At 36.4% G+C, this 990,036-nt stretch overlaps 2 protein-coding genes, 1 long non-coding RNA gene and 1 pseudogene across 5 annotated transcripts; 3 read left to right on the top strand and 1 right to left on the bottom strand.

Annotated features, from left to right (window-relative positions):
- The first annotated feature begins 67,605 nt into the window (after window positions 1-67,605).
- Window positions 67,606-71,812, top strand: LOC143676785 (pre-mRNA-splicing factor CWC22 homolog pseudogene; annotated as a pseudogene).
- Window positions 71,813-128,552: 56,740 nt separating this feature from the next.
- On the top strand, window positions 128,553-283,409 carry KYNU (kynureninase). Of its 2 annotated transcripts, XM_077153693.1 has the most exons (14): window positions 128,553-128,631; window positions 143,276-143,457; window positions 165,351-165,471; window positions 185,508-185,590; window positions 194,279-194,340; window positions 195,847-195,918; window positions 198,181-198,255; window positions 203,599-203,745; window positions 228,867-228,965; window positions 230,216-230,289; window positions 266,755-266,807; window positions 268,789-268,874; window positions 281,909-282,139; window positions 283,190-283,409. In XM_077153693.1, exons 1-14 carry the CDS (start codon window positions 128,600-128,602, stop codon window positions 283,325-283,327), a joined length of 1,455 nt encoding a protein of 484 aa, XP_077009808.1. In that variant the 5' UTR covers window positions 128,553-128,599; the 3' UTR covers window positions 283,328-283,409. The 2 variants fall into 2 exon arrangements, with proteins under 2 accessions (XP_077009808.1, XP_077009809.1); XM_077153694.1 differs by lacking the exons at window positions 128,553-128,631; window positions 143,276-143,457 and adding an exon at window positions 172,355-172,458 and having other exon boundaries at window positions 165,354-165,471.
- A 76,048-nt stretch (window positions 283,410-359,457) lies between these two features.
- ARHGAP15 (Rho GTPase activating protein 15) lies at window positions 359,458-971,904 on the top strand. Of its 2 annotated transcripts, XM_077153695.1 has the most exons (15): window positions 359,458-359,587; window positions 391,338-391,515; window positions 436,597-436,665; window positions 451,647-451,708; window positions 462,976-463,063; window positions 497,824-497,913; window positions 524,413-524,448; window positions 671,538-671,636; window positions 672,810-672,939; window positions 719,056-719,178; window positions 748,453-748,551; window positions 775,379-775,456; window positions 836,279-836,413; window positions 916,204-916,309; window positions 971,541-971,904. In XM_077153695.1, exons 2-15 carry the CDS (start codon window positions 391,351-391,353, stop codon window positions 971,722-971,724), a joined length of 1,464 nt encoding a protein of 487 aa, XP_077009810.1. In that variant the 5' UTR covers window positions 359,458-359,587; window positions 391,338-391,350; the 3' UTR covers window positions 971,725-971,904. The 2 variants fall into 2 exon arrangements, with proteins under 2 accessions (XP_077009810.1, XP_077009811.1); XM_077153696.1 differs by lacking the exon at window positions 524,413-524,448.
- Window positions 880,523-913,046, bottom strand: LOC143677597 (uncharacterized). Its single transcript, XR_013172712.1, has 3 exons — window positions 912,882-913,046; window positions 884,275-884,442; window positions 880,523-881,465 (listed from the first exon to the last, which is right to left on the bottom strand). It is a non-coding gene; the product is annotated as an uncharacterized LOC143677597 (long non-coding RNA).
- Window positions 971,905-990,036: the final 18,132 nt, after the last annotated feature.

The raw sequence follows: 990,036 nt of genomic DNA on the forward strand, positions 1-990,036 counted from the left end.
TGGCATTGGTAAAGACTGGGGGCCATAGATGCCAAGGAGATGCCAAAATGTATAGAAGGGCAAAAAAAATTGGGTTTTTTGAGAAGTATAAAAAACCTTCTCAAAAAGGTTTGGCAGCTGAGTAACATTTAAAACTAAGGGATTAACATGTAATTTTTTAGAAAAAAAAACAAATTTTACATGACCTTCCTGAATATCTCCACTATTTTTTTTTTAACTACCATTAGCACAGAATGTAAAACTATGTGATAGGGCAAGGTAGAAATAAAATCCCATTAAATCTTCTTGTAATCATCAGCATATTATACTTTACAAATAAGCAAGTTCTTTACAAATTATTTAGTAAGATTCCTCCTAATAAATACAACCTGTTTAATTTATATGACCTTTCTTTTATTACTTCACATTTACTACTCATCAAAATATGATCAATAGTAATATATTCTGGCTTGCTTTTTTCCAAATTTGTATAGAAAATTACATTTTTTTCTAACTGTGAACTTTGAGTGTCCTTTTTAATCTTTTATAAATAATGATGCAGAGGTTTCATTAATTCATTTAGAGCAAAATGCTTTTCCTAGCCATCTGTTTAATTGAATTAATAGGCAATTAGTAGTCTCAAACATAGAACTGGTTCTAAATTGATAAACTAAAGAAAATATAAGTTAGAGAGGTCAGAAAGGTAGTTAAATGTTTTGAGATCTCAAATACCTCTTTGAATATGTCTTTGACAAAATACATTTTATTAATGAATATAGCTTGTCATAATTTATCACAATATGTATTATTTTTTCTTTAAAATTTTTATAAACTTTTTTGAGATTTAATTCATATATTAAAAAATGTACCAATTGAAAGTATATATGAAAGTAGTTTTTAGTTTATTCAAAGAGCTTTGGAAGCATTATCACAATTGAACTATAAAGTATTTCCATCACCCCCAAAAGTAATCTGGTAACCATTAGTAGTAACTTCCCATTCATCTCTCCCCACCAGTCCTAGGCAAACACCAATTTACTTCTTTCTTATCTATAGATTTGTCTATTCTGAACATTTCATATAAATGGAAGAATACAATTCCATTGAATGGAACCATGTAAATAAAAGCCAATGTTTTCAAAGTTCATCCATATTGTAGCCCGTATCAGTACTTCATTCCTTTTCATTGTTGAATATATCATTCTATGGATACACCACATTTCTTGATCCCGTTCATCAGTTGATGGACATTTGGACAGCTTAGTGGCTTTTATGAATAATGCACTTATGAATGTTGGTGGATAAGTCACTAGGTGGAAGTGTGCTTTTATATCTCTTGGGTATATACCTAGGTGTATAATTGCTGGGTCACAAAATAGTTTAGTTTCCCAACTTCCAAGACCAACACCATACAATGGGTTGAATTACAAAACAGGAATTTGTTGACTCACAATTTTGAGGCTAAGGGAATTCTAAAACCAAGGCTTCAACAAGGAACACTTTTTTCCTGAACACTCTTGTGTTCTGGGACTGGCTGCTGCTGATCTTTGGCTCACTGGCTTTTATGTCACATGGAAATGTCCATAGAAACAGCTTTTTCTTTCTCTTCCACGTTCCATTGACTTCCCTTTCTACTCCTTCCTGGTGACATCCCCCCATGGCCTTCTCTATACGGCCTCCAGTAATAGGATTAAGACCATTCTTAATATAGTTGCCGACACTTTAACTAAAAACAACATCTTCAAAAGGTCCTATTTACAATGGGCATATACTCACAAGAATAGAGTAAGATTAAGAACATGTTTTTCTGGGGTATATAATTTAACCTACCCCATTCAGTAAGTCTGTGTACAACGTTTAGAAGAACTGCTAGACTGTTTTCCAAATTGGTTGTACCATTTTACTATTCAACCAGCAATGTATGAATGTTCCAATTTCTTCATGTACTTGCCAATATTATTATCTATATTTTTTATTTTAGCTATCTTATTGGTCAGGGAAAGGTTTCTCATGGTTTTCATTTGTAGTACCCTAATGACTATACTGTTAAGCATCTTTTTATGTGCTTAATGGACAATTTTGTGTCTTTGGAGAAATATCTATTTAAATTACTAAATAATTTTTGTTCAATTTTTAAACATGATGTTGTACAATATTGTAAAGAGTGGATGTCCAATAAATATATGATAAATAAATGAGAATGACTGCATTTTCTAATTATTATTTTTCTAATTATTGGGCCATAGATTTACATAAAGTTCCAAAATTGCAAACTGGATATTAAAATCACATGTATTATTCCTTTAAAATTTCAGTTAAATATTAGAATAATATTGTGGAATGATAAGTGGGTTATTTATTTTGAAGCTCATATTTTAAATAACTACAATTTAATAAATAATGTCTGACTTAATAGCAAATATGATGAGATAAAAACCCACAGACACTTAGCAAACCCTAGCAATATACCTGGGGAGAAATTCACATTTAGGCCTATCATCATTACATAATATCCAAACTGCTTACCTTACCAAAGGTAAGGATGAAAGCTTAAATCAGTTAGCATAACTAATTCAAATGAAAGGACAAAAAAAAAAAAGTTCAAAAGCAAAAGCAAATAGAAAACACAGAGTAAGCTTAAGTGTTAAACCCAAATTTATCAGTAATTGCATTGAACATGTGTTCAAATGCTCCAATTAACCACAAGTGATATTAATCTGAATAAAAATAGGCACACAAACTTAACTCCATTCTGCTTACAGGAGATAAATATAAGGACACAGAGATTAAATAAAAAAGGATGAAAAAATATATACCATATGTTTTGATTTCCCAGCTGTTATCAGAAATACCATTCAGTGGATTGGGATAAAAATCAGGAAATTATTGGCTTGCAGTTTTTAAGTCTATCTAGGAGAAATGCAAAATAAAGACACCAGCAAGGTGTTGCTTTCTCCTCAAGGAGAGGTATTCCAGTCTGGCTGCCTACTGTCCTTGGTTCTTGACTGTTCTGTCACATGGTAATGCATTTGGCAGCATTTTCTGCTCTCTCTTCTGGGTTCTGTTGATTTCCGGCTTCTTCTGCTCTTGATGGATTCTTGTTTCTCCCATGGCTTTTCTTTCTGTGACCAATTTCTCTGGCTTATAAGGACTTCAACCATTTTGCATTAATGCATTAATTTTGCATTAAATCCCACCCTCATCCAGTTTGGGTACATCTTAACTAATAACACCTTCAGAGGTCCTATTTACAAATGGATTCACAGCCATAGGAACTAAGGGTTGGGACCTACACATGCCTTTTGTGGATATCATGTGTCAATACTCAATTGTCTGCCCTTTGGACCCCCAAAAGATGTGGCCTTCCCATATGCAAAATATATTCACTTCATCACAACATCCAAAAATACTTAACCCATTTTAGGACAATGCTAAATACAAAGTCTCATAAAATCAATTACGTGTGTTACATCCTGGGACAAAATCCCTCGTCAACTGATAAACATATGAAGCACAAAGAGAAAGTTATTTGCATTCAATATGCAATGGTAGGGTAGGCATAGGATAAACATTCCCATTACAGAAGGGAGAAATTGGAATGAAATCAGGCATTGCTAGTCCCCCAAAAGTTAAAAACTCAGTAGGGCAAACTCTACTATATTTCAAGGTTTGAGAGTCATCTGTGGATCAAATTTTTGTCCTCTAGACCTGATGAAGCAGCAGCTGAAATGCTTGTGCAATGACCATGCTCTTCATGAATACCTGAGCACAGGCCCCACCCACTCCGAACGCGTTGGTGATGGCACTCTTCCTGAAGTGGTAATGAATGCACAAATTATATGATGATACTGTGAACCACTGATTGTGCACTTTGGATGGATCAAATGGCATGTGAATGTATCTCAATAAAATTGCATTAAATGATAGATTGCTTACTTATGATATTTACTAGACTATATATTGATGGCTTGTGCTATTCTCTGTATGTGCATCATACTGAAATATGAAGCTCACTAAAATATTTTTAATGATACATCATATACTTGAGTATTGGCTCCCTGTAGAAATAGTTTTGCTAAAATGGTTTCACCTGAAGTAACTCCTCAAAATCAAGCAGAACTAATTTATAACCAGCATTGCGAAACTCCTTCACTATGTGATTTATAGGAAACTGACAAAACTTCGTTAGTGGAATTTATTTGGAAGCATCTTTTGCAGCAATAACTGCCAACAGAAATATTTCTATTCTCCATTTCATTATATGTATATATACAAACATATGTATATGTACACAAAATGCATGGCCTATTATGTACATAACAGTATGTGCTGGGTTGAAAGGTTTATGTACCTTAAAAAGCCATGTTTTAATCCTAACCCGTCACATGGCGCGCGTTTTCTTTTAATCCCTATTCAGCACTTTAGGTTGGAGGTTTGATTAAATTATCTCCACAGAGATGTGACTCACTCAATTTGGGTATTAATTAGAGGGAGGTGTGATTCCACCCATTCCAGGTAGGTCTTGATTAGTTTACTGGAACCCTTTAAAATGGAAAACATTTTGGAGTCCTTTTTTCAGAATGATGAGAGAGCCACGAGAACTACAGAATCCACCAATCAGCGACCATTGAAGGTGAAGAAAGAAAACACCTTCCAGGGAGCTTCATGAAATAAGAAGCGTGGAGAGAAAGATAGCAGATGTCATCATGTTTGCCATGTGCCTTTCCAGTTGAGAGAGAAACCCTGAACTTCATTGGCCTTTCTTGAGTGAAGGTAATCTCTTGTTCTTGCCTTAATTTGGACACATTTATAGACTTGCTTCTATTTGGACATTCTCACAGCCTTAGAACTATAAATTTGCAACTTAATAAATTCCCCCTTTTAAAAACCATTACACTTCTGGTATATTGCATTCATGCAGTTAGCAAATTAGAGCACAGCAGATATACGACATTATAGACTTATGTGCATTATAGATATACATGACCTTATATAAGTTTTATATAACAACCTATATAGTAATGCTAGTTATATGGTATTAGATATAGAATATATTATATATTATATACACATATTTACACATACATAGTACTATATATGATTTTGAGACCATCCAAAAATTGCTGAAAGCCATGGTATGATTTTTAAAAATCAATTGTTTAATAAGCATAAAGTCCATTTTATAAACAGTAAGTCTCCATCCTACTTTTTCTTCCTAGATACTTCCTGGGATGTAATCATGAAGAATGGTTTCTTATTTATCCTTCCACTCTTTATGTATTTCTCCCCAACACATTATTGTATACCTTGCTTGGTAATAAATAAACAAGTAAATAAATCTTAACCCTCAGTGAATTTTTGTAAATACAGAACAGTTTCAATCATTTTAAGGCATAAATTCCATTGTGAAGGTACCACAAATTGATTTTCCTAGTCCTCTACTGAAAGGTATTCAGCTTCACCCAAATCTTTCCTATCTGTACTGCACTGAAATGAATATCCAAGATAAATTCTTAAAAGTGGAACTTCTGGGTTAAATAATGTTTTGATAGATAAAAATAATTTTGATAGATATTGCCATATGCTTGTCTGTTAAGGTGTAAACAAATTACCTTCTCATCAGCCACATATGACTTTAAGCATTTGTACTTTAGAAAGACAATTCTGTCTGTAATTTGGAAGATGGATGGTGGGAAGGAATAATGACATGTGGGATGCTAATTAGGAAGCTAATAGAATAATAGTCTATGCAAGTTGTCAGGACAAAAGCAATAAGAAGGGAAAGAAGTAACAGTTTCAGGAAGTACTGAAGTAGTAGAGTTGAGAGAATTGAGATAATGATACCTCTGAACACTCTATCCATTATGGCCTTAAGTATATCTTTTACTAAATCACCCAAACTGAGATTCCAATTATTGAACAGACACCCGTCCATTACCAGCTCAACCTTTGACTTGTCAGCCTCTCAGCTCCTCTTGCCAAATCCTCACTTCATTAAAGTGCTACTAAAATGAATTCCTCTGTCAAATGTCTCCACTCCACTCCATTAGGCTATTAACATGGACATTTCTCTCTCAAGAACTTTGTCCTAAAAGGTTAGCAAACTTCAAGTTCAAGTATTTGGCCTCTATCATTAAAAGCCTAAGAAAAAGCTGTTCTTAAATAGTCTCCATGTTTAAGCTCCAAGTTATATCAGCTCTAGCATTGACGTTCTCTAATCCCTAGAGGAAAGCTTTCCTCATGATTTAAAATGGAGAAATTTGAATTTCCTCTGGAGAAACTGAAGTTTATCAGGAAATTCAAGCAATAACTCTTTATTTTTGGCATAAATTCTTCACCATAGGCCAACAGGTTCCAAAATCCTTTTGATATACATGAAATGCAATCTCTTTCTGCTCTGCGAAGACCAGAATCACTCTGTCCTTCTTTCATACATATTGTGGTTACAATTTTGGAAGAAGGTAACTAGAGACAAAATTGTGATGCAATGCAATTTCTTCCGTGAGAAAATAATGAGGCAAATTCTTGACTCTTTGTTAAAATTGTTATTTAACACTTTTGCTTGGAAGAGTCTTCCACTTGAGAATCTTACTTTGGCATGATAATTCCCTCCTGGTCTTCCCACATCCCCTTCCCAGGTGGTATAACTAGTTACTTACAATTTAAGAACAGATTGGGCCATAGAAAAGACAGTGGTGGCTTCAAGAGCACAAGAAAGGCATAATTAGATTATCTACTCACAGAGACTTTTGTCAGAATGGGAAGTACTTAATTAGGACTTTGATTCAAACCTCATATTAATATCTTGAAATTTGAAGCTGCCACAGGCAGGTTGGAGAAGGTGGGGGAGCAAATAAATAAAAAACTGAGCCAAACTAACAAAATTTTCCTTTAAAGCAGTCAGGAAATCTTCTGACTTCCAATTATTGGAGACAGATATCTAACTTGGAGGGAGTCTAGTTTATTGTTCCAGGAAAAACACACACTGAAAATGTGCTTTTTAAAATTTTGAAGATGCAAAACAGAGATGTGACTTCAAGAATGAAATATTTTTCATTCTATAAAATATTTTAAAGAGGTTGGCTATGTTGCAAGTAGAGTTGCATGTCTGCAGATCATGTTTTCCTTAGAGAATTTTTTTCAAGAATGAATTCAGGGCGGCCGCGGTGGCTCAGCGGGCAAAGTGCTTGCCTGCTATGCCGAGGACCTCGGTTCGATTCCCGGCCCCAGCCCATGTAACAAAAACGGAGAAACAAAATACAATAAAAACAAGAAAAATGTTAAAAAGATGTTTCCCTTTCTTCCTCCCTTCCTTCCTTCTATCCTTCCTTCCTTCTCTCTGTCTTTCCTTTAAAAAAAAAAAAAAAAAAAAGAATGAATTCAGAATATGCTGTCTCTGAAAATTATAGCATGCCCTTGGGGGATATTCTTGTTAAGTATTGGGCATAAGACATCAGCCATAGAGACCTCCAAGGACTTAAGGAAAGATGTGAGAACCCAATTAAATTGAACTTGAAGAGTAACTCTACAATGGAAGCACATTGGGTCTGATAAACAATGGGCTAATGAATTGAATTGTTGGTGTCTTACATAACTATTATTTAACACAAATGATTAGGCTGGAAAGAGACTGAATGAGACTATTTTGTTCCAATAACATTGCTCTTTCAAAGGCACCAGGCCAGATCACATCTCTGATTGGAAGTAAAATTTCCCTTAATGGAAATAGAAATGTTCAGTGACAATCATCCTGAGAAGAGGTAGAACTAGGGACAGAAAATGAACTTGGTGGGCCTCAGACTGAAGGAAAGGAGAAGAATTGTCTGTTCTATCTTTAGTTGTAGAGTTGTCATCCTCAAGAACAATCTTTTAGGTGTATGGAGAGCAGAGGGATCAGGTAGGAGGTAAATTGGTCACTACCATGCAGATGCAGACTGAGGACTAGACAGGGAATCACATTATCAGAGACCCCTTAGAAGTAACTCTGTTGTAGGTGGTAGCTTTGGGCTCTGGAACTGATATAATTCATCCTAGTTATAAACTGCACACAAGATGTATTAGTTTGCTAAGCTGCCAGAATGTAATATACCAGAAATGACTTTTAAAAAAGGAATGTAGGGTGATGGTGGCTCAGTGGCAGAATTCTTACCTGCCATGCCAGAGACCTGGGTTCAATTCCCAGCTCCTGCCTATGCCAAAAAAAAAAAAAGGAATTTAATAAGTTACAAGTTTACAGTTCTAATGAGGAGAAAGCGTTCAAACTAAGATCCCAACAAGAGGTTACCTTCACTCAAGAAAAACTGATGTTGTCTGCACACCTCTGTCACCTAGGAAGGCACATGGCTGGTGTCTGCTCGTCCTTGATCCTGGTTCATTGCAGGTCTCTGCCTGTGTCTAAGCACCTTATGTCTCTGTGGGCACTCCAAGTACCTCCAAACATCCGTGTCTCTGAAATAACTGTTCTCCAAGCATCTGCATCTCCAACCATCTCTGTCAGCTCTGGGCTCTCTCCAAAATGTTTCCTCTTTTAAAGGGCTCCAGCAAACTAATCAAGACTGACCTGGAATGAGTGGAGTCAACATCTCCATCTAATCAAAAGTTCCCACAATTAGGCATGGCACATCTCTATGGTGATGCTGTAATCAAACATTTCCACCTACAATATTGAATCAGGATTAAAAGAAATGGCTTCCCCACAAAATTGGATCAGGATTAAAGCATGGCTCTTCTGGAATACATAATAGATTCAAACTACACACAAGGCTTTACTTCTATTTTAAATTCAGCTTCCTCTTTGGGATACTAAGGGAAAGTTCATATCCATGCTCTCGATGAAAGACAAGAAAGAAAAGCAATACTCTCACAAATCACACTCAGGGATAGCAAATTCATTCATTCATATACTCGTTCAGCAAATGATCACCATATCTGCTCTATGACAGGCACCATCCCAGACACAGAGAAGAGACTAGTGAGCAAATCAGTCTTTATGAATGAAAATAAAGGCAACAGTCCAAGGTGAAGAGAGTGACAAAATAAATAATCATCAATTCAAAACAAACAAATAAGAAATGTAACATAATGTCACAGGCTAACTAATACTATGAGAATAATAAAATAAGTTATAGGTTTATGATGCGGCATCATTTCCATAGGGGGCTTAAATACGGCCTCTGTTACAATTGACTTCTAAACAGAGACCTGAAATGATGAGGAGCTAGCCATTTGAGAACCTGAGGGACAAAACGTTTTGGGCAATGGACCACCAATTGTCATGACCATGAAGTACAGCAGAGCGTAACTGTCCAATGGTAGGTGGTATAGCAGGGACCAAAGGATTAGAAGCAGACATCTGGGTCATGTGAAAATGATTGCATTCTGGAATATGTAAATTTCTTCTGGAAATTTCCAGAAATTCTTTGGAAGATGAACCCAGTGAAAAAAACAATAGCTTTAGGAATCAAGTCAGAAGGAAGATTCAAATTATGGAAATGCAATGTTGAGAGAAAATATGGCTCATTTGATACTCATTGCAGGCAAGCTCTGGCCATACTATTCTCTATACTTATATATTTTAATGTCACATAACTGACTTGTTCTGAATAAGCATTAACTTTTGAAGCTATTATAGAATCCCCTTATCCACCTCAAAACTGGAACTCAGTCTTCCTGATGTTCCCTGATTTCCATTTGGGAATCTATGCTGTCCCAAACAAGTTCACTATACTTACAGTGACATGGAAGAATAAACTAAGCCTATCAATATATTTTATTCCTCACAGGGATTGGCCTGGGGACAGGTATGTACCCCAAGATGGTCCATTCAAATGGAATCACTGGAGTTTTCAAATGATTTCTGAAGTTAAGATACAAGAAGGAAGCATGCCATCTTGTGAGCTGCTGAAAGCCATCTTTGGATCATGAAGGAAGAATGTCTTAGCATGAAGTCAAGAGCATTTAAGATGAACTGGAAAGAGAAGAAATTCTCATTTCTGAGAATATCATTGAGTCTCTAACGCAAGCATTATCTGAAGACAATGTTGCATCGAGTTCTCCAGTTACTAAGACAGAAAATCTCTCTCTTTTTTTTTTTTTTCTGCTTGGGCAGGCACCAGGAATCGAACCCAGGTCTCTGGCATGGCAGATGAGAACTCTGCCTGCTGAGACACTCTGGCCCGACCTCTCTTATCTTTTAAGCTTATTTTAGCCGCGTTTATAGTTACTGACAATGTTAACACAGAAACATTGCCTATAAAATGTTAACTGGCACTTAGTTCATCAGAGTGCAGCCACTGGAAATGTTTGAAAAATGATATGGAATTCCTATAGGAAAAAGGAATACAATCTTTAAATCAGATCAAAAGTATCTTGAGTTTAATATTATAATTCTGTGGCCACCCCAAATCTTTTACACTATAATTGATGTTCAACTATTTTTATACCCAAAGTCCATATATGTGAAGCTTTTGTTCCATGAAGCTTGGAGCACTTTGCAAGTGACTCATCAATCCTTTCATAATATCTTCGTAAAATAGCTGGGTTATAAGTATTATTATTCACATTTTACATAAGGCAGAAAAAATTTAAAATCTGTCTAATCCCATTTACCTAAAAAAAATGAAACTATTCACCCAAAATAGACCAACTATAATTTAACAGTGAGACATGTTGGTCCTGAAAAGTTCATTTCATAAGGCAGCTAAATGCTTTTCAGTCTTTAGGCTTTCTTTTTTAAATTTTGGAATGTCAAAACCTGGTAAGAAAGAAATTATCCAACCCTCAGTTTAAGAAAATTTTTCTTATTGCTAATGTGTTTTTGCATCTCAGTAACGTTATTCTAAGCAATAGTGACATTCTGTTGAGGCCTAATTAATATATCATTTTGCATACAGAAAAATGACAGCTTAAATGATGTTAACAAATAGACCAAAGTTTGGAATTTTATTTTAATAGTGATATTAATAATAATAATAAATTTAATACTGTTTCATTTGTTTGTCTACCTCCTCACCCCCTGTATTTCTTTTAGCTAATAAAACATATTTTACTAGACCAATTGTCAGTGTGTGTGACCAGACATCATCCATATTAGCTGATGGAGACAATTTATTCATTAACAGGTTAACAGTTATTATTTTACTAAATATGGGTAGATAATATGTCTGACTTCCACAGTAATGTTCCATGAATCTTAGTCACAGTTTATAATATTAAATATTGAGCATAATGTGGTGTTACAGTTAGTAAAATTCATGTTAGACATGTTACCATTATTGAAGGAGGAGATCCTGCCCTCGCAGAAAGCCACAAACTCTGGTACTTTAAGATAAGTGAGCTCAATTTTCAGCTATTCCACAATTGCCATCCAAAGAGTCAAGTAGTCTTTAAATGTCTTCTTTAATACAAAAGAGAAATGGTGCATCTTCCCTGGACTATTTAAGAGAACAAAATATAGTTTTAATTTATTTTTTAATAAAATTCCATTAAAATGAAGTAATGACTTATTTTTGTAAAGGTGGAATCTTATACAATGTTACTGGAAAATGAATTGACTTTAACCCTTAAATGTTTTAATATATATTAATATATTAATATATATTACTAGGAAACTCATTTTGGTGTGCACATTTTACACTTCAAGCTACTAATTGAAATATCCTGGCCACAAAAAGTCACCTTAGATGCTGCAGGTCGTGACTCAAAAAAGTTAAATACTACTTCCAGTAAATTTTTCTACTGAAATTTATAAAGTCAAGGAAAAAGTCCATTTAAGTTGAGAGCATCTCAATAATTAGAGGTTTCTGTGATTCGAGTAAAAAGCATATTCAATTAAATATGGTTTCAATAGAAACAAAATTGGTATCCCTGTATAAACAATTACCAGATGACTTTTAAACTAAAATTTTCAAATATACACCTATTGCTTTCTAAAATTGCTGAAAATGATAAGGCCATGATTTATATAGCAACTTATAAATTATAAGAAGCTTTTATATATAGGGGATACTTAAAGGACATAAAATCAGAAGTTGGACAATGTAGAAAAAAATTACCACATCTTGGAAAGAACCCTAAATTATTCTAATCTAGTTGACACTTAATTAGAGAATTACCTATCAAAAAAATGTCTAAATTTCAAATTGTTTTAGAAAATTGTCATTTTCTCATGAAATAGCATTCATTCTCAAGACTTAGGGTTTTTAACTGAAATTCCAGCATTGAATAAACTAAATGACTAGACCCACAAATTTTCATCATATGGTTGAAATAAAAATATTCCTAAATTTCATATTATAAAGGAAGCTATCATTTTATAATTACTGCCCCACAGGATATCTGCAGCAACATAATCTGAATCAAAGAACTCCTTATCTCATCTTTGATGAAGATGCCCAAGTGCTAAAACGCTATTAGGGGTCGTTGGGTGATGGGGGGCAGTTGGGAAGTAGTTATCAGGTAAGGCTCAGTGCCATATAGCTTTCAAGGATGAGATGAATGGGGGATGAGGAAATTGCTATAAGATGGTCACAATAAATTGCAGTATTTTAGGAAAGTAAGAATTCATCAGCACTTTAAACTACAAATAAATTACATATTCTAACCTAGTCATCTCATTTCTGAGAATTAATTCTTAAGGTAAATATATAAAAAACAATAAAGGATGCAAAATCTACAAAATAAATTATTATATTCTTTGTGATGACAGTATTTATACTGGCAGAAGTTAGAAACAATCTAGCATTCCAACAATATGCAATGAGCAAAACACCTTTATAGGTACACACACACACAATGAAATTTTTGCATTAATATTTTCACTCAACAAGCTTTTATCAGATACTTTTCAGGAAATGAGATAAATGTTGAGATAGAGTCCTGAAATATTATACATGGCCCTACCTTGATGGAACTATCAGTCATCATCAAGGCTATACAAGCACATGGAGCAATCATTATGAATAATGTTATGTGAAAATGTATCATTCAATTATTGATTTTCAAAATATATATATTTATATAGAAGTGACATATTAGTACAGAGTATTCCAGTATAGGCTTCTCTGAGATTCCTAAATGATGACATCTTTTTTTTTAAACATTTTTTATTATGAAATATAACATACATACAAAAAAGCAACAAATTTTATGGGACATTGTAATAAATAATTATAGAACAGATTTCAGAGTTTGTTATGGGTTACTGTTCCACAAATTTAGATTTTTCCTTTAAGCTGCTCCAAGACACTGGAGACTAAAAGAAATAGAAAATAATGATTCAGCAGTCATACTAATTTGTTAAATACTGTCTTCTCTGTTATAATTCCTTCTTCTCCCAATCTTTAAGGGTATTTGGACTCTGTCCTTTCTAAATTTTTCATGTTGGAAAGGGGTATTGATAATATGTGATAGAGGGATGGAACTTATTGATGTTCTTGGAGAGGCTGGCCTCTCTGGGTTTCAGGACTTATCTGGTTTCTGGAAAATAATCTTAGTATGTGAAACTTTTGTAGAATCTTAGATAGAGCCCTAGGTGTTGTTTAAAGTTGGCAAGAATGGTTTTGGTTGGGGTTTGACAAACTGTGGTAATTAGAACTCTCTAGCTAAAGCTAGCATAAAAGTGGCCTCCAGAATAACCTCTCAACTCTATTTGAAATCTCTTAGCCAAAGAGCCCTTATTTGTTACATTTCTTTCCCCTTTTTGGTCAGGAAGTCATTGTCGATCCCACATAGTCATGGCTAGGCTTGTCCCTGGGAGTCATGTTCCACATTGCCAGGGAAAATTTCACCCCTGGATGCCATGTCCTATGCAGGGGGAGAGAGTAGTAATTTTACTTGCAGAGTTGGGCTTAAAGAGAGAGAGAGGTCACATATGAGCAACAAAAGAGGTTTTCAGGAAGGAATTCTTAAGCATAACTATAGGTAGGCTTTAGTTCCCCACTACGAAATAAGCGTCACAAAAGCAAGCCTCAAGATCAAGGGATTGCCAGAGTGATTTGATCAGTGAAAAAAAAGGATTTGCAAAGTCCCCTTTGGGGGATGGTGAGAATGGGAGAAAATTCAACTTCCCCAAGTTGAATTCTTGATATTCTCACAAGCAGTGTTGACAACCAAAGCTATAGGCTGAGCCCCCAGTCTTGGGGTTTGTTCATATGAAACTTAACCCCACAAAGGATAGGTCAAGCCTACTTAAAATCCAGTCTAACAGTTACCCCCAAGAGAACCTCTTTTGTTGCTCAGATGTGGCCTCTCTCTCCAGTCAACACAACAAGCAAACTTACCACCCTCCCCCGTCTATGTGTGACATGACTCCCAGGGGTGTGGGCCTTCCTGGCAACATGGGACGGAAGTCATAGAATGAGCTGAAACTCAGCATCAAGGGATTGAGAAAACCTTGACCAAAAGGGGGAAGAGTGATATGAGGCAAAGTGTCAGTGGCTGAGAGATTCCAAACAGATTTGAGAGATTATACTGGAGGTTATTCTCATGCATTAAATAGATATCACCTTTTTAGTTAAGATGTAATGGAGAGGCTGGAGGGAACTGCCTGAAAATGTAGAGCTGTGTTCCAGTAGCCATGTTTCTTGAAGATGATTGTATAATGATATAGCTTTCACGATGTGACTGTGATTGTGAAAACCTTGTGTCTGATGCTCCTTTTATCTACCTTGTCAACAGATGAGTAGAACATATGGCATAAAAAAAATAATAGGGGGAACAAATGTTAAAATAAATTCAGTTTGAAATGTTAGTGATCAATGAAAGGGAGGGGTAAGGGGTATGGTATGTATAATTTTTTTTCTGTTTTTGTTCTTTTTCTTTTTCTGAATAGATGCAAATGTTCCAAGAAATGATCATGATGATGAATATGCAACTATGTGATGATACTGTGAATTACTGATTATATATGTAGAATGGAATGATCAAAATAGGAATGTTTGCATTTGTTTGGCATGGTTTTTTTTTTTGGTACTTAAAAAAATAAAATAAAAAAATTATAAAAAAAAAGATCAAGAGATTGGCCTACTGACATGGGAGTCCCTAATACTTGAAACAGTACAAATAATGCCATCTTATATAAAGAAAGTACAATTATTGAAACTAGGAAACTGACATCAGCATAATATATTAACACAACTATAGCCCTTATTTAGATTTCACTAGGTCTTACAGTCATTTTGCGTGTGTGTGTGTGTGTGTGTGTGTGTGTATAGTTCCTTTAATTTTTCACATATGTGATTAATTGACCACCATAATAAGGATATGGTACCAATCCCTTTCCCCAGAGAAACTCCCTCTTTCTACCTATTTCAGTTTCCTGGCTGCTAAACACAAATCCCTTGCAATGGGTTGGCATAAATATTGGAAATTTATTGGCTCAAGGTTTTGAGGCTAGGAGAAGTTCAAAATCAAGATGTCATTAGATGATGCTTTCTTCCAGAAGACGGTAGTATTCTGGGGCTGGGTGCTGGTCATTCTTGATCCTTGGCTTTTCTGTCCCATGGCAACACACATGGCTTCTTGGTTTCATTGATATTCAGCTACTGGCTGCTTCCTGTGGCTTTTACTCTCTCTGTGGCCTTCTCAAAAGGACTTTCAGTAATAGGATTAAGACTCATCCTGATTCAGTCGGGCTGTACTTTTAACTAACGTAACATCATCCAACAGCTCTATTTATAAAGGTTCACACCCACTAGCATGGATTCAGTTTAAGAACATTGTTTCCAGTGCACATGGCTCCAAGCCACTAATGCTACCCCTCACAGAGAACACACTCCCTCATAACCCTAACCCTTAACTACCATTAATCTGGTCCCCATCACTATAATTTTGTCGGTTCCAGAATGTTATGCACATGGAATCATATAGACTGTAACTTTTTGAAATTAGCTTTTTTCTCAGCACAATGCCCTTGAGAGCCAACCAAGTTATCCAAGTTGTTGTATTTACCAATAGTTTGTTCATTTTTAATGTTGAATAGTATTACATTGCGTAGCTGTATCACAATTTGTCGAGCCATTCACCTATAGAAGAACACTGAATGATTGACTTTTGATATTACTGGAGTGATATATATTATGCACAGATATGTTAAAAGTACTGGGTGCATTTGCACCCTTAAAGCCTCAGCTCCTAGTGAGGTACCCAGACATAGTAAGTGAATTATGATATTTATTGATTGGCACAGTTTTCCTGAGCTGCTATCACAGTTATCACACAATGGGAAGGCTTAAACAACGGGAATTTTTTGGCTCGTGGATTTGAGGCTAGAAGTCCAAAATCAAGGTGTCAACAAGGTATCCCCACAGGCTGTAACATTCTGCTGCTGGGTCCCGTGATCCTTGGGGTGGCCTGGTTGTATCCCTGCCTCAGGTCACATGGTGATGGCCTCTCCTTTCTCTTCTCAGTGCTCACTGACTTCCAGCTTCTGATAGCTGTCTATGGCATTATCTCCGTCTGAATTTCTTCTACTTATAGAGGACTCCAGTAATCTATAATAAGGCCTGTCCTCATTCAGTTGGGCCACACTTTAACTAAAAATAACATCTTCGAGAGATTCTATTTACAATGGGTTCACACTCACAGAAATGTAGATTATGATTGAGGACATGTATAAATGAGGTATATGTAATTCAATCTACAACATTGCATAAATTAATCTCCAGGAAAGAAACATGGAAAAAGTTAAATTCACCCATTCAAGCTAGATTGCTTACTGGAGTCCTTTAAGAGGGAACTTTTTGGAAGAAGCTGACAGAGCAAGCCAATGTGAGACCCAAGCATTTGTAGATGCAGAGGAAAAATGCCCCTGGGAAAGCTATTTGAAACCAGAAGCCAAAGACCTCAGCAGATGCCAGCCACATGTCTTCCCAGCTGACACAGTTGCTCTGTACCCATCAGCCTTTCTTGAGTTAAGGTATATTTATCTGGATGCCTTAGTTTGGATATTTTTATAGCCTTGGAACTGTAAAGTTGCTGTAAAGTTGCAACTTAATTCCCTTTTAAAAAGCTGTTCCATTTCTAGTATATTGCATTCTAGTATCTTTGGTAAACCAAACAGAGGGTAATGATTTTACTTACAGAGTTGGGCTTAGAGAGAGAGAGGCCACATTTGAGCAACAAAAGAAGTTCTCTGAAAGTAACTCTTAGGCATTATTATAAGTGGGCTTAGCTTCTCTGTTACAGATATGTTTCATAACAGCAAGCCTCAAGATCATAACCTTGGCATATTAACTTGGGAGTTGCTAACGTTTTAGAGTGTATCAGGGATTTCTCAGGTGGGAAAGTTTAATAGCTCCATATTTTTACTTACCTCCATCCATTGGGCCTCATGAATGATGTCGCCATAAACATCAGTGTGTAAATGTCTGTTCATCCTTGATTTCAGTTCTTTTGAGTATATTCCCAGTAACAGGATTGCCTTATCATACAATGACCCTATATTTAGCCTCCTGTAGATCCACTACATTATCCTCTGGAAGGGCTGTCTGGTTTTGCTACCCTACCAACATTGAATAGGTAGACCTCACTCTCCACATTTTCCCTAGCACTTGACTCTTTCTGTTTATTTATTTGCTTTGAATCTGCAAATTTTGTGGAGATAAATTCATACAGCATATATTCTTTCCCAAATAAACAATCAGTGTTTCACAGTATTCTCACTCAGTTGTACAACCATCATCATTCTCAATTTTAAACAATTTTCATTGCCCCAAAGAGAAAAGTGACATAGACACACCCATACTAAAGAGAAAACCCAAACCACCCCTTAAATCTTGGCTCCTCTGCCAGCTATTTACCCCTAATATTATTGTGGTACTAGTGACGTATTCCTATTAAATATAGAACATAGCAAGCAGTAAGTAAGTAATTTTTCTTCTATTATTAATTCTTTATACCTTTTAGTCATACCTTTGAAGTAGCTCATGTAAGAACTTATTTATATGTTAAAATAAATTTAGATTGAAATGCTGGTGATCAATGAGGAGGAAGGGTGGGGGGTATGGTATGTATGAACTTTTTTCTACTTTCTTTTTATTTCTTTTTCTGAATAGATGCAAATGTTCCAAGACATGATCATGATGATGAATATGCAACTATGTGATAATATTGTGAATTACTGATTATATATGCAGAATGGAATGATCAAAAGTTAGGAATGTTTGCATTTGTTTGGTGTTTTTTGGTATTTATAAAAAAATTTTTAAAAATTACTTGTTTATATTTGCAGCACTAATTGCTGAGGTACATGGCTTTAAACAACCCTTTTCAGTCATATTCACCTTTAATATGGCACTATTACTCATAAACCTATTAGCGAACTACCATCACCTTTTTCCATTCTCATACTTTTAAGTTTAATCTCATTAACTAGTCTGTACATATTAGGTAACTATTCTACCTTCTCAGGCTCCTGTCTGTCTCTAGTTTCCTACATTCAACATTTTAAGATTGTGAGTTTTTATTTTTGAGAGGGTTTATACTGGTGAAATCATACAGTATTTATCCTTTTGTGTCTAGTTTATTTCTCTCAGCATTATGTCTTCAAGGTTCATGCATGCTGTCATATACTGCAGGACCTCATTTCTTCTTAATACTGCATATTATTCCATCAAATGTATATACCACATTTTGTTTATCAACTCGTCTGTTGTGGACACTTGTGTTGTTTCCATCTTTTCATAAATGTGAACAATGTCACTATGAACATTGTTGTACAAATGTTTGTGTCACTGCTTTCAGCTCTTCTGGGTATATACTGAGTAGTGGTCAAACTGATATTTAATTTTCTGAAGAATGGCCAAACTGTCTTACACAGTGGCTGTACCATTATACATTCCCACCAACAGTACATAACTGCTCCCATTTCCCCACATCCTCTCCAACATTTGCAGTTTCCTGTTTTGTTTAATGGCAGCCATTCTTATAGGTGTGAGATGAGATCTCATTGTGGTTTTGATTTGCATTTCTCTTATAGCTAATGAAGGTGAACATCTTTTTCATGTATTTTTTAGCCATCTGTATTTCGTCTTGTGAAAAATGTCTATTCACATCTTTTGCCGACTTTATATTTGGGTGGTTTGTTCTCTAGTTGTGTTGTATGATTTCTTCATATATACTAGATATCAAACCCTTATCAGATACATGGTTTCTAAATATTTTCTCCTATTGAATTGGCTGCCTCCTCACCTTTTTGACAAAGTTCTTTGATGCTCAGAAGCATTTAATTTGAGGAGTTCCCATTTATCAAATTTTTGTTGTTGTTGCTTGTGCTTTTTATGTGAAACTGAAGAAGTTACTTCTTACTACTAGATCTTGAAGATGTTTCCCTATATTTTCTTCTAGAAGTTTTATGGTACTGGCTCTTCTACTGAGGTCTTTGATCTACTTTGAGTTAATTTTTGTGTAGCGTGTGAGGTAGGGGTCCTCTAATATTCCTTTGGCTATGGATTACCTGTTGTCCCATCCCCATCATTGAAAAGACTAGGACTATGTCCCAGTTCATTGAATTTGAGGACTTTGTCAAACACCAATTGACCATAGATTTCGGGATCTATTTCTGAACTCTCATTTCGATTCCATTGGTTAATTTGTGCCAATACCATGCTGTTTTGACTACTGTGGCTTTATAATAAGTCTTAAAATCAGAAAGTGTAAATCTTCCCATTTCATTCTTCCTTTTTTTATGTTTTTGGCTATTCAGGGCTCCTTTTCCTTATAAATAAATTTGAAAAGTTTTCCAAGTCTTAAAAGTAGGTTGTTGGAATTTTGACTGCTATTGCATTGAATCTGTAAATCAATTTGAGTTGAATTGGCATTTTAATGACATTCAGCCTTCCTATCCATGAACATAGAATGTCTTTCCAACTATTTAGATCTCCTTTGGTTTCTTTTAACAATGTTTTGTAGTTTTCTGTGTACAGACCCTTTATATCCCTGGTTAAGTTTATATCTAAATACTTGGTTCTTTTAGTTGCTATTTTGAATGGAATTTTTTCCTTAATTGTCTCCTCAGTTAGGTCATTATTTGCATATAGAAACATTATTGACTTTTGCACGTCAATCTTGTATCCCACTACTTTGCTGAATTTATTAGCATAAGTAGCTTTGTCATAGATATCTCAGGATTTTTCAAGTATTGGATCATGGCATCTGCAAATAGTGAAAGTTTTACTTCTTCCTTCAATTTGGATGCTTTTTAAATTTCTTTTTCTTGCCTAGCTGCTATAGCACAATGTTGAACAGTAGTGAAAGTAGGAAAGGCTTTCAGTCTCTCACTGTTGAGTATGATGTTGGCTGTGGGTTTTTTGTATTTGCCCTTTATCATACTGAAGAAGTTTCCTTTGCTTCCTATCTTTTGAAGTGTTTTAATCAGAATGCTTTGTCAAATGCTTTTTTCAGTATCTATTGAAATATTCATGTGTTTTTTCCCTTTCAACGTCTTAATATGCTGTATTACCTTGAATGATTTTCTTAACCACCCTTGCATCTTTGGAATAAACCCCACTTGGCCATGGGGTATAATTATTTTAATGTACCATTGATTCCATTTGTAAATAACTCATGAGAAATTTTTATATCTCTATTCATTAGACAGATTGGCCTGTAGTTTTCTTTTCTTTAGTATCTTTACCCAATTTTGGTATTAAAGTGACATTAGTTTCATAAAATGAGTTAGGTAGTGTTCCTTTTTCCTCAATTTTTGGGAAGAATTTGGGCAGGAATGGTGTTAGTTCTTTTTGGAATGTTTGGTAAAATTCCTCTGTGAAGCCATCTGGCCCTGGGTTATTCTGTGTAGGAAGAGTTTTGATGATTTATTGAGTTGCTTTACTTGTAATTGGTTTCTTGAGATTTTCTATTTCTTCACGAGTCAGTGTAGGTTGTTCATGTATTTCTAACAACTTGTCCATTTCGTCTAAGATGTCTAGTTTGTTGGTGCACAGTTCTTCACAGCATTCTCTTATGATTATTTTTATTTCTTCAGGTCCATGGAAGTGATCTCCTGGTCATTTCTGATGTTATGCATATTCTCTCTCTGTTTTTCCTTTGTCAGTCTTGCTAAGGGTCCATCAATTTTACTGATTTTCTCAAAGAACCAGCTTTTGGTTTTATTGATTCTTTTCTCTTGTTTTTTGTTGTTGTTCTCCAATTCATTTATCTCTGTTTTAATGTTTGTTATTTATCTTCTTCTTTTTTGGCGGGGTGGGGAGAGCGGTAGTTTGCTGTTCTTTCTCTAGTTCCTCCGGGTAAGCAGCTGAGTCCTTGATTTTGCTCTGTTTCATTTTTTTAATATAGGTATTTAGAGCAATACATTTCCCTCTCAGCACAGCTTTTGCCACATCTCATTAGTTCTGATATTTTGTATTCTCATTTTCAATTGTCTCCAGATAGTTACCAATTTCTCCTGCAATTTCTTCTTTGGTTCACTGATTGTTTAAGACTGTATTATTTAGTCTCCATATAGTTGTAAAAGCTCTGGTTCTTTGAGAGTTATTGATTTCCAGCTTCTTTCCATTATGGTCAGAGAAAGTGGTTTAAATAATTTCGGTATTTTTAAATTTGTTAAGACCTATTTTGTGCACCCACATATGATCTATCCTGGAGAATGTTCCATAAGCACTAAAGAAGAACATATGTCTTGGTGTTTTGGGGTGCAATGATCTATATATGTCTGTTAGATATAATTCATTTATCACATTGTTTAGGCTCTTTATTTACTTATTGATCCTCTGCTTGGTTGTTCTACTGTAGAATAGAGTGGTGTATTGAAGTCTCCCACTATTATTGATGAAACATTTTTCCTCCTTTCAGTTCTGCCAATGTTTGCCTCATGTACTTTGGAGCTCCTTGATCGTGTGCATAAACATTTACAATCGTTATTTCTTCTTGGTGAATTGTCCCTTTTTGGTGAATTGTCCCTTTTATTAATATGTAGTGTCCTTCCTTATCTCATGACATCTTTGCATTTAAAGTCTGTTTTTATACTCTGATATTACTATAGCTACTCCTGCTTTATTTTGGTTATATCTTGTGTAGCATATCACTTTCAATCTATTTGTATCCTTGGGTCTAAGTGAATCTCTTGTAAATAAGATATAGATTGGATCATACTTTTAATCCATTCTGTTCATCTTTTAATCAGTGAGTTTATTTCATTAACATTCAAAATTATTACTGTAAAGGCAGTTCTTGAACCTACCAAATTATCCTTTGGTTTTTACTTGTCAGATCTGTATTTTTTTCCTCTCTTTCTTTTTGTGCTGTAAGTTACCCTTATTAATATGCTTCAATTCTCTGCCCTCATCCATACATCCCTATCCTTTATTTTCAGCCAACAGAACTCCCTCTAGTATTTATTACAGGACTGGTCTTTTGTTAACAAATTCTCTTAGCATTTGCCTTTGAAAATTTTACTCTCCCTTAGTCTTGAAGGGCAATTTAGCTGGGTACAGAATTCTTGGTTGGAAATGTTTCTCTTTCAGCATCTTAAATATATCATACCACTGCCTTCTCATCTCCATGGTCCCAATTAGTAGTTCAAACAATCTTATGTGCTGAATCTCTTTGCTCCTACTTCTTTCAGGACTTTCTGCTTCTCTTCAGCATTTGAGAGTCTGATTAGTATACGTCTTGGAGTGGGTCAATTTGTATTTATTGTATTTGAAGTTCATTGGTCTTCTCTGATTTGCATATTTATATCTTTTATAAGGATTGGGATGTTTTCCTCAATTATGCTCTTAAATAATGTTCTTAGCCCTTTATCCTTCTCCTTCTGGGACACCAATGATTCTCACATTTGCACGCTTTGTTTTAGCCATCATTTCCCTGAGATCCAATTCATATTTTTGCATCTGTTTTGCCATTTGGTTTTTTGTACACTCAAATTCAGTTGTCCTGTCCTCTAGTTCACTTATTCTTTCTTCTGCCTCTTCAAATCTACTGTTGTGTGTCTCTAGTATATTTTTAAATTCAATCTACAGTATCTTTCATTTCCATAAGATCTGTTATTTTTTAATTTATTCATTCAAAATTTTCTTTATGCTCTTCTAGTGTTTTTTTTTGTTTTGTTTTGTTTTTGTTTTTTTTTTGATATCCTTTATATCTTTAGCCAACCCACTGAATTTATTTAGGAAATTTGTATGGGCATTTTTGATTAGTTGTTCCAAATTCTGCATTTCCTTTGGTGTTTTAATTTGGTCATTTGGCTGGGTCATATTTTCTTACATTTTCATGTGCTCTGTTATTTTCTGCTACATTTGATTATCTTGATAAAATTATTTTGAAAGTTGATTTCCCTCAATCATCTAAGATATTTAGTTACTTGGGTTTGCATTAAAGGTCTCTTTTTGCACTTTGCTTGTCAGCATTTCTGACCAAACCAAGGCTGGTAGCTCATGCAGGAGATGCAGCTCTAGTCAGAGACCTGTTAAAAGCTAGGCAGAAAGGCAGTTTGCCAGACTGCACTTTCGATGTCTTCCCAGCAGACAGCATTCTTGGGCCACATCTTCCCATCAGGCCTGCCTCTCTGTGGCTAAGTCAGCCAACTGGGCCAGAACCCAGCCAGGTGCAAATCAGTCATGGCTACAGGTCTGTGTGGGCACTGGAAGCCAGCCATCCCAGGATTGGGGGTTGGCAGTGTGTACCTCAGTGGAGAATCCCCTATGGGCACAATGGATCTGGTGGACCTGTATGGAATGTTCTTGGGCTGTGGGAGTGAGTATTTCAACTTCCTCTGCCCATGGCCAGCCTGAGAGTGCCTGTGGTGCAATGCGGCTTGTTCCCGCATCCCTGCTTCTCTGCCTGTGTGCTCACCATGAGTACTCTAGGCTTCCATGGTGAAAGAATAGAAGCAGCAGGACTCAGGGAGTCTCTTTCAATGGCCAATTTTCAGATCAGTTCTGTTCTGTGTCTCCCCCCACCCCAAGGGGAGGGCACCCCCATTCTCAGCCAAAACCAGGCACCCACAGCAGCTTGCCTCAAGTGCAGGGGGCAGGCAATAGACACCAGCAACGAGATCTCTGTGCACAGGTATACCAAAGCTGCTGGCTTCTACTTTCCCCACAAGAGCTTCCAGCTACAGAGTAAAAGGGAAGAGCTCTCAAACTGATTGATTTGTTTGAGAGAGGGCACGAGTGCAGCACTCCTTTGGCTCCCACTATGGCCAGCATGTCGCTGCCCACCCTAGGTGTGGTCACAACTGGGTAAACTCACTCTGTCTTCTGACCGTAATTTCTCCACTTTTTCCATCCAAGTCCTCCCTATATAATGTAGAACCCCTCTTTAGTCATTCATAACTTGAAATCACTGTCTCAGTCATTTTTCTGTCATGTCTCTAGTTGTTCCATGGAGTGGGGTGAAGTCAACCTATCCTATTCTTCCCTCCTCCTGGAAGTCTGTATCAAAGACTTGTAAGTGATAAATACCTAGCATTTGTGATGATTGTGGTAGGATCAAAAATTCACATAAAATTATGTAGGGCAATTGACTGTAAATATTTCCACTTGTCATTTTGCCTCAATAATTCCACTTGAGTATTTTTCCTAGAGAAATACATATGTATGTACATAAGAATATGTTTTTGTATATGCAAACACACATATACTCACTGACAAAATCGTTTATTCCCCTAACAAATAGGAACAATAGTTCAGAGGTAATTTAAATGTCTAACAAGAGAAAAATGATTACACTAAAAGTGGAATAACAATATATATAGAGAATTTTTAAAATATATTTAAAATATATATGATCATACATAGATTATATGATACTAATAATTTTATAATACCAATAATTTATAATGATTATACATAGTTTATAATCAGAATACATTTATATATGTAAAAAGTCACATACTTCCTATTGTTAAGCCATTTTCTATGTTTAAGTGTACTTTTCTCTTACATTTCATTTGACTTTCACAATAGCCTTTTAAGACTACATTATTTTTCCCATTTGGTGACAAGATACTAAGACTCAAATTGATTAAATGATTTTCCAATATCTCACAGATAGTTAATGATAGATTTAGTTCTTAAAATCATGTTTTCCTTCTCAGCATGCAGAATTCTTTCTACCACATCATGCTGACAGCATTAGATGTATTCCAGGTCATGGAAAAGAAATATATTTCACCGTATTCATGTTCTTTAAAACTTACACTTGCATAATAGCAATTTTAAGTATATAGATTTAAACAGATTATAGCAATTTTAAAAATTATTCAGTACTTGACAAATATAAACTGTGACAAATGCATTCCTTATCAAAAGAAAAGTTGTCCTATAGCTAAACACTGAATGGAATGCTGCCATTGAAATTTCCAATATTCAGTTGCTTTGAGGGACATTGAATTTCCTTGCAATAAAAGTATCACCCAGGGGTGCTATATTTAAAACTACATCAGCATTTCTATTAGAATCCACGATTTTCAAGGGTATATGCCAAAGCCATAAAAATTCTATTTGATGGAAAGGCAGAAGTGAAAGTCTCTGTGGAGATCGTTTCCTTCCCTTTCACATAAAATCAGCCTGCCTCTTTGTTTTCTTCATGGAATTCAAACACTTTAAGAGAACACGAATCTTGGATGACTATTAAGCTGTTAGGGTAGACCAGCACTCTACAATTCTGAGAAAACTGTGAGCTGGCCATACAAATTGAAGGCTTGCCTATTCCAAATTCTCTGTTCTTATAAATCTAAAATCCTGTCGATAATAGTAAAGGAATCCAAACTCAGAACTGTTTGGGTCGCTGTGCCAATAGTTTATATTGGCTGATGAAATAAAATGCTAGGTTTCTAAATTATAGGAAAAAAAGTATCATATATATCTATTTTTAGAAAGGTGGCACAAGCCTGTTGGTTATCAAAAGCATACAGACTTAAAATATGTACTTTGTAATTAGTTTGTCATATTTCAATTAAATATCCCATTTTGAACCCTAGCATTCTCCACTCAGAACTATGTTATTACTTTAGAGTATTAAGGGACATATTAGACATGGATTCTGTCCTCAAAGAGTCTACAATCTTGCTGGGGATATAACATAAACCCATGAATCAGTCTGCTACAGATATGCAATTATAATCATACTGAAACATGTTCTAGGAACAAAGATGAAAAATATAGCAGTATTGAATATTTATCTAGGTATCGACTCATTTTTTAAAGGCTTTATGACTGGAAACAATATGGCATCACTGTAAGCTTAAGGAACATTAGAAATTTGTAGAGATTTAATGATAAACCTGAATGTCTGTTTTCTTAGCTACAAGATGAAAATGAAACATGTTTTCAGACTGAAAGGGAAATGTCTACCTCCTTTAGTGGTCATAAAATCAATTTAATGGATCACAGCCAGCATTCTTCCACAAAATGAAACAATAAAGAATAGATTAAAAAAAATTGTAAAGTAATCATGTTAAAACACTGAATGAAGCTGCATCTGAGCTATAGGTTTTTTTTTTTTACTATTATTATTACTTTTATTTCTTTTCTCTATATTAACATTCTATATCTTTTTCTGTTGTGTTGCTAGTTCTTCTAAACCGATGCAAATGTACTAAGAAACGATGATCATGCATCTATGTGATGATGTTAAGAATTACTGATTGCATATGTAGAATGGTATGATTTCTAAAAAAAAAAAAAAAATGCCCGAATGTCTCACTCATGGTGAAGGTAAGTGTTGTTTCATAAAACTGTTTTTTAAGAAGTTGCATGTGTTTTTATGTGTGTGTATATAATTGCAATATAAAATAGTCCTTTGTGTGGGTCATAATAAAGTTTAGAGTAGATGGAGTAGTATCCTTCCACTTCTTAAGGTCCATAATTTTGTAAACTGTCCCAGCTTTCGTTAGACTATGACAATTCTTTTACATAAAACGTTAATCCCCATTGGCTCTGAAAATATTCGTCAGTTCAAGCAAGAAATTCAAACCTTCTAAAATTCCCACTCTCCCAATTTGTTATTGTAGAGAATATGAAGGTTGATGGTATCTCAAATGTGTCATGACTAGTCTAATATAAAGTTTTCCTCCCTGGACTGCTTTTCTAGGCATTGAGTCATGTCTGCCATAAGAATCATTACCAGTTCTTGAGGTTTCTGCAAGTACTTTATTTCATGCACGGTATCTATGCTGGCCTTGAAGTACCAGGCTTCATTCCTGGGTTCTCAAAGTTTCCTTCATGACATGAATTATTTTGGCTTCTAGTTTCAGCTTCTAACATGAGCCTTCTCTTTCTTTCTTCACCAGAGATCAAACCCATCTGACTAGTAGTCAACTGTGATACCTCCCGTTATGTTCCTTATCACTTCCCTCTCCTCTCCTTAAGTCCTCCAACAGAATCCCTCCCTCTTCCTCCAGTTAAAAGATAACAGTCCTCTGTGTAGGTCATTTGCCTGTTTTCTCTTGGCCCATAAACTCTACTCTTTGAGGTTCTGCTATGTATTTTAGGAGGCTTGGGGTCTGTACATTAAATCTCCTGGACCTCGACAGCTGGTTTCCTAATGGTTCTATCATTATGACGCCTGACAGGAGATCATGAAGCTTCTCCCTTTGGGCTCCTTCAGTTGGCAAGTTGTTGAAAATTGCTGTAGAGGGAGAATGGTGGTATGACTTTCAACTTCAACAGACAGTCACCTTTTCAGCATCAGTACTGGGTAAGGGTAGCACTTCCTTGGTGGATTAAACACCACCTTCAACAGGGCTTCTTACAGCATCACAGGAGATATAAAGGGTGGATCCTGGCTCAGGGACTTATGCAGCTTCATAGTTTTTGAATATCATATATTTTCCCTTTTAATTTCCCTAGATGACACCACCCTTTCTCCCATTTGTTCTTCATATCCTTTCAATATTTGCATTATAAATTCCCTGTGTTATATTTCCTCTGAATTACCAGAGTTGATCTGTTTCCCTAACTGGACCCTGATTAATACAATTCTATGCATATTAAATCCTTCAATTTTTTTTGGAAATGGGAGACATATGAACAAAAAGCATTATCCAGAGGAATTTGAGTTCCAGCTTTGCTTATTCTATGAAGTAAGAGAGGAGAATTCCTGCCTTAGGTTTATTCATAGTTTTTGCAATTCATTTGTTCCCCACTGATGCTTGAAGTAGTTTAGAATATTGTTCAATGAAAATTAATTCCTCCTTGATCTCCATCCAGGTAGCATATTTCTCTGCCTCAAAGAGGTTGGGCAAGGCAGTGTGATTTCTTTTGACCCATGTGATGTGAGGTAACTGAGGGCATTAAAGTAGTTAGCCTAGGCCTTCAGGGACATTGCATGTTTCTGCCAGCTGCTCAGGGAAGTCCTGACTGCCACCATAAGAAAAACAGCCACGTTTGGCTGTGGTTCCTCTAGCCTTGGCCTCGGAGTGAATACACAAAGAGCAGAACCACCTCGGCACAAAGCAGAGTTGCCTCAGCCAACACACAGGCATATGAGCATGAAAATAAAAGTTGACATTTGTTATTTGAGATTTTGCAATAGTCTGATATGCAGACAAAGCTGCCAACGCCATCGTTTTCTGCCATATTCTAGCTCTTCCCACACTCCTGACTACTTCCTACCTAATTGCGGATATAAATTATTCCTGTAGTTAATAACTCTTAATTCTTTGAAACTGACTGTTCAGATATGCTCTGACCTCATATATAACCAATCTGACTATTTCATTTAGAGCTCTAAGAAAATAAAAATGCGATTATACTTTTATGACCTGCAGAACCCAAAAAGCAACTAGGAGACTTAGTCAATGCTTTCAATAAATAATACTTCTCAAAAAATTACATCCCCATATGTCATCTCAGGTACTGAACAAAGAAAACTACAAGATGTACCCTTTTTCCTTCAAGATACTGCAACCTTTATTTTGTCTTATAGAAATTGATTTTAGGTGACCCAGGCAGACCAGAAGTCAAACATACAGTTTCCAGGCGGTTAATACATGAATGAAACAGAAATGGGAGAAACAGGACTCATTTTGTATAGATGGAAATGCAAACTTTCTAAGAGAAGGAAAACCTGACCTTCTCATCTGTGTTAAATACTCATGAGGCATGAAATAACCTACTTGATTCCTGCTCTAAATCTTTTCATTGCAGTTCACTATCTGTTTCTCTTTTTTCTCTTTCCACTTTCAATTGTAAAGAGAAGTCATAGGAGGTGAGACAAAAATATATTGTCTAGAAATAATAGAGGCAAATATAATACATTATTGAGACTACATACATGCAGAATGCAACATAGAGAGAAAATATTTCTCATAGTTGAAACAGGGAAAAAAAGTAAAAATAAGACTGTGGAAATTACCTTAATCATGGCATTATGATACATAAAGAAGATGATGAGAATAGGAGGTGCTTGAAAACTGAAATTGAAAGCAGAAATTCTAGGTAGAAAGTTTTAAAAACATTAAGTAATATTTAATTAAAAAATGCATACATGAAAAAACTAATCCTGAACCAATCAGTGATATAAGAATGGGAACAATTCATATTTGTGCTTCTACTTGATTTTATCACTGTCCTGATTTTGTCATTATTCCCTTTCATTGTAAAATGGTTTGTACCACATACATACATGCCAAAAGAAAATATTGATAAAGTTTGCATCAAAATTTATATATTTTGATTAAAAGGAAAAATAATCCCAAAAGATATTCTATTCTGTCATTGATACAACATATTTGCAATATGTATAACCGAGAAAATACGAGAAGGAAGATGAAACATAAAATGAAAAATCATCAAAGAAAACAAACAAGCAGTTTATAGAAAGGGGCATACAAATGGCCTATAAACAAATGAAAATGCACTAATTCTCACCAGTCCTCACAGAAATTTAAATTTATAATACAAATGATGTTACTTTATCACCCATGATATTGGAAAACATTGAAAAGACTAATATTATTATGCCAACAATGCATTGACAAATTATGAGGAAACGGTGTTTTCTTTCATTGCTGACGGGAGAGCAAAGCAGCAGAGCAGTGTCAGGGACTAATTTGGCAATATTAATACTGAAAATGCACATACACTGTGAACCAGCAGTTCTAATTTTAAGAATCTGAGATAGAAAAACCAAGTGCACATATGCATGTGAAGAAATATTAAGGTGTTTACCAAAGCCTTGGTTGCTAAATAAAAAAAATAAAATAAATGCAATTCCCAAAATAAGAAAATAGCTCAATCTAGTTTACTTATTTGATGGAATAATACATATATAGCAATTGTAAGGAATAAGCTACATTTGTATGAGTTAGCATGATCAGATAAAAACATTCAAGAGAAAAAGAAGATCGCAAAATGATATACACACAATGGTATTGTTTATGTAAGAGTAAAAATCTTCTCCAAAAGTGGTATATATTTTCTGCGTGTATTTTGATATATAAGCTGTCTTTTTAGTGTCTGCTAGAAGAATACACACTGTATCCAGGCAGATAAGGAGAGGAGAGGTTGGTAGTCAAAAAGGATTCAAGCTTCTAATATATCAGTCTCATTATTTTAAAATAAGAATGCAGTATACTATATATATTATATCTTCATGGATAGGAATGCATGGGATTATAATAACATGAAACACACAAAATATTTCTCTTCTTTTGAGACTATGCTCACCTAGTATTTTATAATTTTGATATCCATCTAGAAGCAAATAATATGCTTAGCTTGACAGAATCAATTGATTCATTCACCACATGTTGTGGGTTGAATGGTGTTCCCCAAAAGATATGTTCAAGTCCTAACCCCTGGCTCCTGTGAAGTGACTTTATTTGAAAATAGGATCTTTACAAATGTAATTAGTTAAGATGATGAGGTCATACTGGATTATGGTGGCCTTTATTCAAAATGATTCAAGTCCTTATAAGAAGAGGGAAATTTGGACATGGAGACACAAACACAGAGGGAAGACGGCTATGAGAAGGCAGAGGCAGAGACTGGAGTATTGCTGCCCCAAACCAAGGAATGACTGGGTCTAACAAAAGTTGGAAGAAGCAAGGAAGCATCCTCCCCTAAAGGTTTAGAGGAAGAAGTCTCAGCCAACACTTTGATTCCCAACTTCTACCCTCAAGAACTATAAGAGAATAAATTTCTGTTTTTAAACCAACCATTTTGTTATACTAGCCCCAGGAAACTAATAATAGGCCAAATATTGAGTCTCTATGGTACACCAGGCACTGTTTTGCACTATAGGGGTGCAATGGTAAACATAACAGACTATGATCCTTGTCCCGAGGCACTTATGTAGCAGCATAAAATATAAATATGTTAGATGTTAGTAAGTGATATGGAAAAAACGTAAATTAAAAAAGAGAGAGAGAGATGAAATTGGGTAAAAGAGCTGTTGGGAATGGGAGGTGGGCACAAGGATCATCATAATCTTCAGGTCATCTCATGGATTTTAACACTTATTCTGAATTAAATGAGAAGTTATTGGTGAGTTATAAGGAAAGGAGATTTTATTAGGATATTTCTGGGTGCTATGTTGAGAAAAGCATAAAACAGAGTAAGGAGGAAATGGTGAAAACTCTTAAGAGGCTACCACAAAATGCAAGGCAAGAGAAGATGGTGAACCAATCAGGGAAGATGATGGAGTAGGAAGCTCCAAAACTCAGCCCTTCTTCCAAAATAGCTAGTTGTAAGAAACAACTGTTCGGGGGCTCCAGAGGCCAGTGGGACACTTCGAAGGAGGAGCAAGAGGAAGAAGCTGATAAACTGCTATAAGGAACTGTGAATGGTTTTCTCCATTCAGCAGCTGCCAGCACCCATCTCAATTCTCATGGTGGGCTGCCTTGGGATCTAGTTCTTGGCTAGCTGCTGCTAAGAGTAAGGGACATAAAAATCCTCTTCTTCAAGAACAGGGATTAGGATATGGCCAGTACTGATCACAGCTTTTGATTTAGGATTCAGACTGCTGGGTCCCAGCTCTGAGCTACTGTTTCAATGCAACATAAACAAAAGAAGTAGCATTGTTGAAACCCATTGTTTCAACCCTGCCTTGACAGGGATAGAGGTAGTGGGGATTTAAAGACACAATGCTTCCTCCGAGCTGCAGGGAACAGTTTGCTGAAGGATGCCATCTGCTGAACAGGCTAGGAAAGCACAGCTTCAGAGAACTGTCAATGAGGCTTTTAGGAGTCTGTCTGGATCCCCTCCTCAGAGCAATTTAGAGCTGGTCTATGCCATCTTGTGATTCCCTGGCCCTATTCTGGCTGGGTAATACTAACATGGAAAAGTCCTCTCCTGGGTCACCCTCCTCCCAGAATTTGCCCTCCAGGCAAAAGCAACTATAGATAATAAAAGGAGTATAAAAATCTATAGAAGGTACTTGCCTGACATGCCAAAGACCTGGGTTCAATTCTCAGACCATGCACCTAAATATATATAGAGAGAGGCAAAACAAAAATGAACAGAACAGATCAAGATCCCTAGAGAAGAAACAGAGGAAAGGAAGCCTTATCTTGGGACTGAAACAGTTGCAAAAAAAAAAAAAAAAAAAAGTGCAATCTTAAAAATTGTACCACATACCCAGGGTGAGAATGCAATGAAAAAATCTGATCGGTTAAACAAAACTATAATAAAGGTCTAGAATAAGTTAAACCAACTGTCAAAGAAGAGCTTTAAAACAAAGCCACTCAATAATAAAACTCTAGGTGAGAAAGTGTAACTGACATTCAGAATAAATACATCAAGATAGTCAGATGCCTCGACATCATCAAAAATTAAAGGCATGCTAACAAATAGGAAGATATGGCCCAGGTAAGGGAACAAATGAAGACTTCAGAGGAGACACAGAATTTGGAAAAATTAAGCAAAGATGTTCAAAGAAACATCTCCTAACTCAATTCAAGGAGATGAACAAAAATATGGCTAAAGAGATAAAGAATATTAAGAAGACACAGTGTGTACACACAAAGAAGAAATTGAAAATGTAAAAGAAACACAACAGAAATTATGAGGATGAAAATTACAATAGAAGAGATTAAAAATACATGAGGGGGCAGCGCAACAGTGGCTCAGTGGCAGAATTCTCACCTGCCATGCCAGAAACCAGGTTCAATTCCCAATGCCTGCCCATGTACAAGCAAACAAACAAACAAAAAACATGAGAAGCATAAAACACCAGATTTGAATAGGCAGAAGAAAAAGAACGGACAGAGCAATCAAAATCTTCCAGACAGGGGATGTGCAAGGGTAGTACGGTGGAAGAATTCCCACCTGCCATGAAGAAGACTCAGGTTTGATTCTCAGCCCATGCATTTCCCAAACAAACAAACAAAAATCTAAACAAAGAAACAAAAATTCAGCAAATGGTGCTGCAATAAGGGGATACTCACATGGGAAAAGAATGAAATGTGACCCCTGCCATACAGCATACAAAAAACAAAACAAAACAAAAAATCTTCCAGACCAAGAAAAGAATGCAAAAATTTGAGCATGGTGTCAGAGATTGAATGACAGCATGAAGCGCACAAACATATACGTCATGGGTGTCCCACAAGAAAAAGAGAAGGGAAAAGAGGCAGAAAAAAATGGCCAAAAATTTCTCAACTCTTATGAAAGACATAAATATATGTCCAAGAAGAGCAGAATAAACCCTAATAGACCTACTCTGAGATATACATTAATCAGAATGTTAAACTTTAAAGTCAAAGAGAAAATCCTGAACACAGCAAGAGAAAAGTGACTCTTCACATACAAAAGAAACATAATAAGTCTACATGCTGATTTCTCATAAGAAACCATGGAGGCAAGAAGATACAGAAAGAGAAAACTATTAGTCAAAAATTCTTTATCTGGCAAAACTATCCTTCAAAAATTAGGGAAAGTTCAAATTATTCACAGATGAACAGAAACTAAGAGAGTTCAACAAGAGACCTGCCCTACAAGAAACACTTCAGTTGTGCAGAGTTAAATGAAAAGACAAGAGAGAGAGGCTTGGAGTAGAGTGATGAAATGAAAATTATCCATAAGGGTAACTAAAAGGGTAAAAAGAGAGAGAGGAAAAAAAGATCTGGCCTAAAAAACCAAAGGATAATGTGGTTGAAGTAAATATTGTCTTTATAATAATAACATTAAATGGTACTCAAAAGACACAAATTGGCAGAACGGATAAAAAAAAGTATGATCCAACTATATTCTGTTTACCAGACTCACCTTAGACACTGTGGTAGTATGAAGGCTTTATGGACTCCATAAATTTATGTGCTTAAAATTAATCCATTCCAATGGGTGCAAACCTATTGTAGGTAGGACTTTTTGATTAGTTTACTCCAGTTGGGCCATGGCACAGGGTGGGTCTTATTCGTCTTACTGGAATACTTTATAAACTGGATGAATACAGAGAAAAAGACATGGAGAGGAAGCAACAGAAGCAGAGAGAAAGCCAAGGAAGCCAGAAGCTAAAAGCAATGATAACTGGAAGAGAAGGGGGAAACCAAAAGATCCACCCTGTGTTTGCCATATGATGGAGGAATCCAAGATCGCCAGAAATTTGTCTTCAAGAAGAGAGTATCACCTGATGACGCCTTGATTTGGACATTTTCATGGCTTCAGAGGCTTAAGCTTGTATGCTTATAAATCCCGATGGCAAAAGCCAACCCATTTCTGGTACACAGTTTTAAGCAGCATAGCAGACTAAACAGACTCAAAAACACTAACAGGTTGAAAGTGAAATGTTGGAGAAAAGTATTCCACACAAACTGTCAACAAAAAAGAGCTACGTAGCTATACTAATGGTGGACAAAATACATTTTAAATGCAAAATCGTTATAAGAGACAAAGAAGGAAACTATATATTAATAAAATGGGCTACCAACCAAGAAGAAATGACAATCACAAATATTTATGCATGTAACCATGGTGCCCAAAATACATGAGGCAAACACTGGCAAAACTGAAGGGAGAGAGAGACACAGCAACAAGTACAGTTTTAAACTTCAGTAGACCACTCTCATCATCAGACAAAACATTTAAAAATAAGATCAATAAGGAAACAGACAACTTGAATAATTGATTAATAAACTAGAATAACAGACATTTACATAACACTGCACCCCAGAGCAGGAGGCCATACATTCATCTCAAGTGTGCATGATTCATTCTCCTGGGTAGACCACAGGTTAGTTCACAAAAGAAGTCTCAATAAATTTTAAAAGATTGAAATTTTACAAAGCACTTTCTCTAATCATGCTAGAATGAAACTGGAAATCAATAATAGGTGGAGAACTGGAAAATTCATGAATATATGGAAGTTAAACAACACATTCTTAAGCAGTTAATAGGTCAAAGAAAAAATTGCAAGAAAAATCAGTATGTATTTGAGATGAATGAAAATGAGACCACAACATCTCAAAACTTATAGGAAGTAGTGAAGTCACTGCTACTAGGGATATTTATATCTCTAAACACCTACATTAAAAAAGAAGAAAGAGTTAAAATCAAGACCTAACTTCACACCTGGAGAAATTAAAAAAAAGAATAGCAAACTAATCCCAAAGCAAGCAGAAGGAAATAAATGACAAACATTTATAAATGACAAATAGAAATAAATGAAATTCCAAACAAAGCAATAGAGAGAATTATCAAAACCAAAATTTGTTCTTTGAGAAGATCAATAAAATTGACAAGCCCTCACCTAGACTGATAAAGAAGAAAAGAACAAAGATGCAAACAAAAATATCAGAAATAAGAGAGGGGACATTATTACTGACCCACAGAAATAAAAAGACTCAAAATAGGATACTCTGAAGAACTGTAAGGCAACAAATTAGGAAACATAGATGAAATGGACAAATTCTTAGTAACATATGAACAACCTACATTAACTCTAGAGTAAACAGAAGACATCAACAGACCAAGTAAGTGATAGAATCAGTCAACCAACACCTCCCAACAAACAAAAGCCCAGGACCAGATGACTTCATAGGTGAATTCTACCAGTCATTCAAAGAATTAATATCAACCCTGCTTAAACTCTTCCAAAAAAGCTGAAGAGAGGAAATGCTACCTAATTCATTCCATGAAATCAATATCATCCTAATACCAAAGCCAGCTAAAGATCCTACAAGAAAAGAAAACTACAGACTGATCACTCTTATGACAATAGATGCAAATATAATCAACAAAATACTTGCAAAAGAAATACAACAGTACATTGAAAGAACTAAATACCATGATCAAATGGGTTTTATCCCAGGTATGCAAAGGTGGTTCAACACAAGAAATTCAATTAATGCAATATAACACATTAGCAAACCACAGAAGAAGAACCACACGATCATCTTAAGTGATGTGGTAAAGACATTTAACAAAATCCAGCATTATTTTTTATAAAAACACTTTGAAAGATAGGAATAGAAGGATGCATCCTCAAAATGTTAAAGGGCATAGATGAAAAAACCACAGCTAGCACCATTCTCAAAGATGAAAGACTAAAAGCTTTCCCTCTAAGATTGGGAACATGTTTACCATTGTTATTCAGCATTTTGGCTGAATAGTTCTAGCTAGAGCAATTAGGCAAGAAAAAGAAATAAAAGGCATCCAAATTGGAAAGGAAGAAGTAAAACATTCACTGCTTTCAGATGACATGATCCTATATTTAGAAAGTCCTGAAACACTATAACAAATCTACTCAAGCTAATAAATGAGTTCATTAAAGTGGCAGGATACAAGATAACACAAAAATCAGTAGGGTTTCTATACACTAGTAATGAGCATGTGAGTAGGAAATCAAGAAAAAAAAGCCATTTGCAATAGCAACTAAAAGAATCAAATATTTAGGAATAAACTGAATGAAGAATGTAAAGGACTTGTACATTGAAAACTACAAAACATTGCTAAAATGAATCTAAGAAGATCTAAATGCATAGAAGGACATTCAGTATTCCAATCTATTGGAAGACTGTTAAGTCTTAACTTCTAAGTCGTTAAGATGTCGATTCTCACCAGAATCCCAATAAAAATTCCAGCAGCTTACTTTTCAGAAATGGAAAAATCAGTCATCAAATTTATTTGGAAGGGTAAGGGGCCCCAAATAGCCAAAAACATATTGAAAATGAAGAACGAACTTGGAGGACTCACACTTTCTGATGTTAGAGCATATTTCAAAGCTACAGTGGTCAAAACAGCATGGTACTGACATACAGATAGATATATTAATAACTGGACAGTTCAGAATAAACCTTCACATCTATAGCCAATTGATATATGACAAGGCTGCCTGGTCCATTCAATTGGAAAAAAAATGCACTTTAACAAATGGTGCTGGTAGAACTGGATATCCATATTCAAAAGAATGAAGGGGGACCTCTGTCTCACACCATAACTGATGAGCTTAAGTTTTTGTTCATTTGTGCCTTTATTTATGTGGTAGTTAGATTCACTTGTCAACTTGGCCAGGTGAAGGCACCTAGTTTCGCTGCTCTGGACATAAGCCAATGGTATGTGAACCTCATCTGTTGCTGATTACATCTACAGTTGGCTAGGAAGCGTGCCTGCTGCAATGAATGATGTTTGATTTAATTGGCTGGTGCTTAGATGAGAGAGCACAATGTAGCACAGCCCAAGGAGCTCAGCATACCTCATCTCAGCGCTCCCAGCTCAGCCCAGGCCTTTGGAGATGTAGAAAGGAATCACCCCAGGGAAAGTTGTTGGAATCCAGAGGCGTGGAGAGAAGGACAGCAGAGATTACCCTGAGCCTTTGCAAATAAGAAAGAACCTCAGATGGAAGTTGGCTGCCTTTCCTCTGAAGAACTAACAAAATAAAACCCTTTTATTAAAAGTCAATCCATCTCTCGTGTGTTGCATTCCAGCAGCTAGCAAACTAGAACAGTTTACGAAGCAGATGTTTCGTGGTTGGGGTTACTCACTTAAATGCAATCAAATGTATCAGCGTGTTAAAAAAGAGAGAGAGAAAATGGCAGTTTGGACCAGTATGATCACAGGAAGATGCTGAGAAGTGTTCAAATTCTAGACTTATCTTGAATTTAGAATCCACAGAATTTGCTGAAGGATGGGTGTGCAGGTTAAAAAAAAAAAGGGAAAACAGAGATGAATCCAAGATTTTTGGTCTACAGTGTAAGAATACAGTAACCATCAATCAAGATGGGTAAAATGTAGAAGGGGCCGGCTTGGGTGGATGATAAGGATGAGTTAGATATTTCTTAATATATTTCTGCACTGTTCTACATCGTAAATTAATACTAGAAATTCTGGTTAATATACCATTGCTTTTGAGTGTGGTTAGTGTCTCTTTCTCTTGAGCTAGCACCACTATCGATGTTCAGGCAGGATCATGAAGGTAGACTATGAAGAAGAGCAGAGAGCTGGTTTTTGGCCCTTGGCAACCAGCAGGACAGTCCACCCAGTGAAATTTTCTAGAGACATCTCTGCTTCACCATCTGCTGTCTTTCACACATCAACACTGTGGTGGATGAAATGTGAAAGTGGGACATGCAGTCACTTATTCCACCATCTAACTTAGATGAGAAAGGGGAAGAAGGACATGGCTGTGTCTTCCAAGGGTACTTATTTAGTAAATATCTATAAAAGCACAAATGTAACATGGATTCTTAAATCAGTGAAGCTGTCTTCAGGAATCAGAAATATTGTCATCCTCTTGGAAAATCTAGAAAAAATATAGAAGACACTTGTTTCTTTGATAATCGAAAAATAAAAGTAATTAATATTAGTAGAAACTGTGAGTCAAATGTCCTTTCTCTGACCATCCCATTTAAAACAGACACTTTGTCACCTGATTCTGTCTTCATGTGTTCACAGCATGCACTATATCAGCAGCTCATAATATTTCTTCATTTTTTTATGGCCCTTCTCTCCCCACAACAATGTAATCTAGAAGAGAGAAAAAAAACTTCAGGCTTCTTCATTCTTTCTTCACTTTGGATCCTAGAGAAGTACATGAGATACAAAAAGTATTTAATCAATAAATGTGTGCAGAATAAATAAATTAGATATTTGGAAAGATTGGAGCCAAAGTATCAAGTGCTATATAAATTCAACGTGTTGTTTAAAAGGGGGCAAAGGATAACATGTACCTCATCATACATTTTCAAAGGCACTCATTCATGCCATATGTTTACATATTTGGGAATAAGTACATTTACCTGTGATGTCTGGGGAGAGTGGTGTGTTCAATCTGAAGGATAAAGCTAGGGTTAAGAAAATCAAATTTGACCTTTGTTTTATTCTCTGGTTTCCCTTGCTTTCCATCATATCCTGACAGAGTTTAAAAGAAATTTTAGTGTCATATGTTCTATGACATGGAACAATTTGCTGATGGCTTCAAGAAGAATTTTGAGAGTAATTTTTATATCATTCTTACTGAAACTTAAATTACACTGTTGTCTTTTGAATTGCTGTGGAACATTCCTATTATAAACTCTCAAAAGGAAGGTTTATTACTGCTTTGCAGTTCTTCCTTCTGTTTAAATTTGAAATATATGTTCAGTTACAGGTAAAAATTACTGAAGTATTTACTAAATAATTTATTTTTAACAAGTTAATGGTTAACATTTTTTAGTTTTATATATTTTTAACTATCCACATATGAAATAATTATTAATAATTTTATATGTGTTTTTGCTTGTAGTACACATTTGCCCTTAAGCTAAACAATTTTGCAAAAAATAATTTCTGAATAAATAATGTATAAGTACTGACATTTAGAGAAACTTATCAATCATTGAAATTATTTTTGTGCAATAAATACTGGGTAAGAATATTTGACTTCTGGATATGTATCTAAGCCTAGTTACACAACTGATCAAAAATTTCAATTTTTTTTTTTTTCACATGGGCAGGCACCGGGAATCGAACCCGGGTCCTCTGGCATGGCAGGCAAGCGTTCTTGCCAACTGAGCCACTGTGGCCTGCCCCAAAATTTAAATTTTTAAAAATCATTTTCCATATATTGCAATCTAAAGCAGATAAGGTATTAAAGAATGTCTGTCATTATATCTATAGAATTTTCAAAATTTAGCCTAAGCTCAAGGCTCACAGATTATGATGAATGAGATGGAGATAAATATAAAACACTTCTTTCACAACGATTTAACAGAAGTTGGATGCTTTTTTTCATGTTTCTCTCAAAAAGTGTAAGTTAGATAAGTCATGATAATATTACTAACCACAATATAATATTTTTATGCCCCAATGTTGTATCTTGTCAAGTACAAGGCACTATGTACTTTATAATTGTTATTTCATTTAATTCTCACAACAACCCTAAGAGGTAGGTCACATTTTAGAGCCCAGGGAAAGCACTACAGAAAGGTAAAGAAACTTGTTCCAAAATAAGTAGCTTTAAACACAGGACTTTCCAACTCAAGATTCAAAATCTTAACCATGGATGATTCTAAAAGAAATTCATGCAATAGTTAATTATTTCACATATGAGACAACCTTGCAATTATACAGAAAATTTTTAACTAAAAGTGAAAACATCAAACTCCTAATATTCTTGCCTCTAAAACATCTGACTTTAAGGTTTGAGCTGATCTTTATTTAAAGCATGCTGAGATATTACAGCTACTATGCTAAGCAAATCTGTAAGTGAATAAAGAGATCTCCAATATATCTTCCTTTGTTATTCTGAGTAAAATACATTATATTTTTAGCATATTGTATTATTGCTTAAAACTTTTAGCATAGATATTCCTTTGACCCATATAAACTTACATAAATTATTATAAAATAATTTTAATAACTATATTAGTTATTCACATAATTTTCTCATTTTCTGAACATTTGAATAAAAGTTCATTCAAAATAGGCAGCATAATATATTCATATTTTACCTATAGATCGTAACAATGCATTAAATAAATATTTTAATAAATAAACAGCAGTAATAACAAATATCAGAAAACTATCCAAAATAAAAGCGATAAGGCGAATGTAGCTATAATATACCTACTTGTTTGCTCTGCAATTGTTTTAAAATGCATTGTAACGTGTGTAGGTTGAATAATGGCCTCAAAATAATGTCCACATCCCAATCCTTGGAATGTGTGGCTATGCTACCTGACATTGTAAAAAGGATTTTACAGGTGTGATTAATTTGAGGACCTTGAAATGGGAAAATTTCCCTGAATTATCTGGAATGGCCCAATGTAATCACAAGGGACCTTGTAAGAGGGAGGCAGGAGGACCAAAGTCATGAGATGGCTATATGGTGATTAAATCAGAGATTGGAGTGATATGCTTCAAAGAGGGAGGAAGAGGCCATGAGACAAGGAATGCAGATAGTCTCTACCTGCTGGAAAAGGCATGGAAATGGATTGTCCTCCGAAGTCTCCTGAAGAAGCATAGCGTCCAGAAACTGTGGGAGAATGAATGCATTGTTTTATTCACTAAGTTTGTGAGAATTTGTTACAGCAGCAATGGGAACCTAATGCATAGTGGTTGTTAAATGGGACTTCTCAGACTTCCACCTCTGGCCAAGATGACTATCAAGAACCAGATTTATCTTCATATGTGAAGCAGTGAAAAGAAAAAATGAAAGCAAAGAGATATATGAATAACAATCTTCAAGACCAGGACATGAGGCAATGAAGGCTCCTCATCCCTGAGAGGCAGGGAGCAAACAGAATTCGTCCTCTGACTGTCCCAGGTGGCATCTGAGTTTCCAGATCACGGCACACAGAGGAAGACACTAGGTGTAATGTGGAGAACAACACACTGAGCTGAAAGTACGGAGAGGACATGACAGCTAGTTTCACAGAACAGAGGACCATGTGGCTTCACAGGTACACGACTCTGGAGATCTGCAAATAAGGAAACTACATGAGTCTAGGGAAAATACCAGGCATAAGGCATATACTGAACAGGGCTTGGAAAACAAAGGGATGTAAATAGTATCTGACTCCTCTAGTTAGATAAGAAAAACCCAGGACTCATATGGCAGCATACCCAGAAAGGTTTTCTTTTAGTAGAAATAAGTATCCAAAAACTGAGCACTAAAAAAGATACACCTAACAAATAAAAATAAATAAATAAATAAACATGACCTGAAAGCATTCACACATTTCCAATGAATTTATCTGAGTCCTAAAAGTTCAAGAATATTTACAGAAATAAAAAAATATGTACACAACATGGTTAAAATGAATGGCATCCGACACAGACATAGATGCTTGAACAGACATTTTGAAACGCTAAGCTAAAAGACGAAACCAAGAGTTTGCCCCAGAGAAGCTAAGGGAGGACCCGCAGATGCTTAGTGGAAGGTCACTGGAATCAGAAAGGGAAAGCAAAGCAACCTGGAAACAAAGGACCAGCAGGAGCCAGCCACGTGCCTTCCCTGCTAACAGAGGTGTTCTAGATGCTATCGGCCTTTTCTGAGTGAAGATATCCTCTTATTGACGCCTTAGTTTGGACATTTGCACTGCCTTGGAACTATAAATCTGCAACCTATTAAATCTTCTTTAAAAAAGTCAAAAAAAAAAAAAAAAAAGAATGGCATTCAATCAAATATCATTAGGTATGAAAAGAAGCAGGAAAACAAAACCTACAGTGACAGAATAATCAATTAATCCAAACCAATTAGAAATTTATACAGATATTAGAACTATCAGAGAAGGACATTAAAACCATTATCATAACCCTATTCTACCTATTTAAAATGTTAAGGAGAGACATCAAAGACATTTTTAAAAGCCCCAATTGAAATATAAATGAATTAAAATAACAACGTATGTGAAGAAAAATGCCCACCACTGAGCAGTAGTGACAAGGAACCCCAGCCCACTTGGTTATCAAAAGAAGCTAAGCGGGGAAACTGGACTTCTATTCCATCTGACAATAACCAGGCTGCACAGGAACCAGCCCAGCTGAAGCAGACAGAGAAAGTCAACTAAAATTAAAGCCTGAAATACGATCCAGAGATTCAATATAGCATAAAAATGTGAAGGTTTCAATAAAATGCATTCTTAATCCAAGAATCAAGGAAGATCTGAAACACAGATAAAAGACCATCAATGGCTTTCTTTCACCACTTGAATTTTCCGCATTATGTTTGATAGTAAAAACCCAAAGTTTAACATGTGGTGTTGTGGTATTAAGTGTATACGAAGGAAACACTTAAGATGATTTCATTTTAAACAGGAGTATGTGGAGGTATAAAGGAATGTGAGCTTTTGATGCTGCATTTGAATTTAAAATGAAAACACCAGCAGACTGTGATAAGTTATGTATATATAATGTAATACCCACAGCAACCTCTGAAAATGTTATACTAAGAGAGGCACCCAAAAACACCAGAGATAAATCAAAGTGGGATCATGGATTTAAACATCAAACTATAAAAGTCTGAGAAGAAAAAAAACAACAGAAGAAAACCTTTGGGATCTAGGGCCAGGGAAAAAGTTCTAGAATTGATGTCAAAAGCAAAAAGTTCCCAGACGCAATGAAAAACTTTGCCTCTATAAAAGACCCTGTCAAGAGGATGAAAATGCCTGCTATTGAATGGGAGAAAATATTTTCAAACCATATATCTGACAAAGGACCTTTACTTAGAATAAATAAAGAACTCTTAAAACTCAACTGTGAATAAAAATACATTTGAAATAAGTAAAAGACACGAAGCGACATTTCACTGAAGAGGATATAAACATGTCAAAAAAGGACTTAAGATGATAAATATCTTTAGTCATTAGAGGTACACAAATTAGACTACAATGACATATCACTACACATATCTCAGAATCTCTAAAAAAAATAGTGACAAAACAAAATTCTGGCAAAGATGCAAACTGGTCCCTTATGCATAGCTGGTGAAAATGTGAAATGGTACAGTCAGTCCGGAAAACTTTGGTAGTTTGGAAGTTAAAAAAATAAATAAATAAACCTTTAACTATTATACAACCCAGGAACTTCACTCCTACCTACATACCCCAGAGAAATTAAGGCATATGTTCTCACAAACATCTTTAAATGAAAATTCATATCATCTTTATTAATAATAAGCAAAAACTGGAAGCAATCCAGATATCCTTCAATTGGTGAATGTTTAAACAAATTCCGGTGTATCTATACCATGGAATGTCACTCAGCAATAAAAACACACTATTGATAGAATACAACAGCCTGGTTGAATTTTCAAAGAATTATGCTAAATGAAAAAAAAAAGAGCACTCCCTAAAAATTACACACTGTATGATTCCAATTACATAACATTCTTGAAATGACAAAAAAAAAATTTTTAATTGTTTCCAGGGCTTAAGGAGGAGATGAAGGGGAAGTAGGTGCTGCTATAAAAGGGCAACAATAAGTATCTTTGTAGTGATAGAAGTATTCTATATTCTTGACTCTATCTATGTATATATATCTCTCTATCTGTGCATACAATATCCTGATTGTAATATTTTATTACAGTTTTGTATGATGCTACCATTGAAAGTTTCCCAGGTAAAGAACATATGGATATCTCTACATTAATTCCTAAATTGCAAGTTAATTAGCCATTATTTCAAAATCAAAACTGTAATTAAAAATACATATATGGTCATTTAAGCAAAAATAATGAGCATTAATTTGTTATTTATATATAAATAAAGTACATCATGGAGGAAAATAGAAATACACTATTTTAAGTTTTTATGCCATAAGTGAAGTTGATAACATTGCTTAAAGTTAAACTGTGATAAGTTACAGATATATAGTATAAATCTTAAAGCAACCCTAAAATAACACAGTGAAAACATATACATAGCTAATTAGCCAAAAAAGAGCAAACGGAGTATTAAAAATATTCATTTGATCAAAAAATGTGAGAAGATGAGGAATAAATGAACAAAGAACATAAATGACAAATACAAAGCAAATAGCAAGATAACAGACTTAAAAATCACTACATTAAAAAATCACATTTATAATATAAATGGTCTAAACTCTCCACTTAAATGGCATTGATTATTAAGTTGGATACTAATAGAAAACACAATTTATATGCTAACTACAAGAAATGCACTTTAAATATTAAAACACAAATATGATGCAAATAAAAGATTAAAAAAATCATTCTAATAGCAATCAAAAGAATGCTGGGGTGACTATAGTAGTATCATATAAACTAGATTTCAGAACAAAGTTTTTAGAGCAAAAGCATACCAGGTCATTTCATAATAATAAAGGATTCAGTTCATCAAGAGGACATAATCCTAAGCATTTAATGCTCAAAATAATGACCTTCTAAATTTGAAACAAAAACTAGTAGAACTTTAAGGAGAAATAGAAAAAAATCTTTACAATTATAGATCAAGATTCAAGATGCTTCAATCAATAATTGATAGAATATCAGTAAGAATATGGAAGACTTGACAAAATGGTCACCAAATTAAAGAGGCCTTAAAGAGGATAATCCCCAACTAATTTTATGACTCCAGCATCATCTTATTGCCCAACCAGACATAACAAAAACAGAAAAATACAGACCAATATTCTTCAAGAACTTAGATGCAACATTTCTAAACAAAATTTTTGTCAATGAAATCCAATGATTTTTAAATACATTATGAGCAAAGTTTTTTTCCAAGAAGGCAAGGTTGATTTAATATTCAAAATTAATCAATGTATACATCATATTAACAAATTAAAGCATATATGATCATTTCAATAGATGTAGAAAAACATTTGACAAACCATAACATTCATTCTTGAATTTTTTTTAATCTCAGAAAACTAAGAATGGAAGGTAATTTCCTCAACTTCATAAAAGATATCTGAAGAATTTATAACTAACATCATACTTAATGATAAAGAACTGAATACTTTCATCTGGTTATCAGGAAGAAACAAAAAATGGCCACTCTTCCAATCCAGTCAATATTGTGCTATTTGGTTAAGACCCTGCAATCAGACAAGAAAATACATAAAGAATTAAAGGTGATAAGACATAAAAGCCTTAACTCATAGATAATAGGAATGTCTGAGAAATCTTACAGAAACTACAAAAAAAAAAAACCCAAAACAAAACAGGTGAACTAATAAATGAGCTGTTTAGCAAAGTCGAAGGATACATATCAATATGAAAACACAAATTTCATTTCTATACACTAGGAACAAATAATAAGAAATTGAAATTTTAAAAAATTTCACTTATAAAAACACCAAAAAATTAAATACAAAAGATAAATCTGACAAAAGATGTGAAAGAATTGTATACTTTAATACTACAAAATGGCTGAGAAAAAATTGTAAAATATCTACCTAATTGGAGATACATACCCTGTGCGTAAATCAGAAGTCTCAATATGGTTAAACTCTTGATTCATCTCAAAGTCATCTATATATTCAATGTAATTCCCATTAAATTTCCAGCAGAAGGGTTTGTGTTTTTTTTAATTGACATGCATATTCTACAATTTATATAAAAATTCAAGTGACTCAGGTTAGACAATTGAACTCTGAAGAACAGAATTCATTACTTCCATTCAAGACAGATTATAAAGCTATGGTAATCAAGGAAATATATTATTTTAGCTAGGGTAATCAAGGAATTATGTTATTGCCATAAAAACAGACAAGAAGACGAATGCATATATAGAGAGAGTCCAGAAATAGATTCATACATTTATGAACAACCAGTGTTTATAACGCATGGGTGCAGAAACAATTAAGTATTCATATGCAAAAGAATAACTTTGATCCATATCTCCCACCTTATACAAAATTTAACTGAAAATTGTTTATAGATGTAAATGTAAATTTGAAAAAATACAAAACTTCTAGAAGGACATTCAGGATATGAATTAGGCAAATATTTCTCAAGACATGCTAGCAGAAAAATAATTCTTAATCAGAACAAATTGATCAGTCAGGCTTCATCATGAAATACATTGTTAAGAAAATGAAAAAGCAAGGCAGACTGAAATATTTGCACAGCATATTCACATACAGCATGTATATTGAATTCTATGAAATAAAAAACTAAGTTTAAAAAATGTGTAAAGATTTTAATAGACACTCCTTATGAATGTTTACTGATGGCATATATGCATACAGAAAGGTGATCAACATCATTAGTCATTAAGAAATTGCAAATTAAAACCACAATGAGATACCACTATGTACCAATTAAAATGGCTACAATTAAAAACACTAGCCATAACAAGTGCCTGAGAGAATGTGGAAAAACTGGAACTTTCATACTGGAGAATGTAGAATGGTGCAACCATTTCGTAGAACAGTTTGATAGTTTCTAAAAAAGTTAAATATTACCATAACAGAGCTTCTGGAGAAGATGGCGGCTTAGTAAGACGCGCAGATCTTAGTTTCTTCTCCAGGACAGCTACTAGGGGAGTAGAAACGATACAGAACAGCGCCCAAAGCCACAACAGAGATAAAAAAAGACAGCGTACCCCATCCTGGAACGGCTGGCTGGCTGAGAGAAGCCGCTCGGGTGAGATCGCCGAGGTGCGCGGGCTTCACCGGGTAGGGTGGCAAGCGGCCGGAATCACTCCCTTCCCCCTTCCCAGGCCGGCTGGGAGAATTGGAGAGGCAGTCCCCTGAAACCGCGGCGGTTGGCGCCCACACCACACGCGGCCCCCCGGACCAACTGAGAGAATTGGATCGGAAATCCCCAGGCCACGGAGAACGGTGACGGGTGGGGGAGGCCCCTTCCAAACCCGTGACTCCCGGGGAACGTGCACTCTCCCGGGCGGGCCGCTGCCGCTGGTGCCCTCCCGCCACGCTTGTCGCCTGGGTGACTAGGAAATTCGGACGGGCGCTTTCCCGGGCTGCAGCGGCCAGCAACCCTCCCCGCATTCGGATCCCGGGCCGGCTCGAACCCTTCCAAGCCGCTTCGGCTAGCGAACCTCCCGGACGGCGAGAGTTTTCCAAAGTTAAAGGTCCCACAGCACCTTTTACTGGTGGGACCCACAGACAAACGTGTACCACGAGCGCCACCTACTGGGCAGGATAAGAAAAACAGAACCCAGAGATTTCACAGAAAAATCTTCCAAACTTTTGGATCCAATACCCAGGGAAATCTGTCTAAATGCGCAGACGCCAACAGAAGATAACGGATCATGCTCAAATAATTGAAAATATGGCCCAGTCAAAGGAAAAAACCAATAGTTCAAATGAGATACAGGAGATGAGACAACTAATGCTGAATATACGAACAGAAATGGAAAACCTCTTCAAAAACGAAATCGATAAATTGAGGGAGGACATGAAGAAGACATGGGCTGAACATAAAGAAGAAATAGAAAAACTGAAAAAACAAATCACAGAACTTATGGAAGTGAAGGACAAAGTAGAAAAGATAGAAAAAACAATGGATACCTACAATGATAGATTCAAAGAGACAGAAGATAGAATTAGTGATTTGGAGGATGGAACATCTGAATTCCAAAAAGAAACAGAAACTATCGGGAAAAGAATGGAAAAATTTGAGCAGGGTATCAGGGAACTCAAGGACAATATGAACCGCACAAATATACGTGTTGTGGGTGTCCCAGAAGGCGAAGAGAAGGGAAAAGGAGGAGAAAAACTAATGGAAGAAATTTTCACTGAAAATTTCCCAACTCTTACGAAAGACCTAAAATTACAGATCCAAGAAGTGCAGCGCACCCCAAAGAGATTAGACCCAAATAGGTGTTCTCCAAGACACTTACTAGTTAGAATGTCAGAGGTCAAAGAGAAAGAGAGGATCTTGAAAGCAGCAAGAGAAAAACAATCCATCACATACAAGGGAAATCCAATAAGACTATGTGTAGATTTCTCAGCAGAAACCATGGAGGCTAGAAGACAGTGGGATGATATATTTAAATTACTAAAAGAGAAAAACTGCCAACCAAGACTCCTATATCCAGCAAAATTGTCCTTCAAAAATGAGGGAGAAATTAAAACATTATCAGACAAAAAGTCACTGAGAGAATTTGTGACCAAGAGACCAGCTGTGCAAGAAATACTAAAGGGAGCACTAGAGTCAGAACCGAAAAGACAGAAGAGAGAGGTATGGAGAAGAGTGTAGAAAGAAGGAAAGTCAGATATGATATATATAATACAAAAGGCAAAATGGTAGAGGAAAATATTATCCAAACAATAATAACACTAAATGTTAATGGACTGAATTCCCCAATCAAAAGACATAGAATGGCAGAATGGATCAAAAAACAGGATCCTTCTATATGCTGTCTACAGGAAACACATCTTAGACCCAAAGATAAACATAGGTTGAAAGTGAAAGGTTGGGAAAAGATATTTCATGCAAATAACAACCAGAAAAGAGCAGGAGTGGCTATACTAATATCCAACAAGTTAGACTTCAAATGTAAAACAGTTAAAAGAGACAAAGAAGGACACTATATACTAATAAAAGGAACAATTAAACAAGAAGACATAACAATCATAAATATTTACACACCAAACCAGAATGCCCCAAAATACGTGAGGAATACACTGCAAACACTGAAAAGGAAAATAGACACAAATACCATAATAGTTGGAGACTTCAATTCCCCACTCTCATCAATGGACAGAACATCTAGACAGAGGATCAATAAAGAAATAGAGAATCTGAATATTACTGTAAAGGAGCTAGACTTAACAGACATTTATAGGACATTAAATCCCACAACAGCAGGATACACCTTTTTCTCAAGTGCTCATGGATCATTCTCAAAGATAGACCATATGCTGGGTCACAAAGCAAGTCTTAACAAATTTAAAAAGATTGAAATCATACACAACACTTTCTCGGATCATAAAGGAATGAAGTTGGAAATCAATAATAGGCGGAATGCCAGAAAATTCACAAATACGTGGAGGCTCAACAACACACTCTTAAACAATGAGTGGGTCAAAGAAGAAATTGCAAGAGAAATTAGTAAATACCTCGAGGCAAATGAAAATGAAAGCACAACATATCAAAACTTATGGGATGCAGCAAAGGCAGTGCTAAGAGGGAAATTTATTGCCCTAAATGCCTATATCAGAAAAGAAGAAAAGGCAAAAATGCAGGAATTAACTGTTCACTTGGAAGAACTGGAGAAAGAACAGCAAACTAATCCCAAAGCAAGCAAAAGGAAAGAAATAACAAAGATCAGAGCAGAAATAAATGAAATTGAAAACATGAAAACAATAGAGAAAATCAATAAGACCAGAAGTTGGTTCTATGAGAAAATCAATAAGATTGATGGGCCCTTATCAAGATTGACAAAAAGAAGAAGAGAGAGGATGCAAATAAATAAGATCAGAAATGGAAGAGGAGACATAACTACTGACCTCACAGAAATAAAGGAGGTAATAACAGGATACTATGAACAACTTTACGCTAATAAACACAACAATTTAGATGAAATGGACGGGTTCCTGGAAAGACAAGAACAACCAACTTTGAATCAAGAAGACATAGATGACCTCAACAAACCAATCACAAGTAAAGAAATTGAATTAGTCATTCAAAAACTTCCTAAAAAGAAAAGTCCAGGACCAGATGGCTTCACATGTGAAATCTACCAAACGTTCCAGAAAGAATTAGTACCAATTCTCCTCAAACTCTTCAAAAAAATCGAAGTGGAGGGAAAACTACCTAATTCATTCTATGAAGCCAACATCACCCTCATACCAAAACCAGGCAAAGATATTACAAAAAAAAGAAAACTACAGACCAATCTCTCTAATGAATATAGATGCAAAAATCCTCAATAAAATTCTAGGAATACGTATTCAACAACACATTAAAAGAATTATACATCATGACCAAGTAGGATTCATCCCAAGTATGCAAGGATGGTTCAACATAAGAAAATCAATTAATGTAATACACCATATCAACAAATCAAAGCAGAAAAATGACATGATCATCTCAATTGATGCAGAGAAGGCATTTGACAAGATTCAACATCCTTTCCTGTTGAAAACACTTCAAAAGATAGGAATACAAGGGAACTTCCTTAAAATGATACAGGGAATATATGAAAAATCCACAGCTAATATCACCCTCAATGGGGAAAAATTGAAAACTTTCCCCCTAAGATCAGGAACAAGACAAGGATGTCCACTATCACCACTATTATTCAACATTGTGTTGGAGGTTCTAGCCAGAGCAATTAGACAAGAAAAAGAAATGCAAGGCATCAAAATTGGAAAGGAAGAAGTAAAACTATAACTGTTTGCAGACGATATGATGCTATACGTCGAAAACCTGGAAAAATCCACAACAAAACTACTAGAGCTAATAAATGAGTACAGCAAAGTAGCAAGTTACAAGATCAACATTCAAAAATCTGTAGCATTTCTATACACTAGTAATGAACAAGCTGAGGTGGAAATCAAGAAACGAATCCCATTTACAATCGCAACTAAAAGAATAAAATACCTAGGAATAAATTTAACTAAAGAGACAAAAAACCTATATAAAGAAAACTACAAAAAACTGTTAAAAGAAATCACAGAAGACCTAAATAGATGGAAGGGCATACCGTGTTCATGGATTGGAAGACTAAATATAGTTAAGATGTCAATCCTACCTAAATTGATTTACAGATTCAATGCAATACCAATCAAAATCCCTACAACTTATTTTTAGAAATAGAAAAACCAATAAGCAAATTTATCTGGAAGGGCAGGGTGCCCCGAATTGCTAAAAACATCTTGAGGAAAAGAAACGAAGCTGGAGGTCTAGCGATGCCGGACTTTAAGGCATATTATGAAGCCACAGTGGTCAAAACAGCATGGTATAGGCATAAAGATAGATATATCGACCAATGGAATCGAATAGAGTGCTGAAATATAGACCCTCTCATCTATGGACATTTGATCTTTGATAAGGCAGTCAAGCCAACTCACCTGGGACAGAACAGTCTCTTCAATAAATGGTGCCTAGAGAACTGGATATCCATATGCAAAAGAAGGAAAGAAGACCCATCTCTCACACCCTATACAAAAGTTAACTCAAAATGGATCAAAGATCTAAACATTAGGTCTAAGACCATAAAACAGTTAGAGGAAAATGTTGGGAGATATCTTATGGATCTTACAACTGGAGGCGGTTTTATGGACCTTAAACCTAAAGCAAGAACACTGAAGAAGGAAATAAATAAATGGGAGCTCCTCAAAATTAAACACTTTTGTGCATCAAAGAACTTCATCAAGAAAGTAGAAAGACAGCCTACACAATGGGAGACAATATTTGAAAATGACATATCAGATAAAGGTCTAGTATCCAGAATTTATAAAGAGATTGTTCATCTAAACAACAAAAAGACAGCCAACCCACTTACAAAATGGGAGAAAGACTTGAACAGACACCTCTCAGAAGAGGAAATACAAATGGCCAAAAGGCACACGAAGAGATGCTCAATGTCCCTGGCCATTAGAGAAATGCAAATCAAAACCACAATGAGATATCATCTCACACCCACCAGAATGGCCATTATCAACAAAACAGAAAATGACAAGTGCTGGAGAGGATGTGGTGAAAGAGGCACACTTATCCACTGTTGGTGGGAATGTCAAATGGTGCAACCACTGTGGAAGGCAGTTTGGTGGTTCCTCAAAAAGCTGAATATAGAATTGCCATACGACCCAGCAATACCATTGCTGGGAATATACTCAAAGGACTTAAGGGCAAAGACACAAACGGACATTTGCACACCAATGTTTATAGCAGCGTTATTTACAATTGCAAAGAGATGGAAACAGCCGAAATCTCCATCAACAGAAGAGTGGCTAAACAAACTGTGGTATATACATACGATGGAATACTATGTAGCTTTAAGACAGGATAAACTTATGAAGCATGTAATAACATGGATGGACCTAGAGAACATTATGCTGAGTGAGTCTAGCCAAAAACTAAAGGACAAATACTGTATGGTCCCACTGATGTGAACAGACATTCGAGAATAAATTTGGAATATGTCATTGGTAACAGAGTCCAGCAGGAGGTAGAAACAGGGTAAGATAATGGGCAATTGGAGTTAAAGGGATACAGACTGCAACAGGACTAGATACAAAAACTCAAAAATGGACAACACAATAATACCTAATTGTAAAGTAATCTTGTTAAAACACTGAATGAAGCTGCATCTGAGCTATAGGTTTTTGTTTTGTTTTGTTTTGTTTTGTTTTGACTTTACTATTATTACTTTTATTTTTGTCTCTATATTAACATTCTATATCTTTTTCGGATATGTTGCTAGTTTTTCTGAACCGATGCAAATGTACTAAGAAATGATGATCATGCATCTATGTGATGATGTTAAGAATTACTGATTGCATATGTAGAATGGTATGATTTCTAAATGTTGGGTTAATTTCTTTTTTTCCGATAATTAAAAAAAAAAAAAAGAGAAGGGGTAATTGGAGCTGAAGGGATACAGACTGTACAACGGGACTGGATATAAAAACTCAGAAATGGACAGCACAATACTACCCAATTGTAATGCAATTATGTTAAAACACTGAATGAAGCTGCATGTGAGGTATAGGTTTTTTTGTTTTTTTTTTCTTTCTATTAATGTTTTAATTCTTATTCTGTTGTCTTTTTATTTCTTTTTCTAAATCGATGCAAATGTACTAAGAAATGATGAATATGCAACTATGTGATGTTATTAAGAATTAGTGATTGTACATGTAGAATGGAATGATTTCTAATTGTTTTGTTAATTCTTTTTTTAATTAATAAAAAAAAAATATTACCATAACATATGAACCCATCATTCCACTCCTTGATATTTACCCAAGAGAAATGAGAACATACCTCTGTAAAGATTTGTACATGAATGCTCACAGCAGCTATATTTGTAATGACCAAAACCTGGAAACAATCCAAATGTTCATCAAAAGTGAATGGATCAGGTATTTATGTGACACCTAAGACTCAAGATTTGGAGCTCTGAAGCTATGAAAGTTAGCAGTACCCCATCTAGGAAGTGTTTAAAAAGTTGAAAAAGTGATCAGACTATGAGTAGAGATATAAATGAAGCTGGATAGGACTAAGTTAAATTGAAATAAAGGGTAAAGTATGATATGATCCATATTTTAAAACTTCAACTTCTATGTGAGACCAAAGGGAGAGATGCCTGCATTTCCTAATTTAACTTGTCGAACACCATAAGTTTATGGAATCTTGACTAAAGCATGAGATTTTGTTGATCTGACCAGGTTAAGGTGATGCCCCGATATATCCCAGAGTAATTTAGACAGAAAATAAAGAAATATTTGCAGAATCCCCTTGGTGAACTGAGGAGAAAGGAGGAAATATTTAACTTCCTCATTTGGAGAATTTCTGACATTCTCATAAGCAGTGGAGAAAACCAAATCAATAGGCTGAGCCCATGATCTTAGTGCTTGCCCCTATGAATCTTATTCCTGCAAAGGATAGGCTAATACTACTTAAAATTATGCCTAAGAGTCACCCCCAGAGAACCTGTTTGGTTGCTTATATGTGGCCTCTTTCTTTAAGCCAACTCGACAGATGAACTGGGATTTCTGTCCCAGGATGAGCTGGGACCCAGCATCAAGGGATTGAGAAAGTCTTCTTGACCAAAAGTGGGAAATGAGACAAAATAAGTTTCACTGGCTGAGAGATTTCAAACCTACTCGAGAGATTATCCTGGAGGTTATTCTTATGCAATATATAGATATCTCTTCTTAGTTTGTGGTGTATTGGGGTGGCTGGAGGGAAGTTCCTGAAACTGTTGAGTTGTGTCCCAGTAGCCTTGATTCTTGAAGATGACTGTATAATGATATAGCTTTTACAATGTGATTGTGGGATTGTGAAACCTTGTGTCTGTTGCTCCTTTTATCCAGGATATATACAGATGAGTAAAAAAAAAAATGGGAAAAAATTGAATAAGTAATAGTAGGGACAAAGAGCAAAATAAATGGTGTAGATGGAAATACTAGTGGTCATTGAGAGGGAGGGTTAAAGGGTATGATATGTATGAGTTTTTTTTTTCTTTTATTTCCTTTTTGATGTGATGCAAATGTTCTAAAAAGTTATCATGATGATCAATACACAACTATGTGATGACCTTGTGAGCCACTGATTATACATCATGTATGGAATGTGTGTATGTGAAGATCTATCTATAATTTTTTTTTAAATAAAGGGATATTCTTTAAAAAAAAAAAAGCCCACAAAACCTGAATGGATAAACACATTGTGTTACATCCATACAATGGAATAGCACTCAGCGATGAACTATTGAGACATTCAACAACATGGATGAATGTAAAATAATATATACATGCTTTATGAAAGAAGCCAGATACCAAAAATAGTCATACTATATGATTCTATTTATACAATGCAAACTAATCTATAGTGACAGAAAGCAGACTTTGAGGAGGGATGAGAGGGAGGAATTAGTTATGTGCACAAAGAAATTTCTAAGGGTTATGGTAGGTTGAATTGTGTCTCCAAAAAAAAAAAACATCCAATTGCTAATCCCAGTACCTGTGAATGAGACCTTATTTGGAGATAGGGTCTTTGCAGATCTAATTAATATATCAAGTTAAAATGAGGTCATAATGGATTAGATGGGCCCTGTATCCAATCAATATCATCTTTATAAGAAGTAGAAACGAAAAGATACACAAGAAAGTAAGTCATTGAAGACTGAGGTAACTAATTGAAGAGATGCAGCTACAAGCCAAGGAATGCCAAGGATTGTGGGGAGCTACCAGGTACTAGGAAGGAGCAAGAAAAGATTTTTCTTCACAGGGAGCATGACCCTATGTATGTCTTTATTTCAGACACCTAGCTTGAAACCTGTAAGCAAAAACCTGTCTCAATCAATCAGTTTTGTGGTAACTTGCTATGGCAGCCCTAGGAAACTAATCTAGGAGTGATGAATATATTAATTATCTTAACTATGTTGATGACATCACATGTGATTAAAAAATCATAAACTTTTCTCGCATAAGGAGGATATAAAAGGGTCTATAGAAGTTTAAGAGATTATGAAAATGATTTTTAGAGTAAATTGTGACTTTGTTAGAGTTTCCATCCTTCCCTCTTGATTCTTTTCCCTGTATTTAAAGTCAATAGAGGAACTATAATGAGATCCTTAGGAAGCTTAATGCGTGTCCCTGCAATGTGAACACTAGAGTGGACTGGTATCTTTTGTTGTTAGAGCATCTACAGTGAGAAAGAGCTACTTACTTTGACTTATACTGAAGGAGAGATGACTGCATTAGCATCAGTGGTGTATCTAATCAGAACTTTTGCACAATGATGCATGAATATTTTCTGCAAGACAATTATACACCATACACCTAAGAGAAAGCTATTGTGAGATTGGCTTATCAAAGAGAGCTGCCTGGAAATTAATGGACTGCAGCAGAGGGAAGTTGAAGAACAACAAGTGCTTAAGCTCCTCATATTAATCTGTATGGAGATGCAATTACCTATGTTAAGGGAGATGCTCAATGGTTAAGGGAGATGCTCAATGATTAAGGGAACACAAGTTTCAATAACACTTACTGTAAAGGTTCCTGGATTGTAAGCTCTTAGAGCAGTCACATCTATTCCAGAGTTGTAACTATTATTTCTAAATTCTGGGATGCTGAGCTCTCTGTGTATCACTCCAAAGTTCCCTGGAACTTTGGGTATCTGCATGAGTCTTGAGACTCAGAGTTAGAGTTCTTCATCTCTGAAAGTCAGTATTACTCCATACAACTATTAAAGGAATGTAAAAAGAGATCAGATTTCAATTAGAGATATGAATGACATGGACTTGGTTAGGACTAAGGTAAATCAGAATACAGTGTAAAGGATGATACTGATTGTATTTTAAAACTTCAACTTCTGTGTGAAATGAAAGAAAGACATGGTTTTTTAGTGCAAAAATTATATTTTCTGTAGCACACCATCTAACTTAACCTAAATGGTTAGTTTATTTAAATGAAATAATTACAAAGAACTTAGGATAGGGGGTGAGATCTTGTTATTCTGTACAAGTTAATGCAATACCTTGATACATCCCACAATATTTGGGGCAGAAAGCAAAAATGTATTTGCAAAGTTCCCTTGAGGGACTGGGGAAAAAATTGGAAATATTAAACTTCCCCATCTGGGGAATTCCTGTTATTCTTGCAAGCATTAGGGACTCCCAATTTAACAAGCCAAGCCCTCAAACTCAGGGTTTCCCCTCATGAAACTTATTCCTGTAAAGGGGAAACTAAATCTATTTATAAGTATTTCTAGAGTCACCCCTAGAGAGTTTCTTGGTGCTCAGATACGACCTCTCTCTCTAAGCCAACTCTGCAAATGAGCTCACTTCCCTCCCCCCTACATAGAATGTGACTCCCAGGAGTGTAAGTCTCCCTGGTAACGTGGGACATGACCCTTAGGGGTGAGCCTGGCCCTGGCATCAAGGGATTGAAAAAAACTTCTTGAACAAAAGGGGGAAAGGAGAGGAAACAAAACAAAGCTTTAGTGGCTAAGAGACTTCAAATAAGAGTCACTAGGTCATTCTGGAGATTATTCTTATGCATCACATAAGTATTCTTTTTTAGTTTCTGGTGTACTAGAAGAGTTAGAAGGAAATACCTGAAACTGTTGAACTGTAATCCAGCAGCCTTGATTCTTGATGATGATTGTATAACTATATAGCTTTTATGGTGTGACCCTGTGATTGTGAAAACTTTGTGACTGACATTCCCTCTATCCACTGTATGGGCAGATGATTAATAAAATAAAGACAAAAATAAATAAACAATAGGGGGCTAAGGGGCATGAGGTTTTGAGGTTTTTAATTTTTTTTTTTTTGGAGTAACAAAAATGTTCTTAAATTGATTGTAGTGATGAATGTACAACTGAGATGATACTGTGAGTCACTGATTGTATATTTTGGATGGATTGTATGGTATGTGAATATATCTCAATGAAATTGTATTTTTTAAAAAAAGAGATGCTAATGATTCCCCAGGACACTCAGAAGAAGTGGCACTCAGAGAAAAAAAAAGCTAGCATTGAGCATCTGCAAGTCTCAGACATTGAGACACCAGGTTACAATATTATCAAGTAGATAAGAACTTTCCTATTTCTCTTTTCTCTTCTTTATTCTGCCCACATACATCTTAGCCGCCTTCTGGGTCCCACTCCCCACTCCTGGCATCAGAAACCGCTTTTTGTCAATTCAGGGAAGAGAAGTGAAGGGGCCATGAGAGAAAGCTAACCACTTCCCCTTTCCTATTGCTGTCCTCTTAACTGAAGCTGCTCTAGGCTGGGGATGGTGGGGAAAGGTCTTACAGTAAATTAAACTACACTTTTTTATTATTACATAGGACTGGATGGTTTTTGAAATTGATAGTGTTTTTGTTTTTTTGTTTTTTTTTTTTTAGTTTGAAGAGGGCAGCAAACTATATTATCCAGAAATATCTTAATACTAGCCAGAAGCAGAGAGTGGAAGATTTAGACCCTACTGAATTCATATAGGGACCATGGGAGGCAAAGTTCCTTCATGATTACACATCATAGTCACCACTTTGAAAGTATTGTGATTCATTTAATAAACATGAGTGCTGCCAGATCAGTCAAAATAGTTTTAAATTACTTTTTGGCAAAGGATTTCAGAAATAGAGACGTGAATAAGGTCAAGTAGGACCCTGTTAATCAAACCAGATATTTTACAATCCCTTTAAAAGAGTTATCAAAATGTTTCTTTGAACACAATGCCATTGATGATAGCATTCCCGGTGATAATAGGCCTGTGAATGCAAGCAAGAACCTTGTTTCAGGATGACCTTTAAACATTATAAATATTTATAATAGGAACCATTATACTCCTATGTAGGTATAATTGAAAGGACTTCGGTCTTTTTTACCTGAAAATAAACACCACATCTAGGTTAGCAATGCTTAAAGCTATGTTTTCATTACTGCCTCCCAAGAGAATCGAGACTAAGAGTCAGCAACTCCAGGTTTTATGTTTTTGTTTTTGTTCCTAATGCTTGCTTAGTACGTGACTCTGAGAAAGCTACCTGACCTATTCAGCCTCATTCCGCATTTGTTAAACACAAGACTATAACTACTCCAAATTGGTCATTTGTGCCATAAGTTGAACATGTCAGGCCGGTATGTGGTGTGGTTTGCCAGTATCTGGAACTATGCCTTACCTTGTGCTTAAAGGAGGCATGTTTGGAGATCTTAAACAAGAAATTAGCAAACTACTAAAAGATTTTCATGATGTCTGCACAGAAAACTACAAAGATTTGCAGAAAGAAATTATAGAAGACCTAAATAAATAAAGAGATTAACCTTGTTCAGGGACTGAAATGCTCAATACCATTAAACTGAGTTCTCCTAAATTGATCAATCGATTCAACGCCATCCCAGTACAAACCCCAACACAACTTTGAGGAAGTTGACAGGTTGAGTCTAAGATATGTAGAAGAATGCAAAGGAATCAGAATAGTCAAAACTATATATAAAGGGCAGACAACGGTGGCTCAGTGGCAGAGTTCTCACCTGTCATGACAGACACCTGGATTTACTTCCTGGTGCCTGTCCATGTGAAAAAAACAAAATCAAAAAACAAAAACCATATATATACATACAAAATTGGAAGATCAGTTGATTTCAATGATTACAGAAAATTATAGTAATCATGAAATTACTGGATTAAGTACAGACAAACTGATCAATAGAATAGAATGGAGTCCCCCAATTAACATACATGGTCAAGCAATTTTTATAAAGTTGCCAAAATTCAATGAAGAAAGAAAAATTATTACAATGGAAGATGCTAAAATAACTGAGTATTCGTATTGAAAAAATATATTTTCTCCTCTATCTCACAGTGTACGTAAAATGTACAAGACGGATGATAAACAAAACTATAAAAGTTAAAAATATAAAATGTCTAAAATCAAAGAGAAGACTATCTTTGTGATGTTGGGATAGATAAAGATTTCTTAGAACACATAGAACACTAACAATAAAAGAAAAAATGATAAGTTCTACTTCAACAACATAATACTGACTGATCAAAAAAGTCACCATTAAAAATTTAAAAAGCAAATCACAGTCTTAGACATTTTTGTAAGGCATGTACAACTGAAAAAGGAGTACTGCCTAGAATATATTTTCAAGTCCCTACAACTCAATAACAACAAGACAAACACAATAAAATGAGTGAAAGATGTGACAGACACTTCCCCAAAAAAGACACATAACTGACCAATAAAAACATGAAAAGATGATCAATAATAATAATCAATCATCAAGGAAGTACAAATTAAAACCACACAAAAAATCACTTCATTAGAATGATTAAAATTAAAAGAATGGCAATGTCAAGTATTGATGAGCATGTACAATGGCAGAAATCTTCATATATTGTTGGTGAAAGAGAAACTGGTAGCACTGCTTGAAAAACTTTGGCAGTTCATATAAAATTGAAATATAACTACCTAGTGATTCAGCAAATTCATGCCTGCATATTTTCCCAACAAATGAAAACATATGTTTCCAAAAGACTTGTACATAATACTTATTACAGTCTCCTTTGTAATGCCAAAAGTGGAAACAACTAAATTATCCATTAGGAGTGAATGAACAAATTGTGGATATTTTATACAAGGGAATACTACTCAGCAGTAAAAATGAAAGTATGATTGATGCATATAACAGAGTGGGTGACACTCACAGAAATAATGTTGAACAGAAGAAGCCAAGTATATAAAATTCCATTTATATGAAGTAATAGAATGGGAAAAACTGATAATAGAAAGCAGATAATTAATTGCCTAGAATAGGTAGAGAATGACTGTAAAGTTGCAATAGTAAAAAGACAGACAACCTAATTTAAAAAAGGAGAAAAAACTTGGATAGACATTTTTCCAAATAAGATATATAATGGTTAATAAGTACATGGGAAGATGCTCAATATCATTGGCCATTTGGGGAATGAAAATCAAAACTACAATGAGATACTAGTTCACATCTATTGGTATGACTAGTATTTAAAAATAAAATAGGAAATCACAAGAGCTAGGGATGGTGCTGACAAATAGGAACCTCAGTATATTGATAGTGACAATGTAAAATGATTCAGCCACTGTGGAAAACAGTTTAGCCGCTCCTCAAAAAGCTAAATATATAAATACATTAATCCCACTTTTATGTATACACCTAAAACAACTGAAAGCAGGAACTCAGGCAGGTATTCGTACAGCAGTAGGAATAGCTGCATTATTCACAATAGCTAAAAGACAGAAGCAACCAAAGTTTCCATCAACAAAATTGATAAACAAAATGTGGGACATTCTACACAATGGGATGTTATTCCACCATAAAAAGGAAGGTAGTTCTGATATGTGCTACAAATGAATGAGCCTTGAAGACATCATGAGTGAAATAAGCCAGACGCAAAAGGGCAAATATTATATGATTTCATTTACATGAAATACCTACTGTAAGCAAATTCATACAAACAGAAGGTAGATTACAGGTTACTATGGGCTGGGGGTGGGTGGGGAGTTACTGCCTAATGAATAGAGAGTTTCTATGGAGAGAGGAAAAGTTTTGGTAATGGAGGGTGGTGATGGTAGCACCATATTGTGAATGATATTTATATCACTGAATTGTGCACATGAAAGTGGAAAATTCTGCGTTGCATACGTTACTAAAAAAAATTTTTTAAAAAGAAAATATTATAAGACAAATAGTCTGAAACAAAATGCCAGTTCTTCAAGGAAATCTTCCCAAGTCAGAATATTTCATTCTTACTAAAGTTCAGAGTACACACTACAGACATTACAAAAAATATTGCTGATTTCTCTTTATGAAACGTGAATATGCCTGCTTTAAGGAAATAAAATTCCGGGGCTCTTTCTGCTGAATTACATCAATTGACCCAATCCAACCTCCTCCTTTCCTGAAGGCTCTAAGTCGTTATTCTCCAGGAAATCTATTTCTAAGTTGCCATTTCATTTTCTCCATATCCCTAAACCATCATCCTCACTGCTATGTTCCTATAAGTGAGCCTTATGGCTAGACCAAGACCCTCCTGGGGTATCAGCCAAAATCTCTTGACATTAACAAGGCCCCTCCATCATGGCAGGGCACAAATCCTGGCGTCTAACCCCCCAGCTGTATGTACTGAAATCTCTGCCTACTCATTTGGCATTTTAGCTACTGTTTTCTGTTGGATTTCTTGAACTATTGCTCTACATAAGCATAGCTCAAAAATCAGCCAATTACTTGAAGATATTGTCATGCATCTCTTTGTACTCACTTTTTTGATGTTCCCTCTCTTCAGGATTTTTCTACCTCAGCCCCATCTGTTTTCAGAGTTCCAAACTTATCCCTGTAAAATTGGCCATTTTCTGCTTGGGCTCTATCCCCATGAACCGATAACTGTAAAACACCTTCAGAGAAAAAAATCCAGAGTACAACAGTAAGCTCACCAATTTTGAGTCCCATCTCTTAAGGTTTTAGCTGCTCTCCCATGCCCTCTGTTCTAGTTTGCTACCTGCCATAACGTGATATACCAGAAACAGAACAGCTTTTAGAAAGGAGAACTTTTCTAAGATGCAAGTTTACAGATCTAATACCATGAAAATGTTTAAATTAAGGCAAGAATATAGAAAATGTCCAAATTAAGGCATTTAGGCAGATACCTTGGTTCAAGAAGGCCAGTGAAGTTCAAGGTTTCTCTCTCAACTGGAAGGACACATGACGATTTCTGCTAGCTTTCTCACCCAGCTTCTTGTTTCATGAAGTTCCCCCAGCGGTGTTTTCCTTCTTCATCTCCAAAGGTCTCTGGTTGCATGGGCTCTCGTGGCTCTTCCCAAAATGTTTCCTTTTTTAAAGGATTCCAGTAAACTAATTAAGACCCACCTGGAATGGATGGGGTCACATCTCCCTCTAATCAAAAGTTAATACCCACAGTTGGGTGTGTCACAACTCTGCGGGCATAATCTAATTGAGTTTCCAACCTATAGTGCTGAATTGTGCCTCCACAAGATAGATCAGAACTAAAACATGGCTTTTCCAGAGTATGTAATCTTTCAAACCAGCACAACCTCTAACTATGAATTTGTATAGTTTGTCCAGCTTGAATCACCGTTTCAATTGCATCATGATTAGAACCCGGGGTACCAGAGCAATCTTTAAAAGCAGTAATCACTTTGTGTCACCCCCAGGCTTAAAACTTTAATGGCTTACCATTCTACTTGAACAAACCTTGACCTAACAGTACTGCGTAATCTGGCTCCCTCCAATCTCTCTTACCTGACATAGAGCCATTCTATTTCCATGTCTAGACACATTCTGTCCTGGAAGCTCTTCAAAACTGATACCCCTTCTTGCCTTGAGGTCTGTCTGTTTGCTCTCTTCTTATATAAATGCACACACACACACACGTATATGTGTAAACACACACATGTGCAGTTACACCTGGATCTGCTTCTAGGCATTTTGCCCTTCTTAATTGATATATTCCTTAATGTTTATATCTGTACTTCTTAAAGGCTACTGGTTAAATAAGAGGAATTCAATTACATATTATACTACTCATTAAAATTTTACTTAATCTTTACTGAGGTCAAATGAAATAATTAAATATAGTATATAGCATCTCAGCTATATATATATTATATATATATATAAAAAATATCTATTTAATTTATTCTTGGAGAAAGTATCCCTCATTATCCTTTTAAAAAGTTATTCAGGCGAGTCACGGAGGCTCAGCAGTCAGAGTTCTCACCTGCCATACTGGAGATCTGGGTTCATTTTCCAGTGCCTGCCCATGCAAAAAAAACAAACAAACAAACAAAAAAAAACACAAGTTATTCATATTCCCACTGGTTTAAAATCAGCTTTGTTTTAAAATATAAGCCTTTTATTCATCTGTCACCTTGAAACTTTCAAGGCTACAAATAGAGTGTTTGCACAATTTCTATGTATTTCAAAATCAACTAAAGATTAATCTTTAAATTATGATTCTGAAAAAAGACTAAAAGAGGTCATTTCTTACTAGTCAAATATGTAATTGTTTTCTAACATCAAAATGGTTAGTAAAGAATAATATTACAAATAATGAGAGATACCTCTGTTATCTAATAATTTTGAAGGAGGAAAGCAAGGCACAAATGAAATAAGTAGCACTGAATATAAGCTTTCTGGTATTATACCAGAGGTATTACATGTCTCTAATATTTAAAATATTATATGTGCATATTCACATGGATAACATTTCATTCATGTTTTCATTACATTAAGCAAAAATGAAGTGATTGGCCCCTGTAAGGCTTGAGTATTCTAGATAATTATGAAGTGTACATTTCATTTTGTGCTGTACAGACTTTGGCCTCACAGTTAATGCACATATGCATGGCCTCAGCCATCTAATGGTGGAAAGATCTAGAAACCTGGAACCAGCACACTTGGCTTTGAGCACTGACCTTCCTAAGCCTCCATCTCCATGTTTGTAAAAAAGGATAATAATTCCTATTTCACCTGACAATTCGGGAAGATTAAGTGAAATCTAAATAAAAAATGTAATTAAAAAGTTATTGTATGGGCTGGCCATGGTGGCTCAGCAGGCAAAATTCTCATTCACCATGCCAGAGACCTGGGTTCGATTCGTGATGCTGGCCATGCAAAAAAAAAGTTCTTTTTCTTTTTCTGCCACTGAGCCACCATCACATCACCACTTATTCTTTAAAATGTTACTATATGAAATGATTAAGTCTAAATTACATACTGGGAAGAATTCACATTTGTTGGAAAAATGGGAATTGTCTGGAGATTGAAATAAATATAGAAAGAGGAAGGTTCTCTACAGAACTGATATAAAGCTACGTTTCAAGGATTTGCTCAACCTTATTATGATTCAGGCAGTGCACTATTGAGTACACAGAAACCTTTCAGTAAATACATATGGATTCATTGAAAAACACATTTGAAGACTTTTAAAATGTGAGCTATTTGCTCAAGCGGTTCAAACAAAATTACACAGATAAGAAAATTATCCTTTATACTGTTTATGAGACACAAGTGTTTGGTCAGTTTGAATCAACAATTAAGGCTTGTTTATTGGTACCTGTAGTGATTCCAATTGCTTTTACGGCATACACAAAGAAGTAGAAGATAGAATGAACATCTCCTCTCAAGGGGTTTTTTATCAAGTTCAAGAAACATGTAATTTGCTTTCAGCTATTAGGAGAAAATTAAGATTTCCAAGAAAAGTTAGTAAGGTCTGGAGTCTACAATTTTTCCGCTTTTGCTAACTAGTGATTGCTCTCTTCTCATGGACATAAAATAGGCAAGGAAAATGCCAACACATCATGATTTTCACCTCCAATCTTTGTGAATCCTAATGAGAAAATTCTGACAAACTATTCCCACTGAAGCAAGTAGGTTTCTTCGGTTCTATGACAAGTATTTTAAGTGGGTTTTTCAAAATATTATACTGGAAAAAATAGAACATGACATTTTGAATTCTTTTATACACAGTATAGTTTTCTTTCCTTTTCATTTATTATTTCTTTTTTTTTTTAATTCCTTTTTGAGGCAAGAGGCATGGGTTTCTGGGAGGGAAAATCCAGTGTACATTATTCAGGAACTAGGGTGTCTAAAGATCTTAATACAATCTAGATATTTAGATTATCTTCTTTTTTGTTGTTTATTTTCTTAGAGTTGAGGCGGACTTGTGCGAGGAATAGAGAGTTCTCATTTAAATCCTCCTTCCACTCCATACAGTTTCCACTATTACTAACATCTTGCATGAGTGTGGTATATTTGTTAAAATTGTTGAACCAGTATTGATACATTGTTTTTAACTAAAGTCCACAGTTTATATTAGGGCTCCCTCTTTGTGTTGTACAGCTCTATGGCTTTTGACATGGGTAATGTCTTGTATCCATCATTAAAGTATCATATAAAATAGTTTCACTGCCTTATAAATACACTGTGATTCATCGATCCCCCCTCCCCCAACCCACCCATGGCAACCACTGGTCTTTTTACTGTCTTCTATAGTTATGCCTTCTCCAGAACATCATACAGTTGTAATCAAACTGCACATAGCTTTTACAGGCTTCCTTCTATCTCTTAGCAATATGTACTTATGGTTTCTCCATGTCTTTTTTGTTGCTTGATAGCTCAGTTTTTTTTTATTGCTGAATAATACTGTTGGAATAAACCACAGTTTCTGTATCCATTCATCTATAGAAGGGCAACTTGGTTGCTTCCAACGTTGGGCAGTTATGAATAAAGCTGCTATAAACATTTATGTGCAGGTTTTTGGGTGGACATCAGTTTTCAATTCATTTGGATAAGCACCTAGAAGTGCAGTTGCTGGATCATTCAGTAAGACTACATTTAACTTTATGAGAAAGCGTATCTATTTCTAAACATCTATTTTCCTTAAATAAGTAGTGACGTTATAAGTACAGCACTTACTTACACAAGGAAAAGGAATAATATTAAAAGGAATAAATAATAATATTAATTATTTAACCCCACTGCTTGTTGTTCCCACAGACATGACATTTGGACAACCTCATGGAATCTTCAGAGTAGGGCCTTGATTAGGTCTAATTTTGGGTGCACTGGGCCACAAAACATTTAAGAACTAAAATTAGCAGTTAAAAAGAGTCATTGACTCTTCACCATATATAGAATGTTTGTGTTAAGATTTATTAATAAAAATATTTTTAAAAAGATGAAGCTAAGCTTTTTTGGTATTTTATTTTGATAAGTATTCTCTACTAAAGAAGCAGGAATTACTAATTTTGGTAAGTGGATGATGAGAAATAAATTCCTCGGAATTGATCAGTAGATATTAGGAGGGATAAAGGGTAAACTAAATTGTGTAGATAGAAATACTAGTTGTCAATGAGAGGGAGGGGTAAAGAGTATGGGATGCATAAATTTTTTCTGTTTTCTTTTTATTTCTTTTTCTGGAGTGATGCAAATGTTCTAGAAAATGATCATGGTGATGAATACACAATTATATGATGATATGGTGAGCCGTTGATTGTACACCATGTATAGACCGCATGTATATGAAGATTTGTCAATAAAATGTTTTAAAAAAAAGATCATGAAAAATTTTTATTGAAGTTTAAACCCAAGTAATTAGAAGACAATATTGGGCGATGTTGTTTTTTATGTATGTATGTCATATACCCTTAAAATCTCTGTACCATTTTGTTTGTTCAGAGAATCAAGTTAAAAATATAAAGCTTCACAACACACATGTCAACTTGAGCATCGTGTTTCACATTTTATACTCGTATGTTCATGAATACTCTGCTCCATTAAATTTTCAACTTATAACCTTAGAAGGACCTAGAGATTATCCATTTTAATACCTGTTGATTGGTATTTATATCTTTCTGCAACAAGTCCTCTTATTTTTAAATTACTTTTAGAGGAGTTAAATTAGCTCACCATGAGCAGAAAATAAAAGCATAATTTCCTTCTGATAAAATACACAGATAATGAAAATAATTATGTGAATTTATAGATGTATGCCAGGACCACACTAATTGCTCTAAAGCTTAGCTGATTCTGCTTACAAAGCCACCTTAATAATCAGTAGAGATCACTGCTAAATCCATTTGACAATAGTAAATGATATCAATAACAGACACTATCAGAGTCACCCAACCAAGTATGTTGCCCAGTCAGGTTAGATCTCTGTACACTGAATTAATTCTCTCTCTCTCTCTCCCCACCCTCACCTTCATTCTCTCATCTCCATACATTTTGTAAAAGTAGATTTCTGTAGCCTACTTTTAACATTTCAGTCTCCGTATAAAACTGAAACAGCATCTCCTAGATTCAGGTCAAGGTGTGTGGGTGGGGGCTGAGGCACAGGTGTCCTCTGTAATGTCTTCCTGGCTTTGAGACATGGTAAAGACTGAAAATGGAGAAACCAGGACATCTGGCCCCCAACTATGCTTCCTTTTACCCAGGTGAATTGACCCGTTTGACAAGGCAGGGTTCAAGCTCCCCAGAAAGGTCCTCTGAACTACTATATAACAATTTATGCTGGTATGAATAATGTTATAAGTGATTTTCTTCCAAGCAGTTCACAAAGAAACTCCTGGGAGACTAGGAGATGCAGAGTATCCAAAAACTAAGACTAAGTATTTTGATCTTGTTAACCCTTTGGAAAAACTAGTATTCTAATCTGAGTTTCTAATTCATCACTCTCAGTGACTTGATAGATCTTCATGTTACAGAAGTTGTAATTTTGTATTCTAGTCTACCCTAGCCAGTAAACTCTCTCAAAGGAACCCTCAACAACAAAGGACAGCTACAGAAAACTTGATGGTCTGCATTAACTGATGAACTCATCTGAGATGTATTTCTATTAATATCAAAATTACAGTGACACTGAGCCATGGTAGCAGCCCCTTTTTTCTTTTTTTTATCTTAACAGCCTGACTTTTGATGTCTCTCCCCCTCTGTTACTTTACTGTATTCATGACTCATGTTAGTGACAGAAACACTTCATAGTGGTGGGAGAACTAAAATGAATTGACACACACAGTGCTTAGAATAGAGTAAGTATCCAATAAACATTAGTAATTGTTAATGAATGCCAGTCTGCACAACAGCCTTGTTCTCCTCCTTCCACTCTAAGTCCACTGACTCCTTAGAAGCATAGCAGGCAGGAGCCTGAGGTAGGCAGGTTTGGGATCACGGGGCCTGGGGAAGGCACGCCCCTCCCCCACTTTGCCATTTTGACACAAGAGTTAAACACGTCCATTCCTAAATGCCCCAGTGCAGGCTGGTGACTGTGCTGTCACTTTTAAGAAGACTCAATTGAACATTCGTGGACAACAAAAAAGTGTACAATTTCAGAGCCCACCAGGCTTGGTTTAACCTCATGGATTCCCTAACAGTCCAGTATTCTAGATGACAACTTGCCTACAAGTAGTAAGGGTCAGCTTAGTTCTCTTGAGGTTCAATTGCTGTGATGCTCAGAGGGAAAAAGAACTCTCTTATATCCGCAATTCAGGCTTACTTCCTGAGTTTTCATTTCTTCTTCCATGATCTGCCTTTTCCTCTGAGTCATTTTAAAAGAAGGAACTATAGATCCAGTGTAATGGTGATGCGGTGGAGTTCTGGGCAACATTTGCAGACAGAATAAGTAAACTGTCAAGAAATTTCAGACCATTAGACAGCTTAAGAAGTATCTGATTCATTAGGTCAACTGGCAACATAATGAAAAATAGGGTGGCACAAAAAACATTCTTCTGGTCCTAACAGAAGAGAAATCAGAGCACCTCCTCTCTAGAAGACAGATATGCAGAACAAGAAAGATTCCCCAGGATAGAGATGACTTTGATTACAGCAGGTCAGACTATGAACATTTAAGAAGAGGACCTTCTTACAGTATTGATGTGGAATCTTGAAGCAGAGATGGACAAAATCACAGAGAAAGAGATGTGGACCGGAAAAGGTCCCCCAAGTATCCATCTCCTGGGAGAGGAAGCCCAGAACCATCAGTATCCCAGAGGTCCTCTGCTCAGGATGAACCTATTGCAAAGGAGAAGAAAGATGAGCTCGATCCTCTCCTCACTTGCATGGATGAAACATATATTCTTCCTGCAAAGCTCAGAATGATGAAAAAACATATAAGGGGTAAAAACAATTTAGCCTACGAAAGGATGAGCTGGGAGGCACTAAAAAGTCAATCAATGGTCTTATCAACAAAGTCAACATTTCTAATATAGACATATATTATTCAAGAGCTTCTTCAAGAAAGTATAGTTAGAGAAAGAGGACTACAGGCCATATCTGTTCCGCAAGCACAGAGTGCTTCTCCAATCTTCACCCATGTTTATGCAACACAAGTGGCAAATATCAACTCAAAATTTCCACCAATCAGATAATTAATCCTCAAGATGTTAATACTTAATTTTTGTAAAGGGTATCAAAGAAATGATAAGCAACTTTGTTTGACTGCTTCAAAATTTGTAGCACATCTTATTAACCAAAATGTCGCACATCAAGTTTTATGCTTGGAGGTTCTCACTGTTCCTGGAAAGACTAATAAGATGAGCATTGAAGTACCAATAGGTTTTCTCAAGGAATGAAGTCTCAAATGAAAAGTGTCACCAAGAGGAATTAATGTTATATTTGAACACCTTTGAAACATTCTCCATGCATCTGAAATTGACAAAAGAGCTCAGTATATGATTTAAGTGATGTTTGCAGTATATAACGATGGATTCAAGGACCACCCTGTTATCCTAGAGGGACTTGACCTAGTAGAAGAAGAAGATCAGTTCACCCATATTTTCCCTCTAGAGGATGATTATAATCCAGAAGACATTCTTATGTTTTCAAGATGGATCCTGATTTTGTGGATAATGAAGAGAAGTACAAAGCCATTAAGAAAGAAATTCTTGGTGGAGACAGTGACTCAAACACAGATCAAGATGCTGGAAGTAGTGAAGAGGAGGAGGGAAAGGGAGAAGAAAATGAAGAAGGATATAAAGTAACTATTCATGACAAAACAGAAATTAATCCAGTCTCTTTTCGTCGCATGATTTATTCTGTCAATCAGTCAAGTTTAGATTTTGAAGAATGTGCTCACAAACTGCTGAAAATGGAATTTCCTGAGAGTCAAACAAAAGAACTTTGCAACATGACACTTGATTGCTGTACCCAACAAAGGACATAAGAGAATTTTTTTTTGGCTTATAAAAGGGAGTTTTTGCATGCTGATAAAAGAATACATAGAATATTTTGAGAGCATATTCAAACAACAGTATGACATCATCTACTGCTTGGAAATAAACAAATGGAGAAATGTTCCTAAGACTCTTGCTCACCTTTTATACACTGATTCACTTTCATGAAGAGTCCTTGAATGTATAAAAGTAAGTGAAGAAACCACTACTCCATCTAGCAGAATTTTTGTCAAAAGATTTTTTCAGGAACTATGAATACATGGGTCTTCCTAAACTTAATGCAAGTTTAAAGGATGAAACCTTATAATCATTCTTTGAAGGGTATCTAAGAAATACTTGGTTTGCCATCAACTTCTTTACTTCTATAGGTCTTGGAGGTTTAACAGATGAATTACATGAGCATCTCAAACATATGCCAAAGGTCATCGTGAACCAGAAACCAGATGTTCGGCAAAATAAATCCTCTCTGCCTCTTCTTTTTTGAGTATTCCTCTTCAGAGTCTGACTCGTCTGATTCTAAATTTGACAGCAGTGATAGCAGTTCATAGTCTTCCAGTGGAGAGAGCGATTCAACTACCTGTAGTCATAGTTCTGCTTCAACTGAAGTTATAAGACAGAAAGCACAAGGGAAAGCCAGAAATAGAGAAGTGGATAAATTGCTCAGGAAACAATCCACAAATGCTGGGAATCAAGAAGGAAGCAGGCCAGAACAAAGGCACCAGGAAACAAGGACCAAGAGAGAAAGATCAGAAAACCACGGAGATCAAAATTCAAGAGATCCAAATTGAAGAGATCCCACAACAAAATACTTTTCAGACAGAAGTGTGCCATCTGAATGAAATGGCTACAGTATGATTATTTATGACAGAGATGAAGAGATGTACATAGATTTAGAAGATAAGCATAGTGATCCAAAAAATAAGAGAAGTAATTTTTTTTCTGGAAATGAGAGCACAGATACCAAAGTAAGGATAGTGAAAATTTTAGAAGAAAAGATAGATCAAAATCAAGGGGAAAAAATGGAAAACATCAGGCTCTAGAAGCAATGATGATAGGTATCAGAATGGTGCTGAGAACTGATGGGAAAATCTAGCAGATGCTCTGAGCATTCTAGAGAATCGAAGAAAAATCAGGACAGATGAAGTGAAAAGTCTCCAACAAAGCAGAAATAATCCCACTAAATAACATAAACTGAGCATGCCTTACATTCGGCTGAAACAAAATATTTTTACATTGACAAACTTCATAGAGAATTCTTGTATAAAGTTCAGGTTTATATTTTGTAATTTTAAAAATGTCTTCATTTCAGCATGTTTGATAATTGGTACATCTCAAGGCCCTCTACATAAAATTATTTGAAGAGAAAAATTTCACCAGAGTGTAAGTCTTGCTTATTTTTGTAATGATCAAATGCTAAAAATAAAAGCTATAGATTAATGTACTTTAATCCAATTTAAGTCCTCTAAGTAAAAGAAACAATTATACTATCTCTTCCCTCTTGCCTGATTACTCAGGCAAAAAATTGAGTAATGTTATCTGACCTAGAACTCTGACTTAACTAAATGTACTGAATTTAACATTGCAAAGCTCAACATTTAGCTTCTCCATCTAACCATTTGCATTTAGTTTAATGGGCCACTTCAGTTCTTCCCGTGGAACAATAACTGAGTACATTATGGAACATCATAAACTTTTATTGACGCACTAGTTAATTTAAGCCCAAAATTGTTTTAATTGCCTACAATTGCTTGGCACTGGTAAATGAAAACAAACTGTATATATACGTACCTGCCTTTCAACAAGCTAAAATATAGGATTAGAGAGATAATATGTTAGCAAAACAAATTATTGTTATGAATTGCTATAAGTGTTATGAAAGAAATAGACAGGTAGCAATGCAGAATAACAGCATATAGAATTTGCAATTGTGTGAGGTGCTTATGATCACTGCATGGTTTGTCAATCAATGATATGCTTTCTGGGACTGAGCATGTTCTTCAAATATTTTGCCACTACATCTAAAAAATGCAGATGGTGAGTAAGTATTGAAAATAATAATAAAAATAAATGTTTCACTATAACATAATAAAATGGTGATAATAAAAAATAGATCTATAAAACGGCAAATTTTTCATGTGTATCTGAGAGGAATAATTTGAAAACAGTATTGATTTTGAGAAATAAATAGAAAGTAATACATCATATGAACAATACTGTGCCTATCCAATGTCAGGAAACCACAAGAATAACCCCTTACCTGCTTTACTTTTTCCAGTTTTAATGACTACTAACAATCCTCATTACTATTTACTAGGCTTATTATTTACTTATAATTTCTTATTTACTATGCTTATTATTTCTTTATTCCACTAAAATATAAGTGCCATAGGGTTAGTGTTTTAGTTTGTTAAAGCTACCAGACTGCAAAATCCCAGAAACAGAATGGCTTTTAAAAAGAGAATTTGTAAGTTGCAAATGTATAGTTCTAAGGCAATAAAAATGTCCAAACTAAGGCTTCCACAGAAGGATATCTTGACTTAACAAAAGGCCAATGACATTCAGGGTTTCTCTGTCACCTGGAAAGCACATGGTAGTGTCTGCTAGCTCTCACTCCTGGCTCCTCATTTCAAACCAGCACAGCTACTGTTTTCTTGCCTGAATCCCAAGCACTTCAACTCAATTCTTACACAAAGCAGGGGCTCAATAAATACTTGTTAAATAAAAGAATATGCAAGTAAAGGAGTGAATGACTGAGTGAACAGAGAAAGAATCTGATAATTTCAAAATGAATAATAATGGATTAATTGAGCAGGTTCTCAGGTATTTGAATGCCGGCATGAATTGCACAAATGTCTCTGCCATGGATTTCCTAGAAGGGAAAAGGGAGAGAAGGAATATTTGCAAAATAATAGCCAAAAATGTCCCAACTCCTATGAGAGACATAATTATACATGTCTAAGATGCAAAATGTACTCCAAAGAAAAAAATCCCACTAGACCTACTCAGACACAGAATTAGAATGTCAAATATCCAAGATAAAGAGAGAATTCGGAGAAAGCAAAAGAAAAGTGATTTGTCACATATGAGTGAACCATAATAAGACGAAATCCCAATTTCTCCTCAGAAACCATGGAGGTGAGAAAACAATGGTATATTTAATACATAAGATACTGGAATAGAAAACCACCAGCCAAGAATTCTTTATCAGCCAAAACTGTCCTTTAAAAAATGAAGGAGAGTTTTAAATATTCACAGATAGATAGAAACTGAGTTTGTCAACTACACTACAAGTAATACTAAAGGGAGTTCAGCAGACTGAAAGGAAAAGACAGGAGAGAGGCTTAGAGTAGAGGGTAGAAATGATCATCAGTATGGGTAACTAAAAGGGTAAAAAGAGAGGCAAAAGAAGGAAAGACTTAAAAATCCAAAGGATAAAATGATTGAAGTACTGCATTTACAGTAATAATACTGAATGTTAGTGGATTAAACTCTCAAGTCAGAAGATACACATTGGCAGAAGGGTAAAAAACATGATCTGCAATCTAAAAAAGACTCGTTGTCAACTCCAAGACAGAAATAGGTTGAAAGTATAAGCACAGAAAAAGGTATCCCATACAAACAATAACCAAAACAGCTGAGGGAGCTATATTAATATGATAAAAAAAATAGACTTTAAATGCAAAACTATTACAAGAGACATAGAAAGACACTATAGATTAATAAGATGCAATCCACAAGAAGAAACAACAATCATAAATATTTATGTACATAACCATGGTGCCCCCAAATTAATGGGTAAACACCGACAAAACTGAAAGCAGAAATAGACACTTCTACAGTAATATTTGAAGAGTTCAGTATACTAGTCTCATCAATAGATTGTTCTAGACAGAGGATCAAAAAGGAAACAGACAACTTGAATAATACAACAAATGGACTAGATCTAACAGAAATACAAAACCTTGCATTCCAAAACAGACGATACACATTCTTCCCAAGTGCTCGTGGGTATATTCCCAAGGACAAATCATATGTTGGGTTACAAAACAAGTCTCAATAAATTTAAAAAGATTGATATTATGCAGTCTCTCCTCTGATTATAATGGAATGGAGCTGAAAATCAACAATAGGTGGAGAACTGGAACATTCACAGATATACGAAAACTAAATAGCACACTCTTAAGCAACTGGTGGGTCAAAGAAGAAATTGCAAAAGAAATCAGTAAATATCTTTAAACAAATGAAAACAAAGCACAACATAGCAAAACTTATGGGATACAGCAAATCACTGCTGATGGAAATTTATAATTCTAAACACATCTCAGAAGAAGAATTAAAATCAAAATCTAACTGTACATGTGGAAGAACTAGATTTAAAAAACACCAAACTAATCCCTAAGTAAACAAAGGGAAGACATAACAAAGATTAGAGCAGAAAAAAATGAAATTGAGAAAAGCACTATAGAGATTAACAATACCAAAAATTGGTTCTTTGAGAAGATTAATAAAATTGACAAAGCCTTAACTAGACTGACAACAAAGAGAGGAGATGCAGATAAATAAAATCAGGGATGACGGGGGGGACATTATTACTGACCCCACAGAAATAGAAAGGTATCATAAGAAGATACTATGAACAATTGTATGCCAACAAATTAGATAACATAGATGAAATGGACAAATTCCTAAAAACACACAAACAACCTATGCTGACCCTAGAAGAAATAGAAGACCTCAACAGTCTTCTGTTGAGGTTACAAGTAAAACGATTGAATCGGACATTAAAAACCTCCCAACAGGGATGAGCCTGGCCTTAGCAACATGGGATTGAGACAGCCTTCTTGACCAAACAAGGAAGAGAAATAAAACAAAATAAAATGTCAGTGGCTAAGAGATTTCAAAGAGAGCTGAGAGGTTATTCTGAAGGTTATTCTTATGCAATATATAGATATCCCTTTTCAGTTGTTGGCATATGGGGATAGCTAGGGGGAAATACCTGAAACTGTTAATTGAAATCCAATATCCTTGATTCATGAAGACAACTGAATAACTGCAGAGCTTTTAAGACCTGTCAGTGTGACTGTGAAAACCTGTGATTGACCATCTCTTAATTCTGTAAGGACAGATAACTAAGAAAAAAAGACAAAAAGATAAATAAACAGTAGGGAAGACGGGATTTTTTTTTAAAATGCTTACAGAGGTTCTATAATTTCCTGTTCAAACTTCCTGTTTGAAACAATGGAAGTTTTTTGGTAATGGATGGTGGTGAAGGTATGCAATATTGTGAACCTAATTAATAGCACTGAAATATATATATGAAGGTGATTAAAGGGGAAATCTTATATTGTATATATGTTAATAGGATAAAAAAATAAAAAATCCATGAAACTGCACTATATAGACAATGAACCCTAAGTTAAACTATGGTCTATGTTAACAGTATAATATAAAAATGGACTTTCACTAGTTGTAACAAATGTACCACACCAATGCAAGGTGTTAATAATAGAGTGGTAAATGGGAATCCTGCATTTTATGCATACTTTTTCTGTAAACTTGCAATTTCTCTAATAAATTTTTCTTAATCTCTCAACAACAAAAAAAAACTCCCTGGACCAAAAGGATTCACAGGTGAATTCTACCAATCATTCCAAGGAGAATTAATATCAATTCTGTTCAAACTCTCCCAAAAAATTGAAGAGGAAAAGCATTACCTAACTCATTCTATGAGGCCAACATCACCCTAATAACAAAGCCAGAGAAAGATACTACAAGAAAAGAAAATTAGAGACAAATTTTTCTGATATAGATACAAAATCCTCAACAAAATTCTTCCAAAATGAATCCAACAGCACATTAAAAGAATTATACTCTATGATCAATTGTGTTTTATCTCAGGTATGCAAGGATGGTTCAACACAAGAAAATAGATTAATGTAATGTACCGCATTAACAATACCAAAAGGAAAAGCCACGTGGTCAACTGAGTAGATGCAGAAAAGACATTTGACATGATGCAACATCCTTTTCATGACACAAACACTTCAAAAGATAAGAATAGCAGGAAATTTCCTCAGTGTGATAAAGGGTGAAATGAAAAACCCACAACTAACATTGTACTCAATGGAAAGACTAGAGACTTTCCATATAATATCTGGAACAAAGCAAGGATGCCTACTGTCACTAGTTATGCAACATCATGCCTAGAAGTTCCAGCTAGAATATTTTGGCAAGAAAAAGAAATAAAAGTCATCCAAATACTTTCACTATTTGTAAATGGCATAATCCTATATTGAGAAGGTCCTAAAAAATCTACAACAAAGCCACTAGAGTTAGTAAACAAGTTCAACAAATTGTCAGGATACAAAGATCAACATGCAAAATCAGTGACTTTTCTGTGTACTAGAAATGAGCATATGGGTAGGAAATTAAGAAAAAAATTACATTTACAATGGCAATGAAAATAATCAAATTATCTAGGAATAAACTTAACCAAGGATGTAAAAGACTTGAACACAAAAAACTACAAAACATTACTAAAAGAAGTTTAAAAAGACCTTAATGAATGGAAGGACATTCTGTGTTTATGGATGAAAGACTGAATGCCATTATGGTGTCAATTCTACCCAAATTGATTTATGGATTCAATACAATCCCAATCAAAATTCTAGCAGTCAACTTTGCAGAAGAGGCAAAGTCAGTAATCAGATTTATTTGGAAGGATAAGGGGTCAGGATTACCAGAAACATCTTGAAAAGGAAGAACAAGGTTGTAGGAATTACACTTCTTGAGTTTAAAGCATATTAAAAAGCTACAGTTATAGAGAGGGCTGTGGTGGCTCAGCAGGCAGAGTTCTTGCTTGCCATGGCTGAGACCCAGGTTTGATTCACAGTGCCTGCCCATGCAAAAAAACTAAAAAAACAAAAACAAAAGCAAAAAGATATAGCATAGTACTGGCATAAAGATAGATATATTGACCAGAGGAATCTATTGAGATTTAAGAAATAGACTCTCACATCCATAGCCTATTGATATTTGACAAGACTGCTGAGACTACTCAACTAGGAAAGAATAGTCTCTTCAACAAATGGTGCTGGGAGAATTGGATATTCACATGCAAGAGAATAAAAGAGGGTCCCCATCTCACACCACATACAAAAACTTACTCAAAATGGATCAAAGACCTAAATATAGGAAACAAGACTATTAACTTCTAGAACAAAATGTAGGAAAGCACCTTCATGATCTTGTGGTAGATACTGGTTTCTTAAATTTTGTACTCAAAGCACAGGAAATAAAAGAAAGAAAATAGATATACTGAACCTCTTTAAAAGTAAAAACTTTGGTGGATCATAGGTCTTTGCCAAGAAAATGAAAAGACAACCTATTCGATGAGAGAAAAATATTTGGAAACCACATATCTGTTCAAGGGTTTCATATCCAGAATATACAAAGAAATCATAAAACAGCAATAAAAAGACAACCCTATTTTTAAAAAATGGACAAAAGACTTGAATAGAGATTTCTCCAAAGAGGAAATACAGATGGCTAAAAAAGTACATGTACAGATTCTCCATCATTAGCTATTATGGAAGTCCAAGTCAAACCCACAAAGAGGTATTATTATATGCCAACTAAAATGGCCACTATTGAAAAAAAAAAGAAAACTACAAGTTATGGGTAGGATTTGGAGAATTAGGAACATTAATTGCTGGTGGGAATGTAAAATGGTGAAGTCATTGTGGAAGACAGTTTGGCAGCCCTTCAGGAAGCCAAGTATAGTATTACTGTGGCAATCCTGCTACTAGGTAAATACCCAGAAGAACTGAAAGCAGGCACTTAAATATTTTTACTCTGATGTTCATAGTGGCATTATTCATAAACATGGAAGCAACCCAAGTGTCCATTAACTTATGAATCGATGAGCAAAATGTGATATATACAAACAATGGAACATTATATAGCTATAAAAAGGAACATAGTCCTGATGCATGCAACAACATGAATGAACCCTGAGGACATTATGTGGCATTAAATAAGCCAGACACAAAGGAGAAATATTGTATGGTCGCACTGTTATTAGCAAATTATAATAAGCAAACTCATAGAGTTGGAATCTAGAATATAGGTTACCAGGTGATAGATTGGATTAGAAAATGAGGATTTGATGCTTAACTTGTACAGAATTTCTATTTAAAGTGATGGCAAAGGTTTAAAAATGGATGGTGGGGATGGTAAAATATGAAATCAATATCACTGAACTATATAGGTAAATATGGTTAAAAGAGGAAACTTAAGGATATATATGTATATAACTAAAATAAAAAATTAAAAGCTAAAACATAGTGCTGTTTGCACAACGAACCCTACTGTAGATGATCGACTATGGATAACAGTACCAGCATAAGAATATTTTTTCAGGGCTTATGCATTAGTTTGCTAAATGCTGCCAGAATGCAATATACCAGAAATGGAATGGCTTTTATAAAAGGAATTTATTAAGTTACAAGCTTATAGTTCTAAGGCCATAAAAATGTCCAAACTAAGGCATCAAGAGAAAGAGGCCTTGACTCAAGGAAGGCCGATGTCTGTCACTTGGGAAGGCACATGACTGGCATCTGTTGGTCCTTGTCCCTGGTCTGTTCCTTCCTGCTTCTGATGTCAGTGGCTTCCTGTTTAACTGTCTTTGGGCTTTCACTTAACTCCTTGGGACACAACTGGGGTCTGGCTTGTTTAGCATCTCATGGGAAGTCACATCGTAATTGTATATTTGAAAATAGTTAAAACGAAAAAAAAAATTGTGGATATGTGTTACCACAATAAAAAAAAAATTAAAGTAGTATGTTGAAGTACTGTTACAACTCTATACATGTCTTGTCTTCCCTACCTTATAAGTCAACATTTTTGCAATTTTATTCATGGGCATTGCAAAAACAAAACTTTTGACTTTATTATTAATTGTTGTCTAACAGAGTGTCCACTCTTTAGAACTACCCTAAGTTCTCCTGTGTGTGGGAAAAAAATAATGATGACAATCACTCTGCTACAAAGGTATTCTAAAATATTCACTGCATATCTTGGTTCACTTCAGTCTTTTTCCAGTGAAAATACACATTAACTCTGGCTGATTGCAATGAGCAAAAATCATCAATACTTGACTTCTTACTGCTACTAAAAAACTGAAACCTGATGGGCTAAGGTAAATTTAAAATCTAAACCACAATGTTGTATGAAATTTCAGTTTGTCAGTTAGTAGATACTTTTTATCCTACAACAACAGATGTGACTAAAAGAATTGATCTTGTTGACATCATTACCCTTGTATGGACAGAAATCAATATTAACAATATCATTTACCATCGCACATTCTGGCAAGGAAAATTTTACCATTCTTAAAGTTGGGTTGAGCATGCTCTCTATCATAGCATCACAGCCTACTTCTGATGGAAAACGTTTTTATTTGCAATCAGTTAAGTCATTTATCTTAGTGAGACATCACAGGCAATAGTCGGCATTAGCAAGTAGGTATAGGAAAACTGTCATCATTAATTACACTGAGGGCTGGAATTGGGGTCACTGAGCTTCCAGTGGCAGACTCACAAAGAGAGATACAATTTGTGATTTAAACAGAAATTTTTAATGTTTTTTTATTTGCTTCTTCAAATGTAGCACAAAATTCTATGTCTACATGATGCTGACTAGTGACTGTCCAACCAATTCTTTGCTTGTATAATCTGGATTTACCATTGGAATTGCATTTGCGCTTCCTGACAAGTTTCATGACTATCACCAGTGTGTTATATGTAACTTTCTCTAATTGTTTTTTCTCCTACATCTTGATGATTTAAACTTCAATGGAAAGTTTGGAGAAATACACAGTTTCTTTTTTTTTTTTGTAAAAGTCATTTAAACTACAGCTATCAACAAGCATCCTTGTTTTAACAAGTAGGACATAATTTCAGAGTAATTTTAACTGAATAAATAAGATTGTACTAAAAATTGATGCACATATTGTTCCCAGCATAAGATGGCAATTCTACCTATCTCAGTGTGCCAGGGCTGCTACAATGAATACCACAGGAACAGCAGGCTTTAAAAAACAGGAATTTATTGGCTCACAGTTTTGGAAATTAGAAGTCCAAAATTAAGGTATCGGCAGGCCATGCCTTCTCTGAAGACTATAGTGAACTGGAGGTGGCCTGCTAGAGTCGATCTCTGTGTCCATCACATGTCATCTGTCTCCTGCTGCCTCCACCTGTGGCTTTGTGGCTTCTGCTGCTCCCATGTCCAATTTCCTTTGCTTATAAAAACTCTGTTCATATTGGATTAAGGCCCACCTTGATTCAGTTTGGCCTTAATATCTTCAGAGATCCTATTAGCAGATGAGTTCACACCATGGGCCCAGCAGTTAGGACTTGCACATGTCTTTGTGTGGGACCTGATTCAATCTACCTTACTAGTTGACCCTGATGGCTGTGAATCAATATGTATTTAGCTGTTTATGCATTTACGTCCTGCCCCTAATATTTTCTGTAGCAGAACTTATAGTTTAAAAATGTATATTCTGCTATACTCTTCTATTTTGATTATACTTTGTTTCTAAGTAGCCTCTGATTCCTTTATTTGCTGAGTTCTATACCATATCCCTTTGCTATTTCTTTCACGTCTACTCATTCATCTCTTTAATGTGTTCAGCCTGCTTAGCATTGAACTTTAATTTTGGCCTGATAGACTATTTTTCTTCTCTGAGATTGCACCAGCATCTCTACTAAAGTTTATCAGAACTTTTACATGTTGGCTCATTCAATTTTCCTTTTTTAAGTTAAAAAAAAAATCCTTATGTAAATAAAGTATGCCAGACCCATATGTAGAGAATTTTCTAAATAAATCAATGATCGAAAATGCATGTATCTATTATAAACGCTTTCTATACTGTACTAAATTCAAAAATATTTTATAATTTTTAATGTTGTTTTTGGTAGAAATCTTAGGTTTAGTTTCAGAAAGAAAAAACTTACATTCAGAGATTCATGCTGTTCTTCAAAACACTCATTATTTACCTGTCACTTATCAGTACTCACATTTATGAATTAATGCATGTGTGTATATGTGTGTGCCCAAAGTAATTTGTACACATATTCCAATTTATTCTTCTTGGTTGTGCATGTGCACTTGCACATGTGTGAGTGTATGTGTGGTAGAGCAAGGGGCTGGTGAGTGGCCTGGGAATATGCTGGGAAGCACCAAAAGTATTTAACCTGATTATAGCAACCCTTTTTATATAAACTTGTTCTCTTCCAGCTATTTTGTTATCATTGGCTGAACCAAAAAGATTTCACACTGGGCCAAACATTAGTCACTTTGACTACCATTCTGCTCAGGCAAGTACATTCTAACAGGCCATTGTTTTAATGCATTTTATTTTGTTCAGCCCAATCTTCCCCATGCCCTCCCTTTCCTTTCCAGGAAAAGTGTTTTGTGAAACATATACTCATCTTGTGACCATTCATTCATCTAGTGAGCATACCGTGGGAATACTTATATGCAGATATTATCTCATGTAATTCTCTAAGAGTCCTGTGAGGGACGGACATGCAGCACTCTTAAGGATGAGGAAATGGAAATTCAAGTTTTCTTTTGCTAATGTCTACATAGCTATAAAGAAACAATTTCTCATTAGGAATTCTGTTTATTCTGACTCTAAAGTTCATGTACTGTGCTCCACATTGCATAGCTCCGAAAACAGATCTCAACACAGCCTGAAAATGTCAGCAGGGCACAAATTCAGATCTGGGTAGATCTGCATCATTTTTTAGCAGAGAAACTCTAAACAGAGCCAAATTAAGACATCAATTCAGAAAAAAAGAATGATAAAACTTATACTTTTGGAGAGTTTTATATATTGCTATAAACTATCATACTTACTATTGTCTTTGATTCTCCTAACAATGCTAGCATATTGTCTCCATTTCCCCGACAGCAGAATTTGCATTTAGAGATCAGAAACCTTAATGTTTCCCACAAAAAAATAGTAAAGTTGGAACTTAAACATGACTCTTTATTACTCATGCAACACACTCCATTTTGGGAACTATTGATGAATTATATTATTCTGCTGTCTCAGACATTTTTTACTTCAATATACAGTTTCAGTCCCTTCAACATAAGGTTTAGTCCCTTCATGTGATAATCAGGAAATGACAAATTTTGCTAAAAGAGAGGTAAAAACCAATAAGGGTCATTCTTGTGTCCCCCTGCATTAAACATTAATACAAATAATTTTTTTAAAAATTCAAGAGTTCCTATGTATTCTCCAGTGGCTTGACCCTGGATAATGTCATATTCTACCAATCATTCATTCATTTTAGACATTTTTTTCTCATGCTTGTAAGATGCAAATAATTCTGGAACCAGTGGAGCACTGGAACTAGTGTTAGCTATTTAGTTTTCTTTCTTTTGGAAAGAAAAGCAGTATGGGAGCACCAGGTAGATTAAAGTGAGAGACAGAGGAAAAGGAATGAGGATGTACATAAAGAGAAAGAGAAGCACCTTCTCCATTCCATGATTGTGCCTCTGTTTGACTTTGTTCATAAATCAAATGATTATGCAAATTAGAAACATAAATAGCATCATAAATGTCTTAAAGAAATGCACTGATGACAGTTCCTTATGCGATTTCCAAGGAAAGAATGGTATTTTTTGGAGATCTTTTTTTGACATTTGAGGTCAGCATACAGTACAACCCCATCTCCCTATTGCAATCCTTTGGTGCCCTATTTCTTGACAGGATTCTGATAAGGGCAGAGCCCAATTTTCATAGTGTAACAAATATCATGACTTTGACTCATATGCATACCCTCTGTGTGCATATCAGAGAGAAATGTCAACTGCAGAGAAATAAATCATCATAAAGTTGACTGAGTGTGTCCTATGTTCATCTGCTTGACTGTGTTTGATATAATTGACAAAATAAAAGGGAATTAGAGAAAAGAGGCATCAGTATTATCAAGTGGGTATCACCTGACCTACAACTTCTGAAGGATGATCAGGATATAGGGGGACTGATAGGAAAGAAGAAGACATCCCAGGAGAGCGGGGGCAGATAGTACTAAAGGAAAATAATAACATGCCATCAAGCTCTCTTTTGGGAGGGGATTACACTGGTAGAAAAAGAAGGAGAAGGGATGTTTTTCCAGTTAGAAAGTAAGTTTGAGTGAAATAGATAGTTCATATTATTAGCTAATAGGAGATAATTTTAAAACTGTAAACTTCACTCAAGTTGTTGAAAATGGTGTTACGGAGTGAACTGTGTCCCCAAAAGAAATATGTTCAAGTCCCATTAGTGTGATTCTGTTTGGAAATAGGGTCTGTGAAGATGCTATTAATTAGAATGAGGACAAATTGGATTAGGGGGTTCCTAATCCAAAATGACTAGTCCTTCTATGACCAGAGGAAATTTGGACACAGAGACAGTGAGAAAAGGCAGCCACGTGACAGAGGCAGAAATTTAACTGTGTCACAAATCAAAGAATTCCATAGATTGTCAGTAAGCCACCTCCACAACCCTACATACTTCAAAGGGGAAGCATGGCCCTGCCACCACCTTGATTCATACTTCTAGCCTCCAGGACTGTGAGAGGATACATTTTTGTTGTTTGAAGTCACCTTGTTTGTGGTACTTTGTTACAGCAGACCTAAGAAACTAAGACCTATAGTAATATTGATTTATTTTTATATCATGTTTGACATCTCAGCATCGTAGCATATGTAGCATACTGAGGAAACATTAATGATCTTTAAAGAGGAAAATCCATGTAGGGTGTGGCTTTTGTGTTTTTTTTCTGCTCTGTATACCAGAATTTTAACCTAATAGAAAATCAATGGCAGGCCAGAACTGTATTCTCGATACCCCAAAATCTTGAAGAGGTTTTGAGACAATTATATGAAGAGAAACAAAGGATATGTATAAAGTAGTTGAATCCATATCTTTAATGACAGTCGGGTACAGCTAACTCTAAATATTTATACACAATGAACTATAATACCTGGGCAGCAGACTGTTACTATACTCTTTAATTCTTCACATTAAACAACCAAAGGAAACCATTGGCCAGAGTTTTTCTGGTAGTCTGGTTTGGATTTGTTGCCTGTGCCTCTCCTTCTTGCTTCATGATTCTTATTTCTCATCAAATAACTATAAATGTTTTCCTGTTAATTCCTTCAATCTTTTTGAAGCTTTAATTTCACCTTTTTAACTTAAGCCCCCTGAGTATGCAGTCTCAACCTCTGAGCAGCAGACATCTGAGGTGATAGAGAATTTTAAGCTTCCACTTGTAAATCGAGCCAACTTAAAAGAAAAAGGGTGCGGGCCACAGTGGCTTAGCAGACAGAGTTCTCGTCTGCCTTCCCAGAGACCTGAGTTTGATTCCAGGTGCTTGCCCATGCAAAAAAAAAAAAAAAAAAAACAAGGAAAAGGGTCCCCGCCACTGATTCACCTTTATTTCCCATCTTTGAGTTCTCCAAACAGAAACGTGGACAGTTTTACACCAGTAAACATCTCTTGTAAATAGATGCTCAGGGCATTGAATTTAATCACTTAAGACCAAATCCTGGGTCTTTCTCAGCAAATCTATATATGTGCTGGTTTGAAATGATATATGTCCCCTAGAAAAGCCATGTTTTAATCAAAATCCCAATTCATAAAGGCAGAATAATCTCTAATCAATACTGTATGTTTGAAACTGTAATCAGATCATTTCCCTGGAGATGTGATTTAATCAAGAGTGGTTGTTAAGTTGGATTAGGTGACGACATGCCCATTTGGGTGGGTCTTGAAAAGTTTCCTATAAAAGAGGAAACATTTTGGAGAATCAGTGATTCAGAGAGAGCAGAATCCACCAGCCAGCAACCTTTGGAAATGAAGGAAAACGCCTCCAGGAAACAGTTCAGCAATTGAAACAACTTTAAAATCATGTATTTTAACTTATGATCTGCTGCTATGCTGCACAAAATAGGTGTCCAAATAATGCCACAGAATTATTGTCTGAGCAGAATAAAACATAGCTTTTAAAATTCAAATTGAGATTTTTCCCCTTGAATTTGCTTTGATTTAGGAGATTTGGAATGATCAATTTCTGTCCGTGATAGAGAGTCATACTCTGAATATTGAATTTAAAATCTATCATTTGCTTGAGCTACATTATTATAGTTTAATTTTAAAACAACATTGCAGAAAGGGTTTTTGTACAGGAGCTACATAATAGATTGTAATACAGATTAGAGCTTTGTGAAAGGAAGCTAGGAGAGAAAGTTAGCAGATAACACCGTGTTCACCATTTGCCTCTTCACTTGAGAGAGAAACCCTGAACTTCATTGACCTTCTTGAACCAAGGTATCTTTCCCTGGATGAATACCTTTGATTGGACATTTTCTATAGATTTGTTTTAACTGGGACATTTTCTCAGCCTTAGAACTATAAACGAGCAGCTTATTAAATCCCCTTTTTAAAAGCCATTCTGTTTCTGGTGTATTGCATTCTGGCAGCTAGCAAACCAGAACATTATGGTTATACAATCCATGCCTAAGCATAATGTTCAAATATGAGAACTTTGAGTACTGCACTGAAATCTTCCCCAGCCCTACCGTATGGTGGCAGCAACAAACCTAGTGAGCTCCAGAAAAAAATCATTAGTCACCATTTACTCATGGTTCTCCTACTAGGTTCATGCCACGCAATAAAGAAAGAGATGATACAGATCAGACCTTACTTTAGAAGATCTGATTGGGAAGTCAGAATACACATTTATTAAATAATTAAATAAAAAATGTAAGGAGTCTATGGTGACCTCAAAAAGAGTTAAACATTAATCTTATTAGGACTGAAAAGTTTGGGAAATATTTTTCCTAATGTACTAGGATTTAGGAGAGGGCAGTTGCAGAAACAAATAAGTAAGGGATTTTAAGAAGTGGGAACAGATGTAGCAAATAATGTAGAGAGAGAATGGTTATGGCATATTCTGGAAATAGTGAGATTTCACTTAAGAGAATCCTCCATTAGCACAGAACCTGAACTAACCGCAGATCATCTGTTCAGCATTTAGAAATAGTGATTCACTTAGCACTCGCACAGGGACCACAAATCAAGGGACAAAGGACTAAAGGTGTTGGAAAACAGTTCAGCAATTGAAACAACTTTAAAATCATGTATTTTAACTTATGATCTGCTGCTATGCTGCACAAAATAGGTGTCCAAATAATGCCAGAGAATTATTGTCTGAGCAGAATAAAACATAGCTTTTAAAATTCAAATTGAGATTTGAATTTGCTTGAATTTGCTTTGACTTAAGAGATTCGGAATGATCAATTTTTGTCCATGATAGAGAGTCATACTCTGAATATTGAGTTTAAAATCTATCATTTGCTTGAGCTACATTATTATAGTTTAATTTTTAAAACAACATTGCAGAAAGGGTTTTTGTACAGGAGCTATATAATAAATTGTAATACAGATTAGAAGGAATTGCAGTACATTTCTTCAGTGTACAAAGCAGGTGTTTTTGTGTCTCTGTGTATGTATCTTATGCTTATGTATTCTAAATGTAAATTGTTTTCCTTTAAAAGTAAATATTACATGGAATTCTGATAAAAAGGGATTATATGTCTATGTTTTATTTTTTCTGAGTTGCAAAACATTTTCTATCTCTAATGAAATATCCTACAGTATTTATAACAAATCTGGCTTTTAAGAAAGCAGACTTACATAAGCTATAGCTTGGATTTTTCTGTATCTATGTACGATTTCTCTCTCCATGACATTTAATGCAGGCTTATTATAGCTTTATCTATAGATGCATTTAAGTATGTTTTGAATAGTGGGGGGGAATCAAATTCAAAATTGAACAAAGAATTAAAAGTGAGTTACTGTGCTGGTTTGAAAGGATACATGCCCCCTAAGAAAAGCCATGTTTTAATATAAATCCCATTTCATAAAGGTAGAATAATCTCTATTCAATACTGTATATTTGAAACGGTAATGAGATCATCTCCCTGGTTGATGTGATTTAGTCAAGAATGGTTGTTAAACTGGATTAGGGGATGACATGTCTCCACCCATTTGAGTGGGTCTTGATTGGTTTACTGGAGTCCTATAAAAGAAGAAACATTTTGGAGAAAGAGACTCAGAGAGAGCAGAACGATGTAGCCATGAGATGCAGAGAGTCCACGAGCCAGCAACCTTTGGAGATGAAGAAGGAAAATGCCTCCCGGGGAGCTTCATGAAACAGGAAGCCAGGAGAAGATGCTAGCACATGATGCCATATTCGCCATGTGCCCTTCCAAATGAGAGAGGAACCCTGACTGTGTTCACCATGTGCCTTCTCACTTGAGAGAGAACCCTGAACTTCATCGGCCTTCTTGAACCAAGGTATCTTTCCCTGGATGCCTTTGATTGGTCATTTCTATAGACTTGTTTTTAACTGGGATATTTTCTCGGCCTTAGAACTGTAAACTAGCAACTCATTAAATTCCCCTTGTTAAAAGCTGTTCCATTTCTGGTATATTGCATTCCGGCAATATAGACAAAGGGTTTATAAATAATGAATTTTAGAAGTAGGACAAAATTCTCCCAAAAAATCTTCATTATGTAGAGCAAATATCTGAGCAATTTCAGGTGTGATCTAGTAATCAAACTTTTCTATGGTTCTGTCTACAATTATTCAGAGAGGTATGAATATTTTATATATACAAATACATGTATATATATCATTGAAGAGGTCTCCTTTGAAATAGATCATCAGTATAACTAAGACTCAGAGTCATTTACATGAGCAGTTATATGAGCACTACTTGGTATAAGAACAGAGCCAGTGGTATAAGAACAAGTTGACTTGAATCTCTAGTTGAAGTTAAAGCACGAATTGGGACCACAAAGAGTGTCTGTTAATTACAGAAATATGCCACAGAATTATAGATATGTTTTTTTCTGAAGAAGATAAATGAAGCAAGGTGGTGGTACTTTTTCACTTATTATATTTTCAGTCAATCCTTTGTAATGAACATAAAGTGACTTGGGAGAAAAAAGACTGATAGATATGAAAATGTGGGTACCAGAAGGACCTCTCTATGTGATGATGACAAAAGGAAGTAGTTGAATACTGTGGTAATTTGAAGCTACATGTACCTCAGAAAAGGTCATGTTTTTTAATCCATTCCTGGGGGGTATAGACCTATGGTGGGTGGGACCTTTTATTCAAATAAGATGTGACCTCCTTATTCAAGATGGGTCTTAATCCTCCTACTGGAACACTTTAGAAGAGGGCTTCTTTCTGAATTTAGAGATGAAATTAAGAGAAGCTCACAGAGAAGCTGGGAGGAAGCCGGTGAAGCCAGAAGTTGAAAGCAAAGAAACTTAGTAGAGAAATACTAGCAGATGTTGCTATGTGCCTTGCTATCTGACAGAGGAACTCAAGCTCACAGGTAGCCTGCTGTTCTAGTTTGCTAGCTGCCAGAATGCAACACACAAGAAATGGAATGGCCTTTTAAAAAGGGAATTTAATAAGTTGCTAGATAACAGATTTTAGGCCATGGAAATGTCCCAATTAAAACAAGTCTATAGAAATGTTTAATCTAAGGCATCCAGGGAAAGATACCTTGGTTCAAGAAGTTGAATGAAGTTCAGGGTTGTTCTCTCAAGTGAGAAGGCATAAGGCAAATACAGTCAGGGTTCTCTCTCATCTGAAAAGGCACATGGCAAACATGGTGTCATCTGCTAGTTTTCTCTCCTGGCTTCCTATTTCATGAAGCTCCCCAGGAGGCATTTTCCTTCTTCATCTCCAAAGGTCGCTGGTTGATGGACTCTGCCTCTCGTGGCTATGTCACTCATTCTCTGCTCTCTCAGAATCTCTCTGAATCTCCAGCTTTCTCCAAAATGTTTCCTGTTTTATAGTATTCCAGTAAACTTATCAAGACTCAACCAAATGGGTGGAGACATGTCTCCACCTAATCCAGTTTAACAACCAGTCTAGATTGAGTCACATCTCCAAAGAGATGATCTAATTACAGATTCAAACATACAGTATTGAATAAGGGTTAGAAGGAATGACTGCCTTTACAAAATGGGACTAGGATTAAAACATGGCTTTTCTAGGGTACATATATCCTTTCAAATCAGCACAACTCTCTTCAGAGAAAGTACCACTTCTTGATGTCTTAAGTTGGATATTTTCATGGCATAAGAACTATAAATTTTAAGGTAATAAATCCCCATTGTAAAAACCAACCCATTTATAGTATATTACACCCTGGCATCTTTAGCAAACCCAAACAAATTTCATCTGTATAATACATCCCTGAAAAGTGGACAGGTTGCATATCATTTTTGGAAAAAGAGTTAGAACTCTTCAAAGATTAAGAAGAAAGTAATTACTCTTCAGGTATTCTGGAAAAATGATGTCTGAATGCATGTTCTTACCATCCTGTCCCCCCAATTATAGTTATTTCCTCAATTTTTGCTCCTGAATGAAGCTCTGCTGGATAGACTGAATGTTAAGGTCCCAAGTTATGCTGAGCACTGAATCAGTGGGGGAATAATTAAACAGACTACCATCTTAACTTCAAGTTCAGAATAGCTTCATTATTGGTCAAAGTTGGATTGAAGTTTGGTGGCAGTGGGCTTTTTACACTCTGTCATGGTCAGGTTCATGTGTCAACTTGGCCAGGTGGTGGTACCTGTCTGTCTGGTTGGGCAAGTGCTGGCTTGTCTTTTGCTATGAGGAATTTTCATAGCATTAAATCATGATCACGTTGGCTACATCCACAGCTGATTCCATTTGTAATCAGCCAAGGGGAGTGTCTTCTGCAATGAGTGATGCTTAATCTAATCACTGGAAGCCTTTTAAGGAGGATTCAGAAGAGACAGGTTCTCTTCCTGCTTTGGTTGGTGGGCCTCTCCTGTGGAGTTCGTCTAGACCCTCCATCGGAATTGTCAGCTTCACAGCCTGCCCTACAGTTTTTGGACTCTACATTCCCATGGACACGTGAGACACTTTTATAAATTTTATATTTATGAATATTTCCTGTTGATTCTGTTTCTCTAGAGAACCCTAGTTAATACAAGTTGGTACTAGGAGTGGTTCTTAAGAAACAGAATCTTAAAAATGGGTTTTTATGAATGGTTTTCTACTCTGACTGGACTCAAAGGCACTAGGATTCTGATTCCCATAATCAGAATGACATTGCCAATCCATGGAGTGAGTTGGAAAAAGAGATAGTCAAAATATCACTATTCTATTCTTTTAATCCTTTGCTTGTATGAAGCTAGGCTCTGGGGGGATAATGTTTTTGACACCTTTATGGAGTTTTCTGGAAATAGGAAGTACAGAGATGTTGGCTGGTTGTTGTTAGATACACTGGATGCATTAATGAGTGAAAGCGATGGGCTTAAGGCTTCAAACAAGAAGCTTACATGCCATCTGACAGATGTAGATGTTTCTGTGAGTGTCCTGAAGGAAAATCTCACTTCCGTAGCCATAGACCTGAGATTTCCGAAAATCAGACTCAGAATCTTGTTAGAGTAGCAACTTTGCAACATAAACTGAAATCTCAATCTTTCATGGTGTCTGCCATCAAAGTGATCTCATTGATTGGAAATGAGTGGGAGGCTGAAAAATGGGATGATGACACATGGATTGACAAGGATGTCAGTACAGAGGTTGAAACCCTAGGTCATGCTCAGTATTCCCTAGATAACCCCATTATAGTCTGCCCTGAGAACATACCTGCCCCACCTCCAGCCTGCCTTGAGGATTTGGCCACCCAATCACCACCTGAAAGAGTGATTAATCCTGTTTCACCAGATGAAACTGCAAATGAATGCCCTGAAGTAAATGGCTTGGAAGATATTTCTAATTCTTTTCACGACCCACCCCCACCACCCCTCATTTCTTCCAGACCTATAACTAGACTAAAGTCCCAACAGACTCCTAAAAGGTGAGATACAAAGTGTCACACATGGGGAGGTACACTATACTCCAAAAGAACTGTGTGAGTTTTCCAGTTTGTGTAGACAGAAATCTGAATATGTATGGCAATTGGTTTTAAGGGGATAATGGTGGGAGGAATATGAGGCTGGATCAGGCTGAATTTATTGATATGGGCCCACTAAGCAGAGATTCTGTATTCAATGTTAGGGTTAGAAAAGGCATTCAATGTTATAGCTCAAGGGTTTGTTTGGATAGTTGACTGAAACATGGAACAAAAGGTGGTTGACATTACCCGAGGTTGAAAATGCCAGAACCGCCCTGATATAATGTAGACAAGGGGATCCAGAGGCTTACAGAGATTGGAATTTAGAGAGGATTTATCATGCAAAACCTACTCTTACACCCCAGGAATGTCCGCAGAATGCACCTTTTACCAGAAGAGTGAGAAATAAAATTGTGAGACTGGCACTTTCATCCTTCAAGAGCTCTGCAGTTGTGCTTCTCTGTAAGTCAGATATTATGTGGGAATTGCTGTCACTGAGCTAGAATCCTTATATACAATGGGGATGACCAGATCTGGAGTTGGCATAAGCCAGGTGGCAGCACTTAATTGCAAAAGACAAGGTGGACTTGGCTATTACAATGGACAGCAAACTCAAAGCAGGAGTCAAAATAATCTGACTCATAGAGATTTGTAGTGTTGGCTAGTAAATCATGGGATATCTAGAAATACAGTAGATGGGCAGTCTACTAAATTCTTGTTTGAGCTGTATAAACAAAAGAGTTCTAGGTCAAGTGAACAGAAGTCTAACATGAATTACAAGAACACAGAGTCACAGCCCCTTTATCAATTTCCAGACTTGAGACAGTTTACAGACCCAGAGCTCCTTGAATGAAGGGGAGGCCAGGTCCCTTCTGAGAGAGAACCCTGTTACACCGCCACAAATTTATACTGTTAATCTTCCTCCAAGCCTTCCTCAAGGAGACCGACGGCCTTTTACCAGGGTAACTGTGCATTGGGGAAAAGGAAATGATCAGATATTTCGGGGATTATTAGACACTGGTTCAGAAGTGACATTAATTCCAGGGGACCCAAAACATCACTGTGGTCCACCAGGCAGAGTGGGGGCTTATGGAGGTTAGGTGATCAATGGTGTTTTAGCTCAGGTCCATCTCACAGTAGGTCCAGGGGGCTCCGGACCCATTCTGTAGTTATTCCTCCAGTTCCAGAATGCTTAATTAGAATAGACATACCGAGCAACTGGCAGAATCCCCACCTTGGCTCTCTAACTTGAGCAGTGAAGGCTATTATGGTGGGAAAAGCCAAGTGGAAGCCACTAGAACCTAGCAAAACAGTTAATCAGAAGCAATACTGGATTCCTGGAGGGATTGCAGAGATTACTGCCACTCTTAAGGACTTGAAGGATGTAGGGGTGGTGATTCCCACCACATCCCCATTCAACTCTCCTATTCGGTCTGTGCAAAAAACAGATGGGTCTTGGAGGATGACAGTGGATTATCATAAACTCAACCATGTGGTAACTTCAATTGTGGCTGCTGTTCCGGATGTGATATCATTGCTTGAGCAAATCAATACATCCTGTGGTACCTGATATGCAGCCTTTGAACTGGCAAATGCTTTTTTTCTCAATAGCTGCTAGTAAAGACCACCAAAAACAGTTTGCTTTCAGTTGGCAAGGACAGCAATATACTTTCACTATCCTACCTCAGGGGTATATCAACTCTCCAGCTCTGTGTCATAATCTTGTCTGCAGGGACCTTGATCATTGCTTCCTCCCACAAGACATCATGTTGATTGGACCTAGTTAGCAAGAAGTAGCAACTACTCTAGACTTACTGGTAAGGCATTTGTGTGTCAGAGGATGGGAGATAAATCCAACAAAAATACAGGAGCCTTCCACCTCAGTGAAATTTCTAGGTGTCTAGTAGTGTAGGGCATATCAAGATATCCCTTCTAAGGTGAAGTATAAGTTGCTGCATCTGGCCCCTCCTACAATCGAAAAAGAGACACAACTCCTAGTTGGTCTGTTTGGATTTTGGCAACAACATATTCCTCATTTGGGTGTACTATTCTGGCCCATTTATCAAGTGACAAGAAAAGCTGCTAATTCTGAATGGGGACCTGAACAAGAGGAGGCTCTGTAATAGGTCCTAAGGGTACAAGCTGCTCTACCACTTGGACCAAATGAACCAGCAGATCCAAAAGTGTTGGAAATGTCAGTGGCAAATAGAGATGGTGTTTGGAGCTTTTGGCAGGCCACTATAGGAGAATCACAACACAGACCCATCTAATTTGGAACACAGACTCACCATCTGCTGCAGATAGCTACTCTCCTTTTGAGAAACAGCTTTTGGCCTGCTACTGAGCCCTAGTAGAGACTGAACACTTAACGTTGGGCCACCAAGGTACCATGAGACCTGAGTTGCCTATCATGAGCTGGGTGTTGTCTGACAGACCAAGCCATAAAGTTGGGTGTGTGCAGCAGTACTCTATCTTAAAATGGAAATGGTATATATGAGATAGGGTCAAAGCAGGTTCTGAAGGCACAAGTAAGTTACATGAAGAATTGACCCAAATGTCCAAGGTCTCCACTCCTTCTACATTACCTTCTCTTTCCCAGACCAGAGCTATGGCCTGTTGGGGAATTCCTTACAGTGAGTTGACTGAGGAAGAGAAAGCTTGGGCCTGGTTTGCAGATGGTTCAGCACAATATGCAGGTACCACCCAAAAGTGGACAGCTACAGCACTACAACCCCCTCCTGTGATGTCCTTGAAGGACAGTGGAAAGGGGAAATCCTCCCAGTGGGCAGAACTTTAAGCAGCACACCTGGTTGTTCATTTTACTTGGAAAGAGAATGTTCATTTTACTTGGAAAGAGAATGTTCATTTTACTTGGAAAGAGAGGTGCATTTGTATACTGATGCATGGGCTGTTGCTAATGGGTTGGCTGGATGGTCAGGAACTTGGAAAGAACATAATTGGAAAATTAGTGACAAAGAGGTCTGGGGAAGAGATATGTGGATAGATCTTTCTGAGTGGGCTAAGAGCATGAAGATATTTGCATCCCATGTGAATGCACACCAGAGGGTAACTTCAGCAGAGGAAGGTTTTAATAATCAAGTGGATAAGATGACCTTTTTTGTGGATACCAGTCAACTTCTTTCCCCAGCAACTCCTGTCATTGCTCAATGGGCTCATGAACTAAGTGGCCATGGTGGTAGGGATGGAGGTTATGCATGGGCTCAGCAACATAGACTTCCAGTCACCAAGGCTGACTTGGCTACAGCCATTGCTGAATGCCAGCAGAAAAGAACCATACTCAGCCCCAAATATGGTACCATTCCCCAGGATGACTGGCCAACTACATGGTGCCAGGTTGATTACATTGGAACACTCCCTTCATGGAAGGGGCAGCAATTTGTTCTAACTGAAATAGACACATACTCTGGATATGGATTTGCTTTCCCTATACACAATGCTTCTGCCAAAACTACCTTCCATGGGCTTACAGAATGCCTTATCCATCATTATGGTACTCCATTGCTCCAGATAAGGGAACACACTTCACAGCAAATGAAGTGTGAGAATGGGCACAGGCTTATGAAATTCTCTGGTCTTACCATGTTCTCCATCATCCAGAGCAGCTGGATTGATAGAACAATGGAATGGCTTTTTGAAAACTCAATTATGGTGCCAATAGCTGATAATACCTTGAAGGGCTGGAGTAATGTTCTCCAGGAAGCTGTGTATGCTCTGAATCAGCATCTGCTGTTTGGTGTTGTTTCTCCCATAGCCAGAATCCATGGGTCCAGGAATCAAGGAGTGGAAATGGGAATGGCACCATTCACTATTTACCTTAGTGGTCCACTGGGAACATTTTTGCATCTTGTCCCTGCAACCCTGAGCTCTGCTGGTCCACAGGTTTTAGTTCTAAAAGGGGGAGTGAGTTCCCCCAGGAGAAACAACAATGATTCCATTGAACTGGAATCTAAAACTGCCACCTGGTCACTTCGGGCTACTTATGCCCCTGGACCAACAAGCCAAGAAAGGGATTACACTACTGGCTGGGATGATTGGCCTTGACTATCAGGGTAAATAGGACTGCAACTACACAATGGAGGTATAGAAGAGTTTTCTGGAATATAGGAGATCCCCTAGGGCGTCTTTTAATACTACCATGCCCTGTGATTAAAATCAATGAAAAACTGCAACAATCCAATCCAGGCAGGGTTATCAATTGCTCTGAAACATCAGGAATGAAGGTTTCGGTCACCTCACCAGGCAAAGAATCATGGCCAGCTGAAGTGCTTGCTTGAAGTGGACTGTCATGGTCGGGTTCATGTGTCAACTTGACCCAGTGGTGGTACCTGTTTGTTTGGTCAGGTGCTGGCCTGTCTTTTGCTATAAGAACTTCTCATAGCATTAAATCACGATCACATTGGCTACATCCACAGCTGATTCTATTTAAAGGGAGTGTCTTCTTTAATGAGTGATGCTTAATCTAATCATTGGAAGCCCTTTAAGGAGGATTCAGAAGAGACAGATTCTCTTCCTGCTTTGGCCAGTGAGACTCTCCTGTGGAGTTCATCCAGACCCTCCATTGGAATCGTCAGCTTCACCACTTGCCCTACAGATTTGGACTCTATGTTCCCATGGTTACATGAAATACTTTTATAAATTTTATATTTATGAATATTTCCTGTTGATTCTGTTTCTCTAGAGAACCTGACTAATACACCCTCTGCTTGATCAAACTTACCCCTCCAAAAATACAGGTTCCCACCCATTTGAAGGCAAAGCCTTCCCTGATCAACTTAATGCATGGGTGAGCCAAACAAAATGCAAGCTTTCTACAAGGAGCAGTTCTGAGATATGGAAAACTCAGAGGTGGTTGGAGCAAAAGAATGACCTGAGATGAAATGTCTACACATGGAAGTTTTAGGCCAAAAAATTGAAACCCTCAACCAAACCTCAAAGTGGTATCTGGAAAAAAAGAGAATATGTATGTAGAATTTTTATCTTATCTTAGCCAGATGGGGGCCTGGAGACTTAGCGTCTGGAATGAGATTTAAAATTCTGAGGTTCTTGGAGAAAGCTTGTTCTGTAGAAATCCATGAACTGCTGAGAAGCAGGGTGGCATGCTTGAACAAGTGTACAGTCCTAGGGGTACCTGCAGTCATAGCATTGTATCAGTGGACACACTTAGATCTAACTCCTGGTGAATATTGAATTTTTCTATGAAGGAAGCTATTAAATACAAAGTATTCTTTGTGGATCCTCAACAGAGGGCAGACAGATTGCCAACCATTACATCGACAGTGCCCTGCTGTGAAGCTGCGGAGTTGCTCACTACTTATATTCCTCAGGTTATTCAATAGCTTGACATGAGTCTTAAAAGCATATAGAGGTCCAGCGCGCATGGGCAAGGAGCGGAGATAAAAGGAGCATCACGCTTTCAACCAGCCGGGTCCCACACCCAGGGAAATCTGATCAAATGCCCAGACACCAGCAGAAAATAATGGATGACGCTCGGAAAATTGAAGATATGGCCCAGTCAAAGGAACAAACCAATAGTTCAAATGAGATACAGGAGCTGAGACAACTAATGCTGAATATATGAACAGAAATGGAAAAACTCTTCAAAAACCAAATCAATAAATTGAGGGAGGACATGAAGAAGACATGGGCTGAACAAAAAGAAGAAATAGAAAATCTGAAAAAACAAATCACAGAACTTATGGGAGTGAAGGACAAAGAAGAAAAATGGAAAAAACAATGGATACCTACAATGGTAGATCTAAAGAGACAGAAGCTACAATTAGTGAACTGGAGGATGGAACATCTGAATTCCAAAAAGAAACAGAAACTATAGGGAAAAGAATGGAAAAACTTGAGCAGGGGATCAGGGAACTGAATGACAATATGAAGCGCACAAATATACGTGTTGTGGGTGTCCCAGAAGGAGAAGAGAAGGGAAAAGGAGGAGAAAAACTAATGGAAGAAATTATCACTGAAAATTTCCCAACTCTTATGAAAGACCTAAATTTACAGATCCAAGAAGTGCAGCGCACCCCAAAGAGAATAGACCCAAATAGGCGTTCTCCAAGACATTTACTAGTTAGAATGTCAGAGGTCAAAGAGAAAGAGAGGATCTTGAAAGCAGCAAGAGACAAACAATCTGTCACATACAAGGGAAACCCAATAAGACTATGTGTAGATTTCTCAGCAGAAACCATGGAAGCTAGAAGACAGTGGGATGATATATTTAAATTACTAAAAGAGAAAAACTGCCAACCAAGACTTCTATATCCAGCAAAATTGTCCTTCAAAAATGAAGGAGAAATTAAAACATTTATAGACAAAAAGTCACTGAGAGAATTTGTGACCAAGAGACCAGCTCTGCAAGAAATACTAAAGGGAGCACTAGAGTCAGATACGAAAAGACAGAAGAGAGAGGTATGGAGTAAAGTGTAGAAAGAAGGAAAATCAGATATGATATATATAATACAAAAGCCAAAATGGTAGAGGAAAATATTATCCAAACAGTAATAACACTAAAAGTTAATGGACTGAATTTTCCCAATCAAAAGACATAGAATGGCAGAATGGATTACGACCCAGCAATACCACTGCTAGGTATCTACTCAAAGAACTTAAGGGCAAAGACACAGACGGACATTTGCACACCAATGTTTATAGCAGCATTATCTACAATTGCAAAGAGATGGAAACAGCCAAAATGTCCATCAACAGACGAGTGGCTAAACAAACTGTGGCGTATACCTACGATGGAATATTATGCAGCTTTAAGACAGACTAAACTTATGAAGCATGTAATAACATAGATGGACCTAGAGAACATTATGCTGAGTGAGACTAGCCCAAAACTAAAGGACAAATACTGTATGGTCCCACTGATGTGAACCGACATTCGAGAATCAGCTTGGAATATATCATTGGTAACAGAGACCAGCAGGAGTTAGAAACAGGGTAAGATAATGGGTAATTGGAGCTGAAGGGATACAGACTGTGCAACAGGACTAGATACAAAAACTCAAAAATGGACAGCACAATAATACCTAAGTGTAATGTAACTAGGTTGGAACACTGAATGAAGCTGCACCTGAAATATGGTTTTTTGTTTGTGTGTTTGTATCTTTTGTTTTTGTTTTTTTCTTTTTCCTTTTTATATATAGATATATATTTTTATTAGTATTATTATTTTAATTCTCTTCTCTGTATTAACATTCTATATCTTTTTCTGCTGTTTTGCTAGTTCTTTTCCTAAATCGATGCAAATGTACTAAGAAATGATGATCATACATCTATGTGATAATACTAAGAATTACTGAGTGCATGTGTAGAATGGAATGATTTCTAAATGTTGTGTTAATTTCTTTTCTTTTTTTTGATTAATAAAAAAAATTAAAAAAAAAAAAGCATATAGAGCAATGAATAGCTATATGCTTAAGGGAATGCAGCAAGTAGAGACCAGAATACCTAAAAAAGAACCCAAATAGGTAACTAAGTCTTTCAATTTCTAAAGGACATATTGTTTTATGTTTAAAAATTATTAGATGAATTGCAAAAAATAGATGGTGATTATTAAGAATGAAAGTAGTGCACTGAAATCTTGAAGTAGTAAAATAAAATTGGATGAGGGACTTATCAAGGAAGTCAAATGTGAAATATTTGAGTTCAAGGAAAATAAAATCAAACAGGTTGGAGAGAGACAATAATTAGTGAAATCATAGAGCAGAATATCTCTTGGAAAAAGGAGATCCATTGATGAGCAAATTGAAAGAGCTCACCGAGTTCCAAAGAGGATTGATGAAATACACCACACACATACACACACACACACACACACACACACACACACACACCCAGGTATATGTTAACATATTATCTGAATTTAAAAAGAGAAAGTTCAAGTAAGTTTCTAGGGAGGAAACGGATATATATTTACAATATAAAGCCAATTAAATTGGTATTGAGGTTTTCATATGTAACACTAGAGAAAAGAAGTGAATGAAAAGCATCTACACCTACTGAGAGAAAAGAGCTTTAATCCAAAAATCTACACACTGCACAGAACTTTTGCCAGTCAGAGCAATGGAAGATGTTTGTTGACATGACTTACAGCCAAATACTGAGCAGAACAATATCATTATGGAGGACAATTGACAAGGGAGTGTCTCCTAGCAAGATAAATGAGAAACTCATGTGTGTATTAGTATTCTCTCTCTCTCTCTCTGTTTCTTCCTCTTACTGTTTCTTCTCACCTTTCCAAACTCTGTTTCTCTCTATTCTCATCCTTTCCTGTCCAACAGTTTTGCAGTTGCCTCTCCAGGCACATTTTTCTCTCCAGAAAACTGATCTGTATCAGTGGCTTGGATGTTTTAACCTGTAAAGACATTAGAGGTATCAGAATCCAGGCATTAAGCTATAGCACTTATTTTGGTTGATTTCCTAGTCATAAAGCTGAATCTTTGTTTTTCTACCTCACCCGGATTTAGTACCCTATAGGCTCCTAGCTTCAGTCTTATTTCTTATCCACAGAAATATTTGTCTTCTTTTTGATTCCCAGATACACTTATTTTGTTTTTCTCTTTATTATTTATCATGGTGTTTTGTAGAGATACATTTTATGGAAGTTTTCTTTCCTTTCTCCCTTCTTTCTCTCCCCTCCTCTCTCTTATACACACACACACACACACACACTTTTTATTTTATTTTCTTTGACCAATCTGTAATCCCAATTCCCTCCAATCATAAGTACTCACTCTTGTGTTTATAATGTTTGTCTTTCCTAACCCCTGTCCATGCTTTTATTTACATTCATGTGGATTTTTGAATATGATACAGTGTATGTCTGTGGATTTTATGATCATAAATTGCACTATATAATATAGCGCAATATTCTTTTTCCTGTTTTCTACAGAAAAATACTTTTCTATGTTGATATAGGTAGACCTTGTTCTGTCTACTGTTTTATATATGTTACATACATATGCCATATATTTTATGAATACTTTCCATTGTAGGTATATCAGCCTTTTATCAATTTTCTTATTTTTGACAGCATTTCAAAACCAGTGTTATGCAAACAATGCTAAGAAACTCATCATCATACATTTCTCTTTCTAAGTTTCGGAATGTTTCCCTAGAATACTGAGGCAATAGAACTGATTTACATGTAGACAGGAAATGCTCAATCATTATCTCTGGGAATGTGTGGATGTCTGGTTTTAGACTCTTGGTCAAGATAATAGCAGTGGAATAAATTCCCCTGGTGACACTTATGTTTAGCTTCTTTGGCAATGGTTTGCAATTAGCCTAGTCAGTTGGATAAGCCTGAGTTGACTAATGAAAGAGCCACTGAGAACTTTCGGGGGAAGTTTTTCCAAAGGTAGCTTTCTTATATAGACCTTGGTGGTTCAACCAAGAGACTCAGAATGGTCCTATTGTGCAAAGATTGGGTGCCTAGGGAGCTGTTGCTGCATATGATGCTGGGCTCTAGCACTTACCTGCATTTTCTATACAAAAGCCTCATGTGAATGTATTCTAAGGATCCTGGTGAGCATGTTCAAGTATCAAAACTGGGGAAAACAATATATCCTGAAATGGAATTGCTGGATCATAAGGTATGCCCTTAACTCATTTAACTAAATTGTAAAAATTGTCTCCTTAATGGCTCCAGTGTCCCAAAGTACACAAGACTTCCCATTTTTCCACATTCTCTCGAGCTCTCGATGTCATCTGAGTTTTAAGTTTTCGGTTAATATGATTAATGTACAAGAGGATCTCAGCATGTCTTTAGCTGCACCTTTCTGATTCCTAAAATCATTTGTGTACCTCTTTGAAAATCTATTGGCTACACGGGTTTTCTCTCCATGAATTGTTCTAATGTCTTTCACATTTATTTAATTGTAGTTTTGACTTTTTTTTCCTGAGCAACTCCTTAAATATTCTAGATTTTAATCTTTTCTAAATTTGTCATTTTTATGTTAACTAGATCTCTTATATTCTCTGTTTCAGTTTCCTTCTTTATAAAGTGGAAACAGTAAGAGGTCTTATATAATTTTTCAACTAAGGGATAAATATATATAAATACATATAAAGTACCAGTATAAAATCTTACACATAGGGAGGGTTCAATGCATATTACTTATTTATGAAGATTTTCGTGAATTGAATGATCCATTTGTCGGATCAAGGTGTATGCATAAATTTAGATTTAAGATTAGCCCAGTATTATGTTTACTTCTGGACCAAAAATGTTTAGGATATAGAATGTAGTGATAGATGGTGAGGGATGCAGTTGGGAAATCCAGAGCCATTATTCTGCTACTGACCTTCACTCTGTCTTTGTGAGAAGTAGACCCTGCCTATAAAACTGACCTGCATTTCTCCAGCAAGCATCCAGACTGTCAGGGACAGAACGACATACAGTCTCTTCATTTGGGCACAATTGTATCCACTGAATTCATATTTTCATATTTTTAAAACTACAACACTTTCATCATCATTACTCTTGTATTTAGTGCATGATTTATCACCTGTTTTGGTTCACTAAAGTCACCGGAATGCAATATAACAGAAATGTGTTGGCTTTTATAAAGGGGGTTTATTAACAAGCTTACAGTTTCTACTGTCTTAAAAATGTCCAAACTAAGGCATCCATAAAAAATATCTTGACTCCAAAGAAAGGCCTATGTCTGTCATGTGGGATGATACGTGGCTGGGTCTGAGGTCCTTGCTTCCAGTTCACTTCTTCCAGCTTTTGATTCCAGTGACTATTTCTCTAAGCATCTGTGGGCCCTCACTTAGGTTTTCTGGGAAAAAAAAAACTCTGTGTTTTATCTCTTAACTTAGCATCTAGGTCCAGGGATTTCTTCTCTTCAAAATCTGTGTCCTAATCTGCACAATTTCTCTAAGCTTCTCTGTTGTCACTTCAGACGTCTCCAAATGTCTGCATCTGAGCTTTCTCCAAAATGTGTCCCCTTTTAAAAGATTCTAGTAAACTAATCAAGACCTATCTTGAATGGGCAGGGGTCATACTTACATGGAAATAATCTAAGCAAAGGGTCACATGCATGTTTAGATTTGTCATACCTCCATGAAAACAACTAATCAAAAGTTTTCACCTGGAACAATAGGTCTGCCCTCATAAAATTGGATTAGGATTGAAAGAGCATGGCTTTTCTGGGATACATAATAGTTTCAACCCAGCACATTCACCCCTCTGCATCCTCAAAAGACATGTTCTTCCCATAAAAAAATACATTCATTCTATCACAAAATCACAAAAGCCTTAAATCTTTTTAGTAATAATACAAAAGCAACACCAAGTAAGAGACAGTACAAAATTTCATTAAAGACAGTTCCAAGCATGATCTGTCTTCAGACAAAAGTTCTCCTCTGATTGGGGATCTGTGAGTTATCTGCCTCCAAAGTAAAAGGAGTGGCAGTCAGAGAATAAATATTTCCATTTCTTCAGGAGAAACTGAAATGAAAACAGGGGTCACTGGACCCAAAAAGTTCTGAAAACCAGCAGGACAATCTCCGTTAGATTTTTTTGTGGGGGTGGGGCAGGCATCAGAGATTGAACCCGGCATGGCAGGTGAGAATTCTGCCTGTTGAGCCACCTTGGCCAGCCTGTCATTAGATTTTAAGGTCTAAGAATCACTTATCCTCAGCGATTGGGAGCCTAGCAGTCCCATGTTTCCAAGGGCCTTGTTCTCTCCACATGCTGGAGTGAGGGTGCAACCTTGGGGAACTTTAGAAAGACCACCCTTTTCTCAGCTCCACCCTCTCCAAGCATTGGGGGAGCACCCAGACTCTCTTCCATCTCAAAACCACAAATTCAACCCCCTCAGAGCAGACAGGTGGCAGCAAGGCTCCCTTCAGTCCCCAGTGAATGTGCTCCATCCTCTCTGAGGCCTGGGGCACCAAAATTCTTCCTGAAAATGGAGAAAGAAGGCCCGCCTTCTGCTTTTGGGGCAAACTCACCCTTTCCATGTGGCTGGCTGGGTCTGGCCTCCTGGCCTGATATTTCTCAGCTTCAGACCTTAGCTTCCATGGTCCTACCTTTGACATACTTTTTCCTTCAATCTGTACCTTTTTCTATCTCTTTTAGTCCATACTGGCCTTTATAAAGATCTGGCAAAAAAAAAAAAAAATTGTTGGTTTAGCATGGTTTAGCATGATTCAGTGATCAAAGCCATCAGACAATAGGACCATCAGAAATTCTTTCTGGATAACTCCATCTCCAATCCTGTCTTCTGAAATAGCTGACTGGTTCCATGTTTAGTTAAATTCACATGTGGGGTCCTAGCTTTCTGTTGGTACTCCAGGCATCACCAAATGAATACCTCTCTGTTGGCTCTGAGCTCATTCTCTTTCCATGAGCTCTCTTAAAGACTCCAGTAAACTAATTAAGATGCACCTTGAATGGGCAGAGTCACATCGCCATCTGATCAAAAGGTCCAACCCACAATTGGGTGTTTCACAGCTCCATGGAAGTAATCTAATGAAAAATCATGCCCAACTGTGAATGTGGAATTTTGATTAGATGGAGATGTGACTTCACCCCTTCACAGTGAGTTTTATTTATTTTTTTGCATGGGCAGGCACCAGCTATCGAACCCAGGTCTCCAGCATGGCAGGTGGGAGCTCTGCCTGCTGAACCACTGTTACCCACCCTCATGGTGGGTTTTGATTAGTTTATTGGAGCCCTTTAAAATGGGAAAATTTCAGTTGGAGCTTGGACGCTAGGAGAACAGTTGTTTCAAAGGCACCAGAGACACACACATTTGGAGATGCTTGGAGTGCCAACAGAGAGAAGAAGCCTAGATACTGACATTTGGAAATGCAGAGCCCAGCAGACAACTCCATGTGCCTTTCCATGAGATGCTAAACAATCCAAAACAGAGAGTTGTGCTACAGAGGAGCTGGCTGAAGACCCACAGATGCTTAGAGAAGAAACCACTTGCATCAGAAGCTGGAAGCAATGGAACTGGGAACACAGGCTGGCAGACATCAGCCATATGCTTTCCCATGTGACAGACATTGGCCTTCCTTGAGTCAAGATATCTTTCCCTGGAAACATTAACTGGACATTTTTATGTCCTTAGAACTATAAATTTGTTATTTAATAAATTCTCTTTTTAAAAGCCAACCCGATGGAATTTTGGTTAAAATTGCAGAATAGGATAAATTGAGTTCACCCCTGCTCCAAGGAACAGTTACAGAAGTGATGGGAAGACAACTGGGAAGGCTATTCCAGGGTGTAAGTGATGTGGGAGGGTCTTCTACACCACATAGGGAGGCCCTGGTTGCAAAAGCTGAAGAATTGAGATTCAGAGAACCAGAGTCTATCCAGCTAGTGCAAACAGCCTAATGCTACCCCTTTCCAAACTGAAGCCTGGAGTCCCCAGAGAGTACAGAAAGGGAGATGGAAACAAGGAATTGTCCTGCAAATATAAAGCTTTAGACTATAAGGGAAATCAAATTCCAAAGCAACCCTATCAAGATATTTACATGCCTCAAAGGCAAAAGAAGATCACTAAGCATATGAAGATGCAGACAGATATAACCCAACTTAATGACTGAATTAAACACCAGAGGAGACACGGACTTTAGAACAACTAATCAAAGATGTTCATATACCTCTAAGAAATAAAATCAATGGGATGGCTAATGACATAAAGGAGATAAAAAAGACACTAGAGGAGCATAAAGAGGAATTTGAAAGAATAAATAGAAAAATAGCAGATATCACAGATATTAAAGATGCTGTAGACCAAATAAAAAATATGCTAGAGATACACAACAGCAGACTTGAAGAGGCAGAAGAAAGAATAAGTGAATTACAGGACAGAAAAACTGATTTCAAACACTCAAAACAGCAAATGGCAAAAAAGATAGAAAATTTTCAATTGTATCTCAGGGAAATGATGTACAAAACAAACTGCATAAACATAAGAATCATTGGTGTCCCAGAAGGAGAAGAGAAGAGCAAAAGTCTAGGAAGATTAGTTGAGGATATAATGGGGCAAAACTTTCCCACCCTCATAAAAGACATAAATACGTAAATCAAAGAAGCCCACCAGACCACAAATAGAATAAATCCAAATAGGCCATACTAATCAGTCTGTCAAATTTTGAAAAGAAGCATAAAATCCTGAAAGTGACAAAAAACAATCTACTACATACAAGGTATTCTAGTTTGCTAGCTGCTAGAATGCAATATACCAGAAACAGAATGGCTTTTAAAAAGAGGAATTTAATAAGTTGCTAGTGTGCAGTTCTAAGGCCAAGAAAATGTCCCAATTAAAACATGTCTGTAGAAATGTCCAATCTAAGGCATCCAGGGAAAGATACCTTGGTTCAAGAAGGCCAATGAATTTCAGGGTTTCTCTCTCAAGTGGAAGGGCACATTGTGAACATGATCAGAGTTCTCTCATCTAGAAGGTGGTGAATACAGCATTATCTGCTAGCTTTCTCTTCTTGCTTCCTTGTGAAGCTCCCCGGGAGGCATTTTCCTTCTTCATTTCTAAAGGTTGCTGGCTGATGGACTTTGCTTCTTGTGACTATGTCATTATGCTCTGCTCTCTCTCTGAATTGCCTTCATTCTCCAAAATGTTTCCTCTTTTATAGAACTCCAGAAACTTATCAAGACCCACCCAAATGGGTGGAGACATGTCATCACCTAATCCAGTTTAACAACCACTCTTGATTAAATCACATCTCCAGGCAGATGATCTGATTACAGTTTGAAACATACAGTATTGAATAGGGATTATTCTGCCATTACGAAATGGGATTTTGATTAAAACATGGCTTTTCTAGGGTCCATACATCCTTTCAAACCAGCACCCAAGGGAAACCACATAAGACTAAGTTCAGACTACTCAACTGACAGCAAGGAGGTGAGAAAGCAGTGGTATTATATATTTAAGACCTTAAAAGAGAAAGAATTCCAGTCAAGAATTCTGAATCCAGCCAAACTCTCCTTCAAATCTGAAAGATAGATTAAAATTTTCACAGACAAGCAAATGCTGAGACAATTTGTCAACAAGAGGCTGGCCCAACAAGAAATAATAAAGGGAGTTCTGCTTGATGTAAAAAAGACAGGAGAGGGAGGTCTGGAAGAGGGCACAGAATTGAAAAGTACCAATAAGAGTAACTTAAAGGATAAAAAGAAAAAAATGGAAAAGAATATATAGATCTGACTAATAAAATCCAAAGGATAAGATGGTAGATTCAAGAAATGCACTTACAGTAATAATTTTTTGTGTTAACAGACTAAACTTGTGAATTAAAAGATGTAGTTTGGCAGAATGGATTAAGAAATATAATCCAACTATATGCTACTTATAAGAGACTCATCTTAGACACAAGAATACAAATAGATGGAAAGTGAAAGGATGGAAAAAGATGTTCAATGCAAGTTGTAACCAAAAGAAAGCAGGTATAACTATACTAATATCAGACAAAATAGCCTTTAAATATAAAGACATCATAAGTAGCAAAGAAGGACACTATTTTTTATAATAGTCATAGTATAGTCATGTTATAGTCATATAATGGTCATAAATGTTTACACTCCCAATCAAGAAGCTCCAAAGTACATGAGACAAACATTGGCAAAACTAAAGGAAGCAATAGACGTTTCAACAATAATAGTAAGAGACTTCAATGCACCACTTTCCTCTATAGATAGAACAACCAGGCAGAGGATCAACAAGGAAATAGAAAATTTAAACAATCTAATAAATGAATTAGACCTAACAGACATATTATAGGTCATTACACCTCAAAATACCCAGATATACATTCTTCTCTAGTGCTTGGAACATTTTCCAGGATAGATCATAAATGGGGGCACAATTTAAAAACATTGAAATTATTAAAGGAACTTTCTCTGATCACAGTGGAATGAAGCTGGAAATCAATAACCACCAAAGAATGAGAACTTTCACAAATATGTGGAGATTAAATGACACACTCTTAAACAACCAATGCTAGAGACTTTGGTAGCTATCTGGAGACAAAAGAAAATGAGAACACAAAATATCAGAACCTATGGGATGCAACAAGGAGCATGTTGAGAGGGAAATTTATTGCCCTAAATGCCTGTATTAATAAAGAAGAAAGAGCAAAAAATCGAGGGCTTAACTGCTCACCTGGAGACAAATTGGAAGAAGGACAATCCACGTTTTAAGGAGGCAGAGAATTTGGCAAAATTGAGTGCTGCTGTTGGATTGAAGTTAGAATTTAAAGGTGATTACCTGGGATACCTAGCTGAAGAAATTTCCAAACTAAATGTAGAAATGCAGACTGGCTGCTTCTTGCAGCTTATGGTAAAATGTGATAGGAAGGAGATAAGCTGAGAACTGAAAAAAAAAAAAAAACAGAAATTGATGGTCCTGAAAATTCCTGGCTTCCAGAAAATGAGCCCTCAGTGAATAGGGCCCAATGTGAGGATTTAACCAAAATGAAAGTGGTCAGCCATTACAGGACAAGAAAGAATTACAGATGGAGTTACCCAGAAAGGATGTGTCTGATCATATACTGCATAGAAAACTGAAAAGAGTGTTGTGGGATCTATATAAATGGAATCACTGCTAGTTAAGTCTAAAACGGACAGAAAATTGAAAGAAAAAAATGGCTTCAGAGCAGACCCATGGAAGTTAAGGTCTGGAGCCAGGAAATCTTAGACTAGGAGAGCAGACCCACTCATGCACACAGAAATGGTGAGTTTGCCCTTGAAACAAGGGACAGACCTCCCACCTCGATGTTCAGGAAGAGTTCCTGTGCCCCAGGCCTCAGAGAGGATGGAGCACATAGACCAGGGATGGGGGCAGAGCCTGGTGATGATCACCCCATTATCCTGAGGGTCGTATGTGCACCTGGAGATGGCAGAGAGTCCAGGTGCTGCCCCAATGCTTGGAGAAGATGGAGCCCAGAAATAGGTGGCCCCCTCAACAATCCCCAGAGTTGCAAACCTTACCCCGCATTTGCAGAGAGCAGGCCAGTGTAGGCCCTTGGAAAGGGTCAGATTGCCACTTTCTAAAGACCCAAGGATAAATGACTCTCAGACTTTGAACTCTGATGGAGCTTGACTTCCAGGTTTTGGGAATTTGTTCGGATGTGGTGAATTCTGTTTTCCTTTCAATTTCTCCCTATGCCAATAGGAAGATGTATCCTATTTTTGCTCCTCCATTATATGTATTGGCAGAAGATAACTTGTTCTGAGTTTCACAGGCTCAGAACCAGGGAATTTTTTGCCTTAGAACAGGCCATGCCCTTAATCAACTTTGATGAAATTTTGTACTGTTTCTGACTTGTATTTGTATTGTTATTGAAATGGTTTAAGTCTTTTGTGATATTGTGAAGGAATGAATGCATTCTGTAGATGGAAAGAACTAGTCTTTAGGGGGTTTAGAGGTTGGAATGTGTGAGTTTGAAACTGTTATGTACCCAGAAAAGCCATGTTCTAATCCTGATCCAATCTTGTGAGGCTAGACCTACTGTTTAGGGTGAGCAACTTTGATTAGATTGTTTACATGGAGACTGACCCACTCAATTGTGCATGTGACATTTTGGTTGGATTGCTTCCATGGAAATGTGACACACCCAGTTGTGGGTGTGGCCTTTTGATTAAATGGTGGGTCTTGATTAGATTACTACAGTCCTTTAAAAGGGGAAACACTTTGAAGAAACCTCAGATTCAGACACTTGGAGAACAGTTGCTTGAGAGTCAAGAGAGACACAGATATTTGGATGTACTTGGACTGCTGACAGAGAGAGCAGATGCCTAGACATGGACATTTGGAGGTGCAGAGCTCAGCAGACATTGCCATATACCTTCCCATGAGATGCTAAGCAGGACAGAACCCAAAGTTGTATCCCAGATGAGCTAAGGGAAGGCCCACAGTCACTTAGAGAGGAAACTACTGGGAACAAGGACCAGCAGACACCAACTACATACTTTCCCATGTGCCAGACATCGGCCTTTCTTGAGTCAATGCATCTTTCTCTGGATGCCTTAGTTTGGACATTTTTCTGGTCTTAGAACTGTAAACTTATAAACTCATAAGTTCCCCTTTTAAAAGCTGCTCCTTTCTGGTATATTGCATTCTGGCAGCTTAAGTGGAGTAAAAGTCACCCAATGTGTCATCATATTTTGAAAAAAAATCATGAAATAACAAATTTCAGCTATGTTTAATTTCTTTACCAAGGAAGAACAAAGCTATAAGGGAAAGAAAAAATGTGCTACTATTGTCATGATAGGAAACAGAAACATTCATAAATTCATGAAGCAAATTATACTTTCTGAAAGTTGTATTATAGGTATTAAAAAATAGACATAGATTTAGAAAAAAATGGCCAGTTGGACTCTTTTTATAAGTGTATGGAATTTTCTCTTAGGAAATTAGAAAGTAGAAACTTTTTCTTTTTGTTGGATAAGAGTCTCCAAATATTGATAGCCAAAGTAAATTATTAATGTTTGGTAAATTGGTAAATTCCCATTCGAGTCCATTCCATATCCATACTTCTGTCTTAGCCAGATTGCATTCTAGTAAGTAGTTTAGGGAAACATTTTATATTCACTTACGTCAGTCAAATTAGTTTAAGATGCACAATGTCATGAGGTTGTATATGTTCAGACTAGGTTGGTAAAAACATTTCATCCCTTAGAAAAGGTACCTGGATACTCTGATGAGGAGAAATGAAAGGCCAAATCAAGGCTCAGAGGTAAAACGTATTATGTGAACCCCATTAGCAGTGGTAGATATAGGCAAGGGAGAACAGTAGAGACTCATCTTTGCAATCCTCTTTTATTCCTCCAAGCAGAATAGTCATGACCCCTTGCCAATTCTATGGTATACTTTGGATAATTCAATTCTTATCATGTTCTCTAGATTCTAATAAAACAAGTGCAAGTATGAAATAAGTTTTTATTTGGAGTTTTCAGATTACTAATGGACCTTTGTTACATTATTAACAAATCAGTTAATTAATCAAGTAGATTGTGGGGGTTATGCTTGTGCTATGGGTTTCCGAACTGACCTAACCCATTTTTGTAATTCAATGAACAATGTAGGTATGCCAGTTTCATTCCAACTTTGGTGTTTGGATTATTAAAAAGGATTTTTTATTATTATTGCTAAGAAATAATGTCTTTCTTCACAAATATAATTTTTTTCTATAGAGCAAGGAACTCTTCTCTTATATAAATAGAAGGTAAAATTTCAAGTCTTGCTAGCTCTTATTCTTCTCTATAATTCTGTACTTTTCTTATCTAAAGAAAAGGCCCATTAGAAGCATTTCCTTTTGGCTCCTACAGATTTAATAAATTCTTTTTTTTCTAGCCTAGTGAAGTATTTTCCCACAATCTCTAACATAGGATTAAGAAAAAATTTAAAACTTGCCATATTTTGGTAAATGGGCACTATAAGGTATGGGAAGTCACAAATGAATTTGAAATGATAAAAACTGGTGCCCAGATACTAGGAACATTTATATACAATAGGAACATATTCAGCATTTATTATGAGGCTGGAAACCACTTTGCCAGACCACCACAGAAAGAAAAGTCAAATGTCAAAGGAGGAAGCCAGAAAAAATAAAAGGGGAGCCTGAAGGGACACCTCCAGATCTCCATTCTACACTGCTTCTTTTGATAGTTATTTATTTTTAAAATTTTATTTTGTTATGAGGTGTCAGTTGTTAGTGAAAGTGTGTCTTTGACTTGGGAGAGACTGCAGTGTACTTTGGACTGTGGGAGAAAGTCTTAGTGTTGAAAAGCTCTGCCCTCAAATGGAGACTTTTGTGTTGCCTGTTTTCCATTTGCGGTCCTTCCAATGTCTGTAACAATGGTGCCATGATATCAGCGATGTCAGTCTTGTTCATCACTGTGTTTTCTGTATTTTACAGGGAACTCAGGGGATCTCCAGCTATTAAGAGAGATTCTTTGAGAAGAGTTTTCTTTCTTTGAGAAAAACTGTGTCATTGTAGAAGGGACACTTCCCAAACCTGTCTTCCTGGTTTGGCCAATAAATGTCACATGGAATGGGAATGAAAATGGAAAAGATATTTATTTAAGCCTGCAGGAAAACTGGGGAGATTTCCCAAATAGGCCTCCAGGAGGTGATCTTTCAATTGGCTTTTATACCCATCAGAGACAAAGAGAGATAATCATCTTAGTTCTGAAAGGCAAAAAAGAGTTTCATACATTTTTTTTTTCAATTTTCTAAACTAATTTTTTAATTTTTTTAAACATAACAACAAACAAACACAAACATTCTTACTGTATGATCATTCCATTATACATATATAATCAATAATCCACAATATCATCACATAGTTGTGTATTCATCATCATGATCATTTCTTAGACCATTTGTATCAATTCAGAAAAAGAAATAAAAAGAAAACAGAAAAAATTCATACATACCATATTCCTTATCCCTCCCTTTTACTGATCACTAGCATTTCAATCTACTAAATTTGTTTTATCATTTGTTCTCCCTATTATTTATTTTTAATCAGAATGTTTTATTCATCTGTCAAAAAGGTAGATAAAAGGAGCATTAGGCACAAGGTTTTCACAATCACACAGTCACATTGTGAAAGCTGTATCATTATTCAATCATCTTCAAGAAACATGGCTACTGGAACACAGCTCTACGTTTTCAGGCAGTTCCCTCCAGCCTCTCCATTACACCTTAACTAAAAAGGTGATATCCATTTAATGCGTAAGAATAACCTCCAGGATAACCTCTCGACTCTGTTTGGAATCTCTCAGCCATTGCCACTTTGTCTCATTTCACTCTTTCTCCTTTTGGTGGAGAAGATTTTCTCTATCCCTTGATGGTGAGTCCCAGCTCATTCTAGGACTTCTGTCCCATGTTCCCAGGGAGATTTACTCCCCCTGGGAGTCATGTCCCACTTGGGGGGGGGGGGGGCGCAGTGAGTTTGCTTGTCGGCATACATGTTTGAGTTATAGTTTCAGTACATAGAGGCAAAAGACATTTAAATAGAACAAGAATAGATATAACAATCAGGAAGATTACAAGCAGGATTTGAAGAAGAGTCTGTTACAATAACCCTATTCCTGAAGGTAGCCAACTCAATAGAAATTTAAAATATTAACAGGAATAATCATAACCTGAATTTGATCATTTAGGTGATATATAAGGAGACTGAGATGTCCCTAGGTTCATCAGGTATACATTTTTTTTTCATGGGCAGGCACCAGGAATCGAACCTGGGTCTCCAGCACAGCAGGTGAAAATTCTGCCACTGAGCCACAGTGGCACCACCCTCATCAGGAATACATTTTATTTTGACCATGGTACAAATTTCCCCTTAGAAAGTGTGAGGATATTTAAGGTCATTTACTTTGTAATACTGCTTTGTATATGAAAGACATTTTGGTATTTACTAGAGTTATACTGTGATAGCTGGTATTTAATGTATTTACTTTGGCAATTACATTTTTAACTCTCATAGACAGATATTGCAGCTACATGATTACAAGATTTATTGGGTGCCATATATTTCAGGTCTCAAATTTCAGTCAGTTCTACCCCAATTACTAGCTGATAAAGTGATGGTTTATTTACAGTTTTCAGGGGGTAATTGTTTTATTTAAAAACAGCTATCAAGGAAGGGATGTGTGACAGAGAATGATTTTTTATTGCCGATAAAGTGGAGACTTCTGGCTCAGTCTCCTGTATCCTGCAGTAAGCTAAAAGAGTTTATCTTAGAGTTAAACATGTCCAATTTTATTCTTTCAGTAAAGTTTTTCCTTTTTTATTTAACTGAGAAGAATTACACAGCACCATTTCACCAGTAATGTTGGCAGAGAAAACAAGACAGTGTTCTGGCTGAGTTAAGTTTGCTAGCCAGTGACAAAATTGTCTCTGGTGACATTACTGGTGCTTAACACACTGCATTTCTCTTGCAACTCAATTATTAATGACTTGAGATCTATCCAGTCTGTCTGTCCCTTATAAGGGGGATATCTACCATGGCAAGCTAGAGACTCTAGAGATGGGTAGCTGGCCACAAATCCAGGAGTTAGACTGGTTCATAGAATCAGTATATGGATGGATGAACCCATTTTAAGAGATCAGTTTTTCAGGTTGTTATTAAAGGGCACATTAAAATCATGTAAAAAAAGAAATCAAGGAACATTGCAACCAATCTGACTAGGAAGAATTCCTCCTAAACAAATACTTTAGGACATCCAGAGGTTTACAAGGGTACTTATGTTCTGGATTATGAGCAGGATTTACTGTCACTGCAGGTTTTCACCTTTTCTCCATTCTGGAAGAGTTGTAGCTTTGACTCTGGCATGGTGAATTCCAGGGCTTTATTCCCTGCAATTTAAGAAAAGAATGTGTAACAAGTCACACTAAACAAGGCCTAACTCATTTAGGATTTAGTTGAACCTGGATGCTGGTCCTTTTAGGTGCACAGTCAGACTTAATCTCTAGGCTGTTAATGATGTAAGGACCACACTTGCAGCTATTTTAAAATGATTAGAAGCATTATTATTAATGTCAGTGAAAGTACCACTCAACTGGCTGCAAGAAGGAATGATGAAGTGAGCATGCAACAGGTAAATGAATCTTGAGGACAGTATGTGAAACAAGCCAGAAATGAAAAGACAAATAACCCCCCCCCATTCATATAGACTAACTACAATGTGCAAACTCTGAGAATTGAATTTGAGAGCACAGGTTATCAGGAGAGGGCCTACTGTGTAGGTTCCTAGACTGTAAACTCTTACAGCAGCCACATCTATTCCACAGTGGTAACTTATTTCTAAATTCTGAAATGCTGAGCTCTTTGTGTATAGTCTGGTCTTTCCCTGGAATTTCAGTTATCTATTCCACAGTGGTAACTTATTTCTAAATTCTGAAATGCTGAGCTCTTTGTGTATAGTCTGGTCTTTCCCTGGAATTTCAGTTATCTCTGTGATGCCTGAGACTCAGAGCTAGCCTTCTGCAGCTATGAAAATCAGCATTACCCCATACAGCAACTGATAAAAACACTGGAAAATGATCAGACTTCAATTAGCAATATGGATAAAGCTGATGTGCATAGAACTAAGGTAAATCAGACCACAGAGTAAAGGATGATATAGTCTGTATTTTAAGGTTCCTAACTATGCCAGTTTGAAGGATTTATGTATCCTAGAAAAGCCAGGCTTTAATCCTAATCCCATTTTGTAATGGCAGCTGTTTCTTCTAATCCCTATTCAGTTCTACAGGTTGGAAACTTGACTAGGTTATCTCCATAGAGATGTGACTCACCCAATTGTGGGTATTCATATTTGAATAAAGGGATATGTGATTCCACCCATTCCAGGTAGCTCTTGATCACTTTACTGGAATCTTTTAAAAGAGGAAGCATTTTGGAGAAAGCTTGAAAATGATAAGAGCAGCAGAGACAGAACTACAGAGTCTGCCAGCCAATGACCTTTGGAGATGAAGGAGAATGCCCCTAGGGGGGCTTCATGAAACAAGAGGCCTGCAGAGGAAGCTAGAAGATGTCACCATGTTCACCATGTGCCTTTCCAGTTGAGAGAGAAACCCTGAACTTCACTGACCTTTTTTGAGTGACGGTAACCTCTTGTTGGTGCCTTAATTTGGACATTTTTATAGACTTGCTTTAATTGGCACATTTTCTTGGCCCTGGAACTGTAAACTAGCAACTTAATAAATTCTCCCTTTTAAAAGCAGTTCTATTTCTGGTATATTGCATTCTGGCATCTAGCAAACTAGAATGCACACTATCTAATTTAACTTGTATAGTCAGCTTATTTGAATACCATAATTACATGGAACCTTGAATAGGGAGTAAGATCTTGTTGGTTTGTACAGGATGCTGTGGTTCTCTGATATATCCCACAGTAATCTGGGCAGAAGATTGAAAAGTATTTACAAAGTCCCCTTGAGGGACTGGGGAAAAAAATAGAAATATTAAATTTCCCCATCTGGGGAAGATTTGATATTCTCATAAACACTGGGGACTGCAAATCTGATAGACAGGCCCTCAATCTTGGGGCTCACCCCTATGAAACATTCCTGCAGAGGAGAAACTAAGCCTATTTATGATTATGCCTAAAAATCACCCCCAGACAGCCTCTTTTGTTGCTTAGATATGGTCTTTCTCCCTAAGCCAACTCCATAGGTGAACCTACCGCCCTCCCCTCTATGTGGGACATGACTCCCGGGAGTGTAAGTATTCCTGGTAATGTGGGACAGAACTTCTGGGATGAACTGGGACCCAGCATAATGGGATTGAGAAAGCTTTCTTGACCAAAAATGGTTAAAGAAATGAAACAAAAGAAAGTTTCAGTCACTGAGAGATTTCAAATAAAATTGAGAAGTCATTCTGGAGGTTATTCCTATGCAGTATGTAAATATCCCTATTCAGTCTTTGGTGTATTGGAGGAGCTAGAGGGAAATACCTGAAACTGTTGACCTGTAATCCAATAGCCTTGATTCTTGAAGATGACTGAATAATCTTAGAGCTTTTAAGGTCTGTCAGTGTGCTTGTGAAAACTTCATGTCTGACACTGTCTTTATCCAGTGTAAAGACAGATAAGTAAGAAAAAAAAGACACAAAATAATAACAATGGGGGAGGTGGTGGGAATGGGATTTGGGGGTGTTCTTTTTATTTTTATGTTTATTTTCTTTTAAAAAAATGTACAAATCTATTTCCAATCATGGAAATGTTTTGGTAATAGGTGGTAGTAAAGGTAGCACAACACTGTGAACATAATTAACAGCACTGAAATACATATCTGAATGTGATTAAAAGGGGGAAATGTTATATTATATATATAGTAATAGGACAAAGATTTTTTAAAACTCTGTGAAACTGTCCTATTCAGATAGTGAAACTCTAAGTTAAACTAGGGACTATAGTTAAGAGTATAATTATTAAAAATGTGCTTTCACCAGTTATAACAAATGTAGCACACCAATGCATGGTGTTAATAATAGGGTCGTATATAGGGATCCTGTATTTTATGCATGCTTTTTCTGTACACCCACATTTTCTCTAGTAAAAATTTAAAGAAAGAAAATAATACCCAAAACTTTTACGTATTGAATTGTAACTATTTCTGAATTGGGAATACTTTAGGAATGACCTAAGTGTTATTGTTTTATGGGCTCAAACTTAACCGGCTTGGGGGAGCTATTCTTGCCCGCAGGAGAATAATAGGTAGAGCTTTATTCTATTTTAAATGAGTTCTCAAGCAGGTTTTGGTAAAGCTGTCTTCAGAAGTTCAGTTCATGCATTCTGTTTCTCCTGTAGATGGTTTATAAGCAGTTGATGCTGAAGAGTCTTGAATCACTTTTAACAATCTTTCTATGAAAGCTGATCTATTGTTACTTTGAATAAAAAAAAACAGAAATTCAAATTTAGGAATAATTTATCATAGTAAGCATTTCATAACTTGTGCCTTTTTAGTCTAACAAGGAATGAAAGCTTTTAGGCATCTAGTAAAAGTGTCCACAAATACTAGCAAATACTTGAAGTTTCCAGGGGCTTTTGGCATTACTATAAAGTATATTCGCCAGTTTTCTTCACTAAGTCCCATTATAATCTATGGATAGATGTCTTTTGCAATGAACAGCTAATTCTGAGGGATTCATTACTGCATCTTAACAATGTTAAAATTAGATCTATATGTTTTATGTCTTTGTTGCTTGTGGTTAACTGACTATGTTCCTTTTAAAAGTTGTTCTGTGAGCACCCAAAATGGAAAACGCATACCTTAAGTCTGTGTAGGCAGGTGACTCTGCCTTGTGCTCAGCTGGAATTCTCTTGAAAGCACAATTAGACCCACCCTTTGGGCTGATGGACTGATGTTCCAAGAGGCAGGTGAGTGGGGGGAGGGTATATTTGATACTGAGTATCCTGCTTCCTGTTTACCTTGATCCATGTAAATTAGTAAATATTTACTCTATTCAGAAACATTTCTAGGTCTGGGTCTGCTGTCAATACAAGTCTGCTTGAATTCAAGCCCTGCTTTGCTTGAATACACTTCGTCTAACATCTGAGCACAATCATGGTTTGGGCAAGTCCATTCAAACTCTTTTTGTAGTTTCTGGGAGAAAGGTGGCAGGACTGGTTTATCTAGAGTTTTTAAGATAACACTTAAAATTGTCTGGCAGCACTGCCTGGTTGCAATTTAGTCTCTCCATTGTGAGCTCCTGTCTCCCTTTTGTTTTAATACAGTAAGGACATAATGGGGAGCTGAAAGTAAATTTTTCTGCTACTTGCAAGGGTACATAAGTGACAAGGGTTCACAAACCCTGTCCTCAGAGAAGCAGGCCATTGTTGGGCCACAGTGTTAAAATGTTTTCACAAATAAGTCACTGGTCATATACTTCTTCCAAAAGGCTGGACAAACACCCTGAAGGTCATGTCCTACTTTTCATGGACAAACCAGTCAAATTCTTTAATGCGGTCAGAGAAACCAAAACTAAAGTTGATATTAATTTGCCTTTAAACTTTGAAAGGCAAATGTGTGTTCCTGTGTCAATTCTAAGAGATCTTTTTCATTTTCCTTTGGAGCCACCAGATTTGGCTATTAAGTCAATATCTGGTGTTGACAATGGCCAATACCAGCTGTATCTAAGAATCTTCTGAGTTCCTTTTTGTTGATCTGTGTGACTGCTTGCCAAACAGTCTAGCCTGTAGAAAGTCTCTTGTGGAGCTTTTCTCCCTGAAGATTTCTGGACAAGCTTTGTCCAAAAAGAGTTGTGAGGCTTTTAAAACTTTATGACAATACAATTCAACTGTGCTCCTGTTTTATTCCTGTGTCAGGTTATTCTCATTCAAATATGAGGAGTTTTAGTGAGTCTTTACTTATTGGGATGCAATAAAAGCCATCCTTTAAAATAAGTATATGCATCAGAAATATTGATGAGAGCATACGGGGGATGTATTATTTTCCACTATTTGATCTATAGCTCTTAAAACCCTGATGAACCTGTAACTGAGAAATCAGAAATTAAGGGCTTATTTAGATTACTGAATCATATAGATATTCCTTTTTGCTTTCTGGTATATTGGAGTAGATAGAGGGAAATACCTGAAATCTCTAAATTGTAATCCAGCTGCCTTGATCTCTGATAATGATTGTATAGCCTTTATCTTCTGCCCTTGTGATTGTAAAAACTTTATGACTAATGTTCATTTGTTTTTATCCAGTTTTTCAACTTTAGAATCTTGTAATCACTAAAGACAGCCCCTACTGTTTGTTAATGAAGGGTCTTGGGTCAATCCAGACAAGTTCTAACCAAAATCACTTATTTGACATGTTCAGTAGCTTAGATTTTATTCTACAAATCCCCTATACCTCATTCTGCCATTTTCTTAAATATGTTTTCTGACCACTCGTGTAATCAATCTGCGCATGCTCAACAATCAGATTACCTCCAATTACATCATCTGGGACCACTGTGTTCATTATCTTAAACCCTGCACATCTTTTCTCTAATACAACTATCATAATTACTGCAGTTCAGGGAGACAGATTTTCAGTCCACAGGCCATCTGCTCTCCTACTATGCGCCAAGTAATAAATTCTTTCTTTCTTTGAAACCCCAGTGTCTTAGAAATTGTTAACAATCCACAACCTTTGCCTGGTTACAAACCTGTAATCTTGAGTTCCTGGTGTTATTAGTCCTTATTCTAAAAATCTTTTAATTGGTGGCAAAATGCTCTCTCTTCTCCTTGCCTAAGTGGACGTTGTTTTAAACATCTTGGAATCATGTCTGGCCACAATCTTAGCATAACTTCCTGCACGTCTTTGGCTCACCTTGAAGATTTTTCATGGCCCTTCTTCCTTAGAAAGTTGTTGGTTGCCTGGATCTTTCAGTGTCAGTTAGTAGGCCTGCTTGTAGAGCTGAAACTTGTAAATACATTTCACCATCAGGTGAGAGCAAGAGAGAGGCAGAGAGGCTTGCAAAGAAATTTGTAAATTGACCTTTTCCGATTCGACATTGCTGAAGCTGGGAGAAGAATCGGCCATTAGCAACTTCAGACATGGCCATAGCTAGGACTGGTTCTTTTGAAGTGCAATTAAGTCTCATATCTACTAGGATATTTACAATTTTACCCAATTTCTTACTTAAAATGAGTCCTGAGGTTCAGTGTGGGGTTGAAAACAGTCTCTACAGTGTGAGCCTCTGACCCTTTCACTCCAGGTCACTGTTTTCTTCCCTTGCTAGCTGTGGGATTTGGGCTGCTGGGTCCACATGGTCCTTCCCCTTACAGTAAGCGCATTGTTGTGAACTTAAAGGTTTCCCTGGGGCCTGTTAGGGTCTTACCGTCCATGACGTGTTTTCAGTGTGCTGTCTCCATCTTGGGTCTTGAGAGTAGCCAAAATTCTTGCCTAGCGCTTCTCCTAGATTAGCTTGGATAGGTAAGGGACATGCTGGTTTTGCTGTTTTTTATGGCAGATTTTCAATCATATAAAACTTTAAAGGCAATGTCTACAAACTCCAATAATGGTTTACTTAATCACCCTACCTCTTGCGGTTCCTCATGAATGTCAGAAGCACTCTTATAAATAAAGGACTGATTTTTCCCATGCCAATTTATTGGGTCTTCTGGACTTATGTTAGGAAACTTATGGTAAGCCTTGAATAATACTTTAAAAACTCTCATAGATTCTTATCTGGCTTTCTGGACAAGTTCTTTGACTTTATTTTGTTCAGGCATTCTATTTCTTAGTCTCACAATTATTCTTGCTTTATAGTGATCTAATTTTGACCTGTCAGCTTGTTAATTTGGGTTCCAATAGGTATTTTCTTAAGGAATGACCACATTTCCAGGGGCTTGTACTGGATTCTCTGGTTTATCACTGCTTAAAGAATCAGCAAAATATGAGCTTTTACAATTACAATTCTCTTTTTTCTGAGGTTAATAGCATGTATAATAAAGTTTATATATATCAGTTCAGTTAGGATTTTGCATTGCAAAAATTATGTTTTCCATTTTCCTGGGATCCTCTTGAAAACTGGAGACCCAGCTTTTCTAATTATATAGATCCCAGGTAGAGAAAGGAGTCTGAGTATACATATTATCAATTCCAGCTGACCCTTGTTGGAGAGGACACTTGTTGCTCCCACAGACCGGAGCTCGAAGGATAGTAAGGAATGATGAGAGAGACAGATGGGATCAGAGGGTCCGAAGATTAGTAACAACAGACAACTTAATTCTTAACTAGTTCCTGATTATATACTGCAGGGTTCGGTGACAGAAAGCATGCATGCATTTCGTGAAGGAACAGAGTGCTTGTTTTTCAGTGTTTACTCCCTACGTACTTAAGATCACCATAAAGAACTTGGGGTTAAGATAAAACAAACATTCTCTCCCTCCCAGACTGTTCTCCATTAAGCAGATAACAATCTCCACAGTATACTGCCACTGCCACTCTGAAGCCAGTTGCTCCCAATAAATTCCACAGGTCTTGTTTTAACCCATGCTCCTACAGACACTGTCCCTGTCTTTGCCTTCTAGAGGTAGAGACACCCTGTCTGAAGTTTGTGTCACTCCAGATATGAGGTGTGAAGGCCAATTCAGGGAAATTTATGGGCATGAGGAGCTTGTCCTCAGTTTCCAGCACAGTGCCAAGGGAAAAATAGAGGAATTGGTGAAGTCTGTGGTGGAGAGGAAAAGGAGAGTGCAAAAACAGCAGACCCAATCTATTTGGATAGATCATTAAGCAATCCAAACACAGGGAGCCCAGAATAAGAATGAGAGCCTTTAATCCTGTACAGCTTAATGTAATGCCTAGATATATCCCAGAGTATATTAAGCAGAAATCAAAAAGTATTGGCCAAGTCCCTTGAGGGATGGGACAAAAAATATGGAACTATTAAACTTTGGCATGGGGGAGATCCCTGATATTGTGGCAAACATTAGAGACACCCAAATTAATAAACCAAGCTCTTGATCTTTAGGCTTGCTTTTGTGAAGTTTATGTGTGTAGTGAAGAAGCTTAGCCTACCTATAGGCATGCTTAAGAATTACTTCCAGAAGACCTCTTTTGTTGTTCAGATGTGGCCTGGCTCTCTCTCTCTAAGCCCAATTCTGCAAGTAAGACCATTGCCCACCCCCTACGTGGGACATGACATCCAAAGATGAAAGTCTCCCTGGTTGCATGGGAGGTGACTCCCAGGGATGAACCTGCTCCTGGCACCACGGGATCAACAGTGCTATCTTGGCCAAAAGGGGAAAAATAAGTGTAATAAATAAGGTATCAGTGGCCGAGAGAGTTCAAATAGAGGTAAAAAGCTGCTCTAGGTATCAGTGGCTGAAAGAGTTCAAATAGAGTCGAGAGGTTACTCTGGAGATCAATCTTATGCAAGCTTCAGTTAGACATTGCTACCCATCATCACTTGCCAAACCCCAACTAAAACCATTCTTGCAAATCCTAAAGAACACCTAGGGCATTATATAAGATTCCACAAATGTTCCACACACCAGAGTAACTTTCCAGAAATGTACAACCTCCAGATGGGTCCTGAAATGCAGAGGGCCCAGCCTTTCCAGAGCATCAATTAATTCTGTCCCCCACCCCATATTATCAATAGCCCCTTCCAATAAGAGAAAGTTAGAATGGGCATAGCCCAAATGCCCCTAAAGAGTGGGAGAAAGATCAAAGGTGATGGTGAAGTTATACAGAGAAGGTAGGGTTTAATAAATGGATATGGTTGCTAAATCATTATTCTAATATTTCTTTTAGTCTCCCATACCTTAGAGCAGTTAAAAATACAAATCTAAAACTGTGGAGTGGTAACCCATACCAAACTCTGAAATCGGTTCTACAACTAATTGTTGTAATTTATTGCTTTTTTGTATATATATATGATTTTTCACAAGAGAGAAGGAGTATAACAGAAAATATAGGACTTAACAAATGAGTATGACTGCTGAATCACTGTATCGCTATTTCTTTCAGTTTCCAGTGTTTTGGAGCAGCTACAGGAAAAAACAAAAACCATGAACTTTGGTTTGGTAAGCCATACCAAAAACCATGAAGTTTGGTAAGCCATACCAAACTTTAAAATCTGTTCTATAACTACTTGTTAAAATGGACTTGGAAATGTATTGCTTTTCTGTATATATGTTATATTTCATAATTAAAAAAAAAAACTTTAAAAAGACTCAGCAGATTTTAGCAGGATGAGGGTGTGGAGCACAGGAGCCACAAGTCTGGGCCTAGATAGCTCAGCCACTAATTCCTCTGCCTGGAGTTCAAAAGCTTCAACATAGGGTCTGGGGATCTTAACAGTTTTGTACACTGGGGGCGAGGGCTCTACTTCATTTCCTCTGGAGCAGAACACTCCAGAGCTTTTAAGGAGAGGGTAGCGGGCTTAGCTGGTATGTAAAATACCATGCCCAAAACATTTTCTTTGCAGATTTTCATTCTGAGCTAGAGCCATGAAATACCGCACATATGGAATTTCACCAATTTGTTCATTCTCTTACAAAATAAAACTAGTTGCTAAATAACATATTGTATTGATCCCTGGCTTGGCCACTTGTGGCCATCCTGGAATGTGTACTGAAGCCAAATTTCTTCACATAAATGTTTCATACTTTTCTTTTCTTGGGTTTATACCTGAACTGCTTCCAATGTTAAGCAGTTCTTAAAAATAAGAAGTTTTTTTTCCTAAGACTTCTCAATCGTGTTGTTTCCCATTCTTTTTTTTTTCTCCCTTAAGTACTCTTTGGACAACTTTTGGGATAAATGAGGACAACAAAAAATGCAAACAAAGAATTCAAGTAAACCACAAACAAGACCAAAAACAAAGCAAAGACCTAGGTAAAAAATTCTCAATGGCTTTATGTGCCACTGGGGCACCTAAATAGCAAAATCCAAAACCTAGGTACCAAATGCAGTGACCTCCCTTAATGCCAGGGACTGTGCGTCCAAACCAAGTCTCAATGACTATTCCTCTAAGCCTGGGGCCACACCCTCCAAAAACGGCTTTGGCATAGATTTATGTGCCATCAAGCACCCAAACCAAGTGCCATTTCCACTTATAGCTTTGGCAGGAGTGTGTGTGTCACTGAAGACTGAAACCAAATTGGGCCTGTAGAAACATGTAAGACATCCACATTCACTCTCCAAACCTGTTTTGCTCCTCAGTCATTTGGAGTTAGGGTCCTGGATGCTGGGGCAAGAAACTGTCTTGTCCAGCCCTCTGAAAGAAGTCTCTCCATCAGCCATAGAGCTGAGAATTGCAAATGTTCTACCTCAGGGGTCCAGGAACCTACCAGAGCCATACTTGGTTCAGACGTTGTGCCCCATATTGGGCTCCAAAACTGTAGAAGGGGTACTTCCCAAGTCTGGGATCATCACTCAGTGAGGCCAATAAAAGTCAAACCACATGGAGCTGAGAAGGAAAAAAGAGGTTCATTTAAGTCTGCAGGAGAACTGGGGAGATTTCCCAAATCAGCCTCCCTGAAGTGATTTTTCATTTGGCTTTTATGCGCATCAGAAACAGAGATAATCCTCTTGGTTAACAGGTAACAGAGGTCTGGAGCATTTCAGTAGTTTATCCTACTTCATCAAGATTATATCCTGTGGCACCTGGAAAGTTGCCTACCATGGTAGGGAGATAGTTGCAAGGCTTCTTCAGGTATGCATACACTTTCGTACAGTTGCAGACTTTATATATACATTTTGCTCCTTTGTAAGACCAAAAGCTCTCATTAACAGAGAGCTTCCTGATTAAAATTGCATCTAAAGACTACTATTACAATTTCCAGATTGCTTACAGTTTTAAGATTACATTTAAAAGTTACTGTTAAATCATCAAACAAACAGAACCACTACAAAATGGTTTATTTGGAAGCAAAGCCTGGGTTCGCAGCAGGAGTTTGATAATCCTTAAAGGTCATTTACTAACAAAAGTTCATGTATTCAGTTGAAAGGGTACAGCAATGTTAAAAGGAAATGCACATTTAAAAGCTCCAAATCTTTTATTAGATTACTATTTGAATAAAGTGAATAAAATAGATTGCTTTATTAACTCTAATCCCTCATGTAAGCAACCAGACATTTAGGCAAATTGACACACAAACACATGAATAAAGAAATGACATTCCCCTCTGAGCGCACAATGTATAGACTCCCTTAAATGCTTCTGCGAATTTTATAGTAAAGGAGAAATTCTGATCTAGGAAAAGGTGAATAGGATACAGGAATTTTAATTTCTAAATGAATTTTAATTACCAACTGGCAGAATGTACTTTCCTTATAATAATCCCTTACATTTTCCTCTGAAAAACTGAGAATACACCAATATCTGGAGACATCCCACCACCCTTTTGGAAGAAGAAGGAAGGGGAGCCCATACAATGACTCACATTAAATTCTTCTCTAGAGACGTGAGAAGTGAACCCCTAAAAAGTTTTTGTGTAACAATAACAAAACAAGTTATGCAAAATTTCCGATGTACCTAAGTTTGGGACTGCAGCTTTCTCTCAGTTCTTCCCCAAATTGCTCAAGGTTGAGATTTTCTTTTGCTTCTAGAGATCACTCTAAGTAGTCTGACCTGAACTGATCACCAAGCAGCATCACTGCCTTCCATCTCATCACCTGTTACTAGTGGTTAAACAACCAGTATTAGAGCATTCTAGTGGGCTTTGCAGACTAGTCTTGGATTCTTACAGAAGCAGCTTGCTGCACTCAATTTAATTGGGATAAGCTTAACACTGAAGTCTACTATATGCCAGGCACTGGGCTAGCCGTGATATGTGTTCCTAACCTGGGTGATGAAGGAGGGATCCCCCATCCTAAACAGCAGGGGATGGCTGAACACAGATCACAGACAATGGACAGACATGAGCCACAGCAGTTCATTAGATCTATATGCCAACAGTCCAGGGAGGAGCACGCTGTGTACCAGGCAGGCCCCCAGGAGATTTGCAGGCAGAACAAATGTGAACCTTCAGGGACTGGGAAGCAGGCTTTGTAAATACAAAGGGGTAAGGGCCCTTGGTCACCACAGGAGGATGCAACTGGCTTGTTTGAATAATTGCACAAGCTGGTAGGTGGAGCAAACCCATTAAGTTGAGGACCTGGTAGGGTGCAGCTAGAGCCCTTGATGGGGAAACAAGACAAGAAGGGCGCTTGCTTTGCTAGATAGGGTGGGACGCCTATCTAACTAAAGCAGGCGCACTTAGAGTTAGCCCTTTGGGGCCCTGTGAGGCTCAAGACATTAAGGCGGCACTTTAATATTGCAACTTAATTTCTGGTCTTAAAATACCTGTAAGTGTGTACCCAGAAGAATAAGGATATAGATTACGATTCAGGAATTACTGTTGAGAACACAAATTTTTCATACCCCAATTGACGAACTTAATCTAAGAAATAATAATAATTCAGTTGATATTTATTTGGCTACATTCATATGTAAAAGGCTCTGAAGAGGTTAAAATTGAAGTCTTTCCCTCTCAGAGGTATGTCTTACTGTAGTGGAGATGACGTACATGGAAATTATTACACAACCCTGAATTGGTATTGCCAATCTATCCTGGCAATGCTTTTTTTTTTTCTGTTTCCATAAATGAGGGAATCAAAGCTCATGCTGTGCTTTTCTTTGACCTCCACATCTGGCTCTGAAGTGGAACTTGGTTTTGCCACTTCCTCCCAAACTGACAAAACAGATTCTTTTTAATTTTTAGAAGTTTATATTAATACTAAAAAGGGTTTGCTCATCACTCTATCCTTGGCATTTAACTCTGTGCCTCGTGCAAAGTATATGCTTAATACTTTATTTCTAAACAAATAAGGATATAAATGAAGGTAAATAAAAATGAAACATTAAATGTACAAAACGTTAGTGTTTGGACACAGGCCAAGTTCATGAAGAACATGAGCTGGTGCTGCCACAAGACCGAAAAACACACCAGCACAGAAGCAGACATAGATTTATTACGACTTAGGAGCAGGGGCGCATTCCCCGTGGCAGCTGTCCTGGAGAGGTAGCGCCCCCAGAAGGCAGGAGTACAAGTGGCAACATGTATTTGATTTTAGAATGAAGGCATCCATATGGTGCCAGGACATCAGACCTCTAGTTAATCATGAAAGGGGTTTAAGACCTGATGTTTTATCAAGATTAATGTTTAAGGCTAGGTTGCCATCAGTGCTGTTTTACATCCATGATTACGTTCTTTTCCCTCCAGGGAGATTGTTTTTTTCCTTGACTTTTGTCCTAGTCAAACAGACTGTTATGTGACTGGGGTTTCATTCTGATTTAGGTGGGGCCCCATAATTAGAAATAGAGGTGCAGCTTAGATCACCTGCACGTGCACGCTTTCTAAAAGTGGCTATTACAGCAATAGCTTTGAAGATAATATTTTGAGGCAATGGTTTTTAATACTAATATTAAAAGGTTTTAGAAGCAATGGGAAAGGAAGAATTTGAGATACATGTGTGTGAATAAAATATCTCCGTCTCTTCTTCTATTTCTATATATCTATAGACATTAGCTAAAGGGTAATGACTCTCCTACCAAAAATAACACAGACCCTCCCCTCAAACTAACTCCCAAGATAGCAAATCTTCCGAAATTCTTACAGCATAGGACATAAACAAAACAGGAAAAAAAAAAAACACAAATTTTGAGATCCTCTTGAATGGATTTAAATCTTGACTTTTCCAAATTTACAAAATGATGATATTCTATTTACTTTTATAGAATTATAGGATTATTGTTAGGATAGGATTGATGTGCAGAAATGTATTTATATTATTTGTATTTCAGTAATTCCAAAGGCTTTTTTTCCCTTTCTTGGATATTGGACAGTAGTACATTTTATCTGGTTTATAAAAAAAAATGAAATATTTTTTTCATTAACACAGTTGTTGATTTACATGCCATGCTCAGTTATGCTTTCTACATACCATGTCTTATTATCTAAGTGATCATGTGAGGAAGTTACTTTTATCCTCATTTACTAGAGAGAGATTGAAACTCAGGAAGGGGAAGTGACTGGTCCAGGGTCATACGGCAACTACATGGCAGAGCCGATTAAATCAAACAACCAGAGCTGGTTGCTTGTTGGTGCTTAACAAAGTGTATGTATATAAGTAAATCAGTTTTTTCAGACCCAGACTCTAGTCTTTAGTTCCAATTCTGACAATCCCAATTCATAACATGATCTTGTCCTGTTGACTGGCAGGTAGAGAGCATCTTAACTGCACAAGTTTAGGACTGAGTCCAAGGAGATAGTCAAAGCAGAACAGTAGATAACCATAGGTAAAGGAACGATTTGCATTTACCCAGATGCATTTCACTTGGATCCCTAACTCTTCCTTCCCTTGATTGCCATGTTAACTGCCTAGATTTATAACCCAGGAGTATTTAAAGCCCACAAATCAAGCAGCAGAATATATTTTGGAATTAAAAGGCTATTTTAAAGTTTTGATCAAAATGTTCATCTGTTAATAAGCCACACTCCACTGTCACATTGAAAACTCATTACTGGACACTGAGTTTCTGCCCCAACCTCTGCGGGAACTTTGGAACTTTATGCCATTGCACAGCTTCTCCCAGATCCAAAAACAGAGGAAGAAATGCAAGTTTTGGAATTTAGCTCCAACTCTAACTTAACCTGGTGGCTTGTTCAAGTCTGTAATGAATTAAAAGGCTAGGCCAGGAATCTAAAGGACAGAGACGTTTAGAAGAAGAGCCACAAGCTTTTGAAACAAAAAGGAAGAGCAACATTTTGCTAAAATTTTCATCAGCAGCTGGAGTGTACAATCACATTAGCTAGAGTGGGAGGGACTAAAGCAAACCTCCAACTCCCCAACAGGGTGGAGTCTGAGCAGAAGTGCTTTGGCTTTCTCACCCTGAGGTCTGGGTTATCAATTAGCAAGAAGCCTATGAGCTGTGGACATCATCAGGATCCTGGAAGGTAAGTACCACGACCCTGCGAGACGCTCAGATACACGAATAGACATGCAGTGATTTTCCAAATGAAAATCCTCTGCGGTAGAATACTTGTCAAGACAACTTACAGGTTTCTTTTGCAAGTTTCTTCTTTTCTTTCTATATTATCTTCACAATCAACACTGGCACAAACCTCCTCATAGGCCTCATCTATAAAACTTAGATTTGAAAAAGGGGATCTTTACCAATGTAGTGGATAGAAAATTGATGTTAGTTATACACTGCAATTCATTTACTAAATGATATCACAATTGACTAATTAGATTTAATCCTGTTGTTACTTGAGTTTCAATGGCAAGATTAGATCAAAGTCTACAGTAACAAATGAAAGAAAGTTACCTTTAAATAAGCTTTAAGTTGTCTGGGTAATTAAATATTAAATGTTTATTTAGAGAAGTGAAGTTTCTATTCTTGAACAGGGTTTCTTCCTCTTTCATTTTATGAAACATTTGCCTAAGAATGGAAAGTTGATAGGCTTTTTTTCTACATGGCAAAGGGAGCTTGCTTTCTCTTTCTTTTTTTCTTTCTTTCCGCCTATCCTTCTGCCTGTCTAGAACTATTAGACATCAATTAAGTAGTAACATTGATCTTATGAGTGTGAAACTAGATATGAAATATGAAGTTGTAACAGAATGATGTCACACTGATCCTACAATAATATGCTTAAAAAAGGTTGCTCTGACCACATATATTGAATAAGATTGTAATATGAGCTGTCCTTCTTTATCAATACCACTTTCTTTGCAATTTGTTTTACCGGTTCTAAACTTTGGACTCTTCTATGAAAATTTTGCTCTTTTCAGGCTTGAAAACTGAAACTGTGTAAAGATTAACCATCATGTCATCAGTCATTTATATAACTGGACTGACCTTAGAACTCTAGGTAAATAGGAATCAGAGATTCTGAACGCCAATGTTTCATAAAAATAATCAGCAAATGGCAATTCCCATCAAAAGGCCTTCATATTAAAGGATAGTCAAATGTTATAAAAATATCCTTTACTGTTATAGATGACTTTACTTCATTAATCTCTTTTGGTCCTTTTAAAAATTAGAGTCTATCTTAATTTTATAAAACAATGAAGCACAGAGAAGTTAGGTGATTTTTGTAAGTTCATGGGGCATATGTGCCCACCTTCCTAAAAAAAAAAAAAAAAAAAAAAAAAAAGTAACACGAGAAATGTGAAATAGAAAATTTGAAGTTTTGTTTTTTTTTTTAAAGAAACTTGGATTGAATTCCTTCATTTCTAAATAAAACATGACAACTTACTGGCACTGGTAAACCTAAATAAGGTATGGAGTCATGGCTTGTGAAGCATTAATTGTCTTGGTAGGTGAGAAGAATGCAGAATTAAACAGCAGTTATTATGAGTTATTAATGTGGATTCCACTTGGAATGAAGGCACTTGTCCAAGTTAGAGTGGAAAGTAATACTGTGATGGATGTATATACATCTGTTACAGGGGTGGAGGGTGGCTGAGGCAGCCTCTTTCTTGAAAGACTCCTCACCATCACCCTGGAAAGATTGAGTCACCATCACCAGAGCTGTGACAGGCCCAGGATAGGAACCAACCACATTAGTCTTTGCGGGGCTGGGGCAAGACTGGGCAGAATCAGGAAGCAAGGTGCAAGGAAAAAATAAAGCGAGAGGTCCAAGTTTCTGACCAGGAGTTCTGTTGTGCTCCTTCCACCCACAGTTCCAACCAAAGACATGACAGTTGACTCAGCAACTCAGGCAGAGTTCAGTACCAGATAGTGAGTGCAATGATCGCTTCATCCAATTTTTGTTTCTACCCTGCCCATTCCACAGTTTGGTCTAGAAATGGGAGAAAATGATTGGAAAATGTTAGAAGGATAAAATGAGATGCAAATATAAAGAGGCCAGCAAAGTCTAGTTTGAAATATTTTTAAAAAGGCCTAGCCTATGCAATGTAAAAGTAACAGGAGAGGCAGCATCTGCTGATCAAGAGTCAGCTAGGGAGTTTCCTGAAACCCTGAAAAAAAATATTTTTTATGGGGATTTTCTAGACTGTGAAAGTACCACGCCTAACCACCATGACGTGGAAGGGACAACTGTAAATGTATGTATGTAGGTATATATAAAGTTAAGTTTTAGTGGGAACATGATGATACTTCTGCATATTTATTTTTATAACCTAGTCAGAGGAAGTAATGAGTCTTCAAAAGTGCTGATTTTCCAAAGAAATTCCCAAATATAAGGCAAGCTCTCTTAATTCTAAGTGTCACTGGAATATTCTTCTAATTATTTCCCATATATTTGAAATAAGAGAGGGCATCCTTCTATTAATATGTCATTACTCATGCCAGGTAATCCACTGAACTATTTTGTTTATTCTCTTATTCAACTGTCATTTTTAAAAACACTATCTAAAAGTTTTTTCCAGAAATTAGTGGCTACAAAGATAAAATAATACATTTCAGTAGAGTATATCAACAACTCAATCAAGCTACCAAGAGTAATGGGTTAAGAGTGAGAATAACTTGATAATGGAACAGAAAAACAGCTCAGGGGTTTTAGGTACAGCCAAGCAGATGGGCTTCCCAGAATTTTGCATGTAATTTTTGCCCGGAAAGATTCAGTGATTCTTATAAAGACAGGACTGTCCTGTCAACTTTTCAAGAGCTCATATTCAATCCCCTGCCATTGTGTAACTAGACAATTCTTTTTGCTGTTAGAATCACTTTCTGCATTAATGATCAGGTGATCTGTTTTATTCTGAAAAATGAGTCACTCATGACAAAACCTCTCTTACACTTTGTTATTTCATAGTTACTCTCTATGATTCTTTTAAATTTCTGTTACTGTTTCTAATTGAATGAATAAATATATCTAACAGATAACATTCCTGAGAGAATCTGATTTCATGCTCAGCTAAACTCCATCATCACTGTTTGGTTAGGGTTTTCACAACAACTCACTCAAAGACTATTGACAAAATAGTGCATTGCAATTAGTGGGCCAAATATCCGGTGGAAGTTTAATAAATTATGCTAACATAAGTGACAATGTCCAATGGTAGAGACACAGTCAGCACTACTCAAAAAGCAGGTTGCTTTTTCAGAAGGCTATGGGTAAAACCCATTTAGAGGAAAGTTTTAGACATGTCCGAACTATATGATCATTGACATCTACATATTTACCTAAATAAATATAGACCCTGACAAAATGTGTGCCATATAATAAGAGATGTGATTCTAAGTGCTACAGGTATTCAGAGGAGAAAAGATTACTTTTAGCTGAGACACCATGACAGGCCTCCTGAAAAAAAAGTGGCATTTGAGCTAGGGCTTTAAAGGGTAGTTAGGATCTGAAAATGTAAAAATGAACAGCCAAAGAAAAATCAGAGATAGAAAAGTTCATGAGAAGGACAGATAATTTAGTATGTTAAATATTGAAAGTGCTGTCAACTATGTTGTTGAAGATATTTTCTTTCCCACAAAAGCATATAGAATTCAAGCAATTGCAAACCACTACTGCCATCAAAACAAAAACAAAAACGAAAGAAACAAAAAAGAACAAAAATTTATGCTCAGGTGAAGCTCAGCTCAACATCCTCATCTAGGAATAGAATGGATGGCTCTCAGAAGAGATCATTGTCAACAGAGAAAGGAAGTGGACAAGTAAACAGAGGAATTGAAAAAATGCCAATCTTACTGCTCTTTGTGTTGGTTTTAGTTAGTCCCCTGGTTCTCTAGGTTTTAAGTACAATCTATAAGTTGAAAATATCAAAATTATGTTTTGCTTCCAATTTTACCCTGAGTTGAAGATTCAAATATCCAACTCCCAGCTTGACACATCAATCTTTATCTTAAACTTAACTCTGATTTCCTTCTTCAAAATTTTTCTTCTGCAAGTATTAATTCCACACTTACACATATTTGTTCTGTTTCCAAAACTAGAAGTCATCCCCTTTTCTTCCCTCACCATAGATAATCTTTGGCCAGCCTAGCCTATCTACTTTTTCTCCTTAATACGTTATAAATCTGCACACCTCTACCTACCCTTTCACCTTTCACCACCACATTTTATCCACATCATTTCTCCCCTGAACTACTGCACTAGCCCCTGATTTGTCCCACTGTTTCAAGTTTTATAGCTCACCATACAGCAAAGTGTTTTTTTAAGTGTAAAATTGTTACATCATTTTCTGCTCAAAACTCTTCAAAGGTTTCCTATTAGATAGAAAAATACCTAATGGGAATAGAAAAATATCCAAGCTCATTTCTGACCTTCAGAGGTCTTCATGATCAGCTTCTGTGTCTGCCTCTCTCAAATCTATCACTTCCCTTCACAGACACATCCCTTAATGCATTAGCTTAACAGGCCAAGTCATTCTCTGCCTTAGGACCTTTGCACTTGCTGTCATATTCTCCAGGTCCAGGTCTTCACGTATTTGACTCCATAACATGATTAAAAAATGCACAGATGTACTTTCCTCAGAAAGATGTCCCAGAACACCCTAAAATAGCTATTCAGCCCCTAGTTTCTCTATCCTATATGGCAGGATAGAGTAGAACATCTGGGCTATGGTCACTAGTCCTCCACCTGGTCGTGAAAGTGTTGTAAGTTTCACCACAAGTACCTCAGGATGAACTGAGACATGACCTTACCACTAGTTTCATTGCAAAGCTCACAAAACTAGTTTCCTATGGGGTCAACAGGAAGAACTCTTTGGAAGCAATGTAATAAGGGCATAACAGAAAAGCCTCAACTGTAGGTGGTAAACAACTCTTTCAAAATAATACAACCACCTGACAATCACAAGGAAAAATAGAAAACTGTGAGTTGAAGCCCCTATAAAACCAACCAACCCTTCTCTCCCAGGAGTGTGTTTCTCTTGAGCATGCCCACACTAATTTCTTTAGTGTGCACTTTCTCTTTAATAAACTTTACTATTTGCCTTTACCTGCTTTCTTGTGCTTAAATTCTTTCTCATGGCAAGATGCTGAGCCTGGAGCAGAACTTAGCATTGGTATCAGCAGAGTTCTGGTTACATCTTTTGGTGAGCCAGCCAGGAGCATCGCTTTCCACAGAAGGCACTGGTTCACAGAAACTGAGCTTCATAAGTATGCTCCTTGACACTGATTCCTGCTGCTCCACTTTGCCCTTTCTCATCATCTTTCTTTTCCTCACTGCTGTTGTCCTTGTTGTTCTCATTCTCATTGGCCTCTGTCTTCCTCCCATCTGGGTTGGCTACTGTTCGAGTTCGCTAGCTGCCAGAATCCAATATACCAGAAATAGAGCAGCTTTAAAAAGGAGAATTTATTAAGTCACAAGTTTACAGTTCTAAAACTGTGAAAATGTCCAAATTAAAGTAAGTCTGTTAAAATGTACAAATTAAGGCACCACTAAAAAGTCACCTTCACTCAAGAAAGGCTGATGATGTGAGGGGTTTCTCTCTAGCTGAAGGGCACATAGTGAAGTCTGCTAGCTTTCTTTCCAGGCTTCTTGTTTCATGAAGCTCCCCTGAGGGCATTTTCCTCCTTCATCTCCAAAAGTCTCTGGCTGAATGGGCTCTGTGGCTCTGAAGCTCTTTCCAAAATGTTTCCTTTTTTAAAGGATTCCAGTAAACTAGTCAAGGCCCACCTGGAATGGATGGGGTCACATCTCCCTCTAATCAAATGTTAATACCCACTATTGGGCATGTCACTTCTTTGTGGATATAAGTTAATCAAGTTTCCAACCTACAGTGCTGAATAGGGATTAAAAGAAATGGCTGCCTCCAAAAGATAGATCCGGATTTAAACACGGCTCTTCTAGAGTCCCTAATCCTTTCAAACCAGTACAACTGTTCATCATGAATTCCTCCCTTAGATCCTTCTTCTTCCTTCCCCACTTTGGATGTATTCTCTCTTCTTTCTGCCTTTCTCTCCTCTTTGTGCTTCTGATGCTAAGTCCAGATATTTACTTCTTCAGGGATATAATCAGAGAGACTAAAGTAAGGCAAGACTCTGTTGTTCTTCATCCTTCATGCAGGCTCTGCATTGGGTTTGCATTTAACTTTGTCATGGGAAGACTTCCTGCAGTGTAGTAGTTGTTAAATTCCTAGGGGACCATCCTTATAGTCCCTTGAGAGATATTCATTCATTTCCCTACCCACTCCTATTCTGTTCTCTTTCCCAAGAAGAGATTCTCCAGGATAGTCTCACCCATCTCTTTCTTTGCATATGGCCTATGTATAAATCCTGTAAAAAAAAAAAAAAAAGATCTTACTCTCTTTATGACATCGAGTGACTCCTCCTTAAGGAAAATGCAAGCCTTAATCTTAGCCTAAGGGACCCTCCATCATTTCAACTCTCTGTTTATTTTGGTTTTTAAATCAGGTCATGAGTGATGGCTATCTGAAAACATTCTGTCCCCATGCTTGGAAGAAGAGCAGAGGTTTGGCTCAGAGTTTTCTGAGTGAGAAGTCTGTCTCACCAACCCTCTGAGACCAGCTTTTGGGAATTATATGGTGCCTGAAACCACCCATTTCCAGAGTTTCATGTCTTTCCCTCAAGGGATGCCTAGGGACAAAAAGGTATTACAAAGGATCCCCCTCAGCTAATGGACACATGGGATGCTGGCCCTCAGTGAGTGAGTATCCCTATATCTCTCTTCTTTCAGAGTATGTACAGTGCATCCTAGATTCTGATTGCCAGTCCTCTGGGATGCATCTTGAAAAATTGAATTAATCTACTGACCACTAAGTTGAAAACTAAAAAGGTTATCTTTTAGTATAATGTTGCTTGGCCTTAGTATAAGTTACAATGCAGAGAGCAGTGGCTTCAAAATGACTCTCTTGGCTTTAACACCATTAAAGATGTTAACACCATTAATAGATCCAATTAGATCTATTTTTTTTTTTTGCAAAAGGATAGGGAAGTAGTCTAAAATTCCATATATCCAGCCTTTTCATGGCTCTATATCACAACAAAGTCATGGGAGGTGGCTGTAAGCTTTGTTATCTTCAGGGGAAGTTAAAAGATGAGTCCTTACTGAGTCAAGGAGGGAAGGTGATGGATATACTAGATGATCCATTATTAACTAAGCCTTCAAGATGGAATCCACTACCAGAACCGAATCCTGAGCTGTTGGGATCAAAAACCCCCTCAGACCCCATTCTTCTAAAGGAAAGTGGGAAATCTCCCATGCCCACTGTTCCCCTTCCTTGTTCAAGTCTAGCAGGGCAAACTCGCAGTTCTCCCTACCACTACCCAGAGAAGAATGAGAAATGTTCAGGGAGAAATAGACTGTACCCTCTCAGAGAAATGGCCAATAGGGATATGGGAACTATAAGGGTCCACATCCCATTTTCAATGACCAACATGACACATATAAGAAACAATCAGGAAAGTTTCTTGAGGATTTCTCCAAGTTTCTGGAGGAGTTCAACAAGTCTGGTCCAGACTTTTGAATTTACCTGGAGATCTGTACAAGTCATTCTCTCCTCTTGCTGTACCCCCAAGAAGAAACGAAGGCTCTCGGAAGAAGCCCAAGGACACACAGACCTGCTGCATGGGCAACAGCCGTATGGTATAGGGCAGGGGCTGAAGTTGTTCCAAACACAGACCCCTACTGGAACTATCAGAAGGAACAGCAGGATCTTAATGAAAGGTTACTTGCCTGCTTGATTACTTACTTGGTAGACGGTATGAAAAAAAGTATTGTCAAACCTGTGAGGTACAATATGCTGCACGGCATAACACAGGAAGACAGAGAAAATCCTTCTCTGTTTCAGGGGAGACTAGTGGAAGCTATGAAAAGTATGCCAATGTAGACTCAGCCTCTGAGGAGGGACAAATCCTGTTAAAAACATACTTTATAGGCCAGTCAGCCTCACACATAAGAAGAAAACTACAAAAGATGTCCTCAGGGCCCCAAATGCCTATGAATGATCTTATGAGTACTGCTTTTTCTGTCTTTAATAACCGGGACAGGACTGCCGAGGAGGAGAAGGCAAAGAGAGACTAAAGTAAGGCAAGACTCATAGATCTAGATGTAAATGATAAGCAGCCACTTCAGGGCTACCCTGGGCAGCTGCCTGGAACCTACCATTGGTGTGGAGAGTTGGGATACTGGAGTTGAGAATGTCCCTGAAATCAAGGAGCCCTGAGAATGAAGACAACCTCCAGGGCACTGCCCTAGATGTGGGAAAGCCGGACACTGGGCCCAGGAAAGCATCAAGCCTCAAAGGCGGAAGGCCTCTCTGAGAGCCCTGATGACCACCCCTCCTCAGGGCTGAGGGGCCCAGGGCCAGTGGCTCCCTGCACCCCACAGAAGAACATCAATCTAGAAGAGCCTTGACTTGGTGGGTACGACTGTTCATTTTTAAATTGATACAGGAGCCACGTATCCTGTCTTATCCTTTCATGCCAGCGCTCTCTCCTCAAAGATATGTCCTGCAACAGGAGGAGATGGGAAATCTCGGACTCAAGCCTTCACCTCCACCTCTCCCCTGCCAAATTGGTAGTATTCTTCTGAGTCATCAATTGTTGTTGTTGTTTTTTACATACTTTTACTGAAAAATCTTCACACACATATAGTCTATACCCTGAGTCATCAGTTTTTAATTATACCAGAACATTCCACCCTGCTTCTAAGAATGGATATACTGAAGGCATCAGGTACCCAAATCCAAATAATAGGCTGTCTGCCAAGGCAAGAACCAAGAGCCCCATTGAAAATATTGTGGTGTTAACAGGGAACGAAAGCACTCTAGAGTCCCTGCCCCTCAGAGTTAAAAAGTCAAGTGGAAAAGAAATACAAGGCATCAAAATTGGAAAGGAAGAAGTAAAACTATCACTGTTTGCAGATGATATGATACTATACATCGAAAACCCGGAAAAATCCACAACAAAACTACTAGAGCTAATAAATGAGTACAGCAAAGTAGCAGGTTACAAGATCAACATTCAAAAATCTGTAGCATTTCTATACACTAGTAACGAACAAGCTGAGGGGGAAATCAAGAAACGAATCCCATTTACAATTGCAACTAAAAGAATGAAATACCTAGGAATAAATTTAACTAAAGAGACAAAAAACCTATATAAAGAAAACTACAAAAAACTGTTAAAAGAAATCACAGAAGACCTAAATAGATGGAAGGGCATACCGTGTTCATGGATTGGAAGACTAAATATAGTTAAGATGTCAAGCCTACCTAAATTGATTTACAGATTCAATGCAATACCAATCAAAATCCCAACAACTTATTTTTCAGAAATAGAAAAACCAATAAGCAAATTTATCTGGAAGGGCAGGGTGCCCCGAATTGCTAAAAATATCTTGAGGAAAAAAAACGAAGCTGGAGGTCTTGCACTGCCTGACTTTAAGGCATATTATGAAGCCACAGTGGTCAAAACAGCATGGTATTGGCATGAAGATAGATATATCGACCAATGGAATCGAATAGAGTGCTCAGATATAGACCCTCTCATCTATGGACATTTGATCTTTGATAAGGCAGTCAAGCCAACTCACCTGGGACAGAACAGTCTCTTCAATAAATGGTGCCTAGAGAACTGGATATCCATATGCAAAAGAATGAAAGAAGACCCATATCTCACACCCTATACAAAAGTTAACTCAAAATGGATCAAAGATCTAAACATTAGGTCTAAGACCATAAAACAGTTAGAGGAAAATGTAGGGAGATATCTTATGAATCTTACAATTGGAGGTGGTTTTATGGACCTTAAACCTAAAGCAAGAGCACTGAAGAAGGAAATAAATAAACGGGAGCTCCTCAAAATTAAACACTTTTGTGCATCAAAGAACTTCATCAAGAAAGTAGAAAGACAGCCTACACAATGGGAGACAATATTTGGAAACGACATATCAGATAAAGGTCTAGTATCCAGAATTTATAAAGAGATTGTTCAACTCAACAACAAAAAGACAGCCAACCCAATTACAAAATGGGAAAAAGACTTGAACAGACACCTCTCAGAAGAGGAAATACAAATGGCCAAAAGGCACATGAAGAGATGCTCAATGTCCCTGGCCATTAGAGAAATGCAAATCAAAACCACAATGAGATATCATCTCACACCCACCAGAATGGCCATTATCAACAAAACAGAAAATGACAAGTGCTGGAGAGGATGCAGAGAAAGAGGCACACTTATCCACTGTTGGTGGGAATGTCAAATGGTGCAACCACTGTGGAAGGCAATTTGGCAATTCCTCAAAAAGCTGAATATAGAATTGCCATACGACCCAGCAATACCATTGCTGGGAATCTACTCAAAGGAATTAAGGGCAAAAACTCAAACGGACATTTGCACACCAATGTTTATAGCAGCGTTATTTACAATTGCAAAGAGATGGAAACAGTCAAAATCTCCATCAACAGACGAGTGGCTAAACAAACTGTGGTATATACATACGATGGAATATTATGCAGCTTTTAGACAGGATAAACTTATGAAGCATGTAATAACATGGATGGACCTAGAGAACATTATGCTGAGTGAGTCTAGCCAAAAACTAAAAGACAAATACTGTATGGTCCCAATGATGTGAATCGACATTCGAGAATAAACTTGGAATATGTCATTGGTAACAGAGACCAGCAGGTGTTAGAAACAGGGTAAGATAATGGGTAATTGGAGCCGAAGGGATACAGACTGTGCAACAGGACTAGATACAAAAACTCAAAAATGGACAGCACGATAATACCTAATTGTAAAGTAATCATGTTAAAACACTGAATGAAGCTGCATCCGAGCTATAGGTTTTTGTTTTGTTTTGTTTTGTTTTGTTTTTACTATTATTCCTTTTATTTTTTTCTCTATATTAACATTCTATATCTTTTTCGGTTGTGTTGCTAGTTCTTCTAAACCGATGCAAATGTACTAAGAAACGATGATCATGCATCTATGTGATGATGTTAAGAATTACTGATTGCATATGTAGAATGGTATGATTTCTAAATGCTGGGTTAATTTTTTTTTTCCGTTAATTAATAAAAAAAAAAAAAAAAAGTCAAGTGGACCCCAAAGTCTGGGAAGCAGAACTGCCTGGGAAAGCAATTCATGTCTCTCCTATTGTAACCCAGTACAGAAGGGACATACCATTCCCAGAAGAAATTAGCACTCCTCAAGCAAGAGGACATTAAGGGTATCCAACCTCTCATCCTAAAATTCTTAAAGGCAAGGCCTGCCATCCCTTTTCCGTCCCCTTGTCATGCCTCCGTTCTTCCCACCTGAAAGCCAGGTGGGACCTACCTGTGGGTGCAGGACCTTAAGGCCATGAACCAAGTTGTCATTCCCTTCCACTCTGCAATGCCAAACCCTGATACCCTCCTAAATAAGACCCCAAGCTCTACCATGCAGTACTCAGTTCTTGATTTAAGGGACACTTTCTTTTATATCCCCTTACACCCAGATACCCAGTGTTTATTTGCCTTTGAGTGGCAGGGGTTGGGATATACGACCCCAACACAGCTCACCCGGACAGTCCTACTGCAACAGTTTAGGGACAGCCCTCGCCTCTTAGGAAGTGCTCCAGCACAGGACCTAGCCCTTCCTTATGTAGAATCTAACTCTCTTCTGCAGTATGCAGGTGATTTGTTCATCTCCAGTTCTCCGAGGGAAGCCTACCTCACAAAAATCGTTACCCTTGATTTCTTAGCCTAACAGGTAGCAAGTTTCATCTTCAACAGTTCAAACTGCCTTACAAAAAGGTCTTTACCTTGGATTTGTCCTCACACCAGGAGAGGACTGTCTGTAATCTGAAAGAGTCCAGGCTGTACCCTTCAGTGCCACTCCCTGAGACCGAGAACCAATGAAGAGCCTTCCTGGGGATGGCAGGATACACCAGGATTTGGATACCCCACTTTAAGGAATTGCATGGCCTCTGTATGAAGCCTTCAGGGGACCAGATAGTGCCCTCTTGGAATGGGGAGTGGAGCAGGCTACTGCCTTCACCACCCTCAAGATGCTCTTACCACCTGCCTGCTCCTGGCCTGCCAAACTTAAATAAGCCTCTTTATCTGTATGTGACAGAGTAAAAAGGAGTAGCATTAGTAGTCTTAGTGCAAAGGTTTGGAGACAGCCCCCAACCTGTGGTATACTTTTCAAAGCCAAGATGCCACAGTCCAAGAATGGTCACCCTACTTTGAGCTTATAAAACAAGCCACCAAGCTGATATGGGGACAAATTCTAACAGTGTGTGCACCCCAACAAATCTGAGACATTCTGGAGGTAAGAGTGCATCAGTGGCTCTCAAACAATAAGCTCCTGAAATATCAAGCCCAGCTGTGAGATATGCCAGAGATTCAAATCCAAGTCTGTATCACCCTGAACCCAGCTACTCTACTGCCTGCAAGCACAGACCAGGGGAGTGCGCTCCTCAAGCATCCACGTACAGAGACACTTGCTCAGAATTATTCTAGCAGTCCAGACCTACAGGACCGGCCCCTAAATAACTCTGAGTTGAAATGGTTTATGGATGGGAGTATCTTTGTGAAAGAAGGAGTTAGAAAGGCAGCATAGGCTACTGTCTCACTAAAAGGAATTATAGAAGCAAAGCTCCAAAAAGCCAAACATGATCATACCCCTCACTCAGGGTTTCACACAGGCAGCTGGGAAAAAGATTAATCTCTATGCTGACTTTAAGCATGCTTTTCTAGTATTGTAAGCTCGCTCAGCTATTTGGAGTGAAGAGGGCTGCTCAATGATGATAAATCTCCTATCAAGCACAGATAGGAAATTATCAGTCTGCTGAAAATTGTATCGTTCCCCCAGGAGGTTGTAGTAATCCACTGTTAGAGGTACCCAAAAGTCCAGCTATCTGGTGGCTGTGGAAGAGCTAAAAGTTTCACTGCTAGCACCCCAGGATGAATTGAGACAAGACATTACCATTAGTTCCAGTGAAGCTTGCAAAACTAGTTTCCTATGTGGCCAACAGGAAGAACTCCTTTTAGACAATAGAATAAGTACATAACAGAAAAGTCACCAAAACAACTCTATTGAAACAACATGAACACTTGACAATGACAGGGCAAAAATAGAAAATTACTGTGGACTGAAGCCCCTATAAAACCAACTGACCTTTCCTCCTAGGCTTGCTTCTCTCTCGAGCATGCTTGCACTAATTTCTTTAGTGTGTCCTTTCTCTTTAATAAACCTTGATGTTTGCCTTCACTTGTTTTCTAGTCCTTGAGTTCTTTCCTGTGGCAAGACTGTGAGCCTAGAGTGAAGCTCAATGTCAGTTTCAGCAGAACTCCAGTTACATTGTTACTCTGCTCTTTAAAAGCGTTGGTCTTTGAGACAATCTGAAATTACATTATTTAATAATTGCCTACTTGCAGGTGCAAGTGGTAGAATTTTCGCCTGCCACGCAGGAGACCAAAGGTCAATCCCCAGCCCATGCACTTCCCAAACAAATGGACAAACAAGCAAACAAATGAAAAATCAAACAAACAAAAATATTCAACAAATGGTGCAGCTATACAGGGATACTCACATGGAAAGGGAATGAAATATGACCCTCACCATACAGCATACAAAAAAAAAAAATTACTTGCTTGCTATTTTCTCTCTTCTTCAACCAAAGACAAACTCCACGGGAATAACCACTTTATCTCTGGTATACAGGAGTGATTCACCGGTGTGGGCAACAGTGGTTACCAAGTGGTAGATACTCAAAAAACATTTGTTGAAAAAGTAAATAAATGGAGGAATGTATAAATGGAGTCAGCAAAAGTGTAAACATGCAAGCCAAGCTACCCTGAGAACAAATTTTTGTCTCTAACACTGTTTTGATTAAATTAAAAAATATTTAGAGGAGCTTAAAATAAATAAATAAATAAAAAGAAAACATGTGAAGCTTAAAAATATGTGATTAAATCTCCATTATCATTTATGTACTTGGTAGAGATCATTTTTTTTTAATCCCCCCAAAGTGAAGAAAGTTGAATGATGACCAGACAGAACAGAATGTGCCTTCAAGGGACAGTATGGGATCCTGCTTTGTTCTGAGTAACAGCAGCAGGTAGATCTCTTTGGTCTTCATATGGCAAAAATATTAAAATTATTTAACGTAAAGTGGTCTTTTTAATTAATATAATTTTCCTTCACAATAAAGAATTTGTTCGGGTCCGATGTTATATTCGTCAGTAGCTATGATCAAGAATCACCGTGCGGCAGGATTATGGGTAAGGAATAGGAAAAATGAAAAACTGGGCTGTGCACTAATTTTCTGTGCTTCCAAATCATCTCTATTTTTAGTCTTAGAAGGATATTTGTAGGAAAAGATAAAGGCGTTAAATACGTTTGAAAGTCACTAATGTGGTCCACTTTTCCAGGGTAAGATAAATGAGAAGCAATAACATTTAGTAAGGGCTTACTCTGTCCTGAGCACCATTTAAGAACTGTACACATATTATCTGATTTAGTTTTTCAATAACTCTGAGTGACTATTATTTTCATCATTTTGTAAATGAGAAAAACTCAGGCCATGAAATACAATGTTGTGTGGTTAATTGTATCATTTCTGAGGTTGAGAAGATGGCCATTGTAGTTAAAAGGTATTTACTTAAATGGCTTATTTCTGGCAGGAAAATAATAACTGTTTGTTTTTATTTTTTCATTTTTAGAGGACAACTTGCAATGGAGCCCTCACCTCTTGAGTTACCGGCTGACACAGTGCAACGCATTGCATCTCAACTCAGATGTCACCCAACAGATGAGAGAGTCGCACTCCAACTTGACAAGGAAGATACACTGAGGCACTTTAGAGAATATTTTTATATCCCCAAAATGCAGGACCTGCCTCCAAGTAAGAATATTGGGAGAGATTTTTTTAATCAATTAATTTAGTTAATTAGTTTTGCTATTTTATGTGCTTATCATAAATCTTGGCAAAATCATTGTTCCATTGCATGATAGAGACACAGCGGTTGTGTCTGAAAAACAGCAGGTTTCTTCTGCTACTAAATCAACCTGTCAGTCTACCTTCACCTAAGATTATGTTCCTTCTTCTTCTCTGAGTAAAATACTTACAAGCTGCTTATGCTGTCATTTATTTCTCTGAACAATAGAGTGACTGATTGAAAATTATAGACAGATCCATTTACTTGTTCTTTAAGCACTTAGAGCTCAAAGCAATTGCTTTTCAATACAATATTACAGTATCTCCTATTTAGTGACACCCAGTTTACGAGAGCATGATATTTATGTTACACGGGATATTATTTTGGGACTTGTTATATTAAGAGGACTGTTGTATGTATAGCCATCTTTGCATGCTGTGAGTAAAGAAGGAATATATGGAATTTTAAAAAAAATAAAAAGAAAGAAGAAGCCATGCTTAAGAAATGCATGCTGCTTTTTCTTTAAGAATACAATAACTTAGCTTTTTTCTCTGTTTTAGAGAAGACCCTTTAAAAAAAAAAAAATACGTAGCCCAGGAATGAAAACCTAAAAAATTTTCGTATTTGGACTTATTCCAATTTTTGTTAACGATGAAGTTAATCTGGTTGAATGGAATAATCCACCCAAATGGATTTCTTATACATGCTTCATGACATGTTATTATTTCCACTTTTCTTTAGATTAAGTGAGGCATAGGTTGTTTTGGGCACTCAAAATCTAAAAACATTAGCTAACATGATTTGGGGATGTTTATATTTGGCTTCTACGTCATTATAGGATATGAGGACATGCCCCGCTTTGATGTTCACCTAAAACACGTATTGACCTCTACTCTGAACTCAGGACCCGGTATAATTCTGCAAGGATGAAAGAACAGAGAGCCATGCACTCAGTTTAAAACTGTTTGATAACATTTGAGGGAGACAGTGATAAAAGAATAGCTACATGATGCCAACTGAAATAAGGCTGTATGTGAAGGTTCTGATATCATAGAAATCTTCTAGTCTTTCTAGAATCTACAATAAAAGGACATTTTGCTTTCAATCTTAAGGGATTAAAAAAAAAACTTAATGTGTGAAATATGAGGAAATTACTATACCCTGGACCCACTTGGGACAAATCAGCTCAGGGTGATTGCCCCTACCCTAGAATGTTCTAAGGTTCATAGGCTGTGGGCTATGGGGGGTGGCTCGGTGAGCTTCTAGTTCCAGGGTCTCAGCATGGCAAGAAGTTCTCTAAATCCAGGGTCAGGCTTTGAAACTTTATGACATTAATTGAAAGTTGTAATTTCTTTGGGATTTTTTTTTTTTAGGTTTTATTTACTTTATTCCTTTTAGTGTGTAATAAGGAAAACAGACAAGAAACACACAAAAACATAAACCAAAAAATACCACTCATATTATGACTATCATGTCATTGGAAGTAGAGAGATACATTGGACAGGGCAAGAATAGATTTAGAGAAATTATTTGAATATTTTACAAAAATCCAGGAGGAATTATGAAAATCCAAGCACATGCAGTGGAGGTGGAGAAAAAGAAAGAGGTTCAAGATATATTTAAAATATTCATTAAGAAACCCTGATGTGCAATAACAGGAGAAATATGAATACAAACTTCTGGTTTAGGTAAATATGAGCTTTTGCATTCATGGTGTTGATCTCACAGACCAAGAAGGTGGAAGCTGTGTTTCATGGAGTAGAAAGCAGGCAGGGACAAAATAGAAAAGTGGATGAATACATCTGTGCTGTCCCTTGAGGAGGGTTCACAGAAGTTGCCCCATAACATGTCCACTCGCATCCCATAGGCCAGAATTGGTCATGGCCTCCCCATCTGCATGGAAGACCTGGTACAAAGTGTAATTTTGGTTCTTGGTGGCCACATGCAAAGCTAAAACTTCTATTACTTTAGAGGAAGAATTGACTGGGACTTAGGTGATAGCTGGCAGGTGGGTTTTTTGTGAAGATATAGATTTGAGAGTCATTAGCATTCAGGTGATGCCATGGATGTGGATATTATCCAGGCATCCTGGGTAGAGTTAGAAGAGGTTGGTAGAGACAAAATTAAAACAACGGCAAAGTATGAAGACTTATAGAAAATCAGAGGCAAAGAAAAACCAGGAAATAAAGTGCTGTAAAACCAAATGAGGAGAGAATTATTTGAGAAAGTGGAGGCATTTACCAGCCTATCAAAGAGACTGTGAGATGATCTTTTCATTTTAGAAGTTAGGGGAGTATTACTAAATAGCCCTAACTTTAACATCTGCTTTGAAATGAACTATATTTTTCTAGGGAAAAGCATTGAAAACTGAATATGTATAGTGCTTTTACAAGAATCCTGGCTGTGAAAGGAAGAAACCAGTGATTACAAAGGGAAAAGGAAATGAATTAATAGTTTTTACTTTAAGAAAGGCAGGGGCTTGATAATGCTTAAGCATTGTAGAGAAGAAGTTGACAGAGAGGAGAACATGATTTTAACCCTCCATCCTTTTCATATCTTAGAAACCAAGGCCCTAACATGATACAAATTGCTTAAGACGGTCTCTGTCTACTCTCAGAAGATTTATTGGCCCCAATGTCCAAAGTCAACATTATTTTGATTGAGGGTTCATGAAATTACAATAAGCACCACATTTTTGCAAGTCTGTGCCCAAGCATTCCACCTTTCTGGCTACTTGTTACTATAGCCACCATAGATATATGACAAAGGACTGAGAATAGAGAGACTTTGATCAGGAGAGTTTTGGCTTTCACCATTGCCTGGGAAATCTCTGTTCTGATCTTAGGATTTCAAACTCCATTTCCTAAGAGAAATCTGTCTGCAAGGGTGTGGAATATTCTTTACTAAATCCTCAAAATACTGAGAATTCTTCCACCATACACTATTCCACTCATCATCGCAGAAAAACCAAATGGGTTCAAAATTAGAAAGTAATACACAAGTAAGGATTTGCAAATGGGCTGAGGTGATCATACATTTTGAGATCTTCTGTAGGTACTTTCAGTGAGCTCCTAGGGAGCATAGTTATATATTCCCATAAAGAAAAAGGGCATCCACATTCTCTCAGGACAACACCAGGAAATTTAATCATACAAGGCACACAGCAACACAAATGTCATTACTTATTGCATTCTGAATAATAATAATGGGGAAATGTAGACTTTTTATTTAGTAAGATGCACAAATCACATAACTCTATGCATTTTACAGCATGAGCACACTTTTGTAACTAGACCTTACACCAAGAAACAGAACACTACCAGTCACGAGAAAGATTGTCGTGTCCCCCTTACAGGCATTGCCCCTTAGAAGATAACCACCATCCTGGTTACGATGGCTTGTATTTGAATATCAGCTTCTCAAGTTTTATCTAAAATCCACCCCAAACTCTTCTTATTCAAGGACCCAAACTATGGATCTGGGCTAATCTATCTGAATGTCACAACCTATACACATTTTCTATGCTATCTATGACACAGATAGAGAACAATTCCATCTCTCCCCAAACGTGTCCCTCTTGCTGGCCTTTTGTAAGCAACTCTTCCATGGCACTCCTGAATTATATGGATAGTCAGGTGCAGCAAGGAAAAGTGGCACCAGAGATCTATAAAAGAAAAGTGAATTTGTACTCAAAAGCCCTAGAACAGAGAGGAATGGCACCCCTCGCAGGATCATACAAGGAAACACTCCAGCAGCATAGGCTCAACCAAGCAGGTGGAGAGCAAAAGTTACAATGGGCCTGGGGACTATGCCTTTATAGTGCTATAGGTAGGGGTAAAGCTGTAGGTCTCAAGAGTAGGGATTGGAATGGGGGTTGTATTTGATTTTTGCAGGGACATAAACCTGGGAAGGTCAAGGGGAGGAGAAGGAGAAACTTTTAATCTTGGAGTCAGGGGTAGTCACAGAGGGACATAATGATATGGTCTAAGATGCTGAAAGAGAGCAGAAGCCTCTATATTGCTAACTACAAGATCAGGAATTCTAAGACATTATGACAGTATGAAACTTCATTGTTTTATTTTAATTCACTGCAAACCCTCACCCCTGGCAACCACCAATCTATTTTCCATTCTTATAGTTTTGCCTTTTCAGGAATATATAAACAGAGTCATATACTATATGCAACCTTTTGAGGCTGGTTTCCTTTACTTAGAGTAATGCCTTGGTATTCATCCAAGTTGTGTATGTCAATAGTTTGTTCCTTTTTATTGCTGAAAAATATTTTACTATATGAATTATTACTACAATTGTATAGCTATTCACCCACGTGCTGGTTTGAAAGAATGTATGTCCCCTAGAAAAGCCATGTTTTAATCTAAATCCCATTTTGTAAAGGCAGAATAATCGCTATTCAATACTGTACATTTGAAACTGTAATTATATCATCTCCCTGGAGATGTGATTTGATCAAGAGTGGTTGTTAAGGTGGATTAGGTGACGACATGTCTCCACCCTTTTGGGCGGATCTTGATACATTTCTGGAGTTCTATAAAAGAGAAAACATTTTGGAGAATCAAAGAGGTTCAGAGAGAGCAGAGCAAAATGATGTAGCTACAAGAAGCAGAGTTGACCAGCCAGCAACCTTTGGAAATGAAGAAGGAAAATGCCTCCTGGAGAGCTTCATGAAGGGAAGCCAGGAGAGAAACCTAGCAGATGATGCCTTGTTCACCATATGCCTTTCCAGATGAGAGAGAAATCTGACCCTGTTCACCATGTGCCTTCTCACTTGAGAGAGAAACCCTGAACTTCATTGCCCTTCTTGAACCAAGGTATCTTTCCCTGGATGCCTTTGATTGGACATTTCAATAGACTTGTTTTAATTGGGACATTTTCTCGACCTTAGAACTGTAAACTAACAACTAATTAAATTTCCCTTTTTAAAAACCATTCTGTTTCTGGTATATTGCATTCCTGCAGCTAGCAAACTAGAATAACCCATTAAAAGATATTTGAGTTGTGTCCAGTTTTGCTGATTATGAATGACTGCTAGAAACATTCATTTAGCTATTTTTGTTTGAACAGAAATTGTTATATCTCTAGGTGAATGGTTGTCAAAAATTTTCTTTAAATTTCAGATAGTAAATATCTTGGTGAAGGCTACATACCTTCTCTTTCTCTCTACTCTTCCTCTACTCCTTCCACGTTCTTCTTCTACCTTTTAAGTATAAAAATAAAAATGTAAGGCCTGTAGTGGGCTAAATTTGTCACATAAACTATAGTTTGCAACCCCCTGCTATAGAAGAAGTTTCTATAAATTGGATTGCTGAATCATAACTCAAGTGAATTTTTAACTATACAAAAACTTATTAGGTGGTGTGATGATGGCTCAGTGGCAGAATTCTCGCCTGCTATGCTGGAGACCTGGGTTTGGTTCCCAGTGCCTGTCCATGCAAAAATAAAATAAAAAAACCCAGCCTATTAAGCTGTTTTCCAGAGTGGCTGTACCATTTTATATCTTACATTCCTACCAGGAATGTATGGGAATTGTTCCACATTGTCACCAGAATTTGGTATTGTCAGGTGTATTTGTTGCTTTATTTTTTTTATTTTTATTTTTATTTTTTTACATGGCCAGGCACCGGGAAGTGAACCCAGGTCCTCTGGCATGGCAGGCAAGCACTCTGCCTGCTGAGCCACCATGGCCCGCCCTGTTGCTTTATTATTTTTTTTTAGCCATTCTACTACTATATGTGTGTAGTAACTTATTTTGTAGTATTAACTTGCAGTTGTCTAGTGCTCGGTAAGTCCATGGGTGGTAGTTTTCCCAGAAGCATTGTGTGCCGGGAAGGTAAACCCATATCCAGAGGGCAAGAGGTATGGGATATATACATTATTTTTTTCCTTTCTTCTTATTTCATTTTCTGGACTAGTGCAAATGTTCTAAAAATGATCATGGTGATGGATACACAACAATGTGATGATATTGTATAATATGGTTGGATTTTACATGTATGGATATTTCTCAATAAAAATATATTTTTTTAAAATATGAGTCTTTGCCTGGTGAACAGAGTCAATGAGTAGACACCAGGATTTTGAGAAGAGAAAAAGTTTAGTTAGCAAAGGCTAGCCTCATGAAAACAGGAGGGAAGTCCTCAAATCTGTCTCCCCAAAGAGAAGAAACTTTCAGTGTTTATACCATTCAAACAAAAGCAAGCAGGCTTAGGGTAATGAGCAAGGTGGTCTGAGATGAGAGAGTCAGAGATCGTCTAATTACTGAGTATGCACAGGGTAATAGCTCAGACTATTGCGTATGTCACATGCACTAACCTTTATTAGAACTGGCTTGGTTCAGTAAAATACTTTAGGAATGTGGGGTGTTTAGTTCTGGTCTGACTCACATTAATCAATTAGGTGCTACATGCAGGTCTATGTGCAAGATTTCTTGACTTCAGGAGGCTGCTTGTGAGTGTATTCAACTTGAGGGACCTACAGACAGGGCCAGTCATGAGCTTGTTTTGTTATTGTCCATTTACAGGGTGCAGGTTCAAAACATAGCATCAGCAAAACAAGGAATCTGGGTCACAGTTCAGTGAGTGTGATTTTTGCTGTTATAATTAAGCAAAGTTTTCTCTTGGGTTAACCTTCTTTCTAATTGTGTATATTTTAGTGGTTAAAGTCAATTGAGGCTGGTCTATCTAGAGCTGTTAAAAACAAGAACTTATCCACGAGGTGTGTAGATGGGTATTCTGGAGATCAGAGAAAAGAGAAATGGAAACTTACAACCTAGTCAGGGAGGGAAGTGCTTCAGAAGGTGGTTAGCAGTGGTAGCAGGGGGATGGGGGGAGAAAAAACAGGTCAGGGCCCACTATAAGATCTTTATGAGAATTGTCTCATATAACTATAGGGATGGGCAAATCGAAATTCCAGAGGGCAGGCAGCAAGATGGGAACTCCAATGAAGTTTTTCAATAAATTTCCCAGAAGCTGGCTAGCTGAAGTAGAGGATGGAAATACTCTCTTCTGCTGCTGAAATCATCACTTCTCTTTTTAAAACCCTTAATTAATTGGATGAGACATCTCTTATTGTTGAAAGCAATCTCCTTTATTGGTTGTAGATAAAATCAGCCATAGATGCAATCAACATGCTGATGACTGGACAACAGAAACTGTCCAGTCTTGCTTGACCAATCAACTGGGTGCCATCACCTGGCCAGGTTGACAAATGAAATTAACTATCTTAGCTATAAACTTAAGCATCTCTTTACTAACTTATGTGCCACTCTTATTTCTACTTTCTAGAAGTGCTGGTCAGATATTTTGACCTTTTTTGAAAATTTGGTTGTTTTTCTATTGTTGAGTTTTAAGAATTCTAAAGAATTTATTTAGTATCCAAGGACTTTGTAAAATAAAATCTTTCTTTCTAGCCTGTAACTTATATATTTTTTCTCTTAGCACATGTTTCACAAAGAAGAACTTTTTTTAATTTCAGGGATTTATAATATATTATTTTTTCCCTTTACGGATTATACTTTTGATGTCATGTCTGATAATTCTTTGTCCAGCTCTGAGTTCCAAAGTTTTCTTTCACCCCTGGTTATTTAGGAGGGTGTTTTTGAATTTTCAAATATTTGAAAATTGTTCAGTTTTCCTTCGGTTATTAATTGAATTCTATTATGGTCAGATTATTCATAGTGTGGTATCAGTTCTTTTAAATTTAGTAAGTTTTTCTCATTTTTTTTTCCTTTTTTTTTGACCCAGAATATAGTCTGTCTGGGAAAAATCTCCATGTGCAATTAAAAACAATATATATACTGCTGTCGTTGAAAGACATTTTCTATAAATGTCAAATACATTACTTTGCTTGATGGTGATTCTCAGTTCTGTTGTATCCTTACTTGCTGTTTTCTATTGACTTGCTATATCAATTACTAAGAGGAAAGTGTTGAAATATCCAATAATAATTATGGGCTAATCCATGTCTCCTTGCAGTTCCATCAATCTTTGCTTTGTATATGTTGGGACTTTATTGTTAGGTGTATTTACATTTAACATTATTAAGTCTTCTTGTTGAACTGATCCATTTATCTTTATGTAAAGTGCCTCCTTATTCCTGGTGGTATGCTTGTTCTGTAGTCTATTTTGTCTGATATTAATACAACTGGATGCCATTCCAGTTTTGTTTTGATCAGTGTTTCCATGGTATATCTTTTTCATATTTTTATTTTTAACCTATATATGTTATTACACTTAAATTACCTATATCATATATTTTATTTTGTAGACAGCATATAGCTGGGTATCACTCTTTCTTTTTTTTAACCACTCTGTCAATCTTTGCCTTTTAATCTATATAGTTAGACCATTTATAGTTATTGTAATTATTATTATACTTAGATTTAGATCTATCATTTTTAGTGGTTGTTCTAGGAATTTTAATATATATTAAATTATTATATTCTATGTTATATTATTACATATATGTGTGTATATATATATATATATTTGCAGAATTTTCACAGTCCTTTCAGAGGTAGTATTTTTCCAATTCAAGTGGGATGCACAAACCTTACCACCATGTATTTCTCTTTACATGCTCCCACTGTTGTAGTGTTGTATGCATTATGTCTACATACACTGAAAATCCCGTCAGATAATGCTATAATTTTTGCTTTCAACATTTAAAATATTCTTTCATATATATTTCTAAATACTTAAGAAGGAAAAAGTAATCTTGTATATTTACTCAGACATGCACTATTTCTATTCCTCCTCTTCATTCCTGAAGTCAAAATTTCTCTTGCGTATCACTTCTCTCCAGCCTAAATAATTTCCTTTGGTATTTCTTTTCAAATACTGCCAATGAAACTTCTTATTTGCCTTCATCTGAAAATGTCCTTATTATGCCTTCATTCCTGTTGTACATTTTCTTTGGATATGGAATTCTGCACTGACAATTATTTTATTTCAACACTTAAAAGTTTTTATCCCAACTGCTTTCTGGTCTCCGTGGCTTCTGGTGAGATATGTGTAATCACTAGAATCATTATGGGAAATTTGTCCTCTTCTGTGATTACTTTAAAGATATTTCTTTGTCTTTGATTTTATGCAGTTTGATTACAATGTGTCTGGGCATACATTTATTTCAATTTATCCAGTTTGAGTTTGCTAAGATTTTTGGCCATGTAGGTTTAAATCTTTCAACAAATTTGGTAAGTTTTCAGCCATCATTTTCTCAAATATTTTTTGTACCCCACTCTTTCTCCTTGCCTTCTATAACTCCAATGTTACAAATATTAGATCTTTTGGTATTAGTCCAAAGACCATGAGGCCGTGTTCAGGTTTTTACCATTTCTTCTTCATTCTTATGTTCAGATAGGATAATTGCTATTGAACTATGAGTTCAGCAAGCCTTTCCTATGTCATCTCCATTCTGCTATTGTGTTCAACAGGATTTTTTAATCCAGTCATCTTACTTTTCTATTCTAATGTTTCAATTTGTTTCTTTTTGAAATCTTTTATTTCTCTGTTGAGATTTTCTATTTTTCCATTCATTTCAAGAGTATCTGACTGTGCTGGTTTGAAACTGTTATGTACCCCAGAAAAATCATGTTCTTCTAAACCAATCTTGTGGGGGCAGACTTGTTGTTGAGTGGAACCTTCTGACTAGGTTGTTTCCCTGGACATGTGACCCTACCATTCAAGGTGAGTCTTAGTCTACTTACAAGTCCTTTAAGAGGGAGACATTTTGGAGAAAGCACAGCTGCTAGGAGAGTTGACACAGAGAGTAGAGAGATGAAATCAAGTAACAGACACTTAGAATATAGAAGGAAAATGCCCCAGGAGATATCAGAGGCTAAGAGAACCAATTTGAAACCAACCTAGGAGAGGAGCAACAGATGTTGCCATGTGCTTTCCCACATCACAGAGAAACCCCGGATGCAATCGACCTTTCCTGAGTGAAGAAATCCTCTTATTGATGGCTTAATTTGGACACTTTTATTGCCTTAGAACAGTATATTTGTAACCTAGTAAATCCCCTTTGTAAAAGCCAATCCATTTCTACTCTATTGCACTCTGTCAGCAATGGCAAACTGAAACACTAAACTTACTTCTTAGATTATGGTTATAATAGCTGCTTTAATGTCTTTGATAATTCCAGTCTTTCTGAGACCTGAGATGATGTCTATTAACTGTTTTTTTTTTCCATTGAGAGATATTGACATTGTTCTGGTTCTTCCTATGTTGAATAAATTTGGTTTGTATCTTAGACATTTTACACTTTATCTTATGAAACTCTGGGTATTATATTACATCCCATAGAGAATCTTAATATTTTTGTTTTGTTTCGCTTTGCTTTAACAAATTATCAAACCAGTTATGCTAAGGCTACAATTCCTACTCACATTTTGGGGGTGGTAGTTTCACTATCAATTTATTTTCAAAGACTGTGCATTGCCATTCGGATCTGTCCAGTGTCTATCATATTCAGTGGTCAAGTTATAACCTACATTCAATTCTCAAAGTTGTTTGAGAACTTTGAGAATTCAAAGTTCAGGGTCAGATTCATGCAGGAATAGTACTGGAGTGATCCAGGAATTCACATAAAAATTATAAGATCATTTTCTTGAGCTCCCTCTTCTCTGCTATCTCCCTAACACTTTCCTGCCCACAAGGATCCACCTTCTTTTTCCTATGATGAGAAACCTAAGACTTTAACTTGCCCAGTCTGCATGCACTTCCTGTGACTTTGTCTGCCTCTGAAGCTGAAGCACTAGAGGATGGAAAACAGAAGTAAACAGGGTGATCCCACATTTTTGGAAATTCCACTCCTTTGGTTGAAAAGTAGGGTTCCTTCCTTCAAGTGCCTGTGTAGCTGCTGCTGCTGCAGCCACTGCCACTGGCATTTAAACAACAACCACAAAAAAAAGGTGGAAAAAAATAATAAAACAGGATTCTTTTTCCACCCATTCCCTGCCCTGGCCTTAGGTGTCCTCTCTTACACTTCTATGATCAGAAATAGGAGATTGGACTTCTTTTGGAGCTGTTTCAATCCCGCCCCCACCCCCATCCTCTTAATGTGCATTTTGGGATTTCTAGCTGTCTTTGAATAAGGCCAGGAGATAATATAGGTGGAAAAACAGATTGGAAAATCAATGCAGATTCAGCACTGCTTGACGATTTTCTTCCCTAATAATCTGTAAACATTTATTTTTCAGAATCCTCAGATAGCTGCACATTATTTTTTCCAAGGAATTTAGTTGCATTTAGGGGGATTGACAGGATGGAGTGTGCTTATGCCATATTGGTCAGAATCAGAACTTGGAGATTTTGAGATGCAAAGCCATGTGCATGATGTAAGAAAGGAAATAAGTCCTTGCCCCATTAGTTTGTTTCTAGAGATAATTTGTCTATTGGTAATATTTTGGCCTAATTCCTTGGACAATTCTGGTCAGAGATTTATAGACATAAACACAAATCCCAGTTAAGCACTTTTCCAAATTGCCAAAAACTACTTCCATAAAGCCAACAACAAACAAACAAACAAACAAAACAGCAAAACTCCAACTGCATAATCATCCTAAGTATTAAGATTTGGACAATTTTACAATTAGACAATTCTTACCCAACAAATTCATATTAAATGCTTGTAATTGTCTTGATATTACCAGGGCTCCAAATAATCTAAACTCAAATGAAATGAACACAGCTGGAAACTCTATCATTTCAATAAGTAATTATAGCACAATCAGCAACAATTCAATGTTCACCAATGCTCAAAAACATTGCATACATTTGGGAAACTTATTTACTTTTCTTCCTTTTTTAATTATACAGCATAATTCTCGGTTTTACAAAAAAGGAAAAATTAGCTCAAATTTCTCAAATGAACAGTCATACTATATTGAAATTTAAACCTGGGATTTCTTATAGAATAACACCCCATTAATGTCCTCTATATCCCCTTAATCAGGGTCTTTTAGAGAGGGTCCATCCTTTCACACATATGAAGGAAAATAACCATTAAATATTCTTTAAAAACAAATAAATCAATACATTTCTTGTAAAAGTTGACTTCCATAGAAGTGTAATTTTCCTTCTTCATTTCCCACACTGCCAGCAGTTTCAAACACCAATCCTAGAACGTGGCTTACTAAAACAGCTTTTGAGCGTTCAAAATTTCCCTTAAATCATAAACTTTGCTTCTCCATCAAGTTGTGTCTTAGGTTTCTCTTGAAGTATAAAAAGCAAGAAATGGCTTTCCATAATATTCGAACACTTATCTTTGATAAGAAGGAAAGAATCTTAAAAATATGCTTTCAATGCTGAAAGGAAATATTTAGACTTATTTCTTATGCTGAGTATGCATCAAAGGTATGCTCTGGCACCTGATAAATCAAATTACTAAATCTGAGTTTCTTTTTATTAATAACAACTTTGCTTTAGAAGATATTCTTTGTAAACACATGCCATTAAAAAAGCTTTCGAAATTACTTATGTCTTCAGTCAAAGCTTTTTTTTTTAAATAGATTTTTGTCTTTAATTTATAAAAAGGAAAAGAGAGTTACTTTATAGTTCCTGTTTTTACACTAAACTTGATTTTTATTCAGTTTTTTGAGTATGTTTGTTTTATGTGTGTGTGTACGTGTATGTGTGTGAGTTAGAAGTGTGCTGAGATTTTTATTCCTTTAACATTTGGGGCAAAGAATTGTGTGTTTTACCTTTATCCTAAAGCAGCCTTTTTGATTTATTACAGAAAGCTGAATAATTTAATTTTCTATGTGTCCCTTAATGTGAAAAAGGTTGGAAAGCTTTGCTAGAATGATTTCACATGTATTTAATCGTGAATCTTAAAACGTTTACATTGGACTTCTTAAGTTATAAATTATAATAACCATATGTAAATATAAAGGTCAAGTTGGCTACTGTTTGTGTTCTTGGCCAATGCAATTAAACTAGAGCCATCACAGAATTTTATTTGTTTGCTTATTTGTTTTGTATTATTAATGAGGAGCTGAAGTACTAGACGTTCTGACATATAGCTTAGAAGAAATCAGTTGAGGACTTTTTTTTTTCTTTTTGCATGGATAGATTCTGGGAATCGAACCCGAGTCTCAGGCATGACAGGTGAGAACTCTGCCTGCTGAGTCACTGTGGCCTGCCCAGGGCTTTTTTTTTTTTTAATGCGTTTGCCCAGGCCCCCACCAGGTCAATTAAATTAGAAACTTTGAGGCAGACTCAGGGACTGGTATTATTTTCAAGTTCTTGTTGTGATAAGGCAGTAGGTTAAATCCAAATGAGATATATAAAAGTTTGCTTGTATTACAGTATTTTTTTAATTGCCAAGTTATTAATAGGTAATCATAACATATATTGAGAACTCACTTTGTGTAGGACATCAGAATAGGGAATCCATATATGGAGGAGACATAAAGCTCTACTCAGGACTTTAAAATAGTTACAACTTAAAGCTAAAAAGTAGCTCCATCAATATGACAACAATGACTATATTAAGGAGGTGTATTTCCTTTGGGTTCAGGGAATCAAATTAAGAGTAGCAGAGCTTAAATCACTCCAGAAAGACTTTGTCTGAGGAGTCTGTGGGTAAGGTGATGATAACTACATGAGCTATCATCTGCAAGAGTTGGGAGACATCATTCAGGTAGATGAATGCTGTTTTAGTTGCCTTGGGTGCTTAAGCAAATACCATGAAATGGATTGGATTAAGCAATGAGTATTTAATGGCTCATAATGTTACCGTATCCCTCTCAAAAGTATTTCTGTGTTTCTGTTTCTAGCTGTAACTGAGAAGTTAGGATTTAAGGGGTGATTATGATTACTGAATTATTATATAGATATTACTTTTTACTTCCTAGTATATTAGAGTAGACAGAGGGAAATACCTGAAATCTTTGAATGGTAATACAGCTGCCTTGATCTCTGATAATGCTTGAATAACCATTGTCGTTGCCCTTGTAATTGTAAAAAACCTTGTGACTAACCTTCATGTGTATACATTTATACAGGTTTTTTTTTACTTTAGAGTCTTGTGATCACTAAAGACAGCCCTTAATGTTTATTAACAAAGGGTTTTGAATCAGCCCAGAACTAACCAACCCCAAGTTCAAAGTTGTCTTGATAATAGACAATTGTCTTGAACTAAATCTAACCAAAATAGGCCCGCCTAACATGTGCTTAGACTTAAATCTGTAAATCACCTATACCTCAGTATAATACTAAAAATCACACCCATCATCATATTAGCACCACCGATTTCTTGTATACATTCTGTGACTAAGCATGCAATCAATCTGTGCTTGCTCAATAATTAAGTCACCCTTACTACATCATCTGGGGCCACTGTGCTAAAGCCTGCCCATCGTTTAATGCCATAAAATGATCATATTTACTGTAGTTTGGGGAGACAGATGTTTGGGCCAATAGGCCATCTGATCTCCTGCTTTGTTCTTAGACTCTTTGAACCACTAGTGTCTCAGGAATTGGTCATTTGAGCACATTGGGCGAAAGAATTAACTGCCTTTGTCCCATAACAACAGTGTTGAGATTAGGATAAAAGAGTCCAATGCAAGGTAGCATGAAGGCAATGCTTTATTCTTGAAGAGTCTGGTGTCCTGGAGCTGGCTGCTGCTGATCCTTGGTCCTTCATCCGTCACATGGCAAAGCACGAGGCAGTGTGTCCTGGTCTCTCCATCTCTTCTGAGTTGTGTTGATGCTCAGCTTCTGGTCGCTTCCTGTGGCTTTCTCTCCATCTGTCTGAAATTCATTCCACTTATAAAGGACTCCAGTAAGAGGATTATGACCCATCCTGATTGAGGTGGTTCTATATACTTTAACTAAAGTGACCACATCAAAAGGTCCTACTTAGCATGAGTTCACACCCATAGGAATGGATTAAGCTTAAGAAAATGTTTTTCTGGTACACATACAGCTTCAAACCACAGCACATGGGTTTAAGAGCAGTGGTGTGAGAAAAAATATAGCTCATTCATGATTTATTCTATAGAGTCCAATTAAAATAAACTAGTAAACTAGCCCCAAGTGTTTTTTAAGAATTCAAAGGAGTGAGAAGTCACTATGGGGAAGATAATCTTTTATTTCGTGCAATTAAAAAACCATTCTCATTAATATCTTCATAATGGTTATGCTAATGGTAATGAGTATAATTTGCTGTCTCAGCTGGGAGACGTAAAAAATATTATAATTCTTTATTTTTTAAAAATGAAATCAAACTGAACACCTACCAGATTTGTTGGGAAAACGTGGCTCATTCATTTTAGAGTTTCTTTCCCTCTTCCTAGTATTCCACAAGCTGTTGGAAGCCACTTGGGGTCCAGGGAGGAGTCTGTGAGGTCCTGATAAACTCTCCTGTTTCCCATTCCCACAGTCTATGTGGACATTTGAGAGCAGGTAACATCCCTGGCAGCAACCTCCTCCTTCCATCTATCCCCCCTCACCATTCTCCTACCCCAAACCCAAACATACACATTGGAAGCCCCTTCTGTCATGCCTGGGTTACTAAATGGAGCATGACTCAGTGCCAAGCCACTTGTGGAAGATATACCCTCCATTCGCTCAGTCTTATGGAAGACACCTTTCCATCAAGTTGATTTGCATGCTTTTCCTTCATCCCTTGGAGCCCTCTTCCCTGTTTTTTAGAGCTGTATGCTGCCAAGAGCATCAGATTCCTCTTTTTTTTTGACTTTTTATTTTGAAATAATTTCAAACTCAACAATTGCAGAAATATAAAAAAATACATGCAGAAAACTCCAGTGTACCACCCCAACCCCAGATGTCCAGATCCACTAACTTTTAACGTTTTGCCACTATCATTTGATCTCTATCAATCTGCCCATCTTCTGTCTATCTGTCTATCTATCTATCTATCTTCTAAAAATTTGAGAGTAGGTTATGTACATCATGCTCTTTAAACACTTAAAACTTCCATGAACACTTCTTAAGAGCAAGGATATTCATTTATGTAACCATCTAACCTGAAGGTATTAAGTTCAAGAAATTTACATTGATATCAAGCTTACAGTCCATGTTCCAGTATTTTCATATGTTCCAATAATGTTCGTTTGACCTTTTGTCCACTAAATTCAGTCCATATCATGTATTGCATTTAGTTGTCATTGTCACAGTAGTCACTCTATTTTTGTCTAATCATGAAAACAAATATACAGCATAAACTTTCCCATCTCAGTGACTCCCAAGAATACAGTTCAGTGAGATTAATCACATGCACAATGTTGTGCTGTTACCAGAACCTTCCCATCATTCTAAACAGAAACCATATGCCCATTACATATCAACTCTCCATTTTCCCAACCCCAAACCTCACTCCCTGTGTATTAGCTAGGGTTCTCTAGAGAAACAGAATCAGCAGGAAATATCCGTAGACATAAAATTTATAAAAGTGTCTTACATAACCATGGGAACGTAGAGTCCAAAATCCGCAGGGTAGGCTGTGAAGCTGACGATTCCGATGGAGGGTCTGGATGAACTCCACAGGCGAGGCTTGCCAGCCAAAGCAGGAAGGGAGCCTGTCTCTTCTGAATTCTCTTTAAAAGGCTTCCAGTGATTAGACTAAACATCACTCATTACAGAAGACACTCTGCTTGGCTAGTTACAAATGGAATCAGCTGTGGATGCAGCCAACATGAACATAATTTAATTCTATGAAATGTCCTCATAACAACGGACAGCCCAGCACTTGCCCAACCAGACAAACGGGTACCACCACCTGGCCAAGTTGACACGTGAACCTGACCATGACACCCTGGTAAACTGTATTCTACTTTCTATCTCTAAGAATTTGCATATTCTAGCTATTTTATATAAATGAAATCATGTAATGCTGTACTTTGTGTCTGACTTATTTCACTTTCCATACCTTCAAGATAAATCCACATAATAGTGTGCATCAGAACTTCATTCCTTTTAAGGCCAAATGATATGCCACATTTTGTTTATCCATTCATATGTTGATGGATACTTGGATACTTGGCTTACTTCCACCTATTGGCTATTGTAAATAATGCTATATGCAATGATGTGCAAATATCTGTCTATTCCCTGCTTTCAATATTTTGGGGTATATTTCTAGAAATGGGATTGCCAGGTTATAAGATAGCTCTGTTTAACTTTTTGAGAAGCTGCCAAACTCTTTTCCATTGGAAGTTTACATTCCTACCAATAATGTAAAAAGGTTCCTATTTATAAGCATCATCCCCATCATTTGTGATTTCCTGTTTTATTGTTGTTGTTGTTTAATAATAGTCATTCCAGTGGATGTGAAGTGGTATCTCATTGTGGTTTTCTTTTGCAATACCTGATTGGCTAATGATGTTGAGCATCTTTTCATGTGCTTATTGGTCATCTGTAAATCTTCTTTGGAAGATATGTCTATTGAAGTCCTTTGCCTATTTTTAATTGAGGTGTTTGTCTTTTTGTTGTTGAGTTGTAGTAGTTCCTTATATATTCTGTATATTAAATTATTAAACATATGATTTTCAAATATTTTCATCCATTCTGTAGGTTGTCTTTTCACTTTCCTGATAATGTCCTCTGATGCAAAAATGTCTTTAATTTTGATGAAATCCAATTTAGCTGCTGTTTCTTTTGTTGCCCATACTTTGGATGTAAAGTTTGAGAATGTATTGCTTAATACAAGTTCTGGAAGATACATATATATATATGGATATATCTCTGTCCTTGTGCCGAGATGACAATCTCTTGTGTCCTTATGCCAAGATGACAATTTCTTGATTACTTAGTACCTTTGTAATAAATTTTGAAATCAGGAAGTGCTAGTCTTCCAACAATACAAATGCTGAACAGCAGTGTGAAAGTGGGAACTTGTTCCTGATCTTAGGGTATTTCAGTTTGCTAAAGCTGGCAGAGTGCAACAGATCAGAAATGGGTTGCGTATAAGTCAAGGTTCTCGAGAGAACAGAACCAACAGGAAATATCTGCAAATAAGAGATTTATAAAGGTGTCTTATGCAACTGTGGAAATGAAAGAGTCAAAAACCCACAAGGCAGGCTGTGAAGCTGGCAGCTCCAATGAAGGGTCTGGACAAACTCCACAGGAGACACTTGCTGGCTGAAGAAGCAGTGAAAAATCTCTCTTCTTTTAAAGTTTTTGAATGATTGGATTAGCTCATTGATGGAAGGCATACCTAGTTAATCAGCAGCAGATGCAGTCAACTGACTAATGATTTAGTATACCAGCCTTCCGGTTTATCAACCAGCCACAAAAAATTCCTTGCAGCAATGGTCAGGCCAGTGCTTGCCTGACCAGACAACTGGGCACCATCACTTGGCCAAGTTGACACCAGAACCTAACCACCACACGTTGGCTTTTACAAAGGAGAATTTACTAAGTTACAAATTTATAATTCTAAGGCCATGAAAATATCCACATTAGGAAATCAAGTGGAAGATACCTTATTGGAGGAAAACCTGCAGGCATCTGCGGGTTACTCTGTCACATGGGAAGGCACATGACAACATTTGCTGCTCCTTCTCCCAAAAATATCTTGCTTCTCCTCTGTTGGGCATCTCTGTCTTGCTTCTCTGACTCTCTTCAAAATGGCTTTTCCTTTCATCCTCACATAAAGGACTCCAGCAAGAGGATTAAGAGCCACCTTGAACAGGCTGGACCACATCTCTATGGAAACAACCTAATCAAAAGATCCCAGCCAACAACAGGTCTGTTCCCACAAGAATGGATTAAAAGAACACGTCTTTTTAGGAGGACATGACAGATTCAAACCAGCACATAAGGGAGTATTTAAGTCCCCATTCACTCTTGGGATGCTAGGTAAAATTAACTGCCTTTTCTGCATCAAGTGAAATAACCATGTTTTTCTGTTTTGTTTTGTTTTGTTTCCTTTAGTCTATTATCTGTTTTAATAGACTAAAGGAACCACAAATACAACAACTTGATTTTGGGAGCAATGAAAATGTTCATTTCTATGATAAATCCCACTTGGCCATCATGTATAATCCTTTTAATGTGGTGTTGGATTCAGTTTGCTAGTATTTTGTTAGTAGTTTTGCATCTGTATTGATAAGAGATATTCATAATTTATTTTTCTTCTAATATCTTTAACTCATTTTGGCATTAGGCTGAGGTTGGCCTCAGAGAATGAGTTAGGAAGTGTTCCCTCCTCAATTTTTTTAGAAAATTTACAGAGTGTTAATTATTTTTGGAATGTTTTGTAAAATTTACCCATGAAGCCATTTGGTCCTGGACTTTTCTTTCTTGGAAAATTTTTGATTACTGATTCAATCTGTTGCTTGTTAACAGGTCTTTTGAGATCTTCTATTTCTTCTTAAGTCAATTTAGGTAATTTTAGTATTTCTAAGAATTTGTCCATTTCATTTAGATATTGAATTTGTTGGCATACAATTGTTTGTAGTACTCTCTTACAATCCTTTTTATTTCTGCAGGGTCAGTAGATATGTCCCCATCAGTTTGTAATGGCAATATCTGTTTATCATTCTGCTGAAACAAGAGAAACGTAGGCCTCCAAGGCTTAAAGTTCTGCTTGTTTTTCATGTTATGAATATCAGAGGGAAATGAGGTAGGGTGTGATAGATTATCTTTTCATTTGGGGAGACTTGGACAAAATACACTTTCTTGGTACTTTATCCTGTCACATTATATAGCACTGATTAAATGCCAGATGGTGTGGTCTGAGACTTATTAAACAAACAACTCAATCATGAAAAAAATGTTAAAAGGAAATGGGGAGCAATAGTTTTGGCTGGCATGGGACAAGATAATTATGTTTACAGTCCTGATTTTCTTCCACATTCAACAGCAATATAAAAATTACTTCCAAAGACTTCTTGCCCATAAAGGGGAAGAGAAATGAAAAAACAAGTTTCAGTGGCTGAGAGATTTTAAATACAGTCAAGAGGTCATTCTGGAGGTTACTCCTATGCAATATATAGATAATATCCATTTTTAGTTTTGGATGCATTAGAATAGATAGAGGAAATTACTTGAAACTATTGAACTGTAATCCAATAGGTTTGATTCTTAGATATTGAATAACTATAGAGGTTTTAATGTGTGACCATGTGATTGTGAAAACCTTGAGGCTGACCTTTAGAGACTACCTTTATCCAGTGCATAAACAGATGAGTAAGAAAAAGTAAATAAAGAACAATAGTGGGAATGGGGATGGGATGTTTTGGGTGTTCTTTTCTACTTTTCTTTTTCTTTTCTTTAAACTTTATTGGAGTAATGAAAATGTTCAAGAATAGATTGTGATGGGGGTTGCAAGAGTAATTCAGTGGTAGAATCCTCACCTGCCATGTGGGAAACCCGGGTTTGAGTCCCCATCCATGCACTTTCCACCTCCACACACCCCCCAAAACAAGCAAAACAAACAAACAAAAAGCAAACAAACAAAATGCAACAAATGGTGCTGCTATAGTGGATACTCACATGGAAAAAAAATGAAATGTGAACCAGCCACACAGCATATAAAAAAAAAATGGATTGTGATGAGGAATGCACAGCTATGTGATGATGCTGTGAACCACTGATTGTACACTTCAGATGATAATAAGGTATGTGAATATATAATATATCTCAATAAAAAGAAAAAGAATGAATTTCTAAAACTAACTTATTTATTAGTTAAAAGCTCAGCAATGAAAGAACAGGACTGGATGATGGGAGAGTGGTCAGGGCAGTTGCCTCCTCATCATGTGTCACTTATGAGACATATTTAACCTTCTACATGTATTCATTTGAATGCTTAGTGGAACTTTGAACCACAATACAAAGATTAAAAGCTCTAAATTTTAAATAAATCCTTCAGTGAGCCTCTTGGTGTTCTCTAAGTCCATGAAACACTGTTAAATGAATCCAATGTAAATGTTTGAACAATAATTGCACTTTTATTGGGTTAGGCTTAAAAGATGCTGATGAAAAGAAGGCCGAGTATCTATAAAAGTGATTGGGATGAAAGAGATGGTGTACTTTTAAAAAGTCTTTTAAGGTTTAATTAAAGAAGTCTGAGGTAAAGATAAAACTACTAACAAATGATTCCAATGAAATCTTTCCTCCACAGAACTAAAAGAAAATTCAATAGAGCAAAATTATAAACCTGTGTTTTTCTTGACTATATTTTAGGCACGTGTATTGGTTTGCTAATGAAGTTGCCTTTGTTTGCAATCCAGGCAGAGTTGTAAAATAGGTAAATCAATAAAACTCTAATTCATTTGAATAATATGTAGGTATAGAGAAAAATCTCTATATTGATATCAAACATATGTTTATAGATAGGCAAAATGAAAAACAAATTTACAAATTTTTAGATTTTGAAATGTTTATTGTGGTAATATAAATACAACATAACACTTCCTATTTTAGCTACTTTCAATTAGATTTTTAAAACATTTGCTGTATCTCCAGTAACACGGATTAATGCAGATGATTAGTATTGGCCTAAATTCTGATTTTAACCATTTACTATGATTAAATAAGCAGGTACTCCCTGTTAAATTTCTGTTTTTAAATCTTTTTTTTCCACTACCTTTGACTATGACTGAAAGTGGTTGCTAATACGTTTTTTTTTTGGTAGAGTTCAATAAATATAGCATATCTCAACAATAGCCTCTATAGATTTAATTTTTAAACTGTAAATGTAAAAGGTCAATTATTTTTCAGAGAAAATGATGTTACCTTTGGGAGAAATTTCAAGTCATTTATTATCCTTCTTGGAGTTAATTAGATTAATTGTTTGGATTGGCAATGCCAAATGGAAGAATGTTAATTAATTGGATAAGCATTTTTTACATTTTCTTCTGTTTCAGTTGATTTATCTTTAGTGAATAAGGATGAAGATGCCATCTATTTCTTGGGAAATTCTCTTGGACTTCAACCAAAAATGGTTAAAACATATCTGGAAGAAGAGCTAGAAAAATGGGCCAAAATGTAAGTATTGTATTAAAAGCTTTTATCCGACCTCTCATGCAAGTATTTAAAAACTCATACTAGGTTGTCTAATATTTGGAAATATGTATGACAGAATCTTAGTATTTTATAACATAGAGGAAACTTAGGAATCACATCATTCAATATTTTCAATTAATGAAAAACCTGAGGATCAGAAATGGTAATATGAGGTCACAAGGCAAGTCAGTGTTAGAGTCAAGAATAAAACTTACAAAATATTTTAAATGCAAATCCTCACCCTGTGTTGGCAGATCTAAATCATTTGTGATCATTTTCTTTTACCTCTTTAATAACTAATAAAGGTATTGACATTTAAGATTTTATTTATTTTTCAAAATTGAAACTTGGCTAAGCTATATCAATAATTATTATAAGACAACAAAAAATGCTGAAGATGACAAATATTGTGTGCAGCGGAAGTTATCTCTGTCTCCAAACTGAAAATGTTTTGTTAAGAAAGATGCTCCCTTTGGTCTTGGCTAGGAGATTAGTTTGAACCATCATCATTAAATCAGGACCCATTTTTTTTCCACCATCTCTTCTATTCTGCTCTTCTGCCTGTAAAACTATTTCTACTTCTGCCTGCTGAACACGTAACAACTTCAAGCACAATATTTTCAGGCATATTGATTATGTCTCCATGAATGTATGCTGAATTATTAGTCACTATTCCAGGGTAGGGGGTTTAGAGTTGTTTATTTCTATAAGTTATATATTCTTAGGTATGTTATAAACCCCTTAAGGAAACACCCTAATCTTACACATTTTTATATCCTTTCCCAATAATTCCTGATAAAGTTGAAACTAAAAATAATTTTTTGAAATTTTCTGATCAGTATAAAAAAAATAAATATGAGAGAAGAGTCAATCCTGATTCTTTTCTCCACAACTTAAAACCAAATCAGATTAGAATTTTGAATGGACAACACTTGTTTTCTCCATCTATTTTCATTCTTCCTGCTATTGGTCTTTCTTATTGGAAACAGCACCTCTCATTTACAGTTTTGCTTTCAGTGACTATATTGACCTTCATTAGCATGACTCTTAGATAACATGGAAAGTTCTTAGTTTTAGTGGCTAAGAATGCAGGTTCAAAACTTAATGCAAGAATATTAGAGGTTTATATAATTTATTAAGCCTGTAATAACTTTGTTGCATAACTTTTATCCACAGATTGCAAAGTAAATATCACCACATTTGGAAGCATTTGCACTAGTAGGTCTAATATTTTTTAAATGAGGGTCATAATTAATAAAAATTATCAATATTCATTGTTGGCCTTATTATAAGAGAGAGCAGAGAATGAATTTGAACTTTAGACGGTGTACTTGCCTCTTGGATACTCATTCAGCAATGCTTCCCGTGTACAGTATTCATCTCCTGAAGGTCATCCTACTTTACTAGGGTATTTTCAGGACTTAAGAGTTCCGGGAAAATGCTTCTCTGCCATACCACTTACCCTTACATTGATGTTTACTTTCATTTTTTGATACTGCTGTGTAACAAAAAATTTTATAATCTTAAACTCTCTTACCTATTCTCCATCAGTCACATAATGATTAAGAAAGGAGATGCATATTAAAGTTTCAAGAAGCATAAACAATAAAAACACAATTCTGAGAAAAATAAGTAAGCAATGTTCATATCTTTCTTGCTTTGCTTTGTGTAGTTTTGCACTTTTCAACACCTCCACGCCCCTACCTGCCCATAGAAGCCAGGGCTCTTTGAGGCACCCAATCACATTCTTGATCCCTCGTAACCCTTCCATTTTTAATCTGAAAAGTGTTGGCTCATTATTATCATTGTTTGTTCCAAAATATTTAGCTTCAACTTGCACTCAGGCCTTTTCCAATCTTCTCTCTCTGACCATTGTTTAGTTTCTAGAGTTTATCTCTTCTTCAGACCTTTATTTCCCCCTTCTAGATCAGGGCACCTATTTGTGTCATGTATTTTATCTGACCACCTGTTCTTTTCCACCTCTTCCAATCCATGTCTGCCCAATCCATGTCTGTCCTACTTCTTAGCTGGTGACCTAAGCCATTGTCTCCCTCCTTCCCTCTCTCTCTCTCTCTCTCTCTCTAAGTTTTTAAATATACTTTTTACTGTGAATATAATATATAATCAAAAAAGCAATACATTTAGAAGTAGATCTTAATGAGGTGTCATAGAAAAGATATCGACGTTTGGTATGGGTTACAGTTCCACAATTTCAGGTTTTTCTTCCACCTGCTCCAAGATGTTGGAGACTAAAACGAAATATCAATATAATGATTCAGCAGTCATAATCATTTGTTAAATTCTAACTTCCGTTTTAACTCCTCTTTCTCCTTTGATCCTTCTACCAATCTTTGGGGATATTTGAGCTATGCCTATTCTAACTTTTTTTTTTTTTTTTGAAAAGAAGTATTGATAGTATGGGATAGGGGGATGAAGTTGGTTGATGTTCTTGGATAGACTTGTACCTCTGGGTTTCAGGACCTATCTGGCCTAGGAACCATCTGGAGGTTTCAGGTTCTGGAGAGTAATCTTAGTGCGTGAAACTTCTGTAGAATCTCGGATAGAGCACTAGGTGTTGTTGAGGGTTAACAGAAATGCTGTTGGTTGGGGGTTGGCAAACTGTGGCAATTAGCAATACATAGCAGTAGACTGTATAAGAGCTGCCTCCAGAATAGCCTCTGAATTCCATTTGAACTCTCTTAGCCACTGATAACCTTATTTTGCTGCATTTCTTTTCCCCTTTTGGTCAGGTAGGCATTGTAGATTCCACAGTGCCAGGGCCAGGCTGATTTTGAGAGTCATGTCCCACATTGCCAGGGAGAATTAAGTCCCTGGACGTCATGTCCCATGTAATAAGGAGAGTAATGATTTTGCTTACAGAGTTGGGCTTAGAGAAAGAGGCCGCATCTGAGCAACAAAAGAGGTTCTCTGGAAGTAACTCTTAAGACATAATTATAGGTAGGCTTAGCTTCCCTGTTACAGAAATAAGTCTCAAAAGAGCAATCCTCAAGATCAAGATCCTTGGCCTATTAACTTGGGGGTTCCTAATGTTTGAAAGTGTATCAGGGATTTCCCAGATGGGAAAGTTTAATAGTTCCATATTTTTTCTCCAGTCACTCAAGAGACATTGCCAATACTTTTTAATTCTTTATCCACACTATTCTGGGATTATCTGGATATTGCATTAAACTATACAGCATTATAAGCTCTCATTCCCATTCTGGGCTCCATGTATTTGGGTTGTTAAAATGAGCTATCTACGCAGGTCGGGTAAGATTGTGTGCTAAAGAAAGTTTAGGTTTTGGACAAAATAAAACTCTCTTCCTTTGGTCTCATACAGTAAGTGAAGCTCTAAAATACAGAAAATATCTTCCTTTGCCATGTATTCTGATTTATCTTAGTGCCAACCAGATTGACTTCGTTTTTATTACTAATGATGCCTCATCTCTTTTTTTGGTGTCTTTAACAGTTGTGTGTAGCAATGCTAACTTCCATAGACTCTGAGTCTTAGGTATCACCCATGTACCTAAAGTTCCAGGGAAACACCAGATTATACACATATATCACAGCATCTCAGAATTTAGAAATAAGACTTACAACTCTGGATAAAATGTGACTGCTCTATGAGCTTTACTATCTAGACATCAATTTTCTTGTAAGTATTTTCCAAAAGCTACCATACAATATTTGTTATTTTGTTTCTGGTTTATTTTGTACAATATAATGTCCCCAAGGTCCCTTTACTTTGTTTAATGCCTTATAATTTCATTCCTTTCTGTAACCAGACAATATTCCATCACATATATATACCACAGTTTGCCTTTCTGCTTCACTATGTATTCTTCTGCCACCTCCATTCATTTGTCGTCATGGATAATGTCCAAAATAAACAATCCATGTCTTACAACATCCTCACTTAGTTGGACAATTATCAACATTCTGAATTTTATACAATTTTCATTGCTCCAGAAACGAATAATAACAGATAAACAACCATCCCCAAATAGCAAATCCTAAACATCCCCTTAACTTGTACTTGCCCCCCAATTATTTACCCCTGATATTGCTGTGGTACTGTTGATATCTTCTTGTTAACTATAGGCCATAGTATGCAGTAGTAGTTTTCTTCCTATACCCCTTTATTATTGATTCTTTGTTCAAGATTCATAGCTTTGAAGTAGTTCATGTCATGTTAATCAGTAGGACAAGGCTCTATACAACCAATCTGAATCATATTCATCATCAATATGGCAATATCATTTATGACCCCACCAAAGAATTACTATCACTTCTTTACATTCCCTCGCATTCAGTTTAACCTCATTAGCTAACCATTTACCCATCTCTAGCTTGTGTGTATCTCTAGGTTCCCTATATTCTATGTCATAAGCCTCTGAGTATACCTTTACCAGGGTCATAAAAGCAAAATCATACAACATCTATTCTTTTGCATTTGGTTTATTTCATTCAGCATTATGTTCTCAAGTTCCATACATGTTTTCATATGTTTCATGACCTCATTTCATCTTACTGCTGCATAATGTTCCATCATATGTATATACCACATCTTGTTTATCCACTTATCTTTTTTTTTAGAGGAGTGGGTTCATGGTCCGGGAATCAAACTCGGGTCTCCCGCATGAAAGGCAAGAATTCTACCACTGAACCACCTGTATCCACTTATCTTTTGATGGGCATTTGGGTTGTTTCCACCTTTTGGCAGTTGTGAATAATGTCACTGTGAACATCAGTGTACAAACATATGTTCATGTTACTGCTTTCAGCTATTCTGGATGTATACCAAGTCTTTTGCTCATTTTATAATTGGGTTGTTTGTTCTTTTGTTGTTGAGTTGTATCATCTGTTTATGTATACAGGGTATCAAACACTTTTCTGATATGTGGTTGCCAAATAGTTTCTCCTATTGCATTGGCTGCCTCTTCATCTTTTTGACAAAGTTATTTGATACCCAGAAGCATTTGATGTTGAGAAGTTCCCATTTATCAATTTTTTCTTTCATTGTTTGTGATTTGGGTGTAAAGTTGAAGAAGTTACCTCATCTCACTAAGTCTTGGAGATGTTTCCCTATATTTTCTTCCAGAAGTTTTATGGAACTTGTTCTTATATTGGATACACTTTAATTTTTGTAAAAAAAATATTTTTATTGTACAAAACAAGCAAACATACAAACATTCTATGCATGGTATAGAATCAATGGTTCACAATATCATCACAGAGTTGTGTATTCATCACCATGATCATTTTTTTGAACATTTACATATCTCCAGCAAAAAAAGAAAAAAGAAAAAACTCATATTTGCCATATCCCTTATTCCTTCCTCTCATTGACCACTAGTATTTCAATCTACTCAATTTATATTACTTTTTTCCCCTTATTATTTGTTTATTGTTTATCCATATATCTTACACATCTGCCCTTACTGTAGAAAAGAGAAGCATCAGACACAAGGTTTTCACAATCACACAGTCACATTGCAAAAGCTATATCATTATAAAATCATCTTCAAGAAACATGGCTACTGGAACACAGCTCTATAGTTTTGGGCATTTCCCTCTAGACACTCTAATACACCATAAACTGAAAAAGGGATATCTATATAATGCGTAAGAATAATCTCCAGGATAACCTCTTGATTCTGCTTGAAGTCTCTCAGTCACTGACACTTTATTTTGCTCATTTCTCTCTCCCCCTTCTTGTGCTACAATCACATAGTATTTTGCTACAATCAGGTAGTTTTGTGCTACAATCAGATAGTATTGTGCTACACATTTCTGAATTTTTACAATCAGTCTTGTTGCACAATCTGATTTCCTTCAGCACGAATTACCCAATCTCTACCTTATTTCTATCTCTTGATAACCTGTATTCTTAACTGAAATTCTCCGCATTTACTCATTAATTTTAGTTCATATCAGTGAGACCATACATTATTTGTCCTTTTATTTCTGGCTAATTTCACTCAGGATAATGTCTTCAAGACCCATCCATGTTGTTACATACTTCATGACTTTATTGTGTCTTACAGTTGCATAATATTCCATCATATGTATATACCACAACTCGTTTAGCCACTCGTCTATTGATGGATATTTGGGCTGTTTCCATCTCTTGGCAATTGTAAATGATGCTGCTATAAGCATAGGTGTGTAAATATCCATTTATGTCCTTGTCCACATGTCCTCTGAATAGATACCTAGCAATGGGATTACTGGATCATATAGCAATTCTATTCTTAGCTTCTTGAGGAACTGCCAAATTGCTTTCCACAATGGTTTTACCATTTTACATTTCCACGAACAGTGTATAAGTATGCCTCTTTCTCCAAATCCTCTCCAGCACTTATCATTTTCTGTTTTTTTTTGATAATGGCCATCTGGTGGGTGTAGATGATATCTCATTGTAGTTTTGAATTGCATTTCCCTAATAGCCAGTGAAGTTGAACATCATTTCATGTGCCTTTTAGCCATTTGTATTTCCTCTACTGAGAAGTGTCTGTTTGTGTTTTTTGCCCATTTTTAAATTGGATTGTTTGTCTTTTTTATTGTTGAGTTGAAGGATCTCTTTGTATATTCTGGGTATTAAACCCCCTGATTTGTGGTTTCCAAATATTGTCTCACATTGCATAGGCTGCCTTTTTACTTTCTTGACAAAGTTCTTTGATGCACAAAAGTATTAATTTTGAGGGGTTCCCATTTATCTGTTTCTTTCTTCTATGCTTGTGCTTTGGATGTAAGATCTAGGGAAACACCTCCTATTACAAGTTTTATAAAATATTTCCCTACATTTTCTTCTAAATTTTTATGGTCTTAGATCTAATGTTTAGGTCTTTGATTCTTTTTTTAGTTAATTTTTATATCCAGTGTGAGATATGGATCCTCTTTCATTCTTTTGCGTATGGATATCCAGTTCTCTAAGCACCATTTATTGAAGAGACTGCTCTGTCTCAGGTGAGTTGGCTTGACTGCCTTATCAAAGATCAATTGTCTATAGATGAGAGGGTCTATATCTGAACACTCTGTTTGATTCCATTGGTCAGTATATCTATCTTTATGCCAGTACCATGCTGTTTTGACCACTGTACTTTAGTAAGATACCTTAAAGTCAGGTAGTGTGAGACCTCTGATTTCATTTTTCTTTCTCAAGATATTTTTAGCTATTTGGGGCACCCTGCCCTTCCAAACAAATTGGTTATTGGTTTTTCTATTTCAGCAAAGTAAGTTTTTTGCATTTGAATTGGTATTGCATTGAATCTAAAATCAATTTAGGGAGAATTGACATCTTAACTATATTTAGTCTTCCAAACATGAACATGATATGCCCTTCCAATTATTTAGGTCTTCTGTGATTTCTTTTAGCAATTTCATGTAATTTTCTGTGTATAAGTCTTTTGTATCCTTAGTTAAATTTATTCCTAAATATTTTATTCTTTTTGTTGCAATTGTAAATGGAATTTTTTTCTTATTTCTTCCTCAGATTGCTCATTACTAGTGTGTAGAAACACTACTGATTTTTGAGTGTTGATCTTGTACCCTATCACTTTGCTGTACTCATTTATTAGCTTTAGTAGTTTGCTGTGGATTTTCTTTACTTCTGATTTTTTTTTTGAGGTCATCTATTTCTTCTTGAGTCAGTGTGGGTTGTTTCTGCCTTTCTAGGAAGTTGTTCATTTTATCTATTTTGTCTAGTTCATTAGCATAAAGTTGTTCATAGTATCCTTTCATTAGTTCCTTTATTTCTGTGGGGTCAGTGGTTATGTCTCCTCTTCCATTTCTGATTTTATTTATTTGCATCCTCGCTTCTTTTTCTTTTTTTGCCAACCTTGCTAAAAGTCCATCAATTTTGTTGATTTTTCTCTAAGAACCAACTTCTAATTTTGTTGATTTTCTCAATTGTTTTCATGTTCTCAATTTCATTTATTTCTGCTCTAATCTTTGTTATTTCTTTCCTTTGTCTTTCTTTGGGGGTTAGTTTGCTGTTCTTCCTCTAGTTCTTCCAAGTGAACAGTTAATTCCTCAAATTTTGCTCTTTCTTCTTCTTTTTTTTTTTGATATAGGCATTTAGGCAATAATTTCCCTCTTAGCACTGCCTTTGTTGCAACCCATAAATTTGGATGTGTTTTGTTTTCATTTTCATTTGCCTCAAGATATTTACTGATTTCTCTTGTAATTTCTTCTTGACCTACTGGTTGTTTAACAATGTGTTACTTAGCCTCTATATATTTGTAAATTTCCTGGCTTTCTGCCTGTTATTGATTTCTAACTTCATTTCTTTATGATCTGAAATGTGTTCATATGATTTCAATGTTTTGTATGATTTCAATCTTTTTAAATTTATTGAGACTTGCTTTGTGACCTAGCATATGGTCTATCCTTGAGAATGATCCATAAGCACTTGAGAAAAAGGTGTGTCCTGCTGTTGTGAGGTGTAATGTTTTATAAATGTCTGTTAAGTCTAGCTCATTTATTTTATTTTTCAATTTTTTTGTTTCTTTATTGAACCTTTGCCTGGATGTTCCATCTATTGATGAGAGTGGGGAATTTATGTCTCCAACTATTATAGTAGATGTGTCTATTTCTCTTTTCAGTGTTTGCCTCATGTATTTTGGAGCATTCTGGCTCAGTGCATAAATATTTATGATTGTTATGTCTTCTTGTTGAATCGTTCCTTTTATTAATACATACTGTCCTTCTTTGTCTCTTTTAATTGTTTTACATTTGAAGTCTAATTTGTCAGATATTGTTATAGCTACTCTTGATCTTTTCTAATTGTTGTTTACATGAAATATATTTTCCCAACCTTTCACTTTGTTTGTCCTTGGGTCTAAAATGACTCTCCTGTAGAGAGCATATAGATGGATCCTGTTTTTCAATCTGTTCTACCAGTCTGTGTCTTTTGATTGGGGAGTTTAAGCCATTAACATTTAGCATTATTACTGTAAAGGCAATAATTTCTACCATTTTGCCTTTTGGGTTTTATAGCTCATATCTAATATTTTTCCTCTTTTTACCTGTACTAATAATCTGCATTTCTACACTATTCTCCACATCTCTCTCTCCTGTCTTTTCCTGTCTACCTCTAGTGCTCCCTTTAGTATTTCTTGCAGAGCTGGTCTCTTGGTCACAAATTCTCTCAGTGATTGTTTGCCTGAAAATGTTTTAATTTACCCCTCATTTTTGAAGGACAATTTTACTGGATATAGAATTCTTGGCTGGAAGTTTTTCTTCCATGGTTTCTGCTCAGAAATCCACACTGGTCTTATTGGACTTCCCTTGTATGTAATGGATTGCTTTTCTCTTGCTGCTTTCAAAATTCTCTCTTTCTCTTTAACATCTGAGTCAGATTAGTAGGTGTCTTGGAGTATGTCTATTTGGGTCTATTCTGTTTGGGGTACACTGCACTTACTGGATCCTTTATAAGAGATGGGAAATTTTCAGTTTTAATTCCTTCCATTAGTCTTTCTCCTTCTTTTCCCTTCTCTTCTCCTTCTGAGACACCCACAATATGTATATTTATGTGCTTCATGTTGTCATTCAGTTCCCTAAGATTCTGCTCATATTTTTCCATTCTTTTCCCTATATATTTTTTGCATGTCAGATTTCAGATATCCAGTCCTCCAGTTCACTAATCCTTTCTTCTGCTTCTTCAAATCTATTGTTGTGGGTTTCCATTGTTTGTTTGTTTGTTTGTTTGTTTTTCATCTGTTCTTACTGTGACTTTCATTCCCATAAATTCTGTGATTGGTTTTTTCTGACTTTTGATTTCTTCTTTTTCTTCACCCATCACCTAATTTATATCCTCCCTCAACTGATTGATTTGATTTTTAATGAGATTTTCCATGTCTGTTCAAACGTCCTGAATTAGTTGTTTCAAGTTCTGCATGTCATTTGAATTGTTGGTTTGTTCCTTTGACTGGGCCATATCTTCAATTTTCCTAGTATGACTTATTATTTTTACCTGACACCTAAGCATTTGATTTCCTTAATTAGTTTATTCTGGAGATTGTTTTCACTCTTTTCCCTAAGATTTTCTTGCTGGATGGCTTTGTTCTCTATCTGTTCTTTAACATTTGATTCAGCTTATTCTAGACCTCTAACATAAGTTTTGTTTAACAGATCAGAATTCTTCAGTTCTTCTTTTTCTATTTTTTGCCCTGCATATATGGATACTTTTTTTTAAGAGGGTCAGATTTTCCCAGACGGACTAGCCTTCTCTCAGGAGGAAAGAGTCACTTGCATTGATTTTCCCTGAAGGTGAGAACCAGCAGGTTGACAGACTTTCCTATAAAACCTCTAGACTCTGTTTTTCTTATCCTGGCCATTATGTAGTACTTGTCTACCTGCAGTTTCTCACCAGCATGAAGTGATACAGTGCCTTTAATTTCAGCAGACTGTCCCTACTTGGGGCATGGTTGAGACAGTGGAAAAGTTGTAGGCTGGCTTTAATTGCTTCAGTTTTCCTGTCCCAGGAGGGGTCAAAATTCCTTGAGGAAGGGATTCCACTTAACCTGGGTCCCACCCTGCTCCTGGGGAAGGCACAGCCTCCAGGGAATTAACTCCTTTCACCTGACCAGCCACTTTGTCTCTCAGATAAGCTTAATTGAGTCTTACCTGGGGCAGTTGGAGCCTGAGAAACATTGCAGTTATATCTAATGAGCTGTTAAGAAACAAAGCAAAAAAAAAAATCATTTTCAGAACAGGACCCCCATTCCTCAATCCTTGGGTTTGTTAATCAAGAGCTTAAGTTGATATGTTGCTCCGTTATCTCCAGGCTTTATGTGCCCCCCCTTTTTTTAGGGTCCAGCCCTTTTCATGTATTTTGTACTGCCTGATACAAAAAGCCTCTGTTTTGTTTTGTTTTTTTCCCATCAGCTATGCCCCCTTTCTGCCAAGGCAAAAACTCCTAGTTCTGTTAGCTCTTATTCAAGGGTTATCTGAGCTGGGGGCCTATTTTCAGTAGTCAGAATTTGTCAACTAATTCTGCAATTGGAGCTTGATTGAGCTAAGCCCCTTCTGTTAGTAAAGTCTCTTTCCTTTCCCCTTGAGGACCGAAATTGCCATGCCTGTGGGAGAGGGTCACTGGCCTCTGCAGCTTGGGGGACTTACAGTTCTGTGTGGGATTGAAGTTGGTCCAGCTTGTCCAGACGGGTATACACTGTGTGACCGGTCACTATTGTGGCCCCAGCAGTTGTTTTTTTACTGTTCCTGGATATTTACTAGCTGCTCTGGAGGGGAACAAAATTCCACACCTCACTAAATCACCATCTTGGAACCTATCTAAGTTAAGATAGGTTTTTTGTGTAAGTGTAAGTAGGGGTCCTCTTTCATTCTTTTGGCTATTGATATCCAGTACTCCCAGACCCATTTATTGAAAACACTATTCTGTCCCAGTTCAGTAGATTTGGGGGCCTTATCAAAGATCAGTTGGCCATAGCCTAGAAAGAGAAGTCTATTTCTGCACTCTCAATTCAATTCCATTGATCAATATATTTATCTTTGTGTTAATATCATGCTGTTTTGATCACTGTGGCTTTATAATAAGCTTTAAAATCAGGAAATGTTAGTCTTCTAACTTTGTTTCTTTTTTTTTTAAGAATATTTTGGCTATTCAAGATCTCTTTCCCTTCCAAATAAATTTTATAACTAGCTTTTCAACTCTTCAAAGTAGGTTGTAGGAATATTGATTGGTATTGTGTTAAATCTGTGGATCAATTCAGGTAGAATTGACATCTTAATGACATTTGACATTCCTATCCATGACCACAGAAAGTATTTCCACCTATTTGGATCTTTGATTTAATTTTGCAATATTTTGTAGTTTTCTGTGTATATTTCCTTCACATCCCTGGCTAAGTTCATTCTTAGGTATTTGATTCTTTTGTCGCTATTTTGAATGGAATTTTTTCCTTAATTGTCTCCTCAGGTAGGGCATTGGTTGTGTATAGAAACATTACTAATTTTTGTATGTTAATCTTGTATCCTGTCATTTTGCTAAATTTGTTTTATTATTAGTTAGGGTTCTCTAGAGAAATAGAATCAACAGGAAGTATTCGTAAATACAAAATTTATTAAAGTGTCTCATGAAACCATGGGAATGTAGAGTCCAAAATCTGTAGGGCAGGCTGTGAAGCTGATGATTCTGATGGAAGGTCTGGATGAACTCCACAGGTGAGGCTTGCTGGCCGAAGCAGGAAGAGAGCCTGTTTCTTCTGAATCTTCCTTAAAAGGCTTCCATTGATTAGATTAAGCATCACTCATTGCAGAAGACACCCCTCTTGGCTTATTACAAATGGAATCAACTGTGGATGCCACTGATGTGGTCATGATCACAGGCCAGCACTTGCTGTACTAGACAAACAGGTACCAACACTTGGCCAAGTTGATACATGAACCTGACCATGACATTAGCTCAAATAGCTTTGTGGTAGATTTCTCAGGATTTTCCAATATAGAATCATGTCATCAGCAAATAATGAAAGTTTTACTTCTTCCTTTCTAATTTGGATACCTTTTATTTCATTTTCCTTCCTGACTGCTCTAGCTAAAACTTCTAATACAATGTTGAATAATAGTGGTGACAATGAACATCCTTGACTTGTTTTCAGTCTTAGGGGAAATGCTTGCAATTTCTCACAGTTAAGTATGATGCAGGCTGTGGGCTTTTCATATATGCCCTTTATGATATTGAGGGCATTTCTTTTGATTCCTACCTTTTGAAGTATTTTTATCAGAGATAGATGCTGAGTTTTGTTGAATGCTTTTTTAGTGTCAATCCTGATGCATATGTGATTTTACCCTGAGATTTGTTAATGTGTTGTATTACATTGGTTGATATTATTGTGTTGAACTACCCTTGCATTCCTGGTATGAGCCCCACTGGGTTGAGATGTATAATTCTTTTAATGTTTCATTGCAGTCCATTTGCTAGTATTTTGTTGAGAATTTTTGTCTCTATGTTCATTAGAGAAATTGTTTTGTAGTTTTCCTGTTTTATAGCATCTTTATCTGGTTTGGTATTACAGTTGTGTTCTAGTTTGCTAGCTGACAGAATGCAATATACCAGAAATGAAATGGCTTTTAAAAAGGATGAATTTAATAAGTTGCTAGTTTACAGACCTAAGGCTGAGAAAATGTCCCAATTAAAACAAGTTTATAGAAATGTCCAATCTAAGGCATCCAGGGAAAGATACCTTGGTTCAAGAAGGCTAATTAAGTTCAGGGTTTCTCTTCCAAGTGAAAAAGCACATGGCAAATATGGTCAGGGTTTCTCTCTTGGCTGGAAGGACACATGGCTAATATGGCTTTGTCTGCTAGCTTTCTCTCTGGGCATCCTGTTTCATGAAGCTCCCCGGGAGGCATTTTCTTTCTTCTTCTCCAGAAGTCACTGGCTGGTGGCTTCTCTGTTTCACACGGCTATGTAATTCTTCTCTGCTCTCTCTGAATCTCTCTTCTCTAAAATGTTTCCTCTTTCATAGGATTTAAGACCCACCTGGAATGGATGGAGACATGTCTCCACCTAATGCAGCTTAACCACCACTCTTGATTGAGTCACATCTCCAGGGAGATGATCTAATTAAAGTTTCAAACATACAGTACTGAGCAGGGATTAGAAGAAACAGCTGCCTTTACAAATGGGATGAGGATTCAAACATGGCACTTCTAGGATACATATATGCTTTCAAACCAGCGCAAGATGTTAGTTTCACAAAATGAGTTAGGTAGTGTTCCTTTTCCCTCAATTTTTGGAAGACTTTTAGCAAGATTTGGTGTTAGTTCTTTTTGGAATGTTTGATAAAATTCCCCTATGAAGCCATTGAGCCCTGGGCTTTTCTTTGTAGGAAGATTTTTGATTATTGATTGAATCTCTTCACTTGAGATCTTCTATTCCCTCTTGAGTCAGTGTAGGTAGTTCTTGTATTTCTAGGAATTTTTCCATTTCATCTAAGTTGTTTAGTTTCTTGGCATATAGTTGCTCATAGTATCCTTTTATGATTTAAAAATTTTTTTAGGATCCTTCGTAACGACCACCTCTCATTTCTGATTTTATTCATTGACATCCTCTTTCTTTTTTTCTTTGTCAGTCTAGCTATGAGTCTATTGATTTTGTCAAAGAACCAACTTTTGGTTTTATTGATTCTTTCCATGTTTTTTTTTTCTTTTTTTGGTCTCCAATTCATTTGTTTCTCCTTTAAACTTTGTTATTTCTCTTCATCTATTTGCTTTGGGGTTAGTTTGCTGTTCTTTCTCTAGTTGCTCCAGTTGAGCAGCTAATTCCCCATTTTTGCTCTTTCTTCATTTTTAATATAGGTATTTAGAGCAATGTATTTCCCTCTCAGCACTACCCTTGCTGCTTCCCATAAGAGCTGATATGCTGATTTCTCATTTTCATTCATCTCCAGATATTTTCTAATTTCTCCAGCAGTTTCTTCTTTGACCCACTGATTGTTTTAAGAGTATGTTATTTAATCTCCATATTTTTGTGAACGTTCTTGTTCTTTGATGGTTATTGATTTCCATCTTCATTCCATTGTGGTCAGGAAAAATGCTTTGAATAATTTCAATCTTTTAAAATGTATAAAGGCAAATTTTGTGCCCCAACATATGATCTATCGTGGAGAATATTCCATGAGCACTAGAGTGGAATGCATGTCTTAGTGTTTTGGGGTGTGTTCTAGTTTGTTAGCTGCCAGAATGTGATATACCAGAACTGGAATGGCTTTTTAAAAGGGGTATTTAATAAGTTACAAGTTTATAGCTCTAAGGCCATGAGAATGTCCAAATTAAAGCAAGTCTATAAAAATGTCCAAATTAAGGCACTACTCAAGAAAGGCCAATGAAGTTCATGGTTTCTCTCTCAACTGGAAAGGCACATAGCAAACATGTCAATGTCTGCTAACTTTCTCTCCAGGCTTCTTCTTTCATGAACTCCCCTGCCCCCACATCTCTTCCCCAGGGACACTTTCCTTCTTCATCTCCAGAGGTCTCTGGCTGCTTGGGCTCTGTAGTTCTCATGGTTATCTTGTCATTCTCTAAAATATTTCCTCTTTTAAAGGATTTCATTAAACTGAAACACCTGGAATGGATGGAGTCACATCTCCTTCTAAAAAAAAATTAATCCCCACAAATGGATGTGTCATGTCTCTGTGGAGATTATCTAATCAAGTTTCCAGCCTACAGTGCTGAATAGGGATTAAAAGAAAAAGCCGCCTCCACAAGATGGATCAGGATTAAAACATGGCTTTTCTAGGGTACAGAATCCTTTCAGACCAGTACAGGGTGTAACGATCTATATATATTTATTAGGTCTAATTCATCTATCACATTAAGTTCTCTATTTCCTTATTGATCCTCTTCCTGGATGCTATCTATAGAGGAGAGTGGTGAATTGAAGTCTTCCACGATTATTGTTTAAACCTCTATGGCTTCCTTCACTTTTGCCAATGTTTGCCTCGGGTACTTTGGAGCTCCTTCATTAGGAGCATAACATTTATGATTGTTATTTAATCTTGATGAATTGTTCCTTTTATTAATATGTAGTGTCCTTCCTTTTCTATTATTACATCTTCACATTTTAAGTCTATTTTGTCTCATATCAGTATACCTACTTATGCTTTCTTTTGATTACAGCTTGTATAGAACATCTTTTTCCATTCTTTTACCTTCAATCTATTTGTATCCTTGGGTCTAAGGTGAGTCTCTTATAAGCAGCATATGATTGATGATATTTTTAAAATCCATTCTGCCAGTCTGTACCTGTTAATTGATAAGTTTAGTCCATTAACATTCAAAGTTATTACTGTAAAGGCAATTCTTTAATCTATCATCTTATTCTTTGGCTTTTATTTGTCACATCTATATAGTTTTCCCTCTCTCTCTTTTTATCCTTCAAGTTACTCTTACTTGTACTCTTCAATTATGTGCTGCTTGTAGGCCTGATGGGTCTGGTGGCCCCCAGGCTCCTCCTTGGAATGACACTGGGCTATGGGACTGGATATTGCTTGATGCGAGATGCCTAGCAACTCGCAACTATGTGCAGCTGGTGGCTCTGACTGCAGGTCACGCGTGGTTCAGTGCAAGGCTCATGACTGGGCACATGGCTCATGACTCTGGACTCGGCATGCTTCCTTATCCCCACCTCTCCATCCATGCATACCTGAGACTCTGGACCTCTGTGGAGAAAGGGGAGCCATATTGGGGACCCAATGTGCCTCTTTCATCAACCAATTACCAGGCTGGGTCTAGTTTATATCTCCCCCTCCTCCCAGTCTCTGCCAAAAAATCAGGAACACACAGCTGCCTGTGTCAGGGATCAGGAGCAGACATTGTGCACTGGTTAAATGGTCTCTGTGCACAAGGAAAGCAAGTCTACTGGCTTCCAGGTTCCCCGTGGGAGCTCCCAGCTATGGAGCTGAGAGAGAAGATCTCCCAAGTTAGCTGTAGGGGTAGGTTGGAGTATAAGGGCGCTGGGCTCCTTCAGCAACTGCACTTTCCTGCATGCCACTGCTTATCCCTGCATGCCACTGCTTACCACCAGGCTCACTCACCCCATTCTCTCCATCCCAACCTCTGTGCTTTTTCATCCAGGACACCCTATGTAGTATAGAAGATCCTCCCTCTCTTTTTGACCAGTAGAAGATTTGGGGAATGACATAAACAAAGAAAGTTGCACATTCACTAAATACTCTAAAACAGATTGAAATTAGTGGTTTAGTTTTAAAAAATAATAATAAAATAACAATAATCTTAACAGTAAAATAAAAATTAGGGTTGACCACATTGGCTCAGCAGACAGTTCTCGCCTGCCAAGCTGGAGACCTGGGTTCAATTCCTGGTGCCTGCCCATGCAAAAAAAAAAAAATATATATATATATATATACATATGTATATGTATACATATATGTATACATATACATATGTATACATATATATGTATATATATATGAGTGCCTTGACAAAGTGAGTTATTGCTCAGGGATATGGTTATCAAGTCTCTGAGTGACCAGTCATGGTCTGTAAAGTCAGAAGTGCCATTTGGCAGATAGTTGCCATCTTTCTTGTTTTTATGAACTATTGCAAACTACCCACCATGCTCATCTTCAGAATAATTTATTTCTGGTCATGATGTAAAGTAATTTTGTATTTCAATTGGCTACCATCTTTGATTACTTATACTAAAGGGAATTCTAGAATAGAGATAACGCTTGGAAATATTTTAGTACCCAATTGATTCTCTCCAAAACTTTCAGTTACTCAAGCAAAACTATGAAAATAGTTTCCTTAGGAATGTTTCCATCCATCTTTATTTTGAAATGTTTATTGCTGTTTTTCTGCCATTTCATTTTCAACTGCCTGTTATTTCCAACGTAGGTTAATAATACTTTGCTTCAAAAAATCTATTTTTTTCTGAAATAAATGACAATATTTAGATACTTTCAATAATTTGAGACAGTAAACTTTTTAGAGTGATTTGACCAATTTAATATATAATAATTAGTTGCCCGGGTAATGTTGCAACAGTAAGAAACAACAATGCTTAAATCTTGTAGGTATGCTGGAATGGTTAAGCAATAAGCCTAAATAATTTGGAGAGAAACGTTGTATGTTAAATATTTACTAAAGATCTAAATTATTTAAAGGAGAACAACATGCTAAAATAACCAATAGTGTGTAAAATCCAACTAGAAAAGAAACATATGTCAGTCCTAAGGAGCAAAATGTAAGTTGCAAAATGGATAATATGTCTCTAGAATAGAACGACAATGTTTTCTCATCCACATCACCAAACCTGCCAGAGAAATGATGTTCTTTTTCATAAAAGCATAAGGCTGCTACGGTAGTGTCTTTTTCGGGATTCCTCTAAAAGCTGTGATATTTTAAGTAGGATTATTTAAAGAAGAAAATAGTTCCCTGAATTACATATTAGGAACAGACTGCATGCCTCTTGGTGTCAGAGTGTGCAGGAGGGAGATGTAATCTTGCAGAGCTTTGCAGCGCTCAACTGGACATTTCTTTCTTTAAAAGAAGTACATAAATAACAAAGTACATGATATGGCATGTTATGATGATTTTTCTGGCATATGTTGGCTACTTGCCCATTAAGTCACTGAAAAGAGTTGTGATATCATTCAGGGAGGCTGGGAGATTTTTTTTTTCATTTATTTTGGGAAGGAGACTTTTTTAAAACAGGGTCAACTTTCATTTGTAGGGCGGTTGAAGCATGGGTCTAATTCAAGAAAGATCTAAGCTTCTGTGAATTTCTCAGTTAGATTTTATATCCTGAAATCTGATTCTACGAACAAATACTGCTCCTTAGTCAACTGAAAACACACCCACTGATGACAATGCTTTATGCCACCGTGATGAGTCAACCATCTCCCATGCTCTCTTTTCTTTCCCAGCATTTTTACAGAACGATTGTAGATACGCTGCAACTGTTTAAGCAGTTCTGAATGAAAGCAATATAGTCATTTTCTAAACTCTAATACACATGTTTCTAACTGCACTTTAGCCTGTATCAACTCTTTCCAATGACAGGCCGATTTACTTGGGTTTATTTGGATAACACTTTCTAACTACATTTGACTACCCCAGGCTAGTAAGCTGACAAAATGAGGAAGCAGACTGTGTGTGATATTTTAAGAGGAAGGAGATGCCAAAAGCATTATAAGAAGAAACCTCTCCTTAACGATTATTACCGGTTTCTACCACAGTGAGAAGTAGGTGGCATAATATACCAAGATATAAATTCTCTGAGACAGATCATAGACTTTTACTACATAAATGTAATAAGATATATTGTGCTATCTGCAAAGGCCATGCAACTCTATGTGATTTAAAAAAACAAAGGCTCCAAGTATCTGCCTTTAACTACCATTTAATGATAATGATTTTTGTCTTTAGCATTTATATTGGAAGTCAAGAAGGAAGCAAACTCCCCACTATCTAATAGCAATATGAATAATAACTAACAATTGCCTTTCTCTTCCTCCTTAGCTCTTAAGGGTCTATGTTTACTGCAAAAAAAAAAAACAGTCCTCTTCTTCCTTTATTTCAGGTTATATGGCAATTGAAATATTAGTTTTTAAATTGTGTTATATGCCATATGCTGGTGAAATGAGCTTTATAGATATACATTAGGAAAGAAGGCTCAGAAAAAGGGGGAAGATTTATATTTCTTGAATCTTTGCGATATATTAATCTCTTTTACATGTGTTGTCTCGTTTATTTCTCAAACCAGTCCTTAAAGCTACATATTATTGTCACCACTTACTTCTATAAATGTGGGAAATGAGACCCAGTAAGCCTTAAATAAATGTGATAATCATACCAGGTTGGGTTTCATTAGTGTCAAGTTCCATTATCTACTTAAAATAGCATTGAGTTTAGCTATATTTTATATACTTTATTTAATTTACAGATTTTATGTATTATTTAAAATTTAATTTATGATCATTTCAGCTTCTAAACTCAAAAAATGTCATATTTTAGTATTGATTATTGCTATATGCCTTTTATATACAAGTGAAGTGTTCAAATGGTCTAGAACTATTCAAAATAAAAGAGAAAATTAACATGTTAGATTCTAAATTATTAAAAAAAAATAAGGAAACAATATATAGGCAATGACTTTCACGTTTCTTTCAACAAAAAGAAAATCAAAGATAAAAAGAAAAGGCAAGTTAAGGGCAGGTCACAGTGGCTCAGTGGCAGAGTTCTCACATGCCAGGCCGGAGACCCAGGTTCAATTTCTGGTGCCTGCCCACACAAAAAATAAAAAATAAAAATAAAGAAAAGGCAAGTTAAAAGCAAAGAGACCCCAAGTGTGACATTTTGGTTTTAAAATAGCATGCTCCTACGTAATTATTAAAACGTTACAAAAATCCCCTTAGAAATGTGCCAATTGTTAATGCTGATACATGAAAACTGACCAAAAAATAATAATAATAAACATTAAAAAAAAAAGGCAACTAAGGAATGTTTATGTCCCTTTTCAATTTCAGGGGCGCCTATGGTCATGAAGTAGGGAAACGCCCTTGGATTACGGGAGATGAGAGTATTTTAGGCCTGATGAGTGACATTGTAGGTAAGTACAAAACACTATGAATCTTTTCCAACAGAAATATAAAGATATTGTTTAGCTTACAGGAGTTAAAAATTAAATCCACCTGCTTTACACTTCAGAAATTAATTCCCAATTACTCACAGTTAGCATTTCTAGACAGTGGAAAGTTAACAGGGCAGATGTAAGTCTGTTTAAAACACGGTTAGATGTTGAGCCTTGATTCTGGAAGATGACTGTATAATGATATAGCTTTTACAATGTCATCGTGTGATTGTGAAAAATTTGTATCTTATGTTCCTTTTATCCAGCTTATGGACAGATGAGTAAAAAAAATAAGGATAAAAAGTAAATAAAGAATAAGGGGGGCGGCAGGCCATGGGGACTCAGCAGGTAGAGTTCTTGCCTGCCGTGCCAGATACCCAGGTTCAATTCCCAGTGCCTGCCCATGCAGGAAAAAAAAAAAAAAAAAGAATAAGAGGCCGATAAAGGCTAAAAAGTTGGGTTAGATTGAAATACTAATGATCAATGAGAAGGAGGGGTATGAGTTTCTTTTTTCCTTTTTCTTTTTATTTCGTTTTCTGGAGTGATGCAAATGTTCTAAAAACGATCATGGTGATGAATATACAACTATGTGATGATATTGTGAACCTTTGATTGTATACCATGTATGGACTCTATGTATGTGAAGATTTCTCAATAAAAATATATATATTTTTAAAAAGTACAGTTAGAATATGAGACCCCTTTGCCCACTCCATGCTGCCAGGCAAATCTTCCCACACCCTGTACTTCAGGAGACTGGAGGTTTCATCTCTGCAGAAGATAGAAGAGAAGGTGCCAGGTGGGAGCCTGTGGCACAGTGAGAACAAAAGGGTTAAGTGAATTTTGATTCATTTGACATTAAGATGCCTAACTTTCTCTTTCCACTTAGCTTCCAGAAAACTGGCACCCATTCAGGAGACTGGAAAAGTCTTGTCTGAGATAGCTCAGCAAACTAAGAGAGAGAACCTAAAGATTCTTGCATGGAGGGGCTTGGAGGTAGGGGTTCCCAGCACAATGATTCAGAAGGTTCACCCTACAACAAAATTTCCCACATTCTCAAGGAGAACCCATTCATATTCACTGCAGCCGAATCATCAGACTTTTGAGGAAAGGATTTCTAGTTTATGAACCAGTACTACTTATTCAAAAAAAAGTTTTTTTAAAATTTAATGCAAGGGTTACAAGCAAAATGAAACCATATTTCCTACTAGGTATTAACGAATAATCATCACCTTATATCAATTTCTATTTACTCATATGGTCAGAAACTCAGATAAGAGATCGGTCACACACTGAAAATGTTTCCTTCTAGTCCAAAGAGAGCAATGCTAGGGAAAAAATTCAATTAAAATAAACTTCTTGTGCAACACTGTTTTATTGTTTAGTGAAGAAAAGGAACAATCGGGAGCCTGGAAGCAGAGTGGCTTTGGACAGCACATGGGGCCAGGTTCGGTATTTAGAGTTTGAACCAGGACTTTCCCAAAAAGCTTAAGGACGAGTTTGGGAAGCCCTGGATGCCTGAAGCCTTGAACCTAGCTATGCACACACCAAATCCAGAATCTTTACTGGCCGGTTCTGATAAAACCCCAAGCATCGTCTGCCATAGCAATCAGGTTCTAGGGGACATAGGTTGATCAGGCTGTCAGAGTTATCTAGAGAAGTGTCTGATTTTCACAACAGGAACTTAACTGTCTCATGGATTTGGAAGATAGAAGTTCAACATCAATGTCAGCAAAGACATACTTTCTGCAAAGTCTGTAGTGGGGATGGCAATCCCCCATTACATGGCCATCTCTCTCTAGTTTCTTCTGACTTCTGCCATCTTCCGACTGGACTGCATCATTTCTTTTGTTTATAAGGAATCTGGTCATATGGATTAAGGTCCACTCTTACTCAATTTGGCTTCATCAAAATAGGGTCTTCAAAGGTCCTATTCAAAAGCAGTCCACACCTTAACTAGTAACAACTTCCAAGGTCCAATTTGCAAATGGACTTACATGCACCTTGACTCACCTGAACATATGCAAAGATGCTGTTTAAAATGGATCCACACCCACAGGACCAGGATAGTGGGATTTGGATTTGTCTTTTTATGGGAAATATGATCCAAGTCACAAAAAGAGTGGAGAAATTTACTATCTGATCAATCCTGGACTACACTTAAAGGTGTGTTAAATAGCTGTTTAATACCTTCATCAATATTCATTTTTATGCAATCAAGTGTCAACAAGAAACCTGCAACAAATTCCTTAATTAATGTTAGCTGAGAATATATATTTTCTTTAGCTGTGGATACTTTTTCTTTTTAGTTTTGCTTTCATGACATAAGCTGCATTCTAATTCTGTTATTTCGCGATTCATTTTATCATTCTCTAAAGGGGAGTTAGAATGTTTATGTACAGACCAGAAAAGTGGTAAGGTGATATGTTTTAGTGAGATTTATTTATGAAGCAATAAACCCTGGAAAAATATTTCCTTTCACCATTTAAATGTTTATAGCTCTATTGCAACTTTGTTAAATGTTCAAGTATTTTGTTGTTCAGTAAATATACACATGTGATATAAAAAATCATGGAAATTTCAAACTAGCTACTTTTCATTATCATTACTAAGAAAACTTGAAAAAAAAAGACTATATATACTCAGGCTTATTTAGAAAAGTGAAAGAATTGAACCTCATTAAAAATTCTTCTTTTTTAAAAAAGAAAATATTATCAACTTAAGCTTTAGTTTTGGTCTGTGAAATATGAGATGAAGTTACAACACAGATGGGGCAAACTTCCTTCCGTTTTCTCCATTTTTGTAATTAAATTTATATTAATTAAATCAGAGATGCTTGTTCATAAGATACAATATGAAATATGAAACAATTAGGGTTTTTTTTGTATCCTGTATGGCAGGGGTCACATTTCATTCTTTTTCCATGTGAGTATCCCCTTATTGCAGCACCATTTGTTGAATTTTTGTTTGTTTGGTTTTTCATTTGTTTGTTTGCTTGTTTTTTGTTTGTTTTGGAATCGAGCCTGGGTCTCACGCATGTCAGGCAAGAATTCTACCACTGAACTACACTTGCACCCCCACAATTAGTTTTTGAAATGGGCAAATTCAGCTTTGGAGACATGGCTGAATTTGCCCATATCAGAAACTCAAAACACAAAGTACAGCATCCAAAGTCTCAAGCTTTATATGGCAAATGCCGTGTCATATTTCATTTGAAATATTGTCAGAAAATGAAGATCATCCCTTAGCTTAATGGATATTTTTTAGATATATGTTTCATTCTGCTTGATTCATGCTTTATTAGAGAAAGTATTTCTACCATTCTTTTGATGAGTGACAGTATATGAACTACCAGTGCTTGCGAAAGTGAATTATGAGTAATATTTTTTAAAATCCATATGATCATTAAAATTTAAAAAAATTTTAAAATTCTTCTGTTACAGTTATCCCCCCAATTTTTTTACTTCTAAAATACTACATATTGAAAAGCCCTTAAGTTAAGTTGAGAAATGAATGAGTTCATTTTGGCTGGCTTTATTGGGAACAGATTCTATTTAAAGGTATTTTCTTGAGTGTGCACATTCAACTTTTCATTTTGGTTTGTTTTAAACTTGTGCAAGTTCCCTTTTTGCTTGGGTTGCTAAGACGTTCAGAGGAATACTTGGAGTTTGAAGTTCAAAAAAATATTAGTGGCTTCTAATTTGTTTCTCATCTGCATACGTTGTACATTACTGCTATTTTTATCGTTCTACCACACATTGTATTATAAGAAACCTCAAGTGCTTTTTGGAAGTAAATGTGATATGCGTCATAAAAAAATTGAAATAATTATGTGATCTCTATAGTAAAGAGCCCCAAAAGTCAAATTTATTTCTGCTACTAGCTAGGCTATCTAAATGTTTCATGAGCAAACAAAAAAAACTAGTTTTGTAGTTTGGGCTATGATGAAATCTTCCAGGATCTTAAAACTTCAGCCTTTATTTCACCATAAAATTTCTCAAAAAGAAGTCACAAAAGAATAATAAAAATTATTATGTGTACAAATTGATCAAGTAGGTACAAAAAGAAAGAGACAGTGAACAGCCATATTCATTCATACACATAGAAAAGAATTTCAATTTCAGATAAGTAGAAAGATTATTAATAAAACATTTTATATACAGCCAACAACCCTAAAAAACATGGAATAACTTTCCCTTATAATTAATGTCATATTATCAAAATGCTAGAATTAGAATTGCTGAAGAGGATTATAATTAGCATTATTATTAGGCTTCCTTTTCCCTAGGTACAGAAAATCACAAAGGGCTAGATACACGCATTTGAGTTTATAAAAATGTTGCAATGTGAGCATAAATTTGCTTTATAAAACTTGATGGCCCTCACAGAAGCAGTAATCCCTGGAAGCTCTCTCCAGTTACCAACCCTCAGCCATGCACTAGCTACCACTAAAGGCCACAGAAATTTGCTACATGAAAACTACAGTGTAACACTCTTGGGCTTAGACCACACACAGACCTGATAACCAAAACCACAATAATATTTGCATCGGCTTGATCAAACATACAGAATTTGATAGGGTACTTATGAAGCCTATCATTACCCTTCTGTCACCGCTGACCAGCCGGGGGTCCTGTCATCCTCACTTGGCAGGGTCAGGGAGACGCCAAGGAAAGTTGATAATGACCCTGGACCTCCTTTATATGACATAAATAATGTGGATCATATGAAAGATGCTTCTAAATGCAACTCTGAGCAAAGATTTTCCTCTTTTCTAAAAGAGGGTAAGATTTTGCTTCTACTCTCCTATCTACTAGACTTTGGGCAAGTTAGTTGATATCTTTAGGCTTTGGATCCCTCATTGATAAAAGAGGAAAATTGGAATAGATGGCTCATTGGATTGCTGTGAACATTATGTGAAGTAATATATCACACACTTAGTCCCATAGTAAAGAAATGCAATAAGGTCTCAATAAATGCTGGTGTGCCAAGCATTGAGACAACAGGGCAATGCTTGCATTTAACTAAGCTTCAACTTCTGGTAAAGCAAAATATACTGCCCAATAATTAAATAAATAAAGTACATATGTAATAAACAAGCAAGAAAGTAGTCTTCAAATGAGAACCCTAATGTTCAACTTTGCAAGCTGTCAGAATAGAATATACCAGGAAAAGAACAGCTTTTAAAAGGGGGAAATTATTACACTGCAGGTTTACAATTCTAAGCCCATAAAAAAATGTCTAAATTAAAGCAAGGTTATAGAAATGTTCAATCTAAGGCATCCAGGGAAAGATACCTTGGTTCAAGGCCGATGACCTTCAGGGTTTCTTTTGCAGCTGAAAAGGCACATGGCAAACATGGGGACATCTGCTAGCTTTCTCTCTAGGCTTCTTGTTTCTTGAAGCTCCCCCAGGGGCATATCCTTCTTCATTTCCAAAGGTCTTTGGCTGCATGGGCTCTTGTGGTTCTCGTAACTCTATCATGGCTGTCCTGCTCTCTCCAAAATGCTTCCTCTTTTAAAGAATTCCAGTAAAATAATCAAGACACAACTGAAATGGGTGGAGTCACATCTCCCTCTAATCAAGGATTAATACCCACAATTGGACGAGTCACATCTCCTGGAGATAATCTAATCAACTTTCCAAACTGCAGTCCTGAATAGTGATTAAAAGAAACTACTGCCTCCACCAGACAGATCAGGATTAAAACACGGCTTTTCTAGCGTACATAATCCTTTCAAAGCAGGACACCTGGCTTATGCACATTTCAGATGAAATGATTCAAATCTTGCCATTTATTTCACTGAGTTGTAGATGATCTTCTAAAGTAAAGAGTTTCAAATCTGGCAAGCGCTCAGGTCTAAAGTAAAGAGTCTTTCAAATCTGGCAAGCTCTCAGGAAGCCTTTAAAATATTTTCTCCCCCAATACTTGAGGATTTTGATGTTCTTACATTAATTTAAAGAAAACTTTTAAGAAAAAGAAAAGAAACAAAGAAATGCAAATTTGAAATAATTTCAATTTGCTTTTAAAAAAAGGTATTGTGAAATGCTGATGATATTGAAATATGTTAGAAAATAGTGTTGCTTTCAGAAATATAATTTGAGCCAAAGAAGATGGGTCAATTAGGGAAAATTTATTTTGAAATACACTAAAAATCAGTCTGATCTGTAATTCTTCAACAAGTTAAGAATGCTTAATTCCTTAGTGCCTTAGAGGTTCTATATAGAATAAACATTTCTGTTAAGGGTTTGAAACTTGAATATTAGCACCATCCCAGATGTACTTGTGTGCAGGAATACATGTTAAATACAATGACTTTGTTTTCAGACAAAATGCAACAGCACGTGAGGGTGCATTTTGTAAAGTGCTTTGTTGAACTTAATTAAAAATGGTCCGAATTGAGGTAATTAGTGGGGGTGGTGCAGGGAAATTATTCAAGTCAGTGAGGGATTATTTACTAAGAATTGCTCTACGTTTGAAGATGCCATTGAAATGAAGGTGAGGAAAGCACATTGTCAAGTGTGTGACTGTATTAACTCAACCCAGCAGATCTGGGCAGGGAGCACAGCCTATGCTGTCATAGGTTCATAACTCATTTAAATCCAAATGTAATGTTTAAGCAAAACTTGAATGTCTAAATTTGTATAAATGTCTCACCCATCTATGTTACTTTTCTTTTCTTTCTTCCCTCCATTCCATCTGCTTTTATTTTTTTGGAAATAATGTTCAGTTCCAGAGAAGTTGTATGTGAACAGCAAACATTGAGTCGAGGATAATATCGTGTTAGATATCTTAGATAAAATTTTACTTTTGAAATAACAGTAAAAAAAATTCTCACAATATAATGAGGCTCATAGAATGTTTTGTTTACCATATTTCAGAAATATTTTCATACTGAAAGAAGAGGTGTGTGCCACTATATGCAACACAAATTTATTGCATTCATTAACTCTCTAGAATGTCTAGAAGAAATTTTATTTAGTGCCAGAAATGTAGAATGAGATTGTTCTTACTGCTCCTTGACTTCAGGAATTCACATTACAATGACTGCGGAAACATCTCTTAATATGCACCACTTGTTCACCAACTTGTGTTCATTTACCAGACTGCTATAGCAAATAACACAGACAGGTTGGCTTAAACAACAAGAATTTATTGTCTCACAATTTCGGAGGCCAGAAGTCTAAAATCTAGGTGTCACTGAGATTATACTTTGTTTGTAGCTGATAGCGTCCCAGTGGTTTGTTGACAGCCCATAACTCAGTCTCTGCCTTCATTACATGACCATCTGTTTCCTTCCATCTCCCACTCGCTCCCATTCCATGTCTAAATTCCCCCTACTTTTAAAGACTCCTGTCATATTAGAAAAAGGCCCAACCTGACTCAGTTTGGCATCATCTTAATAGGATTTTTGAAAAACTTATTTACAAATGGGTTCAAGCCCACAGTACTGGAAGCTAAGACCTGAACACATTTGTGGGGGGCATGATTCAATTGGTAATCCCAACCTTGCCTATAAAATGGAGAAGGGAAATGCAGGTGTTCTTTGACTACATGAAGTTATAGGCCTTTCTTTAAATGGCTATGTTGAGAAATAAGTTCCTAAATTATAAATTCCTAAATTATACACTTATTTCCAATACCCTTCCCTCGAGTGAAGTGACTTTGGAATCTATTCATTTTATTATTCTACTTACAGTCTATTCTTTTAAAATGGTTATTTCAGAAAAATCTCTTTGGATACAACATGTAGGACTTGTACAGCTTTTCTCCAAGACCAGGCACAGCCTTAGAAGCATTAAGGCACATAGTGCATTTTTTTCCTACTGATGGTAAAGAGACAGCATTCAATTACACAGGGCTAATAACCCTTAAGAGTCATCATAAGAACTCAAAACAGAGAAGCATCATTATTGTCATTATGCTCTGAGTTCTTAAGTATACAATACACTCTTGGTCTCTGAGTTTTGTTTCTAGTATCCAAACCATCATTAATAGGAATGCGATCTGATTGAGATTATGTGGTAGATATTTTAATTTTGTATATTTTCTGTGTCTGACAATGCATATCTGCAGTAACTATTTTATATCTCAGTTGGTAGGCATAAACCCCAGAGCTATTTAATATCTCATATTTGGTTTTCTAGATCTTTTTCTTTTAAACTGTTCTCTCACTGTAATAATAGTGAAGTATGCTTGGAAAAGTAACCCTCTTTTATTAAATGTGCATTTTAATTTGACATTATAAACAACTGACTTTAAAAATGTGATTGACCTTAATATCATTTTAGATTTCTTGTGGAGATATGCTTGCCACAAATATGTACTGTTTGGGAATTTGGTAAACTAGCTAATAATAAGATAAATCATTTTTAGGTTACAGGAAAAAGCAAATGCTTCATTATTTTTGTTGTTGTTGTTACTCCATCAAAAAGGAAATATGACTTTTACCTCGGTATGTGCATGTGGATCCAGGTACTGTTTGATAAAATGAGTCAAGTGGGAAAACTTCCATTTCTTTGTGATGATGCGTCAGATATTTTTTATCTCTAAACACATGACAAATGATTGAGTAAAGTCTCTCTAACTTGTTTTTCCAAGTATCTTTTATAGCACTATTTTAGAACTAATAGAAAAATCCAAATTATCATATGTTCACTTCACAGGAGCCAGTGAGAAAGAAATAGCCCTAATGAATGGTTTGACTGTTAATTTACATCTTCTACTGGTAAGCTTCTTTTCCTACAAATGTTCAGTATACACTCATTTACGGAATCTGATGTTTTTCTATCTTTAATTCATGAGCATGTTATGGTTTACTTGTTTGAAAATAAGTTGTGACATTATTTTCATTCTTACCAGGAAATGCTGGACCATGATATAATGGCGTCTTTATAATCGTGGGAGAATTGACTCTCACAAAGGGAGTTAGAATAATTATCTTAAAATATAAGGAATAAGAGTCACAATTAGTGAAAAGGAATTGCTTGTGCACATAGAAAAAAAATGATGTACAAATGTTAGCAAAACATTAAGCTTTTCAGAAAGACATCTAGAAAACTAGACCTTACTAGAGTTGGGGTCATGGGCCAGTATGATTTTGTGAATTAGTTTTTTGGAGATGGGTTTTAAAAAATGGAAAATAAAACTAATATAGAGAAAAGGGATAGTAGTCCCTAAAAATATTACTGTTCTTAAAGTGTGTGTCATATTCTAAATACTCAGTAAAATTGATATCTCAAAATGTCAAACACACTCTTCATTTGGAATACGGTGTCTATGGTAATAGTTGATGCTTTGAAAAATTTGAATTCATCTCAAATATGTTTTGAAAACATGTCTACATGAGGGATGCACTGAAGATATTGACATTTTATTTTAATGAAATGGAGAAATGTTATTAAAAATCCTGAAGAAACATGCTTGCAGAGTATTTTAAGTATGGTGGTAAACAATATAGTTTTTAAATTCATCCACACCTGGGTTTGACTCCCAGCTAAGTTCCTTAATGCCATTTGGATGTTGGACACGGTTTTTTGCTTCTCAAAGCCTAAATTTTCTCCTCTGTAGAAAATGAGGACAATAATGCTTATATCTTTCTGCATAAGGATTAAATGTGATGATGTGTGAAAATTCCCTTGGTACCCTGGCTCATCATCAAATGCCAATTAACAGTAACCTATAATTTTGATTGATAATATTGTTCTTGGCATTCTCCAGGAACTGGAGAAATGAATGGGCTCTACCAAACAATATGGCGATCGTTTCATGCTAGGGATAAGATACTTTCAATTGAACCTAAAAAGAAATCACATAACATTTTTTTTTAAATAATGGAAACATTATGTAATGGAAACCAAATGGGCAGTGCAAGAGACATCACTGCCAAAATTTTTTGTGTGTGTACATGGCATTTCAGACTGAAATTACTGTTATATGCTTTGGGAAGATAAAACTGCAATTAAAATGTAAGTAAGATTTGAGAATTTGTGTTTATGTGATTCATGTTCTCCCTCAGGTTTGCTTTTTCATTAATGAGTCAATAGTTTCTTCCTCTTTATGATTCACTGGAAACATGATTGATCAGAAAAGGCACTCTTGATGGACATCTTAGATATTTAAGTAATTAATATCCATAAAATGTTGGAGATTACAGAATGAAAGTTCAGTATACAACGAACAAATGTATAACTCGTGCATTAATGCTTTTCTCAATAAACCCATTTCGTTGCAGTTATCATTTTTTAAACCTACACCAAAACGGTATAAAATTCTTCTAGAAGCTAAAGCCTTCCCTTCAGATCATGTAAGGATTTCTTCGAATTATACTTACATTCTTTCTACTCTTCCTGGAGGAGCATAGTATTTGCCTAGCTTGCATGTTTATTCAAGACTTATCCAAGTAAACTTACTGTAAAAAAACTGTCAAATACTTTTGATTCAGGCATTTTTAATGGATTGTGGCTTATTTCTTTTGTTCAAGTAAAACATGTACTGAGGAAGGAAAAGATTGAATTGGAACATTGATTTATTAGTCTTCGTAAAGACTTTGAGCAAACCACCGGTCTAAACAAAGTGCAGTTTTATATTTTTAATTCTTGTTGCTGGTTGATTTTATGAAATCAAATCAATACAAATCCAGTGCTCAACTCTTTATCTACATACAGTAGGAGAAAAAACTTTGCCTGTCCTTTTGTTTTCATAGCATTCTAGTATAACAGTTATTAATCCTTAAAAATGTTTGTTACTAAAATAATCACGTTACTTTATCAGCAATTCAGCTGATAAAAGATTTTTCTTCAGACAGGCACAGATAAAATTTTGTTGCTGATTTCACTTTTAGGGCTAGAAACTTGATTTTTGCATTTATATTATACCTGCTAACTAGGCTAACCCACATACTGAGTAATTTTAGGGTACCTCAATTGTGTCCAAATCAATAGATAAAACTTTGCTAAAAAGAAGCAAAACCCAATTATCTAGAAAATATTCGGGTTCCTATAATTGCTTGTTCCCCATGTACATCTTGTACTCTCACTGAAATAAAACATTTTTTGTGAGTTTTCCTTATTCTTCCTAGGGTAAGCCACTTCTATATTCTATCTTTGTGCGAACATGGCAAATTCATACTACATGCTTTGGTTAGCTTATAGACTCTGATTTTAACTAAAGAAGTTTTTTTCTTTTGTAATTTTTTTTCTTTTTTTAAACATAACAACATATGTCAACATTCTTACCATATGATCATTCCATTCTTGGTATATAATCAAAAACTCACAATATCATCCCATGATCATTTCTTAGAACATCTGTATCAATTCAGAAAATAAAGAAAAAGAAAAAGAAAAAAACTCATGCATGACATACCGTTTACCCCTCCCTCTCATTGACTGCTAGTATTTCTATCTACTCAATATATTTTAGTCTTTGTTGCCCCTATTTTTTTCTATACCCCTTACCACTTCTTTTCACTGATCACTAGCATTTCAATCTACTACATTTTTTTAACATTTGTTCCCCTTATTATTTATTTATTTTTAATCCAAATGCTTTACTCATCTGTTCATACCATAGATAAAAGGAGCATCCGACATAAGGTTTTCATAATCACACAGTCATATTGTGAAAGCTATATCATTATACAATCATCTTCAAGAAACATAGCTACTGGAACACAGTGCTACATTTTCAGGCACTTCCCTCCAGCCTCTCCAACATACCTTAACTGAAAAGGTAATATACATATAATACATAAGAATAACCTCCAGGATAACCTCTCTACTCTGTTTGAAATCTCTCAGCCATTGACACTTTATTTTGTCTCATTTGCTCTTCCCCCTTTTGGTGGAGAAGGTTTTCTCAATCCCTTGATGCTGAGTCCCGGCTCATTCTAGTATTTCTATCCCATGTTGCCAGGGAGGTCCACACCCCTGGGGGTCATGTTCCATGTAGAGATGGGGAGAGCAGTGAGTTTGCTTGTTGTGTTGGCTGAGAGAGAAAGAGACCACATCTGAACAACAAAAGAGGTTCTCTGGGGGTGACTCTTAGGCTTAATTTTAAGTAGGCTTAGCCTGTCCTTTGTAGGGATAAGTTTCATATGAACAAACCTCAAGATTGAGGGCTCGGCCTTTTGTTTTAGTTGTCCCCTCTGCTTGTGAGAATTTCAGCAATTCTCCACATGGGAAAGTTGAATTTTCCCCTTTTCTTGCCATTCCCCAAAGGAAAATTTGCAAATACTTTTTTATTCACTGTTCAAATCACTCTGGGATTTATTGGGGCATCACTCTAGGTATTTTAATGCCTTATTTTAGTCTCTTCTAACTCTTAAAGTCTACATGACCCCTAAGTTCCTATCTACTTCTAACATTTAGTGTTTCAAAAAATGTCCAGATTTCCACGTTAATGATATTAAGTGACTCTTCTCTGATATATTTAGTCACTTTTAAACTTGACTTTGGATTTAATATAATATGCATTTATTGTTATGTTATTATTTGTTTTCAGAGTTGTTATATCAATGTGCTTTTATGCATTGGACTTGATATAATGAATTATGCTTCCTTTCCAGTATGCTATTGAGTCACAGCTTCAACTTCATGGACTTAATGTTGAGAAAAGTATGCGGATTATAAAGCCAAGAGAGGTATATAAGGAAGAGAAATATTCATCATTCTTCTATTGAGTATTGATTTTTTTCTTCATTTTTCTTCAAAAGTGTATTCCCTTGATTACTTTAATGGAATTTCAAGAAAGGACAAAAGACTTATACTTCTGTAACTAGTAAATCATTGTGCTTAAAATAAAATAAAAAATTAACTCAGAAATACTTTTATATTTGTTTCCCAAAGAGTAACCATATAATAGGTATTTTTCCTAATAATACCACTGGAGTTTTTAATATTTTTTCAGTGGGATAGTTGGGAGTGGCAAATTCAGTATAGCATTTTCAATTTCAAATGTCATTGCCTGTGGGTGTCAATGAAATCATGCTAAATATCAGTGACTTTTATTGAACATTCCAGTCACTATGAATGATGACTGTATTTTATTTTCCTTCTTAACCTGTGCGTCAGTCTTTTTTTTTTTTTAGCCTGCTCAGACTGGGGCAAGTCTTTTCTTTAGCTAAGGAAAGGAGAGGGTCAGGGTGTAGTAGAAAGAGCTTGATCTTTGCAGCCTGGCAGATATACTCCAGGGTCATCTGAGACCCACCACTTTCTGGGTATGTGACTTTGGGAAAGTTACTTTATCTCTCTGAGACTCTTCTATATTTAAACAGGTAACAAAGGACATATCTAATCAGGCTTGACAATATATACGAGATCTAAAATACTGTGCACTTCACATTAATAGAGCTATAAGGCCAGGTTGAACAGACTTTGACATATAAACCCTGCAGCTTGTATAATTTGTCACCAAGAGAATCAGACAGAATAAATTTTAGATTTCAAATACAATGCTCCCAGGCTATTAAGCCAGTGTTTGAACAATTATTGCTTTCAACCTAGAATTACTTTGAAGAAATTAAAGACCTTCACTACTCACTTCTATTAGCCAACATGCAATAAATTAATGGAAGAAAAAGTTCTCCCACCTGTGAGAGAATATCTGTTTCATATATTGTACAAAAATTACTACTTCTAGCATAAATGAATATAGCTGCTAATATATCACAAGTCTTAACGTTACCAGTGACCAGTTGTTGTAGAGCTTCATGAATTAATCATAACCTTGGGTCTACTTTTTAGTATTACTATTTAGAGCAAGTTAGCATGAGAGAGGGTCATATCCTACCATTGAGAAATAGATTTATTATTTTTTAAATGTTGATTCTTCTGAGAAATAAGTTATTCATATATGCTTTAGTTTCCTGGCCACTAAAATAAAATACCATGAAACAAGCTGATCTAGACAATGGGAATTTGTTGGCTGACAGTTTTGAGGCTAAGAGAAGTCTACAGTCAAGGCATCATCAAGGTGATGCTTTCCCCCAGAGGACTCTGACATTCGGGGTCTGGCTGCTGATTATCCTTGGTCCTTGGCTTTTCTGTCACATGGCAGTGCATGTGATGGTACCTCCAGGCTCTTGGGTTCTGTTGACTTCCAGCTTCTAGCTGTCCTTCAGTCTTCTCTCTCTGTGACCTTCCCTTTAATGTTTTCAGTAACAGAATTAAAACCCATCCAGATCCACATCTACAGGAGGTAATCTCATGTAAAGATCTTATTTACAATAGTTTCACACCAAAAGGAAAGGAATAAGATGAAGAACATGGTCTTCTGCTGTACATAGTTCCAAGCCACCATGGTACATGTGATATTTTCCTTATCTTTTGCTTATAATTATGGCGGACAAAACTTAGCATATTCTTCTAAGAATAACAAGTTTCAGATTGCCATGAAATTAATTTTACTTTTTTCCTTAGAATTATTGGTAATATGCATAAATAATAAATGTACAGACACAGAGAAAGAGGGAGAGCAATTACCAGTCCTTCATTTTATATATAAAGTACACTTAATTCAGAGATCTCAGTATCAAATACTGTTTAAACGTATCCCCAAATGAAAAAGAACACACAGGCCATTTTTTAAACAGTAGAAACTAGGGTGTATAATATTTGTTTTGTGTTGTTTTAATACCAAACGTAGAGTAGAGTACTTAGCAAATAGCAGGAATCTAAGACTAATTTTAAAAGAATGAAGGGAATTTACGAATATCTTAATGATGTTTTCCCCAAATATTAATGCAATTAATGATGATTTGACTTCAGAATCTGGTTAATTTTAGATCTGAAGAAAATTCATGAAAACTTCATGAATAAATTGCAATTATTGAACTTAATACAGATACTTTAAAAATAATATTTATATTAAGACATCTTCAAGCACCATATAGTCCTTCCAAAGTATATAGTCAGTGGCTCACAATATCATCACCTTGCTGTGTACTCATCACCACAATCATTTTTAGAACATTTGCATCACTCCAGAAAAAGAAATAAAAAGAAAAACCCTATACATCCCATACCCCTTACCCTTTCCCTCTCACTGACCACTAGTATTGTAATCTACCCATTTTTTTTTACCCCTTATCCCCTCATTATTTATTTACTTATTTGTCCTTATATTTTTACTTATCTATCCATACCCTGGATAAAGGAATGTCAGCCACCACATTTTCACAATCACACACATTGTAAAAGCCATATAGTTATACAACCGTCTTCAAGAATCAAGGATACTGGAATACAGTTCAATAGTTTCAGATATTTCTTTCTAGCTATTCTAATACACTAAAAACTAAAAAGAGAGGTCTATAAAATGCATAAGAATAAGAATAATCTCCTGAGTAAACTCTCAACTCTATCTGAAATCTCTCAGCCACTGAAATTTTATTTTGTCTCATTTCTCTCTTTCCCTTTTGGTCAAGAAGGTTTTCTCAATCCCATGATACTGGGTCCCAGTTTATCCCTGGGAGTCATGTCCCCCATTGCCATATTTATACCCCTGGGAGTCATGTCCCATGTAGAGGGGAAGGACAGGGAGTTCACCTTCTGAGTTTTCTGAGAGAAAGAGGTCACATCTGAGCAACAAAAGAGGTTCTCTGGGGGTGACTCCTAGGCATAATTATAAGTAGGCTTAGTTTCTCCTTTGCAGGAATAAGTTTCATAGGGGTGAGCCCCAAGATCAAGAGCGTGGCCTATAAAATTTGTAGTCCCTAAAACTTGCAAGAATATTAGAAATTCCCCAGATAAGGAAGTTTAATATTTCCACATTTTCCCCCAGTCCTTAAGGGTGCCTTGTGAATATTTTTGTATTCTGTGACCAAATTACTCTGGAATGTATCAGGGCATCATACTAACCTGTACAAACCAACAAGATTTCATTCCCTATTCAAGATTTCATGTAATGATGGTGTTCAAATAAACTATTTTTACCAAACAAGTCAAATTAGATAGTTCACTACCAAAATATAAATTTTGCACCAAATAAACATCTCTTCTTCCTTTGGTCTCACACAGAAGCTGAATTTTTAAAATATAAATCATATCATTTGTTACCCCATATTCTGATTTATCTTAGTCATGCCCAAATCAGCTTCATTCATATCTCTAGTTCAAATCTGATCACTTTTTCAACTTTTTAAGCAGTTGCTGTATGGGGTACTGCTGACTTTCATAGCTTCAGAGCTCTAACTCTGAAGTCTCAGGTGTCATACAAATATCAAAGTTCCAGGAAATGACTGGGTTTTGCACAAATAGTTCAGAATCTCAGAATTTAGAAATAACAGTTACAACTCCAGAACAGGTGTAACTTCTATAAGAACTTACAATCTAGGACTCTTTACAATAGGCCCCAACCTGATAATTAATGCCCTTGACTTCATTTCTACAAGTTTGCATAGTATAGTTATTCCATAATGAATGCAGCATGATAATATTTGTCTTTTTCTGACATTTCATTCAACATACTGTCTTCAAGGTACATTCATCTAGTTGCATGCCTCACAACTTCATTTCTTCCTGCAACTGCTCAGTAGTCTGCTCTATGTATATACCACAGTTCCCCCTTCCTTCCACAGTCAATGTATCCTTAAGCCACTTCCATCCAATACAAATTGTGAACACCTCCGCCATAAACACCAGTGTGCAAATGTCCATTTGTGTTCCCACTCTCAGTTCCTCCAAGTAGATACTCCAGCAACAGATTGTAGGGTCATATGGCAGCCCCACCTCTAGTCTCTTGTGGATTCTGCCTTCTAGAGAGACTGCACCGCTGCACCTACAGTGAATAGGTACATCTCTCTCTCTCCACAGTTTCTCCAGTATTTGTCTCTCTGTTCATTTTTTTTCTCTGTTCATTTCTAAACAATTTTATTCACACATCATACAATCCAGCCTCAGTAAAAAATCAATAGTTTCCGATATACTCACACAGCCATGCTTTTGCCACCACAATGCTTTTGCCACCTCAGTCTATATCACATTTCAATTTCTTTTGCAAAGAATCCATACCTCTCCCCCATATACCCCACTTATTGGCGTTTAGTTTTGGCATATTGCCTTTGTTACATTCAATGGAAGCATATTACAACATTACTGTTAACTAGTGACCCTAGTTTGCATTGTTTGTGTTTTTTCCTGTATACCATCCCATTTTCAATACTTTGCAATGTTGACTGTCATTTGTTCTCCCTCATGCAAAAATATTCTTGTATTTGTACACATAATCACCATCATTGTCCGCTCTAGGATTCGTTAATAAGTTATTCCATCTCAGTCTTTATCTTCTATCTTTCCTTCTGGTGCCATATATTAAAAGCAGATACTTTTGATTCAAACAGTTTAATTCAGCTCAAGTTATTTTCAAGTTGTTGCAAATCTAAATTTATTCATAGATTTCACTTAGACGGGAGAAGTGGGGAAAGAAAATCTTGATTATAGAATTTTGTTAACACTTCACTTTATGTTTGAGAGGAGATTTCACCCTTAATTTAACAGGAGTTGTTGTTTGGGTAATATTCATATGAAAGGTGGATGAACTATTTTAACCATAATAAATAAAGTAACATTGAACTGATAAAAAATCCTAATTTGGAAAAATATTTCTTTTGTAATATATTATTTCATTAACTCCAAATACTTTCTGTTATTTTACTGGATGGGAACAAGGAGAAAAGAATTTATAGGTGTGCAGATAGTAAGGATTCATTGAAAATTTGGAAACTAAATCAAACAAGTATCTTATGATGACTTGTACTTTGAAAACCCCTTTTTATAATTTTAAAATCATTTTTTAATAATAACCAAAATCAACAGTCTTAAATGCTACTTTTTTGCCAAATTTTTGAAGACAGTTAATCTGAAAAAAATATATTTACTTTTGATTTTTTTTCTCCTGGTAGGAAAGTTTCCATTTAGATTGGGAAATATGAAGTGACAGCTTCATATTATGGCTATGATATAACCTGTGCCTAACTCTACTTCAGGGTGAAGAAACTTGGAGATTGGAGGATATCCTCGAAATAATTGATAAAGAAGGAGACTCAATTGCAGTGATCCTGTTCAGTGGGGTGCATTTTTATACTGGGCAGCTCTTTAATATACCTGCCATTACAAAAGCTGGACAAGCAAAGGTATGTATGCCATTTCCTCCCCTCCATCTAACCCCATTCCCTGTCCTGAGGATGTTCTAACCTCAGTTCTATTTAAATATCTTTCTTTGTATCTATGTGAAATTATTTTAAGAGTTAAAGGGTAAGTCTTCACATTAAATAATGTGCTCTTTTTTATTTAGACATCTCTAGTTAAACTACTTTTTGCTATTTGTATTCCCATCTCCTTATGAGCAGCTGCTATCCTAGTGTTTTGCCTCTGGTCAGCAAGACAAGGCAAACTTCTTTGCAGGTGAAATCATTGATACTCAGCTTCTCAGTAAGCAGGAAGCCAGCAGAATACTAAGATATTAACTACATTTGGACTGTCAGAGGCTCAGCCCGGGCACTTTGTCATACTATAACTCACTTTAAATATAATTCACTTAACCCTAGGTACCTGAAAAGGAGATACTCTGAATTAAAGTTTATCATTAAATCTTATCTTCAGGTTACTTTCAGGAAACCATTTGTTCTTTGGGGCTATTCTGAATATCTTGAGAAATTATTTCCCCTACACACAACTAAATCATACTTAAATTATTTACCATTTTGAAATTGTATTTTCTTGTATATGTGTTTGTAAAAAGTGGTGTTTTTTTCTTTTTCATTTTATTGTGGTAACATATATATCAGATAAAATTTTCCATTTTAACCTTTTTTAAGTGCACAATTCAGTGGCATAATTACATTTACAATGCTGGTCTACATTCACCATCATCCATTTCCAAAACGTTTTCATTACTCAAAACATAAATGTTACACCACTGTTCCTCTCCCCAACTTTTACCAAAGGTAACCTGTAATCTGCTTTCTGTCTCTGTGACTTTGCTTATGATAGATGTGCTGGTTTGAAAGGAAGTATGCCCCCTAGAAAATCCATGTTTTAATCAAAATCCCATTTCATAAAGATAGAATAATCCCTATTCAATACAGTATGTTTGAAATTGTAATCAGATCATCTCCCTGGATGATGTGATTTAGTCAAGTGTGGTTTTTAAACTGGATTAGGTGACAACATGTCTGCACCCATTTGGGTGGGTCTTGATTGGTTTATTGGAGTCCTATAAAAGAGGAAACGTTTTGGAGAATGGAAGATTCAGAGAGAGCAGAGAATGCTGCAACACCACGAAGCAGAGAGTCCACCAGCCAGAGACCTTTGGAGATGAAGAAGGGAAAGGCCTCCCAGGGAGCTTCATGAAACCAGAAGCCAGAAGAGAAAGCTAGCAGATGATGCCATGTCTGCCATGTGCCCTTCCAGCCAAGAGAGAAGCCCTGACTGTATTGGCCACGTGCCTTCTCACTTGAGAGAGAAACCCTGAACTTCATCGGCCTTCTTGAACCAACATATTTTTCCCTTAATGAATGCCTTAGATTGGACATTTCTATAACCTTATTTTAATTGGGACATTTTCTTGGCCTTAGAACTGTAAACTAGCAACTCATTAAAATCCCCCTTTTAAAAGCCATTCTGTTTCTGGTATATTGCATTCCAGCAGCTAGCAAACCAGAACGATACATACGTCATATAAGTGGACCCATATAATATTTGCCTTTTTGTATCTGCCTTATTTCACAAACATAATGTTTTCAAGGTTCATCCATGCTGTAGCATGACCAGAACTTCATTCATTTTTATGACTAAATAATATTCCATTGTGTATATAAATATATATGCATATATATTACATGTTGTATATCATTCATCCATTGTTTGACATGGGTTGTTTCACCTTTTGACTCTTGTGAATAATGCTGCTCTGACAATGGTATACAAGCATTTGTTTGGTTGCTGCTTTCAATTCTTTGGGGTTTATACCTAAAAGTGGCATTTGTTTTAAACAGTTTTATTCACACATCATACAATCCATCCTAAATGTACAGTCAATGGTTCTTGGTATAATCACATAGTTTTGCATTCACTACCATAGTCAATATGAGAACATTCTCATTTCTTCAATTCAGTAACCCATTATATTCCCATTATTGCCTTTTAACTTTGACATAGTGCCTTTGTTTCAATTATGAATATTATAATGTCACTATTGATTATATACCTTTATTTACATTAATGTATTTTTCCCATATAACACCCTATTATTAACACCTTGTAATAGTGACGTATGTTTGTTCTAGTTCTTGTAAGAATTATCTTATATTTATACAGTTAACTAACATCGTTGTCCACACTTTTGTTAAGTTATACAACCCCAGTTTTTATCCTCTAATTTTCCTTCTGGTGACATGCACAACTCTAGTCTTCCTCTTTCAAACACATTCACACTTCATTTTGTTAATTACACTTAAAGTGTTATGCCACCATCACACAGTATTGTGCTATTCATTTCCGAACCTTTACAGTAAAGCTTGTTGAACATTCTGTACTATCTAGTCAATTGCTCAATTTCTGTCCACTTTCTGTCTCCTGGTAAACTATGCTCTCGAATGTAATTCTCAGAGTTTGCTTATTATAGTTAGTTCATATTAGTGAGACCATACAGTATTTTTTTCTGGTTTATTTCACTCAACATAATGTCCTCAAGTTTCATTCACCTTGTTGCATGCCTCAGGTCTTCATTCCTGCTTTGGTTTGCTAAAGCTGCTGATGCAATATATCAGAAATGATTGGCTTTTTCAAAGGGGATTTATTAAGTTACAAATTTACAGTCCTGAGGCCAAGAAAATCCTAATTAAGGCATCCAGAGAAAGATACCTTGACTCTGAAGAAAGGCTAAAGGCATCTGAGTTTCCTGTGTCACGTGAGAAGGCACATGGTGATATCTGCTATACTTTTCTCCTACCTTCTGGCTTCAAATGGCTCTCTCAGCTACTATTTCCAGTGGCTTTTTCTCTAAGCATATGTGATTCCTCACTTAGCTTTTCTGTGGCACACTCTGGGTTATCTCTTAGCTTGACATCTCCAAAGATTGTGTCTTGGTTTCATCTCTCTGCTCTCTGTGTCAGTTCTGAGCTCTCTCTCTCCATGAGCTCTTTTAAGTAAACTAATCAAGACCCACCTTGAATGAGTAAAGTCACAGCTACATGGAAACAACCTAATCAAAAGAATCCACCAACAAAAGTCTGCACCCACAGGATTGGAGAGCATGGCTTTTCTGGGGTACATAACAGTTTCAAACCAGCACAATTCATCTCTGTAGCCACACGATATTCCATCATATGTATATACCAGTTTGCCCTTCTGCTCATCAATCAATGGACCCTTGGGGCTGCCTCCATCCATTGACAGTCTTGAAGAATGCTGCCATAAACATTGATATACAAATGACTGCTTTCAGTTCTTCCAAGTAAAAACCAAGAAACAGGATTTTCTTGGTTGATACCCTATATTTAGCTTCCTATGGAACTGCCATACTACTCACCAGGGGGCTGCACAATTCTCCTTCCTTACCAACTAGTGAATAGGTATACCTCTTTCTCCACATCTTCTCCATCACTTGTAGTTTCCTGTTCATTTTTTTAAAACATCTTTATTCACACACTATGCAATCCACACAATTGATGGATCCTGGTATAATCACATAGTTGTGTATTCACTACCACAATATATATTTTCTATATGAGAACATTTCCTTTTCTTCTGAAAATGAAAGAAAAAAAAATCTCATACCTTCACTTATATCCCCTTATTGACATTTAGCTTCAGTGTATTGCCTTTAATGCAATGAAAGAATATTATACTGTTATTATTAACTAATGACTCTAGTTTGCATTAATTATATTTTCTCCATATAACATTCCATTTTTAACACGTTGTATTAGTGACGATGTATGTTCTAGTTCATGTAAGAATTCCATTATATTTATAAGATTAACTACCATGACTGTCTACTCCAGGTTTCACTTAGTTAAACAGTCCCAGTTTTTCCTTCTGGTGTCATACATGCCCCTGGTCTTCCTCTTTCAATCATATTCATACTCAATTTTGTTCATTTGATATTAAACTACCAGTACACAGTACTGTGCTATCCATTTCTGAGCTTTTAAAATCAATTTTGCAAAACCTTCTGTACTCCTTAAGCATTAAATGTCCAATCTCTACCCTCTTTCTATCTCCTGAAAACCTGTGTTCTAAAATTTAATGCTCAGAGTTTGCTCATTTTATCTAGTTCATATTAGTGATAACGTACAGTGTTTGTCCTCTCGTTTCTAGCTTATGCCACTCAACATAATGTCCTCAAGGTTCATCCACATTATTGCTGCATCATATCTTTATTCCATCTTACAGCTGCATAATTCTGTCATATGTATATACCACAGTTTGTTTATCCACTTGTCCATTGATGGACCTTTAGGCTGTTTCCTTCAATTGTCATTCTTGAATAATGGTATTGAAAATATCAGTGTGTAAATAGATGTCTGTTCACATCCCTGTTTTTAGTTCTTCTAAACATACCTAGTAATGGGATAGTTGGATCGTATGTCAATTCTATACTTAGCTTCCTGAAGAACCACCAAATTGTTTTCCACAGAGGCTGCACCATTCTACATTCCCATCAAAAGTGAATAAGTATACCTATTTATCCCCATCTTCTCCAGCACTTGTAGTTTCTGTTTTATTGATAATGGCCATTCTAGTAGGCGTGAGGTGGTATCTAATTGTGGTTTTGGTTTGCATTTCCCTTATAGCTAGTGAAGTTGAGCACCTTTTCATATGCTTTTGTGCCATTTGTATTTCCTCTTTGGAGAAGTGTTTATCCACATCTTTTGTCCATTTTTTAATTGGGTCGTTGGTCTTTTTGTTGTTGAGTTGCAGGATTTCTTTATATATTCTGGATACTAAACCCTTACCAGATATGTGGTTACCAAATATTGTCTCCTGCTGAATAGACTGCCTTTTTACCTTCCTGACCAAGTCTTTTGACACACAAAATTGTTCAGTCTTGAGGAGATCCCATTTGTCTGTTTCTTGTTCATTGCTTGCACTTTGGTTGTAAGGTTTAGAAAGCCCCTTCCTACCACAAGATCTTTAAGATATTTCTCTACATTTCCCTATATACAACTAAATCACACAAATTATTTACCATTGTATTTGTAAAAAGTGATTTTTAAATATTTGTTTGCCTAAAAAAAATTAGAGGAACAACATTGAACAGTTGCAAATTGTTTTTTTAAATCCTTATATAACAATTCCATCTGATTTGACAATCAAGTATTGTGTTTAAAAAGGTGACAATCAAATATTACTGTGAACATTAATAATTTATGGCATTAATATATGTGTGAGGTCTACTTAATATATTCAGTTATTAAAGCTAATGAATGGAACTAATGAAAAGAAATTTAGCACTCCCATTCTCTAAGAATTTCCAACAATGACTTCAGATTGGTTTGATGGATAACTGTGAAAGTGGTACATTAGAAAAGATATAAAGGTAATGTCTTCTTAATTTAGATATTAAATTTAAGCTCTAAAATAAAAGATACCAATAAAAATCATATTTTAAAATGTTATGCAAGTAATCACACTAGTCCTTACTATACATGCGTGTCTCATTAACCTTTATAGAAATGAGGCAGGGAGATAGAGAAGAAATGCTATGGGTTTTGGAATCACACAGGCTGAAGTTCAAATCTTGTCTAGGTTATTTAATTGTTGTATGATCTTGGACAAGTCACTTGACCTTTCTGAGTCTCAATTTTCTCATCTGTTAAATTTGGGTTTATAGTACCCACTTCATACATCCAAAGTAAGAATAAAGAATGTAAAACCCCTATTAGATTGGCACACATTTTGTCCTTAAGCAGTGGTTCCCTCCCCATTTACTGTCCTCAAAGAATATAAAATTATGGCACGTGGTTCATCCTCAATCTTAACTACCTTGATTGCTAAAGCCATTGTGTCTCTGCATTTACCAAGCTTTTTTCCACTTGAAGAAATACATTCTACCAGGTGCAATTCTCCTGGCATGCTCAGTCAAGTAAAGTAGAAATGAGCAGTTCCAATCTAAATGAAGTGATAGATAGGATGGGTGAAAAATTGGGAAAAGTTACTAGTTGCTCTGGCATGGGAACACAGCTCAAGGCACAAGAGGACTTTTAAGAAAATGACCGATTTATTATTTACACAGCACAAAGGGTCTAGCAGAACAGAAGAAGAAATTCCAGGAGGCTGGTTTCCTGGAGTGGCCAAAATTATTTGGGTCAGGCTTGGTAGATGACAGCTCTTCATATCTCACTTCATGTAAAACAGCGACAAATCTATGCTGTTTTCGTGAGGTATTTATTCACTCTGGAGGGGAAGGGACCCTGCCACTGAGAATTCCTGCCTTGATTAACAACTTGGGCTATTTGCTCCCAGAGTTTAAGATCTGGTTCGGCATTTTCATTAGACTTAACATCACCCCAGTTGGGGAATGCAAACAGACTGAAACATCATTGCACAATAGAAGGGGGAGGGATGGAGGTGAAGGCTGGGAGATGGCTGTGAAGCATGCATCCAGTGACTTCTCTAGCAAAAATGGTATGTAACAGACAGATTTACTCATTAGCAAAATTATTCTCACAAATGGTTGCACTTATGTTAGACACGTCTTCCCATTCTCAACTTAGTTGAGGAAAGCTTTTTTAAGAAATAATGCTGAAGAGAGAGGCTGAGAGAAAATTAAAGATGTGACTCAAGAAAATGTTAGGAAATTCTAGGAAAGTAAAAAGGTATAGAAGAGTCACTAAGGATTGGTCAAGTGAGACAAGAGAAAGTTTTCAGAAAGGAAATATGGTAGGAACCAAAAATAATTTGGGTATGGTGCAATGAAAGGCAACAAGAATGAATGGCTCAGTCTAGAAATGTTAAAATCATGTGATAGGGAAATCAAGGTGGGAATTTTCAAATATTTTGTTTATTTAAAGATGTGCACGCATACCAAAAGTGGACACACCATAAGTAAATGACATGAAGAGTTATTTTGAATTCTTATAACCATCACTCATTTCAAGAAATAGAACATTTCCAACTTTTCAGAATTCACAACTGTGGTATCTCTAAATATGATATGTTCCCTCCCTCTTAAAGTACCACTATCCTGACTTCTAACAACATATATTAGCTTTATATCTTTGAACTTTATATGAGGAGAGGGCATGAGATGGTGCCATGCGAGCAAAGCTCAGGAAAACTAACTCGAAGGTTCTGGTCAGTAAGACAGAGAACCATTTTACAAGGGAAGGCCAGCGTGTGGCAAGAGACATCATTTAAAGATAGAATTTTTTCCTAACTTTTTATTTTGAAATAAATTCGAACTTACAGGACAGTTGCAAAAATAATACAAAGCCCATTCAGAGAACTCCCAGTTATCCCCCATCCAGTTACTTAGATCCCTCAACTTGCCAACTTTTAACATTTTGCCTAATATTTGCCATTTTTCCTTCCTCCCTCCCTTCTTCTCTTCCTTTCTTCCTTCCTTCCATCCTTCCTTCCTTTCCTCCTTTCTTCCTTTTATCCATCTATCTACTTCTCTATCCATCCATGCATCATCCATTGAAGATAGATGTTTGTGTTTTTTGTCTTGTTGTTGTTTGAAGCAATTTACTCAGTTTTGCATGTTGGCCACTCCACTTTTTGGTGCTCTGCCTTGTTTTTCATATTTCTATATTTTTCATTGTCTATTCTAAGAATTTCTGCCCTTCCACACCCACTAAATGTAAATGCTTCCCATTGTCCTTTGCAATCCTTTCCGTAGTTATTGTAGCCACTGTCATGTAACAGTTCCAGCCTATGCCTACAAGAGAAAATCATTTTAAGCTTGTCTACTACACCTGGGAGTCCTATACATACCTTGAGATCCTTATGTTCCAAGCAGATTTGTCACCCCCTCTAAAGATGACTCTCCTGTTTTATGCCACCATCCTGGTTCTTTTGACCCAATTCTGGCCCTTCCTGTTCTTTTTGTTTTTTAACAATCACTTGTTAATTACACGCTCTCAGGGACTGTCTTCCTTTTAACATTCGTGGATCAATTACTAAAGTTTCAAGCTGCAAGAAAAAAAGAATCCGAGTTAAAAGTAGCCTATAGGTATGTCTTCTTATCACCAAAGGAGACTTGAAGCTGGGATGCAAGCAGCAGCTCAGTGATGTCCCGGGGGCATCTCCAGTGTTCCTTTCATTATTCTTCAGCTTCTCATGCCATTTTCATAGAACAGTTGTCCCAAATCCATTTTTATTTCAGTAAGAAAGAAGGGGGAAATAGCAGCACAGCTTCGTATGTAGCTTTCATCCAAAGTACAAAATCTTTCCCAGAAAAACCCAACAGATTCCTGTTTATGAATCATTGCCTTCAAAGTGGCAGCCACAAAAGAGCATGAGTAAGGAAATAGTTAGCATTTATTATTCTGCAGCAGAAAGAGGCTAAAAAGAAGGGGTTGGGAATTGGGGTTTAGGTTAGCTAATCCACACTTACTCTTTAGAGTTCCAGTTATACCTGCATAAGTTCTCATTATTTCCAATCTGCTCCCTTCTTTCCTTTTCCATGTCCCCTTATATTTTTCCTTTCTTTTTTCACTCCTTCTCTTTGTGTTTTTTTATTGTTTATTAGTTTGTCACCTCATATCACAAAGCATCTGGAAGCAATTCATAAAACAATGATTCTGTAACAGTGAAATATAAAGAGAGAGAAAAAAAAAGCACTATCCCTGGATCATCTTGAAGAATTATTAGACCTCCCACAATTATTACCTTTCATCTTGAATTATGACAGGAGTCAGGTAACAAATCGTTATAAATTATATCCAATTGAAAACTCTTGCTCCTTTAGTTAGGTAGCCTGGTCTCAGTAAAAAGTCAATAGGGCTATAAATGCCTTTGCTATGCTAGACATTTATTTCTTGTCTCATTTAGCAGCCAGGAATCAGCTCTCTTCCATGTAGTGATTCAGGTTGCCAGTGACTCGGGGTTTATCTTGTTTATGGCCTCACCTGAGAAATGAAGTATACTGATGAACTCGGGAAAAGCAGTTACAGGTCTCAACCATACCTAGAGCTCAGATATTTTGTGTTGCTGGTGGAGGAGGATACTTTATTCCAAGATGTGGTGTAGCATTGACATTCATGAAACGTATAAATCACAGAGACAGAGTTAGGCCTGCGTTTAAATCCAAGTCTCTCTTTTACTTTCCTGCATAATTTGACTGTTCTTTATCATTTATTTCTCTGTGTCTTCGTTTCTTCACGTGTTCAATGGGGATGAAAATAATGCGTATTTTATCGGTTGGGTCTAAGGAGAATTAAGTGAGATACCATTTCTAAAACATTTAGTACTTAGTTCATGGTAATTATTCAATAAATGTTAGCAATTGTCAACATATAAAAAAAGATACTTATTATAGTTAGCATCTGCTAGTAAAATCAGAGGTACCTAAACAAAACTCACATATCAATGAAAAGCCATGTTACCAACCCATTTTCCTAAAAGTAATTTTGAGACTCCTATTATTCAAATAAATGATGGATCAAATTGTTACAAAACACTTGGCTGAGATGCTTCTGGTCCTGAAAAGTGGAAGTCTACTCTTATTAACAACTATAATAGAAAAATATGAATAATACCTGCATGGTATACTGGGTTTTGAGCAATGAAATCAGCTAAGAAGAATTAGTACCAAATATATATATATTTTTTACTTTGCACATTTTTAAGTAACTTTTTTATTGTTAAATATGACATATATACAAAAAAGCAATAAATTTCCAAGTACATTTTTTAACAAGTAGTTAGTTATAGAACAGATTTTAAAGTTTGCTGTGGGTTACAGTTTCATGGTTTTTCATTTCATCGTCTAGCTGCTCCAAGACAGTGGAGACAAAGAAATAACAATATAATAATTCATCAGTCATACTCTTTTAAATCCTATCTTCTCTGTTATACTCCTCCTTCTCTTTAAATAACATATATACATAAAAACAATAAATTTCAAAATACATCACAATAATTAGTTGTAGAACAGGTTCCAGAGTTTGGTATGGGTTACAATTCTACAATTTTAGGCTTCTATTTCTAGCTTCTCTAAGGTACTGGAGGCTAAAAGAAATATCAATGTAATGATTCAGCACTCATATTCATTTGTCAAACCTGACCTTTGTTATATAACTCCACTATCACCTTTGATCTTTCTCCCACCCTTTAGGGGTATTTGGCCTATGCTCATTCTGACTTTTTCATGTCAATAATATGTGATAGGGGGATGGAACTAGTTGATGTTCTGGAAGGGCTGGCACCTCTGCATTTCAGGACATACCTGGTCCACGGACCCATATGGAGGTTATAGATTTTGGAAAGTTACCGTAGTACATGGAACTTTTGTAGAATCTTATATAATGCCCTAGGTATTCATTAAGATTAGCAGGAATGGTTTTGGTTGGGATTCAGCAAATTACGATAGGTAGCAATGTCTAACCTAAGCAAGCATAAGAGTGACCTCCAGTGTAGCCTCTTGACTCTATTTGAACTGCTCAACCAATGATACCTTATTTGTTACACTTTTCCCTCTTTTGGTTAGAATGGCATTGTTGCTCCCATGGTGCCAGTCCACACTTGTCACTGGAGGTTATCTCTCACACCACCAGGAGGATTTTCATCCCTAGATATCAAGTCCCACATAGGGGGGGAGGGCAATGGTTTCACTTGCAAACTTGAGCTTAAAGAGAGAAAGCCACATCTGAGCAACAAAAGAGGTCCTTAAAAGGTGACTCTTAGGCAAACCTATAGGTAGGCTAAGCTTCTCTGCTATATACATAAGCTTCACATGAGCAATTCTCAAGATCAAGGGCTTGGCCTATGATTTGGGTGTCCCTAATGTTAGTACCAAACATTTTTGATGTAACTATAATAAATTAATATTAATATGATATATGGAATTTTTATACCTAGATAATTAATCTCTGTCAAAAAAAGAGATTTGGATTGGTCAACATTAAGCCATCTTTACTAGAAACTGTAGAGAGAATGACCATTTTTCTAGTAAAGTTACTGCCAGTTCAACCAATAAGACCTTATTGTGTGTACATATATGAGTTTGTAAGCTGCCAGAATGTGATGTACCGGAAATGGAATGACTTTTAAAAAGGGGAATTTAATAAGTTACAAGTTTACAGTTCTAAGCCTATAAAAATGTATAAACTAAGACATCCAGGGAAAGAAACCTTAATTCAAGAAAGGCTGATAGGTCTGGAACACCTCTGTCAGCTGGGAAGTCATGTGACTGGCATCTGCTGTCCCTTGCTCCTGGGCTCCATTGCTTTCAGCCTTTGTTCTTTTGGGGGCTCCTAAATTTGCTTCTGTAGGGCTGGCTTTCATCTCTTGGCTTCCCTTGGCTCTCTCCAGCTTCTGGCTTACTTAACATCTCATGGCAACAACTGCTGGGTTCCAAGCATCTCCAGACATCCATGTCTCTGTTCTCCAGGCATCTGTGTCAACTCTGTTCTGAAGGTTAAGATTAGCAGGAATGGTTTCTGACAGCTCTGTCATTTCTGGCTCTCTCCAATGTTTCCTCTTTTAAAGGATTCCAGTAGACTCATCAAAGCCCACTTGGAATGGGTGGAGTCACATCTCCATCTAATCAAAAGTCACACCCACAGTTGGGAACATCACATCTCTGTGGAGATAATCTAATCAGAAGATTCCAACCTAACATGCTAAATCAGGATTGAAAGAAACGGTTGTTCCCTCAAGATTGGATCAAGATTAAAACATGGATGTTCTGGGGTACATAACATATTCAAACCAGCATAGTGCATAAGAAGAATCTTGTTTCTATCATCTCTGTAATAGAGCAGCATAAATTTTAATCTTTCATTCATTCTTTTAATCAGAAAATATTTGAGTAGTACAATTTGAATAATGGAGCTCCAAATATGGACGTGTAATTTAGCCTGGAGTGTCAGGGTGGCCTTCTTAAAGGAGACAAAGCCTAAGCTCCTTCTAGAAATGTGAGTTGGAGTTGTTCAAATAAAGTTTCCTCTGGGGGTGGGGATGGGAATGGAGGTGGTGATAGGAACCTGGAAACTGTTCTAGAAAGTTAATAGTACTGATGGGATTGCAAGGAAGAAAATATTGCAGTATAATCAGATTACAGAATTTTAGAAAAATGGTGATATGAAATGAATCTAGAAGGCCAGTAAAGTCCTGGTTAAGAAAGACCCACCAATCTCTGTGGGGGATCTTGAGCTTTCTTTTGGAGACCATGGAAAACCACTGTAAGCTTTTAAATGGTAATGGAACAAGATTTTATCTTAATTTTAGAAAGAAATATCCTAAAAACAGTCAAAAGAATGGGTGGTAACGGAACAAGAGTGGGAGAAAGTAAGGAGGCATTTGTGGAATCTACATTAGAACGTATATTTTCTAATGTTATGATACAGTTTAAAAGATGTTGATACTAGAGAACAGATCTATTTTTTATTACATAGGTACTTTTCTCATCTCTCAAGAGTTTATTCTTACTTGTCCTCGTTCCCTCAGTGATATTAAGAACAGATTTTGTACAGGCATCTGAAATTAGGAGTCTGTATTGAACACCAGTAGTCTAACCCAGATTTGGTACTGCCCAGAGAATCCACAGAGAGGACAAGTTAAAAATAGATGTGTGTGTGTGTGTGCTTGTGTATGTGTGTGTGTGTATGTATGTGTATATTAAATGCCTGACACAGATATCCTCAATGATAAAAGATGTACTGCATATACTCATCAAAAATATTGTTGAGAGACTTGGACCTATGCTTTGATAAAGGTAAAAATATCAAAGTTTAAATGGAATGTCCGATGAAGTAAATGGTCTTTATTTGATATAAAATATGCAGTAAACCATCTATAACTTTGGATCCAATTTAATTGGTGCAGAACAAAGGAGTCAATAAGCCAAAATATGTTAGTGAGGATCAGTAGCCAAGAATCTAAAAATCTTTGAGCTATTTCTAAGAAGTCTTCACCACCTGTTTTATTTCATTTAAGCTTTTGATCAAATGGACCATATGAGGAAAAAAGATTAGGTCTTCAATGTAAGAGGATTATAGATGTTCTAGGATTATGGATCTGGGAAAAGCAAACCTCCCATTCTCAATCAGAGACCGCCTCTCTTATCAAAGCCATGATGGATAACTATTTCCCTTTGATCTAACATCATTAATCACTCTAATAGCCAAACCCAAGGACTGTCAAAGGAAGTATCACATTCTGTTTGGGTATTTTTTTTTTGTAGGTGAGACGCATTTTATAGAATATGCACGTTGTCTGAGATCCAGGATTTTTTTCTCCAATATTCCATTTTTCACATTACTTGAGTAACCATGGAAGGCTGATTTGTCATTGTTAAGCTGAAAAATGAAAATCTTCCAACCTGCAATGCACACACCAATTTTAGTCTACTCATTAACTACCCTAAGAATGGAAAAGGAAGGCTATGTCTTATGGGCATGGTGGAATTACAAAAGGTAGAAAATGAAATCTCCAAAGAAATTTTGAGAAATTTAAGCTCATGTCATTCTTCATTATCCCCTTATTTCAACAGTTAAGTTATTTATACAAACTGGATAAGGGAAGCTGATATTCAAGTTTGGTTGATTTGAAGAGAAAAATGCTCATTTTCTCTGTAAATAATTCATCCTAGGTATGATGGTGAGCAAAGAAGATAACTATCATGTCATCTATAGTAACTTCAAGAGAAGACATTTCAGTCAAATGTCTTCAAGAATTATCCCATAGACTTCTATGCATTATTATCAAGTCCTTTAGGTTAGTTAATAAAAAATAGTAAATTTGAGAACTCCCCCATTTAAATTTGCACAGTAATCACTAGAAAAAATATATATCTTGAGTATTCTTCTGTCACACAACTAAGTGGGTCTCTTTGCAGATATGGGATGCATGAGTTAAATAACTGCTTTAAAACTGCTTTAAATCCATTTGTAACAAGGCAGCCATAAATAGATAAGTACAGTTAAAAGTAGCCAAGCATCTGAATACACAACCACACTTTGTTGGGAAGGTTATAAACTTCCTACCTGAATCCCTGCCTCATGTTTCTCTCAAATGATAACCACGATACTCTTCTATCATTTGTAGAAAAGCACTCTAATCATTTTAGGTCCTTCATCATTGTACCTGAACCTAAATTATCAGTCATATTTCCCACTGCTCTCCTTACCATAACCTGTATTTCAGCAAAACCAACCTTTTTGCATGTTCCCTCTCTAGACATCAGACTTCCCACCTTTGTTCTCAGCTTCCCCTCCATACAGAGTTCTTACTTCTGAAGATGCCCTGTTCCTCCACCCCAGCTCAACCATTACCTGCTTCACAGGTTACAGCCTGTTTTACAGCTGTCCTTTGTTCAGCCCTCATTGTATTATCAAACTTATTACACTTCAAATTGTTTAATCAGTTGCCAACAATTAGAAATCAAGAGATTTCATATTAAAAACTCCTACTTTCAAATATCTTCTGAAAAATGAAGTTTAAAAACATCATCATTCTTGCAGTTGAATGAGTGGTAAGGCTGAGTAATAGCTCTACCTCCTGGATGGGCCATAAGCTCTTCACCACCTCTCCCTGTTATCTTCAGCACTGAGGCAGAAGGACACAGTATAATTCATTCTTACATTGTGGTGGTATTAAAATAAAGGGCAAAGTGAAGTGAATCTTATGTATCCAACTTGTGTATTATTTGCACAAGAATGGGCAATCCTTGACCATCGTCATCAAAATTTTCATGTTCCTCTGTGTCACAATCAATCTTTCCTCCTGTTCTGTTTCCATAGCATGATGGGAAATGTGTCATTGGCCAGTTTTTCACTATTATAATTATTCCTGTGCTCATGTTAATTCTCAAATTTGGGAAGCTGATGACAGCAAAGTGTTGAACGACTGATTGAATGTGAACCCTGCAAACCTCACAGACCTTAACTAATGCTTTGCACATAGTCAGTTATCTTTAAAAACATACCTGTTTGGAGGGTGAACAAAGAAGTGTGTGTACTTGAACAATAGAGTGGATCAGGCTTATCCGATGGATGACAGTATTACATAAAAAGTGCAACTGGTTTCCTTTAAATAGAATATGAAAATTCCAAACCCCTTACCTATAATGAATAACTGTTCTAAAAACCCAGATTTTGTTTGGGAAATTTTGAGTTCCTTTTTGAACTCCATTTGTATCTTTTGACAAACTCAGGGCATGCTGACTGCTCCATTAAGTCATTAAATACTAAGTGAACTAAATTAAGCATGAATTTTTTTCCATCTTGGGTCTCTGAAATAAGTCTAACAAACTATATTTCATGTGAGGTCCTTGCCAGCCAGAGGAAGAGTGTGAAAGAGAAAAATACTACTGAATTTATTTTCTTTTTCATTTCTGGTTTTGTACTTCTAAAAATAAATAGAGAAAGGTGATCACTGCTCTTCAGGTAAAAGAAATAGTGGAAACTTGCCCTTCCAAGTAGTCTTTGTTGGATAGTAGGATGTTTTCCCCTGAAAATTAAACATGATTTAGGGTCTAAAGATCATTTTGCTTTTGCTTTTTCTCAAAACCTTTTCTCTTTTTTCCTCATGTAGCTGTTGGCTCTGTTTCATATCTTCTCAAATGATGCATTTCCCATAAATTTCATTAGCAAAATGTTCTCATGTATCCTGACCTATCATTTTTCATCTCTATATTTGCAGTATGGTCAATGTCTGCTTTAAGAAAACAGGGTAAACCATTGACCTTGGTTCCTGAAATTGTGCTTTGAAGAAATATATATAATAATAGCTACTGTTATTGGCCTATTGTGTTTCAGGAACTTGAAATGTACTGCCTCCAGACCTCCCAGCAACCCTACCAAGAAACTTTCACCACAAATCAGTCAAGGAAACCGGGTTTGAGAGAGGTTAAGCTCTTGTCCAAGGTGGCATAGCCAATCAGTAAAGGTTAGAATTGGATCTAACTACTGCTGAAACCAATGTTATCTTTTCACTCTGCTATATTCTTTCTCTCTATATATAAAACTTATCCTGTGATTGTAAGAAGTCCCCAAATTTAGAAAAGTTAAAGAAAAAATATATAAGCCTCCTTCCTTAGTCATTTATTTTCTGGGGTATCTGATATTCCTGACTCTATAGCTGGTGTAATTGTCCCGTCAGTTCAGGGAATATTGAAAACCCATTGTTTTGGTTTGCTAAAGCTGCCACAAAGCAATATGTCAGTAATGGTTGGCTTCTACAAAGTGGATTTATTAGGTTGCAAAAGTACAGTTCTGTGGCTATGAAAATGGCAAATTAAAGCATCCAGAAAAAGATACCTAGACCCTGAAGAAAGGCTGCTAGCATTTGGAACACCTCTGTCAGCTGGGAAGGTATGAGGCTAGTGTCTACTGGTCTTTGCTCCCAGTTCATTGCTTTCGGCTTCTGATTTGGTGACTTTCTCTCTAAGCATCTGTGGGTCCTCATTTAGCTTCTCCAGTGCAAACTCTGGATTTCATCTCTTAGCTTAGCATCTCCAAAGTCTGTCACTTGGTTTTATCTCTCTATTCTCTGTATTGGCTCTGAGCTTTCTCTGCTTTTTAGTTTTATTCTCTTCACCCAGGGCTCCAGTAAAGGGATTAAGACCCACCTTAAACAGTCGAGGTCACGTCCCCATGTAACAACCCAATCAAAAGGTCCTACCCACAATTGAGTAGGTCACCTCTCCACAGAAACAGTCTAATCAGGAGGTCCGACCCATAATGTCTGCCCACACAGGATTGGATTAAAAGAACGTGGCTTTTCTGGGGTACATGAAAGCTTCAAGTCAGCACACTCACAATGTTTCCTTTGTCCCTAGATGTCAGGGTTGGGAAGCATAAGTTCTTTCTGTGTAAGAGTCTTCTCAGTGTGAGTTTTTAGCAGTGCCATCTCAGAAGTTCTTACCCACCCCTCCCACCTGTTTTCAGGCACTTCAGGACAGTAACCCTCCATTCTTCTCAATGGGCCTCCTAGACAGTCCTCCATCCATAAAATCTCCCAGCCATGATGACTCCCTTGTTACTCGGTCAGTTGCAATCCAGGGTTTTTCTAGTTATTTCTAGAGGAACAATGAAGTTTCTTGAGAGCACTGTACAACTCAGCTACCATTGGAAGCTTCAAGGGATTCCCTGCTGGAATTCCCTACAGTGGAATGCAGATCAGTTTGCACAGTACTTTCAAGAAATTTCAATGCTTCATATACTTACTGACTTCTTACTTTACGTCAGGCTCTGGGATTACTTTAAAAATATAATATCTAGAGAACAGGTATTATGTTTAAAAAGATATATCCTCTCTGTCTTTCAAAAGCTCAGGGCTCAGAGTCAGATGGGACATAGAGGCATATGAATAGACAGTTGTTCTAGTTTGAGTTAAGTGCTTGACAGAAATAAATGCAAATCCACTATAGTATGTTAGAAATACCCTCTCTGGTCTAATATGACAAAAAGGCATCTTGATGCACCACTCATTTCCTTTTATCTTATGGTTTGGCCAAAACTATTCAGATAGTTTAGGAATTATGAAGACATCAGCTCTACCTGGCATCTAATCATGTGACTTGGGTACATAAATATGGTCCCAACTTCTTCTTCACTGGTACTTGATCAGCTGTGTAAACCAAACTTAAGAGCAACTGGGGTTACATGTTAATTTTTTTAAGTGCTCTCTTGCTTGTGATGTCAATGAGTTCCAGAAAGACTTCCAAAGTACAATGACTTGCCTCACTTCAACACCTGGGTAAAGTTTCCCCATCATTATTTAGGGATCCAGGGTTTTAATCTAAAGACAAGTTGCTGGGCTTGCGCGTGTCTATTTTTCCTTCTCTCCAACCTCCCATCCTCTGTTGCTTTAATTTCACAGCTACACTTTTCTGACCATAGCTATAAGCTACTCAAATTTCCAAAGATATCAGAGTATGACTCAACTTTAAACAGGTAATACCATCCAAATTATTATTGCTCCAATTTGCACAAACTGACAAAAAAAAATGAAACTTTCAGAGTAATTTTTGTATTGACTTTTTAACTTGCCCTTAAATCCAAATCAGAGTTTTTGAATCACCAAGGAAAAATGTTCATTCTGATTTCCAGATTATAGGTACTCATTTTTAATGCAATGAGTATGATTTCCAAACATATATTTTCTCATGACATGGTCTTTCTTCATTCAAAACACTCCCTTATTGGCTGTCTTATCTTTAAAACAAAATAATAAAAAAGCTCTCAGGGAGCTCCCACATATATGTACGGCTCCTAGCTTTTTAGCATCAGTCCACATGAGTGACACAGAGCAATATGCACATCAGGCTATATTGTCTCCTCCGAATATGCATCTCAGCATAAACACCATCAGTCAATCACTCTGACAATGGGGGCATATCTTGATCAACTTACCTTGTTGAGTAAGGGTTATTTGCAATTATCACCCTTCTTTAACCACTTGGATTTTAAAATAATATTTTGAAAAGAGATGCATTTGAAGTTTTTAGACTTTAATCTTGGGTAATTCAGCACATAGTTGAAGATGGAATCTTGTCTATCCTCTTAGTTTTCCTTGTTTCTTTTCCTATCCACAGTTAAATTTCAAATGTGCATTTAGAATTGACACTCAGGTGGCTAACTTCCAGATTGGAATGTGCTGTGAATTATTTTTTTGTGTGTAGTACTTATGCGAATTATTTATTTTTTAGTCTCATGTATTATCTGTAAGAACCTTAAGCTATGATGCCTTTAAGTAGCAAACAGGCTCTGCCCGGAGAAAAATTTAAGCTTTGATTCTGGTTGCTGTGCTTCTTTGTTTCTAACAAGTTCCTTCACAGCTTCACTTGGAAGACTATGTTGTGTCCCTTTTATTTGTTTGTCTGTTTTCATTTTGTTTTGTTTTGTAACTTAGTGGTGAAGAGCTGCTATTCTCATCAAATTACTCGTATCAATAAATGAAAGCTTAACATACTACATAAAAAAATTTGAAGATAGCTGTATTAAGTAACTTTTGGAAAGGAAATAGTGACGCATACAATTTATTGATTATATGTACAGAGTAAATAAAATACAAGAAGTAATATTTAGTTCTCACACATAACCATAGATAAAGGGAGAGGAAAAAAAAAAGAAAAGTGAGAAGGATTTGTGAAGATCAGGGTTAACTTCGGTTGGATGAAAGGAAGGACTTTCAGAGTAAAACTTAACACTAAACTTAGCCATTTGCTGTGGTGGTGGAGCTAGTTTTATGGAGATTTTAAGAAACTCAAAAAGCTGAACATCTGTGAATGCTTTAGAATCACAGCATTTGGATGAATTTTGGAAAGTCATATGATTCAAGACTGTAATAAAAAACATTATCAGCTTTCATTCTCCTCTCCTTCACTCCTACCCTTGTCAGAACTAGGCAGCCACTCCCTAATATGAGTTTCTTTGAGGAATCCCAAGTTTAAGAGTTAACTAACCAATGTGTTACTGTTAATCCATCAGCTGTCTATGGAGGGTTGACAAATACAAACACACACACACACACATATACACCAGTGATTCTTTCTTTTTATGTTCACTTTCTTAAATTCCCATCATACTTTTGCTTTTTTAAGGTAATATTGCCCAGATGACTCCTGTGGAATTTACGAAGCACAGTAGTTCTTGCATTGTCTCTTAACCAAGCCAGACATGATAGAGACCTGACTTAATATGTTATAGAATCTGCCACTCCCACACACAACCACAGAAAGGCCTTTCCATGGACGTGCCAGCTAATACACATCCCTGTGAGCCTTGCAGGGACAGATGGGCACCTGGAATTAACACAGATGATGCTAGTGACACTGCCAAGGGCCTCACCCATCCATTGCAGTCTGGGCCAAGGAGCATGCAGAGGCTGGTACGTACCAAGAGTCACAGGCTACTTAACTAGATGGCCACAGAGACGTTTTTTTTGAGAATTAGTTTTTTCTTTATTTTTAAGGCGCTGCCATCTAGTGACACTTTTTAAAAATCACTTTGTGGCAATTCCATTTAAGATCTTGTTTTCTGGTTCTCTCCTCGAAACAGTCATATTTTAATAATTTTATGTTTCTGTCTACCCATGGGTAAAGACTTGTACATGCATTAAAACATATTGTAGAGCCTGCAAGTACTTTTTTGATATGGTGCCACATATCCAGCCACAGGGCTTTTAATAAAAGTATGTGAAACTTAGTGGTTTTTTCAATGTGCCATTCTTTATGCATCACTTATAACAAAATAAAAGTACTGCCTATTCTATTCATTGAGTTTTCCATGAAAAGTAGAGTTATAAGAAAAACTGAAAAGTTGAATTGTAAAGTCATTTCATAAACATTATTGCTTCCATTAGAAATGTTAGTGAGAGGCAAGAGTTTAAAATACAGAAGAATTAACTTTAATTTTCCAAACTGTAATGTCTGTATTAAAAGCGTTAGCTTAAAAAACAGACGTGTGTTTGTATGTGCGTGTATCTATTAAACCTAAACGTTAGTCTGCAAATGCAGTTTTTGATAATCTCTAAAACCTGACAGATCACTTGTAAAACATATATATCCATGGAGCAGCTGTCTTAGTCTTATGACATTTATTGCTCATTATTTAGTGAGACACAAAACACAAATCCACCTCCTTCACTTTCCTCCCCAAAAATCAGTTGTATCGTACTGGTAAGAACTTTATTTTTGTGAGATGCTAGCTAGGGTGACATCATAATGAATAAGGTTTTTAATTAATTGACTCTTCTACATACTGAGTTGTCTTTATGTGAAGTAACGCTCTAGAGTAGAGGTCGATAAAGCCAATCTGTTTCAAGCCAGATAGAAAATATTTTAGGTTTCATGGGCCATCTTACTCTGTAGCTACACCTAAATTGTGTCACTATAGAATGACAGCAGCAATGGACAATGTTTTTTAAAATGAGGCTGGTTGCGTTCCATCAAAACTGCATTTATAAAAACAAGCCATACTTTGCATCTCTATGCTCTAAAGAAAGTACCTGTAGGAGCTTTGGGGTTCTGAGCTGTAAAGATTATCATAAGAGATGTTAGAACTGTTCAAAAATCAATCCCACTGCAAGTTTTCACTTCTAAATTGTTCTTCAAACAATAGATATGTCCCTTCCATGTTGCAGAAAATAGAGTTTCCAGAATGTAATTATTATATGTGCATTTAGTGCGCTAAAAATAGACGGTCTCAAATGTGAAACTTTTTTGTAAAGTGAGCTGTCACTCCCATTTGATGATCAGGTATTTGTTTTTAAATTTAGGTTCATGTACTATTGTCTTAGAGTGGAACAAATCACTTAGAGTGGAATAAATCATTCACTGTTTCCTAAATAAAATTTTTAGCATTCTGATATGCATAACTGTTTTGATGTTAATCCATTATGTTTGAAAGTTCTATTTGGATATAATTGGGATAGTATGCATTCATTGTTCTTCTAGGAACTTAGTGAAAACAAGAGTTTTGGTTTCTACTCTAAAACAGTGTGAATTCTACTAGACAGACATACGAAACACTTGAAACTTTATAACAAGTAAATAACCAGTCGTTATTTAGTAAGTGTAGAATAGAGTCACATCTTAAGAGGCTATTGGAATCTAAAGTCAATGTGTATGGGAACACTGTGTAAAGCCAAAATTGCCTTTGAAAATCTCTTTCAAGCAACATTTTACTTTTTCTGTATCATTAGATCCAAAAACTTTTTTTTTAATTGAGCTCTGTTGTATGGAAAGTATGCATCTTAAAATACAGAATTGCACTGAGCATGGAGAGATGGTTTTATTCTGAGGACATGGGAACAAAGGGCCTGAACTAATAATTGATCCTCACCTCCCATCCTGTACACTTTCTGGAGCTTGAACTCTGTGAGTGGAATGGCAGCTATAATTCCTTGGACTGTGGAAATGATGCCTTTCTATTTTGGGAGACTGAGGCTTTGTATCAGCTATCTCTGGCCATAAAAATGCCACATAACAAAACATCTCAAAATTTGGTAGTTTCAAACAATAATAATTTATTGGTCATCTTGATGTCAGCAGAGCTAAGTGGGACTTGGTTGGTGAGGCGCTACTGATCTCAATTGAACTCCTTCACGTACCTATGGCCAGCTTGGGGAGAGGGGCTGGTGGAGGAGGTAGTAGCAACATATCCAGGCTGAATGGGGTTGAGGATGCCTCCACTCCACACTTCTCTTATCTTCCAGCTGGGCCAGCAGGTTAACCCATGCAGATCCTTCTCACAGAGATGGTGGAGGGTAAGAGAGAGGAAACCTAATCACTCAGAGACTCTGCTCATATCGTATCTGTGGGCATGTTTTCTTATTGATCCTCTGTCTTCATGTCCTATCTATTGATGAGAGTGTTGTATTGAAGTCTCCACCTAATTATTATAGAGGTGTTTCCCTTCAGTTTTGTCAGGGTATGTTTCATGTATTCTGGGGCACCATGGTTTGGTGCATAAATATTCATAATTGTTATTTCTTCTTGGTGGATGACCCCTTTTATTAATATATGGTGTCTGTTTTTATCTCTTATAATAGTTCTACATTTTAAGTATTTTGTCTGATATTAGTATAGCTACCACAGGTCTATTTTGGTTACTGTTTGCATGGAATATCTTTTCCAACCTTTCAATTTCAATTTATTTGTGTCATTGGGTATCACATGAGTCTCTATAGATAGCATTTGGTTGTATCATACTTTTTTACCCATTCTGCTTATTTTTGTCTTTTGATTGGGGAATTTAATCCACTAACATTCAATGTTATTACTGAAATGGCAGTACTTACCGCAACTATTTTATCCTTCTGTTTTTATATGTCACATCTATTTTTGTGTGTGTCTCTTTCACCCTTTTAGTTACCCTTATTGATATTAACTTCTACACTTTACTCCAAACTCTCTCACCTGTCTTTTCCTTTCAGTTTGCAGAAGTCCCTTTACTATTTCTTGGAGGGCTGGTCTCTTATTGATGAACTCTCTCATTTTCCCTTTATCTGTGAATATTTTAAGCTCTCATTTTTGAAAGACAGTCTTTTTGGATAAAGAATTCTTGGTTGGCAGTTTTCTCTTTCAGTACCTTAAATATATTATACAATTACTTTCTTGCTTCACTGGTTTCTGATGAGAAATCAGCATGTAGTCTTATTGCAGTTTCCTTGTATATGGTGAATCACTTTTCTCTTGCTCCTTCCAGAATTCTCTCTTTATCTCTGGCTTTTGATGTTCTTATTAGTTTTTAGTATGTGTCTTAGAGTAAATCTACTGGAATTTATTCTGCTTTGGACCACGCTGTGCTTCTTGGTCATGTTCAATTTTTTTGCATAAGAATTGAGAATTTTTCAGCCATTATTTCCTCAAATATACTTTCTGTCCCTTTTTTCTTCTTCTTCTGGAACACCCATGACACATGTGTTTGCATACTTCATTCTGCTATTCATATCCCTGAGACTGTGTTCAATTTTTGCATTCTTTTCTCTGTCTGTCCTTCCAACTGGAATATTTCCATTGTCCTGTCTTCTAGTTCACTGATTCATTATTCTGCCTCTTCAACTCTGTTGTTGTATACCTCTAATGTATTTTGATATCTTTATTGTCTTCCATTTCCATATTTGTAGTTATGAATCTTTTTATACTTTCAAATTCTTCTTTATGCATGTACAGTATCTTTTTAATATCCTTCATCTTTTTGGTCACATTTTTCTTCAGCTCCTTGAATTGATTTAGGATATTTGTATGAACATTTTTTATTACTTGTTCCAAATTCCATGTCTCTTCCAAACTTGTAATCTGTTCCTTTGACTAGGTCATATCTTCCTCTTTCTTAATATTGCTTGTAATGTTTTACTTATGTCTAGGCATCTGATTATCTTGATGAGTCTACTCTGAAGGTCAGTTTCTCTCTCTTGGCCAAGTTTTATTATTGATTGTCTTTATGTTAATGCTTATCTTTGGTGTTTGATTCAACTTATTCTAGACTTTTAGAATAGCTCATGTTTGATGAATCAGATATTTTCAGCTCTTTTTCATCTGATTCTTGCCCTGGATATGTGGTTCAATTTTTAAGATTGCATTATTTGTGCAAGTGATTCGCCCTCAGGCGAAAGCTTCTTTTTTTCTGTTCCTTCTCTAGGAAACCTGATCTGTTCTGTTTTTGTTTTGCTTCTGTAGCATTTTTTAATATTCCTTTCATTGTCTCTGGGTGCTTTTGCCTGGAAGGCAAATTCTAAGAGGAAGGTCATTCTGGAGAGGACTTTTCCAAGGCAATATTTCCCGGCTTAAACAAGGACACCCAAGAAGGGGGCACAGACTGACTCCAAAATGTCTTTCCAGGAGAGGGTCTGGAAAGACATTAAAATCTTGTTGATAGTTCCCTGAAGCTGCACTTTCCTAGCCTTCCCAGCAGATGGCACCCTTCAGCAAACTTTTCCTCCCAGCCCCAATAAGGCACTGTGCCTTTAAACCTCCACCACTTCTGCACCTGCCTGGGGCAGCCCTCCAAGTAAAACAATGACTGCCACACCTTTGTCCAAAGTGGATTGAATTAATAACTCAGAGTCAGGATCCAGCAATCCTCTAATCAAAAGCCATAAACAGTGTTCTGCCATAACACACTCCCTCACCCCATCCCCACCCCTGTTCTTGGGGGGAAGCTGCCATGCCGGGAGAGCTACTCACACTACTTCACCACAGTTTATCACCCCTTCCTCCTACTTTTTGCTGGATGATGTGCAGTGTTTTCTGGCCTCTGAGTCCTAGAACAGTTATTTCAGAAAGTTCTTGCCTGTTTACTAGCTGTTCTGGAGGTAGGAGTGAGTTTTGGAGCTCCCCACATTGCCATCTTTTCAAGATATCTCTTTCTAACCACGCTTGATTTTTCACTATCAGTGCAAATGTCAATATAGTGAAAAAGCCAAAGAATGTCTCAGTACTATGGAAATTGTTTTGACCCTGAAGTCATCCTGAAAAAAGCTTGGGAATGACTATCATTATGCAGTCCACACTGCACTAAAGGGTGCATCTTATTTATGGTACAGCGGACTATCAAAGACTTCATAAAGATATTTGTCCTTAAAGTTCTAATTATTAAGCAAATTCAAAATGTGCCATTGTATTCTTCCCCAGGGTTGTTTTGTTGGCTTTGATCTAGCACATGCAGTTGGAAATGTTGAGCTCCACTTACATGACTGGGGAGTTGACTTTGCCTGTTGGTGTTCCTACAAGGTACAAAGTAGTTAATATATTCACATCTTTTAATTTCACATTGACACAAATTTGAATGAAAAATCTGTAACAGTGAACCAATTTTAAAAATTTGAGTCATTTTCCCCTACTTTTTTTTACTATATTTTCCAATTTTAGTTAATAACAGAGTCATATGATAGAAAAGAATAGTATGATAAATTATTTAATTTTGGTATTTCCATCCACCTATAGAGAACTCATTCCTTTGGTTCCTAGATTGTTGTGAAAAAGTCAGGAGTTTCTGGGAAAAAAGCCCCCCACACACGTAGAACTTAATTCAAATTGATTAGGTTCCAATTTTTAAAAATAAGTTATGAAAAATCTACTTAACTTGAGATCAGTCTTAAAGAATCAATTTGGTGTTAACATTTGAAGACAGCTTAATTGAGAGGAAGCATGAAAATAAAAGCAATTTTATTTTAATTTCAGTCTTTTAAAAATACTGTACTTTCATCATGTTTTAAATATTTTTTCAACAACAAAATTTAAATAAATGAGCTTTGAAATAAGACTGACCTCAGTGGCACTTTAATTTACTAAGTGGGACAAATTAGTCTTTTCTGAACCACAGTTTCTTGATTTCTATGATGAGAATTGTGCATCCTGTCACGATATTGTAAGAACTTATTGAGAAAGAGCTTTGGGGTAATGCCATTTATTTGTGAACATTTTCTTAGCTCAAAAGACACCACTAATTTTGTAATGATTCACATTTCATGACAATTTATCTACTCTTTGTATACTAATATTCCTGTAAAAGAATCCCAAAGCCTCTAAATGTTCCTGTATACTTAAAATGAATATTCATTTCATTGATTCGTAACATACATTGCATAAAATTAGACTGCTAAGGTCAAAATCAATGAGATCGATTAGTGTTTTCACTCTTACATGTTTCAGTATATTGTCAAATTGAGAAATTAAATTAGCATGAAAGAATTACTTTTCTCAGAGCATCACATATTTGTTTTCCAGTACCTGATTTCTTTTGATTATCTAATTTTTGGTCAAAAAAGTACAGGCTATTCATTTTCAAACTAATACTGATATTTTTCATTTGTTTTTCTTTTAACAAAGTGACTCAAGATTCTGTTTTATTACAAAACTCAATCATATATTTTCAACTGGCCTAAATTTAGTTTCATTTATAAAAAGACAAATGATTATATTGTTTATTTTTTCATAATACATTCAATAAACCAATACAATTTAATTTATTTTGAATTCAGTATTTAAATTCAGGAGCAGGAGGTCTGGCTGGTGCCTTTGTCCATGAAAAGCATGCCTATACAATAAAACCTGTGTAAGTACCAATTTCTGATTCTTTGGTGATGAATAAATTAATTTACATGAATAATATATTAAATTTGCATGAGTTCCTTAAGATGCTATCCAATAAGAATCTGTATTGATTATGATTATATGACTACTGTATTAACAATGACGTGCTTTATCAGAAACAAAATGCCTTCCAAAGAGTTCAATTGGTTGAAGAAGAAATTTGATCAGAACAGAGTAGCTTCAATGCTAAAAATGAGTCACTGCAATTATGTAGAGCCAGATGGTTTAATGCAAAGAGATTATTTCCATTCTTTTTGCCAAAACTTAGACTTTAGAAAATTTTAGATGCCTCACATTGGTGAATAAATCAAAGGCAACCAGAGCTGTGCCTAATAAAGTCTTAAATGTTGCATGTTACTATTAAAATTACATCTACCTAGAAATGTTGCATGATGGACTTGCAGGGAACATCTTCTGTCCTAAAAGACTTTATAATCCATGAAAACTGAAGAAGCTGAACACTGAACAACAGACTGACTACATAAAAAGCAATACTTTTCTATTTTGTACAACTTTCTTCATTTTTTGGAGCAACTATAAATGCAAATGTAATACACCACCACATCTACACATTTTTATTTGACTGGAAATCTCATAAATGTTACTTTCATTTTTATCTGGTATTGAGATAAAGAAATAATATTCTAGAAAAAAGAAAAACTTATCATAGTTATATTGGAGTATGTGTAATGAGAAGACCGTCTAAACTCAAAATAGATAATATAATAATGTTTGACTAGTTTTCTGAATCCTTCCAACCACTGTCTAAATGGTATAATCTTTACAAGTGTTGGAGCTGCATTAGAAATAGAGACTGGAGCACCTCTCCTTTCTCAGATTCTATTCATGTAAATCATCAGAATTTAAGATAGTTTTCTGTAATTAATTCAATCATGGCTAAAAATCCTTCAAGATTTCAAATTTAAAATTAAATAGAGGGCAATGCAATGGTGGCTCAGTGGCAGAACTCTTGCCTGCCATGCCGGAGACCCGGATTCAATTCCCAGTGCCTGCCCATGCAAAAAAAAAAAAGAAATAGAACATTTTATTTAAACAGACATGTTTTCATACAGGCACCTTTCTGGAATGTATTGTCAGTACATTAGATTTCCCGCCATGTCCCAACTCTCTGAGAAGATTATAAAACATGCATAATATTATAAGAATACCACGCATATTTTAAAAGGACTCTTTCATGTTTAGCAAGCCCCACTGATAACATATTACTTAGCATAATTTATGTCCACATAGACAGTATATGAGATGTTCCATGCTTTCACATGATGACTCACCACCCCGGCCATTTCCTATTCTCCATTTATTTACATTGTAGTACAGGATCTGATGGATTATATGAAACCGAAGGGCAGGCTGATGGGTGGGTGAGAACGAAACATATGCAAATTCTAGAGACTGCAAAAGTTAGGAGTTAAAAATCTGATCTTCTAGCAAGTGTCTCTTGCCCTTGCGAATTCTCTCACCATTTTTTTCATTGCATGGATGAGAAGCAAGAGGAGAGAAGGGGTTGTAGTGTGCTTATACTTATCTCATTTTGTGGAATCCCCAAACCCTGTAGACACTGCTTAAATAATTGTTGAATCATTTAAATAATGACAGCATAAATAATTGCTCTCAGGAGAGAGACCATCTAAAACAGATTAGGTTCATATTGCAGTTGGATCACTTGTCCTATCTGTAAACTGAAGCATGTTCCGTGACTTCTCAGTGTTCTTTCTTAAATGGAAATAAAATCAGCATCTACCTTACAGGTAATTACTGTGAAAATAAGACAGCATGATTCATATAAAGCACTGAGCACAGCCACTTAAGCATTACATGTGACCAATGCATGTGGGCTATGTGGAGAAAAAGATCCAAAATTTGGGAATAAGGCAAAAAAGTCAGTGCCATATCCTTGTAGTGTCATGTGGGCATTCTTTAAACAGGTTTATCCAAGAATATTAGGGGGAATGTAATTCATTGACTCATTGTGAATTTGCATATTAACTTGTAGACTTTTGCCCGGTAGAGATACTTTCTCTCAGGTGGGAAAGATAAACTCAAAGTTATAGTTTGTGACCGTGTAAGACATTAACTAGTTTTGCATTTATTACTGAGGTCATTTCAGCAGGCCTTGCACAGACTGACTTTATAAATGCTTATTCCTCAGATCCTCTCTTGAACAGGCTTTACCATCTCACTGGTTGCCTCATTAATTAGGGAGTTGAATATGATATTTTATGTGTATTCATTTTATATTTGAATGACTCATGCATTTAGCTTTTTTGAAAATTTTATGCTGTTATCGGTTGCTGCATTATGACTATCTAGCTTTGGAGAGTGATAGGACTCATTTGAGACTTGACTCACAAGACTTCATTACAGGGAACACTAGTTCTTGGTTTTTGTTTTCTCCACACAGTTAAAGCTTCTTTTTGTGTGATGTGAGACTGACTCATTCCAGTGATGCCAACTTCTTCCCTAACCACCCCTTCTGTACCAGGTCTTATGTGCTATATATATTTCATTTGCATTAGGGAAGTGGAACTCCTTAGATAGGAATGGGTGCAGCAGATTCCTACAAGCTAAGGACAAACTGTTTCAGATAATCTGTTCATTGTCCCTGATAGGAAAAGAATTGCATTACTAAAACTTAACTTTTTGTCCCCTATTCCTCCACACATCTGCAAGTCGATCACCATTTGCAGGAAGAGTCATAGAGTGAAAAAAAAAGAAGAGAAGATATAAAAAGCTAAAGACCACACTGTCTGAAAAAGCCTAATTGCGTAGATATTAAACTGATGTTCAATAAATAAAAATATTTTAAAGATGGGGGACATAGGAAGTTTCTTTGTAAATCAAATTTACAATATAGAGGTAAAAAAGCAACCTGACTCTCAAAAGTTCTAGTGAGTCCTGATTCTACTGCCAATTAACAATCGTATTTCTGTCATTTATAGGTTTCCAAGATGAACTTGGAAACGGTATCATAAACTTCCTCTCACTCATCTTTTTATGTTCTCTTAGGTCTGCAGAAATACACAAGATAACTTTTTTGCTATTAAAGTGTTCGATATTGTAGCTGATTTAAATGGAGAACATCAGAGTGGAATGTAACTGCTCTCGAAGTTGGGAACTTTGGGGCGAAGTCTTTGTTGCTTAAAAAAGGGTGACATCTAGTGGCCAAATATGTTATTTGAAATAATTAATATCCGAATATCATTTCTTTTCCTGGTCAAGTCATTCGCCTTTTAACAAGTACTTTTAAAGTATATGTATATGTTTAAATATTTTTCCTTTTAAATCAGCTGAATATATATTAATAGGCAATAATACATAATCAAAAGCTTTAATAAAGAGGTGGAACAGGATGAGGTTGGGTGCAGTGGTAGAATGCTTACATGGTCATCAGGTCTGGGCTGAGAAAGGCCATGGGAGCTGCTGCCCCACCTGACCTAGAGAATGAGTCCCAGAAGATGTAACACTGTGTTCTAATACTCAGTGTATAGTTTTGAAATGGTCTCTGATACAATGCTTCCATTAGCTACTGGTAGATTATATCTGTTCCAAGAATTTCACTTCCTATATATTTTTTTTAATCTAAATAGACATTTTGGCCATTGCTCAAAACTGATGACCTAGGACACTTTCCAAGAGCCCTTTGTCTATAAAGAGAATGAGGAAATTGGGAACTGGAGTCAACAGCTCCATTAAGCAACATAACTCAGACTGTTATTCTCAACTACAGTTTGACCTTTGGCGAGTTCATCATCACATTTTCCCATTCCAGTGTTAAATTCTAAACCTTGTCTGTAGTTGAGAGTGATAGTAAATTAGGACCGGTTGTGATTAAATGTCTTCTTGTGCTTTTGTTTTTGTTTTTCTATTGGAACAGACATCTAATCCGTCTCCAAAGTTAATAATTATTGCTATGAAATGTGAACGGAAATACACTTAATTTTGAGAATTTGACCATCAAAAATGTATTACTGTAAACAAGTGTTTAAATAGCCTTGGCTTTTTCTTTTTAACTTTATAAATGTTGACCTTTCTGCCGCACTTGAGAACCATACTTAACCTTTTGACTTTAAGGTATTAAAAGATATCCAAAACCCATACATTGCTTCTTCTGTAAAAAAGCCCATTGACTGCAGTTCAAGATCCTTTTGTTCGCAGGCTTCCAGAATGAAAGCAGTAGTGCATCAAATGAACTAGTAAGATTTCTACTATAACTTACTTTTATACCCTGTCCTGTGAAATCATACACATTGTAAAATTGCTATTCCTCACTTTGCACTCTAACCCAGCACATGTCCAAATGCTCCCCATGTATCAGATCACTTAAACTGCTTATTTCCCTTGGAGTATTTTTTTAGCTTTTCTGAGTGGCCAAGAGCAGGACCTAGTGATAATGTGGATGAAAAAGTTAGAATTTTAAATCATGCCAACACATTTCCATAATAAGAGGTATTTGATTCAAGACTTTAGATAGAGATGACTTTTTTTATTTTATTTTATTAAGGGCTTGAGTCATCTCCATTATTTTAACAAGTAATTTGCAGGTTTGAAAGAACCTGCAGATAAGGCCTGCTGATTTCAATGTCTGGTTAAGGCAAATTTTGCAATTCAGAAATGTGGATTATCATTAGTATTATTTGGCAACTGAAAAAAAAGATGCATCAAACAATTTTCAGGAAAGTCCAAGAAAAGATAAATATAAGCCCCAAGAAATGTCCGCAAAAAGGTTTTAAACTTTTTGTTGGTGAAATCTTGCAAGAGATTCAGGATTTTATGATATAAGTGGTGCTGACAAACTGCTAAATCACAGAATCATGAACAGTGAGAATGTGTCAGAGTTAGAGCAATTAACTTTTGAAGTAGAGGAAAAATTGACAAGGTATTTAAAAAAAAAAGCAACCAATTTGAATATCAATGAATAAGGAGAAATGATGTATGGCTCAAAACATTTTTTAAGTGATAATCTTTATGGTCATACTGAGAAAGTTAAATATAATATTGGAAGAGCGTATGTATCGCTATCAAAATATTTTTGTAAAAAATTAGATTAAATAACTTGTGTTGATTTTAAGAGTGTATTCTATGAAATAACATAAAGTAATTTTACTTTGCTTTCTCAAATTTTAATTAATTTTCTTGTATAATTTTCAACTTTATATTTCAATATAGTAACTCATTCAAACCATACTTTTCTCCACTATATGCTATTGTAGTACGAAAACCGGGAACAAGACACAGGCCTCCTGGAACATTCCACAAAATTAGAACAGGCTGAGACTAAGGGTCTGTAGCTTCTTAGTTTCGGGAAGCAGGTTTTATTTTCTATGGCCATAGGGCTCAGCTGAGTAGCCTCTGAAAGTCTGAGCCCCAAACAAAAGACAACCTTAGCTCTTATAGACTGTATTACATGCTAGAGATAAGGTAAGCTTAATATGGCGACTGGCAATGTTAAAGGACAGACAATTGGTCAGTTTAAGGAGCAAAGCAGGTTACAGAAGCAGATGAGCTGTTAGGGGAGGGTCCCCATCCCAGGTGTCTTATCTCACTTGCCTGCAGTTTTACCCAGTCCTGAAGGTCAGGAGAAGGGGTTTGGGGATTTTCCACAGAGAAGACAGCTGAACCAGGTGGACAGATGCCTACCTGCTACACTATAAGATTACAACTATTCAATTAAAATATATTTATTTTAAGTGGTCTTTTCCCATATATCCCTCATTTCTTTAGCCAATGGAACTCCAATATAGCCATATATCTTTCTAATCTCAGGATTTAAATTTGGTGGAACTTGAATTTTACCCAAACAAGCATTCTTTCCCAAGGTGCTCTTATTTTCTCATGTAAAGAGAGTGATCCTGAATCTATTAAGGCGACATGGAGAAATGCAGCTAACACATATATATTTTTGCACACACACAAAAAAACCCTTCACAATTGCAAATAAATATGGGATTTTCCCCATGGTTTTAAAATTTTGCAGTCTATTTGGGGAGATATCATCCAAATAGTCAAATAAGTAATTTAAATGTCAGACAACACAAGGCTAGAAAATGTGTACCAAGATAGCCTCTGATTAGCTGTTGCATGAATTTCAGATGAATTAGACTTGAACCCAGAGCTGCTTGGGGAAAGCTGGAGTGAGGAGATGGGAAAGCTTACAGAAAAAAATCCTCTGTGAAATGGAATGCTGTGTTAACTAAGTGAATCAATTTATTTTCTGTTACTTTGAAAGCTGATAGTATTGCTATCAGAGAGATTTCATTTGATGAGTTTCATAAGTTTTAAGAGGTATAAAGAAGAATTACTTAAATGACATTTCTTAAAGAGATATGTCAAGTGTTACCTTTGTATACTCTTCACTATAATTTTTATGGAATCTGAGTTAATATTTTAAAGATTATCCTTGTTATCATAGAATTACTCTTGTTCCTATTCTACAATATTTTAGGAATTATAAGCAATGGTAAAAATAGATTGTTTCCAGCTCTCACTTAGTTCCAAAACTACTTCCCATTTGGGTGGTTATACTTATTGAAAGTCATGGTCTTCAGAGTGTCACTATAAGAGAACCAAAAAACACTAAAGCTTTTTAAGAAAACCTATCTATAGGCTCACAACCTAAATCTCTCTTCACTTGGAAAGCATTTTAGATCAATGACTTCAAAAGGGTCCCTCATTTCCTAGGCTTCACAATTTTACTATGCAAAATCCACCAGATAATTTCCTTGCCTGGTGAATTAAAGCCTTCATCACAAAAATAACTTTAATGCATTGAGGTATGATCAAGGGTAAAAACAAATGCAGTAAATAATCTGCTGTTGTTTTTTTTTTTTTTTTTCATCTCGGAAGTCGAGATGAAGTAATACCGGCTCTTAAAAGAAAGTCATAATAATAATTATCAGTATAAAAAAGATACAAAAGCCATTGTTGCCCATAAATCGCTACTGTTAGATAATGATGGCATTATCATTAATTTGGAAGAACCGAAGTCCTTTAAAAGTTCAAAATTTATTTTCTATTCTAAAAATTGCAGCCCAGTGTCTAAAAAGATATAAGGGGGTCAATAAACCTTCAGACAAAAAAAAAGAAAAGTTAAAACCTGTCAAAAAGCTTTAGCTCTTGCTTTAATTACTTCATGTTCGATCCTAAAATGACCTTTAAAATCTACAGGGTCTTCTATTTGAACTCTGAGCAGCTATTGCTATTTTTTTTTAATTCTTGCTTAGAAAATAAATGTATCAATCTGGTTCTTTATGATGTCAAAATGGTCCTGGTGGGAGATTATTGAAATGAGGCACAGAAGCAGGGAGCAGCATGGGGCATTGCCTTATCACACACAGCCTCCAGGAGACCTGGTGGTTCCAAGACCAAGGAAGAGCTGACTTCCTTTCCTACAAGAGTACTTGGAATACATCTCTCAGAACAAAGATCTAAATGGGTGGTCCATCTTCTCTTTGTTCACTTGGTTTTTACCCTTCAGAGGAGGTGATTTGATTGGGTGGAAATTAACCATTTGAGTTAGGATCTGTCTCCCTCACGCCCAACTCATATGTAGAGAGCTTGGCTTGGTTCCTATGTTAAACTATTTCCTAGCAGCTTTGGTTGGGGTAACAGATTTCGTATGAGCCATGACAGCCTAGGCAGGAAATTACCATGAGGCTCTCTTTCTTGCTTTTTTTTTTCCTTAACAGAGCTGTGATCCTTATGAGACTGCATCTTAGGATGTCCAGTGTAATCACTTGAAGAATTGTTTATAAATCAAAATGCTCTCAATTGTAAATTCTCTGAGTACAGAGACATTGGCCTGTTAATCGTCATTTTCTTTAAAAATCTATCATGCGTAGTAAAATATTAATTTTTGTTGTTGCATTTATGGTTCTTGCTTTACTATTAACCTAACAGACAAACCAACTTATAGCATATGGAAACGTTTCTACTTTGCAAATTATTCTGAAAGGGGTATGATTTGCAAAATACTGTCAAATTAAATATGCGTTTCCATATGCTTCAATGAAGACCAAATATGTATCCATGAAAACTGGCTGCAGACAACTTAAAAAATCCTCCATGAGTATTTTAATGAACAAAATGATGACTTCCTAAACTCCTAGGTCCAGGTACCTTCTCTCTGTTCTTACGTTTTTGACAATATTATCTCAGGGGATGAAAAAAACCAATATTTCAAAATTAAATATGCTTCAGGAAAACCTGTGGAAATATTTATCAAAGCCTTTATTTGTTAATAATGCTTTCAAAGAAAACATCCGCTGAACTCTGGTGAGAAAACATATGCAGGAATATCAGGAAGCAATTGTCATTAATTAAAATTCATGCTTTCAGGAGGTGGGGATTTTATGACCGTGGTTCTCACACTAGATATAACACACTAGACACACTTGAACAAGCCCTCTGTAAAGGAAGATTTTGAAGATATAATTGAATATATAACAAAATTCAATGAAGCATCTATCTTTAGGTACTTACAGATGGATGGACAAATAGGAGGAGAAAAAAGAAGTAAAACTTTTTGGATACCTCTTTGAACTACATTCTAAAGCAGGATTAAATCAGGAGTCTTAGACCAGAACAGAACAATTATGAATACGTGGATTTCCTTGCTAAGAAAGAATTAGGAGTATTCTTCCTGTTTAACATCACAGGCCTACCAAACCTTCTAACAGCCGTGCTCAGGCGCTGGTTCTTAGCTTCATGAGCTAAAGCAACCTTTTGTTCGAAAGGATTTTTCTTTGTCTTTAGTACGTTTGAATCTATTTCCATCATTTAGCCATGACTTTGCTTTTCCCATCAATATGTTGGTTGCCAACTGCCCGAACTTATACTTTCCTTGCTTTCTCATTTTTAATTGATTTTTGTTTTATTTTATTTTTTTGGTCCCTTTTACAGCTTATGTTCGCTCATTTTTATGATTCTTTTTTTTCTTTGTCTATTTTATTTATTTATTTATTTTGACATGGGCAGGCTCCAGGAATTGAACCTGGGTCTCCGGCATGGCAGGTGAGAAATTCTGCCACTGAGCTACCATTGCATTGCCCGCTGATTCTTACTCTTAGAGACTAACTCCATCTTTCCTATGTGTACCTGAACTGCTGTCATTTCTGAACTCCAATATCTACTCAAACTGTAGCAAGTATGTCTCTGTTTCCCAAGCTTTTCTTCTCACCCCATTTGGCAGTTTACCAACTTCACTGCCGTGCTGTGAAGGCACAGCCTAAGAATTTGGCTGGAGACTTAAATATTCCCGCCATCTTACCCAAATCTTCTAAACTGAATAGTCCTTCTAGCTGGCAGAGTTTTAGGATGCTCAAACCCTGCTTGTTTGCACTTGTTCATTCAGATTGGATTGATTGGCTAGAAAAGACTGTCAATAGAGCTAGAAGAAACATTTTGAATGGTGGTAGATGAATAGAGCTTGGAGTAACCAAAAGGGAAGAGCAGAAATGTCTATAATTTGCTCAGGAAAAGAAGCTGTTTTTCACTGACATTTACCTAAGAAGTTTGACTTATAAATTTTGAAGCCATAGCTTCATAATACTCTTGTGCGGCATTTGTCGTTCATTAAAGAAATATCTATTAAGGATCTACCGTATTCCAGACAATTTTTAGGATGTTTGAAACACTTTGAGAAACAAAGCAAAGATTCCTCTCCTTTTAGAGCTTATAATTTGGTGAAGGTAAACAGACTAGACAAATTAAAGAGCAAACTATATCATGTGTTAGAAATTGGTAAGTCCCATGAAAAATTGAAAAAGTAGGACAAGAGAAGAGGGTATAAGAACAACTTAGCAGGATCCTTGGCAGCTTTCAATATTAAAAAGGTGTTCAAAGAGGCTCACATAGAGAAAATGAGATCTGGGTGAAGACTTGAGGAGGTAGACCATGGGACAAGTAGTTAACCTGGTTCCAGGCAGAGGGAGTATCTAATCAAAGGCTCTGAGGCAAGAGTGTATCTAGGGTATTTGAGGAAAGCAAGGAGGCCAGTGTGGCTGAGTAGACTGAACAAACAAGATTAGTCAGGGATGAAGTTAGGGAGCTCTAAGGGTCCAGTTAAGTCGGCCCTTGCCCATTTTAGGTGACATAGTTTTAAAATGATCAATCTGTCCGTTTTGGTGATACTAAGCTATAAGAGGATACGAGTGGATGTCAGAAGACCTGCTGGAGAATCATTACAGTAAACAAGCAAGAGGTGATAATGATTCAAAGCAGAGGGATAGCAGAGGAGGTGGTGAGAAGCATTAGGGTTCTGAACGATAGGAAGCAGTACTGTAAAACAGGGGAAGAAGAGACGTGCTTCTGACCCAAAGACTGATGGGGACTGGTGGTGTCCCGGGTAGGAGGCTTTTGTGCATGTACTAGTCAGGAGCCAAAGCAGTGAGGCTCTTGAGTTCTGGGTAGGAATTTTGGTTTTATCTTAAAGACAAAGGGAAGCCACTGACTGTCCATGTGGAACAAGATTGCCTCGTCTGATCTCTTCACCACTTCACATCTTGGTTTGTTCCTGGCGGGACTTATCCTCAGGCATGGGGGGACTTTAAGGTTCCCTTCTAGCTTTTAAACACTGTGATTCTCAGATGATAGAAATGAAGCATCAGAACAAGTTGACTGCTGGTGGTGGTAACTCAGAAACTACAACTGACCTGAGGGAGAACTGCGTGTCCTCGTTGGCTGTACCAATGACTTTGTGGCTCTTTTCATATTCACTAGTTACGTGGTGGCAGTTGACTGTGATAAAGCACAGTAAATTCAGACAAATTTGTAACAAACTTTACTATAAATTTTTCATCCTTTTTTTTCCTTCTTTTCTGGTTCAAGAGAGTTTAACTCTGGGCCCATTTCTTAAAGTTCAGCTGGCGATATTTTTATTAAGAAAGTTAGGGACATACACAAATAATTTGAATGAAAAAATTTCTGATGAGTTTCCTAATAAAATCATTTTCATGTTACTTTTGATTCCATGAAATATGATTATTTTATGAAGAAAATAAGTAGTACATGTTTATGTGGGTTTAGGTTTTAAAGGGCCTTAGGACGCAAGATGACAGAATTGGAGCATCTCAATCGCTGTTACAGATCACGTCTATGTTAAGAATAACCAGTCGTGCTGCACCCCAACATTTTTTTCCTATGCTTTAACAATTTGTCTGATTAAGCATTTTTTACAAGCCATAAAAGCAGTAGAATAATTGTAATTACTTCTGAGCTGTGGTAAGAGAGAGAGCGAGAAGAAAGAGAGAATAAAAAAGAAGAGCAAAGAAAAAGAAACTTACTCTCAGTCATCTCCCAGTGGTGTTTGCATTCTTAGACACAGTCTTAAATTATTAAATGTATGATCATGCATTGTTAAACAAAGTGCATTGTGAAAGCAGTCTTTTATGCAAGCGCACTGTCTTTAAAATAGTTTTGATCTGATTTCACTATATGGCATATTTTTGCTCAGAAGATAAACTGCCTATTTAACATAGACTAAGAAATTGGGACAGTTGTTTTGTTCACTTTGGAGGAGGATTGGAGTGAGGGGACGTAAGTGGTTTGAAGAATAAGTTGTTAATTTGGTACATGAAATATTTAGAAATTCATTCTGAAGATTCTGCCATTAAAGGCCTTATGAAAGAGACCAAGGACAGTTTGCATATTTCATTTCATAAGTACAAGCATCCAAAAGCCTAGTCAGTGGATCCCTGGTGTTTTCTCTCACTAAATCTGAATATCATGCCTCAAAGATACCTTTATATAAGTGATGCTTTCCATTTGATGTCATTTATTTGCAAATCTTTTTAGGAAATTTATCATGTTCAAAGAACTCAAAGCAAATTAAAGTCTTCATTTTTTATTATTTATTGGATCTCTTCCAACACCTTACTTTTCTTACATTTCTGTTAACATCTCTATTCTAGATAAATTAATTCCCTGCTTGATTTTTAATTTTGATGACAAGAAATTCAAATTTATAGCCTGAGAACAATGAGATTGCATCTTAATTGTTATTGTTCTTTTTCAGTGTGTAGGAATGATTTATGAGCTTGTTGTAATAACAGCTACTTATAACCCAATTTAATGGTTTTTAATTTTTACATCATTAGCTTTAGAATATTTGGTTTTCAGAAGTCATGCCAAGATTTCATTTAGATTGCATTTCTTTTGTGTTTTGATTGTATCTTTCCTAAATTCTACAAATTCAGTGATGGACTCTTAAAATGAATCTTAACTTTCCCTAAATTTTGTATGAATTATTTTCAGTTTGATTATATATATTTTTTGTAATAATAATGTCTTTATTTCCTTTGTAAAAAACTTTAAACAGCCGCATTTCCATTTGTAAAGACTTAGAGGTATAATATTTGACATATGCTCATACAAATTTGCTAGATTTGATAACTAGGTCCACCTGTTCTGAAGAAAGGTGACTGATACAGAAATTCTAGAAGAACAGAAAAGGTCAAAAGAACAGTTTTCGAAAATAGAAGAAAAAACCATATCCAAGGAAAGTATGCATACTGAAAAGAATGTGGCAGGTTTGCCTTTCTATTTTGCTATCTAGCCAACCATTCTACCAGCTCCGAAACCGAAATAGGGTATTTATGTAAGCTTGGGGATATTGCTTGTATAGCATTGTTGATTTATTTAAAAACCTCTGCCCCAGGTGATTTTGTATATGCTTGCGAAGATCCGTGGCCTTAATGGTATATTGCACTTTTGGGGTTTCAACAATTAATAATTGTATTATCTTAGACTATTTATTGAACATCTGGGAGCTTCAACTATCTGAGTTGTTTTGAAGATTAAATGATAGATCAGAATAGTATCTGGCTCATAATGAAAGCTCAGTTAGCACTTATTTTTGTTGGTCTCAAAATTATTAAAATAACTGAGAATCAAACCAGGAAAACCACAAAGCTCTAAGACAGACTTATTGGCTATTTTTACCAGGCTTTAGCTAAATCTGAGGAGTCATGAATGACCTAAGTTCAGTTTTCTGGTTTCTTTCAGTTGGTAGATAGTATGGGGGTAGGGGTAGAGACATTTATCTAAAATGTTGCTTTATTTTGTTAAATTGAATTCGTTTTTCTTATTTCAAGTAATAATGCTTTTCAAAGCTTTGATCTAAACACTACATTAGTATGGGCTCTTATATTAAAATTTTGTTATCCTTGATGTTGTTCTTCATGAAAACATCCAGAACAATCTGAAAAGTATTAAACTTATCTTAGAACAGAACCCAATACTTCCTTACTTCACAAAGGATTAGGTGTTGAAATAAATATTTCAGTAATATAAAAATGTCATTTTCTTGTTATATCTCATTTAAAAGATTCCAATTCATTTTATCAAGTAAAAATGCAGGCCAATTAATTTAGAAAGTTGCATTTTTCCCCAGAAAAATAGCAGTTATAATTTCATTAAGACTGAAGATAGATTACAGCAATGATGAAAAGAAAAGGTAATTATTTGTAATTTACATCGGAACACCGATGCAAAGGAAGAGAACCATGAAAAATAGCAACATTCTGAAACAACTACCCATGGCCCCAGAACTTCTTAGCACTTACAATGTGCAATTCTATTTTTTTGAATGGCTATGTAGCAGAATACTAGGCAGTACAGTTGGTATTTATGCTTGATTAAGTTTTGATGAATATTTTCTTTAAGAAATTGCTTTGCTTACATAATTTAATGACATCATTAGGTGTTAGTCTTCAGTTCCATGTTATATAGAAAATCATATTATCTTCCCACTCTGGAGTACTCTGACCACATTTTCTACTAATTGTTAGGGAATGAGGCATAAGGAGCCTCTATAAAAAAAATGTTAAAGGGTTGTCATTTTCTTTTGTTTCACTTACACCACTCTCCTTCCTTTAATAACTTCAATATTCATGTGGGTGAAACTGAGACATTTCCTCTTTTCTTTATTAGATAAGTTTGGGTTTATAGAAAAATCAGGCATAAAATGCAGGGTTCCCATATATCATCCTATTATCAATATCTTACATTGGTGTAGTATATTCGTTACAAATGAAAGCACATTTTAATAATTGTGTTATTAATCATTGCCCATGGTTTAACTTAGGTCCACTGCTTATGTTGTGCAATTCTATGGATTTTTTACTTTAATTTTTATTCGAGTAACATATGTACAACCAAAAATTCTCCCTTTTAACCACATTGAAATATGTAATTCAATGCTGTTAATTACATTCACAGTGTTGTGCTTCCATCACTGTAATCCATTATCAAAATATTTCCATCATCCCAAATGGAAACTCTGTACATTTTAGGCCTCAACTACCTATTTGCTACTTTCACCCCATCCCCTAGTAACCTATATTTTAGATTCTTACTCTATGCTTATTCTAATTATTTCATATCAGTGAGATCATACAGTATTTATCCTTTTGTGTCTGGCTTATTTCACTCAATATGATGTCTTCCAGGTTCATCCATGTTGTTGCATGAATCTGTACACGTTCCTTTTCACAGCTAAACAATGTTGCATTTGCATTTATATCACATTTTATTTATCCATTCGTCGGTTGATGGAAAATTGGGCTGCTCCCATCTTTTTGCAGTTGTGAATAATGCTACTATAGGTATTGGTGTGCAAATTCCTGTTTGAGTGCTTGCTTTCGATTTTATTGGGACATACCTAGAAGTGGGATTGCCAGGTAATTCTATACTTAACTTTCTGAGGACCCACCAAACTGTTTTCTAAAGCAGCTGCACCACTTTACATTCCTACTAACAGTGAATGAGTGTTCCTGTTTCTCCACATCCCCTCCAACACTTGCAATATTCCTTTTTTTTTACAAATAGTAGCCATTCTAGTAGGTATGAAATGCTATCTCATTATGATTTTAATAGCATTTCCCTAATGGCTAATGATGTTGAGCATCTTTCCATGTGCTTTTAAGCCCTTTGCATATCCTCTTTGGAGAAATGTCTATTTAAGTCCTTTGCCCATTATTGAATTAGGTTGTCTTTTTGTTGTTGAGTTGAAGAATTTCTTGATATATCACAGATATTAAATGCTTATTAGATACGTTATTTCCAGATAATTTCTCCCATTGGGTAGGTTGTCATTTTACTTTCATTATAAACTCCTTTGATGCTCAAAAGTTTGTCATTTTGATGAGTTCCTATTTATCTGTTTTTCTTTTGTTATTTGGCCTTTGGGTGTAGAGTAGTAATGTACCACTTTTTTTTTTTTACATGGGCAGGCACCAGGAATCGAACCCGGGTCCTCAGGTACGGCAGGCAAGCGTTCTTGCCTGCTGAGCCACCATGGCTCGCCTGTAATGTACCACTTTTCATTCCCAGTTTAAGTTATTTGTGTCCTCTCTCTTTTTCTTCATCAGTCAAGTAAAGGGTCATCAATTTTATTGATCTTTTCAAGCCTCAACTTTGGTTTTGTTGATTCTATTGTTTATTTCTCTATTTCATTTACCTACACTAAAATCTTTATTTTCTTCCTTCTGTTCACTTTGAGTTTAGTTTGTTCTTATTTTGCTAGATCCTCTATTTTTGAGATTGGATCTCTGATTTTAAACATTTCTGCTTTTTTATTGCAAGCATTTAGAGTTATAAATTTTCCATCCAGCACTGCTCCTGCTGCATCCCGTAAGTTTTGGAATGTTGTGGCTTCATTTTCATTCACCTCAAGTTATCTCCTAGTTTCCTTTTGTTTCTTCTTTGGCCCATTGAGTGTTTAGAAGTACACTGCTTAAGTTCCACATATATGTGCATTTTCCATTTCCCCCTCTGTTATTGATTTTTTGCTTCATTTCATTGTGATCAGAGAATATACACAGGATGATTTCAATATTTTTGATGATTTCAATATTTTTAAATTTATTTAGACTTGTTTTGTAACCTAAGATATGGTTTATTCTGAATGATCCATATGTAACCAAAAACAATGTGAGTTTTGTGTTCCATGAAGTGTTGTATTTATGTCTGTCAAGTCTAGTTGAATTAGAGTATTATTCAAATCATATATTTCTTTGTTGAACTTCTAACTAAGTGTTCTAGTCATTATTGAAAGTGGTATATTAAAGTCACTTATATTAATGCAGAACCATCTATTTCTACTTTCAAATCTCAGTATTCGTTTCATATATCTTGAGTCTCTACTGTTAAATGCATGTATATTTATAATTGTTACATCGTCTTGTTGAAATGACCCCTCTATCAATATATAATGACCATTTTTGTCTCTCATGACAGTTTTTGACTTTAAGTCTACTTTATCTGATATTAGCATGGCTACCCCAGATCTCTTTTACAATTTGCATGGTATATTTTTTTCTATCCTTTCTCTTTTAACCTGTTTATGTCTTTAGCTTTAAGGTGAGTCTCTTATAAAGAGCATATAGTTGGGTCATGCTTTTTTATCCATTCTGCCAATCTCTCCCTTTGGTTTGATAGTTTAATTAATTTACATTTAAAGTCACTACTTATAATGTAGACTTTCGTCTGCCATTTTGATATCATTCTTTGTTGTTTTAAACCTTTTTAATGCAATTTTATTGAGATGTGTTATATATTCACGTGCCATATAATCATCCAAAGATGCAATCAGTGGGTCACAGTATCATCAGATAGCTGTGCATTCATTATCAAATCAATTTTGGGGTAACACAGGTGTTTCAGTGGTAGAATGCTTGCCTTCCATGCAGGATATTGGGTTCAAGTCCCAGACCATGCACCCACCCCCTCAAAAAAATCGAGTTTTGGACATTTTCATTATTCCAAAAAAAAAAAAAAAAAAGAACAAAGATAAAAAGCAGCACCCAAAACATCCCATTAACTCCCTCCCCCCATTATTTATTTATTTATTGTCTTTTTTTTTCTTACTCATCTGTCCATACACTGGATAAAAGGAATGTCGGTCATAAGGTTTTCATAGTTACACGATCACACCTTAAAACTCTAAAAGTTATTTAATCATCTTTAAGAATCAAGGCTATTGGATTACAGTTCAATAGTTTCAGGTATTCCCCTCTAGCTATTTCAGAACCCCAAAATCTGAATGTATTATACCTCTTTTGTCCCTCAATTATTTCATTAATGCCTACTTTCAGAGTTATTTGATTTTTTTTTTTTTTGTATTGTACCATATTGAGTCCCTTCTCATTTCTTTCTGGATATATTTTTCAATATATTCTTCATGGTTACCATGGAGTTATAATTTAACATCTTAAATATATAAAAATCATATTTGGTTTGATACCAATCTAATTTCAATAGCCCACACATATACTATTTTTATTCCTTTCTGTCCCTCTACCTTGTTTTTGTACTTGTTACAGCTTATATCTTTGTATGTTGTATGTCCCAAACCACAGATTTATCATTTTTTAAAGAATTTAAAAATTTTTTTATTATGAAAAATTTTAGACTTGCAAAATTTGTGAAATTACTACAGGGCTCATGTATACCTTTTTGTTCCACTGATAGTACTGACCTTTATAATCATAGTGTAATATTATGTTTTATGTATTTGCATTTTAGCTCCTGTAGGGAGAAAGAAGTGGAGTTACATACCAATAAATTCAGTACAATAGTACTAGCATTTATAATTCCCAAATGTCACTTGAACCACTTTCCTTTCAAACTGAAGAACTCCCTTGAGCATTGCTTGTAGAGGAAGTCTAGTGGTGCAAAACTCCCTTGACTTTTGCTTATCTTGGGGATGTCTTAATCTCTCCCTCATTTTTTTAAGAATGTCTTGCAGGATATAAAATTCTTGGTTTGCAGTTGTTTTCTTTCAGTACATTAAATATTTTAATCCACTGCCTTCTTATCTCCATTGTTACCCATGAGAAATTGAAAGTTAATATAATTGGGATCCTTTGTATGTAACACTTTTCTCTTGCAGCTTTCAGAACTCTTTGCTTATACTTCACACTTGACAGTTTGATTAGTATGTGACTGTCCAGATTTTTCTAGTTTATCCTATTTAGGGTTTTCTGGGCCTCTTGTATATATACAGTCACATCTTTTGCTAAGTTTGACAAGCATCTGTTATTTCTTTGATTACTCCTTTTCCCCTTTCTCTTTCTTCTTCTTCTGGGACTCCTGTAATGCATATATTTATATACTTCATGGTGCCTCAGCAGCCACTTAGGCCATGTTTGCTTCTCCTAATTCTTTTTTCTTTCCACTCTTCAACCTGACTCATTTCAATTGTCTTGTCTTTAATTTTACTAAATTTTTTTTTCTCCCAGCCCCTGTCTGCTGTTGAAACCGTTCCACACATTTTTCATTTCAGTTACTGTCATCTTGAACTCCAGTAGTTCCATTTGGTTGCTGAGATGCCTGTTTATTGAGTTTGCAGCCAACTTGTGATATGACGGAGATTATCTTGAGTGCCAGGAACTAACAAAACCAAGCAAATCTGAGCAGAAAATATCTCTCACCATCTTTGTGAAATTGGCCTTTGCTGGCCCTTACTCTTCCTCCGAGTTGAGCCCACCTATCGGGATGATCAGCCCAAGGCGGATGTGAAGGCCTGTGTCCTCTCCATCTTTTCTAGGTCTGTGACTTTTCCTGGACTTGTCCTCGCGAGGGGTTTTGGGGTTACCCTGTTTAGGAGGTACCCTGTCTGCCTCTCCTGGGTGTTCCACTGTGGGACTTAAACCAAGTAAGCCCTTGCCTCAGGCCATCAGCTTCATTTTTTCTCTTTTTTCCCCTTTTTAATATTGAATTCTTAAAAGTGAGCAAGTTCCATTTATAATACCCATTTGTAAATGAAGCCATAAAAAAAAAAAAACACTCAAAGAATCAGTAGATATGCTTTTAATCAAATTATTGAGATAAAGTCATATTTGACAGAAGAAAGTACTGGGATATTTATGTAATTACCATGCTGCCTGTGTACTTTTTATTTATAAAATTCAGAGGGAAATTACTTCAATATCTAAAACTTGAGTTTTCTCTGTTCAATGGGAAACTAATCCTCAAGACTAAGGTGGAAGTGAAGAAAGATTAATTTTTAAATGAAGATTTTTTAACCAATTTAAAAAGAAAAGTTTAGAAACAATCTGCCATTTTAAAACATTAGGATGCTTTGAGCTCTTTCCTATGATTATGACGAACTAAGCATAATTGTATTGCAGAATTGTTACGTAGAAAAACAACGCTCTAGTTTTCTTGTTAAAATTCAAAGGCTTGATTGTGAAAGAGATATATAGTAAAGCAGATTTAACCTGGAAATTCCAAATTGGAAAAATACTAATATTTGTTTGCACTACAAATGCTATATAAGCACTTACACTATTAGTATTATACATACATAAGTAACATGTATTTATTATATAAATTATATAAGTTAATTATATAATTACACTGTCATGCAAAGAAGCTAAATAAGAGTGATTTTAACAAACCAGGCGAAAATACCATATAAACCTGTATATGGTATAAAGCCAAAAGCATTCAGTTAAGACAATTACTTTATTTTGAACAAGGAAGTGGTGTAAGCCACAAAGAGTGTAGCCATAAAAGGAGAGGCTCTTCCCGATTCCACTGTCTGATCCAAGTATAAATTTGGGGAGAAAAAAGTATCTGATTATCTATTATTATGCCTTCTTATAAAGAAGGCACGGCACTGACTGATATCTGGCATAAAATCTCAGAATCACCTCTAGATAGAATATGCTAAATAGTTACATTTTGAGCGATTAACTTTGATTTGGGTTAAAGTTGAATGCATGGACAAATACAGGGCTAGAGAGCCACTATTTTTTTTTATTTAGCTAGAGAAAATGAATGCAAAAATAAATGCTATTGCCACTTTCATTAAAAAATATTCTGACCAGGCTGCAGGAAGGAACAAAACCATGAGGCATGTGACCAGGTGAAGGAACCCCCAAAATAGCATGTTGAATGAATGTCAGAAACAAAAAGACAAGTTCATCATGCCTTACTCATACGGACCAGCCACAACACACAGACTTAGAGAAGTGAAGTTTAGAGAAGGGGCCATCAGGCTGGGGCCCACTGCAAAGGTTCCCAGATTGTAAGCTCCCATAGCAGTCACATCCACTCCAGAGCTACAACAGCTATCTCTAAACACCAAGACACTGAGCTGTATATGCACAGCCTGGTCACTCCCTGGAGCCTCAAGCATCCAGGTGACACCCAAAACCCAGAGCTCTGAAGTTATGAAAGTCAGCACCATCCCACTCTGCAACTGTCAAAAAAGGTGAAAACATGACCAGACCTCGACTAGAGACACAAATGAAGCCAACCTAGGCAGGACCAAGGCAAATCAGAATACAAGGCAAAGGATGACACAGTTTATACTTTAAAACTTCAGTTTCTGTTTAAGCCAAAAGAAAATATCTCCACTTGGTGCAGCATCTATATTCTTGGCAGCACATCATCCAGTCCAACCTGTATGGTCAATCTGCTTGAACACCACAACCCCATGGAATCGCGAATAGGGGAAGTGAGACCCTGCCGGTCTAGAAAGGGCATTGTGATGTCCCGACATACTTCAGAACAACCTGGGCAGTGAACACAAAGCACCTGCAAAGTCCCCTGGGGAACTGAAGAAAAAAGAGGAAACATTAAATCTCCCCATCAGCGGAACTGCCAACACCCTCACAAGCAGTGGGGACAACAAACTCAGCAGTCTGAACCCTCAATCCTGGGGCTCACCCCTATGAAACCCACACCCGTGAAGGAGAAATCAAACCCACCTAGAGTCATGCCTAGGAGTCATCCCCTGAGAACCTACGCTGTTGCCCACACAACTCAACAGATGAACCTGCTGCCCTCACCCCACCAAGTGGGCCACAAACCCCAGGGGTGCAAACCAACCTGGCAACTTGGGACAGAATTCCCAGGATCAGTCAGGACCTGGCATCACGGGACCAAGAAAACCTCTTGACCAACAGGGGGATGAGAGAACCGAGACAAAACTAAGCATCAGTGGCTGAGAAATTTCAAACAGAGTCAAGAGGTTATCCTGTAGATTATTCTTATGCACCGCATAGATATCCCTCTTTAGCCTATGGTGGATTGGAGCAGCCAGAGGGAAGCACCCAAAACTGCCAGACTGCACTCCAACAGCCCAATTCCCGAAGACTATTACACAGCCATAAAACTTTTACAGTGTGATTGTGTAAACTCCATGGCCGACATCCCCTCCACCCAGGGCATGGACAGATGAGCAAAAAAAACAAGGACCAAAAATACATAAGTAATAGGGGGGATAAGGTGTAAAACAATTGGGTAGATTGCAATCCTAGTGGTCAATGAGAAGGAGGGGCAAGGGCATGGAATGCACAAGCTTCCTCCATTTTCTTTATACTTCTTTTTCTGGAGTGATGCAAATGTTCCAAAACTGATTATGGTGATGAATGCAACAACTAGGTGATGATATTTTGAACCATTGACAATATACCTCGATTGGATTGCATGATGTGCAAAGACATCCCAGCAGCAAAAATAATAATAATAATAATCATATATATATAAATGTATATATATATATATATATATCTTGACCAAATAATCTTCCATAAAAAACACAACCCTAACCTCAAGTTTACAATATAAAGGCAAAAAAAAAGGTTGATTTTTCTGCTAAATTATCATGCTTAGAACAGTTACAAGTACTGTATTAGTTTCCAGGGAGCATCACTATGCTGTCTGGGTAAAAAATTTCATGTACTGTCCTCTAGCATCAAAATGGTCATTTGGCCTACTTTTAATTTCTGCTCTTCTACTCAGCTTCCACAGACTAAGCATCTCAGCTTACCCTTGCTTTCTGGTCTTTTATGGTATTCATTCTGACCCCCTTGTTTCAACCTCTTTCTGATGATGTCATCTGCCCTTACTTAGCAGAACATGGGCTCCACATTCATCTCCACGGCTTAACTAGGTAAGTCATTTTGGATGAATCACTCAGCCTTTTTAAGTCTTACTTTTCTGACATGTAAAACGGTGGAAATCATATCTACCTCAAAGCGGTGTTGCAAAAATTAAGAGAGATGGCATGAGACTATCATACCCATTTCCCAGCAAACCTGTCTTCATTTCTAACTTTCCACCGTGGCAGTTAGCAATGGAAAAGGTTTGCTCAACCAAGCCCTTTGAACTTAATTTCTTTTTTGAGATGAGAGCCAATCATCTGATTAGTTGGACCACTCCCACCTTTTGTGAGGGTAGAGGAAGGCTTCTGATAACAAGCAACTGGAATCTTCCAAGGTGCTTATTCAGGTCTAGGTGGCTTCCTTGTGTCCTTTGGATTAATTCATTGGATGTTGGAACAGAGAGGGGTGGTGGGTTCTGGGTAGAAATACTAGCGAGCCAGGAAGTACTTGGGGATAGGAATATTAATATTTTAATATTTTGTAAGAATATCAATATTTTACCAACCAGCATGGCTGTGCAGGTGTGTTCCTACCAATTATCAGTGCTCCTTCTACCTCATCTAAACTGTTTTCCTCATAAAGTAATAGAGGAACAAACCTCAAACTTTCTTTCTCTTTGCTCTTAAGGCTTTCTGTTAACAAACTGTAATTTGTTTCTGTTAGCAAGCTGTAACTTGTTTGGTGAATAATTGTAAAAGAACCATGCCATTCTCAAATAATGAGGTTGATAGTTTGGAAGTTCTTCCTTTTTAAGACATTACATTTCTTTCAGAAACAAAGGACTTTTATATCTTCAGTAAATAAAGCATTAAAAATGATGCTGTCACCTCAGTTATGGAATCAGTTCCAATTTTTCTTCTAAGGGAAGTACACATTTTTTCCTCCTCTTGTTCTGTAGTCTCTTGTTTCTTTCATAATTTGGTTGGGAGCATGACATCAGGACTTTCAAGCACAAGTTATTATTTTCTCCTGTGATACCATGTTCTCACATTAGGTCTTTGATGTTTCTATCGGATATGTCTGGCAATCATCATAACTCATACTCTTAAATCTTTAATATCATTCCACAAACAGAAATGACAAATACTCAGTCATTTAGTGAATACACAAATAGGAAATCAAAGTTTGCTATCTAAGAAAAAAGGATTGAAATAGTGTTGCCAATTTTTGTTTTGATCTCATTAAAAAGAAATAGGAAAAATAGGTTGCTATTTTTTTCTTCACTTCTCTCTCTCACAGAGAGAATGTGAAGAGGTAAATTTTGGATTTTCCCACAGAAAGCCTTATGAGCATAAAAGATCATATTTTTTATATACATAACTATGAAGAAATAATTCTTGTTAGCAAATTGTAGTATTTTCTTCTTTTTCAAAAGATAACAGTGTAAAATAAAGCCAATGTCTCTGTTTTTGATGATAGTGAATGTATCTAATTCATTTAGGCTAGATCCCCTAGTTTAAAAAATCTATTTTTATTGACACATCTTTGCACATATTCAAAGTGATTGTACACTGATGGTGTACAATCAGTGGCTCACAATGTCATCACATACTTATGTACTCAGCACCATGATCATTTGTATCACTCCAGAAAAAGACTAAAAAAAAAAACCTCACACTTCCCATACCCCTTACCCCTCCCTCTCAATGACCACTATTATTTCCACCTACCCCATTTATTTTATCCCTTATCCCCCTTATTATTTATTTTTTATTCATTTTTTTTACTCATCTGCCCAAACCCTGGATAAAAGGAATATCAGACACAAGTTTTTCACAATCACACAGGTCCATTGTAAATATTGTATCTTTATACAATCATCTTCAAGAATCAGGACTACTGGATTACAGCATAACAGTTTCAGGTACTTCCCTTCAGCCACCGCAAAACACCATAAACTGAAAAGGGATATCCATACAATACATAAGAATACCCTCCAGGGTAATGTCTAGACTCTGTTTGGAATCTTTCAACCATTGAAACTTTGTCTCATTTCTCTCTTCCCTCTTTTGGTGGAGAAGGTTTTCTCAATCCCTTGATGCCAGGTACAGGCTCATCCCAGGATTTCTGTCCCACATTGCCAGGGAGGTTTGCACCCCTGGGAGTCATGCCCCAAGTAGAGAGAAGGGCAGTGAGTTCACCTGTCGAATTGGCTTACAGAGAGAGGCCACTAGCTCCTCTATTTTAAATCTTTTTGTGTAAACATAATTTTTAAACTCTAGGAGCGTATTCGCCCCAATGGACGGGATCATACTGAGTTTCCCTGTGTATCCAGTGTGGTGGGCATGTAAATGTTCGCTGAAAGAATGGTTTTTAATAATATCATTAATTACTGTGTTTTTTTAAAATAAATTTTCAATATACCTGTAAGTAAATAAATACACATCACTGTAAACCTCAGCACCTCAACTGTTTAACTACTTCATAAGATATTTTCGTTTTTCCACTCAGTTCAACTCATTGATACAGTTTTAATTATGTGTTCAGATTACATTTAAGACATGGTCTGATTATAATTCTGATATTTAATACAAAATATTTCAGAACTTCGAATAATAATCCTTTAAAATTATATCATATATTCCATTTTCTTCAGACATTTGATGTTTAAATAAAGTTATACATGTAAAGATCAAGACATTAATCCAGGTGAGCAAGTAATGCAATTATCTTTTATTTTTATCTATCTGAAGTTAATTCCTAACCTGAGTCCACATTTCTTTAATGTAAGAAACTCAGTCTTATAACTTCTAAGTAAGCTTAGTGACTTTTGTGATTTTTCTTGGTAAATTCGGACTTGAAGCTCTGTCAGTTCAGAATTCCATCCTTATGCTTTTCTTCTTAGGATACAATCCTTAAGGTTACAGAGGTTTCTGGTATATAGAGCACCCGGGCATTGGTAACGGAAAGTGTCTGGTTCACGGACAAACCCTGGACTTCATTGAAATGTGCCTCTGCCCTCTTGGTGCTCTGCTCCTATTAACTCTGCATCCTTCGAGATGTCTTTGGAATTATCATGGCCCATGATGGTCATTCCACTGCTCCATTGGAATCCACTGGACCTCTCTCAGTTCCTTCCACGGCCTTTGCTGAGAACCCAGGAGTACCGATATTCTCCAGGCCTAGGTGTTACCTGCGGTTCATTCTGCTAAGATTTTAACACTAAGATTTCCATCAAGCTGGCATGGAGGTATTCTCCAAAAACCCTTTGGTCTGCCTGACCCCCTCACCGCCCCCCCCCCCCCACCACCAGGTTAGGGAACATGGTTCAGGGCACGTCTATCATCGTGTCCTCTCTAACATTATCTAGAGTTCCCACTGACCTCTCAATAGTCCCATCCTTTAACCCCTAGCATTTAAATGGGAGTGGGGATGGAACAGAAGTCTGGCTTGATATTAGGAACTCTAATTCAATCTTTCTCTTCTTGTTTTGAAGCTTCTTCTTCTCCAACTTGGGCAAACGTTATTTAATTCATGGGTTAAGGTCTTTGTTTCTTCTATTCTCCTTTTTAAATGATGTTTATGGCATAAACCTTATGCTGGGTTGCATATGGAGTATAGTCATTTAAGTTTCAAAATATCCAACAATCCAAATCAAAAGCCTTGACTTTTAAAGATTATTACCTCTGTCATAAGCTTCAAAACTGATCTTGGAACTCAAAGCTAAAAATTAGATTTTTGATTATGAGTGCATTCTTTGGTGTTCTCCCCAACTTAATAAATGACTTGAAGCAATAAAAATTTATTGATTCACTGTAGAGATGCAAGTCGTAGGAAACTATTTGTAATTATGAGAAAACCCTTAATAACTTCAAACATTTCTGCAAACAATATTGCAGTAGCAATTTTCTGTGGATCCATAGATTTGTTCAAATCTGGGGAAATTGGCAATTAAGGTGTGATTAAAAATAGCATAGGTTGCAGGAACCCAGTGAAACTGGATCATGAAGTTTTCTATCAGATTTTGTGCTATGTTCTGGAAAAATAATTGGATGAAAATTATGAAGTTGAGGATTAAGTAGATGCCTAGATATTTAATAAATATGAACAGAAACTATCAACAGAACTCATTTAAGGTCATTTAATAAAACATTAACAGTTTTGATTTTTTTTTTTAAAGAGTGGAAAAATGTAGGGAAAATTTCAGCCCTCTTGGCCTGAGGGTATGTTGGTGGTGGAGTGGACAGATTAGGGATATTTTACAAAAAGATCAGTGAGCCAAACAGAATGAATTGGTATCGATGTATACAACTGAAAAGTGGATCCATTTTCAAATGCTAGATATTTCATGACTGAATAAAAAAATAAGCAGTAACCTCTTAATACCTTTGGTTCTCTCAAAGCACAAAGATATGCTAGGTGTCGGTTTGGGTTTTTTATTTACATATCTGAAAGACATTCCTTCTTACCCCCCAAGTAGTTTTATTCTCCTTTATTTTGTTATTTATTTTTTGTTCATAGTGATACTTAGGATTACTGAAATAGAATCATGGATTTTTTTTAAATAAATAGTGTCAGGTTTTAGATGGTAGCCAACTGAGAAATCAGAGAAACTGAATCCGAGTTTAAAATTTTATTGTCCCAGAGCGAGGTTCCCGGGTCTGGGTGCTCAGGGTGCGAGCTAGGGAAGTCATGCCCACATAGGGGTGGCGGGGTTAGATATAGGCTAGCTAGTGGGGGTGCTGACGATGCCTACGGGGCCTCCTGTGGTAGGTTAGGAGTTTCCCAGTGCTTTAGGACCAGGGGCATAGCTATGGGCTGTGTGCAGTGGGCGGGGGTGGGGGGGGTGGGGGGGGGAGTGGTGTCCTTTGTTTGTCAGGGCAGGTCCTGATTGGCTGAGTTTGAACAGCTGTATGCCCGGACGTTCACGGGTTTTAGTTTGGGTGGGGGCCTTCCAGCCAGAGACTACCGGGCCAGGCCTTACAGATAGGAGACCATTTTCCCTCCAATCAATACTTATACTTATGAATGGACAGAAATAAGTCATAATAAGTCATGTTGAACTGAAAATTCAGATTTCACTAGAAATGAATAATATAGCTTAGATAGAATTAAGCCTCAAATAATGAGAAATTCATAGATGGGCTCTTTGAATTAAACTCAAGTGGCTTGAGTTGAGTTTAGAGTGATGCCAAACAGATTTTTTGCCTGACTGGAGGAATCGCCCTTTCTGTTTCCTCTGATGTAGAATGCATCCTATCTCCTTTACTTTTACCTACAGGCCATTCAAAACTCATAATTTTCTATTAGTCCAGAGAACACCAATTCTAAAATACATTTTGCGCTCAAAGTTTACTCTGTTGAAATATTTTGATGAGCTAAAGTTTACAGAAAGCCACCCCTGAGGCTTTAAAAGGTAAAAGTGGAATTATGTTGAAAACATAATTTAAAAAATGATTTGGTTATTTCTGAGAAGCTTATCAAATTTATCCTTTCATTTCCTTAATTTAAGTTGAAAATATTATGAGTGGACAGGATTTTATAAATCATTATGAGAAAAATCTCATTTTTTATGTCTGTCTTTTAAGTTAACTCTTAATATTCCTCAAATTAAGCAATCATGATTAACTTCACTATCTCATAAAAATGAAATGTTTTTTTCCTTCACTGACCCCATTGGTGTAGTTCAGTTATATAGTTTCTATTTACTTTAGACTTGCAGTTCATTCTGACTCGGATTCTAACCATTAATGAAAAACAACTTTTAGAACTTTGTTAATTTTCTTTTTACAGTTTGCACCCAGTTTAAATGAGAAATTTTTAAAATTTGAATAAATTTCAGAGAACATCTCTTCAATATATACTGAAAACATCTGAAGTGGTTGACATAATTATTATTATACAACATGGGCTAATTCACCTTGAGAAAGTCACTAATCTTCCAGAGAGCCCTGCCCACCTCTGGGCCTTTGCACATGCTCCTCCCAGGACTGTGAACATTCCTCCCCTACTATTTGGCTAAAATACACTCACTCTTCTGCTCAGCTTTCTCAAGGAAGCATCCAATGACCACTTCTAGCCTTGCTTAGCTGTTCTCATATTTCACCTGTCAACCATTTACCACACAACACCCACATTACAAATACACTTTAGTTATGAGAGAAATAGAAAAATAGACAAGTAATTATTATGCACAAAAAATAGCTGACAAAACCTAACAAACCAATGCCAAAACCACCTCCACAATCTTTGCAAATTGTCTTTGTGTTGGCAGTTGTGCTCTCCTTTGGAGTTCAACCCTCCTATCAAGGTCAGCCCAAAGCAAGTGCAAAATGTGGGATCCTCCCTCTCTTTTCTGCGCCTGTCTTGTCCTGGGCTTATGCTTCCTAGTGGCCTGTTTACTGGAATTTGAATGTCCCCTCTACTCCCAGGAAAACATATCGACTCCCTGTGCTATATCCTCCACCACAGGATTTTAAGCAAGTATGCCTTAGCCCCAGACTGCCCGACTCCATTGTTTCTTATACTAGTTTAGCTGTCCCCAGCTGATTTTGCCTGGAGGGCAAGTTCTGGGGGGAGGGGAGGAATTTCTTTTCCAGCTGAAGGAGGTGAAGTGACCCACAAAGAGGACTCTGGCTGGCTCCATGCTGCCCTAGGAAGGGGTAGAGTAGAGGCCGGCAAGGAATCCAGGGGCTTCTCCTATGATTCTTTGAAGTTGTGTTTTCTTAATTGGGAACTTGCCAAGTTAACGCAGTTCTTTTTTCCATAGTTTGAAGGGAAGGTTCTGTCTTTAAGACTTCTCTGCCACTTTTAACCAGGATGGGTTAGAACAACGGCTGCCTTCAAAGCTGGACCCCCAGCCATGTGGGGTAGCTAATGAACAGCAATGATCAGCTCTGTATGCCCCCAGACCTTGGGGAACTAGAGACCCCGGCCTGGCCCCAGCAGGACGCACCAGGGGCTGGGTTTGAGGACCCCACTGCCTCTTGGAGAAGGGTGGGGGCTGCATGACCATCACATCCGCACTGGAGCATGGAATTCGCCAGTATTTACTGCAATTCACCAGCCTCTTCCTCCAGCTCTTCCCTGGACACTGCACAGTGTTCTGCTAGACTCCAGAGTTTCAAAATAGTTGGTTCAGACAGTTCCTGCCTGTTTAATAGTAGTCCTGGTAGAGGGAATGATTCCTAGGGTTTCCTACTCTGCCATCTTCTCACAACCCTCCATTATTTTCTCTATTTTTCTATTAAAGTCAGTTAATTTGTATTTTCTTTCTCATCGGCTAGTTTACATAAATGACATTCTCTTAGAGAAGTATCCATCTCGTGTAGGTTTTCAAATTAATTTAAGCAATCGCTGCCTTTCGATGAGTGTTCTTTTCCCTGTTTGGTGATCCCTCCCATGATGTTTTATTTTTACAAATGAAACACATATCCTGTGTTTTCTTGATTAATTGGTTCATTAATCCCCTTATCAAAATTTATTTTTAATTTCATATGTCAATGTTACCGTTCTGTTAATTTTAATTTATATATCCATGTTACTTTCTTTGTTTTCTAACCATTAATTTCAGGTTTAGCTTTATTAATTGCATACTACTGCTTTTATTTCTGTTTATTTTCTTGTTCTTTGAAAACTTTTGAGTCTCATTATTGATTTATTTGTTTTCATTTTTTATTGATGTAAAATTTGAAGCTATGAATTTCCCTCTATTCACTGTTGTAGCAGTGTCCCAAAGATGCTGAATTACAGTGTTTTCACCACAATTTTTTTAAAGAAATATAGCAAATTCAGTTTGCATTCCTCCTTAACCTAAAAGTAATTCAAGATAAATTTTCTTTTCATTGTCCAAGCGTGCTGGTTTGAAAATATGAAGTGCCCCAGAAAAACCATGTTTTAACTCTGATTCAATCTTGTGAGTGCAACTGTTTTTTTTTTCAATCCTGATTCAATAATGTAGGTTGGAGTCTTTGATTAGATTATCTCTATGGAGATATGGCACACCCAATTGTGGGTATTAGCTTTTGATTACATGGAGATGTGATTCCACCCATTCCTGGTGGGTCTTGGTTAGATTACTGGAAATCTTTAAAAGAGGAAACATTTTGGAGAAACCTCAGAAATGACAGAAAGGAGAGAAACAGCAGAAGCCTCAGAGCTGATAGAAACTTTACAACACAGCTGACACAGACGCTGACGTTTAGAGAGCAGAGAGACACAGATGTTTGAGATGCTTGGACCCAGCAGACATCGCCATGAGATGCTGAGCAAGCCAGAACCTGGAGAGAGCCAAGGGAAGCCAAGAGATGAAAGCCAGCCCAGGAGAAGCAAAGTGGGGAACCCCCATAGAAACAGAGACTGAAGGCCACGGAGCCCAGGAGCAATGGACCAGTGTACCTTCCCACCTGACAGGGGTGTTGCAGATGCATCGACCTCCCTTGAATTAAGATATCTTTCCCTGGATGCCTCAGTTTGGACACTTTCACTTCCTTTTGAACTGCAAACTTTTAACTTATTAAATTTCCCTTTAAAAAAAGCCATTCCAGTTCCAGTATATTGCATTCCAGCAGCTAGCAAACTAATATACTAAGTAATTAAGAATTTTTGTTTTTGAGTTTTTTATTCCTGGTTTTACTGGACTGTAATGAGAAAATATAGACTGTGATATATCCACTTTGGAAATCTTAAGAGTTTTTGTGGTTAATTATTATTACTATTTTATGAGTTCTTCTTAAAAAGCTGTAATATTTATTACCAGACATAATATCGAGTATATATCAGTTAGATTTACCTTCTTAATTATGTTCCTGTTAAATGGATACTTTTTTCCCCTTTATTTGTCATGGACTGAGAGAGATTAATAAATGTCTTTTGATGCACGGTGCTTCTTTCTCCTTATATCTCTTGTAATGTCTGTTTTGTGATTGTGGCTGCTATGATATAACATGGAAATTTCACAACTGTTTGATCTTAATTGTGAATTATCTTTAATTCATTAGCATTACAAAATATTCTTCTTATCATTTAATCCTTTTGGTCTGAATTTTGTCCTGTCTGACATAGTGATAACAATCCACACTTGCTTTATTTTATATTTTCCATATATAGCTTTGCTCGTCCTTTTGTTTTATTTCTTTCTAAATTATTTTCTCTTTGCTTTGTGGTACAATCTGATAATCTTATCCTTTCCTAAATGAATTATACTTATGTATACTCAAATCTTTTTTTCATAAAATTTATTTTGAATTATAATTTTTAAAAATGTTCCTTGTATTCTCGCAAGTAGTGGGGACAACCAAATCAATAGGCAGAGCCCTCGTTCTTGGGGTTCACCCCTATGAAACTTATTCCTTCAAAGGATAGACTAAGCCTATTTAAAATTATGCCTAAGAGTCACCCCAGTGAACCTCTTTTGTTGCTCAGATGTGGTCTCTCTCTCTAAGCCAATGTGGCAGATGAACTCACTGCACTCCTCCACTGCATGGGACATGACTCCCTAGGGTGTGAATCTCCCTGGCAACGTGGAACAGAATTCCCAGGATGAGCCAGGACCCAGGATCATGGGATTGAGAAAGCTTTCTTGACCAAAAGGGGGAAAAGAGAATAAGGCAAAAGAAAGTTTCAGTGGCTGAGAGATCTCAAACATAGTTGAGCGGTTATCCCGGAGGTTATTCTTATGCATTATGTAGATATCCCTTTTTAGTTTATGGTGTATTGGAGTGGCTGAAGGGAAGGATCTGAAACTTGAACTTTGTTCCAGTAGCCTTGATTCTTGAAGATGATTGTATAAAGATATAACTTTTACAGTGTGACTGTGTGATTGTGAAAACCTTATGTCTGATGCTCCTTTTATCCAGGGTATGGACAGATAAGTAAAAAAATAAGTATAAAAATAAATAAGTAATAGAGGGGATAAAGGGTAAAATAAATGAGGTAGATGGAAATAAAAGTGGCCAATGAGAGGGAGTGGTAAGGGGTATTGGATATATGAAGTTTTTCTTTTTATTTCTTCTTCTGAAGTGATACAAATGTTTTAAAAAATGATCATGGTGATGAATACACAGCTATGTCATAATATTGTGAGTGATTGTATATCATGTATGGACTGTATGTATGTGAAGATGTTTCAGTAAAAATGTTTCCTTAAAAATTTTAAATATTCAAAAGTATACCATATTTTTCAGCATTACATGTTATGTATTACATATTACATATTTTTCAAATACGAATGCAGTTCACTTTTATTATTGTTTTTGTCAGGAAAGAATGCTGGGTTTTGTCAACAGCTTTTCTGTGTCTACTGAAATAGGCAATTTTTTCCCCTTTGTTGTATTTATGTGGTGCATTATGTTGATAAATTTTTGCATGCTGAAGTACCTTTGCATTCCTGGAATAAATCTCACTTGGTCATAGCAAAAGGAAAAAAATGTTCCTCGGGTGCATGGGTGGTAGAATGCTGACTTGCCATGAGGGAGACCCGGGTTCAATTCCAGGCTCATGCACCACCCACCCCCTGAAAAAAAAAAAAATATATATATATATATATTATATATATTGGTGTCCTCCCTCACCTCTGCCTGCATGCCTTCTTACATGTATAGCTAATAAATTTCCTGCCTGTTTAGTATTAAAAAAAAGTGTTCCTCCCTTTTTGTTTTATTTTCCTTTTTGGAAACTCCAATTTTGACTATGTCAGAACTTCTTTTTCTGCTTACAATATTTATTATTTTCTCTCTAAACATTTTTATCTCTCTGTTTTAATTATCTTTTTGTTTCCATTTTCTCACAATGATTATATTTTCTCAGCCACTGGCTTCTCCATAGTTGCTTCTTTTTATCGTGCCCTTCCAAATTCTTCTTTTTTAAAAAAAATGTGTTTTGTTTTTCTTTTCTAATTTTCTGAATTCTGCAGGGGCATTTTCATCCCTTCTTAAGCTAGTTCTGAATCAATCTTAGTCCTGAATTTCTACTTTGCATTTTTCCTTCTTATGGAATATTCATTTTTTCTTTTTGTCTAATTTCTTTATCTAGTTGCTTGACATTTCTGACCAGCTTCATGGGAACATTTTTCCAGGGCATGTTCTTCATCTGCAGATAGGTTTTGTTGTTCTTTTCACAATTCTCATGTAGAATCTTTGTATTCGTGTTATACCAATTCTGATTTCAATGCTCCGCACAGAATGAACTGAAGTTCCCTGGATCAGCAATTGGGGGAAACACCTACTCAGAAGATGAGGAAAGGGGACAGGGTAGCCTTTTGGGTTCCTTTTGGGTTCCTTTTGCTTCCAGTTGTTGTGCTCCTGCCGATTCTTGATGTAGAGGTGTCTCCTGTGCTTTCCTGCCCAGGACCTAATACAGGAGCAGTTCTGAAAATAGCCCTGCTCACCCCTGCTCTATTCCAAGGTTGCATCAAGGGTATAGCTTCTGAAATTCAAACTGAGCATCTTGCCTTCATTTCAGAAAGTGTATTTTAGTTGCAGTCCTTAGATACTCCATCTTTTGAGCTTTTCGCTCTGTTCCTGGTTCTCTTCTTACTGCCTCCTACACACCTACTACCCACTCAGCATTTCTAAAAAAGGAACCAGAAGGGAGAAGAGGGGAGAGATATTGTGAGGTTGTTGAGAAGGGTTGATTTGAAATGGAAAGGAAGTGTTTAAAATAAGGTTTGAAAGGTGCAGTTGGGCTAATATGCAGCAGATGTTTTCCTTAAAGTTAAGGGGAACCAAAGAATTTGCTTAAGTGGTAAAGTAAAAAATCAAGTATTTTATAGAATTAATTAGGCTTTTTTGTCTAATTCTATATAAAATTATGTGCACACAATGGACACAAAAATAAGCTCTTTCTTAAAATCTAGAGAAATCTGGATAATGAACATGGGTTAAAACTATAATTAGAACTTTCTTGTGATATAAGAACAACATAAGCTCTTTCAAAATTCTGGAAAATGGAATGAAGCAGGACTAAAAATTTTAACATTTTAAACTTAATTTTCTATTACTAGTATATATATATGTAAATGCATATGTTATACTTCACTGTTCTAATATTGGAATCATACACTAAGTATTTTGACCTGCATTTTATTCTTTTAAAAATATATATTAAGAACACATTTTATAAGAAACAGGAGGGAATAAATGGGAAAGGATATTTGTTAATATTTATTTTACATGCAAGGAAGAAAGTATGGGTTCTTTTGTATTACTGGTTACCAGGTCATAACTAGTTTTCAGATTTATCACACAAAAATATTGTGCGGCATGCCCAAGTAAATTTGCATCTCAGAAAATCGATAAGTAATTCTCTCAGTATTTTTAGCATGTCCCAAATATTGTCTGGAACACACTTATACAAAAAAAAAGAAAAAGAAAAAACATCCATTGCTTCTCCAGAATTCAAACCTTACCAGGCATCCTGTATTTTCTCCCCTTTTTCTTTTCCTTTTATTGAGGTCAATTCACGTATATAAAATTAAGCATTTTAAAGTGAACAATTCAGTGGCATTTAGCACAATCACAGTGTTGTGTAAAACTGTCTCTGGTACATTTTATCACCCCGAAAAGAAAACTCATCACCCATTATGTAATTGTTCCCCATTCCCCCATCCCACCAGCCCCTTGGCATTCACCAATCTGGGTTCTGTTTCTATGGATTTACCTATTCTGACAATTCATATAAATGGAATCATACAATATGTGATCTTTTTTGTCTGGCTTCTTTCACTTAGCCGTTTTCAAGGTTGATCCATGTTGTAGCATGTATCAGAACTTCATTACTTTTTGTGGCTTAATAATATCCATAGTATGTATATATCACAATTGATTTATCCATAGATTCACAGACGGGCACTTAGGCTGTTTTCACCTTTTGGCTATTGTGAATAGTGTTACTATGAACATGTGAGCATGGGAATTTGAGTACTTATTTTCAATTCTTTGGGATATATAGTTAGGAATGGAATTGCCGGTCTACATTAATTCTATGATTAACTTTTTGAGGTACTGGCAACCCTTTTACATGCATTTTGTTCTAAATGATAATATTTGAACAAATATCTTCTAAAGAGGATCTATGCATTGACTGTATAGTATTCCATTATATGAATACAGTGGAACTTATTTTATTAATTCCCTATTACAAAATGTTTAGGTTCTTTTGACAATATAAATAGTATTGTACTTTTGTTCTGCTACCTCAATTTTAGTGTACCTTTCCAAAAGGCCTTTTGAATAAATTGGAAGGAGTGAAATTACTGGACTGGAAAACTATATAGATATTCTAAATCACTTTTTCAATTTTATACTTAAATATGGCCTCATCTTTATTATTTCATATTTTAAATTACTAGTGAAATTGAGAATTTTTTTCACAGGTCATTTGCATTTCTCCTTTTATAAATTACCTGTGCATGCTCTATGCCCAAGTAGTTCTTGGAACATTGCACTTTTTCTGATACTTAATAAAAATCTTTTGAAATATGGCAAGTATCTGCCCCTCTCCATTCCCATCTTGGGCTTGTCTTTAAGTTTTGTCTTTTTAATGCAAAATTTAAAATGTTTATGAATCTATTTGTATGCTCATTTTATATTTTATTTTTATAGTTAGAAATTCACCTTTTAAAAACTGTATGTGTACATGTTGTCTTCATTTTCTCCAATTTTGAAATGCCACAATTGTTACCTATTATTTGAGGACTGTTTTCTTTTATCTTTCCCATTATGTTCCATTTCTCTCCTTGATGCTTCTTTCACTGGTATTACACTCATTCAGTTGGAGCACTTTATAAGATGCTAGTTTATATTGTAAATAAATTTTCCTTTATAAACTTCTATTTCAAATTCATTATTTTCACCCATTTTTTAAATATAAAATTAAGAACATTTTGCCAGGTTCTAAAAAAGTGCCTTGGAATTTCAATCTTGACAGCACTGAAACTAAGTATTCATTTAGGAAAAACTGAGTATGAGGAACTTTCTATTTCTCCTTATCAAATTTTTATATTTTTCCCTTAACTGTTTTATTGTTTTCTTCATATAAGATGCATGCACACACTTAAATGTATATGATTTTTCTTGTATATGTCATGGTTTGCATCTAGACAGTTAGAAGCATTCTTAACCATATAAAAGTATCCAATTGTTTAAGGAAATTTCTCAACAATGATGTAATTTTATTGTTATCATTATTCTTTGGGGATCTTACTGTGAAAATTATATTGTATAATTACTTTACCCTTTTGAACTTTTAACTTTGTTTAAAATTTATTTTAAAAACCCAACATTTTGCTCCTATTTTATTTTAATTTAAATAAGAAGAAAGTCATTTTATAGCTCTTTAGAGATTTTATTTCACAAAAATAAGTAATAATAAGGATAAATTGATTTCAAAACCTTATTCTCAGTCTTCATAAGATTATAACTATCAATTGCCTCACGCTAGCCTGTGGCATGTATCTGCTTAAGTATTTCCTGACTTGTGTCATAAATGGTTTTCATCTCTAGGCCTCGAATTCCTTTATTAATTGAAGTTATTTTTATAGGCCAAAATATTTAATGTTTTTGTTCATATTTTAGGTTGAGGGGATGGTTTGGCCATGAACTCAGCACCAGATTTAAAATGGATAACAGTAGGTGTTTTTAATTTTACTTTATAAGGCACTTCATTTGAACTTTATTTCAACTTTCATGTCTTTGTAATCTATGTATTATATATATCCCATTGAGAGTGCACTTTTAAAATGCCACTGAGGAGTTTTAAAATAAGAAATAACATTTTGAGAGTGTAAAAACTAAGCATTCGTAGATTTTAGCATGGTTTTGAGTCTCTCCTTGGTAGGGAGATAAGGCAGGGATGGAATCTAACAGGCATGTGGATTGCACTGCTCTTGTCAATATAGAGGAATGGAAACGTTGGGCCGCAGGGACTGGTGAGAACTTTTGGTTTGTAGTCAGACCCAAAGAGACTTGGGCATAATTCCCTCTTTGCTGTTAATGGTTTTGGGGTCTTGTGCAAGTCGTATTTATCTTTGACATTTTTGTTTACAACAAAATGTTTGACAAATGTTGTTTACAACAACATTTTTGTTGTATTTTGTTTTCCACCTATCACGTGAGAATAATAGTACCTACTTCCGAGTTAGTTTTCAGGGCAAGACAAATTCACATATGTAAACCGCATAGAACAGAGAAGTGCTTAATAAATGTTCATTTATTTCCTTCTCCTTTCCCAAAAGTTCCTCCCTCTGTTTGACTTTGAGCTTTAGGAAAGTGGCCTCTCCTGGGGGAAAAAAAATGTCACACACCAGAATATAAAGATCCCTCCAAGCAGTTAAACTATGGTGGGTCATCATGAAAGTGTGGAGGCTCTACAAACTGCCCTAACATCTGCTTACTGAATCTATTCTTCCATCATATGTGATAAATAAAGCATCATAAATGTTCTGTGAATTCAACTTCAACTTGATCCTTCAGATTGTTTCCAACCTGGAGATACTATTTTAAACATGTTTAAATGTGTCACAACTGGGATGCCAAGTATCAAGATGGGCTACTCCACTGTCAGTTCAGGGAACCTGCATTTTTATTTTGGCAGATGAAATAATCAGCTCTGTTATTATTATGCAACTTACTTAATTTCTTTGAAGTGTTTTTTTTTTTCAATCTGAAATTAAGGAATTGGATCAAATTAGAGGCGGATAAGCTTTTTTTTATTAAGTTCGAGTAGGACATATTTCTGGCTTTTTGGGTTACGTGTTCTTTGTTGCAAACATTCAGCTTTACAGTTGTGGTGTGAAAGCCACAGTATGTGGGTGGATAAGTATGGTTGCATTCCAACAAAACCTCATTTGCAAAATTAGGTGGCAGGCCAGATTTGATCCTCAGGCTATAGTTTGACTACCCCTGGTAAGATGAAACTGTAAATAGCCAGGAGTTCGAAGATTCGCTTAGTTAGTCTTCATGTCAACTTGAGCTCTAACTAGCCATCAATTTAAACTTATTGGATTGAACTTGCTACTATACAATCTACTTCTAATTAGGATATTATATACTACTAGTTTGCGTTTTCAAATCTCTCTAGAGCAGATCATTTTCTAAAAAGATTTTGTTTCCCTAGGAGAAGCCTCTTGACCTAATGATCCTAGAGATAAATGTCACTTCCAAAGGTCATTTCATTCATCCTTCTGCCATTGGGTGACATTACAATTATCCATCCAATCTCCAAGCCATTTACATCATAATGATCTCTCTCACTGATATATTTTTATAATAGCAAAGCAAAACATGGGGCAGAACAAAGAATGCTGGCTTGGGATGGGAGGGCAGAGGATGTTGCTCAGAAAAGATTCTAGAAAAGATTTTTTTATATCTTGCATCTAAGGGCTCTAGTGTTTGGTGGGCTTCTGAGCATACAGGGGCAGGGAGATGGGCATTGCAAGTAAAGGGGAAATGTCAGCATTTTAGTTCCATGGGGGTTCTCTTAAACCTCAGAAATTCCAAAAATAAAAGTTTATAAGGCTTACTATTTTACTCTCCACTTGACTACTGTACTATCCTTATGGACACTTGTTGGATACATTCTATAAAAATAACATGTCATTAATTTTTCAGAGCTACAGTTAATCCCTGGGGTAAATGGATTCCGACTTTCAAATCCTCCTATTTTGTTGGTCTGTTCCTTACATGCTAGTTTAGAGGTAAGTGGTCTTTGCTCCAAGCTTCCCACAGTTTCACCTTGTTCTTGAACCGACTGTGAGATGGGACCATAATTTCTCTGCTATTCAGCAAAATTTTAAATTGGTCCATTCCATGAGCAACAAGCAAAGGGGATCGTTCTTTAGGACAACAACATGTCATTTATATGTCCCCTTTTATTTACATGTCCAGCTCCTAGCATAAGGCTTGGCACATTGTTCACACTTAGTAAATGTTAAATGGAATTGATTTGGGGAGGCATATTTTGTTCCACTTTGAATCTGTGCAAATTTGATTAAGTAATTTAAATTTCTCTTGGTCTCTCTATGCACTAAATAAGCAGCAGTATTTAATGGTTCTTCTTCCAGCATACATTTATTGAGAATCTATCATATAGAAGACATTTCTGATTACAGAGGACTTTGTCGCTGCTGGCTCTGTGAGTCAATGAACTGCCAAAGAGCCATGTGACAAACCTATAGGAAGACATACTTAAAACAAAAAAGAATAATCTAGAGTAAGCTAAAGATTGGGTAAAGTTGTCTCATGAGGTTAATATCTGTATCCATCTATTCATCAATATTGTCCTATCCAGCTGTCTGTCTTATCTACTTATCTATCTAGATACCTGTGATGGTTGGGCTCAGGTGTCACTCTGGCCAGGTGACGGTGCCCTGTTGTCTGGTCAGGCAAGCCCTGGCCTGACCATTGCTGCAAGGATATTCCATGGCTGGTTTATTAGTCATTGGGCAGTTGATTGCATCTGTGACTGATGAATTTATTAAGTTGCAAGTCCACAACTCTAAGACCAAGAAAATGTCCCAACTAAAGCAAAGCTATAGAAATGTCCAATCTAAGGCATCCAGGTAAAGATACCTTGGTTCAGTAAGGCTGATGATGTTCAGGGTTTCTCTCTCAACTGGGAAGGCACATTGGGAAGTCTGCTAGCTTTCTCTCCTGGCTTCTTGTTTCATGAAGCTCTCTTTCAGGGGCGTTTTTCTTCTTCATCTCCAAAGGACTCTGGCTGGTGGACTCTCAGCCTGCCGCTCTGCCATGGTTCTGTGGCTTTCTCCTCATTCTCCAAAAGGACTTTCCCCAAAATGCTTCCTCTTTTAAAAGATTCCAGTAAACTAATCAAGAAACCACCTGGAATGGGTAGAGTCACATCTCCCTCTAATCAAAAGTTACCACCCACAAGTGGATGAGTCACATTTTCATGGGAACAACAAAAAAGCTCCCAGCCAGCAATATTGAATGAGAATTAAAGGACGGAGCTTTTCTGGGGTCCACCACAGATTCAAGCTGCCACACTATAATCTATACCTAAAATCAAATTGTGATTATTTGAATACTATTTTTAGGGTTAAACTAAGTTTAGTTAAAGAAATATATATAAGTACATATATTTAATAAAGTATATACTGTAAATAAATACACACATGTATGTCTAATTGAGATTTTAAATACGTAACTATTCAAAAAAGCAAAAAAAAAATTTCTGTAATACCTCTCCAAATCATCTAAAATATCACACTTTAGGAAGTCTTGTTGTGGAAGATTCTAGCAAACAAGTGACTGAATAAAGACTTTCAAAATTCCTTCCAAAGCTAAAAATTTTCTAATTTGGGGAACACTCATAGCAGTTTCTCATTTTGGCCACTTGAGGGCAGTGCCAAACTCCTGTTTTTATGCAGCTTCACCACTAGATAGTGGTAATGAACGCAGTTCATTTCATCCCACTTTAAAAGGCACTTACTCAGTTTGACCACAAGATGGCGCTTGTGCTGTTTTCACTTTTCTGGCAGACTTGTTTGTTTTTAGTTGAAAATAGAACCAGTAACACGAATTTTTAACTAGTTATACATTTTTTTTGAAGTTTGGGTGTGACAACTGCTTAATAAATCATTATTGATATTTATTTATAATATCCAATGAGAGAAACGTTTATTTAAACATGTTGAAACAATAAAATTTCTGCTTACTTTGAAAATGTATATGGAGAAAACAAGTTAAAGTATGAAGAGCCATAAGGCATAGCTTAGGGAGAACTGGTATTTAGAGTTGATTTTCTCTGGCTTTCCTTGCTTCTGCAAGTGTCTTCCAGCCTTACTTTATTCAGAAATTCTCTTCTAGACACTCCCACTGTGGCATGTTCCCTACAATGACCTCATCTTACTTCCAGTCTTCCCCTCTTCTGCCACAGGAAAGATTAATTTTTTTTAAATTTTTTAAATTTAAATTTTTCTTACCATAGATTTCCTATAACACTGTATTATAGTATCCATAAAAGTCTTTGTATTCTAAATTGGAAGATGGAGATTAATGTTTTTCCCCTTCATTAATTTTAAATATTATGTTATCTAGAAAAAGGACTCTGAAACCCACAGGAAAAGGCTACTTTGGAGGTTTTTGCCTCTTTTATTTCTTGGGGGGTCTTTTTAAGAAATAACACACTGAGGTCATTCACTGTTGAAGGCTCTGTTCTAACCAAAATTGTCTTTAGTAAATGAAGTCTTATGTTAGAAAGAGTGCTTTTTAAACTTCTTCCCCCCAGTATAAATTGCCAAATTCTAAAGTTACAAAACAATGCATTTAATTAATTCCCATTTTCTATCTGATTCTTACTTTCTAGATATTTCTGAGCTTGATTTGTGAGTAAGTGTAAGTGAATTAACCATTGCTTTATCTGTTTAAAAGTTATTGCTGTTAGGAGATAGGTGCTTGAAGTTTCGGTTACTAAAAGAAATAAATTTGTGAATCTAACTGCCTCTCTTTGCTTTCTCTATTTCACTTTTGGAAATATTCTTACATGATGACCTTGTAGTCAAATAACAGCTAAAGGAGGAATTCAATATTTAAGAATTGATTATATATGAACATGACCTCATTTATGCATACAATGATGTTTTTAAAAGGTAATAGAATTCTAGGGAACATGGCATAGTAGAGAGTTTCAGGAATCAGTTCTTCCACCAAAAAACTATTAAACATGCAGGAACTGTCTGCAACAACTATTTTGAACTCCAGAGGTGAGAGAAACACTGCACAGTATCCAGGGATGAGCAGGAAGAAGAGGCAGATTAAAACTATGGTAAAGGATTGTAAATTGCTCTCTCTGTGTGGCAGCTACAGGTGCCCGTCTCCCACTCTCATGGAATGCCACGTGGGGGTCCAGTCCCTGACTAGCTTGCTAGTGACAGAAAGGAATGTAAAAAAACCTCTTTCCTGAAAAGAGGGGTGGGCATGGCCAATCGCTGATCACAAATTTTGATGAACAAATATGGGTCACTGGGGACCCAGCTATGACAGCAGCTATCATTTCATCCTCCCCCTGACAGGGGTGGCAGCAACCTTGTTTCAACCCCTCCGTTGGAAGGGGTGGATGCAGAGGAGATCTGAAGATGCGGTGCTCCTCAGGGTTGCAGGGGACAGGTAGCTGAAGGTCTGCATTTGCTGGGCGGGCCAGGAAAGCTCAGCTTTGGGAGGCCATGAGAGCAGCTTTTGGAACCCCTTCTGATTCCCTCCCCAGGACACTTTGGAGCTGATCTGCACCCTATTCCTGGGTCCTTTATGTTTTGGCTGGGAAAGACTGATTTGGGAAAGTTCTTTGCAGGGTAACCCTCCTCCCAGAATTTATCCTCTAGGCAAAAGTAGACTGAGACAAGAAAAGGAAGGTAAAAAAATGCAGAGGTGACTGTCTGGGACAGTGGCCTGTCAGCTTCTAGGAAATGAGACAGCCAAACTCCAGTAAACAGAGGAACTCTAAAACAACTACTGAGCAAAAACCTAGGACAACACAGAGACCCAGAAGGCCAGGGAAAGCCTGTAGCATGCATTCGCCTTGGGAAGACCATCCTGATAGGAGGGCTGAAGCTCAAGAAACTCTTCTCAAGAAAATCTTACTACCACCTGGTTATAAAACCAAGAAACAGAAATCCCAGGAGTAAAGCTCAGAATTTTATTTTAATTAAAAAATATTAAAATGTACAGTGTGCAATAAAAGAGTATAAGACAAAAAATAAGAAATTATGGCCCATCCAAAGGAGAAGGATAAAAATACAGAGAACATCAATGAAAGAGAGACTGTGGATATACTGAACAAAGTTGTGCTGTTTTGAAATTATTATGTACCCCAGAAAAGACATGTTTTAATCCTGATCCAATCTTGTGTGGCCAGACTTATTGTTTAGGGTAGAAAACTTTGATTAGATTCTTTCCATGGAGCTGTAACACATCAGCTGTGGATGTGACATTTTGATTGGATTACTTCCTTGGAGATGTGACATGCCCAATTGTGGGCATGGCCTTTTGATTAGATGGAGATGTGACCCCACCCATTTAAAGTGGGTCTTTATTAGTTTACTAGAATCTTTTAAAAGGAGAAATTAGAGACACTTTAGATCAGAAGCATAGAAAACAGTTGCTTCAGAGCTGACAGAGACAAGGATGTTTGGAGATGCTTGGGGTGCTGACAGAGAGAACAGATGCCTCAATACAAGAAGAACTCAGCTGACATCACAATGTGCTTTCCCATGAGCAAGCCAGAACCCAGAGTTGTGTTCCAGAGAAGCTAAGTGAAGGCCCACAGATGCTTAGAGAGGAAACCATTGGCATCTGAAGCTGGAAGCAATGGAACTAGGAACAAGGACCAACAGCAATGGAACTAGGAACAAGGACCAACAGATGCCAGCCATATACCTTCCCATGTGACATACACTGGCCTTTTTGAGCCAATGTATCTTTTCCTGGATACCTTAGTTTAGATATTTCTCTTTAGAACTGTAAACTTGCAACGTAATAAATTCCCCTTATAAAAGCCATTCCATTTCTGGTATTATTTATTCTGGCAGCATTAGCAAACCAAAAAAAACAAAAGTCTTTTACAAATGATCTTTAAAATTCTTGAAGAAATGAAGAACAGTACAGAGAAAGAACTGATGGATATCAGGAAAATAGTGAATGAACAATATGAAAGTCTAAGTAAAGAGACAGAAGTTTTAAAAAGGAACCAAACAGAACTACTGGGATTGAAAATCACCATAATTGAATTAAAAAATGCCCAATAGGGTTTCAAGAGCAGATTGGAGCTGGCAGAAGAAAGAATAAGTGAGCTTGAAAACAAGGCCTTTGAAATGAGTCAGGCTGAGGAGCAAAAACAAAAGGAAATATTAAAATTGAAAATGGCCTAAGACAACTATGGGCACCATCAAGCACACCAATGTATGCATTTCAGGAAGAAGACAGAAAAGTGCAAAGGGAAATTCAAAGAAATAATGACTGAGAAATTCCTGGAATTAACAAAAGACATGAATACGTGCATCCAAGAAGCATAGAGAACACCTAACAGGATAAACATGAAGAAAAATACACCCTGTCATATACTGATCACACTACTGAATGCAAAGGATGAGGAAAGAGTTCTGAAAGGGGCAAGAGAAAAGCAACATGTTACATACAAAGGAATCCCAATTAGATTGAGAGCTGGTTTCTCATCAGAAACCATAGAAGCAAAAAAAAAGTTGGAATACTTAAAGGGCTGGAAGAAAACAATTGCCAACAAAAAATTTTGTATCTGGCCAGACACTCTTTCAGAAGTAAGGTTGCAGAATGGGCAATGGTGGCTCAATGCCAGAATTCTTGCCTGCCATGCTGGGGACCCAGGTTCATTTCCCAGAGCCTGCCCATATTTAAACAAAAAAAAAGAGGAAGTAATTAAGACACTCTCAGATAAAATCTGGGGAGTTCATCACCACTAGAACTGCCCTCCAAGCAATGCTAAGGGGAGTTCTTCAGACTGAAAAGAAAGGTCAGGAAGCCTTGGTTCAAAGCATCATAAAGAAATAAAAACCTGTGGTAAAGGTAACCAATCAGGTAATTATAAATGCCAGTGGTTTTATAAATGTTGTTTAATATGTAACTCCACATATCACTTCCTACTGATACTAACATGTAAATGCATAAAATAATCACAATAAAGCTATGTTTTTGTACATATACTTTACAAAGGTATAAGTGGTATCAAGTATCAAAAATGTGGGTAGATAGAGGTATATAGGAAATTTATATGCATATGCTGTTGGATTTAAGTTGGGTTCAAAGAAAATATAAATGTTATATATTTGAATGTTAAATTTTAACCTTATGGTAATCACAAGGAAAATAGATGAAAAATATATCTAGATGGAAATGAGAAGCTACTCAATATGATTCAACACAAAAAAACAAATAAATATAAACACAGGCATTAACAGAAGTAAAGGACAATAAAGGCATAAGACTTACAAAGGCAAACTAGCAAAATGGCAATAGAAAGTCCTGTATTATCAGTAGTGATTTTAAATGTAAAATGTATTTGTTAAACTCTCCAGGCGAAAGATAGGAATTGGAAGAATGAATAAAAAATCATGACCCAATTATATGATATCTGAAAGTGGCTCACATAAAAGTCAAAGATACAAGTATGTTGTGGGTGAAAAACATGCAAGTATAACCAAAAGAGAGCTGGGATGGCTATACTAATGTCTAATAAAACAGACTTCTAGTTAAAAAACAGTTGCAAGGTGTTCTAGTTTCCTAGCTGCCAAAATGCAATATACCAGAAGCAGAATGGCTTTTAAAAAGGGGAATTTAATAAGTTGTTAGTTTACAGCTCTAAGGCCTAGATAATCTCCCAATTAAAGAAAATCTATAGAAATGTCCAATCAAAGGCATCCAGGGAAAGATACCTTGGTTCAAGAAGGCCAATGAAGTTCAGGGTTTCTCTCTCAAGTGAGAAGGCACATGGCGAACACAGTCAGGGCTTCTCTCTCAGCTGGAAGGGCACATGGCGAACATGGCAACATCTGCTACTTTCTCTCCTGGCTTCCTGTTTCATGAAGCTCCACAGGAGGCATTTTCCTTCTTCATCTCCAAAGGTCGCTGGCTCATGGACTCTCTGCTTCTCATGGCTATGTCATTCTTTTCTGCTCTCTTTGAATCTCCCGGCTTTCTCTCTTGTCACTCTCTATTATAGGATTCCCGTAAACTAACCAAGACCCACGCAAATGGGTGGAGACATGCCTCCACCTAATCCATGTTAACAACCACTCTTGATTAAATCACATCTCCAGGGAGATGATCTAATTACAGTTTCAAACGTCTAATACTGTATAGAGATTAGAAGAAACAGCTGCCTTCACAAAATGGGATTAGGATTAAAACATGGCTTTTCTAGAGTACATACATATTTCAAACCAGCACACAAAGGGTAAAAATAGTCATTATATAATGATAGAGTGGGCAATTCAACAGGAAGATTTAACAAGTATAAATATATACACATATAACAGCAGAACCCCAAAATAAATTAAACAAATACTGACAGATTTGAAAGGAGAAATTGACATTCTACATGAATAGTAAGAGACTTTAATATACCACACTAGATAATCAGCAGGACATCTAGTCAGAAGGTCAATAAGGAAATACAAGACTTGAATGATGCTCTAAACCATATATAGAATACGGCATCCAGCAAAAACAGGACACATGTTCTTCTCAAGAGCACATGGATCATTCTCTAGGATGGACCATCTGTTGGGTCACAAAATGTCTCAATAAATTAAAAAGTATTCAAACCACACGATGCATACTCTTCAACCACAACAGAATGAGGCTAGAAATCAATAACAGAGGGAGAAATGGAAAATTCATGAGTGTGTGGAAAGTACAAGACATACTCTTAAACAACCAATGGGTTAAAGAGAAAATCAGAAATGTAATTAGGAAATATCTTGAGGCAAAAGAAAATAAAAATACAGCATATTAAAACTTTTGTGAGGTGGTGAAGACAGTTCTGAGTGGGAAATTTATAACTCAAAATGCATACATTAAAAAAGAAGAATGACTTCAAATCTGAGACTTAACCTCAAAACCAGCTGAACTAGACAAAGAAAAACAAACTAAACCCAAAGCAAATGAAGAAAATAACAAAGTTTAGAGTGGAGATAAATGAAATAGAAAAAAAAATAGTTGAGAGAATCAACAAAACCAAAAATTGGTTGTTTGAAAATATCAATAAATTTAATAAGACTTTAGCTAGATTTTCAAAGAATAAAAGAGAAAGGACACAAATAACAGAAATCAGAAATGAAAAAGGAGACATTACTTTCAACCCCATTGAAATAAAAGGACTATAAGAGGATACTATGAACAACTGTATTCAAAAAACTAGGTAACTTAGATGAAATGGGCACATTTGTAAAAACACACAAACTGTCTACACTACTCAAAAAGAAATGGGAGATGTCAACAAACCAATTACTAAAAGAATAAAGAAATTGAATAAAGCCATCAAAAATTTACGAAAAAAGAAAATCCCAGGACCAGATGGCTTCCAACTGGAATTTTACCAACATTCTAAGAAGACTTAACTCCAATACTGCTCAAAATCTTCCAAAAAAGTTGAAGCGGAGGGGACACTTTCTAATTCATTCTACAAGGCCAATATCACCCACATACCAAAACTGGATAAAGACAGGACCAAAAGGAAAACTACAGACCAATATCTCCTATGAATATAGATGTGAAAATCCTCAACAGCATACTAGCAAACCAAATAAAGCAACATATTAAAATAATTATACACCATGATTAAATGATTAAATGGGATTTATCCCTGGTGTGCAAGGCTGGTTCAACATAAGTCAATCAATCAATGTAAAACACATTAGCAAAATGAAGGGAAAAAATCCCACATGATCATCTCAATTGCTGCAGAAAATACATTTGATAAAATATAATACTCTTTCTTTATAGAAACTCTTAGAACACAGGAATAGAAGGAAATTTCCTGAATGTGATAAAAGGCATAAATGAAAAGCCCACAGCTAACATCCTACCTAATGATGAAAGACTGAAAGCTTTCCCTCTAGAATCTGGAACAACAGAAGGATGCCCGCTGTCACCACTGTTATTCAAAACTGTACTGGAAGTTCTTGTCAGAGCAATTACGCAAGAAAAAGAAATAAAATGCATCAAAATTGAAAAGAAAGAAAGAAAACTTTCCCTTTTTGCACTTGATATGATCCTATATACAAAAAAAAAAATCCTGAAAAATCCGCTGCAGAGCTCATAGAGCTAATATATGAAATCAGCAAATTGTCAGGGTACAAGATCAACACCCAAAAATCAATTATGTACACATAATGATCAGAAGAAGAAACCAAGAAGATAATACCATTCACAATGACAACTAAAAGAATAAAGTATCTAGGACTAAATTTAACCAAGAATTGTAAAGGGTTTGTACACAGGAAATTATAAAACATTGCTAAAAGTAATTAAAGAAGCCATAAATAAATGAAAAAACATTCCATGTTCATGGTTTGGAAGAAGACTAAATATTGTTAAGATGTCAATACTACCCAAAACAATTTATAGATTCAATGTAATCCCAATCAGAAAATATTTGGGAACAACATATCTGATAAAGGCTTAATATCAGAACATATAAAGAAATCCTTAAACTTAACAACAAAAAACAAACAGCCCAATTAAAAAATGTGCCAAAGACTTGACCAGACATCTCTCAAAAAGATAAATGGCTAGAAAGCACATAAAAAATACTTATCATCATTGGCTATCAGGGAAATGCAAATCAAAACCAAAATGAGGCACCATTTCGCACCCATTAGAATGGCTCCTATTTAAAGAATGGAAAATAACATGTATTAGATAACATGCAGAGAAATAGGAACACTCATTTATTGCTGGTGGCAACATAAAATGGTGCAACCATTGTGGAAGACAGTTTGGTGGTTCCTCAGAAAGCTAAGTACAGAATTGCCATATGACTGAGCAATATCACTACTAGGTATATACCCAAAAGAATTGAAAGTCAGGATATTTGCACACCAATGTTCATAGAGACATTATTCATAGACTCAATTGCCAAAAGATGGAGCCAACCCAAGCGTCCATCAGCCAATGAATGGATAAATAAAATGTAGTATATATGTGTATACAACAGAATATTCTTCAGCCACAAAATGAATTAAGTCCAGATACATGTGACCACATGGATGAACCTGGAAGACATGATGTTGAATGAAATAAGCCAGACACACAAGGGCAAATATTGTATGATCTCAATGATTAGAAACAATTAGAATAAGCAAACTCATAGAGTCTATAATGTAGGTTACCAGGGGACAAGGTAGAAATAGGGAATGGAAAGTTAAGCTTAAAATGTGCAGGGTTCCTATTTGTAATGATGGAAATACTTTGGTAATGGAAGGTGCTAATAGTAGCATCACATTGTGAATTCAAGTAACAGCAATGAAATATATATCTGTATGTGATTAAAAAGGGAAATGTTAGATGGTATATATGGTAATAGAATAACATTCTTAAAAAATCCATTGAACTATACCACAGAAACAGTCAACCCTAATAGTAATTAATAGTACAATTACAAAAGTTAGCTATCAATTGTAACAAATGTTCCGCACCAATGCAGACAGTGAGGTAGAATAAAGGAATCTTGTGTTTTATGCATGATTGTTCTGTAAACCCACAACTTCTTTCTAGGACCCTTAAGTGAATGAATTTACAATCTAATAAATAGCTTCAAAACATACACTGAGGACCTTTCATTAAAATATGGCAAGTCAGGAGACTAAAAACAAAGAAAATGTAATGCTTCTTTGTCTCAGATGTTGTTAGCCAATTTTATGAATTTATATGAAAATATGACTATTGAAACATCAGAATCTACTTATTCTTCCTATTTCAATGTATCTAAATTTTTATCTTTGCTTTATTTTGTCAGTAAGAAAAATAACCCAAGTTTTTGAACTGAATTGTTGTGAGCTGAACATTTTTCAAGCTTCATTGTTCAGTTTTTTTGAATTTTTAAAATTTTTCTTTCTCAATGCTAAAAGTATAGAAATAATGAGAAACAAAAAAGAAAAGAGGAGATTTATTTTCCTTTGTCACTTCTGTTATTCCTTAACATTTTTATTCAAAGCCTCAGAATAGACTTTTACACCCTGTGAGAATTTAAGAGCCTCAGAACACAATTTGTCCTTGTTGTGGTTATAATGTGGAAAAGAGTTTTCTATTTGAAAGGGATTTTATTATAAAAGAGTAACAACATTTCAGAGCATATTAACATTTAGATCATTTGCTATTAAAAACTGGGTTTCTAGTTGTCATAAGAAATCTGCAAAGTCAAAACACCCTTTAAAAGATGATAATCTTAAATTACATTCCCCAAAGTCTTACTAAATTATGACAACAAATGAAGTCACATTAAAAATAAGTAATACTTCATACATTGCTCCTCCTTAGACCTTTCAGGGCCCATTGTGGGATCAGAAACTTTCCTAGAATGATTTCTGGAAGTCTCCAAAGAAAATCTTGGGGAAGAGATTCCTCTTTTATTCTTTTAACTCCCGTCATTCTCTTGAGGACCCCTGACACCCAAACCACCTGTGGCCTGTGCCTTGCTTATCTCTGTTCCTACCCTCTATGAGAATGTTGATTCTTTGTCTAGTTCCTTTTGATCCCAAACTCAGCAGCGTTGTGTTGAGTCCTCATTGTTTCAGATATGAATGTTTTATTTTACTCAAGGGAGTGAAGAGACGCCTCCTTCCAAGCCCATGTTCCCTGGGTCACGGGAGCCTGGAAGCATTTGCCTCCCCAAACAAGGTCATCTGCCTCTACTTGCAGCTTGTCTCTTCATGGGCTTCAGACACGCCTGTGAGGTCTGGCTAATAAGAGACCCAGGGATGCTACCCTGCCCTCTTCATTTCTCCTCACTTCCTTACATACCATGAACACAACTCCTCTCACTTCAGCCAAATCCTTAGCTTCATTGCAATAGAGTTCAGGGAAAACTGTGCCTAAAGTCTATGAGCTTCTGCCTTCATTGATTTAAGATGCCACCGAATTCTGAGTCCTGTTTAAGACCTATAAGAAGGCATGGCCACACATGCCGCACGTACATAAGGAAATAACTATTTTCATAGACTTTATAAATTCTAGACATCACCAAATGGCCCTATATTTATTCTGTGGCATAACATGATACAGAAAAGGGACATTAAGTGAACTGCCAGTGCATCATGCTCTGTTTGTAGTTCATTCAGTGCTTATTCTGAGGATATATTTTTAAACTCTACTTGACCTGAAGAGATAAGCTAGAAAAGCATGTTTGCTCTGACCCCTAATGTTCCAGCCACAGTTATTGTGTGCCCTTACCACTCATCTTTATATACGACACCGTAGGCAGCCAGCAGCAGCATTTTTATACCAAAGCTTGAGTTCAGAGTTTAGCTGGAGGAAAGAAAGGAAAGGAGGGTAGGGAAGGGGTAGGTATAGGAGGGGCAGGGAGGAGAGGGAGAGGGAGGGAAATCCAAATGTTTCAGTAATAATGTATTTCCTAATAGTTACTCACTTCTGTTATTGTTTAACAGTTAATGATGACCCTGAGATTTGGCTTTATCATTAAACTGCTTGTTTTCTTACTGTTAAACTGGAGGAAATTTAGGGATTGATAAAAACAATTATAAATAATACTGCTAATGGTTTTCCATATATGTGTGTGTGTTTAAGCTTGTATTGCACATTTGTGAATTAAAAGAATTTAGGTAAGAGAAGAAAAAATCCTTTATTTTTTTCTTTATTATGACTTTATAATACGGTTTGGGGGAATTTTTATTATATTCAATTACATTTATTAAGATATGTTTTACTTGGTGATTATATCAGGCATATTTCAAATAACTGAAGGAAACCTTGTCAACTATTTATTCTTCTTTTGGGAGTACCATTTACATGACATTTGTACAGTTTTCCTGTTGTGGAAAATTTGCTTTCCATTTGTAATGGCAAAGCATGTATAAAGGGGCACTTTAATAAGAAAAAAAACAGGATGTTTATCAGAAAAGTCAAAAGTGCACATTTCCTTTTTTTTTTGCATGATTTACAGTTAATTTGTGTTTCTTTGTAAATCAAAGAGACACTATTAATCTGATTGTTTCTCATTCTGCAGATCTTTAGGAAAGCAACTATGAAAGCATTGAGGAGAAAATCTATTTTGCTAACTGGTTATCTGGAATATTTGATCCAACATTACCATAGCAAAGATAAAGCAGAAACTAAGAAACCATTTGTGAACATAATAACTCCATCCTGTATAGAAGATCGGGGCTGCCAGCTAACACTAACATTTTCTGCTCCAATGAAAGACGTTTTTCAAGAACTAGAAAAAAGAGGAGTGGTTGTAAGTGTATCTCTTGCTTCACTACAAGGTTTTCTCTATGGGCTGTGTGGTAAGGAAAAATTTGGATTCTTTGGCTGATTCCCTGTTGCATATTATTTCAGGTGACTCAGTCAGTGAATATGAATTTCATTCTCTATTTCAGTTAAGCATCCAGCCTGCATATTTGAAAGGCACATGTTTGTCAATTCTGAGAAAAGAGGAATATTAGTTATTGAAAGTAGTTTTAAGTAACATTCATTCTTTTTTCATAACAATTTGGGCAGAAAAAATTTTATCGCCTTCATCAATTAGTCCATGATTTTCGTTAGTGGAAATTCCAGTATACAGTTATTGAATGAAGGGATTAAACAACACATCAATTTAGTAAATGATGAAAAAAATAAGTCAAAGAAGTCAAAAAAGATATTTAGATATTTAGTCCCATCTAAGATCTAAAGAATGGTAGCACCACATAGCATAATTTTTTAACCTGGGGGCCTTGATAGTTTTCCTAGTCTTTTAGAAAATTTGTCAGTGTTAATGATTAATTAGATCATAGTTTAAGGGAAAAGGTGACAGCATAACCTTTTACAATGACAACACAATTTAGCAACTGCTCCAATATCATTCCTCTGCAAACCTTTAAGAGAAGACACCCTAGTTTCCTAATCTCAAAAGACTGCAAGATTAAGGATGAGAATTTAATGTAAAGATAATTAGATAAAACTCCCCATCTCAATATTCTTATACATTTAAACTTTTCCAGCGGTTCCAGTCCCGCCAGCATCCTCCCCCCGGCCCCCCAGACAAACTTGTAGATGATAATTGTTGAACATACTTCAGGAAAGTACTGTGGACATGCATATTCCAACCATTAATATTTCAATTACTATTAAGAGGAAGGTCTCAGAAATATAGAAGCATAGGTTTACTTAAAGTGAAGATTTTTGTTTGTATGTTACCTTATAGGGAAATCAACATGAGTGCTTTACTGCAAGTTGATCTTGAATGGAGATTTTCGTTACGTAAATCATGTTAACATTACCGTGGTGTTGTTTTTCTTCCCCACAGTGTGACAAAAGAGAACCAAATGGCATTCGAGTGGCTCCAGTTCCTCTCTACAATTCTTTCCATGAGGTTTATAAATTTATCAGTCTGCTCACTTCTGCAATTGACTCTGCAGAAAAAAAAATGGGCAGTGTGTTCTAGAACAATTTAACCAAATTGCCCTGAAAGCTGCTGTAGTTTATTTTTATTCAACTTTTAATAAATTTCAGGATTTCAAAATTGATTTTGCATAACAGAGGAGTTACTGCATAGTTTACAGAAAAACATTATATAAGTTTGTGGGTCTGTGGCCATGGGGAATCCACATGGTTGTCCAATTTCTTGGTTTTGTGGGGAATCAAAGACTATTTTGGTCTAAGTATACATAACGGTATCTGTTAACTGTCACCATTGCATGGTTAATGAAATTTTTATGCTGGTTTTATTTATAATTTTACTGACAACTTTGTAATATGTATATAATTTTATGTCCATTTTAGAAGATTTCGAAGCTTTAATTTGCCAGAGCTCTTTTTAGACATTTTGGTTGAATAATCTGACATATATGTGTGCTTTTTCAGTGGCCCATTCAACTCCAAACTAGGGAACAAGAAATACAATTTTGAGGACAAAAGTTTTCAAATATTTTTGGGCACAGCAAAGCATAAGAAACACATTTATTATCATAGACCAGTATTTATTTGCGTGTATGCCATACTTCATTGATTCTAATAGACAGCTTTTTCATACTTTAATATCTCTGAAAGACACATCTTTTAATTTTCAATCAATGGTTTCTTTCAACTTCTGATGGCCATTCTTTTATGTGTTAAAATCTTTAAAATTGACATGCATCTCACAAAGAACAGTAAGCATCAAACAGCAATAAAAATGGTATATAAAGCAAAAATTTGACAAATTATTTACTCATGTTTTAATATAAACTACTCTCTTTCATTGAAACAAATGTCAATTGAAATCATTAAATTGATTTCTCCATCCACACTTGGGTCCTTCTTCATACTTTTCAAAGCTGTTCTTTATTAAGTAATTAATATAATCTCATGTACGTGTGTGTTTAATGGGAACTTTTCCTGATGTAAGGTTTAAATATTATTCTGTTTCCTATACAGTGAAATAAATCACCCCAAGATACTTGTTATTGAGAATGTAAGGATTAGGAAATGAGTGCCTCATCTATCTTATTTTTCATCCCAAATCTATGGACCTTTCTGATCCACTATGAATACCAAAGTTAAACTTAGCCCTGTTGGACTTCGTTAGTTTTCACTTTTTAATGCTACAACTAGAATTCATGATTGGCAAAGCATGCACGCATGCATATGTGGAGATGCATACAAAATACACATATGTATGTAAGCAGTAAGAAAGAGTGACTATAACATACTGAATTCTACTGATTAAACTAATATACATGAAACAAACTATCTTAGACAACCAAAGTAGATGATAGAGTTAACTGAAAAGATAAAGAACTCTGATACCAACTGCCAGAAGCTGACATTTATCAAGTACTTACCACCTACCAATCAAGAAATGCTTAAGGAATGAAAACAAAATATTCACTTCCTTTTAATCATAATATGTGGGCAATAAATTACACTTTCTCAATAACTCATGCACATCTATATAAATACCAACTCTTTTACAATGATGTTCTTAGGAAAAATTGCAATATATTAATTAAGACTATTTGCATAGCATTAAATTATACTTATTTTATGCTACTCTATACAAAACTGATTGGAGAAGAGGCTCAGGATAAGGTTGATAACTTAATTTCAAATTAAAGGAATAGACTTTTTCTACATCTGTTTTCTGTTCAACACTTTCTGCTTATTGCTGAGCTCAAAACTTTACAAGTTTACATGGAAATTGTGTCATGTCTATTCCATGAACTGAAATTTCTAGAGCATTTATTTATTTATTTTTAGAACATTTATTTTTAAAAAATAAGGATTTTTGTACAATTTAAAGAAAGAAGCCTACAGACAGTAGCCTTTCATAAATGAAACACAGACAATATGGGAATCGCTGGATTAGGGCACCTTGTTACTGGAAATATGGATTTGATACTTATGTGCACCACTAGCATCTGCATTATATGCTTGAGAAATATGTACACATTCGCTGCCCACAATGTTATTTCTAAATCTTGGCGAGATGCAGTCTCAAAATACAAAATAAAAACGAATCATTGTGATCCAATGAATTTAAACATTTTGATGCTTTTTGTTTGTTTGTTTATTGCAATTATTCTTTCTTTGATGTTAAAGTTCTACAAGTTTCGGCTGGCCAAAGTCTGCTTAATGTGCCTCCTGTATCCTTTCGGCACAACCCCTGCTTTTTGACAACTTCATTGCTTTTTGGTAAGACAAGATGTGGGCTTTCCTACCACAAACTTGACATGACCCATTTCTCCAAGGACATCCCGTTCGTTTGTAAGGAAGATGATATTTAGGAGCCGTAATGTTAACAGTAAGAGGATACATTGTAAGTGGGTAGATCGTTGCTTCCAGGGCTTTTTATCCTGGAGAAGAGTTAGGAAACATATTGAAATGAGGAAATATATCACTATTTCACATCAATATTTTAAATTTGATTTAGGATAACAGGATTTTTTTATTTAACTGCCTTCATTTTGTATTTTTTAGCTCATGCTAAAAAGTCTTGGTTATTAGAAATATTCATGATTTTATTACATATAATATATCATTAAAATTATTATCTGTATCTTCAGAATTAATAATCCCAAAGTTATTGCATTAATATGATTAATGAAAACAGTTTAAGATTTCTCTGTCCTTACACTATATCCCACCAAGATTATTTTTTTTAATTACTGTTTTAAAGGCAATTATAATAACCTTTCTCTATGTGGTTATGCCACCAATTGGATACATAGGTAGGTTCACTATTTCGAATTTTTTCTTTCAATATTTATATATTGCCTTTCAATTTTTCTATTTTATTGTATAACTATTTAAATGAATAAATGATTTCAAGTTCAAATCTGCCAAACAAGATTTACTCAGAAGTCTAGCTTCTATATCCATTCCTTTCATATATTCTCCCTTAGCATTTGTAGGTATTTTTTTATGTTTTGGTTTTATCTTATATTGTTTGATTAAATTTATACATAAATAGGTAGGTATATTATATTTTTCTCCTTTCTTAAACATAATATAAATACTTCCTTTCACTTTGGGAGATGCTTTTTACAACTACAGTTAATATACAGGGAAGAAATAATAGAAATAGAAAATAATCATTTTTTCAATTCTTCTTAAAATAATTGACTGGGTCAAAGATGAAATATTACAAGGAAATTTAATGAGAGTTTTCAATGGAAAAATCAGTTTATTACCACCTAAACTCACCGATCAAAGTTAGTGCCACTAAAAGTAGATCAACTTGTAATCATGTGTCTGACATGATGCAATATGAGCTACACCACACCAGCATGAATATGTATCACAGTATACTCAGGAAACATTAAACCTTAATACAATGAAACTTTTACAATTAACTTTCAGTTTATAAGAACTATGAAGAATAGACAAACAGGTTAAATGACACCACAGAGAGGCAAATGTGATGCATTTCACATGGTGGCTGATTTAGTTTCATCACCAAGTCAATTTCAAGAACAAAACAGGGGGCAGGCAGGGGAGAAGAAACTATCATGGATTATGAGATAATCATATCCATGATACTTCCATAATACATAATGAGCAAACGCAATTTGTGAATTTATTTGGATCTTGATTCAAAAAATATAAAAAGTAGTGCTGAGAACATTGGGGAAATTTATGATAATAGTACTATGAATTTAAGTCACTAGTATATTCACACATGAAATACATAGGGTTAAAATGACACAACAACTGGAATTTGCTTTAAAATTTGTCTGCAAAAGAAACATAAAAAATTATTAGTCTAAAATAAAGGTGTTGGTGGAGCTACGTTGCTTTCTGGAGGCTGTAGGAGAGAATCCAGTTCCTCGCATTTTTTCAGCTTCTGGATGCTGCTCACATCCCTTGGCTCATGGCCCCTTTGTCTTCCAAGCCAGCAACATTATATCTCTCCACCCATTCTTCCATAGTCATATCTCTCTCTGTCTACACTTGTACCTTCCTCTTCTGCTCTTTTTTCTTTTTTTTCACATGGGCAGGCACCGGGTATCAAACTCGGGTCCTCTGGCATCGCAGGCAAGCATTCCTGCCTGCTGAGCCACCGTGGCCCACCCTTCCTCTTCTGCTCTTAAGGACCCTTGTGTTTACCTTGGGCACAGCCCAGATAATCCAGGATAATCTCCCAATTTTAAATTCATCTGATGAGCAACCTTAATTCCCCTTTGCCTTGTAACATCACATATTCACAGGTCCCAGAGATTAGGATGTGGATATCCTTGGGGACCCAAGGAAGAAGGAAGGAGGGAAAATCTTAATTTTGTAAGCAGGTGGTGGTATCTGTGGATTCTCTTCTTTGCATGTTTGAAAATTAAAAAACAGTAAGTCATGATAAGACTTATGAAAATTCAGGACACCTGGCTCAAAGTTCATGACATCAGTAAAATCATGGAGATAATCTTTTCCACCACATATTCTTGTAGTGGAAACAATTCCTTTCTCCTTCAAATGTCAAAAATGTTAATCATTTTTCTTATAATATATTTTGAGAGGAAGATCACATCCCACATTTTTATTTGTGTGCATGTATTTTCTCTCTACCTTAATGCAATTTAATCAAAGACATGTTTAATATTTGGTTTCCTAGGTGCACACTCAATACTTGCAACTGTACTGAACAGATAGTCAGCCCTTAATAAGCAGATAACTTATTAATGAGAAAATGTGCAGTAGAATCATGTCTACTCTACATATATACCTTGAAGCTACGTACAACTTTTGCCTTCGAAGAACAGTGAATAGAAAATCCTTTACGATTGAATCTGATTCTGACCTCAGCCCACTACAATATGTCAGAAATATATGAGATATTTAAATACCTAGTCTAGGTAGATACCAGATTTCCACATGGGAGGGATTCAATTTTATTCTGTAACACAGTTTGCAAACTATTCCACAATTTTCAGAATCGAGGATATCTAATGTCCTAGCTATACCAAGTTCACTATCACGCAGCCTCCTTTGTCTAAGAGGGGACTCAAGGGCTCTCCTCTAGTGCCCTACCTGGGACCAAGTTCAGAAGAACTTACTTTTCCTAAATTAACTTAGAATAATGCTTTAAAGCACTTGCCACTGAGTTCCTTCTACTTTCTCATGAAAGACATACAAGTAACATTGGATTTCTTGCCCTCAATTGAGATCTCATAAACTCACAATATTATTTTAGGTGAAAAGAACTGCATTTTTGTGCCAATATTTAGTAAACAGAGGTCTTTATTTTCTCCTTCCCAGTATGTGGGAGCTTCACTTCACAGCCCTCCTTGCCTTCTATTGCATTAAAAAATTTTTCAAGAATGAAGGCATTGCAGTGAGATTTGCAGAGTCTATGGGAGACGTTTTCTCTATGGGTTAAAGCAAGGAGTTGGATCAAAGTCAGGACATAGATGCTACAGCTGGTCTGGGAAAAAATGGCAATTAAGAGGGAAAAAAAGAACAGAGAGAGAGAGAGAATCACAGACAGTCTTTTTATAGGTGACAGCAACAGAACCAGACTGCTTGAAACTGGTAACGGGCTCCAAATGTCACATTTTTCACTGAATTCTAAATAATATTGCTATTTTGTAGCTGTTATTTGGTTGTATTGGTGGCCATATTAACTTATTTCATAACAAATGTGTTGCACATATTTTTATGTATTATATATGCTATTTCTGTCTTTCTTATGTGTATTTCTCCCCAAAATAATTCGGATCAATGAAAAGCATGTTAAAGGTTAGGAAAATGCTTCCTTTCGATGGTTTTCAACCCAGCCCAAACCAGCACAGTCACTGCAATTAATGAATGTACTCTATGTAGTTTGATGTCCCGGTGTCATTGTGATCACCAAACCATTAGAAAATCTCAACTCCTTTAAAGTTCTAAATGTATATTTATGTCAGAGAAAATGAAAACAAGACAGCAAATAAGAAAGCAAAAAAAGTAAAATACTTTCTCTGCGAAAGTTACATAACTTATAAGCATTTTAGGAGAACAGAGTTTTTGCATGTTAATCCATATTTCCAGGTAATGTTAGTCATCACCTTCAACAAAAACTACAGTAAGGGAGTAACAGTGACATAAACATAAATTGCACAAAAAAATTGATGAGGGACAAGAGCATATGAGAGACGTTAACACACTCTGAAAGATGGAAAGTAGGGAGAACTGACTTAGCAGAGTGGGGAAAGCTGAAATATAATCGCTTGTGAGAGGGGGAGGATATTAAAGATCAATGATCTGGTTCAAGCCAAAGAACCATCAAAATGTTTAGATAGTAGAGATACCAGTTATCTGCAAAGGCCAGAATGCAAGGCATGATGGGAAACAAGTGGTAGAAAGTCTATAAAAATATAAATGGACACCCAGATCCCTTCTTCCAGTCTGTGCACCATAATATTGCATCTTCCCCAGAGCCCTCAGCAAGAATTTATTCTCTAGAGAAGAAGAACAAGTGTAGTTCTGGTTTAGGAACATGAGTAGTAGTGGGTATGTAGCATTTTGCAGAAAACAGGGAGAGTCAGCAAACGTCTGCATTATAAATGGTGAATAAGCCCCAGTTCCCTTCCTCCCCTTGGCTCCCATGAACACAATCAGGCTCATCCCCACCTCTCCTCCATCCTGCCTCAGGATGGAAATCTGTGAACACAGATTTCTGTCTAGTGCAATTGATAAGGACTAAAATCCTTACACGGGTCTCCTGGTAGTAGAGTTCTGCCCTTTGATGAACCTTTGATGCCCAATCAAAAAGTTCTGCCCTTGCACAAAATATTTCCATCTGGCAAACTTTCAGAGTTTCACTTTTAAAGTGAATGGGTGCAACGTATCAGCACACATTTGACAACAGTTACCTAGTAGGACAGAGTCCAACAGAATAAACAGGAAACAAAAGCCATAATTGAAATAGAAAAGAGGACAGAAAGAAAAAAGCTATAATAATTATTTTCAAAGAAATAAGCAAAACCACAAAACAAGAAAATTATGTTCTAAAAAGGGTATAAAGAACATGAAAGAACTACTGAAAATTAAAAGTGCAATATCAAAGAGGCTTCCAGGAAGATGGCTGACTAAAGTGACTGGAGATTAGCCCTGCTCCACTGAAAAGTTAGAGAAGGGACAGGAGGGCAACTGAGGCAGGAATTCAGGAGTGTGGCTGGCTTGGGAGAGCTTTCTGCACCACATGGGGCAGCCCTTGTTGCAGAGGCCGAGGAACTGAGAGGCAGAAAGCTGCAGCCTGGAGTGGAGGCATGGAGCCCGCAGGAGTGCACGGATGGGAACACGGGATTAGGAAGTAAGCCAGGCCATGTTCCTTGGGTGCGCTACCCTCACCCCACACCCGAAGCACCTAAACCCCCCACCCACTCCCATTCCCCACACTCCAGGCACCTCCACCCCACCAGCTCCCAGAGCACGTACCTGCCTCACACCTCCACCTGAAGTGCAACCCAACCCTCCTCTCCTGCACACCTGCCAAGTATGATAATATTCAAGATCGTCATAGAGAAAGACTTCCAGCCAAGAATTCTGTACCCAGATAAATTGTCCTTCAAAACTGAGGGAGAAATTTAAGTTTTTACAGACAAAGGAGTCCTGAAAGAATTTGTCAACAAAAGACGAGCCCTACAAGAAAAGCTAAAACTCCTCTTAGTTTAGGAGTTTTACTGCTGGCTGAAAAAAAAAAAAGACAGGAGAGGGATGTCTGGAGGAGGACAAAGAACTGAAAAGTACCACTAAGGGTAATTTAAAGAATACAAAGAGAAAGAGGGAAAAGAATATGTAGATCTGACAAATAAAATAAAAAAAATAAGATGGTGGAATCAAAAAACACCTTTTCAGTAATAACTTTGAGCGTTAATGCACTAAACTTACCAATTACAAGATATACATTTGCAGAATGGATTAAGATACATAATCCAGCTATATGCTATTTACAAGAGACTCATTTTAGACACAAGGGTGCAAATACATTGAAAGTGAAAGGATGGAAAAAGATTTTCCACTCAAGTTGTAACCAAAAGAAAACTGGAATAGCTATACTAATATTGGACAAAAATAGACATTAAATGTAAAGAGATCATAAGAGTCAAAGAGGGCTGCTACAAGGGGGAACAGTGTTGTGAGGTAGGCAATGATGCGGGTGCACATGCGGGACGTTCGGTGAGACAACATGAACTGAAGACAGGGGTCACCTTTGGGGGAAGCTTGTGGAAGGATGGGGGCCTGGATTGTGAGCTTTTGGAGATGACACGTTAAGTCCAAAGTGGTGATTATTGTCTCTGGATTTTGAGAGGCTGTTTTATATATAATAACCTGATATTTAGAGATGGGAATGGAGCCGAACAGGTTTGAAGTGATTTGGAACACAAGGGTGGGAAGACAGTGTCAATATTTCAGAACCACACATCCTCTTTGAGATCAATGGAAGAAAGGTTTACTTGCTCTGGAACTGAAATTTTCTTTGTAGTGCAGAATCTAATTCAACCTGTCTGTATAGCTCATTTGAACAACTGAAACGCAGGAAGCACAGAGTGGTTCTATATCTATAATCCTGTATAGATTATTGTAAATCCTGGAGACATTCTAGAGCATATTTGGCAGATAGTCAAGGAGTATTGGCAAAGTTCCTGGAGGGAGGGGAGAAAGATTATGGAACCATTCAACCTTGCCATGGGGGAATCCCCTATTACTGTGTCAAACTTTAGGGATATCCAAATCAATAGGCCACGCCCTCAATCACGAGGCTTACTCTTATGAGGCTTACTCTTGTGAGGCTTATGTAGGTAGCGGAAAGGCTTGGACAACCTATAGGCATATTGCTTCTGGGGGACCTCTGTTGCTGCTCAGATGTGGCCTCAGGCTCTCAGGGCCCACTCTGCAGGTGAGATCATTGCTCTCCTCCATGCAGGGATGTGACATGGGGTGGGGGTCTCCCTGGTGATGTGGGGAAGGATTTCCGGGGATGGGTACAGGTCTGGCATTGTGGGACCGACAGTTACATCCTGACCAAGGTAGGGAAAAGGAATGTGATTAATGGAGTGTCAGTGTGGAGAGAGTTCAAATGAAGTCGAGAAGCTGCTCTGGAGGTTGCTCTTGCACAGGCTTTGGGTGAACCTTGCTACTATTGTGTCCTCCCAACCCCTGGCCGGGACCTTTCCAGCCAATCTTGGAAAGCACCTAGGGCAGTGTGTAGGATTCCATAGGGGATCCATGCACTAGAGTGGCTTTCTAGGGACCTGCAACCTCCAGATGGGTCCCTGGTCCAGATGAGTCCTGAAACTTCACCCAGGCTCTCCAAAGCATCGGATAGTTCCATGCTGCTACCCCATATTAGTGACAGACCCTTCTAATATCAAGGATTTGGAATTACCATAGCCCAAACAACCCCAAGGAGAGGTATGGAAAGATCAAAGGTGATGGTGGAATTATACATAGAGGATGGGACTTGGCAAATGAATATGAATGCTGAATCATTGAATTGATGTCTCTAACTTTAGTCTCCAGTATTTTGGAGCAGCTAGAAGTGAAAGCCTAGAGTTATGAGATTGTGACCCATGTCAAAGTCTGAAATATGTTCTACGGCTGATTGAGGTGCTGTGCTTTGAAATTTGTAGCTTTTTTGTATATATGTTATTGTTCACAAGGGAAGAGGGAGGAGGAAGTCGAGATTGAGATGATAGAAGGGTGTTTGGGCTCTCTGGCCTCCTGTGTTCTGGAGCAGCTAGAAGGAGAAATATGAATGGATTGTATGGAAGCCCATGACGGACTCTGAGATCTGTCTTGTGACCACTTTTTGAAGAATGCTTTGAAAACTACAGCTTTTTTATTTCCTTACTTTGCATATATGTTGTACTATACAAGGAAAAAAGAAAAAAAAAAAGTTAGAATGGGCATAGCCCAAATACCCCTACAGAGTGTGAGAAAGATCGGAGGTGATGGTGGGGTGATGCAGAGAAGGTTGGGTTTGGCAAATGAGTGCTGAATCATTTTACTGGTGTTTCTTTTGGCTCCCGGTGTCTTTGAGCCGCTGGAAGTGAAGGCCTGGTATTGGGGAATTGTAACTCATGCCGGGCTGGGAGGGCTGTTCTGAAAGTATTTGTTCTTTGAGGTGTGTTCCTTGTAGGTGTATATGTTATTTAGAGAGAGGGAGTTATTTAGAGAGAGAAGATAGGATTCGGCAGATGAATAAGGCTGCTGAATCAACGTGTTGGTATTTCTGTCAGTCTCCAGCATCTTGGAGACGCAGGAAGGAAAGGCCTGAAATTGTGGAACTGAGGCCCATACTGAGCTGTGAAGTCTGTTCCATAACTGCTTATTTGGATGTACATTTCTTTTAAATCACATCATGGGAAAAATGTAAGACAGAAGCTCCGAACATTTTTGAGAGAGCAAAAATTTACATTCAAAATATCAGCAATCATGATATAGGCATTCTCACAAACATATCTGAAAGATAGAGAACAAGAGAGGAATGCTTTTGAAATTCCGATGGAAAAGTATTTCAACTTAGAAATCTGTGCCAAGGGAAACTAAAAATTGAATGTGAAAAATAATAGATATTTTCAGGTGAGCAAAGTCTCAGAATTTTTCCTTCAATGTCCTCCTCAGGAAGTTACTGGAAGACAGAGTCAGCAAAAACAAAACACAACACAACAGACACCCACACGCAATAAATTATTTTTAAAAATTTTAATATATTTGAGCCAAGAACAAAAGATCGAAAATAGGAAAGAGGTAAAGAGAATTCCCAAAATGAGCTTGAAGGGAAGTCCCATGACGAAATTAGCACATCAGCCCTTCAAGGAACCACACCAGACCGAGGCGAACGTTCAAAGGTCTTGAAGGTAGATAGTTGCTACACATAAGCTTCTCTCTCTCTGTCTCTCTCTCTCTCCTCCCTCCCTCCCTTCCTACATCCATCTCTCTTTTTCTCTCTCTTCCTCTCTCTCTCTCTCACAGAGTAAAAATATCCAATGTCTGATAGATATATTTGACCATTCTGAAGAGTTTAAGTTCTGTCACAACTAATTTGAGGATTCCAATTAGGACACAGACAGCAAAATTGATGCATTGTAAAATGTGTCTTTGGAGAAAAGACACTCTACAAAAAAAATTGTTATCAGAATACACCATGTGGCATAGCAGATATGCCCTCTATTTCTCAATTAAATATTTAACAAATCCTAAATTCTCAATATATTTTAACATATGTCCCTCTTCTATCATATATACACAGTACCAGCTGTAAACAATAGTTACGTACTCATCAACATGCAATGAATATTGATATAGTCAAATGTCATGATTTCACTGAATTTAGAGAATGACAGAAGATAAAGTGTATCTGTACGTGTTTGTGGGCCATGGGATGGAGAGATCTATAATAGTTAAATCCTCAAAAGCCATAGTAGGAAAAATAATGTCACAAATTTTAAAATAAAGAAATCTTTAAAAAGACACACATCATTTAAAAATATAGAGCTAAACATAAATAGGAACAGTTAAAATAATTGAAAGCAGTTGCCTCTAGGTGGGAATTAGAGGTTACTATAAATTAGAGGTTGGTGTAAAATGTTATACCAACCACTGGACTGATATGATTTGCAATATGCAAAGAAATACAGTGTAGGGGGTAAGTTCACAGGCTTGCCAGCTAAACTGCCAGGGTTCAAATCCTGGCTCCACCACTTCCTAGCCAATTGTTCTTGTTTTTCAAACATTTTTCCTTTATTTCCTCCATTTACAAAATTATATAACAATAATATCACATCAAGGTTGTCTTACGGACTAAGAGATCTAATACAGGAAATTATTTTTAAAAGATCTGGCACATATTAGCAGTATTAGCTTTCCAACTTAACTATTTATATGACAAAAATAAAATAAAAAAAAAAAACCTGGGCACACTGCATCCTACTTAGAAAATAGCCAATACATAGAAAGAAGTATTATATTTAAAAATTAAAAATTGATGAATATTTGATACTGAATCAATGTCTTAAACTACCAAAGTATACATTTTAATATCTAATATCTATGCAAGAACATTTCATTAATTACATTTAATCATAAAAGAATAATTTGCTTCCACTGTAACTATCAGTATGTGAACATGTTGCTTAAGATGTGCATTAAAATAGACTTCTAGGAAATCATCATGTCATTCACTGAAAGGAACAAAGGTAGTAAAATTAACTTCAAACTAATAATTAATGTTTACCAGAAAGCTAATTAATATGATGCTAATATTTCTTCTGTCCTGTTGGTCATTAGTGCAGTTTCTGCTTTAGATATGTTCCCATAGTAAAGATATGCCTTTTATTTCTCAATTTATTATTAAAATTTTCTAAATTCTCAATATATTTTGACATACATCTCTACTCAATATAGATTGCATCTCAAAATTTCAGCAAAATTGACACCAAATGTTTTTTCTTCTCAATAGAGGAAGAGAACACAAAGTTTTCCAAATACCAAGTGTGTTTAAAGAGATGTCGTTAATTGGGGAAAAATTCAGGTAATGTTTTCATTGTGGCTATTTTATTAATTATAACATGCAGTAAACCATGCTTCTGGTTTTATTTATATTTTCAACATATGATATAAATATGAACACCTCCAGATATTCTTTTTGGCAGGCACAAAAGCTGTTTATTCGACAGATGATATAGACAATAATGTATGGCTCATAATTAGTGAGAAAGCTGAAATTTAAGAAGTTCTGATGGCATTCAAACAGTTTGTGTGTAACTAAACTAAGCCTGTTAGTGAATGACAGCTTTAGACATTTTAAACATGTGGACAGAAAATTGAATTTTTATTATTGTAAATGGAAAAAGAAGATGTCTGGAAAAGCTAGACAACATACTGTAATCCAGGCTTGAGTGAGCTGAAGAGGAATGGTGCTGTATAAATAGAAACCTACTCTTTCACACATGGGCCAAATCTTTGCCTCAAGCCCTCACTGTGCAATACTCTCTATGTGGAAGCATTGGGTAACTGGAGAAATAAATGTATCTGTATGGAAAATGCAATGTATAAGAAGCATTATTAGGGACACCTATATTATATTCATTTTAATTGGTAGTTAGTTTGACCAGCACAAAACATTAGCCAATTTAGCTGGTAATTGATATAATATACCTAAAACTTTAGCCAGGTTTCCATACTTACAAAACAATTCCAATAAATTCCTTCCAGTGTTCTGAGTGTCTTAACCAAAATATTAGATTTTCCTTTTGATGTCAATCTAATTAACCTTCAAGTAGGTCGGAAATACAAAACCAATCAGATTCTGGCCAATTTTCTCTTATTACACTGTTGCAACTACAAGAACCCTGTCTATACCCTGTAGCTGATCTGATTTTCTAAGACTAACATCTAAAGAAAGTTAACTAAATGGACTGGGATCTTCTATAAATTAACAAAAGTTCTATTTGCCTGATTTATATCTTACATGGTAATTCATATTTTTAATGGATGTTTAGTGGAATCTAGAATCTTATGGAAGAAAATGTGTTAAATCACCATCTATATTTCCACGTGGTAAGGAATAAAATATTTTATAACTACCATTACTAAGTTGGTTTACCATTCAATTGCCTTAGACATTAAGGTATAATTGGAAATAGCATTTACTGAGAACTTAACATATAAAAGATTATGGTAAATTCTTTACACAAATTATCACATATAGCTCTAACAGCAATACTATGAGGTAAACGTTATCACTATTCTCAGTTCATATAAGAGGAATCAGAGGCATAGAGATCTGAAATAAAACAATCAAGTACTATTTTCCTTTTGAGATGCATATTCTGAAAAAGAGGAGAGAGAGATCTAAAGACAACGTACAATGTCCCATGTCTAGCATAGACCTAGTAGTGCTTTTATTCTGAGTATCAGGAGCTCAAGAAAGAATCGCAATGTGAGGTGTTTATCTCTAAGGAGGGGCATTCTGAGCATTTTGATTAATTTGCCTTTATGAAAACAATAAAGTTAATGAGTTTGTGCATATATGCATGTGGTGATTGAAGGAGAAAAGAAATTATCCAAAGACTAATCCTGTCACTACTACCAGACATACAACAATTAAAGGCAGCTCTAATGAATTTGAGTGCCAGGAAACTATATGATAATGAATTCAATTATCTTTATGGCCCTCTGCCTTCCAAGTTATAATTTTGTTTAGTAATTTATAAACTATTTACAGTCTTAAAATATTTTAAAATTACATTGAGGGGGCTCAAGTGATAAGATTCTCACGTGCCAGGCAGGAGACCCAGGTTCGATTCCCAGTTCATGCACTTCCCCCAAACAAACAAACAAGCAAAATAAACCAACAAATAAATATTCAACAAATGGTGCCGCAATAATGGGTTATGCACATAGAAAAATAATGAACTGTGACCCAGCCATACAGCATACAAAATAAAAAGATCACATTCATAGTTTCTATACAACGGAACAAATACAAAAGGAGAAAGATCAGAGACAGAAAGCAAGAAGGAAGACTGGTATGGTAGGAATGAGACAGTGATTTCTACTTTCCTTTGAAAGATTCTTAGTACAGAAAGATTAATTTTATTTTCAATTTTTAAGAATTAAATAGAAAATCATTTCTTAATGTAGAAACCTGCATAGATGCAGTATTTGAAAAAATAAAAAAAAAACTGTTCTCTAGTCGAATAAAAACCAGAAATACAAATTGAATCATATAAAAAACTGGATGTACCATTCGGACCAAATTTATAACTAAATCACAACTACCTTTTCAGAAAATTATCCATGCTGTTTGTACTTCCTGATATAACTTAATGTATACACTGAGTGCCTAAAGTGTGTGATATAATATTTTAGTGTCATGGACAATGATAAAGGGAAGAGGTTACCTCTAACAAATATATTTATTTAAATATACTTATGGTTAAGCTAACTAAAATATCCATTTTTTGTGGTTCTAAGTGTATTGTTTGTTTTCTTAAATAAAAATATTTTCAAAATAAAATTGTATAATGAGATAAGCCCTAAGCATTGCCTTGAATAGAAAAATATAGAGCACTAGTGTCCAACTAAGATTATATTGTGGATTTGTAAAAGTACATATATTCTAAAAAATGATTTCATGATAGGGAACACGGGATGAGGAAAATAAAATACCTAAATAGTTAAATATAAAAGACAGTATAGAAGTATTTTTATTAGTAACTCTTCTATTTTGAGGTAAAAAACAACCACATAAAATAGTAATTATAAATTTTGTTGGTGGGTTTATATATATAATGATGTAATATGTGTAATAATAGAATACAGATGGGGAGAGAAAACATAGCTATACTAGAGCAAAGTTTTTATATACTATTGAAATTAAGTTGATATTTCTCCAGACTACATTGTTTTAAGTTAAGGTGCAATATGTTAATCCCCAGGGCAACAACTAAGAAAATGAAAATTCAAAAAAAAGAGCAGAAACAGCAAAGGAATTAAAACAATATGCTAGAAAATATGTTTCACCCAATAAAAGGCATTAATGGGGAATAGAACACAAAAGATGTGATAGAAAAAATATATGGCAGATAAAAGTCCAACCTTAGCATAAATTGCATTAAATGCAATTTAGTGTAAATATACTAAACACTCCAATCAGTGGGCAAACATTGGCAGAGTAGATTTTAAAAATGGTTCACTATATGTTGTCTACAAGATACACATTTTAAATTCAAAGACACTAATAGGTTGAAAGTAAAAGAATGGAAAAAAATATGGTGCAAACAGTAACCCAAAGAGAGCTGGATTGCTTTACCAATGCCAGATAAAATAGATTTTAAGATAAAAATTATTACTAGTGATAAAGAGGGACATTTTAGAATAATAAAAGGGTCAATAAATCAGGAAGATATGTCAACTGTAAACACATATGCACCTAATAACAGAGCCTAAAAATACGTGAACAACTATACAGAAGCACAATGAGGATATTTAAGACTAGAACAGCACTAGAGACCAACTAGACCTAAGAGGCATGAGTAGAACGGTGCACCTCACAACAGCAGAATGCATGTTTCTTCTCAAAGTATATAAGGAGCATTCTGGAGGCTAGAACATATGTTAGGTCGTAAAATGAGCCTCAATAGATATAAAGGATTGAAATCATACAAAATATGTTTGGCAATTGCAGTGGAATGAAATTAGAAATCAATAACTTAAGGAAATTTAGGAATTTAACAAATCTGTAGAAATTAAACCACACTCTTCAAGAACCACTGGGTCAAAAAAGAAATCACAAGGCAAATTAGTAAATACTTTGAGATGAATGAAAATAAAAACACAACATACTAATGCACTTCTTAGAAGGAAATTTAAACTGAAAATGCCTACTTTAAAAAAAAAGAAGAAAGCTCTTGATCTAGTTTGCTAGCTGCTGGAATGCAGTATACCAGAAACAGAATGACTTTCAAAAAGGGGAATTTAATAAGTTACAAGTTTACAGTTCTAAGGCCACAAAAATGTCCCAATTAAAACAAGCCTATAGAAATGTCCAATCTAAGGCATCCAGGGAAAGATACCTTGATTCAAGAAGGCTGATGAAGTTCAGGGTTTCTCTTTCAAGTGGAAAGGCACATGGCAAACACAGTCAGGGTTTCTCTCTCACCTGGGAAGACACATGGTGAACACAGCGTCATCTGCTAGCTTCCTTTCCAGCTCCCTGGGAGAGGGTTTTCTTCTTCATCTTCAAAAGTCACTGGGTGGTGGACTCTGTGCTTCTCGTGGCTATGTCATTCTCTGCTCTCCAGAATCTCATGGCTTTCTCCCTCATTGTTCTCTAAATTTTTATGAAGTGCTTCTTCTTTTAAAGGATTCCAGCAAAACCAGTCAACACCCACCTAGAATGGGTGGAGACAGATCTCCACCTAGTCAAGTTTAATACCCACTTTTGAATGAGTCACATCTCCATGGAGATAATCTAATTAAAGTCTCCAACCGATAGTATTGAATAGGGATTAGAAGAAACCATTGCAATCACAAGATGGTTTAGGATTAAAACATTGCTTTTGGGGTACATAAATCCTTTCAAACCAGCACAGTTCTCAAATCAATATTCTAAAACTTCTCTCTTAAGAACCTAGAAAAAGAAGTGTAAACTAAGTCAAAAGTAAGGACAGAAATGATAAATTCTAGAATGAAAAGAAATAATGTGAATGACAGAAAAATGAACTTTAAACTAAGTCAAAAATTGGTTCTTTGAAAATATCAATAAAAGTGACAAATTAAGAAATGTTTAGTTAGAAATGTCCTTCATTGAATGAAAGGTTAAACATACCATGGGATACTACTCATAAATGTAAAGGAAGAAACTATTGATATTTGCGGCAACTTGAATGGACCTCATGGGAATTATGTGGAATGTGAAAAGCTTATCTCAAATTGTTACATACTATGTGGGTCAATTTATATAGCATTCTTGAAGTAAAGCATTTACAGACATGGAGAAAAGATTATGTTTTTTTTCCAGAGATTTGGAAGTGGAAGCGGGGGAAGGTTCTAAAAGGTAGCACAAGGGAGCCTTATGGGGAAGGAATAGTTCTGTTTTGGTTGTTGTGGTTATTATCTGAAGCTACACATGAGATGAAATTGCACTGTTCTGTTCATATCACTTTGTACGAAGTATGGTGAGGCCAGACACAGAGAGAGATGGGACGAGTTTGAAAGATTTATTATATTCACAGTTCCCTGAGAATTATACATTACATAGGGCTGGGCAGGGAAAACTTGGGTCGGTCTCAAGGCAGAGAGCAAATTGGAACTGAGCTCCTGACTTTATTTTGGTTTTTGCCAGAAGTGTGCAATGGAGAGGCAGTGTACACTATGGCGGGATTACTGCCTATATTTAAAAGCGGCACCCCAGACAGTTTGAGGTTGTAAGCAGGTTGGAGTCAGAATTATCTAGAAGTAATAGATGTATAGGTGGGATTTGGCAACTTGGAGGCAACTATATGTTGCTAAAGTGTCAATATACAGAACCTAGAAAATGTGGTTAACATAAACACAAATGAGAACGTGTATAAGTGGTAAAATATGAATAAGCTCTGTGGATAGTACCAATGTCAACTTCCTGTTTTTGTTATTGCACTAGAGTTTTGCAAGAAATCAGTATTGGAGGAAGTGGGTGAATGGTGCACTGAATCTTCCAGTACAATTATTGGCAACTTCCTGTGCTCTGCAATTATTCCAAAATAAAGAGGATGTTTAAAAAGATGGTAATAGATATTCAAAACGCATCACTTCCTAATCATTTTACTATCATCTATACTCGAGTTTATTTATGCCTATATCTGGACATAGAAATATTATATAACAGAGTGTGCATCTCTTTACAATTGTGCATTCACTAACATCACATTGGTAGCTTGAAATCAACCATGCTTGATTTCCTTAATAGTATTTATTATGGTGGAAATTAGCAAATACTACACATTAGGTCTTGATTTATTATTTTATTGATTATCTAAAGTTCAGAGAGTGATGGGGAAAATAATAATGCAGATAAAATTTGTGTATCGTGTCTGTAGTTGTTACATTATAAAGAGCAAGAAAAGCGGGGAGGGTTACTCTTCCAACATTCAAAAGTTATCCTCCGATTCAGCATGTGTCATCAGATTGCTGGGGAACGAGTGAAGTTATGGTTTCTTTTTTTCACTTTCCGCTTCCACACTAATGTCGATATATAGTCAATGAACACTGATGTTGAAAGTGCATCCAGATTGCACGTTGTTAAACGTTTTCCAGAATATCACTGATTGAAATGTGGTCTTGATTCTCTGGACGAACCCACAAATGGAAAGGCATAAATAATGAAACTGAGGATCCTTATCTCACTGACAGAATTAAACTACTGCCTTTGTAGAGCATGCTGAGAACTCAATAGATAACAAGAAGGGAATAGATGGAGTCAGGTGTGGAATTGTAGGCCACTCATGAGAATTAGGCCAACTCTGTGTTTTAGGTAAGGGTTCTGCATGTGAAATTGCCCATCCAAGTCTCAAAGTTAATCTGTCGTAGTTTCCACACTATAAATTGTACTAGGGGCTACTTAAAAATCTCTGATGGGTCTAATGGTGTCTGTATTTAGTCAGATTATAGATGTAGTTCTTTAGGGCACAAGTTTCTGCTGAGGCGCTGGCCAGAAGTGTTCTGGTTATTATTCTGGCAGGAAATAGAATTCTTGGCCTGCTTCCTGAAGGGATCCCATTTGCAATTGAAGTAGGTAGCCACATTGTCCTTTCCAGGCTTCTCAGTGAGGGCTTGGGTTTCCCTCTCCTGGGCTCCAGAGAGCCATAAACATACCTTATACAGGAATATTTGTGAGGTAGTTCTGCTGATGTAAGTTTCTCTGCCTCCTCAATTAAAGTTGCTTTGAGCAATGGTAGAAGGACACTTGGACTTCTTCTATGGATTTCTGAGAACACTGAGGAATTAAATGAGACAAGGCCTATTACGTTAGGAATAGTAGATTCTAGTTGTTCAGGGTTGCTGAGAGAACAGGAGCTAACTGCAAAGGAGAAGACATCAACACTGGTTAGGGATTGAATCATGCATCTTACAAAAGACATGTTCTTAATCAGACCATTTACAAATAGGACATTTTGAAGATATTATTATCATTAAAGTGTGGCCAAATTGAGTTAGGATGGGCCTTAATTCATATTACTAAAGGTCTTATAAAGAGAGGAAATTTGGATGCAGTCAGTCAGAAAAATCCACAGGAAGAAGCCAGAGGTGAGTGCAAACTGGAAGAGTAAATACTAGGAGAAAGATTTTGCCATGGAATGGGAGGTAGAGACACAAGCCAAGGGTCCCCCAAAATTGCAGTAAGCCACCATCAGAATGCTACCAACTTTGGGGAGAAAGCACAGCCTTGCTGACATATTGATTTTGAACTTCTAGCCCTGAAACCGTGAGACAATACATTCCTGTTGTTGAGCCAACCGTTGTGTGGTATCTCTCATAACAGCCCTGGCAAACTAACACCATTTTCTAGATTGGGGAATAAGTAGTGGCTTAACATGCTGTCCTTCTCACTGGTGCTGGTGGGTACAGACAGTGATTCAAAGAGGGGCACTTTACAGAATTAAAAGTGAGAGCCTTCACAGCTGCAAGAGAGAAGTCTGGGTTGGGTTGAGCATCCAAGATTAAGTTATTTCACAGCTCATTTGTTGAATGAGGCCACTGTAGTTAAAACTACACTAGTTAAAGCTTGTAAATTATTCTAGGAACCTCTCTCTAATCTCAACCAACTGGTGACCTCTATAATGCTTTCTGTCTCAGTGTTCTTCTCTCCATCCACTTATAGGTACCTTAGTTTGGGCAATATTTCTTGGCCTAAGTTAGGCTAAGAGACTCCTATTCTTTAATCTGTACTTCACTCTACTGCTAGTACATTTATGTGGAGAGTAGACTCCAATATGCCCCACAATGAATTATGTCCCCTGGTTTTCAGGGCCTTGCGTTGTCCCCTTCCACATTGAATTTGGACTGGCCCCATGACTGGCTTTGACCGATGGACCACAATATATAAACCTATCGTATCCTTCCTTTAATGTATTGTCTCCCTGTTGTTCCTTCTGCTTGAAGTGCTCCCCCACCTTTGTCTCTCTAGTTAATTCAATTAACTCTCAAGAATCAATAGAAACTTCACTTAGCCTGGCCGCTTCCCCGATCCTCCTAGGCTATGTTGGGTCTCCTCCACTATGTGTTCTTATACCTTGGTGTGCTGGTTTGAAAGGATGTATGGACCCTAGAAAAGCCGTGTTTTAATCAAAATCCCATTTCATAAAGGTAAAATAATTCCTATTCAATACTGTATGTAATTAGATCATCTCCCTATAGATGTAACCAAATCAAGGGTGGTTGTTAAGTTGGCTTAAGTGATGACATGTCTCCACACATTTGGGTGGGTTTTGATTAATTTCTGGGTCCTATAAAAGAGGGAACACTTTGGAGAATGAGATTCAGAGAGAGCAGAGAAGAACAACATAGCCATGAGAAGCCAGCGCCTTTCGGAGATGAAGAAGGAATATGCCTCCTGGGGAGCTTCATGAAACAAGAAACCAAGAGAAGAAGCTGGCAGATGATGCTGTGTTCACCATGTGCCCTTCCAGCTGAGGGAGAAATCATGACTGTCTTCACCATATGCCTTCTCAGATGAGAGAGACCCTGAACTTCATCGGCCTTCTTTTTTTTTTTTTTTTTTTTTTTTTTTTTTTTTTTTTTTTTTTTTTTTTAAAGGAAAGACAGAGAGAAGGAAGGAAGGATAGAAGGAAGGAAGGAAGGAAGAAAGGGAAACATTTTCTTGTTTTATTGTATTCTGTTTCTCCGTTTTTGTTACATGGGCTGGGGCCGGGAATCGAACCGAGGTCCTCCGGCATAGCAGGCAAGCACTTTGCCCACTGAGCCACCGCGGCCCGCCCCCTTCCATCGGCCTTCTTGAACCAACGTATTTTTCCCTGGATACGTTTGATTGGACATTTCTATAGACTTGTTTTAATTGGACATTTTCTCAGCCTTAGAACTGTAAACTAGCAACTTATTAAATTCCCATTTTTGAAAGTCATTCCGTTTCTGGTATACTGCGTTCCCGCAGCTAGCAAACTAGAACACTTGGAATATCTTTATCAATGCATTTGTTATACTCTTTGTAATTTTGATTCACTTAACTAACAATTGAATCATGGCTGATTCATTTTCATATTCCCAAAGCTTAGCAAAGTGCTTAACACATGGAACAAATGAATGAAATACTTTACAACTGATGTTCAGACTCTGAGACATGGGGAATGTTTGAAACAATTAGAATTCAATGAGTGAAAATAAATCCTTGTCCATTTAAATTTCTTTGTGATTCATCTTAACCGAGTTCTCAGAAGTCAAAAACCTCAAGAGTTTCTCTAATAGGTATCATTTTGTTATGGTAAATAATAGCAAAATAATGGCTGAAGTTAATTGTGGACTTAATGAGTGTAGACATTTTCTAAACACTTCGTATTTACGCCTTATTACAACACTATGAGATAAATGCTATTATTGTATCCATGTTATAGGTAAAGCAGGAAAGGTTAAATAGTGTATCCAAGACCAAACAGCTGGAAAATGGTAGAGCTGTGAACCAGGTTCTTCAGTGTGTCTCTAGAGCCCATGTACTTAACCAATGTGTAATATTTACTCTCTCAAAGATTGCATTTTCTAGAAGCATACTGAAATTTTGGTACATTTTCATTGTGCACAGTTTTCTGCACCTTTTACAATGTGTGTGGTAAATACACAAAATACCAAATTTTGTATATCCATTTCCTCAAGCATAAAATAAGACAAATATTTCTACTTACATCATTCACTTTTCAGAAAAAAATAGACAAGGAAGCATTTGTAAACTCTCAAGCTTTGAGGACTTTTGTACGCGTTAGTGATATCCTTTGGTATCTTCTTTGTCTTAAAGGCTTCTTGCTACTTTTCTGCCTTATGCCTTTCAAGTATTAGCATTATAATTACTTAATGTGATCTTAATTATACTGATTTTTCCAATACAATGAAATGTAATATTTTTCCCTGAAATAAAAAGCAAACATTTTTAAGGATATTTGTGTAAATAAATAACAAATATTAATTATTGAACTTTGCTTATCTCATCTTAAAATGAAGTTATACAGTTTCCTTAGAATCACTGAAAGAAGAACAAGGAAGTATAGCAAGAAAAGCTCCCATTACTGCACTTCAACCAAAGCAGATTCATTCCATCTGATTTTGCTACTCATCCTTCAAAAAGACAAACTTAGCCCTTGCTACAGACACTGCACCCTGCTTGGCACAAGAAGCAGAGTGAAGAGCAAGACACCATCATCCCAGCCATGCAGAGCTGAGAGTCCGGGGGCCAGGTGGCCGTGACGTGAAAGCATTGCAGATCGGAAAGACTACAAATTTTGGTGTGCTATAAAAGAAAAGAACAGGACACACGAAGTGACTAAAATGGGAAACTTTTACTGATAGGTTGGTCAAAGAGTTCTCATGTTAACTGAGATCTGGAGAAGGAGAATCAAAGAACTGAGGGTGGAGGGGAAAATAGTGTAAATAAACATAAGGAACAGCATGTGTGGTACCAGAGGGCTTTACCTGGAAAAGAGCTTCAGGATTTTGAGAAATGTATTTAATACTTAAGATTCTCATTTAAAAAATCAAAGTCTTTCTCAGTTTCCTTAGGTCTTAACGAAAGACCTAACTAAAGTTGATAAAACACAATTTAAAAAGTAATGTGTGAATGTAGTTTTAAAAGTGAGTTTTAGTCTTTTTATAGCCACTCCAGTTAATATAAAACAGGCTAATAGGAAACATTCATTGGTCAGAGATGTGTAGTAATCATTAAGAACAAAACATTTATTTGACCTTTGCACTATCTTGTATTGACTCTAGTCTAACCCCAAGGAGAAAGAAATGCTCCTCCATTTTACACTACATTGACAATTCTGCCAGAAGTAATCTCAGTGGGGTCAGAAAACTGTAGCTTGGGGGCTAAATTCAGTCCCCTGTGTCTCTTTCTCTCTCTTTTGTAAAGATATGCTTTTTTTTAATTAGAAAAGTTATGAGTTTACAAAACAATCATGCATAAAATACAGGATTCCCATATACCACCCTACCATCAATACCTTGCATTGGTGTAGAACATTTGTTCCTATTGATAACACTTTTTAAAATAATAGTATTTTTAATAATAGTTACCTTTGTTACAATTGATGAAAGATTATTTATATAGTTCCACCTATCATCCATTATTTACATTAGGTGTATTTTTTCCCAAATACCACCTTATTATGACCAACTTGTCATACATTTGTGATAATCCATGAAAGAACGTTGCTATACTTCTACTATTAACTATAGTCCATTGTCTACTATAGGGTTCATTGTACTGTACGGTCCTATGTTTTATCTATTAATTTTAATTCTTGTAATATAAACATCCTGAAGTTTCCTCTTTTTACTACACTGAATAGTTCAGTGCTAGTATCTATACTCACAATAATGTGCTACCATCACCACCATCCATTTCTAAACCTTTACCATTATCCTAAATAGAAATTCTGTACAGGTTAAGCATCAACACCCCATTATCCAAACCCAATCTATTGCCTTTAATCAATATCCTAGATTCTAGCTCTATGAGCTTGCTTATTATGATTAGATCATAAGAATGAGATCATACTATTATGTCCTTTTGTGTCTGGCCATGAAATATCATTCCACATAATGTCCTAAAGATTCATCCATGTTGTCTCATGCATCAGTACTTTATTCCTATTTACTGCTAAGTAATATTACATTGTATGTGTACACCACATTTTGCTTATCCATTCAAGAGTTGATTGAAACTTAGGTTGGTTCCATCTTTTGGCAATTGTGAATAATGCTGCTATGAACATTGATTTTGCAAATGTCTGCTTGAGTCCCTGCTTTCAATTCCTCTGGGTATATACCTAGTAGCAGAATTGCTGGCTAACATGGCAATTCTACACTTAGCTTCCTGAGAATCCATCAAACTATCTTCCACAATGACTGAACAATTTTACATTTCCACCAGCAATGAATGAGTGTTCCTATTTCTGTTCATCTTCTCCAACATTTGCAGTTTTCTGTGTTTTGCAATAGTGGTCATTCTAGTAGATGTGAAATATTTCATGGTTTTGATTTGCATTTCCCTAATAGCTAGTGATGTAGTGTTTTTTAGCCATTTGTGTTTCTAGCAATGAATGAGTATTCCTATTTTTCCGTATCCTCTGCAACACTTGTAGTTTTCTGGGGGTTTTTTTCTTTTTAATAGTGGCCATTTTAGTAGGCATGAAATCATCTCATTATGGTTTTGATTTGGATTTCCCTAATAACTAATGATGTTGGGCTTTTTAGTCATTGTTATTTCTTCTTTGGAGAAATGTCTATTCAAGTCTTTTGCCCATTTTTAAATCATGTTGTCTTTTCATTGTTAAGTTGTAGAATTTCTTTACATATTCTAGATATTAAGCCCTGATCAGATATGTGGTTCCCAAATATTTTATCCAATTGAATAGGCTGTCTTCTTACTTTCTTGACAAAGTCCTTTGATGAACAAAAGTTTCGAATTTTAATGGGGTCTTATTTTTTCTTTTCTTGTTTGCACATTGGGTGTAAAGTCTAAGAAACCACTGCCTGCTACAAGATCTTGAACATGTGTACCTACATTTTCTTCTAGTGTTTTATGGTCCTGATTCTTATGTTTGGATCTTTGATCCACTTTAAGTTAATTCTTGTATATGATGTAAGATATTTCATGTACATTTGTATATGGATATACAATCATCCCAGCATCATTTGTGGAGAGATTATTCTTTCCCAGTTGGATGTTCTTAAAAGCCTTGTCAGATATCAACTGGTCATAAATGTGAGGGTCTATTTCTGAACTCTCAATTCCCTTGGTCAATATATCCATCCTTAAGCCAGTACTATGCTGTTTTGACTACTGTAGTGTTGTAATATGTTTAAAAGTCAGAATGTGTGAGTCCTCCAATTATGTTCTTTTTTCAAGATGTTTGTGGCTATTCAGTGCCCCTTACCCTTCCAAATAAACTTGATGATTGGCTTTTACATTTCTGCAAAGAAAGTTGTTGGAATTTCTATTGGAATTACTTTGCCTCTATAAATCAATTTGGGAAGAATTGACATCTGTTCTAGTTTGCTAGCTGCCAGAATGCAACACACCAGAGATGGATTGGCTTTTAATAAAAGGGGATTTATTTTGTTGGTTCTTCAGAGGAAAGGCAGCTAACTTTCCACTGAGGTTCTTTCTTACGTGGAAGGCACAGGATGGTCTCTGCTGGTATTCTCTCCAGGCCCCTGGGTTCCAACAACTTTCCCTGGGGTGACTTCTTTCTGCATCTCCAAAGGCCTGGGCTGAGCTGCTAGTGCCAAGATGAGGAATGCCGAGCTGCTTAGCTGTGCTACATTGTGTTCTCTCATTTAAGTGCCAGCCAATTAAGTCAAACGTCACTCATTGCAGCAGACACGCCTCCTAGCTGACTGCAGATGTAATTAGCAACAGATGAGGTTCACGTACCATTGGCTTATGTCTGCAGCAACAAGACTAGGTATGCTCACCTGGCCAAGTTGACAACTGAATCTAACTAACACAACATCTTAATGATATTTAGCTTCAATCCATGAACCTTGAATGCCCTTCCATTTATTTAGGTCTTGTTTGATTTTTTTAGCAATGTTTTATTGTTTTCTATAGACAAGTCCTCTACATCTTTGGTTCAATTTATTCCTGGTTATTTGATTCTTCTAGTTGGTATTGTAAATGAAATGTTTTTCTTGATTTCCTCCTCAGATTGCTTCTTATTAAGTTATAGAAACACTACTGATTTTGGAGTGTTGGCTTTTATTCCACTATTTTGCTGAACAGAATTATTTGTTCTAGTAGCTATCTCGTAGATTTTTCTATATTTAGGATCATGTCATTTGCAAATAGTGAAAGTTGTACTTCTCCCTTTCCAATCTGGATGCCTAACTGCCCTAGCTAGAATTTCTACAACATTGTTGAAAACAGTGGTGACCATGGGTATCCTTATCTTTTTCCAGATCTTAGAGAGAAAGCTTTCAGTCTTTTACCATTGAGTAAAGTGTTAGCTGTGGAATTTTCATATTTGCCTTTTGAATTGTTGAGGAACTTTCTATTCCTATTTTTTTTAAGTGTTTTTATCAAGCAAGGATGCTGGATTTTGTCAAATACTTTTTCTGCATCAATTGGGGTTATATTCTAATTTTTCAAGATGTGATATTGTTATAAATTTGTGATCTGCATCTAGGGTACCTAATTTGTTGCCTGTAATTGTTGATCTATAAGTATCATCTTATAATCCTTTTTATTTGGGTGGTATGATAGTATTCTGCCCCTTTTCATTTCTGATTTTAATTATTTGTGTCCTTTCTCTTTTTTTTATTGTGTTCATCTTTGTCTTCAATTTTATTAATCTTTTCAAAGAACCAACTTTTGGTTTTGTTGATTCTTTCAAGTTTTTTATTCCCTATTTCATTTTTGCCCACTCTAATCTTTGTCATTTCTTTCCTTCTCCTCAGTAGAGAAGAATATGTATTCTGCTGTTGTTTAAGTGAAGTGTTATATGTATGCTGTTAGGTCTAGTTGGTTTATAGTATTTTTCCAGTATTCTATTTCCTTATTGATCTTCTGTCTAGATGTTCAATCCATTATTGGAAGTGAGCATTGAATTCTTCTATTATTAATGCAGAACTTTCCATTTCTCACTTAAAAATCTATCAATATTTTATTCATGTATTTTGGAGTGCTGCCAGTAGGTGCATATATACTTATAATTGTTATGTCTTCCTCTTGAATTGACTCCTATATCAGTATATAGTGACCTTCTTTGTCCCACAACAACTTTTTTACTTAAACTCTATTTTACCTGATATTAGTATAGCTACTCCAGATCTCTTTCAGTTACTATTTGCATGGTATATTTTTTCCAGCCTTTCACTTTCAACCTACTTGTATCTTTGAATTTAAGGTAAGTCTCTTGTAAGAAGCATATAGTTGGGTCATGTCTTTTATCCATTCTGTAAATCCTTTCCTTTTGCCTGAATAGTTTAATCCATTTACATTTAAGTAAATATTGATAATGTAGGATTTTCTTGTGCCATTTTGCTATTTTGTCTTTATAATTCTTACACCTTTTTTGTCCCTAATTCTTCTATTAATGCCTTTCATATTTTCTTGATTTTTAAATATTGTACAATTTTGAGCCCCTTCTCATTTCTTTCTGAATATTTTTTTCATATATATTTTTTGCTGCTACCAAGGAGTTAATATTCAACATCTTAAATCTATAATAATCATAAGTGATTTGATACCAACTTAGCTTCAAAGCATACACATAAACTGCTTTCCTATATCCCTTCATCTCCCCACCTTTTTATGTACTATTACAAATCCTATCATTATATATTGTATGCACAGACTATAGATGGATCATTACTTTTTATGCATTTGCATTTTTTAAACTATGAGAGTAAAAAGTGGCATTATATACCAAAAAATATAATAGCATAGTATTGGCATTTATAATTATCCATATGATCACTTTAACCAGAGGTCTTTATTTCTTTATGCCACTTTGATCCATTGTCGAGTGCTCTTTCCTTTCAACTTGAAGAACTCCCTTTGGTACTGCTTGTTGGACACATGTAGTGGTAATGAACTCCCTCAGCTTTTGATTATCTGGGAATGTCTTACTCTCTCCCTCATTTTTTAAAGTAACTCTCGCTGAATATAAAATTCTTGGTTGGCAATAGTTTCTTTCAGCAATTTAAGTATTTCATCCCACTGCCTTCTTGCCTCTGGTTTCTGATGAGAAATTGAGAGTCCCTTACACATAAATCATTGATTTTCACTTGCAACTTTCATAACTCTCTCCTTGTCCTTGGTATTTTATAATATGATTACCATGTGACTGGCTTGTTTCATTCTGAGCTTTTCCTGTTTGGAATTTGTTGTGATTCTTAAATGTGTAATGTCTTTTGAGACATTTTCTACCATTTTTTCTTTGACTGCTCCATCTGTCCCTTTCTTTCTATTTTCTCCTCTGGTGTTCCCATAATACCTGAATTGGTTTGCTCACTGGTGTTCTACAGGGCTCAGGCTCTATTCCACTTTTTCCCCTATTGTTTTTCCTTTCTGCTCCTCTATGTGAATTATTTCAATTGTCTTGTCCTCAAGATCACTGATTCTTTCTTCTGCCAGCTCCAATCTGCTGTTGTAATGCTCTAGGGTATTTTCCATTTCACTTATTGTAGTCTTCAATTCCAGTAATTCTGCTTGGTTTTTTTCAAAATTTTTATTTCTTTATTTAGATTCTCCCATCGTTAATTCATTGTTTCTTCAAATCCATTAGTTCTTTCTCTGTCTTTTTCTTTATCTCTTGAGCATACTGAGGATATTTGATTATTTATTTATTTACTTTTCTATTTTTATGTATTTGTCATGTATGTCCAAAGTCTGGACTTCTCCATTGGTGGTTTGGTTTGTGTTTTTTTATCTTGCTCCTTTGGATGGACCACCATATCCTGTTTCTTTGTCTTACAATCCACTGTTGCACACAGTAGTTTTAATATTTTAAAGTCCCAACTGTGGGATGTTCTCTTGGAACTGTCTGTTCCTTAAGTTTGTATCCAGCTTGTGATATGACAGATTTTCTTGAGTGCCAGGTACTAACAAAAAAAGCAAAGAAGCACCTTTCACAGTCTTTGCAAATTGTCTCTACTTCTTCAGAATTTGACCCTCTTGTCAAAAAGTTCAAACCCAAGTGACTGTGAAATTCAAGGTCCTCTCTGTCTTATTTGAGGCTACCTGGATCTGCTTCTTGTCCTGGGGTTGTGCTTGTTCATGGCCTAAGGAATCCTCCATTTACAGGAATTCAAATGCCGCTCTACTTCCCATGAAGTAGACTTTTACCCCCTCCTGGGTGCTGTGCTGTATGACTCAATGCAGGTAGCATTTTATCCCAGGTTGCTTTGACTTAATTATTATTTAACTGCTTTTGCTATCTGCAACTGCTTCTCTTCCTATAGGACAAGTTTGGGGAGGGTGAGCCTGAGACAAGTTTCCTTGTATGGTGGTTTGGCACTGGTATGTACCCCAGAAAAACATGTTCTTGAAGTTGATCCATTAAAGTTGATGTGAATCCTTGAAAATAGGACATTTTGGTGAGTTTACTTGAGTTAAAGTGTGGGCCAACTTATTGAAGATGCATTATAATCCTATTACTGGCATCTGTGCCAGTTTGAAAGGATTTATGTACCCTAGAAAAGCCTTGTTTTAATCCTAATCAGTCTTGTGAGAGCAATGGTTTCTTCTAACCCCTGTTCAGCACTATAGATTGGAACCTTGATTAGCTTATCTCCATGAAGATATGGTTCAATCAATTATGGGTATTAAACTTGATTAGTTGGAGACATGTCTCCATCCATTCTATGTTGGTCTTAATTAGTTTACTGGAATCCTTTAAAAGAGGAGACATTTTAGAGAGAGTTCTTTTGAGAATGAAGAGAGAGATACAGAACCACAACAAAATGTTGAGACAACACAGAGTCCACCAGCCAGTGACCTCTGGAGATGAAAAAGAAGAATGCCTCTGGGGAGCTTCCTGAAGCAAGAGGCCTAGAGAGGAAGCTAGAAGATGCCACCAAGTTTGCCATGTGCCTTTGCAGTTGAGAGAGAACCCTGAACTTCATGGCCTTCTTGAACCAAGGTATCTTTCCCAAGATACCTTGGATTGGACATTTCTATATCCTTGCTCTTATTGGGGTTTCTTCACAGTCTTAGAACTGTAAACTAGCAACTTATTAAATTCCCTTTTTTAAAAAGCCATTCTATGGGACTTCCAGAGAAGATGGCGGCTTAGTAAGACATGCGGATCTTAGTTTCTCCTCCAGGGCAGCTACTAGGGGAGTAGAAACGATACAGAACAGCTCCCAAAGCCACGACAGAGATAAAAAAGACAGCGTACCCCATCCTGGAATGGCTGGCTGGCTGAGAGAACCCGCTCTGGTGAGATCACCGAGGGATGTGGGCTTCACCAGGTGGGGCGGCAAGCGGCCAGAGTCACTCCCTTCCCCCTTCCCGGGCCGGCTGGGAGAATTGGACAGGCGGTCCCCTCAAACCGCGGCGGCTGGCGCCCACACCACGCGCGGCCCCCCGGACCAACTGAGAGAATTGGATCGGAAATCCCCAGGCTGTGGAGAACGGTGACGGGGGGGGCCCCTTCCAAACCCGTGACTCCCCGGGAACGTGCACTCTCCTGGGCAGGCTGCTGCGGCTGGTGCCCTCCCGCCCCGGGCCAACTAGGAAATTCGGACGGGCGCTTTCCCAGGCTGCGGCGGCCAGTGACCCTCCCCGCGTTCGGACCCCGGGCCAGCTGACACTCTTTCAAGCCGCTTCGGCTAGCTAACCTCCCGGACGGCGAGAGTTTTCCAAAGTTAAAGGACCCACAGCACCTTTTACTGGTGGGACCCGCAGACAAACGTGTGCCACGAGTGCCACCTACTGGGCAGGATAAGAAAAACAGAACCCAGAGATTTCACAGAAAAATCTTACAACCTTGTTGGGTCCGACACCCAGGGAAATCTGACTAAATGCCCAGACGCCAGCAGGAGAAGATAACTGTCCACGCTCAGAAGATTGAGAATATGGCCCAGTCAAAGGAACAAACCAATAGTTCAAATGATATACAAGAGCTGAGACAACTAATGCTGAATATATGAACAGAAATGGAAAACCTCTTCAAAAATGAAATCGATAAATTGAGGGAAGACATGAAGAGGACATGGGCTGAACATAAAGAAGAAATAGAAAAACTGAAAAAACAAATCACAGAACTTATGGAAGTGAAGGATAAAGTAGAAAAGATGGAAAAAACAATGGATACCTACAATGATAGATGTAAAGAGAGAGAAGATAGAATTAGTGATTTGGAGGATGGAACATCTGAATTCCAAAAAGAAACAGAAACTATCCGGAAAAGAATGGAAAAACTTGAACAGGGTATCAGGGAACTCAAGGACAATATGAAGTGCACAAATATACGTGTTGTGGGTGTCCCAGAAGGAGAAGAGAAGGGAAAAGGAGGAGAAAAACTAATGGAAGAAATTATCACTGAAAATTTCCCAACTCTTATGAAAGACCTAAAATTACAGATCCAAGAAGTGCAGCGCACCCCAAAGAGATTAGACCCAAATAGGTGTTCTCCAAGACACTTACTAGTTAGAATGTCAGAGGTCAAAGAGAAAGAGAGGATCTTGAAAGCAACAAGAGAAAAACAATCCATCACATACAAGGGAAACCCAATAAGACTTTGTGTAGATTTCTCAGCAGAAACCATGGAAGCTAGAAGACAGTGGGATGATATATTTAAATTACTAAAAGAGAAAAACTGCCAACCAAGACTCCTATATCCAGCAAAATTGTCCTTCAAAAATGAGGGAGAAATTAAAACATTCTCAGACAAAAAGTCACTGAGAGAATTTGTGACCAAGAGACCAGCTCTGCAAGAAATACTAAAGGGAGCACTAGAGTCAGATACAAAAAGACAGAAGAGAGAGGTATGGAGAAGAGCGTAGAAAGAAGGAAAATCAGATATGATATATATAATACAAAAGGCAAAATGTTAGAGGAAAATATTATCCAAACAGTAATAACACTAAATGTCAATGGACTGAATTCCCCAATCAAAAGACATAGATTGGCAGAATGGATTAAAAAACAGGATCCTTCTATATGCTGTCTACAGGAAACACATCTTAGACCCAAAGATAAACATAAACTTTCTCAGATCATAAAGGAATGAAGTTGGAAATCAATAATAGGCAGAGTGCCAGAAAATTCACAAATACGTGGAGTCTCAACAACACGCTCCTAAACAACGACTGGGTCAAAGAAGAAATTGCTAGAGAAATTAGCAAATACCTCGAGGCAAATGAAAATGAAAACACAACATATCAAAACTTATGGGACGCAGCAAAGGCAGTGCTAAGAGGGAAATTTATTGCCCTAAATGCCTATATCAGAAAAGAAGAAAAGGCAAAAATTCAGGAATTAACTATCCATTTGGAAGAACTGGAGAAAGAACAGCAAACTAATCCCAAAGAAAGCAAAAGGAAAGAAATAACAAAGATTAGAGCAGAAATAAATGAAATTGAAAACATGAAAACAATAGAGAAAATCAATAAGGCCAGAAGTTGGTTCTATGAGAAAATCAATAAGATTGATGGGCCCTTAGCAAGATTGACAAAAAGAAGAAGAGAGATGATGCAAATAAATAAGATCAGAAATGGAAGAGGAGACATAACTACTGACCTCACAGAAATAAAGGAGGTAATAACAGGATACTATGAACAACTTTACGCTAATAAATACAACAATTTAGAGGAAATGGACGGGTTCCTGGAAAGACATGAACAACCAACTTTGACTCAAGAAGAAATAGATGACCTCAACAAACCAATCACAAGTAAAGAAATTGAATCAGTCATACAAAAGCTTCCTAAAAAGAAAAGTCCAGGACCAGACGGCTTCACATCTGAATTCTATCAAACATTCCAGAAAGAATTAGTACCAACTCTCCTCAAACTCTTCAAAAAAATCGAAGCAGAGGGAAAACTACCTAATTCATTCTATGAAGCCAACATCACCCTCATACCAAAACCAGGCAAAGATATTACAAAAAAAGAAAACTACAGGCCAATCTCTCTAATGAATATAGATGCAAAAATCCTCAATAAAATTCTAGCAAATCGTATTCAACAACACATTAAAAGAATTATACATCATGACCAAGTAGGATTCATCCCAGGTATGCAAGGATGTTTCAGCATAAGAAAATCAATTAATGTAATACACCATATCAATAAATCAAAGGAGAAAAATCACATGATCATCTCAATTGATGCAGAGAAGGCATTTGACAAGATTCAACATCCTTTCCTGTTGAAAACACTTCAAAGGATAGGAATACAAGGGAACTTCCTTAAAATGATAAAGGGAATATATGAAAACCCACAGCTAATATCATCCTCAATGGGGAAAAATTGAAAACTTTCCCCCTAAGATCAGGAACAAGACACAGATGTCCACTATCACCACTATCATTCAACATTGTGTTGGAGGTTCTAACCAGAGCAATTAGATAAGAAAAAGAAATACAAGGCATCAAAATTGGAAAGGAAGAAGTAAAACTATCACTGTTTGCAGATGATATGATACTATACGTCGAAAACCCGGAAAAACCCACAAAAAAACTACTAGAGCTAATAAATGAGTACAGCAAAGTAGCAGGTTACAAGATCAACATTCAAAAATCTGTAGCATTTCTATACACTAGCAATGAACAAGCGGAGGAGGAAATCAAGAAACGAATCCCATTTACAATTGCAACTAAAAGAATAAAATACCTAGGAATAAATTTAACTAAAGAGACAAAAAACCTATATAAAGAAAACTACAAAAAACTGCTAAAAGAAATCACAGAAAACCTAAATAGATGGAAGGGCATACCGTGTTCATGGACTGGAAGACTAAATATAGTTAAGATGTCAATCCTACCTAAATTGATTTACAGATTCAATGCAATACCAATCAAAATCCCAACAACTTATTTTTCAGAAATAGAAAAACCAATAAGCAAATTTATCTGGAAGGGCAGGGTACCCCGAATTGCTAAAAACATCTTGAGGAAAAAAAACGAAGCTGGAGGTCTTGCACTGCCTGACTTTAAGGCATATTATGAAGCCACAGTGGTCAAAACAGCATGGTATTGGCATGAAGATAGATATATCGACCAATGGAATCGAATAGAGGGCTCAGATATAGACCCTCTCATCTATGGACATTTGATCTTTGATAAGGCGGTCAAGCCAACTCACCTGGGACAGAACAGTCTCTTCAACAAATGGTGCCTAGAGAACTGGATATCCATATGCAAAAGAATGAAAGAAGACCCATATCTCACACCCTACACAAAAGTTAACTCAAAATGGATCAAAGATCTAAACATTAGGTCTAAGACCATAAAACAGTTAGAGGAAAATGTAGGGAGATATCTTATGAATCTTACAATTGGAGGCAGTTTTATGGACCTTAAACCTAAAGCAAGAGCACTGAAGAAGGAAATAAATAAATGGGAACTCCTCAAAATTAAACACTTTTGTGCATCAAAGAACTTCATCAAGAAAGTAGAAAGACAGCCTACACAATGGGAATCAATATTTGGAAACGACATATCAGATAAAGGTCTAGTATCCAGAATTTATAAAGAGATTGTCCAACTCAACAACAAAAAGACAGCCAACCCAATTACAAAATGGGAAAAAGACTTGAACAGACACCTATCAGAAGAGGAAATACAAATGGCCAAAAGGCACATGAAGAGATGCTCAATGTCCCTGGCCGTTAGAGAAATGCAAATCAAAACCACAATGAGATATCCTCTCACACCCACCAGAATGGCCATTATCAACAAAACAAAAAATGACAAGTGCTGGAGAGGATGCAGAGAAAGAGGCACACTTATCCACTGTTGGTGGGAATGTCAAATGGTGCAACCACTGTGGAAGGCAGTTTGGCAATTCCTCAAAAAGCTGAATATAGAATTGCCATACGACCCAGCAATACCATTGCTGGGTATCTACTCAGAGGAATTAAGGGCAAAAACTCAAATGGACATTTGCACACCAATGTTTATAGCAGCGTTATTTACAATTGCAAAGAGATGGAAACAGCCAAAATGTCCATCAACAGACGAGTGGCTAAACAAACTGTGGTATATACATACGATGGAATATTATGCAGCTTTAAGGCAGGATAAACTTATGAAGCATGTAATAACATGGATGGACCTAGAGAACATTATGCTGAGTGAGTCTAGCCAAAAACTAAAAGACAAATACTGTATGGTCCCAATGATGTGAATCGACACTCGAGAATAAACTTGGAATATGTCATTGGTAACAGAGTTCAGCAGGAGTTAGAAACAGGGTAAGATAATGGGTAATTGGAGCTGATGGGATACAGACTGTGCAATAGGACTAGATACAAAAACTCAAAAATGGACAGCACAATAATACCTAATTGTAAAGTAATCATGTTAAAACACTGAATGAAGCTGCATCCGAGCTATAGGTTTTTGTTTTGTTTTGTTTTGTTTTGTTTTGTTCTTACTATTATTACTTTTAGTTTTTTTCTCTATATTAACATTCTATATCTTTTTCTGTTGTGTTGCTAGTTCTTCTAAACCGATGCAAATGTACTAAGAAACGATGATCATGCATCTATGTGATGATGTTAAGAATTACTGATTGCATATGTAGAATGGTATGATTTGTAAAAAAATTGACAGCACAATACTACCTAATTGTAATGTAATTATGTTAAAACACTGAATGAAGCTGCATCTGAGCTATAGTTTTTTTTCTTATATATTTTTATTTTTATTTTTATTTTTTCTCTATATTATCATTTTATTTCTTTTTCTGTTGTCTTGCTATTTCTTTTTCTAAATCGATGCATATGTACTAAGAAATGATGATCATACATCTATGTGATGATATTAAGAATTACTGATTGCATATGTAAAATGGAATGATTTCTAAATGTTGTGTTAGTTAATTTTTTTTAATTAATAAAAAAAATTATTATGGTAGCATGTAAAAAAAAAAAAGCCATTCTATTTCTACTATATTGCATTCTGGCAGCTAGCAAACTAGAATAGCATCTTTTAAAAGCAGAATAAAATTCAGATACTGAGAAGTAAATCAACAAGGTGTAGGCAGAAACTTGAAGACAATGGAACTGAGAAGCCATGAGAGATTGCCATGCATATTGCCATATGACGGAAAAGCCAAGAACCAAGGATCACCAGAAGCCAGCCCCAAGATGCCACAATCTTTTGGGAGAAATCATTGTTTTGATGACACCTTGATTTTGGACTTCTCCTAACCTCAAAAACATGAGCCAATTAATTCCTATTGTTTAAGCTAGCTCATTGCGTGTTTTTTTTTTTTTGGCAGTGAGTCTATTAAAACACCTGGTTTAATCTTTCAGATAGATTGGCACTAATATATAGCAACCCCAGTATGAAAATTAGGGATTCTGTTCTTTGTGGAACAGGGCCAGGGGCTCACAATGGAAGTGGAAACTGACTCCACACCATTCCAGGGAGCAGGTAGGTGAGAAGTCAGTAAGGGCACCATGAACTTCACCTACCATTTTTCATGCAGTGTTTTCTTGATTTGACTCTTCCCCGTTACTGCAACCCTTTAACCATTTTCTGGAGTTTGGAGATGATAGCTTGCAAGATTTTGCTAATTGTTCTAAGATTCGGGGTGGGGGTGGGAGTTTACATCTTGGTTAGCTAGAAGTCATGTTTCAATATTTTTGTTGTCGTTGATAACTGGACATCCTGAGTATTATGCTGTCATCAGGCTGAAAACCCCATTCTTGCATTCCTCAGTCTGCCAGATCAAGAACAACAACGACAACAAAAAGATTAAAAAAAAAAAAAGAGAGAGAGAGAAAAGAAAAGAAAAAAATACTAACAGAAAAAAAAAAAACCCTGCTCCTACAAACACACACAAAAAAAAAAACAAGAAAAGGGTAGATTGCCTCTCCGAGACTTTTGTTATGTGTTTGTGGGAAGCTGGAAGCTAATGCTGCTGAGGCCAAAATCTAGTCCTCCTCTAGGCCACAGAAACACAAAAAAGAGAAAGAAAAACCCTACCGACATACATACATATATATATATATACATAATGGATTCTTTAGGTCCTGGTGATGCCGATGTGACACCTGAAGATGGTGGGACTGAACAAACCCACACGTAGGGAGAGAAGGGTCCATGTTACACCAGGCCAAACAAGTACAAGAAATAGAAAGAAGAACCAACCCCCCTGCCCCCCTGCCACTCTCCTGCCCCTCCCCCACTCCCCACCCCCCTACACAAGGGCACTTGTTCTTTAAATCTTGTAGTCGCTGGCATGAAGACAAGCTGCTGCTGCCTGGAGGGTGGAAACAGGCGAGCCCCTGCGCTGGTCCCTCAGGGATCTTCCAGATGGAGAAACGCCCACCCATATAAGAAAGAAAACCAACAACAAATATGTTCATTGGCTCTCCACTCCTTGACGGATGCTGATGGGAGAGCAGAAGTCACTGCTGCAAACAGAATCCAGACCAAGGCTGGCCTTCTCGCTTGGCCCTCAGGCATGGCCTGACCGAGAAACACCTGAACACAAAAGAAGGCAAACCAAAGAATGAGAGGTGGGCTGGATCCTTCCATCCTGCTGGGCGCTGGTGGGAGGCCGGAAGCCGATGCAGCCAGAGGGCCTACAGCCAGGTCAGCATTAGCGCTGGTGTCACGGGGGTCCACAACACCACTAACAACCTCAATCCTCAACCCTAAGTTTTGGAGGACAGTGTTTCCTCTGGCCGACCTGCCCCAGCTGGCTGCTCCCCAACTCCCGGATGCATTTCCGCAGCTGCAGCCTTTTCCAAAGTTGCTGTGGGGATGCAGAATGGGGCTGGGTCCTGGTTCCTTTACAAAAGCTGAACTCTGGCATTCTGTAGCTTCCTCTCACTCCTTAGCTGTTCTAGATGTCCAGTGTGGTTCCGAAGTTGTCACCTATTTAATTCCAACCTCTTTTCCTAGCTAATTCATTTTTATGGTGAAGGAAGCCAAGTGTGAAACTTGCATCCCCACCAAGTTGTGTTTGCATAATTTCTGTGTTCATGACTTTGCCATCTTTGAATACTACTTTTTCTACCTTTAGTTTTTGGGAATGCTATTCCATCAGCACACTAGGGAATCATACACTGTATTGACTGCCTTTTATTTAAAAACTATATGATTTTTTTAAACCTAAATTCTATAGTAGCATCCTAAATTTTATTGGGATATTGAAAAATCCCCTGAAATTATGATACAAAAAGTTAACATTAGGTGTCAGTATTTTACATATTATTTAGTAAATGTGTGTCAATGGAAAAATGTATTGGATTATTAGAGGCAGCATTTTCATGGAAACATTTCAACTCTCGTTGTAATACTAGCTGTACCATTTACTGATTCCCGTTATTGAAATGTTCTTTATGATGCTGGCAAAACAAATTTTTAAAAATCCTCACCATTTTCTAGATGTTTGCAGCTACATTTTTGTCATATGTCTGTGGATAGGAGTAGATAGGAATATAGGATAAATATCCTCCATAATGATGTGAATGAAGTTTCATAAAAGAGACCAGGGTGGGGATTTTTTGGGGGGAGGGGAGAAAATCAGAAGGTCATTATACAGAAGTGGAAAATGTATTATTGAGTTTGGGTTCCTACTCCAAGACTTACTAATTTAAGAAAATTTCCTTGACCTTATTACACTGTAGTTTTCTAATTTGTGATATTGTGGTTGACAGTGAGGAATAATGTAGTTTCAACTCTACAGGGTTGCTGTGAGGATTAAAAGTCCTAACACTTTCTCAGAAACTACTTAGTAAACTGGCTGGCTCCATAGATGGACCGCAAATGCTAGCACTTCTCTACTCAGTGTCTGTTTCTTTTGTCTTTAAATTATATTTAGTAACAATTTCAATATAACATATACAAAGAGACTTGGCACATAGCCTTTAATAATTAAAAGTTTTCTTATCTTTAATCATTTAATCACTCAAAATACATCATTTCTGTGTGTGCCTTGTGTATGCCTCAAAGACCTTTTATTTGTGTTCACATCACTAAGCTTCCCCAAAGAATCAGAGATTAGATACAATTGAATCCATCCCAACTCTATATCACTCTGCGAATGATTCATTCTGTGTTCATTTTAGCAGCTTTCACGTCTATATACAACATATAAGCATATCTATCAGCCAAAAATGATTCCTAAAGATATAAAAACTCTATCCAGTGCTTATAAATAAGGGAAAACTGAACACCCAATAAAGTCAAGATCATAAATAGGGAATAAAGACACACATACAAATTACTAATGATCAATAAATATTTAATATGATATGCAACTCCACTATTAAGCAATAAAGTAAAAATGGTAACATTGAGATTGGAAAATTAACTGCCAAAAATGATCAGCTGCTTTTCCTATTTTTAAATGAATGAAGTAAAGGTGGCCAAAAATTCTTTGTTTCTCTTCCCACTGAGAAGTGGAATCTAATCTCTTTCTCTTAAATCTCAACTGACTTTACTGAACAGTAGAAGGAGGACCTTTTGAGCCTGTCATAAGAATCCTTGCAGTGTATACTCTGGAGTCTTGGAACCCTCTCTCTCAGCATAACTGGCTATCATGTGAGAAGTCCCACTACTCTAAAACTGCCATGCTGGAGAAGGCATGTGTGGGCACTCCCATCAAAAGCCTCAGTTGAACCTGAACATCCGGCCTTCCCCACTAAGGTGTCAAATATGTGAGTAAAGAAATCTTGGCCCCTTTAGATCAGTCTAGTTGCCAGCTGAATACAACACAGTTCATATCACATAAAGAAGAATGACAAAGTTAAGCCCTACCCAAATTCTGCACCAATAAGTCATGAGGTGTACTGATTTTTGCCTCTAAATTTTGAGATAACTTGTAAATAGCAATAGATAATCAGAATAAAGATAACTTCCTTTGTTGGTAGGCCATGTGGCAAGGATAAAAGCCTTACATTGCCATATTACCAGTGTCTCAATAAAGTAAAAATTTAACATTAAAACTCAGTTATGCAAAAGAATTTTTGCATGATTCCCACACCCTCCACCTGCCAACCGCAGTTTTCTGTGGCTCTGAAGTCCTGTGAAATACTTGGAAGTGGGGTTGAGAAGGGACTCAACTTGGTAATTAAAAATAACTGCCTCATTTATTAGAACAGTTTCTTTGGGTTTCACTTAGGTACATCTCCATTTGTGAAATATTAAAAGCTCTGAAACCTAAAAGTTACCTTTAACTCATTTGATGGCAAAGTCTGACATGGCCTGAACTAATTTGGTGGTGAAACCTAGTTGGAATTGGCATGAGGCCATTTATTGTTTTTATTTACTTAGTGTGAATATTCATGTATTTTCCTACAGGTATATTATTGTGCTTGATGACGTGGTGCTGCCCTGGCTCCCACTGGAAGTGTTAGGTATCGCATGGTATAAGGTCGAAAAATTCTAAATTCTAAATTACAAGTAATCCAAAGGTTTCAAATAAAGAGTTGAGAGTCTATATTATATAGCACTTAAGCATGTTATCTTAGGAGCCAGACTGCTGGGTTTAATTTCTTACTCTGCCATTTACTGATGTATGACCTTAGGCAAGTCACTTAGCCTCTCAGCACCTTAATTTCCTTATCTGTAGGACAGAGGTAACAGTGGTTACCCTTACAGGACTAATGTGAGGGTTAAAGGAGCGTATACATGTATAGCAGTTGGAAAGCCCTTAGCACAGAGTGAATGCTTCCTGTCTCCCTTCTTCTTTCTCCTTACTCCTCTTATTCTTCCCCTTCTCCTCTGTCTTTCCTTATTGTTTTTCCCCAGCATACCTATAGCTAGGAGCGTGGAGATTGAGGTTGGGGGAGGGAACTTAAAAGTTTTTATGGTGTTAGAGGGAGAAGCATTTCCTTTAAAGGTATTGGACCTTGCTGTCCTTTGCATAGATGTTCTTTTTCTACCTGGACTTCTATCATGCTGGATATCACTGGTAAGGTCCGTTTCTGAGGAAATTCATGATCTCTTTGTGAAAATCAGAATCTAGTCTCATCCCCCTTTATACTCCTAGTGCTGAATGGTGCTGTAGACCATCTGAGTCTCAGGTACAGCCTACAGGCCTAATTTAGGTGGTCTGCTTTTCAGCCTCTGCCACTCCTTGGTGGATCTAAGAGCAACCTGCAGAATTTTCACTTTCATCTACCTCTACTTTCCACCTGGAGACAGGTGTTAATACTCAACTCTTTGCTATTCCAATAACATTCCATAGGGGAACCAGAACTGGGTTGAAGGTAGTTCTCATGCTCTTCTCTTGCACATAAACATGCCACGACACCATTTCTTCTTTGCTGTAGCCACCTCAGGTGGTGGGTCATTGTGCCAGGCACGTTTCTACTCAGAGTTCTAAAAGGAAATAAAATAAAAATTCTCTCTTCCTTTAACTCACCTACTAAATTGTGTTGAGATTTTCTCCTATTTCCCTCCTTCCTTGCCCTGACCTTTGATGGACTTCCTGACATTTTTTCCCCCTTAGGCTCCATTCAGGTGGAAGCTGTACTTCAGTATGTCCTCTGAATTCACATTATCTCATTACTGTGGCTTTAGACCAGTGCTTTTCAAAGTGTGGTCACCAAACCCATAGTGACAGCAACTTCTGGGTACTTGCCGAAATGCATATTCTTGGGCTCTACCATAGACCCACTGATTCAGAAATTCTGCTGCTGAGGCCCAGCAATCTGTGTTTTGATAAGCAGTCCAGGTTATTCTAATGCATGCGAAAATTTCCAAACCGCTGGCTTAAAGAATGTCATGGGCCTACACCCAGGTTTGCTTCTTAATACATAAAGGTGGTTTGGGAGAATAAGAAATTCTTTTCTCTCTTGAAAATATTCCTAATTTTTCAATCTATTGCCTTAGTGGGAACTCAAAGAAAGCCTAATTTCACAGAGCTGAGAAATGAATTTGTTAGACTATATGAATTTGTTAGACTATATCTGTCCCTTTCAGACCAATAAAATCTACTGTGAGGGCTCACGGGAATTATAATTTAGGGAAACCAAACACATTTTAGTATTTTATCTTTAAAATATTTAAAATGTTTAATTATCTCATTAAAATTAGTACTATCTTTGTGTTTCTCAGACTATCTCCAAAATAGAAGTCTTATTTACTATTGCTAGCAACAGGTAACAGACCATCCCAAAACTAAGGTCAGAAAAATAAATTTATTTACCCATAATTCTATAGGTTAGAAATTGGGAAGGGCCTAGCTGGATAGTTCTCCTGCTTATATTTCATCATCTGGGATCTCTTATGTATCATACTACACTCAGATGGCAGCTGAGGGTACAATATCTAAGATGGCTTCATTGCATATCTTGCACCTTGGGCAGGTATCTCTGGGAGACTGAAGCCTGAGGCGGATCCATTTGTACATTACCTCTTTCTCTGCCTCTCTCTCTCTCTTTGTCTCTCTCCACATGGGTGCTTAGGCATCTTTTCATGCTGGCTATAGCCCAAGAGTGAGCATTCTAAGTGATGAAAGCAGCATTGTAGATCTCTAAGGCCAAGCCTTGGCAGACACATGGTATCACTTCCACTGGATTCTATTGGCCAAAACAGTTCACAGGGTAAGCCCAGATCCAAGGGAAGGGGAAGTGGACTCTGCTTCTTGGTGGTGGAGTGGTATGGTCATACTGTAGAAGAGCTTGTGAGATGGGGCACATGATTGTGTCTATCTTGGGAAATATAATCTGCTAAAGACATTCGCAAGAATGTATATTCAAACAAGCTTATGCAAACATTAATGATAGTTTATTAATGGAATATACTTAAACCTGGAACTGTAAGGTAATACTTTACTTATGCCATCATTAAACATTATATTCTAGAAGAATAAAGTGCACTGCACCCAGCACAGAATATTGGTTTATAAGAAGACCTAGATAAGACATGACTCCTAACTAATAAGAGCAACAACCAGAAATACATGTCAACATTGAATATAAAGGAGAATGTGCTAAATAGAGGTATACCTACCAATTTTTATGAAAGTAGAAGTGATGGACAGTTTTTTTTTTTATTTACATTCTGATAACTTAAATTTTCTGCTTTGAACCACATTTTGATTCAGTGCTCTTAGTTACATTCACCATGTTGTGCTACCATCACCATTTTCCACTACTAAAAATTTATTATCAACCCAAATAGGAATTATGTACAATTTAAGTAACTCCCATTCTCTACCCCTAACCCAGCCTCTGGTAACCTATATTCTAGATTCTGACTCTGTGAGTTTGCTTATTTTAATTATTTCATACCGGTGAGATCATATAATATTTATCCTTTTATGTCTAGCTTATTTCACTCAACATGATGTTTTCCAGGTTCAAACAGGTCATTGTATGAAGCAAAACCTCACTTTGTGTGTGTGTATGCACACACATTATGTGTACCCATTCAGTGTGGGTTGCTTCCATCTTTTGACAATTGTAAATCAGCCTGCTATAAACATTGGTATACAAATGTCTGTTTGATTCTATGCTTTCACTTCTTTCAGGTATATACCTAGTGGTGGGGTTGCCAGGTAATCTGGTAATTCTATACTTAGCTTACTGAAAAATTGCCAAACTGTCCTCCACAGTGACTGTACCATTTTATACTCCCACAAGCAATGAATGAGTATTCCTATTTATGTACATTCTCTCCAACACCTGTAATTTTATGTTTTGTAATTTTTTTAATAGTAGCCACTCTAGTGGGTACCTCATTGTGACTTTGATTGGGATTTCCCTATTGACTTGTAGTGTTGAGCATCTTTACATTAGCTTTTTAGCCATTTTTATTTCCTCTTTGGAGAACTGTCTGCTCAAGTCTTTTGCTCATTTCTTAATTGGCTTGTTTGTCTTTTCATTGTTGAGTTGCATGCAGGATTTCTTTATATATATTCTGGATATTAACTCTTATCAGATATGTGTTTCCAAAATATTTTCTCTCACTGAGTAGGATGTCTTTTCACTTTCATGATAAAGTCTTCTGGTGACCCAAAACTTTTAATTTTGATGAGGTCCTATTTATCTATTTTTTTCTTTTGTTGCTTATGTGTTGGTTATAAAGTCTAAGAAACCATTTTCTAAGTATCCTGAAGATACTTTCCTATGTTTTCTTCTAGAAGTTTTATAGTCCTGTTTCTTATATTCAGGTCTTTGATCCATTTTTAGTTCATTTTTGTATATGCTTTGAGATATGGTTCCTTCATTCTTTTGCATATTGATATCAAGTTTCCCCTTGACCATTTGTTGAAGAGATTATTTTTTCCCAATTAAGTGGCCTTGGCAGACATGCCATAAATCAATTGGCCATAGATGTGAGGGTCTATGTCTGAACTCTCAATTTGATTCCATTGTTCTAAATATCTATCTTTATGCCATTTCCATGCTGTTTTCACTACTGTAGCTTTGTAATAGAGTCAGGAAGTGTGAGTCTTCCAACTTCATTCTTCTTGTTCAAGATGTTTTTGTCTCTTTGGGGCCTCTCACCTTTCCAAATAAATGTCATGATTATTTTTCCATTTCAAAATAGGCTGTTGGAATTTTCATTATGTTGAATCTATAAATAACTTGGGGTAGAATTGATATTTTAACAATATTTATTCTTCCAAACCATGAGCATGGAATGTCCATCCACTTATTTAGATATTCTTTGATTTCTTTTAGCAAGTTTTGTAGTTTTCCATGTATAACCCCTTTACATCCTTGGTTAAATTTACTACTAGATATTTGATTTTTTTCATTGCTATCTCAATGGGATTTTTTTTTCTTGATTTTCTCCTATGATTGCTCATTAATAGTATAAAAACACTACTAATTTTTGTGTATTGACTATGTATCCCACCACTTTGCTGAATTCGTTTATAAGCTCTAGTAGCTTTGTTGTATATTTTTCAGAACATCCTATATATATATAGGATCATGTCATCTGCAAATAGTGAAAGTTTTCCTTCTTCCTTTCCAATGTGGATACCATTTCTTTCTTTTTCTTGCCTAATTGCTCTAGCTAGAACTTCTACAACACTGTTGAAAACAGTGGTGACAGAGTACATCCTTGTCTTGTTCCAGATCTTAGGGAGAAAGTTTTCAGTCTTTCACCGTTGAATATGATGTTAGCTGTGGGAGTTGTGTATGCTCTTTACAATTCTTGTTTCTCTAAGTGTTTTTATCAAGAAAGGATGCTGGAATTTGTCAAATGCCTATTCTGCATCAGTTAATAGGATCATGTGTGCATTTTTTCCTTGGTTTATTTAATGTGGTGAATTACTACATTCATTAATTTTCTTGAGTTGAACTGCCCTTGAATACCTGGGATAAATCCCATTTGATTATGGTATATAGTTCTTTAATGTGCTTTTGGATTCAGTTGGCTAGTACTTTGCTGACAATTTTTCCATTTATATTCATAAAAGAAATTGGTCTGTAATTTTCCTTTCTTGCAATGTCTTTATCTGGCTTTGGTATGAAGGTAAGATTGGCCTCATTGAATGAGTTAAGTACTATTCCTTCCTCTTCAATTTTTTGGAAGAGTCTGAGCTGTATTGGTATTAATTCTTTTTGGAATATTTGATAGAAGTCACTTGTACAGCCATCTGGTCCTTGGCTTTTCTTTTTGGGAGGTATTTCATGACTGATTCTATATGTTTACCTGTCATTGATCTGTTGAGACTATCTATTTCTTTTAGAGTCAATGTAGATTGTGCATGTGTGTCTAGGAATTGGTCTATTTCATCTATGTTGTCTAATTTTTTGGCATACAGTTGTTTATTGTATCCTCTTATGATTCATTTTATTTCTATGGTGTCAGTAATAATGTCAACCCTCTCATTTCTGATTTTATATTTGCATTTTCTCTTTTTTTCTTTATCAGTCTAGCTAAAGTTTTGCCAATTTCATTGACCTTTAGAAAGAGCAACATTTGGTTTTGTTAATGCTCTTTATTGTTTTTTTCTTTTTAATTCCCTATTTCATTTATTTTTACTCTGAAGCTTGCTATTTCTTTCCTTTTGCTTGCTTTGGGATTAGTTTGCTGTTCTTCTTCTAGTCCCCCCAGGTGTGCAGTTAGCCCTTTAATATTAGCTCTTCTTTTATTAAAATAAGAATTTGCAGCTATAAATTTTCCTCTGAGCACTGCCTTCACTGCATCCTATAAGTTTTGATATTTTGTGTTTTCATTTTCATTTGTCTTAAGATATTTACTGATTTAGCTTGTATTTTCTTCTTTGACCCACTGATTGTTTAAGAGTGTGTTATTCAACTTTCATATATTTTGATTTTCGGTTCTCTGTTACTGGTTTCCAGCTTCATTCTGTTATGGTCAGAGAAGATCCTTTGTAAAATTTCAGTCTTTTAAGGTTTGTTGAGACTTGTTTTCTGACCCAACATGTAGTCTATCCTGGAGAATGATTTATGTGCAATTGAGAAGAATGTTTATCCTGCTATTTGGGGGTGTAATATTCTGTATATGTCTGTGTGTCTAGTTCATTTACCATATTATTCAGCTTCTCTGTTTCTTTATTGCTCTTCTGTCTAAATGGTCTATCTATTGAAGGATGACAGTGTTTTGAAGTCTCCAACTGTTATTGTAGAAGTGTCTATTTCTCTCATCAGTTTGACAACATTTGCCTGATATATTTTGGGGCACCCTGGTTAGGTCTGTAAATATTTATGATTGTTATTCTTTTTGGCAGATCCCCTCCCCACCATAGATCCCCTTTTTAATAATATATAATAACAGCTTTTAACTTAAAGTCTATTTTGTCTTATATTAGTGTAACTACCTATGTTCTTTTTTGGTTACTATCTGCATGGAATATTTTTTTTCCATCCTTCCTGTATGTGACCTTTTCCTCCCTCTTCTGTCTTTTATTCTTATGTGGTTTCCCCAATTCTCCAGTACTACACTACCCATCTCAGTGGGAAGAAGGCAGTGTGAGTAGTTTCTTTATTGTTGTTTCTTTTAACTCAGCTACTTAAGCATCTTAATAAACCTGCTTCTTTCTTGGCAGAATACAGGTTGGCTGCTCAGAAGATTCTCTTCACTATAATCACTACAAACTTAGCTCAAATATGGGATATGTGGCATTGAGAATAGGATCTTTCTAGTGATTAATGGGAAGCAAATAGGGAACCCTGGCCAAACATTAAGTTCCCTCCCTGCCAGGAAAGTGTAATCTGTTTGCTTTGCTCTCCCCCATATTTTTTTCTACTCCTTTCACTCTGGTTAACTGGAGCCACCCTCTCCAATAACTTGGAGGAGAATAAAACAAGAATTCAATCATGTTGCACTCCAAGATACTGTATGACCTGAATATCAATAGAAACTGCCAATGGAGAATGAGAAATATTCTCTGAGTATCAGTACCCTCTTATTCCTCGGGTCTCGAAGCTAAACATTCTTCAGTCCTTAGGGGCCCTAGGGAGTTAGATAGTACCTCCCAAAAGGTCATGTTCACCTGGAACCTCAGATTGTGACCTTATTTGGAATAATAGTGATTGTAGATCTAATTAAAAATTATATAAGGATCTTGAGATGCAATCATCCTGGATTAGGATGGTCCCTAAATCTAATGACAGTTATCTTTATAAAAGTCATAAAAGAAGACACGAAGACATAGGGGAAGGCTAAGTTGAGATGGAAGCAGAGATTGAAGTTATACTGCCAAGCAAAAGGATGACTGGAGCCACCAAAAGCTGGACAAAGCAAGGAAGGATTCTCCCCTAGAGCCTTGAGAGGGAGCATGATCCTACTGACAGCATGATTTCATATTTCTGTCTTCCAGAACTGTGAGAGAAGAAATTTCTGTTGTTTTTATGCAACAAAGATTATGGTCATTTTTCATGGCAGCTCAAGGAAAGTTATACAGGACACATTGGACAGTTTTCTCTGCTAGCTCAGTGACTTTTGAAAAGGATGTATAGACCAGAAATTAGAGAAAATAGAATGCTATCACTCCACACACAAACTTTCATCCAATTTATTAGTGCAGAAAGACAAAGAAGGTCTTTTCCTACAACCATCCCCTACCTGACATTTTCCTAAGAGTAAGTTTTCTACTTTAGCTGGAATATTATTTCTTCCTCAATAATTAAATACTTCTTACACTTTATGATTATAACTTGAGGATAATTTTTTAAATGGCCATTTCCTAGCCCTCAAAGACTTTTTCCTTTTTGATGAGCAAGGCTAGTCTGCCTTCACTGAGTTCCAAGGTCTCATTTTGCTTATGTGCATTATTTAGTACCTTGGGTTACATTCTCACCTGTTGTGTTCAGACATTACCCTTTCTACTAATTGGAGAACAGGTATTCATCACATATTTCAATATCCTGCTAGCATCGGGAATATGGAAGACTCTTTCAGTTCTACCATAAACAGCCAGCCAAGGAGGAAAAACTGATGACCGAATAGCAACCACTGATGTTTCTTGACCTCTGAAATGCCACTTTCCTGAGAACTAACTATTGTTCCTTTCCCAAATTGTTCCTTCCTCCAAAGTTGCCAGCTGCTATTGCAATTGCAATTCAATACCTCTTCAATTAGCCTTAGTTTTCTTCCAGTTCTCCCCGAAGTTGGTGTTTTAGTTTTCTATTGCTGCTGAAGTAAACTACTACATCTCAGTGGTTTAAGATAATACAAATGTATTATCTTAAGTTTCTATGGGTTAAAAGTCCAACATGGGTCTCACTGGGCTAATTTATCAAGATACCAGGGCTATTTCCTTTCTGGAGATTACAGAGGTGAATCAGTTTCCTTGCCTTTTCCAGCTGCCCATATTCTTTGGCTTGTGGCTGCTTCCTACATCTTCAAAGCCAACAGTATTTTATCTCTCTGACCATTCCTCAGTAGTCTCATCCCTCACTGATCAGATTGGGAAAAGTTCTCATCTTCTTAACTTTTAAGGACCTATATGATTATATTAGCTATTTCTAGATAATTCAAGATAATTTTCTGTCTCAAAGATCCTTTCCTTGACTACATGTGCAAAGTGTCCTTTGCCACATAAGGTAGCATATTAATAGGTTCTGTGGATTAGGGCATGGAGATCTTTGGAACTATTATTCTGTCTACTACAGTTGATTTATGACCAGTCTCCCTTCTTTCCCTTTATTTCTAGTCCACTGCCTGTGGAGTGTCTGAGCTATTTTCAGAAAATCATTTTCTTCTTCTTTTTTATTTTTCTTCCTGAACCATTCTCTTACCTTTATCCTCTACTATCTGTCAGTAACCAAAGATGTTTTCCCCCAGCACATGTCACTGTATAGTCACCCTACTCATACCTCACCTCTTCAATCTCTCCAACTTGGTGGAAGAGGAGACATGCTTTCAGATCATTCATATATTTTCTCTGGGATGTGCATTATAGCAGGAAGAAGACTCAGATGGACGTTTTTGTGCAAGAGATATACTAGGGAATATTCTCAAGATCAACACGTGTTGGGGTGTAAGCAGAACTGGACTGGGGACTTGACTTGGGCTAGATGTAGCAACATTCTGAGACAGGTCACTCCCCCAACACTCCCAGCAATGAGTGTTTTGAAGAATGAATGTTTTAGTTCTGAAGGGCAAGGGATAGCCCTCAACTTTGGCATACAAAGACAAAAGACTGGGTCAGAAAACAAGGTCAAAATATTTGAGAGCAAATGAAGACGGGATGGCCTAGTATTCCCTACATTATCACTGCTACTTACTATTGTTTTAATAATGAGCTTGTGTGAGCTATCAAGGCTTAATGGTCAGGAAAGGAATAGGATAATGATCTTATTCCTGCTATGTGGCAAATTGATCCCGCCTTTACCCTATATGGCTTCTGATCCTTTGCCTTTAGGCTAATGAACCTAGGGAGATGTGTATAGATGTGTGTTCTAGTTTGCAAGATGCCAGAATGCCATATATGAGAAATGGAGTGGCTCTTAAAAAGAGGAATTTATTAAATTGCAAGTTTAGAGTTCTAAGGCCATGAAAATGTCCAAATTAAGGCAAAGCTATGAAAATGTTCAAATTAGGCACCAACAAGAGGTTAGCTTCACTCAAGGAAGGCCAATGAAGTTCAAAGTTTCTCACTGGAAAGGCACATGGCAAACATGACAAAGTCTGCTAGCTTTCTCTCCATGCGTCTTGTTTCATGAAGCTCCCCTAGGGACATTTTCCTTCTTCATCTCCAAAGGTCTCTGGCTGTGTGGACTTTCATGCTTTTTCCAAAATGGCTCTCTCTTAAAGGGCTCCAGTAAATAACCCCACTTTGAATGGGTGGAGACACATTTCCATGGAAATAATCAGAAAGGTCCCACCCAGCAATATTGAATGAATGTTAAAGGACATAGCTTTTCTGGGGTACATAAGATTCAAACCGGCACAGTGTGCATTTTATGGCAAGCTATCACAAGTTAATATTTAGTGTAAAAGTGTTATAAAATATAAATGGACTAAACCCATATAGAAGTCTGTGTAAGTAGTTAATCCTGCCAGAAAAATGCCTGTGTTTTTTGGGATTGGGGATTTCTTTGAGGGTGGTTTTGGATTGCCTAAGTGTCTAATCTGGAGTTTCTTTTACTACAAAAAAAGTAAACAGAGGGTGCACAGTGTTTCAGTGGTAGAATGCTCACCTTCCATGTGGTAAAACCAGGTTTGATTCCCAGATCATGCACCTCCCCCACCGCCATAAAAGAAGTAAACAGAAAAGCCTATTTCTTTTATAACTTCTAGGATCAGCTCCGTATTTATTTTCCATGCATAAATCTAACAAATTTTAATAAATTTAATCATTAAAAGGGTGTGGAAAGGAAAATTTAGTCATTAAAAAGGTGTGGAAAGTAACCTGGTCTTAGACAGACCTTTTAATTCACAACCTCTTTCTGGGAAGAAATTAGCATTCCTGATAAACAGCTTCAGCAATTTTCAGCTAAACTTTTAATGGGATTAAGACCTCTTCTGGGAAACCAGTTGTCATCCCACTCAGCAGAATGATAGTCAGGAGTTCAATGACCTTTCTCCAGACATCTCCTTTTTCTTTTATGTGTATCTATCAAGAGAAAAAGATTCAAATTGTCCAGTTCAGGATCTCTACCTTGCAACAACTTGGAAGTAAAATTTGGCCAGTGCTGTGACAAAATATTTGGAAGTAGGGGGATCTTTTAAAATAGTAAGTATTTCATTAACATTTTTTTACTATTTATAAATATAACATCCTTTATGAATTTTAGTCTACAATTCTAAATTTAATGTACTTCATTTCATTTATTAAGTATTTAAAGTATCTGCACAACTTTCCCAAATACTTAAGCAATTTTTAAAAATTTAATAAATTAAACTTATAAACAGGTGAAACATATACCAATAGATATTCTAATGCTATGTTTATAGTTACTGAAATTTCAAATTAGGAGATCAAGTTTAAATCAATTACACAGTTGAACATTTTATACTAAAGTTATAGGGCTGGCCTGTTACTCGAATATACTAAATTCTCCAAACAATTCTGATATTTAAAATACTAAATAGCATGGTTAGCTTAACAACAATGAAATAACAATAATAATAATAATAACAACAGCAGCACCGATCTGATTCTTTGAGACATTTAATACTTAATTCTAAATCTTCCTGGGGTTAAAATATGTGCTCTGCATGATGAAGCAGTTATGTCACTTAACACAGTTTTTGGAGTTGCCTTTTCAAAAAATTTTGGTGGTTGCATTTCACATCTGTGGTTCTTAGAGACCAAAAAATATTGGCCAGGAAGCAATGAACCCTTATCTAGGACTCTGAATGGAACATTCCGTGTCTGTTTATAGGATACAACAGGGCATTCATACCTTAAAACAAGTAGGCATTTGAACCAAGCTCTGTGACTTGAGTCATATCATTGTCAAATTTTCAAATCAAGTAAGAGTCTGTAATCCCCACAGAGGGATTACCACATTTGATTCGATTTTGTATTTCTTTCTGTGGAAACATCTCCACCTTCTAGGTCTAAGGACCCCTGGGCTTGAAGGGTTTTTCACAATATCTTAGTATCATATAACTTCAGCAGATATGAAAATGATATCCAGTTGGATCCATAGATCTCTTTTGGCTCTGTGATTATTCAGTCATGAGTTTCAAGGACATGCTATAGACACTGTTCTTTCTCTAAACTCTTGAAATTGTTGCTTCTCTTCACTGAAAGCAATGTCATCAGGCCTCATTTTCCTCACTACAGAATAAAGATAATACTACCCAATTTACAGGTTTGCTTGAACACTGAATCATATACTATTTGTAAAACTTCTTTGTAATAAAATTAACATTGCTGTTTTTTTTTTATCACAGCTACTAACTTCTTTATTGAGTTTTCGCTATAGATCAGATGCTATAATAGGAGCTTTATATATCCAATTTAAACCTTAAACAGCATTATGTGACAGATATCAACAATCCCAACTTCAGAACCAGGGCTTTGAGAGCTTAAGTAACATGTCCAGGGTTACTTGGCTAATACTGGTAAAACCAGAACTCAAAGTCAGATCTGAATAACAATGAGGATAACTCTTAACCTCTATTCTATATGAGCAATGGCTTTGAAAAGGAATCTTCTATACCAAGTACTCTCAGCAATCAGAGAAGTGGTAATCAGTGGGGGCTGGAGTGTCCAGAATCTGTTAGTTAGTCTACTATTTCTTTCACCATCCTTTTACTTTTACCTCCACAAAAGGCCTTTTATTGCTATTTTACTGTTTCATTGTATTACTTAGGGTTCTCTAGAGAAACAGAATCAACGGGGAACACTTGCAAATATAAAATTTATAAAAGTGTCTCATGTGACCATGGGAATGCAGAGTCCAAAATCCACAGGGCAGGCTGTGAAGCTGACGATTCTGATGGAGGGTCTAGACGAACTCCACAGGAGAGGCTCACCAGCCAAAGCAGGAAGACAGCCTGTCTCTTCTGAATCCTCCTTAAAAGGCTTCCATTGATTAGACTGAGCATCACTCATTACAGAAGACACTCCCCTTAGCTGATTACAAATGGAATCAGCTGCAGATGCAGCTGAGGTGATCATGATTTAATTCTATGAAATGTCCTCATTGCAACAGACAGGTCAGCACTTGCCCAACCAGACAAACAGATACCACCACTTGGCCAAGTTGACACATGAACCTGACCATGACATTCATCATCCCAGGAACTATTTTATTAACCCTATATTCTATTCCAAGACAGGGAATATGTTTTCCATTGTTAGGGCTTCCTCGGTGACATGGACCATCACTCTATACAGGTGGTAGGTGCTAAGAAAGTAGTTGTTGAATGAATGCGACAGGCAGTTAAGTAAAAAAACAACCCATGTTTATTCTAGCTACTATTTACAGCAGAAGAGCTTTTTATGGATGGAAGAAAATGAATCTTTTAAAAAACTTTATTTAAACATGTTTTAGTCCCATTAATACAATGCATTTATACTTACTTTATTTATTCGAACTTTTCAATAACCTGTCAAGATGGGCTGTATTATCTGTCCCTGTCTATTATTATAGTTAAGAAACAAAAGAGGTTAAGGAACTTGTCAAAAGATAAAGATCTAGTAAGTGTCAGGATCAGACTTTGGGCCTAGTGTATCAGCTATGGTTCCCCAGAGAAACAGAATCAACAGGGTGTGTGTGTGTGTAGCATATACCTATACGTGTAAAAAGAGATATATCTGCTTATTTATTTATTTTGCATGGGCAGGCACCGGGAATTGAACCCGGGTCTTCAGCATGGCAGGAGAGAATTCTGCCACTGAGCCACCATTGCACCACCCAAAAGAGCTCACACAATTGTGGTTGCTGGTAAGAAGAAGGTGAGGTCCATAGGGCAGGTCAGCAGGTTGGAAATTCTGGTAAGAGTGATGTTGTAGTCATGAGTCTGAAATCCCTAGGGGAGACTGGCAGGCTGGAAATTTTGAGGGGAATTGATGTTCAGCCTTGGGGCAGAATTTCTTCTTTCTAGAGCCCTTTGTCCTTTGCTCGTAAGGCCTCCAACTGATAGGGTAATGTCCACCCCCATTACTGAGGATAATTTTCTTAAAGTCAACTGATTGTAGATGCTAATCACACCTACAAAGCACATCTAGGCTAGTATTTGATCTAACAGTTAGACATCATATCCTAGCCAAGATGACACATAAAATTAACCATTATACATAATCTGTCTGATATCACTTATTAAAGGAGTCCTTCTTTTGATCACAAAGTAAATGCTGAAAACTGCTTATTGTTGAAATCATTTCCTACCACATTGCTGGGCATTCTTTTTAGAAATCTGTTAACAAGTTCCTGTATTCTTCAACTAAATTGATATAAATGCGATACCCTCTTACTGGGCCAGTCGGTGAGAAAATGTGCCAAATTGATCTCAGTGCCCTCCCACCCTGCTTGTGAAATACATCCTTCACCCTCCAAGCACCTAAGGGCTTTTTATCACCCACTGGTCCTCCAAACATTCCTGTGAAATCCTTTAAGTCCTCCCTAAACAGTGGAAACTTAACTGACATCTGATTCTCAATATGGTAAAAGTTGAATTCAAAGTCTTTCCAACTCCCCCAAATAAATCTCATCCCTCCTGTTCTTCTTTCATCCTCTGTCTCATTCAATGACCTTACCATCCATTCATTTGCTTAAGCCAGATATTCATTTACTGACTTTCCCCTTCCTTTCATCTCCTACATCATATCAAGTACCAAATTTAATTGATTGTATTTCCTACAACCCTTAGACGGGTTCGTTTCTCTCCATTCACATTGTTAGATCTGTCCTAGTTTCATGGGGCTGCCGAAATAAAGTACCACCAACGAGGTAGCTTTAAACAACATAAATTTATTGTCTCGTGGTTCTGGAGGCCAAAAGTCCAACATCAAGGTATTGCCAAAGCTAGGGTTCCTTCTAAATCTGGATGGAAGAATGTGTTGATGCCCCTCTCCTGGCTCCTTGTGTTGTCTTGCTGGCAATCTGTGTCCTTCTCTTCGTCGCTTGTTAAACGGTGTTCTCATCTTTGTGTCTCTGTCTGTGTCTAAATTGCTGATTCTTTTAAGGACACCAGTCATATGGGGTTATTGCCCATTCTAATTCAGTTTGGCCTTATCTTGTATATAGCATCTAAAAACTTCCTATTTCTAAGTAAGGCCACAGTCACAGGACTGTGAGGACTTGAACATGTCTTTTTGAGGGACACAATTCAATATGTAACAGGATCCTGGTTCATCAATGTCTTTATTTCACTTTGGATTCATGAAAATGAATCTCAACTATTTCTCTCTCGGGTTGTTTTATTTCTCCATATGAAAGCCAAAATATCTTTCTAAAAATCAAATGTGTCCGATTGGGGCCCTATTTAAAGCTGTTCTCTATTTCCCAGAATTTGGACAGAGAATACAAGGCTCTGATACCTTTTCCAGCCTCATCTTTCACCACTCATTTGCTCCTCCAAAATGCTCTCCAGCCAGATTGAACCATGCTTTTGCCATGGCACTGCCTAGAAGACATTTTTTATGTCTCATTCCCTAGTTACATTGTACTCATCCCTCAAGCCTCAGCTAAACCTCAACTTATTAAAGGAAACATTACTGATGGATACCATCCCTAGCTCCCACAGAAGGTATCCAATAGTCTCATGGCAAAGTTAAGAAGTTTGTGTTTCCATTCAGTTTTGTACTTATCTGTTTCCATTGCTACCAACTGAGTTATACTAATTATTAGACAGAGATCTCAAACGTACTAGGTAGTCATAGGACATTTGTTTACTTTAAATATTATTAAACTCACTAACTGTATTTATTACTCATTTAATGTAGGACATTTCAGATAGTTGAAATGCAAAATTTTAATAGGTCCTTCCTATATTAGAAATTAGATACATCAAGTATGTATATATATATTAAGTATATAATTAATGTAAATAAAGTAAATTAAAGTAAAATAAAGGAAAACCATAAATTATGCCAACTGAAAGTAAAATATTCTATTTTTTATCAGGTTGAACTATAGGAGAATTCAATAAGATTAATGTATAAATGTTTTAAGCAAAATTGTGCTGAAGAAATGGAGATTAGTTCATAGAAAACGTATGTATAATATTCTTATGTAAAATAATGCCATATATTTTATCTTTCTTCTATTTCTAGCTCCTTTTAGAACACAGCTGAGCATTCTACTGGATGCCTCTTTGGGTCATTTGATTAATTTAAACAGTGGGGTTACTGAAATTTATATTAAAAGCAAGGGGAATATTAAAATTAAAAATAGCAAAGAAAGAGCTGTAAAGCAATGCAATTGTTGCCAGTGAAGAAATGTAAAATACTCGGTCAGAATAAAAGTTATTTGTTTGACATTACGGGATACTTGTCACTGTACTTATTTTCTTTTCTAAAAACCTCAAAAATCACATACGTTCATTGAATTTGGTGCCGATTCATTGGGATGTGGGTGTAAAAAAATGGTGTGTGTATAAATACAATTAACAAAAAAAATACTGCAATATTGACCTGCTTTTGAATACCATAGGTACAGTTTTAACCAGTTAAGTAATAGGCTTAATTTTTAGATTTTTTGTTTTATTACCCACCAAATTTTCACTCAATATTGATGACATATTTTATTTATATACCCTTTAACCTTCACAAATGATTCAGTTATAGATCAGTAATTCATGCTTTTTTGTTCAATTTATTACCTAAACTTACTCTTCTAAGCATCGTTTTATGTTTGTAGTTAAATATAAGTGAAAACTGATTGGAGTATTTCTCAATGGAATTTTATCTTTATTTCATCATAATTGCTTCATATTTGAATAATGACAGATGAACTGCCTCATTCAATTGCAGTTTTAGGGCTTTGAAGTCACAATAACAGCACCGGATTTAAATCCTCCAGCCATTATTATAGCAGAAAAGACATTGGGGAAAATGAAAACTTATGGTGCTATAATTTGCTGGAAAAAAAGACTTCAATGGTTAAAATGTATTATTTCCCAGGCAATTTCTAGCCTAAAATGTTATAACATAAGAGTGAACAGTTATGTGTAGTCCCACCTTACCAAATTACTTCTAAAGCAGTATTTTATAATTATTAAGTCAAAACTCATATAGCAAATAATTGACAATATGGTTATTTTGTTTCTAGTTGAAACATTGTCTCATGGCATTTATAATTCTATTCAGTAACAATTCAGTATTTCACTAATAGAGAGTTCAACAGATCTATTTGTTTTTATATCAAAATATGACATTTATATCTACAGCTGAGTACTTATTAGTACTCTAAGGTATGCATTTCAAATTTCTCTTTATCTTTGCGTTCAGTTTTAAGTAATTAATCAAACAGTGTGCAAAGGCTAAAAATAAAAAACAGATCCTGCATTTAAAATTTCATAAAAGATGATTTATGCATACAACACTTTCACTTTTTGATTAAGATACTATATTCCTACTGTGTTAGTTAGATTCAGTTGTCAACTTGGCCAGGTGAGCATACCTAGTCTTGTTGCTGCAGACATAAGCCAACCGTACATGAACCTCATCTGTTGCCAGTTACATCTGCAGTCAGCTAGGAGGCGTGTCTGCTGCAATTAGTGATGTTTGACTTAATTGGCTGGTGCTTAAATGAGAGATTGCAACGTAGCACTGCTAGCAGTTCAGCATTCCTCATCTCGGCACTCGCAGCTCAGCCCAGGCCTTTGGAGATGCAGAAAGAAGTCACCCCAGGGAAAGTTGTTGGAACCCAGGGGCCTGGAGAGAAGACCAGCAGAGACCATCCTGTGCCTTCCACGTAAGAAAGAACCTCAGTGGAAAGTTAGCTGCCTTTCCCCTGAAGAACCAACAAAATAAATCCCCTTTTATTAAAAGCCAATCCGTCTCTGGTGTGTTGCATTCCGGCAGCTAGCAAACTAGAACACCTACCAATGTGGAATCAAAAGCTTTTTAAGAGCTCAGTATATAGTAGATGAGACGCTAAGTAAACAGAATAAATGAAAACATGAAAAGTATACTTAGCATAATTCAAAGCACAAAAATTATATACATAAAAGAGAATAATTATAAAGGACTACAGTAAATATCATGAACATAAAAATGGCTTCCATTATAGAAATTACAGAAAGACCCCTTTTAATGGGTAGTTTCTCCAGTCATTTATCAAGGAAAGGTGATACTTTAAATAGGTCAATAACTTTCTTTACATGAAATTACATGGAACAAAATTAATTATTTGAGTTACAAAAAGTATATTTCATAATAATTCTAAATTTTCTTAAGATAGAAAAAACAGTAAACATCAGTGTATTAGTTTGCTAAAGCTGTCAGAATGAAATATGCCAGAAATGGAATGGCTTTTAAAAAGGGAATTTATTATGTCACCAATTTACAGTTCTAAGGCCATTAGAAATGTCCAAACTAAGACATGCAAAGACAAATACCTTAACCCCAAAGAAAGGCTGATGTCTGAGACATGGGAAGGCACATGACTGGCGTCTGCTGGTCCTTATTCCTGATTCTGTTGCTTCCAGCTTCTGATGCCAGTGGTTTCCTCTCTAAGCATCTGTGGGCCTTTACTTACTCTAGGTTATGGCTTGTTCAGCCCATGGGAAGGCACATGGTGATGTCTGCTGGACTCTACCTGTACGAGGCATCTGCTCTCTGTCAGCACTCCAAACATCTCCAGACATCCACATCTCTATCAGCTTTAGAAACAACTATTCTCCAAGCGCCTGCATCTGAGGTTTCTCCAAAATGTTTCATCTTTTAAAGGGCTCCAGTAAACTAATCAAGGCCCACCTTGAATGGTTCTCCATCTAATCAAACGACCACAGCCACAGCTGGGTATGTCATCATCTCCATGAAAACAATTCCATCAGAGATTGGATCAAGATTAAAACATGGCTTTTCTGGGGTGCAAAATAGTTACAAACTGGCACAGTCATGTTTTAGTCCAATGGAAAGAACACTCCATATGTTTTTTTAAAAATGGATTATAGCCTATTATAATTGAAGCACTCTGTAGTAAGGCAAATCACTTTCCATTCCTTTAATAGCATAAATATCAACCATGCTAGTGAAATCTGTTCAAACTCTAGAACTTTGTTTGTTTACGTCTTAATGTTGTTTAACTCTTAAGATGTCCTATATCATTTGGGCCCTAGGGGAGAAGTGAAATTATTTGAGCATTCAATTTATACACTCTGCCAACTTCTCCAAATGTTGCAGACTATTTAAGAAACCATTTTGGTCTTTTGTATCTTGAGGATGAGTCTGTAATTTAAGAAAAAAATTACAACCTTCTATGAAAAAAATGATAGGCATACAAACTTAATTGACTACTTGTCCTTTTCAGAAAATATTTTAGTGTTTTTATTTCATCCTTTCCCTCTTGTGCATCTTCAGTAGTTCTATTTTCTATCTAAGTTGAGAGCTGGGTTCAGTACATTTTATCTTTGACTATAATTTGGTCACGATTCATAAAATTAATTGATTAATTCCAGATTAAGTATTTCAATTTACTGTGATTCAAATATCCATTTACCAACTTCTTCCTCTTGAACATCTTTCTTTAAAAAGATCAGGCACTTAGGAGTCGTTGGCAATAGGTGGGTCTAGAGGTATACAAAAAGGAAGATGAAGAACCATATGGATCTCTGCCAAAGCTGGTTTGACTTTCTAAACTTGAATGAACAAGGTGATATCTGGTATCACAGGCCTGGGAAAACATTACGTGGAAAATTATTGCCTTGACATGTTTATATCTTACTCTGTGACCCCAGTCCCTACATTCTGGCTTTTTCTTCCTTGTCTTTCAATTGTGGCATGTAGGCATTCATAGATTTCAAAGGCTTCCACTTAAGTCCTCCTCATTTTCAATGCCCCTTTTGCCCACTCCCCTCTTAGATCTGCCTCCAGCAATTGCAGGGCTTGGGGAGAGGAGTGAAAAATAGAAACCCACATACTATATTATTAAATATTTAAAATTTATAAATAAAATTGTTAATAAAATATAAAATTAAAAATAGTTCTACTTTCCTACCTTATCTTATATTTCTTTATAATGACTTGGAACACTAGATTCAGATTAAGAATTTGTTGCTTTTTGATGTCAGCCTGAAATGAAGTACCATGCTGAAAAGAAGGTATAACGGAGTAAACACCTCCTTTTATCCTTCAATCTCTCTCTCCCTCCTGGGCTCCATCCCACAGCTTGGGGACCTTCCTGGCATGCATGTTGAAGCTTTATCCAAAGTCCCTCCACAAAACAGTTGCCCCTTTTAGTCGACTCTGAGACCCAGGGGCACACACATCTGGCCATGTGTCCCTCTCTTGGAAATATGGATGCAGAAATGGAGATCTAATAAGACCTGGAAACAGACTCAGGGCTCTTTGGGCTGGAAATTCTGAAATCCTCAGTACCTGGGGATGACTAGGGGACAGAGGCATGAACTTCCAGTAAATAAATGCCCCTGGCTCTGTGGACTCCTCACCCTTTGGGGAGGTGAAATGCTGGAAGAGAACCATAGTGAGGTCCTCTTCAATGTGGCTCACAAGGCAAAGACTCCTCTTGCTTCAGCCATTTGTTAGAGAAGCAAACTAAGGTCAGAATTTATATTAAGGTGTGAATGACCAGCAATACTGATCCTTCCATAGGGTAAAGTGGCTCCCGACTTCTGAAATAAGTGAGGACATTTATTTTGTATTTTAAATATCCATTTGTAGTAAGGTTATTTGGAACTTGGAATGTGAGGAGTGGTAATTATGTTGTCAGATTGATCAGCAAAAATCTGCTTCGTTTACAATATAGTTGAAATACGATTGCAAAGAAGATGAAAGATGACACTAGTCTTGCAACACTAGTTAATTAAACTACATATAAATATATCAAATAAGGAAAGATAAACCCAGAAACCATTTAGCTTCTAGCAATTCTTCTTAAAATTTGAAATCTCTCAGCATTAGCTTTTCATCATGATGATATTTGCTAAATACACAGCAACCAGTAGTCAGAGTCTCCTTAAATCAAGAACCTGTGCAATTCAAAAACAGAGATTCAGGACCGAAGCATTGGCCCTGTTTTGTTCTGTCAGTTTGAACCCAGAGCATAATCTGTGGTCAGGGATGGAGCTACAATATCTCTAGTCACCAGCCAATGGTAGCACCTTACAGATATTTAAATACTCTGAATATAATTCGTATTTGTTGGACATACTCATTGCTCCTTGGACAAAGCAGTCTGAATTACCTGAAAAGTAATCTAAAACAACTTTGCACCAGAAAGTAGAGAATATAGTTTAAATATGTAAAATCTTGTAGTAATGAAGAATCAGATTTTTAAAAAGCAATATTGGAATTCACCACCTAACCTTTCATTATAAAATGGGCTAAATTTCCTTCATCCTTCATCTGTTGGGGATGGTAGGCAAGGGGCAAGCATAGACAGCCCCGACTTGGAAGATAGAGTGTGTTCTGCATTATCAATATTATTTCTGCCCTAGTCTTCCCAGATTTGCTTGATGTAACTAACTATCTCCAACTGCCCACAGGGCCAACTAGCTGTGAAATTTCTGAATGTACTCCCTCTGTATTGGAAGTCCCAAGCAGCCACACAATCCAAAATGGTCCCTATCTATATTTAGATGGAAGTAAACAAGTGCCACCAGGTGGCACCAAACCACAAAGGAAACTGACACCAATTTGGATTCTGTAGGTAAATGGATATCCCAGAACTCCCAGCTAGCTAACCCTGTCAGTTCATTAACTTTGTAATGATACAAAACCCTAGGATTTGCGTGGTTTTTTTTCGGATCCCACTCATCTCGTTTTAAAGGGATTTTATTCTACAAACAAATCAAATAAGAAGGAGCGGAACTAAAAACACCAATTTGTTAAGCTAAAAAGGAATGTTTTACATAATAGGAGATGGGTGAGGCATAGCAAGGGAGAGTTTGGACAGCAGAATATCTGCCAACTGTGAACGGCTCCAGTAGACAATTCGACAAAGTGTAGTACTTGGTTATGTCTTCCCATATTGGCAGCATTTTCTTATCCTATGTAATACTGCCTTGTGTCAATCAATATTTCAAGAATAATTTTCCTGAATTAAGTGGAATGATAAAAATAGCAACAATCAATCCACCAGAATAATATTTGCTAAATACGAGTTGTTTAACCAATCTTTGATGGCTCCCCTGTGATTTAAGAATAAATGGTAAGTACCTATGACAGTATAAACTTGAAAGAACTTGGCTTAATCACAGCACCTCATCTCCCTTTGACTTCTTGGTATACATACATATATAATTCTAGCCACACAGAACTATTTTTCTTCCATGAATTATGCAGAATTTATTTAATTGCTTGTATATGGAAATATGGATCCTGCTAAAATTTGTGATCTACAAATGCAAAAATAAAATCAAGCATATTAATTGTTTAAAACACTGTCTAAACTCTGATTTTGGAGACCAGAACAGTGTTTTATCCAATGTCTAATTTTTCACCCTTTAAGTAACAGAACCTCTTGACCAGTTTAGTGCCCACCAGTCAGTCAATTGCTTTTACTCTCAACAGCCAGCACCCATCTTTTAGAAGGTGTGCTACCCTCAGGCCTACAGCCCTTAACCAATGAATGAGGTACCCCCAGGGGAACAGGATAACTCTGAGGAGGGACCTGACCTGACTCTAGAGGTCCCCTGAAGGTTTGAGCCAAAGTTATTCTTGGAAATTTGCTTGGCTTCCTTCCCTTCTCTGTCCTCCTTCCCTACGAGCATTTTCTGGAACCAGTTCGTAATAAATTACTTTCACATAAATCTTCATTTCAGGGTCTACTTGTGGGAAACCCAACCTAGGAGAACATTAATTTATGTGCAATAGGAGACTTTGAAGGGATTTCAAGCATGGAAATGAAGTGATTAAATTGACATTTTAAGATAATATTGGTGACAGATGCATTGGAATGGGAACAAAGATGGAAGAGAGAAGACCAGTTAGCAGACTACGAAGTTGAATCGGCACCAAGATACATGGTATATAAAGGTACATGCAGAGGAGAGGGGAGGGGAAAGAAGTGGGCCGGTTTAAGATACATTAATAATGTAGCGTATAGAAAACATATACTATGGTAGAAAGCATATCAGTTCAGAAAAATACAAATTATGTTCAAGTCACCCAGGGGTATAAATCTCCCTGGCAATGTGGGACAGAAATCCAGGATGAACCAGGACCTGACATCAAGGGATTGAGAGAGACTTCTTGACCAAAAGGGGAAAGAGAAAAATGAGACAAAATAAAGTGTCAGTGGCTGAGAGATTTCAAACAGAGTTGAGAGGTCGTCCTGGAGGTTATTCTTACCCATTATATAGATATCTCTTTTTGGGTTATGGTGTATTAGAGTGGCTAGAGAGAAGTACCTGAAACTATTGAAATAATATTCCAGTAGCCTTGATTCTTGAAGATGGTTGTATAATGATAGAGCTTTTCCAATGTGACTGTGTGATTGTGAAAACCTTGTGTCTGATACTCCTTTTATCTAGGGTCTGGACAGATGAGTAAAAAATATGGATGGAGAATGAACAAATAATAGAGGGACAAAGGTTAAAATAATTGGGCAGATGGAAATATTTGTGGTCAGCAAGAGGGAGGGAAAGGGGTGTGGTATGTATGAGTTTTTTCCTTTTATTTTTTTTACTGGAGTGATGCAAAGGTTCTGAAAAATGATCATGGTGATGAATGCACGATTATCTAATGATAGCGTGACTGTAAACCATGTGTGGAATGCTTGTATGTTAAGATTTATCAATTAAAAAAGAAGAGAAAAACATAGGTTCAAGTACTTTGTGACATCCTGAACAACTTACTTAAATTACTCACAGTCCCTTGCATATGTCTGAAGTGTTAAATGACAGATAACCACCTATTTGAAAACAAATCCCCTCCAATAATAGCAATATATATTAAAATTTCTGATTTCAAAAATTTTTGAGGGGTGTCTTTCAATGTCATTTGTAGATTCTGGAGTTTATGAACACTCCAATAAATGAATTATATTAAAACCATTTAGATGAAGTTAACTCTGAAAAAAAAATCAGTGTTGTCAGTGGGTTCTGCTATTGTTAGCTGATTAATTGTATTTTAGCTAATAATGAGGGTATTGTCAGAAAACCATAAGTTACAGAATAAAGAACTGAGCTGCATGCTCCATCAGATACTGAAAGAGTTCCACTAAAGTTTACTGGAGAGTGGACAAATTTTCTTGAGAAGTCGAGGAGTTAGAATCCTTTGTTCTAAAAGTATCTATCTGTATTTGATCAAGACATATATAAAGTAAATTTTCTAAATATTTGTATAATATTATATCTGAAGTAAAAAAAGACCCAAATTTGTCATTTAAAATGAAGTAAAGATACTCCTGATATGCTATGAATTTGAAGAACAAAATACTTTTTACTACATATTTACTGTAAAGGAAGTAGAATAATCTGCCCGATTTCCACAGCTGAATGATTATAACCACATTTTAGAGAGGGGAGGATGTTAATTCTTCATCTGTTGAGTGTTTTTGAGACATAATTTATTTCATAAAAATCTGAAGATTACTTTCAAGTGTGTAAGAAAATTAATACATTATAGCTCAAGCATTATAATAGGTTGCAATATGTTCCAGAGATCGGAATCTGCTGAAATAAAGTTGCACGCTGAAAATGCAGAGTGTCTGTCCTCCATGTCCAGAAATTCTGAGGCAGTAATGCCATTGACTAGATGTCGAGATCTTTATTTAAAAAACAAAAAATCCTAGTCATTATGATGCAGAAGATTTCACTGCATTTTGGGGAAAATAAGCAATTAAACATTGTCCTTGGTCTTCTAGTTAGCCAGTAAAGGTCTTTCAAAGGGTTAACCATAGGAGATGGCAGAAGTGTTTCCCAGGTGCAACAATATAGATTTTCTTCATTGTATGGAAGGTTAAATATATGTTTTCAGTTTGAATAATCAAGCATATCTTAGAGAGTGAAAATGTAACCTAGCTGGAGTCATTACAGGTTTTTTTTTTTGACTGGAAACTTTTCCCCCGAGCTGTCTGCAAAAATAGATTATTTCTCCTAATTTCCTGATTTAGTTATAGTCATAGGGTACATAAAAAAGATTTGATTTTCTTGGAATCAAACATAAAATGAAAGCCAAAGCCTTATCACTGAAACAAGACAGCAGTTTTGCAGAGCTGTGTACATCCTTTGAACTCAGATGACATTGTCTCAGAGGGAAAAGATGTTGATGAGTTTTTTACACTTTAAAGCTCTTGCTAAGGAAAATGAGCTGGGAATCTCTTTCGCTAGAATTGAAGGGGGGTGGATCATTTCGTCTTCAAAAGATGAGGGAAAAAGTGTCATTTTCTATTTCCCTTAAGTATCATTCTTTCAATACTTGTGTGACAAGAGGTTCAACAGGCTTAGATTTGGGGTTTTAGCTTTCCAGAAATGCATGGAGAACTTAAATGGCCCTGCACATCAAAAGGAAGAGAGAGAAAAAAATCCCCTAGAAAGAAATAAATGGTGTAGCAAACCCTTGAAAAATATAGTTCATAAAATTACTATAATCAATTCTATATCCTACAATTTAAAAGGAAATCAACTAACAATTCAAATACAAAGTGGATTTGACTAACATTACGCATGTCTAATTCAAGTTATCACTGATAAACTGAGAGATCTGTTCTTTAGAGATAGAAACTTTTAGATACATTTTTTTCATTCAACAAATCTATATACTATGTACCAAGCACTGTACTAGGTGCTGTGTGCATCTACAGAGGGTGAGGTTAGGTTGAGTCAAAAACAAAAGTGAGAAATAAGGTGGTGATGAGTAGAAACAGGGAAGAAAGAATGAAATGACCAGCCAATTGAAGAAATGAAGAATGCAAGGAAGAAAAGCCAGTCTTAAATAACTAGATATGACTGTGAAGAGTCCAAGGTTTTGCTCCATTTATAAGCTATCAAGTCAGTCTGCCACAGTTTCATAGATACTAGAAACAGAGATGAGACTCTTGGGTTAGAAACAAAGGACATTTACTTACAGCAAAGCCAACAGCATGAGCTTCGTGCTCACATTAGTGTCTCTTTGACACTCATGAACCCACCCACTTTGCAAGTCCCATGGAGGCAATGTAGAGACCGGTTCACATGCATATTGTTCAAACAATGGGCTTGTATTACACCGGAGGAAACTTGAGATTAGGGAACCCCAATCATATAATGAGGCCAAACCTGCCCCAATTAGCTTTTGCCCCAAAGGAAAGCAGAACCTGTATTATCCGGAGCAGTAAACAAACCTGCCTTTTGCTTCAGAGGAAGATAACCATTCTATCTTCCAAGACTGTTCAGTGTACAAAATTCTTGAAAAGATACCCCAGAACAAAGCTTTCAATGCTTCCTACTCAAAAAATGGATAGAAATGAACAAACCCATGGAGAATTGTCTCCCAACAGGATGTAGAAGGTATTTCTGTTTCAAATATCTTTCTTACAACATTATGATGCTTTATATCTTAATTGGCCTCTTCCTGAGACCAAAATAGTATTGGTAAGAGTCATTCCTCCACATGATCTTTTTAAAACTCTGCTCAGCTATGGATTTTGCCACATTCAACTCTTCAGTCATTCCTGAACAAAGCAATCAGATGTATCTTGACCAGTTTACAAGACACACAGGTATAGAAGACCCACTACAAATGTATAAAGACAGTGTTAAGGGAAAAGTTTTAGATGTTTATCACCATTCATGTATTAAATGTGAAGTGAAAGGATTCCCATTATTTTAAGTTTATTTTATTGTTGTTTTAGAGAAAAATAGATCATGTGGTATTTGTCAAGTCTAGAAGCTTCGATCACTATTCATGTCTTCTACTTGTCCTGGTCGTTCTCATTATTGGTTGTGAACAAACACAAGATTCTTCAGCCTATTGCATTCTTTGACAGAGGTCATAATGTTATATTTGAGCCTAGCAAAATACAAATGCCTCTATTGTGTTTTAGTCAAGTCAAATTAGTGATAAATAGCAATTTTATATCTTGAAATAATAATTTAAACCCTATTTCTTAAAAGCTAAATAATCTGTGGAATTTTTTAAATTACGAAACTAACTTTTGGATATAAACTTCATATTTCTTTGAGATATTGTGTTGCTTTATTTCACCAATAGAAGATAGCTTTGGTGGGTTCTGATAAATGTTTAATAGCAACAGCTGACTTTCTGAAATCCAAAGTCCCAAGTGTAACATTTGAAAATTTCTGAGGTATAAATACTTTCAGTTGTAAGCATGACATCACTGAACACAGATTTTGGAATATATGTGCACACTTGAATTTTGCAAGTTGATTTGAGTCTGCTCTACATACTACTGGATAGTTTTATCACTTATAATTTCCACTTGTAATATAGGCTCACTGAAAAAAAAGAAGAGGAAGGCAATAATTTGGTGTGTAGTTCCCAAAAATAAAATTTAGACTCAGCCAGGTGACCAAAAAAGAGAATAATTCCAGTCCTCCCTTACCAGTAGGTATGGGCTTCATAATTATGATATTTTCCAAGGTAAGGGGCACAAACCCATCGGCCAACGCCCTTCCCCATGTGTAGACATATGCATCCTGATGACTCACCAGAATGCTTCTTCCAAACTCAGCTTGGAAATATCTCAGCTCATGAGAGGCAGACCAGAACTCATCTTTATCACAATCCATCGTCTTATCTTCTATGTACTCCCATAACATCTTCAAATCCATTTTTTCAATTCAGGGAATTATCCTTTAAAATTTTGTTCTCCTTCTGTTGATATTCATTCTATCTTCCATGTTTCTTATTCATTCTTTAATATTTTGCATCTTTTTATCACCCAAAGGATTCTAGCCCTTCAATCTACCATACCAGCTGCATGCAAATTTACCCCTAGAGTTTTAAATTTCCTTTTTAATCCTATATTTGTACATATTTGTATGAATAATGATGTTACTTTCTTTCCTGGAAGCATTAGCTATGTTTTAATATTTTTAATTCATATCTTTCTTATGTTTCTATGTGTTTGTTGTGGGACAGTTTCACATAAGCGTGGCATGCTATGTTGCTAGTACAGGAAGTCTTTCCATTACAATTTTCACATATTAAATATGGCATGAACTTCCATATATTGTAAATAGCTTGTTTCAAATGTTTCCTTCTCTCATTAGAGAGTGATATACCCAGAGGCTACAAAATGGTGCTAGAGTCCAGGAAGCGAGGCCTGTGTTCCTGAGACCTGGGCTGGTACAGATACCTAGAGCTTTGGTGGCACCAGAAATATATTCCTAAACCAGGAGCGAGTCCCTTAGACATCTCATTGTGGACATTTGACAATGAAAAGAAGGTAGTACTTATCTCTGTTACAAAATCCAAACCTGTAAGATGATATGAATAAGCCAAGATATGATGATGGTGCTTTGGTAGAGGGGAAGGGGGCAGAAGGAAGGTGAAAACTTGTATCTCCAAATTCTCACTACCTGGCACAGCAAGCTGCACAGCATTACTGTCACCGTGACATCCAATGCCCTACATATTCTCCCCTTTGTTCCCTGTGTATCTTTGCTGTTCTTCAAATTGACCACATGCTCTAACTTTGTATTTACTCTTTCCTCTGCCTGAAACGCTCCTCTCCAGAGTACACTATGTTCCATGCTTCATTTGTTCAGATTTTGCATCAGAAAGGTGAAATAAGGTGAATATCAGAGGTATCACTATTGAAAACCCATACTCACCCATCTTCATCTGTGTCTGAATATTGTCCCTTATCTCCAATTACTATGAATTTGTCTATGCTCAAAGAGCAATATCTCTCTCCTACCTATTCAGGGTCATTGCTCTAACAACTTACCCTTTTCTTTGTCACAGTAATAGACCTCTATCACCTTGTGCCATCCAGCATAGAATCAGGATATTACTCTAATAAATAAAATAAACAAAAAAAACTTCTCCTGACACATCTTCCCCCCTCATCTCACCCATATACAACTTCCCTTTAGATCGTGATCTCTTGAAAGAATATGTACACTTGCTATCTCCTGACCTCACTTCACTTTTCTCCATAGCCCTTGGTACTCTTGGACATAGTCTCTTTTCTTTCTTATTTTTTATTGTCTGTCTCATCCCATCCAATGTCATTAGGAATTTCTGTGAAATTGTATGCTGGGAGCTTGGCATTGTGTCTACAACAAAGCAAATGCTCTGCATATATGTGTGTGAATGAATGAGTGGAGGAGTGACTGAGTGAATACAATTTTTTCTATAATAATGTAATATTTGCTTGTAGAAAATGTCATCTTTTCTTGCAAATGATCTAAATTTGGTCTTGGCCTAAACTAATTTCCTTGATGAGAAATGAAATTTCCATCACCCTTTACCTCCTCTCTAACTGCAGCCTTCAGGACTTGGACACCTACAGAATTCCCAAAGTCTTCCATGTTCCTCAGAAAAATTCCTCAGGCTGTTATTAGTGTCTCAGAAACAGTCATTGTCCAAGTTCAGGTGTAACATTTGAAATAGGTGGTTCTGATGTTTCCAGAAAAAGGTGAGATATAGAGATATGTCCACCCTCCACCAGAATCCTCTCATTGAGGGGCTTTTTCACATTTTCTGCTCTCTCCTAATACTTCTAACCAACTTACCCCATTTGACTATATTCTAATTCTCATTCCCATCTTCCTACTTTACTGATAAGTTTGTTGCAATCAGAAGAAAACTTGCACCAACTTCAAATACCACATCTACCTGCTTATTTGCATCTCGCCCATGTACTCCAGCTTCACTGTTGTCATGATGAATGAGCTGCCCATGACTCTAACCAAGGTCAAGCCCAGCACCTCAGCCTATGCCCCTACATCCTGTCCCATCTCCTGTACGGGAGGACGGTGCTCCCACATATCTTCCCTTTCTTCCCAGCATCCTCAATTTGTCACTCCATGGATCATCCCCCAATGGCAAATACACTTGCTATTCCTCTCTCATCCAAACAAAAACAAAACTTCCTGAATCCATTTTACAAACCTCCAGATGTCACATTCTTCCTCCTACTTTCATCCTTTCCTGTAGAGTAAAGTTCTGTTAAAAAGTTCTCTATACCTCTGTCTTCAGTTTATTAAAATAAGGTTCACTCACCCATATTACCCTGAAAGTGCTTTTTAAGAAGTCACAATGAAGGCAATGTTGTTATATCTAGCGATTATTTTGTAGCTTTCATTTTATTTGAAGTAGCAGCAGCATTTGATGATTTGTCAATCTCTTACCCTATAAAACTTTCTCACTTTGTTTGTAGGACACCAAATTCACCTGTTTTTAACTTCTTCCTTGTTTGTGACAAAAGAGGGAAAATAGCTCTATGTGAAGAATTTTCTGGACCATATATTTAGACCAGAGTGGGATTGCTGGAACATGGTGCATGCATATATTTTCTTTTGCTAAATATTGCCAGATTGTCTGTCAGAATGGCTCCAGTTGACAGATCAACTAGCAATGTAAGAGAGTTCTTCGCTCCACACATACTCATCCAGAATTTTCTTATGTTAATGGGAGCCAGTTTAGCTTCTTTTTACTGTGATTACTGGTGAGTTTATGAATCTCTTCAAACAACGTTGGATGTTAGCACACTCTCTTTCATGAGTAGCTTACTCAGCCTATTGGCTTATTTTTCCATTGGGCTGTCTATCCTTTTCCTATACATTTGCATAAATCTTTTGTAAATACTAGGTATTTTCTGTTATTTTTCCATAACCTTTGTCTATAGTTTAAATGCTTAACAGACATCTTAATTTATTGTGCAGTTAAATCCATTTAAAAAAAATATTTTGATTCAGATTTTGGAAGTATTGTTTAAGAATGTAGAATGTTCTATGCCACAAAAATATTTTCCTTCATTTTATTTTATCAGCATTATGGTTTTACCTTTCAAATGCAGTTTTTAAATCCATCTGGGGTTCATCTTTGCATGTGGTCTAAAATAGGGGCCCAGCTCTATTTTCCTCTATTTAGTGAGTGTGTCTTGCCAACACCATCTACTAAACAATCTGTTCTTTTTTGTTTACCTTGTGATGCCATCTTTGTCATATATCAAGTTCCCAAATAAATACATTCTTTCTCTGAGCTGCTTGTGGGCCAGCATTAAAATGATTTTATGATTGGTATTAGAGTATGTCAGTATCTGACAGGGCAAGTTCCAAGTCTTTGCTCTTCTGTTTCAAAATGGAACTAGACATTTTTGGACATTTGCTCATCTATGGAATTCTGGAAAGAGCTTATGCATGCCTCAAAACTCCAACTGTAACCATAATGGAACTTTATTGAATCTATTTGTAGATTCAATTGGACAGGTTGGCACATTCCCAATGTCAATTTTCTTATCTATGAACATGGTATATTTCCAATTATCCTGACCACCTTTTTTTTTTCCCCCTTGGGCAGGCACCAGGTATCAAACCCGAGTTTCCAGCATGGCAGGTGAGAATTCTGCCTGCTGAGCCACCATGGCCTGCCCTCATCTTTTAATTTATTTCATACATATTTAAAATCTGGAGAGCTTTCTGGGGGAATCTGATTTAACAAGTAGGAATCATTAGTATGTGAAGTCTTCACCCAATCAGTGAAGACTTGAGTGCTATAATTTAGAAGCAGCAGAAAGGAATGCCAGAAGAGGTACTTTTCCTCGGCATTATCCACTTAGAGTCATGCTGAATAGCAAGTGGTTAGGAGACAGTCCGGTTATTTAGATCAGGGTTCTGAGGTCAGAGTCCCTGGATTTAACTTTTAGATCTACTCCTTGCTAATTTGAATAACAATTTAACCTCAGTTTTCTCATACATAAAAAGAGCTAGCTCATAAGATCGTTGCATGGATTCAGTTAAAGAATGAACTGAAAGCATTTGCTACAGTGCTTGGCTTATAGTAAGCATTCAATAAACATTAGCTACTAGAAAGAGTAAACTATTAAACCATGTGTCTTAAAGCACGAAGCTAGAGTTTGATCATAGCAAGTACATCTCTCTCTAGAAGCCAAACCCAGCTATGTGGCTGTCGAAGTTGCTTACTTCTCACCCTATAGAGAGAAATTGTGCTTTGGTCTCCATTTGATGTCCAGTTGTTCATGATCAAAACTTAATCACATTGCCTTTCAAGTATGCATTTATATTTATTAATAAGCCACATGGTATATAGATGTCTTTTTGTTTTCCTATTCAGATATCTGATGCTAATACCAATGTAAAAGGGAAGGCCTGATTTATTTTTCTTGTCCCAGATTATGAACTTGATTTACAAAGGCTTAAATCAAATAGGATACACTGAATTTTTCTGATGCTTCTTTGAAGGCATTAGCATTTCATAGCCCATGCTAAGTGTATAATATGTATAATAAATTCAAAAGATTTAAATCTATTTACTCATTTTATTCCCTGAGATAGGTTTCCATTATACAGTCAAATAACCTAAATCTCAGAGACTGACTTACTATGACTTCAATGACTTGACCGATGCCAAATAAATAGCAAGTATCAAAACTGAGGTCTGAATTCTGATCTCTGTACTTTTGATATTGAATTCTGATTTCTGCACTTTCAATATCATGGTCTTCCACTTTCTCCTCAATGTTAAGGAGGAGTGTTGAGTACAGACTTCAGGGCTCCAAACACTTAGAAAAAATAAAAACTGACAGTGAGTTCTATGGTCAATTTGAAATATGATTTTAAAAAAGAACATACTGAAGTGAGACTCATTGTAAAACATTCCTAGATTGTAACTCGTACAGCAGCCACATCTATTCCTGAATTTTAACTGTTACTTCTAAGTTCTGAGATTCTGAGCACTTTGTGTATACTTTGGTAAGTTTCCTGGAACATTGGGTATCTGTGGAACACCTGAGACTCAGAGTTACAGTTCCGCAGCTATGAAATTCAGCATTAGTCCCTACAACAACTATTAAAGAAGCTGAAGAAGAGATCAGATTCCAATCAGAATTAGAGAATGAATGAAATGGACCTGATTAGGACTAAGGTAAATCAGAATACAGAGTAAAAGATGATATTGTCTGTATTTTAAAACTTCAGTCTCTGTGGGGGATCAAAAGAAGAGATGTTTATTTAGTCCAAAATTTAAATATTCTGTAGCACATTATCTAATTTAAGCCATCTGGTCAGTTTATTTAAACATTAATTACATGGAACTTAGAATAGGGACTGAGATCTTATTTTTCTGTACTGGTTAATGTAATACTTGGAAACATTCCAGAGTATTTGGGGCATAAAATAAAAACATATTTGCAAAGTTTCTTTGAGAGACTGGGGAAAAGGTGGAACTGTTAAACTACCCCACCTGGGGAACTTTGGATATTCTCTCAGGCATTAGAGACTCTGAATTTAATAAGCCAACTACTCGATTTTGAGGCTTGCCCTTATGAAACCTATTTCTGCAATGGTGAAGCTAGACCTACTTGTAATTATGCCTAAGAGTCACCCCTAGAGAGCCTCTTTTGTTGCTCAGATGTGGCCTTTCTCTTTAAGCCAACTCTGCAAATAAACTTGTTACTCTTCCTGCTATGTAGGACATGACTCCCAGGGATGTAAGTCACCCTGGCAACATGGGACATGACTTCCAAGGATAGGCCTGGCCCTGGCATCATGGGATTGACAATGACCAAAAGGAGGAAAAGAAATGGAACAAATAAAGTTTCAGTGATGAAGATATTTCAAATAGAGTCAAGAGGTCATTCTAGAGGTTAGTTACTCAAGCTTTAGTCAGATATTTCAAACTACTGCTGTATGCCATGCCCTAACCAATAATATTTCTGAAAACCCTGGAAAGTGCCCAGAGCTCTATCTAAGTCTCTATAAATGTTTTCCTTAGTAAGTTTATTTTCTTGGAAATTTAAGGCCTCCAGATTGAGCCTAGGCCAGACGAATTCTGAAGCCCAGAGACACCAATCCCTCCAAGCACAACGACCAGATTTATTCCTCTTCCCCAGAAGGTCAACATCCCTTTCTAGCACAAAGAAGTTAAAATGGACATTGCCAAAAGAGAAAAGAAACAAACAAACAAAAAGATGGACCTTACCCAGATACCTCTGGAGTTTGAAAGAAAGCTCAAGTGAAAAATCAGGATTTAGCAAATGGCTGTGGCTCCTGGCTCAGTGTATAGATATTTCCTTTTAGAGTCTAGTGTTTTAGAACAGCCAAAAGAAAATACCTGACAATTGTTGAAGTGTAACCCAGTATCCCTGATCTATGATAATGATTGTATATCTATATTGCAAAAAAAAAATCCGTTTCCCATGTTTGTATGGACCTACTTCTGGATGTTTTGTTTTATTTCACTGATATATAAATATATGTCAATACTACATTCTCTTAGTTCACCTGCCTCTGTTGTAAGTCTTCAAACTGGGTATATTACAATACTAGTGGTCAATAAGAGGAAGGGATAGGAGTATGGGATGTATGGGGTTCTTTTTATTTCTTTTTATGGGGTAATGCAGATGGTCTAAAAATGATCATGGTGATAAATGCACAGCTGTGTGATGATAATGTGAACCACTGATTGTTTACTTTGGATGGATTGTATGGTGTGTGAATATATCTCAATAAAACTTTTTTAAAAAAAGAGCATACTAGAGAAGCAGATTAACTGAAAGGGATATATCATCCTTAACTTGGGCCATATACACCAAATATATTTTTTAAAAGGTATCTTTATTTGTGCCAAACATATCACACCACTGGGAATTTAGGACACATATATCTAATCTTACTGGTTTTTATGCCAATAATTGCAATTTAATTTTCTCACATATTTGGAAGGGAAGCTTTCATTTTTGCGAATATTGTGCAAGTTCCATGAAATGTGCCAATCCTGGAAATCCAGAAGCTTATGTGTGGAATTCTGTGGCTCAGTAAAGATGTACATCCTATAGTGATTGCTGAGGTTCTCCCAAAAGTATTTCTTGGATTGGTTGAATACAGCATATATCCAGTGATATCCTTTGTACCTTTTCTTTGATTTTTCTTCTTCAGTTAGACAATACAAAGAATCACTCAGCTTAGAGCAAAAGCAGATTTTGGAAATGCTTAGGAAACTGCCAGAGAGCACATGAGAGTGAGAGCCACAGGCAGGGCAAGTGGCACAGCCACTGAGGGGGCACCTTTCTCATCCCCAGAGATGCTCGCATGGCAGTGGGGCTCTGGACAGTGTCCTCTGAAGTGCTAATGCAACCTGTCCAAGGAAGGCCCGGGAACTTACTAACTGGAGCAGCTCCAGGTGGGGCCGTCCATAAGTGAGACAGAAGCACCAGTTCTGTGACTCAGAGGTGTGTTCTTGGCTTCTCAAGTGAAGATATGGAGCCTCCTGATGGCATGCTCAAGCTTATTTTGGAGAGTAAAAACTTATGTCTTAACGCCCTGCCAAAACGCAGAGAAAGGGGAAGTTTCCTCAGGGCTTAGCAGCTTGCTCCTCCCCCTGCTAATTTTCTAACCACACATTTTCGCCATTAACACAGAATTGAAGAAACCTATATAATTTGTAGTACTTGAGAATTGATAATCACATAAAAAAAATAACGATATTGTTGTTTACTCAAGGCAATTTGCGCAAATCGAATAATGTGTGTGGTTATCCGCATCTACCCAGGAAGTGGTTTCATTTAAGAGTTTGTGTACTCACCCCCATCCCCCGCCTTTTTTTTTTTTTTTTTGCCCAGTACTGAAATTAAGCTGCATCCAACATAGGTCTTCTCTTACGACATGTGACTTTACTGTTTTCCGTTTTTGTTGAAAGAGTCATTAACAGTCAGAGGTTGATGGCAGTTTCAATAACAAGAAATAACTGAGAAAAAGTAAGTAGATTTTAACTTTATATTGTACTTGAAATTTAAACTTGAAGATGCTTGGCAGAATACCCTACATTTTGGTGTGAACATATAAATGTTGTTAACAAAAGGTGATGCTTTAACGGGCTGGTTGAAACATTAGCTTGTTTCCTTTGGTGTAGAAAAGAATGTACTTTTCATATTCACAGGTGTCAAATTCTAAGATCCTTTCCGGAGATATACTAGAATCATTTGCTAAGATCCGATGCTAAAACATTAAACACAGAATTAAGTATAGTTTTAGTTTTAAAGTGCTTTTTAAATAACTATTAGAGAAAATATGGGACATTTCATCTTTAACCAACTGCTTTATAAAAATATGAACTATTCAAGATCTGGGTAATGACAGAGAAAAAGGCATTTTGTAGCAATGAGAAGTAACATATGAATTGCTGTGTGAAAAATACCCACTTTAAAGCATTATATAAAAGAGTTAGAATCCGAAACTCTTAAAAAGGTTTTCAAATATGTAGCTTAATCAACAGCCATCAAAAAGCTGGAAAGTTTCAAAATGTAAAAGAATGCTTTCTATCTTGACATTTGAATAACTTTTCTTAATTTTTATTTAAGATGCAGGGTGAAATGAGGGCAAGTTTCTATTTCAGATGCAAAACTCTATGTTTAAAAGAAAAGTCACATGTCACAGCAGCTTGCTTCTGGGATAAGAGGCAAATTAGACATATACTTTTATTATTTATGTAATTAAATAATCTGATTTTAAAATTTTCCAATATCAAAAAGCTTTGATGCAAAAAGGATTTGATAATCATGAGCTAACAAGACCTTTTCTTTAGTGTTGTATTGCTTTTGCAGAATGTCTTTGTGCAGAAAACACAAAAATATCACTAATCTTAGAGACAAATACATAAAATAAATCTGTAGATTTTTGAAAGAATTTTAATAAAAATCAAAGATACGCTGTCCCCCACTCTTCCCTAATATTATTTTTATTGTGTTATTCAATGGGAGAAGTGATGGCCCCCACAGCACCAATTTTTTGTGTTATAAAAAAAAATAGTTACAGGGTTTGAAGGTAGCAACAATATTCTTTTCTTTTATTGTCCTCTATTGAAAGACCATAATTTTTTACATGATCAATTTAGTAGGAAATTATTAGGCATACCAGCACACTCCATTTTAAGATCTCTTCAATTGTAAGAATAATGAAGCTAGCTACTTGTTGACTATTAAAATGATCACAAAAAATAGAGATAGGACTTGGTGTTCAATACATTTTATATTGTTAGAGTGCAAGAAGACCTGGTAATATGTATTTGCTTTGATATTCTGATTAGCTTTTCAATTTGTTCCATTTCCACACAATGGAAAGCATTATTTAAATCTGCCTGCAATATTGTGGCTCTGAACCTCTGCATCTATAGAAGCTGTATAATTAAGATAATTCCAGTTGATATGTTATTGCTTTATTTCATTTTATTATAAAAGAGCATCGCATGAATAAACATATCGAGTACTTACACATTAGCAAGAATGAATATCCAGATAAGCATCTGGCATTGAAGAAAAATCCACTAAAGTTTTTCAAGAGTTCAATATTTTACAGAGACATTTTTTAAAGAAATGAATGTACCTTGTAGAAGCTATTGAAATTTTGCATAAATATTTGTGATGTCAGCATAACATAACAGTATAGATTTAGGAAGAGCAATAAATAGGAAGGATAGATATGTAAAATTAGATACTCAGAATTGTTTTTAAAAATAAGAAATGTATTATTTCTTGAATACGCAGATCAAATCTTAAGCAAGTCAGTTAGAAATGAGTAAAATGTGGTAGAGTCTTAGGTTACTATACATTTATGAAATTTTAAGTGGATAAATAACTTTCGGTGAAATAAAAGCAATGAAGAGCATCTCATTTGCAAAGTAATTTCAAAACTGACTTAATAAGACTATCATGTTTTTCCACTTGGAGTCAGAATTCAGCAAAAACCAGAAAGGAGAAAATTTCCCCTTATAGTCCCCCTCCTATTCCTCTTTAGTGATCTGTTTTAGAGTGGCCTATTCTATCCCTAACTTAGGGTACCACAGCTTTGATACCTAGAGGGATAAATATCACCATGTTCCTTTAATCCCGCTTCCACTGACCTTAAAATTTATTCCTATTTCACAGCACTTAGAAAATATGAAAAAAAATTCCATACTCACGAAGAAGGCTACAGAATTGTGCTTCTTTTAACCTCTTAACTAGGGCTCCCTTTCTCTTCCCAGTGGAATTTTAATAGAATCTTTCTGCAAACATGATCTAAAGGTTGCATAATGTTGTGGATTTTAGTCTGAGCCAAGAAGAGAATGGTGGCATGGCATATAGTTGGGGAAATATTTTTGGGCAGAAAGAATGTTTTTCTAACCATTGGTGCTCGCTTATAACCATTATGAAATTCATCCTACATGTGGTATTTAAACACAACATTTCTGACTGTCTGATATGAAAGGGCCCATCAGAGACATAGCCATTTCTCTAAGGTATTCCTGAGAAAATACATACCTTTCTTTTAGTATATGACACTTATTCGCACTACATGTCTCAGACTATTTTGATATCTTCATATACTTAAAAGAGATTTAAAATAATTGTTTTATTTCTGTATTTTAAAATTCATTGAATATTATGAATTTAACTCTGTGGATACCAGAAGCATATTTTCCTAGATTCTAAAATAAATGTTACATGGCTAGACTTTCAAATACATTTCTAAATATTCTAAATTTCAGCTTATAGTCATCTAAACTCTTTTGTTTGTAAATGATATAAAACAAGTTAAAATTAGCCTAAGCAATAGAGGCATTTGTTTATTCATGTCACTGAAAAGTTCAGGGATAGCAAAGTCAGACATGGATGGATGCAGGAGCTCATACAGAATTACTAGGTGTAGGGACTATTTTCTCAGCTTCTTAAGCTCCTCTTTTCACTGGGCTATAAGTAGTCTCTGGCAGAAGCTCCTACTGAGTTGACAAGAAAGCTTCAGATTTGTGTCTGATCCTTCACTCTCTGGCAAAAGAGTGTCTCTTCCCAGTCTCTACGGCAAAGTGCTCAGATTTAAATCTATTTAGATGGTATCGGGTCATGTGATCATAGCTGAACCAGCCATTGCCTCTGGGGCACAGACACCTGAATGACCAGCCTAGGCCAGAGGCTTGGGTTGAGGAGCCACCTTCACCTCCTCAATCCAATGGACAATGAGCTGAAGGAGCAGGAAGAAATTAAAATGATTTCCCCAGAAAAAGAGTGTCTGCATTTCTTACACACAGGAGTCACAGATATCCATTACTCAGTCACCTAATGACCATATTTAAAAGCATTACTTAATGAAGTTTTTCAAGCTCTATAATCAGACATAAGTGTCCAAATTAAAATATATTTTTCAATAGCTACTCCATATCGGAGCAAGGTATATTAAAATGAAAAGAGAAAAAACTACACTACTTGTCTTCAAAAAGTTTACTACTCATTAGGACTAGTATATTACTAATTACAAAGCAAATGAAATTTGTCAAGTCCTGTGAAAAGAATGTTCTATTAGGTTTCAAATATGCATTGAACACCTTTGAGTTGCTGCTTTGCATCATTTGATCATACAGTGTCAGAGAAAGCAGGATAGGTTTGGAGGGAATGTTTTAGGTTGGTGTTCACAGAAAGTTAGCAATGGGGAGATGCAAATGTTCAAGAGATAGGAAGTGAATGTGTCAAAGCACAAAATCCTGGAGTGTCAGAGAACTTCCAAGAAGAGTGAGTCGTCCAGATTTGTTAGCCAAAAGTATGGCAGTGGGAAATAAGGCCAGAAAAATAGTTTGATTTTGTAAGATAGTGGAATTAAATGACCACCTGAGCATATTATAACTGACTCAGGGTAATAAATAAGAACAGGGCTTTTGAGCATTGGAAATACATAATTGGATGTGTACACTTTTGCCTCTCAATGGATTACTCAGTGCCAGGATTTATTTGCTTTGTCCATTTACCACACCATTAAGTGACATACTCTTCAGAGAGATTTGCAGAAATGGTTGCTTCCATAAAGGGAGATGTTGCTAGAATGATGGCACTGACTTACCTACTCAGGTGCCTTGAGGTTCTCTTACCAAATGTGTTTATAATGATTTTTTTTAATCTTCTGCAAGTCTTTTATTTCTGATTTCACCTATTTGAGAATAGGTGAAACAGTGGTATGGTTTGAAAATCTAAATATAAAATAAATAAAATTTAAAATCCTTAGATAAAATCTTTCTTACATTCTGTTCTAGTTTGCTAGCTGCTGGAATGCAATATACCAGAAACGGAATGGCTTTTAACAAGGGAAATTTAATGAGTTGCTAGTTTACAGTTCTAAGACCGAGAAAATGTCCCCATTAAAACAAGTCTATAGAAATGTCCAATCAAAGGCATCAAGGGAAAGTTACCTTGGTTCAAGAAGGCCGATGAAGTTCAGGGTTTCTCTCTCATCTGGAAAGGCACATGGCGAACGCAGTCACAGTTTCTCTCTCAGCTGGAAGGGCACATGGCAAGCAAGGCATCATCTGCTACTTTCTCTCCTGGCTTCCTGTTTCATGAAGCTCCCCGGGAGGCCTTTTCCTTCTTCATCTCCAAAGGTCGCTGGCTTGTGGACTCTGCTTTGTAGTGCTGCAGCATTCTCTGCTCTCTCTGAATCTCTCATTCTCCAAAATGTTTCCTCTTTTATAGGACTTCAGAAACTAATCAAGACCCACTCAAATGGGTGGAGACATGTCATCTCCTAATCCAGTTTAACAACCATTCTTAACCAAATCACATCAACCAGGGAGATGATCTCATTACAGTTTCAAACATACAGTATTGAATAGAGATTATTCTACCTTTACGAAATGGGATTTATATTAAAACATGGCTTTCTTAGGGGGCATATATCCTTTCAAACCAGCACACATTCCTATTTCTATCCACCTCACTCACCCCTAGCTTAACCCAAGTAACCCATTTTATAGTGTATTTTTTACCCCTCACAGTTTCTTTATGCTGTGTGTGTGTGTTTTTCTTTCTTATTTTAAAGTAGCAATAAACACTTCTCCTCTTTATTTTTTTCCTTGAGCAATGTATCTTGGAGATATTTCTAAAACAAAAATAAGGGATTGCCCAGTTCTCTTCTTTAAAGCTGTACAGTATTCCACTTTATGGATGTATCACATTTAATTTAACTGGCCTCATATTGATAGACATAAGTATTTTCATGTTTCTACTAATATAACTGTTTTAATGTTAGAGTATAACGTTGAAAATATATCTATGGAATAAATTCCCATAAATACTATTTAGGAGACAAAGGATGAAATATTTTTGATAATTGTTACCAAATTCTCTTTCACGTTGGCTAGTGGCAACTTTTTCACCTCTACTAGTGCTTAATGAGAATGCTGGTGGACAAGACTTCTCCAGCAGATTGGGTAGTTAACCTTTTCACAATTTTCCAGTGTATAGGAAATTGCATTTCTGTTATTATAGGTTAGGTTGAGCATGTTTTAAAAGAATAAAGATCACTTTGTTTTTCTCAACAAGAGAATATATCCTTCCTCAACTGTGTAATTAAGGAACGAAAGTATTAATAAAGTAGAAGCCTTGGCTTGAGATGTAAAATGAAGTTAGGAATTAGGGATAACATATGTAATGCTCCTTTTACAAGGCTTGAAATAAGCCGTAGCTAAAAAGAGGATGGAATATGAATGTGCCAGAAAAAGGAGAGAAGAAAGGGAATGAAAATACAGAAGACAAAGAAAATATATTCAGAAATGAATGAGGTTCCAGAGGAAACTAAAACAGATGAGTGTAATTACTAGCTCAAGTGGATAAATTAACCTTTAACTAGGAAGAATACTTTAATAAGTGCAAGTGTAGATAAGTTGAATGTAAATAAGATGATATGGGGAGTTGCTGAGGGAATATGGGCTTCATATTTTCTTTTTCCTCTGATGAGAGTGAGCATTCCCTGGGTGCCAAAGATTAGGCAGAATATCATATTTTTAAAACTGATCCTGTCAATAACCCGCAAATACAATTATGGATTTTAAAACTGATTTTCGGGCGGGCCGCGGTGGCTCAGCGGGCAAGAGTGCTTGCCTGCTATGCCGGAGGACCTCGGTTCGGTTCCCGGCCCCAGCCCATGTAAAAAACAAACAAACAAACAAAATATAATAAAACAAGAAAATGTTTAAAGATGTTTCCCTTTCTTCCTCCCTTCCTTCCTTCCATCCTTCCTTCCTTCTCTGTCTTTCCTTCCCTTCCTCCCTCTCTCTTTAAAAAAATAAAACAAAAAAAAAAAAAAACTGATTTTCCCTTTTTGGTGGACATCAGCCCAATTCCATTTGATTCCATAAATAATTTTGAACCTCAACTAAGTAGTAATTGTGCTAGAGCTATGACTTAGATATGGTCTCTAGTCAGTTAAAAATGTTTTAAGTGGATAAGCATTGCACAGGTACAACAAGAGTTTAAATACAAAGCAAACATAAAATATAACTATAAAATATAAATATACAAAAATCATATAACTCCAATGCATTAGAAATATGTAGAGCATGCTATTGTCAGAATCTCTCGTCTTCCTTATGAAAATCCAATGACCATTTATCTGTCTTCATATTATTGTCTGAGCTACATTTGATGCAACTGAACACTTTTCTTCTTGAAATTCTCTTTTTACTTAACTTCTGAGATGTTTCATTGTCACGGTTTTCCTCCAAACTAACTGGATGCTTCTTCTCTATCTCCTCTGCTAACACTTCCTCATCATCCAACCCTCTAAATGTTGAAGTGCTCTTAGCTCAGTGTCCAGATTTCTCCTTTTCTGCTCCTAGCCTTTGCCTTTCAAGTCTATTTCTTATTTAGTTCCATCGATTTAAATACTATCTGCATGCTCATTAGAACTCAAGTCTCAACATTTTTTCTCAGCTCCTAAACCAGAAATGCAATCGCCTACCCATCATTTCCCCTCGAATTTCTCATAGAGGTAGAAAAAATGAGTACATTTGAAATAAACCTCTTAATTGTTCCCCAACTACTCCCAACCTAGTCTGCTTATTCCCTAATTTTGTCCATCTTGCTTAATGGCAAGACCATTCATCTATCTGTTGAATATGATAACTTAAAAATTGCACTTAACTCCTTTCTTTCCATTACCTCCCCACCCCCAACCAAATCCAACTCATCAGCATTAATAAATGCCCCCATATATATTTACTTTCCATTATTCTGTCTACCTAAATTTTCTCAATAAATGCTCTTGTGAGGTATCATTTTGCAGTCTAAAGACACTTTTTTGTTAATTTTTTTTTGGCTTGTTGATATAATGATTTTACACACAAAAAAAATCCTAACTCATTACAATAAGTTATACTTTGATTATACCAAAAGCTTCCTAATATAATACCATGAGTCATGTTTTGATTACATTTCTATTTTAGACAAGCCATGCTCACTGATACACTTTCTAGTTTCAAGTTAAAAATAATCACTTGGAATGAGGTTGACTTGCATACAGTGTTTGAATGAACTCAGCAAGGATGAAGAGTTGACAGCTTCTACAACCTTCTATTCAGGCGTTTTAGTCCTAGAGCTGTCTTTACGTGTTGTAAGTTATTAATAGGTACAGTTTGAGAGCAAGAAAACCTTAAGTTACCCAAAGGTTGAAAACATTGATGAAGAAAAAAATACAGGAAAAAGAAAAATTAAAAACTAAAAGATGCCTCTTTTATGTTACATTTTATGTGAAAGTATTTTCTTTCAAATTGTTGTTATTTCTTGTATGGATCCATTTTTATTGTTATAATGATGCATTTTTATATTTTTAAATGTCAAGTGGGTATCTGGGGTTGGGCTAGAAAGCATCATAATTTTGCCACTAAAATTAAAATAAAACAGTTCAATTTTACTTAATGCCTTTTCATTTATCAAGAATGAATTGGATATTAAGAAAGGGGTACATGTAGTCAATTTATTCTGAATTTGATCACTATTCACCACCATCACTGCAGAATTTTCCTGACTTATCTCCCTCTTCTACAATTCCCCTCACAGGCATTCTCCTTGGAGTAGCAAAAGTGACCTTCTAAAGACTTAATCCATACAACTCCCCTATTAAAAGGTCCCAGATGACTTCTTATCACACATTAAATTAAATTCAAACAGCCTTCATGATCTGCAAGACCCTCTAACTCATTAAAGATTTCTAGCATTTGACTTGACGAGTGAATGATATCATTTGTTAACTTGCCTAGAACCCTACACAGCTTAGAATACGTAGTCTATGATAGACTTGACCTTCTCTGTCTTTTAGCTACTGAGTACCCTGAACTTAGAACTATGATAGGCATTAAAAGACAACAAACATTTGCTTAGTGAAAGAACAAGGACTGCAGGATCAGGGAGGACTTTCCTGAGATTCATGGCTTCTTATAGGTTGAAATAAAAGGATAAATTTAAGAGAAGATAATTAGAAGTATATTCCAAACAGATGATATGATATGATGATACTACATTTGTAGAACCCGGCAGAAGTACAATATTGGATTAGAATTCTCAATCCATTATATTCTTGTTATACGTTTTTCTGAAACTCAGAACAAATAACCCACTGCCTTAAAACGTATTGGTGAAAAACACCAGCTACTGCAGTGCATTTAAATTTTAGCTATTTTGCTAAAACCATGGCATTTAGATCGAATAATTCTATGCTTGTTAGTAGATTGATTTCCTAAAAAATTAGAGAGCTTTTTGTTCTAGGTATTGCTGCTATAATGCCAAGCTATTGTCAAAACAAGAAGCTGTGAAAGGTAGAATGTTCAGGAAATTGGGTGCTGAGTCAAGGGAAACTTGTGTTTCTCTGAATTTATTTTACTCCTTTACTTAAATTTATATTCGAATTCTGAGGTCTAACAGAAATGGAGCATTGGAGCCCATATTCATTTTTCTGCTAGACGCTTTGTAGAAATCAAGTGATCCAAAGCCATCACGTAATATCATCAATTCGTAACTTGATGGTTCTCTTAAAGGAGTGAAATGTAGTAAACAAAACATGAGAGTTGATTACCCCAGTGGTTAGGTTTCATGGTGTTACCAAAAATAGACAGTATTTCTTCATTTTCAAAATACTTAGTGGCATAGGACATGTATCCACACAAATTGTTAGAGTAAGATTGTTAATGAACATCATGAGTGTGATTTCATCAATGCTTATGTGCTAGGTAATTTGCATACCTAACAGCATTTGGTATCCACAAAACTTATTATTGAGGGAATCAGTATGATCATTTTAAAGATAAAGTGGCAAAAGTCAAGAGGTTAAGTGCCCAAATTCACAGACGTGTTAGGTAGGCTGGCTCATGGCTTGTAGTCAGATCTGGGTAATTCAAAATCTATGTCTTTCACTTGCCATGCTACATTTACTAAGCCTGTTCTGTCAGCAGTCAAACAATTCTGGACTTCATTCCTGAGACCCTATCATGTGAAAGGGTCTAAAAGCATACTGTTTTGTTTTTACTTTATTTAAACACCTTGCATCAGTGTGCTACATTTATTACAATTGAAGAAAGCAAATTTTGATGATTGTACTTTAGTTACTGTAATCCATGGCTTAAATTTGGGTTCACTGCTTGTGTACTCTGTTATCATATATACGATCTAACATTTCCTCTTTTAATCACATTCATATATATATTTCAGTTCTGTTAATAAGATTCACAGTGTTGGGCTACCTTCACCACCATCCATTACTAAAACATTTCTGTCATTCCAAATGGGAACCCTTTGCATAGTAAGCCTCAACTTCTCATTCTCTATCTCCACCTCATCTGCTGGTAACCTCTATTCTAGATTTTGACTTGACTCTATGATTTTGCTTATTCTAATTATTTCAGATCAGTGCAATGATACAACATTTGTTCTTTTGTGTACAGCTTATTTCACTCCACAATATCTTCACAGTTCATTCATGTTGTTACGTGTATGAGGACTTCATTTTTTTATGGCTTAAGAATATTCCCTTGTATGCATGTACGAAATTTTACTTATCCAATTATTGGTTAATGAACACTTGGGTGTGCAAATATCTTTTCGCGTCCCTTCTTTCAATTCTTTTGAATATAAATCTAGTAGTGAGATGATGGGGTCATATGGTATTTCTATATTTAGCTTTCTGAGGAGCTACCAAATTGTCTTCCATAGCAGCTGCACCAATTAACATTGTCACTATCACTGAAAGAGTGTTCCTATTTCTCTGCATCCTTTTAACACTTCTTATTTTCCTCTTTAAAAGAAAATAGGCATTCTAATGGATGTGAAACGGTATCTCGTTGTTTTCATTTGCATTTCCCTGATGATGTTGAACATCTTTTCATGTGCTTTCCAGCCATTTGTATATCTTTGCACGATGTCTATTCAAGTATTTCGCACATTTTAAAAATTGAGCTCGTGGTGACTGCCCATGCAAAAAAAGAAAACTGAGTTGTCTTTTGTTGTTTATTTGAAAAATTTCTGGTGTATGAACTTTATTGGATATATGGTTTCCAAATTTTCTCCCATTGTGTAGGTTGTTTCACTTTCATAATATAAGTCCTTTGGGGTACATTTTTTTTATAAGTTCCCATTTATATTTTCTTTTGTTGTTTGTGCTTTGGGTATAAAGTGTAAGAAACCATTGCCTGACACAAGGTCCTAAAGATGCTTCGCTATGTCTTCTTTTAGGAGTTTGATAGCCTAGGTCTTATATTAATTTTGTGTTGAGTTCTGTATATGGTATAAAGGAAGAGTCCTTCTTTTTATTTTTTGTGTGTGTGTGAATGGAGATCCAGTTTTCCCCACATCATTTTTTGAAGACTATTCTTTCTTAATGGAGAGGTCTTTATTACTTTGTCAAAAATCATACATGTGAGGGTTGTTTCTTGAACTTTCAATTCTGTTCCATTGTTCTATATGTCTGTCCTGTGAAAATATCTTGCTGATTTGATTTGCTGTGGCTTTGTAATAAGCTTTAAGATTGAAAAGTGTGAGGCTTCCAACTTCATTCTTCTTTTTCAAAGTGGCTTTAACTATTCAGGGTCTCTTACGCTTCCATGTGAGTATGACTGGCTTTTCCATTTCTGCAAAGAAGATTATTGGAATTTTTATTGGGATTATATGAATCTATAAATTGTTTTGGGTAGTACTGACATCTTAATAATATTTAGTCTTCTAATCCATGAATGCTGAATGTCCTTCCATTTATTTAGTTCTTCTATACCTTTTTTTTAGCAATATTTTATAGTTTTCTGTATAAAACTCCTTTTCAACTGTCATGGTCAGATTCATGTGTCAACTTGGCCAAGTGGTGGTACCTGTTTGTCTGGTTGGGCAAGTGCTGGCCTGGCTGTTGTGATGAGGACATTTCATAGAATTAAATCATGATCACATCAGCTTCATCCACAGCTGATTCCATTTGTAATCAGCCAAGGGGAGTGTCTTCTGTAATGAGTGATCCTCAGTCTAATCACTGGAAGCCTTTTAAAGAGGATTCGGAAGAGACAGTCTCTCTTCCTACTTCGGCTGGCGAGCCTCTCCTGTGGGGTTCATCCAAACCCTCCATTGGAATCGTAGGCTTCACAGCCTGCCCTGTGGTTTTTGGACTCTGCGTTCCTGTGGTCATGTGAGACACTTTTATAAATTTTATATTTGCAAGTGTTCCCTGTTGATTCTGTTTCTCTAGAGAACCCTAACTAATATAGCATCCTTGGTTAGATTTATTCCTAAAAATTTGATTCTTTTAGTTGCTATTGTGAATGAAATTTTTTTCTTGATCTTTTGCTCTGATTTCTCCTTTATTGTGTATATAAACACTACTGATTGTAGAGTGTCAGTCTTCCATCCTGCTACTTTACTGAATGTATTAGCTCTTAGAGTTTTGCTGTGGATTTTTTGGGATTTTCTGTACATAGGATTTTGTCAATTGTAAATAAGGGAAATTTTACTTCTTCCTTTCCAATTTTTATGCCTTTTTTTCTTCATCTTGCCTAATTTCTCTGGCAAGAACTTCTAGTACAATGTTGAATTACAGTGATGACAGTGGGCATCCTTGTCTTGTTCCAGACTCTAGAGAGAAAGCTTTCAGTCTTTCACCAGTAAGTAGGATGTTCGCTGTAGTCTATTTGCATAAGTCTCCTCCACCATGGCTTTTGTCCAGGTGGGTTGAAACAATAGCTACACCCCAGCTGGACCCCCAGTGATCCTAAGTTGCTAATCAAAAGCCGTGATCAGTGATCGGCTGTTCCTACCCCGATCTTGTGGAAGAGGATTTTAACGTCTCTTTCTGTCACCACAAGCTAGCCAGGAGCTGGACCCCACTGTGGCCTGCTGTGTGAGTGGGGGCTGGGTGCCAGTAGCCACTACGTGGAAAGAACAGTTTACTATTCTTTACCATAATTTATTCACCTCTTCCTCCCCCTGTTTCCTGGATGTTATACAGTATACTTCTGGTTCCTGGAGTTTCAAAATAGTTATTTCAGACTGTTCCTTCCTGTTTAATAGTTGTGCTGGTGGAAAGGGCTGAGTCCTGGAGCTTCCTGTTACACCGTCCTCCCACAACCCTTCCCCATAGCTGATACTGCTCCTTTTGATGTCCTAAAACATTTTCACCCGAAGAAACCTGTTGTTTGTTTTCCACATATATTGACTTATATACAGATGATATAAAACACATGAAGAAAAAAAACACTGTTTTGCCTTATTCTTTCATAATGTAGGTATCTTTCCTACTTTTCTTTTTCTATCTCCTCTGGACCCTGTGCCTCATCCCAGCTTTTATGTCCCCAAAGACTCTTAAAACCATGCTGTTCAGGATGGGAGTCACTAGTCCCAAGTGGCTACGAGGGCTTGAAACATGGCTAGTCTGGATGTAGTATAAAATAAACACCAGATTTTGAAACTTAGTACAAATAAAAACAGTGTAAAGTATCTCGTTAACATTTTACATTGATTACATTCTTAAATGATAAAATTTTGATAAATTGGGTTAATTATTATTAAAATTAATTTCATCTATTTCATTATGTGCATCTAAATTGGCTATCAAATATTTCAATTACATATGAGGCTCAAATTATATTTCTATTGGACACAATATCTTTCTGTACTTTTGGACCTTCTCTTATCACAGGATTTCTTTGACAGTCTTGTGATTTAAATTTAATCTCTCAAATATAGTCCTTGAATTTTATCTCAAAGTTTGTTTTTTTTCCTCAACATTGTTCCTCATGTCTTATTGTCACTCTTCCATGATGTTCCATCAGTTGCTCAAACTAAATATTTCCTAAGTTAAACCCATAACCTCCCCACAGATTCCTTCTCATCCCTGTCCTGATTACTCTTATTCCTCAAATCACCTAAACAAGCCTTCTTGGAATCTCCATGGTCTTCTCTGTATCGCTTATTGTACACATCAACCCATTGCCCTAATTTGGCAACATTAGTTCTCTTCTGTCCATTTTCACTTATTGTCAGAGCCACTAATTCAATCACTCATTAAAAGTCTTTTTTTATATAAGTGTCTAGAGCAGTGTTTCTTTCCTTCATTCTTTCCCTCCTTTATTTCTTCCATCTCTCCTTCCCCTTTTCTATTTCTTTTGCCTGCTCAGTCTTCATTCATGAACACGCTCACCCTTAAGCTTGCTTTACACTTCAAACTACTGAAGCAATCCTCTTCCATTTTCTTTTTTTTTTAATATTTAAAAAAATATTTTACTGAGAAATCTTCACACATACAGTCCATCCATAGTATGCAATCAGTGGCTTATAATATCATCACATAGTTGTGTGTGCATAACTATAATCATTTTTAGAATATTTCCATCATTCCAGAAAAATAAATTAAAAGAAAAAAGAAAAACTCATACATACCATACCTCTTACTCCTTCCTGTCATTGACCACTAGTATTTCAAGCTGCCTAATTTTTTTACCCCTCCCCCCATTGTTTATTTATTTTTATCTTTATTTTTTTACTCATCTGTCTATAACCTGGATAAAAGGAGCATCAGACACCAAATTTTCACAGCCACACAGTCACATTGTGAAAGCTGTATAGTTATACAACCGTCTTCAAGAATCAAGGCTACTGGAATACAGTTCAATAGCTTTAGGTACTTCGCTCTAGCCACTCCAATACACTATAAACTAAAAAGGGTTATCTATATAATGCATAAGAATAACCTCCATGATAAACTCTCAGCTCTGTTTGAAATCTCTCAGCCACTGACACTTTATTTTGTCTCTTTTCTCTATATTAATAGAAGAAGACAGAGAAACACATTGCATTTGAATTTGGGGAGGACACAAAAAAAGTAGAATGTATTTCAGGCACAAGCTTTAGAAGATGTTTCTCACAAATTCTAGTCCAGAATTCTTTTATTCTATATAGAGATGGTTAAAATATTAAGAGCAAAGGCTCAGAAGTCAGGAAAACTAAAGTACAGCACTCATCCCCACCTCTTGCCAGGTATTAGATATGTAATTTGGGGCAAGTTACTTAATCTCTCTGAATCTGATTTTCCTTAACTGTATAAGGGGGAGCCTCTTATCAAAGAAAGAAAAAGAAAATGATAACTATAAAGAACTTTGCCTGGTACATAGCAATTGCTTTATAAAAGTTAAATTTAGTGGTTAGAGTAGCAGTAGTTATTGCTATATCAGATTGTTTTTAATCAAAAAATGACTTTTTTTCTTCACTATGATGTAAAAATTCTGCCAGGAAAATTTTGGTTTATTTCACTTCTAAGTATTAAGATAAGTTTATGAAACTCATCAAAAGCACTTTCTTGCTATTAGTTTCATTTCCCAAAGACAGCCCTATGTACAGCTGTGTGGGGGAGAAGGAAGAAACACCCTTTTCTTGTTTGTTTACCTAGTATTTGTCGATATGGGATTTTTCCCCCAAGTAGTTCTAGATGTGTCTTCACCAAAAATACCGTTTAATTTTGAAGAATTTAGTATTCAGCACACATTCCAGTTCAAAATACCGCAGACAGCAATTGACTCCTGGACCTTAGCAACAGCAAAGAGCAGTACAGTACCTCACTCTTTGCAATTTAAGATCACTTTGAGAAGATTGTAAGCATGAGCGAAATGATGTTACTGTCTGATGAACCTCTTTCCAAAGCAGCGGTGTAAGCACAGTATTTTGCTTTTGATCTTCATTTCCAACCTCACCAGTTTGGAATAAAAAAATAACAAGGTAATGGAAGTATTATTTGTTTAATATGCACCATAAATTCTTATCAACCCGTACATCAGAGAAGCAATGCTTTTAGGGGTAAATTGACACCGAGGGTTACATTTGCAGTTGCCTTTAGACCAGGTGAAGTATCTACATATGTAAAGTGCGCGAGGAGACCAGACCAGAGAGAATTTGCCCTGTATGGATGTAGAAGCTGCTCCTCTCCAGCCGTTAGTGTGTGTATCAGTCACAGTTCTCTAGAGAAACAGAACCTACAGGAGATATCTGCAATTATTATGAGATTTTATAAACATTGTCTCACAGAGCTGTGGGGAGTCACAAGTCTGAAGACAGGGCTGGGAACTCTGAAGAAGATTTTCAATGAATTCCCCAGGAGAAGCTGGCTGGCTGAAATAGAGACGGGAATTATTTTCTGACTCCTGAAATCATCACTTCTCCTTTTAAAGCCTTCAATTGATTGGATGAGACTTCTCTCATTGTTGAAGGCAAGCTCCTCAGCTGCTTGTAGATTTGTAGATGTAATCAGCCATTGATGCAATCAATTTACTGATGATCTAAGTCCCTGAAATGTCCCCACAGTAATAATGGCCAGCCAGTGCTTGCTTGACCAAACCACTGGACATCAAAACCTGGCTAAGTTGACACATGAATTTAATCATTATACTGTGCAAAGCCTGGTTCAGTTTTCCACATCTTATGATTTTTCAAGAGAAGATATGTATAGGTCTTCTCTTGAAAATATATATATACATATATTTGTATATGTATATGTCTTCTCTTGAAAAAATATATATACATATTTTAAATGAAAAGCTCTCATTTTTCAACTGGAAACCAATTCAAAAAATTCCAAAACATTGTTCAGGCCCAACACCATATGTCTGTGGGTTGAATTTGGTTGGCAGTCTGCCGATTTCCACCTCTTCTTTGTTATAGCTGTTCCTAAGAAAGCAGAAGAAAAGCATAGTCATTAGAGAAAACTGAAGTCCTCCAAATAACTGCTGTATACATAATGAATCCTAATAAGTATTTAAAGACTGACAGTGGCTTTAGATTATTCTATTAAAAATTTCATTTAGCTATAGCTTTTCAATTTACATCCTGTTTTGTTTGCCTGGTTCTCATGACAGAATCCATTCCCATAACTTGAAATAACAAACTTTCTTTTGTTGCCAAGCTTCTCAAAAACATTTTCGTAACCATTGAAAGATGTCTCCCAAAGTTGAACCTTGATAAGTACTAGCGAATATAGTATCCTGACCTTGCTTGGCTAGAATTTGCATGGAATGGGAAATGTACCACAATATGTACACTGGTTTGGATGTATTGTTGCAAGACCAATAAAAAAAGGGGGGGGGGGTTGTATACCTTGGGTGATGCTAAAAAAGTTTCAAAACTTTAGAGTGTGTGCACACTTGAAATTTCATCAAAACACAAGATGTGGAATATGGTTGCATTTCATCACACACATTTATCTATTAATAGATCAGATTCTCTAAGTCACACAAGTAGGCAGTGACAAAAGATATAAGTAAACAAAGGTAGTTTATAGACACAGGGAAAAATAATACTCTTCAATAATTTTTAAATTAAATAGGAAATCTTGATAACAATATTAAGACCCAAAATATTTATGCATTCTCTTTTGACTTCAAGATGCCCAAGCCAAAATCCTATATTTTACTTATTGTGAGGTGCCTCAATTAAGATAGAAATTTGGCTAAAATGATTAAAATTGCAATAAAATGCAATTAACTGGAATCTAGTTAGGCATATATCTCACCTAACCATCTCCTCCTCGGTGTACCATGGAGAGATGTCCAGGAATTATAATTTAAGGAAAGAGAAATAAAACAGAACCTGTTTAAAAGGGAATCTACCCCCCTAAACAATTCCTAGATGGAGATTACCAGTGATGCATCTGAAGCTATGCAGAGCTAATAGCATATGAGTCTAAGGCCACAAAAGAGCATCCAGTTTTATTTGAAAAAGAAAATGATGTGTTTTTATTTTTATTTTTTTTAATTGCGAAATCTTCACACACACATACATTCTATCCATGGTATAGAATTGATGGTTCACAGTATCATCATATAGTTGTGCATTCATTACCATGATCACTTTTTAGAACATTTGCATTGCTCCAGAAAAAAAAAAAAAAGAAAAAAACTCACCCCTCCCTTTCGTTGACTACTTGTGTTTTCCATTACCAATTTATTTTACCCTTTGTCCCCCTTACTATTTATATATTTATTATTCATATTTTTTACTCATCTGTCCATACCCTGGATATAAGGAGCAATGCAAATGCTCCTTTGTGAAACCACAAGGTTTTCACAATCACACAGTCACATTATAAACATTACATCTTTATACAATCGTCTTTAAGTATCAAGGCTATGGAAACACAGCACAACAGTTTCAGGTACTTCCTTGTAGCCACTCCAATACACCATAAACTAAAAAGGGTTATCTATGTAACGTATAAGAATAACCTCCAGAATAACCTCTCAACTCTGAAATCTCTCAGCCACTGACATTTATTTTGTCTCATTTCTCTCCTTTTGGTCAAGAAGTTTTACTCGATCTCTTGATATTGTTCCCAGCTCATCCAGGCTTTCTGTCCCATGTTGCCAGGGAGATTTATACCCCCGGGAGTCATGTCCAATGTTGGAGGGTGGGCAGTGGGTTCACCTGCTGAGTTGGCTTAGAGAGAGAGGCCACATCTGAGCAACAAAAGAGGTTCTCTGGGGGTGACTCAGACATAATTTTAAATAGGCTTCACCTATCCTTTGCAGAAATAAGTTTCATAGGGATGAACCCCAAGATTGAGGGCTCGACCTATCGATTTGATTGTCCCCACTGCTTGTGAGAATGTCAGAAATTCTCCAAATAGAGAAGTTAGATATTTCCATCTTTCTCCCCATTCTCCCAAGGGGACTTCATAAATACTTTGAAAAGGAAGTTTTAAAGATACAAAATGAATCAAGTATGTTAAAGGATCTTCAAAGCCAAGGAATGAGAATGTCTGTCAAAAACTTTCAATTTAGGTATGTGGACTGGTAAATATGCTTTCCATATTTTTATATTCTTGGATTCATGAAGGAATCCAAATTTTAGATTAAATTTGAGTGAAAACAACAATATTTTGTGGAAATTGTTTTGGACTCAATTCAACTCCCTTTGGTCTTTAAAATGGAGGAGAACTTGTTTCCAAGTATTTATTTAAATCAATGCTATTATAGTCATATTATATTATGAACTTACCAAGTTCATAATATAAACATAAAAATAAAAACAACCACAAAAAACACCATACTGTGAAAGCGGTGTAATAGACCCAAATCCCTTGTGGTGTGATCCCTTTGGGATTTTCTTTATGTGAAGTGATTCATTTTGTAATAGTATTAGGGGCTAGATATGTGTTCTAAGTATTTAATTGCATACTTAATTACATTTAACAGCTTAAAATACATATTAAAAATTATGATATTTTAAATACTTTCAAATAGGATATCAACGGTATTATTTTTATGTACTTATGTATTTATGTATCTATCTCTATACTGCTCTACTTAGCTACCTCCTCTTTCTCTCTCACTATTCCCAACATATCACCTCACCCCATAGCAACATGTTCTAAAGTGAAATTTTATTCCCAGAAAACTTAATTGAAAGCAACAATGTGGACAAATTATAAACCTAGAAAAATTCACTTTAAAAACAAGAAGAAAAAATAGTAATTATCCACAAGTTTAGAATGAAGAAGCTAAAAATGAATGGTAATAATCTAATATTATAGGTTCTTTTTTTTCAAAATTCAGTATGCACCTGAATCACTAAGGGCAATGGCCAAACATGCAGTTGCTCAGGCCTCCCCCAGTAGTACTGACTTGGAAAATCTTTGGAAAGAGTACTGAAAATCTGCATCATAAATAAGCTTCTCACACTAACCCCTGCAAATCACTGCTCTGTAGTGTTCTTCCTTCTTACTACTGAACTTCAGTTTTTGCTGATTCCAATTCTCAGGAAAAGTCTTAGCTTAATGCAGATGATCTTTCTAACTAATTCCAGTAGAATTGGTTCTATGGGTCCAACAGTAAATTTTAACATGTTAGCCTGGGTTTTGGTCTTTCCTTGTCATGCTGCATGCATGAAGTTCGCTCATACCCTATTTTCAAGTCCTACTACCTAGCAGGACAACTTTCCCTCACTGGGCTTCTGCTTTGTCAGTAGTAAACAACTTTCTCACCTGTGTACCTGTTCATTCATTGCCTCATTCCCTCACCAAGACTGAGGTCCTATCAAAATGCAAATCTCAACTTCTGAGTATTGTCTTTTGCATATGACTGTTGGTTGTTTCCCTCCTAACCTGTTGGATAAATCTTCCTACTTCAGCATGGGTTGCCAGTTGTCATTGTTTATCCAGATCGTGGCCAGAGAGCTATATAATTACTGAACACTGTGATTATCTTACAAACTGCACCTCTTTTCAGCACTTGCAGCTGGGAGAGTTCTCCAGTGTTTGTTCCACTTGAAATGGAGAGTTTAGTATGTGTCCTGCTCCTTTCTCACCTCCATAAATGATAGGAGAGGATGGGCCCTTCCAGCTAAAAAATTTTGAATTACCCATATGGAAAGAAAGTTATCCTTACCTCTCGACAAACACAAACAATATTCCCAAATGAATCACTTTTTTTTTTTTTTTTGTATGGGCAGTCACCGGGAATCAAACCTCGGTCTCCAGCCTGGCAGGCGAGAATTCCCTGAGCCACCGTCTCACCACCCTGAATCACAGTTTTAAAAAAATAAAAAAGTGAATCAATAAAGCTTTTAGAGGAATACATAGGAATAGTGAGTAATCTTTGAGGCCTTGTACTAGACCAGGAATCCTTAAGACAACCAAAAGAAAAGCACTTGTCACAGAAGAAAACAAATGATAATTGGTCAATATTAAAATTAAGAACTTCTATGAATGAAAGATATCATTAAAATTGTAATAAAAGCAAGCTAGAAGTGGGAAATGATAATTATTGGAACATAGAAAAAATATATCAAGAATATATAAATAACACCAACAAATCATAAGAAAAAATCAGTCTAATAGAAAAAGATGCAGAAGCCTTTAAACAGGTACTTCATAAAGAATGCTAAACAGCAATAAGATAATTGATCCTACAGCTATACAAACAGAAGTTTCAGTGAAATAAGGCCAGAAAGAAAATATACATATTCTAGGTTTACATTTGTATAAAGTCCAAAAATAGATTAAATTTAGAAGACAGAATAATGGTTACCCTTGGGTGGGGAGAAGATAGCAGCTGAAACAGAACCTCAGGATATTGAAGTGCTAACAGTGTGGTGTTTTTTGGCCTGGGTGTGGTTAAACTGTGTTTGACAGTTCACTGAACTTTATACACAAACTTAGCTACACATCTATAGACACACAGAGGCCAATTTAAGGTGTTTTACTCATAAATAATTGAGGTCTTCCCTGAGGAATCTGAGTTTTACTTGCATTAAAGGCAATGTTCTGAAATGTTTTAATTGTGTAGAAACTGTCTTTCCCAACAATGGGCTACAACATTACTGTCCCACCCTCGGATGTGCCCTTTAGGCAATACTATCCAATCCGATTAATTCAGTTTGGAGACAGGAGTATCAGGAAAAGACTAATTGGCTACAATAACAAGTTTGCTAAATAAAACAAATGTCAGCTCTATTTGACTACTGTCAATTGCTGACTCTTGTTAATTACTGTTAAGCACTAATTATGCAACATGCAGCTTCCCCATATTTTAACCAGGGCAGGCCAAGATAGAGACAGAGGGGTCAGGGTGATTAGATTTAATCTGCTTGATAAAAGAAAGGGCTTTGCAACCTAGTCAAGCCCTTCAAGTAAAAACACCATAGAAGAAGGGATTGAGAAAATCTTCAAGACCAAAAAGCGGAAGAGAGAAATGAAAAAAGTAAGGCAAAGTCTCAGTGGCTGAGAGATTCAAAAAGAGTCGAAAGGTTATCCTTGAGGTTATTCTTGTGCATTATATAGATATCTCTTTTCAGTTTATGTTGTATTGGAGTGGCTAGAGGGTAGTACCTGAAACTGTAGAGTTGTGTTCCAGTAACCTTGTTTCTTGAAGGTGATTGTATAATGATATAGCTTTTACAATGTGACTGTGTGGCTGTGAAAAAAAAAAAAACTATAGAAGAACATCTAAGGCAATATATAAGATTCTGCAAAGATTCAATGCACTAGGGTAACCTTCCAGAAACCTATAACCTCCAGATGGGTCCCTGGACCAGATAAGTCCTGAAACCTAGAGGGGCCAGCCTTTCCATATTCCTACCCCATTTTGTCAACAGCCCCTTCCCACATAAAAAAGCTAGAATGAGCATTGCCCAAATATCCCTAAAGAGTAGGAGAGAGATCAAAGGAGATGGTGGAGTTATACAGAGAAAGTAAGGTTTAACAAATGTGTATGGTTGCTGAATCATTATATTGATATTTCTTAAAGTCTCCAGTGTCTTGGAGCAGCTAGAAGTAAAAACCTAAAGTATGGAGTTGTAACCCATACCAAACTCTGAAATCTGTCCTACAACTAATTGTTGTTGCACTGTGCTTTGAAATTTGTTTTTTTGTATATATGTTATTTTTCACAAAAAAAGAGAAAAAAGTCTATTGTGATGATAAAAACATATATATTGCTTCTAGCTTCCAATGTCCTGGAACAGCTAGAAGGAAAAATCTGAGATAACGGAATGGTAGCCCATGACAGACTCTGGGATCTTTCCTGCAACTACTTGTTAAAGTGTGCTTTGAAAATGATTGCTTTTTTTCTTTCTTTGCTTTGATTATGTGTATATTATACTATTAAAAAAAGTAAAATAGTAATAATAATAATAACACTGTAGAAGTACAAGAAATCCCCCAAGACACAGGCACAGGTTGCAATGTACTTTTTGTACTTGATAGTCTTTTAGCAAAGATCAGAGAATTAGTCCTGTCCCAGGATGTCTAAGGACCCTGCTTGTTTTGCCAGCATAGTCTACTATTGTGGCTACTGAGCTACTTGTTCCACTGCTAATGTTTTCTTCTTAAACGGCATTTCATCATCAGTGCTCTAAGATAGTCACCCTGTTTTCCCTTAAACGATACTTGTATGCAAGAAGCAGAAAATGGCTCATGTCTTGCTAGACTAGGTCAAAACTGAAAGAAGATTGCATTTCTTATGCTACTTGTGGTTCTTCTGTGCATCTGAGGGGATTGCCATTTCATAAAATTCCTTGTGCTCCCGAAACTTAATTAAATGGCACAGGCATTTTGTTCCTATTTGTATTTAATTTTTTTTTGCATGCTACTTGATCACCAGAGGGAAATTCAGAAGCACTTCTACTAATCTTAACTTTATTTTTCTTCTATCTCCTTAATTACATGTAATTGTGCCCTTGTTACTCTTTTCCTTGAGTACTTTATTTTTTTCACTCCTGTTTGATTTTTTTTTTATCTTTCTTTTCATGTGATTGGTGACCAGAAGCATTGAGTCTACAAATAGAAGTTAGGTAGAAGCGCGTTATAAGTGAGGTTCCTAAAATTCTGTTTCAGGCCAGATCACTGAATGCTATTATCATAAGATTAGTTTTGCTATGCTAGAATATTTATTCTGATTTGAAGGTAATTAGGAAGCATACCATGAAAATGCCCAGGAATTCATTTTTACAACCTCAGTGGCTGGGGATCCACTCCTGAGGGCCTCTTTTTACCGAATCTTTTGAGTGGGGATTGTGCCTTCAACAAAAGCATCAAAGAAATTTCCCAGGACCTATGAGATGAAATCCAAATTCTTTAGCAGGAACTGCAAGATTTCCCTAATTCAGCCCTAATCAACAATCCATTATTGTCTTTACTACCTAGTTAGCCACACTCTACCATTTGCTGTGGATTTTCACCCATCTTTCTCATAAATCTTGTTCTTTTAGCCCATATTGCTTTTCGTATCACTTTTGGAGTCCTTGTTATAAAACTGCCAGTCCAAACATCAGCTTCAACTTGAAATTGTCTCCAGTTCCATCCTCCATTGCATTCTTCCCAGACCTTGTACTTCTATGGTAGACAAACATGCTTCTGTGTATCTTGTCATAGGAATGTAGTGATCTCAGAAGTTTCAATAATTTTTTTAGAACCAGTAGACCTAGCAAGTTTATTTCTCAGTGTAGGTGCACAACAACTATTTGATATGTGAAATCAGTTGCTTATTCCTAACAAGAGATAGTCTGGCAGGCACAGGAGCTCAGAGAATGAGGGGTGGCAGTGGGACACCAAGAGCTACAAAATAAAGGTTGCCTACCATGCAATTTTATCTAAGACTTATTCTACTTACAAAGTATATTTGACTTCTCATTTTCACCACTTAGGATGCCCACATGCAATGGAAATAACTACATTACAATTTACCCATGCAGCTGATTTGCCAGACTTTGGCAGTAAATGCAACATATCCCCCAGATTCCTTGATATAAATTAAATAAATGCAAAGACTTACTGCTGCATTTCCTATATATAACACCTGCCCAGCCTGAAACAATGACACCCAATGGAGTGGCTATGGTCAAATTTCTTTACTGTGATCTTCCTTTCTCATTACAGTTGACATTTTTGAAACTGAATTTTATTGCACTCTCTCAGCTTATGGAAGTGGTCTGGGGAAATTAGACTTAATAGAGATGTAGAAGCCACAGGGAGAAAAAGAAAAGGAAAGTGAACTGGAAAGAAACTGAAATTAAAATGTTATTTTGGTAAATGGCTGCTGTGGTACAGACGACAAACAATCGCAATGCAAGTTAATTACTGACCTGTCATGAAAGTGTAATGCAGAGGTTGCGCCACACATTACTGGAGCTACCATGGCCACAAGTCATTTCCGCAGGGGAACAAAAAGACCTCGTACGACCACAGATCAACATAAGATCTTTCCAGGGGATAGAAATGAATTTCTCCAAGAAATAACATTTGTCTGCAGAGTTGCAATGTGCTCTTAGCAGACCTGGAGAAGCAGTCCTTCCCATATATGCTGAGAAAGGAACAGGGCTATGTTGCCTCTCAGGTTACTTCCTGAATGCTCAGGCAGAGGGGACTATGGCCCTTTAGGGTTTGCGGTAACTATATGGTTCATTTGCCATGCAGTGAGAACCTGAGGTACCCCCCATAGCCTTGGAATTCACTGGGGCCATTCGGTGGCTGCTTCTCAGATGGTTTTCCTCACAAAAGTCTGCATGGTTACCCATGTCAGGCCAGAGAGTCCTTCAATTTGTAGAAAGAATATCAAGCATCAAAAATGAGTTGAAACGTAAGGGAGACTTTCTCTATTCTTAGAGCAAATACTCCTGCTAAATCCTAAGATGGTGATGAAGGTGATCATTTTTTAATAGGAAAAAGATGGGGTATACTCAAAAAGGGAAATAAGGTATTCTTACATTTTCGAATATCCATATATAACTATGAAGCTCCAAGCATACTATAATGTTGGCCTCAGAAGGCATTCAATGTATTGCTTCTTTCTGATACTAAATTGTTACTACATATTCATAGTTCACTGGTCCGTAGGAACATTGGCCAGAGAGCATTATACATATTTTTTAAATGTAGAACAAAATTGGTCCATGGCATTTTCCTATTGGTAATGCATTAACTAGATTCATATTTGTTTTCCATTTATTCATTTACTGAGCATCTCTTGTTGTGTCAGGAAGCACAGGAACACTTTAAGACAACTAAATGGAAAGACCCACATACTTATACAAATATGTCTGCACTGTTGTCATTTTCTCTCCCTGATCTCTGTCAGCTTTACTTGGAAATCTTGTAACCTAATTTTACTGTCCAGAGTATCCACTTGAATTTGGGTCTGTGTCTGGCACTACCTTGAACCAGCCATGGCACTTTGGAGAAGACATTCAATCAATTTGATTTGCCATGCTCTGCAATGGGACAATTATATCATACTTTGGAAAAGACATTCAATCAATTTGATTTTGTGTGCTCTGCAATAGGACAATTATATCATAATGCCTATTCAGTTTTTCCTAGCACACAAACGCTTAATACTTTCATTTTTAAGGTTGCTGATGGGAAAGAGATGTCAAAAATACACTTTTTAACTCAAAAAGGCAATCTGCTGAGCCTTGGTGTAATTAACGGAATGCAACAAATAATTGGTGGAGCAGCTATGAAATTTGTGATTAGGTGAACTATCAAGTTCACTCCTGTTTGGATACTTACAGTGTGAGTGGGAAAACCTGGCCTAGAATATCACTGAACCAAGTCTGCTGAGGAGATCCAAAGTTTGTGTGGTTTTTGTGAAGTGTACTTTCATCACTACTTCCTGTTTTTGAAACAGTATTGAAAGTGGAACTAGAGCAATATACAAGCTGTTCTCGCTCTTCTCTTGGTACATATAAAATCAGGAAGTCTGAGAAATTGAAAAGCCAATCTTAAGTGATTTACATTCCAATTTCCAGCTCAGGGATGAGTTTTATAAAATCAATGGATATTCTTAGACACATGCAAAATGAACCGATGTCTTCAATATTTTCAGTAGTCAATCACTAGGGCTCTTGTGTGACTCCTGGAAACATATAAAGGTGTCAGTGTTTTTCCTAACAAAGTTAATAATAGTAACAAGAATAATAAGTGGATAATATAAGAAAAACAAGTGGAATACTGAGTAGGCACGCAGTACTGAAATAAAATACAACGTAAAAGTTAATATGACTTGCAGTTAACAAAATGCCTGATGTACTATGGTGCATAGAAATAAGCATAAGCAAATTTTACATTCTACTCTATCAAATCTAGAATGATGAGGGTCATTGATGAGTGAAAACAGAGGTGGAGCAACAGAGTGTGATTTAAAATTCCTCCAAATATTTCTGAAATTATGATACAGAAAGACTTACAAGATTAGAGCTCTACATTCCCATTCTGAAGACATCCTGAAATTGATCCATATATTCCTGGATACACAGCCACAATCAGGTGTAGGGAGCTAAGTCATAATGAGAACTGGGATATCAGGGTTTTCTGACCTTAGGTTTTTATAATAGGCTTATTCCCCTAGATTCTTCTTTCATAAAGACTGAAAAATAAGACCACCATAGCAGGGCCATCGTATCACAGGACTCTAGGGGCACTATTTGCTAGAATGCAATGCTGATATCTTATCCCCAGTCACAAATGCCACCTCTTCCTGAATTTACTTAAGGACGTAAATGGAGAGGACTAATCAAACCCCTTCCGCTCCAAGGTCCATCCCAACACAGTAAGACGATTTCTAGTTTGAGATTCAGGTAAATGCTTCCCTGAGAGTTAAAGGGAAGTCTGTTCAATCATATACAATATTGTCTTAATTAGTTTGATCATTATTTCCATCCCCCCTTTCACATACATCTGAGAAAGCCATTGAGAGCATGAGTGTTATAAAAGAGATAAGAGCAAAAGAGAATGGATTAAGGAATATTAAAACTTTTAACTCTGTAGCAATGACGCCTGAGCAGGGTCCACACTAGAGAGCTCTGGCAGCCAAAATGGAATGGATCATGGAGTGTCTGGGATACAGAGAGGAAAATGAGTATTAGGATGTAGGCAAGGGGAAAACGGGACTTGAAAGAGGATGAAGTAAGAACTGTAGTTGGGATTCAAAAAAACAACTTGAAAAATTTTGCCTAGAAACTGCCTTATCCACTACAAAAAGTTCTTAACTGGATCCATGAGCATAAATCATCTCTGGACCCACAAGCACAACAGTTACAAATACCGTGGTTACAACTACAGCTATCATTTCAGTCCTGCCAGATTTCCTTCCCCCTCTGTCCTCCCTGCTTCCTCTTAGCTCTCTATCCTGCAGGGGTGACCTGATTCCCTCTATCTAGCATTCAGTTCATGAATAGAGGATGTTTATGCATTGTGCCAAGAAAAGCCTGCCTCTCTCATTCTTTCCATGATAGGGCTTGAAATGCAGGCACCTACCAGCACTGGGTAGGTTTAAAGGGGTGGGTTCTAGGTCAATCATCTACCAGACGAGGAAAGCAAGATGATCAGACTCATCACACAGAAGTCAACTGCCACCTCCTTCAGGAAATCCATCATTTCTCTTTTCTTTCAGTTTCCCTGGGACTTTATTTTCCCTTTCGTGACACATTTCCTTACGTATCTTATAATAGCACAGTTATTTGTATACTTACTTTTGTATTGCCGAGCCCTTGATCTGCAGTGTCCTACCTACCCTGACTTAGCTCCAGCATGAACTTCTTTTTCAGGCTTTCTCTATTTCTACCTCCCAGTTCCACCTGAGTTTGCTACCATGGCTCCTCTCCCCTCCTGGGAACCCCTCTGCGCTGATTACTCTGTTTCAGTTATTAGCTTGTTTCTCTATTACCCTCGCTTTAAGATACTTGGTTTAAAAAGGACAATCTCCAATCCTGGCACATAGGAGCATCTCAATAATTCCTGCATGAATTTATTTTTTCCTGCTAGTAGAAATCTTTAAGGAGGATTTTTGTGAGTTTTTTAAAATTTTGGTCTCTTTTGTGTATTTCCTTCAGAGGAAAACTAGAAACCCTTAAATACTTGTAAACAACGGAACAATAATGGGATGGTATCAAGTGAATGACATTGCTGAAGAAAGTACAAAGGAAACTGAACAAATGAAAGAGACAGAGGGGAGTGGGGAATCAACAAAATGTAAGGAAAGGAGAAGATGGGAAAGCAAGTGACGGCTAGAGGAGAGAGTGGGGAAATTACGGGAAATAACATTAACACTGTGGTAGGGGAAAGATGTGCCTAAAGGTGAGATCTGAAGAAGAAAGACTTTAAAGTACATTCTGCAGCCTGCCCCAGAGAAAAGAGACAGAGAAGAGAGATAAGAATCCTTTTAAGTAATCCAGTCTTTAGACAGTAGCAGTTTCCTAGGCAAATTATGGGTTGATTGCGAAATCAATACAAGAATGCCAATTTTGATCCTACAACTGAAATTTGTGCAGTCTCTGAAGAAGTAACGTGTCCTATAAATGCCATCTGGCTGGGCTTTGTAAATACTGTGGCTTGATGCCCTTGGGAAGAAGACAGTGGCTTCAGCTAGACTGACCTCCCTCACCTCTATTACAAGCAGCACCATCTTTAGGTTTGAATTTAATGAGTGACATGGAAGAGGAAAGTTTTAATGCACTTGAAGGAGAATCCAGATTTTCCTAGAAAAGATTTCTGATCATAGATAGCCCCAGAACCCTTGGACGTCAAAACATACCCAAACATTTTGTTGTTGCTAATTTCCTTAAACATTCTGTAATACTTCTCCAGCTCCCAGATTTTCATCTGAAAAGGACCCTGCAGGTCACAGGAATTCTCTTGGCCACTCTTGCCTCTCACTGTCCTTTTTTCCCAATAACACTGAAACCCATTGACCTGTCTGAGATGACAAAGGTGATCATTAGGAACTGTGCTGGCCTCTAGAAGCCACTTTTCACTAAACTAGGCTAATTAGCCACCAATTCAAGCACTCCATTATGATGTGAAAATACCGAAATTTTCATTCCGTCATCCATCTCTGCTTCATTCACTGGGAAATACCTTGAGTAAACCCATTCTTTTGGTAGTAGGCATTTTCACAAATGTCAAAGATTCATAGATTTTCTTTTTATTTTCAAATAGTAAACTTCTACTAGGCTAAGGAAAAATAATGGACTCAGTAATAAGTATGAATATATAGAATACAAACAAAAATGTATTTATTATCCTGTAGTGGACCAGGGGTATATGGAGAAATAACCATTTCTATTTTCTGCATGTGATAGTTTTTTTTACATTTTTGACAGTTATATAATAATTTTGAATTTATTCTAGTTAAATATAGAGATAGGATCCTTTATGACTACATTAGTGACTAAATTCGTGTAGACCCATAAAAAGAAAAATATAAGCAAAATAATATGGTTAAGGAATTCCTAAAACATTTTTCCCTTTAAACAACTTTGTGAAGTAGAAACAAATTTCAAATATTTAAATGTACAATTTGATCACTTTGGGCACATATACACACTTGTGAGGCCATCATCACAATCAAGATAACGAACATATATATCACCCCCCATCCATCGTTCTCAGTGAAATCCACCTCTCCTCCATCTTGTCCCTAAGCAGTCACTGGTCAATTTTCTAGAACTGTAAGTTAATTTGATTTTCACAGCTTTGTATAAGGAACATCATACAATAGTTACTTTTTTTGGCTTTGATTATTTAACTCATGTTAATAAATTTTAGAGTGATCCATGTTGTTGCATGTATCAATAGTCCTTTACTTTTTATTGTTGAGTGGCATGTCATCACATAAATAAATTTGTTTTACATTTGTCTATTGGTGGACATCTCTGTCCCCTTTTCAGAACGAAAAATGCACTCTCCCAGCTTTTTTTGCCTTGAGCAAATTAATGAATCTCTCTTATCCTCATTTTTCTCCTCTATAAAAAGGGATTGATTTCCCTCCTAGAACATCAACTAGTTCCATCCCCCCAAACCATACTATTGACAGCCCCTTCCAACATGAAAAAGCTAGAATTGGCATAGCCCAGATACCCCTAAAGAGTGAAAGAAAGATCAAAGGTGACAGTGGAGTTTTACAGGGAAGGTTGGACTTAACAAATGAATATGAGTGCTGAATCAGTATACTGATATTTCTTTTGGCCTCCAGTACCTTGGAGCAGCTAGAAGTAAAAAGCTAAAATTGTGGCATTATAACCCACACCAAAGTCTGAAATCTATTCTACAACTAATTGTTGCAATGTACTTTGAAATGTATTGCTTTTATGTATATATGTTATTTAAAGAGAAGGAGGTGTATAACAGAGAAGACAGGATTTAACAATTATGACTGCTGAATCATTATATTGATATTTCTGTTGGTCTCCAGTGTCTTGGAGCAGCTAGAAGAAAAAACAAAAAAATCACAGAGCTTTAACCAATACTAAACCTTAAAATCTGTTCTATAACTACTTGTTGAAATGTACTTTGGAAATTAAAAAATAAAAGATGAGTTTAATCTTATAGGATCCATAAGGATTAAACTACCTGACACATTGCGTAGTACATAGTAAATACGCAATAAATATTAACTTCCTTCCTAAAGTGTCATTCATTTGCCTTACTGGTATCAATTATGAAGAATATTTTCTTCCTATTAAAATGGGTTTTTTTCCTTTTCTAATCATTTTAGTACCCACCTAGATTGACCATTACAATGATTCCAATGCCATTGTATGCCCAACAACATGGTGGGAACAAAACGGTTGGTTCCCTAAAATAAAACACTTTTTTCTAATTGTGTTGGTACCTGTAACTAACTGGTCACAATTGTGTGATCTTATGTACACATGCCCAATTCCAGCTATAGAGTGGCTATGTAGGCAAGACTTGGAGGCAACCACTAGGCTAGCAGGCTGTGGCTGCTAGAGGGTTAGCAGTCATGTTTGCATCACAAACATGCCATTTTTAATGAGATGACATATTCATTTGAGGGGCTGGTTGAAGGGACATTTGAAATGATTATGGATTTGGGGAAGCAGCTAGAGACCTCCTAGTGTACCCACTGAATGCTGTCATAGTTTAGTTCTCTTCATCTTCTTTTTCCAAATTATTGCTTCCTCACCACTGCTCCTTTGAAATCTCACACACTGAATTCTTCTACTTAAATCAGGCTCCTTTTAATAAAGCAAACAAATAAATAAACAGGGCTGGTTTTCTCCTTCTTCATAAATATTTGTCCAACCATGTTATTCAGTCTAGGTCTCTTGGCATGTGGCGCTGGATAAAGGAATTTTAATTCCCCCCGTGGGTACTGTGAGTGGGAGTGGGCATAGGACTGAGCCCTTTACTAAATGAAGCCAAGATGTCATGTCTGATAAATAATGGGACCCGTTTTTTTGCTCTGATGACAGTTCTACTTGAGTAAATTTGTCCTTATTCACATAAGTTTTTGGTCACTGCAAGAGATGCTGGTGGCAGCGCAAGTGTTAGTGGTGGGGCGGGGGAGCAGGCAACGGTTCAGCGGAGTTGTGAATAAAACAAATGTGCAACCTAAAGATGATTAGTTGGCAGCATCATTTCTCCATAAGGAGATCTGTATCATATTATTTGCCATTTGGGGTTTCTCAAGGATATTAGGAACTGCACAGATTATTGGCATGCTGCCTATCAACTTTTCAAGTCCCCTGGTCTGTAGGGTATACTAGCCACATATAGAGGCCCTGATTGATAAAAGCCACCACCACGTAAGTGTCTTTTCTTCACCATTAGAGAGGTGGACCCTCTTTTATTTATTTCATGTTTATTTACTAATGATTGATAGGCATGTTTACTCCACCAAGAATTTTTCGTGGAAAAGCAAATATTTCAAATAACCTAGTGCTTTTGTATTCCTTTTATCAGGATAGCATTTACTATGCAGAAACCTACAAACTCTGATACCTCTGTGGAAACACTGAATTCCACCCGTCAGAACACGGGAGCCGTGCAAATGAGAATCAAAAACGCCAACAGCCACCACGACAGGCTGAGCCAAAGTAAATCCATGATCCTCACCGATGTGGGGAAGGTCGCTGAACCCGTAAGTCAAATACCCCAACCTCCTTATCATTCAGAATTTTGTTCCACAACAACAAACAAAAAGGCTAATTAGCCTTGTTTTATTTGTTTTCCTAATGTGCAGGAGAAAAGTGTTTTTGTCATGCATTTTAACTTGCCTACTTATAGTCATAATAATATCCCCAGTTGCAAGAGAAGAGCTGGGCTTAATCCAGAGTGATAAAATGGATTTGGAGCTAGACTGAAGAGCACCTTTGACTCATTTTAAGGGCCTCAACTATCATGCTTCAGTGTCATAAAAATAATGAGGTTATGCTAGCATGTGGTGTTTGTACTTCCAAATACAGTACATCACTTAGAAAAGCCAGAGGCTAAAATTAGCTAAGAATGAACAGGGGTGGGGAAAAAAATCTTAAAAAAAAAAAAAAAAAAAGAAGAAGAAGAAAATCTCTTCCTTAAAATCTCTCAATGATATGCGATACTGGAGATGAGATTGGATTTGGAATGGGCTTACATGATGGGAGCGGTGTGCCGATTTCAGGTTTGGAGAGGAAGCCATTTTGTCACGATAATGTGTCATTAGGAAGATTTGAAATAAAATAGTTAGAGATGAACTCTATTGCCAATTGTGTCCCTGCCCCTGCTCGCATCCTGAGCCACTAAATGCACTGATTGCGATGAGTCTCCTCTGGTTAATTTTCTTCCATAATGGTGGTAACTTGCAGCTGAGGCCATAGGATGTTACAAAATTATTTATGCAATGTTAGCCACTCTTTTGGACCCCAGATCTATTTTGTTTCTCGCAGTGAGAGCAAGAGCAAGAAATCGGTTAGCTGGGACCGGCTGTGAGTCGCAGTCACCCCACAGAAACATGTGAGCTATTAATTGCGGGCTCTGTTAATATCGTAGGGGCCTATGAAATATTCAGCTCCCTAACTGAGTTATTAAATGAGATAAACTTGCTGAGTAGCATGTTACTGATTATATTTAGTTCCCATTTTTCACTCGAATTTCAGCTGCAAAATGAACCCTCAGGAATCTCAGGAGCTTGAGAAATATATGATTTTAATCATTCTTTCTTCAGGTGTCATAGATTGAGCATTAGGACACTAGTAATTGTATATTGGGAGTGAGCAATCCATCCCTGGATAAGGTAACTAATGAGAGATTCCTTTTCCTTTATTTACTTTTTCATTGAAAAGTATTGTCTGTTGGGAGGCCCAGCACTGCTAGCCTGAATTTGCTCTTAAAACAGCTAAAATGTTCCTCAACTATGAACTTGAGACAGTAGTTAGAGTAAATTATTGGAATCTCTATAATGTATTATCAGAAAGAACTGTACCTTTGAAAAAGTTTAAAAGTTAAGTATATTTAATGATGCCTAACATATTTTATTGGCTGTGTTTAACAAAAGGCACTATGCCGCAGTTGTTTTTGACAAGCATGAAAACATCACAGCATGAGACTGCAAAAGGAATTATGGAGAGAAATTACAAGTGATCCATCTCTCAATGAATTATCCACCTCAATAGCCCGCAGAACTCAGCTACCAATTAACACCTACTTTATTACATGTTGGGATGTACTTAATAACTTTCATGTGTTTATGCACTATTACCTTGACTGATGCCTCTTGTACAATTAGGCATAATTGGCATATCAATATGCAAAAGTTAAAAGGATTAACCCTCTTAAAACTAATGAGCATTTCTGTATCCAGCTGCTAAATGAGACAAAATTAGCATTTTTCACTTTTGGGTAGGATTTTATCATGCAGTTTCTCATTGTTGATATTACCTTGTTACATAACTTTAGTTTGGGGGGTTGTATGCTGGACTGTTAGAGAATAAGAGTTTTCCAAAGTTAAATTAGCTATAATTGTCCCAGCTTTTGTTTCCGCATTCTTAGCCTGGGCAATATGTATTCCTTGACAAGGAACAAAAATAAAAGTTACTTTTGGTTATGTGTGCTCAGTGCATAATTATATAAAAGGGATATTTTAGGGAGGATATGTCATTTCACCGAGAAAACTTGGCTCGGAGATGCTGTATTGAAAGCTTGCCATGGCACTAATTTTCTTTCTGTCTCAGTTCTTTTCATCTCTTTTTTCCATGCACAATTTTCTGACTAGATACTGACAGAATGTAAAGTATTTTGGCATATTTATTCAAACAAGCCTGTTAAAGTTATCTGCTCAAGCTAAACTAAGAACTTGATTTTTCAGAAGCTGAGGGGTGGGGTGAGGTCAAGAGGGGAGAGACTGAATTTATGAGAAGTGGGAGGAGACGGAAGTTAAGAATGTATACGCATGTTCACATATAGTGTGATTTGTTGTCAAAGAGACACGCATATTTAATCTATGCAGAATATTTAATACTACTTGTTCTCTAGCACAACCGTTATCCGAATATAATATGGACTTGCAGTAGAATCTGATAATTATAGGAATAATGAATTGATTGATTACAAAACTGATAACATGTTCTAGGGTCAAATCAATGATACGATTTTGTCATGAATTCCTACACGCCTCTTTTTTATTTTGCTCAATTAAAAATGTTTTTGATATTACTGTGAACTCAGAACGCAATATAAAACTGTCTTATATATGCCACAGGAGCCTACATATTTGGTATCTTGAATAAAGGAGCATGTTGAAATCCCAATATAAACATTTATTTGTCCCTTAGCTATGCAAACACAGGTGAATTTACTTTTTAAATTAACGATTTTGATTACCTAAAGACTGCAGGGAAATTATGCAGTAAAATAGGTATTGATACTCCATTAGTATTTTATTGGTGGTATGCACCATTTTCTTTACCCACTAAATAATCATTTTTATTTGGTTAATAAGGTCAATGTCTTTTCAAGATTCAAAGAGACTATTTTGCTGCATGGGAAATGTTGGAGAGCTGGGAAGTTTGGACTGAAGACCCTGTGGTTAGCAAAAAAATCTCCTCTCTGTAAGAGAGAGGTGGAGCATCAGAATGAGACCTCTTAAAGGTGGACTGTTTTTTTTTCCCTGAATGTGCTAAGCAGAGAAGCAGACGGCTCATTGCGTGAAATGGGGGCAGGTGAAATGTGCCTCTTTAAGGGCTAAAAAGGCTAATGAGAAATCCAACAAAGAGCTAATGCAAAAGGTTTAATGTTTGCTTTGATGTTATTTATGACAGGGACACTCCAGCATACTAGACACTTTAGAATAGATATTAATGAAGAGTTTAAATAGCCCAAATTTGGAAACTGCAGACATAGGGTTTAGCAGGCGGGAGCCGTTTTGGCATTTAATGCTGGTTTCTTAAGCAGCAATATGTATGAGTATTTACCATTTTCATCTTGTAAACCCCACAGAAGTGCCTGACTTCATTCGTGGCCATCATGAATAGGGAAATATCTTTTTAGCGGTGTTCAGAAAAAGACTTAATTCGAAACATTCCTAAACATTGATAGTTAACATAGAAGACTTTTTTTTGCTTCCATTAACAATCTGTGCTGGTTCATTTTTCTTTTTAATACATTATAGGAAAACAGATAAAACAATTTTCTTTTGTTTCGTACTTCTGTGATTATAGGATACTTGCCAAAGTTGTGGCTAGCCAAAAAAGGCAGACATAAAAAATTACTACTAAAAATATAAGCCTTCTGTTTAGCAGAGTTTTTGAGAAATATTATGAGATTGTAGGGCTTGTCCATGTTTACTTCAAATCAAGCTTATAGTTAGGTTGGAGGCTTTGTTTGTATAAATTGTCCTGAAGTGGATCCTGATATTTAATTAAAATGACACTAAATCACATTGAATTGATAAGACTTGGCATCTCAAACAAAGGTAATTGCCCGTATTGGTTTTGTACAAAAATAGCACTGCTTGGAAAATGTGCAGCCAACACAGACTGTCAACTCCATTTATAGATCAATATGTGAAACCATTGATCAGGCAGGCATGTGTAACAGTAACACTTTGCATTTATTTGTTGTTTTTATACCACATTAAGGCTTACAGGATTATAGGCTTCCTAAATATTTTGACTTCCCCATAAATATATGATCTGTTGCATGTTAATTAAATGAGAGTCTGCAGCCATTTCTAAAATTGTTTTTAGTTTGATGATTTCCTTTTATTGCTGTGGATCGGATGATCTGAAAATGGATTAGTTTCCTTCTGCATAAAGATTATTAAAGCTTATTTTAATGTGTCCTATTTTGTGTAAGATATGGCTGTCTTTTTGCTTTGAAAAATGTAGATACAGACAATTATTTTCTCTTAGTGAGTGGCTGATCTTTTTTTCTTTTTTTTTATTAACTGGGCATTCTCAGTGCTCAGGGTAGAATTATTTCCTGACATATTTTGTACACCCTGTAGATAACGGGTCTTCTTGATTTACCCTGATAGAATTGGATTTTTTCTTTTCTTATTATTTCCTCTGTAGTGCAGGCATCTAATCAAACATTATGTAGAAAATAAACTGATCATCTCAATTAAATTCTAGACACACACAAATATAATCTGAATTCTATTTTTCTGATTCGAGAACAAGCCTTATGAACTGTTCTTAACGCTGCCTTCTGCAGTTATATCTTTCTTATCTCATCAGTGTAAGGACAGTGTTTTGTTCCTAATCTTTATTGGACTATTGTGGATGACATTTGTGAGCCATTTTGGTTTATAAGGAAAAGCTGGAGGACAGTGGAGTGAGACTCTCCATAGATCCAAGCCTCAGATATGACTACGCAATAATGCGTCTTCCACTGCAATTTTCTTTGCCACTGAGAGGTCAATTTTGTTGAGAAATCCTTTTATATCCTCTATATACATTAGGAGTGCTACTTTCAAGACAGTATTTGGCTTTACATACAATATTAAAATACAGAAGAAACAAAATTCAGAAACAAAAAAACATTATGTGAAATTCAGGGGTTACCTAAGGTAACTGGTCTGCGATAACTTGCAATCCTGCTGTAGAGCAGACAGAAAAGTTTATTAGCTGGAATTGTGACTTTTACATCAGATGTCCCTGGGGTGGGGGTGGGGGTGGGGCAAAAACAATTCAAAAACCACCCGAGATTGCTTCCCTTACTCTTGCCATCCTCTATCATCTCACGCTGTGAAAATCTTTAGCTGTGTTTACCAAGCACAAATTGGACTCGCCCAAAGGTTCAGAAAGTTGACGACGTCATTGTAGAGCTTGCACTTCAAATAATGAACCGGGGCTCTGGCATTCGCGAACGTGGCTGTGCAGTTTCCATTTTAACTTGAGCATAGCTAAATTTGTGTGTAATCTCCTACTGATTGAACATGGCGCTGAATGTACATGAGGTACTTTTTTTTTTTAAAGTTAGTCCTCTGATTACTAATTTGAATCCAAAACTCTAACCTTGTTAGCATCTGGACTTATTTCCATAATAACAACCCCTTCAGAACCTACAAAGTAATGAATAATTGACAACAAATGAAATGTTTTGATAGTTGTCGGCACAAAGCATGTTTAATGTTTTGTGTTGCTTCCTAGCTAATTATGTAGATGACACATTTGTCAGACCTTGACTGCCATTAGAAACGTGTTTCCAGAGGGGAGAAAAACAGGCTATTCATAGAGTAATTAACTAGAATGCTCAATGACCTGTGAGAGATTCAAATCGCTGCCAGTTCAGACATTGTTTTGTTACAGAAGCAGAGGGGTAATTAAAATTCCAAATTACAGTCCTATGATGGAGCATTTGTTTGTTGACAGTATACTCTTACTCTAGTTTGTTAATTCTTTTTTAAATTGCTTCTAATCCATTTTATAGCTTTAGGAGTTCCATCTTTGAATTTACTGACAACTAATATTATGGTAAATTGTACTTCAATGGAGTACTGCGGGCCTCGCAGTTCCAGTGGAACACAAGGAGGGTGGGATAAAAATAGCTCTTTCAGTAAACCTTGGTATCAGGTGCTGTCAGCGGGAACCCGGCTAACCTGGAACGTCTTGTTAAACATTCTGTTCCCAATTCTGTATGGGGGGAAATGCTCTGATTAAAGTACAGAGGTAAATAGAAAAGCACGAACAACTCAAAAGAAGGAAGAAGCCTAATTGTCCAACAAGAAATGATTGATGAAAGTGTTCTATTAAGAGGAGTGAGAGCTAAGGAAGATCTGGGGAACCATGCGGTGTTGAGTGGTGTGGGGGCTCAACGCGGAGGATCTAAGTCGACAGGGAAAGCTCCCAGAGAACACACAGAGCGGCATGTTTTACCCCAGCAACTTCCATCTCAGGTCAAAAGCACACCGCGGAGTAATGGATATCCCCCATAATTTTTTTTTGCAAGCACATGGTGGGATAGTGGACAAATGCAGGGTGCTAAACAGTCTGCAAAACTTCCACACAAAGAGAAACATTTATTTAGGTTGCTGAAAGTGAGAATATAGTTTTATTAAAAAGATCTGACAGAAGTCACACGGGGGTTGGTGCAGGCGAGCTGACAGCGGCATCCAGTGAGCGCTGATTATCCCGAAGTCACTGTCAGCTAGGATTGATTTTCACTTTCTCCGTTTATGTAACGGTTCCTGTAATACAGCTGACCCCGAATCACGTTACCTTGTCATTTCTCTGCACGGATCAGGAAAAGATGAGCTGAAAATAGCTAGACACTGACCTTGAACTTGCCAGAAAAGTGAGTAGTGACAGTGGGGTTTTTCTGTGGTTCATGTACAAAGATTAAGGCGAACTGTTCCTCTGTTGAGTTCACTATAGCAGCACAAGGGGGCAGAGCAGTACTAGAGATTACAGGTAAAATACGTCGTACACCAGCATGTAAAGACTCGAAAACACCGAGCTGGAGCCAGAGGTCTCATTTTTACATCTTATTGTAGACATAAAGGAGAATTACTGATGAATCAAAATCTCGGGTCCCCTGATGATCATAATCAGTAATCTAAAAGTGTACATTCTAATTTAAAAAGGCTACTATACTCTGCATGGCAACAATCATGCTTTTCCACTAAATTATTTGGAGCATCTCTTATTTAATTCATATACTACTCTTCACTCTTAAAGTAACTTTGGAAAATAGTTGATACGATTAAGAGAATTTTATGACAGACTCCCAAGGTGATATGTGTCCTTTTATAGACAATTGCTTTAGAAGGTGGGAGCAATTTTTTAATGCTTATTAAATATATATTTTTAAAAACACAAAAATTAGAGTCAGAGAGTGTTATCTGTTTATGCACACCTATCGATAGGTAAAATGTGTGCCAGAAAATGGCATTTGATCTTCATTCATGTTTCTCTATACTTTATACGTTTTCTCATTTTACTACTCTTTTCAAATTTCAAATATGTTCTTTAATGCATCAGCATTATAATCATGATCATTCTTAAGCACAATATGTTGAATGTCGCCCTTTGCTTTCTAGGACTTAGTGAAGCTAAATTCATTGCTGTCGTGATGCTGAATGTTTCTCATAACTGGCACTCTGTCCGCATGCAGAGAACCTGCCAAGTGAAGCAGGGAACTGAAGCAGGTTGAGAAACAGAAGACTCAATTATCCTCTAGGTTGTAAGTGCCTTATGTGACAGCACAGCAGCATCCTTGCATGTATGACGGCACCTAATAGCATTTTTGCAACCTTCACGCTAACTAGCTCCTTTCTTGCTTGCATGTACTGGATTCTCTCTGTCTCTCTGTCTCTGTTCTGTCTCTCTCTCTCTCCATCTCTATCTCTTTCTCCATTCACAAACATACACACATTTTCAAATTCCAGAAAAAAAAACCACGTACATAAATTTACAAATACATATATTTACAACCTGAATTATTAAGAAAGCCTCAATACTCCTCTTCTGTAGATTTAATTCAGGATAAATCAACAATGTGAGATGTAAGAAAAAAGTAGAATGCCAATATGTTCCAAGGATGGAAATCATTCTGTTGCCAAGAAAAAGGCTGAAAAAATTCAGAATACTTTTGTCATCACAGAAATCTGTAATACCTAGTTTTGGGCTTCAGGTAAAAGAGAATGCCTTCGTGCTTCAAGCATACATCCTTTGATTTGGATGTGGGGTAAGGGCTGTGATGGATTTACAGTTACAAAAATTGCATGTCTAAAAACGATGCATTTGAAGGCAATATGAGGAACAGTTGCATTCCTTTATAGTCATGCAATCTACTTTGCATTGCCGCTCCTCAAAGCGTGCAGAAGACCGCTAGCTTGCTTGCCCTCTCCTAGGTGGGAAGCCCATCTCTAAATGGTTGATTAGCCTCTATTTCTGAGGTCAAGGCAGACATAAAGGTGTTGCTGGTAAAACATTTCCCCAGAGAATTTTTTCTCCTCCCTCCCTTCAGTGGGTAAGGCTTTTAATAAGGGACTCCAGTCCCTGATGTGTTCAGATTCGGTTTATTGTCGCCATCTGTTTAATTACCCTCTCAGGTTTGTGTTGGGAAGCATGAAAGTATTTTACCCAGCCTTTGAATCCCTGTGTTCCAAAGGAGATGTGGGTAAAGTACATGTCAGTGTTCAAAGAGTGTATTAAAAACTGATAAGCAGAATCATCTCCAAACAATAATATAAGGATAAAGCATTATTTTTACTATTAGTGGATGTTGCAAGTAATTAACAAATGTTCTTCAAGAATGAATGCCACCTCCTTTACATGCCATCTCATATGCTTCTCTTTTGAGGTGATGAAATGTGATTCCCATTCACTTTCAATGCAGTGGCAGTAAGTTTATAGGGGTAGAGATACAGAATTTAACCTGTAGCGGGATGTTTGGATGTCATGTATCAAGCAGGTTTAAGGATGTGTTAAAATTTAAAGAGAAATCATATACTCAAAAATAAGGACAGAATTTTGGGCAGAAGATGAAAAAATCCAGAGGAAGTTCAGAGTTTCTTTCTTCCTCCTCTTCCTTCTTCTTTTTGACCTTTATTACATTACATCCTTTTTTGTTTCCTGGGGAAGCCCCAGCATGTTTCCAGTGGTCTATATTGTCACCACTATATGTGGTGTATGTTTCCAAATATAAATACCTTTGATAACAAAAATTACACTTGATCATCAGTTTAAGTCCAAATTATTTTATATACCAGTATGTGGGTGAGATAAAAATAATATAAAAATAAACAAGCCATTTTTGAGTGTTTGCATATCAAAATGTTCTAGAGATCTGACAGGGGACATTGAAATTCAAAAAGAAATAATTGAAGTGTTTTTACTTCCTAATGCAAACAAAGAAGATAAATAGCTACTAATGTTTCATTTTCTGTTTATCACTTAGGAGGTTCTTTCAATAAATGAATTTTTTTTTTGGACTTTCACTATAATGTTAGATTGTGTATGTTTGAAAGTGTTCAGAATTGATAGTCTTTGTGTAAGTGCCCTTCCACATTACAATAATAGTAAACAAAATGTGGGGTTATTTTTTTTATCCATTTCTGCAGGAAAGCAGTGCTGCTCTTCTCTTATGCTCTTATGTTATCTCAATGAAGGAAGAGCGGTAGTGATGACACCAAACTTCCCTCCACTACTTTTGGGGAACTGACCAGTCTTCTTTCCCACAGGGTAAAAGAAGGCTGTGGTTTTCATATTTCCAATGAGAAGGGACATGTGTCTCCTTGCATTGAATTGTCTTATATCATATCATGTAGCATAAAGTGACCCAACAGAGGAAGACAGGAAAACAAAGTGACAGTTTTGTTTGCTCTAATATAAACTCCAACATCAAAACACAGGGGCACATCTTAGAGCCTACTGCAGATCATACAAATTAAATAGCAAGAGCTGATATTGTGTGCTTTAACCAGATGTGTGCAAGTCATATGCTACAATCAGAAGCAAAACTTTAATGAACAAATACAAACCGAGTCTAACTATCACTATTTTTAGAATCCACGAGGAAGTGAATCTTGGCTGATAGTTGACAATACATCATGCACTCTGGTCTTACCTATTGATCACAGCCTGACAATGGGTAACCTTTCGTGGCAACTTCCTCTTTTACCGTGAATTATTGACAGAGCTAATGCCAATAACAAGTGATAAAATAGACAGGAAATAAGTTTACATTCCTGCATGCGCTGTCCTTAACCTACTTGCTTTTAATATTGTACTTAAAGAAAAGAAAGAATGAAATGTCTTCTGTATTATCTTGAAAATACTAATGCATTCACTTTCACGTTCCCTAAAATTTTTAACAACATCTTTGTAATTCTACCACACCACAGTGGTGTATAAAGCCCTATATTTTAGGGATCATTATTGTTACTTTCACCTTCATGTCCTCTAGGCCTCGTAGTTTATAGCTCCTAGGAAATGGTTCTCTGACAGTGTGCCCTGAGGTCCCTGAATTAATGACCCTCTGTTTTCCAAGTAAGCCCTTGGAGCCATCTCAGCTCTTCCTCTGCATGTGTCCCTCTAAGAGATCCCAGTAGAAATTGGAGGAGCAGTTTGTCTTAGTTGGCCAGGGCTGCTGTATGAAAGCGCCACAGACTGGTTGGCTGAAACCATGAGGAATATATTCATAGAGTTTTGGAGGCTAAAAGTCAAAATCCAGATGTCAGCAGGATCCTGCTTTCTCTGAACTCTCTAGCACCCTAGTGGAGCCTTGTTGACAATCCATAGTTTATTCTCTGCGTCCATCCCATGGCCATCTGCCTTCTTCTGTATCCTACATTGTCCAAATTTCCTCTGCTTATAAGGACTCCAGTCACGTTGGATTAAGGCCCAGCCTGATTCAGTTTGATCTCATCTTAAAAGGAACTTCAATATCCTGTTTACAACTGAGTTCGCATCCACCACCCTAGAGCTTAGGACCTGAACCTATCTCTGTAGGGGACATGATTTAATCCATAAAACTGGTCATCTGATTTTCTTTCTTCCCTTCCTTCTTTCTTTCTCTCTCTCTTTCTTTCTTTCTCTCAAGATATTTATTGATGCTATTTCAAGACTGTTTGAGAGGTGGGTATACAAAACAGTCTCTTGCACTCTGGGAGATTACATCCAAGTGAGGTAGATTCTTTATCTTTGTACAGCCCAGTCTCTGCCTGGCTTGCTAGATACCATCATCATCATCATCATCATCATCATCATCACCATCACTGTTGCCTTCATCACTGCCACCACCTCTGCACTATTGCCACTAGTGCTAGCATTGTGTATCTTGCACAGTGTCACAAATATTGTACACTATGTTTGACCATGGTCTGTGAAATGAGAACATCACTCCCTCTTCACTTCCTGTAGGATGTATTTCTGTGGGTTGTGAATCACAAACGACATGCTATTTGCCCTTTTTTTTTTTAACATGGGCAGGCACCAGGAATTAAATATCAGCCCTTTTTTAATGCAGTTTTATTGAGTTATATAATCATACAAAGTATACACTCAATGGCTCACAGTGTCTCCATATAGCTGTGAATTAATCATCACAATAGATTTTTGAATATTTTATTACTCCAAAAGCATAAGAATAAGAATAAAATTTAAAATTAGAGTAAAAAAGAATATCCCCTGGGTGGGCACCTGCCATGCTAGAGACCTGGGTTTGATTCCCAGTGCCTGCCCAGGTGAAAAAAAAAAAAAGAGACTACCCCAGCTTCCCATGCCCCTTATCCCCCCTATTATTTATATATTTTTTATCTTTATTTTTGTACTTATCTGCCCATACAGTGGATAAAGGGAATGTCAGTCACAAAATTTTCCTAATCATATGATCACACTATAAAAGCTATGTAGTTGTACAATCATCTTCAAGAATCAAGGCTACTAGATTACAGTTCAGCAGTTTCAGTCTTTTCCCTCTTGCTACTCCAATACACCAAAACCATAAGAATAACCTCAAGAAAGACTCTCGACTCTATTTGAAATCTCTCAACCACTGAAACTTAATTCTTAACTTAATTCTCTCATCCCTTTTGGTCAAGAACACTTTCTCAATCCCACAATGCCAGGGCCAGGTTCATCCCCAGGAGTCAAGTCCCATGTTGCCAGGGAGGCTTATTCCCCTGGGAGTCGTGTCCCATGTAGAGGAGAGGGTGTGAATTTACCTGCAGAGTTGGCTTAGAGAGAGAGAGAGAGAGAAAGAGACCACATCTAAGCAACAGAAGAGGTTCTCTGGGGATGACTCTTAGGAATAATCATAAGTAGGCTTAGTTTCTCCTTTGCAGGAATAAGTTTCTTAAGGGCAAGCCCCAACATTGAAGGCTTGGCCTATTAAATTAGTTGTTCCCAATACTTATGAGAATATCAGGTCTTTTTCAGGTAGAGAAGTTTAATATTTCCACCTTTTCCCCCATTACCTCAAGGGGACTTTGTGGTACTTTTTTATCTTCTGCCCAGATTACTCTGGACTATATCAGGGTATCACACTAACCTGTAAAAGCCAACAAGAACTCACTCCCTATTCAAGGAGCCATGTAATTAGGTGACTAATTATAATTAGTCTAATAAGCTGACTATACAAGTTAAAATAGATAGTATGCTACCAAAAATATAAATTTTACACCAAATAAACATCTCTTCCTTTGGTTTCACACAGAAGTTGAAGTTTTAAAATACAGTCAATATCATCTTTTACCTGTTAGTCTGATTTACTTTAGCCCTAACCAGATAAACTTTATTCATATCTCTATTTGAAGTCTGATCTCTTTTTCAACTTTTTAAACAGTTGTATGGGATGACACTGACTTTCATAAGATATTGGTATTTAGTTTGAAATATTATGCAAATTCTACCCAATATTAACCTATTTTGAACCTTCTTTTGCACACTTTCATCTACTTTCTATGTCTTCCTTTGACATATACAAGTTATTGAGGTACATTTTTGGGGTAACAAAATGAAGTGTTTTAATTTTGATATGAATATCGAATACAATTCCAATTTAGACTTTTAGAGTTTTCGTCAATTCTTGACTTTAAACAAAATTTACTTGAATCTTGCTTCTGGTGTCTGACTGAGCATTGTCCTTTAAGTACCTATGATTTGTAGAATTTATGATATTAAATGGTGGAGGGGAATGATCTAATTTACAAACCTACCAAAGCAGTCCTATTGTTTGTGCCATTCTTGTCTATTTAAGCAGCGCATGCCAGCACTGTCCTTAAAGTGCATTGCTCACCCATGGTGCTCATGTGCACTCAGAATCATGAAGCAAAGATCAGAGAGCAGAGTCTCCACTGGCAATAGGAGCTACCTGGAGATCTACTGAATTTAGGGGAAAAAAATATTTAGAGGGTAATTTATTCAAGTCGCATAACTTATAGGACCCAAAACAATGACAGCCAGGCATTAAACTTAACAAGTTAGTTAACAAGTTTAAAGATTTAGCTCTGCCTAAGACAAGGTGCTTTTTAGATACCTCTGATTACTTGATCCTGCACAAATAGGCTCTTCTGAGATCTCACAATTCTTTATTTCTCACACGTGTGCATGATTGGACAGAAAGCCGGGATCAGATTCAGGATGCACCAAAGAGACTTGGTTTGTGATTTTTGACTATAAATCTGAGTTTCTCTCCACTCAAGCTGCCTTTTCCATCTCTGAGTTCCCCCTCTACCGCCTGACTGCTTGACTTTGACCATTCTTGGAAGATCAGTGCTTCCCAAGATAACAAGCAAGGACCCAGAACTCTACTATTCTTCCTTTCACACAGCCTTCATGGGCCTGTGTAGAAACATTTCCCCAAAGGACAACATTATACTATTAACATTTTAGACTGAGACGGATGGATTCTGAAGCAGGACCTACAGGCAAGTGGCTGAGCCACTGACCCAGTTTGGCCCCAGGATTTTTTTTTTTTTTTTTTTTTTTTTTTTTTGTGGCTGGCAAGTTTTAAAAATTTCAAATTTTAAAGCTTTTTATTGGAGCATGCATATGTTAGGTTTTCCACAGGCCCTAACACTGCCTATTTTTATTTGTGTAATGTTTTCATCAATTTGTCACCTGCTTAGCTATGAAGGCATTTGAGTTTGTAATCTCTTAATAGTGTTTTCACTGATTGGCTGTTCGAAAGTGAGGGCATTACGTGGCAGGTCAGAAGAGGACAACCGTTGGTTGTGAATTCAGAAATGTAGTCTCTATCACATTTTACTGATAATGTCAAAACAGATTTTGTTATGTCGCTAAATATGAATTTTCTTGTTCAGATTCTCTCATTTGAGTTTAATTTTAATTTTAGATTCTTACATTATTATAAATTGACAAATGTTTTGCTGCCTTTTAGATACCACGAAAAAATAGCTGTGATTGTCTATGGAAATGGCATTCTCTTGTCACCAAGTTATAAATATTATTCTGTTTATTCAAGGATATCTAATGTAACTTTTGTGAATTTTGTTAAATAGCTCTGAAATCTTGATGAGACCTTCCTTTTTTATTTAAGTGACAGGGCATATTTCTAAATCTCATGAAAAGAATATTAAAAAGAAGTTATGCTGTCTAACAATTCACAATATTATACAAAACTTAAATCACGTTAGATTTAGTCATCTAATTAACTTATTATTTACTTTATATTCTTACTAATCAAACTTAATTTGCAGACTTTTAAAATTCATTAGAATTTTTATTTCCTTTTCCACTGACATGTAGCATCCCATAAGAAATGAAACAGAAAATGAACCCTATTGGTTGCTTATGGGTATGGTGCATGTTCAGTATCTTGGGGAATGATTTACCCAGCCTCATCTCAGCTCCTCATGGCCAAAATTTCTTTATATATTCTTTACCGAATCAGAAGCTATGTCCTGTATGGAAAGAAGATAGATTCACATGGGGAAGGAAAACCTCCTTCAAAGCAAAAATTAAAGGGTTCTCAGAAATCTCTAGACTTGTACCTTGCATGTTGAATTTGACCTACAGATGTGTTCTATTTGGCCTAGAGAGTATTTTTTCCTTCTTCCTTTTTAAGATAGCTGACATTTTAAAATTCTGAACTTTTACATTAAAGTTTGTATCTGACATCTCTCAAAAATTAAAAATTTCTGGCAACACAGGCTGGCCACCCCCAAGAACCAGCTGAAGCTAAAGTCACTGTTGTTCTGTGTAGATGGGGCAGTTCCCCTCAACAGACCCAACCAGTTCCATTTTGTCTGTTCATGTTACCTGCCTGACATTTGAGTTGGCAACACCTGCTTTAGGATATCTAGTCCAGCCAACTTTACATGTTTAATGAGGGGCATAAGAAACTGAGTTATTCAGATTACTGTGAAACTCATGCCTTTTTCATATAATGCCTTCCACTTTCCCATGTCACCTCTTCCAGATAGGAATAAGGAATAAATAGTTTTTTCATATACTCAGTGGCTATTTACATAAATTAAAGTTTGGAAAACTTTATCCATCGCTGATTCCCAGAGACACTGATTTGTATCCCTGTGGCACACAGATCTCCAATGACAAATCAAAAATTCAGTCATGGGGAGATGTGGCAAGCATCTGTCCCTGCAGAGACCCCTCCAGGTTAAATCAGACCTGTCAGTAGCCAGTGTCACAGAGAGGTTGTCATGCCCTATTGGTTGATTAGGGGTATGGTGCATGTTCGGTATCTTGGGGAGTGATTAACCCAGTGAAATTTCACTACAACAAGGACTAGGGTTACTTTTAGACAGAAAAAAAGCCAGATGTAATTCATACACTCAAGTTAGACCAAGCAATGTTTACCTCTGTAGTGCTTTGCCACTCCATAGAAGCAAGTGGGAGTCTAGTGATTACAAGCATGAACTACTGTTAGAACAATTCCTGACTTTGTCTCCTACTCATAATATTCCTTTGGACAAGTTCCTGGGTGCCTTCCTGCCTTCTTTTCCTCATTTCGAAATGGGTATAAAAAGACCAGTTACCTAAAGAGTTACTGTAAAGAGTAAAGGAGATAATGTAATATAGAGTGCTAAGTGTGACGGCTGGGCATGTAGAAATCACTCAACAAATTGTACAAAATTGTTATTATGATGATGTTATCCATTTGTATAAAGTCATTTTGCTGGGCTTGGCTCTGTACCTCTAAACCGACTTACAAGCCCTCTTGCTGTCAGCTTTATATCCATATACCTATGTTCTGAACTTGGTTCAAAGCAACTTGAGCTCCATTTCTCAGCCTGTTCTTGATGTGGTCTAGCTCCTGGGTCTTAGGAAAAATTTCTGATGTTTGATGCTAAGGTAATGCCTGCTGGTTTCCATCCTCAGCTATGACTCAGTTAACTCTTTTAACTCTTATAATAGTGGGAATGTTTACCATTACAAGGACATCTACTATGTACTCAGCTGTAAGTGCTAAGTGCTGTAATATAGAAGATTTGATTAAACTCACTTCAACAAATGACTGGTAGAACTTAGATGTGAATCCAAGGATGTCTGATACAAAAGCCCCAGCTCTGACCATTCTGAGCTACATTCGGTATCATAGGCCCTAAGCCTCGAAGCCTACCCTTTTGGAGACCCGTACAGTAGCTGTCCTGCTCTGTCCCTTGGCCCAGAGAACAAGTGATAATCAGATTTATGTTCTCTCTTAGGCCTATCCAGCATTAAAGGACCATTTAAAATTCAACCTCCTACCCAAAGTTTTATGTAACTGGCCTTTGCCTTATCTGAAGTCCTATCATTTGATCAATTCTATGATTATTAATTATGCACAACTTTAGGGTCTTTCCTTCTGTTTTATTTTGAAAATTTATTAACCTTCATTACTATTGTTCCACTTTTTATGTGTTCATGTTATACTTCCTCTACCAAAGTAAAAACTGCTTAAAATCCATCATATCCTTTCCTCAAAAGAACCTTACTAAAAATAAGTATTTAATGTATTTTCAATTAAAAATACTTTTAAAAGTTTAAAATATTATGTGTCTAGAAACCCCTATTAATATATTTTTCATTTTCTAAACTTAACATTCTTAAACTCAGCGAGGGCACAGATACTCACGAGAATAACAAAGCCTTAGAATCTAGGGAGAGCTCAGAACTATAGGGGTAAAGAAGCTGGACTGGGGGCGGGGACGTTCAATGTTCTGTCTGTGCTTGACCTCATGAGCAGAGAAGTCATGATTGTTTCTATCAAGATAGAAGTAGGCAGTCATCCTTTCCACTATCTGACTTATGATCAGAGATTATAATTAGTTTAAGTCAACAGGAAAACTGGGCAAGCATCTCTCTACTTCACATTTGTTATTTTTTGGAAGCAGCTAGAATTCTGCCATCTTTTCTCCTTGTTTTTATACACATTCAGCATCTAAAACTTCCAGAAATCAATACGACAGGGATAGTAGAGACTAGTAGTAAAATAAGGCATTGGAGATAAGCAGTGCCCTCAAGTATATTACTAAAGAGGAAACTGGAGTAGCAATGAGCACCAGGAGAAGGGCAGGCTGGGAATTCAATTTTATGTATATATTAATCCATTTTATCAGACTACAAAGCCAAGAAACTTGGAGATGCTCCCACCTGTGTTTAGTAAAACTATACTAAGTGATATCTTGTTGACTAAAAAATTGATGGGGAATGATGCCTATCAGACTACTCTCAAATTGTACCTAACCTCAAAAAGATAATTCAGCCACCATCTGGATAATGAATTCAATCTGGACATAGTCACATGGCTTGTTGTAACCATTAAAGATTGTGTTTGGCCCCATGTAACAGAAAAGTGGACATCATTAGCACTTGGCTAACCAAATTATCTCAGACACAGGCTTCTTCTCTATTTCTCTTACCATTTTTAGAATATGGCTTTTTTTTTTGCTATTTACTATTGCCTGTCTTCTCATGACCACCAGATGGCTACTGTACCTTCGGCATTTCAGGTAAGAAGACAAAGAAAGGACAAAAGGCAAATGCAAATTGAAACTCTCTTCTTTTAAATAGCTTCCCTGGACAGCCTGTTCAATGATTTCTACTTATATCTCTTTCTTCAAAACTGAATCACACATTCAGATTTAGAGTCAAAGAAGACTAGGAAATGTAAGTTTTAATCAGGACACTTCACTGCTGCAAACAAAATATTGGATAGAGAGAAGGGCTGGAAAAAGATCAGAGTTAAATGATAGAAAGAGGGTTAGGAGTGAGGTGGTGAGAGATGTATCCCTTAGATCATACAGGGATTTATAGTCTACTATAAATCATTTTGATTTTATGATTTGATGTTCAGTGGGAGACCACTGAAGAAATTGAAGCAGGTAAATCTTTTTTTTCTGGGTGGAGAATAGATTAGGAGAGAAAGAGAAAACATGGGACACTATTAGGAGTCTCTTTATTGTCCATCAGTAGGTCATGTTAGCTTGTTCTAGATTGGTTGAGAGGGGACGAATGGAAGAAGGCAAATTCAAGAAACATTTTGAAAATAGAACTGAAAAGATTTGCCGATGGATTGAATGTGTGTGGAAAAGAAGTGGGAGGTCTTTGTGTATCTGAATAGAAAGATAGGTTGATGGTAATGCCAGTCACTGAGATGGGAAAGAGAGAGAATGGTATGGATTTGGCAGGATGAGGTGTCGAGTGGTCAGACTTGGATATGGGAAGTTTGAGGTTACAGTGACATGTCAAAATGAAATTGTCACGGGGACAATCATTTTTGTGAGTTAGAGTTTAGGGAACTGGTATGTCTTGGAGGTACAAATTTGATGTCAACAACCAACAGATGGTATTTAATGCCGCAGGGATAGCCAAGATCCCATTAAGAGAAAGTGTAGACATAAATAGAGAGCTCAATCCCACAATAAAGTTAGAGGAGTGGCTAGAGATAATGAAATTGAACCAGAAGATGCCAGTTGACATAGATGAATTTCAAGAAAGAAAGGATGTTTGAGAATATTCAGATACATTTCACGTGTTACCTGGAGACTCAGTTTCTTGGAAGGCAAAAACAGTTAAGGGAATTGGAAATGAGGCTAAATTCGTAGATTTAAATTTTGATACATATGCTGTGAAGATATAATAAACCAGATTTTGTTTGTTTCATGTGCAAATTATTTTAGATATAAGTTTTAGCCACATATAAATGTACATGGATAACTTAAGTAATATTTATCTATCACATATGAATGATTGCTTTGTTAAAATCTAAGCAATATTGATATGTTTTAAATCTATTTTTCCTCTCTTAGTAAAGGAAAACTAAAATTTTATATTGCATTCATAACTTTCATAAAAAAGGTATCAGATTTTCAGATTTTGTTTCAAGACAGACAATGCCTCACTGCAACATCACAAAGAACAGGAAAACATCAAAATGTCTGGAAAATGATAACTGGCTTCAAACTGCAGAATAAATGTTCAAACGTAAAATCAAAGGGCAAACATCAAGGCAAAGATGAAGAAATAGACTCCACATAAACAATAAAGATAATCCACAAAAATTATTCTAATTTTATCTTGAGTAAATTGAGTGGGTATTTTTGAACTTTATTTTTAATTTACAGTTTGCCCTGGGATAAAATGATAAGCTCTGTTAATCAGAAAAGGTTAATGACATATTATTTCTTTGGTAAATTGATAACAGTTTCTGGACCAAGTTGTTTGTAATTTCTGTCCAAGAGTACAATTGTACCTCTGCAGCAAATCACATGAAAATGTCAACATATGTTTGATTTCACTCACTTAAAGAAAAAATCCCACAAGGAACATTATAAGATAATGGAATGTGTAAAATTAATCGCTTTTCAAGGAATCCCTTCCAATTTTATTTTTCTTGACTGAATTCCCTTCCCAATTTGGCCCTCAGATGTGCATTCTCTTCTTGGAAGATGTGCTTGTAGTGACGGTACTGGAGCCCATTTGGAGTCAACTCGGCATTTATCAAACAATTCCCTCTTACCTAAATATTCCCAGCGTAGTCACTACTCGCAGTTCTTCTTTATTTGTACTCTCCATTTGTACCTGGTGCAGTCTATATTATATTAATTCATAAAACCAGCTCTGCCAGGCTCCCTACAGTTACAATTATTAAGGCTATAACTGAAATAATCTCTCTCATACTGATCTGCAACCAGAAGTTCTTGTCCCGAACATTTTGTTTCACGTTAAGACGCTAATGATTGTCTCCACCGAATAAGCAGCATAACAGTTGCAAAAAGCTGAATGAAAAGTCTTTGATCACTACCTTTGAGAGCGATGTATTCCAATAACACCCCCCCATAATTGGCAAACACTGACTAAGCTTTTAATTAAAAAAAACAAACCGACAAAATATTTTAAAGAAACTTCTTTTTTTTTTTTTTTTTTTTTACAAAAATCATCTCCTTTTTTGTCTGGTTTTTTTGCCAAGTGATTTTAGCCTTACTCGATATGTTTATTTTCCGGGTCCTATAAAGACTGTTTTGCCCATGGGTTATTTATTTATTTATTTATTTTTCAATGTGTAATTTTTAACTTGCTGCCATCTTTTAAATCTGAAACAATTAGCATTTGAATAAATCACTGCAGTTTGAGAAGGTAATAAATACTGCTTTGAATGAAAATGATACTCTGAATGTATTTGGCAATATATATATACACCATGAGTTATTTTTAATGTTTTGATTTTACACAATTTCTTCATTTTCTTTCTGTAAGAACTGAGGTAAGTTATAAATTCAGTAGAAATGATAGAAATTCTGCAGCACTTCAGAGTATCTCTTTGATTTATTTATTAAAAGAATTGGCACAGATTAATCAGTGACATCTCTCCCATGTCTGGAGAAACAGTGGAACTATTTGGTGGTTCTTTCATATTTATATCTCCTCCAGGAAAAGTAGAATAATGACACTATAATAAAGCCTATACAAACACAATGTAACCCCCAAAATATTAATGATATTTTTATAATTGTTGAAATGGGACGAAATCTCTTTAGATCTTTAGACATAGTTACATTATTGCTCTACTGTAAAAAAAAAAGAAACAACACCACAGAGATTTTTCATATCCAAGTTTTAAATCAACTTCAAACTGTAGATTATTAATTTTCCCTAGGAACTTGCAGAAGCATAATTTGAAAATGGACACTATAGTCATTTACTCTATATATACAAAGAAAGCTGTGGAGGGTTAAAAAATATCAGGCCTGATTTTTTCTGGGTCATTAGCTCTTTAATGCATCTCAAGGGCTTCTAGACCAATGAACTGAAAGTCTTGGGAAGCCTCTAGTCTGACCTGAGAGGAAGAAATGAATAAGAGCACAAGTATTAGCAGTGCTCAAAGCTGTTAAAATATTCACAGATGACTAATTTGAGAATGCATTAACCACATAGTAAGTTCAGACCCATCACAGATCAACAGCTAACTTTTGAGTCAGGAAACAACTGGTGGAAGTAATTGGCCAATTTCAGTATTCAAGGAGAAAAGGCTGGAGAGAGAAGGCTGGGACCGAAAATGACATGGTAGTTTTTTAAGGCCTTATGGTTGGCAGAGATCTGGGTGATAACGATCTGCTTCCACTGGTATTTCTTCCCTTCAGAGACAAATGCCAGGAAAATGGAAGCTGTGATATCTCCATGGATATGAAACAGGCTTCTGCATGGACAGAGTGAAGAAAAGTTATCCCACCACTTCTATTCTCAACCATTAGGGTGAATGCTGCTCTCCAAAGTAACCTGTGGAGGCCGCTAAACTCCTTTATGCTTAGGGCTTCTTCTTTGAACTTAGAAATCAGTGCAATGTTTGCAAAGAGACCTGTCTAAGTTCTGCCAACTACCAATATCTCTAGGGCTCTTGAATGATATCTTGAAAACCCAGTTTAGTAGCAGATGTGGTTTCTGTGGAAAAAGAAAAAATCAAATTCATGTCACAGAATCAGAAAAGGTAATAGAAGGTATCTATTTACATAACAATAATTTAATGTAATTCAGTAGTATACAATTTTACAATAGATTGAAAATAAAAATATGTATTTCTCTCTAGAGAAAGTGATTTTTTTCTCACTTTGGCAAATTTCAGGGGCGTCATCCTACTATCAAACTTGAACACAAATGATTTCCTATATCTTGAAAACTTTCTTCATATCACCAATTGATCATATAAGGAAGTGATAAATCCTCGTTTATTTAAACAAAATACTTTAGGGTTATTTTTTTCAGAGTTTTAAGAACTTAGAAAGATCATTTTAGATTAATGGAAAAATCTTAAGTAGACAATGATTAAGGAAACTTTTCTGTTATTCACCTGTATCAGGTAATGTATTTTTCATCACAATTTTAGCTGCAATTTTAAAAAGCAATTAAGGAAATTACTCAATAAGAAAATAAATCTAATTACCCTGTCAATTGCGATTATCTGCTTTACATTATTCAAAAATAAAATGGAATTGGCATTCATATGCAAAGAAAAGCTGTTAATAAATTAATCATTATATATCCTAAACAAGTCTCGGCTTTGGGCAGATGGTAAAAATTATTACATGATATAAGTGAAATGTCTCCTCTCCCCTGTCTTCTCTACCATTTAATATTAAATAGTGGAAAACAATTAACAAAAAGGAAACTCTGCATACTGTACGGGTCAGGTTTGTACTGGTCAGGTCTCTTGTGTGCAAGTGTAGAATCCTTGTTTGATCTAATTTAACTAGAAAAGAAAAAAATACATTGGCTTTCATAACATGTGTTCGTTATCTATTGCTGCATAATAAACCATCCCAAAACATTTCTTTAGCTAACAGATCTGCAATTTGGGAAGGACTCAGCAGAATGCTCATCTCTACAGCATCAGCTGGAGCAGCTCGACTTGGGTCTGGAGGATTTACTTCCGAGATGGCTCACTTACATAGCTGGAAAATTAGTACTCCTGTAACCTAGAGCTCAGCTGCGCCTGAGGGCTGCAAGACGGCTATTCCTTTCTATATGAGCCTTTCCATGGCCCACTTCAGACTCTTCGCAGAATAGTGATCAGATTCAAAAGCTAGTAAACCCAGAATGCATGTAGAAGTTGTATTGTCTTTTATCTGCTAGCTTTGGAAGTCATATAGTCACAACATTGCAGGTTCAAGGGAAGGAACATATCTGCTTGATGGGAAGATTGTCAATTCCACGTTGTAGTAAGAGCAGTGGGATGGGAGAACATATTGATGGGAGAACATACAAGTAAAATCTGCCACATAATCAAAATTTAGAAATGCTCTACTTCTCTACCAACCCTTCTCTACCTTTCTCTAGACAGCCCGGCTACAGATTTTCTCCACAAAGTAGGTAAAATGAGAACTGGCAGTTCACATCCATAGAGTGTTCTAATGTAGAAGAAAAATGAATTCTTTTATATCAGCTCCAGCCAGAAAAAGTCCAGACAAAGACTTTAATTGGTGCTGTTCAGTTCTCGAAACTATTCTTCGCCCAAATGAGGTCTAGTGGGGCGGGGGATAAGGGCTCAAAGGGAGTGGTTTGACAGTATCCTCCAGGACCACTTGTTTGGACTAGAGAAGGTTGTTCTCACTCTCACCAACTGTGCTTGCATTCAAGACAGTCAGCATTTATAAGCAAATTTATAGCCCCTATAAATTTTGATGGTGGAATAAATTTTTATACCTACTTTGTACTTTCTATTTTATATTTATTTGTTCCTTCATTTAAATATGTGTGCATACACTCTCTGCCAGACATGTTGGACATCAGTGGTTCTCAGCGTATAATTTAGGGGCCATCGAGGATTCCTCACCCTTTTAGGAGGTTCATAAAGTTGAAACTTTTCATAATAATTTTAAGATATTATTTGCCTTTTTTATTCTCATTTTCAAGCATATATATGATGAAGTTATCCAGAGGCTACATAACATGTGATATCACAACAGGTTAAATAAAGAAGCAAATATGAGATCCTTGCTGTATTATGTCAAGCCAAACATTAGAGAGATTTTCAAAATTGTAAATCAATGCTTATCTCCGCACTGCATTTTTTTTTGCTTTGAAAAATAGTTATTTTCCTAAAATATGTGAATATGCAATGGGTTTTTATTATTGAACTTGCATTAATAAATATGAAGTGTTTCTGAAATTACTCATTCCTGGTTTCTAAGACAATAAATATTGATAGCTATAGCCCATATAAGCAATGTCTTTAAAGTATTTAATGGCCTTAAAATTTTTAAGAGTTCCATGAAAAAAGTTTGAGAATCTCTAGGCTGAGAATTTGGACTCTAACAAGAAGACAGAGCTTCTGCTCTCATAGAGTCTCATGTTATAGTATAGATGATAACCTATTTTGAGAGGGATTACAAGATTTAACATATTGCATTATAATTGTCTGCCTAATGGTTGGTCTTTTTCATAAAACTTTAAATTTTTAGAGGACAGGAATTGTGCATTCTTTCCAGGAAAAAAATGTTCCATAAATGGCAGCTATTGATTTTGCAAAGCAAACTACAAAAATGTGTTTAGTTTTATGCATTCATGGACCCTATTGAAGGATGAAATCTATCTTTTGTATTGATTTACTTATAAGATTATAAAAACAAAATAGAAATTGAGGATTTATCATTTAGTTTAAAGTTGCTTAAAATCTTGAGTTATCAGAAACTGAGGTTTTAGACAAGTACTGTTTAAAGTTACTAATTGTTTCTAATATATGAATAGTAGAATTAATAACATCCGGAAAGATAGAATTATGTTAAGTGCATTTTAATAATTTGAAATTGTTATAAACCTGCAAATTGAAACATTTGGCTGATTAATTTTCTGAGTTCGTGTTAGATTTTGCGGCTATGGAGTGTATAATTTACATCCTTCATGAATCTTGACCTCTATCTCCTGAGATTAGATGCTGATTGTAATATATAAACAAACCTTAGAACTGTTAAGGGTCCTTAGAGACCATGGGGTCTAATTTCCTCATTTAACGGATAGGGGAGGTAGTTAAGTAGCTAACTCACCCAAATTTTACTCAGCTGGTCTATAGCTGAATAAGAGCCCTGGTCAGTATGATTTGGTGGATTTAGAATAGGACAAAAGATTTTGAATGGGACAAAGGGACAGCATGAAGATAGCAGTGTAAAGCATGCTGGTGAACATCCCCCGTAGAAACAGCAAAGATCCAGGCAGAATCAACTTTCTCAAAACTCTGGAACAGAAGCACATTTACAGGCTACAAGATTAATATGTGAAAATCAGGTGTGTTTCTTTATACCAGCAAATAATACTCAAATGGAAATTGAAAAAAGTTCCATTCACAATAGCTCCTAAACGAATGACATATACGGGAATAAATTCAATCCTAGAGATGAAGGACCTGTACACTGAAAACTACAAAACACTGCTGAAAGAATTGAAAACCTAATCAAAGAGCAAGGCATCCCATGTTAGTGGATAGTATGTTATTATGATGTCAGCACTGCCCAAGGCCATCTTCAGTTTCAATGCAATACTTTTAGAAATCCCAGCAGCCTTTTTTGCAGAAATGGGAAAGCCTATTTTCAAATTAATATGAAATTCCAAGGGGCCCCAAATGGCCAACTCAGTCTTGCAAAGGAAGGTCAAAGTTGGAAGTCTCACACTTCACAATTTCAAAAGTTACTGTGAAGCCAGTAATCAAAACAGTGTAGTACTGGCATGAAGATAGACATATGTACCGATGGAATTGTATTCAGAGTTCATAAATAAACCCTCTCAGCTGCATCTGAACTCTCTCAGCCACTGACTCCTTATTTTGTTACATTTCTTTCCCCCCTTTTGATCAGGAAGTCATTGTCAATCCCACGGTGCCAGGATCAGGCTCACCCCTGGGAATCATGTCCCAAGTGGCCAGGGAGACTCACACCCCTGGATGTCATGTCCCCCATAGGGGGGAGAGGGATGATTTTACTTGCAGAGTCCTATCACTTTCTTTTAAATTAAGAAACCCAACTTATTCAAGTAAATGTTAGATCAAGGGCTTAAACCCAGGTCTATCTAACTCAACAATTGTGTTTTAAATCAGTATCCTCTGTTGCCTTAGGACTTTGTAAGGCCATTTCCACTTTCTGTCATGGGCATGTATCTGTTGATGCTGGACAGTAGGCATGACCACTGAGATTCTCTCTGTAGTCCTAAGAGGGAATTCCTTTGCAGGATAGGACAGAAATGAAAATGGACAATGTAAATTGAGCTAGGTGCCTATGCTTTACGTACATGTTCTTACCCAACCTTCACACCTATAAGATAGGTTTTATCTCCATTTTACAGTAAAGAATATAAGAACACCAGAGTAATATGGTATCTAACGTAAGAGCGATGATGTGGTCCAGAATTAGGATGCAAGCCCCAGAATCTGAATGGTGCTGTCACTCAGATCTTTTTCCTTTGAAGCTATTCTGTGTTTAATCTTGTTTATAGCCAACTTGGGAGGCAGAATGTATATATCAGGTTCAATGTATTCTCATAGTGGGGTAAGAAGTACTCCCATTTAATTTGATAGGTATTCATAGTTGTATTGCCTGGTATTTCCAGAGTTATCTTCATACCCTTCCATCTTTATCTTTTTTGTCATAGGCAAACCAGGTCAATTCAGGACTTAGAGCAAGGATAGCCCCTTTATCCTGACCTTTCATCCTTTCATTCTGGGAAACATTTGCCACCTGTGGTATTATTCAGCACTATTTTTCATCACCAATTTATTTTCTTTTGCGATGATTCTAGAATCTGCAGTAACCCAAACAACAGAATCCTAGATGTAGGGTCTTAGCTCACTTGGGATGGGAAATGCTGTTGTGCTGCCATTCTACTGTGCATACAGTTTTATCGGCGTGGCAGGGAGAGTACCACCATTCTCTAGTGCAGTGATTACCAAATCTGGACTAGCATGAGAATCACCTGGTAGGTTATTAAAACTTCAGATTCCTGTACCCAAGTTAGACCTTATAAATCAAAATCATTAAGGGGAGATCATGGGAAGTTTTTTTATTTTACTGTATTAGTTCACTAAAGCTGCCAGAGTGCAATATACCAGAAATGGAACGGCTTGTATAAAGGGAATTTATTACATTACAAGTTTACAGTTCTAAAGCCAGGAAAAAAATATGTAAGCTAAGGCATCCAGGAAAAGATACACTGGCTCAAGAAAGTACGATGTCTGTCACATGGGAAGGTATGTGGCTTGCGTCCGCTGGTCCTTGTTCCTGGTTCTGTTGCTTGCAGCTTCCGATACTGGTGGTTTCCTCTCTAAGCAACAGTAGGTCTTCAGTTAGCTCCTCTGGGACACAACTTTGTTCTGACTTGCTTAGCATCCCTTGGGAAGGCACCTGACGATGTCTGTTGGGCTCTGCCTGTGTTCAAGCATCTCTTCTGTGTCAGGACTACAGGCATCTCCAAACATCCACGTCTTTGTCAGCTCTGAAGCAACTATTCTCCAAGAGTCTGCATCCGAGGTTTCTCCAAAATGTTTCCCTTTTGAAAGGATGCTAATAAACTAATCAAGACCCACCTTGAATGAGAGGAGTCATATCTCCATCTAATCAAATGGTCACAACCCCAGTTGGGCATGTCACATCTCTGTGGAGATAATCTAATCAAAAGATCAAAAATCTTAGATCAGGATTAAAAGAAACAGCTGCCCCCACAAGATTGGTTCAAAATTAAAACATGGATTTTCTGGGGTACATAATAGTTTCAAACTGGCACATTTGCTGTACATTTTCTTCTCCTCATCAGCTGCAAGATGTTAGAATGATTGCTTTAGTCCTGTGCTTTTGATGGAGGAAGGAGACGTATCATAAGTGCTGTACCACACCTTCCTCCCTCAGTGAAAATTTCTGATTCAGGAGACCAGTGGGTACCTGGGTTTGAAACCACTGCTTCAGACTATCTCAAGGATTCTCTGGGAATCCCGTTTTATGTATGATCAATCCTCTGTCTTTCATGTATAAAGGCATACCCAGTCCCTCGGGGTGCAAATAGAATCAGGGAGCAGTGATTTCTAGATCAAGATTAAATGTGGGCATTGTGGGGTAGCATCCCTCCTCTACCAGCTCTCTTTAAGCTGCTTTAGGTAAGTAAATTATCTGTTTTCAACAATGCCAAGATCCCACCCAGACCACTTAAATCCAAGTGATTCTCATGTGCAGCCAGGACTGTAAAGCTGGTTTGTACTATGTGCTGTGTGAAAAATGTTTCAGGCCTCAAAGTAAAACAAACAAAAAACTAAGGAAAGCCCCCTATATTAGCCAGCTTCTGCTTTGAATTTCAACCTAGAAAACCAATAGCAACATAACTATACAAAGTCAGCTTAAATTAAGAAGCTAGAAATATCTACTTTCTATTCTGCCTATAAAGTTCCAACTTCCTTTAGTAAATAAAGCTCATTGATGTCTTAAAATATCTATAGTTTTACTTTCTTTTCTTACCAGACATTTCCCTAAGGTGTTTGTATGTGTGTACATGTGAGAGAGAGACAGAGAGATAGATACAAGCAGAGGAGGAGTAAGAGGAAGAGAAAGAAGAGAAGATGGAGTTATGGTAGTAGCATAGAATCTTCCATATGGCTTCATGAACTTTTTAGATGACCTCCACTCTATTTCTGCCACTCACCAGAAAAACTCTATTTCTACTAGAAATTTTAGATTTTTAAAGAAATTTATGTAATTGTTTGGACAGGTTCTGTAAGGCAAATGTTTGTTGATAAAAGTAGCATAGAAATGTTTTAGGCAATCGTGAGGACCGGCTGGTCCAAGCGCCTATCAGGAGCAGGGTTACGAAAGACTTAGATGAGTTGGTATTCTTAAATAAGATATTTGTCTATATGTAGCAGGTCCCAACTCAGGAGCGGAGATGCTAAGAACATAATTCAGTCCCAGAGATGAAAATGACAGATCTCAGGGGAGGCAGCCCATCAGCAGGTGCTCTGCTTCACAGGGGAAGATCAGGGTACCGAAGGCTAGTTGTCAAAAGCAGGAGATCATCCTTTCCTATGAAGTCAACATAGAGGCAGGTAAAGAAGGTAGGGAAGGACCACCATGATTCTCAAGTTGTGGCCTCACATAGGCTTGACCAGCAGCAGAGATTCAGAGTGGCTTGCTCATAGTCTCTTAGTCTTATGAGGCTCACTGGATACTCATCCTCAAGATAAGGGAATGAGGGGCCTGACATAATTCCTACATCTGTCTGTTAGGACTGTGTGCTAATTTGAGGCAGTTGTGTACCCAAGAAAAGCCATGTTCTTTAATTCTGATTCAATATTGTTTGGTGAGATAATTTTTATTAAGTTGTTTTCATGTAAATGTGACCCACCCAATTGTGGGTGGACCTTTTGATTAAGTGGTTTTCATGGAGATGCATCTCCATCCATTCAAGGTAGGGTTGCTTACTGGACTTTAGGAGGGACCGAGTTTGAACAGAGCCAACACGAATGAGACCTAGACATTTGGAGATGCAGAAAGTAAATGTCCTCGGGGAAACTGTTTGAAACCAGAAGCCAAAGACCCCAGCAGATGCTAACCCTCTGCTTCTCAACTGACAGATGTGTTCTGGACCCATCAGCCTTTCTTGAGTCATGGTATCTTTCTCTGAATGTCTTGTCTTGGACATTTTTTATGGCCTTAGAACTGTAAACTTGCAACTTAATAATTTCCCTTTATAAAAGCCAACGCATTTTTGGTATATTGCATTTTGGCAGCATTAACATCCTGAAACAGACTGGCTCTAGAGATAAACTAAGCCTGTTTATTAGTAGAGTAGGCTTTCAGAAGCTGGAATGATCAAAGGTAGGAGAAAGTCATCAGAGGTTGTTGGATATTGTCAGATATTTTAATTTATTCATAAGCAATGAGTTATTTGTTCACAACCAGCTACTAATTATTATCAACATAAAGAAGTCCATATTATATTGAAATTATAGAGATGTAAATTCTCTTGCAGTTTTAAGCAAAATTTCATCTGTATAAGAGAACAATGATCAATGAGGAAAATAGAAACAACTTAAGTGGGCACCATTAAAGGTAACTATTTTTCTTTGTACTAATTTAACCATATCTTTGAAAGAAAAATCAATAATGTTAAGGTATCTGAAAATGATCATATTAGAAATGGAAGCACATGAACGAGAAATTTAAATGTATAGCAACTGAAAGTCACATCCATATTTGTAGTCTGAGGGTGAGAATAGGACATCCTATTTAAGACACTGTAGATTCTGTTTTGGATTGTCTTTTTTGTTGTAAACTAAAGGTGAACTGCTGTCACGCTACAATTTTTTTTTTGGCTCAAACAAAATTAACCAAAAGCAAAGAACTCTGCCCTTAAATTGAAGTTGGGACTACATAAAAAGACAGTCTTTGTAATACAACATCAAATTGGCATGGCAGGGTAAAAGATAGAAATGTTAAATTGGGCAAGCCAGAAATTGCTCCCTGTGATGGTCCTTGCCCTTCAGAGCCCTTTCTTTCTCTCTAACTAGGAGCCCCTGGCAGTCGGCTGCAGCTGAGGTGGTCTGCAGCCAGCAGCCCACATCGCACAAGGAAAGGACAGACATAACCTGAAATGACATGGCCACTGATGCAGCTTGTTGCTCCACTGGCGTGAGCTGAGTTGCAAAGAATAGCATTCAACCACTGCATACACTAAAGAGAATGCAAAATTCTAGGTGAGGCAAATGTCTGAAGGACTAGTGCCTCTAGCATCAACTGAAAGTCTTTCTGTACAAACATAACTTCAAAAAAATTGGACAGCACTGCGTAGCCAATTGGGAGACAGCAAACTAGCCAAATTTATTTAGTTGTGTTGTCATCTAACTGGCTTACTTAGGACTTATCTCTGAGGATTTCAACTTAAATGAAGCGAAGCCACTTTCTCCATCCACATTTCTGTCCATACATTAGCCAAACGTTTGGGAACAAAATGGTCCAGTGGAAAGACTAGCAGCAAGTCCTACTCTATGTGTCTTAAAGAAATATTATGTATCATTACAGAATTAATAGCTACTTAATAACTAGCTATATGATATCTTTGAGCCTCAGTCTAGAGATCAATGATATACTCTTTCAGAGGCCTGTTTTGTAGATCAAATCACATTTTGGATGAAAGTAAAATAGTATTTATAATAATAATAATAATAATAACAATAATAAAACCCTGTCTATATAGTACTAAATAAAGTTTACCCATAGAAATTACCCAAGAAGGAGCCATTTAAACTGTGGCTCAATTTTCCTATCTTCAGTTCCTGTACAGCTTACAGTACTGCTGGTTTGTTTTGTTTCTTTAAGTGAGATAATATATATGAAAATATTTTGAAAAGTAATGAAATATTTTTAGATACTTTAATATTCGACAACATTTATACTGTGCCAGCTCTATACCAAGTATTCTGCTTATCTTTGTGATTACTCATATGAACTGGCTATAATCTCTACCTTAAAGTAGAAATGAAATAAAGTTCTTCTTTTTAATTTACTTTACCCCTATTGCTTCAAACTCCTGGTTCTCTCAGTTATTATTTTTTTTTTCTTTGGTATGCTATATGGTATGCCGAAGTTACATTTCATTCTTTTTCCATGTGTGCATCCCTTTATTGCAGGACCATTTGTTGAATTTTTGGAATTCAAATTTGTTGAATTTGAATTTGTTGAATTTGAATTTGTTGAATTCTTGTTATTTGCTTTTTCATTTGTGTGTTTGTTTGTTTGGGAAGTGCATGGGCCAGGAATCAAACCCAGTGGCAGGCAAGAACTCTACCACTGAACTACCCTTGCACCTCTCTCATTGAGTTTTAATCAGAGTGAGTCATTAAAACATAGGAGTTTTTTTCAAACTGCACTTTCCTCTAAGATCCTTCCCCATCCCTAGGATATCCATACGGGGGTGCTGACCAATGCCTGTAATCCCTGCAATATGGGTAGCTGCTAGGAGTGTGCTTCCCTCAGTTTTAGAGTTTAAAATAAAAATTAGATCGTCTCTCTAGAAGTGTTCTTGTTTTATGGTTAGGTTGACTGTAGCTGTCTTCACCATGCATTGTCCATGACCCTCGTTATTGTTATTCTAGAAAGTCTATATTTTGTTAGAATCATCAGTAGTCTTCAGAAATCATGTGAAGTGGTGTTTCTCAGGCAGAAATTTTTAATGTTTCATAGCATGAAAAGAAAAGGTATTCTATCCTAAGTTTACAAGGCAAGGAATGAAATGATTATTTAATAAAATTTTTCACCCCAAACTCATTAGCTTCACCAAAGCCTCCCAGCCTGCAATATCTGTTCATTAACTTGAGGCCCCAAATTAACTTCCCCATAGCTCCCTACAGTGTGTCCTGAGGAAAAAAAAAAAACAACACAAACTCCTGTAAAAGATGTTTAATAAATACTCTTTATATTCTTTCAAGCACTTTGACATTATCCTGTTGAACTTGTGGCCCAAATTTCAAAAATAATTATATTTGAACTCATTTGGGTTTATCTTTCACTGTAGACAGATAAGGAAAATCAAATCAGTGCTTAAGAAATTTTACCAGTTAAATTTGAGAGGATGGGATCAGAAAATACATTTTTCTTTGTTTATAATTAAACCTAAGGAATCCCTGTATATTCAACTCAGCTTTACTTACAAAAAAGCAAGGCTCTACCTCTTGGAATATGAAAAATTGTATTTTGAATGTTTTTAGGCTAAAGTTTTCTGTTTTAAAGTTATCCTATATAGTTTTCATTTTAAGAGTTTACATTATAAACTTTGAGCTTATAATATCAAAATATATTTTTAGCATTACTTAAATCCATATTTCCTAGGCTTATTTTGTACCTGCTGAGGGCTCTGCTTTAAGTTTCTCCTTCCACATTATTGAACTGCCACTGATTTCAAATCCCTGCCCGCTAAACAATATAATGACCGTTCTATGTCCCTTTATCTTCAAATTATTCCCATTTCTATATTTTCTCAGCCCTCACATTCCCTTAAAATATCTCCTAAATGGACCTACAGAGGATTCCTCCCTAAATGCCCAGGATAACAATTTGGGAAACATTACTCTATGTGACTGATTTCTCCCCAAACCAACACTTTGATCATTTAAAAACGAGGGCCCTTGCCGAGAGCACTAATGAGCTAACTCGTGAATTGTGGTGTGTACACAATGGAGGATAAAAAATGGGCTTGGAATTACACTCCGTCTTTATTCATCCAAGGGGAGCATTAGTGAGAGAATTATTTTTTAAACATTAATACTATTTTGGCAGCTTCCTTTGATTTGAAAATGAAAAAGATTTGAAGTAGGTGGCTAGTGAAAGGACTTTCTATTTTTCTTTATAGATTTTTTATTACAAAGTATAGAAATGAATGTCTTTCCATGAAATTCGCAGAGTCAGAGAACTTGTATCTCACCCACTGAAAACAACCAAGAGGTGGTTTACTAACTCCTTCCACCTAATTCCCAGAAATGTATTCATCTGGCTAAATAATGACTTGCATTCTTTTTCTGATATGGAGCTAAACGCAAATGTAAGCATTTCACGTCTTGGTAAGTTCTTTGGGAAGGTTCATTTGACTCTGTAAAATACCTTTACAGGACAGGAGGAAGCCAAGACCGGAAAGCATAGAAAAAGGGTTCGAGTCCCTTCTATTTCTTACGTTTTCCTGTCACCCTATTTTCCCTTCCTTTGGTAGGTCTATTAGGGAAGGAGTCATCATCCTGAAGTCCAGGGCCTTTCTTTCTCTTTCTGTTGTGTGTGTTTGTTTTGTCTGTTACATTTTGATATCACTGCTTATTTTTATCAAGAGTATTCATGAAGTTAAAACATTAGTCTAGAAAGCTTTTGATTAAACATAGCATTCCTCTGGCTTCTTATTTGCCCACCCATCAATCTCACTTCCTAGAGGCAATCACTTCCAACAGCTTTAGTTTCGTTCTTTCCCATATTAATTTTCATATTTTAAACATGAATATATTGTTATTTTCTGATTTATCTGTTTTAGGCATCTACTGACTTTCTGTTTGGACAGTTTAATACTAGTTCTCTTACACTCTAGACTTTCTTTCCTTCCATCAATAGTTGTCAATATATGATATTGGGATTTTCTAAATATTATTTACACCTCAGTAAAAAATTACATTTCTTTTTGTATTCAACTTTTTTCAAGGAGTTAATGATTGTCTTAATTTTTAATTTGCTCATATTTTGTCATACTTGTAACTAATTTTCCAAGATTCCAGCAAATCTGTCAAACACCTATCAATCTTTTTGCCAAATACTGAAACATTAAATTGTATATTGCCTCTATTTGTTTGTTTTTTTATCGTCGCCATCTTCTTGCTTCAATTTGGACCGAAGGCTCTATTGACCTGACATGCAGTTGTGAACATGGGACATTCCTTTGTCATGCTTCTCTGTTCCTATGCCTTATTTCCAGTATCTTCTTTTCCTTGGTCTAGTCCTTCAATTCATTAAAGCTCTTTCCCCAGTAGCTTCCCAACAAAGACATAGAGGAAATGAATGTTTTGAGTTCTTCCAGATCTGAAAATGTCTTTTTTTTCAGTTTTGTCATTTTATTAATAATTTGACAGGCTACACAGTTCTAGTTTGAGAATGAATTTTGTGTTCAATAAATATCACCTTATTTGATTTATTGATTCATTGATTGATTTTTGGTAGCCATGCCTGATCACTTGTATTTTTAAAAAGCTGACTGAATTATCAATGTGCTTTGAGATGGGTTCTAGGCTTGCTGACTGACAGGCTTCTCTATGGAATGATCACGTGGTGAAGCAGGCTTTTCTTTCAGGATCTCCAAATTTCTGTATCTGAAAGACTTGATATCTATAGAAGGCTTGTTCAGTCTAGATGATAGGATGCATTTTTTCCTATGGCATTTCTATGGAAGGGTTGAGAAGATGGTTAAGAGTCCCATTGCTTACTGGTCAGATTTTTTTAAAAGCATTTGATTCACACACCCTTCAATCCTTTCAGTGTGCATAATCAGTGCCTCTCAGTATGATCACAGAGTTGTGTTTCCATCACCACAACCAATTTTAGTGTATTTTCATTTCTCCAAAAAGAAAAACCCCACACCCCTAATACCCCCCCTAATATTGACACTTAGGATTGGTATGTACCTTTGTTACAATTGATGAAGGAATATTAAAATTCTAATGTTGATTATATTCCACAGTTTACATAAGGTGTGTTTTTTCCTGCTTTTCACCCTGTTATTAACACCTTAGCAGTTTAGGTCTTAGTCCTCTAGTTTGCAGCCCAACACTCATATCTGATCTCTACCATGCCAGGTGACACTGAGTCTAGACCCTGGAGAACACCTGGTCTCTCTTTCATGCAGGTCTTGGAGTGGTCACCTGGCTACATGTGATGGGAGTGAGCCCGGCAGGCCAGCTTTTCTGAATGATGCTTTCAGCACTCCTGCTGCTGTGGGCAATATTGACCTTGTCTTTCATGACACCCCAGGCTACCAAGTGATGAGCCTCTTGGATGTTCTAAGTGTGTGTGTGTGTGTGTGTGTGTTTGTGTACAAACTTATTAACTTTGTCATTACTCTCACCTTCCACCACCCCTGCAAACAATTAGGTTAGCACTTTTTCCATATTATGTATTCCAATGCTTTCATGCAATTTTTATTCTTCAATATTTCTTGAGATAGCTCATCTACTTTGCTCCTGTCCTCGTTCTCTGACTTTGTAAGGCTAACACATTTTTCTTTTACTGTAATTTTAATTGATAAGGGTGTTTAAGGTGTGTGGGCAATCCACCACTTTCACCTAGAAGTCCATCCTAGCGTCTTTACTCCAGAAGGTGTCATATCTATGGCAGAGGGTTAATTGACAATCATTTCTCAGTTCCGAGATCCACCAAATAAAAATCCAGAGCATCATTTTTGAGTGGCTAGAGTAGTAAAGTGGATACACATTTATTTAGTCTATCCATTTCCTGATTCTAAAACATTGCGACCATTATTGCACCTTGGATAATGCTCTAGATGGTTTTAAGGACATCCTATTTAAAATTTGCCGAAAATAGAAAATGGTGCTTCACTAGTTGTAAAAAGAATTGAGTGAAAGTGTGATAAACATTTTTCCATATCTTTGCAACCCCTTGCAATATGATGATGATCAATCAACAAGTATTTGTTGAATATTCCATTTTTGAGAAGCAATTAAAAGCTTTGGAGTCAGAAGGTGTGGGGATTTGAATCTAAACACTCTGGGTGAACTGACAGCCTCTGACCCTTACTAACTGTGTGATCTTTTCCTCCTTGCCTTACATTTATCATCTATGCAAAGGGGCTACTAATAATAACTACCTCATAGCATGCTCAGTAATACTGCACTTAATAAATGTCACTGGCTCTAGAGCCAGATTCCCTGTGTTTGAATTCTGCCACTGCTACTTAATAGTAAATCTCAGTCAAGTTCAACTTCTTTCAAAACTGGACTTAGCTGACTTGGTTTGGGACCTTGACCTGCTGATATTATGAGATTTAGATTAGATGATAGACATCAGATTTTGAGCTGATGTTGTAATGGATTGATACTCTTGGGAATCTTGGGAAGAGATGACGTATTTTGCATATGGGAGGGACATGAATCATTGAGGGCCAGAGGTCAGACTTTGGTGAGCAGAATTCTAAGGTAGTCTCCTAGATTCCTGCCTCCTGGTGTACTCATACTATATAATCACCCCTCCTTGCGTGTGCAAGCTCTTTTCTAATAAAATGCTTTCAAAGTGTCTTAGAAGAAACTCTTTGGAACTTCTTCAAGGGAAGAAAGATACTAGTTTAAATTGTTTCTAAAAGCATGAAAGAAGACTTTTTAAAACACATTACTTAATGTTAATTACAATTTACTAGAAAATATGTACCCATTTATTAGAGAGAAATGCTAGAAGAGCAGTGAGAGTTGGTATCGGGGAGAGTATAACTGTGAAGATTTGCCATGGGCTGGGCACTACTCAAATCTGAATATGTATCCATTTCCTTATTTCTCATGCAATCCTTGAGATATAAGTATTATTTTATATTTTCCAGTTGAGGAAATAAAGGCACCAAGAGGTTAAGTAATGTGCTCTGCAGGTTACTGGTAATAGAAGTATCTAAAATAATAATCTACATATTTGTGTAATGCTAGATAAAAGCAGAAATGTATCTTGATCTATATCCATATTTATATCATATCAATATTCATATCTACATCTATTTATGTCTGTATCTATACTTACATCTATATCTATACCTATCTTCTCAATTTTTCCTATAGAAGAGGAGCCTGAGTCCCAAGCATTTTATAAACTGTGTAGACCAGTTTATGATAGATCTATATCAGATATATAGACATAGTTGTTATCCAACTGATATTAGTTATTTAAATTGTAGGCTAGTGGGGAGGGAGAGTTCATTTTGCAAATTCAACCTTATATCAGTAAGAATAGATGTCAGATCTCACCAGTGAAATTCTGGGAGCCCATCTGGAAAAGCCTAGCTATTGATCTGGTTCATGCATGGAAAAGAATGATGAATGGATTCCTAACAAGAGGTCTTAGATATAAGACATTATGGACTATTGCAGGCCTATTGAATTCAGGTCACTTTATAAAGAGAAACAATATGATATTTGAAATACCAACCCCACGATATGTGCTTAGTGACCTACTAGGTACTGGTATGAGGGGAAGCGAGACGTGCCCTCTATCCTCCCAGCTTTGTGGTGACCCCTTGACAGGGTATCTGCTTGTCTTCGTTTTTAGTAAATTAACTGTATGTGTTCTTTCTGTTAACTCCTCAAGGATAAGTGGAGTGTGTGATAAATAAGGAGAGAGAGGATTTACTTTGTGAACTCTGACAGCTTAAATCATAGGCAGAGTAGTCAAACTGAGTAATTTTGGATGGTTCTACTCATTCCTTTGTCTAATTTCACCAGAAGCTATTGCGGTTCACGTGAATTTTTTTTAAACGGTATCAACTTACCTCTTCTTTGACTCATTCTCTTTTAAAAATACATCTGAGCAAGTTGTGCTAACATGGTCAATTAGAAAAGCAGGATGAGGGATCATTCCTTAAGAAAATGTGCTGCCTTTGAGAGTTATTTTAAAAAAGAAATGCAGAAAAATGGCAGATTTTCTCTTATAAACCGTATGTTCTTGCATTTCGGATATCTGGAATCAGCAGCTTGCCAGAAACATTTCCAATCACAAACTAGACTAACCCGTAAAGGTGTCCAAAGAAGTCTGTTCTGATTACTGAAGATGTTGAACTAGTCTTGACTTCAAACAGTAGATATTTCCACACTTTAGTGGTATATGACAGCTCTATTCATTCCACAATGTCAAATTCTTTGGTTTTGGCCACTGGGTATTTATGCATTTCTGGCTGGGGAAGCAGAGAAGCCTAATTTGATTCTGGAGCCAAAAGTTTTTAGGCCCTGTTCCTTTGGAACTTGGACTCGAGGATTTTGGCACTGTGTGATGACTAGGACAGATCAAGTAGTCACACATAACTAACTGACTCAACAGAGCATATTAAGGGAGAAAGATCGTGCCTACACATTGGAGACCATTCTCCAAGGCAGACTGAGAACACCCTGAATTAAATCTCTCCTAAACAAACACACGAGGAAAGCATGGCTTCCGCATACCTTCCTGCACTCCTCTCCACCGCAGCCCGACTGGTTTGAGAGCCACAGGCAGATGCAGACATTACGCTGCTCTTATTATCGTCTGTGTGCTGTCTGCTAACAGGCATTCATATGCTTTGGATCATTAATGTCACAACCTCCTATGCCAATCTATCCCTCTCCTCGGCTTTGCTGCAGACTGGAAAGTGAGATGCTAGTTCTCTTTCTTTTCCTTTCCATCAATTCCTCTAGCAGGAATATGTTCAAAGGTCTGAATACCATAGCTTGTACCCTTGCCCCCATTGAGCATATCCATTAAGCTTTTCCTTTTTTCTTGAGTTATTTCTTGGAAAGCAAACAATCTGTGCTGGGGCTGTGATGGACAAAATGTGCCATAACTTAAGCTCTTTCCTGGTGCCATTGAGCTATGTGAGAGATCTGCTTTCTTACACTCATGGCAAATGTCTTCTGACTCCAGGTGTTTGGGATTTTCACAATCCAACCCATTTCTGTGTTTGAAATTGTCCTCTGGGGCTTTGTGAATTCTTCCCTTTCACCCAACTATAGGTAGTGAGTTGTACACATTTGTGCATCTACCTGTGCAACCTCGCATGTGTCCGCAGAAGTGGAGAAACACAAGTTTCTCTTTCAGAGAAGGCACAGATGACAGATAGTGTACAGAGAGACAGGGAGAGAAAAAAAAACTGTCACTTGTAGTATTATGCAGGCTGCCCATCTAAACCCATCATTGCCTGGCATCTACCCACTGAGGGCAAGGATCCAGCCAACTTGTGAGTGGGCACCATGCCATTTGAGCAGATGGGCATGAAGTCGGCAGCCAGTAGACCATGTATGTGCATCAACGGTGGGTGTTGAGGGCACGATTCCCAGAGGAGACTGTCCTAACAGCTGTCTGGCCTGAGCCAACTTACTTACAACCAAGGAAAAGTGCCATCCTTCAGTCCTGCTGAGTTGGATTAACCTTCAGAACAAATCTGCTTTTTTTAGCAGCATAAGGTAAGTTGGGAGTCTCAAAAACCTCAAAGATTAAGTGAAGAAAGCAGAATGGAAAAATAAAATTGTTAGAGATTGACAAAAAGTGCCAAGGGCATTCACTATGCCTATTTAAAATATTTAACCAAACGTCTGTGGATCTTGAAAGAGAAGTGACCTTTCAACACAGGGAGAGCATTTTCATTGAGTTAGGACATTTCCACCTTTGCATGAAGAAATAATGATGCATGAGGGAAAGTGTTGTTAGCCTGTAGAAATCTGACTAGGCGGATATCTTTGTCAAAATTTACATAGCATAGATTAAACCTGATATATCACGGATCAGAATTTTCTAAGAAAGAACATAATTGAACATACCCTTGAAGAAGAAAGAAGTCAACTTGGTATTTCAACCTAAGCCCTTCTGAGCAATAAAAGGAACTTTACATTTCAGACCAAAATATAAAGCCCGATTCTAATTTGTTGAGAATTTCCAGATGGTAAAACATCATGAAATGAGATATAGGTTGTGTCTGCCCAACGTAGCCAAATGGTGATTTGACAATGATTTGTTTCAGTTGGCTAAAAATAGGTAGACAATTTTGGTAATTCAGACCCTCGATATTTTTTGTTTGTTTTCTCTTTTGCTTTGTTTGGAGTTCTTTGTGAAATAATGTTGTTGGTATTGTTTTCCATTGTCTTGAATCTTTTTTATTTAAAATATAACATATAACCTATAGTTGTGGAGAAATATTGGTTCAGTGCAAGTGTTCTGGATTACCTGTGGGTATTTTCTAAATCCGTTCTCTAAACTATTTTCTTTTATTTATACCAATGGAGTAACTATCTCTGTTGTGGAGGAATAAAAGAGATGAGTAGGCTGTTTTCCCTGTTAATATGGTAGTAACTGTAACTGCAGCACTAACAAATTATTTGTTGCCTTAGATCTAATACTGCTGGTAACGTTATGAGTAGAATAGAATGTTTTTGTGTCTCTTTCGTTCCTTAGTTTCTCACTGTATTGATTTAGAAATCCATGGCTAAATACAAGTCCTTCTACAGAGAAAAAACAAGGTAAACTAAAGATAAGACAATACAGAAATGCAGTTTACATGAATGAAAGGCAGAAAAATTTATTATTTCGGTATCTGTGCTTTTCTTGGTTGTAGTTATTCCTATCTTTGAGAATGTATGAAGATTGAAATTGTGGTGTGTCTACCTTCCATACAAACCTACCTCTCAGTCTGAGAAAATTCTTGGCGAGAATAATTACTCTTTAAACCTAAAAAAATAATTGAGAGGACTAAAAAGAAGTAGTGTTTAGCAAGGAAACGCACCTATAACATATAATGAGTTTTTAGTTGGGCGTGCTGAATTTCTTCTTTGGAAAAAAAAAAATAAGACAAGGGACAAATTTTAAGGAGTTAGATTCATTCCAGCGAGGTCTTCCCTTGGGCTATCCAGAAGACAGGCAAACGTGGTTGAAGCTGAATTTAATTCAACTAGACTTATCCTGGGTCTGAGTGGCTGGTGAGCCCTATAGGTGACATAGAAGCTGACTGAAGAATACTCAACAAATAAAAAAATGCTGATAAGCAAACTTTAGTATGTCCTCGAGAAGGTCTATGAATATTTTCCTCTCATTTCTGTAGGGGATAAAAGAGATAATAAAAAGTGTCAGATTTCTGACAATAGACAGCCTCAGGAAGCTTAGGGAAGTGCCCCCTGCTCCCTGGAACCAAAAAGCAAAATGACATTAGCTTATGGAAGCCCAAAATGGTCACTGAATAATGCTGTGCATGGAGGGGGCAGAGGGAGGACAACATAAAAGTAAATAATTTACTTATTATGTTACTAAAGATCAAAATAAAAGAACTTGATCTTTCTTTGATAAATATAACTGCCACCTTAGGACTAGGAAAAGACATGTTAAGGTAGTAGTAGAATCATTGTGAGACATGTATGAATTTTATGTGTTTCTTCATAGAAGTAAAACTAAAAGATTAACAGCTACATAAGGTGAAGTCCTTCGATCTTAACTTTGTTTTATCTGAAAAGCAGTTACCTACCACAGACACGTGGTTAAAATATAGCTATCACTTAGATTGATGTGTATTATTTCTAAACAATCAAATTGTTGTGAGTACAGGAAATATTGGCCAAGTCTCCACGTTCTAAAAGAAGAAATAAACTTCACCAATTTTCCAAAATTTCTTACTGTGATAGCTTTCAGAAAAAGAATTTGGCAAAGCATGAAGATTTGAATGTAAGAATTGGGATGCTCACACATACACACACACACACACAAGCATGCAACTTTTGAGAAACTGTGAAGAAAAAAACTAAACTTAGCCATGGATTTATTTCTTGTTTTTATCCAAGTAACCAGGGAAAGTTGCTAATGGGAGGTATGCCTCAGAGAATGTACTTCTGTGAAAATATTGGAACAAACTAATGCTTTTCTTCAAGTGATTTTATTTCAATTCTAAGCCACAAGATATAAACTTTCATCAAAAATGGTAATCTATTTAAAATAAGAGCTATGTGGAATGTTTCATGTTTATGTATAACTTTCATAGTAGACCCTCCTACACAAGGAAAATAATATGCCCAAATTCTGTTATTTTTACAGTATGTAATATATCAAGTACTGAGTCCACCCATCAGTTTCATATTCTTTAAATAGATAAAAATGAAAAAAAAAAAAAAGAATGGAATAAAAAAATGAAGGCATTTTGAAAAAATGATTTTTTAATTCTTTTTTTTTTTTTTGGAGGAAAAGACATCTGAAAAACTTAATCATGATGCATATTCTAATAAGACTAAAAGGAATTTAAAGGAAAATATGCACTGCACATTCTGAATACTTCATTTTTCTTCTCTGCTATGCACCAATAGAAAGCTAAAGTACTGGGAGGAGAGAAGCAGGGGTGGAGGTGGGGAAAGAGGTAGGTGGCGAAAAAAAAGGCAAAACAGATTTAATCGAAGAGCATTTCAGTGATAAAGTTGAAGCAGATTTTGGGTTCAAAAGAATCCAAATCAAAAGACAATTATAGCTCAGTTTTCTTTTCCAGTGGTAGCAACAAAGCATTTCTATTTACAGAGTACCATCATACAATAGGAAGGCGGCACCACTGGAAAAAGATGGCAAGAACAACAAGAAAAGATGAGGTCTGATATTCTTTTTCTCTCCAAAGAAAGGATTACCTCCAATTCAATTCATTTATGAAAGCTCCATTTCTGATGGGTGCAGAGTATTGTGATAGAAAAACGCTTTAAAATATAACCACGCCACTTCAAAAGGAACTACTTGGCATTCTTAATTAATAGGCCAGATAAACTAAATTGTTAAGGCCTCTTTTTGCAAAAATATTGGAAGCAAATTGGAAGGTAACAATTTATGAGTCTTGTAAATGGAAAGTGTGAAATGATATTAAAATCAACAATTCATAATTTAAGAGTATGAAACTTAGCGAAAAATGAAGCTGTGAACATTTAATATGTGGTAGACATATAAACACGTCCACTCATGTTTAGAGGGAGGCTCTGTATGCGTTTTTCTTTTTTTTATACTGTACGGCGGAGGTCACATTTCATTCTTTTTCCGTGGTGGTATCCCCTTATTGCACACCATTTGCTGAATTTTTGTTTATTTGGTTTTTCACTTGTTTGCTTGTTTGTTTGTTTGGGAAGTGCATGGGCTGGGAATCAAACCTGGGTTTCCCCCGTGGTGGGTGAGAATTCTACCACTGAACTACCCTTGCACCCCCCGTATGCTTTTTAATAAAATTTAGAAACAAAAAAGAAGGCAGGCATATATCAAAATCGTATTTTTAAGACTTCCTCAGAAGAATTGATTTGGAAATTAATAAAGAAAATAATTTATTAAAATGAAGTTGCATGAAGCAACTGTTAATAAATTACTGCTTCTCAAGCTTTCAAAATTCAATAATTAATTGTCAATTCCTCTGAAACTGCAAAGGACTTAAGATCAAACAATTCAATCCACAGTTACGAGTACTCTGAGACTTCACCTAGAAGCAAACTGCTGAAAAAAATGTAGACTTTTTTTGATGTCAGAAACATTTAAAATTTCTGTATTTCTTGAGAAGAAATTAGAACAATCAATAAAAATATGTATTCTGGCTAAAAAATGTATGGTTCAGGGCAGGCCCCAGTGGCTCAGCAGGTAGAGTTCTCGCCTGCCATGCCGGAGACTTGGGTTCAATTTCCGGTGCCTGCCCATGAAAAAAATACATAAATAAATAAGAACACTTAATGTGCTAAACCAGAATATTTTTCAAACTGAGTTTTAAAACATCCCCATGACAATTTGTGAAACTGTCAGATGAGAATAATCAGCCTGTTGAAAATACATAAATACAACAGGATTTTCTGCTATTTAGACTGTGAATTAAGCGAGCCTTTATTTGGTTCAGACTTATCTCATGAAATTTTGTTTGACCCCGAGTTCTCTTTGTAATTCCTGTTTTAATTAAGTCTATCGAGAAACCTTGCTTGAACTACCCTGACCCTTCTTGATAACCACGTGAGTCCATGAGACAAGTTTGGATTTGGAACTTCCTGAATTCATAAGTCTCAGTCAGGATCACCCGCCTTGGGATGGCGCGTGTGTCGGTACCTAATGATTTACTGAGAAGAGCATTAAAGCAAAAGGCAAGTGATGAGAACTTTATATGTATTTTTAACTTCATAACTTAGTTGAGCATGATAGATGAGCTAGCTTACTGATTTAGGAATGGTCAGCCATATTACTTCCCCTAAAGAAATGTTAAAATGCTTCATTATAGGTTCGAAACACAATTTCTAATTTCCTGTGTAAATGTGGACAAATTTATAATTTTGACTCTTCAAACTTCTATCTTAGAAATATCCTCTCCGTGCACACAGGGAATCTCAACTTTGTAATTCCCCAAGAATCTAATGTCTCACTTTATGCATTGTTTTATACTGCTGGTGAAACAGTAGAGAATAGTAGTTGAGAGGATAGGTCTGGGTTAAAATATCATGCCTTTTACTAGCTATCGCTTTTCAAAGCTACTTAAACTGACTGTCTCTGCTTTATAAAAAGGGTGTAATGTTACCAATTTTAAGATTTGGATGAGAATTAAATATGCCAATATATGCAAAACATTTAGAAGAATGCCTGACCAATAAAAAGCGCTCAATAAATGTTAGCAGAGAACAGTCATTTTATTGTTTCTGAACATGAGTGATTGTTTCTGCCATGAAACGTTCAAGGGTGAAATAAGTGTGCATTCCGTCAGTGAATGTTCTCTTCTGTTCCTTTGCCTTCCCATCAAACTTTGTTTGCCAAACTTCAGTCCTTCAATCACTATGTTTGTGGGATTTTTCCATATTTCATACCCCACATAATTCAAAAGGAAAGCACATGACAGGAGGCCTGACGAGGACACTGTGTAAGAAAGGCATATACGTGATGTGAAATATTGTTGCAACCGTCTTTGGGTACACATTTTGTTGAAATCACTCAATGTCCAAAACATTTACTTATCTTTTTATATCTACTTTATGTATCTCCTTGAGTGAATCAAAATATTTTTAATACCCACCATTGCTTGCTCTTTTAAAACATTTAATGCTTTTTTTTTAAAGGCAAAGAATAAGTATCAAATCATTTTTTTTGCAGATATCCCGGCACAGAAGGAATCATTCACAGCATGTCTTGAAGGATGTCATCCCTCCATTGGAACAATTGGTAAGTGATTATTTCAATACTGTGTTATTTATCTATTGCTACAAAAAATAATCCAACCCAAATTTAGCAGCTTAAAGCAAACCATCCTCATGGTTCTGCGGTTCAGGCATCCTGACATGCTTAGCAAGTTCCTGTGACTCAAGGTCTCTTTAAAGGCTGCAGTCAGTTGGCAGCTAGAACCGTGGTTGCATCTGAAGGCTTAGTGTAACTTCTCTCTCTTCCTGGTCATTCCCTGGAGAATCTCATGCAGTGTTACACTAACCGCTTCTCAATTTCTACCTCCAATATGGGCCTCTGCCCTAAGCTCCAGTTTGTGCATCGTGACGTATTCACTTATATGTCTGTGCTGGTTTGAAACCATTGTGCACCCCAGAAAAGCCACGTTCTTTAATCCTCATTCAATATTGTAGGGTGGGATCCCCCCACAGAGATGTGGCACACCAGATATGAGGGTGACCTTTTGAATAGAGGGAAATGTGACTCCTCCCATTCAAGGTGGGTCTTGATTAGTTTACTGGAGTCCTTTAAAAGAGAGACATCTTGGAGAAGAGACATAGCTAAGACAGCCAACACAAGACCCATACATTTGGAAATGCAGAGCCCAGCAGACATTGTCATCTGCTTTCCATGAGATGCTAAGCAAGCCAGAAACTGGAGAGAGCCAAGAGGGACCAAGAGATGAAACCTAGTCCCAGACAAGCCAAGTGAGGAACCCCCACAGGGAACAGAGGCTGAAAGCAACGGAGCCCAGGAGCAAGGGACCAGCAGATACCAATGATGTGCCTTCCCAGCTGGCAGGGTGTCCCAGACAGCATCAGTCTGTCTTGAGTGAAGGTAACATCTTGTTTGTGCCTTAATTTGGACATTTTCACAGCCTTAGAACTGTTAACTTGCAACTTAATAAATTAATAAATTCCCTTTTTAAAAGCCATTCCATTTCTGATATATTGCATTCAAGCAGCATTTAGTAAACTAATACAATATCTATGATACATCTCAGATTCAACATATCCTAAACAGATCCAAATTTTCCCCAAAATCTGTTCTCCCAAGTCTTCCTCATTTCGTGAAATGCTTTAGTCAAAAATCTTAAAATCGTCTGATGCCTTTGTTTCTCTCATAGCATATACTTAACCACCAAGGAACCCTTGTTCTGTTTTCAAATTAAATCTGGAATCAATTCACTTCTCATCATTCCTTACCTAGACACCGCAATGGCCTCCTACTTTCACTCTTGTCCTCCATAGCTTATTTCAACGCAGCAGCCAAAGTGATCCTATTAAAATCTAAGTCAGGTCATGTTGCTTCTTGGCTCAAAATCCTCCATGGCTTTCAGTCTTACCCAGAGTAAAAGCTGAAAAACATCCAGCCATCCACCAGGTCCTACAAGTGCCCATGCATCTCTGACCTCACCTCTCCCTCTCTTCTCGTGCCTCATTTCACCCCAGCCATGCTGACCCCCGCGTTCCTTCCTCAGGACCTGTCCATCTACTTTCCTGTCCCAGTAACAGAATAATTCCTCCGTGTCCAGGGCTTCATAAAGCTGAAGGAACTATTAGAGGGGAGGGCCATACCTCATTTGCTGTTTTAGTATGAGGTCTTCATGAGATGCCTGGCCCGTTGCGGCTATCCACCAAATGGTAAAGTGATTATGTTTCTGTAATTTTGATGACAGAGCAAAGTCCATATCAGTAATTATAAACAGCTGTGTTCTATAGAGAATAAGTGAGTGTTTGCTCTGAAATATTCAATGAAATGTGACAGAAGTTAGATTGCAGATGGAACTATGTGAGTATACGTACATATATATACACGTGTGTGTGTGTGTGTGTGTGTGCATGTAGTCACATATATAGGTGCAATTATATTTGAAGAGTGCCTTAGGTGTCCCAATTTTTTCAAAATAGATATTGGATATATTTTTTTAATTCAAATTATGATTACTATTCAACTTTAATCAATAACAAATATCTAATTTCAATAATTATATGTGTTATGCTTTATATATGTATATAAAGTATAGGTTCTTATCAGAGAAACAAATAGAATGTTCAAAAATAGTTTTCTTGATTTACACTACCGTCATGAAGGTTATTTGTTCATTTTATGGCCTTCTCAACTCTGCAGTCTCAATATCTAATAAGTGAAACCCACTTTGAATATTCCACTTATGGGTAATATGTTAATAGATAATACATCTATATACTCAACGCTCTAGACATTGCAATGGCCTTCTAACTGGTCTTCCTAATTTTCACTCTTGCCCTCTATAGCTTATTTCAACGCAGCAGCAAAAGTGATCCTATTAAAATCTAAGTCAGGTCGTGTTGCTTCTTGGCTCAAAATCCTCCATGGCTTACAGTCTTACCCAGAGTAAAAGCTGAAAAACATCCAGGAGTCAGAAAACCTTGGAAAGGTGACATTGGGGAACAATGCCAAATAAAAGAAAATATAATAATTTGCTAGCTCTTTAGTTTGTAGTCTCTCAATCTCTTTCTCTGCAAAGAATGTATCTCTCTGTTCTCTGTCTTTCTGGCACACGTGCATGCGTGTAAGCGCACGCACACACACACACACACACACTTTGGAATTACTACTCAATTCACTTCTTACTCCCGACTTTCACTGGATCCTCTTTCAATACTTGTTTATCTTGCTTTGTCTTGTGAGCAAAGGTAATATTCACCTTTTATCCCTTAATCTTTATTTGAATTGAATTTCTTATTTAATGTTTTATTACAGTTGAATGGTTATCTTTCTCCCAAAATTCTTATTTGTGACTTTCTCCATTAGGTTGGACAATGCCAAAATAATTACCAATTCCCCTAAACAACAAATTCTGAATAATTTTTAACTTTTCATTGCCATTCGTACAAAAATTGAATTATGTTTCAGGACCTATAAGTTTTTCTTGACGTCTGACTCAGACTCTTTCCACCTAGGTTTCCATTACATATTTTCTCCAAAACTCTAGCATGCTACACTCCTTGTTTCCCTCATTTACTAGTGTTGTTTCTAGAGCCTTCCATGGGTTCTTTCATGTTTCCCTTGGCAGTATATAGCAGGATGAGCTACCATGTATGAAACAATAAATATCAAATTTCTTTATAAAATAATAAAATCTTTGAAGTTGGTGTTATTATTTTTACAAAATGGATCCTTAGCTTATTCCAACATTTTGTGCCATATAAATCTTATTTTTTTTATCTCTGATTTTCCAAGAATCACAAGACACCTTGGCTTTAGTGGTAATAGGTAAAGAATTCATAAGATCTACCCTCCTTGGTGAAAACCTTGACTCCCTTTACAAAACTGAAACCCTCCATTACATATGCTCCAATAGATGCTATGATTTCTCCCTTAATATCTCTTAATCATTTAATAAGATAGATTATGATCAGCATGTTTAAAGAGAAGAATGAGGCATTTCTTTTGAATATTGACAAAAATCCATTCCTTATTGGAGCCTAAAATCTCACGTTGGAAAGTATCCAATTCACTGACAGGTGATGTCATTTATGCCACATGGTATGCAAATCCACATTCTTTCAGTGGAAAGGGCCTAAATCACTTTGCGCGAATCCATGTGGTTGCTGAACAAGTGCTATCATGCAGTGAAGGTTTTAAGTATATTTGTTAAATATATTTAAATAAATATGCCTTTCCTTCCTGATCTTGTATATTCCACATTGTAATTTTTTATGATACTACATAAATTCTTTATTTTCAGGGCACTTTATGTTTCACCCCTAAAGAAATGTTCAGGAAAAATAACCCTGTCTTTAACATGCTAAATCGTTATCCTCCTTATTTTTATCAGAAGTATATAAGACATGTCTGTGGATAGCCCTGCAGGAGTCAAAAGCCTGTGGCAGGTTTTAGAGAATATCTGCTACCCCCTGAGCTAGGAGGATTTCGAGGACAGAGCTCAGGAAGTTGCCATGGCTTAGGGGCAAAGCAGGCTTTTGCAGATAAACCTTAAGTCACAGATTCTACCTTTTGGAGCCAGATATCATTTTTTGGATTAATTAATACTTGTATAGGCTTTAAGGATGAAAGACATTGTGAACATACACTGTTTTCTTATTGTAAAAGAAAGGACCATTACTTTGGGAAAATAATGCTATCCTTAAATTGCAAATATTTCCACAAATTCTGGGGTCTTTCAAAATTCTGCTTTGGTTAGATTGTGAAATAACATCATTCCAAATCTTCAAGCTGGTTGTTAGTTAATAATAAGCTTTATAATTTAATAATTTTAATTTTATCTTCAATATTTCATTGTTTCACATGCCTTTCCTTGGCCCAAGCAGGAGCATGCTTATTAATTCAACAAATATTTGTTGAGGCCATACTTGTACTAGACACTGTGCTAAGTTTTGTGTGTACAATTCAAACTGGGAGGAAGAGAAGCTAAACAAGTAAAAGAACCCATAAGTTTAGAAATAAAAATTACGAAACTGTGCTATGAAAGAAGAAAAACAAGTTTCTATTAGAAAGGGAGAACCTACATCAAAGTAGCATGAAGGGAGGATTGAAGTTCAGATTTGCAGGATGGTTAGGAGTTAGCCAAGGAAAAAAACTACAAGGAAAATATTCCAAGTAGAAGAAACAAAGTGCAAAGGTCTGGGGAAAAGTGGTACATCCGAAAAATGCCCTAGGGGCTAGAATATAGTGAGCAAGGGAAATAAGGCAGGAAAAGCGGTTGGGAGGGAAACGCAGTTCACATCATGAAGAGTGATGGGAAGGAGTTTGAAGCACAGAAACAAATTGTGATAACTTCTGTCATTTATACCCACATTTGAAGTTGATTCAAATCTAGAGTAGAGAAAAAGAACACACAGAAGAAGAAGGAAAAATATTTGTAACATTGAACAATCCTTTCTCCCCTATTGTACAGTCCCAAATTAGGCTATAACTGAACAACTGAATTACCTGATAAGTGGCCCAGACAGTAACCAGGAAAGCCATTCTCACTGAATTCCAATGACAGGCAGAGAACAAGTCATATATTTAGATCAAAGACTCAAAGAAATAGAACTCATGGAAAAAGAAGAGAGAAATTGAGGAGGAAGAAAGGAAGGTGGGATATAGAAAAGGCCTCTAGAAGACCGAAGAAAGTTCTTGAGTTACAACGAGGCACCTTCATTGGTCTGTCTCCCAAACGGAACCTGGATTTCTTGTTAGTGACTGTGGTAGTTAGATTCATGTGTCAATTTGGCCAGGTGAAGGTGCCTAGTTCTATTGCTGTGGGCATGAGCCAATGGCATGTGAAGCTCATCTGTTGCTGATTACATCTGCAGTCGGCTAGGAGGTGTGCCTGCTGCAATGAAGGATGTTTGGGCTAGGAGGTGTGCCTGCTGCAATGAAGGATGTTTGATTTAATTGGCCGGTGCTTAAAGAGAGAGCTCAACGTAGCACAGACCAAGCAGCTCGGCATACCTCATCTCAGCACTCACAGCTCAGCCCAGGCTTTTGGAGATGCAGAAAGGAAACATCCCAGGGAAAGATGCTGGAACCTAGAGGCCTGGAGAGAAGGCCAGCACCAGAGATCGTCCTGTGCCTTCCCATGTAAGAAAGAACCTCAGTTGAAAGTTTGCTGCCTTTCCTTTGAAGAACTATATGTTAACTAAATGAATCCCCTTTTATTGAAAGCCAATCCATCTCTGGTGTGTTGCATTCCAGCAGCTAGCAAACTAGAACAGTGACCAAAAGAGCATACTGGTTGCCAGATGAAAGGCTCAGGAAAATGACTGATGGGGCTTCTTAAACTTCAAATAGCTTTTACAGAATGACATTTTAATGAGTTTGGGATAAATAAATCAGGGACATGTGGATAAAATTTCCCCTGAAATTCACGTGGGTGGGGTGGTGGTGATTAAAAATGATGGGGAGAAACTCCTAACATTTGAATACACTTTAAGACATTTGGCAGAACCCTCAAAGTCCGATATGTTCTCTTGCCCCAAGAGAGAGAAAGAAAGAGACAGAAACTAACCATGAAAGTGTTGCTCGACATACACATTAAAGGGTATAGATAGGTTGCAATGAGCAAACCATGTCTAACTCGGAGGCTTGACATCGAAACCAGATTCTCAGTAGCTTCTTTGAGAATTTTTAATACCCCATTTCTTGGCTCACCTCATGTTTGATGCAGAAGTATTTTTCTTTATTTATACTCCCCTTTACAAATAATCCTTGTATGAAACTTAAAAATTCTGGTTTGCCACTTTTAAAGAGTATGCACACTCAGTAAATTATGTATTTGTATGAGGCAAAGCTTCATATCACATTTCTAAAAGCATGAAAGTTCATTCTTGAACCTTATATAAATTAATCATTTAAAAATGTTTCTAAAAACCTGTTAGCGCTTTGTATAATATACAGATAAGCTGGATTTTAAGGAGAAATTGTTTCAGGATTTATTATTATTGTTAGAGAAATTATGGGTTTACAGAACAATCATACATAAAATATGAGACTCCCATACATCAACCCACCACCGTCACCCTTCAATTGACGTGGAACATTTGTCACAATTGACGATAGCACATTTTTACAGTTGTATCACTAACTATTGTCTATGCTTTAATTTAAGGATAGGTATTTGTATAATGTAGTTCCATGGATTTTTAAAAAAATTTTGTTCTATTGGCATATATACAATCTAACACCACTTCCCCTTTAAATCATATTCAGACATATGTATCAGTGATGGCAATTACATTCACAGTGTTGTGCTGCCATCACCACCATTCATTACTAAAACATTTCCACCATTCCAAATAGGAACCCTATATATTTTAAGCCTTAACTCCCATATCCTATCACCATTCTGTCCCCTGGTAACCTATATCCTAGATTATGACTCTATAAATTTGCTTATTCTCCTTATTTCAAATCAGTGACATCACACAATTCTGTCCTTTTCTGTCTGGCTTATTTCACTCAACATAATGTCTTTAAGCTTCACCCGTATTCTTGCGTATATTAGAACACGATTCCTTTTTAACAGCTGAATAATATTCTGGTGTGTGTGTGTGTGTATGTGTATATATACATACATATGTGCATGCACATATACACATATATATATGTGTGCATGTGTATACATGCATGTATATACATTTTATTTATCCATTCATCCATTGATGGACACTTGGGTTTCTTCCATATTTTGGAAGTTGTGAATAGCATTACTATGAACATTAGTGTGCAAATATCTGTTCAAGTCCCTGCTTTCAATTATTTTGGGTATATACTGAGTAGTGGGATTGCCAAATCATATGGTAGTTCTGTATTTAGCTTTCTGAGGAACCACCAAACTGTCTTTCAGAGTGACTGCACCATTGCACATTGCCACCAGCAGTGAATGGGTGTTTCTATTTCTTTGCTTCCTCATCCACACTTCTTATTTCCTGTTTTTTTTTTAAAGTAGCATTCATTCTAATGGGTGTGAAATCATTTTGGTTTTGATTTGCATTTCCCAGATGGCTAAAGATGTTGAGCATCTTTCCATATGCTTTCTGGCCAGTTGTATATCTTCTCTGGGGAGATATCTTTTCAAGTCTTTTTGTGGGATACTATTCCAGAGAACTCATTTTCCTAAAGCTCAAAAATTTCCAAACTAAAACTTTCTGATTTCTGCATATGCAAGGGTTCAGTTCTCAGCTTATCTCTTTCCTTTTGCATTTTACTATATAAACTAAGGAGAAGCCAGGCAGAATATTCCACATTTAGTTTGGAAATTAACTCAACTAGATATCCAAGCTTGCCACTTTCAAATTCTGCCTTCTACCCTATATCAGATCAATTTTAACAAATTCTCTGCCACTTTAAAACAAGGAATGCCTTTTTCCAGTTGGCAATGATACATCTGTCATTTCTGTCTAAGGCCTCATTAGAAGTACCTTTAGCATCCATATTTCTACCAGCAGTTCTTTTCGAAGCAATTTAGGCCTTTCCTATCAAGCTCCTCACAATTCTTCCAGAATCATACCCTTATCCATTTATAAAGCCATTCCAACATTCTTAGTATTTGCAACTCACAGTATCCCACTCCTTGCACCAAAGCTGTATCAGTCAGGGTTCTCTAAAGAAGTAGAACCAACAGAAGATATCTGTAAATATTATAAGATTTTTTATAAAAGGGTCTCATGCAAAGATGGGGATGCACAAGTCTAAATCCATAGGGCAGGCTGCAAGCAGCACCTCCAATGAAAGTTGTCAATGAATTCCCTTGGAGGAGCTGGCTGGCTGAAGTAGGGAGGAAAGCTCTCTCTTCTGACGGCTGACATCATCACTTCTCCCTTTAAAAATCTCAACTGATTGGATTAACTCCCTCATGGCTGAAGACAATCTCCTCAGTTGATTGTAGATGTAATCAGCCATAGATGCAAACAGTTTACTGATCCTTGCAGTAACAGGCTAGTACTTGCCTAGATAACTGGGCACCATTATCTGGCCAAGTTGACACATAAACTAAACCAATACACATACCAACAATACACTGCAAAAATACTGGCATTTATATCACCCAGTTGGTTACCTTTACTGCGGGTCTTTGTTTTTTTATCCTGCTTTATACCACTCTCTAATGTCCTTTCCTTTCAATCTAAAGAACTTTGTTGAGCATTGTTTTCAGGGTGGCTCTGGTAATGATGAACTCCCTCAGATTCTGCTTATCTGCAAATGCCTTTATCTCTCCCTCATTTTTGAAAGACAGTCTTGGCTTGCAGATGTTTTCCTTCAGCACTACAAGTATTTCAACCCACTTCCTTCTTGCCACCGTGGTTTCTGATGAGAAATTAGCACTCAGTCTATTTGGGATATCCTTGTACATAACACATAGCTTTTCTTTGGACTTTCCAGAACTCTCTCCTTGTCCTCTGCATTTATAGTATGATAAATATATGATGGGTATATTTTTCTTCATGTTAATTTATTTGGTGTTCTTTGAATTTCTAGGTTTTGCATATTTACATCTTTTGCTAAGCTTGGAAAGTTGTCTGTCATTATTTCTTTGACTATTCCTTCTGCCCCCCTCTCTCTCTTTCTTCTCCTTCTGGCACCCCCATAATGCATTTATGGTTGTGTCAATTAGCTGTCTTGGGCTATTTTCACTTTTAATATTTCTTTTTTCTTTCTGCTCCTCATTCTGACTCATTTCTAGTATATTACTTTAAAGTTCACTGATTCTTTCTTCTGCCAGCTCCAATCTGCTCATGAAACTCTCTGGGTAATTTTATGCTATGGTCTTCAGTTCCAGTAATTCTGCTTGGTTCCCTTTAAAATTTCTTTCCCTTTAGGTCTCTCATATTGCTTCTTCATTTCTTCCTGATATCCTTTTTTGTTTTTTTTACATGCAATTTTCTAGAGATATATAATATATTCACATAGCATATAATCATCCAAATTGTACAGTCAGTAGTTCACAATATCATCATATAGCTGTGCATTTGTCATCACAGTCAGTTTTTGAACATTTCCATCACTCCAAAAAATAAAAATAAAAATAAGAACCAAAGTAAAAAGTGAAAAAGAACACCCAAAACATCCTACATCCTGCTCCCCCTATTTATTTATTTATTTTTGTCTTTTTTTTTATTCATCTGTCCATTCACTGGATAACAGTGTCAGTCACAAGGTTTTCACAATCCCAGAGTTACAGCTATAAACTCTGTAGTTGTTATTCAGTCCTCTTCAGGAATCACGGCTATTGGTATTTCCCTCTAGCTACTCCAATACACCAAGAGCTGGAAAGGGATATCTATATACTGCATAAGAATACCTCCAGAATAACCTCTCAACTCTATTTTACATCTTTCAGCCACTGAAACTTTATTTTGCTTCATTTCTCTTCACCCTTTTGGCCAAGAAGGTTTTATCACTTCCAGGATGCCAGGGCTGATATCCTTTAATTTTTTCTCTGCACTTTCCTTCAGCTCTTTAAGCATTTTTAAGATCATTTATAAAAAGGTTTCATTCAGAGTGCCTGCAGTCCCTTCTTCATTGGTGTTTTCTGTATTTTCATCCTCTTCCTTTGGATGGCCATCAAATCCTGTTTCTCTATGTGTCTTACACTCTTTTGCTGCACACTACACATTTTAATATTTTAAAATGCTAGTTCTGGGATTTACTCCCTGAGGTGTCTGTTTCTTGGTTTTGGAATCAGCTGGTGATATGATAGAGATTTTCTTATGCCTCAGCCCTCCTATCAGGAAGGTCTGCCCAAGGTAAATGCAGTGCTTAGGGGTTTCTCTTTCTTTCTGGGCCTGTCATATCCTGAACTTTTGCTTGTTAGTTGTTTTGGAGTTTCCCTGTTTACAGGAGTTTGGCTGTCCCCTCTGTTTCCCAGTCCACCTTCTCCCAGGTATTTGAAGCCAATAGACATTTTCCCAAAACTGTCCATCTCTGCAGTTTTTACACATTCTAGAGGGCAAGTTCTGGGAGAAGGGTAATCTTGGAAATGGCTTTCCGAAGTCATATTTTACCAGCTAATATGGGGCCAAAGAAGGGGGTGCAGGCCAGCTCCGAAGTGCCCTGAGGAGGGATTCAGGAAGGGCTCTAAAGTCTTCTCTGTCATCTCCCCAAAGCTGAGCTTTCCTGCCCTGCCTTGCAAATGTAGCCCTTCAGCTAACTGTCCCCTGCAAACTGGTGAAGTGCTGTGTCTTTACATTCCACTGCCTCCTCCCTGTCCCAGGAGAGTTCAAACAATGGGTTCCACTGCAAATTCTGCCTCTGCCTTTGTTGGAACCCAACATTCTGAATTAGCTGATGAAAAGCTGTGATCAGCAATCAGCCCTGCCTATCCTTGTTCTTGGGGAAGAGGGTTTTTTTTCCTTTCCTGACGGAAGCAGTTAGCCAGGAACTGGACCCCACAGGGACCAGCTATGGGGGTAGGAGCGGGTGCTGGTAGCTGCTGCATGGAGAACAAATTATAGTTTTTTTCTGTAATTTATCAGTCTTTTCTTCCCACTCTTCCCTGCTTGCTATACAGTGTTCTTCTGGCCTCTAGGGTTTCAAAATAGCTGTTTCAGATAGTTTCTTTCTGTTTAATACTTGTTCTGGTAGAAGGACTGAGTTCCTCTCTGCTATTGTCCCAGGGTCTCCTTTGTTTCTGGTTTTGACTTTGTTCTGAATGGAATGTATACTGCAAATCACATACATGCTCACAGGATCTAGTATATAGCAAGAAAATCAAAGCCAGTGTAGAAAGAATTGGAGGCTGAGAAGAGAAGCCTAAGCAATGCATTCCGAAGAAGAAAAGGGTGCAGCCTGAACAGAATGTCCAGGAAAACCAATGGAAAGAAGAAAGAGAAATATCTATTTCAGTGGGTAGTGGATATTCTTTCTGTATTTTTTAATAGAAATAACCAAAATAAACAAAAGTATAAACAAAGTACCATGAGCCATTAAAATGTCAGAAAAAATATAGCTGGTGCTTCAATATTAAATTGAAAAATAATTAGATGATGAATCTGTTTGAAAATTATAGCGGCCCAGTAATAGAGAGGTGATTCAAAGTTCTCAAGAGAAAGATCAAGCAGTTATTCAGAGAGTTTTATGAGTCACATTATCTTAGAGGGCTCATTCTTTTTCCCAGGATTAGAGCTTATCTCAGCTGTGTGGGCCTAGAAAATCATATTTAGCAATATGATCAGTATTTTCATAGATGATGAGACCTAAGGACTATCTCACAGTAACAAAATTCATAAGAGTCAGATGTATAAACTGTAATTTTGATACATAAACCTATACTGGGATAAACTGATTTTTTAAGTCTGCCACTCTCTCTATCAAAGTAACTGAGAAGCTGAATTAGGGGTCAGGTGGTTGCCAATGAGCATGGAATCAGAAGAAGGGTGAGGAGAACTCAAATGCATTAACAGAGCAAATATTGTAAGACATAAGTATGTGTAATGTCAGTATTAAAAGCCAAGTCCTCTCTTATCCATATGTGGGGAAAATCTTAATGATATTCAGTTCATTTCCATTTTTAAAGCATGACTTTTGGTGTGTGCAGTGGTGTAGGTGAAAGCCAGTTGTTTGCAATTATATTTCATGATTCTGAGAACAACATGAAACTTTCACATAAAAAATTGCAGTGTCTGTCCCCATGGCTATAGCCCAGGCTGTTCTTTCTGCAACTATTGTTATCATTAATCAAAAGTTGTCTTCTGCTTTCTTGCTTTGTCTAGGTTGATAAACAGGCACTGTCTGAGTGTTCGCTCTTCTCATCTGTATCTAAGCACAGTTGTGTCTGCTGAGTATTTCCTCAATGCTGGCAGACTGGCTGGCATCCAATCTGGTTAAATTGCTGATCTTTCTTGCCACTTAATGTCAAGTAGGGATTCTAGGGGACATTGGATAAATAGCTCAAGAAGCTAGATTTAGCATCTAAAGGTTGGTTGACATTTCTTTAGTATGCATGTTTTAGGAAGTGCCACTGTTTAAAGAACTTCAGTATAGCCTCGATCTTATCATGTAGACTCAAACCTAGATCTAAAAATATCTTTAATCTTGCAAAGATTAAACCATCTGAGCCCTAGATGACCAATCTGCTAAACTATAATTTATAGATCATCTTCCTTTCAGGCCCAGGGTTAATATAAAATAGACATAATTAATTAGAATAATTAAATATGATACCTTGTATAAACCCACAATACAAATGCATAGTTATCTTCTGCTTGCTCTAGTACTTCTTTCAGCTCATTATGTTGCTTTTTTATGTGTAAAATTCTTAGCTTTTTCATTTTACATTTCCCTTCTCCTTTTCGAGAAATAGACATCAATAATACATCTCTGTTGATACTAGATATTTGCCTACCTACAGGTCTTTTTGTAAATTTTTTTTTAAAAGGGTAACATTCTTAGCTGAGAATGCATACATCAATTTTTTTTGTGATGAGTTGAAGGGTTTTTACTTTCTCAGTAGATAAATAGATGTTTTTGGTAACAGTATTCTATTTTTATGCTAAGAAAGTTCCTATAAGACAATATATCTCATCTATGGCTACTCAACACAATTTCCCAATGTACATACCTAAACAAAGGGACCTCCTCTGAGATGCTAATTGTTACAGAAAATGTCTTTTTCCAAACATTTGTGGGAACCACTGACTCCTACAGTTCAACACTGAATGTGTCATACTGATTGTAGGGAATAGACAAATAACATTCCTTGCCACTGAGAATAGGGGGACAGAATATGTAAAATAAAATGTGGAGAAAAGAAATGAATCAGATGAATCCAAATTAAAAAAAAAAAAAAAAAAAGCCAGCCAGTCTGCCAGCATTGAGCACCATGGTTCTAAAAATTATCCAAGAAAGCTCCCTTAGAATCCTTAAGATTTGTGGAGAAAATGTTGAAGAAAAAGAAGACATTTTTCTGGAAGCTTAGATGTATATTTTAAAAAGACATTGTTATGATCTCATAGATCATCATCATTATTCAATATTTACTTCATCAATATTTACTCAATCAAACATGTATTCATCCACTGTGTAGAGAGATAGTACTGTGCTATGTATTAGGGATATCACAATGACTAAGTCAAGAAAAATCTCACCTGCATCAGAGAACCTCATAAAGAAGCAGTTGTTTAATTGGTGGAATTTTAGTGGCATAGGGCCACTCATTTACCCCAAATCATTTTTCCTTTCACCTGTCCATATTGCAGGGGATTGATTTGAATTGTTCCAGGTTCTTATAAAGATTTAAACAAGGATTTAAGTATCCACTCGTTCAGTCATTCATTTATTCAAACAGTATTTATTATTGTGACCACCGGTGCCTGCAAGGTCTCTAGGTGCTGGGAATCCAGGCGTAAAAGGCATCGTCCTTTGCTTCTAATGAGCTCACTGTGCAGTTATCGGAACAGTCAAACAAACAATGGCAATGCCATCTGATAAGTGCTATGATAGCAATAATGACAATGCAAATGGAGAGTCAGGGCAGAGACACGTAATAGAGACTACAAAGGAATCATGGAAACTCTCCCTAATATTAGACAGACAAATCGTGTTTTCAAGTAGATTTGGGGGTCTGTGAGATGAAGAAATGACAGAGGGACAGTTTTATATCAAAGCATGTGGAGTGGCATGGAGGGAGCATAGACCTCTGATATGAATCGGTGACTTAGCTCTTAGCAATATTTATGAATGGGGGGGACAGGGGGAGTGGAAGGTGTTGAGGACTCACCAAGGATGAAAAGATGGAAAGCAGGCTAAGGACTTGGTATAGGGGTGTGAGACAGACGGGAGAGGGTAGAAATAGGGTACTAAGCAATTAAAGTGTCCATCATATATAGACTTTGCTGAGCTCCACAGAAACTCGGTGAACTTATAATGAATTGTTGCATCTCTTTTAGGAAATTTGCAGCTGTGTTGGTAACAAAAGTCAATAAATACAAATAGGAACAAAAGCAAATCTACATCATAGAAGAAGACAATGTACTACTTCACTGTATCTTGGTAGTTGAATGAAATGCATGATATGCAGTTTTAAATGCCATTCCTGGTTCAGTTGGCTCAGTTACCTGATTCCATTGAATTCTTCCTGTTCCCTGGCCTCAGTGAGCACATGGGGAAGTGGGGATAAGGGGTGAAAATGAAGAACTTTTCCAAAGGTGGTAGGTTAAATTAAGAAAGGTATTAAGTTCATCTTTTATTTTATCATTTTTAATCAACTTTGTAAGCAAGTGGCTCCAATGCTCAGGAAAAAAAAGGTGAGTAAAGGTGTCTCACAATATAACAAATCATTCACATTCCCCTTTGTAATCTGTCTTTTGGATATTTAACTGCTTACAATGACTCTGGTCTCACAAGCACTTCCCATAAGCTATCTATACATTATTAATGAGGTTCTATGACTGGAAACTTCCATCATTGCAATGACTCTTGGAATGCATAGGTTCATTCAGACTAATAATGCATAGGAGTTAGTCACAGCTTTAACATATGTATTCTTCTTGCAGATGGTTGAAAAAGAAGGCTATCTTCAAAAGGCTAAAATTGCAGACGGAGGAAAAAAACTAAGGTAATAAAAGGTCTTTATGTTAATCTTATATAACTAGGCTAGTTGTTCACATCCTCAGTTTGTGTGGCTGTTATTGTTTGAGTAGGAAGGCCCTATATACAAGCCTATGACAGTCCTCTCTACTGTCACCAGAACCCACATTATTTTAAGTATAATGATGACATTTTCAAAGAAAGTGCTGCATTCTATAGTCCTTCACAGAACATATCAATGGAGTGCTTCATGTCCTTCTGGGACTTGAAATCTAAAAAGAAAAAAGAAAATTAAAAAGATCTGAGATAATAGATCTTGATTTATGGGGATTAGCAGTTTAGGAGATAAATGGACTCATTTGCCATATATTAAGTTCTCTCTATATTTCACTGTGAGCATAATTTTTTGTAGGATGGAGATTTTAAACTATATCTGTGAAAAATAAAATTATTTGCCAGATAAAATGTTGGAGGTAACGTATTTAGAGAGATGAACATAAGGTAGGGGAGAGAAATTGGATAAGTTAATAAGAAGAATTTCCTAGACAAAACAACAATAACAGTAAATTCCTTGAAATAAACTGAAGTTGATAGGAGGGTACAGAAAGATGTTTTATATCTTATATGTGTGCAAAATTTAGAAATAAATACGTTAAAGAATCATCTCCAATTTAGAATATTTGTTAATTTATTTTTCATATTTTGGGTCTATTTGTATACTTAGCTTTGTGCTATGACATGCAAGCTACAAAGGTATGTAGAAAATGTTCAAATTGGGAGACAAGGAATTTTGTTCGTGAGTGTATTGCTACCAGTAAAAGCCACATAGGATAAATGAACTAATTACCTACACAATGGGACACTTGTTAATTGTATAATACAATTCATTACTAGAATGGCACTCTGGCCAACACTAGACAATGAAGCATGCTTTTGTTTGCTAGGTATGGTGGGATATGCATGTATTTATTTAAAAGATGTAAAATGGAGGGAAAAATCATCCACAATTTCACTTTCAAAGTAGCAATTTTAATTTTAAATAACAAGCTCTATTCTATGCCTAAGTTTTGTCTTATTCTGAGATAGTGGGCAGGGCCTCTGAATCCTATCAAGACTTTTGTGCAGCTGTGAGATCAAATACAAGGCTGCCTTGGGGGCCTGGACTAGTCCCTGCCCCAGTGGACTTGGTTGATTCAGGCTCAGAAAAGGTGCCAGGAGGGATTGTTCGGTTTTGATTGGGCCCACCAAAGAGCCCTTCTGTCCCCTAGGCCTCCCTCCTGATCTTGTATAAAAGAGCATGCAGGGTGCAGGGATACCTTTTACCCAGATAAATAAGTTCAACTTGTTTCTTAACTCACCACCCATGTGGACAAATAAAGTCCAAAGAGAGACAGAAAGAGAGACAAGTGTTGATCTAGGCTTGTCACCAAAGGCCTTCGCTGGGACTCGGCAGGAAAGAGGAGGTGAAAGTGGTCGACATTCTTACTCCCCAGCTTCGTGCAGGAAAGAGGGGAGATGCCCCTGCCAATGTGGCAATGAGAAGTATCTTTGGCATAAACCAGTGGAAAGCTATCATTTTTCAATTTTCTCCTAAAAAGTGGTGTCAGCAGGAAGCCAAAAAGCAAAAGGGTCTTCTTCCAGCCAACTCACACAAATGCATTCTTAGTTCCAATCAGTGCAGATAACCTTTTAAATTCATTCATTTTCTATTTTTTAAGCAGTTTGCATACTATTTCTGTACTCTAGGAGGAATTTGCTGTTTTATTATTTCTATCCATTTTAATTCCATTGTTCAGTCTTTCTGTTTTTTTGTTTTTTTTTCCAATGTAAGTTATATACACTTAGTTTGGATTTCTTTTTTTTTTTTTTTAATGTGATCTTGTATCATTATCATTCTGGGCAAGATGACTAACTAGTTTTATTTTATTCTCCAAATCTCCATCTCTTATAGTCATCTATTCTATTATATCTAATGTGTGTTCTTTAAATCCACTCTCCATATATTCATCTAGCTATACAGGTAACATTCTGAAATAGTGTAGTTGTGCTTATGCTAAATTGCATAAACATTTTGTGTTATGGACTTCATTTTGTTTCTTCTTACTTTTGCTTGGACATCTACCCATGTTGCTATATTTAAAATTAGTTCATTTCATCCAATAGTGGCCCATTTTGCCACTGTGGACTCATACCAAATTTAACTTGTCCAATCCCCAAAGAGTGGGCACTTAAGTGGCCTCTAATTCCTTCCATCCCAAACAACAATGCAATAGACACACATATACATGCCTCCTTATGAATCTGTGAAGGATTCTTTCTGAGGTATCTATCCAAAGGTGAAGGACCACGTGGTTGTAAGGCACACACATTCATAAATCAACTGAGGGTCACGACCAGACTTCTCTCCAGACAAACGCACTACTTCTCATCTCCTCTGCAATGCGAAAGGGTTGCCATTTCCCCATAAGGTTATCTTCATACAGTATTATCCAACTCTCAATTTTGTCAAATTGATGTCCACAAAATGTTATCAAAGTATTGCTTTTATTTGTAATTCTCTGATAAGTATTGACTTTGAGTGTCACTCCCTATATTTAGAGTGATTCAGGTCATGCATTCTGAGAATTGTCTATTCGTAAACCTTGACTGCTTTCAGTTGAGTTCCTTACTCTTTCATTCTTTTTCTTTCTTTTTGAGATCTGATGGCATTCCTAATATATTTGAGATAATACCTTTTCAGTTTTAGACCTGGTAAATATCGCCTTCGAGGTTCTTACTGTCTATTTACTTTGCCTCAATGTGCAAAAAATCTTTAAATTTCATTGATATATTTCTGTAATTTTCCCCTTTAGTTGTGATTTCTAATTTTTATCACAAACACTTTACAAATTGAACAAAGTGTATATAACCATCATTTTTAATAACATATAGTATTCCCCCATACTGATGGAACTATAACATACCAAACCATTCTCACACTCTTTTTAAATTTTAGTTTTTACTTATTTCCAGTGTAGACTAAAAGTTATAATTGCAGTAATCATCTTCCTGCTTATCAATTTTTTCTTTATATTTGCTTAAGATAAGTGCTAGGTCTGGGATTGCTTGATTAAATTATGTGACTTTTTATTTATGATTCTAATTAGGTATTTCCAGATTTTGTGTGCCCAAGAGTCTGTATGTTTTTTCACTAGGTATGAAAATGTTCAGTTTAGTCATAATATATAAAAATTGTATCATTTTTAACTCATTGCTAATTTAGTAACTATTAAATAATATACTAAAGTTGTTATAATTTTTTTGGTAAAATTTCTTAATAGCTTTTTTCTCCATTTATCAAGTCTTTTTAATTTTTTATAAATTTTAATGAGTTAATTAGATTAAAGGATGCTTACTCTCTCAAATACTTTGGTTGAATGTTTTATCAAAGTATGAGTCAGGGTTCTCTAAGAAACAAAACGAATAGGAGACAGCTGTAAATATGAGATTTATAAAAGTGTCTCACACAACCGTGAGAATGGAAGAGTCCAAAATCTGCAGGGCAATCTGTGAAGCTGGCAGCTCCAATGAAGGGTTTGGAGGAACTCCATAAGAGAGGCTCGCTGGCTGAAGAAACAATGAAAATTCTCTCTTCTTCCTTAAAAAAGAAGACAAAAACAGAACTGCCACTGATTGGATTATCTCCTTGGTGGAAGATGAGGCTTGGTTGATCGCGGATGTAATCAGTCACAGATGCAATTAACTGATTGATGATTTAATACACTAGCCTTCCAGTTTATCGACCAGCCAGGAAATATCCTTGCAGTAACAGTTAGGCCAGTGTGTGCCTGAGCAGACAACTGGGCATCCTCACTTGGCCAAGTTGACACCAGAACCTAACCATCACAATCAGTAATGCATAAATGATGCTATAATATAAGCTTTGTTTTACTTCCTATTTTACAAACGAAGAAACTTGGCCATTCATATTAACCTCTTTCCTTTCAAATCTTATTGTTCACATAATTAGTATCAAGAATTTAGCTCTGACTTCTGTTTGAAGTGTGTTAATTTTGTCTTGCTTAATAGATTACAAGTTGGTTGAGAAGAGGGAGAAAAATATTTTCCTTTTATTGGGTGTCATCAACACAGCCAAGAGGTTCAATTATCATTTAATAAATATTATCTTCTTAACTTCTATAAAGTTTTTACTCATAAATTCATTATGGGTTAGCCACGTCCCCAATTATCTTCATTTTCCTCCCTCTGTCTCCTTCTCCATTTTCTTTGTGTTTTATCTGCTCTCTTTCATGTGTTCTCTCTTTCTCTCCAAGAAAATTTGGACATATCTCTGTACATGAATAGGAAAGAGTGCAATGATAGACGACGTGTTGGCGTTACATTTTTGAAAGGCCCCTTCCATTTAAGCTTATTTTGAAAGTTTATTTTCAATATTAAATACTAAATTTACAAAGGGTGCCTAAAGACACATTCATACGACCTCAATGCCTTTACATTCATTTCGTCCTCTGTACCTTTCATTTCCTACCTTTTGTCTCCTTTGTGGCTCTGTATGTCTTGTCACTCTGCTCTCCTCTTTGGCTGTAGATAGAAATATTTGCAAGTGAAAAGATGGACAGAAAAGAGGTATGAAAAGAAATGGCAAAGGTGATGCAATGGTGCATGTACTCATGTATGCTTTCATTCTAGAAGCCATGGCCTTTGTTTTCATTTGTGTTATATATTTTTTGACTATTGCTTCTCAGAATAGAGTTCCTTTGGGTTTGATACCAAGGGGCCCTCCTTACGTGGACTTAATTTTTCTTTAGCCCTTTTTCGCTCAAGAACCCCAATAATTCTTCCAAGCCGAATCTGTCTCTATGTTTGTGATAGGGTAGTGGGGTCTGGAATGAAGTTTTGCAGAGTATGGCATATAGAATGTAATTTGTAAAAGGTTTCTTTAATTTTATTATTTCCACCATGTGCTGTCATATTTCCAATGTCTGATAACTCTTTGCCCTCATAAAGCTTTGATACTTTCGCAACACCGATAGCAATGTGTGAAGGTGCACCGCACGCACCATATCATTACCTAAAGGAGATTCAGGAGAGCCGAAGAGGGGAAGTATATGCTGTAAAGCTTTGATGATGGAGCAAATGGATGCCTTAAACCAGGCGAACAGGCTCTTACAATAGCAATGAATATTCTAAGGGCCGTTTTCCATCCAGCTTTCTCCAGATAAGCAGTTACAAAGTTGCTGCTATTATGTGCTGCCATCCGGTGTCCGTTTTGGAGAATGCAAAGGGTTTTCCTCCAAGTTCCTGCCTGTGGTGCATCTTTTCGCATTTCCCCCCTTCACAACTCAGAATTTGTTTCAGGGAAGCTCTGTGAAGCGTTTTCCTTGATAAAATGTCCCCACCAATTGCACACACTGGAAATAATTTCCCTTATATGAATTTAGTTATTCCTCTTTCCTAATTGTAATGAATGCTTTTTTCCTAAGATGTGATTTGTTTTGTAAGTCAATAAAATATAGTCAATGCCTGCAAATCTTCTCACAGGATCTATTTGCTATAGCCTCACTCTCACTGCTCCCTCACCTGATTGTTACTTGTTTGTTTGTGTGGCGTCTGGGGACTGTCAGCCTCTTCCTGCGACTTGTGCCTTATAAAGGTTGGATATTTCCTGAGCTATTGTGTCTTACATAACGCTTACATCCATCTGACAGCTTGGTTTTTATCCCTCTGTGTGGAAAAAAAAATAGAAAAAAAAATGCTCTCAAAGTTAAAATGCTGAAATTTTGAGGCATTAATTGGCTTTCACAGATGGGTGAATTTACCTGGTGATAATTACGGTAGGGAGGCAGGGGTGTAAGAGTTGGTAATTCAGCGCTGAGGGCTGAGTGTGGCTTTGCTCCAACAGGTCTGTGCCGTCCTCTCCTCCAGGCTTTCACAGGCTCTGCACAGCCATGCTCAGTATGTAATTGTCAGTTTATTACTGGACAGAGAGCTGGATCCCCCCTGCTCTAGAGGCAATGAAATGAGCGCGCATGTCAGATCCAGAAGACGTGACCTAAATCCCATCTTGGGTACGACTCAACCCCGCTAACCTTCAATTTTCTCATCTGTGTGATGGGGGTATCATCCATCTCCCCGAGTTGCTTGGAGGATTTATTTGTTTATGTTTTTATTGCTGGTCTTCATAAACAAAGAAGTTGCAGGTATCCTCCTTAAGGTCTCTCTTCATATATTCAGCATTTTTGTGTCTGGCAGGTGGTAGAAACTCAATAGTTACTCATGGCTGGCAGAGTGGAAATACTGCATGATGCATATAAAACACCATGTACAATAATACCTGGAATCTGATAGCTCATAGTGTTGACACATCTGAGAAGTCAGGAAGCCCTCTGGAAAGAAGTTTAGCATCAATCACGAGAATTAAAATTTAGAAAAAAATGTCCTAAACTGGAAGAAAAAAGAAGGCTAAGAATGACACATCAAATCACTAGAGAACTAGGAACAGGAGAAGGGAGATGCAGAAGGCAGGTTCTTCTCTAGTCCTTGTTAGTGAATATGAACAAACATGAGCAGGATGGTATTGTTTTTAAAGTCTGGGTTGTGACACTCTTGAAACTTGAGAACCCATATGCTCTTATGGTTGAAAACCCTTTAATGAGCACCCACTAAATGTCAGGACTGTGCCAAGGGCTGGAAAACCCATGGGGAAGACAGAAAGCTCTATGAGGATATTCATCTCTTTTCAGGGTGGGGTGGGGAGATCAGAGGAATGAAGGGTCCTTCTTTTGGCATTGAAAACTACACTGGTCCTATAAAAGGTTATTTTAAAGTGTTCATCAGAAGCCTGACTAAGCTCTTCCAAGCTTGTAGAAGCTTTAAAGACAGTCATTCATAATGATTCAATGATTCAATAAGCATTAAATGTTTTTCAGGGCAAAGCTTTGCTGATTTGTTCTTTTCACACTTTCTCAAGAGCTGACAATGTCTTCCAAGAGACCCACTGCATTAGGGTAACTGGCTGAAAGAGTTGTTCCACTGTTACCCCAAGAACTAGGGGTAATTCAATAGGCCAACAGATGTCAGAACAGGCAGGGTAGACTGGCCAGACAGTGTAAGGAAAATGGTCAAGTTTCTAGAGGAATCTGTTCAGAGAGGAAGGTTAACCTGTCATAGGTTAAAAGTTGTCCCAGTTAGTCTAAGTATCAAGTTCTCCCAGACTACAGGATTTTGACTCTTTTTCTGGTTGTAAGTTCCTTACTGAGTGCAATTAAGTCTCTCTTGGTCACAGACCAGAAAAAATCCCTGGCAGGGTTGAGACACCGTTGTTATGAGCAGATACCTGCTTCTTTTTCTAGAATGAAGTCAAGATTTAAAATGTGGGATCATGCTATCTGTGGTTCCTTATGAGGAGTTGAATGACACATCAACTTATTCTTTTGAATCAGTGCAACTTGGAAGGGAAGAGACCTTGGGAGTGGGTCTTTGCCTTATCCTTCTAATCAGGAGCAGGTAAGATTGTTAAGATAGCCCAGATGGCTGATATGTTGTTACAGGCAATGTACTGTTCATAATTTGAAAATTGGAGGAAAACCAAAACAGTGTCAAAATGTGATATTGACCATCTCCTTAACCAAAAGTATTACTGCTTAATCCTTAAAGAGAGCATAATATGGTGAACAGATTACAGACTTTGGAGTCAGAGAAATTGAATCCAACTCTTAAATCCAGGTTGTGGTCTTAAATAAGTCACCTCAACTCTCTGAACCTAGTTTTCCATATTAGTAAATGGAGACATTAGCACTTTCATCATTTGTATGGACGTGTGTATGAAGCTAGGTACTCAAACTTATGCACTAGGTTCTCAAAATAATTTATACTAGTTAGTATTTTTAAAGAGATCTTGAGAAAAGCAGAAATGAAAAAGAGTATCTAAAACGTTGTTAGCAGCATTTTATCCTTTATTTTGGAATGAAATTATTTCAAACAATAGAATCCAAGCCCTGGAAAAAATCTTCACTTTTTTCTAATATAATAAAAACTATGTGGTTTATAAATTAAAAAACAAATAGCACAGCACATAAGGTGTTAGAGCAGTTAATAGTTCTAAGATTCTGACACCTGCAGTTTTTTACCCTTCAGTTTGTTCATTTGATTTCACCTAACAGGGAACCATTCAGAGCAGTTCAAAATCCTGACAGAGAACCATGAGATAATTGAATTTCATGCAACTTCGTTTCTAAACAGTCCAAGTTCCAAGTTTAAGGAAGAAGAAACTAATGCCAATGATTTCTATAAACGATCAACATCTGAAACAAATTCAAATCACAACCATTTTATTCAGGTTGTACCACAAAGAAGAAGCAAAAAAGGTAGCATCTTATTGCCAAAATATTGAAAATATAACAGGCAGATTAAAAATGGATTCCATCATGTCTAAAAGTGTTCCCAACTCCCTAACCATAAACATCGAACAAGGGGTGATGATAAAGATGCCCAGTCTAGACCAGCTGTCCTTCCAAAGTTCCCTTGTTTTCCTATCTGGGACTATCTGCTGTTATGACCTGCAGGGAACAAAAAGCCATGATTCATTCCATTCGTCTTGCTTCTGCTGTACCAAAAAGAAGGAGAATGGGCAGCAGGGCCCAGGGAGGTGAAACTTCTCTGTGGTTTTCTTTCTGTTGTATTTTGACATCTTTTCCATCATTTGATTGAAAGAGTGATTCTGCATTTGATTTTTGGACCCATTTGACAAATGTCTCCAAGTACATAATGTTCAAATTTGTATATTGGAAAGTACACATTGTTTGTTGTGTTTCTGTTTATCATGTTCTTTTTCAACACAATGTATCATTAAGACAGCTTCAGGCATGTAAAAGCAACATAATTCTTTTCATAAATATTAACCATATTGACTCAACACTGTCATTTCATTCAAAGCCCTAGACTCTAAGAGGCAAGTGGAAATAAACTACAAAAAGATCTTAATGATTTTTAACAGGCTTTCATATAGTTTTCTATTGACCTGGATATAGTCTTTCTGTAAACGTTTTTATACCCTTTTTGTAAACAAAATTCAATTATTTTGAGATGAATGTTAAACCAAACAACTCCAACAGTATGACATAATGGGTAGAAATGTAAATGTATGGTAATCTCCTTAGTGTATTTTCCACCTAAAAAAGGGTGGTCTTCATGACATAAACACATGGAATATTCTAGCTCCAGAAGTAATACTTGCTCATTGAAGGACATTTGATAGCACCAAGAAATATAAAGGAAAATCAAAAGCTGCAATCCGTGTCTAATTCAATCAACACTTAAATAAATACCTGTTTAGTGCTTCTTTGTCCTATGCATTGTGCTAGGCTCTAAGAATACATCTGTGAAGTTGAAACAATGTCTATCACTTGGGGGCATATTCTCTAATAGGGAGATAGAGGTCAACTATTTACACAATTGTTTCTTAATGTGTTAAATGTTATGCAAGAGGGTCATCCAGAGAGCGCTTTTGAACAAGTTACGTTTGGACTTTTAATGAATGGGAATTAAATATCATAAGAGTCTAGGGTGGGTAAGGGCGGCCCTAGATAAATGGCACAGCATATTATTGTATAGTACATTCTATTATGGTCTCCATTAATTCTTCCCATGTCAATATTCTTCTACAGCTTGAGCTTCATTGTTCCATTATATATTATATGCAATTTACTTCATCAATCTTTTACTTTTGATATTTTACAATTGTGGTACTTTACAATTGATAAAAAATATTATTATATCATTTATGATGATTGTCCTAGTTTGCTAGCTGCCGGAATGCAATATACCAAAAAAAGAATGGCTTTTAAAAGGGGGAACTTAATCAGATGCTAGTTTACAGTTCCAAGGCCAAGAAAATGTCCCAATTAAAACAAGTCTATAGAAATGTCCAATCTAAGGCATCCAGGGAAAGATACCTTGGTTCAAGGCCGATGAAGTTCAGGGTTTCTCTCTTGAGTGAGAAGGCACATGGCGAACACAGTCAGGGCTCCTCTCTCATCTGGAAGGGCACATGGGGAACACGGTGTCATCTGCTAGCTTCTTCTCCTGGCTTCCTGTTTCACGAAGCTCCCCGGGAGGCATTTTTCTTCTTCACCTCCAAAGGTTGATGGCTGGTGGACTCTGCTTCTCCTGGCTGTGTCATTCTGCTCTGCTCTCTCCAAATCTCCTTCAGTATCCAAAATGTTTCCTCTTTTAGAGGACTCCAGAAACTTATCAAGACCCACCCAAATGGGTGGAGACATGTCATCACCTAATCCAGTCTAACAACCACTCTTGATTAAATCACATCTATAGGGAGATGATCTGATTACAGTTTCAAACATCCGGTATTGAATAGGGATTATTCTGCCTTTATGAAATGGGATATAGATTAAAACATGGCTTTTCTAGGGGACATACACCCTTTCAAACCAGCACAATGATGATATTTTACAAATAATGGTGCACTTCATTCTTGTATACATGACCTTAACAATTTATGAGATTATTTCTTTAAGAAAAATTTATATGAATAGAAATGGGACTTCTTTGTTTGAAGGAAATACATGTTCTTAAAGCTTTTTTTAAAAAACATACTACCAGGGCGGGCCACAGTGACTCAGCAAGCAGCATTTTTGCCTACCGTGTTGGAGACCCGGGTTCGTTTCCTGGTGCCTGTCCGTGCAAAGAAAAAAAAAAAGGATAATACTAAATTGCATTCCAGAAAGGATGTACCATTTTATACTTCCACTAACTATATATGACCGAATCCATTTCTCCACGCCCTCATTGACCCTAGGTGATCTCATTCCTTTTAATCCTTGCCAATTTGATGAGCAAAGAGGGAAAAATCAGTTTTTATTTGCATTTATTTTATTTCCAGTGAGATTTAGCATTATACAATGTATTGAACTAAGCAGTGATGTATTAGCTGTTTAATTTTTCAGATCCTTAATGTACTAAACCAATGAACAGAAATAATAATGGAGGAAGATGTTCTGTTTCATATTTTTACTTTGCTAGTTTGGGTTTGCTGTAGAAACAGGGCTTTGGGGGTTTTAAGAGGTAGATACACAAAAATTGGACCTTTGGTAGTTGAAAAAAATTTGAGGAGGACGTAAAATTTGAGGAACTTGTACTATAATAAAAAGGGAGACTTTTTAGGAAGGCCAGTTAAAAATAGAGAGGACGGTCTCTACCCATTCCAGATGCTGTTCACACCGCATCTATAAATGACTTCTTTAACGGATACACTTTTTTCCTTTTTTTTTTCCTAAGGAAAAACTGGTCTACTTCCTGGATTGTTCTTTCAAGTAGAAAAATCGAATTTTACAAAGAATCCAAGCAACAGGCTCTGTCTAATGTGGTAGGTAGCTCTCTGTTTCTATTGCTATCATCTTTTCAGAAATATTGTCAAATTAAAAGTTTCGTTTCACCAGAAATCACACTAAAGTTTCCAAGCTACCAACATCTGAAAGCTGATGGAGGAAATGACTCAATAAGCTTTTAATCAGATGAAGGGAAAATAGGACTTAGTGTCTGTTTTATTAAGTGGTGCATTTGGAGAATAATCACAAAATGAGATGAATGGTGAGCAGCTATTCCGTAATACGAAGGTAACACTTTAAATTAAGGCTCCATTTATAAATGCTTTATTCTTATTTATGAAATGATCACTAAATGTGGCTACTTGCTCAAATAATGTATTATATAGTATGTTATAAAATGCATTAGTAATAAATGCTTAACGGATGATACTATGGGAAGCTGTTTTAAAAAATATTGTGAGACATAAATCGTATTAAACCATGTATGTACATCTTTAATACATGAATTTAAGTTGTTATCCAGCATGCTATAAAGTGCTTCACACATTAATAAATAATAATCAACTGTTTATAAATGGCATCTTAACATAGGATGTTACCAATGAGGAAACACTCTAAGTTAACAAAGTGATTTCTTATCTTAGTCTAACTGTGACATTCACTATATCGAGCTAACCTTTCCGAATAGGTCTTATGACTCCATCTAATGGAGCTAATACAATATCTGTATCCTGTAGTTATTACAAAATGAAATTTGTAGGGTTTCTTCATTGTACCTGAGGAGGCAGGGGAATATCACATTTGCCTACAGAGATTTGACAGTGACAGCAAATAGGAACCTTTCTGAGCTACTAGTGGGCCAATTCAAGACCCAAATGTTTCTGCCTGTACAATGGAGCTGCCACACAATGTCAGAGACAAAGGGCAGGCAGCATAGCCACATCTGACAGCCTCCTGATTAGGAAAGGCTGCGACAGGAAACAACCTGCCATACCCCATTGGCCTGATGGGTGGCGGGGAAGGGTGTTGCTTGGCAGGAGCTAACCACAGTGAACTAATTCATATTTGGCAGGTAATAAAACAATGGAAAGTTCTTTGCTTTCCAGCCACTAGTCATATTTGCTATGTAATCCTTTTTAAATAGGAAATAGAAAACCATTTGCTAGGAGATGTGTTTTTAGAGAAGAAGATTTTAATAAGAACAAAAGGTAGGATTTGGCTTGCTTCTGCTAATTGAAATAGCCTTTCACTCAAGTGGCTTGATGATTTTAAGAGTCTCAGTGAGGTCCAATCTATAAAGTGATTATGAGCAAATTAAAAAATACATCTCAGTCCTTTGTATTTTAACTTAAACTGCCTTAGAAATTTGATTTACTTTTGTTTGTTTTTAGTTTTGGCTATAGTAAGGTTGAGATATACATTTTTTTAAAAAAGCACCTCTAAGGACAAGGCACAAAACAACTCCTATCTACTCGCAGGCCCCCTGATCTCCCCTTTGAATAAGTTCTAAGGGGGAAATTGGGAAACAGAGGAAAGTCTCTTGCCTTGCTGAATTTTGCTGCTAAGGAGATGATCTTCCAGCTGAGTGAGAATTTCACTGGCGCATAGTTCATGTGACTGTGCTGGGATAATAAGAGAGATTAGATTCCAAATTAAAGCATTTGGCTTACTTTTATTTTATTATTTTAATCTCCTCATATCAGGAGATACAATTATCAGTTGCTTAATTTTATCCAGGTGAAAGAAAACCCCATTTAGGTTGTAGGCAAGTTTTTGCACTAATTGCATGCCTCCAGTTCAACTTGCAGAATTGTTACGGCTGACAGTAGGTTTTACTTTTACAAGAAACTGGCACTAGTGTTTGGCAGGCCATATTTATTACTTCTGGCCCTATACTCAATGATCTGTTCATTCCTCCCAGGTATTCGTTGTCTCCAAAGAGAATTCAGGGTAGGAACTAACTGTGTTTTGTGCTTATGGGGAAGAGAACTGTAGATTTCTGTTTGTGCTGTAGGAACTGGTTGCTAGTTAACTTCTTGGCTTCATTTCTAACCAGGTATTAACGGTCTAGTGGTGTGGCCCACATTTACCAATTCCAGCCTTAGAGAAATGATACCATCGATGATTGCCAGGCTGTGATTAAAGATGCTGTGGTTTTATTTTGATAGAGATTTATGCTCAGCTTTCTTGTTTCCCTTGCACTTGCACACATCCTGGTGGTGTTCATTGTGCTTCTGGGAAAATTTCTTTCCTCCAAGGGGTCAGTAGAAACTGAGTGAGTGCAGAATGCGGTTTAAAAGACGTTTTAATCTTTACAGGAATAAGCACAGAATGTTAATGCAATGGTGAGACAAAGTAGGTAAGAGCAGGACTTTGAAGTTCTATCACAGGGGGCTTGATTCCGGTTTTGCCACTTACTAGCTGACCGAGATGCTCAACTTATTTGAGCTCCAGAACCTGCATCTGTTAAATGGGGGTAGAGTTACCTGCCAACAGAATTAGTAGGGAATGAAATCAGTTAATAAAAACAGAAAAGATATATTAGTCCTGTTGATAACTATTATACTCTATTACAATATGTTCTATATTCTATTCTACAGTACATAATATAACATAATTATACCATGTTATTACACTGTATTAGTTTTGTACTTGCATTGATCCAGACATTTATAGAAGAGAAAATATATTAATTCAAGGAAATTCATCATGGACAGCCTCCAAAAAGAGAAATATATATCCATAGGCAGCCTAAATAGTTGTGTCAAAGCAATGAATAATACTGGAAATTAAGCCACGCATCTATTTGGGTCTCTAAATATAGCCTCCTGCATAGCTATACTTATTTTCCTGGAGCCCCCATCACCCTCCATTGGCTCTTGCATGTACCGTTTTCACATTTAATCCAGCATCTAACAAAACGTTATTCCTGATCCCACATTCCACATTTGGCTGCTTTTCTTTCTCACTAAACTTCTTTCAGTTCATATCCAAGTCAGATTTTTATCAAAAGCAGACTTGCCCTAAAAATGAATAGAGAATCACTTCACTGGTGGCATGTAGGTTAGAGGTTTATAGGTCTTGAAACCTCGGTGACCTTTTAAAGGGAAAAGGGGACTGACCTAATTGTCCAGGCTGTGCTTTTCTTTTACAATAAAAATATTAAAAAGTAGCCTACCATCTACTATCATTATAACTTTGTTACAGAAAAGACATTGTAAACTACCCTTATTCCAAGCACAGCAAGGAAAAAGTCTTAGAATGAAAGACAGTCTTTACCAAGAATGAAAGCAGTATAATAGACTGTATTTTTTCTCTTCTATAAATGTCTGGATCAATGCAAGTACAAAACTAATACAGCGTAATATACTGCATATTGTCTCTATTGCAGTCACTTTGCCTCCGAGCAGAGACAGCTCGGTCGGGGCTGGCTGGGCCTACTGCAAGAACCAGCGTCCCCAAACCACCTTAGTCCCAGAGCCAGGTTTCTCGGATCCTGCAGGAAAGAGTAGAGTTCATACCCACATTGTTTTATGCATTCTGATTTGTAGACCACTTTGAAATTTTAAAATATTTTGATTGTAGAATAATGCAGAAAGCATTCTTTTATCAAACATATGAAGCATTTATGTATTATTGGAACAATTATTAATCAAGTGCCTACATAGCCACCACTGTCAGCCCTGCAGGAGCCCCTCTGCTGTCTTCTATTTGTCATCGCAGCACCTCCCCTTGCCCTAGAGTCAGCCCCCAAACTGCATTTTCCTCAATATTGTATCGATTTTCATTATTATTTCCCTCCCCCCCCCCCACATTCCAGAAAGATTAAGTTTAGTTTGTCTGCTTCTTTTTCTTGCTACTTTGGGTAAGTATGTCTTGTCTTCCTTTCCTCTCATATTTTTTATCACTCCTTTCTCCTTTTTTCTTCATTAGTGTGGAGGTGATACACAGTATTTCTGTTTGGCTAGTGATTATCCTAGAAGTACAAAATTGGTGCTTAATGTATCAAAGACTAAGGATGATCAAATCATTTACCCTATTTCAAGATATCACCTTAGAAGGTTTTCAGTGCATTTATATTCCTTTCTCAATGCATTTGCTTTTACTGTTTGGTGTTTTAATTTTCTCTTCTTTTTTTTTTTGAATACCACTGGACATTTTTTATTATTCTTTTTGATAGAGTCAATGTTGGTTTATATTTGCCCAAAATTTGCCTGTTCTTTGCTATTTATTTCTTCATGTGTCTCAGACTTTCAATGTAAAATCACTCTTCTTTCTCCTTGGAACAAGTAATTCTTTTCTTTCTACTTGCTTTCTTCCTTCTGCTTTCCCCTTAACCCTGCATAGGCAGGCTGTTTGGATCTGAGACTACATGATGGAGAAGAGGTGACAGGTTGTGTGACACACAATAACTCTGTAAAAACCTCTTTTGTCACCCTGGAAAGCCCCTGCCTGCCTTGCCTTCAGAAAGACCAATTTTTTAGCACATGGATTTGGAAGTAAACTTAATTCTTAACATTGCTTGGTGTTTTTGAGCTAAAATCCCTCCTCTCAGATAGGCCACAAGGAGCCATAACCACCACTCTTGACCTGGGGAGTGTGGAGGTGAGGAGGGGGTGAGGTGCCCACAGCCGAGGGAGCCGGCACCAGGCTGCCTCCCCCAGGGCCGGTGGCTGTTTCTGGAGTCAGCCCTTGTTTGGCCCATCTCTGCGCTCTCACTCTGCCTGTGCCGTAACTGCTTCCTGCCGGTTGTACACAATGGAGAAGCCTTCGAGGGAACTACCCGGGGCATCCCGGAGAGACCTGCGGACAGCTAACAGTGTTTGCGCAAAACTAGAACCATTTTCTCTTTTTCACTTTTTTACAACGAAAATACCCTTAAGAGAGTGTTCACTTACATATTGTTTTTTCTGCAAGCCGGGACAGGTTGTCCTGAGCCGTCTTGAAGCATACGTCTCTAGAAAGTATTATGAGGTGATGTATTTTATGGGTATGTTATACAGCATTTTCAATGCTAAAAAGAAAAAAAAAGTGGTAATTCCTGTCTAAGAGTCTTGTGGTGAAAACCTGTAACAGTGTTTGCTTGTTTGATAATGCCTCTATTCATCCCACATTCTAGGAGAATATATTTTTGGATATAGAATTCAGAATTGACATTTCTTTTCAGCCACATCAAATAAAAAAGAAAATATTCTAGTATTTTCTCCCATTCATTATTGCTACAAGAAGTCAACTGCTGCTAATCTAACTATTGTTCTCTGGCTGCCTTTCTGTGTGTGGTTTCCTTTTTTAAAAAATATTTTTATCGACAAATCTTCACACACATACAGGCCATACATGGTGTACAATCAGTGGCTCATAATATCATCGTATAGTTCTGTATTCATCACCATGATCATTTCTACAACATTTGCTTCACTCCAGAAAAAAATAGAAAGAAAAAAGGTAAAACCTCATATATCCCATGCTCATTACCTCTCCCTCTTATTAACCACTACTATTTCAATCTACCCAATTTATTTCACACTCTATCTCCTCTATTTATTTATTTATTTTAATCCATATTTTTTTACTCATCTGTCCATATCCTGCATAAAAGAAGCATCCGACACAAGGTTTTCAGAATCAAACAGTCACATTGTAAAAGCGATATCATTATACAATCATCTTCAAGAATCAAGGCTAGGGAGTTCCAGGAAGATGGCACAACAAGATAGGTCAAGTTCACCCTTGCTCCAAAGAACAGCTTGAGAAGGGACGGAAAGGCATCTGGGGTGGCAATTCCAAGGTGTAGGTGACCTGGGGGTATAGGAAGGTTGCAAAGGATGAAGAACTGAGAAACAGAGAACCAGAGACCATTCACCTAGTGCAAACAGTCTTATGTGCCCTTTTCTAAACAGAAGCCTGGGACCATCAGGAGTGCACGGACAAGGAAGTAAGCCAAGCCACATTCCTTGAATGCGCTGCTTCTCCCATGACTCACCCAATACCCCATCACCCCCCATACCATGCTTCAAGCACCCCTGCCCTGAACCCCCCGACCCCTGGGTGTTCCCGCCCCACACCCCCACCCAGGGCACAGTCACACCTGCCCCAGGCCAATCCACCTGTCCTGCACAAGTGCACAGACTTGCCCCACCCCTCTGGAGACCACACCCAGCCCCAGGACTCCCACCTCCCCCATCCTGCCCCCTTGCAGGCAGTCGCCGGCACATCAAGCCTGCAGGTGCTCACCTTCCTTCCGAGGCTACACACGTCCCCACCCCATACAGTCGCACAGCCCTGACCTGCCTCCCCTGAACTCTATGCACATGACCATCAGTTTACAGCCCTCCCAGATCCGTGCACGCACTGCGCAAGCACTGACCTGTGCATCCAGGCCACAACCCACCCCCAGGCCACACAGGCACAACCCCTGCTGCTGCCCCAGAGCTCTGTGCATGTGCTACCACGGCCCTACCACCTAGACCACACATCAGGCCCCTAATCCCCCAGATCTGCGCATACACATAGCCACATCCTTTCTGCCACCTAGCACCCACACATTCATGCACCAGCCTCTTGACCCCTGCATCCCAATCCCCTGTCCTCCATACATGCACCCTTGCCCCCGACTCCCAGCACAAGTGCCATTTTCCCACACCTAGCAAGTGCTCACATGCACACCTGTGCTACATAGCCCCTACCCTGCACACACGTGCATGCCTGCTCCAACTCCCCCTCACTTGCACACCCGCCCTAGGGCCCCACCTGCCTGACATCACCCACCCCTGACCAACATCCTGCAACACTTGTGACCTGTGCCTCACCCCTACACACACCCACATCCACATCCTGGACCCTCTGGAACCCATTCCCTGTGCAAGGATGCATCCATGCCCCACCCTCCCTGGGCCCTGACCTCCGTGTCACCTACCCTATACCCTGGTGCCTATGACCCCTACATACCACATGCCCACCCACCTCCTGCCTGCATACCAGCCCCGATTGCATGCACACAGCCCTTCCATATGCCTCCCACCACATACACCCTCTATGTCTCCCATGCCGCACTCTGGTCCTGTGCTCCAAGGCCTGCCTAAGCTTCATCTCGCCCCCATGGCCCCATTGCAGCATGTCCACAACCCCATGACCTACATCCCACACTCACAGGTACCAGCACAGAGTCCCCAGCCTATGCATATACATGCACTGCAGCCACTGCAACCGCACTGTTGGGCTGTGCCCCACACCATACATCCTGCTCCTCATCCATCCTGCAAATACAAAGCTTTAGACTACTGAAGAAAATCAACTTCCAAAGTAACCCTATCAAAATATTTATATGCTTCGAAGGCAAAAGAAGACCACCAAGCATATCAAAATGCACACAAATGTAGCCCAGCCTAATGACCAAATTAAAACACCAGAGGAGACACAAAATTTGGAACAATTAATCAAAGGTGTTCATATAACTCTACTAAATAAAATCAATCATATGGCTAACAGCATAAAGCAGATCAAGAAGACACTAGAAGAGCATAAAGAGGAATTTGAAAGACTAAATAGAAAAAATAGAAGATATCACAGAGATTAAAGACGCTGTAGGCCAGATAAAAAATTATACTAGAGACACAGAACAGCAGATTTGAAGAGGCAGAAGAAAGAATAAGCAAACTAGAGGATAAGGCAACTGGTTTCAAGCACACTAATGAGCAAATGGCAAAAAAGATGGAAAAAGTTGAATTGGAGCTCAAGGAAATGATGAACAAAACAAATCACACAAATATAAGAATCATCAGTGTCCCAGAAGGAGAAGAGAAGAGTGAAAGGATAGGAAGATTAGTTGAGGATATAATGGGGGAAAACTTCCCAACCCTTATAAAGGGCATAAATATGCAACTCAAAGAAGCCCAAAGAATTCCAAATAAGATAAATACAAATAGGCCTTCCCTAAGACACATACTAATCTGTCTGTCAAATGTTGAAAAGAAGCAGAAAATTCTGAAAGCAGCAAGAGAAAAACAATCTACTACATACAAAGGAAAACATATAAGACTGAGTTCAGTCTACTCAACTGGCATTATGGAGGTGAGAAAGCAGTGGTATGATGTATTTAAGATCTTGAAAGAGAAAGACTTCAATCCAAGAATTCTGTCCCCAGCCAAATTTTCCTTCAAAACTGAGGGAGACATTAAAATTTTCACAGACAAACAAATGCTAAAAGTATTTGTCAACAAGAGACTGTCCCTACAAGAAATAGTAAAGGTGGTTCTGTCAGCTAAAAAAAAAAGGAGAGGTACGTCTGAAAGGGGTTACAAATTGAAGAGTACCAGTAAGGGTAACTTAAAGGATAAAACGAGAAAGAGGGAAAAGACTATATAGATCTGACAAAGTCCAAAGGATAAGATGTTGGATTCAAAAAATGCCTTTACCAGATATAAGATGCTACAAAAAAAGGGAAGACTATGGGCCAATCTCCTTAATGAATACAGATGCAAAAATTTTCAACAAAATACTAGCAAATCGAATCCAACAGCACATTTAAAGAATTATATACCTCGACGAAGTGGGGTTTATATCAGGAGTGCAAGGGTGGTTCAACACAACAAAATCAGTTAACATAATACAGCACATTAACAAATTGAAAGGGAAAAAATCACATAATCATCTTGATTGATGCTGAAAAAGCATTTGACAAAATTCAACATCTTTTGCTTTAAAACACTTCAAAAGGTAGGAATCAAGGGTAACTTCCTGTGTTGGTTAGATTCACTTGTCAACTTGGCCAGGTGAGCATACCTAGTCTTGTTGCTGCAAACATAAGCCAATGGTACGTGAACCTCATCTATTGCTAATTACATCTGCAGTCAGCTAGGAGGCGTGTCTGCTGCAATGAGTGATGTTTGACTTAACTGGCTGGTGCTTAAATGAGAGAACACAGCGTAGCACAGCCTGAGCAGCTCGGCATTCCTCATCTCAGCACTCGCAGCTCAGCCCAGGCCTTTGGAGAAGCAAAAAGTAGTCACCCCGGGGAAAGTTGTTGGAACCCAGGGGTCTGGAGAGAAGACCAGCAGAGACCATCCTGTGCCTTCTACATAAGAAAGAACCTCAGTGGAAAGTTAGCTGCCTTTCCTCTGAAGAACTAACAAAATAAATCCCCTTTTATTAAAAGCCAATCCATCTCTGATGTGTTGCATTCTGGCAGCTAGTAAACTAGAACACTTCCTGAATATGATAAAGGGCATATATGACAAACTGATAGCCAGCATCATACTCAATGGAGTATCACCACTATTATTCAAGACTATACTAGAAGTTCTAGCTAGAACAATAAGGCAGGAAAAAAGAAATAAGAGGCATCCATATTGGAAAGAAAGAAGTAAAACTTTCATTATTTACAGATGAAATGATACTATACTTGGAAAATCCTGAGAAATCTACAACAAAATTACTTGAGGTAATAAACAAATTCAGCAAGTTGGCAGAATATAAAATTAATGTGCAAAAATCAGTAACATCTGTATACACAAACAATGACCTAACTCAGGAGTCATTTAAGGAAAAATTCCATTGAAAATAACAACTAAAAGGATCAAATACACAGGAATGAATTTAATTAGGGATGTAAAGGACTTGTACATAGAAAACTTCATAACATCAGTTATGTAAAAGAAAGATCTGGAAAAGACATTCCCTGCTCATGGATAGGAAGGTTAAATATACTTAAGATGTCAATTTTACCCAAAATGATCTACAGATTCAATGCAGTACCAATCACAATTCCAACAATCTAATTTGAAGGCTTGGAAAAGCTAGTTACCAAATTCATCTGGAAGGGAAAAAGACCCTGAATAGCTAAAAGCATCCTAAAAGAACAAAGTGGGAGAATGAATACCTCCTGATTTTAAAACTTATTATAAAGCCACAGTGGTCAAAACAGCATGGTACGGGAACAAAGATAGAAGTATTGACCAATGCAATCAAATTGAGAGTGCTGAAATAGACTGCCAAATCAATGGTCAGCGGATCTTTTACAAGGGCCCCAAATCTACCGAACTGGGCCAAAATAGCCTTTTCAATAAATGGACACAGAAGAACTGGATATCAATAGCCAAAAGAATGAAAGAAGACCTTACCTTACTACAACCTACACAAAAATTAACTCAAAGTAGATCAAACAGCTAAATATAAGAGCTAGTACCATAAAGCTCCTAGAATAAAATGTAGGGAAACATTGTCAAGATCTAGTAATAGGAGGTAGCTTCCTAAACTTTAAACCCAAAGCACAAGCAACAAAAGAAAAAATAGATAAATGGAAACTCCTCAAAATCAAATGCTTTTGTGCCTCAAAAGACTTTGTCAAGAAGGTGAAGAGGCAGCCAACTCAATGGGAGAAAATGTTTGAAAATCACACATCAAACAAAGGTTTGATGTCCTGTACACATAAAGAAATCATATAACTCAACAACAAAAGAACAAACAACTCAGTTTTTAAAAAGGGCTAAAGATATGAATAGGCATTTTTCTGAAGAACAAATGCAGATGCCTTAAAAGCACATGAAGAGATGCTCATTTTCATTAGCTAAAACGGAAATGAAGATAAAGACTACAATGAAGTACCACCTCACACCTATAAGAATGGCTGCTATTAAACAAACAGGAAGCTGAAAATGTTGGAGAGGATGTGGAGAAACTGGGACAATTATGCACTTCTGGTGGGAATGTGTAATGGTACAGCTACTATGGAAGACAGTTTGGTGGTTCCTTAGGAAACTAAATATTGATTTGCCCTATGACCTGGCAATTACCAGTACTCAATATATACCCAGAAAAGCTGAAAGCAGTGACACAAACATCAGAAGAATGGATTAACAAAATGTGGTATATACATACGATGGAATATTATGCAGCAGTAAGGAGAAGTGATGTCCTGAAGCACATGACAAAATGGATGAGCTTGAGGACATAATGCCAAGTAAAATAAGCCAGACACAAAAGGACAGATACTGTATGACTACACTTTTATAACCATGGTAAAAGTAAAATCAGAGGTTTAAAATATAGAATATAGGGAACTTAGAGATACACAGAAGCTAGAGATGGGTGAATGGTTAGCTAATGAGGTTGAACTCAAAAGTAAGAGAATAGATAGAAGTGAAGGCAGTTCACTAGTGGGTTTGTAGGTAATATTACCATATTGAAGGTGAACAAGATTGAAAGGGGTTGTATAGACCCATATGTCCCACTGATTAACACTGGAAATATAAATAATTTCTTACATGAACTACTTCAAAGGTATGAATTTTGAGCAAAGAGTGTATAAATTCGGGTATGGGGGAAAACTGCTATTGCATGATATGGGCTATGTTTAACAGGAAAACATCAGCAGCCACACCAAGGGTAAATAATGCTTGGAGGGACAAGAGTTAAGGGGAGGTTTAGACTTTCTGTTTGTGGAGGGTATGTTTATTGGTTATCTTTCTCTTGGAACAATAAAATTATCTAAAATTGAGAGTATTGATGGACTGTTGATTTTGCATATTATACATGATGCCTAATGAATGGAGGTGGCTGAAGGATGCACTGACTAAGAAGTAGATTGGCAAACAATGATTGAGTATTGTGCTGCTACAAAAAGAAATGAAATTGGGACATTTGGTGAGGTAAAATAAGCCAGAAATAAAAGAAGAATTATTGTATAGTCTCATTTAGAAAATGCTTATAAGCAAACAGGGACTTAGATTGTGAATTATTATCACAGTCACATTTAGTCCAGAGTGATAACTATTGTGTCTGGATTTTGAGAGGCTGTTTTATATATGTATAACCTACTATTTAGAGATAAGAATGAAGCCTATCAGATTGAGATTAAGGTAATTCAGAATACAGGGTTAAGGAAGACATGGTTTGTATTTTAGAACCTCATCTACTCTTCGAGACCAAAGGAAGAAATGTTTATTTTGTCCAGAACCTAAATTTTCTGTAGCACATAATCTAACACAAACTGTCTGGAGAGATTGTTTAAACAATCAAAACACAGGGAGCCCAGAATAAGAATGAGCGCCTTTAATCATGTATAGCTTAATGTAATGCCTGGATACATCCCAGAGCATATTAAGCAGATAATCAAAAAGTGTTGGCAAAGACCCTGAGGGAGGAGACAAAAAGTATGGAACTATGAAATTTTACCACTGGGAAAACCCTGATACTGCATCAAACATTAGGGACACCCAAATCAATAGGCCAAGCCCTTGATTTTGAGGCTTGCTCTTGTGAAGTTTATGTTTGTAGTGGAAAACCTTAGCCTACCTATAGGTATGTCTAAGACCTACTTCCAGGAGATCTCTTTTGTTGGTCAGATGTGGCCTCTCTCTCTCTCTAAGCCCAACTCTGCAAATGAAATCATTGCTCTCCCCCCAACATGGGATATGACATCCAGAGGTGAAAGTCTCCATAGCAGTGTGGGAAACGCCTCCCAAGGATGAGTCTGGCCCTGCCACTGTGGGATTAGCAATGCCATCCTGACCAAAAGAGGAAAAAGAGGTGTAACAAATAAGGTATTAGTGGCTGAGAGAGTTCAAATCGAGTCGAGAGGCTACTCTGGAGATCACTCTTATGCAAGCTTCAGTTAGACATTGCTACCTTGCCAACCCCCAACCAAAACTATTCCAGCCAATCCTAACAAACACCTGGAGTGATATATAAGATTCTACAAAGCATAATTAGGGTAATTTTCCAGAAACCTACAACCTCCAGATGGGTCCATGGACCAAATAAGTCCTGAAATACAGAGGGGCCAGCCTCTCTAGAACATCAACAAGTTCCATCCCCCTATTCCATATTATCCACAGCCCCTTTCAACATCAAGAAGTTAGAATAGACATAGCCCAAATATCTCTAAAAAGTGAGTGAAAGATCAAAGGGGATGATGGAGTTTTACAGAGAAGGTCGGATTTAACAAATGAGTATGATTGCTCAATCATTATATTGATATTTCTTTTAGTCTCTAGTATCTTAATGTAGCTAGAAATAAAAACCTAAAATGGTGGAATTGCAACCCATCCCAAAGTCTAAAATCGTTCTACAACTAATTGTTACGATGTGCTTTGAAATATATTGCTTTTTTGTGTGTATGTTATTTTCAACTAAAAGGAAAAAAAAAAGTCTATTGTGATGATTATAGTGATGATTATATATATATCATCAGCTAGAAGGAAAAATCTGAGATGTTGGAATGGTAGCCCATATCAAACTCTCAGACCTGTTCTGTAACCACTTTTTAAGTGCTTTGAAAATTATCATTTTTTTCTTTGCTTTGTATATATGCTATATTATACAATTTTAAAAGTTAAAGAAAAAAAAAAGAATCAAGGCTACTGAAAAACAGCTCAACAGGTACTTCACTCCAGCCACTCCAATACACCATAATCTACAAAGGGTATCGATATAATGCATAAGACCAACCTCCAGGATAACCTCTCAACTTTTCTTGAAATCTCTCAGCCACTGAAACTTTATTTTGCCCCATTTCTCTCTTACCCCTTTTCATCCAGAAGTCTTTCTCAATCCCATGATTTCCAGGTCCCAGCTCATCCTGGGAGTTCTGTCTGGCATTGACAGGGAGATTTACACCCCTGGGAGTCATGTCCCACATAGTGGGGGAGGGCACTGGGTTCACCTGCTGAGTTGGCTTAGAGGAAGAGCCACATCTGAGCAACCAAAAATGTTCTCTGGGGGTGACTCTTAGGTATGATTTTAAATAGACTTAACTTATCCTACTAAGTTATCCAAATGCCAACTAAAACTATTCCAGCCAATCTTATGCAGGAATAAGTTTCATAGGGGCAAACCCCAAGATCAAGGGCCCAGCCTGTTGATTTTGTTGCTCCCACTGCTTGCGAGAATATCAAAAATTCTCTAAATGGGGAATTGAATATTTCCTCCTTTCTCTCCAGTCCCCCAATGGGATTTTGCAAATACTTTTTTATCCACTGTCCAAATTACTCTGGAATATATCGGGGCATTATACTTACCTGCACGAAGCAACAAGATCTCATGCCCTATTCAAGATTCTATATAGTTATGGTGTTCAATTGAATTGACTATACGAGTTAAATTAGGTAATGCACTACCCAGAGTATAAATTTTGCACCAAATAACCATCTCTTCCTTTGGCCTCAAACAGAAGTTGAAGTGTTAAAAATAAGGATAATATTATCCTTTACCCTGTATTCTGATTTACCTTAGTCCGAGCCAGATCATTTCATTCATACCTATAGTCAAAGTTTGATCCCTTTTTCAACTTTTAAAACAGTTCCTTTATGGGGTACTGCTGATTTTCATAGCTTCAGAGCTCTAACTCTAGTCTCAGGTGTCACATAAATACCTGAAGTTTCTGGGAACAGCCAGGTTATATACAAATACCTCAGTATCTCGGAATTTAGAATGAACGGTTATAACTCCGGAATATATGTGACTGCTGTAAGAATTTATAATCTAGGACCCTTTACAATAAGCCCCAACTTGATAATCCATGTTCTCAACTTCAATTCACCAAGTTTTTATATTTTAGTCCATATGTTTGAGACGTGATAATATTTGTCTTTTTGTTTCTAACATTTCATTCCACATACAGTCCTTAAGATTCATTCACCTAGTTGCATGCCTCACAACTTCATTCCTTCTTGCGGGGTGCTCAGTAGTAGACATTTCCTTTACTTCCACAAACAATTCATACCTGTCCCCCATACCCTCCACTTGGTGACATTTAGTTTTGACATAATGCCTTTGTTAAATTCAGTGGAAGCATATTTCGGTGTTATTGTTAGCTACAGAATCTAGCTTGCATTGATTGTAGTTTTTCCTGTATACCACCCATTTTCAATACGTTGCAATGTTGACATTCATTTTTCTTCATCATGCAAAAAAGTTTTTACATTTGTACATTTAACCACCATCATTGCCCACTCTAGGCATTCCTCAGTTATACATCTCAGTCTTTATCCTCCATCTGTCCTTCTTGTTGCATATGTGTCTCTGGCTGCGTTTAATATATGTCTCATTAGCTTTGGCTTTCTGTGGTTTCATCATGTATTTGTTTCCTAAGGCTGCATTGACTAAGTACCACAGACTGGGTGGCTTCAAACAACAGAAATGTATTCTCTCACTGTTCTAGAGGCCAGAAGTCTGAAATTAAGATGTCAGCGGGGCAATGCCCCTCTCTTATGGCTCTAGGAAATAATCCCTCCTTGCCTCTTTGTAGCTTCTGGGGGCTCCTGGAAATCCTGGATGTTCTTGTGGCCACATAACTGCAATGTCTGCTTCTGCCATCCATGGCCTTCTTCCCTGTGAGTGTGTCTCCTTTATGTCTTTGTATACAAATCCCCCTCGCCTTTCTCTTATAAGACACAAGCCATTGGATTTAGCGCCTATCTAAATGTAGGACCTCATCTTCAATTGATGGCACCTGCAAAGGCTCTATTATAACATAAGGCCACATTCATAGGTCCCAGGGATGAGAACATCAACATATCTTTTTTTTTGGAGGACACAGTTCAACCCAAGACCCACCAGGTATCGGTTTCTTTTTTATTTTTCCTGGCTGGATAGCTAGACATCTTGAAATTGTTGATTGATGCCATTAAATATTTTTAAAAACTCCCAGCTAGGGCGGGCCGCGGTGGCTCAGCGGGCAAAGTGCTTGCCTGCTATGCCGAAGGACCTCGGTTCGATTCCCGGCCCCAGCCCATGTAACAAAAAACGGAAAAACAAAATACAATAAAACAAGAAAATGTTTAAAGATGTTTCCCTTTCTTCCTTCCTTCCTTCCTTCCTTCTATCCTTCCTTCCTTCTCTCTGTCTTTCCTTTAAAAAAAAAAAAAAAAAAAAACTCCCAGCTATTGTCTTTTTAAGTGTAGGCCTTTCAATATTCTTTCTTACTGCCTTTTGAGATTCCCATCAAGCATATATTAAATTTTCTTCCTCTATCCTCCAAATTTTTTCTGTTTTTTTCTGTCTTCTATGTTCATATTTTCTGAGCCATATTCCAAATAAGTTAATTTCATTGTAGTTTTTACTTCTAGAAGCTTTTTAAAATTTTTCTATGTCATTTTTTATGGTTAAATGTTCCCTACAGGTGTTTTCAAGCATCATCATTTGCTTTGTTCAACGTAGCAGGCATAGTTGGTTTATCATCTGTCTTTTGTGTTTAATGTCTGAAATCTGTGTAGGTCTGGTTCTGCTAGTTCGGACTCATGTTGCCTGCTGTCCTGGCAGTATCTGATTATCTTTGACTGTGTGTTAATCATTGTTCTTAAAATATTATTATGCAAGCTTCTCTATAGCCTAAGATAAATGTATCTTAGTCTAGAGTGTTCTGTATTTTTCTCAAGGGTCTCGGCACTCCTAATAAGAAATTACCTGAAATGAAATTAATGGCTTCAAATTCTCAGATTCTATGTGAATGGGGGCATAAATGCATCTCTGCAACAAATTCTCAGTGACAGGATTGTTCTTCCCCTCCCTTTTATTTTTCTCTTAAATGTTCCTAAAACAAACCAATCTTCTTTATAGTCCCTTAGGATAGAAAGATGGGGTCAAGTTTAATATTGATTCTCTCTTGTCTTTTATAAAATTACAATGAGGTCCTTTTTTTATTATTCTGTGAGGTTGATTGACCGAAGCTCAAATGCATAGCATAAACCAATACTCTTAGGAAAAATGCAGTTTGGTTGCTTTAATATTCAGTTTACCTCTCTAGGTACGGATATCCCCAAAATAAATTTGCTCCAACAGTCACCCTATCTTTTTTTCAACATTTCAATTCTTTTAAGAATGTTTTTAAAAGAAATATTTTATCCAGAATTTTTTCATTGTTTTCTGTGAAAGAGTTGATCCAAATAACATGGCTTCTAATTACAATCTACCTCACTTTAATTTAAATATACATTTGGTTAATCAAGTTTGTGCTATTTATATAAGACTTTGTGGGAAAAGCCTTCATAAGAATATGTATTGAATCTTACAATGAACAGCTTGCTCGTTAGGGCTACATATAAGGCATAAAGATATAATCAAGATAAAACAGCTCTGCCAAAATAGAGGGTGATATGAATAAGAAGCACAGAAGAGTTTTTCTGAGACTTAGAAGAGGGAGAGCTCATACCTGTGAAGGCTTTGAAGGATGCTTATAATTTCATCAAAATCTTATAATTGTGGAGACTTGTGGGCAAGGAATTCCAGTGAAGTAAAAACATGATGGCATGAAACAGAATGGGAGGGGGAAGAAAAGATTTTCCAGTTTTATTGGAAGATAGGTTAAAAAATGAAGTGAGAAGAATGCATTGTGCTGAGATTTGCTCCCAGGGCCGAATCTTTGACTAGGTGTGTTAATATTTCTTTAGGTGTCTTCAACATAGGTAAATCCAGGATAATTATTATTTTGGCAGACATACATGGAACAGTGTGGTGTCCCTGGTGTTATGTGTCTTAAAAGGGCCAGGCCTACTGTGGGGCAAAGGCAAGAGATGAATATGATGATTGTAGGATCATGGCTTCATCTCATTTAATCCAGGAATGAAAAATTTTGCCTCAAAAATAACTTGCATTCTAATTTGCTTTGTCTAGTGCTAGAATCTGAAGTCTGAGAGAAATAAGACTTTGGGGCCCTGATTCATACCCCTATCATTTTTCAGGTACCCTCACCTATTTTAATATCAGTGAAGGACTCAAAAGGCATTTCAATTGCAACTTGCCTCCTGCCTACCTCCTGTGCTCTGTAATTTTAGAACTTCTGCTTAATGTGTGGGATAGACATCTGACTATAACCAAGGGATGTGGCAAATTTATATTCCTAGTAGAAAAAAAATCCATTGATGGACTGCCTCATGAGAGAGATGCTCTGTAGTTTAGAGTGTCCATTTGTTAATTTATTCTATGAATAATTAGTAGCTCCTACCAGGTGTCAAGCATTGTTATTTTATACCCTAGAGATATTCAGCCGAATAATGTCTGATCTTGGGCCTCAAAAATTTTAAAGTCTAGTGGAGGAGATATAGCTGGGCATACTATTACAAATATTATAATAAAACATGACTCAAGAGATTAACAACAAGAAGAAAATATTCTGGGGAACCATTGATTGAGCTACACGTCGACTTTTCCCAGAGAGGAGGAAATTGCTTCCAACTAGAATGGAGTCTAAATATATTCATGGAGCAAGTGACATTTGAGCATGTTTTTGAACAATGACTAGGACTCAGATGCAGAAGTAGGGAAACGAGACATTGTATATAGAAGTTAAGGAGTAAGCAGTGATGTAACTATGGTGAATTAGTTACCTAATTTATTTGTTAATTCTATGGATATGCAGCATTCAGATACGTAGGATGAGTTGTGATCTCTTCCCATGTCCCATGCACAGTGTGCAAGTCATTGTTCTTGAACTGGAGGGTCTCTAAATTCTAGGATGAATGCACCCTCGTCCAGACTATTTTTTGTTTCCTCAACGAGATGCCTGGGGGCACTACCAGTGAAGGGCTGCTGCAAGATAAGTTAAGGAACAGCAAGATGAAACAGCAAGCAGTCTACTTGGGTTGTAAAGTCAATGTGGAACAAGTTCATTGAAGACCTTGAACAGGACTGTAAGAAGAGGGTTTCATTCTGTGGTCAGTGTGGAGCCCTCACAATCAATGTTTAAAATCCTCGAATGAAGAAAGACTCAGAGTTTTCAGAAACATGTTTGGAGAATTATGACATATTTTCTCTATATTCAGTAGAAAGGCAGATGTGGTTCTTCTCAAATTATCTTGAGACACATATTCTAAAATTCAATGCAAATAGATGGGAACAACAAGGCCTGGGCCTCTTCTTGCTCACAGAAAGCTTTCCTATTCTCATATGTCTTTGACCTGTGAACAGTTTGGTAATTTCCAAAGAAGTCTAGTGCAAAGAACCCAACCAGGGCAACTTATCCAAGGAAAGGAGAGAAAAGAACTAAAGCATGGTATCCCGAGAGCATGGGTGTGTCTGTTCATCAGTGAGCAGTAGACACCTTGTTTTCCTGTGACTACTGAATACATATTCAGTGTAATACCCTACTAAAATAAGTGTGTTGTTGTTGTCTACTGCTTTGAAACATTTCTCGTTTCCATATCAAACAAAAGCAGATCAAGAGGACCTTACTCTTATCAATCAGATGGGTTAGATTTACTGTTTCTGTTACATTCATAAGATATTCCTCAGAAAACTTAGTGTCACTTTTGACAGAAATTCAGAAGCATTTCTTCCCCTAAATTGTGTGGTTTGTTAGCCAGTATGTTCTGTATCAGGACTTCATTGTGGTTGTGTATGAAACTTACATTTTTTGCTACTTTCATATTTTTCATTTACTGTTTATTGTACTGATACTTTAATCAGAACCAACTAGTGCATTTTACTCCTAATGACAGAAAACTTTTCCAAGGCATTTAATACACTATTAGCTTTTTTAGCCACTCATCCAGCCATAACCTTGAAAGCAAAAAAGGAGTAGTATAAAAGGCTTCATTACAGTAATTTGTTTACATTTTTAATATTGTTTACTTCCAATGAGAATAATGAACTCAAGCATTAATTAAGTAAAGTAATACATCCAATGCTCATTCACTATAGTATGACTTTAATAACAAAATGGACTTATTTATAGGAGTAAAATAACGTGATTTAGCAAAAAGATGAAAATAGTTTTCAATCAGAAAGCTATTCATGAATTATTGAGTATTCTGTGCAAAACGAATATGGAATGACTTTATCTTTGCAATGTGAGCGCTGAGCCCTTATTCAGACCCCTGCTCAAAAAAAGCATGAAAATTAGAGGGTCAAACAATGGATCTACCAACCTTAGCTTAATGAAAACATTTTAAATCTCTTCTTAATATTTTAATTCTCATAATTGTAGTGCCCTTGCAAAATCAGCATGGTTATCATTGGTGCAGTTTATTAATAAAACCATAGATTATACTATCATATGGCCTTATCATGCATTTAATAATTAGAAAACATAGTGGTCCAAACTCTGGAGAATGAAGGTAGAGATAGAAAAAAAAGTGTGTGTGGGGAGGGAATTGAATTCTAGTGTTTTATTAATATAAACTTTGTAATGAGAGAAATGAAATCAAGTGATCGATATTAATATAAATGAAGCCATGTTCTCTGGCTATAATTTTTTCAAGATTTGGTCATTAACCACAATAAATTCTGTATCTTATGTAATTTTTAATAACCACAAAAATCTATGAAATTGATAGGATGCTTTATAAATGGATTCTATCTTACTGCCCTCAATAAACCTCACCTTAGGCTTTCTCAGAAAACTGTTTTAATTATGAAGCTTGACTCTGTGGTTTATCATTTTAGTCAGTGTAATGCATCTGATTTAGAACTTGCATTTTCTATAGGATAAAATGGACTTTTACCTTACAGTGCATTTTTTTTAGTTCACATTGTGTGTGTGTATTTAGTTTTGAAAATTCACTACCAAACCGAAATGTTCTGAAAGTAGTGTACTTTCAAGTCATGCCACCTGGGTAGGATTCTCAGGCCCACATTTTATTAGCTTCCATAATCCTTGATTATTTTAGCTGCATGTGGGTTTAATAAGAGTACCTACTTCATAGAGCTATTGTGAGTTATGTGAGATCATTAATATAAAGTGCCTGACATATAGGAAAAATATAATAAATCTTAATTATAGCTACTATTACTATTATTATTGTTTACATGAAGTAATAGTACATAGTGGTTAAGAGAAGAAGCTTTGGTACAGGACAGGATTGAATTCAAATGCCAAAATTGCCAACTAATAAGCATCTGACTTTTGACTATATACTTAAACTCTTTCTGCCTTAGTCTTCTTAACAATAATATGGAGATTTATCAGGTAGGGCAACACTACCTACAGTCCAAATAAACCCAAAATTTCTGCAAACCTTGTTTCTCACACCACAGTCCAAAACAGATAGCCCTGGTCAGCTTTCTGTGATGTGGTGATTCTCCTGTCTTTGGCTTTGTCAACCCCCAGTGGTATGTGAGGGGAAGATAAAGAGAACATGGTGAAAGTCAACATGTTCGTCAAATGTCTTAAGACTGGAAGTGTCTCACGTAATACGGGTGAATATTCCAGTGGGGAGAATGAGAAATGTGGCCATGTGTTGTTGCAAAGTTGTTTGGAAAAAACGGAGTCTCTGACTGGTGAGCTACTTCCGATGACAACCCAAGATTCTCAAAAAGGAATCATAGCAAAAGTCTATGTCACAGGGAGAGAAATGCAGGTTGTCTTAGTTGTGGCTTCTGATAAACAAAGTGTTTATACTTTATATGAAAGGTGCAAATCCATGACAGAGAGAGCATAAAGGAAGCGAGGCAGGCAATGATGGGAAATAATACAAAGTGAGATCTTACCATGCTGGCAGCCACTCTACAGGGAGCCTCAAAGAGACACCAGGTCACAGCCAGGTGCATCTTTTCATCTTGATGAGAATCTGTAAATTGATGGTCTGGAGAAAACTTGCAGTAGTCTATGGGAGGGAAAGAGGGTAGAAAGAAATATATCTACCAGATTTCTTTCCATCTCCTGCTTCCCTGTGGTTAAAGTGCACCATCCAGAGATTTAACTTTTTTATATTTTAATGACCCCAGGAATACCCTTAGGTCTACTCAGAAAGCAAAATCCCACGCCCTGAAAAGTGGCATGTCATTAAACTCTGGAAGTGGTTGGAGAAGCGGGAAGCTTATCTGCATCCTGGCAGCCTACAGGGAGGGCCTGCCATTCCGAGAATGTGACAGCCTGTCCTCAGGATGTGGGAACCTATGGACCCAAGCAGAGTTAGCTATTTACAGGGCCGCTGAGGTGGTCTAAGTGGGTGATGGTCTAAGGAGAGGATCAGAGGAGGCACCTGAGGCATCTTCAGTGGGCCCGATTCCACCACCTTGCAGAATTAAATTACATTGTATGTAATGTAAATGTGAAACAGCATCAGCACAAAACAAAGTACACTAAATATAAACCAATATATTTATTAGAGCAATAAATATTATATTTATTATAGCAAGATTTTGATTCAGAAATAAATGCAGTAGGTATCCGTTTCTTGAAAAGTAGAGAATACTTTCTCCACAAGCAAAACAAAATGAAATATTCAAATGCTCAAAATCACTAACAAAGCTTTACTTTCTGAAAATCTGGTTTGATTTGACCATGTAATGTACTGGGAAATTTCACTGTAGAAACAATTTCAGTTATTAACATCATTTATATTCATATACATAAAACCCACATTTTACAATCAAAGTATCCTCTTCTATGTTGACAGGGGCCATACTTTAGACATTAATAAGATCAGGTATCCATTCAGTGCTCTTTCCTAGATCATTTTGCCCAAATGAAAATTTATAAGTGAGTTTTAGCCTCCTCCATGAACAATTTTCCAGAATCAAAACCAGTTATCTGATAAAACTTAATTCCTATAAACAGATTTTGCGTTTCATGTTTCAAAATGATGAGGACAAACCTGAGTCTATATTCTGGAATAGCAATTAATCCAGAATAAAAAATGATAGCTAATAACCTATTTCATAAAATCTGAGCCCTGTCTCTTTTTTTTGACCACATCTAGTAATAAGGGTCTGGGCAATATGTGAAGCAATGATTTGTTGCCTACATATACCCCGGTCTTCATCATTGAAAAGATCTGAAGCAAAAGAGCATCTGGCCTTTGATATGTTCTTAATATACATTAAAAGACTATGGACCCCAAATATGCCATAAAGAGAAATGGGAAAGTTAATCCCAAAGGTTTAATCTAAGTCAGAGAAAACATATTATAGAGAGAATTCCCTGTCAGCGATTATTGGGAAATAGTAAAGACGGACAATGAGGATAATAAAAATCAGAAGTGGACAGGACTGAGGATCAATTTTTAATGACTTCATAGTGCTCCAACAAAGAGGCTTTCATGTCATATTGCCCAGAAACAGTAACTTTTAAATAATTCTATATAAAACTTTAAAAATTCAGTCTTTCTTATTTTAAGTTTACCTCAGAAAAGATGATAAGTACATTCTTAAATTTGAATCCATTTTTAGCCAATTTTTTAAAGTATATTTTTATAATGATGTACAATAGGATCCTTTAGCATTATGCTGTTCATTAGTAGATTTCCTTATGATTTATAGCTATAGAATCAGAAAAAAATTTATTACAGAATTCTTTAATTTCAGGCTTCTTAAATAAAGCCTGAATAAAATCAAAGAACTTTGATTTCAAGAATAAAATCTTGGTTGTCTTCCAAAGAAATTCTATGAACTTTCTGAACAACTTTATACAATGTTTAATGATTCTTAAACACTGAATAGTTTCTCTTGTAATAACCTCTAGTCCCTGAAGTTTATTTCATGACTTGGTCTTCTTTTAGCTTAGAGAAAATTTATATATTTTCTATTTCTATATATAGACAATTTAACTACTATCTCTTTACTTTGGTTTTCTCAACCAATACCTAATATATTTATTTGCTTTGATTTTCCTCAAATCACTTTAGTCTTTTTCTGTCATACTTTGGAATTCACTCTTACAGTTGGTAAATTCCTTCAGCAATTCACAATCACAAGTATCGCAATTAAACAATTATTTTGGGGCCACTTTGCTAGATTCTAGGAAATTAGAAAAACCTAAGGCAAACACCAGCTTCTTGGGAGCTGCTTGCATAGCTAGGAGAAAGAGATACACCAAAAAGTAGATTCAATTTGTCAGTAAGAAAGAGTTGTAACAAACTGTGCCTACAAGTAAGGAAATGATCCTGGAAAGAATGATTGACTAGGGCTGTAGAAGTAAAGGAGAGCCTTATAGAAATTGTATCGGAGCTGTTTTGTGAAAGATGAGCAGGATTAGGGCAGATGTCAGGCAAGGAAGGGTGAGTAGAAAAAGAGATAAATTTTATCCAGGTGAAAAATATGCATACATCTTTCTGTCCCCCAGAATATAGATTTATGAAAGCATGTTCCATTTTGTAGCCTTCCATGAATAGATGAAATTGAGATAATGAAACTGAGATAATAGTTGTGATTTTAAAGGAAACTGCAAATTCTAGTAAATACAATTGGAACATATGAGATGGAGCTAGGGGTCAAGGGAGCCGCATAAAGAGTCAGCATATTATTGGTGATGGATCAGATCAAGGGCAAGAACAAAACCCAGAGAAAGACCATGGGCTATGAGAAAGAATGGAGGGCTAGGACAGTAAACCACAGATGATCAACATTTAGGAAGCCGAAGAGAAGTCACTGAAAGAAAGAAAGTAGTAGTTAGGTTCAGGTGTCAACTTGGCCAGGTGATGGTGCCCAGTTATTCTGTTGCTGTGGACTTAAATCATCAGCATGTGAATTTCATCTATGGCTGATTACATCTGCAGTCAGCTACTGGAAGTGCCTTCTGCAATGAGTGAGGCTTAAAAGGAGAAGTCAGAAGAGTGAGAAGCACCTCAGTACAGCTGGAACGCGCTCAACACAGCCCAGCACCATGCAGCTCAGAGCTCTGTATTTGGACATGCAGAAAGGAACTGCCCACAGAAGCCCTTTGAACCCAGAAGCTGGGAGAGAAGCCCAGCAGATATTGCCATGCGCCTTCCCAAATTAGCAACTTTTTACCTAAATAAATCCCCTTTATAAAAGCCAGTCCATCTCAGGTGCATTGCACTCTGACAGCCTTAGCAAACTAAAACAAAGAATATGAAAGATAAAAAAAGAGTGCGGAGAGAAAATGTCTCCATTTTGAGGTCAAAGGGGTTTTAAGCAGAAGGACCAGCAGAGTCTAGTAGTACCAAAAGTTAAAGTAGCATATTGACTCAAAAGAAGGCATCAGATTTGTTGACTCTAAGGGTTAAAGGGATATAGATTGACAAGGAAGGGGGTAAAAGTCAGACTGTAATGAGTTGAGAAGAGAATGGAACATGAGGAAACAGAGAATGCAGCTGCAAAATACTCATTCAAGAATTGTGACAATCTACTTAAAATTAGGCCTATGAGTCACCCCTAGAGAACTACTTTTGTTGCTCAGATGTGGACTCTCTCTCTAAGCTGATGCAGCAAGTGAACTCACAGCTCTCCCCCCACTACATGGGATGTGACTTCCAGGGATGTAAGTCTCCCTGGCAATGTGGGACAGAAATCCCGGGATGATCCAGCACCTGGCATCAAGGGATTGAGAAAGCCTTCTTTACCAAAAGGGGTAAGAAAGAAATGAGACGAAGTTTCAGTGGTTAAGAGATTTCAAACAGAGTCAAGATCTTATCCTGGAAGTTACTTTATGCATTATATAAACGTCCCTTTTTAGTTTATGGTGTCCTGGAGCGGCTAGAGGGAAGTACTTGAAACTGTTGAGCAGTATTTCCAGTGCCCTTGATTCTTGAAGACAATTATATAATGATATAGCTTTTGCAATGTGACTGTGCAATTGTGAAAACCTTGTGTCTGGTGCTCCCTTTGTCTAGGGTATGGACACATGAGCGACGAATATGGATAAAAAAATAAATAGTAGGGGGGACAAAAGTTAAAATAAACTGGGTAGATGGAAATACTAGTGGTCAATGAGAGGAAAGGGTAGGGGGTATTGTATGTATGAGTCTTTTCTTTTTTATTTCTTTTTCTGGAGTAATGCAGGTATTCTGAGGAGTGATCATGGTGATGAGTGCACCGCTGTGTGGTGATATTGTGAGCCACTGATTGTACACCATGTATGGAATGTTTGTACGATAAGATTTATCAATAAAATATTTAGAAATAAAAACTAAAAAATAACCGTGGCAATGATGAAAAGGAAATAGGTACTATTGAGGAATGCTGATGTTGTAGGGTTGATGCTTTTCCTTCCTTCCTTCCTTCCTTCCTACCTACCTACCTACCTGCTTTCCTTCCTCCCTTCCTTCTTCTTTCTCTCACTCTCTTTCTCCCTCTGTCTGTCTCTCTCTTTCTCTCTCCCTCCCTTCTCCCTTCTTCCCTCTCTCTCTCTGTTTATCTTTCTTTCTTTCCCAGAAATGACTTATATAGTTACAGATTGAAGGATAGGATCTGTTTAAGAGTGGGGATTTTAAAGGTGAAAGAGAAGGGACCACTGGTAGATTAAGTACTGATTATGTATCCCAATCAGTTTAGGCATGTTTCTTAATCTTAATTCTCATTCATGTGGGTGTGAACCCATTGTAAATAAAACTTCTTGAAGATGTTATTTTTAATTAAAGTGTAGCCCAACTGAATGAGGGTGGGTCTTAATCCATATTACTGGAGGCCTTGTAAAGAAAAGAAATTGGAAGCCAGAAGTGAGAGAAAGCTACACACAAGAGATGGAAGTTATGGAAACTGGAAGAGCAGACACAAGGAGAGAGACGTCACCATGTGGCAGGAGGCAGAGATGGAAGCCAAGAAACCCCAAGTATTGCTGGCAGTCAGCATCAGAATTCCAGACTCTGGGCAAAAGTAAACCTTGCTGATATATTGATTTTGGAAATCTAGCATCAAAACTGTGAACTAACAAATTCCTGTCATTAAGCCCAAACCAGTTAGTGGTAATTGTGATAGCAGCTCTGGCAAACAAAAGAAAGACCACTCAGGAAATTAGGAACAAGTCTGGATGGAATTGGGTACCAGAGAGGAGAAAGCCTTGGACAGGAGGAGTCTATTTTCCTTTGAGGCAATGCAGGACATGCCTTATGAGTTGTTTGTGCACTGTATGATATGCTGATGAGGTCAGGACATTTGAATGCTTAGTGGCCACTGTCATGCCCAGGCATGGGGATTCAGTAGAAGGTGGATCAGAGTCATGGATCCAGAGGAGAAAGTGGGAAATGTTGACCCTTACGAGGAGGAAATAGACAATGAAGAAAGTGAATTCAATTCACACAGAAGAAAGTGAATTCAGTTCTCAGCTCAGTCACTTATTTAGTGTGTGTATTTAAGGCATGTGACCATTCCCTTCTTAAATTACTTCACAATTAAATTGAAGGCAGTGGCAATATATTCACAAGGTTGTCATAAGGAATAAATGAGAAATAGATGTTAAGTTTTCAGAATGTGAGGCATATAGGAAGTTTTTGATAAACGTTACTACTTGTTCATTTTGATTACATAGAATTAATATAGAGGTAGGAAGTGTCTTAGTTTCCTAGGGTTGCTGAACCCAAGGACCACAAACAGGAAGGATTAAAACAGACAATACAATCAGAAATGTATTGTCTCACAGTTCTGGGAGGGGGGTGGTGTCTGAAATCAAGTTGTTACAGGACTATGCTTCCCTTTGAATCCTAGAGGAGAGAGTCCTTCTTTGCCTCTTCCCACCTCATTGTGGTTTGCCAGCAGTCGTGGTGTGTGTGGCAGCATAACTCTCAAACCCTGCCTCAGTCATCACACAGCATCCTCACACTGTGGGTCTATTTTTGTCTCTTCTCTCCATATAAGGCATAGGTCTTACTAGAGTAAAAGCCCACTCTATTCAGTATGACCTCATTTTAACTTGCCTGATTATGTCTGTAATGGCTTTATTTTTAGATAAGGTTACATTCTGAAATACTGGAACATAGGACTTCAACATATCATTCTGGGGATGCAATTGTGTCCACAACAAGAACTACAAGCATTGAGGCACAGGAGTCTTCTGTGAAGTAGGAGTAAGGCATTGGAAGGGGCCTCCTTGTACTGAGTAAAGCTTTGTGAGAAAGATGCCATGCGGAAGAAAGAACATGACTAGGAACATATAAAACAATCTTCTTAGCAGAGTCAAAGGCACAGCTGAAGAAGGTAGCCATTATTTATAATGTTCCCACTCTGAGTAGTCAAAAGTTATTTCTCCAGAATTAGGGAATATGAGGAAGATTGTAGAAGAAGGATAAGTAAATGAGAGAGGTGTCACTGAGGAAGAGAGTTAAATAGATGATAGGTAGATAGGTAGATAGGTAGGTAGGTAGGTAGGTAGGTAGCTAGATAGATGAATAGATAGATCAATTGATCGATCGATAGACAGATAGATGATAGGTGATAGATAGATAGATAGATAGATAGATAGATAGATAGATAGATGATAGATAAAGTTGGAGTGACTGAATCAGGGACACAGGCTTGGACATGAAAGAAAATGAATCCAGGGTTTGGAGGACCAGCAGATGCACACAGGTAGAGGTTCTGATAATTTCCATAACTTCCAAAGCAAACAAGACAACAGAGTGAGAGTAATGAAAACTTAGAAGTTGTGTCCAGAAAGTCAGATTTTTTCAGATGAGAAGCAGAATGAAGATGGCAGAAGTGGCGAGGAAGGGAAGTGAGGAGAACGTGAAGAGCAAGAGATGGAGCGTGGTCCTGGAGAGTGAGCTCCTGTGAAGGAGCGTTGTGAAGTAATGAGGTGATGGGTGCTGTTCACAGCCACATAAGCCCAAGCCAGGTACCAAAGTCCTGACAGACTTGAGGAAGTGTTGTGGAATTTAGGACACGACACTAGTAAGAGCGGTGTCATTAGCAGATCAGCACAGCTAGATGGTGAGAAGATTGTGAAAGCTTAGATGCCTTTGACCCTTGGGTCTCCTGTAGATCTATACGATATAGAGTCTATAGATAGTCTAAGCCTAATGTGGGATTCTTAAAGAAGAATATCTTCCTTGTGATGGTTATGTTCAGGTGACAACTTGTCCAGATGATGGTGCCCAGTTGTCTGGTCAAGCAAGCACTGGCATAACTGCTGCTGTAAAGACATTTCCTGGCTGGTTAATAAAACAGAAGCCTGATTTATTAAATCATCAGTCAGTTGACTGCATCTATGGATGATTACATCACATTCAACTAAGTGAGTGTCTTTGATAATGAGTGAATCCAATCAGCTGGATTTAACCCAATCAATGGAAGACTTTAAAGGGAGAAGAGAGAACTCACTTCTTCAGCCAATTAGCCTCTCCCAGAGAGTTCCTCAATGACCTTCATGTGAGTTACTAGCAGCAGCCTGCCCTATGGAATTTAGACTCATGCATCCCCACAGTTTTATGAGATACTTTTATAAAATCTCATATTTACAGATGCCTCCTGTGATTTCTGTTTATCTAGAGATCCCTGACTAATAACACTCCTTATTTTTGGAGTTCCAGTGCCTACCTAGAACAGTGGGTAGCACATTAGTGCAGAATAGGTAAGGAATAAATGCTTATTGAATGATTCAGTGAAATCCCAGATTCAGTCCATATATAAGAACATTAATTTGTTTATCATTTTCCCAAATTGAAAACTAACACCTCCTTAACTATTAAAAAAAAGATCTATGAATCTTAATTGCCATAAAATTTGAAATTTTAAGACACCCAAACCTTGTTTTCAAACCACAAAAGCTAATTTCTTTTAGGTACATTCATTTATGAATTCAGCAAATATTCATTGAAAAACAACTATGTGCCAGGCTGTTTTATGTATTGGGTAACACAGAGGTAGAAAATGCAGACAAGGCCCTAACTCAGGAAACCTAATTCTACTTGGAGAAAAACCAAACAGTCAACATGTAAAAATATGCATGTTAATTTCAGTTATGAGAAAGGCTATGACGAAGTTAAAACAATGAGGTGAAGTGTAACTAGGAGTGTTGGAGTGCAGCTTCTTTATTTAGCATGGTCAAATAGACCTCTCACAAGATGACAGAAGCTGGGAACTGACTGGGATAAGGAGGAGCTGGCTATGTGAAGATTGGGAGGTATTCCAGGTAGCAGGTGGTGAAAAGGCCCAAAGGCAAGATCAGGTTTAACAGAGAAGAAGGACAGAAACAAGATTAATGTGTCTAGACTGAAGTCTAGAGAGAAAGTTATATCTTTTACCAAATTCTTACATGAGAATGATCATAATGCATATTCAATTTTCAAGGACTGGATAGTGGTTAAGTATGAGACTGGATTCACACTGCTTGCGTCTAAATCCTGGCTCCTCCTGGGAAAGTTTACCTAACCATTCTGGCATGTTTTCTTACCTGTAATATGGCATAAATAATAGTACCTACCTCATTCAATTGTTGTGAGAATTAAAAGACCTAGTAGTTATAAAGCACTTAGAGAAGTGTTTGACATCTGCAAAGTGCTTCTTATGTAAAATAATTCTACCATTTGATCCCTGATTGCATTATATTGGAGAGAATTCCTTTTGTTACAACTCTTGTTTTGTTGGTTCTGAGTATCCCATAATTTAATTAATTGTTGAAGAAGCAGGCTGTCTTTTTTTAATAGCATAAACCACTTGACACTGAACATTTTCATCATGCTTTGAGATCTTCCACAGGAGTTATCACTTGGATAGCAGAGTGTAGGTGAACCAGAGTGAAGGTTAAGTTCATGTGTCAACTTGCCTAGTTGTTCAGTCAAGCAATCACTGGTCTTGATTGTTATTATGAGGGTATTTGGTGAATTTAAGTAGTCAGTCAATTGCATCCATGGCTGATTACATCTACAATCAACAAAGAAGATTGCCTTCACCAATGAGAGAAGTGTCATCTGGACAGTTGGAGACCTGAAAGAGGGAACTGATGGTTTCAGCAGTCAGAAAGAATTTCTAACTCTACTTCAGCCAGCATCTCCTGGGGGAATTCATCAAAACCTTCTTTAGACCTCCCAGCTCGTGACCTGCCCTACAGAATTCAGATTTGTTCATCCCCATAGTTGTGTGAGCCAGTTGCTATTGGTTTGGTTTCTCTGGGGAACCCTGACCAACAATACTCCCAATAAAAATATTTCTCTGATCAAAGTATCTGTATGGTGCATGGCTTCTTTTCATCAGTTTCCTATAAGTGTACTTCTAAATAACACCAGGGGAAGGGAGACAACTGCCAATCTGCCAACTGAAATTACCCTGTAGGAAAGTTAGACTTGGCTTGTACAGTATTTCCAAAAATAAATTTAAGGAGTCACCAAACATTAAAAATTTCACAATTTAATACACATATATATATTTTAATTTTTTTTTTACAAACAAAAAACTATATTTCAGGTGCAGCTTCATTCAGTGTTCCAACATAGTTACATTACACTTAGGTATTATTGTGCTGTCCATTTTTGAGTTTTTGTATCTAGTCCTGTTGCACAGTCTGTATCCCTTCAGCTCCAATTACCCATTATCTTACCCTGTTTCTAACTCCTGCTGGTCTCTGTTACCAGTGATATATTCCAAGCTGATTCTCGAATGTCGGTTCACATCAGTGGGACCATACAGTATTTGTCCTTTAGTTTTTGGCTAGACTCACTCAGCATAATATTCTCTAGGTCCATCCATGTTATTACATGCTTCATAAGTTTAGTCTGTCTTAAAGCTGCATAATATTCCATCGTAGGTATACGCCACAGTTTGTTTAGCCACTCGTCTGTTGATGGACATTTTGGCTGTTTCCATCTCTTTGCAATTGTAGATAATGCTGCTATAAACACTGGTGTGCAAATGTCCGTCTGTGTCTTTGCCCTTAAGTCCTTTGAGTAGATACCTAGCAGTGGTATTGCTGGGTCGTAATCCATTCTGCCAGTCTATGTCTTTTGATTGGGAAATTCAGTCCATTAACTTTTAGTGTTATTACTGTTTGGATAATATTTTCCTCTACCATTTTGGCTTTTGTATTATATATATCATATCTGATTTTCCTTCTTTCTACACTTTACTCCATACCTCTCCCTTCTGTCTTTTTGTATCTGACTCTAGTGCTCCCTTTAGTATTTCTTGCAGAGCTGGTCTCTTGGTCACAAATTCTCTCAGTGACTTTTTGTCTATAAATGTTTTAATTTCTCCTTCATTTCTGAAGGACAATTTTGCTGGATATAGAAGTCTTGGTTGGCAGTTTTTCTCTTTTAGTAATTTAAATATATCATCCCACTGTCTTCTAGCTTCCATGGTTTCTGCTGAGAAATCTACACATACTCTTATTGGGTTTCCCTTGTATGTGACAGATTGTTTTTCTCTTGCTGCTTTCAAGATTCTCTCTTTCTCTTTGACCTCTGACATTCTAACTAGTAAGTGTCTTGGAGAACACCTATTTGGGTCTATTCTCTTTGGGGTGCGCTGCACTTCTTGGATCTGTAAATTTAGGTCTTTCATAAGAGTTGGGAAATTTTCAGTGATAATTTCTTCCATTAGTTTTTCTCCTCCTTTTCCCTTCTCTTCTCCTTCTGGGACACCCACAACACGTATATTTGTGCGCTTCATATTGTCATTCAGTTCCCTGATCCCCTGCTCAAGTTTTTCCATTCTTTTCCCTATAGTTTCTGTTTGTTTTTGGAATTCAGATGTTCCATCCTCCAGTTCACTAATTGTAGCTTCTGTCTCTTTAGATCTACCATTGTAGGTATCCATTGTTTTTTCCATTTTTTCTTCTTTGTCCTTCACTCCCATAAGTTCTGTGATTTGTTTTTTCAGATTTTCTATTTCTTCTTTTTGTTCAGCCCATGTCTTCTTCATGTCCTCCCTCAATTTATTGATTTGGTTTTTGAGGAGTTTTTCCATTTCTGTTCGTATATTCAGCATTAGTTGTCTCAGCTCCTGTATCTCATTTGAACTATTGGTTTGTTCCTTTGACTGGGCCATATCTTCGATTTTCCGAGCGTCATCCATTATTTTCTGCTGGTGTCTGGGCATTTGATCAGATTTCCCTGGGTGTGGGACCCGGCTGGTTGAAAGGTTTTTCTGTGAAATCTCTGGGCTCTGTTTTTCTTTTCCTGCTCAGTAGGTGGCGCTCATGGTGCTCATCTGTCTGCGGGTCCCACCAGTAAAAGATGCTGTGGCTCCTTTAACTTGCCAATCTGAATCTCGCAGTCGGCCTGGGAAACCGCGCGTGGAGGGGGGGTCGCCAGCCGCCGCGGCTTGGGGCAGTGCCAGTCCAAATTGCCCAGCTGGCCCGAGACACCAAGCGTGGCAGGAGGGCCCCGCTATCCAACGTTCCCAGTCAGACCAGGGAGCCACGTGCGTGGCGGGGACCCCAGTTGCCAGCCGCCCTGGCCGGGAAAACGCGCACCCCTCGGGTATCTCACCGCAGCGGATTCTTCCTGCCCGTTCTGCCATTCCAGAATGGGGTACGCTGTCTTTTTGGTCTCTGTCGTGGCTCTGGGAGCTGTTTCGTATTGTTTCTGTTTCTTTAGTTGCTGTTCTGGAGGAGGAACTAAGACCCGCGTGTCTTACTAAGCCGCCATCTTCTCTTCTTCCTTAAATTTTTTTATAGATCGATTTGGAGAGAATTGATCTTTACTATATTGAGTTTTCCAACCCATGAACATAGTGTATCACTCCATAAATTTAGATCATCTTTGATTTCTTTTGTCAGCATCTTATAGTTTTCATGTACATAGGTTTTGTTAGAATTATACTATTTCATTTTCTGAAACTATTTTAGATTGTATTTTTTTAATTTTGGTTTCCATTTGGACATCACTAGTGTATAAAACATGATTTTTATGTGTTGACCTGGTATCCCTCATCCTTGGTAAACACATTTTTTTCTAAAAGATTTTGTAGATTTCATGGAATTTCTAACATGGATGTATCAGCTGCAGATAGTGACAGTTTTATTTCTTCCTTCCTAAAATGTATATATATTTTTTAAAAAACTCAGATTTCTGGCTTCTACTGAAAACTAATCTCTATCTAAACTGATAGCATTGGGTATAATGGCTATGAGATAGCAATTGTGAACAGATCCTTTCGTTTAACATCTGTACCAGTCTTCTTAAATTTCATGTTTTAATCTAAAGTTCAAACTGTTAAATATATTATCCAAAATGTTATAAGCTTCCTATATCTGCAATTTTTAAACATTCAACAGAAAATGAATGAGAATAATCCTGAAAGATTTTGTCTTTAGTAATCTAAAGTTGTTGTAATTCAAATCATGGCCTAACCTTTTTGAAAAATTGTAAAGAAATTTCCAAAACTGGTAAGATTTGTTTAATACTTAGAGTTATGTGAATTTAAAGTTATATATGTGTGGTTCACTTGAAACAAATGAAAATGTTACGAAGCGAATAAAGATGGCACCCCTATAAATTTTTTATTATGAATTAATGAAATACAAATAATTTTTAAGTAATACCCTATTATAACTGTGTAAAAGGAAGCACACATCATCTACTTCATCTAAATTGAATTTGTTCAATAAAATTATACATATATGTGTATGTATAATCTTTAAGTTCTGAAAGTAAACTGCTAAAAAGAAAACAGTTGCATTTAATGAATGTATATTGAATTTTTTAACATCTGAAACACAAACCTGTAAGGGTGCTTTGAGATAATTAATCCACCTGCTGAATTTTCTAGACAATGTAGCCAGATTGTAAGCAACTCTACAAAAGGCGAAAAGCTAAAACTCTGCAACAGTCTTTTTTCATTATACTATGATTTATCAGATTCTCCTTTTACTTTTAGATGTAATAAGTATTTAAATATAATAAGATCTAATAAAGAGACTTAAATGCTTCTATCTTACATTGACATTATAATAATATCACTGAGTAACGATTGAAAACCTTTGCTTTTTTTAGGACCAGTAAGCATATTATTTCAAAACATCAACATTTTATTATTAATTTCTCTTGTTGTCTTCAATTAATGAGCTTTTAAAAATAGGCTTCTAGTTATGGATAGTTAAAAATATAAAATCTCAAGTAGAAATGGCTACAAACTAGGCTTCCCAAGGGAAAAAAAATGACCGTTTTTTACATCATAAATAAACTTAGTTGTTAATGAACTCTGACATGCATCTCCATTGTTATGCCTTTCACTTTCATTTCCTTTCTGTTTACAGAAAACTGGGTACAAACCGGAAAGTGTGGATTTGTGTGGAGCGCATATTGAATGGGCCAAAGAGAAATCAAGCAGAAAGAATGTCTTTCAGGTAAGAGTGTTTCATATATTCAATTTATTCCTACCTCTTCTACATCTGAACTCTCTTGGGTAATCAAGAGATTATCTTGTGATGTTTTCATATGTATGAACTAGTTATCTGAAGGCCATTACACAAGACTGACTCCTCTTAGTTGTTGAATCTTAGGTTTGTTTTGTCATTTTCCCTGGTGACTGGTTACCATCTAAACACAAAATACGTGTTGTGTTGATTAATTTTACACACAAATGTCAATGAATTTTGCAATTTGATAGCTCTTTTGGGTTCAAACCTAGAATATTGATATGAGTACATATAATATGGAACTTCCACAAACATACAAATTAAGATTCACTAATTTTGAAAAAAAAAAAGATTCACTAATTTTCGACAATTATTTCCATTTATTACTTCTCCTACCTTCCAGACAATGGTAAATTTGTGTACTTACCATTGTGACTTAGGGAATAGAGAAAGTTGGACCTCTATAAAAATTGGCTCTTTTCAGATTCCTTAATTTCAGTTTTAGAAAACATAACTGCAATTAATAATTTTCATCATATTCCATTGAAGGGAAAGAACCATATAAAATCCTTGAAAGAGAGGAAATGGGAAAATTTTATATTTTATACCCTATGTTGATCAAATCTCTTTGCTGATGAATAATTTTAGATGGTGAAGTAACAATTTCCTACTTTTATATGATATTTAATTTACCTTTATGTTTCCAAAGTAACCAATAATTCTATACCTATTATTAAAATTTATATCATTTAGTAGCCAAGGGGGGTAAATTATTCTAATTTTTAAAATTAAATATATGTTAAGAGCATTTGGGCCCTTTAAAAATCAATTCTCTGTCCTTGAATACATTGCTGAAATTAACATATTGGTCTTACAAATGCACAGGTAAGTGACACTTCTTATCTGTACTCTTCTTGGGGAATGGAGAGAAGAAACAACTGGTTGTCAGTTTGGTCTTCTTTCTCCAGATGCTAATGCAAGTATCCAAATAATTTGAATCTATTAGAATTAAAAAACAAAACAAAACAAAGTAAAATCCTTCTATCATCTTCTGGAATAATTTATTTCCTGCTTCTAGTTTCATTTTATTTAGGTATCCATTTTTATATGATACAGATTTTTTTTACCAAAAATGAGAAGATGAAAGAAAAAAAGGAAGAAGGGAGGGAGGGAGGGAGAAAAAATGAAAAATATTTTCCCATAAATTAAAGGTCTAAAACCAAACGTATAGCTTTACAGGTTGAAGAAAGGAAAAATAAATTTTGTTTTAAAGTGAGGAGCTGTGGGCCAATGTGTATATTTTGTTTTTCAATTTCTTACTCTTTTGTTTTTCTGCCATAAATGACAAATTTAGAGGCTATAAACCTAGTCTCTATGACAATCTAGATGAACAACAAGATTAGATCTGAACTGTGTTGGGGAAACTAAGTATTTAACCTCATCATGTATTTCATGTATTATATGGGTAACATCCTAATCACTAAATTTGTGAGAAAAAAAAGACGTTAAAATTTGGCATATACATAATTCGCAAACAATAGAAACTCTTGAAAATTGGCTAAGCCAGCCTTGAAAGTTTCTTCTGTTAACTTTAAAGGAGTTGAGTTAGCCTGCCAATGAGGATGATGGTCAAGTATGTATGACTTCTACAGGGCTGTAAATGGTAAAGAAAAAAACTTATTTATATTTTTACATGACTAGGAACATAATATACGTAGATATATATTGAAACCACATGTCAATGATATGTATCAGCTCAACGTTCTTTGAACGTAACTAACCACCTCCTATGATAATTTTCCCCTTGTTCGTCATGTTTCTCTATGTAGATAGTTCCGAAGATATTAAAAACTATTCCCACTTATAGTGGCATTTTGGAGGTGAAACTCTTGCCGGCTCTTAGTTTGTAATGTTAAGTGAGAAGTCCGTTGGCTCAGTCTTCTTATATACCCTCTTTCTTATGGTCTGGAAGCTCTAGTTTAGTGAAACGAGAGGTGATTATAAGGATGTTGTATATGCAGAGCTAAAGAAAGATTCAAGCTTAATTTCCCGCTTCATTCTTTTTGAGGTTACTCATTTGGTTTTCTCATCATGCTAAAATCTTTCACACCTAAACACAGGACCTTAGGTAACATTTACTAAAATGTATCCAGAGATACAGACTGTGAGAGGAAGCCTCGGAGAGGAACAGTATAAATAGCTTTTATTGTTCTGTTAGCAAAAAGGCATCGGCAAGGATTTGTCATTGAGCTAAATCTAGATGACTTGCATCAATATTTGATTAGACATATTAGCTGATCTAAATCTCAAATGATCAGAATAAACATGATTATATCTCAAAACACGGTATTAAGGCATTGTTGGATATGTGAGTGTGTGTGTGCAAAGATTCCATTACCTACAGAATAATGAAGTGTTTCTTCCGTGACTGAAAAAAAAAAAAAATCATAGCTTCAGCTGATGTAGTACATCCGAAATAGCTGTAGATTTCCAAGTTTGAATTAGGCTTGGTGTTCAATCTCAGTCTATGAATTATAGATTACAGATAGTAAATGACTATTGAAATTTTTGGTTGAAGAAAAATCAAAGAAGCACAAAATTAGAAATAATTTAAAACTTGAAATCTGTCTTTTAAAAGTTGATGGATTAGCAATTATATGCCACATAATTATGATATCTCTAGAGAAGTCAAACTAAATGAGTAATAAAACAAACAAAAAAAAAATTGCAGGCCTGAGATATGCTTGAAAGACGCAGAAGCACACATTCGTATCACAAAAAATGGAAGGATTTCCTTTTTTTGAATACACACAGTTTGGATATTTGACTTATTCATTTTCTCTCTGTATTAAGGCCAAGTTCCCATCACAATCAAAGGCCTATCAAATTCTTGATATGGATTCAATCTTATTCCAATTGGTGGCAACATAACAGTGACAACATTAATTACTAAGGTTCAGTACTCAATAAAGTAAAATGGTGCTCATTGGCTATTTTCAGGCACAACTGCCTAATTTATAACAAAGTGTCTTTGGCCTAATTGGTACTATATCATAATAAATACCGTATTTTAAGTTGTTAACTTCTCTAATAAAGTATATATAGATAATTCATAATGTTAAAGGTATATATTTGTGTTTATATAATGTATGTATGTGCACACACCTAATTGCTTGACTTGAGAAAATTGAGTGGTCATTGCTTCACATACACACGCACAGTTTGTATTTTACAAAACGTTGTACAAATTCTAAGTTAAATTAGTAAATGTTCATCACTGCTGACATTTCTTTAATTCAGCATTTAGTATAATTGTCAAGGACCACAGCAAGTTTGATGTAGCTTGGGAAAACATATAGCAACCTACTGATTTATAACGAGCTGCGGTGTGAGTTTTCTTAGTTAACTAAAAAGCAACACTAGTTCTTCATCAGGGAAAGAGTGAATAAAAAGATTTATGTTCAAATCACATGTTTTAAACATTCCTGCTAAGTGCTAGTTTGCTCTTTGGTGTTTAGCCTGAAATTTAAAGCACTAAGGATTAAAAGGATTACAACATAATCTTAAATAATCCTAAATGTCATTTACAGAGAGATAGTTGTAATAACTAAATAAAACCATGTTAGAGGATGGCAGTATTGTCAGGCAGCATTTAACAGAAGCAGTGTTTCTGTCACCTTCTTTTCTTTCCACACTGGGAAAAGCATTTAAAAAGCTGTTCAGTAGGAAATTCAACTGAAATATGGCTGTAAAGTAATTTAAAACAATAAATAATGTTTCAATTTCAAAGTTGAAGAAAAATTTTTGCTTAGGTGTATTTCCTTCCTTCGTCCATAAGGCTGGGTTGAATATTTTCAAAAGTTTGGGGAAAGGGGGCTATCCAACAGATAGATGACACATCTCTAAAATATTCTCTGACCTCCAAGGAGCTACCCTCTTATTAAATATATCATAGTCCCAAAGCACTGTAATTAATTCCATACCATTTCATTTAACACTTAAATGTTCTTTAGTTGTGTCATGTGGATTGGTTTTGTCTCCCCAAAGAAAACGTAAGGACAGAAACTATACCCCATACTGTTTCATACTTATTAAACCAGAGACCAGACTCCTTTTAGCCAATTAAATTGTTACTGCTAAGACTAGAGTTGCACTCCTTCAGTTTAAAAAATATATATCATTTTCATAAGAAATTTTAGGCAATTTTGTCATAGCACATGTCCTGTACTCCAAGATGAGTTCCAGGATGTCAACTCTGTTCCCTTTGTTAATAGAGGGGAAAGGGAAACAAACATGAGAACTTATCGATTTCCTTGGTCCTTTCATTACAAGGTAGAAGATAGTAAATGATTATTCATTTAAAAAGCTGAATAATTTCTACTCTAAAAGTTTACCTTTTCTAAGAGCTAGACATTGAATAGGCCTCTAGTTGTTCTGTTTCTTTTAATATAAAATTAAAAAAATATATTTCAACCCATGTACATGCACCTGGCTCACCTGTAGATTACATGTTTTAGGTGGGCTAGCACCATCAATTAATGGATTATGGCTAATTAAGAATATATCAATTGTCTGCTTGAAAGGCAGAAAAAAAGAAAATGAATCAAGAAGACGAAAGTCTGTCCTTCTCCCCCACTACTGATATCAACAAATATCATGGCCAAATTTCCTGGATCTGAGAATATTTTTTTAATATATTAAACTACAGCTCATGGGAATAGTGCCTGTCCCTAAATGTAAAGTAAACCTCTCAATAAATTTATCGCTACTTCCATTACTTTTCTCATTTTGGATGGAGTTTTCTGGCAGTCATGTATATTAAACATATCCATGTAATATTTTCCATGGGTATGCATTACATTTAAACATAATTTGATTGTTCTTCCTGATCTGAATATGTCTTAGGTTAAAATGTTTAAGAACTACTCAAGTTTATTAATGCAAAGATAATTTAATAACATCTTGGAAAATAGCTTTTTAAGCCAAAAGGAAAACTATTGGTATTTTTGCTCTTATCCACTTCCTTGTATTAAAAGAGGTGGTTTAAAATAAATCTGAGCTTTTACCAATTTTCTCTTTCATTTTTCAAAGCTTATAGCTAGAATAAATGCAGAAGGATGATTCCTCGCATTCATTTATGCATTAGGTTTCGAGTAAAGCTGGTTTCACTTTAGAGAATTACTCACAGTATCTGAAAAGGCATGACATTAAAATAGAGTAAGGGAAGCACTAATGTCTAATACAGTTGTTTTTGCCTTATAGATTGTCCCTACATTTTATTATCTATTAGACATTCATTCATCCTGCAGAAGGTGCAGTGGGAAGAGCACATCAGTCTGGGGACTTGGCTTCCAGTTTCTGCTATGTCACGATAAGTTTATAAAGAACTCGGGGTAGGATCCTTCCCCCAACAACGTTTTTCACACCAAGAAAATAAAAGATCAGTCCTATCTACCCCCCATCTGTGTTAAAATTGAGCATTTGAAAGCAAGCCCAATCCAAAGCAAATCCAAAGAAGGGATTTTAACATAAATACAATTGGATATCTACATCCTCTCACAATGCTTTGGAGAAAATTCCCAGCTGTAGATTTCAGAAAAAAACTGGAAGAGTTTAGAATAGATAGCTGTGAAATACAATTCAGAATTTTTGCTCTATCTTTCCTATCTTCCTGTTGCCTCCCAAACTTAATCAATAGACTGGGATTTAATACACGGTATGAAAATATTTTCATTCAATGTTTGGGAATGTGATCACAAACCTTACTTAAATTGCTTTTAATATTCTATAAGTATAATTAATGTAAAACTTATAATTTACTTATATAATTATTCATAAATCATAAAATACACTATAATTGCCATTATATCATATAATTATATAATTGTGTATTTTGTTATTAATTGATGCCATATCCAAGTAAAGACCTTCAGTAAAGCTCTTTGGCGTTTTGCCCTGGAAGTGTCTACCAGGCTACTGATAGCAATTTGTAAAGGGGAACTTAGAGACAAGTGCAGCAACTATGCCTCAAAATGAAAGAGAGACCCTGATGGTAGTCTTTATTTCCCTACTGAAATATCCGGACAAAACTTTTTTTTTTTTTTTTCTGATAGTTGGAAAAGAGATAATCCTTATGATTTCAGCTTCATCTTTTATCAGTGGGATTTCACAGAAGACTTTTAATGAGGAGAGTGATGTAATTTTAGAATCAGAGTTTTGATTTAGGAATATTAATCTCAGGGGTATATAAGATTGACTGCCAAGGAAAGAGCCTGGGAGCAGGAAACAAAGTTGATGGTAAGAATCGAGGTGAGACCTAAAGAGCATGTGAACTTGACTGAGTAAATGAGAAAGAAACAATCAGATGGAAGGTACACTCTTCAGATAGAAACATGCTTATGGCTCTGATCATGTGACTTGGCAGCCACTGTCTATTTGTAGGTTCAATTTCTGAGAAGTTAATAAAGCTCAGGGTGAGGCTAACTGAGCCACCTGGAGATCAAACTGGAACTTCAGGTGATGCACCCCAAGCTGTGTAAAAGAAATCACCTCCATTGGAGGATTTCATGGGATCAATTTAAGTGTTAAAGTTTTTTCACTTGCATTTGCATCCTATGTAAGTACAGAAAATATTCCATGATGCTGGCAAGACAACATTCAAATCAAGGGATCCATTTTTCATATGTTTCAAAATCCATAATTCATATACTTTTAAAAGAGCAGCCATGTTTATTCCATGCAGAGCGTAATTTTGTTTTTTTTAATAGCAAACAGGCCTCATCCAGAAAAAAGAACAATTTAATCCCTAAAGCTGGTACATAATAGATGGGGCCAGTAAGTGGTATCACGTTTTATAGCTTATCCATAAGCATGACACAGGGTGAAATAAAATTGAGTGTTTTTGGATAGCATAGGATCACTGGCAGATAAATAGCCGATGCCATTTAGTTTTTAGAAACATAAGGTAATGAGGCTGGATCTGAAGGCAAGAGAAAAATATATATTTACCATGTTTATATGCCACAAGCCACTGAACAGGAGAAAAATCTGGGGCAGTGGTGAGCAAAATTCTCAAACCTCAGAGCAATGTTGAAAGCAGTACAGGAAAATAACAAAGCAAACATCCATAAACAAAGGCTTGAAATGAACCCAAGGGAAAAAAAATACTAAGCTTAAGATGAAAGGAAAATACCAGTACTTAAATAGAACCAAACAGCCACTTGTGGAATCTATGAATAGACGCCCTCAATACATGAGTTAAACATGTTACTAAATATTTAGAGAAATACATATTCAAAAGCAAGGATATTAAACAATGCAAATCAGTTAAGGATTCTAGGTATTTGAAATAGGTAGGAGGTCGTTTTTTTATCTTAACAAAACAGGATGTTGAAGATGACCTAAGTGAAACAAAGAGATGAAGTGCCTGATGTTGGGGAGAAATCAGGAAGGAAGCTGTTCGAACTATTTTCAGATAACAGATCAGTATGAAGTGACGTGACTAAGGAAGGGACATTCACAAGAGTGTAAATGAATTTCTTCTTTAGTAGAGAGCTTTTTGGTTCTAAGCCTCGGTCCCACCAATTTACCTAACATTTCATTTCTGACACTGGGAGAAAGTGTAACCGCCTGACTCCCTTGGTGAATTTGTGCAGACCAAAAACATAAGAGTGGCAAATTAAGAAATTGCTGCAAACTGCTCCAAAAAGGAAAGAAACTCTGATAAGGAAGATTCCCCTCTTCAAGTAATTTAAGGCATTGATAGTTCATTTTTATATTCAGGAATTTGTGAGGCTTCATTTTCAAAATTCCCATACCTATGAACAAGGAAAAAACAAATTTCTGATATTTGAGCTCTATAATAGATTCGAGACCTATTCGTGGAAAGGAAGACTATAAAACATACTCATTGGATGTGTAGAAGGCATTGATAAGGATGGCAGAAAATTGCATGAAATCCTTCTCTTTTGACAGCTACATGGGAATATTTACAACTGCAGATGCTATTTGTCCATCAGAAAGGAAAATATTTGTTTCAAGCCACAGGCATTTTCTACTACAGTATCAAAATGAAATTCAACGTTTTAACATTTCATGTCTATGAAACTAAATATTGTCTGGGGTCCAAATACTAGAAAGCAAATAGACCCACAAAATGCAACCAGTGACATGAAAAAATGTCTGATTTCATTATGAAAAAAATCTGTCCTTTTACTAAACTACGGATTGTTCTGTTATTAACATAGGAAATCTTAGATGGCCTGTACCGAATGCTGCATTATTCATAAAAGCATTGCTGCCATCTGGTGGCTAGTTGGCATTTCGGCACTAACATCTCTGAATTGATTCAGCTGGGTACTCTTGCGAGATATTCAATGGAGAGCTTCAAGTGGTAAATATAAATGTGAAAGCCCCCTAACCCTAAATGCCATTCATCCAGCGGCAGTCCTTTCTCCCTATTCTGTTGTGGAATGGAGGATACAGGGGAGGCAAGGCTACTCTTGGAAATCTTTTGTCCTGAACATGAAATTATATTTTAAATGGCTTATCTGAGGAAGTTGGCTGTGGTTGACTGATGAATTTTATCGAGTTTTCTGTTGGCAGATAAATGAAATTGTAATCAAATATTAGGGAGATTTATTGAGTCTAAAGATAAGCTGTTTTGCTTAAATCAGAATATACATAATTTGGATCCAAACATGACTTTTTTTGGCTTTTGGAAATAACAATTTTTACAATGTCAAAGGAGAAAAATATACAGGGCTTCATAAGACTCAAGATCTTTTCCCAGTTGCTTAATTTTAAAGAAATCTGATTAATTCTTAATGACTCAGAAACATGAAGTAATCTTTCTTCATGGATTTATATTTTAAATGACAAATATTACTCAGTTCACATTGCACTTTTTATCAAAAACAAAAGTTAAAGTGTAATTTAAGAATTTTGCTGATTCTCAAGCATCAGTGCTTAAATCATTCTGAGAATTGATTAGATTATCTTTGCAACTTTAGGATATGTTTTAAATTTCTAAAAACTATAGAGTGTCTCATTGTATGTGGTGAAAATCTTGACCCTTAAAGATGTTATTTACATAGAATACAAGTCTTTGAAGATCAGAAGATAGAATGAGAAAAGTTGAGGTTCAATCCTGAATTCTCAGCGATATTTAATAGCTAATATTCACTCACTAGTGGATATTTGCCTACTTCATTTAACGATCTTAAAATTTGGTAAAAGTCTGAGAACAAAGTGGCATTGCATTAAATTGGGGAAATTATAATACTGAGTAAATAATAGCCTTTGCAAGAAACTTTGTAAATGCCTATTTTAAAAGTAAGGCTCTTAGGTTTTGTTTTTATATTCTTAATGTTTCCACTCTATGAATTTATACTTGACTTTACCCTAGTTACTAACTACTTTTGCCTCTTAAGACTTTTCCCTTCTCAAAACATTTACTTTGGCTTGTGGAAACATGTTGCTTACCTTCTCTGGGAAGATGGTGTAGTTCCCCACCCTCCTCTGTCCCCTGTTCCTCCTGCATTTAGGGAGAGGAAGTCATCAACCCCAACAACAAAACCTTGCAAAGAAAGCAATACTTGATAATGATTGCATCATTGTCCCTTTCATCTGTCAATATAAAACCTCAAGTAAAGTATTCTCCTGATAATCTTGGATACAACCCATGGTGTGCTCCTAATGGTTCTAAAATAGAGAGAGAAAACATTGCAGCTATGGTCAGGATGTAACAGGTTTTAGGGATAATTTGCTAATACATGTTTCAATAACTCTTGCTTTTTGGGCAGCTTTTATAGCTACTTAACACTGAATTCCCGTTGTAATCAGGAGGATCATTCATATACCTAATGAATGCTATCATCCCAAACCTATCAGTATGTATTTGCTGAAAGTTGCATTGTATAATGGGCATTTGATGGCATATGTGTTTATGCTGAATTTTATGACAATGACAGTGGTATCTCACTGGAGGAATGATCCTTTCCTTTCAAAGGAAGCTAGTTTTGTATTCTCTTTAAGCTAAAAGTTCTGTCATACATGCTCCTCTTAGGCTAGGTTCCCCTGAAAGCAAAGTTTAAGCCTTGGCATTGTGTTACAGCTAGTTTATTTGGAAGGTGACCCAGAAAGAAGGAATTAAGAAATAGTGAGTGAAAAGGAAGAAAAGCCAATACGAGGACACGTCTCAGCTGCAACCCTGTGAGGCCACAATTGATAGTCATCATTTGCCTCCTCTAATTCTAGATTTTCCTCACCCTTAGCCAGTACTTAACTGTTCTCCTGTGTTGACCGGATGAGTTAGACCTTCATATCTAATGGGGCTGAGCCCTTCATTGTTTAGACCTTCATATCTGATGGGTCTGAGCCCTTCATCGTTTAACAGTTCCAGGCTCTGTTTGCTGCAGTTGATTATTCACTGCTCTCACCAGGCATGGGAGCACCAAAATGTATCAGTGAATCCCCCAAGTTGCAAAAACACTCTTCCTGCCTTTATTGTACAGCAACAACCTTAGCTTCCCATTATAATTACGGTAAATGACCCCATATCAGTCAGGGTTCTCTATATAGAAACAGAACCAATAGGAGATTTTATGTGTACATATACATATACATAAATATATAAACCACACACAGAGAGAGATTTATTTTAAGGAGCTATTTTTAAGAAACTGCTCATACAGTTGTGGAGGCTAACAAGTCTGAAATGTGTAGGGCAGGCTGGTGGACTGGAAAATCAAGCAGAAGTTGATGTTACAGTTTTGGTTGAGTTTGAATTCATAGGGCAGTCCAGCAGGCTGGACATGTGAGCAGGGGGTTAATGCTGCAGCCTTGATGTGGAATTTCTTCTTCTCTGGGAAATTTTAGTTCTAAGGCTTTCAACTGTTTGGATGGAGCTCATACACATCATCAAGTGTAACCTTACATATACAGCATTTCTTCACAGCAACATCTAGATTAGTACTTGATAAAATAACTTGGTAAAATAGCGCAGCCCAGTTGACACAAAAAATTAAGCACCAAAATCCCCATGGGTCTAGTAGCTATTTTATTTGCTTGCTGACCCCCATCTTGAGTACCTGTACTCAAGTACCTGTAGTTACCACTCAGTGGTCTTAGCTTTAAGTACAATGACAACCTCACTAATCCTTGATAGAAACACACCTCTTCCCCGAACCCAAGAACCAGAATTTCTAATCCAGTAGAGGCAAAGTTGCAAATGTTAAGCACAAATATTGCAAGTGGGTTACTGGAGGGACTATTCCTACTTCAGTTCTTTGTCTTAAGACCCATTTATTCTAGGTATTGGGGGCACCATGCTATGTATCAGCTTTTGATTCAGTATATATTTCATGCATATACTGCATCTTGGTATATTGCACCCCAACAACACAATGTCTTGCCCCCAATCCACTGCCTTAGATGAGACTTTAAGAGGCCTCCATTATTTTATTGGGTTGATTGCTCCAGGTTCTGTATTATTTGTAAGACCAGTGGATTGCAGGGTCATTACCCAGTTTCACTTCCTTCACCAGAGAATGGGTCTCTTGGTTTGAGAGAAGGATGTCATGTTGATCAATAAGGCATTATAAAACCTCCAGGATGGTGGAGCAGGCGGAAGCACCATAGGCAGTGATGGCAAACTCATATCCAGAGTTGATGTCAATTCCAGTGAAAGTTAACCACTGTTCTCTCCACGTTGGAACGAGTCCAATGCAGTCAACTTGCCATCAAGCACCTGACTGTTCTCCCTGAGCTATGCTGTCATAAAAGAGGCTGAGTTGTCTGCCTCTGCTGCTGGACGAACAATCAGCAGTGGATGGACCCTTGTGTGGTCTCCATGCCCCTCATGGACCTACTGTGCAAGGTTTGAGTGGCTGAAGACCGAGGCTAGTGGACTTCAACAGATTAACTCATATGGTTCACTGCTTTCCTCTCTGGTGGACCTTAAGGCTAGATACAAAGATCTGTACACTTTGTGCTCACTTCCAGGAGTCCATCCACATCACCTGATGTCCTTGTCTCCATCTCTCTTCTTCCAGGCCTCTGACCAACAAGCAAAGCCATTCTCCACTGTCTGGAAATCAGCCTATACCTTTATTTCATGCAGCTCTGCTACATGTTTACTATTTTCCTCTCTATCCCCTGAAAGAATTTATCTTCACTACCATTCTATAACATCATTTCAGGGCAGGCTTAGGGTGCAGCAGCAGTCCATTTTAGTGTTCACCAATATAGCAGCAGTCCATTTTAGTGTTCACCAATATAGCTGACTTTCGAGAACGCTCATGAGGCCATAGAGGGAGGCATCGGCATAACTATGATAGGTAAAATTTGAGTTTGAGCACCTGTTCATGTCCTCTGGACCTGCTTGATCCAAATTCTCATATAGCATGTCCATCCATGGATTTCTGCCCATTCTTATGATTCAGTGAATCTGACAATACCCAGTTCATTATAGGATATTATATGCTCAAGTTCTCAAACTTGACCTAGCTACTTTTCAATTACCAAATATTTCTTTGTTGCAGAAGGTTAGACTTTCCTCAGAACCTAGGGGCCCAGGCTGTGCGGCTCCCATTAGGGCCTGCCAGAAACTCCACTGCAACCTTAACTCCAATTCTTCATTGAATTTGCTGAATCACATATCCCAGTAGTTAAGAAGCTGGCACCACAGTCTGGACCTACTGCAGGCATTGATAAATTATGGAGAGCCACCTGGTGTCTGAATGTCATTCAGAAATATTACTGTTGTCCTGTGCACTTACTCACTGACTCATTGCTGATGAAAGTACAGGATTTGTGCTTGTATCGCTATAAGAGAATATCTGAACACAGCGCTTATTTCAAAATCAAGAGCAAATAAGTGGTTGTTATTTTGTTTTGGGCTACCTTCTTACAGAGCAATACCTAATTGATACAAGAGATATGTCTAGGAATATAATTCAATGGGTTGTTTACCATGGGGAAAATGACACACTTGAAAGTAAAGTTCAGCCAGTACAAAAGGCTTTTTAAGGGTTGTGGAACCACAGCTCATGGCATCCACTTCTAATAATTATCAAGCACTACCCCTTTAGAGGTTTCTAGATAAAATGCAGGTAGTGGCATTTCATCTGTGCATGTGGCATTTCTATTACTCACTTTGTTTATAGAAATAGCTGCCTAACAAAGTTAACTTCCAGGAAGGATGCCAGGTTATACGGAACTGTATCAGAGTCTAAGAATCACTTTGGGCTTTCACCCAAAGTTTTTGCAACATTAGGTGGAGGCAACATAATTTGGCTTGAGAAGTTATAAGGGAAAAAGTGACAGAAAATGCTCAGGGAACAGTATGTTCAGAGTCTTCAAGATAGTATCTTTACTGGACCCATGGAAATCAGAGAATATTATATTATTTATGCAATTTTTAAAAATAGTCTGTGGACCAACAGAATCCAGGATTGTCACAGAGCATTGTTTGGCCAGCAGTTGTAGAGGTTCTAATACAAATCTTGATCTGTAAGACATGCAGATAGAGAAAGCCACAGTTGGAAAAATCTAAGTATAGCAGAAAAGTTTTGGCAATTCAGGAGTATCTAGGAGAAAGAAAAGAAATCTGATTTCTGCATGGCTGATGGAAAAGCTCACAAATTACCTTTAAAATTATATTTGTCATATTTTCACTGCAAATGATATTTTTCTATTTGTTTCTGCAAATTGAAGATGACCTTACATGTTAAAAAACAAAAACAAAGCATGAAGTCCACATTACTTTGGTTTCGGGAATTAATATAGTAACTTTTTTTTTTAATTTTGAAAAATGTATGCGTAGGAAAGTGTTGTTTTGCCTGAGAATTCTCACAGGGTATTCCAGGTCAGAAGATATTTACTTGTATATGGTAAAAATGCAATTCTCAGATCTACCTTCATCAATACAATTTTCAGTTTGTTTTTCTCCCAAAATCCCAAACAAGAATATTTAATTTATTGATTTCTTACTAGAGTTTTTTCTTACATAATTGTTTAAGAGCAGAGCTAATCTGAATGAGATCTGCTCTGAGTAAGAGCAGAGTCCAGTCTACATTCAGAAAATCTAAAGATAAGCATAGTGAATTCATGCTAAGGTTGTGTGACACAGCCTATCTTGTCTTAGATTCAACATTTGTTTAACTTTCTTCAATTAAATTAAATTTTAAAAGTTCAGTGGCATTCATTATTTCCAAATCTGTGTTAGGTTAACCTCAAGAATAGAAACTAATAAAACACAGGGGGCAAAATTCTTGTTACATCAAACTCAGGTTTTAAATCAGATTTTTTATGGTTACTTTAAAAACTGTATGTTCAGTTATTATTTTTCCATGGAACTGAATAGGACCCCTGAATCTTGGGAAAAGTTTCAGTTTTCAAAAATGTCTTAGGAAATTGATTAACACTCAACTATTTCCCATTGTTTCTCATTATATCCCTAGCTACACAGTTTATTTCACATAGATTTTCCTACCCCATATTAAATGTGATCCTGATAATATATATTACTTTATCTGCCAAAGTCAAACAAAATTATTTTTCCAGTGTAGCAAAAATCAAACCATGGCAAAAATTTTGGTGGTGGGAGAAAGAAGCTGAACTGTTTCTGGAATGCAAACTTTAAAATAAAGTAACTAAATACTTACTTTTTTATTGGTGAATCTTACTAATCGTGCTAGAAACAAAACTTTTATGAACTAAAGGTAACCAGTAATTGCCATTGTAAGAAGTTGAACTGTTTTCACAAAAGCCTTGATTTAGAAATAATATCTAATGTATTTATGATTGTTAATTTATGCTTATTATGTATTATGATTACTTAGCATAAGAACTTGGAAAATTTATTTATAAAATGTGAAATATCCCTTAGAGAGTATTAATTTTCTTCTTGAATGAATCCAATCTGACTTAAAAGCAGAGAGATTTTAGGGGGACCACACCTTAAATTATTTTGTGCAAGGTATCTGTTGTATGGACAAAATCATTAGTTAAAACTTTTATTTTTGCAAACTTTGCTCAGTATCCACACATGTTTACATTGCTAACTAAACAAAAGGAATAAAAAAATTGAAGAAGGAAACATTAAAAGAATAATGCAAGGGACCAAATATTACCAACATCTTGAGTTACTATTGTTCAAATTATGCTACCTGTGTCAGCCCTGTATCTTATTCACCAAGATTGGCAAAGTCATGCTTTAAGAACAAATAACCTGTTTTTCAGACTCCACGTATTTTTCAGTCCAGGTCCAAACTTGGTGGAATAGCTTCTATCTGGAACACCTATGAAAAACCACATGGTGGCTTTTAAAACTTCTTCCCGGAAGTGCATCTTCATGGCCTTGGACTAAAGAAGTCCCCAAACCAACAGACAGGGCAGAGATGTATAGTCCTCCATAGGTAGGGCCACTGCTTGAAGAGCCACCCACATATGTGGTGAATAACAACATAGCCTACCACAGCCTCCACGCAGTAACTTGATATAGTTCAATCTAAAGAGAAGCTTTTGTGTTTATTGTGTGGGTTGTTACCACTGTCGTTCAAATGGAGTAAAATTTCATCAAGCCTTTCCAGAAGATAAAAGCACATTTAACATAATTTAGGGTGTACTTGTAATTGATGGTGACATAATGACTTATTTAAAAGAATCTTTTGCCTTCTTTGATAAGCACTGTTGAGTGTGAAACTAGAGGTCAAGTTATTCAACAACATATACCCTTCTGCATACGAATTCATATCTATTTTTAAATTAGTTCAAAAGGGTTGAGACTATGGAAAATTTGCATCAATAATGAGCTAAATCTACATCAAATTCATGAATTACAAGAGCTAAATGTCAAAGAAATCAGTGTGAATTAAGTGCCTTCTGAGGGTGACAGAAATTAGGTAAAGATTGGAAAGTGTTTGCATTCAGTAATCAAACTATGTTAATCTGTTTATTCCTTTTTCCAATAATAGATGAATACTGGGTCTTACATCACCAAATACATTTGTGTTCTAGCCATAGATATTTATATTCCACTTTTAAAGATAAAAAGTGCATACGTACTGTGCTTGATTTTGTTGTACTCTCAGGAAATGCTCTGTTGAGAAAATACAGTGTACAGAGCTTCTGGTGTGGGAACAATTATTCTATGGGATACAGATGTTCGACATAGGAAATTATAATTTTTTCTATCAAGTTTTATGAATTAGACCCCTTTTGGGTGTACATTAAAGAGATAGTATTAGATAGGCCGGAAGAAAGAATGTGAGCTGTTAATGTAAATTGCTCAATAGCAAAGAGAACACATTTTGCTTGGGAAAAACAAAAGCCATCTATATTTTCAGAATGAGGCATAAACCTCATTTTTAATGCTCTAGATTTGTTACAAGTAAAAACTACTTTAATTTTAGCAAAAGTACCAACCAGTGTCAGTGAAAAATGATTGCAATTCAAGTCTATGTATGTAGCTATCATGGCAAAGTAATTTTACAGTGCAGTATTTTTTTACTTTGAAGACATTGGTTTTAAGTTCTATTTTTCTAGTGTAGAATATATTGGTTTAAAACAAACAAACAAAAAGGGCCTCAAACAATAGTCTCAGTAAACCGAGTTGCAATTAGGTGTCACTCCTGGGAAATAGTCTAGTATATGTTGCTGGCACTTAAAAAATCTTCACCTTCTGAGAAAAGGCAGGAAAATTCTGTCACACAATTAAACTGATTGGAATTCCCAAGAATGTAAAAAAAATAAAAATAAAAAAGAACCTTATATTAGAAAAGAATAGCAAATAGTTCTGAATGTGGTTATGAATTGGATCAGAAAAAGTAAAAGGTTTTATAGGCCTTAAGTAAACGTCCTTTTTTCCTTAAAACAAATGTAATGCCAAGTCAAGTAAAAACTCTTAGTATTGATTTTTTAAATATTACACATGCTAGAGTTGGCAAATCTGATTAGTTAAATGACTAATAGTTGCAATAATCAGTATTAATATTTTTGGATAAACGAGATGGTAGTTAAATCTATGAATGAATATAAGTTTGACAATCAAGTTCTTTAAGGTAAAATATGGATTTGTTGCTGTGAAATAATGTAGCATATATCAAGAAGAGAACAATTATTTGGATTAAGATTAAAATTGGAGAAGTTGCATTTAATTCTTATGACATTGATTGAAAGGAAATTATCCAGTGAAAGATAAAAGTAGATCCTGCTATATGCTGCCCTTGCTAGCTAGATATATCTCAAAGAACTGTAAAAAATTAGAAAATCTTGGAGTTTCAAGGAAATAAATAAGCATTCTTGATTAGAAGGCTATCTGTTTGTTAGACTTCTTTAAACAAGAGAAAATACCATGGTATACATGGCTTTTATGCCAAATAGTCCTATACCCAATCCCCAAATATGTGCTTATTATGTTCACATGTTCTAGTCATAAGCTCATTAAAGTAATGCTGTTTCAACTTTTCTGCCAATAAACCCTTAAGGAGAAAATGTAGAACTCAAAAAGTCTGTGAAGAGGTTAGAATAAAAGAAAGAGATTTAGCAATATTAAGGATATAGATGGCAGTTAAAACATAAGGTTGAATTTTTGCCATTAAGGATCTAATTTTTATCAAATATAAAAGAAGTGAGTCCTACAGAAGTCATAATCCTCACAATCAGCTTGCTTCATCCACTTCTTACATTTTGCTCTATCACAATGATTTTGTTCCACTATTTTTTGAGGATGTATCTTTGGAGTTGATTATTGAGGCTCATGAGCTTTAAATTCATATCTTCTCAATGAGTCATTCTTTATTAAGTTGTGGAATGAATTACCATTCACCCAATAAGATTTTTGACTACTTTTTCGTGAAGATAAATAACATTAGTGTGGATTCAAAAACCCCGATTTGGTGAGTATAACCCTTCCTATTGAAAAAATGTTCACATCACTTCCTATAGATTATAAATGCAGTTAAAAGGTAAAAAAAAAATCAAGCTTTTTAAGCAATATTTTATCACTTTTACTATCCCATTGATCACTCTGAGAAAATCAAGATTAAAAATTATTTGAATCAAAATCATTCTCAGCTACAGTGGCTGCAAGTGTGTTCTGAGTGTATACTGGCAATCCTGCAGAGCTACCTGCTATATTGCTATGTGCACGTGACCCAATATTATCAAATATTTTGTTAATGAGTTATAAGCACTTCTCTAATAAAGTGTCAGTTTTAATCTGTTCTATGTTCTTTATCAGACACAGCTATTTATTCTTCAACTTTTGTTTGCTTTTAATGGTTCAAAATATTGCCACCCAGAAATTTTCAATCTGTGTAGATAATTACATTCTCTTTGGATACGATTTCCTTTGCATTTATGCTTTAAAATATAATACTTACCCACCCTGAGATTAGTAAATTTCACCTGCATTACCAGTTTTTGAAAGGACTTCATTTATGTTGGCATTTAATTATTTAATTTCTTGGCAATATTTAATTTGTTCATAATTTATTTTGATGTTGAGTGCAAAGTGATCCAATCATTCAGTACATTCTGGTGACTAATCCATCACTTCACTATTGTTCTGTGATACTTATTTTTTGGTGTAAATTATCTTCCCTCTTTAGTAATTTATTTCAGCGCTATCAGTTGCATTTGATATCGCACCAATAATAGGGTTTTCATTACCTCCTAGCCAGCTTTTCCTTTTCAATAGTGAAGTAGGAGGGTGACCTGGTTTTTTGGTCTTTGTAAATAACCTCTTTTACCACCCTGTTTATATGTTTATTCTTGAAATTTTAAAAATCCTGTTTATTTTTCATTAAGTTGACAGAGTCAAATTCAAAATATTCTTAATGTGTATTCAAAAATTTTTGAGCTCACAAAGGTTATTTTTATTAATGGCCATGTCCTTGATGATCATTCAGTACTATATTTTTCATCTTCAGTAAATCCAACTTTATGTGAAATTGCTCTTCCCTATTGATTTTTCTTATATATCCTTTTTTTCTTTGTTACAGTTGATGAGATAATATTAATATAATTGTACTATTGACTATAGTCCATAGTTTGCATTAGGGTTCACTGTTCGTTTTGTGCAGTCCTAGGATTGTTTGTTTTAAATTTTTATGCTAGCAACAAATATACACGCTAAATTTCTCCTTTTAACCACATTCAGCTATATAATTCAATGGTGTTAATTACATCCACAATGTTGTGTTACCATCATCACTATAAATCACCAAAACTTTTCCATCACCCTAAACAGAAACTCTACGCCAATTAAGAATTAACCCCCCCCATTCCCTCCCCCAACCCCAGACCCTGATAACCTGTATTCTAATTCTTGACTTTATGGAGAAATTCCTTATTCTAATTATTTCATATCAGTGAGATCATGCAATGTCTTTCCTTTTGTATCTGGCTTATCTCAGATGCAAAAATTCATTTATATCTCAAAAACTTTCTCTTTCCTCTGCATTCTTAGTAAATGCAGTTTTCTTCTCCATTGTTGCATAATTTTTTGCCATTTTAGTTCTGCTCCTTTCTGCCTCTAATAATATTTTAATTCTGCTATTGTGTATAGAATTTCCCTGCATTGTTTTCTAACCTTTGCCAGCCATATGTACCACTAACTCTACATAAGCCCTTAAAGCTAATCTTCCATTTCTGGCCATATAAATTCCAAGTTTTCTTTTACTGAGAAATCAATACAGGTGCATTCCTAGAGGTTCTATTTCCTATAATAAAACTTCACCTTCCCCACCCCCACAGACACGTCTTTTCTCTCTACCCTTGAAGCACTTGGTTCTCTTATCCTAGTTTGCACTCTTTTTATTGCACCCAGGTTTTATATATTTCTCTGATGGTTTTTGACACCTTCAATTCCACTTGAATCTGAAAACCTCACTCTCTTCCACTTTAAAGTTGTGGGAATATCAATGAGTCAGCTAACATTTTCTATTACATGTTCCTTTAATTATAAGGCCATGAACCTATTCATGACAATTTCAAGTTTGTTCTTCTTTTGCGCAAACATGGGCATGCATCTAAAATTCTCTAGAAGTATTAACAATCCTGTGTATTCTTTCAAATCCGCAGTCATTGTTGATTTCACTCATCAAGTAATAGCTGTCATCTTCTCATGCCGGACCTGTCGCCATCTTTAAAGTTGATGGTTGCAGAAGGAGATGGGCTGAGAAAAGGATGGGAATGGTCTTGGCGGCCCTAGAGAGAGAATGGCTTTCTTAGAGTTTAGGGCTCTCACTGACTGACAGTCATGAATCTCTGTGTTGGGCAATGCAGCCCCAAATCTCTCAGGCTGGAGGAATGAGTGGGGGGTAGGGGTTTTTCTTAATATCCATTCTTTTTCTTGCTGTTTTTATTCTGTTTAAGAGATCTAGGAATGTACTAGCTGCTCATCTCAATCCAGGTGATCTGTCAAGTACTTAGGCATACTTATGCCTCATCTTTGAGGGAGGATTGGATATGTTCAATTTCTAGTATGACAGCAACTTGATCTCTTGTGTTTTCATGAATGTTTTATAGAAAAGTGTTAATCCAGTAGGTACTTAGCCATCAGATCAGTCCAGACTTGCTGTAAAAAGATGATGTTTCCATAAATTTAAAGTTCAGCCAGACTGAATAGTAATTTTTTCTTGTTTTAGCCAATATGACAACAAAGTTTGACAATTGAAAAATAATAATGTCAAATGTAGATTCTTTTCCTTACATGTGTCCAAGTGCTTTGTCTAGATTTTTAGCTTTGGCTTGATTCATTGTACTTATATGTCATTTCTATAGACTTGATATGCATATATATATATATTATATATATATATATACATATTATATATATATACATATTATATATATATACATATGCAAGTATGTAAAAATATACAAGTGTATAAATACAAATGTACTAATTATGTATACGGCCTTGCCTATATGATTACTCTATTTCTGTTTGGAAAAGCCTGCATTATTTTAAAACATTTCTACTTAAAATCGTGCTGCACTGATATCTTTGTTTTATAGTCATTGACATCCAAAAAATAACTTTAATTCAGTAAACTATATGATAACATAGATGGAAATAATGCAATGAACTATAATAGAATTTAATACATATTTCTGAATAATTTAGTGGTAGTGTTTGTTAGCAATTTGTAATAACTTCAAGTAGTATAAAATGTTTGTAGTAACTCCAGTTCTTTTTTTTTGTTTTGTTTTTAGAAATCATTCCATTCTACATATGCAATCAGTAATTCTTAACATCATCACATAGATGCATGATCATCATTTCTTAGTACATTTGCATCAATTTAGGAAAACAACTAGCAAAACAACAGAAAAAGATATAGAATGTTAATATAGAGAAAAAAATAAAAATAATAATAATAATAATAAAAAAGACACAAACAAACAAACAAAACTATAGCTCAGATGCAGCTTCATTCAGTGTTTTAACATAATTACATTACAATTAGGTATTATTGTGCTGTCCATTTTTGAGTTTTTGTGTCTAGTCCTGTTGCACAGTCTGTATCCCTTCAGCTCCAATTACCCACTATCTTACCCTGTGTATTAGTTAGGGTTCTCTAGAGAAACAGAACCAACAGGAACACTTGCAAATATAAAATTTATGAAAGTGTCTCACGTGACCGTAGGAACACAGAGTCCAAAATCCACAGGGCAGGCTGCGAAGCCGATGACTCCAATGGATGGCCTGGATGAACTCCACAGGAGAGGCTCACCAGCCAAAGCAGGAATGCAACCTGTCTCCTCTGAGTCCTCCTTAAAAGGCTTCCCATGATTGGATTTAGCATCACTAATTGCAGAAGACACTCCCCTTTGGCTGATTACAAATGGAATCAGCTGTGGATGTAGCTGATGTGATCATGACCTAATCCTATGAAATGTCCTCATTGCAACAGACAGGCCAGCGCTTGCCCAATCAGATGAACAGGTACCACAACTTGGCCAAGTTGACACCTGTCCCTAACCATGGTACCCTGTTTCTAACTCCTGCTGGACTCTGTTACCAATGACATATTCCAAGTTTATTCTCAAATGTCGGTTCACATCAGTGGGACCATACAGTATTTGTCCTTTAGTTTTTGGCTAGACTCACTCAGCATAATGTTCTCTAGGTCCATCCATGTTATTACATGCTTCATAAGTTTATTCTGTCTTAAAGCTGCATAATATTCCATCGTATGTATATACCACAGTTTGTTTAGCCACTCGTCTGTTGATGGACATTTTGGCTGTTTCCATCTCTTTGCAATTGTAAATAATGCTGCTATAAACATTGGTGTGCAAATGTCCGTTTGTGTCTTTGCCCTTAAGTCTTTTGAGTAGATACCTAGCAATGGTATTGCTGGGTCGTATGGCAATTCTATATTCAGTTTTTTGAGGAACCGCCAAACTGCCTTCCACAGTGGTTGCACCATTTGACATTCCCACCAACAGTGGATGTGTGCCTCTTTCTCCGCATCCTCTCCAGCACTTGTCATTTTCTGTTTTGTTGATAATGGCCATTCTGGTGGGTGTGAGATGATATCTCATTGTGGTTTTGATTTGCATTTCTCTAATGGCCAGGGACATTGAGCATCTCTTCATGTGCCTTTTGGCTATTTGTATTTCTTCTTCTGAGAGGAAATTGTAATTGGGTTGGCTGTCTTTTTGTTGTTGAGTTGAACAATCTCTTTATAAATTCTGGATACTAGACCTTTATCTGATATGTCATTTCCAAATATTGTCTCCCATTGTGTAGGCTGTCTTTCTACTTTATTGATGAAGTTCTTTGATGCACAAAAGTGTTTAATTTTGAGGCACTCCCATTTATTTATTTCTTTCTTCAGTGCTCTTGCTTTAGGTTTAAGGTCTATAAAACCACCTCCAATTGTAAGTTTCATAAGATATCTCCCTACATTTTCCTCTAACTGTTTTATGGTCTTAGACCTAATTTTTAGATCTTTGATCCATTTTGAGTTAACTTTTGTATAGGGTGTGAGATACGGGTCCTCTTTCATTCTTTTGCATATGGATATCCAGTTCTCTAGGTACCATTTACTGAAGAGACTGTTCTGTCCCAGGTGAGTTGGCTTGACTGCCTTATCAAAGATCAAATGTCCATAGATGAGAGGGTCTATATCTGAGCACTCTATTCGATTCCATTGGTCGATATATCTATCTTTATGCCAATACCATGCTGTTTTGACGACTGTGGTAACTCCAGTTCTTAATAACAAACTTCTACAAAGCCCACTTACTAATTATATGAAACATATTAAAGATAAAAAATTACAATGCATAGTTTTAAGCCATATACTATGACATTTTAAAAACATTAACTTTTTCAAAATATGAGTTTAGTTTATTTGTAGAAATTTATTCAAGTTTGCAAATTTTCTCTCTAACCTTAGCTACTTTTAAAATTACTTTTTAATTTCTTATTTAAAGTTCTAGTCATTTCCAAACTTTTCATTTCCATATTTTTATTCCTACAAAACTTTATCCAGGTAGCAATTTCCTCTCCATTTATTGCTAATTTAGTCCCTGATGATCCCAAAGAACCTAGAACAAAGTTTGGCTCATAGTAGTGTTTCAATTGTTCTATAATCAATAATTATTTTCAATACTTTTTTCTAGAATTTAGCAATTCTTACATCATATTATTACTGAGAAACACCTTTAACACGCACTTTCAAGAAAAGGAAAGCTTTCTCATTCAGTCACCATCAATTTTATTGGGTCATTATTTAACCTTTAATTTCAGATTCTTAAGTATAACGGCCTGTACATCTTTTATTTCCTGTATAAGTTAGATGAGCACTTTACCTCATTAAGTATTCTTCTATTTGGAAAATAAATGATATACAACTTTGTTAGCCACTCTATCTGTGATAAGCCAGTTGTCAGTCCTGCCTGATTTCAAAGTTCAGAATATTAGGGGTACAAAGCTGTCTAATAACTAGTTGTTTCCGCAGAGGAAAAAAAGAATCCAAAGTACTACATTAATTTCGTAGTTGCCTTAAAACTAGCTTGTCTCTGGGTCTTCTCATGTGTATTTCATTAAGTCACATTCTGTGGTATAATGTCGCAAGTTTGGAAATGCAGAAACTGTTCAAGAAATTGATTCTGTTTGTTCTTTCCGTTCAATAGACCTTTGATCTAAAATGTTCAGTGGTGCCTGGCTGCTCCACGCAAGCCACTTTTAAACCATTTTTCCACATTGTAATAGCCTTGTTATCAGGTTGTGTGAATTCATCCCATCACATTAGGAGGAAGACGTTAGACTCTCGCTGCACAGCCTAATAACTGTTTTGTGTTACTGGCCAATTGATTGGGTAACAAGACGACAAACCACGTTTATAATTCTGTTGTTTTGCAAGGTGGTCTTAATTTCAGAATTTCACCATGACAGTCATAAATTTTGATTTCCCCAGGACACCTTTCCCAACAGGCTTTGAGAATGTAACAATGCATAACTGGAAAATGCCACAATGAAGCAAAAGCCGCCGCTCTTGGTAAAAATCCTGAATCGAGAAGAAAGCGCAGAGGAAACCTTTGTACACAATGAAACAACCACCCCCACACAAAAGCAGAAACCACACATACACACACACAAAAGGCTGAATCTCTAGGGGGGAAAACAAAACCAGTAACAACTTAGGAGAAATATCAAAGTTCTCCGGGCAGCTACTGTCAAACCTTGGGCAGTGAACAGCTCCTGAATTCAACTTCTGAGTAGAGGAAAGGAGATCCCAGGGCCCCCAAGGCTGACCACACCTTCTCTGAACTGTTGATTTTACAGTTGGCAAAGGATTGGAATAACATGTTATGTTGATGTCTGCTTCACATATTGTTGATCTTGGCAAAGATGAAACAAGTTCGACGATTAATGTGAAAACAGTAATTTAGAAATTGTTCGATTCAACATAAACAAAATAAATAGTTGATGAGCTGAATTAATTTCTCTGCTTGATTAACTTTGTACATGTGAAAACAGCCCCCTGTATTTATTTGTTTATTTACTTATCTGTTTACTTATAAAGATCCAGTGACCACATTTTCCCTAAGGTAAGCCTTTTGCTCTTTAACTTTTCATCCCCAGAGCAATGTCTTAGTCAATTCCTGGCTTTATTTACGTAAAGAACCTTCTAGGTCTACTCTTCTATGATGGTGCAGTTCTTTGGGCCATAGGAGTCTTCTAATAAACCAATTTGTCAGTGCACATACTATTCTGGTGAGAATGCACGACTCCTTTAAAATGGTGGGTAAGCCCTTTAACACCAGTCTTTGGTTGGTTGTTTGCTGGACTTAACCAATTCTTGAGCCATTGCCTTTCCTAGGATGCCATTACACTGCCTCACTTCCTAGTCACATCTCTCCCATACTTTACAATCCAGTTCTTCCTTGAGTTCTTGCTTAATTCTCACAAGTAGAATGGACTCCACCCCCCCACACACACACATACACCCACTCTAAACTTCCAAAATACATGTGAGCTTATAGGGATTCAAATTAAATGAGATAAGGAAGCAAAATGGAAAGCAACCAGTAAGCATTAGCTGTAGTTAGGAAGATCATTTATTCAGTGCACTGTTACTAAACTAATCTTATTCTTACCCTTTACCAGCCTGTCTGCTGAGGACTGGGGACTCAGCACTCTATCAGATACTTCACATGTCATTTCTGCTCATCACCACCAATCCACCAAATCTATAATCTGGTCTTTTTTTCATTTGCAAATGAGGAATAAAAAAGATTCACAGAGGGGTCAGTTAACTTGCTCTTGTGGCAGAGGTGTAATTTAAATCCAAAGAATACTAAAGTGCCTCGACTATCCACACTGCTAACAATTAATAATGCCTCTAGATGAGGGTGTTGCTGTATTTATGTATTATAATTATTATTATTATCATTAATCCTATTTGTCAGACACTTTTTTCTTACTATTTGACATTTTATTCATATTTTCATATGCCTGTGTGATATTTCTCTAATTGCAATATGAACCTTTGGAAAGTAGATGTTGCAACTTTTTTTTTTAACCCTTTCAATGCTTGACATAGTATCTTGCCTGGTGATGCTCAAAGTTGTGTTCATTCTTTGTTCGGTACAATTTATGTCTTACTAATTGTAAACTTACATCAGCTCAGCTTACATTAGGCACACAATAGAAACTGACCAGAACTTGCAGAATGGTTAGAAATTTCTTCCCTGGAGGCCTAACCACACCGCCTTATTATTCTTCAGTTTGCTCTGATGGCTTCCATTTCTTAGTGTTCTCTATAGTATTTTTGTTTTATTTTTTATATTATTGCAGTTTGTATTTTTACCCTAGTGTTTATTGCAGTGCTTAGACCCTCCTTAACTTTCTTTGCTTCTTCCCCTATGATATATCCAGGGAACCTAAGGGTGGAAATGAATTCATTTTCAGCCATTCACTTTTTAAATAGGTTTTTGTTTGTTTGTTTTCCTGGGCAGGCACCGGGATTCGAACCTGGGTCTCTGTCATGGAAGGTGAGAATCTGCCTGCTGAGCCATTTGGCCTCGGCCTCCCCATTCACTTTTTCCTTTGTTACACATGTCTTGATAAGAAAAAAAATGAGCAGTTTCATAACATATCATTTGATCATTTGTTGCTTATTCATTTGCATATATGGCAGACATGGCTTGCTAATTTTTTGAAAAATGAATATGAAGTAGATAGATTCAGAGACTCACATCACGTTCTAGAATGTACCAGTCATGCCTTAGAATTGCGCATACTTGGGCCACATTGACAACTGTCTGACTATTTGGTGTTTGAGCAAATAGAATTTTTAAATCTTGAGCTGTTAGCTATCTTGGGGCGTCTTTCACAGGGCACTTTCAAGCAGCAAAATAATAAGATAAACACATAGAAATCACTGCTCTGCTTTGTTTTCCAAATCCATATATTCAGAGCCAAACCTTGGAATTGTCCATATACATGGTGCAATAAGGTCACAGAACCCATTTTCATCAACAGGAAAACCTTAGGGTTTTTCTCTAGTTAGCATAAGTCCAGGGTAAAATGGTCTATGAAATCTTCAAACTCTGACTCTGCATTTGAGTTTGTCTATCAACTTCTGTGGCGGCCTTTTGCCAGCCAGTTTGTTCCCTGTGGTTTACTTGGGAAAAAGGACATAAGATATTTTTCTACTCTGTGAAGCTACACAAGTCTGGCAATTCACAATCCTATGCTTAAATTACCTCAATATTTTACTCTATTAATAGTAGCAGGTCTGAGATTCCACCAAAGGTAATGATATGGAAATAATGCTGAAAGCCATCCCCTTCAAGTTATGTTAGTTATAACTCATTTCTGTAGAATGCTCCACATTTCTATCCTGAACTATATGGAGATTTTCTCTCACATAAAAGTAAAGTCCCAAATAAAAGAGTTCCAGAGTTGGCTCATTCAGAAGATCAATGATATTGTCAAGAACTTCCTGCCTTGTCGAGTCCAGTTTGTCAGCTTGCCTCACTCATGGTCACACATTGAGTTTTGCCAGTCCAGGCAGCCCATGCAGACCTGAGAATGTTAATCAGAATAGGACTCTCTCTTGTATCTCTTGAGGATCAATGAAACCTCTCCCAGTTGGTCTTTAGCAAGCCTGCCTCTTTCGTCACTGCACTAGAAAGCACAAGGAGATTGTAGGTGCTACAAATGACAAAGGAGGAGGGCTGACAACCCCCCAAGCTGGGATTCTACCAGTAAAGGAAAGAAAGAAATGAAATGGCTTTTGAGTAAGTGCCTGCCAAATTTGGTTCCTTTTAGACTCTGCCTTTGGGCATTATCTACTGTTCTTCTCATATCCTACCCCAAGTATCAAATTACCTGGTCTCACTGCAGGTTTCCTTCCATTCCCTAATGGGAACTATAGTTCCACAGCCCCTCAAATATTTCTGTCCTTTTTCCATTATGCACATTTTCAACTATTTAAATAGTACTAACTTGACTACTGCAGCAATGTAAAAATATAGGAAGTGTTCTTTACATTTAATAAAAATAACCTTTACCTTTTGGCCCAAAAGTCACTGCTAATTCACAATCAGGTTTTGAGGTAAGAATTGATTTTTTTTTTTGTTCTTTGTATCTAGCGATGCTGACACATTTTCTGGACAGACTACATGTAGGATAGATTAAAAGAAAGCAGATTTAGCATATATGGAAGGGGCTGTTTTTACTCAAATAGCTGAGAATTTAGAGTCCACTTATTTAAGTACAAATGCTGCCTCCCACCTAAGTCGCTTAATCAGGATGCTTTAATTTCCACAACTGCTAAATTTAGATAATAATACCTGCCCCCATCTACCTCTCTGGGAAGCTGGGAGGATTAATTAGATAAAGTATTTAAAGCTCCTCAGCGAGAAGTGGCATATGCAAAGATGTTGTTTTTTCCAGGGAAGAATGAAGTAGCGTCTCTTTTATGGACAGACCACACTTCTAGAATTTTTTCCTCTTATTCATTCAGCTGAAGTGCCAATTTGGTGGATTTTAATTCATCATGTGAGACCCTTCTCATTCTCAAGTAGTTGCACTTTAAGAAAAGATTTTCAAGTATAGCCTCAGATGATGGGAACTTCACGTGCTCCCTGCGTTTTGCTAAATATTTCAGAGCATTGCTTTGCAAATTAGTATTTATGCTGGAATCCGGTAAGAAGACTTGCATAAGCAAGCATGACTGCATTGGAGATTGTGACCTAGGGTGGTCTTTGAAGCCACTCTCAATCCCAAATTCTTCCATGAAGCATTTGTTAATGATTGTACTTCTCACTGATCTCTTTCCTGGGAAGCGCACCACCACCAGTCTTCACTCCTCAGTTTAGAACTGGTTCTCAAACGCAGGGCATCTGAGTTCAAACTGAGTCCTCTTTTTAACTCACCAAACTGCTCAGAGGTCACTTAGCTTTGAACAGGAGCAAAGGATCCTCTTCTATACACTTAGAGTAGAACTGGGTCCAGTCAGATCATTTTGGGCATATAAAGAAGACAAATGGAGAGCACAATCTTTATTCATGCTCTTATAAACCTTATTAAATATTTTATATTTAAATATCTTTTTAAGCAATAAGTTTGCATATTTGCATAGAGTCAGAAGACTCTAGCTCTCATTTTCTTCCAGAATTCTCAGATTCAGTTACAGAGTTAACATTTATCAACTTTTTCCACCTACTTTCATTTTTTTTGACATTCCATTTTATACAGGTTTAACTATACTTCACTATCCAGTCACTATGCTGGACATTGAACACCTTTGTTAACTCCTATGTCAATGATTTTTAGTTTAAAAACTCAGAAGGTCCTTGTATATTTTGATGACTGTAACTGCTATTTAATGTTAACAAAACTGCATTCTGCCCAGAATGTGCAAAAACTCTTAGAGATGAGATTTTTTTTTTAAAGGAATGGCTTTCTGTTGAAAACAGACTGAAGTTCATATATATAAGCCTTTACTCTGACAAGGAAACTGACATATTAAAATATATATATTTGTATTCAGGTAGAAATATGTAGTAAATACTCTTGTTTGCACCTGTTCAAATGATGACTTGAATCATTCCATCACATAATTGTTTAAGAAACCTTAAATAAGAGTCTCTTTCTTAAGATTTTTGCTTTTCTCTTTGTACATCATTGGTGTGAGAAGGCAGATGGAGTGCAGAAGTAAGAGAACATGGGCACATATTTATTTGAAAAATGCACAATGTGTCTTCGTGTGTAGAGTTGAGAGTATTAGAAATACATACAAAACATTCTATTCCATCCTTCAAGCCAGAGCTAGGGGTGGATGTTCATATTTACACAGTGGTGTGTGGAGACTGTGCTCAGTTTCTCAGCTACTTTAACTTCTCTTAAGGCCAAACTGTTGATTATGAATAAACAATTGCCTTGGCTGGCCAGCACATGGCTCTCACCCCAAGGGCATGGGTGCCTCCATGCTAAGATGTGCAAGGAACTTGGGTCCCAATTTTGCTATCTTTCTCACAGCACTGCATTTCAGCCTTCCGTCAGTTTTTATTTGCATGTTTGTAAGGGGAGTTTTATCTTCCCATATCCTGTAAGAAGTTTAGCATTAACTGAATTTGCTATAGGGCAGCCTTCAATGTTTGTCATATTTTAGTATAATATGGATGGGCTACCATGATTCATTTACATAAACAGGACTGTGGAATTTGGTGATGTTGGCTTTAAAACTTTTAGAATTATTTGTATGTCTATCCATCTCATTTGGCTATATTTACCTATCAGCTTTTGTGAAAGGATAACAAGGTAGTAAAATGTAGATTTGGAGCCAGACAGTGCTTTATTAGAATTCATGCTGCCCCTCATTCTAAAAACTCGCTGAGCCTCAGTTTTCTCCTGTCTAAAATGGAATTAATAACACTTGCACTGCCAGGTTGTCATGAAGATTAGAGCTAATAAACATGAACACAATGTGATAGGAAGACTTAATGATTGATACATGTTAGATCTTATCATAATCTGTGTCCCACCAAAGGAGAAAAGTCACCATGTGTCCACCAGTTGAGACCTCAGAGTTCTTTTTTAGGATCCCTGAAAAACTTTCCTCTCTTTACTCCTATGTCATTGAATAAATGTCAATAATCTTAAAGTTAAAATCCATGGTTCCCAGAAACCTAGTTACAAGGTAATAAGGTGAATAAAGCCAACTTGAAGAGAACTAAGATGAGCTATTTAAAGTGGGGTTGTCTCCTCATTTACAGTAGGATTACTGCACAGTAACTACCAAGCTAGTCTTCCCTATGAGACTGAAGAGCACGGCAGCTCTGTCTAGGAAGGGTTCCAACTACAGTGTACACACATGCACACACACAACTGAATTTCTGAAAATTACTACCACGGGGATAGATGAATCAGAGAAAGAGAAAGAAAGACATGGTAAACCATTAACTTGAATTTGGTAATGGGTACGTGGCTATCTGTTATATTATTTTCTGTACTTCCACATATGAATGAAATATTTTATGATCGAAGGTTTAAGAAATTAAGGAAACAAGAAAATTGGTCCATTATAAATAGTAAATGCATCATTAAATATGTATAGATAAACTAAAATATGTAGAATTTCAAAAAAGAGAAAATAGACCAGGAATCCTTGAAACTGCCTTGACCATACTGAACCCATCATTCTAACAATGAACCCTGGACTTTATTAGAAAGTTCTAGGAGAGGGCACGTAACCTCAAATCCTTTAAGGACTGAGAGACTATGTGACTGCATAGTGTCATAATTGCCCATTAAAATGGGCAAAGGCAAATTGCAGTTGGCTGATATAGAAACTAACCCACACTCATCTCTCAACAAAAGATACTCTGAAGCAAACACACTAGTTTTAGGTGGAAAAGAGAGAAATGGACATCAGGGTGTACTCAGCGGCTTATACCAAACTTGCCTGCCAGCCTTCATGAAGTTGGAAACTCAGGAGGAAAAGAAGCAACAGAGGACGGAGGAGGTGGGGAACATGTCATCAGTAGGGAAAATGTTCATGCTCCTGTAACTTGCCAGAAACATAGATTGGAAAAAAAAAATCCATGGGCCATATCATGTCTAGATCTATTTATCACATCAACAAACAAAGGAGAGGAGGAAAAGCACTTTTGGACTTGGTGATATTGCTCATTGATCCAAGCCACATATTGGGCTCTGACCTTGGCTCATAAACTCTTCTATACTTGCTAGAAGCTAGAAATGAGGATGGTTGGAGATAGACCTGGCATGGAGAGAAGGCAAAAATGCTTCTTTCCCTATATTGTTGACATATTTTTCCCTAGTGATGGCAGCTTCATTCACCCAAAAAGCATTATTATTTTATTGTCTTCTTTTGAAGTGTTCACAGACAAGAGGGACGTCAAGACTAGCCTTTTAAAAACTAAGTTTTAAGGATTTGCTGAGAAATTTGGAGGTGAGAAGACAAAATCATGGTTTTGAAGTTCACACATATGCTTAACCACTACCCCTATTCTACCAAGTAAAGTGAAGAAAATAAGTATCAAACAACATTGAAGAAGGCATTTGCAATTTAGTTATTGATACAAATGTATGGCAAATGTAGACAGAGCACCCTCATTTTTTTTGCAAGGAGAAAGAATTAGTAGGTATATTTAATAATAGACATATTTATTGCATTAGTAGATACATTTATAATAAAAACTAATATAGATAATTTATATGTACCTTACCATGCATTAGACTGTAATGATTTACTTGTGTTTATGGATTTATTCCTTAGGACAGTTTTATAAAGGCAATACAATTATACCTATTTTACAGTTCAGGAAAATTAGGGCTCAGAGATTTCAGGTTACTTGCACAAGTTCATGCAATTTGTTAAATGTTAAATCTAGGCTTGGATTAGGGCAATCCATTCATCTAGTTCTTGATCTTGATCACTGTACTGTACATATAATGAAGAAAATTTAAAACAAAGAAAACATTAAGAGCTAATCCCAGATATTCAGAATACATTAAAATATATACATAAGAAGAACAAATTACAAGACGTTATTAGTCTATATTAATATAAAAAGACCTAGAGCTGTGATGAAGTTTCTCATAAAAAGTCCTAAGCAGTGATTCAAGATCAGTAATATTACAGCACAACACAGTAGCAAGACAAGATTTAACTTATGGTTAGGGCTTTTTTTTGCAATTGAGAATTTTAGATTGGTAATGGAGCCACGTTTCACAAGTCCTTGCAAAGCCCATGTACGGAGCAGCACGGAACTTCTTTCAGCAAGACCATCAGAAGAGAGAGCCCTGCACATCATAACTTTTCCAGAGAAAACACCAACCCACAGGAAGTGGGTCTAAGTACCCAACTTCTTGAATATTCTAATGAAGCTGGAGATCCTCTTCACATTGGCCAACTGTTAATTGCTTTAGTAATGAAATAGCTAGTCATCTCCTAGACTAATGTACTTCCTCAAAATGTAACTGCTTTACAAATACCCCAACTTTCCCAAGCATTTGGGGCTAGACTTCAAATATTCCAGTTGTCATTTTTAAAAATCCCTCCTTTGAGATAAATAAAAGAGGAAAACTTAATATTTTATTTTTTATGCTTTTTTATTGCTTAACCATGCACATGTGTTACCTTGCCAAAAATATTTTTAAATCTTCTATGAATCCTGTATTCATAAACCTATATAACTCCATCCTCAGACTAGATTCATCTTGGGATAAGGTTACTGTTTATTATATGAGTTCTTTTTTTTTTAGTTGTCTTATGCTGATCTCTTAAAAATTACATTGCCGTTCCCCTGGGCTTGTAATTTGTGTCTACACTAAAAATATTGTTTATGATATATGCAAATTTTGTTTTTTCCAAAGAAAAGCCTACAGACTTTCAGTCTGTCCTCCTATAGAAGACCCACTATTGCTTTGATAATAATGATACTGATAATTTTAAAATAATAGCAGAAATACTACGACAGGACATTCATTCATCATTCATTATATAAGATATTAATCTTTACAACATTATTATCAGGTAACTATTAATTCCCCCATTTCAAATATGAGAAAACTGAGATTCAGAGGAATTAAATAACTTTCCAGATTTCACATAGCTAATAAATGGGGAGCCAAAATCTGTACCCAGATGTGTTTTTCTTCAGAGCTTATGCTCTTTTTACCTTAGCACAGTCCTTATAAGTTTGCCTCTTTCTTGGATTTGCTTATCTTTTACTTTACATGTCCTTAAGAACTGCCTCTCCCCTGGTATCATACTGTAATCCTCCTTTTTCAACACAGTTCTGTGAAAACAATCAGTGCTTGTTGGGAACAGATAATTTGGGAGTATTGATTCTAAATTTGTCATTGTTTTCCATGAAAGCTAAGCGTAGACTATAAATTGCCACTCACCACATAAAGTTGATGACTTTCTATGCCCAAATGATTTGACAATTTGTGATTTTCCCTCCCAGGAGACTTTTTGCTAACATTTTTCAAGGCAAAATATTCAATCCCTGTCTAAAATGATCAAAATTTGCCCTCCAGCAAACTTGTAAATTTTTGCAAGAACTTGGGAGACTTCACAAGGCAAGAGATCAATGATTTCACACTGTTCTGTACCCACCACTTTCTTCAATGTACACAATTTATTTTGAAACTGCCAAGATGAGAAAGTAAAACTTTAAGGGACAGGTAAGGAGCATTCCTATATTTTAAATGTGTGTTTAATATACAGGTGAGCAATCTGTCATCAGAAACCTGCAGAAGGGGGGAAATTCCATTCCTATATTTAAAAAACTAATTCAGAATGGAAAACGCATGTCTCTATTCCTTTAATATCCTATTATGTATACACAGATACCCAAAAATATTTTGGGTTTTGTGCCTCTGGCGTCCAATGTTGTCAGCCTTTGTTGCAAATCAGGATTTAGGCAAACTGCCTGAATGTGCTTTGCACTGCTGCTCGTTATGCCAAGACATAAGATATTTTCTTCCTCCATGTAAAAATATTAAACTGTTCAACACTGATTTTATGAATTCCTTTCTGTTTTCCAACATTAAAAAATATAAATAATTTTAACAAATAATAAGCTAGACTTTTATCACTCATTCTCTTCATCCTTTCTGTCCTTTTCCTCTTCCTGCATCATAATGCAAATATTGTCCATGTTCAGCTATTGATCTTTTATTCTTGCTACAATTTCTCCTTCAGAAAACTCATCCATTCTTACAGCTTCAGCTTTTCTCACACTTGAATGGTTCCCAAATCTCTGCCGCCAATCCTTTTCTCTCATCTGAAGACCAGCTATTTACCTCCACCTGTTCACTGGACACGTGTTACTTTGATGATCCACCACCTCTTCAAGCTAAATATGCTGAGACCTCATTTCACCCTAAGCCACCACCTTCTCCTGATTTCATTTTTTTTTTATTTTCAAGAATAGAAAATGCTTCCAACCACCTATTTTGAAACCTTGGACCAAGGCACAAGGAAAACAACTCAACGTGTACAAGAGGCAGGTATTAAACAAGGGTGCAGTAGCCCAGGTACAGCTGAGGGACCTGGGAGACTTCACCCCTTGCCTCTCAGTACCACCCAATGGTCACTGTATAGAAGAGCAGGCCCAGTTTTATCAGATCTAATATTTCAAAGGGAAACATGTCTTGATTTTATGGTGAAATCTATCAGATGTTTAAATGCTATCAACTTTTAAAGAAAATTTCACCACATGGAAGCAACAGGAACTGGACTGTAGGCATGTCTGTCCCAAGAGCTGTACTATACAGGCACTGAGCTAAATAGCATTTGAAAACCTATAAATAAATAAAAGGCCATTGGTAGGTAGGTTCTCCTGGTGATGATAATGATGATAGAAAAACAGAGTCAAAGCAACAAAGTAGAGCCATTCCAAGACTTTAGCTACTTACATTGTGTTTTAGGTAACTGGGCTAAATGCATTTCATCAATTAGATATCCACTAGTCAACTGAAAGTATTAAATCTGAAATTAAGTATCACAACTCTCTAAGTCAGTGGAGAAAAAGCAAAACATAACCAAGAACTGTAAAAAAATGGTCGTGGACTCCTCAAAATATGCCTCAGGTTATATTTCTTTCTTTCAAGGTTCCTTTGGACATAAAAAGGCAAATTTCCAGTCTAATAGTGGTGGATTTCAGTGAATGTACAGTACATATATCTCTAATTCTTACTTTGTTCTTTTACATTTTTTTAAGCTAATGTGCATTTTGGGGTTCACATAACAAAGTTATCATAATAAGTTTTTGGAAATAAATATTACAGACTTCTCAGATCTGACTTTTGGAGATTATTCAAAGAGATACATCATTCTGATGCTATAAAGAAATCTTGTGACCAGATCTCTTAAGACATCAAAAAGGCATGGGCATATGAAATTAGCACATGTAAATTTATCCAATGATTCTTACAAAAGAAGATAAAAAATTTGATTCACTATCTCTACATTTGGAACATTTACTTTTAAACCAAATATTGATTTAAAAAATTAAACAACGGTGGGAACTTGATTCAATATACTTTTCTCTATATACTGGAAAGCGTATTTTTAAAAATAAAGAAAACAAAAAATATAAGCATACCAAAACCTGTTTAAGATTATAGAGCCAAACAGTCAGTGCAAATTCCTTGTCAATTACAAATAAACTAAGTAACTTAATAAATAATACAAAAGTTGCATTTTATGTGTGTGTATGCTTTAGATATGGTCTATTTATCCTCAGATAACTTCTTTACCTAATTCAACTGGCTAATTGATTTGATTAGTGTATCTTTAAGGGTGAAAATAGAAACTACATTGCATGAAATAACTGTGATACAGGAGCTTTTGAATATTTCAGGGTTGCCATTGATCTGTGTGCATTCTCTTTTAAAATTTGAAAACATCTAATATTTTGAAAGTAGAGGATGTGTATTTTTTAACTTGAGAAAATAAATTTCCATGTTAATATAGTATCAGTTTATTGTACTTCAAATTTCCAAAGCAAAAGCATTTCAGAACTCTGAACGACTATATTTAGAGTGAGAACTACATATTCCATGCAGATGGAATCAGTCCATGAATATATGTGGGTATCATTCTTGCCAGTCCTAATAAAATTCTATCTTTAGAGTGTTTGAACAAGACTTTAGTTATGCATGAAAACTGCAACATCAAACCATTATGTACCCTTTACATGTAGATAAAATAAGTTTTGCTTCCATACAATATTTTTAAATGTTGATTTTTACAAAAACTTAAAAATCCCCTGAAATCTGAAATGAAAATTCATGATGCACAAAATTATGAAGGAAAAGTATATCAACTCCAAATACCCCATAACTTTTTTAAACAAATTCTTAGCGTTGTGAGTTAATCTTTCTCATTTACACTTGCCCAGTGTATTTGAGTTTACAAAGTGCTTTCACATACAATAAAATATAGCCTTCACAGTAACCTATTGTGAAAGGTGTTGTTGTTACACTTATAGTGATGAGAGAAGACAGTCTTATGTGGTAAATAAACATCTCCTTGTCTCACAGCTAGAACAATGGCAGAGCTCAAACCTGAAGACTGGATTTTATGAATCCCAACCTGGAGTGTTCTTTTTAATAGGCTATGTATGATCTGTTACGCCAACTTGTCAGATTCTATTTCCCTCCATCAGTTTTATCCACACACAAATCTGTGAGGGCAATGTAAATGGGAAGATTTCAAATTTTTTAATTATTCTATTAATTTTGACCCTTACTGAATTCCCAGCTTTGTCTGAGCATGGCCTAACTAGAGTGTTAAATACATATAATGAATTTCTATGGAAGTAATTTTATTTTTCACTTTTTAATTACTTCATAAGGAAGATTGCTATGATTCTAAGAAGACAATAGGAACAAAAGGAATCCCAGTAACTGGGCAGGAATCAAAGGTTTTAGCGAAATAGAAATAGATAGGTGGGAAGACAAGTATTTATATATATGCATACATGTGTGTATGTATATATAGTCAGATGTATAGAGGCCAGCCTGGACTGTAAATCCTCAGTTCTTAAGAGTCCAAAGTTCTAGAGGCTGAATGGCTTGACAAGGTTTTTTGAGAAAGGAATGCTAAGCTGAACAACTGTTTAATTTTGCTACATAAACTGGGATAAACTTACTCCATACTACTGTAATTATCTAGCCACACATGTTAAGTTAACCTATTTTTGTCTAATATTAATATAAAATTTGCCTAATGCAATATAAATTATATTAGCCCCTAGGAGAGAAGTTTCCTTTTGATTTCGATGGAAAATGTGCCACAGACATTAGAATAGATCAGACTTAATCTAATTATCTGGCTTTGTAGTTATTTACAACAAGCGTTTTCTTCCCTTCTTAAAATCCATTTTGTCTTCTACTTGATTTCACTGTAGACTTGAAATCCCACTTTCTGACATCAGCCTGTCACCCTGAAAATAACTGATGTCACAGATATGACACTGAAAGTTCACTTCAGAGAGGAAAATAAGACAGGCTTTTGTGGGCTTCGCCTGAGAGTTGTGCTGTTTGTATGTCTCCAGGAGAGGTTGCTCCTCAGACTCGGTTCACCCCTTGTGGGCTGCAGGGTGCCCAGTGCAGGGTGCCCCGTGCCCCATGCCTGCAGACTGGGCTTTCTGCTCTTTCAAACTCTGGAAGATTCTCCTCAAGTCCCTGATGTTCCTTGATGGTTCTTTGCACACTTTGTGTGAGTACTTTTTGCCTTTGATGAGAAGTCCAAAGAACCAGGCCTAGTGCAAGCACATATGGGAAAACTTGCCACGCAATTTCATAGTACGTAAATCAGCCTTACAGACTGATGGAAAGTGTCATTCTCTGGGGAGAGCGTCACTCAAATATATGCACCCTCAGTTATGCCTTGTGTACATCCTGTGCCTCCGAACGGCACCCAACCATTTTTCCTTTGGAGTCACGTACACAATATGCAGAACAGTTATGCACGGGAATCCATGGCAACAGCACATACAACTTTGTGGACTTTATTTGAAAGAAAAAAAAGTTTAATTTTTTTCAGTTTTAACTTTTTAAATGATACAATTCATTAAATGTCTTTTATTCAAAATTTAAGAAGAATGGTGTTGTGCCATTTTGGGAGCATTATCTGATATTGGCATTTTATGAATCACATGAAAGTTATTCACTTTTCCCTTTAGAAAGCTTCAAGGTATCTGCCTACACTGTGTGCATGCTCATCCGCAAGAATAGTTTCTTCTCTTTCCCCCAGATACCTTGGGGCTTTTTTTCTCTGTAGGTACCTGAGAGGACTGTGTAAGACCTTATCTACTCCATCCACTCTTAGCTCCACCTGAAGGACAAAATCCCTAAGATCTTGAAACAAATCCTGATAAATACATGGAATTATTAAAGTTGCCATCTCAGCAGAAGAGGGTTGCCGCTGCCTTTGTTCTCAGGGGAATACATATTTCACCCGGTGGCAAGACGCTCAACTGCTGCCACAATCAGAATTCTCTGAAATGCCTTTTAGCTAATCATCTTTGAACATAAGCCTTTGTTGTTGAATCAGGGACCTTCTAGATGTAAAGCGCAGAAACCTTCTTTTAATATGTTGCTTTTTTCCCCTCCAACTTGCACGAAACCGCATCAAAGCCTGTCACCACCAACGGCAAGGTTCAGTGATCTGTCAGCATTCACCCCTGATGAAGACAGTGAGAGAAATCCATAGCTCAGGAGAGTTCAGGAGAGAACCAAACAGTGTGTTTGCAAAAGAGCATTTTTATATGTTTTCTTGTGACAGCACTAGTTTAACAGAAAATAGTTGGAGTGTGCCAAAGAAAAGGAAAAAAATGAAAGACAGTAGTAGTAAGTTAGGCTAGCATGACATGATGGATCTGAGCTATGACAAACTGAATTGGAAAAAAGCTTCCCTGGGGACCAACTATACCAGGTTTGCTGAATTGTATTTCTTGATTTCTTACTGTGCAACAGTGCTTTTTACTGTTAGATTGACTAGGCTTCAGAATATTTTTAAAATTGTACAAATCAAAATCCATGTAGCTTAAAAATGAAGGATGTAAAAGGTTTAGGAGTTTGATGTATTGAAAGGCATTCTGTATTCCCTCATGTGAGTATTAAATATACACTTTGTCTGTTTGATGAATTTCAAGTCTTTGTGGAAGGCAATACACACGATAGCAGTTTACAGGGTTGAAAACCCTGGAAGCAAAGAGAGTATATGCTGCAGATTCAAAGCTTCTTCCCTATTAAGCCCACCTAGATGTGCCCTGGAATTGCAACACGCAACATCTGCAGGGTCTCACTTGTTCTGAGGTGTTTCTATAAGGACAGGTAAAGAAACCTTAAATCTGGTACTCTCTTAACAAAGGTGTGATGCGTTGTCCTTATTGGTTGTCCTTTTAATTCTTACATAGTAGCTTTTGTATACATTAAGGTGAGGCCAAAAAGGGGGAAAAAATAAGAAAAGGAAGAGGAAAGGAGAAAGAATTACTTCAGCAGCCACTAATTGTGCTAGTTTTCATGTACCACATAACACCAAATTACTAGACAATCTGGTTCTTTAATAGAGGCACCCATAACAACTTTGAATGAATATCTGCAGGAATGATTTTTGGGATTTGAGCTACCAAGGCATAAAAAGTTGGATCCCCTTCAAAGAGTTTACAATCAATTTGAATAATTAACGAAATTGTCAGAGTATGATGTGGTAAGTACCGAGTACTGGTTAAACTCAGAGTAGATAGCAAACTATCTAGTAGGCTCAGTCAATGCTGCACCATAGATTTTCCCATCATCTATTTATGGTCCAAGAGAAGAAACAGAGGAAATGGATGATGGAAGCAAGTTGGTAGAGATACAGTAAAATAAAACATCTAAGCACCAAAGAATGACAGCTAAATGATAAGAACACTTTGAAGTAGGAAGCCAGACTGATATGCCTAAAACTAGTAATGTACATAATGTATAGTTTACGTGTTAGGAATAGAAACAGTGAGGACAATTGCAAATTTGAGTTTTGTGTGTCCCATCTGAAAAAAAAAGGAGCTGATATTCAGCTATAGCCAATTGATGCATTCAGGTACATGGGAGCAATATTGCCAAATCTTCTGGTTTTTCAAGACAAGCCAGAATTTGGATGTTTATATGAACTTTCTTAATTTCAAATATTAACAAATTTTTAAAAATTTTATGCATTATGTGGGTCCAGTAAAATATACCTAGGAGTTATGTTTTAGCTCATGTATTTTCCATTTGTGACTTTTTGTCTGCCATAAAGAGCTAGCATGCCATTATTTATTTATTTATTTATTTATTATTTATTTATTTATTTTGCGGTGCATGGTCTGGGAATTGAACCCAGGTCTCCCGCATGAAAGGTGAGCATTCTACCACTGAACCACCTGTGCACCCAGCATGCCATTATTGATACACAATGCAAAAGAGTTTCTGAGTTTGGGAATGTGGGGGATGAACTGCTCTGGATAGTTATAAGATCCAAATAGTTTTAGCTGTACATGGCTAGAGTAAGTACTGAAAAAAGAAAGAGATTTGGAAGTCAAGGAAACAAAGGAGTTGTTGGAGGTGTAATTTAAAGTAGCTGGGATGGTAACAGGAAATGAAATAGAAAAGGATAGCATCAGCCAGGTGTGGACATCATCAAGGAATCAGAAAGATTTGTCTAAGGGCTTTAGAGGACAGAGATAAGGAAGCACACAGGGTGTTATAAAGCTGCCAATGAGATCATCAATGAGGATATATTCAATACTGTTCTATGGCCCACAAGTGGCCTTGAGCTGATCACAACAGAATGCCCAAGGGCTAGGTAAAAACATTGAGAATTATTAATGAGAACAAGGGGGTGAGAAATTTCAAATGAATTTGGCCTTGAGAGCGCAAGTGATTTTTGAGTTGGTTTGATTATTTCCATCAAAATATACCAACTCCTTTGGTTAACTGAATTCAGTTCATTCACAAAAATTTTATTATATACTGTTTGTAGTTTATTAGATTAAATAGTGAGGAAGCAGGGGATCAATAATGACTATGGAGATGTGTAAGACCCTCTACCTGTCCTCAAGGTGTTTATGCAGAATAGCAGCAGACATGTACACACACACACACGCATCTATACTTTATTATTATTTTTTTAATGTTACATGCAATGATAGAAAGGCAAAAAATTCTCTGTGGTAGTTAAAATGAAAGGATTGTTTTCAGAGGAAACTAATGCATTTTTGAAACCATAATTCTAGAATACTACAGTGCATTATTATCTGGTCCATCCTTTTCAGAGAATCCCAGTTGCAAGCTGGTGGAAGAGATATTGGGCAATTTAGAAAGGCACCCTTTCTTTCCTCTCCCTCCTCCTGCTATTTTACTAAGATCTGGTTGAGGTAGCACTCAGCAAAGGTGCAGTGAGATAGATGTTCTAACTAGGCTGAGTTGATCTGAATTCAAATTAACTAGGTTTGAAACTTTCCTCCTCTTCATCTACCTGTTTTTATCATTGCCTCGTCTAATTAGGACACCAAAGCCCACTTTCCATCTGACCCCAACAAGTTAGGAGCTGAGGCGATCATGACAAAGTAAATTCTTAGTAAAGGACTCCAATACTTTCAAGAGCTGTACCTGACTTTTGGACAAAATTAAACAATATCCTAGTTAAGTATGTGAATCGAGCGTATTTAAAACTTTTAGAATGAAAACATTTTAGAAACTGGAAAGTTGTAACCACCTGTCAAAAGAAAGTCCATTTCTCAGTGGTGCTAATTGACAGCTGCAGCGAAATTATTAACTAGTGCAAATAAAATGTGGCATTGCTTTCCTATAAGCCTACCACATTCTTATTTTGATATGCAGTTGTTTGAACTTTGCAATGATTTTCCAATTTCATCAGGCATTTGGTGTGAGCATTAGCTTCCAGATTCATAACTTATACTGTAGAAGGGGAAAGCTAAGATAAATCTAACAGCTTTTATATACATATTGTTGCTGACTTTTAAGTTAAATATTTACCAATGTATTTTTCAATATATAATGCAAAAAGATGCCAATATTATTCAATTATTTTGATACATTTACACCTTGAAATAAGGAAATAATAGGTAAGTCATCCTTATTATTCATTTACCATTGGTTTGTATCCTCACTGATTTGGTTTTATTTATGTGTAACTATGCATAGTTCAAAGCCTGTTACAGGCAACACTAATAATGTTATTTATATACTTCACCTTGTCCATTTAAATGAATTGTTCTATTTATAGAGTAACAGCCTGTAAAATTAAATTAAAAATTTTAATAGAAAATACAGTCCTCTTAAAAATTATTTCAGTAGAAATAAGGGTAATTTTTACTCATAAATTACCCCCGAAGCAACTTTAAAAAATCTTTTTTAGTTCCAAAACTTTAAAATAGTCTTATTGATTCTTTAAAATAATAATTTATATAAAATAATTCATGGCAGAGTTTTCAGTACTTGAAAATATATTCTTATAATAGGAATTTTACAAGACCATTAATTTCAGCAGGGCTAGGAAACACAGCTATAATTCAGGAGCTACTGTTGATTGTTTCTAGAAATATATATTGACCCCATTAGTTTTAAGTGATAACATTACTAAGTCACAGAATTAATCCAGCAGTACCAGAATTAGTGATTGTAATCAGTTTTTTTTCCTTCTAACCCTTCCTTTAGCATTTAGAATTCACTTAACTTATCATACATAAATATAAATGTATATCTTTAAATAAATTATCTTAGAACTCTCATTTTTACACTTATTACAAATGAATAACAAGGGATACACCATTGCCTAAAGTATTCTGATAGCTACAGTCACTTGTGCATGCAGTTTTGGGTCTGGTGGTATTGATACAACCTTCTTAGATATTATCCCATTAAACAAGAGGCCACTCAAGGTCCAGAGAAGCCTCCTGGGCAGATAATTATTCACTAAGTCACCTATTTTATAAGTAATGTTCTCAAGGAAACCAGGCAGTTAGCAACAACAGTAACAATTACAGCAGTTAATATTTGTTGGGTCCTCGTTATATGCCAGGTATGGTGCTCAACTCCTCATATATATTAACATATTTAATTCTCACAGTAAATAAATGAAAACAGCTTTGTGAAATATTTTAGCCAGATTTATAGCTGTTAAATACGTAGAAAAAGGCATTTATGTCTCCATTGATAGTTTTTGTCTTGAGTCCTATAGATATTAGGGGTTGGCCTCATAGAAAATACCCCCAAACAAATCCATTTTGCACTAATAAGAGTGCGATCTAGATTCATTTTGGCAGAGATTCAATTCAACCCTGATTTCAGAATTTAAAACCATTCAGTATATCAGAGATGCCAGGCTTTATTTCTAACGTATAATTCTAATGTATAATGATAAGCAGGGACTAAAAGTTTCTGAGATATGGGTCCTCAGGATGGGTGTTCTGAGAAGTGACTGAAAATAATTAATGTGTCACAGATATTAAGGGTTAAAAGAATAACTTGATGATGGGCCATTCATACTTAAATCTGGGTTAAGGAATTATTTAGTGACAGCTACTTAACACAAAATCCAAGGAGAAGCCTTTATCTCCTTTTACTGCTATTCAGATATAAATTTCATACTTAAAAAGCAGAAACATCAGCAAGATCAGGAGTATATGTTTGGATTACTACATAAAACCATTTAAGTGTATTTGATGAAAATTCACTAAAGCTTTGGAAATTTAACTCAATGGTAGGCTGGTTTTGCTCAACTTTTAATTTAAAACTCTTTTTGTGTTAACCATAGTGATAAATGATTATCTCCCCTTCATTATTCCTTTCCCCCCATACCTGCATCTTAATAAGTATCTTTAAAGATCCTTAGCAATCTCTGCTATTTACCTATCTTGGAATCCAGAGCAATTAAGGTTATGAATGGGTTGAGAAACACTGGCAAGATATTGCAAAGTTTAACACAGTTTTCTTGGAATATAAGCACTAAGTAAACAGGAATAATATTCCCACAGGTTTTTATCTGGTGCTTCTCAAACTATGACATTTTATGGATTAATAATTAACTTTTGGGAAGTCAGTTAGGCTTCTCTCTATTTTATTGATGGGCAACATATAACACTAGGTGCTGTAACAAAAAAATCCAGAAGTATAGAATGACTTACACAGGATACAATTTTGTTCCTCACTCATGGAAAGTCCAGCATGGGCATTGCTGATTGGCTGGCTGTTTTAGGGCAGACACTGAGTCAGGGACCCTGACTCTTTGCATGATGAGCCCAGCATCTTTAACACATGGCTTCTAAGTTCACTGTGATCATCTGCATCAAGCCAGTAAAAGAGGAAAAAAGAAGAGGAGGGGCATACTTGGACTCGGCGTAACACACATCACTTCTGTGTATGTTTCATTGGAAAGAACTCACCCTTTAGAAGAAAAAAGGGAGTTGGGAAGAGCAATCTCTGGGAGACAGCCACTGCTCAGCAATTAAAATGTATTAAGGAAGTGAGGCCATTTAGCTTGCATGGATAGTTAGCCATCTTTTGCCAAAGGCATTCCCAAATCCAGAAATATCAGTGATTACCCCCTAGACTATGGCACTGACCAGTGATTGGGGACTATGGCTATCCTGGCATTCAGCCTAAGAGTCTGGTTACTAGATTACTGGTTTCTGGCCAGTGGAAATCTGGACAAGTGATTTGAATTGAATTTGTCATTGAATACTAATCTAATGACAAGACATTTATTCATAACAAAATCACAACCAGCATTTATGGAACACTCTGTGTCAGAAGTTGTTCACTTAATATATGCTAGTTTAATTAATATTTATAGTAATGCTTAAAAGCGATTGTTTTATTAGCACATTTTACAGATGGAGAAACTGAGACACAGGGAAGTAAGTAAATTCCCCAAAGCCATATCAATTGGAATCAGGAGTCAAACCTAAGCAGTTTGACTCCATCAGACTATCTTATCTCCCAGGAAAGGTAGAAGAAATGTCATTTAAGAAGGAAGTGAAAAACTGGGGGCATCAGTTTCCTCCAGAAAGAAATTTCTTCTAATTAGATTTAGCATAGTTTACACAGTTTATAAATTATGAAAGTGAGTGCATGGGTGGTTCAGTGGTAGAATGTTTGCCTTCCATGCAGAGACCCGGGTTTGATTCCCAGAACATGTACACCCCCCACACACACACTATATATATTATATTATATATATATATAATTTATGAAAGTTCAAGTCATTTCCAGCCTACAAACTCCAAAGCCCTTGTTCTTTTCCCTGGAGATGTTTCCCCAATGCTATGTGGGTTCAGCAGAGGGAAGTATTTTAATGTTGCCTCTTGTCTCAAGAAATTTGAATACTGTTGAGGAGAAAAGAGATTCTAAAATGGTAGAAAAGGACAAATAAAAGGGAGGCAAAAGGATTTCCAGGAAGTGTGGAATCATTACGTATGGATTGTCAAGAAAGAGTTCATGAAAGATGTGAGATTTTAGTTGGTCCTTTAAAAAATGGATGGAATTTCATGAATAGAGCAGAGGGATGACAGGAACAAAGATTCGGGTGGGTAAAGACAGTATTTGTAGCAGCATGGCTGTAATAGAAGGCAATTTTGGGAATTAGCGAGAGTTATGATTTTATTCATTTTTATTTTAGAACTTATTTTTGCATAGATTTTTTAATGCTATGTAACCATCTGGTAGGACCTGGCACTCTATGATTTGTTGCAGTAGTAGTGTTTATCTAAGGAGCTACGTATGTAGGCACAGGAAAATGAGTGCTGGGTTCTGGGAACAAAGGCTGGAGAGGGATTTCCAAACAAATGCCACCTTCTACTCATTTCAACAAGTGTCAGAGCTAAGGAACGTTAAGGGCCGTCACCACATTTCTGTCCCCTCCCCCACCCCCCCATGACTTGTTCCAGAGCATCTAGCCAAGACCTCGGTGCTGGATCTGTCCTGCTTCGAGCTACCTTTGTAGTAACTGATCACACTTACCTGCCTATATCACTTCTCAGCTCTGCTCTTTCATGCAGAGAACACTTCATCCCGCCTTCCTATCAAGGGATGAGCCCTGGAGGACATCGCGTGAGTTCTGAATTCTCTGAGGAGCCACCTCTGACTATTACTGTTCTTCTTTGTCAATCACAGAGCACTTCCAGTGACATCATTGCTGTTTTCAGTACTATGTTATTGCTGTAGGCAGCATGAAATTGACAAGAAATGGCACAGAGAAGAGCTGAAAGGGCACTTCTGCTTTTTTGATGCATCTGACACCTGTAGTTACAAGGAAGAAAACAGCTTTCATAAGCATATTGCTGGGTGATATAGAAGGTGAATGATTATTTAGAAGTAGTTTTTCAATGCAATAGCACAAAAGAATCTAAACTGCTTCTGTACACTTCCACCCAAGAGTATCTTCCCAACCAGAAGCAATCTGGTTGGGGAGTTTCCCAGAAGTCTTTGGCTAATGAATTCAGCTTCAATGAAAACCAGGTCTAAACTCTATAACTTTATGATCTAACTAGATGGGGGTCTCATTAGCTCTGATTTTAATAAAATATGCCTTTTGTTCTTAGCTTTTATGCTTGTTTGCATTTCTTCTACTTGGACAATTTTATTCTAGACAAAAAAGCTAGTGTCCAAAGTGAAAAAGAAACCCTGATCTCTTCTTGGGGATCACTTCTCTAAGAATGAGCACATAAATCTGCCCAAATTCAATGTGTCATTGTTCTTGTAACAATAACGGCAACTGTGACAGTCAAGAAATAGCAAGTGAGGGGACTACGCCCCAAGTAAAATCAGTTCTATTGTTAACTCAAATAATTTTAACACTAAGTGGACAAATGACAATAATGAGAATTGATTAATCACACTGTGCTGAGGGATAACAAGTTCCTATGCCAGTGATAATGCATTTTACCTGCACAGACATACTGAGTCTCCACGATTCAGTAATTGAGCCTACTTGACTTTTTCTAAATCTTCACTTTGCCACAGCAGCCCTGCAGCAGCGTGACTTCCTTTGATAACTTTCCTGGCTGGCTTTTGTGACAGTGTCATCCTGTTCTTTCTCCTGTTGCCTTGACCATAATTTCTTCCTCATATTAGTGTTCTCCTTACAACTCTGTGTGTGAAAACATTTTAGTTTTTAGCAGCAACGGGACATTGCTGTCATTTTCAGGACCCATTAGTGACTCTCTCACCAATGCATCCTTCTGTTTCAGGCTTGGTACAATGAGTGCAAGGAGCAGGGTGAGAAAAATCCGCTGGCCTTATTTATAAGCACTGAAAGAGAAAGGGAAGGGTCTCTATAACTATTTGCATATCTTCTATACTGTGGCAAATAATAAAAACTGCAATTAATTAATGATAAACAACTTCTACATCCAAGGCTAGACCAGATGAGCAAAATTCCTGAAAATTTCTTCTATATGTAGTCAAAAAATAATAACAAATATAAAAATCATCCACAAGAAAAACCACATTATTGAGGGCTTATTAAGTGTGAGGAACTAGGCCAGGTATTTTGCACACAGTACCTCATTTAACCCTAGAGACAAACTTACCATGTACAATTGTGACCTCCCCTTTACAGATGAGAAAATTAAGCACAGAGAAGTAATTGTCCAAGGTTGTACAACTAATAACAACACAGGAATTTTTATTCCTCACATGAGCCCTGCATTTTGGATGAGTTTCTATTTGCATCATCTCTCACATAATACATTCTTGTCTCTACAGTTTGCTAAGACCATTCCTCTACATTCCTTTATCATTTCCTAGATTTACCATTTTAATTCTTAAGTTACATTGTGCTGGCTGCATAAGCATCATTCTCTCTAGTGAGACTCTCTCACATATCAGGTTAAATATTGCTCATTTCCCTTCTGGCTCTTGATAATATCCAGCCCGCAGGGACCTCATCCACACGTTTATTGCTATACATATGTTGGTACTTCAAAATCAACTATGGATTTCTATGTGGAAGGATTAGTAAAGGTGTAATGTTAGGATTATGAATCCATCAAATGAAAGTAATTCCTAGTTATCATCTTAAAATACTGAAACTCTATATTATCCTCTTAGAGCACCATGGTATTGACAGCACATTGTGTTACTTTATCATTATAACATCATCTCTGAGATTTTCCACTTGTATCATTACACGAATGTTTATGACAGCTTCACTAAGCCTCATTCATGTGAATGGAAAATTAGTGACATAAAGAAAATTACTAATAATTATTTCCCAAGATGTATTGGGACTTTCCAAACTTAAATATATTAAACCAATTTCAATCTCATTTTAGTAAATCCATACAGACTGAGGATTCTTATAAATATAAGTCAATCTCATACTACTTTTAGGTAAAGATTTAACTCGAAAATACATTCGTCAAATCCATATGTGTGAACTTAACCTTATCACATATAAAGCACTAGTGTATCTGTATCTCAACATTTGGGAAGTAATTCTCACCATGCATTATGTTAAATATTTTATAATCATTATCTTTTTTTCCGCATGGGCATGCACCAGGAATCGAACCCAGGTCTCCGGCATGGCAGGTGAGAACTCTGCCTGCTGAGCCACTGTGGCCCACCCACAGTCATTATCTTTTTTAAACGTGCACAACCTCCTATGAGAATTTTTGTCCCCATTTTACGGATATGGTAATTGAACCTCAGGCATGTTAAGTAACTTACACTCGGTCACACAAATAGTATGTAGCAAGAACCTTTTTTGGGACAGAACCTCTGAAATTCTTATTACTTTTTAGCTTTGCTGCACTCCCATGTAATTCACATTTCAAAAACTGGGTCTTTCCTTTCATTGTTTTTTATCATAGGAGCAAGAAAGAGTTTGAGGATAGTTATAATAAGAAGTAGGTATTGAGTTTTCTTATTAACTTCTGGTTCAAGATCTGAGAAAAATTAATTGAGGTATGATAATTTATATTTCCTCAACTTATCCATTATATGAAAAATACATATGGCAGTAATTAAAATCAGGATGTATAATGCTTAAGTGAGTAGAGAAATAATGTCTCTCTCTGTCTCTCTTTCTCTCTCTCCTCTCTCTCTTTATATATGTGTATATTCTCAATCATTGAGAAACTTCATCACCATGAAAAACTGTTTTTCCAATGATTGGCTTTTTCCTCTTCAGACATCAATAGGCAATATCTAACATACTCTGTATTTAGATGTAAATACTCTAAATATACCAAACTTTCTCATGCCTTGCATATACATAAATTCATATAATGCTTCATTGATGACATCTCATTAAAATCACATATTGTTATATATTATATAGCACATATGTAACTCTTTGTGGTGAGAAATTTTTAAAAATAAAAGTAAAGTTTTAATACGTTGAGACAGATCAAGTGGTTTATTTGTCTAGGGTGTATTTCGGGAAGATTTTGGAAACAACCCTATTGAAAAAAGTGTCTGAGTAATAGTGGTGGTGGTAGTGGTAGGGAAAAGGGTGTTCATCTTTCAGGCAGAAATCAATCTAGATAGTCTCCCTTTTACTCCTTCCTATAACAATAAAAGTCTAAAAAATACTTGCAAAGGCAGCAGCAGGGTAATTTCTATCTTTCACAATTTTATTTAGTAGCATTTGGTAGGTAAAATATCTAAGATTCTAAAGGTAAGATTATTGAACTCTGTGTAGACAAACCACAAAGCCTGCCATCCTTATTAGATCTTCAATGTGTGTGGTGAAAAAAGAGAGAGTAAAAGAGGGCACAGCAGCTGCTTAAAAGCCTTCTCCCAAAAATAGCCCACACATCTTCCTATATTCCGCTGACTTGAACCTGGAGACCTGGTCACCCCAATGGCAAGAGGGGCTGGGACATGGAGTCTAGTAGTGTATTAGGCCAATGAGGCAGGCTCTCAACACGCATGAACTTTAAGACAATGCTTTTGTTTATTTTAGAGCCATTTTTGTTTTACCCTAGTCACTACTTTTTAGCTGAATTGCAGATGGATGAATTTGATGAGAGGTAAATATTGATAAAGTGTTCCTCAAGTATTGTGTGTAATAACCAAACGTCTGTGAGCAGAAACTTAATTTTTGTTTTTTTTTTACAATTTATGTATTATTAGATCTCAGATCATCAAAGTATAGTTGTTAAATGTCTCCAAAATAAGTTCTGAAGATCAGATAATAAACAGAGTACTTTATCAACTTTGTCGATGTACAAGTTTCTTAGAGGTGACAAAAGAAAGCACTAAAAAAAAGCAGCAATCAATATTTTATAAACCTTGTGAATAAGAATTGCCTCCGCAGGTGACTATGATCACTTAATAGATAACTGGGATGAATATATTGTCACTAATATCTCTTTAAAATATCTTCATTTTTAGTGTGTGTGATATAGAAGATTTTAAAAGGCAAAATTATTTCACAATGAAAATTACTTAATGCTAATTAAGTACTTTTTATGAGTTGCAAAGAATTGCAAGATTACAGTGAATCTATGGGTTATAATGTGCTCTTCCCCCCATATATGGATATATATATATATATACATATATATATAAAATATACACATACACACACACAGAAATTGATATGCATATTGATAGATAAATATATAGATATGATAGTTATATATGACAAGATAGATACATAGATAGATAGATAGATAGATAGATAGATAGATAGATAGATAGATAGATAGATAAAGAGAGAGAGAGAGAGAAATTGAATGTTCTGTAAGGTTTTAATGAATATGGTGAATATGGTACCACTTTTTATAACCAAGCAAGATATTGGCCAAGGTGATTGTACATGAAGTGTTAGGAACTCGAGTTTCAAAATTAGGACTGTGTTTAATTTTAGACTTTGATATTTATTACAAGATTTTGAATAGATTTTTATCTCACTGACCTGTTTCTTCACCTGTGAAGTTGGCATAGTAACTTCTCCATAGACATGTGGAAATGACTACCTGAGATAATGAACCTAACTAAGTGCTTAGAAAATGCATTCTTGGTGTCCCATAGCCTTTAGTCTCCTCCTCACTCCTTCTCTCTGATTCTACATTTAAAAATATTACCGCTAACACCCTCTGCCCCTGCAAGATATTGCTAACAGGAACTTTAATGTAACTGACATTCAAATTTTACTTTATCTCCCAAGTTAATAATTTTTAACTTTCATGTAAAAACTCTAGCAAGGTATAAATAATACTTCTTGCTCTGACTAAAAATACTTCTGACACTTTATATTCTTTTTGAAAATTTCAATCCAATGTGGTGTGAAATTCTAGGCTGAAAATCTGCATTTCTGGTGAAAATACTTATTTAACTTAGTGGCACAGATAATGTGGAAGGTGGGAAGTTATTCTGTTTTATGATTTTATGATAAAAATTGTCTGGAAGAGGAAGTAGACCAGGCATTCTCCAGTTTGCAGATGACTACATTCTCTCAGGTAGTGAAATACCAACCTCTTCCCAACAGATAGCTGGGGAACAGACGAACTGTGCTATTATGCATGCATACCTATTCCTTTCAATCTGAACTCAGGGAGATTAGTCCGGCCCTCTTGAAAATTGGCCTTTTTATACTCAGCTGGATAAATCATGTGCTTGATTGCAGTAAAATTCTTGTGGTTTTGTAGTGTAAACCTTACTTCATCATTGGTGAGGATAAACATAATATTCTACATCCTTGAGGATAAATATAATAAAACTGCTCCTTTGTAAATAAGGGTAAAATTACAAGGTAAACATGCACATTTATAGGATCATGTTAGCAGGACTTTCTTATTTCTAGCTTTTCATTTACATTTTTAATGCAGCTGGGCTAAAATTGTGGTGGGTCTTAAAGCAATGCTCACTGAGTTTTATGGATACTTCTAAATCATTACTTCAATCTTGTTTGAATCATGTGAAATTGCTACTTTTGTAGGTAAAAAAATGGTCGAATATTGGCCCTTCTAAACCTTTAAAAAGCATGCCAATTCAAAAATAAAAAATGTGGATAATAGTGGTAAAATTATAAAACTGATATATATATATATAATTGGAGAAGTATCCAGTCCTCTTTTGACAGTGTTTTAATTGTCAATGGGTCCATAGGAAAATAAATCTGTAATGTGAAGCAAATAGTGGAATATCAGTGCTTTAAGGAAAAATGGTCCTTCTATACAAATGGAATTTGAGCAAATGTTGCAAACAAATTAAGGGTAATTTAAAATATATAAATATAATTTAGTGCCAAGAGTATGCCAATCAAATAAAACTAGTTGATACTATATTCCTTAAGATATTTTCTAAATAAGTGTACTTTGGATCTTTCAAATAATTTATTTTATTATTAAAAAGCAGTTTGTGAGCGATACCTAGTTTGAATTTTTAACTAAACTGTCCTATTTTGAAAAAAATGCTTTTTTCCTATATCTGTTTCTCCATCTCATTAGAAACTGTTAGAAATATCTCAGTAATATAAAGCATGGTTGTGAATATTTTAGGTAAAGATGTGCCACTTTTATTAAAATGAAATATAGTAAGAAAATTCTCTAATATATTGACAACATATTTTAAAAATAGACATAAAACATGGAAAATGTTTCTGATATTTAAGGGCAGAGATGGAAGAGAATAGTGGTAACTAGAGGTTCAGATTCATAGAGATAAAAAAGGGCTGCTATCTGTTCAGGGAGAGAAAATACACAAGGTGTTCAGATGGCGGGCCATGGACTCATTTTGACCTGTGTTTGAATCTTGGCTCAGTCTTTACTAGTAATGTGATGATGGGTACATTATTTAATCCATGTAACTCTTCAATTACGTCATCTGATAAATAAGGCTAATAATAGTACATAATAATATATCTCAGGGTGTTTATAAGGATTTGAACAGCTAATATGTTTAGATTGCCTTGCACAGTGCCTGGTATCTAGGAAACATTAAAAAACATTAATTGTCAAATCATTATTAGTATTAATGAAATCAGAGTATTTAGTACAAGTGTGCCTAGGTCTGGAGACCACCAGAACTGGGTTTAGGTAAATGAGTCTGATTCCAGGACCATTTATTCAGGAGGAGCTGGCACTTGAAGTGGCTCTTGCATATTCTTTTCCTCTCAGTCTTCTCACTCTTCTTGCCAATATCCCACCATGCAACTCTTCCTTTGTATTAGTTTACTGTGCTGATTAACAAATTATGACAAACTTAGTGGCTTACCACAACATACACTTATTATCGCTCAGTTTCTATGGGTAGGGAGTGTGGGCACAGCTTAGCTGGATTCTCCATTCAAGGCCTCACAAGGCTGCAATGAAGGTGTCAGAAGGGCTGTGTTCTCATTTGAGGTTTGGAGTCCTATTCCAAGCTCACTTGCTGTTGGCAGAATTTAATTGTTTGGAGTTGTGTACTGAGGCTCTCAATTCCTAGGCAGTTTATAATATGGATATTTGTTTCTTCAAGGCCAGCAAGAGAGAGACTCTTCCACTTGGAGTCTCTCAGGGAAGGCCTGACCCTCTTCTAATGGTCCATCTTATTAGGTCAGGCCCACCAGGACAGTCTCCCTTTTAATTAACTTAAAGTCAAGCAGCTTAGGACCTTCATTACATCTGCAAAATCCTTTCCCCATTGCCATATAAAAAACCTAACCATGGGAGAGATAGTCCATCATATTCACATGTCCTGCCTACACTAAAGAGAGAGGATTATACTGGGCATTTAGACCAGGGGGTGGCAATTTTGGGGTCATCTTAGAATATCTACCATGCTCCTGAACTATTTAAAGTGAAAAAAAGTAAAGGGGCTTTTCATTTGGCAAGTAAAGATAAGATTTAAATGCTAAGGTTCTTGATAGCACTATAACATGATCAAGATGCAGTTGAAGTATAATCAGTCAATGCATTCTGATCAGTATTTCCTGTTTTATATTAGAAATTGAATGTAGAGGGAGAGTGGTGAGCCTGGGGGTAGCTGGGGGATAATGTCATTTCTTACCACAAATTTGCGTTGAGTCCATCCAGTTTACCGCCAAATGATTTGGGGCATGGAGAAACTGAGCCCTGTGGGGATTTGACCAGCAGTTGGGTAAAGCAGACAGCTATATATCATGTAACTATGAATATTTTCTTGTTTTCCATGATATAATTCTTATGATATAATTTGTTCTTATTAAATGAAGCACCACTGCATTTATTCATGGATTCCTATATTTGTTCAAGAACTTTAATCATTTTTAGTCATTCGCAATTGTGAAACTATGTACACAGTTTTATGCATTTCTTGGTGAAAGAAGTATAATTCAAAACCACTTTCCTAGAATAGACACACTTAAGTAACGTTCAAGAAAAGGCAATATGTAAATATTTTATATTTCAAACTTTTATATTTCAGTTTCATCACATGGTTTGATATACTGTTGGGTTTATGGTATAGCTATGGGGAATGAGAGTTGAGAAAGAAACAGAATTGCAATGAAATTAATTAGTACTCAATAAATTCATTAAAAATAGTCATAACAGAAATAGAATTAAATCATATCTAGACTTTTATCTTTGAATTTGACTTCATACTCTATTAAAATTTTTCAACTTTTTCCATTAAGTAAATACCACAAGTGAGTATCTAAATAAATATGATTGTGCAATTGACTCTTATTTCCTTTGCTCTATACCTCTATTTCTAAAAATTTAACAGTGAAGATTCTATTCAAAGCAAATCAAAGCAAGTTGGAATTGTAGCCAATATATGGGAAGCAAACACATTATGAATATCAACATTATACAGATGCCATTTGCAGTTGTTGGCTCTGCTGAAAGTGGAGGTTTCCATGTACAAATGATTTCCCTAAAGCCCCTAAGTCCAGAAAACTCTGTTCAAATCCAGCCATGGTAAGCTTCAGCAAGTCATTTCACTTACCTGGAGGGTTATTTACTAACCTGTAAGTAAAGACATTTGACTAGACTGGTGCCAACTTGTTCTAGGACCAAGCCTACATTAAGGTATGGAATGAGGTTATTTGCTCCATAAATATGTGTTGGGACTGGTTCCTGTTCCTCCATGAAGATGCTAGTTTGATTTAACCATCTCAATGGCGAGGGGAGAGTTGGTTAATTTAAATATATAATATTTCTCAATTAAAAGTGGGAAGGTGGTAACAACAAAAGCTATATATATATATATATCAAGGTTTCTCAGCTTAGGCACTATTGGTATTTGGGACTGGATAATTACTTCTTTTTTGTGGGCTGGGTGGGGATTGTTCTGTTCATTGTAGAATGTTTAGCAGCTTCCCTGGCTTCCACCCACTGGATACCATTAGCAACTTCCCTCAACCTCTCAAGTTGTGACAACCAAAAATGTCTCCAGACATTTAGACCTCAGTGGAGAGCGCTGGTATATATTAGTGTGTGTGTGTGTGTATGTGTATGTGTAGATGATTAGATAGAGAGATGCAGATAGATCAGACAGGTAGTTTGGACTGCAGCAGGTTATTTCCTTTTATTATACCTTGAATACATGAGATCAATCATTTTCTATTGTTAATTTTGTATTCTCCCATGGCATAACTGATAATTAACAAAAGTAGCCCAATGATCACTTTTTATTTTGAATATGAAATGGATAGAGTCTAAAAGATTCGAATGCTTTCCAACAATTACAGGTAATGTACTTCATTCCATTGCTTATGGTCCTTGATAAAATCATGCAAACACAAGCAGTCTGATGTTATTTTTTTGTTTACAGTATTACTCTGTTGTTTTGGTTAACAGAATGAAAAACAGCACTGTAATACTACAAGTAAAAATGTTTTATTCTTAGTTTGTTTCATCAATAAAAGCTGACATTTTTGCAAGAAAGATGTTATACTATTGAAATTAACTCTTAGTCAATTGTAAATAATTGTATTATATCGGTATGTTATCACAAAGATTAGAAATCATTTCCTACAGAATCATGTTTTTGCTTCCTCAGCACTGTTTCAATTGAAAGGAATTTGAATGAAGTGCATCTCATTACTAACATAAAGTAGATGGAGCTTGAATAATTTTTATATTTATTTTCCATGGATGGCTGTTACATTTCTTATCCTATCTATCCAAATTTTATAGAATAAATTGTTTTAATCCATTCTGTGGAGGGGAGCAATGAATTTATTTTTGCAAAAGCTATGCATTTGAATATACTGTAATATGCATAAAGCTCTGTTAACACAGTTATTTATATAAAAAGTGTAGCTGCCTTACCTTTTATTTAATTTACATACTTTATTTACTTTCTGACAGGTTCTTCTCTTTGCATTTTTATTTACATACCAAAAATGTCTTTTCAGATAAGTCAACTAAAACTTTAATGTACTGTATAATTTAAAACACCATAAAATGTTTTATGCATTGTATAGTTTTATATGAATTTTTAGACTGATGATACAGAAATTTGGAAATATTTCATCACTGATACCTATATAATAATACCATATTTCTTAAAAATGATGGGAAATAGAGTATTGTCTTTTGACTGAGGTCATGTTTCGAAAGAATTATAAGACTCATGCTCAGTTTATTTGTTATAAAAAGGAAACAAATATGACCATTTTTGAGATCATTATGCTGTTCCTTAAAATATTTTCATGAAGCTCACAAAATATGGGCATCGTACATCCTTAGAGAATTTGGTACAGTTGCTCCGAGCTGTACAAAAGATCATTATTTTTCCACTCAGATGTTGGGAACAATAAAAGTTTCCCTTCTGTGCTTCATAAGCTGTTAGAAGCATCACTCACCAGTGAAGTGATAAGGCCGCAGTGTCTCCATACAAAGACGTCCAGTTTTAGAAATATGAACTTAACCCTGTTCCCCGCCCTTCATTTTTGTATTTAGCTTTTGTAAGCATGGTTTGTATTTGCATAACCCACCATTCATATTCTTGTGAGTTCATGATATAAATAATTTGAAAAATTTCATTCAGTTCCCCAAATTATTCTAGTCATTATGGATGATTCATGAGAGGATTAATCTCTTGGATGTGACATAAAACTAGAGAGGAAAGACACTACCTATCATATCATTTGCAGTTAAAAACATGCTGCATATCTTTAAGCTTTACTTAAAGTGCTTATAGTAATTGGGTGTGCATGCCTTAGCTCCGTTAAAACCCAAACAGCAATATGGGAGAGTGTGGTTTGTTTTTTAAATGTGCAAGGAAGGAAAATTAGTGAAATCTGTTTAAGTCACAAAACTGCCTCATTCAGGACCCAATTCAGCAGCATGGAAAAAGTAACTCCAGTTAACTGTACTCTTAGCATATGTCTAAGCTCACAAATTTCAATTCACTTCAAATTCCTTTCTTCTTCCATGGATCTGCCTGCAAAGAAAAGAGATACATAGATGGCAAACTAGTTCAACAGTTCATTAGCCCTACATTCTCTTAAGGTTTTCAGAAAAAAGAAAAAAATGTGTCCAGGTACAGGCCAAGTTCCTTTACATGTTGAAATGATGATATACTTAAAGAATTTTGTTTTGTCCTGGATCTTTCCCCTGTCCCTACCCTCCACCTCTACCACTACCACTGGCATACACAATGACACACAGGCATATGGAGTTAAAAGTATAATGTATCTTGATTTTATGCAGGCAAGGAAAATTTGGGTGAAGAAACAAAAATAGGCTACTGAACATTAGATTTAAGCATCATACTGAGATTGTGGCTTAGTGACCTAAATCACACCATAATCTTATCAAGGATTACAATATTTGGATAGGGAAAAAAAAGATCTCTTTATAATGGCATCTCTGGTAAGAGGTTGTTATTGGTTATGAGCTACATGGCAGCAGCAGATTTTTTTTTCTGTATCTTTCAGCAATTCAGAGTAGTTCTCAGATACATCTGAGTAGCAGCACTGAGGAATTAGTGTTCATTTATAATCAAACATTTTTGAGTAACATTTTCTTCCAATTTTTGTTTTAAAGGTCTAACATTTGATCGTATGTTTTCTTTAGTTAACTTTCTATATTATATGGCAATCTCTGCAGTTATTTTTTTCAAAGATAAAAAAGAAAAAACCATGCTCAAAATGTAGAAGTTATTTTTGCAGTAACGTATGTCATGATTTTTAAACATTCAGGCCTTTAAACTTTTTTTATAGTGTATGTTCTTGCCAATCCCAGCACAGTTCTACAAAGTAAAATATTTGGCAGTGAATTCATATTAACAGATGGAACAAGAAATTAACACGTTTTTGCTTCGCTAATTCACAGTTCTTTTAATACGCTAATTCTAAATCACCTGTTCTGACTTTGACAGGCTACAGACACCTGTTTGGGGTAATATTCCACAGCTAATTATTGCATGAGAAATTCAGTTTCCAACAAAAGGGTTTCTGTGTGAAATTGTCATAGTTAACAAATTAGTAACACCAAATATATACAAATACATTTCTGAGGTTTTAATTTAAATATTGTTAATCTACTACTTATCCTTAAGGAAATAATGGTATATGGAACCTAAGACTGTCCTCTTAGTGTTCGAATCTGTCTATCACACTTTATACCACGGTTGCACTGATCAAGTCAGGGTGTTCTTCCTGGTAGCTGTAATTTACTATAATACTGTATTTTAAATGGCAGGAAAAGAGTATAGACTTTTCAAGTGGTTGGAAAATTTCCTAACTGTATGTTAAAAATGACTCAGGAGAGTTTAAAAAATAGTACTGACAAGATGCGAGAGAGAGAAAAAGAAAAACTCAGTCCTGGTAGCATCCTCGGGAAGACAGAACAATAAATACGAAGACCGCTCAACGCCCAAGTTTGCAGTGTGGCTGTGTCACGTGAGGCATCGACAGGCCCACGGACTTGTTTGCTAAAAGGAAAGAAAGGAATGATGCCAGCAATTTTATGGCTATAAAACCAAAAGGCTCTCTCTCATTCCATCTCAACCTCTTAACGGAACAAACTACTGTTTTCCACTAGACCCTGATTTTCTTCCTCTCCTCCTTTTGTTCTTCATTATTCCAAGAGGGCTGTTTTCCCTCCGTTACCTTTAAGGACTTCCTTTCTTGGTAACTCCTCTTCACCTGGATTCCCCCACAAACCCACCTACAGGGGGAAGGTGGAGACAAATTGCATGAATGCGTGAGAGGGCAGGTTGGTAGAACAAGAAGCAAAAACCAGAAACGTAAGGTTTTTAGATATTTGTAACATAACGACAGATGCTGAGGTAGAATCTATCTTAAGGTTTGCCAAAGGTTCCATTTTGTATGTCTGTTTTCTGATTCTCTCTAATTGCTATTCAGCTTGTATGTGGCTTTGCTAACGTGTCTTCCTTAGCCATGTTAGGGAAGCAGAGAACTTGCCGTTTCTTTAATTAACCTTTCTCTCTTAGCACCCAGATAGTACAGTTCACCAAGCAGACACCCTTGGAACGTTTAAGATTTGTGCTGTTTTACTTCAATTCTTAAAAGTTACTGCACAAAGCACAATTTTTAAAATGCATCTTTTGTGAAACTTAAGGTGGGTGAGGAAAAGCTTGTTTTTTCACATTTAGCCTCCTTGTAATTCTGTTGTTTTCCTCTCAATTGCTACTCTAAAAAGCACATGGTCTTTCTCTAAACCCATGCTTGATGACATTGCTATTTGCAGAAATTTAACTGGCAGCCCACCCCAGGAAGATAAAATCTTGTTTCATCCAAGTTTGGTTCCCCTCCTACACCCACACCTGAAACCATATTTCTGCCAGAGCCCACATTCTGCTAAGGAGGAAACCAATCTTTTATAATACTTTAACATACGTGAATTTTATTTTATTTTTAATTAAAAAATTGCATTTCGCATCCAAAAATGCTAGATGACATTTAAAGCTAGAAAATGAGTTTCCAAATAACTCACCTTTACAATTAACTCTTATCAAAACTAGACGGTTATTTCACTGTGCAGGGTATGGCTGCGTGGTCAGGACACAGCTGTGACGTGAAGGGTTTCCGTTGCCATCATCACCCACCCAAGCTCCTGGGGATGTGCAGAAACACATTATCCGACAAGGATTTGCTCAGGGCTCAACATTTGGAGGAAAGTTACTGGTACAGATTTGGAGTGAAATCAACCTTTAAATTTCCATTAATAAGGTGCCTCAAGAATAAACTAAACTTTCACGTCTTAAAGAGACGGGGCGGGGTGGGAGGGCTTATAAATCTCTTTATTTCCCTGAAAACAAGTTTCAGACATACAGTCACTACCCCCAAAACCAATTTGAATGAATTAGAACTATCTTGATTACAATGCAAAATACTCAAGGTTTAACATTTCAAGGATAAGGACCTTTAAAAAAAAAGGATGTTTGGGATTTATATTCAACGTGGTATTCTTAAGAAAATTGTCCCAAGAAGATGAATACATTATGGTGCAGTTTCATTCATCTGTCCTTAGTTAAAACACTTTGACAAGTCAATTAATTAATAAGAAAACCTAATATCTCCAACCCATCCTACTTTAATATACTTTTTTATGTCTAATGTTATGAAAAAGATATGCAATTTTGCTATGCACTAATAAGCATAAACCTCTATTGTTTTGTATGTATACATGTATATATATATAAATATATATATATATATGCATGTGCATACATATATGCCTATTTGCACATTATAAAATTATGATTAAAGAGCTAGTGTGGCAATAATTATATTTAGTGTAATCACTTTTCTAAGGTAAATTTAGTGTATCAGAATTACATAAAGGGAAAGGATTTTTTTAACTAGCAGATGCCATTAATTGGTAATCACCATTTATATCCTTATAGCTATTTTAAAATAGTTGGCCATATAAGTAAAACCTTATGGTACTAATTTGCTCTTATCTACAAAATATATGTTAGAACAAATCAAGTAACCGTCAGTAAAAAAATAGTTCTCTTAATTTAATTCATTCTGAGTCAATTCTATCAATATGTCATCTATCCTAGAATCATGATATTATTATAACAACAATAGCTTACCATTTATTGAGTGCCTAATGGGCACATGCTGTATATAAATTATTGCTAATTCTAAATTTATGCTATTTCTCAGATTAACTATTAGATACTAAAAGAGGTTAGTAACTTCTTTTCTAGTTTCATAGCAGTGGCCAAGATAAAATTCTAACCTGGGACTTTGTAATTGCAAAATTCATTCTTTTTTCACCACTTAATCCTGATGATCAAAATTCAGGTAGTTGGATATGCAGAGTTAGAAAAAAAAAAAAAAGCACTGGGCGGTCCAAGGTAGCTCAGCAGGCAGAGATCTCGCCAGCCATGCTGAAGACCTGGGTTCTTTTTCTGGTACCTGCCCATGTAAAAAAAAAAAAAAAGAATGCATTTAGATTGTGATAGAATCAAATGAACTGTCTACATAAGAACTCAAAATTGATTTGCATAAATTACCCAATGAACAAATTGCTTTGCCTTAGTAATCTACAGGAATTTTTGTTTATAGCTAGAAGTGTCAATGTCTAAAAAGCTATGATGTCAAATACCTTATATTTTTAAAATTAAATTATTAATGATATTTACAAAGTATTTACTGACATTTCCTCTACAAGGCGTTTACAATCTAGAATATTTCAGAATTCATATGTTGCATAATTCATAAATTTGTAAACTTTAAAATGCTTCTTTGTATTATTATTTAAATAATATTCTTTTTTATTGGCAAATCCTTATTACATGTATTGTTACTTTAAAAAGTTTTCATTTTTATTCTAACACATATTTAGCGACTGTATTATATTATGACATATTTAATTGTAAACCATGACTAGCTTGTAATCTTCCTGAGCCAAAGACCATATCTATTTTATTTATCACCAATTTTCTAGCCTTTATCACAGTCATATGCCAATAGTGAAAGTTTAATAAGTAAATGTTAAATAAATGGTGGGTGGGTGGATGGATGGATAAATGAAAGCACATGCATGCATATGGACTCTGGCAGATAATTCTGTGGGAATGCAGGTGCAGAGAGAAACACACACACAGATACAGGCAATCCACATGAGAAAAATTGAAGACTTGAATAATTTCATTCAGAAACTATTTACTGAATGGCTATTACAGGAAAGGCACAAAGTTAAACATGGGAACATGACGATGAAAAATTAATAGCAGCTGTCCACATGGAGTTTACTTTCTAGTGGAGGAGAAACATACAATAAATAAATAAATGAATGTAGCAAACAAGATAATTGCTGTACTTAAACATTGATATATAGGTAATAAATTGTATGACAAGATAATACCCAGTGGCCACTTTACATAGGACAGGCAGGGAAGACTCAGGGGAAATGACTTTTTGAGGTGGGACTAAGCTATGTGAAGATGGAAGAAGAGAGCATTTCCCTGAGGGTAGGTGGGGAATTCCTAATTATTGGCAATGGAGATAAAGAAAGAGGAATGATGTATCCTTTAAGGCCATCACATCTGGCTCACGATGCCACATTTGTCTTTATCTGCCTCACTTAGATGTACTTTATATTTATGTCTCCCAAACACAGCTAAACGTAAGAATTGTTGGCATGATTTTTAAGAACTATATCTACCAGAACACTTAATGAATTGACAAGGGGAGGGACACAGTACTCTGAATTTCAGAAAAACTCCCCAGATGCTTGGGTGCAGGAGAATAAAAAAAAAAGCTACTATCACTGTATGGTTTCTACTAGCTGGAAACAGCAGCTACAGAATAATACTCACAACCATTACAGAAATACTATCACTAAGCACATCACTAAAACATACTCATCAACATTTTCAACCCAGAAAATGGCCTGAGTCCTGTTATATGGGCCTGAACCACCTCTAACAAATAAATGCCTATTAAATATTTATTTATAAGTGTTGAGTAATTTTCAGTTCAAATTGGTCCAAATGGAGTATTATTTTTTTTATTGTGAAAAATAGCATATATACAAAAAAGCAATAAATTTTAAAGCAAGTCACAACAATTAGTTATAGAGTAGATTTCAGAGTTTGGTATGGGTTACAGTTCTATAATTTGAGGTTTTTCCTTCTAGCTGCTCCAAGACACGGGAGATTAAAAGAAATTTCAATATAATGATTCAGCAGTCATACTCATTTGTTAAATCCTAACTTCTCTGTTATAATTCCACTTTCTCCTTTGATCTTTCTGCCAATCTGTAGGGGTATTTGGGCTAGGCACATTTTAGGTTTTTCACGTTGGAAAGGGCTGTTGATAATATGGGATGGGGGAATGGAACTAGTTGATGTTCTGGAGTGGCTGGCCCCTCTGGGTTTCAGGACTTATCCGGCCTACGAATCAATCTGGAGGTTGTAGGTTTGTGGAAAGTAGTTATAGTGCATATAAAGTTCTGTATAGTTCTACACAGAACCTTTGTAGAACCTCAGATAGAGCCCTAGGTGATCTTTAAGGTTGGCAGGAATGGTTTTGGCAAATCATGGTAAATAGCAATATCTAGCTGAAATTTGCATAAGAGTAGCCTCCAGAATAGCCTCTTGGGTCTATTCGAACTCTCTCAGCCACTGATACCTTCCTTTGTTACAATTCTTTTCCCTCTTTTGGTCAGGAAAGACTCACCAATCCAAATGCGGTGTTATTTTAAATAAAATTCTAACCATCAGAGTTGCCTCTTAGTTTCATTAGTCCATCAACCAATGAATGAAATAAGTCATCTAGAACCTTGATCCTCTGACAAGCATATCGGGAAATTGTTAGATATGGGGAATCCCAGGACATGTCATATCTGCTGAAAAAGAGTTGCATTTTGACAACCTTCTCAGCACATTTCAAGAACAATAAAGTTTGAGAAGAACTTGGGCTCAAGTTATGTTCCCAACTAGGTGCTATGGTACACAGAAACAATATAAACTTAGCCAAAATTTAGTTTGCTCACCAGAATCTAATTATACCAGAAAGAAGGAAAAGGAAGGGAAGGCAGGGAAATCTGTTTTTGGAGAATTCCATTTGAAGTTGGCATCTGAGCCAAAGTCCTAATTCTGGTTACTAACACTGATCTTTAGCATACTTAATGTATGTTTAGTCTCAATCTCTGTACCTGAGTGGGAACTCAATAAATGTTTGTCGCCTTCTCTTCCCCACTCACTCCTAGGTTCAGAGAGGCCTCAGATAAATATCTTCTAGGGCTGAACCTCAACTGTGAACTGAAGTTTTTTCTTAATCTCTTCTAAGCCACACATTTCTTTTCCTACAGATTTGTAGAGTTACCTTTTTTCCCCACTCGATTCATTTTATTGATTCCATCTCTCCTCTCTTAGCTCTCAATCTGTTTGTTATTTGCTACAATATTTTTTTTTGGTGCTTTGGGGCTGATTTCTCCTTTTCCTTTTTCCTCCCTTTTATCCCCTTCTTGGGTTCATCTCAATGGTTTCTCCTTATTGGATTTCACTTTTATTTATTTAATGCTGCTGATTTATATATTTAAATTATAAATTCCTGTCCCCATACACTGTGTACCTCAAACCACTTTCTTCTATTTATACTTCTTTTCTACTTCTTTTATGAAACTCTTTTCTGATCTGGTCTATAAAACATTTCCATTTTGCACATTCTGTCTGTTGCCCAAGGTATTGTATTCCTAATTGGATTAGAAAACCCATCTTTATAGGGCCTTTTATGTGTTCTGAGCACTTATGGTTTTCTGTAAACAAAAATAATAAATAACAGGTGGATAGCTAAATATATAACTCACTGGGAATCAAGCATTTCAAAGAAGAGGAAAGGCTATGTCAAAAACACTCTACATAGATTACACTGAATTTGGTAGAAATGTAAATGGATTTATGTTACTTTTAATAGAATAAAAACTGTTACTTATTAGGCAATAAAAAAGTTCTATCTACCAATTTTTTCACAACTGTACTGTAATAAATATTAAGAATGTTTGCTTTTTTAGAGCACCCAACATGAAACTCCTCTCCTCTGTCTCATCCCTACCCCCTTCCTGGTAGGTAGAGAGACAGATGGATTCAATGAAGGATAATTAAACAGCATGGATAATAACCAAAACGTTAGAAGTTTTTAATATAAAATACATAACCTGGTTAGGATTCTTCAGCTAAAGGTGGGCAATTCGCTTTCCCTGTGTCCTATCTCTTACCAGACAAGCGAGGGGTCAGGGCAGCGCTTCGCTGCAGCTGGCTGCAGAGAAATGGCACATCTCGTTTCAACTTCGCTTTCGGTGACTTCACCTTGTTAGTTTGGAACCCACCGCAGTGGGTAATTCACACGACAGAAATCAGTGAACGCTACAAGTCTGGACACCTCACGCTCCCCCCACACACCACAGAGAGCCTGTCGTAGACATTTACTAGGTCACCATTGGGCCAGGGTGGGGAAATTTGGGCGAAGATTAGCTGGAAGTCACGTGGCTAACAGGCTTAGCGGGTCACCATTAAGAGAAGCGAAGAAAAGCAAGGCAGACCCTTGGACTAACTGAGCTAGACAGCCGTGAGGAAACCACGGATGAATCAAGATGCTACTCTCGCAGAAAAGGCGAGAGCAAAGAGTTGAAAGTGCTACTAGGCAGTGAAGCTCTAGGAAATCCCTTGATGAGAGAAACGGGTGCTGCACATTATTTGTATTGGACAGTTGCTGTCTCTTTAGGGGGATGGGGATGGAGGGTTATGGCACTGATTTTAAAGACGCCCCTAGGGTGAACTGACTGAGACTTGGACTATTTAGAGTCATAATATTGCAGAGGAAACAAGGCTCAAGTCAAGAAGCAACAGATTTACCTGGGTGAGGCTAGGCTGCTGTATTCTCCAGCACCACCTCGTGGCGCAAAGGCCTCAGCGCAGGTCCCAACAGCCTCCTCTTCCTCAGGGAAGAAAACTACGTCTTCGGCCTTGCTATCCAGGCCTCCCCCGCTCTCTTCCATTTTTTGACTCCCTGGAGAAGAAAGCTCAGAAGAAAGATCCTGTGGTCTTAGACAAGGAGAAAAAGACCTCGGTGCACCTGCAGGAGAGCGCTCAAGTTTATGCAAAAGATAAAAGCATGTGCCTCAGGGGTGCACAGGTAGTTCAGTGGTTAGAAATGCCCGCCTTTCATGCGGGAGACCTGGGTTCCATTCCGGGACCATGCACACCTCCGCTCCCCCACCCCCCACCCGCAAAGAAAAGGCACGTGCTTCAGTGCCTCAGTTATATCGTTATTTCTTGGGAATGCATGGGGGCTCTTTTGGCTGCAAGTGACAAAAAGAAAGCTCAATTTAAACTGGTTTGTGCAAAAGAAAAAAAAGAACTGGTTTAAGTTTCTCTCTGCCCTTTTCCTGTCCATTGCCTGTATTCGGAAACAGCCTTTCTTTCCTTCATAGACGATCCACACCGTCTCAGCACTCCAGTGCAGTCCTCTAGGAGAGACTGCCTATTTGTCTCAACCTCCAGCAAACATTTTTAAGAGTCTTCTCATTGGTCTGCCTGTGGCCACGTGACTTTCTCCAAGCCAATAATGAGCAGAGATGTGGGCATTTTCTCCTGGCATGAGGTCTTGAACCTATATAGAGGGCCAGGCTTGGCCCCCATGGACTGAGAGGGTGGATTTTTTCCCCAAAGATAAGATGTGAGTGGACGTACCAGGCAGAAGCGTCTTTTACTAAGGACATCCTTTACTAAGTTTGCCTTCTTAGTAGAGTTAATAAATTTAAAAGTGTAAATTCTTTCAAGAATTCATAACTTTAAATGTAATCTATTAGAAAGACCAAGTTACCTGTTCTAGAACTCTCTATAGCCCGCCGTATGTAGCTTGTAAAACGGATAGTGCAGAAATACTAGCAGAATGATTATAAAATCTAAAAACTAAACTATGGACTTCCTAATAAATGTCTTCTTAATAATAATAGTAACCACAGAATTAAATATTTTCATTTAGTGAAATTTTGAAGCTCAGATAAGTTTTGCAGATTTACCCATTAAAAACTGCAATGTGTGGGGAAAATGAAAGGTCAGCACTATTATGGATTGAGTGGACTCAGGACCTGGACTAATTATTGCTGTCATTGAATTCTTTACTTTCTCCCAGTTTTTCTTTGGGGTTGTATGTGGCTGGATTAGAGGATGAATTCAGATGGGCAGTGTCTGCCTTAACTGGGGGAATGGCTAAGGTGAAGGTTTTATGTTATTATTGGTAAGCAATTCTGTTCTCTTTGCAATATGAAGTCTATTCCTCTTCTTTTAATGTTCATACCTCTGGCTATTAGCCAATGGGTTGTCTATCTTATACTAATGGAAATTAATTGACTGTGGAAATAACAGTTTGCTGCTGAATAAAGGATTATACCCACCTGCTCCTCCTCTGACGGTACCTCCCAGTTTGCCTAGGACTCTCCAGGTTGATGCCTGTTCATCTGGTTGTTAACTTTTAATTGTGTCTCCTTATTCTCTCTAAAGTGTTTTAGTTTAAACTATAAATTAGTCTCCTTACCTTTAGAGAACGTAGAATTTATGTTACATACGAGAATTATTTTTGTTTTGAGACAGTGAACTGCTCACCAAAAACAGTGGAACTGGATAATGAATGGGGTCATAAAAATAGCTTTATTCGGGAATCTTTAATATTTGATGAAGTTGAATATATATATCACCCTGAGATGGTTTAGGAAGAGCCTATGAATGTAGAAATTGAACCTGTTGAACTTGATTATCGCCCTTTTTCAGAAGGTAAAACTGCAAATTTTGTAGAAAGGAATTAAATGTCCATAAATGTAAGGAAATTTATTTTGGGATTGGAAACCAGTTCTACTTCAGAAATGATTCACCGTTTTGTTCTGTTTATTATGTTTTCTAATTAAAAATATTTTTAGATAGGCAGGCAGTGGACCATATATCAGTGAGTGTCAAATCTTAAGATTTCCTGAAAGGACTTCATATTTACCTTTAGATAAACTGTACATAGAGAATTATACTAATCATGGAGGAAAAATCATGCCATGTGCTATGCCATTTCACAGACCTGGGTTCAAATCTCAGCTGTACCACTTAGCTTGGTTCATGGTTCTTTGATTTAAAACTGCTTTAACACAAATCGCATAGTTAGAAACAATCCCATACGTACAATTATAGGGAAAACACACACCATTAGCATGTGGTCATTTCTCTCCCAGGTTGTAACATCCACTGAGTTTAATATTTTTCTGTTTAGTTTTTCATTTCCATAGCTTATTTTCTCCTTCCATAGAATTTTTCCACATTCTTTGTGGATTGAGAATATAGCCTATGGTTTCCTCTGATGTTTACATAGTTAATTCCTGAGATGAATTACCTGCTCAAATTATTAATATATGCCCTCGATGGACTGCCATCAAAATAGGAATTCTGACATATTCTTCGTGGCAGAAATACTTATTGTTTTGTAACTTAATACTTACTTGCATTGCCTTTTAGTGGGGAAATGTGGGGAGAATAAAATTGAATTTCTTATTTCGGTTTTAAATATTCACTTGTACTCTCTTTTTCTGTGTTTAATTCTACTAGCCTAGCTCGGAAAAATCTAGACACTGGTTTTGAAGTCATAGTTTTACATTCAGTTTGTATGCCAGTCCATTGTGTAAACATGAATTTTTAAGCAATTTAGCATTTCATCAAAGTAGCAGGGCACTTGATTTTCATTCATCCATATGAAAACAATTAGGAAAAAAATGCCACTTATCTTAAATATTATTTGTCAGATTTTCTTCTTCAAACTTGGTAAATACAGATCTCTTGACATTTTGATGAATTTTCATCACTCTGTGGTAAACCTAAGTGACTAGGCTGTGGCCCGTGAACAGCTTTTGTTTCTATGTGACATTAAAATGTATTTTTTAAAAAACATGATCATAATGAATATTCAAAATTAGATTCATTCCCCAGCATATATGCACAATAGGTCAGAAGTCGTGGCTGGAGAACACTTACTGGTCGATCTTGAAGTTTTTTTATTTCTTGTGAATCACATTTTTCACATGCTTCAGAGATAAAAATATGAAAGAGGAAAGCCAGCTAAATGCATAGCAGTTTCAATTTACCTAGGCAACTTTGAAAATTCATTTTGTGTGTAGCTAAGTTAAAAGTTAGTGTATCTCCCTAGCTGTATATTGTCTTGACTCAAATTTTCTTGGACCGTATGTTCAAGACAGCTTGAAACAGACATTATAAATGAAGAATAATCAGTTACTGTAGTTCAGAGCATTTTCTTCAAATACTTTTCAATTTCTGGTTCCAGCAGAATTTTATTTACTCGAATATAAATCTTTTTTTTTTTAATACTCTAGAGGCTCATCCTCAACAAAACACCTCATTTTAGTACAATTGTTTTTATATCCTGTCACAGGGTGATGATGATAAATGGAAAATGATTAAGGCTATTGTTTGTCAGTGTTCTTCTTTCACAATTCAATAAATATCCCCAGAGTCCTTCCTTGTCACCTTATTTATACAATGATTATCAAATGGAAGGTCTGTTTAAAATCCTATGATGAAATCTAGTCATTTGGATTGTTCTTCTTTTCCAAAAAAATATAGAATATGAATTAAATATTTGGCATACTTAGAAACCAATCTAGTCACTTAGGGATACTGAGTGCTTTATTTGGGTACATTGAGCTTTTGTATGCCTACATAGGGAAAAATCTATTTGAGCTTCTAATTCAATGGAATGTGTGTGTATCTGTAAGTGCTTATGTTTTGGGTGCATATTTATGATAAGTGCTTATGTTTTGGGTGCATATTTATGATTTCAGTGATGGAGATTTACCCATAGAAGGCATTTATTATTCAGTTAAAATGCATTAAGTCTACTATTGATTAATTGCCAAAAACAACCATTAATGAGAATGGTGATACACACAAAACAAAAGCAAATCCATTCCTCTAAATATTACCCAAACTGATCTACATGTTCTCTGAAATTTCCACTTTTTTTTTTTTTTTACTTTTACAGTCTTAAATTATAAAAAGTCTCAGTTGAAAGGCTCTTTTAATTATTTATTTGTCTGTTTATTTCCATACTTCCTTGTTTCAGAGTGGTCTTAAATTTGCTTGCATATTTATTATTTCAAATACAGAAAGACCAAGGGAAAAATAATCACTGGGAAACTTAAGATATTAATGACCTACATTTTTATGGCACTTTATGGCTTTCAAAGTCTTTTTCTCATTTAGTATTTTGTTATGATGTTCTTTCCAGTGATCCTATGAATAAGAAATTCTGAAATTTGACTTCCTGGTCTCTGATCGACACCTATGAAGTTGGCACTTTTACTCTTTTATTTCCACAAGTGGGAAAATGGGGGTTCGGAGAGTTAAAATAATTTACCCAAAGTCACACAGCTACTCAGTGCTAGAACTTGAATTCAAACTTGTGCATGCTTGGCTCCATCCTGCAGTTCCCAAGCTGAAGTTCAAGTCCCTGTCCATTCAGCTTATTTTATTTGTCTTTTAGGGTCCAGCCTAAATCTTTTCTTCACTGGGGCCTTTTCCAACAATTAAAGCTCATTTATTTTCTCAGCCGCCATACACGCCACCCATTGATTTATAATCATAGATTATTTCCTAGTATTATTTCTGAGTATATACATTCTTTGCTTATTTCCCTCTGATATTTAATTGGAAGCAACTTATCAATGTTTTGTACACTTATTTGCTCCAAGGTTGCCCTTAATCTTGGAATGATCCAACTTTGCCCTCACCAATGTTAAGCTATAACTTTGCTATGCTCAGCTTATGTGTGGTAAACAAATCCTGAGGACTCCCAGGATCTCTGCCTCCTGGTGTTATACCCATGCTTAGGTTGTGTTATATGGCTGAGATAGTGGATGTAACCTCCTTGATTAGGTCACATCATTTGGCAATAGTGAAAGGCTTTTGCAAATGTAATTTAGGTCTCAAATCAGTTGACCTGAAGTTAGTCAAAAGGGAGAGTGTCCTGGGTAGGCTTTACTTACTTAATAAGATGACCCCTTTTAAAAAGAGCCTAGTTGTGAGAGAGAATCTCCTACTGACCTTGAAGAAGCACAGTCAATTGAATGGTCTAAGGAGATGGGCAGCCTCTAGGAGCTGAAGACCTCAGACCAACAATCACATTATTATGCTAAGTGCTGTATGTGGTTGAAAAGGATACTGAGGCTCAGAAGAGATAGCAGCCCTGTCTTGGTTACAATCTTTGAGATCCTGGGCAGAGGTCTCAGTAAACCAGGGCCTGAACCCTCCACATACGGAAACTGTGCAGTAAGCAATGCATGTTGTTTTGAGCTGCTGAGTTTGTGGAAATTTATTACACAGCCATACAAAACTACATACAGTCATATCCAATACACTGTAAAACTTGTCAGTGTACATGGAAATCATACATATATTTATATATCATATATATATATATAATTTATACATATTATTTATACACACACAACACATGCCTAATTTAGCAGCAGTATCTCTTTCTTGGAGTTTTAATTGCAAAACTTTCACCAAAGTTGTGGAACAACTATACAAAAGTTATGAGGGAACATATTTTAAAGGAAATTGCCTCGTGATTATGAATAATTTCAGGGAAAAAAAGAAAGTTGACATTAAACTTAAAAGTCTAGTGTATATTCATTGAAAATAAGAACGAAAAGTTTAAGTCCAAATTGGCTTACAGGATCTATAAAGTATAATATAGTGTAATGCTGCTATGCCAATATCCCTGCCTAAAGAATTTTTATAGATACAACTTTCAGTGTGCTCCTATTTTCCCCATCTACTTTTGTTCCCCCATCTACTTTTTCCCCCGTCTACTTTTAATGTAAAAAATAAAGTTGCATAATAGAAACTCAATTCTCAAATTGCACATGTAAAACAAATGCATGAAATACCATAGTCATATATATGTTAAAAGTATAAGTAGTTCGTAAGTAGCCATGCTATAATTCCTAAGTCTCTGACACTTTATAGTTGGATAAAGTCTGTCTTTTTCAAGCTCTTGGAGATGTTGTTAAAGGGCAGAGAATTCTAGTGAGCATGCATTCAGAGTTTTGAAGTAGCACATGCATGATATTGCTACACAGTTTATGCAATTTCAACATATTACTCAAATAGAATTATGATTTTTTTGTAACTCAATTTTTCCTCAAAGTTTCATTTCTCCATCAGTGATATATTGGAAAACTCCCCTAGGCCATAAATATACACAGGATGAGTTGTAATTTTCCATTTCTAAGCTAATATGTTTGCTAACTGTCAATGTTCTTGGATCAATTTGGATGCCCATAGGGAAAATATTTATTTGCACATTAAACTTAAGTATTGAACATTGAATAATATTCTTTTTAGTTTTCCTTATGAGGATATTCATATGAGTATTGCTAAACTGGTGTCACTTTCTTCCCTAAAGAATGTTGCTTCTTTAGTTTGAGGTGTAAGTTGATATCCCCACCTGTCTTTCATTTTATATGGGTCTTTGACTTGGTCACATATGCAGGGAAATCTTATCTGCATTTAGGGGTTGCTGGAGGGATCAGATGTATATGAAGGTGCTTTGAGAACTACAAATCCATGCACAAGTGAGAGCTGTTTGGCTTTTACTTTGTTGTAGTACGTAACCACCAAACACACCTTTTCTTTAGGCCACTAGTGTACCATGGATGTATTACCACCTCTATGCTGCTAATTATATCAATATTTGTGTGTCTGTCTGTCTCCTATACTTGGCTATCAGCTCCTCAGTGCAAGAACTATGTCTTATGCTTTATTTGTTTGGCCAAAATCCAGCAGAGCACAAAACACACAGCATTTACTTAATAGATTGTATTTTTTAATTTTTCCATTGATAAAGGGATGTATGAATGAATGAGTAAATAATCAAATGCTTAACAATAAAAATTACTCAGGATGGTATAGACACATCTCCCCTGAGAGGTCAAGTTTAAGTTTCAGAAAGGAATATTTTTATACATATGCATAGGCATATGTATGTTACAAACAAAAGAATACTCCTCAGAAGTACATGAGAAAAGAATTGGAAATGTTTAGCCACTTTAGAAAGGCTAAGACTTTCTTTTGGAGTAAATAGGAAGATGATTGGATATCTTGGCAGTCGAGGAGGGTTTACACAATTTCTTGAATTTGACTTCAGGTTTAAATTGTGATTCTGATGTTAGTGGTTATAAGACAGAAGCATCACATGTCATAAATTCAATCAGCCTGTTTCCACCATCCAGAACCATGTTGAATAAAGAGCAGTTTCACAAAGCATACATTTCTAGAGAGTCCTTTCTGCACTTTTTTCAAATTATGTTTCTTCTCATTCAGCTAGCTTTCATGAGCTGCCTGCCACAGAGCTCTAAGTCAATAAACCGTCCATCTCACTTTCAGTCAACCTAGTATATAAATAAAATTGTGTCACCCTCCCACCTTTGTACCATGCTTGTATCACAATACCCATGCAAACAAAGAAATTGATATTCTTGGAACTAGGCATGTAAATATATTATTTCTCTCTTTGGAATGAGTAAAGGGAAAGGGACCTAATAATAATTTGACATTGTTGGCTATCCACTAAAGGCAGCCTAGAAGAAAAAAAGAAATAGTCTCCCTTGGGCTGTGATGGTGAGATATAACGGGCTTTCATAATACTAGAGTTACAAATGTCCTCATATTTAAAACACTGTTTGATAAGATCCTTATCTGTCACATATTTCAGTTGAGGTTTTTTATGCTTTATATTGTATCTAATAGGCCTATTCACAAATGAAGAGTATACAAGGAAAAGATGAGCCTCGCTTCGTAACAAGACATTGAGATAAACTATCCTAAATTATAAAAGCTTCCAAACTCATATGGCCTTTTTATTCATAGCTTTTCTATTCAAATATCAAGTTGCTTCAAGTGGCTTTGATGACATACTTATGAATTCATGAAAATGTTTTTCATAATGTGCTCACCTTTGGTGCTTAGGGGTTATGCAGCGTGCTTTTATTTGCTTGACTGGGAAAGAACAGCTATGAGAGTGTTACAGATGCATAACACTTTAAAAGAGTTTCTTACATTGTCTTCAGCTACTTTTCACAAACTTGCTGGAATTCTCTACCAAACTTCAGGCAATGATAAGAATAAATGTCAAATATTATTAGTTCTGGAGTGTAACTACTAATTTTAGTTTCGACTGCACAGTACATATAAAAACCTTGGAATTTTTCCAATTATCTTCACTATCATTTAGTCCTTAAAACCCAGAACAGACATTTAAAATGAAAAAAAGTCCACCATTATATCAAGGCTGCAGATGAATGTCAGAATCATCAGGAGATGAATACTTGTAGCCTTCACTGGCAACCTGATCCAATATATTCTCTGTAATTAAATAAAGGAGCAGTTAAAAAAGATAAAATTACAACATTTTGGGCAATCCTTTGTGAATAATGGAGTAAGCAGAAGAGAGAGAAAAAAATCCAAACATGATTAGTGGTTGCTCTTCATGAGAAATTTTCTCCACCTCTAATTTGACTTTTCTGAAAAGCTTTAATGAATACTTTCCTCTGTGATACTGTTTGTTGTTTTAAATATCATCACAGACCCTTTGCCGTGTTATTACCATATGAAGACGACACATCGGTGAACTTTATGAAATACCACACGGCTCTTGGCATGGCAGTGTCTGTGTTAACTTGTTTAAGCCCGTCTTGTCCATGTTGCAGAGCTCTTTTGTATAAATGTTAAGGTTATCATGATTCCAAAAAAGAAACTGGCATTTCCAGAGACTTCCTTTATGGAGAAAAAGACTGGGAAGGAAGCAGGACGTATTAGTACATCAAACAAAGTGAAAGACAAGGTAGTTTAACTTGTTGGCTTGTTTGCTGAAACTCAAAAGTAAATATACTGTAGCTGAAAGTGCTCCATTTTGATCTGCCCTGCTGCAGTAATGGCTGTGTTACTTCAGGGCTTACACTTCAATAATTGATCAGGGTTTGTATAGCACCAGCTAAGAGCAGAAATAAGAGTGTTGCTTTGAACAAACTGCTGCAATGTTATAGCATTAGGCAGAGAAACAAGATTCAGGAAATATAGATATAGGAGAAACAGGGAAAAGATGGATATATTGAGTGGTAAATACTGCTTCAGGCTAGAAAGTAATGAGAATTTTTCCGTAGAGAGTTTTGACCTGCTATTCAAAAATTGTTTCTTGTCTTAATAAATCCTAAAAGTGTAATTTACTTGCAAAAGGGAAAGAACAAAGGCACCAAAATTCTTTTGATAAGAACACTTGTTAAGGTTGATAAGTTGGGTTTCAAATGTGTGAAGAAAAATGTGTGACAGTTTGTTTTAAGGTGACAACCTAAGTGTTCAGATACTTCCATCTTATGCTCCGTAGCAAGCAGTACCCAGCTTAGCTTTCACTTGTATGTTTGCACTAGAGTGAAATTAGCTGAATTCATCTTGAAAATGCATTTATATATGTTGGAAGATTGACAGCCACAGATCTCCATAATTTTTCTCATGCCAGTAAAAATAAGACTTTATCTTTTATTTGTTTGTTTTATTCTAATTTGTTTGCCATTACATACATGAGACCCCAATCCTTTTAGAAAGTTTTTTTTTTCACAGCAGAGTTTTTCAAAGATGGCAGTTATATATTTTCCTCATCTTTCTGGATTTAATCTCACGTGAGTAACAGAGGTGTTTGGGAACAATTATTGCGTATGTACATTTGTCCTTTCTTCCAAAGCTTGCATTTGTCTTGTAAGCTATTTATGGATTTTTTGTTTAGCTTTCTTTTTTTTTTTTTTTGCTTGGGCAGGCACCGGAAATTCTTTAGCTTTCTTGGCTGTATCTATGTTTGTATATCAAAACTCATCTTTAAGACTAGGAAGCATTAGTTAGTAAGTTCTGAATTTAAGATCCATGCCATTAAAACACTGTGGTTTGGCAGCAGTGATAAGGTGTAAAACATGATTAGCAAACTTTAATAATAGAGTAGAAAAGAGACTGTGCTGTTAAAATTAATCGATGTGATTTTTTCCATTACAAAAGTATTACAAGGGGGTTATTTATTTACTTTTTACTTTTTTTGCCTCATTACCACAAAAAAATAAGAAAATTAAGCAGTTATATATCTTTATACCAAAGAATGAGCAAGAATGCATCTAAAATAATTTGTTCTCAATTAAATAAACCCCTTCAAGGTAGCAATAATTTTGGCTAGAGTGGTCCCAACTAATTGCTTCAGATCTCTGCATTGCATGTACACATCCTTCTGTGATTAAAATGCAAGCTTTGGGATGAGAATTGGATGACCGAGAGCAGCTTTTACCATAGTGAGTTCTTACAATGTTAATAGAGCTCCACAGTCAAATGAGCTAGGGAAATTTTAAAGTAAATAAAAATAAAATTTCTTCACTGAACAAATTCTTAGGACCTCTGATATGCTACTGTATGCTACAAACCTCCCTACAGGGCATGGAAAGCAGTGTTTGCAAACATACATGATCATGAGCATTCTGTTTGGAATCTCCAGAGACTAGTGAGTCTTGGAACATACTTTGAGAAATACTGATCCTGGCCCATACCAGCTCCAACTCTGAATAGTGTGCTGTGATAAAATCACTTTCCTTATACTTCCAACTTTATAAATGTAAAGATGTGCTTAGAGTTCCCAATATACTTTGCAAGAAGTCAAAATCCTCTTGTAAATTGTTGTAACAATGAAATATTAAAAATGACGAAGTGGTTTTCATTGCAAAGCCAGAGTTGTTGACCAAACTCTCCCATCAGCTGAAGGGTGTTTATGAGCAATAGTCTGTTTGGAGTTCAGCAGATCCTGTTTGGGGTTCAGCAGATTTCTATATGGCATACACTCTGGGGAATCTCACAATGAATTGAGTCCATAAATAGTAAATATGTAAATGCCAAGGAGCCGTCCCAAATGATTTGAGCTGTACTTTCATTCATTCAGTATACATGTATTAGGCCAAGCGGTGACCTGGGAAGTAGGGACATCGAACCGAACAATTCAGTATCTGTGTGTGAGGCCACAGTTACCAAGGCAGGGAAGAAAGACAAGAAAGTAAACAAGACCAGGGCAGGGTATTTAGGCCTGTGGCATGGTGTGGAGCCATAAAATCCTATGGATGCATGTGGTGGGGTTTAGGTATATTACCCAGGTTGAGAAAAGCAGATGGTAACATTTGGGCTGCGTCATGAAGGAAATGAAGGAATTATTCTGGCAGAGAAAGCACATTCTGAGATGAAGGGAGAGCAAGTACATAGGCAAGGGAAAAATAGTGGTATGTTCATGATTCAAATATGAAACTCAAGGGAAGGGGAAGGAAGCTGGAATGGAAAAAAAATAACTCTAGAGATTTTAAATATTATACTATGGATGTTTCCTCTAAGTAATGGGGAAACATCGAAGGCCTAAGGGAGAGACAGATGGGTGATAGACAGCCTGAGAAACAGATAATGATAACTATTTTCTGACTGATTGATTGTAGATTAGAAGTAGAGTTTGGTAAGTTGAAAATTATGCCAGCTAACAATATATCAGCTAAAGTTTATTGAGGGAAGCTTACCCTTGCTATGAAGTTTAAAGACAAAACACTTTATCAGTAAGCCATTGTATTCCATGCCACTGATTTTCAAAGTATTGTTTAACCTCTGAATCATTTGCTCATGGATTCTGTGACAAAGGAAACACAGTGAGAAAATACCAAGAATTGATGGCTGTTTGGGGATGGGGGATGAATATCCCAAAGGCTCTCTCTCCATGATTCCCCCTTCTTCCCTCGTCCCAGGTCTGCTTCAGAGAATTGAGAAAACTTCCAGGAACACAGTGAGGCAGAGTTTAAAGATTACTCTTCTAAACTATTGAAAGATCACTTATGTGACTACTCATGCCAACTGACTTATTTTGTACTTAAAGAAACTTTGCTTTCTATTTTATAATTTGAAATATTGGCTTTATATCTTCATTCCACATTATTTTTTGAGAACATACTATGTATCAGACCCTGGGCAAGATGCTAAGGAAACAGGGGTGAGCACAGACAAGATCCCTATCCTAAAGACTCTTACAGGTTACAAGGAGGCAAGCAAATAATCCCCTAAGGAAGTGTGAAGGGGCCATTGTGCAAAATGTGGGGTTTGGGAGACTCCAGAGCTCCTTGTTCAACTACACACAAGTGTTTGCTTTGATCTGGGAGGTCAGAGGAGGCTCCCTGAAGAAGTGTCCTTTCACATGAGATGGGCAAAAGATAGAGCTAGCCAAGAGGAAAGGGTCTGGAAGTGAAGAATGTGAACAGAAGTGCTCTGAAGACAGTAAGCATGGAGTTGAGGAATTATCAACAGGCTGATCTAGCCTGAGAGGAGCCAGAGGGGAAAGTGGGGCAGGATGGACTGCTGGAGAAGTAGGAGGATGGCTCCAGCTGCAGAGTTTTATAGGCTAGGTTAAAGGTTTAAATGGCTCAAAGTAATAGAATGGGGCATCACGTTGTTTTTGGAGACTACATGTGGCATTGTTACTAAAGGATATATGTCAAAAATGCATTACATTAAGGATTGGGGGATTTTGCCTACATAGGTATCTGACTGCTGTTGATCTAAGATTAAGAGTTTTTAGGAATTTAACCTAATGTTAGGAACCCTTTCTGGGGTTCTGTTTTAGATTTTCATACTTTCCAGACTACAAGATTTATTTTCAAAATAACACAAGGTCAACTCAATTCAGCAATGAGGGGCAAAATATCAAACATTCAGAGAAGGAGTGGTAGGTGTGCTACTTTATTGACAACAAAATCCTACCAAAACTCTGGAAGGTAGAATGCCACTGACCTACGATAACTGACTTGAGGAGAAAAAACAGCATTAAGTTAATTGCTCAGTTGGAAATTATTTAGTCATTACCTGACTTTCAAATCCTGGGGATTTTCTTATTATTATAGTATTGTTAGAGGCATCATAAAAATCATCTTAAATTGTAAGTTTGGGGAAGCATTACTTCTATCTTTCACTTCAAGTTTTCAAGTGTTCTTTTATGTGTCCAATAATAGTAATAATAGTGAACATTTATTGAGTGCATTAATACTTCATGCTGAGCATTAATCTAAATGTTTACATATTCTATCTCCTTTACCCCCACAATAACCTCCGTGAAGCAGAGGTATTATTATTCTTATTTATAGATAGGAAACAGGCTTCAGATGACCAAGGCTATATGCAGTTGTAGTGGCTGAATGGAGATTTGAATCCAGGTAGTCCAATAAAGCTTCCACACGATTAAATCCTACTGTACCTTCTTTGAGAATAAATAACAGTAAAAACAGAGTTGCACATTCCTAACATGGAGTGAAGAAGATGTAAAGGACTAGTATTATTAGCTTGTGGGTTCCCATAGGTTTCTCAGTGTCCTTTTGTGTTGTAAGGAAGGCTGGTGATAATCTTGAAGATTAGAATCTGTTAAATCTATTCAGCATTGAAATACTATGAGTGAAAGACATCCATAAGCTGTACAACCAATAGAACCTGGACCTTATATAAGGTTCCTTGATGGGAAGTAGAAGATGGAAAGGAAGAAGGCTTTGTAGAGTTAAAAGCATCAGATTGTTAACTAATAGGTATAGAGAGACCTTTGGAGTTAAAATTTAATATATTCCATTTTTAGGCCCCTTCTTGCTATTCCGGTTAGCCTATTATGAGTAAAATAAACCAAACTGGGAACTTCACTTTAGGTCATGACTTTTGACCTAGTTTCCTGTCAAGGAAAAGAAAGTGAAGAAAATCTGTATACTTATGTCATGGAGTCAGACTTCTTGATTCATATTCTGCTTCAATTGTTCATTAGCTGATTGACTCCATACAAGCTATCCAACCTTTTTGAATCTCAATTTATCTATAAAATTATAGTAATAATACCTCTCTTGCAGTCAGTGTTGTTGATGAAAACATTGGGTCCACTGCATATCGTAGTCCATGTTCCTTCCACTAGATCATGCTAGATAATAGAAAGCAAGACCTAAGACATAACAAGCAATGAATATGAGCTAATGTGCTTGCTCTCTGTTGGGGATAGCTATCCATTTTTTTCATAGGTATTGATTGAATGCCCATTATGTCAGATTTGATTCTAGGGGATATTCTCCTTAAAAGTCATGCCAACTCAACATTTAATTAAGGAGCAGGAATGGAGCCATTATTATTGCTGCTGCTGTTATGTGGAATTGTGCTATAGGGTAGTGGAAAATAACACAGAACTAGGATTTGTGCAGAATCCTCAGGTGCAGGCTTCATCCTACCAAATGGGTCTTCTAGATGGGTCAGTCTCTCCACTTCTGGGCCCTTGATTTCTTTGCCTTTAACAGGGAAGACTAGAGGACATACTGGGCCAGATATTATGCACAGATTTATAGTAGGATTCACAAAATTTTGATAGATACAGGAGCTAAGTGTAAGAGTGTAATTGGATAGCAAAGAGGAATTATGGAAATAGTGGGTGATACTTCTTGTCCACAGTATCAACAAAACTGTGCAGAGTCAGAGACACCATCACCAGTAGAACAGACTCTGCTCTGTTCCACAGAATCTTGAATGGCTGGAATGGAGTCTGAAATTCAGTGTGGTCACTGAAGAAATCCAGTTCCAAAATATTTCTCTCATGCCATCAGGTATGGTAGGTACCTAAGGCTGATGTCCTTTCTGTTCAAATGATCCTACTTTCTACCTTGTTTCTCTTTGCTTTCTGTGGTTTTATCTACTAAGGGTCTGCTAAGATTCTCAGTGTGTGTTCACATTAAATACCATAATATTCTTTAAAACAGAGTAAAATGCAGTATTCTACATCATCAATGTAATTTGCATTTTGAATATTTAAGCTCGTTCTATGTCTCACTTCCTAAATGAAACTGTCCCTCTAGAGAATATTTTGGTCGTTCTTAGCTACAATTTTTATATGGCCCATAAATCAACAATTGTTTTTTATTTCAAAATCAGTCAGTTTTCTCTTCTTGATTTCTTAATGTCTCAGGGTAACCCATAGTTAGGTTCTTTCTTTCTCTTTGAAGGCTGCAATCTGTATGCTAACTACACACTGCTCCTATATACAGAAACAACACACACGGCAGAAAGGAAAAACCATAAGTATTCAGTTTCTTGAATCCTAAGAAGGAAGGGTATTTGTTGGTGGTGCAACTACCTGCCAGGATGGGTTGTCTATGCTCATCTGGAATAATGGGTTAAATAGCAGAACCGAAAAGAACCAAGAAAATTGAAAGCATTTCTGGTTGAAAGTGAGCAAGAATAAACCAGTCAGAGCGAAGGGAAAGTAGAAGAAAGAGAGAAGGAACTATAGGTGCTGAGTTTCCTGTGAAAGAGTTTTTAGAAGTTTTGAAGGAGGGGGAGAGGGGTTGATTTTGATGTGTGCTCTGCTGGGTGAGATACTGGGAAAGAGTTGGGTTTTTAAGGTTTTTGGTATCTTTATAATATAATTTTCGATTGTAGCAGCTTACAATATTTTCCACCAAAATTTTAGTGTTGACTATTTTTCATTTCCCTTTTAAAAAATATATATATATATATTTTTAAAGAAATCAGTTGCTTTATATGGGTGCAGCAGCAACATGCTGAGATGAAGCAGCATGCAAGCATCTTTGTTCAAGTTGATTATCAATTCATTTATCACCTCCAAGTTGGAGAATTCAGGGATGACATTAAGAGAAGAGATTGCCAGGGTGTTTACTCTCATAAGAAAGCCCACCAACATGCTCATTTTCTGAAGGAAGAAAACATTGATTACAATGATTCGCTACTCTGTTCATACGATGAGAATGTAGTACTAGTGTAGTACCCGCGACGGGTAGAACACAATGAAGAAGCCAATTTGTTGAAAATTCTTTTACTTTTTCTGTTTTTGACAGTTGAGTTGCTCATGTGAGAAAAGTTAAAAGAAAAATTACGATTATAAAAAATTAGAAATTGATCCAGTAAGAAATCATAATACCGAAATTGGCTAACTTTGCCTATTACCTCATGTAAGGTAGAGAAATTTTTGTTTTTATACTTTTGGGAAAATCTGTTCTTTCATTTGACTTAATTTTGGCCACTGGCAATTTATTTGCAATAATCATACTAAGAAGGCATCTCTTTTCTGTGAACCTTAGGAATCTGTGGGTCCTAGTCTTTTGGTTCTGCCACATTGCTCTTTAAATATCTTATTTATTTACCTCTCTAGCTTCCTTTCCCTTGAGAGTTCATTGAGGGAAAGAGCTAAATCATATTTTCTTTTGTATCTCCATTGGGCTAAGAAAAAAGTCCTGCATTGTAGCTATTCATTAAATATCTGAATAATCACTTCTTTAAGACACCATATTTAAATTGAGTCATTTTCACATTACTCACTACTTTTTATTGTCATGGAATATAAGAAAGGATTTCATCTTTATGAAAATTTTGCAGATGAAGCTAACATACTCTTCAAAAGTCTCTGGCAAGGGCAGCCAAAACATGAGGTTTTACTCTGAGATAAATAACTACTTTGAACACACTGACTAAATATTTTCTGGAAATATTTTAAGATAATGTACAATCAATTTGTTTGTCTCCACCTTCAGATCCCTGATATAATTTCTTTTCCTTCTTGCTTTTGACTGTTTAGTCTGAGGTAATTTGCATTTCAAAGGAATGGAACAAGAAATCTCTGTTCATCAAATTATATCTCACCAAAATCATTCTACTTTCCCATTTACTCTGCCTTTAATGATAAATAAGAACACATAGATTATCTCTCCCTGAATTTTGGCCAAGGCACATTACTTATTGTTCCTTCCTTCTGAGTCTTTAATAAATTTGGTGGACTCAAATTACCCTGATCAGGATAACAGGAATCATTAACCAAAATTAACAAAGTTTAGTTTAACAAAATCCTGATCATTCTTAATTCTCAATTCTACTTTTAAAATATCTTGAAATATAAATTGATTTTGCTTTGATGATGTGAAAAAGTACAGTTTCACTCTTTCAAAAATAATTTTAATCATTAAAAATAAATATAAATCTTATTTCAATTTGGCCTGTATAAACACAATGCATATGTGTTATGGCCATTGGAGCATTGGAGACAGCTCTGAATTTGTGTTTCTGACTGTCACAAGACTTATTGAGAACTATATGTTTACTTAAAAGCACCATTGTACCCTCTGTACATAATGGCATCATAGACAAATGTGTTTTGGAGATTTGTGAAAACTGCAAGCTATATCCCAAGTATCAACACTTTCTGGGCTTTTCATGGAAATCATGGATATTGCTAGTGTTTTGGAGGAGAAAAAAAATATGCTCATAAGGGAAGTTTATATGTCTAGAAGTTTAGGACAGGACAGTTTCTAGAAAGAAATAATGCTCATTTAGAATATTTGTTGTTTCATAGGGAAAAGAACTGCCTGAAACAGGAAAGATGATTTATTTTTCATGCTATTAATAAAGACTTAGTAAAGGGATTTTAATGTGAATATGCCATGATCATTCTCTCCAGTATAGCAATAGAATAATTTGCCAAGTTAGGGGATATTCTTCCAGACACATGATGATTGTTCAGCGTTACCGTGTAAGTAATTGCATTTTAAAGGCTATAAGCCTCAAAGGGTCTATGCCTAGCATTGAAGTTCCAAGAGGCATAAATAAATCAAAGCATTCTACCCAGTGTCCTGACAGCCTTTAAGTTTGCACAGCACAGAATTATTTCCTCATTAAGTACTAGACTCCATCTATTTGCTCGTTCCTATGTTAGTTTACTAATGGAACATACAGAGGGTAGATGTAGAAACTAAACCAGGCTCTGGATGAGGCCAAAAGGTGAAAAAGTCTCAGAAGAACAAACTTGAAGGCTACTTGGCATAACCCATAGTGAATAAATATCTTTAGATAATCTTTACTCAAAATCTCTTCTCAGTAAGCCCTTCCTTGGCCATGACATTGACAATATTGTTCTCCCCTCCAAAATCACACACCTTTCTTCTTACTTTAATTTTTCTTCTTAGAACTTAATACTCCCTGACCATAAAAGAGATAGTGTCTCATATAAATATGAAATAAATGTACATATATACACACACACATATATTTAAATTTTTTTGTCTTATTTATTTTCTGTTTTTGCAACTAAAAGGTGGGTTCCATAAGATTAAGAAATTTTGCTGATTTATCCTCATTAGGTAGCTCATAATGGAAGTACGATAAATATCCGCAGAGAGAACGAAGAAACAGCTCTTAGTAGTAGGGTAGATTATTACGGTGATATGGGTATACAAGTGGGAACACAGCATTGGTTAAAATTTTTGTTGGGAAAACTTATTTTGTCTGAATTTTGACAGATGAGTAAAGTTCACCATGCAAGCAAGGAAATGTGGTGAGAGCACAGTTCAGGAAGAGAGAATAACACATAAAGCGTAGTCAGTACTGGGATAGAGAATTAAGTCAAAAGGGAGAGGATTTTGGCAGGGAGCAGAATTGTCAGGAAGGATCAGGGAAGAGGTATGGTGAAAGAGGATCAGAAACCATAGAAGTCGGAGTTCGGATTATGAAGAGCCCTTTATACCATGGTCAAAAGTTTGAATTTTGGGCCACGGTGGCTCAGCAGGTAAGAATGCTTGCCTGCCATGCCCGAGGACCCGGGTTCATTTCCTGGTGCCTGCCCATGTAAAAAAAAAAAAAAAAAAAAAAAAAAAAGAGTTTGAATCTCATCCTTAAGACCATGTATAATCTTTGAAGGATTTTCTACAGGGCCATAGAAAGATCAGATTTGTCCTTGAAAGATCACTCTGTTGGCAGTGTGGAGGATGGACAGGTACTCAATATTTGTTGAGTTAATGAATGTTTTCTGAACATTACTTTGGACCTTACAATTTGGTGATTCTTCAAGCTTTACTATCCATATTGACAGATTGAGAAAATAAATAACTCTGTGTGATTGAACAGTACCAGTGAGGAAGACACAATTGAACCAAAATTTTCTAAACATTAAAAATGGAAAACTTCATGAAAGCTTCTTACTATTTCAGTAATGATTCCTATTGTTATGCCTATATTGGTTGCTCCTATTAATAATCTCTTTTCTCTGAAAATCTTTAAGTGACTTAAACAGAAGCTTTCTGCTTTAAAAAACAAAAGCAACTTTTTGACTTTTCCTGTCTGCCAAAATCGATTAAATATAAATCAGGTTTAACTATGTACTTCTTATTCATTATGGAAAGTAGCTAATGCAAATTTAAATATCAACACTCCCCATCACAGATAAAAACAAACTTATATTTAAAAAAAAAACAGATTGTCAGGCAGGATTTGAGGAGTCACTGATGCACACAGCATTGAGAATGATTACTCATTCCGAATTTCTGATCAACAACATACCTCGTCTTCTCTCACCTACCCTGCTACTGAGGCAGTTGGGTTTTAAATGAAAAATATTCTCGGTTGTTTGTTTGAAAGCAGTTTGGTTCTTTAACCCTGAGGAGAGAGTAACATAGGGTAATATCATAATCTTTCTTTCAAAGCCTAATATGGTTAATATCTTTATCAAGAACAGTAATTAGGTATAGGTTGTCTCACAATTGCTATTTGTATCTAAATGTCAGAAAGTTTTTTTTTTTCTATGGATTAGATTAATAAAAAGACAATCTCTTTTGAGCTAAGCCTTCAGTTATGAAAATTTTTGACGAAAGATCTGGGTAACAATGTAAATATTAAGAAAGGGCTAGCCCAATTTTCCTTAATTAAATAAAATCCCTTATATAAACCACCATCAGCACCATCCAGAAATTTTCATTTGTCATTCATGAAATGGTATTTTATGGAAACTTTGACGTAAAATATTTACAGATTTATACTAGGCCAGCCAATTACGGCTTTTCCAAAGAAGAGTTGAGAAGATCATATAAGCCACAGTGTCTTAGTTTTCCGTACTACTGTGACAAATACCATAGACTGGTTGGCTTAACAACAGGAATTTATTGGCTCACTGTTTGGGAAGCTAGAAGTCCAAAATCAAGACGTCCGTGAGGTAACCCAACGTCTTCATCTTCAAAGGTCCTATAAACAAATGGGGGTCACAGCCATAGGAATGCAGATTAAGACTTAATCATGTCTTTATGGGAGCTTGATTCTCTCCCCAGCAAATACACTGGCTTGCAAAGGACAGTGTGTATGTCACATTTATTTTACATATTTTTACCAAGTGTCTTGGAGGTGCCAGCCCGATTAGCGCAACCAAGACCGACAGAATTCCATCTGTGCTGGAGTTTACATGTCAGCAAAAACATTGTCAAATAATGAAAATAATAAATAAAGTACAGGAAATGTCAGGTTGTCATAAGGGCTTTATGAAGATAAAACTGAAGAGGAAGGCTGCATGGCTGCTTTAATATTGAGTGGTCATGAACAGCTTGCTGCAAAGACAAAACTTTAAGTTGAGCCTTCTCAACCTTACTTCTACCTTACTTCTTGGTAGGCCTTTCTTACTTCAACACCACCCGTGTTATTCAACCACCAGAACAATAAACACAGGATGCCATCGTTTCAGCAGTTTGGGCTGATCATTTATCTTTTTTTTTTTACCTTAAACTATTAGCATTTTAATTTCCCCTTTCACTGTCAGCACTTAGAAGTACATTTATTTTCAATCTGATTTTCTATTAATGTGATTTAAACCTATCTCAAACAATGGAAATTATACTTTCAGTAGATAAAACTATCTTATGGGTTTGGAGCATGTGAAATCAGAAAAGAGCTACAATTAGCCTAAGCCAGTATCAGTTCAAGCTTTCCCCACATGGTTTTACTAATACCCTTCAAATTCTGACTTCTGCCATTCCAGCCATATGTCTCTTTAAACAGATACATTTTGTAGTGCCAAAGTGTGTCAAGGACATCACTAGGTTACCAAAATCATTTTTATGTGCAACTTCTTGCAATATTCCAAAGTACTCTCCCACCTGAACCCCACCTCAGCCCCTAAAATATAATTTTAATAACACACATTAAAATGTCATACTGATAATAAACTCAGAGATATATTACAGGGAATCTGTCTGTATTTTTTTTTAACGCCTTTTGGCACTAACATAATGGCGTAAGCACATGGACTCACACACATTGCCTAAATTCTTGTTTTATTTCAGGTTTCGGGTACAAAGTAGTAGAAAATTCATAATTACATTATTCAGTGGATAAATGTTAATTTAAGAAAAATCTAGGAGGATAAAGATAGAAATTTAGGTTTAAGAGATGTGCTAAGAGAATAGGACTGTACATATATGTGGTGTGGCATTTTAGTTTTTGATCACAGTTTTATCACCATATTATCATGTGTTGCTCCTGGGGAAAGCAACAAACAGTGGCTCCTGCCATCTCAGTGAACAGAGATCTCTGGAAATTGCACCTGTTCATTATGTGCGAAGCCCTTCTGTGGGCAGAGATGAGGAATTCAGTTTTATTCTCAAACTGTTGCCTAATTTTTATAACTTGTGCATATTTTTTGAGTCATGATTGTACAATCTGCTACCCATTTTGGGATAAAAACATTATTGAAATTGAGCATACTAACTTTAACCAAGCTGCATTTCTTTATGAATCAGTTTGTAAAGTTGACTGCCATGCTACAACCATGTCCTATAAAAATTAGCAAACACACACACATTCACACACTCACCAACACACCAGGGAGGGCATCATTTAACACCTAGAAGCTCATTACTCTTCTAAAATAGAGTTAAATGTTTACCCTCTTAGTCTTCCCATTTTTGAAACGCCGTGAGTCACGGTGTTTCCCATTTAACAAACACCACAGATTCTTCATTGTCTGTGAGGCTTCCATGTACTGCCATAAATTTGAATTGGATGTGTTATGTCCAAATTGACGGTAATGGTTAAGCCAAAATAAGTACATTCTCCTTTAAATGTTAGCTGCAGCATCAGGTTACATTTCTGCATTATGCTATACTGAATCTAGTCAGTTTGCACAGATCAAAATGTTGATGGATATATAGCAGATGAAAAAGAGAAGAGTTGTTTTGAAGTGCTTGCTATCTGTCTGCAACGATAGGCTTCTGAATTTGTACCTCTTTGCAAAAAGAGACTTCACATTATTTTGTCAGTTTGTTTCAATTTGAGAGATGTTGAAAATTGGTATTCTTTTTTATATATATATATAACCCTTAAATTTTACAATTTAAGAGAAGTGACTGAAAGAGATAAATTAAATGGGTAGAAATATTTTCAAATCAAAGATCAACTGACATATACAAAAATGATGTATGTTTCTTACATGGTCCACAGGGAGACTTCTGCAAGCTTGCTATGATCTCTACAATTTGCTTCAGGGCAAACTGATTCTGGGATATTCTATTATCCCTTTGGTCTGTTTATCATGGAAACTGATGTACAAATCGAGAGTTCTTTTGGTCTCTTTCTTCATATATGGTTGGAACTGGTAAGAATTCACTTATCTCATGTGCTCACCTTCAGTAAAGTGCTACGGAAGAGTTCAGTGACCAGTAATCAATTATTATTGAGAAGCAATCAATTGCTAATTTCCATAATTATGCACATCTAAACACTATGAACAAGAAAGAGAAACAAAGCTGCACTCCAAGCATTGCCTTGTTAGCAGTATTTTGTTAACACAGGCTCTAAAAAAAGCTGCCGCAGCTGGTACCACAAATGTGTTTCCAGTATTCAGGCCATCAACGTGATTCGTCGCTAAATGTATAGAATCAGCTTCTTGCTAAAAACTACAATTACAGGTGATATACAGATTGAAATCACAGGGCTGGTTTGTCGAAGAAAATTGTCCTAATGATGGGTTTTCGGATGGGGAATGCAGCTCTTTTCTTTCTCTGTGATGGGTTGTGAAGGCAGCTGCACCTGCCTCTATGCTGTATTCTGCCGCACTTAATGATATCTGATGATATCATTAGGCAAAGTGTTCATAAACAGATGTTGAGCCTGTGCCTAAATGCTGTCAGATGAGCGGTTGCTGGCCTGAAACAGTATTATTTATATAGAACATTTACGTTTGTTATGTTAATAACCCCACTATTAGCTCTCTGGATGTTGCGTTAGGAATGTAAATGTAGTTAATATGAATAACAACCTCTTTACTCTTTGTGCTGCAGTTGAGTATAACTTTTAGGCTTTGGGAGAGAAACAAAGATACCCCCACAAAGTCCTTTTGACTTCACGTTTTTTTGTTTTTTTTTTTTTTTTTGGCACCATTCGAAAGTTTGATCAGAAGATAAATGGTAAGAATCCGTAAGACAGGTGTTAAATACTTGATTTTGATTTTCCTAACAGTATTTTCAAGAGTTTCTCATTTCCATTGGTTCTCTTATGTGAGCCCAGGCCATTTCCCTAATATGTCAGAATGGTGACCATAGATGCCAAATTGACAAGTGTTCTTTTCGAGGAGGAAGTCTTCAAGAAACTATCGAATATGGATCCATTTTTGTTACAGCTCGTTTTCTGTCACCACCTTATTCACCATATAACGTATTGGGACACTAAGGTCATATGTTACAGACATTTAAAAAAATTTTGCATGGGTGATTTAGGCATTACCTTGATGTCATGGTAGTGATGCCTAAAAAATGACACAGGACAATTACTGTCTAGGGTATGTTTAAACCAAAGTTGAGCTTTATACCTCATAGTTAATTCATGCAGAGTAAGTTATGTAAATTCTGACAGTCATCAAATGTGTACTATTTCTCTGAAACACTATTCTGCTGTGATAGCCACATAATTTCTAAAAAGTGCTCTTGTCATTTTTTATGACATTTTAATTCTTTCAGGGATTTTTAGTGCTGAAGAATGCACTTGCCTATTTTCAAGATAAAAAACAAACATATTTTTTAATAAAGAGAAAAATATTATTAAACCGATGCTTTATTATAAACAGTTTACAGGGATTTTTATGGTGTTATTCTCATCTCAATTAGTGCTTACAAAATGTTCATATTGCTAAAAATGGTATAGATGCCCATGTGTGCATGTTTCAGTGTCTATAGGTAAGAGCAATATACTAAAGGTATATATTTACATGTGCAACTTCTTTCATCTCATACCTAAGGAAAATCTGAATTATCTGTGATTTTAAATCATCATGATGGAATTTTAATGATGACATTTTTTTCTTTATGCCTCTAGTACCCCCATTTCAATTCTGATCTTCTGGAAAATGCTGGAAACTCCAGATTCTTTTTATATGGAGATGTAACAGTAACTTGCAAATAAGGAAATGGGAAAAGTAAATTAAATCAGACAACAAATATTCTCTACCATATGAATCACTTCACAACCATGATATACCTGGAGCAGATTTTTAAAAATCTATAACTACTCCTTACATTGAACACTTGAAACGCAGTTTTTCTTAAAATATAGCTTAAGCTAATAAACTTTAAAGACCTTTTCCTGTAAGAGTACTAAAAGGAATTAAAGAACTCTTAATATATGTAAACAATATATGCCAGATATAAAATGTGGAAAGTCTCAGAGGACATGTAGAGTTATTTAGACCTTCTAGCACATCTTTTATAGGGGGGAATCTAAAAGCCAGGTGAGAGCATCAACCTCTGAGGCTTTGTCTTTCAATATGCTTGACACTGCGGGAAGGTGTTCGGAAAAAACTTGAGGATTGCCTTTTTATTTGTTCATCCCGTCAACACTTAGGAAAGCTAGCCAATAAAAATGTTCATTCTGAACTCCTCAGAAATTTAGATCGATTTGAGTGAGAGGATAAAAGGAACTGCTGAAAGCATCACCGTTGTTGAAACAAGATCAATTCGTCAAAGCCTATTTAATAGCCTACCACGATGGAAGCCCACCACATTCTCCAAGAAGTCATCTCATGTCCTGTCTTTTCAGCAGCAGTAGTCTGAACAGTTATTTGGAACAGATGGATGTTCATGGCATACATTAATTTCCCCTCATTCATTAAGATGGTGGATGGTATAGTCAACTAGCTTGCAATTTTCCAAAATATTTTGATTCTTATGTTGAAACTGGGTCATGGTCAGTGAGATTGTGAAACTATCTCTGTGGAGGACAATTGGTGCATTCTACCAATTTATCTAAAAAACTAAACTTTTATGCAAGTTTCTTGATGCATAATAATTATTATTTGTATTGGTATGATGATGTGACATGATTACTTCATGTGCAGGAAATGTTGCTTTTCCTGTGTCCCACAACAAACTCCAGAGTTCAAGTGTAAGGCAATGAATAAATCTGGCATTTGGAAATGTGAATTCTAGCCTTGCCTTTGCAAACTACTCTGTATGGTTGAACAAATGCGTTCCCTTTCTCGGTCTCAATTTCTCTGCTTTCATATATTCATGCTATCTAATTCTCTTGCTTCTCAGAAGGATAAGCATATGAATAATAAAATATTAAGATATATAAAAGGACAATAATATGCAAATCCACTATTTCAATTTAAACTTAGTGTCAGTTAGTACAGTTAAATTCTATCAGACTTTTTAAATCAAGTACATTAAACCAACATTTGTTATGGAATATCATCTCATAATGATAAAAAATGAAATTGTCATTAGTTTAGTTAATTTTTGGTTATTTTCTTGATTTTCTGTTAACTTCTAAAAAATGGAGAGGAGATATATGAAAATATATTTCTACCAACCCAAGTAATACAGTGATTTGTTTATTTTCAGAATAGCCCATTTAAGTGAAATCTGTTTCAAATGAATCTGTTCACTTTTATAATTAGTTTAATTTTAGCATGTTTTAGAAGAGCATTTCTTTGATTCGCTGATAACCTATAAACAATCACATTCTTGCACCACCTATATACATATTTTCTCTGGAACAACAAGGGATTTTTATTACCTACCTGAATTTCAACATCTATAATAGGAAATTTCGTGAGAACTTAACACTCTAAGGAATGTAAGAATAATATTTGCTTTTTATAAGTAAAGCGTGTATCTTCAAAAAGTGGACCATGACCGGTTTTATATCAAAGAAAAGTTAGAATCACTTAGGGGATATTATTTTTTTCATTATTTTATTTAATCATTTATTTTTCCAATATATGAAATTATATATTTTGTGATAAGTTGGCCTTGAGGAGCAAATAGGAAATATAAATCATCAAATCAACTGTCTCCTGCTCTCTTTTGTGTATTTTACTGGGGGTTATTAAAATATCCATTAAATCATAGTGTGTATGTAAAGCCAGTGAAAGTACATGTATCATATTGTGCTCAGAAGGTTATTGGGTCTCAGTGGCTGGAAGTTTGGAGACATCAGGTCAGTGGGCCTACCAAAAGTCCTTAAGGTTAGCAGGTTGAGCATGGTAAAACTAGGCCAGGAGTGCTTTCTCCACAAGAGAAAGTATGTGCATTAATATGAATACTCATTGTGATTTAGCATGTGTAAAATCTTGGTCTAGTCCTACCATTTTGTTTTGGTGCCTCTGTCTGAAATGGCCATAAGCAATAAACTAATAATAAAATGTATCTTAAAGGATCGTTGTGATAAATGTTTCAGGTAGGGCATATCCTTCCACTCAGTGCTTTAATATCATCAGGGTATTATCCAACAAACGGTACCCTAGAGTTGACTTTCAATTGGAAACAGAGGAAAGGGGGTTGGAGAGGGAGAGAAGAGTACCCAATTTCTGAATACAGTGCTATTACCTAATTTCCTTCTTCATTAAGCACAATACTTTAGCAGACGAAATACATTTACCATGATGAACAGCACTTGCCTAAAGATATGGTCAGAGTTTCCAGTAACTTGGGTCTTTTTTTTCTACGAGGCATCGCTTTTTAACCTGGGGACATCCTTGAAGCTTCTTAGAGTGGCCTAGATGTAATTACTTCAGTGTGAGATTAAGCAGCAGATATAGGGTTGGAGGATTAATGTCAGATGATTCCCATTTCTCAGGCTTGTGTCTACATCAATAAGAGTGAACTAATTGCTAATTGGCAGCTAGAAAATAAACAACTCTTGTACCTTGGAACTTTGCTGTAATGTGGCATGAAATCAAGAATATGATATTTGTATCTTAGATAATATAGAAAGGTATTTATTCTTGAAAGTAATGAGTCTCATTTTAATAATTTTACCTAAACTAAAACCAAGTATATTAGCCATCAGAGTAGTTATTAGACCCATTCACTACTTATAGCACATATTTTCTCAGGAGATATGCATTACTAGAATTCATTGCCTTGGACTAAATTGCTAAAAACTGATATCATTTATCAAGACTCAAGACAAAGCTCATCCCCTGATTTGGATAACCCAGTTTAGCCCTACCTTCTAACAACCATCCAACAATTTTTTTGCTTTTCCAATTCACATTATATTGTGATATTTTTAATGTTTTCCCCCATTGCCTTTGGCATAGAATATCCTAACATATTTAGTGATTTTCAGGGTTTTATAGTTTATTTTCCAAAGGAATTTATAGTTTGGAAAACATTTATACAAAGAGCTTTCTTTATGTACTACCATCGTTTAAATTAAATAAATAAATGTTCTTAAGAAATTACTCCTGGGAATTTATATTTTCAAGATTCACTTAATAGACCTTTTTTTGGTGGCGGGGTAGCGGGGTGGTGCATCGTCCAGCAGACCTTCTTTTAATACTTGCCTTTCCCCACATTCTAGAATCATTCAATTAATAAAATGAACTTTAAAGTGTGGTTCTCTTCAAAACACCTAATATTTAAGGTGTAATTTCAACCATCTTTGATTGTCAGTTTTTATATTTTAAAGTAATATTCGTAAAATGTGGTTCATGTCATCTACATGCTCTGTGGAAAAATTTTCATGTTACAAGTTCAAGAAAAATTGCATGTGCTGTTACCCTCTTGGAGGGTAAATACTACAAATTAACATTAACGTTCTGAGAAGTACTGCATTAAACTATTTCTTTGTTTAACTCCTTCTTTTAAAAATTTATATAACATGGAGTCCCTTTTTTCCTTTGGATTAAATGCTGCAGAACTGCTGTTCAGCCAAACTCCTTTTGAAAAACATTGTTTCAATGTTTCAAGAGTTGCTTTGCATTAGCAGGATATTTACACATAAATATTCTGAGTCACCTTGAAAAGTCTAGACTCTCTGAATCTTCTATTTGAATTTCTAAAACACTTTACCAAGTTGGAAAAAAGAAGCCTTTTTTAAAAGTGGACAGTTGTGAAAGTTCCATTCCATTATATTATCTTCAAAACCCTTTTGTTAAAATTACTATAAAGAATTCTCTGAACTGTTAAAGTTAGCGTTTTTTGTACTGTTGAATCAGAGAACAATTTTATAAAATAATTTTCAAAAAACCGCTCACTTTCAAAAGGATATCTCTGCTAATGCATTTAAGAAAAATTTGGAAGGTGAGTGCATAAAAATGATTGACATTGAGGCAAGGTCAAGCATGAGGCCAAGCCTTTAAGAGACATGTGTTGAGATATGGAGTGTTTCACTGGTCTCTTAACAAACTGGAAAAGGGCCACACTATATTGATACCCCACTAGTTAGTAGGCATATATCCTACTGTTCTTCATACCTTATGTTTAAGGCTAAATATATTATATAAAGGTGGTCTTGTCTGAAGGTCTTTCCATTTTTTTTGAGTATCTCAAAGCTATTACTTATTCAGTAATATAAATGGAAAACCTGAGTGGGAATTAGGTGACATGGGAATGATATCCAGAAATACTGCCTATTAGTCTCAACTTAAAAACAATGAGCAAAAAAGATAAAAATAACAGAAGAAAAATAAATAAATAGGTAAAAAAATAAAACCAATGAGCAAAAGTTCCATTCATTTCAAGGACCTAAAATTATGAAATGGGTACAGTCCAATATTTGTTGATTGATTGCAAACTTAGAAAATATTACCGCAATTTAAAGACTATTCTTAAGGATCTGCTGAACTTCTTTTGAGGTGTCTTGGTAATTGATTCTGAGAGCCTTGTTGCTAAATATTTGTCCAGAATGTCAGTAATTGTTTCTTAGTTCAAGAATGTCAGTAACTAAATTATCGTTGCGGTCTAGTGCCCAAAGTTGTAATGTAAAGACTCCAAAATGATGTTCTATGCAATGTGATTTCATCTGTCCAGATATTGTTTTCCTTAAAAACAAGGATCCCTCATTTGCATTGGCTTCAGTAAAAGACAAATGACCCTCTGAACTATTTCCTGATGAACAGATTGAGAAGAGAAATGATAATTTTCCCACCTTCATAGATTGAAACAAGAAATCCATATCATCCCTAAGTGTCTTCACACTTTCATAGGAAATCGGTGAGCACCAAGGTTCAGCGCTGGAGGCAGAGTTTTGAGATTGCAGCTCCTCCTTCCAAGGAACTGCATTTATCTCGGGCTGAATCAACATGTAGGAATCCATGACACAATGATAGTGATGATATTGTGCAAACAAGTGTCTCCTTGACAGCAAAGATGCACATTGTTTGGAAGGATTCCTCAGAACCTTAAAAGTAAAGTATGGCTGCCTGAGAGTACACTCGTATACACAGTAGCATTTCAGTATGGCTGGCTTAGCTAGCAAACAAAATATGGTTCAAATGGCTTAACAATCCTAGAAACCGAAGGCACCAGTTTAATGAGGTCTCCTCTGCTTGAAATTAAAGTAGAAGGAGTTTTACAGAGAACGGTATTCAATAACAAAATATTAAATGATAAACACAGATTGCTTAAAATCAGACGGGCCATTTTAAGAAAAGCATTTTAGCTCATCATGATATGTAGCACCTTATTTAAATTAGGAGGTGTTAATTCGTAGCTTGAATAATATATTAATATAATATGTAAAGTGAATGGCATTGTTAATCACAGTCGCGCCTGGAACGACTTTGCTTCTGTGCACTGAATGTTAATTTTGCAAAACATTAATTTCAAAGATTTTGCAGCAGTGCTTTTGTAATTAAATATTAATGTCACATGTTATTGCAGTAGCATGTTTATGAAAGCCGGCAACACTTCAAGTCAACTCATTTGTTTTTATATTTATTCTTGTACATCTGCAATCCCTTCCATTTCACAATTTCAAAGTGAAGGCCATTTTGAATAGTCAATATGTGAACATTTTTCATTGTAAGCGTTTTTTAACATCCAACAGGGTAAATATTTAATGTTGTGTTTTTAGCTGGTATAATTTTTCAGAAAATTGGCTATAACTTTTAACAACTCAAAGGTACCTAAACTGTCTCCAGTTTTGGCTTAAGTGATCTGAAAATAAAGTAGCAATAAATGTGATGAAGCTGTGCAAAAATATTAAAGAGTTAGAAGGCTTTATATGAAAGTTTGAAATTAGAACTGCAATTCTATGCAAAGGACATATCAGCAGTTATTTATTTTCATATATTTTTACCATGGCACTTTGTTAACCCAAGAAAATTTAAAAGATGGAATTGACTTTTGGTTAACTTTTTTCAAGTTCCATAATTAGAGATAGAATACAATAATCTTGCTTTGCAGTGATGTGCCTCACTCTTGTTATATGTTTTCAAGTTACACATTTGCTTTATTTAAAAGAGAATCTGTTTTAGATGTACCATTTTACTCCAAGTATAGTGCACTATTATATATAATACATGTATATACATATATATATATATATAGCACTATTTCCATTATATCGGTTTGGCCATGACTATTTTGAACAAATTGCTACATCTGGCTATATCTGGCTACCAAATTGTTACAGCTTACCCATGATATTCTAACCTTGAATTACGTTCGCCTAAAAATTAAACAATTTCCATTTCTGAATCTTGACAAGAAGAAATACATTTAAGATATTATATTTTAAAGTTATTATTTTATCTATCTAGTAAAGTTGGCTTTTACAATCATATCCCTTAAATATACTTTATTTTTGAATTATGGAACGAGTTACCCATTGTACTAGGAAAAAAAAAACAGGAAAAATCAAGATACATTATGTTTGGTTATGGGCAAATTTAACAGTTAAAAATTATATCTGCACCTGATGTTGCATGTTAACAGCTAATGCCATTTGACAGTGATAAAATTAAAGGATGAAGAAGAGATACAAACTACATTTTACAAGCATGATGGGTCTCCAACAATGCCATTTAAATATTATTTGTCACTATTTAAAATGAACCTTTCCCCTTTAAGCTATGCCATTACACTCATTTGTCCTGTCACCACTGACAGGCTATATGACTCACACACAAAAATGGTCATTAGGTACTGCATCTTCATCTTATTTAAAAAAAAAAAAAGAGAAAGGAAGAAAGAAAGAAAGCATTCTGATGCCTCTAAAAGCCTGTAATTATTTTCATCCCGAAGAGATAGTGTTGCTCAGAAGGTAATTTAATAACCTTTTGCATGTACCTGGGGAATGCCTCTCCAGGGAACCAAGGTGCCCACATGCCATTCAGTCGTCAAAACATGACCTTTAATGGTTGCTTGGAGAGAAGTTAGTGGGGAATGTTGTACACAGTACAATGCTAATTCCGCTTTCTAATATATGCAAAATTTGGTTCTTGAGCAATGATCTTTGTAAGATGAATTAATATAGGTACTGCTCCAGGAAACAAAAGAAATTGCATTGTGAAAGCCTCTTCCCCCCCATGATCTTTTATACTTCGGTTTGAAGTAGCTAACAACTTGCACAATTTGTATGAAAAATAGTGTGCAACACTCCAGAAGTCGTTTGCTCCTTTCCCCCCTTTAAGTTGGTTGATGAGTTCTATTCTTTACGCTATGGAAATGGAAAACAGGATTAAAAGGATTTCTTTGATAAGTGTATTTCCCAAAATAAGGCATTGGCCCAACCACGTGAAAAAGAAAAAGTATAAAGAGCTAACCTTTCATATACCCTGTCTCTTTTATAGTACAGTCTATGTGGCTCACTGAAATTATGAATGCAGTTTCTGAGTGAGTAAAAAAATCCCTTATGATTTTCATGTTAAAATATGGTATTTCAAACACTTGCCTATGCAAAAAAAGATGCACAGGCTGTTTCCTGTGGCAACCAGGTTCAGAAACCCTTCATTCTGGTCCTCTGATATTAGCTCCTGCCTTAGTTAAAAATGCTGGGATTTCAACTCCTACCCCTGACACACCATCCGTCAATTTATTAGCACGCTGGTGCAGTAAGCCACTGAACAGGCTATATCAATTCGTTTAGTTTTTTTCTTTAAAATGTCTGTAATCCTCAGCTCTGCTCTCTCAACCGGTCAGCATTAAAGATTTATGTTGCACTTTTTTTTCATTGCCACACCTGAATATGGATTACTTAAATGGGCTGTAAATAATTCATATCTGGGAATAAGTTTCCATTACTGACCAATGTTGTAATTTAATATACTGTATTATGGGTTATACAATTTTAGATTGTTTTCTGTGTGCATTCAGCAGTCAGGCAGACAACAGTTTAAGTAAAAAGGGTGAGATGTTTGTTCAGCTTATTTTCATGTTCACTCTGTCTGCTCAAATCAGCAACAGGGCTAAAGGATGCAGAAAGCCACTTGCAACTGCACGTCTTTCTGCTATTTGTGGAAATCTTAAAAAACCAAAAACACTTGACCTGAAACAAAACACACACAAAAAATGTAATAACATGCTATTGATAAATTCAAGGAAGAAATAGAATGTGTTCATGTAAATGGCTAGCAATCTTTTAGTTCTTGAGAAATGGAAAATAATCTTGATTCTTTAATCCAAAGGTTAACTTTCCTGTTCAATGCTTGATTATTCTATGCATAAAATGCCCATAATAAAATTATAATTTATTTGGCAGTTAGATTTGAATGAGGCTACTGGATCAAATACACAAAATGTTCCAGTACAAGCTATCTTTAAAACATGGGCAAGTGTTTACTCTTAAAAGAGCTTTAAACAATTTAAGATTAAGTTGAGTATAGTAAAAATTAATAATAGATTAATACATGAAAATCTATGAAGACACATAAGATAATGATTTAAAAAGGAATAATTTAAAAAGATGAATTAAAAAGTCGAATCAGAAAAGAAGGCCAGCATAAACTAGGGAAAAACATGCTGTGAATAAAGTCTGTTAGATCTTGAAATAGGAGAACTGCTAAATAATGCATAGTTTTATTTTTCTATAATTTGCATAAACCTTAAGAGAGTATTTATTTGTGTAAAACTTGATGTATCGAGTAAGGAGAATGAAAAAATGGCATTCATTTTGTTTTCATTTTGGTATTTAGGAAAAATATTCTGTTACATATGGACTACTTAGACCTAATCATCTGACTGAATGTGATGTGTGTCTTGAGCCAGGTTGGAAAGGGCTGGCTGGAGAACAGTGCCCTGGTCTTGCTGCAGGCGATGCAGGTTGGCCCGTGCTCTGCTGGGGAGCAGATGGTGAGCCAATGCTTGTAGTCACACTTACCTTCCTTGCTAAATCCATAATCCCTCACTGGACACGGAGCCAAGGCAGGCTTTGGAGGCAGAAAGGAGGTTACAATCTGGACTTGGGTAGTGACTGCCAGAACTGAGAAAACAGCTCAGAAATTTCAAATGCTTAACAAGTTATCTGTCTTGTCCCTAAGCCAGTGCAGCATTTTTAAAAGTAATTAAGACATGATTGAAAATGTGTATGGCATCTAAATACAAAAATCTTCAAAACCAATAATTAAAAGCCACATCTAATATGCCACAATGCAAAAAAAAAAGCATTTAAAATGAATTACATTTTTGTTATTGAAAGAAAATGTGTAAAGTTAAGAACAAGAAAGAAGAACCATTTATATTCTAAGAACATCATCTGTTTTCTTTACAAGGCTGGACCTTATAGAAGGAAAATATAACATGCATCCTTATAAATATGCTGCATATAGGAAATGTTTTTCTTCTATAAGGAAATGCATAGAAATATAACATCTATAACTATGCTGACTGTATACTTCTTTTTAAGTTATTCTTTCAGAATAGTAAATGATTATAGTTAATTTTTTCCTATATATTATATGGGACGTATGCATGTATATGTATGTTTTTACATGTGTGAATGAGGTTCATTATCAACAGACATTATAACTCAGAAAGACAAAATAAAAATATTGAGTGGGTAGCCAAATTCTAATCATCTATAATAAAGGGGATAGTAAGTGCCATCTGTTTAATGTTAAAAGAAAACTGATAAAATGCATACATATCTAGTAAATTAAAACCATGGAGTAATTGATATAAAACAAAATATGTATAAAATGTCAACATATTCCATTAGAATGGGCTTGATTTAAACATGCACTGTCTAGATAATAATATGATATGAGAAAAAGCAAAATCTTCTGATTGTGGTTTGTGCTATAGCACAGATATTTTTTAACCAAATGTTTTAGTCTCCTTGGTGTCTGTAACAAAATTCCTAACTTTAAAACACTGAATTTGCATGGACCTTAATTTCTTAGGCAACATTCTTTCTTGCAAATCACTCTTAGCCATACTTGCATCGATGTTCATTGGCTTGAGCAAATTTCTTATAGCCTTCATTAGTCCATTATATTACCGCATTTCCCAAGCTGAGAAAATACCACCATGCCCTACACATATGTATGAATAGCTTGATCTTTCCACCCTGGGGTTATCACTCACTTTGCACTAATATTTTTTTTGCCTCATTTTCACTGTTGTGTCTCTTACGAAAAGCATTGCCATTAATATTTACACTTACGAAACTTCTCTTTATTTCTCCACTTAATGAATCTCCTTTGCAGTTCATTTTTTACCAGGGTCCTCTCTCCCTAAACACGTCCTTCTGTGGTAATATGGCTTTTTGAAAAACTTTATATACAGAAATGTATACATGAAAAGTATAGGAGTAACTTTTTCTGCCTCACCCCACAATTTAAAAAATATGCCTTTAGTGGTTTGTGGAAGTCAGTATTTATAAAAAGAGATCTAAGTGCAAACATGTTTAGTATTAATGCATTTTGGAAACGTTATATGATTTTATCCATGCAATTCTACTCCTAGTGTTTTACCTCTATTTTATCTTAGCTTACATGGAAAAAGCAAACCCTCAAACAAAATGACACTTACAGCAAAAAAAATTTCATTTAGGTTATTATTTTCATGATTTTAGTAGGAAAGATTTCCAAAAATGGCATTATAAAGTGGTTTATCACTTCACCCCCAAATCTGAAGTGAAAAAATACCTTATGATATTTAGAGTCATCTAAATTTTTTTTTGAGGGAGCCGTTCTGTCACAGGCTTTCAAAAAAGGCCTAAAAGATAAATTAATGTGACATATATTCAATTTAAAAGGAACAAAATGAGTGGTGCAATGGTGGCTCAGTGGCAGAATTCTTGCCTGCCATGCCGGAGACCTGGGTTGGATTCCTGGAGCCTGCCCATGCCAAAAAAAAAGGAGCGAAACTTCAAAGGTTGCCTTTAACAATGCATTCACATATCTACTAATCTCTAAAGATTTATCTAGGATACTTGCTACCATCAACGTTTTAAGCCCAACAAGGAAACAAAGATGTAAAATATTTAAATAAGAGCTAAAGACCATTCAAAGAACTGAAAAACATAGCCACCCCTTTCCTTACTTTTAAAGAAAGAACACTGGACGTGTAAACAGGAGACTGGGGCTTGGATTCCAGCTCTGCTTCTTGCAGACTACAGAAATAAAAAAAGAGTATTTTCATCTCTGGGATTCAGTTTCCTCATCCATACAACAATAGTATTTGACTAATGATTTCTAGGTATACTGATCACCTATAAAATATTCTGTCTTTGTGAGAAGCTGGAGGGACAAACTGAAGTCGTAAATTCCAAAAAGTTAAGTAACAGAAAGTATCACAATACAGGTAATATCTCTGAGCAATACATGATTAATTACCAAAAAGTGGGTCAGAAAATGCTTGAAACCATTTAACAAGAGGAGCATTTATATAGTTTTCTAGTGTTTTGTATTTTCAATTTCTCCATTGCATAATTTTGGATACATAATTTGAAATACATTTGGGCCAAATTAAATTGAGGCATTAACAATGCATAAATCTTCAAATAAAGGCCTCCAAGTAAAATTTTGCAACATCCCTTATGTCTCAGGACATCACCACAAGAAATGCTATTGCTATGCTCTTTGCAGGGACTCTGCAGTTTGGAGGTAAACTAAGGTCCCAGGATTGCTAAGAAAGGAAATATTTCTGTAGACACTGGGGAGCAAGTGAGTAGAAAATGTTAGCTATACGTGGAAAAATAAAAGTACTGACAATTGGATTAAAGATCCAATTGATCAAAATCTTTGGAAGTAGCCTCTGATCTCTGGTCGAACCTTCAGCACTTTGATATATGTCAACTGTTAAGTACTAGGGAAGCATATGCCAGTTCTTCAATACAAATCCTTCATGTCAATCTTACATTTAAAGCCTTCAAATAATTATCTTAACCAGCACCATTATCACAAACGTTACTGAGAGACCTCTATATTTCCTTCAAAAGGAATAATACTCTTATGGCAGATGACCTGTTATAGAATTGGAAATGACTCTGTTGTCAGAAGTTGCATCTCTTGGATGAAACATAAATCAGGGATCTTGATGTCAATGGTCATGGAAGATTCTGTGTCGCCATCTGTCAGAAATTATTTACCAGTTTTTGCTGACCAAAATCCAAATTAAGATGCTCCATTTTACTGGCTCAAACTTACCTTCTATCTTAATTATAAATAGTGTCCATCTTTACAATTTATGACCCAAGTTTTTTAAATGGACTTTGATGGAGTTAGAATTTTTTAAAAATTCTCCTCCCTCTCTTTTAGTTCAGGTACTCTTCATTTCTTGCTTGAATTTCTACCACTATTTCCTAAACCATATTCCTATCAACGTTCCTGACCCATTCTGAGCTATTTTCCAGGGGTTGCAAGAGTGATTATTCTAAAACACAAATAGTGTTCCAACATTGTCCTTTTCAAATAATTCCTGCATGAACCCCTTTAGGGAAACCTTTAGGGAAAAATCCAAGCTCTTCACTACAAATTTGAAAGCTCTCCATGATCTATCTGACCCCTGCTTATCTCTCTAACCTTATATCCTATTTTTGATTTGCATTCCATCCACCCTGAAAGTAGTTACTTAATTGTTTGTTATCATATTGCACTATTTTAATATTCTGCACAATATCTATCATCTCATATTTGTGTTTTTTCTTGTTTTTATTGCTGCAATTATAAGTTTACATAAAAAAATCGGGCAGATAGTACAGACTTCCCATATACCTCCTCCTCATATACATAGTTTTCCTTATTATCAACATTTTGCATTGCTGTAATACTTTAGTTACAATTAAGGAACAACATTATCATAATTATACTATTAATTCACATCCGTAGTTTATATTAGAGTTAAGTCTATGTGTTGTACAGTTCTATGTTGATTTTTTTTAAATATTTTATTTTGTTAATATATATCCAAACTTAAATTTCCCATTTTATCTACCTTCAATTATACAATTCCGTGGTTTAATTATACCACCGTAAGTCACCAAAATATCACCCCAAACAGAAGCTCTGTACCTGAGCATTAACTGCCCATTTCCCAACCACCGGCCCCTGGTAAGCCATATTCTAGTTTCTGACTTTATGAATTTGCATATTGTAATTATTTTCTATAAATGAGATCATACAATATTTGTACTTTTGTGCTTATTTCATTAACGTGATGTTTTCAAGGTTCATCCTCTTGTAGCATGCATCAGAACTTCATTTCCTTTCATAGCCAAATAATGTTCCATCATATGTATAAACCATATTTGTTTATCCATTTATTTATTGATGGACACTTGGGTTGCTTCTACCTTTTGACAATTGTAAATTATGCTGCTATGAACAGCAGTGTGCAAGCATCTGTTCAATTTCCTGCTTTTGATTCCTTGGGTTATATACCTAGAAGTAGAATTGTCTGGTTGTATAGTAATTCCATGCTTAGTTTTCTGAGGAACCACCAAACTGTTTTCCACAGTGGTTGTACATTTTTACATTCCCAACTAACAGTACACAAGTAGTTCCTATTTCTCTGCATCCTTTCCAACATTTATTGTTTTCCACTTTTTAAATAGTGGCTAATCTAGTGGGTGTAGAATGGTATTTCATTATGGTTTTGATTTGAATTTCCCTAATGACGAATGATATTGAACATCTTTCCAAGTGCTTATTGGCCATTTGCATATCTTTGGAGAAATATCTAAATCTTTTGCCCATTTCTTAATTGAGTTGATTGTCTTTTTGTTATTGAGTTTAGAAGTTCTTTATATATCCTAGTTAATAAACCATTATCAGATATGTAATCTCTACATATTTTCTCCTATTGTGTAGGTTGTCTTTTTGCTTTCCTGATAAAGTCCTTTGATGCACAAAATTTTTTTAATTTTGAAGACATACAATTTATATGTGTTTTTTCCTTTTGTGTTCATGTGTTTGGTGCAAAGCATGTTTATTTTTAATAAATTTTTTTTGTATCTTTTTCACATGCACCAAAAATGTTAACTCCGTGAGAGCGTGAGATTTGCCTATCTTATTCATTGCAGTATCTCTGGCTCCTAGATATGGTCCCAAACAGTAGAAACCTGATAAATACTCATTAAATGAATAAAATAGTAATCATCTTGGAAATCTTGTTTGTATCAAATTTAGAGCATCATGAATTTGAGGATTGTTTCTAATAAATGGAGACTAGAATAAATTACTATGCCTTTGGTGTCTCAAATTTTAGGGTTCTTGCTGGGATCAAGTTTCAAGGATTAAAAGCTCCTTCTAACAATGACAAAAATTTTTAAAGAACAGAAGCACCTTAAAAGGTGTTTGATGTCCCAAGAAGTGCTGGTGATGCCCAAATCTTCTCATTCAACTATTTCTCCCCAGAGAAAGAATTAAGAGAAGTATAATTCAGAGAAGACTTAGTAGCAGAAATGATAAAACATCCAGTTATCCATTACATACACCCATAGACTTCTGAATAATAATACTTTTTCTAATCTTGGGAATCCTAATGAGTTGTTTCTGGTTAGCATTTGACTGTGATAAGATTACTTGGTTTATTTTGAGTGCAGATCCACCTTAATCTTCTATTATGGGTATTTCATTTTCTTTCCTTGGACTTTTACTTGGAAATTATTTAGTTCTCTCACAGAGAAGGTGTCAGGCTCATTTTGGAGAAAAATAACTATTTCATTGTTTATTTATTCAGGAAATATGTATTATATGCTTTCTAAGAAACTTAAAATCTAATAAAATATATAAAGCATGAGCATAATATTTATAATATGTACTGAATAATTATGTGTTAGATATTAGAAACAAGTTAACACTAAGAAACTTCAGAAAAGAAAGAAATGAGGCCTCATGGAAAGATTAGTAGGGCTTATATATTACAATATCAAGAATGCTTGGCGTTGAGGTATACACAGAGTTTCACCATGTACCTATAACAAAGACAAGACATTTCAAGGAAAAACAACACTCTATGAGAGGTATGAAATTGAAGAATCATGAGACCTGTGCACTCATATAAATAAATAATTCATTCCAATGAGGCATTGGGGCCAACAAGGGGAGTAGAAAGCAGGGATGGAATGGTAGTCTTTGAAGACGTGAAAGGCTAGAAGAGGGATCAGAAATGTCCTTTACCATTTCTCTGAAGCAGAAAAGCCAATAGACTTCCCCATTTTTATTAAAAACCCCTTTGGTCCCTATGTCACTGAACTCTCCTATATTTTGTGGCTGCTTCTTCTGTGTCCATTTTGGGCTTCCCTTCCTTCCCCAACCCTAAGGACAAAGTAAATAGGATCTTGACCAGAAGAACTATTAGGATAGCATGAGGGCTAAGTAATTGCTTTTTAAAAAGTCTCTCAAATATTTGGCAAAAGGCTCTGTTGCTTTAGATCTTGGAGAAATCTGACAATCACCCTTCAGATAAAAACATCTAGATTCCTGGCTCAACATTCTGCTACTAACTTTCCTTTGGGAGCTTCTGTGTGGAAAATGTGATGCTCTCTATCTAGAAATTGCCACAGTTGTCAGGAGCAGTGTGCAATTTAAACATTCAGGGATGTTGCACCATAATTTGGCACCAGCCTACACATCCATCATCATCTGTAGATCTTACCTTTCATGTACATACCAGTCAAAGCACCAGCAAGAAATAGATGCACAGTCTGGGTTATGAAGATAGAACTTCTTGGGATTGAACCTTTGTCCCTCAATTAGTACCTCAGGGATTTTGAGCAAAATTTTTAACACTGAATTTCTTTATATGTAGATTGGGAATAACCATACACACATTTTAAAACACTCTGTGCAGTTACACCACAAAGATTGTTTGCTATAATGGACAAATGTTCCAAGGATTCATGTCAGAAAGTATGAGAATATCAGGTACACATGAAGCACTTAATAGATGTCATTGCCTTTTCCCCTTCCTTGAATTTCCTAATTCCTTCTTCTGGAAAGTTCTTTATTCTCCATTTCATTTGTCAAACTTGTATCCATCTTTCAATATCCAACTTCTGTGTATCCTGAAATATTTTTTAATAACCAGTTGAATGGAAGTCTTCACAGGCCTTTAGCCACTGAGCTCTCTCCCTTTCAAGTTTACCAAGAACTTTATCTGAACCTCTTTTATGAAGACATTCGCTGTACTTTGGTTTGAATAGTATATATCTACTATATATTTAGTGTGTATATTCTCTTCCCTATCGTGTTTAAGTTGAATTTCCTTTTTTTATCCTTTTGGTACCTCATGTGATTTTTTTCTTCAAGGAATGGACCCTGACTACTAAAAAATAATTTAGCACATGGAAAACCTATAAATTATGACTGGAGCTAATAAAGAATATATTTTGCTATGGACGACTATATAGTACAGTAATAAAATATGAACTTTCTAAGTTGCTATTTACCATATTATATCATTTATATTGCCTGAAACCTTCTTTTTTGTTTACTGTCCTCTTAACCAAAATAGAACCCAAAGAAATTCAATACACACAATAATGTATAAGTGTCACGTCTCTCTGATATAGTTTACATAGTTAAAAACCAAATCTTAAAGCAAATGCATACTGCAGAAACATCTTCTGGACTTAGGTTTGTGCAGAAAAAAAAATGTGCTTCTAGATTTCTTTTCAGAAGTGTTTATTATCTAGAATTCACTTTTGTCTCAAAGTTAAAAGTATAAAAGAAAAATCTGTTACCAGCCAAACAGGACTGATTCGGGTAAGGCAATAAAATAGAGAGTACATTGATTTAAATCAGGTTTTATAAGAGGATTAACCTATGTAGATTTCTCACTAGTCTCACCATATAAAAATTATTGTTATGAGCAAGGCAAGATATTTTGTCTCCAAAATATTTTTTCCTTAAATGCTCAGCTTTTGCTCAAGCAGTCTTTGTGCCATTCACTTTTGTTTATCAGTCTACAGATGATTGTGACATCCATTTAATAAAATGGACACATGAAGTGATTTAGTATTTTAAATAACTTCAAGCTCTAGACTGCGACTCTTCATCATAAAGAATATTGAACCAAGTAGCAGATTCAGCCCAGCAAGTTTCTGATGCTCCATAGAAATTAGTGCTTACAAGCCTAAGTGGCACAGCCTTGCTTGGCTTCACCTAAAAACTACAATACAAACCAATTAAGAGTATTTATTTTGGGAAATAGTTCATATTTTAGCATAGCCAATTTTCTTTTTATAACTGTTGAAGAATATATATGAAAGAAAATTTGGATCTCTGTTCAGTTTCTGTTACAACCGTGTAATAGAAATCAAAATCACAAATCCACAAGAATAATAATTTGCATATTTGATAAAGACTTTGTAAGACAACTAATCTTTTGCTTTAAGGTCAAAGCTACAGTGTTGATAATAAAAAAAAAAAACACCCAGAAGTATGCATTTCAGAATTAAGTTTCCTTTTTCTTATGAATTTTCTTTAGAAGATTTATACTTAATGTATGAGAGAAGAATCATACAAAAAATGAAATCTTTGGTTTTTATTATTTGAAGATCCTTTTTAAAGTTTATGGAAATTGAATTTAAATAAACTTAAAATCATAATGAAATCATGTAAAAAAAAATCCTTTATTTTTCCACTACTTAAAACCCGACTCAGAAAAAAAAGTTCTTAAAAGAATCTGCAGGGCAGTGCAACAGTGGCTCAGTGGCAGAATTCTCACATACCGCTCTGGAGACTTAGGTTCGATTCCCGGTGCCTGCCCATGCAAAAGAAAAAAAAGAAAATTTAAAAAATTAAAAAAGGAAGCTGCAATTGAAAAAATTCCTAGTTATATAATTATTTATCCTTACTGAAATTTAACATAAAATAAATAAACTGATCTAGATAATTCTCTGCCCTCAACGACTTCTTTTAACTTGATTCTACTAGCCTGGTGTTTGCTGTATTTTCCTTAAAGATATTTTTAGGTATCATTTTTGTTTTTCCCATAATTGGAGGTTCCTGGCGCTTGCAATCAGTTCTGCAAATGCTTATTTTGTAGCTGAGGTGCACTAGTAATATTGTTTAGTTGTACCTTTTGTTTTCAGATAGAATGAAACATGTGGAAGAAAACAGCCACTTCAATTGATAAGACATTCCATAACAATCTCAATTTCCTTCAATGTTTCTTTGCTATCTCCAGGGGAATGAATGTGTTGCTGTGTTTGCCACGTTATCCACTCCACTATTTGTGGACACTGGTGAAAAAATAAAATTAATTTTCTTTTATCATCCCCTCTACCTTTGCTGCCAATAAATTATCTCTTTCATCTCTTTCAGGATCTGAACCTTTGCACATCTTAGCAGTTGACAGTTGTCATTTTATTTATCTTTATCAGTCACATTTTTCCTTTATTTGCCACCTTTCCTTTCTTGTTGTGTACTCCTTTAACTTACATTTTATAATCTTCCTCATTCTATTTTAAAGCTCATGCAACCTACCCTGCCTATTGCTCTTCCTTATTCCTGATTATTTTTGTATTTTCTTGTTCATACTAATTGGCTCCTTTTTTATTTCCAGTATATTTATTACTAAATGGCATTCATTGCCTTTGGGCATACATTAATTTATCTTTCAGGACTTTCCATTTGCTCTTTGTGTCTTTTCTTTATATATTTCTTTTTGCAGCCTCCATTTCACTTCACTTTTCTCATATGGGTTGGTGTATTATTTTTGTTGTTGCGTTTTTAATATGCCTTTATATCTGTAATTCATGCTTCGTGTATTATTAGGAGGGTTTATAAAATAAACCACTGTATGTCACAAACAGCATTAATTTAGACCATCTAAAAATAGGTCTGGATGCACTGTACTGCAATTTGCCAGCCACCTTCTTTATAGCCACATTATAGAGTATAACTAAATAAATAATTAGAAGCTAATTTTGCAAATTAAAAGGATTATAGATATTTAAATTTATGGACTCAAGGTCAGAAAAAAAAGAGGATTTATGGATAGGTGAGTAAACAAAATACAAAGCATAACTCATTTGCGGAGAGATATGTTGCGATCCTTTGAAGTATTGAACTGATGATAAAGTGATGTGTATATATTAATGCTATTAATCTTCATATCTCATATGCCTTTCTGTTCATTTTAAGATATCGTTTAAAACCAGGTAGCCCTTCTTTAGGGAGGCCCTTGAAAAGCACCAAATTTAATAAGGCAAATAGAAATGTATCAAAAAAAATTACAGTGCAAGGTGGCAAATATTGTAAGGTTAAATTGATATATGCTTTAGTGTGTGGTGGGAGCAAAGAGGTGTGAAGAGAGTTTGGGAGGAGCAAATTTCAACTGAGCATCAATGCATTCTTCACACTTCGCCACCTGGAGAAAGGTAGAAAGGAGTATTTAGTGACTAATGGAACAGAGTTTTGTTATAATTGAAAGGCAGGCATCAATATGAAGGCTGGCAAGAAATAAAAAAGTAATTGTATGCTTTTCTAAGAAATTTGGAACTTTTCAGGGGTTCAATGGGAGACACTGGAGATTTTAAGGACAGTCATGACATGATCAGATTTGAATTAATTTTTCTTTTATTAGAGAACTTGTAGATTTACAGAACAATCATGCAGCAGATTTGATTTTGAAAGGTAAACTCGATCACTCATGAATAGACTGTACTGGGGGTACCATGACTGCTAAGAATGGTAAAATAATAATATTGATGAGAGAGGGTGAGGGCCCAAACTAAGGCAAAAACTGAAGAAAGAAGAGAAAAATGTGAGAGTGATTTAAAGAGCTCAATCAAAAGAACTTAGGGCACTTGGGAAAGCAAGGAATAGCTTTTCCATAGAAATCAGGATCCACTTAAGTTAGAAAAATGGAGGTTTGAAATGGCTGTCTATTAAATCCATTTCATTGAGATAAATTGTGCTGTTTCAATTGATGGTTTAGCTCACTACTACTTTATTATAATAGTTAATGAATTACAATTAACAGTTGAATAATTAAACGTATTGACAGAAGAAAAACCTTAAACATTGGATTAATACTTTTTGTATTGCATAAATGAATAGTGACACATCTAGACTGCCTAACATGTGGCAAGGAAGCCCAAAAAAACAATAAAAAAAATTGCGTAGACATTCATGCAAATTGAACACTGATGGTAGTAAATTCTGAAAATGGCAGACTTTGATTCTAAATCAAATGCAATTTTCACATTTGCATACTATGTAAGAAAGCATCTTATAACTATGTTCATAGTATATTGTTCAGCTCATTTCCATAATCTAATTCAGTGATACTTATGCTCTTCAAATAGTATTCAGTGATCATATTTTATCCTTCTTTATCCTAAATTATGATTCTGTGAACTATAGACCACATCAGGGAAAGATTGTAAATAATAAATATTATGCCAATTTTCCTTTAATATGGCAAATTATGTAAAATTTATTGTTTGCTTTTTCCTTACAAAAGCCAAAAGCAAATAAACATTTGAGCTTAAAAGTGGATTTTAGTACCTTTTAATTACATGGTGCACAGGCTTGAAAAATCACTCAACTTATTTAAAAAGTATCATTTTGAGAAGGTAATCATGTAATGTAGACTCTTCATTTTAAATAGACCTCAGGTTGGTCAACTTTCTCCTTCAGACTTCCAACATTTCTAATGTAATTGCTGGTTGAATTTGCAGAAAGCAATGTAGGTATTTGTCCTATAGATAAAACACACTGTTTATTCAAGCTGTGTTAAATTATTATCAGTAAAATGATGAATATGATGTATCAAGACCATACTTGGGTTTACTTGAACACCATAATCACATGTAATCTTGAATAGGGCATGAGATCTTATTGGTTTGTACAGATTAGTGTAAATCCCAGGGTAATTTGGGCAGAGAATAAAGAAGTATCTGCAACGTTGGGGAGTGGGGAGAAAGGAGGAAATATCCAACTTTCCCACCTGGGGAATTCCTGATATTCTTGCAAGCAGTGGAGACAGTTCATTAGGCCGAGCCCTCAGTCTTGGGTCTCCCATTATGAAGCTTATTCCTACAAAGGAGAAGCTGAGCCTACTGATAATTATGCCTTAGAGTCACCCCCAGAGAACCCCTTTTGCCGCTCAGATGTGGCCTCTCTTTCTAAGCCAACATGGCAGGTGAACTCACTGTCCTCCCCGCTAGGTGGGACATGACTCCCAGTGTTGTAAATCTCCCTGGTAATATGGGATAGAACTCCCGGGATGAGCTGGGACCCGGCATCATGGGAATGAGAAAGCCTTCTTGACCAAAAGGGGTAAGAGAGAAATGAGGCAAAATAAACTCTTGGTGGCTGAGAGATTTCAAACAGTTGAGAGGTTATCCTGAAAGTTGTTCCTATGCATTATATAGATATCCCTTTTTAGTTTATAGTGTATTGACGTGGCTGGAGAGAAGTACCTGAAACTGTTGAACTGTGTTCCAATCACCTTGATTCTGAAAAAGACTGTAACTATATAGCTTTTACAATGTGACTGTGTGATTGTAAGAACCTTGTGTCTGATGCTTCTTTTATCCAGGGTATGGACAGATGAGTTAAAAAATAAAAAGATAAAAAATAAATAAATAATAGGGGGATAAAGGGTAAAAATTGGGTAGATTGAAATACTGTGGGTCAATGAGAGGAAGGGGTAAGAGGTATGGGATGTATGCATTCTTTTTTCTTCTTTTTATTTCTTTCTTTGGAGTGATAAACATTCTAATGATGATCATGGTGAAGAGCACACAACTATGTGATGATATTGTGAACCACTGATTGTGTAATATGATTGGACTATGTGTGGATATTTCTTGATAAAAATTTTTAAGAGCATTAAAATGTAGCCTTTATTCAAAACAAAGATTGAGACTTCTTTTCCATTTGTGAAGAAAAACATAATGAAAAAGAAAACCATAAAAACCTAAATGCATATGAAATCTGTATTCGTATTTTTAAAATTTTTAAAACATTTTTATTGTTAGATGTAATATATATATATATACACAAAGAAAAGGGAAAAAAGCAATGATTTTCAAAGTACAATTCAATAAATAGATGCAGTACAAATTTCAGAGTTTGTTATGGATTACCATTCCATTATTTCAGATTTTTCTTTCTAGCTGCTCCAAAACCCCGGAGGCTAGAAGACATTTTGTGTGTGGGTGTGTGAAAAATAATGTATTTACTAAAAAGCAATAACTTTCAAAGCACATCACAACAATTGTTTGTAGAACAGATTTCAGAGTTTGATATGGGTTACAATTCCACCATTTCAGGTTTTTACTTCTAGCTGCTTTAAGATACTGGAGACTAAAAGAAATCTCAATATGATACAGCAATCATACTCATTTGTTAAACCTTACCTTCTCTGTATAACTCCACCATCACCTTTGATCTTTCTCCCACTGTTTAGAGGTATTTGGGCTATGCCCATCCTAACTTGTTTATGTTGGAAGTAGCTATCGATAACATGCGTTAGAGGGATAGAACTAGTTGATGTTCTGGAAAGGCTTTTCTCTCTGCATTTCAGGACTTATGTGGTCCAGGGACCTATTTGGAGGTTGGAGATTTCTAGAATGTTCTAGTGCATGGAAACTTTGAAGAATCTTATATAATGCCCTATATGCTCTTTAGGATTGGCTGGAATGGTTTTGGTTGGGTTTGGCAAGTTACGGTAGGTCAGTAAAAATATTTTTTTTAAAAAAAGACCATCCTATGGGAATGGCACTCTATGAGGCTCTTTGCAGAGATTATTCTGTCATATTCGTGATAACTTTTTAGAGAAAGTATGTTGTGATTATTATTATTTTTATTAGTTTTTCCCCAGAAATGTAATATTTGGATAGTTAGTAATTTGCCCAATATTTCTCTATTTTTAAATGTAAAAGCCTGAGTTAGAATCCACACCAGTCTTGTTTTTTTCCTACTGAGTTACACTGCTGTAAATTGGCATTATCACTCTCATTTTAGGGAACGGTAATAGACAACAGGGAGTTTGTCTTAAACAAAGTAACCTTTTGGTAAAAAAAACAATACCATTATTTATGCACAAAAAAGGGTAACAAAATGAGCTCCAAGGAATGATAATACAAACTTTGAATAACAGACAGGTCTTGTGGCAAAGATATCAGCTTCCTCCACATATATTTAGGTTGCGATCTTTGAACTATATGTTTCAAAAATTTTTAAATTTCAGATCTTATACTTAAGATTCTTGAATATTCATATCTTGCTTTTTCATTTCACTGACCCACTTCGATAACATCATTGCATCAAAAACCATCCAGTTTATATGATGTATACTTACAGCTTTTGTAATTATTTGATTTAGCTGTGATATTCTTATGATACGCTCTAATAAATTTGGTGTGGCATATATGCATTTGTGAGAGAATTACGTAATTAGAAGATAATATCTTATTTGCCACTTCTAAAGGTATTTTATATTTATTTAAAAATACTTAGAATTCTTAACTCTAACAGCATCTGCAGAAAGGGGCTTAATTAAGCCTATTCTGTCTACCTAGATCCACAAGCTTAGTTCACATGTATCGACAGCAACCTCAGGTTCCTTTCTCCAGTATGTGCAGTGTTTGAGTCAAGCACTGCATTATCTTTCTTTCATTCTTTTCTCTTGGAAATTTTGTAATAGAATTTTGTAAACCCAAAGTGAAAAGTTCAATGTTCAGTTTTTCCACGTTTCAAGTGATTATGCAAGACAAAAGGCCTTGTTTGCTTAATCATTACTTTTTATTCTCCTTTGAACATCTTGGCACAAAGTGGTTTGTTTGTTTGTTCATTTCGTTGATTTGTTGCTGGTTGTCGTTTGGCACTATACAAATCTACTGGAGGTCTGCTTTTGACGAAGAATGTCATTGGATGTAGAAAGTAATTCAAATACTATTTACAAGATAAATTTCTGAAAGCCATAATGCAGCAAGGATTGGACAATTTTTCAGTGATCTCTAGAGTTTCTGTGAGACACCAAACTGGCATATTCTTGGCATAACCTCTCTCTCTCTCTCTCCCATCCCTATCTCTCCACACATGCACACTCACAAACCAGCGCCTCTCCACATGCATATACAGAAATGAATATATTTAGAATGCAGATGTATAGATTTGGTTTGGTTTGGTTTGGTTTGGTAGCATTTTGGTCACTGAGCCAGCTGTTACAGTTTTTGAGAATTTTTTTTTTCTTTCTTTCTTTCAAGACAAGCTCAAAATCAGCACAGGGATCAAGTCCTAATGCTGGACTTCTAACTAGAATATCTGTGGAAAGTAGGGCTCCAAATCTGCTCTGAAAATTTCTCCTAGATCGAAATAGGATATTACAACTGACATTGCAGTCCATTATCTATTTTGTTGTCAATCTGATCTACTCTTAAGCAATCATTCGTCTCAAGGTTCCCAAGTACAGAAGACTTCAACGAAAGGTCTCAATTTGTGCATCCCATTACCATGAATGTGCTCAGAATCAATTGAAAAGTTTATTCCTTAACTCAGATTATTGATTTTATTCCTTGACTTCAACAAAAATATCATTAATTTCTTAAGGGTAGGGACCAAGAATTCTGTTTCACTAATGGCACCACCACTTTTAGTTAGCAACAAGTGTGTACATGTGTGTGTGTATGTAAATTAGAATTTCAAAAATTGCTTGTGAATAAATTAGATGAACCAAAGAAATAACGAAGCTATACTACATTGCTGTGAAGTTTTTTGATAAGTGATTATGTAAACTTCAGTTTATAAATTCCAAATGGACTTGTAAATTTTCAAATTGTGGGAGCTTAGAAGATTCTTTCTTTGGCCATATTGCCACAGGGATTTAATTAAAAATTTGATGCATGATATGAATACTTGCCTCAGAAAAATTGCAATAAACATTTTCAATCTGTGGAATTCCTCAAGTTCCTTCCTGAACCTTCTTGGGGTCCTTGATTCCAATGTTCTATCAGTTAACATTTATTAAGCTCCTATTATGTGCTAATAAATTTTAGGAAGATTTGGTAGCACAAAGACAATCATATGTTCTTGGTCTTAAATTAAAAAACACTTGAGTGAGTGTTTTTAACACAAACAACTCTAAAAATGTAAGAATAGTGCACAGTTAAACAGCACCTACCGTATACAGGCAATTTTCTAATTAAAAAAATATATTTACTCATCTGTCCCTCATGACTTTATTAGTTAAGTGTTCCTCTTATCCCTATTTTATAGATAAGGAAATTAAGTCACAAAGAGGTAAAGAAACTTGCCTGAGATTATACAACCACTAAAGTATCAGAGCCAGTGTTCAAAATCAGGTCATGTGTTTACAGCAATATGGAATGGCACTGATGAGAGAGCGAGTACTTCTACTGATAGTCTAGGAAAAGTCTCAGAGAAGCACATTTAATTTGAATTAGACTTTGAAAAAGGAATAGAAGAGATAAATGGTACTTAAGTTGGAGTGTCTTCTGATTAAATCAAAATACGATCTACTGTGCTTAAGTTAATATCGATGAAGTTCTATTTCTTACGTCTCCTGATAAAAGAGAAAAATGTATTTGTAAATGAACTACTCATAGACCAAGAGCTCCTAAAGAGATGAAACATTCCTGGGACTTAGCAAAGCTGCATAATGATTGTACTCAGATTAAAGTATGAGAATCCTAGTTACCGCTTTAAAAAGGTCCATTACAATCAGTCCCAAATATGTGTCTATGAGGGTTTTGTTTCTTGGCTGCTAAAACAAATACCATAGGTATTAGTCTGCTAATGCTGCTGCAAAGCAATATACCAGAAACGTAATGACTTTTAAAAACATAATTTAATAAATTGCAAATCTAGTGCTGAGAAAATATCCAAACTAGGGTACCAACAATAGGTTACCTTCACTCAAAAAAGGCAGATGCCATCTGGAACAGCTCTGTCAGCTGAGAAGCCATGTAGTTGGCATCTGCTGGTCCCTTGCTCCTGGGCTCCATTGTTTTCAGCCCCTGTTTCCTGTAGGGGTTCCTTACTTGGCATCCATGGGCCTCCACTTAACTCCTCCGGGACACTGGGTTCTGGCTTGCTTAGAAGGTCCATGACAACATCTGCTGGGCCCTGTATCTCTAAACATTTGGTTCTTGTGTTGGTTCTCTGAAGCAAGTGTTCTCCAGGCATCTGCATCTGCATTTCCAAATGTCCGTGTCTTTGTCTGCATCTGAGGTCTCTCCAAAAGGTTTCCATTTTAAAGGACTTCAGTAAACTAATCAATACCCACCTTGAATGGGTAGAGCCCCAATCCATCTTATCAAACGGTCATGCCCACTTTGGGCATATCATATCTCGGTGGAGATAATCTAATCAAAGTTTTCAACCCACAGTATTGAATCAGGATTAAAAGGAACAGCTGCCCCCACAAGATTGAATCAGGATTAAAATATGACTTTTCTGGTATACGTAACAGTTTCAAAACAGCACACCATATCATGGACTGGTTTAGACAACAGACATTTATTGGCTCACAATTGCAGAGGCTAGACTGCTCATGTCCTCCTGGAGTCAGTGTCTGGGGATACATCCTGGGGGCTGGCTAGCTGGCAGTGTTGCGGTTCAGAAGCTTTTCCTTCTCATGGTGGCATCTTCGTATTTCTCTTCTGGGCTCCATTGACTCCTAGCTTCTGGCAACACCATCTGGCTTCTCTCTCTCTGTGGTCTTGTTTATAAGGCCTCCAGTAACAGGATTAAGACCCATTCCTGGTTCATTTGGGCCACATCTTAACTCAAGTAACCTCATCAGAAGGTCTTATTTACAAATGAGTTCACGCTCACAGGGCCAAGGATTAGAACCTGAAAATGCCTTTTGTGGGGGGACATGAGTCAGTCCCCAACAATGAAGTAATATTGTCCTATTAATCACATATAAATGGACTCATAATTTTGTTTCTTATCAAACAGCTTGCAAAGAGCACTGCAAAGTAAGTTGATGAAAGCCATTATAATGGGTGAAACAAAAGCCAGTGGGAAAGAAGGAACATTTTTCCATTTTTATAACCTCAGAATTAAACACTGTCAATAAATGTGCATGAAAATAATTGATAAACAAGAAGGAGAATAAATGAATGGATGAAGGATATCACAACTTGCACACTGTGAGAAGAAGTTTCTGCAGGGATCTAACTTTGTAAAATAAAACAATGAATAAACTACAGGGCAGGGTGGGCCGCGGTGGCTCAACAGGCAGAGTTCTCGCCTGCCATGTCAAAGACCTGGGTTTGATTCCTGCCCATGCAAAAAAAAAAGCTACAGGCCAGACAGGAAAGAAATTCAGATGGATGCGGTGATCACAAATGGGTACCTTAAAATATATTCTAGATCATTTTCGGACAAGGCTGGTGCTGATATATGACAATTTGTATCATATAAAAAAACCTGATTATTTAATTTTAGGGTAACATTTGGTGTGGCTGCACTAAAATATGTTCATTACTATTAGTAATTGTACTACTAATGTCCTACTAGAATCAGAACTCTCCAGCTAAGTACCTTTGGAAATGTCATAGACCTCTCCCCCTCTCTTCACCTCCCATCCTGCCATTCCCCCAGAGCCCTATTAAATGTAAATTTCCCAAATTCTTTTTTGTGACTTTTATGACCTCAAAGTAAGTAATCTGATTGGTGATGAAAATTCAGAACAACATAGGCCAAATACCCTGGGAAACAGAGTTCTGCCAAGCACTTATGAAGTAAGAAAATATATACTCACTTGCACACGTGGAATGTTTGGGGGGAATCTGTGCAGCTCACTAGGTGTTAGAACAACAGTGCAAGAGTATCCAGTGGTGACATGCATAAAGACATGACCTCCCTGTGAGCTCTGGTGACTTAAAAACGAAACCTTAGACTGCCCTGTGAAAGTTGAAGATGCTGTTTCTTAAGGAAAGAGTGGAAATCGCATACGTTTAAGGCAAAGAGAGCAAACCTACTGATGATGTTAAGTGTTTCTACTGAAAACTTCTTTCAACATCATGGCTATAAAAAATTTAATTTTGAAAGCCAAGGACAGTAAAACACCAACTAACTGAGAACCCAACTACTCCAAACATTTATTAAGCAGACTTGACTTTCCTTGTTCCTGGGTGCTTGGAGATAGAAGTGTTTAGGAGAAAAGCAAGCCCTGCCTTATGAGAACAAAAGAAGTTCATATTTTTTGTTGTTCAAGGAGAAAAACAAATGACCATACAGCCAGTATGGGCTGAATGCAGATGCACTCCTTCTCGTCTCTGACATCTTCAACCTCCACATTTCGCATGGGAAACAATCAGAATTGATGTTTAGAACTGTGACTGCTAGGTACTGTAAGATTATACAACACTTAAAATAATGCTAAAAGCAGAGAAGTGAATTAACATATTTTTTAAGATAAAATTTGACTTATGGAGAGAAAAGTAGGGGCCTTTTTATTTTTTTCCATCCTGAGCTAACCAGGAAATAACCACTTAAACCAAAATTCTTCATTGCCAGAACATCCCATATAAATTTGTGTTATTCTAATTTGGGTTTCACTTAACTTTGAGTTGTTTATAGTCTGTCAATGATGACATTTCCTGAGCAGTGTTTGAGGCAATCAATCAGCATTGATAGAAAAGATTCATTCATTGAGAACTACTCTCTGTCTGGCATGTATGAAGTGCATGTGGGGAACAAAACTTCCAAATCATGATCCTGACCATAAGGAAGCCTTTCTAGGCCATGAGCTAAGGACATTTGTTATCATTAATTTCAGATCATGTCTGGTAAGACTTCGAAACCAGAGAATACAATTCTGAAATTTTAGTGTACCCTAGAAACTAATACTGAGTATTAGAAAATCTGATTTTCATTAGATAGTTTTAAAATGATATACCATTTAAATATGGTTAATATTATGATAATACATTAACATTTCTGTCCATTTTCTTCTGCCATCACTTTCTCAAATTTATATTTCCTTTTGAGTTTATGCAAAAAGTAAGCTTTATCTAAGTCCCTGGTTGAATATTTTTAAATGTTGAATATTTAATTGGTAGAACATTCTCAGTCTTCAAACGCATTGTTTCTTTGCTTTTTTTATTATACATATATATGCATAAAGGCCAATCATCAAATCCTAATATCATATTTTATATTTTCGGTAATAGGAAATATATTCCTGTAATCCATTTAAATATTTTTCTCAGTAAGTAATAAATGGAAGAGCAACAATCCATTTGCTTGGCATTAAAATAAGATTCTGCTCCTTTCTTCAAGATGTACAAGTTTTGCATCTTTTATGGATGACATGTATGGATGACATTCTCCAGCATCTAGTAAGGTTTTCAAAGACAGTATAATTTTAATAAAATGAACCTCAAAGCATTTAGGCAAAACTGTGAAGTAATAGATATAAAGAATAAATATTGTCTATGTACAGCCAGTACTTAATGAAATTATGTGCAGAACAATAGAATTTTCCTGTAGGAAGAACATTTAGTGATCGTTTATTCAGTTTCTTCTTCTAATTGTCATAGTTTAAAAACCCTTTCTGGGAAATTGCAAGCAAAGAATTGTTAGCACATTTTCACTAATTTTACTCTATTAATGATTAGGAAAATATTTTATAATACAATTTTTTCAGAAAAATTGGAAAAGAGAGAAAAGTGCACCTAAGTTCCAAATGTATCCATTTTATAGATTACATAATGGAGACACCCATTTCCTTTCTATCTTTTTTTGCATGCATGCTTTTGTTTTACAAATTGGTATCCAATAGATAATTTTATTTTCTGATTTTTTCACTAAATTTAGCATGCAAGTTCCAATTCATTAAGGATTTTTGAAACATAATTTTATGGCTAAACAGTTTTATGATAAAAGTAATATTATAAATGCAATGTTAAAAGGATTTTTACAGCAATAAATTAGCAAGGTGTTAATAGTAAAAAAAAAAATCGTAGACCATGTCTTTCCATCAGAATGTGTCTGTCTGTTCATGATTTTAATATATTTATTGTTCAGTACTCTCGATGCATTTCTCAAAGCTCAATTCCTTGAGTGGTATTTGTATTAAATCACTTTTTTGCTACTTGGTTGAACTCTCTCCTTGGTAACTTTCTCCCTTACAAAGGACCAAGCATACCAAAATATTATCTCTAGCTAAACATAAATAATTGATCTAATATGGTCAATATATCATAATATTTAACGAGTAGATAAAAACTCTAGCTTTAGAAATAGTTTTTGGAGATAAATGCAGGAAGGAAAGCATTATGTTTACTGAGATTTATCAGAATGATGAAGACTTCCCTGACTGTGGGTCTGGATGAGTGGCTTTGGGAGATATGTTCCAATTCAACAAAGCCAGTGACCTGATAATCATGACTAATGTGATTACACATATGAAAATGAGGTCATAAAACACAATTTCTAAGGTCTTTTAGAAATAGCATGCTGGATAATGGGAAGTTCTAAGCCATTCTTGAGCCTGGAGATATTAAAGTCCATTACAAAGATATCAAGGTATTTTTACTACCTTAAGAAATATGGCACTTTCGTGTTAACCTATTTTGGTATTAAGTCTAATATTAAGTGCCCGCATTACCTTTTGGCATTTTAGGATCAATTCTTGGTTTTTTTATACAAACTGGTAATACAAAAGATCAAACGCATTATCCTTCCTGTTCTGAATACTCCTTCTAGTAGCAAGGATGTTTTATGAAAGAGCTGGAGTCACCTTTAGTGCCTTAGAGAAAAAGGTATACTTTCAAAACAAAAATCAGTGAAAACTTCAAATCACTCAGGAGTATTGTTTCAGCTAGCTTTTAAGACATCTTCCTACATACAATTTTCCATCAAATCTGCTAAAAGTGGAAGCATTGATGGATGTATTTTATCTTCTTTCTCCTCTTCTGCCACCCTCTAGCAAAGATTTTAAAGAGAGAAGAAATGGCCTAAAGTCAGGTTGCATGAGGAAAATGGAGAAGTCAAGGGCTTGAATTATACCCACAAATGGGAATTGGCTGTATAGGAGAAGTGCATTCACTAATTGATAAATTTTACAGTGGCCAGTTTGAAGAATTTAGAATATTCAAGGTATCAACACACTATTTGATGGTACGTGTAATAACCCTTAGAATCATGGAGGTTTTCAATATTTTGTGTTTTAGGAGGATGATTTCAAAAAATCCCAAATTAGACCATCCCAATGATTTACTCTGGAGATTTGAATGTTCAAATATGCGTTGATTAAAATCATAGAAGATTGATTGTCTTGTGTGCATACAGGTGTTCCATGTACAAAACTAAAGTAGAAATAAAAGTGTAAGGCTTGAGAACTCTGCACAACTCTGATGAATAAAACATTCTCCAAGCATATATTTTGACTGTGGTGTTGATCACTTATATAGTTAAATTCTTAGTGAAGTGATTCAAACTGACCATCAGCAAGACCACTTTCCAGACCCTGTATATATACTAAGCATCAAGTGGCATAGTTTACAAAATTCTGTATGGTTTCCTGAGAAAACATTTAAATTTCCCACTTTGAATCTTCATCGTGTTCGTGTTCTGCAAAGACATAGAAAGGGATAAACAGTGAAAAATTTTATAAAAATTAAACTGAAAATCAAGGTATCTGAAATAATAGGATTTGCCTCTTTAGAGGCAAATGCACTTCAAAATGCATTGGTAGGAAAAAAAGAGACAGTGAAGGAAGCCAATAGAGATAGGTAAATTTTAAAAGAGGTCCTTATTCAGCATCCATTAAACAGTATTGAATACAATTCCGTGGCAAGAATTGGACTCTCATTTACCATCCTCAAAATATGCGATTGAATAGAGCAGGAAGAACAATTCTGCCACTTTTTAAAAAGTATTTAATGCACGGCATTATGCTAGGCACTTAGCAAAAAAAAAAAAAAAGATGAAGAAAAGAATGAAGAGGAATACATCCAAACTGTGGTTATACCCTTGAGGAGTTCTAATTTTATTGGAGAATTGAACATGCAAGTGATAGGGTAAGTGAAGAAGATTAAGTGGCTTTAATAAAGAGTTCCGGTATATCATAGTGATACGCCAGCCCTATGCTCCTTACTTGTTCCCTACTTAATCCACTTTGTATAAAGTAACATTGTATTATGATAGTAAGGATAATATTCTGTGTTTTCTAGCTCTGGCTCTATCACTAATATTGGGACTGATCAAGGACGAATCACTTAAGAGCAAGAAAAGTAGTCACTATAGTTTTTTTATTATTTCAGTGTTTTACATACCTCCTTTGAATTCTCACCTCAATCTTATGGTGTAGATGTCGTTCTGACAATACAAGTGACCGTATATTCCAGTTTGCCAAGGATAGTCCTGTTTTATCCCTATTGACACAGCATGGCTATTATTAGTGTCTCTTTTGCTCTCAGCGGGGTCCCGGTTTAGATGATATACTGAATTGTCTCTGCATGATAAGAAAGTTGATAGCCAGTTGATAGAAACTTGATAGGTAGAAAAAAAAACAAACTCCACAAACAAATAGCAAAGCCAAAGTTGAATCCAAGAAATGGTGAAAGCCCATCCACGTAATCACTATCCATGGCCCCTCCGGCTAAATGTTTCCACTGTTTCATTGTGTATAAATAAAATGAAGGCATTAAAATGAATCATCTCAGATGGTCCATGGTGACTCAGCAGGCAGACTTCTCACCTGCCATGCCGGAGACCCGGGTTCTATTCCCGGTGCCTGCCCAAGCAAAAAAAAAAAATTATCTCCAGGATTCCTCCCACCTCAAAACTCTATGACTGTAATTACGAACAGGCAGAAATGTGGTTTCATGATACTGGAGTGCAAGCTGTATGCCAGTGTCAGTAAACAGAATTGGGAGACAATGAAGGGGAGACAGAATGGAAGATTTAACACATGATGTAATCCATAATACACATGTAGCTCTGAATACTAAAAACTAATCTCGCTTAGCAATGTGTATGGCAAATGGATAACCCTCAACCGTAGGTTAATGGAAGCTGTACTTTTCTGTGTGAATAGTGTGTTAAGAGCACAAAATGATGTGTCATCTTGGGCCTCGTTTATGAAAATAGTTGAATGTTGTTTTTGGCCATTTGCATTTGTTTAAAATGAAGTCTCGTCCACGATATAATTGATCTTCATTCAAATTCTTTATTTTGCAATGTGTGATATTGCTTACAAAGAGTTGTTTGGCTCTGCTGTAATTTTAAGGTGCACTTCAGATTTATCTTCTCCCCAGATGATTATATTTTACTAGGGAATGTTGATGCCTCCCTGCCAGCTTTGACATCTCATATTCCCTTCTTCACCCTCATCTTATTGGATGCTTGCCACTGATATTAAATTGTCTTAATCCCTGTTTTTCTACCTATTGCTGCTTTTGCAGTTGGCACTGAATCTTGTGCCCCTTGAAAGATACTTGTGTGGCAAAAGATTGAAAAAAAGTTGGCAGTTGCTGTCAGGGTTAATGTAGAAAAATAAATCTCTTCTATTGCCAGTTTGGATTTACTTTCCATTTTTAATGGCCCCAACAGATGTTGGAAGAATCCTCTACTTCCTGCACTCTTCCATTTTTACAGCTGGTACTGCTTGACTGGTTCTTGACTTTGGGGGAGCAGTTCCTGGGTGTTTACACAGTGATTTACAGACACCCTCTAGCTACAGGCTGTGACCATCCTCTTCTTTCCTTTCATGATTTTTCCTGTAATTGACTCATGTCACAATCAACCCAGCCTCTCACCAGGTTTCTTTATCTCGGTGTGTCCCTACAGTTCTGAAAAGTTCAGACTGTTAAGTAAAACATGGAAAGGGGAGGTGGCACAAGTAAAAAGTGATTTTCAAACTCAGCAAATCAGGCAGTTTATTATTTTTTTCAGTGCCTCCTTGGTATCTTTTCTTCAAGTTTTCAAAGATTACAGTTTGCATTTGGGTGGCTCACTTCTCTTGGGATCTTTTCTTTTCTCCCTCTTTCCTTTAGGTATAAGCCTCAGTGGATCTAGCTTCACCAACTAAGAACAAAATTGCCCTCACCTTTACTTAAGAAGAAAAAAATAGCTTTTAGCAGTTGAAAGGATCCCACAAGGCTGGGAGGCCACTGACGGCTCCTAAGAGTGCAACTTTTTTGTGCTGTTCATTCGCTCTTTTGGTTTGAGAGTTTCCATAGAAAAAGGCAGAATGAGATGCAAAGCACTGATCAAAAAGCATTTGGTTAAGCCTCCAATTCAAGCAACAACCCTTACAAGTAGCTCTTTAATATACTATATAAAATTTGCTTGGAAAACTTTCTGACTTGAGAAGAGAAAAGCCGAGCTATCAGGTGTTATAAGAAAGGAAATTATCAAGTATCAGTAACACCAGCCATGGTTTTATTTTCCTTCCCAAATTTTATTACTTAGGCATGTGTCAAGATTGCAGGAATACAAAAAAAAAAGCTTATCAACCCACAACTTTAATGTCCTGATCCAGTAATCAGTGAAATCATTTTAAACATTTTTAAATTATACTAGGGAGGGAAAAAGAATAGCGCACATTTTAAACAGATAAATCCATTGCAAACCATAACTATTGGAGTATTTGCCTAAGAAGCATTCTAATTTTCTTCTAATGACAATTTATGATGATTTTTGTTACCTCCATTCTGGATATTTCTTCATTTTCTTCTACAAAATCGAGGAAAATGAAACACTGTGGCTCATTTAAATAAGGATAATATGACAATGCTTTAATTTAAATGTATCTTTAGTAGTCAGTAGCGATAGCTATCAATGAATAAAGTATTCTTGGGGTTACTAATAAAATTAAAATTTTCTGGGGGTGGTGCAGAGCTAGCTCACTCATAGAATTCTCTCTTGCCATTTAGGAGACATGGGTTTGATTCCCGGCCAGTGCACCTCCCTCACCCCACAAAAATTCAACAAATGGTGCTGCAATAACAGGAGAGCCCCATGAAAAGGAATGAGCTGTGACCCCCACCATACAGCATACAAAAAAAATTTTCTGTTAAAAATACATATGAATATTTGCAAATTCTGCATTGCAACTACAACCCCATGATAAATCCAAACTGTTCCTCTCAAAAGTGCTTTTTTAAAAGTAATTATGCCAAATATGGAAACTATACAGAATCATTTTGCGTCATATATTCTATACTGAATCAGATCCTTGCAGTTCTCAAGCCAAATCTCCAGTGCATTGATTTGATTTTTGAAAAAAAAGTCGATTCAGGACACCAAAGAGAAGAAAAAATAGTTAAGCCAGTTGTTCAGACAAAGCCAGTAATTATGGAGCTAAATTATTTTGCCTCCTAATTGGTTTACTTTGACATCCTCCAGACCTAGTCTTATTCACATATGGTAGTTAGTCGTAGACCACAAAGGTATTATGCAGTGAGGACTAAACAAGTTACATTGGGCAAGTCTGATGAAATCAGGATTTCTAGGGATAGGATTTACGAGATTGGGTTTTGGAATGCATAGTGAAATCTTTACAGCACCGTGAAAGAAGGAGGAAAGTATTTGGAGAGGAAACTAAATTTGACAACTGGCTGCCTGCTCTTCTAGGCCACCCTGGAAAGTCTCTGTCATTTCCCCGGGACAAGAGAAAAGTCATCATTAGGCTCCTTTGGCTAATTCAACCTTGTAGATGACTGTTCTTCTACCGAAAGTCTGTTAGACTTATTTAAGTGAAAAACACGCTTAGATTTTATTTTCAAACTTTATTTAAACATTTTTAGGACGTTTAAATTCATGGGTTTTGATATTTTTCTTGTCGTTGATTTTTCATGGAGTTGATGGAGATAAAAAGATCAGCCTGGCAGCTTGCTGGCATGGAATTGGAGTGTTTAGGGTTTGTTTTGCCTTTTTGCAAGATTGGTCCACAAGAACTTTAAAAGGAGAAAAAGACGATGCAAATTAAATACGTTAGAAACGTATGTCCCATCTGTTTTTATTTCATTTTTAGAATAAGGTTTTCATACCTTCTTTTATTTTTATATTCTATGATACCACACTATAATGTTGGCCACCTCAGAGACAAGCTAAATTAGCTATCCTGACCATATGGAAAGGAAAAGCTTTACCAGCTAAGGAAACAAATTTAACTCAGGCAAAAAGGCCTATGTGTTTTAGAATTTTTTTAAAAAAAAATATGTTGCTAACTACATAGTAGGGGAATATAACCTACCTGCATAAGTGTAATTTGCAAAAGGGTTTGGATAATCCAAAATCGTGGTCTCTTTTCCTGGCATCCTGCAGGGCCCACACATATTTGAAGCATCCTTCTGTTTTATGCTGTCATCTGGATGTATTTTTATGTAAACTTGTAAGTGAAGTCATGGCGGTCCCTTGAAAGGTCATCTATTCCTTCCGTCTGCCTCCAAGGAGAATTGAGCCTAAGCTATCTAGAAACACCTTATCCCATTACAGTAAAAAGGATTCAAATCACTTCAGAGAAGAAAACTTTTCCCCTAATGTCCTTTCTTTGGAAAATTGAATAAGACATGCCTTTATAGAAAAAGAAATCTTATTTCATTCTACAAATGCCAATAGCGTAAAACATTTGAGAGAAGCCCTAGGCTACCGTTTTATTTTACCCGGAGAGAATATTCTCATAAATTCACCATATGAAATTGATGGCTGCTTCAGAAATCTACCACTCTTAGGTTTTTATATAAACCACAGTGAGGGAATAGACCTCACAGAGGTCAAGCATGTGTTTTCCAACCGCACAAAGAATAGGAGTATCTTCCTGGTCCAGGACTGCTTTGGGTTGACATGTGCAGTTATTTACAGTGATTGAGAGCATCGGGTTTTATGCACAACCCACAAAGGCAAGACAAATGGATTGGACCAGAAGCTCAGCTAAGAGACAGTCAACTATCATGTCTGCTGTCAACTGCCTTGTAACTCTGAGCATGACTGACTAGGGCCATTCAACGTTCACAGAGTTAAAGTTAAAATTCCGTTTATTTCATCAAAATAATAGCTAAACTTATAAGTGAAGGCATATGTCTTGAATGCTTTTCTGTAGACGTTGGAATGACTTTTTTTTTCTGGACATTTCTATCAGCAGGCGTTTCACCAAATGGCATGCTGATTGCTTAAATTACCTGACTGTATTCAAGATGGATCTCATTTTTTACCGTACTAAGAGAGATGGAATTACAGTTATAGTTCCCTTTCCCAAAATCACTGGACACTCAGGGTAGCCATTATCTACCCAGCAATATAGCTTCCCAACTCTCAGACACCAAACTTCAGTAGAATAGCTTTGACATGCCCTATAGCTTTCCTAAACAAAAGCCACTTATTTGCACCGGATGAAATGAACTAATCTAGCAAAAGTAGTTTTGGTTTAGAAACTGCAGAAGTTTTTATGTAAACACTGTATCTAACTTTTTAAAGGTTTTCTAGTTCATATCTATGTCAATGTTAAGATAACCAGAGGAGACAAAATAAATAAGCACCAGATAAAAGACCACCTCAGGCCCCAGCATTCGTCTTTGACATAGAGCTAATGCTCTGAACTACATAAATAAATACTTCCTCTCTGTTGTTTCTTGGGGCTTCTTAATGTTCATATTCAACTCTAATCGTTGTCATAGTCCAATTTATGGCTAAGCATAAAAAATAAATGGTTTCCGTAAAACATACATGACGTAATTCACATTATCGATGAAGAGAGGAAATGCAGATGAATTCCACTTGAGGGGTACTACAGCATGAAACCACTCAGTCACCAGCATGTAGCAGATAGATCATCTGTGTATTGATGAAGGGATATTATTAAGTAAACCAAACATGATCAAATGGAGTTGGGTTTTTCCAAGGAGGAGGATTGTTAAAAATCTAAAGAGATTTGGCTCACTGTTCTATGTCTATTCACTCTGATCTAGATAAAATGAGTCACATATCCAAAAAAGTATTCTTAGCAAATGTGGAGCTTGTTTTGTAATTAAAGAATGAAATTTTTGCAACGTCCAGTGGAAGAACAAAAAGAAAAGAGAGAGAGAGAGAAGGAGAGGGCGAGCGAGAGAGAGAGAGACAGAACAAGCTGCTTTGAATTAAATGGAGGGAAAAATCAATGTCTACTGAGGACGGATGTTTAGAGAAGAGGGAGCATAGAGAGTAAGGTTTGTCTTCAAGGAATAAATTTTTTTTTTAAATTGGAAGAAGAGATTGGGATTGGCACTTTTTAATATTCAACAAAGGCCATCAGCAAAACATTGTTGAAAAGTCTTCTTTGCAGGCATTTATCTTTGTTCAAAATAGCCAAGTTAGTTTCTAATACTGAGTAGAGAATATCTGATTCACAGTACATCCATACGTAACAGTCCCATTACTGTGCCATATGATACAATATATTAATCAGAAATAGTTATGAAACATTAGTTAGTAGGAAAAGAACAATATGAAAATGGAGTAAAATAAGAAATGCACATTTCTTATTTATTTTTAACAGTGAAAGTTCAGTTTTAACTAAGAGATTAAGGAATAGCAATGCTTTTTTAAATAAAAGCAATTTTTTACCTAAATGGTCATTAAATAGGGTAAAAGCCCGAACTCAGGAACTTCCTTCACATTTACCATTAGATCTTATCTCTGATGATCAGATCCTTAAAAAAAAAATAAAACCAGGCGCCAACAATATTGCTGAAAGAGATAACAATTACTGAGCACCCACTATATGTCAGAGCCTGTTCTGTGTCCTTTCCGTTTATTAGTCTACTGGATTCATAATATCAGTAGGCATTATTATCATCCACACTTATGATAAGGAAACAGAGATATAGAGCAAGTAAAGAATTTGTCTAAGCTTATATGGCTAGGCAATCTAGCTTCTAAGCTTAAAATATGAGTTCAAAACCTCATAATCAGAAGTATTGCAGGTGAAAACTAATAATCAGTTCTGTGCACTATGATAGGCTGTTTTCACAAAGTTACTAAATAATAGACTTAGGAAGGTAATATTGAAAGAGAACTTAGGAGATGGCTGTTACCCTCCAATCAAATACTTTATTCATTTACTGAATAAATCTTTATTAATTACCAGGTACGTACCAAGCGCTATGCTAGACATGGGGAAAAAAAGGATACAATGCAGTAGTGAATTTTGCCAAAGCAGGAAAAAAGAGAACACTAATTCTTTAAATGCTGGAAAAATATGTTCAGTTCATAACTACAACTCCCTTTCTCTGTCCCTACCATGACCCTGGGGCATATGTGTGTGCACACACACACACATGCACTAGCAAGAAGATATTCAGAAGATGTTTTAAACAGCCTCCACTTAAATGCCTCAAAGATTAAGTTATGCTTTCTCTTTTCTTTCTAAAATGTACTAATGGGTGTCAACATTACACTAAATGTTCACAGCTAATATTACACTTTCTGGTATGCATGTGCATTTTTGCCTAACACATAAATGTGTGGTTACAAAGAAACTGTTTCATTTGTTCCCCAAATTTTTTGTGTAATTTGCATATATATACATACATGATTAATTAAATATTACATGAACTGATGAAATACGAATGCCCAAAGAAAGGGAGCTAATGTTTCTGTGAAGATTAAAAATGAATGTTTTGGAAAACTTGATAAATGTTTTGCTAAAAGAAACTGCTCCAAATTAGATAAGGACAAGGCAACTGTGAAAATTTGGAAACAAAATCCTTGAAATCTAGGAGGATTCTGCACTTAGTTGACTTTGCATGTGTCTTTTTGACTTTGTACTCTACTTTAAAGAAATCAGAAATAGAAATCCTGCGTGATATATTCTGGGTAGGTTTATGGAAGAAAGACAATGGCAGACCCCGAACTTTGACCTTTATACAAAAAAAGGATTTGGCCTCAACATAAAAATTTTGATAAATACATTATATTTGTAAGTTTTAAATTTAATTAACAGGTTTAAGCATGTATGTGTTATGTATGCCTCATTCTATAAGAATTCTTCACATAAAATATTTCAAATTACTCGTTAAATATTTTTCCTAATTGTTTCAGTATTTCTACTATGATTTGATCTAAATTACATGCTTATTCCATTAATTTGTGATTTACTTGTACATTCAATGTAGGGTAATAGCTGTTGGAATTTTCATAAAGGCCATTTTGATGAGGTTTTTTAAAAAGGATTAATTCAATCTAATGAAGGAAAAATATCTGTGTGAACTCTTTTGAACCTCTAACTCATGTTATGCCATGCCAAATGGAGAATGTTACCTTTTTTAAAAAAAATATTGGGCAAAAGGGTAGTTTAGAGCGTTTAGGCTAGGTAGTATTTTAAAAGTATCTAAGTAGGCTGTGAAATTATGCCATATGCCTCACCAATTTCAGTGTTTAAAAGAAACACCTCAATATTGATATTTTCCTGTTTCTTTAGCTAAGGTATTATTTCCTTTTTGCAAATAGTGTTCGTATATATTTTTGAAGCACAAAAAAATGACATTTTCTGAGTCTGGTGCATTTATTAGTAAGCCTAGGTCTATAGCAGATGGGCAGGTGAAAATGTGATTACGAGGTGCATGGAGGTTCCATCTCCATAATGCTTGCCTCTCCAGGTTACTTGTGCTTCTGTTATGTTCATGAATTCGCTTTCCGGGTGTCCTTAGAGAGACAGAGGCGATTCTCCATCACAGAAGGTCTATAGAAGAGAAAAAGTTTCCTCCTTTAACACAGCCACAGTAAATGTTTCTTCCTGTTTTATAGCAATCAAATAAAGAGAAAGATAGCCAGCATTTTTCCGTGGCAGGTTTAGAAGCTTGGGGCTGAAATACTGGGTTCTCTATCGAGAGCAAGATTAAAATCAGTTTGCTGTTTAGTAGGTGGATGCAAAATGAGTTTTAAGTTATACCTTGCTGCATCATTCCTTGGGAAATACACATGGGGCAGACAAAGCCAGACCCCATCCAGGTGGTTGAGTTCGCCACATGCTCATTTGGGCCAAAGCTTTCAAATGTCAGGTGCCTGGAGAGCTCATTTAATGAAAACCAGTCAGTGGTTGATATTTTTTTCCCACCAGAAGTTGTGAAATATTATTTATGTATGTAGAAGACAGGGGCTTCCTGAGTTGCTGTTTACTTGTGGGTTTAGGCAAGTTTCTTCCCTTCCAAAAAGCAAGTTTTCCATAAAAGCAACTTTGCAACAGCCTTACTCCTTTTGTTTGGCACCCCAGGCAAAAAGCTTTTCACGGCATGGACATAATTTTCATTTTAAAACAAGGAGCTCAGATGAACAAGTTCTTTATGGAAAGTACAGGGGAAAAAAAAATAGAGGCAGTAAGGTATCCTTGGTTAACTTTTTAGTTATTTAAAAGTAGCTTGTTGAAGATTGAATATTTCTATGTTTCACTAGAGCCTTTAAATATAAAAGAGATATGAGACTATATCTGACACCATCAGGCATATTATATTAAAATTTATGAACAACTTCATCAAAAACCACTTTCCCTCTCCTGCATAGAGACAGATTTGTTCTGACATAAACGTTACATGGCTGGTTGCAGCCTCAGATTAATGCGAAGACCCTGGCGATTCCTTTTAGACGTTATTTTATGAAATAATACCTGTCAGCTGCTGCCTGATCCTAGAAAAGGGGGCAGGTTTTCCAGGTCATCTTGCCATCTGTCAGCGAAAGCTCATCTGTCCCTCCACATTACCACCTGATCTGTGCTAACAGGCCTCACAGGGAGGCCGGCTTCATTGGCCCAGTGGGAACCAGGGAAAGAGACTGTGTGAGGACATCACCTGTGATGCTGAGATTTAATTATCGCTGAAGTGATGAAGATGAGCACACAGATTGAAATGCTTTTGAATAAATTCATGGAGCAGGAGATGCTGGCCCACACTCTTCTCTTCCCCCTCCCTTCACTTTCTCCCTCTTTACCCCCAGCCCAAACCTAGTACTCTCAGCAGTTCCAACAAAAGCTCTCAGACTCACCCATAGAAATGTCCAAGCGTCCCCTCAGAAAACACACACAGGCACCCACACGCCCCACACATGCCCTTGAAAGGGTCAACTTGAAGTGAAAGAGCAAGCCACGTACTTGGGAGAACATGTGCCTCGGCCTTTTACAGCAAACCTGATTATTTTCTGCCAGAGTTCCTTGTTATCAAATTTTAAAGCCGTATTGATTGTTGCTGGCTTGAAAATCAGATTTCATTGTGGTGGCAGCTTTTTACCTGTGGTTTTACTCGGTCAGTGGTAACACAGGGCAGAGTTACCTGGGGTCTCCTGCAGAGAGTTAATGTGAGGGTCACAGTGGAGGTGGAAGTGTAGTGGGATATAAAAGGTAAGGAAGGGCTCAGAAAGCCCCGGAAACTCCTGTGACTGTGGACTCCCCCGCTCTCTCAATCAATACCCTGCACAAAAGTTATTACAGGTCCAGGCCTTTTCCCTTCAAAGCTGCTTAGGCAGTATGTGGCATTAATTCCCTCCTGTACAAAAATGTAGTTGATAATCACCTAGCTGAGGAAAGGATTTAGGACTAGAACAGCAGATTTCCTCACAGATTACAGAGCAAAACATAGTTTCTTGGGATAAGTCAGGATAATTAACTGTAGTGAAATATGTTACCCTCGTTGATTCATGCCCATGTGACACCTTTGTTAGGTACAACCACAGAGAAACGTTTATGTCATTATGTGAGGTGAGATCTGATTTCTACACTGTACTAAAACATGCTATGCTGCACAATACATTTTTTTTTATTGTCTTGGTTTGGAGGTGCCTATCTTCAGTCTGGAGGCCAGTAATTAAGCAAACACTTAACCCAATTGACTTTACAAAAGAAGTTACAAAAGAAAATGATACACCACAGCTAAGCCTGTTTCCTACCACCTTGCGAGCACAATCGCATGGCCTTGAGTCATCCTGACCATATATATATGGTTCTAAGAGATCCACAAAATAGCCTTCCTGCCGTCACTTTAAGTGCAGAATAGCCCTGTCCCTGAGAAAGAAGATTTGGAACAACCAAAGAACACCCAAGGGCTTTTCCAGCCCAACAGTAAACTGAAATTGTATATGTTCTCTTTCATTTTTAAGGAAAATCATGAGCAAACATTGCCTTAATTCACATTTCAGAAATAATTACTACAGATTCAAGACATTTATCATGTTGTCATTGGAACCTGGGAAAGGTTATTCTTGTGGTACTTCAGGTCACAAACAAGAATGTATTATTAGAAACTAACACATAGGCTGTCCAAGAGTTTCCTGGGGGAAAAAATAGAGGCCCAATGGTTTAGGAAAAAAGAAAATTAGGTAACAGGGGTCCACAGAAACTAAACAGGATAGGAGTGGTTAGTTTCCAAAGTAACTGCTGTGCATTAATTCAGCTCTTGTTGAAACAAGTGGGGAAAGTTCCTGTAGTCACTGTTATATTTTTACAGATAATCACTACTTTTATTATCAGATACAGAGTAGATTTTTATAAAACTTCCATTTCCCAATAGTCCCCACCCCGCAAATTTAAATATAATAAAGAAAGGAAATGTTGATCTGCCAAGCCTTTTATCAATTCGTCCATATCTTCAGCCATTTTTTTTTCTAAAATATATATGGACTAAAATATGTATTGAAATTATATTATCTAGAAGAATTGCTAAATATTGTGTATTTTGTCATCAGGTGTTTTATTGATACAGAGAGTCAAAACATTTATACATTCCATCGAGCACTCAATGCCACCTACTTTTTTCTGACCATGCATTTAGAGATGCACATCTAAGTAATGGGCTGTATCCCTATGATATATGCCCTTTAGCTCACTTGCACATATATTCTACTTATAGAAGACAAATGAGATTTCTTTTGGATAGTTTTGGATGAATGTAGTTGTTGCAGCTTGAGGTAACATTATGAAATCAGGAAGGGAAGTAGAGATGGATGAGGTATTGAAAAAACATAAATAGGAAACTAATGAATGTACTGACAGTTTCTTCTTCTTGTTTTTGTTTGGGGGGAGGTATAGGGAATATCCTGTGCAGCACATCTGTCTCATGGATATGATTTTGACCTCTGGATGACTGGTCTAGTTTCTCCATAAGTTACTATCATTTGAGAATTGTTCAGTAATCAGTGGGAAAATGTCATATGATTAAATTAACTCCTGGTAGATACATGTCCCAGGATGGAAAACTTGATAAATACATATTCTCACACACTCATTGTCAGGCTTAAAATTAGAGAGAATGTGTTAAATATATATATATGATGAATAAGAAAAAAAGCTTTTTTTGCAGCCGTATCTTAGTTTTTTCCCCTTTCTTTTACAAAATAAATTATAATGTTTAATATACTTCTTGCAAAGCGATTATTTATAATATTTTTCATTCTAAAGGTCTCTGGTATTGCTCTCAGTTTTAGATTTGCAAAGTTTTTCTTTTTTTAAAGTTGGCCTGAGCCCCAACCATCTAGATGGCCAAAGGTAACCTCTTTGTCTCCTTTGCTTAGATTATAAGATTTAGATTATTCTAAATCCTATAATCCAGGTACTGGCATTTTCAACATTGCATTTTTCATGCATTGAGAGCTAGAACCTTTATCACCAATAGTGGTTTATCCATTATGCAACCATCTTATTAATATTTTATGAAGAATGCAAACCATCCATAATTCGTCTTTTAGAAATTTTTTTCAGATAATTTGCAAGAGATTTCTTGTTATTACTTAATTAGTACTTTAAAAATGCAAAGTAAAATTTAGGGGAAGACCGTCTTCCCAGTTTGAAATGTAATTGAAACAGAAAGGTACACAAAATGATGTTACTGTAAAGCCAGTCTGACTGTAGAAAGAGCAGTCCACTGAATATGTCCATTAACAGACATTACTTTCTAGTAAACCATTGTCAGCATTGGCATTCTTATATTCCAGAGAGGGGAACCTATGGGCGTCATGTTCAGCCTACCTCTGTGGTTTAGGATGACAGTGAAAATTAACAAGTTTTCTTTTTCTTAAAATCTCCACCCTTTTCTAAAATGAGGCTATTAATTGTTGATGCATAATACATACACAAGGATCACTGAATAAGCACACAATACACACAATGACAACTTAGAGTTTTCAAATGGACTTTTTGTTCATCTAATGTGGCAAATTCTTAACAACTTCCCTACAATTTTTAGCTATAGCCTCATTACTGTTCTGCATAAACTAATAAAGCAGCCATAAATATACCAGTCATGAAGCATGGGGGAGATGATGAAGGTGACTCAAGACTGAGGGGCAGCCGAGACTAGATCACAAGTCACTTTCTTCCTTCTTGGCAAGTTTAAAAAAAGTAAAAAGACTGCAAAACACAGCTCCCACTCTGCAGTTGTGGGCACATGGCAAAGTAATAAAGACATGACCAGGGTAACTGTTTCCTGTGCAAGGGTTATTCTCAGGGGTTCCTACTAGTAAAGATGCCTTACATTCTCTGTGAATTACCAACCCCAGATGTAATTTTAATAGTAATAATGATAAAAAGCATGCCATCAAATCTCACGTTTTCCAAATAGTAACCCAAAATGACTAGTACTGTCTTCAACCAATGGAAAACAGCCAAAAATAAAAATATAAAATGGCACTCTCAGACCTGGCAAGTATAGGTATCTTTTTTCAAACTAGTTAAGGACTTCTGAAATACAAAAATCATCAAGTACACTTCAATATGGGTTTTGATTCACACTTTGAAGTGGTTATAATTATACTTAGAGCTGAAGAGACTAGTAAAGTCCCAGGTCATGTGGCAAAATATATTTCAACAGAGAAAAATAAGGCAGCTTATTTATTAGCAGAAGTTTTTTCTTACCATATTGTGACAAAGAAAAGATAAAAAAATTCTAAAACTCCGAATTGCATTATTTCTTCAAGAAAAAAATAAGGTATGAAAGCGGTCAAAGTTTACTATTCAGAGAAGGTAGAGGGAGGAAGAGAAGGAGGAAGAAAGAGCAAGAGGAAAAGATTGCTATGCTTTGCCTACAAAACACTGTGTTTTCTGGACCATGTAACATCATAGTTTATCAACAAAATCAAATATGAGTAATCAATATAATGAATATACTTTAAGCACCTGGAGTATATAAAATGAACATTATAATGACTTCAAAAATGCATAATTCTCCACATTAAAGAGCTTACAATTTAACAAGGAACTGGCATGACAATACAAAAATATCAACAAGAGATTAGACCGAACAACTGGGGGGTAAAAGCCAATAAAGAGATGACATTTCAACTTGACATTGAAGAGCTGAGTAGGTGATCAACAGGCAGGGAGGAGAATGAGATTACAAGTGAGAATGGCTTCTCTTTAAATTAGTCAGTAGATCTTTTTTGAGCCCCTCTGATGTTTCAATGCTCTATACTTAGAAGTAAGAATTTGTCAACAACAACAATGACAAAAAAAGCAACAAAAATAATTATTGCCCTCATGGTGTTTAATATCTAAGTGAAAGATGGGTATTAAGCAAATAATTTATTAAATAATCACACATTTGAAGAGTTCTGTTCCAGAAAAGTAAGAGTGTAATAGAAACACACCAAAGTAGTTATTTGCAGAAGACTTCCTTCTTAGATAAAAAGAACAAAGGACATAATTAATGTTTAAGACTCTGTCTTTAGAGTTGTCTTGTCTATTGGATTAGCAATGCTTGCCTAAGGAAAAGATCTTTAAATTAGGAACAAGAGGATGGGTGGGCATATATGAGAGAAGAAAGAGACTGCACAGAATTACAGAGGGGTCAGCTTATTCAAAGGCCCCCACTGGTGGCAAGAGAAAGCATGATATGTTTGAGAGTAACTGAGAAGTTAGGATTTAAGAGATGATTCTGACTACTGAATCATTATTACAAATATTCCTTTTTTCTTTCTGCTATATAAGAATAGACAGAAATAAAATACCTGAAATCTCTGAAATGTGATCCAGTTACCTGAGAATGTTTGTAGAAGCCCTTATATATGCCATTGTCCTTTTTTCTTTCTTTTTTTTTTTTTTTTACTTTAGAAATTTGTTAGGTCAAACACCCTAATGCTAATGAAGAAATGTGAGTCTGCTATTAACTGGTTCTAGCCCCAGTTTCTCTCCTTTACATTAGTAAATTGTTTTGGCCTATACCTGCAATAGAAATGATAAGCCCAACCCCCTTCCATTCTGCTTTCATTTGCTATTGGAATGATAACTGTCTCTCTTCCTTTCTGTTTACTGTTGAAATTGCAATGACTTCATTTTCCCTTTTTAAATTCCATAAAACCTTGAACCCCTAGACTCAAGGAGACAGATTTTGGGCCATGTGACCATCTGTTCTTCTGCTTCACACCTAGCAATAAACTCTTACTCTCTTTGAAATTCTGGTGTCTCAGGAATTGGTCACTTGAGCCACTAAGCAGAAAGTTCACAGCCTTTGGCATCATGAGGAGCCAAAAGAAGCCTGAAAAGAAGAGTGAGGAAGATAGAGCATGGCAGGTGATAAGGGCAGTAAGGTATTCAAAAACCAGATAATGCAAGTCCCTCTCAGCTATGCAACATATTGCACCTAAGTACAATGAGAAGTCATTGATGGTTTTAACAAGTAGACACAGAGTTATTCTGGAGTGCAAGGCATATATTTGGGAGTATTGGCAGATAAGGATGGTGCTATCAGAAATCTGAGCCAGATCGTGAAAATTCCAGGAAACACAAGCACTTTGTTCTACTGCATCAATTTATATTTTGGAACTATTGGACTTCCTCACTACATCTTAAACATTGTCAGCTTCAGAACAATTTTGACTCTCTTAAAATGTCATCATGAATCAGAGATGATTTACTGTTGGTCTCCTCCAGGGAAACAAAATAATGCTGCATATTAGTTTCTGTTTTGTTAAGCCTATTTTACTCAGCTATGTTTGAGGGCAACAGAAAGAACTTAAGCATTTATGTTATAATTGTTTCTGTACTTCCAGAAAATTCTTCCATTTTAACATTATCAGAAATTTCATCAACCAAGTCATAGATTCTTCTCTGGGCCATGACTGTATTTTCACTCAAGTGGCCTATTTTGACTAGAGCCACATATTTTTTAAAAGGCAGTGATGGACCAAGAGTCTGAGCCAATCAAAAGGAGCCTACTGTTTTTCAGAGAAAGCTCCATGTAAAGACTCTAAAGAAAAAGGGATTTAAACTATTTTATTTTAAATCCAAGCTGGCCTCATCAGCTTCCTCAATAGTTTCATGAGCTTCATCTAAGGAAATTAAAATTTGCTAGAGCGCAAACCATCTTTGGGGATATTTTGGGGGCTGATAGTTGAGAAAATCAAAGCCCCGTGGAGACAGCATATTCAGTGAAGAAGATGAAGGTCCAAATACACGCCATCCCACAAGCACACTGAGCTACATTAACAACTGTGAGCATGGTAGTTTCCTTCATGGATATAGTTCCTTGAAATTTGTAAAGATTATTTAAACCAATTCTGTCATGATTTCTCACATTTAATGATAGAGACAATGAGACATAAAGAGATTACATGACTCACTCAAAATTAGAGAAGGAATAAGTGAGAGAATAACTGAGATTTCCTTGAAAATAGGGTCCTTGTCCTCCACATTATTTTCTGTCTTTCTAGTGCTGCAAGAATAAAGGACTGATGGAGTTTTTACCAGCTGAAGTACAGTGTGCAGATGGAGGGAAGTAGATACACACCCCAGGCAAGATAAAATGGCTTGGAGTCAGATGACATAAATCCCTAAACATAGTATGGACTATTATTTCATTTCAGTGAATGAAGTGGATGTGAAGATGGCTGATTTATGTGAGCAATAACAATGAATAAGAATGACAAATAAATATATATGTTCAACCTTAAATTCATAAAATGAATGTCTGAATTTTGCTTAGATTTCTGGTTGTTTTTCTCGAGTGGAATATTTTTAATATAAATATTTTAAATTGTATATTAAAATTACAAAATGCCACATGTTCTGAACAGAAGAAAGAATTCATGTATTACAGATACTGTTATGAAAGTAACAAACACGTTAAATATAGGAATCTTATTACTATTTTGATTTTTGTCTAAAAATAAGAATATAATATGACTAAAACTTTTAACTCACTGTCTTTTCATTCTTGCTTAATTTTTTTACAGATAAAAAATTATGAAAATATAAGAATGCTATGATACTTAACACTTTAAGGAAAACTGAGCTGTACAGTGCATTATACCCTGCTATGGCGCTGGATATATACTGACATGGTCATAAATTCTCCACTAATTTGATATTTCCCTAATATGCAAGTCTGTCGCACATTGCTTCCTCTTCATATTTAGAGTATTCTTCTGCAATAATTTGAAATGTGTACAGATAGATACATATTTTTGATAAAATTGATTCTAAAAATTATCAAGAAAAATTCTCAAGAAAAATAAAAGGAAGATAATAAATTATGTTTCTGAGTAACTGGATGAAAGCCGACAGATGCATGCGCACTATTATTATCATTAATTCCTTTCTGCCTTGGAATTTTCTTTTTTCTGCCTTGAACGGTGTTTTCTGAAATAATCTGGCTTTAAAAAGTTTCACAATTATATGGAAAGTCCCATATGCATGAGTCATCTTTATTTCATCTTCCCACATTGCAGACATGCTAGCAAGAATCAAATTTCCTTCTCCTCAGCCAGAGCACTTAGATTCCCACGTGGACTCGAGGGATGTCAGTTAAGGTGATAGTGTTTGTACGGTTTATGCAAAGTTAATGTACCGCCTCGGTTATGGGTTAAATGCCATTTACCATAAACTCTAAGAGAATTGGACGTTCCTGGGATTTTATTGTCTCCACCATTGCTTAAGCTAAGTAGGCTAGCTGAGGTTTGGGAAGCTTTCAGTTCTGAGCTTCTGTAGTTGTTAGCTCGGCTTGTCATAAATGCATCCAACCTGTATTTCCATCTGCAGCGTTGTTGATTTCCTCCAGAAAACACTGAGGCACACTCAGTTCATAGGCACAGATGACTGGGTTAAGAGCTTCCTTCAAGCATAATACTGTATATGATTTAATGTAAACGACCCACTCTGATCATCACCCACACGCTGGAACAGAAACAAGAGTTGCCGAACGATCCTGAATTTTCTGGTTCATAAACAAATAGAAAATAACAAACCTAATATATTGAGTTTTATGTGCAATTTGGCCATGAAACAAACTTTTCCTCCTGCACCGTTTAATGAGAAGCATCCCTCTCATTGCACTTCCAATTTAGAGTTAAACTTCCCTGTCTCAATAATCAATTGCTTATAGTAAATGGAAAAATCCTTAAAATTGTTAAATGGTTTCTGACATTTAATTACATGGGATTTTTGACCTGGCTAGACAGATAATGTTAAAACTGCTTCAATTCTAAACAAGCCTGGACATGTGTGTGCTTGACTTTTATTAAACTCCTACTGAAGAAACAGATTAATTGGAGGCTGATTCACTGGTGAACAGGCGTTAAAGACAGAAGGACCTTCTCACATTTTGTTCTGTTATCCAGGCTTATGCCATCTCAGGTTGGCAAGGAGATCCCAACTGTAGTGTTTTGAAATATAACTGAAAGAAATTGTAGAATAACAGGTGCAAAAAAAAAAAAAAATGCAAACCACTTCTAAAATGTTGATCTGATTCCTTCCTTTTTCTCTTACCAAATGGCCACCTGACACTTTATGGACTCAGGTACTGCCCAGAGAGCATTTCGCATAATTGTAATGCATGAAGGCTGACTATGGAGGATCAATTTTTTCTTCCTTTCTAGACAATATTTGATAGAGGATGAGTACAAACTGTGAGCCTCAAAGTACACTGAAGTGAAAGAAAATGTCTTTTTTGGCAGCTTTACTTCTATCATTAAAAGCTAGATTCTTATCCTCCAATGTTGTTTATATATATATATATATATATATATATAGATTTAATGGTTAATATCCTGGATGATAAGTGAGACAAAAAAGAAAATAAAAGAGGAACCAGGAATTAAGTTGCTGGAGAGTTGGAGAAAGGCCCCATGATGTATGTGTAGAGTGCGTTGTGCTTTAAAGAGCTTTCCCATGTATTATCTTAGTCCTGTGATCTCTGAAATAGGTGTCACGGATTTTTATGTTTGGGAAAATTGCCTCTTAAAAAGTTAAGAGAGGGCGGGCCGCGGTGGCTCAGCGGGCAAGAGTGCTTGCCTGCCATGCCGGAGGACCCCGGTTCGATTCCCGGCCCCAGCCCATGTAAAAAACAAACAAACAAACAAACAAAATATAATAAAATAAGAAAATGTTTCCCTTTCTTCCTCCCTTCCTTCCTTCCTTCTCTGTCTTTCTTTCCTTCCTTTAAAAAAAAAAAAAAAAAAAAAAAAAGTTAAGAGACTTGAGGAAAGCATCTCACAGTGTAAGTTGGGCAACCAGGACTCCGAGCCAGACCACTGGTCTCCAGGTCTTCCTGAGACTTATCTAAGAATGTACCCTCTGGAAAGTCCCTCAATCCTCTCCGTCTACTTCTTTTCCTCTATCAAATAGGATATTGGTGGAAAAATGTTATTTTTATTTCCTTCCAGCTTCAAACTGTTATTTGAGATTTGATTATAAACCACGAGTTTTATGGAAATAATCAACAGATGAGTCAACAAATTTCTGATGGAATTTGATGCCAGGCAACTCTGATTATTCAAATCCTCAAATCCTCACGTTCTGTCTGCACTCAGATCTAGTCACAGCACTTGGAGGTTCCATGAGCTGGTTTCTTCTGGACAAAACTGCATTAGCATCATCATGTAACTACTTCTGCACAAACCATTAACGTAAATGTTGGGAGGAGTCTAAGGATGTTAGTGTTACACGTTTAAAAAGTCCCAACTGTTAGCAATTCAACACTGCTGTGAAAATTTGGATGGATTATATATTTCATCACATTTCAATGAGTTTAAGGTTCAGTACAAGGAAAGAATACAGTCAATTGGTTGAAAGTAAAGAGTGGAAAATTAAAGAGGTTGCTCTCTGGCTTGAATCTCAAATTATTGTGTTTATAAGTAGAGTAAAATAGGTTTATTTCAGAGAGGTAAAATGGAAGGATTAATTATTTGCTTATTTATGTATCTAGACCCTGTATCTTTCCAAAAAATTTTGAGGCAGTCCATAGCATTACTTTCTTATTTTAATTAACTGCCCTAAGATCACCTGGTGAATATTAACTGTAGCATCAAAATATTCAAGTGCCATTCACATCATTTCATCAATTCACCTCAAGCTAATATACTCATTCATGTGGTTGAAATGAACCACAAGAGATTCAAGAATAATAAAACACTGAGTCCCTTATTTTCAGTAAATATCTTTAAAAATATGATTGACTGTACTTTCTGCCTCTCTCTTTACTATATAAACTGGTTCTTCAGCTCTTCTTGTTTAGGTTCTATGCTGCATAACAAATAACTATCATGAAATACAGTTGAGAGAATTGCATGGTTATTTTTTGGTCTCAGTTCCTAGTAGAGGAGTCCAGTAGGCTTTTCTATGCATATTTTGGAACAGCTGATTGGAGACTTTCTAATGTACAATGAAAGTCTAAGAACTGAATAAACTTTTTCATATCTCAACATTCCAAGCCTGGAAAAACTGCTCTACTTGCTAAATGATGTTATAAATATCAAGATTAGTTTCTTCTAAAATTACCAGTGCCAGGTGCATTCTATTTCTCATGTCATATAATATTCTCTTACCATGTTCACAGTATAAAACGTTTAAAGAATGTGTAGACCAAAAAACAAGAGCAAAGATATTTAAATGTGAGAACTGTATTTACTGAACCTACATTGGAGATGCTGATGAGTAGGATTGATTTTTGTTTTTGGTCTTGTCTTTGTTTTGTTAGGTGAGGTAGGGTGGGTGGGAGTTGAGATGTACAGTTAAAAATTAGCTATTGTCTACATCACAAACAGATAGAGCAGTATAAATTTGAAAATCAGTTGCAAAACCAATGTTATTGTATTTTGCTAATTTAACTTCTCATGCATAAAATCTCAGCACTCAAGATGTCCCCATAGAGTCTTTCACCAAACCTTTGTTTTAAAGTATTTGAAAGGACATCATTCCATGTGGGAATATTACATACAGCCACTGATTCAACAGTAACTGAGAACTTATGTACAAAACATTCTTTACATATTGACAAATATTTCTAAAAATTGAATTGGTATTTTTTGTTGTTGAGTGTTTTACAAGTGACCTTTACCTCTGTAGACATATGCAGTTTTCAGCTTTTTGGGTGAGACTTTCAAAATATTTTTTTAGAGTGTTCAATGTTAGCAGTGACATTTTTACAGTGATTTCAGAGCCTTGTAGTTTAGAATATTCTATTTGCTTTATTTCTAATTACTTATACCACCCTTGTTTTAAATATCGTGCAGATGTAATTGACAGTGATGATATACAATATGTATGAAATGAGCTTTTCCCTATCGGTGGTGTGTGTCATGCAAGACTCCATTGCAATATTTACAGTTAAACTAAACTTTTTAGAAGGAGCAAAATTGCATTTGTTTTGCAGATTTGCTCATCATTAAATGTGAAACATTTCACATTTGTCTTTTTGAGTAATTGGCTTTTTAAAATGATAAGGTGCTCTGAACACTTGTTATGTGGATAGGTCTGACGTTGTATCCCAGAAATCCATATGCCATACAGACAGAACAGAAGAAAGATATTCACAAGCATGTCACAGATTGGACTAAAGCAAGCCAAAAACCCAAGTGCCATGGCATTAACAATAGCACCAGATTTACTGTCACGATCACAATCTGTGCTGCATCACAGACAGAAGGAGAACTTTTGATAGGTAACACCTCAGTGTTTTTTTAATCTTTTTGGCAAATTATCATTTATCATTATATTTTTGCCTGCCATATAATATTATTACAATTATATTTTTAAAATGCAAGATAAGTTTAATAGGACCCAACAAAAGGACTGACTTATTAGCCATGTAGGATTAGAAAAGGGGGGGGGGGGGCAGGGAGAGAAGCAGAGATTCTGTTGTTTTATTGCAGATCAATCTAAAGTTGGAAAAATTAGAAAACAGTTAAGGTACTAGTGAAGATTTTAATCTATTTGAATTTACAAAGGAAATGGCTTATTAATGATATGGGGAAGCAAAAAGATTACCCTCTGGAGAATATCAAAATTCTGAACTTTCCAAAATAAGTGGTTTCCCAGGATAAAAATTCACACCAAATTTTATTTTCTCAATTGGAAGGGATTGGGGACATTTTGAGATGTGAAATCATCTGGTCCTTTCTGGTCTGTGTGCATTTCCTCGGGATGAAGAGACCACAATTCACAGGATGTCCCAATAATGACTAAGAAAAGATTTACAGAATCACAGCCTGAGGCAGAGCCTCGTGTTGAGGGGATTGAAGGGAAAAATCTAGATACTCTGTATATTGCTTCCTGGCCACAAATATAGAAACATCAGTTGATTGTTTTTTATAATTGAAGCCACTTTGGGGTCTCATTGAGAATACCGTTTCTCCCTATCTTTTAGCTGTCTAAATTACCTGGCTATAAGAAACTTCTGGAGGGCAGCATTAGTGGGCACTTTTGCCCTTTTAAAAGAATGTATCCTAAAGTTATCTAGTTTTCTTAACATAGGTACAAATATTAAAGCTAATTTCTCAAAGATACATAATGAGCCTTATGAAAGACCTAAATATATTTCATTAGCAAGATGCTTAGCTATTCAAGTACAGCTATGTGGAAAGCAAAACCATATCAATCTGAAATTAATTTGAAAATGAGTTGATTGAAATGAAGAGATTTTGATAACTAAAGCAAACGTACATTCTAAAGAAAGTAAATAAATGTGGTTCAGTCCTTTTCAAACCAAATTTTTTTTCCAATAGAATTTTGATCCCTTTTCATTTCTTAGCCATGAAACCAGTGAGACTGTTTGGGTTCCAGTCTTGTGTTAATTTGGAGACCCGTGTGTACATTTTCTCTCAACAGTTCCACTTGCCAACATCATTTTTCCTTAAAGCTCTGAGGATTAGTCACTGTTGACCACTTCCAGTTCACATATCTCACTTTCATGTTACTTAATTTATTTCTTCTAAATTCCAAACTCTGTCAACACAGTTTTAACTTATTAGTCATTGTCCCAGAGATAGACTAACTATTTGGAGGGTTACAAAGAAGGACATAATAGTTGCTGCTTCCAAAAAATATATGATGCTACTAGAGAGCAAACAAGAAACAACAACAACAAAAAACACCCAACCTAAAATAAAACAAATTGCTTAAGCTTTTTTTTTTAATTGTGTAGTACATAATAATGGGAAAGGAGTGCTCAAAAATGGAAGAAATTTATAAGTGAGATATCAAAATAGACCAGAAAAGGAAAACTTTAGTTTCAAGATATGAAGGGAAGAGTGTGTGTGTAACTTCCAATCTTCCAATGTAATTTTTTATCAACTTTTATAAGATAAATTCATCTATAAAAACTCTCAATCATGTAATTCATTGAAGCAGATAAAAACGGGGCTTAAATTTTTCCCCAGAGAGATAGAACAACTACCTGTACAAGATATGCAGTTGGGTGGTGCACGAAAAGGATCATGCAAGTGATACTGGTTAAAGAAGGTTAAAGTAAATAAACAGGAAGGGAAGCTGTATTACTCAAGCCTATTCAGGCAAGAGTATGTTGAAATATCTCTACTTTTGGTAGAAAAACCTGTAATAATTGTTTGTTTATTTTGATCTGCTTTGCAGTTGTGATATGAAAAAGGTATTTAAAGGAAAGAGAGTCCAGAGGACGTATAGGGACAACTCTTGGCATGAGTAAATGAGGCCTGGAATATACTGATGCTTCTGAACATTAAAGGGACATTACAAAGGAATCATTATAAATAATCATATATTTAGGGCAAAGGAGATGAAGCAAACAAAAATGGTAGAGTCATGCAGCATGAATGATAAAGAGGGTGATGGACTTTTTTATTGAAGTAAAAGTTTATTTTGGCCCTGAGGTATATATAGAGTATCAATGAGTATATTGACAAAATGAGGGAGGAATCAAATTATAGACTGAAATTTTTTATGTACATCACTGAAGTTAATCTAATGGAAACAATTATATTATTTTCAGGGGCACACTTATCACTTAAAGCATGGTGTACTTGTAATTTAAAAATAAAAGACTGATACTGCATATGTAGCATCCATTAGATTTTTGTCGGTTTATCAATATTTCATTTAATCGGTCTTTGTTTAACTTAAGTAAAATGTAAAGTACTAAGTCACAATTCATTTAGTCATTCATCAGCAAATACTTATGAGTTCCTACCATGTGCTGGGAGCAAGCTCAAAACAGTTCTTGGGGGATGTTCTGGCACAAAGCAAATAAGATTAGTACTTCAATGAGCAACAGAATTAATGAAAATTCGTGAAATATACTGAACCTATAAAGTAAGGAAAGGTAAATAAGGGATCTCGTGGTCATGCTCCTAAGATAAATGAAATTTATTATTACTTAGGTTATAGTGGTAAGAATTTAAGCTAAAATAGAGACAGAATCTGTCAAAATATATGGTATGCAATTTATCAAATGCTGTCTGAGATAAGATCTATGTTATCAAAATGTACAACTTCTGTTTGAAAACAATTTATTAGTTAGCTTTTTTCTCTTTGCTAATGATTCCTATGTATAAGGATAACTTCTGGGAAATTAAGGTAAATTTTTATATAGCAGAGTCACCTGTAGAGTACCCATCTGGCATGAGTGAATGTATTGTAATAAATTTGATATTACAAGGTAGAGCATCCTATAGCAAAAAGAAATACATAAATGGGTGCCTGTGAACAGATAGATCTTTAAAATATCCTAGCACTGATTAAGTATTTTGAAAAAATATTTGATATCACAGTTATGTAATTGTTCATTGTAAAATTCAAAAAAGACAAAATGATTAGTGAATACTCTTATTCCCTCTAATTTGGCACCCAATTCATCTTTAAGTGGTAACTACTATTAACAGTTTCATGGTCATACTAAATATTTTTGCGTATATACATTTATACTTGTATGTGTTTATGTGAGAGGATGCGTGTGTTTAAAATGTCATCTATTTTGTTTTTATATAGATAAAATATACAGTTCTGAAACCTATTTTTACTCAACTATATAGCATTTTCATTTCAGTGCAAGATTTCTATCTCATTCTCTTTTAGATTTTGTTACTCACCTGACAATTTATTTTGATTTTATTATCTAATCATCCTATTTAAATGTATCATCCCATTTTTATCATTTGCAGATATTTTTACCATAACCCTATCTTATAACTTTTTTATCTCCTCCTTATAGAAATTCATTATTTTTAGTTATCCTTTTAAATTTAACTCTTGCTTTATTAACTTAAGCAGAACTAACTGATATCGTTTATGAAAAATGAGAAATGTGTTCCGCTTATGTTCTCATAAGCTAGCTATAGACTTATTAGTTATATTTTTATATTGTCGAGTTTATAATACTTGAATTTTGTTCTGTCACTTTAATTTCCATAATTTTTTAGCTTAATTAAGGGTTGTCCTCATTCAATACCACAACTTCCTCACTTGAAAATATTTTCTTTAAACCATTTTGATTGGTTGCTCTTGATTGCCTGGGACCATATACATTATGAGAGCCAAACCACCCAAAGAGGTATTTTGGTGCCTCTATGCATGAACATAATTTCAGGTAGATATGATATACTTGGGTCCTGATTTTATTTCTACCAGGACTCAGTACACTTTCTCCACTGTCTTCTTGATTTGAATGTTGATTTGGAGAAGGGTGATGCCAGCTTACTTCTTGCCTTAATAAGAGACTTCACATTTCTGCCTAGATGCCCACAGGACTTGTTTTCATCTGTAAGGTCTGATAATTGTACAAGGACATGTCTTATTTAAATTCTGTGGCAGATTTTCCTGAAACACTATGGATCTTATCTACTTGTAAATTCAGCTTTCTCTCCATTTCAGTGAACTTTTTATCTGTCATATCGTTGAATATTTTTCTGTTGCATCTCATTAAAATTTTCCTTTTCTGGTGGACCAGTGATAAGGATATTACATCTCCTTTGTTGATTTCCATATCTATTGTCTTTCATACAATGAATGCATCTCAATTAACAAATTTCCTTTTTAGTATTTTGATCACATCATCACAGGTTTTAAAATCTAGTGTTGTTCATTTTTAAGAGTTTGTAAGTTTAGTTTTTAAGTCCTATTTAACCCAAATACTATTTAGAGGAATGTTTTCTGTTGGCTTGTATGTTAACACTTCCAAGGGAATAGATTCCTTTTAGTTATATATTTTTGCTTTTAATTTCTATTTGTAGGATTTGTGGTCAATAGTTGTGACTGGAGAATATATTGACACCTTGTGGTTTAATCTATGGTCAACTTTTTGCAAATATCCCAAATATCTATTCTCTTTTGTTTGTTTTGAGATGAGTTGATAATTGTTTTTATATCACTGTGTTCTTCAAATCCTCATGTTCCTACTTTATTTGTAAGTCTAAAATATTATGAACTTTCATAATTTGTATTTCTGACCATTTTTGCTTTATGCATTTTAATCCAAGTCATCAGATTATCATACCTCTCAACTGAAAATGCATTTTAGCAAAATGGATACCCATCTTTATCCCTTTTATGTTACTTCAGCTGATGCAAGTTCCTGGGACATATGAACCCCAGATTCTCAGAGTCTTTTACAAACACTCTGCCTTCTCTCCCATACCCTGGTGACCTCTAATCTACTGTCTACTAAATTTATTTCTTGATTCTATCACAGTCATTGAGTGTGTTTCTGTAAGGCAATGAATCACATGGTCATCTGGGGCTTCAAGCTCCTTCCATCTTATGGCTCCATCTTCCTCTAGATCCTCAGAGCTCCCTTTATTCAATTAATAGTTAAGAAAGGGGATGGAGGATAGCATGGGAGAAACTGAAAAGCCCAGGCTTGGAAGTGGTGGGCTTACTGCTCATGTTTGCTAGCTACATGAAACTTCAAGGGAGTTTCAGGTTTTCTTGAGGGGCGGGTAGGGGTGGGTGTATATTTTCATCCATCTCATGGTTTGAAAGTTCTATTTATGCTTGTTGCTAATGCTACATTTTAGCATGGCTATTTATATTAGTTAAATATTTTACTTAGTTATTCTGTATTTTTGTCATCCTTTGAATAAGTTAAGACCTGTAACACACTTTCCCTCCTCCTAGTGCAAAAGAGAAAGTGTCATCCTGGCTGGATACGCTTCATACGAGTATCTTTTTTTTCCTTTTTGCTTTCATAGGAATATGGCCGGAAAGTGAGGTTAATACTTCTATTTGATCTACAATATTGACTCAATTTCTCCAGTATTCTATTCAATAACTTTGACTCATTGTTCTTTTTTTCATTTAATTTGTTTTCCTTAAGTCTATTCTCCGTGGCAATAATACTGTTTTCTCCATACCTGTTCTACTTCTTGCTACTTTAATGTGGCTTTAATGATTTTTATTGTAGTCTTCAATTCCTCTTATAACCTCTGCAAAATCTGACCCCTGAAAAATATTTTATAGTTTTGTTAACTTATCATTTGTTGACCATCTGTTTTTATTCTTCTGTCCTTTTTACAATAGATTTAAAATCATATTTTTTTTTCTTAAGAGTACAGAATATTATGTATTACTTTCTCTGGTTTTGTGGGACAATTTTTCTTCTGAGGTATGTTTTTTTTAATCCAACTCAGTTATTTTTCATCTTTTTTCCTAACTCTTTTCTGAGGGAGTGGGAGCAAGAGTTGCAGTGTCTATGCTCTAGTATAAAATATGCTTTCTATTTATTAGTCTTTGTGTAGAAATGTTTCCATTCAGACTGCAAAGTATTTAATCTGAAGAAAACTGCAAAATTTGCCTTGGATAATCTCTTTGTTTCTTGTTTTCTCTCTCTCTGTCACACACACTCTTCTCATTTTTAATCCACACCTGAATTTGTGCTCTTATTTCCAGAATTCTCCTTTTCTTACTTCTATTGAGAACTCTGGACAGAACTATTAAATGCCTTTCCAGTTTGAGGCTACATATATCTATGTATATGTATATACATAAAGAGAATATGTTATTATCTCTCAGGAATCATATAATCCCATCTAAAAATTTAGAATGGTTTAAGGCTTGCCCAGTATTTACTTTCTTAGAACCTTTTCCCTCAATTATATTAATAGTCCTCAAATCATTTTGCCAAGGATAATTTCAAGTGGATTTAAAACTTCACAAACATAGTATATCCTTCTAAAATAAGTCAATATTATGTATCAGTTTAAATGCCTCTATTATTTCAGTAATTACTAAAAAGAGAAGAAATGGCCTCTTTAAACAGAGGAAATTCACAGCATTTGATTAGAATTTTTATATAAGTCTAAAACATTTTAATTTGCCCAAGTTTGAAAACAGGAGGACTTGATCACTCTAACGATGAAATAATATCTCCGCGCTTTAGGGGAAAAAAATCTTCATGCTGATGAAGAAAAATAGTGGTGAACTGAATAAATTCCTTTCATCATTTTGAGATTTTTGTTCAGCTAGGACCACAGATAAAAGAGGAAGATGAGTTATTTTCCTTTACATCTTCATTTGAATTATGTATCTTGACATGTATTACATATCATATAAAATACTCTGCTAATGGCATTGTTTGATTATGAGCTTTTGATATAAAAGGCACTTAGCTCTGATACTTTTCATTTCTCAGAATAAAGTTGAAGACTCATTACTTCGTTACCTAACCGTTAAGGTGCCACCACCTTCTAGAAATAGCTTACTCAAAAGCAACTATTTTATCAAAGAGAAGCTAGCCTACATAAACTGTATTCTTTGAATATACAAGCCTAACACATTGACACATACATCACACACCCACACCTACCAATGGAAAACAACAACAACAACAACAACCTCATTAAATTTAATGAGGCAAACGGTGCTATTTTTGATGGGATGCTAATGAGAGTCTTTTTTTTTATAACCAAATAGAATCTTATTAATTTATGTCAGAAACAGAAGTGGAGACACAGTCATATTAGAAGTGTTAATTCCACAAGGGAATATCTCCAGTAGTCCTTTAACCAGGCTTAACAACTTATTCAATCAAACTTATTGAGATTCATGTCATAGTTATTTGATTTAAGAAAATTCCTATATCACAGTGAAAGCTCTTTGAAGACAGGAATTATCATTATCCACCTATATATCCCATATCATAAAGAATCATGCTTTAGATTTTAAAGGATTGCCCTTCCTTTCTTTGTTCAGTTTAAGACATTCACTTCATTTCATTATTATAGTCTTATATTTTAAAAATAAATGAAGTTGAGATATTTATTTTTAACCTATCCAATAATCATTCTGAAATGGGTATTGGTACACATCACTTTTAAAAATAAAATATAGAATAGAAAGTTAATAGAATTGTCATTTAGAAGCACCATAGCAATTTATGATTTATAATAAAAGTCATGGTAAATTCTCTTATGAAATGAGATATCCTTTGTAACATGAGAAGCTTCTACTTTATTATTTGTTTTTGTCAATAATATACAAATATAATATATATAAAAATTATTAAATATATTGTGACAAATATGGTCATAATCCCATTTTGAGCGTAATGTAAAAGTATTTATTTAATGAATTCAATGATCAATAGCAGTCTGTGATTGTTTATTAAAAGGTATTCTCTTCTATATTAGCATTTCTAATATTCTGAAAGTAATACTAGTATTTCATCCTGAAAGGTTAAGAAAAAAGTGTGAAAACGTGGTCATTCATTCAATGAATATTTCATTGAGCACCTACTTTTGTGATGTATTTATATGTACATATCAATTGTTAGGCTTGGTATTGAGGATTCAACAGCTAATAAACAGAAAACAATCCCACTCTCATGGAGTTTATAGCCTAGTTTGGTAAGGTTGGCAATAGGCAAAAATACAAAATAAAGTTAAATATGTAGCATATTACATGTTGATATGGCTGCAAAATATTAAAGCAGAGAGCAAGGATTAGAAATTTTAAAAAGATGGCTAAGGAAATGGGTAAAATCTTGAGATAGGGTTTAAGTTAAGCTTAGGTTTTTATAATGCCTATATATATATATATATATAAGACCATGATAACTTCATTCATGAAATAATGAAAATTATAGTAGAGTAGGAAAAACTATATTAATTAGAAAAATTTAGAAATTATATTTTTAAAGATCATGACATGATTCATAGTTTAATTCTGTATTTATCAAATGCAATAAAAATGCTTGTCTAAATACAGATATCTAGAGAAAGCATTAATTGTGTGAAGATAGATAAACTAAGCAATTTCTTTTCTATCAAAAAAGATTTTGCATAACTGTCTATGGGATTCATATGCTTATTAGAGTTATCTTACATCTTTAACTCCTTTTTGTCTATGGATTTCTTGACTGTAAGGACCCAGTGTGTTTATCTGTTCATCCTTTGCTCAAAAGCGGAACAGTGCATGGCTCTCATTTACTTTAAGTGATTTATTTATTAGTCAACAAATACTCATCGAGATATTGCTTTTAAAGAACTGGATATATAAAGATAAAAAAATTCCTGAATCATAAACTGTGTAAATAATCAGTCATAAAATAAGCAAAAAGTACATAATATAGCAACTAAAATATATTGAGAAAATAAAGTCGGAAAAAGATGAAGAGTGATAAGGAGCCAAGAGAGGGTGTGCTCTTTTAGAGAGGGTGATCAGGGAAGAACGCTTCAAGGAGGTAATATTTAAACAGAAATGTGAATAAAGGGAAGGATGTAAGTAAAAAACATCCTGAAAAACTCAATTGCTAGAAAACTGATAACGTGGCTGGATCAGAGCAAAGAGACAAAGCAGGAAGGAGAGGATGGCAACAGACTCGACAGTGCTTAGGTCATATAAACCTAAGAGACTGAGACGGAGAGTTTCAATTTCCACTGGTGGGTGTTTTGAGAAGTGACAGGACCCTGTCCATATTTTTTAAAGATTATTCTGTCAACTCTGTGATGACTGGGTGTGGAAAGTTAAGAATGGAAGAAGAGAGACCAATTAGTGGCTTTTTTGTCATGTAGATGAGAAGTGGCTCCTGTCTTGGTCTAAAATGAAAGTATCGGGTGGGCCATGGTGGCTCAGCAGGCAAGAATGCTCACCTGCCATGCCAGAGATCCGGAGTTCAATTCCCAGTGCCTGCCTATGTGAAAAAAAACGTATCTAAAATAGAAATAGAGTAAATATGATTTGACAAAGGGAAACTTGAAAACATCTCATTCGACTTTTCACACACATGGTTTCAAATAACTGTGTTGGTATAGAAAATGGTGATGTTTGGATTTTGTCACAGAAGTATGTGGCAGTTTTAGACACCAAAAGAAAGTATGAATCAGACTCAACCTCTAGGAATTGTTAACGAGGATAAGTACTATCTGTTCATATATTTCCTATTGAAATTAATTTTAGCAGTTTGTATTAACTGGTAATTTATTATTCTTCTTTAAAATTAACATCTTTTTTTTCTGGGTGCCTCTGGGATTTTGTTTGTTTGTTTTTAGCATTCAGCTGTTTATTTATGATATAATAAGAGTGGCTTTCCTTGTATTTATCCTGCTTGGGGCTTGTAGTGATTCGTGAGTGTAAATTTGTAGAGATAATTTAAAAGACTGGATGATGATATTTTCTTCCAGAGGGAATTAATTAATTATTGTATTTATTTATATTTCTGGCAACCATATTAGGCTCGAAGCAAATCACTTTAATTCAAGTAGTACTTAAGCTAATTGAATGCTGGGTTGCTGTATTTACGAGGGCTGCTCTATGTCTGGTTCACACTTATACTTACGGTGCCATCCCATGGCAGGCCTAAACTCCAGTGTTGCTCTTTAAGTTTGGTAAGACCTTCATCAACTCTCATGAGCTTCTCCGGCTATCAGCCACAGCCTTTAGATCAGAATACATCTAGGAAAAACAAGATCAAATTCTGGCCTCACCTCATTGGCCTCTTCAAATCTTGGTTCACACATCCTCTGTTACTCTTAGCTCTCCAATGCTTTTAAATAGAAGTGGTGTGTGTGTGTGTGTGTTTGTGTGTGTGTGTGTGTGTTTCTTTGGCAGAAGGTTAATCTCCAGCTAGTCGACGAGCCTTCACTTGAAATGTTTTCTTTAGTGAAAAACATATTAGTAGAATTCAAAGTTGTTTTAGAAGACTATTTATCACCTTAGTGCATATATAGGAAAGGAAAAATAAACAATTTAACAAAGATTAAAAAGCTTAAGGTTATAAAAAACCAAATAACCCAAAGAAAGAGAAATAAAGAATCTAATAAAGATAAAAGCAGAAAATTATGATGGTGAAAAGCACAAAATAAGCAGATTTTATCAATACAACAGAAGCTGATCCATTAAAAATATATGAAAATGAAAAATGCCAAAATTTGACAATTATAATCAAAAGAATTAGTAATGGTGGCTCAGTGGCAGAATTCTCACATGCCATGCCAGAGACCAAGTTTAATTCCTGGAGATTGTCCATGCAAAAAAAAAAAAAAATTAGTAAAAAGAACTATAAATAAGTGGCTTACAAGAAATTTTGCATAAAACTTGATTAATAACTCAAAGTCTAGATGAAAAGATCAGTTTTAGGGAAATTTAAATCTACAAAGTTAACTCATGAAATAAAAATCTAAACAGAAAAATTATTGTAGAAGAATTTGAAGAGGTATTGGAAGATCTATACCTGAAAAAGTATCAGAAACAATTTTTTTATATACAGGAGTTGAACCCATTCTCCAAGAAAACAAGTTATCCCATCTTATATAAATAATTTCAAAGTAAATATGGAAAGCTTCCAAATTCATTTTATGAATCTAGAAAACAAGCTCCAACAGAGTTAGCATTGGAAAGGAAACTAGCCGTAGTCCAATCTTGTTGAATACAATAGTAAGATTTCTAAATTGTCTTATTAACAATTATATCATATTGACCAAACAAAATACTTATCCCAGGAATGCAAGTATCTCTAACATTAGGGTATCTGTTTTAGAACATTTTTAACAGATTAAAGGAGAAAACACATGATCATTTCATTCAATATTAAAAAAAGATGTTTTGATAAACTTCAATATCTGATCAAAAAAAGTATACTAGCAACAGATGTAAATTTCTTTACAGAAAAAAACTGACAAATGAAATGTAAAATTAAAAATCATGTGACTAAAGACAATATGAACAAAGTGAAAAAATAGGCAGATGGAAACCAATGCGTTAGCCAAAAAAGCCAACCAAATGTATAGAAATCAGTTCCAAATGAATAAGAAATGCACAAACCTGCCAACAGATTAATGGGGAAATTTAAGAAAAAGCAATTAGTTAAAATTTGCTAATAAATTTATGAAAAAAATGCTTAACTTTACTAAATAGGGATTGTAGCTTTAAGTGTGACACCATTTTCATTCCTCAGATAAGTAAGTGTTAAAAAGATCAATAATGTCCAGTCTTGAAAGAATGTCAGAGATAAGCAATCTCACTTATCATTAGTGTAATTGCAATTCTAGGGGAAATTATGGAAGAATCTTTCAGAATGAAATGTCTGTTACCTCTGATCCTGCTCGTCTGTCACACCCTTACACTTGTGTGAAGCTTTATATACAAGGTGTTGTTTATAACAGTTGCATTTTGTATTAGACAGTACATTTTTAAAATGACTATTTATGGAGAAGTAGTAAGTAAATTGATACATTTTATGCAGGGAAAAACTAAACAATGATGAGAAAGAATAGTATGCAAGTGTAAGAATCACTATCTTTTGGCACTATGTAAAGGAATGAGAACTCTTGAGGGCTCATGGGAAGTGACTAGAGTAAAAAGAGAATGAGGCACAGGATGAAGCATTTAAATATTGTTGAAAGGAATAGCGAAGATGGAGGAATTAAGGGATTAAGGGAAAGAAAAAGAGATAGTTCATGATAGAAAGTTACCTTGCCCAAAGCTACTGACAAATCAGATGCAATGGAAATTGGCCATATATCATTTACTGTAAAGAAAATTTCAAAAAATAATTTCTGAACATCAGATAACGGGATCATGTTTTGCTCTACATACCCCATTCCCCTGGGGCATAGGAAAGATTCAAGGAAACACAAAATTGAAATATTTGCACTTACCAATTTCAGCTAACTCAGTTCTTACATGTACTCTCTTACTGAGTCCAAGCTCGAAGATCTCCTTCTAAGAGAGTTAGTACCTTAGTCTCATGCCATGCAAGATTTCTAGTTTCTGTGCCTTTCATTAATTTGTGCAGTAAATATATACAGAGTACTAACTGTGTGCCAAACTCCATTCAAGATCCTGGGGACCCAGCATTGAAGAAAGAGGCAAAAACCTGTACTCATAGAGCTGACGCTTTAGAAGTTACTGCTGGTCTCCACTCTATTGTGCTGTTTGTCTGGTCTGCTCTTTGTTCTTCTCTGTCCTCAGTTAAGCCTGAATGGTTTCTGTTGCTGTTGTTTGCTTTGTTTTACTTTCTGGATGAGTTCAATCTGCCCCCATTGTCATTGTTTGTGGTCCCTGCTGTTTGCTTTAACTCCAAGGTCCCTTCTTTCTTCACTTCCTTGTCCTGACCTCAGGTCTCAGCTGTGCTATTGGGGCTCTCAGCAGTTCTGCATCTTCCCTTAGAGACACAGGGACACAAGGGCACTCCTCCATGCCATGTGCAGGCTGAGGTGATCTGGATAAGCTTGCAGACCTAGCTATAAGCACTGCTCTTTGCCTTTGCCACCTTGCCTGCCAGTCCCCACTCGCCAGCCACCATCACCACACTGGAAGCCTAGCACCAGGCAAACGGGTTTACTTTATCATACCATCTCACCTCTACCCCCTCTTTGGACAGGGGACAGGGCCACTTATTTCTGCCTCAGGTACCCCAAAGAAGTATTTTTACTGTAGTGGTAATTCTGCAAAATCTTCATGACTGAGATATTCCTTTCATTGTCATTGTTGGTTTGTTTGAAGTTGCTGTGGTGGTTTTGCATTTGTTATAGTCTTGTAAATTCTGTGAGTCACATCAGCTGGGTTTGTTCTTGATATATAAAGAGGATCTTTGGAATTTAGAAAACAATTTTTTCTGTCAATAATGCCTGGTGTTCAAGACCTCCATCATATTGTTAGTTAAAAATTGTATTATTTGGTCTCAGAAGTAAATAATTACCTCTAATTAGGGGCTACCTATCTTTTTTATATGTAACAATAAACACTATAATTTAGCCTTATTGGCACAAAGGGTACAGGTTAGGGAACTGACTTACTAATAGGAGAAGACTGCAGATTATTTTCTTCATTTTATTAGTCACGTTAGGAGATTCCCATGCAAAAGTCTAAAATTTCATTTTATTTCTTTATAGAGAGTGATCTTAGACATCAGGTTTAGGGAATTTGTTTGTCATCCGAAGAAACTTCTTAATGTGCCTAGAAATCACACTACCTGGCACTTCACAATATTGCCAACATAAGTTTTAAGGCCAGTCAGTGTATGGACACTGAAAGCTTGCTTGTGGGAAATGTGAAAAAAATACAGTTCTTCAATATAGCAGGAGATTACTCACGTTTCTCAAACGTAGTGGGGGTTTTAGAATATAATAATAATCAGCTACACAGAAGAGACTTGATTTATTATACACTTTGGGGGGCCTGAGAATTTGGGGAAAGAATTCCCTGGGGAGAGAGGGAGGAGAATGGATGGCAGAAAGGGAAAAGTACAATTCTTAGAGCAGTGATCATTCTGAACTGTTGTCTTGTCAAAAATGACATACAGGAATCAAGATAGCTGGGGAGAAACTGTGGGGTATCTGAAATATACCAGCTCATCTTACTGGCCTTCCACCATCCCAATGTCTGGATCACATTACAAGAACGCTGTATCCCACACAGCATGTACATTTCTAGTAGTTTCGTTACAGGAAGAATGAGTAATTTCAACTGTTTAATTATCACAGTGAGCGAGTGTTCTCTGCAAACCCTGTGTTGTGATCCCAGCCTCTAACTTCATTTACCAAGATGTCCTTGGAGTGCACTTTCAAATCTTGTCAATGTGGGTCCTTTGAGGACCCGGACTTTCTGTAATTTTCTTCAAGGTACCATATCGGTGTCTGCCTGGCGTCACGGGAGAATGAGAGCATTGGGTGATGGCAAGAAGACCACGGAGTCATAGTCTCTGATAATGTTCATTCCACATCTGTGATTTGTGTCCTACAAGGCTCTTGGGATGTAAACCACATGTGCTCTATTTGCATTAATGGGAACTTGAGAAGGAGCGTCCATAGCACTGTTAAAATGTTTAGCTTTCCCTCTCTCATCACACAGACACATGCTAATAAATACTCCCAGACCTTGTATCATGGCACTATAGGAGGCAGCCTGGACTGTGCTCATTGTTTTGGTACAAGGGACTGAAAAACAATAACTGCCATCTCTACCTCTGATTGTTTGCCAGGCTTTTAACTCCTTTGGTTTTTCCCTCTTCAGATCATGGCGAGGTATCTCAGATGTATTCCAAACAGCACATTAACCCAAGTCTTTGTTTCTTTTATAAAGGAACTCATGCTTTAAGGTATATTTAGAAAAGCCAGGGACTAAGCCAAATTCCAAATAACCACATCCTAATTATACTTTCAAACAGCAGGAAATGATTTATCAGTGCAGAATCCCCCATACAGGCTTATTGATCACCCACACCTAATTGTCAGATATGTGGCAAATATTCTGGAGGCTTTCTGTACATTTAAATATCCAACTCTAAAGTTATATATGCCAACCCTTAAAACTCCTTATAAACCAGATGAGAGAAGGAAAGCCAAGGAACAGGGCTTAAAGGATGTATCTTTCATTATTCCCTATGCCACTGTTTTCAAATTGCATTTAAGACCCTTTAGTGAGTCGTGAAATCAATTGAGTGAGTTGGGACCAGATATTTTTAGTGAAATAAAGAAAGAATTAAAAATATCAGATTACATCACACATATAAGGGGAAGAATTATTTCATTAAGATTTTGTTTTGAGTACATGTGTATTATGAATTATATATTCATATCCTTTGCCTCAAGTATAAAGTATATATACTTAAATGTATATAAAGTATATATATTGAATATTATAAAATTGAAAATTAGATGAATGGATGGTTATATAGCGAAGTGTATGTGTGTGTGTATATGTGTGTATGTGAGAGAGAGAGAGCGAGAGAGATTTATACAAGTTGGTAATTGAAATATGTGAATCATGATCAAAAATTTGAAAACCATCACTAGAGTCTATGTCCAGAGCAGTGGTTTCTTAAATTTGGACATAAACTTTTCCCTTAGTGTCTGCCCTTCCCTGTAAACCTAATCTGATTAAATCACAAACTTTGTTTAGAAATTTTTTTGTTGAAACTCAGTCCATGTTGGATCTCAGTGCCATGAGCCAGTTGTCATGGGAAGCAGATTAGAAGCCCAACACTGGTTCTCATGACAAAACAATGTTCTCTTTAATGACCCCCTCAGGGTCCCAGAGAACAACAGATTACACAACAGTTCACGGTGGGGGTCTCAGAATTTGGGAAAGCAAGTCACTGTATTGATGATTTTAGATTTCATGTATTTGAGAATTGGGGTAATTGTTTGGGATCAGGAATAATCCAGTTACTGGCAGTAGAATCATCTAGATGAAGAAGGCACAAAACTATAATTGGCGACACAATGCAAGAGAAAAATTTGAGTTGATAATTTGAAAGGAAGTGTGCCTGCTAGACAGAGGACAGAACCCAGAAAGTAAGATAACAGGATATGTAGAGTCCAGACTGTTAGAATTAGGATGTGATTTCTAACATGAAATAACAAGGATATTTTAACAGGCCAAAGTTAAATATTGTCAATGTCAAAAATCACTTGTTGCACTGAAATGGTTCATTTTCAGATATTCTTAGAACCAAGCTGCCTTGAATGCAAGTATGGATTATTGGTTGATATTCACTCTCAGGTAATTTAGGTAGGTGAAGCAGATGGAAGGTAGAGTTAAGGGGCAAATAGACAGTGAGGATCAGGTAGCTTCTCAGCAGAGACCCACTTTCTGAAAGGATCCTACAGCTGAGAGAGTCTGGTGCATTAGGAAAGCCACAAGAATAGGGAATCACAAGCCCAGAGATAAAATGAAGATATCACGACAGAACTGAACTTCCATGACGACTAGACACTCAGGACTAGGTACGTTCTCAACTATCAGGGCCCGAGATAATGTCAAATCACCCACTGATATGTTAAAGTTCCTCAAAAGCCTCGCATCTGAATTCAATGGCAGGGAAGCAAGCTACCTGAGCTGTGCAGAAAGGAGGGCAAAAGGACTGAGAACTGGAAAGTACCTGGCAAAGCCTAGAAGACCAGAGAAATGGCAATCTACCACAGGTAGAAATGGTACATATTCTTTTTGAATAGATGCACTGGCACAGCCTTGGAAGACAGTGTCACATGTCACTAGAGAAATTCAAATATGGGCCCAACTTTAAGGGAATATCTCCTCTCCTCTGATACTTTTGGTATGGTTGTACTGATACATCTTTTCAGAGATCTATCACTTTTTTCCTCTTGCTCGAGATATCAAATTAAACATTTTCTAAATTTTAAGGCATTTTGTTGTCTGGGATACCACAACTCTACAGTATTAACCTAAGTCATCTGAGCAAGCATGCATTGCATGAACCTTTATCAAGGCCTGTGGTGTTTTGGGTACTTGGCAAGTGCTGGGGACTCATAGTCTCTGTCACAAGGGAGCTTAAAGAGTAGCTCTATGGGTCAGGCAGGAAGTTAGGAAAGTATAATAGTGTGAGATGCACATCACAGTGGAGTTTGTACAGGTTGCTGGAAAGACACCTCATTTTTACCCTCCAGGGATTATAAAAACCCTTCTTAGAAAAATAACTTCTGAGTAGTTTCCTCAATAAAAAAGAAGAAGTTTGCAAAATTCCAGGGGATGATTGACAATCAGTCATTCAATCAATAATAACAATTTTTCAGTATTTACTATGTTCCAGGCACAGCAGTATGCTAAATTATTTTCCTGAATTATATTTCATATAATCTGCACAGTGGTTCTATGAGGTAGATGTTATGATTTTGCTCAGATTATAGGTAAGAATAGTGAAGACTCTAAGTAGCTTACTCAAAGTTATACAGTTAAGTAGAGTCATTGAAGAGAAAAAGTTAGAGAGCAAAACAGGGACCAGGTCAGAAAGAGTTTTATGATCCATATTAAGGAATTTAGGTTTTGTACTGAGGACCATAGGAATCCATTCAGTGACCTTCAGATGACTTGTAAGAGATAATAGATTTGGGTGGATCATCTGTCTATAGTTTTGAGCCACAGATCCCAACATGGCTGACCTTCAAATCACCCGTGGAACTCTATAAACTAACATTTTCCTAGGCCCTACTCCCAGAGTCTGATTCTTTAGGTCCTACTGAGCATGAGTATCTGTACTTATAAAAAACCCCAAGGAAGATCCTGACATCACTCAGATTAGGAATCCACTAATGAATGGACGTAGAGAAAGGGTTATGAAACAAGCACAAAAAACTGGCAGCAGAGAGATCAGGCAAGAATTGACAGTAGGCCAAGTTGGAATAGATGCCAAGAGAAATGTTTCAACCAGAAAGATGGATTAAGAATTTGTCAGTTTATGACTCCGATTAAACAAAAATAGGAGGTTGTAGTATTTGGGATTGTGTCTTTTAGTAAGAACCATGGTTTATGAGAGAATGCTGAGGAACATTTAGATTCATGGGATGAGTGACATGAAGAGGGTCCACAAAGAGGGCTTAGAAAGGGCTTCATCATGTCTTCTACAGATGCCATGTTTTTAGATGCCATATCTGTTCCTATCTCCGAGCCATTGTACAAGCTATCCCCATCATCTCCCTCTCCTTTCCTCCTGCTAAATATCATTTGTCTTTGTATAACCTTTACCCAGCATTCTTCCCTGAGTACTCCAGGGCCCCTCGAAGAAACTTGGGTTTCTTCCACAAAAATTAGTAATATGTCCCATCTCGAATCATGATTTAATTGTTGTTTTTAATTGTTTTCCTGTGTTGGTCTTGTATGACACACTAGGTTATACATTTCTTAAGAGCAAGAGTCACTACTCACTTTTTCTTGTATACATTTGCAGTGATTAGAATTGAACTGTAAAGATCATTCAGTGGTTGCTGCATGACTCCCTGCCCCTGTAGGATTGTGTGTGATGATGCAGTGATCCACATATCCCGATATACACAGAATGGACCTAGTTTACATCTATTGTCCTCATTTAATTATTAACATTGCTTTTTCCTTCAAAATTGTGAGTTTGGACAATAAAATTATAGTCACTCTACTGAGTATGAAGCCAATATATTTTTTAAGTATAACATTTTTAAACCTAATATTTCCAATGCAAATATCCTTTTGTTTTGGGGGAGTCAGGAATATTAAGGTATTTTTGCACATATTTAACATGGGCTAATGTATCATTCTAGATTTCTCCATTATTAGGTGGGTAACCTGTTGCTCAATTGACAGATTTCCTTTTATAGTATATCACAGGTGCTTTAGTTTTTAAACAGTACCCCTTACTAAATTAAGTTTTATAAATGTCAGATTCTATTTCATTTTTGTTTTAAAGCTAATCCTTTTTAGTAAATAGTTAGGGATTTTTCCAAATAGACAGAACTATAGTTTTGTCTATTCCACATTCTCAGGATTTTTTTCAATATTTTTAATTCACTTAAGCCTATACTTCATAAAAATAAACAGAAATTTCTTCTCATTCATGAGATTTCTGATTAAAGAGTTAATCTATCATCCTTAATGAATGGTGATTTATTTTGTAGGCACAAAATCTAGATCTTCAAGCACTTGATTAAACAGAATTTCAAAATTATCAGAAACCAAAAGTAAAGTTTAACTATCATATTAACTTTACTTCTCAAACTTTCTACTTTAAGTTTCAGACAATAAAAATTGACTAATTGATTTTCAAATTCCTGCCAAATGTTTGTTACTCTTCTGAGACCATATAGCTGGACAGCAGAGCAGGAATTAAAAATGTCATTCTTTCTTGTGATTCACATACTCTCCAAGGGCAATTTCCAGTTCTCTCATTTCCCCAGACAAAGTGGCATAAGTTCCTGTGGGAATAGTTCATCTCTAACCTGGCTGATCTGTTTACTGGTACAACACAGAGACACTCTGTTTATGTCTGACAAAATAGTTATAAATCACACTTCTCCTTCAGATCATAAATACACGTTTATCTTTAGAATATATCACCAACTGAGTCATTTTGATGTAAATATTGCACCTCTTAAATATAATGATGATAATAGAGGCTGCTGATCCACAAATTTGCACAAGTGCTCCCTTTTCAGCAACTGAAAATATTTAAATCACAGAAGCTTTAACATTCTCTGGGGAGTGGTAGACAGACATGTCAATAGAGTGGGGCCTAGGAAAACCAGGGCTGTTGTCTTTGAGCAGTGAGATAGATTCACTGGCTTCCGTAAGGGAATTGTGAAGTGTTTTCTAAGTTGGTAGATTCTGGCTATGTTGTGACCAGCAGTCTCAGAAGTGACTGATGCAGAGGGAGTATTCAGCTCCTTTGCTCTGTCCTCAAATAGAAAGAGCAATCTTGCAAAGGGCTGGAAATATCACAGGATAGAGAAGAGTCTGCCATATTCCCTCATTCAGTTAGAAGACCTACTGGAATAAACTACCTTTCTGGGACAGCTAAAGAGACCTCCAGGAGATGCCCAAGACCACTGAAGTTTTACTTTGTGGTGGCATGTCACCCCTCACTTGTTAGCATCCTTGTCTGGAAACCATCTCGGTTAGCTGTAATTTTACTTGAAGATTAAAGCAAAGATTTTTATGTGTATCTTCTGTTCTCTGAATGCAAAAAATATAAAATACACCTACGTTCACTTCTAACTGGCAGTATTCTAATTCAGCAGATTTCTGTTTTTCACCGAAACCTGGAATTGAATTGTCTTGAGCCGGAAGGCATTCAAGCTGCTGTTTTTTGCTCAGCTATATTTCTCTATAAGCATCTAATTGTTTCAAAAAGTGATGTACAGTATGCAAAAACCTGAATCTAATGCAAATAAGTCTGTACAGCACTAAAGTTAACAGGTGTTCTCATTAATGTAAGTAGACATGGAACAATTCTTGAATGTTTTATAAACACTCATAATCGTGGCCAAATATGTTACAATAGCATAGAGATACTTATACACTGCAACATCTTTTATTCTTGTTGTGCAGTCTCAGCACTTATTAATAGGAGACATGTGTGAGTAATAAACTCATGGCAACAATACCTGCTTCTGCTTAAGTCACTGCATTTTAAGATTAGCTAATACTTCTAAAATTATTAATAACTGAACTACTGCCACTTCTCCTCATACAGCTTGCTTTCCTATTAATCTTAGTGCTTTATTGAGATTAATCATTTCAACATTGATGGACCCACCATGAGCACCTTTGCATCAATAAAGCTCTCTAAAGATGTGACCCATGAATATAATGATTAATGCTTAAAAACCTTGACCGTGTATCTAATTTCCCATATTGTCAATTTGGGAATATAATCAAGATGGTCATCCTAATCTAAGAATATCATTGAAATACAGACCCTCTGTTGGTGCTTCCTGATCACTCCAATTTTGGTCCAATTGTCTAAAGTTTAGAACTTGTTGACTGATGACAATATATAGACTTCAGCCAGCTGTTCCCGATCTGCAAAACGATTTTTACTCTACTTTGATAAAGGTGTTAGCAATAATTGTCAGAATAAACTACCTATGTTACCTGAAAAAATTCAGGTGTACTGAACCTTCAAAATTGTATTACAATGGAAAATGAGTTAAACATATAGTTTATCAGGCAATAGAATATTATACATTAGAGGAAATGAATAAGGTAGATAAGGTTTGTCAGTTGATTATTTTCTCAGTGCCTCTTATGTGTGCATTGTTCAGGCAGGCACTGGGTGTACATTTGCCTTTGGCCTCGGGAAGATTATAGTCCAGTGGAGGGAAGAGAGAAATCAACAGGGTTTTACATGGTAGAGTATATGTGTTGTGACAAAGGAGGAGCAGGATATGATGGAAGCATTTTGAAGGGACATCCATTTCAAGGAAACCTTTCTGAAAAGGAGACACCCAGACCGATTTGAATGTAGGATAGAGGAAGTCAGAGGATTCTGGGCAGTGGGAACAACCTGCTCTGAAAGAGAGGCAATGGGAGTTAGTATGGGAAGCCAAAGTATAAAAGAGCATTCCAGTATGGCTGGAGTGTAGAGATGCAGAGGGAAGTGTGGAATGGAGAGGCTGCAGAGCAGGTAGGTGCCAGAGCTCACAGGCCTGGTATTCTGAATTAAAGATACAGCACTGCAGTGTAACAGCTATGGGGAATCTCATAATGATATCAGGCAAAGGAATGGCATGATTAGATCCAAATTTAAGAGAGATCACTTGGACTGCAGTGTGGAGTGTGGGTTAGAGGGGGAAAGATTGAACACGGAGAGACTGAAAGATATTGTTACTAAATCTACATGAGAGATGAGGGTAGTGGGGATGGCTAAATACAGAAAACAAAAACTTCATAACTGTACACAGTAGACAGTATTATTAGAATATATACATGTATATAATGTTTATGCATGGGTCAAAAAAGTGTAGAAGGATGTACAACAATTAGTATATCATAGGAAAAGGGAGATTTTATTTTTATGTTGCATTCTTGTATTTAAAAAAAAATTAGTCGAGCGTTCCTTAAATAATGACAAAAATAATAAATATCTTTTAGGTTGAAAATAGTGGGGGCAGCAGGTTCCCAAATGCTGTATGACTAGATGCGTCATCGGAGCACATTAATATAGCTCAGAGTAAAAGCTGCTCTGTGGTTGAAGTGAGTGACTGGTGGGTCCCAGCGGAACAGGCATTCTAAGATGATAAGTCTATCTAGAGGCAACCACTCCCCCACCCCAAGTTTAAAAATTAACTTTCAGAGCAATAGAACTCTAAGCTGATATCTTTATACACCAACTGCTTCGATTAGTCACTTTTTCAGTCGTTTTTCATATGATCACCACAGGCAAAAGTTTTGGTGTAGCTGACTGCAAAACTGTGGAAACTGCTAAACTAGCTACTAATTGCTTGGATAGTATTCTTTCATGAATATTGAGAAGACTGCTTCTCAGTACTTAAAATATTTTGCTACAGATCAAAGAATGAACATGAGTTTTTGTTCGTTGTGTTGAATAAATGAACAACTGAAGGAAAAAGACACTCACTGGGTAGTCTATTTGAAATGAATCTCGGGCCTAGGCATTTTGCTAATAAACATAAAGGTAGAGTGGGTAGGTGATATGGGGCATTAATGTTCACTGCAGAGACAATTTTATTATGCAGAACAAATCTGTGTTGTAAGAATGCATGGATCAAATTATTTGGGTGTCAAGGGTGCAGCTCAATTTTCAATTAAAAAGCACTCCTTGAAAGGTTGGCCTTAAACCTTAGATTTCAGAATGTACTTCAGGTCTGTCATGTACGTAGCCCGACATTTGTTTACTTTTCATTAAACCAGAAATTGCTTACATGAGCAGGTTATTTTGATATGATGACACCACTGAGGGTTCCAATAAATGTACATGCAAATCAATCAACCCCAAACACATTGAAAACATATCCAATAAACATCTGGAAACTAATGAATGCACATTTGTTAACACAAGAGGAGTGGTGGAAATGCAGGATCCATTGGTGGCCTGACTTGTTTAGTAGCGTGTGGATTTAGAAACATTTCACAGAGTCAGAAGAAACAGAGTAATTATAACATAAGGTTCAACATCTTTAGATATGTAGAACATTTTCCGTTGCTTAAAACAAATATTCCCAAAGAAAGTATAAAGCATTTTTCTGACTTGCAAAGTTTTTGCAGTCTATCATTTAAATTACTTAAATAAAGGGAGCTTTACTGCTCCCCAAAGCTGAGAATATAACACCCGCCATGCATATTAGCTAGATCTTCTTGACAGACCAGAAAAGTGTTTGTGTATGCCAATTAAAACAAAAATGGATCCCTAGTGGCTTGTTCCTCACACAACTTCTGAAGACTGCTATCATTGTTTGCTAGGGCAACCCTGGATAAGGCTGCTCTCCAAAGTAAACAAACTTTTCAAAACTTTCATGACAGATGGGGGTTACAAATGCATTTTAATAAGAGTTGCCAAAGCAACTTTTTTTTTTTTTTTTGTAATCAGCATATATTTACTTAACATCTAGCAACATTGGGAACACAAGGCAGATACTTTCTCACAAAATGTTTTAACAAGTAACATTTTTGGAAAGACAAATTGAAGACCTTTTACTTCTAACTGATATTTTACCCTTAGTTTTTTTTATGTTAACTTGGCTCGGCATGTCAAGAAAAAATGTTAGGAGTTACTCAAGCCAGACTGTAATTTGAGACAGACATGCAGCCAGATAATGTAATGTCTTTGGTGGCCATAAACACCTTTGAGACCAAGTAATTTAACTATTAGTATAACCATGACAACCTTCATTTGATCAGCTGTATCAAATGTGCAGGCTGATGCAAGGTGAAAAAAATGTGACTGAAGTCTATGTGTGTGTGTTTTTAAGCATTGCTGCCTCAATTTTAGGCTCTGATAGTTCACTACAATGTGGCATTGCACTGTACAATAGGCTGTTAGTGTTTAATAAAGATAGGGCCCAAATTAATATCACAAAGAAAGTCATTCATTTACTTCCAATAAATTTCTTATATTTTGACATGACTTATGTCTACTTAATTTAATTCAGATATGATTTGGACAAAAATGATTTCATCATGAAGTCCAAAGTGTCTCCAAATGTAATAGTAATTAAGTTCTTTTCCTCTTAAATGGGTAATCCACTTATTTCTAGAACCACTGTATCCATGTCATTTGACACTTTTTTTTAGAGCTCTTTGGGTATGTGCCATATTTCATTACACATTTGCTATATACAGTTTCAGCTTCATTAAGATGGACTAATTCTCCATAGTTTCTCAGTAAAAACTGATCCTAAGTCAAGTATGAAGGATATTTCATTCAAATGGCCAAAGTTTTTAGCCCTTTCTTTGATCTTTTTTTGGGGGGGAATGCCCCAATTCTGTTTTAGTTAAACATTTTTTAAAAGCAAGAGTGTGATTGATATTGAAAAAAAAAGTAAGAAAGCATCCTAGTAAGAATTTGGGGTGACCATTTAAAATTATACTATCTTTAGGATTAAAGAAAGGGATCAAGCAACTTTATTTTTATAAGGGTTATATTCCAAATTTCACAACTGAAACCAAGTAATCACAGCCTTTTCCACATACACACATTCAGTCCTTAGCTGTGTATGTCTGTTTGCTGAGGACTAGTGAGCTAGAAATCAAAATCATTGTAATCTCTTAATTCTATCATTTAAAATGCTGCCAATTTGATAGAATGGCATTCTCATTTTCTTCATTTACTTCATTTTCTTCATTTGCAAAATGACTTTATGACAGTGGAGGGAAGCTGCATTTGGAGAATGTTGATTATGTGCTTTGAGATCATTAAAGCTGATGTCACTTTGCATACCAAGTGGTAGTATTCACATCCTTAATATACTAAAGTTCTGATACAATCAACCTTTAAAGAATAGCATATCATGACCAACAGTCTATGTATAATTCCATGATGTAAATGTGTCTGCAGTAATGACTCTCTCCTCTGAAATCTTGATATGAGCATTGTCTGTGCCGCTTACATTGGGAGTTAGTGAAGCCATTTTCTATTGTTATTTATCTTTATATGCATATGTCCTATTTATCCAAACAGATTGTGTGCTCTTGACGGTGGGGGCTGGGTCACCCTAACTTCTAGCAAAGTGCCTTACACTTAATGGATGCTTAATCAGTTGCTGTTGATGATTAGGAGGAAGTTCCGTCATGAACACGTCCTCTCAGGCTCCTGAACACAGAATTATTTGTGGGATTTATTCTGCAATTGGAAGGGTGTCTTCAAAGAAAGGGCAACACAAGGCCACTCATCATCTCTTGCATCTTTGATAATCTCCCAATATGTTTGAGGTCAACTGTAACAGAAGCAGCTGCCAATATTTAGCTGTCAAATATGTTTCAGGAAACATCTACCTATAACAAAGCCATCCACTGATCACTGTTATGTTCATTTGGTTATTATTTATAGAATACAGATTAGAACCAAATTACAACATCCACAATGTTTATGCCTGCATAACAATGAAACTTTTCATTTGCTTCTTCAAATCTTTGTTATTCCAAATTCTCCACCCCAAATTAGTATTATTTTCCATCTTCAAAGGGACTTAAACAAGGACACAGAGCAGATTCCTCGCCCAAGGTAAAACCATTGGTGAATTGATCTCAGAAAGTCTTAAGGTGTGTGTCCATGTTCCTCAATGGACATGCTTATATAATTTTCTGGACATAAAGTTGTTACCAGCAAGAGTTCAGATGGCCCCTCTTTGGGGTGAAAAAGTTTGAAGCAGATCACCCCATATAGCTACTTAAAGGTATTTATTATTGACAGCATGAGTTCACACTACATTAGGACAGCTTGAGTGCCAAGATACATCTGTTCAAAATACTACTTGGTGGAGAGGAGGGATTTCAAGAGATATCTGTGTAAAGTAGATTTCTAAACACAATGGAGACCAGCAGCTCTTACCTAAACCCTTCATGTTTTTGGCAAATTCTCCCTCATCCTAGCTTCCGATGTCATTTAGGCAAACATGATAAAATAAAACATGATATTAGCATGGCTTAATATCAAATCTTTATGTCAGTTCTTAGTTCTACATCACTTTAAATTGTCATTTGTTCCATCAAAAGGTTTAATCAAAGCTAACCTTTTTTACTGATCCCTGTTTTCCTCAACTGTTAAAAATTCGATTGTTTAAAGTACAAATATGATTCAGCAAACAATTTTTAAGAAATACTAAAGAGGTAATGTAAAGCAGTGGATTGAGAACCTGAATTCAATGGGCTTCACCAGTCAAAGATTTTGAAACTGCTTTCCTGTGAGTGTCTGGAATGGTGCAGAACAAAGTCAATTACTGACTGTAATTAAGAAGTGGATGCATTTAAACTGTAGAGAGCAGTAGCAGTCTTCTCCAGACTGCCTAGTAACTCAAAAGATTAGTGGGAAGACAGAGGAAAGGATATAAACTGTATCTCTATGATAGGATGTTTTGAATGAATTACATTCATATAATTCTCTGATCTAGCTTTCTAAAAGGAATTTGCAAATCACTGATTATGTATGATTAATATAGTAATATATGTGGACAAATAAAATTTTAAAATACATTTTGCTTTTGGTTGTGTTAGCAGAAAAGATTCCCCTTGCATTGCATAGTGTACACCAAAAATGCCAATGCACTGCAGAATACTTTTATTTTATTACTGTTTGGATTTACTAAACTGAATCCTGAACTATGTTGGCTCTTTTGTAAACCCTCAGAATATGGTAAATCTAATTATGTTTGTTTCTTATAATTTGAAAATATTATTCCTTTTTATAATTCTAATAATGATTTATTTATACTGGCAGAGAAATATTTTATTAGATTGTACATTGTGTTAATTCTAATTCATTTCTCTTGTATATGTTAACATAGTGTGATGTTATATTTCACAATCATAATATTTAAACTGAAATTAGGATACAGGTTGGGGTTAGGGACATTACTAGTTTTCTTGGGTTAGTTAGCAATGACCTTGTATTTTTAGATTACTATTTCTGTGGCAACACTTTATAAAGTAAACATTTGGAACTTTATGTAAGTAAAGAACATTGAAATGGTGCTCAAATAATTAGGCAAACATCAGCTTAACTGTCTTTTACTGGATACACAAAACAGAGGCCCCAGCTTTTTTGAGCTTTCCCAAATCTAACACGCTGCTTTATTAGAAAAGTTACTGATTGGTCTGGGGAATCTTCAAATTCTAGTGTGGATAATTAAATTCCTATTATTTTCTCATCTTTTACTTCTTATAATTGGATATGCTTTGGAGAGTTCTTCTTGTGGTGGAAAGAGTGCAGACGATATTGGAATCCATCTCACTCAAGAATGGTTGTGTTGCAGTGCAGAGCGATATTTCATCTCTAAATAAGTTTTCTAAAAAGGAAGATATTATAACATTATTTGTTAAAGACATTATAATATTACATACATATATATATATAAAGACTTTATGATGTTTTATATATATAAACTAGAAGATCTCTTAAAAACCCAGGATCATTGTCATTAAATATTGCCATAAAAATCATTGAAACTTACTGAATGAGCTATTTTAGGAATTAATTATCACTTTATTGATAGAGAGAAGTACATAGATATACCAAAGCATCATATATTATTTTCAGAACCTGGACCACATTTCAGCATGCATCTCCTATTTAAAAGCAAGTAAAGCTGAAAAGAGGTAACTGGCTCCTGATTGAGTATTTTGAAATGTCAGTTCTCTAAACCTCTGTATCCTTGCTTGATGTGTGCCACCAGTCAGTAAATGTTGGGCAGAGGTTCATCTTCCTGTTGAAACAGAAATCAATAATTCAAGGGAAATCTTCACAGCTCAGATTGATGACCTAATACAAAAAGTGTTTCCACACCCACTCTAATCAAATTCCTCTCTAAATAGCCCTTAACGTGTGAAATCAAGAGCACTGCTCTGTTTCTATGGGGTCACATCCTTCTCTCACAAACTGGGGGAAAGCTTTCACCACAGCGGAGAAAGCATAGCTACATCTCTAAATATTGCCAACAGTTTAACAGCACTGAGAGTCTGGAACCAGGATGTTCATTTGACAAATGCTCTCCAGGAGGGGGTCAAATATATAAAGGAACTTTTATACTATCAAACCCCTTTTGTGGGGAAATTGGCCCTTTATTACTTTGCTGAGATCTTTATGATGGGAAAGTAGAAATAGCGAAAGTTACTCATTTGGATGACCTTTTAGAAAACTCTACATTAGTCTCTTTGGTAAATAATCTGTTTTAGAGCCCTCCATAAAAGGAAATCAAATATAGAGATAACTATTAGATTTGAAAAAGACAAACAGGAAAGAGCCACAAGTGCAGAATGAATTCTGACACACCCGGTTGCTTTTCTGAGGGTTCTGTCTTAAGTGTGTTCTGTTAGCATTACTCTGAACTTCGGGCTTGTCTCTTCTTGGGTTGAAGTAAATCAACCTGAGCCCTACTCAGAATTAATCATTCCATTATTAGAACAATAATGTATGCGTTATGACATGAAGAAATAGAGAACAGTTCAAAATGATCCTAGTCTCCTAGTTCCCAGAAAGACAATTACTGAAATACAAGAAAATATTTCTGCATATCAGAGTGTATTTTAAAAAGGATGTATATACACACACACACACTCTTTTTTTAGGGTAGGAAATCTATCTTATAGGATTTTCTTACCTGCCCCTTTTGCTTTGATTTCAGATCACAACAGTATCAGGAAATGAGTTCCTTTTACAGTCAGATATTGACTTCATCATATTGGATTGGTTCCATGCTATCAAAAATGCAATTGACAGATTGGTATGTATTTGTTTTGGCTGTTATCTTTATTAATTAGAACATAGTCATTTAAATCTTATTGCTTAGGCATATAACACACGTATTTAAATGGTTCCTGTGAGTGAGGGATAGTAAGTCCTTTTGAATCTAAATGGGTCCACTAAAAAACTTTTTTAACACACAGGGTTTGTGGAACTAAATGCCATTTGATTTTTCCCTTTCAAAAATGCGATGCATTCATTTTTTCTGAAATAGCATGGATATTCATTTATTGGAGGCTATAAAAAGCATACAAGCACTTAATAAATACTGAAATTTCACATTTTCTGTTTATGCAGCCTGTAATACAGATTCTTGAAGATAAATATCAGTGTATTTTAACCCATACCCACTATAATGCTAATAAATAATAGCCCTTTGAAACAGATTTCTATTATTCTTGTAGCCAAGCTAGATCGTTCTTCTCATAGAAAAGAACTGTGTCTAGAACTTTGTGAAAATACAGCATATATATTTTAAAAAGGTAAAACTGTTTAAAACTACTCTTTGTACACTGACTCTAGACCAAATTCCTAATTTTAGGACAAAATTATTTGTAAAACCTTGAGGGAGAAAAATATTCTTGAGAGCTTTTAATAAGATATACAATAGAAAAATGTAACATTTTTCTATGTGATTTTATTGATATTTAACTGCAGTCTTCATTATGTCATTTTGGGATTAAAATGTTAACAAATAATGTTAACACTGACCTTTCCTTATTATCAATATTATCAATATATAGTCCCCTGATACACACACACACACACACACACACACACACAGATATTTGGTATTGTCTGTGATAGTGGACTCTGTAGCCTGAATTTGAAGCCTGATTCATTTTCCTCATTTGGAAAATAAGCATGTGTAATAATAATACCTACATTCATAGAACACTTGTGATGATTAATTGAGCTAATGTATGTAGAGTGCTTGGAATAATGTATAGCATTCAGTAAGCATTACATATATATAGAAAACCATTTTTAGATTTGAGTATTGAGGTTAGCATATAGGCCCTATCGCAAAATAAGTATCTTATTTCAAACTTTACCTTAAAGCTAACATTAAAACACACCACAAAACATTCACTATTTGTTGAATCCTTTCTTCCTAGTAAAATTATTCCAGCTAATTTTTTGCTATTTCCAGCCAAAGGATCCCAATTATCCATCAAGAAATCTGGACTTATTCAAAATCCAGAGATCCTCCAGTACGGAATTGCTAAGTCATTATGACAGTGAGATAAAAGAACAGAAGCCAGAGCACAGAAAATCTTTAAGTAAGTATTTCTTTGATTTGCTCATTTTAACTTTGTCTAAATGCAGTGCTTATGAAATATAAATGCATTTGAAATGAGAGTTGAGCCGAAGTCATTCTACTCATGGAAGATTTGTAGCCACTCCTGGCCAGGGATTCGCTCACTGAAGGGAAGTCTGCTCACAGCATTGTAGGTATGCCTTTTGAGAAAAGAATTATTTCCAAGGTCATGGTCTCTACTATGAGCAAACCTCTGATCCCAAATAACAGCCATGGCATTCAGATTGGTGGTTGACTTTGAGAACAGGAAATGTCAAGTATCTCAACAGCTTGGTATACTATCTGATTTCCATAAATGAAATGATGTGTTAGTAACCACCACAGTTGGCTCAGTGTGAGCCAACAGACTCCGCAAATTTTTAAACCTTCAAACCACTTAGAAAGAGTTAGAAATGGGCTCTCTAGATCCTTGTAGAAAATGTGGGAGATGAATTAGATGTTCTTTAATGTCACATCTAATTCTAACATTCTGAAAATCATTGAATTTGGAGTAAAATTTCAGCCCTTATACAGTGATTGTGAATGTATTTCTTAACCCTCCCCAGCCTACTCCTCTCAGTAAAAGTGGATTATTAAAACATGTCACACATATCTCATAGAGTTGGTTTGACTCTCAGCCTCATGAAAGAACAAGTAGATACCTGGGAGTTAGAGAAATCCAATTTCCAAAGTCTCAAAAAGTATAATGTTTTCCTAGATCATCCACCTAGTTATCCACAAACTTCGATCAAATCACCCTTATTTCTGCTATTTCTCTCTGACCACAATCAAAATGATTAAAGCCTAGCTTTTTGAATTTAAGGAGAAATCATAAATAGAGGACTACTACAGGCATATATATATATATACACATACACACACACATGCGTATGCACATATGCTAGAGGTCTTGATGTGTATATACATATATATATGCACATCAGGGAAGATATACATGTACACACACACACACACATAAGACAAGGAGGAGGGATGCTACTTATATGTGACAACGTCTCTTCCAGTTCTGAATTATTGGGAGCCCACAAATCTAGAAATAACATGAGAACTTAGAGGAGAAACAGCCTTTTGAAATTGTTGTTTTTCAGGAACCAGAACATAATTTTAAACAAATCTGACAAATATTAGATATGTAGTTAGCCTGTTACACTAACTTGGAACTTTAAAGTATCAATATTAATCCTCTGAAAATGTATAGTGCTTTAGAAATTTCCTCATTCAGGGGGAGTGAGCCATGACACAAACATTTTTTCATATGATAGTAGAGTTCGAAATTCATTTAAACAACTACTCCCTTTAATTCCTGGTCATTTCTCCCTTTTACTTTATATGTGATCAGACACAGTATGAAATTTTAGAATTAAGATTCAATTGTGAGTATTCATTTCATGTTAATTATATAAATACTTTTAACGGACATAAAAAATCCTTTTTATTATAATAGATATATTATAATAAATATATATATTTTTTATAATAAATAACCAGTAGATCTAGAATCTCAGATATAACCACTGGTTTGGTAGAAACCTTGATATGCTTCTAAGGCCTCAAGCTTTAGAGAAAATAAAAGTTTACAGACATACTTTTGAGAAACATTGCAGCTAATGAATTCCATATGGAACATTAGTCATAAAATTTTAGTGTGCTCTATGTGTAGAAAACCAGCTACTTTTATGTAGAGTTTTTTTTTTAAACTGGAAAAGACAATTATTTGTCAATTTTTGAGTTAAAAGTCAATCCTGCCTAAAGACATTTCAAAACACACCTAATTGTACAATTACCTCATGTCCACCTTTCTCTTTGCAATTGAAAAGGATAGGTAGGAGAAAAAAATGATAGCTAGAACATACTAAGCACTTGTTATCTGCCGAACATTGTTCTAAGTGCTTTTCTTATATTGATTCCTTTAACCCCACAACCCTATGAGGTTGGTACTATTATTAATTCTGTTTTATGGATGAAGAAACTGAAGCATGTGTTCCTAGGCAAAGCACGGATACCAGGTTGAAATCCAAGCAATATGATCATAGAGCCTGTGCTTTTGACCATTACACTGTATTGAAGTGAACAAGTAAAAGGCAGACTTTCTTTATAACAATCTTGGAGCTGAATAGAAATATTACCTTCTAAGTATGATCCGTAGAATCAGTAAACTTAAATAGGGACCAAAAAAGAATAACACATATTAGCAAAAGAATTAAAACCAGTTGTTCTTTGCAGACCCTGATTTCACTATTTTTAAAAGGGGTCATTTAATCTTTAATGGTAGCCCTTATTTTAGAAAATGCTTCTTTTCTGTATCTTAGAGGATATGTAGGGTTGGGAGCCTTTTTTAGGACTAGTATATCTTTTGCAGTGTAGGATACGGTTAATATCTATACATTACTTTGAATTAATTCAGTATTGAGATATTCATTTTCATTTAGAAGGCATAATAATTGACCCACCCACACAATTAAAATTAGACTATGTGTTTGAAATAGTGATTGGCATATTTTATATTTGATGATTTTAAAATTATTTTTTAAGTAGGAAATCCACTGTGTAAAAAAATCACTCTGGTCCAGACTTGTATTTGAACCCCCAAATTTGGGGTTATTAAAACATGCATTCAGATTTATTTTACCCTCTTGAGATTAAACAGTTATGTGGAACTAGAGATTCACAGTATCCCCTACCCCCTTCCTTATTAGTAGTCTAAGCACAAACTTTATTGTCAGTTTCTTGCCTTTAGCTTCCTGTGCCCTTGATGTTCCCATGAGTTTTGCCACCAAGGTTGTAGGCAGATAAAGTCAGAATAACTTTTTAAAAAGGCGTGTGAACATCATTAACAGTTAACAGGTGGTCATTTCATTGTCCAGTTTGTCTGTATAACATGAGAAAAAAATATGTATTCTAAGTGAATGAAGTCAGAAAATTAAGTATTTAAATATACTTTCCTTTTTTTTTTTGATATGAGTCTAACTTGCCAACACTCTTAAGTACTAATCAGATATTTTAAGATACCATTTGAGTCTAACTGACAAGAAGCCAGAAAATTCAATGTAAGGGCCAACTCACTGTGGGAAATTCAGGACACCAGCATGGGATGAGAGTGGGAGAGCAGCTCTCCAGGGAGGACTGTTCTGGAAAGTGGGAAGTCAATCAAAGATGCTAACATACTTCTGCGAAGAAAGGGAATTGCTTCCCCTGCTATGCAAGGACCTAAGCTAAGACTTGGAATGACAAAGAAATAAGCCTCAAATACAAATCCTGCATTAGATAACCTTGGAGAGTTGTTGTTGATATTGTTTTTAACTTTTCTGAGCTTTACTTTCCAGATCTATAAAAATGGGTTTAATGCTATCCTGGCAGGATCATCAGAATTTGACGTTAGATATGTAAATGCGTAGCTCAAAGCAGACACTCAATAAGTGTGTCTTATTAATACTAATAAGCTCTTATTAGTATCCTCTATGTCCCCAGATGGCACCAAAATAGGGCATGAAGCAAGAGTAGTGTCTGATGGCAGACTGGAGCAGAGGATATATGCTGATATTCTACTCCTGAGCATAAAGAGCCTGAGTTGGATATGGGAGTCACAGTAAAAAATCTGAATACACATAGCTGGTCTTCCTCTGGTGAGACTCTAGGTAAAAATGGCAGCCAGTGCATTTTGGGGAGCAGCACATATAGGAAACAGTAGAAGGGAGCCAAGAGGTACTCTTGATTCTTTCTGTCCAGAAGAGCACATCATTAAGAAGTTTTAGTTGATGGAAAAGATTTAGCATCCAGCCACTTCACTATTCTTGAAGACATGGCTTGAATCTATTCATTCTTTCCCACATTTAATCATTTTTATTAATAAATATAACAAAAAAGCATGAAATTAAAATTTTTGATTCTACTCATCTATGTTTTCAGATTTAAAAATTATTTTTGTATTTAGATTATGCTTGTAGTAGGGATATATTGCCATTCTAATGTTCTATGAATGTGGAGTCATTAGATAACTTTCATGAAAAATTGACACTTTCAGCATTATAAATAAGCACTCAGAAATGATCATAAGTTAGAAGTATAAAATCAAAAGGTAAGAGAGCGAAGGTAAACTCCCTTTAACTGTCTTTTGATTGCATGATGATAAAAATAAAAATATCTTATAGGTAAAATCCTAAAAAGATTCAGATATGTGGATTTCCTAATTCCATATCTCCTTAGTGTTGTGTACAAAAAAGGATGTGTATGCAAGGCTACAGGGGGAAAAAGCAGGAATGGAAAAATGATTTATATGTTTATGAAATATAGAAAATGAAAACGCGGACCTCTAATGTTATCTGTGTTTAAAAATTTGCTGGCAAATCATGATCACGCTAAGTGAAAACAAATTTGGTAGAAAAGGCAGTTATTTTTTGAACTAATCTAAATAGTTCTAATACTGGCCATCCGTAACAGTGGAGATCAAAATCTCATTGTAAACTGGTTGCTTACCTCAGCACATTTTCATAAGGAAATCATATACCAGGCTACAAAACACACTTGTACCTTTGTAAATACTTACAGTGTTCCTTCCAGGGAACAGCTCATTCTGAGTTTGCTGCACTTCTGGCCCTAAAGCTAAGGCTTCCAAATAGCATTGCTTTCCCTTTTCCTCCTCCCCTACTCCTGCACCAACTCCACCAACGTAATGAGGATTCTCAGATTGGTTTTGGCTAGGTGGCTCTTGGACCCGGAAAATCCCCAGGGGTGACAGGGAGGGAATATGGAGACCAAGCCAGAAGAAATAGTGGGAAAAGAAGTGAACAGAGCTGGGGAGGAAATTTTTGCAACAAGGGCAAGGAAGTGAGTCTTCAGCAAGGGCAGATGTTCTTTGTGAGAAATAAGTATAATGTCAGATTAAGTCAGGCATTGCCCCAAATATTATCATTTGATGAATCTAGGTGGTACATATATGGGTGATCACGATATCGTTTCCTCTTTTCTGTATGCTTCAAAAGTTTCTTAATATAAAAACTGAGGTAAATGCACATACAACTTTAGGCATTGCCCATGTTCATAATCCAATAAAAATACTTATATTTCCGAATTGCATCTTGAAAACTTTTTGAAGAATATCAAACTTTCTAAATATGTTATATTAAAAGCTCTCTTAAAATAAGACATTGATAAACTATTGCTTTCCATTTTTCCCCAAAATACAATAAATCTTTCTCTTATGACTGTTGTGTCCTTTCTGGTAACTATGTAATTAAGAAAATTTATAAGATGCTTGCTATTTATCCAAAAGTACTAGCTTCTCAAATAAATAGGTAAATAGCAATTGTTATACACATTAGAAGGCTGTTCTGTAGATAAAGACATATTTTTTGGTTTCTTTTTATTAAGAATTTTATATAAAACAGCCTAATCCCCAATGCATGAAGCTAATAAGATGTACAAGCCCTCTGCCAAGAAAATGAACACAATATTAAAATTGCACAAATAAATGAATACCTAGTTTTGAAGAAAGAGAACAGGTCTTACCTGGAAAAAAAATCATAACATTTTGGTAGAATATTATGGGTTGTTGTTTTGTCAGGAGGGTTATCTTTTTCAGTTGTTGTAAGACGGTCAATTACCTGATCATTATATTTTTCCAAAATAAATATTGCTACCCTGGCCCCAGCTTCATTCCGTATTCTCTTGAGAAAAATCAACTATTGAACTAAAATTTGAAAATAAAAATTTTATTTTACTACAGTTATAGGAAAGACAAACATCTAAGTAACCAATGAATGCCAACTCTCTCCTAAGGGAGTTATTTTTTCAAAATATTACAGTTGGTAAAGAGAAAATGGAAAAATTTTCAATGAGAATTTATACCATGAAAACTGGAGGATTTAAACATCATGAGAGAAGAACAGCAGAGATTAAATGCACTTGATAATCAGGTTTCCAAATTAATGTGTCAAAAACAGCATTATTCATGAAAGTTCTAGGGCTTCACTCTGGCTCGTGTGGCCCTACAGATTGTCCTGACGTGTAGTCCCAAGGTAGTTGGCAGCCCTCCCAACTTTCCTGGGACCCATAGATTGTAGTTTCTTCAAAACATCCAGTTCTCAATGAATCATTTGATAAGAGGATTTAGTTATGAGCTGAGCAAAGAATGTCCTGATTAATCTCTTCTTTCCCATCGAAGGGGTTGATCCTGTCCTCTGACCTGTGGGTGTCCATTGTCATCTATCTTGTAACATCAGCTACTCTGAAAGTCTATCTAACCCTATCAGCACTTAAGCACTAGATCACCCCATCTTCTTCCTGACCCTGGCAGTAACACACTGACCATATTTCCCTTTAGATGAACTGCATTTAATCAATTTCTGATTTCATTAGGTCAGATGGCATCTTTCTTTCAATAATGGGCCAAATCCTGAGGGCTCTCTGCTCTAACCCTCAAGCAATATTTTCTTAGTACTAACACGCTACTGTGATTGTAAACAATAGAAAAAAATGCTCTTTGATCTCCTCTAAAAGTCTATTTTATTCCATGTTCTAGAATAAACATATATTTATATTTTCTTATAAAGTTAGGAATGTGGTGTTTTTACGTTATTGTCATATCAAACTTAAAGCACGTACATTAGGTAAGCACAATATTTAAGCAGAATATTCATTACTGCAGTGAAATTCCTGTGTAGAGAAGAATATTGGTTTGAAAGCAAACAATCACCTCTTTCTGTGTACAGGATTAATTTCTTCTCTCTTTGTTTCTGGAGTGTAGGAACTTATGCACTTTCCTATAAAATACTAAGTGAAAGTAATTTTGAATGCATTTTTTGAATGCCCTAACTAAGCCTAATGGTATACTTAGGAAAAAAAATTAATGAAAACATATGTAATCTTTGAGATTTTCTTGAAAAATTAGTTTATCTCTTATTAGAAAGTCAAGTCCACACCCATGTAAGCAAAATCAGTTATTGCTTTCACCCAAAAGGACAAGACATATGAAAAAGTACCGGATGTTTCCATCTAACCTCAATAAAGGGTGATATGTAACATTAGGACTCTTAGCTTCCTTCAAGAAATAGCTCATGGATGACTTTTGAAAGGTAAATCAATCTAACAATTCATGTTTGATTACTTTAATAGTACCTGAAGCCAAACACACTCCTTCTATCCAATTTTCCTGAAGTAAATAAACATATCCTATTTGTACATAAAATTAATTGTCCTAAAAGTATAGGTAAAATAGGAGATGCAGTGATCAAGTAGAAAATGTTGGACTAGGCTATTTTCATCAGATATGCTGTCCTCCAAAATAAAAGCAAAAAGTTAAAAACAATTTCCAATCAAATTACTGTATTGGAATGGCTCACATCAAATTTCCTCAATAAAAAGCTTTTATGACCTGTGTCCCCCTCTCTAGTCCCTGCCCCCGACCCCTGGTCTTCAGTTCTTCAATTTATATTCCAGGCAACTAGTGCTTATAATTCCTGATGCCCACCACCATATGGGCAAACTCTTCTCTTTGTTAAATTAACATCCTTTAAGACTCAGCTCAAGTCAGACCTCCCCAAAACACTTTCCCCAATATCTATGGTGAATTAGGTGATACTTTTTATTCTAAGGCAGACATGTGTTCCCCATATTATTAACTATGGCAATGACTATAGCTAATAGTCTATAGTTGTACTTAATGCCCTCATCAGAACTTCCATTCAGTATATCAATATATCACTCTTTTCAGGATCCTACTAGATCTACTCAAAATGTAATCCATGGACCAGCAGCAATAGCACCAGCAGGAAATACAGAATCTCAATCCCCACCCCAAATCTACTGACCAGAATCTGCACTTTTACGGGTGATTCATATGCCCATTAAAGGTTGAGAGACACTCTAGCAGAGGATAAGAATAATTTCTCTAAGTATTTTTTTATCTCTTTAAATTTTTTATCTATATATATTATATATTCACATTCCATTAATCATCCAAAGTGCACAATGAATGGTTCACAATCTCATCATGTAGCTGTGCATTTATTACAATCAACTTTTTTTCTTTTTGTGAAAAATAGCATATATACAAAAAAGCAATAAATTTCAAAGCACAGTACAACAATTAGTTGTAGAACAGGTTTCAAAATTTGGTGTGGCTTACAATTTCATGATTTCAGGTTTTTACTTCCAGCTGCTCTAAGACATTGGAGACTAAAAGAAATATCAATATAATGATTCAGCAGTCATACTCATTTAAATAAATCTCTGTATAAATCTACCATCTCTTTCTCCCACTCTTTAGGGGTATTTGGGCTATGGCCATTCTAACTTATTCATGTTGGAAGGGGCTATCGATAATATGGAATAGGGGATGGAATTAGTTGATATTCTGGAGAGGCTGAACCTTCTATGTTTCAGGACTTATTTGGTTCAGGGACCCATCTAAAGGTTGTAGGTTTCTGGAAAGTTACCCTAGTGCAAGGAACCTTTGTAGAATCTTATATAATGTCCTAGGTGTTCTTTAGGATTAGCAGGAATGGTTTTGCCTGAGGTTTGGCAAGCTATGATAGGTAAGATGTCGAATTGAAGCTTGCCTATGAATGACCTCCAGAGTAGCCTCTCGATACCTTGAACTCTCTCAGCCACTGATGCTTCATTACACTTCTTTTTCCCTTTTTGGTTGGGACGGCATTGCTGATACCACAGTGCCAGACGAAGGCTCATCCCTGGGAGTCATCTCCCACACTGCCAGGGAGACTTCAACCTCCAGATGTTGTGTTCCATGTGGGGGGAGGGCAATGGTTTCACTTACAGAGTTGGGCTTAGAGAGAGAGAGAGGCCACATCTAAGCAACAAAAAAGGTCATCTTAAGAAGTAACTCTTAGGCATACCTATAGGTAGGTTAAACTTCTCTGCTATATACATAAACTTCACAAGAGTAAGCCTCAAGAACAAGGTCTTGGCCTATTCATTTGGGTGCCCCTAATGTTTGACCCAAATGAATAGGGGTTTCCCTGGTGGTAACATTTAGTAGTCCCATATATTTTCTCCCATCCCTCAAGTGACTTTGCCAATATTTTTTGATTATCTGTTTAATATACTTTGGGATTTATTCAGGCATTACATTAAGATACACAGGATTAAAAGCCCTCATTCTTATTTTTGTTTCCCTGTGATTGGATTGTTTAAATGATCTATTGAGACAGACTGAGTTAGATTATGTGCTACAGAAAACTTAGGTTTTGCTGTGCTACAGAAAATTTAGGTTTTAGACAAAATAAACCTTTCTTCTTTGCTCTCAAAGAGAAGATGAAGTTCTAAAATACAAACGATGTCTTCCTTACTCCTGTATTCTGAATTACCTTAATCCCAACTTGATAGGTTTCATTCTTATCTTTAAATACCAGGTTATACGTACAAAAAGCAGCCTCTCAAAATCCAGAAATAAGTTACTGTTCCAGACTAAATGTGACTGCCATAAGAGCTTACAATCTAAGCCCCTGCTTTCTTATAAGTATTTTCTAAAAGAGCCCATACAATATTTGCTCTTCAGTTTCTGGCTTATTTTGCCTCACCAAATGTCCCACAGATTCATTCACCCTATTGCATGCCTCACAATTCTGTTTCTTTTTGCAGCAGCACAATATTCGATTTATGTATACACCGTTGTTCGTCAATCTACTTCTCAGTCAGTGTACCCTTCAGCCACCTCCATTCATTGGACATTAGACTCTTCCATTAGACTCTTCTGGGAACATATAATCTCCTATGTAGCCTTCTTTTTTGTTACTTTCCTTCCCAAAATTCAAGAATAATTGTATTTTATTGCTTTTATTTCTTTACATGTTGTTCTTGGGTACTTGAATTCATTTCTCATAGGCATTTCAGGTTCAATGTCATAATTCTTGAGCCCCACCTTAGCTGTTTTATTCATAGTGGAAGCTTATCTTTTGTGCTTGCCAAAATAATCAAGGCCTACCAGAGTGCACTAAGTTGTTTTGAAAATTTTCAAAGAAAAAAAAAGTAGGCTTACAATTTAGATATGAAAAATGAGAGAATAGATTCAAGGAAAGTCTGATTAACCCTTCTAGAAGTGTGAGATTTAACTAATGGGAAGAACTGAAAATGGCTATCTCCGAAATAAAACATTATTTTCTCAGGTCTCCCTTTACCTCTTCTAGGAAATGGAAGCTGAAATGGGCAAATGATAATCCATTTCTCAGTAATAAATTTCTTCTCAATTTGCCACTAAAAGTCTCATCTTTTAAAAATTTGTTAGATAGTAATGAGACAGATTGAAAGTATTTCCTCAAAATTTTAGTGATACCTGGATTCACTTCACTTATTTAGCTTTATTATTCCAGGACAGCTTACGTAAGAATAATTCATCACCTTTTTTCCTAGGCAGTACCTGGGTTTATTATTGAAATTCCACGACTTATTTTAAATTGGATATAACTGATTTCCAGTGAAGGATTTGGCTGAGAACCCATAGCATTTTCATTTAACTCATTTGTATGGAACAAAATCCAGAATTTTAGTCAAGAAGCATTAGATATTAATCACATGTGAATGGGATCATTAAAATTTCCTTACCTTCTAGAACAACAGATCATTATGGAAGTGAGCTCACTTAATAATCTTTACAATTACATAAAAGCAATCATTTTCATAAGTCTTACAAGAAGCTTTCAGCTATTACTTGAAGAACATGTTGGAATATTAGAATGTATTATTTTGTGTTATATATGTGACCTGTGAATTGAAAAAAATGTTCGGACTCAACACTCTTAGAAGTTATCCTTTCCAACTTGAATAGCTTAATTATTTAGCCCAGTTTGTGATTTTTTTACATGACAAGTAGAGATCTTGTGGCTAAAATATAAATTTCAGTGTCATGTCTTAATTATGATACTCTTAACTTTATAGAAAATTAGAGAAATGCCATATTTTCTACTGCCGTTAAGAATAACAATTGGTAGCGATTTAAGGTGAGTCATTAAGGGGACAAACTAAATCAGAAATCCCTCCTCTAAATTATTTTCGCCTTTCCCCTTCCTTTTCTTGTAACCACGTCTCATCTTTGACTTTGAAATTCAACAGTTTAAACTTGGTTCTTATTTCAGTGGATTAATCCCCTTTCATAAATCATGCTCAAGAGCAGAAATAATTTGCACATCATTTAAAGAGTATTTGCTTTGAAATGTTCACCTCAAGCCCTTTTGTATATTCTTTCTCTCTAAAGATTTGTAGTATTTGTTTTGTTCTCTGAGGTATAAAAGACCTGGATAAACTTTATTCCTGTTGTTTCAAGATTAGTTAACGAAAATGCACATTAATTCAGAAGGGACAGGAACAAACCTCAATAAAGATGATCCTACATATGCCTCTCGGGAATAGCAAAGTACAAAATGTCAGTCTTCAAATCTCCTTGGACTTGTTCAAAAGAGCATTGAGGGATTTAAATTTCCAGAATGTATCTACAAATGTATTTTCTTTGTTGTAGAGAACAGGAGCTATACTGATTATTTTTCTTAAGAAAATTAATTCTAATTTGTATTTGAACAAAAATTAAGTTATTACAAAGTAGCTCTTCAAGAAGAGAGGAAAACTACCACAGAAAAGGTTAACTTCGCCTTAAAATATCATATACCTGGTACACCATTAATTTTTTAATTTATTTATTATTAGACCTCCGATTCCAAAATAAGGTTTGACAGTAAAACATCCATATCTACCTTCCACTTAAAATATATATATTATATACTATTATGAATAATATATACATATATTAAGTGGAATTAAAAACTTCATAGAAGTAGACATATTTAAGTAAAGTTCAATGCTACTTTTAAATTTATAAACTGAAATTTTATAATTTGCTGGTAAATCCGGCAAAAATCCAGATTTCCTCAAATAATATATCTGTTTTATGCGTTAAGATGCACCCTGTTCTTCATTTGAACTGAAAATGACCATAACCTTTGGCACTTAAGTGCTTATCCGGAAATGACTAAGTGGATTCAGGGGTAATAAATCACTCATAGATCCAGCCACCCACAGTCTTGTTCCACTTCTCTTCTTTACAAGTGTAGTAGTAGACATTTCCACAGTCCTCAGGGTGCCAAACTTTGCACCATTAGGAAAATCTGCAAGTAGCTTGATTTATCTTCCTCACTCAGTTAGCTAAGACCCAACTAAGTAAAAATCAGCAGGAATGAACTTGACGCGTTAAACTTTTTTAATAAGAAGATTCAACAATTACAACTTTCCTCCTCCTTTGCCACTTCAATTTACATTGGATGTGAAGCCTCTGGTGAAAAATATTCAGATGAGATCTCAAATTATAGGTACATGGCTGGATGATGCTGACTCTGGGCTTTCATTATACACAGAGGACTGTCTGCTGTTTGCAATTAATCCAAACACAATCCTCTTGGTACTTTGGGGGAAATGTGGAAGAAACAGCCATTTTATAAGTTGTAAACTCCTAAATTACCCTAAATTAGAGACACTATTAATCGGACACTTAGATATAGATAGGATCTGCTTATTGTGTAGTCTCATCTTCCCCTGATGGAGAAATCAATTAAATATTTAGGATGTGGAATACCTTCCAGGTTGGATAATGCATTTCATTTAAATTATGGCCCTCCAATCCGAAACATTAAAGGGGATCTTAACGGATGGAAGCACATTACTGTCTCTTGGATTGGGCGCATTAACACTTTAAAAATGAATGTGCTTCCCAGGATTTCCTATTTGTTCCACCAGCTGCCTGTCGATGTGCCAGATAAACAGTTTAAGGATAAGTATGTAAAAGATGCATGTGCAACATTTGGTGTGCTGAGGTGAATCCTTAGAGGAAGAGTCCCTAACTGTGACCCCTTTGAATTTTCTTTTTCAAGGCCCTGGCAGTCTAAAATGAGAGGGCTCATTGGATCATGGGAGGGTGGAAGGGGGAAATAAGAGATGCAACTAAACCTCTCATGAAGCTTCTGTGCATTTCTTATCTTTCGTCATTTTTTTCTATAATTTATCTTAATCAATAACTTGTGATTTTTGTAAGAGTATGTTAGGACAATATAGTGGAGTGAGAAATACACGTAAATTTTCCAATTATGAAAATATTTGGCCATGCCTAAGCATGAAAGTAATCAGTTGCTTCTCACCCGGAGGCCATTGTGATGCCAAGTTTTGAACAGTGTTGTAAGAACAAAACTCTTACATGCCCCATATTACAGAAGTATGGTATAGAAACAGCTAACATTTTGGAAGGCCTATCAGACTGTAGGCATTGTTCAAAGCACTTGACATGTACTTTCTCATTTAATCCTCTCAACAGCCCTATGAGGTAAGGTGGTTTTATTGTTCCCATTTCGTGTATGTAATAATCAACGTGCCTCAGGCCACACAGCTAAGAAGTTGCAGAATTAGAATTCAAAACCAGGCAGCCCTACTCCATGGTCTGAGTTATAGCCACCTTTCTGTGAAGCCTCCAGGTTCTGGTGTGAAGCTGCTGATTTCTGCCCCTTTAATAGCTGTGAAAGCTTTGAGCCAGTCATTTAACCTCACTTAGCTTCCTCACTTTATAATCTTAAAGATGTCAATAATAATAGTATCTACCTACTTCACAGAGCTGTTTGGAAACATAGATTATATTTATGAAGTTTATAGGCGTGTTTGGCACAATGTAAAACTCAGTAAATGGTGTAACATTAGTATAGGTATTTTGTTTTCTCCCATGGCATTTTAAACTAATCTACTAATTTGTTTAAGAAAAGGTTACCTTGTAACAGATTGAAATCCACATATTTTCAAAAAAGACTTTTGAATTTATGGGGGGAAATTACATATTGTACATCTTATAGAAAGCCATAAACTTCTTGAACTTTAAAGTTTGTCCTCATTCTCTTTCCATTTATAAAAGTCTTGACTCACAACTGACAGAAATATATCACATTAGCTTACTTAGTGAAAACAAATTGAACCAATCCTAAAAGAGATGATGAAGACAGTGGTCAATTTCTTTGTTTCTCGAGACAGCCTCCTCATGCCAAATCTGATAGAGCACATGCTTCAGTGCACTTGCCTTCCTTCAGAAGAAAGCAGCAAACTCGCTAAGTGGTATAATTATATAACTCGGATGGTCATATCTAGGGGGTTAAACTTTGGCAATAGAACAGGGAATTACAAAGTTCAGTGAAGTTGCAGGAATTTAACTGAAAAGAAACTGCTTATCAGCATTTTGATTAGGAATAAACGAACAAACAAAAAGGAAATGAATTAATCCTTTCAAAGTTGGGTGGAAAGATTGTTCTAGGGGCCTTCCCTTATAATCACTGTCATTGAGAGGCCCTGAGGCCTCCTATTTGTTAGTAATTGATACCTAGACTTGAGGCTCAAATTCTGAGGACAACTGCTATATTAGGACTTGTCAGGAAAGCTAGGAATTAGATGAAATTCTTCTTTCTTTTAATCGGTCCTTCGCAGTCCTTCACCTTTGATCCAATTTTATTGTAATCCGGGTTGTCTCATATGCAGATACGTTCACCCTTTCCCATAATTGCAAAGACTTCTGGGAAAAAGCCAGAATCTGATATTTCACACAATCAGCAGTGGCTGGGAAAACATTCCAATCAGCAATTACTCTGTATTTGTGTGTTGCTCCTAATTTGGAAGTCCTAACAGTGGAGTGAACATCCTCATCTACTTTTCAGCTCTCCTCTTCTTTCACTGAGCAGATAGAAAAGAAAACTGCTTTAATGGAATGAGACTCCAGTCTAACCAAATAGTTCAGTCAGTCAACCCTGAAAACCGGTGAAGAAACAAGCTGCACAGACCAAATACTCCTTAAAGCATTTTGGTCATCTTCATAATATAGAGGAATAATTAATTCCTCTATATTATATATGTCCTTAATATAAATTGATTATCTCACATCAAGTTCATCTATATCTGGAGAGTGAAAGAACATAAAATAGACTCTAAAAAGCTGGAATCTATATTTGCAGACTAAGTGAAGATCACAAACACCAAAAAGCTAGAAAAGTGGAAATAAGCACTTGGTTTATGCATTCACTCAGTGCCTGCCTTTATTGCAATATTGAGGGGTTAAAGAAGCTCCTAGTATCCCCAACTCTACATTAGCAAAATGGTGTTTATGGTCACATTTTTAAGGAGATATTTTCCAGTGTCTATTAAGATGATAAAACTTAAAAATGAACTGAAGTATGGAATATTGTCAAAATATATGAGCTTGATTCTATCCACAAAACAAGTACAGTAATCACTTATTAAATACATTGTTGGTGAAGTTCTTTGACCAAATTTATGTTTCTGCCTCACACTGAATATATTAAAAAATTTGCATTCATTTTTAAGGGCAAACTCTAACCTATAGTGTTAAGTAGCCCTGCGGACCAGGGTCCACCAAGAGCTGATAAGGGGAGAATGTAATGAATCAGAATACCATGAGCTTGAACCTGGTGTCTTTTTTTCCATCCCTAATGTTCCACGGGCTAGAATTGTTTCCCGGCTGGCCCTAGAAGTGATAACCTGTCACTTTGGAGTAGTAGAAACCTTGTTAAAGGCATACAGCCCAACCATGAAGGAAGAAGTGCTTCTGGGGGTTTCCATCCAGACTAGAGCAGTTCACCTGGTGGTGGGGCTTGGCACGGTCTTGAAGAGCACGGCTGCAAGAGCCACGGGGTCTAGGCTACAGTCCCGCCTTGCCAGTACCAGCGGTGTGACGTGGGCAACGTTTTCTCCTAGAGTTGCTGTGAGGGCTAAGTCAGCCTCTACATGTTGCCTGGGATATGGTCAATGCTACTACATGTGAGATACCAACATTAGAAGTGTCTATTAGGCCAAATAAATCCCAAAACCTGCATATATTGCCTAATTTTAAAAACATAATGCTAAATATATAAGCAACAGAATGGCAAATTAATTTTAGGGTGTGCAAAAAATGTGCAGAACATTACAAATGAAATCAAATTTTGAATTGTCCATTGTGTCTTATGTATTAAGATTAAATATATTAGGTAAATGTTATGATGCAAAAATGTAGTGATACGACTAAATTTATTTGGAAAAAGTTAAACCATTATTTTCTCTCACAGGTGAAAGAGTTGTGGTCAATCTTTACAGACTCAAAAAAAATTAATAATAAAAATATAAACATTTTCTGTGCAATGCAGTGTTCTAAACCCTTAGACTCTTGTTTTGTCATTTCATCTTAAGGACGCTCTATATATTAAGAATAATTTTACATTAGTTTATAGAGGAAGAAACACAAATATTTACTTTTGGAGTCCAGATTATAACTTAAGCAGTCTAATACAGAACACATGGTGCATTTTGGATAGGCTTTGTCTAATTTTATTTTCTCTTTTTTTTAATTTTCACTTGCTATTATGTATAAATAATTATAATGCTGAATTATTTTTGAACATGTGTTTTGAGAGAAAAAATACTTTATTCAGATATATGTGATAAAGTATTATATATAATACTATATATAAATGCATATAGAGTATTTAAAAATAAATTTTAAGGGTCATATTGCCAGATGGAAAAAATACAAATGTCAAGGAAAGTTGATTTAGAAATTAATATATAATAAACAAAATGTAAACCTTAGCATTTATTGATTTAACAGATGGTGAGTTAAAAAGTAAAAACAAGTTTTAAAATGTAATTTAATGTTTAAAATTAAACATTATTTTAAATTGAGATTAAGTGAGATTCTTTTGTGTACTTGTTCAGAAGTTTGCTATTTTCTAGTTCTGTTAAAAAGAAGAAAAAACTTTAACCTTTACATTCCCAAATAAGTTACTTTTTTCATTTAAGAGATCCTGCTTAAAAATTTGCTTATGTGCAAATATTTAGTATAAGAATATAAAATTTAATCCTACATGAACATCCATAAGATTATATTGTATGTGAAAAACTTATGTTGATTATTAAATAGGTATTAAACTTTGTATTCTATATATACACACTACACATTCTATGTAAATATTTCTCACAGAATTTATTATCTGTAATCATACACTAAAGCAGCAAAAAAATCCCCCAATCCTAAAATGCAGAAATTATTTAAGAAAGTGCCCAGAATAAAAGATAACCAAATTTGAAAATGATAAGAAAAATAAAATAAAATACCCTGTCATTTGTTAATTAAAATAACATTCTCTTCAATTATTTTTGTCTTAAGGGGAATATATTATATTTAAATTTAACATTATGCAACCAAAGAGATATTCAGAGGGAAATGCATAGCATTAAAAAGAATGAAAGTAAAACAATTCTTTACTTAACTCAATAAATCATTTTTTAAATAACAAAATACAATTAAAGAGCTCTAACAATAGAAATGACAAAATTAAAAAGAAAAACCAACATTTAGAAAACAAACAAAAAAATCATTATTGACCTAAGTGGTCGTTCTTTGGAAAATAAAGTCATTAAGAATGAAACAGAGATAACTGAAAAGTCTAACTTTAAATTAAGCACAATTAATCTTCAAAATATGGAACAGCCACAGAAGAAAATAAATATCAAGACAATAGTATATAAAAGTTTTACTCTCATGTATTGGGAAATCAATGAAATCGATTATTTTGTAGAAATTGACAAAGTAATTAAGGATAAAGGGGAATATCTGAATACACTTCTTCAAAATCTGCTTCAAAAAGGTTCCAGATATAAAGATTTACTTTATATCATAATGATTTCAGTCTTCTAAAGAACAAATGATTTTCATGCCATTTCAAAGCACATAAATAATCAATGAGAAAAATGTTAAAATCCACTAGTATTCAAAGAACTAAAAAATAAAGCAAGAGAGAGCCCCCCTGCTGCAGCCCTAGGCCGCTGGGCAGCACAGAGGTTGCCCACCTGAACCTGAAGCCTAGGTACGACCAGAGGCTCAACCCTGGTTTTCTAAAAAATTCCTCAAAACAGCTACCTCTGAAGACCTGCACACTAATTCTTTAAGCATGACCAGTACTGATCAGTAAAGGGGAAGGAAATTCCCACTGAAGTGGTGATGATCATGGATGATGAGAAAAAAAGTCTAAAATTGAGGATTCTGGATTTTGTTAATGACAGTTACCAAGAATAACCATGTAGTTGATGAACTGTCTAGGAGGAAGGAGAGTTTTCCCCTTTTTCCTGATGTTTTTCTCTCTTTTGAATGGTTTAAAATGATGACTTAATTGCTTTGATCCCATAGGAAATGAATATGGCAAAACAAAACAGTCTTTTGGAATAGCCACTGCAATGTGTGATCTGTGATCAGCTTTAGATAATGTATATAAATAATAGTGAACAAGTTAGGCTGGTCATAGTTGCCTGCTCTCTGAAATTGCACTGTTAAGAGTATTAGGTGTGCTATACTAATATGTATATAGTTACAAAAGCAATTGGTTAGGAAGGATTTCTGTTAGCTTCAATGAGCTGATACTCTGAAAAGGGAACCTGGTACCATGGTTTCGGTGCTTGGAGGCATCATTTTTATATTGTACATAACAACTTAATGGTTTTTAAGATGTCTCGTAATAGCCAAGAGGAAGACAGATTTTAATACACTGCTTCCTACGTTAAACATAAGTGTCATATTAAGACCTGAGGACTTTAAGAAGGTCACAATGAACACTGTCTCAGAGCTCACAACGTGGCACTTTGAGTAGCTATAGAGGAAAATCCCAAATTACAAAGATTTGCTTTGTCAGCTTCCAATTCAAGTCAATGAGTCAAGGCACTTATATATTATTAAAATTTGGAAATGTTGCATCTGATTAAATGGGGGGAAAAGGAGTTTGCTTTATTTGTCTTGTTTCCTCTCTGATCATAATTGGAAAAAATCATAGTATTTCAGATAGATCATTTCAGAGTAAAAAAATTAAAAAGTGACAAATTATATTTTTCTTAAATCTAATTGTCAGATTTAAAATATTTGCTTAGAATTAGAAGAGATACAGTGACAGAGGTGAATTGAGAGCACTATTTTAAGATTTCAACAAGCATTTGTTTATTTCATGCTTTTAAATCTGTGAAGTAAGTTTGATTTTATACCGATTTTATAGATAAGGAATCTGAAAAATGGAGAACTTTAGCAAAATCATAGAGCTAGGATGTCACAAAGTCAGAATATGTAACTGGGCTATAAAGGTTCAGCGGTTATGGATTTAAACGTGACACTTCATTGCCTCATAACCATGTAGATAAAAAAGTATATGTGTATATATGAATAATTTATCTCTATGTTTGTATAATTTTTCTTTGAAGCAATTTGGAAATGTGCACTGAGGGCCTTTAAACTACCTCAAACTTAATTTCTAGAAATCTACTCAAACAAAATAATAAAAACAAACTGTTCTAGTTCGCAAACTGCTGGAATGAGATATGGCAGAAATGGGATGGCTTCTAAAAAGGGGAATTTATTAAATTGCAAGTTTATAGTTTAAAGGCCATGAAAATGTCCAAATTAAGGCAAGGCTATAAAAATGTCCAAATTAAGGCATCCATGGAAAGATAATTTGGTTCAAGAAGGCTGTTGATGGTCAGGGTTTCTTTCTCAGCTGGAAAAGCACATGGCAACATCTGGTAGCTTTCTCTCCAGGAAGCTGCTACAGCTTCCCCAGGGCTCTCTTGGTTCTAGTGTCTCTTTCCAAAATGGTTCCCTCTTAAAGGGCTCCAGTAAGCAACTCCACCTTGAACGAGTGGAGACATCTCCATGGAAACCAGCTAATGAAATTTACCACCCACAATTGGGTGGGTCACATCTCCATGTGAACAATCAGAAAGGTCCCACTTAGCAATATTGAATAGGGATTAAAAGACATGACTTTTCTGGAGTACATAATAGCCTCAAGCTGGCTAACATGATTAATTAAAATGTCTTTATCATAATGGAAATTTTGAGATAATCTAACTTCCTAGAGTGGGCATTCATTAAACAAATATGATGGTATATTATGCAGCCACAAGCATTTACACTTTCAGAGAAAAATCACAGATTAAAATTTCATAGCATAATGTAAACTGACAAAAAAAAAAACCAGAATACCAAACTAGTCTGATAAAAAAATAGAAAAGCAGGGAGGTACCTTATCTATGTGTTCAGATATATAACTATGACACAAAGTAAGAGTTTATTAATATCTGTTGAATAAGTTATTAAATGTATGTTATAAAAGAAAGATTTACCAAAATAGAAACAGCAACAAAGGCTAGTTCTAAGCAATAAAAGTGTCATTATTATTATTTTTTTTCTCTGTTCTTTCTGTGTCTTCAACTTTTCCCTACTAGATACATGTTGGTTTCTAAAATCAGAAAAATTATAAAAATATGGCATTACTGCAGAAAGAAAGCTAGATGACCTCAGTTTTGCTACCATAAGAGGACATTAGAGGACACACACCTCATAAAGTACAAGCTGCTTTGTATAGATAAGTATTTGGCTCTTTGCTCGTCTAATCCAAAACTCTCACATCTGCTCACACCACTGTTCTCCCCAAACTTCACTGGCCCCTGACAAGTGACCATAATAAAATATATGTTACTACTAGTTTTATTCTTTTCACTTTCTCCTCTGCATGCATAAAATCATGAATGACAAATCTGCAAAAATAGATATCCAGAAACTGAAAACAGAGATTTTTATCGAAGAGATGGAATGTAACAGTTTAGAAAATATAATACTTGAATAATGTTAAATTAGAGTCTGTATTTTATGCTAACCAGACCTTAGGTATGAAACATAAATTGTGATTTATCGCTTGATACTGTAATTGCATTAGAGTTAGTAGTCTCTTTAATACTATCTTTATTCCCAGTTGGATTTTTTGAGGATGAGATATAGTTTACCCAAGACATTTTACCTAAACTTTGATCCTTTTTGACCTCACATATATGTGTGATTCCTCCTCCCTTTGACAAGAATAAAATGGGAGAATTATGAAACAACTGAAATATTACCACTTTGTAGGAAATGTAGGAAAGGGACGCAGAGTACGAATGGTCTCGGTTGCTTCTCTGCGTTGGATTGTGATTCAGGGACAAATGCTCAGTACGACTGGGACAGTAGGGCAGGTGGCCTCCTGTGAAAATCTCTACCACTGCTGTCAGAAGGGAACAGAGACAGCACTTCAGTTCACACCTGGTATCAGCCTTTGTATGAAAATGTTTAGAGGTTGCTTTGCCAGAAAATGTTTCCTTTAATTTGATGGAAGAGATTAGTGCCTTCCTCAGGCTTCTAAATGCATAGTGAGTCTAAAAGAAGCAGCTTACCTTTAAGATTTGAATTTTTATTCAGATCTGACTTTAACGAGAAGACTACTCTTTCAATTCCCATAGCAGCTTTGACATACCTATGAGCATTTTGTTTCCCTAAACTTAGAGCTGACTCCTGGGAGCAGAGATATGTATCATTTCTTCATTTGAGCTAAGTCATATGAGGACAATAAAAGGGCTAGATAACCTTAGTTTTGCTACCATAAGAGAACATTGTTTTTTTTATTGCCACCATCAAAAAGAAGCAAACTAAAAAAAAAAAGGAAAAATTTTACACTTAACAAAAATTTAGCAACTGTCATTCAGCGCCCATTTTTCCAGCATGAGCTAGAATACCCTTTGTAAAGTAAATGGAAATATTTTGCAAAACTGAAGGTGCTAGTTAATCCTGCTTCAGAAGTTGTGTATAAATATAATTCTTCTGCGTAATACATTCGATAAATAGGTAGTAACATTCGTTCCATCAGGACTGACAGTTCACCATTAAAAATGGACTTACCTGCTGGTGCTCGTGATATGTAAAGTTGGTTGTGGTAAAGCATATAATAAAAGCTGATATTGACACTCCGTCTCCATTCTGCCAGGCATTTTTGTTTAGTTTTGTTTGGTTTTTGCTCTGTTTTGTTTTATTTTGTGTTAAAGTTTGCTGTTATAAAATGGCAGCTTAAAGTCTTTAAACCAGGGGGGAAAAACAAGAAGGTGCAAAGAAGAGCTATTTCCTGATCATTAAATCTTCTGCAAAGGTGTGACAGAAAAACACAAAGCCTCACTGAAAGTGAGGTACACCTCACATTCCAAATCAGTCATGTTTAGAGTCCAGTCATCTATTTGTTCATTCATTCAACGTGTTAAACACTATTCTATGACTGAAGATATGGCAGTGAACAAAATAGATGAGCCTACATGCCCCGAAATGTCCGACATGTAGGGAATGCTGAAATCAGAGTTATACATTCAGGGCTGGAAGGCAGCTAAGACCATACCTAATCAAATTTCTACTTTAACAAAAGAAAAAAAATCTTAGATCAAAAAGGCACTGTATCAGTTAGAATTAAATCAGAGAAGCAGAACCACTGCCAGTAAGATGGATAGATAAACAGATAACAAAAAAACTGGCTATTTGAGTAGGGGAAGTAACTAAGCATGTCTCAGACTCTAGGTCCAGCCACCAGAAGGGAGGAACCACGAGTAGGCTATTATCTGTAGGCATGGCTGATGCTTAGTGTCCCCAGGCATTGTGGGGAGAACATCCAGGCAGGAGCTGATGGGAGTCTCTGAGCTAGGGAAGGTCTTAAAGCCTTCTGTTAACAGGGCTTCCCTGATTCTCTTAGGTCTGCCCTGATCCAATCCCTTCTGACTGATTTGAAGTCAACTGATAGGAGACATACATTTCCTCTGCAAAATCCCTTCACTGCAGCACCTGTATTAGTGTTTGATTGAATAACTGTGGTCTTTAATTCAGCCTAACCAGGTTGACACATTAAAAGGCCATCACAGGCACAGTTATGTGCCCAGTGTCATTTAGCTGTCCAGTGGCTAGGCTGGAACTGACCCTGTTTCCCAGTTCATTCTTGACGTGTAGATCCACCAGACACTCACATGCCCAATTCTCTTGTTCTTGAAAACCTCTCCATGCAATGATAAAATTCTGTTTTCAACCACATGGTCCCTCCTCATTCCATAAAACATGATTGTAAAGTGACCTATAATTGTTGTAATGTCTATAAATTTAATTACATTTTAATTAAGATCACTCTTTTGGTGAGGCTGATGACAGTCAATACCAGCCTTGCTAGAACTTCTAGGCTGTTAAAAAGATAAGCCAAACAGGCTATTTTCCTTTAATAAATAAGTTAAATAGCCTCTTTAATGTATTAAATCGATGTTAGGAAATTAAGATCAGTGATAATTTCTTTATTTAATTATATTTATTTTAATGATGTCTAAGTGAGGTAGACACAATTTGATATAAATAAGAATAGGCTGAAAATAGAAGTCTATCCTCGAGTAAGCAGAGCAAATTCTATTAGTGGTTGAGGACATACAACACAACCTAAAAATTGTTTCTATTAATAGGGCAAACATTGTCTTATGAAACAAAAATTAAAATTAAAAACCTTTGTATATTCATGTAAATTTGGAAAACTATACTTATTCTTGACAGATAATGTTATCTATATTTCTAAATATAAATAACAGAAATTTCTATGGCAAGGTGACCCCTGTTAGGATGGAAATGCTGTAAACAAATCTCATTTTGCTTCTTTCCTCATTGAAGATCAAAATGTCTCAAGAAGTTTGTGTTGGAGGATTATGGTGTTTCTAAAGATTTTGATTGTAGTTGGCACCTTTATGGTGTTTCTTAGTTCTTTTTTTTTTTTTTCAGTTTTTTTTTTTTAACATGGGCAGGAACACAGGAATTGAACCTGGGTCTCCAGCTTGGCAGGAGAGAACTCTGCCACTGAGCCGCGGTACACGCCCTCTTAGTTCTTAATTTACCACTTTATGATACTAAATTGTGATATTGAAATCCTATTTCCATTGTTTTTTAAAAGCCTTTTATTGGAAAACTTTCCTTTCTCTTAAGGTAAAATCTTTTCATATTATGCAAAGCAATTGTGTCATTTTCACAACCAAGAATTTGTATGTTTTATTTTTTAACTTCAAAAAAAAACCCTTCTTTTAAAATATTTACTTAGGTTATGGACTTACTCTACTTTAAAATATTGAGATAAAAAGTCTTCCTGCCATCATTCCCTCACAATAGCTCAATCATCCCTCCCCTTTAACCATTGCCATTTTCTTTGCCTCTTCCTTGTTTCTTCCTTCCTTTTCTCCTCCTGGTTTGGTTCTTCTGTATTTGTCTGTTAACAATTTTCTTAATACATTTTAATGAGCACTAATGAAAAGGTCCAAGATGCCCGAAAGACGGCACAAAGGAAGCAGAAGAGGACAAGAAAGAGAGAGGAACATTTGCTCATTGCTACCAGTTTTAAATTAATTTCCGTACCTGGCTCTCACTTCCAGAGTTGGACCTAAATTCTACGGTATTTGCTAAAACAACCAAATCACAGCAGAGGAAGGGACATGGATTATTTTTATACTCTTTGCCTTTAAATGCTATAAATATGGGCTATTAAAAGTATAGCAAATCTGGTCCCTGAAGGTCTTTCCTCTGTTGAGATCTGCATGTTTTAGAGTGTGGATGACACGACATTTTAAAATTTTCATTTACACTTCTTTTAGCAGAAATCTAATGCTTTATGATTTTTTTCCAAATATAAAGGTCCAAATGCTGATACGTTACATAGGAAAAAGCATTTAAATGCTTGAAAATATAATTACCTGATCAACTGAGAAATTTTTTTTAATCGCTATTTTCTTGTTTTGTTTTCTCAACTCCAAAAAAATGAAGTAAAGGCCACCTTTTGTCTTATTAGCAACAGTACCATTTTAAATTAGTTTCACTTTAGTCCATTGTGTTAAAGCATGATGCTTTTCACAAATTCCAGTTCAAATAATCACTACAGTTCCTTCCACAAAGAAAACAGAAAATTCCTTACATGGATAGTATAATTCACTCTCTCTCTTTTGGGCCCCATTTACCAAGTACTCCAGTGTTTCCCAGTAAGCAAATGGATTCCGTGAATAATGATGACTTAAAATGGAAATGTTTTTTGTTTGTGTCTTTCCTCTGTAGTTTGATTTTGTCACACTTAGGACTGGGGCATGGCAGTTGAGGTAAGCAAATAACCCCAGGTTTATGAAGTTATTTCAAATTAGAACTTTTGTTTTGATTGTCTAATTCATTCCCAGTCTGCCATGGTTCCCTCCTTCAATATAGGAGGACAAATTGTGGCCAAACAATGCCACTCAATGTGGAAACAATTGGATTTTATGGGCACAATCTTATTTTTTCCATACCACTTTTTTAAATTGTGAAAGGCAAGACCGTTTTATTTAAAAAAAAAAAAAAAAGTGTGATTTCCCAAGAATTATGGGAAAGACAGCTTGGGTTGAGCTTTTTTTTTTTTCAATTTTGCTTATAGAGAAAAAGCGTGGGTTATATAAATCCAGAATATACATTTGTTCAAGCATTCATACATTGTGTTTTAAGTATAGGTGGAAAAGTGTTGTATTCTACGTGATGGGCTTTGCTTTCTGTTCGAGTTCTTTGAGTTCCTGACTCCTAGACCTATGCCCGTAAATCAGGCATACTCAGGCACAAAGGAGGTAATTGAGGGGAGCCATTCTCTAGCTAATTCCATACTGCTTTGTGCACACTCTTGCAAAAGCAAGTAATTTGCATCTGTGCAGACATCCTTGAGGTGCTTGTCTATCCTCACATAATTTTCAGACATCCAAGAAGTTTCTTTATAAAACCCTCATTCTACAGCGCCAGATGGTTGATGCCACCTTACAAGACCATATTTTAAGTGAGGAGGACCAGATTAGCAGGTAGATGAAACAGCACAAGTTACAATTATTGTCACATTTCCCAATTTAGCAATGGCAAAATGTACTTCTCATCACATATTCTTTATGAACACAAAAAAATAAGTAAAATTGATATGGTTTTCATTTTACTCTAAGAATTGGGCACAGCTGCTCTCTTGCACGCATTAAAAGGAAAAATAAAAGATAATAAAATCTTTAATTTCATATGTTTCTCAGCATCTCTTCAAAAAATAGCTTAGTGATACACGGCTCAGTGGCCTGAAAATACCCACTCTTGTTTTATATACTCTTTAGCACCATTTTCCTCTGTATTACAGTATGAGAAAAGGAAGATTTCTAATAAACTGTTGGATTCATAGATCTAAAAAAGAGAATCTGAAGACCTGACACAATGTCTGGTCATGCTGTTCAGTCACTCTATAATTTTTATTTTGATTTTGTACTTCTTTTGTTTGTCGCTATTCTATGTAGTCTCTAAAATGAGTATACCATTCTCTTACCTTGCCTGAGAAAAAGTGTTAGACTAATAGCTGTGTGCATGACAAATATCAACTAGAGGAGAACATTTTAAATACTTGTCTGACTTTCAAGTATTTGCTCTTTCCAAGAAAATTAAAATGCATTGATCAGATAAGTATCAGTAGTTGTTTTCAGGTTATATAATTTCCAAGGAATTAAATGCATGATAAATTAATGTGTCACTATAACAAGATGGTTACATTTTACTACAGTAAAAAAAAATCCTAAACTACATCGAGGTGCTCAAAATGATTGCTTTCCTCCTTCACAGCACTGGTTCTAAACCTCCCCTAAAATACCTTTAAATCACAACATGCACAAAATACATAATTCAACTCATTTTAACTTTTGTCCATTTAGGCTTACAGATCTTATAGACTCAACTATTTTAAAAGAACAAGATTTTCATTCAGAAATATGAATTATACAGTAGTTTTATTGAGTCTTTATTGCTAATGCACATGGGGTTCAGAACCATAATGACGATACTGGGCACTTAAGTCATTAGGCTGTCATATTACAGCAAAATTATTTGTACTATATAATCATTGTTTCCTTTTTTATATGGCACAGATCTAAGCTTAGTTCATCTGTCTTTGCCATTACTGTACAACTCTGTTGTTGTAAATACCTATTTTTTTAAGGATGATATGAGCGTGCTCATCTTGGCTCAAGTTCATGTATATTTGACCTTTGCTTCCTTAAAGCTGGAGAAACATGATGGGGGAAGTTTGCTATCTGCCTCGGGGTGTCTGGTTTGATTATGTATTGCTTCACAGTGTCAATTGCTATATAGTTCATATTTTAAGTCCTTGTATACTCATGAAAAGCTTCAAAGGGAATGGAAGCCAGTTTCATTTTTTTCTTTTTCTCTCTTCTCCCCACCTCCCGAGACATTTTCATCTTATCTTATTGAAGGCGTGTTCTTCTTCTTAAAATTAAAGTGGAATTCTGTTTACTTTCAACTTTTTCCTTTAGGGACTACTCAAGATAAACAAGTTTAAATGATGCCTGATGATTAGTTGCCATAAGAACAAAATCATTTTGGGAAAAAAAAAATAAAGCTGAAGCTGAAAGTTTCAACTGAAAATCATTTGCAAACTTTAGGGGACTATGACCTTGGTTATGGAAACTGGTTCCAGGGTTTCACATACCTTTTAGAAACGGATATTGATTATTATTGTTCAATTAATCAAACTGTTTTCCCGGAAACCGCTTTGCTTGCACTCAATACCATGAGAAGTTTGCTTTATTACTAACGCCTAGGGATCATGTCACGATACAGCTCACCTGGCCCATAAGCTGCTACGCCATCACAAGTCAATGTGTTTGCATGTGAATGTGCTGTGGTGTAAAAGTCGGGAGACACACATCCTTCTGAGTATGGCTCGTCCTTATTCGGGGCTATGGGAAATGACATACAAGTAAACTCAGTAGTCGATTCAAATAACTGTGCAGTCAACTCTGCTAGATATATGACCATTTCAACAACACCAAATTTATTCTTTCAGTCAAGTATACACTGCTTCCGCATGTGTCTCTCTCCAACTTTCTCCCCAGACCAAAATCATGATTTGGAGTGTGTCCTGTAAACCAGAGGATGCCTATCCAATCTTTCCTATATTAAAATATATAATCTGAGAATATGATTATTTTGTGATATTTAAAAGAAAATATTTGATTTTGCCACAAAGATTCAAAAATGAAGGACTGCTTATAGGATTGATGGGCAGATAAGCACTGCAACTTTGAAATTTTTATGAAGGTCCTAAGCCCAAAGAGCACAGACTATCAACTCATAACAGCCATCACCTCTGAGAGCATGTGGTTACCTCATCCACTCCATTTAGCTATATTTTGGGGATTGAGCATAAATAAAATTATGGAGAGATGACTAGCAAGTGTGAAATTCCATGGGTAGTGTGACGATGCTATAACGGAGCACCATTTGAAATGGGCATACTAAATATTGGAAACCTAACTATTTTACAGGTGAAAGAATAAAGTGTAACTTGTATCACCTGCTCTACAAACTTGAGATACAATTAAAGTCATCTTGCTTTTTACGTAGATTTTTTTTTTTTTACTAAATCACTTTAGCACCCTATATAAATTGTCCTATTCTGTTGCTTATATAAAGCCAGATAAAGAAAGAACTGGAAATATAAATCAGTTTAGAAATAGGCCAGCCAAATAGTTTTGGTAGTTTTGATTCCTGTCCCTGGCACATGGCTTTGCAGTTGAAAAGTGACACTTCTCGTTCTGACTCACCCAGGGCTGCGGCGAATTCATTTCTGAACCAGCTACAGTACCAACCACAGCAGTGCCCCAAGCATGGGCTGCAAGGGGTCAGTTCTTCACACTGACAGAAGCACATGGTCAGATATGGACCCCACAGGCTTGCTTTAGAACTGTGCTGTCTAATAAGTCTGCCACTAGCTACAATATGGCTGTTGAGCACTTGAAATATGGCAAATCCTAACAGGGATATATGCTGTAGGTTTGAAACACATAGTACAAGAAAATAATGTAAAATATTTCATTAATAATATTTATATTGATTACATAGGGAAATAACATTTTGGATAAACTGGGTTAAAGAATAGTATTAAAATTAACGTCAGCTGTTTCTTTTTTACCTTTTAAATATAGCTACTAGAACATTTCAAATTATGTCTGTCTCACATACTAAATTGGGCGATACTGGTCTAGGGACGGGGCGGGCTCTGTAGCCTCAGCCACAATCTGGACCAGAATCATGCTTGCCTGGAAACTCCAGCCGCTGACTTTCTTTCATTTTCTCTCTCTCTTTCTCTCCCTCTTCTTAATTTGACAGAGAATTGAGTTTATCGTTTTCATCATCCTTTTCATCCTAATTCTCATAAGCCTCCCATCCTTTAAATGCTATTTCTCCTTCAACTTCTATTCACCTTCCTCCCAATAGACCCTCCCTGGAGTAATTTTAATATATCTGTGGATTTTTAAAGTATTTTCAAAAGCTTAATGTGGTTTGTATAGGAATTTTTGTCTTTAAAAAAGAGGACATAACATGATTTTGCAATCAGATCTGTAAATAGGTAAATAAGGAGAGAACGCACCAACTCTATGTGTTCAAGGTTTAAGAAGAGGTCCCAAGAGCCTGGATCTGTTTCTCTTCTCAGCCCTGCCGTGCTTATAAATTCAGACCCTCATTCAATGATAATTACCAACTATCATTTTCCTTCTTCATGAAACATTAGTTGAAGGTTTGCTTTCTTAGGACATGGGGTGATCCCATAAATGTTAAAAAATAATGAAATCAAGAAATTATGGACTCTTATTTTTCGTAAAAGGAATTCTGAATACTGTTTTATTCATTCAACAAATATATATTGAACACTTACTATTTGCCCAACCCTATAGGAGGTACTGGGACTACAGTCACTAAAGCACAAATAAAATGAAAGAGAGGGGAAAAAAATCTTGCTCTTATGGAGCTAATATTCTAGTGTGGAAAAGAGGTGTTTAAAAATCAGTAAAATATATATTATCCAGATAGTGATGTCTACATTAAAAAAAATAGTGATGTCTACATTTAAAAAAAATGATAAACAGGAAGAGGTTAGCGTGGACGTGAGGGGAAAAATGCAATTTTAAATAGAGAAGGGAAACCTGTGAGAAGGTGACCTTTGGTCAAAGACCTCAAGGATGCTAGGAGATTTGCAATGGTGATATCTAAGGGAAGAACATTCCGGGTTAAGAAAGCAGCATGTACAAATTCCTTGAGGCAGGATAGTGCCTAGTATATTCAAGAAATGACAAGAAAACCAGTGTGTCTAGAAAGGAATTGGTGCTGAGTATAACCAGTCATCTCCGTTGAGAGGGTAGAAGCTTACCAGGGAAGGTGCTCATTCTGAGGAGCCTTCTTTTACTCTACTGGTCAGAGCTAATCCGGCTTGAAAGTGGTACATATGGCCCTCTGACCTGCAGCCACAAACCAAAAAGTCTTCTGCCTACTAGGCTATTCCTTCACTCCCCACCACACTCAAAATTCAGCTGCTCAGATCTGTAGGTTCTCCCTAGCACCGGCATTCCATCTGCCATTAATCTCGTGTTAAGGTCTTTTTGTAAAAATTTTAATATGTAATCGATGTTTCAGCTGTGATTATTAAAGTGCATATTTGCATGCCCTGAGGCTATATGGCATGAGATTTACTTCAGATGCAATTCTGATAATAATTATCAATACATAATATAACGTTGCTGCCATATTTATCAAAGCAGACCTGCCAGCCATTTCTGGTTGGATAGAACACAGGCTTTAAATCTTAAATTGAGGTATAAAATAAAAGATTTTGCTGTTTGTTATTTTTTAAATTATTGGCAGTGGTCGTAGCAGTAACTCCCACCATACATTCTGCCAGTACATTATTGCCATCAAAGCTGCAATTAATAAGCATCCATGCTGTTGATATGAAACGTGTTGAAAGTATGAGAAAATACACACTATCTCAATAAGAAATTAATTTCTAGGTCTCTTCCATATTGCATAGGACATATGTATAAGGACATGGCTCTTAACTTACATCTAATAGTAATGTAAGTTTTCCTTAATTTTTATGTACATATTCCAGGTACCTTAAATTACTCACTCCCCTCTCTATCTATACACATCAGTGCTGTGATTTTGACCAGTAGCTCATGCAACCAGAGGACCATGTCTATTTAACCCACTTTGTAGAGTCCAGTGCAAGCTGTAAAATGGCATATGGTAAAGGGGAAGAGGAGGAAGAGGAGGAAGCAAGTAGGTAAAGATGGTGGTCCCCCTAGTGTGCATGCTAAACATTGTGATCTTGTGCATCCATTATTTAATCCTTAAATCCTTAAATACACCAAGATATTTTTAATCCTAGGACATTGGGATTCAGGGATGCGAAGTTACACACATTCTAAGTGATAGAGCTATGATTCAGAATCAGGTCTTTTAGCACAAAGGCCTGTGTGCTTTCCACCATGTTCAAACATTACTCAATCAGTAAGCATTTATTTACTAACCCAAACTATGTGCCAAGCTTGGTGAGTGTGCAGGGGGCACCATTAAGCTCCAAACTACCACGTGAAGCTCTGCCTTACTCCACCTTCATCCTCTACTTCAGTATGTATTCCAACAGCAGTTTGCTTTTGGGGTTGCAAAACTGGCAAAAGAAACATTCTTGCCAAGCTGTTACGTGACCCAGCGCAATAGCCAATTCTCACCTGGCTATTCCTTCACGATGGAGCAATTAAGTTCAATTTTCCTTTGCAGGGGCCCACCCGTGATTCACCGCTCTGTTTTCCTCTTTCCTTAGTCGTTACATACGCCAGCACCTGTTTGAGTTGTCAGGAGTGTTTTCAGACTAAAATCCACAAGTGGGCTTTACTTTCTTCTCTTGTGCCATAGAGCACAAACAGCTCAACTTGCTTTCTAGTGACTAATTTAAGGGAATATTTCCTGGTGGACATTTCCTATCTGAACTACTTGACACAAACAAGGAGGGAGTCTCATCCTGCCAGAATATTTCTCTTTTTTACTCTTGGTTTTGCTTTGACAGTTTGAAGGATGACAGGATAACAATGAGAGTAGTTCTTAGTATTACCCCAGTCTTCCCGTGCGTTTCCCTCCATTCACATGTCCCTGTTGGAATAAACGCTGATGAGTACATCTGTTGTGTTATTAAAAGTAGATCTTTAAATCACAATGAGGATGTGTATGCACCACTCATTCTGAGTTGACGTAATGTTTCCAACCATATTTTAGAAATAAATCCCAAATGCTTTTTTGCTAAGTGCATTTTCCTTTCATTTTTAAACCTATGTGTATTTTAAAGGTCATTTAATCCATGCATTTCCAATTCCTCCAGTCTTAAATCATCACTGTGTTATTTTATGTAAGAGGTACTTAATGTCTCAAGAAGCTTTTGGAGACCTTTAAAACCCAAAGACATTTGTTCCAAGCCCAGAGGTTCCATTTTGTCAAGATGAAACCAGCTTGAAGAAAACCAAGATCTCAGCCTGCTGAATAGTCCCAAAGTTCAAATTTCAGAGGGGTAGAAATTTGGCAAATTGCACTTGCCCATCAGGGGCGCAGTCCTCTCCATATTCCCTCCTAGTTTGGGCCTAAATGCATGGAAAGGATATTCAGCCAAGCACTCCGCAGTGACATCTGCATCCAGATGACTGTCCTGGCATTTGGCAACAGAATCCTTTTCCCTCAGGGAAAGGAAATGCTCAAAACCCCTAAATAATAATAATCTATTACAGATTTCATGATATCAAAAGTTAGGGACTAGGATAATAGCTAAACACTTAGCATTGCTACATGTCAAAAGGAAGGCTACTGTAATTTCCCCCCTTGGGGACATACATTTTTTCATACTGTTATGCATAATTATGCATAAAAATTTAAATATATTTCCATATTATATTCAAAACTCCTCAATCTGAAATATGTAAAATAAAATAGAATTAATTGATGCCAATTACTGTATTAGATTCAAATCTAAAATTCCTGGTCACTGGAAGAAGTAGGCCAGTAGTGGGCGCCTACAGCAAAAGGACCAGCTTCTCTGGAACATTCTTCTTGATTTAGGAACAGTTTTTCTAATAAGATTAAATTTAGGATTAAGCATAGGGATATGCTGGCAAAACCCAGTTATGGTGGTTAAGAAATTTGGGTTTGATCTTTATTCTGCTTCTTACTGTGTGGCCTCAGGCAAGTCACTTAAACAATTTGGGCATAATTTTCCTCGTCTTAAAAGCTAGGGCCGTTTACTCTGTGTTCTCTTAGGTTCTCTCCAGATTTAATATTTCATGTTTCTGAGACTCCAACATGGACTGTGCCCAAGAATGTGGTTATGTGGTGGTCAAAAACGGAAAAAAGCTTAGCAATTTGATTACAATTAACTCATTTAGGAAAAGAAATAAAATATTTGGGGTAACAATTGGCTTTTGACAATAAGTAAATATCCCATTCCACTTTTTTTTTTAAATGAAAGGAAGAGTTAATCTGTAGGTTTAGCTGGGAAGCAGATATGGCCGCCACCTTCTCAATAAAGATAGATTTCAAAATGGGCAACAAATAAAATAGCCCATATTCTGACCACATCAAGTGTCAGAATGATGTCTAAGGGTCCTTTCTAGTTTGTCCCCCCTTCGTTGTCAGAAATGTATGTTATGAATTATGATTGTTGCATTAGAGCCAAGTATTCAACGGATTCCAGCTAGATCTTTGTTTAGCAAGCATAAGCTCACAGCCAGCTGCAAACTGCAGCTGGCTGTCAGCATTTGTGAGGACAAACCACTCCACTATCCCTGATCACTTAGCTGTAGACTACATACTGTATCCTCAGATCTGCTCAGCGCACCCTTTGCATTTCCAATGCATTTCCTGTGGGGTGGGTATCAGTGGTTCACACGCACATTTTTGGAGCAAATATCTTGAAGCTTATGTCAAAATGATGCCTCTAATAGAGGGTTCTGTCCCAACAGAACTATTCTGTGAGAGACTAACTGACTCTGCCTGACATTTCCTGATCTCTGATGTCCCAAAAAAGGCAAGAGAGACTGCCACTCCAACCAACCATATTTTGGTACAGAATGACCTCTGCGGAGAGTGCCAAGTGAATGGGCCCTAGGCCAGGAGGCTGCCTCAGAGCTAAGGAATGAGGGGGCTAAAAGGCCACAGCAAAGGGGTGAAGCCAGAGGAAGGGCTTGGGCCTGGCTGCTGAGGGTGATCGCTCTCCTGGGCCATAGGATGGGGCGGGAAGCAAGATGCGAAAGAAGCCCTAACTTGGGGGAAATCCTGGTGTAGAACTTTCAAGTCAACTAGGAACTCTGGGACTTAAGAATGGACTTTAAATTATGGTACATTTTGCTGATGTAGCATTTACCAGTTTTCTAATCAAACATTTTTCTTTAATTTCAGTCATGCTTGGAATGGGAGGGAAACTGGCAGCACTATTCCAGGTTTAATTAAAGCATTTGTAGAGCTAACTAAAACTCTCCCTGTTTTCATCATCAGAGTGACTCATATGGCTATAAGGATCATTTCAGTAGAGGACTGACAATTTTAGGAATACCCCAAAAATAAGGACTGTGCCTTTTCAGCACTTTTTTCCTGGGCATTTGCGTAGAGTAAACTGTGAGCAGCTTTGAGAACAAAAACTAGGGTTGATGGTTCTTTGGCTCTCATATGCCCCTAGTAAGACAGCTGGCAGCATGAGGTATGATCAGCCAGTGCTCATGACAGGTATGTTTTAGGATTTTGTTTAATAATATTGTTTTCCAATTAGAAAGGGAATCTGGTATTCTTCCCACTCATGTGGGTATTGTGAGAATTACCCTTTATTATATAAGGATATAGTTTCAGAAAGCAATGTGGCCACTTGGGAAGAAAGGTACAATGCAAATTCCAATTCATAATAAAACTATACAATATGTACCATGTGCCCAAAGTTGGCCTGACTCAACACAATAGGAAAAAATCATTCTGCAATTTGGGAAAAGATATAGCCTTGTGTGTGTGTGCACTCATGTGGGCCTGGATGTGTGTGTGTGAGTGTTTGTGGGCAGGAGAGTAGTGACCCAACGTAAACACTTTCTTTCCCACAACTCAAACATACACACAATACCTAAAAGAGTTTCATGCAGGGGTAGAAACCACGAGTCACGGGGTCATTACACAGTAGGAAAGCTTGGTTAGTCCATGCTCTTTCCTTATTCAAGAGGATTGTCAAATAAAAACAAAGACTCTGCAAGGAATCAATGGTTTCAAAAAGAAAGCAACTTACAGCAAATGTCTTTGGATTGCTAAGTGCCTTCCCTTCTCTCTGTGTTGTCATTTGCTGCTTCATTCATTGTGAATGATTTCGCTAGATATGTTACATGCTATGAGCTTGGTGTTATAATAAACAGAGAGGAAGGCTGCAATAACGTATTTCAGTTAGGAAACAGCACTTGAAAGAAATTGGTTTTGCTATACACATGATGTGAGCCAATCAATAGTGGTTTAGTCTGACAAGTGCTGTCAATACCCACTGTCACAGTTCAGAAAGTCGTTCACAGATAGTTCTTCAAAACCCAATGATCTCAACACATGTTAAGAGTCTTAAAATACACTCTACCTGACAGAAATTAATCACAGGTAAACTCCTGGGATTGTATATAAGTTTTATTTTTTGCTTGAGAGCAAAACAATAGTCAGTGAAAATGTGTCCGTGCATATCTTTAATTCATGGAGTAGAAAAGAGCGTAAACGGATACCTGGCGTAAAGTAAATGCTCAGTAAATGTTAAAAAAGTGAGAGGGTGGCTACTTCTCATAGCACCTTTACCATTTATTTATCAATTATCGCAGCAGTGACTGCAGTCCAGGGCACCGAACATAACCACACAATTAGTAATAAGCAGGAATAAAATAAGCAGACTGAGCTCTGCATTTGGGCATAAGACAGAATGAAATTTCCTGGTTTGGTTGAGAGAAGAGCTAAGGCGTTGGTAGAAGTGAATGTGTGGGCTCTATCATTGTGGTTACGTGTACATCTATCTTTGGAAAGTTTGAGTGATGGTAAGAGTGAAAAAGAAAGACTGGGAAATGGATAGATCTGGCTGCGTTGTTTGCCATTTTTGCCTAAAAGGGTAAACACCCTCACCCTCCATCTCTACATCTATATTCATCCTGGTTCTGCTACTTGCAGCTGCAGCCACTTGAGGCATGGGGAGGATTCTAGAACCTTAGGCTTTAGGCCGGTATTCTGCTGTGCAGCAGAGCTCAGTATGTGTTCATGGTGGCTATGTCGCTGCACTAACCACAAACCTTCTTCAGCTGTTTTGACTGGCAATCCAGAGAGAAACTTGGGCTCTCAGCTCCACACCTGACCTATGACTCACTAGTCTCACCTCAGGCAACTCATTTTCTCTCTGGTGTCCAATGATGCATACCTAGACAAATTTTCAGTAAGCAGTTCAACCAAAGTAGATTATTTAAGACCTCAAGTCAAAAGTGCTTAAGTATGGCATGAGGCTGTTACCATCTCCTGATGTCCTTAGATGCTTTGACAGCATTGCCACAAACAGATGGAGAGGCAGGGCACTGGACAGGTAACCAGTTCTGACAGGCTCTAATCAGACAACCCTGCATCTGATTTTTGGCTCTGTCACTTAAGTGGCTTAACCTCTCTGAACTTCAAATTTCTAATCTGCAACATGGCCAACAATAATAGAATTTACCATTGAATGGTTATAAGGATTAAGTGAGATGGAATGTGCTTAGTACAGTGCTTATTTCATAACAAGTTCTGCAAAAACTTGGCTGTTATTAATAGTCAGTGTGAAGTTAGGGTGATGAGATTGGCTAGCCAATGTGGACATTGAAACTGCAAAGAATCAATATATGTATTATTTAAATTTTTTTTGTAATCTAAATAAGCACCTGTATTTCTCTACTTCTTCTTAACTAGTGATTGTTTGGCTTTAAGACATTTCTCAAGTTACCTGTATTGTCACATGTTTTTTTGTGCTGGCTCAAATTTTACATTTAAAAATTAAGGGTATAGGGTGGGCCACAGTGGCTCAGCAGGCAGAGTTCTCACCTGCCATGCCGGAGACTCGGGTTTGATTCCTGATGCCTGCCCATACAAAAAAAAAAAAAATTAAGGATATATTGTAGCATATCCTGGACCGTATACAGCACTAGGCATAGAGAGCTTTAAGGAAAAAGCTTCAAAGTTGTTTTTTGTTACTCCCCTCTATGCCCACTGAGAAAAATATATCTTTATGCATCTTTCATAAGGGTACAAACACATATATGCATACTCAAAGATGTATATATGAAGACAGGATTTACATGCCACCCAATTCAAACACAGCTAACCAAGGGCTAGTATCTATGAGTCAGTATGTAAAACCCAACATTCAAATTATGCAACACTCTTAAATGGGAATAGCATATCATTCTCCAACTTTGCCTGTATTTTTTCCTTAGCAATTTAGGTGTTAATTCTCTATGATCTTGCTGTGCTTTTGTCTCAATGGTGGAATTTCCATGCCTACAACCCTGTTGATTTGTTTTTGTTTGGGGCTTTTCCCCCTTTTTTATGGACTGATGATCACATTCATCTATAAGTTTCTTCTCATTTAATTTGGCTGAGGCCTGTTTTCTCTCCTGAGGAGAGAACCCATTCCTCTATTTAATATACAATCTTTCCTCATGGAGAACATATTTCTACGTCATAATGAATGCCCTTTGTCTGGATTGATGTCCCACGTTATTTCCCCCTTTTTCTAATCATTTAGCTTTCAAAATCAGCTACTGCCTTAGCTCAGTAACCACTTACTTTATTAGCAAATTTATCAAAGTTGTGAACAGCTCTCAAGTGACAAAGTTTTACTGACACTTTATCAAGTCATAAGAAGCCAGAGATAAAATATCTGGTCAATAGAAGAATGTCTTAATGATCTGAATCTTTATTCTACATCTTACACTGTATCTGATTCTGTTTTAAGAAAAAAATAGCATTGTGTGGCTCTGCACACACTCCATAGATTTTGCTATTTAGTTATGCTTTCCCTTTTGTCATTCCTTTTTTTTTTCTGAAAGGTAATATTTCTATAACCTTTGATATAAGGATCTTTTCAACTTCTGGCTTACAAAAGGAAATCAAATAGATCTACAATGGAAGGAAAATTACATGTTGTGATGATATTATTTGATGTTTACAGTACAGCATTGAAGTTGTCATCATCATCACCATCATCATCAAAAATGTTCATTAAGCAAGTCAAAGCTATGCTAAATACTATAAAAAGAGTGTAAAGAAAACACTCTGTCTTCTAAAAGCTTACACTGGAGGCATACCTAAAATGCATTATCAACAAAATAGAAACATTAGGCCTATATATGAAAAGAGAGTTGGGTATTTACATCATAGACAGAGAAATGTATCAGAGGTGGGAGACATGGATAAATATATTACTGGGAAAGGTAGTCACGGAATTTCCGTAAGATTAAATGGCAAGGACATGACAGTGAACTGCCATTCTTTCGAGATACTGAAAATGCAAAAGAATTGTGGTTAGGTTTAACTATTTAAAGTAGGTATTTTATAAATTGGTTAGAAGGAAATACTAATGGTCAATGAGAAAGGGTTAAGGGGTTTGGTCTGTGTGCTGGTTTGAAAGGAAGTATGCCCCCTAAGAAAAGCCATGTTTTAATATAAATCTCATTTCATAAAGGTAGAATAATCTCTGTTCAATACTGTATGTTTGAAACTGTAATGAGATCATCTCCCTGATTGATGAGATTTAGTTAAGAATGGTTGTTAAACTGGATTAAGGGATGACATGTCTCCATCCATTTGAGTGGGTTTTGATTAGTTTCTGAAGTCCTATAAAAGAGGAAACATTTTGGAGAATGAGAGATTCAGAGAGAGCAGAGAATGCTGCGGCACCACGAAGCAGAGAGTCCACCAGCCAACGACCTTGGAGATGAAGAGGGAAAACACCTCCCGGGGAGCTTCATGAAACAGGAAGCCAGGAAACAAAGCTAGCAGATGATGCTGTATTTGCCATGTGCCCTTCCAGTTGAGAGAGAAGCCCTGACTGTGTTTGCCATGTGCCATCTCACTTGAGAGAGAAACCCTGAACTTCATCGGCCTTCTTGAACCTAGGTATCTTTCCCTGGATGCCTTTGATTGGACATTTCTATAGATTTGTTTTAATTGGGACATTTTCTCAGCCTTAGAACTGTAAACTAGCAACTCATTAAATCACCCCTTTTAAAAGCCATTCCGTTTCTGGTATATTGCATTCCGGCAGCTAGCAAACTAGAACAGTCTGTATGTGTTTTTTTCTTTTTTCTTTATTATTTCTTTTTCTGGAGTGATACAAATGATCTTGGTGGTGAATACACAGTTATGTTATGATACTGTGAGCCATTGATTGTACACCATGTATGGAATGCTTGTATGTTAAAAATGTTTGTATGTTAAGTTTTATCAATAAAAAATTGTCATAGTAATGAATATTTAAAAAATAGACTAAGAATTTATACATCTATATCTGTATATAGATGGCTATAAATCACATGCTTGTGTGAGTATACACATGAAATCAAATGCATATGTATCTTGCTTGTTATTTTTAAATGAGAGGATATATTCAGTAAATGATGGTTCATACTTAAAAAGAAAAAACAAAACAAAACAAATAAACAAAAGTAGGTATTTTAGTCTAAAGGTGAACTTTCTCATTGGGTGCATTCTCACCTCTTTACATTGCTAGGGAACACAAATAAGAACCATTGAGAAGATAATGTATGCATACCTTCTGTTACAAATCTCATCACCTGCTTTATATTTCTGTATCTTCTAGACTGGAATTAAGAGGTTAAAACAAAAGCACTGCTGTTAAAATGCCCTGAATTCCCTCTTCCAATTATTTCCAGATTTAATTGTGATTTGTGTTTCCAGTAAGTTACTTAAAATTTCAGTAACTTAGTTTATCAGTCTGCAAGTTGGAGATTGAAATGATGACTTCTATACACACTGAGCATGTGAAAAAAAGATATTAAATGACCAATAGTACATTAAACCCAATCTTACCCTTTCTGCCAACTCTGAGGCAGGGAGTTCTGTGCAAAGCTCTGGAAACTCTAAACTGCTTGCTGGAGAGGCCAAAGCAGTATTTATTACAATCCGATGAATTTGCACAAGCATGTATGCCCTGGGAAGAAATCAGGCAAAAGGTTGAAAAGCTATTTAATAAATTTTCTTTCTCTTTTCAATCAATTCTGCATGAGGGGCTCTTATTTCAGTAATTTAAAAAGTATTAATACAGGGCCATTCTGAATATGAGGGGAAGATAGTGCTGGGAAATGTGAGTGGGGACAATTTGGTACTTTGTTATGTAATCCTTGTGATGGTTTGAGAAGTATTTTGGAATCTCTGGGGATTAAGATCCTGACATAACCTTATTTTGTCATTTCTTTCTGGATCTCTCACCATGGTACGGTAAGATGATTGCACTAAACAACTGTTGCCAGTTTTTCTCTGAACCTTCTCCTGATTGAACATGTTGGGAACTCGTAGCTGCTAACAGAACTATCCAACTATACCTAATGTTGAACTTGATGTAAAATTTCACCCTTAAAATGAGAACAAGTAGCCTAGAAAGCTGTTTGTAACATCATTTCTGAAGGGTAAGGTCTCCACTTTGCTTTAGCAACATTTTTGAAACCTTAGCTCTTCTAGCATTTCCAAATGTGAAAAAAAAATAATAATAACATGTAATTGTAACATGGGAATACTGCGAGAACAGCAGTTTGGCAGGAGAAAGAGATATTTCAAAATAAGGTCCCCAGCAAGAGAAATTCTGGCAGATGCTCAGTCTTGGATCACATTATCCAAACTGTTGGATTCTGGAAGATTTGGGGTTTTTCTTTTGTGGTTCCCATACCCTTAAACGAATGGTAGTAGTGTTCATTGCACAAACTGTGTTGCTTCTCTCTCCCATTACTAAAGTAGGGATACAAAATTTCAAAGGCACCCATTATAATAAGCATCCCTACCTCTAGAGGTGGTTTTAAAACCATAATAGCTGTGTCAGGTATAAAACTTTTATTGGGCTAATGCCTACTCTCACATGTAATGATATCTATTGAAGATCAACTGTTCTGGTGTGAGCAGCTCTAGCACCAATTATCTCTCTCAATTGGTTAAAAATGGTACTTAAAGCTAATGCTTCTGGCCTGTGTGTGTTGAGACAAATTGTCTATTGTTGCTCGAAAATTCCTAAGCTTTGAAAAGATGTTCTACCTATTTTGTCTTTGAAGAAAGAGAGGGAAACACAGAAGAAATTAAAGTAAATGCTAGAATACCTGGAAAACTAATTATAGTTCATGTCAATTGTTCATAGGGGTGAAACCATATGGAAATAGAGTAATTTCTCTGGTCTCCAATGTCAATCAGATTAGATGCTTTGGAATTTAAGCCCATAGTTCTTTGAGTTCTTTTCCTTTTGAAATAAAAAATTAAATGGGAATGGAAAAAAAAATAATAACTACTCACTGGATTAACATAAATCTTTAAACTGCGGAAAGCTTCACCCTCAAAAAGTAGTTGAATCTCTGAGGAAAAAGAAAAGGCTGAATTTTATTTTTCATAAATGATGGATTATTGTACCACACTGTGTATTTTCCAGTAAAGTATCCTTTTATTTGCACTGTGTGATTACAAGTTTCTAAAAGTATGTGTGGGGTTACTTGGGTGCCGTGGGAAAATGGAAGGAACACTGTGCTGTTAAAATCAGTACTGAAATCAGAAGCAAACTATGTCCTGATTATCATAGGCATGTGTTTAGATTTTGCTCTCCTTAATTGGTTGTATCATATTTACTTAAAATGAACAATTTGGCAAGTTTTTCTCCCTTGACAACAGAAAAGCATAAACTGTTTTATAAGTCTGGCTGTTAACATCAGATTTGTAAACCACAATATTCAAAGGCTTTGACTACTGCTTAAAGGGACCCCGTGATGAACCATGCTTTATAACTATGTGCTTTTTACATTTTTATTTTGTATTCATAGCATCTCAGGTTATTTGTTTAATAAAAAGTATGCCATCTACTGACTTTAACTTCTGCATAACTCTTCTTAGAACGAAATGAATGGCATGAATGACAGCAAAGTCTCTGGAATTCGACTTGTCAACTGAGAAGGATTATTTATTGTATCAGGAAATGGAAATTGATGCTCTAGTGGGTCTCCAGGAAAGTCATCATTAGGAACAACTTTGAAGAGGCTAGTTATGTTAAAAACTGGGTAATCATAACCAAGATTCAGCTCGTTTCTGAGTACATATGAGAAGGAAACAAGATAAAACATTTAAAAGCATATTACCATTTTCTTTGAAAAACCAATGCACCTTACGTACATTTCTCACATGTAGAGCCAGATGGTGGTATCGAAGGTAATATAATATACAGATATATCTCCCTAATTAAGGATACTTCCACCAGAGTACTTAGGGGTTCCAAAAAGATGTAATTCACTACATAATTATTTTCATAATCTAGCATTTATACTGCATGCGCGTGTGTTTTAATTTGCAAAGTACTTTCTAATCACATCATTTTTTACTAGTTCCAAAATGGCAGCGAAAATACCTCCCTTGGTCCTGTCTTTTTTGGCATTCTGTCATGGAAAGAAGGAAGGTTTTGAGGTGAGATGAGAGATGGAAAACATTACCTTTGGAAAAGTAACCTGCGAAAACTTAGATTGATATTCATATCAACCCAAAGGCAGGTATGAGGTCAAAATAAACCTTAGGCATTCATTTTCTGAAGTGTGTGCAGTAAATGTTCCTTCAGCCTCCAAGCCTAGAACCCACATATATGGGATATTAACTGGAGTTATCGGTTGAAGATCACATACTGCCTGAAGTGGTCATTGCAAGGGCTGGACAGAGAGTGAAAGTTGACAGGATGCTGTGTTAGCACAGCATGCTTTAGATGCTCAGAGTAATTCTTCAGACTATGTAATTTTGGATCAGTTGATGCCTGATATTCATAGTCCTATAAAAGCAATCATTGTTTGTACTTGGTGTTTCTCCAGAATGACCTGTGGTCGGTCTCTCCTTGAGGATCCCTTGGTGTCTTGTAGTTAGCTCTATCTTACCCCTTAACATCCCACTGTTTAATTATATGTCAAAACTGCTGAAGGCCGTATCTTGTCCACTACAGTGAAATCCAGCTCTGCCAGGTGTACAGTACATAGTCTGGGCTAAGTTATTTTTTATCATGTAGCAGCACTATCAAGAAAAATAATGAGAACCATGTGTAATTTTAAATTTTCTAGTAGCCACATGTAAAAAAGTAAAATGACACAGATGAAATTGATTTAAAAATACATTTTATTTAACTGACTAAATCCAAAACTTTATCATTTCAACGTGTTTCACTAGCCACATTTCAAGTGTTCAATAGCACCACATGGCTAGTTACTACCCTATTGGACTGCACAGGTCTAAAGCAGTGCTTCCCGAACTATTTTCAGTTGAAGGACATATAGAAAATGGTAATCTGTGTTTAGTCCACTGCAGTAAAGACCACTGGATAAGACCACTCATATGCAGAGGCAACTTCCCCAGGGGTTCAGGCTGTGCTGATCCTGCTAAGGGGATCCATAGTTCTCACACTTACGACCCATTCTCATAAGCACAATAATTGGGGGGCTCAGGAGTAGTAGTTCCCCAATTTTTCAAATAATAGAACCCATTTATGATTGTCAAATAATTCCAGGGTCCTCACATGATTGTGGTTGTGCTTTTATTTCTAATTCATTTAATGAATAAATGACCAGACAGAAGGGTAGATAGATAAAATTAATACATATATTGCGATACATCTTTTATATACTTTTTTGTTGTTGTTGTTTTTCAGTGTTGCTTTACATTTTCTCAGTGTGTGTGCAGACCTTCAGTCATCAATGAATGAGAAGCCAAACAAGTCTCGTAACTTTTCTGATCCACTAAGGCAATGATTCTCAACAGTGAGCAGTTTTGCCCCTCAGGGACATTTGGCAATATCAAATGCCAAATGTTTGCTTGTCACAACAGAGGTAGAGTGCTCTAGCTTCTTGTGGGTAGTGCAGAGAGGCTGCTAAATATCCTACAATGAGCAGGACGTCCTCCGCAAGACAGACTCTTCTGGCCAAAATATCAGTAGTGCCAGTGTTAAGAAACTCTGCTTTATAGTATTGTAAAGTGTAATTTTCTTTGAAGTGGCAAACATTGTCCCAATTCAACAATAGTACCTAGTCCCATAGGATAATCAAAACTTTGAACTTAATTTAAAATTAAAACTCTATTCTTTTCCCAACTATGAGACAGACAGGATGTTTCCCTCTTACTTTCTTTCTGACTTCCCATCTTGCCAACCCAAGTTTATGATAGTTTTATGGTCAGAGCTGGGGAGGAAGGCTGGAAAAATATCCTTGCTTGACCAGTTATAAGAAAGTATCTCACACTCTGGGCCAGGCAGACTTTTGTAGAGCACATATTCTCTCTTAGGGACTTTGTGGGTTCCTTAGAGGCCCATATTCCTTAGAGGCCCAACTATTACTAGGAATATTTAACTTTGGATTCTCTATGCAGGCAATTTATTTTGTTCCAGCAGCAGCTCCTTCCTAAGCTTCTTTTTCTCTGCCCCTCCAGTTCAAACACAATCTTTCCGTTGGGTTATGTCCCATTTCCAGTGGGGCCTTTAGGGCAAGATTTAAAATGACTCCAAACTGAGTCTGCTTTGTCTACTTTCTCTCTCATGTCCGAGTTCCTCAGGACGGAATGAGGACTCAAGTTTACCAGCCCCACAACTGGAACTTAGAAAAAGGTTTTGCACACAATAGTTACTTAAGAAACTTGACTTGGTTGAAACCATTTTACTGCAAATGAGGGAGCTTCTGATTTCTCTATTTCCCTTCCCCTTTCATCCTTTTAGCAATACTCCAGTGAATAGGAATACCAGGTAAAAATCCTATCAGACTGGTCCCATATCTAGTCTCGGGGTTGGACAGAGAAGAGGCACTTCTTTGCCTCTGTTTATTCATCTCTAAAATGGGTATAATTATTTTACACACCTCAGCAGGTCATTACAGAAATTGATTCAGCAAATATTGACTGAGTGTTCACTATATGCTAAGCAATGTTGGAGGCATAAGGGATAGAACAGTGAACAAAAATGATAAGAGTAGATCAAAATTTCTGCCCATGTGAGTTTACACTGAATTAAAATTAAGGAGATTAAATCATATTAGGTGCTTCAAAGAGTTTCGAGTGCATAGTAAGATCTCAGTAAATGTTAGATATATTAATATTAACCCAATTGAATGATTGGTTTATTCCAAGATATGATTGACTTGAAAAGAGCCTCTGGGTACCTAATAAAATATACCAAATCCTCACATTATTTAAACAATTGGGTTTAGACAATCTACATCTTATCTTTCTGGAGCAGCAAATTCCTGTAATAACACACCTAGAGCATGTTTAGATTATGTGTTTTTTGAGGGCCAAGATTTTAGGTGTTTTGCTCATCATTGATTCCACAGCCTTTAGCATGGAGCCGCTTACTTAGTGACATTCAGCCAATATTTACTAGGGATTGGATTTGACACATGCCTAGCTTTGAATATAAAGCTGAGAAGAAAAAGCTGAGTAGAAGGGATTCATAAAGATGTGTAGAGAGTTTGAGGCGGATGTCTGCTTTTCAAATTCATCCAGAACTGATATTACCTATCAATAAGGGGATTAAAAAGTTCTTTGCTTCAGAGAAAGAATTAGTTTGGGTTAACATAAAAATTATTTGGGATGAAAGACCTTTGAAACTGCCTGAGTTATCTAGAGGTAATCATATTTAACTGAAATTAACAATTCTACAAAGTATTTTTTCCCTAATACAGTTGATATTTTCTCTAAGGTAGTTAATTTTTTTCTTTATTCTGTCCATAATTTTGTGTATAGATAGAGATAGGTGGAATTATCTAGATAAAGGTCATTGTACTTATTTAATATAAGGAAACGAGTGTGAAAAATAAATTGTGAATATATGGAGCTGGCCACATTCTCATTGCACATTCATGTTGCAGCAAAACTGGTTCTTTAACTTGGGCAAATTATACTTATATGCCCTGCCTAAACAGAAAGGCCTGAGCTATTAATTCAGGTAGTTGTTCCATAACTGCTGCTCTCTATTCATATTTACATAAAGTAATAATCATGGAGGAGAAATTTACTGATAGCCTCTGACTTCTTTTTTTTTTTTATCTCCAGTGTTTAAACTGCATCACAGTGCTTCTGATACAAGCGACAAAAACCGAGTTAAAAGCAGATTAAAGAAGTTTATTACCCGAAGACCTTCCCTGAAAACTCTTCAAGAGAAAGGACTTATTAAAGGTACAGGACATTTTATACTTTTACTGTAAAAATGATAAATGAATGTGCCTCTGTATCCATAGCTAATCAGCTCTAAAGGAATATTAAGATTTTTTTTGAGGGGGTGCATATTAAATTTTCTGCTCTATTACAGAGGAAAGAAACATAATTGTCAGGGAACTAATCTTAATAAAATAAAGTTGGCAGCACGGGATCATTGAAGGAAATACCTAGTTTTGCTCTCAGGGGATCTGGGGCCTGTGCCAGAAGCAAAGAAGGGACGCCATCCTTGTGGTCCATTAGAATGATCACGTGTCCCTGGACACAGGGACAGTCCCAGTTCACACCTGTTGTCCCAGTGCACTTAGTAACAGCAGCCCTTTTCACACTCAGACTTGAACCAATCTGAATAGTAAATTATCTGATCACTCTAGTCGTAGTCTGAACTAAATGTTAGAAAGGAGACAAACTGAGACAAACTCAGGTCATGAACATTTATGAAGATTGAGGGCCCCAGGGCCCAAGTGCTCAATAGAAACTGAAATAAGTAGGCATTTTTGCAAATGTATCTAAAATAGAAAATAAAATATTCTAAGCCTTTCTAGTCTCCAGAGTAGAAAAACACAGATTCTGGCATGAGACTGATTGGCATTCAGGCTTCCTACTCAGTCTTTGTGTTAATGTTGTGCTGACAACTGAGGACCTCTTTGAGTCTCAGATTTTTCATTTGTTAAATGGAGATACTTATACCCATCTTTGAGGTCATTTAGGAAAATAAATGAGATAATCATGTTGATAGTGGTAAAGCATTTAACAGAGTTTCTGGAATATAGGTAATCATTCAGTATTGCTATCTGCTATTAACACTATTATTATTCACCATGGTTGTTATCAACGTTAGTGTATCAGACAGATGAATGGATGGATGGATGGAAGGATGGATGGATGGATGGATCAAACCAGTGATAGAGTAGATTTCTATAACTAGAAATCACATTACACGTTATACAGACAAAATATTTTATTTTCCTAACAAGAAAACATATTTCTCCTTGTTTTTAAAAATTAAATATGAGAGTTTTTGAAATTTAACTTTTGAAAGTTAAATATGAGAGGATTCAAAAATTGAAATTTAACTTTTGAAAGTTAAATATTTTCTTTTGAAAGTTAAATTTAACTTTTGAAAGTTAAATATGAGAGGATTCAAAAATTGGCTGAATTTTGCTCTTTACTCCAAGAACAAAGTTGAATGGCTGATCTTATAGGAATTAAAAGTGATTTCGGTACAGTTATTTCCCAGGAAAAGGGAAAAGCAGATTTTGATATCTTCAGCCTCGTTTAGTATGATAAGTATTTAAATAGTTTACAATAACTGTTTTCACCTATCCATTTCAGTCCATTTTGAAATAGGTGAACATATCATAAAAAACAGCAGGCATTCTGAACTTTCCGTTGAAAGTGAAATTTTATGACACACGAGCATCCAGATCACTAAAAGATTGGAAAGTACTTAGAATGAGCGCATTTGGGGGTAGAATGAGAAACTACTTTAAATCGAGGTTATCTCAGACTTTTACTCTATGAAGATTTCTTTTTTACAGTGCCACATATAGCATTTGACTCTCTATGGATTCAGCTCCATGTGATAATATACCAGCACTTTCTATTTTACCTTAAAATTTCCTCCTATAGAATGTCATTTTCTTAGGATTCAGTGGCAAGTTACCTGCTGCTTTGAAAACCCTAATACTAGATTAGCAGCCCAAACAATAACAACTTTACAGAGAGTCCGAATGTTTCATGACCGGGCAGAATGAGATTTTAATTTAGTGGCAGGGTCTGGCTCCAATCAGAATACTAAAGAATTAATAACTACAGTGCTCTAGGACTGGTCTCAGAAAGCAGCAGAAAAGTGGATTCCTAATGTAGTCTTCATGCTGATGTAATGGAATCACTGAATACACTCCTGTGTGTACATTTCCTATCTTAGAGCTCCGTTAAATTTTCACCATAGCTGACCAATGAGTCAGTACTCATTAGTAGGGCTATGGAAAATCTATGTGAAATCCTGATTTGATAAGCTTCCATTGTTGTGTTCAGTGGAATTTTCTTCCAAATACAGATCAAGTTATGCAAATGTAGTTCCTTTTTGGGTTTGTTTCAGTTTTGACTGTGAACTATTTTTAAGATTTTCCTGATTTTTTTCTTAACAGAGTAAAAGGCATTAAACCAACTTTTCAAATACACGGCCAGTCGAATTTAGTACTTTAAGCCCATTTTCTTATCATATTTAAAGCACAGACTTAGAGAAAGCAACAAAATCAGTGTTTTTGATCAGTTAAGAAAAATAACAGACTGATGATTAAAATGGGTAATTTCTCCTGGCAAATTGGCTTAAACCTTACAAAGGGGAGAAGTATTTAGAAAGAAGAATAATGGCCTTTCAAAATCATTCTGTAGTGCATTTTAGCCAAAGAAAATGTATCATGTTCTGTAAATTGCATACTCTTAGAGATCTGGGCAAAAGGCCTCCTTTATGAAGGTACAAGGAAGCTGTTTCTTGGTAGCTTAGACACTTACGGTTCTGCTTTCTGATACCTGGAAGGTTCTCTGCAGGGCCACATCAGCTTCTCAAAGTGTTTACTCTTTCATGTAATGTTACCAACATGTTGAGAGGGTTGAGCTTTGAATTCAAAGTCAGCCTTTATGGAACACCAGCTGTGGATGCAAAAAGACTGTGCTCTATTGACTGCGAAAGCCCGGCGATGTCCACAAAGCACTTTATGTGAAAACAGAGTTGCCCCGATATCACACACTGAGAACTCAGTCACGAACTCTTTCTTCAAACTCTGTTTTTCTTGTCTCACGGAGACCTGGCCCATGTGTAGCTTCATTAGCCAGAATCTAGATCTGGAAAAAGTGACCCGATGGAGCAGCGTTTTCTAATATCTTTAATATGACTAATGAGAAGGATGCATTGTAATGTCAGAAAAGGGTAGCAGATAATTCTGAATGATCGATCGCTCAACAGAAAGAAATGTAATAGCTCAGGTGGGTGTAGCAATAATTGTGTCATTGTTGTGTTAGCACTGAAAAGCCTTCAATTTCCCCAATTGCATTCACAGTTGCCAAAGGAATGGTGAGTCCTTTTTGAATGTGTGAGTGCATTGTGTTGTACAACTCAATAGAAACAAAACTTGAGTCAGTATAATAGGCAAATTATAGGCGAGAAGGTACCTTTTAGGATGGCAAATGTGTAAGTACATATTCTCTACTCGCTCTTGGAATGAAAGTAATAATAGCCCTTTAGTTTCAGCCAAACTACCTTATGTATCTTTCAAATAACAGCAGTGACATCTAAGAAGAGGAAACCTTCACAGTTTAGTTTTTAGAAAACATAACAATTGTTTGGTGATTTTTTTTTAAAGGAGTGACTAGTATTTCTTTATATCCAAATTATAGAGTCTGCAAGGATAATATGTTTTGAAAGTAGTTTCTTTTATTTTAATATGTGCAAAACCAGGCTGAATAGTATTCATAGACACTGAAATTAATGCTGTCCTACTTTTTAAAGTCAGTATATCATCAAGCAACCAACTTAATTAAAGATTAAATAGCACACTTTAAGTACTTATGACAAAAAGCAATACCTTCCCTGCCTCATCCCGTCAGGTCCCTTAGGACAGAACTGTTTCTGTTTATGGTACTTCTGGTAGTTGGCTCCATTTCTTATTATTTGGGGTGCAGCTTGATTTGTTTTGTCAATATTTTCCTTATCTTTAATGTTGCTATTTCACAATTTATCAATCCTAGACATTAACCTAAATTTCTACTGCGGTAGGCATGGGTTTGACTCTGTTATACCAAACTTCAGCTACCTGTCTGTCCCTTCTCATCCAACACACCTGCACTGGTCTTGCTGTCTCCACTGGCTTTCTCTGAAACCTCCACCATACTTAAAACTCTATGTATTGTCCCATTAGCTTTAGACAGTATCTCTTGGTAAAACGAGGATTTTTAATGATCCCTTCCCCTCTCATATCCTCTTTTCCATTGTATACTTCAGATTGACTTCAGTCACATAGACATTGTCATGACTTATTATACCGTTCGTCTCTATAATTATGACTTATTTATAGGTTGATTCTGAAAGTTAAAAACTGAAAACCAGCATGTGTAGTCGTCTGATTATGTAAGGTTGTTTATTGCAGCACCAAGTATTTAGACTTCCTCCTCAGTTCTCACCATCTCATCATCCCTTTGCTGCTCCAAGGAGAATGACCCTTGATTGTAGTGAAAAACTTTCTTTTTTCTTTTACATTTGAGAGTTAGGGTAAGAGTTTTATGCTGTTTCACATCATAACCAGGAATTCAATGTTTATTTCCATATTTTCAATCTAAATGTGAAAAAAACACCAAAAATTGACATTTACTTTATTTTGATCCTGTAAAAATTATGAAATCTATGGCCAAGTCATATGCCAAGATTGGACTGAGAGATCCATGCGTCCAGTGCTATGATTTATGGGCACACAAATTATAATGTTTTTGTTCACAAAGCTTGTGTTCCATTGTTTGCTTATAATCACAATCCTTTAACTTAATTCATTTTTAGATTGTGAATTTCTCGAGGAGTTTTTTCACCTTGGAGTTTGATTTTCTTGCTTTCTGGGCCTATATGTCTTCAAGTTTCATCCTCACAGTTAAACAGTTTATTCTAGTCTGCCACCCAGGATATTTTCTCCTGAATATCTTCTTCTAAAGTCTTTCTATCTCTTGCTACAATTTGGACTGGTCAATTTCCAGGCTTGGCCCTTATCACCCTGAAATTTCATTTCACTGCTCTTCTGGGTTGTATTCTCAGTCTCTTGGATCTCATACTTTCTGTTTCTTGCTCTGATTTTGTCTTTCATTATATTGCAGCCTCTGGCAACTCATTTAGAAAACATGTGTAAATATTTGGTGAAAGCTTGCAGGTCTAAAAATACCTTCCTAATGCCCATATACCTGATTGGTAGTTTAGTTGGGCATCAAATTCCATTCTCTCTAGAATGCCATGCTGAGAAGACTGTTCTTAGTTTTGTTACTTTGATTTTTTTTTTCCTCTTAAAGCCATTGCGATTGCTTTGTCTTTGTTTTGATATTTTAAGTCAGGATAATGTATATAGTTGAAGAATTATGATTCTCTTCAGCGCTGGAAATTTTTCTTTGTTATTGTGTTTTCTCTGTTTCCCCTTTGGGATCCCTGTTATGTGGTTATTCAATCATCTTAATTGATTCTTACAATCAATTATATTTTTTCTAACATTCAGGGAGAGTTCTTCAATTTTATTATCCAATACATATATTAATTTATGTTAACTTTGAAATCACATTTAAAATTGTCTAGACTTCTTCCTTTTTATGTTTGTTCTTTTTAGTACATTTCACTGTCTCACATGACAGTATGAAGGTGAAAACTTGATTCTCCACGCCATTCCAATACCTAAGGTGAGGCTGGGGCATAGGACTCAATAAATATTACTTAAGACAATAAATGGGAAAATAGACATATTTTCAAATTTATTTGAGGTTATGAATTAGAATTTTTCTTTGGTTTTGGTTTGGTTTTTACTTTTTTATGTTTTTATTTTATAATCTGTTCCTTGAATCATCAGGTTTTTTTTTTTTCATATGGGCAGGTGCTGGGAATCGAACCCGGGTCTCCGGCATGGCAGGCAAGAACTCTACCTGCTGAGCCACTGTGGCCTTCCCTGAATCATTGATTTTATCTAGAATATTTTTCTTTTGTGTATTTAATTTATTCTATTTCTATCACGTTACAGACTTAGTTCAAATGTCAGGTGGCACTTGATATTCAATCTTAAAGAATGTTGCACCACAAAGGCTGGTTAGAGCTCTCATACATGCCAGAGCTCGTCAGAGTTAGTTTGATTTAGGATGATGTGTCAAAGAGTTCCCATATCAATTCAAATATCATATGCTTCTGAAGGATATTGAATGCTTAATATATCTTTGTTAAACTGAATAAATCATCATAATTTCTTTACTATAATAGAACATTTTTCAAATCCATTTTATAATCAAGAAAATTGAGGAGAAAAATGTCTCACTTTCCTTGAAAGTACAGCAGCTTTTGAATTTGACCAAGCCAGGCTTAATTCTGGATCCCCACATGTACCACTTACCTAAATCTGTTTATTGTTTTCGTCATCTAAGAAATTTACATCATAAAATTATTGTGAAAATTAAATTAGATGACCCAGAAAGAACTTCACACAATACCTAGCTTATCTTAGTCATTCAGCAAACATTCCCTCCCTTCCTTCCTTCCTTCCCTCTTTTAATCTATCTTTTCTTCCTTTCTTTCTCTCATCTTGTCTGTCTTACTTAAGTAAGATGGCCCTAGGAACCAAGCCTCCCAAATATTTCTTTAAAGTTTGTGAAATCAGTCCATGCAAGTGTGAAGGAAAGGCAGTAGTAATTAGCTTACCTTAAAAAAAAGCACCTTGATAACTTGGAAATATTTAACTTTTGGGTAGTTTTTATCATGGCACTCTATCCATAAATTGGTATGAGCTCATTGTTCTTTCCTAACTATGCCCAGTTACATGGTGTCATCTAATTGCTGGAATATTTGAGTAATTACCCATGTGGAAACAACTTATTAGTTAAGATTTCCATGATATCAAGTAAATAACATCTTTGAAATTATAGTACTTTTGTACAACATGTCAAATACATTAAAAATGGGAAAATTTGCCATTCAAATTATAGCTACAAGTTATCAACGCTAAACTTTCTACAAGACTATATTTATGAATAGCAGGATCATTGATTTAAGAGGCAAGTACTTTTTAAATAATTTGTTAGAAATAAAGTATGGCAGGGTAACCTTTTGTCACATTGTTAATTTAAGCACAATGCGTATGAGAAACACTGCAATACAGCTTTGAGTAAAGACATGCTCCAACTTTACCATTTTATCTGTGTTTGACTGAGAATCATTAAATTTGAATTTATATGCTGGGTCATGGGTCTATCATTGCTTAAGCCTGAAATACATTCACAACTTCCACAATATGCACTAATGTGCTTAAATGAAAATCTTGTAAGTCTCCTTTTTTACACAACTTTACTGTTCATAATTGAAATGTGATCCTTAAATGTGAGCCAAGTCATAATTTAATATTAGCCAAAATTAATAGCCAACCTTAAACTTCTTTATCTTGGCCTACAAACTTCCTGGTTCCTTTGCAATTATAGTGCCCAGGCAGTTTCTGTTATTTAAAGGCTCATGGGAGCAAATAGCTAGTTTTTGTTCAATAATAAAATACAGATCACCATGGGAGATGCAGAAATGTTGGGGAAAAAGTGCACCTGGGTCGCAGGTTAAGCCCACGTCTTTTAAAAGTTTATTCTCTCGGGAGGAAATGATCCAGTTCTTATGAGATATTAAAAGAAGAATAACTTTGGAACAACAAGAGAAATGAGGTCCAGAAATAGGGGCGAATTAGGTAACTGCAAAAAGAGTGAGCCAGGATAATAAATTGTTTCTCCTGTAGTTCAGGAACTTTCTTGTGGGGAGAAACTTTTTTTTACACAGAATTAGAATGCAATATTATTTGAGATGATGTCTTACATTTACTTGATTTTTAGCATCTCCAAAATAGCTTTTTTAATAAGCTCCTGGTCTAACCCACTCTATTTTGTGTGTTAACAAATACTAACAATGTCTCCCCTGCTTCCTTTTAAATTTTATTTCCTTCACTTTTGTGAGTAAAGCTCAAAAATAAAATACTTTTTTTAGTAAAATTAAAATGCTGGCTGATATCAGCTTTTAGCCCTAAATCAGATCAGACTGGGAACCAATAATAGCCAAGCTAAATTCTGAGATTATAAAAATCAATACAACGCAACTGATCAAAATCAGCATATTGGCATTTTTTTCTTAACCAGTGGCCCCTAAAACCTATATATTAACTTACCCTGGCAGTATATGCTAATTTTTTTCATTTCATGGACTATCTACCCTTAAAAGAGTGCCCAGAGTCTTGGCAAGTCCTATGGCATTAGTCTAATCCTGGTGCCCATTCTAAATATTGTATTTAAGCCTTCCAGTATGAGAACTGACACGTTTTCATAAAATAAGAAGAAATAGAGCGTGGACACCAATAAGGAAACAGTAAGAGGAATGGCAGGCTTTGTTTCATAGTATGAATCTATATCGTGTTTTAAGTATAGATACCCTGTGCTTAATTCAAATTTCATCTGTGAGTATAGATTGTAGAAAAGATACAAAACCTCCTCTTCCACCCTGACAGTGCCCCAGCCAAAGTTTATGTGCTCTCTGAAGGATATACTCAACTCCTTGCAGGTGACAAAAGTCAAACTGAAGTGGTATTTCCTTCTTGTGTCAGAAGGCTGTTGCCCTCTGGAGAGAGGGTCTGTGATTCTTCCAGTGTCCTAAGCACTTCCTAAATCTTTCCTCCTTGACCACCTGATTAGAAGAAAAAGATGCAGGACCCTTGTCAGTGTTCAAAAGAATCCCCTTTTTTAAAAATTAGCATTTATTATTGATATCCTGCTGTTCTCCAGCAGGTGTTCTCGTATCACATAGTTCCCTCGTGACTCCTAAACCCAGCTTCACGGCAGTGGATGATTCTTCAGCTTAGATCTTGTTAGCTTTTCTGGGTCTCTGCAGACCTAGGAGCAGTATACAAAGCCAATGCTGGCTGCTCACTTTCTCCTTTGTATTATTGTTTTTAACTTTGTATTTTGAAATTCTTTCAAACTTACAGGACGTTTACAGAAATAAGACAAAACTCCTACAGAGAGCTTCAACATACCCCTTACCCACTGCCAGATATCCTTTTCCACGAATGTTAACATTTTGCCACATTCGCATTCTACCTGCTTTTCTATCTATCCATTCTTCTTAATGTTTTCCTAGCTATTTATCAACCCATTTTTTGAACACTTGAGTGTAGGTTGCATACACTATAGTCCTTGAATACTTAATGCTGTCATGTACACTTCTTAAGAATAAGACCATTCACTCGAGAATATTCACTTATATAGCCACCTTAAGAACAGTTGTCATGTACAAGCAATTTAACAATGATATAATGCTTACGGGCTATAGTCCAGTTTTTTTATATATGCCGATTAATGTCCCCTTCTCTCTTTCCTTGCTTCATCCCATACAGGATAATCTATTGCATTTAATTGTCATTATTTCTTTAGTTGCTCTTAATTTTCTTTTTGACTGTGGAATCGTACACTAACATAAGCTTTCCCAACTCAACCACTCCCAAGCATACCATTCAGTGGGATTGATCCCATTCACACATTGCGATACCCTCACCACTCTCTATTACTTAAACTTTCCCATGTCCCCAAACAGAAATTACACACACACAATGCGTTAACTTCTCATTCCACCTGTATTCTAATTTCTGTCTCTAAGAGCTTGTTTGTTATCCAGTATTTTCTTTATAGTGACCATGGAGCTTATATTTAACATTCTAAAGCTATAATCATCTTTTTGCATGGATACCAATTAACTAGTACTAACAAACTATGTTCCTATACTCCCCTGTCCCCCCACTTTTTTAAAGTTCTTGCCACAAATTACATGTTTTTACATTATGAGTCCAAAATCACTAACTCATATTTTATGCTTCTGCCCAGATCCTGTAGGAAGTAAAAAGTGGAGTCACAGACCAAAAATACAGTGATACTAACATATAGTTGCCTAAGTCATTACTCTCACCTGAGATCTTTATTTCTTTCTCTGGCTTTGATCTACAGTCCATTGTCCTTTTCTTTCAACCATCAGAACTCTCTTTCGCATCTTTTGTAGGGCCAGTCTGGTGGTGATGAACTCCCACAGCTTCTGTTTATCTGGGAATGTCTCAATCTCTCCCTCTTGTTTGAAAGACAGTTTTGACAGATATAGAATTCTTGGTTGGCAATTTTTTTGCTGTCAGCATTTTAAATATATCATCCCACTATCTTCTTGCCTCCATGATTTCCAGTGAAAAATTGGCACTTAATCTTATTGAGGTTCCCTTTTACATGACAAGTTGCTTCTCTCTTGTACCTTTCAGAATTCTCTCTCAATTTTGGCATTCAGAAGTCTGATTATAATATACTGTGGCATGGGTCTATTGGGGTCTGTTCTGTTTAGAATTTGTTGAGCATCTTGGTTGTGAATATTCAAGTCTTTTGTTAAATTTGGGAAAGATTAAGCCATTATTTCTTTGAATATTCTCTTTGCTCCTTTTTTTTTTTTTTCCTATCTTCTTCTAGGACACCTCATGGTTTCCTAGAAAGTCATCTGTTCACTTTTTTTCGTTCTTTCTCCTTTCTGCTCCTCAGTTCGAATGATTTCAATTATTTTCTTCAGGTTCTCTGATTCTTTCTTCTGTCAGCTCCATTCTGCTGTTGAGCTCCTAGAGGGAATTTTTAATTTCTGTTAAACTGTGGTCTTCAGCTCTGTTTGATTCCTTTTCATAATTTTCATCTCACTATTGATATCTCTTTATATTTATTTATCATTTTCCCAAATTCTTTCAGTTATTTGTCAATGTTTTCTTTTAGGTGTTTGAGTATATTTAGGACCATTTTTTAAAAATCTTTGTCTGGTATATTCCAAGTCTGGTCTCCCACATTTATGGTCTCTAATCCTTAATCTTCTCCTTTGCATAGATCATCACTTATTTTTTTGAATCTTTCATTAAAACCTGGACTTCTTTTTATTTTCATGTGTTATCGTTAGAATTTAGACTCTGAGGTGTCTGTTCCTTAAGTTTATATATAGCTAGTATTATGACAGAACTTTCCTTGATTGTCAGGGACCAACAAAAAGAAGGAAAGAAAAAAAAACGCCTTTCTCAGTCTCCTCAGATCTTTCAGTGTACCCCTTTTGTCTCGGACATGTGCATGTTGTCCTAGGAATTCTCTCATTTACACATTTACATGCCTCCCAAAGTCCTTTCTTCCCTGGGAAACAATTTCCTCACAGTCCTTAGCACAATAGTCTATAACATACAGTCAGAAATTCCTGGCCTACACTCTGTAGGAGAGTTCTGTGAATGACCTTCTACATTCAGGATAAGTTTTGGAACAGCAAGTCCCACCACTGGACACACTTGAATCAGGCCTACATGCTTTCAGGGTGTATATGAGGGTTACCTGCTCCCTCCAGAACCAGGGCCAGGGAACTGCATTGGGACGGTGGGCTGACTCCATGCGGAGTTCCTAAATGGTGGGGTCGGGTTAGTCACAACATCACAAGATCCTACTGCTTTTAAGTAGTCTTTTTTCTTTATTCAGTGCTTGCCCTCTTACTGCAGTCATTTAACTGTTTTCTGTACCTTTGAGAAAGAAGTTTCTGCCAGTTCCTGCTGGTTATTCAATGCTTTCTGTGGGGATATAGAGCCTTGAGGCATATCCCTCTGCCCTCTTAAATGGGGCAGGGGGTCTCCTTTTTAATTTTTATACTTCTGCTTTTCACACAAAGTGCCAACTGGTGATTTCATTTTGTGTTGAAGTGCATAACTGGGAGAGGAAAACAGAACTTTATCTTGACCTAAAGATTTATCATTTGAACAAATGTATAAAAAAAAATGCTTCATACACAATGAGATGAGTTGAATTTCCCATTGGGTTAAAAAAAAAAAAAAAAAGGAAATCACTCCCAGTATGAGCAGGATTTGAGAATCCACATTGTGTGTATCTTGATTGTGTCTCTAAAGACAGTACATATCAGAGCTCTTCCAACCAGAATCTCCTTGTCACGGTCTACAGTCAGCAGGTATTTAACACTGCCACAAGCAAAGAAAATATTAATATCAGCAACTCATTCTGACACATTCTAAGAGTAAGATGGTGTTCTTTTATTTTCTTGAGCATCACTGACAGTTTGGCCTACAAATCTTCTTACTCCTCCAAATTCATGTCTCTTATAAATGAACAGTATTCCAAAATTACTACGATAAATTAAAAAAAAGAACTTTCATCATTTTATGGAGGGAGTTGAAGTAGGGCAAATTTTGTTCAATATAAAAATTGCCTCCGTTTCGACTTGTTACCCTACCTGATTAGTAAAACTGAAAATTAACCCGGGATCTTCAAAATGTGGTCATCAGAAAAATAGCTTCACATTGCAAAAGTACTGTTCAGATATTTTCTGTTTTTCTCTCTGTGAAGGAGTCAGGGGGCTATATATTTAAAATATAGATGATCGTAATTGGTGGTCTGTCATTGTTTGCCAAATTGCAATAGGAAGAAGTATAGCTCCCAGATTTCCTTTGAAATTGACTATATTGCTCTAAGTATGTTTTATCAAAGCATTTTCTGCGGCAACAGATCTGAAAACATAAACTTTATGTAGCATTGCTCCTCCTTAGATATTTCCCTTTCTTTTTGAAGATTAAAACAAAGTACATAAAAGGATTTTGGGAAAAGGCATTTATATGTCATAAACATGCTTCACTCCCCCTCACCGAAAGCCCCCGTCTCTCAAATTTGGAAATGATTTGATTGAAGTGATGGCTGCCTTGATCTACTTTTGAATACTCTTCCTTCTTCACTGACTCCTTCTCTGTACAGGACGGAACAGCCCTGTCAGAGAGTCATTCCTGGGAGGGGAAGAGGTATTTCTAGGAACCATATTTTCCAAACGCAAAATTGAGCCACATGGCCTGACAATGACATAATATTTGAAGTAGGATCTGTGCTCAAAGTTCCAGAACAGATGGTTGAAAGAGTTTTCTTATAAAAAGCAACAACCAAGTTACTTTCTAGATTCTTATTCACAAAAGGCACGTTCCCCCATCCCTTCTATTCTCATTAAAAATATTACCCACAAATCAGATGATTGACCAGTTTTCCCTCAAACACGTTTCTTCCTTTGCCAGCACGAGAACCCGCCTGTTGACTAGAAAGTTAAATGCACAGCCGTCAAGAAAGCAATGCAAACCAGACTGCCAAACATATTATGAATATATTGCTCTTCTTAAAAGTGCTTGTTGGTTTTTCATACTGGAGTATTGACTAACTGTCTGTGTTTGATGTATGGTTTACCAGTCTGATGTCGACTTACGGTTAGAGCTTAACTTGTTAGTTCTGCTTTTGCAGCCAATTCAGAATAACTACAGATGCCTCGAGATATTAAAATTGACTGCTCAAATGGACTCAGTGTGGGAGTTTCATTGGTTTTAAATTGATAACAGCTGAAGGAGTGAATGATTGAAGTGTACATGGGCACAGGATGCAGCTCTTTTGTAGGAACTCTTGCAAGCAGATTCTCTTAACGTGGGAATTTTTTTCTCTCTTTTTCTATCGTGGTTATTTGTAGGTAACCTTGGGTTAAATTTTTAAATTGCATAAGGATATTCAGGAGTCTAGAAAAGAAATTCCTGAGAAACCAAAATAAATATTGATGAAGTAGATTTCCTGTCTATAGGGAACATTTAAAGTTAAATAACATTCCATAAGGTGGTATTTGTGTCTATTTCCCAGGCATTTGAGCTAAATAAGCTGTATAGGAAGCATAAACTGTCATAATAAAAGGGTTGAAGTGTTGTATACATCTTTCTTGAACTCATAAAAACCGGAAGTCCAAAGTGCCATATCACAGCTAAGTCAAATGAAGTCTCTCGTTTGCTTTCTTATTCTCCTGGGAGAAGTTATTATTGTTTTCATTATTTAAAAAGATGTCCCAAATACTTTCTTCTAACACTAGAAGAAGAACACAAAAGAGAAATAAGAAAACTTTTCTCCCCTTCCTCAAATCAGCAATACTTAGATTGAAAAGGTTTTGTGAAAATGTTGTTTCACAACTTAATAGTAGCTTAGGGAGAAAGTCCACCAAAGAAACTAATTCAGAGAAATTTAAAGATGTTTATAAAAAAAGAAATATCTGTTTCTAATACATCTTCTCTAACTTATAGTTTTCCAACAGCGCAGTGCTTTTGCTATACAATAAATGACCCAATTCCATTTTAATTTTTCAATTGTCTTTATTATTCTGTCTTTAATAGTTCATTTAAAATATTAGAAGGACCTTATATAGCTAGCCAATAGACAGCATCAATCCACAGTAGTAAAATTAAGTTGGGATTTGTTGAGAACCTAGCAAGCCAAATATCATGTAACTATTTAGTCTAGTGGTTTTGAAAAGAAAAACTGAAACATTGTGCCCTGCTGGCATATCCACAAACATGTAACAAAATATTGACATTGTGTTAATTACAATTAGTATGATAAGAGACTTAGTTTTTTTTTTTTTTTTTGCCAATAGCATCAGTAGGAAAAATGATAAAGGTACATATGCTTAGAAATGCAAGATAACCAAGATTATGAAGAACATTCTGATTGTAACAAAATATTCCAGGCAATGTTTATAAGAAAATTGTTATATATATATATCTGTATGCATGTGTATATATATGTGTGTGTGTGTATTTGTATGTGTGTGCGTGTGCTTTAATTTTGCCCCAAATTATAACCTATGTACTGGGACCACATCTTAAAAATGCCTTTCTCATATGGTTACAGCCATTGAATGATGTTTTGTGTTATGATAGAGAGCTTATGCAGACAGCCATCTAAGAGTCTGCTACAGAGATTGGCAATTCCACGAGATGCAATTCCCTTTGAAACATAGAGCAAAAGAGATAAATTTTCAGTCTTTTTCAGGAATTGTTGAGTTCCAATTTTTTAATGATTTCCTTATCTAGCCATATTAGACAGAGGAGGATTTTAGGGGAGATGACATCCAAGTTAAACACATATAAGGGTCATTAACTTGAATATATCACTTCTGATATGTCCCTTTGAACTTGGAACTCAAGCTCATAGGAAGAGAAAAAATGGATCCGGAAGAGGACTGGCCTCGGTTAACCTCACAATGAGGGCATCTGTCAAACAACTAGATGCTGAGAAATAAGAAAGCAGATGGCCTGAAAATAATATCTTGAGCATATCTCAATATCTTAGTCAAATAATCTAAATTTCAGATGAGATATTATCCCCTTGCATTCCTCCATTAGTTGTACCACCTCATGCATCCATTCTCTGAACAGTAAATTGGTGTTTATATCTTTTGTGACTCCATATTTCAAATGCACTGGGACCCTGAGCATGTTGTAATTTTTCCATCTTAAAAACTTAATTAGCAAAAAATAATTAATTAGCATAAGGGAACATTCAGTATTATAAAGAGTTAGATGGGACCTCACTTAAGGTTCTTTGGAAACAATTAACATGTCAAAAGAGGAAGTGAAAGCAAGTTTTGGCTATAAATCTGTTTATATGATTGCCAGTTAAAGAAGAAGAATTAAACATTTCAGAAAGAAAAGCAAGATTAGACTCTCTCTTCATCAAAAAACAGAATCTCCAGTGATGCGAGATAGCTCAAATTCCTAGCATATCTTTCCTATATTTGTGTCCTTACTTGCATGTACACTCCACCACTGTAATTAGAAAGATGACATATTTGTATAATGAGAGTTAATAAGCTTGAAAAAATAATATTGTTCAGAACTATACTGTTACTAATACATAAGGAGACAATCGTATCTGTACACAAGGCTCTGTTCAACTTGAGATGCCACAGTGACATAGAGAAGATGTTCCAAAGTGACAATGCTGTGTAGCCCGTGCAGTGTAAGAGCTGACTGGACTTTTCCACCTGCCAGGATATTTCATAAGTGGCACATTTATGCCTGCTCCATGCTGCAGTGTGGAGGACAAGATTGGAAGCAGAAGCCCTGGCCAGGGAGTTGTGGTCTTAGAAGGGATTGATGAGGTATGAGGTGGAAAGTCAGGAAAGCAGTAACCACAACCTTACTTTGTCCAGGACCAGAAGGTAGAGAATAGTCCATTGGAGAATGTTTGGGGTCATAGGAAATGGTATCTGAGTCATCTGGGCATGGTTGTGAATCATTTTTCTTTGGTAATGTCTTGATGGGAAGCACTTGCCCATGATGCTCCTTAGTCATCCGTTCCTGCAGTCAGTGATTGCAGGGTGAATGCTACCAAAAGCCCAGTGGAACTGCAGTCTGGATTCGTCCTGGCTGCCCAGATGCAATTATCTAAGTCAAGGGTCAGATAAGCTGCAGTGGACATGTATGTGGAGCATCTGTTTAACATGTTGAGCTGGAGTACTCATCTGAGTTCTGCTAGGAGTGTGTACTTATCAACTGGTGTGTTAGTGGGAGTCCAGGCATCCTCTGCTGGGAGGAGTCCAGGAAGGTCTAGGCCAGCCTCTTGCCCACATTATGACTTGGTCTCGAAATGACATCTAAGAAAGAATGCAGCTTGTTCTTCGGAGAAAGGATACTTGAGCACCAAAAACAACAAACACTGCTCTTAGTTTTATGTGACGCTTAATTATCTACATAAAGGATGGTTGAAACAGATACAGACTGTTTTCCTCCTTAAGTTGAGGTATGTATAATGTGAGCTGATGAGGAGGTAGTGACAGACAGAAGCAGCCAAGACTCTTATTCTGCTATTTGAAAGTGTTATATTTACTCTATTTTACTCAGGATAACAGTGTATTATTATTATTATTAAGACATAAAGATCACAGAATTTTGAGGTAAATTTGGAATCTTGGCTCTGCTACTCACTTTGTGAATTTGGCCAAGACAATGAACATTTCTGTCTTAATATTTTCCAAATAATACCTTTTAGGATTATTGATATTATATAAAGAGAAATTAGCCTATAAAATAATTTCTATTAGTTGTTCTACTCTACTCCTAATTCTCTTTTTAGTATTTCGCGGTATGTTGTAAGTGTTCCTTCTCCTCGGAATAGGTATACCGAAGATTGTAAAACATCTGTTTTATAGTGGTGGGATGTTTATGACATTGTGTTAATAACAACAGCAAACATTTTGAATAATCTGTGCACCTGGCACTGTGTTGAAATTTTTACGTGTGTTATTTAATGATGAAGTTGAGTAACTGAATTTCTTTATGCCTTAGTTTTGATTATTATTCATGTTGCCTACTCATATTTATTCATTAAATCATTGTGTTCTAAGAGGATACAAAGTTACATGAAGTAGAGTCCCCAAAGGAATTGTTTAGGAGATAAGGAATAGACAAAAAATATGGTATAATATATTAAATTCCAAATGCTTTAAGGAGTGTTCAGGTCAGAATTTGGGACATTGCAATTGGGAGAATATGGGAAGTATTAAGTAATTCTTCTTTTAGCCTGTGGTCTTTAAACTGAGTCTTGAGTTAGAATATTTGGACACAAAGAGAAAAGGATAAGATATTTGAGGTGTGTACAATTGTAGGAAAGTACAGGGAACATTGGGTAATCTGACTTGGATGAAATGTAGAAGGTTTTATGAGAAGTGTGTGTGGTAGGTGTTTTTCATACTCCCAGACTAAGAACATTGTACTCTGTGTGACAGGACATTTTATTGTCTACCAAATACTCATTTATTTAGGTTTGACTCATTTGGCAAACATTTTTTGAGAACTATGTGACAAGCACTTTGCTGGGTACTGGGGCCACAAAAATGAATAAGATGTGATTCTTTCCTACAAAACCAGATACTTCTTTAAAAGAAGGAGGGACCAAGCACTACTTAGAAAGAAATATTTCGTATCAAGAGAATCACTTCCATACCCAGCAAACTTGACTCCGATTTTACAAAACCAATGGAGAGATATGTTAGAATACTATATGATGGAATTAATGGTTTTCATCTAATTTTACTTAATTCTTATAATAACCTCAAAGGCCAAGTGCCTAGCCTATGGGTGTGAATGATATAACACTGACAATCATGACCAGTATAATCATAGCAACTCAGTCATGCTCTGTTTCCAAGGTCTCCCTAGCTAGTTATAGGAGTACCTGAGTGTTTTGCATATGATCAAGATGAGCACCATTCTGGGCTTCTCCTTTGGTTCTTCCTCTTTTTTGCCCACCCCCCAACTGTCCTCAGTCCACCCAAGGGAGGCACCTCCCCACATCCATTCAGCCAGCACCTTCCAAGAGGTGCCTGCTTTCCTGCCTAGATTCTTTCCCAGAGCTTCTAGACCTGCAAAATCTTCCAGGTGCCAAATAGATCTCTGATCTATCTGGTTCCCACCATGCATCTGGATCTACCCTGTTTCCAGAGGAAATGGGAAGTCTGCTCTTCTCACCCCTCCGGCATGTCGCACCTGTTTTTTAAGAGCCCAAAGCAATAACTCCTGTGCTTTCAAGCTCACCAAGTGAAAAAAAAAAAAATAGCTTCTTGCATTCTGTCTGAGACTCTTCCCTTAACAGAAGTCATACCTACTCTCTGGGGCTTAGCTGGGTACAATGTACCATTTCCCATCTTGCAGAACAACCACTGTCCTCCACAAACTCAAAATTCCTCCAAATTGATTGTCTTTTCCACGGTGCTTATCAACTCTTGCAATTAGACATCTGGGGTAATGAACATCATTCTGAAAAGTTAATGGACAGATGCAACCGAGATACCCCATTTTCTCCTAAAAGTAATATACCTGAAGAGTACACAATATACTCAGAAAATGTGCAATATGCAAAGCAGCATGAGATTCTAATTCATTCTAATGGGATGCCTATTCATTCAATTTTGTGGACAACTTCAGGGCAGAATAAGGTGTTTGGGAAATGTTACTGCATAGTCATTTTCTGCAGTTAGACCTCAAAAATGAAAGAAACACACTGCATTTGACTGGAAGCCCAAATGAGACAAAATGTTTTTGAAAATGTGTGCGTCATGGCCTACTAATTTAGGCTCATAACCCCTTCTCTCCAATTACATTCCTGGAAACGTTTTTCAATTTCTTTGCATAGAATAACTAGCGGACCACATTGCTCAGAGCAGCCCGCAGGGAACAGGCAGCCTTGAACAAATCTCATACGGCACCTCCGCGAGCTAGCCGACACTTCCACAGAACCACGGTGCCCCCGCTCCTCAATGCGGTTTGTTATAAAATCCTTTACCTGCCTCAAAGCACTTTTCATCAAAGCTGCTTTTAAGCTGAAGCTGAGGACCAGAGAATGCCTTTCACAGAATACTGCAATCGCTTTTAACCCGAGGCTGAGAAGAGAAAGTGCTTTTAACGTAAAGTGCTTTCCCTCTCAGGTACTTCAGGGTGTACCTAGCACTCAGCGTTAGTGGGTATGAGAACACCCTTAAGACCCAAATGAAAGAGACTCCATTATAGATATTCAGACTTATTCTATTAATATATTACAAGTAATATTTGAAATCATTAAACAGTTTTACTCCAACTAAATTTGAGTCTTTTCTTATTGAACTATACATTCATGCAAATAAATTGGAATCTTATCACCTGGGAGTCTAAGAAATCTATGCTGATTCTGGGAAAAATACAATCTTCACTCTTATGTTTTACTCAAATCTGGTGTGAATCGAAACATCTTTTCAGAAAATATTCTTTCAGCACTGATCAATCAGAGAAGAACATTTCCAGTTTTAGTCCATAATAGCTGGGATAAAAAGATAAACTAAATCATTCACAATTAGTTCAATCACTTATCTGAATAAATGTTATTATTAAATTTTCCCCTCAGACTTGCCACTCAAATGCAAATAAAAGTACTGATTTTATACTAGTCTTAACTGCCAGTGAAGTTCCTACCTAGTCAAGTACCTATATAACCTAATTGATAAAAAAAGTTTCAACTTGAAAGTAATTATAGTAAATTATGTGATTGAGCAATTGAATTCAGTGGACAGGTTTCTATTTTAGGAGTATAATGAGTATACAAATATAGGATGAGTTAACAAATATGGGATAAGGTGGCAAAATTTGATATCTATCAATTATATCCCCTTCCTTTGCTGGCCCCCTCTATTATTCCAGTGAAGTGAAGGCCTAAAATGTTTATAATCAGTCTTTTGCTAAATAAAATTTGGCATATCAGAAATGCACTAAAGTAAACTAAGCTGAAATATAGTTTCCTTATACTCAGGTGGTCATGTCACATTTCTTGAAAAAAATTATGTTCTTTTATAAATTGTTTTTATCTGTTCATTCATTCATTTGGCAGCCAGAAGAACATGTAATATAATACAATGCATAAGTCCAAATGCAAACGTATGAAACTGCATTTATCCTGGTCTACTAAGTCAACAGCTTCCTTCACGTTGAATATTCTTACCCAACTCCCGCTATCTAGGAAACATCTACTCATTTTGACTTTTCCAACTCAAAGTTGTCCCTCCATGCAGCCATTCTTGACTTCCTCACTCTGAATTAGTTCTCCCCTCTTTTTTATCCCAAAGCTATAATTTTAATATTTGATTATTTCATTTTCTCCCAACTTGACTGTGAGCTCTACCTAGTAGACTAGAGACCAGCTTACTCAACTTTCTGCTCCCAGGGAAGTTACTGCCTAGAAAGAGGTGAGGAAGGAAAGGAAGCAGGACATAAAATCTTTCAGTGGTATCAGAATTATTATTTATTTACCATTTCCTATTCCTTCTTGTTGAAATTCTTGTATCAGGAGGTATTCTTTTGGTTAATCCTGATCTTGGCTACTCCTATGTAGAACCCTTGGACTTCTTTCCTTCTCTATGCATGCTCGTGTTCAGACTGTTGGAATTATTGGAATATTCCGTGGCTGAAAATGTCATCTCTATGCTGATTCTATCCAGAGATAAGGCTTCAACCTCAAACTTCATATCCAAAATGTCTGATGTCTCCTTGAATGTCTGGCATCTCAAACTTATATAATGTAACTCTAAGCTCACAATTCCCTGCCCCCACATATTCTCTATCTCAGGAAATACTGCCACCATTTGCCAACCAGCACCTACGTCCATTCTGCTCTGTATCTTTTTCTCTTATCAACAAACCTACCTTAAAATTATATCCTATTCCCAGTGCCTGTCCATGCAAAAATAAAATTAAATTAAATTTAAAAATATATATCCTAAACCCAACCACTTTTAGTCCCTTCCACTGCTCTCACTCTAAGCTAACCACTATTATCATTCCCTGGAATATTTCACTAGCTTCAAGCTGGTCTTTCTGCTTTTCTTCTTGAGCCCTTTAAACCTAGTCTCCACACAACAACTAGAAAAATCATCTAAAATATAAATCACACATCTTACTCCCATGCTTAGTAATCTCCAATTACTTAGAATAAAATTGAATGTCCTTCCTGTGACCTATGGGGCCCTATCTGGTGTAGCAGGTTACCTTTTTTACTTCATCTCCAACCCTATTTCCTCTGGGACACTCAACTCCAGCCACATTGGTTTTCTGGCTGCTCCTCTCCTGCACCCAGCTTCCTCCCTTCAGCCTATACACAAGCTGCCCCTCTGATTGTGTACTCTCTCACCTGTCCCTGCATGACTTACTCCATTTCATCCAGTCTCTACTCAAATGTCGGGGAGAAGTACAGGACAAAGTTACTGCCTAGAGTAGACAAACACAAAAAAAATCATGCTTATTGTTCCATTTTGGTTAATAACCTGTTCATTTAAGAAGCATATTTCTTCCTGTCTCATGGACCCAACAAAATGTCCACTGCATTTAACAGATCAACACTGAGTTGATCTCTATTTCCCATGAGAGTTTGGGACCTGAAAAGCAAGGGGCCAAAAGGCATTTGACAGATGCACTGTTTGGGGTTGAAGGTGAAACTGTGAAGGATTGAGATTGCTAGAAGCCTGAAAAGAGGAGAGAAAGGAAACGGAAGTAACCAGGGAAGAATTCTGTCATACTATTAGGGTGGCACCTGGCCTAGCACTAAACTCATCTTTGAGCTGCTGTTGGCAGTGGATGTTCTCCCTGCAGCCATCTGTCCTACTTTGCTGGGAAGCTGCAAACCTCAGCCTATCATTGTTTGGGGAGATCTTCTCCATGTCTTCTAGACCAGTCTCCTCCAGACCACTCTTTACTAGGAGGCAATGTCCTTATCCACTTCAAAATCTTTTAGGTTTGCTGAGATGCAAAAATGTGAATAAACATGTGGAGGGAAATTACACACAGAAGTGTGCATATTTGGTGACTCCTATTTATTTAGATTCCAAACTACTTAAAAGTTAAAATAATTAAGCTTTTTCCTGTACTTGCCTCTTATAAGAAAAAACATACACACACAAGTAAATAAGGCAAAAAGAGAGAATTTCTTCCACTGCATTTTAGAGACTAAGTATAGAATCAGCCCGATTTTTGATATCTAGGTACCAAAAGGCAATAGTAATATATTTTTTTCTTTGTATGCTATATGGCAGGGGTCAACATTTCATTCTTTTTCCATGTGTGTATCCCCTTATTGCAGCACCATTTATTGAATTTTTGTTTTCGTTTGGTTTTTCGTTTGTTTGTTTGTTTGGGGGAAGTACATGGGCTGGGTCTCCCTCATGGCAGGCGGGAATTCCACCACTGAACTACCCTCTACCTAGTAGCTAATATTTTTAATCAAAGCACTGAAGAATAGTAAGATCGTACAGTACCTTCTGAAGCCCTTAAGATAGGTTAAATTCCATAGATTTTTTTAGTATTAGGGACATTTTGCTGTATCTTAATTTAAAATTGTCATCAACCATCCAGTGAACTATAGTATTAACTTAAATCACCCATTTATCCAAACATTTTCAGTAAAGCTTTGGGAAAGTTATATGACGGGGGTTCCATATGGTATGTACTTTATAGAAGAAGAAAAGGTGGGGAGGATGGAACTAGAGAAAATATAAAAGGTAAGAGTGGAAACAGAATTCCTTGATAAGGAATCTAAAACTTTTGGTCTGGAAACATACTCTCAAAAGGAAACCAAATGTCACTTATAGGGTAAAATCAAAGGCTAAATTCAGCTATACTGCTGAAATTACCCATGTTGAGAACATTATTTTTGCCTTCCAGTGTTTCCTGCCCCTCCCTTAGAGCAACTTGTTGGGAAGTGATCCGCCTGTATGCATGGCATTTTGGTGGGAGAAAAGTTCCAAATGGATACTGCCCATAATGGAAACTATATTTTCCCTCTCTCTACCCCAGTGTTTTATGACATATGCTCAACCAACTGGACACACTTTCTTGGAATTTCAAACACTGAGAAATTGACAACTAGAAGTCATTATGATAGTGCCGGTGGTGGGGGTGGCAATGAAAAATAGCATCCTGACCCAGCTATTGGTGGCAAGAGAGTTGCTGTATTTCCTTCTTTTTATTTCCTGGATTTTCCAATCATTTTGGTTCCTAAACATTCCCAAGACTGGTCCCCCAGCCTCCAGTGAATTCTTTGAGTACCTGCCATTCTCTACACCTCAATATCCTTTAGACAAATTCTTCTATACTTAAGATAGCCACAGTGTTGCTGCCGTTGTTATTTTCTATTGCTTGCAACCACACACCTTAACCAAAATGCCTCATGACCAAGATAATTGAATGATGTGTGTGTGTGTGTGTGTGTGTGTGTGTCTATGTGTGCGTGAGCAGTTTGGTTTGCTGTTACTATTCTCTGTTCCCCTCTGTATTCCTTACATATATATATAGTTCTGTGTTTTGTTTTTCCTTTTTAAAATTTACTAGAGTAGCTGCAATGGCCTCTGTCCTGAAAGCAGAATAACATCATTTTGAAAAGCATGTGGAGACTGTCTCCCTGGGTAAATGATGATAACACCGTCACATTATTTGAACATTTAACTGCCTCTATTGAGTAGTTTTCCTCATAGTTTTGATTCATTTGGAATATAACTGACAAAGATCCCATTACTGGATGTTCTTTCTCTAATTTGTCAAAAAATATATAGCAGAGATGAGGGAGGGTGAAGCTAATTTGTAATCTGGGTGACTTAACCTGGTTGTACTGATGAACTAACTAAATCGGTCAAAAGTTTGAGAGCTTAAAGATTAAAAACCACTATTCCCTAGTTAAACTCTAATTCATTATGTAAACAACATGATTTATAAGTACATTTGTGTGGAAAGTCTATTTGGCTTTTTCACCAAAAGATGCTTTCAAAGAAAAATTGCACAAAATGGATTTCCTCCAACCAAAGTATTGCCTGCCACCCCTAGTTTAAGTACCAAAATGGTAGAAAGAAGATGTAATAATCCTACTAGCCACGGCCCTAGGCATTTGCAAAGGATTCCAAAAGTATTGCACCCCCCCCCAGAAAAAGGTGTTTTCTAAATTAAAAGTTGTTACAAGAGGAAGAAAGGATCACCAGTGGGCCCCCACATGGGAGTATAAGTGGGGAGTAAGGAGCTCAGGGTTTTGGGAACTGCTCCCTTTTTCAGAATAGCATAAAGAAGGGGGATGCAGAACTAAGTCGTACTGTTGTACCAGGACAGCAAGCATGGAAGTTTAGGGGATAAAATCTAGTTCATTAATGCTAGAATACCTTCTCTTCTCCTCCTGCTTTCCTATTTTATTTTATGATAAAAGATTTCTGTGGGTCAAACACATTCCCATAGTTTAATGGTCCCCTTAGGTCTATCAAACCCTGGACTATATCAGATTTACAGATAGGTGGCAAGGCTACAATTGCAAAGCTTGGCAATTACATTTTAGCTTAACCTCTAGGATTTCCTTTCTTTACATAAGGCTTTTCTGTTTGCGAAGTCACATCATGTGCATCATCATTTCCTCCATGTTATATCATCCATCTTAAGCTGAAGGCTAATGTTGTAGTCAAGCTTCTTTCAGTTGTAATTGATAGAAATGTGTACAAACTGCAAAAGTAAGAATGGAACTTATTGCATTACTTTATTGAAAAGGCTGAAGGACAAATAGCTTCAAGCATGACTGAATCCGAGGACACAAAAAGTTCCATCAAGTTTCGATGTCCTCTATTGCTCAGCTCTGTTTTCTTCTATGTTGGCTTAATCCTTGGGTATGTCTTTCCATAAGGTGGCAAAATGGCTTTTGGAAGCTGTGATTCATATCCTCATACTTTACCCACTTCTGTAGAAAGAAGTATTGTCTTTCCCAGTACCATCAGAAGAGTCTCAGGATTTACTCTATCAGAGTCCCTTGGGCCACTGTTCATGGCGGAACCATTTACTGTGGCCAAGGAGGTGAAATGTGTGTTCAGTCCTGGAACTGAATGCAGTGGGGTTGGCCCTTCCTAAAGCAAATGGCAGCAAAATGGGGATGGTATCAGCCACAAAGGAAAGTCAGGATGCTTTTACCAGAGGATAGAATAGATGCTGGGCTTTAAGCTTAGATCTGACTGGACTTGGCCCTTCTCTGAATATCAGCCTCAGGTCTGGGTATGTATTTATTCTATATCCTAGGCCAAGGGAGTTGCAAGTACCCAAGGGAATCTCTTCCCCTGGCAAAGGCAGAGAAAGAGCAGGGAGTAGAAATCCGCAGTGCTTCTTAAGGCCTGAGCCTGGAACTGACACCTGTCACTTCTAACTCACATTCCATTGTCCAAAGCAAGTCATATGGTCTACTATCATTGAGATGGAGAAATAAATGTCACCCAATTGAACAGGTGGTACTGCATACTCACATGGTAAAGGAGGTGAGTGTATAAATCAATGTAAGAAAAGATGAAAGAATTGTGAACAATGATTAAATTTACCACACCTTTATTCTGATTCCTGCTTTCATAAGGTCATGCCTAAGCAATCACAATAGCCTCTTAACTATTCTCCTTGTGTAGTATTTCCTACTATCTTACCTCTCCCAATTTGCTTTATAAAGTGCCCCTAAGTAAACCTCCTCGAGCAAAATTACAATATGATTTTCTATGTGTGCATAGAAAAACCACAAAGACTTCCTAATTTCTAACCATATTTATTAAGAGGCTTTTGGCCACAGGTAATGAAATACAACAGTTAAAGATAAGTTGTATTTTCATATCTAGAGGAAGTATTTCAGAGTTGGTTCAGAAGTTAAACAGCGTCATCAAAATCTCAGTCTTTTTGTAGTATGTGAGGTTTTGTTCTCAATCTTGTTATCTCACAGTAACAGAATTGCTGCAGTGGCTCCAGGCATCACATCATCACACAGTGATGTTCAAAGCAGAAGGAAAGAGAACGATGTTCTCCTTTTATCAGTGAAAAAAGTCTCCCCTTTTATTTTTCCCTAATGACTTCCATTTATATTGCACTGACCAGAATTAGTCATCTGGTCAACCTTCAAGGGAGACAGAAGAAGTAAATATGAAGTTCTATCTTGTACGTAGATTTTGAAAACAAGAAAGGAGTTGAGAGGGGAATGGCTTTTATGTGTAGGAAACCAATGGTAGCCACACACTCTTAAATAACTTAATCTCCCTGACTTGCAGTTTAGGACCCTTCATAATACAGTCTTCATCTTTTAAATCTTAATACAGTAAGATTTCATAAAATCAGAAAGGGTGAATGCTTACCCCAATATATCCCATTCTTCCCTCCATTCTTCTTAAGATCGAGGAATTTGTTTATTTTGTGTCCTTTTTTTTTTTTTTACCATCATTAATGAATTTATTTGTTCCCCATCTTTCCAAAGTGCCTTTCTGTCCCTCTAGTGTCCCTGTCCAATTTAAGTCTTACTCATCCATGAGGATTCAGTTCTTCTCTGGGCAGACTTCCATGGACATTCAGTGCTGCTCTGATGCCTCAAGAAGGGTGCATCTGTGCTTCCCCAGTTATAGCACATTTCACGATAACATATTCTTTCCTGTTTATGTGTATGATGCCCCCACTCAACATGAAAACTTTTAGAGCATACATAATAAGTCTTGGTTATTATATTACAAGTGCCTTTACTAGTTCCTGATACACAGTAGGCACTGAAACTTTTCTTTTGCAAATAGTTGAGTGAATGTAAACACGAATGCCCTAGTACGTCTTCACCACTATCTCAAGCTGTTAAAAAAATTCTCTCCGATCTTCACTTGATTCAGGAACCTACTTTTCTCGAATGATCCCCATGTCACAAACTCCTTGTTCTCTTTCTTCCTTCTCTCTCACTATACACAAGTGCACATGTGCACACACACATGCACACATATCTGCACTAAATGGCACAAAGTGACCTACACTAAATGACCACTTTCTTTTATTGAAACTTCCTTATCATTCTTTACCTTTTACCATCCTTTCTTGCTATATTTAGTTTTGTGTGTTATTTGAATATCTCTACAAGATTATAACCATCTTGATATTTCTTGTATAGCCTGATATGCATACCTCAGTGTGTGAAAATAGGAGATACTTGATGAATATCTGTGAAATTTATTTGAATTGTGATTTCCATTAAAGAGTTTTATATTTTGCATCAATTCTTCCTGATTATAATTTCTAGCCAATTTAAACCATTCCATGTGAACTTCTGTTACTTTTTTCTGGAAGAATATTTGCATCACTCTTTCTGTGTTTTTGAACAAATCCTTTTTACTTGATCAAGTATTCATGGCATATACCCATGATTAGTTCCCACTTCTTTACATTTTTTCCATGTGGTTTCAATTGATCTTATCTTCTTTCTGCCTCTTAGATAAAAAATACAAATTTCCATCTTGGAATGCATTATTGATAGTGCTTCAGTCTTAAATGCATCCTTTCTTGCTAAACTGTCATGAATTCAAGCTTTACCTTTAAAAAAATGGATGTACATCATTACCTCCTTGAAATCTCAGTATCCCTCATTTTAATTTTCATTGTAATAATGTCACTTAGCACTCTATTATACTGCATTGCATTCCTACTCTCTCCACTTCTGCTAATTAAAAATAAAATTATTTAGCACCTCCAGTCTTGGTTAGGACAATGACTTGCAGCCAATCATTCAACAAGGGTTTTCTAAACATCTAGTATGTGCCAAATACTTCTAGGCACAGCGGACCCAGTTATACAGAAAATATGTATAGCCCTTATTCTACTGGACTGTGTATTTTAAATAAGGAAAATAACCAGAAAATGCATCAATCTAATAGACAGGTGGAGATAATTGCTATAAGAAAAATCAAGCAGGGAAGGGGACATGCAGATAGGCTCCAATAGGGAGGTGACATTTGATCAATGGACTTGGGTGAAAGAGTTCCATGCAAAACTCTAATAAGGGCAAAGCCCCAGGATGGAAATATGCTTCTCATGGATGAGAAACAGAACTATGGGCAGGGGGACAACAGGAGGACAAGGTGGGTAAGGGGACAGAAGAAGGAAATGAAATCAGTTAATTGGTGGAGGGACCAATCATGAACTGTCTTATCAGTCACAATAAGGTATTTTATTTCATTCTGAGCAAGATGGGAAGACTTTGATCCCATGAAAATTTTGTTTCATTATTAGTAACAAACATTTATGGGTGAATGAATACTCTGGGCCAGAGTCTGTGCTAATCACTAGTGACTTTAAGAAGACAGAGATGGTTCAGGCACTCAAAATCTGCTTTAAGAGAATATATTCCATGCATTATACATCCGCAATGCAAGGTAACATAGACATGGTACAAATGAAAGAGCAAGGCTGAGATTTCACAGAGTGTGTTCTCAGAAATCTGGAGAGATGCTCTTTGAAATAAAAGGATCTTCCTCAAATAAGTTTGGGAAAGAGTGCATCTTCCACCCTTATATGGTGAATCATGGTGCACTTTGGCATATTACAGGCTCTAAAAATAAATACACATCAAAGAACCCTGTTTAACTTAGTTTGGCCTGATGTTGCTAAAACTATTTGATCACAGTGTCCTTTTTCCTGAATCATCTATTAACATCCTAAGGTACTGGTATTCCAAAGAACACAAAGCTGAGAGAGAAAGGAAAGATTTTTTAGAGAAAGTGTGATCTGAGCGGAGGCTTAAAGGAAATGTGATACTTAGAATAGTGAAAAGGAAGGGCATTCAAGGCCAGAGGAATCTTAAGTAACTCACTTCAGAGTAAGTCTCCTGGAATATGCCTTTTCAAATATCATTGAGCTAGACAATGAATATCCAAAATACACTTGATAAAATAATAATTTTGATGAACACTGTAAAACTTCTGAAATACTCAAGATACTGAAGACCATGAGACCAATAATTTTGCAGGAATTTTCTTAATTCCTTGTCATTATTTTGTAGATGACAAATTTAAGGCCCAAAGAGACTATAACTTACTCAGTCATCCCGCCTAATCAATGGCAGAGCATCAGTTTTCCTATTCTGGGGCCAGGGTCCTGTTCCCTAAAGGAGGGAGGATCTGCAATAGACACTTTAAATTAAAGCAAAAAATCAATTCTTGTGCAAGATGAAAATTTCATCTTTCAGTGGATACAGAAACAGAATCGAATTAAAGAACAAGACAAGCTTGGATTTTAATGACGCTTATCTTTGTTTCTTTTGCAGATCAAATTTTTGGCTCTCATCTGCACACAGTGTGTGAACGTGAAAATTCCACAGTTCCGTGGTTTGTAAAGCAATGCATTGAAGCTGTAGAAAAAAGGGGTGAGTAACTGAATATGCAGCAGTTTCCCCCATTATTGCATCCTCTCAACCACCAATGCACAAGTTAACAGTGCCCCTTGATTTGTCTGGGAAGCCATGCAATTAAAGCTTGACTTTAATCGGCTAAGAGGATCAAGTTTCTTATTAATGTCAGTTTGTTTTTATAATAGGGACATTAGTAATTCTCATGATTGTTCTGTTTTTTCTTTTTTTTTTTTTTTAATATTTTGTCTGCTTGACATGCTGTTGATTCAATTGCAAACTTCTTGTTTTCAAGCCAGTGATAAAACATTCATAAAACATCAGCACTCACAGTGTTAGAACCCTCCTCACATTCATGCTAGTAGATTGTGTGCCAGAACATTTTTTGGTAAGCCCCCAACATTACCCAAGTGAAGCAAATAGCAATCCTACTTGCAAACAGTGATATTCCATCTTCCACATGTTTCTGCTCAGTACAGAACACGGCTATGTTGTTTTCCTGGAATAATTAACAGACACACTTTCAGAGTTAAGATGGATGACCTATGATTCCTCTATTTCAATATTCTGTTTTTCATCTAAAATTATTTCATCTTACTTAAGAGGGCAAGACAAAACCCAATTGACACATCCTTTCTAAGAGAGTCTATTTTGGGGGTGTTTCTCCTTCAAACTATGACTTCATTCATTCAAGGTCATTTTCCCTGGAAGATATATATATATATATACAGTAGATGCAGAATCTTAAAAAATGTATTATATAAAAATTTGAAGCTTCATCACCATCTGTTATATGTTTACAACATATCCCCAGGATCTAGGGAAATATATATCATGTAAAAGATAGAGGTGTTTTCAGAAACAGGATTGGTGAACCTATTCCCATTTTCAGCTCCCAGACTCTTAAGACAATAGAACCAAGGGGGAAAAAATCATCACCAAGTTATCTGCTAGGAAAAAGCCATTTTAATTCTCTCAGTGTTACCTGGCTTTATTATAGAAGCATAATAAAAATGGCCTGCAATTTCCAACTCCTGGAAATTCATACTTTAATTATAGTGTAAGGACAGCCTTGGGATCCTGTTAGTCCCATATCAGTAGGGAATGAGAGAATAACAAGAAGGGAAAGAGTGAGTAGGGAGAGTGGATATAGAGAGTGGCTTTGGGGTAAAACCTATCAGCACATCAAAGAGAAAACTGAGAATATGAAGAGTAGAAAACAGTAAATGCAGAAAGAGAGGTTTCTATGAGGAATCAAGTCAATTGGAATTTAGAGAGAAATGTGTTTTTATTGCATGGTCCAGTCTCATTTAATTTTATAAGTACATATTTTAGGAATAAATATTATTTAATAAGGGCTTAAAGCCAAAATGGATCACTGAAAATGTTATAATACTATTATTGCCAATAGCTAGATTATCATCATTTCCAGGAAATCTTCATTCACCGAAGATTCACTCATAAATACTCAGCATGGTTGTATTAGACCAAAAATCCAAATAGGACTTTTGGGAAAGCTGTACATAATAAGAAGTCTGCATTTATAAAGAAGAGCTCCATTCCTCTCTGCACATACCCTAGGCAAAACGAGAAACCCTGCTAGATCCAGCCCTGCAGTGTGCAAATATATAATATTGTAGAGTAGGAAATGCCTATAAATAGAAACTGTATCTTTTGTTGATGACATTTTGTTTGCTAGTTTTAATAAAATAAGACCACGCTTTTGCTGACAGGAGCAATCGTATCTGGCATTATATTTCACTGTCCCAATGTTTACTCTTGAAATGAATGTGTAGATCCAGCTTAAACAGGCACTAATCACACGTATGATTATTAAAATAATTCCTACGCATTTTAATGAAACTCAAAGACTTTACAATTCTACAGAGCTACTGATAATTCAGAGTACTTTGGCAGCATCAGCTTAAAGGAACTCTATGGAAATGTTCAATAAAAACTCAGAGGTGCAAGATAAACCTCTCACATCATTGCAAGATTTACAAGTGTGTACTTTTGATTATATTTTTCTATGATCATTTTCTAGGATTAATTTTCTTACATTTATACGCCAATTCTATTTACTCAAAGTGTTGTTTTTACTAAATTCTGGCATCAAGCACCTCAGGACAGAAATAATTTATGTGACTCTAAGTCCAATGTTTATGCAGGCTTCTGATGACATTTTATGCTGAGGTTGGTATTAGGAAGTAGCATATATAAAGGTGCCAAGTCTCTCAGTGCAGCTGGGACTCAGCATATCTGAAGGCTCCTTCTTAATGGCCAGATCCTCTTCCAGCCAAGATGCTCAACTGCAGAGTCGTGGGAAATGCTTATGGACCAGTTATGGGAAAGGCATATTTAATGAAAACTGTGTGTTTACTCTCACAGTCTTAGGAAAATGGCCTCCATACTTAGTAAAGTGGGACACTGGGTGTTATGAAAAGATTTTCCTTCCTGCTGTTGGTTCCTGGAGATGAGTTTACCCCACCTTAAAAAAAAAATCATTTATAAACTGTAGCTGTATTTAAAAAAATGTTTCTTGCCTGCTTGATTTAAAATGCGCATCAGGGGCGACGGTGGTGCGGTGGCAGAGCTCTCACCTACCACGCCGGAGATCCGGGTTCATTTCCCGGTGGCTGCCCATGCAAAAAAATAATAATAACAAAACATTTTAAAAATGCAATATCAGGAATGCTGATCTCAGTAGCTCGTGTGTGCGTTCATTTGCTCGTTAGTTAATTTTACCTGCTTGCACTTGACAGAACCAAATTGCTCATGCTTCTATAGTTTCCCCAGGGAAATCCTACCCAATACTTGGCATGAGAAGCTTTCTTTAGTCATCTTTGGGTAAGGTGGTGGTAGTTATGTTTTAAGTTTTGCATCCCTTGGACATGCTTAGGAGAAGATCTATTAGTGAGCCAAACGTAAACCAATTTAGCAAATGCCTTGTTTACTATGTTTCCTTATCTTGATTTGCTTCCCTTTATTCCTCTAAACTACCAGACCGTTCTTTTCCTCCCCAGCGATTATAACTAGATTAAAGTAATTTCTGTTATTGTCTGCTCAACCTAGAAAATAAATGCAAAACTTGAAGGACAAACTATAAACGAGTGTGCTATATTTTAAAGCCCTTCCGAGTGGTTCATTCTCTGCTGCCTTGTCTTGCCTCCGCAGTCGCAGACCGAGTATATGGGATATCGTAATTGTCTATTTTAAAATTCAAGTCATGTTTCCCCTTCAAAGTGATTTCTGCTATTGAATCATACAACATGCTCCATAACACATCTTTTGTAAGATGACCAAAAGCACAAGATCATCTGACTTTTTTTTTATTTTGAGGTTTGGTTGGCAGGAGCATGTAGAGGGAGCTATAGTGTCATGCTGGTGAGATGCAGATACAAACAGTGAGAAGCCCAGTTTTCACTGCTCTGTAGAAAACTTTGTATAGTTTATGATGACCACAAAAAGATGTAGAATTATTTTTCTTAAAAGCAGGGCTTGTATCTCCTAGAGACAAGGGCCAAGGAGATGTGAACTAAACAAAGTGTACTGTGTAAACTGGTGTCATAATTAGTAAGACCTCAATCAATACGTTTGGTTTTTTTTTTTTAATGTAAAGCGCATAACTGACTTTTGTGAGGTCCATTATTTGGAAAGAAGTCTTCTGTACTGTGTGGCTCATTGTAAGCACTGAATAAATATTTTTTGAATAAAGGAATAGATCCTAGGGGTTGCATTCAGGCATCAGGTAGTTTTTGATTGCCTATCACGTGCCAATCTTCATGCTATAACCACTGCAAAAATAAGCAAGGTAGGGAAAAGTTTGCCTAAAAATGACACAATAAATCCGGAATAATAAATACATACTTAACTGCTGAAAAGACCAGGAGAAGCTTCATTTTGTCTTATTTCCTGGGCTGTTTCTTGAAGCATTGTGGCAGTGCAGTATAAGATGCATTCTAAGATGCCCAAAACATACCTTAAATGGCAAATCAGTCTTTTTCTACCCAACAATATCTGATTTGTACCTTTCTAAAGACTTTTTATGTAATAATGGAGTAAATTAAGTAAGCATACTTTTACTCTGAACATATTTTTATGCACACAGTGTATTTCTGTTTGTAACTGGATAGGGATTTTTTTTAATCCTTTAATTTTATTTGGATTGGCAATCCAACTTTTGGAATGCAGTTTGACAACTCTTCTTTCTCCCTGATTTCTAGCTCTGGCTGACTATAGGACCCCAAACTGTTTAGCAACCTTAAAATGATATTGTGTCTTCCCAGTTTGACAATCCCAGGTATAATCTACTTTGCAGAATGGCTCAGCACATGCTAATCAACAAGAAGTTTGTCCTCTCCTTTTTTCTTTTTTCTGGAACAGAAAATTCTGTGACAGGAATGATACACAAAGTTACATATTTGACTTTGTGCCTAAAAACCACCCTGGGATCCATAACCTTGCTTAAAGATTTAAGAAAGACCTTTAGTCTACTTCTGAGAAGGTCCTTAGCCTCAAAAACTTTATCTCTCAACTTGACTTCTTAGCAGCTGTTATATTTTTTTGCTGTCATTTGTTTGACAGGATCCAGTTATAGGTTCCGATGTCTGTTTAAAGAAACAAGGAGGCTGTTGGCTTTAAAATTCCCTCACTGCCTGTGCGATCAGCATTTTCCCAGGATTTTCTACATAGTTTGCCAAGCAAAGGGACTGACCTTTTGTAGCAAACACTTTTTCATTTCAAAATGCTCACTTTGATTTTTGTCCCATTTTATGCTCATTCCAAACTGTTTACAACCCACTAAAAATGACTGTGAATTATATGTTTGTGTAATGGATTCCTTTTGTGGTCTGAATGGAATGTTTACTTTGAACAATTAGTTATCTTTGGGGAGATTATAGCAACTTGGAGAAAGAATGGCTAAAATTATTATTATACCTTAACTATTTCTTCTTGATAATCCCTCTGCTGTGACATGATGTTTAGGAGAATGTCACATTAATGAGCCCATGACTTTGTAAACTCAATCTATTTATCTAATTGTTGTGACTATTTTTTTTACATATTTGTTCTATGGTAAATGCCTACTCTGAAATCTATCTATCTAACTCATAAAAATTCAGAACATGTAAAATACCCAAATACATAAGCATGTACAATATAAATGTTGCATTTGCATATTAGGTAAGGCATGCATATGTATGTATTTATCATATAACTAACAGGCATGATTGTAGTATGGTTTTTATGCAAAGAATGCCAAGCTGTATAGTTACCGATATGATTTTTCTAATGCACGACTCAGTGTACCAACCCTCCTATACAGGCCCTACAAAGTGTTCATTTGCAACAATAAAACTTTACCTAGTCATTTCCTAGTGCCTCAGAATCCAGGCCCCTAAAGTGCAGATCATATTGCCTCCACTAGACAAGCTCTGCTCCCAGTTCTGCTAATTTTATACTGTTCATTCTTTCCCACTTTGGGATAATCTATTATGGTTGGATCCAGGCACGCACTAAAGGCTGATACTTCCATGAAGAATGTGCAATTTGTACTGTTTAGTTTGTGACGAGAGTCTTGAAAACTTTTATGATTCTATCCTGTTCCAGAGAGACTTCTGCTTGATAGTCTTATAAGCAGCAAGTTAAAAAAAATAAGAAGAAGAAAAGCAAAACAAACTGATAAAAATTACATGCTCAAGAAAATCAAGAGTTTAAGATAAGCACTTTTTCTTTTTCCCCAGAGAATATTTGTGGACAGAACAAAAATGTTTCTAAGGGCACTGACCTGTGTGTTGTTTTCTTTTTTTAAAGTGCTTGCTTTTCAAGCCTAGAGTTAGGCATCCCATGCATTTACAACAGGAATGATCTGCAAAGAAGCCCCATGAAAGTTTGCAGCGCATCTTCCTTGGTTTTAATTTCTGAGTTAAAATTAAGACCAGAGTAGCGTTTGGGTTTCTGTGTTTTGTTGTTTTGTTTTAGTACAGTCCAACAACAGCCACCTTCCTGACAGCAAGAGTGCTGTGCGAAGTCCAAGCTGGAATTGGCTCTTGGGGCATTCATGCTGGGGCCTCTGTGTCTATGAGAAAGCCACATTCAGAGCTAGAGGGAAGACAAAATCAAAAATGAGTAAACAGGAAACAGCCAGCAAGAGTATAAAGAGAAGCTGGGAAAAGACAACCAAAAGAAATTAGAGATGACAAGGTGGAGAGAAGGGGGGAGAACGGCATTTTGCAATTAAGAAAACAAATGTGGATAAAAGGGCATACTTGTGAGGTCTGTAATAAAGAGAAGACAGACTATTGAACTGTTTGCCATCTCTGCGGTAGTTACCTGATACCTGCTTCCCTGTTCCAAAGAAATTTACTTTTGCCCCAGAAAATGCTTGTAACTTAAATCTTGCCACAAGCAGCAAGCATACATTGAACGCCTGCAAATTATGTTTTTAGACTGGGCTATTAGTACATTCACTGCACTTATTAGTGAAATTTAATGGCATTTATCTACATCTAGCAAAACACAACAGTCTTATTATCAAAAAGAGAGCTTTAGCATAACAGACATTAACTTAGGAATAAACGTGCAGTTCAATAACCAGAAAGGCTATCTAACAAAGGCAGCAGCGTGGCTTCCTTCAAATCAGACAGAGAATGTTCCCACACTTCAGACTCCAGAATGGTCAGGAACAAATAACGTCTCTTCCCAGATAAAGCCTGAGTCTAATTTCCAACCTCCACCCCCCGACTCCAGCCCCATTCTAAAATGGAGATTCGTAACATGCTTTTCCCTTGGAGTCAATTGGTAGAAAACAGAGCCAAAATTAATACCCTAGGAAATTAGCCTCTTGATGTGGATGGAGGATTTAAATAATACAACTCCTCAGCATACCAAGATGCAAAACTCTGAAATATTCTATAGTGGGTGTCATTTATAAAATGAGAGTTCTGGGTCTGGGAGTTTTTCCATTACAAACGTCTAAATTCAGAATTTAGTAGTTCAACATTAAAAAATAATCTTGGCTGAAAACTGGCAGGATGTTTTAGCCTGGAAGGAAATGTTTACAACATTTGAAAAAAGCAAAAACAAAAACATGCCTTTGGAAAGTTTCAGATTAAAAAAAAAAAATGGGAGCAAAAATAAAAATGCACCGTGATTTTTAGATATTTGCTACCTTAGGATTCAAAAATGGATTTGTAGTTTTTGAATAGAAATTATTTGATTCCTGTTGCATGATGTCAACCAACTGATAAAAACATTAATCAGAACTTTCACAAGAGTATCATTCTATTGTATGAAATAATCCATTCTGTACTAGTGGAACAAGACTCTATACATTATATTTGAGTAGGCATTTCCCTAGAACTTAACAATTTGTGATAATTAAGAAGTCTTAAATTAATATAGAAGGTTATAAATAACACCAAAACATTACATTCTTTTATGATTTCCTAATGAATACTGTTCCTTTTTTAAATGTCTAGAAAAAATTTCCTTTTTCAAGGAATTTTCACACTTCCCAGAGAAGTGTGTCTAATTTAAACAATCATTATTTACATACATACAGTAAAAGAGTCACACAGATTCCAGGTGAAAGAGTTGCACTGACCTATATAATTAAATATGACTTATTTTCCTGTGTAAGATATTTTAGAGTAATTTGCCTATGTCCTTAAAAGATTCATATATTGAAGCTTTCTTTAAATTCTTTGGGGGATTGTCTTATAGTCTAACAGTCTGTAGCATTATAAATGCTTGTCTTGGGTTCAAAATAATCTTTTCTTTGCTAGCTTTATCTCTTCTTAGCTAATTTTATGCTTTTCAAGTTACTTCCTATTTTGAGTTCAGAAAAAAAAAAGCAATAAAAATAAAATCACAGGGCAGGACACTTTGAGAAGAAAACTAACTGTCCAAAAACGCAAATAGCTCCAAAATGATACTGCTAGAAGAGTTGTTGATATTATAGTGGATCTTGGGCCCGGTAGGTAACAACACACTATTTTTAAGGAAATAAGAATGCCCTAAAATTTAGGGTAAAAGCATCACTTATAGGGGAAAAAATATTTAAAATATTTCATTGAGTACATGAGGTTCTTCTTCATACAGTGACAGTGGGTTTACTTTTAGCTGCTCAGATGGTGCCTGGCACATAACAGACTCATAATAATTGATGAATAAATGGACAGCATGTGAACCATGCATTTCCTCTAGATTTAATTCTTGGTTCTGATATCCATGTTACTCATCCTCCTAGTTTGATCTCAACCATACCTAAAGCTTCAAATTCCTTCAATGACCTCACAGCTCCCAAATGCTATTGACAGCTCCTCAAGCTGTCTTCTCTCTTCACGTGAGTCTAGGAATACCGTTCTTGAATTCTCCTTGGACGCCTAAAATTTAACATTTTCAAACTGAATGTATCATCTTCTCCAAAAAACCTGTTCTGCGTCCCTTGATTCTGAACTCAATCAATGGTATTACAACCTATTTTCCCCCTTGTCCTAAAAAGAAATAGATTAGATATCTTAGATTCTTCTCTCGCATCACACATAACATCACTCACTAAGTCTCATGATCTCCATTTTCTTAACATCTTCTTAATCTGTTCCTTCCTTTCAACCTCCGATTGCCTTGATATGGGCTCCCATAGTCTCCGTGATGAGAACTGACTTTGTTCTGATTCCCAGGCAGTCCATCCTCCTCAACGCTGCCAAAGTTATACTGCTTCAGTACAAATGGGATTGTGTCATCCCCCTCCTAGAACCCTCCAAAGGTTCTTCTTTGCCTTCAGGAAAAAAACGTTCCACACTAATTATCCCGCATTTAAAAGGTAATTAAACATATGCCCTTACCTGGCCAGCTTCCTATCCTGACAAGCTGCTTTCTATGCCCCAGCTACATAAAATTTTCCAAATGCAGCTATTCCTTCAATGTGCTGCTCCTTCTCCTTGGAAAACCTTCTCTCCCCCATCCACCTGCATAGTTCACACTCATGCTTCTGTACGTAACACAAGAGTCACCATCTCCAAGGTATCATCTCTGACTTGTATCAACAGCTACCATCCCAGTCTCTTGAACCCCACCATGGGGTTCAAAAATAACTTCATTGCATAGGACTGTTAATCGGTTGTTTTTCTGTTTCCCCATCTAGAAGTGTGGGTCCTTAAGTCTAAAGATTTCATCTAGCTCAACTCTGTCCCTCAGGCTTTATGCACCATACCTGACATATGGTAGGGGTTCAAGTCATGATGGATGATTAATGGATGGATAGATAGATATTATCCATGATTTCTATGCAACTATTCATCCATATATCCATCCTTAGAGAATCAAATACTATAGACTGAAGATTCCTTGGCCTAATGGAAGACAGAAACTAAAGTCTCTTTAAATAGAATATGTAGTGGAATTACCTGAAAGGTAGGGAAACTATGTTAATAGTGAAAGAAAGGTATTTTGCAACGTGGACTAATATACATCATTGTCTATATCTCTTGTGGACATGCGCTGTTACTGATAATGGGAAATGGGATAGGACAGAAATAGAGCAGTGATTCTCAGGTCCAATACAGGTTTCAGACAAAATGCACTTTCTCATCCCTAAATAGGGAGAGACCAGTCTCTCAACAAATAGTGTTCAATTATTTCACACACAGAGGTATCAAACAAACTGAAGTAAACTTCGGTGATTTTGAGCCCTACCAATGTTATAAGGATAGAACAATCATCTTTCCAGTTTAAGAAAGTATACATATATATATTTTATAAACCTCCAGGCATCGTGCCTACTTCCCTGTAAGTTTGAGTGTAATTTTCTCCATTATCACCCTCTAGATCTCTTTCACCATCACCCCTTTCCAGGCATCTACCATCCGCTGAATAGCCATGTTTCTGATTATCTTTTCCCAAATGTATTAGCTTGCATTATTTAAGGCTGAATCTCATTTTATTATTTCCTGCTCGTATTTCTAAACTCCTTAAGTCCATTTGTATGATTTTTTTTGTCCCCACAGATGTCCACAGTTCCTCCCAATTTAGTATCATCAGCAAATTTAATTAATGCTCTGTTTACCTCTCCTTCTAATGAAACCAGTCCCTTGTTTCATTTCATCATACAATGTAAAAATGTATTGGCAATAAAACAGTCCAAAGAAATGTTCCTTCACTGTAGGAGGGGAAGTTAAGAATACAGCAAAGAACCATGTGGTGAAGAGTGGACAGTGCAGTGGGGTGGTAAGCTAGTTTACTATTGCCCTAAAGCAAAGCCTTTTTCACAGCAACCACATTTTGGCAAATTGCCCAGGTCTGTGCTGGTGTGTGTGCTTGCATATGTGTGTTTTAGTGTGCCCGTGTTCCCTGTCCTGGAAGGTAGCTATATTACCTTAACTGAGGACTTCGTAGTCAGGACATATTTGTTGATATATGTAAAGTTTGGTTAGAACCATAAATACAAATGCAAATGTAAGTTATTAATATTCCATTCATCATGATGCTAGAAACACAACGGACATGTATGGATGGAGATATAGATAGATAGCCTTCAATTCTATTCTGTGGGCATTTTTTTAAGATTCCCTATGGTTTAAATTTCTTCCTCAGTACTTAACTTGATAATATTTTAAATCCAAATAATCCATTGAGTTTCAATCAAATTCCTTAAAAATAGTAGATTTACGTAAGAAGGTAAAAGGATGCTTTCCAGTTATATAAAACAGAGAGACTTATGTAAAATAATATTTTAACCTCAAGAATTAGTAAGCTGGAAAATTGGGCTTGGGCACAGGAAAGGGTCTTATTTGTTAACTTTGAATGTAGGCAAGTTTATGTTCAAAGAATTACACCACTGACCTTTGAAAGTATAGTCATGCAGATGCAGTGATGATGTATGTTTAGGAACATAAATAAGGCATTTATTGAGCCCCCACTATGTGCCAGACATAATACTAGTGCTTTCCACAATGACTCAGTACTGTGCCTCCAAAGCCTACATTAATTACTACCTGATACGTACTGCATGGACAGCATTCCTAATTCCAGCAAAATCTCATAAATGTTTACCATGTTTCATATGGAGTCAATCACCAGAACGTGGATGGATTAGTATAAATCCATTGACCCCACTGGGGAAAAAAAATAACACTTTCAAGCTTATGCATTAAGTAGGACAGACAGATGACAGGTCAATAGCACCATTGTTATATACAGGAGACAATGCACATTCACGGTGTTGACATGAAGGCTGGTAGATATTTTACATATAGCACAAGGTCACCAAAGATATCACCACTGAAGGATGGTGTTAACAAAATAGTGACTGGAAATATTGCTAAGTACTCACAGCCGCACATTGTTTTTCTAGTGAGAAAAATCTGATGCATAATGCATTCTTATGAGAGAATTTTCTCAGATGCCAAGAATTTACAGGCATAACTTCCATAAGCTTTAATGGGAGTTTCCTGCCAGCACCTGTTATAGTATAGAGTTCTTACTTTTCACACATAATCCAAGATGGGCTTGGAACACTAACCTGGAAAAACGAATATAGTGAAATCTTCTTGTAATGTTTCCTCACGTATAATGTTCATCTTTTAATCCTTGGCCCCATATATGTATATCCATGTTTTCCATTCAAATTCTTTTCCCACCAGAAAGGCTTCTTTTCATAGACTTTTTATGGATGAGAGCAGATGAAAGTTTTTCTGACTGGATAAGCTAATGGAAAATACATGTAAGGGGGAAATTTGTTCGGGTAGAAGCTGAATTAATGCTAGAAATCATCTCTTCTTGACTGAACGGTTCTAGAGATAGATAGTAAACTCCTGAGGAGCTAGTAGAGACCATTAGAGACCTGTAGGCAAGAGGCAACAGCCAAGGCTCTACTACTAGAATCATAGGTCAAAATAAGGTAGTGAGCCAAGATTTCCCATATTTTTATATGCTAAAATAGAAGGGCTTTTATTCTTTAAAAGGATGCCGCATTTAAATCCCATGGGTAGATCATCTGGATAACATTTTGTTTTGAGGATAAAGAGTTAAGAGAAATCTGAGAGTTCCATATTTTAAAATTAAATTCCACAAATTCCCATTACCAAAAAAAAAAAAAAAAAGCCAAGTCTACAGAGGTTCTGTCTGACTACACTGGAGGAGATTGTGCAGATATAGTACTCATAACAACAGCCTCATCTTTGAAGGTGTTTGAAGTCTCCTCATATCTTCTGTTTCTAATACGTATGGCATATAAGCTTGGAACAAAAACTTTATATTTAGTTCATGTCCTGAATCCTTAACAGTCATTGTCCTGTTTGGCAGGAAAGAGGAGAAGGAGGATGGTTAGTCAAATAGTAAATCATGTGTTCCCTTTTTATATCAAGGTATTACAATTAATGCTGGCGAGTGAAAGGGTTAAAGTTGGAAGAAGTGTGAGACACTGAAATCATGGAAAGTTGATTATGAAGACATTAGTGAAATTTCTCACAGGAGTGAGGCATGAGTCCCAAACAAGGCCACCTCCACATATTTTGGGTACTTGTTTGAGCCCCTTTCTTTTTTTATGGCTCTTATGTTACTCCATGATGTGCCCTTGATACCCCTGGCTGAACCCCAAATTCCTCCTCTGACAAACCCGCCTCTGGAACACCATTTATACCTCAGCTTATAACTCTTTAGAGGATTACCTTGAGTACAGTTGTTTTTAATGATATCAATAATTTAGTAATTAATGGCTTTGTCTCCCATTAAATTGTTGTCAAGCATCAGGGAGGAGAGTTGTTTTGTGTTTTTGATAAGGCAAAGAAAGAAAAGAGTGAGCCAGCCAGCCAGGCACCTCTGAAAGAAGGCTGTGCTCCCCAGCTTAGAGCCTCCTCCTCCCTTGGGGATTTTTGCTTGCAGCACACTTTGCTCAAAACTTGCAATAAGCAGGGTCCTTTTTTTTCCTTTTTAATTCATTTCTGATTAATGAATTAATGGGAGAAATCCATTTCTTTCTGGGTATAAGAGCCCCTATTAAGGTTTGTTTGAAAACATTGAAGCAGCTTGAGAATTTAGGACCTCGTGAGTCTGCCATGGGGCAGGGCAATGTGGTTCTAGCTGAGCTTGATGGGTGTTAGGTTGAGTTCCTGGGGGAGACAGGCCACTAGAGAGATGAGGGGTGGTCAGTGCAGTGACTGGTCTACACAAAGGTAGCTCCACACACAGTGCTGACGCAAGAGAATGACCAGGTAGGAGAAGTTACCAAGACCAGGAGCTCTGCGTTCCTCCCCAGAAGGTGACAGGTCCTGGCTTTCATAGATCTCATGATTCCAAGCAAGGACCATGTTTCAACCTAGAGAGACAAACCCTATGTGGATTTATATCAGCTCAACATTTGAACCTTGGTTTAGAGCATTACATTTATTTTAAAGAAAGATAACTGCGTTAGGTGTTACTGAAGAAAACATTATGTTTTACATTTCTAAAAGACAGAAAGTTATTTTGATAATAAGAATGAATTGCATTTCAGAGTAAATTGTTAGTCAAACTGACAAAATGTGTCCCCCAAATATTTAAATACCAGAAGAACATCCTTTTCTCTGATTCTTGGTGTTTCTGGAAATAGCAGATAATCCAGGTAGGACAAACATTGGGATAATGGCACCCAACCTTTTGGATTGGATTGAATGCAATATGGTGCACCCAGTTCTCTTCATTTCCTCTCCGGTTCTTTACTGTACTTGGCCTCATTCCCTCCATCTCTTCTTAGCCTACAACCTACACACGTGAACTCTTGTATTTTCTCTTCTCTTAGCTGAAGTCTGGTCTCAGGAAAGGATCTAATAGACTAATTCATACTTAAGTGTACATGTTGACTGAGGTTTGATGTGAAAATCTCTTCATGGGGTTTAAAGACAGGGGAATATAATTCTAATTACTGAATGTTAGACATAAGCCAGCCTGTGTGGAAGGAATATTTTAAGACAGAATTTCCTTTCCAAACTTTTAAAAATGTATCATAAATATGAACTTCTATAATTAAGTCTTATCTTAGGTAGGAATGGCATAAAATCCAGGCCTTCAAATTGAAGGTCTCTCACTTCTATTTTCTGCAGCACTTCAAGAGCCAGCTATAATGATTGTGGGTTTTCTAATATTATTTTAAAAACTCAAACTCTCCTGGCCCTGGGGGAAAATCTGGGAAATTAGGACATTCTTTATGTAAATTTCATACAAAGGGAAACATCAGATGTTTTTTTTTTCACCACATATATGAGGCAGACACTCAATAAATATTATATAAATGTATATCAAGATATGGTTAATAGCTCTTCTTAGTTTAATGCACCTTCTTGCCATGACAACAGATCAGAACACACACACACATTTTAGTGAGTTTCAGTAAAGATTTAAGTGAAATAATCATCCAGAAGCTGGAAACCTGGTTTGTACTACACTAGAGCTAGATGAGTTTAGTAAGGGAGCAATTGGTATTAGAATGTCTTTTATGTTTCAGTCAAAAAGTAGTGTTTCAAGTACCCCCAGGCTGTGCACACTGCGCGGTTAAAAGCCCTCAAGTAGCCATGCATGAAACAGAGAAGCAGAATCTTTTGGTTTACTTCCTTACACTGTTAGGTGGGATAAAATGTAGCCCATCATATATATGGTGAAATCTCTGCTCAACCACTAACACAAACCTTTGTCTAATTCTTCCACCTACTGTATATATGATGATAGAAATTAAGAAAGCCTACCTCAATGTTGGCCCTCACACTTTATACATTTCATTTTTCAGTATTTCTAAATTTATAAATACCAACGACAGAAATTGTCCATGGTGAGCTGAGCTTCTAATTAGGGAAAATGTTCATGTCTTTTTAGCTTTATGCCAGAGACCTTGTATTTATATCTCCAAACCTGAATGCAATTTACCCAATAATAAGAAAGTTAGTAAAATATTTAAATGTCAAAATGTACCAGGAAGATTTTGAATAGATCTCAGGGGTTTTAAAGCATCATTCAGCCTAATTAGAGATTCAATATAGGGCTTTCAAGGACACTGAGTAGATTTATGACAGCTCCCAAATATTTTTGAAGGGAGGTCTAAAAGAACGTAAGCACGCAAGTATATACCATAACAAAGGAATATAACCTATGGCATAAAATGTTGGTAATAAAATAAATGTCATTGTTATTGCTTGTTCACAACATATACATACATATATGTATATATAAAATGTATTATATACATATGCACATTGTAAAATAGTTTGGAAGTACATAAAATAATTAAAAAGAGAATCATTTTTATAATCCAACCTTTTGGAGATAATCACTACTAACATTTCAGCACATAGCTTTTATATATGTCTTTATGTTTAACTATTTTGGGATATAATGCCAATTTGAATGTATTATAATGGTGTTTCCTTCTAAAAACTGCCACAGATCATATCTACTAGCCCACATGTGTTGCTCAGATGTGGTTTATGTTAGAAAATATTAGATTGTAGGTGCCATTGCATTAGTGCATGACTGTTTGTAGAATTCACTGTTAGTGTCTCAGAAAAATGCTATGTTTATCCTTCATGCAATAAAAGTTTCAAAAACAAAGAATTTTCCCCTAAGTGTGTTTTTAGAATGCCAGGAAGTGTGGTAAGATTTTCAAACTATTCTCAGGTGACTATGGCTCTAGAGCATCTGGGCCTGAGTACACCTTGTCCATTGCTGTGTCCCCAGGGCCTGGCATGTATCCACCTCACAGTCAAGTGCTTCATGAATAGGTGTTAAAGTGGATGGAGAGTTGGAGGTCACCAACTCAAGAGCTTTCCACCCATAATATGTTGTAATTTATCTGCCCTTCTATTTAACCACAATATAACACAAGTCTGTTGGTCCAACAGAGAAGAATTTGCAATGGTCCCAGCTTTGTGTTTAGGAGAAGAAATAATGCTACCCACGTGGTAATCTCTTCTGTAGTAAAAAAAAAACAAAAAACAAAACAAAAACCAGTATCTCATTTATGGTTCCTAAGAAAAAGAGGCTCAGCCTCACCCACTGTGAAATTCAGGAGCATTTTCTTATTTGACTAGGAAAGAGTCTAATGACACCAGAGGTTCTTGGAAGTTTAGGAGAGCGTCAAGAAGTTGTAAACCACCATCTTGTCTGTACTCTAAATAGGACTTTGCTGATGGCAGATGTGTTCAGATAGATGGTAGAACATTTTGCCTCTGAATCTGGAATTCTGCGTCACTGGGACAACAGCCGGGAAAAGACTCTCTCTCACCTGAATGTTTAGCTGAGGCAAACCATCAAAACTCTCCAGGAAGTGGCTAGCCAAAGGGTCTGGATTAGAGGCACCTCCCCAAAGAAGATCAAAAGTTATGCTCCACCAACACAGAGACACTGAGAAATGGTTGAATGTGTTCTAAATTAAACTGCCCTGGTGGTGAGCAGAGATCTGCCAAAATCTTTCAATTAATCACTTTTACCTTCAGGGCAGAGTTAGGCCTGAGAGTTTCAATAGGTTTTTATTGGAACAGGGTTATTTCAGATATTAAACTATGTTGCACAAAGTAAAAATAATGTTATTTTTAAGTTGCTACTCTTGTTAAATAAAAGTTGGCAAGCAATCTTCCGGGTCTGTATTGTGTCTGTGTATTTGTGTATGCGTGTGGCTTTTTCCTATGCCGTAAACCTCATTGATTTAAATAAGTGAATGGCAACGAATTAGGTGGTAATATATTCATATAATCGATTTCATTAATGATATGTTATGTAATAATAGAAGAAAGGTCTTAAGTGTCTAATTCTGTACAGCACAATTGAGATTTTTTTTCCTGCATCTTCAGCAGTAAGTTAATTAGAATCACCTGCATTTCCTTGGGTGGACACCAAATGGATTGCAAACAAAAACAGATTAAAATAGCTGCTGGAGCTCATGGCATACAGATGACAAGATTCACAGAAAGGACTACAAGGCACTGAAAATGTTCTCTTTTCAAACAATTTTAGAGGAAATTTAGCTCTTGCAAGTTCTCCATAAAAGCTGCTTATAAGTGTTTTGCTGAAAGGTTAGAATGGCTTTGTTTCTGATCCCTTGATGAGTGAGAGAAATGTTTAAGAAAGATCACTTTACAGAGAGATTCAGGCTGAAATGTGATGACTGTGATTCAAGCCAAGCCAAAAATTACAGTTCAGAATGAAAGGGAGGGACGTGGTTTGGGAATCCATTTTCCCACATTCCTGAATCTCAATCATCCCAGCCAATGTTTTTTAAAAAAAAAGGTCCAGTGGAAAACAATGAGGTCACTTTGTTTAGAAGTTTAAAAAAATAGGGGTGGAGGGATTGAAAAGAATGACTGCAAATATATGAGTTTCAGATCAATGTCCATTTCAAGTATGATGGGATGGTATCAAGGCTTTATATCACTATACTGACTTTATCAAAAAAGGAGACATTTTTCTGTGTATTCTTCTTGCTTCTTGGTAAGCCTCTTTCACATGCCTCTAACCTATGAAATGGTTTTGTTTCTCCAATTTTAAAAAGGGAAAAGGTGAACCTGGGCACAGCCTACAGATTCCTCCTGCCCAGACTTCCAAACTTTTTTTAAGAATGGAATCTCCAAGAAGATGGTTTTCTCTCACTAAACCCACTGTGGCCATCCCTCTCCTTTGTGGACCTCAGGTTTTGCTGGTATATTTGCTTTCAATTCTACCAGATGAGGATGACAGACCAAATTAGACTGTTTATTCTTCTAATTTCTATTTGGTTTTAGTAAGTACACTGAGCAAGCCACCAAAACAATGATTTATTTACATCAGCATGATTACAGCATAACATAACAATGGAGCTCAAACATAAAAGAAACTCAGAGAATCATATGAGATGAACCAAAAAGAGCCTCTAGATTCAATATCTTCCAGATATGTGAAGTTTTACTTTAAGACAAGAGCTCTCACTTAATGATAACCAGAACACATTAGCAATATTGGGTCTCAGGATTGAAGTCTCTTTCAACATTGTGAAACACGTAAGAGAATGTATAAAGGGCTATTTTCAGGTACCTCGTTTCCCACTCTCCAGAAAATATTTCAGTTGCTGATCTCTGGACCTAAATGGCCAAGTCTACTAAATTCGTTATTAGAGCAATTTCACAGGTAAGCTCAAGGTCTCTCTGAGATTATTGGCATCTTGAACTATTTCCAGACTGATCCTAAGACTGGTATAATTCTTTAATTCATACTTACGGCTAGCATTCTGCAGACTTCAAATAGTCAGACCTCAAGTCTTAGCTGATTTAGGCAGAAATATGTAAGAATTGTATAAGAAATGAAAGTTACACTTAGGACACCATCCTTTTCAGTATCACTCTGTTTCACCCAGGTTTTAAGAGGGTATACAAACAGCTTCAATTTATAACACTTTAGCCATGTTGGGATGTTTTTCCCTTTTCTTTTCCTGGACCCATCTATCAATTAGTAATCTCTAAGTTAAAAGACACAATTCTAAAGACAGTTGCCCACTAGCAAATCTGAGCGGAATGTGATTTGATTTAAATGTATGGAGGTCACATGTAAAAGCAAACCTGACATAAACAGAATCATAGCAAATGGAAATCAGGAACGAGTCCTCTATGCTGGTGTGAGTTTTCACAGAACTCTTTATAGACTATATACACTTCTATAAACGTTTCTGGACTGTAACAGTATGGGTAAGTCTCTGCAATTATGAGAAATTTTGTGAAATCTTGTAGTAAGAACTAAGTATAAATATAAGGAGAATTCTAATAATGAGGAGTGACTGTGGTTTATTATTGAATGCACATTGAGTAGGGATGGCTTTTGTTTTCCTGGTAAAACGTTTAAAGAATTCAGTGTGATTCTCCTCCACTTATTAAAGTATCAACTATCGTACTTAAAAAGTACTGGAGAGGTGGGAAACTAGGAAAGTCATGCAACAAATAATTTTCCAAGATTTTTTAAAACCCTGTAACTCTGTATGAGAGTACCTAATAATAGTAAAAGGCAAGAGAGCAAGTCCCTCACACCCACCCACCCACCCACACACACACACACACACACACACACACACACTCCACATGAACAGTTATGGTAGATCTTTTCAAGTCGCAAGTGCTATAATGCAGAACCTCTAAGAATAGGAATCATCTAACATTCAGAATATTTTGTCCTTGTAATTTTCAGCTGGTAACAAAATCAGTAGCTTTCTTCCCAGGTGCCCAATTAGGACAAAGCTGTTTAGGACATCAGGACTGAGCAGAATAGCAAATATGGCCTAAATACATAAATATGTGTTTTGGGCGAGAACCCTTAACAATTGTATTTCCTCGGATAACAGCGTGAATCCCTTGCAGAGGTGGCAGGATGCATTTGATAATGATCCTAACTGCCCAATTGTTCAATGTGAAGTCATTAAAGAGAAACAAGCATCCTTCCTTTTGATTCAAGACTCTGAGTTTAACACTACATTTTCCTTAGTCCCATGTGTTGTTTTCTTTATTGTGCACTCTTTCAGCTTTGGGGATTTAATTTAAATCTGGAATTGTTCCCTTTCTAGAACACTGGCTGTTGGAACCATATAAAATAATGGTTTATTTATTAGCATTACAGGTTCTAAGTCAGTTTTCTCAGGAGAAAAAATTTTAAGCACATGTCTTTTAATAATCCTTTTTCAGTCTAACTAAAAAATCAGTAATAAACATATATCTTTTCTATATCTTCGGTTGACAAAATTCTTCCTTTCCATGTGGATGTCTTCCTTAAAGCTGGTAGAAGAAAAACTCACCTCCTTCAGAAAGGAGTAGTCAAAAATAAACGAATGAAATGTATATAAGGATCTTAACAGCCAAACCAAGCAAAGGAGATAAGGAAAAATTGCAGAGAAACACTTTGTTGAGACATTAAAAGAAAAAAAAACCTTAATGCAACAATTACCTCTATAAAATAAGAATTCATAGTAGAGAAACAAGGAAGATAGGACAACATATCATGAGATGAAAAATGAGCTCAAGGAAAGAAATGGGAGAGAAAAATAAAACAGTCTCAGTAATAAAGGTAACATTGGAAAAACTTAAATGAAAATAGAAACAGCTTTATACACAGAAACAGAGAATAGTAAAAGAAAAAATCAGAGGAAATGAAGGGTATACTGAAATTGGACACTGTGTTAACATAGTCTCCCAGTGTTAGATTTGGAGCCACATGATAAGTATTTTCGATTTTCATAATTTAATCCCTAGTAATTTATTCTATATAAAAATTATTATATATAGCACTATCTACAAAATCAAATGAAACTTCTGTTTTCAACATTAAGAAGCCTGTCTTTATGAAAAACAATGCAGGCCTCCCATTCAAGTGCACAGACTGAGAAGACATGTCTGATTCTCCTTTTTCAAACAATCCCAATGAAATAATAGAAAAGATATGTTTAAAAAGAAAAAAAACCCACCATGGTGCTTGAAAACAGCAAAGGTGCCATCAGCAAACAGAAATAGAAATTCCAGTAAGACCGAAAGCAGATGGGCTTAAACAAATGGAAAAACTAAGGCAGAAGAGACACTATTCCCAGACACCATAATTAGGTACAATTTTTTCCAGAGATGTCCAAGAGAATATTCAAACTTGGAGACAACAAGCAAAAAGAGCAAAATTTAGCAAGGGGGCAATAAATAAAATAATTCACTAACTAGTAGATCTATCAGCAGAGAGAACTGGCATCTTCTCCTTTTATCCTACACAGACAAAGCACCTGCAGCAGCTGCTTGAGTTGGAAGAACAAGTTCTATAAGGAAAGATAAGAGGATCCTAGTATCTGAGAAGGAAGCCAATGGATAAAAAGTTGCTTACGTACAAAGCACCAAAAATCAAGTTGATATCAGATGTAGTCGCAGGGATGTGAGAAAACAGTGGAGCAATATTTTCAGAATTAGAAGAGTAAAAGATTTTGAAAATGAAATGATTCAAATTATCAATCGATTATGATGTCATCCATGAAACAAGAAAATGAATCAATCACATTGTTTTAGGAAAAATAATTTCTTAAAAAGTTGCTTCACATGAAAGAAAAATAAATCCAAGAGACAAAAAAAAACAGAAGTCAAGAGAAGAGTAACAGTAGACTCTTCTTAGGACTTAGGACTGCTGAAACAGCAATGTCTAATATGGTAGTCACAAGCCACGTGTGGCTATTTTAATTATTTAAAATTAAATAAAATTTAAAAGTCAGCTCCATACTTGCCTCAGTCACATTTAAAGTGTTCAGTCACCCAACATCTATGGCCAGTTTTGGACAACAAAAATATTGAATATTTCTATCATCGTCAAAAGGTCTTCAGGGCAGCCCCAATTTAGAGGAAATAAAGCAACTGGAAAGAAAGAAGAGGTCAAAGAGAATGATCTAAAGTCATTAGATCTTGACTTTAGAAAGCTCTCCATGTACTCAAAATTTTAATGATGGAACTAATCACATTCCATTTTTTAGTCATGACTAATGTTCACCCATAGGTAAGTCCCAATTTTAAAGAACAAAATAAAATGTTACAAATTTTGAAGATATGAAGAATAACATAAAGAATAAAATTGGGAAGTGGTGAGGGAGGGAGGAAGAGACAGAAGAGTCAGTGCACTAATTTCCTTATTTATAGCACATAAGAAATAGAAATGTAACTAATTATAACAAAGACAAAAAGAATATACAGATGAGTCCTAATGCACTAACTTCCTTATCTCTCCTCATGCAAAGTCACTAATATTTAAATTTAATTAATAAGAAGAAATATGGCACAATAAGATAGAATGAGTTACAACCAAAAAAAAAATGACTATCTTTGGAAAGCAAAATGGACAAATACTAGTTTTCATCACATGCTTTTCTATGTGGTTTTAATTTTTGTTTTTACCATGGAACTGTATTACCTCTATAGTAAACAAAATCCATTTAAAGTGGTTCTTATAAAGTCATTTGGTAATCATATAAAGTCATTTTGTTTGACAAGCAGAATATGCCAACTAGGGCCACGGTGGCTCAGCAGGCAAGAATGCTCGCCTGCAATGCCAGAGGACCCAGGTTCAATTCCCAGTACCTGCCCATGTAAAAAAAAATAAATATATAAATTAAAAAAAGAATATGCCAACTACTTCCTCAGGTGATTTTTCTCGAAGGATGGGCATCTCCCAAGAAATTATCAATAATTAATAAATCAGGCACATAGATACAACATAAATACCAGGCATTGAGATGGTATAAAGATTAACTTTTAAAAGTTTCAAGTTTAATCCTGTACTCTCAGTCATTGGATTTAAAGTGTGTGAACAGATAAGTTGGCAACAGAAGTTTGGAAATACTCACTTCATTTAGAAGAGGAAGAATAGGTCTGAATGGTACAAAAACCTCTCTTTATATTTGGCTCTGACTGAACCCAAGCCGAACCTTCTGAAGCACCAAAAAAAAAATGGACAGCAGACTCTGGGGGCAGTCTGGGTGTTCCCTTGCTCAATGATTCTTGCCAGGGGGAGAAGCCAGAAGTCCAGAGTATTTCGAGAGTATTGCGAGAATGTCTCTCGTTGTGGCAGCTCTGGCCTCCTAAGAATTAGGAAGCACCATAAATCTCAGGAGAAGGACCATGTTTTTTGCAAAATCCTCAACCCACATTTGCAGACTCCAGAGGTTCGGTTGCATTTTGTTATATGTCAGAAAAACAAGCAAGCTTTGGGGCACACCTCTCAAATAGGCACAAAGTCCACATCCTTTGTGGTTTGTCCATCATGTGGGCTACCAAGAATGCTACCTAATCCACAGTTTGGAACTATTTTTAACAGCCTCATCTGTATTGTTAAACACTTCCCATACTTTGGCAGATAAGCCAGTTAACTCTGCACACAAGGCTGGTCTCTTAGGTTTCTTTTTGGAAAGTGTCTAAGATTATGGTGGGAATTATTTATGACAGTTGCATTCTTTCCACTGGGTTTAGACCACCATTTGGTCTAATAACTCCTAATTGAATGTCTATCCTATTCTAAGCTTCTTCAGAAGAAAGGGTATTTGGGAGGAGGGGGAGACTTAAAAATCCCCTGCAACAACATCCAGCGATTTCTGTTAATGATAAACATGATTTTGCAAATGTCAGAACATCAGCTGATGAATGAATAAATGACATTTCAGTGAATGTAGATTTCTTCAGAGAATTATTCTTTAGTGGTGTTAATGCCACCTTGATAAAAAAATAAAATAAAAGAAGATGACTTTGTCTCATCATGTTCTCAAAGTATTTTTAGCCTAATGGACAAAATTCCTGCGGTATTCAGTCATGTTTTTTCTTGAAAGAGGTAACTCTCAAAGCGATCTTCCCCCCAAACTTCACGGAAGAACAACGTGGGTACCCTAAAGACATTGTTCATTTAAAAATCACACAAGGTCTAATTATGTTTTCAAAATAAGTAGTTTCCAATCCAACAAGGATAATGTGGTCATGAAAAGGATGTCCAAATCCACCAATTTACATCGGTTTGGCATAACTTTCAAAGTTCTTGGAGCAAAACGAGGGTGGCACGTGAATAATTGTAATTTGGGTAATATTCCCAGTGCTTTTGGTTTGCCGGTCTCTGTGCCATCCAAGGAAAGGCTAATCAACCTCCAGACTCTACCTATATAATTTATAACTGCTAAAAGTCACTGATATGTTCCAGATTATTTTGCAAGATGTAATGCTCTCTTTTTTAATATGTACTTTGTCATTTCCACTTTATTTATATAATTTAAAAAGTATGACAGTGGTGAGCATGAACCATTCAAAGCGTGAGCCTCTACTGTCAAAGATTGTTATCACCCACAAGATATATGGTGTTGATATCTCTGAATCTAAAGGGCTTGGATGCTGTGTCAAGCTAGATTCAAGTTGCATCTAATATGTTTTGCTTTACTCTGTCTTACTTTCTGGTTTCCATCTTAAGCCACAAGGCAGTTTCTTTTCTGTGTCTCAGTTCTAGAAACATGGTAGTGGTACAAGTCTGAGTTACCCCCTGTGTCTAACCATCACCAGCCCTCCCTCCTTTTACCCCAAAAGAAAGTTGGATTATTAATTTAGGGTGAGGCTGCTTTGAACAGTAGAGTACGTTCTGATTGTTCATATGCAATATATCCAACTTATATTGTGCTTTCAAATGTTTTGATTACTGAACTTTTAAAACTTACTTTCTGCTCATTTATTATCCCAAAAGAAAAGTTTGAGATACTAAGGAATTTCAGTAGTTGAAATTCAGTTTACAACTATAGACAACAATGCATTTCAATAGCATAAAAAATAATATTAGAAAAGGAAGGGTCCCAGCTTCAAAATAGAAGGTTGCTTGATTTTCTACCTCATATAAAGGCATGTGTATATTAAGGGGAGGATTAAGAATATTCTTGTATTTGCAATAAAAACTTTGTTGGAATTTAAATCATTATGCATGTTATGGACCTCTGATGGACCTATGATAATGGTCCAACTTGTTAGCAAAACAAATCATTTAAAAAAAATTATTTTTAAAAAGGGAACATAGAATAAAAATTTTCTCATTTTTATTTGTAATAGATGTTAACTGACATTTTGACTTTAATCATTTTTAAAAACAGAACTAATTTTACTGATTCTTGAATAAATATATTAAGAGTTATCATTTGGGGAACATAGGCCCACATCTTCCATTGATGTTTCTATTGTCCAAAATACTCTTCTTCTCTGAATTCCTTCAGAGCAACTAATAACCCATAGAAGAACAAAATCGTTTGGTCATACTGTAGTTATATGCCGACTTGTTTGTTTGTGGTGGCAAATAAGATGGCATTATTCATCACTCATGATTCCTAACGACCCTTGACTACTTTCAAATCCAAAACCGTCCCCCAGAGCCCCAACTTTTCTATTATGGACATTATTCTATTCACGGCTCTAAGCCCCTGAAAGTGATTTTAAGAGCATCATTCCAAAATATTTTCCTTAGCTGCCATGTAATGAGAAAATTTTAATATACTCCCAAGATGGAAAACTTTGAAAACAGACTTGAATGTATACATTTTAATATGTTTTTGAAAGTTGTCACATTATCTAAATTTCCATAGCTTAAAGCTAAGTACCAAGAATTCTCATGACTGAGTAAGAAATAAAATTGTTAATAAATTATTAACAAAATAACCTGTTAAGTTTCTAGGTATATGTGCATAAACTGAAGACCACTTGGACCAATACTAAAACTAAGAATCAAATATTAGAAAAATTCTTAGTTAGGATGATCACGCATATGTGCTGAAACTGCACATAATACTTGGAATGCCTTTAGATTAATCGTGCTCTTTCATGCAAGTGGAAGAAAGAATGCATTTGGTTTTTATAAATGTGTGTGCTTTAGACACTTTGCCCACTTGCTAATAGGAGTCCATCCTCACCCAATTCCTCACAAACTCATAGTTTTCAGGGAGGAGCGGAGTCTCAGTGATTTATTATTAGATTATTCTAGTACTATAAAACACATCAATTAATACATTGGCTAGTATCTATTTCATGTTTACTGATATTATCCCAAGTTGTTCTGTGGTTTATTACATGGAAGAGTAAAAACAATAGTGAATGATTGTTTTGAATCATACCATTAATACCAGTGTTACAAGATATCTTGCCCCAACCCATTGATGGAATTTATTGCACCATGGCAGAAATGTCCCTATTATAAAGTATGTGAACATATGGATATGGTGATGCAATAAAGGAGCGCATTTCATGTCAGGAAAGAACTCTGTCAAGTCTTTATTCTGTTACACTATAGCAATAATTTCTGCGAGTTTGTTTAATATTTACTATTGGGAATCAACGTGATTAAACATGGTGCCGTACTACCTCCCAGAGAAGCTACTGAGGTAGTGATCTCTGCATGAGCTGACAATTCACCCTGGTCCCTCCAAGGGCCCAGAAGCATCAATGAATGAACATTCGTGGCATTAAAATTATGTCGCCGGTATTTATTAGGGACCATAGTCATATTTGAATAGATGTTTCTCTTTTCATTTCCTTATTTCTTCAACTCCTTGATAACTTATTCATGCAAATAATTATACAACATAAATAGTTGTATGGGAAAACAAGTGCTTAGTGATCCAAAGTGGGATCCACTGCCAGGAATAGCATATTGTTTTGAATTGTAAGTGATCAGTTCTAAAATAATCTGAAACTTCTCTCATCATTTTGTCATCATTCAGATTTAAGTTATCAACCTAGTTCCACATGGGGACAAGAATTCTCACTCCATAGTTCCAAACAATTTGATCAATACATGTGCTATAGTAGGCATAGGAAAGAGAGAAAAGGCGAGAAGGGAAGGCAAAAGAGGACAGGAGAAAATAAGTGGAAGAAGGATGGAAGGGAGAGAAGAAAAAGAGGAAGAAGTGAAGGGAGCGGGAGGGAGGAAAGGAAATAGGGAGAAGGGAAAGGAAGGAAGGACTTCACAAACCCCTTGGATTTCTTTAGGTTTTCAAAAAATGACCATAGCTTCTTTTATTTTCCCCAGTTTAAATCCTAGCTTTTCCTTCAGAATAAATATTAAATACGCTGGGTAACACCATCCTACCTACTCTCCTTTTGTGGTTCGACTGGTCTTAAATTTTTTGATGATTGATGTTCACTGACCTTCATGATTTGTTTACTAGGATTAAAATTTTTAAACGATTTGAGAACAGAGAATCTTGTTTGTTTTCTCTGTGGGTAAGAGATATTTGATGGTGATTTACTACTCTCTTCCTCCTCAAATTCATTAAGTTTCTTTTTTTCTTTTACCATCTCAATTCTTATATGAGCTAACATAAAGCATGTCCGTTTGTTTTCAGGTCTAGATGTTGATGGAATATATCGAGTCAGTGGCAACCTGGCAACAATACAGAAGTTAAGATTTATCGTCAACCAAGGTAAGTGACTTCTTCACTTCAGTCATTTTTTCTCAGTAGTTTCATATTTACCAATATTTCAGACTCTGCTGTATATTCTATGAATATATAATGATAAAAGCTTTGGAAAAGGAAGAGAAAGTTGACAAAACTAAAATATTATCCCCGCAGAAGTAAAATTTAACGTTTACCTGGAGACAAATGGACTAGAGAGAAGGACCAAAAAACAGGTTATGTGAAATGAATATAGAGTAGAACATAGAAAACTAAAAACAGGCAGATGAATAATAAAATAATGAAAGAAGGAAAAATAACCTAGTTCTGAACGATGTTACTGGCTTATCATAGGCACTTTATATTTGTTAGTGAATGAATGATATTCGTTAGTGAATGAATGAATCAGTGGTCGATAGAAAATGTAAGAGTCATAGTGATAGACAAAAAAATATATAATAGGTAAAGAAAGGAATTAAAATGAGGAAGTGTTGAAGAAAAACAAGACTAAAGCATCTGAAAGTGAAGCTATAGATAGCTTATCAGTTTTAGAATCAGATAAACAGGGTAGAACCTGAACTCTTATCTCCTTGTGTCTTTAGCATCTTAGTTAGCCTCTCTATACCACTGTTCTTCATCAGTAAAATGCCTTGAAAACATTTGTAAAACTTAAATGAGTTATCATATGAAGCATTCCCCCCATATCATGACAGATTCATGATAGTTGTTCAATACATGTTGTTCTTCCTTTGCTTAAAAACAGTCAGTGATGTCTCATTGTCCTTAGGAGAATTCACACAAAGTTTTCACGAGCTGCTCTCTCACCTAACTTCTAGCTATCTTCCTAGCCTCTGAATTTCCCTCACAATACTTTCCTCTACAGGACTTCCATATTTACATACTACTATGTTTCTTAATGTGTTTACACTCTTTCCCCTTTACTTCGAATGCCCTCCTGTTTTGTCCATCCCACATCACATATACAGGCTTCTTTGCCTAGTAGATTTCTGTTCATTTTCCAAAGCTCAAATTATAAGTATTTTTCCTCCAAGAAGCCCACTGTTCTCCTCCAGGCAGAAATTCCTTTTCTGTGTTCCCATTACGTTGGGTAGTTAAATCTACCAGGCAGAGATATAGTACTAACTTTCATGTAACTTCCAAAATTCCATCTATTGTAAGACCCATAAATTTAATGCTGTCTTCTGGAGAGAATATAATTGAATGTGTTCATTTAATTGTTTTATTTATATGGTATATAGTGGGGTCACATTTTATTATTTTTCCATGTGCGTATCCAGTTTTGCAGCACCATTTGTTGAATTTTTGGTTGTTTTTGTTGTGGTGGTGGTGGTGGTTGTTTGTTTGTTTTGCTTGCTTGTTTGTTTTCTGGGAAGTGCGTGGACTGGGAACCAAACCCAGTTCTCCTGCATGGCAGGCGAGAATTCTACCGCTGAACTACCCTTGCACCCCAGATTATTTAATTTTAATTTGAAATTTGAAAGCTTTCAAATAACAAAATAGGACACTGGTTGAGACATCAGTCTCCTTCACAAGACTTTTAAACAACTAAAAAGCTAGGATAGTGAATCAACTATATATCTTAGCAATAGCAATAGCCCTGGGTCCTTCCTACAGGGAGTTTTCCAATAATATTTGTTGAATAATGTATGTGTGTGTGCTGTAGGTGGAAGAAGTGTTAATACTGGAAGGCATCAAAATCTCCAGCAGTTCAACTTGGGTTGAGCCGCCCTTTTATGTCATGACTGCAGAACTTCCAGCCAGTGCCACATAGTTCTTATTTCTGAGAATCTCTAGAACTCAGAATTTCTATAGCCCTGCTTGCTCACTAATCCATGCCTTTGTGTTTTACAATTACTCTCCTTCCCAGGCCAAACAGAGAACTAAACTCTACTCATTTTTTTTATATTAGTCCCATTTGACTGAAACAGAGTCCCCTTTCTGTGAGAAAAATTTGGATAGAAGAGCCCCAGACTCATTTTCATTCCTGTTTATAACCAGCTGAAATCATTCTTGTAATATGTTTTGTGCAGAAACCATATCCTGATTGGGATTCTAGACAGCTGGGCAACACATTTCTTCTACAAAAAAGAAATCTCAAAACAGAAGCCATGCTAGAAACAAACACTAGTTGCATTTCCTGCCTTGAAAAAAGAAATTATGCTCAGCAGTTTGAAAAGGAAAAAAAAAAAAAAAAAACTGCAATGAAAATATGAAATCTGTCCATCTCGTCTTTTGCAATCCAAACGTCAGCATTCTCTGAGGCTATATAACTGCTCATGTTTCCATGAAAGTTGACAATATAAAGCTGGACAGAGGCCTAAATTGGTATCTAGTAGCACAGAATTGTCAGTCAACTGTCTCCTGGTTTATAGCACTGTCAGAATGGAGCATAATACAAATTATGCTGTGTTAAGACCTTTGTTATTAGAGACATTGTTCAGGTTGTTTTGTGGAGACTTTTAGTTAAATATAAAGAAAGGTATTTACCAGCCCCTCTCAAATTTTGCTGATCAGACTATCTTTTGAACGACTTTTCTGGCCTGGATCTGTACGCTTACTGTTAATGCTCAGCCATCCCCTCTATCTACACTTCAGTCCCAGTCAGGAGAGCTGACCCAGAGGAGAATCAGTGCTATACAAAGAGGCTGAATGCGGCCTCACCAGTGTGTGTGTGTGTGTGTGTGTGTGTGTGTGTAATAAGATAAAGTGGTATTGCACGAGATAATTTCTTGAGACGCATAAAATGAGACGCATCCATAACTGCATTCTAAAATGGAGCATAAATGATTTTGGAGTTCCTTCTTTGCATTAACACCTAGCATCTCCCCATTACTCACCTTGCTCAATGTTTCTTTCTTAAAAGATCCTACATATACATTTGCAACACATATAAGCCATACCTATTATTAGGCTGGACAAGTGAAAATTGATTTGGAAAGTTTAAAAAATATATATTTTTATTGAGAAATCTTCACACACATATAGTTCATACATAGTGTACAATCAGTGGCTCACAATATCATCACATAGTTGTGTATTCATCATCATGATCATTTTTAGAAAATTTGCATCACTCCAGAAAAAAAGAAAAAGAAAAAGAAAAAACTCATAAATCTCATACCCCTTACCCCTCCCCCTCATTGACCACTAGTATTTCAAGCTACACAATTTATTTTACCCCTTACCCACCCACCCCCATTATTTATTGGGGATTTTTAAGAAAAGTTCAACTGCAGTTTATGTGTTCCACTAACTTTCATGACTGCTGTAATCTTCAGCAGTTCTAAATATATCAGTTGAATGATTCAATTTGTTTTGGTTTTCTGTTTGGTTCACTGAATCGGTAGGTATTAGATGCCCTTATTATCCTTCCAGTTTAGATGACATAGAGGTTGAATTCGAAGTGATCACTTTTTCAAAGCATCTCATAATATATAGTAATGATGATTATAAGAATAATTATTATGAAAGTAGCTAACATGTTTTCATTCTTTATCATATGCCAGTCCTTTACAGATATCATTTAATTAAATTCTTTCTACTAGCCATAAACTAGTTTCTATTACTATTCCTGCCTTAAAGATGAGGAAACTGAGAAGTGCAGAGGTTAAATAATGTCACAAGGTCAGACGGAAAGTGCATGGGGCAGCTGGGACTCAATCTGCTGTCTCTGACTCAGAGCCTACGCTGCAAACTATGGCCAAGATTCTGCATTCCCCATTCATTAATTGTTGATTACCTCCTTATAAAAGTGGAGACCAGTCTTTTCATGCTGCACACACTTGTTCCTAACTTCCTGTTTACACTCTGCTTCTCAATGCTGGTAAGTGAGAAACACTGCCGTAGGAGTTTGGCTAAAGAAGAGATGCCTGAGGATTGCCAGACATCACAGTTATGAAGAAGCCTGGCACTGCCGTTCTCTGTAGGACTTAACATATTTATGTTTGGACCAAGAGACTACTTTTACACAATATACTGTTGCAGCCTTTGGGAAAGACGTTTAGGCTTCCCTATTGACTGGCCTGTCCGTGTATTAGTGAGCCGTGCATTGCCCTGTTTGTTGAATTTGGTGACAGCTTTCAGTGATATTTTGCTGATGCAAGTCTTCTACTCCATGAGAGCATCCCCCAAAGAAAACTGGTCCATGACCCTAGATGTCAACCTGTCATCAGCCTGTGGCTCTGTGCTGATTCTTCAGAATGATCTGTGACCTCCTGATGGTTTTCTTATGTGGGTGGGTATACTCTTGCAAAGGACAAATGTCAGCATGGAGTATACTGGATGACTATCTTAAGAACTTTTGACGGGAGGTCTTCAAAATCTCACTGGATTGAATCCCATCTTCTCTCCATATCAACATTTGTGTTTGAGCTTCCCATCTGGGGGCATTTCTCAAACTCCACTTCAGTTCAGATTCTCTTTCATGTTACTTAATCATCCACTTTCACCTATCAGAAAAGAGACAGGAAAGATCAGCATTCTTTTTGGAAAATACCAGCTATGCAGGTTCACAAACCCAAAACCAGCGAGAGAGATAGGGAGCACTGCATAAGAACTGACTAAGAATTCTCCAGAATGGTGTTTCTTAGTACACAGTAAGAAATATTCATCCTCACTTTTCACTGAAAAGGAAATGACTTTTCAGAATTTCAAACATGTTTGCCCTATATGGAAAAAAGATTTAAAGGAAGACTCTTAGGAACACACTCTCTTACTTTTTCTCACACAGAGAAAGAAAACATACAAATCTCATCAGTCTACATGGCCAAGAATCTTAATTGGATATGTGTATGTGTGTATGAGCATGTTTATGCACACACACACACGTGTGTGTGTGTGTGCACTGTTTAAAACTAAGGAGGTATTTCTTTCATTAATCTTTAGTTTTGCACTTTGCATATGTTTATTCACCCAGCTCATACTGGCATAATAATCCAAATTTGGTAGCGTCTTATAGAGATGAATTTGCTTATTTTGAACATGTTAAGAATAAGCTCCAATAGAAATAAACTATTAGAGAAACAAGTTTGCTTTACCACCTATACTTAAGCTACTTTTCTAAAGATTTGTCCCACAAACCAAGGCATTAACTTTAGTAGCTGTCCTGTACTGTTTAGATTATTTGCAGCATCAAAAATTGAATAAAAGAAGAGGAAAGTGAGAAAGAATGTGAAAAATTGGTAGTTTCATCGTGAAATAAGCAATTGGGTAAAACAGAAAAAGACCTGGGAAAGGATTTCAAAACTTCTTCTTATAAAACAACTTTTGTATCAAGTCCATTCATTTTTCCAGTAAGTGAATTTGTATTGCCCTCTTATTATTTTTAAAATGAAGTATTTCCTTAAGCTTACTTCACTCTCTTCGCCAACTGCAGCCACAACAGCAAAAAAGATGGGTTATTTGCTTTATCCCACTCCACAGGGTGATTTTTTTTGGTGAATCAAATCATTGATATTGTACCTTTTTGGCTTCCATGTGACAAGATTATCTTTTAACAATGATTTATTTTTCCCATTAAGGCTGAAAAAATCACTTGATCATAAAAAGGCCAGACTCTAACATTGTTCATGGATTTGAAAATTTTCTTAGACCTCATTTTTCAGCTACATTGAGTCTGAGAGCTCAAAGACTGTTGATGACAAAACTTGTATTGCTTTCTAGCTGCTTAAGAAAGTGTATGATCATTTGTAAGTAATGCTGAACTCAGAGGTCATATAAATAAGCTCTTATATAATTATATAATATATAAATTATGTATAAATGTATAAATTTATATATTTACTTATATAAATTTATGTGAGCTTTCCCATAGGCTAGCTTACCTTTTCAAATGCATGAATCCTTTCAGTCTCTAAAATACACAAATTTTGACTATTCATATTGAAGCAAAATTACACCATACATTCATTGCACACTATGTTTTATAGCTAATTACATACCAAGCACTAAGAGCTGATATAAGAATGTGGTGAAAAAATTAAAGCCAAAGACCATCTAGTGGAGAAAGAGTGCTGGGTAATAATCAGACGATCTGACTCCTAATCTTGATTCTGAGTTATTTGTAAGTCTAATGGAAACTACTTTAACCCTTTGGCATCTCACATTCTTCATTTGCAAAGTAGGACATTAATGAACACGTAAGAACATACAAAATTCTGAACCAATCAATTCATAATTAGTATTAACTTTAATTAAGATGACAAATAGTTTGATGAACTCAGATCAATATTACTTAGTTTTCTTAGTAATAAGATACTAAATATTCACATTCAAATGTGCTTTGTGCCTTCCAAATAATTGAATTTTCTTTTGTCATGGTAAGACCTCTTTCCAGGAAAACCAAAAAATAAATAGGGTAACTTTGGAGACTCTTTGCTATCCAAAAGTTTCTTTCATTATTTTCTAAATTCATAGAGGCTTCTGGATTTTTGGACACAAAACTGAAATTTAGTCTCATATCATTAACATGCTTTTAGGTGTTCCAAACTTCCAAAGAATAGCTTCACATTCTTTGGAAAGGGTAAGTGAAATCTGCTGAAATTTTAGGTCCTAATTCAGTTGGGGTTTTTCCACATAGAGTTAGTCAATGAGTCCAGAAATTAACTAACTCAGAGTAATACAATTGCCAATCCCCAAGAAAACCCTCTAGGATACTTATGAAATCCATCATCACCATCACAAATCGTAATTATCACCATCAAAATTAATGAGTAATTAAAGCTTAGTGGAAAAACATACTATGCTTACTTCTCTTCTAAATATCTTATGCAGCCCTGGTTGCTAGCCCTAACTGTCTATTCGTTATCTATTACTATGTAATAATATTACCAGAAACTTAGCTACTTAAAGCAATACATATTCATTATCTCGCAGTTTCTTTGGGTCAGGAGTTTGGGCATGGGATAAGTGAATCTTCTCTCGGGTTGTAATCAAGAACTCAATCAGCTTAAGTCAGGTTCTCATCTGGAGCTTAACTGGAATAGGTCTGCTTCCAAGCTCCCATGGCTACTAGCACAGTTCAGTTCCTCGTGGGTTGTTGGGCTGAAGTTCTCAGTGTATTCCTGGTTGTTGGCCAAGGGCCACCTTCATCTCCTTTCACATGGGCCTTCCCTAGCTCACAACATGACATCAAAGCAAAAAAGAAAGAGATTACTGGCAAGACCATCAAAATCCCGCATACCATAGTCCCGTCACCTTTGCTGTATCTGATTGTTCAGAGTCAATCATAGATCTCACCTACATACTAGGGAAGGGGATTACACAAGGTATTAATAAAAGAGGTAGAGATAATTGGGGATTACCTTAGAGTTTATCTGCCACAAGAATCAAGTGGTGGACTTTTTTATTAATTAAAATTTTTGAGCTCACGCATAGAAATTCTGATGTAAAAAGTCTGAGTGCCTTAGTTTTCTAGGACTGCCATAACAAAGTACCACAAACTGAGTAGTGTAAAACAGCAGAAATTTATTGTATGACAGTTCTGAAAAGTGGAAGTCTAAAATAAAGGTGTCAGCAAGGCATATTCCACCTGAAGTCCATAGAAAAGAGTATGTTCCTTGCCTCTTCTACCCTCTGGAGTTTGCCAGTTCCTTGGCTTGTAGATTCATCTCTGCCTGTGTTTTCATATAGCCTTCTTTCTCGTCTCCATCTTCACATGGCATTCTCCCCTGTAGTCCTTGTCTGTATTGCCTCTTGTCTTCTTGTAAAAACTCTAGTCATACTGGATTAGCATCCACCCAGTTAGGCCTTGTTCTAGTTTGCTAGCTGCTGGAATGCAACACACCAGAGACGGATTGGCTTTTAATAAAAGGGGATTTATTTTGTTAGTTCTTCAGAGGAAAGGCAGCTAACTTTCAACTGAGATTCTTTCTTACGTGGGAAGGCACAGGATCGTCTCTGCTGGCCTTCTCTCCAGGCCTCCAGATTCCAACAACTTTCCCCAGGGTGATTTCTTTCTGCATCTCCAAAGGCCTGGGCTGAGCTGCGAGTGCTGAGATGAGGTATGATGAGCTGCTTGGGCTGTGCTGCATTAAGCACTCTCATTTAAGTACCAGCCAATCAAATCAAACATCATGCATTGCAGCAGGCACACCTCCTAGCCTACTGCAGATGTAATGAGCAACAGATGAGGTTCACGTATCATTGGCTCATGTCCACAGCGACAGAACAAGGCACCTTCACCTGGCCAAGTTGACAACTGAACCTAACTACCACAGGCCTCAATTTAACTAATAACATCTTCAAAGACATTCTTTGCAGATAAAGGACCCTTCACAGGACCAGGGGTTAAGACATAAATACGTCTTTTTAGAGACACACAGTTCAACTCAGCATACTGGGGTTGGAAGTACTAAGATGTATTTTTAAAGAAAACTCCCTGTATGAGTCAAATGTACAGCCAAGTTTGAGAACTGGTATGCAATATCCAGATAGTTTTATTAGGGTTAGGGTTAGGGTTAGGGTTAGGGTGTTCCATCTCATGAAGGCAAGACCTATCAGGATGTAAGCTAGCCCTCCTATCTGAGGTCTATGTCTGAGGAATACAGAACTAGACCCAGGAACACTTTCTTTGTGTAAACCTTGGTTTTCTAGTGAGGGGAATTTTCTCTTTGATTATGGGTTGCTGTAATAATGGCCAATAAGTTTTATGAACTCTGAATCATGTTATGGGTAATAACTAAAATATGTCATCTATGTACCATGTTTGGTATTGATATAATTTAAATTACGGATAGGTTTTTCACAACTGTGATTCTTCGCCAATGTTGCAGGCTCTGGAATAAATGAATAGACAAGATGTTTTACCTGAGAATTTGCTAACAATTATGCTCATCAACAGTATTTTAAAAATGTAAGAGAATGATGTGACTGCTGATAGCTAGCATTTAATTGAGAATCTATTACTAATTGAGACTCTTCTAGTGTGCCTAGTGTTATCGCTGACTCTCACAAAATATTGCAAGATGGATAAACTTTAATATCCTTGCAAGTTAGGGCAAGATGCTGGCGTCGTGAGGTGTGGAATTTAGTTCATCCTCCAGGACAACTTGTAAATAGCCAGGAACTGTATGGAACAACTGTTTGGGGGACTTCAGTGACTGGACACACATCGTACACCTGCCTGGAATGGGTGGAATGGCTGAGATCCCACACATAACTCTAAGTCTCCCAAGCCACATCGGCAAGTGGCCGTCCCCTATGGGCACAGCATGCTGGTTCTCCAAAGGAAAAAGAAACAAACTCTACTAGGAGCAAGGAAGGTAGCTCAACCAAGCTTAAATTGTGGAATTAACAAATTCAGACTGCTGAAAATAGGCCCTGAGCACAGATAAACCTAGACTAAACACAAAAGAGCCAGGAAGTTTGGCCTAGGCAGAGAGGAAGTGGGGCTGATAGACAAAAAACAAATAACAGCAGAAGCTTTTTGAGTTGGACAGCACAAAATAATGGAAAAGGACTGGGCATCATCAAGAAAAGGGGTACATGGAGTCTGGAGACACATAGAACAATGTACCAAATCTGGCTCCTAGCTGGAAAACCTGGAGAGCTGGGATCCAACTCTGAAAATACTTTTTTCCCTCTCTCTCTCTCTCTCTTTTTTTATTTTTATTTTTTTACATCTTAACAGTCCATTATATGGAACTGCTAGAATTGTGGGCAATCTCAGGCTTCAGCACTGCCCCAGGTAACGGCAGAATTAAGGCATGTCTGAGAGACAGAAACTAGTCAGGTGACTGGGGATAATTCCCTGAAGGGCATATCTTTAAGGAGTTTCTACTGGCAGCAAAGGAAGATAGCTCAGTCAAGCTCCAGTTGTTATTTTAATCCCAGCAGAGAGGGGTGGGACTAACAGAAAAAAATAAAGTGAAATAGAATAAACTACAATAAAGACAGGATTTTGGAGTCAGGACAAACTCAGAGTACTGGAACCTTGAGGTCAGAGACTGACTCTGAAAAGGAATTTCTTTTTTATCCTCCTCTCCCCTCCTCTTCCCCTCCCCTCCCCTCTCCTTCTCTTTGCACTATTCCAAGTAGCTCATTCTAGAATGACCCAAGCATTCTCAAAGACAAAGTAATGAATTGGGTAGGGGAGATAATTCCCCAAAGGGCATATCTTCCTCCAAGAAAAGTGGGGTGGTGCCAAGTTCAAGTGGCTGCCCTCCTTCAGGGAATTCAAGCCCTTGAGGTCTGGAAAACAGAAATAACCCAAGCTGCCTTCTGACTGAATCTCTGTTTCAACCATGCCCCTGGCAGGAAGAGGCTGCTGAGAATTAAAGGCACTTCATCACTTTATTCTGATGGGAAATTGAAGACTGACAAGCACCACTTGCTGGGCAGGATAAGATGCTTCATGGGAAAGTTTGACAACCTGCTTGGTCTCACCCTCAGGGAAACTTGATAGTGATTATACCCTCCTCTTGAGATGTAGGCCTATTTGGTCTGAGGAAATCTAACTGGGATAGATCATACCTGAGACCCTCCTTAAAAAATGGTTCTATATAGGCAGAGCAAGAACCAGAGAAACAAGACCTGAAAAATTCTGACCAGTTAAACAGCAGTTATGTTAGAGGTCTAGGGTACACTGAACTGAATGCCAAAGAACAGATAGAGAACAAAGTCAAGCAACAAGAAAACCATAGATACAAGAGTTAAAACAACCTCCACAATAAGCTAATTAAGGAAATCAGATGCCTAGACACCAGCAAAAATAATGAGGCATGCTAAGAAAACAAAATATATGGCTAGTCAAAGGAACAAACCAGTATTTCAAATGAAGTGCAGGAGATGAAACAACTAATTAAGTATGTTCAAACAGACATACAAAGTCACTTAAAAGATCAAATCAGTGACTTGAAAGGAGATATGGCAAAAGAGATGATAATATAAAAAAGACATTGAGCAAATGTAAAGAACTTGAAAGTTTGAAAAAACAAGTGGCAGAGCTTATGGGAAAGAAAGGCATAGGAGGAGAGATGAAAAAATGGAGACCTACAACAGCAGATTTGAAGAGGCAGAAGAAAGGATTAATGAACTAGAGAACAGAACATTGTAAATCCTATACACAAAAGAACAGATAAGAAAAAGAATGGAAAAATATGAGCAGGGTCTCGGAGAATTGAATGACAACATGAAGCATAAGAATATACATGTTGTAGGTGTGCAGAAGGAGAAGAGAAGGAAAAAGGGGCAGAAAGACTAATGGAGGAAATAATCACTGAAAATTTCTGATCTCATATGAAAGGCATAAAATTTTAGCTCCAAAAAGCACAGCATACCCCAAACAGAATAGATGCAAATAAACTTATCCAAGATACTTACTAATCAGATTGTCAAATGTCAAAGACAAAGAGATAATTCTGAAAGCATCAAAAGAAAAACAACCCATCACTTACATGGGAAGCATGTTAAGACTATGCATACTTCACATCAGAAGCCATGGAGGTGAGAAGGCAGTGGTGTGATATATTTAAGATTCTGAGACAAAAAAACTGCCAACCAAGAATTCTATACCCAGCAAAACTGTCCTTCAAAAAATGAGTGGGAGTTTAAAATATTTTCAGACAAGCAGTCACTGAGAAAGTTTGTGACTAAGAGACCAGCTCTATAAGAAATATTAAAGAGAACACTATAGGCAGATAAGAAAAGACAGGACAGAAAGGTCTGGAGAAGAGTGTAGAAATCAGTAAAGGTTAAAAGAGAAAAAAAACAAGATATTACATCTAAAATCCAAAAGACAAAATGGTAGAAGAAGGTACTGCCTTTACAGTAATAACATTAAATGTCAATGGATCACGCTCCCTAATCAAAAGACATAGACTGGAGACTGGGTGGACAACAGTGGCTCCATAGCAGAGTTCTCGCCTGCTGTGCTTGAGAGCCAGGTTTGATTCCCAGTGCCTGTCCATGCAAAAAAAAAAAAAACATAGACTGGCAGAATGGATTAAAAAACAGGACCCATCTATATACTGTCTAAAGAAAATCACTTTAGACCCAAGGACAATAAACAGATTGAAAGTGAAAGGTTGGAAAAAGATATTTTACAGAAACAACAATTAGGAAAGAGTAGGGGTAGCTATACAAGATCCGACATATAGATTTCAAATGTAAAACAATTAAAATAAACAAAAAGGAGACTATGTATTAATAAAAGGGACAATTCATCAAGAAGGCATAACAATCATAAAGATTTATGCGCCCAGCCAGAGTGCCCCAGAAAACATGAGGCAAACCCTGACAACACTGAAGGGAAAGGTAGACACCTCTCAAACTTCGATATCCATATCTTTCACACACAAATTTTCATTCAGAAAGGTTAAGTAACTTTTCTAAATCCATAAAATTAATATGCTATGCATCTATTTTAGACTTACTCCAAAGAATATGAATATATTCTAAAAAATATGTATTACCTGGTTGGTGGGTTAAATTTACCATTGGGGAGGGAGCTGAGAGACTTTTCTCCTTTTTAACAAATAATCAAAACTTCTTTAGTCTGATTATAAGTCTATACTGTCCCAGTGTCCAGCTCATAGGACCCTTTTTATATTAAAAAACAAAAAAGCCATTTTAAAAGGTCCTTTTAATAAGCAATCCTCCTAACAACTTGTGAATTCTTCAAGAGCAGGAAACTTGATTCACATTTGTATCCTCAACATAGTGAAATCCCTGATACTTTGTACTAAATATATGTTTGGCACTAACAATGATAAGTAAATGAGAAAATGATGAACTTCTAATACAGACCAATTCTACATTCAGTGCCCTAATTGATGAATTAGATTTCACTGGTTGCGTGTCTCGGAAAAGAAAACTCAAGCTATATATTACACTATGTACTCTTCCAAACTCCTAAAAATTAACTCTTCATTTTAGATTGCAAAAAAGCACCATGGGCAAAAATAATGAGTGAAGAATCCCATACCCTATCCTCTGCTTAGATAGGACAAAGTTGGGGAGAGATAAGCCATTGTTCCTCAAATATAACAAAGAACATTATTAGGTAATTAAACAAACCAGGCATGATATCAGGGGCAGTTGCATAACTTGGTTTGCTATCTGGGCTGTCCAAAAGGTTGAGACTGACTAGTTAGAGAGGAAATCGCAATTGGAGAATTAACAATGAAACTCTTTTGCTTGTGTTAACCCTTAAGCCCCTACTTTTGAGTGTATACCTTTATTTTTCACACAGGAAATCTCTGTTGTTGGTAATGACAGCTTCAGTGAATCACATATATTCATATAGCATCTCTTTTTGAAGGTGTCCTATGTGCTTTAGAAACATTTCCTACAGAACTGTGCTGTAGCAAACAAGAAAATATTCTCATCACTTCAAAGCTGTTTATGAAAGGGCAAAGAATAGGTTTAAGGAGGAAAGGGAAATTTTTCAGTTCCCCATGCATGCCCTGTAGATAGATGTCCAAGGTTTACAAATGCAGGGGCTGAAGCAAGATTCAAACTAAGGTCTGAAAGACTTAGATGCATGTAGACTCCAAACCTATTTACTTTCATGCATTCACATTTTTGAGACCACTGGAGAGGAGATTGACAGGTATCCGGTTCAGCTGCCCTCCTGTCTGAGAGTCCCAACACATCAGGTGAGCTCCATAAAACACAATTGTGACTTCTACATCATTCATTTGTTTGACAGACACTTACAAAGCCCTTACTATATGCCAAGCAACATGTGGGATACTGGAAATACTGCAGCAGAGCAAATACACCTTTCCTATTCACACGGAATGTCCCTATATTTCCAGGGCCTTTCCAAGCCACTGAGGAAGAACAATAGTGATTTCTTCAGTGTAAATTAATGAGAAACCACTGGAGATCCTCAGTCCCCACAGTTTTGCTTCCCTACCTCTCTGAACTCACCATGTACCTTTCTCCCTTGCTCACTGCTCTGCACCTGCCTTTGTTTCTCTCTCTCCTGAGACACATCAAGTTCATTTCCCTCCAAAGAGCTTTTGCATTTGGTCCCCACCTACCTGAAAAGCACACATTTCCTTCAGACCCTCGAAGTACTTCTCAATATTCAAGTCACCCTCCCAGGAAAGATTTCTCTGACAAGCAGATCTGAAATATGCCTTTCCCTCCCCATCTAGACACTTTCCATCCCAATGTCTTTTCTTTTTTTCAGAGCACATGTCACCTGACAGTGCCTTGCTTTGTTACATGTTGCCTCAATTCCTTTCTTCCTCCTCTAAACTGAAGTATCCAAGTGAGCAAGGCCTTACCTGTCTTGCTCACCTGAGTATCCTTCAGCATTTATTGCACCTGGAACAGCACAGCCTTTAAATAAATAGCTGTTGAATAATAAGTGAATTAATGATAATCTTGGATCACCAACTTAACCAATAATGAATAAAGTCCAGATCAAAAGGTAACTTTTAACTTTTGAGACCATAACCAAGACCCAGGAAAAAATAAAACTCAAAAAAAGTATGTCTCAAAGAATTGGAAAGAATCTGTGTCCAGCCAGTCCAAAGAACTATATACTTTTCCCCAACCATTGCTTCCCGTCTCTACCTTAGCTCACAATCTGAGTTTCTAACATGGATCACATAGTAAAGAAAAACAAGGAGGCATCTGCCAAGCTGAAGGATCAGAACCAGGCCTAAAATCTTGGCTTCTTAGGCCAAGAAAAACTGCCTAAGAAATGGGGGATGCCCAAACTTAGGTTCTGCTAAGGCTACCTTCAAGTTTGTCACATGCTTCTGTAAGTTTCCGTAGTGTGATCTTTCCCAACCATCTTGCTTGCTACCAAAATTCTGCCAGCCCCATATTTTGCCATCCCCATCATCAGTCTCCAAAAGAGACCTCTGGCTCAAATTACAAGTGACTACCCTGGTCTTGCCATGGCTCAAATAAAGGGACATAAGCTCAAAGTACATGAGAAGAATCAGAAAAGGAGGATATTAGTTTGTGTATAAAATAAGGTTTAAACTTTAATATGCCTAAGGAAGACTACAAATGGGGATTTATTCATTCAAAAATATTTGTTGAATGCATTCCATGAGCCAGGCTCTCTTGTTGGTGCTGGGGAGAATCGTAGGTGAATCAGGCTCCATGGAGTATAGAAAGTAAAGAGTTTACATTTTGGAGTAAAGAGGTAGATAAGAAGCCAATGTACAAGATGATTGCAGCTAATGTCAAGAATTATAAAGATATTCAATGTGATAGAGAATAACTGATAGGGATTGGGAAGAAGAGAGGTCCTTATTGTGTGATCTGGGATGGCCTCTTTTAGGAGGAGATATTTGAGTAGATGCCTGACTTAATGGAAAGGAGGAAGCCATGCAAAAAAATGGGGAAAGAGCATTGCAGGCATAGAAAAACTGTTTCTAGGACATGAAGGCTTGCATGAGATCAGGTCACAGAAACTAGAGGGGTGGGCATCTCCAGACCAGGCAGACCCTGAAAAATCAAGATAAGAAATTTTTATTTTTAATCTAAGTTCAATGGAAAGTCACCAGGGTATAAAGTTGGGGGATGGTGATCAGTAGGAAAAGATGATGGATCTTATTTATGTTTGTTGTTTATTTTCTAAATCATTCTGGCTGCAGTAAGTTGAATGAATTGTAGAGGCAAAGCAGATCAGGATGCCATTTAGGAGGCTGTTACAATAACCAAAACACAAAAGGCCATATAGAGAGCCATTTAAAGCATTTCAAAAATGGTGACAGATACTGGGTGAGTGCATTCAAATCCCCTTGACGATTACAAAATGGAAATTCACAATAGGAAGAAATACTTCTAGATATCCTCATGTCTGTTTCTTCATTTGTACTACCTTGTGTGTTTATAGAAGAAATAATATCCAGGTACTTTGCATTTCACTGGGATAAAAAACGAAATACTAATTGTGTAATACAGCTTTGTGACTCAAAAATCTATTTGTTGGGGGAAAAAAGTCTGTTTATTGGTATAAATGAATTTTTAAAAAACAGATTTTATTGCTTACCGCAGTAGAAAGGCTCCTTAAAGCAAAACCTTGTATTTTTTATCTGCTGAAGGCAGTGTATTTGCATCCCTTGCAAAATAAAATGGTTGAAATAAGGGTTTTTAAATGGTTTAAAGTTTCAAGGACTTCTCTTGTTCATAGTTATTCTTCCAAGATAAAATCATATCCCTTAATGGCCCCTCTGCTTGAAAATGGAAATATTCCCAAATATGTTCCACTGTAGGAAAATCAAAAATAGCATGTGAACTACAAATATGTTAGGCCAATTGAGAATATTTATTAACTAAATAATTTAATAATAAAGAAAATGCCTACTTGATTAATTGTTACAGAGTAAAAATTACAATAAAACTGTCTTGATCAGTGCTTTGCAGAAGCACCATTACTGTCTGTGCAGTTGTTTAACAAGGATTTAATTGGAAAGATAAGTGAATGCACATTTAAAAGTATTGTTAATTTGCTTTATAATCACCCCATCCTTCACAGTATTGACAGCACAAGGCACAAACCCCTTTCTGTTTTACAAGTATTATTTTCCATATGTGCACAGTAAATTCCGAAACAGTAATTGGAAATTTTATGGGTTCCAACATACCTAGTATAGTAGGTTTAGAGGTGCACTCTTTCTTTATAAGAGGTAACCAAGTTCTAGTTCTTGGAAATGAGTGACTAACCTTTGATTTACTCATTTCATCCAACCACTGCAGATCATAATCATATTTTGTCCATTTCTAGGAAAAAGTTCTATCTCTTGTATTTTGGTTCCAATAAAATCAGGATTGAGAGGAGAAGAAATTAGTCTGAATGCATTTTCAGCCTGTGACTATATTATCAACTTGATAATGGGCATAACGAGTGGAGAGTCCAACCAAGAAGGGTTTCTAGACTAGATGGCCATTCAAAGACATCTGTGTCTGTAAATGGCCACCCATGAGCCTGTGAAAGGAGATAAGAAAAGAGGCAAAGTACAACAAATACATACATGATCTCCACCTCTGCAACCATACACACAAACACACACACACATCCTCACACTTACTGTCACACCCCTGGGAGTCTAGAATCCTCTCATCACAAATCTGATCAGTATAGCTTTCAAACCAAAGCGATTCTAAGAAATGTGGACCTTGGTTGACCACGTTTCGAATGCTTAACAACCAGAAATATTTTTATTGTTAAAAGAGTCTGAACCTGTTCTGAAGCAGGTCATTTGCCCAAAGTCCAATGGGAGAGAGTGTTCCGAATCCATCATTGTTTGATGATTCAGAAGAAGCCACATTCTTCAGGTTTTGTTTCAAAAGAGAAAAAAAAGCATGAGCCTCATATGTGCCTCAACTTAAAACTCATGAACTATGATTTAAACCCCTTTCAGAGGCAAAAGAAAAGTTCAAATTGCCTGGTCCCTCTCTGTGGATAAAGGCTGTCCACATGTTTGTGTCAGCTGATGAGTGGGGAGAGTCTCTAGAATTGGTAGAAATGTCTTTAATTTTGGTTTCCTCTAGATGCTTTTTTCTGTCGACAGTGAGCGCTACAACTATGAAAGCTTAGGAAGTCTTCTGAGGAAAATTTTCACTAGAATCCTTTTCAGTATAAACCCCTTTGCTCCCTTGATAAAACATGCCAACTCATATATTGCCATGGGAATATTGTTTTACCTTCCATTTGGCTATGCTTTGGAAATTCTAAACCTCTCACATTTACATTAAGCTCATATGCATGCAGAGTAAGATAAATGTATATTACGTTTCACTTGTCTAAAGGTTTACCAATAAATGCTAATATCCAACCATTAATAACCACTCATTGATCATATTATCGTTTTGTGCATTCCTCCATATATATACATTTCTGTAACAAAGATTCCTACTAAGTCTCTCATTCTCCTTGTATGTGTCTTTAGTTGTACATTGTGAAAATCACAGAGACAGACTTATATAAGTACACTTTAAAGATGATTTTTATTTCTTTTTCTAATTTCTCCATCAGAGGGATGAATTTTAACACTAAAACAAAGGGTAAGCATTTTCTCTGGGACCAAGACCCTTAAATGCCACTTTTCAACTAGACAAAGCTGAGACTGGTGCAGTAATGAAGTGTCCAGCTGTCCTTTAGTTAACACAAATGAGAAAAAATGAAAGTTTTAATGAGAGAATGAGGATCGAATGGGGTGTAAGGGGGGGACTATATGTTTTTGTGCCTTCCTGCATATGACAGAGCCATGGGGTGCAGGAAAGAGATGAGGCCATTTTATGCTCCAGTAGGGGGAGCTTTCTTTTCCCTACTGTAGGAACAGCATGGTGCATGCGTTTAAATATGCCATCCTAAAATGCAGACTTTTCATTTTCATTTTGCAAGTGGGAAATTTCACTATGTGATGGGCACATTACTCTTCTTAGCTACACATTCTGTACAAACTCATTTGGGAAAGAATAGGAAATTTAGAATAGTGCTTTCATATTTCTTCTGGAAATGTTAGCCTGAATCTATTATTTCCAAACCTGATGAGGATTACAGTTCATTTGTATTTCACAGCAACCCATATTGTATTTCGTTTTGTGAAGTAAATAAGAGACGATACCCCATTCTATTAGTGCCTGTGTTTTGCTTTCCAGATGAACAGTCTTATTCTGGGGGAAAGGGAAAAGAAAAGGGAAACAGGAACTGGAGTCCTCGATTTAGCCTTCTCTACAGGGAATGTGTTATTCTGACAAAGAAGTGCACTCAATTATCTTATAAATAATCTAAACTGGAGGAGGTAGCATATAAACTCACTTAGGTCACTGAGTATATCCATATTCAAAAGACATTATAAAAAGCACTGTTCAGTAACACCCAAATCCATATTTCTTATTTAACTACATTTAAAATACTCATGTGATGGCAGTGTAGGAGGATGCTTATGTACCACTGAAGGGAATTCTTTACAAAATAACCTCCCACCATCATGTCACTGTGCCTGAAATGCCACAAGTAAAAAATCAATTAATCTGGCTAAGGTGGGAAAGACAAATAGCTTTACCTTTTATAGTAAATATAATTAATTGATCAATAGTAGCAGATTAGATAACTGTGTTAAGAAGGATGCTAAAGCCTTGTCCTAAATAATGAGAAAGAATTTTGTGATCCATTAGTGCTGTATGGCATGGGTATATTAAAGAAGAAGCTCAGTTTGAAAGCCACTAATTTTCCATTTCTGTGTTAATGCATTGGATTAATTTGGCTATTTGACTATAAATACTACATGAGGATTACACATTAAGGCACTACATGAACATGAATCTATTTATCAGGAAGGAAAACGTATAACCTAGTGTGCTTCAAAGGGTGTACAGCAAAGAGGAAATTGAGACTCAGAAGAGGCAAGAGGCATCAGCCAAAGAATGAGGAACTCAAAAGTCCTGAGAAACTTAAAGGCAAAAGAGACCTTGACTCCAACCATGAGTTAAGTGGTGAACTACATTTTATTTCATTTATAATTTACGAGGGCTAACACTGATTTTATCCCCTAACTAAATTCGCCCCTGGTGTGAAATATGATTAGACTGTTTTGATTAACTCTTGTTTGTTATTTGAAAGCCATATTTATGTGTGGATTCTCAGTGGAAGGACAGGAAGTCCAAATTACCTTCCCTAGAAGAGATTTCCCAGCCCAATTAATGACTGCAGTTGATGCTCATACATACCACCCATATTTCCATAAAGCCGCCATCTAACAGTGGGTAGAACCATCCCTTCAAATTTGAAGATAAAAGCAGGTCACCTGAAATAGAGAAAAAACAAAATGAAACCTCTAACTGCAATTTTTCAGTTTCATTTGTGGGCTTAGATTGATACCTTTCATTTTCATTAAGACAAGTTTTTGGTCGGTCCATAAAGAAGTAGATATTAAACGCCATCCATACCAGGTCTTAGTATTCGGTTTAAGTTGTCTGTTGATTTTGAATGTGCTATCGGTTCACACTTTAAATCTGCTAAAATAGAGTCCCCTTCATTGAGGACTATGGTGAAATGTTGACATTTCCTTTGTTGGCATTTTGTTCTTTCAATATACGTATGTAAGAATGCAGCATCTGAAAAACTCAGCACCATTAGTGAACCGAAGTGTGAAATAAAACATATATGTGAATAAGTCATATCTCTTACAATTTCAGAAAACCAACCCAAATCGTCTTAAACAAACCAAAAAGACATTTTTGGCTTGTTTGTTTATGTAACTGGAAAATTCAGGAAACATCCAGGCTTTAAGCATCATGAAATTCTGGGGCTTACCCAGCGTCTTCAAGATCTTGTCTCTCTCTACAACTCGACTTTGCTCTCCTCCATGTTAGTGTCAGGATGGTAAAATAGCTGCCAGCAGCCCTGGGTCAACATGCTCCTGCTTCAGTCCATCAGGGATCTCTTTTCCTGATCGGCCTGCTTATCCCTGACCAAAATTGGTCCTGAGCCAATCCCTGAATCAACCACTGCAGCTCAGGGAATGGAATGGATGGACTGATTTAGACCTAGGAAAGGGGTTCTGTGCTTGGGTAGAAGTAAAATCCCGTCCAGGACACATGAACTGGAATTGGGGAAGGAGGATGTTCCCCAGAAGAAATCTGGGGCACTATATGCCCCAAAGTAAGATGCTCTCTACAATGAGGAAGTGAATATTTACAGTGAAGACAATGAATGCCCTTCACTGTGTGGAAGAGATGCAGACATCACTTAAGCAGTTCCTTGAATTTCAGGCAGTCTTCGAAGCATGCTTAAAGCTCTCCGGGAAAATTAATTTCAGAGAGCTTTTCTTTTGATATTTTTTTGAACATAGAGAAATTGTTTGGGAACATAATATACACAAGCCTTGCTTTGGAAGATGATATAAGTGGTTAATGCAGGAAAGGGGAAATTGTGTCCAAATTGGTTAGCTTGTTCAGATCTAAGCTTGGGCCCTCACATGTCCTGGGCAATCCATTAACATATAATCTTTGAAATGCATTAGAGGCAAACACACACACACACACTTTCAAAGTCATTTAGGTTACCAACATTGAAAAGAAATAAAACAAAAATGAAGGAAAAGGGAGGAGAGGAGAGGTAAAGAGAGCAGAGAAAAAAACCTCTCCTTAAGGCCCAGGATGCAGGCGTCCAACCATCTATGGACCAAGATACATAATTACAACACAGCCTATGAAATAGGAGACACTTAAGCTTGGGCAGGCAAAGATAAATATTGGGAGAGTCAGAATAATAATGTAGAACTATGTACATGAAAACCTAGCTAAAATGTGATAAATACACTTCAGGAAAAGGTCTGATAGAGTAGTGTTGAGATCTTTAGGGTTAGATAAGTCTATCTGGAAATCCCAAATCAGTCTCTAGACGTAGGGAAAGGTCCTATTTAGGTTGATATCTTTGGTTGTTGTTGCATTCATACAGCAAAAGATGCCTTCATACAAGAAGAAAAACCGTTTTTGTTGTATTAGGGGCACATGACAAAGCATTCAAATATAATGCAAATAATTGCAAACCTGTGTATCCGGCAGGTTAAAAATTGAATAAATAATTTAGCATTTACACATGGGTGACCCTTGCTAAAAAATTACAAATCAGTACTTTACTGTTTGAATCTATTTTATTTTTTAAATAGATGAACTAATATGATAGGCATTTAATTGTATAATGTATTATTAGCCATTTTCTTTGGCATACCATTAACTTTAAATCGTATTAATATTTAACATTTCATAATACACACTACAATGTTCTTATTTTTCCAGCTGAACAGAAAATGCACATTGATTGTAAATCTCTTTAAAGTGGGTTTTAAGATGCTCAGTATGCAAAACCTGTTCCATTTATACTGTTTGATCAAAAATACTCAAAATGCCACAGCATAATAAGGCAAAAGCTGTAAGATGACAATGATGCCAAAACTGCATTATGATTTTGTATTCAAAGACAATGTATTGCATAATTAGGCATAATTATATAATTTGAATATTTAAGAGAGCGTTTACAATGTGATAGGAGGCATCTAAGTACATCGACTTCTCTGGGATGGTTAAATCAGAGGGTGCAAAGTTGCTATTAATATTTGTTATGGAATGGAAAACTAATTCGACCACAAGTTTGCTAGAAGACCTGTAGCTGAGTCAAAACCATAGGCGCTAACTCTGTCTTGGCATATCTGAATCTGTTTGAATTTGACCTACAGCAGCTTTCTTTCCTCAAGAAAACACTGTAGACGTTTAGTTGGTTGAGCTAGAGTGTAGTGCTTCTAAGCTGCATGGGGGTCAGTCTGGTTCTCTGTATCCCATGGATACAGCTTATTCCCTTAATTCACACCAGCCTTCTCAGAAATGTATGTCCATGATCATGAATGGAACTGGACCAAAAAGAATAAATGGAGCAATACAAATCCATTCCCATTGCCAGAAAGACTGCTCAAAGACATGCCCCACATGGAGTAAATCAGCCAGATCTTTGTGCGTAGGGAAGACAGTGCTGATAAGTCAACTTTTTTAATAGAAGCTGAAGCCTGTTTTCTTGTGAATAAATATTTTGGAGTAGTGCACTTTTAAGCAAGGTTCTGAGTTTTTCCCAGCCCTCTCCTCACAGAACTTCCTCCTTTATTGACACTTGTTTTTGTTAAGAAAGAACACTGGGAGTCGGGGAAAAGGGTTTTCTTTCTAATCCTGCCTAAACTTTCAATGATCTGAAAAGGCCGGTAGTCCCAGGTTTATGGCATTTTCTAAAATTAGAGGAGAACTCATGCTGCTTTTTGTACTTTATGTTTGTTTATTTAGTGGTGACTTAATCATGGGGCAAAGACAGAATGGTGAAAAGGAGTCCCTCCAAATCAGAGTATTCAGTATGGCAACTCTTTCAGAAATTTGTGCCACTGCAATAAAACAGGAAATAATTTTAAAAAGTCATATAGAGCATTTTAACTAAACACTTCCTGTATATATTCGTTCTAAACCCAAATAAATTTGACTAAAATTCATCAAGTTTTCCAGAAGCTGACTAAAGTTTGGAGCTCCCTCCCCCCACAGTGACTTCATTCATTGGGCAAGGGCTTCAGTGGATGGGAGTAGGACATTTCTTTTCCTGAGAGACGTTATATGTAAAGCCCCTGGGAAGTGATAACTAACATTTAGCATTCTTTGATTTCAAGGGTGTGAGATGCAGTAGAGTTTCTGCTTTTGTATCCCACACAGTCTCCTTTGAGTCTAATATTGGACGTGATTTAAGAAGTGCAGGTCTTTTATATTATGAGGCTTTAGTTTTCAAGCCCCCATATCTTGCATGTATGTGTTTGACAGCTGGTGTCCTGCAATGCAATGGCCAGTGAGAGGCATGATTGTACTAAATTGGAAGCATGAGGCAAAGGGGTGTGGTTTTATTAGGGGAACAGGGAAGAAATTTGAGGGTAGTGGGTTGGAAGAAATCATCCACAGATGCTGATCTCTGTCTGTTAGTGGATGTGAGTTTTGAATTGTGGTAATTCCTATTGCTGTGACAGTTCATCAAAAATTGAGGGCTCTGCATTTGAAAATTACCCATGGTTTCAATTCCAAACTAGATGCAGACTCTGGACCTTTGATTATTAGAATAATTCAACTCACTCCAGTGGGGCAACGAGGAGGGGTGTTGGCAAATAATACCCCAACCAACATTCTGTAAAAGATTTGTTACAGGAGCACAAGGCAGCAGCGCAAACTCCAAAACTTTTTAACAAGCGTTATCTAAACACACAGCAGCAACCGATGAGTGAGCCAAAGCGATAATTTGGAAATTCGTTCCCGTCCTTCACAAATGTGGGTCTATGTGGGATAGGTGCAGGCCAACTAAAAGATATGGAGATAAACTTTTCTCTGCTTTTATTATGCATTTTTAGATGAAATGTGAACTGAACTCAGCAAATGTCTCTCTTTCCCCCAAAGACTTCTTATTTTAAAGTAAAATAAAATACATCCCATATCAGCTGGCCAATGGGTGAAGAGCATATAATGCTTCCAAAACTTCCAGAGTTTGCACCAGTTTGGTAGAGCTCCTTAGCAAAAGCAAAAATCTCAAATGCTTTATTTCACCTGGTACTGGGCTTGGGACAAATCACAACTTTCTCTTCAGGGATAGAGGAGAACACAGATGGAGGATGTGTGAAAAGAGAGAGATCAGTGTGCCTCAGCCACTTCTGTGCAAGAATTTTTACTTGGTCTCCTATAAAGCTCTATACCTTCGTGATTTTGTGAAGAGATGGGGCTTAGATTTTAAGAGGGATTTCCAGAGAAGCAGGCCTCCTGATCCCCATAGAAGCATGTCAAGTATTATTTACATGCCAGTAATGTAAACATCATGCTACTAACCCTCAACAGTTTATCACATAAATATAATTGCCTTCTTTGAGAAGAATAATAAAAGCTGAATCCATATGTTACCTATTATTCAAAATGTTTTTCAGCAGGATGTCTGAGTTCCACAGAAAAAGCAATTCTTCCACCAGAAGATGACAATAGCTGCTTTATTATATTATTTTGTCATTTGTTTATTTTGTTTGTTCCTGATAGTAGTTTCACAGATTTTTATGAACTGTTACTTTTATAGAACGTCAAAGTCAAGTTATGTATCATGGATGTTGTTCGTGTGCATAAAAACCTGGGTCAAAAAGGTAGATGGCATGGATTTACTTAATGCAATCTGTTTAAACCAATTTTAAGAAAAATCTTAAACAGTTCAATTCTGTTAAGGATGTTTCTAAGATTTTATCTCAGTTTATAAGATATGCAGATCAAGTTTGGAACTCAAGCTAGAAGGCCTTTTGTGAGCAAAGACAAACTAGCAATTCTTATGCACAAATAATTCTGAATAAAAGAGAGTTCTCAAATGCTTTATTTGTTTATATTTGAACTGATAACCACAAAATACTAATTTATTTTTTTACAGTTAAATGTCTATTACTTGTTTTTAGGCTTTCTGTTAAAAAACAAAACAAAACAGTTTCTCCTTTCGTTTCTTACAATTTCAATTAGACTGTGTTTTTAACCTAGAATGTTAAGTGAGACTTTTCTCACTTACTGGATATTAAGATACATTTGAAATTTTAGAATTTTAAAATTGAAATATTATGATTTGTATTCATCATTAACTGATGGATAGAATAATGGCTGTATGAGCAAATGCCACCCAAGAGTTAGTGTTCCTTTTTTTTGAACTGTTAAACATACATTTTGTTGTAGATATTGGGAGAGGAGAGTATCATGGAGTAAATGTTCAGAAGAATCATGAATAAATCAGTCCCAACAGAGTAGATGCAAGGCCAGCAGAGACTCAGGAGCACAGACCAAGTCTTCATTGATAACCCAGTATCTGAATATTGATGATCTGTTCATTTGAAGCATCCTGGTAAATTGAAACTCTAGAAAGAAAATAGCAACATTATCGCAGCATAACTGAATAGTTAGAACATGTTAAAATCTGACAAAATAGACACATAGCACATATCTGCACAAACCAATTGAAGTGAAGCTATACTTCAGCCAAGCAGGCTTTATGAATATAAATAATTCACATCATACATCTTTTATTCTGAGTTGCAAGATTTAAAATCTAAATACATGTATATTCCTGAACATAAAGTATAGTCAGAAAAGGACCACTGGCAGGTAAAATCTCTAATTCTAAATTGACCCAGTAATTTATATTTGGCTTTGGAATATCTTGTAAGTAAGTATCTGTACATTTGCATTTTACTTTTTGCTATTAAAAATTTTTTACATTTCCTAAGCATACTGATAAAAGCATGGAAAGATGGTTCAGAAACAAATCTCATCTTGAGATTTAAAATATCCTTTTTAAATTTAGACAAATGTAAAATAAATCTCACAGGAAGTTCACATACAACTAAAAAAAAATGCAGAGATTTGTTTAGCCCCATGCCTGTAAAAAAAATTATAATTGTATATTGGCTGAATAGGGAATGATAAAACACTTCTAATCTTATACAGCTATGTGGCTGTGTTTTAAATGACTATTTTAAAACTTTTTAAATTAAAACATCAAATAACTATTGCAGAAGTTCAAACAATATCAAAATATACAAAAAAAAAGTTACATAGCATAGTATGCATACGTTACCCTTCTAGATGGCTCTTTATGCCTTGTTATAGACAGATGCATGTAGGAACGGATAAGACAGGCAGACAAAAATATGATTCTGCCACACAGGTATTCCTTAGTAAAATGTTTTATGTTTACTTTTACTTGAATTTTAAGAAGGAAAGGAAATGTAAATGAGCTTAAAAGAACGCTTAACTTCAAGGGTGGAAGGGTAGAGTTCTCGCCTGCCATACCAGAGACCCATATTCAATTCTGGTCCATGCACTTCCCCAAAAACAAACAAGCAAAAGAAACAAACAAAAATTCAACAAATGGGGTTGTGATAACAGGATGCGCACATGGAAAAATAATAAAATGTGACCCTGCCATACAGCATACAAAAAGAAAGAAAAGAACACTAAACTTCAAACAAATGTTTTTATTTCACTCAAGACATTTTAGTTTCTACTACTTAACTCAAACTTTTTATTAGACTTAAGCTTAAGAAAAATGTTAAAAACTTGAAGTTCTCAAAAAACTTGTTCCCATCTTACACCAAATCTTTTGGCACATGGTTATGAAGAAATTAACATAGCAATGCTTCCTCCCAAGTGGTCTTCCAATTTATTTAGGATTTCATTATTGGTAAAGTTAACATTTACATTTCTAATCATATCATCAATGTTATTTAGTCTTATTTCTATGCTTCCAAGGAATCAATGCTTACCCCTAGTCATTTTACTCTTTTCTCAGTTCTCAAGTGCTTTGTTTTACAAATTTCTGTTTATTTATTAGATTTCATCATCAAGTTATTTTACCAAGAAAGGATCAAGTAGGCTATTTTCAAGTTTCTGAAGGCTTTACAATGTCTGTACCTGTTCTTTATACTTGAAAGGCAGTATGTCATGATATGAAATAACAAAGACATATATATATACACACATATAAATATAAGTACCATACATATACATTTACATATGTATGTTTAACTCCACTGGATTTTTCACACCTTTTCATTTGTCACTGAATGTTGTTGTGGAGTATTCTGAGGCCAACCTTTTCCCCTCACCTCCATTTTAATATGATTTGCCTGTGCTGCCTGCAAAACTGTATGGCTTTTTATTTATCCTTAAGTTCAGTTACTCCTCTAGGACATCTCAGATTAATTGTTCTGTATCAGTTTTTCCTGGCAATAAGTGTGTCTTTTCAGTAAGCAGATTTAAGTGTAGCTATTTCAAAAATTTTTTCTTCTCTTATATCTTTAAATTTTTTTCTGTTCCATTTGCTCTAATCTTTTTTTTCAAGAACATCAATTCCGCTTGTCTTCTATACTATCACATCTTTATACATATGCATACACTTAAACATATTTTTATGTCTTTAGTCTTTTCCTTTTCATTTTGTATAATTTTTTTTCCAGTTTGCATTCCATCTGTGTTTTCAATCATGTATATTCTATTTTGCTTCTACTTTGGCATTTACAGGGCATTTTTTTTTAATTCCACTTATTTTCTGAGCTCTATCAACTTGCTTTTCCTCTCTCTGAATATTTATAGTTCTTTTTTGAACCTTTTTTTCTGGTACATTATATTATAAATATTTTCTTTGAAACTGTAGATTAACTGTTTGAACTTGATTCCTGGTTTCTTGGGTAATTCTTCTTGTGTTTTTTATCCTTCTGCCTTTCTACTAATATCTAAGCAAAGATCCCACGCTACTTTGATGACCACTACTTATTTTTTCTGATTACTACTAATCCTTGAATAGGACCATTCAAAGCTAGTGTCTCATCTGTCCCTCTCTCTTGCTTTCTCATTCTCTCTCTCATGCTCTTGGAGGCTCTCTCTCACTTGCTCTATTATTCTCTCTCTCTCTCTCTCTCTCTCTCTCTCTCTCTCTCTCTCTCTCTCTCTCTCCTCTCTCCTCTCTTTGTCTGTCTGTCTCCCTGTTTGTCAGAGCAAAACACTCTGCATTGGAATCTAGCATTTTCTTCTCTCCCTCCTTCGTGCAATTTGTCCTTTAGCATCCCTCCCAAACTAGGAGAGGAAGGAATAGACATTTGAGTGGTTTTGCCTTTAGCACCACCTTCCCTGAATTTCTGTAGCATAAATCCTCCAGAGTATTTCCCTACTCACAGGAATCATCCACTTCCCTGGCGTGACACTCAGTCGAGTCATCAGTATCACTCTCACGACTAAGATCCTTTTCAGGGAAGCCTCTTTCCTTTTCCATCTCTGAAGTTTGTGTGGCTGTCAGATTCTCTCCTCTTTCTGATACAGACTTCATAGTATTTCACAGTACATATGACAGCTTATTGCTCAAGGCTGTAGCTATTTTTTTGTTTCATTGTGGATTGAGGGTTTTAGTTAGTATTGTTGTGGTTCCCTGTTTTCTATACTTTATTGGTTTGGGTATGTTTTCAAGGAACTCAGGTTCATTTGTCTTTTTAAGAAAAATAATGTAGGATGAGCTCCTCTGAGTTTCTCAAGTTTGTTTGTGTTTTGATTTTATTGTAAATATTCCTGAGAAAAACTCTTCCTTTTAAGTGAATTAATTTAAACACATCAAATATTCTACCCCTTCCAAAACCCTCCCTGCTTTAGTTGACTTTATCCTTCCCCAAAAGAAGACCTTCCCTTCCTTCATCATCCCTTTTTCAAAGCAGTTTCTGTGATTTCAGCCCCTCCATCAGGACTGGACAACAGTATATGGATACCCCTGGTGGACTAACAATTTTGCGTAAGGATCAAACTCATCCCTTGACTTCCAGAGCAGGCTAATGATATATCACTTCATCAAACCACTACATTTTAAATATTTACTTCGATTTTTAGACACAAGCCTAAGTGTTGGGTGATGAAGAGCCGAAAAGAAGTCTACTGTTTTCAGCACCCCAGCTTTCAGATCTCATTCAAAAAAACCAAAAACCTTATTCTTTAGTAGCCTCACCCTCCTTAGAAAATAATGTAACAATTTTTGCTTTTACTCAAGCACAATCCCTTTGGGTTTCAGTACTCACCCCCATTTTCCAAATATTTTATCAAAGATCCATATATAGTTCTCCTCCTAAGAGAATTTCTAGTACTCTAGTACTTGCCATTGCAGCCACCATGGAACTCTACCATGGGTATTAAGTAGCCACTACTTGGGTAGAGAGAATGAAAAGAAGGGTTCTAGACAAAAGCTACTTCAGTTTCTCATTTCTATCCTCAAGGCCACTTAACACTCCACCTTTCCCTCTACATAAAGGACATCATGCCTAACTAAGTATGGCCCCCTATTCCCACCCCTGAGTATCCGTTTTGACTTATGTCAAGCCTCATCTTTTTCAGCAAGCCTATTTTAACCTATTAATCTTGATGCTAGTTCTTTCCAGAATCACCATCTATAATTTCTCTATTTTATTATCTGCCTTTCCCACTAGACTGCAAGATACTTGAAGGCAGGGTATATCTATTATTTTATCTGCAACAATATCCAGCACATGACTTGGGTCCTCATTAATTGTCTGTTGAATGAATCTTTATTGTAGAATGTTTCTTTTTAATTGACAAAAAAATGAAAGCTTGTATGGGTGTGATGTATGGGTGTACATCTTTTATGAGTTTGTGAATATTATTGTGGCTGCTTCAAATATGTAACTCTCAGTAGTCAATACATATATCTTTTCTCCCACTTGGTTCAGTACTGTTGCAGGTGATAAGCTCATTTTGGAAACACGTACCTAAGTTTCACCCTAGAGCTAATTGTTCCCCAAAATTGGTCACCAACCCAGGCCTTTGTTCTCCTAGTGATGACCGTGTGAGTTTGGGATGTCATATATACGCTGGAGCTGAAAAACTGCTTCTGGTAAATTTCCAAAAGTACACATTTGATACACCACATCTAGTTATTTTTTTAATTATTTCTGTTCCTAATCCTTTCCTACACACTTTTTTCCTAACCAGAGGACCCACTTCTCTGATCCATTTGACTTTTTGTTTCCATTTCTCACTGAGATTCCCAATTACATGCATTAACACCCAAAAATAGATTGAGGGCAGGCAACGGTGGCACAGTGGCAGAATTCTCACCTGCCGTGCCAGAGACCTGGGTTTGATTCCCGGTGCCTGCCCCTGCAAAAAAAAAAAAAAAAAAAAATTTGATTGAGACATTCAGCACAATTCATCTCTGGGCAGAAGACTATAAATTTTAAAATGTAGGTTCTGGAATCACAGTGCTGTTGGGGAAATTCCACCCGGGGTTTGTAAAAATGACACGGCCTGTGTAGGTTATATAACATCTGACTCTACGCTTCCTCCACGATCAAATGGCTCTAGCAATACTTCCTGCCTCATAAGGTTCTGATCTAAAAGTTAAATGAGGTAAATGGCGATTATTAGTTATTACTATTATTATTATCATTCTGCATATGTTGCTGAGATAAAATTTCTTATAACCTTGTTTTGAAGAGGATTTGTGTTTAAGAAAAGTTTCTTTTACCACTTTTCCTTGCCCAAATAAAGCAACCATGTCTACGTCTACATTTCAAATGCTATGTATTCAATTCAGTATTTGCTGAATGATACGTTCTTTCAGAATGATAGTCAAATGTGATTCAATAAGTCCCTATTTTTACTTTCTGTAATGTCAATCTTCAGCAACGATGAATTTCAATTTAGGAAATGAGTGTAATACATGAAAAGGTTTGTTTATAAACAATTGATTTCTTAAATTACACCCTGATATAATTAGGTAAGATATCTTTAATTTTATAGGTTATTATTACTTTGTGTGTGTTTAACTTCACAGCTCAGTAAGAAGTTGCAGCATCGTTTTGGAAAATCGCCAGTCAAACTCTGATCTTTGCCTATGATGTATCTGGTTTCATTTAACTGGAATGGGGGAATTGAATACTTTTAGATTTTTCTGCAGTTCTTGTTTGGCTATTTGACTTTCGTTGTGTCATTTTGTAAGAAACCTTGACAAGTTTAATTTATCCACACAGAAACCTGTAGTTAAGAGACCTGTGAGACAACTATAATTTCCTTCCCATTAGTTTCAATGAATTCCATGCACGTGAAAGAGAAGATGGAGAGTAGAGTCTGGGGTCCTGTGTTTCCATTGTGCAGGTATATTGAGGAGAGAGATATAGTCCAGGTCTCCTTACGTTGTTTCTCTGCTGCACATTACCCTTCACTCTCCAGGGAGCAAATACAGGCTGGAGCAGCTCAGTCAAGAATTGGAGACTTAACTCTTTGAACACAATAGGTCTATAGACGCTTAGTTTATTCTTTGCACAAAATCTGTGAAATGGTTAATATATATGTTGGTGTCATTTATATTATAACCAATGCAAACCAGAAGAATTGAGCTGGAGCCAGCATTTACGAAAGCATCATTTTTGTCATCTGGATTCTTTTCTGGGGAAGACTCATTTGTGGGGAATTGCACTTGGTCACAAAGGTGATTTGACTTTCCTCCCTATGTATGTATTAATTATCCCAAAGGCACCATTGTTTAAAGTTCCATAACAAGGGTTTTTCCCTACACTCTTTGAGACTTGAGGTAGCATGGTGATCATGAAGAGGGTGTGGGGAGGTCAGTCAAACATTTCTGTGGACAAAGCACATTGGCCTGTACTTGCAAAAACCAGTGGATAAATTTAACCCAGGTAAAAATCACACAACTCACCCCTCAAAGTGGGTCAATCAGCCTCCATTCCTTGGTCTCTCATGAAACACAAACTACATGATATGGCAAACTATTTGGAGTTCAGTGTTCAAAATCAAATATCTAAAAAACATAGCCTCAAATGCTTTAGGTACTGTTCAATCCATTTCTCAGCATTGAATCTGAAAGTAAAAACACAGAGAGATCTCAGAAATCATCATTTGACATCTTTGACATCTTTGACATCTTTGACATCTTTGACCTGTGGCAAAGCAGAATAATTCAAGGACAATGGTGAATCCCTATCAGACAAATGTTTCAAAGATCGAAACTTGAGAAGCTTGGCATTCACATCTGGGAATTATAAATTTCATTGTGATGTGAGAAGAAAGGGCTTCTACATTAGTATGATTCAATTTATTTTATTGTTATGTTTGTAGGATTCAGAATTAGTGGTTATCTTATGATTATAAAATCAGGTAATTTTTATCTCATGTGAGAGTTCTTTAATAACATGGATTAATTAAGTCTGTCATCTGAATAAAGGGTTTTAATGATGCAGCAAGCAATGAGAAAAAGGCTGGGAATGCCTTCAAACCCTGTAAGGGATTCCCCAACCATAGAATATATATTTTAAAGTATATTTAGGTAAAACTATTTATCGAGAACTAAAGCACAGAGCCTTATCTTAAACAGTCCCTGGATACACAAAAGTAATACCCACAAGTAAAGACCTTTTGACTAACAATACAGGAATAGGCCAATAAATGAAAATAATATAAGCCATACAAAATATTTATGTGCTCTTCACATACACACTAAAAGAATGATTGGAATGAAAGTGAAAATTATCAGTATATACTTAATTGTCTTATTAGGAAATTCATATATTATTTAACTAACTCTTAAGCAGGAATGTGTGATTTTAAAACTTATGGCGAATTTTTAATTCACAAGGTAAATGCTAAAAAACATACACGTGTGCCTGTGTGTGCATGTGTGCGTGTGTGCGTGTGTGTGCGTGTGTGTGTGGATGTATTAATCTCATCATTAAAAGGAGGAAAAAAGAGCCTTTAAAGTTTCCATTATCCATTATGTCAGGTAGCAAATATCTTCTCAATGTAACTCCAGACATTAAATCTGTCGAGAGGAATGCTGTAAAATAAATGTCTGGGATACCTTCATAAACAAAAATCTTATTTCCATAATTCATACAGCTGGCTGGCATTTATTGGCACGTCAGGTGCAATGGGGACATTTCAGGAACATTAACATGTACAGCATCATTTGTCAACAAAGCAACAATGTAAGCAAATCGTTCAGAACTCACACAGATTTACAGCTTTCTCTGCCAGCTGCTAATTACGGTGTGCTCGGCCTATTTGGTATGGTCTTTTTATTGGAAAATGACAAAGGGGTTATAGTATCCCAGTTTGGAATATAGATGTGGCTTTTAGTAATAATATGAGTGTAATATGACCATGTAGCTTGGAGTTGTGATCCAGTTTTGCTGGTCTTATAATTGATCAGCTTTGATTGATGAAGGACAAAGAAAAATGCACAGCCTATTTTGTTTCTGATGTAAGTAACCTCTAAAACAAAGGAATAATAGAAAAAAGATTATTAAAGACCATGTCATAGGCGTTTTTAATGTTTTCCCCTATGGAACATGACACATAATATTTACCTCTCAAAGAAAACATGATGTGTTGATGGCTGATGGAGCAAATGTTACAGGAGCCTGTGCATTTCAGAATTCTAGGTTGTGCTTTGAACAATCAGGAAGGCCTTCCACAAATATGCTTAAATAATGTTCAGGTTATGACATAAGGGTCTAAATGGCAGCAACGTCAAAGTTAACATCTACAATCATCCCTGCTTAAGTTGTTCGGTTTCAGGGAAAGACGCAATTGTTCAAGCAAATGATGGAGTGTCAACTTTACCTTCAAATTCCCTGGATTGTGGCGAGACATATTATAATCCATAAAATGAATAATGGTACTGCCCTCATGCCCATGATGTAAATCCGTATTTAGAGATAAAAATGCCTTCTATTCAACCAAAATATAAAAAGCTAAATTGGTAACTACTTATTCAAGCATTTATTTAGATTTATCCTATCCCCAACCTTATTAAAACCCATTAAATTCTGGAATGAATACATTTGACATTCAGCAAATCAATTGCTGTCAGAGCAGCTGACTTGACCAGATATTAAAGTATTTTAAGCTTTGCTGGCACCAGATCTTCAGAGAAGTAATATGGTGAGGCATTCCTAGAGCAAGAGGCATCAGTGCTTTAGGATAAATAAGTATAGTTCTTATGTTCCTATAAATAAAGACTCAACTTCAAAAACATTGTACTGCAGATAAATGTAGCTCTCTGTTTTACTTAATGCTCTCGTGGAATCCTGTTCAGTCTCCTCTTGCACATTTGTCACTGTGTATTTTAATTGTTCATCTCTAGCTTATCCAGAAAATAACATTCCTTAAAAAGAATGTTCATTTTTGCACCCCCCAGAGCTTAGCACTGCCTGGAACATAGTAAATGCCAAGTTAAAGTGATTGAATGAATGGATGGATGAATGAATGAATGAACATCCGTTTAGCCCTTGGTAAGATTGTGATGAAGGAGAAATCTGCTTCCACACCTTGCCCCCTTGTCCTTTTTTGAGGATATTTTCTCTTAAATCCTCTGAGGGCATATTTCCCATATGCCTTTCTCTTGTTCTCTTCTAAAATCTACTTTCAGAGAACTATCTGAAACTCACTAATATTAAGATATAAAGTGCAAGGGACTCTTTGGAAAGCATTTTCTCTTCAAGAGAAATTATATTGTAACCAAGATCCACTACTTAAACTGAGATTGAACCATAATTTGAGGTTTTCAGGCATTACCTTTCAGGTTATAGAAGGATTCTCAATGTTAGGGTGTCTTTTCAGTTTCCTTTAGTAGAGAATCAGTCACTCAAGTTTTGTCTAAATAACCCTGCTCTGTGACAAGGGAAGGAGCGGTGTGGACTCTATTCTCCAGGAATTTATATGCCAGGAAATTGAATGCAATCCCTTGAATGGAAACGTGGCCTCTCTAAGGATGAATGTGAAGGTTTTAATTCACATTAAAATCAAATCCTTTTAGGTTGAGTCAATCTGAGGAGAGCCATCTAGATTGCTGCATCTGAATATAGCTTTTCCAACTTCTGAAACAGGAAAGAAGAGAGAAGTTTTATTTTTTTACTGTTCTAAGAATGCTGAAATTTTTAATTCATGTCATAACACCCCTGAGAAACAGTACTGATGGAATTAAGCACCTTTAGGTTTAAAATTGATCTCTCATTAGTAGATGCAATTCTTAGTCTGCATTTAAACTATTACTGGGGGAAGAGTGGTAGAGTGCCTCCCTATAGACGGTCATTTTAAATTGGTTGGAAAATACACAACCCTTATTTGAATGAAACCCACAATTTCTAAATCTACCCCATTTACCTAAAATAAAACGATTGCCTCTGAAAATGGATTAGTGACATAAGCTAGCACTTGTATTAAAACTTAGCTAAAATTGTTATCTTCATTTTTATTTAGCACCATTAAGCCAGTGTACTAGAATATTTAGAATATTCTTCTGAATCATTTAGATTGCACTAAAATTTCATATATATTTAACATAAAATGGGTTGGTGTTACCAGTTGCACTAAAATTTCGTATATATTTAAAATAAAATGGGTTGATCCTACCAGTTGCAAAAAAGTCTTCAAAAAATACACCTCCAAAATTCTGGGAACATTTTCAAACATTCTTAAGTATTTTTAGAAGTATTTGTTTGCCTAAAAATGGTATTCTACCTATAAAACTTTCATAACCAATCACTAATTCAGATCCTGTAAGGAATTCCACTAAAAATCCCTTATTTAACCAATTATTAATTCAGATCCTCTAAGGAATCCCTGTAAAAACCACTTGTTATCTTGAAAAAGTGTTAAAATGTTAGAAGGATGTTGTTTTGAATGATCTCAAAATCAACCATAATTTTAATATCTTGCTAATTTAAACAGGCGTCTCCTTTTCTTGCTCCCTTCCCACCTATCTCCATAACCCCAGCCCTCTCACAGTATATTGAAAACATAAATTTAAGAAGCAGAATTTTGAGAATGAATTTGCAACTCAGAAAGCATGGCAGACTCTGGGACTTCTCTTGAGTTATTATCATGGTTCTTTGATTTACTTAAATAAAAATGATAATAAAGAGATAAAAATATGAGTGATGTTCTGTAAAAGCTAGGCTGAAATTTTAATTTATGGTACATATTATATATAATATATATAAGCCTGCAGATCTTGATACAGATGTAGATGTAGATAGAAAGTCTATGTTTAATCCAATATCTGAGGAAATGCCCTAATGTGGCCTTCCTAGAGAGAAGCAGGAAGCTGATTATGAGAACTACCTGTCTAGTGATCCCTCAAGATGTCGGTCAGCAGCTTGCTGAGTGAGCATTTAATTAACCTAATAATTACCTCCTATTGTTCCCTTCTCAGACTGATTTGATAGAGACTTTAATCTCAAAAGGAAAATATTTAACTTAATAATACCACAGTAAGGTGGGGAAAGACAGATTTGATAAGTAAATAGCATCTGCTTATAGGAGAAAGTAACATTCAAACTGATATTGTGTGTCCATCTCTTAAGAGTTGTAGCAAACTAAAAAACATTTTCAAACAAATCTAGAAGATTCATATCAACAGACTCATTTGAAAAGATATTATAAGGTTGTATTTCAGGAAGAAGTTAAACGTTATCCCAGAGGAAGGTATGAAATGCAAGAAGAGAAGGTTAGTGAAGAGCAATTAAACTCATCAGTAAACCCAAAGAAACTCTGTAAAACAACAAGTCTAAATTATAGGGTGTAAATTTAAAAACTCTAGAATATAAAGAAGGGTAAGGGCAGTGATCAGAGTTGAAAACTTCCAAGGTCCTCAATATTTCTGGAGGAATGTAAGGCTTTCAGATTTTAGTAGATGAAATACGTACGTTAACTTCTCTAGAACTCTGTGAGGTTACCCAACCATGTGAGCTGGAAGGAGGCTGCAGGAATGGAGATTAGAAGCCAGATTGGGTGCTCTCTTGTAGGGTCAGCCATCCCACCTTGGGTCTTTATCACACCTTACCTCATCCCCTTCAGCAAGGAGCACTCGACCCTTTAGAAAGAAATTCTGTTTTTTCTTGAGGATAGAAAGTATGCAAGAGTTAGAAATCCTAAAAATATACTTTGGACATTGGTAAGAAAAGGAGAGTGGAGGTAAATTTCTCAGGGTTGAAAAGTGAACTTGGGAGTCTTAATGAGAAGGAGACCCCCCATACTTCCTTAAAAATGAAATCAAAACATCAACACCCAGTAGAAGCACGAGCACTATATCCTGTAAGAAATGTTCTCTATTGAGTAAATCGTGTATGTGTCTATTCACAAAGTGCCAAATAATCTTGTACATGGAAGAAGAGTGAATAACCATTTTAATAAATGTGGACATTTGATAGTGTTGCTTTTATAAGGTGATAGCCTAAATAATTTTCCCATCAGCAGAGAATAACGTACTTTGAGAAAGATATGTGTACTTACAAGTTCTTATTAATCAACATTTCTCTGTCTAAAAAAAATAATTTTTTAAGTGTGAGCCTTTTGAATGTTTCAGAGTTAGGAGGGAAAAAAATGACTCTTGTGATAACCAAAATACAGCCAAAATATTACCAATCAGAAATAATTAATAGATGCTAAACAAACATAAGCACCACCCCCAAAACACAAAACAGTATGCCTCAGGGAACAGAAAAGGCTTCCCATCCGAAGGTAAATAGATGATGTTTTCATGCAGTTATTATTCATCATGCATTTCCAATCTAGCCTATTCTAGTCCCTTTCCATTGCTACTGATGGACATGGATCGTTTTCCTCTGTCTTGTTTTATTCAGTGTTGCTATTTCTTATGTTGTGTATCTGCCTCAATGAGTTTTAAATGGCTAAACTACTTGCTTTAAATTCAGGTGTTTTTCTTAACCGATTTTTTCAAACAGAAACTGGTCCTTGCCCATATTGTTGAATTCCAAATGTCCCCCTAAAACGTTACCATAAAAGTAATTTCTTTCCTATCCTCATCAACACTGCAGATAGTTAATAGCTTCAGGCAAATGTTATAAAAGGAGTTGCTGAAGACGGGAACTTGAAGCGAATTTGGCATAGAGTCATGGATGGTACTAAACACATGGATGAAGTTATTTACTTAAAATTTTTCTTGTCGGCCTGATTTGGCTATATTTTCAAAATTGACACTTACTATGCTGTAGACTTCTATTTTCACTAGCTGAGAAACAGAATGATTACAGACTTTTGCATGTTATGCATTTTTAAATATCACCAAGTTAAACTTAGATTTTGATTCAGTGCCCAGGCCCAAATGGAAAAATCTCCATCTTCAATAGTTTCTATTATCTCTTAGTCCCAGGGCCACACACTGTGGCTCTTCCATGAGTAAAACTCCCACTTGGAATTCCAAGCGTTGCATAAGCAACGGAGTCTTCATATTCTATGGAACTCAGTAGGCCTTCACATCTGAATCAGGTATTTCATCGACACGATATTCTTCCTAGCAGTGAAAACTCTTAAAATCATTGTTCGGAACATAGCCAACATTGAATTCATCCACCAAATGTTTATTAAGCACCTACTTCTACTAGTAGTATCACAACCATGACTACCTCTTTGCATAGTTCTTTACTGCTTTAAATTGCTTTTACAAACCTCATCTCAGCAAACTACTGTGTGAAATTGCCTACTGATTTGAGAGAACTTAGAGTACTGTAAGTTAGATTAAATCAACTGCCAGAAAAACCAGCCTTTAAAATCTTTGACCATAAATGGTACCTACCAACTGCTACTCCAGTACTTTGGATGATTTTGGTGAATTGATAGCCGATATTGGGTCAAAGATTCATCTGCAAAATGTATCTTTATCTTTCATTGTATTTTATTTTTCATTCATTATAACAGATTTTATTCCTATAATAGTAGGAAATGCACTTAGAAATAACATTAAAAAAAAAGTCACCTTTATGAATGGCATGTTTTGAAATGTCTTATATTACCTATGTCATGAGCCAGATTTGATGCTGTGGTTTGCCAATCCCATACTAAAGCAGCGGTTCTTAAAGTTTGGCTGGAGAATGTTAATAGCTGTAGAAGTTCCTAGATTGGTCTTCACAGCTTAGACTAATAGAATTCTGAGTTAGGAGGAACCTCAAACGCTTATCTGACTCATTCTCCCTCATTCTCCAAATGTGTTTCAATTTGTGTTGACACTATCAAAGATTGTTTGCTTTTTCTTTTTCAAACAATGTGATGGTGTCTATGTTTGTTCCAGTTTCATGGGTTTATAATGTTTTCTGATAGCCTGTACTGGTGGCTCATCAAAAGGATCATTTTTTCTTAATGTTGGACAGTTTCTTGCTAGGGGAGCATAGAAATAGACATAACAGGAATTACAAAGTAAAAACTATGTAAAAACCTAAATGCTATGTCTCTGTTAACCTTAACCATTTGGAATCAAGCAAATGTCACACAGTTTTAAGTACAAGACAGAGGAGTTTACCAAACCACAGGATCTGACGATTTAAAACCTGTGTTCTCTAATGATTCTGGTACAGTGAGATGGAGATTGTCGATCTTCCCTTAATAAATATTCATCCTTCACTTCCTAATTAAGAGAACATCCTGAGCATTTTTTATTTCGTTTGTTATTGACAATTTTGTAAAATGTAGGACTTAAACTTTTCCTCCTAAATCTGAAAAGCCTTATTTCAAACTGTACTCTATTAAATGTATCTCATTTAAAATAAGAAAAGTAACTTGCATCTTTTCTTGGTCTCTTTCCCTTCTGCAGCTGCTCAGTTGTTTGTGATTTGTGTAGGAATGACATTAACTTCACCCCAGTCCCATTTATGTATCTTCACTTAATAATGAATATTGACTACCGGACAATTAACGTATCCCTTTACAAGATATATTTTTCAATTTTTCCACATAACCTAAAACAGTAAGACATTCATTAATCATTATTAAATCCATTCTTCTTTTCTTTCCTCTTTATTGAATACAAAAAGCAAATGACCAGCTTTTTTTTCTGCATCCATCAGCAATGGTATGTTATTATGAGGTATTCTAAAATAATATATCTTCATAAAACTATATAGGTGGAGGTTTAAAGAGAAACAAAGAAAGAAATTGGAACCATCTGTGCGTCCACAGTAGAGAAAAGTTTTTGCTAATGGTTGTCATGAACATGTTACAAAAATAACATTGCATGGCTTCTAATGGTACAGGAAAAAGCAGAGCTATCAGAAAGTTTAAAAAAAAAAAAAAGATAGTTTTGAAGTGTAACAATTGAACAAATGAAGTTATTCAAAAGACCTGTACTTAGGAGAATATCAATTCACGGTTCCTGGGCCAGTAGTGATTAAACATCCCAGAAACAACACAATGGGGCCTGACAATAGAATTATGAGCTGTGCTCCACAGAGATGGCTCCTTGGGAAGCCCACATGGATAAGCTGGGACAGATATTTTTTTGTCAGGGTGAGGAGGGCTTTTTTTTTTTTTGGCTTACTCCTAAACCAACCTGATGAATTGGGGGAGAGTAGAGATTCCACGAAAAAGAAAAAAAAAAAATATATATATATATATATACATATGTGCATGTGTGTACATGCTTTAGACATAAGAGAGGAAATAGAAAAACTCTTTGGAGACATGTGAACTTCCTCACAAGGAACTGTTACATGTAAGAATCAACATTGGGAAATGATTCCAAAAAGAAATTATTGAAGTATCAATACATAAATTATACATTCTATTTTACGAGGGTTATCCATCCCATTCAAGCATTTTTCTGGCTTTTCTTCTCCCTGTTTCATTGCCACCAAGTAACTGACCATGCAGGGTGTATATCTCTTCTTAAATGAGATCAGCAAAGGTGACCCAATCAACTATTTCAAGTCTAACCAAATAGGTTTGCCCTAATTTTGCCTATTTCAGCATAATGCTGACCAGCATGATAGAATACTTACTTAACCAGGTATATCCATCTCAGAGATCTATATGTATGGTTTACCTTGAAGTCAACTGAAAACAGAATATTCCTTATTGATTTTGCCTGCTCGGTTGCTGTATGTAGTCAATGGGACTCACAGATGCAAATCAAATGAATCAACCCCTTGCTGTCCCTGGGCCTCCATGAGGCAAGTGAAGTTAGTTTCTGATTCCTTTATGTTCAGACACAGCTAGGGAGACAAGAGTGCTACTGTCTTCTGCTGGTGCACAGTTACCTCAGGCTATGTAGGAAAAAAATGCTTTTTTCTTATTTTTAGACCTGAATCAGTCTCTGCCACTAAATGTATTCTTGTGAATACAGATAGCACTTTGTTGTCCTGCTCATGGGAAGGCCATGGAGTAACCTGTTTGGATGCAGCTGCAGGCCACCTGTAGAGAAAGTCAAATTAGGGAGAGACCCCACTGTTCTTTGCATTAATGCTTTTTGTATTGTTGTTTGACTTTTCCCCCTCTGTCTATGTATCTTTTTCAGAAAGCGAGATCAGGAGCACATTTTAAGGGCTTCTGTCCCTTTAAGGCATCTAGTGATCGAAAGGACTCTAAGATTTGAAAGCCTGTAAAAACTCCCCAGTTACCAATGAATGATGGTAGTACAAAGAATCTTAAAGCTGTTGAAGTTGAAGTAGTTTTCTTAGAGATTTAGTTTGTTGGATGAACTTCTAGCGGTAGCTCTTACAAGGTACTGTTCAAATATTCCCACCTATCTGAGTTACTTCTTGCAAAGATTTATCATGTTCTCAGTGGAAAAGTAGTCATCTATATTAGCCGTTCACTTGGCTGCAGGTAAAGAAAAAGAAGTTCCAAAAGAAAAAGAGTAGACTCTTCTTCTCTTCCTCATCTACCAATTTAAAGCATTAAAAAAAAAAGCCCATAAATGAAATATCTGCATTAGCCATAAATATTAAAGGAGGGAAATGCGCAAATAAAACCTGTTTCTGGAAAGCTTGATTTTGGCTGAATATCAAAAACCATTTCCTGACAGTGAGATCCATTAGACTACAAAATAATCTCTCAAAGTAGTGGCTGCATTGCTTCTAACTTTTAACATTTAAGGCTAGACTGTGGACAGCCACAGACATCAGTCTAAATGCATAGCAGTTGGAAGGACTGACTCTTTTGAGTCTGGTCGTTGTTCTTGTTGTGTGTTGTTCCTTTAGTTGAAATTTCACTTTGGAATTTACGATCAGAATTTTCCAGGATCCTCCATGTGGATCCTTGCTAGCTGTTTCAGATAACTGGGATTGAATTGTATGTAGAGACCTGGTTGGGTATGTGCATATGCCCTGGTCTTCAAGCATCTGAAGCAAAAGAGAGTCATCACAGCACTTAGAGGATTCGTTCTGCCTCGGCTTTCCAAAGTTTATCTGGCTCTTGCCTTCTTCTAAATGAGGTTTCAGTATTTTAGTCTTTGATGATCAGGTTTAATTCACTGGAAACACGTGGGTTCTATCCCCTACCAAATCCCACATGATAGAACTTGCTGCAACTAAATGGTGACATTCAGACTACTTCAACTTGCAAATATGTAGCAAGTGTCCTGAACACCCTATTCTGTGCTTACTCCTAAATGTACCACTCACTTGAAGATATCTATTCTGCTAGAGTAATGATAATGCCTTAAAATCGCACAATAATTTGCAGTTTTATATGGTGTGCCTGCATATATATTCTTTAATAGATGTTCATCCCTGCAACTGAGGATGAGAGATTAGGTGACAGAACCAAGACTTGAAGCAAAGAGCTCTGACTCTCGGCTCCTGCTTGCTCTGTCCACCATTGCTCCATAGCTGAACTCTCACATGAAAAACATTTCCACTTGGCATTCTCTTCTGCTGTGACTGGCACGTAATTAGCACTTACCTTGCATATCTAAGTAAAGAAGTATCCCGGAGTGATGAAAGTAAAGCTCATCTAAATGCACAAATGCATACAAACAAGGCATTCTAAGAAGTGTAACACATAGCACCTTACAATAGGGTGTTTGGAATCCAGGGACAGAAATAAGACAGGTACCCAGGAAAAAGAACTGTGCAGTATGCTAAGATATTCTACTCTCTGGGGAGAGCTCCTTTAAGTTCAAGACACCTTTGACTTCCAGGATAAGGAAATGGAACCAGGGACCCAGGGCGTCAATTGAGACCTACCTGAAAATCATTTATTTGGATCTTTCAAACTGCTTGTGCTTTGAGTTTGAAATGGTTTTGCTCTTTGCATAGCTTTTTCCGTAGTTCAACATAGATATGAGTTTGCCAGTTAAAATGGAAAGCTGATGTAATTAGTAACAAGAGTGCTATAATGGTGCGGTAAAAAGGATATTTGACTCAAAGACCTAGGTTCAAATCTTACAGCTCCTATTTCCATTGGTTGTGTCACTTCTTTCACTAAACCTCCATTTAGTTTCCCCTAAAATGGGAAAAATACCAATTATTAACCTTCTCCAAGGTTGTTGTGATTATTGAATGACAGAGAATGTTTTGTTAGTTGTGACACACTATGTCGACATAATCTATTATATTTTGCTTCAATTTGTTTAATAGTTTAGAAAATAATTTTTTAAATTATCTGGATAATTACCTCTTTAACACCCCAATTTGATCTCTATGGGCACACAGCCCATATCAGAGAAATTAAAATGAAATGAAAAAGACATTAGCAATTTATAATAATCCTTATTTGAACCACTGCATATGGACAACCTCTATTTTTTTCAGCTTATCTGAGCTATCCATATCTAAACCTATAACCTACTTTGTAAAGAAGCTTTCAATGCCAGAAATCCTTATGATTTTGATGTAAGTAAAAGGTGTACACTTCCCTCTGGGTCAAGTCTAAAACATGTTTCAGAATCTTACCTGCCTCAATCATAGGCCATTTCCCTCTCTTTTGAAAGGGATTGATCCTGGCCAGACATAGTGGAAGAGACTTTCAAATAATATTTGTTAAGTCATTACAGATAAATACTAAATTATATTAGTTTTGACATACTACAACAGAAAATTATAACATGATTCAAACCCACATAAGCCATCGGTGAGAAGGATTCCATGAAATTACTTTCTTTTGCCCAATGAAATGTCAGTTGTTTTTGGCCTTTGCAAAATTTGGAAAATGGTTTTCTTACACACAATAAACAATTAGGGCTGATACTTTTCAGTCACCCGGCACTAACTTGCACTAACTTGCACTAACCAGAACTCCGTTATGTTTCAGGTGGGGCAGTGAGAAGGCAACCCAAAGAAAGACTGGAGAGTCTTAGCAGAAACCTTCAAATGTCACTTCTTTCACTGCGTTTTCTCATAGACTTATCTTTGTACTTAGAGCGTTTGGCAGAGAAACTTTGCTTCCTGGAGCAAACAGCCCGTTAATTTAGAACCCTGCGATGTCTTAAGATTTTTCAAAACATCCATGCATTATCAAAAGCCTTGTGAATTATTAGTCATTTAAATACCGGTTATCTATTTTTTTCTGATTGCGTTCTCATTTTAATTGCTCCCATTTCCTCTTCTGACCTTAATGTTTCAGAGTAACGAAGGCATTCCACAAAAGAAAGAGAAAAAGAGAGATCTTTCATTTGTGAACTGCAGAGCTTCAGAGATCCTAATTTGGCCAGTATGTCTGCTGCAAAACCTTGGAATGCTGTTTTGCAGTTTCAAAAGTGATCATACCCAGCTTCCCAGAATTTTTTATGCCTGGAGGATGCCACGAGAACAAGGGCAGCCTTGTTAACAAGTTGCAATCTCTCAAAAACAAGATAGGCTTCTGATATAAATCATCATTTCAGCTCACAAAGCTATGCTCTCCATCCCGCTAAAGGACTTCATTTACATCTAAAATGGTTAATAGTGATCTCCACCAGAACTTCTAAGTGGAGGAATGCAGCTGTCATGTGCTTAGTGACTCCAAGGTTAGGGGAGAATGACATCACCAAATTTAAGCATATTATCATGCTGACATAGAAGCACCTTGTTTTCTCTTCTGTGGATAGAGCAAGGATTGTGTTCTGTGCCCTGCTTTTCCCTCCCAAAGAATACTTGCTCCCCTCTCCCTGCTTCTTAGCAGCTGCAATATGAAGGGTTGAAAATGTCACTTCAGCTAATGATGAATGGTGCTTGACCCCCGGATGGCTACTCTGAATTTTGTGCAATGTTCAATTGATATGAAAGATCCCCAGCTCAAAAGACTTGGGCTGCTATGAATGTCTCAAGCCTGGATTTGTGTGCAGCAGTCAATAGCTTTAGGTTTTTTTTGTTGTTGTTGTCTTTGGTGGGGGTGGAGGGGCTGAGCTCTATAAACAAGGTAAAAGACAGAGCATGCTAACATTTTAATATGTTTTCTCCTGTGAGATTAATATCTGTTCCTACTGGAAATACTGTCAGTAAGCAGAACCAGTTTGCGAGAAAAAATCATTCTCAAAAGGGCAACTGGCCCACATGGCTTTGTTGTTTTTATTTGAATATAATTAATTATGTAAAGCAATATTTAGTGGAAGATTAACAATTAGTAGATTCTGTCAAGTAGTCACACAGAAATTACTAACTAATTGAACGACTGGTCCTCTATTGTGTCAGAAAGCAATGCTGAGTGTCATTCTTTTTATCTTTTTTACTTTGTTGTTTTCACAGATCCCTTTTTTCCCTAAGATATATGTTTCACAGCAGACTAATAAATAAATAACCCTGGTTGTAATTTCATAACATGCAAATAGGATTTGAAATAAAAACACCTGTTTTAATTAGCATTCTGGTTTGTTCACTTTTAAGAAAAAGTGATAATCCTGATGCAGTTAGCTGACATTTTTAAAGCTTTGAATTTCCATCTGTATCTTATATTATGATGTTTCAGGATTGTCATGAGTTAATTATGTTAACTTGGAAGCATTGCTTGCATTTAGAATGAAAAACTTCAGCTTGAATAGACAGAAAAGCAGATGCTATCTTTCTTGTCAATTGCTTTGTTGTGGGCTGCCTTGCAACTTTTCATGTGTTTCTGCATCTAAAGGGAAGTGTAAATCTCTATTTATTTTAAATTTAACATAAACTACAATTTCGGTATTCTTCTATTTTGGCTGTACATGTCTCATGTGTTTTTACATTGGTAGCTTTTCCTCCCTCCGAATGCAGAATCCCACTGTCGAATGATCTCTTCTTTAATTCGTAATTTGTTATGTTGTGCCAAAGCATTATGGAGATTAGAGCTTAAAAAAAAATCAGGAATAGGATAACTCTGTATAGCTCAATACTCTCTCCAGTTAATTTTTCTATCACCTTTTTGCTTTTGTTCACCAACCTTTTAAATGGTGCAAAAATACATGGAGCATCTGGGCACAACAAGGCATGTTAAGAATGGAGTAGGCACTCTAAGTAGGAATTTCCATGCTTTTGTGAGCTTAATGTTCCTTTAACATAGAGAGCAGCTGTGTTTATGTCAATAATTACACATTGAAATAAATGCACGTACATGTGTTTCTTTATGGGATTAAGGATGTTAGGAATGGCCTTGCACAAAAGATTTTTGTCCCTCACATCCCCTCCCAGAAAGTTTCTACAAAATCTTAAAACCGAGTTACACTGTTTTGAGAGTCTGAAATATTTCTCTGGCAATTGAATTTCTAGGTTTCAAATGCAAGAATATTGGACTGATATGCTCATAATTTTCGATTGGCCTCCCTACTTCACATCCATTCTCTGCTCTCCTCTGCCCTGCTCTGTACCCAGAATCAGGCTTGTAAGTGCTACATCACCCAGGCCTCTTGCCAGTGGGCTTCCGACTAGGCTGGGTCAATAGGAGGTCTCTGCAGGGGAGCAGGGGGCAGGAGGAAGGAGACACTGAAAGAATGCTGTGATTGCTAATGCTTTATCCCCAAATTAGTGCCACGGACAATAAATGCTCAGCATTCAAAGGAAAGTGAGATCAAGGAAAAGTGGCTCGCTCTAGGCAGAATTCCTAGTGATATGAAGGTCTCCGTTTGGCTTTAAAGAATTGGATATTGTAGGAGGAGATGGGGAGCTGTAACAGCTAAGGTCAAGAATGAGTAAGAACCAAAGGATGGAAGCTATAAGGCATGGTTTTTGTTGGGAAATAGCAAGTTCACCGTAACTAGAGCTGATGATAGGTGTCAGAGTGAGGATGAAATGTAAGATTAAATGGCAGGTTGTGGCTATGTAGTAGTAGCCTTGAATGATGCAATAAGAAACTCAATCTTTAAAATAGTGAGAAAAGTGTATTCAATGTACAAATAGAAGTTGTAAATTGCATGTATACTACGGAGGTCTATTCAAGTTCCTTATCACATATTTACATTATCATATGGTGGTTCTACCATTTAAAATTATCTGGTCATTAAGGGAAATTAACTTAGATTTTTCAAAAATTAAAATATTATTTTCTTAAAATCATCATATGCCTTTAACTCAGATTTGCAGTTATTACTGCCGTTGCAAATATTTTGGAGTAAGAGAGTTAAAATCTCTGCTTTATCTGTACTTGACTAACCGTTTTAGTTTTGATTGCAAACTATCAACTTGTTGCTTGTATAGATACAATCATTAAACCTGGGAAAGACCTACCAATCCATGTGTTTCGTTTCCTCTTAACTTAAGATGTGTTTTGCCCCATAATATTTACATCAAAGTAATTATTATAGTCAACAGTGCATCAAAGTGCATGGGTTAGCAGTGGTTGGTGTTCTTCCAAAAAGATGTCCTGAAACAGACAAAAGGTGACTTTTTCAGTGTCCCACTCCTCTTGGGACAAGGCTGCAATGAAATTTACTTTATCAAACAAGCCAATTTGTTTAGGTGCTGATCATCGCAAATAAATTACTAATGCAGGAATACATATTGTCTAGACATTTCGTTATGGTTATACTCTTGTGCAGTTTGCTCATAAATCTCATGTAAAAATAGTTATATTCTCACTTCCGGGACATAAATTTGCAAGGCACTCTTCTCTTCTTGCTCTGAAGGTTTCTTGACAATTTTCCGCTCTTCTAAAAAAAGTAAAATGGCTTGTGAATGGGGAGAGGAATCAGTGTTAGAAACGTGGCTGTGACACTAACTTCTGGTGTGACGCCAAGCAAGTTACTTCATTTGTCTGGCCCTTAGATCTGCACTTGGAAAATGTGGGTAATAATTACCTTGCTTGGTCACTATGGCAGCTAGAGAAGTTCATGCCTGTAAAGTACCAAGCACAGTCACTGACACATAATAGGTTCTAAGTTAGTGGTTTCTTGTTATTATTGTTATTCAGCTTTCACTTCCATGCTAACAGTTCTCGAATTGACTTTTATCCAATCTTTATCTCTTTACTAAGCTCCAGACTCAAATTTCCAAATATCTGCTGGACATAACTATGTAAAAGTGTTAACAGCTTCCACCAAACCAAACTCATTGTCCCTGGCATCTTCTTGTCAAAAACAAATGGAATGAATGAAACTTCCTAGCTACTCTTTTTCAGGTGTCCTAAGATATTGATTCAGCCCAACATCCTTCTAGCCAGAAACAGTAGCGTTTTACTTGTTCTGTCTTTTCCCTTTAAAGTCCCTACATTCATTGAATTTCAAGGCTTCACATACTCAGCTTCTTCTCTGAATTTCTACAAACACTACTTGCTTCTGGCCTTCAGGCTGTCTTGCCTGGACTAGCACAATAACCTCCTCACTATTTTACATACTCCTGCCATCTCACCTCTCAAATGCCTCATTTATATTTGCAACAGGTTTACCGATCTCTGTGAAATATAATTTTTATCATATTATATCCCCATTCAAACTTTTGAGGTTTCTCCCTTGTTTAAAGAAGTGTATTTACTCTCTCAGCATGGTAGTTAAGGCACTGCACCAATGCCCTAGCTAAATTCCCACTACATTTCATAACCCACCTTTGTATAAGCCATAAAGTGGCTACTAGCTAGTAATCAAATATCCACTTTCACATCTCTTTGAAAAAACAGTGGTTCTCAAACTTAAATGTCAGAATCACCTGGAAGGCTTGTTAAGTCAGGGATTGCAGAAATCTGCCCTCAGAGTTTCTGATTAAATAGGTCAGAGAACGGCTTAATCATGCTCTAATTGCTGGTCTTGGGAGCACATTTATGTACCACTGGCCGAGGACCTCGTTCCTTAGCCATTTCAATCCATCAAAATCCTATGCATCCCTTCCTGCCTTTGCCTCCGAGAAGTTTCATCGTCACCCTAGACAGAGCAAATAATTCCATAGTTTAAGCTTACAGAGTGATTGAGGTTTCAGGATTGGAGCTGGACTGACTGGACTCTCACAAAATAGCTGAGTGAACTAGGGCAAATAGCTTAATCTCTGAACCACCATTTCCCACCAGTAAAATTAAACTAATAGTAGTACCTCCAGCACATGTTGCTGTAAAGAGAAAATGAATTAACACATTATTTGAAGCACTTAGAAGAGTTCCTGAGAAGTGCTCGATTAGGTGGTCAGCTATTATTATGTGTTTTAGTGTTTAGATGTCTAATATAAAACTCCTCTTACCCGAATAGTGGGTTTGGGGTTGGCAGGCCTAACTCCTCTTCTAGAAGCTCAGTTCCTTGAAAGCAGAGACCACTTTTAAGTCCCCAGAAATGCAGTCCACAGCTTTGTACTTTACAGAAATCCAGTAAACTGTTTTAAATTAAATTGAAATTGAGGAAAGATTGTATAGGGATATTGAGAGTAAAAATCTTCTAAACAATAAACAAGTCATTCATTTATTTGTCCTTCATCATAAAAATGAATAAAAATGAGGTCAGTTATTAATAATACATTGAAAGTAGGTTTGCCTTTTCTATTGTATTTTCTAAACTCTATAATTAAAATGACTTCAAATTGGAAGATTGTAGAGAAGAAATTAATCTTATTGGTAAATAAAAAAGCAAATCCCATGGTTGAGGCTAGATATGACCTGTTAGCAATAGTTACACTTTTATACATTCTTTTCTTACAATCAGTGTGTGGAGACCAACACAATCCAATTAATTGTTATTCCCTTCTGTAGAGTTGGTAAAGTATTGCATGATTCTGAATCACCATTGAAGTCTTATCTGTGATCAGATAATTCAAATGTGTTCTCATTTTCAAACTACCAGCAGGTCTTTATAAACTTCAAGAAAATAGAATATTTTGACTTCCCTGAATTTATCATAAATGTGATACCCAATAATTGGACTCTGAACTTTAATCCTTTGTACATGCCTAGCCATCAGTCTTCTAGACTTCTTTCTCTACCTATGCAATGGTTTCATGAACCATTACACTCAGAACATACCTGAGTGTCTCAGTTGTATTTCCTGATTTCCTTTAAAAGAATGAAATATTCTACAGTGAATATGTGGTATGTTAACATCACAGAACCTTTCCACTGAACTCCTTGCCCATCCAGTCTCTTCTGACCCACCACCTGCTCTCTATACTTACTCTGGTCCACCTTCCCCAGGCAACTTTTCTAGATGTTTTTTAAAAAATGGTGGTAGAGGGGGATAATGTTGCTTGTACTATATGTGAAATATCTTTGTAAGAATATACTACAAATCGATAGTATTGGTTTCCTCTGGGTTGGAAACTAGGTAGCTAAGGCCAGGCCAGAAAGAGAATTTTTAAAATATACTCATATATTTTGAACTTTAAATTGTGTACATATATTATCTGTTTCAAGATTAAATAAATAAAATAAAATAAAACAAAAAGCACCATATACATCTCATTTAATAATAATAAGTTCTCAGGTAGCATGTTTTCAAGTGTTTTGACAGCTTTAAACAACTACTTTTTAAAACTTATTTTATTGTATAATAAAACCTATATACAGAGCAAAGGAAGAGAAAAACAATAATTGTCAAAGCACATTTCAATAACTAGTTACTGAACAGATCCAAGAGTTTGCCATAGGCTACCATTCCATCATCTCAAATTTTTTCCTTTTAGCTGCTCCAAAACACTGGAGGCTAGAAGGAATGTTAATATTGTGACTCAACAGCTATGCTTGTTTGTTAAATCCTATTTTCTCTTGTTATAACTTCTCCTTCTCCTTTAATCCTTCTTCCAATCTATAGGGAGCTTAGGGCAATGCCTGTTCTGAATTTTCCGTGTTGAGAAGGGGTGTCCACACTAAACAATAAACTAAAAATGCATGCTATGGCTCATAATTAACAGGAAGACATCAACAGTACCACAGCACTACCAGGGGCAACTAACTGGGGGTTGTGGGGGGTAAATGATAAGGGGTGATTTTGATTCGACACTTGGTAACATTTATCAACTACTTTTTATAGTTCCTTTATATTAACAAAGCTATGCTCCATATCTGGAATTGTCAACAGGCTTCTGGAGTCAGGTGGTCAGGCTCCCTTTTGAGATAGAAAAAAATATCTCTAAAATCTTCTCAATCATGAGAATGAAACAATTATGATAGGAGGCATACCCATTAAAAATTCTGTATTATTGTTCTGAACTTGGAAAACTGTGTGGACATGGGATTTAGAGAAGAGTGTTGTCTTGTGGTTTCAAAAAAAAGCCAATGCAGTGACCTGGCTATCTTACCTCAGTTTATGCAATTAGTTGTAAAATTTATAAAGCTCCCAACTCTTATTTCATGTACCTTTGTAGAACTCTGGACTTTTTTTTTTTTGAAGTAAAGCAGAAAATCTACTTACCTACCCAGAAGAATCAAACTGATTAAAGTAATTCAGGTAAAAAGCCTGGAGAGAAGCATAATGTCAATAACTTCATTTTATAAGGTAACATTATGCATGCAGTTCAGATGATTTTAACGAATGAGAGCAGCAATGTCTTCATCTACCAGTCTTTTCCACCTTTCATTACTACTTTTCTGTAGGAATATTTTCATACAGAAGACTACTTGGCTAGCAAAAAACCCTAGTCCCAATCTAGCTAAATGCTATCATTTTTAACCCCAGATATACCAAAAGTAAATAGTAAGGGGAACAGTTAAAGCCACAAATTATATTAAATTCTGGAAACATCTGCCTAAGTGTAGCTAACGAGGAAGATTACATCCAGATGATTTTACTACTGATAACAGCAGCCCTGGACTAGATCCTTTCTGTTATACCTCCCTTAATTCTCATGCAAATTTAGGAGGGAAAGGTAACAGTGAAAAAAACAGAATGCCTGAGTAAGGTCTATATATTTGCATATACCTACGATAACTGTTATCTGTCTGGCAGATATGGCAGATCTAGAACTTAGTGATAGTTATGTCCTAGATATAATGAGATATGTTTTAACCTGACATTTACAACTGTAACGTAATTTGGAAGGAGCAAGCCAATGTTGAAATTTGGAACCAGTATGAAGGGAGCTTTTAAAAATGACTTTGTTGAAATTTAATCCTGCAGATTCTCTACCCTTTGGAGTATGTAATGCATGAAATCATCCATGGAATTCAAGAAAATTCAGAATCCATTTGGAGAAGATGGTCAAATAAAATGAACCATTGTGTGTAGAGTGTGTGGGGTACAAAAAGCCTTTGACTGAATGAAAATAGGAGCAGTGTCGGAAGTGCTGAATAAGAAAGGAATTAAAGTAATATATATATATTGGTGCCATGAAATGCATCACTTTTCTTATATGCAATCTAACTTAAGAGTGAGTTTTTGTTGTTTGTTGTTGTTGTCAGAATCTGAGCTCTCTCCTTAGATGCCTAGACAAAATATCTAGAAGCCTGGAGAGAAGCATAATGTCAATAACTTCGTTTTATAAGGTAACATTATGCATGTAGTTATGATGATGGGAAGATGTTTTATGTTATGCCACTATAAATTAAAAATACACAAAGCAATGGCACATTTGTTATACTTTCCATCTGTGTTGCCTTGCCTCACAAGTTTCAGTTGTACCTATTTATTATGTTATTATTTACATTCAAATGAAACTGAGGAGAAATAAAAATGAGACATATTCATTCTTGCCTTCATTGGTGTACTGGATATAGCAGAAGATTGTTTTACCTTCTTCCTAGAGAGTAACTAAGCATATTTCATATTAGCGTATAGCATTCTATGCATGCTTTGGGCTTTTTAAGCAATTTCCGGTGATGTACAAACCACATGAAATACACAGAAAGCAAGCCAACATGGCATGTCCAAATATCCCATTGAGTATTAAGAAATAAAAGCTTTTAAAAAAAGAAATTTAACAATTTAGAATGTTTCTGGTTTTATTTCCTCACTTCTTCCATATTTTGTACTTCAAGGAGGCTCACACAATCCTGCAGTTTTTGTTGACCAAGTAGCAGAACAGCTCATTCTGTGTACAGGTCCAATCATCTCCTCTTATACTTACAATAAAATAACTATTTGTAAACATAACGTTTTGGTTTGCTAAAGCTGCCAGACTGCAAAGTACCAGAAATGAATTGGCTTTTACTAAGGGAATTTATCAGGTTCTAAATTTACAGTTCTAAGGCCATGAAAATGTCCAAATTAAGGTATCAACAAGAAGATACCTTCACTCAAGAAAGGCCAGTGGATTCCAGGGTTTCTCTGTCACATGGGGAGACACATGGAGATGTCTGCTGGGTCTTTGCTCCCGAATTTCATTGCTTTCAGCTTCTGATTCCAGTGACCTCCTCTCTGAGCTTTTGTCTGTCTCCAAGCATCTGAACTCTCTGCTCTCTGTGTCAGCTCTGAGCTCTTCTAAGGATTCCAGTAAACTGATTAAGACCCACCTGGAATGGACAAGTTCATATCTCCATGGAATAAGCTAATCAAAAGCTCCCACTCACAACTGGGTGGGTCACGTCCATGGAAACGACCTAATAGAAAGATTCCACCCACAGTACTCACAAGATTAGATTAAAAGAACATGGCTTTTCTGAGGTGCATAGCAGTTTCAAACCTGCACAACCTCCTAATAGCTTGCTCAGGGTTACTGTGATAAATTGTAAGGAATAAATCTCTTTGATTTTGGAGTTCAAATTTTCACATTTAAAACCAATTTTCTCCATCCTCTTTGATAGGGACCATGGCCACAGACAGTTGATTCAGCTTGTGTTGAGTTTCTCCTGAGGAACTTTTTAGTGTTCTCTACTATTCTGAGTCTGAGACTGCAGCAGTAATGCAGTATTTCCAAATAACCGGAGAAAAGAATGAGTTAGAAAATGACAATCATGATTTCATTCTTTGTCTGGAGGCCGCACTATAGAGTATCCTGCTTGTTTACAGAGCAAATCATTTGGAACAATTTGGTTAAGCCTAAAAGAGACAAGCAATTATTTGAATAATTCCATCTTCAAACTCTTTTTCTGAGTCCAGGTAATAATTTTTAATCAATTGTAGTTCCCTAAAAACTTCTCTCTGTTGTCTAACATATTCACAATTGTGGTATAGCCATTATGTTGATGAAATATTTAGAAATAGTCCAGGAACATTGATCAAAACCTTTGGGTATAAGCTCATTTTGGGGGATTGTGCAGGTTTGAAACTATTATGTACCCCGGGAAAGCCATGTCCTTTAATCCTCGTTCAGTATTGCTGAGTGGCATCTTTTTTATTATTTCCGTGGAGATATGACCCACCCAATTGTGGATGATAACTTTTGATTAGATTGTTTCCATGGAGATGTGTCTCTACCCATTCAAGGTGGGGTTGCTTACTAGAGCCCTTTAAAAGGGAACCATTTTGTACAATTTTTTTTTTTGTTTTGGCATGGGCTGGCTCTGGAAATTGAACCCGCGTCTCCCGCATGGCAGGTGAGAATTCTGTCACTGAGCCACCATTGTACTACCCTAAGAGGAAGCCATTTTCAAAAAGCTTTAGAGCCACCAGAACCAACAGAGCCACCAAAGCAACAGAGTCTATACATCCAGAGAAACCTTTAGAGATGAAGAAGGAAAATACCTCCTGGGGAGCTTCATGAAACAAGAAGCCAGGAGAGAAAGCTAGCAGATGTTGCCATGCGCCTTTCCAGCTGAGAGAGAAACCCTGAACATCATCGGCCTTCTTGAACCAAGATATTTTCCCCTCAATGCCTTAATTTGGACATTTTCATGGCCTTAGAACTGTAAACTTCCAACTCAATAAATTCCCCCTTTTAAAAGCCATTCTATTTCTGGTATATGGCATTCCAGCAGCTTACAGACTAAAACAGGGGTGGTGTGCTTTTTCTTTCTTTGCGTTTATCCCAGCTTATCCTCAAGAGGAATAGAATATTATTCTAGGGGACAGATATACAATTTAAAATATCCTCTAGATATTTCTGTCTAGAGGACAGCAATACAATGTAAAGTGTCCCTACAATCTAGAACTTTATATTTATTTTAGTAAATATTTCTGAGCACCAGTGAAGACCTCTCCTTTGAGGACGATTAAATAGCATTAGCAGCTGTAGCTTTGAAAAGTACATAGCACAGTGCCTGGCACATAGTCTCCATTTAATGTGTGTTTAATAAAAATTAAGTGAACAGATTAGCTAGCCAACTGGTCTCCTTCTCTAAGGCAATATCCTCAATGAAGGCTCATGTTATAGCCAAGGTGCTGAAGGAATTAGATTTAGCTAGCGTGTCGTGTAGCCATGCAGCTTTTGGAACAGGGTTTATATCACCGAGTTTGAAAATTTGCAATCTCTTTGATCCACCAGTAGTCAGATAGAACTATCCCTCTAAGGGGCCAGCACAACAGGAAAGGTTGAACTAGTCAAATGATTGAACCAGCTTCCTTTTGAGCCACTCCTTTAAATCCTAACCTAAAGTTTGACAATAACCTTATAGATAAACAGTGCCATTTATCCACTTTAATATCTGACCTTCCAGTTTGATTTTATGGCCAAACGTATTATTATTGTTTGGATCGGTGGTCCTCTGGCATCTCTTTCACTCATGGTGTGACTGTCATGTATCCAACAGGTCTTTCAGATGAGGATTCCAAATGGTCATCTGTGTTGGAAGCAGACTCCAGAACCTTTATGAGAGTTTCACAAAGTAATAGGTTTTTGTCACTATATTAATGAAATCAGAGCTATTCTTTCCATATCCTGGAAAATTGGAGTGTCTTTTCCTCTTCATTTATTACAACAATAAAATAAAAATTGGAAAGAGACTTTAAAAGTGCTATGGAAAGAATATATAAGGGGAAAACACACTTGTTTTTCAATACACAAGGAGGGGTTCTGTCTTTACTCTTGTGCTAGTAGCCTGTACTGAATTATTCAAGTCATCTGCAGCTTCATTTTAACCAAATTAGGTTAAAGCAGTTTGAAACTAGGTAAAACCAGGCCTGATATTGCAACTTCTTGTTATGTCAATCAAGAAGTAAGAAAGTGGTGATTCAGCTTTTGGTGATATTTATATGCTCCTTTTTCCTTGGTAACTACCATTGACCCACTGTAGCTGTGCGATGGCTTGTCTTTCAGATTTTCTTTTTTCAGAACAATTCTGCTGATAGCTATTATCAAATTTTTTCTTTCAAATAAAATTATTTTTAACTTGATATAGGTATGCCTTTGCTTAAAACAATACAATGCACAAAAGAGCCTTCAAGACAGGGTATTTCAAGATACACTTGCCTGGGTATGACACTTAGATATGTTTTTGTGATTTTATAAAAATCACACAGTATTTGGATTCTGAAGCGTAACCTATCTTCAATTTTGTTTAAATGCCTTAAGCTAAAACCCATGACCAAAATGTATTTAAGATAGCCAGTAAGGTGCTGGAGAAACCAATGCAGCTTATGAGAGCAAAGACCGTGAGGTATCTGCTTTGACCGGACTTCTTCCCTGTATGGACTCCAGCAAGTAAAGTTTATGTTGATCCCAGATGTCAAACTGTATCACACTGAGGGAAATCCTCTAAACAACCCGGATGGTTTACAATCTCCCCTCGGTGTTTCCATTGCCCCAGTCCCTTACATATTTTGCCTTTTGGCCTTTACTCACATTCCCCATCATAGTGGTGCTTTGAATTTGCTTGGTTCTTTATGCTTTCCAAATGTTTTTGAGATACATTTTTCCATTTGTCACCAGCAACTATCCCGCTAACTATCTTCACTTCACAAATAAATATGCTCGTATACAATGAATTAGTGGTAAAGCCAGGCCTGGAATGAGTGTTTTGTATAATCTGTTTTCCACTCTCTCCTATTTCCTCTTCACCCCATCACCACCTAACAATTTGCTCCATCTTCGGCCCCTTTCCTAATGCAGTTTCTTTTTATTGCCAATTTGTTTTATATCTGTTTATACAAGGATCCATGCCTTCTATAAATGAGTAATTACAAAAGACCAGAGTCAGTTTATAGCTAAAAACATAGCCTAAAGTAAGATATTTAGGAATAAATTGTAAAAATCACTATCTTTGAAGTAATAGTCAATCTACTACTATTTGCAATTACTGTTTATTTGCCTTTTCCCTTTCAGCTTCTGCCAGTCGGGATTAAGTCTGAACACAGAGGTTTCAAGTGGGGAATTACTGAGTTGCTGTCCTGGCTTCATCACTTGTCAGCCATGGGAAAGTCTCTTAACCCTCCCGTGCCTGACTTTCTCTATCTGTAAAATGCAGATGATGATAAGAATAGCATCTATGTCATTGTCCTATTGAGAGGATTAAATGAGATAGTGAATAGGAAGTACATGGCACCGACCGTCCCTGGTATCATATAAGCCCTGTCGGGCTATTGGTAGTGGTTTTGTTGTAGACTGCCTGGTGGTGTGATCATGTGAGTTTTGTTCTTGAAAAGATTTTGATTTAGACAATAATGATGATCCTCTCTTAAATTCATTGTAAGTAAATTGTAGTGTAGATCTGGTTTTCTTAGTTCTCTGCCCACATAAGTCAAACTTCATAAATCAGTGTTTATTCAGAGCACCGTCTATATTTAGGCTCTATTATAGTGGTTCTGAATGAAGGGGCCATTTTACCCCCCAGGAGACATAGGGCAATGTCTGGAGACATTTTTAATCATCACCACTGGGAAGTGCTACTGGCACCTAATGGGTGGGGGCTCGATGCTGCTAAATATCCAACATTGCTGAACAAATAATTATCTAGTACAAGTGTCAATAGTGCCACAGTTGAGAAAGCTGTATTGGAAAAGGGAGAATTATAAGACAGCATCACTGTTAGTAATCTAGTTAGAAAATGTCTATTAAATAATGCAAATGTGTTTTTAATGATACCTGTTATCATTAGGAAAGAATTATGGTCAGTTCATCTTGAGAACTCACTGACTTCATGAGAAGGCACGTAAATATGCATATAATTGTACGTTTGGATGAACCACAGTGGCCTTGATATTATGCCTTAAAGCCCTCTGGTTTACAAGGGACCTGAACCTTGGAGGGATAGTTATGAAAAACTTGATATAAAATGTAGATTTCATATATTCTATGGACTCTTCCCAAGTACTTGCCATATTGGCTTTTTGTTTTGAAGCTACTTGTTGGAGGGCTACAAATTGTTTTTGTTTGTTTATGTTTTCTTAAATGAAGACTACATAGGTATCTACAGTGGAAATGTTGATTCACATGACACACGTCGATAAGATATGACCTGGCATTTTACATGGACATAATCAAATGATATTTATTGATTCACACATTTTTAAATATATTGAAATACTCCACTTCCATCTTTGTCTGAATTCACTTACTTTTATATCAGTGGCATTTGCCTTTGGCTGAGCAATTATTTGTTGCTGTCGTTGTTGTTTCCTTGCTCATGATAAAATCCATTCCTTTTTTACCTGCCTAACATTTTCCTTTAGCAATCTGGAGTCTGTGTACCCAAAGGGGCAGAAAAATCTGATGTAAGGCATTTCGTATGAGACTTTTATGATAAAAATTTGGTAAAGATAGATTGTGTGTGTGTGTGTGTGTGTGTGTGTGTGTGTGTGTGTGTTTAGGTTTCCACTTAAAGTTCAGTGCCAAAGCTACAGTACTTATACATTTTCTAAATGTGTTTTAAGCAATAAGTTGTACAACATTTTTAGAACATGTGTTAAGCTATTTCTCTAAGAATGAAGCTCTTAACAAAACATAAGCACTCGGCATGAGATCTGAGCAGCAAAGTGCTTAAAAGATAAAGTAAGAATTGGTACCATGGGAAGCACACCAGCTGTAGAGCGCACAGGTCCATTATGAGGAGTATGGGAGTGGGTAGGGAGAAAATGATTTAATCAGGAGTAAAACCAATTTTATTATAAGGGCACGCAGGGGGTGTGGCACCATAGTGAGAGGGACATTTCAAAATATCTGACAGATTTCAACAATGTGAAAACCCCGTTCTTTAAAGTGACAGTAAACCCCATCAGGTCCCCCTTTTTGATGCTATTGTTAACAGTTGACTCTGTAAAGCTGGCCCGCTAAGATGCTGTCGGCCTATTTGAATAGTGTGTAGCCAAAGAAAAGACTAATTGTTGAAATACAATCAATCAAAAATGATTGCAGGGCAAAAAGAAGGTCTCCTCTGCTGATTCTGTTGTGGATCATATTATTGTGTTATGACTGAAGTAGGAATGAAGACTGAAAGGAAGGAACAAAATAACCCAGCTGAAATAAACAGATCCACCTTCGTTCCTTCCCTTTGCAAACATCCTATTGAGCAGCAACGATCACTTACTTAGCCATGACAGTAACAGCTCATTTAGGAAAAAAAGAAAATGATAAAGATTTGGGCTAATATTTTTTAAAGGACATGCACAGTATTGGTAAAACAGTCCATGCAGAGAGTCCCTACAGTGACAATTCTCAGCTTCTCTTACGTTTTTGATACAAAATGCAGCCTGCAGTCAAAAAACTGATACCCAGGGAGCATGTGAATGTGAGTTGAAGACATCGATGGAGGAAAAAAAAAATCCAATTTACCAAATACCTGTTAAATTCTTGCCAAGGTGCTCAGCTTTTCCGTTAACTCCCAGATTGTCTAAAATAAGTGGCTTTAGTTGTCATTAGCACAGACTCCGAATGTCTTCCATATTGCATGTTTAGAAATACAAATCCTATGGATCAACAGCAATGTCTTTTTGTGCCTTGCTTTCTTTCAATTGTACATTAAAGAATATCACTTTCAGACCCTGATGAAGCTACTTCTTGGCTGAGAATGAGTCCAGACTTCTCTATTGAGTGTGAAAAGGAAGAAAATAATTGCCCAACATCACTTTATTTCTACAAAAAAAAAAAAAGTTCATGTTGGCATTTACTTTCTTTAATATTTAAATGTATCAACTCACTCAAGCTTCCCAAGCAAATATTTCTGTTGTTTCTAAAAGGAGTTGGTAAGCACTTGTGGTTTGTCTTTAATGTGTTATCATTTTTGACGGGTTTGCATAGCCTACGTAGGCCAACAGGGGTCCGTCTAATATTGTTGCTGGGCAAATTTTCCTCGCTGAAATGAAAACTAAAAAAAAAAAAAAAAGATATTTTTGAAGCATTAAGAAGGAATTAATATCCTTTCTCACTCAGTATTCTATTCCTTGCTGACTTTATATTCAGGCAAAAAAAAAAAAAAAGGGAAGAAAGTGTTACCCATTATTCCCTTGTACATAGCAAGGCTAACACATGTAAAGCAATAACTCATTTTCTATTGCCATGTTTAGCATATGTCTCCTGTTGGCTCAGCAAGGCCTTCAGGCCGGTCCCTGGAGCCGGTCAGCATTGGCAACTCTTAGCCCCTCGGCCTCAAAACCAAATAGCTTTGAATCATGTTGAGCTGCGATGCTAATTTTCATGCCGATGCATTATGGGAATAAATGCATCTGACATACTGTGTCAATGGCACTGTCTCTTTGTGTCTCTTGTTTTTGTGTTAGCTGCATTCCTACAGATGGTATTCCATTGAAAATGTTCCCTTCCTACAGAAAAAGGGAAAGGGGAAAAAAAAAAAACCATGCACAGCACCAAACCTCTAGGTGCAGAAGGCTGTTAACGGTTGCTGATGATAGTAGGCAAACATTAACATAATAATTAGTGTCTTGTAATTGTTTCATTAAAACCAGTTGTTCCATTTCTCCTCGTGTTTTCCCAGAAGAGAAGCTGAATTTGGACGACAGCCAGTGGGAGGACATCCACGTTGTCACCGGAGCACTGAAGATGTTTTTCCGGGAGCTGCCTGAGCCGCTCTTCCCTTACAGCTTCTTTGAGCGGTTTGTGGAGGCGATCAGTAAGTACCCCACTTACAGGCATCGATGGGACAGCCTGCAATTGTGGAATTATTAAATGGATAATAACATTGATGATTATCGTCGTCAGAGAGAGACTATCCCCCGATGCTCCGTATCACTTGTTTTCGTTTCTGTGACTTTGATGGCTTATTTTTATTTCTGGCCCTGCAATATTATCTGTGTTTAAAATGAAAATTAAGGGAAGAAAAGAAGGTGGCATCCTATCTAGGTCAGCCCACTCAGATGAAAATAGCTTCCTGTAGAATCTGTTCTAATGGGGTCAGCTTTTACACCCCCGACCCCTGCCTTTATACTTTGAGAAGCACGATGAGTTTAACTGAGTACGGGGTGGGGGTGGGGGGGTCTTGAGAAAGAACCTGAGTGAATAAGACATTACATTTTATTAAGGACGTGCTAAACCATCAGCTGAGGCATCACATTATCTTGTCTCCCTCACCCTCCATCCGCCAGCACAAGATGGCTACAATCTGTTTATGAACAGTGTGGATATTAAATTAAGTAATGCCAAGTTTCTTCTGTTTAAAATTGGTGACTTCACTGGAGGTAGGGTTATATCTCTTCTCAAGCAATAGTCATTGTATACTTCACTTCCTTTCCTATTATTTTTACTGACTTTTTTTTAAACACACACACAGAAAAATACATAAATTGATAAGTAAATAGAAATAAATCTTTTCCAATTGCAAGGAATCTGCTGCCATTGATCCTTGGAGAAGCAACTACTATCACATCTCTAAATTTAATATCTGAGGATACATTTACTAGGTCTGTGACAGCTTGGGAAAAGTTTCCTGGCAAGCAAACTGATTTAAGGGGGAAAAAAATGAAAGAAAAAAGAAAGGTAAAATAAAACAAAGCCTGCAAGCCTGGCAGGAGCTTAATTAAAGTCCAATGGAGAAAAATCTCCAAGGAAAAAATGCTCTCCTTAGGAGGTCTGGTCTTGGCTGCGCGTGCGCTGTGCTCCCAGTAGTGGGCATGGGGCTTTGGGGAGCCCATGCTTGAGAACAGCCCCTCCACATGCCTCTTAGTCTGTGTTTCATTTCACAAACATCTCCACACTTGTCTAAAGCTCCAGCAAAATGATATCGAGAGCAAGTCAAGCAGCATTTTATTCCTTCAAGGTCTTTCTCTTGGTGCCTGCTCACAGTTTCAGATTTTGTTTTGTTGTTGTTGTTTAATGTAGTAAAAGTGCTCTGATTATGGGTTTTGAGGTGAAGTAGGGCTGGAGCCCTTATCCCTTTCATTTCATGAGCTCTTTGCGTCTCACTCAGAATGAGCAATAGTTTATAGTTCCCAGGCCCTCTCAACTTCCTTTAAAAAGAAGGAATGAAGGGGGTAAAAAACATACATATCCATAACAGTTATTCTGATATTCTGTCTTGGAAGATGCAAGCATGGGCGTCACTCTCACAATGTCAGGACAGTGTTCTGGGAGGAAATTGGATGGGGGTGGGGGTGGGGAGCTGGCATTTGTGTCCCTATCCCTCCCTGGTTGTATACATTTAAAGAAACCCTACACATTTCACACCATGGCCTCCAGACTTTAAAATGAGGATTATCAATCTCATCTGAAAACTTACTTGTGTATCCATGGGCTGATTTGGGAGCTATCATATGGGATACCCACCAATTAAACTTCTTTTAGTTTGCCTGATTCTAAAGATATTAGGTAAACTATTCCCTTATCTTAAAAGATGTGAGCAGTAGGTTCACATAGCCCATTTGAAAGTGTGTCCTTTTAAATTACCTGAAGAAGAAGATCCTGTCCGGATGATCCTAAACTCAAATCCAAACTGGACAGAATTGGAGAAACACAGGCTTTCCCAGGATGGAGCAGGGCTGAGTCGAGGAAGGCAGCGTGTACTGTGACTGACAGCTACTAGCTAGAATTTTTTTCCAGTACCTATAAAATGGGTTATGGTGAGAATGAATGAGATAGTGCTTAGGAAAGACCTTTAAAAATGTCAGATGTTTTACAAATGCTAAGCGTCTTTCTCCATGTGCACTTTGTTTGAGCAAATAATTTAGAAGAGAAGAGACAGGAGAGTTTTTCCTTCATTGTTGAAGGCAAGGAGAATGAAACTCAGCAACTTTGCCTTATCACTCAGATGGATGGTAGAGTGTCTTTTCTTTTAAAATTTTTTTTAAACATAACAACATACAAACATGAATATTCTTACCTTATGATCATTCCATTCTTAGTATATAATCAATAACTCACAATATCATCACATAGTTGTATATTCATCACCATGATCATTTCTTAGAACATTTGCATCAATTCAGAAAATGAAAGAAAAAAGAAAAAACTCATGCATACCAAACCCCATACCCCTCCCTCTCATTGGCTGCTAGTATTTCCATCTACCCAATATATTTTAGCCTTTGTTTCCCCTATTTTCTTCTATACCTCTTACCACTCCCTTTCATTGATCACTAGCATTTCAATCTACTAAATTAATTTTAACATTTGTTCCCCCTATTATTTATTTATTTTTAATCCGTATGTTTTACATATCTGTCCATACTGTAGATAAAAGGAGCATTGGACACAAGGTTTTCATAATCACACAGTCACATTGCAAACACTATATCATTATACAGTCATCTTCAAGAAAAATGGCTACTGAACGCAGCTCAACATTTTCAGGCAATTCCTTCCAACCTCTCCAATATACCTTAACTAAAAAGGTGATATCTATATAATGTGTAAGAATAACCTCCAGGATAACCTCTCGACTCTGTTTGAAATCTCTCAGCCATTGACACTTTATTTTGTCTCATTTCTCTCTTCCCCCTTTTGGTCAAGAAGGTTTTCTCAATCACTTGATGCTGAGTCCCAGCCCATTCTAGGGTTTCTGTCCCACATTTCCAGGAAGGTCCACACTCCTGAGAGTCTTGTGCCAAGTAGAGAGGGGGAGAGCAGTGAGTTTGCTTGTGCTGTTGGCTGAGAGAGAGACGCCTCATCTGAACAACAAAAAAGGTTTTCTGGGAGTGACTCTTAGGCCTAATTTTAAGTAGGCTTAGCCTATCCTTTGCAGGGATAAATTTCATATGAACAAACCCCAAGATTGAGGGCTCAGCCTATTGCTTTGGTTGTCCCCCCTGCTTATGAGAATATCAGGAATTCTCCACATGGGGAAGTTGAATTTCCCCCCTTTCTTGCCATTCCCCCAATGGGACTTTGAAAATACTTTTTAATTCACTGTTTAAATCACTCTGGGATTTATCGGGGCATCACTCTGAAGAAACCTATAAAATCTCATGACCTACTCAAGATTCCATGTACTTATGGTATTCAATTAAACTGTTGCATTTTTAATATGTAAAATGGAAGGACCAAGCCACCAGATTTCTGAGAAATGTGTTATGATGTTGGGCAGCACATGTATTTGCAAACCCATGTCTTTTTGGCATAACCTTGAAGCTAGTTCTTGAGTTGTAAACTCAGCTCTATGCTGAAGTTCATTGTAAATAACTTTAAAGGATAGGGGAATAGCCATCTAGTTCTTTGACAACAGTATAACCACTAGAGAGGAAATTCTTTTATGCTTTGTGCACCAGTTGGACTCAAAACCATTCAAAATTTTAAGAACAGTCATATCCAAATCCAGATGTGTACTGGGGTTTACCATAACTATCATTGCCTCTTATAAAATCTGAATTGAGATGTTCAACAGACGCACTCATGAGTTTTTGACTTTGTATGAAAAAGGACCAATGAAGAAAAGCAAATTCAGGGGGAAGATGACCATATGTGCTGGATCTGGGCTTCTTTGCCCTCAGATGCTCAACTCACCTTTCCCTGCTGTGTTCTGTATCTTAGAGGGTTGACTTTAGCCAGCTGTGTTTCCTAGGTACCCTTGAGGTCTGGCTTTGACTCTAGCCAACTGTGTTTCCTAGGTGTCCTTGAGAGCTGGGTCCAGTGCTGCAGCCAGTGTAAACCACTGACAGGAGATAGGAGGGGTGGGAGAAGGAAAAAGCCAGACATTTGGTTTTTCAGTTTATCCCTTTACTTGTTCCCTGCCCACCCATCTGTCTTGGGAAACTTGCCTGCCATCTCCTCCATGGCTTCGGCTTCTGCTGGACAAGTTCACTGTGGTCTCAGTCATCAGGTGACTCAGAACCTCCTCACTTTGCCCCTCCAGCTTGAGGAAGTAGTAGTTTGCTACTAAGATGAATTTCTTGGTCCCTCACTTTTTACTTGGTTCTCAGCTTCTTCATCACTTGGGTAGCTAGTTCCCAACATCAAAATAATCCCTTTGGAGTAGCAAATACTTGAAGTGGTGTCTGTTTTTTTGGTGAGATGCAAACAAAACACCATACAAGTCAATGTCATGGTTCACATAGTCATAAGGTTATTTCCCTTTTCTCTTTCCTCACCCCACACTCGAGCTCAGTTTGTGAAAGCATAACATTTTTATTTGGCGCCGAATTGAGAGCTCTGTAAACTTTTCATGATAGAGTTAAAAGGTAAATAGACCAAAAGGAATTTTATATCCAACTGGAATGCAGTGCCTCTAAGGAAGAAATGTGATTCCATGTAGAAGTAATTAATGACCACTTGTGTTATATGAATTACTGTTAATTCTCATTATATGTTTGAAAGTCATCATTACATATTCCAAGAAGAATGAACAGAAGGCATTTATTTTTTAAAATAGTTTCTTTTTGGACCAAAAACAAATATTAATATGATAAGAACCTACAATTGCCATAGTGATCCCCTGTTTGATAGCACCCATTGGAGTAACAAAAGCATTAGAGATTGCTTTATATTTCGGAATCCAAGTACTGCAGCTATTGATCTGAAATTCCATACTTGAGGTCAGTGCAATTGGGTCACCTGCAGGTTATTTCCTGGGGATTTAGCCACTGACTGCAAGGACTTAATTCCTTGGAAATGACTTGGCTGAAGCCATTATTAGTACTGGGAATGTGAACGCAGTAGAAGAACACGGCTATCAAGTTTTATGATAGCTGATGCAATCTTGTGGCTAGAGGTCTGCAGGGATCTGGACATTTCCAGTACATCTAACTTTTGGGAAATAAACCAAGTTTACCTCTTTCCCCATTCTTTTCACTCTGGTAATTCTACGAGTCCAAAGAAGAGGCAAAAGGCAGCATATTTTCTGTTTTAATAACTGCATTTTTTTCCCCCAAAATCCATGAGAAAAGGAGAGGGAAGGCAAAAGCTCTGTTCTGACAGTTATCTCATTTAATCCTCAAAATAACAAAGTAGGAGATGTTGGAGAGGTGAAGAATCATATCGAAATTAATTTCTAGCTCACAAGTTTACTATGAGAATTAAGACAAATTTTTCTTTACATTTTATTAGGTGCTCAATGAGTGATTGAAAAGAAATTGCGATTTTTTTGCCAAATGGCAAAAGCAAGACTCAGAAATATTTCCCAAGCTCCCACAGCTCAAAAGATTAGACTTAACATTCAATTCCAGGCTAAAATGTAAACACTTCGCCATTATCCTACATGGCCTTTCTGGGACTATTTAGCTAAAAGAAATCCTGCTCGAGGAATAACTAACAAGCTGTTGCCAAATATCTATTTGTTACGTCATCCTGCACGAGAGCCACAATCAGTTATTAAACAAATAATTTGTTAAAAGTCAAGGTTAGAATTCAATTAAATACTCAGAAATTTTAGCTTTGGAGTTTTGGGTTGGAATTATGAGTGAGCTTTTCAAGAGTTAGCAATGTTTTAATATTTACTACTGGATATTTTAAAAATCAATATTTTAAATGCTGCCCTCTCTGAGTGCATTTTAACCCCATTATTTATTTGCTCTCTTTTCCCCTTTTGAAATTCATTCAGATATGCAGTGTTAGTTTCCTATTTCATATGGGTAACTGTTTCAGATTTAAGTTTTATTAGCTGTTTTACAAATAATATTTTTCCTTGTATGGAAGCATAAAATGCACCAGTACAGACCAAATCTTGCAGGAGGGCTTATGATGGAAAGCAATGAATTTGAGCCTTCTCAATTTACATCCCAGTCAACCTTTTTATTTCAATTTTTAATTCTTCTAGCAGTTACTATCACAGCTCTAGATAATATCTCTACTTCTTGATTTACCAACACTGGATAATATCTTTTGTTGACTTGATGTGAAAGAGGAGGATTCAATTCATGTAACTCCACTCCCTCCAATATTTAGTAGTCATGTTATTATATGGGTGCTTCAATTTATTATCTTTGCAATATTAAATAATATGCTTAAATTTCTGCCCCTTCTTACATCAACATTCAACAGTATTCCCTAAGTCTCCCTTTTGTAAAGTTGAATATTCTTTTTTTCCACCCTTCCCTTCCACATCCAGCCATTTTGAATGACACTTTTATATTTTAAGTTTTCAGTAATTTTTTCAACTGGAGAACAAAAAAAGCATTTGCAATTACATTATTATAACTCTACAAGTACAATTCACTTCCTGTCTGAGTGGCTTTGCAAAGATGCCTTCTCTATAGTCCAATGTTATGACCTGTGTACTTCTCCAAGAATATTCCCAGTCAAATAGAATCTATTTTCTTGCACTCCAAAAATTGAACTCTTGCCACATTTTGCTTGCTTTGTAGTTGGATTCTAATTTTCTTGTGTAGATTTTTTTTTTTTATTTTGCTTCACTTTTTCTTTTTTCTTTATAGTATTCTTATTCTTCTGACGCTTTATTTTACAGAATCATTTTTTCAAGAGGCCTCCCTTCTAAAGCCTTCATTCTTTCTTCTTACTAGAATGATTGCATGCAAGACTACTTCAGGGTGCTCAGCCAAGGACTTCTCTGCCTTATGAGTGAGAACCTCTTTTTCCTAAATGACATGTGTAGTAGGTTGCTATTGTTGCCACAATAAATTACCTCAAACGTAGTGGCTTAAACCAACTCTAATTTATTGTCTTACACTTCTGGAGGTCAGAAGTCTGACATGACTCTCACTGGGCATGTGGGCAGGTAGGCATTCCTTCTGGAGCCTAGAGAGGATAATGCGTTTCCTTACCTTTTCCAGCTCCTAGAGGTTGTCCACATTCATTGGCTCCCAGTCTCCTTCTTCAAACTTCAAAGCCAGCATGACGGATTGAGACTTTCTCATTTGGCCTCTTCCAGAATGGCATGTTCCCCTGGCTTTCCTCTGTCTCACTCTTCCACTTTTAAGGGCCCTTGCAATTGCATTTGGCCCATCTGAATAATCTAGAATAATCTCCTCATCTCTAGGTCCTTAATTTAGTCACATTTGCAAGGTCCCTTTTGCCATGAAAGGTAACACAGTCACGGACTCTGGAGATGAGCATGTGGAAATCTTTGTGAGGGGTGGAGGTGGGGATACCTTGTCCCACATCAAGTTTTTCTTAATCCCTCAGTTTTCTTTTGCATCCTCTCAAATCCAGTCATCAGAGTTGAGATGACAGTCAAGCTATTTTTGATTAGTAAGTTCAAGGAACGTAAAGTAAAATGACTTCAAGCATTTACTTACAGGATGTTTACCTATTATTTGAGAGGGAGAGGATTAGAAGTTTCACTCAAACCCAGACTAAAACTATTTTATTCATTTTGATCACCTTCTCGTTCTCGGCGGTCTGGCACTCACATTAAAGCATGCAAGTTTGCATATACTGATTTGTTGTATTGTAAGATTCAAAGTTGCCTTTTACGTGCCAAAAAGTCAAAAAATTTGGCTTTTCTTCCTAGCCCCAACCAATGTTCTATATATTTCCCAGCATGGACATGCAATGAATATTAAGTCCTGTATCCAAATGACCTTTTATGCCTTCAGTATCATGTTCTTTGTCATCTCTTCCAGTTGCCCTCAGTAAATGTAACATATAATTTATATATAATATATAGTTTTTATTATACTTATTTTATATATGCATATATGCCTACACCTATATATACAAATATAGCATATATATTTAGCATATATATATATATACACACACGCACATACACAGTATGTATAGATCCATTAGTTGTTAGACAAGCCAGTGATATATTGAGAAAGTAATGATGTCAATACTGGTCTTTAGTTTAAAGGCTACAGTCACACATGGCATTTGAAGACCATATATATTTTTATTGGCCACTTTGCAAGCACTGATTATTTTAGCAGTGAACCAAATTGTGAGAAATGATACCCCTGATATTGACTGAATACCATTAAAATGCAGGCCAAAGGTACAGCGTATCCAATTCTATTTTTAAATACAGCTCATCCTCCTGTATATCTCTCCATCAATCGTACCATCCTCATATAAAAATGATTTAAATTAAAGACACTTCCCTATCGCAGAAACTATCAATCGTATGTTCTAAGGGTTTTCTCTCTGGCCGTCATGCCTTTTACCTTTAAAGTATATTTTCAATAGGTAATTGGGAGGAAAAACCAGTCAAGTATATTTCCAAATATTCTCCTTACTCTTAACTTTATCTTGCCCCTTGGTCAAACTATTTCTGATGCATCATCAACTCTATGATGACACTGTTTGGAAAAAAGAAACAGAGCTTGCAAGGCACTTGACTCAAAACGGTTGCTAAACATAAAAGCATAATAGTGACAAATTACCTTAACACCAAAGAAAGTAAAACAGCAGGATTTAAAGGGTCACCACAAAGAAACCAGAGATTTAAAAATAATGTAGTATAAAAATATCCTCCACTGAACCATTTCAAGGAAATTTAAAATTGAAATAAAGGTAGTTTCATGAAGACTCCCTTATACTAAAAGTTCTACTGAACCTTAACATTCTTACACACTGGCATTTTTGTGTATGGTTGTTTGTAATCATTGTATGTATATGTATGTGTGTGTGTGCATGTGTATGATTTTTAGCAAACTAGAAGTTTTATGGCTGATGCCTGGCCTGTCTCTTAACTCATTTTAATTATATTCATAATTAAATTGTTAAAAAAAAATGGTTGACTAGAGCCAAATGGCTTGCACAGGTGTCTTTTTGTAGGATGGTTTAGTGCTAGATAATAAACAACTGGACCTCCATCTACCCTAATTTGGCTTAATGAAAAGACCTTCATAAGTAAAACTGGAAAGTAATTCAGAATTAAAATTGGGCCTTAAAAAAAATAAAAAATAAATTAAATTAAATTTTTAAAATTGGGTCTTGACCCTGAAATTGAGTTGTAAGACATTGGATCCATCAGGAAACGTACTGTTTGCATTTTGCTTTTCTTAAGAACTTTTATTTTACTTTCATTCCATTCTTCCATATCCTTAAGAGGTCACTTTTTCAAAGCAATCAACTTTTCAAACTGGCAATCAGTCAATCAGCCTTCATGGGTCAGTTTCCTGCATGCCCCCACTTCCACAGAACAGACATGCTTTTTGGAAATGTATAACAAAATGCAGAATTTCCCCCTCAATACCTCAGTGGAAAACAGTTATCTTGATCCATTCCTCTACTGGTGGATTTAAGAGGCTGGTTTTCACAGGCTATTACTATTAGATTCACTGCATCAATAGACTCTAATGAAATTGAGGATTCTTGGCCTTTTCCTCCTCCCTGAGACTCTTGCCTCATTTCACATGCTTGGAGTGACACCATATTGTGATCACCACTGATCAAAAAAAAAGTATTTCCCAAATACCAACCAATGGCTGCATCTCCAAGAGAACAGCTTTACCTATTTCCCCAATAACTTTTTTTCTTGCCCATCCAATGTGATCCCAGTTATAATGAATTGCAAATTCGTGCAACTGGCTGACTCACCATTTCATTTAGAGGAAAAATCAAGATCCTTCCAAGGACCTAGCAGGCCCTCCATGACCTGGCTCTCCACCAGAACCCACACTCTATTTTGTCCTCTTCTCTAACTGGCTCTGGCTCATCCGGTTTCCAGCCCACTGGAGTCCTCGTTGTTCTTTGAATGCCCCAGGCACACTGAAGTTCTCTGCCCTTCCTGAGCCCTCTTCTTAAAAACACTCCCCCAGATACCCATTCATGTCAGCTTCCCAGTGAGGTCTACTTCTCATCCTCTAAGCTATAGGTTCAACCTGCAACCCCACCCTGCCCCAACCCCATCCCATTCAAAGCCCGAATCTACCTTTTACACCTGAAGAATTTCAGCAAATGCTTACCCTCTCTAGGCCTTAATTTCCACATCTGTAAGATGGAGATTAAACTATTATCTTCCCCATGGGGATTTTTAAAAGAATTTTATAAAATGCTAATCATGAGAAAGCACTTACTTATATAGAGTTCCTGGCATAAAGTATACAGTAAACATTAATTATGATTACTGTCAGAGTCCAATTAGACTATGTACTTCAGACCACACTCCAAGATGACCTTTCTGTCCTTTTCCAATACTTCTCCAGTGACACTGTCTCAAGTGACATGATGCCATCTTCATTGTGCTTTAATATTTTGTTTCCTAGAATTTCTAACAGCCCCAAACATGTTTAAGATGCCATTACATATGTCCTCTTACTTTGCAACTCCCACTTCTTTTTTTTTTTTTTTTTTTTTTTTAGTCTTGTGACATTCTCCTGTGTTCTACCAGCCATTCCTAGGCTCAACCCAACACGATCAGCTATGTTTGAAGCCTATCACTTCATTATAGAAGTTAAGGCTCTTAATCATAGCCCAGAGTCTAACGAGCTTCTCCAACCAGACACTGCCTTGCTTCTGTTTAATATTAGTAAGTTTGTGACAGTCACAGTGCAACTAGAAAAGAGACAACTCCAAAGAAATGCCTTCTCCTAGGTGGGAAATAATTGCCTTGCTCATCGTGTGTCCTGTGTTTCAGCTTGTGAAATGTCATAGGAGCATTAGCTGGTGAGGAATTTGGAATGGGGAGAGGCTATCCAAAAGTCTGTGTAAGCATTAAACATTGTAGAGCTTTCAGTGTTCAAAGAGAAACAAGAATGTTCAAAGACTTATCAACTAAACCATATTCAAAAAGAAGTCATCCCTCCTCAAACACACATATAGACACAGGGACATGCAGACAGACAGATACATACACACAAACACTCCCATTCATTCTCTAACATTTAAAATCATTTTTTCACTTCAGTTGTCACACTTATGATATTCTAGCTCTAAAAAAGTAGGCTTTGAAAGAATTATTTCAAGAGACTTTCATAATAACCTTCCATGACCTATTGGCAAAGCTTGACAAAGAAAGAGAACTGATCCTTTATTCTGTCCTCTCTTGCTTACTCACCCCCAATCACACTCTCTCATCACTCAAGTCTTTGTCCATGCTCCAGCTCTCCAATCACCGGTGGATAAGAGTTTTCTTCAAACAGCTTGTAGGTCTATCACGGACTCCTTGAAATGTGTCATTCCTTCATTTGGCTCACTCCTATTGTCCTGCAGAGTGAAACTTGAAATGCAGAGGCTGTTGGAGTAGTATAAAGTTCCTGGGGGAATTCTGCTCATGTTGTAACAGCAGAATATCCACACTGAGAATTGCCGTGTGGTTTTTAGAATGGAATGTTTCCCTAAGGAGTTACTCATGTGCTTTTCTACCTGCGCTTTGGGAAACAAATACATGTATTTGGAGGGCTGGTTTTAAGAGTGAAAGTAAAATGCCTGGAAGGATGAAGGCAAACATTTATTTTTTAAAACTACATAAATGATAAAAGAATTATATTGGATAATTATGAGGGACTTTCTTCTTTTCATTGCTTTATATATAGTTTTCCATGTACATGTGCATTTCATTTCATGTAACACTTTCATTTTCAGAAAATTGACATTCTGAAAGGTCAAATGGCTAAAACCCCAAGCTCATGATTACTGTCGATCCAGGCAATCAGCTCTGGGCACCTTTCTCCTTTTGTTTCCTCACCTTGAGTGTCCGGCCGGGAAGAGGTTGTGACCTTTTCAGCTCCCAAGCCCATTGCTCTGCCAAGTAACGGCTGGGCAGACCTAATTAGTGCCATCTGTGCTGCAAGTGGGACTGATGCTGCCTTATCAACAGATGAAATCAACGATCTTTTGAGCTCCTCCTGCAGGACCCCAACTCCAGGAGCAACGCAAAGGTTGTTCTTTGCTACCTTTTGTGTACTAGTCAATGACTATCTAAGGATTCCTCAGAAGGAACCATTGCATCATTGAAATATTCTTCAGAAATTTCTATTCCTTTGTGCTCTGTTACGAAAAGGTTTTAAGAAAAGTCAGAAACAAAAAGAGAATAATCCTGAGTAAATGTCAAACCCAAGGAGACCTCAGAAGCCAGTGTCTGTGATTTGATGATGCTCAAATCTGTGATGTTCAAGGCTTCTGAGGGCTGGATCCCAGAATGAATGTGGAGCAGGGTCGGCAGATCAGATGACCCAACACCTCGGCCAAGGGGAAGGACGGGCCAGCTGGAGCAGAACTAGAAAAACCACACTAGTCCAATGCATGTTTCTTCTAACAGCACCTTAATATTTGAAAAGATTTCAATTGTAAGCCCCTACCCCCCCCCCCCCCCCCCCAGTCAGGGTTCTTTCTTTTTCTGGTCTTTCAGTCATTTCTCATGAGTCAAGGTTTCCAGATCCTTCATCATCAAGATCATATTCCTCAGAGCATTTGGAAATCACACTTCAAAAGAGTGCTTTAGGTATGCAGTGGTGCCTCCATTTTCTGGCAATACCTTCCTGTCACTGCAACCCAAGATTTAATTAGCTCTGTGTTATTATTTGACTATATTACTGGGGCCTGAAATTGAATTTAAAGTCTCAAGGGTCACTTATACCTATTTCTCCCCTCCTCTGAAGTTTGTACACCTTGCAAGCCATCCACAGAAACATGTACACTGTCCTGTGTTCTCACGGTCCCTCCCTGTCACGGCAGTAACACCGAGATGAGGGGGTTAGCTTTAAATTTTGCATGGTCACATGATGTAACTCTTCTGAGTCTCATAACAGCTGGAACTTGGACCAAAAGCCAAGTTTTTATAACATTCTTTTGTGCAGATATTATCATTGCCATTATTGCAGTTTAGAAAACTGAGACTCATAGAAATTAAATAAGTAGGAAGTTGCCTACGGCTCCCAGCTAGGAAGTTGCAGTGCTAGGATCTGATCCCAGAACTGGAAGTTGCCAGAGCTTTCGCTCTTGACCATGAAGCTATAATTCTTGCTCAGCTTGGACAAAGCAATAACAAGTCTCTACTTAGAAATGAGATAATTAGTAGATTTAGATGTGGTTCAGATAAAGACTAGGTTGTTAAGAACTACAGTGAGAGGAAACTAAATAGTCCTGAATTAATTTCTCCCTTCATACATATGTCCTCAAAACTCTGTATTTATCTCAAGCTTTCTGCATTGAAAATGCAATTTAAAATTAGTTTTAAAGCTTCTGATTGCTCCTGGTAACAAAGGAAACATTGTAGGTCCTCCATTCTTGTGCCTGGGTCCCTGAAAAAACTTTTAAATATAAAATAAAACTGCTGTGAAATCAAACACACCTGGTAGATGGAGATTAACGGGTATGTAAGTTTATGTATAAATAACATTTAATTTATTTTCTAGAACAGTTAGCTAATAGCACCTATTTTGTTTTTTTATCTCTAGGGGAAGATAACAAAAAATTGGGTCCTTGATTTCTAAATGCTTAAAGTGTAGAAAGAAACGAGGACTATATCCTTATTAAATTTTGAAGCAAGTGAATTAAGTAATAACTTTCATCACATGTGCTATTTAATTAGAAGGTGGTGCTACAGCAAAGCATTGTTTTATGTGTTAGAAAAGTATTTCCAAAAAAATCTATAAAATAAATTCATTATTCCACCCCATCATACCCGTAATAAAAAAGCCCAATTACAGTTAAAATACTGTCAACTCACATTTAATGCATTCCTATTTTTTTTAGATAGTGCACACTTTTATTGAGGTAGAGCAAACATACAAAAAAGTGCAGAGGTCAAAAGAGTATTATTATCTAGGAATTTTTTTTTAATTGGATTTCCAGGCTTGCATGTTTGTGAGTCTTTCTGATGATTAATTGGAATCAATCTCTGTTGAGTTTTTAAGTATGAAACTTAAGTGCAGGTTGCCTGGTGTTTAAGAACCAAGCAGATTAGTATTGTTTTTCTACCTTTTAGTCTGAGCTTCCCTGCAGTAGGAGCCATGCCTTACTCATCGTGGTAGCTCCAGCCCTAGGTGAATATAAAAAAACAAGGTGGTTTGTGGTGGTTGTTTCCCATAATTGCTCCTTTAACAATCCGTAGTAATTAGCAGCAATGGTCCTGAACTGTTAAGCAGAGGAATAGAAAGGCTTGCTTGTGAGTAGGTAAATGAAAGAGGTGGAAATTGTGCTTAATTTCATCCATTCTGCTGATGGTAAATTTCAGAATGAACATCTTGCTTCTCTCCAAATGTTCTTACCTGTCTTATGATCTCCGTCATACGGTCACCATCAGAGGAGTAGGCATACTCTCATCTTCAAATTTTCTCTTACCTCAAAGTACTTTTATTACATAACTTACAGAGTTTTCATCTTGGTGGTCAAAACGTTTGTGGGAGAAGAAAGGGACAATTAGATGAGCAAATAAAGTCTTTTGACTAGCCCACAGAACTTTAGCAGTCTTCAAAGGGTTACCTGAACTCCTGCTAGGGACAACTTGCCAGACTGCGATGGTGTAGAGAACAGTGAAGCTGTACTATAAAAATAAATTACTGTCATGAATATTAAGCAACAAGAATATAATAAACATGACTGTTTGCATGATTCTGATTTATTGGTACTGATATGCTTATAAATTATGACACTAAGTGTTTATTCTAGTTGTTTCAGAATATGGGCCAAACAAAGCTGGGTGGACACTTCCTGCAGACCTTACCATCTGCCACCAAATTCCTACTTCAGTGATGCTGCGGTCCGTGCTTCTTATGTCCGGGGACTAAGGACCATGTGTGAGCAACCTTTCCCTTTAGTTTACTTTGCAGCCTGAAGTAGATTGCCTTCCTGGGATCTGTTACAACTACAACTACAATCATGAGGGTTCTGTTCTCTTGCAGAACATTCTAAAGTCTGAACCTGTTTGCTCTGTTAAACAGTGCTCACTTTTGATTCAAGAGGGTTCATTATATATTTATGAACCTCTTGGCACCAACTTTGGGATTTCCAAACAGTGCTAAGCAGCACTGCATTTTGCAAACTTGCTTATCAGTGGGAGTCTGGATCACTAATGCTGAGAGGTTAAACACCAAAGAGAAGGGGTGAAAGAGAAAAAAAAAATCCTCTGTATATCCCTTTAAAATCTGGAGGACCTCAGATGTCACAGGTACACAATGCTGGTCTTGCTGGCATTTGCAAGTAAAAGTTATTAAAATTTTCCATCAGATGAAAACAACACTATTTGGAACCAAATATTTGTTAAACAGATGGCCAGAGTAAGGTATCACACAAGGAAGTAGCAGTCTCCTGCCTTGAGTTTTAAGCTGTGTATCAGACTTGGTAATAAAGATTTCTATAGAAGCTTTTATGTTACATCACATCACAAAGATTATTCTGGAAGATGAGTTATTTTACTGCTTTCTTTTGTCCATCCTTGATGGCAGCTTGCAAGGAAGATGGCCAATTTTTAAAAATTTAGTAACCTTATCAAAAAATGTAATTTCCACCTAAACGAAAATATGCTATAAGAGTATAAGTTAATACTTTTAATAGTTCAAAGAACTGTTAAAGGTATAAACATTTGACTATAGATGAAATACCAGTTGAAGTTCACAGTGAGGCAAGAACTGTTAGCCTCTTAGAACTGTGACTCTGTAAGTCTGTAAGTGACTGTAATGTAAGAGTCACATTATTCCTGGAGGATATTTTGTCTGTGTATATCAAAAGCCTTAAAAAAAAGTGTATATGGGTGTGCGAGGGTAGTTCAATGGTAGAATTCTCACCTCCCATTCAAAAGACCCGATTCCCAGCCCATGCACTTCCCAAAACAAACAAAAGAAACCAACCAACAAACAACAATTCAACAAATGGTGCAGCAATAAGGGGATGCTCACCCGGAAAAAAATGAAATGTGATCCTGCCATACAGCATACAAAAAAAAAGTGTATATCTTTGTACCTTTGTACTGGCAATTACATATCTAGAAATTTTAACCAGGACATTTTCAGATATATGCCCAAGAATATGTATACACTTGCCTCTCAAAATGTTATATATACTACTGAAAAGTATAGAAGTAACATAGGTATCCAAACTTAGAGGAAGTTAATTTATTGTACATTTTTATAATGAGTATTACATAGTCAAATTATGCTGCATAAAACATTACTTTGAAAAGTAAAATGCCAAAAAATATTAAAAGAGGACATAAGCATAATGTGGTATGTGCAGTATAAACCTATTTGTAAAATATGTGTGTAAACATTTACATGTAGAAAAGAGAATGAAAATATTATCTTAAAATATTAATGGGCTTGTTTCTGAATGATTATACAGCCTTTTTTTTTTTAATTCTCCTTTTGCTTTTCTGTGTTCTACAAGTTTCTACACTGAGAATAAGTACGTGTGTAGTGTTTAAAAAAAATGTAAGAAGAGAGTGAATAAACTTTGAAAGTGATCTCAGAATCAATTATTGTAGAGAATCCCATACCTGATTTTGACCCCAATCACTTTTGTAAAAACAAATCCTGACCCCCACCCTAATAAACTTTGATACAATGTGTCCTGAAGAGGCTGAGAAATTTTTAATGAAAACAAATAAGCAAACCCTGAGGTGCTTCTGATGTGATGTCAGATTTGGGAACCACTGGTTTGGTTCTTTCTCCTTGATAAAACCAAATAGGAAGAGAACAGCTCTGTTTATTCATCATCATGTGTTGGCATCACAGCATCTTTTTTTAAGCCAAGGACCTTATTTCATTCTGGGACAGCAGCCTTACCACCACTGTCACAATTCATCCCTTATCTTTTTTACCTCCAGTCTTGGTTAATGGTCCTCTTCCCACTATTTACTCTTGCTTTCTGGTTATGACTAATCTATCCTTCTGCTCCAAATGGCTGATTTTGATTTAAGATATTTCTCTTTGATTAAAGCCATAGTAAAACAAAATGTGTTTAGATTTAACAAGATTTTACATTTTTATCAAGGAAACAAGCTCAGAAAATACACTTTTGTGTAATAATATAATGTTCTCCAATAGCCCTCCTGATTACCTAAAATTTGACTAGTAAGCCCCTGATTGTATGTTCCTTGAGAAGAATATTGAGGAAGTAAGAGGTAAATTCCCTAAAAGGAAAGAGCACGAGGCTGCACATGATCTAGCTGCACAATAAGTGGTGGGAAATATAAATGTACAAGAAGGTAGAGAAGAATTTCAATGGCTAGTATGGCTTCACGAAGGAATCAGTAAGGGCAAATGGAGTTCAAAGATGCAGCCAGGGAAAGAAATAGACTAAGACTTCAGATCTGAGATGACTGTGTTGTTTTGGGGACAGTGAGGAATCTGAATTAAATGCAGAAGTTTTGGAGATAGCAGTAGGAGCTAAGGAAGGGCAGATAGAGTTTAACCAGTTTATCATTCCCATAAAGGTGCAGCCTGTGACCAACTTGTCCAATCCTATCCGCCTACCTTCCATAGAACATGTACTCAGTAAATATTTGTTCAGTTTATTAGCTAATTACAGAGAATTAAATCACTGCTGAAGGATTTAAATTATCCTATGGCTGTGAAATCTCCACTAGCATTTTTGAGGAAGTATTGAAAAACTGAAAACCATGTTTCAGACAAATCAATATGATAATAATTGACAGGATGTTTTAAGCAGAGAAGTAGTAGGCTAAAGTCTTGTTGTGCTGTACACCTGGCACTATATTCTGCTACCAGCTAAGTATGATCTTGGGCAAGTGGACTAACTGCTCTGGGACCCAGCTTTTTCCTCTGTAAGGTGATGAAATTATACTAAACCATAATTCTAAAAGTGGGACCCATGGATATGCTTCAAGGGGTTCATGAGTCACTCCCCAAAAGATCTGCCAAATTTGTGTGTACTTGCACCTGTATATTTTCTGGAATAAGATTCTAGAAGGCCTGTGACCTCCAGAAAGTTATACATTAAGTGTTCCTTGAGGTGTGATCTACAGATGCGTAGTTACCGGAGATCTCGTTAGGAATGTAAATTCTTAGGTCATGCTCCAGACCTTCTGAAAGAGAATCTTTGGGGATAGAGCCCAGAAATCTGTGGTTTTACAAGCTCTCCTGGTTATTTTTATGCTCCTTAAAGTTTAAGAATAGAGTAGCTGGTTGAGCTGTGAGCTGCATACTACCTTAAAAATCTGACTATTTTACAAAAGAAAGGAAAAAGGAAAGCAAAGGGCAAAAGTACATATAAGAGAGATTATAGAAAAGTTGCAAAGATTTAGTGACAGCTTGGATAAACAATCATGAAGGAAAAAAATGGGTCAGTTATTAAACCTAGAAGGCTATGAGGACAGAAATGTACTTGACGGAAGTTGGGAAGCTATGATAATGAGTTGTTTTTCAGACAGTAGACAACTGGACTAAAAACAACTCATCCAGGAGCTGATTTTTCTTACTGGCATTTTCCTGTAGACATAGCCTCTAGACATTTCAATGTATATTTATGTGGCAATTAATTACTCCAGGGTCACCCAAATGAATTTTTTATAGCTATTGGAATACAGAATAGCTGATCAGGAGTTGAAAGTGATCAGAAAAAAATTTTGACAAAATCTGTGGTACCATGGTTTATATAGACACACATTAGTGTGATTGTGGATGTTGGTGTGTGTGTGCATGCAGGAAAAAAATAACCCTTAAATTAGGATTCCCACATGAGAAAAATAAAAATGTACACACATTCTTTAAACCATTTAGTTTTAGGCTCCAGTTTTAAAATGGAGTTTATTGAGATATATTATGTATTCACATACCATATAATCATCCATAGTATACAACCAGTGGTTCACAGTATCATCATATAGCTGTGCATTCATCATAATTGATTTCTGACCATTTTCATTACTCCAAAGAAAGCAAAAATATGCATAAAAATAAAAGTAGGGGGTGCAAGGGTAGTTTTGTGGTAGAATTCTCACCTGCCATGCAGAAGACCTGGGTTTGATTCCTGGTCTATGCGCATCCCAAAAAACAAACAATATGGTGCTGCAATAATGGGATACTCACATGGAAAAAGAATGACATGTGACCCCACCATATAGCATACAAAAAAAATAGATATTATTAAAAAAATAAAAGTTAAAAGAATACCCAAAACATCCCATATCCCCCATACCCTCTATTATTTATTTATTTATTTATTATCTTTTTTTTTTCTTATTTATCTACCCTTACACTGGATAAAGAGAGTGTCAGTCACAAGGTTTTCACAATCACAAGGTCACACCTTAAAAACTCTATAGTTATACAATCATCTTCAAGAATCAAAGCTATTAGAATACACTTTGACCATTTCAGATATTTCCCTCTAGCTACATCCATGCACCAAAAACTGAAAAAGAACATCTATATACTGCATAAGAATAACCTCCAGAATTACTTCTCGAGTCTATTTGAAATCTCTCAGCCACTAAAACTTGATTTCATTTCTCTTCCTTCTTTTTTGTCAAGAAGGCTTTCTCACTCCCATGATGCCAGGGCCAAGCTCATCCTTGGGAGTCATGTCCCATGTAGCAGGGAGAGTAGCGAGTTTACTTGCAGAGTTGGCTTAGAGAGAGAGGCCATATTTGAGTAACAAAGAGGTTCTGTGGGGGTGACTATGCAGGATCATAAGTAGGCTTAGCTTCTCCTTTGCAGGAATGTTTCATAAGGGCAAGCCCCAAGATTGACGGTCTGGCCCATATAATTGGGAATCCCCAGTGCTTGTGAGAATATCAGATCTTCTCCAAGTGGGGAAGTTTAATATTTCTTCCCTTTTCCCCAGTCTGTCAAGGGAACTTTGCAAATACTTTTTTATCTTCTGCCCAGATTACTCTGGGATGTATCAGGGCATCCCACCTGATACATCCCAGAGTAATGTGTCTGGATTAAGTAAAATCAACAAATCTTACTCCCTATAAAAGATTCCATGTAGTTATGGTATTCGAATAAATTGGCCATACAAGTTAAGTTAAATGAAATAGTGAGCTGTTATACTGAAAATATATATTTTGCACCGAATCTTTTCCTTTGATCTCACACAGAAGTTGAAGTTTTGAAACACAGTCAATATCATCTTTTACCCTGTCTTCTGATTTACTTTAGTCCTAATCAGATCAGCTTCATTCATATCCTTAATTGGAAACCGATCTCTTTTTCAGTGTTTTTAACAGTTGCTGAGTGGGGAAATGCTGACTTCCATAACTGCGGTACCCTAGCTCTCACGCTCAGGTGTCTCACAAATACCTGAAGTTCCAGGGAATGACCAAGTCATATACAAAAAGTTCAGCATCTCAGAATTTAGAGATAACAATTAAAACTCAGGAATAGATTTGACTACATTAAGACTACATTTGTAAATTTGACTACATTTACAATCTAGGAACCTTTACAAAAGGCCTTCACCTGATAGCCAATGCTCTCGAATTTAACTCTCAGAGTTTGGGGCTTTTGGCCCATTTAGTGAGACGTTATAATATTTGTCATTTTGTTTCTGGTTTATTTCATTCAACATACTATCCTCAAAGTTCATTCACCTCATTGCATGCCTTTATTCCTTCATGCAGCTGCTCAATCTTCCATTGTACGTATACCCCACAGTTCCCCCTTCCATTTCTCAATGTACCCTTAGGCCATCTCCATCCAATGCAAATTGCAAACACTGTCACCATAAACACCAGGGTACAAATGGCCAGTGATGTCCCTCTTTCAGTTCCTTCAAGTATACACTTAACTATGGGACTGCAGGATCAAAGGGCAACCCTATCCCTAGCCACATGTGGAGCCACCACACTACCGCACTATGCTCCCGAAAGGGTGCACCACTCTACTTCCCTATCAACAGTAAGTGGGTACATCTCTCTCTCCACATTTTCTTCAACACTTGTATCTCTCTGTTCATTTTTAAACAGTTTTAGTCACATATCATAAAATCCTACCTAAGTAAAATCAATGATTCCCAGTATAATCACATAGCCATGGCTTCACCACTGCAACCTATATGACAACATTTCCATTTCTTCTGCAAAGAGACCCATACTCCTCCCCTAAATCCCCCACTTATTGACATTTAACTTTGGCATATTACCTTCAGTGGAAGCATATTGCAATGTTACTGTTAACTATAGACCCTAGCATATATTGATTATATTTTCCCCAATGTACCATCCCATTTTTTACACCTTTCAGTGTTGACATTCATTTGTTCTCCCTCATTGAAAAACATTCTTATATTTGCACATTTAATCACCATCATTGTCCACTCTAGGCATCATTAAGTTATACTGTCCCAGTCTTAATCCTCTATCTTTCCTTCTGGTGTCATACATGCCCCAGCCCTCCTCCCTCGACCATACTCACATTCAGCTTCATCCAGTGTGCTTACAATGTTGTTCTACTATCACACAGTATTGTGCTATTTCTGGATCTTTACAATCAGTCTTGTTGAACATTCTGTACTCCTTAAGCATCAAATGCCCAATCTCTACCCTCATTCTATCTCCTGATAACCTGTGTTCTCAATTTTAACTCTCAAGTTCTGTTATTAATGTTAGTTTATTTTAGTGAGACCATACCGTATCTGTCCTTTTGTTTCTGGATAATTTCACTCAGCATAATGTCCTCTGGGTTCATCCTCATTGTTACATGCTTCATGAGTTTACTCTGTCTTACAGCTGAGTAATATTCCATAGTATATATATACCAAAGTTTGTTTAGCCACTCAGCTACTGATGGACTTTTGGACTGTTTCTGTCTCTTGTCATTGTAGGCTTCATTTTAATTGTCTGAATAGTTATTAATAAATTAATTACATTCATTTCATCCTCCATACTTTAATCTGAATGTCAGTGGAAACTCAGGTTCCTTCTATCTACTTTCCAGTGATTAAAAATAAAGTAGAGAGACTCTTAGGCCAGGAGACCATCTACTAGCAAATAGATACTACAGCCCTTCATAAGTGAGCCTGTTTGGGAGAGAGTAGTAAGATTGACAAAACTGCCTGTTTTAGTTTGCTAGCTGCTGGAATGCAATAAACCAGAAATGGAATGACATTTAAAAAGGGGGAACTTAATAAGTTGCTAGTTTACAGTTCTAAGGCCTTGGAAATGTCCAAAAACAAGTCTATAGAAGTGTCCTATCTAAGGCATCCAGGGAAGACATCTTGGTTCAAGAAGGCTGATGAAGTTCAGGATTTCTCTTTCAGCTGGAAGGGCATGTGGCAAACAAGGCGACATCTACTAGCTTCCTGTCCTGGCTTCTTGTTTCATGAAGCTCCCCAGCAGCCCACTCCTTCATCTCCAAACATCGCTGGCTGGTACACTCTGTGGTTCTCTCGTCCTTCTGTCGTGGTTCTGCAGCTCTCTCCTCTCTCTCAAAAGGAACTCTCTCCAAACCATCTCCTCTTTTATAGGATTCCAGTAAATTAATCAAGACCCACATAGACTGGGTGGAGACACGTCCCCATCTAATCAAGTTTAATACCCACAATTCATTGAGTCACATTTCCATGGAGATACCTAATCAAGGTTCCTGATTGATACTGAATAAGGATTGAAGAAATAGCTGCTCCCACAAGATTGATAAGATTAAAACATGGCTTTTCTAGGGTACAGAAATCCTTTCAAACCAGCACACTGTGTAATACAAAATTCCTATTTCATAGGTGAAATTGTTTTAAATTTTTAAACAGCACATTGAGAAATGATAAAAAATGGCTAATTGGACAAGCAAAATTGAATTTTGTCTAATTTCAACATGAGCTTCCCAGCTTTACCACCAAAGCATTATCTTTAAAATAAATGAAAACAAGAAAGATAAAAGATATGCAGACTGAAAAGAACTTTTAACTCTAAGTCAACACTATCATTAAGTGTGCTTAGATTTGCACCATATAATTATTATGATTGTAGCAATTAATCAATCAACTGATTAACATGTAAGGTCAGCAGGATCCAGTGATCTTATCTTGAAGCTTGAATTAATTAATTATACTTGCTTCAACATTATTATTTTCTATTTGTGTACCCAGTTTGTACAAGTTGTCCCCATTGACAAAATGTGGTTTAGTCTCTCTACTTATCACAGCAGGTATGAGCACTCATTGATGTACTTTTGCTATTCTAGAGTCAGAATTGTAAGGAAACTGAAGTATTTCAATACTTCCTGAAGTAATTGCTTCATTTGTTTTATCATTTTATGTTATATAAATTATACAGATTAATAAGAATATTTCCTATGATTTTTAACATAAATTAAAGAACTCTTGTCTATCAGAGGAAAGTCAAATTCAATTGCTCTACTGAATATCATATAATAATTATATTATTCAGCAAATGCAGTTTATATTTCAAGGAGAACCCAAACCTGCAACTTGCAAACATGTCCTTTTATAAATTTTTTTTTTTAATATTTCAAATAACAGAGTCTCTTTTGCTAAGTTTTAAAGCTAGGTTGTTCTCATTGGTCAGATGAGGAAACCATTCCTAAAAAACAGAAAGTTATTTGTCCAAAGCCTTCCTGAACGCTAAGGACAGGACAGGAATGGGACAACTCTTTCAACAAGGATGGAAGGAATGGTTCCTTCGTCACACACTCTGTCAAAAGACAAACATCTGTAAGATGAACAGGACATGGCACTGCTTTCAAGGAATTCACAGATATGTGAAGAGATATTTGCAAGTGCAAATAATAAAGATATGAAAGGCCATGAGAGTCTGAAGGTAAGAATGTCAGCTCATTCTCCTCTCCACTGCTTATGGTGTTTCAAGATACTCTCTTGATGGAATCACTCCATATGAAATGAGGCGGAACCATAAAAGAAAAAAAAAGATTGTGATATGAGACCTGTTGCATACGTTTAAGCTGGCTTTTTTTCTTTTCCTGTTTAGTAGAAGCCACTTATTATCAGAGCCTGTCTCGGTTGGAGGTTCTGCCTCTTTGCTTACAGACTGTCTGACGCCTTTATAAAGTGGGCCACTGTGTGGCTGATTACAGCGCACTGGGGTGGTCCGAGAGCCGCTGTTTCCTGCCATCCCACAGTGAGACAGCATCTTCTGAAGTCCGGGTCTCACGTGTCCTCAGAGAATGGTTTGTGTTTCCTAGGATGCTTAAGTGTGGATGATTTACATGTAACACTTTAAATCCTGTTGTGTAATGCCTGGACGGGGGTTTATGTATGCTGTCTGTTATGTGACATTTAGTTATGCAGTATATAGTCTGCCCTTAATCATCCATGTAACTGGACAAGAGAGGATGTACAGTAACCGGGACCTAAAAACCCCATATTTTACTTTAGAATGAAATCATACACATGAGTATTCTGGCTGTGTACTATAACCTCATGACCAAATAATTCGATGTTTTGTCAATGCAAATTGGACATGCTTAAGCTTGATTTTAAAAAGAAAGAAGAAAGTGAGGCAATTTGGATATGACATGAAATGGTCAGAGTTTCCTTCTGCCTTATTTGGGTTCATTTTCACCCATTTACTCTGTGCTTTTTTCTAAGAGAAACCCTGTATTTCCTGGATAAGAAATGTGAGCGTTTGTAAAATATGATTGTGAAAATATATTCCAAAAACAGGATTTCAATCCATGACTGAAAACGGAATATTTATAGTCACCCTCATAAATATTGAAAGAACAGTAATGCACAAAAATCTACAGAAATATCAAATGACACTTATTCAAACCAGAAGACCTAGAGTACACTGTTGCTAATATAATACATGTTGTAGGGATGGGTGTGAGTGTGCGTGTGAAACGTATCACTGTCATAGTGTAAAAGAGTTGAATTAGCTTCCATTTGACTATATGAGAGAGCTCTTAGTTCTTATTTTGAAAGCAATCAATTGAGCATGCTTAATGAGGATATCACCAAGTAGTTAAAAAAAAAAAAAGCAAGACACTTATTAGAAAGTATATTTTAAATCTGCTCACATTACTTTGCTGATCGATGGATTATGGAAAGAATGTAACAAAGCATGGTTGTTGGGTGCATTCTGCCCAAATACATTTTTCTTCAATTACAACAAATTATTATAGTTATTTTCTGTGGTGCTACAGTGCTGCCTTTCTGTGAATCATCGAGTTATAAACAAAGAACACATTCCAGTCTTCCAAGCAATAATTGTAAGAAGACAGGCCAAAAAGATCTCATTTAGGGGGGAAAAAATAAATCTTTAATTCTGCTCTTGTTCTATCAGAGCTCTCGTCTCTCAATTTACAGATACATATCATTTTTATGTAATAGCAAATTACAATAAAAATTCAAAATAACTAACAATATTCAACAGCTAGCCAAGATTTGTATTGTACCATTTTTTTCAAGGTGTGCCTTTCACTTGAAAGTGTCTTGGTGTTACAAATAAATTAACTTTCCCCATTAATACAGAAATGAGAGTGGATTTCACATTTTCACACACATGCCTCTTTGTTATATTCTGATGGTGTATGAGAGTCTTTTCAAAATTGTCCTAGAAACCTAGTGGCTCCAGAAGGCTGAGTATTAATCCTTGGAAGAGCAACTCACTCAAACAAATGGTACTCCACCGCCCAACGTGTTTCCTACACATACTACTAAGCTCATTAGAAGATCTCTTAACCTTGGGCAATGTTGAACATTTATAGAGCTTAAAGCTTGAAAACAAAAGTACAAAGGCACAATCCACATTCTGCTCTAATGAGTGGGTGACTTCTTGTTACTCAAATTCTATATTTGAGCTTTAGCCCTTCTTTCATTCATAGTTTTAAGAGTTATTCTGCAGCAACCATTGATTGAGGAAAGTATCCTATAAATCTGTGGGCTTTAATAGAGGAAGAGGCAATTCTGAACATTTTCCAAGCATGCCCAAACTGTTCAAGTCCATTTTTGGACACGTCTATGTATTGATAGTCTTTTCTGCTCATAAGAGACTCTAACAATTTCAGGGGAAATTTGCTGAACATTTTTATTACAGAGCCTTTTGCCCTTCTTTCCATGTCTGAACCTAAGAGCAAAGCTGGAGCAGACCCATATCTTGAAGCTGGGCGCTGAGAGCCCTTGTCTATTCAATCACCTGTGTCCTTGCACTACCACTCCCCCATTATTATAAAATTAATCCAATCCCTGCTATAAATAAGTATAAATCCAGATAAGAATCTAAATAGTCAGTAATAATAGCTTTAAAATTCAGAATGATAAGGAAATAGTTGTCTAATGTCCAGTGTTACAGTGGAAGTTCCCACTGTGGGCTGTAATCAAAGGTAAAATCCCCTATGATTTCCACCCAATTCCAGTCTTCCGAAAGAAAGCCCATTGCTTCTAAAAGATGCGTCGTTAGCACTTTTCTACATCTGCATTTCTTATTTTTATTTTTAGTCATTCCTTCTGCCATTCTGGGAGTGCAAACGTGGTCTTTGCAATTCCACAATGTAGAAGAAGGCCATGTTTGTATGAGGGACATCTGACCCAGTTCACAGGGTCACTGTAACACCAATCCAAAGTGAAAACCATGCTTTTAGTTTCACACCAAGTGACTGATAAGCAAGCCGAAGGGATTTCTCTGACCTTATTTTATACTTCCTAGTCAGTGGACTCACTCCGTCTTGGCATAGTCAAGGTCATAGGGTGCAAAGTATTTCCCAACAATTGCTGCCATTTCTTTTCATTTCCAGCTCCCTGTATAGAAGCAAACTGTCTCTTGAGCAACAAGCTTAATTCTCTTTTGTCCTTTTCTTCATTCTCCTCCTCCTCCTACTCATCATCTTTATCTAAGTAATCAATTAAATAACCAGTATATAATTTTGTTTTCTAACTGGTGTTTAATGAAGAATTAGGAAGTTGAAATTCAGACCTCTTGTTCATTTCAAAACAGTTGTCAAATTCTCCTTCGGATTGTTAAAAAAAAAAAAATCTCCAAGAGAAAATTGACATCTCAGTCACTGGTTAGGAAGTAAATATGGAAGCACAAAATGGCATTTTTAAACAAAACTGCTTTCCTGACCATAACTGAATTTTCACATTGTCAGCACTTCCATTATAAACATTTTTTTTTTTTTTTTTGGTTGGGAGTTTATAACGCAAATGTAAAGATTTGCTATGGGCTAAATCTCAACCCAAGAGCAAATGTTTATACCAATTTTGAAAACAATCAGCTTGCCCATTTGTAGTTATGCATGTGTTCATCATCTGTTATTGCTTGTCCAATGCTCTCCAACTTCTGGGAGAAAAAGCAGACATCTGGAGAGAAGAAACAATGTTTGCTCTGTGGCAGATGTAGCCTGTTTTCCACAATCATCGAATAAGAAAGGTACTAGATAAATGTGTACCCTTTAATACAAGGAAATGAAATGACAACATTGTGCATGCATGGCAATATTGTTGACGTTCATAATTGGGCAGTACACAATTAGTGACCTTGTATGACTAGAACTCAGAGTTATACCCATTTTCCAGATGGAAGAAACTAGGGTGCCACCATGAATCATAGCAGTGGAATGCCCTCCTGGCAAAATCTACTTTTTAATAAGAAAATTAATACTTTCCAAAGCATTGTAAATTATAGCTTCATTTCCAGTTCCATATTGGATTGTGTCTTCCATTTTTTTTAAATTCACACATTAACCTAAGTAATCAGTTAGCACTTGCAAACAAACAAACAAACAAAACAGAAACTAATGTATGTCTGGAACAACTGTGAAAACTATTCCTTAGCTATGTGTCCTGATTGGCTTGGAGATTAAGGCTGGGTCTATACAGACACTTTTTTCAAAAGAGTATCACACAATTTCAGCAGGTCGTTTTTTTCGCCTATATTGAATGGCACCATGGACAACAAAGAGCAAGAAAGAAGCGATGGAACAAAATATTCTCTAACTGTCTCTTCTTACTCTCAAGCACTCTGATTTTATGGTGTTATCCCTTACAATATCTCCCTCAGATCTTTGCAGTTCCTTGGTGAATCAAATAAATTCTTTTGTCTAATTTTCTCAAAGTCTGACAGATTTCAACCAGTAAGTATTATCAAGGTCAGGAGCATAGCTGAATGAAGGAGACAGGAACAGGTCTTTGCCTTGTTTTGAGGACGATAGAACTAAAAATTCTTATGTATAGAAAGTCTTGGTTGTCAATACCAATTCATTTGGTAAGGGTCTCTGTGGTACTGGGGGCAAAATTAAAGTACTGGCTTAATTTTTATATTGATATGATGCAACGATGTATCTCTCTATCAGGTAAATTTTGAAATAAATCCAATTATTGGGTGGTGCATCCGTGGTTCAGTGGCAGAATTCTCACCTGCTGTGCCAGTGACCCAGGTTCAATTCCTGGAGTCTGCCCATGCCAAAAAAGCAAACAAACAAAAAAACTTATTATTCTATTAATAACAACCCAAATTAAATATCATCTTCAAAATGAACTGCAAAATATGGCTATGTAGCACTCATTACATTGCTTATTTTCACCTCAAACCAGCACATTCAGTATGTGTCCACTTTACAATGCTAAAGACACATTTACAATGCTAAAAATATGTTCCCCTGGTCACCTGGAGGAAAATCCTCTATCTCTAAGCACTAGGTACATGTTTTTTTACTTTTTTTATTGCATAATATAATATATACACAAAACAAAGAAAGTAAAAAGCAACAGTTTTCAAAGCACTCTTCAACAAGTAGTTACAGGACAAATCCCAGAGTGTGTCTTGGGCTACCATACCATCCTCTCAGATTATAGGAGGCTGGAAGAAATACATATTTTTTTATCATCACAATCTACTTTTTTTGTGAAAAGTAACATATACAAAAAAGCAATAAATTTCAGGCACAGCACCACAATTACTTATAGAACAGATTGCATAATTTGGTATAGGTTACAATTCCTCAATTTTACATTTTTACTTCTAGCTGCTCTAAGATACTCAAGACTAAAAGAAATCCCAATTTAATAATTCAGCAATCATATTCATTTATTATATCCTACTTTCTCTCTATAACTCCACCATCACCTTTGATCTTTCTATCCCTCTTTAGGGGTGTTTGGACTATGGCCACTGTAACTTTTTCATATTGAAAAACATGGCTGTCAATAACAGGGTACGGAGTTGGAACTAGCTGATGTTCTGGAGAGGCTGGGCCCTCTAGATTTCAGGACTTATCTGGTCCAGGGATCCATTTGGAGGTTGCAGGTTTCTAGAAAGTTACCCTAGTGCACTGAACCTTTGTAGAATTTTATATGTTGCCCTAGGTGTTCTTTAGGATTGGCTGTAATGGTTTTGATGGAGGTTTGGCAAGTTATGATAGGTAGCAATTTCTAACTGAAGCTTGCATAAGAGTGACCTTCAGAGTAGTCTCTGGTATAAAACCATCAATTACTAATGTCTTGTCAACAACAGAAAAAGTCAAATACAACAGAGTCACTGCAATATAGGTTACCTGATCCAGAAGGAAGTTTATGGTGTATTTCAGTTTTTGGGGTTTTGTTGCTTTTGTTTTTAATAAGAGCTATTGATAAAAAGTAAATGTGCTCAATATTGGAGTGGTTCATTTAGATGTTAATAATTTTATTCAGGTATAGTTTGGTTTACGAATGTAGTACAAACTTTGATGTTTGACACAATTTAACATAATGATGCACTGTGAAAGTTTCATCATAATCAAAATAATGAACATTCCCATCCCCTGAAAGTTCCTTCACAGCTTTTAGTTAATCTCTCCCTCCCTCCCTTTGGTGCTTCTCCCCCATGATAAATATCTGCTTGTGTCACTATAGATTAGTTTGCATTTTCCAGTATACTATATAAATGGAATTATACAGTACGTCCTCTTGTTTCATCTGGTTTATTTCAGGCAGCAAAATTGTTTCAAATTCCATCCATGTTGTTGTGTATATGAAAGATTCATTCCTTTTTTATTGCTGAGTAGTGTTCTTTGGTACAACTAAACCAGAATTTGTTATCAATTTGCCTGTTGGTAGGCATTTAGGATGTTTCCAGTTGGGGCTAATACAAAGAAAGCGTCTATGAATATTTGTGGATAAGTCTTTGTATGGACATATGCATTCATAGCTCTTCCATAAATACCTAGGAGTAGAATGGCTGTGTCATATAGTAGATGAGGTAATTTTATAAGAAACTGCCAAAATATATTGCAGAGTAGCCTATACCATTTTCATTCCACCAGTAGTGTGTGAGAATGCCCATTCCTCATTATCATCACCAACACTTAGGTTGACTAGTCTTTTCAATTTTAGCCACCTAATAGGTTTGTAGGGGTATCTCATGGTGTTTTTACTTGCATTTCCCTAACCATTTGTAATGTTGAACATGTTTCCACATGTTTATTTGCCATCCGTATGTCTTTAATGAAGTGTCTGTTCAAATCCTTTATCCATTTATCATTAGCTTGCTTGTTTTCTGATTACTGGGTTTTGAAGTTTATCTGTATATTCTGAGCATGAACGCTTACTCAGATTATTGCTTTCAATTATTTTCTGCAAGTATGTGACTTCTCTTTGCATTCTCCTAAGCATATATTTGGATGAGCTGAATCTTTTAATTTTGATGAAGTCCAATTTATTAATTTGTTCTCTATGGATCATGCTTTGGTTGTCACATCTAAAAAACATCTACTTTACCCCATGCTACAAAGATTTCCTCCCATATTATCTTCAAGAAGTTTTACAGTTTACATTGAGATCTATGATCCATTTTGAATTACATTTTTGTATAAAGGTTGAGAGGTATAGATTGAAGATCACTTTTTTTGGTGCATACATGGTGATACCCAATTTTCATAGTACTCTTTGTTGAAAATACTATTCTTTCTCCACTGAATTGCCTTTGCATCTTTGTCAAAAACCAATTGTCTGTGTAAGTGTGGATCTAATGGGGACTCCCTGTTCTATCCATTTATCTAATTTTGATGTCAGTATCACACTGTTTTTATTATTGTAGCTTTATAATAACACTTAAACTCAGGCAGCATTAGTCTTCCAGCCCTATTCTTTTACAAAGTTGGTTTTTATGATTCTAAGTCAAGGTCAGCAAACTTTTTTTTTCTTTGAAAGAACAAATAATAAATATTTTAGGCTTTGCAGGCATACGATCTTTTGATGATCTTTTGCACAGTCATGACAGTGCAAAAACAGCCATGCATATACGATTTGAAAACTATTTTTCATGGCTGTGTTCCAGTAAAGCTTTATTAACAAAAGTAGGCAGTAGGCTGGAACTGTACCACAGGCCATAGTTTGCTGAACTTTGTTTGAGGTCCTGTGCATTTCCATATGACTTTGTGATCATCTTATCAATCTAAAACAAAAGAAAAAGCTTGCTGAGATTTTGATTGGGTTTGTGATGAACCTACAGTTCAATTTGGAAATAATTGATATTTTAGCAATATAGAGTCTTCCAACCAATGAATAAGTTATATTTCATCATTTATTTAGGTCTTCTTTAAATTCCTTCAACAACATTCGACAGTATTTAGTGAGGAAAATTTGTCTATCTTTGTCAGATTCATCCCTGAGGTTTTGATATTTTGATGCTCCTGTAAATTGTAATTTTCATTTCAATTTCTAATTGTTTATTGCAATATATAGAAATACAATTGATTTTATATATTGTTTTATCCACTATCTTGCAGTACTCTGGTAGTTTTTGGTAGATTCCATCAGGTTTTCTACAGGCATAATCAGGTGATCCTTGAATCATGACAATATTAATGTTTCATTTCCTGTCTCAATATATTTTATTTATTCTCTTGCTAGAGTCTCCATTACAAATGTTAAATAGAAGTTATGAGAACGAACATCCTTGTCTTGTTCCTTACTTTAGAAGTAGGCATTCAGACTTTCACCATGAAGTAAAAGCTACTAGTTGTAGGTTTTTGTTTATGCTCTTTACTAGATTGAAGAAGTTCTCACCCAGTCCTGGTCTGCTGGGAGTTATCAGAAATTGATGTTGGATTTTGTCAAAAGCTTTTTCAGCAGCTATTGAAATAATTACATAGTTTCTCTCTTTTTCTTTTTTTATTAATATTTAATTACATTGACAGATTTTTCAAATTCTAAAGTAAACTTGCATTCCTGGAATAAACCCCACTTGATCTTAATGTATTATCATTTTTATATGTTGTTAATTTCAATTTGTTAATAATTTTGTTTGGAAATTTTGCATCTATCGTCATGAGGCATATTGGTCTGTAGTGTTTTTTGTTTTCTTATGTCTGCACGGTTTTGGTATAGAGCAATGCTGGCACAAATAAAATGAGTTGGGAAATGTTTATTATTCTTGAATTTTGTGATAATGGGTTAACTAAAAGATATTTCTCTTATCGACATAGGGCCATTTAGGCTTTCTATTTCTTCTTGAGTGAGCTTTACTAGAATTTTTATTTCAAGGAATTTCTGTTTCATCTAATTTGGTTGAATGGATTGGCATAAATTTGCCCGTAACATTTCCTCATTGTCCTTTTTTGTCAATGAAGTCTGCAGTGATGTCACTCCCCCATTCCTGCTATTAGTAACCAATATCTTCTCTGGTTATTTCAAGATCATTCTAGCTAGAGGATTAGCAGCCTTATTGGTCTTCTAAAAAAAACAGCCTTAATTGATTTTTCTTATTTTTTCATGTTACATTGATTTCCACTTGATATTCATTATTTCCTTTCTTTTGCTCAGTTTGGGTTTAATTTGCCTCCCTGTATCATGTCTTAATGACTTGATATTAAGATCAGTGACTCAGTATTTTTCTTCTTTTCTAATATATGCATTTATTTCCCTCTAGGTGTTGCTTTAGCGCAACAATGTTTATATGTTTTATTTTCATTTTTATTCAACAAAAAATACTATTTAATTTCCTTTTTGGTTCCTTTTTTGATATATAGGTTATTTAGAAGTGTATTATATAATACAAATACTTGAGGGTTTTCCAAGGAGTTTTCTGTTATTAATTTCTAATTTATTTCTTTTGGTCAGAGACAGTATTTTGTATGACTTAATCTGTTTGAATTTGTTGATATTAATTTTGTGTTCCAGGGCATTCTTTATCTTGGCAAATGTTTTCTGTGTATGTAAAAAACTGTGTATACAGTTATTGTTGAGTAAAATGTTCTATCATGTCAATTAAATAAAGTTTATTGATAGTGTTGCTCAAATTCTCTATACCCTTACTGATTTTCTGTATACATGTTCTATCAATCATTGAATGACTAGTATTTAAATTTTTTAATATAATTTGGCTTTGTCTATTTTGTCTTGCAGTTATATCACTTTTGCTTTATGTGTTTTGAAATTCAGTTAAAAGTTGAAAAAACGTTTGGCATTGTTACGCCCTCTTGATGAATTAACTCATTTATCATGATGGACTGGCCTTCTTTATGACTGATAATCTTTGCTCTGAAATCTACTTTATCTGATATGAATATAACCACTTCAACCTTGTTTTCCTAGTCATATCTTTTTCCAACCTTTACCTTCAACCTATTTGGGTCTTTATATTTAAAGTGATTTTCTTTTAACAATATATAATTAACTATCATTTTTTTCACCCAGTCTGCTGATCTCTGCCCTTTAATTAATTGGTGTGTTTAGTCCATATTGTGAATTATGTTCATGTTCATATTTGTCATCCTGCTATTTGTTTTCTGTTCCTCACTTCTGTTTATCATTTCAGCTTTTCCTTCCTTCTTTTGGGTAAATTGTATTTTATGTCATTTCATTTTCTCTCTAATTGTAGCTCATTATCTATGACTCTTTTATTTTAGTGATTGTTTAAGGGTTTCTAGTAAAAATTTTTACATATCATAGTTGATGTTCAATTCATATTATATCACTTTACATATACTGCATTAAAGTGTAAGACCTTAAAATCCTCTACTCCCATTTTCTCTACTCTCAGCCTTTATGCTACCATACTCATGCATTTTACTTATACATATGTTGTAAACTGCGAAGTACATTGTCATTATTTTTGCTTCATACAATCAATTATCTTTTAATTTGAGTTACACAGGAAGAAAAAAATCACATGTTGATCCAGGTATTAATATTTCAGGTGTTCTTCATTTCTTTGAGTAGATCCAAATTCCCATCTGCTTGAGGGGTTGTATCTTTCATGTCTGTGTCTTTCATAGTAGATATCCTGGTATCTTATTTGAAGATGGAAGGTAGTGGTCAGTGAAGGCTGGGGGTAAGGAGCCAGTTAAGAAGGTTAAGCAGTTAACAGAGGGTCCAGACAGAGAAGCATTTGATGAAGTTAGTTTAACTCAAAATAACTTGGTGCAGATGTAGATCTATATGCACTAAACAATTTCTTTAGAAAAAGACTATGAAACACAATGCTTATTCTGACTTTCTTTTTAATATGTAGGTCACATTTAATTCTATTTAAACATTTTAAATAATAGAATTCCTTTAATTTTCCATGAAATACAACACATGTTAAGTAATATTCAAACAACCGGGGCAGAGAAATGATGACTGAAAGAGGAGTAGAATATAAATATTTAGAAAAGCAATTAGAACCCAAGACATGTGGAATAAAAGAAGTGAGAAAAAATACTTCCTCAGGGAATACTATTTGCCCCCCAGACTGGTTACATCCCTTACTCCCAATACTTTCCCTCACTAATAGAGTTTTTCTAAATTTTTGTTTATATATGGGTTTTTGATGACTAGTTGTTTAATGTCTATATTTTTACTTCCACAGCAGCATGGACAGTGCCTGACATATAGTAGTGCTCAGGCATACTCTTCAAATGTACTTTAAATGAAGTAACATAGTCATTTACCAGATTATGAACTTTTTTCTACTAATTATTTTGGAGTTTGGCTTTTATGTGAGGGCAATAAAAATCCAAACAATGAGTGCATGACATAATTGGATTTGGAGTGTGATGTTTGCATTTGGAGAGGGAAGGTGATGATCAATGAAGACTGGGGCTAAAAAGCCAGTGAAGCTCCTTATCATTGGATATTTAAGTAATACTCAAGGAGAAGTTATAGAAATTGTACTCAGGGAGAAGTTATAGAAATTGTTGACCACTTAAAGTAGAGAATGAGAGAAAATTACATGTCAAGAATGATAGGGAAAAAAGCAGCAAAGCAGACTCTCAGAATTATGGCTCTGCCAATTTGTTGAATCATGGCACCATTAAATAAATTATAAATAATGGGCTATGCACTAATGGAATAGAATTGAAAGTCCAAAGATAAATCCATACATCTATATCCAGTTGATTTTCAGTAAGGGTACCAAGTGCATTCAATAGGGAAAGAATACTCTCTTCAACAAATGTTTCTGGGACAACTGGAAATCCACAAACTAAAGACTCAGTATGGATCCATACCTTTCACCATATACAAAAATTAGTTCAAAAGTGATAAAAAAAAAAACTGATGTAAGGACTAATAGTATAAAACTTTTGCAAGAAAACAGGGAAATATCTTCAGGTTCCTATAGTAGGTAATGGATTTTTAAAATTTTACACCAAAAGCAGAAGAAACAAAAGAAAAAAATTGCTAAGATGGACTTTGTCTAAATTAAAAGCTTTTGGGCACCAAAGAATGATATCAAGAAAGTGGAAAAACATCCTCAGAATTGGAGAAAATACTAGGAAACCATATATCTGATGAGGGTTTAATATCCAGAAGACATAAAGAACTCCTACCACTCAGTAACAGAAATAAAAACAGCCCAAACAAAAAATGGTTCAAGGATTTGAATAGACATTTATCAGAGAAGATATCCAAATGCCCAGTACACATTTGAAAAGTTGCTCAACATCATTAGCCATTAGGTATATGCAAATTAAAACTATAATAAGAATACCATTTCACACCTACTGGGATGGCTATTATTTAAAAAAAAAAACAGAAAACATTAAGTGTTGGTGAAGATGGAAAGGAACAGGAACTCTCATAAATGCTGCTGGAAATGTAAAATGGTGAAGCTGCTGTGGAAAGCAAGTTGGCAGTTCCTCAGAAAGTTAACCACAGAATTACCATACACCCCAGCAACTCCACTCCTAGGTATATACCCAAAAGAACTAAAAGCAGGGCCTCAGATGGATATTTGCACCACAGCATTCATAGCAGCATTATCCGCAATAGCCAAAATGTAGAAGCAACCCAAGCGTCCATCAACAGATGAATGGACCAACCAAATGTGATAGAGCCCTATGATGGAATAGTATTCAACTGTAAACCGTAAATGAGTCGCTGGCACATGCTCCAACTTCGATGGACCTTGAAGGCATCATGATGACTGAAATAAACCACACACAAAAGGACAAATATTGAATGAGTTCTCTTATATGAAATATTTAGAATAAACAAATTCAAAGAGACAGAAAGCATAATAGTGATTTCCAGGGTGAGAGGAAAAGAATAGAGAGTTATTGCTAAATGGGTGTAAATTCTGATTTGGCATGAAGAAATAGTCTGGAGATAGTGGTGAAAGTTTCACAACATTGGTGAGGTACTTAATGTCAAAGAATTGTCCACTTAAACTGGTTAAAATTATTTTTATATGATATGTATTACGGCAATTAAAACTAAATAAAATGTCATAATAATGGAGTAGGAGAAACATCTATTTCACAAACAAGTACCCAGTTTGTTACCTATATAAATCACTAGTTTGATTCTTTTCCCCTGCAAAAAACATTCTCAGCTTGCTTACTTTAAAAGGAGTTGCACAGCTTACTTTAAAAGGAGTTGAAAAAAAGCATAATACACGTGTAAGTCCTTAATAAAATTTCACTATCAGCTATAGCACCAATCAACCTAATTGGAACAGATTCACATAAGTAAATTTTCCAAAAAGTGAAACATCCCTTTAAATATGAAATGTTTTGATTTAAGCTTTTTTGATAAAAATCTTTCTAAAATGTATTACACACTTCTCTAAAGCACTTTCAAATGTTTCATTGTTGCACCACTCACCTTGGGAATAAGTATTATAGTCAAGCACATTTTTCTGCTAAGTAAATTGAGACTTGGAGAGATTAAGTAACATTTTTAATGTCACAATTTACAACTGTCACGATTAAGATTTGAACCCAGGTGTTTTTATTCTAACTTTGATTTCTTCCCACCTTAGTGTACATTACGCTGTTATCCAGTGATGCTCTCCTAAATACATCATAATTAATTAAATGTAAGTTCAAAAGCACAGTAAAAAATTAGAATATGAAATCTGAAAAACTCCTGGTTAAGTGGGTCTATTTCCCTATGGCAGCCCTTTTTAATGGAGAAATAAAACTTAGTGTTATTGAAAGAGAATGAGCCTCAGAGTCAGGCAAACTTAGTTACAAATTTGGGCCTTACTGGGAGATGTTATTTGATAACCAACAAACTCTGAGTACCTCAACATTCTCATCTTTAAAATGGATATGTTACCTTACTTACAGGATTGTTATATGCATTAATAAAATCAGTTGTGTAAGCTCTACCGTGGAGCTGTCATAGGTTAATTTCTATTTTTTCCCCATTGTAAGGAGTTGACTTTAAAGACATGAGATTTAGCTTTTCTATGTCCTTGCACTGTCACACTAACAGCCCAGAGGTATAAAAAACTTTGCAAACCTTTTTAAAAAGTCATGTAATTATCATCCAGTTTGGAAAAACTAAGTACCTAGACTAAAGACATGAATCAGTTTCTTCCTGCTTATATGAATCAGCAGTTTGAGTCTTTTTCCTTGTTGTTGTCCTCGCTAAGGTTGCCCCAGCTTGACAAGTGAAGCAGAAATAAAAGTTTGAGAAAGGAAACAAAGCAACTAAGACCGCTCAGTATTCAGTATGACTATTTTCTGGACTTATTTCAACGAACTAGAGAATATCCTTTGGTTTATTTCCAGGATCCAAAGACCATTCGCTTCTATGCAGTATGTGGTTTTTTGCTCGCTACAGATCTCATTTAAGCCTGTTCTAATTCTGAATTGATTAAGTGCAGTTTGATTTCTGGATGGTAGTTATTTATAAGTTATAACAGCTTTCTTCGTTGTTGAGCAGAATCCACAGTGATGCTTGCCTTGCATCCAACATGTCTTTGTCTGCAGAAGTTATCTTCAACCCCACTACCCACATGCCTAGGGTAAAAAGACACCACAAATGACTGAAAGTGTCAACATAAATAACTATCAATAACTATTATGGAATGTAGCAAAGTGTTTGGCCTGTATCTTTCTAACCTATCATAGCTAACTGCATGGTTATTATTGTCAGAAGAAAGCTTCCAGTTTAGCTACATACAGTATTTTTAAAGTGCCCATCACCATGGTATCTAAACACTTTGGCAATCTAATTAGGCTAGTCCAATTACTTGTGTAGAAGTAGAAGAGGTTTACTTCCTTATATCACACTCCACTGGAATCAATTTGATTGTGTTTTTAAAAGCAAGAAAAGCCTTCTGTGAGAATAGCTTTCCAGCCCTCTTGTTCCAAGATTAAAAGACTGTCTGGGTAAAGAAATTACTGTTTCCTATTCCTGAAGGTGATAATGTTCAGAATCAAGCAACTCTCCAGTGGTAGAAAACACCACAGACCAGAGACCTTGATTGAGAACATTGTACTTCCTTTTCTTTTGAACTTCACTCTGGGGGCAGGTAACTGAAAAGTGCTTTTGAAAAGCAATTCACCTGAAGGTGAATTATTTCAGAAGACCTCCTTGGTGAGGAAACTGTTCTCTTCTGGTCTAGCAAGTCAAAGGAGAGTCCTTCTCACTAGAAGATTTAACTAGGTCAGACCTGGATTTAAACCTGATAATGAAGACCTCCTCTCAGACTCTTATTTCTGACCGATAAAGAGAATTTAGGATGTGTTTCCTGTTCTGTTTGTGTGGTTACTCTATTTGTAACAAGGCACATATAAGGTGGCCTCTGGATGAATTCAGAGCCTGGTTCCTGGTCTCTCCCCATGCATGGGGCGGGGAAGGTGGATGAGTGGACTCATATTATCCATTTTATAGTCACTGATAAATATTTTTAGGGCTTAATGTTAATCAAAAATTTTCGAAGCAATTTCTGCACCCTGAGGCTAATGGTGAATACCATTCTTACATAGAAAAATAGTCTGCTGCCCATCCATACACCTCAAGATAAAGAGCAGGTATCTTGTACTGTCAAGACTTCTCCCTGGAATTTGTCACTAATTCAGGTTGATATGAATCTAATTTAGCTGATATTTTATTTTATTATGTTTTTCATAACTAAGTAACAATCAAGTCAACATGGCCTGTAATATTTCAGAGTATATTTTTAAATTTCATAGAACTAACACTGACCTTGAAAACCGTAGACTACTTTGTCCTTTGGTCATCCAGTCAAAGCTATGTCTGTTGCTTATTTCCCAGTTCGGTTTTTAAACATTATTTTCTTCTTGTCATATGTTTGCACCATAGTCTCCCCAAACCTGCCTTATTGGGTTGTTCTTTTAATTGTGGCTTTGTACATATGTCTTTTTTAAAAAATGTATAATCTTTCAGTGCCTTAACTCCTCTGATCCTATTTTTACAGAACAGTACTTCTCTTTCATATTCATTCTTGCTTATAAGATTTGTCTTCTCTCTTTTGATGTAGATTGAAAAGAGAGAGAAAATGTCCCTGTGCAACTACATCAGTTCCTACAGCTAACTACTCCTTTTCTTTCTCATCAGAATCATTTGCAATTGCATTCTCAGAATTTCATTTTTTTTTTTTTTTTTTTTTTTTAGAGCTTTGTGTTCCTCTTGAGCCAACCTCCTTTACAGAAATTCTCACCAAGGGAACTTAATTTTTTCTCTGACCATTAAAATGATGACTGCAATTACTGAACATCACTTCGTGACAGGAATTTCATGTGCATTATCTCATTTCCTCTCTACAACTCTCCTATAAGGTCGCTTCATTATCTTCGTTGTACAGATGTGAAGACTGGAGTTCAAAGAGGAAAAGCATAGGCAGTAAGAGACAGAGCTGGGTAGAATTTCAGGTACTTTTGGCTCCAGAGTCTGTGCTGGAGCCATTATATTTATATCTGGAATACTCACCTATGGAGCCAGAATTAGCCCTTCCTAATTATTTTCTCCTATAAATTATTGAATGATTTAATTATTCCTATTATCAATATCAAATATTGCATCAGTTGGATTGTGTTTAGCTGCATGTCACAGAAAACCACCTCAAAAGGATTTAACCAAAAAGGATATTTATTGACTCACACAACTAAAAATTCAGAGGTAGGGTTTGTTGATTCAGTGATTCAAAGATGCCATCATGAAGTGGGGCCATTTTGTCATCACTCCAACTTCATCCTAACACTCACTGCTCTCATTGTTGTGGGATGCCTGCCAGTGGCAGTGTAAACTGTGTCCTTCCTCTCTTACATCTGGTGAGAAAGAGGAAGATCTTTCTCAGAAATCCCAAGAAATGCCTTCTTTCACCTCATTGATTTGAATTATAGCACATACCCATTTCTTAATATAACCAGGAAATGCACGTTGACTTGGATTAATCCCAAATCCAGGACCGGGTTCTGCAATTATGAGTCATATAATAGATCTCTGAACAATAACACAATTCTGTTTGGAAGAAGGAGAAGAGAAATATAGGGTAGGCCGTCAGCCGTATTTCCCAGATCAGCACGTTGGCTACCTAACATTCACATGCACTCTTCTGCTCAAACATTTACTTTCAAGGTCCTCATACTTACTTGAAACCACTTACTGTTCCGCAAAGCCTCATATAGCTACTATAGCTGAACCCAAGAATCTGAGTTTTGTGTGCAATTCAGGAATTGTGCCAATTTGAAACTATTATGTTTCAAATATGTTTCAAACTAAGAAAAGCCATATTCTAATCCTGATCCAGTTTTGTGGGACCAGACAAATAGTTTGGGGTGGAACCTTTGGTTAGATTGTTTCCATGGAGCTAGACCCACACAATTGTGGGTGTGACCTTTTGATTAGATGGATATGTGACTCTGCCCATTTAAGATATCTTGATTAATTTACTGGAGTCTTTTAAAAGGGGAAACAGTTTAGAGACAGCTCAGAGTAGACAGAGATACAGACATTTGGAAGTGCCTGGAGTGCAACAGAGTGAGAAGAAACGTAGACATGGACATTTTGAGACACAGAGCCCAGCAGATGTCATCATGTGCCACCCCAGAGGATGCAAAACTAGCCAGAATCCAGAGTTTTGCCCAGGAGCAGCTAAGTGATGTCCCAGAGATGCTTAGAGAGGAGACCACAGGCACCAGAAGCTGGAAGCAACAGAACCGGGAATAAGGAACAGCACACACCAGACACATGCTTTCTTATGTGACAGAAACACCTTGACAAAAAAAGGAATTTTCTTGAGTCAAGGTGTTTTTCTATGGATGCCTTAGTTTGAATATTTTTATGGCCTTAGAACTGTGAACTTGTAACTTAAACTCCCTTTTGCAAACCGTTCCATTTTTGTTATATTGCATTCTGGTAGCGTTTAACAAACCAAAACAGGGATGATGATATCTCTCTGTCTAAAAGATCTGCCACCAAAGCACTCACTTTGAAGAATTGAAAGAGTTTTTTTAAATTCTTGAAGAGAATTGGAAAGAAGGAATAACTACAGTTGAAATTCCTGTTTGGAAAATTGGAAGCATATAGCAGTCCCTGGTCTTTAGCTCATGTGATACTCTGTCGGGCAGAAATTGTATGAGCTTCCTGCCCTGGCTGTGAACTGATTTTCTAGGTCAACCAGTCTGGTAGCCCCTGGTACTGCTTTCTGGAAGAGTCTCAGTTACTCATGATCTTCCATTGTCACAGCTGAAGAAGACATGGCAGAGAATACTCTTTACCACTGTTCTGGTTTGCTAGCTGCCAGAATGCAATATACCACAAACAGAATGGCTTTTAAAAAGGGAATTTATTAAATTGCAAACTTACATTTCTAAGGCTGTGGAAGTGTCAAAATTAATGCAAGGTTATGACAATGTCCAAATTAAGGCACCAACAAGAAGTTACTTTCACTCAAGAAAGACCAATGAAGTTCAGGGTTTCTCTCTCAACTAGAAGGGCACATGGTGAAGTCTGCTAGCATTCTCTCCCAGCTTCTTGTCTCATGAAGCTCCCCCCCCGAGGTGTTTTCCTTCTTCATCACCAAAGGTCTCTGGCTATGTGGGTTCTAAAGCTTTTTCCAAAATGATTCTCTCTTAAAGGGCTCCATTAAGCAACTCCACCTTAAATGTGTGGAGACATCTCCATGGAAACCATCTAATCAGAAGTTACCAACCACAACTGAGTGTGTCACATCTCCATTGAAACAATCAAAAAGATCCCATCCAGCAATACTGAACGAGGATTAAAGGACATAGCTTTTCTGGGATACACAACCTATTCAAACCGGCACAAGCAACAATCCTTCCTCAGGGCTGAGGGAAATATTAAGAAGTTTTCTGCTTTTCTTAGCCAAACATGGGTTCATTTTGTAATGCAATTCCTTTAGAAGTTCAGAACACTTTTGTTTTATTTGTTTCTAGTCTATTATATCAGGTTTTAATAGCCGTAGAGACCTTCGGCTATTAAACTATTTAGTTTAATAACTAAATAACTATTCTGGAAACCTCAGGCTCGAAGCTACAACTTCCAGGCCCTGCCTATTTCTCTGGTACTCTGTCTAATGGATGCAATCTTCATCTTGGAATTAAACCTCAAGATTAATTGAAGAAGTAGGTGGTTCTTCATCTTATGAAATGGCATGGGCTAACATCCTGAATTTTTTATTTTCCTACCAATTGCCTAATGCAATAGTGTGGGTAGGCATATGGTGTAAGTTCAAAATAATAGATCAGAGTTGAATCAGATATTTTGCTAGAATGTTGGAATCCTGACTGCACTCCACCCTAACTTCTCCACTCTCACTTTCTTCTTCATAGAACCTGTTACTCAACAGTGCATACTTGCATCTATTTGTTTTAAAAAATATTGTAGCCACATTTCTTCCTCCTTCTCCATATTCAGTATTCTTCCACTCTTGACTGTCTTTTTCACTCTGTAATTCCATGGATTATAGGAAAGCCAACAGAGACAACAAGTGAATTTATGCTGATATTACTTTCAAACAGGTTTAAAAATTGTATATTCCATGCAACTATGTGATGATATTGTGAATTACTGATTATATATGTAGAACGGAGTGATCAAAAGTTAGAATGCTTGTGTTTGTTTTGTGTTTTTTGGTATTTAAAAAAATTTTTTTAATTAAAAAAAAAATTGCATATTCCTAGGCAGCAGTTCAGGAACCCAAAAAGAGGTCTGTGCCCTGAGAGATTAAAGCAGAGTTAGTGATTTAACATGTCCAAGGACTGAGGGGGAAAATCAAGGACTTTGTTAGAAATCATAAGAACTAGAACCAACCCTAAAATGTAAGGTTAGAAATTATGGAGGAGAATATCAGGGAAATACTTCTTTACAGATAAACTTGCATAAATTTCAATTAAGTGTGTATGTAATATATCCCTACTGAAGTTATCTTTGAGCAAAAGTATGCTAATTTTCTGAAGTAAGTATTAAATTATCACAGAAAAAGAAAGCACAGACCTACCACGTCTATTTCCTAGAGAAAAATCTTCTTAATCCCCTGACCGTCTACCTATGACTAGTAGCAACAAAGAGAGTTTAGGATGATCAACAGATATCATAAGGCTGTATCACAATTTTATCTCTCCCCACACGGCATTAGTTTTCTATTGCTACTGAAACAAATTGTCACAAACTTAGTGACTTAAAACAACACAAATAAATTGTCTTGCCTCTGTGTATCTTAGAAGCCCAACAGCATCTTACTGAGTTAAAATGAAGATGTCAGCAAGGATGCATTTCTTTCTGGAGGCTCTAGAGGAGAATCTTTTTCCTTGCCTTTTGTAGCTTCTAGAGACTGTCCTTCCCTGGCGATGGCACGCTTCCTCCATCTTCAAACACAGCAGTGTTACATCTCTCTCATCCCTCTTCCATACCCCCACCCACCTCTGGCCAGAGCCAGGAAAACTTCTCAGCTTTTAAGAACCAGTGTCATTAAATTGGGCCCAGCTGCATAATCCAGGACTCCTATCCACTCCATAATCCAGTCTCCCTATCTCAGGGTCCTTAACTTAATCACATCTGCAAAGTCCCTCTTACCATGAAGATGATACATTCTTGGTTTCCAGGGATTAGGACCTGAACATCTTTTGTGGGGCCATTACTCTGACCCCCACAATCGTGTTGAATAGGACATAATAACATCACTTAAATGATAAATACTTGGAACCCTGCATTATTTTTTATACAAATAAAGAAAATTACAAATACATAATGTCAACTATGAATAAAAAGAGTAGTTGGAGTTAAAGAAGGATACAAGGGTGAAAAAGTGTACTTGAGAAATATTCCTTATTAAGAAAACAAGATTGTAAGTGATAACTACCTTGAAAATAAGTGATCACCATAAGTTAATTGATTTAATCATCAAGAAAATACAATTTTCTTATATCGTAATTTGATATAAATCATGATAAGGGCTTAGAAAATAAAAATATATTGAAGAAAAGCAAAGAGAAAGGGTTTCAGGCGTGTTTTGTAGAACACATAATATTAGAATGAAAAACTGTTGATAAAGTTGTTAAACTTGCATGCAGTCTAGGTTTCAAATCCCATAGAACCCAAAATATTGCGTAGATAAACAGGGTGAACTGGATCTTGATAATATCTTGATGGAAGCTCCCATTGCACCCTAAAGGGCACTCACTGTCTTGAATCTATTTTCTTTTTCTTTTCCATGAATGCATTGTTTTTTGCATACAGAACAAAATTTGGCGACAGCTTTCAGATCTGAATGACTAATGAATTGCTCATCTGTGTGCAGGATCTCCCTGGTGCAAGCTCTGTGTAAGCCTCCATTCCTCCCTATTCAAAGATGACACTGTTGATTGTGATGATCTTATCCATGTATGCAGCTCCAGCTGAAAAGACAAACAAGAGACCAGCATTCCTTTCTAAAACCCCATGCCCTTGAACTGTGTCCTTTGTCTGTAGGCGCAGTCTGCTGTTTGACAAGCCTGTGTTCTGACTTTTCCTTTATGGAGCAGCCCACATGAGCAGCTCACTCTGAATAAGTCACCTCATCCGTTTTTTTCTGAGGTTTATCAGTCTTGTTTTTGTCTTAGAGATGCCCAAGCCTATGATCTACTTGATGTTCAAGGTACCCTTATTATAATTCTTTGACATACAATTTTCTATTTGAAGCTACATATGTGGATGATCCCAATAGAACCCTTCCAGGATTCCCAAACAATAGTCAAAGATACGGGTCACAGAGAGCTACACAGAAACAACAAAACTTGATTCCTTTCCCAGTAGAACTTCCCAGACAGGAGGGAGGGGAGAATAATTAAAATTATATGGGAATAAAATAAGATTATAAAGTAAAGCTCTTCTATCCTTCTCTTTTCTCCCTGTATGAAAAAAAAATCAGAATTTTAATTGTTTTTGGACAATGGAGCTGGTGGCCACATTGAAAATTTAGAGTTCTATCAGGCTACCTTCAGATCCCTGCATTTAGATCTTAAAATTTTAATTATGGCTAACATTTATTGAGCACTTCTTATGTGCCAACACTGATTTAAACACACTAAAATAACAGTGTCAATTTAAACCTTGCAGCAACTGTAAAAGGTACATACTATTGTTATCACCATTGTATAGATAGGAAAATTGAAGTATAGAAAAGTTTCTAGTTCATTCAGCTGAGTGGAGGAACCAGCTTTCAAATCGAGGCGGTATTATGCCAAAGCCAGCTTGCTTAGCTGTTATATTATACTGTTTCCCATATTTCCTATTTTGGGGCACAGCTGGATATGAAATCAGTTGCCTACACCAGGAGGGAGCTCAGTTAGAGAAGTCTTGATTTAGGTCTAGCATCTGGAACATAGTAGGCCAAATGAATGAATGAATGAATGGAATGTCTAGAATTAATTTCCAATGTCCAGCATGGCACCTAGAGCACAATAGCGGAGGGAAGGAAGGAAAGAAAGAAGCAAGGACGTAAACCTACCACATCATGGGTCAGACAGTGGTAGGATAGACATAAGACTAGATACCATAGGGAAATCAAAAAAGGCAATGCTAGCAGCAGCCATTATTTATTGAGCACTATCGATATGCCTATAACTGTGCTAAAAACTTTCTACAAAATAAGTGTAGCTTAATAGCATAATGGAGCACACAGAGCTCTCCCCATTTTACAAAAAGGAAACTAAGACTTGGAGAAGTTACGTGACTTGCCCAAGGTCAGACCACTAGTAACTAACAGACCCAGGTTTAAATCCAGGTCTCTCTGGTTCCATGGTCCAAGGACTTAACCTCTAATCCACTAAAAGGCTTTAGTCCAGCAGTCTTCAGTCTCTACAGGAGACATGTTTTCAGATGGAGCTACAATGACAAATACAAGATTCAGTTGTATTTTACAACCTAGCAAACAATTATTTCAAGGAGCTCTGCAAGTCCGGGAATATAAAACAGTTTACAGAAGTGAAGGACAGGGAGCAAACCACAAGACTCAATATTAGAGGAACTCAGGATATAGCTTATCAGATCACTAAAACAAAGACTCAAGCAAAGGGGATCTAGTGGAAGCTCATTGCATCAAACAGAATTTAAATTTACCTGAGACAAGCAACAAAGGTTACTTATGCTTAGAATGCACATGCAAGTCATGTAGACTAGAGCTTCTTAAATGCCATGTGTAGTAAAGAATTTGGGGTCCCCAAAGAGAGAGCCAACCTTTGCTCTCAGTTTCGGGGGTAGTAATCTATGTGGTATTTGATAGCAGTGTATTGTTTATGGCAGAGGCTGGCCCACTGAATCTTAGGATGGGAACAGCCACACATGATTGTCTTAGGTTGGGGACTGTCCATGCCAGAAAAATAAGCCACATGATTTGAGAAGGGTGGGATTGGGTCACACAGTATCGGTCAACCTGGAGATTGAGATCATCATGTGGGCATCAATCAGTCAGTCGTGTCTATGTAATGAAACCCTAAACACTGAAGGTCAGGTGAACCTTCTTGGTTGGCAGTACCTTATGTAATTGTCACAGATTGATCCCCAGAGGATGATCTGTCCTGACTCTGTGGGAGAGAACAATAGAAGTTTCATGGTTGGAAACCTCCCAGATTCTGCCTTGGAAGTCTGTCTCTAGCCTATTTTAATCTGTCTCTTTCCCTGTAATAAACTATAACCCTGAGTTTAATGGCTTTCAGTGAATTCTGTGAGGCCATCTTGCAAATTAAGACGGATAGCCTACCACTGCTAAGGTCAGGACAGTCCTCGGGCACCAGGTAGGAATCGAGTCCATGGATGGCAGTTGTGTCCCACTGAGTGGACAGAAGAGATCTGAGAACTCTGGGAATTAGGCTATCTTTTAAAAAGCCCTTGCTCTTTCTCAAAGCTTTTAGAACAAACCTTGCCTCTACCCCAACTCCTTCCTGTCTCCTTTATGTATATTACTTATTTTTTTCTCTTCTAATGCAAATACCTCACCTATTTCTTTAAATATCTAGAGTTATTTCATTTCTTCTTGGGCCAATATTCCTAAATTGGAAGTTGGGCCAGGCCAGATGACAAAATCTGGGTTTGAAGATTGGTGAGACTGATGACTCAGACTAGGTATAAGTTTGCCTTTGCTTTGTTGCAGTACCTACCAGACCAGAAAACAGGCGGTGCAAAGGACACACAAAAGCAAGGACGTACACAGAGAATCTGTTTCCTCACCTCCTCACTTCCTCACATAGGCATACCCCAAGTTCCCTGGTTCTGGTGGCCTGTCCAGAGTGAGGGGCCCCACAGGTCACTGGAGACTGGAATCCACTGACGGCGTTCGGCTGTTTGTACTGTTTGGCTGGGGTTGGTGGCCACATCACCATTCAAGTCTACCTGCAACTAGATATAGAATTTCATTTTGTGCCACGGTTACATCTACCAATTCCCCATTCATCTTTTTTCCATTGTCAGATCTCATTCAGGCAGCAGCACTGGACCTAATCTATTAAAGAAATCTATAGGAAAACTGAACTTTACATACAAAAGTAATTTTTTATATATGTCTTGAAAAAAATACTTGTTTTGTATATTGTGTTCTTCCAAACATGAACACATTATCCCTGTAAACTGAGGCACTGAACTGAGTGGGTTAACTGAGACAAAACATCTAGCACGGGAAGACACAAAGGAAACCACTGGCAAAAATTACTGGAAAATAAATCTCAGGAATACTCATTTATTCCTTTGGCTTTACGACACTACATCCTTTCTACGAGTATATTTTCTTTGAGAACAATGTGCTAATGGCATACCTACTGAGAAAATGATGTATCAGAAAGCTAAATAACATAGTCTATGTTATTGGTTGAACAATAATTGAACATTACTATGAACAATGTTCATGCAATATAATGCAATGGAGAAGCAGCTTTAGGCTTTGTTTTGAAGGGTCCTTTTGCTAAACTATTATTTTGGTTCAGTGGTTCGAAAGTTAGGCTTTGTTAACCAGTTTCTTTATGTCAGTGGGAGACTTGCTTCTAAATTTGTATGTGTGGTACTTGGAGTGCTTCCAGTTCAGTGTAGTCACCTGAAAGAGTACCTCCTGAGAATCCAGTGTTAGCAATGGCTCTTGTTGACCCATCAGTGTAATCAGCTACAATGCATCATTCTTGATATAGGAGATAATTTTACTTTTATCATAAAAGTCAAGGATTATTGATTTGACTACAAAATTTCATCTTTACAGATATTTTAAATGAGATTATGTTACAGGGGACCTTGGGGGAATCAGGGGATGATTAAGTAAGTGACACATTTATAGGTGTCCAATTAAAGCAGTGGTGGAAAAAAGAAAGTCACAAGGTTTACTTAAGTAATGATCTATATTTGTGTTATTATCAGTGAACATGTAACACGGCAAGTAGCTGTGCCTTTAGTTTGTTTTGCTGGGGGTAGCTCAGGTTATTTGTTATGAATCCCCATGTTGTTTTTAAAGGCTTAATTTCACAACATATTTAACCACCTCCTAACATTTTATTTGGAATACCTTTTATTTTCTTTAAGTATTTCCTTAAATATCATGTTATTTCCTTTAAATATCATGTGAAATATCCATGTATATAGATTTATAGTAGTTGCTTAACAGGAATTCAGGGCTGTACCCTCCTCTTGTCCCATTAGTTAAAGTACGAGATTTATCATTGCTGCTCTCCTACTTTGTGCAAGTTTCCATGATAGGAACTTTATATAGGTTTTATGTATACCACAACCAAATAATATGTACTTTGGTGCTATGAATAACTTATAATTAATAATTCCAGTTAGATTAACAATACTTATAACTTAGGCCATGTGTGCCAGTTTGAATCTGTTGTATACCCCAGAAAAGCCATGCCCTTTAATCCTCATTCAGTATCACTGGTTGGGACCTTTTTAGTTGTTTCCATGGAGATGTGATCCACCTAATCGTGGGTGGTAACTTTTGATTAAATGTTTTCCATGGAGATGTGTCTCCACCCATTCAAGGTGCAGTTGGTTACTAAAGCCCTTAAAGAGGGAGCTATTTTGGAAGAAGCTTCAGAGCCAACAGTATGGACAGAGTCCTGGGGAAGCTATTCAAGAAGGCTGGAGAGAAAGCTAGCAGACGTTGACATGTACCTTTCCAGCTGAGAGAGAAACCCTGAATGTCATTGGCCTTCTTGAACCAAGGTATCTTTCCCTGGATGCCTTAGAGTGGACATTTTATAGGCTTGTCTTAATTTGAACATTTTTACAGCCTTAGAACTGTAAACTTGCAGCTTAATAAATTCCCCTTTTTAAAAGCTATTGCATTCCAGCAGTTTGCAAACTAGAACATCATGTCATACCTACTCTCATAAAAAAAAGAATGTTTTACCAAAATAGAGGGAGATAAACAACATTATTTTTATTTAGAATAGATTGATAGATTTTTACATTACAAGGGAGGTCTAAATAATTGACAAAGAGAGTCACACTGGGTTTGATAGGAATAAAATGTTGTGATACAGTGTTAGGCAGACTTATCTAAGGTTGGCTTCCATGTAAACTGATGTTCTCAGATGGAAAATCAAAGTGGCACTAGAAAACTCACATTTATGACAGATAAAACTTATAGAGTGGCTCATTGTTGAAATATGGGGAGATAGCCTTGGAATCTATCAGAATTGGTGGATATAAAGAGCCTCAGTATGAGACAAATACTCGTATACAAATGATATTAGAATTCTCAAATTGCTTTTAATTTAATTAATGGATCTCACTATAGAAAAGGTGATAGATTTAGTGTTGGTGATTTCAAAAGTTAGCAAAAGTGTGCACATGCCTCCAATTGGTTCAAGTGTATTTAGGTTATATATTCTTTAAAAGAAAATTAAGGTAAAAAATAAATATGTCATCATTCATGGGTGGCAAAGAAGGAAGAAGAGCTTTACAGAAGGAAGCTATAGACATCTGCATAGAGATTCACTGGGTATGCTTATCTGCATAAACATGCAAAAGTCCTCCACGAGACCTAGCCGAGGTGGGCCTCTGGGCAGTGCTGATAGCTTAAGCGAGATACCAGAGGCTTTGCAGTGCTGAGACACTGAATTTCCAGCTTATCCAAAGTAGAAAGAGCTGCTTGAGCAATGTGGGCACTCAGATGAGGCCTCAGAAAGGCTACACATAATCACCAGGATGTGGATAAGGACAACGCCCTAGAATTGAGTTCAAAGGAGAAACAGACCTACCATAAAAAAGAATAAAAGACAAGCCTCAAAAAGCTAAAAGGATCTGGCAGTGGTGAAATTCCCTCTCATGAAAAAAAGTTTGCTCTTTAATGAAAGGTAACATAATCCAGGTACCCGACAGGATGTTATCTGTAATGATGCAATAAAAATTGCTAGAGATGTGAAGAAGCAGCAGATATGTTCCATCATCACAAAAGAAGCAGACATTAAAAACAGACATTAAGATGGTCAAGATAGTGAAGCACTTCAAAACAGCTATTATAAAGATGTTCAAAGACTTAAAGGAAAAGATGGTCATATTGAGTGAATAGATGGGGAATCTCAGAATAAAAATATAAAAAAGAACCTAATAGAATTTCTAGAACCGAAAAAATACAATTTTACTGAATGCGCTTAGCAATAGAAAGGCATCTAAAGAATAAAGGATTAGTAACATAAAGATAGATCAATAGACATTATCTGATCAGAAGCACAAAGAAAAAAGCTTGAAAAAACAGAACAGAACTTCAGTGACCTATAGAACAAAATCAAAGAGTCTAACATATATGCAATTGGATTCCCAGAGGGGAAGGAGAGAGGAGCCAGAAAATACATATTTGGAGAAAAAATGACATATATTCCCCAAATCTTATGAAATAAGTCAATTTGCAGATCCAGAAATCTCAGCAAACCCCAAGCAGAATATATGCATCAAACAAATAAAAACAACCTAGAAACAGCATTTTAAAACTGAAATCCAAAATTAAAATAAAAATATTAAAGATTTAAAGAGGAAGAAAGATAAGTTACATTTATGGAAACTATGAATTACTACAGATCTCACCAAAAATGAAGGAAAAGTATCTAACATGCTGAAAGAAAAAACTATAAATTCCTCATCTGGTCACTTCTATTCAAAATTATGTTGGATTGCCTAGCTAGTGTAATAAGAAAAAAAGAGATGGAAAGAACTATTCACAGATGACATGATTATTTAACTAGCAAATCATAAGGAATCTTCAGCATTACTAGTGGAAGTAAAATAAGTAAATTGAGAAAGATCAATTCAAAATAAATAAAGAAAAAAGAATTTATCTGTATGTAAGTTGCTAACAATTGGAAAATGAAATTTTAAAATTTAGATTTGTAACTACATCAAAATAAGTGTGGAAATACTTAAAAATAAATTTAGCACAAGTTATCTAAGCCTGATACATCAAATCCGCAAAACACAGCTGAGAGAAAATTTTAAGGCCTAATAAAATGAACAAATATAGCATGTGCATGGATTAGAAGACTTGATATTAGGAAGATTTCCAGCCTCCCCAAATTGTTGTATAGAATCAACACAATCCAATTCCCAACAAGCATTTCTGGTAGATATTGACAGGTTGAATCTAAAATTAATATGGAAATGAAAACAACCAAGAATGGCCAAAATGATCTTGAGAAAAATCAATGGGGAAAAAAAGCATTTTCAATAAATGGCACTAGAATAGTTAATAAACAAATGGAAAGATAAACAATCATACAAACACACTTTTACTCCTTCCTCACTACATGCACAAAAATCAATCCAAGAAAATGTTCATTATGTGTGTCTGACAAACCTTGCCTCTGTGTGTGTGTGTGTGTGTGTGTGTGTGTGTGTATAAGAAGACAACCTTATAAAAGAAATGGGTAAAAGACTTGAACATGCCTTCACAAAAGAAAATAAATAGCAAGCACATGAAAAGTTGTGTAATATTAATAATCATCAGATGAATACAAATTAAAATCTAATATAATACCACTTTACACCTACCAGAATGGCTAAAATTAAAAGACTAATAACACCAAATATTGGTGAAAATAGTAAACCCCTGGAACTCTTCTTCACTGTGGGGGTAAAAAGTGGTAAAACCATTTTGAAAAGTGTTTGGGCATTTCTTAAAAATTGGATGTATGCCTCCCTATGGCCCAAAAATTCTATTCCTAGTTATATACCCACGAATAATTTTTTTAAAAAACATAGTTCAATGAGAAAACTTGCACATGAATCCGCAAGTTTTACTCATCAAGCTTTATTCATCACAGCCAAAAATGTAAAACTAACTTACATATCATGAGAGAACTGGTGGACAGAGTACACAGTGGAAAACTACTGGCAATAAAAAAGAATGAAGTATTGATACATGCAACTACATGATGAATCTTAAAGCATTTTATTGAACAAAAGAAGCCAAACACAAAAGACTATATATACCTTCATGATTCCATTTATATGAAGATCACAGACAACTTAAATTAATCTATCATGATTGATATAAGAATAATGTTTGTATATGGGTATGTGTGTGTAGATATTGACTTGAAGGAAAAATAAGGGAAGTTTCAGAATATGAAAAAATTTATATTTCAATCGGGGTGTGTTATATGTGTTATACAGGCATATATGCATTTATCAAAACTAATCAAAATACACTTCACTGTATGTGTTTTTACCTTACCTTAAAAAATAATTAGAAAGTGATTGAAAGATCATTTGTGGCATGTTTCGGTATATGCGATCATGTTTTCATCCTACATGTTTCCAGTGGTCAGCCCATTCATTGTTTGATGAATCGTCACTGTTCCAGTGACACCAACATTAACCCTGAATCTCTTGAAATGGTGGAAACCCAGGTGACCAGTTAGTTAGACATAAAGCAAAGGAAATGAACTTTAGGTCTGATGACCCTGCTCAGGGATTTCTAGGTTGAGAACACTGAGTTTTGGGATCTATGGTTGGTGTACCTGCTAACTGAACCAAGAGTTCAAATACAGTTCTGTAGGTAAGCCAAGGAACTTATATTGCTGTATTTGTCTTTAGAACCAGGGAAGGGAATGAAGCAGAATTTCCAGTTGTTGCAACCCCTAGGCCCCCTCTCATGCAACCTTTCTGTATTCTCCCAGATCGGGATGGTATTCCACTTCTTCAAATCCACATAGATATTTCTTCAAATCTCCTTTTACTGTATTTTGCATTTTAATTGTGCCCATGTCATGTCATCCCATCTAGTTAGTGTGCTTTTAAGTCTAAGAACTGCTTACTCATCTCTGTCACCAGTAGCACCTACAGCATTCTCTAATTTAGATCAGGTGCTTGGTAAAGAATTTAAATATTTGATGGATTGGATTGGATTGGACTGGATGGAATAATCTTTGTAAATAACAGACCCAAAGGTCAACTAATGTTAATAGGAATTTGAGAAACAGAATTCATTTGTGCCTTCATATAACAAACAGATATTGAGTACTTAACATGTGCAAGACACAGAGCTATGAGATAAAAAAGATCACAGATAAATAAGGCATAGTCCCTTTTTACATGCAAAATGCTACCAGGTTGGCAGAGGAGAAAAGAAGAGATGCATTCCTATGAAATTCCAAATGAGGAAGAATAAGTTTGTCTCCATCTGCCCTTTCCAATTAGAACACCATACTTTCCCACTAGGCCTAATTTAACTCATGTTAAGAGTATGCATGTGGAAAGGCCAAAATAAATACTATTAAGTGAGTTTAGGAATTCTCTTGTCAACAAAGGGAGAAGAAGAAAGCCTTCTATTACGGGAGAATATTCAGTATTCCCTCTAGAAATCAAGTATGAGTGAATGGGCAGTGAAACCAGAATTCCCAAACAAGTTTGTTCCTTTCCTCTTACCAGCTGAGAGTCCTAGCATATGAGTCAGGGCTCATGGTTTCTAGTTTCATCTTTGCCCATAGCTAGATAGGTGATTTGGTTAATTCACTTAATTCCTCTGCATTGTAGCTTTTGCATCCATAAAATTAGGAAATTGAACAGAATGGTTTCCAAGGTCTACTCCAACTCTAGGAATGTTTTTATTCTATATTATCTGGTTCTGCAATTCTGATTTAGTCTTCATAAGCTCTTGTATGTGATTTTGGTGATTTGAGCGGTTGTTATCAGGTTTCTCTAACTTCACTGATCCGCATGCTAAGTTCACTGTTTGTTTGTTTTTTTCAGTAATATCAAGTGTTAAATATTTTTCCCAAAATCAAATGTCTTCATTCTGAAATATGTTTAATTTTTCATAAGCAATAATATCCATGAAAGCATATAACTGAAGTGTTACTCATGCCTTTCTAGTGCAAAAACAGAAATAAATACATAACCATTAAAATCATCTCCAATGCCAGCAATACTATTTGATACTACTTTAAGGAAAACTGCTTTATTGTATTGAGTAATAAAGGTTTATCCCGTATCTTTTCCAGTTGATTAGAGAGGTCAATCAGAAATGTTATCAGAATAGGTCAACCTATATTCAGCAGTATCTATAAAGACTAAGAAAATATATGTTGCACTCAACCAGAATCTTCTAAAACCTGGCCTTCAGCTCTTAAGTGGCCATGTGCATTACCTGGAAAACAATTTGCAAAATAGATTTTTAAAGTTCAGAGTAAATTGGAGAAAAGGCCACATTACATTTGAACCTTAATAAATACTTAATAACCCATAAGACAAATAGCCATGAATTACTAGAATGATTTCAAGCACAGTGCTTATGCATACAGCCAACCTGCTCTCTTATTTTTGCTCATTATAAAACAGAAGTTATAAGACTGCAAAGTCTATTAGTTCTGTTTATTTGTGCTTATTGTAATATAAAACACTCAAATTGTATGGAATCAGAACCATTTGAAAAATCTATTTCCTTTCTCTTCTCTATCTAATCTCCTCTGCCCAAGATAGCTTTAAAATGTCTTTCTCATAGAGAAGGGCGAAAATGAAGATTCCTCTAACACTGCCTTTTTTTATTGAAGTTGTTTATTTCTTGAGTGTGTGTGTGTGTGTGTGTGTGTGTGTGTGTGTGTGTGTGTGTAGTACGTACAAGCTTAGGTCCTCAGGTGGAACTATGGTTCCTATGCTTTCGTCCTCGAAGCTGTTTTTCTGGAAGGGAATGGAGGCAGCTGTGTTTACAGCTCAAGTCTTGGCATACATTTACCAGAATCTATTATTCATATCATTCAGTATCAGGGAGAGATCTCAGGCCACCTGTCTATCTGACAAATTCACCCTTTTGTGAGCTTTCTGTTCATAGCAAATTATGTTCACATTGATGAATTGAGTTTTTATGAGCATTGCTAACTAACATTCTCACAGAAGGCCAGGGGCAAGAGCCTGCAAGTGTTTCTTGCCCACAAGTAAATGATAAAAGAGAAAGAGAAAGAAAAAAATGGTAGTGTTTAAAGACAATTTGCCAGGGAGAGATAGCTAAATCATTTGGCAATGCCTTAATATTTATAACTCTAAGACTTTCCATAAATTATTGCAAATACTCTGCTTAGAATGAACAAAAACATGGAGAAAGATCCCCACATTATTTTTCTCTGTAGCACAGGAAAATTGTTCGACATTTTGACAGGTAACCATTGACAGGGGCAAAACATGGAGTAGTTGAAGTATGCCCAACATTAATAAATGCAGCAATTTTATACTATAATGTGGAAAACTTACAGCAATTATAGCTGAAACTCTAGCTTCATATTTCCATAGATACAAAATGGATTTTTTTTTTTAATCTCTAGAAACCCTATACTGGATATGAAGCTAAGCCATGTGGCATGAGTTAAATAAATGAGACCAATCTTTCACAAAAGCCTAACAGAAATCCTTCTAAACGGTGGGTAGGGAAATGCCCAATGTCCATGGTAGAAATGAAGATTTCCTTCAGTTTATATGTAGAATTGGTTTTTCTCTCAGGCTTCTGTGTCCCTTGCCTTTACCCTGACTCTTATTCAGGATTTCATTTAAAGCAGCAGAAAAAGAGGAAAGCATTTCAAGAGACAGGCATATTCTAGTTTTGCTATACCCACATTTCAAACTCTACTTCAAAATCTACTGAAAATTAGAAACCTGCTTCAGAGGCAGATGCATTAACCAGCATGCATGTAAATAAAAAGCAACAAAATAAAGATTTCGCAAGAGGTAAGTAGTGATGAATATTGTCATGAAAAATCCATGATTCTCAGTTCCATCCAGAACTGTGACTCCTCTCCCAAGAGTCAGATCAGTACCTTTAATAAGTTACAATCTTATTCTCTTAAATCTTAGTGGAAAATTCTAAATCTCTTCACAGTCACCTGCCAAACGTGTCAGACACATCACCTTTCAATGCAAAGACACCATAGCACAAAGAACACTTGGCATTATCTCTGGAAAACGCGCACCTTTCCAAGGAGCAAATGGGAAGTGTAGTCTGTTAAACACCATATGCGAGGGAGCTACACCAGTCTCTCCTCTCCTTACAAATGCTGCAAGCTGCTACCTTGTTAAGGTGTACATGACTCTGGGATAGAGACTGTGACAGCCAAGTGTCTACCTGGTCCCATTGTCACTTGATTTGTTGACCATTTGAGTAGACCTTTCAATATGACCCTAGGCTTTGGGAACCACTGAGAAACAGAATTCCTAGCCTTTTTATGTTAAATCTGTAGCATATGTGAAAGTTTTGTAAACTTCCAGTGGCTTCCATTGCCTGTAGATTTCTGCAGAGTGGGTGAGTGGTCCTAAAAATATGGACAATGTAAATGTAGGCAATTTTCTTTTCATGACTCAGTCCATTCCTAAAAGTATTCGAGCTAGATGCTTATGTTTTATCAAAAATAAATTTTGAGGAGAATCATAGCGGCAGAATGCTGCAATCTTGTGTTCACTTGAAATTTTCTGTGATGTGCATGGTAGTTCTTCATCTTAGATTCTCTACAATATTTCAGCTTTCAAATAGGTCACCTTTTTATCCATCCATGTGTTCCTATTTTTGTTCAGGAAATATGGTAAATACAACTTTAAGACTACCAGACAAATTTTTATGAGTTTACAGAAATTAATGTAGTAAATAGAAACTGAGGGTTTGCATCAATAAATAACCAGTTTGAAATAAAGAATGCCTTCTTCATGAATGCATGGGAGGCTGCTCTTTGCAGCTTGGTGCCATATTCATAGTGTCAAACAGCTGAAGGACCACCATTTTGCTCCCTGGAGCTGCTACTGCATTTCAAACGTTGCTAGAAGGCTGAAAGTTGGTTACAGCTGGCAGAGCATTGTTCTTTTTTTAACCCGTGTGATAGGTATCTTCTTCAACAGTGTCAAACAAATTTGTAGAGCTGGTGATTAGTTACCCAAAGAGCATAATGTATGCATTATTAATTAAAGAAGGTAAGTTTGGCTAATTGTCATTTCTATACAGTAGCAGTGCACTACGATACATTTTAACTATCTATAAATAATTGATAATTTTTTTTCTTTCATCTTCCTTCCTAGTTTGCATAAAACTAATGACTTGGTAAATGTTACTCACTTCAAAATATTCCACCACTTCCATGAAAATTAAACTAACGCTGTAACCTTAGCAAATAAGGAGATTTTTTTCCCCCTTTTATTGCAGGTGAAAAAAAGATAGGAAGCATAACCCTTGTAACAAAGATATAATTCTGTGAAGTCCGAATGAGAATCATAAATAATATAAAAATCAGCATTAAGAGTGCAACTTTAATAAATTTAGAATTGACTTAAAAGATGTGAGGATACAGAAACAAATATATATTCCTGCAGACCTGAAGTCTAACACATTCAGCTTTCAGAGCCTAAAACTATGACCAAACAGTTTGCTTCAGGATACTTTCCATGCCTGGTGCTGGTGCTTCAATACTTAACAAATACCTATAGGAATCATCCTTTAAATCTGGTTAGCAGAGGAAGCAAATTTTTTCTCAAATGAGCTGTTTGAGTATAGTCTCTGTATGCTTTGTTAATTTGATTATAACACCTAGTGGGTCCTTGTAGCAAGGCATTTACCGCGGCAAAAGTAACTACCCCTCCCTTTTTTGAGTTCTCTGTTATTTTTACAAATCCACAATCTGTCAGTCTTGTATAATAGCACAAGAGCTTACTCTCTAATTTTCACTGCAACTGAACACATTCCCAGAGTTATTGATGGCACTATAATTTTACGTTTATTTTGTTTAGAATACATTGTGGTTAAAAAAAGATTTTTTAAGAAGACCCACAACTAAAGTATTGCCTAAGTGACATATTGTTATTTAAACCTTCGTCAAGTCTTACATATGCTTCATTATGATAAAAAACAGGTTGTAAGGAACTGATTCTATGACCTTTTTTTTTTCTCATTTTAACCCTACTGATATGTCACCCATGGCAACCTTAAACTGATTTTAATAGAGTCGATCCTATTATTCATTTAAATTGAGGTGCAAGAGCACTTAGACCAGGGAAATTTGCATTCAGCAAATGGGGATTTGATGAGCAAAAATGATAAGATATATGTTGTATCACATGGCCTATTTTGCTAGCAAATAAACAGCTCTTGAAATTGATAAACTTCAGAATATTTTATCCTCAAATGTTTATACATAAATGATTAAAATGCATTAGCAATTCTGCTTTTGAAAAAAACATATTGGGAAAACAACACAGTTGTGTTGCTTAAATTTGTAATTAACAAATTTATTACTAATTCTGTTCAGTTCTTTAATATGCTGCATTCCTGAAGAAGAACATTAATACACAATGGCAGAAAGAAGCTCATTTTAAGACTTTGGAGAAATGAATGTCTTTTAATGCTGTGTGTTTCTCTTATCTACATGCCACATTATTGTAATAAGTACATTCAGGAATAATTTCTTTTCAAATATTTTTACAAATCTTGCTCTTATTTGCATGCAAGTAAGTTGTCAGCTTAAATCTTTGAAATGCAAAATATATCTCATTTCTATATTTCATCAAGGAGCCTTTCATGTTTAATAAATTACAACTTAGATCCTCCAAGACTTTGTTTTTCATTAACTAAAAGCAAAAGGATACATTTAAAATCTTAATCACAACCTGCAAGGGTATTTGCATGTTGCTGATATTTGTCTTGATGGGACTTTTTAATATTTGCAAACTAATCAGGATAGCAAGGTTATACCAATAATTTCTAAAGACAAAAAACTTTCTGCGATATTTTCTTTATTATATTTGAGCAGAAAAGTTTAAGGAAAAAAACTTTCCTTAGCTCCAATAATCGGTATGCTTTTTTGCACGTACACCTCTCTTAAAGATTTTAATTGGAGAAATAGCCACATCTCAGAAGCTCTATTGAGAACTGTGTAGAAGAATGCCACATCTGGTTCGGTCTGGTCTTTTATTAGTACTTAATCAGCATGTATTGGACAAGAGTCACCAACGACATAGAACAAGCAAGGTAAATCAACTTCTCACCTCCATCCCAATAGCCACCTTGTGATGCTGAATAGAGAGAGAAGTGTATCCAGGGAAAATCGAAAGGGCATCCTTTCTCCTCTGATTTGACCACGGTTTAGACTGGGGGTGAGAGTGTTTGTGCCTTTGTGGTTTTAGCTATTTTTATTTCGGCCAAATATCCCGGCGTGATCTTACAGAAAGTCTTCTGACCTCTGAAACAGGATGCATCAGCTCATCTCAGCAAAGACAAAACTGCTTGACAGCATAGAATCCTTACTGGGGGGTTCCCCTGGGTCAAAGCAATACAGTGTTACAGAAGAGGCAAACTTTTCCTGAACTTACTGCCCTGAGACCTTCTGTTAATCTTTTGCTCTAAAATGGAAGATCAAAAAACCCTGGGCAGTTTTAAAAATGTGCAGCTAATGTCATGCAGTTAAACTGATGTAGCATGCATGTTGTTTTGCAAGCTAACAGGTTAAATATGGCTTTGCTTTAAGATTCCCATCAAATTCGTTTTTATAGAGAAATCTCTGAAAGCAGAAGGGGTTGAGGGAGGGTGAGGTAGAAAGAAATAAATCATTGTAGTCTCAGGAACAGTAATCCTTGTTGAGGATTTTGGCTGATTGATATAAATAACATCGTCCCCGCCATCTGTCCGAAGAGGGACCTTTCCAGTCAGTGTTAAGCTGCAACGGCAGAATAATTAATGAATGGTGTCCTTTGTGCTGGTAATAAAGACAAGACAAATTATGTTATAATCCAACTGCTGCTCATTTGTCACAGCCAAATAAAATGTCAAATAAAAGTGAGGGGGGCACTGTGTTTGTTTAATGGACTGCAAGCTACCTGTTTCTATTGTTGACAGACAACTAGGATGGAAGTTCTTAACGTTGCAGGAAAGAAAACCCTGCAAACCGAATTCGTGTTTCCTTGGGAGTGGGGGTGGGAAGGGAGGGAGGCCGTGGGGGAGGCCGTGGGGGAGGCCTGATAGATAAACACTGAAGTAAGTTTTAATTAGAGAGCCATAATACCACCCGCTCACCCGCTCCTCTGCGTAAGTTGGTTGCGATTTCAGAGCAGAAGTACAGCCTGCAAAGGCCAAGTTCAAAACGCAGCAGAGCTATTCGCAAATCTGTAAGAATTTGGTAGGGCTCTCATCTTGCATTTTCAGGATAGCCACATTCATCCAGTTGCTAGGAAAACCAAATAATGAAAACATAGCTGGGATTTAGCAAGTTCCACTGGGAATTACCTATGATAGAGGGCAGGGCTGCACTTCCTCAGAACATGCTCCTGCTGTAAAAATTCACAAACCTGGCATTCATACAGGCATCTGTCGCTTGCTCTAATGCCAGTTCATAGTATACATACAAACATCTGCTTCCGTGCACAAAGGGATACAGAGCGCTTGACAGGTCTGTGTTAGCAGGGTTCGCAATGCCAGTTCTTTATGCAAAAACCCTAATGCTTCCCGTCAAGCCATTAGAAGTGATACAATCAGCCCAGGCCCCATTAAGCCATCAGTGTCCACCTGTGATAAAGATGGCCATTTGTTTTCTTAAAGCCCACTTAATGTCTGCTTAACTCAATTTGTCAGGAAATGTAGAACAATTTCCTCACAGCCTGAAATTTGGTAGTGGTTCAAAGTCAAAAGGCCAGGTCTAGTCCTATTCAAATGATATAATAAACAGTCTTCAAATCGAAATCTCCCTTGAGGAGCTGATGTTTACTTTTTGTTAGAAAAAAATTATGTTAGCGGCAAAAGAATAGCATTTGCAACCTTTCTTGTTATTGCTGTTATTATTTTATTCCTAAAGCCCTGGAATATGTCTACCAGGGGAAGGGGTCATTGTTCGATCGAACGAGGAAAATAACTTTATTCTCTTTTTAAATTCAGCTAGAAAGAACAGAAGAACACTCGCCCAGCGCCAGTCCCTTAAAATAACAATCCCTTCTGACCTCTTTAAGGAATCCCTTTGCAATTTGTGCAAATTTACTTTGCGGTTTAATCTGCTGAAAATATTCTCCTTATTGCTTAACTTCTAGCTCTTTGTTGGAGATCAGTATTGTTTTGTTTTGCTTTACATATATGCCCTAAAACAGAAGTTAAAATGACCATTATCGAAAATGTTTTATTTTGCAAACAACGGTGATCAGATATATAGAGACGGACTTTGCTACACTCCCAGATCACTTTTTAACATGTAGTCAGTTACCTATGCTTAAAGTTACCTCAATGTCTGAAGGGTAAAAGGAATCAGAAGACGTTTCTCAGATTAACCAAGAGGGGGCTCTCTTAAATCTTCCAGATACACTGGCTTCCTACCATTCCAAATTACTGGTCCAGGCAAATCTAACTCCAGTTTTAACTAACAATTTAACCCAAACATTTAATTCTTGCTTATCCAACAACTTTTAATCTTGGGCTCCTTGTGTTCTTGCTTAGTAGAACTGGGAACTAACTATTACTATGGACTCTAAAGAATATTTTCTCAGCTCACTGTGCTCGTACATAAAGTGAAGAACTGATTCAATTATCTGGATAATTTAATTAGCAAATATCAACTGGACAACTAATATGTGCAACACAATTGAGGCAAAAGCCAAGTTTAGGGATATAAATTAGCTGAATAATCATCATTTACCTACTTTTCTCTACCAGGAGAGGAAAGTGTTAATGAATATAGTTTCCCCAAGAGAAGTGAAATTGATATGATTTAAAGATGTAGGTATGGGAATGAGATGTGTATGTCTCAATATAAGAGGAATAGCAGCCTTATTTGGGGACTTAGAAACATTACTGTGAAGTCTCACCCATAAACTAGTGTTGTTTTCATAGGTTTTATTTTCTGCTCTTCAGAGGCTTGGCCCAAAAGGCAATAAATTCCCTGAGAAAAGATTTGATTGAGGAAGAACCAGAAATTATAATATGGAACTAGAATATATTTACATACACAGTACTGCAGGAATCACAGTCTTTCAGGTTGCAAATATATAGTTCTATGGCATTTTCTATTTTCCCCACTCTCTCTGCAAATACCGCCTACATCCAATATTTTCACCCACTCTATTCCCATGAGAAGAAAGTGGCAAACTCAGTCTGCTTTCTTGATTCTGGACTAAATTCACTAAATAAAAGATTAACTGCTACTAAGGAGGAGGAGGAATTATAACAGAGAAGATAGGGTTTAACAAATGAGTATGACTGCTGAATCATTATATTGATATTTCTTTTAGTCTCCAGTGTCATGGAGCAGTTAGAAGGAAAAACCTGAAATTGTGTAACTGTATCCCGTACCAAACTTGGAAATCTGTTCTATAACCACTTCCTACAATGTACTTTGAAATTTTTTGCTTTTTTGTGCATACGTTCTATTTCACAATAAAAAATGCTAAAAAAGAAAAAAAGATTAAATGCAACGGAAATACCCAGAGCAAAGAGTAGTACATGCTTTTCCTATAAATGGTTTTATCTATGAAAATCATTTCTTTTCTGTGGCATAACCAAACCAAAGGTGATCATTTTACCAATCATATGCAATTGTTCTTGTTATCAAAATAACAATATTCATCATAGAAAATTAGGAATACATTTTAAAAATGGGAGAAAATCATCCATAGCCCTGCTGCTCAAATACAACTTGCAATCATTAATATTTGGGTATGTTTCCTACCAGTCAGAAAAACTGTGCTCACATGGTTTCTAAGCAATCATACAAACTTACCTTAAATTGTCTATTTTTACAGATAACCAAAAAAAGAATAAGTACATATTGAAATCAACTGAAAATTTACAAACATCTAAAAAGAAGAGAAATAAAAATCACTCTGAATTTCCACCCCCATATTTTAGGGATATCTCCTGTTGACCTCCTTGCTCTGCATTTGTTTTTTCCTAGCCTCTGTAATTTTTAAAACACACATAACAAGAGGGAAATTAATAGACAATACCTAGCATTTGTTGACTTTTCAGTCTTACCACTTTACCTGCTCTCTGCCATGACTTAGTTGTTTCAATGCAGTTATTAAAGATACCAAGCATCTTTACTAAAGATTCTTGACAATAGAAATAAATATTGTGCTGTTCTCTGCAGCTCTGATTTTTAAGAGGGGGAGAGAAAACTTGTTTAGTAACTCTGCAGCACAATGTTCCAATGATGGTGTGTGCTAGCAAACGCCGGAACTGAAGACCAGCAGTCATTACATGCCCCCAGAGCTTTCACCTGAACTGTGAAGTGAAAGGTGGACCATAAGAAAGGCATTTCCTGGTAGTAAGAAAGGAATGGAGGACAGAGAAAAATAATCCAACAGGGACTTCTGAGTGTTGGATCTAAACTAAGTAAAGGAAGGCTCAGTTTTATTTATAATGTCTCTATTCTTGAGTTATAAATTTTGATTCATCACTTGGTAAGCTTATGTAAGCCTTCAAGTGAGCTTTTCAAGAAAGCTGTGCTATCTTGTGCAAGAAAGCATGCAAAAGATCATTTGAGTTAGCTTACAATTTGGGGCCACAGAACTTTTTTTCCTTATAAACTCAGTAGCTACTTCTTTTTCTTTTAGAAGTTAGCAAGAAAAGACTTAGTAAAATCTGAGTATTTATTTAGTCTTGCTTTTGTCTGATCATAGGATAATGCTTTATCTTTGTCATTCAATAAAAGTTTTACTAGAATTCATCAAGCTGAGTATCTACTCAATGATATTTCTTGGATTTAATTGCCATTTTGAATAGAGACCTATTTTGCACTAATGAACGTTTGCTTAGTTTTGTCCTTAATTATTGCATATTTTTCAAATGTTGTGGTTTCTTTCTCAAGTATACTTTTAAATCTTAGATAATCTCTTAAGTCTCTGACTTCCAGTATGTCTTCTTCTCCATCAGTGTTGTGTCTTTGCCTTCTACTCCACATTCTGGGGAAGCTTCTCCAGTTCGTCATCCATATCACTGACCTAATTTTCTGTCAGCAGCAATTTAGCCTTTAATGCAAAATCTAATTTTGTTTTGCATTCTTTGGTTCCCCATTGCCCTTTCTACCATAATCTATCTCTTTATCTTCTTATCCTAGTATCTGTTATTCCTACCCTGTCATCTGCTAATCCTTTTACTAGACACCCTGATGTCTTGAATTCTACTGAAGATGCTAAATAGTTTATGACCCATAGTCATGGTGGGAATTCTGTGCTTCTTCTGAGAAATAGTATATTCTCCTATCTGGAATGAGGTTTTTATGGGTTCCATGTTGCTGGAGATTTGATTATGTTTTCTCATCTAAAAAGGAGAAAATACAGCCAACATTCTGTGCATACTGCCTTTTACTCTTTGCTTTGGTTCTAGTCTAATCCTTGTCTTAGAGTTATACCCAGAAGGCAAGCTGATAAGCATGGTTCTCACATGAATACTTATCTAGTCTTTTTTTTTTTTTTTCTCCTATGATCCTATTGCCTTGAAATAGGATTTTCTCCGGCCCTATTCCTTAACTCTCCAGCACTCTAAAAAGATAAAGTACATAAACATTAGAATTCCAAGAATTTATTCCTTGCAGGGTTTTTCCAGTCTCCATCCGTTCCTATGTTTTACAGATAGGACTACAGTTCTTATTGTGATATATGCCATTATCAAGGCCCCCTTTCTGCCTTCTACCCACAGTCACCGCTGGTATTTTCTGGAAATTGCTATCTGTAAATTGTTGTAGAAAAAAGAGAAATCTTCATCTGTCGTAGGGACCAGGAATTGGTGAGACAGAAAGCGTTCAAACCACCCCACGTAGTACTGGCTTTGTAGGAAAGAGAGTGCTGCCCAGTTTTTGGTTGGCATAGGCCTTGAGCCTTTGATTCTGAAATTGGACAGCTGAAGAACAATAAGGAGGTTTCCGTCATCTTTCAGAAAGGCAGGCATTCTGGTTCACTAGCACAGGTTGTCTCACCAGTGGCATTTCCCAGTTAAATTCAACCTGCCTTGGAGGAAATTACACTTAAATTTTGTCACTACTTTGACTGTCAGTCCATGCTTAAGCTTACTATAAGAATTTTCATCTATTTTCTTTGTCTTCAAGGGTGTTTAGTTAAAATTCAAGGGGCGGTTGGGGGTTGGGGGTTTGCCACTTTAAATCAAAAGTCAAGATTTGCCTCAGCTTTTTTTTTACAAGGGCATCACATTAAAAGTTTACATTCAATTTCCTCCCTTGGGATGTGACCCCTACCTATGACTTCTTTACATTTGTGTCTTTACCTGGAAATGGTGACAGGCCTGAAAGGAGGATATTTATTTTTAGGTCTGCCATTTGCAAGGGCCGTTGAGCTTCTAAGAAGATGCTTAGAAACACAAAATATAAATCAATCATTTTAACATAATTATAGATTTCAAAGTATATATTTTTTCCATTTGGGGGATTTTTTTTTTCCATGACCCAAACAACACCTTGATCCTCTATAAAGAGAATCTTGGACTTTGCACCGTAGAAAAAAAAGAAGTTTCTATTGGCTTGAATTGCTGGTAAGGAGGTGTGCGAATGGCCTCAAGTTATACATTCGCAGAGGAAATATCATCCAGATGCTCAAGTTAGTCTTTTCTTGGCAGACAACTAAGAAGCATACTGAAGCCGAGTTTAAAATCTTTAACAAAAGAACTCCACAAACTCTTACCTTCTAAATGGACATTAATTAAAAGAAGCCACCATGTCCCCTGTGATAGGAGTGTAGCTACTATTAATCAGAGTTCACCACATAATTAACACTTTGAACTGATTAGCAAATGGAAATTATGGCAAGAAATTTTGAGGTTATAAAAATGAATGGACATATTCTCCTACCCAACTCTTTTTTTCCCCACCTTTTAGAAGAAGAAGAAGGAAAAGAAAAAAACACCATGGCCATAACAAATGGGCAGATTTTGCTTTCAGTGAGGTGTTTGCCGTTACATATTGCACATAATGTATGGCACTGTTAAGGGGAAAAAATTGGAGTCAAAGTGGCTGGAAAGTTAGGTCTGCTCTGTAGCACTGTGAGATTGTTGACATCTGCCGAGGTTGGAGCGCTCAGTAAGCAGGAAATGGGGTGTCACTCTGAGTGGTAGTTTACCATTATCCTGGCATCCTAATGAAGTGTCTGCAGTGCACAGAGCTTCTGGATGGCATCTTAACGCACGGCTAAGCAAAAGCACTTCTCTCCCTGTCACTGTCATCCATCTGCCTGCACCCTACTGTAGCCAATGGGATGGAACCATGCTACAATGTGCTATAAGCCATTTAGAGTTGCACATTGCATAATCAGTCCCATCAAATATGTAAAAAATGGCTATTATTGGTTATTTTCCTCAAACTCTGGCACCTGGAGTTTGATACATTAAAGTTAAACTTTGCCAAGTGATGTTTTTCCTATTAATTCCACTTTTTTCCCCACCATCTAAATGAGAATGAGTTGCATCCTCATTTTCTTAAGTCTTGTTAATGGATTGAAAGAGTGGTATGAATATTCATTAAAAACTTCACTGTACATCCACACTTGGTGAATTCATCAATTTACGATATAATGGAATGGTCATTTTCTTTGAGAAAACCATTTTTAAGAAAAGGAAAAAGAATAAATTGATTCAAATCTCAAATTGGTTGTTTTCATCTTACAGCACATTATTCAGTTTGCAGCGACAGTTTGAGGTCTTTAGATAGATTTCTTTAAAGACACAGTATTTCACCAAGTACATTTGCATTTTAAGCTAATATTGTCAATGCTGGATGATTAAATTTGGTGCTTTCATATTACCTCCAGTGATATTAAAATGCAGTGGAGAGGAGGGTAGAGTTATTAGGTGGCATGAGTTGAGCAGGGTGTGTGTGTGTGTGTGTGTTGCAATCCTCCCAGAAACTTCTGGATAGGCCACATGTGATCCTTCTAAGCAAGGCTGCAAAACAGCTGGACTCTATGGCAAGGATTTAAGTGGTGAGATGGTTACAGAGTTGAGGAGGAACTTTCTATGTGGGCAGGGCCAACAGGAATCTGCTAAATTGGGTGGGGGTGGAGGATGGGGGGTTAGATAAACAAGAGAGCATAACATAATTCAGTTGCATCAAGAATTTTTTTCACAGACATTAGAACTATGGTAAACATAACAGCGGGGAGGCTTGTACTGAGCTCAGTGGGAAGCTTAAAGCGTCTGCCCGCTCTCTGCCTGGCTCTAGCCACTGCTAGAAGTCTCTGACTTCCATTAGCACTCGACAATTCACCCAGTTCCCCAGAAAAGAAGAAAAATCCAAGCAGCAAAGGCCCTTGCTAATTATAGTAAATGCTCCCAGGTTACCGTATTTTGGGGGCAATAATAGCAGGATGGTGTTAAACTAGAACAAAAGAGACATTCTGGAATAAAAGAATTCCAGTGTTTGTGTTTGTTCGTTTTAAATCAGTGTAGCCTTTCGTTAGATTGATAACGCAGTGTGTTGGAATATTAGACCCCCTTTTTTAAAACAGAAATTTTAGATGAATGAACCAAATTGTAGCCAACTCATTTTGAACAGTAAAAGTATAAGACTAATTTCACAAATGGTCTCCCTCTCATGGCCTCCCGAATTAGGCAAGTCTCTGAAACAGGCACATTTTGTTTCATTTTTGTTTTGGAGGAAATTTACAATAATACAAAAATTAATATGGAAACAAATATCATAAGGTAAGCAAAATACTCCATGACAGGTTAAAGTGGTTTGTTTGTTTTTTCCCCTCAAGGAACTGGAGTTACTTGAAAAAAATGTTGGGCTTCTTCAAAGGCAGACTGGTCTGCTGTTGATGGCCAGAAGCATTTAAAATGATAGATTTTTTTTAATGGGATGATAGGTGTTTATTTTTGCTAAATCCGGGCTCAGGATGCTGGTTTCTTCATTCATATGCCCCCAGCTGCTGTCAGCATTACAGTACATCAGTTTTCCTTCATGTGCGAATATTTCTCCAGAACTCATTTGCAAAAGAGTCGAAGCAATATTAAACACCACATCCAAACCTCTTTTAAACACACAAAGAAATGGGAAAACACATCAGAACTAGACCATTGAGAAAATCCTCCTTTCAAATTTACTGTTTACTTCACATGCTAGTATTAAATATCCCACAAAGTCCTGTTTGTGATCCACTTGAAACAATCTTGATTTGCTTAAATTGTCACATTCTTCTTGCACATTTCTTCCTAAATGCAAAAATGGCAAAGAATTCTCCTCTCTCTTCATTATAAAAGTGTAGAATTTCTGGCTTGTCTATTCCTAATGGAACACTTGAGGAAGAAGAAAATATATAAATATCTCTTTCAGAAGATTAGTTGTCGCAATCTTTACAAAAGAGAGAATTTGTTCATTTCTTCCCCATGGGAAACAAGTTGGGCTTTTCATTGTAATGCCCTGTTGTCGACTTAATGCATTTCACTTTACGGACATTGTCCATGGTTCTAAGGCATGCACTTCTTTATATCCATATTTCTTCCATACCTCGTATTAATGTCTGTCTTTAGGACATACATGATTAAGGATAGAACCCAAGCATCTTTTTAAACACATTTTCTGAAAGCAATTTCTAATCCATTGCAACATATTCAAACAGAGTTTGAAAAAAATCACTAATAAATAAAAGAAAACTACAGTTTACTCTTTTTGAGAAAACATTTCCAAGCTAAGGATTTCAGACGAGAAATGGCATACGTGTTATGTTTTGTTTTGTTTTGAGTATTTCAAATCAAGCATAAGTAATTTTGTACGATCTACTGGTAAATATTCTGTTGACAAGGTCAAAAACAGAGAAAAGCCTGGCCACCAAGACAGAAGAGAGAATAAGCATTAAAAAAAAAAAAAAAAAAGAAAAGTGGCCAGTTTATCCACTTCGATTTATAGAGTGCAGGGCAGTCATTTCATGGAATGTTTGTGCAGAAAAGTCCTCTAACTGTAGGGAAAATGTGTCCATATGCACATCTGCCATATCCATGGTTCTTCAAAAAGTTAAATTAAGGATGCTAATGGAAAGTGGCTAATATTTTCAAGAAACTGTAAAAAAAGAGAAAGAGGAGAGGAAAGCAAGCTGTGGCAAAAAACCTAGGCTCAGCAGCTTTCTATGGGAAATGGTGAAATGTGACTATGTGATTTATAATGAGAAAAGGTATCTACAACATACAATTTTCTACCTAGCTGCAAATAATAATTCATAGTGATGTCCCTTCCAGATAAAAGACCTTTGCTATGTAGGACCCATGTGGTAAAATGATCATGATAAATGTCAGACCAGTGCAGGTAACGGCTTTACAAACCATTAAGATTAGCGGGCTCTTTTTCCCGATGATAACAGTAGCCATGCTGTGCCTCTACGTGGTAATAATATCTCAGTACTGATAAATGCCAGTGCTAGACAGAGGTGTTTATCATTCCCAGTTCAGAAATGCTGACTAAAGTTACCACATGTTGCCTGTCTTTCTTCTTTCACAATAGTCTCATAATTAAAAAAAAAAAAAAAAAAAAAAAAAGCTGATTCATAAAATTATTGTATTCCCTGATTCTTAAAGGATTCTGATGCTTGTGCACTAACTCTCCCCAGTTCTTGGAGTCATTTTGTGGCCAAATCGAATGGACTGTCCAGACAAACTGCCCACCACACTAACCATCATCTCCTAGATGTTTTTTTTTGGTTCAAAACAAATGGTTGTAAATAAAGTTTAAGATGCTTTATTAAAGAGTATTTTAACCCGAAAGATAGTGAAAAGTAATTCTTAGTTCACATCTTTCCAAATTATGTGATAGGCCCTAAATTGTTTATAGTGAGATTTTTAAAAATCCTCTCTATACTTAATTTGCTTACCAATGGAAAGAGTCAGAATATTAGACGCATAGTCAAAACCTCAAACCTGGAAAATTATTTGTGCATTTTTGACCTCATGAAAATGTACAAAAATAATACATACTATAAATAGGTACTTTTAATATTTGAAATGAATTGCTGGCTTGCGATTGGGCAGACATCAAATGACTCAAAATGTGAAGACTTGTTAAGAAACTTGGGAAACCAGAGACATATGAATAAATATAGTTTAAGGAAAATTTGCAAAGGACAGCAGAGTGTGAAAAAAAATAGCTAGTGACCTTTATTTTCTCAGCACCACCTATCACCTGAGGATGAATTAGTGTCCTGTATAAGTTCTAGAAATGTACTTTGGGCACCATGACACCTCCAAAATTACTTTGAAGAATAACCAATTCCAGGGAGGACAATAAGGCCATGTTTTTCCCATGATGATTGCTGCTGGAGGGTCAGCCATAGCCCCTACCACTTGAATTCAGACAAAAGCAGAGGCCATCGACTGCAAAATTGAGGAGTGCGGAGTTGGCTTGAGACAGTTTGGGGCTAGTGAATTCTGGGGACTGTTACCGTTCTAAAATTGATTGCATAAAAGCAATACCTTTTATTGAAAGTTACCTAGGGCCTCAAACTTTAATATTATTCCCAAATTCATCCCCAGTGTGAGGCCCATGAAACTAGAGGCCCATATAATATCACAGAGTTACATGGAAAGGAAAAGATGTTTTTATTGTATCATGAATGTATTTGGGGATGAATAAAAAGTTAAGAATAATTAAGAGGTCTTCAGACTTGATTATATAAAAGCTGACTTTCATTGACTTGTATCAGTTGCATTTCTCTATTATTTTGAATTCTTTTGGTAGAATGAGCTAACATCTTGGAAACTTTTTGACATTAATGAATATTGAAGAAGATCCCTTCAGTCAGAAGAAAGATATTTTGACATATCTTTATATAAGCATCTATTTTGGCATATTTTATATTTTATCTACCTATCTGGACTGTAAAATGGCTGAAGACAGGGATCAACTTTGTATCTGCCCGGGGTGAGCACAGGCCTTAATAAATATTCGTCTTCCTCAACCATACGTTAAAATTCTATAAATTATTTAATTTATAAATCTATGTTTCTTTGAATAATCTTCCGATTATTGATTGACAGAGGGTAGGAACAGAGGCAGAAGGAAACAGAAGTCGCTCCTACAGAAATTAGGTTTGCTTCCAAGGAGGTACTCTGGCTGCCTGGCTGCCCCATGTCTCCTGGAACAGTGCTTAAATGGCCACTGAGCTCTTGGCTGCTTCTACTGTGAGAATGAAGACCATTCTCAGCAGCCAGACCATCTACATCCCAGAAGATGTCAGCATCAGGCCAAAGCAGCTCACAGTCATTGTCAAAGGGCCTGGGTGAACCCTGGGGAGGCACTTCAGCCACATGGATGTAGGACTCAGTCTCAGTGGAGGAAAAAGAAGAGACTTCAGGTTGAGAAATGACAGGGAAGTGGAAAGGAGCTGGCTGCACTTCTCCTGAGGTCAGCCGTGCACATAACAGGATCAAGGGGATGACACTGGGCTTCCATTCTGAGAAGAGGTCCAAGTATGCACACTTCCCCATCTACTGTGTAATTCAGGAGGGTGAGTCTCTTGGTGAAATCCAGAATTTCTCGGGTGAAAAATAGATCCACAGGGTGGGCCACGGTGGCTCAGCAGGCAGAGTTCTTGCCTGCCATGTCAGAGACCCAGGTTCAATTCCTGGTGCCTACCCACGCAAAAATATATATATACATGTATATATATGTGTGTATATATATATCTTCACAATGTTCAGATGAGGCCAGGCATTGCTTGTTTAGTATCTCAAGCCCAGAAAGATGAGTTAATTCTTGAAGGAAATGATTTGAACTTGTATCAAATTCTGCTGCCTTGATTCAGCAAGCCACAATAGTTAAAAGCAAGGATATCAGAAAATTTGGGGATGATGAATAAGGTCATCAGAGTTGCCCAGCTATGGAAACAAGTTACCAGACCTATTTATGATAAAATTCAACTGTTAAAAAAAAAAAAAGACAGGGCGGTGCACAGGTGGTTCAGAGGTAAAATGCTCACCTTTCATGCAGAAGACCCAGGTTCAAGTCCTGGACCATGCATTGCCCCCCCAAAAAATTGACCATGGAGCTGCAGCTTTCCTCACAGGTTAAGGTTACTCATATAAATAAATTGACTAGAGTAATTCTGATAATGAGATTTATTTCTGTGGGGACTTATTTGCATTTTTAATATTTTTTCCTCAAAGGGCTGGTTCATTTAAGGAAAAAAAAAAAACTAAATGTCCTGGAAGGAGAAACTATGGGTTGAATCAAAATCTAGTGTGCAAATTAGGTGATGAAGTTTAATTCATAAGTGGTCCCCACCAGAGAAAAATTTGTGCTGTAACCAAGTCAAGTAGATTCAATTCCTGTTGGGTCTTTCCTGCCCTGTATTCTCAAGTTGAACTGTTTGGCACATAGCTTAACATTTTTTATAACCAAACTTACCAGCTTTCTGTAGACATTAAGAATGAAATGTAAAATATGGCCTTTACATTTGGAGGGGGAATTCTTTGAAAAATTACAAAACTTTCAAGTAATGGTTAGACCAAAAGCTATAGTATTTCCTTGTTTTTACTGTGATGACACTTCTATTTGCCTAGTTATTAATTTTAACCAAAACTCTTTGATAATTAATGGCATTCTATATGTATTTACAAAAGCATCACATACTGTAGGTAGCTCCTTTTTTTTTGGAAGAATGGTACTAAAGAATAAAATGTAAGGCTGCATGTGGTTTGGGATACATCCCGGGACCATGAGAAATCATGTATCAGGGATGATAGAAAGTGTCATCAAGAAAAAGAAGATTTGGGGCAGGCCACAGTGGCTCAGTAGGCAAGAATGCTCGCCTGCTATGCCAGAGGACCAGGGTTTGATTCCTGGTGTCTGCCCATGTAAAAAAAAAAAAAAAAAGAAAAAATAGATTTTTCTTTTGAATGAAAAAAGGAACTTATATTGATTACCTGCTAAATGCCCTTCATTTGTGTGAATTAAAACATTTACTTCTACAAAAATCCTGTGGAATAGGTATCATGTTTATATTTTCAAGTACAGAACCCAAGGCATCAAAAGTTTGAGCAGCTTGTCCTAAATCAAACAACAGAGCAAGTGTTCTCATCCAATTCCTTCCAACTCCTCCATGAATACAACTTCTTTTATTTAAAACACGAGTTCAAATTATGTGTTCTGTATCCATTTGTGAGGCTTGAATTTGCCTCCAGAGTACCTCTTCCTGTAGTGAATGTAAACTATTTAAAGTTCATTTCAGAGGCAATCGTTGCCATACCTTGGAAGATTCCTCAACAGCCAATTTAAGTTTTCCAGTTAAATAACATATCCTCAAAGATGCTTATTCACTTGTGGGGTATGCTGAAATAAATAAAATGTCCTTGGAGGACACCCATTCCCATAAAAGCAAGGGACTTCCTCTAACTGAATTCTGAAATAGCCATGATATAAAAAGTATTAACTGAATAGAAACTAGAGAACTGCTCACTTCCAAATATAGCCCTGACATATAAGTGATTATGATGTTTTTCAAACAGGATGCATTGTACATTCCAGAATAACTTTCAGAAGCAGAACAGCTGTGATACTGACCTCCTTAAAACAAAGGGGGGTTAGTTGTCCTTTAAGAATCATAGATAAATAGCATGAATAGCGCTCTCTATACATCAGTTGCCGGGAGAATCTTTCTTCCTCTGGGTGAACCCATATAGCAAAACAGAATTTATGTTGAAATGTGATTTAACGTGTAGTTATAAATAAGTCAAGAATAATAAATGCATGGGTGATAGAGCTGGAAAAGTGTCCAGGGTCTTTAGGTCCAGGGTTCTACCCTGCAAGGACTCTTTCCATATCGTAGAACTTTATCTTATCTCTTCGCAAAAAATGCATTCGGTTGTAAATGTCCTTGGTTTAGTAACAACATTTCATGCAGATAAATGCAAATTTAACTACCATAAACCGCATTTCTAAAAATGTGCCCTCAAAACCATGAATTAGGGGGAAACTAAAAAGCCACATTCTTATCATATCATTAAAGGCTATTTCCCATGTCTTAGAGGTTTCTTCTCTAAGTCGATCGAAGTTGTTTTTGCACGAGCACATTAACAACAGCAAGTTCTGTGTAGTTTGGAAAGAAGGAATAGTTGGGAATCGCCTACTGGGCTTGTAAAAAATGAAATACTAGAGAAAGTTTTTGTTTGCGAGTGTGGGTTCACAGCTTAAGAGATCGGAGAGGCTATTTGAATAGGGGTAGGAAACCAAAATGAAGGTATTAAAGAACAGAGAATGAATACAGAAATCATGAAGAAATGAGAGCAAAAGCAAAGATGAGTGAAAGAGGAAAGAATTATGGAGTTGCTTATTATTGGAAAGATTTTGTGTGTCTTAGTCTACATTTTACCTAAGTGATGCCTTAATTTTCCAGGTAGAAAAAGTTTCTCTTTCCCCTCTCTAGTCATAAGGTTAAAAAGTCAGAGTCTTCTCAAAACTTTCAGAATTTACAATAATGAGAAACTGTATGCTGAAGGAGAAATATTAATAGAAAATGCTGTCTTTCAGATGCTCACTGAAACAATTGAAGACGGTTGACACGTCTTTAGTAAGCTGTGTATGAATCTTAGCTCATTAACCACTCCTGTGTTATGTGTGCTGATTCCAGCTCCTAATATGACACATCAATAAACCAGATCTGCAAAGGTGTCATTTCAATTTTAATATATCCAACTGTATTTTTAGATGTTCCACCACTCAGAAGTTATTGTGTTATTTCCTGATTTTTCAAGTCAAGGAAGAGTGGGCGTGGTATTGATTTGAATGGGAAACCATAGCTCTCTTATATTTTTAAAAGATTGTGTCCTGATAAGATTGTAAGAAAAATTAATTGTTCCTCCTTAATGATGTCTTAGCCCTCTCTAAGCCAGCATCCCACTCCTCCTCTAGGACTTAAGTACAACTTAGCCACAAACCTTCATATACACACTTATCCGCTTCCTCAAGTATGTATGGAAGTAGAGAAACATATATTATAAAATATAATATTTTATAGGATAAAATATTTCTCATGTAGGATGTTCATTCTAGGTAGACTTGGGAACCACCATCCTACTTTTGTAAATATTCTTGTAAATATCTGTTCACTGATCTGATCATCAATCTCTCAGCCCATCACAAAGTATTCAATGTGTCGCATGATGCCAGACCACTATTACAAGTGTATTTTCCCCAACTGTCATCAACTGCATGTTGAATGAACTACAGCCAGGTAGTATGCTAACTGATGGAAATAGAAATTGAACTGGACCCAGCTTGTGCTTCAAAATAAATGAGAGGAAAAAGAGCATGAACGTATATGGAGTACCTACACTTTACTGGTCATTCTGCTGGGTGTATTACATACTATGGTATATAAATCATAAAACTAACATTTTAGGTATTTTTCAAAAAGAATAAATAACTTACCCAAGACCACAGAGCTAATAAAAGAAGTGTTACAGAATTCCAAGGTCCGTTTGTTCCAAATTCCATGTTCATATCATACATTTTTTCTCTCATTCTTTCTTCCTTCATTCATTGCACTTATACTGTATACTAGTATAAGTGCTGCCTGGCTTTACAAGAAAACTCCCAGTTAATGGGAGAAAATGACAGGCATTCCGACAGTGGGAATACCACGTGATATGTCTTTTAAGTAGAACGTTTTAAGAGCTGTGGGACACAGAAGAGGGAGCCCTAACTTAATCTAGAAAAGTTCATAATTCTTTAACCTGGTGTCTTCACAGTCCTGCCTAAGTATCATGGCAGAGACCTTGCAAATTCATTTATTTCCAATTAAATAACCCCTATCCTTTCTTAAACCATCCTGCCTGGATCATATGTTCCCTAAAGCTAGAGTTTCCTGGTTGTAGTCATTAAGACTATTTTCCAGTTATTCCTCTCAAAATTATTTTGTGGCTGCTACTTTTGTAACCTTCAATATCAACTGAAATGTTTTTGAGACACTGATATTGATGTGGTCTTTACTAAGGCCAAGGACTTCAGGGTCTCTCTCTCTCATTCTCTCTCTCCACCACCCTCCCACCCTCCCTCTCATGCTCTGTTCCTCTGTACCATTGATAGACCCCACTCTGAGGTACTCAGATACCTGATCAGTCCTCAGGAGCTAAGACTTGTTTCATTCCAATACTTCAACAAAAATTACTCCAAATACATTCCTCCACAATAATAACAAATATTATGGGGCAGAACCTACCCATTGCAACCCTTTCCTACTTCAGGTGAACTTTCTATCTGATCCAGAATACTCTTGGAGAAGGCAGAGACAGCATTCAACACCAATTTTTGTTAAAGCAATCCAAGTAACCTCAATTCCATTATCGCTTGAACCAAGGGGTCACCTAATCCTTATATAAATTACACTCCTAGCATGCAAACTCTACAGAGAATATCCACCTTTTGAATACATACCTACATACATTGGTGTGTGGCATAAGCTTCATATGGTCAGAAACAAAGTATCTCAGAATCTTTAATAGCCCTGTCCTTGGCACCCCGTTCCATTTTCTTTATTGACATGTTTTATATCTTTTTTCTGAGTTTCTGGTGTCCATAGGTTCCAACTGCTCCTATGAAGCACCATATTTTCTTGCCATCACTAACTTAAAGGGGCTTTCTACCCTTTCAGTAGAAAAGATTAGATTTGCTGGTGGCAATGCCCTTGCAACTAGCTTTCTTTTTTTAGTTTTTTTTTTGTTTGTTATTTTATTTATTTTTTTTTTCAGCAACTAGCTTTTGCTTTATTTTTCTCTCTCCCCTTTGTTTCTTTCATTTGCATTGTCCAATCCATATTATGTTGGAACTCTTCTAAGAATAACTTCAATTTTGAATACTGTGACTGTGGGAGGCATTATTTATAGGACTTGTGGTTTTAATGTGGAAAAAGAAAAGATTCCAACCAGAGTTCTACTAGGAAGACAGCCCCCACCCCAGCTTAGTCAAATATCATCTTCTGCAGAATATTTTCCTCTAATTTCGTACAAAAAAAAGTTTCCTTTTGCAGCAACAATGTACTAAAGAAACTGCTTGTTCTTAAACTCTCAGGAGATTATGAATGGAGCTTTGGAAGCACATCATATCAGGCTCTGTGTTTGGCCTTAGCGTCTATCAGAGACCCATCCCCAAACGCTCTGGTATAGAAGGGCTTGTTTTCATATGTCAAGGAAACCCAGAAGCAGGCAGGGCAGGACCTTCTGACAGCTCCAAAGCAGCATGGAAATTCCTTCCAGCTGGCAGCTCCACTCTGGTACAGCCATTTCATCTTTAGTCTGGGAAGCAGAAAGAAGAAACACCAAAAACGTTAAAGAACTGCATTCGCGTCCTTTACCCGGCCTCACCAGAAGTCCCACGGAACCCCTACATCTCATCGGCCAAATTTGGCTGCATGACCGCACTTGCTTCCAGGGAGGCTAGGAAATGTACATACTACCCAGTGGGACTGTCTTATTAGGAAGGAGAGAATGGATATAGAGTAGGTGTCTGCCTTAAATACATTTCCTCTGATACATCTTTTTTTGTTCAATAGAGGCCTCTTTAGAATCATCAGGACTTCTTTGCCAGAAGTTAGAGATATGGTACAGAAAGGAAAAATACATGTCACTCTATTTAAGTGTTCAAGTTCAATAAATAAACTTCTAGATGGTTAGGCTCTGGTTAACACTATGGAGAAATGAATTCCCTAGTGTGCTAAGTAACTCAATTCTTATTTTTCCATCCATGGTCATAAAGGAAAAAATAAACAAAATGAGGGAAAGCAATTAATATGGCATATAGTTTTGAAGAAATTTCTAGTTTTTTAAATGTCTATGGACAGGTATTATGCTGTTTCAAATTTTATTTTTTTGCACTGTTTTTTTTTCCGCCTTACCTTATTGCCAGGAAAAACAAGATGTGTTTAGGAGAAAAGGATAGCATAGAAGTGATAAAAAATAAATTCTTTTATGGCTCATAAATCAAGTCAACAGGTAGATATTTGTTATTGAACCTATCTGTATGTCTTTGTGCATTAGTTTCCTATTGCTGTAGTAACAATTTACCACAAACTTAGTGGCTTAAAACAATGTAAATTTATCTTACAGTTCTGAAGGTCAGAAGTTCTTTATCAGTTTCACTGGGCCAAAATCCAGGTGTTGGCAGAATTGCATGCCTTCTGGAGGTTCTGTTTCCTGGTCTTTTCCAGATTCTAGAGGCCAAACTCATTCCTCGGTTCATGGCCCCACATATCTCCCTTTGCTTCTGTCATCACAATACCATCTCTTTCTAACTTTGATCCTGCTGCCCTCTTTTAAGGACTCTCGTGATTCCTTTGGGTCCACTTGAATAATCCAGAGTAATCTCTCCATCTCGAAATTTTGAATTTAATCACTCCTGCCAAGTGCCTTTTGCCATGTAAGTTAACATATTCACAGGTCCCAAGGATTAGGAAGTAGATACCTTTGGGACATCTAACAGCTTGTGAAATAAGAAAACATTTTAAAGATCAATTAAGTACCAGATCTTAACAGGAAGATCATCTTAAATTCACACTGTTGCAGCTTTGACATCATCATAATCTAATTCAAACTAAAGAAACTCCGCTATAACTGTGTTGAGGGTACCAAATCCTTTTGCTATACGTTTAGGACTTTTAGTTGCTAAACCTTAGTCCAAAAATCGTCTACGAGTATCCCCTCATGTATGTATGAAGTCCCATTTTTTTCTAACCTTCCTTTCATTTTTTTTTTTTCAGAAAAGCACGATAACAACACAAGAATCGAAGCTATAAAATCTCTTGTACAAAAACTCCCTCCACCAAATCGTGACACCATGAAAGTGCTCTTTGGACATCTAACTAAGTAAGTTTAAAGGGTTTCTGGGTGAGTCATTTTCATAACTGTTTCCTAAATGAGCAGCACTTTATTTCAGCTCTCTGAGACAGGAGTTTTCAAATATATCCATCCCAGATTTTCCACAGTACCTGATCTAAGTCTTTCATGCAGAAACTGGAGATAGGAAGGGGAATCTACAAAAGGAACTCCTGAAAGAATTTATTTTTCCTGGCCTTTACAACAAGTAGATGTTTGCTGATTGTCAGAACTGTTGCCAGAGCCCTGGAGAGGGCCGTCTTTACTCTGGTGTCTGGCATAATGGAATGAGCATGGAATGATTCAGACATGAGTTCAAACTCTGGCCCTACTGTGTATCAAGTGCTGTGACCACAAAGAAGTCACTTCAACTCTCTGAAACCCAATTTCCTCATCAGATTGTTAAGGTGACTTTCATGTAAACAGCTAAAAGAATATCCCAGGCAGGAAAGACAACAAATCTAAAACACAGAGGCTCCAAATAGCTTGATTTATTTAAAAATCAGAAAAGAGACCAGTATGGCAAGAGCCAAGATAAGCAAGAAGGAGAGTGGCAAGCGGGCTGACTTCCCAGACATTAAGTTGTTGTGGACCCCAGCGAGAGATTTGGAATCTATTCTAAATACAGTGAAGAATATACTAAAAGGTCTTAAATTGGGAGAGTGCAAAGATCACTCTGGCTGCCATGTGGCTAATGGATTGCAAACCTGAAAGTAGAGAGACTTGGTAGCTGGCAGCTCTTGTAGTCCAGGCAAGGTATAAGGGTAGCTCGAATAGAGCCCTGAATAAAGTGGATGTGGATATGTTGGAGTGCACTCAAGTTGGATTTGCCAATGGTTGGGACGCAGTGGGTAAGGAAAGGAGAAATCAGTTTTTCAGCTTGGATAAGTGGTGAAGTGGTAGTACCACATGCAGAGATGAATAAAGTGGGGACAAGCAGTGTGAGTAGTAGGGTAGATTATAGAGCTCCATTTTGGACATGTTAATTCTGAAATGACTTTTACTTATTTGACTTCTGTTAACACCTTCATCAGATAAGGCAAAATGTAATGCAAGTGATGAAGCTTTAGCTTTCACCACATACACACAGTAATGTTGAAGCCTGATAGAGTTTCAAATATTGCAGGCAGTTTTGCTTCACTGAGATTAAATCCCCATCTTTATAGTATCGTAGTCCTTAATTCCCTGGGATGAGCCATTTCTTCAGATTGTTTAATACATTACATGATTTTCAAATGTATAAGTAATACATGTCAATTGTAAGAAAGAAAAAAAACAACAATAATAAACAACCATGATGCATATATGTTAAAATATGAAATTCACCTACCAGCCACTCTTAGCCTACTGAACAGAATAACAAAGATTTTGCTATATATATATCCTTACACACTTGTTTCTAAGCACATACAAACATATATATATTTGTTTATTCTTTTTAAAGTACATACGAATGTATGTTTGTTCATTGTATTTAAAGTACATCTTATGGCAAAAATGTTCTGCAACTTTTTGTAACTCTTGGGCAACCTTCCATTTAATTAAATAGATGTCTCTTTTCTAATGATGGGATAGGATTCCATTGTATGTAGAGTTCCCAATTTTCTGAACCAGTTACTGCATTAGAGAACATGTTTTAACCTAAGTCATCGTATTGGTTTCTCTCTAATTTTGCTCTCAGAGGGCAACTTTGTCTTAAACTTCAGAATATCTCTTATCATTAGAATGCCCATTCTTATCACCACAACATACTGGCTATAGTAGGAAACCCAGTGTATTTTAATGAAAAAATCTTGGACTTTAGAAAAAGAGGGAGAAAATAATAACAGACAGAGAGAGCTGGAGTAAAATCCTTGTTCTATACTTTATTCCTGTTGCAATCTCAGGCAAGTAAAATAGGAATAAATAATACCAACCATATCTTGTGATTATGAGAATTAAATGAGATAATGCATGTAAAATGTCTGGCACTAGGTAAGCATTCCTGCAATGTTAATTTTTTTTTCCTTAGGATCCAGAAACACCGTGAAAGGGGTTTCAAGTTACAAGTAAACACTGGAATGCTTATCTCAGTAACTTTAACTGAACCAAGTCATAAAACAAATGGAAAAGTGTACTGTCTAATGCTATACAATACCTAGGCTTAGAGTTTTTAAGAAATATCCATTACTCAGTCTCAATTATTCCTTTTTTTTTCCAACTGAGAGTATAGCTATAAAATGAATACTAAGAACTCAGCTAAATCCTCCAAGAAAAAAAGAAGGCACATAGATGAGAATCTATCCAGTTAAAAATCATCAAAGGATGAGGGTCCCCCACCATTATGCTACATAATTTCAGCATTAATACTTAAGGTCTGATAATGTGTCTAAAGTAGTTTCCTAATTTTGTTAGAACTTTTATTTAGCTCAGTGAAGATAGAAATAGATGTTTAACTAAGATTTAAGGTCAGATTATTACATCACTTTCAAAGCATTTATATTATGAGATTTATCATTATGGATGGGGAGAAAAATTATTATTTGCCAGCCACCATCCATTCCTGGGGGGGAGTGGGAGTGTGACCATATTGCACCCTGCACCCACTTATAACTGGGTTTAATTATGCACAAGTGTGTGCACACAATTATATCTTGTTAAGCAATTCCTGCTAAGGTTTTGATAAACAGCCAATCGTGGCATGTCATCAAAGCCTGAGAAGACTAAATAAGAAGATTGTTTAATGAAAATTTAAATATATTCATGTTTGAAAGAATCATTAGAATGTTTTCCTTAGTCTTGATGCATTTGGTTGTTCTTCAGAAAATCTACCATCAACACATGTATGGAGTGTTTATTCCAAATTGTTGCAAATATATATATATTTTGAAGTTTGTTTAGTGCGGGGCAGGGAACATAATGAAGTGCCACAAATTCCACTTGACCTACATGCTCTACAGCAAACAGAAGAGAACTCCATTTTTTGCACAGCTCTAACCTAAACTCTTCCCCTCAAACCAAAGCAATTATCAACTGAGAAAGCTTGATACAACACAGTTGGACAAAAAGATTGAAATATGTTCTGTCCACAAAAATTTTTAAATTTTTAATTTAATTTAAATTTAAAACTTTAGAATTTTTAAAGGGATGTAATTATATTCAGCATAAGAGTATACAATGGCTGCACAACCCAAATAGTCTCAGCTATCCAGAGTCCACACTCTTGATCAAAATCAAGGGCAAGTTCCATGCTTCTGCTATGATAACTTGAGACCGGGAATTCAGAATAAGCTTTCGTAGCAAAATGCCATCAACCGAAATTTTTATTAATGACTGTTTCACAAATTGATTTTACAGCGATAAGCACTGGGAGGTCCTGTGGTACTTTCTGAATCATCAGATAAAATGGCAAGTTCTATCTCTATAGCGTTGAAGTGTCAGTTGCGTTTTCCTATAGCCTGTTTCTTTGGAAAGGCTGGGAGACAGAGTGAAGATGAAGTCAGTGGGAAGGAGGACTTGGAAAGATGGTTTATTTGCTGACAGGTAAAAGTCACACAAAGAGCTTAGGTAAGAAGTAGGGAACCACTGAAGTGTTGTGTGCCAGACAATGACATGATGTATTTAGTGTTTATGAAGGAGTCGTCTGATGACAGAGTGTAGGGTGAAAGAGATGAAAGAAGAAGCAGGAGAGGGGAGACGAGGTAGGGGATGATGATGATAAAAGAACCCAGAAGACCGCAGGGGAGTGGTAGTTGGATGGGAGTGATAAGCATCAAACAGAAAGAAATGATGCCGATCTTGAACTTTTTCAAAGGAAAAATTCACATAATGCATTTCTCTCATTTCCTTATCCCCCACATCTAGTCAACCATAGAGATCACTCTAAACTTGCAATGCAGGGTAATTGTAGAAATAGTCCCTCTAAGCAGCAATACAATTTTAAAAAGCAAAAGGAAATACTGTTAGAAGGGTGCTCTTTCCTCTCTTTTTGCAAATGTGGACAGGAGAACAAGGAAGAGGAGGTTATATAAAACCAAAGTAATAGGGTAAAGCCCGTTTTGGTAGATGTGTATTGAATCAAGCAATATTCTGCTGGTCAGGACGTATAAGGGTACAGTATGTAGGGAAAATCATATATGTAATAGAGCTCAAAAATAAAAACCTTTCAATATTCATAATTCTGAGCTGTCATTTCAATTTTTGGGATTCTGTCTTAAGTAATACAGAGGGAAAAAGTTTATGCAGAGGAAACTGTTTATAGCAGCATTATTTGCACTGGTGGAATCTTGAAAACAACTAATTGTTCAGTAGTAGGGGAAGGGTTATACAAAACAGCTTCGGAGAATGTGGTTCATAGCAAAAATTGTATTCTAATTTGAGAAAATGTCTGTGTTAAGTAAAACAAACAGGGATAAAATATTTTATAGACTAAAAGAGTATAGAAATAAATGTGGGGGGAAGTTATGCATATGGAAAAGACTAAGAACTTTGCTGACATACTAATATTTTCTTCTTTGAGTTGCTGAATTATAAAAGGTTCTTTTTTCTTTGACTGTTTCTTTCTCCCCTGTGTAACATGGTATAAAAGGAGACACTGAGGTTAAGAGAACAGATAAAGAGAACAGGCTTTGGAGTTAGCAGATCTGAGTGTGAGTCTTGGCTCTCCCACTCACTAGACTTGGAATCTTGGACAAGTCGTTGAACTCCAAGCTTCTGTTTCTCTCTCTGTAAGATGGAGAACATGATAGATTCTATTCTTATTGTGAGCAATCCACGAAAAATACCTAGAAAAAATTTTTCACAGTATCTAGCACATATTAGGTACTAAGTAAACATTGCACATAGACATGTACCATTTTCATAATGAGGGAAATATATAATCACTTTTTTAAGGAAATAGGAAGAATGATTAGGAAGAATTGCAGAGGCTATATGAGGAGAAATTTCTTCCAAATTTCCTGGCTTCCACAATTTCTTCATTCCATCTCAGAATCCGTTTCCAAAATGTGAGTTTCCTTTCTGGGCTGATTTACCCAGTTTCCCAGAGTCCAGATGAGACAGTTTTCATATAATTGACAAACCAGTGGCACCTGAGTCCCAGTGCCCAATCCAGCCCTCTACTATTTTGTCACTGACTCCATAGGCTTATGACCGGCATCTTTTTTCCATGTTCTTAGACCCAAGTGACAGCTTGCAGATCTGCTCACCTAGTCTACCTGACTTTCAGACAGGCATGAGAAGGTTGGAGGCAGTCTCAGGGCTCCCTGTGGGTCTTTCTGGAGCTTTCTCTGTTACAGCCCTCTTCTAGGAACAGCTCTCTTGCTTTGTTGTCTAACTTATCAGAAGAATTCTCATGATGAGAATTTCCTGCCAAGCTGAACAGAACCCTGGCATTATGGAAGCCTGGCAAGTGAGATATTTTGAAGCTGGTAGCACCTTACCCTATGCCTCAAACCACCCAGTAGAAACACTCCTCCAGTCCTGTCAGTGACATATCAACCTAGGACAGGCTCTGGCCTTTTGAAGTAGAAGGATTCCTGTTACCATTATTATTAGTAAGGTATGCTAACTATTGCTCAAGTATTTTTTTTCCACATTTTTACTTCCGGGATGAAAATAATACATGATGATTAAAGAAAATTTAGAAAATAAATACTGAAGTATTTCCACAGAGGTACATCAATCTATTTAACCAGCTTTTCTCTGCGGCATGCATTTCAGAAGCCAAAACACTCAAATTTTTACGGGAAGGGGAAAAACAAATGAACACTCAATTCCCATGTATGTACATATTATTCAGAGAAAGTCAAAATGACTCGGAAACAGGTTGCTTTTAAAGAAGTCTTAAGGAATAATAGCCCACTATTTTCATGAAATAGCTTTGGAAGAATATATTGGCCATAGATTTTAGGTGCAAATAAACTTACTCATAGGAGACTTGCATTTTGTAAAGTAGGTTGAAAGGAAAGCTACAATCTTCCCTTTTGCATCGACTCTAAGAAAACCGCCCAGCTGTTCATAGAATTCCAAGGTGAAAAAATGATATGGTTGAATAGACAAATCTCATGGAAGCATGCCAGCTGAATCCCTCATTGAAAGGGGAAACTGGTGAGCTGTGGCTATTTTGTGAGAGTAAACTGATATTTAATGCTTCTCTGTGGTCTTCACGGATATTAAATAAAATATTCTACAAAAGCATGTCAGGAGCAAATTAAATGATGATGACCCAGAAGTATAAGGCTTGCATGAAGAAACAATAGTGAGGAAATATTTCTTCCACCCTATCTCTTTAAAACAGCATTGTGGGCATTATTGATTTTGGGGGGGGGGGGGGTCGGGGGGATTAGACATGGTTAAGGAATGGACTTCAAAGCCACAAGCCTCCTTCCTTCTCATCGTCAAGAGCAATGGCTGGTGGTGCACTCTGCTTGTCCAGGCATCTGAAGGCTCAGCCATGGTGTGCTTTGGAGCAGGCTGTGTTTTTCTGTGCTGTCTTCTGGCACTCCACCCTTTTCCTGTACACTTTGGTCTTTCACCCAACCACAATACCTGATATCCAAAGACTTGCAGTCCACGTGTGTTTTTACTGGAAAATGAGGAACCTATACAGATTGTTTCTTTTCCTTTTTTTTTTCTCTGTGGGGTAGGGGATGCAAGTTGTTTGAAATAAGCCAGAAGACTTATAGCTCCTTTGCTTGTGAAATTGAAAGGGTACCTTAATCCCTTTGAAGAACTAATGTACTTCCTACGGATCTGAAATTCTTAGACTGGACTCCCAGGGCAGAAGTTGGCCTGATAGTTAAGAAAATTAATTACGCTGATCTTGAAGGTGAAGCACTAGCCCCCAACTCCCAGTTGGAATCATTAAAATGTCATCTACTTAGAAGACATCTTGGCGTGGGATTTATAAGGTTTGTGAGCTGGGGACTAAGGTTCAGTGATCTTTCCAGTGGTATATCCTTGTTCTAGATGAAGGCTTTGGGAGATAAGGCTTTAAGACTGGAGTGAAATTATTACTTTATATCTTTAGATTTCACATTTGAATGGGAACGTTTGCCACTGCATAATAGGAAACAAAACAAAACTGAAAATGGCTCCTGTCCCATCCATCATTGTCTTCTCTGTTGTTAGTGATACCACATGGCATGGTGGTATTTCCTTTCTAAGGGGTAAATATTTTAAGTTGCCCCTCCTGTCTCCAGTGTGAATCTTGGCCTGTTACCTAATGGAAAGAACTGAGGATTTGGAATCATTAGGTATAGGCTCAAGTCTCAAACTTAGCCCTTACAAATGGTAAAACTTTGAGGAAATATTGGAATGCCTCTAACTCTACCGTTGGTTCACATGTGAAAATAGGTCAAATTCACATTTGTGAAAATGTTTGTTAACTGTGAGATCGTTTCCACTCATTTTTTTGAGAAGCCTTACCTGAGTGTCTGTTCCAGGCATTGGCCTACATCAGGGTTTGGCAAACTGTGGTCCATGGGTCAGAGTTGACCCCCAGCCTGCATAAGTAGGAACCAGAAACTGAACCCGGGTCTCCAGCATGGCAGGCAGGAACTCTGCCTGCTGAGCCACCATGGCCCGTCCCCCATCCTGCTTTTGTCAGTGAAGTTTTACTGGAACACAAACACACCTATTTGTTTATGCATTGCCTATGGCTGCTTTCATGCTACAATGGCAAGCGTTGAGTAGTTGTAACAAGTTGTGCAAAGCCCAAAATATATACTATCTGGTTTCTACTTTTGATGCTAGAGACATAGAGGATTCCTGCCCTCACACAATTCATCATTTCCTGGGGTGAATAAATAGGTAAACAATTATAATACATATGATGTATTCCCAAGACACTATAAGAGCACTGAGCAGAAACTAAAATTTAACTTAGAGGAATCAAAGTCTCCTATCAGAGAGGATATAGGTTATCTTTCAGGATGTCAAGTTTGCAGACAACGGTGCGGTTTTAAGCAAAGAGAATAGTGTAGACAAAGGCATGGAGGCAAGAGAGATAGGGTGTTGCAAAGCAATGGCGAATCCTTTTTTTGGAATGAGCGAAGAATTAGTGAACATAAAGAGAACTAGCAGAATATGAAGACAGAATATTAGAAACTACAGTTACATTGAGAAGAACATCATTCTGTAAGCATTTAGGGACATCCTGAAGGATGGTAGAAGGATCAGAGGAAAAGTTATCCGGAAAGGAGTCTGAGAACATCAGGCATAGTGATAGAAAGAAAATTTGTCAAGTTATTATATTTCATGGTTCACATTACTACAGCCACTGAAGCCTAGAAAACTCTCATGATAGCAAGTCATTGGGCAGAATTTCTAGTGATGACCAGCTACTTTCCTTGCCTTCCTCCTTTGTCTCCTAATAAAGCACAGAAATAAATGTAATAACCTGGCAGAAAAAAAAGTTAGATTATTCTACCGCATATTCAAGTACTGAGAATACTGGTAAGAATGGAAATGATAAAGAACAAATATGGTCCCTTCTTCCAACTAGAACATAATTTCCAGGAGGGTGAGAATTTTGTTCCTTGCTAAATCTCCAGCATATTGTGGACACTCAATTTTGTTAGATATGTGGAATCATACGACTTCATTGAACTAGAAGATGATCATCTAATAGCCAGGGGTTCTAGTTAAGATCAATGTCTTAAGTCTGGAATCTTTGAAACCTAATGCAATTTGGACTAGGATTAGGGAGTATTCCATTTCGCAGGTATTGGCAGGTAAGACGCTCCTCTCACCTGATATTTGTTTTTTTCATCACGATAAAGAGAAGGGCAGCAATGATTGTAAAACAAGTGCTATTTACACTAAGAATGTCTGTTAGGAGAACGAAGGTAGAATGAGTGCTTAAAGAGACCGACCCTGCAGTGGAACCTTAGCCAGGAAAGCTGTGGCCACCCATCAGTGACTTGACACGGATTTGATCATTTACAAGAGGACATGGCAGGATTGCCTGCTCCTCTGATTTCTCAATTATCCAGGGTTTGTAGAGGCTCTTGGAACATAGAAATTAAGGTATATATCTTTTATCCGAATTCCCACTGCTAAATTAGAAAATCCCTATCATTCCCGAGCTGTCTTCTCTCAAATCAACCCCAATCTCTGTGTTTACCATTTGCTCCAGAACCAATGCCAGCATCAATATACCTTAAGTTCTTTAGCATGAGGTAAAGCCTAATATAAAGGGAAAACAAAACAAGACAAACAAACCAAAAAAACAAACAAAAAAACCACCACATTGACTTTGGTTCACTTTATAAAAATCTTGTCTTCTTCTGGTAAGTGCAAAAAAATTTTTGGTTCCCCCAGCTTAGGGAGAAAAGACACAGCAAACTTCAAAGGGGAAGAGGGAAAAATCAACGAGACCTCAAGTCACCTGATTTCCAGCCCACTAGGCCACAGTGTGCATTCTTGCCAACACCAAAAGTCGATTATATTTCCAGAGAAGATGGAATGGTAAAACAAAGAGCAAGAAAAATGTGCCCACCATGAGAGAGACACAGGTCCATCACTCGATTTCCCTTTTTCAATCGAACTCCAGCTATAATCCCACACCTTTTAGTAAAATTACCTAATTAATTAGTAAATTATCATCTTCATATATGGAGTTTTCTTGGTGTCCCTCCTTGCTCTTTCTCTCTCAACACATTGTTTTTCTGCTTTAAAAAAAAAACACTGAGAAAAGTTTTATTTTTGGAGTTTAAAAAAAAAAACACAAGTTCCATGTCCACATAATTGTATGCTTTTTTCCCCTGTTAATTATGCATGCATATATGCACACTTAGAACATATTTCTAAAAGGCAGTGCCTGTGCTGCCTTTTGCCACCTTCTTTCTCCTCTTTAAATGGAAAGCGCTGAACCCAGATGCCCAACCACGGAAGATATCCTTCCAGAAGCAGCATCTGGTTCCTTGGCAAGCCCGTCAGGCAAGTTGTTTTGGGAGCTCTGCAGTTGTCTCTTGGTTTGTCACGTGTATCAGATACCATGGCCTCTCTGGCTGGCATGACCAGGCAGCTGCCAATTCCTTTTGATTCACCTTTAATTCTGAGAAACTTGTGTCTTCATTTTCATTTCTTATTGGACTTATTTTTCTCCCCACTGCCCATAAGGATTCCAGGACAAGCCTAATTCCTCATTGCCATCTGCCCGTCAACTTCCTCTCCAGGCCTCTGGTCTTTTGAACCAGAGTGAAATCCACAGCCATTTAGTCCTACATTAAAATAGATTACTTTTAATAATATTTCTTAGTCACATCTTGTCAGCCTCAGCTCCTTGTAAGCTATGGGGTTGTTCCCTGAAAAGAAAAACAAAACATTCCATATGAGCAATTTATTCTGCTCTGTACACAAGACATGAAAGTATTCTTGACATTTGTGTATTACTTAGTTAAATCATAGTGACTTCCCACATCCTTGTCACACCACAAACAAAAGAGCATCGAAAGGCTGGAAAAGACGAGGCAATGTGGCAGTTAGCTGTGGCTGTGCAGCGTTTGCAAATAGTACCCGCTTCGGGAAACCAAATTTTTTAAAGTAGCGTTTTATATATATATGTATATATATATATTATATATACATACATATATATAACCTGTTTATATATATATATATATATATATAATATATATATATATTTAATTGTAAAGGATTCTGTTGAGTTTTTCTTTTTTTTTCTAATGGAGAATTAAGAACACGGAGTCCATGAGTAGCCCACGCAACAGGAAGCAGTGACAAGGTGCTGATGAGTCCGGCAGCAGCACCCAGAACGCAGAGGAGAAAGCAGAAATTAGAGCTGCAGGATGACATCCAGGAATAGTTAACACAGGGTATCTGCAAATTTCCATGTTGCCTTTTTTTTTTCCTAGTGTAAGAAGCAGCATAGATTATATATAAGATTTCTGATTGCAACACTGTGTTGTCTGCCCGTTTTAGCTGGACTGAGAAAAGACTGGACTTTAACAGTGGACAGAAAGAAATCTCAGCCATAAATAATAATTGCTCCGTAGCCAGTGGCAGACTCAACCCACACTTAACTTTGAAGAGGTACACAACTAAAACCATTAACTTGAATGAGAGTGTCCAGGGTAAAGGAAATAGGTTTGGGTTGGTTTAGGTCAGGGCATTGGGAAAATATCCTTTGAAACCATCAACATTAGAGAGTAGAACTCAAATTTAAGATTAGAATTTTTAACTCTATTTTCTTTCTGCCTCAGTGACATTTTTGGTCAATAATTTTTCCATAGGCTAACTTGTTAATGTGTAAAAGAAAGTTCAAATTACACAAAGACTGTATAAGCTTTATACTAATCACCATCCTTTGCATAGAGATGCATGTATCTCACTTCTGGTCATTTCTTTGCTTCACTCTCTTATCCACATTTTTTTTTTAACCAAACTGTCTTCTCTTACAGGTCTCTGCTTCTTTTCTCTTCCTTCCTCCCAATATCCTCCTCCTCAATATCATCAGCTTCCTCAAATCCTTTCTCCTGCACCCAACTCTGAGCTCTCTCTTCACTTTCAAAGCAGCGTTGCTGGCATCATCCATCCACCCACGTATCGAAGAAACAAATACAAATCGAGTCCTTATTATGGACTAGTCTCTGAGCTGGAAATGAGGATAGCTTGATCAGGAAAGCCATAAACACATGGGATCTTGGAATCTTACCCCAACATGTTGCCTACCTGCCTGCCCATATATGGGAATGCCGACTTCCCTTTCTCTCATTCTCATGCCCACCTCTTTGATTCTGAATCCCTCCTCTTCTAAGGTGGATTTTCAAAGCAGCTTCTCTTTTATAGACGTTCAGTCAGTCCATCCATCTGACTGCATAAACCCTTGTTCTCTTTTTCAAAGACTCAAGTAACACATGTTAGGTCAGAGCCATAGAAAGGTAGAGGCAGGAAATAGGGGCTCATACTCAGACATCAAAAACACTTTTTTTTTCCTGCTCTCCATTAACTATTAGGTAATCTACACCTCTTAACAAATATTATTTCCTTTATCAATTTTGTTCACTCATTTATTCACATATTAATTCATCAATTAACTCATTTATCTCCTATAATGTTTGGGATATGACAAGGTCAAAGAAATTACCTCTGCCCTAAAGAATGTTTTATCTCAATTAATTTGTGTCTTTGTGTTGAGCATCAAAACAGAATGAATTTGATCACATGGTGAAAAGGCTTGAAAAGCGATATTTTATTTAATGCAATTAGGATGAATTCTCAGCAATCATGCCACAGCCCAGAAAAATTCTATTCTCATTCTTCTCTTATGAGAGGACAGTTCTGCCCTCTTTGCTCTCTACTCCCCCATCCTTCCCCACTTGTCTTTCATTTCCAACTGCCATAATAGAACTTTGAGTTCCTCTGTGGTGCTTAACTTTGAATTATCAGAAAGGGATTCCATAGACTCTCCTGGTGCCACATCTTCCATTTAGGGTCAGATATCCTACACAGAGATAGTGAGACATTTAGTGGTGGTTTACGTGACCCACTATATTTTTTCTAAGTAATGCGAAAGGAGAAATAAAATGCATGCCCTGTTCCTCTCTGAGCTCACGCTGGAAATAACCAATTCCTAGGGTGCCAGTCCCTTAGTACAATTCATCCTTCCCTGGCAATCATGGGAATTTACTCTCCACCTTGGCAGGAAGGCCCCTTATCAGTCTTGCTATTGTCTGCACAAGTTTCCCCACAGTGCCCTATAGTACATTAGGTAAGCCTAGAAGTAGGTGGCTACATAGAGAAAGGAAATGTTTATTGTCACATTTTAGGAATTTCTGATCCCAAAGCACCTTTATCCAAGAAATAGTAATAAGAAAACATGCATGGGATTATGTGTGCCAGGGGTGGTAAGGGCAAGGAAAGAGATGGTCAAAGAGACACATTTTGCTCATCACAAGCGCAGCCACCTGGAAAGCACCAGCTAATTAGCTGTCTGTAGTCACACAACACAGCAGTTTAATGCAAGAAGTGAACAATACTCTACCTAATTGAAACTACAGAGCAGACTTAGGTAGGCTGCATGTCATTACAGGATTGGAAGTCAGCCAGGACACCGAGGTTAACAACCCTTTCCCTCACAAAAAAGCACCGCGGGAACTTTAATGACCACAAGTGGTAAGGGCCACCATCCTGCATCCCATCCAAAAGGCCTCACCTCTTACAGCCCAGGTGCCATGGGAAGGGCATAATGGTGTCAAATAGTTGGCTAGAGAAAAAGAGTGCCCTCTAGCGATGCAGATGCACCTGTGCCGTGTGACTGCGAGTTGGCCCATTGAGGAGCACATTTTAAGTCCTAGAGTGGAGGGGATTTGAAAGATTGAGCACAGAAGGGGCCAAGTGATGGACAGTGGGAACTGTGAGCTCTCCTCTACCTGCCCCTCTACCGCCAGCACTACTGCCACATCAGTACTCCTCAAAGTTCCAGCTCAGGGCTTCTCTAACTTTAATATGCTTGTGAATCAAATTGTTTGGGGATCTTGTTAAAAATGCAGATTCAGATTTGGTAGCTTTGGGGTGGGGTTAAGACTCTGCACTGAGTCAAGCTCCCAAGTGACACAGCTGGCGCTACTCTGGGGCCGCACTTTCAGAAGCCAGAGTCCACAGGGAGTAGAGAAGGGGTTCTCTGTGAACCGAGAGAGCAGAATCTGGGCAAAGAGAAAAAGGACTCTGAAATGAGGTTTGATACCCACAACCACCAGGATGATTTTTAATTGACCTAGGAACTAAACAAAGTGGAAACATGGAGAGTCCAAAACCAAATTCCACTCCTAAAATGGCTTTTACTATTCATGGTTCATAAAGGAGACACCTACTCTGAGCAGGACTAGTAGTTGCCACTCACTGGTCAATGATGTATCACAGGGATACCAGCAGTGGTCTCCTTTAACCCCCAAGAACCAAAACTGTTTGTCTTTCAAGATAAGTCAAGAGAAAACAAGATGGCAACATGCAAACCTTCAAAGCTTAACCCATGGAAAGGGAAGAGAGTGATAATTTTCCTTCAGAGTTCTCTAAAATAAAATCAGAGTTGCTGTAAAAGATTAGAGAATGTACCATTTTTAAGCTCATATTATGCAAACATAGTTTATTGCTGTGCTTCAGAGGCTTTTGTGATAAAGCCTGAATATACTATTAAAAGCTCTTAATTGTTGCTTGAATTAATGATTATATTCGTTATCTAGTTATTTCCTAAGTGCTTTTTACCTTAATATCTACATATTTTGTGACTCCTTAATAATATAATTCATTTTGACAGTATGGAAAGAAACACATGTAATACATACACAAACATGCCTAAAGAGCAAGACTCAGTTAATCCCTGATGGAAGCAGCATGGTTTCCTACATTTAGACATGCTATAAACATACTGTAAACTGTATAAGGCTGGTGCTTAAAAAGAACTTATCCTAATGCATAACCCATCCATATAACTGCAAAAATGGTATTACTTTTCCATAAAGATATAAATTTAGGATGTTATTCAAGATATATTATTTGAAATGGTCAGTAATCTAAAACTAGCATGGTAAATTGCATATACGAGAAAGAGAAGAATATAAGCACAAGTAATAGAATCAACAGTATTTACAGTGTACCTACTCTGTGCTCCATTATATATTGGATAATGTCAGGCAGATAAAAGAAGTCTAAGAAGCCTGTTATGTCTTCACAGAAATACTAATTTAACTGAAGACAAAGTACTTAAGAGTTGAGAATAATTAACTATCAACAGTATGTGCAACTAATAATTTCATAAAGTGAGAAATTCGATTAAACGGTTGAAAAGTCTGAGGAAAGGTGGAGCTGAATTTAGACTTGAAAGCATGGGTGAGATTTGGAAAGCACGGGATGTCTCATGGAGCTGAGAGCACCAGCAAACCCTAGTGGGTTCAAGGATGTGGCCATGACAAGCCTGGACTGACTGTAACAGGTGGTGGAGGAGAAGAGGCCAGAGGGTAAGGTGGAGCCAGGTGATGGGTGGACCTGGCAAAAAAATTGGAACTTGAGGACTCAGGTCATAGGGAAATGGAGCAGGTTACTGAACCATTGAAAAACATAAGTTTTTTTTTATCTTTTAAGTTATCCCAAAGGTTTATCCAACAGTCATATTTAAAATGGATTTAGGTATGAATGGGGCTGAAGAAGGAGGTAAGAGCAAAGCTGGAAACACAAACAGTTACTGAGATATGAATGGCGAGTTATCCCTGAATTGGCTGGAGAACTCAGTGGGAAGCAAGGAACTCAGACGCTTTGAAGCAAGTCAAGTGCAATTGCTGATAGGCTTGATATGACAGATGAATGACTGGAAAGAGTTCCAGATGTCCAATCTGCAGACCAGAGAGAATGGTGATGTCATTGATAGAAACTGGGTCACCTATATGCTCATTACTCAGTAGTCACTGTGTGCCAGGCACTGCTCTAGGAACTTACAATACACAGTAAACCAAATAGAAAACATCCTTGTACTACGGAAAGCATAATAACCATAATACATATAATATGAACATAATAAGCAAGAGATCGCTATAGTATATTAAAAGGTAATGATGACTGCTATGAGACTAGAAAAAGTGGAGCAGAGTAAAGAGGATCAAGAATGCAATGGGGGTGGTTTGCAGTATTAAATAGGGTACTTGGGGTAGATCTCATTAAGAAGGTGAGATTTGAAAAGACTTGGGGGAAAGTGAGGGAATTAGCAAACTGAATACCTGGAGTCAAAGCATTGCAGGCAAAGAGAACACCTAGAGGGAAAGCCTTACCTTAAGAGAGGACTTGTGGCCTCAATATCACAGCCACTTGGAGCCTGAATTTTTTCTTCTCTGTTAAAGGAGAATACATTAATTTCCTACACCTCAAAAGACTTTCAGAAAATTCAGAGTTACACGTTAAATGAGAGCCCTTTATCATCTGTAAATCATCAAAGAGATGAAGTTTTTTCTTTCCCCCAAGCTGCTACTGCAACCACAGCTCTACCCAGCTTTGTATATAATTGTAATCCATTGACCCTTCCTCATATTTAGGTTGACCATAATTCTTGAGGGCAAGAATCATTTCTTCCTGGGTTTGTTGTGCCCCATGTATTCGAAAATCAGCTATTTTCGAATCAATAGTTCAAAACCTGAAAGTGGATGAGTTCACCGAGAGTGAAGAGAGAGGATAGAATTAAACATAGCTTTGGGGGCAAACACAGTGACGATTACTAAATAGCCAAGGGGAAAAAAATTCGAAAGCAAACATAATTCAGAATCCTCAGCATTACAAAAACCTAAAGAGTATCATCAGAGAGTATCATTCAATAAATACCTTCTTCACCAAACGGATTCAAACGAGTCTCAATTCGTTGCCATTTCACCTGTCAGAAACCTTTAGTAGCCATCGGTTTCTCTAATAATCTCACTTGAGCCTAATAATAACCAACTTCCTAATGATAGTTGCAACATTTGAAAGTTCTTTGTGAATTATCAAAGGCTGATAATATGGAGTCCGTTGTAATGTCAAAGTTAATTGTGTCACATGATTACTGCAGATCCACATACGAGAATACAATATACATGTCTTTAACCAGAACATTTGTTTAATCAGAACCTTTTACTCCCAGGCCTTCTAAGTAAGAGAAATTTTACTGAACACAAAGAAAAATCACACATAAAAAACACATTACCAGTCTGCTTCCTAAGTATACCCTTAGCAGGCACAATCTTACAGTACACCTCGCCCTAGTCTCCAGCCCAACTCCAAAGCCCACTTTTTTGTGTCTTTTTAACTGACGTTTTGGAATTCACCTGGAAACAACCATTTGAGAAGACACTATATTCAACACTGAACTGTAAGAAAACAATGCACTCGGCTCTCTTACTCATCATGATTTTACGTTTATTTTAATAATAATACAACTTCAGTTCTTTTTAACATTCCTAGGAAAACTGCCCTCTAGGCAATAAAGAGTTAACACCAGACCGTTCACTCCCTACGTCCTTCCTTCTCATCTCCTGATTTCAACTCCTCCTTCCCCTTGGTACCACAAAATGAATAATGCCTTAGATGTATTTTTTTTTTGCAATGCTAATATTTGAACAGTAAAAAGATACCTTAAGACTTTCATCAAGATTTTTTAAGGCCTCCTTTAATGTCAGTGTCAAGATTCTGTGAGGAATAATTAATATGACAAAACAAGGTCTCTGTGCCCATTGATTGCTGGGGAATTTATGCAGGTAACTCATTAATGCCAGAGGGGATTCTGCATGTAAATCCCGAAGCTCGATAGGGAAATGGGACCCAGTGATTTTTTTTCCCTATAAAAAACAGAAACAATGACAAGTATAAAAGCAGATAACCTGAATATCTATACAAACGGCTGCTATATGGCTTATAAAAGTTTTCATTTACATCCTGTCACCTCTTCTCTTCACAAGTATAAAAGATGGGACAATTATTTCAACAAACCTACCCTTATAAATCAATGCAGTTTTGCTGTGAGAAGACCGGGTGTTTAAGGCATTTAATATTTCAACATTGCCAGATTATCACCAGGATCCATTTCGCTTTGTGGTCAAGTGCCTGATTCGCACTGTGACAGGATATTGGCCATTTTCATATGAAGATCTGCAAATCCTAGTAAACAAATACTAGTTGGAAAAATTAAGAACAAGTCTGTGGACTGGAATGCACCCTACTTGTAATGGGAACAAAAAGCTGGCAATCAAATCTAAAGAAAAAGCTAAATCACAGCAGAATGACCTACTTTAAGGCATTTGCCAAAGAGGCAGTGTTTTTAGACAGCTCTTCTGAAGTAGCGTCTTTCTGTCTGTGCCATCTGCAGATTTATTACTCTGCCTGAAAAAAACAACCAAAAAAGGGGGAAGAGGGAAAAAAAAAAAAAAGAAAAGCTCTATTCGAATGATACTAAAAGCCTGGTCTATAGGAAAGATTCCAGTATTGTGGGCACCACACCCACACCTACTGATGTGGTCCAAGGTTTTGCTTTAGAAGCACCTAATTAAGAAACCCTGACTCATTTACATGGAGACGTTTGATCTAAATTACACTCCAAACCGCACCAAATTGGGAGCATCTGTGAATGTGAAATGTTTGTTCCCTGTGACGGTTAGAACAGGGCCAGCTCTGGACGGCACATGTTCAAGTGACGAAAAATATTTCACATGTAACGTACTTCTGAGACCCACTTTTCCACTAATAATTCATAGTGAGCCTAACCAGTATCTGTACTTCCACAATTATTTCAGGCTGTGAAAAATTACGTCACTTTTTTTTTTTGCCCTACAACTAGAAAGAGGTAGAAGACCACCTACTTTGTTTGTTGTCATTGATAAAAAGGCTTTAAGTGCAACCCATAGCAAAAAGGCAAAACCTGGCTAGTGTATACAGGCTGCTCATTGAGATATATCTCTTGACTTGGCATCCAAAACTGCAGAGAGGCCATCGAAAGGGACACATCACCGAGATCACACCCTCTCACCACCGCCTTAAACTTCTCACAGCCTTTGCACTTGGCCTGTGGGTTTTCAGGTAAGCTCTGCCTCCCAGCTCGCCCGAGGCTGAATTTGTGTCCAGGGGAGACAACCCATAAAGGGGAGACTAGCAAGAGGTGAAAGTCCATGTTGTCTGCACCTAGAGGACATTCAGAAACATTCTACCTCATTCCTGCCAGGTAATGTTTTGAAGAAAGTGAACCAAAAACACTTCTGCCCTCGGATGCTGTGTGAACCGTACTCAGCACATAGTTCCCAGGAAAGAGTGTTGTATTTCACGTACAATCAGAGTTTCATAGATACCGTCAAATCGGCGCTTTGGACACCTGGGGACCGCGTTGCCTTATTAGACCGTCTATCACCCATGTTTGGATCCTAGGGACAAGAAAGAAACTTAAAAAAAATAATAATAATGCTGGGATCCTTTTGTCTAAGAGAGATATTCATGTATTTATCTGATGTACTGGTTTTTTGCAGTAGCTAGAATGGAATTTGAATATATTAATATTTTCAGCAGCAGAGCCCAGGGAACCCAGTTAATAACTTATGCATGGATACATAGATATACTTCAGACAGAGGTAAGTTTTCAGCTCTCGTGTTGGTAATACTAAGAGAGATCGGATGAAAGGGGCTGTTCTCACAGAGTCTTTGTTGTGGGCATGCATTGTGACAGCATGGAGCCAGAGTTCTTCTGGTTGTCTATACGGCCTGGATTCAATAAACTGTATATATGCATATTATGACAATGTGGTCAAGGAAAACCAGATTTTTTTGCTCTACCTTCAAGTGCCTATGTAGCATAAATCTGGTGCTTATTTTTCTTGTCCCCGTTCAATATGTTAACATATTCATAATTTGATACAGGTTATGTTCATTTTATAATTAACGTTGTGGACTTAGTTGGAAAAGGACCCAGACTCTACTGAATGGGAAATGTTTATCTTTTTCTATATCATACTCTTATGGTTCAATGTGAATTGAACATCTGGATAATCCCAGATCAAGGGTAAGTCATGTGCTGCAGTTCCTACAGGCTACTGAAGCGCCCCGTGCCAAAGGTAGATTTATTTGAACCCTAGACTAAAAAATGCAATTAATATCCCTAAGTCTGTAGTCTTTTCCCAATAGGACTTTGTCACTTCCCCCATCAAAAAGAAACAATTGTGACTCTCCAAGAGTTAGGAGAACAAACAGCAGTGTGGCTCTTCTCTTACCTTGCCACTAGACTGGAAAACAACAGTTTTCCGGGTACAGTAAGTGCTACTACAGTTGCCTGCCTGAGCTCCACCCCGCCCTCAGGGACCCCTGGTCTACAGGCAGAAGCACCTCCCTCTCCATTACTGCTGCCCTCCATTAGGAGCAGATAATGCGAGGGGTATCGCTTTCACAATAAAACATTGCACTTACACCACACCTTTCAACTCAGCAGTTCCAAATGCTTTAAAAATCATTATTGTTTTTATTATTTATTTGTGGAATCCCAGCAGTCTAATCAGCAATGGGAAGTGAAGCAAAAGCCACAGAGCTATGGTCTTGGTTACGCAGACTCTAACCAATGCTTGAATTTCCCCTTAATGTGTCGGTGAAAAGTCTGAAGATGGATGTTTGTATGTGTGCTCGGACGGAGAAGAAATGGGAAAAGAGACTTGGAGCTGGGTTACCCTGCTACTCATCTATACCCGAAGGAATTTACCAAAGAGTCCGTTGAAAGTGTTGTTCAGATGAATTAAGAACCAAACCAAAGAAAGACAAGAAAGCAGATGCAGTTTTAGAATAAAATTCAGAAAATGGAAATTAATTGCCCTGATCAAGGGCATCTATGATACCTTCTTAAAAGGGTTATTAAGCAATCCAGGAAGTAGGAATCAATCATGCTTTGCTTATTGTTCCTGGTTATTATTTCCTGGGTCAAATTTGCTCGACATTCATCACATTGAAAGGCCCTGAAGAGACTTTTGCTGACCACCCACTTTTTTTAACACGCTGTTGCCTGGTCAGCCTCACTTTTGTTTTCTGAGTTTTTATTATTATATCTTATGCCTACCTCTATTGAAAAAAACTCTACTTTTTTACATGACTTCCAATGTGGTGAATGCACGTTATCACTCTCTGTAACGCTAGTACCTGTCGATGCCTGGCAAGTAGTAGGTGCTCAATAAATGTTTCAGGGGGAATGGGGTGTGAATGAACTATGTAAAACTGCACTTCTAGGGTGGTACAATGATGGCTCAGTGGCAGAATTCTTGCCTGCCATGCCAGAGACCTGGGTTTGATTCCTGGTGCTTGGCCATGCAAACAAACAAAACAAAGACCGCACTTTTAATAACCAATTTTCATAGCACTCTTAGTGACAGTCTAAAAGTGAGTTTGAGGCATCCTTCTCCATGGACAGGCTAAAACCGAGCACAACAAAGCAGAGATATCCCGGATGCAGATTTTAGAACTAATGAAACAATGATTTCGATTGCTTTAAATCAGAAAGACCAAATATATTACTTACTTACTTTTTCAAATGCTTTGTTAGGAGATGTGTGGTGAGATTATCGTGACTGGTCCTGCCTGGGGGCAGGGAAGATTTTCTGGAGTAAGCTGGAGTTCAGGAGTTTTTGTTATGATGTGGGGAAGGATCATAAACTGGGAAATGTCCTAGAACATGTAGTGGAACTGGGGAGGAACACTGAAGGCAGAATTAGGGGTCTGTCATTTGACCTTGGAAGCAACAGTGGAGGTGGGGGAGTCAAGGAGGCAGAGGACAAATACATTTCTTGGAGTGTTCTAATGAAAGGCTTTTAAAGAAAGCAAAGATCACCAGGTGATAGAGAACTTCTCTAAAGTCATAAAAGGGGCCTTCTTAGTAGTGTGATTGTTTTCTCAAGGTGGGAATTGAAAAGTTAAAAAAACAGCCATAATACAGGCAAAGTGAGGAGGCCCTTTATTCAGTAACCTGGGCTTGGCAGTGCCACCACCCTCAGCAGTTCTGCCTTATCCCCAGAGCTAGGAGTCAGGAGGGAGCCACAGCCGCCTAGCATCCTTGGATGCCACTCTCAGTATACATGGGGAGTAAATCGCAAGAAGGTGTGTCCTGTGCTTAGAGAAAAGTATGCAATATTTCTTTGTCTTTTACCATCTCAACCCCAAATTGCAGGAAGACTATTTGGCCTTCTTTATTGGGCTATTTTGAGGCTGAATTACCCTGAACCCCTCAGCGGAAGGATGCTAAAAAGCAGAGCAAAGTGAAGGAGGTCTTCTGAAAATGAGTAAACCAAACCACTGAGAAGGTGCTGACCTCATCTCCAAACCCACCAGAGAGCAGCAGCACAGCTAGAAATAGGGTTCAAAATGTGCAAAGTGCCTGGCTGACTGTCCTAAGTTAATATACAAAGAATTTGAAATTGCATCACTTGGCTCCAGTTGCTTTATTATATTTTTATTTAAATTCCACATGTTTATATTCCAAAATATAGTGTCTCTTTAAAAATGTAGCTGTTGAGTTTAAAATTAGTAAAGTGACTCAACAGAGAGACATATATGGAAGATGTCTGTTTTTTATAGGAGGCAGGGTTGGTATTGCTTTTAAATCTGTGGAATTTCAAACCAATCAACACCTAGGCCACTCCCATTAAAAAAAAAAAAGATGAGCCTTAAAAATTTTAATGATTCAGTGTGCAGAGAATTTCTTGTAGACATCTGGGAGTTTAACCAGAGACATCCAAAAGGCAACTAAAGGTAGGTCATAGCAAGTCTCTGACCTTTATTCTCATTTTCAAGAGGGAAAATGCATTATAGGTTTCAAAGGTGTTAGAGCTGGAAGGGAAGCTGTCCAGTCCTCTCATGTCAAAAGATGAATAAACTTGGGACTTTCCCAAGGTCATTGGTCAGTTTGCAAGCTTTAGCTTTGGTTGGAAGAGAATGGGAAAAAACTACTTTGAAGGCACTTGAACTCCAACTGACTAATTTTTCTAGGTAGTTAAATACCCTTAGTTATTATGCGTCTGGTTTCCAATGGGGTAATTTCATCACGTAAGTCCCCTTCCTGTAAAATTGTTAGTACTTCCTCATTTTGTTAGCTCTACCTGGTACTAAAGCCACTACTTCCATACATGAATGCTTTGCTCTTCTAACGTATTAATTTTCTCATCAGCTCCAATCATTCTTTCTTTGTGCATTCCCATCTCAAAGACTTTACACTCTCTCTTCCTCTCCAGCTTACTCTTTGTGTTTTCTGTTTATCCCAGTTTCTACCATCTTTTCAAAGGATCTGCCTCAATGTCCAGCTCTTTTAAGGCTTACTTTATCAGAGATCTGGTTCTATTTTCAGAGATTCTTCCCTACCCTGAACTCATAGACTTCCTTATGAATAGCCATATAAGTGAATGTAAACTTGACACTTACATACAGCCTAGTGAATGTAAGACAGAGGCTGTTCTTATTTTTTTAATTATTATTCTTGCAGAATGCCAAGTGGGAATAGCCACAATTTACTGAGAGCTGACCATGAGTCCCATACTTTGCTGAATTTTTAAAAAATGCATTATCTCAATTTGATAACCATATAAGGTAGATATTATTCTAAATTTATATATCCAAAATCTGGCATCTAGAAAGAGTACATTTTTCCTAGGCCACCCAACCAAGAAGTGGTGGGGCCAGTATTTGTATGCTTACCTGTCTGAATCCAAAGCCATTATGCTTAACTTCTGCACAAAATTGCCTTACTTCTCAGAGTAACTTGCACATTAGAATCACTAAATATTTGTGGATTTGATAGATCACAAATGAATTAATGAATGAATTAAATATATGGAGCCTGATCCCCACACCAGTCTGACTTGCAAAAGGCAAAATACTGAGAAATTCTGAATATTGGTAGCTTTGGACTGATATGTTCGAATTGAGAGTCCAGGGAAAGCAGAAATGTTCTCAAACAGTGAAGTTGATCACTGGAGCCTGCTTGGAAGAAACGTGACTCACAGGGAATGAAGCAAGCCTTGAGTCAAAACTGACATACCTCTGGCAAGCATTTGGAACTTCATAGCATGCATTTTGGATGCCATAGTAACCTCTCCCCTTATATTCTCTCCTCCCCTGTTTCCTTGCCCACTTAAATATATTTTAACTTCTTATGTCGGACACATTTTTAAATACACTAAATGCTTTTATTTAATAAGGCAGAAGTTTAAATAAGTTAACACATAAAACATATAACCAAAAAAATGGGGTTCAGATTTACAGAATAAGTTCAAATGCTTACTGAAAAGATAGATGTGGGTGTCTGACAGATTCACATATAATTTTAGCCAAGTTTAGGATTACGATTGTGAAATTGTATTTTAGGGAAGGTTTTAATTGTTTGGGGTTTCAAGAGGTATTTAAATGATGCATTGTCAATATTAAAATCAGAAAATTTTAAAGCCCAGTAGAAGAGATGTGGAATTTTCTTAGGATGAAAAAAAATACCACTGAACAGTACAAGTATCTTCTAGTTTGAAAATGACTTTATCCTGAAATGCCATAAGATGTGCAAACTGATATTTTAAAACATAGAGGTAAGGGTTGAGTAAGACTGAAAGATACGGTTTCCTTCAAGTTTTTTGGTAAATTTTTATCGAGACGATAAAGAGAATCCCATTTTTGCTGATTCTTAGCCCAGCAGATGGCACCTCTCTTTGTTGCCATCACCAACACTCAGCTGTCTTCTCTAATGAAGAGGAAATAGAGGAAGCACTGATCTGCTCCAGTCATATCACATGAATATCTCAACTGGAATAAAGAAAGCCCTTGTCTAGATTTCTCCAGTTGTGGTAAGGAGGAGTGACAGTGAGGCAATACTCTCAGCTTCTGGGAACAAACTTAGTTCAGAGAATAAGCCATAGTCAGGAAGCTGTTAGAAAAAGGGAGAGTATTTCTTATCAAATTGTCATTGCTTTCTGCTCTGTCAGTGAGTGTCATTTTCTATGATAAGTTCTCAAGGACCTTCAAAGATTCAGAGTCAGAAGGGCTGAAAAGAATGGGTATCTGATTTGTTTTAACTTGCAAGCATGTGTTTAATCAAATAAAGTGGATCCCTGAAGAGTCTTTTTCCAGATGTAGGTAGATACGACATTCATCCGAGCCCATTTTGAAAAGTGAAGACCCTTCAAAAGTAATATAATCTGAGTGAATTAAGGATTTGGTGCTCGAGAACCCAAATTTCAATACCCAGTTGCATCAATGAACTGTCCCTTCATTGACTGATTTCACCTTTAAGCTAGAAAATAAAAACTGCCCCAGCTTCATTTTTCAGAAAACGTGGGTGCAAGTTTCACAACCTTATTTCCTGAATCATGTTTTCCAAGACAAGCTACTCTACTATCAAGGCTCAGTCAGAAACTGTCTGTAGATTTATTCAGAGGTTGTAAAAATTCATTTCCATTTCTTCATTTGCTCAATTTATGGGATTACGAGGCAAGGATTTTCTTTCCTTTTTTTCCACTACCTATAAGGTAGAAAGTATAGGTCAGGGGGAGAACTTGAGGGGAATATATAGGGTGTCTACGATTGAATTTCTAGAAGTCTTTAAAATCTTTAAAAGGTAGCACAGAAATCCAAAATATCATTCTAATGTTTATTATACATATTTCTTAAAAAAAAATGTACTCTGGTCCACATTTATTTTTATAAACAAAAATATAAGCTAATAAGGCCAGAAAATTCAAATAAATCTTCCTTGTAAGTTTAATTTGCTTTTATGTTAGACTAGCCTCCTCTCATCCACATTAACGTTTGCTTCACGAGCTTTATCTTTTCATGAAGTGTCCAGCCTAGCTGGTCCGGGATGTGAGAGCAGCACTTACCTTGGTTTAGACATGCATGAACGCTGAATTCCCCATCAAACAATCAGTCCTTTTCTCATCAGAGATAGCCAGAGGCAGCAGCAAAGGGTGAAGGAGATCCATCATGAAATGTCCAGTGTCAATGTGTCCTCCCAATTTACTGACTGACCTTCAGCATGCAGCCACACTGCTGACCCTCATGAGATGGAGCCTAAGGGGGAAATGGTACTGAATACCAGTTCCAATGTCCTGTTGTTCTGTGCTCCCAATTAAGTGCTAATTAATTACCACTGGCATCTTTGGCATTGCTTGTCAAATTGCATTTAAGAGTATCTTTTCACATCAGACACCCAAAATCCACAGCTAAAATCCCGCATGCTACAGTATGTTTTTTTTTATTTTAATTTCTTTTCAAGACTGGGTTTAAAAATTAAAAAAAAAAAGCAAAAACATACCACTGCAAGTAGCTTTCATATACAATGTACAAGAATTGGTATTGTCAATTTTAATGAATAGTACTTTATTAATAAACTTCCTTTTTTCAGTCTCCACCTGCAATTGCTGTTGTTGCTAGAATCAATTAACTCGTATAATTTGATTAATTTTGCAAAGACATTTTGGGATATTGTGTGCCAATGATAAAGATCCTATTTTAGCAGTTCTTGATTGCAAGTTAGATTGTGCCTGAATGGGTTTTTGTTTTGAGGATGTGTATACAAGATTGTGTGTTTTGCAAGTGAGCAGGAGAAAAAAATGCTGCTGGAAGAAGTTTTGATTCAAATAAATAATTTTTAAATATGATGGGGATATTGTTCCAGAATATTACAACTTTTCTGAAGACTTTGGCATACACAGATCCTGAGATGTAGCCTCTCTTTCAATCAAGCCATTTATTTGACAGACTACTGAATCTTCATTTAAAGTAAAGAACAAAATAGTATTAGTAAGCACTGAAGTTAAAATACCAATGAGACTAAGATATTAGAACCAGATATTAGATTCAGTTTAAAGTATAATTTTGTTATGCTTTGTTTTAGTTTAGAAGTAATTTCTTTCTCTCCCCTAAATATTTGCAAGCCTTGGTTTCTGAATCAATTCATTTGATCCCAGTTATGAATTATATGAGGACATTTCATATTTCATAGATTTCAATAAGTACTTAAGAAATGCTGAGTCTGGTACAAGTCACAAATGCCAATCAAACTTCTTAGACTAAAAAGATTTTATTGGATTATATATCTGAAAATTTCATGATAGGGTGTGAATTTGGGTTTAACTAAATCCAGTTGCCAAAGGGCATTGCCAGGATTTTGCCTCTTTCGTCTCTAGACTCGAGACTCAGTCTCTAGGTTGGCTTCATTTTCACTTAAGATCTTTCCTTCTGGCAGTAAAAAGAGCAGTTCTAGTATTGCACTTTACTAGTTTAGCTTCATCAGGGGCAAGAAATCTTCTCTTTTGCAGTAAGAATAGCAAATTTCCAGGAATCATTCTCCTTGGCCTGGCCTGTTCACCTATACCTTGTTTGTTCCTTACCCATTAACTGGCAGAGGCATGCATGACTCTCACTAGTCCGACTTGGGACACGTACCCACCCCCCACCCCAAAGATGGCTTACAAAAGGAAGAGGGGATGATGACTAGAAAGCAAAAATAAAACTTGTCCAAACAGTAAATTATGACTACCATAACTACCCTTGTTTCCCAACATAAACTGTTTCAATAAATAGGAGAAATAAATGAAATCTCAGTCACATTAAGAAATATTGGTGGCCATAATTAGGAAGGATTGCATATCTCTCATTCCCATTTTCTGGTAAATTGAATTAAAGCCTATGAAGCCAAATTGAGATAATATCCATTCATCCTTTAACTCCTTCATCTTCATAGCAGTAATGAGCCTTTAGAGGGAGCCAGGTTCTGAGGTAGATACTAGGGTTACAAAGCTAAATAAACCAGGGCCTTAAATAGTTCACATGTGAAGGCAGTATAATACAGTAATAAGAGATCAGACTTTGGTGTTAAATAGAGCTGGACTCCAATCTCAGATCTTTTACTTATTAGTTGTGAAAGTATAAACAAACCACCCATTCCTTGTGAACTTCAGATTCCATAGGTTTGTTGCGAGTAATAAATGGTATAGTATATATAACGTATTTCATACAGGGCCAGCCTTTGAATATCAGATGAGGTAATGCAAGCATATCACTTTATACAGTTGCTGGCACATAGTAAGTGCTCAGGAAATGGTAGCTGGTAGCTATTATATTAAATAGAATGGAGCCCTAGATATACAGGAAAGTGGAAATTTTAAATCCCAAGCAATATCTATTATGATAGATTTAGAATAGGCCTGGAGAGTTTGCTTAAACCTTTCCCCATCATTGGAGAAATCCCTTTAACAATATTAGATACACTAGAATTTATCTTCTCTTCAAAGAAAGTGTTCCCCAAAGCAACTCTCTTCCTTTATGCTCTCATAGTTTATCAGTTTTCATAATATTTAATTAAATTGCATAATTACAATAATAAGTACAACTGGCATAAATTTGTTTGGGACTCTCTCCTGGGACATCCCTCTAGTGGGAGCAGATGTGCACAGTTGAGTGTCATTAGCTGCAAAAATTCCATGTATTGTGGACATTGGTCAGTGTATTTTACAGAAGAGATGGAGAGCTGCTTCAGTGGAAGTGAGCCAAGAGGGCTTCTACTGTATTGCAGCAATCTTCTGCATTCTCTTCTTCTTCCTGAATGCGCCTAGTTCTTGATACTTTGCGTCATATTTGCCATGTTGGCCTATGCATCTTTAATATCATTCTGTAGTGGACATCCTCGAAACTTTATCACCAGAATTTTCAACATGTGTCCTGGAATCAGGTTTATTATTCTATAAACACAACTATGCATTACGCAGAAAAAGCTATGAGAAAACCAAAATGGTAGAACATGAAGAATGAATACTTGGCACTGCTCTAAATCCATCTTTTCTCCTCTGGTGTTAAATAATAGGCCATATATTCATTTGTAAGAAGTAAATAATAGAAACTTATCTCAAACATTTAAATGACCCCATCCATTTGAGTAGAACATAAAAGAACTTTAAAACATGCTTGTTTAATGATGCCAGGTTTTGTGACTGACCAAATGCCTGAAAGTACGTACCCTATTTTCTCAAAATGAAATTAAGAGGCCATTCTTCCCACTTTTTATGGTAGACTCATGAAGATTTTTGAAATCCATTTGTTTGCCACATTGCAAACCTCAGGATCAGAGTGCCACAAAAATGGGAAGCATTGGTGAGCTATATATTTTTTAACTTATATTGTTTTGCTTTTTATTAATAACCGTGTGAAGTTTTGGGTAAAAATCATTAGCAGTCAAAATCTAATGAATTTTTATTTGTAATCAGATACTTCTGCTGAGAATAGTATTAGAAATAGCTCAATTTGTGTCTCAGGAAGTTAAAATTTTATAGACTGAGTAGAAACTAAGTTATTAATTTTTATCACTTTCTGGTCAAATCCAGAATGAAGCCTGCCTTTCACTGGTGGACTATGAGGTAATTTTTAAAGTCCTAAACAATAAAGGCATATTCCAATCCCCAATTGTTAGAAGATTTGGATTTTTCTCCAAATAGTCAATGGCCATCCATAGCAGACAACAAAACTGTACAAAATGGCTCACTGGTAAAAGGTGACAGTTTATGTTCTAGTTTGTAAGCTGTAGGAATGCAATATACCAGAAACAGAATGATTTTTTTTTAAGGGGAGTTTATTAAGTTGCAAGTTTACAGTTCTAAGGCCATGTAAATGTCCAAATTAAGTCACCAACAAGAGGTTACCTTCACTCAGGAAAAGGCCAATGAAGTTTGGGGTTTCTCTCTCAGCTGAGAGGGCACATGGGAAGTTTTGCTAGCTTTCTCTCCTGGCTTCTTGTTTCATGAAGCTCCCCCCAGGGGTATTTTCCTTCCTCATCCTGTGGGGACAGGTCTCTGGCTGTGTGGGCTCTATTGGTTCTAGTAGCTCTGGTGGCTCTCAAGCTTTTTTCAAAACAGTTCCCTCTTAAAGGGCTCCAGTAAGCAACCCTACCTTGAATGGGTAGAGGCATATCTCGATGGAAACCATCCAATTGAAAGTTACCATCATAATTGGGTGGGTCACATCTCCATGGGAACAATCAAAAAGCTCCCACCCAGCAATACTGAATGAGTATTAAAGAACTTGGCTTTTCTGAGGCACACAGCAGATTCAAACCAGCACAGTTCAGGTCTCCATCCCTGGTCCAAACAGTCAAAATTCAACCATGGCCATGTCTACTTATTGGAAGGATAAGAAGAATTCACAGAAGACCGTGAATGGAAATGACTGGAACCAGGTTAAATGGACTAGTATTCTCTACGAAGATGAGATTTTAGCCTTGCAGACAACAGAAAGCCACAGATGATTATTAAAATAATATTGACTCATAGGATGAGGCTAAAGGAGCCCAGCTGCATGCAGATGCTATCTTAGAAGGCTCTGTGACCTGTCTTTGTGGCAGGGAGGATAGAAAAAGACATCAGCCTTAGGAGAAGAAGCTGTTAAAACATTTGGTGAGAGGGTCTAGCTCTCTAGTGATACAGCTAGGGCTCAGACCTGGCTTCTGGTCCTCAGTGAGAAACTAAAGGAAGAACTAAGAATCAGAACTACGAACCAAAGGTCCACTTAGGAAAACTAGCCATATCTATTCCATCCTGCTATGTACTGGAACCAGTGAGGGGTTGAGATAAATGGACTCTTTATAAAAAGCTATTCCATCCTACTATGTACTGGAACCAGTGATTTATAAATGGACTCTATAGAGAAAGCTTGAGTACAATTGAGGCAGGCAAGAAATGGCCCCAGGATTCTTTGGGGGAATGTCCTTTCTCAGTTTGTATCACCATTCCCCTTAAAATAAAAATAAAATTTGTTCAAATAGCCAACTCTTTTCAATTAGAAAGTCAATGTCTCTCAGGTTCTCAGAAAGAGTATTCATTCATCTAGTCATTTCTAGCCTTGATTTCCTGCTTCTTCTGAACCCCCTAATCAACGCTCATCCTTCCACTTGCCAGTGTTCCTCCCTCATCTTCACAACTCCTTTGCCTTGCTTTTCAAAAACTCACTCCATGCCTGCCCATGCAAAAAAAAAAAAAAAAAACTCACTCCAGGCCATAGCGTTAGTTAGTAGTTTACCAAAGAGTCAAGGGGGTGGAAAGTAAATAGCATCACACTTAGGAAAGCTTATAATTTAAAGTTTAAACTTAAATAATAGGCAATCCTGTTTCTAACATGCTCCTTGGTCTTTCTCACCACACCCTCCATCAGGGGATTTTCTTGGATTGACTTTTCCATTTGGATTCCAACTTCCCACCATGTCATATTCAGTCCCAACCCTCTTCTTACACATTCTCTTTGTACCCACATTCCTCACAAGTTCACTTCATTTTTTATAACCAAGAATTTGGTTAGCTGTTTTCTTGGCTATGCTCTAAGGATTATCCTTCCACAACAAAAATCGTCCATCAGAATGTTTTGCTGAGGAAAAAAAATGGCAATTTTCTTCTTTTCACTCCCAAAAGGAATTCTGCTGCCAGCTATTAAAGTAATATTTCTGTCCCTAGTATACTTGAATCTATTAGTTTGAGCACAATTAAATCTCTTATTAACTTAGGTATGGTTTGATATATCCAACTGATCTACAGATAATCTAATGGGCTATTCCTGTATCATGCTAATCCTTCTGGCTACCACTGTCTGGCTACATATTAGAATGACTGTCGTGTCAAAATCTACCACCTGACTTCCCGTGACAGGTAGGGATGTAATCTCACCAGCAAGGCAATTCCCTTGGGCCATTATACGTGCAAAATATTTCCTCAATTGAAAAATGCTGTTGGAGGATTTCACTAAGAACTCCAGTAAAGAAATCCCTGAAATTGCAAAAGACTAGCAAAAGAGCTCTGCAATGAGAAGAAATATTCTCACTAGGACCTGGATACTATCTGAGAAATTTGCATCTTGAAACAGTGTTGGATGATGGTGATAAGTGCACTGTCAGTGGTCCTCCAAGTTTGGTAATTAAACTAGACCCAAGTAAAGCAGGGACAGGTTACCACCTTATTGCCAAAATATACGTGTAAACACACACACGCGCTCCCAAACTATCAGTGGCACAGCACTGATACCTTGAAAGAGAATGGCATCCTTTCAAGAAAAAGTAGGTACAAGGATCTACTCAGTTCCAGTTTGAGGGCCATAATTAAGTACTTGAGAGTTTATTTAAACTGCCCTTTGCTTTTCAAATATTGAAACCATCGTATCCATTTTTCAGAGATAATGATATTGTGGATAATAGAGGGGGAAAGGGAATTTAACATTCAATGCACTGCGTTGTTGTAACACTACTTCAAAATGCTGTCACCCATCCCACCCCACATTTGCCCCCTTGAAATCTCTGGACCAAACAATGACAGAAATGTAACTGATACTAAGGCAACTCACCAGCATTGACTGGCGGTGGTCACTTGGCAACATGGGGTAAACATCACCTTAGCAGGTGACAGGCAATTGGCCTTGGCTAAGGTGTTAGTGAAAGTATTAATAAGGATTCATTAGAAAACTTTGAGCAAAATATTTCCAATGTCATGAACGAAATAAAGCTGACCTAAAGAAAACGTTTTAAAAATTTCCCATTGGGCATGCTCAGACAGAGCATTTTAACCTCTTTTATTTTTAAAATGCTCAGCCACTTTCCTCAAAAACTTGGCTTGATCTTCCTGATTCAGTGATAACTGAAATCATGCCAACTTTGATGTTTTTAGCTTCAGCTGTTTTAGAGCTATATGTGATCCCCCAAAAAGGTTGGAATGTTTTTTTTTTCCCCAGTGAAGAAGGAAGCATATGTTTTAACCCTCATGTGCCTTTTTTGAGAAGAATGAATTAACATCCTGTAATATTTTACCTTTGGGCTTAAAAAAGAAGAATTTAGTTTGAAAGTCAAGGAGACATTTTTCAGAAATTAAAATGGAGACTTGAGCCTTTAGGAATTAATCCGATGGATTTTTGCCTGTTTTACCAACTACATTTGGCTGCTTGGATGTCTGCCGCTACTGTTTTTTAAACGGCAGCAGAGACAAAGCAGCTTGGAGACATGGCCCCCCACACACACACACACCTAATTTCAGGATATGCGCAGAAAGAGCATGAAACTAATATGCAGAAACACTGGAGCGTCTTGATATGTTTTCGTTCTAACCAGATAAATGACGAAAAGAATGGGAAAGAAAAATGAACTTAGAAAGCTTTAATCCACCAGATCATCTAATTTGCCCTTCTAATTTATAGAAACCAAAAGGGAGGAATAAACAATAGGAAGTTAGAGGCTGAGTAGTACCAAATATAATTAATTCCGCTGAAGGAGACGGTACTTAGAGCTGTAAGGGATTATCAGGGTGGCTTCTGAGAGCCATGTCCAATTGCTGTCTATTATTGATCATGCTGGTGATCATTCGGTCATTGGCTTTCCTCAGAACACAACAGAGATGGTAAGAGAAGCATAGCAGGGTAAGTGCATCAGGTGCGGGGTTTAGTTAGGAAGGTAGACAACAATCCATGTAATGCAGGAGAGTCATATCAAATGATTCACTACACGCTCTGTGGCTGGGTAGAAACTTTAGATAAGAACTGACTTTGAGTTTAGGGTGGCCTGTCTCCTGGGTTACTACAGATAGCAACACTGGATAAGATCACTGTTTCCCTCCTCAGACCTAGGTCGTTTTTAAAGATGACTGTGCAATGCTAAGTCTAGGAGAATCAAGTCAAATTGCTCTAAATCACAACTCCCACTATATTCTGCTATGTCTCCAAAACTTTGGAAGAACAACAAAAGGAAAGAGCTGGTAAAGAAATGACAAATGTCTCGCTCTTACAATGTCAGGAGAACTATGGGCAGAAAAATTAAAACCATAATGAAAGAAAGGTTTCAGAGGAAATTGGGTCTGTGTTTACAGAAGGATTCCAATTCTGGGTGAACTGTCCAATTCATCCAGTTGCTTTGGCGAAACATGATTAAAGTGATGACTGAGGTGTTTTGTGTCCTAGCCTCAGTTTCCTTTATTCCCCTCTGAGTCCAGTGACAGCCAATCACAAAAGAGCCTAGCCTGGAGGCTTGTCAGTGATAATAATTGAAAACATCTGTCCACGTAGCAAGTGTGGGAAGCCAACGCAGTTCCCTGACAGAGGGAGTTCTCAGACAGCAAAGCCATAACCACGACCATGCTCATATTCTCCTTCACAGACTTTTCTCACTGCCAGCTGTCTTTATTCTCCTGCCAGGAAAGCAAGGGGCCTGGGGCTCTGACCCAAGCTGGGGTTAAGTGAGCTGGGACTGGGGGGAGGAGGGGGACAGGCGGGCTCAGAGCTCGGGGTATAGAGACAAGGGATATCTGATTGGAACGAAAGAGACCTGCGACTGATGGAAAAGGAGGAAACCAAATGAGGTTTGCAAAGGACAGAGGAGCAGCAACAGAGGAAGAGTTCAGGCTCTGGACCCAGATGACCTGGGTTTAAACCTTGGCACAACCAAGCCTAAGCCTTAAGTTTCCCAACCTCACGATGGCAATAATAGTGGTGATTATCTCACAATGTGGTTGTCAGGAAAAATGAGGTCATGTACATGAGTGGCACAAGACCAGGACTGCACACACATTAGCTCCTTTAGCATACAGCAGGTGATGCCCAGAAAGTCTTGGAGGTGTGGAAAAGTAGAGGCAGAGATCTCTAGTGGGGGGTTTCTCATTTCAGTCATGAGTAAGGACATCCCTGCTGATGGTGTCATACTGGCTCATGCAGTCGCCATGTTGTTCCTGCAAATATGGACCATCCCCTGGCTGTGGTCATTTCTGTGCCGCCTTACCAACCAGTTGTGGTTAGCTTCTAATGATCTCTTAAGCCCTAGCTCTTTCTTGTAGCCTCTTTCATCCCCTTCTTCCATGTTCTAGGCTGCACCAGCTTTGGTCTGATCTCTCTGGCTTCACCCTTACTCCTAAATTGCCAATACCTTGCTCTCCCTTTCCCAGCAGTTGGCCAAATCTTTCACGTTGGTGTTGAACGTATCAAGGGAATATCTGATCAGAGAATGCCAGGAAAACATGATTTCAGCCAACTGAGAAGAAAATTTCAAATTGTAAGTTAGAGATAATTGAAAACAAGGAAAGTTGGAAAAACAGAAAAAAGCAAATAGAGTTTATAGTTAGAGAGACTTAGATGTTTACCCTGCCTTCAGAAAAAAAAAGCTTTATTGAGAATATCATGAACCAATAGAATTAGAAAGAAAATATAAACAAAAGAAGAAGAAGACTCTAAAGGACAAAAATTTTAAAATGCTAAATAATCCAGATCATATCATTGTTTTAAGATACTCTCTGTACATAAATTAAGCCCCTCTGGAAACTCTATTAACAGTCACATTGCCATGTTTTATGTATAGCTAATTCACAGTTATTTGATGGATGATATTCACTTGAAGCTAGAAAGAATATATCCAGTTTGCAAAAAAGCAGAGCTTACTTTTGGGTAGAGTTTAGGTCCTGAGAAAAATCTAGCTCAGCACATGGGTGGCACGAAATAATACACGAGGAGAGCATTGGGGAGGCCCACTTTATATCATTAGTTATGAACAGCTACATATCGTATATGCATCCAACATAAACACTTGGCTAAGGAAGTTATTCTACTGACAGTGTTTGCCTTTCCTTATGGTCATCAGCTGGTGACTACCACGACTTGGCTGCTGAGCACTTCATCCATAAAGAAAAGCACCGTAAGTAATAGTAAATGTGAGTTTGTGTTCATTGCAAGAATTCAGATTCAACAGGAGGTTTTGCTACCCAATTTAAATGAATCAAACTGTTGAACCTAATTGGGCTCATATAAATCGGGCCTGTTGTCATATTAGTAATCCTCCTGGATAAAGCATTGCAATGAGGTGCCATGCAAGGGAACAAATGTATAAATATAAAATAAATAGAATCCATTAACCCTTTCCTATTCAGCTGCCATCTACCTCTTCCCTCTCTCTATCATCAGTATTATAATAAAATTACAACTGATATTAGCAGATCTTTCTTGATCACCTAGAGATTTTGCTCCCTATGACTCTCTTTTCAGTATATGTATACAACCACAGAAAAGCATGATCTTTTGATGATTATAAAGTCAACAAAACATCCATTGGGAACTGGATTTTAATAATACTAATTAATACTATTACAGGATATTGTGCAGTTCTTCCTTAAAAATCTGAAAGGATCACCAAGACATGTCCCTTTTGTATATTTTTTAAAAATCTACTTCACATAATCATCTTTCTAAATTAATGCTAATCTATTCCTAAATTTGGTATTTATCTCCTTTGGTGCCTCTCTTCAGCTATAAATAAAATATTTTCCCTTCTCTCTGTACTCACTTAAGGTCAACTTGGTTCAAACCCTTCCAGCCACTTGTATCCCAAGTTCCTAGTCTTTTTTTCATCCAGAAATACTTTAGGTTGCTTCCATAAATGTATTTGGTTTCCTTTTGAAATCACCTTTCCACTGAATGGCACATTTCTGGCACATATGTCACCATCCTCCATTCCCAAGTCCATGTAGACATTATTGGTTGATTGATCCATATCACTCTTTTATGCAGCAGCTTCTATTTCAGGTGCTCACCCGCAGAGCAGGCAGTCACCATCAACTGGGTAAAGCAACCTGTGTATCATCTCTCTACTAGAATGGACCTCCTAGTCCAACACCTCCACCCTTTTATAAGTGTTATAAGAACAAAGATGCAGAGTGCGTTCTTTTATAGGAGTTATAAAAACAAAAATGCAGAGATTCTCTTTGCTCCAAGAAGACATGAGACTCGAGTCTATTTCTTTAAAAATTCCCAGTGTCTGTCTAATTCATTCTTTATTTTAATAGATAATTAAATGAATATCTTTTAGTAATCTATATCCTACATATAAATAAACATATCCTACATATATTAAAAATATATAAATATTTGAAATACATATATATCCAAGACATTAATGCAAGCTCCTTGTATTTCAGGGTTCGCTTCTTTTGCGATTGATGGCTATACTTGCGAATGCATTTCCCACCTTGTCGATTCTCTTATAAAGTGTTTTAAGTTAGAGAAACAAAAAAATGTTTGAAGTTGTTAAATAATAGAATCTAGAGCATATGGAAATTGGAACTATTCCAACCCACTGTTTGATTTTACAAATGAGGAAATTGAGACCAAGGAAGGCTAATTGAATGTTTAAAGTCCTATAGGTAGTTAAAACAGCAGAGCCAGAAGAGAAAGTCTGGCCTTCTGTTTCCTTGCACAAGTGGATCTCCCCCAAGTCCAGTAGTTAAAATTGTTGTGCTCTAATGAGGCTAAAGCTTCCTATTTCCTATTCACCTGTCTCCCTAGGCATTCTAAGTCAGTTGGCCACATGGATCCCTTAGGTCAGTGAGATGCATTATTTCTCATCTGGATAACATGGACATTGTCTGTAAGGAACCAAGAATTTTCAACACAACCCTCATAACCCATCCATTCCATTTTTGACACCTTTACCTAAAGTAATTTCATACTAACTCAAAAACTCTTTGGAAAATAGAGCATCCAAGGATGGTAGTTTGCGCTTACTGAATTTCATCTTCCAAAGAAAAACCTTTAAATGTTACATTTATATTGTTATGTCTCTGAATTCTATTCTCCAGTATAATTTTTCTCAAAGAAAATAAAAAAGAGAAGAAGGAAGAAAGGAGAAAAGGAGAGAGGAATGGCATAGAAAAGGAATCAAACTCTTGGCTAACTTTTGAATTTTGCTATCCTGAACTTGAGAGAAAACAACTAAAAACAGTATCTGTGGACACTTTGTGCTAACTGGAGATAGAAAAATATTTGTGAGTGCCTGAGTTCTGTTCGGTCCAGCTCCCTTTCTGCTACAGCAAAAAGGTAGCTGGATAAAGAAAAACTTAACATGCCAGCCACCCATAAAGCAAATGCAATTTGTAGTAACAACAATGTATAGGTGCCCAAATTTTCCACTGCAAATGAAAATAGGAGTAAAGCTGAAGGTAATACACCACTTAAATGGGAAGATTTTGCAATCTAATTGAGGCAGATAAAACATATGTGCATGAAATAACTTAGAGATAAAAATAAAACATGTCAACAACAATGTAATACAGTCTGAATGTTTAAATAGCAAGAAAGCAAATAACAAAGTGATCAGAATATGATTCTTAAAAGCTTCCTAGTAGAGACACGCTTAAATATGATTTGGGATATGGCGATTGGCATAAATGTGGTGAAAGAAGAGTAGTAATAAAAGTGCAAAGCGAAGGCTATAAAGATGAGAGATCTCTGGATCCTGAATGGACACAGTTTGCTTCTTTCATATATATATATTTTTTTTTTTTGGTGTGTGGGGGGGGGGGGGGCAGTTCATGTTCTGGGAATCGAACCCGGGTCTCCCACTTGGAAGACGAGCATTCTATCACTGAACCCCCCGTGCACCCTTTCATGATCTTTTTTAACCAACACATTTCTTATGTAGGAGATCTGATTCTCAGAACTAGTAGTCTTTCCCCCTTGCAGTTTATTTGTGTGCAGGAATAGATTGTGACTTTCTGCAACGTGATACTAAGCTCTTATCTCTGTCCTTAAACTTCAGTCAAGGACCACCTCACCCTCTTGCTTCCTTTCTTTAGTAAATGAGAGCAATGACTTTTCAAATATACGGCCAAAAGATGAGAACTGTGAAATTAAGTTCTGAACTTTTTCAAATGAGCTTTTATTATCCAGTATCTATGGATGTCTTTTCTTTCCTCTGGAATCAATCTGCGTTGTTTTCACAATGATTCGGAAAATAATTCCAAAGTTGAATTTTTGTTTCCTCTATTCTTTGGTTATAGTGTCAATTGTGTCCAAAAAGCAATTCTATGGCCTTTAGGAAAGCGACATCCTCAGCTGTTGTTGATTCTCTAAGTGGCCCAAATGTCACGTGACACACCTGTGTCTTTCTTTTTGACACCAAGTAACATTAATAACTGAATTGCTCCAATAAAAAAATTAAAAAAAAGAAAAAGCAGCCCTGCCATTTGAAGGAAATTTGCAATGAAAGCCATTTAGTTGGCCCCATGATTATATATACATGCTAGTTTTAAGGCAGCACATGGGAGGCTTTGCCAAGAAAATCTAAAAGTTCAAGCAGAAAAAATAATCACAATATCTTTCAGTCATTTGCTGCTTGTATTTGTTTCCTTAAAAATGCACAACTAAATGCTCTCTATGCACAGATATCACTAGGTAGGCAGGGATATATCTTATTACCGGGTTATTTTCCAGTACATTTGGCGTAGTTAAGGTAAAGTATATTAACTTTCTCTCAAAATAAAGATGAAAACAGAGTTGTAGCAGCCGTGAATGCTTCAGCCATTGTCAGGAAGTTAAGAACTGACAGGAGGTCCAAATAATCAACTCTGCCTGGTGCATATAGCGTAGTTTCCCCCTGGGATATCTGTTCTAATCCGACAATGTATCTGACTGGCATGAATGTAGAATTACTTTCAATAAAGATTTTATTTCAAGCTTGGATGATTTCCCCCAAAACATCTTGTCACTAAGGCAAAGTATATCATAGAATATCTGATTTTTTTTCCCCTCCCAGTCAGCTTTTGAGGGGGAAAAATACACATTTCAACTCAAGCACTCAACTCAGGTCAATTCACTGTAAAAAATCACATTTCAACGTATCTAGTCTGATTAAAGATTTGCTATATTAAAGAAATCAGGGAACTGTCAAAGAGAGCTTACTCTAAAGGCTGCGAATGTAAAGAATAAGTAACAGGTTTGCTCATCTACAGTTTCCTTCTTACTGTGTAGTCTCTGATGGGAGAGTAGTCAGGACAGATGATTCCACGAGCTAACACCCAGCATCAAGAATATTTGTCTTTTTGCAAGGAAGGAACATTTAAAGGTCACGTCTTACAATAAGTATGGGATTGTTTCCAGGCTGTATGAGAAATATGAACAACCTGGTCAAGATCACACTAAAATCATCTTCATTTCTCTATTTATCCTTCTCTCTGTCTTTATCTTGTCCTCTTCCATAAGGATGTCAAATTAAGTCAGCATGTTTGAGATAGGGTAATAGTACATTACTCTATTTTTATTTCACTTAAATGTTTCATTTTGTGTTCACTTATATCATTTCAGCCCTGGTGTCAAATTGTTTAATTTATGCCTGGTTCGCATTATCTAAAATCTCTTATGTTACCTACAGAGTTTCACCCCTTGCTCGCCGAAAGCACACAAATCATTTGGTTTGCTTCTTAGGGGTGGAAGTAATTTTTTTTTCCTATTTAATAATCATAGCACATTGTATTTATATTCAAAATCCCCTTTATCTCCATTATTACATTTTATGATTAACATATAATATTATAAGAAGTATGTGCAAGAATGAAAACTGAGCCAGGGTAAAAGTGGGGAAAAAACTCTAGAAAGGCATGGAAAGGTCTAGATTTGAGTCTCAGCTTTGTGACCTTTGGAGAGGTCCTTTCCACTAGATGGAAAGATAGGTCCTTTCCTTGCCCACTGCTTGCTTGACCCAGGAAGCCCCAAGTGCCCAGGCAACAGCAGGAGATAATAATAAAATGATTTCTTCTGATGACACAAGCTGAGCAGTACTTATCTATTTTGCTGCTAGGTAACATATTTTATTAACCATCTTCATAACCCTCTGCAAGCCAGGTTCCCTGGGCTACCCCTTGGGCCCTGCACTTTTTAAGATAATTGTGTCTATTTGGTTTCTGGCACTTAGGCCCCACCACTTAGTCTCTCTTGTTTCAGCATCTTAATCCCCATTGCTATCAATGAGCCTCGATCTGTAATGATCTCTTCTTCCATCAACCAGAACTTACAGAGGAGAGCCACCTAGTAATCTCCAACAACTTCTTTGTAGAGTATCGATGTCACTTGACAATAGCTGTCCAAACTTGCTGTCCTGGTAGTTGCTACTATTCACAACCTCCCACTATTTTTTTCAAATGCCTGGTGCATTATACCGGCTAGTATCCACTGTGGGAATAATATCCCAATTCCCCTCCAGTGAGAGTTTTAGCAACTGGACTGCCACCCTGTGCCAAGACCTGCCTGCACTCCACTTGCCAGCATTGACAGACTCCTTGTTGCCAACCAAGCAACAAGTGATCCAGCTCCAAAACCCCAGCCTTTTGTTGGCTTTCTTTGACCACATCTGCTCTCCAGAAGGATACCCTGGGACAGAGTTTAACATGCAGGGCATTTATTAGACATCAACCTTTGAGGAAAGGAGGGTGTGGGAGCAGGATGGGTCAGAGCAAGAAGTTGAACTGTAATGCAGGTCCAACAAAGACTCAGCCAGCCCCACGTGAAGCTCTGGATAAGATCATGAGTTAGGTCACCACCCACATTTACAGGGACATATGCAGAAACTGATCATACTTGATTCCTTCACCTCAGTACGGTTTATACATTTATATGTGTAAAAGCAAAATGAATGGTTTTCTTTCTTTGAGCAAGGTATTGTATACATTTTAAACAGTGTGCAGATACAATAGTCATTTTACCTATGAAGAATTTAGTTGGTCCTTAAAAATGTGTTATTTTCTTTAACTTCAAACCATTCATGGCATAAGCCAGTGTATTAGGATTCTCTAGGGAAACAGAACCAACAGGAGATGACTATAAATAAAGATGAGATTTATAAAAGTGTCTCATGCAACTGTGGTGATGCAAGAGTCCAAAATCCATAGGGTAGGCTGTGAAGCTGGCAACTCTGATGAAGGGTCTCAACGAACTCCACAGGAGAGGCCCTCTGACTGAAGAAGCAGTGAAAATTCTCTCTTCTCCCTGAAATATCTTCAACTGATTGGATCAAACCCAACTGATTGGGTTCTCTTGTTTGTGGAAGGCATACCCGTAGTTAATCATAAATGTCAATCACAGATCCAATCAATTGACTGATGATTTAATAAACCAGCCTTCTGGTTTATCAACCAGCCATGAAATATCCTTGCAGTAATGGTTAGGCCAATGCTTACCTGACCAGACAACTAGGCACCATCACCTAGCCAAGTTGACACCTGAACCCCACCATCATAGCCAGATAAAAATTATGTTCTATTTTATGTCCATCTAGACAATTTTGTTCTAACTGAATACATGTTGTAAATTCATAGTCAAATAATATATGGTAATTACAGGCCTTTAGCAACCCATCAAGAACTATGAGCTCTCTTCCTTTCTGCTTTCATGTTCTCATAGTCTCAGAGCAGGTGTAAAACCTAGCTGTGTCTGAAATGTAATTGTTGTGTATAATTGAAAATAATTTCTTTTTCAAGGCTCTGTTCTTCCAAAAGACTGATATTTAGTGGATCAAAAGTCTTCAGACTTTTTCCTAGCTTTATACTAGACCTGGGGAGCTATATAGGACCTAAGTATTTGGTGGAAGACAGAGAGGTATTTATACAGCATTTCAATAAATAATTATTTACTGAGCAGGTAATGCTATGAACCAAGCATTACTCTTAGTCTAGGAATACAATAAACAAAAACAGATAAAGTCCTTGTCCTTAAGACAGTTGCATTCTATTGGAGATAGATAAAGCAGATGGACATGCTAGAAATGCCTAGCGTTTGTCCCCTCTACAAGCTGGTCCTCATTCTTTTCTGGGTTTCAGCCATTAACCCCAACTTCCCATCCTAGGTCTGAGCCTGAGTTACCATTCATGCTGAACTCTGTGAAGCTATCTTATGCCCCCATTGAAGCCATTTCTACTCAACTATTCCTTACCTACTGGACATGGGGAACTCTGGAATCTTGCCATCTCCCTAGGCTTCACACAAGGAAGAGAATATGGGTTCATTTGATCTCAGATTCCTCCTACCTTCTAGCAGCCCATCCATAGATTTGACAGGAAGGACTTGAGGCAGAGCCACTTCCATGGGACCTCCCCAAAATTTTAGCTCTCTTCTCCATGACTCTCTTACAGTCCAGAAAATATTTCTCTAATATGGTAGCAGGGTCCCCCGTCTCTTTATCCAGTCTTTTAATGTCCTGATTAGGGCAAACGGCAAAGCTCTGTGTCCTTTGGAAGTTAAGTTTCTGAAACTCAAAGGCACAGTCCTTTATAATTCACATGCCTTGACTTGCAAAAATCAAAAGTGCTTTCTCTGTTTTTTTGTTGTATCACCCGTCCACTGCAGACGTAAGTGCTATTGCTGAATCTTGGGGAAAGACATGAGATATAAGAAAGTCTGGAGAAGAAACTTTATATCATCCCAAATGAAGTTTTACTTTCCTAGAATGCCCATCTTTCATCCTTAACCTGGGAACTGAAACCACACTTTGAAGGTCATTCAACCTGCCATCCAATACAGGAATCTCTAATGTCCTGCCCCAACACTCCCGATGGGGAACTCAAGGCTTTTTTATGTGTAGAATAGTTGATGCACTTGGTAGCACCTCCTAGTACTTTTCTAGTACATATATGGAAAAATCTATACCAAATGTTAATAGTGGTAATATCTACATGGTGGAATTATGAGGGATTTTATTTTATTTGGCTTGTCAGCATTTTCTAAGTTTTCTGTAATAAATATGAATTCATGACTTTTTTGAAGCCACTTATTCTATTTTCACAGCACTATTTCTTCATGAGGAGGGGAAATTGGTCTCTGGGCAAATTCCAGTAACTGAATTTACAAGAAAGCTCAGTTTATCCTCCGTATCATGGCTTTTAAAATATCTGCCATCATCATGGCTTCCCTAATGATTCTTTTCTCCAGCCTGAACCCCTCTGTCCCTGCACTCTTCCATCACCCCACGGGAACCATTCACCTGACACTGTCTAATTTTGCGGTGCATCCTTTAAAGTCAAGTCACCCTGGGAAGCATCTAAAATGTATTGTTTCTCAGAAAGTAAAATTAGGCATGGAGGATTGAATGATGATACCCAAATTACAGCTGATTCTCTTTCAGCTATCTTGGGACGTTAATAATGAAAGGTTATTCTTCTCAGTATATAAAAAGCTTTACACACACACACAAACACACACATACAATGTTCATTGCAGCATTATCCATAATAGCAAAGAATTAGAGACAACCTGCAAGGGAATGGTTAAATAAATTAAGATAGCCATACTATGAAGTATAACAACTTTTAGAAAAGAGTGAGATATTTTTCTTTAAACAAGGACACAACCTTCAAGAAAACTGCTGAAGAGTTTAAGTAGATACTCTATTGTATGTAAAGTAGTTGTTCTGTTCACCTACAAAAAGGGAAAAATAAAAGAGAGGTTGGAGAATTCTGTCTCTGCTTATTGACAATATCCTTTTAGTTTTATATAACATCACAAGGCAAATATTTAAGTTCTATATTTTCCATTAATATCTTGCAATCCAGTGCATTATTCTGCTTGGCTTAATTAATGCTGATCTATGCAAAACATTCAGTATTCTTTGTAAAGTGTTAGCACATCCTAGTTTTTTAACTGTCTCATTGGATAAATTCAGGTTCGAGAATAATGACAATTTAGTTTCTTTCTAAGAATACTTCCAACATGTATTCTATTTCCTAACTTTTCTCTCTTAAATCCAAAGCAATGTCTTCCCCAGATGTTGATATTATCAGTAGCTATTGATACATCAGCAGAGCTCAGGGAATAAAAATTAAGATTTCTTTTACTTCTGAGGTGGTCATATATGGATGACTAAAAACATCTCAAAGCTTGAGGAGAAATACCTAAGGGAAACCATAACTGATATTTTTTATCACTTCACCAAAACTGTATTCCCATTCACAATGATAAAATGAATGCTTTCAAAAGTTTATAAAACCTTGAATTTGGAGAAAAAGGTAATAAGTATTAATTCTGCTTTTCTTCCCTCGGAACACTCTTCTCCTCTATGTAGGTATATCCTTAGATGTGAATTAAGAGTTCGAAAAAACTTTTTCCTCTTGCCAGAAAAGTGAATTCTTACCCACTTCAAGATTTTATAAACTGGAATTTTACTTAAGGGTATAAGAATTGCTTTTGCCATGAACATATATCAAGTGCTATTTCATGAACAAATTCATAAAATCATAATTATTTTTGTCAGGAAGTCCTTTGATTTCCTCACTGTTAGGAAGTCCTTTGATTTCAAAATCAAAATTCTTTATACTTAGTTATTTGTGGAAAGGGCATCTATATCCAGGAGTAAGAAAGATCTGTATCTTAATCTAGGCTGTGCCACTTATTTTGAGATGTTGATTAAATTTTCACTCTTTCTCAGACTCAGGTTGTACATCTGAGGTTGTATGGGTCTGTGATTGAATGAACTGCACAAAAAAGGTAGCATCACACATGGAGAATGGATGGTCTATTCAATACCTGTTATTGAGGAAATTAGCTAGCTTTGGGGAAAAGAAATCTTCATTATCATCACATTTTACATATGAAAATACACTGAAGATGAATTAGAGTGTATGGTAAAAACTTAAACCATTAAAAAGTGAAAATGTTTATATTTATCTGATTTCTTTAAACTGATGAATTTTATAATAATAAAACAATGGTGGAGATTCCAAATAAAATGTACTAGTTGTGATTACATAAAATTTTAAATAAATAAAATTAAGGAGCAAAAGAATTAGGAGAATATATGTGCAACAAAAAATAATGAAAAGTTCTTAATACATAAGAAGCTTATAAATATATATAAAAGGATGTTTGTTACAGCGTGTCTGTAACAGCAAAGAATTAGAAACCTAAAATCCCACAAGGAGGGAATGGTTAAATAAGTTAAGGTATTCCCATGCTGTGAAATGTAACAACTTTCTAAATAAGAATGAGGTATTTTTATATGTGTACTGACTTGGAAAGATGCCCATGATACATGGTTAAGGGTATAAATAAAATTTTTGCACATCATGTATTTTATTTCAGTCCTTTAATAAAAATCATAGAAGTATATTATATTTAAATATATGTATGTATACACAATATACATTATACATCAGAAAGATGGGTAGATGGATAAAGAGGTAGATAAACACCCTAAGGAGCATCCATCTGTTATTGTATTTACATGAAGGAATTCTATTAGAAAGTGGGGGGTGGTGGGGAGGCTACTTTCTACTGTAGATAGTCCTGATTAGTCCTATTCCTTCAAAGACTATGAACTAGTTTTGCTACGCAAAATAAATGAAATCAAGTAAATAGACAAATATTATATGCCCTCAACAGGAAAAAGGGCAGGAGATAGGAATAGACATTCACAGAAGAGAAAATGCACATGGCTTTTTTTTTTAACCTTTTCTCCATCTCATAATATCATAGTACCCTAAATTCAAAGAATGACAACCCATTTTTCACCCATCAAACTGGAGTTATTTTTTAAATAGCAATACCCAATGATAATAAAACTAAACAGGAAGTAGACATTGCCAAATGATATCATGTTTTAAGAAAAGAAACAGGGAAAACAGACTTGAGTGATCTACCATAGTGGTTCTCAAAGTAGGGTCCCATACGGCTGCCAGGGCATCGCCTAGGAACTTATGAGAAATGCAGATCCTCAAGTCCCTCCTAGACCTGCTGAAATAGAAATCTGGGGGTGAAACCCAGAAATCTGTGTTTTAGCAAATCTTCCCAATGATTCTAGTGGGTGGTAAAATTTGAGAGTCGTAGATCTAATTATTTCATCTCTACTATTTTACCCTGAGGCACAGTTTCTCAGCAGCAGCACCAATGAGACTTTCAGCCTAATAATTCTTGTTGGAGGTGGGGATGAGGCTGGCCTGTGCCTTGTAGGAAGTTTAGTAGTATCCCTGCCTTCTACCCACTAGGTGCCAGTAGTAAACCACCCCCACACAATAATGGCAATCAAAAATGTCCCCAGACTTGCCAGATGCCCACAGGTGAGGCAAAGGAGCCCCTGGTTGAGGACCATTGACTGAGGAAATACTCAAAATCGTGAGGAAGCACACATGGAAAGATTCTTATCTCAACCTCATTTATAAGAAATCCTAGGGTACAATCCATTTTGTCCCATAATAAGGAAATGACAAACTAATTATATGACACATACAGACAGGAATTGCTCAAGAGAGAAGTGGAAAATGCTAGAAACAGAATTGTATTAAAATATTGTCTCAAATTTGTATAAAGTAAAACTACTTACGTTATATCCCCTAAATGCTATCAGTGTCACTCTCTTGCTCAAAATCTAAAACTGGATTCCCATCACCATTAGAATTCAATTGCCAAGGTCCAGAGCCCTGATCAAGCATCCCACCTGTTTCCCCTCACTCCCACAAGCATGGGCTCACTATTGGGGCTTTGTGGCTATTCCCTGTCTGGAATGCACTTTCCCCAAATATGTGCACCGATTGAGGCTGAGCTTCTGTGCCCCTTCCTCAGAGAAGCTTTCCTTGAACCCCCCCCCCGCCCCCGCTACTGCCGTGTCACACTTCCCACGCTCTGCTCCTTGGCATTACTGGGGTGGGGGGGGGGTATTTAAAATAGCAGTAGCCCAGTTCTGCCCACAGGTAGTTGTTACTTTGTATTTACATGACCAGTCCTTATATCTTATTAGATATCCTGAATATTACCTTAATAATACAATACCTCTATACTGTCCAACCAATACAAATATGAAACAAGTGAATAATTGAAACTGTTTCAATCTTCTGCATTAACATCACAGCAAAGAGGATATTCAATAAATGCAAAGGATCAGGCAGTGTTAGTTGTAAGAATGCAATTGCCATACAATGCTCCTTTTCTAGGACATACTTTGAGAGGATTCTATACATATGATTTTAAGGCAATTTTAAAATAAAAATATCATTTGAAAGCAATAATTACCATTGAGGATGATTAGTTGTTAACTTATTTTGGAAAATAATATGTGATATGATGTTTTGGTTGTAACACTGAAGACTTTACAATTATTGCAAATCAATTGGTTTATACATCAACATATAAAAAAGGGCTGAATTACTTGCGAATGATCACCTTGATATCCATTCATGTTAAATACAGAAAGACTTGAGGATACTCTTCTGCTTTTTCAGTCATTGAAAACTTTTCTAGCCCGCAGCCATGACTTTAAGGGATAAGGTGGGATTTCTGCTAAGTCTCCTATCTTATAAAACGGCCAGTATCGGCTGCAGTATTGTTTGTTCAAACTGAGAATAGGCAAACATATGGTTAGCATGGATCCCCTCATCCCCCAAAATAGTCATAGCTCATGGGAAACATACGTTGAGCATATTGAAAATTTGTTATTCTATTTTTAACAGCCTCTCTTCAGTTAAGTGGTCAAAGTCACAATTAACATTTCATATGCAATGGCTGAGCTATATTCTGCAAGCAAGGTGTGACCTGATGGCAGGAATACATTTACCACCACATTTTCCTATTCAAGCCAAAACCATCCTAAAGTTATGCATGTTGGAAAAATCACAGCATTCCACAGATAGGGAAGGGCATGATTCTAATATGCTTCCAGAATTTGAGAGTTGTGCTGCAGGCAAGGCAAGTAGGTGGCTTCAACTCCGTTCACAAGTCACTACAGTAACAGCAAAGCACAAACTTAAAAGAAAGTTTGCATCTATTTATCTTTTTGCAGCTGGATTATTATTAGATGCTTTGGTCTTCTCAATTCAACATGAATTTTTAATTTTATAGTAAAGCTCTCTTTCAGTTTGAGTCATTTGGCGGTGATTTCACACAACTAAGAAATTCTTTAAGTTAGCAATTCAGCTCATTTTTTGGAAAAACTTACCCAGCATAAGGCTGCGAGGATTTTTTTGTCTGGGGTCCAACATCTGTAGCACTGGATTATAGATTGTTTCTAAAATAATCTTAAATTGATGGATCATTGCTCCTTCCATTTGAGTCTGACAGAAAGTAGCTCTGGCATTTCCTCTCCTTTTTTGCATTGTAAGCTGTATATCACTTTTTCCTCTTGCCAGAAAAGTGAATTCTTACCCACTTCAAGATTTTATAAACTGGAATTTTACTTAAGGGTATAAGAATTGCTTTTGCCATGAACATATATCAAGTGCTATTTCATGAACAAATTCATAAAATCATAATTATTTTTGTCAGGCTATTTTAAATGAAGCCAATATTAACAAATAGTCTTTTTTCAAAAAAGTTACAGTTGGAAGTCTTTTCCCCATTAGTTAAGCATTCAGAGGCACTCAACTTTGAGCTCTCATGTTGCTTAGAACCAGATATCTTTGCTATAAAGAATTCTTGGGTGTAAATTAAAGGTGAGTAAACAAATATGTGGAGGAGTTCCCAAATATGGATATGAGATCGAAATGTTTTTACAGCTTCTTTCCTATCCGTCATTTCAGTAAATGTTAATTTCATGACACATCTTCGCCCTCCCCTTTCTCATTTAGAGTTGTTCTTTTGACTTTTGGCCTTTCTTTTGTCCTAGAAGGGGAATTTCTTTCATTTCTTTGCTAACAACAGGTTAAACTGTAGCTCAAAATTTACAACACTCATGGAGTTTAAGGCCTAATGAAACCTAAACCCTAGCAGCGAGGTGGAACCTGCAAGAAATGACCACAATCTGACCTCTTTCTGAGTTAGCTACTATAGAGCTCTGAGGCCAGGATGGCAGAATACAGTAGAACATTTTCAGACTCATTTCCTAATTAATACATGTTCTTCAAATTGTCTCTCAGGAGAAAGGCTCTATGTTCAGGGAAGTTAGGTAAGATGCAAGGAAACCAAAGGTGATGAGCAGGGTCCTTCCCCACAGGACTCCTTAGAGCCTTTATTATACTATTGTGCATTATCAATTTCCACGAAGAGAAAACAGTGTTAGGTTTTCACCAAAACTTAGTTTTAATCTGGAATACTATTTCTGCAAAGCAGATCACAGAAATGGTGTTTTACACAACTCATTTTAATTAAAACTGTCCTGGAGATAAAGCCAAACCAGTAATAAACGTGTATGGCTTCTGAATCAGAGCCTCCCTTCCAACAATACAGCTCAGCCAACTGCAGTCTAAGTTATTGGAAGTACAGTTATTATTATTTGGGAGAGTATTCCATCTTAGATACTAAACTGGATTCTTTTTTTTTTTCCTTTATAGGGCTTTTATTTCTTTCAATAGCCTAGGTTTCTTTTACCTATGTTTTACCAGTTGCAGCCTCCAGTCACAATGGCACTTGCAGTATCCAGCTGATCCCCACATTAAGAGTGGACATTATGATAGCCATTGATCTGAGATTAAAATACTGAGATTTAAAATAATATTTTAGGATAGTAACCAAGCTATGTGTTTGAAACTGTGGTTGACTCCCTGTGTGGTCCTAAACCAACCACTTAGTATTGAGGAGTCTAGTGAGGTAGGGAATACACAACTTCACATATGAATTGTGAAATTCATAGCAGCATTAAGAAACTTTCCAAAATCTCCAGTTTGGGACTTTCTTTGCTAGAAAAGTCTACTCCTGTTATCTATTAGAAAGAGATCTAGTCCAATTTAAGCTTTGACACAAGAATATATTTGCTATATAGAAGAACCATACAGTTTGGTAGTTACTGTCTCTACCCCAAATTGGCCTTTACTTTCATCGTCTATTCTTAGCTAGTGATTTACTGATTTCTCAACACACCTATTTTTTGGTAGAAGTTTAGAAAACAAATAACCAATTCAAATGCATACATGTATGTTTATACACACGTGTTTTTGTAACAGTGAATAAACAAGAATGTATGCACTTCAAATAATATTTATTCACATTTTCTTCTTAACTATAATTGATTTTTCTGAAAGGTATGGCCGGAAACTTGATTTTCTCAACTTAGGAAAAAGTTTCGAACTGCTAAGAAAATTTAACCTGTAGTAATGCAAATGTAAAGAAAATACAAAACTGTGTATTATTAGTAAAATTCGCTTATAACAAGATTATTTTAAATACTCATAAGTGAAAGCTGCTTTTATTTGAATCAAATGTGAATAATGCCCCTGTGAATGCTGGTGGGCAAATATCTGTTCGAGTTCCAGCTTGAAATTCTTTGGGCTATATATCTAGAAGTGGGATTGCTGGGTCTTATGGTAGTTCTATACTTAACTTTCTGAGGAAATGCCAAACTGACTTCCATAGCAGCAACACAATTTTACATTGCCACCAGCAATGAATAAGTGTTCCTATTTCTCCGCATCCTCTCCAACACTTGTCATTTTCTGTTTCGTTTTGTTTTTTAATAGCAGCCATTCCAATGGGCATGAAATGTTATCTCTGTGGTGTTCATGAGAAAATGAAACTGGAGGGTTTCATCTCCTGGTTGGCTAATGACATGGAGCACCTTTCATGTGCTTTACAGTCATTCGTGTATCTTCTTTGGAGAGAGTCTATTTAAGTCTTTTGCCCATTTTCAAATTGGGTTGTTTGTCTTTTTGTTATTAAGTTGAAGGATTTCTTTACATATTCTGAATATTAAACCTTTATCAGATATATGGTTTGCGAATATTCTCTCCCATTGTTTAGGTTGTCATTTTACTTTCATGCTAACGTGAATGGATAAAGTGTGACATATATATATATATATATAATACCATGGAATATTATTCAGCTGTAAAAATGGAATGAAGTTCTGATACATGTGACAACATGGATGAACTTTGCAGACATCATATGTTGAGTGAAATAAGTCAGATACAAAAGGACAAATAATGTATGTTCTCATTGATTTGCTTAAAATAAGCAAACTCATAGAGTCAGAATAGAGAACATAGGTTACCAGTGGGGACAGGGAATGGGAAGTTAAGGTTTAAAATGTAGCGCATTCCTATTTGGAATGATGAAATGTTTTAGTAATGGATGGTGGTGGTGACAGCACAACATTGTGCATGCAATTAACAGCACTGATATATATTCCTGAGTTTGATTAAAAAGGGCAAGCTTTATATTGTATGTGTGATAACGGAATTAAAAAAAATTTTAAAGATCAAATGGAAAGTATGCAGAGATATAGCACAAAGGTTACAGGTTTGAGATAGAATTAATGTTCCAAATTTACATGTACAAATAATAACAACAGCAATAATAGTAACATTTGTCCACAGGAAATTTAGGAAACTGATGCACTGGCAGAAACCCATGACAGGAGTTGCCTTCCACATCCCACCCCCTTTGCCTGAGGGAAACTCTACCATGTAGCTCAAGCCTCCTGCTATTAATCCTCTTTAAGCTCAGAATTAGGTCCCTCCTCTAGATTTGTCCTTGCCCTGGATTCTAAGACCAGAACTTTTACTGAATAGGAAAAATATAAAGAACTCTTGGAAAATAGAGAAAAGTCTAGCCTCATTTGGTCTTCTTGCTCTCCCCTCATGGCCCAAGTTCTACTGGCTGTATATTTCTGGTAACCCCTGGAGAGCTGGGTCACCCATCTCCTTCAAGTTCCTCCAGATGCTACAGCGCTCTTTCAGCTTCTATCTCTTTACCCTCCTGACAGCCACCACTGCCCCCTCCAATAATCAGCTCTTGGACCTCCCTTGATTTCTCGCCTCGCCTTTGTGAGTATGCCTAGTTCTGTCTCCAGCTATGCCAAATCTCATTCCTCCTGCCAGCAACTGAAGTTGCAGCCATGAGTAAATAGGAAAACACATCTTCATTTTCTCAATTTATCTTTGCCTCTTCCCCTTTCCCTGTCAGTCCCCGTGACCTCCACAGATCCTAATGCTGCTCAAGTCCTAGTGCTCTTCCACAAGCCTGTGGTGAAGAAACCTTATATATAGGCCACTCCCCCCCCACACTTTCAATATTCTTTTGCTTTCGATTCTGCCTTCTTCCTTCCCTCTGACCTTTGAGCCCTGTTCCATGCTAGATACATCTCATCAACTTAGACTTCTGCTACCAACCAAATTTCAACTAGTAGGTACTCAATTAATTGATTGATGTTATCTCTCTCCATATTTGCCTTTAACAACCTTGTTCTTTATTGAGGTTGATTCAGTGAAGGAGTTTGTATCACAAAAAAGCATTCATCTAAATGCAGAAGCAAAATATCTGTTTCTCTTCCTTCACGGTGAATCTTACTAATGGCTTTTATATTAGGAGCTCTGGTTGAGGTTCAAGAAAGTTCTTAAACCAAGGTAAACAGGTGTGTTTAAGGGACGCCAAGGCCCGTTCCATTGGCTCTAACTTTAGAAGTGTGCTTAAATCACTCTACAGACTTTTGGTAATTGCAGTGGCAAAGTAACATAGTTTTCTATATTCCAAAGGAAGCTTTAAATTTGAAGTCTCAGATAAATTACCGATACTCTAAAAATACAAGCATCCCTTCCAGAAATGTAGCCATGCCAACAGTGCTCACAGGTACAAATCATCTCCTTTTAAAGCATAAGAAATGTGAAAATAGGAGGCAGAATATCCACTCCAAATTCTAGAGTCATCCTGCCCACAGTACTTCTCCTTGTAACTGGGCTGTCAATCACAACTCTGCAACAAAGAATAAAACTACAGACCTTCTTTTGAAGGGATGTTATAACTATGTGGAGGAGGGCAAAAGGAAGGATCAGCATAGCTATTGGCAAAAATTTTCCAAAGGATCCTGGCACCAGGCTGCCTGGGTTTGAACCTCTATTCTGTGTTTCATTGCACCCTGAACCAGCCTATGCCTCAGTCTTCTCATTTCCTTAATAACAGAAGCTACCTCAGGATGGTTGTGAGGATTAAATGAGAAAGTGACTAGAATGATGGCTGATTCATATTTATATCAGCTGGGTATGTAGCTTGCTAGCTGCCAGAATGTGATACACCAGAACCGGAATGGCTTTTGAAAAGGGGAATTTAATAAGTTCCAAGTTTATAGTCTAAGCCTATGAAAATGTCCAAACTAAGGCAGTCAGGAAATGAGATGCCTTCATTCAAGAAAGGCTGATGGGTCAGGAACACCTCTGTCAGCTGGGAAGTCAAGTGGCTGGCATCTGCTGGTCCCTTGCTTCTGTGCTCCATTGCTTTCAGCCTCTGTTCCTGTGGGGGTTCCTCACTTTGCTTCTCCTGGGCTGGTCTTCATTTCTCGGCTTCCCTAGGCTCTCTCCAGATTCTAGCTTGCTTAACATCTCATGGCGATATCTGCTGGACTCCAAGCATCTCTAAACCTCCGTGCCTCTCTTCTCCAAGTGTCGGCATCTGTGTCAGCTCTGCTCTGAAGTTTCTGTTGGCTCTGTCATTTCTAACTCTCTCCCAAATGTTTCCTCGCTTAGAGACTCTAATAAATTTATCAAGACCTGCTTGGAATAGGTGGAGTCACATCTCCACCTAATCAAAAGATCACACCCACAATCCATGTGCCATATCTCTGTGGAGATAATCTAATCAATGGTTTCTGCCCTGCGTTATTGGATTAGGATTGAAAGAAACAGCTGCCTCCACAAGATTGAATCAAAATTAAAACATGGCTTTCTGGGGTACATAACACTCTCAACCTGGCACACCAGGTCAAGTACATTTTGCTGACTGTAAACTGGTACTGTGGGGGAGTCAGGTCAGTGTGTATGTGGTTTTGTCCCTTCAGGAAAGGGAAGGCATAACCTCTAGGCGAGGTTCAGATTTGTGAAGGGATGGAAATAAACGAAGCAAGTCTTCCTGTCTCCTCTGTCGGAACTATGTAGGCCTACTCAGGTCAAACAAAAAGGGTCCTCTGATGGTCCAACAGTGCACCAAGGCTTCTCAATGGGACCTGAAGCCAGAGACCCGATTGCTTTGTGGTACTGAGTTCCTTAGCCTTGATTTATTCTGAAAGCTCATACTTCCCTTGGGTCGGGATGTCTGGTAGACTGCAGAGTTTAGTATTGCTTAATTCTACCCTGTCCTTCTGAATGCCACCCCTTTATCTTGAAAATCACTAAAAACCCCACTCTTCCTAAATTTAGTAGCAAACTACATAGGCTCATTCTGTAAGAATAGGCATCATGTTTTATGTCGCTATAGGATAAGATGCTATTTTCTTTTTTAGAAGTTCTGCATTGAAGCAGTCATGGCGATGTCATTAATAAAACTACTTTCTAATATTTCTTTGGTATTCTAGTCCTCCATACAATGCTCACACAAGAAACTTTTCTTTGATTCCAGTGGGACTCTTTTTCTTTGCAAATGCTGCAAGATTCTATATTTTCTTGAAATGTGAGCTAAATTGGCTGTCCAAAGTAAATGGAGACACTTAGAATCTTGCCATAAACCCAAATACATATAGCATACCTTCTCCACGAACACATTCCAGTTAACATCTTCCAGGAACACTTTATCCACGCTAACCATGAAACACTTGATTTTTCCCCCGTCCTTCTGTCATTAATTGTGTATATGGTTCTGTTTATGTTGCTTGGATTCTTATATATTTTAGTGCACATCTCATCTGTCTCCCCCATTGTCTAAAAGCACTTCAGAGGCTGAATCTTGTTTACTCTCTCCAATGTTTGGTACCATTCAATACATTTATTCATTCATTCCACAAATATTTATTGAGCACTCATGGTGGCCAGGTGCTATGCATATCAAAAGTTGGACAAGAATTTCAAAAGTCATAGGTTCTATTTCCATACAGTAAAGCCTGAAGGGTAGAACATTAAATAAGTTTGTGGTAGTTGCTGTTTCTCTGAAACTAGAAAAATTTTGTTCTTATGTAGCATTTCCTGTTGTGCCAAAGCCAATCACTACCATGGCTCTCCTTCTCTAAATTGAAATTTGAAAAAAAGAATACAAGAACACAGAACTTTCTCATTCAGAGGTAACCACAATTTCACTTCAAAGTCCAATGGAATCTCTTTCTTTTTTCCTCTCTCCCCAGGATAGTAGCCAAAGCCTCCAAGAACCTCATGTCCACCCAAAGTTTAGGAATTGTATTTGGACCCACCCTTCTGCGAGCTGAGAACGAAAGCGGGAACATGGCGGTACACATGGTGTACCAAAACCAGATAGCCGAGCTCATGCTGAGTGAGTACAGTAAGATCTTCGGCTCAGAGGAAGACTGACAGACAAGACAAGTCACGGAACATGCTCACATCTGTCGTGATGCCTAATATTTTTACATTTCTGTAAACATATTTCTGAAATATTTTTTTCCTTTCAAGCGACAGATGCCTCATTTTGTGAAAACTTAATGATGATTGTGTGTTTAAGTTCCAAACATTTGAATAAAATAATTGACAATATTTGCCTATATGTGTTCTGCATTAACCCCTTCGATGCTGTTCCTTCTAGTACTTCTGGGCACAGATGACACATGCCCCGTGTTATTAAATAGTGCACAGTGTAGAGCTATACCTGAAAGAGAGCTCTCATGCTGCTCCTAGGCTTTGTGTGTGTGTGTGTGTGTGTGTGTGTTGTGTAGATGTGTGAATGACAGTGAGTGTCTTTGACAGGACGGGTGAGAGTTCACAAGTGCCTTGTCGCCACCCGTGCTGCTCAGTCATGTCCCTTTCCTCCTACTTGTGCATGGGTAGATCCAAAAGAGGTTGGGAAGGCAGCAGCTAATAGTTTTTAAATAGGATAAAGGAGATCAAGTTCTCAGCCAAAACAGACATTTTCATCTTTTCAGAACATTTTTGTATGTGTAAATATAGTCCAGCTATTCTCGGTGCTCTGCAGCGGAAAGTCATAAAAACATGTTAAATGGCAATTTTTCCAAAGAAATATGACAGTTCAAAACATTTGCCATTGGATATGATTTTTAATAAATACTCTTTTCAGTCCCATAAGCATACCAATATTATAAATTAGAAGCAAAATTAGTGCCCTGCTATTTTGATCTTCATAGTGCAAGAATTGCATGACTGCTCAGTTTTAATGTTAACATCCATTTTGAATCTTCATCAAACTGCACATCTACCTTTTCCCTGGCTATGTCATTTTATGTAGAATTTTTATTATGCTTCTGAGGATGCTTTATTGGTGAATTACATTAAATCCATCTAGAAAGAACTATTTTAAATGGCTTTTTTCATATGCCCTAAGGATTACTTGACTAGGCTTGAATTGGCTTATCCATCTGATGGTTAGTTTCAGTTGTCATGGATAAACAAAAGGGTAACTGTCTAGAATATATCAAACATTGTTTCATTTTGAAAATTCAAAAACTGTATTCTAACTGAACACATCTCATACCCAGTTTTGTGAAAGTATTCTCCTGATAGAAATGTAGACCGATGTTTGACAGCTTTTTAATCAAATTTCAAATGGAAGAAGTAAAACTAATCCAGTGCAACAAAAGAGGAAGTCTAGTTATCGATTTGTTCATGAAATGAGAAATAAAGCATGTAAATAAAACTCCTGAAACACGGATCCAAGAGCAAACACTTAGAACAATAATGAGCTTCAAGGCGTAAGCTGTCTGGATAGATGGGGCGACATCTCCTGGACAGGAGAGGGCCAAGGGCTGTTCAGCATTCACAGAGCTACCTAAGAAAGGAGAGGGTTCCTGGGCCCCCCTTGAATGTCTTCATTTGGGCAATAGCACCAGAAAACAGGCTCATGGCCAAGAGCAGAGAAATAATCACAGTAAAGGCTCAAGTGTGGTTAAGCGGAGTGGGATGTAGCCACACACCACAAAGACAAAAAAGCCACACAAAGCAGAGCCCCGTGGTCTAATGCCACTAGTAGTAGTGAGCTAGCAAACTTGCTTTGAGGTCTTCTTGTACGCAAAGTTGAACTTACGCCTTTCTGGCAAACATGGAGCCATGAAACAAGAATTTGGGTCCTCTATTTCAAGTCCTCCTAATATCCATGACATTCCATATTCTCAATTATGTCTTCCCCAAGACTTTAATTACTTCTCTTTGAAGGCAGGGAGAAGTAGATTTAGCAGCTCTAAGATCAAGATCTTATCCTTTCACACGTATCCATCTTTAAAGTAATTCTGGTTACATCAGCCAGAGAGAAGCAGCACTAAAAGCCAAAGTGGCACTACTTACTTGGAACGGGAACTCACAGCCCCTTGCGTCTCCTGCTTTCCAGATTTATAATCTTCAAAAGCATCAGCTTCTTGATTTTCAATATGATGGGATTTGGCCTGATTCAAACCCCAGCTGTGTCCTGTCCCTGCCTGCTAAGGGCATTTAATCAGAGAATGTGTTTCCTCTCTGGGGAAAGACCATTCCAAGGTGCTGAGCCAAAGTGCCCATCACAGAATCCAACTTATACTTAAAAAGGGTTAAGCCAAAAGGTCACTGGACTCCATAAGATCTCAAAAACAGCAGCGATGGTGGCAGCAACTGTTCCAGATTTAAAGCCAAGATTTTAAGCATACTAGATTAACTCACTAAGAAGTTAGATTTTAGAATATTGATCAATATTTTCCATCAAGCAGACATGAAAAGCAACATTTCTTGATCACCTAGTGTGCATCATTGTAGTGATACAACATAAAATAAGGCAACAATTGCTATCTTCTGCAGTTTCAAAGTCTAGTGAGGGAAACAAGCCCTGAAGATCAGCTACAACTCAGTTCAAGATAAAGGAACTCACCCAACTTAGTCCCCACATAGTCTCAGGACCCAGCATCCAGTACATAGACATGCCCGGGAAGTATATTTGAATGAATGAATGAGTAGAAGCCAATACAAAGCAAGTAGTTGACAGAGAACCAAAGAACTAACTCTGTCTAGGGGAGTCTGGAGAGTTGAACTTTTCGATCTCATCTTGACTGATGAGCAAGATTCACCAGGCAAAGAAAATAACAGAAGACATATTAGAAAGTAAGAATGGCATGGAAAGAGTTGTGAAAGGTCTGGCCTTTCTAAGGAAAAGTGAGAAGCTCAGTGAAGACAGAGAAACGTGCATGTCCCCAAATTTTGAAAGATGGAGCTGTGAAAGATTTTGAGTCAGATGTAGATCATGATAAAACATTTGGATTTTACCCTATTGACAAAAGAGAGCCATTGGATCTCTTTTAAAATAAGGAAGCAATAGAGAAACTTTGTTTCTTAGAAAGAGAATCTCTAAACTCACCCGTAGGCAGGAGAAACAAGCTACTTTAACTACATACATGTTCCTGTGTGTGCAGGCACAAATGCCTGATTTTTAACATTTTTCAAGAATATAATTAAAATATTAGAGATACTTCAGAAGATGAGGAGGAAGAATCTTAAAAATTATCATATAGTCCTTAAAATGGAAACACAAGTCCAAAAAGTGTCCCGGGAAAATCAAGATAGTCAGTATGTTCTATTTCAGTAAGTATTTATGTACTGAGGACCTGAGAGGTCGCCCCTCAGACTTACAGACACAGAAGGCTTCTTGGAGATGGTATTTATTCTGTGCTATATGTAGAGAGTCTAATGTTACGCAGTATGGGCCATATGACGGGATCAACATGCACAGCTAGTAATTGAAAGCCATATGATGGTTCTCTCTATCCAATTAGAAAACAAAGGATCCAATTAAGAAAAATTAGGAAAGCTGTTAAGAGAAAACAATCACTTGCCAGCAGTGTTGTCCTCACAGTTTAACGCAGCCTGAAATTGACCTGTACTTCTCTTTTCCACATTTATTTTTTTGTGAATTATAAGTTAATCACCCTGTCAATTCCTAATTAAAAGTCCCTGCAAAAATTTTCATACAAAAGGACTGTCATCTAAGAGTTCTGGGTCAAATTGCTCTGTTGTCAAGGAGAAACAAAGCTAAAACAATAACTTTTTCCTGAAAAGCTCAAATTCTAATACAAAAACTGAAGACTTACTTCAAACATAACATTTTATTCCTCCAATTAAAGGGTTTCATCTTATCTTCAGAAAATAGAAGGGTGTGTCTCCCTCCCCCCCCCCCCCCCTTTTCTTTAAACCAAGGGTTGCTTAGTGGGCCAGGCTGGTAATAAAAAAGGAAGTAAAGAAGAACAGGTTAATGTCTTTAGGAAGGGGTGGCATCTGGGAAAAGCTCAAGCTCAACCCCTGTCCAAAGTGATTGGACTGGCCTCTACGCAGCTCAAAGCAATGTTTCTTATGTGGGAGTTTAGGCACAATCTTGCCAGACCTTTAGATCATTCACAAAAAGCCAGAAATCCAGAATTTTACGTGAAATTTCCTGATTTATAGCTACATCATGTAAAACACAACTGAACCAGACTCAGTCCAAGGACCTCCATTTTTGTGTCCCCTGTCTTCCATTGCTGCCAAGCCTGCTCCCCAGAAAATCAAAGTGCAACTGTGGAGCTATATGAATGAGCAAGAACGACACAAAATAGTAGAAAACAAACAGACTAACACCTAGAAGAATTTCCTGTTAAGATTCTTGGGAAATTATTTACTCTCTCTGGGTCTCAGTTTTCCTATCTATAAAATAGAATAAGCCTTGCCTGATCAAGCCTTTCAGGGATATCTGATGAGATCATGGAATCATCTGAAAGAAACTGAAAAAAGTAATACTCCAGGAATATATGTTATCACTAAATGATGCAGATCATAAGTTTCAGCCTATTGACTAGCAGTAACTTTATGATCTTCCTCATAAAATAAGAAGACTGGGACCCAACTCCAAGATGCCTTGAATGCCATAACAAGAGCTTCTATCTTAAATCAATAGTCAACTTTGAAAATCTGAATGGCCTGTTTATTTGTTTAATAGAGAAGTTCATCAGAGCTTTAAAGATCCTGCTAGCAATGTTATGGAGAGGAATTTGAAGCAGGGAGAAATTATAGGCACCACTGCCAGAAATTTATTGCCACGGTATTGTTATTTCAGGTCTGAATTCAGACAGTAGCAGCAGGAGTAGAAATTGAGCTTATGAAGTATCATCCTTGTGACCTTTTTATGAGCTTCACCCACGACGTCTTAATTATGACTTCTAACGGCAAAGGACCATTTGTCGTTACACAGGAACTCCTCCTCTGGCAGGCCCATTTCTGGCTGAATTGCTGAGTTGAGGTGGTCGATTCTGGTATTCTGGCAATGATTTGGCCTTCAGCTGTAACCACCTTCAGAGACCCTGACCAAGCTATGCCCACGTCAAATGAGTAAGCCTGCTTCCAGTGGCGCCTTCCAGCCTGAGTCTCAGAGGCTCCCCAGGTGATTTCTATTACACCGGGTCGTGATTTCTCTCTCCTTTCTCCTGTACCACTGTTGCTCCCCTGGCCACCCAGAGGACAACCAAGAAAAATTAATACTGGAAAAACTACTTTTGATGAGCTAACATTTCTTGTTATGTCCCAGGAACTGTACTTGATATATATTGTTTTATTTAATCTTCACAGCTCTACAGAGGAAGGCACTATTACTCTATCTCATTTGCACTTGAGGAAATTGAGGGTAAAACAAATAATGGTCTTACCCAAGTTCATGCAATTAGTGTCAGGTCAGGATTGGAATCTAAATAATATGACTCCAGAGGCCTCTGCCTTAGCCACTACTCCATATGGTCACTCAGGAAAAGTGACATGAACACTGTAAATAGCTATACTCCATGGGTGGGTATAGGGTCGCTCTCCTGTTGACACACCTGGGGAGAGTTTCACTTTGATACTACTTTCATGAACAAGCAAGAAGGATAGTATGGGATTTCCCCAAAGAAATACAGAGTACCTTTGTTGTTGTGAGTTGATGGCTAAATCACACTGATGTTATTGCTGCTATAATTTTAATATTTATTAGCACTTTTTTTTTTTTTGCCCACGTGCTTTCCAGACATTGTACTAACCATTTTCTTGCATTGTGGGAGGAAAGACTACCAGCCTGTTTGCCCGCATCTTTAAAAGTACCTGTTTGGGTGGCTTCTACTTAACTTGACATCATGCTATCTTGCATTAGATCATGTTTGTCAGTGTCCTGTAATCATCCATCATATAATACTGCCTAATATTGTATTGCAATCAAATCTGGCCCTTTAGGGGTCCTGGGCAAGATGAAATAAATGGGTCCCCAGCAGTTTTTCTCTTAAACATAATTGAAAAAGAGGCAGGCATCAAGACAAACTGCATCTCATGCTGCCAGAGAGTGTCCTGAATCACTCAAATGATGAGAATACAGTGAACATCTTGTACAAAAAAGATGACAATTTTCTGTAGTAGTGTTGTCAAAATGAAAATGTCTAGCTGTCTTGTTGAGAGACCTGGCAGAAGCGTACACACACGCACACAACCATATCCCTTATAGATTTATCCAGCTTGATATTGCTATCTTAGGTTTGAAGTGAAGCATGCAAGGTCCATGAAATTCTTAAGCAATCAACTGGATTGTACAGGACACCACCCCTCAATTAGGAGAGTGCTAAGACAAGCAGTAAGGGAAAGCAGCAACGCGCATACTTGGTACTTAGTATGCATATGTTGGATGAGTGAACCAAGGCAAACACCCAGAACATAAGTGATGTTAAATGTGAATATGATCTGCCATCGGGTTTCCCATCAACTAGTCATAGCAAGTTAAACTTAGTATCTTACATGCAGCCAAATCACTGGTATTTGTCCTGACTCCTATTCTAAAAAAAAAAAAGGATCATCAACTTTAAACTACCTCTCTAGAAATCTAAATTCCCAAGAATGGCATCTTTCCTAAAGCTCAACCTCAGAGCACTGTGAGGATGGGCATCCTGACACATGCAACTCTCGGGACAAACGTCGACTTCCTGCTTCAGATCTGGAAGTTTCCAAACATCCGTGACACCCAGCAGCACCTCTTAGGTTCCTTCCCTGAACTTTCAAATAAGTAGCTTCCGTGTTAGATATATACCATAGAGTACAAACATGCTGACCGATGTATGAAAATCTCATAAACGAAGAAATCTGGAAAATACAAAGCACCGGTCTGAAAGTCCTCACTTTCCTCTGGCACCATTTAAACTGACAAGTTTACTTGATACACATACACACACGCACACTCACATTTCAGGAGCAGGACTTGCACTAACCATTCTCAGGTCACTAGCAAAACGTGCTCCAAGCCTATATTGTGTTGGATACTTGAAGGTATGTAATTTCCACATCATTTGGTGACATTTTACACGGATTAGCTTCTGCTCTTTATTGCTAGACGCTACCTTCCCCCCCCCCAAACATTCCACCAATGGAATTTCCTGCAGCATTTTAGCCTAGGCTCATATTCCTTCCTTTTCTTCAGCATCTGTTTTCGTTGCTGCTGAACAACCTTTCTGTGATGTGACTGTGTCAAAATCGAGCCTCCAGATTGAAAGGAAGGAGCCACGGTAAGAGATGTTAGGCCACTGCAGTAGTGTAGTGGCTACAAAGGGAAGCCTCAGAGGTCCAGGGAAGGCGATGTGGAAGACTGTGGGGCATCACTGTCCAGCTCAGGATGTCCCTTCCCTTCCGTCTCCTCAGAAGTCCAGGTGAAAGGCAGCTTTCAAGTTGGAGGGGGTGAAGAATACAATTGAAACCCAAATTGGTTTGAGCTCACTATTTTTCTAGCTATCAGTTCTGAGGTCACACTCACTAAAACTGGAAACTTAAAAATGACTTCAAAAAGGCAAATGCTAACTAGATTTCACACTGGATTTCATTTTACTTGGCATTACAGAAAGAATGCAGGTATTAAATCGACTGTTTCCTGTATACAATAAGGTTAATTAGTAGTGAGGGATGGAAAATCAGTGTAGACATAACTCTTTTCGACAGGTATCAAAAATAATCCCTTGATCCCTACAGACCCCAGCTGCATTGAAAGAGGAGCAATATAAAAGATTCTTTAAGCACAAAATTCTCAAACATTCTCCAGGTGTCCGCAGCACCAGTTAAATAGGCCCAGAGCCCCCCGTGCACCAGTACTGGCTCTGGGCTCCATTCCCTTACTCCAACTTAAAGGCACAGCTACTCACACTGAATTTTGAGGTGCAGCATAAAGGCCATCCATACAAAGCATCTGGGATTGCAAACGGAGACAGACAGGAGAACAAAAAGAATATATTGCGGTCTGAATGGAACTTCCCTAAGCTCCTTATCAATAAGGTTAATAAGGGTCTATGCAATTGACTGATCGCTATGATGCAACAGCCCTCCTCGGCTACAAATCTCCGTGTTGGCGCTGCCTTTTAATGCTTTTCACAGCCAATCACACAAAAGTCCCTTTGCCCGCACCTCAGAGAATAAACTCTCATGCACGATCCGGGCTTCTGTAAAATTTCTCATCCGTTATTATACTTCTACCTGCCCTAGTTAAGCAGATTAACAGTTATTTCCTAGAATTTGATCTATGAGGTCCTTTGTAATTGAAGCTGGAGTGCTCAGATAGTTCTCAAAACTGTATTTCTGAAAAATGCTTTCCTTTTTTCTCCAGTTTAATTTTGTTATCCTCAATCATATGCATGGTATAAAAAAAAATTCCAAACTTCTATCTCCTCTATAAAATACATGTCATATCAAAAAGGTGACAAGAGGGGGGAAAAGTAATTAGTGAGTTCACAGAGTTCAGTAGAAAAGTTAAAATGGAGTAACACATTACTTTTTATGTTAAGATTTCACAAGACAAATCTTGCCTGTGTTTTAATTGCATGTGACCCTGGCAGTCCTACTCTGAAATGAAGTGCCGTAAAATTAAAGATGACAGACGCTCAAAACAAGTCTTGTGATCTTGATTAAACTACAAAGACCACACTCTCTCTCTGCTGCAACTCAGATATCATGGGCTGTTTTATTTGGGGAATTGCTTCATTAATGCCTTCTTTGACTAGACATGTTTATTATTTAAAAAAAATACTTGAATATGATGATCTCTTGTATAGCTAAATAATTCCTAAAAGCAAGTTATAAATGAGGAATGTTTAAATTACTCTAAAACCTGATTTCTAAATAGACGCTCACTATATAAATAGATATCTGAATGTGCATGTGTATATACACACGTACCTATAGCCATCCATGATACATATATTACCTATTCCAACCTAGGAATCTCTGTGATATTCTGAGGGGCAGAGCAATTAATCTGTCATATTTCCTTAGAGGCGTGTAAAGTTTCCTAGGCCAACAGAAGATACTGACTGACTGTACTTTATCCTATAAAAACTCTTTCTGGGAAAGAGTGTGAGAAGAGAACTGAATTGACTCACACTTGATTTTTCAAAATTGTTGCCCAGCCACTTTGCCTAAATTATATAAGACATTTGCCTTTAAACCTTGCCTCTCCTTTGCTAGATGACAACAAGGAGTTGGGGAAAGTCTCCATGAATTCCACCCTCTCTGCTCGTTGCTACCGGCCAGCGAGAGGGCGTTGCCTAAGTCTCATGAACGCGTGGGTCAGATTCTGGTCTGCAACATGTGAGCCAGACTATTCATCTCCAGATATCTTGTGGTCTAAATTTCTGTGATTCTACTACTTTTTCCCAGCTCAAGAACTGTATTTTCAAGTCATATATGCCATTTTTAGGAAACAAAAGGACACGATATTGGTAATATCTGTTCATATATGTATGCTGCTATTAAGCATGAATATATAGATTCACCCTAGAATCAATGGTCTTTAGTATACACTAAAACACCTTTTCATTGATCAGCTGAATGGCCTTAACTTATAATATTGTGTCTTCAGAAGTCCACGTGCTTGCTTTAGAGTGAGCTGCTTTTCCTGTATAGCTTCTCAGCATTGTGTCCAAAATCCTGACTGTGGACATAGCATGTCTCTCATTTGAGAGGTTTTATTAGCCAGAAGGACCCAGGAGAATGAACCTTAGTCCAGCAAAACCAAATGCTCATTAAACCTAATTGGACATAGTAGTGGGAGTCGAGGTTATGCTGAGAGAACTGCTGTCACATCTACTGTCCCTCAATCCCTCTCTCCTACATGTTTGTCTCGCTCTGTGCCTCCCTATATCTTTTTTATATCTCTGTGCCTTTCCCTTTCTCTGTCTCTCTGTCCCTCTTTATTTCTGCTCCCCATCCAACCATGTCCCAAGCAAGAATCTGAACCTAGGATTCATGGTTCCCTAGACTTCTGGGCAGATGCATAAATGCTCAGAAATTGCATGCTAGAATGTTTGTACATTTTTCTGGGGCCAAAAAGCATTGGAGTTTCCATCATATTCTCAAAGAGGCCTGTGATTAGGAATTACTGTTGTAAATTCATTTCCCAGCTTGTCAATATTACTACCTTATGTCTGGATTAAACCTCAGATGGTCACTTCCAAACAAGTTCCAAGTGGTACCAGGCCCTAGGGAGTCTCCACGGCTCCCAGTCTGACTGTCTGACAGCACAATCTTGTCTAAGGACTCAATATAAATCCAACAGCATCAATTAGTACACATCAAAAAATGGAGATTCAATCTTTAGAGGAATTCCCACTTTCAAGTTGATAAAAATAGTAAACAAGGGACACCCATGAAATTAAGATACTTTGCTTGTTATTCAAACAGAGGATATTTAGTGTTTTAAGAATAAATCCAATAGCAATACAAATGGCTCGTTCTCACAATGCCCACATTTAAACTGTGCCAGACACACGTCCTGTGCCTGCGTGGCACTTCTACACCATTAGCTGCCACAAATCAAAGGGAATGTCAGTGCTTTTAACAGGATTACATAGAACCCGGTAACAAGCAGGAAGACTAGCTTGAGACTGAGTAACTGGCCAGTAATTTGGATGTTTAACTAAATGATTGGCTGCCAAATTGACAGGTCATCCACACCGAACTAGCCACTACTCCATGAATTTTCATGACTGGACTCACAATGGTTCATTTGCATGTGTGAAATTCCACTGCGAAGCTGGCTTTTGAACTGGCTCACTCAGCCAAAAGAAGTGTTTCCCAGTGCCATGCATTAGTGCCCCAGAAATACCATCACATGAGGGTAGCAGTGAGCTTCCCAACCCTTTCTATTTAATCATAACCTGTAACAAGTAGTGGAGGGAGGTGGGGGGGCAACCCGCAAAGACAGTCATGATTTATAAAGAATATGGGGTAGGGGGGATTAGAACATTAAAAAACCAAGATGAGGAACAAAATGAGCATTTGGGTGAGGAGATTGGTTTAAAATTCTCAGATCTCAAGCAAAAATTTGAATTTTGCTTGAGATCTAAGTGTAATAAGAATAACTTCTTAGTGAGTATTCAATGAATATTGAGGCTTCACTGTCCTCATCATCAATAGTTTTTAGCCATCAGTTATGTATATACAGTGGGACAGGCCCTATCAAAGTCTCTTCCTTTAAGCCATTTATGACAGGTAAAGAACCCTGAAAGAAAAAATAAAAATAATCCACGCTGATCAATAGTTTACAATGTGCCACTTATCTTGTAGCAATACTCTGGCATGGGCAGCGATGTCATGAATAAGGCAAAGACAAGGACTTGTAAATGAAAGAGGTTGCATGGTTTTACAAAGGGATAGAGCTCGAAAGTAGTTTAGAACTGGATATTTCTACCTCTAGACACATATTCTCAATTCCTCCCTACTGGAAAGCATAATTGATTTGCCCAAAGGATATTTACTGCAACATTATTTATAATAGAAAAACAATATCTGGCATTATCAAATGGGATAATTAAACAAGGGAACATTTATATGACAAAATATTATGAAGATATTTGAAATCTGTTCTGAATGAATACTGTGGACAAAAGAGAAATTTTGCTAAGGGGAAAAATAGGCTATAAAATCATAAGTAATAGAGTGCAGTGTCATTTTTTGTTATATGTACTGTAATATATATGCACACACAGCAAAACTTTAGTGCTGATTATCCTTGGGTTGTGAGATTACGATAGTTAAATTTCTCCTATTGTACCTGACGTATCCCTCAGTTTGGGCCCTGAGCATTTGTCACTCTCACAATAAGAAAAAGTTCAAATGTACAGGCCTGGAGAAATCAGAGAGGCTCCAAGAAGGCAATGCAGTCTTGAGGAAGAGGCAGCCCAGAAGAAAGGAAGGCGTTTGGCAGAGATGTTATGGGAGTAAAGACCCAGTGACAGGAATTGGAGAGAGACACCCAGGGAATAGTAAGAGCCTTACTGTTATCAGGGAGTGTTCCAGCAGGGAGGGTCAGAGAGGCAGGTGACTTCATGTTTATTATGGATCCTGTTTTAAAAAAAAAAAAAAAGATGGAACTGAGAAAACTTAGAATGCCCTTCCATGACAAAATTTCTAGGACACAAAAGCCAGAGCACCAGGCATGTCCTCTGGCTGAGACAGCCGGCTCACAAGCCAGCTTCACAGTGGAATTTCACACATGAGAAGACAGGTAAGGGCCAAATTTTGGAAGTCCCCAAATGCCAGGCAAGAGAGTTGGACTTTGTCCCGTGGGCAGCGGGGAACCTCTGAAGTTTTAAGCAAGAGAGTAATGAGAGCGAAAATGTTTTAGAGCAATCAGTTTGGCAGCACTGGGTAGAGTGGAATGGGAAAGAAACAATAAACTGTCTTTTTTTGCATGGGCTTCTTGATCCTGATTTTTCTCCCCCTGTGGAGATCCGATCTTCCTCGATTAGGATTATAAACCCTTGAGAAGGAAAGCTGTGTTTTATATTTCTCTTCATCTCTGGCATTTCTAAGCACTAGAGGAATCGCCGGATTCAGGGAGTCCTCTGTGGGACTCTCAGCTCCTTAAAGGACTAACCCGAGCTCTCTTAGCCACGGTGTGCTAAGGGACAGTAAGAGCTGTGTCATAGGACCGTGATGAGGGCTATGTGACACGATGAAATTGTGTGTGCACAGCTTTTAGAGTGTCAGTGTGCACTGGCTGCTAACTATTGTTCTAGCAACCATCACCATGCCTCCAAAATACAGCAAGTCAAGTTTGTGGTGAAGATGATTATGATGATGCTTGATTTTGACTTTCCTAACTTAGTGAATATAAGAGTGTGGACCACACATAGCTAGAAGCCAATTATCCTATTGGCAAGGTTGGGTATGTGAAAAGATGTGAAGAGCTAAAACTGAGCCCCCGAAACTAATACAAACCAACCAAGGAGGATAGGTGTTGGGAAGTTTAATAAATAAGTCTTGAGTAAATTTAAAAAGAGGTAAGGCTGGCAAAGGCTTGCATCAAGAATAAATATTATCCACGAGAGGATTGGGCTATATTTCCAGAATGAACGTCTACCAGAATGAACAATGACATTGGAAGCAGCTGTTCCAAAGAAAGATTTCCAGGGCATTTCTGCTAACTGATATTATTTCAATGAAACCTCACTTCACAGTGTGCCCCCCCGAAGTTAGAACAGGTAGATGCCTTCATGGCTTGGATTAATATCCCCAAGGTCTTGGAAAAATAACAGGTCTCTGACAGGACATGTACGATATGGCCATGGAAAAGTTTATTGTGTCAAAAGCAAGGAAATCACCAAAGACTGATGTGATCGTATCAAAAGGATGTAAGAATCAATTTGAAGAGATCCCCACAGGCCTAAGATGAGATAACTTGAGCACCAAAAAACAAAAACACTTCAATGTATTCAGGCATATCAAATATATAAAAATCCAGGTATAATGCTAAAAAAAAAAAGAAGGAAAACAAAAATTCACTGATACCCAAAGGGTGTTAAGACAACAGTATAATACTCTAAAAATTAATACATAAAGGAAACAAATCGACTGTTTATTCTGACTCTCCTATATGAATACATTTCATAATAATTAATTATTATGAGAATTTTTTATAGAAGGGAAATTTTTTATAGAAGAATACCAGCTAATATATGCAGACAGAAAATTTTAAGCATCTACAAGATATGTAGAATAGTATAGTCAAGTTCCAAGTACTTATTACCTACCTTTAACAATTAGCAAACATTTTCCAAATCGTATTTCATCTGTTCCTCATGGTTTTTTTTGCCTGAGTATTCTAAAGAAAATCCCAGAGATCTCATTTCACCTATAAATATCAAAAAAAAAAAAAAACCAGACTTTTGAGAAACCCCTATGTTACACAGTTATAGCACTAGAAAGTATACTAAAGGCCTCTGGCAAAATGAAAATGCCATAACTGATAAAAGAGGTCTTATCATGATTTATCTCAAAAAAATCAGCTATCCAATCAACTGGCTGGACCTTGAGGAAGTATAAAAGACATATCAGCATATCAGTTTTCAAGCAAGATGGGAGGAAGTGACGATGACTGGCCGCTGCTCTCAAAATGAACTTGATATACAAATGAAACAATAGGAACCACTAGAAATTATTCCAATGGGGCTGAAGTTAAGTGGCCATAGTATATTTTAACTTACTTGGCAATCGAGTAGAGCTGTATTTACCTTTCTAAGTAAGTCTGGGGCCTGAAAATAATCCTGCTATCCCTACCACGAGGTCACCCTAAGGAAAACTATTAGAAAATAAAGAAGAGAGGCCACAAAGGAGGCCCATTTAATCTCAGAATTTCTCCATCATACGATCTAATCTTTCTTTTCCTTTAGATGAGTTATTTAAAACTTCTACAAGTCAATCCATGCTCCCAAGTGAACACAAAGTGACTTACGTAGCTGCCCTCTATATCCATGACATTGATTTTTGTTAGCTTTTCAATTCTTCGAAATCCCAAGGAAGGTTGAGAAGAAGCTGAGTGTTACAGTTGCTGTTGTTATCTGATGTCATTCTGGCCTATATAAGTATATCTTAAAGCCAGCAAGTTGACATTGTGATGAATTCAATAAAATGATGTTCAGCGATAAATGCGAGAAACATCTATAGATGTGCATGCACCCATCTTATTTTTCCATTGACTCGAATTCATGATTTCTGTGTCAATTATTTTGAATTTTCTACCCCTCTCTTCTATATCATGGGTATGTTTTTGTTTTGTTTTTGTTTTGTTTTGTATACTATATGGTAGGGGTCACATTTCGTTCTTTTTACCATGTGACTATCCCATTATTGTGGCACCATTTGTTGAAATTTTGGAGTGGGGAAGAAGTTTTATAGAAGGGGGAAGAAGTGCACTGGCTGGGAATCGAACTCAGGTCTCCTGCATGGCAGGCGAGATTTCTACCACTGAACTACCCTTGCACTCCCATGTTACACTTGAAAAAACCATTATTGCCTACTCTACTTTGCCTCAAACTTATGTTCCTTGTTGGCCCTCATTACAGAAACCTCTATTGTTCAACCAGCACTGAAAGAAGACAAAACAGAATCTAAATACTTCCAGATAATGCAACTTCACACATTTCTCAGTATCCCAATACTATTCTACTTATTGGAATGGATATCATAACTGTGTTATGTGTGAGAAAGAGAGAGAGAGAGAAAGGAAGAAATCAGACTGCTTTGAGACACATAGAAAGCTCATTTCCCTCAAAAATATTTTCCATCTTTATGCCATGATGCCTGGAATTCACATACAGTCCCCAAGTCACCTTTTCAGGGAAAGCGATGAAGCCTTTTGAAAAGGAAAATATGATACTTGTGTAGGGAACTGTTTGCTATTTTACATTCATTAATGCAGTGGCCCAGATTTCCCTTTCTGACCAGCAGGCGACAATTCTGATTCATCTTTGTTGAAGGGGGAGTTGGTACAGGGGAGCTGTTGCGGGGCAGGGCTTGGACACCTGAGAACACTGGGAGCAATCTGGGCACTGCAGTGGATGAGTGATGTGCAGAGAGGGTCCCAGATGTGACAACGGTGTGCAGACTCACATCACTCAACAAATGTAGGACAGAGACACTGCTCTAGCTGCTTTGGGAAACATAAGAAATCAAATAGATCCCAAGAAAAATGACTATTTTGCAATCTTCAGTCTTAGTTAGCTCAAATCCAAAGTTTTATGATTACAGTGGTTAATATTACTTGTTTGTTGCTTCAAAATTTCCTCACTTTCACTTGATATCTGTTTGCCAAACTTTATTAAGGCAAACTTATGTATATATATTTATAAATGCAAATGCAAAAAAGTAAATTTTAACTCAGTTTTTACCCTTTTTATCACCAATCAAATTCCAAGCTGTGGCAGGGATGCTGGATACAAAATAGTGTGACTGTCATCATTCTCTTTGGGCTGAAATCCAGCTCAGTTCAAATATATCCTTCATTAAAAGTATAGATCGTTGACCAAATGTGCAGGTGAAAGACAGGCTGCTTCCAAATCCAAAGCAGAGCCTGAAGCAAAAAATAAAGAGGTGAAAGAGGCACTTCCTGGTCCTAGAGCAACAGGCAAAGTAGTTTGATAGAAAAGCTACAAGCTTTAGGGCATCTCCTAGCTTTGTGGCCTGGAGCAAGTCATCTTCTCACCTAGACAACAGGGGTGAGCAGACCCACATCGAAGAGTTGCAGTGAGGGCTGAATGAGACAATGTAGGGAGAAACCCTAACATCCAGGAGGTCCTCAGTCTACAACAGTTGTTGTTCTTGCCGCTCTTATTAGGTCAGGGGGAAAAAATCCAACCCTGGAAGAACAGTGGAGGGATATTTGAGTGAGTGCACAGATGTTTCCCCTCCTACTTCCACATTCCACACCACTTCAGTCTGACCCGAAAGCACAGACGCCAGGCAGAGTGGAGCCCACCCAAGAACCATAAAGATAAATGCCAAATCGAATTAGCTAAACCCTGATTTAAATATAAGGACATTGTATTCCATGAATCAATTCCTTAAGTTCCCATCAGACCACAGGTATATAATAGCCCCGAACTAAAGTTTTTTATGAAAATGTTTAAAGTACAGTAATTAAAAGAAAAATAGAACAAGCATGCATCAACCCACCCTACTGCAGAATGTTAGCACTTTGTCAAATTTGCTTCAGACTTTTTAAATGAAAGAAATGAACCTTTGCAGATAATACTGAAGTCTTTGTTTCCTGCCTGAACCATTCCTTTCCTGCCTCTGAAATAGTCACCATAATGAACAGGACATGAATCCCTCCAGTCAGTGTTTCTTATTTTTACCACGTAAGTCACACACATACCCAATATGTGTATTATGTAATTTTTTTCATTTTTCTGCAAGAATACTCTATATAGCATTGTGAAACACAGTTTTTCACCTTCTTTTTTTAGTTTTTATGATCTTGCCATACTAGTTCATATAGGTCTAGATCAGTCCCTTTAAATGGTATATTGTAATTAACTTTTTTTATCCAAGGGAATTCCACTTGTAGAATAAACCAGTATTTTTCACTAGACCCCTTGGGACATGCCTTTACCATTCCAGATTATGTCTGCTCCCCATCCTCTTATAGGCACATTTCTTTTCACCTGTGAGCCCCTCAGAGGAATTAATGATTATAATTCATTAGTCATTTGCTTATTCAACCATTCCACCAATATATAGTGAGCGCCTTGTATGGGAAAAGTGCTGTGTTAGGTGATGGGGATGCAGGGGAGGTGGAGGCAGCAAGGTCTTTGCCCTTGTGTAGCTTATTTTCCACTGGAGGAGACAGACAATGCACAATCAAATAAACAGACAAGATAATCTCAGATTGTGATACGTTCCCTTAGGAAATGAAGATGATCATGTTCTCAGGGTGAGAGAGGTGGTGTACACGAAATACTTTAGAGAGGGCATTCAGAGAAGGCCTTCCAGAGGGCTGGTTACAATTTGAAAGGAAACCTTAAGAACAAGGAGGAAGAAACAAGGAGATCAGGGATGAGCATTCCAGGCAAAGACAGCAAAAGGTACATGGGCTCATTCATCCTGTTTGTGACAGAAAAGAGGGCGTAACAATGGGACAACAGTGAACCAGGAAGTGGGGGTTATATGGTGATGCCAAAGAAGAGGGATGGAGCCCTGTGAGGATTAAGAGTTTATTCTGAGTGATGGTAGCAGCCTTGAATCATCACAATCAAGCGAGCTACATGATCTGATTTAGAGGTCTAGATGATAGCTTTGGTTTCTGGGTGGGAAGTGTTTCTATAAGAACAGAAGCAGGGAGACATGAGCCCACAGACAAAGCAAAAGATACTGATGACATGCACAGGATGGTAGCAGTGGAGATGGGAATAAATGAAGAGATTTAAGATATCTTTTAGATATATAGCCAAAAAGACACACTGATGGATTGACTCTCCAGGATGAGGGAGTGCGAGAAATCAAGGAGTACTCCCAGATTTTTGGGCCAAGATGCAAGATCTTGGTGGCACTTATGGAAATGAGGAAAATGGAAAGCGAAAATGACTTAGACAAAGGAAAAACATTATGTTTGAGATGCCTAGATGCCTAATACATCTCCAAGGGGACAGACTGATTAGGCTGTAAGTATTTGGGCCTCATGTGAGAAATCAGTTTCAGAGATATAAATACAAGCATATTTATTGAGAGCCTTGCATGGGAACAGAGCAGCAGGGGAAATGTCCCCAAAGAAGCCAGGTTTAGATTGAGGTAAGGAATCAAAGAGCATCTTTAAGGAGAGCCTGCAGCTGTAGAGAACTTTACTCTCACTGATTCAGAGCTCCAGACCCACAGTGAAAGGGCTGGGGAGCCAATGGGTTA

Source organism: Tamandua tetradactyla, chromosome 3 (assembly GCF_023851605.1).
Source record: "Tamandua tetradactyla isolate mTamTet1 chromosome 3, mTamTet1.pri, whole genome shotgun sequence".
In the NCBI taxonomy this organism is placed as follows: Eukaryota; Metazoa; Chordata; class Mammalia; order Pilosa; family Myrmecophagidae; genus Tamandua; species Tamandua tetradactyla.

What these genes read in the sequence shown, in the direction of transcription:
- KYNU (XM_077153693.1), top strand. Translation starts at nt 128,600, where the DNA reads ATGAGCTGTGGACATCATCAGGATCCTGGAAG. An exon ending in CTAGAAAAATGGGCCAAAAT is followed by an intron (nt 165,472 to 185,507) that starts GTAAGTATTGTA and finishes TTTCAATTTCAG; the next exon opens with GGGCGCCTATGGTCATGAAG. An exon ending in TTAATTTACATCTTCTACTG is followed by an intron (nt 194,341 to 195,846) that starts GTAAGCTTCTTT and finishes ATTTCGTTGCAG; the next exon opens with TTATCATTTTTTAAACCTAC.
- ARHGAP15 (XM_077153695.1), top strand. Translation starts at nt 391,351, where the DNA reads ATGCAGAAACCTACAAACTCTGATACCTCTGTGGAAACACTGAATTCC. An exon ending in AGAGCACAGAAAATCTTTAA is followed by an intron (nt 672,940 to 719,055) that starts GTAAGTATTTCT and finishes TTTTATCTCCAG; the next exon opens with TGTTTAAACTGCATCACAGT. An exon ending in CTCTTTGGACATCTAACTAA is followed by an intron (nt 916,310 to 971,540) that starts GTAAGTTTAAAG and finishes CTCTCTCCCCAG; the next exon opens with GATAGTAGCCAAAGCCTCCA.